The sequence below is a fragment of the Rhinolophus sinicus genome, chromosome 2 (assembly GCF_057876585.1).
Source record: "Rhinolophus sinicus isolate RSI-liver-muscle chromosome 2, RSI-T2T, whole genome shotgun sequence".
Lineage (NCBI taxonomy): Eukaryota > Metazoa > Chordata > Mammalia > Chiroptera > Rhinolophidae > Rhinolophus > Rhinolophus sinicus.
In genome coordinates, this window is record NC_142502.1 from 30,438,417 (window position 1) to 31,453,725 (window position 1,015,309).

At 35.5% G+C, this 1,015,309-nt stretch overlaps 2 protein-coding genes, 1 long non-coding RNA gene, 1 other non-coding gene and 2 pseudogenes across 14 annotated transcripts; 3 read left to right on the top strand and 3 right to left on the bottom strand.

Moving 5' to 3' along the window:
- The first annotated feature begins 626 nt into the window (after positions 1–626).
- ARHGAP18 (Rho GTPase activating protein 18) lies at positions 627–174,306 on the top strand. Of its 5 annotated transcripts, none has more exons than XM_019729432.3 (15): positions 627–780; positions 115,440–115,636; positions 118,460–118,695; positions 121,902–121,965; positions 126,130–126,311; positions 136,082–136,247; positions 138,859–138,950; positions 143,368–143,445; positions 146,334–146,493; positions 148,753–148,835; positions 153,824–154,030; positions 154,755–154,895; positions 166,782–166,906; positions 171,432–171,493; positions 172,775–173,011. In XM_019729432.3, exons 1-15 carry the CDS (start codon positions 737–739, stop codon positions 172,864–172,866), a joined length of 1,929 nt encoding a protein of 642 aa, XP_019584991.3. In that variant the 5' UTR covers positions 627–736; the 3' UTR covers positions 172,867–173,011. The 5 variants fall into 5 exon arrangements, with proteins under 5 accessions (XP_019584991.3, XP_019584990.3, XP_019584994.3 ...); XM_019729431.3 differs by lacking the exon at positions 627–780 and adding an exon at positions 49,552–49,750; XM_019729434.3 differs by lacking the exon at positions 627–780 and adding an exon at positions 53,847–53,949.
- Positions 174,307–219,402: 45,096 nt separating this feature from the next.
- Positions 219,403–740,844, bottom strand: LAMA2 (laminin subunit alpha 2). Of its 7 annotated transcripts, none has more exons than XM_088795459.1 (66): positions 740,619–740,841; positions 609,704–609,874; positions 603,849–603,961; positions 566,221–566,463; positions 523,264–523,443; positions 520,292–520,381; positions 518,768–518,885; positions 513,491–513,669; positions 508,869–508,968; positions 505,450–505,610; positions 495,324–495,464; positions 492,717–492,890; positions 445,378–445,482; positions 443,600–443,811; positions 434,122–434,233; positions 428,674–428,727; positions 428,377–428,490; positions 423,945–424,072; positions 415,366–415,452; positions 407,960–408,171; positions 404,199–404,305; positions 402,602–402,865; positions 398,071–398,251; positions 395,111–395,247; positions 390,770–391,006; positions 389,364–389,507; positions 388,480–388,659; positions 388,191–388,379; positions 387,976–388,109; positions 383,807–383,924; positions 376,402–376,536; positions 363,921–364,045; positions 357,201–357,287; positions 352,825–352,880; positions 346,231–346,373; positions 342,876–342,974; positions 330,841–330,952; positions 325,745–325,907; positions 324,269–324,479; positions 317,364–317,480; positions 316,498–316,661; positions 315,045–315,183; positions 302,142–302,244; positions 290,393–290,509; positions 288,812–288,994; positions 284,607–284,761; positions 278,560–278,703; positions 277,429–277,562; positions 274,820–274,979; positions 271,866–271,990; positions 266,615–266,777; positions 265,782–265,926; positions 258,005–258,143; positions 255,876–255,887; positions 252,946–253,066; positions 250,022–250,198; positions 246,762–246,910; positions 241,696–241,872; positions 241,273–241,438; positions 232,398–232,510; positions 231,843–232,032; positions 229,747–229,902; positions 228,185–228,338; positions 223,746–223,876; positions 221,532–221,754; positions 219,403–219,769 (listed from the first exon to the last, which is right to left on the bottom strand). In XM_088795459.1, the coding sequence occupies exons 1-66, from the start codon at positions 740,722–740,724 to the stop codon at positions 219,612–219,614; spliced, it is 9,537 nt and encodes a 3,178-aa protein (XP_088651585.1). In that variant the 5' UTR covers positions 740,725–740,841; the 3' UTR covers positions 219,403–219,611. The 7 variants fall into 7 exon arrangements, with proteins under 7 accessions (XP_088651585.1, XP_088651582.1, XP_088651584.1 ...); XM_088795456.1 differs by having other exon boundaries at positions 352,687–352,880; XM_088795458.1 differs by lacking the exon at positions 428,674–428,727 and having other exon boundaries at positions 352,687–352,880.
- LOC148758759 (uncharacterized) lies at positions 222,419–226,311 on the top strand. Its single transcript, XR_016020185.1, has 3 exons — positions 222,419–222,557; positions 225,683–225,747; positions 226,178–226,311. It is a non-coding gene; the product is annotated as an uncharacterized LOC148758759 (long non-coding RNA).
- Positions 740,845–869,091: 128,247 nt separating the features above from the next.
- LOC109446250 (ferritin heavy chain pseudogene) lies at positions 869,092–869,631 on the bottom strand (annotated as a pseudogene).
- Positions 869,632–951,329: 81,698 nt separating this feature from the next.
- On the top strand, positions 951,330–951,436 carry LOC148758760 (U6 spliceosomal RNA). The gene has a single exon (XR_016020530.1). It is a non-coding gene; the product is annotated as a U6 spliceosomal RNA (small nuclear RNA).
- A 49,708-nt stretch (positions 951,437–1,001,144) lies between these two features.
- LOC109446247 (small ribosomal subunit protein eS27-like pseudogene) lies at positions 1,001,145–1,001,415 on the bottom strand (annotated as a pseudogene).
- Positions 1,001,416–1,015,309: the final 13,894 nt, after the last annotated feature.

The following is a 1,015,309-nucleotide window of genomic DNA, read 5'->3' on the forward strand; positions in this document are numbered from 1 at the left end:
CCCCAGAGGCAACTTACTTGTGCAGGGAGAGAGCTAAAGACCAAACACTACTATGTATTAGCTTCCAAACGTCTCTATAAACCTATCAATCAAAAATATTTGCTAAGAGCAATGCAATGTGTCCTTTTCCTTTCTTTTTTCTGCAGAGGGAGATGGGGACAAAGTCATCTCCAGCTTCAATAAATTACCTCCACTAAATCTGACACTCTGCTCACACCTCTATTCTCCCTTTCTCAAGTCAGGAAGAGAAGTGACCGTTCTCGGTTGAAAGGCCCATGCAAAGCGGCGGGGAGGCAGAGCATGCTCAGTAGCTGGGGCCGCTTTCAGAGCTCACGGCAAGCTTTGGCTTGGCATCAGGGCTTCTGCCGCAGCTGATGCTCCTTGTTCCAGCAAAGCTGATCATCTTTGCCCAATAACGTGTGGCTTTAGCATCCTCAGCCGCGCAGCGAGCTCCTCAGAAGCCCGCCAGCCGAATCCACTACCTGCTCAGCGCTGGGCTCAATCTCCTCGTGCCCACGCTTCAGCCGGGTGCTTAAAGCAGCTGCTGGATGATTGAGCAGAAATGACAGGCTTGTGGTTAACCGTGACGGGCGAGTAAGAGCCGCGTCTCTTCTGAGCCAGAGAGAGGTGTGTCACAGGAGAAGGTGCCCTGGGAAGAGTCTTGCAGCAGCTCAAATCATCGCTTCTTTCTACACTTCTTGTCACCCTGGCTTTCCCTGCTCTTGACCTGGGAAAGATGGTTACAGTAGTAACAAAGCTGGTGCACTGCTTTCACCTCAGGTAAGGAGAGCACCTTTGCATGATTTTCTCTTTTCGATGCGTTTATTAGCTCTGAAATCCACAGCTGGGAAAGGTCATTTAACTGTTAGCCTTATTCTCACATTACAAGTTTGTTTTTAACAAAGACTGAGAAAACGGAGTTTTTGTGGGATTTTTAAAACCCTTTCCTGGTGAGCTTGAAAATAAGTATTAGTGTTCTTTCTTACTTCTGATAGTGTTGACCCTGTTCCTGACCTGCTTGGTAAAGCTTAAGTCTCTATTCGCAAGAGGTTAAAAGTACGTTCCCCCTGCCCCCCAAGGTTCCTGGCATATTCTTGGAAAAGGTATTTCAGGCCATATAGGCAAATGGATATCATAATTAGTAGCCCTTTCAAGATGATTATGATTTCAGTTTTTGCCAAGAGAGAATAATTAATAATATTAAAATTCAATGTCAACCTAGATCAGTATTCAACTTAAGCTGGCTAGAAAGGAAATATTCATACTACAGTTATCTGGTTACTTGTAAAAACAAAACAAATGCTCAGGATTTACTCTTGAGAAATAAATAGCCCACACATTAAAAAAAAAATCAGCGCCCCTCATAGTGTTTGGGTGTTGAGCAGGATAGCTTCTCGGCAAAGGCATCAGTTCAAAAGTAATGTATTCAAGATGTAGCTTTGTGGTTGCAAATTAACATTTTTGATGGAAACTGTGGAGTCAACATCTTCAGATGGCTCTTCAGGAAAAAGAAAAAAAAAATGAGAGGAGGGTTTCAGAACATAAACCAAGAGCATCTAAATACATGCATTTAACTCTGTGCTATCAAGGAAAAACTACCCAAAATGACATGAAATAATGGCTACAGTTTCAATTACTATTAATTTGGCTAGAGGTTTTGAAAGGATCACTTTTCCAAGCAAATCCCAAGTTAATAAGCAATAGTAAGTCTACAAGTATTGCCTAACATTTAGTAATTGTAATCAAATGGGGCAGAAAAATGTCTTTTTTTTCTACTCTGGCATGATTTATTTCCTGCTTAATCTAAAGATAAACTTATTAGTAACAATTCATTTAAAACAGTAACCATGTGTTATTTCTCTAAGACAGCAAAGAACTTTTTTCTTATCAAAACTAAAAAAAATTACAAATCATGCAGTGATAAAGGAAGAAAAAAGACAAGGAAATATTGCACGTCGAGTGGTAAATACCGGGGGGGTGCCAAAAAAATGTACACAAGTGGACACTTTGGTCAGCGTTGCTCAAACAGTAGGTCTCCACTTTGAGCACCCCTTGTCATTGCAGAAGTCAAACGTGACTTGTATTCATCTTTTGTTATAGGTATATATTGAGTATTACAATTTTAATAGTTTTCCTTTCTTAAAATGTGTATTCATTTTTTTGGCACCCTTTGTACTCGACTGAAAAAGTTGGAATTTCTGGACAGATTATTGCTTTTAAACATAATTTAGTGTTTGTGATGCATTCTTTTGTGGGCTCATTTAACTGTGATCAAGTGAACAGCTTCAAGTAAGAGTGAGTGAAAGATCAAACTTGGGTGGAGGTAAAAATTTCCGTTTTAAGTTAATTCTGTAGCGACTACAATCCAATTGCATTCAGTCTAATAGGTTTTCTTCTACAGAAGGGACAAAGTTCTTTAAAGTCTCATTACTAGCCTGGGACTTGGTGAAATCCATTCCTTCCTCCCTTTTCTGGTGTAAATATCCCAACTTTGCATTTGCAGCATCCCAGTTCTGAGCTCTCAGCGGCCCTGTGGCAAGACAAAAGCTGCCAGGGGTACTCTGATGTTAATACTAGTCTGGTCTCTGACCCTTATCTGTTCCCTCACCCCACCCCACCACGCCCCCAGCCTCCCTCAAGCAGATCTCCTAACCCAGGTGTCCATCAGTGGAATTAACATAAGAAACACCCTTTTCTCCCCCTGACTCAAACTTTTACTGAGAAAATCTGTTTTCCAAAGCCTGTCTCTGCTTGTTCTTGTTGGTCTCTTTCTGTGGAATGGTTTCTGGGAAGTGCTTTCCCCCATCTAGTCAGCCGCGATCTTTCCTGTGCTAGTTAGACATAAAATCTGTTCTAATGTTAAGAACTGCAATCAACAATCACCTAGAATAGTGCCTTAACGATCAGGTGGAAGAAGAGAACGGAAAAAAAGTTGTTTCCACATTTAGATATTGAGGAAAGGTAGACAGTTCTGTTCCTTTTCTCCCCGTTCATCCAGTTATGACACATTATGAAGAGTAAAACTATCCCAGTGGGGGCGCAGCTCAGCTCCCAGTACAGTTGCAGGGGGCGCAGCCCATCATCCCATGTGGGAATTGAACGGGCAACCTTGTGTTTGAGAGCTCGCGCTGTCTAACCAACTGAGCCATCTGGCCACCCCTAGAACTTTAGTCTTAATATGCATGTTTCATCTGTCTTTTCCTTTATTAAGGAAGAACTTATATGTGCTTCTTTATTTCTACCACTATTTTTGAAATAGATTTAACTAGTGTTTAGGATTATATCACAGTTCAGCTGTAGTTTGTTCATTTGGGAGCTGCCACATGATCAGAAATGTTTTTATTTTAATAATAATAAAATACAGAACTTTCCAGCTATCCTCCCATCAGATTTTTTTGCAGCAGTCTAAGAGCTAATCAATGATCTTTGTGTAGCACAAAAGGTGTAAGTCTTTGTCACTGATTGCTTTTGATTTAATCAATGAATTTTCCATTTCTTAGGACAACTTCTAGCTTTGGTGTTTAGCAACTTAGGGAAAGGATCATTGTACCTGTACAGAACTAGAAAGATTCAAATATTAATTGGAGTCTGGGCAAGAAGCTAGAAATACCAAACTAGTTCTAGGGTTGATACTATATGTTCATGTCCAAAATTCCAGGCATTCTGTGCTTTCCTCAAAGGCATAGCTTTTAGCCCAACCAGCAACTTTAAGATTATCTATCAGTGCTAGGAATTCAACTTGGGAATACAGATAGATCCTAAGGTTTGTGAATAATGAGGATAAGCCTGGTATTGTTTTCTGTGGAATGATGGTGGGGGTGGGGGGGTAAGGGTAGGTCATGACTGATTTCAAAGATGCAAGTCCAGTTGGAATCTAAGTATTTGCTTTTCTTGGAACAAATCAGTGTCTATTTTGCACTCCTTCCTCCTACATTTTAAAGTTTCTTGTATTATTGTATTTGAATGTTTTGGTTATAACATTTAAAAAAAGTTGTCTTTCAGAGTTAGCCTGATGAATCTGTTAGAGAGCTTAATTTCTAAGAAATTTCCCAGTAAAACCACACAAAAGAACAACCTTAACTAAATCCCCATTTTCTGCTTCTATTTCAGTCTGTCATGCAAACTGGCAATTGTGATATCATGGCACGTGCTGAGCAAGAAAATGCACAATCTTAATCACTTCCCCAAGCACATTATAAAATAAACTTGAAGGCAATGTTGAGATAAAATCTTTCCGGCTGATAATTTTTTCCTTCCCCCACCTTCCTTACCAAATGTTTAATGAGCACCTATGAGTATATGATGAGCTCTGTTGTGATGTTCAAAAATAGGTGTTTGAACAAGATGGATAATGTTCCTGCTGTCAAGGTGCTTATATTACAGTTAGGTGGGAGAGAGTGGTGTTCACATGGGGAAGGAGACAATAAATAAGAAAGTATCTGGTTATTTTAAGTGCTATGAAGAGCAGAGAAATAATATAGAGTGTGACTTTCAATGGGACACTCAGCAGAGCTCTCTCTGAAGAGATGACGTTTGATCTGGGGACAGAAGGAAGTTGCTGAGTTTGTTCTAGAGACAGGTGTAGTGTGAGCAGAATGGAGAAAGGCATTAGGGGTGGGAGAGGGTTCCGGAAAGGTGTGGTGGTGGAGAGGGGAACATTTAGGAACCACCCTGGGCAGAGGGGGATGGGTGGAGGGGGAAGTTAAGAGATAAGATCAATGGGACAGGCCAGGGCCAGGTCAGTGAGTCGCCCAGAGACTGAATTTTTTAAGTGCATTGAACCCACTGGAGAACTTTACTTTTTTTTTAAATATAACGGGGTGCCACAAAAATGTATACAAGTGGACACTTTTGTCAACTTTGCTCAAGCAGTAGTTTGCCATAATCAGAAGTGTCTGGACGCTGATGGCAAACACTTTGAGCACTTTTTATAATTTCAGAAGTCAAATGTGACTTGTATTCATCTTTTGTTATCGGTATATATTGAGTATTACAATTTTAATAGTTTTCCTTTCTTAAAATGTGTATACATTTTTTGGCACCTTCTGTATATATTTTTTATGTTTTAGTTACAATTGACATATAATATTATTAGTTTCAGGTGTACAACATAGTGATTAGACCTTTATATATCTTACGGAGGGACCACCCTGATAAATCTAGTACCCATCTGACACCATACACAGTTATTACAATATTATTGACTATATTCCTTATGCTATACCCTGCATGCCATGGCTACTGTGTAGCATCCAATTTGTACTTCTTAATCCCTTTCCCTTTTACATACATCCCCCTCAACTCTCCTCCCATTTGGCAATGCTCAAAATGTTCTCTGTACTTGTAAGTTTGTTTCTGTTTTGTTGATTCATTTATTTTGTCTTTAGATTCTACATAAAAGTAAAATCATTTGTCTTTCTCTGTCTGACTTACTCCACCTGGTACAATACCTTCTAGATCCATCCATGCTGTTGCAGAGGGCAAGATTTCATTCTTTTTTGTGGCTGAGTAACAGTCCATTGTATAGATGCAACACCTCTTCTTTATCCATTCATCCATTAATAGACATCCAGGTTGCCTTGCCTCCATATCTTGACTATTGTAAATAATTTTGCACTGAACATATAGATGCACATATGTCTTTGACGTAGTGGTTTACATTGTAAAGTAGCACTATGGTTGCTTAGTGGAGAATGCACTGTAGGGCCAAGAGGGAAAGCTGGGAGGTCAGGGAAGATGCTATAGCCGTAGACAGAGACACGATATTGGTAACTTGAACTAAGAAGGTAGCAGTGGAGATGGAAGCTGGCACATGTACTTTCTTCGGTAAATTATATTTTATTTTCAATTACAGAAGTAAGGTATTTTTGTTGTAGAAAACCTATAAAATGTACAGAATGTCCCCAAAGATACTAAATCATAATCCCACCACCCAAACTTAATCACTGCAATATTTTTGGTATCTGTCCTATAGAAAACTTCCATATCACAAATGAGTGCCACTATATTCCTTGCGATTTAAAAGGCTAAATTTGACTTTCTGACCTTGTATGTAAATTGTATTGTTGTTCACTCTTCCTGCTTTTACAAAGATTTGGGTACTAGAACTCTCATGCCGTTTTTTGGAATCTTTTCACTAGAGGTCTCCTGGTAAGAGGCTGAACTTGGTTGGGCCTGCCCTGGCCTGTGGTGGACCAAGGAAATCTTTGGTGCTGGGAGGACCAAACGTCGATTTTTTTTTTTTTTTTTGTCCCCCTAGGTTTTTGCTTATAGACCTTCACCTTCCAGAAGTACAGGAAGAAGTGGGCTTCCCCAAGGCAGGGATACCTGAAACATGGAAGGGAGAAATTTTGTAGTAGTCTCCTTTGGCTCTCCAAGAATGTGCCTGTTTCACCTCTTTTCAAAATGCATTACATTTTACAGGTGTGGCATGTCTTGGTTATTGTTAAAAATACTAGTAGTTTGTTTGCATTGTTTTCAAGCTTCCAGAGTGGTTTCAGATAAATTATTCTATTAAATAAACATTTTGAGACTACATTTTATCTTTCCCCAAACATCTGAAATTCAACGTATTTATAAGAGAACAGAGTTTATCTTTGTATCCCATGCTTGCTTCTTCTTTTGTTATATTTCCTGATTCAGGTAAGAATTTTACTTGTTCTAAAATCTCTTGAATGAGAAAGAGATCTTCTTTTGCTCTTTCTTCCCCATCTACTAGGAAAGAATATTTTTGCAAGGTCAGGAAATCCTCTCAAATTTTTACCTCCATCCATTTTACTGGACACTATTTTGGTTCAATCAATTCCTTCCATCTTTCACCGGGCCTGTTAAGCATTACTCTGCAGTACCCCCTTATTTGGTCCTGTGTACTACAGCCAGAGTAATCCATTGTGGGTTTTTTGTTTGTTTGTTTGCTGTTAAGTGTTTGATCATGACAGTTTCCAGATTATATGATATAATACTACATATCCAGATAATCTCTGAAATTCTCGGACGTATGAGGTAAAAAATGCCTTCATTTTCTGTCTCCTTCCCTTTCTCACCATTTTACGCCATGGACTGACTATGTTGATCTTTGTTTTTTTAATGTGTCAATCTGGAGCTTTATACCTGCTGTTTCCTCTACCTGGAATAACTTCTCCTTCTTCAACAAGTGGCATAATCCTAGTCATTCCTGGAGAACGAGATTTAACAACTCTTTCAGAGCTTGTCAGTCATCCCTTTTACATTTCCAGAGCAATTCGATCAGCATTAAAGCATTGCTTCTTTCTTTCTTTTTTTTTCAGTAGCCACTCAATGATAATTTATTTATTTCATATTATTACACAATATCTATTGTGTACCTACTGTGTGCCAGATACGAAATTATTTCTGGAAGATATAAGGATGAATAAAATGTGGACTTGTTCTCCACGAATGTACAGTCTAATGACAAGATGCCTACAAAGAGAGAGGCTATGATAAAGTAAAAAGCAGGATGCCATTTGGGGTCATTGTTACTATTATTGTTATAGATTTTGGGTCTCTCTTTGGACCAGGCTTCTTTCTTCAGCCCTGTGGGCTCACTTAAGCAATTAGTTCACTTAATCCTGAAACCAATAAGCTGAGATTTGTGAATTAATGGGCCAGATAGTGTGGCTTATTGGAATAGACCCATCACGATTGGAACAACAATTTAGTATCAGATATCTCCCTGGTATTACTTCTACATTCCAAGATTCCCTCAACTAATAGTACTATCAGATGTCTTTTCTCATTCCCTGCATAGAGAATATTGTTTTTGTTTTTCAAGTTGACTTTATTTTTTCAAGCACTTTTAGGTTCAGAGCAAAGTTGAGAGAATGGTGTGGCCATTTCTCATGTACCCCTGGCCCTCACACATGCCTAGCCTTCCATTATCAACAACCCCTACTAGAGTGGTACATTTGTTACAAATGATGAAGCTACATTGACACATCATAATCACCCAGAGTCAATAGTTTACCTTAGGGTTCCCTGTTGGTGCTGTATATTCTATGGGTTTGGACAAATATATAATGCATGTATCCTCCATCATATTACAGAGTGTTTTCACTGCTTTACAAATCCTCCGAGCTCTGCTGATTCGTCCTTCCCTCTCTGCTAACCCCTGGCAACCACTGATCTTTTTATTGTCTCCATAGTTTTGCCTTTCCAGAATGTCATATTGTTGGAATCATAGAGTCTTTTCAGATTGGATTCATTCATTTAGTTGTATGCATTTGTTTTCCCATTGTCTTTTTGTGATTTAATAATTCATTCTTTTTAGCACTGAATAATATTCCATTGTCTGGCTGTACCACAGTTCATTGTTTATTTCTAATTTTTTTTTTCTGTTGGAATTGGGTTTATGCGTGTAGGGCTTCGAGCTTGAGTCCAGGCAGATACCATGTTTCCCCGAAAATAAGACCTATCCCCAAAATAAGCCCCAGTTAAGATCATCAGCCAGATGGACGCATTTAGTACGTTATGACGATGTTCCAGAAAAAGATGATATGCCTGTATTTGAATAAATGTAGGTGGTTGTACATGAAAAAATAAGACATCCCCTGAAAATACTACCTAATGCATCTTTTGGAGCAAAAACTAATATAAAACCAGGTCTGATTTGCAGGGAAATATGGTATAAGACCTGGTCTTATTTTCGGAAAAACATGGTAGTATGCACCTGATTAAAGTTTACAGTGTGAATAAGTGATAAGTGAATAAATGAGATGACACTCTCTTTCCTTTTTTCATATAGTCTGTCCTTCTCTACCTAGAAGCAGCTTTCATATTGGATAAGTTTGTATTCATGGGAGAGTATGCATTCATGGGTGACGGACTTTTCATTTTGTTTTTTTCCCAACTTGTCTGCCATCATTTTTAGAACTCAGAGGTCAGCAAACTATAGCCCTTGGGCCAAATCTGGACCTATCCCTGTTTTTGTAAATAAAGTTTTATTGGAACACAGACACACCTGTTCCTTTATGTGTTTGAATGGCAGAATTGAGTGGTTATGACAGAGACCATATGAGCTGCAGGGCTGAAAACATTTACATCTGGGCCTTCACAGCAAAAGTTTGCTGACCTCTGCTCTAACCCAGGAAAGGAGTCAGAGGCTGAGATCAGGGTGGCAAAAGTGATCGCTTGCAGAAACATTTCCGCAGTAGCAGCTGTTGTGTACTTTTACAGAGAAATAACATTTCTGAGATTTATTTTGATTTGTGTGTTCAATATAGAAGCTATAAAAGAAAGTCTGGTGAAAGGTCTCATTGCTTTGTTTTAGTCATTACAAGATGATGATTTTGACCTAACTCCGTTTTGGATTAAATTCTCAAACGAGCAAGACTCAGAATCACCTGGAGGGTTTGCTAAACTGCGGAGTGCTGCCTCTCCCGCTGTGAGGGTCTAACTCAGTAGGTCTGGGTGGTGACCCAGAAGTTGCATTTCAAACAAATTCCCGAATGTTACTGATGCTGCACCTCTGGGGACCACATCTGAGAACCATTCATTGAGAACAATAGTTCCAAACCTTAGGTGTGTCTCAAAACCACCTAAGAAGTTTAAAATATTTTATTTTAAAAATAAAACATGTTTGGGCCTCACCCCTCCCCGACTTATCAAGTCAGATTCCCCAGAGTTCATCTGTATTTTTAAAAGAATGATTCTGAAGGATTACTATTTAATCATCATGCTTGTAGAACTATCATCAGTGCTTTGCTGGTTAAGGTGTGTATAAGATGTTTTGACTGATACGTTTGAAGTACCAATTAGATGTAGATTTCATTACATTGTCAGTTTTAAGAAAAACTAGAAACTGAAATGTTGTTTATTGTATGTACATTACATTTATCAGTGGATCTCAGTAAAAAGAGTCCAAAAAGTACACTGTGTTCAAGTCAGTGAAATTCTTTTTGTTTTCCTTAGCAAATTTGATAAGTATTAGTTTGTCACTTTTGTTTTTCCACTGTGTAAAATTAATTGTAATTGTATACTTGATATTTCCCTTTCCACTTTTCTTGAAAGTAAGATTATATTTTGAAGGCAGGGGGCAGGGGGTGGTTGCAGTGGTGATGTTTGTGGGATGAACAGCTCGTCCTAGTCATGCTTTTATGGTAGCGAATTTGAATGTGCGAGTGCCTCCTAGAAATAACTAGAAATGGCATGAGAGAAAGAGAGAGAGAGGTCTTCTTACTTGGCTGTTCCTCTTGTGTGTGCAGGGAGAAAACATTCCTTACCATCTGGGTAGGTGTTTTTTTTAAACAATGTAAAACCCTGTTGCTCTGGATATGCTTTTGTTGAGAGACCTGTTTCCCCTCCATCACCATTTCAGCATACTATATGGCTGTTTTTAATTTTGTTGACTGCTATTTGTAATGTTCTGAAGCTGAGTATGATGTCAGAATACAAATGAGGCGAAACAACGATGAACAGTAAATGTGGAAGAACCAAATCCTTGGCACTTGGGCAGATAATGTAGTAACCTCAACAATCTTGGGCCATACAAAAAAACTCTTACGCACTGTGTATATGAAGTCCGAGCATTTTGATCATGCTGTTGGTCTGCACACTCAAAGCAAGCAAACAAACAAAAACCCCAGCTCTTTGGCTTTAAAACGATAGGTATAAACACCAAGATTTGGGTTTATAGATTTCCAAATCCATACAACAAAATAGCCATCAACTTCTTAAACTAAGTAATTCTATTTTAATGGAATCATGATGATTACTAACATGTAATGTCAGAATGTGAGTCTGACAAATGGCTTAACCAGAATAATATTCTGAAGTATGGAAAGGCTCATTTTTAAGTGCATTTGGATTAATTCAAATTTCCAGCTGGCTGTCTTGAGTGAACATTTTCACACTGGTTTTTTTTTTTTTCCTTTCTTCTTTCTTTCTTTTTTTTTCCATTTCGTTAGGAGATTAGAAAAGATATTTGGAAGCTATTGTGAGTTAAGTAGAAATGAAAACTTGTTATTCTTTCCTTTTCATAAACTCATGGATATCACTTGCTTATGCCTCAGTCAGCTCTACAAAGAGAAGCTTTTATTCCTAAGGATTTATTTTTATAGCTGCTAGAAGGCAACAGCACCCAGGAAAACCCCAACAGAATGGATAATAGGAATTCCTTATCCCATCATTGTTATTAAGTACACTCATTGGAAATGCAATGACTAGTTATTCAACTAGAATTGGTTGAAATGGAGACTCTAAATGATAATAAATTTTTTTGATTAGCTCATCACTTTTGCCTGTTTGAATGTCATTTCTCAGGTGGGAATACTCTAGATTCCTCCTTTATACACAGGTAGGGCCAGTGACATGAGCGTAGCTGAGGGCTCTCCTTGTTTTGAGAGCAAAAGGAAGTACTTTGTGTTTCTTTTTGCATTGTTCATAGGGTCATGGTTTTAGTCAGTGAGTTCCCAAAATGAGTATGCTTTGCCCATGTTCAGATGGGCCCTGTGCTTGGTTTAATGCTCTGCTGTCAGTGTCGTGAAACATTGAATACTTTTTGAACAAGAAGCCCTGCCTTTTTATTTTGCACTGGACCCCACAGTATCGTAGTATGTCCTGACCACAGGAACTGTCTTATTCATCTTTATTTTCTGTGCAGATTCTTAGCATGGCGTCTGATGTGCATATGAGTGGATGAATGCATGCTCCCCTTGTTCTGAGAACAAAATGAATTTAATTATTGTTGCTTTTTTCATTGATCATAGAAGCATGGTTTAAAATCAGTGGATTCCCAAAATAAGTATGCTTCAGGTACGGTGAGGTGGATGGTTGAGAGTTTTGATAAAAGTGGCAGGAGTGAATAAACTTTTATTTAAAGAATACAGGTCCTCTGGTCCCACTTCAATCTTCCTGAATTAAAATTTCCTGAGAATAAAGTTCAGGAATCTGTGTATTTAAAAAGCTTCCTAGATACTTACATGCCTGGGCATGGATATGATCAGCTCTCATGAGGCTTTGTAAGTCCTGCAGGTCTGTACCCAATAGTGGATGTGGGTTTCTAATTTTGTCTAGGTTGTCAAGAAATAAGCCTGTTTCAGGTGACATCAAATGAAATTTAAGAGACAATGGGAAATAGCTAGGATAAGAATTAGAACAACACACATTAGTCCAGGATAATATTTTATGATATCAACAGGGCCACCATTTGTTTAATTGCTATGCCTCCGCTGGAAGAAAGGGATGTGAAAACTCTGAAGCTTATACTCACCAACTCCCTAAGTATGAAGTCAAAATTAGTCTTACAAACCATGCGGTAGCATAAAGCACCAGTCTGCTATAAGCTGCTGGCCTCTTCTCAGGTTTGGCAAGATGACGAGATGTACTTCCAGGTGGAGGTACTCGGAGGGGAATGTAGTGTGGAAAGATCTGATAGTTAAGCTTAGTGCCTTCCTGTGCAGTTTGGATGTGGGCCTTTCCAGAACTACCAAGAATTTTGGGCACGGGGCGAGCGGGGGGGTATGGGTGGAGCAAAAGGTGTCTAAAGGGATCTGTGGATGTAGGCTTCTCCATCCCTCCTGGTACTAAATGATTCCTAGGTTTTCATTTAGAAAGCAAGGCTTCAGTGTGGGAGTACATTTTACCCACATCAGAATAGGGTGGATTATATGCATCTCTTAATGCAAGATGAAGATGCTTATGAGACACAAGTCTCTCAACACATAAAGAACTTTGTAACTCCGGACATGATGGACATGTACAAAGTTCATGATCCTGAATGACAGTGCCTAATTTATGAGAAACACCTAAGAAAGAAGTTACAAGAGGAGAGGTGGAACCATCTGGAAAGGTTTCCTGTCCGAAGGTTTTTGTGTCCTTTTAGGGAAAGCATCCTCAGAGCTCAGGAGCAGGCCACTAATAGCTCAACACCAAACCGTCACTGACTGTGAAGAGTTTTCTGGTTCAGACATACTTGTTAACCAGTGCAGGAGGAGACTGGGTATAGTGAGTGGAGAGGTAGAAGGAATAACAACTAACAGCAAGGCGTAGTGATAAAGATTATCCAGAAAGAGAAAGTTATTTTTTAACCACTTGTTTGATTTCATTCATTACTCAGTAACTATGTTCTGAGCACCTATTACGTGTCAAGCATTGTTCTAAGCTCTCAGATACAGGAGTGAGAAGGTTAATTCCTGAGTCATGGAACCTGAATTTTGATGAGGAAAGAGAGACAATTACTACTTACATCAGAGTTATGAGTGCTGTGAAGAGAATGCAAATAGTGTTATGTGAAAGATAGGACACTACAATGGGTGGTTGAAGATGTGGGGATGTCCTGTTCCTTTCATCTACACTGCATGTAATTACTACATGAGCATGTTAATTTGTCAGGGGCTCCATTCCCTTATCTTAGGAACCACTACCAAATTCACATTGTTGGCCCGACCACTGAAGAAGGATGATTTATGGGGCTTTAGACTAAATTTAGTACTGTCTGTTATATTCCCTACTGTTCTAGGCCCTTTCCAGTTGTTGGGCGTGTGTTAATTGAGGGTTAAAGAATATAAGGTTGCACTAATATTGCTGTCTTTTTATTATAAATATGTTTGGCTGGCTTGAGGAAAATGGAAAGCAAAAGTCTGGCAGGTGATGTTTTCTTCTGCTCGTATTCAGGTTGACTTGAGGAAGATTTTCCCTTTGTTTTGTATTGACTGAAAAAGAAATCGGGACTGGCTAGTGAGTAAACAGTAAGATTTTTTACATTGAATCTTTACATATTATAGAATACAAGAATGTGGAATGAATCAACAAGTGAGTTTAATAATATTGCATATTTTTGTTATAGATTTAATACTTCGTATATTTTGATTGAGATGTTAGACCCTATGGGATAATAATAATAAAGATTACTTTTTTAAAATCTCGGCTTATAGAAATTTTGGGCATCATTAAAATGACTAAATGCAGAGCTAATAGGTTACACATAAGAATAGATAACCTTAGGACTTTTGAATTCTGAATTAGATAACATAAAATCTAACCTTGTGCTGCACTGATATAGATGATGTTATTTTAAGAACACCAGTTAGAGAATCCAACTGAAAATTCATGAGTAGATGTATTTTTAAATTTTAAATACATGAATTTGTAGATTTACAAACCAGATATATGAAGTAAAAATATTTGTTTTAAATTCTAGAGTTTTAGTATCTTGGACCATCTCATCCAGTCATTCCCATTTTATATCTAAGGAAAACAGACTTAAGGAAGTTAAGCAATTTGCTTTAGGATCTGGGGATTATTTCACTCTGATGTATTTACAGACCATTTTTTTTATAAGTGCAGAGGCTATTTTACATAGCGGTTATAGACATTCTTGGATGGGGATCCTGGTTGTTTTTGTTTCTTTGGTTTTTTTTCCCCCCATATGTACTAGCTCTGGACTTGAGTAAATTACTTAATTTCTCTAAGGCTTCATTTCCTTATCTGTAAAGTGTGGAAAATGATTATGCCCTCCTCCCTTAAAGCATTATCCTAGGAATAACCACAGGCATGCAGCGCGGAATGGTCCATAGAGAAGGACATCGGGGAAATTATTATTATCGTTTAAAGTAACACAGAAATACTTCTCTCAAAAAGATCTTTCAAGAATGTGACATTTGTAAACAGTATACATCAGAAACACCTAAATTATAGAAGTTTTCCTAGTTATTTCTGATTAAAGAAATCAATGTCTATATTGCAGCAATCTTGTTCTTGAAAACTTAGGTTTCGTTAAGTATCAGTTGTAGTTTACAACAGTGCTATTAGTATTTGTACCAAATAAATGACTTTTGTTTTGCTTTAAATTACAGGTACTATGTAAACAACAGATACATTATATAGCACTTGCTGGGTGCCAGGTACATATGTCACCACATTTAATCCTCACAAAAAAACCAATGAGGTGGATATTATCATTATCCCTCTATGACAGATGTCGAAACCTCACTACAGAGAAGTCAAGTGGAAAGTCTGGGGTCACTTGGCTGGTAAGTGGAGAAGCGGGGGTTTGAGCCCTGCCTGTCAGCACCAAAGCCACTGCTCTAACTCATGACACTGTACTGTATATGGCATGGAGGAGAGTTGCTAGTGGGAAAAAAGGATACTCCAGTTCACTGTACAAATCTGTATTTGGTGCTGATCCAACCCTCACTCCATTTTACAGTGATACTCAGACAGTATTAAAAAGAGTTGCCATTAATTGATGGCTTCCATGAATCATAAACTCTACTAGGGATTTCACACATTTTTTTTTTTCTTCATAACAACCCTCTTAGAGAGAGATGATGATGCTCATTTTAGAGATGCTGGAACTGAAGCTGAGGGAAATATATCACTTTCTCTAAATCACAGTTTTTTGTCTCACTCCAAAGCCAGTGTAATCCTTAAGTTTTTATTAAATAATTGTTGTACATATCTCAGTTCTATGCCACTGAAACTGTTCATAAATGATGATGATTATGAACAGTAAATAAAGTAAGTCATCAGGATGTTATGGGGAATACCCTCTACCATTCCAAAAGGAAATCTCATCCCATACCTGTCAAAAATGATCTGTGTTTTACCTCTAGAAAGCAGTGCGTCCGCTTCATACGAAAAAGGAGGGTGGGGCTTTAAAAAAAAGATGATCTCTTTTTTTTTCAATTAAACTTTGTTGGGGTGACAATTGTTAGTAAAGTTACATAGATTTCAGCCGTACAATTACAGACTAAGGCTCTCATTTTCCCAGCCAGGATGAGAATTGAGCTAAACATTCCCTTAAGTAACACTAGATGGCGCGTGAGAACAAAAGAGATGGGAGACATTTATAGGATGAATACACGCCACCTTTATTTCGATTGGCAATAGAATTTATTTTCTGGAGTGAGTCATTGATGATTCAGGCTACCTATAACTAACGTAGAGAACACCTGGCCTGATATTTTGCCAATATAAAGCACTGCTTTGTATCCAGTTTGGAGTAGAAGCTTTGATTAAGTAGAAAGCCAATTCTTTATTTTTGGCAGAACATTAACCAAATGGATCTCTTGGCATCATTTCTAGTCAGTAACTCTGGCCTTACTGTAGCAAAATTAAACTGAAAATCTGAAAAAGACAATATAGTCAAGGAATACTCCTATGAGCTGCATAAAATGAATTTCTATGATTTTTTTTTTTTTGATATTGCAGTATATGTTACCAACAATGAAGGCTTGTGACATTATGCAGGGTACAAAGAAAATAACCAAAAAGGTACACATTTATGCTCTAGAGGTCTTTGTTTTTAGGTCATGAAACTTCCAGACCTTTTTCTTTTGAACATCTGTGCTTTCTTTGAGGAATTGTAGAGCTTAGTGAGGCAGAGTAGAGCAACAGGGAGAAAACAAAGGAAAAACATGGCAAGGGTGGAGACAGAGAATGAGGTATTCAGATGAGGTGTTCTAATGTGACCAGGTCAATACAATTCATCTCATTTTCTGAATGTCTCTGAAGAGATAAACAATGATGGACAAAAGGATTAGTTTAAGCCCTGTATCTTAAAAAAAAAAAAAAAGAAAGAAAGAAAGAAAGAAAGAAAAAGAAAGGGACACACTAGCCTATGTAAAATCTTAAAAACAGCTTTCTAGAAGAGATGAAAAATAGCATCCTTAAGGGAAAGCCTCATGAGTGTCTGCATTTCATAACTACAGAAACCATGAAGAACTAAAAACTTGGAGTAAAGATGGGCCAATTGTAGTGAAGCAAGTTTAAGAATGAATTTATTGAATGCTTACTATATGCCTAACATTTGCTATTGTTTATTTGTATTGTCTCATTTAGTTCTCCCAAGAGTTCTTTGAGGGCATGTGTGTGTGTTTCTATTATTATACCCACTTTATAGATGAGAAAACTGAGGCTTAAGGAGGAAAAGTGCCAAACCCAGGATCTAATGGCTACTGATTGGAGGAGCCAGGTTTATTTGATTTTTAATGCCCATCTTTGAACCATGTCAGTATGGATCTTCCCTTGAGATAAGTGTGGCATTTGAGGGCCAGGCCTAGTCCATACTGTGAATTAATTGAAATAGTCTGTGGATATCCTCTCAGTAGTCTCCTATTCCTTTGTCACTCATGCTCCAGTGTTCTCACCTCCCATCCTAGTGGCCCATCCAAAAAAAAGAAGCTATTTCACCACGTAGTGTGATCCCCTACAGGTAACAAACACTGGGCTGTAACCCAGATTCTAATGTTAATAGCCAGAAAGAGAGGATTTCTTGAAGCCGAGGGGCTGCTTTCTTGGACTTGAACGCAGTCCATCTTATTCAACTCCAAAAATTGTATGAGACTCATACATGGAGAAATAATTAACCTAATTTTGATTACCCTAACTTTGAGAGGGTAACACAAGTATTGAAAATTTTCAGGAAGGAAAACTTGTTTTGTTTAGTCTCCCAGATCATCCAATATATTGAAACCGGCATTCCCACCTCCATGCAGGACTTGTCTTTAAGAAAGTTATCTATGCATTAATTGTTTTAGTAACTTAGGAGGCAGATGGGTAAAAACTATTATGAAATATGTTATTTTGGCACAAGCACAAGTGAGACCTTGGAGAACAGGATGTGGTTCACTGTACGCTAAGTATGTGCTTGCTTCATGACTAAAATCGAGCGGATCTCTCGATTTTAGTCTCAGAACCTCATCTGTAAAATGTGAGGGTGGGGCTTCATGAGCTTTAACATCTGCCCCAGCTTAGGATTGTTTTAGGCTCCACACCTGAAAAGAGTATCCAAAAGTAGGGCATGTAATTTTTCACAGCCAAAAATTCTTTCAGGACAGTGTTACAATAATTAATATTCAAAAGTTCTTAGAGATACTTAGATGAAAGCTCAAAAGGAAAGATGATCATGGCTGAGAAAATTCAATGAGTAATTAATTGCAGATGACTAATGCTCTTCCTCCTGCCCTCCTCCCCCTTCTGGAGCACAGGAATAGGATCAGCAATAAAAATGACTCCAATCTTTCCTGGAATGCCTCAAAGAACCTAAGGAAATTTCTGATGGGATTTAGCTTGCTTAGTTTTGTATCCTTGTTAATTATTGTGAAATAGAATCTCTTTAATATCTAACCTCATTTGCAATTCTGAACAGTCCATAACCTCCTTTGTCAACAGCATCAAATAACCACAAATTTCGTTTCACACAGAAGTTGTTAATCCTCCATCTCCCCTGCTTCCTCAGTTCTATATATATGTTTTTATTGCAGTGGTATCTCACTTACGTGTGGAATCTAAAGAAAAGCAGAACTTGTAAAAACAACAGATTGGTGGTTGCCAGGGGAGGAAATGGGTGGTCAAAAGGTACACATTTGTAGGTATAAGATAAATAAGTTCTGGGGATGCAACGTTTACAGCGTGGTGACCATAGTTAACTATACTGTATGGTATATTTGAAAGTTGCCAAGAGAGTAGATTTTGAATGTTCTCTTACAAGGAAAACAATTGTAACTGTATGAGGTGATGGATGTTAACTAAACTTATTGTGGTTATCATTTCACAATATATACATGTATCAAATTATTATGTTGTATACCTTAAACTAATACAATAGGAGGTGTGACAATTAAGTTCGCGAACTCATCCTAAAAAAAGTGCTACATACCTCATTGTTGAATATCACTATGCTCACCTTCAAAGTTCTCCCCTTGGGAAGCTATGCACCAACACCAGCACCTAGTCCACCCTTCAGAGCAATTTTGAAACTCTTTTTCTGGAATGGCCATCAGAGCTGTCGTCTATTACCCTTGATGTCTTGAATGTCATCAAAATGTCCTTGTTTCATTATTTCCTTTATCTTTGGGTAAAGAAAGAAGTCATTGGGGGACAGATCAGGTGAGTAGGGAGGGTATTCCAATACAGTGATTTGTTTACTGGCTAAAAACTCCCTCACAGACAGTGCCATGTGAGCTGGTGCATTGTTGTGATGCAAGAGCCATGAATTGTTGGCAAAAAGTGTAGGTCATCTAACTTTTTCACACAGACTTTTCAGCACTTCCAAATAGTAAATTTGGTTACCTGTTTGTCCAGTTGGTACAAATTTATAATGAATAATCCCTCTGATATAAAAAAAGGTTAGCAACATTGTTGCAACAAGTTCGCAAACTTAATTGTCATCGTATTATGTGTCAATTATTTCTCAATAAAACTGGGAAAATTTAGAGCAGATAGGTGGATGGTCTTGTAACAGAGTGGTCTGTTTTTCTAAGGGGGGTGCTGGACAATGGTAACAAGAGCTCAAACTTAGTCCAAGTAAAAGTTTAAAGGAGGGAAGCATTGTCATAGGCTGGGTCAGTGGGCTCCGAAGTAGAAACTAGAATGGGAGAGCATTAGACTGGATCAGGTCTTAGAAGCTGTTCATCTTTCTTCCCTTTTTCACATATAAGGAAACTAAGACCAGAGAAGTTATGGCACTTGCCCATATTTACATGATAGTTTTGTGTTAAAGTCAGGGTAAGATTCCAGGAGCCCTGATGCCTAAGTCCAGAATTCTTCCTCCATACCACATTGCCCGTCTGTTCCGCAATTGGATAGAGAGAAGAAAAATGGAAAGCAGATAATTTGCAAACTATGAAGTTTTGCTGAATTAGTTGATTTTTTGTGTTGGACTCCTATTTTGACATCATGAGCTTCAAAGCTCTGGTTTTGTGCATTACAGAGTATACAGCATCTGAATAATATAATTATTACTTTCAGGAGAAAAAGTCTGTGTAATTAACCATATTTTCTTCCCAGTGAGAAATAATTGCATTTTTGATGGGCTTAGAACACATGCTCTTGACATTAATATTAACTAGAGTAGTAACAACTTTTAGTGATAACGTTTGCATGGTGTGTGTGTTTGTGTGTAAGCGAAAGTAAAACCAAATGAATTATTAAGACAGGATGAAGACAGACATAAGGCGAGTCAGGAGGGATCAGTGTCTGTCAGGACTCGTGCATAAGCCAAAGGCAGCAGCACAGAAGTACACTCCTGTTTCTACCGCCTGGAGCCTTTTAAGGAAACAGCTTCCGTTATAGTTTGGTATGAGCTAAAGTGCCACTTTGGAAAGGTTTCTTCTCAGTCATGATCCTTTTAACTCGCCGTGGATGGATGTGTTTTTACAGTGGACCTAGAAAATTGTGGCAGTCTGTCATAGCTCAAGAATACTCTACTTTTATTTCCCAAATCATCCTGGAAAGATTTAGAGACAAACAGTTCTAGATCACCACCAAGGTGATGCATCCCTTGCACAGAAAACCTAATCTTATGGAATCTATTTCTGAGGTAGATTTTTTTTTTTTAATTGAAAGGAAGACTTTTTAAAAATTTTTTATTGGAGAATATTGGGGAACAGTGTGTTTCTCCAGGGCCCATCAGCTCCAAGTCATTGTCCTTCAATCTAGTTGTGGAGGCACAGCTCATTGGCCCATGTGGGAATCGAACTGGCAACTCTGCTGTCCAAAGCTTGCTCTCCAACCAACTGAGCCATTTGGCCGCCCCCTGAGGTACATTTTAATTCATTGAGCTGTTAGCAAAAAATGGAAAATTGGAGGATTCCTGTCCCTGACTTGAACACACTGTACCTGCTCTCACCTGGAATCTCACCAGGGGGGTTCAGATGTGTCTGAATTCCAGTTTTACTACTTATATCTGTCTAAAAACTGACAAGTTCAGTAACTTCTGTGAGCCTAAATTCCCCCTACATATGAGTTAACATAGTAGGATAATAAGTACCTGATGCACACGATATACAAGTATGTAAGTGGTAACTGCTATTTAACCTGTCTAATCATTGAATTGGTAGAGAAGAATTAATAGACTACGAGGATGATGGTCTTTTTTTTTTTTTTTTTGAAAATACGTTAGAAAAAATGTTCAAGAATACATGGACATTTACTTCTCAAGATGTCCAAAGGATTGCTGGAACAGAATCAGAAGAGCTGGATTCTTCTCTCAGGTCCCAGATCTTGTTGAGGTATTAACTTGCGCTGTAGTAGAGTTATAACTTTTCTTTTATAATTTGTCCCCCATTGCATTTTTCCTTTTAAGTAAACTTTTAAACAGTCAAGATTTCCTTAGGACTTTCCCCCCTTATATACTTTGTAATGAATATCCTTGGAACTTACAGTCCCCTAACCCTTGCAGTTCACACCTTCCAATCAGATGCTCCCTATCTCTTGGAAAGCCAATGTTACAAATAAACTGTACCATGTGACAGACATTGTTGAATGAAGCACTGTCCCAGAGTTAAAATCCACCAGAAGGAAAGCTGACCTGGAATTATAATAAGGTCTATGGGCTATAGATGTATAAAAGTCAATGTTAATTTTCTATTGAAGCCGTGCGGATAAAGGTGGACATGAAAGTGTGGAACTAAGATTAAGTGTTACCAACTGAGACTGTAAGAGGTTTGAAACTATGGGTCTCTTGGTTCCCTGAAGAATGAAATTTTAGGTGGATGGCAGAGGTGGTTCACTGCAGTCTTTCCCCTTTTGTAAGAGTAGGTCAGCAGGATCAGTAGTTATTTTCATGCAGTGTCTAATTACTGATTTCCCCCCCATAACTGCTTTCAAAACAAAATAATACAAAAGAAAGGAAACTCAAATTTACAACCTGGTGTGTACCTTTTCATATCTTTCTCCATTCCCATATAATCATACAGAATCATATAGGCATAATGTATTTGAGGTATATTGTTCTTTAAGAGGTAAGAATCTTATAATACTAGAGCTTAAAATCTCTTCTCACATGAGTGTACAATTCTAGATTTTTATACATGTCCCTCTAATTTTTTATAGTTGTCTTACTCTCACCCAATTCAACAGCTTTTACAAAGGATCCCCGAGGCATTCAACTTAGTTTTCATAGAAACAGTTCTTTTTGAACTCATATTTTATCAGTTTAAATAATAGCGGTATGTAATTACTTCATTTAAATAATAGGTCCAACCTATCCGAATAGCTTATTAATGCTTAGTAAACAAATATAACTCAAATGGTCGGAGAAGAGCTCCACCAACCTCAACAGAAGCCTGTAAGTGTCAGACATTCTGCTTCTGCCAGTGGCTTTACATAGGGTTGGGAGAATTTCTATTCTCCCAACACATTTAGTTTCTGCTAAAATGTGAGAGACTATACATACTGTTCTGTCTTCCCCCACCATCACCCCTGTAATGTTATATAAAGATCCTTTTAAGTTTGTGATTATATGAAGAAAAAAAGATTTATTGAGAATGACCAAATTTACACTCTCTTTACTGACTTCGCATACTTAAATAATATATAAAACCCTTCAGATAACGTATAATGCTCTGTTCCCAGTTTCTCCACTTAGGGTTTGATAATGCACCTTATTTGATGTAGCATATGTTATAGTTCTGTTGAATCTCTTGCATGCTTCGCATTTTGCTGACAAGATGTCGTCATCTTTCCCTTGGTATGTGTTACTTCTTGAATCAGAGTCCTTTTTTTTTTTTTTTTTTTAATCAATTCTGAGTGTTTGGCTAGGCAAATGTCTCTTAAAAAGCTTAGACAATTACTGCAAAATAACTTCAGATCCATTATTTTGTGGATTATCTAGTCTAGAAATTACAATTAAAGTGGAAGGACAGGGATGCCAGTGTCTGGAATTGGTCACCTAGGATATCAGAAGTCAAGTTTGGGGGAATTTGTGAGGAATGTGCTGGGACTCAGCAGACAAACTGTCCAAGAAATTTCCAAGAAATCAGCAGCAGGATGAGTCAGAAATTCGAGTTTGGAATCCTGAAGAGAGAGTGTCATGGAACAAGGCAGAGAAATACACAGTGAGGAGGATGAAAGATCTGTTTAATGAGTCAATGTGTCAGGATCTTAACATTAGTAATAAATCAAATAGCAGCAATATAATAGCATTTGATACTGGAAACATTTGGGGAAAGTTATGTCCCCATGAATGAAAGGGCATGGAAGGTCATATAGAATTGATACATGTATTTTACTTTATACTCCTCTCATTAGTTATTTAGGTCCCTGCAACATTTACCTATTTGGTCTAAACCTTTAAAAGGGTCACAGGCAAGAAACAGAAGTGAGAGGTGGTGGTGGTTGTCTATTTGTGTCTGTGGAGCTCAAATGTTCAGTGGGGCAAAGAGAAAGAAGCTCATGGCCACTTGGCCACTCACTCCTTCTAGGTGAACTGGCTTCTTATTTATCATCCTGGATTATCTATATACAAAAAGTAAGGAGAAAAAGTAGATCCATTAACACAGTGTACTCTACAGCAAATCATGAGGTAAAGATTAAAAGTACAGAAATTTTGGGCCTTAGTGTAAATAAAAATAAGGTGACAGAAAATACTAAGCTTATTGTCTTCTGCCAAATCATGAAAGTAAATAGATAATACATTTTTCTTTATTGTTTCCACATTTGATTAAGAAACGTAACAGCTACAAGATATGTATGAACAAAGAAAATTCTAGAATTTTTTTGGTCTTTGTTTTAGAAAGTTGTTATTAATGCTGTTTGCCTGCTAAGCTGTAGCTGTTTCTAGGAAAGTGTCATTTCTGTTTTGGGGTTGGCACATTTTATGTTATCAACTATTAATTTCTTCTTCATCGATCATTTTTTATCAGAGTTAACTTATAAGGGGAATCTGGAAAATCTTAGTTAAGCCAATTTAAAAAGTTCTTTAGTTTTAAAGATAACAAAAATAAAAGGACCAGAATGTGTGTCTGATCTGTGTGTTGATTAGTCACGCGAATGGGTCAAGTTTAAATGTAGTTGATTTTTCTGCATAGTTTAGAAATACTAGAGCTTTTGATTAAGGTTCTAGGATAAAGAAACAGCTTGCCTATAAAATTACTAGAGATTGTTCTAAAACAAACCAGAAATGTCCCCTTTGATGAAAATTTATGAGGCGTGAATGCCTTGAGGATCTGTTATTATAAGTTTTTCTCATGGATCGAAGTACTCTGGGAAACCCTCTACTGGGATATCTTTTGGAATCGGCTCATGAGCCACATAAAAATCTCTCTCATAGACAGCTCTTATGTGGTATTAGAATGTGTTTTATTGTAAAACCAGTCAACTTACTTTACAGTCACATGTGAACTGTAAGCTGTTCCTTGCAATTTAAGCTGTGCTAATGTGGATGTCATTTGTAGTAAGGGTTCTCTATTTTCTCTGATTAAGGAGCTCTTTGTGTTTTAATTTCATAATAACACATGTATTTTTGCTTTCATAACCTTTTTCACTTGTTTATTTTTTCCCTCTCAGTTTTGTTTTCAATTTCAGCTCTGTGCATTTTAAAATTGCTGGTCTATCCAAAGAAATTGGTTTAAAAAAATGGAGGTGCTGTATTATTCTACTGTGTTCCACTTCTTCCTCCCAGCAATCAGAAAAAACAAAAACAAAAAAAGCTTCTAAATATTTTGTGACTCCATTTGCTTTTTAAAATTGTGGCAAAACATACATAAATACACAATTTATCGTGTTAACCGTTTTAAGTGTGCAACTCAGTAACATGAAGTCCATTTGCTTTTCCACTGGAGAAAAATGGGGAAATCTGGAGTCATTAAAAAACTATACTTTTTGTAAGACTTCTAACACCATAAATATAGTTGATGAAACAAGAATATGGGCCCCATAATCTAATAGCTATTTCATTTTGATTCCCCTCCCTGAAAAGAGCTTGTATCATATTTACTATTCATTTATCATTCATTTAACCAATATTTATTAAGAACCTCCTATCTGTTATTCTGTCTTAGTACAAGACAAAAAGGAAAAAGTCCTACCATCGAGGCACCTCACTTAGATTTGTGCGTAGGGAGTCACACAAGAATGAAGAAAACTGGACTGTAAAATGGAAGTCTAGAGGAAGGTTTGCCCAGGCCTCCTTGGCAGGACAGAACTGAGCAAGCAGGTTTTACTCTAATGTAAGGGATGAGTAGGCATTCACCAGCTAAGGAGAGTTGAATATTCATGCTGAGAAAACAGCATGTATCAAAGCATGGCTTCTGTGAGCCACCAGGTTACCTGCAGGAAGTGGCCGTGGACTTGCTATGGTGTCAGACTGGTGTGTCTGTGGATGTAGAGGTGATGTTAGAGAACTAAGGACCTGATAAAGTGATAATGCTGGTGTTTCCAAAATGTGGTCTTAGTTTGAGATGTTCTTAGTTCTTACTAGAGTTGGGAGTGGAAGGAGGGCACCTTAGGTAGTCATAAGTTTGGTAAAAGTTCCAAACAAGGTTTTCGTTTTCCTTTGTTGGACTCCTTAGAGTTGAACTTTACTAGGTGAATTTTGATCTTCCTAGGGTAAGAAATGGCATGGCCTGTTTCTTAAAACAGACAGAATGCAGAACAATTGACTCCTCCCCAACCCCTCATTGGGAAATGCTGCTGCAGGTCTTGGGAACCCATTAGAGCACTTTCACCCCACTTTCTCTATAAGGTTATGGATTCTATATGTATTGGGAATTTCCAAAACCAGTGACTAAAATTTACAATCCTCTAGTCCAAACAAGTCACATATGACTTAATATATTTTTTAATGTGATTGAAATTTACTTTGCAAATATGGCATAGATCCTTATTCCTTTAGGTATTGTGATAAGCTGTAAACAAAACATATCTCAGTTGAGTTTCTTGTTTTGTTATTTTTATTTTTAATGAAAGATGAATTGATTAGAATGGAATATTTTCAATGTTGAAGGGATTCTTGAATTTATGGTTAGAAACTCCTTGTTAATCTGGACATAGCCCAATAGTAGAACAAATAATTTAGTTAGCCAATATAAAAAGAGCATAGTCTCTGTGGTGGGATTATGGATCATTAATTTTTTTATGTGTATTTGGAATTTCCATATTTTCTACAATGCACATTTATTGCTTGGGTATTAAGAAAACGTGCTAATAAAGATATTAAGCTGTACTAAAAATAGAAATCATCAAGTAGTTCTTCTGAAAGGTTGCCATTTAAAGGTTACTAGCTGTATATTTTACTCTGGTCAAAAGAAGTTTACAATCATAATATATTATCCATTTTTCTCTTCTTTGTCACACAAAGTTTTGATTACTGCTGTTACCTTCAGTGCATTGAATAGTGCCTAGTAGATTTTCTTCTAAATGCTGCAGATTGTTTTCCTGTAACTTTAATTTTTGAGGCATGATTTACCAATGGCAAATTGTAAGCATGTTAAGTATGCAGCTTGATGAACATATATGTATACACTTGTGTAACCATGAACCCGGATCAAGGTGAAGCATGTACCTATTATCTCATGAAGTTCCCCTGTGGTCGTTTCAGTCAAATCCTGCCCCATCTCTCCATTCCAATTTCTACCACGATAGATTATTTTTGTCTGTTATTGAACTTTGCTTAAAATGAAAATTTATGTATGCTTTTGTGTGTAGCTTTTTTTTTTTTTTTTTTTCGGTCTGTGGCTTCTTAACATGATGCTTTTGAGATTCACCTGTACTGTCTCATGTATCAAGAGCTGCTTTGCTTTTTATTGTTGATTGTATGAAAATACCACAGTTTGTGTTTTTCCTATAATTGGGCATTTAGATGGTTTCCAGGTTTTGGCTAATATAAATAAAATCAGGATCTCATCTAGATTTTGATTATTCAAGAAATAAATAGGACAATACAAAGGAAATGTCAGAGGTAATTTTTTTTTATTCACTTAGTTTATCACTAAAGGATGAGTAAAATTTTAGAAGGTAAGGTTTTTCAGATACAGTTAACTTTAAATTTCAAGAAATATTTATTGAACGCATTGTTTTCATACTGAATGAAATACAAAGATGAGTAGTCCTTTATACAAATTTATCATTTAGTAATGTAGATAAGGCTAGTATACCAATATCCATAATGCATAACACAATATGATAAATGCAATAAGAAAAATATATTGCTGTAAGATTTGAGAGACGGAAACAGTCATATTTCTTAAAAATGATTATATCATTTACTAAACTAGTGAAGTTTGGAGAAAAAGATGCTTGGGAGATGGGGGAAGATTATGAATTTGTTTTTATTATAAACTGAAGAATGAGAAACAGCAAGAGCAAGAAAGGGGGGTAAGGAGAAAACGTAAGAATGAGAATTGAGTTAACAGGAGTTACGTAGTGAGCTACAGGTGAGAACACCAATATAGCACTTTCTAAAAGGTTGATCTTCAGTTTGACAATCTGAAGCAGACAGAGGTTCTTAGCATATGGTCCAGAAACATGAACTGCTTATTGGAAAAATCCCTTACAGTTGGTAATAAATACACTTCTAAGCAATTCTTGGTTCTATTCTAAAGTTAGATAATATTTTTGCACTGAATGATAAAAATATTGCATATTACTCTTTGTGAGATGCAGTTAAACCTAAGTCCTGTGAAGAAGGAAATGTATAGCTTGATATGCTTATGTTAGAATAGACGAAAGTCTGAACGCCAATGAGCAAAGCATCTAATGCGAGAAACTAGAAAAAGACTAGCAAATTTAATCTAAAAGCATAGAAGAAAAATTAAGAGAATAGAAGTTAAGGACATGAAAAATGAAAGTACAATGAAGAACGGTTGCATATCCCAAAGTAGTTTCTTTGAAAGGACAAATAAAATGGTTAACTTCCTGTTAAGACTAAGATTAAGAAAAGAGAAGGCACAAATAACCAATATCAGGAAAGAAAATATGACAACTCTAAATCTTAAAGACATTAAAAAGATAAAAGGATATCATGGACAACTGTATACAAATACATTTGAAAATTTAGTTGACATTAATAAATACCTAGCAAAGTAACCAAACAAAACTAACACAAGAAGAAATAGACAATCATCCTATAACTATTAAATAAGTTGAATTTAGAATTCAAACCTTTACACAAAGAACACCCTTGGCCCAGATGCTTCATTGATGAATTCTACAAAACTTAAGAAAAAATAATAACATGAGTGTATTTCATAGTCTTTGAGACAGTGGAAAAGGAGGGAACACTCAATATTTTTTATGAGATCAGAATAACCTTGTCATAATAACACTTAGAAGGTCATTAGGGATTAATATGATGATTATTTTCTTTTCTTTATAGAATTGCCACTTAAGCCCATGTAATAGTTTTCTATTGCAGCTGTAACAAATTACAATACACTTAATAGCTTAAAACACTACGAATTTATTATTTTACAGTTTGTAGGTTAGAAACCCAATACAAGTCTCACTGATGTTTTAGTAGGCTGCATTCCTTTCTGGAAGCTCTAAGGAAGAATCTGTGTTTTTGTTCAGCTTCTAGAAGCTACCAGCATTCCTTGGCTCTCGCCCCCCCCACCCATTCCTCCATCTTCAAAGCCAACAACAGCAGTTGAATCATTATCACACTGCATTATTTTGACCTGCTCTTATGCTTCCTCCTTCCTCTACTTTTAAGGACCTCTGTGGTTCCATTGGTCTCACCTAGATTATGGAGGATACTTTCCCTATTTTAAAGTCAGCTGATTAGCAACTGTAACTCTGTTTGCTGCTTTAATTTCCCTTTGCCGTGTATGTAATGTAACAGATTCCGAGGATTAGGTATGGACATCTTTGGAAGAAGGGCATTATTTTGTCTACCACAGCGTATGTTCCTGTCTTATTTATGACACTAGATGCAAAAGTCCTTAACAAAATACTAACATACCAAATCTGGCACCATGTGAAAAGGATAATGTGTAACAACCAAGCTGGGTTTACTCTAGAAATGTAACATTGTTTGCACATTTAAAAATTCAGTTATTATAATTTACCACATTAATAGAAAAAATTAAAAAAAAAACACAACTTTTGTCAAATTCAACTTTTACGTAGATTTTAAGTTCTAGTTAGTCCTCCTTGTCAGTTAGCCTCCTGGATGTCCTACTGCTATTCCCTATGCATCCCTGCCTGCCTTGCCCAAGCCTCTCCTCCCTAACCCCTTTAATCTTTCTTTAGTATGTTAACTCAGTAGGATTACACACTTGACCCCCTGGCATAGTCTTGCTGTCCTGAGAGCTGATTTGTTCTTTAGGTGACTTTGAATCAGCAGACTGAGGACTGCAGTTACTGTCATTTTAAAAAGTTCTTTGGGGTCACCTTTCCATAATCTCCACAGACTGACAACGTGGGGATATAAAGTTGAGATGTTGAAAGGATGCCCAATAGAGATATCCAGTAGGTACCCAGAATGTAAGACTCGCATAGGAAAATGAAGAGATTATGCCCACTCAGGTGGTTGGAGCACTGTTCTCCGAATGCCGAGGTCGCTGGTTCGATTCCTTCGTGGGACAGTGAGCTGCGCCCTCTACAGGGGAGCGCAAGGCTCATAATACCAGCATATGCTAGGGAGTTGTGTGCTACACAGCTAGACTGAGAAACAATGGCTTGAACCCCAGGTGGGAAGGTGGGGAGGGGTGGTGGTTGGGGGTGGAATAAAATGAAGAGATTGAGAATAGAAATCAACACTGGATGTCACCTCCATAGAAGTGATAATTTAATTTAATTTTTGGAGTAGAATATCTACACACATGGATTTTCTATCAACTTAATTTTTTATTACCATAACCTTAGTTTGATAGAAAAATAATTAAATTTATCATCTAAAACTTTTATGTTTGGGAATGGATTGTTCTAATAAATACAGTCAACATAAAGTTTATGTTGATTACGGATTTTTAAAAAACATTTTTCATTAGCACTGTTAAATTATATATCTATTTTAAATCACTAAATATTTTTAGCGTTTAAATGATTCAGAATTTTAGACCCTGCCTCAAATGTAGAAAATTACAGTTAAAAGGTACACAGTATAATTTTAGAATTTTATGTTATAAAACTTGAGTTCAGGGTCTACTATTGATTCTACTTTGCCATCGTTAGGAAATATATAAAAAATGCTAAAATGTAGAGGTATTCAACACTGAATGAATGGGTTTTAAAATCTATATTTTATATTTTCATTCATGTAGTCTCTTTATTTTTGTGACTCCATTTTATTCTTGAGCAGTTCCAGAAAAATCTATATACTCTAGACAGTCAGTCTCTGAATAATCCCATTCATTCTAGTTCTGCCATCTGGAGCAACCCAAAATTCATTCTCTGTGCAATGCACTTTCAAATATTTGGAGTTACAGAATCTGAGCTATAAGAAACTTTTGTCATCAGCCCAACTCTTGTTTTGTAAACACCAGAACAGTGATGCACTGACATGATAATTTACCTTCAAGTCATATTCCCCGCTGGCCCAGCAGTGGTCATTCTCTCTTTCATTGTGGCCACTATATAGTAAATTGAACAAGATGTTAGGCTTGAATGTAAGGCAGACCTTCAGAGAGGTTTTACCTTCCCCTTTCGTCCATTTGTGATCTTCGGTGAGTGTTTCTAATCCTTGGTTTCTTAGTCTGAACATGTAATACTTCATATGGTGGTCGTATGGACTAAATGAGATCATGTATTTAGCACAATGTCTGGCATGTAATACACATTCAGTAAATGTGTATTACTTTTTGTTTCAGTTTTATTAAGATATGATTGGCATACAGCACTGTATAAATTTAAGGTGTATAGCATAATGGTTGCTATTATTTCTGATTTTTTTTTTCTTCTGAGGATAAACATTCTTACTTCCTCCTACTTTTTCTCATATGATATATTTGGGAATTTTATACCATCCCAGTCATTCTCTCTAATACACATTTTTCTTAAAATGTGAAATTAGGGTTTAAAATAAATACAGTGTATTTAGCTTAAGAACAGACTACGATATTTCTGTCTTCAGGCTATTGGCAGTGATTATGAAGTATTTTAGAACAATGAAATTTATAACTCACTTGTAAAATTCTTTATGGCATAATCTACATTTACCAGGGTACTTTTTCCCTTTCTCCACTTGCATTCTTCTTTTTCTTCTTCCCATAAGCCTCATAAAGGAAAACAAACATATTTTATGGTGGAAAAAATAAGAAAAACATAGAGCCACAAGAAACACTTGTTAAATTCCTTTAGGTTTATTCGCTGGTGGCCATTTTAACCATGACTTTATGTCTTTCTAATTCTGGACAGGTGAATTTTCTGATTGGTCTTTTTGAATATGACTGTAGGTAAATTATCATCTCAGTGCGTCACTGTTCTGTTGTCAACAAAACAAGAGTTGGGCTGAGGACTAAAGTTTTTTGTATCTGTGTATCTCATTATACACATACTAACTTCAGTGTCAATATTTTGTTTCATTGGTGGTAAATACTAGTTGTAACTATATCCTGCAATTATAGCAGTTACAGGTGAATGTGAGAAATGGTAATTATTAAATAATAATGGTTATTCCTCATAAAACTTCAAGTAAACGTTATCAAAAGATAATGATTTTGTGTAGGTGTTACTTCCAGAGGGATGTTTGGAGTGGATTGTAATTCTCGTATCTTTCCAGTTGACTCCAGAACACAAAGCTGACCTTTGAATTTGCCCCAGAAGTTGATGATCATTCTAATGTGATAAACCATGTAAATGGAGTTCACATGCATCCTTAAAGTAGAGAGGCTGAGATGTCCAGTTAACCACTTCTCACTTACAGACTTGTTCCTTTGTGCCAGGCCTCTCTGGGAAGATGGAGGAGAAGTTCACAGCCTGGGCTATATCTGGAAGCAACTCACAGCTTCCAAACAGCCTTGCTTGGAATAAGCCCACTTCATAGTCATCACTACTACAGGTTCTGTTCCCAACAACCTGTCCTTGAACTACCTTAGGTAACATGGGTGAATATTCTCCATGCTTATTGTATCATTCTCATTTTCAGAAGCAACACGATGCTAGTAGTTGAGAACTGGACTAATAGGTTGAAGTAGAAATTCCATTTCTGTCTATTTAACTGTGCAACAGCTGATAAGTCCCCTGATCTTTATGTTCCTGTTATTCTTGGAAACCATAGTGTTTAAAATTGTTTTTATTGATGGGTCTTACAGTACTTTTATTCTACCTTGCTTTTATTAAACGTAGATGGCTCTCCCTGCCAAATTTATGAAGTGATTATCTGGCTTGTCTCCTCTTAACTTGTGAACTATCATGAAGGCTCTGTGACTATGAAGACTTTGTGACAATCGTACTTCTCTTAGAGGCTGCATTGCCTCGTCTTTAAATCTGTGAACTATGGAGCAAAGTGCCTGGGTTTGCACACTATTCCGTCATTTAAGATATGTGTGTGGTTTTAGGCAAATTGTTTACCCTCGCATAGATAAAAGAGATTAAAGATGCCAGGTATTTCATACCATTGTAGCAAAGATTAAATTAGTGCTCATATGTAAAGTGCTTGGAACAGTGTTTGGCACACTCAAACAGTAGCCATCGTTATTTCAATGGTAGTGTCTCCTAGACACAGGAGGTGGTAGATGAGAAAGGGGCTCTGAGTACTGAAGCTTTCTTTTATATTGATGTCTGGCAACTACATGGTGAGCTCCTTGAGGTCAGGAGCCGGTCTGTGTATGTGCCACTTGTTACCCAGTGCAGATAGCCATAAGTAGATAGGTGCACAGGTGAGTATTTCCTAAATGGATCAAAGAAAAATACCTACCCCTTTTTCCCTAAAAAATTTTGCTAAAGGACTGAATGTTTAAAATTATAATTTAAAATTCATTGTTGTTTTCCGATCTTCTGAAATTGCTTTTATTGATGGTTCTCACATATTTTCATTCTGCCTTACTTTGACTAATCGTGGATGGCTCTCCGTGCCACACTCAGGAAGTGAGTATCTGGCTTGTCTCTTGTTAATGTAAGATATCATGAAGGCTTTCTGACTCTATGCTATGAATTGCAGCTCTGTTTCTAAGCCTCAGCTCACCAGTATTTTCTGTGCAATATAAGATTACTTGGATGTACAATGGTAGGTAAGAATCATGGAAGAATGGAAAACGTATGTGTTGATGATGAAGAAAAGCTGATGTCGGAGTGAGAGCTGTTTTTTTAATTTGTTGCTGCTTTTTAGTTGCGGAATCAGAAGCCAGTAAAAATGGTGGTATTGATACTTAGGTCAGTATATTAAGTGGTGATGTTGATATTTAGGTCAGTCATACAGTTGGGGGCTGATTAAATATACTATATCTGAAGCACCTGACACAGTACCTGGCATACAACAGACACATTAAATATTAGTTCCCTTTCCCCGTTAGAAGATAACCTGATGTCACCCAAACTGGCCTTAACTAATGATAGAGAATGCATATTTGTTGACATTTGTCCTTCTGAGTTACCAGGCAGTTTTTGCTGTAGAGGGAAGATGTTGTCTTTTAGCCAGCAGGTGGCAACCAAATTAAAGCTAAAAGTTCTCATAAAGGTAACTGGAAAAATCTTGCCTTTTCATATTAATTCTTGTTGGCAATGACAAGTGGATAAGAAACATTTGGTTCTGAAGTGGATTCACCCCTGGCTAAGGCATTTTTACCACTAGGCCCCAGATACAGATCAGTCTTCTTACCGCTGCTTTTGCTTTTCGTCCCATAGTAAAGCTCATACATTTTAGAGACTTGTCAGAGGAATCATCGAGATTTATGCAATATTGTGTTTAAAATAATGAATCTGTTCATTCGATTAGGCTGTTTTGAAAAGCAGAGTAAAAGGTAAAGTCATCAGTTGATAAAATAGAATGGTTATAAATATACTACTTATTTTAAATCTGGTTTTATGTGATTTTTTTTGGGGGGGGTTACCCATTGTAGATTTGTGTGTGATTTTTAAACGAAGCACAGCTTTTGACTAAAAAGACTTCACATGGTATAAGTAGGATAGAGCCCTTTGTAAACCCAGTTGTTGAGTCTTCGTTTTATTTTTTATTTTTTACCTGTAAAGTGGGGATAATATTATCACCACATGTTGTAAAGTAAATGATGTACGAAACACACTTAGTATGGTGCGTGGCACACAGTAAGCATACATAATAAAATGGTACTGTTTAGAAGATTTATATTATTATCATAGAATCACAAAAGTTGGGAGGGTTCTGAGGGCCCATGTGGATCTAATTATTTCATTACATGATGAGGAAACTCAGGCATAGAAAAGTTAATTTGCAGAAAGTCATAGAGCTTAACTAGCATCAACATCAATTCTGGAAACCAGATGTCCTGAAGCCACTGTTTGTTTTTAATACCCATACTCCTGGATTAATCATTAACTCTGGCTGGAGGGGGTTGGCTGTTGAGGATTAGCTACCTCTTTTTGCCAGAGACCGTGGGCAGGGCAGGGGGAGAGGCAGGTGCTGTGAGACTGCATTTAGAAGAGCTGTCCTGATCCAACCACTGCCGCAGGCTACATGCTGCTGATATGTTCTGAGATAAAGTCAACTTTAAACAGTAAGATACATCCCTAATACTAGCTTTTTCCAAAGCAAGTCCCTGCTATGCCACTTTTCTCTCAACAGGAAGACCATACCTGCTAGTCATTGTGCTTGATGTGTGTTCAGTGCCCTGTGATTGTCAGGAATGGCTAAGTCACCATCGCCACAGTGTTCCAAAAAAAGAGTTAGTGACACTTACTAAAGCTGCTATCCTTAACTAAGCTCCTCTTAATGATTTGCAGTTTCCTGTAAAAGGCTTTTCAAAGAATAGGACCCAGAGCAGCAAACATTTTCCCCCTATTTACCTTGCTGCTTGCCACTCTTAGCCATCCAGTATCTCTAGAGGGCAGGGATTTTTGGACACCGTGCCTTAAATCAGTTAGGGACTCTCACTATTACATCTACACAACCTGCCAACGTGTGAAGTGTGGTCCATCACTGGGAAATTCACACAGTGATATATTATGGACTTACATTGGGGTTTAAAGGAGCCATGTGCAGAGCATTTTACAAATCAGAAAACTCGGCAGGACATCGCTGGGCCACCACATCCTGAATGACCACAATGGTTTCTATTTCCTCTTTTATGCCAGTACTTAACACCTCACAAAGATAACACGTTGGTCATTTCAGTTATCGCGGGAAATGTTCCAAACCCAACTGAAATATCAGTGATGGTGGTTCAAAGCTGGAAGCAAGGGGCTTACATAGTCTGCCATGCACTTGTGTATGGTCTGTAGTGGACTTGTTTCTTCCTTTTCTGAGACTTCTTTTCCCATTTCAGGATTCTCCCTTACTCAGGTCTTGGTTAAACTGATGGGGATTGATTTTACCACAATTACTGGGATTAGTCCTATCATAAAATCACACCAGGACCACAGGGGAGCAATTAAAAGAGAATCTGAAACCCAAGGGGATGTTTCGGGTGTAGAAAGAGAGATTTGGGTGGGTAGCATACAGTTAGTTGCCTTCTCAGAAATGCCTAGTTCATACCAGTGGATTGCTCGCTGCCTCTGGCCCCTGTCAAACTGAGGAAAGGATCCTGGTTACAGGATTGTTTCTAGGCCAGGTAGGTACATGAGGCAAGAATGTATGAAGCATATTTCCAACCCCGGAATAATTCCAAGTAGCAAGTTAATAACATCGTTAATGTCTAGGATTTATAAAGCAAATGTCTTCTAAAATTAGATACTTATAATTTATAATTAGGCTTAATTATGGTTGTTGATTAGTGATGCCGATAGCAGTTTAATGCTGTGCTGTTTGGAATTATGGACTTGGTGTGTTCTTCTCTTGATGCATTTTTATCATGTGTTCTGATGCTCAGTAAGAAAAAGACAGGTTGAGACTATTACAAACTAGTCCATTCTAGTGTGATAGTGATTCTGGTTTCTTTAGGAAAGGGGAAGTTAAAAATAGTGAAAATGATGATTTTTTTCCATCCTGTTTCAGACTGTGTAGTTGCTTTTTCTTCCTACGTGATATAGGGTTGCTTTAACAATGACTGATTCAGTAGAATAGCTTATTCTTACCACAAGCTACCAGCAGTGATCTTATCAGTCAGGGGAAAAAAAAAATAGCAGCAACCCAAATTGACTGCATTTTTTTCTATTATGCTATTCTCAGGGTTGCACTGACCTACCTTTTTCTTTGGGGAAGCAAGACTTGAGGCTTTTATTGGTGTCCCTGTCCCGATCAGTGGGTACTTCGGTGTATCTGGTCAACGAATACTAATGAGTGAATATGGCCAGACATTCAATGAGAGTACAGAGATGGTTACAATTTTGTGTCTTCAAGGACTATATAATTCTACAGTCTGTGTGTGTGTGTGTGTGTGTGTGTGTGTGTAGGGGAGGGAATTGTCAGAAATATAAATTAGTTCAGTGTAACAGGATGAGTACCAGATATCTTCTATGAGAACATGTTACAGGTGAAATTATCATACATTGAAGAACTGTTCATACTTCAATAATTGGACCTTTCTAGAGAATGTCCAAGGGAGTCTGAAGTTGATACCTAGTTCTTTGTGAGAAATAAAGGCTTTCACTTTTTAAAATACTAGGTTATGCATGTGTCTTAGTGGTACACATTTAACTAAAATGCCTAAAAGAGCAGCCTCAAATCCCTCCTGTAGTGAGACAGGGACAGAGAGAGAAGGCAAGTAAGCAAGGAGGCAAGTGCTTTGCTACACAGCTGACTTTGATCCAAGGGAATTTAGTTACTGGGGCCAAGTATTGTCTCGGTGTAGGAGTGGGTCATCTTCGGAACAATCCTTTGTTATGAACCCAGAATTCATTATAATGAAGTTCCAAAAACTATATTATAACTTGAACACATACAAATCTTGAGAAATATTAATAGCTTAATTTTTCCCTTGAAAGGATAAAACTACCTCACTGCAGAGAACATGTGTAGCACACTTGTATGATCAAACCATATATGGCTCTACAGTGTTTCTTTTGTCAAATTAAAACAATATGAGGGTGTGTTAATTGCCTACCTATTTAATTGAAAGACCGTGTTTCGCCAAAAATAAAACCGGGTCTTATATTAATTTTTGCTCCAAAAGACACATTAGGACTTATGTTCAGGGGATGTTCTCCTGAAAAATCATGCTAGGACTTGTTTTCTGATTCAGTCCAATTTTTGGGGAAACACGGTAATAGTATTCAGAGTCCTATAGCTCTATTACTGTGCTCAGCTGCTGGGAATTTTTGTTCCATGTTTCCATTACTGACACAACAGTGCTTAAGACAACTCAACACATATCTGCTTGGGATTGGAACTTCTTACTGCTCCACTGTATTCCTTTTGAATAGGTGCCATAAGCCACCTGCTTTAGTAAAAAGATATTGTGATTGACTCAAAGTCAGTAGACCTGGGTTTAAATTGTGAGCCCTGTTGGTTCCCTCTCTTGTAAATTGCTTAATTTTTCTGATGAATCGTTCAATTTTCTCATTTGTCAAATAATGGCCAAAAGGTGAGGATTAATTAAGGTAACAGAAATGACATAGCAAAAAGTAGCATGTAATTGACATTTAATAAACAAACAAACATACATATTAGATATATTATATGTAAGATACATTATACACACACACACACACACACACACACACACACACACTGAGGGATCTAAACATTTGGGCCCATTTAGCTCTTTGCAAGTTTATTATTTTATTCTTATTCATCAGTTTATTACCATCAACTAATACAGAGCCTGGCACCAATAGGGGCATGGCACAAGTATTTGCTGAAAGAATCAACTGATGAATGGCCAAGGAACACATCCTCATAAAACAATAAACAAACAAACAGATAATATTTATGTCATGAGTGATATTTTAGGGCCAATTCACTGACCCTCACATTAACCCAGGAAAGGGTGGGTGAAGAGAGAATTCCCCAGTTTTCAAAAGGTAGTTAGGAATTTTGTTTTATTAATTGATTTAAAGTTTGCTGTCTCAATTCATGGGACAGGAAAGTGGCTTTGGTGTTCTTAAATGAATGACTTTTTCTCTCAGCCTACAATAAGACAGATGCCTGGTTGACGAGGAACAGAAATCTGAAAGGGAGTAAGCTGTGTGTTTGCCAAGTGATTCAGAGAGCACACCAGGTGGTTTCTACTGGTTCCCTGGGGATTCATGTGCACTCCCAGAAAACATGGAATCTTGTCCAAGCAGGACCCGCCCAGTGAAAATGCTGAGGTGTGGGTCATCCAAGGGACAGTCCCAGAGTCTTTCCAGGAGCCCCAAACCAACCCAGTGAATGTGATGGGTATAGGTGGTGACATGCAAAGTCTGGAAGAGTCCAGGCCTGGACAGGTTCCAATTAAACCATGCCCCATTGCAAGGACTCCTGTGCCACTCTGAAATGTGATGAGCCTTCTTAAAGATGAAGAAGGATAAACAGTTAACCCCTATTTTAGATTATTTGTTTTTCATATTAATCATGGGAGCTTTGCATTTGAAGTCAGGCAAGTAACTAACTCAACCTTTGTGTTTCCATGAAGAGATTGGCAACTGGCTCAGTTCCTGGAAGAACTGACTACTCCTGCTTTGTGTTCCCTCTTACCTTTGCAGTCTTCTCTCCCCACACCCAGAGCACTCACTCCGTAGAGCACTTACTTGACTGCTATTTTTGAGCCGCATTACTGTTTTCTGGTACCATGTTTTTGGCAACGTTTTTGGTAACTTTATTGCTATTTTTGCTAACATATTTTTTGGTAATTCCTCCTTGAGAACTGAGACATTACTAAATGCATAGTAGTCAAATAAATGTGTAAATTAGTGACTAAATAATTGACTGTGTCAGTTTCGTTTTTTAAAGACTTGAAATACCTGGCGAATCTTAAAAGAACCAAATTTGTGACTTTTCGTGAAATTGAAAAAAAATGTTTCTACTTGATCACTCTACTTCCATATTTTATCGATTCTAAGATGTATACTAGTTTCATTCACATTTAAACATCTCTGAAATTGGGATACAGCTTACAATTGGTGGTTTTCATAATTACTGGCAATATTTTTTCTTGACCAGTGATTTGCAAAATAATGAATGGTTTCTTAGCTTTGGTAGACTATAATGAAACCAAACTCACCTTAATATGCATATACTGCTTTATATACCTATCATAGAATAATGGGGAAAGCATGGCTTTTGAACTAAAGGAATTTTCTTGTGAATCTTGGCTCTGCTTTATTTTTATTTTTTTTTAAAATCTGGGCAAAGAAGTTGCCCTGACATTAATCTTTGGGTTGCAGTATTCCCATCTGTATGCTAGGAATAAAGCATTCATATTAGGCTTGTGCCTTATAGGCAGTCAATGAACAAATTCAGTGACTGCCTGTTCCTTTTTCCTCTCTACCTCCTCCATCAGCTTATTTGTGCCTTAGAACAGCCCTGTCTGGTAGGAACATGTAATTTCCATTTTACAGGTTCAGAAAGAGGTTTAGCAGTATGAATGAGTTAAGAGAGAGAGATTTCTGGAGCTTCTGATTTTCCATAAGTCTCCATGTTCTGTTGGGCTTTCTCACAGGTAACTATCGACATAGGTGAGAGCTTAGCTACTTTTTTGCGGATAAATTTCCTTAGGCAGCCTGTGTAATAATTTTACACAATACCTTAATAATAATATCACACAGTACATCCTCTTTGGAAAGGATTTTGCCTCTTGCCCTCATCCTGTAAACAAGGATGGGCCTCTATTTAAAGAAGAGGAAAAGGAAGAGGGAAAAGGATATTATATCACCTGGCCTAGCATTTTTGGGAGCAGATGTTTTCCTCATCTCATTGTTCACAGAAAATTGGTTCAAGACAGTGTATAAACCAAGTGTTCAAACATACTGTGATTCATAAATCAATTCATACTATTCTTGCGTTTGGATAGAGCAAAACTATGAGGATGGATTGAAATTAAAGATTGGTGCTGAAACCTCAGGGCTTAGTGCAAAACCCAAAGCCAATTATCAGTGTTATACTGTGACAGACCAATAGACAGTGGATATTAGACCTCCAGGCCTTAAACATCCAGGGTGGAATCACTGGTAGCTGTGGAAATTACTTTTATATTTTCTCAGTGGAACCTGAAAATTTTCAATTACAATTTTTTTTTTTTTTTAGCTTCAGCATTTCTTTTTTTGTATTTGGTAATCCTGTTTTTAATTGGGTTCCAAATGGATCAAATAACAAGGAAATAGACTTATTTTAGTAATCAAATGTCGTCAAACTTAAATGAAGAGGATATGGGTGCCAATTGTTTGCAGTGCAGTTAGGTTCCTAAGTGTGCCTACCTAGACGGCTTCCCAGACTCTGCCAAGGGCTAGTTGTATGATTCCGGGCAGGGCACTGATACGTCTTACAGCTCTAGCATCCCTGTAGGTAAGATGGGGGATTGAGAGAGAAAACATTTGAAAGCACCTAGCAAGTGCATGAGGTTCTCAATAAATTCACCTTTCTCACCTTTCTTCATTCCTTCCTTCGTTTTAATAATTTATTCTTGATTAAAAACTTTCATTTATTGTCTGAAACAGTTTTGAAGTTTAACGGCTCCAAGAGGACTCCCAGTGTGGAAATTAAACATCCCTGAGGAATAGATAAACGCTGCTCTCATCAATGAGGCGGGTACAGGGAAGAACCCTTTAGGCAACTAATTCTTTTAAGAAGAGCTGGCTAGAGCTCCAAAACTTCAAATACGAAAAGAAAGTTTTCAACACTTTCCTTACCTACTGGCTATCCTTCTTAGCCCTTTCCAGGTGCTTGTAACTGCATGTTGCCGGAGGCCTTCGCATGGTGAGATCTTATCAGAGCCTGTCCTCAGAACAACTTTGTTTTTAAGCGTTTGTTGGACATGTCCATTTATCTAGGTTAGATGTCAAGGGGTAAATTTGAACCCCACCCTCTTCCATTCCCACATCCGCAAGTCTACCAGATCTGAAAGATTCTCTTGCTACAGTGTCTCCATGCATTGCCACTGCTACATGGGGAGCTGAGATGAAGGGGTGGGGAGATGAGGTGAAGAGCAAAGTCTGTCATTGCTGGATGGAGTATTATAACACCCTCCTAACTGATAAGCTCTACTGTAATGACCTCTTAATGGATTGCTCTTCTCCATGTTTTCCTCCCATCTAAGCTATTTATAGTCGCCATAGTGTTCTTTCTTCTAGTAGAGCTGATTGTTACTATCTTGCTCAGTAACCTTTTATTATTCCCTGCTACTTATGAAATACAGACTAAATATTTACAAGGCACCAGGAGTTCCTAAACAATTTATATATTTTTCTGTGGGATCTCCCTCTCCTTCTTCCCCTTCCCCATCTTGCATTCATGACATCACTTTGGCTGTGAATACACCTTGACTTTGTGAAAGCAGTCAGTCAGAATTTGTGTCTTAGCTTCTTTTGTTCTCTCTCCTTTGGAAAACACTGTTCTACCCCTCTAATTCAAGACCTAGTGGGTTGTTATTAGTTGATATATGAGTATGTATACTAGAAGTTTCTCTAATTGTAAAATAATAAATGTGTAAAAAAAAATCACACATGCACATTACTTAAATTGTGCCCTCTTTCTTGAAACCTTAATAGGTCTTGGGATTATTTACTTCCTTTTAGTTGTTCTCTTAGCATTTGGGTATTCATTCAACCGTTCCCTGATTTATGTTTTCATTTGTTATGGATGTTTGGTGTTATAATTACAGATGGTCCCCAATTTACAATAAACTCCTGGGTGCTGGGATCGTGTCTGACTTATCTATAGCTCCCTTAGGTTATCTGTTTGAAATGAGCTAGTGGCTGCACTATTACCCCACATGTGATGTCAGTGGTGAAATTGTGGGCTTTTGGAGAAATATGGGGTTTTTTAGAGGCTGGCTTACCAGTCTCCCTCAGAGTACTTCAGCAGTTCACTAGTATCTGCTCTTGGGACATGTCAGGAGTTTCTAATGGGCTCATTTTGTGCCTCTAGTTCACATCGAGGGGGTAGAATGTTTGCTCTGGACAGAAACATTTGAAAATTTATTTTTTAATGTTTAAATGCAACTCTTATCACATTTCTTTTTCTATTTCTCTAACATGTGAATTCTCATAATAGATTGCATGGAATACTGTAAAGGCAGTTTCGAAAGAAATCAAATGCTAGAGGTCTCTGCTCATTTCACTTTGTTTTCTCTAAGTGATGTATCTTTGCAGGGTAAGACAAGTATTACTCTGAGAGGGGCAGACTGGCGGTAAGGAGAATTCTGATATATGTCTCATTTTTCTCACAAAAAATGTGGCTCTACTGCCTTGATTTGAATTCTTGATAATTTACAGTGATATAAATTTTTCAGAACATCACAGAGTATGATTTAAACTCAAAGACTTGGAAGGTTATATTCACCTTCTGGAAAAATTTTTAAAAAACAACTTCTGTTTAACCAGAAGAGGCAATGTGATGTATAATGTGTGTGTGGAAACTCTGAAAGAAGAATCTACCTTTGTCACACCAAGGTGGTTCTCTTCCTCCTTTTCTTCTCTCTCATGACAATTTGTGATGAAAGCTGCTCTTTATGAATTTATGTAGTCTACAGCGTTTGTGGGTGTTTTGTGTTTATGTAAAATGTATTGTGACATGCTTGGAAGGATGATGACTGGAAGGTACTTTATTATGTTTATCATTACATATTAATCCTTACCTGCAGGAGTATGACATATCTGATATTAAACATATAATTTCATTATTGGGAAAGGAAAAATATATGTCTTACATACTTTTAAAGAAAAATATAAAAATGAAACATAGCGGGAAGACAGGTTGAAGGAAAATAATGTACTCTCTACTCTATGTAGTGGAATTCAATTTTTTTTCACTATTTGAATTATAGAGATCCTTACGTGTTTTTTTTGGGTTTTTTTTCTGTGGGGGTGGGGATGGGGTGGGATAGAAATTTTGAAGACATTGTTTAGGAGTGATTCATAAGAGCTAGACATCAGTTCTTACAATAGACATTTGATTGAGCCAGGGACTGTGTGTTGGGGCAGTCTCTGTACTTGAGCACATTATACTGCAAAAAGTACTTTGGTGCCAGGATATGGCATTTGCTCAAATCTTAGGGTTCTGGCTCTGTAAACATCTGCCTAATCAGCTGGTGCATAACCTTTTTTTCCTTAACATCTACTTCCGTAAAAAGAGTCCATTGGACCAGATATACAAGTAGATAAACTTTGGATAACCTCAACCCTGTAATTTTGAGTCTGTTTTAAAATTTCAGAAGACCAAGATCTTCATGATTATAGCCATGCACTTTGAGCCTCTGTATGAAAAACAGCTAGCCAAATTACTATTGAATAGAATGAAGGCAAACAACTCGACTAGATATTTTCAGAGCATATTTTAGGAGCACAAACAGTATAATATAAGCAGATATTTCTCAATAGAGTGAGGTATGCAGTATTTGGGTGAAAATCCTTTATGGGAATGTCTAGAGCAATGGTGCACATTGAGAATATGGAGGCATATTGAGAATCTGTTGAAACTTACGGACTCTGGCTCAAAAAATTCAGTATAAACAATTATATTCAAAACTTTGGACATACTTTACTTATTTAATTGGAAATTTATTCTTTCCCAGATACATAAATTTCTGATATAATAAGTAAATTATATTCAATGAAGCAGCTACATTATACCCAAAGAAGTATATTATACCAAAATTTTACAAAGATGGAATATTTTATTTCCATGATTCTAGATTGCCATTCATTCTAAAACAAATAAACTTAATAGATTGTTGGGAAATAAAAGCCTTGCCACCACATAGTAATCTGATTGATTTCAAGGTATACTCTAATTTCAAAGACATTAAAATATGTTTTAGAATTGAGGGAATATGGCATAATTTTTTAACCATGAATTATGACTCACTTTTTGGAAAAAAATGTACTGGTTATTTCCAGAAAACAAAAATAAAACCCCAAATGGTCAAATAAGCAACAAAGTAAATTCTTCCCAAAATAAATTTTAATAAAAAGGCTGTTTTCCCAAAAGTAATGCACATGTTTTCTTTTATATGTAATTCATTTTGATTTCATTTGGTTAACAACAATTTCTGAAGATATTGAGTCTCAGAGGCATGTGATAGCAGCAAAGAAGATTATAGTTTATATAATTTGCTTTATTGGAGCCTTTTCAAGACAGGCCTATCTGGAGTCCTCGAAGACCCTTAGTTGAAGTCATGTTGGGAAGTCAAGAGTAGTTACTCTTGTTACTCTCCCATTTGTCTGAGTAGAAGCACTTGTAGAGAGCATTGATCCATGATGACATGTGAATTAATTTCTTCACCAGAGAAGCAACATTCTAGGTGCTACATATGTAGATAGAGTACCAGGATTTTTTTCCTCCCCCAGAGTATAATTATGCTTCACCATTTTTGAAGACATTTCTAGCCTTAGACATCTCTCAAAGGGCTCACAAAAAAGAAATTATTCTTCGATGGCATCTGTCTATGCATTTTTATCAAGTATTTTGGTCAATAAAAATAGGATAACTACTCCAGGAAATACTCTAAAAAATTAGAAGAACCACCTTCATTTTAGAGTGGATAAGAACCAATTTATTCCTTTCTCTCTCTCTCTCTCTCTCTCCCCCTTCTCCTCTCTCTCTCTCTCTCTCTCTCTCTCTCTCTCTCTCTCTCTCTCTCTCTCTCTCTCTCTCTCTGTCTTTCTTTCTTCAGTAGAATGATTGCTTCAATTTCCTTGTTTTTCTCCAAGCCACAGATCAGCTCAGCCTTTCCTTTCAGCAGGTCTTCTCCAATTATGGTGACTTGTTTTACTTGACAAGGAGATAAGCATCCTTTGTAATCTCAGGACAAGGCTTTGGTATTGGAGCAAATCTAAGTATTGATAGAATCCCAGATGTTTCAAATTGAGTCTTTATTCATAAGCAAAATGCTACCATTCCAGAATGTACCTACCTCCACTCTTCCTGACGGTACTTCCAGTTGCATGTGTTTGCAAATGGGTCCCATGATATTCAGCAAAGAAGAGAAAGCCAAACCTAAGGTTAGGGAGGGTTATTACACTTTCTTGCCTTGCCTAACTTCCAACATAGACTACTTTTCATATAGGAGGTGGAGTTACCATGGAGCTAAATGAAATTAAACCTTCAGAGTCTTGCTCTTGCAAGGCCCTTTCCCAGGCCCTGTATTGAATAAATTCTGTAAACTTCAGAGTCCTTAAACCTAGATCTGTCTGTGCCTGATGTGTTTTTTTAAATGGATGTTTATAATCATAATAACCAGAATACTTTTATTTGTATCAGCAGAAACAATTTTAGATATGATGGCATAATGATGACCTATTCAGTCATATGCATACTATGTGCTACACTCCCCTAGTAGTTTGACATAAAAGACCTTTCAAGGTGCCAGAAAAACTAATGTGTTTGTGCCTGTCTGAATGTTAATCTCCATGGTTTTGCATTTACATCAATATTCCATTTGGTTAAACACTTTAGATTTGCTGTAGATTATCTTACCTCGTTAAATATTCATGTGGACTTTTTCATAAACAAAACAGTTAGTTGCAGGACAGCTGTAGCCGGTAATATTTAAGAGCTCATGTTCAATGGTCATATTAATTCAGGTTTACATGTCCTGGTTCTGCCACCTATTAGCTAGGTGACCTCACATTCATCATCTCTAAAGTGGGCTTAATTCTAACACCTATTTCTCAGCGTTGTTGCGACAATTAAATGAGAGTCTGCGTGTGCCATGTCTAGCAAAGGGTAAACATTCAATATTAGCTATTATTATTTATTTGTAGTAAATTCTTTAACTGTAAGAAAGCTCTTTACTAGATGTTTGCCAAGAAGCCTAAATTAGCCTCTGTCAATAGCAGTTATAAATTATCACAGACATGGTTAGTGTTTTCTCTCTGGAGGAACAGTTTACAAAGAAATAATAACTTTGAGAATAATGCAGAAATTTTTAGAGCTACCTGGAGAGAGGGAAAAAGGCTTTTTCCTTGTTGCTCCAAAAGCAAAATTAATAACAATGATGCATTTTCCAAGGAAATAGGTTTAGATTCTGTATTTGGAGTAATTTTTTGTCACAGTTCCCCAGGACAGAATTGGCTTGCTTGCAAGCTTACAAGAATTATTCATACAAAGCCTTGATAAAACATCAGATAGGGGGTATTAGAATACTCCCTCTTCGTTGGTCAATGCTACTGTATAAATCTAGGTTTTTATCACCTACGTAAAACTTTAACTTCACAGTTGATGACTAATTTATTCAAGCTCTTGTTATAATATGTTATTGTGAATTGAGTTTAACTTTGCCAGTTGAAAGGTCAGCTTTCACAAGGCCTTGTGTCCTCTTACAGGCTTTCAGTCATCTTTTAGAGTTTGTTTGAGTGTATGCTTTCTCCTTAGTTCATTCCACTTAAAGAGACAAACCAATTGAGAAAAATTTTGATAAATATGTTGATTCCATTGTCATTATGGTACCCTAAAAATATAATTCTGTATTACTAAATAGGTTCCCAAATCAAAATACGAAAACCAGTTAATAAGCTCTTTGATACTACTAATTTTTTTTTCATTATTTTTGACTATGGTTGTGAAATGGAGGCTGAAGTACTATCTCCACCCTATTTTTAACAACCTATTTGGGTACATAAATTACAGCTTCCTTTTTCCTCCTTATGTCATCTAGCATACCCTGTTGAAAGGGAATGAATGAAACGAATGTTTAAACTTTTTGATGTTATTTAATTACTTTAAAATGTTTCATAACAGAAGAATGTTTGGCATGCAATCAATAGCCTGGAATATTAGCATCTTCAAGGACGTTAGATTCTTGGTGTTTGTTTAAAGTGATTGTGGAAGGGAGTAAAAAAGTACTTTTGATTTGATAAAATTTGTCTCTATGAGGAAGGGTAATGTGCTATAAGGGATGAACTCTCGCTAAATCTTGGTAGGTTTGGGGTGTGAATAAGAAGAGGCTTTCAAGAGAGCATACTGGTAGTAGGGTTGGCTTCCATGATTGTCAGAAGAAAATTCTGAAAACCATTTCTAATCTACTTGAGACATTATGTGGGGCTGTGTACACCTCGGCACACTGCTACCAGTAGTCTGCCTGTGACAGCCAGTGCCCTCAGACCAGTAACAACAGGGCTTAGTGGGAGGAAAGGAGTCCAGAGGATTTCCATGTACCTGAAAGTTAAATTAGTAGAATTCAAATTTTATGTACTAAGCTATGTAAATCAACTTATACCACATCTTATTTTCTGCCTCAAAAATTAAAAAGCATGGTTATTGTGAACCCAAATATTATTTTGAGCCTGTAAAACAGTTACATTGTAATCTGTATGTTGTGATTTATTTGTTATGAAACAAGTGGAGAGAGTATAAATAGGTAAAGGTATAACTTAATCATCATTTCAGTTAAAACTGGACAAAATCTTCCTTTATCATGCGTTGTCTCATTAGAGTTGTCAGTGCTTATGGCTGTTAATAGACATGTGTGACACTGACAGACAGGGGATATAGCAAAGGAGAAAGGAAATATAGAAGAAAAAAAGGGATGAAGACAAAGAAAAAGGTCCAGGGAAGTAATAGGAATGAAGGAGTGAGATGGAGAGAAAAAGAGAAGGAAAGAATTTCCAAGAGGTAGAGTGTATGGCCTATCACTGATAATTGTATAAGGTAGGGATTTCTGTAGTTTTGCATTTCAGAGCAGCTACATTAAAAAAAAAAAAAAAAGTGTTAAAGTGGGGAGCATTAATCATTAATCATAAAGACATTAAAAAGATAGAACTCATACACTCCAATAGACTTCCCTTTTGCCACTCTTCCTGTGTTTTTCATTTTGCCTGAACTGGTGAACATTTTATCATAGGTTCACACTGGTATGTGCATGGAACCCACTTGTCTAATATTACCACTTTTAATTAAAAAATTTAGTATACTTTCTAAGGACACATTAAGTTTATGCAATCCATCCAGTCAACATTCACTGAAGGCCCACTATGTGGAAGGATGAAGTTACATGTGGAAAGGAAGAGTAAAGAATGACAGTGCGAACACGGAATGGTATCTGACAGATGAGATGGAGACTTGTGTGAGTAAGGTAGCAAGCACATTCAGTGTTCTACTCAAAAGTTTGGAAGTGGTTCTGTCAGTGATGGGGAGCCAGTGAAAATTTTTAAGCAAGGAGAGACATCATTTGGGTCTGTGCTTGGGTGAGATAATGTGCAAAATAATTTAGAGGAGAAGGCAAATAAATTAGTTAAAAGGCTGTTGTAAAACTGAAGCAAAGACAATTATAGGGTGTGGAAGGGTTTGAGGATAGAAAGGAGACCTCAGGTAGAGCCCTAAGGAGGTAGAATTGCAAAGATTGAACAACTAATTGTGGAGGGGGAGGAAGGAAGCTATAATAAGCTTATTTTAAGGAAGACTTTTGTAAATGACAGTAAGCTGTAGTTATGAAAGAGAGGATTAAAAATAAATTGAAAATACTTTAAGTGTGTGTATATAGGAATAAAGTACTTATTCTTCATGATTATTTTAAATAATAAAAAAGTGTAAATAGTATGCTTATGGAGTGATGATGTTGAAAACTTGTTTATGAAGAATTTTAGATGACTAATAGATCATAAAGATTAACAGCAACCACAAAAAAACCCCCACTTCACTTCAGACTAGCAGGCATGTAGAAGACAGTAGAATTTTTTAGGGGAGAAAGACTAGGAACAACTCTTGTGTTTTTTCATAACTGTCAAGCTTGTTTCCTAATCTACAAAACAAAGAATAACGTGGTGGTTAAAACGAATGGAATTTAGCCTAGAATTCTGTTCAAATCCAGCTTCTGGCATGGAAAAATTGTATTATCTTAGACAAGCTACTTAACCCGTCCCTCAGCTTCACTTTCCTTGTACTTTGAAAAATGCAGATGCTAATGCTAATGATATGTATGTTGTAGTGTGTGTGTGTGTGTGTGTGTGTGTGTGTGTGTGAGAGAGAGAGAGAGAGAGAGAGAGAGAGAGAGAGAGAGAGAGAGAGAGTTGAACTGAATTGAATGAGAGAATACACATGAAACACTTGTCACACAGAGAGCCTGGCATATAGTAGGTGATTAACAGATTTTTAAGTACTTTTCCTATGCTCAGTAATAACATTTAACAGTGTTGACAGATGTAGCTCTTTTTGGTTCTGAAGAGTGTTTTGGTGAAAGCAAGAGGTAAACTTGGCATTGGTTTTTATGGGAAAGAAGACCACATTCCAGGATACACAATGATTTTTATGAGGATGTTTTTAACTGGACAGAAGGGGTGAATAAAGCCTTTCTTGTGACCTGTAATTGCAGTTTTGCAGCAGGTTCGTTGGTTTCTGCTGTGGTTACTATTATTGCTGAACCTGAAGGGGTTAAGAATTGTCCTTACTCATGTTACATGAAGTAGCAGAAATTATCAGATGGAAACAGGAATTGGGAAGGGAAAAAAAGGCTCTGCAGTAACTCGTTTTCTGGCCAAGCCGGCATGTACTGAAATTGATGAGAGGAGCCTACAACCTGGCAGTTTAATCAGATCTGAATTTCTCCTGGGTGGTGGCAACAAGTCACCTCCTATCCCTTAACTAAAGCCGCTCTGAGTGGAATGGCCCCTGGTAGAAACAATACTGAGTCACAGCTCTTTTCATTGGAGAGCCAGGCAGTCCTTCAGTGGAGAGGCCCCGCCCCTCCCGTGTGAATCGCTGGCCTCGGGAGGAGGAGCCGGCGAATGTTAATGAGTGGAGTTGCCCGGCGAGCCAGGAACTTCATTCTTCTTTTCTGTGTCGAGACTGCAGAAATTATGCCCCTTCTCTCACCATGAGCTGGCTTTCCAGTTCCCAGGGAGTTGTGCTAACTGCCTACCACCACAGCGGCAAGGACCAGGCCGTGGGGGAGAGCCAGGGCAAGGATGGGGAGCAAGCCACCTCGAGGTAAGCCCTGGTATTGGAAAGCCAGAGAACAAAACAAAAACCTCCTACCAGCTCCAGGAAAGAAGTGACAGGGAAGTTGGTGTGGGGAGAAAGAGGACTCCGCATGTGGAACCTAACCTCCAACAGCAGCAGAAATGCTTGGCAGGGGTTCTCTATGTCCTTTGCATCTCATCCAGCCCAAGTCTGAAATAGCCCATATAATTATTGGTGAAGAAGGATAAGAAGGAACCGGGGCTATGGCTGTCAGACTTGTTGCTCAGCAGGTGCATTTGCAAATGCTGAAAGATCAAATGACTATATTTGAAACACTTCCTCTGAGATGGAATTCTTGAATGGGCTGGAGGCTCAGCTGCTGGAACTGCAGGCTGGGAATGTGTGCCAGCAAGCAGGGGGGAGCTGTTCATTGTACAAGCTGCTGTTAGCATGTAGTTTTTTGTCCCCTGTCCTTGCTGAATGCAAACTTCTTAGGCAACAAGCCCAAGAAAGACACTGGCCTGTGGCAGTATGTTTCCTATTCTTTTGTGTATGTGGATTTTTGGGGGGTGGATGGTGGGGACTTTCAAAAAGGAGTTTTTGTCAGGAGCCAGTCCTCTGCTGCCAGAGTGAAACGTGGTTAATGTTAAATCACTTTATAGGTTGAGAGGGCAAATGTTCTACAGACCACTGAGTTGCGTGATACCTTTCTCTCTATCTGTGTACTTTGTTCTGTTTTCCAAGGGCTTTTTTCCTTTTTCCCCTTAACGACCTTCTCCCTAGCTGAATATTTTTAACTCAGTCTGAGATATAAATTGTAAATATTGGCCTAGACGCCTGCAAAAAGCAAATGCTATCCTAATTGTGTAGGACACTAAATTCCTTATCAGCAAGCATGGTTCCTCTTTGACGTTTGAATGTGATGATAAAACCTTTGTTCCTGTGTGACTGATGCTTATGCTCAAGCTGAAATAATGCCTTCTTTCATTTGTTTTAAAACCCCCACATGTGGGGGAGGGGAATAAAAATCAAAGGAATGGCTATAATACTTTGCCTTAGATTCCCAGGCTGACCAGTACTTTTCCTCACATAGCAACCACAGGATGTAGTCCACGGAATGAATTCATTTCCAGAGATAAAAGGGAATTGCTGCTTGGGCCTTAGATGAGTTACCAGTTTATTTTCTACTGTTTTAAGTATTTTCTGTGAGAGATCATAAAGTGTTTCTGTCTGTTTTTCTGTAGAACACTGCTATAGTAGGAACCTTTCAGCAGGAAGCAGCCTGCGATACCAACCCCCTGCCATCCATAACTTGGAGTCCACATGACAGTCAAAATGGCCAGAATTGTGCAAATTTTGCACATTCTCCTGTGACTTTATTCTGGGTTGGCCTGAGTTGCTGAGCTGAATCTTGGATCTTGATTGTGAGAGTGGAAAGAACCTTAGGGACATTGAGTCCAAGCTTCTCATTTTCACCTCAAGGACTCAAACCTCAGGAATTAGGTTGTTACAAGGTCTTTGGTTCTAGGCCATTGCCTCCGGCTGCTTATCCAGTTCTGGAGACTTTATGTTGTGTTTGCAGTTTTACAGCCTGTTGTGGGTGGCCTATACCTGAGTGGGTTGAGAGAACACAAGAGAGGAACGGATCATTCTCAACCTGTGCCAAAGCAGAATTTAGAGGTACTGAGGTGGCAGGGTGGGCAGCTGCTCACACAGTGAGTGCTCTCCTGGGGCTGCTACAGCACCAGGTCTGATGATCCCAAATGCCTCCCTTGCTGGCTGTCAAATTGCTCATTCATAACGACCCCAAATTCCCACTACTGACTAGGGTCCTTAGGTGCAGTTATGGCTGGAGAAGATGGGAGCCCTGGTTGGAGGGCTGAGAGGAAAGGCAGGAGGGAGGGAGGACAGTCCTTATTAGCTTTTGCCCTTAGCGTGGAATAATGTATCAGATAAGCTTAGTGTTATTTTGGGAGGTACCCTGTTTAGACTGGAAGGGTTGAGATACTGGAAGTGAGTGGGAGGGGAATGGATGGAGGGTGGAGTGATTTAAGGTTGGGATGGGGTCAGGATTTCACCCACTTAAAAATGGTGGTGGCGGAGGGCATGCACAGGGCTTCGACTCTGGCTGGGATGGTCAGTTAGTGGGAAGCTGCTCGGAGGTACAAGGTTGATGCGTATTTTAAAAAACTCTTCCAAAGGCAAAATCAAACCTAAACAAGCAAAACTTAAGAAAAGTTAGACTTTGTCCCTCCCCCCACTCACCTATTTAAAAGCTGCTGGAGGGAGCACAGAAATGTAACTGCTTGTTGAAAGATTTTGTCTCTTCAAAGTAATATGCACTTTGAGGAACTATTTAATCAAACATTTAGTTTAATAAGATGAACTCATGTATATGCCGTTTGAAAAATGTGAAGGACTACATAGATGATTTAGGATATTTACAAAGTGTTTGATTTTTAGCCTTGTTTTACCAAGACCTTTTTTCCCCCCACTGTTTTGGTCTTTGGGGAAGCTGAGATAGTAGGGAACTAATCATTTTGTAAGTTATCTGTTAGTCTAAAATTCCCTCCATTCCATTTATTCCTTTTTATCAGGATACATTCATTAGATGCCAGCTTAAGAAATTCCTCCTACTGATTAGAGCCTCTCAAATATTTACAAAATCCTGTTTTCAATTTATGTTGTCTTATTTCCTCCTCAAAACATTAGGATTTAAAGAAATATGCTAACATTAGTTGTTCTGACTGACTTGTAGACAGTCAAATGTTTGCAAAGGAAACCACTTTTTATGAGTAGCTATATTTATAAGACTATTTACTTGTTACCTTTCAGGCGGGTTTCTTAATGTTTACTTTTGCAAAGCTATTTTTCAAAGAATACTGCATTTTGTCTATTCTTACTGTTCACCTTTGACTTTCCTGCCATGTTAAGAAAAACTATTGTCTGCTTTGTATCTGTTTTTTTGCTAATATTTTGATAAATACCGTGTTTCCCCGAAAATAAGACCTAGCCGGACCATCAGCTCTAATGCGTATTTGGGAGCAAAAATGAATATACGACCCAGTCTTATTTTAATATAAGACCAAGTCTAATATAGTATAATATAATATAAGACCGGGTCTTATGTTAATTTGTGCTCCAAAAGACGCATTAGAGTTGATGGTCTGGCTAGGTCTTACTTTTGCAGAAACACAGTATGAATGTTGAGTGACATTTTCCTTCTTATTTGAACTTTCAGCTCTAGTTGACATATGAGATTTTTTTTTCCATGCCTGCTTTATAGATGTATGGCATTTATCATGTAGGGTCTTGTTTTGTTGCCTCCATGCACCAATGCTGTCGAAGAAGCAGACCAAGAGGTACCACGTCATGGTGATGTAACCGTGACACTCTGAGCTCTGGGGCCAGCCTGCCTGGGTTCAAGCCCGACTCTGTCACTCATTAGCAATGTGGTCTTGGAGGAATTATTTAACTCTCTATTTGTGAATTGAACTTCATACTAGCTTTTACTTCACTGGGAGGAGTAAGTGGGATGATCCATGTAAAGCCCATGGAACAGTACCTGGTTCATAGCTAGCTGCTCCTTTCCTTAACAGTAAGTAGGTAAAGGAAAGGAAGGAAATTATCGAGCCTTTCGACATGTAACCTAGTCTTCCTCGTTTGAGAAACATTTTCATAAATATTTTGTTATGTGTTAAGATACACGGACGTAATCTATGTACTTACCCAAAAATGGCATAACTGAAAATTAACCATAATATATAAAGAAGTTCAGGCCTTTGAAGTTTGGAAGACCTTGGAATGTCCTTGGATCTACGGCAACATTTACAATTTGAACTGGTGACAGCCACTTATAGCAGGTCTGCCTTGGGTCACTAGTGGACCACACTGAAGTCAGCAAACATTGACTTTTATGGTAAGATGGAGTGTGGGTGGGTCCTCGTTTAGGAACTACTACCGCCCAGTGTGCCCCATGGAAGAGGACTACCATCTTCATATGCTTAGTTTCGTTAGAGACTTTTTCAAGTCCTACCACATTTCTCGGTTCTAGGAACTTACGTAGGAAGCATAACCATTTGGTCACTGAGTCACTCCATCTATAATTGCTAAGCTCTTACTGTATGTCAGGCAGTTCTCCAAGAGCTGGGGCTATAATGTAGAACAAAACAAATACCTACGCATGAGAGAGGGGAACGTGGAGTGGAAAATGAAGACCTGAGCAGGTGAGCCTTGCAGATATCTGGGGATGAGTTAGGGGAAGAGCTTTTGAAGCAGAGAGAGGTTAGGAAGTGTAGAAGCCAGAAGTCTGGAGTGAGTCCAACAGCAAGCGCCCCGAGGAACAAAGAGCCCTGCATGGCTGCAGTGGTGGGAATAAATGGGGGTGAGGAGGAGAAAACAAGGTGGGGCGGGCAGATCTGATGGCTTTGTAGACCACCTGAAGAATTTAATTTTTGCTCAGAGTGAGATGAGAAGCCAGTGAGTGGAGAGGGTTTTGGATGTGGGAGGAATAGAGCATATTTTGGTTTTAAAAGCCCCCTCTGGCCGTTGTGTTGATTGTAGACTGTAGAGAGATAAGGATACTCAGAAGGGTAAAGTGATGGTGACTTGGGCCAAGGTTTCAGTTGTTTGGGTAGCAGAGGTGGTGAATGCTGAGATATTTTGAAGGTAGAGCCGGTAGGATTTCCTGATGTTTGTGGTATTTGAGCAAATGAGACTAAAGAGCTCTGCGAGGTTTCGCCTATGCAACCTCATTGATTTAGATGGGGAAGACTTCCAGAGTGGAAGGAGGTGGGGTGGGCAAGATCTGCAGCTGTTTTAGACATGCAACTCAGAAACACCTTGAGAGAAGCTTTATGGGAAGGACATAGTTGTCTTTCTTTCTTGATGAAGTCAGTTTGTACATGAATTCACAGCATTTAAAAAAAAAATCTATGTATTGTATCATGAATAGAGTTCTTTCTGAATTCGTGTATTTTCTGAAATTATGTATATTTTTGTGGGAAAGGGGTGGTAAAGAATTTTTGTAATGCAGTTATGTAATAAGTGAAGTAACATATCTTTTTATTTTTTCTAACCTTAGCTTTTAAGACATGTTTTTCTCATTCTAATTTTGCAGGATTTAGTGACCAAATGCATTTTTAACCTGTCAATATGGATAATTGTTTTCTAAATCAATATAGTCCTCCACTTCATGATCTAAGAGTACTTTCTAAAAACTTATTTTCTTTATCACTTCGTTTAGAAGCCTTATCTGTAATTTTCTCTTGAACTGTGAAAAGACACACCCAGTGTTCCAACGGCAGGTCTTAGTTTTATACAGAGGTATGTGATATTTGACTTTTTACTGCCGTAATCTGCGAGGCTTGTGATTTGATTTTTGTGGGCCTTTTTCAAGTTATCTTCATGGAATTTATATTAACGTTATGCCTTTCATATGTAAGGATTTATAAATCTTAAGCCCAGCCCCCATCCCACCTCCCCACCCAAAAAAAAACAACTGTTGAAAACTTTCCTTGTTTTCCATGGCACATGTAATTCTTTCACTCTCCACCTGCCCTGTGCACCCTTGTCTATCTTTTCTAAGTGGGACTTGTGTTTATTCAAAAGTTTATGTTTGTTCTTTTCATGTTTTAAGTTCTTAGTATTATGCTTTTAAGCGTATTGCAGCAAAATTAACTCCCCAAAATTGATGCATTTAACAATGCCCATGATTACTGTATGGCAGTTAAGCTTAAATCGGACCACCAAAATGAATTTTTTTTTCTCTTATTTTTAAATTCCTTGTTAGCTGTAAACATGAGTATCGTTCACACATTAGAAAAAGGACCCAGCATTCTAGACGCCAAGGCTGCACTTATCTGAAGTGAAGTTTCCTATGTTCCATGGTCATGGGTCTGTGAGGTCTCCCTCCCTTTGGCTGCCTTTTCTCTGATGCCTCTTCTTGATTCAGATCTGTCTGAGGGTCCTGACAGGCCTCTCTACTTGTCATCCTAGTGGTGTCAGTGTGAGAGAGCTCAGAACTGCAGAAACTTGAGGCGTCCAGGCTGTTGCTTGGGTGGTGATGGTGTTGGGGGGGAGTGGAAGGGTCAGGGTGGGAGGAGCGGTTAACAGCATGATGTCCATACTTGGTTTGAGAAAGAAGGTGTGCTGTCAGTTCTCTCCTGAGCTCTCTCCGCTAGGTGATTTCTGTCCTTATCCAAACCTTTCATTTCATACAAATACTTCTGAGATGGAATGTTTTGTTGTAAAAGTTTTAGGTGGTACTGATATTTAATGACTTTTTTCTTTGATAGGAGGAAATAGAGAATAAGAAGTCTTATTTGAGGAGAGTGGGAATGCATAAAGTTGTTACAAGTAGATCAGGGCAAAGGGGAGCAGAAGGGATGATGTAAGGGACAGATTCTTTTTACTTCTATGATTGTTGCTGTGAGCTGGCCAAGTTTATCCCTTTTTTTTGCAAGAAGTAAACAGAAACCATGGAGACCAGTGTGGCCAGTTACTACATCTGGAATCTTTCCCATAGTCAAGTCCAGTAAGTATCTGAATTCTGTGTTGAAAAAGAGTGTGAAATGTCATCTCTTTTACACGTGTTATTTGGTAGTTGCTTTTTGGCTGCAAAGAACCCTTACGTGTCTTTAGGGACAATGAGGTTTCTTGCAGGCGTGTCTGCCACAGGGAAAGGATACCTCACCTGTCCTTTCCCTCAGCAACTGGCCATGTGGCCTGTTTGCTCTCTCTTTAAGACTATTCTTTTCTGTCTACTGGCTTTATAATCTCATCATTCCGAGCTAGAGCATAGCTCTTAATGGATGCCTCAGCCTTGCTGCCATCTGTCATCTTATATCTCATGGCAAATAGACCCATCTCGCTGTTACCTAATTTCAAATTCTTGAGGAGGCATCTGATTTGCCAGTGAATCTTTTTGAGTGTCCCCAGACAGCCTATGATTTGACCATATGGGATGTGTTTTTGTTTTTTTTTTCCATTTGGGTTCTTTTTAGAGAAGCAGAGCCTGTGGGTAGGACAGATTCCTATAGAAGGGATGTCACATCTTTGCGAAGATGTTTAGAATGTGGCATCTTTGTTAAGCTATGTAGGACATCATACGTTTATCTGTTTCCTCATCTATGAAATGAGCATAATAATGCTCTGTCTGCTTCATAAAGTTAATTGTAAAGTTCAAATATGTAGCTTTGGAGAGTTTTAAAAAAATATGCAGGTGAGGAGGAATATTACAAATCCTTTTCAATACTAAATCTTAAATTTTCCCTTAGACATTTCACTCACTGAACCAGAATTATCATGCTGAACTTTTTCGTTTATTTGCATTTTATTTTTTTTGCTGTGTACTAAAATGTAAGTTCCTTGGGGTAGAGACCTTGCTGTTTTTTGTCCTTTACACCTAGGCCTTAGCAAAGTGCTGGACCTACCCCAGGCAGGTAATAAAAGTTTGAATAAATGAATGAGTGTGAGAGGGAGGAGGGTGTAGTGATTACAGACACAGACTTTGGAGCGAGACCGTCCAGGTCGGAGTCCTGGTTCTGTCATTAAATAGCCTTGTGACTTTGGACAAGTTGTTTAATGTCAATGGGCGTCAGTTTTTTCTTTTCCTTCTGCAAATTGGGGATACTAATCCCTTATTCAAGAGTTTATGAGGATTGAATGAGTTAATATAGGTAAGTTACTTAGAAGAGTGCTTGACATAAAGCACTATTTTCTATGATGATTCAGGGCAGTCAAAGATGGTGAATTAATTTGGAAATACTGCTAGAAAGCATTTTTGATATTGATTTGTAAATGGTTTGGGAAAACCATGTTTACTTTTATGCATATGCAGTATAGCCTCTTAATTTTAACATTTGTGGGATGAGTTATAAAATATCTCAGATTATATTTATTTTAATGACTACGAAGACTACCCAAAATATATCTTAAAAGGGGCATTAAAGGTATTGAACCCATGTTAGGACCAGGTGAGGCTTTTGAGTAGCTTTTTATAGTTTAGCTTGGGCAAATGTAAATTTTAAAATAATTTCCACTCTTAATAAGATGGAAAATCATGTCTTGTGGAAGGAGGAAAAGTTATTTGTTCATATACCTCAAAGAGCGAATTGACTCTAGGTTATTTGAATACTTGCAGGTAAAAGTACTGGTCTATAGCTAAAGTAACGTATTTGAGGAAAGGATGGTTTTACACCTTTTTCCCCTTAAAATATATGTGTGTACTTTATGAACCGCTGTTGGTCTTGACCAAGAAGTGATTTTTCCTGCAGTAGAGCTCAGTTGCTGACATCCGTGGCATAGATCTGGGGGATGTGCCCACACCCCCAACTTCCCCATCCCTGTGTCCCCTCTTCTTTCCCACTTAGTGCACATCTTTGAAAACTGCGCTGCTGATTTCCCTCTTTATCCATATCGTCAATAATAAATTTACCTTGTATGACTACTGTGCACTCTGCCCTACGCTAGGAAACGGTCTACATAGCCAGCTCTCAAATCCTTCCCTACACCTGCACTTCAAGTTGGTATATAAACTGCAGCGCCTGCTTCCAAGTGGCTCATGAGAGCAGCCTATTTGCTTCCACCTCTAAGAAACTGGGGACTTTGGGGGGGAGGGGAAGTATCTAGAGGAAGGAATGAGGTGTTGAACTGGAGGGAGGAGAGAGATGTATGCCACTTAGAAATGCGGAAGCCATTTTCTATGGGGGGAAAAGAGCATTGTTGTGCTGGAGTCCCTGCTCGCTGCGCCATGTGTCGTTTGGGGGGGCCTGCGGGATCTCAGCTCCCGCTCTCCCCACATAAGAACACAGGATGTGGCTAGGCCAAAAAGGAACACCCACGGAGTCATAGGTAGGGGAGTCATACCGCTATATTCTCTCTGGTGGCTGGGCGAGACACATGCACGTGGCATGTAGCCACAGGATCCGCAGTCCGCTGCCATTCACTTCTCTGCCTGCCAACCAACCAACTAATCATCCCAGCCCCGCAGTTACATCAGTAGCCAATTGGCTAACCGGTTGCAGCTGATGGCCAACCAATCACAGCTGATGGTCACTCACTACCCGAGCCAGCACCTCCCTGCGAGGATGGGAGCCTGGAAACTGCTCTCTGGGACTGTCCCCACAAGCATAAATGATATTTAAATTCCATGGAGCTTTATTTCTCCAGTAGTTACATTTGATGGGTTAATAGATTTCTTTCCACTAGCCACAAAACCCCAAACACTATGTATTTGTAGCATTGCTGACTATGGGAAAATGTGTTCTGAGTTCCCAGTACAGGCTTAGAAATATAACTGTTTTGAACCCAAATAAAATCTTCAACTAAATTGGGATTACAATTCAGTGTTTCTTTGTTGCCTCTCAGGATCTTTGTTTACTGAGATGTGAAAGTGTTCTTTTGCTGCCTTGTGTTTCCCAAGATACAGGGTATATCTGCACACCCCAATAAATATGTCTTCCGCGTCTCCTAAAACTGTGCATGGCTTTCATTAGGGGTTATGCATGCGCTTGTCTAAATTTGTCATTTATTTTGGAAGATTTAAGAAGAGGGAAATTTATATATGTCCTTGTGAATCTAGTTGAATGAGATTAGAACTAATAATGTCACTAATTTAATAAACTAGGAAATGGCTTAACATCTTGCTTCTGTAAAACTGGAAATGTGTAGAAAAATATTGGGATTCAATTAACAAAATGTTGAAGTTTGGCTATAGAGCTCTCTGAATGCTAATGTCTGTCAGATACTATCTATATTTTGTGGAATATAGTAGGTATTATATATTATTGACGGGCAGCACAAAATTAAAATCCTACCTAGAAAGAGATTCGGGTAAGTTAGAAAGGCATAGAGGATATGTAAATATGGAATTTCTTAAATTTTAAATTATATTAAAAAAAATCAATATGTATTTTAACTAAATAACTGTGAAGGTCTTTACTGAGTATAAATAATAAGCCTAGAATAAAATAAATGTAAGAATTCCTGGGAAGAGCTTCTTATATCATTAAAATGGATTCCAAAACAACTTTTTCAGTATCATATTTAGCAAGTTGTGGAATGGGTCTCTCTTTTGAGGTATAAAACTTTAAAAGAATTTGTTGAGTAATTGAGATTTGGTTTGGGTAAGGAAAGATATCTGGCAACTGAAAGTTGAAAGGAACTTTGGCTATTTATAGGTGGTCTAGAAACATGTAACTTGACCAACTTATTCTATAATTAATGTTTTTACTAGAGTTACTGAGTGTGTGTGTTTATTTCTCTCTGGTCCAAATAATACAGTCAAAGCTATGGTCCATCATCTGATAGAAGTAATTTGGGTCAAGGTGGAAGTAAATTTGTGTGTGTGTGTATATATATATGTATATGTATATATATATGTATATGTGCGTATATGTCTACATATATACATATGTAGATATATACATATACATATATATATTTTAAACAAATCATTGATTGTTAATTTTTTATTATTATTGAAAATGAGGATATATATGCTTTAGTATTACCAGACTAAAATTCTTTTGAATTATAGCATTTTTTGCATAATTTTATACTATAGTGTAATCACACAGTGATATCACTGGATAAATTTTGGTAATTATATATGTGTATTAATCCTTTGCTCCGTTTCTTAGAGAAAGGTTTATCTACTTATAAATAGAGGGCTAGTAGGTTATGTAATAAATGAGTGAAGTGGATGACTGAAAAGTGCAGGCCTCATGAAAATTCGGGTTTGAGTAGAAAATGTTAGCTAGAAATTTTGGGGTACTGAGTGAGCCCCCAACAATCCAGGCAGGATCTGGCCCAGGCACCATGAGTTTGTGATCCCTATCCTGAAGGTCAAGGTGGTTGTTTCAGTTATCTGTTGCTATGTAACATACCACACCAACTTAGTGGTTTAAAATGACAGTCTTCTTTCTTGATTCTGGATGATTACCATCAAGTTCTTTCTTGGGGTCCGTCAAGCAAGATGGGGGTCATCAGAGGCTTCTTTATGTCCAGATTTGATACCTGGACTGATGGTTCATCTGTTTCTCCTTGTGTAGTTTCTCCACATGATGAGCTTGGGCTTCCAGTTATAGCTTGGCAGTATCAGAGTAGTCAGCCTTTCTATACTCTTGCTGGCTTACCCCAGAGTGATTCTAAGAGGTCTAGGTAGAACCTGCCAGGCTTCTTAGGGTCTAGCCTCAGAAGTTACTCAGTGCCACTTGGCCATATCCAATTGATCATAGGCCAGCTCAGATTCAAGAGCATGGAGGAATAGGCTTTACCTCTATGGCTTGCACATAGAGAGACCATCTTTGGCAACAAGGTACTCGGTTATCATTCCAGTCTCTGTCTGTGTCTGTCCCTTTGTGCCTTTGCTGGTCTTATTATCTGTGGCTCATATATAGAAACCTCTGTTCCTTGGAGCTTAACTTTAAAATTCTCCACTAGTGTATACATATCCTATGTGCATTTATCCTTTTGCTTTGCTTTGTTAGGTAAGTTTATACAGGAGAATTTTTTCTATTCATCAAGAACATAAATGCTTCAAGCAATGGCCTAATTTTCTTTATCCTAAGCATTAGATAGATTCAGTATCCTGTATATAATAGGAGGTTGGTGCAAAAGTAATTGTGACTTAAAAGGTTAAAAATAATTGCGAAAACTGCAATTACTTTTGCACCAACTTAATAATAATTCAATTGTATTTGTGAATTGATATTTGCTATTTTGGAAGGCTTGCATTTTTATTGTTTGCTCTTTTTCTTTATAGAGCTTTTTTTCTTTTCACCATAACTTATGTTTGAATCTCAAAAAATGTTTTTTTAAAAAGAATCTAGATCTAAATTTGAATTGGGGAAGAATAGAGTCCTGAGAAGTGAGATCCTCCTTGTAAAGAACATGGCCCCTCCTATTTGATAGCAGCAAAGTTGCCAAAGGACCTTATTTGTTTGCATTCATCCAGTGGTATTTATGCTAAGGGATTGTTGGACACAGATGTAGTACTTTGGAGTGCATAATATTTTTGAGATTATATAGTGCATATGGAAGACAGCCCAGAAGCTATGTAAAAATTAATTGCCATTATTTGAATTACTTGGTTTTTCTACTCCCAGTACATCAGTTACATTTAGCAGTCATCCGATAACGGTCATCTTTGAGCCCTCACATACTGAGGCATCACAGTAGGATTTCTTTCCTTTCTTGTTCAGAAACTTTTACTTTATTATAACTATTATTAAACTGTGTTTGATTCTTGCCGCACTTCCTTCAAAGCAAAGAGGACGATAAATGGCTAGGACACCCTCTGAACTCTGGAGGGGGGGAAGTGTTTTTCCCTTAAAGAAGGGAAATATTTTTGAACAGTACTTTAAAATTAGAATATGTTTACATTTCTTTAAATTTTTTTTGTATCTCTACCTTAGGGTTTCCATTGTATTTGTGAGAACCTACTATATCCAATTATTTGTCTATAGAAATGATGGTAATGTTTTACTTGTCAGGTCACTTAATTCTTAAGATTTAAGGGTCATTTAGAGAAATACATTTTCACCAATTTTTCCAATTTTCACCAATACTATAGATTGAAAATCCTATCATCTCCATTTTGCAAGCAAAGGAACAAAACTACAATTGACTTTTGGACAACATGGATTTGAGCTGTGTGAGCCCACTTATATGCAGATTGTTTCAATAAATATAGTGGACATTTTTTTTGCAGATTTTCGACAATTTGAAAGAACTCACAGATGAACCTTATGATTTTCTTAATAACATTTTCTTTTCTCCAGCTTACTTTTCTTTGTAAGAATATAGTATATAATATATGTAACACAAAATATATGTGAGTCAACTGTTTATGTTATTGGTAAGGCTTTGGGTCAACAGTGGACTATTAATAGTTAAATTTTGGAGGAGTCAAATTTATGTGGATATTCGACAGTGCCCCTAACCCCTGCATTGTTCAAGGGTCAACTGTATTCCCTTTTGAGCTTAGTTTGAAGCCTGGAGATTAAAAACAGAGTCCAGGCTAGGTTTCCTTAAAATGAAAGGCCCATTCTAATAGCTTTTAATACATTTCAGTAGAGACTAATACTTTGTTAATCTGATTAAAGTGAAATTTCTTCAATAAACAAGCCAAAGTGTTGGATCGTTGTTTCCCAGATTGTGTGACGAACACTACTACTAGGCGTTCTATTAAAAAAAAGGATTTTGTGATCTAATATTTTGGTGTAAACACAGTTTATTGCAGAACTTCTTGTACCATATAATATCTTAGCATGTATTATGAATTCCTAAAAAATTAGTAACAACAAACATATTCCTCAGATCCTTTTTCTTTTTAGAACTCTTATTGCCAATGTTCCAGGGAACACGATTTGTGAAATCCCAAAATATCGCTGTCTGTTTATATGTGGAAAATTTGTATACTTTGGTATTAGTAACATTTTTTAGGCTTTTTTGTATTATTATTATTATTGGTAAATTGCTCTTCTTTTGGTGACCGCCATCCATTTTACTGATACTGACGTACCCTGCTGACTCTCTCTTTGGTGAACATGTTTCCACAGTAAAGATATTTCTTACTTTTAATACCCAAGCTTCCCAGAACATAAATCTTTGAATACAACAATTTTTAGCTTATGTTTTTGTAGGGAAAATTTATAGGTATGCCTGCAAATCCAATATGACATTTTAAACACAAATGTGGGGAAAATATATCGAATTACATTTTTAGTATATTGTGGGCATCTTGAAAACATCCTCAATGTCAGCTAAGAGGATATATGCCATGTCACTGCCTCAAAACAATAGTTCTTTGATCTTCTAAATAGCATTTTAGACATTTTGCATTCAACACGCTAGTTTGCTATGTGTTGGAGTGGTGCCGTGTGTTATGTTTTAGAAAACTGGTTGAGGGTCTGGAGTAGACATGCAATATGTTACCTTTTCTTAAAAGACTAAGACAGACTGAGGTGTTTTTTTCTTTTTTTAGAACATGGGTTTTCGGGTAAGCATTACTGCCACTAGTTAGAGAGACTATCTTAACTCATTTCGTCCTCATAACCACCTGAGCAGGTAGGTAATACTATTCCCAATTTCTCATGAAGAAATAGAGGCATGGGAAAGGAAAGTAACTTGCTTGAGGCCCTACAGCTAGTTAAGTTGCAAGACTGGGAACTGGACCTGGGCAGTCTGCTGCCAGGATCTTCGCTGCAATGCCATTCATAGAAATTACTTGTTTCCAGCCTTTGTAAATTGAATGTGGTTCCTAGAAGTACATACAGAGGAAGTTAAATTACAACGGAGTGTTTGATTGTCTGATAGTTTGTGTTCACGTTTGTAATAATGAAAACTCTGTTTTCTTTGGTATTGAGGAAAGGTTATGCCAATCTGGAGTCTAAGCAATTTACTGATAGTAAAATAGGCACTTGGGGAAATCACCTTAACTACGTTCAGGCTCCAAGATACCATTTACTGAATGAGGCAATAAATAGTTTTACTAAATTCTGACACTTAATAAATAATTTTGTGTGTCCCTGAAGTGTCTCCTGGCATTCTGTGGTCAGCTATTCATGTAACTGGGCAAATTGTATCATAGAGGAAAAGAAAAACAAATATTTATTGAATACTCTATATTCACATGTTTAAAATTAAATTTGTTTAATTCTCATATGGTGACAGTTATTATCCTTGTCTTAAAGAAGAGAAAGCTCATCTATATGTAATAACTGGTCTTAGATCACATGTCTTATACATAGATCGATTCAGGTTTGAACCCTAGTCATTTGCATTCTACTGACAGGCACAGAGTTAAGTGCAGTTATCTCCCTTCAGAGTTTTTCTCTATTCAAAGCACGTGTGTCTGAATGACAGTGGGGCCTGCGTTCATGGGAAGAATGTCTTTCGTGGCAGGCCGCGATCTGGGTCTTTCCAAGCAGCAGTCTGAACGTGCCATGGCTGTGGTGGGGCCTTCAGAAGCTGATGGGGAAGTGAAGGTTCCTGTAGATAGCATGGAGAAGAAAGCCCTGGACTGGGGCCTCTTTTCTCTCTCCATCAGTTGGCATTTATAAACTGGGAACTCTTGAAATGCATTGAAAGTGTCCCGGAACCAGCATGACACAGTAACGAGATATGCCTTTAAAATAACTACTGCCGCCACTACCACTACCATCATTGCCATTAGATGGTTATATTTGTCTATCAAAGCTGAATAATCAGATTTACCCTAGAAGTAGGACAGTGAGACAGGCATGAGTCTACATTGTCTTCATGTCTTCCATAACAATCTGGATGGCCTCAGTACCCTTTCTGGTGCATGAGAACTTCCTACTGAAATCCAAATGAGCAATTCTCTTTTGCTGTGAAAGTGTGGGAATGTCACAGTTGCTATTGAACTCATTTTCACTTACTAAAGTCATTCAGGTACTTCAGGGGCCGCAAGGACATTAAAGTCTTGGCTTACCACAGACCCAAATGTCTCCAAATAAAATGACCTATTTGGTGTTTTAAAAGTGCTTTTGATTACATTACGGAAAACAAGAAGGTGGTGAGTGAGGGCTGGCTGGGTGGAGAGCATACACTTGGTAACTATCTTTTTAGCCATGAGTATTTTTCATAGCAACTAGATTTTCTCCGTTTGTAACTATGAACCAAGGGATGAACTCACCACAACTCTTTCTGGAGCTTCCCCACTTTTAGGCAAAGTAATTTGAAACTTGTCAAAAAGCCAGAGTTTGGGGATTGGATTGCCTTATTCTTGGTCCTAAACCTAGACCTGTTTTATAAATGATTTCCGGGCCAAGGTGTCCCTGCATGACATGTTCCCATAAATGTCCTGCTGCCACAAATTGCTAATCTTAGCACAAATAGAATTCTGTGTCCACCCAAAGTGCTGCTTTCCTAGGATGCCATCCCTGTGCTGCTCACCAGGTAGAATTCTTTCTTTGGGTGAGATCCACACGCTTTCCTAGTTCTCTCCCAAGATTCTGTGCCTTTTTAAGCTCCTTGTCATTAAAGCCTTACAGATCCTCAACACGATATCCATATGTCTGTACCTGGGCAAATAGTTTGCATGGAGTGATCTTCCAAAACTATAGGGAAGCCAGTGCAGGGAATACAGGGAGGGGAAGGAAAATATGAACCCTGTGCTGCCAGGGAACCCAGACATGATGGATGATGGGATAGTCTTGAGAAAGGGGCCGTCTTAGGCTGCTTAACTCCCTGGACAACCTGCCTCTTTGGGGAGAAGGAAGGAAGCATGCATTTTGTAAAATGTAAAACATTTCACAATGTAAAAACTTTAAAATCTACAAGAAAGCCCAGGATAAACACCTCTCCCCCTTCTTCTCAGTCTAGGGAAGGAGGGGTCCCAGGGCTCCAGGGTGAAACACAGAAAAGTGGACAGAGGACTGCAAGAGGAGAACAGTTATGGAAATGACAGTTGCTTCTGTCCCTTTACAGAGGTACTAGCAGTGTCAGCCCTGAGGCAGCCCAGGGCCAGGTTCTACCGTGTTTCCCCAAAAATAAGACCGAGTTTTATATGAATTTTGCTCCAAAAGATGCGTTAAGGCATATTTTCAGGGGATGTCTTATTTTTTCATGTACTGCAATCTACATTTATTCAAATACCATCATGCCATCTTCTTCTGGAACATCGTCATAATGTACTAAATGCATTCGTCTGGCTGACGATCTTAACTGGGGCTTCTTTTCGGGGTAGGTCTTATTTTCAGGGAAACACGTAAGTGGTTGCAAGAGGAGGCTGCACCTGAGACACCTGTGGCAATGAAAGTGGCCTGCAGGAGCAGCCCAAGACCCTAGACGGCCACTGTGGGCCAACCAGGAGTAGGAGCATCAGTCTGCTGGGCATAGCAAGTACCAGCGCTGTTGGCTGCAGGGGGTGTGGAGGTAGCCTCTTGGCCAGCCTTTTGGGGACCTGAAAACAGACGTGGGCAGGAGAAGATTCTGGTAGTGACACGGATGGGATATCTGCGAGAGACCTTTTGTTTATTGCCATTGTGGGATAGGTAGTTCACATTCCGCAGTTACGCTTCCTGGGTAGGTGCACCTCCTGTTCAGGTGGACCTCCTTTTATTTTTCAATTGATAGTACTGAAATTAAAAAATATATGTTATAAAATTTTGTTCTGTAAAACCCTTGGTGAGTAAATTTTAAAGCTTGGAGAGAGCCAGTCTTCAGATTTCCAGCTAAAATTTCAATGATCCAAGCATCTTGAAAACATGATTTAAAAAATGAATTTCATTAGGAAAAACTAGGTTACTGAGTTTAATGTTAAAATGCACAGAATTCATTGTAGGTTGAGGTGGTCGAAACAGACGCTCTGCCTGATTCACTGTCTCCCCATCCCAGGCCCCTAGCTCAGCTATTTAAGTGGAGTTCCACCAGGCTTCTATGGGCCCCACGCTGATAAGATCTGAGGTCAAAGTCTGTGTAGCCCTTTATCAAGGACGGGCTGTGGGAAAGTGTACCTGTATTTGTGTTTCAGGTGACCATTTCTGAATCATTCACTCCCTTCTCTCCCCCTCCAGGACTTACTACTTCTTACCCCATCCCATTTTTATTAGTGGACTACATTCATGATCGAGTAACCTGTTAACGTGCAAGGATTTTGGGCCATAAGATAACATGCCTTATGTTTGTTTTATCAAAGAACAGCTTAAATTGAGTCCACTATACAAATGATCAAGATGTAAAGCAATCGTTACACTGCTTTTGCATGCCACTAGCATCTTTTTTTCAATAACTCAAAAGTAGTTTATACTGAATAAATGATGATAGCACTGAAGTGAATTCACAATTTGAGAGAATTTAAGAAAACTTCCACATATTGTGAAAGCATGGAAGATTTGTTAGGTCCCTCATGAATCTTCTAAATTGTGACATGTGTTGTTAGGCACGTGATCATAGTATGAAATGTTCTCCTTCTTTCTGAGAGGAATAGTAAATGCTCCAAATTTATATAATGCAGTATTATTGATATGTATGCTCTTCTCTGTGCATGAATGTTTTCCAAGTGAATATTTGCACTATTTAATATTTTATTTGCATTGTCTCTTGGATAAAAAGTAAATAAAGACAATATTAATTATTTGTTTGAAAATAAACCTTATCTAGAGAGTCTAAAATTGTACTTGTGAGTAATATAAACAATGCACTGTTTCTTTACTGTCTGAGTTGTCATCATGTTTTATTATATTTGGAACATGAATCATTTTACATTTGGAGAATTTATGTGTAATGAGATGACTTGAAAGTAGGGTAAAAAATCTACCACTTTTGTATAAGCCATATCAGATATTGAAGAGTTTTCCATTTTAAGTTTAGCATCTGTAGGAATATGTCTGATAAGGATATATTTAGTTCTGCTGTGGTTTTATTCATTTTAATGGCCTGTACCACTTTAGGCATTGCACACGTGTGAAGATAATATTAGTACTTTACGAATAAGTTCATTTCTACTTATAATTTCTATACAAATCATTTCACATACGTACATATGGGTTTACATGGGCATGAAATATGTATTGATTTTGTGATGAATAAAATATTCTAAATGGACTGGTAAGCCAAAGAAATTACATGTTTTCTTGTTATTAGCATTAGATTCATAATTTAAGCTTATGTAATTTAAGCTTATTTTAAAAACAGAAATTAACTAGCCCCCTTCTAAAATTACATGACAAGTTGACTTAAGTGGTCAAACTTCTTTGTAGTTTCAGAATTCAGAATGGAAGTTTGAAGGCTGGAATGCCAGCAGGGAGGGAGGTGTGGAAAAGAATAGTTTTTCCAGGGATGCTGTTGTCTCTGGTCCCCATGAAAAGGAAATGGAAAAATGTCATGATTTTTCTGAGTAATGATGGAAAGGAATAGGAAGCTGTTTATCTGTGTATATGTACTTTGCCTTTACTCTTGGAGTGATTTCTGAAACTATGCCAAAAGGACATGTTCATGCACAAACAAGCCCCACAAAACCCTTAAAAATGTGTAAATGGATTATCATTCCTGTATCTTTCATCAAAGTCCTCTGGTGAAATTTTCAAGTGCAAAAACATTATCTGCCCATTTCTCCTTCCTGGGAGAATTGTTGCCTTTCAGCTGTCAGGTTTCTCCTTGTTGTCTTTTGTACTAGAGGTTGGTAAGTTTGTTCCCAAACTGCTGACAAGTTCTCAGAAGACTGTCAGGGGACTGATCATTAGTGGTAGCGACTATTTATTCCTCTAAAAATGTAAAGTTCACCCTCTTGGTTCAGCTTGTTCAATAAAGTCCAGGCAAAGAAGAGTAACAGCACATACATTTTTGGATGGTGAAAATTTACTTAGGATCTGCTTCTTCTTGGCCTTATGACATTGAGATTCCCAAGGAGGTAGAAAGTCAATATAGGTTTTTATACTAGATAATAAATAGTTAGATGCAGTGTATTACAATTAGTCCTACTGAATCTCCAAAAGGTGGAATCATTGTCACTGATAGCAGCTATATTTGTTTTCATTACCCAGTGTAGCAGCTGTCGATGAGACATCATAAAAGCAAAGCAAAACAAAACACAAATTACTATGGTTGCTCCTTGAAGTTTGTTGAATAGGTCCTTTGTGTTCTGTCCTACGTTGGGTGTACTATGCTAGTCAGAGATCAACCCCTACAAGGGATTTTAAAATTTCTACTAAGGACCATGAGCTGTGCCACATATCTGATATGGGACAGGAACTTACAGCCACTATAATGGAGGTTTAAAAAAAAAATCAACAACCCTGTTACGCATATTTGCAGAAGGATACATAGTCAACTAAGAGGATCAGACAGTTTCAGGTTTCATCTTGGAGTGATTTGGGGATTTGGCTTTGGATTAGGAAGGTAAATGTATTCTGAGGAGAGGGAGACTCAGATGGGGGTTAATTCTATGAGGATTCTCATTTGGCTAGAGGACAGGATGATTGAGAGAAGAGGAAGGAAAGGCTGGAAGGGAGGCTGAGCCAATTTGTGGCAAGCCTTAAAGTTCAGTCTTCACTGAAGAATTGGGGCTCCTTTTAATCAGTGTCTGCCATGACCTGCCTGCTTTTCAGAATACCCCACTCCTCTTTCCTGAACCCTTGGATCTATTGAGTGATGTAACAGGTATAATGTCACGGCATTGTGGTGAAAAGAGGGAGCTCTGGATTGGAAAACAGCATGGTTTTCTACCTTGGATCCATCACTTGCTAGTTATATGCCCTTGGGCAAGTTGCTAAATCTCTCTGTGTCTTAGTGGTGGTATGAAGATTAAATGAGGTAAAAAGTAAACTATGTAAAGCACACAGGCCCATTGCAAATAACAAAAATACTTGCTTGGTCCCTAGTGAATTTATGCTGTCTGAGACAGTCTCCCAGTCTGTTCTGAGTGTAGCTCATAAATTTCTGTCTGTGACGCAATCCAGAGATAGATAATGAGTGGAAATAGTGAGAGGGTCAACACGGGTAAAGATGTAGGGTAGAAGAAAGGATGGCTTTTGGTATGAAATATAGGTAGCTGTCTGTAAGTTCACTTCCTGGAGTGAAAAGTCTGCCTCCCTAGAACAAAGATGCTCACCTGTCTCCTTCCCATGCTCAGGGAAGAGAATGAAAGAAGCATCGTCAAGCCAGGTCTACTTTGGGAGGCTTTGAGCTTGAGCTGGGGTGTCCTGACGGCTCCTATCTGGTGCCTTAGGAAAGGAAGAGTTGTGGCTTGTCAACCCAGACAGGCAGAAAACACTATCCTAACTCTGTGAGGGTGAGGTTTCAGCCACAGCTCTGTCCATAGAACCTCATACCCTTTGCATTTCCAGAGTTAACATTTGTAGTTTCTACCATTTGCAGTAACTTGAAAGGTTGGAAATTGGTGGTTTACAATTTCTCTGAGACTCGTGAACTAATGTTGCAAGTCCTAAGGGTGTGGTATATAGAAACTGGGCTGGTCTTTAACAAATAAGCCGAATACTTGTTCAGCATTTGCATTCAAATTGACATCTTCAAGTGATGAAACTGTGTGTTTATAAAGAATGGTTTTTAGGGAGATAATTCAGTGAAAGTTGACAAGATGACTCCCCTGACTTCTGAAAAAAGTATGAATCTGGAGAAAGCCACATGTCTGTATACATACTTTTGTGGTTGCAATTCTGAGGATTCTGGAAGCTGTCAGGCTGTATTTCATTGGGATCTCCAGGTGGTTGGCTTTCTTAGTATCCCAGGGAAGAGGCTAACCTTGGTTAGAAGTTAACTCCCTGTGAGGAATCAAGGGAATTCTGGGTAAGCCTCTGGCATTTGTCGGCTAACCTAACAGGGAACCATTGGCTTGGCCTCTTATTAGTAGAGTGCTAGGCTAGAAGCTACTCTCATTGGTCAGATTTGGGCGTGGAGTGGGTTGGCTTTCCAGTGCTCCTTGATTATCACATGCAGAATGCTCAGGGAGCCTCGTGTGGATGACTGGGAAAGACAGGTTCACTAGGTCATGAGCGGCCCATCGTTGCAGAAGGCAGTGTGAGGGACAGTGTGGCTGAAGAAGACAGAAGCCTACCACTGTAGTGGGTTTTGCACTCGTGGGAGCTAGCATTTCAGCTTGTGCTGGCATTTAGTACGCAAGTGGATGGTCCTGCTGGGAGAAGATTCTTCTTTTTTTTAAAGATTTTATTGGGGAAGGGGAACAGGACTTTATTGGGGAACAGTGTGTACTTCCAGGACTTTTTTCCAAGTCAAGTTGTTGTCCTTTCAATCTTAGTTGTGGAGGGCGCAGCTCAGCTCCAGGTCCAGTTGCTGTTGCTAGTTGCAGGGGGCGCAGCCCACCATCCTTGCGGGAGTCGAACCAGCAACCTTGTGGATGAGAGGACGCGCTCCAACCAACTGAGCCATCTGGGAGCTCAGTGGCAGCTCAGCTCAAGGTGCTGTGTTCAATCTTAGTTGCAGGGGGCAGAGCCCAACATTCTTTGCGGGACTTGAGGAGTTGAACTGGCAACCTTGTGGTTGAGAGCCCACTGACCCATGTGGGAATCGAACCGGCAGCCTTCGGAATTAGGAGCATGGTGCTCCAACTGCCTGAGCCACCGGGCCAGCCCCTGGGAGAAGATTCTTTATCCAGAGAGGTGACTTGAGGAAATTCTCAAAATTGGGTTCCAAGAGGCTGTGTAGCACAGAGAGAGATCTAGCTATTATAGCCTTTTGTTAAATATGTATTTACTTTTACTTTAGTACAGACTTTTTTTTCCAGAGTCAACTTGCTTTTGATTTTGAAAGTTGTTGCCAACATACTGGGTTGTTGAGTAAAGTTTCCTTGGTTCCTAGGGGAGGGCTTGAGCAAGAAAGAGCATGATGCTTTGGGGAAAGAAACTTCTAGGCCTCTCACTCTTGTGATGACATTATTTTTGAGGAACTCTAGTATCAACTGTATTAATCTTTGTCTGTAGTTCTGAGATGGGCAGAATAAGAGGAAGTGGGAAGGGAAAAAAGCAACTTTGTAGTTTTGAATATGGCAAAACAGTATCAAACAAACAATCACCAATATGAGCACAGTTTATGGTTCCTTTAAATATAATTTTTGAGAAGGCTGGGCTTTTTCAACATCTCACTTTATGATGAAAAATGTATAATAGCTAACCTTTACACAGTACCCTCTATCTGCTTAGTGCACTGGCCTATGTATAATATCCTACATAGGAATATTGATTCCTATATACTTCACAATACTATGAGGGGTAGGGATAATTATTATCTCAGTTTTACAATTGAGGAAACTGAGGCACAGAGGTTAAGAAACTTGCTCAAGATGACACCCTAGTCAAATAGTAAAACTGCACTCACAACCCTGGCAGTCTGCTTTCCAGAGTCTGCTCTCTTAGTAACTTACTTCACCATGTCTACTGTCCACAGCTTGAGTTTAAGGTAGGAATAATGACCATTTTCTGTTTAAATGACTTTGCAAATTGGATTGGATTTTATATTTTGAAAGTACCCATTCCACTTTCAATCACCATGAAGTACCTAATTTAATACTAGAACATTTTAGTGCTGATATCTTCTATAATTCTAAATGGGCTTTTTATAGATCTCGGTGAAAAGTTCCTGGTGATATACATCCATGACAGAGTCAGGCTTTAGAGTAAGTAACTTATTTATTGGGCTGAAATTTCTTGGCTTCTATGATTAACTTTGGCTGAAGTGTGGTCAACCTATGTACTTTTTTTTTTTTTTTTGTAATTATTAGTTCCAGGTGTATAAAACATAGTAATTAGACATTTACACACCTCACAAAATGACAGCCCCAACAAGTCTACTTCCCATCTGACACTGTACATAGCTATTATAATACCATTGACTATATTCCCTAAGCTGTACTTTACATTCAATGACTGTATATATATTTTAAGTTATAGTTGACATTCAATATTATTTTATATTAGTGTCAGGTGTACAAGCATAGTGATTAGGCATTTATATAATTCAGGAAGTGATCCCCCAATAAGTCTAGAACACATGTGACACTGTACATAGTTTTTACAATGTTGTTGACCACATTCTCCATACTGTATTTCACATCCCCATGACTGTTTTTCTAACGACCATTTATTTGTACCATTTGTACTAATTCCTTCACCTATCTGACCATCCCCCCAACCCCCTTCCCATCTAGCAATCAGTTCTCTGTATCCATGAGTCTATTTCTGTTTTGTTTGTTTATTTATTCTGTTCTTTAGAGTCCACATATGAGATCGTATGGTATTTGTCTTTCTCAGTCTGATTTATTTCACTTAGCATAATACCCTCTAGGTCCATCCATGTTGTTGCAAATGGTAAGATTTCATTCTTTTTTATGGCAGAATAATACTCCATTGTATAAATGTACCACAATTTCTTTATCCAATTATCTATTGATGGGCATTTCAGTTGTTTCCATATCTTGGTTGTTGTGAATAGCATTACAGTAAACATACGGGTGCATATATTTCTTTGGATAAATACCCAGGAGTGGTACTTCTGGTTTTAATTTTTTGAGGAAACTCCATACTGTTTTCCACAGTGGCTGCACCAATTTGCAATCCCACCAACAGTGCACAGGGGTTCCCTTTTCTCCACGTTCTCACCAATATTTGTTGTTTGTTAATTTATTGATAATGGATTTTCTATAGGTGTGAGGTCATATCTTGTTTTAATTTGTATGTCTTTGATAATTAGTGACACTGAGCATCGTTTCATATGTCTGTTGGCCATGTGTATGTTCTCTTTGGAGAAATTTCTATTTAGGTCCTCTGCCCATTTTTAATTGGATTTTCTTTTTCTTTTTTGGTGTTGAGTTGTATGAGTTTTTTGTTCTTTTTTGTTTTATAACTTTTGGATATTAACTCCTCATCAGATGTATCATTGGCAAATATCTTCTCCCATTCAGTAGGCTGTTCTTTTTGTTTTGTTGATAGTTTCCTTTGCTGTGCAAAAACTTTTTACTTTGACGTAGTCCCATTTGTTTATTTTTCCTTTTGCTTTTCTTGCTGGAGGAGATATATTGGTAAAAAATATTATTAAGGGTAATGTCTGAGAGTTCACTTCCTATATTTTCTTCTAGGAGTTGTATGGTTTCAGGTCTTACATTTCAGTCTTTGATCCATTTGAGTTTATTCTTGTATATGGCATAAGAAGGTGGTCCAGTTTCTTTCCTTCCCTCTCCCTCTCCCTCTCCCTCTCCCTCTCCCTCTCCCTCCCCCTCTCCCTCTCCCTCTCCCTCTCCCTCCCCCTCCCCCTCCCCCTCCCCCTCCCCTCCCCCTCCCCCTCCCCCTCCCCCTCCCCCTCCCCCTCCCCCTCCCCCTCCCCCTCCCCCTCCCCCTCCCCCCTCCCTCCCCCTCCCCCTCTCTTCTTTCTTTCTTTTTTTTCGTATGTATCTGTCTTGTTTTGCCAGCACCATTTATTGAATGCTGTCCTTACTCCAATGTATATTCTTGCTTCCTTTGTCATAGATTAAATGACCATAATAGGCATGGATTTATTTCTGGGCTCTCTAATCTATTCCATTGATCTATGTGTATGTTTTTATGCCAATACTATGCTGTTTTGATTACTATGGCCTTGTAGAATCATTTGATATCAGGTAGCATTATACCTCCAGATTTGTTTTTCTTAGGCTAATAACTGGCTATTTGGGGTCTTTTATGGTTTCATATAAATTTTAGGATTACTTGTTCTGTTTCTGTGAAAAATGCCATTGGTGTTTTGATAATCATTATATTGAATCTATATATTGTTTTGGTAGTATAGATATTTTAACTATATCCTTCCTATCCTTCAGCCTGGTATATGTGTCCATTTATTTGTATCTTCTTTAATTTCGGTCTTCAATGTGTTATAATTTTCTGAGTACAGTGTTTTTTTCTTCCTTGGTTAAATTTATTCCTAGGTATTTTATTTTTTTCTATGCAACTGTAAATGGGATTTTTTTCTTAATTTCTTTCTGATAGTTTGTTATTGATGTATAAAAATGCAAGTAATTCCTGAATATTAATTTTGCATCCTGATACTTGACTGAATTCATTTATCAGTTCTAATAGTTTTTTTGTGTGGAATGTTTGGTTCTTTCTATATAGTATCATGTCATCTGCAAATAATGACAGTTTTACTTCTTCCCTTCCCATTTGGATGCCATTTATTTATTTATTTATCTTGTCTGATTGCTGTAGCTGGCACTTCCAGTACTATGTTGAATAAAAGTGATGAAAATGGGCATCCCTGTCTTGTTCCTGATCTTAAGGAGATTGCTTTTAGCTTTTACCGATTGAGTATGATATTAGCTGTGGGTTTGTCATACATGGCCTTTATTATACTGAGGTATGTTACCTCTATTCCCACTTTGCTGAGAGTTTTTATCATAAATGGCTGCTGGATTTTGTCATGCTTCTTCTGCATCTATTGATATGACCATATGATTTTTATTTTTCATTTTGTTTTTGTGGTATATCACGTTGGTTGATTTGCAGATATTGAACCAACCTTGCATATCAGGAATGAATCCCACTTGATCATGGTGTATTATCTTTTTAATGTGTTGCTAAATTTAGTTTGTGGAAGATGTTTGCATCTATGTTCATCAGGGATATCAACCTATAGTTTTGCTTGTTTGTTTTTGTAATGACATTGCTTTTGGAATCAGAGTAATTGTGACCTCATACAATGAGTTTGGGAGCCATCTCTTCTCTTGAACTTTTTGGCATATTTTGAGAAGAAGAGGTGTTAATTCTTTGGTCAAATTCACCTATGAAGCCATCTGGGACAGGACTTTTGTTCATTGGGAGCTTGTTGATTACTGTTTCCCTTTTGTTAGTAGTAATTGATCTATTCAGATTTTGTTTCTTCTTGATTGAGCCTTGGCAGATTGCATGCTTCTAGTAATTTACCCATTTCCTCCAGATTGTCCAATTTATTAGTGTATAGTTGCTTGTGGTATTTTCTTAAATTTTTTTGTATTTCTGTGGTGTTGTCACTTCTCTTTCATTTCTGAATTTACTTATTTGGGTCCTCTCTCTTTTTTTCTTGATGAGTCTGGTTAAAGGTTTGTCAATTTTGTTTATCTTTTCAAAAAAACAGCTCTTGGTTTCATTGATGTTTTGTATAATTTTTTTTAGCCTCTTGTTTATTTCTGTTCTGATCTTTATTATTTCCTTCTTTGTACTCAACTTTGGGGTTTGCTTGCTGTACTTTTTCCAGTTCCCTTAAGTGTAAAGTTAGACTGTTTATTTGAGATTTTTCTTGTTTCTTGAGGTAGGACTGTATTGCTATGAATTTCCCTCTTAGGACTGCTTTTACTGTGTCACATAGATTTTTTTTTGTTTTGTTTTGTTATTTTGTTTTCATTTTAATTTGTCTGAAGGTGTCTTTTGATTTCTTCCATGATCTCATTTTTTTTTTTTTTTTAATTTTTAAGATATTTTTATTGGGGAAGATTGAGGAACAGCGTGTTTTTCCAGGGCCTATCAGCTCCAAGTCGTTGTCCTTCAATCTAGTTGTGAAGGGCACAGCTCAGCTCCAAGTCTAGTTGCTGTTATTCAGTCTTTAGTTGCAGGGGGCACAGCCCTCCATCCCATGCAGGACTTGAACTGGTAACCTTGTTGTTGAAAGCTCGCACTCTAACCAACTGAGCCATCCGGCCGCCCCTTTGGAAGCTCAGCGGGAGGTCATTGTCTTCAGTCTAATTGTAGAGGGTGCAACTCACTGTCCCATATGGGAATCGAACTGGCAACCCTGTTGTTCAGAGCTCACGCTGCTGCTTTGGGGTGAAATGCTATAAAAATATAAATTAAATATACTTGCTCTAATGTGTTCTTTAAGGCTGCTGTTTTCTTGTTGATTTTCTGTCTGGAAGATCTGCCCATTGGTGTCAGTGGGGTGTTAAAAAGTCTCCTACTATGATAGTGTTACTGTTGATCTCTGCCTTTATGTCTTCTATATTTAGGTGCTCCCATGTTGGGTACATAGATGTTTACTTGGGTTATGTTCTCTTGTTGGATTGATCCCTTTATCATTATGGAATGTCTTCCTTTGTCTCATATTATAGTCTTCATTTTAAAGTCTATTTTGTTTGATATAAGTATTGCTACCCCAGCTTTTTTTCTCGTTTCCATTTGTATGAAATATATTTTTCCATCCCTTTATTTTCAGTCATTGTGTGTCTTTCAATCTGAGGTGGGTCTCTTGTAGATAGCATATTCATGGGTCTTGTTTTCTTATCCATTCAGCTACCCTATGTCTTTTGATTGGATCATTTAATCCATTTACATTTAAAGTGATTATTGATAGATACATAGTTATTGCCATTTTATTTTTCATATTTTTGGTCTTCTTTTGTTGGTTTGTTTTCCCCTTCTTCTTATAGAAATCCTTATAGCATTTGTGTCAGTGGTAGGTTGGTTGCCCTCATTTTATTTAGTTCTGTTTCTGGAGGTTTCTCCTGTTCTTCTATTTGGGACATGTTTCTTTGTTTCCTCATGCTGGCTGCCTCTCTGTGTTTGTTTTTATGTAGCAGGTAGTTTGCCTATGTCTCAGCCTTTGCTGAGTGGCCTTGTGTAGTATGTGTCCTGTGTGGTCCAGTGGCATAGTCTCCCTAATCACCTGTGTGTGTGTTTCAGGAGTGTCCCTTATGTGTGTTGTGTATAGTCTCCTGTTGTGGTTGAGCCTTGATTGCTTTTGGCACATCAGTGGGTGGGATAGACTCCCAGGCTGATTGGTTGTGAAGATTGGCTACACCCACAGTGTATGAGCTGTTGTGTGGGGACCTACCCCTCAGAGTGATATTCACCCTAGCAGGCTCTTATATACCTGTTCAGACCACCCTTTGGATGTGTCGCTTGTGGGGCTAACCATGGAGTTGTCCGATGAGGTCTGAAGCTGGCCTCTGGGTGTGTTGTTTTTGGTGTCTCTTACGAGGGGCTTCCATGCAGGCTGATTTCAGCCTTGACTTTGACTGGCCTGGGACTACCTGCTAGGAGCTACAGCTTAAAAAAGCTGTATGTGGTTGGTTGCTTCCTGTCCTGGACTTGGAGGCATGTGGGAGTGGCCTCGCTATGAACCGATGGTAGCTGTCATCAGTATTGGACCTGGGGCTGCTTAGCAAACCTCCCAGGGGCCCCCTAGGCTTGTTACTACCTGCCAGCTGCTCATAAGGCCAGGTGATGCAGCACTAGCTGAGCACAATAGGTGGTGCGCATGCATGGGTTTTACTAGATCAATGTGGTCTCAGATTTGGTCCTTTGGGGGAGATTTCAACATAGACAAGATGGTGCCTTCCTGGAGGCTACACATGAGGCAGGCTCTGCACAGGGGCAATGGTGGTTGTCCTTCCAGCCCTCGCCCTGAAGTCACACAACTCAGTCTTTACTGGTATGTCTCTGGCGACTCTCAAGTTGCTGCTCCTCCACTGGAGCTCAGGTGAGTGATTCTGTGTGCAGGCCCTTGAAGAGGGCATCTGGGTTTCCAGCCACCTTCTGTCTCACTAGGAGTGACGGACAGAGTCCTCACTGATTTTCACTGCCAGATGTTGTGGAAACTCCTCTTCCCGGCACAGGACCCCTGGATTGGGACGCCTGGAATGGGGCTGGGACTCCTCCCTCTTCAGAGGGACCCTCTGCCACCAAGGTGTCCCTCCTGGTGTTCAACCACTACCTGTGAGTTTGGGGTCAGCCCGTTTCACGTCTCCATCTCTCCTACCAATCTCAGTGTGGCCTCTTCTTTGTATCCTTACTTACAGGTGTTCTGTTTAACTAGTCTTCAGATGATGCTTGAGGTTGATTGTTCTATAATTTAGTTGTAAGTTTGATGTGATCCTGGCAAGCATAGCATTTACCTAATCCACCATCTTGGACCTTCTCCTGTGTACTTCTGACACATGCTTAATATGTGAAAGTCACCAGATAGCAGACTGCGATAATCCGCATGAACTTGTGTGGGTATATTAGTGGTGTTTTGGAGTGCATCCGATGTGATAAAAGTTCTAGAATACTTAAAGTAGGGGGACACATTTTGTGTGTATGTATGTGTGTCCATGAAACTTACAAACACACAACAGTCTAATATATTCAGTTATGGAATTTCAAAAATTCTAACAAAAGAGCATTCTCATTAGAGAAAGTTTGGAAAAATAAATAAAAGTGCAAAGAGAAGGAAATAAAGGTCCTTCTTATAGTACTACTTCAGAGCTAACCACTTTTGAATTTTTTTTTTTCTGTGCATATTTTTTCCTACACGTGCTTTCCTTGACATGCTATTTCAAAGCAACAGTTTGTGTCATTAAAATGTTATTCTCCCAGTTATATTTTAACCAAGGTGAAGAATACAGAATGTCTCACAGATACATTTTTGCTGGAGAAACCACAGATATGTAACTATTTATACTGTTTCCTAGCTATCTCATGCATCATTTCCTCTCCTACTTCCTCCGTGTCACTGGCAGTCCTGCCTGATCTCCACTTGTGACATCTGAGTCATTGCTGACATCTCTCTCCTCAGGCCTGCTCAACGAGCCTGTTATTAAGCATTGTTATTTTTTCCCTCTCTAAACTTTCTCAGAGCTATTCTTTTTCAACGGCCACGACCCTGATCTTCACTCTTCAACTGTCTTGTGCTGTCAGTGTCTTTTTTTTTTTTTTGGGCTTCTAGCTTCTTTTTTCTGTCCACACTTAAAAACATAATTTTCTCACAAGTGTTTTAGTCAGCATTCCATTCTTAGCAACACTCCCCCATGGTAACACTTCTATATTACTTTCTAGTTATCCCCCTCCATCATTTTCAGATTCCTGGTGGTGTCCCCCTTCATCTGATACACTCCATGCATGACAAAGACACACCTGGATTTTTGGTTATTGCTTTGTTAAAGGTAAATTGGGCTGGCCCTCATTAAAAAGTGTGAATACAGAAAATCTTTGCCATCTCCAACCTCTGTTCTTCATTACATTTTTGACCCATCAGAGTTTGACGCATCTCTCCTCCTGCTTGTTATCTAATATTCTTTTTACTTTATAATTCACACTTCTCATAATCAAATATGAAAGGATCTGATATTGGTGATTTATACTTGAATGAATGTGATAACATGTTCTTTTATGTAATTGAGTTTCTTTAATGAAATGAAGCTAGTGCAATTAGATGTAGTTTTCATTTTAAAAAATACCCTTATTGGACAAATAAAAAAGTTTGCAACTCTGTGTTAATTACCTCCACTCCAAATTAAAAATAAATAAATACATTTTTGTTTTTGTGGAGTGTGTAAGTTGGAGAATAACTTTAAACAACAGCAGTAAAACAAGGAAAATAAAAGTGGAAGAAGAGAGAAAGAGAACAGCCAATAGGAGCGAATAATACAATCAAGCTATGTCCTTTGATAAAAATGCGTTATTATAAGTATGTTTTTCTTTGATAAAAATGCTTATGTTTGATTTTTAAAAATCTCTTTGTAGTGCGTTTTTTCTTCCCATCTTATCAGGTGTACATTTATTCTATTCATCTTAGAATATAAACTGTAAATATGTTGAACGTGTTTTCTTTATATATTCCTGAATCCCAATATCTAGTTAATGCCAGGCATGCTGGGTACAGTCAATAAATGATTGCTGATTATATGACAGCGTTTTGGGGCATAAATATCTTTCTTTGTATCTCCAGGGTTTTAGTTTTATTCTTTTTTTTTTTTTTTTTTTTTTTAACCTCAATAGAACAAAAGAACTTGACTCTCTAAAATCAGTGTTAGAAATCCATGTTTCAATAACTACCCACAGATAATGGTATCTGTCCATGAGGAAATTTCATTTGCAACTTGTGTTGGTGGCAGCTATGGTTTCATTTCTCTTGTGCTGCTACTTGGCTCCAAAACCTCAACTTTTGCTTTTGGGGATTGGTCCAGAAAGGGAAGCTAGCCTGAGGCTACACGAAATGAAGCAAACCTGCTTCAGAAGCCATATAAGTATTCTGTCTGGGGAAAGAAAAATTGCATGAGTTGTTTTGTATTCCCAAACTGGAGTTATCTCTTCTGTGAGTCTGGCATGCTTTCATACTTACAGACACCAGTCTTGGCCTTTCCTTGGTTTCGCCAAAGCTGGGGAGGTGTTGGGAGGGGTGGAAGGACTGTGGTCCAGAAAGTAGGATGGGAATCAATGCAATTCTGCTTTCATACACGGGATCTCCAGTGACCCTTTCTATTAAAAAAGTCTATGATTCTGTAATTAAAGGGTGTTCTCCTGGCACAATTGTTGAATCACACATTTGTTAAGTTAAAATGAGTTCTATAAGATGAGAGGCTTTTCACTGTAGTGGAAGGGTACTGCGTGATGAAATAGTGGAGAGAAACAATAGAGGTACTGTGTAGCTGCCTGGAACGTCTGCTACCAGAAGGCATGCCGATAAATGAGGAAGAGGAGATAAAAGGTTCCCTAGCCTGTGAGCTTGCTCAGCATGTTCTTAGAAAACAAATAGGTGAAATTCAATGTTTCATGTCTTTGCACTGTTCCACAGTGCTTGCCCTGCATCAGACACCCGTTGACTAATATCCTGTGAATTTTAGTTTGTTATTCATTTTGCATTTGCTTTCTTGTTGCTGTATTTTAAGTCAATGCAACAGTAAAATGAACTATTTTACTTATTTTGTTTACAAAATAAAAAATGTTAATAGCTCAAATACAAGGGAAGTGTATTTGTAATGGCATTATTATGTGACGTAGTATTTTTATTCTTGCTTGAGAGGCTAAGGATTGAATTGATATACTAGTGCACATCTAGCATGGAAAGGAAGTAGATGGAGTTTGTATGCAAGCAACTATTGATTCATGTTAAATTTTCTACGTCAGGATGTTTTCATGTATAGGGGACACCTTATGTATTAACAATATTAAGAAATACTTCTGAATAGCAATTTTAGCAAAGGATCACTGGCTTAATGGATTCTAGGATAGCAGCAGTTCTCCATATCCAGATGACCAGAGAATGAGACAAGTTATGAATTATGATGGTCTATCTGCATTATGGTTCTACTTAAATGGTTTGGTCAGGAGAGCAAAGATTTGGCCTAGATTCCACTATTGTGATTGCTGAAGTACAAAGGATGTAATAATGGCTCCTCGGCATTTTGACTGGTAATCTTGAAGTTTCTCTATACCACTCGTCTTGTTCATATAATTTTGGCCTTAGATTTCTTAGCATCTCTAACCAAGACTGATTTTTGTAATTATGGAAAACTGACTAGAACTAGAATGTCCCCAGGGTGAATGCCACATCACTTTTCCAGCTCTAGACACTGACGAGGTTTTAACTTGCAGAGTTCTATTAGACCAGGCTTTGGCCTTGCCCAGGTTAGCCTCTGGTCCTAAAGACACTTTAGAACTGGCCCCATGTTGGGGTGTCTTGCTGAACTCTTTTGGGCTCTTTCTCTCTGTACTTACTATAGTGAAAAATCAAGTCAGAGTCCTGAAATGGGTAAGTGAAAGTTATAGGAACTGTAGTAAGGAAATTTGAGGTTATAAGTGAGGAAGGCAAAGAGAGAAAATAAATAGTATTACTTTCAAGGTGTATGGTGCTTTCCAGTCTCATTTAATTAAATTCTCCCTGTAAACCTAAAATTGCAGAGGAGTACACAACCTTGCATTTGCGGACCTGCTCAGAAGCAGATAAACTCTTCAGTTGTGCTTGGAGCAGAACTGTAAAGGCTCTGATTTAGTCAAGTTACCTTTTCCCCCTATTGTCCCTTTTCCCTTTCAGGCTTTCTATGGTAGGTAGTCTGATAATGGCTTCCACAGATTAAGGTCCTAATCCCTGGAATCTGTGAACGTTACCTTTTTTGTCAAAAAGGTTTTTGAAAATGCAATTAAGTTAAGGACCTTGAGATGGGAGATTATCCTGGATTAGGCCCCAAATGGGATCACAGTCATCCTTATGAAAGACAGAGATTTCATACACACAGAAGGCATGTGCAAAGAGGCCGAGATTGGAGTCACGTGGTCACTAACAAAGGAATCTGGTACTAACAGATGCTGGAAGAGACAAGAAATGGATCCCCTAGAGGCTCAGGTGGGAGTACGGCTCCACTGACTCCTTGGCACCAATGGTTCTGATTTTGAAATTCTAACCTCTAGAATTATGAGAGAATAAATTGCTGTTATTTTAAGCCTCCAAGTTTGTAGTCATTTCCAGCCATATGAAATTAATACAAAAGGGAAAAGAAATAGAAAGCAGCTCGATCATGAAGACTGTATTATGAGATTTAATTTTCAGAGAATCCCCTTATATTTACTTGTGCATAATATACACTTTTAATGCAAGCCTGGTCTAGTTTGTTTAAATTCTGATCAGATTAACTTTGCAAAAACAATGCTCTGCTTGTGTCATGCTTGTTTGTCTGTATTTCCAACAGGACTATAAATTTGAGATCCTGCTTGGCTTGTTTATAATTGCACTTACATTACTTGGTGCTTAGTAGGTTCTTAGTAAATATTTGTCAAATGAGTACATCCTTAAGTATGCATAGCTTTCTAATAAAGGCTGCAATCTACTTTTCCAGCTATATTTCTCACTATTCTTTTTTAATGTTTGCCAGGGGAAAAAATCAAGTTGGTGAGATATAAATAATGAATAAAAACTATAGTTTTCATTATGAATAATTGTCCAGATGACAGATGGCACTAGAATAGACTGTATAATATTAATTGGAAGGTTTTGTTACATCTGTAGAAGAAAGAAGCAAATTAGGACATATCAAATGTATATTAAGGATTTATTTTAAAATGTAGTTTAAAGTATATTTTTAGAATCAGTATTAAATAAAGCCCAAATGCGTTCTGTGCCTACAGCATTCTACAGAAGCAATTGATATTCAAAATTATGTCAGTGAGCCACTGTTCTTTCAAAGATAGGATGATTTTAGACTAAACCTTTTATAGACATTTTAAAATAAAAAGCATAGAAACAAAGAGTTTATAGTAAAATTATTTTAGTAAGTTGAAATTAAGCTACTTGGTGAGTTCTGAAACATGTTCTGCTATCTGAAAGTGCTTTTCTGCTTGTGAATCGCTGAATTTTGTATTCAGGACAATCTTGTCTGAAATGATCAAGTGAACTAGATGATTGATCTTGTTTTTCCAACTTTTATCATGAAAAATTTTTAGCACTTAGAAGTATTTTAAAATGAGTAGTGAGTACACATAAATCTTACATCTGGATTCAAACATTTAAATTTAAAAAGCTTAAAATTTCAAAGTTCAGGGCAGACTCCAGACTAAATCTAAATCCCCAATGGGTCAAAGGTATCAGTATCTTTTTTGTAGGTCCTTGGGTGATTACAATGTGAGACAAGTTTGAAAAATACTGTACTATATCATTATCGCAACAAAGATAATTACGGTCTAATAGGCAACCCATATTAAAGTTTCCACAGTATTTCCCCAGATACACTTTAGAGCTGTTTCTGTTTCTCAACTACAATGTATTTGATTGCTATGTCTCCACAAGGGCAGGGATTTTTGTCTTTTTTTGTTCACTGCTGTATGCCCAGGGCCTAGAAGAGAGACTGGTGCACAGTAGATAATCGAAAACTATTTGTAAGTTGCACGAATGTAATCAATCAATGGCTCCAGTGTTTTTCTGGGCATCTGTTGAGTGTGTTGTATATATCTGAGTGAAGTCTTTACATATACAGTTCTTCTAGAGCACAAATGTGTCACCCAGGATCTAGAAAAAGATTAGTGAAAAACTGAAACTTTTTCATCAATGGTTCATTTAGGTTCAAATATGTGTGCAGAGTTGTAAGGTGGAATTGCATTTTGTGTTTTGTGTAAACATTGCTCAGAGGCTCAAAAGGGCTTACCCATATGGATCCTTGGGGTTCAGTGGGGCACTATTTGAAAAAACCCTGGCTTGAAAGCTGCTTCTGCCTTAGGATGCAAGTAATCACCTTTCCATTTTCTTGCAACAGAATGTGTAAATCCACTTTGTGGAAATGTAAAGCATAATTGATTTTAAAAAAAGTGAATAGCAATAATGCACAAGTTTTATTTTTTACCTTTCAGTTATGCTATCTTACATTCCCATTCCCCTTCACGCATTAAACTTTCTCATAGCTTTGATGGTAGTAGTATTTCTCTGTGGGAAGCTTAAATTCTAGTTGGTGATGGAAGTGGTGAAGTTTGGAAGCAAAGCTTTTTGCAAGGACAAGGAAAAGACGACAATAGGAAGAACACCTGGTGAATGCATTGGTAAAAGACAAGACTGGAAATGTGTGTTCAGGGATAGAGGAAGTGAACCTTCAATGCTTCTTAGTAGTGACAAAATTCCAAGAAACATACCAACCACTGTTATTTTGTGTCTGTCATTGAATATTCTCCAAACATCAATTTTAGGACCACTCCAAGAGTTTGACAAATAGCATAGACAAATCTAATCTAATCAAGAGGTAGAATCTGAATGCTTTGAAACCGTGCCTTATTTCTTTTAGAGCCAGAATTTTAAGTTATCTGTCATGTTTAATGAAAATAACAATCACCAAAATAGCTAAAACTAGCTACTCATAATCACAAACAAATATGATTTTTATGAACAACAAAAAAGGATAGTAAAGAGTGTATCAGTCAACAAATGTAATTTTTTATTTAAACTTGATCTTTGGCACTGGGACCCTGACAATCTCTCTTAATTTACAGTTTTAGATCTGGTTTTGTGATTTACTTATGTAGGTTCAATGATATAAAGATTCAGTGGTGTTATTGTCTCTGAATATTTCATTTTTCTTTTCTGTTTTGAAACTGTATAAGCCATTTTTTTCATCATTTTTCAGATAAGTGGTTATCTGTTTTCAGACAAATCACTGATTCTTAGATAATTTTCAAGGATAAGACTTTCATGTTGTTATCATAGATTATTGTGTTTAAGGAACTTCAAGTGTCCTTTGGTCTAACCTTTTCTTTTACACTTGAGAAGATGGAGGTTGGGCAAGGTAAGATGACAGCTCAAAGTGACCCACAGCCAGCTGGTGATGGAACTAAGAGCAGAACCTAGAATCACTGACAATGTTTAATGGCTGTTCAAGGTTCCTCACATCCAGCTGGTGAAGGAAGGAACAGAACTTGGAATCCCTGATGAATGTTGTTAAGTGAAGTGCCTGTTGCATGCATCTTATTTTCCAGTCATTTTAAAGAATATTTTTACAACAATCTAATATTGAAGCTCTACAAAGTGTAGTATTTACTTTGAGTTCCATGGATGAATAGAGTGTTTTCATGCCATCTTCATAAAGGATGGAAAAGCAATGTATTTAGCAGGAGCTCTGACTTTGGAGTTGCTAACGATGTGAGTAAAGGGCATGCATACTCCTTCTTAGAGAATCACGGTTGATTTTGGATGGTTTGATGATCACGGTTGATTTTGGATGGTTTGATGGTTTCATATACTTGTGAATATTCAACAACTAAATACCTTGAGCCCTATTTAATGGATTACCCAGTGATATAGGTTCTAGTGACTATAGGTTCTATTTGACTTGTTGCCCCCTCTGAAGTTCATAGGGGTCATTTAACCTTTATGGGGAGTCAGAAAGCAGAAGTAATAGCCCTTACGACTTCCATTTGTAAGAAGATATTGACTACTTTTGCCACTGATTTATTGCTTTCCCATCTACCACAGGAACACTGACCAACGCTGTCAGATGTGAGGAAGCTTGGCCTCATATACTTTCCCCATTCGCTCACGATTTTCTCACTGTTCAACAGGCTCTTCTGGAATATAACCAGGAAAGAATCAGAATCTGATACTTGATATACTAAATCAAGGGCCTGACCCCCATGATACGAATTTTTCTTTTTTGTTTTTTTTTTTGTGGATCTGTTTTATATTTCCATCAGGAAAAAGGAGCTGCCATTTAAAATGATCTCTGGCCACTTATTGGTCAGCCCTTACATGGGATTTAATTGCTGCTCCAATTGTGAGAAGGCGCTGAGTAGGGTGGGGTGGAGAAGGGAGGTGTGAGGTGGCTATTGGTTGAACTTGGAGTGTAACTTGGCCTGGAATTGAGAGCTATTTGGCAGCACAGGTAGTCATAGGGACATAGGGAGGGGACTTGATTGTCTAAGGAGCAAGGGGTGGGGAAAACAATTAAGTCTCTGTTTCTTATTCCTTTTTAAATATTAATACTTTCTCATACTCTCTTAGGGCCTGAACCAAAGCTGCTTCCTTAGTTATAGATCCATTTACACCAAGCAGGTCAAAGGGCAGGGATCTGTGCTAGAAGAAAGCTCCACAGAGAAAAATGCCAATCTTTTTAGATGTCTGTGGTAAATACTTATATGGACTTTCCAGATTGCAGCCTCAGATAGTGGATTGCTAAAGCTGCTCCAATATCCAGTTTCATTGTAGATGTGGAAAATGAGTTCCAGGGTTATGTAGCCGGTTAGTGTCAAACTGAACTAACCTTCAAATTGCCACTCAGCCTCTTAATTAGATGTTGGAAGGTGGAGAGGTTAGCCACCTGAAGGTGCATTACCCGGCGTCTCGGTACAGGTCTCCTACTATGGTGTAAACCTTGGTAAGTTATACTGTAACCGCTTTGTCTTTCTGTTTCTCAACTGAAAAATCAGTGTGGTAAGGTTGTTTTGAGGAATAAATGCAAAAATACTTGTGCAGATGTTTAAACGTGAGAGCTCAGTAAATGAAGCTACTGGTATCATTGTTATTGTCATTCTGTTCCTTCTTGGCTATTTTGCTCTCTCACTAGCGATTTTATTAACATTTTTAAAATGAAAAGTAGAAATGACACCTTAAGAAAATAATACTTGTGGATTGCTTATAGATTCAGTTAGCTACACTTACTATGTGATAATGAGCTGATGTCATAAACGAAAGGGATTCAGTTTGGCTCTTAGGCAATGCCTCTACTGAGGGGCTCTGTGTGTGTGTGTGTGTGTGTGTATATATATTTATATATATTTATATATATTTGTAGTCTTTACATAATCGTTACAGAAAAATGTGAATATAGTTTTTGTAATTTCCTAGAACCACAGACTTTTAAAATTGAAACATTATGTTTAAGATATTATGTTCATATTCGGTGCTCCCTTGATTTATAAAGAAGGAAGTACACCAGAGAGATATGTGATATATTCAAGATCACATAGTTAACAATAGAGCCAGGCAGGTAGCCTGTGGCCTCTCTCCTGTAAGTCATGTATTATAGATCTTCATGTGTGTCACCTGCCTAGCTAACATCCCGCTGCACTAATTTCCTTCAATATTGGATGGTTGTAATGAGAATTTCACTGACACTTTTCATGTAGATAAAAATAGTTAATTGAAATTTTTAGACAGTTTATAAAATACTTCAATAAGGTGTATTTCCTTAATGATGAAGGGAAGATTAAAAGCTTAAGGCAGAGTTGGGAAGAAGCTAAAAACAGATCCGTGACTAACACCTTTTTCAAAGAGTAGCGCGCGCATGTGTGTGAATTACTCTGTGGGTCTAGAGATTAAGAAATTGAAATTTGAGCCACTATCTTTGAACCTTTTCCCTATTTTGTCATTTAGCTGAGTGGCTTTGGGAGAATATCCACTTTTTTCCCCCCACATTTTGATTGTGTTTAAAATAGAGCATAAAATAGCTTGAAAGGATAGGAGTTCTTCAAAGGATAGAAATATCAGATTTTTCAAGGCTGGTGAAGTGTATTCAGTACAGTGACATGTACCTGCAGGTCTGAAATGAGTCTGGATTTTGAGTGTGGTCTTCTCTTCAGACATTATTAAAAAGAGTCAATTGATGGTACATTGATTTAAAAGAAGCAAATAGTAAAAATAAGTTTGTAAAAAGAATGGAAATAATTTAATCTGGTCATTCTAATGTTTACCACCTAAATGGATGGAGGGCTGAGAAATTTCAAGGAGACAGATATCATGAGTTTAAAAAGAATATGAATCATTGTTGACTAATTAACAACAGTTAAGACATGCAAAGCACACTTTAGAAATTTAAAAAATGATCTTCAGATTAAATATTATGGTTTTCTTTACTTCATCCTTCTTATTTAGTCATAAAATAAAGAGGAAAAACAAAAACAAAAAAAACCCCTTGTAAAATAAACCTGGTTTAAAACTGAAATGGCATAAAACTTAAAAAGCTTCATTTGAGAGATTCATTTGGCTTCTCCATTGAAGATTTTTTGGCATGGCTGTACTGTCCTGGAAAGCAAGCTGGAGACGGTTTTTGACTTGAAAAAAATTGAAACAAACGAGGGAAATAAGAAGCTGGTGTGAAACTGGTCGACTTCGGGCACATCATGGGAAGGTGGGGTTCTTTGGAAAAGACAATACTCTTGGGAAAAATAGAAGGCAGCAAGGAAAGAGGAAGACCAAATATGAGATGGAGTGACTCCATAAAAGAAGCCCTAGGCATGAGTCTACAGGAGCTGAGCAGGGTTCTTGAGGACAGGACACCGTGGACGTCACTCATTCGTTGTGTTGCCAGGAGTCAGAGCCAACTCAATGGCATGGCATATAATGCAAATTTGCATGAAATTTCCATGTAGTATGAAAATGTGTAGCAAATAAAAACATTTCCATTTTTATGTACTGAATAAATGACAAAGTGAAGAATAGAATTATCTTTCTAAAATTTATCCAAAAGTATGTTTTTAAAGAAAAAAAATTCTGATTATTCGAAAGCTTTGTCGATGTTGTCAAATTACTCACTGGTATATTTGAAAGAAACTGGGCAGGAAGGAAGAGACCTGAGGTGCCTGCAGTCTTGTTTGGAAACAACCAGTTACATGAGCAGAGACTGTTTCCTCACCTCTCTGACGTCCAGTTCCTTCACCTGTGAAATAAAATGATTTGACTAGGTCATCTAAAATTTTCTTTCATCTCTGCAAGTCTGTCATTAATAATTTGAGAACTCAGAGATCCATATGGCCAAGAGCTTGAAAGCTTTACTGAGGATACTAACAAGAGCCAGATTTTGAAGGAAATAAAATACTTGGTTTTTTTCAGAAAGAAGGCATTCCACTTGGACATATAGCATGAGCAGAGACATATTGGCAGAGACAGCCTTGTAACTTATTGTCTGATTATTATAAAAGCGAAGTCCTGTAGTCTATAGGTGGATCGAATCAGGGATTAGCTCAGCAGATTTGGGACAGCCATTGAAGGAAATTTTCAAGCAGCTAGAAGGAACTACTTTGAATAGAGTTATATTGTAGCTGATGAATATGACGTATCATAGGTCTGCTGAGACATGGACATTAACATACTTTCTACTTCTGTGCAGTAGGACTGAGGGAAAGCCAATAGTAGGGCATGAAAGCAAGACTTAAGATATGTAGGATGGGCAACGCTGAGGGAGCAGTGTTGAGTAAGTTCTGGATGCTGGGAGTGTGAGACGTAGGAAAGAAGAACGGACTGACATAATGGGCTGGTTGGGAACTAGAAGGTCCCAAAGACAGTAAGGAGGTTGGTTATGGTTCAGGAAGAGGAATAGTGAATTGGAGATCTTTGTGATTTGAGTTAATAAGGCTCAGGCTGTAACCATCTTAATAAGGCTTGATGTGCAATGGGGACAAGTCAGCATACACAATTAGAGAAGAAAGTGTGAGGTGTGGGGTCAGAGTGACAGATGTTGAAACACTAAGGGAATGATTACAGAGGTCAGGGTTGAAAAATCTGAGCTCGGCAGAGGACAAAGAGGAGAGGGAAGGAAGAGAGGGAGAAGGAGAGAGAGGTGTAATTATGAGACATATTTCTGAAATCAGCTGTATCATCGTCAGTAACCTGCTGTGAGTGTAATCACTGAACCTCTCAGGGCCTCTGTTCTCAAAGACAAAATGAAGGTGAAGAAAGTTGAATTGTGTCAATACTTCTCCGTGGGGGTGATATTGTTCTCTCAAGGGCATTTTGGAAATTTGTGGGGGTGTTTTATGATGTCTCATTGTTTGCAAGGTAGGTTCTAGTTGTGCGAGACGTCCTGCAGTTTCAGGAGAGTTCTGCCAAACAATGAATTGTCTAGTGTCCTTCATTACTTTAGAATGACACGGTTGGCAATCCTGAAGGATGTCATATTAAAATGTCTCTTCTCTGCTTATCCTTACTCAAGTTTTTGATTCCACGTACCACCAGTGTCTTTTATTTTCTTATATTCTGTATTTTTTATGAGTGTTTCTCTGATCCTGTTTTTCTCCAAATCTAAACTCACTCGTTAGTATAAGCAGTTGACCTCCTCCTTAATGGCTTTTAGTATCAAAGCATTAATTCACTTATTAAAATTTGTAATCTTTTAAATTGTGTTCCTTTATTTCTCCTAATATTATGATGAAGAGCATATGTACATGTACACGTATATCTTAATAAAATTATGTACAGAAAATTATCTGAATTTCACTTCAGTATGGTAAAGGTGGGGATGATAAAATATGTATGATGTTACGGGCACATTTGTTAAGATTAAGGACCACTTAATTATATCGCCAAGGTTTCTAACTTCTGACATCTCTAAAATACTGTGGCTTCATGAATGTTATGATTTGAAGAGGTAGGTTTACTATACGGTAAGGGGTAAAAACTGAGAGCATCAGGCTAGGAATTGGGTGGAAATCAGCCATTTCTTGTGAATTCAGGAAGACTGAAGGGGTTGAGATCTGTCTGGAGGGCAGGCACATGATGGGCTCTTGGGGACAGCCAGGTTCCTGCTTAGGTAGGCAGATGGGATGAAGGAGAGAAGGTTCTGTGGGTTTGGCAGCTCAGAGAGGAAGGGAGCCTTGAGGTGAGGGCTCAGTGGTGGGAGGGCTTTAAAAACACAGGAATTGTGACTTCACACACATTTTTCAGTTGCATCTGGATGATTCTCCTTTTGATGTGAAGTGGATAGTATGAGGTTTTTCAAATAATTTAGCTATCCACCAATGTATTCCTTCTGTAAATTTATTTATTTATGTATTTATGTATTTATTTAATTTATTTTAAAATCACTTTGTTGTTGTTGTTGTTTGTTTGTTTGTTTAATTTTTATTGGGTAACAGTGTGTTTTTTCCAGGACCCATCAGCTCCAACTCAAGTTGTTGTCCTTCAATCTAGTTGTGGAGGGCGCAGCTCAGCCCCAAGTCCAGTCGCCATTTTCAGTCTTAGTTGCATGGGGCGCAGCCCACCATCCCATGTGGGAATCGAACTGGCCATCTTGTTGTTAAGAGCTTGTGCTCTAACCAACTGAGCCATCGGGCTGCCCCTGGAATTTTATTTCGTTTTTAACTTATAACACGGTACCATTATCCATCATTAGAGTGAAAGTCCTCTATCAGAATGCAGGAAAATTGTTACCCGTGATATGTACTCTTCCCTTTTATTTTAATAGGCACACTGTTGCCACTTCAGTTTTGAACTGGAGAATTTCTCTATCTTCTACTCATAAACTTGTATAATATATTAAATAATATTGAAAATATTAAAACTGCAAGTGACTGTGGACACCTGCCACATGAGAAAGTATGAATATCAAAATAATGAGACACCCTTTAAGATATAATGTGAGATTTCTCAGATCTACTTTTTTTTTCTTTTTTTCCCTCCTAAAGTTGGTTTTAGACCAGAGAAACTGTAAGTTGGTGTTGAACATTAACACTGATGGTCACAAGTAAGATTCTGAGGGGATATTTTGGAGTTGAATTTAAGGGGACTTTTAATAAAAAGTGTCCTTGTTTCAGTCTAGAATAAGTTGTTTTACGTAAGCATAAGTGATTGTGGAGAAAAATTAGAAAACGATCTGAAAGGATAGATAGATATAAAGTCAAGAGAAAAAGGAAACAATTGTTAATGTAATTTATACTTATAATGTGTGATGGGGATTGGAGCTCCAAAATTATGGTGAGATTTTAAGTACATTTATTATAACTTTTTAAATATTTGTTCACTCTAGAAGATTTAGTTAATATTGAAAAGCACACATAAAAAAATAAATTGCCTATAAAATCAGTATCCAACTCTCCAGAAGTCCACAGCTTGTACTGCAGCCACTCACATGATTACTTATTTCTCTGGACTTGAGGCACTCGTAGTGTTGTTTCCTTTTTAAATCACAATCCTCACGTATTGAGTACCTACTGTGTAGTATTTGGCCCTTCACATAAATTATTTCCAATCCTCATAAGCCATGCAATGTAGGTATTATTTATTTATTTAGCTATCTATCTATCTATTTATTTATTTACAGATAAGCAAAGGGAAGTTCAAATAGGTTAGACAGTTTGCCTAGGGTTCTATGTGCAATGAGTGGCAGGACTATTGGACTCAAGCTGGCATTTGTTCCAAAACACTAATTTGAAAAGATATGTGCATCCCTATGTTCATTGCAGCATTATTGACAATAGCCAAGATATGGAAGCAACCTACGTGTCCATCGATAGATGATTAGACAAAGAAGATGTGATATATACAATGGACTATTACTTGCCCATAAAATGGCATGAAATCTTGCCATTTGCAACAACATGTTTGGACCCAGAGAGTATTATGCTAAGGGAACTAAGTCAGACAGAGAAAGACAAATACCATATGATTTTACAGTAAGCAAAATAGAAACAAACTCATAGATACAGTGAACAAACTGATGGTTACCAGGTGGGAGGGTGGTTGGGGGGCTGGGTGAAAAAGGTTAAGGGATTAAAAAGTACAAATTGACAGTTACAAACTAGTCATGGGGATGCAACATACAGTACAGGGAATATAGTCAGTAGTATTGTAATAATTATGGTTTCAGGGGCTACCAGACTTACTGGGGGGATCACTTCATAAGTTATATAAATGTCTAACCATTATGCTGTATACCTGAAACTAATATAATATGAATGTCAACTATAATTGAAAAGTAAGAATAAAGAAACCTGAATTTGTCCCTGCAGCACCAGAGTCTCTCAGGACAGGGATTCCATCAGAATTGGGGATTGTACCCAATAGGTGTGGTGGCATTAGGACATCTAGGGAGGGTTTGAGAAGGAGTGGGAGCTGTGCAGATGAGGCTGTTGGGGCGGAGAGGTGCCTGGGTCAGGGGGCTTGGCAAGCCAGTACTGTTGGACCACTTGGGTCCTTGAGGAGAGAAGTGGGAGATGGGCCTCGGTCCAGATGGGGAGAAAAGCTGGGATAGCAGAGGGTCCTGAATGGCAGACTGAAGGGCCTGGGGACCAAAAGAATCAGGCTGCTCCCATCCTGACTGTTCTTATGGTTTACAGAGAGATTTAAAAGAGAAGGTAGAGATGATGGGACCTGTTGGATTTACAGAATATTTAAAAATATCTTTTGGTGAATGTTTGGATAAACTGATGGTTTGGGGACTCATGGTTGAGGATGCTACATTTATTCTGCACGTGTGCTCCTCATTGCAGTGATACCCTTCTTGAACAGAAAAGGTTGTTCTGAAATAAACAAGGGTGAAAAACAGTGAATTGATGTCATGTCTGCCTTGGGAAGCACCATTCCCCTTTCTCTGGTGAAAGACTATTTGAATGAAGGAAAATGAATATAAGCAGGGCCAAATAAGCTTGTGGCATGATAATTCCAAAAGGATGGAAAGTAGTGACAAGGGAGCTTTAAATATGTATCGCATCTGTAAGTTGTAGACTTGCTCAAATTGCTAACGGGCATTTGAAATACAGAGGAGAAGAGAGATGGAAACTGGTTGTTGTTTTGCTTTTTCTCTCCGGTTTTACTTTGTTTTGGATAGATGTACATGTCCTTTGACGAAAAGGATACCACTGATGCTTCCTCCTCTTGCTTTTCAATTGTTCCATTGTTCCACCAGCCTGCTCTCCCCCTTCTTGTTTTTCAACTCCTGTACACACATATTTCTGAATGCCTGCTAATCTTCCTTCTCTTGGACAAGAGCCCAGGCAGACATTATCAGCCTCCTGTCCTTGGCCAGGAGCATGCTGGGAACCACTGAGGTTCTTGTCGGGTTCTCTTTGCCCTTCACATATGTACTGCTTTCGGCTTGGCAGATCCTGAGCTGAGTGTAATAGCCCATACCGTGCTAGACACTGAATCTCAATAAATGGTTCCTGAATGACTTCATTACTTGTTGGGAGAAGAGAACCCTTTCGTGAGAGGACTTCCTCGTTAGGTGTCTGTGGATCCAAAATACATACTTTTTTCTTTTTCTGTAGACCTGGTTGATACCTGACTCAATATTATAGGTTTTTCATGATTTTAAATGTATAAGTGCTCTGTGTAGAAAGCATTTATTAAAGACATAGGGGACTTCTGGCTTATGGACCAGATAGGGGCATTCTAGGTGAGGAAAGCCCCAAAGGATATGTATATTGCAATAGTGCAGAGGTCAGACCCCTGTCATTCTATTGGCTGCTCAGTGTCTGAGCTCCGGTTCTGCTTGGGGAATTTATTCCTTCCTGAGCTTTGCCAGGAGGCAGAGCTCTCCTATCACTGACAAACAGGGCAGTATCTACTGCTGCAGGCACTGGTGGTGTGAGCTGCATCACTTATGGTTGCAGTGTCCCTGGGCCGCTCTATGACATGATTTGGGGCATTATCCCCGGCTACTGGACATTCAGGGAGCCAGTTAGGAAGCTTTGAGTAAAATTTTCTTCTGTTTCAACAGAGTTGATGTTTGTAACTTGCAATCAAAACCCCTGATAGAAATAAATACACAACACTGGGCACTTTCCTCTGTGCCAAGAAAGTTCCATGTGCTTTACGGACATCAGTTCATTCAAGTCTCACCACCACTCTGAAAAGAGGAAACCTTGCTATGCCCCAATTCACAGGTGAAGAAATTGCAATTCAAAGAGGTTAAGTAACTTGCTCAAGGTCACACAGGCAGCCAGCTGAGCTGGGATGTTACCCAGGCTTTTCTGACATGCAGACTGTGATCTTAATCATTGTGCTCCATCCCCCACTCTCTGAGGAAAGCAGATCATACACGTTAACTACCGGTATGCATTTTGGAGTACTTGACTATGAAAGGACTTTTCTCAAAACACAGCCGAGGAAGGATTTGACGCTCTTACTTGAGTATCAAAAATAGGATGTGACAGTTGTAGACTGTCATTGGTTAGGATATGGAATTCAAGGCAAGGTTTCCTCATCCTTGGCCTGCTTTGCTTTGCTGTCTTTGGTGTTGATGTAAAGGCAGACAGTAGATCTAAAGACTATATCGGATTAGAGGAGGGAGAGAGAGGAGGGTGGAGATAAAAAGCAGCTTATCACCAGGACTCTGTCAGGAGTTCTGCTCATTATATCATTAAGTTTTTACAACTTCTGGAACAATCTAAATCCGAATATCTGCACGGCTAAAGTTCCCTTATCCCCCACTTCATTTAGGTCTCTGCTCAAGTGTTTTATCAGTGATCTTCTCTTCCCATCTCTAATAATCCAATCTCTCTTTCCTCCATGTCTTAGCCCACTTAATTTATTTTCATAGCAATTCTTACCACCTGACAGATCATACATATTGTAATTTCCAGTCTCCTTGGAATGTAAACTTCATGAGAGCAGGGACTTTTTTGTTGTTATTGTTCACTACTAAATCCCAAGCATTTAGAAGGTATCTGATACATAACAGGTGCTCAATAAATCATTTTGAGTAAATGAATGAATGTGCGGAAACTGAGGCTCCAAAACTTTTAGATAACTTTCATGTAAAATGCTGGAACCATGTAGCAAATTCTACTCTATATGACTCCTAAAATCTCTCACGTTCCCCCCTTCACTAATGTCCCTCTGTCTGGTAAAATTCCTGTATTTGTACACAATTAGAGTAAGAAACATATCAGGATATTTCAGTTGGTGGGGGGAAAAAACCCCAAAAATCTTAAGTAGCCTGTCCACCTTGCCTATTTTACAAATGAAAAAATAACCATGTTCCATCGAGGTTAGGTGACTTGATCTAAGTAATATAGCTATTTGTTGATGGAGCACCAGAATCGAGATACCTGATCTCCCCGTTCAGTCCTATGCCCCCACACTCTGCTGCATTAAATTCCTTCTAGACAAAGTGAGCCCTATTCTGATGCAGAATTTGTGTATCCATCTTTGGTGATGGGTTTGATATAGTGGGTCATGTTGTTTTAATGCCATAATATTAATGCAGAGGCTATAAGCCAGATGACCACAGGGACCGGCAGATCACGTAACATTCAGGTAGTGCCGGTGAGAACTATAGGAAAAGAGAAGTACAGTTGACCTTTAAACAATGTGGGGGTTGAGATGCAGTCAAAAATCCACTTATAACTTAAGTCGGCCATATATGTGGATTCCCCGCCACGGATCAAAAATTATATTCCCCGTTCACAGGGGCCAGCTTCACAGTACCTGCTGCCTACAGACAGAAATGTGTTAGAAGAGAAAAACGTGGTAAGCCGATCTAAAAATATTTGAAATACTCTACTGGCCAAACAAACATTTCTGCCAGCCAGATCTAGCCTGCAGGTTTCCAGCTTGTGATGGCTGAAGTCTTAGTATTAATAGCCCTGTTCTTTCCAAAGGAGTTAGTTTCAAAGGTGGGAATATATTGGCGAATGTATGTGATACCACTGTGGTTAATTGTCCTTTAAACTAGCCTAAGGATCAGTGGGTTAGGTTCTCAAAGTTTACAGAAGGAATATAATTATCAACAAAAGAGTATTTATTTCCTGTCTGTATTACCCTGGTGATAAAGTTGAAGAGTAATGTGTTTTCTGTGTCATAATACCATCTGTCCTAATGGAAGGTATTGGTCATGCTATTTACTGACTGGGAATCAGAAACCTTTTTAGAGGTTTGGCGCAGCAGTGAACTACCTGTATGTCACTGGGGAAATCACCCAATTTGTCTACTCTGCCATGTTCACATTTGAATAATTAAGGGCTGGACTTTATGAGGCATATAGAATACAGAGGGATACAGAGGGTTTTGTGCAGAACTTGAAACTGGTTCTTTGTCTCTTAAAACAATAAAAGCCTGTGTTGTCAGAGAGAGACAGGGATTAGACTGTTTGTATGTATCGCTTATGTCTTTAAGCACATTGATAATGATAGTTGATTTGCTGCATTCTTCTCAGGAGCCAGTGGTGAGGCTCAGACAGGTGAAGAATGATGTGATTTAGCGATCTTGAGGCTCATTCCGCCTCTAAACTCCATCATAACTTGAATTACCTTTTCTGAGGACAGGTGTCAAAGGCTTTTTATCATGTAGAGACTAAGAGCATGTGTTCTGGGGCCTCTTAGCCTGGGTTGTGTCCTGGCTTTCCTAGCCCATTTGATTTCTTTCTTTAAGCCTGGCTCCTCATCTTTAAAATGGGGATAATAGTTGTAACTACCTCATCGTCTTGTTGTCACTTTCCGGACAAATTATCAAATGCTCCTTGTATTCTTATAATGGAATAACTAATGTATAGATAATGAAAATTTAATTCAGTTAACATTTACACTTGACATACAGCATGAGACTTTCTCCCCCTTTCCAGCAGATTTGGGGCTTTTCAGTTTCTATGTAAGAACTGAGATGTGTTGGAAATAATGGTTGGCAGGGTTAGTGTGCCTCTGTTTGAATGGTACCAATTGATTAAGGTGCAGAGGTAAAGACAGATGAATTGTGTAAAGATGGGTGTGAGCTCTAGCTACCCTGATGCTGACTAAAGAGTTAACTTTTGAATACACGGCTGGTACGTAGATGTGTCTGACCCCTTGCACAGTGAAACAGAAAGAAGGCTTATGCCTGTGGGTCTGGGATCACTGAAAAGCAACCATCTGAGGCCGCTTTGCTGTGGAGGGAAGAGTTTGTTACATAAGATGCTTTAGTAGCTTTCACATGCTACTGTGAAGGGCGTCTGCGCTGGAAGAACAAAACACCTCTCCAGATCCATAGTGGAGCATAATTGAAGGCAAGAGGATGGCAATAGACAAATTGCACCCACTTCAAAAGGAGAGTGCGGGTTTACACTGAGCATTTGTTCCCAGGAGCCGAAGTAGGCATCGTGCCCTGATGGGCCATTCAGATTGGGCTGCCATCGCTACTGAAAGAGCAGCCTGTCCCTTCTGCACTTTCATCTTCTGCCATATTTGTATTCATGTGCACTGTTCCCCACATAAAAGCACAGCCTGCTATTCCCGGCTTTGCTTCTGTGAGCTGCAGTAAAACCAGATTAAAAATAAAACATTTTAAGGCTTTTACATGGAGTGGTAATTATGCAAAATGGTATTTAATCATTTGACAAGTAGCCAGAAGCATTCAGAAGGTCTTGCACCTTAGGGAGCAGCGGCTTGTATAGGTTGTGGGAGGGGCTCTTGGTTGCAAGGCCTCAGCCTTCTGGGTGTGTGCGTGGCAACTTGGGACAGCGACGTCAGTGTCACCTGGGAAACAGAAGACACAGAAGACCGCTGGGTGGACTTGAAATCAGCTCTGCACAGCTGTTGGATTCTGAATAAAACTTCAGGAAAGTTGTTCGCTAGGTGAGCTGGTTACATGAGGTGGTTGGGATAGGCTGAGGGTGGGGAACAGAACGTTTTTCGTGTTGTTGTCAGGGAGTCTTTGGAGGCAACAAATGAATCTCACTTTACTACCAATTTAAATCAGAGGCAGTCATAGCTGGAAATCTCCTTAGAAGAGAATGTCTTGTTTTCAAGCCCTCTCATTATACACCTAGGAAGACCGTGGTGTGCAGAGGTGAGAAGCTGTCCCTGGTGAAGCCTGGTGAAGCTGGAGGAAAAGGCCTAGCATCCGGGCCTTCTGATACTGCTGACCTCTGCCCCAGCAGGCCTTAAAGTTTCCATTTAATTCTGCCTCCACTCACAACAAATTTGTTTGTTGAGAAACAAATTTGATTTCAGCGTCCTTGAATATTCAGGAACATTAACATGAGTTTATCTGAAACCTAAATAGAAGTTCTTTTTAGCTTAAATGTGGATTCCCCATTGTGTTTCTTTCATTATTGTTAAAGGGTTTGTTGCCTTTTTCTCTTCCTCCTCTTCCTTTTTCTTTGTGGTTCAGTTTTTATTTCATGTACTTTAGAAAAGACAGCCCTTGTTTACCTTTGTGATGATTATTTTAATTCCAAACATGAAACCCTACTCCTCACCACACATATTCTTTTATTCTATTGAAAGTTATTGTTGTTATTATTATTATTTTGTGAGGAAGCTCTCCGTCACACCTGAGTATATGCTGATGGCTTGCCCGTGCATAGGAGACCCCTGAGAATCTGGGTGAAACACAGATCAGTATTCAGCAGATCTGGGGTGGGGTCTGAGATTCTGCCTCTTTGACAGGCTTGATATTGATGTTGCTGGTCCTGGTCATGGGATTCATTGTGAACCCACAGCCATTGGTTAAGACACAGAGGTAGACAAATGAATCTTGTATAAGATGGTGTGAGCTCTTGATATCACCCAAGGGTCTCTACCATGTTTCACATTCAGCGGGTCCAAATGGAACTCATCACTTCTGAGGCTTGCCTTTATTTCAGTTGGATAGCACTGTTGTAAAACAACAATTTACTGTCACATTCAAAACAACTCAGGAAGGTTTCCTGTCACTGTCTAGTTGTGCTAGGATTCTGTCAATTATTTAACGAGTTGGGTGAAGTTCTCAATTACTGTGAGTTACTGATTTAAAAATAAAGTCATGTGAAGATACCACAATTGAATTCAGTTCTTCACGTTGTAGTGCCTTTTGAAATGATTCTTTTGATTCTGACTGAACTATCAAACTAAATCTCAGGAACTTTACCATATCCTATGACATCACCTATACGTTGCTATCACCTATAACTATACAATGGAAAATGATTTTCAATTCATTTATTTTTACTGTGCCCTAGGGAGTTATAGAAATGGCAAGTGAAAAATTTTAGTGTAAAATTTGCAATCCACGTTCTCAACCCTGCTGCCCACATGGTTTCTCACTGCTGTTGCTGGTTCAAAATCACATACATTGGGTATCATCATTAAAACCATCTGCTTAATTAATTTTTCAGTGTTTAAAGCTTAAGGATTCTATAACTTTAAAAGTGCTTTTTTTTTTTATACTTGAGATGCCTAAGGCAGTTGTTTTTCTGATTTTCTAATTAGTCGTAGCATCCTTTTCCAGTGCATTCTTAAATGGATCTCCAAATAACGAATCAAAGCAATGCTGCTGTGGTTGAGGGGCAAGTGAGAGACACAGAGAGGCCGTTCTTCACATTAGTTTCCCCTTCTTTGAAAAATGCAACACTAAGGCAAAGTGGCAGGCTACGTTAAGGCTTTCCAGGTGAAAAATCAGTGTGAACCGATTAGAGTTGTATAATTTTTAGAATTGGAAGGGACTTGAGGCATTATCCTTCCTTTTGTAGGGTGAATGTATCTGTCATGCTCACACAATGAAAAATAGAGCTGGAGATAGCCCAGGTTCTTCTGTCTCCAAGTAGAATTTTCTTTCCTACACTGTCTGGTGATAATAATCTAAGAAATACTCTTTCTTGGGACGTTAGTACGGCCTAAGAATGATGACAGCGCTTCAGGCGTGATTAAGAACCTACTGGAGATAAGGTGAGAGGACATACACTATGATTCATGAAGAGGACACTGCCCAAAGTGAGTGTTAGGAGGTAGCCAATAAATGTCAGTCTCTCTTCTCTCCTCTGTGTTTCCTCCATAGCTTATTGCAATTCACTGATTAGGGTTTAAAATGGCACAATGAATTATGCAAAAGCTCTTTCTGCAGGAGGGGCTGTCTTGCAGCCTAATGCAGTGCAGATGGAGAGATCCTCTTTTAATCATTGTTCTCATAATACTTGGAAGCTTTTTGAGGAATAAGCATTCAGAAGTGGAAGTGAGTGGCCTTCAACAGTAAGTGAATTCCTTTTGCAGAGTGAAACAGAAATGTATTTATGATGCAGATGGTTACCCTGTGTTTGGATCTGAGATTCACACTTAGAAACAGAATGTCTTTTGAAATACTTGGGTTTTAGATGGTTCCTCTGCAGAAATGACTTCTGCCCAGGCTGGTCCAACGTGTATTATTATTTTTTTTTAAAAATAGTGATAAATATTTAAATGGCAATTCACTGCAATCATGAAAATATGCAAATTACTCCCCCTTCTCTGATCCTTAGTTACTACTGAAGAGACTGAATTAGTTAGCATCCCTTAGTTTTATTAGCATAATATTAATGCAGATGATGAGCAAAGGCTTTTTTAAAAAGAAAGCAGAACCACGGGAAACCATTAATAACAGCGCTCACTTCTTTAGTGCGGAAGGAAAAAAAACCATTTATGATTAGGTGTCTAACTTTGGTGTCTGTGCCAAGGACCACCCACATGGGCCTAAACAGGTCTTGTTTCTAAAACCAACATCAGCTTGCAGAGCAAAAGCCATCTGAAAAAGGCCCAAAGGGAAATTTTCAGATCAAAGATAAATATGCAGTTACCTGTAGGTACGTAGCTCTTCATGATTCAGGTGCTATTAAGAATGGATACTAATAGGGTGTATTTCTAAGATACCACTTTTTAAATGATAGGAGGAAAACATAAAGGAATGATATTCATTGGCCAATTCAAGGTATGGTAAAGGACTGACTTAAAGCTATTCCCAGCAAAGGGGTTAATATAAAAAAGACACTGATTAATTCTTTATTTGCTTAGAGGAAATGGGCTTAAATTAGAGGGAAGTAAAGTTGAATCAAATAACAGGAAGACATTCTTGGCTCTGGGGAGAGCTTTATAAAATTAGAATGAGGTATAGCAAGAACCTGGAATTTCCCTTCTTAACCTCTTCTTACTGTGCTACAAACATTTTTCACACGTCCTGGCATCTGTGTCTGCCTCTGTTTAAGTGGAAGCGAGCACTGCAGCACCTGCTGTCTGTATCGTTCATGTAGTTTGAAGCCAATGCTGCCCAGGATTGTTATTCTACATGACATGATTTATCTCCCCTATTAGAATGTGGACTCTCGGGGGTCAAAGGTGACGTCCTGTGCTTCCTTGGACTTTGAACATCAACATAGTGCCTTGCAATTAACGAGGAGTCAGTATTTGTTGAATGAATGCATGAGTCATTAGTATATGTATATGAATGTATAATCATAGGTTATCTGTTTATTAACAAGCAAGAACCCAAGCTCTATAGCATTACTTCACCCAAACATTAAAGTATTGACTTCACTCCAATTCCAGTATTCTTTCCAGTGTGTACTTTATTACTTGAAATGGAAAACAAACTTCATTGCGTGGATTAATTGCATTGTTAAACCAGAACCACAATGATTTTTTGAAAACAAAACTTAAATACAGCATTCTGACCAATATCCGTAATGAAGGAAAACTAGTAAATAAATGTAGAGATTGTTGTTCAGTGAAACTTTCTATTCACAAAGCTGTTATTAAGAAATTAACATTCCTGTATTAGATTGGTTGGCACATGCTTAGAGTTTCCCAAATATTTATTATAAAAGCTATGAATTTTACTTCATAGAACCAGCTTCAGAAAATAACTGAAATCCTTTCTTTTATGAGTTGAGAAGTCAATAGTTGGCTCTCAAACACCTGAGTTAAAATAAATAAATAAATAAATAAATAAATAAATAAATAGAAAGAAAACAAAGAACAGAAAAAAAGTTCTTCGTCTTGGGTCTTTACTGTAGAGTGAAAACCTATGTCTTTCTGAAGACTTATCCTGGCAAGAGAGTAAAGGAAGTTCATCGTTGATGCCACCATCCACCCTGATTGCCATGGCTTTGGTAACAAATGCACAGATACTACCTTCTGCTCTGGACGTGCTATATCCTCTTAATCCTTTCACTTTCTCCTTTTAGATCTTAGACTCTGTTCTGGTTTCTAGAGACTCCTTTCTTTTTTCAGTAGCTCATTGGCTAATATCTTCTGCAATGTTAGCTTCCTGAGACAACAGTTGGTTCCTCCACCTCTCCACCTGGCAAGGAGAGGGGCATGGGTACCAGACCTGGCTGGGATGCCAGGTCACAGGACCCTTGGCCAGTGCAGGAGGCAGGGCTCAGGAAGGTGATCCAGCAGGTACCATTTTGGGTGGGTGGCTGGGGGGGTAGAAATCAATCAGCCTAGATTGTTCGTTCCATTGGTAGGGAATGGGAAGAAAGGAGAATCCAGGTATGGAACAATGAGGAACACCAAGGGGAGAAAGTGGGATGGCAACGAGAGACTGGGGACTGGAGGTGGAAATGCATGAGCTGGACATCGATTAGGCATCGGCTTTTTATAGAGTGCCAACAGCCTTGGTGGTGGCTAGGGAGAGAACTCTCAAGGGCATTAACTTCTTGTGGACTTCTTAACCTGTTTCAATTCCCACATGGAATGGCATTTTGGAACCAAATCCCTGATTGCTTTTGGTTCCATGGGAATTTTGCTGTCCCATGTAAGCAACCGGTAAACAGTAGGCGAGTATAAGCCTGGTGATAAGCCTGAGACTCAGGGGTTCCTAAAATGACCAGGATAGGAATTAAACTAGGACAATTACATACACTTCCAGTTTGGAGATTAAATCCTTCCAGAATTTGATGTGGCTGTGCGTGGCATTTACCAGAGCTCTGTGTGTCCATAACTGTGCTAGAGGATGTAATGTTAAGGAATAGCGTTGGTTATGTTTTCTTGTTAATTTAGTTTTTCTTTACCCATTGCGTTTCCTACCCTCACCCCCTGCAGGTTTCCATAACACCTTTCCATCAAACCCTTGCCCGCATCCCTCATGGTCACATTAGGTGTCACTGCAATCTGAGCCCTGTTCCTACCCTCTTAAACAGAGCTCAGTGGCTTTTACTGAAAACACTTGTTTTTGTGGGATTTTCTTTTGTTTTGTGTTTTTCCTTCAAATGTTAATCTTAACATCCTCGCCACCAAACAGTGTTTTACAATTGGAAATTGTCTTTAGTTTCTCATGTTCTTTCTTATATTTCGTGTATATTTTAGGCTACTCTCATTCCCATTAGTCTTGTGTTGGGTCAACTTAGATTCTAAAACATACTAAGAAAAAAGCAACCTTAGATAATGTCATTTAAAAAGGAAAAATTATCCTGTAATATTCATATATTCCACTTTGCAACTGACTTGCTTAAGACATTTAGAAGAAAACATCATGGATGAATTGTTTCTAGGCTTGACTAAATTATTTGATTAGCTGGAAATTATTTCTCTACCCCCTCCATCTCCTCGCTAGAGCTGACTTTTAACACCTGGCTTGTAAAATATATCCTGACCTTCAGTATTTATTGGTGGAGGATTATAGTATTTGAAAGTCATTTGGAGTGATCCATAAAATTTCACTTTGAAGCCTAAGTGAAGCAGCTTTCTTTTTTCCTATCCAGGTATTTTCCACACATTGTTGTTGCTGTTTCCAATTGTTCTTCTATTACAATTCAACAGCATTACTTTGAATTAATGTATAAATATCTTCTCCCTTTTTGTATAATGTAAAGACAGATATCCTTTCACTTTTAACATTTTTTTCCTGGTGTTTGTCTATGGCCTTCCTTCTGCTGGTTGGTGGAAGACTGGTTTTATGTCTCTATAGCCCCACAGCAGTGTGAGATGATTTCTCGACCTTATTTCAAGAAATGATGACAAAAAACCAAGAAGAGTTTAATAATAGTGTCCATGTCTCTTCCATAATATGCCCATTTACTTAGCCTTAGTTATTATCAAAAGGTTTTTTTGAATCCAATTTTGCCTTTTGTCCATGTTTCTATTAGCATAAGAAAGTTGATGTTCATATATATATATATATATATATATATGTACACAGATATATCTATAAAAATCTTATGGAAGGGCAAGAGGTTTGCCCTTTGGAAATAAGTAAAACCAATATTATATTCAGTACTGTTCCAAGATTAAGTTAAAAAATATTAATGTTCATAATTTTGTGTTATGTCGGCAGATATTTTGTTAGTACCCAAATTATGTCAGGCATTATGAATCAATAGCAACCTACTTTATGAATTGAGTGGGGGCGGGGGGCGAATATCAGAAAATTATAATTTGTTAGTTTGTATTTAGTCAGCAACCAGAATGAAATTCCTGGTCAACAGTTAAACATCTCTTCTGGATCCTAGGTCTTGAAGTATATTGTTAAGTTTAGTATGTGAGAGAGTTGCACATTGGTGAAAATGTATCTGTTTCTGTTAATATATATTTAAGGCATATTGGTAAATTGTAATGATGAGAATCTGAACTAATAGAAGGAATGAAAGGGAACTTTTAAATGACAAGTTCAAAAATATCAGAGAAGTTGGGAAGACTTTTGGTCTTCGTTGGTGAAGCCCTTTCTTTATTTCACCTCAAAAAATGTGTTAAGAACTTGATGGATTCCTCAGAGAAAAAAGAAGAGCACAAATTTGAAACTGAAAAGGAAAAAATAAATTGTCAAGAGCAATAAAAATAAATGGATATAAGGTTGGTGAACATTTTGGATGCTGATAACTACCTCTGAAGCCAGAGGAGTGCTGTGAAACAAGAACCAGGTATAGACAGTTGTGTGAGGAAGCTGGGCTCCATCTCAGGAAAGAACAGCCTTAATAATGGACCAGTAACTGGACTTCAGTGAAAACCAGGAGGATTGTGAGAAACAGCAGGGGAGAGGGTGGGATCCCAGGATGGCCTATGGAGGTAAGCTCAAATATTTGGTCTGAATCTGTGGAAATGATTGTTTGAGCAGGGGGAACAAGTTGGAAGTGAGTGGGTAAGCGTGGCAGTCAGAGAGGAAGTGAAATTCTTACCGAGGAAGGAATGGTGCATCACTGCAGGGCCTGAAGCGTGTTAGGGAAGATGCTAAAGGAGAGGTCATGACCTAGAAACCCATGCTGGAGAGTTGTCTGGGCCAGTGGTTCAGTGAGGAACTGGAAAATTCCACTCATACTTGGTGTTAATGTCATTTATAATCTATCTAATGGTAAAAGTTTGAATAGCTTGGTGGAAGCACATCTCTGATAAGGTGCCTAAATATATAGTGGGCATCCAACAATATTTTAAAATTTGTTTTAGAGATTGAGTTGACAGAACTTGTTTGGACTTAATATTAGATACAATCTGATATGAAATCAGCCCTTGTGTATGTTTCTATTCCCTCATCAGGAAGCCTGCTTTCAAACTATACACCCAAGAGTTACAGAGGCATAGAACAGTTACCTATTAGTTACCTTTTAGGGCTTCTGGATGACTAATTCTTTACTGTCTACTTTTCATGTCCCTATCTTATTCCTTTATAGTTTTGTGCAATTAAATTAAAAAAAAAAACTTAGAAATTAAAAGGAGGTGGTTGTTTCAGAGGCAGCAATAATTAATAATTGAACAGTTCACAAGTATCTGCTATGGCAAGCAGTTTGCTGTACATACCCAGATTAAAAACAAATAAACAAACAAAAAACACTAGAGATTCTTGCCCCAAGGAGCACACAGTTTAGTGGCAGAGAGACAACTGTGAGGACCACAGTGTGAGGATGTGGTAAGGGTTGTGGGGAGACTGAACAGGGGAGGCAATGCTTGTCTTTATTCCAACCCCCATGGACAAAGGTACCAAGATATGAAATTGAGTAATGACAACTGCAAAACAGATCCAACTAGAATTGCCAACCTAGCTGCTGGTATGTCATCTCCAGCTAGCTCTACAACTGACCAGAACCAAAAAAGGAAATAGTTGTGGAGGTGACCTTGCAGGTACAAGGTGTCAGGTGGATACAAGTTGTGGTGACAGATAATTGAATGAAGCACGTATGCAGTTTGGTTTGGTATGCTCTGAACCAGTGTTCCAAGATCTTGAGAGTGTCTGTCAAAGCCCCACTGCAGATCTGTTCATCTTCTGTCTTGGAAAATGATTTTAACGTGAAGATCCCGTGGCTGTTGTTTGGCTACGTATCATCTCTTCCACTAAGAAAATCTGCCTCCTCAGAGAGATTTGGGGATCTCACTTCTACCCAGAACTAGAGTTCTAAAATAGGACAGACCTATGTCTGGTGGCCAGTGATAGCCCATAATTTCCCCTTTATGTATCCTGTGTCTGTATGTGAAAGGGAAGGGAGTTTTACCTTGGCTGTCTCCTGACTCTCCCACATGCCTTTCTGTCTGTGCCTTCCCTTTTTTCTTGCTACTAGACTTGGGTGGTGGTCACTGCTTATATCTCTCTTCTTTCAGTGATAATCCCGTATTATTTGGTTTTGCCACTGTTTCCTGTAAAAGTGATAATGCCACGTTTACAAAGCTGTCTCTCAACAGTGTCAGTAATGGGTTTCTCCTCTCAGCTTCACTTAGGCAACGTTGTGTTTTTAAGAGGATAATCAGTTCATTGCTCATTGTTTTGCTGAATTGCATGGACACTTTGAAAGACTACCGAGTGCTATGCAAATGTGAAGTGACTTTTAAAGAAAAAAAAGCTGAAAGGAATAATGAGTAAATTTTATTGTTCTTCCCCAAATGAAAGAGGCAATAATATATGCAAAAAATAAAAGTAAGTTTACTTGAAATGTGAAAATTAACGTATTTTTAAAACTATAGCAATGTGGTCAGATAGGAGAGAGGAGGGAGACTTTCGCTGGTTTCTGAAGGCCTCCTGGGTGTGTGGAGAGGCCAGTCTCCTAGTGCTTTGCAATCAACTTTTTACTGCCTTCAGGCATTGTCAATGTTCTTTCTGCCTGGTTGTCAGAGACACTTCTAATAATTACTGCTTTCAGCTAAACAATCGCAGGCATTCACTTCCAAGGGAAAAAAATGACTTGGGTCATTCGTAGGCTGCAGCTCTTCATAGTCATTCAAATTCAGTATATTCTGATGGACAGGGCCATTACAGAGTATTAAGAGCTGTGCCATCTCATGATGGCAGCGATTACTTCCTTAATATCCCTGCCAAAGTGAAAGGGAAAAATCTACACATCAGAAATAAATGTGTGTTTTTTTAATTTTTTTTTCAACATAGAGGGAATGTAGATGAAGTGGAGTGAATTTTTAAGACATTTTAAAGATTTTAAACATCTTCAAAACAGTTTTGTTAAAAGTACTGGTCCACTTGAAGTTATGCCCCAGTGTGAACAAACCATATTTTAAAAAATGCATTGGAAAAGGTTCCTATGCATTTTAAAGAGGTATGGTATGATTGCATTTTTTTCTCTCTATATAAGTGGTCATTTAAAAACATTAATTATAGATTGTCAACAGGATCACTTTGGTTTTTCTTATGTGCCATAGAAACCAGAAAGATTGGAGTATATGAGGCGAAGAAAGGAAATTCTACCCTTTCTAGTCTATTTAATAATGACCACTGAAGAAGAAATGAGTACAGTAACTTTATTTATACCATCACTTTGCTGGGTTACTTTGGGGAAATTTAACCCTGGGTCCTCATTACGTCATCTACAAAATGATGAGATAGGTTTAAATCTCTAGGGTGTAGGATTGTTCTGAAGCTGTACCTGTCAGTGATAGGTCAGCTGGTAAAGGAACGTGCGTTGTCAGGCAAGTTAGGAAAGTTTGTATTGTAAGAGACAGAAGTTTATGGGGCTGAGCGAAAGATGGCTACAGCCCAGGATGCATGTCTAAAAGAGACTTGCAGCCCTGAAGGAGGGGGTGAGGTGGGTTTTATAGGGGCTGTGCTGACAGGGTCGCATTGTTTGAATAGAAAATGTTGACTGCTTGTAAGCCAATAACTGTTTTGTAGCATTTTCTGTTATCGCAAGTTTGGCTCTGTCTGCAGTTGCAGGCCAACAGACATCTTGTTTTCTTGCAGACGTGGCTCTGTCTGTATGTCAAGGTCTCTGAGACCTAACATTCAGAGACCTAACATGAAGTCAAGGTCTCTAACATTCAGAGACCTAATAGTCAGTAAATATGGCTTTATCTAAAATATAGTTGGTCATTATGGTTGATAATAAGTGATAATCTGAGTAAGAACTTTCTTTTTCACATTAGAAAAAGAACAAAACAAAATAATATTGAACCTTATTTTTCAGTCTCACATCTCCCAGCCAGTCCTTTTTTTTTCTGCATTGGAAACAAATGTAGGCTAAGAGGCATGAAGGAAAGTGTAGCTCTTAAGAAAGGATCTTGTAGGAAAACAGAACAAACAAAACCAAGTCTTAGCATCAAAGGGCTTTAAGAAATCAGACTTTGGGCTGTAGAAATGCTTCTGGATGAGGAGAACCAGGAGACAGACTGGATCTGAAGTGTAGCGGCAGGACTCTTGATAGGGTAGGTACATACAAAAATTAGACATTGGATCAGATAGTTAAAAATGAGTTCAAAAAAACGTCCTAGTTCCAAATAAATCCGCCTTGAGATGGCTGTAGGAAGAGGTATGAATGACAAAGGAGCGTTAAGGAAATACACATTTTCAAATACACTGGCCAAAAGTGGTTTAGAGAAAACTTCTGCCCCTTATACTAAATGGATAAAAGCAAAGGATAAAAGACGTTGGCAAGGCAAGGGTTTTTAAATGACATTTTTATTCTTTTTCGTTGTAGTATAAATTAAATATGGAGATATCATTGGAGTAAGTCCCAGTTTTGATGAAAGGCTGTAAGACTAAACTAAAATAAACAAAGAAGTAGGTCAAGAGTCACTAGGAAAGCATGTTTGTTTCTTTCAATAACACTTTCTGGAGCATTGCCCACAGAATTGTAAAGTGCTTTTTGAGATCCATTAGGTGTTGTTTTTGGGAAATCCTAGAGCAGCAGTTTTCAAAGTGTGGTCCAGGAACACCTAGGGGTCTCAAGACCCTTTTAGGGATCTAGGAGATCAAAACTATTTTTATAACAAACACCAAGACGTTATTGGCCTTTTTCACTCTTGCTCTCTCATGAGAATACAATGGAGTTTTCCAGAGAGTATATGACATGCGATATCGCTAAAGATTGACTGCAGCAGATGTGAGAATCCAGATGTCTTCTATTAAACCAGACATTAAAGACAGTTTCAAAAATGTGAACCAATACTACTCATCTCACTATGTATACATTTTTTTGGGGGTATGAAAGATAGTTTTATTCTTCTTAAGAAAATGTAATTTAGCTTAAGATGTTTATTATTCTTATTAAATAAATTAGTATTTATTTTCTTCCATTTTATTATCAGTATACACTGATAATAACCTATATCAGCAAAAGCTGTTTAGGGGTACTTGAAAATGATTAAGTATCTAAAGTAGTCCTGAGACCAAAAGGTTTAAGAGCACTGTCCTAGAGCATAAGGAAATCTCTGAACCTTGGAAGAGGGCAAAGGTGACCTTATTAAACTATGGGAGGGGCAGTTATGTAGTAAGCAGTTTCACAGATGTTGGCAATGTTCATGGTTACCTATGAGGCACTTCAGGAGGAATTCTGATTTGATAATTCAACAAACAAAAGCAGTCAAGGCTATTGGTACTCGTCCCATTTTATAGCTAGGAGAAGTTAGGATTAGAGAAGTTAAGTGATTTTCCAAAATCATAGAGTTAAGACAGCTGGAATCATTTGGTGCTATGACTCTCAGTCCCATGTGTCCATGTCATTTCGCCGACTACATTGGTGCTGGGATGATTCATCAATGAGCCTGTTTTTTTCTAGCAGACCACAGTATAATTAATGCATGGCAACTTCCACCTCCTTATGAAGAGTAAATTGTGTCAGACGAATTTAATATTCTCTGTGACAAAATAAATAACAGGCATTACTAACACACTGAAATAATATCAGTTCATTTGTAATTCACTAATCAGGTGAAAAAAAAGGTCACAGAAAAATAGGATAAGATATACCTGGGGAAAATAATAGGAAAACAAAGCCCCACGTTTTATAAATAGCTTGAGAACATGCTACGTAGCAAGATGAAAAAGGAAGAACATTTCGTGAAGGCCCATAGGAGTCTGTAAAGTTAGTATTTGCTGGTGATGTGAGTGCCCATGAAAAAAAGTCAAGGTGGTAATATACTGAGATGTGTTGGAATGCTAGCTGCACGAAAGCATGACTTGTCCAGCTAGGTAGGAAATAACTCCTTTTAGAGGACAGTGTTTAATTCTGACGTCAAAGTGGTAAGAGGTGAGAAATGAGAGCGTGTTTGAAGCGGGGGTCATGGGATGATTGGCACGTAGGATTCTGGAGGGGGAGTGAGGAAGAACGTAGAACAATCATTCACCTATAAGTCAGGTGGGGGTGATTAGTGGTTGCCTGTGGTACAAACTGTGTTTCTTCAATTTCAGCACCGTGTGTTGGCTTGGATATTTTGGAAATATAAAATATTTCTGCTCTGCACTTCGTTATGTGTAGTATATGTTGCCTTATGTTCTTGAACCCAATTTGCAGAATGAACATGGTATCATATAACATATTCATAAACACAGAAGAGAGGAAAACTAGGTAACTGGCCTCTTACCAGGACGGTTTTAAGAAGGGCTGGCCTTTTAGCCATTTGCCTGTCTGGAGTTCAAAAATAGAGTATATTCTGAAGTGATTATGACATGTTTATTGATGTAAACTGTAATTAAAGAATGTTCAAGTTACATTTTTAGAGAAAATATAAAATACATGGCATGCTGACTATGGAGGGTAATCTAGCACTGATTGGTTGCCACCTCCCCGTTCCCCACCTCTATATGAAAGAGAAAATATATTCTTGCAACGTTTACTGATTAAAAAAAAAAAAAATCCATGTTTCCATGACTCAGTATCTTCTTCAGGTTATCACAGTAAACTTATTTGGCTTTTGAATCTTATTAAAGTCCAAATATTGAGTGGATTCATCAGCACTAAGTGATTAAATTTTTGCTTTGTGTATGTTCTGAAAGCAGGGCTTGATGTAGCAGGTGTATTTACGAAACATGGCTGTTGCTCCATGCCTTTGCATTTTCCTGCGCATGCTATCTTAATGGAAATTTACTGGACAGTTCTTGCCAGAATAAACACGTTCCTTCAGGAGTGAAAGGCTTCATGTACTTTAAGTTCAACTGCACTTCTTTCCTGTGAGCAGAGAAACCAAGTTATTTGACATTAGTCATTATACTTTACACATTCCACAGTACTTATTATGGACTCCCATGGGGCTAAGGGTTATAGGAGGTAGGAATAAGCTGGACAGTCTTACATTGTCATGAGAGAGAAAACAAAAGCAGGATAGGGCCTCTCTATATTTTACATGAAATAAACCAAAAATGAATCTGGCAGACATTCGGTAAATTACCTTTAGCTATCCTCGTAAAGCAGAATTAAGGAATGTGACCTGTAGATAAGTTGAGCTGCTGATCACAGAAATATATATACATATACATATATATATGTGTGTGTATATATATATGTGTGTTTGTGTGTGTATATATATATATATAGTTTTTCATTTTAAAGATAGAGATAGCTTTCTCATTCACATTTTAAGAAGCAGGAGTGTAAACTCTCAAATAAGAACACTGACTATATCATGGTGGCCTCTTGGATGAAAGAAGGGGACCAAGCTGGGGACACAGGGATGTGACCAGGACAGTCGGGGGGAGGGAGGGAGGAAGTGCCCCTTGAATTAAGGAATGCAAGAGACAAACAGTGGACAATGGAGACTGGAGGAAAGAGATTTGCACAAACATGTCTACGGAGGAAAGAGATTCGCACAAACATGTCTATACTTCCTCCTGTTGGCCACAAACACTCACCTATCACCACCTGATGGTTGCTACTGAGGGGAGATTACAGCGATTGTTCACTCATTAATGCAACCAGTATTTCTAAAGTGTGTCATCAAGGCAGAGAGGATTTAAAGGACTAAAACTGGCTTATTAGCATATTACAGTTAGGATGTCAGTTATATTACATTTATTTGCAGCAGTAGGCAATTAAGTTTTTGACTTTTTCTACTGAAACTAGTTGAAATGTAATTGCTGGGTAGATTTGACTAGAGTTTAGTGACCCTCTCCCTTATGTAGCATTAACTCTGACTATTTTAAATAATTATAGGAAAGGCCAGTTTAAATGTTCACACACTATTAAAGAATTTTGTTTAATTGCTTTTCTTTTTATTACTCTATATGTGCAGTAAGTAAAACCAATCTAGCAAAGCATCTCTTCCTAACATCTTCTTGGAAGATAAAAAGAGCAATTTGAAATTAGAATTACAAAACACTAGTTCACCTATTATTATCCCTATTCAAATTGTGTTTTGCTTTGTTTTTTTTAAATATTGAATATAAAGGGGAAGCACAATAATTGATCATTTTCCTCTTTTAAGTAATTAGGCTTCCCCCCCCGTCTCAATATAAATGATATAAAACAAGAATTTACTGTTTTTGTTATATATGTTTTTTAATTTATTTTTTATTTTTTAAAATTATTTATTTATTTATTTTATTGGGGAGTATTGGGAAACAGTGTATTTCTCCAGGGCCCACCAGCTCCAAGCTGTTGTCCTTCAGTCTAGTGGTGGAGGGCGCAGCTCACTGGCTCATGTGGGAATCGAGCTCACGCTCTACCCAACTGAGCCATCAGGCCGCCCCTGGTATTTTATTTTTTAATTCAACTTTAGTAGGTGAGATATGACTTATAAAGAAAATGTAGTTGACATGAACTCATAAAATATCTTCACTTATTCAATTTATTCTTCTCTGTAGATGATATTTGAGATAAATGTTTAAGAGGTTAATTCTTAGCTATTTATTCAGAATCTCCAAATAATGAGTTTTTCCAATAAATGAAGTTTTACCATTTTAAAAAAAATACACGTAAGTAATGGGTACAGTTATAAGTAGATTAAAACTTGCTTTCTGTAGTAGAGTGTAACAGTGAACTTAATATATCATTCTTCTATATATGTTTTCGTTCCAAAAATAAAATGGAAATTCAAAAAGTACCTTGTTCATTGATTGCAGATAATTTGCTATATAAGAGTTGACTGAGTTTGATTTACAGGTACAAATGATAAATATGAGATATTGTGTAAAATTCAATCCTAATTTAATTAACCTATAGCCTCTAATCAAGATTTGACTTATTGTTTTCTAAGAAGAAAGTTTTAGTTTAAAGAAGCCCATTAAGTGAAATGAAAATGGAAAAATGATTTCTCACATTGCTACTTGTTCTTCATTATCTCATTTTGGTAAAGAATAAAATTCTGTTCATTCTACAAACATAATTAGTAGCATCTCAAGGTAAATAGTTTCAAAATATATACTATTTCTTTGGTTTTATTAAGGAGAACTTAGGAGTTTCCAAATTCGCCAGCTCAGTGCTATGATATGTTAGAAATCGTACTACTTCCTCATGTACTAAAAGGAACCATGTTTTCTTTTGAATTTATAGTCGTAGGTATGGCCAGTACACGATGAACCAAGAAATCACCAAAGTTAAGGAAAAGCCTCCATTTGATCGATCAAGTTCTCAGGATTCTATGGATGAACTACAGCTGGAGGACTATTGGACGGAAGTAGATAACATCAAGAAATCCAGTGAGAACAGACAAGAAGATCAAGAGGTGGTGGTTGTCAAAGAGCCTGATGGTAATAACTAAATAAAACTTTTTTTGTTTTGGTTTGCATAAGTATTTATGGGAGATGAATGCATGGAAAGGAAGAGGAGCACAACAGCAACAATAAAACAATTAAAGAGCAACCTAAAAAGGATAATGCTAGTTGCCTTTCAACTTGAAAATTACTATTTGTGGCAGATTTATGGATGCAGCTGCCAAATACTAGTGACATGAGTCAATTCCTTTAGGCTTGTATAGCTATAATCTTGTTGGCTAAGCTTACTGTATCATAGAATTTTAGGGTGAGACTTGACCTTCGAATTGCTTCTGTGGTATTCTAGCCAAATAGTATCATGGCTTCTAGTGAGTGTGGATGCAGTGATACTGTTTTCATTGGTCATTCAACTTGAATTGTTTTGATGTTCTATATGCTACTGATTTACAATTTGCTATACTTTACCTTTGACTCAAGTGCTGTGGTCTTGATTTTTTGGAAGTGCAGAACAAGTCTATTCTATTTTTACACGATAGCCTTTCAAATGTTTGAAGAAGGAAAAAAGATTCACATAAACCAATCCTTGTGGGTAGCTTCAGACCTGTCCCAGTCCTGGTCGTCTTATCTTTCAAAGTGTAGTACTCCAGATTGGACGCAATGCTACAGGGTTAGCCAGCTAACCTAAGGGTATAGATTTGGACAGTGAAAGGTGGCAGTAGTATTTTTAGCCTCCATATTTGCTTCTTTCTCATATTTGGTTCATATTTTTTGTCAGGTTTCCTTCTAGCCATATTTACCACATTCTCACTGCTATATTTGATGTTATGGAAGAAGCATGTCAAACTTTACTTTTTCCCCTTTGAATTTCATACCGTTTCTTTCAATGTCTTAAATTCAAGCAGTCACCAAGTTTTGATTCCCAATTCTGGCATCTATTGTATTACTCTTATATCTGTGCCTTGTGCCTTCCATATGTTTATCAGTATGTCTTTGGTTTATAAGTTGATATAAATGCGAAAAAAGGTAGGAGCCACAGTCCATGCTTCATGACCCACGAATAGTGATCTCTTTTTCAACAGAAGGCTTCTTATCTAAATGACCTAGTATTGAATTGTTTAAGTGGCCAAAGCTACATGAATAAATTTTCCTTCTTTGCTATAACGTTGCTTGAAAAGTCTACCAGTAGTAACTCTAAAAAGAAAAAATTGGAGATTTTCTTAATTTAACATTTCTTAGATCTAGAAAAGAACGTTATAATCAATTCATTCTTTTGTTTGGGTTCTCTTTCATTATACTCTCATTCTTTCTCATTTTGCCAGTGAAGGCGGGCTTATTTGTGATAATAGTATCTCCATCTTTCTGTCTCAATGTTTCAAGATGGAAGCAGTGTACCAGTGGCCTGCTGAATTAAGGAGAAAACATTTTACAGAAAAGCATTCAGGCCTGAAACATAGCCATATGTCATTAGCTATTTCATAATTTCCCAAGATTAAAATGAAGTCATAGATTGTAGTTCATTGTGATTATCAAGATGAATTGTGAATGCTTTTACATGCCCATGCCTTTTCTTTGACTTTAAATTGTGTTTACCTCTACTTTCTAATGGAACAAATGATTCTTTATTATAATTTTTGTTTGTTTGTTTTTTTGCAATTTGGTTTCATACACCTGTACTGAGTTCTACCTTAATGGGATTAATAATAATGGCTGGTTTTTAAGTCAGTAGTAAACAGTTATTTTTTGCCTGGCATTCAGAACGTCTGGCACTACATTACGTTTCTTGCAGCCAAGGTTATTAATACTTGATTTCTACCCTCAAGGAGTTTATATAATGTAAAAGGATAGACAGGAAAACCAGTCAGTACTACATCATGTGATACAGGCTATAATAGAGCCCTGCACAGCTCTTCTCGTATAACATTCTCATATTTGGTTATGAGGCAGCCAGCACAGCTGTGCTATAGGTTACGGATGAGAAAACAGAGTCAGCTTGAGGCTAAGTGACTTGACCACAATGATATGGCTATCAAGATGCAGAAATAGGGTATATAGATACAGGTCTTTTCTGTCCCAAGTAGTTGGTCTTTCACTTCCCTCTATAAATTTGGTGCTTGCAATGAATCTATTTTAGCTTTCCATTTTTCTATAACTTTTATTAGATCTTACATAGTATTTGCTTTACTGTTTACATCCTGCTTCAAGTGTTTTAAATAGATTGCTATGTAATTTGTTGACTAAAATAAGCTAGTTTTGCTGAAGATAGTGTGCTTTTTTAAAATTTGTAAAATAAAAAATGAGTCTGATGTGCTGACTAGGGGGATTAAAAAAAATTAATTTGAAATTGACTAGATCCTGCTGTCAAATGCTCTTTACTTCTTTGCCACATTCCCTGTCAACCACATTGAACAGAGAAAAGAAACCTTTCCATCAATTAGTGTTTGACGCTCCGGTAATGCTGAATTTAAGCCAAGAAACAGGGCTTTAATAGATATCCCCAGCATTGACTTCCTTCTGTAACCTGATGGAAATAAGTTATATTTCCATTGCTGGCTCATCTCTGGAAAGGGAACAGTATTATCTTCCCATAGTTAATCCACAGAGAAGTTATAGAGGTTAATTACATGTGAAGTCATTTAAAATTTTTAATTGAGTATATATATATATATATATGAAATGGATCTAAAATTTGATATCTCTGTGGCTGGAGTTTTTGGCAGTTGTCCAAGTTTCAGATAATGATTCTTAGCACTGTGGTTTGGTTGTGATAGAGGAGTTTCAGTAAGAATTTTTTTAAAGCTTAAAAAATGTAGAAGTGATTATATTTCGTGATTTAAATACCATTTTTTTCTACTGTCTCAGAGGGCGAATTGGAAGAAGAATGGCTGAAGGAGGCTGGTTTCTCCATTCTCTTTGGAGAGTCTGCTGAAGATCCTCAAGAAAGCATGACGTTTCTATCAACATTGACTCGCACACAGGCAGCTGCTGTTCAGAAACGGGTAGAGATGGTCTACCAGACCTTGAGGAAAAAAAACAAACAACACCAGATTCCTGATGTCAGAAACATATTTGCTCAACGGAGAGAGTCAAAAGAAAAAGTAGGTTTTCTTTTTTTGATGTGAAAGCAAAGGGATAAAAGGATTCAACTAGACGAATCCCGTTTAATTCACATTATTAAAAACTTACTGAGCACTTATTATATTCCAGGAGATAAAGCTCTGTGCAGACAGTGAACTAGAGGGACTCGATCCTTGTCCTTGTAGAAGTTGTTTTAATGGGGTAGAAAATTAAACAACTTAAAATTCAGTGTGATAATCCTTATATTAGGTGTCCTTGGCGCCTGAGGAGTGGCCCTAACCCCGCAGACAACGTGACTACCCATTGTTACTAATAGAACAGTAAGAGGTAGGGGCTTCTTCCTTATCTCTTCACTCTTGTAGGCGTATTTGACTTTTTCCTAGACTCGCTGGGGGATGATTGGAAGTGGAATGTGAGGGAGCTAATTGCAGCTGAATTATAAAGCAGGAACCTGGAAACCTGGAATAACTTCCCTTTTGTGCTTAGCTTAGCGCTTAGCACGGTGCCTAGCACATAGAAAATGTGAGTAAATATTTGTCAAGATGATTAAGTTATTAGTGGTAGCTGTTGGAGTCTGGTAGAGACTGGGACTTATGAATAAAAAAATGTCAGGGAAGGCATGGTAAGAGACCTACCCTGAGCAATGATTGCAACGATAATAATATCACCAATAATTGCTGCCACGATTACTGAACACTTACTGGGGTAACCACTTTCCTTGCCTTATCTCATTTACTCCTTACAGCTGTCCTTTGAGTGAGGTAGTACTATTTCCATTCTACAGCTGAGGCTCATAGATTTTAAGGAACTTGTTCAGTGTCCCGTAGGTAGTAAGACCTAATTTGTTTGACTAGAGTATGTGCTTTTTAACCACTATGCATACTGCTATATTTGGGTTTCCATACGTAATTCTGATATTAAGTAATCCAAACATGAGATTCTGTTTACACTATTAAAAAAAAAAAGAAATGAGGGAATGAGAGGGTTTATATTTAAAGTATCTTTCTGTCACGTAGAGGTTTTCTGCTTCTTTGGAGATATTTCATTCTTCTAAGAAATCCTTTATAGCTAGCTGCAAATTTTAGCTCCATTCGCATGGTCAATTGTGGATCAGACGAGTTTATTTTATAGGTTTTGGGTCACTGGATGGTTCTAGACAGGCCTCTTGCTGCTGTGAGGCAGTTACGCACTTGCTTGCCTCCCAGTGATTGTCTGGGACATCCACTGGCGTTTGACTGGACTAGGTATCCAGCTGTAGAAAATTGAAATGGTAAGGGATTATAGTATTATGACATGTCCTTCGCAATGAAAAAACCCTTTCTAAGGGAGGTAAGAGGAATAAAGGGGGGAGGGGAAAAACACACGTGGAGATTCCTGCCAATTTCTAAGATGATGTTCCTACTAGGTGCTAGGAGCAGCATTTTTCAGCAGGTTCCTACTTGTAGTCAGGCTTAATATACATCATTTGAGTCCAAGGTAATTGGTGGATTGTATCATCTGATCGAGTCATGAAAAGAGAAATATTAGGTTGGTGGACAAGTAATTGTAGTTTTTGCAATTATTTTTAACCTGTTAAACCGCAGTTACTTTTGCACCAGCCTAATAGCACAGGTACATTAAAATAATGTTAACTTGCTTACACTGTTTGCCATTCATTGAAACATTGCCATCCATTAGAACTGTGTTCTCTATCCCTCAAGCAAACATGGGCCAACCATTTTCACTTGTAGTTCTTCTGTTCTCAAATAAGTATATACTCAGTTCTTTCATTTTAAATCCTTCCTCATAAAGACCTTGCTGACACTAGGAAATATAATACAGAAATGAATACCATCTGCACTGTCATCTTCAATTGCTAAGGACAACAATTCTGACCACATGCTCCAAAATATGTGTTCCTATTTAAGATTAGCAACACTCACTATATTCATTGTGCCGTGGGGGGCTCACCTTCTGCAGGCTTGTGGGCAGACAAAGGAGGGTGGTATTACTCAGTCCTGAGGGCGGTGAAAGTAGTGCCATGACCTCCCTCCTTCCCCCCATACCATTTCTGTGATTTGGTAGTCGCTATGCACGCTCCTGGCTACCGTCGGTCTCTATGTACCTGCCCCAGAGCTTTACTAGATATTTCCTAGAGTTCAGGTAGAGGGAGAAGTACTTGGCTCAGAGTTTGAGGGGAAATGTATGGTAAAGGCAACTACAAAGGCTACCTTCTTTTGTGTAGAGGTGAAAATCCAGTAGAATGATTATTTTAAAAATAATTCATTCAAATAGACGTCTGTGTATGACTGATTTAGACTCCCCTTCCTGATTACTGAATTCCTTCTGAAGCCACTGGGAAAGAAGGAAGTACTGCCTGGACACACTTACTGGTGAGGGAAGTCAGCATGTTTTACTGCGTCCATCAACCCTTGGAGGGCTATATTCCTTGGATGTCACTGCTCTAACCCCTTGAAAAAGGGAGTTCCTTTGCATGTCTGGCTTTTATTGCTTGTTTGGTTATTTAGTTTTAATTCATCTCACATTTATTACTAGCTTTTTTTTTAATTTGAAGATTTCTGTTTTATTACCTACATGTCAACTTGTAATTTTGTTTTATAATAACATAGTTGAGATATAATGTGCACAACATCCAATTCACCCATTTAAAGTCACAATTCAAGGTTTTTTTAGTATATTCACAGATTCGCAACCATCACCACAAACAATTTTAGCACATTTTCATCATTTCCAAAAGAAAGCCCATACCTATTAGCAGTCATTCTCCATATTCCCCTCCTCACTCCTAGGCAACCACTAGTCTGCTTTCTGCCTCTATGATTTGTCTATTCTGGACAGTTTATAGAAATGGCATCATATAATATGTGACCTTTGTGACTGGTTCCTTTCAGTTAGTATAATGTTTTCAGTTAGTATAAGGGTCCATCTATGTTGTAGCATGTATCAGTACTTCATTTCTTTTTATTGCCAAATAATATTCCATTGTGTGGATAGACCACATCTACTCATCTGTTGATGGATATTACTAGCTTTTTGATATGTTTGTCTTTTCCCCTCAACTAAATAGTGGCATTCTTGATGGCAGGGAAACTCTTGATATTCTCTGTGATTGTAATAATTCTGAATACAGTCCTTATATTCTAAAGATTAGTAATGGAGTTATTTGCAATACCATTTTTCTGGTTGTGAGTTGGAGATGACTAAATGGCCCATTTTCTATCTTTAGGCTCCAGATGGCACTGAATCACAGACAGTCAGAACAAATGAAAACAAATACCAAGGAAAAGATGGTATGTTGGACCTGTTCTCTTGTAATTTCCCATTTATTAGTATAACAAACAGATATAGCCTTTTAAAATATTCACTTTCAATTCTAGTAAGCAAATTCTATTAAAATATTGAGATAAAGTACCCAAGTAGATAATTACGAAAGGCAGAGAATATAGTGAGCCTTTGATTTTGTTGTTGTCATTGTTAACTTTTGTATGTCTATATTTTCTATCATTTCTATACATAGTCACTTTTCCTGAATGCTTACCGTGTGCCAGGTACTGCTCAGAGGTGTTTACCTAACATAATATACTCAAGAACTCTATGTAGTAGTAGGCATTGTTCTTAACTCATTTTACAGTTGAGAGGACTATACCTTAGATATGTGAAGTCACTTTCCCATACAGCTAGTAAGTGGAGCCAGTGAATTTGAAGCCTTGCTCTCAAATCATAAGTTCTTAATTCATAAATGGGTTGCTTTCCAGAAGTTTAGAAAAACTGAAAAAGTTAACATTTTTTTTTACAATTAATTGTAATTCTCTTTTACATACTTTTCTATATCTGTTATATTAGAAACAGATTAGAAATTCAAGGCATAGATGAAATAAATATTAAGTATTTGTTAGTACTTATCAAGAGAGAAGTTATAGTTATTTCATTAATTTACAAAAAGGAAAAATGTTCTAAATTAAAGTAATAGACTTAAACTTAAACATTTAATCCTTAATGTGTTGTTATTTAAAAACTATAACAAAGGTGGTTTGTGGTTGCGGGATTCTAGCTACGGGACTTGTCCTTTTGTTTATGTTCCTAAGACCTGGCACCTTGAGAGTCCATGCCATAAATAGTGTTGTATTTGGATTGGAAATAATTGGGGAGGAGTATCAGGTAGACTGGAGGATCAGGAAGTGTTCACAACCATCTTATAAAAATCAGGAGTTAGTCTAAGGTTATATGGGGCATTTTGGAGTCTTGGAACATCCAGTATCTCTATTTTTTTCTTCCATACTTTTCTGAGAACTTCTGTCCTACACTCCTGCCTTAAAAACAAAAACAAACAAACAAACAAACAAACAAAACCCACCACACACATACACATATCTGTGTTTATATGTAAATGTGTGCACGGTGAGGGTATAGACACATACATGTCTATATACTTATTGGGTTGGTGCAAAAGTAATTGCGGTTTAAAATGTTAAAAATAATTGCAAAAACTGCAATTACTTTTTTTTTTTTAAAGGAACTTAAAAAAAAAATTTTATTGGGGAATATTGGGGAACAGTGTGTTTCTCTAGGGCCCATCAGCTCCAAGTTGTCCTTCAATCTAGTTGTGGAGGGCACAGCTCAGCTCCAAGTCCAGTCGCCATTTTTAATCTTTACTTGCAGGGAGCGCAGTCCACCATCCTGATGTTGTTCAGAGCTTGCGCTTTAACTGACTGAGCCATCTGGCCACCCCTGCAATTACTTTTGCACCAACTTAGTATATCTATAAAGTACTTGCTTTTTACTATTCTGTGGTTTCTTAGTTGCGTGTTTTTGTTTTTTTTATCAGGATGAAATTACTAGGTGTTTTCCCAAGTCTACATACCAGCAAATACTCAAGTGGCAAGCAAGCTAGAATAGCCAGTGCTGGCCTGCTAGGGAGCTGGGTCATCCAGAAAAACAAGACAAATGAACCTTTTATGCCAATGTCAATATGCTTTCGGCTTTGGGGAAGAGTGACTGGCAATTGCTAAATGAATACTGAGGAAAACATTGTCTTTTCTTGATGTTTTCCTCTCTTGCCAGAGATGGTGATGTTCAGGCTATATAAATAGAAGTTCTGGAAGACAGTTCATTATGAGTGCTTTCCAGCCTAGCTTGCAGCAGGCGACTGAAGTGTGACACACTTGCTGCCTGATTTACATCTGCTTTTGCTGGAATGCTGCAAAGTGGGCATAGAGCCTCCAATGAGAATAGGAAGAGAACGTGTGTAACTCCATCCAGGTCACTAAGTATTTACTGCTGCACCTGCTCTGGATGATGCCATACTCTTTTGCTAGCCAGTGAATTACCAGTGTTATGTAAACACTGAAAGGTTCTGAATGAAATGCATGGAAACATTGGAGTTCAAAAGTAGAGCTCTTCTGCTTGAAATCTGAAGGCATGGGTGACATAGTCTATTGTAAATGTTTTCCCTACACTTAGGTGTTTATACGTGTTTAATCAAATGTACTTCGTCTAAATGAAAAAGTTATGAAGTTGTTGTTAAAGTTATAATGCTGCAAGGGTTAATTAATCTACTGCTAAGTATCAATTTTAACTTTTCATCAAATGATACAGCTCTATGTATTTGAAAGACCCAGTGTTTAACACATAAATTTAGATATATTAATAACACCATGCAAAATAATTTTTAAAACTCTCATACTAATGTGTATTTTCTTCTTTTTATTATTATTATTTTTGATTTCCATGGAGGAAAGAAAAATCTGTTTCTAAATAAAGGCACTTAGGGTAATTCAGATAATTGAAAAACTTTTGTAAAATATCTATAACCTGCTACTATTGACTACTTCAAAACCAAAGGAGAATGGATGAAAGAAATTATATTATTTACACGTGAGGACTTTAAAAGTCAAAAGGATTATCTCAGCATTCTCTTAACTTTTCTCTTTGAGATTAGATCATTGATTCATAGATACCTTTATTAGCGAATGAACCATTTCAGAAACCCCTCCATCGTTTCTGAAACTGTTTATCCTACCATCTGCCTTAACTTGATTTACCATTTGAACCTTGATGCTTTTATATGCCCTTTTTTTTTGCCACATTTTGGGGGAAATTTATATGTTTTAAATGTATTATAATTTAATTACAATTTCTTTCCCCAGTTTTTAATTCGGCACAGGACATTTGTTGGGGGTGAGGATGTTTATTGTAACTCTGACCTGGAAGTGCTGAGGAGAAAGGGAATAGTTTTAAGATTCTTCTTAAACTTCTGGAAAAGTAGCTTCTAATTTAAGAAAATGGTTAATATTTTTTTTTCCTACCTTAAAATGGTTTCCTAAGAAACCAGTTTACATATTCACAGTAAAAGAGAAAACAGGGTAAACCAGTGGGAAAATAAAACAAAAAATGTACTTTGGCATTTCATACTTTAAAAATTAATTGTATAAATGTCTAGTTACTATTCTAAAAAAATTGTCACAGGCTGTTGAAAAAGCATAACATGTAGCATAGATAACAGCAGATAAATACTATCCAAGAGCTCCCCAGGAATTAAAGACCTACAATGAGAAAATAAAACTAATCTAGTCATTAGTTCCAGGGTTTTTTTCAAATGTGAGTTTCGTTGAAACCAAAAACGTATCAAATAGATTTAGATGTACTTTCTCCAAAGCTTAAAGGTGGTGTTTTCAACAAATGGGTTTTCAAATATTATTTTTCCCTCTGTAGGATTAACAGCAAACAAACAAACAAAAAATTAAACTTATTATACTCTTGAAATGATGTAAATGTCTGGAAGTTATTTGACTACATTTATACTTATAGGACCTTTTATAGTCTTTGATAGAATCAGGTGCAAAACCTATCGATTCCTGTACCAGGTACCTGCAGACTTGACTCCCACAGTGATAACTTTTTGGCACTAACTCTTGTTTTTGCATTTTTACTATGATAGGTAGGTAACATTCCAGAAAGGAAAGGCAGGGAGTGAACAGGTCTATTCCAGGAATCTGTTTCACTGTGAGGAAATTAAATAATATATCACTAGTTCTAAGACAGATTACAACTAACCTCCTTCTTCTCTTTCTTTGCTTTTTAATCCCCCAGTGGAAAATAAAACAACAATTAAATCTACTAAATTTTTGTGAGATTTTTCATTTAGAGTTTGAGATCATCGAGCAATATTTTAGAATTGGATCCAGTTTAAGAATTGTGACCTCAGAGAAAGAGTCCACAATTGAACTGTGGCTTTTGAGTCACCATCCTTCCTCTACCCCCAGTGTACCATTGGTAGAATTCCTTGAGTATACTTTTCACCGTTAAAATAACCATTAATTATCGCCTATAGTAAATAGTACTTTTCCCAAAGGTTTTTATTTAGTCAATGTATTAGAAGTTAAAAAAAGAAAGAAAAAAAAAAAGATATACAGTGTGTAAACTGGATCTTTTGTTTTTGTTGTTTTTTTCCTCAGACCAGGCATGTAGCCTAGTTGCTGGTGAAAAGGAGCTGATCCCACCAGTGCCAGAGGAGGCACCTGCCTCTGAAACAGATATCATCAACCTGGAGGTATCATTTGCAGAGCAAGCCGTCAATCAGAAAGAGAGCTCCAAGGATAGGACCCAGAAGAACAAAGGCTATGATACCCTGTTACCTGTACGTAGTACTGATTCAGCTATCACTAAACAGAAGTTTATTTTTAATCAGCTTTTTATTGTGATATTTTCAAACCTATATAAAGTTGAATAGTATAGAAGACACCCATATAGCCTTCATGGAGATCCATGCAACAGTTAACATTTTACAAACTTTGCTTTCTTTCTTTCTACATCTGTCTGCATATATGTTGGGTTATCATATAATGACTCACTTTTTTTAGCCTAAGGGCATATAAAACAAAACACAGTTACAACACTTAAGACATTGAACACTAAAACAAAATTGTACTTAATATATGGTCATATTGAACATTTCCCAATTGTCACAATATTGTCCTTCATAGCCTCTCCCTTCTCCGTTCCCCATCCGGGATTCAAACAAGGGTTACAAGTTGCATTTGATGTTATCTTTTTGGTTTACTTGAATCTAGATTAGGTCTTTTGCTTTTTCTTTAATATTTTTGAAGAGTCCAAATCAGATTTCTGATTTTGTTTGTTTCTTCATGACTAGATTTGAGTTAAACATTTTTGGCTAAACCACTGCATAGATTATATGTATGCTTTCTGTTGCACCATCAGAAGAGGGGCATAATGTCATATGTTTTCTTTATTGGTGATGGAAGTTTGACCGCTTAGTTAAGCTGTTCACCACATCTGCCCATTTTAAAGATACCTTTCCTTATATGCAATTAATTCTAATTTTTGATCCTTGAGACTGGGGAGTATCCTATCCATCAATAATAACCTATCACCCCGAGGTTTCATTGTGCATTTGTAATCTTTGCCTGAAACAATAATTAAACTGGTATTTGAGAAATAGTGATTTTTCTGATTCTATCATTTCTTCTACATTGATTGGCTGGCAATCTTCTGTAATAATTGTGTTTTCTCCCTTTTCTCTTTTTGTTATTGAATATCACTCTGGACTGATGGCTTTTTTTTCCATTTAGTGTTTTATAAATCATTGTCATTTTTCTTTGGCATGCAAATTAACCCAAATTTCACCAATAGGAGCCCTTCAAGCTGGTTCCTAGGTCATGTTAACATGCCCTCATTTATTCACTTATTTGCATGCTAGTGCAAGCTGTTCCTGGCTCACCTTTTGCTTTTTCTCCCCTCAGACTTGAAAGAATCCATTTCTGCAAGGAGCCCTGGTTCCTTTTGGTAATAGACTGTATTTAAAAATCAAGCTCTGTGTATTGAGTGTGCTCATTGCTACTGAATGGTTTAAATTATTTTAAAAATGTATGTTTGTTAGTTGGTCGGTTGGTTTATATATTTATTTGGTAGAATTCCACAGATGCAAACGTTATAAAGAATAGCATAATGAACCTCTGAATATTCATCACCTAGCTACAACAGTTACTAACCCATGGCGAGTCCTCACCCATCCGCACCCCCAACCAGCTCCCTATCTGTATTATTTTGAAACACATCTCTGAATTACATTTTGTCTATAGATGTTTCAGTATGTATTTTTAAAAGCTAAAGGGCTTTTTTTTTTAGAAAACCAAAGCTATATTACCATTATTCTGTCTTAAAAAATATTAAGAATTTTTCATTTCAAATATTTAGTCAGTGTTCAAATTTCAAATTGTATCACAAATTTCATGATTTCTTTTTTTACAGTTTGTTTGAACAAGGATTCAAATAAGTTTTATGTATTACAATAGTTGATGTCTTTTAAGACTCTTTTAATTCCTCCCTCCCTTCCTTCTCACTCTCCCTTCTCTCTCCCATCCCCGCTCACTCTCTCTTACCCCCTCCCTCCCTCTCCCCCTTTCTCACTCTCCTCCTTCCTCCCTCTCTCCCCTCTTTCATTACCCCCTCTCTTTCTCCTTATCCTTTCTTCCCTCCCTCCCTTTCTCGAAATTTATTTGTTGATCAAATTTAGTTATTAAGTTGTAGAGAACGTACCTCCTCTGACTAATTGTATTCCCATGTTCTTCTGTTTCCTTTAAATTGGTTGACTCTAGATTTATCATATTTAGGTTCATTTTTTTGTAAAGACTAATCACATGTGACTCTGTATTAAGAGATACAAAATATCTGGTTGTCTTCCTCTTTTGGTAAAATTAGCAGCTGTTTCTGATCAACACTTAGATCTATTAGTTTATTAATGGTTACAAAATGATGTCGCCTTCTTTTTAAATTGATTGATTTGAATACTTCTTTTAAGCAAAACTCTCAAAATGGTTACTTTGTTTTATTTACCAATTTTCAATTTTTTTGTTTTGTTCCATAGCATCTTTCACTAGTGACCAATTAGTGTTGCTTTATTTTAATCTTCTTGTAAAAATAATACCTCAACTCATGGATTTAGACATATGACATGGCATTACACAAAATTTCCCATGTTTGTCTGGTGTATTTTATGCTGTAGACCTATAATTGTCTGTTTTAAGAAACGCTGGTTCTGTTAGCTACAAATACGCTTTTGACTATGATCAGGACACTAGGAGTATTTCTTTCTCTGCGTTGGTTGTTGCTTAAAGGCTTTTCAGAGGACAGAAGTACATCTATAGCTTCTTTCGTTCTGAGAATAGTGGTTCTTAGGATACATCAGATAATATAATTAGAATGTAACATAATTACTTGTTTGTTTTAGCATCCATTAATGCACAGCATTGTCAGATATCAATATTAACACTACTATCAACAATATGGGGGGGGTGGCTCAGTTGGTTGTTAAGCACGGTGCTCTTAACAACAAGGTTCCTGGTTCGATCCCCACATGGGCCACTGTGAGCTGCGCCCTCCACAACTAGATTGAAACAACTACTTGACTTGGAGCTGATGCGTCCTAGAAACACACATTAAAAACAACAAAACAAAGCAATATGACTACCAGAAAACAGTTTACTCTTGTTTTTCTTTTAGGTAGTTGTTTGTGTCCTTGGGGTGTATCGGAAAAGGAATGTAACAATAAAATTACTATTTTTTAGGTTACTTAGGATAGTTATTCTCCATGTGGTAAACTACCAATTGCATACCTGGTTGGGTTAATTTGTTTAATTTTAATTTCAATTTTCAGTTATAGCTTTTCTTGAAATTTATTTTTGTTTTGTAAGCCTGTAAAATGTTTACATGCTTCAAAAGGCAAACTAAAATCAAGGTATATTCAAAGTCTAACTTCTGTCCTTGAGCCTTCTTCACCTTATTCTCGCCCTTCCCTTACCGGATAATTCATTTTTCTATACCTTTAGCATTTTTTTTTTTTGACTTAGTGATATATTCTGGAGATCACTCCATAGTAGTATAGAGAAATATTTCTCGTTCCTTTTTATAGATAGATACATTGTACTCCACTGTGAGAATATCACAATTTATTCAACCAGTCTCCTAATGGTGGACATCCGGAGTGTTTCCAGGCTTTATTGTATATTTTTATGAATCTGCCTTTAAGAATTTTTATGCCTAGTGGGCAAACTAAGGAATATGTATCATTTGGCCTAAAGAGATGACCCATACTCCTCGACTGTCCTTAGCGAAAGTATCTTTAAAAAGTGACAGTCTTCATCTGAACAGATGGAAAGGATTTAAAGTGACAGTAGAGTCTAAACAAAATGAAGGCATTATGACTTTTTAGTTGTTGATTCAAACAAGGGAATAAGACAAATTAATCTCCATTTGTAGACTTAAAAATGAAACTTCCTATCTCATTTTATTCTCTGCTTAATAAACTAATTTGTGCTCACCAACCTTCTTGATTTTATTCATGTGGTGTCCAAGCTTAAAATGACCTTCCCATTTCCACCCCTCTGTTCCATGTTTACTAAGGACAACTTAGCCCATCCTATTACACATGAAAAAAATCAGAGGTAAGAAATGAATTGCCTAGCACACAATATAGCTTAGTAGCTATCTTTACTGTTAAAAGTCTTTCCTGATTGTGAACTTATTTAGATAAAATATGTAAAATCACCTTTTAAATTATTAGCTGCCATGCTTTTGATAATTATTGCCAATTGATCCATGTATTTATTTATGCATGTATGCATCTGTTCATCTCTACAACCATTCATTTATCCATATGTCTTCTAGAAGACATGGACATGTTGTAAGCTTTCCACAAGTCCTCAATATGGTTGATGAAGTGAATATTTATATTCACCACTCTGAGGCAGGTGTCTAAGCAGGTAGAAATTCTAATTCCCTTTCTACTCCATGGTCCGCTGCTTCTGTAAATAAGAAGTAGGCTTTATGTAATGCATTATTGTCTGTTGACCTCATTTTATATTCACTTCCTTTTTCTTACATCATCGAACAATCTTTGTTAATTCTTTATGATCTCTCACAGTGGATTCAAATTTCTCCTCTTAAATTTTGAGTTCATGTTCTATAACCTTTAATGTGCTTTAGTTTGAAATTTTAGCCAGCACAAATTGTGTTAATATATACCCACTATATCTCAAAAAGTTTACTCTGTAATTTTTTCATTTGCTTATCAAATTATCTCTGTGAGGTAGGTCTGCGTTTCCTATTTTTCATACAAGGAAACAAGTTAGAGAGATTACATGGCACGCTAAGGCTTTGCTTCAGTGACTTCACTTTTGAAGCCAGAGTTTTTTTTCTGGAAGACCATGCAGACTACACTTAATGTGCCCTGAAGAAACATGTGCATTTGATTTGAGTTTAAGTGTCTTTGTATTGGAGCTACTGACATCTTTTTCGGGATAGTTTGGGATGTTATGCAAGTAAGATTCTGGTTTGCTAGGTCCAGCATATAAAAAAGAAATTTTATATCACTCCTTCATCCTACCTTGGAGACTAAAAACATTAAGGCTTTATTTAGGAATTTTTAAGATCATAGCTTTGAAGTGATCTTTGAGATAACTATGGTAAAGCCTGTATTCTGTATTTTAATTCTTAGATCCTTATTAGGTGTCTTTTGGACTCTTACTGAAATATGTTTAATTCAAATAAATTCATCTTTTATAACTTGGGTTTTCTGGCGACACGATTCCATGCATACTGAAGGCCAAAAAGTAGACATAGAGGCTGAGTTCGGAATTTGTTAGAGAATGGAACACCTCTGGAGTAAGTTAAATGACAGTAGAAGAAATGATGGTTTGGGATTGAGTGAGGAGACCGAAAATCTAAGGCAGACACAAACTTGTACACAATTTAAAAATAGGTATTTAAGGTCATATTCCTGAATTGTCAAGAAAAGGTTAAATTATAGCTATTGCTCTCCATTGAAAAAATAAGGAAATACTTTAAAAATCCACAAGTTTAAAAGATTCCTAAAATTTTATTTATTTAAAAAAGTATTCATCCTCTGGGAATGAATTAAATACTGTACTGAATTAAGTACTGTAATACAATCACATATTACACATGAAAAAATCGTAGGTTAGAAATGAATTGCCTCATACACAGTATAAAAAAAGTCACGTGTGGAAAGTGACCAAGTGAGAGTAGATTCCTTTGCTTTCCAAGTTGAAGTTCACGTGACTTGATGAGTAAAAAAGTCAACTCCATCATAACTAACGAACTGCCCAAGGGGTCCCTCATATTGCAAGGCTACAAAAGAGGGGTGTAGTCTGGGAGAGCGATCTGATTAATGAGATAACAAATGAGGTAACAAATGAGAACGAATGACTATAGTTTTTGAAAACTTGTTTTTATTTTTTATTTTTAATGATTAGTTTCAGGTGTACAAAACAACGTACTAGACATTTCACTCATTACAAAGTGATAACCCCCTCCCGCAATCTGTTGTCCCTCTGACATCGTATATCTCTATTACAATTCCATTGACTCTATTCCAAATTTTTATTTCACTCTTGTCTTTAAACACATTTTTCAAAGGTGAAAGCCTTCCTTTTGCTGAAATTGCACCGCCTTGTCTTAGCCAACGAACTGAACCATCCAGTCTATTAACTAAACAAAATGACAGGAAACTTCATAAATATTTAAAACTGCTGCTATGAATTAAACATTGAGATAAAGAACTAAGTCCTTTCATTAAGCACAATGTTAATAAATAAATAAATAAATAAATAAATAAATAGATAGATAAATAAATAAAGCTCATGCTAGGTAAATCAAATGTTTGAACTAATAATATTTCAGGTTTCTTTAAACACTTACCTCAGGTAATGCTTTAAATGATTATAGTACATGACCAAAACAACTGATTTACATGAAACATTTAGGACTTTCTTTTACTAAATCACTGGTAAATAGGATTGGGTGTAGCCCTTTAGTACACACAGCGATGAACAGAACTCTGGGGCTGAGCATGAGGAAAATGTGAAGAGTTTTGTGTGATTTTAAAGGGAAAGCTCAGTACAAATCACAGGAAATGAGGGGAGTATCAAGCCAGTGACCCTGCACCCCACTGAATTTGATTCTGTGCTTTCTCCTTGTAGGGGTCACTGGGTCTGAGAAGCTACACTGTGCCAGGCCCGTGGTACTATAGGGTTAAAGAGGTGATTAAGACATGACTTCTCTCCTTGAGGGCCTCACAGTCTTAGTCAATACTGATCAACCTCCTTCCTCCCTGCCTGCTGTGGTAGGTGGAAAAGTGGAGCAGAACAGAATGATTACTGAATTTAGGATTTAGGAGCTCTGAATTGACATCCTTAGTACCTCACTGGCTGCTATTTAAATCTCTTTACTGGGCCTCAGTTTCCCCACCTAGGTAATGCTGTAGTAATTCTTACCATATGGAGACTTTTACAGGATAAGAAACAATTTATCAACTATAAGTACTGTCCTTTTCATTTTTTTGCTACCTTGAAGTAATGTTTAGGAAAAAAGGAAAAAAATATGAAATCTTGAAATGATGGGAAAAGTTCAGTGAAAAAAGTATAGCGATAATACACAACACTTTGAGTGCTTACTGTGTGCCATTACCAAAAGTTGCAGATTTTAAGAATTGCTCTAGGACAGTCACTGCAGTCATTTTGGTCTCATAACTCCTTTAGGCTCTTAAAAATTATGAGGATCTCAAGAAAAAAAATGTGTGTTTTTTTTAATCAGCCAGGAAGGATGTTGGTGTTGAGAATAATGACAATGGCTTCCAGCATTTTGAAGAAACCTTGGATGCATTGCCTTTTGGCCCAGCATCTTTAATTTCATATTTTTAGTGTGTTAGTTGTCTCCTTGGGGTTTGCAGCACTCTGTAAATTTGCTGTGACTGAACCAAGAAAGAAGGCATATGCAGATTTGTACAGAAATTATTATTCCATGAAAGATTTTGGGGAGATAAAGAAGGTTGGTCCAAAGTGATTTTGGAATGTAAAGAATTTCTTTGGATTGGGTTCCGTGGCTGTTTGTCACAGACTTGTGTTCTTGAACTATGAAACATGAATATCTAGACAAAGGAATAGTTCTCTTGATAAACGAACAGTTTAAAAAACTATATGTGTATAAGTGTGTGTGGGGGAAACTTGTTTACATTAGTTATACCTATGGATATTTACCATATTAGAAATTAAAATTGAGAAGTTTAAAAATATTCATTATTTCATTTAAAGCACAATACTACGGTCAGCATAACATTTTTTATGAAAAATAGCCATATTTTTTAAAACAAAAATTAAGAAATGTGGCATGGTTTCATATTTTAGCAACTTGTTTCTTTTTTAAGATTTTATTGGGGAAGGGGAACAGGACTTTATTGGGGAAGAGTGTGTATTTCTGGGACTTTTTCCAAGTCAAGTTGTTGTCCTTTCAATCTTAGTTGTGGAGGTTGCAGCTCAGCTCCAGGTCCAGTTGTCGTTGTTAGTTGCTGGGGACGCAGCCCACCATCCCTTGCGGGAGTCGAGGAATCAAACCGCAATCTTGTGGTTGAAAGCCTGCACTCCAACCAGCTGAGCCATTAGGGAGCTCAGTGGTGGCTCAGCTCAAGGTGCCATTCAATCTTAGCAACTTGATTGTCTTATCTACTTCTGCATTCAGTCTGTTGCAGTAGCACATGTATTGTACCTCTGGAAAACTCCACTGTACAATCATGGAAAAATGAGAGTGAAAGAGGCAACTAATGTCTTAGTAGTAATTATTAAAATAGTTCTGAAATCTTGATTGGACTCCTTGAAAGGGTGTTGGGTTCCCCAATGGTTCGTTGGATTACACTTTGAGAACAGCTACTTTAGGACATGTCTTTTGCAATAGTTTTAGACAATGAAGTGTTAATGATATGGTGCAAAAATGAGCAAAGGGAATAAAAGGGGATCAGTTGAACGTCCTTGGACATTTAATTAAATTAGGAAGTCACGGGTGAATACAAAAGATATAACCTTGATATTATTTTTAACAAACTGTTAGAGAGTGATTATTTTAGTAACTGGTAAATACAGTGGGACTGTAATTTGTATTAAATATGTGAGAAAAACTCATGTTTCTACCTTGTAGTTTGTTTTCTTATATATATATTTAATATTAAAAGAGGCAGAATAGATAGTAGGTAACATTTGAGGAAGGCAAAAAATAAGAAAAATACCTCTTATTTGCCTGTCATAGTAGTGTCTCTAAGTCTGAGTAGTATCTCTAAGTCTCAGTTTACTTTTTCAATGGTGAAAGTAATAATAATAGCAACCACATATTAATCAAAGTGCTTGGGAAGTACCAGGCAATTAAACTTCACAACAGTCCTCTGAATTAGGTGGTCTTCTCCCCCTCCCATCCCTCCTTCCTCTCTCTTTCCCCCTTCTCCCTTTTTCCTTCTTTTCCCTCCTTCTCCCCTCTCCCTCCCCCGTTCCCTCCCATTTCTCCCACCCCTTCCACTCCCCCATCTCCTCCATCTCTTCCCCCATTTTACCAAAAGAATGGTTAAGCATTGCCAGAAGTTACACACAGCTTAGTCAGTAGCCAGATGACTCGTAGGCATTCTGGCTCTAAAGGTCATGCTCGTAGTCTCCCCTCTGCTCTTCCCACCCTCCATGCTACCCTGTTTCCCTGAAAATTAGACCTAGCCGGACAATCAGCTCTAATGAGTCTTTTGGAGCAAAAATCAATATAAGACCCAGTATTATATTACATTTTATTATGTGTTGTTATGCGATGTTGTATAATATTATTATATTATATTGTTAACCCAGTCTTATATTGTAGTAAAATAAGACCGGGTTTTGTATTAATTTTTTCTCCAAAAGACGCATTAGAGCTGATTGTCCGGCTAGGTCTTATTTCTGGGAAACACGGTATACAGCCCTTCTGTTCCTACCTTATGTGGGTTTTTATGACCATATTATTACATTAATATTATTTTATTTTATATATATATATATATATATATATATATATATATATATATATATATATAGTCATATATAGTCATATATAGTCATATATATGGCAGCGACTAATGATGTAGGTAAAGGGTACCAAGCACATTAAAAGCATTTACTCATGGCTACTATTCCTTTCTCTTTCTCTTCTACTTCCCCTGCTTCCTTTTCCTCCTCATGGTTTGTGCTGGACGTCTAATTTTTCCTGGTGTTTGAAGGTCAGCTAACTAGAGCTGTTTTTCTCCTTTGGGTTTACTGTCCCTTTTGTCCTCCTAGCCACTCCCAGTTCATGGTCTGGTTCCATGGTTTGTTAGACATCGGATACTGAGTCTTGAACTTCACATGGGTTTGGGGATGATCATCACTGGGACAGTATTGCCGTTTATTTTGACTGGAGAAATTGTGCCATAGCTTTCATTGTCACTATCTGCCGAATAACTTCTTTCTATACTTATAATTTTAAATTTTTTCTTAAAAAAAAATGGTTAGATACTATACAGCTTTACTATGTTAATGGTATTTGTTTTAGAATTTCAGATTGCCAAAAGAGAAAACAGGCACCACCAAGATTGGTGACTTAGCGCCTCAAGATATGAAGAAAGTTTGCGCTTTCGCCCTTATTGAACTGACTGCCTTCTGTGATATATTGGGTGTTGAACTGAAAAAACAAAAAGCTGTGAAAATCAAAACAAAAGGTAATTTTGAAATGAAAAACGGTTGGATTTACTTCTAAAGCAGCAAGGATGAGCTTAGCTTCTTAGAACTATTTTTTTTGGGGGGGTGGAGTGGGAGGACATCTACAAAGTAAACCAACACGTGAATACATCTAAAGTTTAGATTTTAACGTTGCCTTCAGAAATTTTGTAACTTGATAAAAATGCACTGTCTCTTAGACTAGAGAAAACAAAAAGCATAATCAAAGGTTTCATTATCATAGAAGGGAATTAGAAGGAAATTCTGAATCAAACAATTTTAACTCACATGCTCTCTCCTTTGAAAACTATGTATTAAAAAAATACATCTAGCACATATGCTGATTTATTTCCAAAATGAGATCTTGAATAGATTTAAGGTTCTTGATCCTGATTGATTACTTTTGCTTATTTATTTGATTGGAAATACATAAAGTAGTTAGTAGTCTGTCCCTTTGTTCATTAACATTCTACTTCTGATTATTTTGCAAAAACATTCTTCACTCTACTAAGAAAATAATGTCATTGTGGCACATAATACCACTAAATTGTATTCATCATGGGTATGTGTAGTTTTTCTTTTGTAAGCAGCTTGCTTTACCCATTATATAAAAATACTTTATTTTTAATAATATGGTAAAGAACAGACACCTCCTTGGTTTTTGTTTTTCCAAGACTGGACTGGTCTGGAAATCCAGATCACTCTCTGTTGACAAAGCTTTACTGTTTAGGAATTTCTGACCTCTAGTTTAATGGTAAAGGAACCCTCTAAAGAAAAACCAAGAAAGAGGATTATTGAGTTGCTATGGCAACATTAGCAAAGACAAGTATTCACCTGATTTAAGTTTTAGAGGCAATTTCTCTGTAGAACTGAAGTGTACCTTACCTTCAAGCTCTCTTCCATGCTGGGCCCCAGAAGACCTCATTCTGTGCTCAGTTCCTTTGAATATTTTATTTTAAAGCTTGGGATAGTGAATTTCTGAGTTAAATTGTTCTTCTGGTTTTCCACAAGTCCATTATAGATAATTAAGACTTCAGATGCTTTTTAGAAGCCCTCTCCAAATATAAAATAGAAATATAATTTAAATAGCTGTGACTCAGTGCTCAAGATTTAAAAAATGGCTTGAAGAGGTTTCTTTAATGTTATGTTTTAGCATTGCATACTAACAATACTAAGCCAATATTAAGAGAAATATTGAGTCATTAAAGAGTATCACTATTGCTAGATTTTCTTTCCATCTTTAAAAATGTTTTTGTATCTTATCTAAGCTATCTATCTTGTAAATTAGACTTGACATTCTTGAAGATTACATCTTTTCTTAATTTTTAAACTGTAAGTTATTTACTGAATTACTGGCATTTTCTTGAATGGCGTCTCCACTGAGAATCACGGTTTCCAATGATTAGCTTCATACCACAAAATAATACTCCCTCTATGTTCACAAATGATTTACATCTCCCCTAATGGTGTGTGTTACACTTCTGTGCTAACTATTCCCTCAGTGATAGGGGTGGGGTGGGAGTAACTGGGTAGAAGCCACACTCCTACCAGACTCTAAGCACATGATTTCGATTTAGAAAAATTATAAATTATTACCCGCCATTTCTTCTAGAGTTATTCCCAAATATATAAAACTGCAAATGTACATTTAAGAATACTAAGTAGGGGGCCGGCCCAGGGGCTCATGTGGTTGGAGCTCCATGCTCCTAACTCCGAAGGCTGCCAGTTCGATTCCCACATGGGCCAGTGGGCTCTCAACCACAAGGTTGCTGGTGCAACTCCTCAAGTCCCGCAAGGGATGGTGGGCTCTGTCTCCTGCAACTAAGATTGAACATGGCACCTTGAGCTGAGCTGCTGAGCTTCCAGATGGCTCAGTTGGCTGGAGAGAGGGCTCTCAACCACAAGGTTGCCAGTTTGATTCCTCGAGTCCCACAAGGGACTGCAACTAGCAACGGCAACTGGACCTGGAGCTGAGCTGCGCCTTCCACAACTAAGACTGAAAGGACAGCGACTTGACTTGGAAAAATATTCCTGGAAGTACACACTGTTCCCCAATAAAGTCCTGTTCCTCTTCCCCAATAAAATCTTAAAAGAAAAAAAAAAAAGAATACTAAGTATCTGCTCTCTTTTCTAAAGAATAGCATTCGTAGAACAAGATCATAATTTTAGCTGATTTCTCAAAAAGCAAGTATTTATATTTTGCTGTATTGTAGAATGTTAAATGTCAGTTAAGTATGGAAGAGATGAGTGATACTTGCTTTGAGCCAAAACTTTTAATTTGACTACATCTAGTATTTTTTTTGCATATTTTATGTGCACTCTCATAGCACTCTTATTTCTCTTATGTAGCAGTTTATACTTTTCTAGTTATTCCAGTGAGATTATTTGCAATCATATGTTTAGTTGTCCCTCCTTGCTAGATTGCGCTATATGGAAGGGCCCAGATTTTCCTATTGGAATGTGTATGTCTAATGCTTAGATAGTGTCATTCACTTACTAGATGCTCAATAAATCGTTGTCTGATTGTATGACTATATTAGAAGTCTTATGCCTTAACATTTTGCACTAATATGTTATAGAAGTGAATAAATTTTATTTTACTTTTTGTTGCAGATTCTGGCGTTTTTTGTGTTCCATTGACAGTATTATTAGAACAAGATCAGAGGAAAGTACCAGGAACTCGAATACCCTTGATATTTCAAAAAGTAAGTATGCCTAAATGGGTCAGCATGGAGAGAACATACCTGAGCTAATAGTGTTTTGGGTTTTTTTGTTTGTTTGTTTTGTTTTGTTTTGTTTTGTTTTTGTATCCATAGTATTATAATATAGTTTGCCAAATTATATGCTGCTTTATTTTGTACTTTGATTTTCTATTCAGGCAACACATTTGTTTCAAGGGCTCATAATTTTTATTTCATGGTGACACTTTTGGTATTATTACTGTAACTGTGATTACCTGGCATTTTCCTGTCTTATATTAGCTGCCTTTGTATAATTGAGATTTCAATTCTGTAATACATAGAAGTGGAAACTGCTTATAAATTTCTAGGAAATTGAATCCTCATGAATATTTCATGCCTGTGTATATTTCCCAAGCTTTCCTATTTACAATGAGGATGTCCAATTTAATTTACCAGTGTCTACTTCCAAACTAGGCCAAGAAACCATAAAGTAGAATTAGAAAATGATTGCTAAACTGTCAAGTCACTTGTATAGTCAGCACTCAGTTATTCATAAGGGTATTATCTATGGCAATGTAAGAATTTCATTCTAACCTCTGAGCCATCATTGTTCAGAAACACAGATTACATATGATACGAGCCAGGGAACGCACAGTGAGGGAAGCAGGTCAAATCAGTTATGGACTACCAAAACTATAGATTCTTTGCTATAGCCCAGGCATAGCAGTTTCTGGAAGTTCTGGTGATAGCAAGAGTGGCAATTGATTGACTTAGTAAACTCATCGATACTAAAGCTCAATCTCCTTGGCCCTTAGTCTTCTGCTTTTCTAAGTCGTTTACCTGTCTTACCTATTAATCTCTGATTCCTTTATTCCTCATGTCTCCATTACATCCAAACCTGTAACTCTGTTTCTGCTAATGGTCGTTGTTCTACACAGTTTACTTATCAGCCTCTGCTAGCCACTGCCTGTAGAGCCTGTATCTGTTTAAATAGTTTTCAACAGTGCCTGTGATTAAAAGAGTGGTGCTAAGAAATTCAGGCCGTTTATTCAAATTCTTTTAATGTCAATAAAAGGTGCCAGTTACTGTATACTTATGGTTGTACAAAACAGGGATCTTAGCACCATTCCTTCTAAGTATGTTAGTGTTCTCCAGAGAAACAGAAACAATAGGGTATCTATATCTATCTGTATCTATGTCTATCTGTATCTATCTATCTATCTATCTATCTATCTATCTATCTATCTATCTATCTATCAATCATCTAGCGAGAGATTTATTTTAAAGAATTGGCTTGTGTGAGTGTAAGGGCTGTTAAGTCTGAAATACATCAGGCAGGCCAGCTGGCTGGAAACTTGGGCAAGAGTAGATGTTGCAGTTTTGAGTCCAAAATCTGCCTAATGGAAACTCAGGCAGGATTTCTATGTTGTGGTCTTGAGGCAGAAGTGCTTTTTCTTTGGGGAACCTCGGTCTTTGCTCTTATGGCCTTCACGTGACTGGATGAGGCCCACCGACATTACAGAGAATAGGTTGCTTTACTCAAAGTCTACTGACTTAAGTGTTAATCATATCTAAAAAATACCTTCATAGCAGCATCTAGACTAGTGCTTGACCAATCAACTGGGCACCATAGCCGATCAAGTGGGCACATCAAATGCAGCATCACACCAGTGAAGGGTAAGCTGCAGTCTCCACAAAGGTTCAATGATACCTCCTGACCAGATTCAGGATTGCATCCAATCCTTTGTCATTTTCTCTTGAAATTGTTTTCTTATGTATTTAGTTATTTATTTCACGTTTGTGGTCTTTTCTAGAGACTGGCTGCCCACCAATTTGAAGTCATTGGATAATGGCCCAAAAGTTTTTTGTTTTTGTTGTTGTTGTTCATATGAAAAATAAAAAGGGTTTGTAAAGAGCTCACTGTTAGATAAACACCCATCTGTTTGCATCCCCTCTGAATTATAAGCAAAAAAGAAAAAGTGATTTATCATGAAAAATATTTTTTGACTTATCACCAGAAAACTCAATTAGGTGTTCCCTCAATTTTGTAGAAAGGAAAGAATTGGAAACCACCGATTTGTAAAAAAATTCATTAGCAGTCTTTAGAGGATTATATTTTCTCAGTTATTGAGAAATATACCCCAAAAGGGCTTAAAGCTTTCTTAATATCTTTGAATTGTACCTTTTTTTTCCCTCAGAGGCACATTGTTTAAACCATATTTTCAGAAAGGTTTGGGGAAATAGAAATAATCTTAATTTTTAATCTACTGAAAAATTCCACCTAATTAGCAAATTCTGTTCTCTCTGTCCAACTAATCAGCCAGATCAAACATACTTTGTGTCAAAAAGTTTGACTTCATTTTCAGTTTGTTTTTTAATTCATATTAGTATGTGATGTATTTTGGGAAATGTGAAACTTACTGATAAATTATAGACTGTATTTTGAAAGATAAATTACTAAAAGCAGCATGATTAAAATATATGATCAGCATAGTTATTTTTCATTTCTATTTTAAGTCTTGAAAATGAAAGGGAAGCTGTAAAGTATTTTTTGTTTTAATGCAATATAATGTAGATAAAAAATGTTATTTTCAAAGTGAGAAATATGAGAAAACATGACATTGCTTCACACTATATATATATATATATATACACACACCTTTATTGAATGTTAGTTTTTCAGCTTTAGAGAATAATAAAGGGACTCAAATATAAAAATTTGAAAATTACATTCATTTAGTTATTTAGAAATCATGGTGATTTTTTCCTTTGTATTTAATGAAAGCAGAAGGCTTATGCTGCTAAAAACTAATTTGCTCCAGCAACTAGCATATAATTTTATCTTTTGTTAATAGAACATTTTAAACATTTCATAAGATTAAATAAAACGAAAATTGCTTGTACATTGAATAACGTTTGCATGGTATTATTTGATAAATTTGGTTTTAAATAGTTTATTGAATAATGCTCATCTAATATAAAATAATTCATGTAAATTATTTTGCTGTGGGTTTTTATCCAGAGTGATTTGAAAAATACGGTCTTGAAAAATATTCCAGTTGAATTTTAAAAAATCACATACTGCTCTGACTGGTTAAAGACGCTTCTCTTTTCAGCTAATAGTAAATCCTTGGGAGAATTTTGAGACTACTCTTTTCTTTATTCTTACCTGATTCCCTCAAAATCAGTTCGTTCTTTGGCCATAATCCAGAGATAGAAGAGGTGAGGTCATTGAAGAAAAATTGCCATCTCATTCATTGTCTACATACTCAGTATATCTTACTTCATTCAAATCATCTAGACAAAGGTCAAAAGACTTCATTTATGATGCCATGCTTTGCTTCTCTGACACTTTTATAACCAAGAGAAAAACAGTAAGCTTTATGTAGTTTATGGAGCCTGGGTTAATCATTAAAGGTGTCCCAGAAAAAAATAAATGGCATTTTACATTCTTCTGGCACTCTGGAAGATTGTATGCCTTAGGGTGTGCAGAGAGTATTATTGTCAGATTGGGGATGAGTGAAGTATAGGTCTGTCTTTATAAAGTAGGAGAAGGCTCTTGTAAAAGGGAGTGAGTGGTCAGAAGGAAAACCTATATGATGCTAGTGTCTTATATTTAAACTAAAGACAAGGAAATTGATTTCCTTAAAACAGCAGAATATGCTCCGTAAAGCCTTCATGTACTGCCCAGGGAATGCATATTCCAATTGGAAGATTACTCTGCCAAGAAACTAACCACACTTTTATCATCTTCCTAGCTTCCAACAGTATGTCATTGCACTTTCTCTATTTGCCTTATTCTTGTGGGTTTCTGCCTTATTTAAAAAACAAAAACAAAAACAAAAAACACACAAAACTTTGTTATTTTAATGGGGCACTGGAGGGAGAGAGATCTTCATGCATTAATTGGGCATCCAGTATGATTTAGAAGCCCTGTAGAAGAACTGATTTTTATTTAAGTTTACCACCAAAAGCTTGAAGGCTTGAAAATGAATATTTTCAAGCAGTTTTTTTTTCATATCATAAATAATTCTTTCTCTGAACAAACTGATAAAGAGATGTAAGAATTTCATAAGATTTATTTGATTGCAGAATGTATATTTTGGGAAAAGTAGAAGAAATGGATGGTTTTATTATAGTTGCTTTTAAACAATGAACATTTGCAGTTTCCATGTATTTGTAGTACTACAACTTGTGTGCCATTATCCACTTCTGTTACAAAGGCGAATAAGACCCAACTTTTTCTAAATTATAACTAAAGTTTTAGGACTTAATTGGTTTAAAAGCTAGTGGTAGTGTAACTGCATTAAAAACGTCGTGAAATCCAGTATACGTGTCATTGTAATCAGTTTTTATTTACTTATATGTGAAACAGATGTTAAATTTGGAATTGTACCTGTTACGAATACCAAAATCAGAATGTTTTTCTGTTCATACACAGTTGATTTCCCGAATTGAAGAGGGAGGTTTGGAAACTGAAGGCCTCTTAAGAATACCTGGAGCTGCCATTAGAATCAAGGTAATCTCTTGGTTCTACTAATGTAAAATTTTATTTCTTAATTGTACATTTACATTTTAAAAGCTAACTTGCCCTCTGGCACCTTCTTCCCATTGTTAGGACAGGAGATAAAATATAACAATAAAACTCTTTAACATTCAATTTATGTTTCATTTTTTCTAAAGTCTCTTCTGATTTGTGTAAGTTTTGATTTCTTTTTCAAAATCACCATATTACCTGTAATAATTCTATGAGAAAGAGACAAATAATCTCTCTACTGTGCGAACACCAAAAGGAACGAAAGTAAACAGGCAAAAGACAAGAGTAGTCTCATCCTTCTTATGAGAAGAGAACATGATGAGTGAAAATCTTCACAGGGGTCTGGTGATAGATTTAGTCAGCTGAGTAATAACAAGTCAGTTAAAAAAGGCAGGGTGATAAACTCCATCAAGTGAGTAGAGTAGGAGACCTGACATCAGTAGTCCTCGTGAGCTGGCAAAGTGAGACTGTCTCAATTATTTTCCTGAATTTCACAGTTCCCTGTCTCACTAGATCCAGGGTAGCCTGAGTCTGGTTTGTGAAAGAGATTTTTCCCAGACATCCCAGTTGGAGCCTTCTTTCTCCCTACCCCCGCTTTCTTTTCACTCAAGATGGCATTTTCTTCCCACTCTCCTAAGATGCTATGTATCCTCCTCCTTTCTCTCTGTCGCTCAAGTCCTGCCCTGGGGAATAAAACATCCCATGAATGCGTGGTAAAGATGGCAGCTACCCTATAGATGATGCATAATACATGTGCCTCTCAGGCGATTTGCATTTTACAGGGGCCTCATACTTGGAATTGTAGCTGTGTCTGGAGAATTCATCTAGGAGATGTTTTTGGGTAGCAGTCATTAACAAATTTCCTTTACCTTATCCTCCAAATTCAACTCTAGCTCTACACTGAGATAGTACAAGTTACTGTCCACATCTGATACATTGTCTTTCTGAATTTGCAAATCCAAGAGAAAGCAGGATAGAGGAAGGAGATTTTCTCTGTTCACTTCCTTAAGACCTTTTCTATATGAAATCTTTAGAGCAGGGTCAGGAAGAAATGACTCTTACTGAGTGCACCCTCTCCTGTGACTGGCTGTGGTGCTGCCAAGTGTGGAATTACTATTCATACATTCTAGTTTGCATCACCTGCTTATTTTGATAAGCTTCCTCAATTTAGGAGGCTAGTTTCAGCCTACTTGGGTCTTACTGTGTAGTGATCTGGGTTTAATGGGATTTGAGTAACCTGATATACCCTGCTCACAAATTTCATTCAGTTTGTGTCCCCTGAGTTTGGTGTCTGGTGCACGAAACTTTTTTGGTGCTTTTGTAAGTTTGATAAGTTGCCATTGTTTCACTTCATTTGGGAAAACCTACAGCAATTTCACCACCAGTCAATCATGGACATGGTGTGTGATTCTGAGATAAGTTCTGTTGAGAAGTACATTCTCTTACAGAGAAAGAATCCCTCAGAAACAGGTAACGTGACTTCATATTATCCATATTGGCAAGAACACCGCTTTTCAGTTCTCTGTTCACACAGCATACATTAGCAGAATGTAATGGACAACTCACAGGTCATAAACACATTTACTTTAGTACATAATAGCGAGTTTAATGTGTATTTTATATTTTGACTGGATAGCTGGCAGAAGGCTGAGTTCAACTAAATGTAATTTCTAAGAAGATCAATTAAGTGGATTCAGCTGGCTCTTCTCTTCAACCCAGCCTGTTTTCACATACCAAATTGTGCAGCAGCTGGTCCATTATAAATAATTTAAAGATAATATGCAAAAATTTTGGTTGTCTTTCTTCTCCCCTTCCCCACCAAATTTCTTGTACTCTTCTTTCTCCCTTCCCCTCCCTCTCATTCCTTCCCTCCTTCCCCTCCCATCTCTCATCCCCTTCCCTCTCTTCCTTTTTTCTTTCATTTTTCTCTCCTTCCACCTCTCTTTCCCCCACTCCCAATTTCTCGGTTCATGTTTGTATTTTTCAGCAATTATAGAAATAACTGGGGTAGAGAATGGAGTTGTGCTGGGAAGAGCAAGTATAATAAATTCACCTTATAAGAAGAACAAAATGTGAATTTGGGAAAACAGTTTCAAATAACAGAAGAAAGTGACAGATACTCGGAAGGATTTCTAACACAATAGGACTTAGGCCACAGTGGAAAAGCATATAGGAGATAGTAATTGTGAAACTAAATTGATTTATTACTAATACTTTGGCAAATTTGTAGAGTCCTTGAGGTAAATGAATTAGGTATTTCTAATTCTACGGAGACTCAAATTGTCATCTGCATCTGGCAGCAGGATGGCTATGTCACCTACGCCTGTGCATTTAAGACAGGTGTATTGATGTATTTTCATGCCTTATTTGCTATAGAATTTGGTTTTCCATTACCCAGAGCTGACTAATCAGGTAGCCTTCTGCGTTAGACCCAGAGATTGGTTACCTATTTTGGTATGGAATGTACTTCTAAATAATTTCAAACATAGTTATTTTTAATGCTTTTTTTAAATTTAGTGAAAAATTATAGTATCTAAGTAAAGCCCCCAAATGGAAAGACTATTTTAAACTAATCTTTTAATTAAACCCTTATTGCTTAATGTTTGTTTTATGTCCAGGAAAATAGGTAAAATTTTTGAATGTTTTGGCTTCAGGTATAATTTTGATTTGGTAAAGTATACCAGGGGTAGGGAGAATACTGTTTTTCTGAGTAACAGAGAAGTGTTGGCCTTTAGCATTTTCAGAAGTATTTTCTAAAGAGTAGAATCACTTGTAAAGTGGGAAGTGTATCATACTCTCAGCAGGCAAAAAAAATCCACTTACTGGTAGCTGTTTTTTTCTTTTTTTTTCTTTTTTCTCCTATCTTTCAGAGTCTTTGCCAAGAGCTGGAAGCAAAGTTTTATGAAGGGACTTTTAATTGGGAAAGTGTCAAGCAGCACGATGCAGCCAGCCTTCTGAAGCGGTTCATCCGGGAGCTGCCGCAGCCGCTGCTCAGTGTAGAGTATCTCACAGCCTTTCAGGCTGTCCAGAGTAAGTGCTGTCCCTCTTTGAAGACATCCTTGTACTGCTGCCATCCATATTAATTGTTTTCATGACATTTTGCATCACAGAGATTATTACTAGATATATCAGGGGTGCCAAAAAAATGCATACACATGATTGGTATTCATCTTTTGTTATTGGTATATATTGAGTATTATAATTTTAATACAGTTTTTTCCTTTCTTAAAACTTGTATACATTTTTTTGGCACCCTCCGTATTTGGTTAGGCATATTGAGTCACTGATTTCAGCGGTTCTCAAATGCCACACATTTTCCTTTTCCTTTATAAATATACATCTCTGAATAAATAGATAACAGAATGTTCTCTTTTGGTACAGATTAATTACAAGCCCTTTAATCAATACAATATACTTTCATGTTACAACCTGGAAACTTCACATTTCTTTTATAATAGAATGAGTCATGTAAAGTGTCTGATACGTTTTTCTTGCCAAGTGTTAAAAGCAACACTTACAGGAGAAGCTGTGGATTAAAAGTTATCATAAAAGCACAGCGAGATGTGGCAAAATCTGTGACTATTTTCTGAAAAATTAGCTTTTCGAAATTGTCATGCAGAAGCATAGAACAAATCATTTTTCTGCCTCATTGGTGGAGAGCAGTGGGCTTCTAATGTCGTGCCATTTTGTAGTCTTGGGCAAGCTCCCAATTAATGTCTCACATAGTTCTCAATTCCTTTCCAGTGAACAGAGAAATCTTACAAGGTTTATGTACTGTTATAATTTTCCCTTTCAATCCTAGAGGCCAACATAAAAGGAAAAATGCCATTGCCACACTCTAATGACTACATGTTTATCTTCCAAATTGGGACACTTCTGAGAGTAAAAGGGGGACACTCAATGATTACAGTGAGCTCCAGTGCTGACCAGAACTAATACAGGCTATTCTTTTTTTAAAAAAAAAAAATTTTGTTGAGATGTAATTGACATACAACATTATTAGTTTCAGATGTTCATTATAATGATTTGATATTTGTATGTATTGTGAAATGATCACCACAGTAAGTCTAGTTAATATCTGTCACCATACAGAGTTAAGGAAATTTTTTTTCTTGTCATGAGAACTTTTAAAATCTACTCAGCAACTTTCAAATATGCAATACAGTGTAACGATAGTTGCCATGCTGTACGTTACACTCCCATGACTTATTTATTTTATAATTGGAAGTTTGTACCCTCGGACCCCCTTCACCTATTTTGCCCATGCTCCTCACCCTCTGTCTCAGGCAACCACCAATCTGCTCTCTGTACCTATGAGCTTGTTTTTTGTTTTTTTGTTGTTGTTCTTTTTTTTAGATTCCACATATGCGAAAGATCATATGGTATTTGTTTTTCTCTGGCTTACTTCTTATTGTAATGCTCTCAAGATCCATCCATATTGATACAAATGGAAAGATATCATTCTTCTTAATGGCTGAATAATATTCTATTGTGTTCCAGGCTATTCTTAAACCACAATATTGAGATGATTTCCATGTGTCATCTCATAATATTTCTTCAGAATTTCTAGGGAAGACATGACTGAAATTATCTTCTGCTTAAAATATGTTTTTAATGGTTAAATTGTGCAATTTTGCACAAATTCATTGGATATGGATTAAAGGACCAAGGTTATCCCTGAAAAACGAATGCCAGAATGATTCCAAATATCCATAAGTATTACTTAAATGCAATAAGGGCTACCAAAAATGATAATAATGTACCTCTTTGACTCTTTCATTGCTGGGTGGTTTTTTTATTCATTCCACAAACGTTTATTGAACACCTATTATGTTCCAGGCTCTGTTTGACATATTCCTGTTAGAATTAATGGACTCTTACCACATAATTTGTTCACTCACCATTAGAGGAAACAAATTTCACTGTTGCAGATGCACCCTGACACCCTTTTATGGAAGGTCCAGTCTTCTGTCTTTCTATTGGGGAATAATTATCATGCAGAAGTTAAAATTATTTTAAAAGCACTGTTGTGTGTCTGCAAACATAAGGCTGCTCATCATATGATCGCATTTGGAAGTGAGCATTCTGAGAGAAAGCTCTAAGGCAGCAGCTGCTTCTCCTCATCTCCCACAAACACACTTTCAACGAGGCTTGTTGCTCAGTCGTTGTGTCTTACATTTCACAGTGATGTTTATGCCAAATAACTTTTTTCTTACAAAATGAGAAAAAAGAAATAAAGAGAAATGTTCAGTAAAGACAGGAGTTCAGATTTATTTAATTTGTCTGCAGATCTTCCAACCAGGGAGCAACAACTACAGGCTTTGAACCTTCTTATCATCCTCCTGCCTGACGCAAACCGAGACACACTGAAGGTCAGCTGGATTCATTTACTTTAAATGTCTCTCCAAACGAGGGTTTCCAGGTGGGAATTCCCGCCCGTTCGCAGGATTTTTTTTCCGCTTTACCATTCCCGAATCCCGAGATACAAACTGTTTTATGTTCTCCACGATGAATCGTTTCCACAAAGTGATGGCTGATACTACCAACCTCCTGGGTTCAAGGAGCCGATTTTCCCAATTTCCCAACCAACTTTTCTCGGGATTCCGGAACGGGAAAATGAAAAAAATTCCTGAGAACTGGTGGGAATTCCCGCCTGGAAACCCTACTCAGAACTAAGCAGACTAAGTTTTCATTATTTGTGGCAAAACAATATATCATGGAAATGTTAGTAGTCGTCTACAAAGAAAAGGCCTGTTTTTAAGGACAGATTGTGAAAATCTTTAACTCTTTATTCACTTACTTATAGGGTTGGTCATTTTAACAGTATTACCAGGTGTTTTGTGTTTTAATTTTTACTGTAACATTTCTTCTACCAAAACAGGTGGTTGAGGTTCATTTGTTAATGGAAACATGGATGCTTTTTGGTTTTTCTTTTCTTTCTATTTTTCTGCATTTGTCAAATTTTATTTAGTCAGCTTGTATTGGTATGGTGAAAAATGAATGTTTAAAAAGAAAATCCTATGAGTCATCACATATAACTGACTGCTGCCTAAAGATGTTCTTTTGTAGTTCTGTGCAGTAGAGTTTCGAATAAGTCATAATGATGATTTTAAATTGTTTGGTTAGCCAAAAGATAGACCAACTCAAATTCTGGTGATTTCTCTAAGGGCTTACCTTGAATTCCTGATGTATTTCATCATTTCAAAGTGTTTTGGTCTAATGTACGATTTAATACTATTTATTACAAGTGGTGTCAGGATTTCATAACAAATAGATTGCTCCACATTGATTTATTTTTTTAATGACAAGTTTATAGAGTAGTTGTAAAAAGTTTAATTATAAACTTTTATGAAAGAAAAAGAAAACTTAAAAATATATAATTTAGAAAGAATATGTACCTTAGGTTTTGCCATTGCATTAAAAACAACATTTTTTATACAGGTAAGGGTGCAACCCTTGCCCCTTTATCCCCTATGTTTCTTTCTATTTAAAATGAAATAGCATGTCAAGAAATTTCATGTCAAGAAAACAAAAACCACCAGTTGGTAAATCTTGGAAATTTTTTCCTATACCTCATTAAGACTCCTTGAACTGAAACTAGGTGAGTGATAGTCCTTTCATGCCCATGGAATGAAGGTTAATACTCAACTTGTCTGGATTAAGCAGTTTATGAGGATTACTGGAGTGAAAACACTGCATTGCTACAGGAGAACTTCCAAAGAATTATTCTGACATTGTGAAGTCAGAAAAAAAAAACACCTTTGACTGAAATGACTGTCAAATGAATCATTGAGAAGGCAGCATTAGGTTTTGTTTTGTTTTGGAGGCAGAGGCCAACCCCAAAAAGGGTTATATTCGTTACATTCAAATATTGTGTGACCATGGCTGCTGTGTAAGGGTGTGTACATTGTGGCTGAAACAGGCACATCTTGCCCAGGGCTAAGTGGGGACTGATTTCCAGTCTGTTCTCTGCTTGCCAGCTGTACTTCTGACACAGGGCTTCAACTACCCACAAAGAGGAATTTAATCTTGACATCTTATTCACATAACGGTGCCTATCTGTGTGTGGCCCTCTGAATGGCCAGTATAAGGTGGGAACTGAAAAACACATGATTTGCTTAAAATATGCCTGCATTTAGTTGTGGGAGGAAACATTTATTCCAGTATGGTTACTATTGGGTAAGGCTGGCCTGGAAGTCAATTTTGTACTTTGTATTTTAAAGAAAATAAATATTTTGTTTAAAAAAATATTTTTAACAATGTTTAGTGTAGTTTTAATTTTCACCTCGAAAGTTTCTGGGAGCACAGTTTTAGAGGTAAGGTGAGAAATACATGGGGGGGGGAGGATAAAATTGGAAAATGCAAACAAGTAATTTTACTAATTTCCTTAAGCTTTAGTAGTTTAGTTAGCCAGTTCTGATGAAGGTTTCAAACAGGAATTCTAACTATAGAAACATTGAGACAAGAGTACCATATGTACAAGAGAATAAACCATTTAAATTTAGTTTTATAAACGAGAAGGGAAACTCAGTCACAAGGAAATTTCAGGAAGCTTAATGTGAACTTCTCCAATTTTTCCAGTTCTCGTGCCATTCCTTCAGTTGTCATTTGAAGGGGCAGAACCATGTGTATGACTTGTGTGAACTAGTTCTCCAGCACATCTAAGGGTTAAGAAGTGCTGTGTTAGACACTATATCACAGTTTAAGTCTAAAGCTACAGGTGTCTTTGGGGCTGCTTGACCAGGTTTTTTTTTGTAACCTTGGATTATTTTGCCTTTGAACTAATGATCATATTTTCCTTTGCATTGGAGGAATAACAAAGACTGATATTAAAATATCCACGGGGGATCCATGTAAATATAATCATTGGCATTTGTTTATCATTTTTGTAGTTTTTAAGAAAAATATTAAGTTTACTGTGGTAACATGAGTTAATAACATTATATAAAATTCAGGTGTACAACTTTATAATATGCTATTTGTATACTCTGTTGTTTACTCACTGCCCACTGTCCAGTCTCCCTCCATCACCATATGTTTGATCCCCTTTACCCTCTTCATCTTCCCCCCAATCCTCATCCCCTCTGGTACCTACCATTCTGTTGTCTGTTTCTCTGAGTTTGTTTTCTTGTTTGTTTTGTTTTGTTTGTTCATGTGTTGCTTTTTGCTTTATATCCCACATGAGTGAAATCATATGGTTCTTGTCCTTTTCTGTCTGACTTATTTCACTTAGCAAGATCCATCCATGTTCTTGCAAATGGTAGCATCTCATCCTTTTTTGTGGCTGAGTAATATTCTATTGTATTTTATATATGTGTGTGTGTGTGTGTGTGTGTGTGTGTGTGTGTGTGTGTGATCTTTATCCAATCATCCATCAAAGGACACTTAGGTTATTTCCATGTTTTAGCCACTGTAAATAATGCTATGAACATAGGGCTACATAAATCTTTACGAATAAATGTTTTCAAAATTTTGGGGTAGATACCCAGAAGAGTGATTGATGAGTCATATGGTAACTCTATTCTTAATTTTTTGAGGAAGTTTATTAACATGCATTGTCTCACTTACTCCAGGCAGGTAGGAGATTTGTATTCCCACTTGACAAATGACAAGATTTTAAAGAGCAGAGACGTCTAAAGGTTATCCTAATATCACACACAACTAATAAATAACTATGCTGGGACTTACACTGGATTTTCAGAAAGTGAGTCCAGTGATACTTATAAAATGCCGCACTGGTGATAGATGCTTTTTTAAAGGGCAGTTCTTACAGTGCAGATGAAGAAAAAAATACATCTGAAGATGAAGTTCTTTCAGCAGGGGCTAGGCTAACGTTTTCTTAATTCTATATCTACTCACACATTGTAATATTCTTATAGTATTATTTTGAATAACCTTACTGCATATGCACACCACAATTAAAATGGTTCATTACCTAATCTCTCTAAATTTATGCTCATAAAGAAAGAGATACACTGGCGCCTGAATGATTATTCTGGTCTCTGAAAGAAAATTAAATATTTTTTCCAAACCTCACCAATTAATCTTTTGTCTTCATTTGAGAAGGTATTGTCTATAAAACCTTATGCTTTGATTACAATTTAACTTACCGCGCACTGTACTGGAATAGACACATAAATCTCATTATTAGATACTAAGGGTATGCCTTTATTTTTTTTTTTTCAAAGTTTTGAGATCTATACAGCATCCAAACTTGATTCAAGATAATGTTAGGAGCTCTCCCCCCACTGAAATCCTGCGAGCAATAACACAAGGGTTTTTTTATTTGTTTTGTTTCGATTTTCCATTTTGGTATCGTTTATTTGAACTTTCTTCGTGTAGGTATTTTAAGCTAAATAAGAAAATGCGATTGTTTTAGTAGGTGAGAGTTCAGAAACAAAAGCCAGATAGACCTCCAATTAAATTTCTTCTCCACTGTTTGCTAGCTATGTAACCTCTGGTAAGTTATTTACATTCTCTTAGACATTGTTTCCATCTGTAAAGTGGGAGTACTTACAGCACCTGTGTCCAGTACAGATTAAGTGAGATGAGCTTTGTGGTGTGCTTAAAACAATGCCTCGCCCATAGAAAACACTGAATGCTTGTGCAGTTATTGTTATTGTTCTGGACCAAAATTAACTTAAGAAAGAAAGCAAAAGAAGAACATAAAGCCTGAAGTGCTATCAGGAAGGGGGAGATTTTCCTGTGGCTTTTGTTCAGGGTAGGCTTAGAGGACACCTGAGTGTTGGCAATAGAGTTGGAAAGTGGGTGGCATCAAACTGAGCATAAACAAGCCGTTTCTGATGAAAAGTTCCTTCTCATTCATTCATTCATTTTTAAAAAACAAAAGACTCTTTGTCTTCAGTCCCCGTTTCGCCCCATCATGCTCTCCATTCTTTTCAGATTTCATGTCATTTAGCTATTATGTACCTTAAAGCAAGTGAAACTGAGGTTATATGAGCCTTTTTAAGGGAATTTTTTTTTTTTAATTCCTGGAGATAAAAGTATAGCACTTCTGAAGCATGTGAATACCTGTATAATATTTTAAAATCCTTTTCAGTGCTCCACAGCTCAGTTAGGCTCCTGGTCTGACACTTCTCCATTCCTCTGCCTACCACCTAGTTCATGTGTGTGTCCTCTGCCTTTTTCCCCATAGTCCTTAGTAGAAGCAAAGCACCACCTCAGCGTGTGTTAACCAAATAGAGAAGCTTTGATGACACTGCCTGTTGGATGAGGCTCACTGACTGTGGTTATGCACAACTTACTGTTTTTAACTAAATAAAAAAAATCCCATAGGCTACAGTGCTTTCATCTCCTATCTTCACGTACAACAAAAATCTCAGACTCATTTGTGTTTCAGGCCCTGCTTGAATTTCTTCAAAGAGTAATAGACAATAAAGAGAAAAATAAGATGACGGTCATGAATGTAGCAATGGTCATGGCCCCGAATCTCTTCATGTGTCACACATTGGGTTTGAAATTCAGTGAACAGCAAGAATTTGCAATGGCAGCTGGCACAGCTAATACCATGAACTTATTAATTAAGTATCAAGGACCTCTGTGGACAGTAAGTATGTATTTTTAAGCCCTGTTAATGAGTGATGAAATCTAGATTCTGGAGTCTTTTTATTGTTATCTTCTCTATAAAAGTAATTGATACAGGTGATTTCAAATGCGATTTTTTAAAAAGAAATTAATGTCCATTAAATTTCAATTTTGAAAGTGCCAACGTTATTTCATTATTTCAATTTGGTCACTTCTAAAATATTTTATTTTGCTAATATAACTTCTGAGGATCATTTTTTCCTGGATTATGGATAGCTGTCAGCTCTTATTTGTGAGTTTTTCTTTCTCTTTTGACAGGAGAAGCTAGCCGGCTATTATAAGGGGACTGTAGGTTAGCTGGAGGCTAGGTTGTAGAAAGGTGGCCGCTAAAGGGACCAACTGCTGAGGTGGTGGCCTCTAATGCCAGTCACCTTAGACAGTCTCCAATCTAAGCATACAAGGTATAGAAGAGGACCACTATGTCCTTGAACTTCAAGTCTCTTTTTGAAACGTACACAATGGGTGCTAAATTGTATCATGTGGATGCTCAGTACACATGTGAATGAATAATACAACGCATTTTGTTTCACAGATTTAATGAAGAGTACATGTAAAATGGCATAATCTTATCAAAAAGACAAAACCTTTACTTCTCTCCAAATTAAAGAAATAAATATAATTATTTCCATAGTTCAAAATGGTGCCACTTCTTTTTCCTCTCCAGACTTAATCTCATTTCTCCATAGATTCCCAAGTTTCTTGTCAATCAAGTGAGGAGACTAAATACCGCGTTTCTTAAAAAAGATAAAAAAATGAGGAAGAAATTGCTGAAGAAAATGGCTTACGACCGAGAAAAATATGAAAAGCAAGATAAGAGTACAAATGATGTAAGAAAAACTTGAAGATACATGTTTATACAGATTTCAGTATTGTTTTTAATATTACATATGCGACAAAGACAAAGAGTTTTATATGTTTTTGTAGTATGACTTTCTACACACTTACTAGACCCTGGTACTATTTATAAGTTAACGGCATCAGTAGCAATAACTGAACTCCTACGACTACTAATGCTCAGTATTGATAGTTGCTCAGGTGTTGGTGATTTAACATGTGATTTGTTAATGGGTAACAAAGGATAACAAGACCAGAATGTCTCAACACCCACCCACCCACATTTAAACAGCAAAGGTCTTCCTGGAGATTCCAGTTGCCCAGTGAATGTGTAATGTCTAGTGAGTAAAGAGTCCCTTGTGTAAACCAGTAGTCTTTTTTTTCTTTAATATTTCTAATCTGTAAAATAGAGAAAAATAACTAACCAAGATAGACAAATAGATCAATGTTTGTTTTGTGCCTAGGCTCCTTCTTGGACTTCAGTAAGTACTTAAAAAGCTTCTTGATTGGATTGTAAGAAGAAATTTGGAGAAACTTTTATTGGAACAAAGAAAATTAAATTAGAAAAGAACTATCTAAATATTAATATTTACAAACTGCTGTAAGAACGTATTAAAAACTGGGTTTAAAATAATGAAATATGCATGAAAAACATTTATGCAGTGAGTTACCACAGCTCTAATTTAAGATCATGAAATGAAAATGTTTCCATTGTTCCATTTACAGTGAAGACACCCCCACCATCAGCACCTCTATTGAGGTTAGTCAGTTACATGCTGCCATCTTGTGGAATAATGTGGAAATGGCAATTATCAGCCTTTGATTTTTCTGCTGTGGCCTACTTAGGGATCCAGAAATTGTTAAAGAAAAAAAAAAAATCTTTATTTATAGCTTTCACTGTTACAAAATAACATTTTCTTGGCATTAAACATTTTTAGTCAATTTTGAAGTATCTTTAAAACAAATTAAATGAAGAGAAGATATAAATAGTATTTACATTCTTTGAGAAAGCTTGATATTATCATAGGTTAGGAAGGATTTTTGAGATACCATTTTTGTTTAACTTAAGATGTTCTATTTCCTCTAAAATCTTTATAAGTATGTGAATATCTTCTTGTTTTGCAGCTTTGCTTATTCATATTAACTTAGGTGACTTTGGAGCCTTGTCTTTTTTGGTAAGGCCGTTAGAACGTGATTCTCTGAGGCACCGTATTTATCTAAGGAAACAAAATGTGTGCTTTACCCTTTTAATAATCAAAGTTACTTTTTTGGTGACATTTAAATAATTTTGTCATTTGCAGATAAACAGCATTTACTTGGATTTCTTTAGTTTGTACTTGGGGTTCATTAGGTGTGAGCTGATCTGAGAATTGTCTCTACTAGTTAGAAGCTGTATTGTCATTTTAAGGCTTGGGATTTAAACCTCAGTTTTCTCATATATTAGTTCTGACTCAGTTTCTCTGAGTTTTGGTTTTCTCTCCTGAGAAATGCAGCGATTCTTTTAACAAAATGCTACTAATTGCCTCTTGCGTGCTAAGCCCCTACTCACTCCCTGTGAGGTATTCAAACGGAGCTGGGGCTGGTGTTTACCCCACAGGGAACGAGGAAAGGTTGGGCTCAAAGAGACTAGAGGTGTGTGATGGAGGCCTGACCAGGGTATCCTGGCCTACAAAACAGGAAGTGGGCATCAGAGAGAAGTAGAACTGAAATGTGAAAAAAAATATGTTGGTTTTATTTAGGCATCAAATTGAAGAGAGAGGTCTCCTTAGCAGAGGAAGCTTCTTGGCAGAGTGACAGCATGGCCCACAGTGAAGGGTCATTTGGCCTGTCATTGTGGCTGAAAAATGTTAATCAGTTGCCAGAAATTTTTTTCCAAGTTACTATCATTTTATTAGGGAGAATAAATATACATAGGAAATTACAGAACAACAAATAAAGTACAAGATAATGTCAAATACTATGAATATGTGGTGAGTCACTAAATAATTAGAGTTTTCTGCATAAGTTTCCATCAGTTGCCAGAATTTTAAAACTAAAAAGATGACATAAAAATCTGGATTCCCATCTTATAATAACTTGACAAATTGGATGTAGGAGCATCCCCATGTTCCCTCTCAGTAGGGAACCTGCTCTCCTACAGGGTAGCTGTTGCCTGGGTCTGAGTAGCAGCTGTTTCCTTTGGATGGAACATGGGCCATCTACTCTGCTACAAGCCAGTGTAACACCCCCACCCCTCACCCCCGACTCTTCCCACAAATCATTTGAATACGCAGGACAAAATTATAGAACATGAAACTGCCTGGGACATACTACTATTCATTTGTTAAACCACTGCTTGCTGTGTGCCTGTTATATGCCAGCCATTGTACTTGAAATACAGTATTGAACAAATCAGCTAAAGATCACTACTGTTATCTCTACAACTTAAATTCTATAATCAAAAATAAATAGAATATGCAAACACATAGAATCTTAGTATGTGATAAATGCTCTAAAAAGAATAAAGCATAGTTGAGCAGAAAAGGGAATTGAGAGGAGCATACTCTTGCGTTATTAAGTTGGGTGGTCAGGGTATTACTCATCTGAGTGAAGATGTGAAGGAGGGCAGGCAGCTGAGCTGGGTGTACATGAGAGAAGCTCGGCCCAAGCAGAGGAAGCAGTCTACACAAAAACCTTAAGGCATGAACTTTCTTGGGCATTTAAGGACTAGCAAGGGGTGATTGTGACTGGAATGGAGCCAGCAAGGGGGATGGTAGTAAGAAATGAGGTCACAGGGACAGTGGGACCAGGTTATGGAAGGCTTTATAGGCCATCGTTAGGAATTTGGATTTACCCTGTGTGAAGTGGGGTCTTTGCAGCATTTTGAGCAAAGGCTTGAAAATCTATGTTTTAAAATGACCCTGTGGGCTGTTGTGTTGCGAATGGATTCTAGGAAAGAAAGCAAGGATAGAATCAGGAGATCATTTAAGAGGTCCATGAAATCTATATGAGAGAGTGTTTGTAGAGTGTTTGCACTGGAAGTGGAGAAGTGATCAGATTCTGGATATATTTTGAAGTTAGAGCCACTGGATTTCTTGGTGCTGAAATGATATGAGTTGTTAGAGAAAGAAGTCAAGAATGACGTGAAGGTTTTGGGGCTGAGTTGGAAGGATGGAACTGACACTTAGGAAAGATCACACAATGTCAATTTGGTACCTCTTGTGTGTGAGATGTCAGTTAGCTATCTAAGTGGGGATGTTTAAGTGTGTTTGGAGGGAAAACTAGGTCATACTGGCTGGCCAGTGAGGTGCATGGAGAGGCAAGGGCAGAAAAAAGGAAGAAATATGCTTCAAGGCGGAGCCAGGCTTCTATTCTGTGTATGACCGGGAACTACTGAAAGTTGTAATCGGGAGTTACATGCTTCTACAGTTGACTCTTGAAGAACAAGGGTTTGAATTGTTCTGCTTATACGTGAATTGTTTTTCAGTAAATGCAGTCAGCCTTCCATATTGCAGGATTCACATCTGTGGATTCAACCAACCATGGATCCAAAACAGTATTTTTGATTTCGATCCGTGGTTGAGAATTGCAGATGTGTAGGCCTGGCTGTGTGAGTTCTATGACATTTAATATAAGGGACTTGGGCATCCTAGGATTTTGGTATCTGGGGGGTGTGGGGGTGGACCAATCCCCTGTAGATATTGAGGGCCCGACAATATTTGCATGTTAATATAGTTTCTATGAAGACAGGTGAAGGAAAGATTGGAGGAGCGAAAGATAGGCAGTTAGGTAGCAGATGTTGGCTAACTTCTTTGTTGATGGGAGTATATAAATCGGTAGAATCCTTTTGGAGAGCAGTGTGGTAAAAAGGATAGAGGTGATTAGTTAAATATGTTATGGAATAAATATGTAATAAAACACCATGGAGATATACAAATGTATATATTGACATTGTAAGATATTTGTAGTATGTTGAAGAAAACTTACAAATCAGTGAATAATATATTGCTACATTTTGTAAGGGGTAATAATTAGCACTATTTTAAATGTTACCAGAGGTCAGGAATTATGCTAATCATTTTATGGACAGCATCTCATTTAAAATTCATAGTAGCTTAATGTGTTATATTATTATATTATATATTATTATATAATATATTATTATAATATAATATAATAATGTATTATTATATTATTAACTTACTCAAGGTTATCTAGACAAAAAGTGGTGGAACTTGAAACCAAATCGATGTGATTTTAAATCCAGGTCTCTACCATTATCCTCAGTTTCCCACTGATTACAGAAAAACTCTGAGAAGTGATATATACCAAAATCCTGGGCTTACGGTTGGTAATACACTGAATATGTATTCCTGCCATTATAAAAACTGATCATTATACAGCTTTTGCAAGAGTCGTGGAACGAGCCTAGGCCCAGCAAAGGGAATGGAAAGAAGTGTTGAATGTGAGCAGGTAGGACCCACAAGATGTGGAAACTGATTGGATGTGAGGAGTGTGGAAGAAAGAGGACACTAGAATGACTAGAGTGACGTTATCATCAATATAAGGCATCATGCAAAAGGGACAGACATTTGATAAGGAAGTCCGTTTTCGACATTTGGGTTGACATGCTTGTGTGGAAGTTGGCCGTGTGGGCCTCATGCTTGGGGATAGCCAGAGCTGGAAGTGTGCATTTGGGATCAACATAGAGATTCTAGTTGAAGCCACAGAGTGGTTCCTGTTAAACAAAGTGTATATGTGGTGTAAGAAAATTAAAAGGCAAAGACAGCTGTCTGGGGACAAAAAGGAGCTGGTAAAAGAGGCCAAGAAATGATAGGAAGTAAGAGAAAGTTGAAAACTGTAGTGTCTTAGAAACTCGGGAGGAAAAGTAAAGGAAAAGAGGTTGGTTGGCAGTACCTAATTCTACAGAGAAGTTGACTAAGGATAGAGGTCCACTGCATTTTGCATTTGAAAGGTCAGTTGTGACATCCTCCGAAGCATTGTCAGTGTTAATGGAATAAGCCAGATGGCCAGAGATGGAAGAATGAAAGATAAAAGATTGTAGAACATCAAAATTCATCATATTTTTTAAAGCACTCTGTGTGACATTAATGCTAACTATATGTAATCAAGCATTCATGTTATTAAGGCATGCTTAACTAGGTAGATTAATAGTATGAATCAGGTTGTAAGGGAACCCTCAACCTACCCCTCATCCTACTTAATAAGACAAATATTTTTAATGACTACAGCATATTAATTGTTTGGTATAAACATGAATTTCTTAAATGCTAATAAGGCTTATCTGTTAATTATAGCAGGAAGAAACACTTGGGGAAAAATAACAAAATTGTAGGCCATTGCAAACAACCACTTAATGGTAGCCTTCAATTTACAGTTGGGATTGATATATCTCACACACACACACACACACACACACACACACACACACACACACACACACACACATACATTTGTACCACATCACACACCAGAAGTCAGGTGGCTTGGAGACATAGTCCTAGCTTTGCCATTAATGAGACATTAATAACAAATCATTTTATCTCTCCGGACTTCAGTTTATTCTATAAAATGAGAGGCTAAGACCAGATGAATGGGGTTTAACCAGAAGTATGCCATAGAGACACATGTGGTATTATTAAAAACAAAAACAACTGGGACACACCCTGGCCCTACTGGCCAGAGTCTCCCAGAGCAGGACCTAGGCATGTTTATTGTATAGAAATTGTAAGGGAGATTTTCTCCTATTTGGTGTGTGTGTGTACATGCACATATATTTAATTTTACGGGATTTTTCTAACATAAAAATAGAATACTGGATGAACCCCCACAAACCCATCACCAATAGTCAAACACTTTTTTCTGATCTTGTCCCATCTTATCTCCTACACCTTTTTTTCTTTTAGTATTTGTAAGAAAATCACAGACCTCCCATCATTTCACCCATAATTTTCTCAGATTGCATCTCTTCCTAATAAGGAGCTGGGACAGCTTTGATGAGCGTCTGGTTATGGTTATGAATTACTAAATCATGGAAGTTTCAAGTCCATTGTGGACCTAAATTTGTATAATTTTTCTTTTCTCACTTAAGCTTACCTCTCAAAGTAAAGGGAAGCTGTGCATTTGTGAGAGAGTGTGGGCACTGAGTGGGGTTCTGTGAGAGTCTGTGAAATAAGCAAAACTGCCCAGCACATCTGCCCTCATTGATAGAGGAAACAAAAATTCTGTATCCTATGGTTAACTTCAGTGTTAACTTGGGATGATATAGTGTCATGCCCTTCATTTACAGTTGAGAAACTCAGGTTTTAGAGAGCTTACATGACTTGCTAAAAGTTAAAAAATAGTCTTGTGTTGTTTTAAGGTTTAGGGCTTTGGACATCAAAAAGAAATCTGTTGCTGCCATTTTCTGCCATTCTTCTCCAGAGCAGTCTTGGAGTTGGCAGCCGTGCAGTGTGGACTCTGGGTTTTGTGTGTGTGTGGGGATGCGTGTGTTTAGTTACATCTCCATTTAGAATTCCATCTCTGGTTTCATTGAACATTTATGACCCAAAGCATTCTTGCAGGTCTTATTTTAAGCATCTGTTCTAGGTCTGGAAATGGCATCTAGATCTACTTGGGACCCCATGTGGAAAAGCAAATTACAATATCAAGCACACAATCTTGTTTCTTTTAAAGACAATCTTTATATATACATATATAGTGCAGAAAATACCATATAAAAAGAAAATAGCAGAACTTAATTCATTAAAATTAAATGTTTATTAACTCTGGAAGTTATTTCAGGCCCTTCTTGAAAATTCTCTAGGTCTGTGAGTTGGATAAAAGTTTAGCATTTGGATAACAAAGACCCAATTATAATCAGCACTTAGTTCAAGGTAGTAGAGAATGCTTTCTATATTTTTACCTTCAATCAGAATAAGGTGATGAATATGTCATTTTAGTTTAAGATACCTTGCTAAAATGTCCTTGTTTAATCTTCTGAAATATTTGTTATATGTGGCCTTTTTTTGAGAAAGCTGTATTTCCAGTTTGCCCTTTTGAAGATAAAGGTTTTTCTGTAGTATTAAAAACATCAGCTTTACATTTAAATTAAATTCTAATAAAAAAGAATAACGTATCTTTTAAAGGTCTAACATTAAATTTCTAATCTCTAGAGTGCAAAAATAGCAATGTAGTGTTTCTCTACACCTCATGAAAGATACTAAAATCTCTGTTTATTAAGCCAAATAATAATAAAATAATTTTTATAAATATACTTTAGTTCAAAATGTAAGACGTGAGGATTGTAAAAAACCATTTTCTCATAATAGTCTTTGATTGCATAAGAAATTAACTAACATTTTGTCAGTTGTAAAATCCTTTGTGACTAAATTTTAATTGTGTTAGTAAAGACTTGTCTTGCTGTATGTACATCACATAACTTCAGCTCACAACTGCGCGTGCACTCACACACACACATACACAAAACTAAGGGACAGAAAGCTGTTAAGACAAAAAAATGAGTGAAACAGGAAGGTTACAAAGATAATACTATCCACAGACTCAGTTATTATTATGGCTTAAGTTAAGAACAGACTGTTTGGCTTAATGCTCAGGCATGTTGTATCTGTTTGAAGCTTGGCAACTCAATGTAATTAGTATACTAATAGCTTTAGTGTTTAATACAGCATGATGCTGGAGCTTAATAGTAGTTGTCATACACCATTTAAACAAGAGCTTTGGCATCATTTGTTGTTTATCTTCTTTAGTAAATATCATTTGGCCACCCTTGTGAAGATATCCAGGAAAAACTTTCCAAAAACAACTTTTAAACTCTTCATCTTTAACTGTTACATCTCCAGTTAAACACATTTCTTTTCTACCAGTAAAGGGCATGATTGATTCAAATTGAGTCACTCTTAGTCTTTATATTGTTGTCAGAATTTGGATGGGATGTAGTCCCACAGAAATAAACACTTTTGAGAATTGTTCCTACCCGCCCCTTGCCCCCCCACACACACACCCCCATGGAGACAGACAGACACACATCCATGCTGCTAGTACACGGGCTCCTTAGTTGTCAGGGAACGGGCCAGTCAATCAAGGAAGGTGCTATGTGCCACTGTAGATCTAATGAATAGCTTTTCAGAGGCATTGCTACCGTGTTTCCCCGAAAATAAGAAGGGGTTTTATATTAAAATTTGCTCTGAAAGATGTATTAGGGCTTAGGTTCAGGGGATGTCATCCTGAAAAATCACACTAGGTCTCATTTTCCAGTTAGGTCTTATTTTCAAGGAAACACGGTATTACAGCTCTATGTGAAATCGGTCAAAATTGTATAGTTCGTTGTTTGGGAAGGGTTAAAACTGTTCCAGAGCTGGCCTACCTTCACCCCCTGCACCTTGAGAAGGGTGTGAGAAATGTTTAATTTGACAGCCATAAGGAACCTGTACCTATGCCACTCCCCATCTGGCAAAAGGCAGAATGCGGCAATTACGTGCCGTTTCACATATACATGAGAACTCTTATGTGGCCTCAAAAACAGGTAGCTTCCTTCCAAACTCTCATTATTAGAGAGGCTCTGGATTCCTGTGTCAGATGTGGTGCTTTTGGATGCAACCCCTGACACTATAAGGAAGCTTGGCTGTGCTTTCCAAAGTATGATCCCTGAACTCAGAAAGTGTAGGCTGTGGTCGTATTATTAGAGGCCTTCCGCTGTTCATAAGACGTCTTGGAGCAGAAGTGGCCACATCCTGAAGCAGGTGAATGCTGATGTTGGTAACTGCGTGTAGGAGTAAGTGACTGAATGATCCCTGTAGCATCCTTAATTCCTTTCTTTCACTCTTTCCTGTCTTCTGAGTAGTAGAGGAAATAGCATGTGGTACATAAGGGCAACTTAATTGGGTTCTTTTAGACAATGTTCCTACAACTATATTTTGTTCTAAAGGAAATACATGTTGGTACACTTTATTTTATGCTAGAGAGATTTTACAATTATTAGCATACCATTTTAGTGAGAAATACTTTTCAATGATTCATTTAATCAATAAACAGAGATAGATGGCTACAGATGTGACTCAGACATGTGGCGTGTAACTAGACTATCGGTGTCATATCCTAGGATCCCCATCATAAAAGAGATTCAGTGGAAATTTCAGTGTGAGGGAGGAAATTCCTTTTGACTCTGTGGATCATGGAAGGTTCTGTGGAGTTTGAGGTATTTGAGCTGGGTCTTGAAAAAATTGATAATGAGGTATTTCAGAAGTGAAGTAGAACATACAGAAAAAAACCTAATGCAACAATGACCTGCCATTTCACATATATAGGAGAACTCTAAAGATATGAAAGCATGGGTGTTTGTAGCCAATTTTGACTGGCCTTTTTTATTCAAACAATAGAATGCGCCCCAAGGAATAGTGGTGGGAAGGCAGGGAGTGGAGTGAGGTTGCCATATCCCTGAACTCTCTTTGACAATACATTATTTTTCTGGATCATTTTGCTCTTGTAACTCATTTATTGTGGGCTTTCTATATATAAAAAATCAGGGGTGGTCAGTTAGCTTAGTTGGTTAGAGCATGGTGCTGACGACACCAACGTTGCCGGTTCAATCCCCACATGGGCCACCGTGAACTGTGCCCTCCTTAAAAACAAACAAACAAAAAATCAACTTAATCATATTATTTTCCTTCACTTCAAATGTCAGCATGGATTTGCCTGACTTTGATATTCTAGGGTTGGGTAAAGTGTGATGATGGGGACCATTTTTTGTCACCATTACTTTCACCATAGAAAACCTATATGTAAGGATATTTGGCACAAGGATTTGCATAGAATTCCCTAACCTTTAAATCAGCGTAACGTAGATGGTTATCTGCAAACCCTAGCCTGCCATTCTTGGCCATCCATAATATAATAATAATAATAATAATAATAATAATAATAATAATAGACTAACAGAATTCAAAATTCAATATTTGTTTCCCTACTGAGTGGACAAAGTGAACTGGGTTTTATGAAGATAGACTCAGTGCTTCAACTGCCGCTATTACAATTTTCACTCCAGCATTCAGTTGTCAGGGCCAGTCTATTGGTTTCTATCTCCTATGAGGAAACACACGGTTGAGGCCCGACCAGCAGACAGAATGGCCTCAGCAGAATATAAGCTGGGAGGAAAGCCATGAGAGAAGTGCGTGTAGCATAATCCCTGAGTTCTAAGATACACCATTGATTTAATAACTGCTTTGAAAATTTGAAAGAAAAAAAGGTACCGCTGCCCGTGAAATGCCCCATCCATTGTAAGAAGCCACTCATTTTCCAAAATGTTACAAGTGAAAACATGTCACGTAATTAAGGAAAAAGGTAAGGTAGTCTTATATCCTAGAAGCAAGATAGAGGTCAGAGACTAGACTAGGTGTCAAGCCAAACTACATGCCTCAGAAATTGGAAGTCAGCAAACCAAACCAGTGGTTCAGGATGGATGGGAGAGAGGAAGCAGGAGCTGAAAGGTCTGAGCATGGGCTAGGATTGGGACGTCCTTTAGGGATCAGGTTGTGCCCAGCATCCCCAGGACAAGTTAGAGAAGGACACTTGGAATGCAGTCTCTCACCCAGCCCGGCTAGTGAGTGGGAGCCCCAAATGCTTTGTCTTTGCCCAGGTTGGACCCTTCACTGCGTGGTCAGGCGAGGGCAGCAGGGTGTCTGAGGTTGGTGCCAGGCCCTCTATGGTCTCTCTGCCCTTGTAACAGGTGTTTGTAGCCCTTTGGGGAGGTCTTAACACAATCCCATGCTCCCTTGTACAGTCTTATGTGGTATCGTTTCTTTTCTTTGGTATTCTCACACTACATCTCAGATGTTACTGAGAAGCAATTTGAAATCTTTTGGATACATGTACATTTTTATGCAGCCTGATTCTAAAGCCATATTATTTTTGTTGAACTTTGAAAAAAAAACCACATTAATTCCATCTGTGGTATATACATGATATATGTAAAAAAAAAAAAAAAAATAGAAAAAGAAAGAAAAGAAAAAGCAATTCAAGACTATGTACATTTAAAAAAGTATATTGTGAGCAGAAAAATAATGTGCAATCAAGCACTTATGTCTTATTTATCTACTAGATAAGTAAACCTAGCACAATGCCTGGTACTCCGTAGATGCTTAATTAATACATTTTATTTGTATTAAACAAGGTATTAAAGCATTATCTTTAAATATCAGTGCATGCTGTTTGTTCTAGGGTCTGTTTAAGACATATGGCTATATTTTAGCAGAATGTGTAGGAATTAAGCCTATTATTTCAAATGCCCTACCTGATAATGTTGATATTACAATCCTCAAAATATTTCATCGATACCCCCCACCTCCAAATATATAAAAAGGATTTAGAATTGGTCACTTAAATTCAAAGTGTATGGTCATTAGCCAAATGGAAACAGACACAATACAAACGTATTGGAAAAGTATGTTTCATTTTTTTAATAGTCTCAGGAATAAAAAGTTCTGTAACGTGCAGGTACATTTTTAAAATGCATACATTACAACAGCACACAAAATAACTTTTCTGATTCAATTTCATAAATTGCTACATGAAGAAGCACCCTCTAGTAGATAATACTCAGAAATCAGCACTTAATATGGCAGTAATGGTTATTGCTGTCATTCTTTACATCTTTAAAAATAATTAAGCATTACTACACAGGCATTATAAAGTTCCCCTATCACCATTACGAGGATATTTGAGGTTTGATGTAATTTAGCAAATTACATTATACAGTAGTTAAGGTTTTTATGTAGTGAAGTAAAATGCATAGTAGTTAAGCACACTTACCATATAATGCATTGTACAGAGTTACATGTTCCAGCTGCTGCCAGCTTTGTTCCAGTGTCATTATTGCTTTGCAGGCTGACGTTCCTCAGGGAGTGATTCGAGTGCAAGCTCCCCATCTTTCGAAAGTTTCCATGGCAATACAGCTTACTGAAAAACTAAAAGCCAGTGATGTACTTGCCAGGTTTCTCAGCCAAGAAAGGTAGAGACCTGTTTTGTGTTAATTATTCTATGGTATAACTCATGCTAGCTCGCTCGCTCTCTCTCTCTCTCTCTCTCTCTCTCTCTCTCTCTCTCTTTCTCTCCCCCCCCCTTTTCCCTTTCCTCCCTTTTTCCACTTCTCTCTGTCCTCCCCATTCCTCCCCCCGCCCTTTAACTATGGGTGATGTGCATAAAATTTTTGTCTTTTCAGCAGAAAAGAAGAGCGGACTTAACAATTAGACTGTGGGAATGAGTTGAGTTCATTCGATGTAGTTTGTGTTCAAGTTGATCCCATTTCAAGCAGGATGTTTGAGCATTCCTGACATGCAGTGGGCTTGGCACATGAGACCACTCTTTCCAGAACATGTTGATTAGAGGTTAATTATGGTGTGTTAGGAAAATCACTAATTAGGATACAGTGGGAGTAAAACAAACAAAAGATACAACTTTTCTATAAAAAATGCATAAAAAATGCTTAAATTTAAAAACAGAAGGTATAAAGAATTAAGAGAGGACAACCGGTCCCTTGAGCTCTAAAGTCTCCAGGACAAAGCACATCATTCTCAGCAGGGACGCCCAAGCCTTCCTTCCCTCTATTTGGGGGCTGATGGGGCCGGAAGATGTCTTTGAAAGCCATTGCCATCCCTCTGATGATAACAGAGCTTACACTTTCTAAGACATTTTGCAATACATTTTCTTGAATTCTCAAGGTTCAAACAAAAGTGTATTGGGTTTTCAGTTTTTATCCTTTAAATTCTTAATTTTAGCTAAAGTTATATTTCTCATGCTCCTCCCCCCATTTCCACTCATTGAAAATAACCTAATCAAAATTTTTAAAAAGTCAGGGAAATCAGGGGCATTGGCATCTTAGGTTATGAATACTCTGTTGTAGCCTTTCATAGAAGTTTATCTCCTCATTCTAACATTCTGGGACTTCAGTGCAGTGTCCTTCCAAAACCTGTCCAATTTTAATACAGTACCACCAGTATTTAATATGTCTTTGCTCTGTTTAAGGCCCTCTGCTAGATGTTGGAAGGGTTATAAAATATATTTTAAAGTATCTTCTCTCAGGGTTTATAAATTGGGAGAAGAGATGAGCCTGTGCAGTGAACAGATGGTGATGAAATAAAAGACAGGCTTATTGGTAATGCCTGGGCTTTCAGTCAGCTAGCATAAAGTTCCCTCTCAACACTCTGAAGTAAGTACGAATGTTACTTCTGTTTTACTGGTTAAGAAAGTAGAGACTTTGCAAGGTCATAGATTTCATAGGTGGTGGAGCTAATTCTAAATCAGTGGTTTCCAAAGCCAGTCCTTAACCATTCTCCACCTGGCTAGAGGGTTTAGAGACCATCACGCATCTGGGGCCATTGGTGCAGAGTCTGGAAGTAGATGGAATTTCTCAGGATTAATTCCTGGGAGCAGTTGGAATGTTTCCAACATCCTTGCTTTCTAAAGGGTCTCTGATTTTCAACGAAGTCAATCCACTTCGGCTCTACATACTGTCTGCTATGACTTACTAGATACCATCTGTTGCCATTCTTCCCACCAGGGATGACTTGTCATCTTGTCCCAGAGTGTGTACCTGAAGATCTGGCCAGACTTCAGATATAAGCAGCTCTTCCAGGCTAGCCATGGTTAATTTACACAGCATTTACTTTCAGGACCCAAGTACTCAATTTAGCCTACACTTTTGTTCTTCTACTTGCAGATAATACAAGAGGTGACTTTGAAGTTGTACAATATATTCACCTGTGACTTTATTATTTAGGGTACCAAAGGACAGTGGTAGGCATATTATAGAAAGTACCAACTTTGTGACAATTGTCCTCTGCATATTTGGACTTTCTGCTTGTGGTGCTTTCTTTTTTTTCTTTATTCATAACACCTTTATTAAGCTGTGATTCACATACCATACAAGTCAGCCATTTAAAAGTGTACATTTTTATGACTTTTAGTATATTCATAGAAGTGTGCATCTATCACCATCATCATTTTTAGAATATTTGGATGTTCTAAATTTTTTACCCCAAAAAGGAAGATGCTAGCATACATGTCCTCATTCCTACCCAACCTCTGCTTGTGATGCTTTTACTAAGGAAGCATGTGCTACCCCCTGGAGCAGAGTCCCTTCTTCTGTCTCCTCCCTTCTCCCTAACCTGCTCCACCCAGAGGGAAGTCTGGTAAACGTCTCTGTCCATTTGCCCCCTTTTTTCCCTCCAGTCTTCACCCCCTTTCCTTAAGCGTTGGGATGCTGGAGGCAGATGACCTAGATCCGAATGCCAGCTCTTCCTATTTCATCTGGGGCTAGTTTTCATAATTTTTTTAAGTCTCAAGTTCCTCATTTGTAAAAGTAGACCATAATAGGACCTCCATTATAATCATGTGATAATGAACTAGGAAAATGACCAGGAAGCACATAACGCTGGGCCATCTAATACCTGATGGGGCGTTTGAAGACCCTTGCTCTCTCCTTCCCTATTTGATCTATTGAAGCCAAGAACACATGAATGACTTAAAATAAATGTACAATAAATTACACATTCACTCACCAGTCTGTGATAAAGGCTGTTGCCATTTCTTGAATTAGTGATTTGTTGATTAATATTATGTAAAAGCATGTATATACCAGGAAATCTTGTTCAGGTTTCTTTAAAGTGGAACACGAATATAGATAATGGAAAGCAATATCTGATGAGATTTTTAAAAAATCTAATCTTCCAAAACATTTAATTTGCTTTTCATAGGAATAATAACACTTTTTATACTCATAATTTATTGGGTTATGTACTATATGATAAGTAAAAACATAATCAATTATTTCATTTCAAAAATAAACACACCACTTTGGGAACAAAGTCTCTTAGGGGACAAGTCGGCAGGTGACCTTAAGTGTGGAGACACATACAGCCCTGAGCGTCTAGTGTGCTACAGAGAGCAGATTAGATAGAGTTGGATAACTAGGTAAGTCTTTAAATAGTTGGTTAGGAAAGCTTCTACCATACCTAGTAGTTTTGATAACAGTTTAGATAAAAGTCAGACCTGGTTTTCTCTTCTCGGTTCCAGGGAGTCTGTCTTCAGAGCCTTCTATCAATGATTCACTAACTTTTCCATGCCCCAGAATCCACTGTAGAGCATTTGAAAATCAGATTCTTGGGCTTCATCTAGACATATTAAATCAATTTTCAGAGCTCTCGATCTGAATTTTTATCAAGTTTCCCAGGTAACTAGTATACAGAGGGTTTTGAAAACCACCGAATTACACCAAGTTTTATTGTTTAAGCCTAATGTCTAGAAGAGTTTATTCTTTGAAGATTTAAACCCGTAAGTGGATCCTTCTTGTAAAGGCTTCATGGTGAGTGTTTGTTTCTACATTGAGTGTATGTACCTCTCGTATTTAGATCCCCAACACACGGAGGATTATGAACCATGTCCTATTTTTTATACTCATCTTGCATACCATTTGAGTTGTCAGCACAGCAAACCCATGATAAATGCTTATTGAATAAATGCAGTGGGAAACCTACGGCGCAAACATTTCTTTGTTTTTTTTAAAGATTTTAAATAAAATATAGCTAACGTACAATACTATATTAGTTTTAGGTGTATACAATAGTTATTCAACATTTACATACCTAAAGAAGTGATCACCATGATAAGTCCAGCAACCATCAGACACCATAGCGCGTTATCACAGTATTATTGACTATATTCCCCATGCTGTACATTACATCCCTGACTTATTTGTTTTATACCTGGAAATTGGAACCTCTTATCCCCTTTAACCTTTCCCACCTTTTTAATTTTTCAGTTATAGTTGACATTCAATGTTATTTTATATTAATTTGAGGTGTACAGCATAGTGGTTAGACATTTATATAATTTAAGTGATTCCCCTGATTAGTCTAGTACCCACCTGGCACTATACATAGTTATTACCTTATTGCTGACTATATTCCCTATGCTTTACTTTACATCTCCATGACTATTTTGTAATTACAATTTGTACTTCTTAATCCCTTTACCTTTTTTACCCTGTCCCTCAACCCTCATCCTGTCTCTCACCCTGATAAATCTAGTACCCATCAGACACCGTACATAGTTTTTACAATATTATTGGCTATATTCCTTATGCTATACCCTACATCCCCATGACTACTTTGTAACAACCAATTTCAAATATTTCTTTTTATAGTTTTATGAGGACTTTTTTGCCCCCCATGTCAAGTAATAATTTTATTGGCAACTAAAATGTTATGTTACTTTCCTTTTAATTTTACAAATTTAGATACTGATTTATTGTTTTGCCTTCCAATATATGATCCCATTTGTTTATTTTAACTTACAGGTGTGACATTTTTATTACCTATAAGGCACATTTAACAGATGGAAAATACAAATGCGTGATAATTACAGTGTGTCTAAGTTATGAATTTTCCATACAAGCTAGAATTCCCCAAGCACATTAAAGTGATTTACTTGCAAGCTGTCTGATGATACAACTAATCAGTTTGTTTTGTCCCTAATAGTGGGATTGCCCAGACTCTCAAGAAAGGGGAAGTTTTTTTATATGAAGTTGGAGGAAATATCGGTAAGCACCTTTTTTGTCTTTATATTCTATATGCTGATTTGACATCGCCAGTGGTTATTATTTATATCTTTGGGGGGAAAGGAAATTAGTAGAAGTGAAATATAGCATACTGTAGATAGTTGGTGAGTATTATCATGGATTTGTTTAGTGGTCTGCTCTTTCTCTTCAGACTCTGTTTGAGCTCCTTCTGTACAAATGCCCATCTGTGTTGAACCTCTGCAAAGGCAAGTTCCCTAAAGTAGAAGTAACTTCTAGAATGGTTAATGAAGTTTTTCAAAACTTCTTTCTCTTTTATATGCTTATGTCAAATCTTAATGAAGGAAGTAGTTGAGCTTATTTATTTAAGAGCAAGATAACACATTTATTATGGTACAGTACTAGATATTTTTAGCAAAAGCAGAAGTTATTTTTGCTATTGTTGATTGCCTGCTAAATAACACACACACACACACACACACACACACACACACACACACACACACAGAGATAGACATATTGGTAATTTAGGAAATAGAAACACAATAAATTAATTCATTTTGACCATGTCTTATACTTTATTTGCCCATTTGTAATTATCAGTGGGTTGTACTCATCTGTTTATTAAAATTTAAAATAAACTTTTTCTCTGTTTTTTGACCCTTAATTTGGTAAGGGTGAAATTGTTGACAAATAAATGAAATAGTGTTTATTTGAAAATAGTAATTGAAAATATTTTAATTCAAGTTTGGTAGAATTTCTTTCTGAGACTTAAAATGTTAATAAATATTAAAAGTTGAATACAGAAACATGAAGCCTCTTTCTTAAAATTTAGATGAACCACAATTCTATTAGGAACCGGAATCGTTAACTTCATCAGTTAGGATTAAATATTAATATACATTTATATAATAGATTATTTAAATATTAATATTATATTCATATATTAATATAATACATATATTTGGTAATACATGTGATTTCTTACTTAGGTGGATTCAAAAGTGTTGCCACTCTTACCAAAGGTGAATAAGCTTTTCAAGAGTTTATTCTTTGAAGAGTTTAAATCCCATCATACAAAGTATTTTCAACTTCCTAAATTAATTTGAAACCTGTACATTTAGAAAAATACTACAAAATTGACTTTTCCAATATCTTTAGCCAAGTTTATAATATTATGGGAGATGAGAAAGGATGAAAAATATTTGACATCTAAGACTTTAGAGTTAAACCAGTAAAGCTTAAGTTTAAAATTGTATCCAAATCGCCCCATTGTATTAAACACATGCAACCTCTGTTCAATAGGGGAACGATGCCTCGATGATGACACTTACATGAAGGACTTATATCAGCTCAACCCAAATGCTGAGTGGGTCATAAAGTCCAAGCCGTCATAGGAGACTTAAAGAAGACTTACTCTACAGATAACCAACCACAGGACTTCCTTATTAATACTTGCTGGCTCAAGAGTATACATAAAGAAACAGCAAAACTCTTTTATTATTCAAATGTACCCAACTATTGAATAGTGACCCTCAAGCCTTAAAAAGTTATAGATTTGTGCTGCTGCCAGAATTATGTTAATTATTAATATTATTATTAGAAAGCAAATATCTCTGGAGTGAGAAGAAAGGGGCTTAATTAGCTTGTAGGTTATTTTCGATACTCTGTGAAATGTGCCCAGATGTGACATAGTTTTTTTTATATGAAATATACCCTCGTCCCTCTCACTTTTTTCTCTGAAAATCATATATACTGGAATATATGCTTTCTCACCTTTCGTGCCTCCTCACATCTGCCCTCCCCCAATTAGGTTTGCTTTTTAATAAAAAAGATAACAGATAGCAGGTATGGCAAGTGGTGAAGACAGTACATCTTAAAACAGCCTGAATTCAACAGTATTCCTGTGACTATCGAATGTTGAATATTCATTTCTGAACAAATGATTCAAAAACAATAACATCCTACTTCTGCCTGCTGTATCGCATGAAGTGATTTGCATTTTTTCAGTTCATCTGACATATGTGCACAGAACTGCATCCACTATCAAGCAAAGAGAACTGTCAGAATCTGCCAATTATTACTGAACCATTAAAGACTGACTAAGAATAAATAAAATATATCCACGTGGAATAACTGGATTACGGATACTGAGAGAGTAAAAGCCAAATCACTCCATGTATGCTGTACTCTTCTAAATGAAATTTAAAAAGTAGTAGCTAGCTTTACCCATTGTCATACTAGCAATATAAATATGCATGAGAGTATAATCCAGTAATGGTTGAGAATGTATTCTACCGAAAGAGGGATTTTTCTTTTTCTTTCACTCATAAATAAGTCTGCAGGAAGAGTTATTCTTCTGGGTATGACACAGTCATATGAACAAGCCTTTGTTTGTTTACTTATTTTAAATAATCACAGTAAATTTATTAAAATGCTGCAGAAAGTACTATTCCCAGGGATTTTTAATGTACAAACCATATTGTGACAAGAGATGAGCCTCTGTACTGTAAATAAGAAGAATGAAGTGAGAGAAAAATGTTTATTATTTTATGAGTTTAGAGTGTAGTAAATAAAAGGTGATGTAAGTGAATGTTGCACAAACTGTGTTTATGATACTTTTAGTAGTACTTTAGGAAATTTTACACATTCTCAGAAGCTTTTGATGTCAGTCTAATTAGGAGGGAAAATGCTATTAATGAGAATAGTGATAAATTTTTAGCATATAATTATAAGCACACCCTGTGGATATGATCATTTAAATAACTTTTTGGTGATTTGTGCCATTGCTTTTTTATTTAAAATTTTTTTATAATTAAATGCATTTTTTTCCTAAATTATTTTCTCTTGGAATTATTATTTAATCCTATGTGTGCATGAGTGTACTAATGGATCATTTTGTTGTTGTTGTTAAAAGCCACTTCTACTCTTATTGCTGCTGTGTAATTTTTAAAGAGGGAAGACGTAGGCGATATAAACTTGTTTCCTTCTTTACTTTTTTCTTAACAAATTTCTGTTCTTTAGGATTTTTCAAACCACATTGTATTCTCTTTCTGATTTTGGCCATACACACACACACACACACACACACACACACACACACACGGTACCAAAAAATGTATATACATTTTAAGAAGGAAAAAACTGTATTAAAATTGTAATACTCAATATATACCGATAACAAAAGATGAATACAAGCCATGTATATACATTTTTTTGGCATCCTCTGTGTGTGTGTATAAATTTCTCAGGAAACTATTTTATTAATGGTTTAATTTATTGAAAACAATTAACAAATATAAAAGCACAGTCAAGTTCTTACAACATTTTTGGTACACAACTTCAAAAGACAGGAATGAATATAATGATTTAGATAAATGGTTTCCTAAAGCATATGTCAACTAATTTTCACCACGCTTACTACTTGCCTGGGGAAAGGGGCACAAGAGGCTTTTGATAAGGAAAAAATACCAGATCTTGGTAAAGAAATATGAAAATGTCATTTTATTTTGAGTTTTTCTTAGAACTCATGGGCCACGTTCATTGACATTGAACCCTATTGCATTTAAATAACCAATAAAGATGTTTATCTACACTTTTTAAAAAGTTTATTGGGGTGAGAATTGGTAGTTACGTAGATTTCAGGTGTACAATTCTGTAATACATCATCTATATATCACATTGTGTGTTCACCACCCAGAGTCAGTTCTCCTTCCATCACCGAATATTGGATCCCCCTTACCCTCATCTACCTCCTTCCCCCCCATACCCTTTGGTAACCACTAAACCATTCTCTGTATCTATGAGTTTTTGTTTCTTCATTTGTTTGTCTTGTTCCTTTGTTGTTTTTAGTTTCATATACCACATATCAGTGAAATCATATGGTTTTCTACTTTTTCTGTCTGACTTATTTTGCTTAGCATAATAATCTCAAGATCCGTCCATGTTGTCGCAAATGGCATTACTTCATCTTTTCTTATGGCAGAATAGTATTCCATTGTGTACACTGTTGGTGGGAATGCAGATTGGTGCAGCTGCTCTGGAAGGCAGTGTGGAGGTTTCTCAAAAAATTAAGAATAGAATTACCATATGACCCAGCAATCCCTCTCTTGGGGGATTCTACCCAAAAATTCTGAAAACACTTATCTGTAAAAATATATGTGCTCTGATGTTCATTGCAGCTTTATTTACGGTGGCCAAGACATGGAAATAACCAAAGTGTCCTTTGATAGATGATTGGATAAAGAAGATGTGGTGTATATCTACACTTCTAAAGAGGAGAAACTTGATAATGTAGAGCCTCCAAAGTAAATGCCCTGGAATTAACCCAAATGCTTTTTCTGTAATTTTTGTTTTCTAGTGAATTTTAAATCGCAGGGTAGATTAGTTTTAATCTGTTTGTGTGTGGGGAAGGGGGTGGAGGGAGAAATAAAAACAACAAATATATTTGCTTTGAGTCTCAAACATCCTGACTCTTAAAGGAGTTGCTGGTGAAAAGAGCTGATATTTATGGGAAACTGGTTGCCTATTAATATTTCAGGGATGCTTCATCTTTTCCAAAGGAGTTACTGTAGTTCTTTACAGTTACATAGTATTTGTTTAATGCTGCTGTAGAATTCACTGTAAACTTGCTGGCACTCTTTGGGAAAAGCAGTTTATTTTACTGACTTAATGGGATTTTTCATCATTGCCTTTTCCTACTTTTCTTTAAACTGGGTTGCACTTTGAACCTCATTGTCCTGATTTCTTATTTGCCGACCAGTAGGTGGCAGTATTGCTTAGGGATTCCTTTGCAGCTAAACTGGAAAGTTTTGAAAGTGAACTTGAGTTCATAGGTAAGTGCTTCAGATTCAGTGCAGGCTTCGGCAAGGCAGTTCGGTAAAAACACCACGGATCTCTCACTTTAATCGCTGATTCTGAAAATTGTAAATAATGATTCATTTCAGAGTTGCTATGTTCAGTCTACTAGTCTGCTTTTGTCCTTAACCTATTGAATGGAGGAGGAGAGACGTTTTTTCTGAGCCCCAATTAGACATTTTGGCAATATCTATTTCAAGCAGAAGGATCATAATGAGGAAAGACAGTGAACCAGGGAGGTAAAAAGAAGGACATCTAAGAGAGAGGACCTATGAACTCTGTCTTTATTTGATTATGTACATATACAAATTTGTTCCTTCATTCAACCACTGTTTACTGGTCACCAACATATATGGGCCAGGCATGGTCTACCTTGAGTACATCAGTGAGCAAAATAACTCTGCTCTCATAGAGTTTACTTTCTAGTGAAGGGAGACAAGTAATGAATTCAAAAGAATAAGTCAATAAAATTATTTGTGTGCTGCAAGGATGGAAGTGCAGTGGAGACAGAAAAAAAAAAAAGCAGAATAAATGGGACAAAGAGTGGAGGGATAGTATCATCGCAGTAGTTAATAGGGTCTGTTAAATATCTAATAACTGAGCAAAGACTTGAAGAAGTGAGGAACTTGCCACATGAATATGTGGGAGAAGAGCATCCCAAACAGGGAAACACTAGAACAAAGGCCCAAAGGAAGGAGTGTACCTGGTTTACCAAAGACTCGCAAGGAAACCAGCATGGCTGGTGGAGTTAGGGCCAGTGAAAGTGAGAGATAATGTTAGACGAGTAACGGGTGGGGATGGGGGGTGAGACCATGGAGGGCCCTGTATTAGGCGACTATAATTTATTCAAATCAGGACATTTTTGAGAGTGAAACGGCACTAGTGGTGAGGGTCGTAACTGTGGAGTGGTAAGAAGTGGTAGATACTGGATATGTTTTTGAAGGTAGAACCTACAGGAGTTCTGGTAGGAGCAAGAATGCATTTTTAATTGAGAACAACCACAAGATTTTTGATAATGAGCAATTGGAAGGATGGAGTTGCCAACAACAGAAATAGGGAAGGTGAAGCTCATTCTGATGGAGGAGGGGTTCAGGATGCGTTGAATGTGAGGTGCCTCTAGGACACCCAAGTGACAGTGTCGAGTACGCAGTTACCTGCAGAAGTGTGGAGGGACATCTGGGCTGGAGCCATCGGCAGGTAAACGGGCTTTTAACTTTCACCATGAGCTTGTGTGAGATCACCAAGGAAGGGAGTGTGGATATAGTAGTGAAAATCTACTTGGAGCTACCCAACATTAGAGGTTAGAAGCAACCAGCAAACAGATGAAAAGAAGGGACCATTGAGATAACCAAGAGACTGTGACATGCCAGGAGCCAAATGAAGAAAGGCTATCAAGGAGAATGGAGTGATTATAATATCAGATCCTAATTATAGCTCAAATGAGCTGAAGGCTAGGAGGCGATTCTAGATTTATCTATGTAGAGGTCATTGTTGACCTTGTTGAGTGATTTAGGTAAAGTGATAGGGATGAAAAAGAATCAAGGACTGTGAGTATGGACAAAAATTACAAGTACTGCGACACAGGGAACCAATAAGTGAGATACTAGCAATCAGAAGAGGTAGGAGGTATTGGATAGGGGTCCTCGAATGCTGGGTTAAACAGGTTTTTTTTAACAATGCAGTTAAGCATTATTTTAAGAGGATGACATGGGTACTGGAGCCAGACCACCTGGGTTAACTAATATGACCTAAGACAAATTGCTTGCTTATGTCATGTTTTCTACATTGTATAATGAGAATTAAGGGAGTATTTATTTCTTAAAACCTTACTATATAGAATAAATCTATATAAAGGGCTTAGCAGTAGTCACTCCTGATAGTAAGTAGTCAATAAACTTAAGTAATTTTATTAGTGGTATTATAATCAATATTAACAATTATAAATGTTATCTCTATCTCATTTGGGGCTATTGCTTCCAATGGCATATTACTTTTCCACCTGGAAATCAGTGACATTAACTCTTCTTCAGGGTATCTGTGGCACTGTAAAGGGCACAGAGATAATTCCAGAACATTTCTATTTCAAGTGAGGTCAACTCAACTTTAAGTATAACTTATATCATTTAAGGTAAACAAACTGGCATAAGGGACACAGATCTCTCCCTGCATCTCAGACTAAAAGAGGTCCCACTTCATTGTCATGGTTTTTCTGGGTCAGTAATTTTTAAAATCTTATATGTAATAAATATAGCAATAAAAATTTTCATTTCAGTTGGCTTCACATTTTAAAATCTGGAGTTGGCATCCAGCTTATTTTTTAACTTCTGGCCTACAGTATTGCATGGGGTAACCTGACTCTGGTAGAAAGGGTTTCATATGAAACATTATAACTTCTTTGAAGGGTTTCATGAGTTATTTTCACATGTAGCTGCATATGGTATGAGAGAAACAGATTGGTTGCAAGAAAAGTGCTACTGCTATGGTATTTCCAACTAAAACCAATACACACTGGCTTTGTCACAAGCAAGCCTTTTATCTTGAGATTTGAAGTCTTGATTTTTCAACCAAAGAAGCTCAGATAAGCTTCAGAGAAAGCAGCTCTGCTCTCCGCTGTCTTACTCTTCTTTTGATGTTCACCCTTCGTTGCAACCAGGCAGGTCAGTTCTGTCTCCTATTGCATCTCCCATAACCTTTACAAAATGATGGCTTTCATGTAATCTCTGTCTTAAGGCACGTTCCAGGACCAAAGTGAACAGGAATTTCCCCTGGAGAGAAGTTCATAAGGAGAGTTACAGAGAGGGGCCCAATTCAGAATAGTCAATCAGTTAAAATTTTCTTTCACTTGACAGTAGCCTTCTTACAAATACAAAAAGGCATTGATTTAATCATTATTTATTCCTTTTAAAACTCTTATTTCAGTGGGAGAATTCTTGGGGGCATCTTAGCTTTGGTTGCCTGTACCACCCAGTTTGTATTTGGCAAGAGAGAATTTTACAGAGAACACACAAATTAACTATTGAGAGATTATGCATTAGCTTTGTCCAGGAATCCTGAAACACATTCTAGGAAGTGCCTCATTCATCCTCATGTTAAGGAAGGGGAAGGAATTAGCATTCTTTCTTTCTTTCTTTATTTATTGGGGTGACAATTGTCAGTAAAATTACATAGATTTCAGGTGTACAATTCTGTATTACATCATCTATAAATCCCATTGTGTGTTCACCACCCAGAGTCAGTTCTCCTTCCATCACCATATATTTAATCCCCCTTACCCTCATCTCCCACCCCCTACCCCCCTTACCCTCTGGTAACCACTGAACTATTGTCTGTGTCTATGAATTTTTGTTTCTCATTTATTTGTCTTCTTCTTTTGTTGTTTTTGGTTTATGTACCACATATCAGTGAAATCATATGGTTCTCTGCTTTTTCTGTCTGACTTATTTCGCTTAGCGTTATACTCTCAAGATCCATCCATGTTGTCACAAATGTTCCTATATCATCTTTTCTTACCGCCGAATAGTATTCTATTGTGTATATACACCACAACTTCTTTATCCATTCATCTATCGAAGGACATTTTGGTTGTTTCCATGTCTTGGTCACAATAAATAAAGCTGCAATGAACACTGTAGCACACGTGTCTTTATGGATAAATGTTTTCAGATTTTTTGGGTAGATACCCAGGAGAGGGATTGCTGGGTCATATATGGTAATTCTATTCATAATTTTTTGAGGAACCACCACACTGCCTTCCATAACGGCTGCACCAGTCTGCGGAATTAGCATTCTTGATGGTTAAGAAATTATTAGGCATTATTCAATAATGCCTTAATGTCTATTGCGAGTTCATTAGAAATATTATTATTAGGCATACTTTAAAGTTTCAGAAATAAACATGGCTATCCATTTGTTCCACTTTGTTCCCCTCCTTTCTTTTTCTTTCCAAATATTTTAGGGCTTGCTGTGTGCTGCACTGGTGTGGTTTATATTGTGGTGATGGAAAAACCAATCATATGATGCTTTTCCACAGGAAATTCGATTTAAATTTGGGGATAGCATTGATGCAGGCTGGCGATAAGGAATGTATTTTCAGCAAATGAACTCTGACTTGAGGGAGGCAGAAATAGGTGCAATTAACTGTGGAGCATAGAAAAAAGACACCATTAATTGGATAATTGTGAAAGGGGGCACTGGGGTTTAAACTGGAAGCCCAATTAGGATATCAAAGATTAGACCAGGCAAGAAAGGATGACACTCAGAACTAGGTCTATGGCACTGAAAATTAGTGAAAATGGGGTATATTGATATTGCAGAGTTGGGACATGATGATGCTATTGGATGTAGAAGAGTGAGAGAGGAAGATGTTAAAGGAGACGATGGTGGTGCTTTTCACTGAGTCTCAGAACAGGGAAACTACTGGTTTGGGATGAAGGGATTAGGATGAGAGAGAGGAGTGTTATAGATGTGAAAGGGAGAAAAATTAGGATATGTTGAGCTTGACGTGTGTGAAGAGCCTGGGTAGTTAGAAATTAGACATCTTTAGGTAACATTTTCTTGAAAGGTATACATTTAGAAAATATTTGCATGGAGGTGATAGGTAAAGCCATTAGAGCAAAAGGAGTGGTCCCCTGAGAATGTAGGGACAAGAGAGAGCTAAGAACAGTTTTGTGGTATGTTTCCCTTCACTTCAGGGATGGACAAAGAAAGAGATTGTTAGAAGGAGCAATTCAAACCATAATAGTGGTGTCAGAAGAGTGAAAATCATAGATGCCAGGAAAAACGATAGGTTTAGAAAGGAGGAAATGGTCCACTATGGCAAATAAGAGAAATAAACCAGACAAAGAAAGACGTAGTAGTCATGATCGGAGCTGAGGTTTATAAGTTCAGAGCCGATCTAGAGAGCAGGTTGTTTTGGAGTGATGGGAACAGAAGCTTATTGCAGTAAGCCACGATATCAATAAGGTTTGGAAGTTATGAATTTAGTTGGGGTTGTTGGGGAGGGGGCAGAACGAATAAGGTTTACTAAGGTTTTCTTTTTTTTTTTTTTCTTTGATATTTTGCAGAGGGGAAACTTGATCATAAAATAGTTTTCACATATAATTTCTAATATCCAATATTACTTGTATTTCTATAGTTAATTCAAGAGCTTCTTGTTCTATTATTTTAACTATTACTGAAAATAATTGAATACTTTCTGAAGAAAATTGACCATGCTAAAGGTGAAAAATTCTCCAAGAATTTTTTCCAGTCCTTAAGAGAGATCATTCATTTTATTTTTATGATTTTTAAATTTAAGCCTCTTTCCAAAGTTTAAACAAATTATTTTAAAATAAGTTTGCTTGACAGCTGGTCTTAAAGGGGATCATAACTCTAATATATTAAAGATTGTTCCATGTTAACAGCTTTTTAGAAAATAGCCTTAGTTGGAAGATGACACTCTGTCCCTCATTGCTTTTCTGCATTGCCACATATAATATGAGTCATTGCTCGGCGAATTACAATCTATATAGCAAAACCTGAGCAATATATAACATAAATTGAGAAATATGATGCTATGTAAAATAAGATTTAGGATAAGTGTTAAAAGTTTTTTCTAACTCTTAACTATTGAGAGGTTGTATAATTTTGTTCTTCAAATTTTTTCACTCACATACCCTCTAAAATGATTTTTACAAACTATGTATCACCTTGCGTGTTTTTTAATTGAAGTCTAAAATTTTTCATAAGTTTAAATAATTGCAAAGGACATTCTAATACTTAAAAATGTTTCAAGTGGAATTTTAATACTATAGTGACTTGATATCCTGGTATCTGTTTAAGAAATGTATGAAAGCTTTTAAGTAATAGCCAGACATTTTGCATTGTTCCTTTCTTCCTTGAACTCCTATTTCCATTGTGCTTCCTCCTTAGAAATTTATCCTAACTTAATATATTCAGTAGCACAGATGGATTACATTTTTCTACAACAAAATAAGTAAGTTATAGTTGATCAAACAACAAAAATATATTGCAAACTTTGGTAAAGTTAATAAATACAAAATTGCAATTTAATTGAAAATGAGGTACTTAATAGGGTGTTTAGTGGTGTTTTTTCTCAATTTTATTATCAATGGATAGCTATTCCCAATAAATTTAGCATCAATTCTACTTCAATTTTTCAAATATAGGCACTGAGACACTTGGTGACATACAAATGCAAATAGAAATTTTAAAATTTAATCATAGCAGTGATCTAGTTTTTTAATTCCTTTAAAGTTTATAATATGCCCCAAATCAGAGTAATCCATCATCAAAATTATTTTGTGATGCTCTGCCAGGTAATAGGTCCTTCGTCATAAATGTTGAAAGCAAACAATTTAAAACAATGTGACTTACACAGGAATTTGTTATCCAGCTGTTACAGTAATCCATGTTGTCAGTTTCTGCGAAGTGTACCAGAAAATGATGACTGACCCATCAGAATGGACATGGTATTTCACTGCAGACCTGGTTTTGCACCAGACCAGTGTATATCAACTGAAAATCATCCCAGATGAGGGTGAAGAGGCATTTGGGTAGAGAGAAACTGATATATGTATTTGAGAGGTAAAAGTGGTTTCTTAAACTTTTACACCAAGATGTATCTAAATACAAGAGACATCTAAGTGCATGTTTTTTTTTTTTTTATGGAACTGTCAGAATAATTTGGTTAGGGAACTACCTATGGAGGCAATAATAAAGGATAAGGAAAATTAACTTCTCTAGGGAAAGAAATGCAAAGACTAAGATTCCAGAGCTATATGGTGAGTGAATAAAAATTAGTAAAAAAATATAAAAAATTTCAGCCTCAGGACACCATACGACCATTCAAGAATAAGGATCCTTTGGTGTCTGACCTCAAACTGTAAGAAGAATTTGCAAAGCTCTGAATGGGTGCAAAGGTAGCAGATGACCGCTAAGGATGGTAAGTACAAAGCCAAGGATTTAGGAGAAACGTGAATGCAAATTTAAAATAAAATGTCTTACCCTGGATCTGAACTTCAAATAGAAGCTGGATAAACATTACGTAAGTCATTCCCTGAAGACGAAGACCCAGTGAATTGTTGTGGCCAAAAAACATACTCAGCATCTAGGCTTATTAGAAGAAATGCTAAAACCCAGCAGAGACTACACTCCATAGAGTTATGGTAAACCAATTCGTATATGTAAAGTCTGGATCCAGTAAGTAAAATAAGTTACATGAAAACCCTTTGTGAATTGTGCACATTGTTTTGCGAATAGCAGTTATGATGATGGCTGTGGTGAGGATGCTGCTTTAGTAGAACCAGAGCAAGTCCAGAGTAGGGCTTGCACTAATGGCATGAAGAATTCTGTCGTTTGGAAAAGATCGTGATTCTTCAGCTTGAACATGTGAAGACTGAGAGGTAAAATCATTACAAATCATTACATTGTGTAAATTGTGGATTTGTGACTGTGAAGTGAACATTAAGTGTTAAAGTAGATAATACAGCCAGGAATGAGATTGTCAGTGTATTGAGAACAGAGTCTGGTTTTTTTCATGTGGTGTTTCCGGTATTTAATATAGTAATTGGCACTTGGTAGGTGCTCAGTGAATGTTTGTGGCTAACAAACACTTGGAGATGATGAACATTTAAGTACGATTCTAAAATGATTCAAAGAAGATAAGCAAGTTTAGTCATGATGGAGGCATAATTAGCTATAAGACACTTATTTTTGTCATGTTTAAAGTTGTCATCAGGGAAGAGGTCTGTGTCACCCCGTTAGGTATTTGGCAGGACTCTGGGCCAAGAGGTATTGTCCTAGAGTGGCCATTTTTCTATTTAATTCATTTGTTGGTCTTGTACTTAGTGTAGGCAGTAGACTCAAATATCAATAAAACACAGATTATCTCCTCAAGAAATAATAATCATGTTATTAGCTTTATTAGATTTTAAAGATGTTTTTCGATTTATTGGGTAATTACTTCGTACCAGACAATGTGCTGTGTGTTTTGTATACATCGCCATTTAATTTTAACACCACATCTAAGAGGGTGATATTTTCATTCCCTATTTTGTCAGTGAGAAACTTTCTCCACCAGGTGAGTTAAGTGGCTGCACCAGGACTTCAAAGTGACAGCAAAGCACATACCACTCCCAATGTGCCATGACGTTTATAACATAATCCAGGAGCTGAAACTAAAATGCTCTGGAGATGAGAAAGAAGGCGTTATCGCATCCCTTGACTAAGAAAGAGACGTCCTGATGAGATGGTGCTGAGTTGGTCTGTGTGGCAGGTCAAGCCTGTCATGCTCAATACCTTGTAGGCTCTGTAGTCCTGCAGGTGAGTGACCACTCGTGGCGAGTTGTCATTCTGTGACTATATGCATGAGGTTTAGTCAATTTGCCAATTGAGACTAATTCAACAATATGGCACTGGGGCTCTTTGAAACATAATAATGCTATGATTTCAAATGACTGGCTGGGATTAAAAGATACTCAAAATACCCCAGGACTAGGCTTCCATGACATGTAAGTCAGCACCCACACGTGTGCCCTGGTAAGGAGCCAGCACAAGCCGGAGAAGCTCCCTTCTCTGAACATCCCCGACTAGATGTCATCTTGTTATCTTTACTAAGACCCATGTCCTTTGCGCTTACCACAGTAAGAGGTGATTTAAGATCTGAGTCTAAACATGGATTCTGTCCAAATCCCAAGCCTAGTCCTTGAAGGCTATGTCTGATTTTTTTTTTTTTTTCCCCCAACAGGTAATTCCAGAATTACCTCCGGGTTTCCCCAGAGGAAGGAAAGTGGAAAAAACGGCTGATTGCCTAATGTGGCTGAGTACAGCAATCAGATGATAAAGAGCAGAGAAAGGTAGGCTGGACACACTTTGGGAATCCTGCCAAATTCACACTTTCCCTTCCCTGAGGCATCTTGTGGTGTGTGACTTGCCACATCTAATTGGGCTAAGGGTGGACACTTGACTTGAGCTGGAGAGTCAGTTTTTCCTGGGATTTAGAATTCAGACTGAGCATCCTCTTGTCAGCCTCCGCCTCCCAAGTTGGAATTATACTTGGGACACTCAGAGTTTCCTTATTCCATCATGGGGACATAGCCGAGAAAGGAAAAGTTTTCCAAAATTAAGGCAAGGGACTTGTAATTGGTAGGCAACGGGGAGCCATGGAACTCTTTCATACAAGAGTGACACGTAATCAATCATCTCTAATCTGCCAAAGACATTTAATATTTCTGAGTTCTAAAAATTGCTAAATTCATCTTTATGACAGCCATTCCAAGTGCTTTCTCTAATGTACTTGGCCTAGATGAAACCACAGTTCTTTTCCAGAGGATTAAATGCACTCATCTCAGCCTGAATTCACAAGACATCAAAAGGGAAGACGTCAGCCAGGTGCCTCTCTCATCTCCCTCCTTTCTGAGGAGGCTCCATCATGTAGTCATACCATCCTTTTCTTATACTTGACTTACACTTACCCTTTGGCTTTTGGAAAATTTGATTCTCTCTCTCTCTCTCTCTCTCGCTCTCTCTCGCTCTCGCTCTCGCTCTCGCTCTTGCTCTCTCTGTCTCTCTCTTCCTCCTCCAAGCACATGCAATTTATAAACCATGGCCATCCAAATCTGTTGGAAAGCTTGGAAACATTGGCTCTTTTAGTCTTGATATCTAATAAGTTGCCTTGAGAATTTTATTTGTTGACAAAGCCATCTTGTTATTTTTAAGTGGTTCTTTTTCATACTCTGACAATGCCCTCTGGAGAAGGCTGCAAACAGCTTCTGACCACTTTTCATTTAAGGAGGGTTATTGTGGCTGTGTTTTTATAGAGAGGGCAGCTGCAGGCCTGAGAGTGCAGCCACTGTTCTCATTTACCCTGCCCGTCCTTGTGTGCTGTTGAATTCCTGGTGACAGTGAGCCAGGCACTCCAGGAAATGAGCTTCTCTTGGCGCATTCACTGTCTTTCTCTCTCCAGTTGGCTCCTCCCTGTATCGTCCCTTGCCCGCTTTTTGTCTGTGGTTTGCTAACACACTAATCCTTGCTTGAGTCATAGGTGAGTATATTCTGTGTTTGGTAAAGAAGACTTGGTATTGACCCTAATATTCCTTGAGCTGCTTTCGTGCTGGCCTCTTCCTTGCCTCCTTTACCTTTTAGGATGCTTTTTGCAATTCCTTGAAAGGTATTGGACTGATAAAGAAGAAAAAAAGGCTACAGCCATTAATAACATTAGTGATAACAATAACAACTATTTGAGCACTTACTCTGTGCCATGCACTGTGTTAGCACATTGTAAGCACTTTCTAATTAAATGCTGACCCACGTAGGAGATATTTCTATGATTATGTCAATTTTCAGAAAGACGAGCTGGGACTCAGAGACTTTGCCAGTGGCAAACCTAGTAAGTGACAGAGCCAGGACTTGAACCCACTTGTCTTGCCCCACTCTATGCTTCTCTACACAATACTAGTATAACTCATTGCTTGATGACACTAAGAAGAACGTTTCTGAGAATCTGAGAATCCTCAACATTGTTTCATAATATTTAGTCTTTGGCAGCCAAAAGTCCCAGTGGTGATTTTGTTTGTTCTTGTTCCACTGTTGTTGAAATCTGGGATCTTATGTTCTCTCCGAGCTCAGGGTCATCTCTTATCTCCTTTCGCTGGAAGTGTTTACACACACATCTTCTTGACCTGATCAGACTGGGTGGAGTCCAGCTCTGTATTCCACTGTGCTATGTCAACGTTTTATTGGTTTTTGAATACTTTGTGTCAGATGTAATTGATACCTTATTTCCTTTTAAGCAGTATCTCTGTAATATTGTGTTATGAATGGATAGCTAAGTCTGATTCAGAGTAATGATGCCAGTAGCCAGCACAGTTTATATGCCCAACATGGTGCTTTATGTGTATTCTCATTGAATCATTGCATTAACCAGCTAAGGTTGATAACAATATGATTTTTATTTTACAGGGAGGAAACTGAGGTTCAATATAAAAGTAAGCTACTGTCACTTAGATTACTGCATCTTTTTTTCCAACTGGTCTTTTCACATACCCTCTTGCTCTCCCATTCTTTTTCCACTTTATTGCAAGAGTGATATGTCTTGAAATGTAAATCTGATCAGCCTACTTCCTTATGTAAGTCCCCTCAGTGGTTTCCAATTTCCCTAAGAACCAAGTCCAAAATCCTTAATGTGGCCTAGGAGAATTGCAATGTCTCCTCCCCAACTAAGTACTCAGCCTCATAGCTTATCTCTTTGCTCAAAACTTCTCTAACTCAATTCTACTGGTTTTCTTTCCATCTCCAGTATGTGCCTATTTAAATATAAATTGTATTGTCTGTCTCCCCAATTATCCAAATAAAGCTCGATCTTCTATCTTACCATTCCTTATTGTGCCTGGTATACTGGCAAATATAGTTTCATTCACATCCCTTCAACTGTTGCCTAGTTATGCCATGCTTCACATACTCAACCCATAAAACTGTTTTCCACATGTTGTAGGTTCAGTTATAGCCTCCCAAATATGTCCACATCCTAACCCCCAGGACCTGTACTGTTACTTTATATAACAGGAGGGACTTGCAGGTGTGATTACATGAAATGTCTTGAGATGAGGAAGTTATCTTGCGTTATCTGTGTTGGTCTGATCTAATCACAAGGGTCTTTATAAAATAGGTCTGGAGATTGAAGCAAGTAGTAGAAGATGTGATCACAGAAGCAAGAGTTTGGAGTGACAAAAGGAAGGGGCTATGAGCCAAGGAATATAGACAACTTCTAGAAGCTAAAATAGGTAAAGAAACTGATTCTTCCTGAAGCCTCTAGAAGGAAAAGCCCTGCTGACACCATGATTTTAGACTTCTGACATCCAGAAGAATAAGAGAATAAATTTGTGTTGTCTTGTGCCACTAGGTTTGTAGCAATTTGTTAGAGTAGCCATAGGAAACTAACATACCGCACAAACTCAACTTTCAAGATTGTAGATAACTGAGACTGAAGTCATTCATTCAACAAATATCTATTGAGTGCCAGGCACTCTACTTATTGCCCTCATGGTCTCTATATTCTAATAGAGGGAGACAGCAAATAAACAATAACTACCATGTTGGAGTTATAAGTGCTGTGTATTTAGAGAGAAAAAGAAAAAAAATCAGGAGGAGAATTGCAATTTTAAATTAGATGGTTAGTGTGGGTTCATTGAGAAAATGAACAATGTGAAGCAGTTAGATATATTGACTTGGGAAAGGCACTCACAGGCAGATAGACAAACCAGTACAAAGACCATAGGAAGGGAATTCACCTGACCTGTATAGAATAGTGAGAAGGCTGGTGTGACTGCGGCAGAGTGAGCTGGAGTAGAGTAGTACCAAGTAAGGTCAGAGAGATGATAGTGGAGCCAGTTCATATAAGGCTTTTCTTTGAATAAAATGGGTTAACCTTGGAGAGTTTTTGAACAGAACTGTAAGATGCACGTATGCAGGTTTTAACAGAATCACTCTGTTACTGTTTTGAAAATAAATTCAGAGTTGTGGGTGGGGATGGGTGTAACAAGGATATAAACAGAAAAACCAATGAGAAAATTATCAAAATAACCTAGGCAAGAGATATTGTTGGGTCAGACCAAAATGATGGCTATGGGTCTGGCGACAAGTAGTCAGATTCCAGATATGTTTTGAAAGGTTGAACCAACAGATTTCCTGACCAAATCAAATCCAAGGTTTTTGGTCTAATTAAAACAAATCAAAGATTTTTGGTCTAATTAAAGGGAGAATGGAGTATCAATTAACCAGAATGGGGAATGCTTAAGAGTACAGTGGGACTGAGCGCCGTGGTCAGAAGTTCAGTTTGGGGCACGTTCAGTTTGATTCATGTTAGACATCTAAGTGGAGGTGATGAGTGGCAGTGGGATTTTAATATCTGTCCATCAAGAGAAGTCTGGGCTGGATATACTTATTTGGGAATTGACAATATGTAGATGGCATTTTAAATGATGACGCAAAAGAGAGGCATAGGAGATAGAGGCGAGATAGAGGATATTCAGAGGTTTCCCCCAAGAAATGAGGGATGATGGGAAAGTTTGAATTACAAATGATTGCAACATGTATAGAAAAAAATATTTTTATCTTAGGAAATTGGTTGTCTATTTTTACAAAAAGGGCAATATTCATTCTCTATGAGAAAAACACACAGTTTTACATCTAATTTTTTGGTTCTTTTACTAGTTAACTCTAACAAAATGCAATACAATGAATTCACTTACGAAACAGTATTTGTGTTTCTTTTCTAATGCTTACAGCAGTAATATCATTTTCTAGAGCTCCATAAATCTCCACACATTGTCACTGAAGATATCTATTCCTTAAGATGTGAAAAATGAGTATGGTGACTTGAAACAAGGATAATTTTGTGGTTTGGAGAATAGAATTCCCAAGAGTACATTTTGTAGTCTGCCACCTCTTCTGACAGGTTGTTCTACTCTGATCTTTTGCTGGAATTGGATCATAGCTTTTACCATGTGTTTGGCACTTTATACTTTATGAAATCCTTTCAGATACACTCTCATTTAGTCCTCATGATAGAGTTAGGAAACAGATAATGTTATTCTCATTTATAGATGAATAAATGTAGGCTCAAAGAGGCAAAATAATTTACCCAAGTCATTAAGCAAATTTTGGACTTGACTCAGATTTAGAACCCAGTTCTTTTCCTACTTCTTTAAGAAACATGAGAATCTTTAAATTTATTAGTTTTTTTTTTTTTTTAATGTTGGTTCAAGGTAAGAAAGAGGGTAAAGTATATTTTCTGAGCTTGTCAGAAATGGTTTCTATTAGCCATTAACAAGCTGCATGAGGTTGTATAAAATATAATCTAAAGAAAATTTAGCTATTATAATTTTTTTCTAGGAAAATCTCTCTTAGTACTTGCTTCTTGCACAGACTAGTTAGCATGCAGGGCATAACTGTTCCTTGAGTGTTCTAAAGCTGCCGTGACATTGGTTGAAACTGGAAAGCATCCTGTAATGGCCATAGAAAAAGACTAGTTGTGTGCCCCAGCTCACTAAAATAGGGCTTGCTAATGGTCATGATTACCCCATTTTGTTTAAAAGTTCCTATCACTCTTCTCTCTTATATTTTCTAAAGTCTGTACCATATGAATACCTGAAAGAGAATTAAAAAGCAAATATCTTAATAATTCTTGGATACATTTTTCGAGTATTACTGAGAAGAGATAATAGTCCTGGAAATGAATGGTAGCAGTATTGTTATAAACAAGTTGGCATGGGGGTAGGTTTCTAAGTTTATGATTTGCTACCATGGATGAGAGGTTTGGCTTTATGAGGATGAAGTGTGGGGCTACCTTAGAGTACTGAAAAAATGGAGACGCTTTGCGAAACACAAAGGATGGGACACATAAAGCTAGCCTGATGGCTGAGAATCCAATATGTGGAATGTATCAAAGGATGACAGCAGAAGGAAGTGGGAATATGGAAATAATATTTATTAGTAAGGTACACATGCAAACAGAGATGAAACAATATGCTCCAAATGACAGCATCTAGGTATATTTTGTTAGATGCTTCCATGTTGGAAAAAAAAGAAAGATGTCAGAGAGTTTGGCGATGGTGTAAATCAGGAATAACTATTAAAGAGAACAGTGTGAGAGAAATGGGCTGGTGAAGGGGGGACATTTAGAAACTCAGAGAGCATTAACATTGAGTGCTATCTGCTTCTTATCCCAACCCCCCCCCCAAATATGTAGAGTTATATATAAAGTATACATATATGTTTTCAGAGAATACCATTGGTTTATTATAATCAATAAGCCCAACCTAAATAAAGTAGGATATTCCCTTAAATGGGCACTTCATGGCAGGTTTATCTGTGGCTAAAAGTAATGGAAAACTGATATTTACTTAAGTGGGAAGAAGATAATAGTAGGCAATCAAAATTTCTATAAAAAGTTTGTTCTATTGTGAAGAACAGGGAACCATATCTTAAGAAGCTTTAGATCTAATATTTGGGGGAACACTGTCTTGGGAGTTAGAAGACAGCTTACTCCTGATTATTAATTTGATGATATTGAGCAAGTCATTGAGTCTTCTTTTGTCATTTGTAATAGAGGATAATAAACCTATGTCAGTGAGTCAACCCATTCAACAAACGTTTCCCGGGCAACCACTGTATGCCAGGCCCTGTATTAACTCTTGGATATGCAAAATGGTCTCTGCCCACACGGACTTCAGGATTTACTGAATGATGGGATTGTTGTCAAGAGCAGACAGATTTAATGCGATACATATAACAACACTGCACATGGTGAATCACTACCTAAATATGAGATAGTGTTATTTGTGTCAATGAGCATTCATTAAGCACTGAATGTGATAGACTGTACAGAATATAATATTAAGCCATCGTATGAGATCTATAGTTGTACGTTGCTTCTAATTTTGCTTCCTGTTAAGTATTAAGTATTTGTGTTTCTATGCATAACATCCTTGAAAACAAAGACACTGTAAGAAGCAATTAGAGTTTCACACCCACACCATGCCCTTTTATTCATTAGCTTTCTCTCTTTTTCTATTATTTTGAAAATACACAAGCTGAAGGAGAGAAACTACCAGGAGTCACAGTTCCTACTTACAGAACAGCCAAAATTCACAAGCAAAACTCACTTCTGAGTATATTTTGAATGTAGAACAAATAGGATTTTCTGGTGTGTTGGATATGAAGTGTGAGGGAAAAACAAGGTTCAAGGTTCGTTCCAAAGATTTTGGCTTGAGAATCAGGAAGGATATGTTTGCCATCATTTAAGATTAGGAAATCTTGAGGAAGAGAAGGTTGTGACTAGAATGGTAGAGATCGCCATGTTTCAGTTTGGGGTATGTTGTGTTTGAGATTTTAGATGTCTATTGAAGTCCAAGTGGAGATGTTAGTTAGCCAGTTAGATATGTGAATCTGAAGTTCAGGACAGAGGTCTGGGTTGGAATGTAAATTTAAGAGTCATCAGCATCTTTATAGCCAGGAGAATGAGTGTGATCACCAAAAGAATGAGTATGGATTTAAAAGATATGAGAGCCAAAACAGATCCAGAGTACTCCAGCTTTTAAGACGTCAAGGAGAAGAGGAAAATGAAACCAAGAGGTAGAAGGGAAACCCAGAGAATGATGTTATAAAGCCAAGTGAAAAAAAGTGTATTAGAAAGGAGGGAACCACTAACAAATCACCCTATCAGATGTAACTTATCAAATATTAATAAGTAAGAGGAGGACTGACAATCAGTTATTGAATTCAGCAACATGGAGATCACAGGTAATCTTGACAAGAATGAATTCAATAGAATGGCATGGCAACAGCTGGGTTGAAGAGGGTTTAAGAGAGATGGGGAGGAGAAGAACTGGAGAAAATATGTGAAAACCCTTTCAGAGAGCTTTGCTTATAAAGAAGATCTGAGACATCGGGTAATAACTGACAGGAGAAGTGGGGTCAAAGGAAAGTTGTTTTTTTTGTGTGTTTCTTTAAACATGGGAAAAATAACAGAATGGCAGTGATCCAGTAAAGGGGAAATTGATGTTGCAGGTAAGGGGAGAATTGTTGGAGACATATTCTCCATCAACGAGGTAAAAAATGTTAAAGTAATCAAACAGGGAGGCCATTAGACTGAGGTGGATCTAATGCCTTGGTAGCCTACATAAGCACAGCAAAACCTAAACCAGAGTCAATTGCTGTAAATGCCTCAAGGTGAAGAAGAACAACCTCTCACAGTCAATTAGCCTTTCCCAAATAATGTAACCACTTAATCTATAGCCAACAAATAGTACCCTTGCTTTGCTTCCTTGTCTTCTCTATAAAAACCTTACTCCCAGTTCTTGTTGGCAGCACTCCTAACCACTTCCAGTTTGGTGTTCCCTGATTGGAATTAATCTTTGCCCAGTTAAACTCTCCAAAATATAAATATGTTATCTTTTAACAAAAGGAATGGGATACCACAAGATGAGTTCACAAGAATGAATGGGATGTTGTTCACAAAATGAGGGACTGGCTTTCAAGAAGTACATAAATACGTACATGGATAGAGGAACAAGTATTCCTCTGTATTACTAGGAGGGAAGTCAAAAAATGTGAGAGCAGATGCTGCCAAGTGGGTAGGTGGTAGTGATAGGAAGTTCTTTTCTGGATGCTTCCATTTTCTCAGTGAAGTAGGAATCACATTCATCAGTTAAGAGTGAGGATAGGGAGGAGGTGTTGGAGGTTTAAGGAGAAGGTGTGAAATAATCATTCAGAGGAGTAGAAGAGTGAATGGACTAAAGAAGTACAAGTGATCACAGGGAACTATCAAGAGCCCATTTCAAGTAGGATGATCAACGGTTCCGGTTTGCCGAGGTCTCAGTGGTTTGCTGACACCTGGATTTTAATGTGGAAATTGGGATAGCCATGCACAAACCAGGATATTTGGTGACACAAATTCTTAGTCATGAATTAAGAGAAGTTGATGTGGTTGTTTTTTTTGCAGCCATGAACAGTTGCATGAGTGCAAGTTTAAATTAGAGAGAGAGGGAGGGAGGGAGGGAAGGAGAGAGAGAGAGATTTGATGAGGGTTGCAGCTTTTTCAAAGAATACAACAAACAATATGATTCACCAATTCTACTGAAAGCAGAGTCTTGAAGAGGTAGCTGTATACCCATGTTTACTGTGGCATTATTCACACTTAGCCAAAATGTGGAAGTGACCCAAGTGCCCATGGACAGATGAATGGATTAACAAAATGTGATACATATATGTAATGGAATATTATTCATCCTGCTAAAGGAAGGAAATTCTGACACGTGCTACAACATAAATGAGCCTGAGGATACTGAGCAATGGGAAATAAGCCAGTCACAAAAAGACAAATACTGTATGATTCCATTCATATGAGGTGGAATGTAGAATAGTCAAGTAGACCTAGAATAGTCAAATTCATGGAGACACAAATTTGAATGGGGAGTTACTTAGTGGGTGCAGATGTTAGATCAGTTGGACCAGAAAACTTCAGAGTTGTGATATGTGGGACGGTTGGTTTTTGAGAAAGCAAGGAGAGGAAATAACTATGTCTCAGGAAGAAGTGCACCTTTGACCAGAGGCTATAATCTATGTGAGCTGATGGACCTGTTCGCATAATGTTCTATTCTCCATGTTGGTAGAGATATTTTCTCCAGGGAAAACAAGAGAGCGGCTGCTTTTCAATAAGTCTAGCTGGAAGGGGGAGAAGACTAGATTAGCTACCTGAAGAAGCGCGTTCAAAAGGACTTGTAGAAATGGAATCTTGGATGTAGAGAACCGGATGATTATCAGGAAGAAGAACCTATTCTCATCCATTGGGAATCTGAGTATGGATGAGATTATTGAGAGAAAAATAGGGGAGTAACCATTCCGAAGTTTGTAAAGTGAAACTACATGAGTCAGAGCAGAACCTCAATTCCCATTATCTTTCTCAGCAACAGCTGCTTCCGCCATCATGTGACCCCATCTCAAGAAAGAGCACTCTTCCCTCCCAGGTCCTTAGCCTAAAATCTGAGTAATTTCCATTTTGTCCCTCTTTGCCTTCAGTTACCATCATCTCTTCTGCGAGACTTATAGTCCCTCTGCACCTACAGGGACACTCACGTATGTCCTATATCAGTGGTGCCCTTTGGAATAGGTGGGACATTGCCGTTAGGCCGTTGGGTGGACTGGGCAACCTGAGGAGCCTGATGTGCCTGAGGTGAATTGAAGGGGGGATGAAAAAGAATGTAGTGGCCATGAAAATGAAACTTGTATTTCCAAGGATGGCCAAGGCTAAACCTCTGTACAACATCTGTGCAGACTTCAGGAACTGGATTTTATGCCATAATCTTAAATGAATAAATTTCAGGCACAAAAGCACAGCTCTGCACCTTTTGCCTCATGCTTGCAAAACAGAATTCGGCCATGCATTTCTGCTATTGGGCAAATATCCATTGTTTATTTCAGATTTTATGCTCAGATTTAAATTTTTCAGATGAATTGCTCTTTTTTCCCCCCTCTGAGATTAAAGTTACCTACAAATTGAGAAATAATTGGAGCATATTTCTATGTGGGCCAAGAGGATAAAGGCCAGTAGAGGAATCAGATCAAAGAAATAACTGTAGTATTTATTTCAGAATCTCTAACTTTAATGTCTAACTTACCTATAGGCTATTACACTAGAATAGAGTCTTACTGTGAATGTCTTTTATTTATAGTCATCATAGGAACACAATTTGTCCCCACTTTGGTCATCCACTGGAAAATTATATAATGAGCACTGATTTTCTGTGTGCTACGGTGGAGATGGATTATAGTGTCAAAATCAGGCCACTGTGGTTGTGATACTATCCAATGCAATTCAGAAATTCCTGACCGACCTTCACATCATGAACAAATTTCTGCTGTGTCTCAGCATGATTTTCCCGGACTTTCACTAACTTGGCAATTTGCAATATTGATCAAGTGAGAGTTCTGTTCAAGTATCTGCTACAAAATATCAAGTTGTGAAGTTTTTTAAAGGTCCAAGTATAGGTCTTACCTCAGTACATTTCGTGTAAAAATTAAAGTGATTCTTCTTACTCCTTCTTACCTCTTAGATGTGTCTAAGATGGGCAGAGCTTTGGGACAACTGTGGGAGTGAGGGAGGTAGGAGCCTTTAGGGGGCCAGCAGGTAGTGATCACCATGTGCAGACAGCCACTGACGGGGGGCAAAGGTATTGTTAGAAGATGGTCATGTGAGGCGGAGATGTCAGGGATGCAGCAGCTCTTCTCTCTGTGAAGCACTGAGAGCCTGTCTACCTTCCCACTGAGGGGTTGTATCAGGCAGGGTCCAGCAAGAGACAGAAAACACACAAAAAGTTGAATAGAAAGAGTTGAGCATACAGAATTAACAGGGAGTTTTCAGTAACAAGGGATTGACAAATCTGAGCCAAGAGAATGCTGACAAATACAAGACTAACAGATACAGGAGCAGCCATCACCCCTGGAGCTAAGCTGGAGCACCCAAGGAGAAGGCACATCTCCCAGGACAGAGAGGCAGACCTCCCTGGATGGGGCACAGTCCAGGCTCACCAAGTATGTGAAGCTCACTGGAAATCTCCCTCTGGTGTGCTGGGAGAAGCCACTCTCACAGATGTGCTGTGCTTCAGAACTCTGCAGGCTGTGGGGAGCTGAGGAAACTACTCAAGGGGAGAATCCATGCCCACCAGCACTCTGCTATGAAGTCGCCTCATGGGTATAAGTAGGGAAACCCTGTATGGGGACTAGGAAATTCCCTGGGGGGAGGGGGTGCTGAGAAGCCAGTCCCAGTGAGAGAATCCATCATTGACACTGTGCTGGGATGTCTTCGGAAGGAAAAGTGCTGGAGAAACAGCCACAGATAAGAATTACTTGCTGCTGACTGCTAGACACGGCTGGGGGGAAAAAAAAAAGCACACTCTGCTGAAGGCCAACGAGCTGAGCACTGCAGACCAGACAGAGGAACCTCTTCCTCCTCCAGCATCCCTCCCCTGACAGAGTCAAACTCTGGTAGTTGGCAGTGGAGAGAGATTAGCAGGATTTAGCCCCGTTATTGCAGAGCCACGTTATTGCAGGGAAAGTGGATTTGGAGATGTGAGGTAATAAATCGATAACTCACACTGTGCTCCAGATGTCTCCCCACCACCTCTCCTTCCCAGAGTGAGGGTGACCCTGTGCTCCTTGCTTCCTGGAGAAATTCTGTTTGAACTAGAACATTTGCTACAAGGTGCCCTCTTTTGTACTTAAAGCCTACTATGAGATTCAAGGTCTCTTAATGAAGAGAAAGACTTACTGCACAGGGTAACATGCCCTGCACATAAAACAATTATAGCTCTGTGCCAGGTGTCGTTACTTTGGACAAGCGCTCCCAATACAACCTAGAGATTGATCTGAGACTCTGGTAGAGAACAGCAAGAAAGCAATTTAGAAAAGCGATAATAAAATGGATGGTGGTGGCCAAAGTCTATTCATAGGGAATTACCTTAAATATATTTGCCATGTTAGTTTTCAGGAGTGTTTCCTTTGTAATTATATGGAGGCCTCTAAGGAACTCTAGTTTCTTTATCAGCTTTCTCAAATTACATCTGTAGCAGACAAGGCAAATACTTCTTTAGGTCAGCATAGTTTTTGTATTTATTTTCTGCGTATATTTCTTAACAACATAGAAGAAATGTCACTTAGTCTTAATACAGAAAAACTGAAATCTAGCCTTTGTAATAGGATTTTAGTCAATGGAAATCAAACCAGAACCTATATTTCTTCATCTTCTTGGGTGAAGAAACGACTTCTATTCTTTGGCAGATTTGGCAGATTTGCTGGTTTGTCATTTTTTTGAGCTAAAGATCCCCCTCTCTGCACCCTACCCTAACATACTCAAATGACCTCGAAGGAGTATGGCTATAGTAGTCACTGACTGTAGAAGAAACACACACATGCAGATATCTGCTATGAAGAGGGGCGGCCCACATCTCAGGCACTGTGTAGCTCCATGCCCTAGAAAAGAAAGCAAGGAGGCAGTCAGAGCTGGAGCTGATAGTTCCCTGTGAATTGGGATTCTGTGGTCTGTACACAATGATTCACTTGTCCAGCCTTGTGCTTTCACTACTGAAGATGATGAATAAGACGAGCCAGCATCAAAGCAGTTGAAGTAATTTTCTCTTTGCTTAAAAGGGGATTTGACTTAAATATTTCAAACATAAACTAGGACCCATTAGGGATCTGTTCAAAATAATTAGCACATAGCACTGGACAAATGGTCATCTTTAGCATCTAAAAGCATGGTAAATGTTCTATACATTTTATCAAACAAACAAACAAACAAACAAACAAAGGAAGCAATTAAAATGAGGGCAGCAAGAAAAAGAAAAGATCACAGTCGTCATAGCAAGGCAGTTAATAATGTTACTTTTCTGGATTTTGTGATGTTTGTTGTTTTGTCAACATTTTTGAATCTGTAATGATTTTTTTTGCTCATTCTAAATACTCACTTTATTAAGAGAAAGTATAGATTAAACATCACCCGGAAACCAAAAAATAGAGTTTTCCTTATAAGAATGCATTAATATAAAATGAAAGCAAAGTTTGGAATGAGGGAGGTTTTGGAGACATGGAAGGGACACCAACAAGAGTGAAGACAACGAAACAAGAACTGTGGTAGATTTTACAGCATTTTTTCTTTAGGGAAATTATATTCAGAGAAATATAAGTAATTCTAGAGTTTAAATACACACACAGCAGACCTTAAAGTTTTGAGAAAAAAAGTCACTGAATAAAAGAATCAAGTCTTTAGCCTTGTTAAACTTATCTCTAGGGAGATAATTCATTTAACAGAAACTAGAGTTTTTGGTATCCAATGGGATCACACTATCCCTCAAGAGTTTTGAGAGATGAGTAATCTGATACTATATCCCTTATCTCATCTTATTTTGCTGGAAATTAGAGTGTGCATTTTTTAAAAGCTCATTGTATGTACGACTTTCAAAATTATTATTGTTATTACTGTGACTATTTTTATTTATCATAGAATGACAAGGTGGCTTCAGGGACTATAATCAGCTGAATTACCTTTAAGATTGCCTGGTACGAACATTCCCAGGCTGGTAGTGACCAAAACCCATTACTACTGGACAGTTATACAAGAGCCCATTGTATTGATGTTTCCCTAGATTCAAGCCTGAAACAGGAAGAATAGTCTGCCTTAGGAGCCACCTCTGTCTGACTCTTAACATTTCCATAATTGTTTGCTTTCCCTAGCTACCTCTAATTTTTGTTGTGTGCTGACTTCCCACTGTGCTATCATTACATGTGCCATGAAACTTGATCACTTTAGCAGAGTTGCTTATAGCATACTCAGTACCAGAGGGGATGCAGAATCAGAAATGCATTGAATTAGCTTCTCCTACTGCATAAGCTCCTCCCCCAAAGGGAGTTAGCCTCACTGGGAGCCTGTAATAATCCAGGCCACCAGGGTACCACTTCATAAATTACTACTTCCTTCATGGTAAGCTTTTCTCTTCAGTTGCAATTTCCTTGGCTGCTAGTGGTGACTGCTTGTGTATTCCAAAAAAAGAAAGAAAGTGGGGCAATGATAGGCAAATAATAGAAGCAGGATCAGAGCTTGAAATAGTTTTAGGACAGCATCGCTCTCTGTAAAACATTGTCTACTGAGTGGAGTAATGTTAGATGTTTTCTCCATCCATCCATCTGTTCACCCAGATGGCAGAATAAATATTCTAAAAACAACTTGGACATTATGGAGGGAAACTTGTAAGATTAAACGTAAAAGGGATACAGATAAACCCCAAATGTAGTGGTAAAAAATTAATCATACAATTACAGTATGGAGGAATGCTACCATCAGCACATGTGTGCGTCTGTGAGAAATAACAGGTGATTAAAAACTCAACAGCCATCAAACAGCTGCTAATGAAAACTATGATTATGTCAACAGAATTAGAATGTCGATCTCTGTAGTTTAAGAGTCATGTTTTCCTTGATAATCAAGCCATTTGGTTCTAAACACCACATTTAACAGGAGAGCATTGTACACTGGAATCCTCAAGCTAGAACTACTCATGAAGATGTCAGAATGGGACACTGGGAGCTGCTGGTGGCCCTCTTTCCAGTTACATGGAGATACTTCTCTGCAATACGAAAGACTAAAGTGACCAATATAGAGACAGATATGGCTAGTACCTTCCTCAGGAATCCACACTGTTACAGGTGGGAGCTTAGCATTTCAATCATTACCATCAAAATCTTCCCCAGAGAAGTTGTTACTAGTTTAAGGAAGGGATGTCAGAAACAGTTTTTTCATTGGTGAAATGAGTCATGTTCAAGATAAATATTTGGTTAGGAACATTGTACAAGTACAAATTATGAAAATCCAGGTAGCTCAGAAGACTTCCTCAATTACTGTAGTGCTTGAGGTCTATAGCATCATTGGTCCTATGTTCCTCCAATTCATGTGGAACCCAGCCTCCTGACCTGACTATACGTCTAGGCAGTTCTTCCATGAGAATTTGGTTTTTGTACTGGAGCAAGATTTTCATGCAAGGTGCTATAAGGCAAAGACTGTGAGCATGTAACTAAAATTTTTGTACTTGTTTGCTAATAAATGTTTCTTTTATGGGGGGAGGGCTGGCGAGCAGAATTTGGCTCATGACTTGCTTTCTTTGTAATATACCATCTGTTATTGAGGTTATATGTGGATATAGGTATGTTCGTGTTTATGTGTGGTATCACTTGCTACGTATCTACCTCAATCCTCAGGAAGATAACATTTATCCCCCAAATCTACTATTTGCTAAATGATTGAATTGTCCCGTATCCATTTGCAATAAGGAGATGGGGTTTTAAACCAGTGCAGAGATGGTATTGAGGCTGCAGGCCACATATGTTGCATAGTGTTAGACCTGAGCTCTATTCATAAAAGTAAACAGGAAACTGCCCTACGCGCACGTAAGACTCTCATGATAAGTACACGGTCAAAAACTATAAAACACACGAGACACTCTACCCCCTGAGATTATTAGCTGGCATAAAAACTGGGGACATTCCCACTCGAGGAAGTATAGATAGTAGATCAACTTAGACTAAATTAAAATATAAGCATCTTTAAAATTCTTAGAGTTAAAGATGAAGAAATTGAATAGATAAGACAAAAAGAGGGTATCACCTCTTTAAAATTACAAGAAGGTGTGAAAAACAAAACAGAAATTGCAGAAGTAAAAAAAAGGATGTCATGGAAATGAAAAACTCAACAGATGGGATAAATGGTAGACTAATTTCACTGAAAACAAAAATCATGAAATGCAAAACAGAAGTGAAGAAATCAGAATACATTAGAAAGAGATAATGAAATGGGAAACATATAGAGACACATTTACCAGATTTATAATGAAATAATGCTGCGTATGCTGTAGGCCCATCACTTGCATGGGCCCCTTCCAGCAATATGCCCTCTTGAGCAATGTGTTTATATTATGATATGTTTCTATAAATTTTGCAAAACTGAGATTTTAAACTGCAGTTGGTTAAGACTGCTGTATCTTTCCATTCTACGTGGCCTCTGCCGTACTTTCTCATGTTGGGTAACACTGCAGTGCCTATGTACATTTTTGAGAATGTTGACTTGGGGATATTTTGGCTTGTGTTTGTTGGGATATATTTGTGTAGTTTGCAGTAATGTCTCTGTCAGTGTTAGTTACTGTAGGTATCCTAGTATCGGAATGGCTTCCAGGAATATCTCTGTCACCACTGTGCCAAATGATTCAGTGACCTAGCGTCATGTCGCTGAAGGGCAGGGTCAGAGGTCGTTTTATGATAGGAGCATGTCCTCTAGCCCCTGGCACTGAGGCTGTAAGGATAATGAAGAAGAAACAAGGTTTGATATATAGAGAGAGTCAGGATAATCTTACAATTTACATATAAAAGCAATTTGCTAGTGGTTTCCCCCATATTTGACAACAATCTTAAGCACAGATATTACCAGTGATGAGTTGTGGCATTTTAAAAGACAAATTACCAATAAAAGAACCAAAACTATATAACAGTATCTTTTTATTCCCTCAACTGAAAAAAGATATTACATCATTATTATCATAGAAGAATATGCGTGCAAAAATGAAGGAGAAAAAAGTATTGTGGGGGTATTCCAGTAGTTAATATACAAATCATATTTTTCTAGACATTAGTGGGTTTGTAGCATTTGTCTATTTTGTTTCAATTTATAATTTGTGTGATGGCTTTTTCTCATTCTAAAGAAATACTCACTTTGTGTATAATTTTCTATTCATACTTCGTATTATCTCTTTAAAAAGACTCCCAGATTGTATAAATTGCAGGTCCCCAAAAGCCTAGATCTGTCTGTAGCATGAAAGACAGGTAGAGCCATGGAAGATAAAATGAGACATTCCAATTTAAGTTAAGTGGGATGCAGATGGAGATAATAGGAGGATATGGAAAAGGCAATATTCAAAAAGATATGTTAGAGAACTTCCCCAAATTGCAAGAAAACTTGTCTTATATTTAAAAGTGCATTTAGTTCTGAACAGCACAAAGAAATCCAAATCTTCACCTAAATACTTGTAGTGACACTATAGTTTATCATAAATAAAGTAATAATCTTAACAACTATCAAAGAGAAAATTTACAAAGACGCTAATCAAATTGAAGTAGACGTGCGTCAGAGATAATTGATAAAGGAGGAAAATGGAATTGTATCTTCAAAGTGCTGAGGAAAAATATTAATCTAGAATTCTATACCCAAAACTATCATTCAATGTTAAGAGTGAAACAACACACTTTTAAAAAACTAAAAGAATAACTGTAAAAAGTATAACTGCAAAACAGTATGAAAAAGGGGGAAGAATTATTTCTTCAGCATAATACAGGGAAAAAAGGGGAGAAAAGGTGCAACATCAAAGGGTCAGGCACAGAAGAATTGCTTTTATTTACAAATGAGGCCTAGAGAATTTAAATGATTCATTTAAAATCAGACATCTAAATTGTGGAAACCAAATCTCTTCTTCTGCTTGCTAGGTAGATTCCTTTTCTGTCTCACTAAACTATAATGCCTCTTTTACTTCTAAGAAGAGCACTCTCTGCAAATCCGTGACACATGGTTATATTTGAACACTTCTAAAATAGCCCTCAGAGCAAATATTTCCACTCAAATATTTTTTTTCCACCCAGTCATCTAATCTCAGACTCATGGGTTATGGGTGACCGCCTTCTGAATGCTGCTCATGAAGCAGGAAATTTGACAGTTGTCCCTGTACCCTACTTCCCCAAATACACATATCCACTCTCACAGTCTGACCTTAGTACAGCACCACCTTGCCATGGAAGTAAAACAAGAAGGATTTGAAATGATCTCAAGTAAGGCCTCTGCTTATAAATTCAGTTTATTTACTCTTTCTAAGGTTACCCAAGGAGATGTTTGCTGGGAGTATTGGAGTTGTCACATCGTAGTTCCCTAAGAATGGAGCTCCCTCACTCTCGCCCCCAAAGAACTTTAACTGTCACGTGTCCTTTCCAGTAGAACCTCAGCTTGTAAAACAGTCAGGAGTCACTCCCTTTCTGCAGCCACCTCATTGTGTAGGTGGTGATGGTGGGGGGGGGGGGGGAGGAGAGGGGAAAGGTGGGAAGGAGGCAGTGGTTAGCAGTGCTGCTGCTAGTACCTCATTCAACTTTATCTTTCTCTCTGCTATATTCTATAGTATCTATATTTTGATGTTTTTATCTTGTTTTTATTCTACTCTGTTAAGTGTATAAAGTTTTATTATTCATTGACGGATGTAGAGTGATTCATTTTAACTGAATTATTTAAGCTGTAGAAATCTAGCAGCATTCTGTCTTCCTTCCATGCCCAGGGTGGCATCTGGCTCAGAGTACCAAGGTACGAAGGCGTATGTGTTCTGATTATTTAGTGATCTCACAGTTACTGCAGCTGCATCTCTATGAGAACCAGTGCCCTTTATGGAGCGGTATAAGCTTGTTCAATGGGCCAGCATCTTTTTACTCATATTAGAATCGTGTTGGCACACCTGTGTTCAAATAGTTTAATGATCTTACTTCAATTTACTCCTTTAGTGAGTGGAGCAAATTTATACGTAAGGCACTGGGACGACACAAAATAATCCCTTTACAGAACAATGGAAAACATTTAATTGTTTATAAATTCTCTCTTTAATTCCTTCTTTTCCATTCAAAGAAACAGCTCTTGTCAAAGTCATGGTGTTGTCGACTAAAGGACTGTCTTCTCTATCTTTTGAAAAACACATACAAAACTACCTGCACTTTGTTTAAAAAGTCTATTTTATTATTATTATTATTATTTTTAAGGAAGGCGCAGATCACAGTGGCCCATGTGAGGACTGAACCGGCAACCTTGGTGTCGTCAGCACCACGCTCTAACCAACTGAGCCAACCAGCCGCCCAAAACTACCTGAATCTTGAAATACTCTCCTCTCTTGTCTTTCCTGACATCGCATAGTTCTGAAACCTCATTTATTTTCTGTTCCTTCTCATTCTCCTTTGCTGACGTCCTCTTCTTTATGTTTAACCTCTCAACTTGGTGGTTCCTCATACTTAGTTCTGGAACCCTCCCTCTTATCTTTCTCTCTCCCCCTTGGAAATATCACAAATCTCCATGGATTCTTGTGTCTTTGCCTCCCAAATTCATATATCTTTCTTTTAAGTGTCAGATTCACACATCCACTGCCTACCTGATGTATTCAAGTGATACTTCACATCTCAAATGTTCAAAAAGATACACTAGTTCTTTTCCTCACCCATTGTAGACACTATTAGCCACTTATGCAACTTTGCTTAGCTTATATATTTTTTGCTGGCAGAAACTTGATTTTATTTTATTTCAGTAAGCTGTTTTTAGAGCTATTTTAGGTTTACAGGAAGATTGAGCAGAAAGTAAAGGTATACTCTCTTTCCACACTCCCACCCTCCTCACCCCGTAATTCCATTCAGTTTCCCTATTACTAACTTCTTGCATTAGTGTGCTACATTTATCACAATTGATAAAACAACTCTGATTAATTATTTTTAACTGAAGTTAAATTATTTTTAACTGAATTCCATCTTCCACCTCTCCATGCCTCCCCGCTTCCTCCCTGACCCTCTGACAATCACTGATCTTTTTACTATCTCTACAGTTTTGCCTTTTCCAGAATGTCATATCATTGGAATCATATACTATGTAATCTTTTCAGATTAGCTTCTTTCACTAAGAAATATTAAACATTTAAGTTTCCTCCATGTCTTTTCATAGCTTGAGAGCTCATTTCTTTTTATTGATGAATAGTATTTCATTTGATGGATATACCTCAGTTTGTTTATCCATTCACCCATTGAAAGACATTTTGATTGCTTCCAATTTTTCACAGTTAAGAATAAAGCTACTATAAACATTCTTTGCAGGTTTTGGGTGGATATATATTTTCAAAACATTTAGGTAAATTCCTAGGTCTTGATTTGATTTTATTATTTGCACTTCCTCACTTAATCTGGGGGGAGGATTCTTTCTTCAGTCTTAGGGAAATACCCTGATTTATACGAAACAATATGGAGATCCCTTTCTCCTTGCATGCAGTTGGCTCAGACTGATCATATGCTGTTGATAAGACCTGAGTAGGGGCTTCTGCAAGATTTCTAGAATATCTTTCTTCACTCCTAGGAAGGGACAATGGTTGAGATGGCCACTCCCACCTCTCGATGGGCTGATGCCTGAAACTGCTGCTGCTATTGTGTCTGAGGATAGCCTCTCCAGACGGAACAGGGCAGAGCTAAGAGGACAACAGAGAAGTAAAGTTAGAGCACCTGGATCTTGCCCTGCTATGTACTCCTTGGTTATGTCACATTACACATTTTTTTATAAGGTATAAAGCAAATAAGTCTGGGCTTTCTGTTAGCCAACAGCATCCTAATTGTCACCTCCCACTCACCTCCCTGGTGTTCCTTAGTGCAGTAAATGACATCATCATCATTTACATGGTTATTCATATCAGAAATACAAAAGCTGTCCTTGAATTCTCCCTCTGCCTGCTTCCTCAGGCATGTCTTCAAAATATTCTGTAGTTTATTCTCTTCTCTCTATTTTTACAAACACACCTTCGTCCATCCATCATTATCTTTCTGCCAGAATTACTGCAGAATCTCCCTGCTTCTATTCTTGTGCCCCTTCAATCCTGCCTCCAGAGAGCAGCAACAGAAATTGAATCAGACCCTACATTTAAAGTCCTTTAGTGATTTCCCTCTGTTTCTAAACCAATACCTAAATCTATACCTATGGCCTACAACACCCTGCATGATGTGGCTGTGTCACTCTGTCCAACCTCAGTTCATGCCACACTTCTACTGGCTTATCTCTGGCCACACTGATCTGTTTCCCATCCCTAGAAGATATCTGGTCAGTTCTATCTCAGGGTCTTTGCGCACATTCGAGTTCTTCTACTTGGATTGTTTTTTTAACGCAGTGCCCTGCTTTACCCACCCACAGGCATACTTTTCACATAATTAACTTCTTCTCATATTTAGGTATCAGCATAATGGTCATCTACGCAGAAGGGCCTTCCCTGAGCACTCATTTTAAAGTTGGTTCCCACCGGTTTCTCTCTGTTTTAGTTTCTTGTTTGTTTCCTTTATAGCACTTGTTCCACATTTTAATTTTATTTACTGCACTACTTACCTGTCTTTCCCACAAGAATGGAAGAGACAAAGGATTCCATTTGTCTTATTGAACAGTGTCTGTAGCACCTAGCCAATGAATTAGATATAGGATGCAGTCAGCGTGAGGCGCTGGATGAAAGGGGGGTCATACACTTCTTTTTCTTAGTTTAAGTAGCCATAGCAAGTGATCTTAATCTGACATCTATCAAGATTAGATTTATTTTTTTAATGAGTGACATAGTGGAAAAGGCAGAGAAAAGGGGAGAAGACCGAGCAAGAGAAAGGATAGAAGAGGTGTTTTATAACCAATATTTATATCTCATGTTAGGATTAATTGAAAAAAATCACTTCTGAGAATCATAATGTTTGATTTAGAAAGCGTAAATTTCATTATATGGGTTTTACAATTTTATTCCATGTGAGTGGGGAAACAGTCTTGTTTAGTTCTGTAGAGATGACTGTGATTCCAGTAACCATATTCCGCTTGTATGTATTTATAAAGGGTTTGCAGATAATGAGAAAGAGGTCACTAGGTTATTATTCATTCTCGAGAGATAGTTTTATTTACTATCTGTTTTATTGCCATGAGGAAAAGTAGTTTTATTAATCTTTCAGAAATACATTAGATTGAGTCAATTATAGCCCTTCCATTAAGAAAATTAGATTTTTTTCATATTTGCACTATGTGGACTGCAATAAACACACAAACTAAATATTTTGAGTAGACACTCGGCCTTTAAATTATGGAGACATTTAGATTGATTTATCAGGCAGAGGAGGTTGTTTAGAAGCAGGGGAAAAGAAGGATTTTAAAAACTCATTATCATTTAATCAATGAGTAAATATTTTTTAGTTGTGGTGATAAAACTTTCATTTCAAAACCGGTGCTTAGTTTAGAAATTCATTTATCATCTGTCTTTTTGAAAGGATTCTGAGAGACACCACATAATTCTTACAAACTCTTTGGGAATACCAAAAAGCTTTAGTTACAATGTGTCAGTTCATTTTTTTTTTCCAATGTCTGTTTCTGTTGTTACATATTTTATTAAAATATGATGCTTTCATTCATCAAATCACTTTCTGTAAAAGTCCAGGTTTTAGATTTCCCTGTTTGGATTACCTTTCCTTCTTCCCAAATCCTTTATGGCTAAGTTCAAGTCCGTAATATTGTGATTTATAAGAGATATATATTTGATCTTTCCTCTGATTTTTGGTGCAGAGCTCTGAAAACCATTGGGGTTTCCTAAATATTGAGAGTGATAAAGGTGTCTTCTGTTATATTATTGAGGTGGCTTTTGGAAAGCACTTAGGTAACCCAAGGAGGGGAGCGGTTTGCCTGGAGACCCAACCAGGTGCTTAGAGGGTTGGAACTTTCAGCTCCCTCCACCACCACCTCTCAACCTTCAGGAAGGGGAAAGAGGCTGGAGGTTGAATCAATCACCGGTGGCCAATTATTTAATCAATTATGCCTTTGTAATAAAGTAATATGAAGCTTTATTACTAAAGCCTCCATAAAAACCCAAAAGGATGGGGTTCAGAGAGCTTCCCAGTTGGTAAACACACACATAGAGATTTGGGGAGAGAGAGGAGCACACTTGGAGAAAGTATGAGAGCTCCGAACTCTTTCCACTCTTACCTTGCGCTATTCATCTCTTCCGTCTGGTTATTTCTGACTTATATCCTTTTATAGTAATCTAGCAAGTAAAATGTTTCTCTGAGTTCTGTGAGTCACTCTAGCAAATTAATCAAACCCAAAGAGAGGGTATTTGGAATCTCTAATCTCTAGCCAGTTGGTCAGAAGCACAGGTGACAACCTGGACTTGTGACTTGTGACTGGTGTCTGAAGTGGGCAGGGAGCAGTCTTGTAGGCTTGACCTTTTAACCTGTGGAATCTGACAGCCCAGGTAGATCGTGTCAGAATTGCATGGAATCGTAGGATACTTAGCTGGTGTGCAACAGTTGCTTGGTGGTATAGGGAAAAAAGCCACATGCTGGAACAGGATACAGAATCATAGTTGGTGGTGAGAAGTGGGATCAGAGTCAGAATCTTAAAGTCCCACTAGGGACTCAACGCTTCTCCTGATGACCCCACAGAACTGCTTCTCCCCTAACTTCTATGCACCTTAAAATTAGGACTGACATTGTCTTGTTTTGTTTTGCTGCTATGCTATAGTCAGGCAGCTTTTTGTGTAGCCCATCTCCCTCCTCTCCAGGATTGTTCCCTCTCAGCCATTGGGGAGTGCTGTATACAGGCATATCTTTATTACAGGTAATAAAGATACAGGTCCTTCCCAAGGCCACACTGATTTGATCACAAGAGGTCAACCCTCGATTTACACCCAGACAATCATGCTTTCTTTCTAGGGAATTTAAAATTTGGATTGAGAACAGCAGTCCTTCTCTGTGGGTTCCTTGAAAATAACTTTTCTAATCAGAGGTTGTCTATTTACATGAAGCCGTAGCAGGGAATCCCATCTGGGATGAAGCAACAGCACAGTGGGAAACAGAGATGGAGGAAGAAAAGTTGCTGGGGAACTTGATAGTTTTCAATCGCTGACTACATATCCGTACGCGGTCAGGCTTCTGTTCCTTCCCTGGGTTCCACAAAAAACCCTGATATCTGATGATATACTCCCTTGTGTTGCTTTGGCTGGTTTGGCTGGTTTTTAGGTTACACGCTAAAGAAACTTGGAAGATATATTTCTCGTCTCAACAGTGCCTGTATGTTATTTTAGGATTTAAACGTATTTATGGAAAGAAAGGTCAAGAATGATAGGTTTTACCTCTCTTCTCAATGAGAACAGCCCTGGGCTCACAATAACTACCTTTTCACCTAAACTTAATCCTGCAAGTTCCATTTTTTTCAAAAATAATATAAGTGTTAAGAAAATAATAATCTAAGACTTTACTTTCAGAAAGTATTGAACCTAATGTGAATGTTTTCAATGTAAAATTCATGGTTCTAGGACTTCCTGGCTGGGTGATTTCGGGTAAGTCACTTTATTTTAAGCATCTGTTTTTTTCATATGTAAAATGGGGGTGATACAGTGCTTCCATAAAGGGCTGTTGAGAGGATTAACTTGAAGATTGTGTGTATAATGCCTAGCCTATAGTTGGCACATCTATCCATTAGAACCAAGTGTTACAAATGAAAGAAAACTCCATGCTGGCGCAGGTAGTTGAATCGGCCACAGTTATGACAGCCAAGGAGGTTTTACTCACTGAAGATACGGTTTTTCCTGTCTTCTTTTTGCAACGTCACCTTCATCCTCAGGTTCCATCCTGAGGTCCCTTGGCAGAGCTAGGCTCTCCTCACTTAGTAGCAAATTGGATGCAATAATCCCAGCTGTCGCATCCTATGCTCACCGTGTCTTAGCTCAGGAGAGGGATGTATCTTTTCAAATAGGCCTATCAGAAAACTCATTAGTTCTGACTGCATTCCTTACATCCCAGTCATAGCAGGCAGGCAGACAGGATTGGATTCACTCGTTGAATTATCAACAAGCATTTCTATAGTAGGGATAGTGGGAAGGGGAGGTCTGGTCCCAAAGGAAATGTAGGGAATTCTTCCCAGAAGTAAGAGGAATAGATATCTATCTTCTACAACTCCATACATTTAGTAAATGCAGCTTTATTTTACCTTAGAAAAGATTTTAAAACCTATTCAAAATAGAGCATGTTATTCTCCCCAATATTTTATTATGTATGAGCTCTTACAACTGTTGCATCAACTTTCATCAGTTTATGTCTTAATGTGGTTTTTAGAAATTGATTCTAAGAAATACTTTATTCTTAATTAAAAGGTTGATCTAAACAACTTATTCTTTGTATTTTTATTTGCTTTTTTTTGATAGGAGTTCTGCTTTTCAATAAGGAAATAGGATTTTGGTAATGTTGCAATAAAAAAAAATAACTTTTCATTTAATGTGCTGAATCCTTCAGTTCCTGTTATATTCCTGTTCAATTGTTTTTTCAAGACATTTGTTCTCCCCTGACTCTTTTTTATTGTCCTCACATCTTTTTGGAGATGAGCCTCAGGACATAATTGAACCTCTTGGTAGAGTCAGAGGAATCACATTTGTGAAGCTGTTTATTAAGCTATATTTTAAAATATAATATTCTAGTATAGTTTAGGAATTCAGCTTACTAGTATACATTACATTGGTTTAAAACAATATTATTTCAGTTAGTACATAATTTTTATAACTTGTTATGGTAATCTTCCTGAAAAAAATTCCTTATTAACCCCTTTCTCCCCATTTTATTTTCCGATATTATTATTTTTTATCATCTCTACTTCGAATTTTTTAAATTGTAACCTACGGAAAAAAATACATGTTACATACACTTTACATTATGACTCAGCATATATACATACATACACACATATGTCAAACAAGTTTCGCAAAACAATATTTACCCTGTACAATGCACTTTGATGTTGTACGTTGTCTATTCTGTTCTATTTTATCCTACTCCATTCTATGCTACTTTATTATATAAATTGCTCTTTTACAATCCTGAAATTTGATTTCATGATCCGCTTATGTGTCTCAACAAGACAATTTGAAAATTATCGCTAAAGCAGTACTTCCTCATTAGTGGTTTTGTACCCTCAAGTATTTATGACTGTGTTCAAAAGAGTTTTTGTCTTTGTAAAGGCAAAATGGTAGATATTTCTATTTCCATTTAAAAGGGCATTATATAAAACAAGATAATTATTAAAAATTTTCTCTTAATAACTACACAGTTGAGAGCCTGATGAAGCACATGAAATGAGAGTACATGAGAAGTAAAGAAACCCAGATAAATGTTATCATAATTCAGTTACTCAATTGGTTTGCTACCCAACAGTGATGGGCACCTTGATGTTTTGTGATTGTTTTAAAGTTGATTTCTGCACATTTGCCTCGCTAGATGCATTATTTATATTCATCTGATAAAAAAATGTATATTATACATCATGATTATCTCCAATGCATTAGAAACCAATTTATAAGAGAAAATATGATGTTATACCTACTGTACTTTTTATTTACTGGGACTAAACTATTCACAGTAACAATATGTTATTTTTGAGAAGTGCCTGCATGTAGCAGTGTAAAAATTCTTCTTTTAACTGTCATTGAGAAACAAAAGATGAAAAAAATAAAAATAAATCAATTGATATTTGAACTACAAAAATATAAGAATTACAAACATCAGATCATAAAATTAGCTTTGATCCATTTTTGATGCCATAACACTTTGCTAATATTTCAATCAAAATATTAATATACATTCTGTACATTGAGATAAAACAAAAAAAAATCAATAAATTTGCTTTTATTTATGTATCTAAATTAGACTGGGCATCACCTCTAAAACGAGAAAACTCTCAATCTCTTTCTCTTTTCCCTTCCCTCTCTTCCTTTCTCACCAACTTCCTCCACTTCCATCTGTTTATATAGAAAAAGATTAGCTGGCCTATCCTATATCTCTTGGAAGACTCATGAACCATCAGTTATTTATTTAGATAAAATCCTTAATGGTTGTAACAGTGGAACATACTCTATAGAATTGCCAATGCAAAACGTAGCTCAATGACACATGGTCACCTAACATTTGTAGAATCTCTCTCATGAGTTTTGATTTGGGGCTCATAGTTGATTTTGTTTTGTTTTTTCTGTTCACTGTGTCTTAGTATGTATGGCATGTCTTTCTCCATTGGCAGTCAACAGTCTCTAATGCTGATATTTCAGTTTTAGGAATGATTGTCCATCTCCCTGAAGTACCCATTAGGGCACCTCTGATGAATTCTGTATATTCTATATAGCTTGCCTTTTAAGTCAGCCAATACAAAACATACCCTCCAAATGTGGTCCAAGTCTATACAGATATTTCTTTTGTGGTTTTTAACTCTCAATAATTTTATTTTAGTTATATGTAAGATAATGCATGGGCTTTTATAAAAATACTATATAAATCATATAAAATTACATTAAATAATATGCCAAACTAGTTTTTTTACTTAAAATCATTGTTTTCTGTTATGTAATCTAAAAGTAAGAAAATGGTTTACAAATTCTACCCATGTTCTTATGATTATGTGTTGCTACCCAGAGTTTGAAAGTCAACAGTTCATCGTAAAGTAATATAAAAGTCAGTAGTGTATTTGGCCACAAATAATCTGTTCCTGGCTCCAACATTACCAAACATGTAAGACTGGATATTTGTGTCTGTGTATGTGTGTGTATGTGTGTGTGTGTAACAGCTGAGGCTTCACTAACAGGAGAGAGTAATTATCAAAGAAAAGGGATATAAAAACCTGTAATTCTTTTCTTAAGCTTATTTTTCCTAACATTATTTTAACTTTCTAAAGTAATATTTACTTCACAAGAAATGTAGCAATGGGAACATCGGGTTCAGAAATTGAAAAAATAAATCATAAAAGAACAAATTGTGTGACCTGGATTTTAGTTTTGAATTAAGCTGGGTAAAAAGAGCTTGTTTTTCCTTCTCCCAGCGAAACACAGTTTTCAAAAGGTTAAATATTGACTCTCAGGTACATACAATGTGAACACATTTCAAACATTTTATTTAACTCATTAGTTAATGAAGGAAACAATAAGATGTTAAAACTGGTCTAAAGAGCATTTGAGAATTTACACACACACACACATGCACACACACACACACACACACACACACACACGGGAATACCAGGATAAAATTTCTCAGTTAAGTACAAAATTGTTACCTTTGGGGTTATCTCTTCCACCAGACAGAAATTATTTACATGTGTACTAGACAAAAATCTACAAGATATCTTTGACCCTACAGAGTTGTAAAATAGCCAGTCAATAGAAAGTGAGGCCCAGTACTACACTGAAGGAACACCTAGAAATTTCTTTTGCCTATTCTCAAATTCTGAGTATTTTTTTCTGACACCTGATGCTTCAAACTTTTAATATTGAAGTGTCCACAGTCCTCTATTTATACTTTCTCCCTTAGGGATCTCATTCAGTCATGTGGCTATAAATAGCATCAACATTTTTATGACTCCCGTATTTATATCTATAGTTCAGACCTCTTTCCTGAAATCCAGATTCATATATCCAGCTGCCTACAGAACGGTGCTCCCAGATCTCTAATGACCAGTTTAAATTCAACATGTCTACAACTAACCTTCTGATTTTCCTTTCCATAAAAAGCCTAATCTACCTCCATCCTCCATCCTGGAGTATTGGCTACTCTATCCTTTTAGATGAGCAGAAGTTATCAGTACCTTATTTTTTTACATGCCATAGGAAATACTTCAGGAAACAGTAATTTACCTTCAAAACATGTCAGAATCTAATTACTTCTCACCACCTCCACTGCCACCACCTTTTATATCATTAAGTATGTACCTGCAGAAGGGCAGAGTTCCAGGGAGTCAATTTTCCCAAATAAAGAAGGGCTTTGATTTGTCCAAGGGTAAATGAGTACTTCTCTAAACCTGAATATACAAACCAGATCTCCAGAAAATTCATTCTACTGAAAAGTTCAATAGGTGGTGTTATTGAGTAGAACAAGATTTTGTTAATTTATAATTGCTATGTAGCTATTCCTAATACCCCAAGCACATATGAAACCACTTCCCACTTCCTCTATTTAAGTACGTTATGAATATTATTTTCTTGTTTTAGGCTCCTTTTTAAAAATGCATTTATATAAATGATAATGGTCACTATTCAAAATAGTTTCTCTGATGTATCTGTTACTCTTCAGGGAACCTGAAATGTGCTTAGGTATGTGTGTATGTATGTATGTATGTATGTATGCATGCATGCATGCATGTATATATGATTGATTTATTGATTTGCTTATGCAGAAAGACTCTCTATTAACTTGCTAGAATGGCCATAGCAAAGTACCACTGGGTGGTGGCTTAAACAACAGAAATTAATTTTCTTACAATTCTGGAGGATAGAAGTCTGAGTTTAAGATGTCAGCAGAGCTGTTTGTTTCTAGAGGCCTCTCTCCTTGGCTAGTAGATGGCCATCTTCTTACAGAGTCTTCACAGGGCCTATTCTCTATGCCTGTCTGTGTCCTAAAGGACGTCAGTGGTGTTGGATTACGGCCACCCAATGACTTCATTTTACCTTAATTACTTCTTTAAAGGCCCTATCTCCAAATACAATCACATTCTGGATTACTTGGGGGTTAGAAGTTCAATGCATAAGTTTTGAAGGGATAAAATGCATGCCATAACACTTTCACTTTAGTAATGAGCACAAATGTTATGTTCACTTAGGTAACTGGCACAAATGCCGGAGAGTGAGTATGAACCACCACCGTGCATGTCAAGATTCCAAAATAATGGATTTCAGGGCCCAGACTGTGGTATCCCTTCCCTTCAGATGCCTCTTGGGTCTCAGGTATCTACTAATCTCAGTCAAGCAAATGAGTACAGTACATATGTTTGTAGCTCTCTCTTGATTCAACAGAGATTAAAAGATATTGGAAAATAGAGATAATAGTTGCATCGGCAATAAGTCATAACGTTAGCAAGTGGTAGTGAAAAAGATTATACTCCATGCTTGCAAAATTGACTATTGTGTTTTGTTTGCTTATTAACCATTTCATATACAAAATAATTCAGGAAATAATTCACATAAAATCAAGAGATTTTCAATATGTCAAAGTAGTCTTTTCCTCTATTGTTAAGCAGAAACTCTAGAAGTGTTCTATAGTTGGGGACAATAAGCTAAAGCAAAGAAAGAAAATAGTTTTTTTAAAACCACTAATTGATATGATCTGATTTTTTAAAACCACTAATTGGTGTAATTTAGTGTCTGGCAGTGTTCTGGTGATTTGGGGCTGAAATCTGCTCTGTTCCTTATTTTCTTTTGTCAGCGGTGTTCACCATGGTAACTTCAATAAAACTCCCCTCACAAATGTTTTTCTTTTAAAGTGCAAAGCACCTTCTTAAAGAAGAAGGCTGACAACCTGGTAGGAGTAGGTGTTTGGAAAATAAATGAAGAGTATTCTGCTTTCTTCATGAATGCTGTGGGTGGCAGGAGATGAGGTAATTGTGGAGGGGATGAGGTTGGGTGAAGGAAATATTTTATCTTGTTTTGGGATAAAAATTAATCTGATTTTTGAGGTAGAAAATTAAAATATGCTAGAGAAACTTTTCTCTTTCATAAAATTTCCTTATTTCTCATCATAGAATTTGGACAAGCTTCGTCTATACAAATTCATGAACCACTTTGGAGTATGGATTTGTATGGGACAAATTTAGCCAACACCTAATTCAGTGAATTCTGCTTGGGTCCAGATCAACTTTCTCGGGTCTACTTGGATGTGTAACTAATGTGGGACTTTAGACACCATCAAATCTCCCTGGGTTCCCTCTGGTTCCTACCCCTAAAATATGCGGGCCATAGAAGCCCAGGAATTCTCAGCCTTAGTCACAGATTAGAATCAACTGGAATTGTTTAGAAAATGCAAATGGCAGGGCCCCACACAGACATTATACTTTAAGCTCTGGGGTGATATCCAAATACAAGATATTATTCTATTTTCTTTTCTTCTTTAAGTATCCAAAGTAATTTTAATGTCTAGCTGGAGTTGAGAACAACTGTACTTATTGATCTCAAAGGGCCCTTCCAACTATACCATTCTAAGGCACTTACTTACAAACTGACTTTAGCAGGGTTTGACTCTAATAGGAGTGTCAATTAAGTACACTTGCTTTCAAATTTGTTATTTATCCTTCTGCTCAGGATTCAGGAAAGAAAGGCATTAACTATTAATTTAAGGATTTAGCATCTTTATTCCTGTTTATTCACTTATTATCCAGAATGAGCCCAATAATCATGCCAGTAGTGTTCAGTGCAGAATAAAGTCTTCACTTTCAAGACACATTGGTTGTCAAAATTACATTGCTTAAAGTTTAGCCAAACGGCATTAACTAGATTCAATATAATATAAATATATATATATATATTATATATATATATATAAAATATATATAATATATATATATATATTTTATATATATATATATTTAACGTGTGTAGAAATGGTCAAGACAAAGTTAGTAGTAGGATTCTCAAATGGCTCTACAACTCTTTGTTGGCATAGGGGATAATTTTTCTCATTAGAACAGGGTTCTCTTCCCTGATGGCAATTTAGAATTGCCTAGGAAGCTATTTAAAAATCTTCATGCCCAAGCTATGTCCTAGACCAAATCAGAATCATTGGACTGGGCACCAGTTATTTTAAAGCCTCCCAGGCAATTCCAAAATAGAGCCATGGTTGAGAATTGCTTGCTCTAGAATGTAGTTGTGTGGACAAATTGTATCAAGCACCTGGCCAATGATGAAATGCTAACAGTGTGTTAGTTCTCTTCTTGATTAGAAATACTGTATTTCCCCGAAAATAAGACCTAGCCGGACAATCAGCCCTAATGCGTCGTTTGGAGCAAAAACTAAGAGAAGACCCAGTCTTACACTATACAAGACCCAGATTTATATTATAGTAAAATAAGACCGGTCTTTATTATTATTTTTTGCTCCAAAAGACGCATTAGAACTGATTGTCCAGCTAGGTCTTATTTTCGGGGAAACAGGAATAGTACCTTCCCTCCCCCTGTGGATAACTTTGTCAAAGAGGATTATTCTTTTTTTGCTAAAGTTACTATTATGAGGGAAGTCTGTTATGATCACACAACAACCTAGCCGTTTGTCCCCCGCACCTTTCCTTAAGGAAAGAAGAGTCTGTGGGACTGTGCTTCTCTGGGACTGAGTTTGTTACACCTTGTGTCTCTCTGTTTGGTCTCCAAAAGAAGGGTTTGCAGTCAAAGACGAGTAAGATTCCCCACGGCGGGGTGGGGGGATGGGGGGGACAACTCAAGCCACACGGAACCCCATTGAGACCCTTGATGAGCTGCCTTGGAAGATCTGGGAAGGAGCCTTGCATCCCCTTCCCCTATGCTTGAGAAAAGCTGCTGCTGACTCTTGTTGCTCCCTCTCACCTAATTGTGAGAGAGGTCTTTAGAGCGATAAGATCAAGCTCTTTGTGCTCAGCTCATGGAATTGTTTCACCACGAGAGACATCCTCCCCTCCCCCAGGGAGGTGCATACCGCACCTTAGTCATCATGGGACTATATGCTTAGGCTGTTTTGGGACAAATAATTTCAGTTTGAAGTCATTTTCTGATGTAGTGGTTGAGTTTCACAGACCGTGTCTTAAACAATGTAACTTCCTTGTGTGTAATCAATAAATACCGTCAGTCGGTCCAATTTGGGGCTCCAGTCTTTCAAGACTGTGAGACCCTTGGCCCTCTGAGATATAATTGCATTGAGTCTCTGCTTCTTTCTTATAGCTTAACCCAAAGCCGCCTCTTCTCGCCTTCCCACAGCCTGTGTTGCGCTGGACGTGACAGTCTGTTTGTTTAAATGTTCTGCTTTACTAGACTACAACTATTTCTACTGAAAATGGCAAATGCAATATTTCTTCCTTAAGGTGATGAATAAAATTGAGGCCAGTTTTCTTGATATAGGATCCTCGTGTGTTTGGTGTGTACCCAGGGTACGTGATCTCGCAGTTGCCGAAGAATGGAAACATGGATCGGAGAGGTAAGATTTAAGCAGTACAGCTTTATTGTAAAGCGCAAGAGAAAGGCTCTCCAGAGAGAGGGGACATCCAAAAGCGGAATGTCCTGCGAGCAGGCTACAGTGGGAACTATTAATGCTTCTGAGTCAGAGCTGATTGGTTTTCTGTACTTGGACAGTTAATCTTGGCGGGCTCTGTAGTTTGAAATTGTCACGAGCTGATTGGGCCCCTTGCACCTTGGCTGATACTTGTGGAGGGCTCTGCAGTTTGAAATTGTTTTGTTAGCTATTTTAAAATCATTTTCCTTGGCTTTGGTTGTGGTCTTGGCCTTAATCCTCTCCACCGCGGCCTTGTCCCTGACTGCCTATGACTTTCTTATCTCATGCTCACAGACCCCTTTGAAGACGATTGAAATAGTGGGTAAAATGAGCACAAAACACAGAAATTTTTTAGGAAATACGGTTTTTAGGTCAAATTACAACTCAAAAAGAATGATGTACACCTTTTAAGTTTATGGTTTATTGTTTTCTGATAAGTAAAAAAATTCACTTCAGCATTATTCCTCTCTACCTAAGTGTAGATTGTTATACTAAAACTTTGTCATACTAAATACTGAAAACTAAAAGCCCAAAGCCTCAATACTGTAGTATCAAAAGCATGTTAATTGTCATTCCGGAGCTTGGTTCTGGTGTTTACCCAAAGCCTATAAATCATTATCAAACAAGAAAATCAAGTAATTAAGCTTTCTGGCCTCAATCTGATCTATATTCTCTACCTTCAGCATAAAAAGGTATTCACTCATATGGCTAGTTAAACTCTCTTTTAATGAACCTGGACCGGAGAAATGATTTGCTAATGCTTCCACAAACATAGGGAGTATGGGAATGGATTTCTTCCCAATCAAGCATAGCAAGTCCACCGTTGTTTTCAGTGGCTGGAACAGAAAGCCAAAGCTGAGATACAAGGAAAAGGATGATAAAAGTATTAATAGGAGTTAGTAAAAAAAAAAAAAAAAAAAAAAAATGCCTTTACAAATAATTACATCTGATCTCTCTCTCTCTTTTTTTTTTTTTTTTTTTTAAGGAGGGTGTAGCTCACAATGCCCATGTGGGGATTGAACCGGCAACCTTGGTGCTACTAGCACTATGCTCTAAGCAACTGAGCTAACCGGCCACCCCTGATTTCTTCTTGAGATGACTCTAGGACATGTTGCAAATTCAACAATTTATGGTGAGTTGCCTTATACACTTAAAATCACATAAAACAAGAAGTTAGAATGACATAGTTGGTTTAATATTCATGAGCTTGAGAAAGAATTTGAATTAAAAATCAGTCTGGGATCTGAATTAGCACCATCTGAATACACAAGAATTCAATATACATGCACAAATTAGCTTTAATAACATACACAGGTAAATATATTTGTTTTACTTGATATACTTGTTCTGAAGAACCCTTCTTGTGGTTAAACTTGTTTTTATTATTTGGCTGGGCATGATACAGGTTGAACTCCCCTTAGTTCCAGGGCTTTGGCAAAATTAACTTCCAGTGGCTTGCCGGTGCCTTTGGTGAGCCTTAGGGATCGGATGCAACCTCTGAACCTGATGTTGGTTGTCAGGCCAAATTGGTTGAGGCCACCTGAAAAACAAAGCAAAGAGGGCTCAGTTTTTGAAATGCAGCTGCTATGTGTAAGAGTATATTTCAAAGTCTGCTGTTGGTGTGAAATTAAATTGGAAGGCTGTTTTACGTCAAGTTAGTTATTTTGTTCTTAGCTTTACTAACAGTTAAAATTGTACAGAAATACCAACTTTTTTTTATTTTATAGTAATGTATTATAAAATTTGGAGACATACAGGGCAGCCGGATGGCTCAGCTGGTTAGAGCGCAGATCTCTTAACAACAGGGTTGCTGGTTCGATTCCCACATGCGCCAGTGAGCTGCATCCTCCACAACTAGATTGAAGACAATAAGCTCAGTGGAGGGGCAGCTGGATGGCTCATGTTGGTTAGAGTGTGAGCTCTTAACAAGGTTGCCGGTTCAATTCCCCCATGGAATGGTGGGCTGCACCCCCTGAAACTAAGATTGAAAATGATGACTGGACTTGGAGCTGAGCTGCATCCTCCACACTTAGATTGAAGGACAATGATTGATGGATCCTGGAAAAACACACTGTTCCCTAATATGCCCCAACTAAAAAAAAAATAAAAAATTTGGAGACATTCATTTTAAGACATCAAACAAAGAATTTGACTTGGAATGAATACTTTCACAGTTGTGACTTACAATTATTAAATTTGATTTAATGAAACAAAACAATTGATCAAATATTTTACTGAATTAGGACATGGGTCTTTAATGGTGACTTTGTTCATTTCTTACATTGTAAAAATAAATCCCAAAAGGTTAAGTTAGTTGAAAATTCACGCAACATCTTTCTCTTCCTAAGGACAGACTCCCTTTTCCCAGCAGGCCTACTAGGTGCTAATAAGGATCGCATTTCCCAGGCTGTGAATGGAAAAATACATTTTCTCCTTTATAATATCTCGGGGTTTATCTTGATTGAAGCATAAGTAGGTCTTGTTAAAGCCTACTTGTTAAAACAGAAGTGACTTTGGAAAGAGGAGCTCTGAATTGGTCCCCATTACTTCTATATCTTTTCCTCAGTCTCCACTGCTCAGTATACGTATGCTTTGCTTATATCATTAAGCCAAGGAGCTTTACAATAAAAGGGAACAAAAGTTTCTCTTGCCAGAATGTTGAAAGACCATTCCAGAAGTCTGTGTTATTTCAGTACTTATTAAGAGGCACTTGGCTTGTTTCTCATCAAGTCGAGCACTCTTGTTTATGGGCACTTTAGGTAACTCTTCTGCGGTTCACAGGCTATTTTTAATGTGCTGGAGAGGGATTTTGAATGCAGATTTATTGCTTGGGTTTCTTTGTAATATAAATATAAATTCTAAAATAACCTGAGGGGGAAATTAGCTACGTTTAACCCAATGATTTCTAGAACTTGAGGAAATAAGTTCCATAACATTTTATGATTCCTCTGGTATATTAATTTTTAAAAAATAAGAGAGAACACCAACTGTGGCCCCAATCGCTGTTAAATGCCTCATCTCTTTTATAAGCCAAATTCATTTCCTCTATCCTCCATCACCCCATGAATGCAAGTTTGGGGACTGTTGTGAAAATTCAGTCTCATGTGGTTTATATAAGTAATATGCTCATTTTCTACACTGGAAATTTCAGGCAAGGTGTTATTTATGGAAGGAGATTCTAAAGCTAGGAAGAAAGCATACTTAAGCACACATTCTTGGACATATTTATAGAAATATAAATGTTTTCAAAATCATGAATGTAATAGAGCAAAGAAATTCTTGCTGGGGTGGACAACACTCACCTGGGAAACCTCCAACAAACACAGGGTCATTTGTGTCAGCTGACGTAGATGCTGGGTTTGGGCTCTGGGCTTCCACCTGGTTCCCATCTACTGTCAGCTCAATGCGGTGTTTGATCTTGTTGGCCATGACTTTATGCCATTGTCCGTCACACAGATGCCCTGGGATCCCCGCATCATAAACAGCAGTGAATCGGCCGGCGCCATTGTCCACGTGAAACATAATCTAGAAAGTAGGAAATTGTACAGTCACAGATGGTTTCATTAGAAGGGTATCATGATGGTTCACATGGTAAAAACTGTCAGATCTCTAGAAAAGATATCAGCTGGAATAGTTTAAAGTGAACATAACTAGGGCATATTCATTTATAAAAAAAAATACTTGGCAGAAATTAAAACAAACTTAATGAGCAGAAGTCACAAATTATGTTCTTTGCATTTGGGCATTGTTGGGAGCAACAGGCAAGATGTGTGAGTTTGGTGTTAATTCTGCTTTTAGGAAATGTGAAATATAATTTTGAGACCTGCTGACAAAAAAAGGACCTGATGTAAACGGGGAAAATTCTACCATAGATCTTTTTAGAGTGTGAGAGTTCTTAGTGAACCTCATAAGATTTTCTTAAAAGATGTTGTTTAGAGTGATTCATTAATTTGGCTTACAAATTCATTTTAAAGGGTTATTTATTATTTTTTTTTTTTCAATTTAAGCTTTTGATGTTTTAATCATATGTTTTTTTGTTTTTTTTTCCTTTATGGTTTCCATTTTATATACAGGATTGCGAGTTACATAAATTACTTTTTTGGGCCGGCTTCATGTCTCAGGTGCCAAAGACTTTGAGCCAGAAGGCCGGTTAAATAACAACAATGAAGAACTTAGATTGGAAGTTCTTGTCTAAATGAGAAAAATCTGTTTTCAGTAATATGGAACAGCCCCTGAAATTTGAGATGACAGAATTCTTTTGAAGCTGATGAAGAAAAGAAACATATCGAAACATTAAAAACAGTCAATCTGGCAACACATTTGACAAGGTAAAAAAATAAGAAATAGCGGTTGTAAAAAAAAGATTGAAAGTACAAGTAAATATGTGAAAAGTTTGTAAACTATACAGTAATGTAAATATTAGTTAAGATTTTACTATACTGGGTAGAGTTTGTAATACCAGGATTTTTCATATAAAAGGAGTTTGGTAAGAAATCCACATGCATCATAAAGGAACTTGATACACTGACAAATTGATAGTAACCGTGGTTATAAGCAGGTGATGAAACGAAGCTTATTCCAACAAGATGTAGGGAAAGTGTGTTTTGAAAATCTGGCAAAACTATTAAGTGTTGCTTATTTGTTCCCCCTTTTTTCTCCGTGCTCCTGGATCTTTTTGCTTTATTGCCTTTGACATGGTTTGAAGACTGAGAGGAGGGAGGGAGGCGGCAAAGGGAAGCATATTTTAGGTCACTGTGTGGTATTTCTTCTTGGGAGGCAACAATAGCTTACAAGTGGAAATATGAACACAGTTGCCGTATGATTCCTATTTAACAGCCAGAAAGCAAACATGTGATATTTCTTGCTTTACCTTCTTCTTTTTACCTGCTCCCTACAGCACAAAAGTGTATATAGACAGGTCATTCCACTGCAAGTGGCTGCTCCTAGGCAGCCAGGGACCAAAATGGTGTTTAGAATTAGATTATCCATTGTAAGCAAATTGACCAAATATATTATACCAATATAAATTTGTTATAAATGTCCTATTTTTTGAAATGGTATCTGGATGCTTTTAAATAAAAATTGAAAAGCCAATATGTCAGCTAGCCACTTATTATTATAAGAGGCAAAGACTGATTTTCAGACAATCCAAGACCCCTCCTTTTCCCTCCACTGGAATAAAGAGTTTCATAGACTGTGTATCCGTAAAGAGGAGAATAACAGTGTACTTTTAGTAACACAGTAAGAGCTTGAGATCTAAAACTATTTGGTCCATTATTAATCAACACAATTGGCTTACATAGTATTATGTGGTATTATTAGCTTATTGAAAGTTTATACTGGTCTACAGAATAAGTGTGTTGAAAATATACATAAATTGGGATAATCCAGAAGGATGAAAAGATACAATCGAGCTTTCTCCCAAAAAGAATACAGCAAAGCTTCAAGATAGAATTTCTACACATGAACAACAATATCATGAAGAGATCAGCAATATTTAGACGGCTGATGCTCACCTTTTCATCAATCATTTCAATACCCAGTCCATCCATCTTTTGGCTGCTGATTCCCAGGAGAACTCCAGTGGTTCTAGTCGTACGGAATTCAAATTCGACAAGAAGGTCCAATCCCACTTTGAACCCACCAACTGCAAAATGAGAATTAAAATACATATTAGAGTTTAGGGATTGCTAATTCAATTTTTTATAATGCAATGGTTTTATTAGATTTCAATTCAGATGTTAGTCAATTATAATAACTATACGTTCCAGACTCTCATATGGCCTATATTGCCACTATTATATTATATAATACACTTTATATTTATTGCTTATTTTCTTGGCTGTCTTCCCTCCTAGAATGTAAGTTCTGTGAGGCCGATGACTTTTTCTATATTGCTCACCATTTTATCCCTGTGCTTACCAAAGTATCTGGCACACACCGTGTTGCCCCGAAAATAAGACCTAGCCAGACCATGAGCTCTAATGTGTCTTTTGGAGCAAAAATTCATATAAGACCCGGTCTTATATATTATATAAGACCCGGTATTATATTATATTATATTATATTATATTATATTATATTATACCCAGTATTATATTTAGTATATTATATTATATTATACCTAGTATTATATCACATCACATCACATCACATCACATCACATCACATCACATCACATCACATCACATTATATCTGGTCTTATATTAAAATAAGACCGGGTCTTATATTAATCTTTGCTTCAAAAATGCATTAGAGCTGATGGTCTGGCTAGGTCTTATTTTCAGGGAAACATGGTAGTGGAGGTTTACTATATACATGTTGAATAAATGAATGAATGAACACACACTGACACTGACTCAAAGAATCTCAGGTCTAGGTATGATTATATTAGCAGTTTTAACTGTTGGATTAAGTCAAGCATTTCAGTAATTATTCATGAAAATTTCACTGGGCCACCCTAAATGGTGCCACAAAGATCTGAAAGGGCTCAAAAGGTCCCAGACCTTTTATTTATAAGGATAGGAATTGCAAGCACAATTTTGAAGGAGGAGATTCTGGGACATAAACAGACTTTCCTTTCTCACCTAGTTAAGTCTTTTCTTTATAATTTTCTGTATTTGATTCATTGGTTTACTTAATCTTTTAGCAAGTATTTAAGACATGCCTCTTAGAAACAAAGTGATTCATTAAAACCAGACTAGACCATCTATCAACTGCACGGAGTATTAGGGAAGAACTCATGGAAAGTTTCTCCATGTCATCTATTTATTAGGAAGAAATAAATGCTATGTGTAACCACAACTGTCTTCAATGAAGAGTGGAGCCTATTTTGTGAAAGACTTTTTGTTCTTACTGAGAACATTGATGGGTTTGGATGGGCAAAGGTGGGTTTAGAATGGATATTAAGACTAAACGGTAGAAAAGGCTGAGTTGTTCTGCAAAATAAAATAGGAAGACCTTGTTTCTGGTCCTGAAAGAGAGAAATAAGGAGAAGGGAGGAACATGAGGCAGTTCAGCTGAGGACAGAGGGAGTAACCGGGTGGTGGGAAAACTTTTAAGGACAAATATATCAAGAGTTTAAACTGAAGTTGTATGTTTTCCAGGGACAACCTCCACCGACCACTCAAGTCTTTTGTAGATTGTATTACACTGTGTGTTGAGGGGATGTCAGGAGTTGTTTGAGACTGGGGAAGTGGCTAATTTTCTGGTCCAGTGTGATCCAGAACAAAAAGAGCTCAGGCAGGATGGCAAGTCAATCTAAAAGCAGAAACTAAAGCTGAAACTTGCCATCAAATTTGACCAAGAGAATGCTAGCCATCTGTGAATTTGTGGAAATCTTGGGGAAGGTTTTGGATTTTTATAGCACATGGAATTTGGGGTTCATTTTAATGCCCAATGTTTTAATATTTAGCATATCCTGTGTTTTTTCTGTTTTCTGCTTTTGTATAGGTGACGTTTCCACTTATGCTCTTTGTTAGAAGGCCCTGCTCTTCTGCCTCTGACAATTTAGGCCTGTAAGTGTTCAACGCATCTTTTAAATTCTCACACAAATGTTGATTTTGCCATAAAACTTTTCCTGATTTCCCCAACCAAAATTAATCTTTCTTCTAAATAGTCACAGAACCTTGCTTGTGTGTCTTTTATAGTTTTTATTCATTTTTTACTTGTTTTCTTGTGATTTCTAAGCATACAGAATCCTACCTATTTTTCTTTTTTTTTTTTTTTGATCAGGTTTTGAAGACTAGTTGTCCATAGTGATTTGACTTTTACGGAATAAACAAATTTCAGTTTATGCTGCAGGTTTCTTTTCTTCTATGGTGGGTTTCTTTTCTACTGGCTTCTTCTCAGCTGCTGGTTTCTTGGTAGCTGCAGCTTTTTCTGCCACTGATGGCTTCTACTGTTTCGTAGTGCCAACAACCTTCTTTCCTTTCTTCCCTACCACAGGCTTCTTGCCCAGAACCCCCTCCTCATGGGATTTGGCTTCAAGCGCTGCTGCTGATTTATCCACCTGGAGCTTGTGGTTCCTGGCCTGGTGAAGAATGGTGTTCTGGTGCATGGGTTTTGCATCTGAGTTTACTTCAACATGAATTTCAGGTTTTTCAGTGGACTCTTCTTCAGGACTCTGACAAATTCTCTTGCGTGGTGCACAGAGGGTTCTTTGGGTCGCTGGGCTTTTCAAGATTCTGCTAAGGTCTGTACTGAGCATCTTGTGCAGGAGAAACTTGTAGTTACTCTTGAGGGAGGCAGCTTTACACCAAGGCAGCTTTACATCTAACTTGCAGAAAGCACTTTCAGTCCAAATACAGAAACGGCCCACATACCCACCAGGAACAAGTTGCTTCCATTAAGCAGAGTAATTCCACGGATGTTTCCAAAGGCTTTGATGACGCCATTCTTCTCATTATAGATAATGCAAGGTCCCCCGTGCTGGATACGACCATCGTTTCTCATTTTGCCCTTGCCAGCTCTCATTCGCTGAGAGGCACAGACCTGTGGATATCATTCCAGGCCTTAAGTTTCTTAAGAAGCAAAACAGCCTTCTTGGTCTTCTTGTTAGCCTCCAACTTTATCTTCAACCACCAAAGGAAGTTCAAGAACTTCCTCAATACGATGACCTTTAGACATGACCAGTGCTGGTAAGGCTGAGGCAGCCAAGGCAGAGCAGATGGCATGTGGCGTCTGTATTTTGTTCACTCTGCGGTGCCAACAGTGCCAGGCTTTGGTTGGTGCAAACACGTGGCCTCCATGACACATACTGCCAAAATCACCCTGGCCAGAATGATGAGGCTCACCACCTTGAACTCTGGGAATCCGAGCCACTGCTCTGCCCATACCTGCCGACCCAGCACTGGTTTGAGGACCTGCTAATTCACTGACAGCACAGGACTGTCTATTATTTCTGTGCGAGTTAGTGTGAACAAAGTTCACAACATCTGGTTGAATGGGAGGCTGTAACACAGCAGATGAAGTCGCATTTTTGCCGGATGATTCCCGCTTTTCAGAGTACACCGATATCCATGGACGAGCATACGCCATGGCGGGAGAGAAGATGGCCACGCTCCTCTCAACCCAGTGCCTCCCACAGGAAAATGAAAAGTCCAGAATCTTATCCGTTGATAGTATTCTTTTTTTATAAGTAAAATTCAAAACTTTGAAGTTTATTCAAAATTCTTCTGAATCCCGAAGGTGGCTGTAAACTTGATAGGATATTCTTGAAGGAAGAAACATCTTACTTACTTCTGTTGCCCATAATGACGTCTATATATTTATTATGTGCTCATTATTGTTTTTCCTAACGAGTAAATGCATGTGTCTGTGGTAAGCATGGGACTGAGTACTCTATCTTAAAGTATGTACATGTCAGATTCTTTATTATTATATATACGTTTTATTCATATTTGTCTTCCTAAATTGTTCATTCACGCTCAGTGACTTTACACAGGAAATGTTCATTGGAAAGGAGAAGATAATACTTAAAGTCAGGGAGAGGTGCCAGTCTTCATCTCCAATGTGTGTATGTGTTGTGTGTGTGTGAGAAGAGATCAAGAAATGGAGCGCTGCAAAGAATTGAAGGGGAGAAACAAAGAAAAATGTTATCTCATTTCCAGAAAGGTAGACAGGGAAAATTGGAAAGTAGATAAATTACATAGTATAAACTTATGAACCTTCTTGCAGAATTAATTTATTTTGCTTTTATTGATCTCCAGGGAAGAAGATGAAATAAACTCTCCAAATAGATTTTTAGTTTACTTCTTCTATTAGGTCTTATCAGAATCATTAATACATTAATCGGTAAGAGGCATTTTTAAAATTACTTCTGCATGTTTTTATTTATGGCTTAAATAAAAGATACTGGTTTAGGACCCAGGGACATTCATTCTTCTACTCAAGCAGGAAGTTAATATTTGTACCTAGTTAGTATTCAACAGGAAGGAAATGGAAGCACCTCACCTGCTTTGGCAAAACCTGTTCCATCAAAATATGTTCCTTTCTGAGCATTTGCAAAACATGTTCCAACATGGAAGCTGGAGGTTGGCTGTTCAAGGTCAGCAGGGGCCTCTGCCATCTGAAGATTCCTGATACAGCCATCAATGCTATAGGTCACCTATTATTTCAGATCAGAAGAAACAGATATCAGGTGTTAGCAAAACTTTGCCTTTATATGGAGTGCAATCATTTGTGGGGTGCTCTAAGCGTGGAATCAGCAGCCATTTGTCTTCAAGTATCTCCAACTGTCTCAATCTGCACTCTCACCCAGGCTTCACAGCATGGGCACAGAGCATCGTGCTGTGCTTCTCAGCTAGGATGTATTGAGCCTAGAATCTGACCGTTCTGATATTCTAAATTCTGCGCAGAGCTGTGGGCCCACACGGGTATCCTAAGTTTTAATTAGTCTCTTACATTTCTGTTAATAGTTTTTTAACCTTACTATATACACATTTTGTCATAATCTATATTCAAATTCTATTTGAAAAGATAAGAGGTTTGGTTCAGTGTTTCTTCTTCATAAAAATCTTATGAGAGCAGTGGGACCCTTTCCTAAGAAAACACATATACACATGAAACTTGAAAGTTTATATAAAACATTCAATGTTTCGGGACTATAGAAATAAATCAGTCATACTCTGCTCCATTATATTTCATCTGTTTTTAGGATGCAAGTTAATCACTCTTGCCACTCTCATTTCAGAGACTCTCACTTTGCCAGGCCTAGGTAGCATATCCAGTATCTATGAAAGGAAAGTGATACAGGTCATCCATTAGAGGAGCCAAATCCTGAGAATTATGACTGTGATTAACAAATGTCTTTGATGAGGAACAACTCTACATTATTATGTGTTCCGATTTGGTTATAGAAATGGATCACACTTGTATGTAGTGTGTTCTTTAAAAACACAAATCCCTTATGCTTCTTACAATAATGCTTTCTAAAGCAAACCAGGACACATGGTCTGACAAAAAAATTATTTTGTGAATATTGATTTACCAAATTGTGAGGACTTTAAATTCTGAATCCAGTATTGGGTAACTGTACTATAAATACCACATCTCCAATATTTGCTAAATCTCTGGTTCTAAATACTATCAACACCATTATTATCATCATCTTCATTGTTCAGTGCTTTCTATATGCTTGGTACTCTTCTAGCACATTAAATATATTACCTCATTTAATCTTTACAGCAACCTTGTTTGTTTGATATTAATATTACCCTATTGTACAAAAGAGGGAACTCTGTCAAAGAAAGACTAGGTAACTTGCTTAAGATCACACAGCTAGTCCATAATGAAGTAGGTATTCAAACCGAGGGAGTCTAGCTCCAGGGTCCATGCTGCTCTGAGACATTGCCTCTCATAGTCAAATCTGTCTAGAAGACCCTCTGTCACTTCTCAGAAAAGATGATTTTCTATCCAGTTATAAGTGGTCACGGGCCAATGTCGCCTAATAATTCAAAATACATACATGACTGAGCCAGTTATTTAGGCCACAAAGAAACAAATGAGACACTTACTGGACCAATTCTTCGGGTAGTATAGTTGATGGGTAGCCCACCAACATACAACATTCCCACAACATCCAGGATATCAGCTTTCTTGGGACTGATGGTTTTGTTGGAGGCATCATCTACGTAAAGAGTTCCTTCTTGCTTAACTCGTGTAATTTTAATCTACAAAAAATAAGAGGAGCTATTAATGCCAATCATGGATAAATTTTAATATGCAGAGTATGAGAAATAATAACTTTTAGGATATTCCTTAGGAAAAGCCAAGTAGCTTACTGAGTGCCTAGTATGTACTAAGCTCATCATATAAGTGAGGTTAAACCTATTTTACAGGATAGCTCGAACTCTGTTTTTTCCATTAGTGCCATCTCTGGAAAAGTACAAAGTCTTCCCGGGTGAGTTTTAGATTGAAGACTCTTCTATAGATTGCCAAGTGAACATGTTGTAAGGAACTGGGCAGATTGAGAGCCCTGTCATGATTAAGTGGGCTGCAAAATTCATGTCCGTTTTTAGAAGTGCATTAGTTTGATTGAGCAAAGTCTGGTCTCCCCAACACAATTTCAGATATGGTACATCCCTCTGCCTAACAGGCACTTCTCAAGCAGGAGGAAGGGCAGCACATCCAGGCTACTTTGCTGTTTCTGCAGCAGCTGATTAGTACAAAGTCAGGGAGGAAGATGGAAAGCTGACGGGTGCTGAAATTGCAGCAGTGGAGTGAATTATCTTCTGGGATAGAGTGAAATAAGGGGTGTGAAGACTGGCTTGAGCATAAACCTTGAGTCTGAATTTAGGAAAAGGAGCGTGTAACCCTGTGAATGCTGGAGTACAATGATCCCTTAAAAATGAATCTACATCAGAATTAGAAGAATGTAAGATCTCATTTTGTACTTATGTATTCTGGCTTGGGAAATAATGTTTATAACCCTTCAAAAATAACATCCCTCTTTATTTTGACTTCTTATAGTATTTCAACTTTCTTTTTTAAGCCCAGACTCACTGTGGCCCAACTTCTTCTCAAGTGTCATATCTATCATTCTCTTAGCCAGAGACATGAATAACCTTAAGGAGAGAGCCTTTATAAAGATCAGTACTTGCTAGTCATAAGCTCCCAAGCAGACATAAAGATTCCATTTTTTTATTTCCAAGATAACAAATTGGTTGACATTGCATTTTTATTATATATTTTTAGGTTCTTTGGCTTTTTGTATGATATGCTAATCATACAAAATGTTAAGTGAGCATTTAACAAGTCCACGTAGGTCAATATATAAAATATAACATCTAATAATATAATCTAAAAATTAACCATTTTATTGGTCTACCTAGGGAGGCTTTATTTACTAGGCCATCACAGGTGCAGAAACAGACTCTGAGTATTCGTTTTAATCAGGCAGTATATTATCTACTTGTGGTCATGCCAAAGAGGACAGTAAGCTGGCAGATGAGCCTTCTGTGCCCATAATAGTATCATTTTCTGTGTGGAAGGCCAGTGTTTTAGAAGTTGTTCCAAATGACTGTCAGTGTAAATGATGCCCTGGAGCCCCTTAAACACGATATAACAGATTCCCATACTCTTGGCTTTTACAGACCAGTATGGGGTAGGATGGGAGGGTAAGTCTTAAGGAACATTTTAGTATTGACAGCTTTTAAGTTTGTCAAATATAATTTCATAAAAGAGATGCCATTTTAGCATCTTAACAGTAGAAAAATAAAACCTCAGAAAAATATTATTCTTTCAAATTGAATTCATAGAGCTGTATAATCCACACACTTTATGTTTCCCACTTAGAGTAGCGAGAATGTCTTCAACTACCTGGCCCTCATTTGTGGAAGATGTTTGGGAAGCACAGCTGTATAGCAATGATGGAATCTCATAAGTACCACGATGAGGCATGTAAGGGGCCAAATATAAACCTACCTAGGTCTGATCACATTTCCAAGGCTGGCAGTTGTATATGGCACTTGCTTTATTTTCAGCCTGGGACACATTCCAGTAGCACCAGGTCAGTGTCTGCACGGGCAAGACATACTGGCACCACGGCAATGCGGACGGCTGCCATCAAGTACCTGCCATGTAGGGTACGGCCAATATCCTGGGGACTTACCTTGTGCCACTGGCCATCATTGATTTTGGTGGGAATCATGGTGTTGGTGTCACCACTTCCCAAGTCATAACTGAAGTAGGGAAATCCGTTTCTCAGCTGAACTGTAGCAAAATCAGCATGATTGATCCGAGCCATGTAGAAAAGCAAGCCTGATTCAGCTTCGGTTCGCACTTCAAATTCAATTGTGAGGCTGTGAAATAAAAGCACTCAAAGTAAAACAGAAGAATCAGAGCATTCTTGTTCTAAGATAGAATGGCATCTCATCATGGATGAATTTTCATTCAGGACAGTTAAACATTTCCTGAGATCACCACTTTCCAGGTCTCCTAATCTTGCAAACTGGGTTCCTCAGGCTCAGATAAACATAATTCTGTTCTATACTGTACTCAGTGAATTAAAAAAAAAAGAAAGAAAGAAAGAAAGAAAGAAGAAAGAAAGAAAGGAAGAAAACTCAGCTCATTTATTAATAAATGTAGTTGATTAAACTTGAATAAATGCAAATGCTTGGTACTTCCATTTGTCAGTTCTTGTCTCATATCTCAGAATAATACACACCGGTTTTTAACTTTGGTGTCATCAAATGCAATTGCAATGTGACTGTTTTTTGAGAGCCCGAACTGCTTGCTCCCGATCAAAAGAGCTGGCTCTGATTCTACAGCACAAGGACCCTGTAAAATACCAAGGAGAGAAAGAGAGATTATGGACTCCATTCATTAAAAATGTAATGCTACTGTCTAATTGTTTCTTACAGTTTAAGGTGCTCACATAATCTTATTTAAGGTCCTTAAGAATAAAAACTGTCTCTTATTCATCACGGTATTCTACTACATAGTAGGTACTTATTATTAAATGTTCAGTGAGAGTGAGTCAATTTTCTTATGTTCCACCCTTGAATCACCAAATGAGTGTGCCAAAAAATATTCATTAATTCATGTTTTCATTATCCTCTAAGGAAAAAAAAAATTTTAAAAATATATTTCTGACAAAGCTGGTATTTCCTTTTCACACTTACTTCACTTATGAAGAATTTTATTCTTAGAAGATTGAACGGGGAAAATGACAAGCTAGCCACTGGGTTATAAGAGGAGAAAAATGTGTTCCTTCTTGCCCTCCCCATTTCCCTCACTATATTACTTTTTCTTGAAAATTATCAGTGTACTAGAAGGTTTCCATGAATTTAGACCTTCAAGATGGTGTATCTAAACTTGCAAGTCAGCCCATTCAGGTCCTTAGGCAGTTGCTAAGCAACCCAGCACATTGAAAAAAAAAATGTAACTCACCACACATCATTTCAACTGCCACTGTTCAAAGATCAACTTCCTGGGGTGCTTATAAGGGAGAGCTTGGTGTAAGGCTAGCGTGAGGGTCTTGCTACCTGTGCAGTCACTAGGTTTAAGACTCTGATGTCACCATCTTGAAATTCTTAGTAATTTTTTGAACAAGAGGCCCTGCATTTTCATTTTGCTCTGGATCCTGCAAATTATATAGCCAGTCTTGTCTGGGTGGCCCATATTGGCTACTGTTGTAACCCTCAGCTCAATAGATAATCAAGGCTCCTCCAATTACCAAGCCACAATTCCTTTCTCTGTTTTCTCTTTTCACAAAATAGCCCGATATACAAGCTGCTCAGAAAGTCTTTCACAACACGCAGTACATGAGAAAATAAATACGCTGCACACTCTCAACAACACATCTGTTTTTAAGATCTGCACTTAATAGCGCTGGGTGGGCCACTGCCCAGTGAGCACTGACTCAGCACAGGTTCAATGCAGAATGTTCTTTCCAAATAGTGTACCTCGGAGATGACTCATCAGCACACAGGAAATTTTTACTTGATTAGGAAAAGCCTTGCTCTTTTCTCTTGAGCTTAGTCAAATGGAGTACTCTGCCACAGCAGGTAAAAGGCTTTAAGTGTTTTGAAAGGCTATAAAATTGGTTTTCATGGAAATAGTATTCCCCTCCTTGCTTTCCAGGAGATGGTCAGTTACAAAGAGCAGAGTGTTGCTGCAATTCACATAGATATGCAAAAACCCAGTGGGTAGGTAGAACAGGAAAATGCTAATTATTCACATAGCTGAATGGTCTCGCTTGGAATAAACAGGCAGCACCTTTCTTATTCCACTGCCTGCAAAAAGAGCCCAGCTAGAAAGGCTTTGGTAGCTTAGTGTCTCAGTCTTCAATGATGCTATTATAGAATTGGGATCATTTTTCAACCTCTGACGGTATTTTTCTGTACAGAGAACCATCGCAACAAACATAAGTAGCTTGCAGCCCTCCTCAGAAATCTCTGACAATCCTACCTGCTGGGTGTGAGTCCATCAGGGGCAGAATAGGGCTAAAACATCTCAAAAACATTCAACTCTGAAAACAGGAGTTGAAAAGGTCAATGGACGCTGAGGAATTAAGGAACAATAATGTAGAGCCTAAAAGAAAACTATCAGCATGTTATTTCTATGTTGTTACCATTGTGGTCCTTCATCTACTTACTACATGTAAAGAAAATAATTTTGCTCATACAATTTTTAAATAATCAAAGTGGCAGTTACACAGATTAAGTATTACGTTGATAGCAGCTGTTTGTCCTGGAGAGCTTTGGTCCTTATATGTTTGGGGTATCGTGGCCTGAACACCACGATAACCTTGCTTTCTGGCAGACTGGACAGGTATTTCCAACACTGGTCCTGAGCTGAGCAGCAGTTCTCTGTCACATACTGTCAGACTTTCTATTAGATTGGTGCAAAAGTAATTGCGGTTTTTGCAATTTTTTTTTAACCTTTAAAACCGCAATTACTTTTGAATCAACCTAATAGATGAAAAAGGCCCTGCTTCCATTATTTTAGGAACCCCTTTGACTAGAAAAGGACAAAGACTTTGTACATGACACACCCACTTGCAACTCAGGAAGAAGAGCACCTTCTGGAGGGGCTTCTGCTTCACTTTAGCAGCAGGCAGCTCTTGAGAAGCAAGATGGAAACAGTAGCTAACAAAATTGTCAGCTTGACCAGCATTATAGAAAAGAGTGATATCACAAACGGACCTCTCTGCTACTAGGTAACCTCAAAGTATGAAGCCAATATGCTAAATTCACTGTTGGTTACGGACACCCAAATTGATGTTTATACTACCATCAATTAGCAACGGGATGGGTATTGTGGATATTGCTCTAATAAAGCTTCTATCACCCCCCTTTATAAAATTGGCAGTTGGAAGAGGACTGAGAAGTGCCAGTATAAGAGGGTTTATATGTATCTACTCCAGGATTTAGATGGGAAGACAATTCTCCAACCTCTGGTAATGTTTTTGGTGCAAGTCTGGATCTCTCCTCTCACTTGGTTAAAGGAGGATGGGACCAGATCCCGTCAGCTATGTAGCGCTTCCCCCCGGGTGAATCTGAAACCAGGGACAGCAGTGTTTCTAGAGATCTGCCTGCTGCGCTGCACTCTCCTCCTTCCTCAGGCTCCTCAGAGGGTGGAGCTGCTCACCCTGCCTCTCAAGAGTCTTTTTTCCTTCTAACATTTTAAAGGGGGAACATGTGCGATGGAACAGAACGTGTCTTGTAGTTTGCCCAAGAAGAAAAATGATCTTGTCATTAAGGATGTTTTCAATCCTGCTTCCCATGGAAATCTAAGCTAAGAAAGAGGGGTAGGAGGAAGTGTCTAATTTTTAGGAACCTTTTAAGAATGGTTGTTGACAGATGAATCTTCTTCCTCCAAGCTAATGTGAGCTTGAGGGGAGGCATACTCTTCATAGATGTGATATTCTACCTGGGATATTTTGGAAACACTGATCTCTGAACTGTGTTAAAACAACAACAATAATAATAAATCCTCTCACTAGAGGTTCATCAATCTCAACATGTTACAATCCTGCCACCTTGTGGGAAGTCTAAAGTACTACAAGTACATATGAGGAAAATGTGATTTGAAAGGACAATGTGCTTGCTATCTACTTGCCTCTGCTTGGCCGGTGACAAGTGGTGGGCAGACAGGGCTGGGGTGGGGATTCTAAATGCGGCGGTGCCTATGATGGGTAGAACAGTGCGTGTTTGGAGAGGATTCTGAAGGAAGCCATGCTTCCTAAAGTCATGTTTATGAAAGTGGATAGTGCAGCTGATTAGCGATGAAGTGAGAACTTTTTCATCCTCCCACTGTTACTCATTTAATTTCAGGTCAGGATAAAGCTGCGGTCATTTCCAACTGCTGGTTGTTGGCTGACATTTGGAAATGAGTTATTGGCTTCAGGATAGCATATGACTGGTGAATAAGCCTTCCTTGGATTTAGATTGGTACAGAGCAGAGATTTAAATTGCATTTATCATAACTGGCATCTTTGTTCTTGAAAGCACCCAGTGACAAATGATTATAAAAAAATGGCATCATTTTCTTCTTTCATGAGTCAGTAACCTTTGTAACAAATGTGGGCTAAAATCACATCTGAGAAGTTGGGTGTTTCTTTGTGATGCTCTTCTATATGGATGAATACTGAGTGGAAGATACTTTTTGCAGCGCTGACTTTCATGTTCTGAAATATAAAATCCCTACTCAAACTGTTTATTGAGAAACTGAATTACGTTAACTTTCTGCACATGAGCTCTTTTGGTAAGTATTGGGCATTTGCAGTAACATTTACACACTAAGGCCTGAATAGAGATTGCTTGCAGTATGGAAAAATGTGTGTTTCCCCTTTAAATACAGACCAGTATCCAATTGATTTATCCTTCAGTCCGGACTGCACTTAGCTTTTAAAATTTTAGCATTAAGGCTAGTAAATAGCTTTCTTTGGGTGTATTCTTTCCTTCTTTGATCACTGCTTTCCTCCAACTCCCGAAGAGCCCTAATAGCACAAGGACTCTTCATGGTACTTATATTGCTCTACTTAGCATTCACATTTCTAAACTTTGAGGTTCTAAGTTCAACTTTCTAATAAAATTCAAGTGAAAAAAAACCGCAGTCAACTTGCTGGTTACAAATCCATGCAGGCCATGTTTGACATAAAGGGTTGGTATAAATACTGTATATACTTGCAGAGAATTTGTCACATTTCAACCAATATCTGTAATACCGGAAGTCCAGATTCTTATTTACTCCCACCTCTCACCATCCTCCATGAGAAATAGCCACAAGTGGAATATGTGGAAATGGTTTACTCAGATGTAAATGGATTAATCAATAAGAGAGAAGTATAAAGAGAAAATGTTACCACACTGTCAAAAGAAATAATAATATGCACAAAATGCTCTCTGATCTATGATGTTCTGCCATGTATTAATAGTAGGATTGACATAATTCATTTCAAAGAGCAGGGATTTCTCAAGATATTCTTAAATTTCCCCGGAGTCCAGAAATTGTCCTTATGCTTCAAGTTGCTGGTAGGAGGGGAGTGATGGTGTAAAGAGGAAACTGAAGGAACCTGAGAACAGGAGATCATTTCTGTCAACTGTGCTAAAACAAATACGAGACTCATATACAGGCATGTTACCACTTCAGGAATTAACTCGTAAGTCTTAATTTTTAAATATATTCTTTAAAGTCTAAATTCTGATGAAAAAGTGTTTTCCACACTTACCATAATGTCATAAGTATGTCATCATTAATTTATATTGTTTCAGTTCAAATATTTTTCAGTGTAAGAGTGTGGGGACATTAAACTTTGCATTTGATGGATCTGTTTTCACAGTGCCAGGTACTGCTAACCATTTTGTTTGGATGGAGTTTAATGGTAAGCCCCACCGCGCTTCCAGTTTTCAATCTTGAAAGCTAGTGGGTTCTTTTTGCAACCCACTCAGCACTTATCCTGACTGACCTCCACACATATTTGCCCACTGTGTGATTTATGTTAATATCTGCTTTCTCTACTCTCTCTGCCTCTCAGCTTCTGTCTCTGTCCCCCCGCCCCCCCCCCCCCACCTCAGGGTAGTAATGATGCTGTTTTATTCACCTTTGGATTTAGTAGGCTCTTAACAAATATTTGTTACAAAAGAGTCAAACCTTTAAGGTTTAATCATCTTTAAAACACAGATATGTACTCCTCTCCACAAAAAAAAGATGAAAACCAAGAGAAAGAAATTAAATTAAAAGAGACGATATGTATAATTCCATAGATCTGAAACTCTGAATACAAGTAACTCTATAGAGATGGAAAGTTTTAAAATGATTCTGACCATACAGTCATAAATAATTACCATGTTCAAGACAAGGGGAGATAGCAGTTAGAATTTAGACGTCTGAGTTATAGGGCCAACTATCTATAATTTGTAAAACCTTTGACCATGCTCTAAGTTCTAGGGATTCCTTTCTTCACATGGAAATTAAGAGTCAGAATCTTTAAAGTCTCTTCTAGCTCTAATGTTCTGAAGTCTTTCTACACCAACCCGCAGGCTTGCTACTCAACTTCTCTTTTGCTTTTATCTGGTCTACTAAGTGGAATGTTCTGTTTTAGAAAAGTTAGAACATACACTGGTGGGAGAAAATGGAAACTGGAATGAGAAAAGATGTTTATAAGAAAACCTAAATAAGTGAAAATCTCTAGTCCCAGATGGGCAAGCATCTATATTTTCAGAAAAAAGGAAAAATGTGATCTTTAGAAACCACAGAGGGATATCATTGAGATTCGCTAAAAAAACCAAAGTTCTTATGGGCACTTAGAAAAGAAAGGTGATCACTGGGGACTGGCAGGGTTCCCCACCAATAAACCATACCAATTCAACACAGACTGGCTGAAAGCCCTGATCCAAGAGAAGTTCGACTGACACAAGGCCATCAAGGTTTTGGTTGACTGAATATGGTAAACTAATAGCGTGATACGTCTGTTTAAAACATTACCACATTCTCAGGTGTATTAATAGAATGTGATGACAGACCATGGAAGGAGGTGTCCTGCTGTCCCCAGAACTGGGCACTCCATTTTCAGTAGCTTGGAATGGTGCCATATTTTCAAAGGGATTTTTCATTGATCAGGGGATACGGGAATTAGAAATTTAGGTCATAAAACGAATGCTTGAGATAATGGAATATTTGGGTTCGGGAAGGAGAAGACGTAGGTATTTTCAAATCCTTCAAGGGATGTTCGACAGAGAAGATATTAATGTGTTTGGTTTCAGAAACATAATCATTCCATTGAGGTTTCAGGTATACACTTTTACGTTATTATAACCAATGGCTTTGTAACAACGAGAGCCTGGCTCATCATAACACTGGGAATTCTTGTCCGTGAGGTGTTCAAGCAAAGGCTGCAAGTCCACATCAAGTATCACATAAAAAGCTTCATGTATAAGATGGCGATTGGACCTGATGCTCTCTAGGGCTTCTGCCAACTGTAATGTATAATTCTACATTAGTTGTTCAGAACTTAGGATCTATTTTCATATAGAATCAGCTTTATAAGTGGGTATTTGGATTCAAGGTCAAAAAAATTATTTAATCCATGATGTTTCTGAATTCTTCAATTGTGAACGCATCTTGAGCCTAGGGAACAGACGAAGGGATACAAGAGAGAAGAGAAGGAGGATCGTTAACCTTTCCTTTGCTGGGGAAATATCTAGCAGGAGGTACCTTATGCAAGAGCTTAGGGAACATTCTAAAATCCATGTGGTCGATGTCAGGGATGTCTTAGGAGAACTGATGACTTTCCACTTGCTAGTTGTGTTGTGTGATCATAACTATCTTCTTCAGTGGAATGGAGCTAATAGTACATCCAACAATATAAATAAACTAAATCAAACAATTAGTAGCTTGTGGGGATCAAAGGAAATAATGGATATAAACTGCTCAGCAGAGTATTGGATGCAAACCAGTTACTCAGTAAATGCAGGAATTCCTCAGTAGCTATGCGTGTATGCTTCTTCCCATTTTCAAAGGACTTGCACATACACTATCTCATTTGATTTTTACAGGTAGGTGAGGTAGGTATAATATCCATGTTTTACAGAGGACGAAATGATACTGGGAGTAAATGACTGATTTTCCTGAAAGATGGTTATGAGGTTTCTCATTTAATAAATATTTCTAGTGACAAGGAGCCCACTGCTCTACAGAAGTACCAATTCCATCACGGAAACTAAGGAAAAGAATAAAATATTCAAGAATTCTGAAAATCTGTACTCAAGACAATTCAACCATCAATTGGCAAGCATTATAAATATGAGGACTGTGTTGTCAAGAGCGTAGTGAGATCCACCCTCTTGGATACACTGACGGTGAGAATGTAAATTGGTATAACCTTTATAAAAAGCAGTTCAGGTATCTGTGTTGAGAACCTCAGACATATTTATCATTTGGCCTCATAATTTCCCATCTAAGAATCTATTTTTTAAAAAAATAATCAGAAAAGGTGAGAGTGTATGTTGTACAGAGTGTTCAACAAAATATAGTTTCTAACAGTGAAAAACTGGAAACACTCTGAAGTGGCCCATAATGGGGAGGAAGTAAAACACATTGCAAAGGCAGAGAGTTGCAACGGTAAGAAGCCAGACTCTAGAGTCAGACCCACTAGATTAAAATTCTTATCCTGCCATTTACTGGTTGTCAGTGGGTGAGTTACTTAGATTAGCTAATTCTTATCAGCTCAGTTCAAAGCGAGATTATATATATTTGACAGAGTTGTTATGAGAATTACATATTCAATGGGAATTGTTTAGTCAGTGGATGGCATTTAGTAAGCACTTAAAAGCGGTCATTATGATCATTAATCGATAAAAACCATGCCATTTATTAAATGCTTAGTATATGCTAGACATTTAACAAATGATTTCTTTTTAAATTCTCATAACTCTTTGGCATAGCTATTGTTAATATCCTCATTGTACAGATGAGGAAACTGAAGAAGAGACTGGCTAAGTAGCTTTCCCAAATTCATAGACAGTAGGTTACAACGCTGAGATTTGAACCCAGGCAGTGTGACTCTGGAGCCCGTGCCCTAAGCAAGGATACACTCCCTCCCATACTCTGGAATATTTCTTGTGTCTCTGTACGTGTGTGTGTTTACTTACATACATATCTGCACACACACATATATAGTCATATTAGACACACATATTTACATGATGTTTAGAAACATTTTTAATTATGTATTACCCGTTTTTAAAAGCAAAATACCAAATTGTGTATGACATCTACTGTGTAAAATGCAAATACAGTTGCCTCTGTGTGGCGGTATTATAGGTGGATTTTATTCTTGATTCTGAAGACATTTCTGTGCTTTCTAACTTTTCAACTGAAAACGTGCCATTTTATAAACAGGAAAATTAAAGGACAGATAAATACAAAGGAAAGCAGTCTGAGGAAGATGTAAAGATAATAGGTTTTTACAGACAGGCTACCTATCCTCTACTTCTAGCACTTAGAGAATAGTAGATATTCTGAATAATCTTCCTTCTTAAAAGGACTAAAAATGTGAGGTAAAACTTAGAGAGCAATGGGCTATAAACACTTACATGTGCCACCGGGGTGGGTGCTGGGATGGCTGGGGTGGGAACTGGCTGTGGCTGGGTAACTATTTCAGCTGGAACAGCTCCATCTTCACGCTCATGGGGTTTCTGATAGGTACAGCGACCAATGTCTGCATTTTTGAAGGATACAGGCTGTGCAAAGTCCATGGGGCTAATGGAATAATCACATGTAAGTATTTTGTTGTTTTTCTTATTTTGTATTATCTTGCTTCTGTACAATTAAATTAAGTGCCCCCCCACCCCCTTTTTAAAGGCCAGCAGTGAAATCTTCTAAATCTAACTTGAAGTCCTTCATTGTTTCCTTCCCCCATGGTTTTAGATAGTGCAGATGCAACAGTGATCCCAAACAAACAAACAAACAAACAAACAAAAAACAACCAAAAAACCGTAGCAAGGAGATTCACTTACACAGAGTTAATAACAAGGTTCCATATACAGCCTGCAAAAGGAGGAATATTTCTGAGTGGGGAAGGTTGAAATTCAGGTGGAGCACCCCCAACGAAAAGCTTTTTAACTTCAATCGCCTGTTCTACTGTCAGGTTTTGCATATGCCTTCTGTCTTCATCGACTTGAACAGTAAAGATGCTGATAAAACATTTAAAATAAACAAGTATGAAACACGTAGCATCCAATACAATTGGAAATCAAACTCTTTCGTGCCATCCCTCACCCCGCCCTCCTTCGGCTCTGTAGTGAGCCCAGATTTGATGATTAGGTATTCTCCATTAAACAAACGATATTGTTTCTCGGCATTTTGTCCCTCTGCCTCCCTGAGCGTTTACTGAAAGGAGGCAATGGTGTAGCTGCAACATTGGCCTGTGGAGGAGTTGACAACAGTGGCGAACAGCCGAGCACATGAGTGAGGCTTTTGTACTGTGTAGTAATGTCTAATCGGATAAGGCTCAGTGGGTTTAGCACAGCATGGGGCCACTTTCCGTTTGGCTCTTTATTTCTCGGTTTGTGCTAGCTATTATCTTCTTGCTAGGGGACAAACTGTACTCCTGAGAGCTTAGACTGCAGGAATCAACAGCAAACACTTACAGGACATTTTATAAAGAATGTAGCTGCTGGCTTTTGAATAGAACACCACACTGATTGTTCTTGGCAATGATTTTCCTTAGTGGCTGTTGTGTTAATTTTCCTAATTTGCTTATGAGAGATAACTCCTGCACCACTAAATGAGAACCTCACGGGTATTTATTCACAACAATCTTTGGATCCTGGGGCAAAGAATCAGAAGGAGACAAAGAGTTCTGATGATGAAAATGACCAAGGGCATCTTCTCTTGTGTTCTAGAAGCAGGTTTTGAACTTTAGTCCCAACAGTCAGCATGAGGCTATTACTCATAACTATTAGTTACTAGCCCAAGGATCATAAATGGATGGTTGAAAAATAACTTTACATCTGGGGAGAGAACCAAAGTATCTAGGTTGAATGCTCAGTCCTAAAATGCCACCTTTATATGATTTTATAAGAAACAAAAAACACATGTAGAACTAGAAACAATAAACTAGGGCAAAGATGCTTTGAAAGGGCACTGAGCAACTGGTTCACTTTGGGACAATTCAAATGTAAGAGAATGGAACAACAAATGGATTGTGTTGTGGCTCAGAAATGTCACTGTTCAGGGGTATAGAAGAGGCAGGTTGAATTTATTTTCAAAGGAAAAACAGGGGGAAATGACTTACTGCTTTTTTTTTTTTTTTTTTTTTTTTACCAGACTCTGGAAGAGTCTGTTGACAAAATTCAGGAGATTAAACCTCATTGCTAAATGTTGGTGGTTTTATGAGACTTTTAGAAAACCACTCACTTCTGAGTATATGTGACTCACTGAGAAGTCCTTCCCCCCATTCCCCACCACAGTACCTTATTTTCTTTTGCTACAAACACCCTCTTACTAACAAAATATAGCGTTGTTATTAAGGGTTTTCATGAGAGGTTTAAACCACTGTTAAAGATTGTCCAAGGAGAGCAAACCTTTGCTCTTCATTAGAATTTTTAAAGAGCCAGAGGCCATTTTCTCTCTGACCTAGACACTCTAGTCTGGTTGTGCCCGAAGGACCATAATAGTGTTCCTTTCTTATTAGATCACAGGGTGGAGACACTGCGTTACCATAGGCTTTCAGAAGGAACAGACTGGAATTAAGTATTAGTATGTAAACTTACTAGCTGTGTGAACTTGGGCCAGTTACTTAATCTTGCTCAGTCTCATTTCACTCATTTATAAAGCAAAGTTAAAACAGTTTAAACAGTGGCAAACGTTAATTAAGGGATTGTACTGAGATTCTATTACTTAATAACAGTATTGCTAGAAGACTATTGCTAAAGCCTGCTTGTATTTTCTACTCAGGGAGCATCAAATCTAGATTCATTTATTTAATTCTTTTGTAAAGAGGGACATTACCAATATATCTGTTATGATTCTGGTATGCTTCCTTTTTTCAAGTAGCTACTCAATAACTCTTTACTGAGGACCTACTATGTGCAAAAAGCACTATCATAAACATTACATTATTATTGGTATTATGAAAAGTCAGCTGTATTTTTTTACAGTTTCAATGGTTGATTTTTAGAGTTTCTGTTTCTTGTTTGTTTGAAATATTGGTCTAAGATTTTTTTTGTTTTTTTTTTCAAATCACCAACGATTGGATTATATATACGGAAGAAAGCATTAAGAGAAAAACCCTACCCTGACATTTGTAATTTACATGAAAAACAACATTGGAAACTTTTTTCATTGAATGCATTTTGGATAGTAAGAAAGAATTATCTGTGTTGCAGTATTCAAATCATAATCCCATTCTGAAACCCCAAATTATTCCTGAAATATCTAACTGCGGATTTTAGCCTTATTTTATACCTGTAAGAAGAACGCTCTCACAGAGGAGAAAAACCCACTTGCCAAAGCATCTACTCCAGGTTCTTAGGATTAAATGTTTTGGTCCAGTTAGAACCACTGGCCACTTCCGTGGACTGCAGGAGAAGGATCAGAGAGCAAAGCAGCTATAGAAGCTGGAGTAACAGGAGGACCACATCATTAGATATTAAAGTAAATAAGGTGAGATTCTTGTAGGTGAAGGGATAGAAAAGGGGAGAGACTAAAGGAGGAGGGGTAAAGAGAGGCAGAGGGGGAGACAAAAGGCCAAGTACAATCTTGAAAAGTTTGCCTCTCAATTTGGTAAAAATCCAATGATTTTGTGAGGTGGTTTTAGGAAAAGAAATGATAATTGAGATTCATGGTCTGAAATGTGTTGGGAGAAAGCAAATATTTCCTAAGTAATAGGAGTATCATAATTGCCATGAATTAGTACAAATCTTTGAGGTCACACAAAAAAAGTAAGAACAAAGAGTTGGTGAGCACAGATGGACATGTCATATATATCTGGGTTTCAATCCTGTCTCTGTTATTTACTAGTTATGTGATTTTGGGTACATTAAGTTAATATATACTAATCCGAAAGGATATTAATACAGATCTCACATACATTTAAAATGATTACAGGACCTAATCTTTCTCTAGTATTTGACACAGAGCATGCCATAGAATAGGTATGGAACATTAAAAATGTTTCTGTGTGAAGTTCTGAGGGTCGTTAGCAATCTCTGGTCAATCAGTGAATTGTAGCACTTGTTGAAAGAATAGGTGATTTTTTTTTTTTTTTTTTACTTTTAGAGTGCTGAATGAGACATTATGGTAGCAAATGTGTTTTTGCTTTGCCAGAGTTCAGTGACTATGTACTAATATGTCTAATACATTATTCTTTAATTAACAGCGAATGGCAAAACTGTTTGTGTATATGGCCAATTAACTGAGTGATCAGCTTTCAGTGATGTATTGTCCACTGAGCTTAATCAAATAAAGGTTGGATTGATGGGCAACAGCTGTGAGGTTGACATACTAAAATACCCTTCTTGAAGAAACACCTGTTAAAAGGACACCTTTGCACAACGTCACAATGCATTTTGGGATGTCAGAATCCTTTCTCTACACAATAACATATTTTGGATGATTTTGGGGCAAGTATACTCCCCAAATCTGCATTTACTTATTAAAATTCTTTGAAGTTTAAAGACTTTAAAATGTCCTCCCCACAATAAGAAGGATTAAAGTTTGGCAAAGGACCTGAAACGTAGTCTAGACATGCAAAATCAATATTCTAGAGCATTCCCAAATGAGAAAGTTCAGTTTGCATTTCTCCTCAGAGACCACTACTATGATTTTCTGGGTATTGGTAAAAGTTCTTAGTTTGTCCAAATATCGATCCCTCATTGTCTTAATCATGGTTTCTAAACATCTCAGTTAGTAGACTTCTGCAATAATGCTTAGTATCAATTCGGCCCACCACCTAAGGCTCTATATAATAATAATAATAATAATAATAATAATAATAATAATAATAATAAAATAAGCCAAGGAAAGCTTTCTCATTTACTTAGAAGACAAGGAATTCTTAATACTTATCGAAACTGTTTTCCGCACAAGAGGATCATTAGAAAATTAGATAATCTTTAATTATAGAATAACATCTGCTTACTTAAATTATTGCTACAGAGCCCACACAGTCGTTGTATTTAAAGTATTGTCTGTGTTCTGAGGTTCCATCAGATTTGGTTTCCAGTTCTTTTCTGGGTCATCAGTCTAATAACTGGATTGCCGGTTTGGAGGTCTGAAGTCTCTGGGCTTCTGTTTTCTTTTTCTCTAATTGTCCTTTTAAACTGATTACCTCTCTGAGTTGTCATATAACATTTGGATGAAAAATACAGACGACTTTCCTAATACACTAAGTTTAAAGCATTCCAAAGGAATGAGTGTCAGTTTATAACACGATTATAGCCAACTCCCCGGCTCAGGGCTGGGATGCCAGTGCTCTCGCAGAGGCAGCCTGCGTGCAATGATGGCAGGACAGCAGCCTTTCCCTTCCCTCCCTCAACTCTGCTCCTTCATGAAGCCACTCTGCAGGGACCCTGCACACCTCGGAGGGGGACAGGGAGGAGGAATGCACACACCAGGGCTCAGGAGGTCCTGCAGCTGCTGCTACGCTCTGTATCTGTGACAGGTTTCTAAGCAGCTGCCATCACTGCTTTGGAACCTGAATGAACTAGCAGCTGCCAAAGGCTGCTGGCTCCAGCTGAGCTATTCTGTGTGTTTCATTATGTGCATACCTTATTTGAGAAGAGAATATTTGAGAGGTGCAGAGGAAAGATTTTTCTTATCTATAGCTTCAGAGGATGCATTTGCTTTTTCCCCAAGGTGCAAAGGAGAACTGCACTGAATAAAAATGTTAAGAGTAGAACTCCTAAGGGCCCAGGTAAATGAGGTTTCTGAAGGATGAAGTACAAAGGAGAAGAAATTAAGCTATTTGATAGTTTGGCGACGCATCATATGTCCATCCACACAAAGGCCCAGTCAGAGACGAATGCTGCAAAGGAGAACATGTTAGTTATGACAGTAAGTTCTCTAGCGCTATTGTTACCCTCTAGTTCTCTCTACGTGAACGGAATGTTCTCTCCCATCGTGAAACAGACTTGGCTCTGGTTTGACAACAATTTTCCTCATTGTTCGTCCGCCTGTGGAGAGATGCACTTCCAGACGGCCCTTGTTCAGGAATATCGCGTAATAGGCCTGCAATAGCAAAGGGTTATTCAAGATTAGAGAGGAGTCTCCTCTATGACTTAGCATTAGAGGTTCTCTGACAGAACTGCAGATTTATTGGCTCTGAGATCTTACCCGAGAAGTTAAGACTCAACATTTTCTTAAACAGAATACTGAAGGCAGCTGGAAATAGCTTTTCAATCATTTACCATTTTTGCTTATTAGATGATGTGAAAAGTGGGTGTAGTAATATCGCAGTCTCTGCAAAGCAGATTTGCGAGGCTGAAGGTAACAGCTGGGCTTGTGTTGAGTTTCTCACTCATAAAACCCATCAGAAAACAAAGGGTATCCACAAAATCCCTCTCCCTCAGATTCACAAGTGGACAGCCAGCTTCTGGAAATCAGGTCTGACTCCCAACCTCATGGCATTTTGAGTACTTAGAGTTTAGTTTGTTCTCTAAGCTGGTGGAATTGATTACTATCACCAACAGGTAACATGTCTCCCTCATTGAGAAAGGAAGGAAGACAATTTTTCATCCACAAACATGCCTGCTTTCTTCTTGCTACTGTTACTATAGCAACCAGTGTGGCTCTGAGATCAGATTATGAACCCCAGGGAGCTTGAATGCAGTCCTGGTCCCAAAGCTGATTCCACGTGTGCTCCCTTTCTGATGAACACAGGGGCACCGCTGCACAATAATCTTCCACGAGTCACCTGCGGTGATGGAGATGGTTTCAATCAAACATCATGTCTCCACTGATTTACTAAATTGTCTGTAGCCGTGTGTCCAACACAAAATGTCCACAAGATTGGATTAGTGCTCACCATCCATCAAAGGTGCCACTGCAAACTACTCATTCAATTAAAATTTTTCTTAGCTGATTGATTGATTGATGTCTCAAACCCTTTTAGCAGAACATAATCATAAATAACCCAATGGGTATCAAAACTGTGAGTTTGAAAAATATGTCAGTTTAATCAGCATTGATTCTATAACAGACATAAACTATTTACCATTGTTTCCTCTTTCAGACAGTATTTACTATGAGATTTTAAAAGCTCAGTGTTCATTATCATTAGAATGTTGAAACATTAACATGTTATTTCTAATTTACTTTGTGCTATCGTACTTAATATTGTCTCATTTTAATAGGATCATGTTCTATATTAAGAACTATCCTGAAAGCTGGCCATTCAAGTTTATTTAGTCCTGATGAAAAGAAATTGGGACCCAATAGTTGGTGCTTAATTATTTGATAATGACCTAGGAAATAAATATCCTTTAGTGGAAATCTATTTCAGAATGTACGATCTTGGTTCTCTTACTATAATTAGCTTATGATTTGGAAGAGCGAGAAAACAATTTTATCTTTTAGGATTAAAAGATAAAGAATTTAGGACAGCATTTATATTTTATATGTATTCAGTGCTTATATGCAGTAAAGAATGAGATAAAATAACACCTCTCCCTCTACTCTTCAAAAAAGATTTTTTTATTATGACTATTTGACACATTCCTCACAATATAAGGAACATATATGTAAATGATGCAGCTATGTCTACAACTTACAATTCAATGAATATCTGAAAATTCTTAGCCACTTAGATTAAGAAGTACCTCTTGTGAGCTTTTTCCCCATCCCATCCCCCAGTTTTCTCATTTTAGAAGTAACCACTAACACGAATTTTATTCCCTTGCTGTTTTAAAATCATCATCATCATCATGCCTAAACAATATCAATTTATTTTCTCATAGTTCTAGAGGCTGGAAGTCTGAGATCAGGGTGCCAGTAGATCAGGTAGTGGTGTAAACCCTCCTCCTAGATTGCAAACAGCCGCCTTCTCACTGTGTTCTCATATGGCCTTTCCTCGGTGCCTGTACATGGAGAAGAGCCCTCTTTCTACCTCTTCTTTTTTTTTCTTTTTGAGGAATCATTGACATACAACATTGTAGTAGTTTCAGGTATACAGCATAATGGTTTGATATTTGTATATATTGCAAAATGATCACCATAATAAATGTAGTTAACATCCATCATCACACAAAATTACAGAATTATTATTTTTTGTTTGTGTGATGAGGACTTTTAAGATCTACTCTCTTACCAACTTTCAAATAAGCAATGTAGTATTACTAACTATATTTGCCATGCTGTATACTATATCCCCATGACTTGTTTTATAACTGGAAGTTTGTACCTTTGGATCCCCTTCACCCATTTCACCTGTCCTCCACCCACTGTCTCTGGCAACCACCAATCTGTTATCGATATCTATGAGATTCAACATATAGGGCCGGCCCGGTGGCTCAGGCAGTTGGAACTCCGTGCTCTTAATGCCAAAGGCTGCCAGTTCAATTCCCACATGGGCCATTGGGCTCTCAACCACAAGATTGCTGGTTCGACTCCTCGACTCCCGCAAGGGACCCTGCAACTAAGATTGAACACGGCACCTTCAGCTGAGCTGCCGCTGAGCTCCCAGATGGCTCAGTTGGTTGGAGTGCATCCTCTCAACCATAAGGTTGCCAGTTCGACTCTGCAAGGGATGGTGGGCTGCGCCTCCTGCAACTAGCAACAGCAACTGGACCTGGAGCTGAACTGTGCCCTCCACAACTACGATTGAAAGGACAACAACTTGACTTGGAAAAAATCCTGGAAGTACACACTGTTCCCCAATAAAGTCCTGTTCCCCTTCCCCAATAAAATCTAAAAAAAAAAAAAGATTCAAAACATAATTGAGATCATACGGTTTTGTCTTTCTCTGTCTGACCTATTTCACTTAGCATAATGCCCTCGAGGTCCATCCATATTGTTGCAAATGACAAAATGTCATCCTTTTAATGGCTGAAAAATATTCCTAGGAATGAACACACACACACACACACACACACACACACACGTATGATAAACCCATATGCAATATAGGTGTGAATATAAGTGTGACTGCACCTGGAATTGAGCAACAGGAAAATCCTAGTGGAGATAATTGCCCTAAGAAGATGAGAGCAAAAACAAATAATGCGAATCTAAAAATATAAAAGCAATTTATAAACCTTAAAAAGTGCCTCACCAATCTCTTTAAATAATAATTGCGTTCCATTAGCATTAGGGAAAATGCATTATTAACTGGAGTGAGGGTACCTGTCCAGTTTGCCTTCGTTTTCTCCTGGGTGGTGCTGGTGTCCCTCCACTTCCCAAGAGAATGATCCCAGATTCATTCTTGGTGCTGAAGGACAGGTTGATTTCTGTTCCCACATCAATTGGCACAGGGGGCAGCTCCACAAAACCTGGCTTGGGGAAGCTAACTGTGTAAACATTCTGTAGGCAAAGGGAGAGAAGCCAAGGAGGAATTAGAAATGAAAATTTAAATTAATTTCTCCACCTCACTCACCCTCCTCAATGAGCTCAATGTTATGGAATACATTGTAGTTTTAGAAAGCATGGAAACCCGTAGTCACAAAGAGAGCTTAAGAGCAGCTGAAGAAACCCTGTTTCCAGCTCTAACTGAATTTTTTTTTGAGCAGTTTGGGTTAAAACAAAAATTCTGGCCTCTGTTTTTATTCTAGAACTTTTGATTTAAAATAGAGAAGATTACCATCGATAGATAAAATTTTCTTTTGGTTTAAATCTATCTTGCAAAATCTCCCTTGAAAACTGTAATTAATCCCTTGATTACGCTCAGTCGACTATTTGTTTTACAGCTGAGTCTGACCATGGTCTCTGCGTGCATTCTTCCTCAGTGATGAGCCCACGGTAAAATGCTCACTGCTATCAAATGCATAAATATACTCTAGGGAAATTTTTTTAAATTCCAAATTAAAAAAAAAAATGAACCAAACATTTCATAGTCCAGTTTTCTTCTCAAGATGAAAGTGTCCTGGCTGATCATATATTAAAACAGTAACATTTTAGACAGTGACAAAATACAAATGGGAGAAAATAAAAATCATATCCCCATCTCAAAGCTGTGTAGAAGCAACTAGTCTTTATAATTGATTCATTAACTCATTGTTGCATGTATTCACTCATTTGTCTTTCACAACCTAGCCTACTTCCTCTCTCCTGCTGTCCATATATAAATTGGACCAGGACGGGCATGTTCATTTGTAACTTCTTTGTTTCATGACATATGTGGGAGACTGCTCTCTGTCAGTCATCACAGATCACATCATCATTTTTAATGGCGGGAGGACATTCTATTGTATGAATGTGCTAGGATTTATTTAAGCAAACCCATGTAGTTGGGCATTTAGAGTGTTTAAAATGCTCATTTTAAAAGGCCTGAATTTTGGAAGTGATTCCCTGATTAGTACCATCTGGCACTATACACAGTTATTACCATATTAGTGACTATATTCCCTGTACTTTGTATCCCCATGACTATTTTGTAACTACCAATCTGTAGTTCTTAATCCCCTCACCTTTTTCACCCGGCCCCCAACACCCTCCCATCTATCTTTAGCATAGGGAAAATAATTAATAATGTGGTAATAACTCTGTATAGTGCTAGGTGGGTACTGTTGAATAACTACAATGGATACCTGAAACTAAGATAATATTGTATGTTAGCTATATTTTAATAAAAATCTTTAAAAACAATAAAATAAAAGGCCTGAATTTTGCTGGAGTCGAAGTAAGGAATCCTTTAATGCAGGATATTTTTCCTCACAATGTTTCAGGCCCACCCAGTTAAGTGACATAAGTGTTATAAAATATATAATCTACTTCCTATTCTAATATTAAAATCATAGAGTTTTAGATAGTTTAGATAAAACTACTGCATAGATATTTTCAATATTTATCCACATCAAATTTCTACCTCATATTTTAGTTGCAAAAAATAATTCCTGGTTACTGAAAAGTTCCTTTACAGAGTCATCATTTCCACTCATATACGCTATTCATTCTCTGGACAATTTTCCATCCTCATGTATATATATATTTTTGTATGTGGATGAGAGTTAAGCTTTGGTAGAGTAAAACTGTCAGTAAAACTTAAAGACGTCACTATGGATTCTTGGAGACTCTGTCCTGAATTATGCATTTCCTTTTTCCTTATTCCTAAACTGCTCAGGATGGATGTCTGTGTCTAATTCCAAATTGGAGCCTGTAACTTAGCACAATAAAGACCCTGAAAGTTCTGTTCCAGTCTTTAAACCTGATGTCTCATTGGTGGATTCACTTTTTCTTTTTGTGTTTGCTATTCATGTTCCCTTGTGATGCTTTAAAATAATTTTAATTGGAGGAAGTAGCTAAAATGAATAGTTGTGCCATATCAGGGTAATTAAAATTTATAAATATGGTATATATAACATTTTCTTTTTTGAAGAAACTCGTCAATTTCAGAATTCAGATAAAATTCTCACTAATATTTGCTGATGACTGTTGGCTCTTGCTTACAGATATTTTAAGAGAGCAGAGCTCGGACCTGTGTATTTCTCTCTGAAGTAGTTCAGCCCCTATCGAAGAATCAGAATTGTCAAGTAGAATCAGTGGGCTGCTGGGCTGCTTTGGCAGCAATGAGAAGATATTGAAGATACCTGAAAACAAGGGACTTTGAAATCATGTTAAAGACCAGTCTTTGTAGATGGTTTCCAGTCATTTTCAAAGAAAGGGAAGTTTGACTTCCAAGCCGTAGACAAGATGCTATGCACTAATGATTACGGTTTGAATTATTACTAACTATTTGTGTAAACGCCTAGGTATAATACTTAAAGCTATGATAAATCTAAAACAAATGATAAACATGAGGAAAATTACCATCACTGGAAAGGAAGAGAGAACCAGAAAAGAGAAGACTATTGAAAAGCTGTGCTATGAAGTAGTATACATATGGGAAATTGGCTCACAGTTTTGGGTCTTCATAATAATGTTTTCTAAGTTCAATTGATTATAGTAATTTATAGTAGTGCTTCAATCTTGCTTTATCATTTACACCTAGTTAAGAGTAGGGTCAGTCAGAATTTAAAACATATTAACAAGGGACTGGTCCCTGTAAGAACACCCAAATGAGTAAGTGAAATCTGATATGAATGCATTTAGGAAGTCAATAAAAACAAACCAACCTCCAGGAAACATCCTTTGGTAACACCAACATAATCAGGGCTACTGAGTATATTATATGGAGTTCTTGAAATTTCAATATCTTTGAGGCAGCCAGAATATTTCTTCAAATTTACTTCTGGCCTGTTGAAAATTTACAAAGAAAACAAAAGCAACATTATTCCGGCAAGGGCAGTACAGCGTCTGCGACCACTGGACACAATCCATACAGAGCAAACTGACACACAGACAGGCACACATTTCTCAAACTGTGCACACGTGTACCCAGCAAACTATGCTTCCATAATCTACTGACTGGATTCAGTGGACGTTAATACCAGCCTGCAGAAGGAATTTTTATGGAGTTCTTCTACCTCTCCTTAAAAAAACAATCTCACCCACAGCATGTAAATACTACAAGGTACAGGAATTAACTGACTTCTTCGGCTCATCATATGCATAATGAACTGTACCTTCTTTCCGCACCAAAGAGCAGACAATTGTGCAGGCAGCATAATCAAACCACATACCAAAAGAAGTTAAATAAAATCTTCCTCAAAATTTCGGAAAAAAGTGTGGAAATAGTTATTTTGAAAATAAAACATTTTTGAAATTGAGACAAAGTTAGGGGTGGTAGACAAGTTAGGGGTGGTAGCTGAAGAAAAAGATAATATTATATTTCTCTTTAAAGCTTTTTAACTAAAAACAAAAAAGCCTAAGAAACTTTTTTTTTTTTTTTATTTACGTAGTCTAAAAAAAGATACTTTAAAATTGGATTTACAGATTGACCCCAAAGTTCTTATTCTATATTGGAGCAATAACAAAATAAAGCAGCCAAAGGCACAAAACATATTTTAGTTTTTCCAATAAAATTGAAAATGTCTTCTATACCCTAACTACACTTGCATGCATACATTTTGCTCACTAACTCTTTAAAATGGATAAACATGCTAGCACACAATAAGTGCTCAATAAACGTAAGCTAGCAGGCTGTCAATAATGATGACACTTCTTTATTGAGTCTATAGCAGTGCTGTCCAACAGAATTTTCTGTGATGATGGAAATATTTTGTTCTGCACTGTCCAATCAATAGTTATTTAGCCACAGGTCACCATCAACACTTGAAATGTAGCTTATGTGAATGACAAACTGAATATTATTATTTAATTTTATTTAATTCAAAGTTAAATCTCCACTGTAGTTAGTGGCTACCATATTGGATAATGCAGGTGTACAAGGATAGAAAAAAAAATAATATATTGCTGCATCTGTAAAAACTGTCCAATCAACACCAAAATATTATATTTCTTGGGATAATGATTAATTCTCCCCACATTGTGCCATGATGCCAGGATTTCCTTTTTATGTTGTTTTAAAAAACACATGAGGAAAAACAGGTGGGAAAGCAAATCAGATCCTCGCTGTGTATATAGTGAGTGATTTATGTCATGCCAGGTATTTTTTCTATTTTTTCCTCTCTCTCTGGAACTGATCATTTTATCTGATCATTTCCCCTTGTTGCCAAGGTCTTATCCTTCTGTTTTAGTTGATTATGTATAACATGCCCAACTAGAAGCTGAGACTCTTGCTTATATTCTTATTGTGTAAAGGGAGGCAATAGGTGAATTTTATTTGCAGTGTTCATTTGTTTCCATATTTTTCTTTAGAGGAAGGCTGATTTACCACAATTTTTTTTTCTGAGAGCTTATCAATAAAATAAATCATTCCTACAAGTTACATATTTCACTGTTTTATGGAAATACAACCATTTCAAAAGACAATGATTTAGCCAGCTCAATGTTATAGAAATCACAGGGGATAAACAACCACATATGGTGATCAAACTCCTAATGGTAAGCACAGGCCTCTATTTGCTTTGTTTGCCTCAAAGGCAAAGTTACAAAGCTACACAGTGTCATGCCAGAGTTTATTATCATATACTTCCATTGAAAGCCAGTCTCTGCCTTTTAGCCAACTCAGCAAACAGCAAGACGGATCTCATAACTGTATCGTGATAAAAACAACTTGGATTTTTTTTTTTTTTAACTTTCATTTCTACATAGTATTCTAATTTCTGGCATGAAAAGTCTGGTTTTTCCTTTAAAATTTTGTTGGACCAATTCAGCTTATCTCCTTTCCAGAAATATGGCATGGTTAGGCTCTGAAATACCGAAATGCCAGGCCTGAGCTCTAGCCAGCGTGAGCCAGCCTGCACATCTCTGGGGTTTAATCGACCACTGACAGAGGCCTGCTGCTCAAAGCTTTCATGTAAATAGGAATCAAAATGCTCCTGTGAAGCTAGGGGACTGTCTGCAAACTTCTTTACTGTTAAATGCAAACACTTGTAGTAAACATAGAATTTCCAGAAATTCCTTTTATCTGGATCCAGAGCTAATTCTAAATAAACATGGCAAGAAATCAGCAGCTTTGCCAAGAGGTGCAAGGGCCGTGTAAATGTTTGCGTATTTGTAGGCTTGCAAAAAGCAACAAGGCAATGGTAAGCATGTGGGAGCACAGGTTGATTTTTCAGCAGATAGCAAGGTATGAGAGATCAGAGTCCGGGACTCAACCTCAGAGACCGCTTGGCTCTCTGTTCCCCAGAACTACATTGTGCCCAAAAACCTGACCAGCTGCCATTTGCGTGTGTGCTGCTCAGTGTGTGCACCAGGGGGCACTATGTGCAGGCAGTGGAACAAATAAGCAGAGCAAATCCGTCATCACAGCTGGTGGAATGAGTCCAATGGCAGTCCATTTGATGGTGGATAAGCAGCAGCATCTTTGTAAGCAATGGGCAGCGTGGAAACTATCCCAGAATGCATTACTTGCTCATGGAACATACTATGAATAAAGCTGCATAGGTGTCTCTCTGTTTCTGCACCGCTGCTTTATCTAAGAAGCCCCATTTACCCAACCCATGCACTTGAAGAAAACATGCATGAATTTAAATTTTACCTTGCTTTCATACTAGGTCAAAGGGAAGAGAAAAACAAAACAAAACATAATTTATTTATAATTATATTTTCACTTAGTAAAACAATGAACTTTAATCGTAAATATTTCTAAAAAAGTACCTCACAGGGATCTTCAAAGGAAAGGAATTTAAAAATCGACAGCACAGAAAACAGACATGTGCCCTTAATGACAGTGAAATTAGAATCTAACGATGACTATTTCCCCCATTATTTTATTGGAAATTTTTTTATTTTGGAATATTAATTTAAAGTACTCATTTCTCTCAATCTTATGAATGGAAAAATGTTGCTATGCTGTAGTATTTATAAGTAGCTTACAAATATTGCTTCTCAAACAGCTTAAACTTAACATATGTAAAATCTTTTATATTTACCACATCTTTTGTACTTTATCATATTAAGATCCTGTCTGTGGGCAAAATAACAGCTAACCATGAATGTACAGTTTCTTGATTAGTCAAAATATGTCTAAAGATTATTTTAAAATAATGTGCCATACCATAAAATTATATTTATAAAACGCTATACTGTGAAAGTAAAAACGTCTTCGCAATAAAGACTCATTAGATTAATTTGCAAAATAATATATTCATCTCAATAAAGTCAACATATACAACTTTATACATAATTCCTAAATATCACTTTATGGTAATTAAAACCAACTCATCAATAGAATAAATGAAGGTATGCTTGGATAGCCTTATTTTTATTATATTTAATTCACTCATAGAGAATTCAGTTAATGATTTTGCAAAGTAAATCTTAGACGTGAACAACTGCTGGATCCTTACTATTTATATGGTGTCCAGCACATAGCAGATGCTCAACTGACACATTTGAATGAATAACAATGTCATTATTCAAATACATTTGATCTGCACAATTTTTCTGACCAGATCCTTTAAATCTATATTCCTAATGCAAATACCTTATAATGTAGATAAATGCTGAGCCAGTTTATCTGCACCATGAAGCTTATCAACTTACAGATCAATTTAGAGGTTGGTGAAAAAGTAATTGCTATTTTTGCAATTATTTTTAACTTTTTAAACGGCAAGTACTTTTGACCAACCTAATACCATTGAAAGACTTGTAATTACACAGTTGCCTGGTCTATGAGTTTAGATAGAGGGAGAAGAGTAAATCTAAGTCTGTATGCTAGCTATCACAAAATGAGACTGAAGTTTCATTTGGGAAATATGTAAATAATTGCTTACCATATTTTTTTGGTTATTCTGAGACCCTTCCATTTGTAACATGTCTTTTTAGAGTAGAAATACTTAAACAGGACTTTTTCTTAACCAGTAAAAACTAACTAAATAAAACAAACATTAAAAGCATGGTAGCCTCTCTTTGTATTGAATTCTTAGGGTTTAACCAAACCAATTCATTCATTTCAATTAAATTCTATTAACATTTATTAAGCGTCGACTACCCTATAACTAATTTATTATAAGATGTTTTAGAACAAGCAGTAAATTAATTAAATATCACATGAAATATTTTCTAACATTTTTTAGTTACTTGTATTAATTTTTTGAACTAACTCAACTATGAGCTAAATATATCTCCCTATCCTGTAATCTGAAAAAAACATATATAAAGTCGAAAAAAAAAATGTTGGCATGGGCATGAGAATAATTAATATAGCTTTAGCACTAGGCATATGGGAAAGCTCCAATACACCATTATCATGCTAATGCTTAGCAAGAAAATAGGTTTTACTTGCAGCATCCTGGAACACTAATTTTCAGAACACTAAGCAATGTCAGAGTGCCATTATCTCCAGTGAATGTGCAAGAAGAACAGCAATTAAAAGACCCACATCCAACTGTAGTTTCCACCTTTAATTACTTTTATAATTCTTTTCATCAGGTGAATATACGGGAAACAGTGATTCTAATCCATCTCTTCGACAAAGATTTCAAATTACTCCTTTGGTTTCTAAATCCTGGTGTTGTTCTAACACGCAACATGATTTTTTTGATTAGGCCTCTGCAACTAAAGGTTATATGACATTCCTGTTGTAATTAAACTTCAGAACTTCAGTGAGGATAGTGGTCATTTAATTAAAACTTAATCCTTAGCTCTAAAAATGCACTGAATTACCTCAAGTTTCTCAGTGTTGGCAAACCACCAAAGTATATTTTGTCATCTGCTTTCAAGTCAAGACCAAAATTGTTTCCAGAAGATGAAGTTGTTATGATCTCCTCCTGGTCAGTATCTATGTCTATAATTGATATGTTGGCTGTAAAGGAGAAAGTTTAACACTTTATATGAGCAATACCAACCACATCTATATCATCACTGCTATTTAATTACTGCAGTAACAACATTAATAAGATATATTATTAAACTATTCACAAAGAGAGCATAAGAATAATACCCCGAACACCAGTGAAGGCAAACCAATCAAGATAAAAGGGAATTTTAGGTAAATGATAAAAGATAAAAGAGAATTTAGGTAATACAACCATTTGACAGATTTCTGTAATATAGATAGTTAAAAAAATAAAGTAAGATAATTAACTAATACTCAGAAAACATCTAATGAGGAGTTAGATTATTAATTAGAAATATACTGAATCTGTGGCTCCTTCTGTACATTTCAGTATCCACAGAAGTACTGGGGCTGAGGCTCATCCTCATAGTTATGTGGATGGGATGGTCGTGCATGGAAATGAAGAGATGGGACTGTTTGCTTTTGAAAGATGATGGGGCCCATGTCCTCTGTAAATTATATTTTGATGGAAGATGCTGAGTGTTGTGAGAGAGGTACAGTCTTCATGTCTAGGTCTTAAAGGTATTTCTATATGATGAGAACATGAATTCAGAAATAGAAAGGAAAAGGAAAAAAGACAGGTACTTCTCTGTTTAAACTGCTTTGCTCAGAAAGCGAATGGGGACCCCCTTCTCTCATTGATCCTCCCCTTTATTCTGAAGAATCAAGCTAGATTCTTACTAAATGATGTGCTTTCTCACTATAATATTTGCTTAGACTCTGACTTTAATGGCTTCACATACAAAGGGAGCCAAAAAAATGTATACACATTTTAAGAGAGGAAAAACTATATTAAAATTGTAGTACTCAATATATACCAATAACAAAAGATGAATACAAGTTATGTGCATATATTTTTTGGCACACTTGCTATATCTTAGTTGTATGGCTGCCCAGATCTTTCAACATGCTAATATGCAATGTGATGCTCCAACAGAGCGACATAGAGCAAGAAGTATTTCCCAAATTTATTTGACCATGGAACATTGTTATTTCCCCCCAGCTCATTATCTTTTAGAAGAGTATTGTTTGGAAAAGAAACAGAAATATCAAATCTAAAGTTCCACTGTAATCTGTAGCCGTTCCATTCCATAAGGAAGCATTGTCAATAAAACCAAACACAATTGCCTTTAAAAAAGACCAAAATAAAACATCCAAACCAATTAAGACCTCAAATCCTCAAATAGAGTTTTATAAAAATAAACAAACAACAACAAACCCTAAAAAATAATTGTCCTATTAAAAATATTGAGCAAAGGAGGATTTTAAAATTTAATTACTTTTATACACATATTAATTTCATACACACATATTGTTTTGTTGTGACTGGTGGCTAAAATTGAAAAAAAAAACTGTCACAGGGATGTGAAATGCAGTATGGGGAATGTAAACAATAATGTTGTAAAGACTACATAGTGTCAGATGGGTACTGGACTTATTGGGGGGATCACTGCATAGATAATATAAATGCCTAACCACTGTGCTGTACACCTGAAACTAATATAAAATAGTATTGAAATTATATAGTTAGGGTGCCAAAAAAATGTGTACACGTTTTAAGAGCTGTTATCTATGTATTACTTTTCAAAGTTGAATTGAATTAAGGTAGCAATGTCCGCTCAACAGATGGCATTAAACAATCGAATGCTAGACTCACCATGCGACAGGAAGGACAGTCAAAGAGCATAGTGGAAGCACAGTTTGCCCAGTTGTCGTTGCACTTCTACCGAGACGTAAGAGCTTACCTCGATGAGAATTGGCAAGGACAATGGATAGGATGAAGAGGTGCGGCTGAGTTTCCCCCACATTCTTCTGACTTAACACTCCTTGACTTCTACTTATGGGAGATCTTAAAGGGGTATGGTAGAAAACCGGCTACACTTGCTGTACTTCAGAAAGAAATTGAAATGGCATGCGCGGTGATACAAGTGGACACTTGGACTCTTTGGTCAGCATTGCTCAAGCAGTAGTTTGCCGTAATCAGAAGTGTCTGGACACTGATGATAACCACTTTGAGCACCTCTTGTAATTGTAGAATTCAAATGTGACCCGTATTCATCTTTTGTTACTGGTAGACACTGAGTATTACAATTTTAATAGTTTTTTTCCTTTCTTAAAAGTATATACAGTTTTTTGGCACCATGTGTGTGTGTATGTGTGTGTATAGTTATAATCACGGGATGTAAAGTACAGCATAGGGAATACACAATGGTATTATAATAGCTATGTACAACGTCAGAGGGGTAGTAGATTTGATGGAGTTATCACTTTGTGAGGGGTGTGATTGTCTAATCATTATGTTGTTTTGTACACTGGAAACTAATAGTAAAATTAAATTAAAAAAATAAAACCTTACAAAATGGTTTAGAAGATAAAAACAAAAACAACAGAACTGTTTTCAAGACTTTTTCATACATATTTCTTTTTTATCCAGGTCAACAATGAAGTTTTCATACTGGGCCGTTGACTGTAACATGGAAATAGCCTCTTTCGACAGACCTGGCACATATTTCAATGGTGTCTCTGAAAATGAGATTCTGCCTCTATCTGAGACAAGCTCGTGACTAGAGGTAGTTTTCCTCCTTCTCTCTGACTGAATATATGCATTTTTAGAAGTCATTCTAAGAAAAACTGATTAAAGAGCAAAAACACAATTGAGCTGAAACTCACTGGCCCAAGTGTTAACTCTGGCAGAGAGACACAGGATGGCATATTTTTACTGATTTAAAGGAAAGGCTTTATCCTTCATGAGTGATAGTGATGAAGCGGGTACCGCAATGAAATGCTAACACTTGCTTTTATTTCTTGCCCTACTTCTTTTCCCTTACAGAACAGCTATTAACATAAAATTTCAGACATTATTTATAGGTAAGCAGGGGAAAAATGGTTTTATTAAGTACTAGACCCAGGTAAGGGCTTAACCAGCATTTTATAATCAATGCTGAGTTGTTATAAACAAATTGTTTTGGGGTGTCTGGTTAGCTCAGTTGGTTAGAGCACTGTGCTCTGAACAACAACGTTGCCGGTTCGATCCCCACATGGGCCAATGTGAGCTGAGCCCTCCACAACTAGATTGAAACAACTACTTGACTTCAGCGGATGGATCTTGGAAAGCCACACTTAAAATAAATAAAAGTTTAAAAAACAAAACAAAACAAATTGTTTTTACTTTGGTAATTCTTTTCTTCTCTCTCTTAGTCCATTGAAAATCTAAAGGATCTTTCTCCATCTTATGTCCCTTTCAACGTACATGGGGGATCTGGCACTCTTTATTAGTACGCAGTAGACTATGGTTCAATTAACTGACTCTCAGAGAAGGTGGAGAATGCCTCCTGAAGGAGGCATTTGAATTTCAAGGGACAGTGCTTTTATAGACTAGTTGAGATTAATACAAAATAACTAATCTGGTCCCTGAAAAGGAGCAATGCCCCACATTGCTGAAGGCTTATTTGAATTCCTATCCCTCTCCTAGCTATGGAATCTGATCTCCCTAACATCCAAGTGACCTCTCTACATCCAATCCCAATGGTATCCTTGTGGTCCTTATCTCAGTCCACGTCTCTGCAGTATTTGATATTGTTAACATTTCCTTCCTTCTAGGAAGTTTCTTCTTTTGGCTTCCACAATGCCAACCTCTCCAGCTCCACTGAGCTTTCCAACTTCATTCTCGGTATCCTGCCCTGAGACCTACTTCTTTGAACACTTCTGAAATGCTTATGTTCCCTAACGTGTCTTCATTTGGCCACTTCTCAGGTTATTGATGATTTGAGTAAACTCCAGATTGTATCTGCTTACTATATGTTAACAATTCAGAAATATACATGCCTGAACCTGATTTTTGCCTAACAGTCCACACTCAACAGGTGAGACACCATCATCTCTATACCTCCATAGTATTTTAAACTAAGCATATTCCAAATCAAAATGATTCTTTTTACACCCAGATCTGTATTATTTGGGGGCACTATGACACACACCCATTCTTCTAAATTACAGAGTCATCCTAACGTTCTACTCACCATTCCATTTTGAATTAATCAATAATTTAATCTCCTAAATAACTCTAATATCTGTCCTATTTTTAAAAAGTTTTACCCAAGTATAATTGACATAGTACAATTCACCCAAATCAACAAGTTCTGAGATATGTAAACATCCATGAAACCATCACCACAATCAAGAAAATGAACATATCCATCACTTGAAATGTTCCTTTATGCCCCTTTGTCATCCTTCCTGCCCCTCCCTACCTAACTCCATCTACAAGTAGCCTCTATCCGCTACGACTATAGGTGAGTTTGCATTTTCCATATAATTTTATATGAATGTACTTTTTTGTCTGCTTTCTTTCACTCAGAATAATTATTTTGATATTCATTCACTTTATGTGCATATTAAAAGTTCATTGTTCAAATATACGGTGCTAGAAAGAGAACTGACTCTGGGTGGTGAACACACAATGTGATGTATAGATGATGTATTACAGAATTGTACACCTGAAACCTATGTGACTGCACTAAAATTGTCACCCCAATAAACTTTAATTTAAGAAAAAGTTCATTGTTTTTATTGCTAGATAGTATTCCATTGTGTGGTATACAACAATTTGTATACCCATTCACCTATGGATAAATGTTATGAATGTTTGAGGGTTTTTTTTGTTTTTAGCATCACAAATAAAGGTGCTATGAATATTCTGGTGCAAAACTTTGCATGGATATAGGCTTTCATGTGTCTTAGATAAATACTGTGTTTCCCCGAAAATAAGACTGGGTCTTATACTAAGTTTTGCTCCAAAAGACACATTAGGGCTTATGTTTGGGGGATGTCCTCTGGAAAAATCATGCTAGGGCTTATTTTCCGGTTAGGTCTTATTTTGGGGGAAACATGGTACCATGGTAGTTGTATATTTAACCTTTTGAGAAACTGCCAACCTATTTTCCAATGTGGCTGTATCATTTTACACCCTCATCAGCAGTGTATAAGCGTTCTAGTTGCTCCACATCTTTGCCAGACCTTGGTATATTCAGCCTTTTTAATCGTAGACATTCTAATAACTGTATAGTGGTATCACATTGTGGATTTATTTTGCATTTCCCTAGTGCCAAATTCCACTGCAACTCTTCATTTCAGCCATCATTCATCTCCTGCCTAGATTATTATTGGACCTAATTGGTCTCTCTTCCTGCAGTTTGGTCTACTGAAAATTTATCTTCCTTATTTCTCCTTTCTCTGATTATTTCTTTACAGACCCCTCTTACCCCCTTTGGGGGTCTTCATTTACTATATTGCTTCAATACTGCTGTGTGCTCCGGGGCTTTAGATCATCTTGTTCTAGATATAACTGCGTGGTTTTCCTCATCCTACAATTATTTAAAACACAATGATGATTCTCAGTTATTCACTTCTCTCCTAGAGCTCCGCTGATCCTCAGATATGTGAAACTAATTGCCTGCCAATTACACAGCTTCCCTAGGCTGCTAAAGATCTGAAGAGTACCTTTAATACAACTTGTTCAAAATAGAAAGCATATTTTCTAGAAAACCTGTTCTTGTTCCTGTAATGAATAGCTTGGCAAATGGCACTGCCATATTCTTGTTATTTAAGCAAAAACAAAAGAAACAAAACAAATAAAAAATGAATGATTTTTGATAATCTTTAAAAAAACAAAACAAAACTTAGCATCCACATTGAGTATCTTTCAACTCCATTCTTTCCTCTCTGTGGGAGTGGCTGGTTAGCTCAGTTGGTTAGAGCGTGGTGCTGGGAGCACCAAGGTTGCCAGTTCGATCCCCTCATGGGCCACTATGAGCTGCACCCACCTAAAAAAAAAAAAAAAAAAAAAAAAAAAAAGAGGGAGGGAGGGGGAGAGAGAGAGAGAGAGAGAGAGAGAGAGAGAGAGAGAGAGAGAGAGAGAGAGAGAGAGATCTCATGGTTTCATTCTCACTCTTCACCTGGTTTTACTGCATACTGTAGTATCTAAAATCATCACAAATGTACTTTTCAAGCTGCTGCTAAAGAAACTTTACTAAAGCACAGATCTGATGGTGTGACAATGTCACACCCTTGATGAAAACTCTTACTAGTTCCCTATCATTTTCAGGATAAAGCTGAAACTCATTAGCTTAGCTCATAAAGCCCTTTCTGAACTGGCTCTGTCATTTCTCTAGCCTCATCTACTAATTTTCTTGCCACCCTCATTCTGTTAGCGTGTGGATTTACTTGTAGTTCCTAAAGCATTTCCCAAAGTGTGTTCAGCAGAATGCTAGTATTGCAGAAATGGAAAAATCTGGATGATCAAAGATGTTTGGGAAATGTTGGGCCAAACAGAGTTAAATATTCTTAACTACCATGCAGAGCGTCTAACACACACGTACATTGTATCTGTCTTACATGGGAACAATGTATTCAGCAGTATTTCAATTTATATAAGTACAAAAACAGTTTTTATCTAAACTGAGGAGTTCCTCCAGGGGTTCATGTTCTAAGGAAAAGCATTTGGGAAATGACGTATTACGGAGTTATGTTCTCTGAGACCCCCAAACTTACAACTCACTACTCTGAAATGTCCAAAGGTGCTTTTTCATGCAGGGAATACCTCAACTTCTGATTGTGTTTCAGGGGTACTCGCCTGGGAGGTGACCTCTCTGACTTAAATATCTCCCTTCTGAGATTCCTAGCCTGATTCCCTGCCTGCTGTACATATCTCGACACCGCAATTAGTTTTCTATCCTCTAAGCGTGGATTTACTTGTCTGTCTTCCCCATTAGACCACATGTTCCTTGAAGTTAAGAATTTGTCACAGACTTCATTTAGTTCTTGTATAGTACTTAGTTGATGCTTGGCAGATATTTGTTAAATGCAGGAATGAAGGATGGTTCCAAGTTAAACCTAAATTTCCATGAAATGGCATGATCAAAGTTAAATAAGTCTAATTATATAAACGGATGTATCAAAGTTTCACTTGCAGATATTGGTAATGCTGTAGCACACAGAATTAGGGGAATCATACTTAAATAACAATAGCAGCACACTAAGATCTAATAGACTTGGATTTCTGGTGAGATTTTATATATATATATAAATGATTTGTAACCACATATAAGTCTGAGTCTGTTTCCCCTCCTCTCACACTTGAACAAAACACCTGCTTATATGAACAAATGAAATGTTTGTGAACATATTTTTAAAATGTCTTGGAACCACAAAAATGTTACATTATTAGCTGTGCTCTAACAAACTCCTACAAATTCTACCTGTGGGATACTCTAAAGGAACCATCTTGGCAAAAGAAGAAGAAAAGAAAAGCACACAACCTTTTTAAACCTACTATAGGATATAAATTTACAAGTTGTAAGACAGTTTTAGGCTTTGAAATTAAGCTCTCAGTTTCAAAAGAAAATGACAGAGAACCATTTGGCTCTTCAATCAGTCATGTCTAACCTAAACCACCTATAATCTAAGCCAAAGAAATGACTGTATTAATTTTTCACAGAATTTGTGAGTAACTAAAATTACAGACAAGGTCTTTGTCATGATTATGTACATGAGAGCTTTGGAGAGCCTGATTAAGGCTCATAGTGCATTATTAGTACAGAAACTCACCTTGTTTTTGAATTCTTGAGAGGGTGAATGATTTCCATTTTCCATCATTATGGTTTTGATTGCTAACAACGGAAGCCATTCCTGAACCCAGATCATAGCTGACTTTTATATGCCCATCAGTGAGCTCTACACTCATGAAATCTTTCTATTAATAGAGTAAAAAATACACCAGTGATTAGATACAGAGAGAAATACATGGGTATACACTTTCTTTGTAGGGTTTATAATAGGGCCTTATGGCTAAATTACTGAATGTATTGATCTGTAATTGAAATCCATTTTGAAAATTGAATTGGTATTACTATTTTGCAAATGTTTGCACGTGTAATATTATGGTGCAAATGGTCACAACCGAATTACTAAGACGTATCTTTTTATAACAGGAGTATAAAGTGGGTTCCTTTGAAAACATATTAAACAAACTCAAAGGTATGTTCCCTAAAAGAATTTACTAAGAAATATTTACCCAGAAAAAAACAATGAGGAGATTTAGAATCATTTTTCCACTTAGGTCTCTAAAAGAAGACTAAGGAGTAGGTCTTGCTGCTTCATGATTCCATACCCAGGGAACCTTTACTGGGTGCTTCTCTTAAAGGATTATACGGGGAGTTATATTGAAAATAAATTATAATTAAATTGTATGCAATTGAAGTTATCAATGAAAATATATAAGCACTATCTGCATCACTCACTCTTAACTATCACACAGCCATCCCAGACTCCTTTGGACAATAATTACCAATTTGATAAAAATCTGATAATTGCATTAGAAACCCACAGAAAATAAACAAAAAGATTTTCAATCATGGAAGATCAGCTGTGCATATCTTTACCAGGTCTCGCGTGGCAAGGTACATCAGGAGAGCACTTGAAGAAAATGTCCTGAACTTGAACATAACTGTGGAGATGTTGGGGTACCAGCGAATGGGGCGGCTGACCAGTGCATAGCCTTCTCCATCAAACTGAATAGTCCCCTCACTATCTTCCACCTGAGGACTGAAGAGAGATATTTCACATGAATCAGACAATGTCTACTTGGTCCATCAGCATTCACTACATCAAAGTCTTCTGAGACTTGATTGTAAGCTGTTGTGGGGCAGAGACCATATCAAATATGTATTCCATCCTTCCATCCACTTCTCTGCATCTGCACTGCCACCATCCTAGACCAAGTAACCACCATCTCTCACCTGGAGTGTTTAATAACTAGGTCATTGATGTTTTAAATGTGTTACGTTTTGCTGAAGTGCTTGGTGGATATCTATGTTGGTGTATAAGTATGTCTTAGTGGTATGAACTAGTGGTGTTTTTGGATGGGCTGAGAATGCATTATTATATTTGCAATATACATAACACAACAGGGGGTGAGTGTTGAGTGAAATGGGTGCAGGTGGTCAAAATGTACAAACGTAGAGTTGTAATGAAAAAAGACATTATGAAATAGGTCCCTACTTTCTGAATAGTTGCTATCCAATAGGTTTTTCGGAGACAGATTAGATTCAGACAATGGAGGATGCCTCTATTTATTTGTGTGTTTGTTGATCTGTCCTTTTCACTAGAATGTAATCTCTATGAGACCAGCTAGAGATTGTGGGCCAGGCTCCATGCTAGGCACAAGCTTAGCCTTCCAGTATGGTACTTGGCTCACAGTAGAATCTGATAAATGTTTGTGGAATGAAAGAAGTTTTAGTGTAGCAAATTGCCTCACAGAGACTATATTGACTAAATAAGTAGTACATTGTAAATCTTGTAAATATAACGTTTAAAAAGATTTTTTTTCAAATGCACAGTTATCTATCATTTGTCTATCTGTCTATATCTCTATATAATTGATGTTGTTACAGACTACATTTTAATTGTGGAAATACTAAATATTTGCACATTAGCATATATTTGAATCTCTGAAATTGGAGTGTATTAACTTGAGGGTAGAGAGGAGGTATCAAGAAATATGATAGTCACTGTAAAATAACAGGAGCCTAGAATCTTATTTGCATGAAATCTTTGCTAATGAAAGTGTAAAAATATTAGTGTAAAAATATTAATGTGCTTGTGGAGGAAGAACCGTTACACATTTTAGACAACTTGCCTTTCTCTCTGTTCCTGGACCAGAGAGAAATGAAACTTTGAAGACAAAAGGGAGGAAAGAGTCTTAGTGTGTTTTTCATAAGTAGGTCTTTGTAATTTTAAGTTATATCTAATTTGGAGTAAGATCAGAAGATGTCATAATTTGTTTTTCTAATATGAGCTAAAAAGATGCGTTCTCAATATGCATGAAAAATGCTAACTAAAAGTTTGAGGAACTGAATCAGCCTATTAACAGTACAGTTGGCAGTAAATAAATTGGTGATCATTGGCCTTCATTATTACAACAAATCCATTAATTTCTGGAGCTTACATTTGAGAATAGAGAACGTTGTGTAGAGTCTACTAAGGAGAAGTTCCTGGCAGTTCTCAAATACTAGGATTTTGCGTTATATAGGGCCATGCTACCAGTCACAACCAGAAAGGGGTGTAGGAGTCACTTCTGACAGTTTTCTGGATGTTCTGGCCCAATGGATTGCTATTTATAACTTAAAAAACAAAAACAAAAGTAAAACAACATAAAATCTCACTACATAATGTCAGGATAAGTATTAAAATCAAAACAAAAATATCACAGTTTATTTTTCTTGTATAAAAACTCTGGGATATTTATATCTTAATTTCCTCGTGTCCTTGATTTATTTATTCCCTCAATATGTCATAGAAAAAAATAGAGAATTAGATGGCAGGGACCCTGGAATCTGATGTGGAATCTCACTAAGGCCCTGTTATAAGTCACTTAACACTTCAGGTCTGAATTTTTCAAATGTGAGCTGAAAGGATTCAGTTACTGAATGACTTCTCAGTCCCCTTTCTGCTCCAACACTCTGGGAGATTGTCGTACGTACGTGTAGTAGTCAAACAAAAGGCAAATCTGAAGGAAAGAGTTTTCCTGCTGAAAACAGCTACAAATACAGAGGTAGATCAGCCTACTTCACTTAATTCATTGGCCAAAACCAGGTAAGTCTGCCTTTCAATTGGTGACTCAGAGAAAGGGAAAAATGAGTCATTTCAGGTGTGGTCTATAATATTTCAATATTTAACATTATACTTGAGTTTTCCTATTCATTTTGAATACATTTACCAGGAAACGTAACTATCTTTTTATTATTAATAAATGCTAAGTTTCTTAACTTGCTTTTTGTTTCTCTTTTGGACCTTAATGTCTGTTCAAGTTAGCAAGGATTGATTATGCTATTTGGAGCAGCCATGCTCTTCCGCTTATAACTTGTTAACTATAGAACTAGACGTATGTTGGGGTTAAGTATATTAACACTTCATCATCATTTCAGTGTTCAGCTAAATACATTTTATTTGCAGCAGTTTTTCTTTTCCACTTTGATGTGAATGCGATTTTCAGAAATTTAAGAAAAATAAGATAATGCTTTTTTTTAATACCCCTGAAAGATTACTCTTTCTCAGGCATCACAACTATATCCCATCTACTGACTACTGCATAAATGTGAATTTCTAAAACTGACATTTCAAGATCTTATATAGAATTTTCTCATTCTATGTCTTATAGCCTCATCTTCCCCATATAATTATTTCTGTTCTAAAACTGGAACGATTGGTCTTTATGTTAAACTGTCATCTACGTTCTCCTGAAAAACAAACAAACAAACACCAGGAGTCCTGTAAAAATTATTCCTACAAATACCAAGGATTATAGGAAAACAGGGTTAGGGCAGGTCACTCAAAATTTATGCAAGGTTGTAATCAGAGCACTCACAAACATAGTAACGATCTTGACCAAAATATTATCATCATTCAAAAAGGTATGCTAAACATTTTTAAATAAATAAATATTCCAGTAAATATAGAACTTTACCTTAAATGCAACAGGTGAAGGTAGTTTGATGGCAAGGAGTGTAAGGATGGGTTGACCCTGTTGACTGACTGTCATAGTGACAATGCACAATTATGGAGGAGAACTGGGCATCGAACACTTCTTAGAGTGCTTGGCCAACCCAAGGCCAAGTTTGCGGGTGACTGGGCACTGCGTGCAGTCTGTGTGTGGGTCTAATACTCCTGAGCTTGGTGTTTTCAGCTGTGTGGGTGTACTTTACTGCCTTTACTTGGTGATACAAACATTAATATGCTGGGAAGAGCTGTTATGAACACTCACTGAAATCATTTTCCCATTTGTCAATCCTGTATTAGAAAATTCACATTTGTGAAATAAGCAAAACATTGGTTTTCCAGCCTTCCTAACTTTGGTCTCACTCATCCCTAGCACTCGAATGCTCTCTACAGTCTAGCTGCCATCTCCTCTTTTGGACTTTTACTCTGTGTCAAGGCTCACATCAACTGTCACCTCCTCCAGAAAGCAGATCTTAATTCTCATAACCTTAGTATACTCTGAGTGTACCTTTTTAAAGGAACTTTTGTCATGCCTTGTGTTTTGACTTTTTTAGCATTTCCCTTTTCCTCCCTTCTTGGCTCTGAGTTTCTCAATGCCTAGGACTGGATCATATTCATACTAATACCAGGAAATTGAAAATGTGAATCACTCTTACCTGAAAAACACCCTACACACACACACACACACACACACACACACACAAACACTATTATAAGTATATTAATTTACATAATACTTTATGTACTGAAGGCACGGAGACCTTTGCAGAATAGATAATTAGTGATGTTATCTTAACACATGTTATGCATTGCTGAACAGACATTTAAATGTTTTCGATGTTTTGTTGATAATAGGCTTTTGAAAATCCTACTTATACATTTACCAAAGACATGTTTAGGGAAAAGTTGGTATTGACTTGTGAGCAACAGAATATTAATGTGGACCTCACTGACTTTGTTGCATTGAAAGAATTTTACAGATAATCATTCCATGTTAGACTTTATGGAATATTATTGACCAAACCATGTTAAACTGTAAATGGGTCAGGCTTTCAAACTGTCCTCAGTGCCATGTTGACAAGCCTTTAATGACAAGATAGAGTTGGAGGTTAAAACTTTTAGAGAGAGACTTTTTTTTGAGGGGGCGCTACTTCTTCTCTGAAACTCGAGATGATGAGAAAGACTTGTGAAGGACATTCTGCCATTAATGGGGAATTTGAGTCTTGGCAAGGAGTATGTGCCCTTTAAGTTGGAAGTAAAACAAATGCAAACTCCTAACCTATTGATTTTAGAGTTGCTATGTGTATATATTAACCTACCACGTATTTAATTTACTATCATTAAAATCATTATAGGCTCAGTTAATTAGTAGGCTCTAAGTTTCATAAGCCGAGAAATCCTCGACTACTAGATAATTAGTCTATATTCTCTACTCAGGTTTATATAATAATATTTATTCTCTACATATGCTTTGTATGCTTGTTAAATAGTTTTAAATGCCTACATTCTAACCTCTCTGTTATAATTGATGATGTGTATTACGGCACTTTCTTCTGGCTTACCTTGGCCCCTTCTTCTCCTTTTGTACTTAAACAGAATCTTCAAGGCCCATGGTTTCCACTTGAAACACTTACCAAACCCAAGGTGTTATTTGAAAAATCCTGCAGGAGATAAAACTTGCACTAGGGTCCTATATGTTGTTATAAATATAAGTGGCATGATTCCAGGCTTTGTGAAGGCCTGAAGCTTAATTATTATAGCTTGAAAGAAAGCTCTCATTAAAAGAAATTTTGACTACAGGATAGCCATACGCATGATAAACCTCCTGGATATGAAGGAAAGTTGGAGTGGAAAGAGATAGTAAGTAGCCTTAACTGATTGAGGTTAAAATACGTGATCTTTGCAAATTTTACAAAAACATATCACCATGTAAAACTACAACTAGAGCAGCTCCCAGGACCCTGGAAATTGCCTGCACAAATTGGAGAAGGGACTTGAACTTTCATTAGCTTCATGGTAAATTCACCTTTGAATGTAAACACTTCAAGCCTGTTCTATATCATCCACATGATAAGAGAATATTACAAAATAAAACTAGAGCTTTGATGATGCACAGGTCAGACCATCTTGACTAACCTGACAGTACATCCTTTGCAGTCACCTTCTATTTCTCGGAAATTCCACAACCCTATCGGCTTGCTGTCAAAGAATGTTTCTCCCATACAGCCGGTGAATGTTATCACACGTACAGCATCAGCCTTCTGCAGAAAAAAAATATATTTGTTAGAATTTGTAATTTCACAAACAAACCTTTGCATACCCGTGAGAGTTAGTAGCAGCAGAATCTGGAGTATTATTCACTCTTTCTGATATTCGTGGTTTGTACATATTCATTTTCTAGCCATATTGTATCCTCACAGATCCTGCTTATTTTGTGCTATATCAGTTTATCACCATTAGTCAATAAATAATTCCTAGCTTCTGATTTTAAGTGAGCTGCTTATCGTCTTTGAGATTCTATTTTTTTTTTTGGCTCTAACATGGACTTATTAGGAGAACTAAGTTAGGTAATTTACTTATGGTACCACAGTCAGCACCTAACACAGAGTAGGTGTTTATTAAACCTTAGTGCTCTTACACCACTGAGAACATTTCTTCCAGAGACCCTGAGAAAGGGTACATCCTGACCACACACAGGGAGAGAAAAAGTTTGCATGTAAATTACCCTATGATAATGCTGTCTCCAACTTTTCATTTCCTTTTACACCCAGGCAGGTTTCCAGGGCAGGAGAATGAAGGGAAAGAGTAAATTTGTAAAAGAATAGACCATGTTGGTTTTGTTTTCTGGTATACGCAGCACAGGGCCTGACATCTAATAGAGCCTCAATAAATATTTATTGAATGGCAACCCTGATACCGTTCTCACAGGGAAAGGTCTTAAGCTTGATATATAACACAGCCACGAAGAAGAAGAAGGACATGATCCACTCGAGAGAATCTTGCTGTAATTTAAACAACTGTTTCTTTTGGCACTGACATATTACAAATAAATGCTAGATTGTAGTGCCTATAGTTTTAGAAACATTTTGCCAAACCTAATTCACATTTATCTAAATAAACTAGGGGGAAAAGTGAATTAACATGTGTGGGTTTCAGAACAAATATAGGAAGATGGTCACTGAACAGTTAAAATCTGTAGATATAATTTTAGGTTAAACTCATCAATACATGTGCACCTTCCTGCCACTGTGATCAAATGGCGATCTGCCTTGTAGAAAGAATGTTCAATGAAGAAAGAAGGTAGAAAGAGCCACTGGCATTTGTAAGTCAGACAGTCCCTGGGATTCTCTGTCATCAGTCAGAGCCCCTCTTAATTTTCCAGAGATTGATTATCCCACTTGTGGATGCTACTCGCTTTTTGCTTTTCCCTCTTGCATCCTAAAAAAAAATACTGGGAATATTTTCTTGCTCCTTTGAATTTTCATCAGTATGTGGATTTAGTTACTTGTTTTCAGCTTTCGGTTCATATTCTGGTGCGCAGTTGCCTTGAAATTCTTGGCCAAAAGGATAAAGATTTTCTATAGATTTCATTTGTCTGTTTTCTTTTCCCCTGAGACTGGCCTAAGAAAGTTGCTTCGTGATAATGACATGTAGATAATAATAAAAATTATTTAAGGTGCGATTTAAGGTGCGACTACCATGTCTTACGCATTAGTCATAAATTTTATGCACATGGTCTCACTATTCATTGTGGAAGCGAAACATGATGATTAAGTGGGAAGACTCTTGTGCCTGTGAACCTGCGTTCAAATCGCAGCTCTACCTTAAATTGCTGTGTGACCTTGGTCAGGTCATTTAACTTCCATCTTATTTAGATTCCTTAACTAGAAATCAAGGAGGACAACCTCCTTCTGGGGTTGAAAATTAAATAAGTTAATTCATTTAAATTAGTTAGAACATTACAGAGTGCATAGTAATGGCTATGTCAGTGTTATGAAAGTTTATTATTGATATGCAGGCAATGTAAATATTCTCATCTCCCTTTTCTAGTTGAGACAACTGAAGCCCAAGGGGTTAAGTAACTTGCCTAAGGTCATATTTTAGTAAGTGAAACAGCAGAGAACCCAACCTGAATTTGATTTCAAAATTCATGGTTTTTGTACTGCTCTGCACTACCCCTGTATTTATCTTTCTTGAGAGGAGAAGAAGTTGGCAATACGACTATATATTTCTATGTAGCATATGCATTTATATGCGGTTCTAAGAAACGAGGATGATTTTAGTGTGGAGTTGGGGAATCAATTACAATCCTTTCAGAGTCACATCTCGTACACAGAGCCAATAAAACAACCTCACTGTATGAAGGTTGAGTTCTCATAAATTTGAGGTCACCCTGACTTTTCACATTTTCTGACTAATCTCATCCCAGGATGATTCTGACAAGCCCAGGATTATCCATTATATTTGGTTGTGCTTTTACATCTCACCCACAGGTCGTTTTCCAACACCTAAATCCCATTTAATCAGCACAAACTTCTTTAAAATGCAGGCATTTTGCAATTTGCAATGCACAAGGACCTGTCATGAAGCGATTATGAATATTAAGCGCATTACTCGATAAGAATGAGAAGAGTAACTTGAAAACTTTTAAAATCGGAACATGATTTGAAAACTTACAATTCCTGTGATATTTCCCAAGGTATTTATAAATATTTTAATTAGATGTGAATTTGAACTTTATAGCACTTCATATCAATAAATCATAAATTGATTCAGAAAATGGAGTATATTTAAAAAACACTTTGCTCTTGAGGCAACTAAAATAAGAATATATAAAAAAAAATTGCTGCCACAGATTAGGGCAGAACAACTGTTTAAGTAAATACCCATAGGCTTAAAAATATTGTGTTTCCAACACTGAATACTCAAAGAAGAAAATTCTTCCTCAAAATAAATTCCTGTGTTCATAAACACAAATTAAGTAAAAAGTGGTCAATTTTTGCAGAGCTTTATCGGGCCTTCCCCAAAGGTAATCATGTAAGGAGTTGTCCACAAAAATGAAATAAATGGGATCAGGAAGAACACATTACCTTCAATTTCCCAGTCAAGCCACCAACGAACAGCATTGCATTTGCATCCACATCTAGAATTGTATACCCTGGAGGAGATGCTGAGTGGTATGTACTGGGTACAATGCTGGCTTTGGGTCCATCCAGGGCCCTCACAGAAATACTTCCATTTCTCCCAGTTCTTCCAGGGTACATATTAAAAGGAAGTGAAAAAAAATACAGAAAATGGAATATATATCACACAGCTGTAACTTCAGACTGAAAATGCATGAGAATGTAGAGACTTGTTTTGGAATATTTAAGAGATAACTGGGTGCTTAGCTTCAAAACTTCCAGATTCATTAAACTGTAAATCAAAACCCAGAGTCTGATCTTCGCTGGATGTTTACTGTCAGATTCAGGGCCGGTGAGAAACATATCCTGATTCTGCGTGTGTCCATTGATATGAAATGACACAGCAGCAATTAGGTGATAGAATTGATATTATTAAATAAAAAGGCTTTTTCCTATTGCTTTACAAAACAATTTACTATGTACCAATACATACTATTTAAACAAGTTTATATTACTTTGTTGAGCATTTCGTTGAATTTAATTCAGCAAGTGAACCCTGAATAATCCACCCTTCTGCATTACAAACTGTATAATGTCTCCTAAAATCCCTTATTATATCTTGAATCCAGATTTGCTCAAGTAGTCTTTCTGGAATTGTGCATCTTTTATTGTTTGGCATGCCATCTTCATGTATATTGTATAATTAATCGCTAGTCTCCAGAGCTGCGTATACAAATTGTGTACAAGAATTTCACTTTTAAATTTAATTAATATGATTTTGAAAGCTAACATTATTGTATTTCATTTTCTTTTTTTAAGTGATTGATGTCCATGAATTGTTAAATATGAAAATCTGATCTCATTTCTGAGACAAGCAGTCATAAGGAACTTTAGTGTCACATTTCTTTCTCTGCTATCTCATTTTGGCAATCTTTTAATCTTTGAGGGTTCAGTATTAATTGAAATACATGGAAACAACAGAATGAATTTGTCAAATAAAATTCTTCTTTAACAGAATATATCTCTTCTGATAATATAACTGCACTTCGTAAGTATAAGTATTCTGAAGTCCTTAAAATACTTAATCCCCTGGCCCAGCCCTACAACAGGGAAGCATATTTTGTCTGTCTGCCTCTCTGTCTGTCTGTCTGTCTGTCTGTCTCTCTCTCTCTCTCATACACACACACACACACACTTTTACTGAAGATCTTACAAAGGAACCAAATATGTTGCTTCTCATTAAGTTTTCTTTTAAACCTTTTATGATGGAAAAATTTAAACAAATACAAACACAAAATGAAATGCTATGGACCTTCACCTAGATTCAATAATTACCAGATTGTTGATCAACTTCATCTTTAACCCTAGGCCCTTAACAATAAATACCTCGCAACTGTTAGATGCCGTAGGTGTAGTACAGAGTTAAGAATTAGGAAAAGAAGAGAAAATGAGGGGAAAGTACCTAGGATAGGAATGGGTTCTCTAAATAATCCATACACTGCTAGAAGTTAATTGAATTAAAGCTTCAAAGATAAAATTAATCAATTTCCTGTTATTTCCCCTTTTCAGTAGTGTGGACCTGACATACATTTGTGCCATCATTCAGACATGCCTGTAGGCAAGATTGCTTTGTAGACTATAGAGGAACTGTGCACGCCAATGGCAGGCACCTACAGCAGTTCTTAGGCTCTGGCTTGTGCTGAATGAGGTTGAGTTGCAGCACTTCTGCAGGTGTGGTGGTATGACTGAAAGCACTGAACCTCAGAATTCCTATAGGACAGCCAGAAGAGGGGCCTAAAATAAACTGGTCACTCTGGCCAATACCTTGAAAGTTTGTCAGGTCCTAACAGGGACTACAAAGATACCCATTCACACACATTTATACATATAAGGTCTGACAATTAAGTTCGCGAACTCATCCTAGAAAAAGTGCTACATGCCTCATTGCTGAATATAACTACTGTCGCCTTCAAAGTACTCCCCTTGGGAAGCTAAGCACCAATGCCAGCGCCTAGTTCATGCTTCAAAGCAGTTTTGGAACTCTTTTTCTGGAATGGCCATCAGAGCTGTCGTCATATTACCCTTGATGTCCTGAATGTCACCAAATGTCTTCCTTTCAATATTTCCTCTATGTTCGGGTAAAGAAAGAAGTCATTGGGGGCCAGATCAGTTGAGTAGGGAGGGTGTTTAGCCAGTTATTTGTTTACTGCCTAAAAACTCCCTCACACACAGTACAGTGCCATGGATTATCGTGATGTAAGAATTGTTGGTGAAAAGTTCAGGTCATCTAACTTTTTCACACAGCCTTTTCAGCACTTCCAAAGAGTAAACTTGGTTAACTGTTTGTCCAGTTGGTACAAATTCATAATGAATAACCCCTCTGATATCAAAAAAGGTTAGCAACATTGTTGCAAAGAAGTTCACAAACTTAATTGTCAGACCTTGTATACATATGATAAAATTTGTATACATACATAGCTACCTTCTTGAAACAGAAACAGGAGTTTTCTTATAAACTGGTAAACTACTTCGAAGTTCTGTCATTTAATTATCTTAATCGTCATTGAATTAGTTACCTTGATGCTTCAATGCGGTACCAATATGAGTCATCAATAGTCAAATCCGGATACTCCACACGACCGACTCCAGATCCAACATCCCAGAGGAAGCTTACTTTGCCTTTACGCATTTCTATAGCCAGAAAGTCGACCTAGTTCAGAGAGACACAAAAACAATACATATCAGACATAAAGCACCCAGAAAGAGAAGTCCAGAAGTCATTTTCAACAGGTGCTATTTACAGATAATTATTTACAGAAATAATCAGAAGTCTCATGATGAAAATTCCAAAATAATTGATCTATTATTATGTATGATTAAATAATATTTTATTATTGTGTCTTTAAGGCAACAAAAATACTGCTGAGGCATATGTGTTAATTTAACTAATTCTAATTAGGACTCATTTTGAGACAAAAGTCTTTTTTCACTCTGATACTTGTGATAGAGATAAAAAGCAAATAATTGGATTCATAATTCATTGTTTTCACCAAGGGCGATGATGTTTTGGGGGGCCCAGGTGTGATTTTTTTACTCAAGATGACCCAAAACTTCTCACCTGAATTCCAAGTAATGACTTATGCGATGAATGGTCTGTAGAAAAGTCTTATTGATTTTGGAAGGTACCCATGCATGTAAAGTCAAACGGTTCAAATGAAAGGAATTAGAACATTTTGGGTGGGCTTTTGTAAATACAACTTCTTTGAGTCATAAATTCAACATGCATTAGAAGAAGAATTTTCATCGGTAAAAAATTAGTACACAATTTGCCATTTTCATTTAATGTGAAAGTTCATTGTAATTTCTCAGAGAGAAGTGAAAAAAAAGAAAAAGCTTTATTGCTATTAGTCTTTCTTCTTAAATAGCTCGATATGGAAATCTAATTCAAAATAAATGCTAGTATCCTCACAAATGAAAGCAGATGTACCTAAGTACTGTAAAAAAGTTTTCATTTCATTTGCCTTTTAACTTACTTTGGCACTTTAGAATTTTGCGAGGTAATATTCAGAGGTTTTCAAATCTGAAAGGCTACATTACACAATTTTGGGATTGTGTTATTGGATTCTATACATTTTCCATACTACCAGGATTAACCTCTGACTATACACACACACAGTAAGCCAAGAAAAGCTGAATATTAGACTTACAAATTTGGCACTTCCAAGGTAAAAAAGGAGGTTGTCAGCAACAGGTGTCTTTACATTGACAATTATATTATTGTAGCTTCCTTTCTTGATTTCTGGCTTGTATGTTCGAATGCAGTCACCTCCCGAGGACACAGATACTTTGATCTTCGAGAAAAACAAGGTACAAAGAGCCAAGACTAAATCTCTCAGAAAGTTTAAATAGCTCCAAAACAACCACAGAGCCATCATCAGCTCTTCTTTGAAGTTATTTTTCTATCATCAAGTAGTATCATTAAATGCCCATATGCAGACACTATTATATTCATTAATGAGGTCAGAGAAGAGTAGCATTTTGACAATAAGCTGTTCCAAGTCCCATGTCTTGTTAGCACACTACTAGTTTTTGAAGCATGCAACTAACAAATTCTTACCTTCATACCTTATCCTTTATGAACATGGGAACATTAGCAAAAGGTGATTTTACATGAAGCTAAATGGTAATGATCTTTATTAAGGTCATTTAATAAAATTTTACCATTCAAATTTCAGCGATTTTGGTATCACTTCAGGTAGGAAACCATTTTTCTTTTCGTTTTCAAGAGGAAATTACCTGCCCTCCCATGTTCTTACAGTTGAAAGAGGCCAAATAGATTTTATTCTAGATGTTCTAACAATAAGAAGAATATTAATCATTCTACTCAGGACATAGATTTCAGAACAAATTATACCTTTTTATTAAGTTTCCAGGAAATGAAACAGAAATCATTTCCAATGGCTATCACTACTAATGTATTTAACAACTCCTTTTTCTTTGGACTAGTACTTAAAAATTACTATAAATTGCTAGGAAAGGAATTCCTATGTGAATAGAACTGGCACTGTTCACACCAATTTTCACTTCCATTTAGGGAGCCTTTCTTTAATCACAGATAACGCTAGCTGATTATTTGATTTAATTTCCTTCGTTTCAGGTGCAGCATCAAAGGGGCACTTTCAGGAGAGCAACGTAGTTGCTTAGCTTCAGAGAGAAACTGTTACTTCGTTAGTGAAAGTGCTCAAAGTAGCAGGCGGAGTTGGAGGGAAGATGTGAAACTTCTCATTGTCACTGATTCAAATTCCCAGCTTCAGGAAGACTTTTGGCCCTCACTAGCAGTGAATTTACATTTTCCTTCTAGCACTTAGTGCTACTCATATAGTTTTTACAATTGGAAGAAAACCAACTAGCATTATTGTTATCCCCATGAAAAGGGCTGTGCAGACTCTAAACAAGGTAGCCTAGGACATTAAACCAGTCTCTATATTATGGTGACATGTCTAATTAGCGTAGGGGTGTTGGATGCAATGGAACTCCTCTCCAAGGGTGGTGTAGACTATGTTGAGAAAGTGCTGGATTCAATATTGGTTGGGTTTCAAAGAGAAAGCTAAGGAAGGATTTTTGGTTGTGACAAATATGCAAATTAATATATGTTTGAGAACCTCTGGGGACACGGCAGATATGTTGAATCTACTATAGACTCTGCATAAGTCATGTGTTTATATACTGTTTCTTCAGCTAATTTGCTATCCAAATTACGTCTTCAAGTGGAGGAAATAGTGTGCTCGAAAGAAATAGGGGCTCACCCCAGTGGAGCTCTGTGCGGTGGCCTGTGGCTGGAATAATCTAGGAAGCCTTTTGCTTAGACTGCTTTCCCAGTGCTTGTCTTCCCTGTAAAGGTGGGGCCCAGTCTGCTAATTGAGGGGCAGAGCACTGGTGTCCACTCTGGTCCCCAGAGTGTTTGCTCTGTGTCCTGGAGAACATAATCTTCCTGGCTGTATGGTTTTTCATTTAGGTAGTTAGTTCTTTGTTCTACAAATGAGGGAATTTCCCTTCTATATAAAGTGTTAGAAATGAATTGCAAAAAATAGAAGCAGGAAATGTACAACTTTTCTTCTGGATGTTAACACTATAAAACAGATGTGCAGTGGAGGTTGTCAGAGGATGTTACATGGTAGATGAGAAGCTGTACAGAGGGTTCTCCAATGGCTTAGAGATAAAAAGGATAAAGTAAAGCAAGAGAAAGAGGCTATAGTAGAGGGCAGGTAGGGGAAGTACAGTCTTCGGGTGTTTCAATGTTTAGGAAAAGGTGTGGGATATAGTGAGTTTTTAGGAATTTACAGCAAATGAACCAAAACCATCATCAGAGAAGACCTTGGCACTGGGCAAATTTAATATCTGAGGCAGGCTATAAGCCCCACTGACATCATAAGATCAAAAAGAAGAGATCATGGTCTGACTGGAATTCATGAGTAGAATAGATCGAACAATTTCTGGGAGGAATCATATCCACATTTCTAGTGGGGCTGGATTAGTAGTCAAAAGTGAAAATGTGTGTAGTTTGTTTTATCGTTATTTCACGTATGCTTTATAGGCTTGGCCACAGAGCCATCTTATGGCTAGTTTAATCACAAATAACTTACTTTTGTTTAAAAAACACGATATTATAATCCTCCTCGGTTACTGTTAAGAGAAAAAAAGACTGAATATGGGTGGAATCAAGACCGTTTGGTCACACGATGAGTTTCTTCCCTTGCTTAAGTGTGTCTGATAGAAACGATAGGGGATTACACGATTGGTGTATTGAAAAGAGGGTGGCTGAAGTGTAGAAGACAGCACTGGTTCCAAGGCCTAACTGCACTGATGCAACTCCATTTGAGAATTAAAAGTCTAAGAAGGTAGCTGTTTTACAGCTAAGGGTATTTAACGTCACTAGGAGTTACAATCAATCTGCTTTATAGAACACTTTATGTATCTAAAAAATATGGTTCTCTGAACAAAATGATACTGTAATACCCAATATGCCAGCGATTAATCTTGTAAAGTAACCTATTGGTCAACTCTTATACATTTATATACTAAATCCTCTGTATTTTCTGTTATCTGTTTTCTAGTTTTGAACATACGCTCAATACCTGAACAATTCAGGCAGCCCAAGCTGTTGGTAACCAGTTCACAGCTACAAATTTCTCCATTTAAAAAGTTTGTGTTTTCATTTAAAATTATTGCTATTGTTACTAACTTAAAACACGGAAATATAAGCATAGCATTTATAAATTTCTCTAGAGGAAAGCTCTAGGATATATCCCTCATAAGAAGGGAGAGATTTCTGAAACACAAACATCTTCTTAAGATATTTGCTTCTATCAACTACTGTTATTTCTAATGTGAATCCTTATATGACTTCTAAACAAAAATCACTAAGCAAAAATCTTTAAGGCATTTCTCATAAACATTATTTACCAATTTATCATTGTGAACTCAGTTAAACATTACTGAGGATCCCATTATTATATCTATTGAATTTTCACTGCATTTGTTATCCACTAAAACTAGGTCATTCATTTAAAAAGAATACCAGCCAATCAATTTCAAAGTCAACAAACCAAAAAGAGCTACTTTAAAATAAATGTCTTTAATTTCTTGGTCACATTGAATGTGTGTTAGGGCCATATCCAGACACTTGTGCCAGATTACAAATATGTTTATAAATCATCCAAATGTCATGTCCGATTAGAACAAAACTCCTTTAAAAAAAAAAAAAAAAAGGCTGCTTACATATTTCCAACATCTTATAAAAAGTAAGGTGCTTTTTTGTAACTTTTATTTCCAAAAGTGACTGAAAATGTCCTTAAGAGGCATGGACAATGGTCACTTTTTCTAGCATTACTTTTATACCTGTCTTTCATTTTCTGTTTTGAGATAGGTTTTATATATTTACATGCCAGAATTTTATCTTTTTCCCCAGGGGGTGGGATGGGACAGCTCTCATAACTGATAAATGTTTTAAAATTTCTTTATAACGAAGACATAAATATATCCATATTTTACCACTTGACAACTAACTAAGTCAGAGAATGTGGCTAAGTATGTGATTCACAATAGAATATTTACTACTGTTTCTTCTTCAAATGTAATATTGCAAAGCATATGAGTGGTATATCAATCTGTTCCTTTATCTTGCCACTGCCACAGTTGGGTCTCTTATTAAATTTCCTTCCTTCTTTCTAGTTTTCTCATCTACCCCACAAACTACTTCCAGATTCATATTCAAAAAGCTCAGCTCTGATTATACTATATTTAATGGTCAAGAACTTTCAGCTTCTCCTCACCCATAAGGTTTATTTCAGGTACAATTGCAGCTAAAGGCAACTGCTTAACTTACCATTCCGGGTCTGACAAGACTTGGCCTCCATTGACTTTTCCAGTTTAATGTTCATTTTACCAATAGTCTTGGGAAACTAGATTGTTCTTTCATGAAATGACCCTGAAACTATCTTCTCTCTCTGCCTTGGCTCAAGCTATTTCCTCTTCTCATAATGCTGTCTTTTCTCCTCCTCCCTCCCCGGCACCCCCACCCCCATGTCCAACACTATCCTACTTCAAGGCGGTGTAGCTCAAATCCCTCATTTCAGGAAATCTTCTGATCCCTACTGGAGGTGATCTTTCCTTTCAGAACTTATATCACTTCCCATTGCTCATACAATGTAGCATAATATTCTGCATTACCTTTTTTTGTGTGTGTACATATCTTATTTCTTCTACTACATTATAAACTTTGCGAGTTCGTCATTCATATTTGTGCACCTCACAAGTAGCCTTGAACGTAGGAGATGCTTTTTCTACATTGGCTAAATCTTAGACAAAACTCCAAACCTTGGAGTGACGTGAGATTTATTTTTACCTTGTGCTTCACATATACAATAATCACCTGACGTCAGACTGCCTACATGGTTTTCCTATCATAGCTCAATATTGTAGCTCATATGTCTTCTCAACCCTCTCTGCTTCTTTTATTTGAGCTTATGTACATCATCCTCACTAATCTTTTTGTCATTTTCTGAGTTTCTCTTCAGTCAGTCATGAATTCCTTTTCAAAGTATACCTTGAACTTACTGTCATGACTTCTTTAGAAGATATATATTATATTATGTGTATATATATAATATATATAACATATAATACGTAATATATAGATATATTATATATTATATAGATAGCTAGATATTATATAGATAGCTCTATATACTATATATAGATATATTATATGCAATATATAGATATATAGATATATATACATATATATTATAAATTGTCACTCAGCATAATATTCTTGGCCACTACTAAATAAATATAAATTGATGGATTAAGAAACGTCCTTTCTGGTCATTCTAGCTCCATAGTTGTTGGGGAAACAGAATTTTTGGGAAGGAAGCCTTAGGTATTTAAAAAGATTTAAGTTTAAACATGACAACATGAAAACTATCACTTTTTCCTTCTATTTCTAAAGGCATCATGAGATGACTTTACTCGGCCAGATTAAGTTTCAAATTGGCACTTAACAATTCTGTCCTGGTTCGTTAGGATCCTACTTTCTAGAAAGTTCTGCATCTATCCTAATAGTCTTCTAATCAATTTAGTAAAGAGCATAATTTTGAGATAACCTAGGTGTTTCCTATGCTTACTCTAAAAAAAAGAGAAAAAACTGAGAAAATTGTTTGTAACCAAAACAATTTTTGTTATTGCTTATACTCAGACAAAATAATATATATATATATATATATATATATATATATATATATATATATACATACACATATATATATAATAATGGTTCCTCTTTGCTTTTAATTCATATAATCTTGTTCATTCTTTTCTGCTACAACCCTACTGGTTGGCTCTTTTTCGTTTCATCAAGAGCAAGGCACTCTCATTCATGCTTTTTTAGTATACGAAAATAAGGTTTCCATTCTTGCTATTTGTATTTCTCTATTCAAACAATAATAAAATATGCCAGAATTTCAATCTCTAAAACAGTAAGTGGTGATCATTTTTCTCAAGAAATGTCTTTTGAAATTTATTAAAAAGAAAAAAAAATTAACCTACCATTCTCCACTTCCCCCTAAAATAACTTCACATTAATGGCAAAGAACCAGAGATCATTCAACAGGATACATTGGGGGAAGGCATTTCTTCCGGGAATAATACCAAAAATTACAACTGGTTACTGATACTGAAAATAAAAACAGCTTACAGAATTGGCTTGTTTCCGGGCTTGATTTATCAGTTCCTTTATCTCAGAGATGTTTTTCTTCAGGTTATCCTCAAGTTCCTTGATAGGTTTGAGTTTATCTATCAGTCGATCAGCTTCTTGTTCGAGATTTTTCACAGTGGCATCTGCATCTGCAACTGCATAGAACAAGATTAGCACATACCAAACACACACACACACACACACACACACACACACACACACACACATTGAAATGAAAACAGCAGCATGCTTAACTAAATTATTGAAATAATTTCATCTTATCCACATGACAAAAGCAAGGCCATGGCTGTTGAAGCAGCTTGTGATGGAAAATGGGAATATTTTAATTGGGGCTCAAGAAGGCCATAGGAGGAGATGTTAGAGGAAAAGAGGCAACATTGGCTTTGTGATGAAGGTGAAAGTGAACATTGACGGTTGAGAATATTATAAACTTAATTTAATGGTTAATTTCTAGCTTCTGCCAATAAGCTAACCTTTACAGAATAGAACTTTAGTCATAGAATCAAGGAAATGAAAGTGTCTTTAAAATGTCACTTAGTGTGTCCAAGCCAGACCTGTATTTAAATCAGGCTTCTCACATAAAATTAGTTTTCTTTCTTTTTCTCACTGTCTTTATTTGCACATCTTAAATAGTGAACCAATCAAAATATCTTCTGAAAACCCTTCAATGTTGAACAACCCTTAGACTAAAGGCCTATTTTATACTTTAATTAAATCTTTCATGCTGCGGTTCATTTTCATTTTGAAGAATAGTTGATTATCCTGTTCTCTATATTATGTTGAACCATATTAAACTGACATTTTTGTAGGGGAAAAAACTTGAATATTAATAATTTCAAAAGGGGTTTAACGCTAAAATAATTGAAGGTTATCACTGATCCATAGAGTTTCAACCTGTGCTTTTCATAGGATGGCAAATGACACATGGAAAATCAATTATTCTATCTCTGGGATGCTGGAAGCCTTATCCAAACGATCTCATTTATTATCTGATTGAGCATGTATTGTTCTGTTTTCTGTCATTGTGAGCCTGATGAAAAAGTGAAACTGCTTAAGGTCTAAGGTTATATGTTCTGCTCAACTATGACTGATCTGCTCTCTGGCTGACATTGCACCTCTGAGAACTAATCCTCAAGAATTAATCAAATGTGCTCAAAAGCAAGGAAATTATTATTTTTAAACTAGGTTTTGAAGTATTTTGAACTCATGCTCATAACTATGAGTTATATTGTTAGTGATGTTTAAAAAGAACATAGGTCTCTTATCAACTTTAAGTAAAAGAGTTACTAAATCAAGAACTGAGTATTTTCTTCCTGCAATGAGGTTATTGGGCTCAAAGCTCTTGTTACGTAATTGTATAGATATTCAACATAACTACAGTTACCCCTTTGTTTTGTACACTTTTAGTAAACCATTTGTCCATTTTTCCCTTCCTTCAATTCTCCAATATTATTCTGATATTCTACAAATTATTCTCGAATTGAGGGGAAATGATTCAGATTAGATTCATGAGAAAGAAAAAGGAGCTAAGCAAAGACTACTGAGGCTTAGGCGAATAATAAATAGATCTTTTTCTTCTAAAGCTCCCAGATACTTCTATCAAATGTTTCAAAAAGGAATCTGGAGGCTCCTCCATTCCCTCTCTTTTTTCTCCTCTATCTCCTAGAGCAGTTTAAGTCATATGGAAATTATCTTCTTGAAGGTTTAAAAATAAATCATCTGTGATATTGAGTCTGATGCTTTCTTGTATAGTAGTTTTTGAAAACTTCTGGCTTTCTTCCATAATTATTTGACTGTATAGATTTTTAAATCACTTCTGAAGATAGGTTTTCATAACGATGTTTTTCAGGAAAATTTTCCATGTGTTTTAATTTTTAAAATTTATTAGCATAGAGTTTTTCCAAATATCCCTTTATGTGTTAAATTTCCTCTCTTATCTAGTTATATCTCCTTGAGAACTTTGCCTATTTGTACTTTATTTTTCTTGATTAAGGCTGCAAACGTCTAATTTTTTTTTTTTTTTTTAACCTTTATAGTCCTAAAGATTTACCTCTTGGATTTTTCAGGTCTATTATTTTTCTGTCTTCTAATTCATTAATGTTTTTTTCCATCTTCTTTCTTTTAGCTAATTTTATTTGTCTAACTTATAGAATTGATTGTTTAAATTATTTCAATACTTAGTTATGTAATTGCACTCATTTTCCACTGAGGAGAGCCTTCTCAGATTTTGATATATTGGATTTTATTATTATTATTATTTACTTTGCAGTTTTGTTTTTTACTTTGAATTTAAACTATGGGATGTTTAAGAGAGAATATTTTATATGCTCATTTGTTAAGGTTTCATTTTATTTATTTTATTATGTGCTTTTCCAAATACTATTTTCTAGAAGCATATCAAATACATCCACATAATAACGTTTTGTACAGAAAGATTCTTTTTATATATCTAGCACTAATACTGTAACACTGGGAAGAATAGCTATATAATGTTTAAAGCAATGCTAAAACATGGTAACATGCAAAGCTGAAGTTTTTCGCAATAGGCAATCAAGCATAAAGGTTACTAAAAGATAAGTAAGTAAACATATACATACTGATTTCTGCAGGTAATTTCATATGAAAGTAAAACAAAAGAAATTAGAAAATTCATGAGAAAATATTTTTTATAGATATAAAGTAGTGACTATCAAAAAACCGGTACTATCTATCACAGGTACTAATCACAAATGCAACTCATTTTAAGTCAAACTAGTGTTATCAAATAAAAGTACAAAAAAATGTGTCATTTAGAGGACATTGTCCATATTAAAAGAAACTTCTTTATAATAGATAGTAAATAGACCCAGTTTAATTATTATTATATACAATTAACTATCTCCATAGAGGATAGGATCAAAAACATTACAGAAAAGGCTATTATCAGATGAGAATCAATTTGAAATTAAATAAAATGATATCTTAAATTACAATGTAAGTAAAAGAGACAATGATATTTATTTTAAAACTTATTTTCAATAATTTTTCAGGGGGAAAGGTGATTTGGCATGCATTTGAACCATTTATTCAGATGAAATCTTTGAACTACATGGAGAAGCTATAGCTGGACTCTTACATAAGAAAAAAAGAATTGTGTCATCTCTTTTTCTCCCTTGAAGAAATGGCAAGGAATAAATCCTTCTCCCTAGGTCTGAAGTGCATATTATATGTGTTTATACTCTTCCTTGCTCATGAGGAGTCATGCTAGTGGCACCTATTATTTCATAGCATCATTAGCATTTGGTTTGAGGGTAGGGTGCTGAAAAATCAGGCTCCGCTCCGCCAAACAGCATCTCAATTATACAGCATATACTGTCCATAACAGGGTTTTTGCTATTATACTCTATACAAACATTTTGACACTCAATGAAAATGTTGGTATATAAAAAGGGCTAGTCTCATGAGAGTGACAAGTACAAAAAAATCAAGCATCTCCTTTGGTGAAATCACATACTAAGATAATGTTTTCTCACTTGACAGAATGGAAAAAAAATCCTAATATTTATTAACTACACTTAATCATTTAAATTATCATTATATTAAGTTCTCTCACATTTCTCAGTAAATCCTTACTAACTCAGTACAACTTAATGCAATATACAAAAGATGTGAAGAAGTATTCTTCTTGGTAAACTTGATAAATGCTTTAATTTCCTGAAAATGTTAACTAAGTGGAATCTAAACAATATAAATATTTTTGAATTTTAACATATTTCTTGTTGATACCATTTTAATATTGTGTTCTAACAGGACTGCTAATAAGTATGCGCCTTGACTGCTAAGTTCCATGAAACTTCACCAACTTTGAGAACAAAATTTCCCAAGTATAACTATATTTTCAATTATAAGAAAGGATTAAAAAGTATTTGGCATCACAATACTGCATATCATGCAAACTTTGAGACGTCCTAATTTCCTCTCGGTTGGACATAACTTGGATGGAAAGAACAGTGGGGCAAAGCTGGGATTCTTGGACTCTAGTTCTGAAGCTCCAGGACACTCAACTCCTGAGCCCAGTCCATGAAACAAGGAAGACAGAACACATTACCACGAGGGTCTCTTCTGAGTCTGACAGTAGGAGTCTAGGGTATTTTTACAGTGTGAAGAAATAAATGACATAATGAAAATGAAAAAGGGACTCTTACTGTTTTTTGAAGGATCTTTTACCACAGCATTTGTTTTGGCTACACTGTCTGCTAGTTGATTGTAATTCTTCTTCAGGCCATCAAGGTTCTGGTGGAGATCTTTAATCTGTGCCAGCACGTCTTTTGCTGTGTCGTTGGCTTGTCTTGCTTTGTCCTTAACAGCTTGCAGTTTAGCGACTGTGTCTGTCAGCAGAAGTGGGTACGAAAAAACAAAACGAAAGGTCTGGAGTTAGTGGTTTAATCCATGCTTGTCAAAGTGAGGCTGCATGTACAAAGGGAAAGGCTGAACTTTGTGTCATTCAGTTGTAGCAAACGAAGTAAATTTTTAGCTAAATTAAATTTTCTCGGGGACCTTTGTTATGAATACCCAATTAGCTCTTAAGACAGCAAAGTGATTATTCTAAATGTCTATTGTGATTGCTGCTGAACATATTAAAGACAGAAATTTATCCACATGAGTTATACAGCTTCATCAAAAGTAGGCTTCAGATTTAATCTGCATGTCCAAGGGGTTTTAATGTATTTCAATTTGAGGGTAAGATAGAACATTTTTTTCAATGTTAGACATGTGTTCGTGTATTTATATTTCTTTTCGGCTTTGGAAATTTTCTATGTTCGTTCTTAATTGCTACTGAAGAGGTGATATGAAAACCTGGAAAGTTACTTATGTTTATTTAATGACAAAAATTAAACATCATTAAGATTTGAATATTTCCTATGTTGTATAAATATAAGCATGTGTTTTCATGATCATATTTGTATAAAGATAATATACTGTACATAGAGCTGCCTACTAGTATGTGTAGATTAGTGGTTAAGACCACAGACTCTGTGGGGTTCAAATCTCACATATGCCACTTTTAACAATGCCTTCAGTATCCTATGTCTCAGATTGTCACCTGTAAACATGGGCATAAAAACTGATTCTCCTATACACTTAGCTGAAGCATACTGAGTAAGCACTCAATAATTGTCAGTAACATTTGTTATTATGTCATGATATGAAAAATACAAAAAGAGTCACTCTAAAAGAATAGCGCTTTCAGGAACTAATACCAAGCAATAACTTCAACTACTTGAAATAGGTAGGAAGATACTGAAGATGTGGTTCAACTGTTCATGTTTTTGAAAGCTGAAACATTTAAGGAACTGAACTTTGCCAAGAAGTATGTGTTGAGAAAGTTGGCTCTCGCCTGCTGTAGGTACAGTGAGAAACTGCCACTTTGTGGTAGTACATCAACAATCTAGAAAACAGTGTCTATATGATTTTATCCTTTTCTGCTAACCTAAGATTTCCAGGGCTGAAACATGGAACAACAATGCAATAACAATATGGCTATATTTTCCTTTTTTGTAACGTAGTCTTACAGATGTCAGCTAAGGTAACAAATGATAAGGAACATAACAGTGTAAAGTATGGTTTAGTTTCTCATTCTCACAAAGAAGAATTCATACGTAAGAGAACCAGTATCTAACATCCTGACAACAATATAAATGTAACGCTAGAAAAGTGGTAATAGATAGAACATTCTTTAAAAGTTCAGGTCAACTGACATAGTTTGCAGTATCCTCAGTGTTTACCATTTGGAATTGCTGATAACTTTCCCAAAGTATCATTCAGAGCTCTCAGGAGATCACCGTTTCTAACATGGGCATTTTCTGATTTGGTTTTCAAGCCATTCAGACGGTCATCATTTTCTGTGAACAGAAAACAAACAAGAAAAAGGATGAAATACTTCGATTTAAATTGTCACGGAGCTTATACTTGGATATACAATTTCAAGGTATTTTAATATACAGTTATTAAAAAGTAAGACAATTGATTTAATTCATTTAATTTACTGACATCTATCCATAAATATATTTCAGATCATAATACAAAGACCATTTGATACTTCAGCATATTGAATAATTATGTTTTCTTTTTGGTATCTGATCTCTATCTGACTTAATTTGATGATTTTCTATGAAGAAAAACTTCAAAAGAATCAGTCTTTTACTGATTTTGTAATGATGTCTCCTTGACATCACTCCCATTAATGTCACATTTAAAAAATTATTACCAAAATGGAACATTAAATTAGTTTTTAAAAATTCCAAATAGGGTTGTTAAGCAGACCCTCCCAATTTCAGTAAGCAACACTTATTAATATTTGTTTGAAACAGATATACAAATAAAAGGAACGGAAGAACAACTTCTTGAACATTTCTGCTAACCTGTCATTTTTTTAAATAGAGAAAACATAAGCTTTTCCTTGCTATTTTTGCATGCTTTCTTTAAGATTAAAACATGTCACTTTCTAGATATAACGTAATATTACAAATGTAAATTTTCCAGTTTCTTTCTACTAGTTTTTAATATTGTCAAAACTTTAGGTTAGTTTGTAGTGTAATTATACCTAAGCCGTTCAGTGTTTGAGTGTAAGAATATAAAGAGTAAAAATTATAAAATGTTTTAGGGGAAAGAAAATAAAGATCCAATCTGCTAAGAATATGTGTTTAGAAATATTATACATAAACTGCAAATGTATTGTAAGATTGAATCTGTCTTCCTTTCCCTACATCATTTGCTAGTGAATAGTAGAACTGGAAAAATGAAAGATATAAAACTCTATGTTTCCTACAATACTTTTTATTTCTTCTGACTGAATAAAGCAGATTGTTTCTTGAATATATTTGAAATAGTTCATTATGTCATACTATTTGTTCCCTTGCGAGATGCATGGTAATTGTTTAAATTCACTCCACAGAAATGCAAAACATAAATAAAAGGCAGAGTCCCCAAGTAAGGAGGCACATTGAGAAAGGACCAGGAAGAAGGGGGTGCCCTAGTTCTGCCTGGTCTGGCCTGGCCAATACTTAGTGATAGGAATGACCTGTAGTCACTGAGTGTGTGTATATGCCATGTTTAGTGTTTGTCAGCTTTGTTGGATTACTTTATTTAATCCTTACAGCAACTTTTACCATGTATGTACAATTACCATCTCAATTTACAAATGGGGAAATTGAAGCCTAGAGAATTTAAGTAAGTTTCCTAAATTTGCATGGTTAAGAAATGGTAGAGTTGGAATTCAAATCCAAGAAGTCTCATTCCAGAAATTATGCTATTAACTACTGCATTCTACTAGAAATTGGCAGCCAAAACAGGGATTAATAGAGCATATTAGGTAGTAGTACCCTTCCCCACCTCGGCTTGCTCCCTTTTTCCCTCTCTTTCTTTTCCCCTATCTTTCCTCTCATTTTATCCTTTATTACCTTAAAAAAATTGGTCACAGTTAAGGAATCTTATGAGCCTCACATAAACAACATATATAATCCAATTGTTATGATTCAGAGAGGATTAGCAATCCCTACATGCAAAAAGGTAGGCAAGTGTACAAAATGTTCCACATTTTTAAAGAACATGAGAAAAATACAGGAATAGGTAGTTCACAATAAAATACATACAAATAATCAATTACCAAATTAAAATAAAGCACCCAAGATTATCATAATTAAAGAACTGTAAAGCAAAACAATAGTGAGGTATCATTTTTCATCTATCAGATTGGGAAAAGTTAAACATCTGATAATACCAAGTGTTCACAAGAGTGTTGGTAGAAGTGAAAAGTGATGACAGTCTGTGAAAAACAATTCAATAAATTTATTAGAATTTTAAATAGAAATGTTTTTTGGCCCAGCCATTCCACTGCCAGATACTTATCCTACAGATATACTTATAAAAGTATGTCAATATATATCTTCCAGGATATTCATTAGATCTTTATTTGAAGTAGCAAAAAAAGCTCAGTATTAAGGGACTGTTTATATCAATATGGCATATCCACGCAATGGTATATATTACAGTCTTTAAAAAAGAATTAGATGAGTAGGTGTTGATATAAAAAAAAAAAAAATTTAAGACCTAGCTAAGAAAATACGCAAGGTGTACCATATACAGAGGGTGACAAAAAATGTATACACAGTTTAAGAAAGTAAAACTGTATTAAAATTGTAATACTCAATATATACCAATAAAAAAAGATGAATACAAGTCGCCTTTGACTTCTGCAATGACAAGAGGTGCTCAAAGTGGTTACCATCACCGTCCAGTCACTTCTGATTATGGTAAACTACTGCTGATCAACACTGACCAAAGTGTCTACTTGTATAAATTGTTTTGGCAACCCTGGTATATGCTGATACATAAACAAAAGTTTGGCAGGGTGAATCCAGTGGTGGATAGGTGGAGAAGAACATACCAGAGAACCTTGACTGTACTTATAACAGGTAGGAACCAGGAACAAAAATGAAGGGAGTTAATGGTGGTGTGAAGGCTGGTGTACTAAAACCTTTCATTTTATACCTAACTGTGCAGATATTTCTGCTCTTTTATTTAAAACAATTAAAAAATACTTAAGCATCCTGCACTAGGGCAGAGTTATTTGCCAACACGAAGACTGCTGTTTTCGTCACTTCCCTGGTGCCCGGAATGGGCAGACCAGGAGAGACTGCATCGCACAGAACAGAGTCAAAACAGTCTTGATTTGACTCTGTGCTCATTTCCAATTAGAGTTCACGCTTCGGGGTTCTTAGAGGAACTGAGCAGGTCACTGGCAGCTGGAGAACAATCGTAATTTATTGTCTTTCATTGAAGAATAGCAAAGGGAAAAGAAAATAGAAGATTCTTAACTATCAGAGTTCTGGATGTGAAAAAGAGAACTGAACATATTAATTAATGATCCACTCAATTTCATATAAGAGTTTTATAGGCAGACAGATTAAACCATGATTTTACTACAGTCATATAAGCACATAATGTTGTTTAATGCATCTGTTTTTAAGTTCCAAGCCAAAGACTTGACGTCACTGAAAAACAAAGCATAAAGTAGTCCAGCAAAGCATGGCTCTAAAGTATCAATATGTCCATTTCAGTCACTAAGATATCATTATTTTCAATTCTAGTTCCTTAAAATTACTTTGCAAGTAATTAGATTTTCTCCTCTGTCAATCACAACTCATCTTTTTTTCTTTTTTTCTTTTTTAATATTTCTGCTAGTTCCACTGTCATAATAAAATCAAATCTCTGGATAGGCTATTGAAAGTAAACTTTCAGAAATAAGGCCAGTCTGGTTATGACTGGGATATTTATATTAATTTATTGAGAATAGTTAAAGGGCTGCTCTTTTGTTATTAACTTGGAAGTCTTCATCAATTAAGGAAATGGAATGGTACAAATTTCTTGATTGGATTTGATTTTGAAAATAGCAAAGCATTCAAAATGTTCTGGCAAGAAAGATATTCATGAACAGTGAAAAAAATTCATTTTAAAGGGCATCACTGTTTTATACTATTTTATGCATTCTGATAGCAATCTTGGCTGTACAATCAGACCAGAAGAAAGCCTGATCAAAAGAACATTGTTACTACTGTCTCTTAAGTTCCAAAGCATTAATTTTGATCCTCCACTTTCTGTATTAGAAAATCAAAATATGAATATTCTGACCTGACCTGATTTCTACGTTTCAGCTATTTGACTCCAATTCTTTCTTAATTTATCCTTTTCTACATTCTGATCATTTCTTATTCTGAAGTAGTTTCTAGAATTTTTCAAACCAAGTCTAAACATTTTATAGCTTTGTCAACAGAATTAGGTGAGTAGAAGTTGTGTATAGAGAAGAATTGCAGAAATTAAATTGGAAAACTTACAAAACTATAGCACTGAAAACCTAGAAAAATAAGCACTCCACTGGCTTTAGATGAAAAGATATATGAGGTAGAGTGTAGCTATGGCCAAAATATAAGGAAGAATGCATGAGGTTCAGTTTGAATTGTAACATGGTCAAAGAAACAGTTAAAAGAAAATCCAACCCAATTTTTTTTTTTTTTTTAAATGTGTTTTTCCAGGACCCATCAGCTCCAAGTTAAGTAGTTGTTTCAATCTAGTTGTGGAGGGCACAGCTCACAGTGGCCCATGTGGGGATTGAACCGGCAACCTTGTTGTTAAGAGCACAGCGCTCTAACCAACTAAGCTAACCGGCTGCGCCCCCCAACTATTTTCTTTACATGTAATTTGTAGAGAACAATGAAAGGATCCAATTTATAATCCACAGCGACATTTTGTAGGATTTCTTCCCCTTATGTCTTCAGCTCTCATGCCCATTAGCTGTAGCCAAGTGATTCTCTTTGTCTTCTCTCTAGGTATCATACCCACCAAACGTCAGAGGCTACACATACACATTTCTTCAGTTTTGGTTTCCCCTTTCTGATCCTGTCCTCACACATTAGAAGACAAATGTGCAGGAGTGGGTTTGACAGAGACAGAGCTCATAAAGTGAGGAAAAGAAGCAGGGCAGCAAAGGTAGACTGTAAATATGCCTGACAATGTCATTTCCCTTGGTTGCATAACCACTGACATTGCACAAAGCAGACATATTCAGAATGCAATTCACTAGACAGAGTTGTAAGTCACTTCCACAAGTAATACGCATTTACTCATATTTACCATCTTCCTGACACTGTGCTCAACATGAGTTAGAGTTTAGTTAAATTAGAACTGGTAACATTGAACTATGCAATGTAATATTTCAGAATAAAGCTCTTACAAGTATTTTCTTTGATCATTAATAATGTCTTCTTTTACAAAATTCTAGCCTTTAGAAAAAGGAGTGTGGTGCCATGAAATCATCATAGGCTGTAGAGTTGGAAGATGTAGGTTCAAATACCATTTATATCCCTTTTTATATGTAAAAAATGAAAATAACACCTTCTTTCATATGACTGATGAGAAATACACGGTAGAATGTATGAGAAAGTATTGGATTTATCATAGGCAGTTAGTAAATGGCAACAGAATAATTCACACTGGTTTGATAATTCACATTGGTTTGATAATTGCCCTGGTGTGTGTGTCAGTTTTCAATAATATTATCTATAACTCATTTTCTTGTTTATTTAAACTGCATGGCCCAGAAACAATCTTTATTTATTTCCCTTTTACATTTTCTAAACGTATGTATATAACCTTCATTTTCAACTAAATATAAGAATGATTTTTAAAAAAGATTTTAATGGAAAATGTTTTAATTGACTATTCAAAACTCAACTAGTTTCAAATGCATTTTTCATGTTTTCTTTATATGAACAGGAAACAAAATAAATACCTGAAGAGAATCCCTATTCACAAGGGTGAAATTTGTAGGACTACTATTAATTTTGAAAGCTTCTGGTCAAATATAATTAACTGTCAAATTGCCATCTAGATAACATTTTGCAATGAACATTTTCTTTACCATGACATTTGTCTTATTATGAACTACAACTTGTACAGACTCATTATCACTTTTGATTTGCTCCTTTATCAAAAATTGAAGAAATATGCTCTCTTTAGGATTTCTTTGTAAAACAAAATTTAATTAATCCATGTAACTTCTATTTCCTACAAATGTGCTTCGCCTTTTGTTCTAGAGGCTCCTTCTGGATTAGAGAATAAGTTAATCTGCAGTATTTCGATCTGAAGTTCTGAAGCAGAAAGTTTGGAATAGGCAAAGGATCTGTATGAGGTCATGTGGAAACCATGATTTTGACCTTCCTGGTAATGAGAGATTCCTTTTACTCTGAGGTATTCATCCGGTTATTCATTTATCAAACATTTGCTAGGACGATGAATGTTAATTTGTCACCTTCTGGACTATGACAGAAGCCCAGAGTTTTTGTCTAGCAGTGTTTAAAAGCATCAGTTTTAGATCCAGACAAATTTGGGCTAAAGTATTGGCTCTACTACGTACATGCCATTTATTGAAATTGTCGTTGTTTCTTAAAGTTAAATGATTTTGTTTCACATACAAGAGGTGGCCAACTTTAGTAAATTATATAATGTATGATTATGCTTTATGATTTATTAACTTTCTATTACATTACATTATACTTTCATCTTTGGCTATGTTAAGAACATAAAGAGGTGCAATTTCCCTCGAGTCACTAGACAATAATTTTTCATTCACTTATATAGTTCTTTGACTTCTTGATATTGCAATTTCTGAAAAAACTGCTCCCTAAGTCAACCCGACAATCCAGGTCGAGGCTCCTGAGACCTGTGCAGAAGAAAGAGCAGCTGTGCAAGGAAGTAAGATTGGTAAAACCAAGACTGGCGTTCCTATTCCTGGCCTCCTGTCCATGGATTTGAGGACGTTGCTACAACTAGTCTTTCCACTTTTTTGTACTTCTAGCCCTCTTTCATGATGTTGTTCCTATGCTTCCCTTTCCCTAGTTGGTGTCACAGTTTGGAATGTGTCCTATCTCTGACTGCCTCTTTTGCCATCTAGATGTTTACTAGAGTGACAACGCATGGTGACCTTTGAGATCACTTAATTGGACTTGTGTTTACACAGAGGCATGTTACTGAGAAACACTGTCCTGATTCAAATGTGCCAAATTAGATCTTGTTCAACGTGGGCACAGGCCTGGTAGGACCTCAGTAACTATTTAGCTGCAACTGAATATGCTTTTCTTTCCACTAGAGGGTTGCAGTGAGAAGTCTGAAGAGAGGAAGGAAGAAGGGGCACTGGTCTGGTGGAAGAATCTCCAAGGACTTAAGATACCAGGAGAGAAGGGAATCGTCTCTTCAGCCAGTGGAATGAGAAACCAAAACAACTAGATGTTGAAACCGCATACGGTTCTTCTAGGACAAGCTCTAAAGCTTTACTGTGGGCCTTCAGGCTTGCTTTGCTTTGGCCAGACAGATACTCTAAAAGAAACTAAGTTTGAATATGTTTAAGTAAGACAAGTATTCTTTGGTTGCAATAATTCCTGCCCTTCCATATTTGCCATTATTTTGCCGCTTTTCATTTTGACTCCTAAACCTAGTACAACAGGGTTTTATTTTCTTGATTTTCTCTAGCCACACTCCAAAGGAGGAGCTAAAACTAGAGAAAGCTCAGGAATCCATGCTGGATTTCATCCACATAGTTCTAAATTGTTGCTGCCTTTTTTTTTTTTTAATCAGTGGAGCAGATCTTGTTTGTCTTTCACATGCCTACCTATGGAAAGGAGGATTCTGGCAAATGGTAGCATGCAAAGAGTAGTATTCAAAAGGAGTACTCTTTAGCAATAAAAGAATACTTTAACCATTTAACTTCCATATCATACTTTGGTGTAACAGCACTGCAATATTCCCGTTTATTCTCCTTTTCTAATCTAAAATAAAACACACAGAATCTTTAAAAGTTAGTAATTGCAACTGTATTACATTCATGATTGTAGAATCTTTCTGATACACTTGTCTGGACTGAATGACTGAACGTTTGGAAGATCACAGTATAGAAGGAAAGTATTGATTCATTTATAAAAATTAAAATTTGTATAATTTTGGTACTTTTCCATGTGTTGGGCAGCACCACATGTCATGAAAATCACTGATTCAGTATTCTTGAGCTTCGGAACAGATCTTTTTATTTTATATTAGTGTCATCCATTTTATAGAAATATTATCTACTCGTTCCTACGTAATTAAATAATTCCACTTATTTGGAGCAAAGATAAAAAATTAGGGACAAACTAATAAATAAATAAAATTGAAAAGCTACTCTATATAAGATAATGTCTTTTATAGACATTATCTTAGTCTTTTCAGTCTTCTAATACACCATGCTCTGCTTCACACCTTACCCTTTTTACACATTCCATGAGAATCTCAACTGGCTATTTTATTGACAAAATCTCTCGTCAATCTGCACAGTAGTATTAATTCACCTGGTGGTATTAATTCATCTTCTAACTCTTTCGATCACCAATTTGTACCAAGCTTCATATCCACCAATAAATCTATTTTTGTCTCCACAGACATTCAATCAAGGCAATGCAGACTGACTTCAAATCTGAAACATGCACAAGGGCAAATTCACTTTCAACAAATGTAGATTCAAAAATTAAAAAGCCAAACAAATTGCTGCTGGCAAGTCGAGACTCGCTCAAAGCAAAGAGAGCATAAAAATGGCAGGGCACAGCACTAAGTCATTCATGACTAAAGCTTACAAGCTTACTGGACTGTATTGAATTGAACCAAGTAACAAATTAAAAATATGGAGGGTATACTGGCCTCACGATTTTTATTCCTTCTAACTCTAGGCACCATAGAGAGAGAAATGACTAAATCTCTATTTCAATAGCTGCTGTCAAGAGTTTTGCTCTGTAGGACCTATTTCAGCAGTTCCTGGTGGTAATATATGGCATTTCCCTGATTAACGGCCATTTTATAACTTGTGTAATTGGCTACAAATCAGAGGAATGTCATAATGTAGCAAAAAAACATTCCCATCTCCGTCAGAGCTTGGCTTGGATTTCTGGAGGAATTATTACTTGAATAGTTTGTGGGTTTTCATTACTTTAAATAATGTACTACGTAAAGTACAAAAAAAGACATTTAAACTAATGAACATTTCTGTCCCCTAACCCTTTCTATCAGGCCTATCCTTAGATTTCTCTTTCTCTGGGGGAAAAAAAAGATTCCTAAAAACAGAATTCTTTCTTCATTTTTATAATACCAGTGTTTGGGAAAATAGAGGTAAAGGCAAAGCTGGGAGTAGGATAAGATGACTGAGGCAATCACCTCAGATATGAAATTTAAAGGAGCACTAAAAAACACCAAAAAAAAAAAAAGATAAAATATTTTAATGCAATATTTAAAAAAATAAAAATTAATTTAAAAATATCAATGAGGAACAAAATATTAAAAAAATTAAATAAAACAGGATCTGACTCTGCACTTGCATAATTCACCTCATTTACCTTACTCTGGTTCCAGCTCTGGGCACGGGTATTGGACAGGAAGGAGTGACCACAAAGTAATGAGATCAACTACATTTGTGCAATAGCAAAACAGGTCTTGATTCTTTATAGTTACTCTTCGTAACTATGATGGTAATAAGAATAATCACTTGTACAGAATTACGTATATTGAGAGCCATATTTCACCTGTGATACATAGTCTAAAACATTTTACTATCAACGTGTCATCTATAACGTAGACAGAATTTGTAATTCTATAGCAGCCTCTATTGGAGACCATGAAGTATTAGTATAAAGCATGACAAATATAAATTATTATAAAATCTATTCTCTTTCTAAGGTTAGTAGAGGCTGACACCATTCTTTTTTTAAAAAGTATCCTTATTTCCTGATTTGAGCAGTCATTGTGATATTATACACTAGAAAGACAAAGTTAAAAAAGAAGAACTTTGTGTATGTCCTCAGGAAGATGGAATTTAAATCATGGTTACAGTGGTTTGACAAGCCTATGAGAAAGGTATACACAAAGAATGGGCATATAATACAAAAAAATGGGGAGTTAGGTTTCCTGGAGGAAATGACATCTGACATAAATCTTGAAGATCTGAGAGGAGGTAGTTAGATGAAAAAGAAAGGATGATGAGGCATTCCAAAGAGAAGGATTAACACTGTGAAACATGGAGGCTTGGAATGGTAGCATGTTTCAGAAAGGCAAGGTTCCCTCTTCTGGGTATACAAGGTCTGACAATTAAGTTCACAAACTTGTTGCAACGATATTGCTAACCTTTTTTTTGATATCAGAGGGATCATTCATTATGAATTTGTACCAACTGGACAAACAGTTAACCAAGTTTATTATTTGGAAGTGCTGAAAAGGCTGCGTGAAAAAGTTAGACGACCTGAACTTTTTGCTAACAATTCATGGCTCATGAATCACGACAATGCATCACTGTCTGTGAGGAAGTTTTTAGCCAGTAAACAAATAACTGTATTGGAACATCCTCCCTACTCACCTGATCTGGCCCACAATGACTTCTTTCCTTACCCAAAGATAAAGGAAATATTGAATGGAAGACATTTAGGACATCAAGGGTAATATGATGACAGCTCTTATGGCCGTTCCAGAAAAAAGTTTCAAAATTGCTTTGAAGGGTGGACTAGGTGCTGGTGTCAGTGCATAGCTTCCCAAGGGGGGGTCACTTCAAAGGTGACCATAGTAATAATCAGCGGTGAGGTATATAGCACTTTTTCTAGGATGAGTTCGCAAACTTAATTGTCTGACCTCTGGGTGGTATACCCCCCAAGAATTGAAAACATTTACATATATCTGTAAAGATATATGTACTCTGATATTCACTGCGGCTTTATCTACAGTGGCCAAGACATGGAAACAACCAGTGTCCTTTGATAGATGACTGGATAAAGAAGATGTGGTATATATACACTGGAATACTACTCTGCCATAAGAAAAGATGAAATAGTGCCATTTGCGACCAAATGGATGGATCTTGAGATGATTATGCTAAGTGAAATAAGTCAGACAGAAAAAGTTGAGAACCCTATGATTTCACTGATATGTGGGATATAAAACTGAGAGCAACAAAGGAACAAGACAAACAAGTAAAGAAACAAAAATTCATAGACACAGACAATAGTTTTGTGGTTACCAGAAGGTAAGGGGAGGACAGGGGTAGTATATGAGAGTAATATGGGTCAAATATATGGTGATGGAAGGAGAACTGACTCTGGGTGGTGAACACATAATGTGATATATAGATGATGTATTACAGAATTGTACACTTGAAACCTATGTCATTTTTCTAACCATTTTCACCCCAATAAATTTTAATTAAGAAAAAAAAAAAAAAAAGAAATGGGAAAACAAAAGAAGGGTTGTGAATATTTCAGTATAGTTGGGGAGGTAGATGCAAGCCAGAAAATGAGTGTGGAGAGAGAAAGAGGAGGCAACTCAAATGAGAAACAGGAGGCATTTAAATGAAATAATAAATATAGTAACTTTTCTAGAGAGCAGCTATATTGAATAATACATTTTTAATGCAATACCCATAATATATCAAGGTAGATGTTTTATGCACTTTGATCCTTGAATTAGGAATAAAATACATGAAAAATGTATTTAAAAGGTGTGAAAACTTTTCAGAAATATGACCCACTAACAAAATTGAAAGTTTTACAAGGACATTTGTACTGCATTTGCCTGACTCATTCCTTTGTGACTATCACTTCTGAAGGAGAAGAAAGTGGGGTTTGATGTGCTTAAAAATGTATCATATTTTAATTTAAAAGTGACTGAACTTTATATATAGGTGAAAAGATGCTATAGAAATGAGTTTTAAAATTTTGAAATGTTACCCAATGCAAAATAAGAGTGAAGATAAATAATCGTAAAACTGGTAAAATAGTTTACTTGCACTAAATCCAGATAATAAAAATAATCATAAAAATCATGCTGAAACAATTTATACTTTTCCAATTGTGTGATAAAATATGCTACCAACTGCAACTACAATTAACCTGAAAATAGTAATAAAGAGAGGCCACTAACCTTTTACATCGTTTGCTAACTTCTTGGCTTCGTTAAGAATCCCAAAGCTTTTCTGAAGAGAGCCCTTGGCACCTTCCTTTAATGAACCCTGAGGACCTGTTGCCTGTGGACAGAAAAATAAGTGTCACATGTCTACAACCACGGAATTATGGAGTAGAGGTATCTAACCAGTAGTTGTTATGCAGTTTAGTTTCAGGAAAGCATTCTGGGCTACAGATTTAAAATAATAAATTATCAGCACATATTGGTGATTAGTCAGGAGACTGTTTATTGGAAGAAGGGAAGGCCTAGAAAGAGAACACTTAGAAGTCCCAAAATTTAAAGGACAGGTACAGATAGTGGGGTTGGTAGGATGACTGAGATTCCAGAGAGGACAAAGAAACCAGGAGAGTATAACATTATGGAAATGACGAGATAAAGAAATGGTTCAAAGCATGATGACTGGCAATATTGCAAGGACGTATCTGGTCAGCATTATCAAGTGCTAAAGAATAGTCAAGTAAATTAAGATCTAAATACATCTGCTGACTTTATCCCTAAGCTTACTTCACTTGAGTGGTGGGGTAAGTGGGAGAGTGTTTCCTGTCCCCTAGGTGTTAAAATGAGATAAACGTATCTCAAAGTACTATGGCAAAACAGTATCTTCTGAATGACAATCTCTGAACCACAGTCATCTCCTAGCAAAGCGTATTTGTTGAGACTTGGATTAAAAGAGGTGACACAGTTTCTTAATCCAGTCGTCTATTGATGGGCATTTCGGTTGTTTCCAAGTTTTGGTTATTGTAAACAGTGCTGCAATAAACAAAGGGGTACATCTATTTTTTTTCGAATTATCATCTTGGATTTCTCTGGATAGATACCTAAGAGTGGAAGCGCTGGGTCATAAGGTAGTTCCATTTCCAGTTTTAGAGATACCTCCATACTGATTTCCATAGTGGCTGCAGCAATCTGCAATCCCACCAGCAGTGCACAAGGAATGCCTTTTCTCCACATCCTTACCAGCACTTGTTGTTTGCTGACTTATTGATGATGACCATTCTGACAGGAGTGAGGTAGAATCTTATTGTGGTTTTTATCTGCATTTCTCTAATGATTAGTGAGGTTGAGCATTTTTTCATATGTCTGTTGGCCATCTGTATGTCCTCTTTAGAGAAATGTCTCTTCATGTCCTTTGTCCATTTTTTAATTGGGTTGTTTGTTTTTCTGGTGTTGAGCTGAATGAGTGTTTTATAAATTTTGGATATTAACCCCTTATCAGATGTATCATTGACAAATATTATCTTCTCCCATTCAGTGGGATGCCTTTTTGTTTCATTGATGGTTTCCTCTGCTGTGAAAAACTTTTAGGTTTGATGTAATCTCATATGCTTATTTTTTCTTTTTCTTTCCTTGCCCATGGGGATATATCAGGAAAAATATTACTCAGGCCAATGTCTGCAAATTTACCCCCATATTTTCTTCTAGGAATTTTATGGTTTCTGGATTAAGAAACTGTGGTACATTTATACAATGGAGTATTACTCGGCTATAAAGAAGAATGAAATCTTACCATTGCAACGATATGGATGGACCTAGAGAACATTATGCTAAGTGAAATAAGTCAGACAGAGAAAGACAAATACCATATGATCTCACTTATATGGGATCTAAAGAACTGAATAAATGAGTAAAGTAAACAGAAATAGTCTCAGAGATGTAAAGGAAAAACTGATGGTTGCTAGAAGGGAAAGGGATGGGGATGAGGGAACGGGAAAAAATTAGACAGCATAAATTGGTAACTACAGTATTGCCACATGGATATGAAAGACAGTTTGGGGGATATAATCAATAATGTAAAGATTTTGTAGGGTGTCAGATGGGCACACGTCTTATTAGGGAGACCACTTCAGGGATGATGTAGATGCCTGACCACTGCACTGTACACCTGAAGCTGAAGATGAATAACATTGTATATCAAATATATATATATATGGTCATGGGATATGGAGTACAGCATAGGGAATAGAGTCAATGGAATTGTAATAGATATATATAATGTCAGAGGGGCAATAGATTGGGGGAGGGAGGTTATCACTTTGTGAGGGGTGTAAATGTCTAACTATTGCATTGTTTTGCACACCTGAAACTAAAAAACAAAAAGAAAGAGGTGACACAAAGATAACAGAATGATTTGGGAAAAGAATCATTTAACTTGAATATCTAGTTGTCCATTTTAATAGTGTTTGCTCTTCAGCAATCATCGCATAATACATTTATACCAAGAGATAAATCAAATAGGATCTTATGAGTAAATTTTAAATTGGAAAAACATTTCAGGGTGCAAGAAGAGCTAGAGAATACTAAACACTTACTGCTGAAGCTATAAATCTGAATTCAGGTTATCCCAGACATAACATGCTTCAGAGACATTTTCAGTGCCTTAATAACATTTTTTATCAGTCACATTGAGCTTTAAACTAGGAAAGATTACAGAACTTGCTGCTGTTGCAGTGAAATTTATTTTAAGGGGTTATATTAACAGCTTTCATTTAAATAATCTACTACTCACAAAACAGATTGATTATATAATACTATGATATCGACAAATGGATATATTGGAAATGTCTACATAAATAAAAAGGGACATTGTGCATATGTACCTAACATTTGGAAAAAGAGCTGACGACCCTGGCAAACTATTCTATGGAAAATGGACAGTCTCTTCAACTGAAAACACAGAAATTCTTAGTCCTGCAACTTCCCTTGGGAATTAGATGCAATAACATCACGTAAGTGTCATTTATTTTGAAAAATAAAGGTTAGCGTTTCAGTATAAAGGGCACAAATCCAATGAACCTTACTTAAAAAAAAAAGCCTCGATTACCCACTCAGATTTTATATTTGTTCCAAATTTCTATGCCATTCTTACTCCCTTGGTTACATGTTTCCTGAATCAACACAAATTACTAAAAGGATATGACAAAGAAAGAAGGACAAAGATTCTCTAAATAGGCACTTGAAAACAGCAGAAGTGACGACAGCTGACAATCTGTGTGACGAGAAAATAGAAAACTAACAAGTAGAGAGAAGAATTTTTAAAGCTTAGGATTTAGAGTCAGTTTGGATAGAGATAAAACAGATTTCTATAGATGCCAATATTATGGCAGTAAAATAATTAATTTTCAGACAGAGAGCGCAAAGACAAGGAAGAAAAAAGGCAGAAGAACTTTCCTTACAGCCTTGAGGTGTGAATGCCTTCCTACAAGAACATAATCTGGCAAGCATTTACCGCCCAAAATTTTAAAGCTCTTCTTGGATATGCATGGGGAAAAGGAGAAAAAGACAGTTAATTTGCTGTGCATAAGAAAATTAATGACATGAGGTAAGAGAGAAGAGAGGGAGAAGGGCCAGATAGCATGGAAAGAGGTTAAAATCTGAGCTGTGGAAATTGTTGAAGGACTATGAACAGTGATGACCAATATCCATTTTTTTTTAACACTTTTCAACAGGTTTATTGAAGCCTAACCTTCATGTGTTTAAAATTTACAGTTTGATAAGTATTGACATATACACACACCCATGAAACCATCACCATGATTAAGGTAGAGAACATATCCATCATTTCTTTTTATTATTATTTATGTACTTATTTATTTAAGTGTGTTTTTCCAGAACCCATCAGCTCCAAGTCAAGTAGTTGTTTCAATCCAGTTGTGGAGGGCGCAGCTCACAGTGGCCCATGTGGGGACTGAACCGACAACCTTGGTATATTCTGAGCACCATGCTCTAACCAATGAGCTAACTGGCTGGCCCTCCATCATTTCTTTTTAATCTCTCCCTTCCACCTCTTCTTGTCTTCGTTCTCATCTCCACACAAAAACTCATCTGCATTCTATCCCTATTAGTTTGCAATTTACAGGATTTTATATCATTGGAATCATCCAGTATGCACTCTTTTTTGCCTGACTTCTTTCATTCAGCATAATTATTTTGACGTTTATCCACATTGTGTGCATACTCATATGTGATTTCTTTTGCAGATAGGAAGGAAAAATGGGGAGTTCAATGGGTCTAGTTCAGTTTTGAAAGATGAAAATATGGATATCTGTTGCACAAAACTGCATATAGCTAACATTACTGTACTGTACACTTAAAAATGGTAAGATGGCAAATTTTATGTTACGTGTCTTTTTTGTCACAATAAAAAGGGCATTTGAAACCCCTGTCTCCTGCCAAACAGAGATGATCTCTTTTATTTTATTGGATATGCCCCAGTCTATTTATGTATTCACCTCTTGATGGGCATTTGGGTTATTTCTAATTTTGGGTATTCTAAATATAGTTACTATAAACATTTGTGTACAAACCTTTGTATGAACATATGCCTTCATTTCTCTCAGACTGAAAACCTAGAAGTGGAGTGGCTAGATGATATGGAAGTTGTATGTTTAAGTTTCTGAGAAAGTACCAACCTGTTTTACAAATTATTTGTACCATTTTAAATTTCTACCAGCATTTATAGGAGTTACACTTGCCTATATCATTGCCAATACTTGATATAGTCAGTCTTTTACATTTTAGACATTCTAATAAGTATGCACATTATTTTCATTTCCCTTGTGACTAATAATGTTGAGCATATTTTCCACAGTCTTATTTGCTATCTTCTTTGGCAAAGTGTCTGTTTAAATCTCTTGTCCAATTTTTTATTGGGTTATTTGGTCTTACTGACTTTTGAAAGATATTTATGCATAATCTGGACACAAACCCTTTATCAGGTATGTGATTTGCAAATATATTCTCCTAGTTTGTGGTGTGTCTTAATAAATGGTTGGGTTTGATTTGTTATAACTTTGTCAAGACATTTTGCATGTATGATCATGAGGGATATTGGTCTATAAATTTCATTTTGTTTGTCATGTCTTTGGTTTGTGTCAGAGTAATATGGCCTCATAGAATGAAGTGGGACATATTTTCTCCCCTTCAATTATCGAAGAAATTATTATTTCTTCCTTAAATATTTGGTAGAATTCAATAGTGAAGTCATCTGGAACTCTGTGTGTGTGTGTGTGTGTGTGTGTGTGTGTGTGTGTGTGTGTGTGTTTTTAAGTATAAATTCAATTCTCTAATAAAGGGTTATTCAAGTTATTTATTTGTAAGTGAATTCTGGTAGTTTGTAATTTTCAAAATAATTTGACCATTTCATTCAAACTGTTGAATTTTTTTAGCATAAAGTTGTTTATAATATTCTGTTATTACCATTTACTATTGGTGGAAGTTGTAGTGATTTCACCATTTTTATTCTTGATATTAGACATTGGTGATCTTTCTAAATTGTTTCTGATTAATCTGACTAGATGATTATCAACTTATTTATCTTCCATTGGACCCTTGCTCCTTCATCCAGCAACATGTCTGAGCTCTGACTGAAATCCATCTGCTAATCGACTTCCATATTGCTAAATTCCTATCTTCTTGCATTTATGAATATCGCCTGTCTTTTTTCAAGGCATCTTGTCTTTCCTGCTTTTCAGGAAGCCAGTGATTTCTTCCTGGATCCTTAGTCAACCACAATCTGATAGGATACAAGGAGACAGGTGGTATGTATGGGGGGATGTAGGAGGTATGGAAGCAACAAGGTATGGAAAGGCAAGGAGGCAGGGAATTTTGATGTGTGTATGGGAGACAAGTATTTCAGGTACAAAGGATGGTAGAGTTTATGAAGGGCAGTGTGAAGAACTAAGGCTGTCAGGAAGATTGGAGTGCATTTCTGGAAAGTTTAAATATCAGACTAAGGAAACAGGACAGTAAACAATGTGGAGTCATTAGAAGTTTCTTAGTAGGAGTGCATGATCAGAGCCTTAGTCTAGGAAGATTACTCGTGCAGTGTGTGGAAGGAAAAAGAGACACCAGTTGGCTATTTTAATAGTATAGGCCAGAGAAAAGAGTTGTAACCTCATGCAAAGGCAGTGGAAATGAGAGGTTTGGGTTCATGAAATGTGGAGGAATAAGAGAGAAGCATTCCAAAATACTAAAGTAAAGAGCTGATGGCATATAACTGGAATTGACAAGTAGTATACCAACAATCCAGGTTTAAAAGATAAGCCTTTCATATGATAACAGAATAGAAAACACTAACATATTATGGATGAACAGAACTGTTTCAACTCACTGGAATTTGGAGAGTTTCTTTCCCAACACTGCTTAGTAAGGCACTGAAGCACATCAACAATATCAGAATAGGTGATGATGCAACATTTTCCAAGCTAATTATACTTCATACATATTCATAAATATCACATCTGAGTTTCTGAGGCTACAGCATATGCAAAATATAAATGAGGTTCTTAGAGTTGCAAGACATTTTGTTTCTTGCTTTTTAGAGATATTTTTATAAATAATAAATTATTTTCTCGGTGTGTATGTATATATATGTATATATGCTATATATAAATTAGATAAAGCTTTTATTATAATATATCACACAATACAGAATATTATATGTAGTCTGTTGTATGTTTTTATTATTTAATAATCATTTATAGAAAATGTGAGACACTGTAAGACATCATTAGAGAAGGAAAGATACAGGAAAACGTGATACGAAGTCTTCTGATTCAACAGAGGGCTTGGCACTTACTTGACTTTTAATACATCTTAGTTTTCTTTTGCCTATTATTTGTTAAATATTTATAGTGATTCTTGTTAAAGCATCATGCCATTGATTAATAGATGAATGAGTTGAATGATTTACAAAAGAAAAGTGTCTTTTACAAAAGAAAAATTTTTAGCTGTTTTAAGCACCAGCGTAAGTTTTGATTATCCAAAGATGGAAAAACTCTGCCTTCCCCGATGGAACTACAGGGGAATGGAGAAACAAACAAACAAACAAAAAATCCCACATAAAGAAAATTATTACTGCCATAATAGAGCATAAAAATACCGAAGTGTTTTGTTGTCAGGAGAAGAACATGTGAAGATGTGATCTGAAGTTAAGTTTATCAGGATGGTAAACCTGTATCCCAGTGATTTATTACTTAAGTAAGCATATTTAAAAGTTATTGTTTATAGTATGTCCTATATTATATTTTTATTATTTTTCTAATTGTTCCTTAAATTTTTTTCTCAGAGGTAAATTTTCTAAATTCATTGAAAAAGTTGGCTAGAAGGAGAGATGACAAACACTTGTTTTTGTTTTTGCTTCCTAAAGAAAGTAGTAACTGAAAATTCATTAGCATAGTTTATGACCTATTTCATTACTTCTTCACTATGAAATAATTTATTTTAGAAGATAACTCTTGTTCATTTCCAAAGGAGATAATATGCCAAGATAATATGTAACTTATTTTAAATTTAAAATCATTTTAAATAAAAGTGTTCAAAGTGTTCGGGGTTATATGTAAGAGCTGGTAACGAGCTGCAATGTGCCTATGTAATGTATATATTAAAGAAATTTATATTTGGTATGTTCAAATGCTGTTAAAAAAATCAGAGAGAACTTTCTTACTATAATAAAATAAATTCTCAGAAGAATGGTGCAATCTAGATTATATACATTTTAAAATAACTTTTGAGACTATCAAAAATGTGCATGTGGTATTAATTAATATATTAAGCTATAAAACAGTTATGTCAAAATTGCCCTTTATACAAAAATCTTATGCACAAGAAAAGTAGGACAGATAAACATTATCAAAGTGTTTATTTGTGGTTGGGATTATACACATTTATATTTTCTCCCTCTTGCTTGTCTGTATTTTCTATTTTTTTAATAATGGATGTAAATTGCTTTTATAATAACTGAAAAGATCATATACAATTTTAAAATAAGAAAATCACTGTGTATTGATTTTAAAGGTGTTTTACTGTAACCTACATTTAAAACAAATACTACGGGATATTAAAATAAAATAGTGAATAAAAAATGAGTCAAGAAACAAACCAAAGGGATGGCCTTAATCAGATATCTGTTGAAAGGCTATAGATCCTTGCCCTTGTGTAAGACGAGAGAAAGATTAGATGAGTCTCTGGAAGACTGAAAGCAACTTAACATACAAAGGAAACTCAAGGATGAAACAGAAAATCCTCAAAATCATGAGAATTTAGAACTGATGACTGAATTTTCAGCTTGATGAGAACACTGAGAAAGACAATCAGGGGGAGGGTTTAAACATGTATTAACTAAATGAGAACAGGTTCTCACCAATGACAGCATGACAGCCATGACTCTAGCAGGCATGGGTGCTGCTGGGTTGCTGCAATGAGGCAGGACTGGACAAATATTGGGGGTAAGGTGGGCAGAGATTACAAGGAATCTTTATTTTGAGTCAAGGCAATTGAGAAGTGTCTACTGAATTAGAGAAATATCCTCAGAGGACATAGATTTTCTTTCTAGTTAATGTCCAGAATTAAAACCCACATGGCAATTTCACATCCTTATTCCACCCCAGGTGGAAATCCTAAATAGCAGGTCTGAGAGCACGGATGCCTTGAATGGAATTATTTCACACTTATGTGGAATTAAGGTTTCTGAGTTCTGACTAATGATACAAACCCTTTGATTTTTAACATTTTAGGCCCTAAATTTTTAAATATGTCTAATGCTGGATCATAGGAGAGAAGTTTGTTTCTCTGTTTCCAATAGATTTTTTAAAGTTATTGAGTCAAATGAATGTATCCTGTATAAAGAAATCTCTAAAGTCAGGGTGGCTTAATGAACACTATTTTCACACACAGATTCAATATTATTCTAGGTAACTTGGATCCTCACTGACTGTTTCAAATTTGCTACTGTGTGAATTACTCGGTTTTTAGATAAGTTGCGGAAGTGCCGATGAAAAAGAAATGCTCATTAGTTGTCTTAGCAGATTCAATTGTTATATCAGTTATGCATTTATATCATTTTGCCATTAACACTACACTGGTATAAAAATTTAAATTCCAATGATTATAGATATCAATAAGAAGTCAAAATTACTGTTTAATGACTTTCAAGTAACAGATGAAATAATAAAATACAAGATACACGGGAGTTAAAGTTTATAACTTGATTGACACTATATTTTATCGGGCCTTTTGAATATAATATGTACATTGCTAATATTTGCCCAATCCTTTATGTAGGAAATAAAAACTCAAAAATGACCTTGACAGAATTCCTTATGTATTTTGGTTCATCCAATTACACAAAGCAAATATTAAATAAGACAGACTAAAGAGAATACATGACCACATTTCTAAACAAACACTCATTAGAAATGCCTTAATGTTTAATCACATTATTGCAAGATTCACAGTGTTTAACTATACGATTTATTGACTAATAGCAGTGGCGTCAAAAGAATATTGCTACTATAAGGTCTCAAAAACTAATAAAGAAAAATAAATTACTATGAATGATATTAAAAATATGAAAGGGAAGAATAATAAAAAGGAAAAGAACATTTACAATAAAGAAAAATAATAAATTATGTAGGTAAAAGTTGGAAAGCATTATTTTTATTAGCATGACAAGTAACAAAAATATAAATGATTATTGCTCGTTTGAGGGCAAGTTAGAATTCTATTTATCACCCTGTGTACTGTGTTTCATTATGCTATTTACACATTAAGTACATTAAATATGTGGTTAAAATTTTTAAAGAGAAAATTGCAACTGTGGGCATGCTTAGTACCTTATACTTATCAATAAGTAGTTTATAAGCACCTCTTATAAGCACCCTAACTGTGTCAACAGTAAGAGTAAAATATAATCTTATGTAATTGAAGATTGAACATTAAATTTGATTTAAAAATTAAGTTTTAAGCTCTGGGGACTATACTATAGAAATTAAGCCAAGGGACACATCAGAATAGACTACAATGTGCTTAATTTGAAGACAGACCTTTTAATTCCCAAATTCTGACCTGCTATCTTCTCCCAGTTTGATTTCAGAAACTCCAGCACACCATTAGAACCTAATTCTGGGCAATTAAAAAAAAAATCCCACATGGCATCTGCATTTAAGCAGATATTCAGACATTATCTCAAACTAAATAGGGGAAGTAATTTTATTTTTTTTATTGACATTTTCTTCTCTATTCAACTTTCCTATCTCTCATGGAAATACAAATATCTTGTCAATTCTGAAAATCTAGGCCATACTAGCCCGTCTAGATTCTACAATCAGTGTTTGGAGATGGGAGGCAGCAATCTGCATTTAGTGATCAGCTACTACACACCAGCTATTACCTATGTGAAAAACATGAAATATTGTGCTTAAAAGAGTGAGAGTGAAATACTCAGGGGGTTCTTTGTGGTTGGTTATCCATGTTTCTGTCCCCTGGAGACTACGGTCCACTTAAATTTTTATTCTGGAGACATTCGTTTCTGGGAAAAGGAAGTAGAAATAAAACAAAACGCTACAGTCACCAAGTAGTGAAACGGGAGCATCAGGCTATGGGAGCAGGATGTAGAGAGCAGAGGCCCACGAGGCTGGGGCTGTTCAGTTCATATCTCACCCAGTTTTTACGCTGAGGGGCAATGGAACTGGCCAGGGCACTGCTCACCACACTCTGCACCCTGGCATATCCCACCCAGAGGGGCACCTTTTTCTAACTTCCTCAGTGACTACGTGGGCTAGCGGAGGGCCTAAACATATTCTTCTCATGAGGAAGCAAAATATACAGGAAGAAAAGAGAAGGCTCCTCAGAAATGTGATTATTTAATTTAAAATTTGAATTTTGAGCAGAAGAATGATTGTTTTTCAGAAACCAAGAGACTAAATGAAATGGAGTAACAGTGCAGGAGAGACCAGTGGCTATGATGGAATAAAGACCAGAGACGATGATGGAATAAAGAGAAGAAGATAAAAGAAAGCCTGTGAATTCAGCAGAAGACTCTTCACTTTAGCAGGGCGGCACCCTTCCATAACCACACCAACACAGGTCTTCAGTTACTTACTTCCCTTCAGTGCTTTGCACTTATTGTACCACTCACCTTGCTCAGTGGGTATAAGCCAGGAAGGAGGGGCACAGAATCTGAAGAAGACCAGATCTCAGAAACAACAGGTAAGGGAGAGGATGAGAGGCAGTCATGAGACTACAAATGGATAATTCACTGCAAGTCGTTTGCTGGAACAGAGAGCCCCTCACTTCTTCACTCTTGCACAGAGCACCTGTCAACCAGAACGAAGTGCCCCCAGCCTTCCCCACTAAAAACATCACTTTCTGGGACAAATCCGTCTTCTTTGTGTTTGCTGTTAGCCATTTAATAAATCAGTGTTCCCCTTTAGCACTTATTTGCTATACTTTTTCAGAATTTAATTATTTGTTACATGTTGTATGGAGAGAAGGAATCATGATAACAAGGTAATACATTATCACTCATCCTAGCTCTATGTTTGAGGTTAGCTAGCCTATCATGCATGAGCATTGGTCGTGAGAAAAAGCACACATTTCATGTCAGCATAAAATCGAGTCTCCTAAGTGTAAAGTGATAGTATTAAATTTGTGTGAAATTAACAGCTCTTTAACATAAAATACTAGAAGTTTGTAAGAATAAAGCAATGATAGCAGTGAGATATTTTGTTGGTACAAAATATTGTAAATAGGCATGAAGGATGTCAACTAGAATGATATTCATTCATTCAGCATTTCATTCAATCGCTACTTGCCCGGAACTGGCTGGATGCTGAAAAATAGTCACCCAATAAAACATAGATCAGATGAAAATGGTGAACTTGGACCTTAGGGTCTTTAAAATAGAAAATTATCTATGAGAAGATGGATACAGAATTTAGTTTAGATTTTAAAAGTAGGTTTGTTTTGAAAGGATTACTTAAGCATAGAGAAATTACTGCAATAACTGTTATCACTATTTTGAATAAGAACAAAAGAGAACATGGCATTGGTAGAGTTCATTCCAGATAGACCAGAAGAGTAATAATTGCTGATGGAATATGATGTTTTTATTACGACCACAAAATAAACCCTCTAAGATTGTGGTGGATATAAAAAATATCCTGGAGATCCAAGTAAGTATTTGTGCCCAATACCAAAGGAAAAACAAAAAACAAAACTGATCTGTTTCTTCAACACCAATTATTTACCCATATTTCATTACAGTCAAATGTTGAATCAAGTTATTTTTTTCCTGAAATTCTGATGTACTGGGGAGATTCTGTGTGAAACCAAAGGAGTAAATGACGGTTCTGCACGTTTTAACTCACCATGTGATTCCTATGAAGTGTTTTTTGACCGAAAACAGTATTATCAAGGTTTATCACATAACTTACAAAATGTTGTTACATGTAAAAGATGAAGATTTGTCAATATTGAAGATACTTCAATAATGTGCTATACTTGGAATCCCAAACGTCTACAATGTTAGTTCCAAATTTACTTTGAACAATGACAGTAGCCAAAGGTTGCTTTGAAGGCAAAGGTTTCAATTGATAAAAATAGTATAAATATTAATAGCTTAGAACCATATGATCTGATGTGTTTTGTAACACTTTATAGTCAAACTTCACATATAACAAATTTATGTGCAATTATAAGAAATGGTGTTAATTTTCAAGGCACTTTCTTTCTGATGACATTTAGGATAATAGTGATAAATCTTCCTGCCCAGAAAGAATCTTTTGTTTGACTGTTTTTTCTTCTGGGAGTTGGAGCAACAGATCTTCTTGGCATCTGTGATAATTTCAAGATCCTAATCAGTAGTGGTAAGTAATGGGTGACTGAGAAGAGTTCTGCTGTGATTATAGTACACTGAGTTTATTTTGGATAACATTTAAAAGGAGCCTTTGAAAATAACTCAAAGCACATTTTCGAACTTAATAAGATTTCCCAGAGCTCATTTAAATTTGGGAAATTTAGTTCAGGTACTTATTGAAGCAGGTGGATCTCCATTCTCAGTACATAACACTGTTTGTTTCTTACCAGTTTTGTAGCTTCATGTGCAAGACCTTTGGCTTCTTTGGCAATTTTCTCAGCTTCATCAATATAGTCCTTAATATTGCTGTAAGCTTTGAAGGCTGCAGTGGCATTGAAGGAGATGTTTTTAGCCTCATCAAGGATTCTGTTTGATTTACCAAAAAAAGAACATCAGAGTAATAGATACTTGAATGAAGAACACCCTGCTTATAACAAATACGGCTTCTAAATAAGTATGACCAATATAATTATGATAATTGCATATCATAATGAGCTATCTATTTACTGTATTATGTTGTAGTTTTCAATTTAAACTTATATTCCTAAATAATTCAGCTATGAAATACTACTAACATATCATTAAATACCCATACCATCCCTCCAAAGCTTCTGCAACCACGTGCACCATGGAAGTGTGTGCAGTAAGATCCTTTATGTCATCTGTGAAGCATGTGACACATTTCAGAGCACTCGTATCACATTGCGAGAATGAATTTCACAAAGATAGCTCTAGGCTAGGTGCACTTCCTGTGAGGATAAATGAATCTCAAGGTGAAATAGCTTGTCTCAGGCCACATGTCCAACATGTCACTACTTAAGGACTCGGAGCCCGCATCTGCTGACTTCCAGCTTACTGTTCCCTCTACCGGCCTTCATGCTAAGTTGGCAAAAGTTTGTTATAAAATGAACTGTATATGCATCATGCCCAAGGTCTTCAAACATCAATATTTTCCTTTGTATCAATGAGTATTACATATTGGAACAGAACTTTATACATGTCATATATTAAATACAGATTTCTTTGGGAAATTTAGTCTTGGGGCTAATTGTACCTATATAATTACACAGAAAGCATACCAGTTATACCTTGAAGGCTGTTCATAAGTCAAACACACCTAACCACTTGCCCCTTCCTCCTCTGACCCATGTAAGAATCCCAGCTATAGTCAGTTATTATTTCACAGATGAATATATAGCATGTCCCCGGAGTTTTAAAAAAAAGAACAAAAAAACAACAGACTTAAATACTATGTATGGGGCCACATTTTCTCAGGCCACCCTATAATCAAAACAATAAATAGTTTTGATTCTATTAAAAATATAAAACTAAAATGTGAAGTGGAATGTGTCTTTATACATTATTATTTAAAATGCTAATAAGGCAACCACTGTGCTCTCTAATAATGAACAAAAACCATTTTTTTCTAAGTGTAGCCTAGGGCTATGTTCACTCCCTACCAAGACATATTTGAATCCACTTTGAACTCATACTTTTGATGCTGCTCCAGAGCCTTGCCCAAACCCTTCTAATTAGACTCTTCCACAGAGAGACCATGTAGTGCGTATGTTCACAATTTCAGCAATCAAGATTTGAAAGTGATTCTCTACCATTTGTGTTCATCAAAACTTTTGGACAATTGTCAAGATGCATAGACATTTCCAACAACAAATGACATACCCGTCAAGGACAGCCGATGAGTCATTCAACTGAGCCGCGTGGCTCTCAGCCTGGGACACCCTCTCAGCAAGGTTCCTATCTTTTATTTCTTGGGAGAGGTCATCTATTTTATCTTTCAGCTCCTCAGACATGGGTGGCAATTTAGTTTGAATGTCTTCAACATACTGTTATGGATAGAAGAGGGAATTTTCAGTAAATGAATCCCAGCCTCCTCTCATTTACTAGGCTCTCTCTGAGACATAATTACACATTCTTAGTTTTCTCTGAAACTTCAAATTTACTAACATAGCAAAAAGACAATAGAAGATAAAAGCTGTTATTTAATGAAAGAAATTAGGAAATACACGTATATGAAGCCAATTTAACCAAGAAGAACCTATCTTTAAAAAAACGCTAATTCATAGGTACAAATGCATAAATAATTGTTATTAAGCTCTTTTAGACCAATTAGGCTTCTATTGCCATATGTCACAGTGTCTGCTGCATTAGACAGTTTGTTAAGTCTGTTGTAGATTTACATTTCTATTTTAACTAATGTTATATGAATATTGAAGCAGATTGTAAATGCTGTCCTAGGAATAAGAAGTGAGCTTCATCACGGGGGGTGGGGTGGGGTGGGTACAGGTTTGTAGGCATGGATGTGTACCCTCACAGACATTCCTGTTTATTGGAAGAACAATATGAAGTTCTAACTGTTGCCCCTAGGTGGGCACGGTCACAAGAGAATAAGGCAAAACCAATTTCACACCCTCAAGAAAAAAAAAATAGTATGTGCTTACATGACTGAGGTTTCTCATTGGATCCCATGTATGAAAGCCTATGTCATTATCATCTTGTTTTGACTTTGGGTTTTATCCAATACTCACGTCTATGACTGAGTTGATTTCATTTGCGAGACGGTTGGCTTCATCAAGTATGTCATTGCCTTCTTTTAAAGTGTTCTCAGTTTGCCTTTTGCCACTTTCAATAGCCTCTTTCTTTTTCTGTAGTAAAGTATGAACAAAACATCAAAATGCCTTAGGGTAAAACCCGACCCAGCCCTGTATTCCCGACCTCCCTGAGCTGTCTGAACAAAAGCGTAGCCAACAAGGTATGTCATATTGACAGTAAGGCTAGATGAGAGTAATATAAGCTATCCAGCCAGTCCTCCAAGAGTTATTTTATTTATATGCTTGTAGAGGTACTTTCTTCATCCCACTGTGAGAGAGTCATCCAAGAGAAGAAAAGTTATGTGATGGTAGTTGAAGAATTAAAAACTATTTTTAAAGTAAGATGAACATCCATTTTTAAACTAAAATGTGAATCCTGAATATGTATGACTGAACATGTGGCAGTACACTGAATGACATCGGAACTAGATATTGAATTCCGGAATGTATGTCCAAATGAGTAAGTATTTGGTGAGTATAAACATAGGCAGGTTTATTCTACGGGAGTTATGTAAAAAATGGAAGAAATGGGATATTTAAAGGAATTTAGGGGAATCACTTTTCAAAAAAAAAGAGAAACTATCACATGGAAGAATAAACTTAATAGACTGTTACATAAGAAGAGAGCAGACTCTGAATTTTCTTTGAAACTGATAGCTTGTCTAAGAACTACATGAAACTCATTTCTAGCCTAGGAGAGTAAAATCATCAACAGAGAAATAATGCTGTTTCTGTATTCGGAATATAATTTTGCCTATTTTATTTCTTTTTACTTCTGACTCATTTGTATTCTTCCAATCACCTTTTGACCCGTGAATTTAATTGTATCAATTACATTTTTAATTCTGTTATTTATGTTTTTATATAAATAATAATGCTACTTTATATAATCATTTCAATCTCAATATATGCCAGGTAGTTTACAAACTTTTCTCATTTAATTCTACACTAACTCTATGGGACCTGTGTTTATCACCTTTTAAAAGAATGGGAAAGTGAACAAGTTCAGCGATTTACCCAAGGTCACAGTTAATACTATGTAGTTAGGATTTGAGTCCTGTCTGCTTAATGACAGAGCCTGGGTCTTAAGCTGTGAAAACACTGACTCTCCTATGGTAGAAATCACATTTCTTACTTGCACTGGGATAGCACTAATTTCATACCCTTCTTTTCCTGCCTTTTCCCCAACAACTTTAATGTGCTGCCAGGTGTTTATACCTGTATCTATATCTATATCTATGTATCTTGTTCCTGCCTCTGAGCCTTTACACTTGCAATTCTCTCAACCATGCGCTTTTCCCGAGTCCTCTAGCTTACTTCCTCCTCCATTCGCTGCTCATGGTCACTTCTCTGATCACCTATCTAAAATAACACTTATTTTCTATATTCTAGAGTACAGTGACTACAAACTAGATTCTGGCAACAGCCTGCCTGGACTGGCATCCCAGCTCTGCCTACTCACAAGCTATGAAATCTGGGGCAAGTAATTCAGCCTCCTTATGTGAAATACTTAGTCCCTTGCTACTCAAAATGTGGACCATTGACCAGTGACATCAACATAGCCTGGAAGCGTGTTAGCAATATACAATCTCAAAGCCTTTTTTGGAACTATCAACCCCGAATCTGCATTTTACAACAACCCCTGATGACATACACCGTAAAATTTGAGAAGAACTGGCTTAGAATACTGCCTTAGAACACAGTAACAGGATGCAATTGTCGACTGTTTTAAATATCTTACTTCGTTCCTCTTCTGAGCACTCATTTTTCTAAGTTATATTCTGTTGGATGGCCTTAAACCATATAAACGGAGATAATATTATTTTATTTTTTGCATAGATTGAACCATCTTGATAACTTCTTCAGGGAGTTACTAAAAGCACATGTTATTTAATAAAAATCAGTGACACCAATTCATCACAAAATTCATCACAAAATGCTAGTGGGAATGCACAGCCTATTGAAGTATGTAGCTGATGAAGGATAATACATTGGATGCATCATGCAATGTCACTGAACATGTCACTTATTATGTATGTCAGTCCATGCTTCAGAGTTTATGGCCTTATTGTATACTACTTATTTATTGCTTTAGTGAATATCTCCCTCAATATCCATAAAAACAGTTTTATGCATCATTGTATCTCCAATATTAGGAGTTTCCTGAATAAATATTTTTGCATTAATAAATGAAATGAGAGTCCATTCCTGGGACTTGCACTGGTGACACTTGGCTCACCAGCTACTCCCATCACTGGCTAATGCAGAGGAAATTTCAAATATGTCATTCCCTCTTCAGGGACAAAAAACATAGGGTTAGTCTTGATGCCCTTGATTAATAGTCATATTTTATTTTTCAAGAGTCTGTTTTACATAACTTCCAGTTTTAGCCATTAGATTTTGAATGAACTGATTTCATGTTATACCATATACAGGCATTCAAGAATTTTTTTCAACATGACTTGTTTGTATTAATGAATCAAGTAATTTAAAATGCTGTACCAATACAAGAGAGAATATTTCCACACATATATTAAGTGAAGAGCTACATACATTTTGGTTTCAATTAAGTAGTGAGTTAGAATCTTTTTATCAAAGCTCTATTCAAGTTACTTTAGGGGACCGATTGTTACGCAATATCAAAATGTATTCTTTATCATACTAAAGCAGAAATAATGATCAAGAGATTAAGGAGATTTCAGAGGTGGCTAACTTTCACATCAGACACTGATAAAATTTAGCTTTGAATCAACGAAAGATGGAGATTTGGAGCTCCCAAATATTAATAAAAGTAAACACATAACATGCATTTCTGTTTGTTTGATGGCACTTAATAATTTGTTGGAGAAAAAATGTTCTGTTCTGTCCTAGGCCCTGGGGATAGAGTGAACAGAAGATATGCTCCTCATGGCTTGTCTGGATTAGGGAGAAAAAGAATAAGTATATTAATGTACAGTTTTAAGTAATGATGAGTGATATAAAGTTAAATACAGGGAGGGAATGAATAGAGAATGATACAGGATATAAAATTCCTAAGGTAGGAAGCTTTGGGTGTTTGAGGAACAGAAAGGAGGCCCACGTATAGAAAATTATTCTCCGAAAGTATGTCGTAAGCATAATTAAGTGATTCTGTTTGGATACCAAAGTTGATTATATTTCTATTTTTGACATCTAATTAGATCTTAATTCATTCCAGAGCTCTGTAAGAATAACACATTGTGTGAGTGTGTAGGGAAATTAAAAACCTGCCAAAACGACCTTCCTGTCTATCTTTTATCTAAGCATCTCACTCTTCACTTTCTTCACAATACTTCCTTTGATAAGGTTATAATGGTAGATTTGGAGACTGACTGTCCAATACACGTTCCCTTGCTTAACTGAATTGCTCATCTTCTCTTTGCCCATTGGCCCGACGTTCCCTCTGCCTTCTCTTCGCTGCTGGAAATGCCCTTCTGGCCCTGCTGGCTTCTAGAAGGCCGCATTCAAAGCCTCCCATGGTCTGACTCCAAATACTGTTTCCAGAGGTATCTTCTGCTACAGACTTTTATGTAGCTTATGAATGAGTTTTACGGCTCTATTTGACATTTCCTAAGATCACCTTATACTTTGTGAAGTCTGTGTTTAGTCTCATGCTGCTTCATCATTTCTGAGAATCTTTTGCTGATTCTCCCAAACCATGTTAATCACAGGATTACATACAGTGAAAGGTTAATGCCTGAATTTTTAGGAGACAGTAAGTTTTATGAGGCCAGGAATTATTCCTATTCAATCTCAAACTTCCGTGATATGGTAGGTGTCTGACAGACGTTTAAATATTATCCCATCATACTTTCCTAGCCTCATGTCACACTATTTTTCCAATATGAAACCAATTCTCCAGTTTACACAAACCACTCTTAAGTCCCAAAATGTAATTTTAATCCATGATTCCAGTATTTCATTTGCATACAAAAGCTTGTAGGGTTAAAATAAAATTCCTTAGATTAGTCTCAGAATGCAATTCTCTTAAAACTCAAAGTCCGAATCCTCTCAATCTTTGCTGGCTTTCTAACCCCTCACTTGTTCACTTCTTCATTCCAGTCATATTAAATTTTCCCCCAAATGTCTTACTTTTCTTTCCCTTGTGTCTTAGCATGTGTTATCCCCTAATTTCCGGAATGTCCTTCCTCTTCTATTTTGACTAGCTAGTGCCCACACTTCAAGACATAACACATGTGTCAGGTCCTCTGTGAAGCCCATCCTGAACCCAGGGGTGATTTAGATGCCCTTCCTTTGCTTGCTTCTATAATTACTCTAGTGTATAGAATGGTTTATTTGTGTGTACCTCCCACTAAATACAAGTCACCTAAAGTCATCAGAAATGCTTTATTGTTAATATTAATGGTTCTCAAACTTAAGGCAGCATCTGAATAACTGGAGATATTTTTAGAACACTGATTGCTGGGCCCTACTCTCAGTTTCTGAGTTGATAGTTTTGTGTGGCACCTGAGAATTTTCATTTTTAATAAGTTTCTAGGTGATGCCAATGTTATTATTCCAAGGACCACACCATGAAGATCAACCCTCCCCCCACACCCTAGATTCAGGTGAAATTATCAATTTTGTGTTTAGCAGGGACTTTATAAATGTTAATAATAAAAATTATATGCTTACCTCCTTAAAAATAAACAAAAAAAAATATTTGAGTTGGGCCTTAATTATATCATCTTCTTGGTGGAAACACCAAGAAGGTATTTATTAAAGGTACAATGAAGGTATTTATTAAAAAAACCTCATTATTCAATCAAATGGATACAATGTGTCAATTGTTCTTAAACCTGTATGCACATCAGATTAACCCGGGGAGAATTTTGGAATATGGACTCTGGGTCCCACCCCAAACCAACCAACTCAGACTCTGGGGGAGAGCCCAGGGAACACGCCTGTTTAACAAACTCTCCAGGTGATTTTTTTAGCCCATCTAGTACCAACCTTGGTAATCAACTTCAACCTTGGTGAACAACCTTAACTAAGCTGTGCCTTACTCATGTTAATCAGTTTATTTACTCCAGTAAGTTTTAACAAGCCTTTACTTAAGCATGGCATCACAAATTAAAATCTGGAAAGGACTACTTAGAACTTTAATACTGACTACATAAGCTCTGGGTATCTCTGGGGGGGGGGGGGTCCCAAGAATGATGACATCTAATTTTAAACATCACTAAAAAGAAGGAATAGCTGAATGCCCTATTTCCTGTGCCACCATAACTCTTCTTGAAATACTTCCCAGATGCTTATTATACTTTCCACATAGATAATTTTAATTTCTTAAACTGTTGCCATAGAATGAAGAGGTGTACCTCCAGGTAAGTTATACCACTGGTGTGTAACCTAGTAAGATGAATCATGTTGGAACCTATGACATGACAATGGTCCAGCATCCTGCCTCACGGGATGGTGCTTTTTCTTTAATTTTGCCAGCATATCAGTAGACTCCAAATTGGTTCAGATTAGACACACTGAAGAAAAAATTAGTCTCTTCAATCTTTGATCAAAATGACAAGGCTAAGTCTCAGAAAAAAATACTTAAAAAATTAATTTTTCCTCTTCTTAATCCAAAGAAAAATGAAAAGAAACAAGTAGAAAAAAAATCTAGATTCATCTTATTCAACTGTCATTCCACAAACATATTTGAAAGCATAACATATGCCAGTTATGTTCAGTTATAGTTGAAGGTGAGATTATACGTTAAAAGAGATATAGGTCTGCTGCTGTTTTCATATCTGTTGGGGTTAAATACTTCTAAATTATTTTGAAAACAGCAAAGGTAAGTATGTTTCAGGAGGAAAGTTGTTTTCTAAATATCAGATACAGGTTTGGGCCATCATAAGTGCTGAATTTACACTTGGAAAAAGTGAGAGAGAGAGAGAGAGAGAGAGAGAGAGAGAGAGAGAGAGAGAGAGAGACAGACAGAGAGAGAGAGACAGAGAGAGAGAGAGACAGAGAGAGACAGAGAGACAGAGAGAGAGACAGAGACAGAGAGAGAGAGACAGAGAGAGAGAGAGAGAGAGAGAGAGAGAGAGAGAGAGAGAGAGAGAGAGAAATGTGGACAAATCTGTTTTAGTTCCAAACTCGTCAGCACTCTGACAAAGGCAGAGGCTGCCAATCAACTCTTGAGGAGAGAAGTACCTCTTGTCTGTGAGGAGAAGGAGGGAAAAATAACTCAGACTTGATCTATTCATGTTAGTCCCTTTTAAAATATCATTTACATAGACTGCATTGCAAAGAAAAAGAGAACCAAATTTTTCCAAGCTCTGGTCTTTCAATGAGCTGTTCCTTATGTGTCCAGATTTTATTAGAATATATTTGGCACTTCTGGGATTTATGACAGTCATTTCCAAAACATTTGGGTAGGTTGGGTAGATTATAAAATCATAATATTAGTAGATGAGGATACCCTGGATGTGCTCTAGTATCATGCCTTCCTATAGTTGGGGGACTGATGCTTAGAGAAATTAATTGACTTGCCCAAGCTTGCATTTCTGCTTAGTGGAACGGTTATTATTAAGACCAAGTTCTTTGACTCCCAGTAAAGAGCTCCTTCCACTGTGCCACAATGTTTTTAAAAATCTTCAGTAGTTTAGAAGTAAACTTTTACAATTTTTATTTGGTTTTATGGGCAATGGCCATTGATTAAAAATGAAAGATCATACCCTGTTCTGCTTTTTAGAAGTCTCCTTTCAGAGTTGTAATTCTTGATCTTGTAAATGTGCATCTACTTGACTTAGCCAGCCATGGTTACCCCCTCCCCCCCACCGCCACCCACACCCCTAGATTCAGATGAAAGAACCCCTAAGACTCACTTCCAAAGCAGTCATGTTTTTCTGGTTTGCTGTAGATAAGCGATTAGCTTCTCTGATTTTATCTGTGGCTTCTCTCAACAGGTCCCAAGCATCATCAAGCTTGTTTTTGTAGTCTGCCAATTTCTCCCGGAGATCCTTTTCCATTTCTTCATTTTTCTCTCGGGACTCTCCAAACAGCTTCTTCACTTTCTTCAGCAGGCCTTCTGCAGCTCTGCAAACACCCCAGCCCAATAATACACAATAAGCTCTTATCACTGGTTCAGGGTTTCTTGGTATTAAATGGTTATAAAGAGATGCTAACATGAAAACAATGGAAAAATAAGACAGTATTTAAAGAAAACCAAGTTGAAAACTGACACCTGAAAAGTGGCAAGACCACTTACAATTAAAATTAAAGCACAAGAAATCCACATTATTAATTGGTTAATGTAAATTTTCGGTTGGAAAGGATCTCAGGTTATTCTCATAATCTGACTGATGTACTGAGTTTTATGATTTACTTCACACACCAAAATAAAAAGCTACCTGAGTCAACATAATGAGATATTTTCTCTTATACTTTAAATATAAAGCATGAATATATTGTATCTTTGGTTAGAAACTGTGACCAGAACTCTATGGTATTGAAGTGCTAGTATAAAATCATGATTTTTATCTACTTTTCTTTTTCTTTCAACTGAGTCATCTGGGAGTTTCCTGGGTTTAACTTAATAGTTTTCCCAAAGTGATAATATCTGAGTCCTTAAGAAAATGTAAATACTTGAAAAAAAGTAGCTATTGAACTAATAGGCATAATAATCCTCTGAAGTACTTGTCAGAATGTTCCTGGACTTCATCCCTAACTTTTCTGATTCAGTAGGTCCAGGGTGGGGTGTGATAATCTGTATTTCTAACAAGTTCTCAGCTGTTGCCCATGTTGTTAGTTTAATATACATTATTTAAGTTTAATAACACCATCACTTTGAAGTTAGATGACTGTGAATGTAAAAACGTATTTTTTATTGAGTGTGTGGTCACATGAGTTAATTAGCATTGGTAAAATCCCTATTACCATTCCCAAACTCAAATTCGCAACCCTTATTTCAAAGTATTAATCATTTATCATTTGACAACTCTTAGTGTTTTGTGAGATGACAAAATATATGGGATGGCCTGCTAAATTCATTTATCGAAAGTATTTTGATTAAAAAAAAAACTTTGATAGCTTAAAAGTCTCTAATACAGTCAATTAATAAAGCATGCCCACTAGCCTAATTATAAAAGGTACTACACTAGAAAAAGATCATTTACTTGATTATTTACATATAGGCAAAAACATACTTTCAATCCATTTTAGAGCAAGATAAATTATAACTAAGTAAATAAAATAAATAGCAAACAGAGTATCAATGTGATGAAAATTTAGAAAACTCAAAACAATTTGGAAAGCTAAGTTATCAAGTTATCGAATGAAAACATAATAGAGTGTCTACTCACACCAACTCATCTTCAGCAACTTCTTTCTGTGGATCTAGATTTTTCCTCCTCAATTCTCTCATCATCTGATCAATCTCTTTCTGAAGTGCTTGCAAATTTCTCTCAAAGGCCTTGTCTTGACTTCCTAGAGTTTCATTTAGTTTTATAGCTTTTTCATTTACAGCTGTAGGGGATGAAACAAATTTTGCAAATTAGTAAACAAAATGCCACATGCAAAAATGCCACATAGCGTCTGTTCTTCTCCACTGTCTCCAAATGCAATGTAGTCTACCATGGTGTTCCTGCTGGGACACAGAGTCAGTGAATACAACCATCCTTAGCAAACAGGGAAATGTGACATATTTCTTCATATAATATTTCTTTTTGAGGGCCTGGTAATTAAAGCACGGCATTTCTTCCTCAAAAGGAAGAAATATAAAGAAAAAAAAAAGGGGCTCACATCCTTTTCAGGTAATGGGTGAAAATTGAGATATAGCCTAACACTTGGAAGCTGAAAATGTAAGGTCTACATTGTTGACACAATCATATTCAGTTAATTTTAAAATAATGAGTACAGAAATACTACCGGTGGTGTGATACTGAAAACTGAACCTGCCTTTGAACTTCTACACAGTTCTGTGTTCATGTTTTTAAAGAAGTGAGGAAAGGGGCACTAGTCTGGGGATAAACATTATGGATTAGGGCTCAGTGATACCTTCCGGCAATAACATCCATCGTAAGAGTTTGTATTTATTATGCATTATATGGAGTTTCAAACTGTGCTCTTCAGAAATTTAGGTTTCCCTAGGTGCTTCAGGTATTCTACAAACGATGTCTATTCTGCCAAGAATTTCTTTTATAAGTTGGTAATCTGGGGAAAATTTTCATTTGAAAAAAAGAACGCTATGTCAAATAAAAATTTGAAAAACTGGTGAACTGAAACATTTTCGCAGTTTTAACATTAGTTTTAGACCAAGTTTTCCTGAGGTGTGTTCTATGGACCATTAATTTAACAAGTTAAAAGGAGACTTTTTTTGAACTTTTTTGTCTCCCCAAACCTTACTTCTATAATATTACCTATGAGAATCCCTAGAATGAGGGCTGTGGGTTGGCCAAGTGGCATTTTCTACCATTTAAGGTTGTATCATGAGACCACTTAAGACAAAAAGAATCCTGACAATCCATATCTATTCTTGGAAACTTTTCTAATTGGCACTGAAAACAGTTGTTCCAAAGATAGAATGAGCAGAGCTCCTGAAACAGGTGCTCATACACGGTCCGGCCAAGTCAAGCATCCATGGGGGGTGTGTCATGATGGGTAAGTACAGTTCTTCTGAAATGGGGTCCCCACATGAGCAGCCTCAACATCGCCTAGTAACTTATTAGAAATTCAGATTCTCAGAACTCACCCAAGGCCTACTGAATCAAAAATTCTGGGAGTGTGGATCAGCAATTTGCATTTTAACAAGTCCTTCAAGAGCTTTAGATGCATGCCAGTTTGAGAATCACTGGGTTAGTAGATGGAATTGAGTTTCTATCTCTAATTCTACCCTTTCCAAAATCTATGGCCATTCTTAGCCCTCTGGTAGAAATTATTACTCAGGTGCTTGGGTGCTACATTCCTAGAAGTTAGTGAGAGTGGTTCTTTCTTGGTCAACTGGTTAACAGTCATACCTTGACATAGATCAAAGAACCTTTTCAAGATCCCACCCCTGAGTTTTAGGAGGATAGCACCTAGGCTGTACCATGTTTGTTAAGGAACCACAGTGACCATAAACTGATTGATATGAAAGCTCTTTGACCTAGCAGACTATGTGGGAACCAGGCTAGAATGCTCATGATTAAATCTAAGAAGATTTCTACTTCTTAGACTTTAAGAAAGCCACAGTTGATTTGGTTCTACCTACAATACAACCCTTTGGTCTGAGTTCATGCCTGTCTGGACAGTTGATTTTAACCAATTGTAGCATGTAAGCAACCACTGACTTCATTTGCATTCATTTTTTAAAACGAAAGGATAAACCCTACTTTGCAACCTGCCAAAGCTGTATGTTTTTCCTTTATTAAATGGATATATAAATTAGCTCTGATTAGATTTTTTTAAATAAATAATCTATTGAATTTAGATCCTGGGCTTAGGTGGTATTGAGAAAGAGAGGATTATGAGATACAGCCCCCTCTTTCTCTTGTGGTCTATTCAAAGTTAAACTGCAGAGGAAAATTTGGTGGGGAAAAAAATGATATCAGGGAGAAAAAAGGAAAAGAAGGCTGTGCTTTTTGGAATGCATTACTTCTTTTAAATTAAAGCAATATGTAAGCAACTAGAAGAAATTATTAGGGCACACAAAAACTGCTTTAGAAAAACAATACTAATAATACTAATAAAATAATACTGATAATACTAAGAAAGAAAGCATAATTTTAACAGAAGAGGTCTGATTGTTCTACTGCTTCTATCTATGGAATTTAAAAAATCTCTGAGGACTTTTAACTAAAGATGAATGTATGAATCTCTGATTCACAGATATACAATATCACTTTTGTATGTTTTCAACAGTATTGAAAATAATTGTAACATAAATATATCTTTTAAAATTGCTTATTTATTTCTACCTTATTTCTAAACAAATTTAAAGTAGTTTTAATTTTTTTAAAACAAGATAAAATTAACATAAAAGGAGATGGGAAAAATTAAAACAGAAGTGAATAAGGAGAAATATTAATAGACAAAAAGACATAATGCTCAGTGCATGGATCCTAAATCTAGCATTAAGCTTCTTAGTAGCCAAGGCATAGCGGGGAACAAAAATGGGATACTTAAGAGGTATACAATATCTGTAACATGCAAATAAATTAATTCCTCAGGAGAAGCAAAGCTGTTTCTCATACTGAAGCTGGAAGAAAAAATATCCTCTGATGGGTAAATTTATCATGAATGACAAATACTGTGATCTGAGAAACAGGAATAAAGAGTGTCTAGCATTCATTAAGCTCTGTTATACGTTAGGAGATATGTACACTAATGTGTATACACACACACACACACACATATATATATTCACTCATTAATTCTAATATTCACGATATAATCAGGAGTCATAGCACAGTAGACTTTAAAAGTTATAGTGAGTTAAGAATGCCTTAGATTAAATAGAAGTTGATTTTCTGTAAAGGGTCCATGACTTGTGATGGAAGATAGGATGAGAAAGGTATTCCATCTATCTAAAAATAAAACTGACATAGATAATACCAGGCTGAAGCATTCACTTTCCCACAGCAAACTACTGCCACTAATAAAACCTAAAAGTACTTGATGGTTATCCACATTATTGTAGTTTTAAGAGGAAAACAAGGGTGTGGATATGTTACACTACCCACTTAAAGCTTTTGGTGAGTTTTGTTTTCTTTTTTTTTTAAATCCTCCAATCTCAATCAGGATTTAGTTTAACTCTGGCATATCCAAATTTAAATTTTCATGAAATTTTGACAGTAGGCTTAATTCTGCCAAAGTTCTTTCCTAAAGGGCTGTGGTTACCATTTTTGTTATCATTTATATTAGTGCCCGCTAGAAGAAAGGAATGGCATTTACATATTCCTCAGGTACAGGATGACAGCTATCCCATATGGCATTTCCATGTGAATTAGAAAAAAGTGTCCCATCTGGACAGACACACAGACTGATGCACAATTTAGGGAATGGGAGACACCTCTGATGATACTGAACCCTTTCCTTTGCTTGATAGAATGTGGATGGTAAGTAAGCAAAGCTTGGGTTACATATTATTCCCACTCTGCTCCCTGCTGGTGGCTTTTGTGTGGTGCACAAACTCGGTGGTGGAGAAGTAAGCAGTGCTGATCCCAGAGTCTACTGAAAGATACCAATGTTTGATGGAAGTGATCAAAATGAGTTCCCAGGATAGGCTGCTGGGTGTGGAATATTTGAGATTGAGGTGGAAGGAAAAGGAAAGTTCCTGGAGTATTGAGATTTCAGGGATCCAGTCAGAGTGAAACTGCTCTACTTGCAAGGGGGTTTGTTTGATTGTTGGGAGGGAGGTGGACACGTCAAGTTGCATCAAAGGAAAATGAAACAAGGAAAAACACAGCTTCATCAGGCAGAAGATAAACCACATGAGTTAACTGAGATTTTTCTGGTACTAGTAATTTCTGTTTCAGATCCTGACATGTTTTGCCTCAGATTAAAACTCTGTTACTTCTTGCAGTAGGGAATCTTAGGGAGTTTCAGTCTCTTGTTGGCCAGTGATTCCTAAATTACCTGTCAGGTTTTGCAGTGAAGGTTTATCTCATGTCATAACTTATTTGGCTTTATTACAAAGCAAAATATCTAAAATGCATAACATTGTAGAGCAATAAAAATGTTTTACTTTTTTAAAGCATCAACAGCAACAACAACAACTCTTATTTTCTAAACATGAATGCATGTTTATTATACAATAATAGATATTTAAGAGCTAGTGGGTTTGTTTGTTTGTTTGTGTTATCTATTTTCTTCACGAGTTTCTTAATCTGGGCTTTTGCTCAAAGATGGCTTTCACTTTGATTCTCAGTCAGATTGGCAGATGCCCAGAAGTAACTCCTAGAGAATTGTGGACTGAATGCAGTACAGCTTCTGGTAAGGTAGTGCATCCAAATCCCAAGCAACAGATGTTCATTAAAAACCAGTACCGTGTGTTTGGAAAGTCATTTTGAGAAATTAAAGTGCTGCTTTAATATACTGTGTAGGATGATAAAAATTAGCTTGAAAAAAATTTAACATCTTTTAACTAGTTTTGAATACAAATAATAACAAAGCATAAGTTTCCCATTAGTTATTTAATCATAATAGACATCCCTTAAACATGGGAGCATTCCTGAAGGAATACATTCAACTTACTGCTATTCTGCACTCATAATTACTAATTTACTGACTGTTGTCACTAATTTAACATTGTAGGTTGTAGCAGATAATGCCCTTGAATATCTTGACCAAAATACTTTTTAAACCCAACCCTGAAATTTAGAAATGTCACCTCTTACTAGAGAAATTTCCGTCAGGTGTAATCCCTTTTTCTGTGTTTCCATTAGGAGAAATAATGATTACATTGTGACTTTTGTAATACCTTCTGCATCCTGGGCAAGTTCCTTAATGAATTCTCCCAAGGAGTTTGCTCTTGTGTTGGTCCGCTCTGCATCCTGTCCAGTTTGCTCGCCATCTGCTGTCACTTTGGTAGCCTAATGATCCAGATTCAGGAAAACCATAATTAATAGAGATGGTTGAAGGTACTTTCAGATAAGCTCCCACTGGCTACATTTTCTTTCAAATATTACTTTGAGCCAAAGGCAATCGATGAATTATTGATCAGATATACTGGAAATGACGCCCTGTGCTCAAGTATACAATTAAACTTTATGACTTCTACTATTAAATGGAAATCAGAAAGCTGTATTTGGTCTTTTAAAAAACCTCGTTGCATGCAAAGGCACAGAAAAAGTGATAAAGCACAATTATGGTTGAAATATCTTTCAGGTACTGTTGGCAAAAATCTTTAATGGATTATTCAGCCTCCACATGTAGTTTTGTCCATATTTTATTTACTGAATAAGTGGGGAGTGTAGCAATGATGGAGGCACAGGAAGTCTGTCTCAATAAGCTTGATCCTATAGATTTGGTTTAGATCAATATGTTAATTAAAGAAACAAAGAAGGGAAATGCTTAACTACTAAGTAGTAAATGCTTGTTTTATAACATTCTAAAGATGCCAGTAAAACATTAAAGAAGAATAAATGCTAACATTTCCCATATATTATCACCAGAAAAGATGGCTGTTAATCTCAAAACCGTACATCATTATCAACAAAATAAAACAGAACTCCGAAACAGCTTCATTTCCCAAAGAGTATCCTCATACATTTTCATCTTTATTCATATTGAAGATACCATTTGGACACAACGGAACCCATTTAATGTGTTCATAGTTAAGATATACAATACGTAGTGAAATAAAAATGGCGTGTGGAACATTAAAATTTTCGTAAAAGATACGACAAGGTTTAGAGAAACTTGAAATAGGTTTACATTTCATTTTTTATGTGTATACATATGCTAAAAAATGACTTCTTTTTAAATAAACAGATAGGAATAATCCAACTACAGATAATAAATCAAAGAATTACAAAGTGCCTCAAAATAATTTGATAAGGTCCAGGCTGGCAGAGTATTAATATTCCACAATCTTGTACCAGAGGGCTTACATTCTAGATATGCTCAAACATATCTACTTTTTCTTATATATATTGAAGAGGATTTTAAATAGAACTTAAAATAGAACAAAATCTCTGGCTAGTACAGAGCACGGTAGGAAATACTACAGGAATTGCTCTGCATTTTGTGATTTCCCAGCGGCAATAAGAGGTTTAATTTATGAAAGTTTTCAAAGTTTTGCATAGAAGATAGACTATAAAGTCCAACTATTTTCATCTAATTTCTCAACCCGAAAGTGTTACTATCACAAATAAAAGGATGAAAGGATTAAGAATCCATTTGGAAGCTTTAAAAATTCCTCTTTACAGTTTGCAGTAGAAATACACAATGATTTGGAGGGTGTTAATCTATGTATTAGAAGCTCTGGATAACACTTCTAAAATATTAATAATAAAATTGTATTCACTTTTAGATTCAAGGCTCAGATAGGTCAATTAAGTTTTTACACATTCACATCACACATACATACACACGTATAATTTTTTATCTGCTGCTTTTTAATTACTAAGGTCAACTGTTTAAGATGTTGGCTGTCTAAACTGCTTTATATGTTTGTCTAGTCTGGACTTGACTGCACTCTATGATATCATTCCTATTTTCACATATCACAGACATTGTAATAAGAGAATTGATCTACATTATGGTCATCTTTCAACATATTATCTTAAAAATTAACATATCACCAACACTAGTATCTCTTCCTATAGAGAAAATGTACCTTATAATTTGAACTTAATATTTTTGCTTTACCAATACATTCATTACCAGAAGATTATAATTTACATAAGTATTCACATTATCAAGCTTACCAATTCTTGTTAATAGTTCAAAGCGTCATGTTTTTTTAAAAAAATAAATGTATATCGATACACTGTCTCTTTTAAATTTTGGATGGTGAAGGTAGTATTCATTGCCTTGACTTCTACTTACGTAATTAACTTATACAATAACATGTAAGAGTCATCATTAACAAACTTAGTACCAATTACATGTGTACTCCAATATTAACATGTCAAGCACTCTACATGACCCATGATAAGAAACATGTTAAAAGTGTTATGACTAAGACCCAATGCAGTCAATCTCCTTGGCTTCCTTTGTATATGAAATGTATCAAACTCTTCCCTTCCTTTGGTCCTTGCTTGGAATGGGCTTCTCTATACTTTCAGTGACTGTATCCTGGTCATCCATTAGCTTTCAGTTTAATAAGTATCTCTTCCTGGTGTAGCCATTTCCAGGGCACTTACCTAGATTTTCGCACTTCCTGCAACAAAACATTTCCTATATAAGCACCATGCATTTTAGAATTCCTTATTTATGCATCTGTGTTGGCTTATCTATTTATTGGTTACCTCCCTGACTGTAAGGTAAGCTCTAAGAGGGCAAGAACTTGGTCTGTTTCGCTCGTCACTTTATATCCAGCTTTTAGTATGATGCCTACCTTACAGCAAATATTGAGTGAATATTGTTAAATATATGATTAAAAGAATTTCCTAACTAATCTTGTCAACCTTATTTCCATTCTTATTGTCTACTGTCCTATGAACATTTCCAGAAAAAGCTTTTATTCATACTATTGCTCTGTAACTCCTCCCCAATTATCCAAAAATAAATCAAGTCTTGGAGATTCAGCTCTAACATCACCTACTCTGTGAGGTCATCCCTGATTATTTTTGGCACATCCCTCCTTTCTTAGATTTTCAAAACAACCATCATTACCACCTTTCGTGACTATTTTGAGTAATTACTTTGCCATGTGTTTCATCATATCTATCTAATCTCAATCCTTGGGGATAGCACTGTGTGTTATTATCTTTTTATTCCTCAGAATGCCAGACATAATGCCTGGCAAATTGTAGAGGGTCAAAGATGTTGGGTGCTTGGTTGATATAATGATAATCAAACCAACTACCCTTTGAAGTTATAAAGCCTTTTGGAGGGAAAAGAATCTCTCTCCATATGCCTTCCCAATTCCATTCAAACTGGCCATATGCCTGGTGCTATGCTTGCCAGCAACTGTGGATGGCTTGGGCAGTTTTCTGGGCATTTTTCAGAGGCTCAAAGGAAGCTGCTGCTCAAGAGCTGTGGCTGAGTGTTTAGGAGGAGAGCCAGGCCTGAGCACCTCCAGTGCCTACCACATTGCATTCTAGTCACTGGCCTCATAATAATTCAAAACTAGCCTGTGATTGCACACCACGTACCATGCTGGTGTGGGTGGAGCTAGGGGGTGGGGGTGGGCAGAACTGCTCAAGGCCACACTGTGTTTACTGAGGAAGAAGATGGCCTTCCCTGTGCACAGACTAGAAGAGCTGCCACTCTGATGTACTCTAGGAGAGGGAGGGATATGAGGTTCCTGGCACCAAAAGACATTGACTTATGGTATTAACACTTGAAAAGACAAGTTACACAGCCAGGCTCAGCTGTACTCCAGATTGATATGTATGTTCAGAAAGGCTTACAATACTCTCTTGTGTCTCATTTACTCTTCCTGCCTTTAGAGATATACAGAGGGCATGAACCCTAGTTTTACACTGGTGAAAATTAAGATATATACATATATATATATAGAGAGAGAGAGAGAGGTTAAGTGATTTATCTAAACTCACACATATAGGGAATTCAGGACAAAACATAAATTTTCTGTCTCACAGCTTTATATTCTGTCTGTATCAAACACTAACTTCAGTTTGGCTAACACTCAACACGATTAGGAAAATACACAAAAAGTTGAACATTCTGGGTGTTAGGAGGGACACTGCTCCAGCTTATGTATTACAGATGTAAGTGCATGAGCTTTAGGTTTAAGTAAATTAAGATATTTAAAAATCCATATCAGAACTGCATATAGATATCTATTTTAAATATCATGTCTCATTACACAGTAATTAAGTTGAAGAGTCACCATTGTCAAAACCACCCAGGAGAGACTCCATAAAGGAAGCCTGTGACAAACACACTATCACCTAGTGGAGTGGTGATAGGTAGGGGTATCATTGTGAAAGCAAAATTTACAAAAATCAGTGTCACCCAGGGCAGGTTATTTATTGACAATGTTACAGATTAATGTTAAATACCACCTACATGATAGGAGCTGTCTATCTGGTTCAGTTTGGCTCTTCTTGTGTTTATTAAATTACCATTCCCACCCCTTAATCATCTTTCCTCTTATTCACTATTATCTTGTCCTTTGAGTATTTGACAAATGTCTTCTCATTTATCCTAATATGTTGTACAATCTTCCTTTCATTTTTTATCTTTGATTTTCTTATTTTCACATCTTCTTAGCTCTGTTCTACAATCTTTCCAGTGTTCCTTTGTAAATGATGCCTTATGCAGTACCTTGTATGTATCTGTCTTACCTTTGATTACCTTTTTTCTTTACATCCAAGTACGTTCACACAAGTAGGTAATTTTTCCCTTTCATGTTTCTTCTTCTTTTCCTTTTCTAGAGTATTTATATCTAGGTAGCATGCATTACCATTAGGCACACCTTAATTTACTTCTGAACAATGTAGCTGTTACTTCCTGTTTTAGCTTGAGCAGTTCTTATTGTGCTAGTTGAAATCTGCACATAATTTTCTTGGTTGTATATTTCATTTTCTGCCTTCTTTATGTTAAAACTAGAATCTAATGGAGCAAATCTAACTACTGAATAGACAATATTGCTTAGGTGTCATTCACCTTTGCATTTGCAGACTTACGTGGTTTCCTACTAAAATTAAATTTCAGATCTAATCATTTATATAATATTCTCCAGGGTCATCTTCAAACACTACCTGTTCTGTATATTTAAGTGTAAGTACACCTCAGGCGTGCTACTAGGACAGACACACAAAGAGAGAGGGAGCAACCAACTGACCCTGTGGAATGGTAAGTCAGTTCCATGTGGAATTTTACCCTAATATTTCAGGTGTCAATTTTAAAAATTCCAAACCAAACAAGTATGATTTGTCATACATTTTTCCTCTCTCTGTTAAAATATAATAGCAGAAATAAAAAAATATTGTTGGCAACTTATATTATACCTATTAAAGCTATAAACAAGGCATTTGTAAGCACACAGTATTACTGACAGTTAAATCATTTAAAAACTAATTTTATCATTTTGGAAATGCTTAATCTTCATTTCAATTTGATTTTTAATATGCAGCAAAAGACAATGTAAATAAAGCTAAATTTTGATATTTTATACAGTTGAGTCTAATACATAACATTCTCTGCTTGTAAAATATAAACATTTAAAAGGAGTTTATTAAAGAAAGCAAAATATCCAACTCAATAGAATTATAAATATATACCTGATTTTAGAGAAATTCAAAATCAATGCTTATTTTGAGTTTCTTTACCTTTCATCTGGTTGTTCAAATGCTATTATTTTTCCACAATTAGTTAATTACTTAATTAAACAAATATTGACCGAACACCTACTATGTGCATGATATTGGTGATATTGTGATGAGAGAAAAAAAAAAGACAAGCTTCCTGCCCTTTTGGAGCTTATGGTCTGGTGGGGCAGAGAGGTATTTGTCAAATGATCATGAAAATAAATTTATAATTACAAACTGAAGAAAAAATACGTGGTATAAGACAATTATAGACGGAATCTCATCATACCTAGAATGTCACAGGGGGCTCTCATAAGGCACACTTCCATGAGCTAAGGTTTAAAAGGTAAAATGGAGTTAATAAGAAGAAAACAAAATGTAGGAAGATGTGATTTACTTCAAGGATAAAGAAAACATGTGTGAAAAGACTCTGTGGTGGGTTGATGTAACTGATTGATCGTATGGCGGGAGTGCAGATGGCTCAGGGCTCAAGTGGTGGGTGATGTGGATCAGGGGAGGATTTGGGCCTTTATCCTAAGAGCAATGAAAAGTTAGAGGGAAGAGTTTAAGCACAAGAGTGACATATTCAAATTTGGAATAGCAAAAGTGCATTCTGGCTACACTGTAGAGGCTCGACTGGGAGGAACACAAGACTAAAAGCAGAGGGACTAACTGGAAAGCTAATGTGGGAATCACAAACTAAAGACTGTAAAGATTGGACAAGAGTGGGGTAGTGGAGGTGAGCTTTACACACAGAAGTGGAACCCACTGCATTTGGTAACAGTTTGGCTAAGTGGGAGGGTGATAAGAAGGAATGACACATCAAAGAGGATTTCTAGGATTCTGGCGAATATGTTCAATGAATCAGGGTTCGGGTAACGAGACAATGAGTTGGGGGAGAGATGAAGCTGGGGAGTTAAGCAAGAATCATATTACAATGGGAAAGCATCACATGCCATCCTGAACAAATGGAGAGCCTTTGAAGAATTTGAAGGCAGGTGACATGATCAGATCTGTAATTTAGGAAGTTTACTCTGCCATATGGCTAACAACTGGTTGAAGTTGAATAAGGCTTGGAGAGAGAGAGGTCATAGAAGGGAACTGAATTGGGTTGGGGTAAAAAAGTAGGTAGAGTGAAGGGTGATTCATTCATTTCCCTCTTGGGAGACTGGGTAGGTTTTGGAGGACAAATCGTTGAGGTGCTGCAGGAGAAAAGTATGAGTTTTAGGAGGAAGTTGGTGAGTTTAACTTGAGATGTCCAGTCTGTAGTTAGGGACATAGGACTGAAGCAAGAGAATGAGGTTTGTCTTAAAAACACAGATTTTTGAATCATCAGCATATACATGGCAATTGAAGCTCAAAGACAGAGTTTTAAGACTGAGGACCGGACCCCACGAAAGCAAACTTTTGAGGGATGGGCAGAGGAAAAGGCTGAGAATTAAAGGTCAGAGGATCAAGAGAAAAATAGAGAGGAGAGTATGTCAAGAAGGAAGGATGTGTCAAAAGTGGCAACTGCTACAGGGAGTTCAAGTAAAATAAAGTTTCCATTGGATTTAGCGACAAACTTGTCACTTGGTCATCTTGTAGAAATAGTTTTAGCAGCAGGCTGGGAGTGGAAATCTATACTGGGGTGGAGTAAAAAGTGAACACAGACCTGTCTCCAAATCTTTCAAAACAATTGGCTGTGAAACAAAAGAGGGTGCGAAGGGCAGTAGCTATAGAGGTACACAGAGTTGTTATCGAAAAGCTTTTCAATATTCCATACACATTGGTAGACAGCTGGAATGTGCTAAATATGATCCCCATATTCAAGGCACTTATATTCCAATAGGGAAATAAAATGACAATAAATGTAAATATATTGGAAGAGATACTGATTATGTAATATTTTGCTTATGTAATAATTACATATTAACTAAGCTACACAAAATACATTGTTAAATGTTAGCTTTGGGATGGATATCATTCTCTTTACCAGGGACTATTAGAGAACTAGATTGTTCCATGAAAAAATTATATATATATATATATATATATATATATATATATATATATCCAAAACAAGTATACACATTTTAAGAAAGGAAAAAAAGATATATTAAAATTGTAATACAATGAATGACTAGCATTCATTTGATTAACGCCATCTTCTGAGTGAACGTCATACTACACATTGTTACCGTAATTCAATTCGATTTTGAAAAGTACTACATAGATAACATCTCTTAAAATGTGTACATTTTTTGGCACCCCCTGGTATCTAGATGCACTTGAAGGAGAGAGGGCAGCTCCCACACCAGATGCAGGATGAGACTCGCCAAATGCCTTAACACATCTAAAGAATGTATTACCGTGTTTCCCTGAAAATAAGACTGGGTTTTATATTAATTTTTGCTCCAAAAGATGCATTAGGGAGTATTTTCAGGGGATATCTTATTTTTTCATATACAACCATCTACAACACTGTCATAACATACTAAATATGTCCGTCTGGTTGACGATCTTAACTGGGGCTTATTTTTGGGGTAGGTCTTATTTTTTGGGGAAACACAGTAGTCATAAAGCAACTTGTCAGCCAACAAAGCAGAGAAAAGGGAGCATCAAAAAGGTTGGCTATACCAATGAGTCTGGCACTTTCCAGAGGAAAGGGAGCTGGAGCCATCAGATAACTAGAGGCTCACAGTAGGTCTCAACCGTGGCTGACATTAGCATCATCTGGGGAGCTATTGAAAACCCCAGGGCTCATACTGCACCTCAGACTAATTATGTCACAAACTTGGGGGTTAAGACCTGGCATGAGGTAATTCTGATGTGCAGTTCTAGTTAAAGGCATTGCCTCCTAATGTAGCCATGGATAATAGGAAGTCATAGCTACTGAACTTCTCTTACTCTGGTCCAATTGCTGGATCATTTATGGTTGGGAGAGAAATGTATTGGTGGTCTTAGCCTGATGTTATTGGATATTTCAGTCTTTTACCCCTCTAGTTATGATTCCATGTGTATTAATTCACTTTTTGATGATCATACAGATTGTCCACGGAAAGAAAGAATTGATCATGTTGACTTGAGTATTTAAGGTCCCCACAATGGTAGTATTTCTAATTATAAATGTGGTAGGGTCAAGGTTAATTAAAAAGTGAAGATTTCCATTTCCTCCCCACCCTCCTTTCATCAAGGAGATCTCTACTTTCAGCAGTCTAATTTCTAGGCTTTTTGTGTTATAAAATCTGAAGGCTGGGCAGATAAAAATGGTATTGGAGCGTGGGAAACAGGGGGAGGGGGAGTAATTTTACAGTGGAGAAATCTGGCAAACACTACCTCAGTCAGGTGAGAAGATCAACATCAATCCGTGTTTTCCCAAAAATAAGACCTAACTGGAAAATAAACCCTAGCATGATTTTTCCAGGATGACATCTCCTGAACATAAGTTCTAATGCAATCTTTTGGAGCAAATATTAATATAAGATCCAGTCTTATTTTTGGGGAAACATGGTAATAATACTGTATATTGAGTTCATGGGTTCTTAATATGATATAATAAAAATTATAATTTATCTCTGTGTTTTTTTCTACAAAAATCCATAACTCTATTCCAGACATGAGAGAGACCCCAACTAAGGGACATCCTACAAAATAAATTAACTTTTCAAAACTGTCATAATCATCAAATACTAGGACAGTCTGAGAAAAAGTCATAATATAGAGGACACAGCCTATGAAGACATGATTGCTAAATGTCATGTAGAATCCTGGATGGGATACTGGGATAATAAAAGGACACTAAGTAAACACTGAAGAAATCTGAGCATAGGTGTTAGTTAATAATAATGAATCAGTATTAGTTCATTGATTGTGACAAACATGCCATACAAGATATTAACAGTAGGGGTAAGTAGGTATTGAGTATATAGGAAATCTCTGTACAATCTTTGCAACATTTTTGTAAATCTAAAACTATTCCAAAGGGGAAAAAATTTAAAAAATAGTTTGGGATTAACTCAAATTGGACCACCGAGTATAATATAAAATGCAAAACTATAAAGTGCCAAGATAACATAGGAGAAAATCTAGATGACTGAGTATTTCACTGACTTTTTAGATACAACACCAAAGGCATGATCCATGAAAGAAATAATTGATAAGCTGGACTTTATTAAAATTAATAACTTCTGTATTGTGAAAGACACTTTTAAGAGTATGAGAAAGCAAGCCAAAGACTGGGGGAAAATATTTGTAAAAGACATACCTGATAAAGGACCTACCCAAAATATACAAAGAACTCTTCAAACTCAATAACGAGAAAATAAACCCGTTTAAAAAAATGAGAAAAAAACTTGTCTTGGTGCATTTGGGCTGCTCTAATAAAAGTACCGTATACTAGGTGGCTTATAAACAACAAAAATGCATTTCTCACAGTTCTAGAGACTGGGAAATACAAGATCAAGTCCCAAGAAGATTCAGTGTCTGGTGGGGACTCACATCCTGCCTTATAGGCAGTTTATTTACACTGTGTCCTCACATGACAAGGAAGGGGCAAAGGATCTCTCTGGAGTCCCTTTTATAAGGGCACTAATTCCATTCACAATGGTTCCACCTGCATGACCTAATCACCTCCTAAAGGTGATCACCTCCTAATATCATCACCTTGGGGGTTAGGATTTCAACATAGGCATTTTGGAGGGGACACCGCCATTCAGTCTATAGCAAGACCTGAACAGACATCAAAGAAGATACACCCACATAAACACTCATATGCTTGTGTAGGGGCGGGGGTATATGGAAACTCTTGGTATTTTACAATCAACTTTGCTTTGAATCTTTAACTCCTCTAAAATATAAAGTATATTTTAAAAAATTTAGTATGGGAGAGTCTGCTGGAAAGATGCAAGGGTGACGCCTAAGACATAATAAAGATCTGATTCTCCTACTAAAATATTTGTTGTGTCTCTAGACTCAGATCATTAGGCTATAATCAGCTCAGTGAGGACAATGGATGTGTCAGTTTTGCTTATACCTCTATTCCCAACATGTGACATTCTTTCTCAGTGCCTAGAGCATTATAGATGCTCAACAACTATTAATTAAATTAATGAGTGAAAATCCACCTGTTCCATGGGATTTTCCGTAATTACCTTTAATAAGATCAAGTTATTCCATATGTAGGTATTTCTCAGGTACGTTTTATTATTTTATTTCAGGTTGTATTATATATTTACTTGCAGTTGTCCCCCATGCCTAAATGCTTATGTACGCAACACACTCAGAGACACACACACAGACACACACACACAAGATTGCAATAATCTCCTTGAAGACAGGGACTGAGACTCATTTGTATCTTTCATCTTCTACCACTTAACTTGGATTTTGTATGTGGTAAACATTATATGTATTTGTTAAATTGAGTTTACTCTGCTATGCATTTAAAATTTCTTATGCAGTTGTATTCACCGAACAAATATAAATTATTAAATATTGAATTAATATGAGATAAATGTACTCATTACTCTAATTAATGTCTAACTATATTTGGCAAGAAACTATTTTGTATCTGTACATTTCACATTGCTGGTATGAGATTATGAGAAAAGCGTGTAGTATACTATTTGTAACATCAGGGCCATTGTTTAGCATTATGTGTTCAGAAGCCCATTTGATTTCCCTATGAAAATTTTCCTAAACCAGCAGAAGGTGAGGTAGAAACAGTACCAGGACAGGGGCTTGCTTGGGTCCCTGGGTTTAGTGAATTGTATGGACATTAATAATTCACTTCATTATCATAGTTTGAGGTATCTCTCCTAAAAAAAATAAAAAGGAAAAAATGGACTACATAATCTGTAAGAACCTTCTCGCTCCAATATTCTTTGTCATTTAACGCTCTTAGTAGATAATCAAACTGGATCCCTGAATTACAGGCCAGTTTTCTGGTTCATGCATTTTTCTGCCACAAGATGGCGGACGTTATGTTGTTTTCTTCATTCTCTACCAGCAAAAAGAACCTTAACCCTCTTGCAGCTTTGAACATTTAAAACTCCCAATTCCTCAAAAAGTCTGATAAATGCAACATGGAGTTTACATTCTGATTCTAAAAAGTGTCTTGAACACTTTGATTTTTCACTATAAAGAAGATTTCCTCTTGTGTGAAAAATACTGATTTAGACTGTATTTCTATACAAATGCAAAAATTCCATGAGTTCAAAGAGACTACCAGTATTTTCATTTGTCGTTCTTTTTTCCTTACACAGTCAAAGACAGTGCTTTTGAAATTCAGAATTGATAAAAAAAAAACTTTACCAAGGAAGCTACTTGTTATAGTTTTCAAAATGTACTGTCATTCTGATATTTTTAGCCATTCTTCTTGACACTTCCCAAGTATTCCAACTTTTTTTATACTACTGGGTTCTCAGATTTTATTTGAGGTAGAAGTAGCAAATCAAAAATACATCTATTTTATGCACCAAAATGGGAATTCGGAAGAACAAGATTTGCCTTTCAGAAATTTGAAGTAATTTTCCTTAATTTACATGATCTTTCTGCTTTAAGAAAATTTATGATTTTGCCAACTTACCCTGGTCAGAAGCTCATTCATTTCTGTAACGAGTGTATTCAGGTTGCCCTCTGCCAACTGAATGAGTCTCTCTGGGGCCCTCTGAGGTGAGAGCAAGTGCTAAAAAAGATTTCATTCATTTATACATTTTAGTAAATGGTATTGCATTGGTCATAAGCTTGAACATTTAACAGAACACATTTTTCCTTTAAATACAAAAAACTTAACCTTCTCACTTTTGCAGAAAAGAGAAACAAACCATTTCTATTGGACATGTATACACAAAGCACTGTGTGGAATATGCTGGCAAATAATACAAATTGCAGTAATTTTTTGAGAAATTACTATGTGCCTGGCTTTTTTTTTTTCCTCTTCAATCTCATGACAGTTCTATGAGGTAAATGTTATTTCATTTTATGTATGAGGAAACCGTGGCTTGAAAAAAGTTAAACACTTACACAGGATCAAACAGCCAGTAAGGGGTAGAGTCAAGATGAACGTTGATTCTTTAAGGCTCCCATTTTAATTAATAGAGATAACATTTACAGGTTAAAAAGAGGACGGTGGTCCTTGACAGAACTGGCCAGGTACCAGCTAACTGGCTTGATGTCAGTGTTGGTAGGAGCTGGCCTGGCACTCACAACTAAGCCATTTTCTTCTCCTATTGAACCTAATCAATCTCACAGAACACTACCATTAGACAGGGGCACTCTGTGACAGTGATGAATGAAATAAAATAAGACCACTCCATAATAATCTTGTCTAAGCACAGACAAAACCATGGTCTCTGTGCAGAACACAAAAGTACCCAAATCCCATTTCCTGGCTGACATGAATAACCACTGCCTCTTTCCTAATTGTAGCTTTAGCTTCTCCTTGTTCTTCCCTCCTTCTAGATAAGATTCATTAGAATAGTTGATTATGGAAGTACTCCCACTTCCTAATAGCACCCAATCCAGCAAACTCCTATTTCCTTGAACTTGGCCCAAACTGCCTGGCATAAACCCAAATACTAATGAGTTTTTCCTAATGCCCTATTATTGAAACACCCAACATGCCCTGCAGTGTGCAGTGTCCCTTCTTGTTGCAATGAGTTAAAAACCCAATTTTGTTCTATCACATGTGTGTTCCTGGTGTTCTCTGGCTGGAACCCAGGGAGCACTGCCCCAGTTAAAGGAACTGAACAAAGAAGGTCAATAACTTACTTAAGGTTTTAAAATGGGATTCGAAGTATTCAGATATTAAATAAATTATGGAAGAAAACAAACACACAATCAAGAAAGACTGGAATTTAAGGCGAATCAAGGTCATCTTGACCATCCAGCCATAAGGAAGTAGGTGACTGAATTCCCTGGCTTAGATGATGACCACAGATTGGAACCTCTGCCAAAGGAAGAGTACTTCATCCATTACTTAAGTATTATTTAAAAAAATTATGTCCTACTGAAGTATTTGCTTTTCTAGTTTAATTTTTCTTTTTTTGTATTCGCTCCATGTATAAGGAAAATAACTGGTCAGCATCTTCTTTGCTAAACCTCTTCCCATTCCTGAATACTAGGCCTATAATGTCAACTTTAGATTCCTCTGCCTGGCTTTCAAGGTTGTCCCTTCATATCACCCTGTCCCACTCAAGTCTCCAGCCTTATCTTTTGCTCGCAGGCCTGACTTGTAATGTCTGCCAGATAGTCCTTGCTAATTCACACCTCTGCCTCTGCTGTGGCTCTCTTAGATTCGATGGCACGAGTACATACAGGCCAGGCGTCAGGGAGACCTCGCCACTGGAGTACAGAGTTCTTTTCTCTCTCTGCGCTTTGCAAAGGTGGTTTCATTCTTACAGGCCCTAAAGTAATACTGCCTCTATTCAAATCCCAGCTCTACACCTAGAGGCCATGTGACTTTGTGTCTCAAAGGTAACTTCTTTGTGCCTCAGTTTCCCTATCTGAAAAAAATGTAGATGATACAGTACTCGTTTCCTACTTTTTGGAGTTTTTTTGTGTTTTTCTCCTTCAAGATTTATATCTGATAATTCATGTAAGACTGGTCAATTGCCTAGCACAGAGATATTTGTCAATAAATGTTACTTGTTCTTGCTATCATCATTATTGGTTTCTTCTCTTAAATAGGGATAATAATTCTTATCTTAAAGGCTATGGTCTGGATGAAAGAATATATTCCCTATATTCTTACAGTGCCCACTCCTCACCAATCTTTCTCTGCCTATTAAAATTATGTCGATTCTTCAAGTTCCAACACAAATTATATTCTCATTAATAATGCATTCCCTGGTTACTCTGAATCTTGCCTATTTCTCCATCTTTGTAGTCTATTTTGTGTCAAATTTTTATAAAATAGGGTAATTATGTACTTTTGCTAAATGTTAAATTATATTGTTTAATTACCTTTTTTAACCATAGACTCTAAGCTTCCTGGGGGGTAATGACTACATTATAGAAATCATGAAACCCCCAGGGAATCAAGTGCAATACTGGGGCATTCCAGAATCTCTCAATTAATATTTGATAATTGACTGATAGTGTATATGCGTACGTAGTCATCTGTCATCAGATGAACCTGTTTTCTTAACATTTCTTCCCGTTCCATTAAATACTGAAAGCTTTAACAATGTTTTAGAGTAGTGTTTCTCAAATCAGTTCTTAATGAAGTACTTTCAAAGGTCTACTTGTTCTCTAGCACAAAAATTTTGTGTTTTCATTTTGCCCAGCAACTGAAATGTTAATGTAAGAATTTATGAACACAGACTGGGCACCTGAGAGATGAAAGGACCACCTGATTTCAGCACCTACATTTGCATGCATGTTTGATCATATGGGAGATCGAGCACATAAATCATTCTAACTTGTCAACTGATGCCAAATCAGTTGGGACCACATTTAAATCGTGGACGGGTAGGAGCAGTGAGTTACCACATGCTACGTGCAGATGAAAGAACCTCCATGGAAGTAGTCTGTGTCATATTCTTGTTGCAAGAAGCAACTTGCTTTAAACAAAAATCATCCATTATTTTATATTAATGTTTTTAATTTTATTTTACTGGTTTTTAGGCTTTTGTAAGAATTAATGTGTTTTGATTTTATAGAGCTGTAAGAACCTCATACCTGATTTTATGTTTGCCTATATTTAAGTAACATAATAAAAGTGATTTAGGCCAAACACTGGGGGGTACATCGGCCTCTTTTCCTTAATAGCAATCTGTGTATTATAGTTCTCAAGTTTGAAAAACACTGATTAGGACAGTCTCTGAATTTCCCTAATAGGTGCTTACTTTGATTTGGGGCAATGGGAAGAGCATTTATTAATTCTTACAGAAGCTTCTGTCATCTTTTCCTTGGCTCTTGCTCTTACTGCTCCAACCTACCTTTAGTTCCTGAGTCCTATTTTCAAGACCATACAGCATTTTATATGGAGCAGGCAGCGGGCCAGTGAGGTTGATGCTCAGGGCCATCTGCTCCAGACGAGCCAGGTCACCGAGAAGAAGGCCTGTGCATTCATCTCCGCAAACTGTGAAAAGGAAACAACAGAGAATATTTACTTCTGCGAAGCATCCCAGGACGATGTTCAAAGATTTCAGGTATGAAATATTTTATGGCCTATGCATAATTCTGTGAAAGGTGATGCTCCTCATCTCAGATAATTAACATTTTTGAACGAATGACCATTGAAAAAAAGATTAAAAGAACAACAAGAGAGCAACCGTTCCTGTCACCCAGAACCTGAAATATGAATGATATAAACTGAGGAACCAGAGAGGAGGAACAAATGGATTTTGAAGGAAATTAGTGTATTGCAGAAGTAGTAAAGGAGAGGTAAAATGTGAATATAACATTCTAATGCCCCAGAAATTCCCACATGAGCAATCTAGAGGAAATCTGTAACTAGGGAATACAACATGCTCCAGAGTCTAAAAATGCACGCAAGTGTACAATGCTACATTAGCTTGCACGGTGGAGCATCTATAGCAATTGTGTCTCCACATGCTTCATGTATTACATATGCAAAAACTGTATGTTTTTTTTGTCTTAGCTTGACATATATGGAGATTTTCTTTTTATTCAAAAAAAAGAACTTTTCCTTCTATAACTCTTTTTCTCACAGTGATATTTATTTACATAGCTGTGTTTCCCCGAAAATAAGACCTAACCAGACCATTAGCTCTAATTCGTCTTTTGGAGCAAAAATTAATAGAAGACCTGGTCATATTTTACTATAAGACCAGGTCTTATCTAATATAATTGACATAATATAATATAATATAATATAATACCGGGTCTTACATTAATTTTTGCTCCAAAAGACTCATTAGAGCTGATTGTCCAGCTAGGTCTTATTTTCAGGGAAACACGGTACTCTGATGATTAACCTAATCCAGTCTTGTAGATAAATAATTGCTAAGGGCCATAAAAAAATTTATTTAAGTAGCTAAGGGTGCTGATGTTCTACCCATGCATGGTCTTTTCAATGATTAGAAAAGAGACTATTGAAATTTGGTGGTGGTGGAGAGGGGCTGGTAGTAGAGTTAATGGAGAGAAAAAAATGGATTATTTCTTCATTACCAAAATAATCTCATAAATAGTACAATTTTAAAATTGAAATATATTAATTCTTTTGGTGGATTTTAAAACAGATACATATTTGTTTAAACTTAGCTCAAAAATTTCTTTTTACTCTTTGCCTCACAGTAATGAGGCACAGCTGTTCCATGTCAAGAGCATGGACTGCCATATTCATGATATGCATTCATGTACACAGTTATATTTTCTAGCTCATGTTCTGTACATAGAGGTGTCAAAACTATACACATGTTAGAAGAGAGGAAAGTACATCACAGAAAATACGGAGATTGGAGCAGCTTTGGATCATGATCAAAACTGGTAAAAATTCAATTAGTTCTCTAAACAGCACTCCCCTGAGCTGCCTAATGGAGAGAAAACCATTAACTGAAGCTTGTAAACAAAGAGAAACAGTACAGAGGATGATTTTTCGATAGGACAGCAGTTAAAGGTGAATTACAATATCCCTTCTCAGGGAAGAAACCGCTGCAGCAGGGCTTCTAATAAATCACATCCTTGCAGGTGACACCTGCAACAGTAGAGCATCACCTGCAGGGACTTCATGAGCTCCTGACGCCTTACAAGCTGAGTGAACAAAGGAGCTGAAGTCTGGAACTAGAGCTGCATCTCTCCCTCTTCTCCCAGCCAGAATGAAAAGAGAATTTGCTCTGCATGCAAAGTGAGTGACAAAAGAGAGCATTGTGGCATCACCCCCTCAGGTCAATGCCAGTGCTTGAGAAGCTTCAATAGGCCTGTCTACATGAAACAATTACAGGAAACACAACCTGGATCACAATTAGGTGCCAAATTGACTTTGTCTAAACACCAAGCCACAGTCTGATTTTCAAACTTCAGTGGGTATCGGAATCATGGAAGGACATCCTTAAACCACTTAAGACTAGGCCATCAGTGTTTCTGATTCCAGAGCTGATTGAATCCCCTGGTTTCCGATCTCTGATGGAGAATGTGCTTTTCCAATAAGCTCCCAGATGAATACTAATATTCTTGGTCTGTGCACCACACTTGGAGTAGCAACTGGACTGGCAGCAGTGACATCACCTCGGAACTTATTACAAATGCATAATCTTAGGTCCACCCCAGGTCTAGTGAATCAGAATCTGCATTTTAGAATGATTCCCATGTGATCCATGAATGTTCATGTTTGAAAAGCACCGCTGTAGGTCAGTGGTTCTCAATTTGGGCTGCACATTAGAATCAAATGGGTTTTTATAAAATACAGATATCCAGGTGCTTTCCCTCCTCACATCCAGAGAATCTGATTTGATGGCTCTGTGGTTAAGGCCCAGGCATCTGTATTTTTTAAATGATTCCATGACCCTATCAGGCAGCCAAGGTTTAGAACCACAGGATCAGATGATGAAATTTAGGGATGCTCGGTCCTAAAGGGAGCAAGGGTTTGGAAGACATCATTTTGCTTGCTGTCTTCTCTGCCTAGAACTCATCTCCCTCCATCTCCCCCTATGTGGCTCCTGGATATTTAGGTCAAGTGCTCAAGAGTTACTTCCTCTGAGGGGAAGTCTGTGATGACTCTGCAATTATTGTCCTCACCAATCACTACAGTATTCCTTTTGTCTTGTTACCTCGACACTCATGCATTTGTGGGCTATCTTACTACTTTATTTATACATTGTTACTCCCTCACCAGAGAAGGGACCTTAATCCCCTTTGGTTACAGTGCCTAGGAAACTGTCTTCTGCATAGCAAACAATCAATAAATAGCTGTTCTATCTGTGAAAGAAGAACAAGAAATATTCCAGAGATGATCAGGGAATTAGAAGGAAAGAACTGAGAGAGGGAAAGAAGAAGAAAGAGTGAGAGAGGGAGAGAGGGAGGGATAGAGGCAGAGAGGGGTAGAGGGAGAGATTGGCTAAATAGGAAACACCTGAACATGAGAACATGCTATGTGTTAGGAAATGGAGAACCAGGCAGATGTATGAGGAACTGGAGACTAGAATGACAACAATGGTTAGAGGGAGGAGATCATCTTGTGATTGAAGAGGCAGAAAGTGATCAATGTCAAGAAGACAGGTGACTGTTACGGTACTTTCATGAGGTAATTCAGTTTTGACCCAGGGAACAGTTATTGGAATGGAGGGATGGAGGGAAAGAAAAAAGATGAAAAATATTATCAAGAAAGAAACAACACAGATGGGTTACTGAACAGATAAAGGCAATATTCATTTCTGGGTTGCAATAAAAATGGTTACCACTTCTCTGCTGCTCCTCCCATTAGGAGGTAGAGTCTGATTGCCTCTCTTGAACCTGGGCTAGCTTTATGCACACTCTGAGGGATATTGTGTGACTCTTGAGCCTCAGCTTCAAGGGGTATGCAGCGTCTGCTCCCACTTTCTTGGACCTCTGCTGCCTTGTAAACAATCCCTGTAGAGCCTCTTTGAGGAAGAAAGACACTTGAGGAGAGAAAGGCAGGCCCAACCATTCTATAATAGTTGAGGCCCTATCATGTGGATGAGGCCATCTGGGACCCCACCAGGCATGACAACAAAATAATTTTCCACTGGAGCCCAGCCCAAATTGCCAACCTACAGAATCTTGAGGATATATACTGTTGTTTTTTTAAGCTATTGAATTTTAGAGTGGCGGCAATAGATAACTAACATACTTTCCCAAATTTTATAATGATTTTGTGTGTGATTTAGAGTGTAAATTCAGATCGGAAACTCATAAGTTGCAATCCATAGGTTAAAAAATATATCCGTCAGAACTCTTAATTTTTTTTAAAGGTTATGACGAAAACAAAGGTTCCTTTCTCACTGAGTCCAAAGTTTATCATTATTTTAAAAGTTCTATTTAACTTCTAGTGTAGATGTAGTTGGAGCAGATGTTCCCAGGATATAAGGAAGCAAATTTTTTTCTTTTTTAATTTCAAGATCTTGAGAGGTACTTGATAATATGACGTCCCACCATGCTTTCTTTGGGGGCAGTGTGTTCTTTAGGAATCCTATGCTAGCCCCTTTTTCTAATTTATTATAATTTATAACCTACCTATTTTCAAGAAGGAATTCAGTTAGCTCATTGATAATGGCATAGTTACTGATGATTCCAGAAATTTTCAGGGAAAAGTTTTCTCAGTTTTTACTTCATACAAGAATAAATCAGACACTGGAATGCAGAACTAGATCTGATTTACTGCAATATTCTACTACAGAGTAAATTGGTAAGCTAAGATGCCAAGAGGCATGATGAATACTAAGTTTTCTCTCATTTATTCTACCCCTTGCCCATCTGTTTTGGTTTCTCATCTTCAGTTGTTGAAATGAAAATGCATTTAATTGCTCTTTCAAGAACTCATGCATTCTACTTTACGTCTGTGTCCAAAGGACTATTATTATCCCAGGTCTTATGGTCTCTGTATTTGCTTTTTGAGGAATAAAGTAGAAGCACATTTCCATAAGTGAAGGGTACGTTTTATACATGCTCCAAGTAATATACTAACATCTGTCCAAATGGATCGAAAAGACTTATGAATGTAACAGTTATGGGGATTTTTTTTCAAAGCTTCTGTATAAGTCTAATTTATGCAGATATAAGATAAACACATGGGGAAATATGCCCTTTACATAATGATTTGCTATTTTATTCTGACACAAACTATTTTACTTATACCACAAGCTACTTTTATTTGCCCCCCAAAAGACTGAAATGTCTAGCAACAAACTGTAAAAATGAGATGCAAATTAAAACCACATTTAATTCACTATGATAGGGGAGATTTCAAGGGTGTATAGAGACATGGAATATTCACATTATGCAAACAATTACTTTTTTAGTAAGGGTGCAATAAATGCTCTGTGTATATTAACATCTATGTTATCATCAGGAACCCCTCGCCCCCCACAAATCCCTCTAAACCATTCTCCTATTCAATAATAGAGATACACGTAAGATTATAAAGTGATATCCTACCTAACATGCATGGGAGCAAAAGTGAATGTTTCAAGACTATGATTATATTTAACATGACTAAATGTTTCTGAGGCTTTGCCTATAAAAGTGTCAGGATAAGTTTGTGTCTAATATTAACGAATACAGTACTAAATTCAGATCATTATAGCTGGGCACATGTAAGGGGCAAATCATGCAGCTTATATTACAGATCTTTCTGTTAGCAATTAGTACAAAATACTGCACTTCTACCAGAGTCCCCCATGCATAATAACTACTGGCTTACTGTCACAAAAAATTCACACACTGCATCCAAGCCAAAGAAGCTCCAGCTGAAATGAGTGCATTGAGTATTTTTGAAAAGGCCAAACCTATTAACCAATTTTAGCTAAAGATACATAAACTGTCTGCTCTCATCAAATAGGGATAAAATGAGTAAATATACATTTCCAACAAAAGATAAAATGTGTGTGTTAATATGCATGTTTTAGTTTAACTCTTCTACATTAAGGCCATTGATAGTTTTCTCTTTTCCCTCTCCCTTTTAAAAAGAAACATTCAGATTAGTGCATATTTAGGGCTTATTATTACATATAAATAAATATCTTCAAAAATAAAAATTTGGTTTTAAACTGATTAAGACTTTTTTTCCCCTTTTGCCTGAAGGTATTCTGTAAGCTTTAGGTGATGCTGATGAAATTATTCATGTACCAAATTTATATAACTACTGATACAATGTACTTTTAATATGTCATAGCGAGAGAGAGAGAGAGAGAGAGAGAGAGAGAGAGAGAGAGAGAGAGAGAGCCAAACAACTGCTCTTCATTTATTGTACATGTGAATAAAAATACTTGAGTTCACTGTCACTGCTTCCAGGCTCTGTAGTTCAAGAGAAAGTTATGAAACAATAAGCCCATGGATTTCTGTGGCAGCTAGGAAAAGAAAACTCAGTTGTAATTCAAGGTTTAAAGTGTCTGTCCAGCCGATTACAAATTCAGGAAGTTTATAAAATATTTAATAAACCCAGATCTTTAATCTGGCACAAAGGCAATGCCAACTCTGAGATGGACAAAATAAAAATAAAATATGCCTTCAGGAGTTTTTGTTGTAGGTCTTCAATGAACTGACTAAAGCACGCTGAGGATTTTCTCAGCTGTTCTTGGCTCAGCGGGATGGAGACAAAAACAGCAGGCAAATAGCAGAAGGGGGATAGACAGTGGCAGAAAGAATGAAAAGTACCACTAGCTACTGCATTAAAAAAAAAAATGTCTCTCTCAATTGGAAATGAGAGGGAAATGGAACCAAGGCCCCAGAACTCATAGCTATGTTAGTATACGTACAAACACACTCCATGCCCTCGCGTGCATGCCAGTGCTTGCAGCCATCACACTTCTGTCCCGTGGCTCCGGGTCGGCAGGTGCAGACCCCTGTGATAGGGTCACAGGGGACAGGTATTGAGCCATACGGGTCGCACTCACATTCTTGGCAGGAACCCCCGGGGCTGCTTGGGCTGCCAGTATAGCCAGGAGCACACCTGGATTTAAATGGTGACAAAGCACAGGAGATTAATAATGTCATGTTTCTAAATTACTGTTGCTGTTGTGTGAGTTGTTTTGAATGAAACAAAACGGATACCAAGAATCAATAGATCAGGGGTCAGCAAACATTTCCTGTAAAGATCCAGATAGTAAATATTTTAGGCTTTGTGGGTCAAGAGGTAATATCAAAATCATGTAGTGAGAAGAAATACAATTTTGAACATTTTTGGGGTTGACGGAATTAAAAATATAATAATAATGACAATAATTCAGTACAAACGATTTTGTAACAATAATCTACTAAGTAAAACCAATTCACTAATACGAAGAATGAAATGGTTATTGAGGTATCAAAAGAATTTAACTGGAGTCCAAATTTAGGGCTTCCTATCATCCAATTGATTGTAAATGTTTGCTTGCAACAACCATTTTTAGCTTGAGTGTCATACAGAATCAGGAAATGGGCCACATTTTGTGGGCCTTAGCTTGCCTATAACTGCTCTAGATCATGAACTCTTTTTTGAAGTCTTTTTTTTTTTTTTAATTAGAAGTGAATAAAATTATATATTGACTCCTGGGTTTTCCTAGATTCATACATTTTAAGGGATCAAAATGACCAATTCATTCAACCCATTAATTTTTCAAATCAGTGAAAAGAAGCAAGCTGAGTGACAATAAACTAGATTTTCTATTTAATTCTACTGGTTGTTTCTTTCTAGCACATCTTTCTCAAGATGGATTTTTCATTGTGTACCCATGGAATTGGCTTAATATTATGCAAATAAAATATATAACAACAATTTGAGAAATTAGAGGGAAAATCCAACTGAATGAACCCAGAATACAACCCATTCAATAACGCTTGCACCCATCAATGCATGCATTCACCTAAGTACATACCACTATTGCTTATGTTACTGGAAGTGGTAACTTTACAAGATGCTAGCAAGACCGTATACTGTGGTTTACCCAGGATGATCCCAGGTTACCTGTTTTCCTGGCTTAAATATTAAAACACTTCCTGTCTCTCATTTGAGTATTCCAGCTTAAACACTAAATCATATATATATAGTCAGATTAAACAATAAATTATATATATAGTCAACTTAAATATAGTCAACAGTCAGAATTTTTGTTCAAAAGGCAAGTATGGGAGGAAGTTGAGAGAGTAGGAAGCTGAAGCCAAAAGTTTTAACACTGGCCAGATAATACTGGACCATCTTTAGTGACCTGGGATTGTACAAATTTGCATAGCTGGTTGTGAAAAATGAATTCATTCTGTCCTGGTTAGAAAACACAAAGCAAGAAGAAAATTATCTGTAACAATAGACTTTTATACGTGTATGGTTTTAATTGTTATTTTATTTTCAATATAATATTACAAATGCTCAATAAAAGTGTCATTTAAATAAATCCACTTAAATTGTTTAACATTTGCAGGTGAAAAAAATTCTATTTTAAGCAGGTTCAGATTGATTAAATGCTCTAAGAGTTTATTATAAGAGCAACTAAGAGAAAGCGTGGGGAGGGGTGTTCTACATTACAGGGACACTCAAGACATTTAAGCAGTTTTAGACCTGAGCTGATGAGTTTGGGCGGGTCATAAGGTGATTTAAATAATTTAAAAAGCTCTCAGAAGTGGAACAAATTTATTTGGAAGGTTACAATAAAAATTTAACCAAGACCTTTGGTTTAATTTAGCTGAATAAAAGCAATTTTTCAGGGAAATAGAACTTGATCATTCATGTTAGAGATGATAAATGTAAAGCCATAACAACATTTGAGAACTGCAAAAACAATTCAAGTGTATGACCCTGCTCATCTATATGCTATATAAACTGTCAATTCTTATTGATTAAACATTAATGGATAGTAAAAAATTTTCTGTAATCACTCTGCCTTAAGACATTAATTGACATTTCAGTGTACCCTGCTAGTCTTTTCTATATACATGCTTTCATAGATAGTATTAACTTCAATTTATAAATGTAGCTAGGCTGTCAAAGATTTTTTTTCATAAATTGCTGCAGATAATTTCCTTGGTGTTCAGGGATGCCTTTAGTCATCCTACTGGAGTTTACAAGGGCATGAAATTAATATTAGCCTAAGCATGAATACCAAAGCACACTGGTGGAGATTATATATATATAACAAAAGATTATATATATATATATATATATATATATATATATATATATATATATATGTGTGTGTGTGTGTGTGTGTGTGTTCAAATGATGTATATATGTCCAAAACAAATGGAAATATTTTTGAATTTTGTAATGCTTTGAATTATTTAATTGCTATTTTCTACTGACACGGAAATTGTGAACGCCCTGATACATATACAAGTGGACACTTTGATCAACTTTGCTCAAGCAGTAGTTCACCATAATCAGAAGTGTCTGGATGCTGATGGTAACAATTTTGAGCACCTCTTGTAATTGCAGAAGTCAAATGTGACTTGTATTCATCTTTTGTTATCAGTATATATTGAGTATTATAATTTTAACAGTTTTGTCCTTTCTTAAAATGTGTATACATTACTTTGGCACCCTCTGTATACATATATGCAAGTGTGAAATATTATGTTTAGAATTACTACACATATAATTATTTGGAAATATATTTTGTAAACTTATAGAAACTGTATTGGAATTTATAAAACTTGAGTTTACTTATTTAGTCATTTATTTATTTCCATTATTAATACAACTATCTCTGGGTACACCAAAAGAAGATTCCTAAATGGATGATGATAAAATTAATTAATATTGGTTTATATTTCAAAAGAGATTAATAATTTAAGGAAGTGACCCAAGAAGAATCCAGCAGAGGAGTGGGTGAATCAGGACATGGAAAAGAAAGGAGCCAAGCAATGGTATGATTCCAGGTAATTTCCCAGCCTGATTCCATGGAAAACTCTGGAGCATAAACAGCACCTCAAAATTTGTTCAGTTTGGAGGCAAAGGGAGCTGGACTTTTGTACTCTCATACCAGTTAGTCATTGGCTATGAGCCACTAGAGGAAAGTGGGTTCAACTCTCAGGCCTTTGTGCCCCTCTATGGGAGAGGAGGCTTCCATGTATGTGTTTAGGCAGGGCACCAACGGTATCCTCTGTACACTTGATCTTCACAATGGTAGTATAAAGTAGGTAGAACATCAGCTATACTGATGGTATAGATAAGAAAAATGGGACCAGCTAAGTTGGGGGAGCTGGGCTATGTCCACGGGTCTTCATAAAACTTTATACTAGGGGTGGCCAGTTGGTTAGAGCACAAGCTTTCAACAAGGTTGCCAGTTCAATTCCCACATGGGATGGTGGGCTGCGCCCCCTGCAACTAAGATTGAAAACATCTGGACTTGGAGCTGAGCTGCACCCTCTACAACTAGACTGAAGGAGAACAACTTGGAGCTGATGGGCGCTGGAGAAACACACTGTTCTCCAATATTCCCCCCCAAACAAAACAAAACAAAACAAAACAAAACAAAACAAAACAAAAAACTATATACTATTATCAATTATGCTAAAATTATCATGTGCATATAATGTTAATAATATTAGTTACTTTCTGTTATTTTACAGATAATACCTAAACATACTAAAAGTAGTGGTGATAACTTGAATATCAAGGACACTGATTTTGTAGAAAATATGAATCCAGAAGATATTAATTACAACCATTGTAGACAGTGTGGAATTGTGCTTCTTAATTTACCATTTGTATGAAATGATAAATGTAAAGCTATAATTAGAATTAAAAGCTACAGTTAGAATTCAATTTAATAGCTACATACATGCATTATCAGATAGGGTAAAAAGTATGGTGAGAGGAAGCATGTAAAGAGTCTTTGCCTGTTGAAAAGGAGAACCGAATGACAAACACTTGATTGTTTGGGTTGCTCAAATTAAGAAAGCTTGATACCATTTATATTGTGAATTACGGACACGCTTGTGTAGCGCCATCGTGCTCAGAACAGTGGCATGAATGCAGTAAGTTCTGGCCAATGTTTTCAACTGAACTAAAATGAAAATTAGTAACTACTTTTTTATTAGTAACTACTGATAAGCTTTTGGAAACTGATTTGATTTATTCGTTCTTATAAAACTCCTCTCTCCATAGATATGCATCTTAAAACATAAATTAGTTAATTGTGAAATGGTTAGTTTCTTTAGACAAAGTCAGATATAAAACTAGTTTTGAAAGCATATGAACAACTAGAGAATATGAACATAATAAATACTTTTCTATTGCGATCCTTTATTATACAATCTCTATGTATCATGATTCTCTATGTGTCATAACCGTTCATACCGTTCACAGTATTGGCCTTCATATCCACGTGGACAAGCTGTGCAGCGGTAATCATCGAGGCCTTCCATGACACAAGATGGGCTGAAGCTGAATCGGAAACAAAATGGAAAATCAAATTTGAACTTATTTATTTTATAAATGTAAGTAATTCTATCCATTATCCATGTGATTGGACCTTAATTTCACGTGATTATAAATGCCTATTTATAACTATTTATAAGTTCCCATTCAAGGACAGAATATCATAACTAAATACTACCAATCATACTCAAAAAATATATATGGTTGGCTTTTGATGAATTAACAATGCATCACACTGATCATGTTAAAATTTTAATAATTATACGATAACCATGAAAATGTTAAACATCCAGCCAAAGTGTCCATTTTTCATGAATCAAAAGAAAAACATGACTAGAATTAATGCACATTTGTCTGATAATAGAATAAGTATTACTAAATATCTTTTCAGGTGAAAAATAAAGGGAGAACATAAAAGGTATAAAATTCTTTTTCTGAAAACTCAGCCCAAATCGCCACTGGCACTTCAACATATGAAGTGTGAATAAATGTTTCACTTAAAATAAAAGAGTGCCTTTTCTAATTTACATATCGATTTCAAAGTACATTTTACTTTAAACACAAAGTAATGTGATTTAGTGTGAGGAAAGAAGGGAAAGATTTCCACATGAAAATAAATGAGATGTTCTGATAATTTTATGATCTTTTCTAGTAAGTAGGTCTTATATAATTTGCCCTGTTTTTAGCACAACACTGGTAGACCACAGCCAGTCAGGCTTGCTCTGGGACTGCTCATCATCTTACTCTGCAAAAGAAAGATTTGACGAGATTTAAAAACTAAGCTACAGTAACATGTAGTTTGGGGGTTGTTACAAACTTCTCTGAAATGCAAATAGTGCTGCATTCCCACTGGATAAAACTGCAAGGTGTATTGGAAACTTAGGAATAAACACACACACACACACACACACACACACACACACACACACACACACGCACACACATTTTGTCGCAAAAAGGTAATGCTGAAAACACTGTTTTTCTTTTTCTTGGTCTGCTAACCCAGTTGATGCTGAAAAAGCAATAAAGTGTTTAGACCAAGGCCACGACTCCTATTGGTCAGGTGCCATTAGGACCTTATTTTAACTGTCTTCTAATGCATTAACTCAGTAGTATATGAATGAGTAATAAACTCCAACCTTTGCAAAAATATGTGAATAAATTGATCTACTACTCACAAACTCATTATCCAACAATTTTATTTGTTGCATTCACAAAAATAGACTCCCCCCCCACCCCCACCCCACACACGTAATTCACACTTTCTGGCAAGCTTTTAGCTCTTTAATGTAAAGTGTGTTGCTGAGTGCATCTGCACATGTGCGCACACACATACACAAACACACACACAAACTCATATACGTAATAGGCACTTAGAAATAGATTTTTAGACATTTCAAGGGAAACTCTGGAGAGAAAACCTAATTAAATTATATTCCTTTACAGTAACACATTTTCCTTAATTACTATGCAGGAATGTTATAATTCCCCTTGAATGGTTGATATAAACTTTTTTGAATTATTATACTGTGGTGGATAAAACCTTTTCCTTATATCACATATAAGGACTTATGAAGGAGGAAGGAGGGGTCTGCTTGAAGTTAAGAGTTTATATTTTCTGTTCACAACTCCCTTATCTGCTCTCAATTCTCATACTGTCTGCAGGGCCTCTCAGAAATCCTTGTGTTTTTCCTCTTTGTGGTCATCTTTTACATTTCCTGTTTGCTATTTTCAAACTGGCCTCAATAGAATTTATATGATTTAGAGTATGCTCATATTTGTCGTCCCCTGTGAATACCTCAGAGATAAACTGGCTTCCTGGATAAGGCCCCTTTCTAGCTTCTATCCCAGTTCACTGGCTCTTCTTTGCGGTCTCCTTGATGGATCTACGTCATGTCCTTGATCTTTTAATACGCTTCACACGTCAGTCTTGAGATTCTTCTCTCCTGTCCTACCCTGTCCTCTGCTCTCTTTCCTAAGTGATCTCACTCAGTCTTAATGGTTTTAGATATTTCATCCATCCTAACAGATCTAAAACTGAGATCCTCCACTTCCAAAAAAAATACACTAGCCTTTCTGTAATTTCCTCTAACTCAGTCAATGGCCACTTTGTGCTGCCATTTGCTGTGTCATAAACCGGAATCAACTCTGTCTCCTTTCTCTCACATTCCACATGCGTGAGATGTACGGATGTTGCTGGTGTCACATCACTAACATCATTGCATTATTCTGTTCCAAGCTACCTCTTGCCATTATAAGATTTTTAGCCTTTATGGCACTGAGTTATCCACTGCAGCCCTCCTGACTCCATCTCCTGCCACCTTTCCTCTCATTCCCTCTGCTCCAGCCTCCCTGGTCCCTTGCTATTGGCCAATCATGGTTCTGTGTTCAGGCCAGTGCACTTGATTTTTTCTCCGGATGGACTGCCCTTTCTCCAGATAGTCACATGGCTCTCTCCATTACTTCATTTGAATCTCTGCACAAGCCTCATCTGTTTGTGAAGAACTTCACTGACCACCCTATCTAAAATGGTACCCTGGTCACTCCAAATTCACTGAGGTTGTTTTATTTTTCCCGGTAGCACTTTTGTGCGCTCTCTCTCTCTCTCTCTCTCTCTCTCTCTCTCTCTCTCTATATATATATATATATATATATATATATATATATATATATATACATACACACACACACACATGTTTGATATACACATACATACACACACACATTGTGAAAGGATTCCTTCTACCTAATTAATTAATACATCCATCACTTCAAAAATTTATTTATTTAATTTTTTTGGTGAGAACACAAGTTCTACTCTCTCAGCAAGTTTCGATTACACAGTATTGTCAACTATCAATTATAGTCACCATTTATATATTAGATCCTCAGAGTTTACTCATCTTATAATTGAAAATTTGTACCCTTTCAACAGCCTCTCCCAATTTCCCCCACTCCATAGCCCCTGGCAACCACCTTTTACACTGTTTCTATGAGTTCAATTTTCTTTTTTTAGATTTCACATATAAGTGAAACTGTATGGTATTTTCCTTTCCTCTCTGGCAATAAAAAGAAAAAATGTTAAGCATGTTCGGAAAAGTGCAAGAAACTCAAACTTGGCATTACTGTAGAAGGGAGGAGAGGGCACTGAGCCTGGAGAAGTAGTCAGATTGCAGAGAGTTTCTAATACTCTGCCAAAATACCTGACCTTTCCTTGGGTAGCCGGTGGAAAACTCCAGGGGGTATGTAAGCAATGCTGCACTGCCACAGTGGTTAAAAGTTTATCGTATTTATTTTGGTAAGAGACATTAAAGAAATATACTAATATGTGGAAGTGAGTCAGTAGTCACTCATGACGCCTTACCCCTTACCCCCTCATTGACTGCACAGGTGGAAGTCATTGAAAAGAAATAGCTCAGCCTCCTCCATCTATGCTTCAGAATCTATTTTTCTATCCCAGGAAAAAGTGCCTCTCTTCTGTATTCTGGATGGTTTCTTCGTTTTGCATTTTAATCCATCTCTTCTGATCATATATTTGCTTTGTTAATTAGCTCATTACATTCCAACTTAAATGATAATATTAGTGGGTCATGAAATCAATTTAGTGGGTTTTGACTAAAATTATATCTAACTATGCAAGAAAATAAAATTGAATAAAAGTTACAAGATAGATAGATCTATACACATAAGTTTTTGGATACTAAGTTATGATATAAAAAGAAGTATTTCTTACAGGGGTTGTGATCAATAAAATTTGAAAGCCGCTGAACTAGCTACTTTGAGTTGGTATTTTGATTCTTACAGGGTACTTTGCATAAGAAGTATAAATTATACAAATCATATACAACAAAAATGCAAGCACACTTATTAAAACCCTGCTAAGTCATCAAGATAGTACTCTTTATTTGCCTTCTTGAAATTTCTTAAAGCTGTAAACTCACACCCTTTTAACCTAATGTCTGCTTCCATTATTGGTTGTCAAAATTCAAAAACCCTCAGAGTTAATTGCCACCATATGTATTCAGTCTCCCTTGAGAGAGGAGACTCTGATGTCCCTTTACTGCTGCTCTTCTCTCTTATGGTGTCAACGGCAGTGTGGCCAAAGTTCCCTTGCCTCCCTGTAGTGCCCATCTTGGCTCTTCTTTATCCGGCTCCCCTCAAGTAGGTAGTGCTACCTTTTCTTCTTTCCATGTGCTCTGCTTGGGCAATAATACTCTGAGAAATCTTATCTAACTTTAACTCATTTATTAACATATTTCTTCCTTCATCTGCCCTTCGAATCTTCAGATTTCCATTTCCTGCAGCTATTTCCACATTTCCCTTCAGGCAGACATCTCAGATCGATTTTGACCTATTTGAAATATAAATTGTCTTTCTTCTGCAGCAGCTCTCTGTTGGCTTCCCTATTTCAGTTAATGGTACCACCATTTTGGGAGTCAACCTGGCTAAAAACCTCTGGCTTCAATTCCCGTCTGCCTGGCCCTCACCTGTCCTATCTAATTAGTTATCAATTCTTTAGAACTGCATTCGACAATTTTCACGCATCCAATCCCTTCTCTCCATGCTTGTTATTAAGCTGGTGCAAAAGTAATCGCGGTTTTTGCAATTATTTATAACCTTTTAAACCGCAATTACTTTTGCACCAACCTAATACTATTATCTACTTTCAGGTTCTCATTATCTTTTGCCTAAGTTAGTGAAGTAGTTTTTTAATCAGTCTCTTCACTTTTCTTTGCCTGTTTTAATTCCTTATATTCAACTCTATCATAATAGTCTTCCCAAAGTTTGGCTCTCATCATATTAACTTTCTTTTTTTAAATAAAAACTTGTAGTGTTTCTTCATTACATAGAAACTTAAACAGCTATTTCTTAGACTGGTATTCAAGGATGTCTACAATATAGCCTCCATTTTTCCATTCATTTTCATATGCAATTATAAAATTGTATTTGAACTCCATTATCCAAATTCTGTTACTTACTAGTTATTCAACAGGCCTTGTATTTTCTGTTCTCCAAGTTTCTGCTCATATAATTTCCTGCTATCACCACCAGTAAAAATCCTTCAATCCACTGGTTAGGACATGTTATAAATACTACTACTTATTTTAATATGTTTTTGAAGACTCCAAAATCAAGTGTCATATTTTGTACCTTTGAATTCTCTTTACATTTAAGTTGATTTCTCTTAAGACACGTTTTGTGAGCCTTGCTAAGAGATGTTATGCTTTTCATTTTTATCTTCTATAGTTTTTGTTACAGTTCACTCGATAGAAAACTATCAATTAATTATTGAAACTTTCTAATACAAATGGTTCACATTTTAACAAACAATGAAATAAATTACACTCTTTTGTTTAAATCTGGTCATCCATGGGAGATTAGGGAAGAAAATGAAAATAATATTATTTTCCATCTACCACTTGGTACTTGGATGGAATAATAGGATAATGCATATCACCCTCATCAATATCTAACTTACCTAAAATTGACATTTGACTCCCTGTAAAAGATTTGTGATTCTGTTTAAGAAGAAAAGGGGAGCTTGCAGAAGAAAGAGAGACAATTTACATGAAATGTTTTCAGAATGTATACAAAGCTAAAGATGAAAACTATATATATATGGTGATGGGAGGAGAAATGACTCTGGGTGGTGAACACACTATGCAATATATAGACAATCTATTACAGAATGGTACACTTGAACCTATATAATTTTACTAACCAATGTCACCCCAATAAATTTAATACAAATTAAGAAGAAAAACAAACAACTGGGTCAGCACCCATGGAATGATCTCTTCATCTGAGTTGCTGTGGGGGTCTTATATACTCAAGATACAGTGTCCAGGATTCTAATTCTGCACAAAGTGTCCTACCTTCTTTTCAACAGCAAAATCTTAGAGAAAAACTGCCCTTCCATATAGAGACTGAAGTCTATTAATCATTAGCAGAAAGTGTAGATAGCCTTAGCAAAAAGGTACGTGAAAACATCTAGGGGCTTTCATCAATATATACTTGTAAATCAATGCAGAATGTTCCAAAAGCACTGAAATGAACTATTTCAGCTTTTGTTTCCCCTCATGGCTGTTTCCATGGTACCAAGCCCAGACTATCTTCACAGAAAGGGGGCTGTGATTCTGGAAGATACTTATTTTAGGGCATAACAATAAGTCACCCTGCTTTACCTTAATAATTTTTCAATTATTTTCTTATTAATTCTTTACGAATTGTGAATTAAATACACAGAATGAATAGACACAGCAATACAAGTGATATACTGTGCACCCAAACAATCCTTTATAGCTGAATTTATGGCATAACTATATGCAAACACTAGACTTTTAGAAAAATAAATAAAATTCTGTACATTTGTGCATGTATCATTTATTTCGTAAACATATCTTATGTTAACATTTATATTTTAATTAACACATCTTATTTACTTGGGACAGGTTTTAAAGGAAAAATGAACCAGAGAGTATTGTGTGCTCACTTTTGTCATGTTTTTATATTGTTAAAAAATCTCTACCTTAAATTGAAATGTTTGTCTACATGGAAAATACAGCCAAATCTGAAAGCCCTTCTGCTACACAGATGGTGTTGCTGATTGGAAAACATGGTAATATTTGTCAGTCTTACTTGTTGCTGGAAGAAATCAGGGGGCAAGCACATTGCTGACAGTCATTTGGCAATCCCTTGACAATTCCATAGTACCCGAGAGCACATCGTTCACAGTAGTCACCAGCAGTGTTATGCTGACAATTCTGTAAAGAGAGAGAGGTTTGTTTTTAATGTAATTGGATTTTATTTATAATGGAATTTATCATCCAGCTCCGTACCTTTGAGTGTGCATGTTCACAAGAGCATGCATACGCACACATACACACACACACAAACACACACATCAGTGACAGAGAACTCAGTTCTTGATACACATACGTTAAAGAAGCTCTTTCATTTGAGAAACTAACACTGGGCTGTTGTAGCTATACTGACAGTAAGAGTTTCTCTTATTTTTCCTGTGTCAATCTCTGTATAAAATTGTTTCTCACTCTAATCTCCGGAATAAACTTCACAGATCTCGAAAATTTATTATATCATCTGGCCATTTATGTTTCTTCTTTACAACGTGCTAAGAAAGTACTGAAAATCCTGGGACCATGGTGCATGCCCATCAGTGGGATTTCTGAAACCAAACCAAGGTGGAAAGCACACATTTCTTAAGAGGCGATGGCAGAAAGAAAAAAAAAAAAAGAAAAAAGGTCAATCTAGTTACCACATTAAGAATGTTATCCATCTAATTCTTGCCAAATGTTAATGGTTCTTATAGATACAGAGGACCCAATCTGAAACTAGGAATCTCAGGTCAATATTTTTTCATGCTTGCATAATAAGAGGCTCTGGGTAATATGCTTTAAGACATTTACATAAGGGAATTAGAATAGTTTCAGAATAGTGTGTAAACAGTTTTGAAATTAAAATTCTCATAAAGTAGAAATGTGTTTAACATATAGCTATCATTTATACAATAAGGATTTCGGAAGAGCTACATGTCAGTCACTGAGACAGGCACAGAGAGAAATCAACGAGGGAAAAAGATAAAATAACATCCTACTCTATTCAAATTTGTTTCAAGTTTGGGAGAATTAAAAAAAATGGTGAAAATGAAACGTGGTAGCAAGGATGCAATATTGACTGTTGTTTAGTGGAAATGTGACACTTTGGAAGCTGAGAAAAAGGAGAAAATAGAAGGAATCTGGAGTTGGATTTTAGTTTGATTTTATAAGACAGGATTCAGAGCGGTCATAGGGTGACTAATAAACAATATCAAAAGAAAAGTTGGGAAGCAAAAAAAGTCAGTAACAGAATAGATGCATAGATTAGTAAACTGGTCTCCTGATTAATTCTGCTGCAGACACAGAGACAACTGTAGGCTCTACATAGCAAGTTGGACCACATCCTATATGTGGAGCTTTTTGCTTCATTCAATCAATCAAGAAGCACATATTTATTTTTCACGTGTCTTCTAATGCCCCCGCAATATTTGCTATGGTATGCATGGTCCTTCATGATAAACAGTAACTGAAGCAACTTTTTCTACAGACATTGCAATGGAATTTATTTTTTATTTATTTATTTTTTAGAACTTCTATTGAATCTTTTCGAGGGTTTATGCCATTTCCTGGGATGAAACCATGACATTACCAAAATGAATTTTGGACTTTTTTTTATTACAGTTTTTGGGTGATAAATTTGAAAATATATTGTGTCACAGATTTACTTTATAACTTAATGTAAAATGGATCCAGTTTTTCAATATGACAGGATTACATCTCAAATACTCCCAATTCTCCAACTCACTCTCGGCAGATGACAGCCCCTATTTTCAGAGGAGAGAAAGCACATTTGGGTGCTCCCTCAGCTTCCTGCCAAAAGACTCACCATCTTGCTTGCATTATTTTCCAGCCCTTTAACATTTATTTCTGTTCATAGGAAGTTTTTTTATTCTCCTTTGTCTAAAGCTACTCTCTTCCTAAATTCTGGTTTCTTTGCCCTCTTACCTCCCCATTTTCTCTAGCACCTGAATTTTCTACTTCTTTGCTGGATCGTTCCCACTGACATTTAAAGTTGGTCAAGCCTTTCCTATCTTAAAATATCTCTGGGGTCTCAAGTCCCTTGATAACTTCCATTATATCTTTGATGAAGTTTTTAAAAACATTATTTACATTCCTGCTCTCTACTTTCTCATCTCTCATTCACCCTTTAAACAGGTTTCTGATGTCACCACTGAAACGTAATTCCGGGCTCATGCGTCAAGTCTTTGTTGCTAAATCAAAATTTACTGACAATAATCAGTCCTCCTGATATATGAATTTTCAACAGCAGCCGATATTTTTGGCCACTCTTTCCTTGAAAGTTTCTCTTCCTATGGTTTCATTACTAGTACAGTCTATTGATTTTTCTCTTATTTCTATGGTCTCTCTTTCTTAGCCTCCTTGATGGACTCTTTCTTCCTTTTCCATTTAGTAAGATTGGTGTCCTTGATTTTAACATTGGCGCTCACCACGTTTTTCCCCCTATATATTCTACCTTGGTGATTTCATCCATTACTATAATTTCAGCTATCATCTTCGTGTCCAAAAATATAAATTTTATGTATTCCACCTGGATATCTCTAATGATTTCCAGACTCACATTTCCAATTGCTTCTTGGATAGCTCTTATTGCAGAACACAAAAGCACCTTGAATTTGAAATGTCAAATATTATGCTCCTCTCTTTAGAACCTGTAGGTACTGCTGTATTCCCCATTTTATTTGGGGTCACTGTCACCTGCTCAATTACTCAAGCCAGCAATCTAAAGGCCTCTTTCATCCCAGATACATATTTGATCACATAATCCATGATTCTGTTACTCGATTTCTTTACTTCCTTGTTACTATTTTTAATCTGGTCACCCATCATCTACCTAGTTTATTAGAACAGCCTCTTAGCTAAAATATCCTCTTTCCAAATTTTCACATCCAGTTATTTCCCCACACCGCAATCAGAGTGATCATCCTAAAAAACACATCAAACCACCATTCTCTTGCTTGAAAGCTTGCACTAGCTCCCCATTGCTCTCAAAATGAATAGCAAACTCTCTAGCATGGCAAGAAAGAACTTTATATTCTGTCCCCTGCTCATCCTTCCAGCCTTACCTCTAGCAACTGCAACCTTTACACACTATGCTAAAGCCATATGGTACCATCTGAAATTCTCAAACTATGCAACGCTCTCTTTTACCTGTAGGACTTTTCACATGCAAATCCTCGATCTGAAATGATTTTTCCCCCTCTTACCTGGCTAGCAATGACTAATTTCAGCTCTTATTGTAAATGTTACTTTCTCTGATAAATATTCCTTGATGCCCTATGTCTGGGCTAAATGATCCTTCTAGTTCAACACAGTGACTGAAATATGGTAGACATCCAACGACCATTTTGAATGAATGCACTTTCCAGGAGGTATAGATGAAACTGGTCAGGGTTCTTAAAATGAAAAAGGCCATGTTTCAAGTCTAATGACTTGAAGAGAAAGGTGGTTAGCAGGGCAAGATGATTTTTCATATTTTGATATTGATTTAAGTACCACAATCCTCTCTTATTCAGCCATCCAAAGGAACCACCATATTTTAGCAATAAAATAGTCATTCCATATTTAACAGTAGCATAGGGAGAAATAATGGTTCTAAGATATAATAATTATCTATGAATTCCAGCCTCAAATCATTCAACAAGGTGTCAAATAATGAGTAAGTGTTAACTGGGGAGTGTTTTAAGAACATATTTTATAGTTACAGAAATGAACATGTAACAAAAACTACAGGGGATCTTGAACAATAATTATTAGCATTTTGCTTTTGCAACAAAAATCATTGCATAATTAATTATTTTATGTAACTTAATTAACATTAATAACTGAATCAAAACACTCAAAGATAATGTTAATCATTACTAGAAATATAGAGATTTAAAAATATGGTTTCCTTCTCTCAGACCTACAACTCTGTATAATTTCTTCACAGAGCAAAGAGATATTTTAACCTTCTCTGGACAGTCAATCTTTCAAGGGGTTGTTGACATACCAAACTTGGTTAACTGAATCAAATGTTCTGTTATATCCACAAACACAACACATAAATCATGATGCTATTTTTGAAACTTTTTGACATAGACCTTTCATATGACTTTCCTATCTGCTTCAAAATAGTGGACATAATATTTCTCATATTTCTCTTGTATAGAAATTAATCTTTAGAAAAATTTCTATAGTTTAGACGCCTAATGAGAAGTTTATATTCTCAAGAGTGCTATGTGCTAGTATCTTTCCAATAATAGATTAGAATATATGATATGTGCATTTTTTTGCACATGGGAAAACTGGAAGTGTATATTGCTTCTACTGAATCAAATGAATATAACATTAATAATATTGTATCTTAGATATAATGAGAGAAGTTACTTAACTTGCTTTAGTTAAAGGGATACCTTCATACTTTCCTTGGCATATTATTAAGTGCACGAATTCTTAAAAGGCAGTCCTTTTCATCTCTTATGACAATAAGCTATGGAGTTTTTCCTATGCTGAATGAAAATCAGTTTCACTCTAATTATCCGTCAGTGATCCAAATTCTGCCTTCTGAGGCTATGCAGATTCAGTCTAATTCCCATTTCCCAGGAAAGGTCCTCAAATATCTAAAGAATACGATTACCTCCTACATCATTTTTCAAGCTAAATATTGTTTTTAAAAGCTAAACATTTAACAATACTGTTTAATCAGGATTTCTCATAAAGCTCTATTCTTAATAAATGAAGATAACTTATTAAAAAAAAAAAATCTCTTCTCCAGGAAGTTAAAGACAGGAATTACACAGGAATTACAAAAAAAAGCAACTTTGTGGCACAACATAAGCCTTCGATGGGGGTTGGACAGAATATGGATTTGGAATCTACATTCATTGAGTCTTAGGTATCCTTCATTACTCAGTGTCTTTCAAATGACTTTTAAAATAAAAACTTACTTTGGTAAATAAATAAATAAATAAATAAATAAATAAATAAATAAATAAATAAATAAATGAATAAGAGATTATAAGTCTCTACCCATGATTTGCAAATATATTTAATGTACTTCCTTCCCTGATTTGGATCTTGTACTGATAAATCTGCAGTCAGGTAAGAATTTCTAGTTCACCGGGATTGCTATTATGTGTCATTTCCTTTGTTCTTTCCCTAAAACACTACACTATAAGCTCCTGAGGATAAGGCCTGTGCATTCCTCATCTGTATGGTCCCAGCATCTATCACAGTGCGTGAATATTGGAAATACTTATTAGCAAATGCCTCAAGAATGAATACACACATGAACCTCTGTTTAAAACATTTTATATTAATTTTGTTTTGTTAATCGTAGCACATAGTTCCACCCTTCAAGCTGTTTTTGATTCTTGACAACCTTCCAACACATTAGGTACCACTTCCAGTTTTATACCATCTGAATATTTGAGAGATCTCATCCAAATCACTGATAAAGATTTTTGAACATGACAGGGTAAATCACAAATCCTACACCTCATAATTGGGGCATCTCTAGAGTTTATTTTAGGTCACATCGTTCAGTAACGTCTACATCCATTAAACCTGTTAACTGATTACCATCTGGCCATATTTTCAAACTTTTTGCGATGATATCATGAAACATTCTGTCAATGCCTATTTAAATGCATCAGTTTGAATCACAGGTCTCACCTTTACTGGCTTATCACTTGAACAAATTATTTAATTACTTTCAGCATCATTGCATCAGTTGTAAAAGAAGGAATAATCCTGCTTATCTCATAAACTTATTGCAAGAATAACTGAGAAAAATCTATAGTGGTCAGCATTGGCCCTGGAACATACGTAGATTTGGACACATGGTAGCTGTCACTATTTTTGCTGAGTTTGAGACACGATGTATCAAACTTTCTGATGAATTTGTATTAGAATGGGATTCAGGAAACTAAGGTCTCAGAGATATATATATATATATATATATATATATATATATATATATATATATATATATATATATATTAACCCTAGCAATTAGTTTGATATAGTTTATTTTGAGTGAACATATTTTGATTCCTAATGAGCACTGTTTATTTTTTCTACACCTAAAAGATGCTGATTAAGTAAGTAATCCTTAAATTTCACTGCAGACCAAATCAATCTGTTTCTCATGTTTTACTTTCTGTTATAAAACCTGGAAAAACATTTTACTTCTTTCCATCCTGTGACATATTTCACATTTTCATAGTTTTCAAATATTTTTCATACATGGCTTTTAATCACATTAGCATACTCTATTAGTACTCTAGGATATTATTCACCTGAGCCTTTAAAATCAAACTTATTTAATTAGCTAAGAATGTGTTCATTCTTTCTCACTTTCTCACTCTATAGGTAGCATTTTGTAATCGATTTGAAACCTGATTCTAAACATTTTAGCCAAGACTCTGTAGGTTACTTAAATTTTCTTAGTGTTAATTTTCAGCATTGTAATAAAATGCTAATAAAATGCTATTTTGGTAAGGTTGTTAGAAAGATTAAATAAGACAAGGTGTATAGAACACCTTAAATACAGTATATTCTAGTTATGAGTCTATTTACTGAAGATAGAGCTAATTGCTTTACCACAGATACTCATGGTTTCTCAGACAACAAGGCACATCAATAATGGAGATTTATATTTTTCTTTTCATTTTAAAATCAGAGTTGTGCTAGAGTAAAAATATGTTTTTGCAAGCTATTTGGTCTTGAGAAAATTATTTCAGCTAGTTAAGACTTCAACACGCCCATGTAAAATATAGGAGAAATAATACTGACCATGGGAATGTAGCGATGATTAAATGAGATTATATGTGTGTAGATAGATAGATATAAATATGCGTGTCATATATAAATTCTGAAAATCTATCTATCTAATCTCAGAGTGTCCACCTACTCTCGCCCTCGTGGCTTAGGGTTCAATATCATGTGGGTTTTACTCTTCTATTTTGAAAACAAACAGACTTTTCCTTAAAGGGCCACAGTCACTGAACTATTATAGCAACATGCCTACACCTAGGATTTATTAATGCCTAGTATGAAGCAACAGCCCTCTTGTAAGTGTCAAGAATTATGAAGAGAATAGTTACAAAGTGATGTGGTTTTATTTAGCAGCTGAAATACTTAGCCTGTAAAGTTTTCCTGTAGTTTTGTTTCATCTCTACCCCATATTTTTAAAGAAAGGTATAAAGAAAAAGAGATAAGTGAGAAGATCTAGCATAGTGCTAGAGATAACAATAGTTTTTACAGGTTTTGATTACTTATCATCTGATTGGTTCTTAGACCATAAATGGTGGATAACACATATGGTAATAACCATTTTTATCATCATCATCATCATCATCATCATCATCATCATCATCACTATCACTTCTACGGAGCTTACTTACCATGTGCTAAGTATGTCATTGAATCCTTATGAAAACTGTAGGAGTAGATACTATTATTTTCATTTAATAAATGAGAAAACTAAGACCCCAATGAGGTTATTATATAAACTGAGTAGGCTCTCACAACCCACAAGGGATGAAGCCAGGTTCTGAATCAAGGCATCTGACTCCAGAGTCATGTGCATCACCACTATACCAAAGTAGAGGGCACTGTACTGTGTAATGGATAGGATAGTAAACTGGGATCCATACTACACATAGAAAAGAAATCAGTATGCTTCAGTTTTCTCAGTTCAGAGGAATAATAGCTATTTTCTATTTGCCTCATGGGGCTGTTTCAAAGATGAACAAAGTTGCTTCAATTCAAAAGTTGTAAGTTGCCTAAAGGAACATATAATAATTCAGAGAACAACAATTTATACTAGCTATGCATGTTTGATGCACATATGTATTTATTTTTCACTTCATCTAGGGGTATCTCAGAAAATAGACCTGTCTTTATGATTGCTAAGGCACAAAAATAGCTATAATAGCCAATTGGTCCAAAGAGGACAGTATAAAGACAACTTTTATCCTAAAAAAGATTAAACTATATTCTTTATGAATGCTCCTAAATTAATCATCAGAAGCAAACATAATTCTCTTAAAAATACCAGTAAAGGCTGCATAAGAAAAATAAATGCATTTAATTCTCACTTCAGAATGTATAAATTAACCCCCTCCCCTGAAATTATCTATTTAATTTTATAAGCCAGCAGACTGTTGAAAGAATACTATACTGAAACTAAGTAGTAATTATTTCAGGAATCCAAGGATGGTTAAAATTAGTCAGTTATTCATCTAATCAATGTTTACATGCATCATTCCATTTCAGGGAAGAAGTACATACAATCATATCTTAAATGCATCTTCATCTCCACTCCACTCCTCACAAATAAGTACAGTGGTACCTCGGTTTTAGAATGTAATCTGTTCCGGAAGACGTTTCGAGTTCTGAAATGTTCGAAAACAGCCAACAGCTAGGCCTCAAGATCTTGTACTCAGCAGAAGCTGCGTGACAAGTTCGACTTCCGAGGCTTGTTCGAAAATTGAAGCATTTACTTCTGGGTTTATGGGCGTTCGCAACCCGAAATGTTCGTCAATTGAGATGTTCGAAAACCGAGGCACTACTGTATGTGATAAATTTAACATCCTACTTGATTGAAAAAAAGATATCCTTAAAAAGCCAGGAATAAAAAAAAGTTTTCTTAACATGATAAAAAATATTTGTCTTAAACTAACCACCAGCATCATATTTTGTGGTGATAAATTTGAGGCATTCATGTTAAAATCAGGAGTAAGACAGGAAGTGACTACCCTTCTATTTAACATTTTCCGGAAGACTTAATCAATGTAAAAATATGAAGCTATTATATTTGAGATAGTTTCTGGCAGGGAAAAACAGTCATAATTATTTGCAAATAATATTGTTATAACTATAAAAAATTAAGGAGTCAACTGAGAAACTCTAGAACTAAAAAAATAATTGGATATCAAATACATGTAAATAAACTATTCTGTTAATGTTTACCAGTAATGAGCAGTTAGTAAACATAGAAACAACAACAAAGGTAATGCTCACCATTGAAATAAAATGTAAGATACATAGAAACAAGTTTAATATAAGAAATACATAACCTATATAAATAATATTAAAATCGCTTACTGTGAAACATAAAATGTTTGAGTAGAGGAGTATCATATTCCTGGTTTGAGGGACAATAAGGGGATAATGTAAAGATAGCAATTCTTTACACATAGGTTTAATGTAATTCCAATAAAAATTCAAGTAATTTTATTTTTATTTTTATTTTTTTTTGGTGAAAAGATTGAAAGAGTGAATCAAAATGCCATCTGGAAGAATATCTAAATATATCCCCTTAAGAAAATTAGAAAAAGTAGAGTAATAAAGGGCCTTCCTTTACCAAACAGTATACCCGTATAAAGTGAAGGTAATCAGACCACTAATAAGAAGCAAAAGGTAAGCAGAATAGAATAGATGATCCTTTAAACACATATTAATATGGATAAAACAAATTTGCATATATTCAGATATCATGATGTTCAAGGAAAAAAGGAATATTAATAAATGTTTCTTTAAAGTGATATATATTTGAAGAAAGATTATCTCCCCACAACACAATCAATTCTAGAAACATTGAAGAGTCGGATCTAAAATTTAATCATAGATATAATGGTAAATACTATAGAATGTCAGTCTAAAGATTGAAAGTCATATGCTTAGATGAGATTACCATGAGAAGCACATTGTCCAAGGATTGATCTTGGGAATACTAGCATGTAGATTTTGGGTAAGAAACAGCAAAGAACAATGAGAAGGACCAGCCATCTAATTAGAAAATCCCAAAAATATTGTGTTTAGGGAAGCAAACTGAACAAAAAGTTTGAAGAAGAATGGCTGATTGAGAGTAGAAATGCTGCTGATAGATCAAGTACGATGAAGACCAATAGCTGAACACTTATCATTGGTTTCAGGACAGTGGTAGAGGTAAAAGCCTGATTTTAGTAGTTCAAGAGAGAATGGTAGGAGAGAAATCTTAGACAGAATATAAACAACTCTTTACTGTGTGGAGAAAGGAGTGGTAGAAGTCAAGAGGTAAAGTGGGAGTCAAGAGAAATTTTTTGGTTTTTTGTCTTTTTTGTTTGTTTGTTTATCATTTTAAGATAGGAAAAGAAACAAAAAGTGCTGATGCAGAAGGGAGGGAAGAATAGGTATGGGCAGTGATATGCTTGAGTGGGAGAGAGGGCTGAGATCTAGGAGCCTAAGTGGCAGATTTTATTTTTCCAAAAGTAAGAACAGTTCATCCAAAGTAATGGAAGAAACAGAGTAAAAGGGCATACATAGATGCAGAAAGGTGGGTGCATGTGGTACTGGGATCTCTTGTTAGTTCTCTTCTAATTGCTTCCTCTTTCTTAATGCAATAGAAAGCAAGGCCATTGACTGAGATTAAGAATGGAAAGGGGTTGGGGGAGGCTTTTGGGCTTGAAGAAGGAGGGGAAGGTATAAAATAATAATTTAGGAATGTGGGAGAGGAAATGGATTAGAGAAAAGTAGCATGATTGCAGACCAGCAAAAAGGATTTGAAGTCAGTGATAATGAATTTATGATGGGGCTAGACAGCATAGTTGTCTATTTTTCAACTGCCACATTCAGCTTAGGAAACACAGGTGTGGAGGAGCAGGATTTAACCAGTGTTGGAATTAACTGAGTAAAAATAAGTAATGGAGTGATAAGGGAAATACATGTTGCAAATCAGTGATATAATGAAGGGTGAGACTATTAAGCTGGTTAAGAAAGTGAGGTCATGAGAGAGGGAGAAAAAAACAATAAAAAGGTTGAGCATCAATGATGAGACTAAAAATGTTGAAGTATTGAGAAGAAATAAACTGGAGAAAAAAGGGATGGCAATCAAAGAAGAGGATAGTTGACCTTGTGACTATAGAGACACTGCAGTTACAGGTAATGAATGACACGTTTTGGACAGGATCATGAAGTGGGGACAAGAAACTAAGAGTTAAGAGTATGAGAGAGTTAATTTTTTGGACCTTAAAATCACCAAGAATTATGACAGGAGTAGTGCTGGAGAGAACGGCAATGATACAGAGGGAAACATTTTCAAAGAATGAGGTAGGTGACCTGAGGGTCGGTAGACGACGTCAGCAAGCAGGTGCAGTAGGCAGATAGATGGAGGCATGTGATTCGAAGCTGGGCTTCTTATGGAGAAGAAAAGGAGGATGATATGAAACTGGCAATGAGCAGCACGGACCCCTGCCCTGCCTTCAGGCTCTGAGGATGAAGGGTGTGAGAGAAAACATGGCTACCACTTGAGTGCACTACACGGGGAGCAGGGTATCCTGCTAAGTGAAGGGAACAAAATGAAGAGAACATTAAGGGAAAAGGGAGATTATGTGAGGGAGTTTGCTGATGTGTGAGCATGAGTCCCACCAGGCTTGATGGAAGGGTTTCCGAAGATGAGGAGAGGTGGGAGATGGGTTCAGCAAGAGATATGCAGAGCTGTGTGGGGATTTTGGGAGACTTTAAGTGATGACACAGGAAACCTGAAGTGTCATGATTGCATTATTTATATCGGAATAATTTACAGACTATAAAAGTAAGAAATTCAAAATAATAAAAGCTCTCCATGTCTTGAGAATATTAGGCCACTAATAAAATTTATCTTTCCCTGATCTATTTTTTTTTTTCATTTTGCAATAAAAATCTGAGAGAGAGCAAACAGAAAATTGCTAGGAAAGCTGACACATACAAAAACCAAGAGTTCCATTTTCATTTGGATTTATTCTGCAAATGTTCCAAGTCAGGATAGTGGTGGTAGAGTAGGTTGTTAGCAGGAACATATCAAAATACATAATAAACAAACTAACTAATAAGAGTGGCTGAAATTCTAAAGGAAATGGTTAAATTATAGGATATTTTATCAAAGCTTGTAAAGGTTTTACAAAATATCCAGCAACACAATATTCTCATAATATGTACATTTAAAACTGTGCCGAATATGAAAACTCACCTCTGGTATTATATAAATCATATCTATAAAAACATGTATAGAATTGGTAAGGAAATACTTAAAATATTAAATGTTTATCTTAAGTTGAATTTTGGACTTTCATTTTTTTCTTAATACATCTCTGTAATCTTCAAATTTCTTAAAAGAGCTTATTTTTGTTTATAATCAGAAAAACACCTTCATGGGATTGTTACATAAATAGTTGTGTCCTCAGGTGTTGTTCTAAGATGCTATTAATATTCTATTTCTTGACGTGAGTAGTGGTTTCCCCGATTATCATTTTTAATTACTTTAAAATATATATAATATGATAAATGTCTTTTTCCTGTATGTTTTATTTCACACACACACACACACACACACACACACACACACACACACACACACACACACACGCGTGCGCGCGCGCACTCCCTGAAGTTTAACTGGCCTCTGCATGTGATAAATGCACATGTGTAATGAGAAATGCACACATGGACCTTGTTCAAGACACGCTCAGGTAAATAAATACCTGGCATATGGAGGTTTCAGGGTCACAGAGGCTGCTGTGTCCATTACACTGGCATGGGACACAGGTGCCGAGGGTTGGCCCGGGGGTGCGGCCACGCAGCTCAGAACGCAGTCGATAAAATCCTGGCGTACATGTCTGAAAGAAAAAGAAGCCAGTTAGAACAGCTAACTTAGAAATCTTGCTTTAGCAGTTCTTGGGTTCTTCAGTGGTTAAGGTCTTCTTTCCCCCCACCTATGTTAAAGGCAACGTCACTTACAAACACAAGTGTCAATTTTGATCCCGAATGTGTATTTCTGCCTGCTCCCCAGATTGTATAGGCAGTATCCGTGTCATCAGATTTTAGCAAAGGAAAGCTGCTACTTGCATATAACTCTCAGTCGGAAAAAGCTTCCAATAGTCTTCGTTTTCTTGAGACAGAGGTTTGGTTTTAAATAAATTTGTCATATGGACTAAAGAGAGAATTTCGATGTCGTTTACAACCTAAAATCTGCTTCTACTGTGCTTGATGGATAACTAGCAAGTGTCCAATGGGACTCAGCAAAAATTAAATAAATAAAAGAGTGTCACAATTGCATTATTTATATCGAAATAATTTACAGACTATAAAAGTAAGAAATTCAGAATAATAAAATCTCTACATGTCTTGGGGATATTAGGCCACTAATAAAATTTATCCTTCCCTGAACTATTTTTTTTATTTTGCAATAAACATCTGAGAGCAAACAAAATTGCTAGTGAAGCTGACATATACAAAATCAAGGCTTCCATCTTCATTTGGGTTTATTATGTAAATGTACCAAAAACCATTTCTGACTTTCTGGAAGGAAGCCCACAACTCTCATTCTCTTTGGAGAGAAAATGAGAACAGTTTTGTGTTCTGGGCTCAGTCCTCCCCGTATGCAGAGCTGCTGCATTTATCAGACACTGTTTGATTTATGAGTAAGAGATAGGAGTTAGTTTTTCAATTACCACTGAAGATTATAAAGGGACTCTTTTATCCTGGTGGCTATGTAGGATTTTTTTCACAGGCTATCTTGTTCCCATTGTTGAAAGAAAAGTGATTGCTGAACAAATATGGGGAAATATTATATTAAGAACTTCTTAATGCCTCTGTATCCCTTTGGTTCTGGACTAGGCCCTCTAGAGTGGAATATTCAAAGAACTTCCTTACAAAGTGAAAAAGATCAATAGTCAGCACTGTCCTTGTTTATTTTGATTTGGATAATGCAAAAGTACCTCAAATAAGTACTTGAGTCTCTGTTTTTATCATAGCCTATATGAAATTCTAATGAGATTTAATAATGTCCCAGCTTTGAGCAAACTGATAAAGCTATAAATAGTATTCAACATATTTTGAGTCTCACATGTCTTATGGTGGACCTAATGGTATAGTTTAATAAGTTTATTCATGTTATTTAAAATCAGCATTGATTTTTCTATTGTTACCAAGCAAGGGCTGGAAATTATGGCTGGAATTCACTGAAGCATCACTGAAGAAACAATCCAAGGTGTATTTAAAAATATTACAAAGTTGCATGCCGACAATAGAATAAAATTTGATTTTCTTTACATGGATTTCATCCTTGGATACCTACATAATTATAGTTATTTTATTGGTATATTTATTTGGTGTGTGTGTGTGCACACGTGCAAATAATCACACAAATTCAGAATTCCTAGCTCTACTTTATACCAAGCAAAAGTTTAAAATAAGTATTAGAAGAAGAAGAAAGTTAAGAAACAGTATCTTCATTGAAGAATCATGTGAAATTCAACGTGATAGACTTAAATTTGAAGGTGAGTGCTACAGGTGAAGTTTACTGTAACACAACTACTATTATGGCCCTTCCCGGGAAAGATGGCAGGACAAAGTAGACAAGCACACCCCTGGTGGGAGTACAAGCTTGAACTCCAAGTGGATTTCTGTGTAGAATCTTCTAGACCTATCTCACTGGTTCTCAACACTGGCTGCATGCTTTCCTCAGAATCATCTGAGGAACTTGAAACACTGGTACCTGGATCCACCCCCCCGAGATTTGGATTTAATTGGTGGAGAGTAGGGCCAGGGTTTATTTAAAAACTCTTAGGAGGGCTTATAAGCAAACAGGATTGAGAATTGCCTGCATGCTCCTGATTCTTTGTCTTTAAAGAGGATAGACTCTGGTACTATAACACAAATGAGGATAGAAGCCTTGATTTTACAAGTTAGTTTTGTCTAAGGGATACAGGCAAGTCTCTTGGTGTCATTGAGACACTGTTTCCTCACCTCACAAATGAGCGGGTGTGTGGCTCCAGATAATTTGTGACGTTTCTTTCAGTTCTAATACAATTGTTTAATTTTGTATACTTACAGATTAAATTTCTAAGAGCAAAGTAAAAGAGATTTCCACAATGCCAGAGTTAGAAATGTAAAACACACTCTTTAAAGGAATAGGACATATTTATTCCTCTTTAATCCCCTCATTTTCTGGAACCTCTTTGTATTTATTCTTCCCTTTTTCCAAAAACTTTTTTGAGGGTGTTTTTTTTATAGCAGATGGTTTTCTTCTTAGTGAACTGGGGCAAAATTCGTAAAAATGATTATACTTAAGTTGCGAACAAAAGAGGAATGATAATAGCTACTTTTAAAAAATGTCCTGTCTAAAATCCATTGTGGAACAAAATGAAGAATTAAAGAAAAGCAAATAAATATACACTGTCCTAATGTTATACATTTTTTTCTAACTCAAAAAGTTTCCTTGCACTAAAATTATTCATAGCTCAATTTTCTTCTGTTCTCCTTCCATATTTATTTTCCTAATATGGTATCTCATCAAAATGTTAGAATTAAATTCACACAAAAATGTGGGAGCGTGGGCAGAGGAAATGGAAGACAAAGAGAGTAATAAGCCAATATGCTCCAGGTGCAGAATTATAGAACATTTTCCCTTCTTTCCTCAGATTTTAGCGTATCTAAAAATAGATACTTTTAGTGTATCTAAAAATAGATATTTGTGCTGTTGCCAATAAAAACACTATCTTGTATCTTTACATGGGTTTTGCATCAGGTGATCCCGAGTTTAATTCCTGTTCCACCACACACTACACATGATTTTGTGCAGGTTTGGAATACTGTGGGCCACAGTTTCCTCACCTGGAACATAAGGATATTGTGTAGCATAATGGTTGGAGGTAAGTATACCTAAGCATTTTGAAACAGACACGTCCAGGTTCAAACTGCAATTTTGCTGTTTTCTAGCTGTGTGATCATGGGCAGGTTTCTTAACCTGCCTGGTCTTCCATTTCCTCTTCTGTAATATGGGGATCGTAGTATACACTCAAATGATCTTGGTGTAAGTGTATTAGGAAATTAATTTGGCATTGTGCAGGATACAGTAAGCACTCAATAAATGGTACGTTTTGTTTATTATAGGGTTTTTATGAAGATTAAGTGAGGTAATGTATGTTTAGTGCTTGGCATGTAATAAATCAACATGGGTGTCTCTATTAAAATATAGTTATGGAGGATAGACTGAAAATAAAGGCAAGGATGGTTGTCCAAGGTCACACTGGCAAACAAAATTATAATGTATGCCACTTACCCCAAGTTCCTCAATATTTTTATGTACCTGAAAACAGAGTCTTTGGCACATGTGCAATAAAAGTGGTAAAGTGTATCCTGAGAGGTGTGCATGTGTAAGAAGGAAAGCCTATTTTCACTGTTTTGTCTTTTGAGTTTTAGGAGCTGATCATAGGTATACATTGTTTGGGGATTTAAAAAAAATATATATATATATTTTACTAGGCAAAAGTGTCAGCTTCTGAGTGCTGACTCAGTAGACACCAACTAGTCCACTGTAAGCCACAAGTCCTATCAAAACCTGGGGGAGAGAAGAAAGAGACTGAAATGATCAAAACGTGTCTTAGATCTTATCTTCTTATTGCAGAAAACCATGCATTCAATGCTAAATATTTTCCATTTCTGCATACAACCTAACCTGAATTTGGGTCAGTTTAGGCAGCACTGTTAACTGAGAGAATGGTGAGGAGCAGACGAGGTAAAGTACGTTAAGCTCAATGGCTCCCACACCAATAAATGTGGTGAGGAAATTGTGTCCTTTACTTGAAGGTAATATGGTCTCTACTTTAAATCATAAATTGTAACAAGTAGGCACTTCTAGAACTAACAGTTTCTTTTTTTTACTAAATGTATTGGGGTGACATTGGTTAATACAATCATATAGATTTCAAGTGTACAATTCTGTAATACATCATCTGTATATGGCATTGTGTGTTCACCACCTAAAGTCAAATCTCCTTCTGTCACCATATATATGACCCCCTTTCCCCTTTTCTACCTTCCACCCACTCCTTTCCCCTCTGGTAACCACTATATTGTTGCCTGTGTCTATGAGTTTTTGTTTGTGTGTTTGTCTTGTTTGTTGCTTTTGGTTTTATATCCCACATAAGAGGGAAATATGCATTTTTAATGAACAGGACCACAATGTCATAACTACAAGTAGCAGGCAAAGGCTAACTGTCTTCACAGCTGGCTATATTTCAGTGGTAACTAACACTTAATTTTCTTTATTTGCACCATATTTGGGGTAAAAAACATGAAATGAATAGCTTGTAACTGCAGATGTCTTTAGAATACCATAGATTTGGTGAAAATATTGTAAAGGGGTTGCTTTGTGTGTTCATGACCCAAAGCATATGTTACTGGAATGGGATGTATTATTTCAAAACTCTCCATAGCTCTTGCTTTGATGATTAGATTTTATGCCTGGGTAATTATATTTTAGAATCAAGATGAATTATAAATAAGATATATAATAAAGGCAATGGGTTGTGGAGAACACCTTAGGTACCTTATTATGAGAAACAGGCCTTTATTGTCATAATCTCTCCACTAAGATATTACTGTAATTATTATTTATAAATAGGAGCTTAAGTGAAATTCATGAGAAATAGGTGAAGCCACCAATGCAGATAATAGTTTGTATGTATTCCTAGTTTGTCTTGATTTCCTTCATTTATCATTTGCTTTATTTGTGCTAATTTGTATTTTCATATAATGATAGAAATTTACTAAGATTAATGGGAAAGCATATTTTAGAATGTACTCTTTTAAGGGCCTACCGATCACAATAAGGAGAGTTTTTAACATTTCAAATCTGGAATGGAAAGAAGACTACATTAAAATAATTTGCTACTCAACTAACGTTATCCATAAATGAACAGTAGTATTATTTTAAATAAATGCAAGAGAAATGTAAAGCAGTAGTAACTTTCTCTTCAAGATATTTAAAGGTCAATCTTACTGAATATCTTCTATAGCAAAATGATACTGCAGAATCAAACAATTTTAGAACTTCAAAAGCCAAACTGTAATTTTTTTAGATTGGATAACTATGTAATAACTAAGGCCTATAGCAATTAAGGGATTGACCCAGGCCACACAGTGAGTCAGCAGTACAGCCAAATAGCACTGGGGATTAAAAAAAAAAAAAAAAAAAATCACCTCTTCTCTAGAAAGTTCTTTCTGTCTTCTGCCTTTAAATCATTCAGGCTTATAGCAAATTTTATGTGTGTGACTGTCTCATTTTTAACATATACACTGTGTGTGCACATGTATATTTTGTGGGTTATGCACAGAATTGCAATCTACTTAACTGGTGTATATACAAACGAAAACGTGTATGTGGGAGCTCTGATTTAATAATAAGATGGATTATTTGATTAGTTATTGGATCAAATAGAAATATTCAAATGAGTATTGCCCTTGAGGGCAGTCACAAGCAAAGATGTAGAAGTATTCCAAAGGATGTTTCACAAGAATTTTGAAGTCATTCTTATGAAATTGTTCTCTGAGCAATGTGGACACCATATGATGGTTACAAAGTTGAATGGCACTTCAGTTTACTTTGGAGCTTTCACACATATGTTTTCATTTAAATTAATCCTCATGATGATTATACAGGTAAACAATCTGTGGTCCAGAAACAGACAGCAAATTCCCTGTCCAAGGTAGGAATCACCAAAACCAATTGTTTTTTTTTATTTATTTTATTATACTATATTACCACTGAAGAGATTTATACTCCTATTTTGAAGTTTTGACTTTAGTTTTGACCTGGTGCCATCACATGCCTCATTCACCATACCTAATAAAATTTCTCAAATCTTATTTATAAAAGATGTATAAAATTACTTATAAATAAACCAATATAGGGATCTGCAACTACTTATTCCATAAATGCTAATATTAACTACACCAACCAACATTGACTACCTCCAGGCACTGTGATATGCCCTTTACATTCATAGCTCATTTAGGCTTCATGGGATTCTCAGACTGTAGGTGGAGGAGATAGTAAAATATCTTACTGGTATGCTGTGGGAACCAACCTATCTGAATAATGAGAAATAATTCTTGCGGTACGCGTAGGACTGGATTGGGTCCCAGAGGCCCCTCCCATGTCAGCCTTCAGTTGTTGTACTGTGGGGGAGTGTGATGGGGTCTGCAGGAGAGGAGCAAATGTGGTGCAAGGTACTCAAGGGCTTGGGGATTTACCAGCTGAAGCTTAAAGAGGTTTAGTAAACTGAGCAAGATCTTAGCCCTAGAAAATGACAAAGTCGAGATTCAAACCCAGGACAGTGTATCATCCATTCCACCTTTCCCTGTTTCATACTCTTCCTACTCATACGTAATATTTGCAAAAATTAAATCGACTTCCAGAAGATAAAAATTTAGAAAATGTGCCGATTCTGAAGACAGTCAGAGGAATATCCCAGAAAGTAAATTAAGCAGTTTTAAAAATATAATGACTGAATAACTGATATTTTGGGAACAATCTATGGGCTTCTTGAAGCCTGTGTTGAAGGGAACAGTCTTCTATTTAGTGTCCAAATTTTGTCATGTTCTACATAAAAACACTATTTTAAAACCCAATATAATCCTATTTTATGATCACTGCAGTTAACAACTAGTAAAACTTCCCAAATCCCATTTACCAAAGATGTATAAATTATTTACAAGTAAATCAATACATGAATATATAATTGCTTATTCCATTAATAACAATATTAACCTAATGCAGGTTAAATTTCTTTATTCATAAGAGGTGTCAGGAAAATAAATCAGATATAATTAATGGGCCTTATGAAAACATTCTTATTGTGACTGCTCCATATTTTTACAAATCTTTTAATTTTTATCAAATACCTCCCTTCAGCTGTGACTCCTATCCCTAAGTAACAATAGCAGCATTCTCTTCTTGCTGTGTCTTACACTGTGAGCGAAAAATCAGATGAAATAGTTAAAGATATGCATGAAAGTAAAACTGATTGTAGCAAAGGTAGCTCTGGGCGTATTTCTATTTGGTTAGTTAAGTGAGCTGAGCTTAAGCAGGAACCAGCTTACCTCACAGGACAAACCAGAATAGCCCGAGGGACAATCACATCTTTCGATCAAGTGAGCTTCAGGAGTCACTGCTGTTACCTGTCCTTGTTCAGCTACCTCCATTGAAATTTCAGAAATCCTGGAAACGGCAAGCATATACTTAGATTACCATACCAGTCAGTTAAGATCACCTAGCAAACAGTCGATCCTACAAGAAGAGTCTTCTCAGGTTTCTGTCAGTAACCTTAAGCTTCTTTTATTGTTTTGAATCTCTCTAAATTCCAGGGGCTCATGTGCCACATCTTATTCTTGTATCTGTGCTTACCCAAAGATTGAGATAAAACATCAGGAAAATATCCACATAAATCATAAGGAGTTTAGTAAATTAGATGTCTGGTGTCCTCTTGAAAAGTTATTGTAAAGATTTTTTTCCTTCACTTTTTAAAATGTGAGAGGCTTCAGGTAGACATGGACAATTAATTAGACATTTACATTCTTTCAAAGAGACAACCTGTGGTTATTTCCCATTAGAAATCCCCCATAGTCGCTAGTGAAATTGCTTTTAATTTACAATTGTCCCTGATTCCTTCCTCTTGAGTCTCCGAATGTCCTTTCTAGAACTTTAGAAAACCATCTAGAAAACAATGACTGAGCATAATCTGATAATATTTTTCTGTTGATAAAATGCTTTCAAATTACTATTTTGTTAACTTTATTAAACAAATCCTTCAAGTAACTTAACTCACTCTTCCTATTGGTGGAAAGGTCCTTATAATTGAAAAAAAAAAGATTCACAATGAAAACATGGATACCCTTTTCATCAATCTGAAATTACACATTAAAAAAATATATGCACTCCATAAACTCAGACTATTTCATGACTAACTGATAACATGAAATGTTCTGCAAATAAACTTTTAAATGAGACAGTGAATAGTTTTGCTTCAATAAAAAGGTACTTCCAATAGCTTAAGGAGCTTGAATCATAAACTTCATAATAGGCAAAGTTAGGTTTCATTGACATTAAATTATGAATGCACACTCAGACTTCACTAGCATTATAATCTGCAGTCTGAAGATCAGACAGCCTTTATGAAACACACGTTCAATTAAAAATTCAGATTTCATTCCCCTCCTATAAGAAAGACTCTACCTTTACATTCTCCCTTGATTCACTGTGGGAGAGTAAAATATAATAGTAACTGGGTGTTTGTTGACAAGTCATCTCCACTGGAATCTCATGGTGTTTTATAACCATGTTAAATGTTACTAGTTACATTTTCTTTCTCTTGCACATGAGCGTGCATGCAGACTAGTGAGTATTTGAAAACCAAGTGCAACTTGAACAGTGTCAACAACAGATATTTCTGCAATGAACCTTTTTTCTTTTCCCCCTCAGAGGATTAGAGAACAACTGTTCTTCCTGAATCAGGGATTTGGCCAAACTCAAGCTTCATGTCCAATGAATACTAAAATATGAAGTTGTTATGGCCTTCAGATAAATATAAGAGAAGACAAAAGCAATGCAAAAAGAAAATTTCAGCATAGACGACATATACAAAGTCTGAATCTCAAATACAATCTGAAACGCTCTGCAAATTTAAGTAGTTACATTTAAATTTGCAACTGAGCAAAGCTGCAAAGTTATATCTTAACTACTTTGGGGGAAAGATTCAAACATATTTTTGACCCCAATCACAATTCTACCGTGTTACAAAATCAAGTGATGTTCCACTGCTTTATTTGTTCTTATTTTTGCTAGATGACGACTCTAGTTTTTATGAAGCCAAGAAAAAAGTGAAGTTTTATTTGTTCTAAAGTTTCAAAAAATTATCTCTTAAAACGAAGGGGATTATTTAGTGCGGTATGTGAAATAAGATGATAAAAGAAAGAGACTTATGGGAAAAAAGACAACCTCACAGTGTAGGAAGATGGAGTCTGTGTGAGAGTGGCAAAGAAAGTATAATGAAAAATGCATGACAACATTGTTTCTATCAGTTACAGTAAGAAAATGTTCCGTGTACTACCAAACTCTTTTACTACCGCACAGAGCAATTTGCAAAATAATATATTTGCACACCCACCTGCTGTCTTCTATAACATACAACCCTGCATTGGCTTCTGCCACTTGATTTCCATTTATTTGATATTCTAAAATAATTAACAGGATGGCTGACAGTACATTTTTGGTATGTTTTTTATTATTTCACATAAAAATCATCTCTTGTTAGAAATGAAAAGTATGAAAAGGAAACCAAAGGATTACAGATTTGAAAATGTATTTTGGTCCTTGATTTATCCTTTTACCAATTGTCGTTACTTTTGGTATAATCAGAAAAGCAATAAAGATTTTCTGCATGAAAGGAAAGGATTTTCTGACAATTAAGTTCGACAACTTATTGCAATGATGTTGCTAACCTTTTTTGATACCAGAGGGATTATTCATTATGAGTTTGTACCAACTGGACAAACAGTTAACCAAGTTTACTATTTGTAAGTGCTGAAAAGGCTGCATGAAAAAGTTAGATGACCTGAACTTTTCACCAACAATTCACGGCTCTTGCATCAGGACACACCAGCTCACACGGCACTGTCTGTGAGGGAGTTTTTAGCCAGTAAACAAATACCTATTGGAACACCCTCCATACTCACCTGATCTGGCCCCCAATGACTTCTTTCTTTACCCCAAAATAAAGGAAATATGAAAGGAAGACATTTTCATGACCTTCAGGACATCAAGGGTAATATGATGACAGCTCTGATGGCCATTCCAGAAAAAGAGTTCCAAAATTGCTTTGAAGGGTGGACTCGGTGCCAGTGTCGGTGCATAGCTTCCCAAGGGGAGTACTTCAAAGGTGACCTTAGTGATATTCAGTAATGAGGTATGTAGCACTTTTTCTAGGATGAGTTCATGAACTTAATTGTCTGACCTTGTGTATTTACTACAGTGTAAACATTTGAAATCTAGTATTTTTATAGTCATTGGTTGGCCAATGAGTGACTTCATAATGTTTTTGTTTTGTTTTGTTTTCCTGGACTGGTCTACAGATTTACTTTATAAGACTATTTTCAAATATCTATTGATTATATATTCTCACAGGACATAACAGAGAAACTGATCTGCCAGAGAAATTGAACTATGTGTATGAACTGAACTCAAATTTCTGTCCCCATACTATGAAAGCTAACTATCGCTGGGTGATTCCTCATCTTATCTCATTGGATAACTTGTCCCTTCCATTCAAGGAACATGACTATGTGTGCTCATAAAGTTGAAGTCTCATGGTTTCTCCATTATTTATCCTCTTAACTTCATACTTTTAAAACATATTCCTTGCTATTAATTTCTTTCCCCGTGGTCTGTTAACATGCTTACTTTTCTCTCAGATTAAACAATTATCCCTTGACCTTTGACACTATCTCATTCCTCCTTTTGCAATTATGTTCATGGCAACCATTAGTCTACACTTGTGACATTAGAGTCAGTGTTTCCCATTTATTCCTCAAAACTTTGAGACTATTTCTGTCCAAAACTCCACTAAAACTGGTATTAAGAATGTCACCAGTGTGATCCCAAGTGTTAGTTTCAGAATGTCTTATTTTATTCCACCTCTATGGGTCAAATTAAAACACTCTAGTCCCTTATAATATTCCCATCCTTTGGCTTCCATAATTCATTCTTGCTGGTCTTCTGTGTTCCTTTCTATTCGGTGTGATTCCCGATCTTTTTTACGTTATGATACACAGATAAAATTATAATATTGTATGGTACATGATTGTAAACAGATGATAATGCTCATGGTTGAAAGAGCTGGGACCAACCTGTCCCTACCTGGTGCCCCTGAGGGTTAAAGGAGGTCACTTTCTCAGAAATCTTGCAATCTATTTATAGTATAACAATTAATTACCTCTACCCTGCAGGACTTTTCTCTTGAATTTCTGACTGGCATTTAAAACTGACCATGTCAAAGGTCAATTCAACATTTATTCCCCTTAAAATTTCTTCTCATCTTTTTCGGGGGAGTGGCAATAACTTCTACCACGGAACCTGGAAGCCATCTTTGACTTGTCTTCTATCATCACGTTTCCAAAGCAAAGATTTCTAAATCTTTCTTGTTTGACGTCTTACTGATCTTCCCTATAGACTCTAGAATAAGAACTTAACTTGGGTATTTTCCATTATACTTTACCTGCTTTGCCTCATGACATTTCCATAAGTAGCCTTGATAAGAATATAATGGATATCATATAATATATCCAAGAAATCTTCACGGGTCACAGTTCTACTGACTCGTGGATCATCACCATAATATTTCCATTCTTTCTGTAACAAGAAAATAAACCACTTACACAAAACTGAATACAAAACATGGACATCCTTGCACCAAACAACCAACAAGCTTACCTCTGTCATTTCGATTTCATGCCTTGTCAGCTGGCCAATGAGAGGAGCAGCCACATGCCTGATCATAATTCTAGCATGAGCCGGAGTCCCACCTCGAATGATGACTTGAGGTTTATACGTAGAGAAACCGGTCTCTTCTCGAGCCTCAAAATAGATGGTGTACTTGAGTTTACCACCATAGGCCATCAACTGACAGCATAATAGGAGGAGTGATGAGTTAGACAAATGGAGTGATTCCAAAACCTTATTTTACTTTGTTCTCAAGTATCTTTAAAGTTCTTGTCCTTACCTTTTTTCCTTCAAATTGTTCTGGAAGTTTCCAATAAAAAGGTTCCAGATGGAGATCTTGTCTTACCATATCCATGTGTGCAACAATCTCGGGGGTTTGGAACATGATGCCTTTGGTAGTTGTGTGTTGCAGTGCCTCATCCACCAGGGGCAGAATAGTCTGTTCAGGGTTCAGAGTTACCTACATGTGATCAGAACACAGCAGGAGACTGAGTTCAGTCTTCCAGGCACTTCTTTAAAGCTAAGTTATGGACTGCGTGTCTCTCTGCAGCACCATCATCCCCATTCTGATGAAGTGTTTTCATAAGAAACAGAACTAGTGCATAGTGAGCAAGTAGGGCAAAGGGATACATCTTTCTTACTTGTTTGCATAGTGAAAACCACAACCTCTGTGGAAACTGGAGTCTTTTATACTAATAAAAAATAAAATTTAAAAGTAGGAAGACTTGAAGGAAAATTAAAGTAAAAACGAACGTGCTTCTGCCCTAAAAATCTAGGGTTCTCTAAAGCTGGTTGGAGTAAATGGGCACCAAATCCTGGTTTTCATTACAACATTAGCACAGATCGACATTCATGCTCTGGGGCCCTGACTCTTCAGAATGTAGCTTTTCTCGTCCCCAAACATGTTTCCCTTACACTGTTTGACTTTTACCCTTGGCATCGATTTCTTCATCAACAATAAATGAACTATTTTAAAGGAAGATTTAAAAAGGCATTTACTCCAACCCTCCAATGGCACATGGCCCCTCTACCATTTCTAAATGTGCGCAGGGGACAAGGTTACTGAAATGTTTTGCCATTTCCTCCTACTCCTCAGTGCCTGGCTAAAGACACCAGCAGGAGCTAATATTATATCATTACATGGCTCAGCAGGTCCTTACTCACCCACGTACGGATCAGCCCTTGTGCTTCAGAGCACTGAGTAGTAGCGCCGAAGCAGTAGCAGCTGCTGCAGCCAAGTGGGTTCTTGGCATCCAGTCCGAATTTGCCAGGTCGGCACCTGTCACAGTGAACACCTTCCACATTCACCTGAAGAAAGATAAGAGTTCCTCAGAGTCCATCATGGCGACATTATGAGAGAAATAAACTTGAGAATGAAATACATGAGCTCACTTAAAAAAACAACAATTAAACAAAAAAGAAAACAATGCAGAATGTGAGACGCCCATCTCAAATGGCGGATGTAGTTGATTTCATTGTTAGGGTTTCATGGTTCTAAAAAATGCTCTATTTATACATAAGCACCATGCTAAGGATATTATTGTACATTGTGTGTTTTTTTTTTAATCTAGGCAGCACATTTCCTGCTTTTCTGCTGTAATATGAGAGTCATGAGAATTCCAAAAGCAAAATAGAAATACTGATTCCTAAAGAGTGATATGATGTAAAGTTGTAAAAAAAAAAAGTCAGCATGTTAAAACACAGACTTGTATAATCATTATATAATGTATATATACTTATATAACATGTATTAAATATAACGCGTGGTCATAGTTATAATATTTAATAATGCAGAATCGTACATTATGTTTTGTTCAGGGCCCTTAATGGCAAAAGCTCCCATTTTCTTAAATTCTCAAGATTATTTTAACAACCACTTCCTGAATTTCATCCTCCTGTTCCTCTGTCCCTCTCTGCAGAGACTTTTTCTTGAAAAGATACCTCTGACCCAGTCTCAACTGCATTTACCCTGGGACTGATTTTTCAGAAATATCTGTGGGGGAAAAAACCCCTCTATCATTTTTAATTGGCTTTTTTCCTACATCATTTAACAATATTAATGAGGGCTGAAATTTCCACAGTCACTGTTTATAATGTCAGTGTTTATATGTGATGGAATTTTACTGAGCTTCCACAGCAGTAAATATATATTTCAGTGTACAGTGATTTCAGATTCATTTGAGGAGGAATGGTTTTCTTAGACTTATTATTTAGCTGTGATTTTCTCTGATGATGCTTAAGCGAACCGTCTTTATCACCCTCGCAGATTATTCTTGTTTGAGCAAAGCAGGTAGATAAAGAAAAATTTACCATTGAAAATATATCCTCTCTATGAACTAGACAACAAAAAATGTTAGGCGTTGGTTAAAAATATGTTCATAAAAAGCAGTGCTTATCAGTGTGCTCATGAACATACGTCAATAAAAACTCTGTGTCTGGCAATGAGTTTTTGTTTTACTGTTTGTTTAGCTTAATGAAGTAGGAATAATGAACTCTGAATGAAGTTAATACTAAGGTATGAAAATAGAAGCGAGTGAAGTTTTTCCTTAATGTATTTTGGCAGCACATACCTTACAAGTGCACTGCCCAGTCCGATCAATACAGGAGCATTTTTTAGTCTCTGAATCACAGGTCGTGTCATCAGTCCCGGGCAGGAAGCAGTCACAGAGACTGCAGTGAGGGTAGTTCCAGTGACCTCGAACGCACTCTGTACATTTTGTTCCAGAAAATTTTGGATGGCAGTTGCATTGGCCTGTGTTTATGTTACATTGGAAATCCAAGGATCCCACCGTGCTGCAGTTACAAGCCTATGGAAGAGATAAAAACAGCAACCACTAATACCATTTCCTGGGAAATAGCTTAACATTTTAATTCTAATGTTTCTATGCTCCCATTAAACACATACTAATCATGTGTCTATTATATCCTTTGTATTGTTCTAGTTTAGTCGCTTGGGAAATATCAGTGAACTAAAATTAAATTGCTGCCTGCATTTACTAAAATATATGCATGTCTAGAAACCATAACGTTATTGAATAAGGAAATGTATATTCTCTGTCTTTTTGTGGCAAGGAGGATTTAGGTATGGGTTTTCTTCAAATGCTTTTTGTTTCATAGATTAAATCTTAGACAAAGTCATTTTACCTTATCATTTCATTTTTTGGCATTTAGGTTGTATAGAGACATACTTTACAGTGCAATGAAAGGAGACAAATATAACATAATGGAATAAGCATTATATAATAGACCAAGGGCAAAATACTGTGAAAACATATAAGAACCACCAAACGAGGTGTTGGGAAGCCAGAGAGAATGTAGAGAAGTGATATCTAGAGTTTGTTTTTGTTTTTTGACATTTAGTTTTGCAGGCAAGACTGATTTAAGGTGCTTTGTTGGTAACCTTTTTTTTTTCTTCTCCCTAGATAGCCATAAGATTTTCTCTTTATTTAAGTAATTCAAAATTTTACTAGAATTTTTAAAAATTTGAGGTTTTTTTTCTTATTAATTGACTGGAACATGGTGAGTTCTTTCAGTTTGAGAACAAAGTTGTATCCTGATCCAGTATTATTCAGATTTGTTTTTTATTTTTATTTCTGTTCTAATTGACCACTTTTCTTCTCCAGGATCACCTATAATTTCTAAAGCATATCAGTTCTATCTGCCAAATCTATACATCCTTATGTCTTCTGTAGTCATTTTCATATTTGCCTCCCAAATTTGTCTTCTATTTTATAGTTCCCATTTTCCACAGTGAAAATTCTATCGTATATGTATGTCATCCATGCTTATTTTAATTACACTACTGCATTTTTAGCTTCTTTTCAACAATTTCTTTATTTCCGTTCATCTATGTGTCTTTTTGTCTTATATTCTTTTAAATCTTTCTCCTCTTGATTTACAGAGCTCATATCTCCTTGCAATGTAATAAAAATGCCAAGTGGATTTCTAAAATATCATTTAGGATCTTAGAATAAATCATTTTCAGAGACTAGCTGTGCCAATGATCAATCTACTGTCTCTGAGCTTTAAATTCACACTTCCTTGACCTGTTTTGTGATACTGTAGTTACAAACTGTAGACGTTTCTCTGTGATCAGGAAGTAGAATGTTAAACTTAGTCGACAGAGGACTCTAGACAGACCCGATGAGGTCATAGTGGTGGGCGGACACTTAGCACCTGGGTCCTGGTTCTTCATTTCTATTGTCGTTATTATTTTATTATTTAGCATGGGAGTCCTGTGGTCCAGAAAGAATTCCAGCTCTGCTCTGAGGCCACTCTCTCCTTCAGGCAGCTTTCTGAGTAGCTTCAATCTGTGTACTTGCTCTGACCATGACAGGCTGCTGCTAAATAGCTCTAGCATGCCCACAGCCTTCCACAATGGTAGGTGGTGTCCACAGACTAGCAATTGCCCCCAAACTCTGCCAAGTTTTTTTTTGTCTGTCTCTCTCTCTCTCTGTGAGTGTGATTATTTTCTGTTTTACCGTAGGCAGATTGCATGTTCCTGTGGTTGCCACACTCTTTTCAAAGATGTCTGAACCTCAGCCTTGTCAGGGCGGAAGATAGGGAAGTGACCTCTTCTAGCCTTGGTTTCTTTATGGTCCCCTCCCCCAGCCCATTAGCTTAGTAGCAGTAGCTCTTTTGTATCTGCTACTTCAGGATCCCTTATCTCTCTCTTTTATCCTTTTTTCGTAACCATCTTCTACCAGTTAACAAGTCTTTATAGTCTTCTTTCCCGGTTTAAATAACGTGTTTCTGTCTTCCAAGTGGGTCCTGAGTTGATATCCAAGTAGGTACCTTCTCACTCTGTGTCTGAATTTGTTACCCCATAGTATTTGCACGTCGTCTATCACCTAACTCTTTTTGGTGCTGTACTATTATTTTTCTCAGATCTATAGCTCTATGGCAGACTCATATGAGTAACAACTTGCCAAATTCCCAGATCTAAGTCTGGCTGGATTTCACTTTGTATTTCTCACACATTCATTGCTCAGCTTAATTCTCCTATCTACCACTACTGGAGATATTCCTGCTTCTGTTCCTGCCAACAGTAGTTTACTTATGGGACTATTCTTTCTAGGATGTGATATACAATCACCAGCTTCCCATAGATCATCTCTTTCCTGTCCTAATCTGGGTGAACTATTTTCCCTGATTCTGATATTAAAATAATCACTAGGCCTTATTTTCGTATCTTTATAATTAAGTTTTTTTTATGTCTTCATTGATATACAGTAAAAGGGGATGTATAGCGGTGGCTTCTAAAAGTTATTTTAAACCCAAAATGTGATTATTTATTATACTACAAACATGGACATATTTTTCTAAGTCATAGAATAATAACCCACTGTCATCACCCCAAGTAACATCCTTATAGAACATCAAGAGTAGAATGAGATTTCAAAATAATGATGATTAACTTAAATATATTTTCCTTCATTCAAACAAAATCGGCCATAATCAGAAATAGAAAATTATGGATGGAAACTACAATCATGTAATAAATTAAAAAGATGTCTCGTGAGACATCTTTATCATTTAACTAAAATATGAAATGTCTACTACCCAATTTATGGTATAAAACCTAACATTAATTCTTAAATATTAATTTACAATACAAATAGACCTTAGGACCTTTGCAAATTAGGAAGTTTATAAAGAAAGTTATAGTAAAGAATAAATGAGACCATCAGCCATATGTTTAAATAGCACTATAGCCAACATCAAACTTAAATCATAATTAGATATAATGTTTAGTTAGCAACAAAGGATGTGTGCACTATTTCCCTGCTAGAGAAAGATGGCAGGCTTTTAATTCTTTTTCAATAAAAGCTCAAATGGTGTATATGCTCACACCTCAGCACAGAGAAATTATCCATGACGCAAAGAAAGGAAAGTTATAACTCAAATCACTGTTGATTTAGATAATAGTCTTTCACGTATTTTAAAATAGTAGAATATATGCTCATAAATACTTTGAGGGCTCTGTGAATTTTTTAATAATTGTTCATAATGATGAAGTGTCTGTTCAGAAATTTAGATTTCTAACAGTGGTTCAAAGTAATCAAAAAATTTCAATCAACTTCAAGCAACATAATGTTTATTCAAGGATCAGTAAACATGATGGTATCAAACATATAACCACTTTTAAAAAAAGAAACTTGGTCTATATTTCATCCTGATTTATGCCCTGAGCATTATGCATCAGCTTCAATTTCAGGAGTTTCATTAGAGTTTGGCCACATCGTGCGACTTTGTAAATAGAATGGAAACCTCCTAAGTTTCCCAATGGCTTATTCATGAGTCCAGACTTCTTGATAAATTTTTGTTTTGTTTCCAAAAATGTAGCTTTGTGAATCTTCAAACTTAATAGTTACATCCACCCTGATGCTGGATAGATTTCTCTCAATGTGAGGCTGGTCATGAAATACTCTATGGCCCATCCATGGAAAAAATTGAGGATTTTTCTAAGCTTAAGGTTGTTAATATGACGCTTCAGAATTATCTCAACTGTTTACTAGAAACTGAAACCTAGTCGTAATTTGAGGGTAATTCCTATAAATTTTTGGCAAATTCCTTTAGTTAGTTCCTAATTTCTTTGTATTGTGCAGATAAATTACATTGTGTCTAAATATAAAGCTCTAGCTATTTCCATTTTATTACAGATTTTGTTGTTCTTTTTTCTCCTTTTATGGTAGGTGCCTTGGGTGAAGCTGCATAAATGTGTACCTTACTTCATCATCTTTTCCACAAGTAAAATGTAAGATACTGATCAACATCTACATTGACTCCATCGTGATAGTTCTATGTTGTTTTGTAATACAATATTGGATATGGAATGCCCAGCTATAGACCTCTACCAAAATAAAAATTGTTAAAAAACATTATCAGATGAAATAAAGTGATTCACTCACCTTACAACCAGAGATAATGCTGTGGCCCCAGGTATTAGGTACACATTTAGAACACTTCTCTCCAATGGTATTGGGAGGGCAAATGCATCGACCAGTGTTTGGGTCACAATTATTACCCAGATGCGAGCAGTCACAAGCTTCATAGATGAAAGAGCAAAACACAAAAACAAACAAACAAAAAAGTAAAAATTTGACACACAATGTTGAGTTTTATATTGTGATTTGTGCTGATTTATGTTCCATACCATGGTTAAGGACTCTTGAAAATGAAGACTTAACTTATTTATCTTTTATGTCATAGTACAGTGTATTTCACAGAGGAGTTGTTCAATACATGTATGTTGTAATTCATTTAATAATTTCATTTTTAACTTTTGAACTAATGGGAAAAAAAGTACTGGTGTATCAGATTCCATGATAACGGTGCTACCTTATAACTAGATACTATAAAGTTTAAAATTTTGATTCTATATTTATTTTAAGTTCATAACTAATACTTCTATACTACATAGATTAAGAGTTCCTTCCTGTTGACGACTTTAATTTGAAAGCTTAACAGGCTTCCTAAATTAAGTATATGCTGACATAAATCAGGATATCTCAGTTTTGAAAATATTTAAAAATAGTTGAACTATATAACTGTATATATGTACACACAGACAGACACACACACACACATATAAAGATACTTTTGAGTTTTATTTACCACCTGCCCTATTTATTTTCAATAGATTTTGCATATTCTACCCTATGATGTGACACATAAAGAGTGCAAGTTCATCCCTACCCATGCACTTTCTCAAGAATGCAAAAATAATATTTGAGGTCTTCAAAGTCATCCAAGACAAGGAATATATGCCACTTATTAGCTATAGCTGACCCAGTACTGAGTATATTTTAATGCAGCATTTCATATTAAAAAAGAGACAGCAAGAGAAGAGAAACCAAATACTTGGATTCAAATAGAAGACTAATGTTATAAAAAACCTCTTGTTATATAATGATTAAATATTTTAAACAAAATCCATTTGGGATAGTTGATTAAGTTCACATTTTAAGGGATCACAATTATCATTGCTCACAGCATTTCATACCAACTGTGAAAAATGTTAAGCACAATACGTGTCATAGGGTAAACACTAAATAAATGTTAGCCATTTTTGTTTATATTTGTTGCTGCTAATTTTAAGCCAAAGGATTTATTTTATATGTACCACTTATTAATAAGAAAAATAGTTCACATTATGTTTAAATTTATGTGCTAAAAAATGTCTTGGGCCAGTTCAAATAATTACTTGCAAACAAACCTCTCTAAGTAGTTCTTCAATGGAATCCTAACACTGAAAAGGAAAACCTGAGTATTTTCTAGTTTTCTCCTGCCAAAACAGAATGCTTGCCACATTGAATAATATAATAAAGAAATAATGATAATAACAATAATAAACACAACATAGCACTTATATGCCAGGCATTCCTCTAATTATTTTATAGCCATTAACTCAACTAATTCTTATAAAAAAAACGCAGCAAGGTAGATACTATTAATTTCTCCATTTAATAGATGAATTTTGAAGAGGGGCAGGGAAACCAGGTCACCCAGTCAAGGTCACGTATTTAGTTACTGGTGGAATCTCTGAACAAATCCAAATCATGCTCTCAAACATAATGTTATCCTGCCTATTTTGTGATTGTTCTCTGTTCTGATTTTCTGGGTTAAATGATACTAAATCTGCATTTCTAAAATGTGATCATCATTTCAAAATTTTTAATAACGTTATTGATCTCATTTATAATTTCTGGTAGTAGATGTATTTGAATGTATCTATTTAAGTACCATTTAATTAATTCCTATTAAGTAAAAATGAAAGTAAGATTTAGATTTGGAGACAGAATATATTTTTTAATGCAGCTTCAGAATTTTTTAGTGTATACAGATATTGGCTTAGAAATCACATGCAGATTCATAGAGGATCGACGATGGTGACATTCAGAATAATTTATAATGGCTTAATTTATGATTGCAACTGTGTATCAAAGATGGTTGAGAATATCTAAAAGGTATTGGTTTTTAAAGGAATTTAAAATATTATTCCTGACACTTCTTACATAAATTCACTACAGTAGTCAATAACAGAATCTTAAAATCTTACCAAGTATTTATCATGGTGCAGAGAGTGTAAGAGTATCACCAATGTTGAAACAGTGAGTTTAGTAAAGAAAGGTTAATATTCAATCTAGTTATTGCTGAAATAAGGGTCAATTCCAAATTAGTGGCACATGCATCAGTGCTAATGATAAGTCTTTACTTTCAACTGTTTTGTGCTAATTCCTGTTTTCTATATCATGATTTCAGAAAGGTTGTAGCTGGACATATGAAAACACTGCTTGAAGAAATCATGGTGAGAAATCTCTGCCTGCATTTTTCTTATGAACTAATAAATATCTACAGCCAATCTGTTTCAAGTTACCTAAAAATCAGATGTAAAGATATTTTTTGTACCAGAAAAATATATTAAATTCCCTGATCCTTGTACCAATTTTGTATAGGAAAAGGAAAAGTTGCAATGTATTAGCTTGGGAGGAGCGTTTCAACTAAGACTACATTGGCATCAGAAAAATTGAACATTTGACATTCAAGCTGCAGTAGCTTTTGAGTGACTGGCTGAATGGAGGTCTCAGACAGGGAGAGAAAGAGCCAAACTGGGATCTGCTGATGGATTTGTACTGAGTATTTGCCAGTACAGCTATTTATAGGGCAGTGTTTCAAACCACAATGTATTCCTTTTGTCAAATTATTTAAAATAAATAGACATTTTTATTAGGTTAAATATTTTGTGTCATATATTTGTTGCCAGGTGCCTTTCCTTTAATCTCTGTGGACCCCAATGAACAAACTGCTACGGATGACAAGACACCAAAACCAGAGAATGAATGTGTCATGCTTCGTCTTAATTACAGACCTGTGCATCCACCTTCCTGGAAGTTGAAATAGCCATGGGCACAGCGGTCACATTTCTTTCCTGTTACTCCAGGCTGGCACCAACATTGACCACTCTCTTCACAGTCAAATGATTTAGACCCAAAGGAATTGCAGTTGCAGGGAACACACCCTCTTGTTGACTGTAGACCAAAGGTTTCAGGCTGGCATAGGAAAGAAACATTAAATTTAAATCAATGCATTTACTATAGAGTAAGACGCACAGCACTGAAAGATCAGGTGGGAACAGAGGAGCCCCAGGGTTAGCAAGGTTTCTTCGCTGATGTTACTCGTATGACAACTGAGTTGTCATTTAATCTAATGGAACTTTTAAATAATATCGAAAGAGAAAAGTTCAATTACTTTGAAATTACATCAAGGTAAGTGGCAGAATTAGGGCATTCTCATTCAGTCTGATTTATTTTCACTAGCCTTTCGCTATACTTTCCAAAATTCTAACAGCATTGTGAAAATAAGCTATGGTTGGTATTTTTATTTTAATTAAAAATTGATTTGCTTAATTCCTAACAATCTGAATTAATTATGCCCAGATCTTAAGAACTCCTTCTATTAGGTTGGTGCAAAAGTAACTGCGGGTTTTGCAATTATTAACCTTTCAAACCACAATTACTTTTGCACCAATCTAATACTAGGTAAAAATGCTTTCAATATTATTGACCAGCAGCCTAAAGTTAAAATACTTTTTTTCTTTAGTATTTGTTCTAACTCTTTTCGTATATACATAAACACTTCTAATCATCACTACAGGGCTCACATAAAAAATAGAATCTACAGGTTATGCCTACAATGACAAAATAATTGGTTTGACAAACATCTAGTTTCTTGGGTTTCATCCTCACAATCAAAACTGATTTATGAAAACACATATCAAAGATTAAAGGGAGAAAAGCTTTTATTCTCTGATGAATTATCCACATGCATCTCTCTTATCTATTTATAACAAGTAACTTCCTATGGTCCAGTTTTAATTACTAGCTTTGGCTGACTTTCTTGGAATACATGTCATCTGACTGAGAGCGAATGTTAGAAAATGCTGATGAATTAAAAATCATTCCTACTAGAAAAACGGAAAGCACATATCCTCCTTAAAGTATGTTAGGGTTGTCTTTTTAAATATAAAGTATGTCACAGTATTATAATATCTTAATCTAGAAAATTAGTCTAAGTAATTTCTCCTTTGTAAAAATAATTCCTATTTTGGAAAACTAGACTTAATAGTTACTTCTTGGTAAAAATACATCTTGCTACTTACTGTGAGCCATCCAAAGAGAAATCAATAAGCTGCATTATATTTTTGCCATTATCATTAACAATATTTAAAAAAAGTTCTAGAAAACAAAATCATACTAAATATGAGTCTTTTAAAATGACTATAGCTAAGAGTAGTTTTGTTTTTAAAATGTAAAATGGATTGAATGAGTTTGATAATCATTTTAATCTTTATATTTGCTGCTGAATTTATTTTTACTACATGACTAAAGATTTCACTATATGACTAAAGAAGAAAGTGTCTATCAGTTCTAAAAAATGACCTAATACATGATATTGAAATTAAATTCAATTATATAAGGAAAAATACAAACAATACCATATTTTCATCCATTAAAAAACAATTCAGTGTAAGCTTCTAGATACCTGGCCTAGAGAAATAATCAGAAACTGGGAAAATGGTTAAAGTATAAGCATGCCCATTATAATATTATTTATCATAGTAAGTAATTATAGAAGCACTTGAATGTGCGATGTTAGAGCAAGTTTGAATAAATGAAGTTATGATATATTCATGCTACGAAATGATATGCAATCATTAAAATCCTGTTTTGAAGCAGTTTAAATGATATATGAATATACTTAGGATATAGTATTAAGTAAAATTTTAAAAAGCAGAATACAAAATTATATATACACTGTGATTCTAATTACATACTTATAATGACACACCTACCACTCAGATACACTCAAATAGAAACATATATATATATAGAAAAAAGACTAGAACATAATAAACTAAAATAGTTTTTTAAAATATGTGAATCATAGAAGTAATACTTTTCATTTGTTTTTATTTCCTAAATATTCTGACTTATAAATCTGAATTGTAGAGATAGTGCTTTATATCCAGCCTTATTTTGTAAATTTTCCTTATTAGCTCTCACACACACACACACACACACACACATATATATATATACATCTATATATATAGATGTATATATATATATTTAATTGGTAAATCAATAAAATGTTAAGTAAACTTCCAAATCAAAGTTATTACTAAAAAAATTCCAAAGTTGATTATGTAAAGAAATATATGAGAAGAAATGTTTCTATTACACTTTTCAAATATTTAAATTACTATGTAGTTTTAAGGTTAAGTTATACCAAAATAAATACTGCTAAATTTCAGTAATGACATTTTAACAAATTTGGTGTTTTAAAATTTATTTCAGAGACTAGGGGAAACCCCTGAAGTCAACAAACTTAAGGCGTAAACATCTCTAGTCAGTAATCAAAATTAATGGGGTAAAGCAAATATGGGAGAGGGTGCCTGTCCAGTTTCAGTGGGAAGTTTGTTGAGCGCCCATAAATTATTCGCATGTAGAATAATAATAACAAGTAGAACTTACACGTTGTGCTTATGGTGTGCCAAGCACCAAGAACACCAAGCACTGATCGAAAGCTGTTTACAAATATCAATTCATTTAATACTCAAGACAATCCCAGGAGATAAATATTATCATCTTTTTCCATAGTGGTGAAACCAAAGCACCAAAAAGTCAAGTAATTTGCCTAAGGTCATCAGCTAGCTAATTGTGGAGTCCCGATTGCAAATCAGCCAGCCTGTATTCGGAGTCTGTGCTGCTCTCAACTCATACATACTGCCTCAGGGGAAATACCATCTCAGGACAAAACTACACTTGCATACAATAGTACTTTAGGATATGTAGGAACAGGGCATGAGTGAGGGTTAAATTTCTGCTAAATTTATATTTTGGAGACATTTTGATCAGTTACGGTCTTTTTACTTTGTGTATGCATTTGTCTTTAAAAATAAAATCTTTTTTAAACATTTATTCCTTTAATAGCAATAGTATTAATATTACCTAACACTTACGAGGAACTCTCCACATCTGTGCCTTATGTACTGTTCTCATGAATACCTGAAAGAGTCATGGAAGTGCCTCAACAGATCTTCCTGCAAGAGAATCTGCAGTGGGGAGTGTCATTGAACGATAACCTCTAGCTTCTATTCTTTTGGATCCACGGGAGGAGCTCACGCCAGGTCATACTTCTAGTCAATGACTGATTACAATTCAGTGCTAGAACATTTTTGCCCAAATCAGTATTCCTCTAATGGGCAAATTTTGCTTGGGCATTTCCTATTGGCCTGGTCAAGAATTTGGAATTTTGTCAGGATGTACCAAGTGAGGCTTTTCTACTCAATCTTTCCTTCCCTCTATCCTTTCACATAGTCAGAGCTGCATTGCAGCAGAAGCCTCCCTGCATACTAGGCTCTCTCCCTTTCATCCTTCATAGGCCTTTCCCCTGGTAAATCTCTTGCCATTTGCCTCGTGGAAAATCCAAACAGATGCAAAGCCTATGAAGTGGGTCCTACTAGAGATGAAGAAGCTGAATTACAAGAAAGATGTAAGGAATTGTTTTATAGCTAGAAGTGGTGAGGCTGGGATTTGACCTGAGGCAGTTTGAAATGAGAGCTAGTTTTCTTAAAATGTCAATAAAGCCAAGAAACAAAAGCATGCTTTTTTTTTCTTTTCTTTTCTCTTCTTCTGTTTTACTTCATTCTCACTTTTATCTCCTACCCTCAACTCTCCCACAGGCTCTAAGTCTACACGGGCAAGTCCTGTCTCCTGTTACTCTGCAAATGAGCTGTGGACCTATTCTTCTCTGGGCCCTTCCTCTCTTTCTTCCTCCCAGCTTTTGTTTTGTGAGAATGGGGACCAAATTTTAGTAACAGAAAACATGCTTCCTTTACTTTGTGTATGCTATGCACGCACAGTGTGTGAAAATGTGTTTCTTGTATCTTACAGCAAAATTATGATGTGGAAATATAACAAAATCATTAATTATGATTAAATGTCAGGTCAATGGACTGAATTTTCTTGGGCAACTCACTTCCTTTGCTCGATTTCCCTTCATTTGTTCATCCATAGAAGTGAGTTTACTCTAAATGATGCCTGAGGTTCCTTCTACTTCTAAGATTATAGATTCTCATGCACATTTTTTCCTCGTTTTCTACATATCCATGATTAAGTGAAACTTTCATTAACCGATGGACTTGAAGATTCTTTTGAAAATATATGGATAGCTCTTTTTAAAAGGCAAGGCTTCAATTAGGAATTGTCCAGTTTTTGCATTTGCCATTTGCACACTTAGCAACCATTATTTGGTAAAATGGCACCAGGGATCGCCAGCTGCAGCACACGAAAACACAACATGCCAAGGCACGAGCCATGCAGCGCCTCTGGGATTACCGGAGCTGCGGGCCGATAGGCTCCCCGAGGGCACCCGCTGGAGCTGCTGAAACCCCTCCTCGGGGGAGACCCCAGCACTTGTTGTACTCTCTGCAGCTGTTCCTCCTGTCGGTGCACCTGCCTGCCGAGGTTGCACTGTTTCCCTACGAAGCCTGATTTACAGACACATCTTCCTGTAATGTCACACTGTGGTGACACAGAGCCAATGGGGTTGCAGTCACATAACACACAGAATCGTTTCTTTGGGTCCCACCACATAGTGGACTTTCAAAGCCAACAGAAAAATAAAACAAAAACGAACAAACAAAAAAGAGCATACAATATTATTTAAGAGACAAAAACAGATGGTATTTTTAAATTTCCTACAGACAGGCCAGTTTGATGACCTCTGAGAAAAGCTTGTTTCTCCTTAACAGGCTTTAGCACCAAAAATACCAAGGGTGCCAAAAAAGTGTATACATGTTTTAAGAGATGTTACCAATGTATTACTTTTTGAAGTTAAATTGAATCACAGTAGCTATGTGTAGTATGACGTTTGCTCAAAAGATGGTGTTAATCAAAGGAATGCTAGTGTCACCATGCCACGGGCAGGGCAGTCAAAGAAAATGGCAGAAACATGGTTGTCATCCAAGGATCGCAAGACCATTTTGAAGTTGTATTTGAAATTTGAGAACGTCCTCCTGACTTAACACCCCTTGACTTCTACCTGTGGGGAACATTAAAGGATGTGGTGTACCGTAGAAAACCAGCTACACTGGCAGTACTTCAGGAAGAAATTGAGATGGCATGTGCAGCGATACAAGTGGACACTTTGGTCAACTTTGCTCAAGCAATCATTCGCCATAATCAGAAGTTTCTGGACACTGACGGTAACCACTTTGAGCTACTCTTAAAATTGCAGGAGTTAAATATGATTTGTGTCCATCTTTTGTTATTGGTATATATTGAGTATTACAATTTTAATAGTTTTTTTTTTTCCTTTCTTAAAATGTGCATGCATTTTTTTTGGCACCCTCTGTACATATTTACGTGAAAGAAGTAGTGCAAATCTACCTGCTCTCAAGGAGGAATCTCAAAGGCTTGCCATACTTTTGTTAAAGAACAGAGAGCAACAGATTTTGATTATTGTTCCACTTTAGCAAAATGATGTCTCTAAAAACTACCTTGATTTGCTTCTCTACTGAAAACTTTTAGGTAGAGTGCTCACTGGAACTAACTTTCCAATGATGGAACTAGAACAAAGAGTTTGATAAAAGCAAAGGGTATGACACATTTTATTCTGCCAAAAATGTAAAGGCAAAGGGAAGAGTATTTTATTCTCCATAGACTGGGATTTAATTTGTATCTTATTTGTTTCAGAAACATCTGAAGTACAGTGAATATTACATAAACTCACTGCCAAGGAAATATAGATTGATGGTCAAATGCTAGTGTACAGAAAATTTTGTTTTATTTTGAGAAACCATTTCAATGATCACAATATTTTACATGTAGAGTTACGTGAACCCTTCTTTCAATACACTAAGGTGTATTTCCCTGAAAGCTCATGAACATTTTCAAGGAGAAAGTAATTCATTGGTCAGCTCCTGCTCCTTACCTTGCATTCATCACACCGCTGGCCCTGCACATTAGGTCTGCATTCACACTGTCCTGTCCTAGTGTGGCAAATCTCAGAGAGGGAGCCATTGGCATGACAGCGACAAGCTGCAGAGAGAAGAGAGATCTGTGGCTGGGGAAAAGTTTCTAGTAGTCTTAATGTGCTTATTAAATAATAATATCTCCAAAATGGTAAAATTGGCAACTAATGTTTAGAACAGAATGTTTTCTGATTTACTAGATGATCTGTTAGGCGTTATGTTATTTGATCTTTACAACAAATCTGCAAACTGTAAGAATAATTCATGTAAAGTGTTAGCACAGTACCTGGCACATAAAGTGCTATTAAAATATGAATGTCAGGATTATCACTCCAATATTGCGAATGAAGAGAGTGAAATTCAAAGAAGCCATAACTCACACAAGGCCACCTGATTAGGTAATATAGCTGAGTCCAGAACCTCAGTTCTCTGACTCCAAGTCACTCCTCCAGCTGTTTCACTTCTTCACAGATACATTGGGTCAACATTTAAAATATTAGAATCCCATTTTAGTAATCCATATTGACTCAAGAGCTAAAATAATTTTGATAAGTTATCAAAATTAATAGCACCCATGGCATAATATTAATGCCACTAGCAATCAAGCAACATTATTTTTTTCAATTTAATTATTATTTATGGTGTGCCTGATTTGTTTTAAGCTTAAAAAATGAGCATGAGGTAATAAATATATATATAACTTTAATATTTAAGATTAGCATTATAATTTTTAAAAATCACTTTTATTTTAACATATATACTATCTCTCCAAAGATAGAAAATGTATTCAGTTTAAGTAATCTTTTGTCATATCTGTATTACGAAGTTTGTCTGACGTTATTCTAAAACATAATAAATCAGTCTAAAAATTAAATGGCCTTTTCACAAATAGAACAGTAATTAATAGCTCAGTATTTTTAATGGTATACATACCGTGTTTCCCCAAAAATAAGACCTAGCTGGACAATCAGCTCTAATGTGTCTTTTGGAGCAAAAATTAATATAAGACCTGGTATTATATTATATTACGTTATATGATATTATAAGACCTGGTCTTATAGTAAAATAAGACAGGGTCTTATATTAATTTTTGCTCCAAAAGACGCATTAGAGTTGATTGTCTGGCTAGGTCTTATTTTCAGGGAAACACGGTAATTGTTTTGAAACCAGAATAAAAACATGATAGGGAGACAACATGGGAATTGAGAACATTCATAGATGGTTTTGGTAAATTTTGTACAATATCTCATGCTTCTGGATACTTTGATCTGAGCACAATTTATAAATACATTATAAATAGCTAATCCATCAGTTTATGCTATTTTTCTGTTCATCTGACTCCAGATTCTACTTAGTTTTATTGCTTTCCTAAAAACTGCTTGATTTTTCTTCCAGTAGTTTGGCATTCAGTGTCTGTGAACTTGATACTAGTTGGGTAGCCAGTCATTTTCCTCAGGCGATAGCCCAAGGATGGTCTATAGTTGAGGTCTGAGTAAAGGCTGAAGAAAATATTTTATTAAACTATCAATTTCATTTGAATAGTAGAATAATTGCATATAATTTTAATTTCTTTATGTAAGTTCCTTATGTATATTATACATACATCTTTAAAATCTCAAATAATTTAGAATTTAGAAGCCATTTCTTCTTAGAGTGGGGAATACAAGATTAAATTGAATTAAATCTTAAAAATAACAAAAGCAAAATAGAATTTTTAAGTGGCATTTTTAAATGAAATATATGACACTTTAATTTCATTCTTAATGATTATTATCTTAAAAATACCTAACAAAGCAATGTAAAAATTTTAAGTGGCATTTTTAAATGAAATGTGTGACAAATAAACACTATACGTAAATTTAAAAAGCAAACTATATTTCTTTGTAGTGTGTACTTTTCATGAAAAAATCTAGAGGCAGCTAAAATAATGGTTAGCCATGAATTTTCTTCTCTCGGAGAGTTGTTATATCTATGAAAAATTATCAAAATACATAATAAATGAGTTATGTGTTTAATCTTAATTACATGCTAAAGAGCATTAAAAAACATAATCATGTCTATTTCTCATGGCAAGTGGTATAAAAATTGGTGATGATTCAAAGATGTTTTCATACCATATTCTTTATGTGTTGTTAAGGCTTCATGCCACAGATCCCCAATTTACCACAACAAAATGAGTGGAAGAAATCTCCTCAAATTTATGGGGGAAATTATTGGAAAATAGAAAAAGAGGTTATTAAATGATTAACACAGCCCTAAAATCAGTGGACCACGGATACTCACGACTACCACAAGCACTACTCCTTAAGGCACTACCTACCGTAAGCATCCCAGGCCCCAGTCAACTCTCCGGATACTCTCCATGTGTCAGATCCTTTAATCCCCAAAGAAAGTTATGTTCCTTTATGTAAATGATGAAACTCAGTCTCACTGAGGTCAAATGTCTTACCTAGGTCACATAGCTAGAAAGTGAAGATCTGGGTGGCATGCTTGAACAGAATTTCTTAAGCTTTCTATGATTTTACATAGATGCCATAAACCCAGTGTTTAAAAGCCCTCCTGAGCCTGATGAAAATTTTGCTTAAAAAAAAAAAAAAAAAAAGTCACCAATTTACAGATAATACTAATGGATTCCCATTGTTCCAGATAATTATTTGTTTTTGATTCAACAAATTGTCACCTTTCAATGACAAAAACTGGCACTCACCTTTAAAATCTATGAGGAAAAAGATATTTTTAAAATTGAAATTGGTGTCCTACCAAGTCTTTGGTGTTTACAACAGAGATAATAAAAGATACTACATTTCCAGAGATTTCTATAATGTTGCAATTCCTGGGACCCGATGACAGGAAGCGTTCCTCCTTACATAATGCAGCTGGCAGAAGTAAACTGGTGGGATGATACCACACCTTGCTCTGTCTAAAGATTATGACAGCAGATGAAGCTGACGATGACAGTGTAAAGCACTCCAGGACTAATATAGACTAACATTCCATTTGACGCTTCACAGCAAGATCTCCCCTGCATATTCTATTACCACTAATATAAAGCCTTTGTAAATTCTATGCCGTAGTGTATTATACAGCTACGGAGGGGAAGTGGAGGGAAGGGATGTACTGACTGATAGGAATGAAGCCCCACAAGAGCAAATTTTGTGGAAGGATAACAGAAATAACATTCTACGAATAGTCCTAAGGTGAAGGTTAATAACTCAAACATTACAAATGCCAGTGTGTAAAAATATTGGCAGAATTTTACACCTGTGATGAAATGTAAAAAGTTCACATATGAAAGCAATACTGACTAGCACCTACTGTCAGGTACTAATGAAGTAATATGGGTTGATACATTTATTTCAAGAAAATGATTATAATTGAGATAAACAATAAAGGATAATTAGGTCCTACCGAGTTTCTAAATTCTTCTTTCTTGCTATGGATATAAGTTGTTGTTTTTTAATCTTCATTACACATGTAAACAGAAATATGTGTGTCATTTGAAAAACAACCACACTTCTGCAATGCAGCAATTTTCAAGAGACTGACTCTATTAGTTAGTAAAAAAAAGATTTTAGAATATGCAGACTCTGTGTATAGGCTGTGCATCTCATACATGTGTTACAGATAATTTCCTACTCTCCGATCCCACTCAAGAACTCATCTGCTACTTGGAGGTGTAATGCATCAATTCTGTCAGGTGCATCAATAGTTCAGGACTTACGCTGACAGTTCTTTGCATCAACTGCATCTCCAAAATATCCATCAGCACAGCGCTCACAGTACCGGCCTGTTGTACCTGGCTTACATATCAGACAGGAGCCAGACAAGCTGTCACAGCTGCCAGGGATGGAGAAGTCAAGGTTGTCATTGCATTGGCATGGCTGACATGATCCTCCAGCTACAGAAGGTTGTCCAAAATAGCCTTCTGCACACCTAAGGCGAAAAATTTCATCAGTGAGTATTTGGGAAGAATTGATGAAACCCATCGGGGCAATGCTTATATATTTTTGACACTACCCCTCTCCCAGGATACGTTTTCCTTTAAAGTGCTCCTTTTCTCAAATGCAAGGTGATTAAAACAATGTTTGTCTACAACTTCAGTGTAGATACAAGATGGAATCCTGCCAGCCCCACTAGTAATTAGATTTTAGCCAGGAAAAAAACACACAAAAAAACAAAAACCCTACAAAAACAAACAAACAAACAAACAAAAACTTGTTACTGGCATTGAAGAGGAGACCAAAGCACAATAAGAAATCTGCTACTGGCACTTTGAGGAAACCAGGTCCGTGTTGGAAAGCCTTTGTAGTACAATACATCTTATGGATCTACTGCAATTGGTTGTTTTCTGTACAAACATGTAAGGTTTACATATTTTTGTTGCTGTTGGAGCAAGACCTTGTTATGAGGAAATAGGCTCACAAGGAAATTTATTAGTGAGAATTCATAATTGATTAAATAGAAAATTATAACTCAAAAGGTTATCATTATTATTTGTGTGGGGGCTATGGGAATTTCTGCATTAAAAATAGGTTTGCGTGTATCTGCATGTCCATACAGAGGCAGATTTTCATTGAAGAGTCACTGAGAAGCAGGTATGCCTGTGTATTATAGTAACATGCCAAACAGCGATGCTTAACTGTGCCCACAACTCATATTAGCATACTCTTGGTATTTTTTAAAGGAATAAACACTATTTTACATATTATCGGGAAAAAACAAAAGTTTGTTTATTTATGAGGCATGACAGAGAAGATTTTTTAAATTACAGAATCAAATTTCCCATTTTCCATATGTTAGGTGTTACAATGCTACTTCATGCTACAGATGCACAGATACATCTTTATAGGAAGCACCTTTTAATATTCTGCTGTCTTCTCTTATAGTAAGCCACACTTGCCAAAAGAGAAACAAAACAGTGCATCTGAAATCTTATGGTCAGGCTAGCTCTGTTATCTCTGCCATTTTTGCAAAATAAAAAGTATTTCGCAGCAAGGGTCAAAATGGAAGGGGAACAAAAACAATGTGGGAGAATATAATTTCTACGGTACACTACTTTTATACTTATCTACTCACATGTATGTAAGTCATTGTATAGAGAAATGCTCTCTACCATTCGAAGGAGAAATGGTTTAAATCCAGTACATCACATGAGAATATTTTAATAACATCACAATAATGGTGCAGAGTCATTAATTTGGTAATATACATGGATTATTCTAAGTTTTCTAGGGCATTGATAGGTGCTGTAATAATCTTGCAAAATTAAATTTTTCTCACAATTTTTTTAAAATAAGATTACTTTTCTAAATTATATTCACAAAGTATTTTATAAATTGTGAAAGTCATTGTGTAAATATTGCTTGGGAAAACACTGCCACTCACAAATATAATTGCTTATTAAATTTCTATTGTAAAAAATGAAGTAACATCTTAGTGCATAAAATTCCCCCACAATCCCTTCAGGAGCCGTATTTGACAAAGATAATAATAGGAAGATCCTTTTGAATTTCAATCCAATTCTTCTTGCCTTACTTGGTATTCAGAGCTTATGATCACAACCACATATATTCACATCTCATTTTGTTTACCATTAAGAGAGTGACTTTGCTGCACTAGAATAAAGATATACAATGATCATTATCACAGCCAGCGAAAACCCATTATTTTCAGCTCACTTTCCTCAAAATGACTTACTGCTCTCAGGAGAGATGGCATTATATATAACAAGAGCTGGGGACTGTTCTTGACATAGATACCAATTAATAAGTCCCCAATTCTCCCACAATAAAAAAAAAAAAAATCTCAGCCCTTGAGAAAATAACTACAATTAAATAGAATAACTGAAGAAGCATTGGTCTTTTATTTTTTGTCACAGGACATATAAGAACATTTATTGAATGTACATGATGGATAATTCATATGCCACTTTCTTGAAAGTGTACAGTTTTTATTCCCGATGCATGTGTTTCTGTATATAGAATAATATTCTTTGATAGTTATTAAAATGTTTCAATTGAAATTAAAAAGTGATTCTAGGGTCAGTGACTACAATACTGCTAATCATACAACTTTTATTAATAATAATAGTGTTTTATAGTCTGATCAGGTTGGATTTGCCTAATTGAAATTTGTGAAAATCACAGCCCTTTAGCCCTTTTCAGCTTCTCAGACTTTTACTTTACCAAAACTAATTGTAATTTAAAATCGCAAGTCCTCTCTTTTTCATATGCAAGGCAGAATGAGGACATCTTTTTAATAGACAGTTTATTGGATTCCTTGTTAGAGAGAAACAATTTGACATAGCAAAGCAGTGTTCTTTTCCACATTTGCTAAGTTAATCAAATTGTAATATTTTAGAAAGAGAACCTTTAAATGCAGATGAAACTCTAAATAATACATGCAGTTATGTAATATGGTTGTTTCTATTGCTGATATAAGAACAATGTAAGACAGAGAGAGACAGAGAAAGTAAGGATGGCAGGAGTGGAGAGAAATAACAATGAGAAGAAAGCAGCACTGGTGAGACTTTTATCTCATTCTACTCCATCAGTTTTTCAACCAGTTTTGGCTAAAATCTGTGGCCTGTTTCCATTATCCAGAGACTGAAAACAATGCTTCAATCTCCCTAAGCAAATTAGAAAAGCTCTCCTTTCCCTACTCCTGCCCTTCCTCAAACATTTCCTGAGCACTTCTGCATAATACTAGTATAAATAAAGGCTAGTCTGTAAACTACAGTTGAAGGAGAAGAGCGACATACTTAAAAATGTAGCAGCATAATACTACAGATAAGCAAATGCTGTCATGGAAGCATAGAAAAAGGGCAACCAACTCAGACTAGGATTAACTAAGGACACACTCTAGACGATAGAGCTGAATTTTAAGAGTTGATCAGGCCGAGGAGAGGAAGGGCTGCAGTCTTCCAGGCAGAGGGAACAGAATTGGCAAAGGCACAGAGGAGGGTGGCTGGAGTATAAATATGGCTGTGCAATAACGCTGTCTTCTTACTACCTGCCATCTGGCAGTATCAGTTAAAGACTGAGGGGTTTGTCAGCTAATATGGTGTCTTTCTGAAAATTAGAAAAAAAGGGTCCTCTCTAGGTATATACAAAAAAATGAAGAGATAGGAGACACAGCTAGGCACTCAGGCATAGCACAGTAGGTGTGCTGGCAAGAAGAGGGCACACTAGATTTAAGCCCCTAAGCTGCCCCATGGTTGAGTACTTTTGTACAGTATACAAACTGCGAAACATGAACAGCCTCTTGAAACCTCACTTGGAGTGACAAGTTTGTTAATGGTACTACAAGTAAGTATAAGTGTCTCTCTTTTCTTATTTCTGCAACCCTGTGCTCTGCATCCAGGACTCAAGGGTTCAAGGAGACTCAAACATGAGTAGAAATTCTCATCAGCAGAGTGATCAGATGGCAATTTGATTGGATTCAGAGTCAGGAATTTCTGAAGCAGAAAACACCTAACTGAGATTTGGGAACTGAAATTTAAAAAAACAAAAACAAAAAAAGAACTTCCCTAACATCAAATATGAATCATGTGGGTAAAACTGTAGGTGAATTTTCCAAACATTAAGCGATTAGATTCCAATACCTTCTGCATTCACAGTAGCGATTTGTGAAATTAGCTTTGACTTTGACCTTTCTTTATTTACTTAGGGAGGAGTTGTGAAAAGCTGGCTAGCTAGGGAGGTGACAGGGTTTAAGGGGTCCGTGTACGCCATTAAGTTTCATGTGGTCCTATGGATGCCACTGGGTGAAGCAGAATGCCACCATTTTTTAATGCCTTTCTCCACGAAGTGTGATACTACTGAGGGTACACACTTATTCTGAAAGTAGCTTCAAGCCCAGTACAGCAGGTATCTAGTTATTTAGGCATTTAGTTATTTTTTTCTCGATGTTCTTTTTAATTTCTCTTAATGTTCCAACACTTATCCTTTTTCACCTTTCTAAATATTGTCTCATTTTTCTTTTCCTAATTTTATCTAAGTCATAAAAGCCTAGAATCGTAGCAAAATGCCGTGGTGAATACCTCATCCTCTGACTCTCTCTCTCTCTCCTTTTTTTACTTTTGTTTAAAACATTCCCCAGTCAGGAGAGCAATGATATCTCAAAGTATGGGTGCTTTGGTCCCGATAAAAGTTTCCCCAGACCATAACTAGTGTTCTATAGGTAAAAGAATAGCAATCAATATTTTGTCGCATCTTGTGTTGCTATCCTATTTTTTCTGGATTTTTCTTCAGTCTCTCCATTCAAGCAGCAAGACCATCTTGTGCTACATAACTTGAGTGAAGGGATCTGACAGGGAAGAAAGCAAAAACAGGAATTTTGTGGACATTGAGCTCTAAAAGTCACCATTTCAATGAATGTGGTACCTTCTCCTGCAAATCATCTTTAAAGAGAAAATAGGATGGAAGTAGAAAGGCAGATGGAGGAGCAGTGATGAGAGTAGAGATGTTGGTGGGTACCAGTGTGGAATGAAAGCAGCAGAATGAGTCCTGTGTCCCTGTGAGTGGTATGAGATGAGTGGATAGAGTTATTAGACCTGAAGAGAAAGGTAATCTGGAGGATAAGGAAGAGGTCAGCAGAAACGCACTTGGGTCAATCACTCAGTACTGGTTGGTCCTACTATATGGCCATTGCCCAAAATACACACACACACATGCACACACCCTACTCGAGCATTCAAGTCTCTTGATACTAAGTGAGCTTTTTAGAACGTTCGTTCAAGCCTGGGAAATGGGGAAGAGAGAAAAAAAGCTTATTATTTTTTAAATTGAGCTATAGCTGACATACACATATAATACTGTGTAAGTTTAAAGAATATTTGACTGAGATTATGTTTCCAAACTCTCACAGCTCCTACATATGGCTAATTTGGTATTAGAGTATAAATCAAATTGAGATAAAGAATATGAAGTTATAATTCCTGTCTACCTGAGCTATAGTCTGAGATGCATTTTTTCCATATAAGGAAAGCAATATAATAAAAGCAGGGGATGTATGGTCACGTAACATTAGAAAATGCTGAGTTAAACCAATTGAACATATTTCTTCACTCCAGGACATGTCAGAACTTTTAACATGTTAATATATATTTCCCAAACTTATGTGATCAAAGAACTCTATTTCAAGAACATTTATAGTTTGGGAAACACTGCTTTAGTTTTCCACTGTTGATTTTATGCAGATGGTGTGCATACACTGATTACACCAATCACTTACAGGATAGTTTTGATTACAAGATTTTAGTGTCTCCTCCTTACCTTGACCCTTATTCCCCTTCCCTTCCACTGAAGCCTGCACATCTCAAAATAATAATTCTTCTAATATTTTGGACCCAACTAAATGGGCTTTTTGGCATCTACACAGAGAAATGATAAACACTAAATACTCATATTCTCAGAAAACCCTCATGCAAATTCTGGCTATAAAAATATAATATCCCATCTTCTGTATAATAATAGTTCAAGATTATTTTTGACTGAAAAAACTGGAACTGGAGATAAGATATGCTATTTGATAAAATGCATATCCATGTTTCCATCCTCCTTTTAATCAGATTAATGAAGACTTTAGATAGGAAATCGTGCTTTCTGCCAGCTATTTTTTTCCTTGGTGGTTTTTATTATCCAGATTAGAATTCTCCCCCAAATACATTCAACCATTCTCACCCATATTAAAGATGTGAACTGCTCGAGGCTGAGGATGGCATAATATCTGTTTATATACTATGTCTAGTCCTGCACCTAGCACATGGTAGTTGCTAACAGATATTTGTTCAATAAAATGTAAGATTTCAAACTGTAGATGGCTCAGAATGTATTGTCTAATATATAGAGAAAATACAAAACATGAAACGAAGCAATATAAATACTCATATGTCAGAGACTATGTTCACCTAGATAAGTGGATTTAATGGCTTTGCCGTCATTTTCCAGTTGCAAAAAAAAAAAAAAAAGCCTGTAATCATTTGGAGGTTGGAGTGGGGTGGGGGGTTAGGCATTTCTTGTAAATCTGTCTTGGCGATGACATGTTCTGCTCTTTGGTACGTAATATACACATACCCTCTTTTTTAAAAAAAACAATTAAAGACCTCTAGTTGCTTGATGGCAAATAAATCCTCACTTCAGTTCTGTCCTTTCATTACTGCTTTACAGATGCTGCCATACTCACAAACAGTACTTGTTGGTGCTAGGAACTGTCATTGGCACTTTGTCCACAGACTGCTAGCTGCTGGCTAAATTCTCTCTGGGAGGTTGGCTCCTACTTCATTAACTTTATGCACTCTGGTTGAAATAGGGGTGAGGGTTGCCAAGAGAACAGGAAAAGATAGGCAGAAATAGCCGTCTGCGGTGGTAGCCTTGGTGACAGTGGGTGAAAGCAGGTCATTTCCTCTGCTCACCCCCCCCCCCCAACCCCCAGTGATGGCAGCAAAGGGGACTATTTTTCAGTGCTAAAACCAGAGAGGTGTTGTTGTGTTTGTCAATGATATTAACCAAGAATTTTGTATAATTTTCATCCTGAAATCGAAATCCAGAAAAGTCTTTAGGAGGAAAAATAATTCCCTAACGTACATAAAATAATATCTATGGTTCCCCCGCAAAGCAGCCTAGTAAAATCAACAGGAATTAAAACACTGGGTTAGAAGTGCTCAGAAGAGGATATAAATCATGATAATAAATTACACTTTATTGCTATTTTCAAATTATAGTTAAGGTAAATTATGAACCACTTGCTGAACTATGAACTACACATTTAAGCCACATTTTAAGGACAAAAAGCTAATTATGAAAAATAAATGGTGCCAATGCAGAACAGTAAGATAAATCTTAAAGTACATGACTTTCCACTTGAGTAACACTTTCTAGAAAGACTGTAGGTTAATGCTTAACCTTTAAGATTAAAACATTAATCAGACATTCTCCGAGTGAGTGGAGATTTATAGAGCAATTTCTAGAAAATAAATAAACTATAAAAATATAACGCATTTGTTTGACAAGTGTGGCGAGAAACTTTATTTCATCTTACTGGGGTACTGCACAGGATGAGAATGCCCGTGGTTTTATAACTCCCAAGGTAGAAATCATTTTGAGAGACAGTGTGGTGCGCGCTTACCTCTCACAGCGTGGTCCTGTGTACCCGACAGGGCATTCATCACAGATCAATCCAAGACTTCGGTCTAAATGGCACGTCGGGCTAAAGCTATGTTGATGTTGTTGGGGCACAACAGGGGTAAGAAAGAAGCACATACACAAAGTCATTAGCAGCATATTTTCATTTCTCTTTCTCCAACACTACTGTGACAAAAAAGTACAGGCTGGTCATTCTCGTCTCACAGACGGAGATTAGGGTCTGGCCAATGGAGGATGAAATGACATTGCTATTTCTGCAGACATGAATATAGCCCAGTGGAGAGCAATATCCATGTGACATGTTATTAACTGACTTTTGACTGTTCTGGGTCTGTGATCATTAGTAACAAGTGGGACTGTACTGCTCCTTTTTAGGGATTTCCCAGGCCTGGCAAAATACAGCTCACATTCTTTGTCTCCAGCCACATCCTTCTGAATTTGAAGCCTCCCAGAGAAATCTGTCAGAGAGTTTGGAAAATTTAGTATGTGGTAGTGGAAGTGGTGGTGGTAGTGATGGTGGTGATGGGGTTTCTACTTTGAGTACTGCTACCACGGGTGTGTGTGTGTGTGTGTGTGTGTGTGTGTGTGTGTGTCAGAGAGAGAGAGAGAGAGAGAGAGAGAGAGAGAGAGGTTGCTGCCCATGTGTATGCTGATTACACAGATGGAATCCTCCAAAAAGCATTCAGAAGAGCTCATGCATATATATTTTGCCTAAATTTATAATTAAACCAAAGAAACCAAAGCAACTTTGCCATTTTACATCTTCTGGTATGTTCTAAAGTTCACCTCTCTTCTTGCATATATTCAGTATGGGTCTGAAGTAACAGAGTTGAACACCAAATCCTGAAACAGCAGACTAATTACATGCTAGCTTTAGCTTTCAAAACATGTTCAACTCCGGCCACAGTTGTTTGCCTTGTGAGAGACACCTCTCATGTGTGAACCCTTACCCCAAGATAGACATGATGGCTCTCTGAAGGGCCATCGACCATTTTGCATTCTGCAAGTTCTGCTGCTCTGCCATTTTAAAAGGAAATGCCCCCAATTAATCTTTTTCCCATTATGTCTTCCCTAAATAGATTTATTTTCTATTATATATGACAGGACAATTCAGTAGAGGCTTGCTTGATGGCTAAATGAATTATAGAGAGAACAACAAATTAAACACTGCAAGCCCTGGTCTCATTTTGCTCCTGACATTTGCATGGCTTTGGCATACTTTCTTAACCTGTGCAGATCACATGTAATATTTTTGAATAGTATTCCCTTGAGTTAACTCATAGCTGTCCTGTAAAGATATAGTAATTCTTTTTTTTTTTTTTTTTTTTTTTTATAGTACAAAGCTATTAGAACCAAGTAGGTCTATCATTTGAAATATTTCAACTTTGTGGAAAGTCTAAATGAATCTGTCGATGTCTGGTGGGGTAGGGGAGCCTAGTCTGGGATATCTTGAGTGCACAATTATTACCCAGATGAAAGATTCCATGTTAAGGGGTTCTGATGGCTGCCATGAACAGCAAAACCCAAGATACACCCAACCTGTGCTCTGTGAGAGGAGAACCATCTTTTAGAGAACAGCCTGTGGTTTGCCACCTATGACCCAAAAGGATTTCACTGTGGGTGATTTGGGAAGGAGTGTGATTACACTGAAGAGAAGAGGCACATGTATAAGTGAAAAGAAACAATATTTTTCCCTTCTTTATCCTGTTATTTGATTTGCTATTGTTTTTAGACATAAAAGGAAGGACCGGATTCTGAAGAATCTCTACAATGTGTGAATGTCTTCTTTTAAGACTGCCATTCTATAACTATCTCATCATCTATGGAGAATGACTAACTAGAAGCCCTAGATTTCCCATCCATGTGGGACTACAGTGACTGAAAGAAAACTACACCAATTATTTATTTTTAAAAAAAACAAAACAACCCTAAATCAATTTACTATAAATCATGTTAAAGGTGCTTGACAAGCCTTCTGACACTTTAAAACTATTTATAAAATAGATTTCAAATTCTTAAATATACTCATGCATCACTTAAGCTGACAGAAGTAAAGTAAAATGCTATGACTGACAACACTCAATACATTTTCAGGAAATATTAAGCGATGACAATAATATATTAAACTATCTCTTTATGTTTTCAGAGTGATTTTTCAAATAATGTTATCACATGTTCCCAAAATTTTATGAGCTGCTTAGGGCAGACATGATTTTCTTTGTCCAAGGTCACAGCAAGGAGAATTTAGCATGGGATGCAGAACTTCTGAATTCTAATCTGATGTTCTCTTCTCTCTGTACCCAACCAGCATTCAACCTACTGATAAGAATTAAGTGATTTTAAACTTTTGGTCATATAAATACTTGACATAATGCATCTTAATAAAATATCCTCATAAAATACAATTGCATTTGTACTTTAATATTCTTTAAACGACATAAACTGATGATTCACTCGATTATAGCTATAACTGCAGTTATAGCTATGGAGAAGGTGGCATTCAACACCAAAAATAAAATGAAAATGAGAAATAAACATGGAAAACAAAAATTGTCTATAGAATTTGGATGGGCAAATGCAGCAACTTGACTGTTTTTGGCTAAAATATGAAACTAACTGCTCTGTGACAGAGAGGGAACTGTAAGATCATTGTTGACTTCAAGTGATTCCAAGATTATGTCATTTAACTCTAGCTGGCTAGCTCTGCACTGGCAGAGAGTGTTCGGCTTCCTGAATTATCTGCTACATGCCACGGAAGACACAAGTGATCCAAGAACAGCAATCATTTTCCATAAATAGAGGGAGGAAGAGAAGCGCTTCTTTGGACTACACAGCAAGAATCTGCACATGCAAATAGTCCTTCTTAATGGATGAACATAGATTTTTATATTTATAATGATTAATTTATAAGTACATATATATGCATGACTGTGTATGTGAACATATGTAAATGTATGTAAATAAATACAGGTAGATACAATTAGCCTTGCTCCAAAAAGAATTGAATTCTATCAAAATATGTACATTAAAATAAAATAACACAATAAGGTTAGAAAGAAAAAAACAAACACTAAAAATATAAAATCAAGGATATATCTAGAGGACAAATGTATTTTGTAAGATATGTTTATTTGATAGTGACAGATCAACATATGGCTTTGAACTTTCTCACAGCCAATGCGAGAGGGAAACAAATTGCCTCTTGGGACTGTGATGTGATATGGAATGAACACTCCTTTTGTCACTGGCATAACATTTCCATCATGAGGGTCAGACAATCAGGGCATGTTATGTATTTGCATACACATACAATAGGGGAGCAGGACACTTTTAACTACTTGTAACCTGAAACACTTGAGTAGAGAAAGAAAATCCAAAAGGGATGAGATGCTGCAAAGCATCAGTGAGGAAGCTGGGGGTCTGGGTAATGAGGCTGTTCAAGCCCAACAACCAGAGGAGCAGAGGACTGAGAGGAAGAGGAGAAAAATGAAGGGAGAACTCATTTACTTCACGACTTTGGTTTGGGCCTCATGAATTTTTGAATTTTCTCCATAAGTGTTTTCTTCTTCCAGTTCAGTGATTTCTGTTTTACATATTCTTAGGAGAATCATTAAGTAAACACATATTTCTTTAATTATCTGCAAATACTATGACATCGGGATTAATGTCCATCATTAGGTTTTGTAATTAGAACTGGGTTACCCTCTGTGTCTTTGGATGCGATATTTCTCTAAACCTGAGTTTCTCATTCATATTAGGTAGATAATATGATCTACCTAATAAAGACTTCACACTGAAAAAGTATGAAAGCAAACTCTTAGCCTAATGGCACAATACATCATGGCTGCAATTTAATACGTTAAATTTTTTGCCAAAGTATATTGATTTGTTTAAATTTTAAGGTATTTGGTTACACATTAAATAATTAAACTTGTACTTTCTCATCCTGCTCTATTCCCTTACATTTGAGTTAGCATAACTGTTGCCAAACTATAGTCATGTTTTACGATGAACATTTACAGCAGTTGGTCTAATATTAAGTCCTATTAATGTTTTTTCTTCTCTTCAATATCTCTGAAATTGTTTCTATTTCAATAGCCCCATTGGAAGACGCACAGAAAGGTGAATATATGGGTTCTAATATTGGTTCTGCCACAAGCAAGCTGTGTGATCATGATCAAGGCATTTAATTTCTCTGAAGTTTAGTTTTCCCTTCGGGTTTATGGGACTAGTAAGATATATCATTATTGTCCATATGTACATAAAACATTGTGCAGGAAAGTTCTCTAAAATACCTAACACACCCTTACATTTCTAAAGAATGTTGTTGAATACTTTCTCAAATTTGCCTTTTGCTTTAGAATAATTAGAGAATATTTCTCTATTATAACCACAAATTTAAGCAACAATAATTCAGTGTGGCACCTTGAGTGAGCCCAAAAGTCAGCTCTAGAAATGTTTCAGTCTTTCAAAAATTTAAATTTTAGCATTATAGACCTACACAAAGAAGTATTCATAATATTAGTAGATAGAACTTACTGGAGGCCTACCTTCTGTCCAGCCTTGTGCCAAGAATACCTCTAATTTTATTATATACCTGATAAAAACCTGATTTCAATAATATCTATTCAAACACATCCTGAGTTTCTGAGTGTTCAAGGGCAGACAGTCATGTTTCTTTTTTCATATAATATTTAATCTATAAGCAATGTGATGCCAGAAATTAACGAATATAAAACATCTGAAATATTTACAATTTCATTTGCTTCTCTAGAGATAAATTTTACTGCCTAGTTACAATCTATAGCTAGAATATATACATCACCAAAATGAGAAGGCTAAGCAAAGAGTGGACACTGCAAAAAGTTGATGAAGTTGATATATATGTATAATTTAAATAGTATATGCTTGTCTGTATTCATACATCATGATAAGTATACCAATCTATCTCTATCTCCCTACACATCTGATTTATTTAGCAATATTATGTAAGAAATTTGGAACCAAAATGCTTGTGATTTATAAGATTTATGACCAGGGATTAAATAGATAAATCACCAAGGCAAAATCATCACTACTACACTTTACACTTCTAGATGAAGGTTGAGCAACCTTTAGCTGATTTTTTTTTTCTGAATAACCTGTGAAAATCCAAATCCCATCTTCTGAATTACATGCTATATATATATGGCATATTCATATTGATATCGTACATTCATATTCACATATTATATCAAGATATTAATATTTAATGTATTCAATATATTATATTCAATTTATTCATCAGAGTTTCTAACTCAGATTATAACAGTAATGACTGTTTAAAAGCTTTTTAAAAAGGAGAGTTCCCCTAAGGCATTATGTCTCATTATTTAGTGATGTTAAACAGTCAGGTTATTAGATTAATAGGAATTTTTCTCATCACAATTGTGCAAAAAATTATGTTAATTTTCCAAGTTGTTTAAAATTTAAAAGACTTTATAACTCTGGATACAATCTTCTAGGGTGTTATAAATAAGCAGATTGTCACTGTCCCCTCTTTCTACTATGAAAATCCCACATTTAAAGTTGGAATTTAAAATAGGTTACTACTCTACTCCAAATTCTATTTGTAAGGATAAAATTATTACTTAATAATTTAATAATTATTTAATGTAAATGAAACCATCTTTAAATACTTGTATCAATATTGTTATTGAATTGTCTTTATTTTTTTTAAAATCAAGATTTGTATAAATACAAAATTGGAATAAATATATGTGTACTTTGGGAAATATAATCATTGGACTCTGGGACCTCAATTCCTTTGGCACTGATGGATGGTGTTTTAATGCCTGCTGACTCTTTTTCCTTTTAGGAACACAACTGAAACCCATTATTAAGGTAGAAACATAGTAAACAGAGAAGGATGGGCCATTAACGCCTATAACTACCCAAACAAAGTTCTCTTGTAAATGGCTCTCTGCATTTATAGTAATGTTGGTCAGCTTGAGGATTAATCCATAAGCACTACATGTTCAATCAATTACATAATTCCAAAATATTAGTCTAGGATGCCCTTGGTACTGTGAATGGCCAGCCCTGCTGTATTGACAGCTGTGGGAGTTAGACCCTATGACTTTTTGTCTGAGAAGAAGTTCAATGCAAATCAATGAAGAGATGCAAACCTTCTGCTTTCTTCAGTGAAAGATCGTATTGAACAATAGGTTTCGTGTATATTGGATGGTTCCTGAGAATTCATTCAGCCATAGTGAATGTGTAGGTCTTCCATTGCATGATCTAATCCTTCACAAATATACCAGAGAGCAAGGTTTGTGTCATATTATTGTCAAGATAGGGCTGACTAATCATTAATTGTGAAAGAACTTAATTTGTTCTCATATATTCATTAGTTTCCAGATTTTCCTTTTGTGACTACTTCTTCTCTGACACTCTTGGTTGCCAAATGATCTTTAGTTTTGTGCCCACCCAGGCTCATGCCTTAAACTCTGGAAATGATTTGATTACAATATTAACCCAATTTCCCTTTTAGTAGATTATAATGTTATCACTTAAAATTCAGTGTGCTTGTTAAAGAAATCTTCACTGTAGACTGTAGATGACTGGAAAGCACATGAACTTAAAATTCAAACTCTGATACTTTAATAGTTTATAACTCTGAGCAAGTTACTTGATAATAATCCTTATTTGGGGCTCACGATGTCCAATCACTGTTTTAAGTGCTCTGTGGATTTTAATTTATGTAATTCTCACAACAACCCTACCAGATGGTCCTGATTATCACAATAATGACAGGTCGAACACAGAGAGACTTTAAGTAGCTTTTCAAAAGTCACACAGCGAAAAAGTGTGGAACTCAGCCTGTAAATCAAGAAATTATAGCTCCAGAATTGGTACCATAGTGCTATTTTCCCATTCAGAAACTTTTTTTTTTTAAATTTATAAAATGGTGCAATAATATCCACATTTTAGCTTGTTTTTGAAGATAAACTAGTACCAAATATAGTTCTTGATCCTATGCCTAGAATATAGTAATCTGTTTTCACTAAACATTAGTTCTTTCTCTTTTCCAATGACTAAGGTGGAAAGTTCTGAAGAAGAAAGGCTGTTGGTAAGAGGACCAGTGTTTCATGTTGACTGAAAACTAAGAAGCATAATTCCAATGCAAACTTCTAAACTTAATGACAGAATTATTCTCAAAGTCTTTAGATTACAGTATTCATTGACTCTTCTATCAAGAGACCATTTTTATTAGTAGTGTCTTGGATAAGATTTCAGAGTATGACCAACTTGCTAACACCTTCACAATAAAAGGGTATAGCTGGAAGATTTCATTTAAAAAATTATTACAAATTGTTGTTATACAGCATTTTTAAATAGTTGAAAAATGCGCACTATAATATGAACTTTATTAAGCACCAAGCTTTTCTTTAAAAGGGTTCTCAAAAAAAAGGGCTATTTAAAATCATAGTTATTTACAATTTTTTTACTATTAAAAAAATGTTCATTTTGGTTTAACATAGTATACCCCACTTAAAAAAAAAAAAGGCTTTATTTTCTTGGTTATGTATTTACGTAAGGATGGCCACCCTGAGGGAATGTGAATTAGAGCAGCTGAAACAGAGTGTTCCTCTAAAAGGCAAGAGGAAGAGGCAGACAAAATATATATTTTTAAAATTTTTCTCTAAGAGGTTCTTATTCTAGGTGAACAACAGAAAAAGGAAGAAAGAAAGGAAGAACGAAAGGAGAGAAGGAAGAGAGGAAGGGAAGGAGGGAGGGAGGGAGGGGAGTAGAAAGAGAGAGAGAAAGGAAGACAGAGAGGGGAAGGAAGGAAGAAAACTGGATGACTACAAAAATTATCTAAAGTTTGCATTAACCTTTCTCAACATCTAGTTTATGCAAAATAAGATGCCAATTATCACCCATATTTTAATACTCATATAATTTATAATATAATGCTTATCATTATGACCGTTTTGAAATATATATATATATATATATATATATATATATATATATATACATATATTTAAAGATATAGATAATATGATATACCCTATAATAACTAAGGGTTGGGACTGGTGATTAAAGGCCCACTAGATTGATTTCATTTTACTTTTTTGAGGGGTTTGTGACTTGCTCAAGATTTAAAAATAAATAGTGTGAGACTGGGACATAAATGAGCAGCATTTATATCAATGGTCTTTTTTAATTTAACCACAGTATGAAAATGTATGTGTGTGTGTGTATGTGTGTGTGTGCACATGTGTATGTTTGTATAAAATATGTCTGTTCTTTGGAGTTAGTTTAGAAATTCCACTTGAGGTTTTTCTCTTAGATATTAAATCACTAAAACTATAGCTAAAATATTGAAAGTTCTGCAGAATAAACAGTCATAACTTTAAATATTTTATATTTAGAAAAACTCGTATTACCTTCCTGAGAAATTTATGCATATACTTATTATTTATTTATGTGTGACAAGAGAAAGGGTATATTCTATATCAAAAATGAACTTACAGAACTGGCTGGCCAACTCATGAGAGCAGGTTTGTTACTCACTTATTCGACGGGATATTGAGTGGACAGGCACAGGGCTGACAGTCTTCAGAGGTCCCTTTAGTCGGATCGCCATAAAAACCAGGAAGACATTTATTGCAATATGGGCCATCTGTGTTATCCTTACAGTGCTAAGAAAGAAATGCACATCGAAGTTTATTATTTTGATCTCAAGCAACAACATGTTACCAAAAATAAGTCTACAGAGTCATTAGTCTGTTCCCTGCCAGGAAGAGTAATTTTCCACATTAAATGATCGATTGTACAGCTGAGAAATAACATTGAAAGTTAATTAAATATCTAGCTTATAAACCACACACTAGTTTCAGCATATGTATACTTGCAAAAAAAAAAAAAAGACTGAAATTCATTATTTTTTTTTCATAATGCAAATCATATTTCCTTTTTCTTTAGTTTTAAATGTTTTTCTTAAGGAAATACATGTGATTGTGAGTGTATGTGTATGTGTGACTAGTCATAGAGCCCTAATAAAATATGTTCAATGGAAACTGTAGCTGATTCTAGGTAAAAATCAATTGTTCAGCTTAAAATTGCTGATTTAAGGAGAAGTGTGACTAATCATACAAATCCTCTGGGACTATGGACTGCTGACTTCAGAGATTAATTTGGACCTTAGTGGACTCTGATTGTTTGGACAATGCACTAATGCATTACATCTATGAGGGGCTTGTTTGACTCATAATTAAATAATGAGAATATTGAAAACTTTTCAACATATACCAATATATATTGAACTCACAAGGGATATAACAATTTCCCTTACACACTTTTAAAAATTAAAACTGAGTTTGTCTGACAATTAGTATTTATTGGACCCATGTCCTTTTCAAAAACAAAAAATAAAAATAATTTATATCTTTATTTCTTCATGATAATTAAAGTACATTCATCAATTCAGGCTGTGTTCACAAAACTCATCAAGACTGGTTTAAAGGTGAACAATCCAGTTAATCAAGCAATGGAATTGTCTATAAAGCTTCCAATAGCACAATTAGGTAAATTTGTATGATGGTTTGGCATCATGCAGACATAACTTCTTCAGTCTCCAATGGTACAATAAAACTTATCTAGTACCTATTAAATATCATACAGTATAGATTCATGATGACTGAAATACATTTTTAATTTTATAAGCATACAAAATTGCAATTTTTTCCCTCATGTTGAAAAAGAGTTCATCAGAGCTTAGGAATGCAAAAACTTTGTTATGATTAGAACCAAATAGAGAAAAGAGCTAAAATATAAATTCATTGTAAGTTGAATTTTTATTAATCTGGATGACCACTGGGCTAGTGTACCTAATTTAACAAAAGTTCTGAATTATTACTTATTTCAGTATATTTTATGTATATTTTCGAAAAGCTCAATTTTAATTACATTTAGTAAGTAGATTTAATAAAAATCACACACACACATACTTGTGAACATAGCTTGTTTTATTCCTTGGGAAAAGACAGATTCTTTATTTAAGTAGAAGATATTACATTAAAGTCCAATCATTTAGCTTTCTGAACCTCTAACTTATGTTGTGTAAAATAAGGGAGCTAAAGCCTATGATTTATGAAGTTTTCAAGCTCTGAAATTCCGTGACAGTTTCATCAACCACAAGTGAATAGGTAATTACTTAGTATCTGGTGGTACTTGAAAATAAGTTTTTTTTTAAGGTATTTTAAATTGTCTCAGATTTATTTAGTAACCTTTTTTCAAAGAGAGCATAGAGGTTAGCTTCACCATCAACGGTTGTCTAAATAAGAGCATAATGGGATAGAATGTGCAAAGCATGTATGAAATGGAAGAAAGATTTTCCTCTTTGATTTCATCTTCATATTAGTTACTTTCAGTTTTCAAGTTAACTAAAGTTGGCTATTACTAAAAATTGTACGTTTCTTGCAATGTTCTTGGCATATTGTCATAACGACCATCAAAATAATATTTTCAAAGACAGGAGTTTTGAAAAATAAGATCATAAAACTTATTATGTCTTAACCTAGTTGAAAATGTTGTTTCTAAACCTTAACTGAAATCCTTGTAAAACCCAGAGATCCTATTTTTCTTTAACTAAAGATTTAAAAGAAAAATAACATGTACAAACTTCTTACATTTCCTAATGTCTTATTTTGTTTAATAAAAATACCAAAATTAATCTTAAAACTCAAGTGGTATTGAAATTGAAACGATAGCACATTAGCCAATAATATAATGGAAACCACAACTGAAAAAAAAAAAAGATGAAAAGTTTACTCTGATGTGCTGGTTGTTTTTATAGATGCCGTGATACAAAACTGCTTTCCAAATGTCTGTTCACATTACATACCACAAGAACAATGAGAAGGAGTAAGTATGCAATCTTCCCATGTGGCTTTGAATATTCCCTGGGTCACTTCAAATGTACTTTGGTGAGATATAGACAATGAATTACAAACTTGTACAGCTGAAATCTATGTAACTTTGCTAACAATTGTCACCCTGATAAACTTTAATTTTTTTTTTTTTAAATTACTTTTTCATATAGATCCACACTATAACAGAGGTCTGGATTTTGTTCTGGTATGAAAAATACATTTTAGTTAATTTCTAATCAGATTTCAAAGCCAAGCTAACTAAAAAGAGGTTTATCTGTAACTTTAAATTATCTGTTTCATGCTGGAAGGAAACATAAATAATAAACAGGCTAAAGTGTTCGTCAACTGAATAACAAGAATGCCCTTGGTGTGCAACATTCATATATTTTCGTCTTTGTGCTCAAAATGGGATATCAGCACTTAGCTATCAATACCACAAAGGAGATAAAGGAGAGTTGAAAGTCTTCAGAAAATATCTTACATGATCATCTATTTACCAGCCACAATGGGAAACCCAGGAAACACCAGATTCTCTATCATCTAGAATTCTACCGTTTCCCTAAGATTCCCTGTTATTTGAAGATGGGCTCCTATCTCCATGTTCATGAAACAGTCAACAAACTCGGTTTCATTTTAAAAAGCCTCAAATAACCATTGCTCTCACCCTTCTCCCTCGCAAAATTATGCTGAATGAAACTATTTTATTCTTATAAAAAAGGGGGGCTTCCATTCTTAGAACTATCACAAAGTCCAATGGATCAACCACATGATCTGATTTAATGATAATGAATTCAACATAAAATATTACTATTGGTGACATCATACGTCTGGCATTGTGATATATTTATTTTTGTCTTTTTAAGTTTAAGTAAAGCAAGTCCGTATCAATTTTGGTCTGAATATTTCCTGTTCCCTGTAAGTAAAGTGTTTAAAGGTAACTCAATATTTTTACCAAGGTGCATTTTAAAAGACTTATGGTATAATTAAAATCAAAATTACTTAGTCTTTATAGTCATAAAAATGCCATTTGAAAATTCCACTGATCCACAAATTAAGGCTATCATGCTTTATGCTGCAATGCAATTAAACAAAATCCTATGTAGAGAAAACAGAAGAGCATCAATAAACCTAAATGCCAAATTACATTGAAACAAAAGCCATGAATCTTCATTTTGGATTTTTCTCAGAAGCTTTTAAGTAGAAGAAAAGAAGGGGAGAATGAGCAAGAGAAAGAGAGAACGTTAAGAAATACAGAGAACAAAGTCCGCCTTAAATTCTACAGAGAGATGAGAATATGATATCCTCCTAAATTGGCACTGTTTCAAATTGTATTTCTGCAAGACTAATGAAATGAGAAGTGCTCTTTCAAGCTTCATGCATGTCAGACAATATAAAACTAACATGCCCTTGAGTTAATCAGAATGGTTTATAAAGCATTATTCTCCAATCCAAGGCCTTAGCAAGATAGAAAGTGCTTTGCCCTTTGTAGAGCTTCTTTTCTGGTTAAAGTGTAAACTTAATTGTAGGAGTAAGCAGCTCTGGAGAATATGTATTGCATATATTTATTGCTTTTTAATCTACATATGATGCTTTGTATTTAGTTAAATGATGCCATTTTAAAATAAAAAATGCAGTGTGCTCTCATTCTCAATGTGAAAAAAACTGAATTATGTCTATCATAAAGGTTATAGTTTACTTTCATATTATGGTGATACAAATCATTTCCTGTTAGAATACAGTCTGTTTTTGATAGATTTATGGAGGGTATTGAAACCATATATATTAATGGTAGATTGGTATCTCCGTCATTAGTTATGTTTTGTTTTAATGTATCTGATTCAAATTCAATCCGTAGGCTAATATGAATAAACGCTTCCTAATACCTGTTATTCAGAGAGAGAGCACATATGAAAGAGCATTTTCAACTTCCAACTCAGTTCAGTACAAAGATCTCTGTCAAATCACTTCTTGACTCAAGTGTTCAAGGTCCGAAGCATAGTAATTGAATTGCAGGGCCAATTGAGTTGATTTCAGCCTTGTCAGTCAGTGTTCCCAAAGAAGAAAGCACTTACCAGGCATTCTCCGGTGATGTCATCACAGGACTCCGCGTGACCAAAACACTGACATGGTTCACAGATGCCACCAAAAATTGTGCCGTTAACTCGTCTGTGCCTAGGCCAACAAGACTAAAAGAAAGAGAAGGCTTCAAGTTAGTCTGAGGGATTTTTTAAAAAAAGGTTTGTTTTTTGTCTTTTTTGGATAAAGAAAATATATTTAGGTAGCAAACTCAGCAAATGTGCTTGTCAAAATTTTGTCAGTATTGAAACATCGCTACAGAGCTATTCCTCCTGACATGGCTTCGTACTGACCTTAGCGTTATTGGCAGGAATGAGATTAGAGGAAGCATTAGCTTGGTGTTTCTTCTGAAATGGTAAAATAAAGCAGAGATATAAAGAATTGAAATGAGAAAGTCTCAAAGTAAAAAGCACAGACAGGAATATAGAGGGAAAAGTACTGAAAAAAAGCAGCCAACATAATAGGATTCTTAAGAGAACTTTAGCACCTAATGTTATCCCAAGAAATGTTGATTCTCTGGAATGTGCTACCTTTCCCACATACAAACTGTCCTTAACACTGTCACTTCAGAAAATCTTTGCAATGATTTGGAAGAAAGGTAGCACCCCAACCTTACATTTGATCACATACACCGCAGATTTCTACACACATAAAATTCCTATCTTTCATTTTGAATTTCCTTCATCCTATCATACCTTCTCAAATTTACACACAACAGTTTGTGATTTATTTACCATATATTCCCTTGATGTTTTGTTTTATGGTATTATTCTACTAGAACTCTTAATTATTCATCATTCCTTTTGTGAAGTATGAAACACTTTATCACGTAAAAACAGAATTCTGATTTTAAAAAGGATATTTGCGTCTTAGAGTACCTGTGTCAGTGACAGCTCTAAGACAACCATCGCCCTTAATTAACTTGCCATTCTGTGGGGATTACTACAAATTGGATAGGACGCAAACTAAGGGGGGGGGGCAGGGGGCAAACATAGCTGCCTTTTAGGAGCTTATGATCTCCCTCGAGTTATAATTGTGTTTTGTGGGTATTTACTATATTTCTGGATGGGTCACTACAACACACTATATCATGAAAAGGCCTTTTTTTTTCCCAGTTGAAAATGAAAACGAGAGAAATCACTGAAGTAATAAAGTATATAGAATTGTGTTGTGTATTGTTAGAAAGGTTCCTTCTGCCTCAGGATATAAGGATTCTTAAATTTGAACATCAACAACAAACACATAAAAAAGGATGTGTGAATACTTCATGTCTGTAAGGAAAGCAAAAGCAACTTTCCTCTTAATTTGGACAGTACAAAAAAGAAGGTGTAATTTTCCATTCCTTAATTCCTCCCCATTAAAATTTTTGCCACCCTAAATTCATTATAGAAGAGATTTTCTTCTGTAATATACATTTCTAAAACTAGTGAAGCTACATATCCAGAAGGGGATAGAAATTAAGCATGTTGGTAATAGGCAGGGAACTGATTTGTTTTCTTCAGTACAAATATTAATGGAATTCTGATTAATAAGCTTTATTTTTATACTCTGCAAATGTACTACTTATACCACATCCTCCTTCTCCTTACCTCTCTCAGCCACTGATTTCATCTCATTAGTCAGAGAGACAACTGAAGCCTTTGGAAGTCATCTTTCCACTATCTAGTCCAGAAGCACAAGCATTGTATCTCCATTTGCTATATTCCCCTTTGGAACAATGCGGGTGGGGCATTCAGGGTTCCTCATCCTCTCAAAGGAATATGGCTCCACTTGTATTCAGTATTCCACTATCTATTGTCTTCCCAATATTATCCCTCTGTACTGCATCAGTAATAGCTTTGTTTTCTATTGGATTATTACTATCAGTTCAAAAATATGATCTAGTATCTCCATCAAAAATTAACTAATGGAAATTAAAAAATGACAAAATTATTTCCTTAATATCCCATAACTTTCTAGTTACCTGCCTGCTTCTCTTTTTTGTAAAACTACTTTAAAAAAATCTTTCTTCCTCACTTCCCCTTCATTCTTTGTTCCATTCTAATCTGCCACCATCACTCAATTAAAACTACTGTTGCCCATGTCACCAAATTTCAGGTAGCCAAATCCAATGGGCAATTACATTTTATCTGACCTCTCATCAACATTGGCTTAGTTGATTCCTTTTTCCCTCAATGCCCTCTACTTGTAATTTTCGTGACATCATAGTCCCCGAGTTTTTGCCTCTGCTGTCTCCTCTTCGACTCTACTTCTCATTGTCAGGAGCTTCTGGGAACTTAGTTCATTTTCTCTTTTTTATTACACTCTCTGCTAGGTAATTTTATGCAGTCCTATACTTGATGATTCCTTCCAAACACACGTTATCTAGACCAGACAGATATTCGGAGTTCAAGACCTGCATATTCTAACTGTAAATTGATATCTACACTTCACAAGTTTTTCAAACCTAATAGTTCTAAAATGGACCATTGATTCCACCCTCCTCTTCCCCTCCCCAGCTGTTCTTCTCCCATGCTTTATTTCTTTATTAACGCTTTATTTCTTTCAACTCTCCTCTGGCATGTAGTCTATCAGTAAGTCCTATTGGTTCTACTGTGAAAATATATGTAGAATAAACATATGTCTTTCTATTAGGTTGGTGCAAAAGCAATTGTGATTTAAAAGGTTAAAAATAATTGCAAAGCCCGCAATAACTTTCACACCAACTTAACACATCCCCTGCCATTAGCCTAACACAAATCACTATTACCACTATGTTCAGCCAAAATAGCATATTAACCATTCTTCTTACCATTTTTGCCCTCTACAATATGTCCTTCACACTGTAGTTATATTTTTTTCTCAAAAAAATATGACTCAGATCATGGCACTACCAGCTCAAAACCTTTAAATGATTTCCTTGCACTTAAAATAAATCCCAAATTCTTATCACATTTGCAAAGCTCTTACTGGCCTGGCTCCTCCAATAGCATCTTTTGCTACTCTCCCCGTGTTTACTAAGCTCCAGCCATATTTGCCTCCTTTCAGGTCCAAACTCTATCCCGCTTCCTCATCAGTTCCTTTTACATTGGTGACCCTAATCTCAGTTTAGATGTGACCACCTCCGAGAGCCTTTTCTGACAAGCTTCTATCATGTAGTCCCTCCCAGCTCCTCCTCCTACACCCATTCTCAGTACCTCTATTGGGGCATCCTGTTTATTTTCTTCATGGCATTTATCACATTTATTTACATTTGGCTTCTGGCTTACTATTTAGCCTTTCAATAAATGTAATGTCCTTGAGGGCAGGCATCATATCTGTGCTGTTCATTACATTATCATCCATGTCAAAGGCCTTAATTGTCTCAAAATAGATGGCCATCAATACCTGTTAGCTAAATGAAAGTATGGCCACTTCTAAGAGGTGGTTAATATTTCCATTATATAGAAGAGGAAACTGAGATTTGAATTAAAATGCTTTGTTTTCAATATCCCACTTCCTCACCTATCCCACCCTTCAAGTGAAATAAATTATGGTGATACTAGAAAACAGAAAATATTTGAAAGATGAACTGTAGAGGAATTTATATGTCAAGTAGATATGAGAAAAATGATTCTGAATAAACACTGTGGCCCCAGATGAAATAAAAGGAGCTGTTTGATCTGTTTTGGGAAATCTAGAATTAAAATATTAATGGTCTTTGGAGTCACCTGAGCTCTTAAAGGATCTGTTCATATTATTGACAAAGCTAGAGTGCCTGGCCTTGTGAACTCAGTAAAAAAGCAAATGAAATCAAGAAAGGATAGGAATGGATAATAGCAAGTCTGGGGAGAGGACGTTTTGATAAAGAAAAGAAGGAATTATTAGAGAGTAGAAGAAATGAGGAGGTCGGAGAGAAACTCGAGTTCCAGAATTGTCTCCTGATTCAACTAAATTATTTTATTTACCAAACAGTAACTTTATTTATCAAACAATTATTGTGTGAGAGGCACAGGAAGCTTTTATTATCCCTTTTCTGCTTCTTTGTTCTGACTCTTCTACACGCAAATGCTTCTCTCTTCCTACCTAAGTGTTACCATTATTTAGCATCCAATTTGAGAGTTTTCAATCCAGTGTACTTTCTGTGACATCTCTCTCCACTGGAATTTCTCACCACTTTGAAGGATTATTGCACTTATGTTCTGTACCACTTATGTTCTGTACCACTTATAGTGCCGTGGTCCAGTTTTTCGTAGGTATTTATTCTTTCTCCCTAAACAGATTGTTAGATCTTTAAAGGCAGGGATTATGATGTAATCTTCTTGATAATCTCCTCAGCATCTAGGGCATTAATGTACCAAAGATTCTCAATCTTTCTGAAGAAAGGAGAGAAGAAACAAAAAGTATAGCCAATTAAACAATTCCAATATTCATAAAATTTTATATTTAATGGGCATTTGGAACTTGTATAAAAGATGGTGAAGGGTATGAGAATTACTAATGTGGGAATAAGTATTAAAGCAAGAATAGAATCAATGTATTTATTATTCTAATTGAAATAGGAATTTAAAGATTTAAAGACAGCTTTCTGGTTTGAAATAAAAACTGCTAGTCTTTTAATAAAAGAATATGTTTCATTAAATATGGTATGCATTTTACATGTAAGTTCAAATTTGAGTTGATAGAGCTAATTCATCTCCACAACTATTTTTCTCTTTTCTATGAGAATTTTGGGAAAGTAAATACTTCAACGAACTACATTTAGTTGTATTTCTAGATAGGTAAATCTGAGCACAGTTAAAGGCAATACATTTTGTCACAAATATGACTCTAAACGCTGTGTATCCTCTTGAAGCATGCCTTATTTTCAAGTATAAGAAAACTGACAAAGCAATGCCTGGAGTTTCTCTATGAATGGCATAATGGGTAGTGTGCTGAAGTGGAACATCTTAGCACACTCAAATGATTCCTTAAAGGCACCATGTTTAAAGAATTTAAGCTCCTATTTATCTGCAAGTCATGCCTCTATCTGGAAAATGGTGTTTACGTTATTGAGCAGGTTTCAAGTAAAATCAATTTCCAAACTACCTAAAGAAAATACATAGAAGTAAATAAAAATCATTACCTTAAAATGATACTCTGTGGTATTAAGTAAGAAACATTAATATCATTGGGCATCTAGAACACTGAGACAACAATAAATATCTCAAACTGTAGGTGCTATACAAATCAAAGACCTATCGGGATTTTCCAGATCAAGGTGTTTCTTCCACATACTCTGTTCTTGACATTTTAGAGATTGTGTCCTTCAAATGACTGCAATGTGGGCTATATTCTTAGGAATAAAGTAAAAAGTGGGTGGTACACAGGATTAAAAAATAGAGAAAAAGTAAAAACAAAAATAGTGATACCTTTCTTGTAAGTACCAAAGGGGAACGAAAGGGGATATATTTTGAAATATTATGCCATTATCAACCATCCTATTATTTCAACTGATTAACTAGGGAACAGACACTTACAAAAACATCACATTTTCAGCTACTGTAAGGCAAAATATCTAAAAAAGAAACATAATTTCAAGAAGACATTATATGAGTCACACTCTATTTGAAAGCCATGACTTTCTGGCAGGCATTCAGTTTCCTTCTTTAAATAATACACTATGATTTGTGCAATTGTTGACGGGAAAAAAACAAAAAAAGAAATGACTCTTTAGAACAGTTTATTGAAAGCAATGATGAAGGAATCAGGAATGCAGTGAGGATATATTCTAGCAAACTTACTTCACAAGAAGAGCCGGTATACCCTGGTGGACACTGACAAACTTCCACAGCTGCAGCAAAGGTCCCGTCAGTAGGATAGGGGACAGCAGATTCAAGGTCAACAGGGCCCAACCTGGGGCAGAAGGGAAAAAGAGATGGTAAATAAGCAAATACGCTCTTAGGTGTTAAATAGCTTAAGGGATAGTGTAGTAATAATAACATAAATATAAGCAAATTATCTATGTTAAGAAAGAGGGCTAATGAATATGTATAACTTGAAGTTCTGGTCATTCATTATATCAGGTCAAGTCTGCCCAGTAAAAAGTGCTCACAACCACTACCACCATCAAATACTGAAAAGATATGAGAACATTCTTGCTGATTTCTTGTTTTTCGGTTGTTTTGATTTCTTGCCTTTCTTTATTTCTGTCTTTCCTTCTGAGATAGAAAATTTAAAATCACATAGTTGAAGGATTCTAAGAACATAAAACGTTCATATAAGTGATAAAGTTTAACATTTAAACTAGAAAAGCAGAAGGATATAATAGGAATAAAATAGAAAAAGAGTATGGCACAGAGGATTAAAAATGGAGAAATAGTAGAAATGAATATTCAGTCTGAGACATTAGATTGAAAACACAGAAGAAGAAAAAGAGAGAGAGAGAGAGAGAGAGAGAGAGAGAGAGAGAGAGAGAGAAAGAGACAGAGAGGAAGGGAGGCAGGGAGAAAGGGAGGGAGGGAGGGAGAAGGAAGGAAGGAAGGAAGGAAGGAAGGAAGGAAGGAAGGAAGGAAGGAAGGAAGGAAAGAAGGAAGGGGACAACATGAGAGTTATTTTGGTTTTTCTCAGAAATAAATCTCCACACTGGTAGGTAAAAGTGAAACACTCACTTTTAGCTGAAATCTCACATTTAACTTTCAAATTTTCAGTTGAATTAATTAGAACTATTTTCTTAATTTGTTCTGGGCCTAAATTAAATTTACTGGTTTCTGTATCTACGGTTTTCATTTTATTAGTACTTCTGTATAGTCTGGTTATTTTAGTAGAGTGATTTGGTATCACTCATTATTTTTAGGAAAAGCTGGTTTGGCTAAATTGAAAAATGCTACTATATAAGTGGTATACAGCATGTGTATGTTATAGTTGTGTATGGATTTATTTCCTTCCAAAAATTTTGCAAACAACGTACATTCACAATTTACATAAATGTTATTGGTGCCTTATTAGCTTTTTCCCATTTTTTTTAACAGAATAAATGTTTAGAACTTCATTGTTAAGAACACAAACGTGGGAGACAGATAGACCAGGATTCATATCCTATGTCTGCTATTTTACTAGTCCGATAGCCAAGGAGAAATTACTTAATCTCTCTAGGCCTCAATATTGTCATCTATGTAATGGAGATAATATAAAAGTTCATACATCATGAGTTTTATTAAATGATTAAATAATAAATAATAAAGTTCTTGATATAAGACAGAATACATGCGTGTGATTATCAAATAGTAGGCATTTTATTGACATTTTCATTGACTGTTGAAATGGGATAAAAATGACTACATGATTAGTACAAGAAATACTATTTGTGTCCCCAAATTAGTTTTTTGTCATTTTAATGAATCAAAATAAATTTCAATCTTAAGAGCACAAAATTAAATGACTGCTATTGATGCATAATGATAATCATTGTTTTTTAAAATGATTGATAGACTGCCATAACACATAGTATGCCATCCTTTAACCATAAGAAAGATGTAACTGACTCTTGCTAGGGTATACATTTGTACTTGATTTCTCAAGAGTGGTGGTAGATTTTTTTATTGATTGGCGAAAGAGTTTGCCAGTTTTGGAAATATAATCAAGCCAGAGGGCAAAGCTAATAGGCTCATTAAATGTCTCTTCAAAAGATACATTTTAACAAAGCTGTAAACTTTTCAGCAACAAGTTTCTAAAATCGTCATTGTTTTTACCTTCACTTTACTGATCCTAGGATTTTGATAGTACTTTGGATTACATATGAATTCATACATGTCAAGATGTAGCATAGGAAAATCAACTTGGAATCTCAGAAAATAGGCCTTTAGATGGGATCGGCAGGTGCCAAGTGCTAGCTCGCCCCTCTAAATACAAATGAATTATCTTTAGCTACAGATGAACTCATCCAACACTGTTTCTTAGATGCTTTCTTCTCTGGGGGTACAAACTTAGACAACCTGGCAGAAGGTCCTAAACTGGTAAGCATTGAAAATCACTGTTTTACAATGTTCTGGTTTATACAGAGAGTTTTAGAAAATCACTAAAATGGTCGTTGCTTTTTTTCACCAAATAAACTTGCACATGAAGTGTCACTGGGAATTCTTTCTTTGCTTCTAATAGAGGTGAAAATCACATTATATTAAAGTCACCACTTTAAAGTGGCATTTAGTACATTCACAATGTTGTGCAACCACCATCTCTACCTAGTTCCAAACATTTTCTTTAGCCCCAAAGCAAACCCTTTACCTATTAAACAGTCACCCCCTATTTCACTCTCATTTCAACACCTGGTAAGCACAAATCTGCTTTCTAGCTCCATGGATTTACCTATTCTAGATACTTCACACAAATAGAATCATACATTACCTTTTACGTTTGGCTTCTCTCTGTTAGTATAATATTTTCAAGGTTTATCCATGTTGTAGCATGTATCAGCATTTCTATTCTTTTTATAGCTGAGTAATACTCTACTTTATGAATATGTCACACTTTGATTATTTATTCATCTGTTGATGGATGTTTGTTTCCATTTTTGGCTATTGAAAATAGTACTTCTATGAACATTTGTGTAGAAGTATTCTTTGAGTACTTGTGTTTCATTCTTTGGGGGATAGACATAGGAGTGAAATTTTTGTATCTGGCAATTTTTCTCACCACAACATAAGGTTTGGAAGAGTTACTAAACTAAGGTAGTTCTTGCTTATGTTGACATGAGCTTACAAGCTACTCTTTGAGAACAGAGACCCTGCTATGTCATCTGTATACCTAGCCTGATCATCTCAATACATGCTCAATACACTTCTGTTGATGGATGGATAGATATAAGACTAAATGCATACATATTTATATACCTAAATGAATAAAGAGTGGATAGATGAATATTACAAACAACTAGTAACATACTACATGACAAATGATATACTAAAGATTAGTATCTATATTTCAGATGAATAAAATCAGATAAGTTCAAGACAGATTACTTGTTGGATCTAAAAAGAAAATAAATTGACAGATGTTAGAGTTAGGACTGGAGGCCAAAGGCCAGAACTCATTTGAAGGTATTGTGACACTTAACTGCCTGCAATTAGTAGACTGCCATATGATGAACTTATATTTCTGATCACTATAATTTCAGAATTATATGATTTCATGATTACTATACTAGTTGATTATCATAGGAAAGGATATCACAATTCACTCAACAGCAGACTAATCAATTGTATACAGATATAGTCCCAGGATTTTCAATATAAAATTGATAAGCAAAATGTAAAGAAAGTATTGGAAAGTTACAAAATAGAAAATGAGTAATTGAGTACTTCTTTAAGGAACAATTTAAAATATAACAAAACAATTTTCAATCAACTGCCAAATTTCATTTGTCTTTTGAACAACAGATGTTCCTCTCCTTCATCTATGTAACCATTTGGAGCTATGAGAAATTTTAACATACAAACAACTTTTCCGGTAATATTCCACATTAGTATTCACTGAGCAGTGCCAATGTTCATTAGGTTCTGCTATTTGTTAAATGGGATTTTAATGTGTTTAACAGTTTTAAGTGTTACTCGTGAAGAAGACTCTAGTTTTGTGTGTGTGTGTGTGTTTTTTTTCCTTCAATATGGTCATTTTCTTTTCTTGATACTAGGCTGCATTCATTTAAATACATAATGCTGTCAATAATAAAGTAGTAAAGTTTGGAGATGCATGAACTATCAAAGATTTATCAACTAAGTCAAATGTTTATCCAGCTATTTCTTCTTCTTCTGATGACTCGCATATACAGATAAGATGATGGATGAAGAGAAAACACATAATTATATAAGCTAGAATTGAAATGTTGCAATATCATAAACATTGTCTTGGTACCGCCTTCAAAATTTTTTCAATTTTTTTGTCTTATTATATTTTCCACCAGAGTTAGATATGTTATGCTTCACTAAAAAAATGAATAAAATTTAAAAATTCTTTGAAACAAGACTTTTATCTTGAAAATTTTCTAAATAATTATTTTTTTTCCATCCACCTTTTTTTATATATGTATTGAAACCATCCATTTAATTCTACTTAAATGAATATTACTTTGGGTTAGCCACCATAAAGATTTTTATTGCTCTTATGGTTCTTTGATCTATTTCATTTTGATTAAAATATAAGATGATGTCTCAGAACTTTTTAAAATCTTTGTGGAAGTCCTATAAAGTACTCAATTTGGGAATCCAGATAATTTTTACTTTATTCATAAAAATTCAACAAAATGATTTGATGGCCTAGTCAATATCTGAGTGGGCCACCTAGGAAAGAACTAGACATTTTCTTCGAACATTTTCAATCCCACATCAAATAAAAGAAATAACTGACAGAATCTGTTATTGTTACAGCCATTCATAAAAAATATATTAAATGTTAATATGAGAATTCATATATCTTCCTAATTCAGCCACACCACTATGCCCTGTTCACACTTCTATTGCCCTATTATACCATGGTAAATGTACACTTGCTCTTTATGCTGCAGTATGTTGTCTTTAAATTCAATGATAATTTATCCATATTCATATCCTTGTTGCTTAGGCTAGAACTATTACATCATAATAATTATTATGTAGGGAATGTCTACTATCTCTGTGCATTATAATGGAGGGCATGACAGACATCTCATTTAAGTATCAATGAACCCGATGTCATAATCATGTTTTTGTCCACATTTATGAATGATGGACCTGGGGCTCAGAGAAGTAAAGCGCCTTGTCCACATAATACAGTTAGCAAATGATACAGCACAAATTCAAACCGAAGTGTGACTCCAAAACTAATGATCATCTTTTACCCTGCATTGCCTCTCCACATATGCTAGGTAGCATATCAGGTGTTTTAGATACATCATTTTTCTTACTTAGCCTTCAATCTTGAAAGTTAAATATTGTTTCTGCCATTTTACAGAAGAGGGAACTGAGACTTAGAAAGGTACACAGGGAAGGTGCTCAGTAAATGTTGTCAGACTGAATTAATCCAATATTTAAAGAGTAGATTTGAGAGGCAGTCAAGGATTATGGGGAGGAAACACATGTGGGTATAAATACTGGCTGAACCTCTTACCAACAGCCTGATACCTAGGAAGTTGCATAAACCTTTTTTAAGTCCTAGAGTCCTTACCAGTATAATGTCTTCAAATTATACAGGTAATCACCAGTATCATTAATTTCAAAAGGAAAAAGTATACTATCAACACAATTTCTATAATCATCAGGAAGACTTTTTAGTAAGGAATTTTTTTCTGAATTATGTATTACATAAATTCTGTGTAATATTTTTGATACCAAAAAAACACTCAAATTTACTCTAGAAGTCATGTGAAAAGAAATTCAAAAGATTCTGTATTTATTTTCAAGCAATAAAGACACATGGGCGCATCATGATAGAGTCATGACAGGCTCAGTTACGCTGTAGTAACAAACAACTCCAAATTCTCAGCGGCTTAACAGAAAACAAAAGTTTACTCATGTAAAATTCTCTACAGGTCTGGATGACTGTTCAGGGTAGCTGACCTTCATGTGCTATTAATATTTCAGACTGTTTTGATCTTCTGGTAGCTGAATAAGCATCAGACAGTCTTTTTCTGTCAATTCAATGCTTTTCAGGGGTGTGTGTGTGTGTGTGTGTGTGTTTGTGTGTGTGTGAGAGATAAATCACTTCTGCTCACATTTCATTGGCCAAATCAAGTCATATGATCACATCTACCCTCAAAGATTAGGGAAATGAAATATTCCAAAAGGAGGAGATTGGAAATTTGATGAACTATACTAATATCTACTGTAAAGTTAAATAGAAATATATTTTCTTGGAAAGTTCTTTATTAAATAGGTGTTTAAGAAAAGCTGAATGGACTCCTTGATGAGTTAAATATTAAGGATGCTACTAAATATAAGGTTTGGAGAATTTAAAAGAGAAGGATGTACAATTAGTTGATTTCTTTTACATTCTTGAAAGAAAAATGACAATTTTTCTATTTTTATCTTTACTTTATCAATGAAGACAATGTGAAGGGAATCAATTGATTTTCTGGTATGGGCCTCAGCATTCTGAAAACAAATGACAGTAAAACTGTCACGATTTTAGAAATATCAGTATGTGCTTTATTCTAGAATTCTCCTAATCTTAATGGTACTTGGAGAAAATATTCTTCTTTGGTATGATGTAGGTCAAGTAGAAATGCTTCAGATTTGTGTGCTGATTTGCCATTAGCAAGGTGCTTTCACAGCCTTCTAATTCCATTCGCATAGTGACCTTTTTGAAGTTGGCAAGCAATTGTCCTCCTCCTTATATTACAGATGAGGTGATTAAAATCCAAAGGGGTCAAAGCTATATGTGTGGCTACAACTATTAAAAAGCTGAGTTGAGAACAAAAAGTCAAAATCCTGATCTGCAGCCCAGTTCTCCTTTCACTATTCAATTCCATCTATAGTAGTCCACCTTTACCCCCAGTTTTACTTTCCATGGTTTTGGTTACCCATGGTCAAGCACAGTCTGAAAATATTAAATGGAAAATTCCAGAAATAAATAATTCATAAATTTTAAATTGCGCACTGTTCTGAGTGGTGTAGTGAAATCTCAAAACCCTTTTGCTCTGTCCTTTCTGGGAAATGAATCATCCCTTTGTCCAGTGTGTCCATGCTGTATGCACTACCCACCCTTTAGTCACTTAGTAGCCACCTTCAGATCAACCATTGAGGTACGGCAGTGCTTGTGTTCAGGTCACCCTTATTTCACTTAATAAAGGTCCCAAGCACAAGAGTGGTGATGTTGGCTTCCAGCTGTGCCAAAGAAAAGCCATAAAGTGCTTCCTTTAAGTGAAAAGGTGAAAGTTCTTGATAGCAATGTGTTGTACCAGAAAGCACTGAGCCCTACGAAGACTTCAGGAAAGCATCTCAGGAAACAATGACATCAAGTCATTTACTGTTAAGTAAGGGATGGTTACATAAATGGATGGAATAGATTTGGACTGAAAGATCTAAAAATTACGGGAGAGACAGGGAGACCACATTCACATAACATTTAATACAGTATGTTATTACAATTGTTCTATTTTATTATTAGTAATTCTTGTTAATCTCTTACTGTGTCTAATTTATAAATTAAACTTTATCATATGTATGTATGTATGGGAAAAACATAGTATAACTATAGATAGCACTAAACATAGTTTGGTACTATCTGTGGTTTCAGGCATCTACTGAGGGTCTTGGAACATATCCACTGTAGAAAGGGGGGACTACTATAAATACATAACTTGAGGAACCTAAGTCCATTTGCTGATAGGACTACCATGGGAGCAAATCCTTCTTCAATAATTCTAAACATGCATTTTTTGTTGAGATAGCTTCAATGTATTTGTGCTTGCACACAAATTGTATACCAAGTCAGGAACCTACTGTGCAAGACAAGTTGAAATCAATTCAAGTAATGTTTTACAAATATGACTCAATCCACTAGTAGATCAGAGATAAATAAAATGTAAGAAGCTTACTAACTCAGGAGTCATGCTGCCTTTCAGCTCACCTGAAGTGGGTAGGAGTTTCACATCTGACACTGGCTTTTCCTTCTTGAACCAGAAAGCAGCCACCTACTTGGATTAGCTCCTGTGTCAGTTCACATAGCCATGCTCTGCAAACATGTTGCTCTGAGTATGGGAAAACTTCAAAAGGCTTCCAAAGAAACTGACGATTTTAAGCAGGGCAGACACTGAAATTCTCTGACATAAATCAAGGGTAAATGTCTTTGGATTAACTAGTCTGCGAAGGAACGCTGACAAAAATAAATAAGCCCCCTAGCTACTTTTTGTCAATTTGGTTGTCATTCATTTTGAAAACCAGAGGACTCATCTCTTGATACTGTTTAAACACCATGACATTCTCTATTTTCTAAATGGGGAAAAACATAATTAATTCCTAAATGTTCCTTCTCCTCTTGATGGCATTTTAGCCCAGCTTCTAGCAGAATTGCTTATGAAAAAGAGGTACATTGTTTGGCAGTGGTTCTGTTTATGAATCTGCAGTTCCCTCCTTTGGGAGATGGTAATGATGATTACACTTAGTTGAAATACTACAAGTGAAAAACAAATGAGGTAGCACAAGCAAATGATGGGGCTGGGGAAGCATCAGCAATAAGAAAAAAATAAACCTGTTGTAGACAAATCAATACTGGAGACACTGCTTTGATTATGGGTATGTCAAGTTGTCAGTTTATAGTCAAATTTTATTGTCTAACTTAATCTAATTTAAAAGGTAGTTTCCATGATAGCTTGTGTTATTTATTATTAGAATAGAAAAAGAGAAAGGAAAATGACTCATTCAGACACAGGTGAAGTTTACGTTTTGGCAGACAAATGTCTTTTTTTTTTTTGTATATATGGAAAACATAGCAGCCTACAGTAAGTCAGATATGGGCATGTTTGGTTCAAGTCAGGGAGTTCTCTCTTTAAAGAAAAAAAAAGTGGGGAATAAAAAGGAACTGACCTTTGGAAGTGTTCTAGGTAATAAGCACTTTACATAATTATCACACATCATTTTCACAATACCCTACAAGGTAGGCTCTATTATCTCTATTTTACACATGAAGAAATCATGTTTCCACAAGGACCAATCGCTTGACAAAGGTCACACATATAATAAGCAATAGAGCTTATTAAATGCCTAGGCAAGTTGGCCCCAAAGCTCATCCTCTTTCTTTTATACCATTCAGCCATTATCGTCTGACAGTGTTTTATAAAAAGACTTGTGACTATTTAAATGAAGGTGCTTATATTTCTTCTTACAAACTATATACCATTAAGTCAGAAACTAGCTCATTAATTAATGGAAGAAAATATTTTGCAAACCACTATCTGAATATGGGGACCCTGGAATTATATCTCTTTAGTTTCCCTCTATCTGAGTCATCACGAAGAAGACTTTATTTTCTTGTACAGCATTTCTCAGTTTCGGGATCCCTTTTATCATGTGTTCTGGCAGAATTATCAAGGAATCACCAATACTAATAAAGGGTCAAGATAAATTCCGTCTAGGTATTTAAAATTTTAAAGCTTGAATAGCAACGCTTTTCAGAAAACCAGTGCTCCTTTATTATCTACTACGTGAAGACCACAACCCACCACCCCCATCTTCAAAGTCGCTCTTCTAACACAGGCAAGTTTGTTTGCCCCCAAGAAAATGTGTGAACACGGGGAGATGCAGTTCTTGAGTTTACCTGAAGATGGCATCCATCCCAAGGCTGTATGTGATCTGTATGAGGACTCTCTTTAAATCCACAAGCACTGTCATAAACTCCTTTCTACTGACTGGGATATTTGTGCCATGTATGGTGAATGATTCCTCTTTAAGTGACACTACATTAATGTGCTCTTCTGATGGTTGCAGATACACCTCGTCTTGGGCTGTGCTGATTGTCAAGCCATTTCCCTAAGGGAAAGAGAAAGTATAAAAGGATGACACCATGAAAAGAGGGTACAAAAGGAGAAAAAGTGTCCACATTTGAACTCTCCACTTTGTGGATTATCCTCAGTAGGTTTTTAATTTCAGGTTGGCTTTCACTGTCATTTAGCATATTTCTGGTACATATGAAAGGCAGAGAAGGCAATTTAAATAATAGCCTTAAGTAGATGTATTACAAAGTATAAGCTTCTTTGTTATGTATGTCCTTACTTTCCCCATTAACTAAAATAATAGATATCTAGAAATTCAAACATGTATGTGATTACAAATACCTTGATTTTACACAGTGTACAAAACTTGTATATTTCAAATATGTTATTTTATAGTGCACATGGATTATATAGGGAAATAAGGAAGAAAACATAGAGTAGTTTAACTTATTGTTTTAAAGGACTTTTCTATATTAAGGACAAAAAACAAGATAAACCCATACAGTCTAATATTTACAATGGCATCATAATAGGAAGTATATTGACTGACCTATGACATTTAGGGTATCCTTCCTAACGTAGTTCATTCATATTAATGACATATAACTTCTCACCATTTTACATTTAGAGAACACCTTTTATAGCAAAGGAATTCCCCGATCTACTTCTAGTTTCATAGACACACACACATCTATACATGCATATGTAATTATACCGGGGGGTGCCAAAAAATGTATACACATGACTTATATTCATCTTTTGTTATTGGTATATATTATTACAATTTTAATAGAGGTTTTTTTTTTCCTTTCTTAAAATGTGTATGCATTTTTTTGGCACCTTCTGTATAGATCATCCGGACCACTTCATCTAACACGGGAAATATTCATTTTGGGGGAAGAATTTTGTCATTGATTCACACCTAAGAAAGGTTCAAGACAAGGAACAACAAAGCCCAGTGTTATGAACTTCAACTCATTTAGACTCACCAATGTATATGCAAGTGTGTGTCTTTGACTACGTGTGAGTGTTGGTTGAAGGGGTATGAGAAAGGATGGGAGAGGTCCTCTTAGATACTTCAGGCTTCCAGCATTTGGGAATTGCCTGTGGCCCTCCAAATCCTGAAAGTGGTTTCTCTTATATTTTTCTTACCTAAATTAGGAATTTCAAAGTCAAGATTTAAACACACCTAAATAAACAAGTTTCCTTTTTCATTTACTTCTGCCTCATGTAAACTAAGAAGTAGCCAGTACATTCTACTGGGAAGCAGGGGGAGACGGAAAAAATACAACTACGTAAATCAGCATTTGCTTAAATACTTTTATCATAACTATTTCCTTGGGAACATGGCCATTGTGTTCTTAATTTAAATTCTAAGGCTGGTCTTAAGGCCTCCTTTATCACTGGAACTCAATGAATATACTCAGTCTTCTGGATATGTCCCAGAGTGAAACATAAGACTGGCACAGAAAAAAATCCCCAAGATACGATATTTTTCTATAGTACTATGTAAATTAATGTCAAACCAACCAGGTAAGGCATAACCACAAATAACATAGGTGTGTCAACGAGTTGAACATAAATGACCCTCTCTGTACTCTACCTCTAGAATAGTCATAAGCTGGAGTACACGTTCTGTATCTTCTTCTTCTGCTTCTTCGAGGTCATATGATATGGTAAATGTCAATTGTCCTCCAGCTGCTGTGAGCTACAAGAGAGGAGATGTGTAATCATTACAGGAGATGGACTATTAAATTACAGTTTCTTTATTATTTTAAAATCGTCGTATTGTTCTAGAGGGTAGGATTTGGAAGAAGCAGAAACCACAAGTTGCAGAGTGAGAATGATAGACATTCTTTTAGGAGTAACCTTTACACGAACCTTCGCCATCAACGGCAAGCCTGACATAAATATAAATTCAGGTATTATTTTCTCCAGTATTTCAGGCTTGCTGAAATAGGTTAAATTCCATGAAACCAAACATAGCTCTTTCTGTCATTTTCCTAGTCTATAGCTTGAGCTTTACAATTTCTAAACAGAGAAGGATTTTTGTCAAAATTGGGAGATTTCTAGCCATCCCTGAGGGTCACTCGCTCTCTGTGGGTGCAAATGCTTTCAACAAAGACATCACTCCATGTGACAGGCACTTTACATAGACTATACGCTAGGCTGGGAATTGGTCAAAGAAAAATAAAAGAGTGGCATCAAATTTTATATTATAATAAAATTCAATCAAAACTCCCAAAGAAAATTCGCTTTCCCCTGTGCAATCAAATATGCTTAATTTAAATGAATGCTATTATCCCCTTTTATCAAACAAACTTCTTTCCTTCCAATATTCATGCTAAGCCCCATACAATGTATGTGTGAGGTTTACATCTTCTGACATTGACAGTAACCTTGTAGAAAGGAAAAAAAGAAAAAAAATAGGAAAGCAAGATCATTTATAAAACAGAAATCAACATTGGAGCTTGAGTGACAGATTCAATACAAATGCTGCACTCCTTTTCTAAAAAATTCCACTCCAGCATTGTAAATAAAGATATTCATAAAACAAAGCTGATGATTTGTATTCTGCTGTTTCCTCCACGCTGACAAGCAGACACTCAGCTTTGCAGCCCTTGACTCTCTGTGGCCTCTCAGGGCAGACCCTGATCACCAAGCAATTCCTGGTGATGCACTGGATGGAGGAGGAGGGACCCAATTCCTTTCAAAGTTCTTCCACAGGGAATCACACGTAGCTCACTATGGCTGATTAAACAGGGTTTTTAAATTGCAGCTCTGCAATGTCTTCTAAGAGCTCATTACATGGAGCTGTATAAGGAACAAAAACTCAGAAAAACTTTTATTCCCCTGCTCCACTGAGAAATAGCCTTACTCTAATGTCCTTTCATATAGAAAATAATAAATATCTGCTTGGACTATAGCACTTGGCATTATTGTGAGTAATGAGGGGTGAATCTGTGTGAAAAGTTTTTGGTTCTATTAAGATAAGCATCCAAAATATCACATAGTGTGCTTGTCAGAATCAGCCAGGCATTTTCTCAATGAGAGGAATGTAGAAAGGCAGTATAAAAAGGATACTTTATATATTTCAAAGAAGACTGAACTATTTAGAATTTTATAAATTAACAAATATATTTAGCAGGAGGTAGGATTGAGTTTGAGAAGGACATTGTGACATAGATATATAATGTTGCAAAACTTTTGGGTTTCCAAGTATCTTTTGATTATTTAAAATTTGGACCACGTGTTTTTATTTTTCTGAACTATGTTTCTCCCCCAGAAAGAAAAAAAAGATCAACTTAATTCTCAAAATTAATTTATGAAATTGCCACATATATCCAATATAAGAAACTTAGAATTAAAGGTAATTAAAGGTAATTCTTATTTTTGCCAATAAAAGAGCCAAAATGTATACAATTTCAGTATCAAAGCTTCTAAGACTTTAGTTGATATAGAAGAATGTTTGACTTGTTACAATATTTGATTTGTTAATGTTATTTCCATATCTACTTATCAAATTATAAAATCATATAGTATATAAAATAATATGGGAAAGGCATGAGGGTAGGAATGTGGAAAAAAAGGAACAAATAACTACAGAAAAAGAGAGAGGCCCTATGTAGACTAATAATAATATAAAACAGGAACTAAGGAGTAAGACTAATTCAACCCATTGTCCCGAGGACTTATAATAGTAACAAAAACTAAAAATTGCTCTTTTAATTACATTCTGTAAAGCTTTTTTTCCCCCAACTCTTTCATGCATCTTTAATACCCATGTTTTGGCATTATTAGAATCAGTTTATGAATCAGCTAACAATTTTCATAAGTGAATTAATTTAACTTCCACCTGTTATGTGAAAAACACACAGTTTTTGAAAGATGTGTGATACCGTTACCAAAGGTTTTTCTCTCAAACCCCAAGTACCCACTTCCATTATATTAGAATTGTTGTCTTTTTTATTCACCCTAGAGGTATATATTTATATCAGCTCTATATAACTACTTAGTCAAGTACTTACTTAAGTAATTAAAAAAATATATATTGCTTAAGATATCATCCTGCAATTTAGAGGTTGTACCCCTAGGAATATGTACTTACTCATTCTCTGTTAAATTCCTTTGCCTCTATTTTTTCCTTCAACTCCATAACCTCTTCATAAGCCGTAAAACCACACATTTCTTGGTGGTGTTTCCAGCTAATGTGTTTTCCTCAAAGAATACATACCATTGTATGAGAGTCTTTGTAATAAGACAATTATAAGACAATGTCTCTTTTCTGAGGGATATTATTTGGGGAGAGGGGAACTTTGAAAATATTTGAGAGTATAAATGTCCTTTCGTACAATTTTGGATAAAAAATTCTCTGCCTCTTCTTCATCTACCTACTGCTCCATTTTCCAAAACCTACCTTTGCTGGGCTCCCGCATGGCCTTGCTTCCCCACTCTCCTATAATCCCATTAGTATCCTAATCTTCACTCTCTCCAGCAAATCAAATGTGCACCGGGATAACAATCATCAATTGACTTTATTGTCTCCTCTGGCTATTATCTATGTTTATGTATTCGTTTCACTGTCAATCTCTCAGGCATGGGTATTACACTCATTGTCATTATTCCTACTTATTCACCCTTTCTCATGTTATCTACCGCACCTGTCTTTCACACTTAGTACTCCATTAAAATGTCTCTTGAAAGATCGTTTATCAACTCTATATAGCTACCACAAATGGAGTTTTTGTTCAGTTTTATTTTTAATCTTTATGTGATATGTAATAGTTCTTAAAATTCTTGACTCCTTTGTCTTCTATTCCACTGAACTGTCCTGATACTCTTCCCCTGCCTTGGTCATACTTCTGTCACAGTTATATAAACATTTTTCTTTCTCATTCTATATTCGTTGTACACATCTCTCTAAGACTCGTACTCTCTTTTAGTGATCCTTTCTTACTGACTTTCCTTCCCTCTCTCATGAATTGAACTATGTTTATACTGGTTCCTTAATCTTCCCTCCTTTGCTGTGTCCACGTATTCGTTTGCTTATGCTTCCAGAACAAGTAGCAGAGACTGGGTGGCTTAAACAATAGAAATCTGAGATCAAAGTATCAACAAGGTTGATTTTTTCTGAGGCCTCTCACCTTGGCTTGGAGAAAGCTATCTGTGCCCTGTTTTCTTACCTGTTCTTCCTAATCTTCTGTATTTGTGTCGTAATTTCCTCTTCTTATAAGGATACCAGTCATATTGGATTAGGGCTCACACTAATCACCTCATTTTAACTTAATTACTCCTTTAAGGATTGTTTCTACAAATACAGTCACATTCTGAGGTTTTGGGGGTTAGGACTTCAATATATGAATTTTGGGATGAATATAATTCAGCCTATAACAGTCCTGTACTGAGAGATTGTTTAATAATGTCTCAAACACTCAACATAACTAAAGTTAATCTCATCTGGATCTTCCTAGGAAACAAACTTGATTATTTTCCCATTTTCCATGATTGGGTCAAGTCTATTGCTTTATTTCTTCATTTTAAATTGGAAACTGTAGGTACAACATAATATTATTTTTACTTTATTATTTATATCACATTAGTGCCTCGCTACTATTCTCTTGAGATGCTTCTTGTCTAACATTCTATTTCCATTGCCATATCACACATACTAGGTCCCCATCAAGCATCTGAATTCAGTTCTCTGACTTCAGTCTTCTTTTAGGGAAAGTCTTATCGACTAGTACTTCTGTTGTGGCTCTTCCCTAATGAAGAACCTCCAGTAGTTTTGAATCTATAATATCATTCAGCTTTTTGTGCAGGTTAAATCGTATCCGGGACCTATCTAGGGTTTGTTCACAAACTCTCTGCAGAGTTGCCCCAGGACACTACAATGAACTAAAAAAGACAATGTGGGATACTGCAAATGTTTGTAGGAAATACAGCAGGGCTATATATCCGTTAGATGCCAAACGAACACCCAGCTCAAGCTAGTTCACAATTTTAACATTAGATAATGCTATATTACTTTTTAAGGATGTTCTCAGAAAGTGAGTTATATTTTGGTTTACTTTCACATTCAGACATGTTATACCTTTGCTAAGCAAAGTTTTCAGTAGATGCTGTGATTAAAAACCAAGTACAACACAAAAATCAGTATGAAACAGGAAAGGAAGGCAGAAGTGCCTGATCCAATTCTAGGTTTGAAAAATTGTGTATTACCCAGCAGAGGCAGAGGTCCCATTAGTAAGTAATTGTAGTTACTTATGAAAAAAAAATAACGTTATTATATTGTCTCAGTTTATATGCATTATCTTTTTACATGATTACTAAGCTGTTAAAACATAAATATTTATTAACTTGTTTGGTCCTAACTACTCTGGCATATTTCAGTTGGTCTAGGAGGCACTGTAAAAAAAATTGGAGACACAAAGAGTACTATGAACTGAGACAGTCTGGAAACTTCGGATCTAGTCTCTCTCTCTCTCTCTTTTTTTTAATTTAATTTTTTGAAGTTAAAGTTTATTGGGGTAACAATGGTTAGTAAAGTTACATAGGTTTCAAGTATGCAATTCTGTAATACATCATCTATTTATCACATTGTGTGATTACCACCCAGAGCCTAAGCGATTTAGTCTCTTTTTATATCTATCCATTCTGCTATTTAGTTTTGCTTAAAGTAATTTTCCTGCTGAAATTCTCATTCGCACAGCTTTCTGACCATTCCATTGCTGCTTTTCTTTCTTTGCCTGGCTAATGTGCCGCTGGTCTGAAACCTGAGGAAGAAAATATTTTTCTGTGATATTCTCACAGCCTACGAAGGGGCCAGTGATAACCACAACAAATAAGAGAGCTACAGGATTCTAGAACAGGTAGAGCTCTGTATAAACCAACTTATAAACCATTAACATTGAGGAATTCTTAACAATATATCATTGTTAAGAACTCCTCATGGCATTGATAATTTATGCATACCAGGTATAACTTTAATTTTCCACAATTTTGGACTTTGTGGGTTCAATTTATTAATATTATCTTTGAGACTTCAAATTAGTCCATTTTTGGGGACAACATCGATTACTGTGATTTTACAGAGCACTGCATGTACAGCCAACAGAACATTTCATTTTCTCCTGCTATTTAGAAACTAAACTGTCATCATTCTAATTGGCTAGAGAAATATGGTCTTCCCCAAGTAGAAGTAAATGCAATCCCAGTTCACTTTGAGGGAATTCTCATATTTACTGGATAGATTAGACTATATTTATCAGAGATGGAAGTTGTAGTCCTTTTCAATACAAAGAGAAAGTGAAGTTAATGAGAATAGTTCATTCTAGAAGGGTCCCCAAGCACCTAGCCTTTTACCTTCCTCCATATCTATTAATCTAAATTATTTTAGATTTAGGGAGATTTAGATATCAAATTGAGAAGACACTGTAAGGAAAGGAGCAGCATTCATTCATTCCCAGAGGTGGTTCAGTGCTAAGCCTTCCTTTACTCTCCTGATCCGCAAATTTACCCCATTAAGAAAAGAACAATACAAGTAACTATTTCCCATGAGTACCTGTTTTAATTCTACCTTCAGGGTAAAGAAGCAGCTTGTTTGCAAGTAACATTACAGTTACACTGCAATATATCATCTACTGTCACACACAATGTAGTGTGCATGCAGAACACTGCATTAAAGATTTAATGAGGCAGAAAAGTTTTCCCTCATGAGTGGAAAAGGCTAAAGGTAATTCATAAAACTAAGCTTTACAAAAGTATTTAGGCTGCTGTGTTCTAGCCTCTCCCTCCCCGTCCCCCATTTCAAGAACTATGAATTGAGGGGGGAGGACGGGTGATCTATAGAGGAAATTCTTTTCACAAAACAAGCCTGAAATATCTGGTTCTCAGATGTCAGGCCATCATCACTCTTGCTCCACTAAATGGGGTGTAAAACCTAATGTTTGCTTTTGCTTACCAGAGCAAATGTTTCAGGAGGAATAACTAAAATCAAATGAGAAAAGGTTTTGTAATATCGAGCAGGATAAATGCAACACATCTGTCAATTTCAAGTTAGCATCTCAAAGAGAGAAAGAAATTCATCTTGTTACATTCCAAAGCCCCAGAGCCTTACACTATGAAAAGGTATCTCTCCCACATAAGTGTTTATTAATACATCGAGTCATGGAGTTCTCTTTTAACATAGAAACAGTGTTCCATCTCAGGTTTTGTTTTGCTTTTCCATACGTTAATAACATTGAGATAAGAGCATGTTTCTCTTCTTTCAAAGCTTGATAACTATTAGACTAGAACAGATGCAAGGGGATGTTGAATTAGAGAACAGGCAGAAATTACACGGGAGGTCTTAAAGTTATATCACCTTTAACGCATAGCAAATGGACCAGGAACTGTAGGTGTCGAAGACAATACATTCTAGAAATGTTGGCTTGAAAGGTAAGAGACCCCATTATACAGCACAGGGATACAGAGAACATTTCGAGGAACTTGACTGCCTACCTGCCTTCTTTCCTCCCATCTTATTTTTTCCCTCTCTGCCTGCTTTACCTGCCTTCCTTCCTTCCTTTAACTCACCTTCTTTCTCCTTCTCCTCCTCCTCCTCCTCTCCCTTACTCCTTTTTCTTCCTCCTCCTCCTCTATCTCTTCCTCTTCCTTCATCCTTTTCTTTTTGGTATTCATAGCAGAATTCTGACATTATTTATTTTACAATAGTAACTATGTCCTTTACACACACGCAACTAGTTTGAGGAAAGGCCTGACTTTAGGATTTTTGTTTTCCTTTTATACTTGGCCACTTCCAACCTGATAAGATTCTATTGCATTCCTTTGTATTTTGTATCATCTAAATTGCGTAAGTATCCAAGGTAGTGATGAAAATTAGGAATGCAACAGGGCCAAGGACAGAGTTTTCCGGCAGCCCACCACAGATACTCCCTCAGCGTTACACTGATCAACCAGTGTCCTTGCAGCCCTGTCCTCAACTGCTTATGAGACCCTCAACCTTATTTATTCTTCCCAACTTTCACCACGACTTTCCAAATTTTCACAACGTACCTCTGAGTCAATATTAATATACACAATAAGTCTTATCAATCATGCCAAGAGATATTTATTACAGTGTTTCGATTGTCAGAGGGAAAACAAAAGTAATTATGAGACATGGAGGAGAACTGAGAAGTCAATACGAGTTTCCCATACAAATCTTTTTTAAAGCAACTGTTTATTTACATGAATAACACCAAGTTATCTTCAGCATACGTTTTCTGTCTCCTATGTAACATAAGGCCCAATTCTACTTTTCGTATTCTTGCTATGATTCAAAGAAAATGAAATAAGGGTTTGACCAGGTAAGAATGTTCTGGATTGCAACTGAAAACCAGACAATTAGGGATTGTCACATAATAAGTCCAGAGGTAGACAGGACAAAATGTAAAACACAGCAAATGAATTTATTTTTTTCTCCTAGTCCATGTATTTTCTACAAACTCTTAGATTCCTTCACGGGACTTAAATATATAAACATTCCACGAATAGATTTGCTAAACAGAAGATGATGAATTGCTTACAAGTACAACATCTCATACAATAAATTAGTATTAAATGTTGCTCTAAGTTTTTTGACTTAGAGAACTACGTGCTACTTTGTGGCATATGTTGATCAAGTATTGAGTTAAAATAGTACAATCTCAACAGATGTGAATAAATGGCAGCAGCCAAATTCTCTGAACTACTTTTTGTTATCAGGTCCAAACTCAAAAACAGGGTCTTTGCAACAGCTGTTTCTCTTCTGTTTACTTACTTATGTTTTGATGGAACATTCCATTAGTACTCTTGCTGTGGGTTGGATTAATTATGTGTAAATATTCAGTACAAAAAATACATGTAATACATAATTAAACATTGATCTAAGCAAATCATAAATTAGGATTTTATATATACATATGTTTCTTATTGACTAAGATTCTTTTTTTTTTTAAGTGATCTGCCAAGGAAACAGAAAACTGCACGCTCATGATATATCACACTAATGATGATTAAAATAACAGGTCACATTATAACCCAAGTTCCATTAAGTTAAAGAGAAACAGACTTCACATAAATGACAAATGAATAAAAACAAAATATATAATCCTTGGGGGAAATTTATAAGAACACTGTAAAAAAGAGATATGGGCATTGCTATTTTCTACTTGAATGAGAATATTAGCCTTTCTTTTACTGCTTAAGTATTCTGTCTTATAAAGATATTCATTACTTTGGATAGTAGACAGTTAGTGGATAGCCTTTTCCTTCCTTATTGCAAAAATAGGAAAAAAAATGTGAAAACCAGTTTTCATCTTCCCCATAGCAATCCTCAATGTTTATACCTTCCACAGCACAGAAGATGGCTGGAAGGTCTGAATATTTACACAAGCTCAATTAATTTCAGGTTACACTACTTAAATAAAGGGTATTTTGAAATAGCAGTCAAATATTTCCCACAAAAGCAGCAGCCAGAACACCGGTCTTGAAATACTATTCTGATTTGATGATAAATTGACCTACTGCTATTCCCTTTTCTCTCTTCCCTCATTCATGAACTCTGCAGGTGATTCTCTATTACAGTGGTAGAAGCTGGTTGTGAATTTTAGAAGAAAAAATTCCCAAATGTGCCATGGAGACTAAGTCACACCCAAAGGAGAATCCACGGGCCAATAAATTCTTCCAGAATGAGCAGATAGAGTTGTATTGGTTTTCTCACATGTCTGTTAATACAGGAATCAGGTATAAATCATAAAACGATCAAGCTCATACCTGGAGATTTTCTAGACCTGGATTAGAATTCTGTTTCTGCCTTTAAATGCTGTATGGCCCTTGGGAAAGTTATTTATGCTTTCAGAGTCTCAGGTAATTTTCACTAAAATGAGCTGAATTACACTTATCTCAGAAGTTTGTTCTGAGGATGGAATGAGAAAATACACATAAAATTTCTCACCTAGTACCTAGCACATGGTATATATTCAATAAATGTTGTAAATCATACTGTTTTAACAAGGATCATTTTCAAACTTAAAATACCATACACACTTCACGTGGAAAACCTAATCGTAATGATATTTATTTCATGATTCTAAATGTACTTTAAAATCTTAGAGTTTATGGAAGAGATCAAGTAATGGCAGGATTCAGATCTTACTCATGTTTTAATGTTTCCCTATGGTCCTTTGCATAAGCATCTTACAAATAGTACATGCTGCATAAATATCTGCTGAATTTTAATCAAATTCAACACTATATGTTATTTTAATGAATTGTAGATGGAGAATACATTAATAAAAACTGGGGCAATTTGTATTACCCCTTGTGAGATACTTCGCAGTTATTATTAAAATAAGCCTTTATTGGTTTCTCTATTCTTATCTTTATCAGTACTAAGAACAGATCCAAGGATATATGTTTATTTGAGCTTTTCAGTGATTTGAGCTTACCACAGGAATTTATTGTACAGCTGACTGGCAAATCAAAAACGTGTTTGTTTGAAAATAAGGAACCTTTAACATTTGGGAAGTTTTATCTGCAGTTAAAAGGAAAATCAATATTTGAATCATTTAGACAGTAACACATGTAAAGCAACTGTGTGTCATTACCTTTCACCAGCTTCTATATGCTACAATAATAGTGTAAATTCTAACATCCATGAATACATATTTTATAAGTCATCAATATATTTTCAATATGTTCTGATATATTGGTAAACAATGTACTCTTTGTATTAAGGAGACATCTAGCATACAGATTAAAGGAAGCAATGATACAACTGCAATCACAGCTTGACAGTACAGTTTAGGAGAGCAGTGGACAAATCAGAGTTCAATCAGACATGATCAGAATGCTGGTGACTGTAAAAGCTTAGCAAGACGTTTGGAAAGGTAATGAAAACCTTTAATTTTAAAAAGAGAGGACTTAGGGAAAACACAATTGTTTTCTCCAAATGTTTGAAAATCTATTACACAGAGGATGCCAAAAAAATGTATACACACTTTAAGAAAGGAAAAAACTGTATTAAAATTGTAATAATATATAACGATAACAAAAGATGAATACAAGTCATGTGTACACATTTTTTTTGGCACTCCGGGTATATAATAGGAAGAATATATGCTCTGCTTGTAGCACAAAAATAGAAACAATGTAAGAAAGTGGGAGGGAGGGGATACTTTTTGATCCTGTGTAAGAGTTAACTTTCAATATCTAGATCTGCACAAAATGGAGTGAGCTATGTCATAAGGTATCTATCTATATCCATAAAGATATATGAGTAGAGGTCCATCAGTCTGAGATGATGGAGAACGAATGCTGAAATCTGCTGAGAGATTGGACTACACCTGATATCACCTGGCAACTTCTCATTCCACCATGCTAAGTTTTGAAGCTTATTAATTAATAGTTGGTTAATTATATATTAGGATAACACTTTTTAATTTCTATTGCAGAGGACCAGAATGGTATTTAGCTTTATATACACCTGTTCCCTGCTCTGTGATTTTAGAGATAAAACATTTATAGGACAGAACAACACACTCATTAAGAGAAAACGACTTGTATAGACAGTATCAGAGAAACAGAATGGCATAGTGGGAAAGAGTACAGGTTCTAGAGCTCGACTTCTGGGAGGAAAATAGTCAGACCTGCCCCTTATTAGCTGTATGTGAATAGAGTAAATGACTCAGTTTCTCTTTGTCTCAATTCTTCATCTGGAAAATGGAGATGATACAACAGCAAATCCCTCAGAGGGTTATTGTGAGAACTCAATCGAATAATCTAGAATAGTACTTGACACTTTATAAATGTTAAATAAAGGTTAGCTACTATCATTATACTTGTTATTGTTGTCACTGTGTAAAACAATCGCCCAAAATTTGTAATCATCCAGAGCAAGATTCTCTGACTACCTACCATATCATTGCAATAAATTAGTATAATCTGGACTTTTAAAGTTTGAAAATAATATCTACCACCTTTTTTGCAAGGTATAATGTAAAAATATATTAGGTCTCAAAAATTATGGGAACCCAATGACAGAGCCATATATAATTAAGCTACCATTTGTATAAAAATTTAGAATTTCAATAGAAGTTTTCTGCATCATTTTATTTAATCTACAAAATTTTGGTAGTTTAGGTTTATTGTATTATTATTTATAGATGAAGAAATCGAGGCTTTAAAGAGGTTAAATTGTTCAAAATCACATTGCTACTTTATTGATATTGAGATACATTTTTGATTTATGTTTACTTTCTAAAATACTCTGCCTCAAGTCCCTCTCGCTCTCAAATACTCTCAATGTACATGCTATGTATAATGCAAAGGTCATGTGCTTCAGAATAAAACTGGTCCTCTCTCTAATCTTAGTCCATATATTTACTATGTGACTAGGCAAATTAACTTAATTCTGAAGTTGTGTTATATCTAAAAGAAAATGAAAATATCTACCTTAAGGGTTTTTATAAGGAATTTATGAGAAAAACTATTTAAATCAGTCTCTATGTTCTTTATCAGGCATAGAGAACTTATTTGAATATTATCTCATTTTCCTATCCTAATTAATCTAGGAATTCAGGAAGTTTAAACGGTACAGTAATTTGACTCTAAGTTCTTATGTGGGAAAAAAAATGCTATTGTTTCTTAAACATGAAAATATAGCTCATTAATAAAATGAAGCAAATAAAGTAAAACTTTGCTAAAATTACAATTTTCACTCATTGGATTGGTGAAGTTCCAAAGTTCCATAACACACTCTATTAGTGAGGGGTTTAGAGAAACAAGTATTTTCATTCATCATTGGTGGTATGTATAAAATCTATGGAATCAACTTTTTAAATTAAAGATGCATACACACATTGAAAAAGCAATTCTACCTCTGGGAATTTATCCATCAGTTATACTTGCACATACAAGATATAGCGACGTACATCGTTATTCATTGCAACAATGTTTATAGTAAAAAAAATACTGAAAATAGACTTACGTCGATCAATAGTCATTGTTAATAGACATATTAATAATGATAATGGAGATGCCAAACACTCTTCAATGTGGCTATACATGTATTAACATTTAACCCTTAAAGCAATACTCACATAGCCCTATCAGATAGGTGTGTTAATATTATTGTTACGCTCATTTTGAAGTTGAGAAAAACGAAAGTATTGAAAAATTACATAACTTGCTCAAGGTTAAAAAGTCGGTAGGTGGGGAAACCAGCAGCCTAGCACTAGAGTTGATGTTTCTTTGATGGCTGCTGAACAAAGAAAAATCTTTACCCGTTAATACAGCTTTATCTTCATTAAATAAAATTATAATGTGATTTTATAAGGTGTCTGTCATGCTACTATTTGTTTAGAATGAGGAAAATAAATTGTGTGTGTATGTATCTATGTATATATTATAAGTATATATATATATATATACATAGATATTATATAAATATATAAATATATGTGTATATATACATATATATGTATATGTGTGTGTGTGTGTGTGTGTATTATATTGAAACAGAAATGTAGGGGTAGGGAAAAGAGTTAACCCCAAAATAATACATGGTAGTTATTATTTAGATATTTTTTATTCTTAAGTTAATTTTATCAGGTAATACGTCTCTAATATAATCAGCATTACTGAAATAGCTAAGTGAAGTAGAATATTTGCGATTTAGACACCTGCAAAAATTCCACTGATACCCAATCAGAAAAATAATGCTTTGAAAACACATTTAGAGGGGTGTCTGGGAGAGTGATGCTAAGAAAACACAAAGAAAAAGGAATCGGGAGACTGAGTGTTAGGCAGCTCTGGTCAAACCAGATATGTAATTTTAAAAATACCTGTTTCTTAAGAACAAACCCAAAACTAAAGTATAGAATATGGAAGTGAAAAGAGCTGACATGATGTCTCAGTTTGATGTCACGGAACTATGACTTGGAACAAATATATTCTTCACTGACCTTTAAAATCATCATCTTTGTGGTAGAAATTTCGATGATTTAACTGCTTTATTTTACTGTGTTATTTTGAGATTTATATGAAGTAATATTTATTAACACATTTTGGAAACTACCCATATGTCCATTTTATTATTGGATACCTTTAGTTCTAAAATTCCCCGACTTAAAAGACGATAGAAATCTGATACCTATCAGACCCTAAAACTTCATTTAAGTGTTCAAGATCTCTTCCTTCACCACGGAAACTCTTGCATTCAAGTACGTAAATACATTACACAGTATTTATTTTTAGATATGCCTTTATTGCTTTTTATTTTTAGTAGGTAAATCATTAGGATAAAATAGCCTCACCAAAATATGCAAATTTCATGAAATAGATTACAAGTAGGTCAGAGTACACCCTCCCTCGCCCCAAAAAAACACAAAACCAGAAAAAAATAACAATGTCCAAAGTTTCAAAAAAGAGCTGAACATTTCTTATACTCTATATGAGAAAGTTTTTGATTTTTCTACTAAGTTCCCCAATTCCCATAAACCATAGGCACCCTTTCATAAGAGAGGGAGTACAAACAGTGTTCTTTACTATTTTCTAAGAAAACAGAGTTCCTGCCATACAAAGGCAGACAGACCCTCAGGACACTCCAAAGTTCCTGCTAAGAGTTCAAAGTGGGTCATAAAAGCAGTCCTATCAATCACAACATGAAACACACATTTCTCACACTCTCAAGGGGGTGCAAATATTTATGCAGCTTTGGACATTTATTTTCCTCATGCTTTTTTACATCAGCACAGCAACTATATACTTCTTGGGTTGGGGCAGCCTTCATGCATTCTGTGAACTTGAACATATTGCATTGAATTTTGTAGTCTGTACTTTATTTTATATATTATCTCTTAAGGTTTTAAAATTTCTGTTATTTCTCTTTCTTCTCAATCATAACTAAACATCCCTCCCACACAGCCCAGCTGTTTCTCTGTTTCAAAGAAGGCAAGTAATTTAACATCATAAATACAAAATTTTATCTCAAGGTCAGAGTCAAAAACTTTTATGTCTCATTAATTTTCAGAATCCCCAACAGTTTTTCTCATTGAGCTATATCATTTAGATGTTGGTATGTGGAAAAGCATAGGATTTGTGTTATCAGTTAAAACACAAGACTAATATAAAACATTTCCAATTAAATGTTCGTACCTCTTAAACAGCAACAGAAAACCTTCATAAGGTTTCTGGTCCATTTAATAGAAACTTTTCCTCCCATTGACGACAAGGGAACAAACTGGGAAGGAGGAATGATTAACCACATGAACTAAGGAGAAGATGATTAGATACTCTTACCTGGGTATCTGATAACATGAGACCTACCTATTATAGGTGGTTCATTAGCCATATGTACAAACAAAGGCACATGGAAGAAATAACAGCAAATTATTAAGTAACCCAGAAAGTGACGAAATCACACTTTTGACAAGTCTGTTTAATCCAGTGTGGTAGAAAAGGCACAACTCCAATAAATGTATCATTTAGATTAAATATATATATATATATGTATATATAACCTCTTTGAGTTAATCCACATCTGAACACTGAGTCATAAAACTGCTGACCTTTATTTCTCTCCTAAATCAAACCACTTAGGTCACTCATGTAATTTTTGGAAGTGATGGATTTAATTTGAAAATATTAGACAGTTCCTAGAAATTCACTAGGTGGATAATAAAGAAAAGCTACACTTGCAGCCATCTTATCTTTAATAGTCATGTATTTAATGACAAGCAGTAGCTTGCTAATATGAACAACCTTCCATCACTTTGGAGTCTACAGCAATGTTTCTCAAAGTTATCATGTATGAAGCAGTTGACTGAAAATCTTACTGATCTCATTTATTTCCTCACCTATCAAAGAACGTTACTTTTCCCCCTGAAGCACTAATTTTATCATTAAGAAAACATGGGGCCGGAAAGGATACATAATTTGCTCAAGGCCAACTGTAAATAATGGCAGAGACTCTGGGTCTTGGCTTTCAGTCGTGTGTCTCCACATGTGTTCACAAATACCATTTGTTTAGGATAACATGTTTTCTGTTTTATTTTGTTCTAGTAGTTTTAAAATATGGTTTTATAATGCTTTAACCACCTCCCCCTCACCCCCCCGCCAGTGATTATCTCTGGGTTTTTTGTCCTCTCTCTTCAATCTGGATGGGTTTATGACTGCTTGGATCAATGCAATAGTGTGTTCAAATTTTGAGGTAAAGTCACAAAAGACCACTGAGCTTTTGCATTGTTTCCTGGGTACATATCTACGGAAGCCCCAAGCTTTCATGAAGCAACCTGCAGTCACCACGATTTGAGCAAGCCCAAGCTTCATAAATTGGTCATGCGTGGGACGTCTGGTTGTCTGTCTCAGGTGAATCCAGCCTTTGAGCAACTGCATTATAAGCATTGAGACTTGTATGTGAAGAAGCCTCCAGCCTTTCAATTCAAATGTTCCTGGCTGAAACCCAAGTTATTGTGGAGCAAAGACTAGCTATCCCTGAAATGCCTTGTCCAAATTCTTTATTTGAAAAATTTGTGAGCATATTAAAATGGTTGTTTTACACTAGTCATTTTGAAGTGGTTTGTAATTCAACAACAGATAACTGGAAAATGCTTAGGTCTTAGTTTTCTATGGGTACAGTGTACTGGCTACTTTGATAAATTCAGCTACTGCCAATCAAAAGCAATTGTTGTTCTACAGGTTTATTTTTCTTAAATAATCTTTATTTGGACCTATATTTATTCCATCTTTTCATCTATTATATTTATGAGAATGGAATAGACTGGTTCTGAGCTATTGCTTTTTTTGGACAAATACATATATTTTAAATATCATTCATTCATTCATTCACTAAATATTTATTAATCCATGTTTTAAAAATGGATAGATTTAAAAACTTAAAGAGATGAACAGAATAAAAAACAAATGCTCTCCAGAAGGGTGGAAGACAGGGGAGGAGTTGGTATTAGTCATAAAGAATGTGATAAGTATTATGTGTCATATTTTTCCAGATTCTTGAGTTAACTATTTGATTAATTTCCCTTTTTTTTTCTTCCTTCTCTTATTTTATAATGAAAACGTTTACAATTTTAGGACTTAGATTTAATCCTGAATACTGCTTTTGCCTCATCTCAGAGTTTTTGCTTTATTCATAATACTTTGTTTTCTAAATTATATATGGTTGTAACTTTAATTTCTTTTTACCAAAATAGTTATTTTATACCACAGTCTTAAGATTTTAAGTGGTTTAGTTGCTTATTTACTTATTTGTTTATTATCTTCAGTTTATACTTGACCACAGCATGGTCTGAGAATGAAAACTAAACATTTTCTGGTTTTAGAATTTTTGAATGGTGTATGTGTGTGCATGAGTCTGTATGTGTGGCTAGTCATTAGACTAATTTTTAAAATATTGTGTCAGTATAGACAGTGCTTACAAATATAAAATGAAGAGTTCTTTTAAATATTATTTTTCATTATTTTAATCTTCAATAAGATTTATTTGCTAAATGTTTACATTCCCTTTCTTTACCTTTCAAAGATTGTTTCATGTATTAAAGTCTACCATTACTATAATTATTCGCTTGCATACAGATACAAAAGTATTAAGGAATATGCAGTGAGTATTCCTTAAACAAAAGAAGAAATTCATGATATATTGTCATAGTTTTTAGTTATAACAAAGAAAGGCTGGGGAAAACTAGTGGTATGAATAGTTTTGTAGCTGTAAGACAAAATTAGGAGTGTTTCTAATTAACAACTAATGCTAAGAAAATATACTAATAAGAAAGTTTGCCTCCCAGTTAAATCATGGAATTTATTTATTTAAAATAATAAATTAAAAGTCAACTAATTAAACAACATAAAACAAGCAAGGGATTTCACTATTCCTAAAAAAAAAAAAGTGATCAAATAGAACACATACTTTAAATGTATTAAAAAGTTCAAAAATGAGAGCAAAAAGAACACCCAAGACATGTTTTTTTATGCAAAGTAATTTGCATAATACATCTCTAACAATTTGATGCCATAATAGACATTTTTAGAGTTACATTATATGTAACTAATGAGAATTGAAGAAATGTTAATGTGTATCATAATCATCAGGCAAGCACATTCATCATTTTATCAACTTTTTCTAATATCTTATTTTACACACCTGACATTCAAGAAAATTTGATCATTTTTCTGGACCAAATAAAATTCTGTTATAATTTTAATTATTATTAGGTAACTCAATAAGCATATTTTTACATATGACTTGGTGTTAAGCTTGGCCTTATGCAAAGCAAGAATAAATCTAAGAATATAGCAAAGATAATTTTATATTTCTATTTTTGGTATAACATAAAAATATAAATATATTTCTCATATCAAGGTAGAAAGAAAAGCCTCATAGCTTTGTCAATGGATTGAAAACGTAGGGTGAAGAAAGGTCTCTTTTGTAGAGATGCTAACCCTGCACAGCAGTGAGGAGGCGGAAAGCAAGTGTGGCAGAGGGACTCTGAGTCATCTTGCTAAAGCTGATGGGCAACTCAGTATGGTTTGATAAAGCAAAACAAAACAATATAAACCACTGGATACTCAAATAGCATAATAACTGGGAAGGACCCATTTGTTTTGTCCACAAACTCTCTATACTGATATATGTAATGTTTACTTTGTTCTAAGATTCCCAGTCTCTGGAATTTTCTTGTTCGTTACTCTTGTCAACATGAACATTCAATAATGAAAACATACTCAGATGAGTCAATAAGTTCTTATGAAGGTTGGATTTATGAAATTGCCTTGTTAACATTTCAGAGTTATGTTTAAGATTTTACTTCCAGCTCTTTTAAATCATACATTTATATCTAAAATAAACTCCACTAAAATAAGATTAACTTAATTTACTGCATTTCACTCAAATACACAGGCTGTGAACTGTAGTAGGCTACTGAGGTGAACTCAGTTGAGTCCTCTGACATATTTTTTTCCCCTATACAAAATTTCACAAAGACACAGAGTCAATGATCAATTTTATGCTTCCTAGTATATGCCCAAGGTGGTTTAACACTTGAGTATTTAAAACACATTCCATGTAATTGAATTTTCTAAATAATATTTAAAAAATACACAATTAACAATGAGCATGTTTACATTGAAATGGCTTAATTAAAAAAAAAGCAGTTTTCATTTTGCAATTGTTCATAAATTTACCCCCTCCAATAAACATTTTGTTGCTTTAAAACCATTTAGTTATTCAATTTAAACTATATTCATGTTAATGGATTTCTTGATACAAAATAGCTCCAATATAGCACGTGTATGGACAAGAAATGCCATTATTACATTCTTTTTTCAACTTAACTCCCATTTGAATATCTTGACTCTATAATGTAAGTGCAAAACTCAAAAAAAGTCAGCAAAACCAAGTGCCCTCTGAGGGGTTTCTGTGTAATAACAAATAGATAGATTGGTAGAATTATGATGAATGATTCACTTTTTGGGTTTTCATCTATATTTGTGGTATGATGCATACTTGTACATCATTTAAAATGGATGAATGTTTGGACATTAATTAGTTCAGGCTTTTCTAATGATATAGTTTTTTTTTGTTTGTTTTTTTTTTGTTTGTTTGTTTGTTTGTTTTCCATAATATACATATACCCAGGCCTCACAAACCTATGGATAGAAATGAAGTCTCACTGACATTGGTGTCTGTAAGGATTGTTCTTAGGACCCTTTACATCTCTAAAGCAAACCTATTCTGGTCCCTCATCAAGATCTCTCTTCATTCATTGGCTGCCTGTGCCTGTAGTAGAACCATAACTTCATGCAAAGCTGCCCTTAACTGGATATCAAACCTGTTCTTGGTCAGATGTGGGGAAAATGGGCTTTTCCTCCACCCTGTGTCACAATTTGTCTCAAAATTTTTCACAAAACTATCTCTTTCACTTTTGGTCCTTCACCTTTTTCTCTGATGAAGTGAGGCTTCACAGCAGTTTCTTAAGGCCTTCCGAGATGGGGAGAGAAGAAAAAAGGACAAATACCATGACATCTTTTTCATTAATTTTTTTCATCCCATTATTTCCTCCTGGTCTTGCCCACAAAATAACTTCCACCTCCTTTTATCCAAAGATACAAGCATCCATATATATTTTATTAGTTTCTAATTGCTATTACAACAAAGTTAGCAGGTGGTAGCAACACAAATTATCTCACAGTTCAGCGGACGAGAATTCCAACACAAGTGTCACTAGGCTAAAATGGCTAAAATCATGTTGTCAGCCGGGCTATAATTGCCTCCAGGGGCTCTGGGGAAGAATCCATGTCCTTGTTCATGGAGATTATTAGCAGAATTCAGTTCATGTGGAAGAACTGAAGTCCCTGTTTCCTTACTGGCTGTTGACCAATTGCATTCCCTACTCCTAGAGGTCATCTGCACTCCTTGGCTGAGGGGCTCCTCCATCTTTAAAACAGCAATAACAGACATAGCCTCTTTCAGGCTTTGAATCTCTCTTTGCTCTTCCTCCATTATCACATCACTCTGACCCTGTTTCCTACCTTCCTCTTCCACTTTCAAGGTTCATGTAATTAGATCGGGCCCTCTTGGATAATCCAGGATAATCCCCCCATCTCAAGGTACTTAAACTTAATCACATTTGCAAAAGACCTTGTGCCATGTAAACTCACATATTTACAGGTTCTGGGGATTAGGATATAGACATTTTTGGAAGGGTCGTTATTGAGCCTACCACACATATCAATATAAAAAAAAAATTCTGAGCTGTCACTAGCCACCAGCTCTGCAAAAAGACCCAGAATTCCAATTTGAAATCGGTTATTGTGATAATAATTCTGAAATAATAAAACATGTGGGGAGTGGAGATATGGAGGAAATAAAATGAACTTGCATATGTATATAGATTTTTTCTGAAACCATGGTGGCATGGTTTTCAGGGAGCAATAGGAGTTAGCAGATTAAATCGTAAGACACAGGAAAGGAATGCTTACAGTGAAAATTTTGACGTTTCTAACAGAACTGTAGCCCTAGCAGATACAGCTATAATAAGAGTATAGACTTTCTCTATGTATCCAATGTCATTTTGCTGAGTTTCAAGCACGAAGAAGCTGAGCTCTCCTCAGAATATAAATCATGTCAAAAGTAATAGTTAAACTCCAAAATAAATTAAGTAAAACTTAAAGTGACTTTTTCTATGCCTAGCACATATAGACACAAATTAGGACCATATGCTGTATGATGATAATATTCTGCCAAACAAGAAAATGTCTCCTTTAAATAGACAGCTATATTTTCTGGGTTATTGAGCTGAAAGGAAAGAACATTACATAATATAGTTTCAATCAAAGAAACTTTAGTGACCAGTATTATTTTTATATCATTTTTTTTTTACAATGGAGTTTGGAACTCCATCTATATTGTGTTGATATAGCAATGTTAACTAGAGAGAGGCAGAGGACATCTATTTATTTATAAGCAAATGTCACTAAAATCTAATGACATGCACTTGAGAAGCTGAAAATTTTCTTTAAGTGGTTGAATCGTTTTATGTTTAAGATGCACTAAATAATATTTTGGAAGGCATATGTTCTACTAGTTTGCTTTTTGTTTTTAAATATATATATGTGTATATATATATACATATATGTGTATATATATATATATATAATTGTATATATGTGTATATGTGTATATATATATGTGTATATATATATACATATATGTGTATATATATATATATATATATATAATTGTAGTTGACATTCAATATTATTCAGCTTCAGCTTCAGGTGTACAGTGCAGTGATCAGACATCTACATCACCCCTGAAATGGTCTCCCTAATAAGAAAAGTGCCCATCTGACACCCTACAAAATGGGCACATTATTGTTTATGTTCCCCAAATTGTCTTTCCTATCCCCGCGGCAATATTGTGACTACTAATTTGTACTTTCTAATCCCTTTACCTTCTCCCCCAACCTCACTCCCCTCCTGTCTAGCAACCATCAGTTTTTCTCTATATCACTGAGACAATTTGTTTAGTTTGCTCGTTTAGTCTGTTTTTTAGATTCCACATATAAGTGAGATCACATGGTATTTGTCTTTCTCAGTCTGACTTATTCACTTAGCATCATATTCTCTAGGACCATCCATGTTATGGCAAATGGTAAGATTTCATTCTTCCTTACGGCCGAGTCAAACTATTACATTGTTTTGTACACCTGAAACTAATTTAAAAAAATGAAAATAAAGTAAAATAAATCTAAGCTCTCAATTTTAGCTTTCAATGTAAAAATAATGAAGAAGGAAGTACATGAGCAATTTGAGGAACTAAAACACAAAGGCATAAAGTGTGTTTGTGCCGGGAAAAAAGGTGCACTCTACAGTGCTTCCTTAGCAGTCTGAAACTATTCAATGTCAACACATACGGATGACATGTGAACAACCATACCATAATGATGCAAAACATTCCTCCATTCTCCAGGTAAAAAGTACATTTTTATACTGTTTGGTATACAATAGGGATAACGATAATACGTACTTCACAGCACTGTGTGAGGATCAAATCAGATAATACAGGCAAAACAATTAGCACTGTGCCAGCATACATGCAAACACTTAATACATTCCAGATACACATATGAATACTCAATATAGTTCAGTTATTGCTATTGATAATGTGTCTAAGAAACAAAACTATTTAAACGATTCATAAAAAGCCTTGTGTATCCAATAAAGTATGATTTCAAAACATTAACCTATATTTTCTTGTTGGCATATTTTGTACTGGATATAACAAATAGGTGATTGGCTTGGGCTTTGTGTTTGTGCAAGTATTTTAATGTCATATAAACTAGCTTTGTTTTGGGGGGCATGTAGAAAAAAAGTACATTTCAAGGAAGAAGAAAATTCAGTGAGGTTAAAAAACTGTCAAAGACTACATACTCTTTCTTTAATTTTGGTGAAATGCTACTGATATTTAGTGTCTGGGGGCCAAGGATACCAAATATTTTCTAATGTCCTTGTATAGTCTCATAAAACAAAGACTTACCATACCTAAAATTCCTATAGCATTTCAGAAGGAGAGAAAAATGGAAAACTGTTATGGCGTAAGGCTTTTCTATCAACATCGTGAACTCCATGACTATTGTATACAATCTCACTCCTTCCGCCCCCGCCCCCTAGCTTTATTATATTTCCTTGGCTAAACCCCATCCTAGTTGAATCTCCTCTGTATCTCCAACTGTTGAACTGGACACAGCTTAAGAAACACACACCACCTTGTTGACTGACCTTGCTTCAAATTCATGACTGCTAAACTCATATAGTTCCTTTCTATTGCCTGGCCCATTTTCTCTCTTATATTTCTGGAGGCTATTTCATACTTTATCCTTTCTTCTGGACACTCCAAAATCCTCCTCCTATATCCTCATGCCCCACTGTTTTCTATTTTTCTAATACTATAAAGGCCAACAGAAGAGAACGTGAATACTTCCCAGTACCACTTCATCTACAAGCATATATGTCCTTCTTTTCTTTCTAGAAAAAGAAGTCTATGCTTACTGTCTCCAAATCCTTCCTCCTCATTCTCTCATAAATACACTCCAGACAACTTTATGTCCCCATCACTCTACTGAAGGTGCACTTTTCAAGGTCACCAGTAGCATCCATTGCTAAATCCAATGGTCAATTCTCATTTCTTACCTTATGTGGCCCATCAAACAGTATTTGACAAAGTTGAGCACTCTTGATTAACTGAATTGGCTTTCGATATACCACTCTTGGCTTTCCTTCTACCTTTCTGGCTGTTCTTAGTCTCCTTTTTGGTTCCTCCTCACTTCCCTACCCCTAAGTGTTGGAGAGCCACAGGACTCAATCCTCAGATCTCTTATATCTCTTTACTCATATTCTTGGCTGTCACATTTAGCTTTCAGGCTTAAATGAAAACTGTATTAATGATTAAGACTTTTTTTTTAATCTTCAGTCCATATTCTCCACCACCACCACTGAACTTCAGACTTGGTAACAATCATCGTCTTAATATCTCCCATTAGGTATGGAAAAGACATTTCTAACTTAATAGAACCAGGCAGGCTGAGCTCCTGATTTTCCTCCCAAAATATGCTCTTCCACGTTTTCCCCATCTAAGTAAATAACAATTCTATTCTTTCAGTTGTTCAGGCCCATGACTGTGAAGTCATCCTCAACTCTCCTCTTTCTTTCATGTTCCACAGCCAAACTGCCAACACATTTTTTTTTTGTGTGTCTTTACCTTCAAACAATATCCAGAATCAAATAACTTCATTACCTCCCTGTTACCACTCTAGTCCAAGCCATCAGATCTACTGATATGACAACTGAAAGATTCTGGTGTCCCTCTTTCTGCCCTTGTTCCCTTTCAGTCTGTTCTCAATGTAACAATCATATTGACTCTGTTAAACTATGTCAGGTAATTGCACTTTGGTGCTCAAATCACTGCAATGGCTTATCATTTCACTGTGAAGAAATGTAAAGACATTACAATGGCCTAAAGGCCTACAATATTTTTCCCCCTCCCTATCTCGTTCTACTCTCCCCTTCACTCACCCCAACCTGAATGTTTTTAACGTACCAGACATGTTCTTATTTTAGGACATTTGAAATTTCTTTCCTGTAAGATCTTCTTGCCCAACATTTCCATATAGTCCGCTCCTTTAATATCTTCAGTTCTTTGAATAAACATTCTATCTAAAATGTAGGCACTACCCTCCTATCATCACTCTTTCTGTCCCTTCCATGCTCTATTTTTCTCCTTAGCATTCATGGCCATCTAGCATACTATATTTTATGTACTTACCTAATTATTTTTCTCTCTTGCAATCGGAATGTAAACTCTGGGAGGGCAGGGTTTTTTTTTCTGTTGTGTTCACTGCTCAGAGACTAGAAATTTCCTGACAAATAGCAGGTGTCAACGAATACATACATTGGTCGTCAAATGGTAATTTACAATGGTAATTCCCTTAAATGTCTATCTTGAGCACTTAAGATTTTGTAATGACATAATTAAACACAATAGAAGAATACTATATTACTATCAGGAGAGTGAGAGCCTCAGTGGAAAGGATGATAATTGTGCATGAAAAATAAACTTCATTTATTTCATACATTTTTCTTAGGGCTGGATTTACTGCATTACTCAGTTACCTGTAGCAGGGGTCTCCAGACTTTTGGTTTTTCATTTTATCAATAAAAATGATTTTTTAGGAAATATATATACACATATATATATGTAAATACATAAATATATATACACATACACTAATATATGAGTAAATACATCTACACACTCTCTTTATATACATATTTATATATTATATAGTGTGCTATGACACTGACATATATTTATTAAGAAAACAGACATTTAAAAGTATGAGAAATAAACCCTTTTAAAATGTTTAATTATTCATATAAAATTCCTCTTTACTCACTAATATAGTGGTTTTCTAGAAAGAGAAACATAATTAAAAATTATTTTCTAGTTCTTTTTCTTAATTACAATTTATTGGAGGTGACAATGGCTAGTAAAATTACATAGGTTTCAAGTGTACAATTCTGTAATACATCATCTGTGTATCACATTGTGTGTTCACCACCCAGAGTCAGTTCTCCTTCCATCACCATATATTGGGCACCCTTTACACTCTTCTACTATCCCCCTTACCCTCTGGTAACCACTAAACTACTGCCTGTGTCTATGAGTTTTTGTTTCTTTGTTTGTCTTCTTCCTTTGTTCCTTTCAGTTTTATATCCCACATATCATGGAAGTTATATGCTTCTCGACTTTTTCTGTCTGACTTATTTTGTGCAGCATATTTCAAGACCCATCCATGGTGTTGCAAATAACACTATACTACTTAGTGATACTACCAGGTATTAAAATTTTAAGTTATGTTTCTAGGTTCAGTTTAATACTTAACATTAATAGTGGTTTTTACAGCTTAAAAGACATACATACACAGAAGTACACAGGTCCTATTATAAAATCACATCATTGGGTGAGCATATTAAATTATGATAATCATTTTTAATCCTGCCCACCAATTATTTTATGTTCTGGTTAAAATTTAGCTAGTAAATTTCCTTATGATAATTGGCTGTACTCGAACATTATTTGGAAAATGTGGCATTTTAACGTATGTTTTAAAAAGTTTCAGAGCTCTCTGAAACTTTGTATTCAGACAACTTTAAAAATAGGTTAGATAATCTGTTTTCGTGTTCCAAAGTACAGAAAAGAGTATTTGTGTTGACAGACTAACATTAATTTGAGCCACAAAATGATAGAAACTTTCAGAACCATTGCTTTTAAAATTGTTCCTGTGTAATAAAAGCTGCTTTTGCAAGATAATTAATTTCTCACTCATTCACCAGTGTTTTGTCATGATGTTGTCATTACTTCTACTTCATTTTGTGACTGGGGGAAAGCTCTTACATAGAGAAATGGTAAGTAGTAGTATTTTCTAGTTCTTTGCTTATATGTGCATCATAAATTCTACATTCACTGTAGTTTTTCAAAGGGATATTACATCCATGTGCTCATTTGGTAAACTTTTATTTGTTAAAAAAACTAGGTGATAAGACTCAGAAATCAACTTAGCTGAACAAAATTAAAGTATAATAACACTTCAGGTAATAAACAAGTGATATTACCACTATAAAGCCCCCCACCTTGTAAATGCAAATTTCTCCCTCAGAACATCTTGTGCGTGGTACTCCTCTTGATACTTTCTAATTTTTAGATTAAATAAAATATTTTTATAGAAGTCCTAATGTTCCTCCTACATATACTTCTATAGATCACATACTTGCTGTGCTGACTTAGACTGCTTTTTTTTTTAACCTATATATTTTGACATACTTGATTTAGAGCAGTATTAGTTTTAACCCAAACTCATGAAAACTAGCAAATTACAAGAAATTCTAGAAGGAATAGCTGGCAAATCTCTATTATACCTAGGTACTTTTATCACTGGCACCGTTAAGATATATCTAAGTATTATATATATAGGCCTTATATATAAATATTTAACAATGAACAGTCACTACTTTTTAATAAAAATGATGAGAGTTTTAAACATATATCTAAAGTTAAGCATCTTCAAATGAAAATATTACCTTCCATACTACTTTATTCAACATAAAATATACAAAAACACCCTAATTTTCTCCAATTTAAATGCTTTCTACATTTTGATCACCATAATTCTCTCATTAATTTTACCTATGACAGATTACAATTTTAATATGGCCAGAGTGTCTTCATTATAATAAATTTTAGAAAGTACAAAATTGTAATAGGCATTTAATAAATGTTACTGAAAAATGAGAATATCGTTATGTCAACTTGGAGCCTATTGCTATTTGATATTATAGAGGCAGTTCACAGCTAATCACATTTTCCCCCTTCAATTTTAACAACTAAATGTGCTTTAGCCAGTTTTCAGGAAAGTCTTTATAATTTGCACCAGTATGTTGAATGTGTATCAAATATCTAAATCCCAGATTTATACAATTTAATTGGGTACACTAAATATAGTTGAATAGCTATGTTTAAGGTAGCATGGTGAGGAAGGGTTACCATGAAATGAATAAAATACTCTTCCTCCCATAAAGAAGTTTAAAGAGAAAGAAAAACTCTATGCACAAATGGACCATTTTCATGATAAAATAAGACATTTCAATTGGGATGGCATTATACATTACAGATATTATAAGAGTATACTGTGTTTTTGATACATTGAATTAATTGCCAGGCCATCTGCAGTAATAGCAAGACTGCTCTTAATGTCATCTGTAATCATGAATTTAGGGATATTATCTGTCTTAATCTAGTTTACACTTTACATTTCAGTGCTTTAATCCTTGATTCATTACTCACAGTTTCTGCACTTTCATTAAAATATGTCAGGACCCTATGGCAATGAAAATTGGGTGTTTCTGATGTTGGAGGAAAAACAAAAACTATTAAACCTGATGAATTCTGGTGATGTGAGCCAAGAGCTTTTGGCTTCAGGATGGTGCTGGTTGGCCTACAAATGACAATAATCTCCTCCTTCATACACTTCTAAGAAGAAACACACACACACACACACACACACACACACACACACACACACACATACACACACACTTCTTGACTCTACTAGGTTTACACAGAGTCTTCTGGAACACAAACTGCTGACTACTGGCCCAAGTTTATTTTTTCAATGGACTTTGAAAAACATTTTGTAAAACTTCATAAGATCCATTTGTATCTGAGTTTTGGAACTACCTGTTCAAGTTATAGAGCCTGAACTGCTTCAAGCCCATAAATAGGAAGCTGCATTGAAGCACAGTCTAGAATAGATTACACCCCAGAGTTTCTCAGAAACTCTGACATTTGTTTAAATTTGTCTTCATTTTTCTCGATGAAAAATTTTCAAAAGGGTCTCAACCAGGTCTTTTAACAATCATGTTTCAAAGGAGGAAACTGTATTTTAAAAGAGGAAAGGTTTGAATTTACTCACAACTTGGTGATAGATGATCTCTGTCAAAAGCATTCTGGGAATATTTACAGGAGAAAGATTCTGGGGGTAAGCAATGTATAGCTCTCCATATTACTACGGTCGTCTTATTGAAGGTAGTATGTTGATACTCATTGTCTAATTTACATGAAAGGCTGAATTCAACCCCAGGGATAGTAAATAATTACCAGAAAATATTCTAAGATTGACCAAATGATTTGGGATTCATGTGCATTCATATAATTACATAATTACAAACCTAATAGACATGAATTAATTATAAAACCAGATGTTGGAAATTGCATATGAAAAGGAGTAACTTATGTGTTTAAAATTCAAATATATATACATATATATATGTATATATACACACACACATATATATTATTAAAGTATAGTTGATGTACAATATGAGTTTCAGGTATACAGCATAGTTATTCAATATTTATACACCTTATGAAGTGATCATCATGATAAACGTAGTAATTGTCTATCACCATACAAAGGTATTATGATACTATTGGCTGTATTCCCTATGACAAATATGTATTTTTTGTGTTCAAAACACACTCTCTGTATTTACCTGAATTTTAAGAACATAATTATATAGCTCACTTTCTTGTTCCAAAATTGAATTTTAAAACAAAGGACTTAACACATGTTTAAGTATAATGTTTCTAATAATTACAACCTCTTTAAAGCATTCTTAATAACATTAAAGTATTTTCTAATTATGCAACAAAAATCATGCATCATAAATAGATAAGAATGCACTTTATATTAGCATTATTTTATTATTTATTAATTTAATATTTACTTCATTAATAAAATCAAATAATTTCCATTAAGAATGAAAATGAACCTCATATATCCCTCCATGATTCAACAAACTACTATTTATCATGGTAAATACCTCTAATTGTAATGTAGATTATTAAATAATCCCAAGAAAATGTTTGGTATTTCAACCATTAATTAATGCCTACTTATAACATAGCATTAGTCATTACATATTCTAGAGATGTAAAAATCTACTTATTGTAAAACTAGCTCAAGGCTGTTCAGATAACCATGTGTCTCCATTCTCGTTCCAAGGAACATCTTTTTAATTATAGGGATTACTTAATATTTATATAATGTGCCAGAATATGCTCTAGGCAGCCCTAATGGATGAAAGACATGTTTTGCTCTCATGAATATTTTTCTCACCTTAAACTACCATGCAAGCAAATAACAGTTTTTATATACTAATAATATAAATAATAAAGTTTCTATCTCTACAATGGTATTTACTCTGTAAAAGGTTGCTGAAGGTTAGTGTAATTGTATAACCAGGTCCGCTGTTTCTAGTTACTTTGTGATTATACATTTTTAAAACAGAATTTGTTTTCTGATTCATGATTTCTATCTTACACTGAGCACATTTTCACTTTGCACATTAGAGCATAGTCAACTATTACTGTCCTTGTTCATAATGAATCAGTAAGCAGCAATTTGTTTATAGTCACTGATTCTATTTCTTCTACAGGTAGTTTTTAAAAATAAAAACAAAGGGGACAAGAAGTGATAAAACTTGTCCCATGTTCAGCTAACAACTGGAATTTATCACATAATTTTGGATACTGAATCAATTTTTTTTCTCAAAATATCAGGGAAAATAAGCATGTAAATAATTACCCAGTTCCTACTACAAACCAGATGTTTTATATATTATTGAATGCAATGATCATGATAATTTTATGAAGTAGCATTTATAATGTCTATTTTATAGCTAAAGTGACTAAGGATATGAGGTGAATTTCTCTAAGATCTCATAGCTAGTAAATGCTAGGTTTCAAAAACAACATCAGGTCTATTTGACTCAATCATTTTTTATATTACAACAGACAGCCATGAGAAATCTATATGGGCTGGGCACCGTAGCATTCTCCAGAAATACATTATCATGGTATGGAGTGACAAAGCAGTATTTCCAGTTACTTCTTACCAAGGAAAAGCAGGAAGCAAGGAAGGAAGGAAGGAAGGAAAAAAGGAAGGAAGGAAGGAAGGGAGGGAGAGCAACTTCCAGGTATGAGGGAGTAGTCTAAATCAGAAGCTTGGCTGTTGGGTTAGATTTGCAGCTAATATACTATACGTAACCCTTTATGAATCTATTGGGAATTAAAAACAAAGCAAAACAAAAACTCTGATTTGAATAATCTCTTGGGGCCCTATTGAGTCAGATGATAAGCCTTACACGGATTTCATAGGTAGTGTTTTACCCATAACCTTGAGATGCATAGGTTATGGTTCTCAGAAGGAAACTGAGAATTTTCAAGATACTCATTATCGCTCAAGCACCAGAATCCACTTCTGAGTCATTTGATTCTATCTATCTAAAAAAGAAAATACTACAAAACTTAATTATTATACTGTATACCAGCAATAAAAAAAATGAATTTGAAATACAAAAAAAACAACAACCCAATATCATTTATATTAGAACCCCCAAAATGAAATACTTGGGGACTGATCTAACAAAATATGTCAAGATCTACGAGTATAGGAGGAAAACTCAAAATTCTGATGAAAAAAGAAAAACACTAAATGGAAAGATATTATATAATCATGGATAAGAATATTCAGTATTTTTAAGATGTCAATTATTCCCAACTTGAGCCTAAGGTTCAGTGCAATAGCAATCAAAATCCTAGAAAATCATTTTGTGGATTTCAACACACTGATTCTAAAGTTTATGTGGACAGTCAAAGTCCCAGAATAGCCAGCACAATGTTGAAGGAGAATAAAGTCAAAAGGATGGCATTATCCAATTTCATAACTTTTCATGAAGCAACAGTATCAAGACAGTGTGGTAGTGATGAAAAAGTAGACAGATACATCAGTGAAACAGAATAGAGAGTTCAGAAATAGATCCACACAAATATAGTTATCTGAGTTTTGACAAAGGAGAAAAGGCAATCCAACGGAGAAAAAAAAATTTTTTTGACAAATCGTCCAGGTACTGGATATCCACATGCAAAAAAATAAAAAATAAAAAAAATACTTGACATAGACCTTACACCCTTCACAAAAATTAACTCAAAATGGATGATAGGCCTCAAAATTGATCTTGAAAAACAAAAAAATATAAAACTCCATGAGGATAACATAGGAGAAAATTTAGATGACATTAGGTTTGGCAATTAATTTTTAGATATGATACCAAAGGCATAATCTATGAAAGAAAAATTCATAAATTGGACTTTATTACAATTAAAAAATATTCTGCTTTGCAAATGACACTGTCAGAAATGAGAAGATAATCCACAATTTGGATGAAAATACTTGTAAAAGATGTATCTGATAGAGAACTTGTATAGAAAATATACAGGGAACTCATAATTCTCAGCAATAAGAAAATCAAGAACACAGTTTAAAATGAGCAAATTATCTGAACAGACTCCTCACCAAAGATTGTATACAGATAGCAAATAAGCATATGAAAAGATACGCAACATCATATATCACTAGGGAATCACAAATTAAAACAATGAGATACCACTATCCACCTATTAGAATGCCTAAAGTCCCAAACACTGACAATACCAAATACGGGCAAGGATATGGAGCAATGGGAACTCTCACTCACTGTTGGTGGGAATGCAAAATGGCACAGCTATGTTGGAAGGATACTGGCGGTTCCCTACAAAATTATACATTCTCTTTGCATATGACCTAAAGAAGTTGAAAACTTAAGGTCATACAAAAATTTTTGTCCAGATAAAAACCTGTGCATGGATGTTTGTAGCAGTTTAACTAATGACTGTTAAAACTTGGAAGCACCCAAGATGCCATTTAGTAAGTGAATGAGTAAATAAACTATGGTAATCCAGAAAATGGGATGTTACTTATCGCTAAGAAGAAATGAGGTATTAAGCCATGAGAAGACATGGAGGAACCTTAAATGTACATAATTAAGTGAAAAGAAAAACAATCTGAAAAGGCTACACTGTATGATTCCATGTACATGACATTCTGGAAAAGGAAAAGCTATGGGGCAGCAAAGAAGAAAATGGCTTATCCCATCTTTGTCACTTCTAAATAATTTTAAATTGTCATGTCTGCTCAGGGGATGCAGAGTGATAGAAAGACAGCCAGACCTAGGACATAATAATAAACATTAAAAATGCTTTAAAATGCATACACTTCTCTCACAGAGAATATTTTGCAATCCAGCAGACTAAACAGCACTAAATCAAACATTTAAATTAAAAGCCACAGCTGACTAAATATTATTGTATCTGTTTATTTTATTATCTCGAAAGGCAGCTGCTTCCTAAGTAAAAGCAAATTAAACTTAGTTAACAAACTTCGATTTGATGGCATGAACTCTAGATTGATGTTTGCAAACAAGTGTCACAATTTTAACTTCCCTTGACCGTAAAGTAAATAGCCTACTCTTTTCTACGTCTTGCATAGAAAAATGGAACGAGATCTACAGTGGAAGCCAGGGTATCATAAATCTAATGGCAGCTTGGTCTCTGGGGAAGCTGCATATCTTTGTTCAAGTGACTTAATCTCTCCCATTCTGTTTCCTCATTCCATTCCACGTACTCTCAACATGCAAAACAGATAAAGACACTGGTTTAAGAGGGAAAGGGACTTCCTACCTGCTTTGTCTAGTACAGAAGAAGCACACAGAACAAACAGTGTGCAAACCATTTAATAGAATACTGCTCAAGTTCTTTCCAGTCTGAAATTTTGTGTTTTTATGTAAATATTCAAAACATCTTAAATTTCTCCCGAGCCACAAAGAATGAGACTTTTCCCCAAACAATGCTGCTCAGGCTCGTACCATTTGAGGGCTGGGAAAGAATCTGGCAGACTAATTAGGCCATCCGCCTTGCTCTGAATTGATGTGGCCTTAAGTGATCCCAGACTTTTTTTTTTTTTTTTTAAGTTAGGAAATACAAACAGGCATTTCTGAAGCAATTCCACCTAAATGCAAGTAATTTCTCTAGTTTCTAATTTTTAAGGAGAATTCTACCTATATATTTCCTCTTGTTCATCTTATATGGAAACAGAATTACTATTCACATACAGCATCCATTTCTTCACGCAACAGGAAATCATCAAACTCCTATCCTGTTCAGAGCAATCTGCTAGGTCCTAGAGGTACACAAAGGTGAAGAGAATCCAGTTGTGTCAGGAACTCACCATTCAGCTTGGACTAGTTCTACATGCTTGGTGGTGGGAGGTCTCAGGGGAAAAGCACAGGGAAGATCTAACTCAGCCTATCCTGGGAGACGCGTGGTCAGAAAAGTTTCCTGTAGAAGCCAACACATGAACTGCATTTTTTTTTTCTTTTCTTTTCTTTTTTTTCTTCATCTCGGTCTTAAACGAACTGCATTTTGAAGGATGAATAGAAGTTAGTCACTCAAGAAAATAGTAGACATGCTCTCAGAACAAAGGAAACGGTGAGATAGGAAAGTATGAGAGAGCATGGGATAGATATGGGCATTTTAATGGCTACAGGGTTCCTTCCTGAGTTACAAGTCCAGAATGGTCTCAGAGAATTCATTGCATCCTTAAGGCAGTGGAATTTTAAACAGGGGACTAAGACAGTCAAATTTGAGTTTTATAAAGATCTTCCTCTATCAGGTACATGAACAAAGTAGTATCAGGTTGGGAGTGCTGGAGGTTAAAAAAAAAAAAAAATAGATGGCTTTTTCTGAAATGTAGGTAAGAAATGATATGGGCTGAACACTAACCATTTAGCATCTTGAATCATTTTAGTTGCTTTGCTCTGACATATCCCACATATTCTATGGATGGGCTTATGTATCATCAGTGCATCGGAATATGGACAACAGCTGAAGAACAATTCTTTTTTAATTCAGTTGGTGTCAAGCCAACTGAAATATGCTTTGTAGAGTTCTTATTTCACTTTATCATGCTTTGTAGAGTTCTTATTTCATTGTTAGTAGTCAGCTGATTGTGTGATTCTATTTGGTGTTAAAATCAAAATTTTTATCTGCAGGAGACTTTCTAATTCATCTGGTTTGTTTCCATACCAGGTTTCTCTAAAACCTAGGTTTCTTTTGGGGAAACCACAGATGAGGACATGGGGATATAATACAAACAAGAGCTCTGAGCCCTGTCACCCAGTATCACCAGAACCAGGCCTGCCAGTCACGTGATCAGTGTCATTCCTGCCTCTCACTATAACCAGCATGAGCCCTGTCACCCACTTGAGCCATTTTTTTTTTTTGTTTTTGTATGTTTTAACTAAGATTTTGTTTGTAAAATAGGTTCAGTTGTTGAAATAATTACCCGGCCCCAACTTCACCAATAAAGAATAGAGGCCCAATGAAGTTAAGAGTCTTGCTTGTACTTATAGTTGGATAGTGGGCAGCAGAGAATAAATGACCAAACTGTTAACACATATTCTGGAACAGCTGGAACTTCTTCTAGAATGTGAAACTGTCCCTAATCCCCTTATAATATTCTAGTCCTGCCAAGTTTCCTCATTCCAGATATTGATGACAGTGCATTTTAGACTTCCTATTAAAAAAGAAAACATTTGCTTTCTAAGATTCATTTTCTTCTTATGTGACTGTATATACTTGTGTGTGTTGTGTGTTTTTCTGTTTCTAATGAGATTGATAAATGGATTTGGATTTATGTGTATTGTGGCCGCTAATAAAGGGTTATTTTAGGGTTTCCTTGTACACACTAAACGATTGGGTAAGAAAGTCAACCCCTGAATTCAGACTAAGGCATACTGCAGGCTTTTTCTTTCTCCTTTCTTTCCTTTTTTTGCTTTGGGAAGTTTAAGTCTCAGACATCATCCACAGATACTTAACTGATCATCAGTAATTTTAAAAAGTAATAATAAAAGAGTAGCCCTCAAAATTTGAGAAGGTTGTTAACAATGTAGATTTCCATACATTTCCCCCCAGATCTTTTGACTGAGTGAATCCCAGAGAGGAGTCCATAAGCTCCATTTTCAATAAAGATCCCAGATAACTCTAAATGAGACTGCTGTAGCTACTACTAGAATTTAAAAGAAGGGGTTAGTTTAATGGTTCTGCTCAAGCCCTTCACATGGCTTGTCTCTTTTAAGTAAAAATACTGCCCTGCATGAGTCAGGGACATGAAATCAAACCTTGGCTAAGTCTTATGGGATCAGGTTGTAATGGGGTCCATTCTCAGCATAGTTTGTATTTTCCTTAGCCTAAATATCTTTCACCAGGCACAAGATTCATGTGTTTGGCACAACAGAAAATTATTTTTTGAAACACTTATTCCACCCATCATCATCTAAATTAACTGCTAGATAATGAGATACATTAAATTGCTTAATTGTTTTTTCTGTGTAGTTTCAAAAGAATTTCTAACCAAGAGCAAAATTAAGATTAAATCAAAACATAATCAAATTTTATCACTAAACATGCTTTGAAAGAAAAAGCAAGATAAAGCATTTTGGCTTTTATACAAAATCATCACATCTTAATTTAAAACTACTTAATATAAGAAGACTGTGTCCTACTCACTTTTTATTTATTTATTTATTTTTCCTGTGATGATGAGTAAAAATAAGCTTAAGACAGTAAATGGCCTTGGGGACCATTAATGGCCTACAAAGCATTTTGCTTGTGGTTTATTTCCACTTCCATTTCATTATAAAGACATTATTCCTAGAACACAGAGGCTGATCACTTCCAACCCAGCCCCAGATGAAAACTGGAGAAAAGGCATTTACTCGGCAAACATATCACCTCTTGATAGATTTGGACTAAAAGAGAGAGGGCCCTATATTTACTTTCTAAATAAAAATACTCTAAAGAATTAATATATATGACCAAGTTTTTCCTTTTCTCTTTCCTGTTCTATTATTCATTTCTTCCTTTTTCCTTTCCTTTCTTCCTCCCATCCTCTCCCCTGGACCCCTGCTTTTTCTGTGGAGAACCTTTCTAAAATGTCAATGAAATAATGTCTGACTGCAAATCACGCCCAGTTGGGGTTAATAATAATAGCTAATACTAAATGCTGATTATTCATCAGGCACCACCTAGAGTGCTATGTATTTGTTAATTCATTTAATCCTCAAGATAACTCTGTAAAGTGGGCATTACTATTATCTCCATTTTACATGAGGAAACTGTAGCACAGACAAACTAACTATATTATGATCACAGTTATTGTCTATAAAAACTAAAGTCAACACAGTTCCCTGTTTCTGTGTTAAACAACGCTGGAAGCAAGCATAATTTCCAACCCCTATTTTTAACAATTCTACAAACATACCCTAAGAAAACCTGGTTGTTGGACTGTGATCCATCTAAACTAGCTTACATTAAACAAATTACTTGGTCTTCAATACTTGATCCAAGACTCTTGCCTCATTCTTGTGACAAATCCAAGGCATTATATGGTATTATAAATTCTTCACTATTGCCTGCCTTAAAGGCAAGATCTAATTTAATCACCCCACCTTTCTCCTAAAGCCTATGACTAGCTTCCCCTGATCATTACCTACTGAGACACTAAGACTCTATCAAGGTGGCTGATTTTCCACTTACTGAAGTAACTTCAGAAACTTAGTTTTGCTTGGTCAACATGTTTTTTCAAGAATGTATTGGGAAAGTTGTTAACTGACATCAAATATGAGGAATTAGAAGATTGTATTTTGTTATAACCAAAAATATCAAGGGGAATTGACATCAAATTTCAGTAACTACTTAGATAAAGAATTTTTGACATTTCCTTAAAAATAAAAAAACTAAAAAACTAAAGTATGTACACTTGTGTGATTTTCAAACCATCAATCTTTACAAAAGTTCTCTACAAATAAAAAGGAGTCTCTGAGTGGTTCCCCCAATTCATATCAAACATAAACTGTGGGATTTAACAGGATTACATTAATTAAAAATACACACTTGCCTGTATATTATAAATATCTTCAATGTAAGAAAATATTTTTATTCTGAAATTGCACTCAATTAAGAGACCAATAAGAATGAAGAATGCAACCACTGAAAACAGCAATCAAACACTAAACAAAACAAACCAAAAAACCAAAAAGCAAAACCTAGTGTCTGAGAATGATGCACCCAGGAAGGAGCTCTTCCTAATAAAGGAAATGTCACGTAGCGAATATTTCGGGTGTGAACACACAATGCACCAGGAGGTCTCATTGCTTTGGAAATAGCTGTAAGTATATTCATCCGAGTAAAACAATCATCTGTGTCTAGTCATGCATGCTCTCTGCTTTCGGGGCTGTTACGGCTGTCGATCTGGAGTGGAGAGGTAATGGCCTCATGATTCAAGGAAACTGCTGAAGTGTGTACTCAAGCTTCAGTTGGAGAGATGGGTTCATTTATCATCATAATAAGCTATTACCATCGAGAGAGGTCACAACTCATTGAAGAGACAGTCAGTCTAATTGGCTCAATTCCGTTAGCTTTTGACGTGCCTCAAGGAGATAAGCACTCTTTTGCAGGTAATTTTCAATCACCCAACAAACTACCTGTTTAATAATTCATCACATTTCAGATTGGGGTCTTATCACATAGCTCCTTTTTCCATGTGGCAAATGTCGGATTTTTAACTACTTGGACTCTCAGACCCAGGTAATAGAGGGAGAGCTTCAGAAAAAGTAAGGTAACATTTGCTTTGACTCAAGTACTAACTGCTTGGAGGCAATGAGAAGACCTCAGGGATAAAAATTTAAGCTTTCTGCTTCCCCAACAGGCCCTGTTGACATAACAGAATTTCTGAAACTATCAGAAAAGAGTGCTATTTGAATCTTTGTGATTAATTAAGCATGCCAACCAATTTTTATCCTGTAGGATTAGGGCACTTAATACTTATTAGATGATGGCATCAAAGCAATAACTTTTACAACAAAGTCTAGAATAGAAAATTAATAGCATATATTAAAATAAAAATGAAGGTTGTTCTAGTTAAAATATCTTATTTTACAACTTTGACAATATTCTATTCTTGAATAGAGCAGTAGACAGTATCTGAGGAAAACTCACCTCAGTTCAAATATTAGCTGTAACTCTAAATAGCTAAATAACCTTATCACTACAAATATGTATTTATTTTTCCCCACTATTTTTTTACACAAATGTTGGTCACATATATACTATTCTGTTCCTACATTTAATTAGTTAACCATATACCTTGGATCATTCCACTTTAGTACACAAAAAAACTTCTATCCATATTTATTTATAGTTTCATAGTGTTAGATTGCATGTATGTACCAAAACTCATTTAATCAGTCTCTCATGACAGATATTTTTGTAGCTATCAATGGACATTTATGAATGAATAACTTTGCATCTCACATGTTTACATATACCTGTAGGATAAGTTCCCAGAAGAGGTATATGTAAGCATATGTGCATTTGTAACTTTGGTGAAGATTTCTAAAGTAGTTTTCTTGGATTGCATCAATGTATAGCCCTACTACCAATATATAAGGATTTTTGCCTTTTTTAAAGTCTTGGTAATAGTCTGCCATCCATTTTGTTGACTTTCCTAAGATAGATGACAAATGATTCTTCATTATTGTTACCATATTATGAATCAGGTTGAACATCATTTCATATATTGAAGAGCGATTTATGTTTTCTTTTCTATGACCTATTCATTCCTATCTGTTGCCCAGTTTTCTGTTGTACTATTGGCCTTTCTCTAATCAATTTTTATAACTCCTTTAGATACTAGAGATTATCTTTTTATTCACTAGGAATTATAATGACAATGAAAATTATGGGATTTTTAAAAGAATTGATTATCTTATTATTTGTATTAGTTTGTTAGGGCTGACACAACAAAGTACTAAAAAGTGAGTGCCTTAAACAACAGAAATCCATTACCTCACAGTTCTAGAGGCGACAAGTCTGAAACCAAAATTCTTGCAGGGTTGGTTCCTTCTGAGGGCTGTGAGAAAAGGATCTGTTTTAGGTCTCTCCTTGGCTATAGATAGCTATCTTCATGTTCACATCGCATTTCTCCCATGCGTCTATCTCCAAATTTCCCCTTTTTATAAGGATACCAGTCACATTGGTATCCTTACTTCATGACCTCATTTTTAACTTGCTACATTATAGCTGCAGAGTATTGATTATATTTATTATGTTTATGATACTGATTTCTCTAATTAGTTACTGAGGGGCAGAAATCTCAAATTCCTTTTAATATAAGATCTTCAGTGAAGCAGGCATGGTAGATACTTATCATATCATTTGCTTGGAAAGACATGAAGCGATGCTTGTTAGCTTTATTTTGGTAACTTCAAGATAAAGTGCAAACCACAATGCAGGTCTCACAAAAAGCTAGCCAACTGATTTAATTTTTACCTTGCTGCAAAGCTGCTACTTACGTCAGATAATCTACTTACTTGCTATAATTAACTCTCTGTGATTGTTCAGATGCTCTGTCATACAGCAATAAATAGGCAGGGGAGGAGGTGTTCTTTGACAAATGTCTGTTACTGATATAAAACTACTTCCAATATAAATTACTGCAGCACACAACTACAGAAATTCACAAAGCAATTGATATTTATTAAACAGCTTCTGTGTGCTAAGGGCATTTTTGAGAACTTCGCACATTCTGAGGGGGTGCTGGAACTCTCATTTTGCAGATAATGAAAGTAAGACTCAACTAAATTATGGGATGTGTCCAAAATCACAAAACTAATAAGGTAGCAATCCAGCATTTGAATCAGATCTGTGAAAGGTATAAGGATCAAAATACTAAAAATAACTGACCAAAGTGAAATAATCACTTTCAATCAATTCTCATGGAATTGAGGGAAGAAAAAAAAAGTATTAGTTCGCTAGTCCATGATCCAAGTGTCAAAGGATTGGTGTCTTCTGAGGGCTGTGAGGGAAGGGTCTGTTGCAGGCTTCCCTCAAGAGTTTATAGATGGCTGTCTTCTCCCTGTGTCTTCAGGCCCTATCTGTGTCCCATTCTTTCCTACCACCTTGTTCTTTTCCCACTACTATCAATGAAAAAGCAATAAATAAATAAACAACAGCATATAAAGAATATTCTGGCCATGGTAAGTTCAGAAATGACATAATACTGCCTCATTAAACGACTACAACAATGGTTGGCAAGTCTCATCTATTCTAAGTGACAGAAGCTAGAATATGGGGTGTCCCACAAGGACTTTAGTCTTTCAGAACCAGGAATGTATTGGTTCCCTATGGTTCTCCATTGATCTGTACACGAAACACAGCTGTAAGGTGTTATTTTTTGAAAAGGATATAGAAAAAATGGAGTTTTACATTAAGATCTGATTGGAATTCTTTCAAATTGGTGCTGGTTTTGCTTTCTTTAGTTTTAAGATAAGGCATGGAGGTTGCAAAAGGAAGGCTTTTTTATACTCTTGTTAAGGCATACTCTTCTTTTTTACAATTTCAAAGAAAAATTGATACAAAAAAGTACCTCAAATTCTATATTAAATTTTGTTAGTATATAACACAAATTTAACAAATTTTTAAGATATTATCATTCAATAACCATTGTGTTAAGCCCTAGGACTAAAGAGATTACAAGCCTGAGGTTCTGTGTTAGGTGGTAGTCAGTAGAAAAAGCATTATTATTTACCTTTATTGATAGTTTTAATAATTCATTTTCCTAGGAAGAACTTTCTATCTGGTATCATATTTCTTTAACCGAAGTAACTTTCTACATTTCTTCTAGTGTACATGGGTTGATGAAAAAAAAAAATATGTCCACTTTTATTTCTCTAGAAAACACTGTTTTGCTCTCATTTTTCAAAGATATTTTGGCTTGGTAAAGAATTCTAGATTGATAGTTTTTTGTTTGTTTGTTTGTTATTTCCTTTTCCCCCAGTACTTTAAAACATCTCTGCACTGTATTCTGGCTTGTATTGTATCTGACAAGAATCTTCTATCTCTCTTATGTTTGTTTTTCTGTACATGCTGTATCTTTTTTGTCTGGCTGCATTTAGGATTTTTTTCTTTATCTCTACCACTGCTTCCTTCCTTCCTTCCTTCCTTCCTTCCTTCCTTCCTTCCTTCCTTCCTTCCTTCCTTCCTTCCTTCCTTCCTTTTCTTTCTTTCTTTAGATAATTCGATTCTGATGTATCTTGGCATGATTTTTTGCATCACTTTGGGGTCTGATTTTACAATTATTGATTGATTTTTTCTCCTGGTTATGGTTCTTATGCCCCTGCTTGTTTATATGCCTGGTAATTTTTTATTTGATGCCCAATATGAGGCATTGTTGGCTGCTGGATTTTGTTGTAATTAATTACTATTTGACTTTGCTCAGACATGTAGCTAATTTACTTAGAATAAGTTGATTTCTTTTAAGGCTTGCTTTAAAAATTTGGGTGAATCTAGAGCATCCTGCATTCAGGGGTTAATTTAGCCACTCTACCAAGACAATACTCTCTGAGTACTTCACCTGATACCCTTTTCATTAGAAAGATTTTCCACGTTAGGTGGTGGGAAAATGAACTATTAGCAGCTCTGTATTAGCTCCAGGAATTGTTTCTCTTACTACTTTTCAGTAGTTCTTCTACCAGTCTTAAGTTGTTTTCTCTAATCCAATTCAATAGTCAGCCAGGCTGGAGGTTTCCCTTCACACCTTTGCAGATATCTGCCTCTCTCTCTCTCTCTCTCTCTCTCTCTCTCTCTCTCTCTCTCTCTCTCCCCCCCCCCCCATCTCTCTCTTCTTTAGTATTATTTCACACAGATTCTAGCTTCCTTGCCTCCCGTAGCTCCAGTCTCTGCTTTCAGACCATGCTGTTTGGGTTTTCCTCCAATGTACCTTACCTTGGAAACTGCACCCAGGCAATAACCTTGGGCAATTGTAGCCTTACCTCATTTATTTCTCTTTTCTCAGGTATTACAGTCCCACACTATCTGTTGTCCAGTGTCTAAATACTGTTGTTTCACATTTTTTTCTCAAGTATTTTCTTGTTATTTAAGACAGGAGGGTAAATCTAGACCCTATTATTGAATCATAGTCAGAAGCAAAAATTCCAACTAGAATTTTTTTTTTAAATGTATAATATAAGGTAGGGATGAGGTCTTTACATCAGTTAAATGTTGATTAAAACCCCATTTCTGGCTTTCTTTTTGGAATTCTTTTGATTATTTTTAGCCCTTTGCTTTTCCATATAGATTTAATCCTTGGTACTTTTAATGTTTATTGCTATTTTTAAACCGATTTTTAACAATTGATTTTATGTATTAATTTTGTATATAGCTCTCTTCTTGATTCACTTGTTAATAAATTATCTTTTGAATTCACAAAGCAGATAACCACATCATTTACAAATTACAGTTTTATTTCTTCCTTTCCAATCTCTATATCTTTTATTTTTCATCTTATTTCATTGCCCAGATTTGCTAGTTCAATATTAAATAAAAAAAGAGTCATAGTGAAAATTGTCTCATCTTTGTGATCTTAAATAATTCTTTAAACATTTTACATTAAATCAGATATTTGCCATTTGGTTTTGTGTTGATACACTTCATCAGTTAAAGTAGTGCCTTTCAACCTTGGTTTGCAATTTTTTTAAAACATCATGAGTCATTATTTAATTTTACTTATATTTTTTATGCATTTATTGAGATAATTGTTGTTTTATTTGTTTGTTTGTTTCATCTCTCTCTCTCTTTTAACTAGTCAACATGGACAATTACTTAAACTGATATTCTGATATTAAACGAACCCTGAACTCCTGTAATAAAACTTAATTGGCCAACTAAGTTTTATCATTTTTACACATTATGGATTCAGATTGTTCATGCTCTTTTAGTATGTTTGCATCTATTTTCATGAGGGAGTTTGGGGAGTCGAATGTTTTATGACATGTTTTGTGCATAATCTGTATAACCATTATCTTCCTTTACCTGACCAGTAAACTCCTACCAATGTAGCCCTAGATTATGTTAGTGTCATTGGCAATCATATCACAAAGTCAACTCAGATTGAAAGTCCTATTAAGTAAACTCATTAATTTTTACTATCAAATTGTTCTTAAACTGAATGCTCCTATTGAGTACTTGTTCAGTTGGTCAATTGTAAAAACTGATCTTTGTCCCTATTATACTTCAGTATAAAACATTATAGACAGAATAATGCATCTGGATGTTAAAATGCTCTTTTATAAATTTTTGTAGGAAAAATATCAATATAATATTGGTACAAGGATAGGTAAGATTGGGAGATTTTTATGTGTGAACTTGAGTCCTCATAGGTGGGCTAACTCTGCATAGTAAACATTATCATAACTATGGACAATAACTACGTTCTTGGTGTTTTGTTAACAAATGTGTTTTTTAATTTACCCCTAACAACTCATTTGATTTATTTTAGCAACAGATTGTTTTCTTGGTACTACTCCATTACCAAAACATTCTCGATGAGATCTGATTTATGGAATAACGATTCAATACAGTTGATTGATCCTATTTACTTTTATGACCATGCCATTCTCTACACTTGTAAACAACACTTTCTTATTAATGTAATTAATCCAAGACTTAAATGGAGGAAGCTAAGGATGGGGGGAGAGGATTCGACCTTTACTTTTGAATAATTTTGAGGAATATGGAACGAAGAAGTCACAAATTATACTGCTAAAATGAGAGTGGATCATACTTGTTAGTGAGTTTTTCCGTTTTTTAAACCAAGATTGAAATCATCTTCTAACTTTCACATAAATCCCAATACAAGAGTCATTTCTGAGTCAACTCCTACTATTTTTTGTTGTTGCTAAGTATGTAGCATTAATCACAAAATATTTTTTAAGTTCCTTTTATGTGACAAGAACTACCCTGTCCTGTAAATCTCAAATATCAATCTCCTTCAAATCCACAGCCTTAATTTGTGGTCTGGAGGAGCAGAATGGAAAGTCAAGCAAGCACAACAAAGAAGTTCCAGAGATTGCTTTTAGAAGCCAGATGCTATTTTGTCAGCAAACTCACAATGTGCATCTTAAACTAGGCTATAGGTATACTTGGCAACTACATGAAACAATGTAAAAGCTTTTCAAAACTAGAAACAGAAAAAGATAGCATAATGTTGTAGGAAATAAGCATTGTTTTGTAAAGAACAAATCACATCAGATTAATTTAATAATGCTCAGAGACAGAATTTCAAACCTTAATGATAATGAGGGAACAGCAGACAGTCCAAGCCAGATTCTCTGGGAACTTTACAGACGCGAAGAGAATTGCTTTTGGAAGCTGAACTATTTCAGACCACTAGGGTAACCTTAAGTAAATGACTATTTCAATGTTCCAATAGAACTTAGTTTACTAAAGCAGTAAATTATTCCAACTCTGAAATACCCAAACTGTTTCTAAATAGCTGTGTCCTGTAGCAAAACAGCAGGACTCTGTTCTTTAGTGTTTTCCCTTCCTGCCTAGTTCCATGCTTAAACAAATGCTCTAAAACCAAGCATTAACATTCGCCAAACATTTTGAAAATGAAATGATGCCTCGTACAGCCTATGAGTGCCTGACTTCATTCTCTTTGACTATCCTGAATGAGGGGAGAAAATTAACACTTGATTGTGCCAATTGTCCTAAATATTCACTCACACATGAGGAAAAAAAAAAAAAAATCAAGATTGCTATTGAAGAATTAACTCATAGTTGAGGTCATGGAAAGTTTTTAAATGGGCAGTAGAAAAGTGTTTTAAATTTTCCTTCGCCTCATCTACTATCCACACACACACTTATATTCACTTGTGTATTTCCCATTACTCCAAAGAGGACTGCAGTCAATAAAAACGTTTCTTAGGATAAAAAATATGTATTCTTTTCCTAAATGGCCTATTGTTCTTGAGTTTTATTATGAGCAGGTGGACTTCTATGCTGGCAAACTGTATCCCATGTAAGAGCAGTTTTATTATTTTGGGTTAGGTTCCTGAAAAAAAAGAATAGCCTGTGACATCTTCATTATAATAAATATGCACAACACAGCATGTCTTCTTTTTGTTGTAAGCAGCCTTATAACCAAGTGACTGACCTGGAAAATGTTTGAAAATTGGTTATATAAATATTTAGAAAATGCTAATAGCATCTCATAAATATTTTCTTGACGTAGGAATTAATAAAAAAAGCAGAGGAGGAATTACATACCTGCAGCATCCTGGTCGTGGATGTAAACAAAATTCAGTATCTAACCAGATACACTAGTTTCTTGATATACTATTTCTGTCAGAGTCTGGCAAGGGCTCTGATTTGAACAGCAATTACTGGTAAGAATTTAGCCTCAACTATTTAGAAAAGTGGCTTTATTGAATTTACAAACAAGGCCCTACAATTTTCCATTTCCTTAGCAAGATATTAAATCAACCAAGCTAAGCATGTCATCATGACTATAATTTACGTGATGTGACATGACAGCTAAGATGTACTGTGGTAATTTGTGAGAGCTTGCAGCATTATTGGTAGTATCAAAAATTTATATGGTTCAGTTATTAAGGCAAATTGTTTCATTCATACTGAGATATCTGACAGTAAACCACCGAGGGCTTCCACATTACATTAAAAAATGTCTTCCATATTCAAACAATTTGCACACCCTGTTACCATTATTTTGTTCATTGAATGGAAATTGAAGCACAGGCAAGCACAGTTTTTTGATGTGAAAATGATCTGTGGGGGAATATGAAATGCTTCATTGTGGATAGTTACAAGAAACAGTTCAGCCAGGAGAAGGGAAGTTATCTTTGGGAACCAACAAAGACGAACAGGATGTCCAAATTCTTTGCTCTGATGCTATTTAATATCACATTTGCTTGCTTTCCTTCTGTTAGTTTGATTTTCAGCCAACAGAAAGCAAAAGCATATGACCAGAAAAGAAATGATAGAAAACATGGTAAAGAACATTCTATTGTAAGTGATCCTTAAATAAATTCCACTATAGTAAGAAAAATAAGACCTCTGAAATACATCCAATTTTTATCCATGGCTCTTCTCTGAACTCCTCAAAGCAGGAAAAAACAATTTAGTTTATTTGTTTTTTGGTAACTTTCAGCCATACACATTCAAATCTTAGGTGTTATTTTATTCTTATTGGTGATACAGGAGGTTCCTAAACAGAACTGGATAGAATGACCTCTTGTTGTAATGGGCCAATGAAAGTTTAATTAGATTTTTATGACAGCTCTAAAACTGTATGTAACATATACTGTCTCTTTTTAAAATACATATTCGTTGAAAACGTATTTTACTCATTTACACATTTCATAATCACATTTGAAACCTGTTAAAAATAAGAAACTGGCCATGAGTTAAAATTTCTTCAATCTGCTAAAACCACCAGTCTCCCATTCACTAAGTAACATATGAACTACTAAGTTTTTCTACCTCAATACTCATATGCCATGGTGAGAGAACCACTAACTATAAATACATTTTTACTTATTTAACCAGTGAAAATTTCTTCAAAAGTAACACTATATTCTTATAGGTGAAGACTAGGCTCAAATAGCATCAATTTGCTAAAGGATTTTTCTTCGTGTGACTAGGTAATTTAACTATCAGGGTTAAATTACCTAACCCTGATAAGGTATTAACTGAAAAGGTATTAATTTTCACAGAACAAGAAAGAATGAACATGTAAAATTACCACATTTTGTTTCCAACAAATTATTAGGCAGAATAAAATAAAATAAAAGCCAGGGCACCATAGAGTTAATCTACAACAGAAGATTAAAAAGCGCCTGCATGCTGAGGCTGCTACGTTTGTTTATCTGTGTATGTTTTTATATACGTGTGAACGGGCTTTAAAACAAACATGTGCTTTCAATCTGGCACTTCTTTTAAGGTAGTTCTCTTTCTGAGCTCCAGGAAATATGTTGTTTATATAAGCTTCACGGCAAGCATTAAATTAATTATGTAATAAATTTCATTACCAATGAACATTCATACAAGACAGAAAAAGTAGCTCTCTTGAATATCAACTTTGAAATGAATTAGAAACAGATGAGGAGAATGTCAGGAAGTATCCCACCACAGAGAGGCAACTATAGAAAAACAGCTGTTTTAAGTAAACACAACACTGTGTTTCTTCCAATACCTATCATATGTTTTGCAAAAATATTTTAGAGCCTTCATTAATTTACTTGCTCATTCAAAAAGTTTCTATTTACATAGAACATCAACAATGTAAGGTTATGAACTAAGGAGGCTATGGCCCATGGGACGTGGGAAAAATGTCCAACTCATTCTGATTTAGTTGATCCTGGCAATCCAGCACCGCATACCCATATATTTGATAGGCTTATCATTCCTTAAACAAATACTAAATACAACCACCCCATTATCTTTATTGATCTGCGAAAGCGAAGTAGCAAGAAGCAAACCCCATATGGACTTACTTTGTTTCCCAGATACGGAGCTGGGGCACTCCAGTAGTAGTCCTGAGGCAGAGCTTTGCGGGCCACCACGCCACTGATGCTGATCTGCTGAGGTGGATGGAAGCTGTCCAGCTGGGGAGCCACTCGAATGTGGCCCGAGATGTCAGTCAGATACCAGCCATTCATGTCCAGTATCTTAAAGAAAACACACAATCACTGGTACTAAGGAAAAAACAAACAAACAAACAAAAAAACCTGTTCACTTCTTTTCTCTTTCATATTCCTGTAGTGTCTTTTTTTTTTTAATTAAAAGACAAAACTATACATGTTCACAAAAATATGAGTGTTGTGAATATCACTAACATTACCATCATGTACTCATTACAGATGCCTATTTTTTTTCTTGATGTTCCTAGGAGTTTGGATGATATGTGCTATACAATCATGTTTTCATGAACCCAATGTTTTTCTAAAAAATACGATTCTAAATACCTCTTTCTCAAAAAACAGAAAAGCATTCAAAATTCTACAATGGTTATAATGTTATAGTAATTATCAAATAGTTGGACTGGGAATTTCACAGTTTTCAATCCACTAGTAATTTCCTATTGTTTATGGAATCGATTATTTCAAAGGGCGTTACTTATGCATGTGTGAATCAGAGGAAAAAAAGAAATAAAATATGAAAGTGCCAAAAAGTGACTTTTCATTCAGTATTTCCTCCCTTCTAACTTATTTAAATTTCACCTTTGACGCTTAAGGACAACTGAATCCACCAGCCTGTTGCTGTGGCCACAGCTCACAATACTGTACCTACTCTTTCCCATGGGGCCGGAGGTGCTGTGGGAACCCATAGCCTAGAAGCCTGGATCCTTGGCCCAGAAAAGGAAGGAGCCTTAACGGAGGACTTAGGGAAGCCACGATGATTTACTTTTCCATCTTTATCCTCTAGCCATGGACGGGCATACAGCTGCAATGCTAATTTAAACTGTCAGGTCCAGACAAAATACTGGACCCTGAGGTTCACAGTTACCAGGGTCCACTAGACCTGAGTGACCTGCTTGGTGCTGAGGGTGATGAGGGGCAGAACGGTAATGGTGATTACATATGGATGAAAACAATTTTTTTCAATTTCTTCATGTATAAGTCATTTGATTTTGCATCAACCAAAGTTGTGGAATTGCTTGGATTGCCCTGGTCAAAAGAAAAAGAGACCAGATAAAAATTTACTGACTTGCTGGACAATGACATATGACTTCCTTTTCTTCCCTTTCTGACATCACCCTCCAGACATTCTAAGACAGCCCAGTGAGATTTATAGGAAATTCTTTTCAGAATATTTAATGAAATGTAAGTATCAGTGGACTTAGTTTCTGAGCCAAGGATGAGGGCTACCTCAGATCCTCTGCTAACTATGAAACTTTGATGTACTAACAGGACTATCTGAAAGGCAGGGTAAAACTCCACAGACAAAAGGAGGAAGTTAGGCTAGATTTCCGTTCGCTGCTGGTTCCATGCAACCTGCTTCAAAAGCAATACATTTGATAAAGTATGTATGGATTCAAATTTAGACATGAGAGTACAACCAGAAACTATTTAGCATATTTCACACTTGACTTAAAAGGAATACAGACAGAGAAAAAAAAAAGATGACTGTGTTAAGGATTAGTTAGCTGATTAAAGCTGGAAGGAAGGGAGATAGTTTATTGAAATAGTTATCTTTGTAAAGCACAACTGTAATCAGATCACTTCCCTGCTAAAATCCTTCAGTGACTTTCCAAGTATAAGAATCCAACTTCTTAGCATACGCAACTCTGTATGGAACAGTTTTTCATTCCCCCTCTAGGCTTTTCTTCCTCCAGCCTGTTTCTGGCTGCTCTGCACTCTTAAGGGCAGCCTCACAGGCTATTTGAAATTGCCTGAAAGTCCCCTTTTCCTCTCACATCTCTTCCGTATGGAGACAAATCATTGCATAGAATTCAAAAGGTAATGGGGATTGTGGTGCAAACTGGAGGAAGTAAGGTCCACATGTTTATATTTATGTCTAAGTTAGAGGAAGAAAATTCCAGTAACTACTAATAGGTAATAATTTGAATTTTTTCAAATCAATTAAGAGTGAAGACGGCATTGTTCAAATTCAATGTCCCCTTTTAACAATGAAATGGCCCATGTAACATCAGATAGCAACTAAAGGTTGGTGGGTAATATATTCATACGATAAAGCAATTTTTCTTAGCTTGTATAGCAAAAATATTGGAGAATGGAATATGTGCTTCTTTGTATCACAATCTGATGCTTTGTCTATTGAATCATCAGCTCTTGGGGCTAGAACAACATTCAACTCATTACTGCTTCACATACTCATCATGGACACTGCACAGGCTGGAGTTTACTTATTCTAAGAGGTTCCCCTCTACATATTGTTACAAATAAAAATTCTAAGGCTTTGATCAAAGATACATAAACAGCATTTGAAAAAAATATCCCACCACTTCTTCTGGATAACTTTAAGTAGAAGCTCAATAATAATAATAATAATAATAACAATAATAATTTCTTACAAAAGAACAGTAACAGTAGCAAGAAGGCCAGTGGAACAGCGTACAGAAGTAAAAGTCTGTTGCTTACATTGCCATAGGTCCAGTAGGAACTCTGACATCTGTTGGAAACCCCGGAACAGAAGCACTCGTCACAACCGTTAGGATTATCCTCTTGCAAATTGAAGAAGCCAGATTTGCAGCGACTGCAATCTCCGCCTTCAACATTTTCCTATAAATAGAGAGGTGCGTTAGAAACAGCGGTGCCCTGGAAAATTAAGAACTGTCTGTACTTCTGTTTAAGGAAAATATAAACTCTATAGTCTTCATTTTACATCCCAAACATATTTAAAGTATAATGACAATTTAAAAAATCTGCTCAAAATCTCCTTAGTAAGCTACATCCTTTTTAACCACACTGATGGGAAGGACTATTGAACACAAATCTACTGTAGTAAAGGTTACAACTCTGATCTTCATGTATGTCAAGAGTGTGGAGTAAATGTTACAATCAACACAGCAATCAATGAAATGAACTAAAATCAGTTTGGTTCACCATTCTGCATCACCGACCTTTATAGGAGACATTAAAAGTGGTAAAATTAAAGACAAGCTAATAATAGAACACTGATATCATACAGGTGGTGAAATACTTTTCACATTATATATTAAAAATGCATACATTTGAGGCAAGCATAAGAACTGACAGGCAGAGAAACTAGGGCAAACACCAGAGGCTTTCCCTAGTGAGACTAAGTGGAAAAAGAGGTATATTTTCCCTGGTTAATTTTCACAGTGTTTCCTTTAACATAAAGGTATAGCCACTTAATCACACAGTGATATTCTGGGAAAAAAATAATTCTCATTTGGTGATTGCTCTCCACATTGGTTTCACTAATCCTATTTCAAGCGTACTGAAAACTCATGTTTATAGGTGAACTTATAGTGTGGACTCATCCAGGGAAAGCCGACCAGGTGATCAAAAACTAGGAAGGGTGTACACTTTCATTTTAAGAAGTGGTTAATCTTGACTAATAACTTCTACATGAAGGCTCCTTGCTTTCCAGGAAACAGATTCTTAATATTCTCTACACGTGCATCTGCACCACAGTTTTCCACTTCCTTGAATTTCCTTATTACCTCAATTCTGAAACTATCCTTTTACTTAGGTAACTAACTTCTCTTCAACTGTTTTTATAGCTCTTTATACACTGCTCTATCATAACCACAGAAAAAGCATAGCTATTTATTCTAAGATTGTTCTCTCCAGCTGTATACCGTAATCTATTCAAGAGGTAGAAACCCTGTTTTACGTATCTTTATAGTACCAGGAAAATGCAGCGCTCCTGGTAGAACACTGAGAACAAGCTTAATAAAATCTTATCTAGTTTAAATGAATCTCTTAGTGGTCCTGTTTCTCATGCATAGTAAAAAGTTATGCACATAGTAGATGTTTAGTAAAGGTACTTTTGAGTAAACCAAGGTTGGGTAGAGGATAGGGATAATAAAATCTGAGAACATATGAGGAAAAATAAAAGAGGAAAGAGCAGCATGAAAAAATAGATAAATTTATAAGAATAAAAAAAAAAATGAGGCTCTCCTTGTATCCAAGAGAACAATTTATTTGAAACTAACTCTTTGACTCTTAATTTCTATGACCAATTTACAGTTGCAATCACTTCTACATTGCTGCAGCCTAGACAAAGGGGTGTCTCTAGGCCCTTTCCCCATGTCAAAGTTTAGCATCCTGATATGTACACAAATTGAATTATTGCCACTGAAATTTTTGGTAGTTTTTATTTGTAAGGTAGATTTTAGATATTTTGAGATGATAGATGTCAGCAAAGCTAATCAAACTGATTTCAGACCTATGGTGACAAATAAATACCCAAAGCCCTGAAGTTGAAAGCATCTTCAGAAGAGTACACAGGCAGGAAAGATGAAACATATCTATGATTATAATTTAGCTTATCCCGTTGAGGACACAGTAAAACTGTTCTGTACACTGTGTTCTTATGTTTTGGGTCCAATCTACTTTTCATTTACTCTACTTTGAAAGCTTGTAATACCACTTTTCTGAGATTCAGACTAAGTTCAATAACCAGAAATTTTCGGAGATTCCATTTTCCCTTAGCCCCATTTTAGCCTCGCAATATGACCTTGAAAAACAATGATTAAATAATTGCAATATTCAATTTCATTTAATAACCTGAAGCAAACATTAGGATAGGAATTCTAGGGACTCTAAAGATAGGGTGGGTCAAGGTCTCTTTAAAAGCCGACATCTAGAGTTGGATGAAAGGTACATTCATAATCAACTATAATGCAAGATGGAGTATAAATGCATCTACAGATCAATTATGGGAACACAGAGGAGGGACTAATGCCTGCCATAAAGGCTTGAGAAGGCTTTATGACAGGAGTGGAATTTGACCAAAACCTTGAAGTGTGGTTAAAAATTACAACCTGTTGGAGAATTTAGAATGAGAGAGCATGTTAGCAAAGATATTGGGAACAAGAAACAATCGAAAGTGTAGAAGGTTCAGTCATTACATGTTCTTTCAAAAAAATGTACTAAATATTTGCTATATGTTAGGGATTTAACTTGGTACTTGAGTTCAAGGGTCCGTGACCTCACATAATGAACCTTTAAAGCTACCATAAGAGATATGAATCTTTCCCCTTAGGAATTGGTAAGGCAATAGAGGTTATTTAGCAGGAGATAAATCAACAGAACTATACTTGAGACACTTAAGTTGGTAGTAGCAGGTAAAATGTCTATGAAATGTGAGACACTAGACTAAAGAAATCTCTCATTACTATATGGTTCAGTAAAGGGTTAATTTAACAGAGTTGGAGTGGTCAAACGCTGCATGTTCCAAATTGAAAAACTGTTCCTTGACCAGCTCCTGGGAGATAATCTTTAGCCCTTGGAATACCCTGTTGATAAGTGTGTCTTTGTATAACTGCCAGCAGGTCACACCAGATATTTTATGCTAAAATTATGATGTATGCTAAATACCTAGTTTTCCTTATGTGGAGTTCTGGGCCATGTTGTATCAGTTTGACTTCTTGGGGTTCTGGAGGCTGAGTAGTTAAGGTCAACCATATGAATGTTCTATATACATGTGACTGACCCCCAATAAACACCTTGGGCACAAAGACTTAGGTGAGTTTCCCTGGTTGGCAACACTTCATATGTGTCATCATACATTGCTGTTGGGAGAATTAAGTACTCTCTGCACCATTCTACTGGGAGAGGATAACTGCAAATTGGCACTTGGTTTTTCCTGGACTCTTCCCTATACTCCTTTTTTCTTTGTTGATTTTAATCTGTATCCTTTCACTGTAATAAACCATGACCATGAGTATAATAGCTTTTCAGAGTTCTGGGAGTCCTTCTAGTGAATTATTGAAAATGAGTGTGGTCTTGGGAACCCACAACACACTCTAGTAAAGATAATAGAATGTCTGCACCTATAGAAACAAGTTAGCCAAGTGGTAGTTTGTTTTGCTTATTATGACAATCTTTGAGCCAAACTATTTTAGACCCTGTTACAGGTCCTCAAACTAATCCTAGTCTACCTCCCCAAACCCAATTCACTTCAACCCTCTTACCAAATAATTGTCAACTCTTACAATATTTGCATAGACCTTACATACAATTGCAAAACATATCAGCATAAAGCCACAACCTTAAGTTTCTAGACTCCTACTTCTCTAGTCCTGAGTCTATACCATACTTTTCCTTTAGTAAGTGGCGGCTACTAATCAGATTAAGATCGATTTATTCAATTGAAAAGTACTGGTTCTAATTTTTCTCAGGTTGAACTTTAGATAAATACTAAGCCTACACTCAACAGTAAATATGGTGGATATAGTACCTATTTATATATCTGTCCTTATGACCTAATTAAAGTGCCTTTTGAGGCTGGTAGGAGGATGAAAAATCAGGGAGAAATTTTTTAGCTCATGGGAATTCAGCTTTCTGGACATGTCTCAACATGTATAGATTAATTAGTTATATCAGGGTATACTTCCAATTTCCTTTTCCAACCTCCCTTGAGAGAGTATTTATCTAAGTAGTTCTTATTTAAGGAATGCACTTCCAAAGTTCTCTTTGAAAAACGTATTAGTTTTAAAACAGTGATTAATATAGAACATCACAGTTTCATATGTAATATATTTTAGAGTGACACAATTCAAACACAGAAGCATGGCATTTCAGGGGTTTTACTGAACCTTCATAGAAGCACAGGTTTTCCTCTTTCAGGTAGTTGGCTAGTATACATGATCTGGGTAGCTTGAGTGTCAACTCTTTTTATAATTATCCAGGTGGATAATTGTTTTTTCGAAACTTCTCTGTGATTTTTCAACAACTGCCATCCATGAAGCATCCCCTGATTGTATTCCTGATTCATTCTTGGAAGATTCTCTTGCTACGAATGGTCCGGAACTTAAATTTTTTATTCGCAGCTTGAGAGTGAACCATCCGCTATATTGGTTGGTTCTGTGAGCGAGTTAATTTCTTTTGCTGTCAATACCAAAGTATTAGTGAATGCTCTGTACATTATTTCTCACTGTTCCTTTACTATCTATTTTACTCATTCATCAAATCATGGCTGAGCTACTAATACAAGTATTATACGAGATGCCAGAGAATATATACAAATGCCCTCTAGAGGATTAGATAGCAAAGGAAATAAGAGTGTGGACAAAGGATAATACAAGGCAGAAGGAAGTTACTATTCTAAAAGGGATACTGAGTGCATGTTCTGGGTGGAACACCAGATTCATCACCACAGTTCTCCATCCCTCTGAAGGAAAAATAAGATGGAAAAGCCATCTGGTTGAGCGAAAAAGATGTACCCAAGGTTTGCATGACAGGATTAAAATAGGCAGCTGCAACACTGTTCTCTCCCATAGGAATGTTTCCAGATGTTAGAATGCTTACTAAAGTTCATTTATTTATTTAAATAAACAAACAATGCAAACAGTAAAATCATTTGTTTTCTCTTTTCTTGCCATTTATAAGATCTTCAAGGGCAAATATCATATCTTATAACTTGTCACCATCCAACTCAGTTTGTAAAGCACAGATGTAAAAATAATCGATCCTAAATATCTAACCATGATGGTGAGAGTTTGCAGCTTCTAGCCCAAATGGCATTTTGCTTGTTATGAGATTTCTCTTTCCTTCAGCTATTATTCTGTCACTTCTTTGTACTGATCAACTTTAAAAAGAGGTACAGTTCATCCTTGAGCAACATGGGTTTGAACTGCATGGTTCCACTTATATGTGGAATTTTTTTCAACAAATATACAGTCACCCTCCATATCCCCGGGTTTTGCATCCTTGAATTCAACCAAACGTGGTGGCAAACCAGTATTTTCCATCCATGGTTAGGAATCCATGAATGGGAGGGCCAATTGCATGCATTGTTCTACACTGTTTTGTATAAGGACTTGAGCATCTGTGGATTTTGGTATCCACCGTGGTCCTGGACCAATCCCTTGATGATACCAAGGGGCAACTGTAGTTAAGTATTTGGGGAGATAAAGTTATACATGAATTTTCAACCATGTGCGGGGCAGTACCCCTAGCTCCTGTGCTATTCAAGGGTCAACTGTATCAACATATAATTTAATAACAATTTTAAAAGTTGTTTTAACAGGTTATCTAAACAAAAGTGGTGGTCTAATTTATTCTCTTTCCCAGCATTTCAAATGGGCAACATTTGTCAATTCAGTAAATTTATTTTAATATTTTATTTATTTAGATTCTAATAGTTATTATTTCTAACTTACAAAGTAATGGTTATTTTTACACCTAAGCTTATGAAATAGTAATTTCCAGAGTGTTCCAGACTTTCACTCCAAGGTTTAATATTCCCTTATACCACCATATTTTCTTAAACCCAAATATTCTACTTTCTTGATTTCTAAACCATTATTCTAGTTGGTTATATTAACAAAAATTAATAGGTACTAATAATAGTCAATAATTTTCCCATTGTAAATAATTAGTCCATATCATAAATATTTTTATTTCTTATGTATTGTCATAATAAAAAGTGTCCCTTTATTCTAGAACAGTGGTTCTCAACCTAGCGTTCATTATCATGCCCTAAAGGAGCTCTGTAGTCATTTTTTTCATAATCATCCCCACCATGAAATTTGAATTCTGTGAATATACTGTATGTATGTACAGATACACTGTGAGATTATGTTTGCCTTACACATAAAATGAATAGGATATTCGTGCTCCTCAAAAATCAATTTGCATCCCTTTATGGAGAAATGTGTGCTTTAGACACATATTTCTGTGGAATATATTTTGCTAAGTATCTAATTAGATATTTTGTGGACTATCCGTCAAAAACATTATGACTTCCTTTTTTTTTTTTTTTTCTCCCTTTGGTACTCTTTTCCCCTAAAAACAAAGTTGTATTAGGAAAAACCTTACTATTAAGTTGGTGCAAAAGTAATTGCGGTTTTTGCAATTATTTTTAACCTTTTAAACCTACTTTTGCACCAACCTAGTAGTATTATTTATTTTTTGAAGTCAGATACTGTTGTGTTGACATCAATTTTCTTTTTGCTATGGTTTCCTCAGTACAGTTTCTCTCTAGAGAAATAGTCACAATAGTATGCCTGTATTCTTTCTCATGCAGCTGCCTTCTTATAAATTAGGTACAACTTCAGAAGTACATGTTTAACCATAATTGTTAGTCAGCTGGGAATTCTACTGACAAAGTTACCAGAAAGATCTTTAGTGACATTTAAGTTAATTTTGTGATAATTGCTTCAGGAATTTTTCAGTCATGCTTGTTTCTTTGTGAGGGTGTGTGTAGTCAGTTACATATTTTCCTCTGTTATGGCCTTCATTCTAATGCATCCTAATATTAAAAGACATTAACAAAAGAAGAATAATTAACTAATTAGAAGTATTTGCTGAGTGCTTACTCTTTAAATACTGTTCCAAATATAAATAGTTGATGGATTAGGAAGAGAGAAGAAAATAAAAAATAATTCCTACTTTTCACAGGCTTAGCTTTCAAAATTAAAAAAAAATACCACAAAACCTGATTAACATAATATTTTGCACTGTAGCTGTTGCAAGAGACAAATCCTACATGTACTTTTTATGCTAAAGATTTTACATCTGTAACTTAAATTAGGGATCAAATATATAAACTGAATGTCTTTTGTAGAAATGCCCATGGTTTGAAGCTAACAAGTTAATGGGGTGATCACTCATATGCATAAATGGAAAATAGGAGGGAAAAAAAAACTAATAAAAATGTTAGCACACATCACAAAAATCCTATTGGGGGAAGAGAATGGAAACTTATTTCTACCTGTAAAAAGCAATATTAATAAACAAAAAAGTATTCCCGTTGGAATTTATGATTATGCTCGTGTTTGATTTTATACAAAACTTTAATGTTATAATTACACCTATTAAGAATTAGGCAGGAAATATTTAATATCATCATTTTCCAGATCAGTAAATAGGAGTCAGACAATTTAAATGACTGTCAAACCTTCACAATTTTTTAGTTTCCTTTCTTCCATCATTTTTTATGTATGAGTCACTGTGTTTGTTATCTTTTTATCGTTCAATGATGAGGAAAATACATAGGATACATGTCACCAGAGTTGAAACAGACATTAACTAGGATTACAAATTGTGAAAAGATTACAAAGGAAAAGGAAAAGGTGTTACAAGTGTACATGGCAGAATGATTTATACTGGGGGATCGAGGACAGCTTTGCTGAGAAAGTAGAGCTGAGCCTTGAAAATCGCCTAGCTAAGCAAAGGAAGAAGGCCAGAGCTGAGGTTTTCCACGCAGTCTGAATAGAATTCATAAAATTCCACAGTTAGAGTTTGGTGATTCAAGGAAGTTAAGCAAAGCTGGAAAACAGCGACTGAAGCTCAAGAACATTGTGGAGAGGTAAGCCAAGGTCAGATCACAAAATCTCATATGCCAGTAAGGACTTAATAAAAAGTGCAATGAAAACCAAACCAAAACAAAAAAGTGCAATAAAAAAGCAAAGCACGATGAAAATACAGACTTTGATTTCTCTAGTTTTTTACTTCATTTTTATCTTTCTACTATAAGACTTTGGTAAAAATAAAAGCACATGCTCCTACCCAGATCAAGGTCAATTTATATTATTTATCAGAGCCTGCAATCCAACTGACTTGTAACGGATAACATGACACCAAACTTCAAAAGAGATGATTTCTAGCATGTGGTATTTAAAATAAATATCAAGAGTCAGAAGAGCATTTACGTTCAGTTGACTTGTCATATATCTGATATTCACTTGTCTCTTGTAATTTCAGGAGAAGCTATAGAAATTTCAAAAATTTTAACAATGAATAAAAAATTAGTAAATTTTTTTGTGTGACTTAAGCTAGCACTGGTTTCATATTTTAAAATATAATTACGATGATGTTCATTAATATCATTGTCTAAACAAAGATATAACAGAAAATCTTACGTGTCAAGGTGATAATAGTTGATATTGTATTAAGTTAAAAATTTCATATAACTTTTTAAATCAGAAAATCTTTCTTTTCCCTTCAATTAAAGACATTTTAAATGAAGAATTATTTTAAAGCACCACAAAAGTACAGATAATATGACAATTATCTATTACAACCTAAAGGTAAAAAAAAAAAAAATTCCATGTGTGCTTCAGATATGTTGTTTAAAGAAATAATATTTAGGCACATTTGAATCTCACTTTAATTTCATCCTATTCTCTTCCCTCATTCTCTAGAGTTAACTGCTATTCTAAAATTAGTGTATATTATATAGGTGTATTTAAAATTTTAAAATTTATAAATGTGTGTCCACACAATATAAAATTGTTTCACGTTTTACATCTTTATATAAATGATAACATAATCGCTTTTGTTTTCTTCTGAAGTTTCTGAAATTCGTCTCTATTTGTAGATGTGGACCTATTTTATTTTATTCCCTTGTATCAGATTATGAACACATTATACTTTTCTTCTTATTGATTTATGGATATTTAGATTTTTTTCTAATACTCATTATGAGAAGTAGGTCTATCTTGAACATTGTTTATATGGATTGTGGACTTTCTCCCTGTGTATGAAGACAGGAGTTTTATTGTTTCAGAAGCCTAAGATAAGTACCTAAATTACCGATATAACACATTCATTATGTAACTATTAGCATATTTAGCTTGATATTTTAGACATTCTTCTCCCAAAAAATATATACAATATTAATGCTAATATTTACTTCTTGTGTTATGATTTAATGTTTGTATATACATGCACACACATATAATTGCAAGAGCATCATTTATACTGCTTAGGTAAGACTAATGAATTAATAAAGGAAAGATCTTAATAAGGTTCCATTTGCAATTGAGAAAAAAGAAAAAAGTAACATTTATTTTTAGTACAGCATGCTAAGTTTCAATGGATTGTTCATTCTCAGCTAATGTAGCTAACACTGTCTGATCCAAACTTTGGTGCTGATGGCTATAGCTCTAGGAAATTAATTTTATCATTTAAGACTTGTATATGCTTCTATGTTCTCTTTATAAGTATAAACCATAGGTACAATTCATCCTTTGGTGTTAATATGATGAACTATTCGCCGAGCATGTACAACAACACAAAAGTGGCATTTCTGAAAGTACTCTTGGGAGGAAATATGTGCCTTTAATCAATTCCACTATGGCTTCTCACATTTTTGGTAATTAAATGGAAGAATTCAAATACGGTATTTTCAGACCTACCTGGGTTCAAACTTCAGAAGATCATTTAAAAATCCACAATGAAACTCTTGACAGAACTATTGTTAGAATTAGATGCAAAGCTGGAGTTGATCTGAGTATCCTATAGTTTTAAAGGTTGCTATTTTTAGTGTTGTATATTTTTAGATTACGGTAGCTTGATAATAGGTAAAAAAATGTTTTTGCTGTAAAATAATAGTCTTAAGGTAACTGGCCCTCTGTATAATTGTTGGTTTTTTAGACAAATGGCAAGTGTCTTGCTGCAATGAACCTGGTATGCTTCTAAAGATGCTTCTGAGTGTCACACATGCAATAGACAGTATTTACTGGAGAAGTTATAACAATTGCTTGATGCCAGCAGACACATCAGAAAGCCGAGGAAAATGACCTTCTAACTTGACAGTAGGATGTTACCAGAATAAACAATGTACCTTGCAATTACAGGGTCCAAAACAAGGGTCCACATTTGTGCTTCCTTCGCCACTACAGTTACAGGGTTTACAGTCTGGGTAGCCAGTGTAGCCCCTGGCACACCGATCACAGCTCACCCCTCCAAAGCCCGGCTTGCAATGACAGGACCCAGGTGCCAGACCTAAGAGAAGATGAGCCACATATCAACATTTTTAAGGCAACTATATAATTTAGGTCCCAAGTTTTTAATTTTTGTAGACTTTAAAAGCTTATTTTCACCCAAAAATTAGATTTATGATGTACATCAAAAAAGAAAAGTTAAAACCACAGAATATAAGGTGTAATCAGAAGCTGGCTATGATTTGTGTACATAGCATTTTCTAAGTATCTTTAAAAATATTAAGAACTAAAAAAAACCACAAAACCAAATAAAAATAAAAACAAAACAAACAAAACACCCCCAACACTCTTAGCATCTACCAAAATTAAGATTATAGAAAAACCACTGCAATGATTAAAAGGAATTTCCATAACTCTGTCATCACACTAGATTAAGAATTAGTAATCTGTGCACACCTGTTGGTTCATAAACCCTCTCAGACAAGATAGAAAAGTTCGTTGGGAGTAAAAACAGACTATTTAAAACAACAATTTAACAACAGTAAAAATACAGCATCACTTAGTACAACAAAGACTCAGAATGTTCACGGGAATGGATATTTTGGAAATAAAAAAAAATAGAGGAGGGAAATGAGAGTTTAAATTCACTTTTCTTTTTAAATAGAGAAATACAAGACAGTTTTCCTTCTTCTCTTTGATTAGAAAAACAAACAAACAAAAAATACATGCATGCATGAACGAATACAAGTTATTGGCCTTCAAAATCTGGAAAAATAGAAGAGCAGATCAGTAAAATATAATCCAGGCAAAAAAGAAAAGGAGGGAAGAAAAAGCAAGAAAACATTATGGAGAGATAGCATAAAACAGAATGACAGAAAGAGTGTCAAACATACATACTAACTATATACAAATAAGTTAAAGAGTCTCACTGTTTCTTTTAAAAACATGTTTATGTAACGTTCACAAGAGATACACAAAATAACAAGATATATTACAAATAAAAGAATGTAATTATACATTAGGAAAGCATATAAAAAAGTAGAAACTTCTGTAGTAATATTAGCAAGGGCCAAAGTAAAATTCAATTACATCTACTAGTACAAGCTCTCACTTTACATCGATAAAGACAGAATAAAAAACATGATTTAAGTTTTCACATTTATGCTCCAAATAAGCATTAATTATAAGAAAATATATAAATAGCAGAATTTATTGGAAATTAAAGAAAAATTATCCAAAATCAATGGCTGAGAATGACAATCTTAGCACTTTAAATATTTATAAAGAATTTAAAAAGATATAGAAAATTTGAATAATCTAATAATATTTAATATGTTATATGATATAAAATATAAATATTTATTGTAGCTTATCCATGACAAATCAATAAAAATGTTCAATTTCTCAAAGCACATATTATCTAAGTATTGTTTTCTTACCATAAATGACTACTTCTAGATTTGTACCAAATGCTACAATAAATTAAGTTATGAATATCAGAGATGATGACAGAATTTTATACAAAATTCAACCCCTCTAAAAATACATACATACATACATACATACATACACACATACATACATACACACATACATGCAGAAGGTGCCAAAAAACGGTGCCAAAAAATGTATACACATTTTAAGGAAGGAAAAAACTCTATTAAAACTGTAATACTTAGTGGCCAAGACATGGAAACCAAAGTCCTTCAACAGATGACTGGATAAAGAAGATGTGGTACATATACACAATGGAATACTACTCTGCCATAAAAAAAAGATGAAATAGTGCCATTTGTGATAACATGAATGGATCTTGAGATTACTATGGTAAGCGAAATACGTCAGACAGAAAAAGTCGAGAACCCTATGACTTCACTGATATGTGGTATATAAAACTGAAAGCAACAAAGGAACGAGACAAACACATAAAGAAACAAAAACTCATAGACACAGATAACAGTTTAGTGGTTACCAGAGGGTCAGGGGGGTGGGAGGTAGTAGAACAGGGTAAATGGGGTCGAATTTATGGTGACGGAAAGAGTACTGACTTTGGGTGGTGAACACACAACGTGATATATAAATGATGTATTACAGAACTGTGCACTTAAAACCTATGTAATTTTACTTCCCATTGTCACCCCCAATAAATTTTAATTGAAAAAAAATTAGATATCAGGAAAACTCATTATTAAAGTTAACACAAAAATGTTAGTAGCAGTATCTACGTTAAGATACCACTGTATTATATGCTTATTTTTCAACATTTTTATTTTGCTAATTTTTAAAATAACAACATGTTTATTTTAAAATTAGGGGAGAAAGTTAAGTGCTATTACTGACAATAAGGTTAGTTGTTAGTATAAAAAGATAAGAGACCATAAAATAAAAAAATGACCTCAAATTCACCATTTGAAGATTAAAATAAATAGATATTTAATCTTTTAGTATTAAATAATATATGGCTTAAACTGATAATCCTACATTTTTATGAAGAAAGCGGGTGAGCTAAATGTATCAAAGAAACATTACCGGTCTTTTAAACTGAGTCTTTGTGGGGGTGGGGAAACCTATAACTTGGTAGCATGCTATATTTTAGTCCTTCCAAAGAAGAGAAGAACCTACTCATAGATAAATAAAGAAACTGCTCCAGATATATTCTAGGAATTATCTACTTAACCTTGGCAAGCAACTCTCCCAGAAGCAGCTCCTAAACCTTTTACACCAAGGAGTTATTTTGGCACTTGATTCTTTAATGTTTGAAGGTAGTCATGAATTTCAATCCCCAAAGAAAGTATTGGCTTATATTAGTGTCTGTGTCTTTGTCTTCATAAACTCATGTCTACTACCTTTTTCAGTCCTTTAGTACACTTCTTGCTTTCCATATTATTGACCACAGCTTAGTATGTGATGCCCTCTAATTGTTCTTCCCATTACAGCATACGCATCTTACAATGAATACTGTCATTTCATGATAGAAACTAAAAAGCTACAAAACAATCTAATAAATAACACGACATAACAAAATTACATACACCACCAATTTTTGATTGACAGAAGATGCATATGCACAGATATGTAAATATGTATATATAATGCAAAATAAATGATTGAACTCTTTTTGCTTTGAAAGAATTATATTGAAACATAAAATTAATTACTGAGATGAAAAAAAAAAACGCTTCTTGGAGTGAAATTTGAGAGATATAAGAATACATTCATTATATGAATGCAATTTACTGTAAAATGTTCTCCTAAAAGATCATATTTGGGTTTTAGTTGTCCAAGCATCGGAACAATGACCTTCTACTGTGGCTCTCACCTCGTCGAGCATGCTTTTCATCCTTGACACAGACTTCATTTAAGGAACCGATCGAATTACAATGGCATGGCTGGCATGGTCTTGGATTATTTGGAGATACCTAACAAAAACATGAAAATGCTTTCAATCAAGTATAATAACACTAATATTTTTAAATTCAGCAAACTTTTAAGGACAAATTAATTTTAATAATACATAGTAATACATTATATAAAGTTATAATATAAGAAGTTACCTTTAATGCATGATTGCAATTTCTGAAATCCATTTCTTCTAAATGGATATACAAACGTAAAGAGGACAGTATAATAAACTCCTATGTATTTGTTATCTAAATTTAACAATTTTCAAGATGAATTATTCAACAATTATCAAGATTTTGCTCTGTAAATTTCATCAGATTTTATGCTGTGCTGAAGTTTTGGGAGAATATCCCAAATAAGAGTATTTTAATCCCTACACATTTCAATATGCATCTCTTTCATTTGTAATCACAGTATCATTACTATAACAAAAATAATATTTGCTTGATATTCTCTAATATGCATCCTATAATAAAATCTTCCTGATTGTTTTTTTATTACAACATAGTTCAAAATTAGTAATTTCCCCCAAATTTACCTTTCAAGAACTTTTTTCACATTGATAATTAGATAATTAATTAAATAGAAATTTATATTTGATGCTTAAAAAATAATATTAAATATTTAAATTAAAATTTGATTTTCTGGGGAGGCAACACAACCTGGAAAGAAGCAATGTAGGCCCCATAATTAGGAAACCATGAGCTCATATTCCGGTGTTGCCACTTACTGGCTATGTGGCCTCCTGCAAACTACTTACATTCTTGTAAAATGAGGACAATTATACCAACTATAGCGATGTTATTAAATTAAAATGAAAAAGAATAACATAAAGCATCTCATAAGATTCTTCATATATATTAAATACTCAATACAACTAATAGCTGTCAATGTTAGAATATTTTAATTAAACAAACCTAGACTATACTAATATACTGTATAGACAACATTTTTTTTCCAGATGCAATAGGATAAGAAAAAAACTGAATTATTTGCCTAGAAAATACTGAAATACTAGTGTGTTTGTGAGTGTGTGTGTGTGTGTTTCCACCTAAAATATATATACAGAGGGTGCCAAAAAATGTATATACATTTTAAGAAAGTAAAAATCTGTATTAAAATTGTAATACTCAATACATACTGATAACAAAAGATGAATACAAGTCATGTTTGACTTCTGCAATTATAAGAGGTACTCGAAGTGGTTACCATCAGCATAATTTTAATAGTTTTTTCCATTTTAAAATGTATATACATTTATTTGGCACCCTCAGTATAATATACATATACATTTCCCCCTAAAATATATCTTTTATATATGTACATGACTAGGATTAATTTACAAATGAAAATGTGTTTACTGATAAAAGTCAGTATCATAATTAGAGAGTTATTTACATGTGTGATAGAATATCAGTCAACTATGCCCAGAGATCAGTTTCAAAATCAAATCTGTTTAATACACATTCATTCAGCCCTCATTATGAAGTAAGGACTGTGCAAAACAGTAAGGTAAGGCCTACTCTCTGCCTTAAATAAAGTTACAGGAATAACAAACTTAAAATAAATTGATTAAACAGAATGTGCCAAGTGATAAAATAGACATACAAGTAGAGTTTATGGAGCGAAAGAAGGAGTAATAACACAACACAATGAAGTCAAGTAATATTTCACAGAAAAAGTGACGTTTAGACTGGAGCTTGAAGTATGAGTAGCAATTTGAGAGTAGAATTGGGAGAAGTGCTTTCTACACAGAGAAAACCACCGAGACATGAAAAAACTATTCTGTGGGCATATGGCAAAACATTTCTTTTAAATAAAATCTTGGCTTTTGTAAATATGTTTTATGATTCCAGTAATGAGCTTGAGTAAACCAAATCCTCCTAATTCATTATCTGTCTTTTTGGTAATTAGGATAAACTGCCTGAATTAGATTGTTGATCAGGAAACTTTCTATTATATTAGATTGTATAAAGATATCTACTTTACACTGACTTTTAATTTTATTAATATAATAATTCAGATTACTAATTAGTACTCAAAGTAAACACTGATATGTATGTATGTACATATGTATTCATATGCATATATTTTATTGAAACTATTAAATATAAGTATTTAGTAGATAAACCTAAAATTAGATTTTAAGACAATACATTTAAGAATATCATAGAGAAAAGTTACTTAGCTGTAAAATTGTAATGTACAAAACTTTTCTTTCTACATTTTCACAAAAATACAATGGAGTTGCACCCAAATAGTAAGCACTTTAAATTGAATTTTTAAACAAACAATATAGCATAAGTATTTTGTAAGTATAAAAATATCAAAATCTAGGCTCAGATTTACTTAAGTACTTGACTTGTAATTAAAAACTTATCAAGCTTTCAGTTTTGATAATGGTAGAGTGTCTTGTATGCATGCAGTACCACCTCAGAAAACAATTATAAATTCTGAACAAAATAGAAAAATCCAAGGAATTGGGAGAATAATCAAAGACTAGCTGAAATTGGAAGGATTTAAAATTTGAAAGAAAACAAAAATACACTAGATGAGATACATGTTTGCATAAAGATAACACCAAAATATGCATATCAATACCCCCAAATACTTAACAGATCCCTTAATCATACATTGTTTTGAGATACTCCAAGGAGTGCAGTGAAAAGCAACAGCTGAAAAGCTACATGACCTGAGTAAGATTTTCAGGTCTGTACACCATAAAGTAAACAGAAATTAGAATTGCCGAACAAGTTAGAAAGGTCAGATAAACACCTTGAGCTTTCTGCCCAAACAAAATGCAAAAGCAAGTTTTCACAATTTCATGACAATCAGTCAGTAAATTGACCTCCAATTAGAACAAAAGTAAAAAATCTTCAGAGGAAGATAACAGAATCATTTCTCTACAGTGTATCATTCACAATATTTACCCCAAAACTTTTATCTGCAAAGATATATGTATCCCTATGTTCACTGTAGCATTATTCATGGTGGCCAAGACATGGAAATAACCAAAGTGTCCTTCCATAGGTGATTGGATAAAGATGTGGTACATATATACAATAGAATACTACTTGCCCATAAGAATAGGTGAAACACTGCCATTTGCAACAACATGGCTGCAAGTAGTTCAGACAGAAAAAGTCAAAAACCATATGATTTCATTCATATGTGGGATATAAAACTGAAAGTAACAAATGAACAAGACAAACAAACAAATAAAAACCCAGACACAGAGAATAGTTTAGTGGTTACCAGAGGGTAAGAGGAGAGAAGAGGTGGTAGAAGAGGGTAAAGGGGGTCAAATACATGGTGATGGAAGGAGAACTGACTCTAGGTGGCAAACACACAGTGCAGTATACAGATGATGTATTATAAAATTGTACCCTTGAAGCATACATAATTTTACTAACCAATGTCACCCCAATAAATTTAATAAAAAATAAATTTATAAATGTAAAATAAAAAATGTCTCAAAGCAATCCAAAGGTAAAAAAGAAAGTATTTCCCCCAAATTAGTGCTAGAACTAGAGGTTAACCTTGTAGATCTCAATCATTATTTCAAAGATTTACTTCTCTACGGGCGAAGTCCTAAAACTTAAAAATAAAATGTTTCTAGAATAAATAAAGAACATTCTGACTTAAATAGACACTTTAATAGAGAAGATATTGGTGAAGCCAATAAGCATTTAAAATAAAAATTAAATTGCCATGAAATCTGCTATGAATTCATAATAGAAGGTCTGCTGTAGGACCAAACATTGATGGGAATTACTTAGTGATTGTCAAATACTCACTTGCCACACTCACTATACCCACACCCACTAGAATGGCTAATTCAAAAAAGATAATCAACACCAAATATCAGAGATGATATGGAAGAACTGGAACCTCTATATATTTTCGGTGAACATGTACAATGTTATTACTAATTTAGCAAAATGTTGGTAGTTTCTTATAAAGTCAGACATATTCTTATCCTATGAAACAACCATTCTTCTCCTACATATTTATACAAAGTAAATAAAACATGACCATAAAAGACATATAAAATTGTTTTATAGGATCCATCTAAAAAGTGGAAATGACCCAAATGTTCACCATCAGGAGAATGGACTGAAAATTATGATATGTTCATGCAAAGGAACACTATGCAGCATTTTTTAAAAAAGTAAATATTGATGCACACAACATGAACAAATCTTAAACTGTTACGTCGAATGAAAGAAGGAAGATGCCAAACTGTATGTACTTCCTGATTACATTTTTGTGACATTCACTAAAAGGCAAAACTAATTTATGTTCTTAAAATCAGAATAAATTTGGGGTTGGGATTGAGTAGAATGAGGCAAAATGGAATTTTCAGGAGAGAGGGAACTGTTTTATTACACGTCCTCAAATATTTATATCAGTTTCCATTACGAAACACTTCTGGTCACCTTTTATGATCTGAAGTCTATCAAAATTATTTTTTCACATAATACATCTTTGTATGAAGAAAACAAAATAACGCTTCATGAAAGAAAAAGCATACTTTACCCCTTTGGGTCTAAAGAAGCCGTCCATACATGTCTCACAGTTTATACCAGCAGTATTTTGGGTACAGTTGATGCATACACCTCCTCCAATGTACTTTCCATGTATATTTAAACTCAGATTTCTTATGGCAACATTTTCATCATAATAGCATTCTTCAGCTTTCCCATGACAATTGCATGCTGCATTAAGGAAAAATCAATTCATAAATGTTCATTTCAGACATATTTTAAAAAATCATTCTATAATAGATTATTTTATACTATATGAGAAAATAGATATACATTGATATACATATACACATACATATAATCAGTACAAAAGTATCTAAAAAGTATTTGAATTTATTGGCTATATTAATAAATTCATACTTTTTAACGGAACTTGAAATAATTACAATATATAAACTGAATCATATGAAATTGCCAATATTTGATGGATTTGATCCTAAAAAACTGAAATGTCATATAGTTCAACCTACAATTTCCTATTATGAAAAACAAGAAATTTTTGGTACTGAATAATTAACATCCAAGTAATCTGCAATGAATAATTTTTACATGTGAATCTCTGTTAGCGATACTATGGGCAAAAAAGAATGTTTAGGATATAGTTCCTTTCTTCCACTACTAAATAACTAAAACAGGGTTTGTTTTACATCATGTTCTAAGTGCTTTATATTTATTACCACTGATTTTAATTCTCAAAGTAGCTTTATGAATCTGGTACTATTATTAACCTCTTTTCACATATTAGGAACCTGAGGCACAGAGAAGTGATCTGTAAAAGGTAAACAAATCAGTATTGCAAACCACTCTGAAGCCAGGCGCTAGTCTCATGACTACTCACTGTCTCAGCCCCATCAAGTTTTATCTGATGAGAGAGATAAGAGGTATAAGTACTAAATAACCAGGACAAAACAAGAGCTGATTTGCTTAGTAGCTGAGAGTATGCCTTTTTGTACCAGACTTGAATTTGGGTGTCCTCTCCATTATTTTGTAGACATGTGATGTAGGGAATTTCTTAATTGCACTAAGGCTCCGTTTCCAAGTAAAACATGGAGCGATCAATAATAATTACAGATATTTAAAAGCATTAAGAAAAATGCAGGTAAAAACGTTAATATAATGCTTGAAAGATAAGTTCTCAATTGATATTTCCTCCTCCTTCCTCACCGTCTTCTCCTCTTCTTTTCCATGTCACTTTGTTAGAGTTCAGAAAAGTGAAAAATCACCACTTCCCCAGAAAGAATGGGGTAAAGCTTTGAAAGATGGGTAGAATTCATTTGGGGTAGGAAGCAGAAAAAAGATAGCATGCTGAGCGTCCTTCCTCAGATGTTGAGTTTCTTAAGTGTCCTTACATTGATTTCCACAAACATATGAGACAGAGAGAGAGAGAGAGAGAGAGAGAGAGAGAGAGAGGATGTGCGTGCACACACCATACAACTCAATTTTTCTTTCCCCCGCAAAAGGGGACATTTATATATTGTTCTGAACTGTTTAATTTTACCAACAATAAACAGCACAGTTCTTTCTCTATTAGCATATCAAATCCCCACTAGTGGGCAGCTATATTGTTTCCACATTTCTCCTTTGTAAACAACACTACTTAGGAGGAGGTAGATATAGGAGTGAGGGTTCTAATGCTAGGCCGCTTCCCATTTGACAGCTGAGAGTGACTTAGAGGAGAAAATTCAAGTCTCAGTATCATGTCAGTACTTATCTTTTATGTTGTTTTGAGACTTACTTTTATGTGCCTGAGACAACGTACTCGCTCCACAAATGTTAGTAGCAGTAGTATCAGCAATTGTGTATTAATGACAAGAATAATACGCCCTACACAGCTATACAAGTATATCTATAGACTAGACTCCTACAAGTATAATTTCTAGTCGAGGGAGGTGTAAAATTTCAATTTTAATCAGCTTGAACAATTCCCCTCCAAAAACGCTGTGTCAAATTACTCTGTCTCCAACAGAGATGATAAAACTCTTCTCGCATAGCCTCACCAACACTGTATATTATCATCCATTCTAATCCAGCTCCTTGATATCATAAGCATTCAAACACTTGTTGAGTGGTAGAATGAATATTTTGATAAGTTACAAAGAGTATTTTCATTGTTTTAATCAGTACTTCCTTAATTATGAACGTGATAATCTTTTTATATGGTTTTAAGTCATTTCTTTTCCTGAGAAATGCCTGTTTTGATCTTTGCTCATTTTAACAGGTTTATTAACTTTTCATTGCTATGTAATATCTCTTAATATAGTGAAGATATTATCTCTGTCACGTTTGTTGCAAATGCTTTCTCCAGTCTGTTGACTTTTGATTTAGAATAGAGTATTTTTTGCTATATTAATGGAGAGCTTTCAAACTTTATTATACAAAACATGTAGTAACAAACATAAATCAGTAGGCATTATAAGCGGTTTTATATTGTTAGGACGATACACAAGAATTCTTAAAGAAAACCAACAATATGTACCTAAGCCATAAAAACAAAGAATTCTTTAAAATCCTCTAACACAAATATAGTGCAAGAAACAGTCAAGATGTCTGCTGGCAAGATAAGTAGAGGGAAATAGAGAGTAACACAAATTTATTCTCACATTATCAAGAATTAGTGCTGCTGAGAGTGTTTATAAACATTAACTAATGTAGGTAAAATACTGATGCTTGAGCATCACACTCCACGCAGAGAGGGCCCTCGGCCTCCAGCACTGGTTGCTCTCCAAAGGGCTCGTTCCTGCAGAGCCTCAGAGGACATGGATAGTACCTATTCAAAAGAGCCATTCCCCCATCATCAGCAGTTTGCTATTTCACAGAATGTCCAAGACACAAAACTGAAACTGTCCCTTAGAATAGGCTTAGCATTGGAATAAATATCCTTTGCTCTTTGGAGATATATCATGCCTTAAATATACTAGATTGGTGAAAATCCACATTAAACTCAAATGAATAAGAAGGCGATCATTCATTTTATGGAAGGATCTGTCATGTCACAGATGGATTTTTCTAACTATTAAGATGATTGGAACAATGCAACTTGGAAAGGAAAATTTTCATGTAAGGTTTTAGGAATGCATACCTTGCCGAAAGCATGGCATCTAGACAAAGTTTGATGGTTAGCATCCCTATTTTAATTTGTGGTTTAAAAAAAATAAATTTATTTTCAATTTGTAAATAAAACCTCCTATCTGCCCCACAAAGAAAGATAAAATTGTTTCATAATTCCACCATTTAAAAAATGTATATAGTAGCAAGTGGAAAATTTCCTTTCAAGTTAATTTGTTCATCCTTGTTGCTAACAAGCATGATCTATACTTTTTGTTTCCTTGTTTAAACACATATACACAAGTGGAGATGGCAAAGGATTTTGCAGATCCACTTAACATTACATAATTATAACTGTGTGATGGAATGTCAGAGGCAACAGGAAGAATTGCTACCTTCAAATGCAAATGCTACTCCCACTTATTACTGATACTCCACAAGCACAAAATAAATTTAATTAAAATTTAAAGAAGTTGGGGAGCAAATATTCATGGGTAGCAATTAACATAAATCCACTCTCACTTGGGAGAAGCAATGATCTGAGAGATTGGGGTAGGACATCTGATGCCCCTCTATAACATTTGGGGGGTGGGTGGCCCATTCCTCCAGATATATTTCAGCAATCATGGGTGATTTCTAAATCGAATTATATCATAAGCAGACCGACACAGATCAAAAAGCAAAACAGGTGAGTGCAGAAAATGAAGGGACCCAAGGCATGGATAGTATATGCCGAATCTTAGACTGGAAAGAAAATATATTTTACAGTTGTGGAGCATTCTGTGATTAAAGTGGGCTATGATTCAATAGTTTGAAAGACCTACCATGTCTGACACCTGATATATAATAAATATATTCAATAAATATACAGAGTTGGTATTAATTAAAACAATATATCTACCAAGCCTGTTCTGGAAGTCATATAAACCTACTGAACTGAAAAAAAAAAGAAAAGTGTGGTTAGGACTGATTCACCAAAATATTAATATTTGAATTCAACTGAATTGGGCCTACTGGCTAGTTTGGAATTACAGTTTCACACAAGTCTTTGTTTTTAGGTCCTGTCTTAGCCCAAACAGATGTCCAGAAACACAGGTTACTCTAGCTAGCAACCCTGTCACGATGTTGGGCCAGCTGGCAACATCAGGATATAAAGTCATTTGCTACACTTCTTGGGCATTTCCCTTCAGGAAAAACTGGACATATGGCTTGTCTTCAAAAGTGATAATATTGAAGCATAAATGAATATTTGCTGGCACATGTTTACATAGCCAGTTGTTTTACTGTTTTTCATTGCTGGCTTTTTTCTGAGTTATCACTATACAATAATTGCTATAGCACAGTTTATGCTAATGATTATCATTGATGTCGTTTCTAATAATAGCATTTTTACTGTTATTAATGAGAAACTATACATTTAAAATATTAATGCTTATCATTAAAATAAATGTTATTTTTCCACAAATTTGATTTCTTGCCATCTCTGTTACCTTTTACTCTCTTACTCTTCCAAGGTACTGCCCCCAAACACCACCCTTCAGTAAGTTCAACTAATGAATCAATGTTTTTATTTTTTATTTTTGCAAACCATCTATAGCCTAGAGGGTACAATCCTTCTTCCCCTCTGGTTTTCCTCCTTTTGATAGATAATAGGTGTTCAGAAGCCATTTACTAGGGGGTGGGGGTGGAGTGAGGGGCTGCAAAGCGAGCAAGCAGAAGTATCTGGAACTATATTGGTTTCAGAACCATTTTCTAAACATACAAGTTTAGAAATCTAATCTCTTAACAATCTAGGGTTTGCTTATTTTTTTTTACATTTCTGTTAGTCTACATATACATTACACTGTACACTTTAGTTTCACCCTGATGACAACTATACACTATGCTTTTATCTATTTCTCATAATCCTCACACAGTGGTAAATTCTTCAGTGTTTGGTAAATATATTCCACATTAAAAAAAGGAAGGAAGGAAGGAAGGAAGGAAGGAAGGAAGGAAGGAAGGAAGGAAGGAAGGAAGGAAGAAAGAAAGAAAGAGAAAGAAAACAATGACAACAACCTGAAAAGCTGAGTAACAGAAAAGGCAAGGAAAAATAGCTTACCGGCGATTGCCTTGGATAAAATTTAGAACCTGGAAATATGTGCTTACCTAGAATCACTACATGTTTATTTTACCCTGTGTCCTAGAAAAGGAAGACTTATGCTTGCTGTTGGCGGGAACATACCTTCACATTCAGATTTAGTCAGGAAAGTCCCGGCTCGCCAAGGTTTCTGATGGAATCCTGGGCAGCACCGATCACAGCTATCACCGCATGTGTTATGCTCACATTCACAGCGGGATTTCTAGTCAAAACGAGGGGGAAAGTATACTTTTAGCAGTTTTTAGAACCATAAATGAAAAACTTTCCCAGAAAGGTAGAATGAAGAGAAAACTTCTAGAATAACTATCAAAATGTAAAACTCCTGTCAGCTTGGGAGGGCAGAGGTACCAACTTTGGGAGCGGATATATTTGACCAACGTGAGATTAAGGAGGTTTGGCCTTGCTCTGGAATCACTGGACTTCCACTTGGAAGAGAGTAGAGGCCCAACTGGAAGTAGTCTTGAAGACTGAGATCCCTTCTTTGATGCCTGAGAAAGTTTTCTGGTTTGGCTGTATCCATTGTAAGACATCCCTCAAAGTACCATTAACATTTGGAGATATGGGCAGAGGGGAGGCATCGAAGGGCATAAAGAGCATAATTATAATAGAAACCAAATGTCCCAGGACTGAATCTCCTGTCTGTGTGTGCTCTGAGAACAATCTTGACTCATCACATGGAACGGTCTCTCCAAGGCTGTCCTATAGGCTCTCAAAGCTTGGGAAACACTGCCCATCAAGACAACTGATAGCACCCACACCCTGCAGAAAGCAACACCACAGACTTGCCCAGGTAAATATACCAGGGCATTGGAACCTTCCCTGGGAGGTAACAATGTGATGTAGTAGTCAGAAAACTAGCTTTGAGAAAAAAAGCCATTTGTATTACAGTTTTAGTAACAGAAAAAAATCTACATGTAGGTAGTTATGTTCACCCATCTTGCTAGTCAATATATGTCTTCCATATACTATACAGCAAATGATTTTGTATTGTACCAATTTGTTTATGACTGAGAAAAACAGATGCTCATTCATCTTATTTTTAGGTTATATTCACTTAATATGTTGTCATTAATGAAAAATTTGACCCCAAATCATTCCAGCATTTTCTGGTCTGGCAGTTTCAATGCTCTCTTGAATGTTCTCTTCCACTCCACTTGTTATGGCCCCTGCCCTACCTCAATCTCCTGTTACACAGCCATTTATATTTACTTCCATACCCAGTTTTCATTTGTTTGCATTACATTTTTGGGAAACTTTAAAAATAAATAGTCAAGTCGATTGATGGCAGGCATTCTGTAAAGCTACATCATACAGCAGGTTGTCACAGATAGATTTCAAAATATATATACCAGTTTAGAGTCTTTTTAGAAAAACAAACAAACAAACAAACAAACAAACAACTAATCTGTTTTCTAATACTGTGATGGCTGACTTCAAAGTCTACCATCCTAACCATAGCTCTATTTCACCTTGGCACAGCTTTCTCTTATACTGTCTGTGTGGGGACCTGACACCCATTCATGGAGCGGCCTTGTGGCCAAAGCCTCTCATGAAGCATTTTACAGTTTAGAGATTCATTTTGCGTGAGCATCCTATAAATATACGTACATTTGTCACTGGATCAAGTGGACAAGCCCTGGCATGACCATAGCAGATGCACATCCCTCCAACCGAAATATCTTTGACGGAGTAGTAATACTGCAAAAAGCAATCCAGAGAGAAATCCCGTTAAGATGACTGCAAGGTGAAAGTAACAAAAGGGAACATGCAGTTAAAAACTTTACTTTGTGTTTTTCTCCTTAGTTTGAAGCACGTTTGTGTTTCTGCAGGACAACGGAGGGCTCACAGAAGGGATCAAGTAACTAACTCCTCACACTGTAATCCTAGCTCAAAAAAAGAGTTCCTCTAATTTATGTTAGACGGACATTTTAGAAAAAAAAAATTTTTTCCCCAGACAGTAAAAAGTCCATGCTGGAGTATCTGTTATTGAGAGTAAGTTGTTATAATTATTTATAAAAGTCGTTTTAATTTCTTGAAAAAAACCTTTTCTATTGTCATTACAGCAACCTCAGTATTCATGAATCATATGCAGACTGTTTTACTTTAGAATTGCAAAGAATCAACAAATTTAGGAGAATGTGCTCATAACAATATATTTCTTACCCATATTAAGAAGGAAATAAAAAGCAACTCTCAAGATTGAATTAACATGATGTTAGAATAAACTAGATGTACAGAACACCTTTTTTCATCATTATGTTAAAATGTCTAGGCAATTACTTTCCCATCTGAAGTTAATATACAGCTATGTTTCTGATTATTTTAATCTACTAAGCTATTTTTAAAAGGTGATTTATAATTATACAACTGGATTAGTTTTAAAAATTTAATTAACATGTATATAATATTTTATAATTGTGATGGTATTTCTCAGTATCATATGGAATCCAAATAAGCATCTCAGTGGTAGATAGTTCTATTATTCCAACTATTCACACAAAAAATTAGAGATAATAAGTGGGTGGCCACAAATCTGAGTTCCCTGATTAAAAATTCCCTTTTTCCATTTACTTCTTTCTTCTTCTTCATTTTGTTTGTTTTTATTTTTTACATATAGTGTCTTTTATAATGTTTTTGTTACATTACCTTACTTGATATACCTGGACCCCAAATTAATGGAACTTGTTAGGAAATTGAGGTAACATAAAAGTTTACTTTTCACTAACTTCATCATGTAATAATATAGATACAAACAGGGATATTTGCTTGGAAAGCTGATACAGTAGTGTTTTTGTAGATGCTTCTTTAATTGTAAAACCTATTTTAAATATACATGTGTCATGCTTCACTTTGGAGTCATGAAGAGGAGCTGAAATTCAGTATCCTATTTTTATATATTTAAATGTACATGTAGTGTTTATGAACTTAACTTTCAAAAAACACATTTAAATGTTGAATTTTACCACACTATTTTAAAGGCTCATGTACAATGAAGTCGTAAATAATGGACATTCACCCCAATCCCCACTTTGCCTTCTGCAAAAGATGATTAAAAGGAACACATTTATTTCCATTGATTTTCCACCCCACCCCCCCCGATAGATATACTGTCATGGATGATTAAATTTCACTTCAAAATTATTCAGTGTTCCTCTGTATATATTTTTAAGTCATGCCAAAATTGTAATTAAAAGTGATTTTTTTAAACAAGTGAAGAATCTAAACATTGCTATAAAATAATGATTACTTCAGCATCAGACAATTTACAACATGCGAAGTATAACCCAAGGTAAATTTTTTTTAGGTTTGGAAAATACAGGACACTAAAACAACAAACGCATGTTATATGGGAATAATAAAACTTTAGAAGGTATTTTGTAATGATGGTGAGGTTAGGTGTGGGTAATTTAAGTAATGAGAAGAGAAAATCTATGAGGGATAGTCATAAAACATGAAAAGCACTGCCCTTCAATATTCAGTCTAATGGTCCAATAATTTGGCAACTGTTGGCAACAGTCTGACCTAGTAAAACCATTTTAGAACTAAGTGCTTTGTTCCACAATTGCAGGTTCTTACTACAATCGACTTTTCACCTGCATCTCTAGTCATACAGTAGATACTCTCTCAGCATGGATTTGCTTTATGGACTTATAGCCGAGTTGATTCTCTTGGTAATAAAGTCTAGGCTGTATAGCAGCATATAAGGGAGATGACATAAACCAGTGCATGTGGCGAGGGATAAATAGCACAGCAACCTGGGCTGATCATCTATGTCATAATTCCACAAATTCCAATTTAACACTAGAAAACAGTACTTCTGTTAGTTCCTGTTTTCAAAGATCTGTTGAAAGGATGCTATCAACTTTTTCCTGACATTCTATTCACAAAGGAAAATAAAACAGTATACAGAATTAGCTTTCCCCTACAGCAGTGCTTTTCAAAACTAAGGATTGTGATTAATTAATAAAGCAGAAAAGAGAATTATTTCACTGGACAAAATGGTCCATAGACCAGTGACATGAACATCACTGGGTACTTGCTAGAATTTCAGTTTCTCAACTCTGCCCTAGACCTCCAGAGTCAGAATCTGCATTTCCACGATATTCCTAGCCGATTTTATGCACATTGAAGTTTAAGATTTATTGGTATGTATGTATGTGTTGATGTATATGTGTATGTGTATCTGTGATGATATAAAGTGCATTTGAAAATGTGGGTTGCAGCCAAAAAAGTTTCAACTTCCTGTAGTAACTCCCCAAAGCTAATTATAATTGTAGCTCAGATCACCTAAAGTTACAAAACTAACAGTCCTCTAAAATGATTATGAAGTAGGCACTACGATCTCCATTTTACAAAAGACGAAGTTCAAGTTCAGAAATGTTAAAAAATTTGATAAATGTTATATAGCTAATACGTGGCTGAGCTTGGATTTGAACAAAAGGTCTATCAAATTTCAAAGTCTTTGATAATAACCATGCCTACAAATCATGGAAAAGTATCTTTTAAAATTATTTAACAGGTAGTTCAAAAGAAGGGTGCAGCATCATTCACAGGCTGCAATATAATTCATCAAAACTTACTCTTCGGGTGACAATGGGATCAATTTCTCTTGGGTCTTTGTGAGCAAACATCATCAAATCAGCATTCAAGGTGCGGATCCTCTGAAATCTCAGGCGAATATAGCGAGCGGAGGTAAATTCTAGCAGTTCAGGAGAAGGGTCATCAGCACTTGGTCTCCCATTGATCAAAGAGATGTGAATCTAGACAATATAGGAAATAATTTGACAATTAAGTTCACCAAAAATTAAATATCTGGTTTTGATTGTTTTTTCTTGGGAAAACAAAAATAAGCTTCTCTTCTCCCGATTGGTCATACAGATGCAGGTTCATGTTTACTCACTGGAATGTAGTGAAGCAATCGAGGAATTTTATGGACCTTTTAATATGTCTACATGCAATTCATTTGTTGGTATTTTAGTTAGTCTCTATATATTGCAATTACCCATGTTGCATCTCCTTGACTTTCCTAGGGTTTCCATAAATTCTTAAAGCAATCTAATCTTTTTCTGAAAATTATTGTCTTAAAATTATTTAAGAATCAGGTATACAGTGGGATACCAGAAAACTTGTTTTAAAAAAAGTTACAAAATAGTCAAAAACAGGAACCCACAGATACTTAAAATAACTCTGACCTTGAAAGTAGGTATCTAATTATATAGTCTTAGTATACAGAGTAAAAATTGACACATTGCAAGGAAAACTAGACAAATCAGTGAGAGGTTTCAATTGGTTGCTCATGTGTTGTTTGTTTTTTAGTAATTGATCCATCAAAAAGACAAAAATGCATTGTCACTCCAATAAATTTAATACATAAGAAAAAGTATCAAGGGTATAGCATGCTATGAAAAGTAAATATATGAAAATACAACAAAACTTGGGTTGAATGGTAAGTTTGTTAGGAAAATAATTTAGAACAATTTATACCATATGAAACAAAATCTAATTATACTGTTTTCCATGTACAAAATGGAGAAATTGCCAAGGAACTACCCTGCAAAGGTACATAAAAAGCTTACATGCTCTCGCAGGGATTTCACAAGAGCAGGAATAAACCAGTTTGGTAAAATAAAAATAATTATCACAGATAAAAGAATTTCTTCCTTAATACCTAAGAACTCATATAAGTGAACAAGAAAAAAAGACCAACAATGTAACACAAAAATTAAACAAAAGATACCAGGAGACTATTCAAAGAAAATATAAATGATTGTCAAACTTTTGATAAGAATGAACGTTAGACATTAATTAACAGAGAACTGTTAATTAAAATCATCATAATAAACTTCTTTCATTTTTTTAGGTGGTCAAATCCCCAAGATACTAATAATACTCCATGATGGCAGGACTGAGGGGGTACAAGGCATTCTGATACACTTAAAGGAGTGAGTGTTAGATGGCACAAACTTTTATGAAGGTTCTACTTCTGGGAAATTGTCACACACACACACACACACACACACACGAGCACACACACACACACACACACACACACGAGTATATACATTCCTACAGCAATGTTTGTAATAGCAAAAGATTAAAAACAATCTAATACCCATCAATGTGCAACTGGTTAAATAAATTATACATCTATACAGTGAAATAGTGCACCATGAAAAACAATGAGGAAACTCTTAACATATAATAGGAAGAAGTACTTTCAATTTTTTTGCACTTTGTAAATACAGTATTACCTATGCAATAAATTAAATCAAATCAAAATTGTTTAAAAAATTGAAATTGAGTGATAGGTTTTGGACTGAAAACACACACACACACACACACACACACACACACACACACACACACGTGCATGCATGCACAGGAGGCCAAAGAGACAGAATGCAAGAAGAAAGGAATCTTGTGCTGCTGGAAGCTGTTTGGGAACACGTATGTACTGGGAAACTGTGACTTGAGATCACCCACTAGAATTTTCATCTACTTTTGCAAAATGATATATCAAGTGTGTTAATTACATTTTTGACAGGGGAGGCAATGGTATGCATTTCCATTCCTAACATCCTGCATTTAGATAATCCCTGAGAGCATTTTACAAACTGACTGCCAATAAAGTACTGAGTCACTAGAGAAATAAACATAGCAAACTCCGAGATGAGAAACTAATTCTGATGTCACAAAGTATAAACTCAAAATGCCTCATGATAAAAATATGAAATGTCCCAGCTAATTGAGTCTACCTTGAATACTTAGTAAAGAATAGATTCACTTAACACATTTGACGATGATAGAATGCAAGTTTTGCTAAAACACAGAACTTAAAAAAATACTGGATATCCTTGCTGTAACGTAAAACAATTCTAAAAACCAGCAAAGTGGATCTTGTATATTCAACAGTTCTGCTATCTATCAGGTGATCCAGAAATGTATTTAAAATAGTCTCTATTACTTAAGGAAGTATCAATTAAATGTTAAAATCATGAAGAGATACATGAAGCAATTAAAAAAAATAGTTCCCCTTATTAATTTAATAAATTCAATTAATTTTGGCATCTAAAATATTACCAGTGCCCTTGAATTCATGCTTAAATTTCTGTATTATCAAGCTCTCCCTTGAGTGCTCCTAAAAATGTTATTTGAAAGAAAAAAAAAAGAGGAAATCACTACATGTGTAGGATTAAAGTTTCTGAAAATTATTAAGGTTTATTTGGTGTTACTTCTATGGTGAACCATACTTGTGGCTGTACATGAAATCAGTAAGTTCCTCATTTATATATACAGGGATTTTAAAATAAATGATGCACTTTTTCTCATTTAGGTTAATAAGCCATGTGATAGCTACATAAAGGATTCAGCAAAGGAACCCTTCTCACAGCTTTGGTATTTTCATCAAGCTACGCTGCCAAGAGAGCTTGTGAGTATAGTTAGTCCCAAGCTGTTTCTGGGATATAATACCAGCCAGCTGTTTGGCCACGCTGTGAGCAGCTTCCATCCATCAGGTTTTCTTTTTTCTCTACTCTCTTTCAAAATAAATCATATTAGATAGGGTATTTCCATTGGCTTGATGCTGTGTAATTCCAAGTCCACTGGGTAGTTTAACATACTTCCTGATTTCCTGTGGGGGGACAACCGGAGGGTGTCTATCTTCAAAAAGATGAAAAGTGTTAGTCCTCAAGTCCACCAGTGTCTTACTGTGAGGCCATGGGAAGTCTGTGGCAGTCTAGTGCCTCCTTCTGAAATGATTTTGATTACAGACATGTTGGTGGGTGTTCATGCTGTCAAAGGGATTCATTCCAACTGAAAACGTCAGCCTGCTTAACAACTGGGTTTTTTTGTTTGTTTTTTTGCTTTTTGTTTTTAGATTTTAAAATGACACTCAGATAAAGAGAAAAAAAATAACTTATGAGTTTATGACCAAAGGACTAAATCAATATTACGCTCTACTTATCCAAATAATTCTGTTTTTATTAGTGTTAGCATACTATATGAATCATGTTTCCATTGCAGATAGATATACATTTGTGCCTCTATTGCACTTTTACTTTTATGGTTAGAATACGATTTAAAACTGTTTTCTGCAGCAAACAATCAGATTTCTAGCATGGACATTGTCTACTATGCTTTTCTATTTACATTACTACATCTGCATTAGATTTCTAGCAGAGCTATATTCTAATACCCTGACCAATAATACACGTTTTTTGAGTGACTGGATGGATGGAAAAATAAAGGCTGATTAAAAATCATTAATAAGTATTAGAAACTTTGAAATAGTACTGAAAGTACATGGAGTTGACAATGTGATACGCAGTGTGCCCGCTTAGAACATTTTAAAATGCCCTTTGAATTATCAGTCTCTAAATGTGCCAATGAAAAAGGTACAACTTGAAAATAAGGTGTCTCCAGGAGGTACAACAATAAAATCCCCATGAGTAGGATGAGATTATCTATTTGTAGGTGTGGTCAAAGAATCTGTATGTAAATGAGTGATGGAGACTCACGGGAACCTCTTAAATGCAATCATGGTCCATAGGATATTATTTCAGAAAGGGAAAGTAAGATTATAAGCATAACTAAAAAATGAGCCTAATCACTTTATTTTACCCCGTGTGGAAAAAAGGAAAAAAAAAAAAAGCATGTGTTTGGAGAACAGGGATGAGCTGTATGAAGCTTCAGAAAAGGGGACAATGCAACAATCTGTCATTGTGTTTCTATCACAGATCAAAGGCTCCAGCTCTGGCTCAAGATGGTCAATAGGAACCCTCAAATGATGATTTTTTAGTCTTCACCATACCTCATCTATTAACAGCATCTCAAACAACTGAATACTCTTTCATCTTCTAGGACATCATGCTGCCTTTGTTTTCTTCCTATCTCTCAGACTACCCCTTCTCAATCCCCTTCACTACTCACCACCTTTTCTCCTCCCCAACTCTAATATTGGATGGAGCCCTGTATTGTTCAGTCTTTGGCCTCTTCTTCTGTTCTATTCACACTTCCTCACGTATTGATTCTATCACAGCTTTAAATACCATCTATATCGATGTCTCCCACATATCTATCTCCAGGCCTGATCTCTCCTTTGAAGGTCAGGATGCAGAATCCAACTGCCTTCTTGATACATTGATTGGGCTATCTGACACGTATCTCAGACTTATAACTCAAACTGAGTTCCTGCTCTTTATCCCCACAGTCTTCCCAATCTCACGAAATAAGTTCATCATTTCAGCTACTCAGGATTAACAAATTAGAGTCATCCTTGATTGCTTTTGTTTCTTTCTTCTTATGTCCAGAGGGTTGAAAATCTTATTGGCTTTATTTTTAAAATGTATCCAGCACCCAAACACTTTTCACCACCTCCACTAAAACCATCTTCATCCAAGTTTTCATCATCTTCTACCTGGACAATAGGATCAGAACAGGTCTTCCTACTACCACATTTAATTCCCTAGGGTCTAGTTGCAACACAGCAGCTGCTTTTTTTTTTTTAAAAAAGTATTTAGTAAATGTTTCCATCAATATATTCTCTTTGTATTCCTTAAAAACAAAAATCATAAGTTTAGTAATAATTTAAAATATTGTACATCAAAGGCAACTTTCACTCAAGCTGCAAGTTGGCCTATGTTCTCTTCTGTTTGTCAGATTACCTTCAGTACTTTCTGCAAAGAGAGTCCTCTCCAACAGTTTATATGAGATCTGACATTAAGTTTGTGAACTTGCCACCATGTACTTATATTGGCAGCACTGTACAAACCACTCAGTAAGGTTTCATAACCTTGGTACATCAGTGTCTCACAGCTGTGTTCATGTCGACATGTAGCCGTGTCTTGCTGAATGGCGTTCATTATTGTTTTGCGTGTTTTTGTGTGCCATTGCGAGAATGTCTGAGGTTGAATTAGAGCAATGAACAACCATTAAATTTCTTATTAAATTTGGCAAGAGTGCAAGTGAAATCAGGGACTTGTTAGTTCCTAAGGGATAATGCCATGAAGAAAATGGCAATGTACAAATAGATTAAACAGTTTTCTGAGGAGAAAGAACGCATCACTGATGAAGAGGGGTCAGGGCAGCCAGTAATGAGCAGAACTGACCAAAACACTGCAAAAATTCATCAAATTATGTATCAAAATTGTCAGCTGACTGTGAGAAGCACAGCAGACCAAGTAAACATCGATAGAGAAACAGTTAGGAAAATCTTAACTGAAAATCTTGGCATGAGAAAGGTGTGTACAAAAATGGTCCCAAAAAAGCTCACCGATGAACAAAAGCAAAGGAAAGTCAAAGTTTGCCAAGACATTTTGGAGAGGCAAGATGATGTTTTGGGCCATAGTATCACTGGTGATGAAACATGGGTGTACCAATACGATCCTAAAACAAAGTGCACAGTGGAAGTCAGCCAATTCTCCATGGCCAAAAAATTTTGTCAGTCCAAATCAAGAGTCAAAACGATGTTGCTAACCTTTTTTGGTATCAGACGGATTATTCATTATAAATTTGTACCAACTGGACAAACCGTTTAACCAAGTTTACTATTTGGATGTGCTGAAAAGGCTGTGTGAAAAAGTTAGATGAAAATGACCTGAACTTTTTGCAAACAATTCATGGCTCTTGCATCACAACAATGCACCAGCTCACACAGCACTGTCTGTGAGGGAGATTTTAGCCAGTAAACAAATCACTGTATTGGAATACTCTCCCTACTCACCTGATCTGGCCCCCAATGACTTCTTTCTTTACCTGAAGATAAAGGAAATACTGAAAGGAAGACATTTGGATGATATTCAGGACATCAAGGGTAATATAACGATAGCTCTGATGGCCATTCCAGGAAGAGTTCCGAAATTGCTTTGACTAGATGCTGGCATCAGTGCATAGCTTCCCAAGGGGAGCACTTCAAAGGTGACTGTAGTGATATTCAGCAATGAGGTATGTAACTTTTTCAGGGATGAGTTCGTGAACTTAACTGCCAGATATCGAATGCATTAGATAAAGAAAGGGTGACCAACAGCTTTATGAAAATAGTGTGAGCCACAGCAAAAGAGATCCATTCCCAACTCAAGTGTGTATTATGGGCAGTTGAGTTGGCTCCAATTACTGGTGATTCTATAAATGAGTGAGGTACACAGTGTCCTGTCCTCACAGTGCTGTTCAGTTCTTGTAGACTCACACCTATGGCTTTTATGGAGTCAGTCTGGCTCATATTTGGTCTACTTTTCCTGCTACCTTCAATTTTTCCCAACATTATTGTCTTTTTCAAAGAACCCTGCCTTTTCCACGATGTGCCCAAAGTAGGACAGCTTCAGTTTGTCATTCTTGCCTCCAGCAAAGTTTCAGGCTTAATTTGCTCTGCTACTCACTTGCCTTCTTTTTGCCAGCCCAGAGTATCTGTAGAGCATTCCTTCAACATCCTATTTCAAAAGAATCATTTTTTTTCCTATCAGCCTTCTTCAATGTCCAAATATCATGTCCATACACAGTAATTGGGAACATGAGGGTGTGGATGATCTTAGCCTTGGTCTCTAACGAAACATCTTTGCTCTTCGTGATCTTTCCTGATTCTTCCACTGCTGCCCTTCCAAGTATCAACCTTCTCTTGATTTCTTGGCTGCAGTTTCCATTTGAATTGATGACTAAACCAAGGTAAGCAGATCTTTATCAACGTTGATGTCTTCATTGTCTATGTTAAACTTCTTTATTTCTTCTGCAGTCATGATTTTTGTCTTCTTAATATTCAAATATAGTCCCTCTTTGGCAATTCTTTCACTTCTATCAGAAACCTTTTTAAAACACTGCTACTTTCTCCCAACACAAGCCCCATGCCATAATCACACTCATCATTAGCAAACTGCCCAAGTTGTCGTTTCCTGAATGAGAGCAAAAGCTTTCAGTTTCTCCTCATCACTTGGTGCTTCAATAATTGTCTTGCAAATTCTCGGGAGGTCAGCATCTGTTTCAGGGAGCGCTTTAAACAGTCCTTGGACAATTTATCTCCAGTAGTGTCATTCTTTTCTTTAAAATTTCCCAATGCTTTTCTGTTTCACTACCACTAAAAGCCAAAACTTTTACAATGAACTATGAGATTCTATATCTTCCGCAATACTGTCCCCAAAACCTAACATTGTCAAAAGGGAAAACAACTTTTTGAGCACTCTTCCTACTCTTTCCTTTAATCACACTATCCAGCCAGACTTCCATCTTTGCTAGTGCATGCCAGACAGACTTTCACCTCTATGCTTTTGAACTTGGGGTCCTTTGCCCAGATTGTTATCCTGCAAGATACAGCAACACACACTTCATCATCTATTTCAAAATATTTAACAAATTCAGCTAACTTTCTACCTTAAAAGCTATTTAATAGAATAATTAATCCGATTTTTCTTTAATTACATGACTAAATCTTTGCGTATCCTGTTTCCACAAAATGAAACTGAAGTCAATAATCCTTCATATCATTTTCTACCCAAGATTTTTGAGTTAAGTTAATTTAAAGAAAATTAGGAAATTAACATCTTTGAGCCATGATTTCCTTATATCTAAGTCTACTATGTTTGTTAATATTAGTTAAATATTAGTTAACTTTATTCTCTATTAAACCAAATTTTAATTTTTACAGGCTGTGCAGAACACATACATGTGTTTTCTGAGACCTAAGACACTGCATTCGACATTAAGAACTATTCAACTTAATTTTGTTAATAAGAGCAAAGTGGACTTTACCAATTGGTTAGCTCCTTCCTTATGCAAATCATATTCTGGCTACTTCATTGTCCAATCTATAAATTTGATGTACTATTATTTGTAAAAGAGTCAATAAAAAAACAACAACAATAAGCTGTATTAAAATTATAAAGTAGTCCTTAAACTCTATGGACATATATCTATCAATAAGGTTAATAATCAGTTACAGAGTACATTGCTTCTGGAAAAAAAAAAAAACTTTTACTAAATGTTAGCATCTGTATGGGTCATTAGTTTTATTATATGTAACTGAATAGCTATTAAAAAATAAACTTTCTTACCAGAAAAGTTTCACTGCAATTTTTAAAACTTTTTCAAATCAATGGATATTTTTTAAATCTTAAAAAATATGAAAATACATGAATATATAAAAATTAATACAAGGGTAATAAAATATACTGGATAAATAATAAAAGTTACATAATATGTCATTTATAATACAGGTTAAAATATTTAAACAATTCAGACTAAAGATTTCCCTATCAAGAATGTTTAGGACCATAATGAAGAAATGGGGTTTTATAGAATCAATGTTTTTCCAGTCCATTATTTTCAGTTATATCAGGCACAGTTTATTAAAGTCCTCTTTCTATTTTACTTCACCCCATATTTTATTTCCTGCAACTAACGGCTGTCATTTTATGATTATTTTTATTAATTCAAATACTGCTCATTTGCACATCCAGAAAACAAAGTATTCTGAAGGCTTAAAACATATGCTTACAAAGCTTTACCTCTGATATGCCGCTTCATACTTAAGATTTCTCATTCATGCATTCATTCATTCATTCATTCATTTAGTCAATCACTCATTCATTCAAAAATATTTTTTGGATGCCTACTATATCCCAGGTCACTGAATCATTTTTAATCCCCTTTTGTGTCATAGTCTATCTAACCTCTGGATCCCTTTGTCAAACACCTTTTCTGTCTACTCACTGTTCCCATTTGAACAGCTGTACTTTATGCATCTTTCAGTTCTCAGCTGAGATAACAATTCCTTCCTTCAATAAATGTGTTCATGCCTTGTGTAGGAGCTCTCCCTATGAATTCTCTGAGCTCCCCTACTATTCATTGCCTATTGACTTGCTTGTGTCTGCTACTAGATGATAAATTCAATGAGAATAGGAACGTTGCTTTATTTAATTACAATATAGTTTCAATGTTTAATATAATGAATAGTACATAGTAGATTTTCAATAATTATTTGCTGGGTGAATAAATCAGTATCACTGCCCAAATATTATAGACTGTGATAGAACTTCCAATGAGCTAATTCTTTCCTCATTCACAATTTTTGTATTGTGTATATTATTTAAAATTTCAGTTCGCATATATTTGAACTATATTACCTATATTATTAATTCCATTTATAGGTTGTACATCAAGAATTTTAGCATGAATTTTATTTAACATAATTGAAAAAAAATCGCACTAGAGCTGTAATAATTCAAGTATCTAAAAGGACAGCCCCAACATTTGGATAAATCAACAAAAATTAAAGACACTAGTAGAAGCATTTCTGATGATAAAAATAATGCAATATACTTGTATAAATGGATACATCCCTTCAGGTGCCTCAATATTCCTACATATGAAAACTGGAAAGACTTTCTTTTCCTGCAGAGTGTAGTTCACTGAGGGTTTTTTCCTGCAGAGTTTGGAGGGTCCTTTATAAATATCCTATTTTCAGTAGAAGTCTACAAACCCAACCCAAATATCTACTCTTCCGTGGTTGATGACTACTGAGCTGCTTGGAAAGTAGTATTTTAATACGTAATATATCAAGGACTGTGCACGACCTTAACTTCCTTAACTAACTTATTCCAAGAATACGAGGAAATAGAAAATGAACAGTTTAACAAGTATGACTGTATTATTGACAACTCTACCCTGAGATTAGTCGTAACAGGTCTTTTATACTGCTGTAAGACGACTTTTTGCTTTTGACACCTACTTGCTTCCAACTGCCCCTGAACCTCAGATTGCTTTTCTCCTGTTCTTTAAAATTACAATTCTTGCATTTGTCATTCCTGGATGAAAGCTTTTCCTTCCATAAAATATTTAAACATATTCTTCACTGTCAAAGCAATAGCCATTAATAAATTGCAGCATAATAAGAAAATCAGTTCTCTTCAAAGAGGATTTGTCATCTTATGTTTTTTTTCTTCTCTTGTAGGGAAACTAGTAAAAATATTGTACTCCGAAGGTTTTTGTTGCTTTTGTCCTGGTCAAATAAGAGCATCTCTCCCTCTCCCCCATTTTTTTTAATCAAGCTATTTATGTTTTATACCAACAGCAGATTTCACGTGGCAATGCTTTCTAACTCCTATGAAATTAACACATACAAGGGCTAAGTTTTTTGGAAAGATCAAAAATAGAAGCATAGTCTTAGCTGCCTTAGGAGTTTTAATTTTCTCAACGTCTCAAAATTGGTATAGCCCTTCTTTACAAAAAGCTTCTGGTGGTTCCCTTTGTCCAAGTCAGAGCAATCAGCAAAACCTTTATTTCTAAGCCCCCCTGAGCTTAGTTAGCTTCATCTAAAACATGCCCAGATCGGTGACCTGCAATCCATCATAACTGAATGGAAGGTCTTGGTATTATCCCCACTAGTCATGATGCCTAAAAGAAACAATGACAATTAAGTCCCTGAAATTTTCAAAAAGAGAAAATTATCATTAAATGCACATATTATCCATCTCCCCTTTTATTTCTATAAAGGGACCCTGACACACAGGAGCTCATTTTACATCTATTTTAAAACTTATAATGATTTTCAAATAATAATTTTTAAAAAGTACTCAGAGTTGAGAATTTATCACTTGCATTTTTCTTTCTCCAGGTAAAATACAGTATAATGTTTGCATGGATAAGAGAAGAGTTGTCAAAATGGGTTTTCTCAGTCTCTTTTGGGAGTTTCTCATTTAAATTTTATCAAATGCAGATGTCATTATTAAATCTTTGTGCTGTCAAGCTAAGACTACATAGGAATACAGATATCATCTAAAATTCACAGAAGGACAGAGTTTAAGAAGAGGAGCTTCAGAGCAGACCACGAGGGAACATCACCAGGAGGAAAGTTCTCTCACTCACCTCAAATATTTGCATTGCTCCAAATTTTCTTTTGAGTGTGTCTCAACCAGAGACAGACTAAGAAAACAGAACTGTTAGTCGTCTATTCCAACTTCACTGCTATTCCAGAACTCTTTGTTTGCAATACATAGATTCTTGTATATAAAAACAATAGCGATAATTATTGAGTACGTAATAGGTATGAGACACTCTTACATGTGATCTGTGTACTAGTTCATCTAGTATTAACTCACTTAATGCTTCAACAGCCTCATAGGTTGGTGTTATTATTATCTCCTTTTTAAAGAAGAGAAACAGATACTGAAATTTTAACAAATATGGCTACATTTTAGCAAGGATGTACTCTAATTTTAGTCTTGGTTCACTGGCTAAGCTCTTCAGTATATCACTACACTACCTCACAGAGTGGGGGCTTAGTAAGCACTTCTGAACACATCATTGCTGGTCATCTAGGCATGATTTGAAGACTTCTAACAACATGAAGTTCACCACTGATGAGACAACTTTTTCCATGCATCCTCCTCTATTTTTTTTTACCTGCCTTATTTCCATTCCAACCCTGTGTGTAACTGACGCCAGTATTTTATCTTCATTTCTCTCTGTTGTCCTACTCTTGCTCCTCCAGAATTATCTATATTGTCTGATACCCCAGATCTTGGCTTTTCTTCATGAATCTGGGTTATACTACCCTACTAGTTTTATCCATTCTATCCATTCTTGGGTAAACTGCTTACCATGCCCCACGTCACCCCCTCAAGACCCACTACACTACCACATCAGATGGTGTCCAGACATCTTGAGAAGGGCAGCAGTGTACTATATTAAAACAGAGGATAACTAAGCCGCGAGATTGACACCTCCTGGCGTTGATCCATATCAGTAAAGATCCTCCTGGTACGTGGATGCAAATCTTTACATAGATAAAAACCAGAACCATAACATGTCCAAGCATCAAAGGCTATAGGACCACTTATTCAGAAAAGATCCAACAACTCCTAAAGTCTTACTACTATCATAATAAATAAAATGAGTTATGACAAGGTGGGTACGTAAGCATTTTAGTAAGTAAAAACTATTTACTGGTGTGCGAAACGATTAATTTACACTTTATAGCAAATTCTACTAAGTAGGAAATACTGAAACCTCAAGTTATTGGAGAGTGAAAATAATACGTCAATACCAAAAATAAATATCTGTGAAACAAACATGCTTTTCCTTAGTGTGGAGTGCTGTCAGGGAAAGTCTCTAATAGGAAAAAAAGCAACTGAGAATGTAATGACCTACATTGGTAGGACAGAACAATCAGTACACTTGAAAGACATATAATAACAGCACAAAGGAAAACTTAGGCAACATTTTCCTGTTTTGTTTTCAGTCCCCGTGTGGAAACACTTGCTTAAAATTAAAATCTTGGAGCAGGAGGTCTAAATACAGTGCCAGATCCTGTGTAATTAGACTGGAACAAAACCTAGATGTACACTTGAAAGAGAAATTCAGTCTCTCATTCTCATTCTCTGACTCATAAGTTCCCCAGAGAAAAATTGTGTGTATGTGTGTATGTGTCTGTTGCAAGTATATGAAGTCTAACAATTAAGTTCGCAAACTCGCCACTGTGTGCTTACATTGGCAGCACTGTACAAACAGCTCGGTAAGGTTTCATAACCTTGGTATATCAGTGTCTCACAGCTGCATTCCTGTCGACATGTGGTGGTGTCTTGCTGGGTGGTGTTCATTATTGTTGTGTGTTTTCGTGTGTCATCATGAGAATGTCTGAGCTTGAATTAGAGCAATGAAAAAACATTAAATTTCTTGTTAAAGTTGGCAAGAGTGGAAGTGAAAGCAGGGACATGTTAGTCCAAGTTTAGGGAGATAATGCCATGGAGAAAACAGCAGTGTACAAATGGATTAACGATTTTCTGAGGGGAGATAATGCATCACGGAGGAAGAGAGGTCAGGGTGGCCAGTAATAAGCAGAACTAACGAAAACGTTGCAAAAATCCATCAAATTGTGCGTCAAAAATTGTCAGCTGACAGTGAGAAGGATAGCAGACCAAGTAAACACTGATAGAGAAACAGTTAGTAAAATCTTAAGTGAAAATCTTGAAATGAGAAAGGTGTGTACGAAAATGGTTCTCTTGCATCAAGACAATGCACCGCTCATATGGCACTATTTGTGAGGGAATTTTTAGCTAGTGGACAAATAACTGTATTGGAACACCCTCCCTACCTCATGTGATCTGGCCCCCAATGACTTCTTTCTTTACCCAAAGATAAAGGAAATACTGAAAAGAAGACATTTTAATGACATGCAGGACATCAAGAGTAATATAACAACACCTCTGATGGCCATTCCAGAAAAAAAGAGTTCCAAAATTGCTTTGAAGTGTGGACTAGGCACCGGCGTCGATGCATAGTTTCCAAAGGGGAATGTTTCGAAGGTGACCGTAGTGATATCCAGCATGAGGTATGTAGCACTTTTTCTAGGATGAGTTTGCAAACTTAATTGACAGACCTCGTATAAATGAAAGCTGTACAAAGATATTACTTGGATTTCCCCCCATTTCTGTAGAATAGCATTTTGGGATGGCCATTGGCAAGGTTAACTAATTTAATGTTCACAAAGGTTCAACTTCAAACAAGGTGTCAGAGACTTTAAATTGTGGAGACATACTAAGAGAAGGGTTTGAACATACACTAAAGGTCCTCAACATTGAGCATGTTCCTTAGGCTACTTGTAGTTCTAACATCACTGAAATATGTGTATGCAAGCTAGAGTGTCCATACTGACTGCACATGCACCCCACGCTCCCCACCACAGGTGTCTGTGGACTCCCTATATCCAGTACAGGGACAGACTCATTCTCTGAGCATTCCTTTCTTTTGCCACCTTTCTGTCTCCTCTTGTTCCTTTTTCTCTCACATTATTATTTTGGTGTCTTCTTCCATATCTTTAGTTGTTCTCTACTCATCTCTTTTTTTTTTTAATTCTTGCCTTGCTGTGTTTTATTTCATCTTTAGAATAAAACTATACATCCATGGTTGAGCAAGTTTCTATACTTATAAGTGAAATCATGTGTTCCATTACTCTAAATATGGCCTCTAGCCTAGCTTTGTAAGAGGAAACTACAGATCTTACTTTCTCATTACAAAAAAGTAAACACACACACACACACACACACACACACACACACACGTATGTAGGAGGTCAGACAATTAAGTTCGTGAACTTGTTGCAATGATGTTGTTAACCTTTTTTGATATCAGAGGGACTATTCATTATTAATTTGGACAAACAGTTAACCAAGTTTACTATTTGGAAATGCTGAAAAGTTTGCGTGAAAAAGTTAGACGACCTGAACTTTTCGCCAACAATTCATGGCTCTTGTATCATGACAATGCACCAGCTCACACGGCACAGTCTGTGAGGGAGTTTTTAGCCAGTAAACAAATCACTGTATTGGAATGCCCTCCCTACTCACCTGATCTGGCCCCCAGTGACTTCTTTCTTTACCTAAAGATAAACGAAATACTGAAAGGAAGATATTTGGTTGACATTCTGGACATCAAGGGTAATATGATGACTGCTCCGATGGCCATTGCAGAAAGAGTTCTGAATTTTACCTTCTAATTCATATCCAATTGTATACAAACAATTAAGAGGGAAAAATCAGAGGACTTCCTGGTTCAAGCCCCTCCATCATTGTGCTGGGGCTGCTGCTCTGGGGATGGCCTATTTTCCTGTCCCCTCATACGATGGCCTTTGGGGCTCATGACAGAGTAGGTGACCAAGTTCCAATACAGGGGCTCCAGAAAGAGGAGGTTGTAGAATTACTGACATCTGGGCATTAGTTTACAAGAAGAGAAAGATGAAAAGGAAAAGAATGTGATGTGGGAAGGGACTGTCTGTAAATCTGACTTTATACTTAAAATGTTGTTGGACTCACCAGGTTTGCAGCACATCACTGTGATGTACACAGATGTCTAGATAACATTCAAAATATCAAGGCTTTAAGGAAGTGTTTCCTGGAGGAGGTTTTGTGTTAATTCTACATAAAGCAACAACAGCAAATGTGATCCATGTCAACAGTATCTTAAGTTCAGGTTTCTCCATCATGCTGTACAGAGTTGGATCCTAATAATTTATTTACTAGGTTTGTAGGATGTTGGCTGTGCGCACCCCTGACATCTGTAAAGCACCAGCAGATCTCTAGTCCCTTCAAAGAAACAGAGCGCACCAAGGGACCTCTCCTCCCACACAACTAGAAGATGAATTTTTCTGTAAATTTACTGAGTACACAGTGTTCTTGTTCCTTTGCTGGACTCAAACTAATAATTGACCACAGGAAGCTGCAGGGCCATGCCCTTAAAGAAGCTCAGATACAGCTCGTGTTGTTGGTTAGCTGGTGGGGGGTGGGGACCTGCTGAAATTCAGAGCCTCCTTTTCTACAGATAACAAATATTTAGAAACAGGAAAACTTGGGGAAAATGAATAAACTGCTGATTTGAGGTCATTGATCATTATCGTAAGTTATTTGTCTAAAGTGGATTTTGTTTCCCAACATTCCCTTTTCTCTTTCCCCTTAACAAACACAGCATGAATGAAAGGTAAAGGGAATAAAACATTTAATCAATCATCCAGTGGCCAGGGCTGAATTGCTTTCTGTTATACATTTGCTGCCAAGTTCACAGAATTAGGTTTGTTTTCAATTATTTGTAATATGTTTCCCAGAAGAATTTATAATAGGCTGTTTAGGCACTGTTCCCATTTCTATTAATGACAAAAATACAACTGTCCCTTCTTAGCAAAAAGAAAAGGAGTTAAATTAGGAAAATTGCTATGAATTTTGTTGTTGGGCTTAAGAGTTTTCTGGTTTGTTTTCGAGCTAATCTGGTTCCAATGAGAAAATGGCAACAAGACTGTTCCTTTTTCTGTCGCTTTTGCTATTTTTATTTTGAAAATATGATGCTAACATGAATCTCTTTTTTGAAATAGTTTATAATGACAGCTATAAAATATTTTAAGACACCTATGTCATGATTATCAATGCTTTTATAATTACAATAGCTGTGAATTTGGTTCCTTGAAACAAAGGTACACTGAATACTCCAGTGTATACTCTGTCCAGCGAATACTCACTGATCAGAATGCAATGCTTCCAGGTTCTCCAATTTCTAAAACCACCTTTTCTCTCTCATCTCAGGCTTTCCTGTAGCTTTTCTCTAGGACTGTCCTGTCCCACCACTATCAGCATCCCTGCCATTTTCTTGATCTCTCAGTCTGATAAGCGACTAATTAAAGACGTAGACTCCTTAATAGGAGATGTCATTGCTTTTTAAATGGCTAGGTATGGCAGTCTTTTGAGAAACACAGGAAGGAATCTCTGAAATCCTATTATATAGGCATCCCCAGTGGTCTGATCACCTACATGGGAAGATGACGACTTTTCTTAACCCAATCACCTCACTCCATAATAGCACAGGACCAGGGACTATAATGACCATGCTCCAAAGCCTACCTTTACTCACCACGAATGGGAGTGCATCCTTAGAGCGTTGGTTCTGAAAATCTCAGGCCTGTGATTGGTGTTAGTATAGATTGTGGTTTATTTGTCGGTTTTTCTAAAAAGCTTATCAAGACTCAGTCGCTTCTTTAACTTCATTCCTGATAATATACCTTATTTTCTGTTTGTAAGCTGTTCTTTTCTATCATAAGTAAGCTCTTTTCACTGGTCTATCTCATGATCTTTCCATCCTCCAGTGATGTACTTTACCTGAAATAATCCTTTCTCTTAACTGCTACATCCATACCCTTGCTTCTCAAAAACCCCTTTACGAGTCTCCAACATATGTTTTTTAAAAAAAATAAAATTTAACATATTCTCAATTTTAATTAGTCACCTTGTTTTTACTTGAAGCTCTTCCCTCACATCTACATATCCCTATTTCCTTCCAGTGGTATATTTGAGAAACACGAGGATGCTGACAAAGAGAAAGAAAAACATTCCCTGATGGCACGATCATCATCAGTTTATACAACTGTAGAGAAGTACACACATATACCACCAACAACCCTATTTCTGCTTCAAGTAAAAATACAAATATGTATGTAGGTCAACAACCAGTGAGTGTTTTAAAATAAGCATCCAGACTTTATAATCCAAATAAGTGCTGTCCTTTCAAAATAAGTATTTTGGGGTGCTCTAAGTAGAGTGCACAATATTGCCTTGTCTTCAATCATTTTAATACTCCTTATGTTTTTCATTATTCCTGACATTTTTCTTAAAGTGGTGGGAGGAAGACCATTTAAAACACAACGGTTGTTGGGGAAAAGAAAAATAGGTCATAAAAATTAAAGGTCAGAATAGAAATAGAAAATTTAAGTTGGAAACAGAAGAACATGCAGATGTCAGACCATGCCCACGTATTTCCTCCACCATCCAGAATTCCAGGGCTCCTTTACACTTCAGTATCCTTAAGCATCAACCACAGGAAAATATTTGGGAATATTAAAGATTTGAGAAGGGAACTGGTAACCAAAGATAAATTACTTGACAAATACTCACTATAAAGTCAAATCCTTGTATCCACTGAAGACAACCATTCACTACAGAAAGGATTTTACCAGGTTAATGTCACTTATTAAAAAAAAAAAAAAAAATATTAAGAATAAAGTTGTCTAAAATAATATGCTCGACCTTAAACATAATTTATAGTTCTGCCTGTTGCTGTTTTCAGTCATTCATATCATTAAAACACAGCAGATTAAATCAATTTCAACACATTATCATTTTAGTTTAAATTCTCATATTTATAAAGTAATATGCTCTATCTTTATATTTTATTGGATGAATTGCTAATAAATTTGTTTCTCTAACTTTGAGAAGCAGAAGAACAATTATGGGTCATTTACAATGTCCTCCTAGCTTGTGAAGTATATTGTGTTTGTATTTCTATGAACACCTGTCTGACAAATTGAAATGCTAATTATGATTTATCTTTTCCATGATATCAAATATCCAGATAATAAACATCAATGACTAAATATACTTTTCAGTTTTATCCAGATGTTCCACATCATGTAAGACACCACCTTAGTCTGACATAAAAATAAAATATTTCTTGAGTTCTGGCACATTATAGTGGAGAGGAAACTAATATGAATGATGTGGTGGGTACTTCACTTTTTTCTCAATATTTAAAATTGTACTGGCAGGACTTTTAAAATATCGTAAATGAAATTGTACTCAAAAGTAAATATCTTTCAAAATTGTACAAATAACAAGCAAAAGCCAGAATAAAAAAAACAATTATATAATTTATATCATAACATTTTTTTCTGAGCAAGTCTCTAAATTCAGAGTTTATCCTTCAGATTTTATTTCAAAAATGTGCCATACAATCAAGTGTGATATATACTTGAATGTATGATATGTAAGATCTGATATGACAATTGGGAATGTGGACCTTAAGGGTCATGGGACAATATATGCAGGTTTACTTGTTTTTGTTTAATGTATAGCAAAGCTTGGGTCTCTCCACACATTTCCTGGAAAACTGTGGTTAAGTTCTTTATGAGCTTGCAGCCCCATCCTCTGATACTGTTTACTTAATAAAATTTTAGGGTTTCGTTTATGATTTTGTTTTTTAAGGAGTCAAACAGAATTAGCAAACACTCAGTTGCTTATTATATAAATCATGCCAAGGTCTGAGTGCACATTTCCCAAAGGATTATTTTCATATCCTGCAACAAAGAGAATATGTAATGCTTACAATGTTCTTGCAAGAAATCTCTCTGTCCAAAACTATGTGTCTGCTCTTTGATTTTGTTACCTCATCTTTCTGAACTCTAAGGGCTGGAGTGCCTTAGGGCTCAGTTCTAGGATTGTTTCTCTTCCTGGTCTTCACCTACTTCTTGGATGATCTTGTGCGATCTCATGGCTTTAAATTCACAGATTGCTATCTTTCAGCAATATTTCTCTTCCAAACTCTAGAATACTATATACCATCTATTCAACTGCACTTAATGATAATTCAATCCTTCTACGGGCTCAGGCCAAAAACTGTTGACTCATGCTTTATTCATCTCATTCTCTCACACCTCAAGGAAAATCCATCAGCAAATCCTCCTGGCAGATCCAATTGGTCAGGAAATCCTATTGGCTCTAGTTATGTATCTTCCATTCAAACACTCTCACTCCCTTCACTGCTGCCACTATGGTCTAAGCCACTATCATTTATCCCCTGAGTGCTATAACAGCCTCCTAACTGTTCTCCTCCTTACACACTCCCTTCCTGTGCTCAGACACCAATGCAACACAGCTGGAGGTGGGGGTGGGGATTGCTTTTTTTGGACTCTTGAAAGTGTTCTAAAATTAGATTGTGATGGTGATTGCACAACTCAGTAAATATACTAACTACAACTAAACTGTACACTTTAAATTTTTGAATTTTGTGGTATGCGAAATATATCTTAATAAGGGTTGTCTTTAAGAAAGACTTGTGATGGGTCTGAGATTTTAGATTTGACTTTATTTGAAACATAGCAAGTTAGACTGACATAGTTTCATGGCAGAACATACGAAACTCCTACAACAGGGAAAAGGGACTTTGTCACGCACAGCACAGGAGGAGGGAACATGAGCATCGGCATATTTGATCAGCAGCAGCAAGTCTCGGAGCCTCACTTCCCACAGAGCTACAAAGAGGACCAGCGGACACCTGACTCCAGTGTGTTGTGTCACAGATGAGGAATCTTGAATGTAAGGATCCCAAATCTTTTACTCTAGGCAGTAAGCATGCTTGCCTCCTGACCTGGAGCGAGACACCATCTATATTTTCCAAGGCTGTCAGCAAACCTTCCCTTTGCTTCACAGGCAGGTACTATTTCTACTTGTCAATGCTGTTCACTGTATCAAGAGCCTTTAAATAATAGTCTGGAACAAAGATGATCAGTGCCTCGAGTTTCAAAATTTATAACCAATTTTCCACAGTTTGTCATTGGAATTTAGGCCTAAGCCTTTGGATCTGGTCTATTAACCTAAATATAACTATTATTTCAAGAACACACCACGTGACTTAGATGGTTTTAAGCTGTAATACTTTAAAAATTGGCACTTACGTGCTGATTTTATCATTTATCTTGTTTCACTGTGTTAGGAAGGTATTAATTCCTCATTTTTGCAGATGAGAAAACAGGCTCAGAGAGGTTGAAGAATTTGCCCAAGAGCAAACAAGTAGTGAAATGACAGAGTCTGGGATTCAAGTCCAGTGGGTAACACATGTGGGCGAGCTGGAGCATGCTGGCCCTGGGGGAATGCACTCTGCCACAAATAACTGCTTTGCACCACTGCTGTCCAGCAAACCCGGAGATCATTCAATCCCCACAACAACACAGTTATGGATATTCATATAAGCACCCTGTGGGAAAAATCAGGTGATAAACTTCATATACAATACCACTTCCCAATGTTCTGTCTAGTGCTCTAGGGCCTCCCACCGATTTCCAAAGGCGTGAAGCAATGAAAAGCATGAAGGCATTCTGGGTCAGAGTTCCCTGAGTTCTCACTTTGGACCACAAGTGTTAAAAGGATGTGTTTGTGATTATGAGCACATTTGTACACTGAAGCTCCCCAATGAAATCCAGTTGCCGAGGAGAAACACAGAAATCCATCTATATTGGTACGATCTTAGGCAGAAGCCTTTGACAAACAATATTATAAATGTTGATTGCATAAATGTGCTTAGAAAAAAAAGATTTCCTTCAATATTCTGTTAACTATTTATAAATTATCAGTTAATATGATAGAAGATGTACATAGAATTGAGCCTAAAGTTTTCATAGGGCATTTAGCTACATCCTCAAGGAGAGCCTCAATGGTTTAGGGAATTTGTTGAGTTCTGCTTATTATAAATCTTAAGAAAAGACTAAAACATTCAGTGGTCTCTTTTCACATAATTTTAAGGGTTAGCTATAATTTTGCAAAAAACATCATAATAATGGGCAATAATCACACACTTGATTCTTTTTGTGCTGGTTTAAGCAGTGAACCAGCATAGAATACTTTTTCCTTAATTCAACTGAAGTGATTACCTCAGGAAAGATTTGAGATTTTAGGCAACTCATAAATCTTTAATAGTTCAGTGTCTTAGAAAATTGACTCTGGTTAATTATAGTTATAATTTGAAAGTGTGTTACTCACAATTTGCTACTACCTTATAATTTCTTTGATCCACAGTCTTTTCCATAGTTTTCAGTATATAATCTTCTTAAAACCAATTTATAATGGCATTCAAAGGTCTAATCTAGAGCATGACCAGCAAGATGACTTTATTTTTCTAACCTATAATTTCAGGATTTGAGGTCATTTGTTAGCACCTCCTTCCAGAGCTTCCAGCTTTTACTCCAGGTAGCAAGAGGCTCTGCCAGTTCTAATGTACATAAAGTTTGAGGAGATCTTTGGAATAGCAGATACCCCATTGAAAACACATCGAGATATGATCAAATATAACTAGAATGGAAAGTTGCTAACCCACATTAAAATATTCAAATTAAGTAAAAATGTATGGTAAACAAGAGCATCAAGGAGGTTTGAAATAAAAATTGGAAGTGTATCTGAGATCTTCAAAGCAATAGTAAATATTTTTCTTATTAAATTGGTTAAATCTCCCAATTAACAACCTAGTAGAGAAACTTCCTAAAATGAAAGAAACACAGTGAAGAGAGTGATTCATTTGTTTTTGTAAGTGCTCTGTAAGTAATTATTTTTGAAAATACATCTATCCCAGGACCACCATGGGTAAGGGACAATGGGGAAGGCGTTCTTTGTTTTATACTTAGCAGGGGACTCTAGACTAATATGCATTCCCACCCACTATCACCATACCACACAGGCTGTGCAGTTTCACTTCAGATACTGTTAATCATCTCAGGATTCAAAAAGTCTCCTTGAAAAGTCCAGCTGAAGGGGCACACTGATTCATGTGGCGTAAAATACCCTTGCAATTCAGAAGTGATTTTTTTCATTAAAAGCAATAAGGAAATAGCATGAGAAGACAGTAGGTGCATTTGGATTCTTCTCCAGTGCTCACCTGTACATTTTTCTTTGTATTTTGCCTTTGTTTTAAGTCATAGCAAATGCAATAGCAGAAGATTGTATTGACTCTCAAGGATACTAATTTCCTTAAAGATTTCTCAACCCAATTGGAAGAGACATGCTGAAAAGCCTTAGAAAGATCACTTAATACACAATAAACAAGGCTTTAAACAAAATAACACTGGAGACAAAAGTGAAGTCACCTGTAAAAGAAAGTCTGACTTCTAAGGCCATAAAAATCATATCTAAGATCCAGATATTTTATGGTATACTAATCATTATCTTTAGGTACACACTGTGAAACTATTTCACTTCTCTTGATTTTTGAATCTGAAATCTCATAACATTTTTATTTAGAAAATAATTATACATTTTTAACTGGAATAATATCCTGTAAGTCCAAAGATTTATCAGTCCAATCATCATTTTTTTCACTGTGACAATGTTCCATGGAACAAAGCTTATTTGTTTTATTTCACTTGAATTTGACTTTTCCTTTTATTAATGATAAACTGTAAAACTATACAAATGGTTACATTCTGGAGTTTCACTAATTGTGTTCAGAAATTCCCAAACATTTGAAACTTAATTATCAATTTTACTCTACTTTGTCAATGGTGCATCTCTTATATAGATATTCTTGAGGACGGAGAGAAAGAGAAAGAATGAAATTTTGGATACTTAAATAAGTTATTGTGATTTTTTTTTAAGTGTACCAAAATAACTTGGTACAGCTTGTACATTAATTGGATGCATATCTTTCACCTATGGCAAGTACGTGTCAGTACTGTGTATTTGTAGATTACTTTAGAATCTACAAGTGCATGCACATACAGTATTTTATTTATTGTCGCAACAAAGCTGGAGGGTAGAGGAAACAGGAATCTTAAAACAATGATTGATAAGAAAATTGAGCTTCTATGAAGGCACATCAAATGTCACAGAAAAAGTAAAGACTAGAAGATAACAGAGATTATGAGAGGTGAAATTGGGAATTAAACTCTATTTTTGTTGTTTACTCTAAATCCACTGCACTTTTCATTAGACCACACCATGTGTGTAAAACGAGCTCTGTTTTCCAGCCTGATGCCATGCAATAGGTTAACCCATTCATTCGGCTATTTTCAGGGTACATTTCTTACTTTCTTCATCTTAGACGGCTATCACAATGCAATTCTCTTCATAATCAGATACTTGACAGGGAGTCACACTGATGTTTTTTTCACAGTTAAGGCAAGCAAATTTTAGTTATTGCTCACCTTATCACTGCTCATGTCAAGATTCCTTCTATATTATACAAGGGTTAAAAATATCCATTCTGTAAAGTCTACATGCTTATACAAATTCATAGGCAGGCTGAGGGTATAAGTTCATGACTGTGGCTAAGTACACAAGCTATAGCATCAGCCGGGTTCAAATCCTGGCTCTGTCATTTATTAGCTGTATGACCTTGGAAAAAGTAATACTGCCCAGCAGTTTCCTCATTTGTAAAATGGGAACAATGATAGTGTCCAATACAAGAAGTTATTGTGAGAGTTTGATGAGTTAAGAGATGCAAAGTACTTAGAATGGCATCTGCCATGTTGCAATGGATCAATAAATGCTTGCTATCATTACTCAAAATGCATGCTGGGAAAATATATTGGTTCTAACCATAGGTCACCTGACAATGCACTTTAGTGTGGCAGTCAGAGAGCTCTCCACTTGGTTAGTAGTCCATATTCTATGTTAATCACACAGAAAATTTCCAGCAACAAAGAATATTCATGGTTAAGTCCCTGCCAAGAAATTCTATCCTTCCGATTTGCCTGTACATTTGACATTGTAGAGTAATATCAAGATGGGCACAGTACACATCTATCCTTGGGGCTCCTTCCTGAGTTAAATAGAGTGTCACAAAATTATGGCACTAAATCAGATTATCATAGTTCCTCATAGACACAAATATCATTATTGAGTGAAAATTTTAAGTTTATATCCTTAGCTTTCTTATGTGGTGTAAATAAATAAATAATTCTGTCCTCTCTACTAGTTATGCTTGGAAGTCTTCTACTTGTTGCTATGTGATGCCTTTACATAAGGACTACATTAAAATTTTCTATGAGAATTAACTGCCAAGAAAACATTTGTCTTGAAAATTTGGAAGCTCTCCTTTGTCAGACAAGGAAACTACATAATTTAACATTTTCCTTTTTTGCTCCAATTGTCTGAAAATTCTGAATTAAATTATTATTGTAGTTCAACTACAATAACTAACTCAATCCAGATGAGCAGTAAATGTGCATGTTTGTTTTATATTTTTGTTGTCAGTTAAAAGTTATGATTCGTTATATATTCCACTTGGCACTTTTCTTGGAAATAATTGGAGCTATAAAAAAGAATATCTTTTTAATAAACAATGGTAATAAATTCATTTATTTTATCATTTCATTTATTTACTAATCTAACATTGCCTACCGTGTTTCCCTGAAAATAAGACGTAGCTGGACCATCATCTCTAATGCATCTTTTGGAGCAAAAATTAATATAAGACCTCGTTTGATATTATATTATATTACATTATACCCAGGCTTATATAATATTGAAATAAAACCAGGCCTTATATTAATTTTTGCTCCAAAAGACGCATTAGAGTTGATGGTCCAGCTACGTCTTATTTTCGTAGAAACACTGTAGGATTATTGAGCATCGACCCTATTAAGTATAAGGAAAAGAATGAAAAACTAAACAAGCTGCAAACCCTCAATTTCTGTAAGGTAATATACAAGCACAGGAAAGAATGTATTTGAGAAAATTATTAGGTTTTCAGAATCAAATGTGAAATCCCTGCTATTAAAATAATTCCTCTGAAACTCTATTAACACATGTTCCTTTGAAACATGCCTTTTAATGTATGGATATAAAATGAAGCTAATTTTTTTAACAAAAATATTTTAAAAATCATACAATAAATGAAAAACCTTTTACATCAATTGCCTTGGTTCCAGACATATCCATCCCAATAACACTCAAGAGATTTTGGAACCGTTTAGAGCTGTAATCACAACCTTCAGTACATTCCGTTGACTAACTCAACATTATAAAATTTTGTCTTTGAAGGTGAATGACTTTGGAGGGAAAATGAGTAAAAATCATTTAGAGCCAAAGCTGGTTAATAAGTCAATGATATAAAAACAACAAACTCCAAGAAATTCCAAAACATTTGGAACAGCATTTCATTCATGATAGTGAACATAGGACTCTTTTATCTGTGCCACCACAATAGCGTGGGCTTAAAGATATTTTCTTAGTATGTGGGTTCCAAAGCATTGCTTAAAATTCAAGTTACTTTGTAAGTACATGGTATAGCCTGTGCTATAGAAGCTCAGAAAGGAAGTATTCTCTGGTTTCCTCTCTAAATGTCTTTTGATTCCTTCCTGATCCTTCCATTCATAGAGCAAGTTTTTAAAAGACAAAATTCAGTTGCAGCTCTCAAAAACCTTGCAAAATCTTCAAACTGCTATTAGCATACATAAAAGCCCTAGGAGGTCAGCAAAAAAATAAAATAAAAAAAAATAAAATTGAAATTGTATTGTGAATACACAGAAATAAATGATTGCAACAGCTGCCATTTATTGAGTCCCCGCCTTTAGTCACATATTTTATATAAATCGTCTCATTTAATACGACCGATGTTCAAAGACATGTATTTATACTTCTCCATTTTGAGATAAGAAAACGACTTCAAAGAGTCATCCAAGGTTATATAGCTATTGACTGCCAGGCCAAGATTCCAAACCAAGCCTGATTTCAAAGGCTCGTACACTGAACAACACCACCTGTTACCATTCAAAAGTCTTCCTTCTGGATAGAGCTCAACCATTTCTGCCATGGGAAAAGCTGGTAGAAAACAAAATAGATTGACAGGACTTTGTATTAAACATGCTTTGTGTTTCCTCGGGAATTTTAGAGGCTGTTACACTCACTTAAGCATGTCTGTTTGAAATGAATAAACAGCAACTGGGAAAAATATATTTCTTACAGAAGTATTCTATATGCATCAGATTAAAACAACAACAACAACAACAACAGAAAACAAATCTCAATTCCAGATGTTAACATAAAATTATCCACATGCTACAAAATGATCCTCCAGAACACCAGGGGCAAAAGAAAACCAAACTGAAAATTAATTTCAAAAGAGAAATCAAAGTGGAGACATCGATTTGGTTTTGTGCTAAGTTACAGGAGACTGGTTATTTCTTAGCTTTTTAGAAAGTGCTCTCTTAAATGATGGCATATGGTTGCAAAATTAAGTTTGTTCTGACTTGAGAAATGAATGCACTGCCTGAAGGACAATATTTTGGGGACCCTTCAGCATTGTGCTTATGTGCCATTTTTGGGTTGAAACGTATGGATCTCTTAGATACATCAAAGGAAGAGAGACAAAATAAAAATTACCGTCATGCAAATATATTTTGCCTATTGATATTCTTATGCGGATGTTTAAACTTGAATCCAAAATAACTGATTAACTTTTTGTCCTTTACTTTCCTGGGAGTTTGCCCATAAATGAATGACAAATGCAAATACTACAAAATTCTAAGGTGTTAGCCTCCTGTTAGAAAAATTGAAAGCTAGCTGGTTCATTAATCAGGATGGTCAAACTAGGTAAGTTCCTCTTTCAACTCCCAGGCAAGAATAATCTGATTTGGCTGTAGGCCTGGAAGACCTTACACATATGTTTATGTGATGTAAACTGAGGAGTGGGGACATGCAAAAAGGAGTAAGTTATGGTCTCCTTTCTCATGGAACTCAATAGCTTTTAACAATGCCTAGTAAACAGTAGCATCTTTCAACTATGCAATGATCTATGAAAAGACAGTGGGAAAAAATTTTATATTAAATGACTGCGTATAAAATATGGAGATAATTTTAAAAGCAAATACAGAAAAAATCTTTACCTAATCTTCATTCTTGTTATCTGATTTAAAAACAAACAAGCAAGAGGTATTTGTATTCTTACCTCTAGAAACATCCTTTTGTAATTTTCCTTTAGGAAATTGTATGAGCTATAATCATATCACTGGGAACTAAGAAAAGTTCATTGAGTTGTGAGTCTTTGATTGTTCTTTAACCTTTCAGTCTTCTAATAAGATCACTTGTTTACTTCTCTTTCTGCAGCTGTGAGTTCTGGACAGAGTCATGGTGACATTATTTTTCAAAATAACCCCAAATCCTCATTCCAGACCAGAATATCAAAGCATTGTTTGGTTTGGCATATATTTTACTGATTGCTCTTGACCTAATTATTTTATACCTTTTGTCCTTGACTTATATTTACCTTATGCTTTACAAATCCCCTATTTATATTAATATTTATATATATATATTAGTATATATACATAAATATATATACTAATACACATATATGTGTGTGTGTGTGTTTATATATATATATATATATATATATATATATATATATATATATCTATCTATCTATCTATCTATCTATCTATCTATCTATCTATCTTCCCTCCTTGGAGTGCCTCAGAGACAACTTGTGAGCTTTGCAAATTTTAGCAGAATGACTCTGCAGGTAAGAAGATAAGTATAAACACATTATATTATACACACAGACGTATAATACACATGAATATCCTATATTTAATTATTTAATTATTTGATCTGCTCCCAATTTTGGAGTCTAACGTGCCTGGAGATACTGTTCACTAGTTTAAAACAAATTTTACTGTCATCTGAAGCACTGACATCAGTTCCTCTCCACATTCTGCCTTGTTTCCTCTTTTGATAAACATCTCATGTGCCTGCAAAACGACCTGTGCTATTTTCAGAAAGGAAAGTTAGGTACCAATTGAGCTATTTTTCCAGGCCTGGGATAAAATGCCCTGAACCATTTCTCCTCTCAGCCTTTCTGCAGGCCTTACCCAGGGCAGGGCTGATCATGACTCACATTCTAAACTCCCCTCCCTGGGCTGCCTCGGACATAACTAGTGAGCCTTGGCAAATTGTAGCAGAGTGGCTCTGTGGGTCAGGAGATGAGTAGAAACACACTACATTACCAGGACACCATTTCTCCCAAATTAGGACATTTTGCTGTTGTAATGATTTGGATTCCTAAGAACATTATTTGCAATTCTCTGTCCAAGTTTAGATACTCTTTCAGTGGTCACAGAGAGGTGTTATTTGTTTGCTTGTTTGTTTGCCTATATTTAACATCACCCATGTAAATAGTTTAGCCTTGTTAGCTAGCATCAGTTGCTTAGTGGGATTAATTAATAGAGACTATATCATAACACCCATACGAGACAATGTAAGTGCTGACAAAATGGATGACTTTGCTTTGGCTTTTCTATCTACACTGCCATCAGTTCTTTCTATCAGTTCTCTGATGCTTTCAGCTAGCCACTGTGGCAAGTAAAATGTGTGTGCTTTCCTTAGCATGGAGCCTAGCAACTAAAGTACACACATCTTCCAGCTGGACTGCTTCATCTGTGACAATAACTTAGAAATCAAACATTATCCTGTGCTTGTTGAAGGGGATTGTTAAAAAGTCACGTTTCAGTGGAAAGACTGATAAAAATACTAGGCAAAAACAAGGGGCTGAAACATTGCAAGTCTTGCTAAAGAGTGAACTCCACATTACATGAGACTTGTTAGGAAAGAACTACAGAACAAAATACATTTTATAAACTAAAGCAAAAAAAAAAATGCTTTCACTCCTTATGCTGATAAACATCCTTATTATTTTAACAAGCATTTAGCCATAATTGTTGTACAGGGAAAGAATTCTGTTCCCCTAAAATCTATTTCAGTGACATGTTTTTGCAAGGCAGGTGTTTAAGTTTTGTTTTTGGTTTTTTCCCTAAGTGTAAGCTTAAAATTGAATTTTCTCATTCTAAAGCTGTTTTATAGCTCAATACAGACAGACTCCCTACTCAATTTACTCAGATATTCAGTAGCTGAAGTAATCATAATGAGTCAAAGCAACTGCTATGAAAACAACTTATCTCCCATCACTCTTTCTCACATTTTCTCTGTGGCAACCCTGCAATTCCCAAGACAGGTCGCTGCCATTCTCTCTCTCTCTCTCTTTCTCTCTCTCTCTCTCTCTCTCTCTCTCTCTCTCTCTCTCTCTCTCTCTCTCTCTCCCAACACTTTTCTATGCTAGGCATGCCTTTACTACTTTGTCCAAGACTCCAAGGTGTTTTTTCTGTTTTATTTAATCTCTTAGCTGATCCTTCCAAAAGATAATGTCTTTTATTCCCTGCACCTAAGACAGCATTTACCACCTAAGTGGTGATCAGTATTTGTTAATGGGGAAAACAAAGGCAATGTTGAAGAGTACTCATTGGCTACATAAACCCATCAAATGTATTCATAACATAAATCACTTGATGGTTGAATTAAAACTGTATCCCAGCCATAGTTTGTATGTCCTATCTTTTTGGTAATGCATTTGCTTTGCAGCAATTAATGTGCGAGTTACTCTACTGCAGTTAATTCAACACCAAAGTTTATCTTGTTATCAGATAAATGGAAGCAAAACACAAAATTGTAAGAAAGAGCAAAATGTTTTTCATTCACTGATAAAAAGAACACATGTAGAGAAAATGAGAAAAGCAAACTTAAATCAATACCATGTTTTTTTTTCTTCAAAAAACAATAGAGGTTTTTGTTTTGTTTTGTTTTTTCCCTTAACATAATCTTTATTAATTTTTACCACTAGTCTTTCAGTAAGTAATTCACCCTGAAAAGAATAGTGGATAACGGCTCTACATAGGATGCCAGGTTTAAAAACATTTGAAATGCCTCTAAGAAGGTGGCAACTGTCATTCCATCTACACATGATGATGCAGCACATCTAAGGGTACTGGAATGTGTTTGTATAGACACAGGTATACACACACATGCTTTACACACTATAAGCCAAAACAACTGTTTCCAAACTTATTACTCGTAACCAATACTTTCAACTTCCACATAGCTCCCCATGGCACCATATGTAATACCTGATTTTTCATATGAAAATGCTATTTGCTATTCTCCCTGATACCAAAAATGAAATAAATGCCATTGTGACTCATTTTTAGCTTAATATTCACCATATTACTAACACAGTAAAGAAAGACCTTCACATAATAACTTAGATAAATTATTGTTTTGGTGAAGGAATTTGATTTTCCTTTAAAGGTTTTGCTAAAAGAATGTGTACATGTGAGGTTATGTTTGGGACAGTTTAAATTTCTACAAGTATTACTATTCATGCTTTGGCACATATTAGTCTACACCATATGAAACTACATTGACTGAAAATAGTCAAATATTGGCAGTTTCATATAGTTCAACTCAATAATAGGCTTGGTTTTAGAAGGCGCTTATCTGTTGAATAAGAAAATAATTCTTATTACTGAATGAAGTTGAAGAACAAATTTACACAAGGGGAATGTAATTTTCTAACCTGTAATCTTTCCAGGGTTGCCATTCTCCTTTGCAGAATGAGTATCATAGGATTTTTGCTACCCATGATTAGAATTTAAATTGTATGTCTTATGTGATTCCCAGGTAGCAGAATCCAGTGAAGTTATTCATTTACGTATTTCCACTGAAAATATTTGGCTGCAGTTGGTCTGCCACAGTGCAAAATCGTACACATCCTCAGGCTAGAATGCTTTGCTATAGATTTTTTCCCAGTTTTCATTCCATAGCAGGGAACCTAGTAAAGCAGCTCCTGACATCTTTTTAAGTATGCTTGTAAAATGTAATCATAACCATTCTACTCCTGGGTTACTTGTCTCAAGGACTTTTGATGATAGCTTTAGTGTTGAAATAGTTTCCCTAAGGATCAGCAGCTTATTTTAATAGCTTCAGATCCTTTGTTGTGTTTTCAAGTATACTTCTGCAATAAAGATAATGTACATAATATAATCTTTAGAGTGTGAGACTGATTAATTGACACCCTCAGGTTTTTCCCAGTAGAGAATGTGGGTGGCACTTAATTATCCACACAATGTCACACAGCCTTTGTGACCAAGAGTAAATACACATTTAGAAGATGTTGGATTGGACCTAAGGGGTTCAGTTTATGAAGTGGGATGACTATGAGATTTGCCATTAGAAGATTTCTTGAACTGGACCTGGACCAGAGATTAATTTTGAACATTTACCATTATGTAACCACAAACAAGTTATTTAACCTCCATCTGTAAAATGAGAATGATAAATGTTTCGGCTCTAAGTTGTCTCCAAGGCTTTGGTGATAATCAGGTAAAAGTGTGTGTGACAAGTGCTTTGTAACTGATGAAGTTCCATACACAAAATGGTCATTGCCGATATTATTGATAATAATTATAATAGTTAATCCATTGATCGTCTTCCTCTCCAACAGATTCTCATCTTAACTAAGAGGCTGGTAATGTGGAAAAAATGATAAGACAACATCAAATACAGTATGACCAGCAATTCTACCACGGAATACGGAATGTTTGCTCAAAGCTGCAGATTTGATTGTAGAATCACAAGATGAGTTTCAATGGTCTTAAATGCCTCACACTTTATCCAGTGTATTTAATCCTTTTTTCCCCTCTTTCTGTACACAACAAATATGATCCCTGCTTCATAATTTTATAATCTCAATATGCTTTAGAATTGAGACCCAAATAACTGACAATTTATAATTCCCAGTTCAGAGAGCTTTAATATAGGCTTTCTCGAGGATAAGTTGCAGTGAGTATAACAAGTAGAACTTGGTTTACCCGGCTTTCTTGAGATCCTTCTATAAGGTACTAGCATAAATAAATGCCTGTGTACCAAGTGTCTCTACAATACTTATGTGGAAGAAAAACATTATTGGATGTTTAAGCTAAAGACTCTATATAATATTAAATCTTATTTCATCTTCTGCAGATTTCCTTACACAATAGTGATTTTAACACTGACCAAAAGTGGAGTGTACGAAAATACAGTACTCTTCATAGAAAAAATACCCACCATAAAAAATGAAATCTGAAAATTATTCAGATCAAAACTGACAAAATATTGAAGACATGTCCAAAACACTAACAGATTAGTAAACCTAAGAGTATAGGAAGCTATCTTTTCTGACATTGGGATAGATGATGTCAAGACAGTTCAGATAGGATTTTACCTAAATAATTAATTAACAATAAAGGCAATGTGAAAAAATTACCATGAGCCAAAAAAACAAAACAAAACAAAACAAAAAACCCACAAATTTTTAAAGTTTGATGGAACAAAAAAATGTATTTACCTGGATCTTTACTTAATATTCTTAATAAAATTAATTTTGAGATGGGGAATTACTATATGTCTGCCAAACGTAATATTTTATATAATTGTCTATAGTTTGCAGAAATATTTCTTAGAAGTCATTTAAAACTTTGTGTTCTACAACCTCTCTTGTAATATGCATAAAACGGGTAACTATTTCCAAACATATGTATTTTATTATTTAAACAATAAAAGTACAAAATAAGCTAAAAATAAAAAGATCAAAAATGATGTAAAAATACCTTAAAATTAATCTATGATAAAATTGATGAAACAAGAAAAAGTTATTTGAGAAGTAAAAATCAGATTTGAAAGAAATGAAGACAAAAAAAAAATTCTGACAAGTATATAACACAATTGGAACCCATCTAATACTAAAAAAACATCATGTCTGTGTCTATATCTACCTCTCTATCTCGCTACCTACCAATGACAGTGTGGAAAATAATGTAAATCATTTCCCAGAATAAAGTTTGAAGAAGAAAAAAATATATGATAAATGTAATTATACCAAGGCAAAACTCTTAAAATCAGAAATTAAAGATCATTAAAAAGGTAAAAAATAAATAAATAAAAATAAGCAAGAAAAATAAAAGTGTTAAAGAAATAAGAAAGTAAAAATTTTAAACTACTATATTTTAAAAAGAAGTAATTTACCCATCAAAACCAAAAAAAAAAAAAGGTAAAGAAGTTTTTCTTGACCTAAAATATTAAAAAGTTAAGTCCTGATAAGCTAAAAAAAAAGGGGGGGGGGGGCAGCCATCATCCAATCCAGGTCTGTGCAAGGTCATGCAGAGAGAAAGCCTGCTAGGAGATAGGGAATCCCAGGCTTGTGGTCACCAGCAGATTTTCCAGAACACCCCAGACACAGAAGAAAAGCTAGTTGGTCTTGTGGCTTTCTGGTGCTTGGATGACACACTGGATTCAAACCATAGCTCCAAAAATTACTAGCTATGGAACTCCAGGGAAGTCATTTGATCTGTCTGTACCATCTTTCTCTCAACTATGATATGAGACAAGTGTTAGTACATATGAGCTTGTACTTGTAAACTCTTAGGTTAGTGCGTGCCTTAAAACAAGCGTGCAATGAATGTAAGCTATTAATACTATTATCTTCCTGGCCCAGGGCTAACGCATATCAGCACTTAGACCCTCATCTATTCCTTCTGGCCCTTTGAATTTCAGCAAGCTCATGTTTTTTTGCTTTGCTTATTCCTTCAGTCATGTTTAGTAACCCTGTCTCCCCTAGTGTTGTTCCCACAAAACAGTATGGCATGCCTCTGCCCGCCCCCCACCCTCGCTCAATCCTTTCTAAGTCAGCTCAGTCATATCTCAACGAGCGGCAGGCTTAAGCCAATATTAGCTATTGATCTAAAAAATTTGCTCTCATATTATATAGGTTACAAGGAGACATTGCCATAAATGCCCTAATTCAATCGTCATTATAATCATGTGAATTGGCTGTGGTATGCATTGGATAGTTTACTCATCGGTCCAAGAGCCACGGTTAACCAGCAGCAGAGCTACATCTGACAGCCTAATCTACTGAACACCATGCAAAAGCGCAAGCTGTGCCTTTGTGCCTTCTTCCACAAGCCTGCATTTCCATACACAGCTTCACAGAAGCTTACCTTTCTGTTCCATTTTACTAGATTCTGGTAGATCCTATCCCATTACACGAAGATAATCAGGCCTTAAATATTGGTGTTATCTCCTCAAGATTTCATTCTTCTTTGGTTTTTCTGGCCTGCATGATTTTTCAACAATGTTGTAGTAATGTAATGAGGATTTACTGACACTTTCTAGGCACAATATTGTTGGGGGTGGTGGGAGTTTATAAACTGATCAACAGAAAGGAGGAATACAGTCTTCTTAATTTAATCTTTATTTTATTACAACAATGTGCTTTTGAAATACAGTACCACAAACACCTTCAAGGAATTATGGATTTTATATGTGTGTAATTCCAAAATATTTCCTGTGCTCTGTGTATTCCAACTGAGTCAAAAGATTCTGTTTATTGGAGGATGGCATGTAAACCTCATTGCAATGAGGCACTTTCATGTTGTCGTTCCAGGTACTAACTGGCCCTGTGTTGGTCAGTATGAGAATTATTTTTAGAGAAAGGAAGTCTAAAACCTCAAATAATTATTTTCCTTAATCTCTATTCAAAGCCAATGCAAATTAGTGATACTTTGCTGCTGCTTCTTCCTAAAGGTAAAACTCCATTCCTTTCCATTCCTGCACGTCCACATAAACTCACACATCCAATCATGCTATATACCCTTAACAATATTACTTCAAAGAAGGATCTCGGAAACATTGTTTAATACAGTGTTGGGCTTGTTTCTTCATTCTCCAGTATTTGCAATTCTAAGGATCACCATAATGTCAGATAATAAAAAGAGGAAGAAAATATTCTATCTGTATATATAAAATTCTGTCACATAGGAAATCAAAATAATATCAAAGCTCTACAAAAAATTTACAGGAAAAAAAAGGTGTCTTCAAGAATTAATGATGTTTTCTCCAGGAAATTTTATACAAGCCTGCCATGTATCAGAAGCAGAATCAAAGCTGACTCGAAGTTCCATTTGAGTTGTAGTCAAAGAGAATGGGAAGTGTCATGGTAAGAAGGAAAGGAAATCACATGCAAATAACTTAAAGTTGCTTGAGGAAATTGAAGCAAAAATTACTATGGCAACCATGAATATTTAGTTAGCAGTCTAGTGACAATCTGAAGAAATTAAAAGGACTAACCCCAGTCACAGAAAGGGGGGAATCTCACATAACAAAAACATTTATTATGATTTTAGTTCTAAGACCCCTAAAACAGTGCCATCTATACAGTCCTATCCCTGTCAATATTGTTAATGTGATTCTCTTTTCTCAGCCACATCTTCAATCATTGATAACCTAGTCACAGTTCAAAGTTTATTTATTCAACTCAAACCCATCCAGAGATTCAGTCCTCCAAAGCCGATCATGTTTTCTGACAGAAAAATGTTAGTCCCTTTCTTCAGTTAGAAGTAGCTAGATTGACTGATTTCCTTTCCCTAAATAACTGATGATGTGTTCTCCAGAGTTTGGGAAGGCTGAAAATATCTGAATAATAAGCTGGAAGTAGAGACATCAAAATCACCAGGAGTATATTGTCTAAAATACACATAGAGTTTCCCGAGCTTTTCCCAAATCTATTGAATTAAAAGTCTTACTCCCAGAACAGCTATCTTTCAAATGCCCTCTGTGATTTCTAAGTACAGCCACGTTTACAAGGAACCATGGCTGCAAGCACAGCTCTCAGTGGTGCCCCCAAGTGGCAGTTCTTGTTAGCAGTTCTCAATAGCATCTTGGGGCAACAGCTTTGAGCAAAGGCAGGGAGCATTTGGGATGATTGCAGCTCTTGATGGAGTTGGCTCCCTGTAGCACTGCTGGAGAAGTATGTGTTTGTAGCTGTTCCTATCAAAGCTTTTCTCTTTGGCTGGCCTCAAAGTAATGGAGACCCCCATGAGGTCTGTTGCTTCAAACCCTGCAACTGCTATTTGGGAGGCCTGGATCATTCTCTCAAAGCAAGGCAAAGCAGTGTCCCTGGTGAGCTGTCTCTTGGCATTGAGGATACAAAACTGCCTTTCTAAAATGAACATCTTTGAAGGCTCCTGCTCAATGCCTCCTTCTGTTTGCAAGCTGGATAACAACATACTGGGTCATACTATTACCCCTGCAGTGTCCTCCATTTTCCTTCCTTTGTCAGGCCCTGAGATGTGATTATCTCATAGATCTGAGTGAACTTCTCTTCTCCCTTTGGGTTGCAAGCCCAGGATGCTAGACTGCAGGAGTAATCTCTTTCTTGGGAGTAGTTAAACTTAGTTATCTAGGGGGCTATGTATTGGTCTAAAACACACTTCTGGTGAATCCACATGATTAACATTTGTTGATCTCTTGAAGGCGATGTGTGGGGCAGAGAAGGAGCCAAACCAGAGAGTGGAGGGAAAAAAGTGGCGGTGCCTGGAGCAACAAATAAAGCTGAAGAAATAACCAGAGGGGACGCTGTTAAGATTCATGAGACCAAAAGAAAAAGCTAAATGGTCTTCAAAGATGATAATACGAACAGAGGGCAGTATTAAAGTTTGGATACAGAGGTTGAAATCAAGGGCTATGATATTCTCTAACAGATCAATGGTGAATTTACCTAAAGTATCTTTTAGCTCTAAAATTATGCACATTACACCTAAAATATAATATTTTAGAGTGTTCTCAAAGTTTTGGCACGTCTCCAAAAGCTTCCAGACAAATGAATATGTAATAACCTTAGACTCAATAGATTTGATGTTAAACACAGAAGATTATTTTCTTTTAATGTTCTATGCCTATAACATAAAGATTATTGCTTGATTAGTGTGTTATAACTGAGACATGGTGCTTTCATAAAAATCTTGTTTCATGGGTGGACCTTTAAAATACTCTACACATATTTCTCTTATTCTCTGACTTAAATTTACATTTAAAGAGTAATGTGAAGGGCTGGAAGCAAATAATCATTCAGCGTTTAATCAAAAATATATATTTCAAATCGTGGTGAATTTTTAGACATTGTTGTCTACAATCAAAACCTATCTGGACGCACAATAAGACATTTAAACTAATAAAAAAAGAAAAAGATAATTGATATAGATACAAAAATAAATATGAGTGATGCAGTGGGCAAGCTGTTTCATCGTTGGGGTATTCTTCTTTCAAACACAGAAGCTCAGTCTAATCACAGGAAAACATCAGGCAAATGCAAAGTAACTAATCCGCTACAAAAAACCTAGCCAGTACTCTGCAAAGTGATCAAGGTCATGAGACACAAGAGAAGATTAAGAAATTGTCACAGATTAGAGGAGACTAAGGAGACACAATAACTAAATGAAATACAGCATCCCAAATTGAATCCCAAACAGAAAAAAAGACATTAATGATAACCTGAATGAAACCGAAACATATCTGAGATTTAGACAACAGTAAAGTATCAATGTTAATATTTTAGTTTTGACAGATGCATGATGGCTATGTAAGATATTATCTTTAGTGTGAGCTGGGTAAAGGGGACATAAGGGTTCATTGTACTCTTCTTACATTTATGTAAATTTAACAAAATTCCAAAATATAAATTTTTTTAAAAAGTGCATACGAGATTTACGCATTTATATGCTTCAGTTTATACTAGATTGTATACTTAGTGCCAATACTCTCAATGATAACGACTAGACCAACTGGACGAAATACATAAAAACTTTCATTTAAAGCCATCTGACAGCAATCAAAAGGGTAAAGAATCACCTTCTCAAGGAGAAGAAAGACGTCTGAAGAGGTAATCTGTGTATTGTGACAGCTTTTGTCCTGTGGGTATTTCCCTGTCCAGAAGATATAGCTGAGAGACTGAGCAGTGCTTTGGACAGACGTGCTGTGTATTCATGTGCCACAGAGCAATATTTCAGTCCATGACAGACCACATATATGATGGGGTCCCATAAGATTATAAAAGAGCTGAAAAACTGCCATGGCCTAGTGACATCATAGCCATCATCACATCATAGTACAACACGTCACTCACATATATGGGGCGATGCTGGTGTAAACAAACCTACTGTGTGGCCAGTCGTATAAAATTAGAGCACATACAATATATACAGTACAGAATAGTTGATAATGATAATAAACAACTATGTTACTGGTTTATGTATTTACTGTACTATGCATTGTATTATTATTTTAGAGGGCATTATTTCTATGTATAAAAAAGTTTGCTGTAAAACAGTATGCCATGTTACACTGGTAGCAACCTCATACATCTCCTGTTTACCTCTCTTGATTACATCATTTAATGTTGTGCTTGATTTATTCTTGTTTTATTTGTTTGCCCTTTGCACAGTAACATGCTATACAGGCATGTAGCCTAAGATCCATAGCCTCTGTGTGTAGTAGGCTATATCATCTAGGTTTGTGTAAGTGTATTCTATGATATTTGCACCACGATGAAATTGCCTAACAAAGTCTTTCTCATAATGCATACCTGTTGTTAAGTGGCACATGACTGTACTAGGATGACAAAAGTTGGACTCCAGCACTATAAGGGGGAGGACTTTGATAAGTCCCACACACTTTGGTTTGGACTCCAAAGACAGAAATCCTAGAAATGAAGGTAAACTGGAATAAAAGCAGCTGTCACTGGATTACAGCACAGTTTTGAGTCAACTAAGTGTCCCAGAAATAAGAATCCTAGAAACTGGATTAGGATTATCCATATTGCCATTGCTTGACAGCAGCATAAAATAATAATAATAATAATAATAATAATATGACAATATCATCTCAGGCCTCAAATTACTTCTATACAGTTTTTCACATACAATTTCTGTTATGCAAAAATAATCAGGAATGATAGGCTATAAAACAGCATAAAAAGAATCAGCAAATGAAACAGAAATATATCCACAAAGACTAGACACTAGAATTGTCAAATTAAAAACTTAAATAATTATTACTTTATGCTTGAGATGAAAAATAAAATGTTAAATATTTAAATGTAAACTTATTATTAAATTAAAATTGTAATAGATATATAAAATTTCAATATAAAACTTGGTACTAAACTACTTGAAAATAAACCAAAGAAAAATTCTAGAACCAAAAAAAAGTAATAAATGAAATTAAAAATCCTATGAATAGTTTCAATAGCAAATTTCACATAGCTGAAGAGAAAATTAGTAAACTGGAAATAAACCGGAAGAAAATACCTAGAATAAATAACAGAAAGCTAAAAGAATGAGCATATACAAAAGAGAGTGTACGATACATAGTGTGTACAGTTCCAAATCATTTTCATTGTATTTATAGAGGAGGGAGAATTGGGAAGGGACAATATTTGGAGAGCTAATGGCTCAAATATTTCCTGAACTGATGAAAGATATTTCTCTAAAGATATGCTAACCAAATAATTCACAATCCTGAAAATAAAAATAAATAAATAAATAAATTATCCATAGCAGCCCTGCCCAATAAAACTTTATGCAATGATATAAATGTTCTATTCTGTGCAATCCAATGCAGTAACTGCTAGTCACATGTGGCTATTGAGCACTTTAAAATGTGGCTATGCAACTGAGGACTTCAATTTTAGTTTAATTTTAATTAATTAAAATTTTAATTAAATAACCACATATGGCTAGTGACTATTGTATTGGGCAGTGCAGACTTGGAGCATCACAATAAAACTACTGAAAAAGACAAAGATAAATATATTTAAAGAAATCAGAGAAAGACACTACAAACGACCTTTTCTATATAAACAATGGAAACCAGAAGGTAATAAAATGTGCCAGAAGTAAATAACTATAAATCTACCATTCTATACCCAATAAAAATATCCTGTAACAATGGAGGTTAATTCTGTTATATGCTTAGTTTAACCCATAGGCCATACTGGAGATAAATTTGTATATTGGTCTTGAAACTTCTGAGATACTAAGAATTGTTTCTGGTTTTCCTGTGTTCTGAGAAGTCACCTACTAAATTTGGCTCTTTTGTCTCCCCAGCATAGGATTTACTGCTTTCTGTATACACTATTGTTGTAGTGTTTATACTATCACTTTCCATTTACTAGTTTATATGTTTGTTTCTCTTGACTGTCACTTCTCTGGGAAGTTTTGAACGTAGCACATAATAATAGCATTTCAAATGGTATCCAAAAGTGTATTATTTTAAAACTAAAAGTTAATCATACTAAGATTTATTTCACAGTCACTTGTCAGTTAAATATTGGAAAGAGGCATTCAAAAATTTTAGAATAATCCCACATGTTATATTGTGGGCAATATCTAAAATTACATTACTTTAGAATGGAAAGACGCATTAGGACAATTTATATATTAAATTATTTCATGTAGTAAAAAAATTCAAACTCAGAAAGATTAAATGGCCTGCCAAATGTCCCACAAAAACTACAATCAGAACCCCATCTTCTAATATCACATACATTCTTCTGTATCATGATATTTCAAAACTAGGACTCTTTCTATTTACACTGCATTCAGCATTTCCATATCTACTCTAAACCGTTACTGAATTTATCAATCACCATATTTATTTTTAAATCAATGCCCAGTCTTTACTAAGGTAAACACTAACCTGGGAGTCAGGAAACTGGATTCTTATCTCAGTTTTGTTACCATTTGAGTTGGAAATCTTGGTGAATATCCCCTACCTTCGCTGCACCTGTTTACTCCAAAAAGTATTATGTTTCACAGTGTAAGCTATATAAAATGAAGCAGATATTCTAGGTGAGGTCTGGACTTAACTATTATTTTAAAATACTATCATTCTACTTAAAATATTTTGAATTGCTTTCTGTTTCACCCGCTTTCCTATAAGAGAGAAATAGACTTAAAAAAAAAAAAAAAAAAAAAAAAAAGCAAGTCACAGAGAAAGATAAGTTATTCTTAATGGTCATTATCAATGAGTATTTTTGGTTAATGTCTAAGAGTGAAAACAATACATAGCCAGTTAAACAAACAAAAACCTATTTGTTCCATGTTGAACAAACATCTATTTGTTCCATGTTGATAGGTTAACATGGTCTAAAAGGATGAAAAATCACCATCAATGCAGAAACAGCATGCTTTGGGATATGCACATAACTTGAGTTATATATCTATCTAGGTACATTTTTATATTATTCAACTAATTTCTGAATTGGACCTTTTTTTAAAAGTAAAGGATAGCTTTATAAATATTAGATAATTATTAGTTCTGGGTAAACACTGGATCCAGGAGAAAAATAATAAAAATCCAACTCAAATATGTTTTTGCCGTACTCCCTCCCTACTCCCATATCCTCAGGCCACTCTGGCCAGGAATTGGAAGGCAGCTATGCTCACCACTATACCACCAAAGCTCTCTCTGGCCAGGAATTGGATATCTCTGGGCACAAAGCAAGTTGAACAGCTGTTTGACTCACTGTGCTTGACTACTTGTCATTTAGTAGATTGAGACTTCTGCTGAGAGCACCATTTGGAATTGTTTTCCCCAAAACTGATATGTTTTAAACATGGAATATGAAATATAGTGAGACACTGGGATACACTCATAGAATAATAGTGCCAAAAGACAGTGTGATCGATTTATGTCAAACATCTAACTTTCTCCCAGAAGTGTTTAAGCAGATAACCCTACATTGGCTGAGGAGGGCATGATAGAATATAAATACGGGTTTTCCAGAAATGTGACTATAAAAGCGTACTATGTTCAGGTGTGTGGACTACTGAGGAGAAAATATCAGACATGAGTATAAATAGAGATGTACACAAGCAGGTAGGACAAAAGGAGCTAGGCCACATATACTAAAGAGAGACAAACTAAGGCAATATAATTAGAGAATCCAAGAGAGCCACTAAGTCAAAGTTTGGGTATTTGAGAGGAGACTAACAGTGATAATAATAATTACACAAAAGTTATTAGTTCAGCAGCAACAACAAATTAATGTTTACAGAGTACATGGATGTTAGCCCTGCTCTAATGCTTTAAATATATTAATTTATTTAATCTTCTTGACAATCATATGAAGTAAGAACTGAGATTATTGTTCACATTTTACAGGAGACAAAACTGAGGCACAGAGAATTTAAGTCATGGTTCAACACACTGCTGATAACAAACAGGTTAAGCCATGGTTTGAATCTGTTATTTAAATAAAGCCAATGAATGACTAAACTCTTAATCACAGAATAAAAGATGTTACAGAGAAATGGAGCACTTTTGAATTAAGCATATAATAAGCAAATCCTGACCAAAGAAAATGAACCCCACCGTAGCCCTGTGTGGTGAGAGCAGAAAAACATACAAAGAATTCCCTCTAATTTAGGTCCTTGTGTGAATTATTTTTCTTCCCAAATTCATCTTTTTTGGTCCCCATCTTCAGACCAGAGTAGACACAACTAAGACTTCCTTTAAGGTCTCAATCCTTCTCCAATCATTGCAAACTCTTATTGTCAGAAAAGTCTCTTTATACGTAAAATTAATCATTGACTTTCCAATTTAAACCCATTTCCTCTTCTCTGATCTTTATTGGAAATGGGAGATACATACTAGATGAAGGTAGTTAAAATTCTAATCACCTGGGTTTTTCCCTTTTAGTTAATAACTCATTTAAATGTACTTCTGCTAAATCCTATTTTAAAGTCTCCCTGACACCAATTACTGATATATTCACGTCTTTCTGACAGCCCTATTTTGCCTTCGTAAATGTACTTATGGTGAGTTTTCTCATCTTACCTCTCCATTTTCTAAGGGGTGTATCTTGGAATAAAATGAAGTGCAGATGACCTCATCGTCTTTGGCATATGATGGAGGTCCAGTGCGGGGATAAATATTGTAGAGGGTCAGGCACTCTGCATCCGTCACAGCATGATACTGCCAGGGCTTGTATTCAACATCATCAAGTGAGCGTTCCAAAATCCAGTTTCCAGGCCGAGGAGAGTTAGCTGCTTTCACTATCACATATGCAATCTGGAACACCTGTAGAAGAGTCACAACAACGTGCACCTTTGAATTCCAAAGTATTTTCACCATTTTATATCAAATGTAAGGCTTAATGCTACAATACATTTTATTTCAGATTTTATTGCAAACTCTTTATGTTCTCTGAAATGATTTTATTGTTACGTGTTAATATTTAATACCTTTTTGAGAAGATGCGATGTTTCATTTTGACAGCCATGTCTTTAAAAGAAATGGGTTAAGATTTGACTTCAGTTCTCTAACAACTCATTGACATCATCTCACCTAATTTTTAAAAGTTCCATTATAAACATGATTATCTAAAGCAGGGGTGTCCAAAGTGTGGCTCGTGGGCCAACTGCAGCCCGCAATCCATTTTTTATTGGCCTGCAGCAAATTCCAAAAATATATTTAGTTTACTTAAATAAATCAGGTGAGGCAATACATACTTCACCTCGAGTGAGTGGCCCGGCTGTTTGTGTATTTTACTGCATATGGTCCTTGGTAAAAAACGTTGAAAAAAGTTTGGACATCTCTGACCTAAAGCATTCAAGACATACCAATTTACTCATCTTACTGTGTTAGTATAAAGTATGAGTTAGAAATTCCATGTGTGCATGATAGTGCTCGAGGGTTTAGAAAATACGCTTATTTCTATTACCTAAACCTCTGAAAATTAACACTTAGATGGACTTAGTGTGGTGCAGCAAAAACAACATAGGGTTTTGGAGACACATTCCTGTGTTCTAATTGTGGCCTCAGCATTTATGTGACCTTGGGCAGATTATTTTACTTTTCTAACTCTTAGCTTCCTTTTCTGTAAATTAGGATCAATAATAAGTATTCAACTGAGAGACAATTTGGATTAAGTGAAATAATGTGCGCAAAGTGCCTGGCAAAGGACTTGGCAATGAATAATAAATGTCATTTCCTCTATACCCCCAAACAGAAAATAATGGAGGAGAACTAATATAGCAGACAACTGACTAAAACTGAAACATATTAAACGAAGGGTTTCTGTACCTTCGCTACAGGAGGTAAATGTGTTTTAAAAAGGGGGGTGGGGGCCGGCCCGGTGGCTCAGGCGGTTAGAGCTCCGTGCTCCTAACTCCGAAGGCTGCCAGTTCGATTCCCACATGGGCCAGTGGGCTCTCAACCACAAGGTTGCCAGTTCAATTCCTCAAGTCCCGCCAGGGATGGTGGGCTGTGCCCCTGCAACTAGCAACGGCAACTGGACCTGGAGCTGAGCTGCACCCTCCACAACTAAGACTGAAAGAACAACAACTTGAAGCTGAACAGAACCCTCCACAACTAAGACTGAAAGGACAACAACTTGACTTGGAGAAAAAGTCCTGGAAGTGCACACTGTTCCCCAATAAAGTCCTGTTCCCCTTGCGCAATAAAATTAAAAATAAAATAAAATAAAATAAAATAAAAAGGGGGGTGGGGGGAGTTTAATAAAGAACGGCTCCAGAGTGGCGAGAGAGGTTAATGTGGCAATCATCTATTTTCACATCTACATAAAATTTGAAAACGTAAAAGTAAATACTATGAATGTTTTGTGATAGTACATATGTGTGCCTTTACCAATGCAGTCCAAAAGTCCAAAAGAATAATGTAGAAACATTGAGTAACATTTAAATGCAATGTCCTGAGTAGAAAGACAGATACAAATTAATTTAATTTACAATCCCACCATCCATGGGTTGATAATATGTTACAATAATGAGGCTTACAAAAAACACACTACTAATAAAGTGACATTATATGTTCATGTTTAGTAAATGCTATGAGATGTGGGGAGACTAACAGCTCTAAATTCTGGGTGATCAGGGTCACTGGAAGAGTCCATTTGGGAGAACAGACTCACTACAATGTGATTCAAGTGTCTGCTGGGCCACAGAGGGAATCCTGAAAGGAGTGTACTAGAAATAAATTACTAGAAATAAATTTTATCTGCTTCATACTTTTGACATGGACTTTCATGAATACAGGTACAGTACCTATGGTAAACTCTAAGTGGCTGAATTTATAAATATGAAAAGTTGGTATGAAGGGGGAATCTGAGTGGCTCTGATGGAGGTCTTTTGAAATGATCTGAGGTCTTCTGAGATCTTTACTTGGAGGCGGACACACTTGTGTGCAGTGAGGGAAGAACCACGAGCCTTCAAATGATTGAAAGTAGGTCTGATACTTGCTTTTTAGGCACAGTTGTAGAAAAAGTGGTGGTTAAAATACTTAAATAATTTTGTACTTAATTTTGTTGGTGAATTGCTGCAGCCCAAGCCTCCCAAATGCCTCCTCTCCCCTGAGACCATCTGGTTACCTCAGCATAGCAAGGAACAGACAAGACATCTGTTCTGATCGGTCTGAACTATGACTGCTCTGTTTTATTGAATATCATTCCAGGGAAATATTATGAATCTATATTTACAATGATGTGCAGGTAAGTGCAATTGTAGATAGACACTCTTATCTATGTTTGTGCATATAAATTCTTGAATACACTTAGACCTTTTGGGGAAAGAGATACATGAATATATTAAAGCTGTTACCTCTGGGATTTGCAAACAAGGAATCAAGGAGAGAAGGAGGAGAACTTTTACTGTCTATCCAATACCCTACTATATTAATTAATTAACATAAATGCCTTAGTTTTTAATAAAATTACTTTTCAAATAAAAATTACAGCAAATGAGTATGGAAAGGATAATATTAGGAGTAAATTGGAACACATTCCATCAACTGTTATTAAAAATATTTGCTATTTCTGCATTTTTAAGGTATTATTCATAAAGACTTATTTTAGACACTCCATATCTAACAACTCATTCACATGACATTTCTTCATAAAGAAATTTATTGAAGAATATACTTATTGATTAACCTAATATAACACAGAGAGATAGTTGTCTCTATTATAAATACGAAACACCAGTCTTAATTTCTGGTAATCCTAAAGTATTTCTGACAATGTTGGTAAAATGATAAAGAATACAAATAACTAAACTGTGAGCTCCTAAAGGTCAGAGATGCTATAATCTTTATTATAATCTGTTTTAAATAATGGGCGTTCTATATTTATTAGATTTAGTTGAATAACCCAAATCATTGTAACATGCTTCCATGCTACTTTTATAAGCTTAATGCTGTTTTGTTGTTGTTGTTATTGTTGTTCTTGTTCGAGCTTGAATCCCAGTCAACACCAGCCTATTTTGTCACTTTCAGGAACTAAGACATGCATTGCTTGAGTGTTCATCCTATTTTGTTTCTGTGAGCTGAGAAGTTACTTAAATTCTTTTATCCTCTGTTTCCCAATGTTTCTTTTTCAAAGTCAAAACCAAAGAGATACTGAGATAATGAGTACAAAACACTACATGTTCTCTAGGAAGAAAAAAAAAGTCTGTATAAATATTTCAAATTGACATCTTTCCTTTTAGGGGAAAAAAATGCACAATTATTTTTTTTTAATAGAAAACAAAACAAAACAAAAAAGCAAAACATTAGAGATCACAGGTACCCAATAAGATATAAAGAATAAAAATACACTGAGATTATTGACAAAGAATTTTGTATAAAAGAGAGCTCAGCAAGCAAATGTAGGAAGGGGCCAAATTCTTTTGGAGCTACAATATAGACACATGACTTAGGAGTTTCTGTGTTGTTTCTGAAATAATAGATGAAGCCCATGGAAAGCAGTTATACTAGAAATCCCACAGACTCTTCCTATAATTCAATATAACAGCCACCATTAAGTGATACGGAAAAGCAGTCATTTCCTTAGAGGATATTAGAAGAGTCCCATTTCAAAACAATATCCCTCTTTCATTTATTTTCTATGGATTCTTTCACATTTCATACAAAGTTAATTAAATTAGTTTGCATGTGGTAGTATTTTGAATAAACTTTTTAAAATGTGGTAGACAGCATTATTGAAAATCACAATGAACAGAAGTATTATTTGAAGGCATCTGAGAATGGCTGTGAAAATTTTAACAGTGATTTTCAAAGTACTCCAATTTTAATGATCCTAATAGAATAATTCTCTACTGCACCTATACTATTTAATTAACTATGTCTTCTGTTTTCAGTATAAAGAATCTTCAAAATCAGTAGTCATAAAACCTTATTTCCACATGAATAAAACCTTAACCTATATGGGGTGCAACAAGGAAAGCAAACATCTCATCATAAGAAATACAAAAATTCCATAGCGAACAGGCTTTGATGAACCTTAGATATAAACAAACAATTGCCAAATTTTTCACTGTTGGTGGGCACTTTTTACAAACTTAGTGCATAACGAATTAATCCAAAATAACTTGAAGTTATAACAAATGTTTCACATTTTATACACAACAAAGTGAACTTTTTATTTCACATTCTAGTTATATGTTACCTAACAAAATATTACGTAATACTTCATTGTTGCAGAACTGCATTAGATGTTTCTGCTATAATAAGCAGCACATTAAAAACTTGATCTCTTTTAGGGTAGAATTGGACAATAGCGTCTTTCTAAAGACTCCTCAATCCCAAAGTGATAAGTACCATGTTTCCCCGAAAATTTTTGGACCAAAATTTATATAAGACCCAGTCTTATATTATATTATATCATATATACTATATTATATTATATTACATTATATTGCATTGTATTGTATTATATTATATTATATTATACCTGGTATTATATTATATATTATATTATATTATATATTATATTTATAGAAGACCCAGTATTATATATTATATTATATTATATTATATTATATTATATTATATTATATTATATTATATTATATTATTATATTATATTATATTATATTATATTATATTATATTATATTATATTATATTATATTATATTATATTATATGACAGGGTCTTGTATTAATTTTTGCTCCTAAAGATATATTAGAGCTGATGATCCAGCTACGTCTTATTTTGGGAGAAACACAGTCACATACAATGACCACCGTATACAATGACGTTTTCCAATTTTATCATACCATGGCTGAGATACATATTGGTACAGCACTGGGGTAAAAAGAGACCTCAAAGGTGCAAGTGAGCATCCTAGGGACTTTGGCCACTCTGTGCTACCCTAGGGCTGAATATCTTAGTCATCTATCACCCATGTAGATAAGTCTGATATCCAGACTCAATTTCTAGCTCATGAATTGTTAGGTCTGGATTTTTGTAAATACTCCCTGCTATAACTCTATCCTAGTTTATCCTTTGTCCTTAGAAGAATCACAGGACTAGAAAAATGCTACCAAAAAAATAGTGTTTTGGAGATTTTACTGAGGCTTTTTTTTTCTTTTTTAATTTTTCAATTACAGTTGACATTTAGTATTGTATTAGTCTCAGGTGTAGAGCATAGCTTTTAGACATTTTGAGTGTCACTGGCACACAGTTAAGAGAACCAGGCCAAAAATATGACTCCTTAATAATATAACAAAGCTACGGACCTCTGTTTCCTCTAAGCCAATCCCCGAGAAAGCCATGAAAATATTAATAGATTCACTCTCTATAGAAGATGACACTTTATCCTTCTCATAGGACTCGACCTTAATTACCTTATTGCATTTCTTCTTTTCTAATCTCTCAAGAGAACAACATGTGGCCATCTAAATTCTGTCCTTTGTTGAGCCCTGTCTCCTCTCACACATGACTATCTGTCTGTGAACTTCCTATAGAAAATCTACGCAACAAAACTGTTTCATTTTGAAAGAGGCTATGCAATATTCTAGGAACTTCTCTTGCCCAGGATATGCATTTTAGCATTTCCATGTGCTGTGATGCCATCTCTAATATATTTTGAAAATTCATCTGCATTCTTAGTTCTAATAATGTGCTTGTCAAATTCTCTTATTTATCCATATAGGTATATTGGATTTCAGAAAGTAATGAGAGTTACACAATATCAGAACCAGAAAGGATCCTAGAAATCATTAGGTTTCAAGCTTAGTACCCACTGGAATAATCAGGGATGGTTTATAGAAACGTATATATTTTTCTGTATTGGAGTTGATGGATGTAGTTCATACTATCGTGTTTCCCCGAAAATAAGACCTAGCCAGTCCATCAGCTCTAATGTGGATTTTGGAGCTAAAATTAATATAAGTCCCAGTCTTATGTTAATATATAAGACCCAATCCGGCTAGGTCTTATTTTTGGGGAAACATGGTATCTGGTCTTTCACCTGAGACTTCAAAAGAGAAAATAAAGAAATAAAATAGAAACAAATAACAACAAAGAGAAGAGATGAGGGAAGTTCGCATTTTTCTGGAAGGTCCATGACAGTTGGCTGATGGAGAGCAGAGGTCATGGGTTAAAGTACTCAAACAGTTGGCTGTTGCCCCGGGGGGGAAATCCAGCAGAACTTCACAGAAGCAGGTCTGACCAGAAGCAGGGGTGAAACATGGGGTTGAACATAGGGAATTCATTGGAAATCCAAGTACAACAAAAGATTCACTCAAAGATCCACCCCCACCGAATCACATGTTACTAAGTTCTTATTCCCCACTAAACATTTCTGAGCAATCACAGAAAATAATGGTTCATCATAATCTTAAAAATTCTTTGAAGAGATCATCATACAGATTTTGATAATACTATTACTAGACGTAAGTTTAAGTCAAGTTCCAACATGTGTTTACATGATAATCCAGCAGAATACATCTAAACTTTAAAAAAATTAACCTGAAAATACATCCAATTATTGGTTTCTGGATGAGTTTTATGGCCCCTTGTAAATTTACACTTATTTCAAAAACCACAGAATAATGTAATGGGGAGTCCAAAAGGACAGTCTCCTTGGCACTTGTACTTTGTTCCAGACAAATCCATTTACAATAATTTCACATGCTGAAATGCTTTGTATTTGTCACTCAGTTACAATGCGCAGCCCATTTATTCTCCCCACCCATCCCCAAGTGTATACTACAATTGCTGCATGTGAACCTAATCAGTTGCAGGTAAGCAAATGAGCCATTTCACCTCAGGATAAGTGATTCCCTTGTTGCCAGAGAGACAGAAACACTCTGCCCTCAATTAAAGCAGATTTTTTATACTCACATTAAACTCATGCGAAGTTTATACATTTGAAAATGAATTGCTCTACCACTTCAGAATTTCTAAGAAACAGTAATCTAACTGGATGACTAATGATAATCCTTTGAAGATAAAATGTTCAATTATTTGGTGAAATTGTTTTTTAAAAGGGTTTTAATCATTGCCTAACTACTCATGGGTATTTGAAGGATTTCTCTACCTCACACTGCAAGAGAAAATCTCAACTTCTAGCTCTGAAAATTAATGTTACTTTTCAGCCCTCCTTAAGTTAATATATAGATGTAAAGTAATTTCATTTTTCATTAAAAATCGTATTTTTCCCCCCAGGACAAGATGATTTGGAAGAATTAAACAGCAAGAATAGCCAAGAAAACCTGAGATGGAGGGGCAACAAATGGAGGGATACATTGTTAAACAAAAAAGCAACATGGAGAAAACTGCAGTTATACTGAATGCTACTCTTTAGAACAAAAGGGACCTCTCCAATGATGGGTCTATGGCCACTAACTTCCCCAAAACACACATCTGGACATTTCCTGAAGTGTGATGGAACCACAGAGCACCATCTATAAAGCAGTTATGCCAAAAAAAGTGAACCTGAATTAAAGCAAATCTTTTAAATTTATCAGTTTACACAAAATACTGTAAAGGAGCATTTAAACAGCACTGCAGGGATACATGTGATGTTGTGAAATTTTCATAATCAGTATAAAAAGATTAGTAATACATCTCATTTGAATAAACAAATAATTCTCGTTTACATATTGATTTTACCAGTACTGCTAATTTAGTGCTTGCCCTTAAAGAGTAAACATTGAATGCCTTTTCTTTATTATCTTGATGGACGGTTAACGCTGATTCATACTGTGACTACACTGCATTCTGAGCTCAAGAAATAGATCTTAAAACTTTCAAATTAACTACCAACTCTAAAGGGCATTGCTAACCCAGAAGTATCAAAATTTTAGTCCAGTCTTAAGAAAACTGGTAACATGAGTGAATAGAACCCAAATGGGAATGAATAAGGTCCTCCCTCAGCTTATGAATGCATTTCGTACTCCGTGCTTCATTAAGTTGCTATCATTTTTAACAATGTTAGCTACAGGTAAAACTCAGACAAGCGTTTTCTCTTTAGCACTGCCCTTGACATATATTCTCTCCTCATATATTTCTCTCTCATATGAAACAATCTATGATTTCAAAAGATTGACCTGCCTCCTGTGAATAAGCCATTGGCACAGCATGGATTTCACACCAGCTAGTGTAAAAGAGCAGGTAGGCTGACTCCCCCATAGAACATGACAGTCCTTTCAATGAAACCATCACAGAGCACAATATTGGTGTGAATCACAGACAATCAAAAAAGTGGAAGTTTAAAGCTTGCCTTCTAAAATTTATTCACCCTGGAGAAAAACCTGGCATTGCCTTTGTTTTTGTGCTTCTGTAGTTACCAGGGTAAGAACCTACATGTTCTCCAATTTATGACATTGCAGACATGAATGAATCATTCTAGTTCAAAGCATTTGGGGAATAATAGCAAAGATTTGTAGTGATGAGAAGAGTTAGGCATCTAACGTTAACAGTGTAGAATAGCAAATCAAAGACAGAATGAAACTTTCTGATCTTGGCTCATGAATTCTTTCAACAGATCAGAGTCACTTAACACATACTCATTTCCAGCTATTACAAATGAAATAGCATCAGCTATTTTCATGCTTTTATATATTGTCCCCCTTTCTTGTCCTGCTCTAGGGATGTTCTTAACAATAGCCTGTGCCCTCTGTTGTTTATTACTTTACCACCCCTATGGTCCATAACCCACCTACCAACCTACTTTAATCACTTTCAGAAGAGTTGCAAGCAACCTGGTTGGAAAACTCATATATATATATATATATATATATATATATATATATATATATATATATATATATATATCTTTTCCCCCTTTCCATCCTCATCTTCTTTGAAGTCTCTATAGACTTTGACTATGCTCTCTCCCCCTTTTGGAAACTTTATTTATTGTTGAAAAATAGTATTTATTTATAATTCAGGAATTTTTAAAAAAGAAAAAATGTATTTTTCTAATATAGCTTTTGCCGAAAAAGGAAAGTAAACAATGGCAGAGGAAGACGTGAAAGCAGAAGAGTATTCAGAAAACAGCACTATCTGAAGTTCTCTCCAAGCCCTGTGTGGGTGCTCCTGCTGTGGTTCTTCACAATTCAAGTTTCCTTAACAAAGTTGTGTCCAATGTTTTATTTCCTAATAATTCTTTCTGTAGAGAAAGTAACATTTTATTTAGTGCCTTGTTTTTTCCAGGCATTTCAGCATACAGAGGTTTCTTTCTGCTATTATAATGAGAATCTTATGAGATAGTTAGGAACTGATCGGACAATTGCAATGGGAGAGGGTAGATGTGGCAAAAAGAATAATGGTCCCTCAAAAATTAAGATCATACCATTATCCTTGGAACCTGTGAATATGTTACTTTAGATGGCAAAGGGGACTCTGCAGATATAATCTAGTCAAACACCTTGAGATGGGAAGGTAATCCTGGGTGATACATATGAGCCCAATAGAAATATAAACATCCTTAAACATAGAAAATAGAAGAAAAAGAGGTCAGAGTGATGGAACAAGAGAAGTTCTCAACCCATTTTTGGCTTTGAAGATGGAAGAAGGGGCCAGGAGACAAGGAATGCTGGTAGCCTGTAGAAACTAGAAAAAAGCAAGGTAATGGATTTGAGAGCCTCCAGAGGGAATCCAATCCTGCCCACACCTGGATTTAACCTCAGTAAGGCTCATGTCAGATTTCTAACCTATTAAACTGTAAGATAATAAACTTGTGTTGTTTTAAGCAACTAAATTTGTGGTAATCTGTTATGGCAGAAATGGAAAATTAATATAGTAGATAAATTGTTCCACTTCACATGACTAGTAAATTATGGAACAAGTTTATAGATCCAAGTTTGTCTAATGTGGTTTTTGCATAATAATACCTTTCATGTCTATGAATATTTCAACAAACTTCTTTATACAGATATTTCCCACATCTTAATTTCTGAACTAACTACCTTCTTACATCCCATTTTATATTTCAAACTAACAACTGAACATCTTATGACAACTTAATCTTGCTTTGTAAAGAAGAAATGATGTCCTTCTCTTACCAACAAACTAAATTATAAGTTGCTAGCAGGAGAAAACTATAAATATCTCTTAATGCCTTACACATAATAGATGCTTAATTATTTTTTAATATTCAATTGCACAGGTGATCAAAAATAGAATACCACCTCTGAAATGATTTAAGAAATGTCCGAGGTGATTTCTGTGCATGTGCCATTAAGTCAGCTCCGACTCCTGGCAACCCGGTGACTGAGTGATATCCAGAAGGTCCTGTCTTCAACAGCCCTGCTCAGCCTGTAGACTCATGCCTACAGCTTCTCTTATGGAGTCATCCTTTCTCCATGGGGTGATTTGTACAAGTACCAAAGGGTGAACCTACCTAACTACCATATAACATGAATAAGTACAGATGACACATCTCTCATCATAGACAGAGGGGAAATTCTATTAAGATAACCATCTTAAATATGTCTAAACCACATTTTCTCTTCTGAAATAAAAATTTGCAAAAGACAGCATTCCGCCAAGGTTTATCAAGCTACCCTTTACCTCAAATTTTAAAGAGGTGACCTCACTTGCCAGTGAAGTGAAGAGTGTAAAGGGAATGAAAAATGAGAAAGCCTTAAAGCCTGATGTCATTCTGGCTGCAATTTAAAAATAAGGATAGTTGATGACACTCATAACCATATAGACATTTTCTAAGGACCAAGTGCCAAAAAAATATTAATATTTCTGAAAAGCTACCATTTTAAGAGGACAATATGACTAAGTTCTTACAAAACCCCCCCTGCAAATTCTTCCCTCTTTGTATTCTGCCTAGATTTCTCCTGATTTCTTTTTGTTAGAAATTGACCCAATCATAATATAAGTTGGGTGATGTCAGGTCAAACATGAGTTACGAGGTGCTGAGAGCAAGATTACTGAAGCTCCAGAAGGATCCACAGCATACACAGAACACTGAGTGTGTCACTGTCTCCTCTGTATGACCTTCACAAACAAAAGCCCTGTTAGCAAGTTTGACTGCTCGTGGACTTAGCTCACCATGTAGGACTAATTGGTTGCACCACAATAAAAAATCCCTTTTTTTTTTTTTTCAACCTTCACCACTAGAGAAAATCAAGGCTAATCAAACCAGGACTGAGACTGCAGGAGGAAAAAAAGATAACCTTAAAAAGTTGCATAGAACAATCTTCTGACATTGAAATCCTTCCAATTAAAAAGGTTATGAAAAAAGCCACAAAAAGTCATGGTTATAGGAACAGAGACAAATGATGTTGAACACTTTCTATAGTACCAAGTGTCCTTCCATAAGCATTCTATCAGCCTTTACATAATTAACTTATGTAAAAGCCTTCATTAGAAAAATCGCACACACGTTTACATTTAAAGTATGATAAAAAGTGTTCTTCAATCCTGATTCTGAAATTACTATTCATTGGAACACTTAATAACAATGTCTAGACACAAATCTCAAAGAACAATATATCTTTGGGAAACAGAAGTAGTGTTTCACCAATAGGGTATTATGCTCTATTTCCTTTGTGATACAAAAGCATAAAACATAATAATCCATAGGGCTTCTTGAGCAGTTTGACTACAATTACTCAATATCAAATGGTAAAGCTTCAAGATCATCAATAGGAGAATCTGATACTATAAACTGAATCCATCTACAGAGCAGAGAACAAATGACAGCAGAACATCCATGAATTCAACCATAAGCATATGTCAAGGATGACTATAAACAGAGACACCATAAACAACACTCTAATGAAGTGCTGCACTATGAAGCCACGATTCTGTTAAAGCTAAGTCTGATGTGGACGTTGCTAAATAACTGCAGCTATTAGCAAAGCATTATAAAAGGTATGAAGGCTGGAGCTTTAACTTTTTCTTATCCTAAGCTTCGTGTCTGCAGTGAGGATAGAATGATATTATAAGTAGTGACAATTAACAACAGGTAGTAAATACAGACACTTGTTAAAAGTAGACTTTACATATATTTTGTGTGGAGGAAACTTCCATTTTCTTTGCCTGTGCAGCATAAGACACTTTTAAGTATCATCACAGTCAGAAGTGAAGAATAGCAGTATGAGTATTAAAATTCTTAAGGCAGTCCTTTTTTGTGTCTAGGTCATAAACTGTAAAATTATAATGCAAACTAAAAGAAGGTCATGATTTGAATTGTAGATATTCTTGACGTCAACATTTTAGACGTGCATCAAATACTTAAAGTACACTGCATACTGGACTAAATTCAGATTAATTTTTGCAGCCTACACAAAAATGAAATTATTAAACTATGAGCAGAATCTCCTTAGGTGTCCACACTCTCAATAACCTTTTTAGGAAGGCTTAAAATGCAATATTCTAATGGCATTTGCGGTGGCTCCTTGATTAAGAAGGGCGGGAAGGACTCATACTTGCAATCAAATCCACTTTCCAAAATTCCTAATACAGACTCTCATATTCTGCACTTCTATACATATTTTAAAGCCCCACAGAGTAATATATTGATTAGTTCTGGAATTAGTTTGCTCTAGAAACATTATTGAGCAACGCATTATTTATTGTGCTGGTCTTTCACCTAGGTGTTGAAATACAGTGGTGAAGATAACAAAGTTGCTTTCTCATGTCAAACTTGCTTTGTAGTCTAGAAAAACAGGCATTACACCAAAGGTGTGCTGGAGCCAGCTTGCACTGGCTTTCAAAAAGCCTATTATGAGTATCTCTTCCCAATTCCTTGTCGAATGACATCATGGTAACTTGAACCCAGCCCTGATGGGAATATTTACACCATAGAAACTGGCTAACACTACAAACCAGGGTTTTTCTTTTTTTATCCCCTGGTAAGTCAGTTAAACATTTTTCAGGACCCCCACTGCAACAAATAAGGTAAACGAATACGTAATATAATTTTAGGTAGAAGATTCTAAAACAGATGGTGATCAGGGAAGAATTTTCTGAGAAAGTTACATTTGAGCAGAGACCTCGCTGACATGAGGGATGAAAATATGTCAAGATGTAAGGAAAGGGCATTTAAAACATTGGATATAGCAAGTTTAAAGAAACTGACGCAAGGATGAACTTCATTCATCCCAAGAAGGGCAATGTGGCTAGAATAAAATAGGAGCAATAGATTGGGGTCAGCTGTTATGCTGGAGAAGCTCACAAGGCCAGGTCACGCAGGCTGTATAGGATGTGGCAAGGAGTATGGATTTCGTCTACCATGTTTCCCTGAAAATAAGACCGGGTCTTATATTAATTTTTGCTCCAAAAGACTCATTAGGGCTTATGTTCAGGGGATGTCATCCAGAAAATTCATGCTAGGGCTTATTTTCAGGGAAACACAGTATGTATGTTAGGAAGCCATTGGAGGATTTAGAGCAGAGGGGCGATGAGATCCAATGCATATTTTTACAAGATTACTGTGGCTGTTATTTGGTGAGTAGGCTATAAAGAGGAGATGTGAAAGCAGAGAGACTAGTCAGGGGGCTATTCTAGTAGTCCTGGTGAGAGATGACAGTGGCTTTGACTAGGGTGCTAGTGGTACAGATGACAATAAGTGTTACATGAGGTCTGACAATTACGTTCGTGAACTCATCCTAGAAAAAGTGCTACATACCTCATTGCTGAATATCACTATGGTCATACTCGAAGTACTACCCTTGGGAAGCTATGCACCAACACTAGTGCCCAGTCAACCCATCAAAGCAATTTTGGAACTCTTTTTCTGGAATGGCCATCAGAGCGGTCATCGTAGTACCCTTGACATCCTGAATGCCATCAAAATGTCCTCGTTTCATTATTTCCTTTACATTTGGGTAAAAAAGAAGTCATTGGGGGCCAGATAAGGTGAGTAGGGAGGGTGTTCCAATACAGTTATTTGTTTACTGGCTAAAAACTCCCTCACAGACAGTGCTGTGTGAGCTGGTACATTGTCGTGATGCAAGAGCCATGAATTGTTGGCAGAAAGTTCAGGTTGTTTTCATCTTTTTTATGCAGCCTTTTTAGCACTTCCAAATAGCAAACTTGGTTAACTGTTTGTCCAGTTGGTACAAATTCATAATGAACAATCCCTCTGATATGAAAAGAGGTTAGCAACATCGTTTTGACTCTTGATTTGAACTGACAGAAATTTTTGGTCATGGAGAATTGGCTGAGTTCCATTGTGCATGTTGATGCTTTGTTTCAGAGTCATATTGGTACACCTACATTTCATTACCAGTGATAACACAGGCCAAAACATTGTCTAGCCTCTCCAAAACATCTTGGAAAACTTCGACTACCCTTTGTTCATCGGTGAGCTCCTTTGGTATTATTTTTGCACCTTTCTCATGCCAAGATTTTCGGTTAAGATTTTCCTGTTTCTCTATAGATATTTACTTGGTCTGCTATGCTTCTCAGAGTCAGCAGATAATTTTGAAGTGCAATTTGATGGATTTTTGCAGTGTTTTCATCAGTTCTGCTCGTTACTGGCCATCCTGACCTCTCTTCATCAGTGATGCGTTCTCTCCCCTAAGAAAAATATTTAATCCATCTGTACAGTTGTTTTCTTCATGGCTTGATCCCCATAAACTAACATGTCCTTGATTTCACTTTCACTGTTGCCAAGAAATTGAATGTTTGTTCATTGCTCTAATTCAAGCTCAGACATTTTCGCAACTGCACACAAAAACACACAACAACAGTAATGAACGCCACTCAGCAAGACACTGCCACACGTCAACATGCACACAGCGGTGAGACACTGATATACCAAGGTTATGAAACCTTACCGAGCTGTTTGTACAGTGCTGCCGATATAAGCGCACAGTGGCAAGTTCGTGAACGTAATTGTCAGACCTTCTATTCAGGATATATTTTGTAGGTTGAATTTGCAGAACGTGGATAAGGAGCATTGAGGAAAAAGAATAATCAAGGATAATTCCCAGGCTTTTTGTTTCCTTTTATTTATTTGCCTGAATAACTGGATTAAGGGTGCTGCTATTGCTGAAAAGACATGTTTTGGGAACGTAAATCATTAAGACTTCTGTTTTGAGCTGTAAAATTTGTGATGTCTCATTAGATGTTCACATGTATTTGTTGGTTGAGGGACAAATGCAGTGTAATGTTAAGTGGACTTTGCCACGTGGGAAAGCTTCATAACTTTCTGTGCCTCATTTTTTTTCCATCTGGGCGAAAAATAATAATAATATATTTCCATCATAAAGTTGTGACAATTACCAAACACAAAGCCTGTGAAGTGCTAAGAGCAGTATCCAGCCCATATTAAGCATCTATTAAATATTAGTTATTATAATCAGTAGCTTAGCTGGTACTTAGGATCTAAGTAGTTTTTATATAATCTTGAAAGAGAAAGAACCTTGCATATGAAAAGAATACAGATCTATTTTCAAACTTTTAACTAAGAGAAAGAGAAAGGCAAACACACAGAGACAATGAGAAATTAGATTAATGGATAAATATCTCCTAATTGGGGGTACTGAATTCCCATTCCCACCTATCCTTATAATTTACCTGCCAATATTCATTTGGTTTGGGGGGTTTTGTTTGTGTGGTTTGGTTTGATTTGGTTTTATTATCGTAATGAATACAGAAAAAAGAAAAGGGATTATAAATAATTCAATGGTAGAATACATTTTGAAATTTATTTAACTATATTAATTGATTAGAAAGGTCTAGCACTTGCTCCTGTGCTACTGGCAGGTACCTTCAAAATGCATCATATTTCCTGAGATTCTGATAGGAATCTCCCTTATGGTACCCTTGCATTTCAGGAATTCTACCTCCCCAAGGAAGTATGGAAGCAGGAACATGGTATAAGACCACATGTTGGTGAATTATTTTTTAAATAACTAAATTTCACAGACTATGTAATTACATGAAGAACATTGTTCATGATATAACATAACCAAGCACAGTTAAAAAAATGACATAATTATATAACATAACCCAGCATAGTTAAAAAGGACATAGAACTTTACCATATGCTACCAATATAATGCATGTATATTTGTGTATGCATGTGTGTGTTGTCTGTGTGTGCATGTGTGTGCATTGAAGAGAACTGAAAGGAAACAAATCCAATGTTAATGCTGTTAACTAATTTTTACAAGACAATAAAGTAGAATCTATGTCAAAAGTTAATGAAAGATTTCCGGTCAAGATGGCAGAGTAGATAAATGCTGTGCTTACCTCCTCTCAAGACCACATCAATTACAACTAAACCACAGAACAACCAGTACTGAGAATCACCTAAAGTCTAACTGAACCAAAGCCCTACAATTATGGACATACAGAAGAAGCCCCTTGGAGACTGGTAGGAGGGCTGCTCCCACACCTGTGCATGACCATTAAAAATTAGGAGGAAAATCTCAGCTGTGCAGGTTCCCCCCTTCCCTGAGTAGTGAGGGGTCCCATTCCCTCCCCAGCAGAAGGTTCCAGTGCCTGGGAGAGAAGTTCCCGTAACTACTGGTTGTGAAAAACAGCACAGATTGTGGCTGAGTGAGATGGAGGGTGGCTGCACTCCCAGGTGCTTCTTTTAAAGGGATTGTGTGTGACTTACTCACTGATGAGCTCACTTGCTCTGAGCTCCAGTGCTGGAGCAGTGGCTCGAAAGGTGCCAGGAACATACAGGGAGGAACCAAATTGTCTAACTTCAGGGTGAGGGCTAAAGGAATAGCTTTCTCCTGGATGGAGGAGCTGACAGAAGCCATTGTTTCACTGTTGAACCCTCCCCCTCCCTGCATGCAGATGCAAGCAGACATCATATCTGAGTCTCCATCAAAGTGGTATCACTTTTTATCTGCCCGATCTTACTGATTCCCTGAGACCATGCCCTACCCAACTTTTGGGCACACCCAAGCTCATTCCAGTGGCTTCTGTGTATAAACCACCTGCCTTGATGCATGCTGAGGACTTTCCTAAATCTCTCAAAGGTTCACAAAACTCAAACAAAAAGAATCTAGCTTCAGCATGTCCCGTACCTCTAACTGAGCAGCCCTAAGTCCAGCACTAGCAACAGCTGGGTTTGGTTCAATGTTTGGCCTCTGAAGGCAGCTCCAAACACAGCACAGGCAGCAGCCATCTCTGGACTGCTTTGGGGCTCATGCCAGGTGGCCCTGGGCAGGGCTCAGATTGAAGATGAACTTGTCCTGCAGCAGGTCCCCTCCCAGAGGCCCCAGGGCTAGCAGGCTCAGTGGTCAGCTTCAGACTGGGCTGGAGCATCACTCAGCCACCTCCAAGGATGACATACTCAAAGGGCAGACAGGGTGGACATCAGAGCCCTGCTAAAGTGAAACCTGCTCTGTAGGGTCACCCCCTGCACAACCATAACCAGTCCTCACAATCAATCAGCCTCACAACCAATCAACCAACCAATCCTTCCCACTGACATGCAAACAGCAATCAACTCTCTACTACAAAAGGAGGGCACACACAACCCACACAAAGGAAACCCTTGAGCACCCGGATCTGTTGTCCAGGGAGACTGCACAACTTGGTCCCACACAGGACACCTGCTATATAAGGCCACTCTACTAAGACTGGGAGGCATAGCAGTCCTACATAGAAACAAACACAGGGAGACAGCCAAAATGGGGAAAGAAAAAATTCCCAAATGAAAGAATGGAACAAAGCTCCAGGAAAAAACCCCACACAAAGAAAAAACAAAAACAAACAAAAATAAAAAACAAACAAACAGAAAACTAAACAATATGTAGATAAGCAATCTATCAGATACAGAGTTCTAAACACTAGTTATAAGGATGATCAATGATATCAGGTAGAACTTCAACAAAGAAATAGGAAACATTAAAATGGAGATAGAAAACATAAAACAGAACCAGTCAGAAATAAAGAATACAATAACTGAAATAAAGAATACATTAGAGGGAATCAACAGTAGATTAGATGGAGTAGAGGACCAAGTCAGAGATTTACAAGATAAGGTAGCTGAAACCACCTAATCAGAATAAGGAGAAAAAAGAAATGAGGAGAGTTTAAGGGACCTCTGGGACAACATCAAACATACCAACATTCGCATCATAGGTTACCAGAAGGAGAGAGAACAAGGAACTGAAAACCTATTTGAAGAAATAATGAGGGAAAATTTCCCTAACCTGGCAAAGGAAATAGATATACACGTCCAGTAAGCACAACGGGTCCCCCAAGAAGATGAACCCAAAGAGACCAACATCAAAACACGTCATAATTAAAATGCCTAATTAAAGACAAAGAAAGAATCTTAAAAACAGCAAGAGAAAATCACTTAGTTAACAACAAGGGAGATCCCATAAGACTTTCAGCTGATTTCTCAATAGAAACTTTTCAGGCCAGAAAAGATTGGCAGGAAATATTTCAAGTGATGAAAACAGCAAAACTATCGTTTAGAATCAAAGGGCAAATAAAGAGCTTCCCAGACAACAAAAAGCTAAAGGAGTTCCTCACCACCAAACCAGTATTACAAGGAATGTTACAGGGACTTATTTAAGGGGGAAAAAAAATAAAAAAATATGAATAATAAAATGGCAATAACTACATATCTATCAATAATTATTTTCAATGTAAATTGATTAAATGCTCCAATCAAAAGACTTCACTCAGCACAATATCCTTCTAAATGGATAAGAAAACAAGTCCCTTATATATGTTGCCTATAAGAGACTCACTTCATATCAAAAGACACACAGACTGAAAGTAAAGGGATGGGAAAAAGATATTTCATGAAAATGGAAACAAACAAACAAGCTGTGGTAGCAAAACTTATACAGACAAAATAGACTTTAAAACAAACGCTATAACAAGTGACAAAGAAGGACCCAGTAATCCCACTTCTGGGTAATTATCTGAAGAAACCCAAACACTATTTCAGGGGACATGTGCATCCATATGTTCATTACAGCATTGTTTACAATGGCCAAGATGTGAAGGCAGCTTGGATATCCATCGATGGAAGAATGGATAAAGAGGTGGTACATATATACAATGGAATATTGCTCAACCATGGAAGGAATGGGTTCTCGCCAGCTGCAGTAGCATGGATGGACCTGAAGGATATTGTGCTGAGTGAAGTATGTCAGACAGAGAAAGACATATCCAATATGATTTCACTCATATGAGGAATCTAAAGAACTAAACAAACAAACAAAACAGAAACAAACTGACAGATACAGAGAACATTTTGATGGTTGCCAGATTGGAGGGGGTTGGGATTGGGTGAAAAAGAGGAAGAGACTAAGAAATACAAATTTGTTGTTACAAAGCAGTCATGGGAATGTAACATACAGCATAAGGAATATAGTCAATGATATTGTGATAGCATGGTACGGTGTCAGATGGTTGCTGGACTTATGGTGATTACTTCTTCAGGTATATAAATCTTGAATAACTATTATGAATACTTGAAACCAATAATATTGTATGTAAGCTATATTTTAATAAAAACTTCTAAAAGAGTTAGTTCATGAGAAAAAATACCTGTTAATACATGTATTAAAAGGTAATGATTTGTAAATCTTAAAATGTAATGATTTTAAAGCACTATATAAAACAGTACTGCTGTATATCAAAAGTACATTTCATCAAATGTACTTTATATCAGGATGTAGTTCACAAACTATTTTAGAATTAGAAGTTTTAATGTAAATCAAGAAAATTAAAGCTAGACAATACAGCCAGTATACAGACAGGGAATAAAGATTGTTTTCAGAAAACTGACAATGCAGCCAGTTTTAAAAGGACTGTAAATAAGAATCTTATTTTTTACGATTTCAAATATCATCTACTTTATGTGAATTGCCAAACCAGAATCACCACATTATGTAATCAATAGAAATAAGTGGCTTTTTTTCTAAACTAAGTCCTTTTGGAAACTTGAAAGTGGGCTCCTTTGGAGAAGTAACATATTACATCCTAATTTTACTGGATGTTTAAAAGACTTCAATTACTGAAAAGTTGACTTTAGTCTAAGAGGTAGGGTTAGCAATTTATGTCATTCCTGAGCAAGGAATGATTTATATAATCTTATTATAGAGGAGGGAGATAATATAATTAAGACAGTAATGTCATAGCAACACACACACAAAAAGCTTAGAGATAGGAAGATTCAGCAAATCTATCCATTTATTCAATAGCTATTTATTGGGCTCCTATTATATGCCTGTCACTAGCATCCATATAGATTCTGGAAAAGTTATGAAAATGTATAAAGGAATTATCAAGAACTCTTACATATTTCTACATTTAAACAGCATAGTATGCAATTATGGCTTTTAATTCAATCATCCAGTACAAATTTTATTTCAAACACAAAACACTATCTTGCAAAAGTTCTCACTATGTTTTTAGGGAAATGTGACTGAAATACATAACTTTACAAAAATGCAAATGTTGACATATAGATTAAACAAGTTTGTAATAAACCATTTTGTTCTAGCAAGTTGTTTTTTTTCTTTAGCATCTTAACCTTTATTTTCTGTATTTGACAATGATATTAAAAGCATGATGTTTCTCGTGTTTTAAAACTGTGCTTATTTTGTACGTCTTCAGAAATGTTTCTTTTGTAAAATTTAGACTATGGAATTTTATTTATTGTCTGAGTAATAAGGACTTTAAAAACTATACTGATATTTAAACATTCAGGCAGGAATTTTATTGTGATTAAAAGAGAGAAGTTAAATGCCCTTCCTTAGGAAAAAAAATCAATGAATCACACTAAAAATGAAGAAATAAGGATTTAAACACTAAAAGTAATTGTGACCAAATTGGATCAATGATAATGTTTCTCAAATCTTCTAGAGTGTTGTTTAGTCCATTGCCATTGTAATTGCCCAAAGAATTTTCTTTTCAAAGGCCCACAAATTTTGCAGGATTCATTTAAAGAAAGTTACTTAAATATGCCTACGAATAACATTTATAAAATAATAACTCTCTCCAAACGTTTTGAGAAGATCAAGAACACCAGTAGACATTTAAATAGCCAATTCAGTATTTCAAATTATTTCTATACTGTAATGTTAGAGGTTAGTAATATATTTGGTAAATCCTGATTTTAACTTAAAGGCATTTTTTAAAAAAAATTAATACTCTTTTATATTAATCTAGTCTAGTTTTTAGTGAGGTTATCACAATTATTAGCATGTACACGTGCCAATGTATAATGTATGCAACACAGGAGTGCTGATGCTTTTAATTACTCTAAGGTTAGGGTAAGGCATTAAGTTGTATAAATGCCTTTTTGAAGTACAGAGGACAGGCTCTAAAATCAGAGAGAACTGGCTTTGGACTCTGCTTTTATTCTTGCCAATTATGAATGTTAACGAAGCTGCTAAATTTATCTCATCGTTATAGCATCTTTTTTTTAAAGGGGAATTTTTTTTTTATTGGGGAATACTGGGGGACAGTGTGTTTCTCCAGGACCCATCGGCTCCAAGTAGTTGTCCTTCAATCTAGTTGTGGAGGGCACACAGCTCAGCTGCAGGTCCAGTTGCCGTTTTCAATCTTTAGTTGCAGGGGGCACATCCCACCATCCCATGCAGGAATCGAACCAGCAACCTTGTTGAGAGCTCATGCTCCAATCAACTGAGCCATCTGGCGACCCTATGGTATCTTTTTTATAGAGGTGAAAAACCTCCTTAAGATGATTCATGTAAAATATTTTGCTCAGTATCTAGGACAAAATAGGTTTTCAAAAAGTGCCAGTAGTAGTTCCCTAGAGACAAAAAAAGCCTATCTTGGATTTCTAAACATTATTATTCAACATAGTATATTTGTATTATATAATTATTTATATTATCAAAACCATACTTTACACAACTAACGAATAAAACAGTTTATTTCCTACCCGACTCTTTGAGTCATGACGGGTTTTTTTTGTTGATGACAGATTTCAGCAAGCTGAGCAATACTATCCAGGATTTAACTTCCTTTAATGTAATGTATCTTTTAATGTATCTTTCATGTTTCAAGATTCTCAAATTTTACATGAGCACTCTTCATGGCTAGTTTTTCCAACAGCATATGGTCTAAAAGTTATTATATATCTCAAAGAATGATTTATTCCAAATTATCTCAAGAAAAATTAGAGAATCACAAAAGAAATTCTATACCATTACTACTTCACACTTATTAACATGGCAATTACCAACAACAAAAAGAAATACAGAAAATAACAAGTATTAGCGAGGGTATGCCAAAATTAAAAATTCTGTGCACTGTTGGTGGGAATGTAAAATGGTGTAGCTGCTATGGAAAACTGTGGTGCTTCCTCAAAAATAAACAGAATTAGCTTTTCATCCAACAATTCATTTCTGGGTGTATATCCAAAACAAAACAAAAACAGAGACTCAAACAGATATTCATACACCTAAGTTCATAGCAGCATTATTCATAATAGCTAAAAGATATAAACAGTCCAGCTGTCTATGGAAAACAAATGGGTGGATAAACAAAATGTGTTGTATACATGCAACAAAATATTATTCAGCCTTAAAATGGAAGGATATTCTGACACATGGTACAACATGGATAGACCCTGAGGACATTATGCCAAGTGAAATAAGCCAGTCACAAAAAGACAAATATTGTATGATTCTACTTAGATGAGGTGCCTAGAACAGTCAAATTTGTAATGACAGAAAGTAGAATGGTGGTTTCCAGGGGCTGAGAGGAGGGAGAAATGGAGAGTTACTATTTAATGGGTACAGAGTTTCAGTTTTGTAAGATGGAAAGAGTTTTGGAGCTGGATGTTAGTGACGTTAACGATGTGAATGTTTTAATTCACTGAACTATATACACTCAAAAATGGTTAAGACGGCAAATGATATGTTATGTGGATTTTACCACAATTTTAAAAAAGTAACCATAGCAAACTCTGAGAGGCTGACCGCAAGTGAAAATGTAGTCCAAAGTGTTAAATACTGTTTGAATTGGGAAGAAAAGGATAATCTTAAAGTGTAACTGAGGAACACAGAGTCTTTTTTAAAAGAAAGTGAAAAATATTGTTGTTGACTGTCAGTGAGTGCAGTGAGGTGGAGGAAAACAACAGTTTTCACAAAGAGAAACTTTCTGACATACCCAAAGGCAATATAAAAAATGAGAACTATTTCAGGGATGAATTAGGAAGCCCTATGAAGTTCTCTTAAAAGAAAGACATATAGGGCACTCTTTATCACATTACCAAACGAGTGACACACTGCTAAGGACACTGTTTGTGTCCCCCCAAAATTCCCCAAGGCAATGGCATCAGGAAGTGCAGCTTTTGGGATGTGATGAGGATATGAAGTCAGAACTCTCATGCCGGAATTAGTGTCCTTATAAAAGAGGCCCCCCCACAGAGCTCCTTTATCCCTTCTTCGGTATGAGGATTCAAGGAGAAGTTTCTGAATTCCAGCCTCCAGAAACGGGAGAAATAAATTTCTGTTGTCTATATAAACTATCCAGTCAGTGGTATTTTGTTATAGCAGCCCAAAGAGACTAAGACACACATCTACTTGGTATCTTCTCTTTGTCTCTATACAAACCCGTCTTTATCTGGATACATACATAAAATGGTGACAGGACCACTTGGAATCTCATAATGGCACATGGAGTTATATTAATCATGATATCAGGATGTTATCTATTTGTAAAAAAAAAATTCTGTGAAATCTGTTACGTGTACTATAATAAAGTAGATGGTAATCTTAAGAGTAGAATCTATATTGTGACTGGTTTAATTTTCTTGAGTATTTTCTAAAACCAGTGGAAAATATCCTTTCTACCTTTTTACTCCATTTCTTAATTTTTCTATTGTATTTTATTAACGTTACTATGTTTCCAGAATTATTTATTTTCAACATTGATTATTCTCAACATTGATGGATAGACAAGGTTATCATATGAAATACATTCATTAAGGGTGGTGGTGGTGAGGACGATGATGAAGTAAAATGGAAATTTTATCTAAATATTATGACTTAGAAAATGACATATTCCAGCCTACTACTGCAAGATTTTAGTACAGAAATAATAAACACTCTGAAAGCAGACAGTTAAATTAAGTATTTACCTTGATTCTTAAGGATTACTCATCTTTGCTTCCCAACCTGACTTATTAAATTAATATAATCATAATGACCCAATGTAGAGACGCAACTGCTCATTAGAGTTTTGGACTGATTTACTTGGTTGTACTACATTATGAGGCCAGTTTTTCTTTTAGTTGTGTTTTTTTTGTTTCAGCTAATTTGAGATTAATCTACCATTACCTTCCAACAGCAAACTTGGCTAAAAAAGCACATTCAAATATTTGTAAAAATAAAACAAAACTGAGATATTTTGACAAGGACTATATTACTTCTAATATGTAGATACAACATGGCTAATAAGGATGCTATACCTTTTTTTTTCTATACAGTTTTATTAGCTTTTACCTTAATATAAAAATTATACAATAAACTTTTGAAAGTTTAAATAAACTAAACACTGATAGGTGTTGCTGTGGTGGGAGCTTCCAAATTAAATCTCAGTGATTGGAGTCATTCACCTTTTATTAAAGATTCTCTAATTAAAAAAAATGTCATTCATTGAAATTTAATATTTTTTTCTATATTCTGATATTTCCAATATCTGAGTGGTTTAATTTGTCCCCTCAGCAGCTGCATCACCACAGTAGACCACTCCCTCTTTCTTGATATTTTTTATCTTGGCTTCTCCAATTTCACCTTTCTCTCCTCTGCTTTGAGGTACTAAGGATTCAATTTTAGGACCTCTTTTTAACTATACTATCTTTCTAGATGATCTTAAATAGGGCCTTATGTTAAATACAATCTCTTCGCCAGTGATACCCAAATTCACATCCCTAGTTCTAGCCTTTCCCCTAAACTCCAGACTCTAACTGTCTCTTTTTATTTCCACTTGGATGGTTAATGAGCATTTCAAACATAAAATGTTAAAACAGAGTCATTAATTACCACCCAGCATGTCCATCCTGCTCTGCCTTCAGCCTATCACAGTAAAATAAATGTATTCAGGCCCAATTTCTGGAATTCAACATTTTTGCCTCACTGTCGACATCCATTCCACCATCAAATCTAGTCATAACTAACTCCACGGTAAATCCCAACCAGCCCCTTCTTTCCACTGCTGCTACTACCACCCTAGGCCAAGTAACCGTCATCTCTTGGTTCAAATACAGCAATGGGTTTTTAACTGCCTCCTGGTTTTCGCTGTTTCACTACAATCATTCTCCATTGAGCAGGCAGGGTGCTATTCCTAACAAAATCATATTACTCCTTGCTAAATCCCACTGCAGTTCTTTTATTTGACTGATAATTAAACCTAACTCCTTATCATGACTGATTACCCCGATAAGAAGTAAGTTCACCTGGATGCCTTCCTGACATTATCTCCTACAGCCTTTGTTCTTTATCAGTGTGTTCCAGACACATTGGCTTCTTTCCATTCCTCAGCGCACCAAGTTTGTTCCTGCCTGGATAAACTTTACTCAGCTTTTTCTATGACCGGCACTTTCTGCTATTCAATTCTCGACTCAAATATCACTTTCTCAAAAGTATACACACAGAACATAAGAAACAAAGTGGATCCTTTTATCACTTTCCATCATATTATCTTGTTTTGCTTTTTCTATGACACATTCCCTATTCTAAATCATTTACTAAACTGTCTGTGTCTCTTTCCTCTCTCCAGCAGCCCCTCCCAGTTGGAATACAAGATCCTGAAAAACAAAGACTTTTGCCTCCTTCATGGCCAGATGTTCAGGCTTAGAATAGTGCCTGCCAAGTAGTAGTTACTCAATAAGTATTTTTCAAATTTATTATTGTTAAATTTTCTTTATTTTTATTCAGGGCAGACACTATAAGGGGCATGGTGCTTCCTGTTTAGGACAGTACCAGGATGATCCCAATTTCAAATATTATTTCTTGCTTTCTACATAACTATTAAAATATTTAAATAATTAGCTTATTTTATTACTGAATCAATAATTCATACTATTTCTTAAATTCACACAAAAAAAGAATCCTATCAGGTAATATGCTAATTTTTTATTTTTAAAACTACGAATAGAACAAACATATATTTTTTCTCAAAGAGAAGAACTATAAAACCTGAATAAAATACTAGAAACAGCTGTTTAAGGCACGAGAGAGCAACCAAGGCACCCAGACCTGATTAAAGGAATACAGATCATGATGAGCTCGCCATTTTACTCTTAGGGTATTCATTGATTTGCTGAGAGAAGAACAGAGGCACATAGAGAAAGCTACGTCCTAGAGTTTTCGTCAATCTAACAGGATGAGAAGATGAACATTAGAGATAAGGGTTATGAGGAGAGAGTCCATGAGCCATAGAGAAATGAGCTCTACATTCTTCTCAGCTTTTGCCTGCAAGAGATTTGCCAAATTAAGTGGTGAATGAGCCAGAAGATAAACACCATGCAGAAATTGATTCCTAAGAAGTGACAAGATAAGCAGATCTTTTGGGAAGTCTCACAGAGATGAGGAGACAAAATATGAGTGCAAAGTCAGCCGAAAAGGAAAGGAACGGCTTTAAGTTGGGAGCCCTGAAGATCTAACCCTAGAAATAAAGGCAAAACAGAAATGGCCATCAGAATCACCAATCAAGCCACAAAACATCTAAAGAGCTAATTAAATATAGGTACATGGCCCTACTCTAACTCTCGGCAGAACAAAAATAAGTCAATTGAGAATTTTTCAGATATAATGTACACTATTTAATAAAAATACCACCAAGGTTTCCATGAATCAGTAAATCAAGAAGGGGTGGGGGGGATAAACAATAGAAACTGACAGGTGTTTCAAATGTTAGTTATCAGACATATAATTAACAAACATAACTGTGATTAATGTGTTCCAGATGACTAAATGGAGAAGTTGTCTAGAATCTATTTTTTAATAGTATCTAACGGAAATTCTAGAACTACAAAATAGAATTACTGAAATTAAGAATTCAGTAAATGTGTTTAATGAAGATTAGATCTAACAGAAGAAGGGATCAGTATACTGAAAAATAGGACACCAGAAAATGTATAGACTAAAGAAATCTTGAGAAGGAAAAGAATAGTGGAAAATAAACTAAAGCATAGAATACAAAAGGATGTGATGAAAAGTTCAAGATGCATGTAAGTGGAATCCCAGAAATAGAAGGGAGTGGACAGTAACAACGTTTGAGGAAATATTGACTAGGGAATTTTCTAAAGCTAGTGAATGACGTCAATCCATAGAATCCAGAAGCTTTTAAAATCCCAACTAGTGTTTATACAAATAAAATCACTCTTAGACATACTGTATTAAATATCCTTGTACACCAAAGACAAAGAAAAATCTTGAAAGGAAGCAAATTTAAAAAGACACTTTACTTTCAAAGGAGAAGTGATAAAAATCTTTTACTGATGTCACAACAGAAATTATGAAAGCCAGGCAATAATAGTATGCATTCTTTAAAGTGCTGAAAGAAAATAACATCCAAACAAGAATTTTATTCCTAATGAAAAATGTGAATCAAAAATAAGACTTGCAAAGAAAAAAAAAAAGAATTTGTCACTAGCAAACTCTGTCATTAAAAACAAAAAAAAAAGGTAGAAATGAAATGACCTCAGATGGAAGTGTACTGACAAAAGAATAAACAAAAAGCAAGAGAAAAAGTTAAACATTTAAACATATTTAAAGTTAAATAAATGCTTCATGTTTATGATGATAACAATTACTTTTTAAGTAGCATAATACATACATAGAATGAAACACATCAGAATTATAGGACAAAATGTGACTGCTCAGGGGGCCATGCAAGTGGAGAGTATGGATGTCTTTGCCTTGTATGGGAAGGCAAAATACCAATCAAATACCAACTTACATTTGTTTTAAAATACCAATCTGTATCAAGTTTTGACAAGTCAAGAGTGAATGCTATACTATTTATGGTAATTAGTGTAAGTAAAAAAGGCTACCCAGAAAACAAGTCAATGAGAGGAAAAAAATTAACAAAAGATAAGACAAATAGAAAACAAATGGGAATATGGCAGGTTGAACCCCAATATCAGTAGTAATATTAAATGTACATGACTTGAATATCCAGTTTAAGGACAATGGTTGTCTGACTGGCTAAATGAACCATTCAGCTACATATTGCTCACAAAAGATACTCCTTAAATATAAGGACACCAAAAGAAAGGAAAACGCTATATCATGCAAATACTAATAGAACGGAATCTAGTGAAGCTGGAGAAGTAAACCTGAAAGATAGAATTATTGACAGCAGTAGCATTAAAAAAGGGTTAATAAAGTTCCCATCTTAAAATTGCATGCCCCTAATAAAATAGCCTCAATATATATATAAACAAACATGTACATAACCCACTGACACATTATTTATAACACTGCGGCTAACAACTATAGAATGTACATTCTTCCCAATGCACAAATATCACTGACCATATTCTGGATTAAAACAAGTCACAAAAATTGAATCTCAAAAAATTGAAAGTATACCGACCACACTGAAATAAAGTAAGAAAAAAAAAAAAAAACAGCCAAAACAAAAAGATGAGAAAAAAACTCATTTGCTTCGAAATGAAGCACTGCACATCTAAACAACTTACAGGTCACTGAAGCAATTACAAAATAAATTAGGAAATGTTAGAAAATATATTTAAATAAATCTAATTAAAAATGCAACATATCAAACATATACTATGCCACTAAAGCCATGTGCAGATGCAAATATGTGCCCTTAAATAAATATATTTGGAAAAAAAAGAAAATTATTTCTTTTAATAAAAGAAATATTAACAATTTAAGTACCTGTTCAAGAAGATAGGAAAAAGGTAAACAAACAAAAAAAATAATAGAAGGAAGTAGAAAACAAGAGACATAAAAGCAGAATTCAAGACAATAAAACAATCTAATAGAAAAAAATCAACCAAGACAGAAAATGACTATTGGAAAAGACTAATAAAATTACAAAAACCTATTAAAGATGTCAAGGACAAGAAAAAGTTGCACAAGTAATACCTTGAATGATAAAAGGGTTGTCTATACATTAAAAAGGTAGTAGTAACAATACATCATCAACTTCATGCCAATATATTTGAAAATGTAGGGGAAATGGATAAATTTCTTGAAAATCCCAACTCAACTAACAAACAAAATAAGAAATAAAAATTCTGAAGAGTCTGATATTCATTATAGCTATTGATCTGTAACCAAAACCCTATGCACAGACAAAACTTCTGGGTCAAATGGCTTCACCGTCGAACAAATTTGGAAACTGGTCATCTTTAAAGGGAGTGGGGAGAATGACTTGGAGCAGGTTTGAATGTAATTTTGGGGTTGCCGGTTATCTCAGTCTGGATACTGGTTACTTAGGTAGATTTACTTTGTGAAAATTAATCAATTTTTTTCACTTAAGATTTGTCAACTTTTTGTGTCCATGCTTCACTTTAATAAAAATGTTAGATACACCAATATACACAACAATAAATGTTATTTTTAAAAAGACAGACATTGTCAGACTAGATAAAGCATCGAAACAACTACTATATGCTGTTTATAAGAGATACATCTAAATTGGAAGATGGCAGAAAAGTTGAAATTAAAAAAATATAGAAAAACATAGACCTGAAAATGATAACAAAATGAAGTTGATATCAGTAAAATAATACCATATAAATAAAGCTTTTAAGTAGAGCACACCGTTAATGAATAAGATTACTGCCAAGTGATTAACAATTCAAGTAATCGGGAGGATAAGTTACCAACAACAAAATAGTATAGAAGGTATTACTCAAGAATTCCAATGCCCAAGTGACACTTTTTAGGCTTTCTCTTTCTCTCTCTGTCCCCATGTATGTATGTATGTGTGTATGCATATATATATATAATATGTATGTATGTGTGTATGCATGTATATATGTATGCATATATATATCAATTTTATGTATGTGTATGCATATATATATATGCATATGTATGTGTGTGTATGCATATATATATGCATATGTATGTATGTGTATATGCATGTATATATGTATACATATATATAAATTTTCATACAATATTGTATATATATATTGAATATAATAGTTTTCTTAAGATATATGCCCAGTGAAATTGTATCATTTAAGTATCCTAGTAATTAAACTGTTTCTGAGCTTAAACTAACTTTTCTTTTTATATAACCACTCCCATTACAACTCTAGCCCACTTGTTTTTTGCTTAGCATGATTTCCAGTGTGCAAGGCCAGCAACTAATATTTACTGACCAGTATCAATTTAGTAATATCAACTTATGTGTAGCAGTGTGTTAGGGTATTTGCCTACATTACATTACATCACTTTACCTTTAATAATAAAGGTAAAGAAGTGCTACCATTGGCTCCATTTTACATATTACCAAATTTAGGAACATAAAAGTATGATGATTTATATAAGGTAAATGAACCGATAAGTGATAGGTTAGGGAATGGAACCTGAGCAAAATTACATTTTCCCCTAGACTCATCCTCATCCTTGTGGCCATTTTTGTATTTTAGAGACTCAGGGTCATATTGAAAATATGTATTATGTACAAATTAAAACACATATGATAGCGAATAATTTCAATATATAGTCAATTTCTAGAAAACAGCTAATATATATATGTGTATATAATATACAAATTATATAAGTATAGTTATATACTTATATATAAATAAGTAAATTAGACTCCAATAATAAAATGGGAGGATACACAATAGTCTACCTGCATAATGAAATGCAATTGTGTTTTATGTGTGAAAGGCATCAGAGTTATAAAAAGTTGCCCACTTTCTGTCTATTTTAGGCAGTGTTGTTCATACTTTCCATAACAGATTTAATGTGATATAAAAATTTTAACAAATCTTCCCCACATATTTTTAATAGACCTCTTTCTTTGTATTGTTAGTTCAATTTTTAAATAAATAATTCTCTAATTTATTTACAGTTTCAAGAATCATCTCTCAGGGCAGACATTTTGATACTATTTGAAATAGGATCTGCATCTCCAAAATGTATACATGTTCATGATGCTGCTAGAATTTAGTTTATCAACAGTGTACACCAAAATACATATATCCTATGTCTACACTCTTGTTTAATCAGCATCATAGTAGCCTTTCCCCACTTTTTTAATATTGTTATTTCCACTAGGAAATCAAATATCAATAAAAAAATTATAGTCTTGCACTTCTTTGTTTCAAAAAGTTCAATTGATTAAAATGTGCTTTTCTCAAATAAAGCTATAAATGTAGTCACACAGAGCGTGACAACTATGACCTAAAGTGTAGAACATGTTTAGAAAAAGATTAGTGAGAAAATTTACTTCATGCTATTCAACCTGAAACTAAAGGAAAACTCATAAATTAAAAAATGCACAGCATATTTGATCATAAGAAACACAATGCGATTACTTCATCCTTTGTTTAATTCTCAGATTTAATAAGATTTTCACATTATGTTTTGCATTGTTCACTCATTCAATCATTTATTCATTTAATGCAAATTTATTGAGTGTCTCTTATATGCTGGGAACTATTCTAAGTGCTTAGAATGAGGCAATTAAAAGAAAACAACAACAGGTAAGTATCTCCACTCTCATGAAAACTGCATTTAGAAAAACAAGGTAAACAACGTTCAACATAAACAGTAAAATATACAGCGCAAGTTAGCAATATGTTTTATGGAGAAACAAAGCAGGGAAGTAGGTTAGGAAGTGGGGAGGGGTTTGTAATTTTAAATAGAATTATCAGAGCTGTCCTTGCTAAGAAGGTTACACTTAATAAAAACTCAAAGGAAGTGAGGAAAAGGGTATATGGAAATTGGGGGGAAATAATTCCAGACAGGAGGAAAGGCAAGTGCAAAGGCCCTGTGGTACAAAGGCCTCAAAACTCACTGAGGTAACCAGCAGGGCAATTAAAGAGGGGAGATGAAGCCAGAGATGAAAGAGGGTGAGGTACAGATCCTGAAAATCCTTGTGTATCATTGTGCTTTTCCCACTGAGTGCACTGGAAAACCATTAGAGAGTTTTGGTAGAAGGAGTGATGTGATCCGATTTTGGATTAACAAGATCAATGTAACTACAGTATTGAAAGTAGACTAAAAAGGAGATATTTAGAACTAATGTTGTTTACAATATAAGCACTAGCTGGTTGCCACCTTTATTAATGATTAAAAGGTCAGCACAAAATCCTTTAGAGAGAGAATACTTTTTTAAAATAACCACAGATCCTACTTGTGACATTGAATCAATGATCTTAAAAACAAACAAACAAACAAAAAACTAAAGCAGGTAAAGAACTGTGTAATTTTAATTATATTCTGCTATATTAAACAAAATCTATGCACATAGGACATTCTGAATCTGCAGATTATAATCTCCTCTATAGTTTTGTATTCATCAATTTATCAGTGACCCAAATAGTACCAAGAAAAAATTCAGTGATTTAAAGAGTAGCCATGGACCATTCTTTCATCAAACCTGCTGAGCTCCTGATAAATGCTTAAATGCTGAGCACCATGACAGATATAAACAGTTAGAGATCTCTGCCTTCAAGAACTCACAATCTAGTGGGACTACAGGAAAATAAACATCTAATCACCGTGCCGTGGGCTAATGCCTTTACAGAGATCTGTCTCCAAAAGGAAACCCTTACATCAAATAGACTGTTGAATAGAAGCATATGTAACCTTGTATGATTTTTTAATACATCGCATGTGTATGTCTTCTCTCCTTATTTAGATAATTAGATATTAAATGTAGGGATATTATGTATATTCCTTTCTACCTGTTCAATAATTAATTATGAATTGTATCAATCTCAATTTTTTTCATTATTTAATATGTGAAGCTAATAATGCTGTATAAACTACAGATCCTTTAAATAGGAATGAGTAAGAAGAGAATGTGAAGAAAATATATGATATGAAAAAATAATAATCTTTCTTTAAAAGTGAAAATTTGATCACCCTTATTATGCTTAAACAAAATAAATTTTGAATATATGAAAACTAAATACATGGAAATACCTCAATGTATTTCATGCTTTACTATTACAGAATGGTTCAATTATTACATTTAAGGTTCAAGGCTTTAGGAAAAAATGCCTCTGTGCTATTTATATAGATTCTAAAAGTAACATAATATTTGCCTGGAAATGCTAATTCAACCTCCTTCCAAAACATAATTCTCATTTAAAATTATTAACCAAGCTCACAAATATGTCTCTGTGAGGTTAGTACATAAAATATTTAAGTCAAGAACATGTGGAAATTGATCTCTGAAGGTGCAAAACAATCTTTCTTGATAAATGTTTTTACTTTTAGTGGATAGGCCAGGAAGAGAAGGCAATGGTTTATTGATGTGAAGGGGATTTATACATATGAACACACCACATTCCATGCCATACGTGGATCATACAGGAAGGAGTGAATATAACCTCAACATATGTTATCAAAGTCTATTAAAAACTGCCCCTTTGTGCCATAGCCCGTTTCCTAAGCAGCTTTCTTCCTAAACAAATCAAAGGGCAGGCCTGAGAAAGTGGCCAGATTTAAATCGTCATAAAATGAGATCAAATATCAAGACACATGTTGTGATAAAAGTTCAGCTGGAAAGGGACTAAAATGGAATATCTTGGACATCGAATTACCCTTCAAGTCCCTATTATTTTAAGTTGATGCATATTTTTCTTTAAACTTCTCTTTCAGTATATGCCCGTACTAGGACATTACAATAGCTATAATTTCCAGATGCAATTTAGTTATTATATTGCTATTTTCATTATTTCAAATTTCTTGACCTATTATAGTATTTATTTTGCTAATCTAGTAGATGGGGCACAGCATGATTAAATCATTTGCTCAAGAAATGCTGTGAGTAAAAAATACAATTGGGAAAAGTTAATTATCCCTTAGTAATAAAAATCTAAAGACAATCGACTTATAAAATAAGTAACTACCTTCTTCTCAATAAATTGTTATCGTTTTCTAGTACTTATCTTGAATTTTAAAATGTAAAAGAATGTCCCAGTGTATTCTGTAATGATTTAATCAAGAAAATCCAATGGTGGGGGTTTATATTTAAAATAGTAATTTACTAAAAATATTTCAGAGGAACCAAGTACACATCAATAACAAAAGATAAACTGGCAATTGTTAAAACTCATGCATCTCAAAATACATAGAATTAATAAATGGTCACGCCTCTTGCTGAATCAGTGACAAACTTAGTGATATTTACCTACTCATTGTAAAATCGCTACCCTTGACTCCCAGTTGTTTAATAGTTCATATTATACCGAATAACCTATTAATCCTTCATGCCGTAGGTGGCAAAAACAAGTTATGCTATTTTAGAGGCATACTAAAGTGTACTAGAAAATGAAAGATCGAGTCCCTTATTTTACAACAAAACAGATGTTCGCTGTATTCTCCCATCGAAACCACGAAGATATTACTGTGGCATTTTTTGAACCCAAACAATGTTTTGACCCCTAGAAATTATATACCAAAAATTTTCATGAGTGCCTCTGGCTAGGTCTTCAGATCGCAGTTTAGGAAATACTGTTATAGTTTGGGGTCTGAAATCCTACCTAGCCCTGCCCGTGATAAACTTTGTTAAGAAGGCCAAGTTACTTAACTTTTCTATGTCTCAGTGTTAACTATTAAGTAAGTATAATCATACTAGCTGCCTTATAGGCTTATTGTAAGAAGTAAATGAAAACATAAGGATTTCCACATTTTTTTCTGTTGCCAATGCACTGAGACATGTGTCCCTGCAGCTTTGCTCTTTAGCTGGGTAATATGATCCTTTTCCACAGTTTGTTACTCCAAAGCCGACAGCCAAATGAGAGGGCTAAAGCGCCTTTCTATCTGAGGACTTTCATTATAAAATCTGATTATAAACCTGCTTTACTTTCAACATCATTAAATCATTAACTAAATTAAAATCTGAGTCAAGTAGAAAGAAGATTTCATTTTTTAGATTGTGTTCCCTTCTCTGGAGCATGGAGTAGGTTGATGCATAGGAAGTAGGAGAGGGCTGAATAAGGGCATGAGTGGGTGCCATCCTTGGATATGGGAGCACATGAGGTCATATTTCTGTACCACTCCCACTAGGTGTGTTGCAGACTTTGGCGTCAGGTAGACCTATCTTATATACAGAATCCTTCCACTTTTTATGATGACTGAACTATAAAAGAAAGGTGTCCTGAGTAGTCACTCCTCTTAAGTCAATTAAATGAAATGGGAAGAAGAGAAAACAGGGAAAGAAATCCACATAAGTCCTGAGATACCGTATGGGAATGAATGAGAGGGGATACAAAGAAACTTAGGAAATTATAAACAGCTTCATTGAAAACCGGGCTTTTAGGTGGAAGTCTGTTGAATTAATAACAATAGAGAGTTATGTAGGACAGAAATGATTTAATAAAAACTTGTGATTGTACCTTCTAGCATAACATGCGCTGTTGTGGTTGAGCTCAAAGAGTAATATACATGATTTGTGCAAATTATATTAATAATTAACTCTCATTCCTGTGCAATATGAAAGAATAGGTGGCAAGTGAACCAGAGCAATTAACCATTCCTGTTTATTGATTCCCTATCCCAGGGAATGACCTGAGGCAATAGACTTACTCCTGATTGGGATGGCTGACCTTCAATAACCACATTCAGGGGGAGAACTGCCGTGACTTTTGCAGGAGAAGAATGAAATCCATTTTGAGGCTAGAATTTGCAGGGAATTCATACACAAGACTTCACTGACCTAAAGCATGACTGATCCGTGTGGTAGTTTGACCTGCCATTCCCCCGTAGTGCTCTGCGACTTCCTGAGAAATATCTTTAACTCAAGGCTGACATCCAGCTGTTAGTATGGATGAAAATAAATGCTTGCTAATTGGTGATTTAGCAATTAGCTAAACTGAACCTCTGCTGCTACCCAGTAGCTTCGGTCCTAAAGAGTCCCAGATGGGTGGAAAGAGGGTCTTCTGTGAAACCCACCAGCCAGCTCTTTACAGTTCCTGAATATGTGCACCCTGGCTAAAATGGGCTCAACCCCTGAAGGGGGAAGGTCTTATTCCCACTATGATGACAAACATTATCCATTATGGAAATACCTGGTGCCTATCTGGCCCCCTGAGTATTGGACTAACTGCCATTGGCTGGTGCTTCCCTCCACTGTAGCTGCCTTTGGAAACATGACCTGTTAGCATATAGTTTTTGTGAATAGCTATCTTGGCCATTTCCCCTTCACTAACCCAAACCCCTTTGCTGCTCTATTTCCACTGGGCCACACAGGAGTGGCTACGAGTCTTTCCTATGTTGATGCTAGAGAGTGAGGGAGACACAGGCTAAGTTCAAGAAGTTGTCTAACTTCAATGTCTCCAGTCTCAGGCTTCAGTCAATTAAATAAACTTTTCTATTTGGAACTGCAGAAAAATAGGGGAACATTTTTTCAGAGTCTATCCTAATTTGGAAGTCTAAATAAATTGGGATTATAGTGATTCTGAATTAATAATGTCAGCCTGACCTGAATATTGTAAACAGAAAGAAAAAAGAAACTAAGTGTAGAAGGTACCTAGGCCTATGCAACACAAACGCTTAATAACTTCCAACATCAATGTTATACAACTACAAGACTTGTTACCTCATTTAGTGGCCCAAGTTTAATTCAACAATCAACTGTCACAGCTTGTTTAGTGCTCAGTAATGAGAGGCAATTTGCTCCAGATCCTTGTTATCCAAGAACCTTCTAGTACACACACAAGGAGAAGAATGGGAACACTGCATTATTTTAAAAGATAAAAATGACACTATTATATTTTCTTTATGTAAAATTTTGCTGATCTATATTTTCGTTAACTCTCATTAGTCAAAACAGCTCTTAAAAAAAAAACAAACAAACAAAAAAAACAGCTCTTAATTCAGTGTCACACCGTTTCTGTGAACTTCACTTTAATTGTGCCTTAGAAATAAATGTGAAATATTTAATACAATAACATTCAAAATGAATAGGTCCCTTTGTTCATCACATCAACAAAATAATGGAGGGTGATAAGAGTACACTTCCACCCAAGAACTACTAACTACACAAATAGCAAATTCAAGATACAATTTCAAAATAGGAAATGATAAAAAAGGAAAAAGAGGAATTTACCTGCTGTAAATCCAAAGTGATGGTCACATAATGATATTCAATTCCATTCTTAATACTGGGACTCTGCCACCAACTGTTCTTTCCATCAATAGCATTTGTAATTGGGTGTCTCTCTGTTGAATCAGCAGTAACATGTGAAAGGAGAAGATCATATAATAAATATATAAGTGTTTCTTTAAAGAAAAAAACATAAAACTAAGATAAAATCACCAACCTGTAACTATTAAAATTAAAATATAAAGAGAGAGCAATTCATACCTTCAACAGAATTTATTTAATGTCAACTTTTTTCATAACACTCTACGGGGTAGTGCAAAATGGTTAAATACTTAGGCTATAAGAGAAGAAGCTGCCCAGCACACTGGACATCAACTAAAATGAGCAACTTTAACAATAACTATAGAAATTAAGTGTGAAGAAATAATATTGAAATCTAATTGATGTGTCCATCATTCAAAGAAGCAGAACATCTACTGTTGAGGCAGCTCTAGTACGCCATCAATTTTGTTAATAGAAACATAAAATCCTGAATTGTGGTTTAAAGGTACTTGAAGATTTGTCCTTTTGACACATTCATTATTACCCACACCTGGACAATCCCATTTGTATCTGGTTTTAATAAAAACAAACAAAAGACTCAAATCCACCCTATGAGACTTTTTGCAGTCAGTTCTCGACAACTTTCTACCACTATTTAAAAGTATAATGAAAGAATCTCCAGACCTCCCATCCAGGATGTGCCTGTCCCCATAATCACTAACTCAGTGGAGGAGTCTGGACAATAATGGCAAACAGGGAAAGGATGGCACACAGAACCCCATCTTGCCCACAAAGCATGGATCTTTCCTCACCTTTACTCCAGACAGATGAAAACAGTATTTATTGTAAAAATAAAAGGGATGTTGAAGATAGACAATAGGAGGTGTGGACAATCATTGTCCCTTTCCCCCATAGTCCTCTCTTACAGTTCCTTCCTTCTCACAATTGTCACACCTCAGATTCTTCATCTCCTCCAACGGAGCTCCACGCACCTCACCACAGCAGTCATCGCCTCTGGGCTGCCAAAGCCCTTGTCCTATCTTGGTTCTCAGTCATCAGTTCTTGTGCTTCTCATTTCCCACTAATTCTGTCCTTTTCTCCCCCTCTAAACAGGCCCAGCTCATGCATGGGTGAGGATGGCGGGAGTGGAGGTAGCGGAATGTTCCTATTTCTTTTCCCAGACCTGTATTAAGGGTACTTAACTTCCTAATCTCTCACTTGGAAGTCACCATATTTTCCCACAGAAAAGTAAACAAAGCAGGGGCTAGCCTCCCTGCTACTCTTTTGTTCTATATGGATGAAGGACGCCTTGGGGTTTCAGTCTTGAGAACTTTTAAAAAGCTAATATTCTGAGAAGATGTTTCAAATGAATGGCCTAACATTAAATAACATTATAGATTAGAACATGATCTTTTTTTTTGTAAATTCAAGGAAAACTTTAAAAAAGTGAACAAACCATATCACTATGAGGAACAACCACAGACTCGATTTGCCTACATAATGCAGTAACCCAGCCATGTGTTCTAACGGTAATGGTGATGAAAGAGCACAAGATTTGGAATATAAAGAACTGGAGTATGAAAAGCTAGACAGTCCACCTGGTCCACCATTTAGTACTTAATTGGTGGACTGGCAGTGGGCAAGTCACTTAAACTCTGTTTGTCATACTTGAAATAGGAATAATAAAAGTCCACTTACAGTAGTGGTCCCAGATTTGTAACTTTCAGAAAAAAATAATTTTTAAAAATGTGTGTGAGAGTGATTTGTGGAATATAGGAGTTCTAGGTCTTTATTTCTCCAAATAATAGTTGCCTCTGGTCTATTTTTACTATTATTTAATATACCATCACTATTGTTTTGTAAAATGAAGAATATTTAAAACCAAAAAATAAATTTTTTTAAAAAACCATAAGATCAAAATGAAGGATACTTTTTTAAGGTATTCATTTTTTTCATGAAAAATTTGGAATTTTATTTTCATTTTCTCATTTTACCATGGACCAATAAAAATATCTTGAATAGGAACTCTCAACTCACAGGGTTACCAGAGGAACATTGCAACTATTGATATTATAACCATTGTTACGCATATACATACAATTAATTATACATCTGTTTGAAACGTATACTGTTCTGAATCTTAATTGAAGACAAATTACATTTAACAAAAAATTTGAAAATAAAAATCAAGCAAAATGAAGTCCTCAATGCAACAGGAGTCTGAGTGTAAAGTAAAATCATCTTCAAATGAAAAAAAAAATGATTAAAAACCGGATTTTTTTGTTTTGCCATTTTTAGATTTGGAACACTTTTATTACCTATTAATTTTATTAGTGAAGTCTGCTACAAACTGCTTAACTGAAAACACAAAGCATTATATCTTTGTGTTACTCATGGCAATATGAGTTATAGGACAGAACAAAAAAAATAGATTTTTTATTGGCAAATTATTTAATTCAACTAAACAGCTGTATGGACTTTGTTTTGTATCAAGTGTTATCATATTAGCAGTCCAATAAGATGAGGCATCCTATCTCATTAATAAAATGTAAAATTTCTGAATATATTGAATAATTAGCACTAGTTAACATGTTCTGTTGAAACCAGGGAAAATCAAGTCTTATAATGACAACAAATACAAGAAGCATACCTAAATATTAAATAAATGCCCTTGGTGATGTGAGTGGGTGCTGAAATTGGTTCAATAGGAATCAGAACCCATAAATGAAATATTACTGGCATTGCTTCTGCAGAAAAATAAACATCACAGCAAACATTCCCTAAACATCCTCTTGATTATTCTTTACAACTGTGGGTTTAATATGTGATATAAAAACATACACACAACCACATTTCCAAATCAAATTCATTGCTCTTACGTAATTGTGAGGGGAGCTGTCTAATTGGGAATGTTGATATATGCCACCTCAGGTTAAATTGATATGATAATTACTCATCAAAAGAAGACTGGGAGATGAATCAACAATTAACCATAATCTCCATTATGAAAGTTTACTCATAATTAATTTGCAAGAACTGACTGTTGCATACTACCCTTATTTAAAAGGAGCTTGAAACTTATAACATCCTTAACAGGGATAGCTACAAAAGTTGACTTAAAGCTAACTGCATCTGAAAATTGGTGAGGAAACTGTTGATGAAGTAAACTTCTCAAACTGTTACTTTTTGATTGGGAAGCACAGTCCAATAACAATCAGAAAGTTCAAGTTTCCTTTTCTTTGTATGGTAATTAAGTACAGATCTTCCAGACTTTATGCTAGCTGTTCATTGAATTTGTGGAATTTTGTCATTTGTTGCGCCACCTTTTACTAGAATATATTCATGTGGGTTATTGATAGATTTTTATTCCACTAAATTTTTTTTTCCTACTCCAATCTTTGTATCTTCCTTCTAGCCTGTCTAGTATGACTATACTCATTTCCTTCTTTTTTCCTTTTCTGGAATATTTTCCCCTATTATCTTGGGTAATTCAGCTTTTTAGTGCCCATTGAAATTCTCTTGTTACTTCAGTTACCACTGATGTTTCCCTTCTCAGAAATTCTACATCATTTATAATATGTATCACAAGTTACAGCCCTGAGTTTACTGTTTTGAATATTTGTTTAAACGCCTTCTATATCCAAGCCTTATTTACTCTAATATTTTACTTGTCGGCAGGAACTATACATGCATGTATTTATATTTATATACATATCTATATACACACATATATAATTATATGTACATGTATATATGTATGCACACACATATTAGTTTACATACTTTTTAACTCTCTAACAATAACTCTTGCTGTCTGCCTAAATCGATCCTAAACACACATGTACACACTCCCAACCAACTCCCCACCAATTCCATGTCTCCAGGCTTTCTCATATTCTTTATGATATATCATCAAGGCCACCGGTTCCTGAACCAATGGCAGTTTCTCCCCATCAGACTTGATTTTTTTTCTTAATTAATCTAAAGCTTGTAGTCCATCAAGTCATTTATTTTCTGAACTTTACTTCAACTTTACTGCTTTTAATGTTTTCCCAGAGCTTGAACCTAGATTCATTTGCTCTTATCATTGTATATAAGAATAACAAACAGACAGGATGTGTTCCATCACTCCCCACTCTTAGGATCATACCATAACAATCTACACCACAGAAAATAGCCAGTCATTAAAAGGCAAGGACGGTTCTCACGGTTGCCATCTTTGGTTCCTTAACTTTTTTTTTTTTTTTAAACATCAGTGGGAACTGAAGTAGCAAGAGAAATTGCCGAGGAGGTGGGCACTAAAAAGTTCAGTTCTGCCAAATACAAGACCAGCAGTTTTAATCACAAAAGTCCTGATTCTCTATCTCTAAATTAGATAATAGAGAGGGGACTCTGCATTACTCCGTTAAACCAGGGAAAGGATAGACAATGCCTCCCAACTTTCATTTGAGATGAAAAACAAATTGTGAGAGAAAGTTTTCTTTGTTTTACAAGTTTTGCAACTTAAAACAAAAAGAGAATGAAAACTAAGCAAATTTAAAAGTGATAGAACTGTGAAGCTCTATCCCCATTATAATTTACCTCACTGACATTATTTCCCAATGCATGCATATTTCTTTTCTATTTTTTAATTTATTGGGGTGACAATTGTTAGTGAAATTACATAGATTTCAGGTGTACAATTCTGTATTACATCATCTATAAATCCCATTGTGTGTTTACCACCCAGAGTCAGTTCTCCTTCCATCTCCATACATTTGATACCCCTTACCCTCATCTCCCACCCCCCCAATTCATATTTCTAAATCAACCTCCATTGCACACCATTCTCCCCTTCTCCATATAAATGCTTTACTTGTTAAACTAAATTACTTATAGTTCTCTGAATATATCATGCTGTTTTATACCTTCAAAAGTTTTGTGTGTTTTTAAATTTTATAATACTTTTCCCCTTTTCATCTTACTAACTCTTGTTTTTTCAGTACATGGGTCACTTTCTCCAGGAATCTTTAGCTGTCCACTTAGCACGCAACTTACTTTTCTGTATCCCTTAATTTCCCCTCTAAGTCCTTTAAGTCAACGGCTTGTATGATTTAACAACATGCTATAATACAAAGCATTGCTAGTAGCAAGTGTTCAAATGCTTGCTGAATGAGTTCTAGCCATTCCTAACTACTTGTAGTTCCCAGAGCAAGTGAGGTTTTCTGTCTTATTCTGATCTCTCTTCCTGACTTTCCTTCTCTTCCCTCTCTCTCATCTTTACCGGGTCAGCTCAAACTTGTCCTTGGATCTGAGCTTAGATTGCACTTCATCTGACAAGGCTTCATTTACACCAAGACGGAATTTGTGACCATCTTCTCTTTGTCTCTGGCTCCTGTGCTCATTCTTTCTTTTGTACTTACCACACTATATGGCAATAGTATGCTTTTGGCCCATTTCTTCATTAGTAGAACCAGGGACTTCACCTTATTCCTGTTGGATCCCTCGCACAGCACCAGGCACATAAGTGAACAATGAATGACTAAATCACAAATTAATAACCACATCCTCAGATACCATTCTTGAGAAGTAAACCTAATGACTCCCACAAGTCTTCAGCTAGAAAACCCTCCACAAGCACTATATCTGGTATGTACAAGGAACTTGAATAATGTTTGTCAAATGACAGAAAAGGGGTATAAAGAAGCTCACAGTGGAAAGAAAGTTCTAGGAAATTTGGAGATCACAAGCCCTTTGACTTCAGTGCAACTTGGCCTCAAAATCTCTTAATTATGGGTCCTGCCCAGTGCCATCCAAGTACACATTAAAATACATACGATGTGGAATGCTGCTGTTTTGATTGCAGATTCGACACTGGGGGTTCCTCACAGGCTGCCCAGGCACATGCTCCACCAATTTGCAGTACATTTCAGGTCCTTTTTCTCCACATGTTGCATTTGTGGTGATGAGAGCGTTAGAAGCAAGATTCAAGACCGCAGGAAATAAACCTGAAAAAGAGGGACAAATGAAGGTCTGTGGACCAGAAACAAGGTGGTATGATTTTTGCTGCATTTTAAAATAAAACTAGGTAAAATATTTTTCAGAGCATTCAATTCACCAAAAATGAAATAATCAGTGATGAATATGTGACTTAAATGCAATACAAAAATAGCATGTTTTATCAAATAGACATTTCCTTTTTTTTCCTTTCTGGGTCTTTAATATGGAATCTAAAGCTATCTTCTTAATTATTACCTTCCAATTCTTAATTGGAAAGAAGGTCTCTTCTCTAACACAGATTTTTTAAAAATCTTCTATTTATCTTATTGCAAAAGTCTTATCAAATCTTCCATCTTCCATTTTAGCTATTTGAAATCTAGTAGTAAACGATAATCATATGCAAAGATTTTCCAGAACTATGCATCTATGTTCTACATGGTCATTTTTACGCTCTAATTATTTAATGTAATTGGTTATTGTTAACTTCTTTATATCCAGACTGGAAAAGATAGAAAATAATGCAAGATTTTGGAAAACCACTTTGTACTGCCTTCTATGCTACATAGCCATGTTACACAACAATATCATACCAGCAACAAGTACTCATAGTAGTCCATTATCATATACCAGAAATTATTTCTTAGAGAAATAAAAGTGTTTGGTTTGCTTAAAAACAACCTCAGAGTCCCATTTCAGTGCACAGCTGGGAGGTCTTTCATTCTATAGGAGAGACCAACTCAACATTTTTACTTTCTATGACTGACCGCCAATTCTGCTTCACACGTGTCTAGCATGTGTTTGCATTTTATAGACCTCTTTTCATGACAATATAGTAGAGTCACTGAGCAGAAGTCACTCTTTAACTGAAAACCTCATCTTGGAGAAAGTGCATTAGAGATTATAGATGGTTTAACTCAACTTATGAAAAGAACATTCTAATAACCATCTAGGTGGTCTCTGTTCTATACACAGGCCAAGTAGGTCCGTATCAATTCAATCTTTGACAAAAAGTCCTTTACTGACTAAATTGTATGTCCTGATGCTTTACTGAGCTCCCTGAAGTTTTGAATTTATAAGTATTTTCTGCCTTTCCTTCAAAACTTAGCACGTGCTGGGCACAGAGTAAGCACTCAATATATTTGTGAAATGAATGATATGATCCATACTGGCTTCATAAATGTTCTGCATCTTCTGAATAATAATAATAATAATAATAATAATAATAATAATAATAACAATAGTAATAGTATTCAGCATTAGTGAATGTTTATAATGTACCAGGGACTATTCTAACATGCCATGTCTGCGTAGATTAATTTGCTACCCACAACACCCATCTGAGCAAATACTACTATTACCCCTATTCTGTTAAGATATTCAGTAACTTGCCCAGGATGACAGCTAGCAAGTTATTAAGCAGTAGAACGATGATTTGACCCCAAGCAGTCTGGCTCCAGAGTCTATCCTCTTAATCACTATACTGCTTGGTCTCTACAAATGTCATATGGAATCTACATAAACCTAGCGTTAATTTGTGGCTGGTTAACCTTAGAATTTCAGTGAAAGAAATAATAGTACAGCAACAAAAAACAATTCTAAATCATTTTAATCTCTACTGTAATCACTTTCAAAACTTTCAAAGAGGTAGCTGAATTCATCATGCCAGGAAAATACCTCAATTCTCATTGCAGTCACACTCAGGGTCTCCCGAAAAGCTGCCTTCAAACAATATTTTCTCTCTTCCCTCCCTTCCCACAACTACTAGTCACTAAAATTCCTCTGATTCTGCTGTTTCAATCGAATCCCCCATCACCGCACCAACTGCCCTCTTGCCTTGTGCTTTTCTCCAGCTCATAGTTATTTGAAGTTCCCAATTTTTCTGTTTTTCAGGAGTTCAAACTTACTCTGTTTACTTAATTGCAGTCACTAATTCATTCTTCCTAACAGATGTATCTCCCCCAAGCCCTCACATTATTGCTATGCTCTAACCCCCACTTAATGAGACATTTTGTCAAAGTGATGTGAGGTCATCTACTATGATTACTGGTCGGAAAAATATTATCCATTCAAAAGATTATTATTTATTTCATGAGGAAATGTAGTGTTTTATAAAAAGTACAGTACTTCACAACAGTTAGTTACATGTTTTTTTTTGTTTTACCTGTGTATTTAAGGCTTATTGCAAACAGCTTCAATTCTGTGAACTTTGTCACGTTACAAATTTTAAAATAATTTGTCTTCAGAACATTGTCTCTTCACCTCAGACATTTTATTTTCTAGGTTAGTAAATGAGATATGACTAAATAAGTAAGGTTTGTCTATTTACCTTTCTCTTCTGTAATTCATTAGCATTTTGCATTTAAGTATAAAATTATTATTATTTCATCATATACGTGTTGAACACATATAATGCCAGACACCATAAAATACTTGGGAATGAAAATACCAATAAGACAGGCTTATTGTAGGAAGTGATCTTGAACTGCATCTTGAAGGAGAAACAGAAGTTGATTTGGTAGAAAACAGAAAGAAAAAGCAAGCATACCAGGCAGAGGAAATAGCAGATGAGTATAGATTTTATTCTGAAAGCTTATGTGGATGTTGAGTGACTGACAGAGTACTTGAATTTGTAATTGCTCTAACCTTGTTAAATTATGTGATTGTATATATAGATATAGATATGGAGATGGAGATGGATATAGATATGGAAAAGATACAGATATAGATGCATATAGATTACACACAGAATATACTTAATGGTATATATATATATATATATATATATATATATATATATACACACATATATATGAACACAAACCACTGCCTACTGGTCACTGTTGCAATCTGTTTTCTGTGGGATTTTTTCCAGGTTTTTAAAATTTTAATTCATAGGATAAAAGCAAAAGTAGTGAACCCTGTTTTTAAGAGGCTAAACTTTATCTCTCATCTTGCTGGCCTGCAGGATGAGTTTAGGTAGGTTAGTTCCTTCTAGCCCCTTCAAACAAAGCCAGCTTACTTACACAAATGCAATCTCAGGCAGGAGCCAACATTTCTAAAATGGTGCCAGGATGTTGTCAGCTTTGCTCTGTGATCCTTATCTCCTCCCTCACCTCTGACTAGTCCTGAGCTTGACTATAACCTTGGGGTCTGTTTTGTAGTTATGGGTAAGAATCCCTGTGCCCTGCTTTGGTGCAGCCCTGTGGGACCTGCTTTGAGTTGGCCAGTCCTGCACTGTCTCAGATCTGAGTAATCATGAAAGAGGCAAAAAGGGGGAAATGGTTGGTGAAAATTATTTTACTGTATATTGTGTGTTCCAAAAGTATAGAATTGAATTACATTCCAATTTTCCCACAGAATTAAATGAATAAAATGTGAGCAAAATGAAATGGTTATAAGAGAATTACAGGCATTGAAGTAATATAGATTCAAAAACGACTTCATATTCATTAAATAGTATGATGCAATCTCTAGTAATCCCACTGCATAGACTGTATTATTCTCATTTTAGAAATGAAGAAAGTGCAGCTCAGAGAAGATAAACAATATGCACAAAGTTATAAATTAGTAAGATTGACAACTAAAATTTGAACTCAGCACTTTAATTCAGATTTACTCTTATCAAGGAATGAACAAGAGCCAAAACCTCATCCTTAGTAAAGCTTATTAATTTCCACATTAAACAAAAGTAATACCTACCCGCTCCCCACACCTTTGTTCCTTCATAGAGTTTTTTAATTAATAAACTAAAAATATTAGTGAAACATATTTATGGGGGTGGCTCTTTCCATTGATTTGTTTCTGTTATACTTATTGATCATGTATTCAAAATTAACCTTTTCACAATTTAATTGCCTTGCTTGTGGTCAGGGAACAGTTGCTTTGTGAAATTTTATGAGTTATTTCACTGTTTATTTTAAAAAATCAGTAAAGTGTATTTGTCAGGAAAGGTCCCCAATTAGTTGCTAATGACCACTTTGAAGAGTCATTCAATATCTGAGCTTTTATTGAATCTTCAACAGGTTGTGTTTTAGACTGTAGCCCATTTTCATTATATATTAAATCTATTAGGCTTTATCTATTTATTCTCATTCAACAGCAGCAGAGCAATATTTATTGCCATATACAATATGGGTTCCTTGGTTAAGATTATATAAACGTTGCAAGTGTAAATGAACTACAAATAGCTGGTAAACCTTTACAGAGTATTGACTCAAGCCTCTTAATTCAATTTGAGGTCATGTAATTTTAATGACATAAAAGCCACTCATCATTATCCACACAATTATAATTGACTTTTATTTTCTGAATAGTAGCTAAAGTATATTTAGTTGAATTTGGGGTCTATGGAACAAAGTCGGAACAAAACACAAATTATATTTATTTTTCATATGTCATATATTTTTAATAAAGATTAAAATATGTATAGTACATAGATAATATGTTTTGTTCAGACATATACACATTTAGTAAATAGACTATTTAGAAAAAGGCTAAGTTTACATCATATGAAAAATAAAAAATTTGTTATACTATGGCAAACATTTAGAAATTCACCCAATTTTCATTGTTTTTATTTGGATGCTTTTATGCTATATATGCTTGCTCAAATACTGTATTATGTGTATAAAAGTTTGCATGATTTTGATGGCTTGCATTCTCAAAATCCCATATTCTGGTTTCACATGACAGAAGCATTTTTAAAAAAGGCGTGTGGCGATTCTACTTATAGTAATTGTGGAGTAGCTCCTATTGGAACAAACCTCACAGAGATAACAGCTACGAATTAGGAACAAAAGATCCTTTTTAAAAACCCCAAATACGGGAAGACATTGGAGAACAACCCAAAACAGGTAAAGCAGGAAAGCTGTGGATGCTCAGAAGAAGGAAAATATTGGAAGTGCCCCCGACTGTACCATGGAAGGTGGCTGAACCTCAAATAGAAAATTGCAGTTTCACTTTTTCTTTTTCTTTTTTTAACTGTCTTGAAGAACCAGAAGACAGAACTAAGAGCAACCCATAAGTGTTGTAAAGTGAGGAAACAATACAGGAGGCGAGGAAGCCACAGAAAGGGAGTCTCAAAATACATGCATAAACTTCCCAAATCCCTCACTGATGGCAGACCTACATGTGTCCTAGGCAGACTCCAAGTACCCCAGTTGTGTCTTAGGCAGACTCCAAGTACCCCAGTTGGTGCTAGAACAGAGATCACAGTTGCTGTATTCCACAGGAAAGAAAAGAGTGTGGAATCTGAGCCCAGACAAGTTAAACAAATGATATAACACAAAAATGAAAGAAATACTTATTCTTCAAAAGAACGTTAACAGAATCCCAAGCTTCTACCATGCATCATTGACAACATCCAGAATGCAATAAATATATATTATATGTACGTATGTATGTATGTGTGTGTATATACACATACATACACACACATACACTAGACATACAAAGAAATAATAACGCCACCCATATTTAGGAGAGAAGCAGTAAATGGAGGCCAACAATGATATTAACCAGATGCTGGAATTAGCACACAAATATTTTTAAGTAGCTTTTATAACTGTGATCAAGGACACGTTCAAAAATGCTTATAATGAACAGACACATATGAAGTCTCAGCAGAGGAACAGAAACTACAAAAGAAATACCAAACATAAAATCTATAACTAAAAAAATGCATCATCTAGAACAAAAAAAGAAAATCACTGCATGGGATTAATGGAAAATTGGAGATAACAGAAGAAAGTATAAGTAAACATGAATATAAATCAATAGACTTATTTCCTAAGTTCTTTAAATACATATTAATGTTTAAAGAAAAAATTATAACATTGCTTTGAGGGCCAGATTCAATGTATTTTGATGTAATGCTCATGACAATTTTAACAAAGGAATGGGTGGAGGGATCATGGTAAATGGACCTATATATTTGCAAGATCCTTATGCTTTACATTAAGTGGTACAATATTAAAAAGATTGACAACACCAAATGTTTATAAGATTGTGGAGTAACTGGAACCCTATTCCATTCTTATTGGGTATGCAACTTAGTACAACCACTTCAGAAAACAGGCATTTTGAAATAAATTTTAACCTGGACTGACCCCAGGACCGCAAAATTCCACCCTTAGGTAAATACCCAATAGAAAGGACAGTATATGTCCATGAAACAGCCCAGGTATCCCTAAATGTGAGAACTGATACAGAAACTGTGGTATCTTCATACAACAGAACACATTTTGCATTAAAATGAAAACCTACGGATACATACAACATGACTCTCCAACACATGATGCCAAATAAAAGAGGTTTTATTTACCAAAAAACGTGCATGCTCCATTATTCCCTTATATAACCTTTGAGAAAAAGCAAACCTAATCTACTGGGAAAATAACACAGAAAAAAAGAATGGTTGACTTTAGAGGTAGAGACTGACTGGGAAGAAACATAGAGGATATTTCTGGGGCAATGCTAATATTCCACTAGGAGTTTGTATTATACAGGTGTATATACTTTTACAACTCAAATTCTACACTCAATGAGTGAATGTTATGCCTAGTGAAGACTTGAGCATTTCACAGTAGGTAAATTTTGCCTTAAAAAAGAAGTAAACCATTATTGAATTCTAATTAACGATATTCATGATGAAACGCTTAGGCAAGAAGTTTGCAATGGATCAAAGTTTGAGACAGATTTGTGGATAGTTATGCACAGATGGATTGATGTGTGATAAAGCAAATAGAACAAGATGCTAATTTTTAAATCTAGATGTTCAGTATTTGGGTGTTTATTGTGTGATTCTTTCAACTTTCTGCATGCAAGAAAAATTTCTTAAAATTTGGCAAAGAACCTATAGAAATATTATACATATATATGTGTAAGTATATACCTGTGTAAATAACCATATATACATATATGTGCATATACACACATATGTGTGTGTGTATACTATATACTAGGGGTGCAAAAAAATGTATACACATGACTTGTACTCATCTTTTGTTATTGGTCTATATTGAGTATTACAATTTTAATACAGTTTTTCCCTTTCTTAAAATGTGTATACTTTTTTGGCATACTATGTGTGTGTGTGATTTATTTCAGTCTTTGGCTTTTATAAGTTGTGGATATCAATAACAATAAAATATTAAATTTATATTTCTTAAATCAAATGTAAAAACAGGTTATTGGATACTAAAAAGGAAAACTATCTTTTCAATCCCATTCAGAATCAGAAGAACCAAGCAAAAAAAAACACTGGATTAGCAAAACAGCCAAATGTCTCTGTAAGACAACTGCAGGCCAGAAATCAGTAGGTGGTTCTGTTTTCCTTGTACAGCTTTCCAGTCCTTCCAGCTTTTATTTCATACAAATGAAGAACTTTGACTTAGAATCAGTTTTCATACATAAGTGTTGTCTTTTGAAGAAACTCTACAAGTGAGTCAGAGAGGAATGCATCTAACATAAGGGTAGGTGATCTGCTGTGTGGAACAATTCATACCAGTTCCTTAGGCTTTAGGCAAATGTTTTTGTAGGCAGTGAACTAGAAGGTTGTTATCTGGTAGAAAAAAGAATTCAGTTCAAATAAACCTACTTATAATTTTACAAATGAAGAAAATAATTCCAAAACCTAAATGGCACAGCCAGTTTTCAAACACAATTACTGTAAGTCCAAATGAATTAGAATTAATTTTAATATTAAAGATCTACACTGCCTCAGCTTCTCTCCCTGATCTAAACGAAAACCCTTTTCGCCTCCTAAATCATTCCTGAGTTTTGTGCCATCTAGTTCTCCTTTTCCCTTCTATATGCACTCACAGGCCAACTTTCATCACAGTTTTACAAGTCCTACAATTTATTTCAAAATTTCTCCATTTTAAGAAATCACTCCTTCAATGTTCTTAATGTAATCAAAGCCTTAATTTCCTCTGACAATGACACTTCTGTAGCTCTCCTCAGTGGATCCTGGAATTATTGGGAGAGGAAAAGAGGCCTCCTTCCGGCTTCCACATGCTGCTTTCTAGTCAGTTCCATTTGCTGAGAATCGTAACATTTTTACAAGTCCCTATCATCCACCCTTTCACATGCTCATTTCCCTTACTGACTGACTTCAAAGCACCAGCCACAAAAGTATTGGTAACTGATTCACATTTATCTTTATCTTCCAAGTTTCTGCTATTCTTACTAAATAGGTGAATATTCTTACTAAATAGGTGAAAACCAACATTAAAAAAAAAAAATGTTATTCCACAGAAACCAGAAAACATTAAAAGGTACTTTGAGGACAAATATGTCATACTTCTCATCATTGTAAGATTTTTGCTTCCAAATTCTTTTTGTCTCTAGGTTAACACTATCTGTCTGTCTGTCTGTCTGTCTATCTATCTATCTACATCTATCCATCTATCAATCTCTCATCACCATCATCTATACTTTTATATAAGGATATCCTATCCTACTGTACATCTACTACAAAGGTATCCTAACCAGTCCTACAACATGACTCCACTTCCACACTGCCACAGAAATCAAGGGCCTAAACATGAAGTCTGATTAGGTGACTTTCTGGGTCAAAGACCTCTGTGAGTCAGCTGTTGCCTTTGGCATAACAATCAAACTCCTTGGTTATCTGAACATTTATAATCAGGCCCCTATCTACCTCTCTAAACTCATCTGTCTTCATCTTCTTTCATGCCTTCCTAAACATCCAGTGTACTGACATATTACTATTTACAAATAAACCAGGGGCTTTGAAATTTCTTTGTCATGCCATTCTCTTGTCTGTTATACACAAAATGTTTTTATTTTTTTATTTTTTAACATGATCATCTATTCATCGTTCATGGCTCAACCAAGCTCAACTATCCGCTTCTCTGTAAAAGTGTTTCCAGGTTTTGCTACACAGAATTTGTTGTTTCCTTCTTGATGTCTACACAGCACTTAGTTGATATTTCATTATAACCCTCATCACACTGAAACTTTTAATATCTTTCACAGGGATCTCTAGTCTATAATAACATTATTGAGTCCAGAGATAACACTAGTTAGTGTGTAATAACACATTTAAATTTATTGAATGAGAATAAATACGTGCATTTGTATAATGTTTCTGGAGAGAAATCTGGCAAACAAAAGCTATTAAACTAATCAGAATCTTAATTTAGTGGAAATGTAGAACTCTGTTTTGGTTCTCTAGCTCAGTGAAATAATTTGGAAAAAAAAAAAGCCCAAGCTATTTGAAAAATACAATAGACCTTTATCATTTATTGGCTGTCCAGACATCTAGCCTCCATTTCTATTACTGGGTAACTGGCCTTGTATCTAGTACTGAGGGTTTGCAGTACCCTGCCAAGGAAATGGGAGGTAAGATCTGTCTTCTGCCCTCCCTTTTTCAGTTTGAGCATGTATGAGTGACTTCTTGGGCTCTGAATCTTGAGCTTCTGAAGTACAGAACTGGGGAGATAAGGAAAATAAGATCGTGATGGTAACCGAGATAATAGTATCAGTGGGAGTGGGAGATGAAGGGGTGACAGCAGTGTCTGCAAAGAGATCCTGACTAGATTATTCAGGCAGTGAAACCTAGGAATGGCCTTGATGTCTGTGCTCTCCTGAGCCTGGTTTTCAAATATTTCCAACAATTCAGCAAGTTATGTGATATATTTCAAATACATTTCTGCTAAACACTATTGGTGATTTCTGTTGCTTAGGATCAACAAGCAGATGGAAATAAAGATCATATGTTATCATTACATAGTATCCCCCCCACACTCACAGACACACACCCCCTACACACACACACACACACACACACACACACACACACACACACACAGAATGAAGATAGGAAGATCAAGAGAGAATAACTTTATTATAATTGACAAAATTGATAAAAATGTATACAGTGGCTTCACTTAAACATGTGTAGGATAAAATATGAAGGAACAATAGTAGTGACGACAATCACAATTTCTTACACAAAGACCCAATACTTAGAGAATGATGAAAACCAGAAGCAGCCAACGTTACTTTAAAAATTCTGTTTCACGGTGAAAGTTTCCCTCTAGTTATCTTTTTTATTTTCACTGTGCTCTTTATTTTGATTACCTTTCACTGTGCGCAGTTTGGTAAATCATCATTTTAAAATGACTGCAATCTAGTTCATGTCTTTAAAGAAAATCTTTCTAATGTAGTCCGGCAAAAATAATTTATACATTTTCTTGTTTTATCAGTTTAAATATTAAACCAAATAAAGATTGTGGATTATCTGTCTTCACTGCCTGTGCCTCGTATGTTATAATATTTTTGTTCATAGAAAGAATGATGTATGTTTAATATTTGTGGACACCATATACATACTTTAATTTCATAAGAAATGTTTCTTATTAACTTCTATAGTCCAGCTTGCAAAGACACTCATGAAGAGAATTGATAACAGACGGTATTGGAGACTTCCTATGGAAAAGTCATCAGTCAATAAAACAATTCTCTTCAATATATTCAATTTTTAAATAATTTTTTAAAATCATCATGTATTGTTTACATGATCTCTTTTCTTCTCTCTCTCTCTCTCGCTCTCGCTCTTGCTCTCTCTCGCTCTCTCCGTCATCCTACTCTTGGTACACAATATTTCTCCTGCTTGTTCATGCCAAATACCTATGGCCTCTCAAAAGAATAAGAGAAACCTGTCTGTTTGAATGTTTCTAACTTTCCATTTCAGTCTTGTATGTCTGTGGAGCATTTTTAAAAATACTCATGCAAGCAAACAGAGCTGTTTGCGAGTGCCTCAGTATTTGAAAGACAAGATAACCTGCCGATTTGAAATGTTCTAAGACATGTCAAGGAAGAAAAGGAAATACTTGTCTGTTGAAATTCTGAGCTATGTGGCTGTGTAGGAACACATTGGTGTAAAGAAAAAAAAGGGGACAAAACAAAATGTTGCTGAAGAGAATGATTTCCAGCTGTGCACTACACGAAGTAACTTAATGCTCTTGATCCATGACGTGGATGCAGAGTTTTACAGAAGTAGAAAATCAGTCCAATTTGAGCTAATAGCCATCCAGACACAACAATGCTTGTAAGCTGGGGAAAAAAAAATAATGCTGAATCCAGTTGTTTAGAAGCAAAAAACAAACAAACAAACAAACAAAAAAACACAGGAGAGCATGTATTCTAGTCCTAACTCGTGTTTACAGGCCTTTCAAATCTGTCTTCTATTGTTCCTTAATTCTGTCCTTTTCAGTTTCCAAAATAAAAGGGTATTTTTGGAGAATTCTCGGTTAGTTTGGTCTCTTCTTTTTAAATCAGAAAAAGTAGTTCATGTTCCTCTGTGGAATTAACTTTTAAAATTATTTACTCTGTTCCTTCCGAACAAATTCAGATGAAAATTTAGGTATTTTTATTGTCATCAGAAACAAACCGGATGTAAACATACTTGAATGGATCTTAATCAGGTTTTGCTTATAGAACATCAATACTTACTCTACATAGCAGATATTCTGACTCAAATAGACTATGAGGGCCATTATGAATTCAAATTCCATCTTAGCTGCTTGGCCCAGCCAAGCAATATAAGATTTTATTAACTTCCTGACAATAGATATCATTGATCTAATTAAGACAGGATTACATCATGAATTTGCAGTGACCTAAAATATACACATACCTAAGAAAATAACTACCATTATAACCCATATTTCTGGTAAGAACACTAACAGATACACCAGAAGAACATAACAGTGCATTATCTATAATAGTGAATGCAAGTTAAGGCATTTGTTTTCAAAATTCCTCAAACTCTTCCAAATATTCCTTTGAAACTAACTACCTTATGCTTGGTAAACAGAAGCTGACTACACTATCTTTCAATAAAGATAGAAAAATGAATAACTTCTTGAAATGGAAAAAAATTAGCAAAAAATCCTACCTATGCCTAGATTGACTAGATTATTTATCTAATTTCAAATGTATCCCCCCAAAATAAAGGTCTCTACTACTCCCAATTTCATTGTTTATTGAATACCTATTATCTGATGGGCACTGTTCTAGTCACAAAATTCCCAGTCCTTACTATTTGCATGGAACTCTAATTATTATCCATATAAAATTAGAACTGTTGTTTTTTTTTAATGTACCACTTGTAGAGCAATACTAAATGATCCTAAAATTTTCCAATTATCATATGATAAAAAATAATTGTTTTAGCTGGGGCACTTATTTAGAATGTTCTAGCATAAGAGTACCCAAAATATCCACTGAGGAGGTGGCAGTTGGGAAGAAATAGACTGCTTCCAAGCTTCTTCCAACCTCACTTCATCAATATCAGTAGAACATATGTTCAGTATCTGCTCTCTTCTGCCTGGCTTCCAAAACCAAGCCTATAAACTAAATGTCTATTTGGCAGATGTGCCTGAAAACTCAAAATGAGAAGTGAAAAAGGCAAAGGAGAAATGCAAAACACTTTTAAGTCACTGAGAATGAAATTATAGCCTTAATTTGGCAGTTACCCCACAATAGAGTTGTGTGTAATATAGAAATACACAAATTAAAAACTTTGTGTCTGCTAGCAATCCAAAATATAAAAATGAAAACATGATAAATCTCTAAGCTGATTGCTATGCAAAGAGCATGAGCTTATATTTACAAACCTCAAACAAAAATATCAGAGGGGGCTCATGTAAGCATTGATGCATACAGTGGCAGCCGGGAGGACGCTGTTCCCCATGGGCTCTGCTCTTTAAGCAGTGCTAGACAATTTCTTATCTCTAATAATGAAACAGATATAAAACAACAACGCAATGTTTTACATTGTGCTTCCCCTGGTTTAAAAGACCCAGACAAAAGGAAAAAGGAAAGTTACATTCATTTATATTGCTCATTTTTGTCTTTTATCAGTTAGATTTAGAGTTCCTTCTGGCATGATCCTCAACGCTTTTCTTATTTCATTCTCCTCCCCAGATAATCTCTTGCATGTCTAAGATATTTACATACCATCTGCATAGTCATCAACTCCCAAATTATATCTATAGGCCAGATAGCTTTCTGAAGCTGGGTTGACAACACACACACACACACACACACACACATACACACACACACACACACAACACACACATCAAATAAACCACTACTGAGTTCTCCTGAGCTCAACACATTTTATTTTATCCACCCAGGGTCCCATATAAAAAAAACCAAGTCTTTGTTGTTGCCATTCTATCACTAAATACTATTCTAACCCCAAATTAATTTCAGGTCCATCTGTTTCTTTCCAGTGCCCCTGCCAACACTTGGGGTCAAATTACAAGCATTTAACATCTGGACTTCTGCAACGGCCTCTTAAATGGACTCCTGATTACCCTTTGCCTTTCTTCAATCCATTTTTAACAAAATGGATTTTCTTAAGATGCATATCTGATGAGGTCACTTCTAAAATCTTTCAATGGATTATAACTGCATCTAGGTTAAAATTAAAAATTATTATCCTGGTTTACAGTATCCTCTCGTCACAGTCAAAGAACACTGACTTTAAATAATTTCTAGAACAAAGCTCTGGTCTTTCCTTCCTCAAGACTTTGCCTAGAAATCTCTGCTCCTTAGCTTTCTTCCACTTTTCATACCTTCCTATCTTTCACAAGTGTTTCTTCCTTATCTCTTATTTCCTCTGAGATCTTTCTTAACTTTTTCTAAATAGTCCCCCATCACAATCCCAAATTATGCCCTACTTTCTTGTGTAGCACTGATTTCAATGGCAATTTTATATAATAATCATTTATCCAAAGTCTATCTCTCTTGCTGAAACAGAAGCTCCATGATGGAAGCAATCGTGTTTGTTCTGTTCATTTTGTCTGACACTGTATTCTCAAAGCCTGGCCAGGACTGAACACATAAAGGTGTTCAAAAATGTTCTCCAATGGCGGATTGAGCTTAGAATTCAGGGCATAAGTTGTGTGCCTGTTACAAAATGGAAAACTTCCTTTTGCCAAAAAACAAAAATTTAAAAAAGCAAAACAACAAAAAACATACAAAGAATCCCACAGATACACTTCTTTTATCATTTTGGCGACTTGACAACACAGAAATAATGTTAACATCAAGGGCTAAAACCAGTATTTTCTTAAAATTTATTGTGTTAATTTTCTTCTTAAGACCAAATTCCTAAACTCTGAGTAGTTTCACATCTTGTCTTGGAAAATAAACAAAATTGTCTGCTGTGTTTTATTGTGAGTCACTTTGAATCTTTCCTGGGATTATTTGGTTTGACTGATAAATCAGAATTTAGATTGATTGATGGATATATTTCTTAATACCCCAATCTTTCCTCCTCCAGTACCTCCCTCAAAAAAAAAAAAATAATGGAAGATATAAATGTATGGTTCTAAAAAATACAATGTTCAAGTTATGTTCAATGCTGGGTTGCTACTGGAACTTTTATATTCCATTATCACTTTTCAAATTGTACCAGGTCTTAGCCTGATCCATAGGTTGAAGACTTAGAATGAGGGTTGCATAAAAAAAATACTTCACAGCTGACTCAAGCATCTAATTCTGTTTTATGCTTTAAAAGCACATTCTATGCAGCTTCAGTATGTCTATGGAAATACTTGTTTTATAGACAGATTTTTTTCGAAGTGAGATTTGACTGTGTTTATAGCAAAACACTTTGTTCTCTGGCAGCTGTTTGAACACACACATAAATATTCAGGAAAACTCACAAATATTCTGTTTGCTCTTGTAAATACTTGAAGTGAAAAATCAGCATTTTATAGTCATTTAGCATAGTGTTGCTAATAATAATTTTCATTTACCAAGCACATATAAACTCTCAGATATAATGAGTTTTTGTCATAATTTTGTTTTTGCCTTACCAACATTGCCTGACCATGAACCTCTAAGTTCCTTGAAGACAGAGGCCATAATTTATTAATCTTTTTATTCTCAGAGACTAGAGCCATTGACATCAAATAGGTGCTCAGTAAATATTCATAAAATTAGTAAAGACCTTAGAGATTCTGTGACTTAATTTGGTCAGACAGTCCTAATTTGTTTTTTAAAAATTCTGCATAAAGTAAGTACCATATTTTGCCATGTGTAATGTGCTCCTGTGTATAATGTGCACCCACATTTTTGGTTCAAACTTTCAGGGAAAAAAATCTTTCGTTTATTTCAAATTTTTATTTGTTTGCATTTAGGTAGTTGTTTTTTGAATTATAAAGGAATTTTAGCATTTATTTTTTAACATATTATGGTACAAGAGATTTTAGGTAACAAATAATTACAAAACACGAGAACAGATACATGGTACAAGAAATTTTATGTACCGGTAACAAATTTATGATATTTATACATCCTATAGAAGGCCAAGAATTCTTCATTGTTGCAAGTTCGTTGTAAGTTTAACAAAGCCAATTATCGTATTCCAGGGCATTATTTTGCATACAGATATCATTACTGATTCCTGGAGTTAGGCTTTTAACTCATAAGCATAAATAAAAGAATTAAAAATATTTATATAGATACAGAATTAGTACTATCCATGTATAATGTGCATCCCTATTTTTCCCTCACAAATTTGGGCAAAAAAGTACCCATTATATATGACACAATATGGTATAGTATTTGTTCTGGTTTAGCAGATTTAAAACAAGCAAAGAAAACCAAAAACTAGGAGCCTTTGTCACATGTACTGTTAAAGTTTGAGTATTGCAATTCATTGAGCATAACAAATGTGTAGCACGGAACTTTACAAAGTATTTTCACTGATCTCAATTCTCACAATGTAAAATAAGATAGGTGGGGTAGGTATTTATTATGTAAATTTTATATATAAAATAATGGATGATCAGAAATAACAGGTAATATCCTAAAGCTGGAACTTGTGTTTTCAAATGCAATCCCAGTTCTTTGACTATATGTAACAGATACTCATTGAATTCCTTCAAGTGTCCAGGCAATAATTATACAAGAATGAACAACACAGGCAAGGCCCCTGACTTCACAGAACTTCAAACAGTAAAATAGATCTATATGGTATAATTTCTGTATAAGCTTTATTAGAAACATTTTGATATTGCAAATAGTAAGTAAAGGACCAGAAGTCGGGGTTGACGACAGCAAGGAGAAAATTTCAAAGATTCTTAAAGTGAGTCTGGACAGAGTTCAAGCCCAGTGGGTGAGCTAAGGTAACGGTGAGTCCAAGTCCAAAGAAACCAGATTCAGCTAATCTTTACCCTATATGCCTAGGCAAAGAAAGATCTGGAACTTAGGTTTGGAGATGAACAACGTGAAGATAACGGTCTAGAGAAAGGATGTGATTCTGAGTCAACTGCTTTTCCAAGGGAAAATATCTGTATTCTACCTCAGAGCCAAAGGTAGATTTTAGTAAGCAGCTCTAAGTCAATGGGTAAAGGCAAGAAAGTTCTACAACTGACTGCCCTAGAGGTCTGAGGAAGAAGACACCATGTCATTCCTAAAAATCAACTCATGATTTCCAAAATTAGAAAATTTTGAAAAACTCTTTCCCAAATGTGACCAAAAGTAGCTTACTACTGCACACTAAAAACATTTCTAAAACTTTCCCTGATTTTGTGGGGTCTTTTTTTTTCTTTCACAACTCATGTTATTTCTCACAACTCTTGACTTGAAAGGAGTTTTCTTTTCTCTAATTATCAGTAGGTATTAAGAAAATAACTCACCATCATTAAATTTATGCTCTTTAATAACTTCAGTTTCTTTAAATGTTTAAATTTTCTTTAGAGTTCCCCCAGAATAACTACCATTATAAGTATTTCCACTACAAACGTTTCCAGATTTTCAAAAAGTATTTTATCTTCACTAGAGTCAATGAGTTTGGGACACAAATAAAGAAGGGAAGAATAACTTGGAATGATTACTAGCTGTCCACACTGAAATGTACTCGGTTCCCAATTCTGCTTGGCAGTCAACTTGATGGAGTCTAGATATGTATCATTAGGGATGAAGTAGAACATCTCTGTAAGTTTCCAAGGATCATAGGCCTTTGGAGTATCAACCTTACAATAACTGTGACATCCAAAATGAAACATACTTGCTTGAAAGATATTACAGAAGGTGTCTAACTATTCTCTAATTAAATATTCCTAATCAGTTTCCTTTTTCAAGGTATCACTGTACCAAAATTCTACCCACTTCTGAATTTTTATAAGCCACCATACATGATCCACTCTTATTTATACTCTCTAGTAGTTTAATTGCATGGTAGTTAGAGCTCTTCATTTCTGATGTATAATGAGCACTCGGATCACTATGGAATCATGAACTATTTTTTTCTCCACATTTGCATACAGAATAATTTCTTCGTCATCTTGTTTGAGTGTCATGAGAATTTTGCTTACAAAGTAAGTTGCTCTTCAATTTTACACATGAAACTTCTGATTTGTGTCTGCCCATTTCTCTAACTTGTTCTCTCTTTATATCTTTAATATTTTTTAAACTGTTTTTGTACCACTGGTTAATTTAACAATGTATTGTACCATCTAAAGTCATATCTAGATAATGTAGCCTGAATTATTTTGGGAGTGAAATATATTTTTGGTGGATTCAGTTATGTCAAGACAGTCCAAGGTTGGTCATTTTTTCATATTGATATTAAATTTCATGATTGCCACCAGATAGGTTTATAGTTAGAAATTACTGGTCAAAGTAAAATATCTCAAAGGGTAATTATTTTATTCAAAATATTAAAATATTAATAAAGAGTTGATAATACTAAAATCTTAAACTTAGACACACATAAAATATTAAATTCAAGGACCATAATGATTCACTCAGGCTCCAAAATTTATTCAAAACTCAAGGTCAACTTAGTGAATGAAATGTTTTTAGTACATATATTTATTCATTCATAAAACTGTAAGCATAAACTGGTTCCAAGCATGTTGAAACAATAGATTTAAATTGCATTTTCAGAATAATATGTATTTGCTTAACTATAACAAACAAGCGTGGTAAAGCGTGGTAAAGTGTTATTCTTTAGAGATATGTATTTTGTCTACCCTGTAAGTAATAAAGCAGGCTTATAAATCATGTTTATGAAACAGATATGGGGCCTTAAGATTTCTAGATACTCATAATTATATTTGCTTATGGTCTCTATTTCTCTAAACTGAATTGAAAGCTTATTTAATAATTTATCTGCTTAATGTAATGCAGGACTCAAAGTGTTAAAAAAATAATTGATAAATGACTCAATTAATGCATGAATACATTACCCACCTCACCTAGACTATGTTAATTTCTCTACCTGAATTATTCTCCCTGTGTGTAAATTTAATATTTCCTTCAAAATAAGCTCAAAATTCATCCTCTTGATAAAAACAATCCCCTATCCTTTCCTATTTATCAATTAATCTGTGTCATACAATTTATCATTTTAAAATGTTCTTTATTTTAGTCCTTTTAAGTAGATGCACTAATGACATTAGAAAAAATGTTACATACTTATTTTGAATCTCTAGAATGTCTAGCGTATCAGTAAGTGCATAGTTAGTGCTCAAAAATTCTTATCAAATTCTCTTTCATTCATTTATAGCATATAAACATATATATCACATACACATATCATATTACCATGGATGCACACATCTCCACATATTAAAACCAGTTGGATGAAATTTTCTATACATAAACAGGTTATTATGTAAGGATTCTAACATATTCATTCATTCATTCAGCAAAATGTATGGGGTGCTTATTGTACACAAGACCAGGCTAACCTTGGGCTTGTCATTGTGGAGTTACTCACTTCTGTAAATTCCTTAGTGTCTAGCAAGAGCCTTGTACACAATTAAAACACACTCAATCAATAAAACGATGAGGTGTCCGTTCTCCAAGAGCTTATTTATTTTACACTCTTCTTTATAAGAAGTTCTCTTTCAACACAGTGGTGAATTACTAAGTCAAGGATATGCAATGCTTTTTATTTTTAATACTGAGTACTAGTTTTCTTTTCTCTTATAATCAAAACTACCTGGATTTTTCCACTTCAAAAAATGTTCAATTTTAGCTACAGCCAAATAGAAAAAGTAAGGACTGAGCAGATGGCTGTCAAAACACCAATGACTACATACCATGGCTGAGAACTTGCACACAAAAATATGCAACTTGGTACACAGCAGACTTCTTCCATGTAAATGCCAAGGGACATCTGGCTTGAAAACTCTGCAAAATCAATTTGATGCTATTCTATATTTGCTCTGTCTTCCACGAATATTAAATTATACCAGCATCTGCTAGAATTCCTGACAGGGAAGGCTGTGTCCCCAGAACCATTTCAAACCCTAGTGTTTCACTTTCCAACATCAGAAAACAGCTGGAGGCTAAATCCTGAGTTCCAAAAAGCATATCACTTATATGAATATAGTTGTTTGGGAAACAGAATCTTTGTCTGAAAGAGTTAATGTATCCCCACTCACAATAAATTCTCCTTTCTCTAAGGAAATACATATATACTAATTGCTGGTAAACAGCTTTATTTTTGGAGTTTTTTTGCTAAATTTGTAGTAACTACATTCATCTCTGCTGTTAGACTCAATTTTCATGGCACATTTATACAATTGTCTAATGCAACACATTTTATCACTGTTACAGGCAACTTGAAAATATATTTGTTTTAATTAGAATGTTATATTACTTAACATAAAGGTCAACATTCTACAAATTTAGTTGATACAGTTTGAATGTATTTAATTAGCATTGATACTTTTTATCTCTGGTCAAAGTACCTATTTCATTCTACATGATAAAAAGATCATTGAAATCATGATTATAATTTTATAAAACCTTTCATTCTATTCCATATCATATTAAGTATGAAACTATGAACACATCTCAGGTAAAACAGTCATGTGAGAGAGAGAGAGAGAGAGTAAGTGAAAGGCATTTTTTGATAAGGTAAATTAATACTCAAACTCAAAACACAAATTCTACTTCATGGCTAAGTTTGATACACAAGCACAAAGAAATACATAGATGCTTGGTAAAATTATGCATGTGTGTGCGTGCAGGTGTGTGCACAGCAAATACATTTCTATTATGACTGAATCTGCACTGCCTGTTAAGTGGAGCACGATTGGAAAATGATTCTGAGGCTGGAAAAGAGCAAGTACTTTGTTCCACTAAAAAGAAATAACTGTAAATTTTCTTGTGGCTCCACAATGTAATCAGAATGTTTCAAATGTAATTTCCTTAACTGACCAAAAGCTGCCACAGGTATATTTTACCCTGCCTCCACCCTGGCCACAGAGCTCACATCACCGCTGTTCAGCGGCTATGAAATTTCCCATTTCCCATTTAAAATGCATGAATTTGCACATCATGCCGAAAGCAGAAAAAAAAATGGTTTCCTTGATTTAAATTTTTTCAATTTAATTTTAATTCTGATATGATTGGTCTCTTTTCTCCATGGACCCTTCTTTGGTATGATTTCTCCTTGACCTACTAGCAAAGCAAATGATGAAAAGAATAAATTGTAGTTATATTAAAGCAAAATGTGATATCTCCATGTTTATGAAAGAAAAATAACTGTTCTCAGATCACTATTTAAAAAAAATCTTTAGTAAACACAAAATTTGTGACTTAAGCTTTTAATTTTTCAAAATAGTAGTAGACTGTGTCTGAATATATACTCTTTTACATGCAAAGACACACTACATAAATATTTGCACTTTCCTCAGAAATTTACTCACTACAGCTAACAAGCAACCCAAGTGTGAATGGATGAGAAAAATTTTTTTTGTAATTGGAAGTGAAAGATCTACTTTATGTAAAAATAGCAGAGATGTACACTTCATATAAATTTTTAACATTTACACTACTTCTGTTCTCTCCTTTCCCAATAATTCAAACTAAATTAAACATAACAGATTCATTCAGCTGTGGACACTTACCATTTGTCATGGGAAATTACTGTCATTACAAAGTTCGTTTCTATACATTGTAAACCCCAAAACTATTTAGCACTAAATTATTTTTTTTAATTTTCAGAAATTAAAAGAAAATATTTTTTATGGTCCTTGACTTTTTATTTTGACTAACTTTAAGCACACTTCTGCCTAATCAAAAAATGAAAAGATAATGGATATACTATTATTATCACGATATAACACGTCATGATAATTTAGCATGTTCAGTATTCCTGGGCACACTATATTTACTCTAGAAATTAAGAAAAAATTTTATCATGCTTCCTAATTTTTTTCTCATATCATTTGATTTATTTATTTTATGTATTCTCTATATAATATAATACTTAAGTAGATCCAAAACTGAGGTTGCATTTAAGTTCTATCTTAAATTTCTAAGTTACCCTGTTTTTAATCCAGATCAACCTTCACAAATGAAATGAAAAGGTATGACTTGGAGCTGATGGGCCCTGGAGAAACACACTGTTCTCCAATATTGCCCAATGAAATTTAAATAAATAAATAAATAAATAAATAAATAAATAAATAAATAAATAAAATATTTTACTTAAAAAAAAAAAAAAGATCAGGTTGCAGGTCTAGACCTGGATGTCTCTAACATACAATTGGCATGGATGGCAGAAAATGTTTGCAGATACAGAGCTAAACTCTATGGAACCAAAAGAGAAGCAGTATGGAATTCAGAAGAAATTGGTACATACGAATTATACACAGGAACCCATAAATTTTACCCAGAAGAATAAACCCAAAAGGGCAGAAAATAATTAGAAGGAAGTGTTGTCTCAGAAGTCAATGGAAGAGAATCCTCAATGAAAGGGGAAGTGTTCAGACTTGTTAATGCCATAAAAATTCAGGAAAGATAGCAAAAAATATCCACTAGATTCAGAAATTAAGTACTTACTGGTAAACTTAGTAAGAACAGCATTATAGAGAGATGCAGATTGTGAATGGAGACTGTCACCAGTTGAGAAGTAAATGGAATATGAGACAGCAGGTATGAACATAGATGCAATGGAGGATAGCATGTATTGTTTTGCTTGTTTTATCTTTAAAAATGGAAAGAATTAAGCAAGTGAAATGCTGAAGGAAAAGAGCAAACAGTGTGGCATATTAAAAGTATAGCAAAGAGAGAAAAAAGAAAATGGATGAAGTGGGACCCAATTATGTGCAATACTAAATTCAAAGTGTCAACCGATGTTGGCATATAGATATGACTAGTGTTCTCAAATATCTAAACTGGAAGTACTACATAATTTTAAAATTCACCTTACCTTTGAATACAACAGTATTTTGAAATTACTGATTCTATTTTTTTTTTTTTGAGTTATTATTCTGTCTCCTGCAAAGAAGTCCTATTCGAATAGAAAGTTGGATAGGTGATTTCTAGATATCAAAACTATTTTCTTCCCTTCTGTGTTGATGTATAATTGAGATATATTAGTTTCAGGTGTACAATATAATGATTCGACATCTGTATACATTGCAAAATGATCACTACGCTAAGTCTAGTTAACATCTGCCCCCATACAAAGTTACAAAAAATTGTTTTTCTTCAGCTGAAAACTTTAAGATTTATTTTCTTAGCAACTTTCACATTTGCAATATATTATTATTGATTATAGCCACCAAGTTGTACATTTCCATGACTTATTTATTTTATTTTATTATTGAAAGGGAAAGAGTTCAGCTGTGAGTTATGTTAGGAAAAGCTTTGAAGTATGATGATTTTATTTGGGCCCTCATCACGTATCTATCTATCTATCGATTTTTGTCCACATTTATCAAAACCTAAGAACATGCTGACATTGTACGTCAAAGTACTATTTTTTTAAGGTGATTAAAGTACAATTTCTTAAGCACCAAGAAAATTTTGCAACTGAGAATGAATTTATAATATGCATATCATTGAAAACTTAATTTTAGAGTAAATGAGGGCTTAGAGTGGTGATGACTGCACAGTGAGAGATTGTCAATGGACAGAATTTCTTCTGAGTTTCATGAACAAGTAAAAATTCAGACTAAGTAAAAAATGTGCATTAGAACATTCATTTTAAGTCAAACAAAATAGAATCTCAGCCTTAAAACCTCAAAAATGTTTGAAATTATCTTAAAACTTCCTGAGAGATTATTTTGTTGTTTTGGCCTTACAAAGTTTTATTTACATACTAAAAATCAACAAACAAAGAAGTAAGCAAGTATTCAGAGCAAACCATCCACCAACAAGACAATAAGAACAACAGCAAAACTATTTAGACTCTACCACTCAGTAATATCTTGCAGGAGAAGTTTTTACTACTATGATTAATTTTTCTGCTGTTTCCTTTGTAATACTGTTTAAAGTACAGGGGAACTCTCTAATGAATGAAATTTCCTGGAACGTTGAAGTTCATAAAGCTGCCTGGCATGCCTTATGGCCTATTTTTGGTCCATGGCTTACTTAAAGCCACACTCTAGAGGAGCCTCCTTTTACTTTTGGAAACAGTGGTAAGTAGCATCCCAAATTAGTACTTTTGTAAAACCTGCAGTCCTTAAAGAAATAACATGTATTTAAGTGGAGGAACATAGAAAGCTTTTCTGGCTTTCTTACCCTTGGCTATTTACTATTCTCCTGTGTCCTTATCCACAAGTTCTTATCAGGGCAGGACACACTTCCAATTACAAAAAAAGTCACTTACAGTTTCCTCCTGGGATAATAACACCTGTTCTTGCCTGAGCTATTCAAAGGGATACTTGGGGCATTCTTTATCCTACCTTTTCTCTACAAAGCTGCTGAGAATTCTTGTGGCTGCAGAACTAAGTACATTACATATACTTATGGATATGTGTTTGTAGCAAATGGAAGAAAAATAACAGGGGAGAGCTTCGTAGCACCTGAACCTTATTTCGAGAATTAAGTGCATTTTCTGTATGATTTTAAGAAAGAAATAAGTTGTTTCATAAAGCATCTATTTAATTCTACTAGCTTATAATCTACTTGAAATCAATGAAAATGTAATTCAGCATCTATATAATTTGCATTTCTAAGATTACTTTAGCTTTTCTATAATGAAAAGTCAACATTGAAGAGTAGTCGATTCATAATTAAATACTTTTGAATAAATAACTGATAAATATTTTGGAAAATATAAGCTAAATTGTCAACATTTTACTTTACAATGACCAACACATATTTCTTGTATTATTTTTCTTTTTTGGTAATTTTAATTATGTTGCTTTGTATACCTGAAACTAATAAAAAAAATTTTTTTTAGAAAGTAAGTCCTTCAAAAAAAATTTCTTTTATTCTTGTTCCAAAGCAACGAGATTTCACCAAGAAACATTCTCAATTTATTTTTCTTCTGTGCAAAATAGGTAGTAAAACATCCCTTAAAAAAGTTCCCATCTCATAAAGAGATGCCATCAGAAACAAAACTGCTGATTTCAGGATATTAGGTGTTTTGTGCATATATTTAGATCTATAAGATCTAAGATAAGATAGCCACATTAGCTTTTATCCCCCACTTGATACTAACTTTAAAAAAAAAAAATCTTTAAAGATCTCAGATGACAGCCATCAAAAGATATATAGATATATATATATGTTCTCACTTGCTGAAATCTATAGTATTCTTCTGTACAAAATTTTCTAACAAGGAGGCAATGATAAAAACATCTCTTACATAAAAACCATAGTGCCTCACACAGAGTAGGAGTGAAATAAAATGTTTTCACTTAAAATCAAAGTGAATTGTTGAACTCTATGAAAACCAAGATAAGTTCAATAGACTCTGAGTTATAAAATCTTTAAAATAATTACTCATGTTAAATTTTTTTACAGTTAATACACTCTAAGATTATTCAGGAAAAAACTCAGTTTTCATTTTAATTCTTTAAGTGACTATATAAAATGCAACTAAATATAAGTCTGTCTGCGATCCATAAGAAAGTCTAAATGGAATTGTTGAATTGCTTATTTAGTATATTTTTAACATATGCATAACTTACTACATACACAAATTCTACATAATTGTTATCTCTAGTGAAGAGGAAATTGAGTATTTTTTATTTCTAGAATTTTTTCTTCTTTTAAAATCATTTTTCTTCTTTTAAAAACATTTTTAAAATTGATATATGCCATATACTAATATACTACACATTATGTATGTCATATATTGTGTACATATGCATAGAAAAATGAACACGTGTATTTGTATAATTCCAATGTATTATCACAAATAAAAATCTTAATGTGTCTTCATATTATTATCAATGTATTATCATAAATAAAAACCCATACATATAACCATTTTCTAGGTCAAAAGAGAATATTTCCTATACCTAAGAATCCACCTTTTCAATCCCTATTGCCACATTCCCCAAAGAACTACGTATTATCCTGACTTCTAACATGACAGTTAAGTTGCATCTATTTTGAATATTATGGAAATAGAATCATGTGCTATGTACTCTTTCATATCTAATTTATTTTGCTTAGCATTATGTTTGAGAATTCACTCATGCTGTCAGGTGTGGCAGTTGTTTGTTCATTTTTACTGCTGTACAGTATTCCTTATATGACTATACCACAAAATATTTACCTGTGCTAATACTGATATCATTGGTTAGTTTCAGCTTTAGATATTATTAATAGTGCTTCTTTGAGCATTCTTGTGTGTGTGTGTGTGTGTGTGTGTGTGTGTGTGTGTGTGTGTGTCTGGTATATAGGTGCACACATTTCTCTTGGGTATATGCCTACAAGTTGAATTGCAGCATCATGAAATATGCATATATTAACTTGAGTAGATAATGCCAAAGAGTTTTCCAAAGTGGTTTATACCACATACCTGTTTTTAAGGGTTTTCATGTCTGAAGTGAATCATAGAGAATTATTTGGCTCTGGTATTCAGACAATGGTTCTTTATCTAACAGGCATAATAATTTAAAATTATAGTTTGTTTTGTTACCATTGTTACAGATGAAACCTTAAACTGTTCTTTAGCTACACAGAGGATTCTGCGGCATTCAGCATTTAAGCCACAAAGGGCAAAAAACAATTTTTTTTTTGTCACATATTGTATGCCATGCAGATGACAGGGCCTGATTCTTCTAAACAAACTGAAAAAAATAAAACCTCCTGCTGATTGAAGTACAGACAAAAGTGGTGGCTTTTCTCAGTTGGATGTAAGCGTATATATTGTACATCACAGTTCCCATTGTCTCCAGTCCAAATGTCTACTACAGTCAAATGCTAGAATACTGAGTACAAATGGCGATTTTAAAATGCACACAACTGCAAAAATAAGCAAACCCAAGATGCATAAACAACCTTGCAAGTTAAAAAGTTGTATTTTTATGCATCATTTCCAATTTCTTGTGCAGATTACCTATAAAGAAATATTCTGACTAGAAACAAAGAGGAATACTATGTTTATTAAAATTAATACCTTCTTTCAATAACCATACCAACAATAAAAACTAGAACATGTTTAAAATTCTAGAATGTTAGGGTATTAAATTCTCTAATAAAATCAGAGTTTGCAAGAATACGGTCAATAAAAATAATTATAACGAGGGTGCATTTCATACTACATGTTTAAAATTGTTAATGCTTCTCATGGTGAAATACTGTGGATACTATTATATTAATTCAAGTATTTTTTTTTATTATGGTGATAATCCATAACACAGGTGAACCATAGAGAAAAGCAAAGACTGTGAGATGCTGTATTATTTCCTTTGAGTTCCTAAGTGAGGCCCCATTTTCTGAATCTCTCACCTGCTCTCATTTCACACCAGAGCTTCTGAGCTTGGACACACGATTTTAATGATCTTGAGTAAAGACCTCATGATGCTGCTGATCAGCCTAAACTTGCACTATTGCACTAGGTATGTTTTTAAGGCAGGCAGGGGGCCCTGATGATATGATATGATTAATTAAGATAACATTTCATTAACATCTGTGTTCTTGGTTTGTACTTCCAAATAAAATTACCTGCATTTTTCAATCTCTCAGTTTGTATCCTTTAATCAATATGCTTCCATTTTTACTGATAAATTATCGATATTGAATTCAATTTCAGACAATAGTGTTCTCAATTATTTTAAAAAGTGTTAATTGGTTACTTTGGGGTAAATTCCATTTCATTGCCTACTTGAATAGATTGCTGAGTTACATTTCAATGCATTAATGCTTGACAATTCTCCATGACAGAATATAATACCTGATATACTCATGTTTGGTTAGAGTCTACTGACAACATTGAACATTTATTATTTCATATTCCTTACATCCTTTTTTTTATATTATGTTATCAGCTCTATCAGTTAGATTGTATATTCCTTGTTTTAAAGATGAGAGGCTAAGTAATCCCACCATGGTCAAATACCTAGTAAGTAGGAGGGCTGGACATATGTCTACCTGACTCCAGTGAAATATGGAATAAGAATATTTAACCTGCAGATTAGAAATCCATACCTATACATTACTGGTTTTCCATTTCAATATGCTCTTCAAGAAACAAAATCACAATGAAGCATACTGTACATAGAATGAAGGGCACTCAGAAAGCATAACTTTAGAGACTCTTAGAATCACTAATGGGTCATCTAAAGCAGTCCTTATATGGATTCTTCTGATGCAGCTGAAATCTGGATCATGGAATGATGAAAAACTCAAAATTGGAATTATAAATGCAGTCCGTGGCACAATGTATTTATTGACGCATCATAAATATTTGGGCAAGAGTGAATAATATACTATAAAAGGTAGAACCTAGAACTGACCTGCCCATTGAGCTGGTATAAGTGCAGAGGGGAGACTCCCAATTCCAGGTTGTGCCAAGTTGTCCAGGCCAATGTAAAAAGTACACAGGAATCAAATATCAGATACAAAAACAGGGTATATAGATGAGGTACCCATATCATCTCCTTGCTCTTCAAATGTACACTGCCTTGCATTACTTTCCACTACTGGCTTGCCTCCTACCCCTTTGAGAAACTAGAAGCAATGAGACAGAAACTCTCTCATGTCTCCAACACCAATATATCAACCTACCAGCATCTGTCCCCTCTTCCCCTCTTGTTGCTATAGATGCAATGGTAATTTTTCTAAAACCAAGCTCTCCACATTTGGTCTGTAAAGTCTGTGTCACAACCTCTCCTCTTTCTCAAGGACTTTGCTCCTGTAATTATGCCCTATCTCTCCTGAATCATCAGTCTCCTTTTCTGTTGGATCATTTACATCAGTTTATAAGACACAAACTTAACAATAAAACAAACAAATGCATAAATACACATCTTAGTTCCTTTCTTCCCTGCCTACTGCCCCATATTTCTTCTCTTCATAGAAAACTTTATTTAAAAAGTCGCCTACTGTTCTTTCCCATTCCCTCCCTTTTTTTTAAATTAAAGTTTATTGGGGTGCCAATGGTTAGTAAAGTTACATACTTTTCAGGTATACAGTTCTGTAACACATCATCTATATATCACATTGTGTGCCCCATTCCCTTCTTAATTTCATCTAATTCTTCTTCTAATCGCACAGAAAATATTCTTCCCAGGCATTAATCACCTCAAATTTCCCAAATCTGATGGTCATTTTATAGTTCCCATTTTATTTGAACCCTCTACAAAATTAGACAACATTGACTGTATCCGGTTTGTTGATGTATTTTCTTTTCTTCACTTCCACAACCTATACTCTTCTAGTTTCTCTCCAACCTTAACAGCTATCCCTTAGTGATCTGATTTTTGTTTCCTAGTCCTTTGCTAACAAGTAAATGTGAGAGTGCCCCAGGGCTCAGTAAGGGCGCCCTCCTTTTCCCTATATGTTCAATCTTCCTTGGTGACATCATTTATTTATCTTCAGACACCATTTATACGCCAAAGGCTCTATATCTTCAAGACAAGGGTTCCTAAAACATCAGACTCACATATCCAAATACTAAGTCAACAGCTCTACTTAGATGTCTAAAAGGTGTCTCAAATTCAATATGCCTAAGCAGAACTTGTTATTCCCCGGCCTTCCCTCCCTAAAAATTTTGTTCTCCTCTAAATCTATTCCAACACATTCCATGACATTACCACCTACATAATTGCTCAAGACCAAAATCTAGGATCTAGCCTTGATTCTTCTTCCTTAACCACCTTCACTAAATTTTTCCTCTTACCCTTATTTACCTACATCCAATTCACCAGTAGGCATCGTTAATTCTACTTGCCAAAATATCCCATATATATCTCCTTTTTCTCATTTTCATGAAATCCATCCTCTCCAAGCCACCATCACACCTGGGTTTCTACACCCTCTTAGTTTATCTCCCTACTTCAGACCTTACATCCCATTAATAAATTCTCCATATGGCAGCCAAAGAAATCTTTCTAAAATATAAATCAGAAGCATGACACATCTCCACCTGAAATCTACTTAGGATAAAATGCAAATGTCTTTCCTGGCTCATAGGGCCTTACACATTATGGCTGTGCCCACCTCTCTGACATTTGTTTCTAGAATAGGGGACATTCTATTTCTCTAACCCATACCTTCTATGTTCTAGTCACACCAGCATTCTTTGAGCTCCTATAACATGCCATACTGGGTTCTTTTATTGGGTCTCTCCTGACCATCTTACCTGTAACTAGTCATTTGCTATCACATTATTCTACTTATTCATAAATTTTCAATAGAAATGTCAATCATACAGAAAAGTTAAAAGTCTAGTAACACTTGACCATACTTCCTTTATCTTCAGAAGTGGGTTTCATACCAAAGCCTGCTAGCTTTAGGTAATACTTAAAGAAGAGATGAGAATTTGCTAGTGGTTAAAGCAGGGGTGTCCAAACTTTTTTCAACGTTTTTCACCAAGGGTCATATGTGGTAAAATACACATAAGCAGCCGGGCCACTCACTCGAGGTGAAGTACATATTGCCTCACCTGGTTTAATTAAATAAACTAAATATATTTTTGGAATTTGCTGCGGGCCAATAAAAAATGGATTGCAGACCACAGTTGGCCCGTGGGCTGCAGTTTGGACACCCCTGGTTTAAAGAATGAGTGTAATATGATTATGTTGAAGGGGAAGGAGACATTATAGCACTTTCCAATTTAAAGTTAATATTTTGTATTTTAACATATATAAATGGCGTATGTATCACTGATTATAAATACAGCTTCCAAAATCTGTATCCCATGGGCAAAAACATAATTAGTGATGGCTGAACACAGCAGGTTTGAAAATGATTTTCTTCATTGTCCTTTAATTAATTTAATAAGCTAAAATATATGACTAACTTTTTCAGTGGAGCATTTGTTTATTCTTTATGAACCATCACCTTGATGAACCAAAACAACAATACAGTATATTCTTGTCCTCTAGTAAACAAGTATTATTTCCTCTAGGACAGAAACCCATTATCTCTAATGAAACAGCAGTAATTTTGAGAGGTATGTAAAAATAACTGGCTATTCCAGTGAATATAGTCAAGTAAAAGGAAGTATTCTGTAAACAAACAAAAAGTATTCTTAACAATAAAAATAAATGTGCATTTTATCCATGAAAATCCTTTTTATTTCAAAAATAATTATTATAATTTTAATAACTTTAATTCCACACTATAGCAGGTTTGAAGAAACAGATTAAAGGCTAGAGTATAGGAGTGTGGGTTATGTGCAGATAGAGGTAAACAGTTCTAAACAAATTAACAGTGCATGATGTTATCATTCTATTCAAACAACTACAAGAATAATAATGAATGGATTATAATAATCAGTAAATTTATTATCTATATTATATGTTTAATAAGGCAGGTAAGTGCAAAATATAGCTGAAGAAATTTTAAATGTTCCTGCTGAGAAGTAATGAAAATATATTCCCTAAGGGTTGTGGATCGCCAAGTTTTGAACCACAGTATTATCATTGCTTTGCAGAAAGACAGGGTACAGTATAGAATTGCATGAGATGACTAAAATTAATCCTGAGAGTTTCCAGTTGGGTCCTGGGTTTGAAGGAGCACACAGGTGAAGAAAATAAGCATTAGCAGAGGAGCCCAGCGCCGCTTTACACGCTTTTAATAAATTTTCCATATTCGGTGTTAAACCTATTCTTGTTTTTACAATTTTAGTATGTTGGCAGGTAAAATTTATGCAAAAATGGGATGATAAAAGAGCCTTAGAGCATTTAGAATTCTATCTAACCATTATCTCCATCCCTTTACCACTTAAAATGAATAACCAGACACATGTAACAAAACTACCAAAAATCATTTCAAAAAGAAACCAGATGTGTTGAAAAGCTTTCCTGCTGACCCTGAAAGTCCTGAAGTAAACAGCGCTAGGAGAAACACGTCTCTCAGAAGAGGAGACTTTAAGAATAATCTCGATAAAGACCTTTGCTTTGCTCAGTCTTGATGCCGAGCACGCTACTGTCACGTTCAATGACTGAAGACTCAGTGATGGATGAGCCACCTGGGCAGAGTAAGACCAAGTCCTCCTCAAGAGATGGAGCCTAACATATGTAATTAATATGAATGCTTGGCAAGACACGAATGACAAGTCACATTAATTTCATAAATGTGCAAAGGGGGTGGGATGGGCTCAAGGTTTACACATAGAACAACAGGCAGATCTCTCTTCTCCACATGAGGCGCTTGTGTAGCATTTCTTATGCCCATCACAAAAAGACTGGGTGTTTGTGTTATAAATGATGGGTGACTGCCAGGTTTGCCACCCAAATGATGCATGGGGTTAATTTCAGTTACTCTTCACAAAGTAGTCCTGTATGCCTTAGTAGCTGAAAACACTATTAGTGAAGGGTAAAAAGAAATAGAAGGAGGGAGGTAAGAAGTAGAATGAGTGGGTTTGCAAAATAAAATGAGTAGTAAGGTGGGCTATTCTCCACAGGGGTAACTAGGATTAAGAATAAATCTGTGTTTCTCATGAACAAAATTGGAATATGAAAAATGAACACTTGAATATACGTGGATGTTGATGCATATGTATGCACAGATAAAGGTATAGGTAAAAGAAATAAAATGGTATTAGGTTGGTGCAAAAGTAATTGCGGTATAAAAGGTTAAAAAAACTGCAAACACCGCAATTACTTTTGCACCAATCTAATAAATAAAAATGTCATATAACACTTGCTTTAGCTCTATACCATTCACCTCCCCAACAGACCCCCAAAACATCTTGTAGATTTTTTTGAGATTTTTACCTCAGGGAAAACACATATTTAGAAAACCAGGAATGCTGTATAATGTATTGCCATGAGAATAATAAAATAAAAAATTATATTTATCTCCTCCCTATTCACCCATAAATTTTTCTCCCTAACTTGCCTTAATGTGAAATGTCATAATATGCTAGGCAGGGAAAAGTCAATTCCACATTACGACCTTAGAGTCACATTTTCCCTATTCAAACTAGGAGAAAGATACATTGAATTTAAATAGATCATGGAAGTTTTGAAATCCCTTCTCTCTTGAGGAGAGAGTTTTCTAGATTAGTGAAAACTGATTGCCTCAAATCCACTATAAACGTGTTGCCATATGAATTTCTAATGATCAGAGCTGAAGCAAAGAGAAAAAAAAATAGAGAAATATAGTACCCATCCTCTTTTCAGACATGGTATGGAGGCTTTCACTGTTGCTATATTTCTGGGGGACAAAAAAATTATCCTGGATATATGTATGCAGGTTGATTCCGGTTTGCCACTTAGAATTAACATCTTTGACTATAAAAAGACTTTTAAAACTTTTAAACTAACCCCTTCAGTAACCAGTTTAAATCTGATTTATTACTGTAGCCACACTGTTCCTGACCAAAAAAAAAAAGAACAAAAACCCTGCAATAATCCCTAACAGCTGCTGGCCAACAGGTGCTGCTGAACAGCACTGAAACACTGAGCCATCAGCCAGGATCAATTTTGTCTCCTTCACTGTTATAACCAGCAAAACAGAACTACTGGAGCATTTTTAATCTTACCTTTAATATCCTTCAAAAGCAGAGGTGGGAACAGGACCCCACCATATCATCAAGAAAGCACACTCCCTGTCATGATAACTGTTCTCCAGAGTCGTGCATTTTATGAGTTACATATAAAAGATACCGGGAAGGTCATCATCTGAAGTCAGAACACAGCTGGTAGGCAATAAGAATCACCTTGTAAATATAAAGAACTCACTCTGTGCCTGAGATATCATATTCACGAATTTAAATTTTAAGACGTGCTCATTTGCGATCTATGAACATATGTCCAGACAATTTCAACCATTTTTGTTTTCTGGCCCTGAATCTACATTCATACCTTTTCTTTGTAACTACTTTTATCTGTTTGAAAATGGACATTTGGGAAGTCACAAAAGGTCAACCATTCAATTAATAACTTTATGCTTTTTAAAAAACAAATATTTCTTTATTTTTCTGAAGACTCATCCTAATGTTTACTTTTCAGCCCAGATTTGGGGATGAAGCACATTGTGATTTTTCACAATAACTATCCTAATTAGAAAAGAAATGTGGAATATTTGTAAAAAGTTTGAGGTTTTTGAAAAACTAATCACAATACTCAGTTTTTAAAGAAAATGAGCCATAATTCCAAAGTAGTTGGAGGCAAAAAGAGAAATAATTCCTAATACTTACTTGAGAGATTATGGTCCAGGTGGAAAGATAGTTAACTTATTTCTACAAGGTGGGTTAAGCATTTTATAGACTTATTTTTATACTAAATGAGTTTGTGACTAGAGTTAACATCTATACTCTCTAGTGACACCCAAGGGGGAGGATCATTTCCTATTACCATCAGCGATCCCAAGAGCATGATGTCTTTCTAAATTGTCTTTGGTAGAAATACACATATGTTTAATATAAATGAAAATGCTCTCTTGTAAGAATTTGTCTTATAGTGGAAGTGCTAACATCTGCCATTTTTATCTATGTTTTTAGATTAGGCATGCCAAAAAAAAAACCACACACACACACCACGCTGCAGTAAGCACACTACATCCTGGGTACAATGTGTAACTGTGTTTCCTAAAACGTTTTCCAGAAGATTAAGTTGATTCTGTGTGAATCATGTGGAAAATTCCTACAAATGATCCTATCCAAAAAGTAGTCTCTCATCTTGCCCAAGTTACTGGCAATGTGCAGAACCTGATTGTATCACCATTTCAGGAATAAAGCAGTAAAAAATGAGAAGATTAGATATCCTCGAACATAGATTTTTGTCAACATTCCTTTACTTGTAGAAAGGTTTTTTTGTTTTTTTTTGGTACTGAGATTTAATAAAGAGCAAAAATTTAGTAAAACAACTGCTTTGATAGGAGACACTAATAAAGTACTAATTAATAATATATGTTTGGATCATTGTAGACCTGGGATCAAATACCAGCAAACCTTTGATTCTATCATTGTTATTAACAGAATTAACAATATTTCCACTCTCCCAGGGTTATGATTAAATTAGATAACATATATTCCATGTTTCTCCAAAAATAAGACCTAGTCAGGCCATCAGCACTAATGAGTCTTTTGGAGCAAAAATTAATATAACGCCCCATCTTATATAATATAGGGCCTTATATTACATAAGACCCGGTCTTATATTATGTTATATAAGACCCGGTCTTATATTACAGTAAAATAAGACCGGGTCTTATATTAATTTTTGCTCCAAAAGACGTATTAGAGCTGATTGTCCGGCTATGTCTTATTTTCAGAGAAATATGGTAAATTACCCAACAGTGATAGGATTCTTAGCTCTTATGTGCCTTCGTACTCTTTAATTCCAGTACTGGAAGAAAATGAACATCTCTTACCTTCACAAACCTTGAAAATTTTTTGTATTTTTTTTTAAGTTCAACAGCCTGATATTACCCTATATCCCAAAGGAGTAATCTTAGGATCAAAAAGATGGACAGCAACTACTTATGTCAATAAATTCATGCAGGGTTTCTGCAAGCTTGGCACAGAGATTAATACCAGCCTCTGAGGCAGCATCAGCATCCCATTGTGCAGTTAATGACACATGTGCAAGAGCAAAATAAGCATGTTGTCATCGTCTTCCATTATTTCAGTGCTGAATTATCCTGTGTTGTGTACATTGGTTCTTTTCTTTCAAACTGTACAGCTACTAAATAGTGCAGGAAGTTTCTCCAGGATGTATTTCAGTGGGTTTAAAACTGCCCATAAAATTTGACAATTTGTGTCAATGCCGCTGCTAAGCCAATAAAGCCCGAATACCATAGCAGGTTACATGAAACGCCAGCAGCATCTCTATCATCTGATGAATCAAATGCACCCCAAAGACAAACTAATCAACACAGTCCGTTTTACTGACAATATACTTGTGGTCCAGTATTTCAGAAAGGCAATTTAGGTATGCTTGATGTGTTACAGCTCTTAGGAAAAAATGGTCGCTCCAAATGGAGACAGCTGTCTTTTAATATTTCTGACTTATTCCTCCATCAGCAAAGCACTGGCCAAAGAGGTTCCTTTCCCTAAACTCCATTAACGAATGGAATGTTAGATGAGTAACTCATAGGATACTTACATACACATGGCAATGGTTTGCTTTAATCCCCTTAAGAGCCCACACATCTTAATCAAATAACATGGATCAGATGTTTCATTTGCAAAAAAAGAGTATGTTTTAAATAGATCTCAATGCCACAGAGGAATTATACTTTGAAAGCAATTTAATATGGATACCAGAATAGTATCTAGAACCCCCTATTCATTTAATACTTATTAAGATCCTACTATGTACCAGGCATACAATCTATTTGCCAAACACTATGTGTCCAGGAGACACATGGATGACAGACATAGCCTGGATTCCAGGGGTTCCCTCCACAGTGGAAGAAACTATAATGGTGTTGCCAAAAGCTGTTTAGGATCCTTCATACTTCACCTTTTCCCAATATTCTCTATGAGCTTCCCTAAAACCACCTCAAATAAATATAATCTAAGTAAAACAGTCTCCAATGCATCTCTGTGACAAGTCTCCTTGGCCCACTTCCACCTCATTGCTTCCCCTAAGTTCCTCAGGCCCATGATGGGAAACAGACACTTAAACCTTTAGTGGCAGTATCATGTGATAAATGATATAAGTACAAAGACATCTGTAGCCCAGAGTTGTGGCTGTTCAGGTATTAGAACATCAGGGATAATTTCAGGAAATTCTTAAAAGGTGAGGATATATTACCCATGCAAATAATGGGAAGTTTATGAGAAGAGAGATAGAAGGGACAGCCTGTGAGAAGTGTTTGCAAGTTCACTGCACAGTAACTGCAGAGTTCAGCATGACAGAAGTATAGCGTGTCAGGGGGAGAAATATCAAAGATTACATTGGACTGATAAACAGGGATCAGATGACAAAGGGAATGCATGCCTTTTAAATGGTCTATGTAAAATTTATATTGGAGAACATCGGGTCCCTAGGAGGCTATGCAACAGGAGTGACAGACATGTTAATGAGAGGAACAAGGAGAGGGTGACAGATGACTACCTTACAAGAGCTTGTACAGAAATCAAGAGAATATTTCGATTCTGAATGAAGGTACTGGCTGTAGAACTGGAAAGAAGCAGATGGATTTTAGAAAGATGTCAGCATCCATTCCCACAGGACTTGGTGGCTGAGTGGACGCGGACTATAAAAGAGGGTTCCAGGGTGTGACTTGTGGTATGGATAGATTGGTGAATAGGGCTATTCACTGAGATCAGGAATAGAGAGAAAGAGATGAGAGCTCATGCTGCCTAGTAACAACCTCTAAGATCGAGACTAGTATGTTTAACTCAGGTAAAACAAAATAAATTAATATTATCACACATTTTTTCCTTTAAAAATCTATTGACACAATAATAAAAAGATATGAAACTCTATCAAATAGCACCTTAATATTTCACACTAAAATTCTGCAAAAGCATTATGCAGAGAACAATATCATTTCTTATATATGTTAAGAACCACAAATGACATGATTCTGGGTCTCAATAATTGAAAATCACATTTTAAAGACTTTACAAGTTGATATTATCCAACCACTGATATTGCTGCCATTATTGATTTAATTATAGATTGATTTAACATGTATCTAACCTTATGATTAATGACTAACAGCAAGCTCTAATTAGATAACTTTGATAGACATTTTTTAATCTTGGAGCTCTTTTTTTTTAACCAAAAACTAAGGAAAATTACATCAGCATATATATTTTCTTTAAAAATGCACTAAATCTCAAACTGATAGTTCTGAACAAGAAGTATTAAGAATAGGAAATGTTTGAAAATATTATCTCATCTAAAAAAAATAACAATATTGGAGTTAATAGGTATAGAAATAGATATAGGTATATATATAAATAGATGTCGAGATGCAAAAATTATATTATTTCCTTTAAGTTGAGATACCTTTGGGTCAATCTATAGAGCTTCAGAACAACTGCAAAACATATCCACAATGAAAATATTGTAAGTTATCCCCTCAAAAACAACTTATTAGTCTCCACCACAGACACAAAAATCCTCAACAAAATACCAGCAAACCTGATTCAGCAACACATGAAAAAGATCATACACCACGATCAAGTGGGATTCATTCCTGGTATGCAAAGTTGGTTCAATACCCACAAATCAATTAACATGATACACCACATTAACAAAATGAAAAATAAAAATCATATGATCATACCAATAGATACAGAAAAAGCACTTGACAAAATCTAGCAGCCATTTATGATAAAAAATCTTACCAAAGTGGGAACAGAAGGATCACATCTCAACATAACAAAGGCTATATATGATACACAGCAAACATCTTGCTCAACAGGGAAAGGATAAAGCCTTTCCCCTTAAGATCAGGAACAAGACAAGGTTGCTCACTTTCACCACTTTTATTCAGCATAGTTCTAGAAGTTCTAGCCACAGCAATCAAAAAGAAAAAGAAATAAAAGGCATCCAAATTGGAAAGGAGAAAGTAAAATTGTCTTTATATGCAGATAACACGATACTATATATAGAGAACCCCAAAGACTCCACCAAAAACACTATTAGAACAAATAAATGAATTTAGTAAAGTAGCAGGATACAAAATTAATATTCAGAAATCAGTTGAATTTGTATACACAATAATAAATTATCAGAAGGAAATATCAATAAAGCAATTCCATTTACAAATGCTTCAAAAACAATAAAATACCTAGGAATAAATTTAACCACATAAGTAAAACACCTGTACTCAGAAAATTAAGACACTGAAGAGGGGAATCAAAGAAGATACAAATAAATGGAAACACATACCATGTTCATGAATAGAAAGAAGTAATATCATTAAAATGTTAATACTACATATGGCAATATATAGATTCAATGCAATTCCTATCAAACTACCAATGACATTTTTCTCAGAAATAGAACATATAATCCTAAAATTTATATCGAACCATAAAAGACTCCGAGTAGCCAGGGAAATCTTGAGAAATAAGAAGAAAGTGGGAGGTATCACGCTACCTAACATCAAATAATACTACAAAGCTATAGTAATCAAAACAGTCTGGTACTAGCGTAAAAATAGGCACACAGATCAATGGAACAGAATAGAGAGCCCAGAAATTAATCCATTCATATATGGTCATTTAAACTATGATAATGGAAGCAAGAATTTACACTGGGGTAAACACAGTCTATTTAAGAAATGGTGCTGAGAAAACTGGACTGACACATGCAAAAAAATGGAACACCACCTTACGCCATATATGAGAACAAATTCAAAATGGATTAAAACTTAAATGTAAGACCCGAAACCATAAAACTCCTAGAAGAAAATATAGGGAGTAAATTTGCAGACATTACCCTGAGTAATATTTTACTGATATATCACCTTAGGCAAGGGAAGTAAAAGAAAAAATAAACATATGGGACTGAGTCAAACTTAAAAGATTTTTCACAGCAAAGAAAATGATCAATAAAACAAAAAGGCAGCCTACTGAATGGGAGAAGATATTTGTCAATGATACATCTGATAAGAGGTTAACATCCAAAATTTATAAAACACTCATTCAGCTCCACACCAAAAAAACAAGCAACCCAATTGAAAAATGGGCAGGGGACATGAAGAGACATTTCTCTAAAGAGGACATAGAGATGGTCAACAGACATACAAAAAAATGCTCAACTTCACTAATCATGAGAGAAAAACAAATAAAAACCACAATGAGATACCACCTCACTCTGGTCAGGATGTCTATCATCAATAAATCAACAAACAACAAGCACTGGTGAGGTTGTGGAGAAAAGGCAACCTTGGTGCACTGTTGGTGGAATTGCAGATTGGTGCAGCCAATCTGCAATCAGTATGGCGACAATTCAAAAAACTGGATATGGAACTACCTTATGACCCAGCAATTCCACTTTTAGGTATTTATCCAGAGAAAATCAATACGCTAATTAGAAAAAATATATGCACCCTTATGTTTATTGCAGTGCTATTTACAATAGCCAAAACTTGGACACAACCGAAATGCCCATTGGTGGATGACTGGATTAAGAAACTGTGGTACATTTATATGATGGAGTATTACTCGGCTATAAAGAGGAATGAAATCTTACCATTTGAAATGATATGGATGAACCTAGAGAACATTATGCTAAGTGAAATAAGTCAGTTGGAGAAAGACAAATACCATATGATCTCACTTATATGTGGAATCTAAAGACTGAATAAACGTGCAAAGTAAACAGAAATAGTCTCATAGATACAAAGAAAAAAACTGATGGTTGCTAGAAGAGAGGGGGGTGGGGATAAGGGAGAAGGGGAAATGATTAGACAGCAGCATAAATTGGTAACTACAATATTGCCACGGGGATGTGAAAGACAATTTGGGGAATATAATCAATAATGTTGTAAAGATTTTGTTGGGTGTCAGATGGGCACATGTCTTATTAAGGAGACCACTTCCTTCCTGGCCTGTGTAGATGCTTGACCACTGTACTGTACACCTGAAGCTGAAGATGAATAACACTGTATGTCAACTATAATTTTATATATATATATGGTCATGGGATATGGAGTACAGCATAGGAAATAGAGTTATTGGAATTGTAATAGATACACGCGATGTCAGAGGGGTAACAGATTGGGGGAGGGGTTTACCACTTTGTGAGGGGTGAAATGTCTAACTACTGTATTGTTTTGTACACCAGAAACTAATAAAAAAAAAGTGAAAACAAATTGATAGAAAAGGAAGGAAGGAAGGAAGGAAGGAAGGAAGGAAGGAAGGAAGGAAGGCAGGAAAGAAGGAAGGCGGGAAACGGGGAGAAAAAGAAAGAAAAGAGAGGAAAAAACTGTCTTACACAAATCTAACTGTCTTATACAAAAGAAAAAACTGTCTTATACAGATCTAACCTCAGTGGTCAATATAAACTCTTGAGAATAAACTCTGGAAAAGAAACTTTAGCATTTTTACATGAAAAATGACAGTAAAATAACAAATTAAAGCTTTAATTCGAAATAAAACATTAGAATAAGTAGACTGTCATTTCCAGTATATTTCTTCTTTCCAAAACTAGCTGATATTTTATAAAAGTTGACCATCAATAAAAAATCTGATAATTCCATGAGTCTTTACTTGAAAATTTGGAGTGCATAAATTGAAACCAGGATGAAATACTTCCAACAAGCACTAACAATAAATGTGTCCTGAAATGTGTTTCATGGGAAATGTGCTAAAGCCAGTTAATAGAATATTATGATGCATCATAAGATATTAATTAATAATATTTATAATTTGGCAATAATTAGGTGTCAAAATAAAGCATATACTATAATAGCAATATAACAAAAATAATGAGAAACAAGGCCAGAAAATAAGAAAAGTACATTTTTCTTAATTTTCAAATTAAAATCAAAGTAAGAAAAACAAAATTGGGTTTACAGCTTAACCAATTAATTGACCTCTTTTACTCTTCTCCATCTCAGGCACCCACTCTCATGGCTCCTCCCTAGACCTGGAATTCATCACACCTACCACGTCAACCTTTCAACTGACTTACCTTATTCTGCACTTTACCCTCACCACACTGGCCATTTCTTGAACTCACAAAACCCTTTCTTACCATGGTGCCTATCTGCTTTTTCATTACTCTGCCTGATGAGCTTATCTCCCCACTCTTGACATGCCAGCCTCTTTCTCATCATCTTTTCTCAGATGTAATGGCACCTCCACAAACAGCCTTCTCTGACCATTTCATCTAAAAATGATCTGACACAATTATTTTCTATTGCACTGGCTTGTTTCCTGCACAGCACTTACCATGTGTATATTTATATTGTTTAATTACTATTAGCTGTCTCCTGTGTTCGACTCTATGCTCTATAAGGACAAATGCCTTATATATTTTGTTCACTTTTATATTATTAGCAAAGAATGAATTCATATACAAATTAACAGAATAAATGAAAGAGAAGTGAGAGGAGAGTAAGGTTTGAGTATATACATGTCAAAAATACAAAAACAGTAAAGAAAAAAGTTCAATATTTAGCTATCCATATAAAAAAATCAGTATGTATCAAGTCTACTAATTATGTTCTTATTTTATTTGATATAAATAAGAGAAATTAAGCCACATAAGTACTTTTTTATATAAAAACTGTTCATAACTCACCTAAAAATTAACTAGTTAAAAAGAGAAAAATCAGTTAAATGAGTTGCCTGGTAACATATAATAAGAAAAAATGTCATTTGAATTTAATTTTTAAAAACTAAATTTATAAGAAGTACATATTGCTAGTTATAAAAAGTCACAGGGATGTAAGGTACAGCATAGGAAATATAGACAATGATATTGCAATAACTATGTATGGTATCAGTAGGTACTAGACTTATCAGGGTGGTCATTCTGTAAATTATATAACTATCTAATCACTGCGTTGTACCCCTGAAACTAATACAGTATTGCATGTCAACTGTAACAGAAAAATAAAAATAAATTAAATAAATAATTTTAAAAAACTGAATTCAAAGTAGCATGAAACATAGACAGAACCCAGAATGTCATCTATAAGAGAATCAGATTTAAATTATTAAATAACAAATATGCAAAACAATAATATTTACAATGAGCTATTAGAGTCACAGATAATTAAGTGACTGCATCACTAGAGTCACAAATCTCAGGAATCATGGGATTTTTCTATGAAATATCTGGTTCTTATCAACACCTCTAAACTTCATCCTACAAAAATCTTCTTTAACTACACGGGTACATAGTGTAAGTGTATTGGTTAAATATAATGGGATTATGTTAAATACATGTCATCTGACGTACACTATTTATAAGAATTTTCCCCAAAAAATAATTTCTATTGATTATATATAATTCAATCTGATAAACTTTTACATGGTTTTAATTTTTCTCTGTCTATAAAACTTATGTCCCTAAGTACACTTTTTAATTACCTCTAAATTTCTACAGAAGACTATATTTGATATATGTCCAGATTCCTACAATAAATGCTATTTTTAAAAATATTGATAAAATATGCAGTAGAACTGACATTCAATTTAATCTTCAGTTTCAAAGATGAAACTACATAGATTACAGCAAACGGGAATACTATAAACAAATAAACAAAAAGCACTCAACTAAATATTGATCCAAACTACCATAAGGAACTCAAAGTATATAAAAACTCTAAAGGTATCAGATTCAACCCCTTTAGCATTCGTTTAGCAGGGAAATTATAAGCTTCGGCCTTCTGTCAAATGGTTTCATAATCTTGGTGTGATACACTAAAATATCAATTCACAAATTTGGACTATTCAGCTAAACGGAAACAAACTAAAGTAATAAAGTGAAATAACCCAAAATCCTCAGAGCCTTCCTTGAAATAAAAGTCCCTGGTACTCCTTGCTCTTTTCACTTGACCTTCTCACAAAAGTATAGGTGTGTCATCATTCCACAGAGATTCCTAATCCATCCTTTTGATTTGGGCCATCAATTTTCAGCAGTTTCAACCATCACAGTCCATTATGCATCACTCCTTAAAGCTCTTTTGTTATACAGATCTAATTTTCTGGTTTGTGGCATTGATATAACATTAACTCTTAAAATTTGATTCACAAAACCACTCCAGTTCTCAAGTATAAAACTCCCACTTGAAATTATGCTACCTTTTTTTTTTTTAATATCATAGAGTATTATTCAAAAAGCCCAAGTTGATTAGTCTTTAATTCAAATATCCACAGTTTGGACCTTTAATATTTCACTGGATTTAAGTATCCTATTAATTTTTCTTCCATATTTATTAATTATAGTAATTAAATGAAAAGAACCAGGTGGAACTAAGAGACTACTCCTTTCTTGTTTTAGAATCTACTAAAACAAGTAGATTTCTTGTTTTAGAATCTCTCTCTCTCTCTCTCTCACACACACACACACACTCAGAGAACACACTGAAACACTGATTTAAAAAAAAAACAACTATTGTTTCTGCATAAAAAGGGTACATATTTTCTTTCATGTACCCACAATAGTCAACCATAATAATACATATATTAGGGCTATGTTAATTTTCAGAATTTAAAAGGGGAGTAGGATGTAGGCAGAGTGTCTTTCACATATACTGAGAAGCTCATACAAAGGATAGAATAAAAATGTACAGCTAGCCTGTAATGATGTGTGTAATACATTATCAATAAATATGTATAAAACCTAACATACATAAGTAAATTTGAGTATAAATTCCTCATCCCCCTTTGAGTTGCCTAGCAACACAGGTACCAGGAACCACTGTCAAGACATTGTTCCTAAAATTTGTAAGTAACTGTTCACTCATTAGGTCAGGACCTATCTACATTACATCTAAATTCCTGATGGATATGTTTCCAGTTTCTGTTGGTCAGTAATGTTTTCAAATGGAAAAGAGAGTGCTTTTTTATTTTATTTTCAGCTTTCCAGTCAGAATGTTTTGGGCATGACCAATATATGTACATATAAAGGTGGCTGTTTTCGTTCAAAATAAATAACTGATAGCACTCACTACTGGTTAAGTGATTTCATCCACAGCAAGATTTTACCATATATCTCAGGGATAGTTCGTATTGACAGGTAGAGAAATTAAACAACACCAGTGATGTATCTGGCATATAAGACACAAAGTATTTTCCCTTAAAAGATTCAGCTATCTCAAATGAAACTTCCATTTTTCATTTGGATAACTCTGTATATAACTAAGAATTGGACCTTACTTTGACATTGCCCAATTTTATTGTTTTCTCTTCATATAGTGGATACAATGAGACGAGGTACATAAAGTATCTACAACAAAACCATCAATAAGAAGTGAAGTCCAAAGGACAAAGCCGTGTGGGAAACTGAAATGTCATTGCACAAAATAAATAACACAGTTGGTGTCTTTTTACCCTGACCTAGATAATCAAGGATTCTACTCTTCATTCTCCCCACTACACAATAAATGTAATTGGATACTATACAACATATTTTATTTCAATTTAAATGTGAAAGTGTGTGCGGGGTGTGTGTGTGTGTGTGTGTGTGTGTGTGTGTGTATAATTCTCCATAAATGTTGAATTCTGGGTCCCGTACCCAGATAACCTGAATTGCAAAAAAAAAATGTAGTTTTTATCAAAAAAGATAATTATTTGAATGCCTTGACAGTTATAAACTATTTCTAATCTGCAGCATTTGTCATTTAATGGGAGGCTACACTTAACTAATGGAATAATATATGAAATGTCTTTAATTTCACTAAAACCATCAAATTCTTGAGGGATATATCTTGAGACCACAAATATCCAAATACATAAAAACCCTAAAATATTATCAGCTGAACTTCCTTTTAGGTATCAGTTCCTTCTATGAAATAAAGTTTGTATTACTTCCTAAACATTAATATAAGGCACCAATTAATAGACAACAGCATTCCAATGTTGGTACTGGGTGGTCAGCTGGGCTCCCTTACTGGCTGCTGATGACTAATTCAGAGCTCAAATTGTTGTCCTTACAAATTTCAAACTGTATTACACACCTTTGAGATTTCTCACAGAAGTCTGAAATCGAAAGAGTTGTAACTATGAATGCTAAATCTATAAATTCCAAGACACGATTGCATTAGAATTTTTAAACCACTGATCACGTCAATTGTCCTATACTATATGCTATATTATAAAAAGGGCTTAATTATTCACAAATAAATATGCTCTAGTCATAAAACACAGTGGCAAATCTATGCTCTGACTTAAAATGATGTAAACATAAAAGAAAATTACTAGACTATGAGTGTATTTCCCAAATTGATACTCAAATGAGACTATTTACAGGATGTTAATTTCATTGGAAATTAACCAAAGGTACAGAGATTTAGAGTACACAGGAAATCCCTATGTAAATCAAAACTCGAATGGTCAGTTTGCCGAAATATCTCATCATTTAATTAGATATGTAATTGCAATATTATTCTACTTTGTCCTAGAATAGACTTTATAGAGCCAACCATAAGTTTCACTTAAAGGGTTTCTTAAAGAAGTTAGCAACTATCATAGATTTGTATCCTAAGAAAACAGGAAGAGTTCTTTAAAATCATGCTTTTTTACTTCACTGCAGCAGATTGGTTTATTTTCTTCAAATTATTGTAAAGAATTCAAAACATGAGTTTTTATGTGATGTTACAAATAGGAATGCATTTTAGTATGAAAAATTTGTAAAGCAAATATGAAGATGTTTCTGCTTTCATAATAGGCTGTAGCACTTTCATCCATTTACATTTTTGGGAGCACTAGTTGCACCAAAATATAGCAATAGTGTTTCATATTTCAGTACTGCAGAACAGTTTTGAGATTAACAGTAGAAGGAAAAAGGACTGTGTCAGCTGATATAAATTTCTAGTTGTAAACCAGTCATTATTGTCAGGGAAAAAAAAAGAAGAAGGAAGCATGTCTAGGAGAATAAACTAAGCTTCCCAACAGGATGTTGTTCTCAGGGTGAAAAAATAAAAATAAACAAAAATCACAAGAAGGTGATTTTTCCCCTTGTGTGGAACAAATTGTGCAATACTCTAAATCCCAAGAATTTACTGTAAATCCAAACTAAATGATCATTTCTATATTTATACTTGTTTACACTGATTAATCACAATCTTTTATCCAACACTAAAGAAATAACAATGAAATTGTCCTTGTTATAATGATAAAAATATTTAATACCTACATTCTTAGTTCTGTAAAATAGTTCTTTGAACCTTTAAATATAGGGACACTTGCTGATATCCTCTTTATGCATATAAAGAAATATACAATATTGTGTGATGTACATACTGACAAGTTTCACTTCCAGCTCAATTAAACACATTTTTAACTCATTTGTTTTAGGTAACAAACATATGAGGTATGATCAAACAATACGGTGAACGTATAAATAAAAAATTTATTACAGTGAAAGACACGTTGCTATTGATCCCCCTCAAAATACAACCCCCTCGTGCCCCTCCCCCCCCCAGCTTCGAACACACTTATCCCACTCTACTTGCCGCTTTCTGAAGCAGTTCTTAAAGTCTTCTTTCATGAGTGTCTTTAGTTGCACTGTCGTGGCTAAATCATTTTGACTTGGGGGAAGAGCCAGAAGTAGCACAGTGCCAGGTCTGTCTGGTCAATAAGGTGGATGAGGACACACCGTAATGTTTTTGACAAAAACTGCCATATCCCAGAAGCAATGTATGACAGGGAGCGTTGTCATGATGGAGGATGATTTATGGCACACTTTAAAACACACCTTCTCTCAACCGTAGCTCACACCTGACTGCACAGAACAAGTTGAATCTTGTCATACACTGTTACTAAGGCTTGACGTGCTGCTTCCCATATTGAGCATCCCTTCCTTTCCATTGGATGGCACTGGGCAGAAGCATTTAGTGTAGTTTATCACAACGGAAAGGCACTGTGTCACATATCTCTTCTGATACAGCAATTTCGGTCACATTAAAACATTATAGTGTGTCCTAATCCAGTGTATTCACCAGATCTGGCACCGTGTGACTTCTGGCTCTTCCCCAATGTCAGAATGATTCAGGACATCGAGTCAGCCATGACAGCACAACTAAAGACACTCACGAAAGAGGACTTCCAGAACTGCTTCAGAAAGTGGTAAGAACAATGGAATAAGTGTGTTAGAAGTGAGAGGGGGATATTTTGAGATGGATTAATGGCAATGTGTCTTTTACTGTAATATTTTTTTTTATTTAAACATTCGCTGTATTTTCTGATCCCACCTCGTACATACAATGAAAGTGTTTCAGATTAAAGCTTTCAACAGACAATAAATTCTGTGATTAAGGCCAGATAAATAAGAGTCAAAGTGGCCTCCTTGAAAACAGAACTGAAATACAAACTAATCTTTTACCATATTCTTGGCTTAAGGCAAACTAATAAATATTTAATCACCTCACCACAAAGAAGTCCACTTCATCCCAGACACAAACCTCTATAGGGTGCTGTTACCGCCAGCTGTGGACCCAGAGCTTCCATTTGCAGGATCCATTATAATAGACAGTTAAAACACAGAACAACTTATTAGGAACTTTGGCAGCTAGCCAGGCTCTAAATGCATACTCACATTTGAAAATGTATGTTTTCTTTGTTAGATACACATTTATGAGATGTTTTACATGCATTCCATTTGTTGTTTTATTCCTGAGTTAGAATAAAATGGTCGCACAATAAATAATAGTCAATAATTAAAATAATTGCTTTCTTCAGAGAACAAATAGAAAATACAGAACAATTTTTTTTTCTGAAATAGCACAGGCCCAGGACCTGAAAAAACAGGAAAAGCAAACCACATACTTTATATTTTATGCTGTGGAAGGCTGATAAAGATTCCTCTGACACAAAGCTATAAAAGGTATCCTGGCTGGTGCTAGAGTTCTGTGTTCAGTTTTAACAGGAGCCATAATAAATAGAAAGCATTTTAAAAATAATATATATTTACAACTACTCTTCATTCTAGTTTGCAAACTATCTAGAAAACAGGGTTTTATAAATACCTACAAAGCCTGATGTGAAGTGACAAATAGTAAATTACAGTTTATAAACACCTACTGTGTGCCAGGCCCTTTATATGTACAATTTCCAATCCTTAGGGCAGCTCTGAAAGGCAGAGATTTAATAGATAGAGCACCAGAGGCATGAGAGAAAATTGTCTTAGCTAGAAAATGTACATCAAGAATTTCAACACAAATTCAAATGCCTATGCTTACATAGTCTAGGCAGGTTATCTGAGTGCTGTTTTGTATATTGATGTTTTATAAATTTAGCCAATATGAGCACCATACATAATTTCACTTACTCAAAAGAAATTAAAGCTCACATAGCTTTTCTCCGTATTACTCCATCTTCAGACTTTATATGTGACTATAGGGGTGGGAGATGAGGGTAAGGGGGATTGAATATATGGTGATGGAAGGAGAACTGACTCTGGGTGATGAACACACAATGGGATTTATAGATGATGTAATACAGAATTGTACACCTGAAATCTATGTAATTTTACTAACAATTGTCACCCCAATAAATTTAATAAAATGAAATTTTAAAAAAAAATTTAAGGACATTATATGTGTATTCTCTACAATTCAATTGTTAGAACTTTAAAAAATGTAGCCCTATTTTCAGTCATTTTTAATTTTTTTAAAAGTATCAATAAACCTATTCAAATAAGTGTTACAGAATTAGAGAAGTCAGGCTCAAACATAATCATAATATACAGATAATCACTATTTTTAAACAACCTATATCCACATACCATCATACCATTCTTTATAGAATATTTTCATGAGAATAAAGAATCCTGTTCTGTTCTAGAAACTCAATATACATTACTTCATAAAATAACTGTCCTCTTTTTCATTTAATTGTCTCGGAAAGGATAGTTTCATTTTTATTCAGTATCCAATTAATTTGAATTGCATCTAATAGACTTGTTTAAATGAACGATCTTACCCTGAAGAAATATCTGAGTTTTCTAAATCCATTGTTTCTGTTTTAATTTATTTGGCCCATCTCAGACGAAAAGTTAATCTCCATCAACATAGAAAATACATGTGAAGAACCATATTTCCTCAGTCCAACGATTTCAAAGACTTTTAAAATCATCCTAATTTAGTCTAAATTCTAAGAACATGCAAATCCCAATAACTGACTATTTAATTGTCCAGGTACTGCTTACACAGGATTGGGCTCCCAAGCTCCTGAGCCCTTCTCATGCTTATGGTAGCATTCGTGATGCACGTTACCGCAATGCCTTAGTCTTACTACCGTAGCTTATTTGCCCAGACAAATATATTTTTTTTTACCTCAAATGTTTTATTTTTACTGAAAAATGCATTTCAAAGAGAAATTAAAATATAATTTGCCCAGTTCACATATTCATAGCCTGTGTGTTGGTTTGGCATTAGCAAAGCAACTTTGTTCATGTCGAGTGGACATTTGTTTCCATTAATTTTGCACTGGTCATGCCTACTCTTAAAACTCAATGTGCTTCTAGGCTGTGTTCTCGAAACAGATTAAGATTTCAGGTGCTGATTATCAGATCAAATGCTCAATGGTACTTGCACACATGAAAAATAACAAAATAAACAAAACAAAGCTATGACTTAGACCAACAGTTCAAGTCAGTGACATTTTTCTCTGAAACTACAGGGTGAAGTAATATGAATGTAAATGTTTAGGTGAGTATTCGACTTGGTGATTACTCTGGTTAAACTAACTTTCTTTATATCCATCATAGTGGCAATACACCAATTGAGGGTCATTCATTCATTGAAAAAACATTAAGTGACCAGTTTGTTCCAGGAACTAACCTAAGCCCTGGAAACATGCGGATTGTGAAAATGCAGGGAATCAGAGACCAATGTTGAAAGCAGCCTGCTTTTTCTCCTCTACAACCATACTGAGCCCCACAAGGGACTGAAGCACTAATAGGTATTTACCACACTTGCAGGCTGGATCATTCCCTAGCTACTATTAAGAAGTTAGCAGGACACACACCAGGAGGGTGGTGTTTTCAATGGTCTTTCTTTAATTTAGGAAAGACCATTCCCCCAATTAATAGTGAACAAATGTAACATTAAACCACTTCATTAATTGCCTACAGGGTTACAGTCTCTTTTTACCTGTAACTACGATGACTTCCAAGAATGAAAGTTGGTGCTACTGGCAATTATATCAGGGCATCCAGTGTAAACTTGCATAGAGATTATGAGGATATATAGTCTACAGTACCTGTAAGGCACTGAACTGGTTTTGATTTGTTGGACTGAACCTTTTTTCTTTTTCCAAACCCAAACACTCAAATACACACATACAACTTGCTGAATGCCAATTTCAAATATTGACTCAACCATAGTAGCTATATGATGTTGGGCAGTTACTCAGCCTTTCTTATCCCAGTTTACTTATCTGATAAAATGAGAATAACAACAGCACCTATATTACAATTTTGTGATAATTATAATTACATAATTATTAACGAAGGCAAAGTACTTGGCATGTAGTTTTGAATGCAATACATGTCTACTATTATAATTATGGCTGACACACAGATTTGTGGCCTTTGGAGGTGGCATCAGAGTCATGGTATCTAGGGTAGTGGCAATCCTAAAATTTTGGGACAGCAAGAGATATCCCTTTATCTGTCCCCATCAAAGAAGTTTTAGAAATTTCCAAATACTTTAAAAATCTCTATTGCTTTACATTTTAAAAACTACATGCTGAGTATTACGGTAAGGTATTCTGTCACACATTTCATAGATGTCATCTCATTCAACCCTCACCAGACATATACAGAACAAATGGAGAAAATTGGCCACCTTGTCTAAGGTCAAACAAGTAGTCATTGACAGGCCAGGAATTGGACCTGGGTCTTGTCATTTCAAGCCCAGAACTCCCCTTATATTGTGCTTCCTCATTTTCCTCTTCCCCAAACAAATATTAGACATACCTTGAGAAAAGTTCTGGAACATAAAATTTGCAAATTTGGTTTGTTGGAGAATGTGTGAGGAAACACATACTCCCATACATTAATCTTGGGACTAGAAAATGTGACTACTCCCCATCGAAGGGAATCACACTTTTAGGAATCTATCCTAAAGATACAATGACAAATATATAAAAGACCCATGCACAAAAAACAATTGCTTGCAAGAGTATTTGTATCACGAAAAGACTGGAAAAGTATCCTTAGTGGGCTGTCGGAATAAATTATTTTTTATATATTCCTAAAAAATGTAAAGATAATCCCAAACTAAATAAAATGATTACATATTGGGGAGGAAAAAACAGGATGGATGAAGAGAGTTAGAGTCTAGTTTTCTCTGAATATACCTTATTTCGTAGATTTGACTTTAAAACTATGTAAAAGTTTTACATCATTATAAAACAAAATAACACAAAAACTTTAAATCTCTTAAGGCAAAAAAAAAAAAAATCATATGAAACAACGTTGTGATTAGAACTGGTGGCTTAACCATAGAAGTTTTTCAAGTGAATTATTTTTAAAAAGATAATTTGACTATACATGCCTAGTGGAATGTTTTATACATATACATTTCCTATTCCAAAATAAGGACTAGGAAATCTTTAAAAATCATTTTAGTAACTATGTTGTACATGATAACATTGGTGTTATTCTGAAACTACTTATACAGACATCGTGATAGCATAATAAAGCAAATAAGTATGAGGAATAAAAATTGCAGTGGATAAGAGATACAAATATAAAATTTTAAAGTTAAATATAAACCCCATAATCCCAAGTAGGTATATCACATTGAACTCATGAAGTATTTTCCCTATTAAAAAATACATATCTCCCACATGGTCTACTGAAAGATCTAGAAACTAACAACATAAGAACAGTGAACAGCCCTGCAGGCCTGGTTGCAGTCTCTAAATATTGTTTCCCACTATAGGAACCAGATTCCTTGGTGAAATGACTGTTTCTAAGGCTATGGTGAGAAATATGCAAGACAATCCTGCAATATCTTACTATACCAGAAAGTATAGGAAGTATGAAGAAATATTAATTTGAAAAAACTAAGAAGCCAAGTTGAAGACACTCCCACTAGACAAAGATGAGACAATTTGAGCATTGAAAAGAATAACTACAAAGAATTGAAACACATAAAATATGTTAAACATTCATGAGTTCATAGCTACAAAAAATAAACTGGTCATCACTAAAGGATAGTAATGAACCAACTCGTTATTTCCAAAACCTAAGAAACAAAGGGAAATATTAAGTATTTATTCTGCCTTCCAGTGAGAACTCTACCGGGGGAGCTAATAATGGAAATTTTTTTTATTTATATAAGTATTCCAACTAATATATAAAAAGTGAATGGTAGATCATTACTGAGTATTTAATGATATGAAATTATTGTTTAATTTTTAGCATACGAGGTCTGGCAATTAAGTTCGCAAACTCATCCTAGAAAAAGTGCTACATACTTCATTGCTGAATATCACTACAGTCATCTTCGAAGTACTCCTCTTGGGAAGCTATGCACCAACACCAGCGCCTAGTCCACCCTTCAAAGAAATTTTGGAACTCTTTTTCTGCAATTACCATCAGAGCTGTCGTCGTATTACCCTTGATGTCCTGAATGTCATCAAAACGTCTTCCTTTCAATATTTATTTTATCTTCGAGTAAAGAAAGAAGTCATTGGGGGCCGTATTAGGTGAGTAGGGAGGGTGTTCCTATACAGTTATTTGTTTACTGGCTAAAAACTCCCTCACAGACAGTGCCGTGTGAGCTGGTGCATTGTCATGATGCAAGAGCCATGAATTGTTGGTGAAAAGTTCAGGTCATCTAACTTTTTCAAGCAGTCTTTTCAGCACTTCCAAACAGTAAACTTGGTTAACTGTTTGTCCAGTTGGTACTAATTCATAATAAACAATCCCTCGGATATCAAAAAAGGTTAGCAACATTGTTGCAACAAATTCACAAACCCAATTGCAGACATTGTATAATGGTATCAGGATTATATTTTTCAAAAGAATCCTTGACTTTTAGAGATGCACACTTGCATATTTGCAGATTACAGATTATATGATATGGTATCTGGGATTTGGTTCAAAAGAATCTAGTGGGCGAAGAAAGAAGTTCAGATTTACAGATGAAAAAAGAACTAGGTGATGGGTGGTAATTATTGACGAGAGTAATGTATACTTGAGGGATTCTTTATACTATATCCTCTGTTTTTCATATGTTTGACATATTCCATAATAAAAAAATATCAAATGCAGGAGGATTAATATCACATTACATGTGGGCTCCAACCTGAATTTTTGTTTTGATTTTCTTAGCCATTTTGTTGACATTTCCAGATATAAAAGAGTAAAAAATTCTTGTTAGAGTCAACCCCTCCAGAAAAATCATCCAATGTTTTTGTATCTATTTTTGCCTCACTTTCCAATAAAATGCCTCTTCTGCCCCAACATCAAAAGACCAGAATTTTGCCATAAGCATTGAATAGTTTAAAACTGCATAGTGGTTTGAAGTGTTCAGCCTGGTAACAGCACTGTAAACTTTGACTAATCCGTATTTTAAAACAGCTCCCTTTAAAACAGCTCAGAAAGCTATCCGTTCCTCCCCAATCTATACAAGCAACCATCTGATCCACTTTTATTCACAGAGACCCATTCCACATGCAAATCATGGGCATAAACCTAAAAAAATGAGGCAGGCAGTAAGAATGAATAACAAAAATCATGTATTTCAGAACTACCAAGTAATTAACTAATTTGTAGATATACACAGAAATGTAAAAGAAAGTTTCCAGTAAACTTTGAAATATCCATGAAACTTTTACTGTACTTTCTCTTCTGATTCAATGCAGCCAAGTGATTCCCACGGTGTACATAGGCAACTTACGTTGTTTTGTAATACAAACGCAGCCACAGGTACTCCCCCAGGAAAACTAAGAAATGCAGTAAAATTTAAACCGTGTTTGTTGCCATCCGAAGTGATTATCCAGATTAAATTACAAAGAAATCCAGATGAAAACCAGTAAGATTGGTGAGAAATGTCTCCCTTCCCTGTTGCAAAAAATTCATTTAAATTGTCATCTCTACAAAAAAACTGTTTTTTCCATTTTAAAAAATGAGTTTTAGTATGAGACATCTATGATCCGATCCTACAGAATTTGTTAAGACACAAGTTTGTTTGTTTGTTTGTTTTAGAGATGTCCAGAAGATTGAACAATGGCAATGTTTTGAACAGCAAAAATGAGAAGTTTAAAGATAAGGAGAGTAGCAGAGGGAGTTTTCACATCACATCACTTATCTCTAATGATCTTCATGTTTAAATACACATGAATGGGTCCTTAATGAGAGGGGTAAGTTTTCAAACATCTTTCATGAATGAGGAGGCATTAGTCAAATCGGTTATACAGTGACTACAGCACAGCAAGAACATGAGTAGCTGATGAACAGGAAAAGATCACATCAGACTAAAGATGAAAATTTGCTAGTAGTCCTGAATTGCAACAGTATCACAACATGGAAACAGAATCAAACAAAAAGATGTGGTAGTTAAATCATATCTGGGACATGAGCAAATGAGAATGACTCAAAGTTGATTAGGGTGGAATTTGCAAGGATGAGCACACTGTATAAAAAGGCAGGTAGTCATTTATAGGTGTCTATTATATTTATTCATGGTATACTTTTTATGCGTTAGCACTGGGTATATAATGGTTAACACCGAACAATGTTGTATAGGGTCTTTGCCTTAATATTCAGTTTAATGAAGGCAAAATCACTAATATTGGTGGTAAACATAAAATAAATATCGTCATTAACATTTACATTATGTACATATAATACCTAACTTTATCTTTGATCCAATCCAAACCACTGAAATTCATTTTCCCAAATAAACGGCAGGTGCAGCCACTTCTCTTCATCTCTAGTCCCCTTTTCATTGCAGACCGTTACCAGGTCTTGTCTGGTCAACTGCAGTGTTTTCGTGGGTTGTTTTCCCTCTCCACATCTCCTCCCTACTGCCCTGACCTTCAAAACGTCTTCCACAAGCTGATTCTTTAAAACTCAGCTCTGAAGCAGTTGCTTCCCTAGTTAGAGCCCATCAATACATTTTCATCACCAAAGGATAAATCCAAGCTTCTCAACTTTGTGTTCTTCCATCTTCACTTCCATCCTATATTTTTACTATTCTTTCCCAATAAAGTGGGTACTACACACAGTGCCTGCCTATGCATATCAGAATACTTCCTCTTACTCATGCTTGTGGACAATCACTCTTTCATTTTTGGGGGGAAAATGAAAAAAGAATTACTGGAAATTCAGTGTTGGCAACATCTGGAGGGTCAATGGGGAAAAGCTCTATAGCATTATTGATTTTAAAAAAGACAAATGAAGGCAACTATGATGTACCATTTTCACTCATAAAATTGACAAAAATTAAACTTTATGTAACATTCTACCTCTTGACATACTCACTGAATGTGTTTTTGAGATTTATGCATATTGACATAATATTGAAATAAAATTGCAATTAGTAGCTTATGGAAGGTATAAAACCATTTTAAAAATTGGAAAAATATAGATATACTAGATATCTATTTTGGCTATAGATACATAATATAAATGTAAAAGTATTTTTAATGAAAAGGAAAGTAACAACAGAATGATGATGGTGTTTGCCTGTACGAGAGAACTTAGGATAGAAATAGAAGTTAGTAGTATTTTATTTCTTTAGTAAGAAAAATGAAATGTGACACATGTCAAAAGTTGTTAATTCTAAGAGAGAAACGTGGATATTTATCATTTCTTTTTTCCTGTATTTTAAATGTTTTCAGTATAAAAATATGAATAAACAAAGAAGACGCAGTTGCTGTCCTCAAGGAGAACAGTGAAGAAGACAAGCAAGTAAAACAATGTTGACGAGAGCTGCGAAGTCGTCTGTCGCATTGACCAGCGGCTGCAGAATGGCTTCCAAAAACTGTCACTAGCAATGAAGAGATGAGTAGAAGTTGATGAACTGGGTTTGGAAGTTGTGTTTCTGTGTTCAAGGTGTTAAGAATAGTATTTATAAAGAAAAGCCAGCAAGAGAGAACGTGATATTTTGGAGGAACTAGAAGTCATTTTTAATGTCTCAGTTTCAGAGAGTGTGTAGACAAGTAGTGCGAGTTAAGGCTAGAAAGACAGGCAAGGGCAAAATCCTGAAAGGAAGTATATCCAACTCTTAGGAGTCTGAACTTAATTCTGGGTGATGGGGAGTCACCCAAGACTTTTAGTTAGGAAAATATTACAGGTGGAGATTATAGAATGATCACTGCAGGTAAACCGAATAGCTTCATTTTACAATTGGCAAGTCGAAAAGAAATGATGAACTGAAATAGGGGAGAAACAATAGAACAGAGAGAAGGAAATCAGGAAGTATTTAAGGACTGAAAACTACAGGACTAATTACATGTGACTCCGAGGATCAGAAAGAATGGAAAAAATGACTCCGGGTTAGTCATCTGGATAATTAGGAGATCCTTTGCCAAATTAGGAAATATGGTAAAGAGTAGCTTGGCTCAGGGCAAGTGGCAATCACAATTGCAACTGGAAGACAAGTACTAAGACTTTCTGAACACTGTCTTAAACTGATTTAAGTTTAAATTAAATAAAAATGTTACATCTGTCCAATGGTTGGTATCCCAGACATATTTTCATTTTATTAGTATTAGTTCAAAGAAATCTTAAGATATGCATATTAAAATCAAATCTATTTTTGTTGTTTTTGAAAGTAGTTCTCAAGGAACAAGAAAAAATTTAAATATCCACCCCAAATTTCTAAAACAGACACATAACCAAGTATTCGTGGAGGAAATATTAGAATAACAATCATGATATTTCAGCTGGTAGAAATACTTTTATATAAAAGTCTCATTATCTCTCTGGCACCATGGAAAAATAAACTTATTTATTTATAGATGTGAAATTCCTTTAATAGATACATGAACAGCTCAATAAACATAAGTTTCCCAAACTTAACCTAATAGGACCCATTACTCCATGAGAAATGTCCCTCAGAAAAAATTAAATCTCAAGGAGAATGTTTTGCCTCCTGTGTTAAAATGCATATCCTACAATAATGTAACCTAGACATTCTGCTAACAGCAATCAATATGAAAGTCTAGAGCCTGATGGTTTATCATCAAGTTATTCATCTGTATGGAGTATTGTCTACTTGAGTGGTATACATACTGCAGAAAGTTGAAGTATTCACACAAAAACCAGCAAGATGTTTTTAAACGTACACCAAATGTTAATGTGTGTGATACCAATCCAGCAAAATAAAATAATCATTTTTCTATTGCACTGTTCTAATATTTGTTATAAAAAAATAACTGTTGACATTAATTCATAAAATATTTATCCTAATAGTATATAGGCACTTCACTGTTTTGTGCTGTAACAGCAGCAACAGCCTACGTTTGCTGGTCCCAGACATGACTCTAAAAATCCAATCTGTTTCTTCTTTGATACTCTCCCTATTTTAATATCATATCAGTTACACTGATAGTTTTTGCAAACCATGGCTAAGCTATTTGATCCCTGATGGTCTCAACATACCTTTGCTTTCTAATGAGATCCATATCCAAGATAAAACTTCCATAGTTTCAAAGGGGCTCTCCTACTTATATACACATAAATATTTAGGCCTTTCAGCTATCTCTGTGCAGATATCAGTGTGGTAGAAAAAGTAGTGCCCTCCCAACTTTCCATCTGCTCTCCCACGTCACTCACATACCTGGCATTAAGTGAGGCCATGTGATGGGTTCTGGACAGTGACATATAGGTACAAGTGGCATTTATCATCCTGGCTAAAGCAAGGAAGAGATACATAGAACCCTCCAGGTGTCCCTACCACAGTCTAGGTGACCAGCAATTTTCCATACAACAGAACATGCTTGTTTCAGTTCTTCTATGGCTATATGGATGGAGTCCCTTTTTCTACCTCCCTGATAATCCAAGTTAGACAAGTAAAGTGTGAGAGAAACAGATACCCCCTTGTTGTACTAAGCCACCAAGATTTGAAGGGTTGTTCATTATAGTAGAATAATATTGATTTGCATGAATCAACAGAGTGACCGCCAAGGTCAAATGTGCAGCATCTCAACAGTCTCTCCTGTCATAGTGGGAAAAAGGTGACCATTAAAAAAGTTAGCCTCAGCTCCTTCTAAACTGTATCTGTTTTAAAGAGAGATTTGGGGGCTGTAATTTTCAATAATGATTTTACACCCACTTCAAGGGTAATATTACATAGAACGCACATTCCTGCAGACCTTGATGACAAGAAGGGGCACATTATCTCACATGGCCTATGGCCAAGGGACTAGACTGGATAGATTGCTTCATGCACCTAACAAATAACTGTCTGAGATCCTCACTGTGCCAGGCAATGTTCTTTCACTGGGCGGAAGAAACCAAGTCAAAATAATCATAGCCTCTACTCTTACATTACTCCCCATCAAGTTGACAAGATAAGCATTCATAAAACAATTATACAAGCAAATATAAAACGGTCTGTGGTAGTGTTTAGTGCTGTTTGCCAAATATCCCCAGCTTCCCACTTTCTGGGAACATGGATAATAAGGCTGACTATCCTGGCCCACTATGGATGAGTGGGGTCCATTTGACTAGTTCTGTCCAATTCATTGTGAGAAAAATTAATATAGGTCACTTCCAGGCCATGCATTTCATTGCTTCAAAGCTCTTTCTTTCTATCATGGCCATCAGCACCACTGAGATGACGACCCCCCATCAGTGACTCAGAGTAGTGAAGCCCCCTGCTGACTATGATGACATATATTGTGAGTGAAAAAAATCAAAGCTGGTTGTTTACAACCCCTGAGATTTTGGGGTTGTTCATTATTATAACATCGCCTAGCCCATCCTGTGATAAATATCTTTTCCAAATTGTGTCCAGTGTTATAATTCCAAAATATTTTAAATATACCATGTGATTTTGGCAAGAGTTTTACAAACTGGTCAATTCAGCAAAAAAAAAACAAAAACAAAAAAAGAAACAAACAAAAAAAACCAAACTGAAATTACTTAAATAAGTGTGAATCATGGTTAGAAGGGGGAGACAAACCCACTTTTTAAAAACCTTTTTAGCTTTTCCAGACTTCATCTGAACCCATCATTCTCTACAGCATGAGCACGAAACTCAGTATTTCCCAAGTACAGAATCTGGTGTCTACAGAGACCACAGGTGCTGTATATCAGACGAGCTGGAGCAGAGCCTTGTTATACAGTTTGTTCTTGCAAGAGGCGAGTTAATGCATGCTTTGAACAAGTTCACCTCCCTAGTGATCCTTGCTTTTCAAAAAAACCTTTTAACATTTTCTTAGCACTTATTCCCTTTAGTAATCCAGTTTCTGGCATTTCATTTTGTCTTATATGCTCTTTCTCTTGGCAGGTGAACCAGTATGCTACTTTTCTTGTGACACAACTTCAAAGGAAAATCAAATTTTTTTTTTCCTTAACCCAATTTTCAACATATAAAGTACATTGAGGCTTGCTGACAGTGCACTGCTGAAGTCCGCAAAATATCCCTACACCAGTTCAGATGGAGAGGATTGGAAATAAGGCAGTATCTTTAGGAATTACCTAATCAGGAACTACAGGAGATACTGCCCTTGACTTGTCTTTGCAAATAAAGTTTTATTGAAACAGCCATACCCACTCACACATGAGTTATCTATGGCTGCTTCTCCCTTACAACAGCAGGGTTGAATAGCTGCAACAATATGTTTACTACCTGGCCCTTTACCAAATAAGTTTGTTGGCTCCCAAACGCAAATAGTCAACATTATTTAATTGGTATAATGTACCAAATCCTTAGTATAACTTTTAAAGCCTTGCATGATCTGGCCCCTTCCTAATTCAAACTCTCTCCCCCACATTTGTGCTCTAGCCACAATGACAGCTTTAGATCTTTCCAAACACCTTCTCCAACACTCTGCCCCATCCCACTTTGCCTGCCTAGCTCCTACTTAATCTTCCAAGAGTCACTTTCTCAGAGAGGTACTTCGTGACTACTGTCTGTATCAAACATTACATTCTTTGGTGACACACTATTGAGAACCCTGTTCCTTACCTTACCTCATGTTGAATTATACTTAAGTTAGCTTGGTTATTTGATTAAAGTCTTCTTCTCCCCACAGACTGCAAGTGTCTTTAAAGAAAGGACAGGTCTGTATTTGTTCAGTGTCTGTACTTAAGGCACAGAGCAGATGGTCAGAAAAAAATTGCTTAGATTCTTGATGTACAGAGACTTAATATTTGAAATTTCAACTAGTTACAAGACGTTCCAAAATTCATTACAAATATTCATTGATAATTCTCCTCAGGCCATGCTTTGAATCTCAAAATTGTTTGGCTAATGTGTGAGTCAGTTAGCTAGTTAGTCAATCTGATGGACACTGAGGATACTTATTTTTATTGCAGGCTTGCTACTCCATGCACATTTTCTCTTATAGAGTAACTCAGGGAATGATTTAATGTTTTGTTTTGTTTTGAAAAACAAGTTCCCTTTAAAAGAAAGTCAACTAATGTTGAGGATACTTAACTAAAATGTATACATTTTGGATTCATTTCAAAGTAAAATATTGTTTTTGCAGTATTTTCAATCTAGGGTTGAAACAAATCAACCATATTCTCTGAGGCGAACAAGAAAAAAAAATTAAAAGGTATTGAAATTGTTTCAATATGTTTTCTTCTGCTATAAAACTATTTCTCAAACCAGTGGTAAAACTAGAGAGAGGTTGAAAATGAATTAATTTTGTGAAGTGAGGACATATTCAGAAAATATTTGTCTGAACAGAAACCTAATTCAGGTAAAACGTAAAATATATAATCATTCTTTTGAAGTAGCAGAGGCTGAAAGAAGTATGGAAGCTAATGAACCAGCAGGTAACTAGTATAAGTACAATTTAGTTCATATATTAATAGTTTAAGAATCTCTGTCTATTAAGAAAGAGAGGAAGGAAGGAAGGAAGGAAGGAAGGGAAAGAACATTAAGAGCGGAGGCTGAAAGTTTGATCAGGTAGCCATGTGAAATTCTTTCTAACCAAAGGTGATCATAGAGAAAAAAGTTACAGACCAGAAAAAGAATTCATCACAGATATCAACAGAATAAAATGCATCCGTGAGTATATGTAGAGAAAAGATAGCTAAATACATTATATCTTTTATTTGGTAGCATATGGTACTCTTGCTTTATTATACTAGGAACCCCAGTTTGGAGGAAAAAATAATAATCTATTTCCACCCTCATATATCGGCATTGGGTCTCAGTGTCACTGTATGGATCAGTTTCATAAGTGCTAAATTTGAAGAATATTTTGCAACACAAAACCATAAGCCTAAGTGTCTCAGAATTTCTTGGTCAAATGTACTAAAATAATATTTACAGATTGGAAAATCCCAAGGCACATTCCTCATGAAAGTCAACAATTTTGACATTATACACTCTTCATTAGGGAGATACCACTGTGAAGATAATCTGAAATATGAGAAACATTTAATGTCCTCCATTGTCATAATGCTTCTCTTGAAGAGAAAAAATTAAAACACAGAATATATCCTCAAACAAAGGATCTCTTCTTCTCCCATGCTGATGTCTTTCAAAGTGTTCCTACTACCTTCCTTTCATGCTACAAACTTGTCCTGGGCAATACTGCCCAGTCCCTTGAGTTCCCATGATAATTTATATGCTAAAATTTCTGAAATCATTATCACCAGCTAAAGTTCTCCCCTGAGGTTTGACTCAAAATAGTCAACTGTCCTTTAGACACTTTTGGGTTATTAGGAGCCCTGGATGAAAAGAGGAAGGGAGGGGAGGGGAGGGGAGGGGAGGGGAGGGGAGGGGAGGGGAGGGGAGGGGAGGGGAGGGGAGGGGAGGGGAGGGGAGGGGAGGGGAGGGGAGGGGAACAAATCCAAGCGAAAACCCCTGTATCCTGGTTTCCTCCTGAAATCTGTCTTTCTGTGTTTCTTTAGTCAACTTAAAAATTTGAGTGTCATACCTAACCCTTTCTTCTTCCTCACATTCTACGTCTAATCAATCACCAAGTCATTTTGAGTCAAACTACTAAAAACATCTGTATTACCGTCTTTCTCCGAAAATAAGACCTAGACGGACAATCAGCTCTAATACGTCTTTTGGAGCAAAAATTAATATAAGACCCGGTCTTATTTTACTACAATATAAGACTGGGTCTTATATAATATATTATATCACTGGGTCTTATTTTACTATAAGACTGGGTCTCATATAAAACTTATAAATGCTAAATTTGAAGAATATCTTGCAACACAAAACCGTAAGCCTAAGCGTCTCAGAATTTCTTGGTCAAATGTACTAAAATAATATTTACAGATTGGAAAATCCCAAGGCACATTCCTCATGAAAGTCAACAGTTTTGACATTAATAATATAAAATTTATATTATATAAGACCTGGTCTTATATTAATTTTTGCTCCAAAAGACGCATTAGAGCTGATTGTCCAGCTTGGTCTTATTTTCGGGGAAACACGGTATAGTCATTCCCATCTATCTCCATTGCCACCATCCTAGTTCAGGTCATTATCATCAATCCCTTCAATTATCTCAATAGCCTCTTAATGAGTTTTCCTGTCTGGACACCTCTGATTCATATTCCTCATTACCCTCAGAAAGATCTTCCTGAACTCTTCAACAAGGCTTACAAAGTAGTTCATGATCAGATTCTTGCTAACCATTCAACCTTCCGTCTCCCCACTCCCTCTGACCCTTGGTTCCTCCTTCTCCTCCATCCTTGTCCCATTCTTTATATTCTAAGCATTCCAAATTTCTTTCAGCTCCTGGAATAGGGCATATACTTTCTGATCTAGGGCTCTCTTCCTAAGCTAAAGTGCTAAATTATTTGCCTAAAACATTCTGCCCCATCCACCCATTCCCAATCCTACTGCAAATTCTATTTGCCTGAACTTCTGCTCATCCTTAAAAATATGATTGGTCGCTATCCCCTTCAGGAAGTATTCCCTAACTCTTTTAAGAAGCTGTTGTTTTCTGTCATATGTTCCTACGGCATCATATTTAATGTATTACTGAACTTAGCTCTCGATATGCTATTTACTTTAAAAGTTGTTTCTCAGTAGATTATGTCAAAAGGCAGATACAATGCCTCTTTGATTTTTATATTCAAAGTTAATAACAAAATATTTAGTCCATTAGAGTTACTTGATAACCATATATTGCATGCATGCATGGATGGATGGATGGATGGATGGATGGATGGATGGATGGAGATAGATAGACAGACAGACAGACAGACAGACAGACAGACAGATAGATAGATAGATAGATAGAGATAAATCAGTAAAAAAAGCTCATTTCCATTAGCTTTCCTAATTAATTAATTCTACAAATATTTCTCTGAAAATCAATGAGAGTCTAGGACAGTGCTTCTCAAATTTTTCCAAGACATCATACTATTGACAAAAGAGTATGAATTAGTACCCCAGAAAATATAGTAAGTTTGCTGGGGGAGGGTATCTGAAAACTGTATGTGAACTTTTAGTTTCAACCCATGATAAGTTTGAATAGGTTTTAACACAAAAGTGTTTCTCTTACCCCAAACATCATCAAAGTCTTTAAGTAGAATTTATATTCCGCAAGATGGTGCCATGTTCATCTTACACTTTTGGCTATTTCCTGGCATACTGCTATACACCTCAATAGGTACGAGTTTGAGTTTGAGTCTAAGATACTATTTATCCACAGGATGTTACCAAATAACAGCAATGTTCTGCAATTTCAAACAACAATTTCAATAGAATGCAGGGATACTTTTGTGCCGTTGTGCTTCTTCGGCAGTTAAGTCTATGCTTGATAAAGCAACCAGAGGGTCACCTGATTAACTGGGCCTAAATGGAGTACTCTGACTACTAGGAAAGGCCAGCTGAGATACAGTGCACAGCACGCCGGTGTCTGCCCACTTACCCTGATTGGGCTAGCCACTGTGCGATATATTTAGGCCTGTATTTGCTGCACTAGGTCAATGTCGATGCTCAAAGCTTAAAAAGCAATTGAGGAGAGGAATGAATTTACTTGAAATGTGAGTCTGCATGTGTCCTAGAAAGCAATTCCCAGAACTCTTTATGGAAGGAAGCACTGCCTATAAGGTCCCACGGCATAGTTACCACAAAGCAAGAACTCCATCCACTCCCAACATGGTTGACCATTTGTAGTGACTCATCTTCGTTACGTATTCATGGAGACAGGCAAAGCAACTGTGTCAACTCTATACTTAAATGGTCTTGTCTCTGTGACTCTAACTTTCAGCTCTTTTGGCAACCTGAGCCCTTTCAGTAGATTGAAACATCAGTTTCTAGTCTTCCTCCACCCACCTCCTTTTCCCTCCCTCCTTCATCCTCAAATTCCCATGAAAAACTCTTATAATTAATATTGTCTAAGGATAATGAAGCCAAATATTAAGCCATTTGGCTAGAGAAATACATTATTAAAGGAAGTATTAAGTTGGTGCAGGAGTAATTGCAGTTTAAAAGGTTAAAAATAATTGCAAAAACTGCAATTATTTTTGCACCAACCTAATATTTAAAAATCATGCCATAAATACTGTTACAGTTTCAATATTTTTAATCATCAGTGAAGTTTTTAAAGGTGTTCTGAAGAAAATAATGAAAAGGAAAAGGCACAAAACCATATATTTTAAGTCAAGTTTCTATCTTTTTAAAATAACTTCTTTGTTTTTTTTTTTATTCAAGGATTATATAATGGTGCTGGCAGAGGAAAAATTACACAGAACGTTAAACTCCGTTATTATCAGTGTCCTTCTCTGTGTGTGGCCATGCCGTTGAGCCAAAGCCAGAGTTAGGAGTATTGCACAGTAAAAGAATCATGAATTTTGCTCTCAAATGAGCTCGAATGTCCTAAGCTCCTCAGCACCTGAGCCAAACTATTAAGAGATCTGGAGCATCTTACCATGGCTTTGATTTAGAATTGTCCCACATGAAAATGACTTCAGCTATTAGGGCAGCAATTGTTGAACTGACCAGTCTTAGAAACTTTTTTTTTTTTATCCATTGCAATATAGTAACTTTCTAGTAACTGCTTTTAAATTATTAAGCAAGTTGATTAATTTGTAACTTATTTTCCTATGCATTTTCAACTCTTGTGCTGAATAGAAATTTTGCACCTCAAGAATAAAAGGATGTTAAAACTAAACTGAAATACCAGTATCAGAACTAAAATGATGCCAATAGCTTTCATAAAACATTGGAAAGCTGTTACAAGAGACAGAGATGATTTGAAATTAGAGCTGTTCTCGAGGCATTACGAAAATCATTTATTTATTAAGATATTTTCATATGTAATGAATTTTATAGATGCTCCAACATACGAATATACCATTCTTTCCAATATCACTTTTTTTCTAATTTAGCATAGTTATTTTTCAATGATGACGTAAGGGGTTTCCCTAGGACACAATAAGATCTAAGAGCATCTTTAAGAAGACACTCACTCTTAGGTCGTGCAAATGCAAGTGTGACGAAGGCATCTCACTCACCTCACCCTGGTCCCAACCCTGTCAACAGTCCCCATGAAAACATTCAACAAATACTCATACTCCCAAACACTCTGTATTGAAAGAATGAAAGTTTTACTCCTGGGAACTGAAGTAATAAATAGTATTCATTTAACATATACTGTGCACCAAGCACTGTTCTGAATGTTCCCCATGGATTACTTACAACAAGTATGAGGCAGACATGATTATTCACATACTATAGATGGAATTTGAGGTTCAACACGATTCTGTAACTCATACAAAGCCATTTACACAGGAAGGGGCAAAGCCAGGATCTAAGTTCAGGTTTGTCTGACTCAAAATCTAGTGTCCTAAATAGACAGTTGCATTTGTAAGGAAAGAAAGAACCTGGATCTTTTGCAAAGTAAGTTTTGTTAAAACAGTATCATTGCTTCCAAACACATAAAGGAGCAATACCTAATGGTTAATAAGGTATCACCAATTAGAAGCCTTAACAACTCTGCATTAATGAATACTGCCCAACAAGCTGGTCTCATCTCTCACACCTAACATTCAAGGCTCCCAACATTTATTTTCCCAGTGTAGAAAATTCTGTTGATCCCATGCCCAGAACCCTTTACCAGGCCTGAGCACCCACCCATCTCTCAGCTGCAGCAAGGGTTGACAGCTAGTGGCTTGTAGCTGCACCATTCCAGAAACCTGACCCTATGTGGGTGAGAGCCACCAGGGCCTGGGATGCCCACCAGGTTACATCACTTGTGTACCCCCACATCTCTGACTTGCTCCAGTCATTGATGATATGAGTTATACACCCTGGCGTCCATTCCTTAAGAAGGAAACGCCTGTGTCGTGCAATTCTCTTTTCAGACCACACCATGTGTCAGGGTGAGGCTCCATTTCTCCTGAAATACTGTATTTGTCATTTTCTCCCCCTTCCCTTTCCTGCTTCCCTCACTCTCACAGTTTTCTCCTGAGAACACTCCTTCAGTAAATTACATACACTAAAACTTCTGCTACGGGCTCTGCTTCTGGAATCTCTGCCTGGAAAGTCTGCCTGCCTTCTCTCTAATCTCTCTTTATTTAATCCCAACACATCCTCCAAGTCCCAGCACAAGTGCCACCTCTTCTAGAATGCTCTGTCTTCTCACTTGGCAATGGCTGTCATTCTCCTCTACATTCTCACATCACCTACTTGCCTAAGATCACTATATCAGTTTTTAATTATTGATTTTTTTTCTGTGAAAACATTCATTTTTTTATTTCTACCCATAATAAAATCAAACACATTTCTGAGGGCAGGTACCTTACTTCATATCTACCTATGACAACACTAAGCACATAAAAAATAATAATAATAATACTTTCCTGCAAAAATAATGTGTTGAATTTTAAGTTATCAAGTTAGGTATCACGTTAAATTATAAATATAGGCAACAAAATGCTTCTTCTACTATGTGAGAAAATAATTATTTTTTTTCCCCTTCAGTCTTCACTGTGCCTTTTCAGCAATGGGCACAAAAGGCCAAAGGGGACTGGCTTTTCCTGATGGTGAAAGCCATGGGCAATCAAACCCTCTCAACTGAAAGACTGGTACAGAGCAAGAAAAAAAGGATACCACATGCCAAAAGCAGAAAGGAGCAGTCACACTCCTTTTATCACCTTCCCACATGGCCACCAGTAAAACCAGCCCTACCGTGAATGAATCCTGCTTCAAGAGACATGCAAAAGAAGACCAGCGCCTAACTAGAGACACATTTAGCTATCAACGTTCATGGTTAAAGACTACAGTCATTCTAAATTGGGACTTAATTCATTTTACCAAAAGACAGTTAATATAGACAAACCAATGGGGAATGATCAACTTAGTGATGATAATTCTATCACTAATCATAAAAAACACATTTTGAGAGAAAGCATCCTGACAAGTTAAGACAAATTATCAGAATAAGATAGAACACTGTTTCCAACAACTTAATTTTCTGTTGTGTAAAGCCAGTCTACTTGCTCCCACTCAGGAATAAATTTTAAAGAAATTTGTTTAAACAGTTGAAAATATGTACATTATTTATTCTTAATTAAATTTGTTTATATCTGTTGAACCTTTGAACCTTATTTAATTTCAGTTGCAAAGCCCCAGATAAGTCATATTCTTAACTGTACCCACAGGGGGTTGATAAAATCAAACGCATCTGAAAAAAACTTGCAGACTCTTAGCAGGTGATGTAATATAGAACAATTAAAAGTGATAGAATATTTGAAGGGTTTTCACACTTTAATTTCCACTTTTATGTTGTGAATTCAGATTCCCCCCATTTTAGTCAAGTAGAAATTTTTAAAAACTTATGGCAAAATAACGCTCACCATAAGTTTTCATTCTTTTAAGAACTGATTATTAAATAAAACAAAACAAAAAGACTTGCGGCTAAAGTATGACACGGAGTTCAGTAGATTATTTCAATTTTCTTAAGAATTAAACTTGGTAACTCACAATTATAATAATGTTAGTGATTTTCAGTTTAGAACATATATTTTATAGAAAATTATATATTTCCTCCTAAAAGCCAGATTCTTGATTTCACTCATTTTATTTAATCCTGAAATAAAAATTATTTCCACTTATTTCTACCCAGATTCTGTTTTCTAGTATAGATGTTTATTATCTCTTTTTAGACCTCAAAACAACTGCAACACCAGCTGTAAATGTATTTGGTGTTTGTCTTTTCCCAGCATTAGACCTGAGCTCACCTGCATGGCAATACCACAGTTATTCCTTAAGTATATGATATCTTTTAGTTGCAGAGTGCTTTTAATTTTCCTTATTAATATAAATAGTAACATTGTTATTATGGCTCTGTACACATAATATTGATTGGCTTTAAAATGAAAGGAAATATTAAACCAAATTTTTAAAACTACACAGGAAGTTATAACATAATAACACATACATATATATGTATATATTCTCACAGAACTGGGAATTCATGTGACTGGCCATTAGAAATTGGAATGTCAGTGATAATCTAAAATTTCTCATAAATTACATAAATGTAATTATTATAAAGTGCTATGGTCATCCTAGGAGACCAAAGGAGAAGTTAATTTTTTTTCCCTCTGTCATCTTCTCTAGAGATACATTTATTCACTTGAACTGGCCAACGTGTCAGCCAGAACTAATACTGTAATTGATCCCAAATTTCACCTCCTCAGGAATCTTGGCCCCTAACGAGTAAGAGCAACTGAGAAAGATGCCCTAGTGGTCTCCTTCAAAGTTTGGGATATAAAAACTGAGCTTGGCAAAGTCTCCAGCAGAGTCTTTAAAAGGATTGTCTGCTTCCAACTCTGGTCGCCCTACAATCTGTTTTCCAAATAGCAGGTCGAGTAACACAGTATTAAACAAGTATTAGTTTCAAAATCATCTAATGGTTTCTCATGAATGAAATTGAAACAAAGCCTTACAGTTTGCAAGATTCTACGCGATATGGTTCTGTATGTCTTCTCATTTTGCCTCACACCACGCATACCTTAGCTCACGGTATTATAGCCTCCATGGCTTTGTTTCAGACCTAAGAAGTTCATTCCCACACGAGACATTCATTGGCATCTCAGGACCTCTGCATTTCTCTGCCCATCTGGAACCATCTGCATCTCAGATCTCTTATAGCTAGAAAGTCCTTCAATTGATCTTCAACTAACACACTGCTTCTTTTAGCAAGGCCTTTCCTGAACACCTAGTCACATAGACTCCCGCCCCACAAACTATTGCAAGACCTGTTTTTTTGTCTTCTCATTCCTTATCACCATATAAAATTATTTGTCGATCTATTTGTGTCCTTGTTCACTGCTTTTCCCTCTGGTCCCCATCCCTTCTAAAAAGAAAACATCACAAGAATAGAGATTTGTCTATTTTTGTTTTTCTACTGCTTAGAACAGTGGATGGCACATAACAGGAACTCAAAAAACATTTCTTGAATGAATGAATGAATGAATGAATATGATTTGGGCTCCACTATGTTTACTAAGCCATATTCCCCCAAACAATCACATCCAGCCCATCAGTGTTGCTACAACTTCACTTTCTTGTAAAGATCTCCCAGAGCAGCCAGCACAGCAGCTGCTCACCAGACAGCCCTTCTTAAACAGTTGTCTCATTATCGATTTCCTTTTGTTGAATTAAACAAACCAATTTACATCTGGAGAAAGAAAAGAGAATGAATGATTTGTTTAATGTAAATCCTTAAGGAGCAAAATTGGTCTTCACGGTTTGGGCTGGAGGCAAGTAATGCAGGCACAACATCTGAGGTCTTATCCTTAAGCAACGATCGACCTGAGCATACCTGAGATGCTCTGAGATGACCTGAGTCATCTTATGCTCTTTAGAGGTAGAGTAAATTATAAATAACCTGAGATGCAAAGCTCAGACTCAAATTTTCATCATCTGCGCTTCCCTAGCAAGAGAACGGGTCCTCTTTTCGGAGTCCATGCCAACCGGCTCCTGATTGGCAGTGATTCCCCTACACTCCTGAACAGGTTTAGTTTTGAAGCCTGGCAAATATCTTCAAGTATTGGTCAGTACAGGTTCTGGGCCTCCTGACTCAGTACTATATCACACAGCAATCACAGGTAGCAGGAAGAGTGGTGAGGAGTATATCTCGGAGCCTGACATATAGCAAGTGGGTGCCAATGCAAAGCCATGAGGTCAAGCTAACAGAGCCCCCACACCGTGTTTCCCCGAAAATAAGACCTAGCTGGACAATCAGCTCTAATGTGTCTTTTGGAGCAAAAATTAATATAAGACCTGGTCTTATTTTACTATAAGACTGGGTATAATATAATATAATGCCAGGTCTTAATTTTTTGCTCCAAAAGATGCACTAGAGCTGATTGTCTGGCCAGGTCTTATTTTTGGGGAAACAGGGTGGATACATTACTCCATGAATATTCAGTGAAATAATCAATAGTGTGTTTTTTTTCTTTTTTGGTACTTTTTTTTTTTAAAACAAAGCATTTGTTTTATTTTCCTTTTCAAATTGATTTCATTGATATTTCTCTTTTTATCAGTGTTTGATTTTGTATTTGAGGAATAGTAGAGTGTGAATCTCTGTGTTCATTAGCTGTCAGTTCCATAAACCTCACCAGACATAAGTGGTAACAAAATGATGCTACTTTCTGTCTCCATGCAGGGTCCAGGCCTGAAAGCTTTGCAGCAGCAAGAATGACTTGAGGCTGTTGCCAGCTGAGCACATCCCTCTCTGTATTCACAAGGATCTTAGGTAAATTTTTCTAATAATCTCCATCAGGTTTCTGAGCACATTTTCCCATGTACACTTGAGTTAGTCATTGAAATTTGGACCTTCACTACTTGTGCAATGAGGAAGAATTTTGCCCTTGAACATGTGTTACAAAGGGACAGTTTTCCTCTATGTAGTACTTTCATTATCACAAGTACTTTATTTGCTGAACTGATCTTTGCTCTTTTTAAAGAATACAGAATTAACCACAGGATAAAGAAAAACTCATTTCTCAGCACATTGACCTACTTTTTTCTTAATTTCTCTCCTTTTAAAATGGGAATGAATACTTTTTATGAGTATTTAGCATTGAGACAATTAAAACATTAATCAAAATAATAAGGGTTTTTCAATCTATTCTGCTAAATGTTGCCTTTACATACAATGCCTTGCTCAAAAAGAGCTGGAACATTCTCTGATGCCTTGCCCAGGAAAATCCCTTGAGTTCAAATTATTTTTCTTTTGTTTCCAGACTTTGTCCTTATGTACTGTTTCAGTTTAATTATGCTTTTTTTTTTTTCAGTTGAACAGCCTGTGTGTTAACAAGAACAACAGAAGAGACTTCAAGAAGTTGTCCAAAGAAGGTAAAAATTACAGAGAAAACTTTTATTTCCTAAATTATTTAACTCAGATATTCAACTGCTCTTAAGCAAGTGTTAACCTCTGAACTTAAACTAACAGACTATAAAAGCAGTTACACTTTAAAATCTATAACCAATTCCATAGACTATTGCTTAGCAAAAAAAGCAAATCAAAGCATTTGTATTTCAGATACCCGGGTAAACCCAAAGTGAAGTCCTACTAATTGAAAAGGTCTTTTTTTTTTTCCTTAATCTAGTTCTGATCTACTATTTAAACATCAAAAATATTTCAGTGTTCCTTATTGACAAATAATATCCTAAGAAGCTTTTTAGCATAGTCAGATTGTTCTAATAATTGAAGAAAAAAATAAAAACCTGTTTTACATGCTAATCTTCAAAAGAACTAGCTATATTTCAACAGAAAAGAGGACCTATGGGACTAGAAGTATAGGCCTTTGTAAATTATTTTAATTTGTTGCCTTAAAAAAACAGAAAAGTAGAATAAAAGATAATTCCAGGTAGGTTTGAATATTGCTTTCTGAAGGAGGAATAATATTTGGAGACAATTCAAAGATTCATTTTTAAACATTATAAAATACATGTAACTCATCAGAAGATACTTTCAAACTGCTTAAATACAATTTTTAAATAATAATGGCATTGAGATGGTTTGTTTACAAACACCTGCACTCAAAAACTTGTATACTTCAAATGATTTCTCATTTTCTTTTGAGATCTTAAAGCCTCTGAGCTGAAAAAAGAATAAAATGAATATTCACATAAACAAAACACAAGATAAAAGTGACATCCCAATTTTCTTTCACAGAGTTACCTATTTGAGATAATTAAATAAATAGAGTAGTTCAGTTGATGACCATGTTATCAATTCTAATTCATATCTTCAGGCCAATTTTCTTCTAACTATAATATAAGAGAGCTTGTGTTTTCCAAAAATGCAAATTAATATTTAAAGAGTTTTATCAAACTTGCACAAGAGAAAAATAAAACGATACGGGCACAGCCATCATTGCACCCAAATGTCAAACAGTACAAAATATTTCACTCAGAACAGAGATTACTGCCCTGCTTTATTTGGTTTTCTAATATATGGTCAGCTCAGTACTTCTAGAAATTATAAACTCTCCTTTCCAATTGTTATTTACAAAGATAGATAGATAGATAGATAGATAGATAGATAGATAGATAGATAGATAGATAGATAGATAGAGATTGAGATATTTGGAGTAAGATGTAAATATATATATATATATATATTTGGAGTAAGATGAATAAATCCTTGAAAGTATATTTTTTCATGATTTAAAGGATCCTAACAACACACCATTCACTGCAGTTGCCTGTGCTATAGTTGAACTCCATTTTATGATCCTCTCCTATAAATTGTTCATGAGGGGACTCCTCTTATAGACTCTTGAAACAAGAATGTATCCTGTACATTTATGTTACAGGTTTACTATGATAGATTGGTCTTGCCACAGAACTAGCAACTACCAAGAAAGTTTTTAAAATCTGTTAATAAAAAAACAGTCCTCACACTAAAGTAGATGCATTTACTGAGCAACCCACACCTACCTGACATATTCAATTTCCCAAATAGAGTCAGAAATGTCCAGCTACATGAGAAATGTGTGCGTGTATAGTAAGAGCAAACATGTTTTATTTTTATTTTTCTTTTAAAGTTAAAAGAAGATGACTTTGATGAAGTAGCATGATTTTTTGGATTTCAGGTGATACATCTGTAAAAGATTTAAGGTTGTATTTTTAAAAATAATTGAAAGAGACATACGATTTAGTCTATAATGTGTTGTTTGAATGCCAAGTTCATCTACTTAAATTCAAACCTATTCTTTAATATTTGCTTCAGTGTACCAACATAGAGATTCAAACACTGTAAACATTCTGTCCATGATGACTGAAATTGGAGCCAAATAGGATGACAGCTGAGCACTCTGGAGTTCCCTGTCCTATAAAATTATGCTAACATTCACCATGGGAGAGGCGAATTATATTTGACAACATATTCCCAGGCATTGTGTAATGAACCTTCAAACTTCAATTAGAACATTTCAGAAAGAAAAACAAACACAATTTCACTAAAATGCTGCCTTCGAAAGAAAAACAAATCAGTTGGAAAATACAGCAAGTTCAACCTCAGTGGCCACTCATCAAGCATTCCTTTCCCATATCAGATATCACATAAAATGCAGATTCTTTTTAGTAATAATAGACATCACGCCTATTTAAAAAATACAGGACATTCAACTTACTTCACACCCTCTGAATTAACAATTCTACACTCTAGTCTTTAATAATTTTTTTTTCCAGACACTTACTTCCAAAGAAAAAGACTGTTTTTTTAAGTGCATTGAATGGTACTGTTTATGAAAGGTGATGATCAGCATATTCAAAGCTCCAAAGGAAAAAACACAACCTTCTGGAATACCACCCATGGAGTATATAAGCATCTTCAGGTTGGTTTAAATTAACCCAGACGAATGGGAATTGTATATCCCCCAAGTGGGTTACATTCTTGGTGAACTATTATAAGTCAGACTATTCAGATGATGAATTTCCCAGTGCTTCAATAGCTTGCCTGTGTTTAACCGCTCTCCTTGCTAGTGTTTATTAGGAATTTACAGAAGTTTTGGCCATGAGAAAAGCATATGTGAATGCGCCAAAATGGTGAGTCTAGTTAGCTTATAAACTGGGATAAATGCTGCCTTTGCTGATGATTTAAGCAGACAAGTGGAGTGCTTAGTAGTTCTGAAGTTTTGTTGAGGTTCTTTTGATGAAAGCTTTTGTTTGAAGTAACATTTTGATTTAACACTTAACAACAGTAAACAAAGCACTCATTGGAAAATACTGAAGTGAATTTTACATAACATAGGATCTAAAGATGGCCAAATTGAAGGATCTCAGTCATGTGAGACACTGTTTTAATAATATTCCCATGATTGGGAGTGATACCTGTCTACTAGGTAAGAAATAAGATCGTTAACAAAATAGTCCATAATACCCCAGCATTTTCTATGTAACTTTTTACAGTAGTAATAGGGTATTATTTATTTGTGTGGTTGTCAACAATGTGCACCATCATTTTTTACCCATGTGAGTCAGTATGTTAGTCAGCTGAGAGCAAGAGTCATGTCTTAAGGTAGTATCAAGAATGGAAAAAGGCAAAAACACAGGAAGAGAGGCAGAACAGGAAGAAGGGGGCTTTAAAGATTATGTACTCCTACAGTGAACTGCGATCACACATCAGATCACCACCGGTTAGTGACAGAACTGTAGCAGAATAAAGCCATCTATTTCTCAGGTCAGTATTCTTCCTCCAACACAACCATGGATTTTCTTTTTTGAGAGATAACAAATACACTAACAATAATTAGCTTAATCCCTCTTCATTCGTTTGTTTTATTCAGGAGAGAAAATGTGGGTATGTGGTTTTTTGTCCTTTCATTAACAAGACACGTAGATGACAAACCTTCTCTTTGGCATTGTAGAAGATAGTGTTTTCAAATAAAGGGAAATAAGAGCTATGGAACTTGAAATCATTTTTAATTGATTCTACCTCTGCTATCAGCTAAATAAATAAATACATAAAAACCTTTAAAGTTAATTCTGAGTATGACTTAGATTTAGAGACAGAGACCTCTTTAGGACATAACCTGCATACTGAGTAGTGTGACTGTGATCGTTCTAATCCTTAGCCCTTATTCCATTCCCGTTAGAAATGCTAAGCAGACAAAAGAATAGACAATACCTATCTGTGAAAATAGTCTACAGAGAAGGTATTTGGGAGTGTCTCAATTAAAGGACAGCTTAATCATACTCTGAGTTAACACGATTTCCTGACACCTACAGAGGTAACAATTATAGTGTATTGGATAAATGTGATTGGATAGCTAAATTTCCCTAGATATTTTACATGTACCATGAAAGATAGAAAACAAAATCGACAAGTGGAAAGAAACTCAGAAATGACAAAGATAAAAATACTTAAAATTTTTCAATACAGAGAACTAGGAAAATTGGTGGTATGCATAAAACAAGCTCAAGATAACATATTAATTTTTAAAAAATAAAAGCATGATTACAAACAAATTGTAGGATAAAAGTGAGAAAGTCCTCCACAGAGAAAAATAGAATAAAAAGAAAAAGTAATCAAAATATCAAAGAAACAATAAAAATTTAGAGGTTCAATCCAAAATCCAAGTAAGGAGAGTCCCATAGATAGATAATACATTGTTAAATAATTTTGTTTTTTAGTATTTCCTTGAAAAGAGTGGCTCTTACTCTTAGTACCTTCCTTGTTTATACCTGTGTCTTATGGGTTTATCTAGTTCATAAATCATAATCTTCTCCTGACACAATGAAGAATGCCCATTAATACTGAATTTAAATTCATGTGGAGAATACTCAGAATGATAAAATTAAGGTGGAACACGCACAGACTCGTCTCATTCAATCTTGTGTTTGATGCTAGAATATTTCTCTGCTATAAACCAAAGGATTATTTTAAAAGCTCTTAAATAGATTCTCTTTAGTGATTTTGTAATTTTTCTCATTCAAATGTGTTGTATCTGGCTATGTACTTGAGCACAACAGAGCTTTACTGTAGTGTAGCTTCATCGCATATGACAGGTCAGCACTGAGAGTAAAACTTAAATCAAGCAATCAGTAATGTAAAATGACAACCCTTGCTTCCTAAAAACAATGGCTATGTGTTTAAGAAAAATATTAAATAAAATCAAATATGATGACTGTTAGCATTCTTCTGCTGATGCAGATATTCCTTTAAAAGAGCTATAAAAACCAGAATCTTCTTTCACTAAGACACAAAGAATTTCTAGAGCTTACAATTTTTCCTGAAACAATATAGTACAAAAAGCAAATCCTAATTTAAATATTCATGTCTTCACTTTATTTAATGGTATGCTAGTATGATTATCGATAGTATAATTTAATGCTCTGTGATGTTTCTTCCGGTTTTATAACAGCTAAAGAGCCATCTTCTAGAGTAACATTATAAGGCATCATTATGACATATTTTTTCTTTGAAAAATGTGTTCTGCTACTAATAAGGAGGACAACACAGTGACACTCAAAATAAACATCTCCCATAAACATGCTACATTTTCTTAAATTAGAAAATAACCCACAGTCAAGCACTTCAACTTCAAGACTCAAGTCTACTTTCCCACATTCTCCACCTAATACCCCTGTACAACTGAAGCAAGGAGATGAAACCCAAAACTTTGCACAACAATAACAAAAAAACCTGCAGGATGTAATTTGGTCCCTGAATTTTTTGAAGATCAAAAAAAATCAAGTGGGATTCAACATGGAAAGGATATTTCCAATAAAACATGCCTAGAATAATGCAAATGTACTTTGCAGGTTTGTCATTTTGACTAGAAACACCGGAGAAATAAGCTTCTTTTAAAATTGCCCTCAGAAAAAGGGGCCAAAAAAAATCCATCTCTTTTAAACAGCACATCCAAAATTGTGCTTTTATCATTGTGGAAGAGGAAAAAGAAAAAAGAAAAAAGAAACATTCAACAAAATTATCATAGAGCCTCGATAAGGTAATATTAGACTTTTTCTTTCTTTTCCTTGACACACAACACACATGCATACACATACAGTGACACACATACACACACCCATATGCATACACATTCGTATATACAAACATACTACATACACAAGTCTCTTGTATTTTTAAAGGGTTTAGAATCCAGGAGGCATTAAATAATAAAGGGTATTCTAGCAGTATTTTGCACAAATTATGTTTTTCTTCCTTAAAGTTTAGGTCTACTAATCAAACTCATTTTGTGTAAAAGCTAGTTTCTTTGCGAAAAGAAAATGTTACAGGGCCTCTTTTTTTATTGCTTTCACTTAAAAATGTGTAAAGTAGTTTTTTCACACCAAATTAAAGAAACAAACCAGGAAGCAGTTTCAATGTAAAATATTTCTAGTAGAGGCAGCGTGATTGTTTGGAAGGAACATGGGTTCCAATCCCAGCTGTCATTTACTACCTGTGGAATACATACCAGGCAATTCCACCTATCTGATATCCAGGGAAATGTGACCTAAACTGGCCAAAGTACCTTGGCCCCTGTGAATACATGGTTAGACACATGACCCATTCAGGGCCATCAGAGACTAATGATGACCTTGGAAGAAGGAAATGTTTCTCCCCCTGAGATTTAAAGTGCTGAGAACCATCTAACCCTGTAATTACTGATGGACCTCTTAGGCACCTTGTGGAGAGAGCCTGATTGAAATTAAAAACAACAAAGAGAAATGCTCAGAGGAAAGAGGGGAGAGTAGAGTCCTGATTAAGTGATTGCAGTCCCTGGTCAACAAATGACTAGGTCAGGTCTCCTTTGCACTTTCTGGACAAATTAACAGAGAAGTCAGTGGAGGTTAAATTTGTATTTCTACCAACCGCAACTAAAGACTGACACAAGGAAAACTACTATCTTAAACAATTCTAGGAATAAAATATCTAGGACAGTACATAGATGGTATCTGAGAGGGTGAATAATTACTAGTGTTAATATAAAAGGGTGATCCTTTTTCTTTTAAAAAGGGTGTGCCCAGATTTTGCATTGTAAAACTCAACATCTATAAACATCTCCCAAACATAGATGCAATTGCTTTCTAGATTTCAAGTTTTAATTTTGTTAAATTCAACAACACTTATTTGTTAAGGTGCCTCTTTTTCTCAATAAACTGAGATCCTCAAGGGCTGAAATAATATCTCAACAATATTTAGATCCCGTGCATCTAACACAGAACCTTATATATATGGTAGATGCTCAAATATTATTAGTTGTTGACAATGTATGAAATGAATTTCTACTCTTGTCGGCTAACATTCAGCCTACCATAAATACTGGCCCACTGAAGTAAAATTTCAAGAACTATTAAATTATAATGCACTATGGGAAACACATTTTCTTTTCCAAATATTTAAAAAAATATATTCTATTCCAGTTCAGAAAACGAAATTGTTAGGATTTGAAGTGGGTTTTAAACAGTTTTGAGGTTTGAGGTTGTTTATGAAATACAGAAATGTTAAGAATTTAAAAAGGGATGAAAAGATTTTTAAATGGAAAAGCCAAAATGGATAAATAGCATTTCTAGGGCATGCTGAGTTAAATTCAATATCAACAACTTTGGAGAAATAAGTTTTTCCCTCTTCATAGAACTAACTTTGATGACACTTGATTGAGAACACCAGTAGAATTGATCCTACAATCATTGCCTTAGGGTTTGTATCACTCCCTGGAATCACAGTAGATTACTTTTTAACTCAGACTCCAAGCTATATACTTTAGAGAATTTGCTGGATATGTCAGCAACTTCATTTAAAACGACGCCTTTATTATGCATTATAAATGAATACTTTTAATTTTGGACATATCACACTGGAAGGTGATTTCTTTTAAAGGATTTTCCCCATACTATTTAGCCAGAATTTGTATTAGGAAATGGTGCCATATCTCCTTTTAATAACAGCTACAATTCACTGAGGATTTATCTGTGCCAGGCACTCTGCTCATCATTTATCCCTGTTATCACATCTAATCCTCTTGACAATCTTACAAGGAAAGAGTCCCTATTTTATAGATTTAAAAAATAGAGAGCTAAAAGGCACTTGCACAAGGTCAAACAGCTAGTAGATGGGAAAACTACAGTTCAAATTCATACCTGACTGATTTGATGCTTTTTACTGGCTCCATGGTAATGACCGTCAGTGAAACGTCCCATAGACAAAAAAATACAGTCACATTATTGTTGAAACAGTTTGCTGAATTTCAAATATTAAGCTACTAGATCCCTCCTCCCTTTCTCTATCATAGATACCAAAAATCTGATAAAATTTCAATAGTTCAGGTTTCTGTTATTTTTACATGCCCTTTGTGTTATACCATTTGAGTGTTTCAGGTGAGCTAAATTATAATATGGAATATTTAGTCAGTGCTTATTTGGTACCAGGACTCTGCTAAGCACCTTATATGCATATATCTACATATATGTATATATGGTAATATAATGGTATATGTATATATAATCCTCACAATACTCCTATGACATAGGTACTGCTATCAGCCCTAATTTACATAACAACGCACAGAGAGATTACATAACTTGCCTGAGGTCTCACAATTACTGAGAGATGGGGATTCAACCATAGACAACTGGCTGCATTTTCACATACCACTGATTGCCCATAGGGCAATACCTGGAATGCTACCACATGTCCATCAAAAGTTAAGTAAACAAAATGTCCATAAAACTTCTAGTACTTGTAGTACTACTAGAGCATAGATGGAGGAATATTAGGATAATCAGTTTCCACCCACAGCCTCCACTGAGGCACTGCTCTGTCCAGCTCCTCACCCATCTTCCACCTATGTTCTCCTTTCCTGGCTCCCTTGTGATGAGTGGTTATACAAATGATGATTCTTCCCAGAGCATCACTGGTCTTGACTGATCAATGCCTTCCCCCTGCTGTCTTGCATATGCGTCTTGGAATGCCAATCCCAAAGATTCTCCCCTGGCTGCAATCCTCCACCCCCCCTTTGTGCACTCGATTCACTAGTAAAGCAAGCTGACATAATGTTATACTTAGCTTTATTCGTTTCTGCCATCTTTCTAAACGATATGTTCCTTGAGGTCAGCAATCATTGGTACTTTTAGTGCCATACACAGTACCTCGTACATTGTAAGTACTTAAACAATGTTTTTCATAATTTTTTAATTCCCTCAATTCTCTATGTAGCATATTTTTATGTGTTTAAGATCAAAACATTTCAAAAATCATTCGAAAAAAATAATAAAGGCTCACATTTTATTTCCTCCCTTGCATTTTTGCCTCTCACTCTGCTGTTTCCTCATTCTGTTCAGATTATAATGATATTTAAGCATCTCCCTTCATAATACTGTAACTTATCAGGCCAACTTCTCCTTCTATCTCTCACAATCTCTCTCCCTCTTTCCCATCATAACCAAGTTACACACAAGAATATATAAGAATACTATCTCGTTTTCTCACTTTAAATTCACTTGCTTTTTTAAAAAAAGTTTATTTTTTATTAAAAGTATTACGTACACATACTTACTATAAAGGAAAACATGACTATTTTTAAAAATCACCCACAATCTCATTAGGGATAAAACTTGTTAATGTTGTAATTAAGTTACTTCCAACTTGTTTTTTATATATTACTTTCATATATATATGGAGTGAGAGTAAAATTATAAATTGGGACCATAATAAATATACAAGTTTAAAATAATGTTTTCGTTCACTCAACATTACATTGAAAGTACTTTTCAATGTCATTAGATTCCATTGTTTATTTAACTCTTTTTTTACAAATGGAGACATAAAGAAGGAGCAATTAATTTTAATGAAAGAGTTGACTTGAGCTTAGTTTCACAAATGGGAACCACTGAAGGCTCAGAAAATCCAAATGAAGCATAAAGAAAAAATGTGCAAACCCAGTAGCTAAAATATTTCAGCATATTTATTTATGTTTCTTTCCACCACACTATAATAAAATGTTCTGTATGGGTTAGGAGTCTCATTTATCTTTGTATCCCCACACGTAGCATACTACTTAGTACAGGATAAATACCTAATCAAAGATTGGTGAACAAAGTTGATGGGCTTGCCTTGGAAAAGCTATCTATCATATAACATTTTACTTTCCAACTAGCTGTTAAACAACTTAACCAGCCACAGAAGTTGTATCCCATTAAATGATTATTTCATGTCCATGAATAATAAGGGAAATAAATCATAATTTTACTTTTCCTTTTTCCGTGGCTAAAAAGTATGTCTCTCAACCTTCTTAAATAATGTAATTTTGGTATCCAATGAGACATACTTATTAAATGTCAAAAGAGAATTATCAATAAGAAAACCTTAATCTTCAGCAATTTACAAGCTGAGAATTAAAACTAGGCAATATATAAACCAAATGCTGATTTGTAGGTAAAGTGAATATATATATATATATATATATATATATATATATATATATACACACACATATATATAAAATCCTTTGAACTTTTCAATTCTGTTATCATGCAATCCTCTTTTAAATCAATAATTATAGACTATATCAATAGAAGTTACATGCACTAGAGAGAAAAAGTTAAATGTTTGAGAAATGGATTGTTGATTGGTGGTATTATTTTTTCAATCTTGATGTATTTGCTTTTTATTGCTATGTATCAAACTGCCACAAACTTAAGTCACTTAAAACAACATGCATTTATTATCACACAGTTTTGTAGGCTAGGAGTTGGCATAGCTTAGACTATTCTATTGTTCAGAGTCTCACGAGGCTATAATCTAGGTATAGGCCCAACTGTGCTTTCTGGCTGATTATCAACCAGGGGCTGCTCTCAGCTCTTCAAGGCGCCCAAAGTTCTTTGCCATGTGACCCTCTCATAGCATGACTATTAGGACAGCACCAGAATCTCTTTCTCCTCTAGGCATTCTTTTAAGAGCACATCTGATTAGATCAGGGCCACTCACGATAATCTCCCTTTGATAAACTCAAAGTAATCTAATTAGGGATATGAATTATTTCTAAAATCTCCCCTCTACTTTGTCATAAAATGCAACCTAATCATGGGACCAATATCCCATCATATTCACAGGTCCCACTCATACTCAAGGGGACGTGATTACACAGGATGTGTACCACAAGGGTTGGGAACTTTGGGGGCCATCTGAGAATCTGCCAACAACATTAAATAATCTGATTCTCCCAGATGTATAATTGTATACACACAAAACTCTCAGACCTCCAAATCAGTCATTTAAAAACTGACCACAATTAAAAATTACTGCTCCAAATATTTAACCTATATGCCACTATTGGAATTTATACTCAACTTTATCTTTATTTTGTGGAAAATGAATTGGGATTTAAGATCAAGCTATTATAACTGCTTTTGATAAAAATGCCTGTCCCCAGTTATTGGCACCTGGATGTTATGACAGAAAGAGAATGAGACAAGAAAGAACAGCAGCTGTCCTCCGCTCGCTGTGACATTAGCATGAGATGGATCAGATGGATTAGCAGGCAAACGTTGGTCAGTCTGATGGCAGCTATGCTGATTAAAACCTCCAGAAGTGAGAAACTTACTGTAACAAATAGATCTTACTGACATAATTTTTTTCACATACTAAGGTATTCAAAATTCTAACAGAGGGTCACTAGAGGAAAAAGGCAAAATTAAATCTACTAAAATGCATGTTTAATCAAAAATTTAGGGTAAAGGAGGCACACTTATTTTTAATTTATTTTCAATTACAGTTGATGTTCAATATTATTTTATATTTGTTTCAGGTGTGCAGCTTAGTGGTTAGACATTTATATAATTTACAAAGTCACCCCTCTATTAGTCTAGTACCCACGTGGCACCATAGTTATTACAATATTATTGACTATAGTCTTATGCTGTACTTTACATCCCCATGACTATTTCTATTTCATAACTACAAATCTGTACTTCTTAGTCCCTTCACTGGCAACCATCAGTTTGTTCTCCATATCTATGATTCTGTTTCTGTTTTGGTTGTTCATTTTTTTTTTTTTCTTTAGATTCCACATATAAGTGAGATCATATGGTATCCATCTTTCTCTGCTTAACTTATTTAACTTGACATAACACTCTCTAGGTCCATCCAAGTTGTCACAAATGGTACGATTTCATTCTTTTTATGGACAAGTAATATTCCATTGTATATATGTACCACCTCTTCTTTAACCCATCATCTACTGAAGGGTAATTAAGTTGCTTCCATACCTTGGTTATTGTAACAATGCTGCAATGGACATAAGGGGTGCATGTATCTTTTCGAATTAGTATTTTGAATTTCTTTGGATAAATACCCAGAAGTGGAATTGCTGGGTCATAAAGCAGTTCTATTTTTAACATTTTGAGGAACTTCCATACTGTTTTCCATAGTGGCTGCATCAACTCATATTCCCACCAACAGTGCACCAGGGTTCCCTTTCCTCCACATCCTCACCAACACTTGTTGTTTGCTGATTTATTGATCATGTCCATTTTGAGAGGTGTGAGGTGATTACCTCATTGTGGTTTTAATCTGCATTTCTCTGATGGTTAGGAATATTGACCATCTTTTCATATGTCTATTGGCCATTTTTCTGTACCTCCTCTTTTGAAAAATGTCTATTCAAGTCCAGTACCCACATTTTAATTGGATTGTTAGTTTTTTTGGTGTTGAGTTGCATGAGTTCTATATAAATTTTGGATATTAAGCCCTTATCAAATGTATCATTGGCAACCATCTTCTCCCAGTGAGTAGGTTGTCTTTTTGTATTTTTGATGGCTTCCTTTGTTGTGTAAAAACTTTTCAGTTTTATGTAGTCCCATGTTTTGGGTTGTTTTTTTTTTCCTTTTGCTCCTTGCCCACGGAGATATATCAGAAAAAAATATTACTAAGAGCAATGTCAGATTGTTTACTGCCTATGTTTTCATCTAGGAGTTTTATGGTTTCAAGTCTTATGTTTAAGTCCTTAATCCATTTTGAGTTTATTCTTGTATGTGGTGTAAGAAGGTGGTCCAGCTTCATTTTCTTTTTTTTTGCCTGTATTGTGTCCAGTTTTCCCAATACCATTTAGTGAATAGGCTGTCTTTACCCCATTGTATATTCTTCCCTCCTTTGTCTTGGATTAATTGACCATATGGGTATGGATTTATTTCTGGGCTCTCTATTCTGTCCCATTGCTCTATATGTAAGGAGGCACACTTTTGCATACCCTTCTTCTTACTGATACTCTCTCAGATGTTTGAAGACAACTGGTATATCTTTTCTGAGCCTGCTTTGGTATATGATAAATATTTACTATCACCCCAGGCATTTCTCAAATAAACCTTCATTGCCACATCTGCTCTTTCCTCAAAAATTAACCTGCTTTCCTATATCCTTCTAAAGTATGGCACCTGAAGTATGTTTTCCAGACTTAGCAAACAGAAGATATAACAGGGCTATTACCTTTCTTATTTTAGATCAATGGTTTGCCAACTTTGGGACGCATGTAAGGATTTTAGTAAAAATGCAAATTTCTGGACCCAAGTCCAGAGATTCTGATTAATTCATTTGGTCTTGTATAGGCATTTTTCAACATCCTTGGTGATTTAGACTTAGGTGAGCTACTGACCACTGTTCAAGAAAATATGTCTATTGAAATTGTTAAGATCACATTAGCTATTTTGTAACCCTATCAGAGGCCTGACACCTAATGAACTTCAGTTCACCAAACCCTCTAACATTATATATATGAGTTCCCAGACTACCACGTTCTGGGGAACAAATTACAAGAGCTTTGACATATTGACATATCACTATTAAATTACATCATAACAGATATATCACTCTAACCTTTGAAGATCTTTTGAAATCTTCATTTTGACATACACATATGTACATAACAAGCTTGCTACCAGATATATTTTATAAGTGGTCTCTATAAATCTTTCTTAATGTCAGGGGCTCTTTCTCATAAGGTGCCTCCTACCTGAACAGCCTGTCATTTGAACTACAGTGGTACTCTCACAAGGTAGACATGTTTCTCCTTGTCTTCTTTACCTATGCCATAGAACGGCACTCTTTATTTTCTTCTGTGTTATTCATAAATAATAATTTATTTTTAATATTATTTCTACTGTTTTCTCTGAAGAGCTAACAAGTAGAAAAATACTTACGAAACTCTCATTTCCAGGCCATTTGGAAAAATGTATTATGTACAAGCCCATATAGAGAATCACAGTTATTTCCAAAAAGTAGAAATTGCCCAAGACATATTCTCTAGTCAAACAGAAATAAAACTTACATGCCTAAAATGAACAGTTGATGTTTTTACAAATAAGGAAAAATGATATTAGAGTATGGAGAAATATATAACGAGAACCCTAGAGAGCAAATCTGAGGGAAGCTTGCAAAGATGGCACTTTTCCCCATCAGTCTACAATACACTTACCACATTGCCCACAAGACACCAGGACAGTCCCTGAGCTCCCACACTTTGCGGTTAGCCCTTGTATAGAGCATATAAAATGTATTATATATGCTGGATTGAGGTTTGCAAAACAAGTTGTTTACTAGTAGGGACAGAACTATGACCACACATGTGTGAAACTGATAAGAGTAAAGTGAAAAACATATTTTTGTGTGAAACTGAGCATAACAAAATAGAGTGATAAACACATTTACCAAGCAACTTCTGGTTATCATATAAGAGGTGAAAAAAACTCCTGGCAAACCACTTCTGGTTATCACCTAAGAAGTAAACAAGTCCAAGGAAAAGAGGATAAAACCAGAACTCCAGAGCAATGCCATGAGTGGTCCGACTGGGCACTGCGACTAAGACCCTCTAAGACTGTGGGGTGCAAGCCATGACATCGGGACTCTCCGAAGCTCTTCCCTGCAAGACCAGCTCACCTCAGACCCATTGTGGTCCCAGTCACCTCTCCCAGACCAGGGACCTTCCCCACCTCAATTGACTCTGGAACTTGGTTCATTATTAAAGTCTATTCTATTCTGTATAACCTTCCATGCTTTCCAGAGCATTGGCCTCTGGAGGGACATTGGCTCCAAAACAAAGCTGTGTTAATCACTCTATCTGAACCTGTGTGCCGGGACTTTGTTCCCTACTTGCATCACGAGTACCACGCTGGGACGTAGGGCCCTGCAGAGGGGTTAATGTCCTCTTGACTTTCAGGAATAGACTGAAATGTAGCGGGATGCCTTTACAGGCTCCCACAACTGCCCTGCCACCCCAAGTGATATCCCACTGGTAAGTACTTGGGCTTAACTGCAGACACGGCAGTTAATGGAAGTGACAATTGTTCAATATGTTCTGTGATACTCAAATATATATATTTATATATATTTTATGAGATCTGGCAATTACATTTGCAAATTCATCCTAGAAAAAGTGCTGAATACGTCATTGCTAAGTATCACTATGGTCACCTTTGAAGTACTCCCATTGGGAAGCTATGCACTGACATCAGTGCCTAGTCCACTCTTCAAAGCAATTTGGGAACTCTTTTTCTAGAAAGGCCATCAGAGCTGTTTTTGTATTACCCTTTATGTCTTGAATGTCATCAAAACGTTTCCTTTCAATATTTCCTTTATCTTCGGGTAAAGAGGAAGTCATTGAGGGCCAGATCAGGTGAGTAGGGAGGGTGTTCCATATAGTGGTTTGTTTACTGGCTAACAACTCCCTCACTGACAGTGTCGTGTGAGCTGGTGCATTGTCGTGATGCAAGAGCCATGAATTGTTGGCAAAAAGTTCAGGTTGTTTTCATCTAGCTTTTCCATGCAGCCTTTTCAGCAGTTTTAAATAACAAACTTGGTTAACTGTTTGTCCATTTGGTACAAATTCATAATAAATAATCCCTCTGATATCAAAAAAGGTTAGCAACATGGTTTTGACTCTTGATTTGGACTGACAGAACTTTTTTGGCTGTGGAGATTTGGCTGACTTCCACTGTGCTCTTTGATGCTTTGTTTCAGGGTCGTATTGGTACACCCATGTTTCATTACCAGTGATAATGTGGCTCAAACATCATCTTGCCTCTCCAAAGGTTTTAGCAAACTTCGACTCTCCTTTGCTTTTGTTCATCAGTGAGCTCCTTCGGGACCATTTTGCACACACCTTTCTCATATCAAGATTTTCAGCTAAGATTTTCCTAACTGATTCTCTATTCATGTTTACTTGGTCTGCTATGCTTCTCACAGTCAGCTGATGATTTTAATGCACAATTTGATGAAGTTTTGCAATGTTTTTGCCAGTTCTGCTCGTTACTGGCCGCCCTGACCTCTCTCCATCACGACACATTGTCTCCCCTCAGAAAAACATTTAATCCATTTGTACACTGCCATTTTTTTCATGGCATTATCCCCATTAACTTGGACTAACACGTCCCTGATTTCACTTCCACTCTTGCCAAGTTAAGAAAAGATGAAATAGGACCATTTGTGACGACATGGATGGATTTTGAGATTATAATGCTAATCGAAATAAGTAAGACAGAAAAAGCAGAGAACCATATGATTTCACTGATATGTGGTATATAAACCAAAAACAACAAAAGAACAAGACAAACGAGAAACAAAAACTCATAGACACAGACAATGGATTAGTGGTTACCGGAGGGTAAGGGGGTTGGGGGCTGGGAGATGAGGGTAAGGGGGATCAAATATATGGTGATGGCAGGAGAACTGACTCTGGGTGGTGAAAACACAATGGGATTTATAGATGATGTAATACAGAATTGTACACCTGAAATCTATGTAACTTTACTAACAATTCTCACCCCAATAAACTTTAATTAAAAAAAAAAAGAAATCTGAGATTCCCAGCATATACAATAGAAAAAAAAATGCTTTAATCTCCATGACCACATTGTTTTCACACACATACACATATGAACACACATACTTTTAGAATTCATTTAAATGAGTCAATTCACAGTTCTGAATAAGAAGGATAATAATTTATTCAATTTTTCTGGCTGCTGTCCATCTTTTCCTGTTTTCCTTTTTAAACTGAACTAGAAATAAAAGATTTGTCTAGTCTTCAATGAAGTTTCAATAAACCATATCTTAAGTGACAACAGAATAGATACTCTTAAATGGTATTGTGATAAAGACGTATTGTTATTTTAAAAGCACTTGAGTGAAAACCTTTGTTGATAAAGATTTTCTCAAGTTTCTCCTAAATGAACTCAATAAAAACAGAAAAGGAAAAATAATAGATGGGAGGGGTGAATAATCACAAGAGTTATGGCTGTGAACAAAGCTTAATGTCCAAAACAGAACTTGGATAAGTAGAGATGTGAAAGTAGAAGTCAGGAGAAGGTCGCACTATTTGTGCTTCAGTTGTTTGGTTTGCTTTTAATCATATATCTCGAACATGTTTTCTGAGCTTACTTTAATGAGATTGTTTTTTGCTGCTCTTCGTGGTGCAGCACATCAACTATATCTAAATTTAGACAGTGTTCTCTAGAGATGCTCTTTTCAAACTAAGATTAACAGAGGCCAGGATTGTCCCTCTTCATCTTCTACCTCTGAACTTCTCAGTGACAGAGGTTTACGTGGGATATGTGATGATTCTTAGCTATCTGGTGTATTTGAAAAATCCCCATAAATAGATTACAGCTTGCTGGGCACAGAGAATAAAACTACTATCCACCACATGAGAATATGTTGGCTTTTAATGGTGTAAATTGTTAATGAAACACATTATCATGTTCCTCACTTATATACCCATCATCTCCTCTATTTTTTTTAGTTCTAAACTCATCTATTTGTCCAGTATGTCATTTATTTTTTTGTATTTCTGAATCTTGAAAACTATGTTTAAAATTTTTTTTAACTTAATATAAGAGAACCAAAGAGTTAGTGAAATATAAAATCAAATTTCACAGTGAGGAGAACCAAATTCATTGAGGATGCACAAAATATTCACACAAAAATACAGCTAGTTTATTTATTTGATTGACTCATTCATTCATTCAGTATACTTCCTCCCTATCCCAGCTCCAGCTTTCAAAAGCTTCAGATTAATCTTCCTAACCAAAACTTTGATCATATACTTTACTTTTCAAGCACTCATAATAAATCTCTCCCACCTCATTCTTCTTACCTTGATTTCCCTAGCACCTAATATTATATGGCTAGTAAATAGTAGACATTAAGTCAGTATTTATTGAAAGTTTGACATAGATTTATTTTGTCTAAATGTTTTTCCTGACTCTGAAGGCTTTCTGTTCACTTGCTCTACCCCAGCAAGCCTTACTTTCCAGCACCTCCCAAAGAAAACCTTCTGGTCAGGAAATTTATCTTAAAAGCCCCATGCTTATTTCACATCATTCCTCTCGACTTCTTCCTTTATGCAATATACAGTTCTGTACCCCGGTGACTACTAAACATCTCGTATTAATATTTAAAATGACAGTCTGCATATCTGAGATACACCTTCTAATCCATGGCTTCCATGCCATATTTCATGATATGGCACTCTTAGTTTGACCCATGGAAGTACACAAAATATTTATCACAAAAATGTGATGCATTTTTTATTCATTCGTGAATGCATTATCAATTTATTCCCACACTCAATATCCATTGATTCCAACAAATATTTATTGCTTATCTATCCATGCCAAACAACATGCTGAGAGAGAGAGAGAGAGAGAATAAGAAAAACAGAAATATCCTTTCCTTTGTAAAGCTTACAGCAGAAAAAGAAGGGACACTAACGAACTTGTTCAAAAAGTCAGTAACTATGATCCATGTTTAGTACTAAAAAGGAAAAACATGGGACACAATAGTATTCCTAATAAGGTTATGCAATCTAGTTGGGGGATAGGGTGCAGTCTAAAGACAACTTCTTTAAGGAAGTGATATTTCAAAGCTTGAAAGATGAGTAGATTAGGTGAAAATGATCTCCTAAAGCATTAGTAAGGCTCAGAGATAAGGAGCCTTTAAAGCAGTGGCGAGAACAGAACACATTAAAAAAAAAAAAGTCAAAAGAATCCAGTATGTACAAAACATAACTTGAAAAATAGTGGTAAAACCTATGATGGGCAAGAATGGCAGAGGCTTTTTTGGTCTTCATTATAGAAACAATGGTAGATCATGATAAACTCTAAAATGGGAGAGTGGCAAACATCTCTGGATGCTGTGAAAAGAACAGACTGCAGTGTACAACAATGGAATGGGAGGTCTGGTTTACAAGGCAATGGTGGGGCTTGCTCAGAGCATTCAGGATGGACCACGAAGGACAAAATCTGTGTAGGAGAGACACTTATTTCTCAGAGGAGGTAATGCTTAAGCTAATCATGTTATGAAAACTAGAAGTTGATCAATGAGATAATGGAGGGACGCTAAGTCATGTATTTCTTGTTGACACTCCTGTCCTCTCTGCTTTCGATTAGCATCCTATACTTCGGACTCTGCTTACCTACCTGTAACCAGAATATCCATCTGCCTTTTCATCTCTGGGTGGACTTCCTCAATACGGAAATCTTCTTTTCCACCTTCCTCTAAAATAGTCATGCATTGAATCTTCTGTTTATTCATACGTTTAAGTTTTGTGCTGTGTATCAGATACTCTGCTCATTACAAAGGAATTACAATCCTTATAAAACTCAAAGTCAAGTGAAGAAAAGGATGTTACAGATTCATGTTTTCATTCATCGTGTATTTACTGGAAAACTCCCATGTACGAAGCATAAGGAGACAGCAGTGAAACAAGAAAATGATTGATCTTGCTGTGCTTACCTCTAGTGAAGAAGATAAATTGCAACACATTGTGATAAGGACCATTACAGAGACAGTTCCAAAACAGAAAACTGTTAATACCAAGAGAATGGTAGAGTGACCGTTTTCACACAAAAAGAGCCACATTTTTGTTGAGTCTTCAAAGATGAGAGTTTGCTAAGCAAAACTGTGGAGAAAAACCCTTTCTAGAGTGGGTGATAAGCATGTGAAGAATGTGAGTGGGAATTAAGGAGAAATTAAAAGCTTAAGGACATTTGGGTTTTGGGAAAATAACTCTGGACTTAGTGCAGGGTGGAGGAATGCACAAAATAAGAAGCCAGTACGAAGAAAGCAAGTTAAAAGTCTGTAGTGAAAGCGCAAGGGGAACACACTGAAGTCTGACCCTGAAGAGGTAACAAGCAGTGCAGATGGAGAGAAACGAGTGGCGTCATTCTGAGGTTTTTGTAGCAGGCACCAGGGGTCATTAAGTGGGAGTAAGGCCACCATTGTGGAATATGTTTGGGAGTTGAGGTGACAGAAATCTAGTCTTTTCTGCTGGCACCTGTTCTTATGCTCATCTTTAAATATTGGTACACTGAGGCCCTTCTTTCTTTCCTTGTGGTGCATAAGAAATCACAAAGTGATGTTTACAAACAAACAAAACAGAAGTAAGTAGGAGGAGGAATACTTCTCAGAAGAACATCCTCTGAGGAGTCTGAGTTATAAACTTTCATGCCCAGTGCCTTACTCCTTCCTTATTTCCACGGAATTCATGCGCTGAACTCATACTCATCTGGGGAAGCAGATGTGGTGGGGAAGTATGCAGCTTCCTGTGCTGGATGAAAACAAACTGTTTGCATATACTAGCTGAGGACAACTCAACTTCTATGACTTCTCCAAGGGTTTCTCCATCTAAAACATGGGACAAAACTTTCTTCATAAGATTATGATGAAGATCAAATGAAATAATCCATGTAAAGAGTGCTTAAAATTTTTAAGGATCTCATAACATATTAGTTTTAAATAATAGTAACGGATACTTACTATATGTCATGCCCTGTTCTAACTACTTTCTTCCTACCATTTCTTTTGATCCTCACAAAACCTCAGTGAGATACGTACTCATATTATTATTATTATGACCATCATCCCCATTTTTAAGGATAAGGAATTCGAGGCACAGAGTTTTAATGACTTACCAAAAGTCATACCACTTGCAAGTGCTAATGCTATAATTAGAACACAGGAAGCCTGGCTTTAGAGATATTAAAGTTTCCACAAAGATCCAGGAGCTCCTTATCTGATTCCACAAGCCTCACCAAGCGCTCACCTGCTGATATCTGGCCCTGACTAAGGAACACTCTCCTCTACCATTCTAGTCCCATAATGATGTCTCATTTTTCTCAGCTCTTTCCACTCATAGGCTGTCCAGTGCAATTTATAACTTAATCATTTATTCTTACATCTCTCTGTAATGTACGTAAGTCTTGTGTAGATCATAAGCCTTTGAGGCTGGATTATATCCCTTCCATACTTGGTAGTCTCTTTTGCAACAGCTTCAGTACCGAATATAAGTAAAATCTCACTAAACACATGTTGAGTGATTGATTTTAAGGATCCAAGGCACCAATACCGAAAGAAACAACAAGTAGAGAGATTTGCATAAGGTCAGGTCACTCCTACTGAAGATCTCACATTAACAAAAGTTTCGTCAATGACACAGAGACCCACATATGAGAATATCGCTAAACAACACAAAGAAGAGGAAAAACTCTTTTAATATGTGAAGAATGACCTAATATTGTTCTTTTGGCTATTACTGTGAACATCACTTATATAGCAAAATACACAGAGGAAAAGGTAAGTATGACTTTATACAACAAAAATTTTAGTTTTATTTTCCTTTTAACAATTAGAATTAGGATAATGTAGAAGAATATTTATAGAGCATAAGGCAAGAGGAGGATAGCAGAAGAGGATAAAGGGGGTCAAATATATGGTGATGAAAGGAGAACTGACTCTGTGTAGTGAACACACAATGTAATATATAGATGATGTATAACAGAATTATACACTTGAAACCTACATAATTTTACTAAACATTGTCACCCCAATATTTCTTTTTTAAAAAAGAATATTTATTAGCTTGGGTTCTTATATTACTCAGAAAAAAAATGGCTGCTGCATTAAAGTGATTTGAGAACAATATAATGAACAATTGCCATTTGAAACTAATTAAAAAAAAAAAACTCACATGGAAAAAAAAAAATAATAATAATACACCTAAAATGAAAAGAATAAGAACAGATTTTGCAATAATAATCCAAGTATACTACTTGGAAAGTAACGGCTTAAAAATAACAGTTGTCTAAAATAATTTTTATTTGTTTAAATTGTTTAAAAACTAGAGTCACGAAGAAAGGCTTAAAGTGAAAATAAGTCAAATAAAAAAGTAAAACGTCAAAGTGGATCTCAAAAAAAATAATTTTAAGATCATTTCAAAGAACATGACTACCATAACATATACATTTTTTTTTTTTAGCTTAGGAAATATCCATTGGCAGTACTTATTGTTTTTGCCAATAACACATGATTCCTAAAGAGTAAAGTGGCAGTTTTAAAATCAAATGTAATCTTAACTTCATTCGTTCAACTTTAAGACATTCACTAGACATCATGCAAGAGAATTTGCAATAAAATCAAAGTGAAAGAACATTTCCTGCCTCAAAAGAACTACTTTACCCAGAATGGTACCTAAAAGTAATGATAACCAGGATGGAGATTCAAATCCTTTGAGAGAAGGGTCTCTTGTCTATTTTATACAAGGGTCCAGAAAAACCCTCATAGAAATGGTGGTGTTTGAATTGTTACTTAAGAATAGACAGCACTTCAACAGCACTAGAAGGAAATGGCATCCTAGATCATAGGAACAAAACAGCAGAAGAGGTAGAAAGTGTTCAGTGGGTATGCATGTAGAGAAACAGCAGGGGTTTTAAAAGGAAGTTGAGATATACATTGTGATATGAAGAGCACAGTGAAGAGAATGGGAAATACTGAAAGATTTTAGTAAGGAATTTATATTAGACACGTTTTAGAAAGATGAATATGATAATGATAGGCAATAATTGGAGGGGGAAGAGACTTGGAGTAGAGAAATCAGTTAAGGGATCCTATCACTCAGGACAGACTACAATGTTGTAGAACCAGAAATTCCAAAATTTCAGTGGATTAAACTAAGGAAGAGTTATTGCGAGCTCTTATTCCACGTATTTTTAGCGTCCATTGGGGGCATTGATTCATATCCCTTGTCCTCAGGCATCCATCTGGAAGGTCATTTGTCTCTATGGCATGGTGAAATGTGCACACACTTTTAAGCACTCAATCTAAAAGTAACACATTTCCCTTCTGGTCACATTTTATTGACTATGGCTATACATTGAGGGTATGGGCAATGCAATCCTACCATGTGCCCAGAAGGACAAGAATGGGAAATATCCATGAACAGTGCCAGTGACTCCCTCAAGAAGTGACTGCAATGGTGCAGATAACAGGTAATGAGGATGCAAGCAGTAGGAATGGAAAGAAGTAGGAGAGTAAAATAAATACTCTAGAAATAAAATTGAGGCCTTGCTGGTTGATATAATATAGGAGAAAAGGAAGGGATCTAGTATGACTCTAAGGGCTTATACCTGGAAGACTATTGGTGTCCTTAGCAGAAATTAGAAAATAAGAGGAGAAAAAGTTGATTTTGTGGGTGGGGGTGGAGAGAATGAGGAACCTCAAAGAGAGAATGCTTAGTTGTCAAGTTAAGACTATGTTAACTTATAAGTCCTGGCATGGATATATTGAGTAGAAATATCTGAAAGACAGTTGAAAATTAGGAGCTGGAGTTCACAGAAGAGTTCAAATATGAAAATAAGGATTTCAAAGTCATTGACATAGAAGTAATGGTTAAATCTATAGGCGTAGATGAAACTACAAAGTGTGCATCATTAGACCGACCTTACTACATTCTTTAGCAAATGGAATGTTGATCTTATTTTATTGGCTGTATATTACTGGAAGAAAATCAACTACCAATGAAAAACATAATGCAGACGAGAATTTGCAAAGTTGTTCAGGAAAAAAGAACACTACTATTTTAAGTATTAAAATTGGTAATAGTTATGAATTTTGAATCCTTCAGGAGTCTTATTAATGTGGTTGGTGCAAAAGTAATTCAGTTAGCTTTTGTGTCTCATTCCTAGAGCTCACCATGTACGTAAATATGAAGAGTGCTAATCTCCACTGGGATAATAAATACTACCGAGCACATACAAAAGATGTGCTAAGCATGATCCTTTTACTACTATAAAGTTTTGTAGTTTTTAAAAAGTGCTTTCTGTTCCTTTTGTCGTAGTATGTACAGATATGAACTTTCAGTAAAAAAGTAATGAGGTAAAGCCTTTACGAAGAATGTCAAGCAAATTTCCTAAACAAAGATTCCAGCTCATAGAAATGTTTTACATATCTATGCAGGTAAACAGGAAGTGATCCATTACTCAGTTGACACACATTCAATTATTCTCAAAACAAAGTCAAATATGTAAAATGAAATTAAAAAATTCTTCACTCAGGGAAGGATTTTTCAAATTGTTATTATGATCTGTGAGTGCATGAAATCAATTTAGGTCAAAACTTGTACTAAAAATAAAGAATATAGAGTAGAAATATTGGCGTGCACTGAATGTACTCACAGTAAGTATAAGTAGTGTCTGAAGGCATTTTATGACATTTTCTGTGTGTGTGTGTGTGTGTGTGTGTGTGTGTGTGTGTGTGTGTGTGTTAGAGAGAAAACTGGCCACAATTTAAATGTATTTCTTACCAAGAAAAGAGTTTGAAGGCCACTGCTCTATAGGAGAGTGGAGAGGAGAGGGAGATTGGTGTGTTAACCAGGGAATGTTTTAATCATTTTAGTAGTTAAATACAAATTATCAGCTGTGAATCCCATTTCACTAGCCATAGAAGATTCTGAGCTTCTGAAAATCCACCAGGTCTTTGAGTCCTTCTGCTTTCTGCTTCACCATTTTGTGCTTGGTTGATGACTTATACCTAAAACTGTATCTTAGAGAGTGAATGTATTCAAACTGGATGTTGAACTTAATCAGACTCAGCATACACATACTTAATTCTCCATTCTGTCTTTGTCAGCAGAGCTCAAATGTACTGGGATTTGTTTCACAGTCTTATCAATAATACTACAACATTGTATCTGTTGAATGCTAAATTACTTTATCAATTCTGAACTTTACTACTACACTAAATATTTCTGACTGGCAAAGTGGTTTTTATCTACTTCAAAAGGAGAATGGGGTTCAGAAGATAGGTCAGATTTCCTGAATTTAGCTCAGAAAAGAGTTACCAATTATAAAAAGGAATATAAATATTCAAAACATGGCATATGATACATTTTATTAATTAAGACACAATGTAAGTACAATATAATGGTTAGCTATGGAGTACCACTATTATTTTGGATTTTCTTATACTGAAACAAGATTTGAGCTGTCAGTACTTTGGGAGCCTATTAAAGCATTTGAGTTTTGAAAGTTTTCTTTCCAATTCTTCGTCTTGGGTTCACTCTACATGTTGAGAACAAATCACATTATTGAAGTATAATACAAATGTCTGAGTAACCTCTGGAGATTATAAATTTAGAATATATGTTCTGATTCTTGAAACTAAATTGCTCATATCTAAAGATTAGAGACCTAACGTAAGCTAATATTTGTACTCCAATTCTTATTCCCACACCACCAAAACTACTTTTAAAGTAACTCAAAGCCAAGGCACTCTGAAGAGTCGTGAAAAGGTGAAACTTCACCTTTGAAAAACAACACTCCACTCATACCCCTAGGTAAGTAGGTAAGTAGGTAGGTAGGTAGGTAGGTAGGCAGGCAGGTAGGTAGACAGAGAGATAGAGGACAGAATGAGATAGACAGCACATAATGTTCAGCAGAATAGGGGATTTTAGGAGAAGCAATATGGAAATGGCAGAAGTGGTAGGTAGAAATCCTACACCTGGTAGACCATTAAAAAGTCCACCTGTGGACTGACCCGGTGGCTCAGGTGGTTGGAGCTTCGTGCTCCTGGCTCTGGGGGCTACCAGTTCGATTCCTACATGGCCCAGTGGGCTCTCAACCACAAGGTTGCCGGTTCAACTCCTCGAGTCCTGCAAGGGATAGTGGGCTCTGCCCCCTGCAACTAAGATTTAGGGGGACAATAACTTGACTTGGAGAAAAAAGCCCTGGAAGTACACACTGTTCCCCAATGAAGTCCTGTTCCCCTTCCCCATAAAATCTTTAAAAAAAAAAAAAAAAAAAGTTCACCAGAGTGACTTGTTAGTGAAGGACTGATGGAAATGTCTCAGTTCAGAGAAATTAAGCTTATTTCATTTGGCATGTCCTCAAGGTCCATCTATGTTGTAGCACGTGTCAGATTGTCCTTCTTTTTAAATAGTAAATAAAATTCCATTGTATGTGCATACCACATTTTGTTTATCCTTTCATCCATCTTTGCATACTTCGGTTGCTTCCACCTTTAATCTAGTATGAATAATACTACAACAAACATGGGTGTACAAATATCTCTTCAAGACTCTGCTTTCAATTCTTTGAGATATACACCCAGAAGAAGAATTGCTAGATAATACAATCATTCTATTTTTAAGTTTTTGAGAAACTCCCATATTGTTTTCCATAGCTGCTGGACCATTTTATATTCCCATCAACAGTTTATAAGAGTTCCAGTTTCTCCACATCCTCACCAAAACTTATCGTTTTTTTAAATAACCATTCTAATGCATGTGAAGTTACCTTTGAACTTTTTATAACTAAAACACATTCATATGTTACTGTTGCAAACACATATAAATATGTTGTGAGACCTAAGCATACATATTCTGTAAAAGGCATTTTGATATTATTTGATTATTGATAGTTGAATGATTTTCTTCCTTAAAAGAAGTGTAATCAGGTAAAGAGTAATTGCAACTGTGTTCATGTGAAGGCATGACTGACCTGTAGTGGAGTCAGACAAAGCATCCGCATTCTAGGAAACAACCCATCCATATGAGCTACACCTAATTCAGGGGGATGTTAGGGGGGTACCCTAACGACTTGAGCATTAAGCCCTTACAAACATCTAACAGAGAAACATATACATATATATGTTTAAATAACCATTCTAATGCATGTGAAGTTACCTTTGAACTTTTTATAACTAAAATACATACATATGTTACATATGTTATACACACACACACACGAATGAATAAGAAGAATGTTGGGTAAAGCTTTAGGTTGTTATATAAGGTGAATTCTTTTCTGGGGTATATTTTGACAAAATTGTACAATTAAAATATATGGGTGTTTCTTTTACTCTAAAAACTTCAGTGGATGCTTCTACCTCCACATCCCTTCACCCCCAACTTTCTCCTCTTTTTCTTTCTTTGTTCTTCTTGTCTTCTTAATTTGCCAATATAATTAAGCAGAAATAGTAGTTCTCACTAAATATTGTTTGTATCCCTACACTTCTCAGTCCCCTGCAGGTAGGAGGGGAATATGCCTATTACTGGATAATAAAATGTAGATCAAAGGAATGTGTATGACTTCCCAGCTGGAATAGTGAAGTGCTGGAATGCCAGCTCCACCCTCCTCTCATTGTCTGCTGTTGCAACCATGGAAGCCACCAGCTGAAATGGGGACATTACAAGATGAGGAGAATGGAAAACCTGAGTTACTAGATGGATATATACTAGACAGTGCATGATTGAGAACTAAACCTCTGTAATGTTAACCTATTGAGATTTGGGGGTTTATTGTTTCTTATAGCATGGCCTAGAATAAATTAGACTATAACAGCAGATGAGGAATTGTGTTATTAAAAGAATTAGCAGTGGAAATGAGAGCAGCAAGAATGCACAGCACATAATTTAAATCCTAAATAAGATAGGAAAGAAGAACAGGGACAAAGGACTGACCCCCAAGGAATTACTTCGTGAGCAGATATTTGTAGGAATATCTATCAATACAGCTGGGCTTTGCCTGAAGCTTTTTGAGAGGCAGGGGAAGAAAAACAAAAGGATACTAAAAAAGGACCCAAAAAGAATATTTTAGGATTCCAATCAAGATTGTGGAGCAGGTAAATGTTGTTCTTACCTTCTCTTATAACCATATCAAAATTACAACTAAACTACAGAAAAAACATCATTGAGAATCACGTGAAGTCTTGCTGAACCAAAGCCCTACAACTAAGAACATATAGAATAAACCACCTTGAGGCTAGTAGGAGAGGCAGAGACACAGAACAGGCTGGTCCCAAGTGTGATCATTAAATATCAGAAGGGATACCTCAGCTGTGGAGGTTCCCCCAGGAAGAGCAAAGGGTCCCAGTGCCACACCAGGCTCCCCAGCATAGGGATCCAGTGACAGGAAGAGAAGTTCCCATAATTTCTGGTTGTAAAAACCAGTAGAGATTGTGGCTGAGTGGGACAGAGGGTGGCTGGAGTCCCAGGTGTTCTCTTAAAGGGCCCTCACACAAACTTACTAACTGACGGGCTCACTCCCTGAGCTCCAGCACTGGGGCAGCAGCTTGAAAGGCAACAGGGACATATGGGGAGAAAATGAGTTGTGTGGGTGAGGGCTGAAGGGGCAGCTTTCTCCCAGATGGAGGAGATGGCAGAAGCCATTTTTCCTTTGTTGAGCCCTCCCCCTTTCCAACATGCAGACACAGGCAGCTGCCATATCTGAGTCTCTATCAACCTTGCTAACATCGTTGGCTCTGCCCTGGTGATTCTAACACCCTGCCCCACCCAATTTTCAGGCACACTCAAACTTCTAGTGCCTTTTTTGTACAAACCGCCTGGCTTGGTTCACACTACAGACTTTCTTTAAGTCTCTGAAAGATTAAAAAAACCCAGACAAGCAGCATCTGGCTTCATCATGCCCCCTACCTCTGGCTAAGCATCCATAAGCCCGGCACTAGTGGAACCAGCCTTGGTTCATGACTTGGCCTCTCAAGGCACATCCAAGCACAGCGTGGGTGGTAGCCATCTGCAGATTGCTTTCTGGCTCATGCCAGGTGGCCCCAAGCAGGGCACAGTCTGGGATGAACTTGGTCTGCAGTGGGTCTCCTCCCAGGTGACCTTCGGGCTGGCATGCCCAGTGGCCAGCTTTGAACCAAGCTGGAGCATCACCTGGCCACCTCTAAGGATGACACATCCAAAGGGCACACTGGGCAGGCACCAGAGCCCTGCTAAAGCAAATCCTGCTCCATATGGTCCGCCCCTCCACAACAGCTCCTTCAGTGTAGTTATAGCCAGTCCTCACAATCAATGAGAATGAGGGTCAATTCCTCCCATAGACATGCAAATAGTCATGAAGGCTCAACTATAACAGGAGGACACACACTCAACTGACACAAGTGACACACCTGGAGCACCCAGCTCTAGTGAGCAGGGAGATTATGCCACTGGTCCCACAGGATACCTGCTACATAAGGCTACTCTCCTAAGATCAGGAGACATAGCAGCCCTACTTAATACAGAGAAACAAATACAGGGAGGCAGCCAAAATGTGGAGACAAAGAAACATGTGCCAAAAAAATAAAATAGGAAAAAACAAAAAACAAAAAAGCAATCTCCAAAAATGAACTAAACAAAATGGAGACAAGCAATCTACCACATGCAGAGTTCAAAACACTGGTTATAAGGATACTCAATGATCTCAGGGAAAACTTCAACAAAGAGATAGGAAACATAAAAATGGAATGAAGAATACAATAACCAAAATGAAAAATATGTTAGAGAGAATCAACAGCAGATTAGATGAAGCAGAGGATTGAACCAGCAATTGAGAAGGTAGCAGAAAACACCCACACAGTACAGCAAAAAAAAGAAAAAAAAGAATCCAAAAACATGAGGACAGTCTAAGGGGCCTCTGGGACAACATCAAGCATACCAACATTTGTATCATAGGGGTACCGGAAGGAGAAAAGAGGGAACAAGGGAATAGAAACCTATTTGAAGACATGACAGAAAACTTTCCTAACCTGGTGAAGGGAATAGCTATACAAGCCCAGGAAGTGCAGAGAGTCACATACAAGATGAACCCAAAACACCAAAACCAAGACACATCATAATTAAAATGCCAAAGGCTAAAGAAAAAGAGAAAATATTAAAAGCAGCAAGAGAAAAGCAGTTAGTTACCTACGAGGGAGCTCCCACAAGCCTATCAGCTGATTCTCAACAGAAACTTTGCCGGCCAGAGGGATTGGCACACAATATTCAACATGTTGAAAAGCAAGGACCTATAAACAAGATTACTCTACCCAATAAAGCTATTATTTAGAATCAACCGACAGATAAAGAGCTTTCCCAACAAGAAAATCCTAAAGGAGTTCAACACCACCAAATGTGTATTACAAGGAATCTTAAAGGGACTTCTTTAAGATGGAAAAAAAATTTAAAAATATAAATAAAATGCAATCGCTACATACCTATAGACAATTACTTTCAATGTAAATGGATTAAATGCTCCAGTCAAAAGATAGGGGAGCTGAATGGATAAGAAAATAAGACCCATACATATGCTGTTTTCAAGAGACTCACTTCAGATTGAAAGACCCACCGACAGAAAGTAAAGGAGTGGAAATAGTTATTTCATGAAAATGGAAATAAACAAAAACAAAAACTAGGGTAGCAATACTTAGACCAAACAAAACAGACTTTAAAATAAAGGCTATAACAAGAGGCAAAGAAGGATTCAGTAACCCCAGTTCAGAATATTTATCCAAAGAAACCCAAATTGCTACTTCAACGGGATATGTTTGTCCATACATTCATTTCAGCATTATTTACAATAGCCAAGATATGAAGACAACTTGGGTGTCCTGAATGGATGAATTGATAAAGAGGTGGTACATATATACCATGGAATATTACTCAGCTATTAGAAATAATGAAATTTTGCCATCTGCGACAACATGGATGGACCTAGAGGGTATTGTGCTGAGTATAGTAAGTGAGACTGCGAAAGACAAATGTCATATGATTCCACTTATAAGTGGAATCTAAAGAAAAAATAAACAAACAAATGAAACAGAAACAAATAGAGAACATTTTGATGGTTGTCAGATGGGAGGAGGTAAGGGAGTGGGTAAACAGGGTAAGGGATTAAGTACATGTTGGTTATTACACAGTAGTCATGGGAATGTAGGGTATAGCATAAGAAATATAGTCAACAATATTGTAATCACTATGTATTGTGTCAGAGGGGTACACGGTCTATCAGAGTGATAGATGGGAGGGGTTTGGGGACAGGTGAAAAAGGTGAAGGGATTAAGAAATACAAATTGGAATTTACAAAATAGTCAATGGGATGTAAAATAAAGCATAGGGAATACAACCAATAATATGGTAAGAATTATGTATAGTGTCAGGTGGGTACTAGTTAAGGGTTAAATTACATAAATGTCTAACCACTATGCTGTACACTTGATGTAATGCACAGCATAGGTAACATAGTCAATAATATTGTGATAGTGTGGTGTGGTGTCAGATGGTTGCTCGACATATCATGGTGATCACTTCTTTAGGTATATAAATGTTGAGTAATTATTGTATAAATCTGAAATTAACATAATAATGTTAGCTATATTTTAATAAAAAAATTAAAATAAATAAATCCTAAATAATTATTCCTCTGATCATTCTACCATTTCCATCTTCATCCTTTCCATACCAAATATACTGGATATACTTACTTTTTCCCTTTTTAAATAGCTATATTATTTCCTATTGTTCTAACAAATTACCACAAACTGGGTTGCTTAAAACAACAGAAATTGATTCCTCATAGTTCTCGAAGGCAGAAGTCCAAAATCAATGTCTTAGAAGGACTGTTTCCTTCTAGATGCTATGAGAATCTATTCCATGTGTCTTTCCTAGCTATCGGTGGTGGCCAGCCATCCTTCACATTGCTTGGCTTATAGCTGCATCACTCCAGTCTCTACCTCCATCTTTATGCAGCCTTCTCCCTGCATCTCTGCCTCTCTCCTTCTCTTCCTATAAAGACACCAGTTATACTGGATTTGTGCCCACCCTAACCCAGTATCATCTCATCCCAATTTGATTACATTTTCAATGACCCTATTTCCAAATAAAGTCACCTTCATAGGTAATGGGGACTAGGGTTTCAACATATATTTTTAGAGGACACAATTTAACCCAAAATAGCTTACAACAATAGTTTACACCAGCTTCCCACTTTTCATTTTCTGAAGGTGAATGCTGAAAATTGGACTTAAACAACCCTTACTTTGAGTCACCATTTCAGAAATTGTTTTGTTTTTGTTCAACATAACTGTTACCAACTTTAAAATGGCTATATTATCTTAGTCCAATACTTTCTCAAATTCAAACATAATTACTTTCTGCACTTACTAAAAATTATGTTACTATATAATACGTTCTAATAAATTTGCACACTGCAGGCAAAATATAATGTGTTTCGGGCTTTCTAAGTGTCCCTGCTAAGATAAGTGGTAGCAACATTGCAAAGACAGGGTCACATGATCAGAGATGAAATGCAGGTGTCCATACAAATTGTCAGTTCATTCTCTCAGTTGTTTTTTTTTTCCTCCGTTTATCCTTTCCTTGATACTCAAGATTCGGTCCTTTTCTGGGCTCTCTTTCTCTTCTCTCCCTTGTTATAGTGCTTCATATTCTCTCAACATTTCTCATAAAAAGTCAAGAGCAGATGTCTAAGTGCAAAGTCACCCTAAAATTATTTTTGTTGCATAAAAGCATTCAACACACATATGTATAATTTTAGTAACATCTATGTAGCAATTAACACTTATTAATCCTTGGGGACAAAGTGGTGAATAAACAGAGTCCTGTCTTGCCAGAACTAATGCTCTGAAAGGAAGCACAGAAATTCTATACACACATGGTTAAGTGGGAAGAGGATTTGCCTGGGGATATACAGAGCAAATACGAGTACAGAAAATGGAAATCCAAGCTGGTCTAGAGACCAGGAAGTGCTTCTTGTAGGAAGTATATACATGCAGTCATGACAAATTGGCAAGAATTAGTCAGGTTAACAGAGGCTGTTCAGGCAGTGACACCATCATGGGCCCAAGCCCAGAACTAAGAAAGAGCGTGACATGTTCCATAAATCCAAAGGCATCCAGGAGGGCCAGAGCTCAGATTGTGATTTAAAATGTGAGAGATGAGTTAGTGAGAGATGAGGGTGGAGAGAAATGCAGAGGCCAGATCAGGAGGTACCTTATAAATAAGGTGATCATATAATTCATCACTGAAATCAGGCCACCTCTGAGAATATAAAGGGGCACCTTTCATAATTAGGCTGGGGCAGAAGGTCTCAGGGACTAACTGGGACGTATGACTACACAACTTTTAAACCACCTTAATGGAGCTTAGATTTTATACTAAGGTCAATCAGATATCATTACAGCATTTTATATAGAGAAGTGGCTCAACAGTATTGTATTTTATGAAGCTTACTCTCACTGAAGTTAAACAAATGGGAAAGGATGAAATGGAAAGCAGGAAGATCCATTAAAAAACCACTGTGATGACTTCTAGTTGTCATCACATCATTGCAATGACTGTGTGCCTGTAAGGAAACTGATGAAGGAATTATTAAATTATTAGGTTGAGCCATATGAAATTGCTGCTCCTCACCATTTTTTAAGCAGCAAAAGTGGCAGTTTCATAAGGTTCAACTAATAGATTTGCAGGAAATAGGATTGATTGGAATTCTTTGGTAAGTGTGGGCTAGACAAAGTAACAATTTGAAACATTAATGTGTTATGTTTTTCTCTTGTGTGACAAGTAGTGACTGAATCTTAGACTGCGAAGGCATCCTTTTATCATGGAGAATCAGAGATTGGGGGTGGGGAAGGAAGAATACGACAAATAAAGATCCCAAATCTGTGGTTTCTGAATCTAAAAGGTTAGAATTCAGGTGAGAGTCAGTTGGGTATCTGAAAACAGATGGAATTTGCTCTCCACTGAACAAGTTCCTCCACGATCCACCATCCCCTGGATTAGACCCAACCCTGGACCACTGAGGACCAAAAAATTGGCAGAGGTGAGAAGAGGAAAGTCAGACATGGGGGGTCCCCCTCATAGTTTGGGGATTAGGAGTGCATATTCTAATGTCAGATGACCTGGTCTGCCACCTAATAAGTATAACCTTGGGTGAGTCATTTTACCTTATGCCTCAAGTTCCTCATCCACAAAGTGAGAATGGTATCTATATCAGTGGATTGATTTGAGAATTAAGTGAGTTCATGTACTATTTCTAACACTTATAATAAGAGTACATGGCAAATATGAACTACTATATATGTAGATAATAGTGGTAGGAGTATGACTATTATTATTATTAGGATTGACTAACATTGTACATTAAATTTTAAAACACACGATATACAAAATTGCTACCGCTACACACTGGGAGAATAGTTGATTGTATACTCGTGCATAAATAGGCACAAGCAGGGAATCCAGCTGAACAACAATCCCCAGGGATGCTCCGTGGTTCTCAAAGGCGGAGGCAGAACAAACTCCGAACACTCTCGTGGGTCCATCATTGAGGAAACAGAGTGGGAGTCAGTTCATTTGCTAGACATCATTTGCTAGAGGGCAGTGCAAATTGACCAGCATAGGAGAGAACTGTGGGCCAGATGGCATGCATGGTTGAAACTAATACAGAAGTTACTGTGGGGGAACTGAATCTGTAGTCGAAAGGTTCTTCATCTATGCAAGTTGAAGCAATCACAAAATACTATCCAAAATGTACACACTTCTGTCCTGAAACCAGGATGCTATATTTTTCCCCCCTGCACCCAGATCCCATGTCAGGAGAAATATCAGGAAGCTGAAACTTGAAATGACTCATCTCATGTTTAAAATACAAAAGTGACCAAAAAAATGACTAGATTAAAATTACCTGAAAAGCCCTCAATGAAGTCGCTTATTCTACGCAAATGAAGCTCTGTGTCACCCAGATCGATACTAGAAATATAGAAGTCACACTGTTTGTACAACACTGAATATTATGCCTGTTACAAAGGAATGTTAGGTATTACGGAGAGAATAGAGGAAAGGAAGACTAGGACGACGACTAGGACTCTGGTTGGACAACAGGCTGGGTGACAGTGCTCTTTCAGACAGCGCTTACTGGAGAAGAGCCAGAAGAGAATTCCAAGATGATAAATGTACAAATTCTAACTTCCACCATTCTTTTATTTCGTTTTATTAACTCCAACTTCTCTAGATAATTCAGCATCATGTAGCTACAAATGTATCAAATTTTCAGGTAAACACACCATTACTGTAATGTAAATATATATTACATTCATTCAAGCAAGTTTACTTACCATGTTTCCCTGAAAATAAGACCTAGCCAGACAATTAGCTCTACTGCATCTTTAGGAGCAAAAATTAATATAAGACCCGGTCTTATTTTACTAAGACCGGGTATAATATAATATAATACCGGGTCTTATATTAATTTTTGCTCCAAAAGACACATTAGAGCTGATTGTCCGGCTACATCTTATTTTCAGGGAAACAGGGTAGATCCTGAGTGTACGTTTCCAATATTTCTAAAATCAAGAACAGGGTTTCTAATTAAATAAACTGAGTTATACGTTTAGAAAATGTATAGTAATAGTACCTGTCTTTTGTTAAACATCATCAAGATGGGGAAAGTAATTACTTTTGCTTACTTGCAAGCCTTTCACTCAGCAGAAAATAATACAACTAACCTTTCTCTCACACTAGGTTGACTCATACCTCTCTGTAACAATGAGGTGAAAGGAAAGGGATTAAAGACAAAAAATAAAGGATATGAAGGTAAAAAGAAAGGATGATACATATATATATATGAGAGAGAGAGAGAGAGAGAGAGAGAGAGAGAGAGAGAGAGAGAGAGAGAGAGAGAAAGAGAAATAAGGAGAAAAATAGCTGTAAAAAAATGAAATAATACTCAACATTGTCCACACTCAGTAAAGGGGTTGTGGTGGATTTAAAATTCCACTGGGAATAACGAGTGCTAATACCACGCCCTTCTTCTGCTCCTTACCTCTAGAACTAAATATTTAAATACAAAAACCCTGAAGCAGGCCAGGGGAACCTTTTTCTCCACTGAAGTTAACAGGCCACATATAATGCAAATAAAATTTAATTTATGCTTTGTGACATGGAAAAGGAGTGACGTAGAAAGTAAAATAAAAGATAAAATGACTTTTTAAATTGAGAACATAGACCAAACTTTTAAATAGCTAAGAAAAATAAGGTAAAATAAAATCCCTTATATATAATTATAGTTCTCCAAGGCACTCAATCAATTTTGGTGAGAAATAATGACATTTTTCTCTTTGTTTTTGCTTCTGTATAGTTTGTAATTGTAAAAAGTAAATAAAAAACATATACCACCTTTATTATCAGTGTGTTTGTTTTTTTTTAAAGAAGGGAGCCAGGAGCATGTGAGATCTTGCTTCCCCACAACTGTCATCAGTGTGGTTCAAATAAACACATACAAAAATCATTTTTAATAAGGGGGAGCTTCAATTTTATATATCATATTTGTGGATGAAGAGGGAAAAGAAACACCATGAAATAGAATAAATGAAAATAAATCCAACACAAAGAGAATGAGAGAAAGAACAAGAATTAGGGGGCATAAGGTAGAGAAGAGTAAATCGTAAACACAAATGTAAAGATACCTGGGATGGGGGGACAACAGTCAACTCTCCTCACCTATCTCAAACCTAATGCTTAAAAGGTTCCATTTCCACAACTCCAGCCCATCAGATCCGATCTTAACACCTGCGCCATAACTTATCTATATAATTTCTATTAAAACAGAGAAAAGATCCAGCTTGACGACCAATGGGTTTCCAATTTTATATGACCATTTAGATAGAAGTCATGGGCTGACCTCACAACCACTGTTGACAGGACACTCAAGCGTTGTACAATGTCCACACTATTAGAGAAACCCCACCCTATAAGGAACGGATCTTGGAGTTGTATGCAACCAGATTCTAACTTTAAAAGCAATCATTGGATAAAGACAAATAAATCAGAAGGGAAGAAAGCTTTGAAATGCTAGCTATTTTACAGAAGCATGATCAGAGTTGTGAGATTTTTCAGATTACAGTACTCAATTGCTATGCCCAATTATAAGAGCACTGCATACGCCCTTTCTCAAGTAATATAGTCACATAACTAGTGAGGCATTCACATATCAGAACCTCAGTGATTCAAAAACCAGTTATTTCAGTTGCTAAATTGGTATCTACACCTAGTATTCTCTCTGATTATTACATTTATTCAGTGCCTACAAACTCAGTGAATGGGAATATGGATCAACAGAATTGCAGTCTTTCAAAAATTTGCCAAGGACTTTCAAATTTTTGGCCTCCATCCCCCGTATCCCCAGTAGCCAAACACGTTCTTTAGTTTCTGACTATTATGTTGCCCAGCTGGGACCGTGAAACCATTACTGAAATTTGCCATGAGAAGTACAATTATCATCACCAAGGAAGATGGATGACGACAAACTAGCATCAAAGAAGAACGGCACAGCAGTTAGATAATAAATAACAACAACCAAAACTAAATAATCAGGCATTAGGTACATATGCAATTAAATATTTCATTTTCAATGAAAATTATACTTAGACACTTGAAAACAATAGTGACATATTATTATATTATACATCTTATTTTAGAAATAAAGAACAGTCAAGTCATCGTACACACTTGATGGACTATGGTCAAATTATTGAGCTTACATTATTCTCCCACAAGGAAGAATTATAGTTTTCACCACAAATATCCAAATAAAGACTACAGTTTTCTATTGTGGACTCAGGTCCATTTTTTAAACTATAAATAACTGGCAGGCTATCCACTCGCGTAAACATCATTCCAAATTGTGATATAATTCTTGTCAGACAATGTATTTCACACTGTTTAAGTAATACTCCCAATGAGTGGAGTTATATAAGACACTGCCAAGTTTACCTGCAGAGAAACACACTTCAGTAGTTCTCACACAGCATGAAGGCACTTATCATTATTCAAATATAGAAGAAAAGGTTCCGATGCTTTTGACATTATAACTGGCTTGTGCTAAACTGCTGTTAAGCAGTGTTCAGTGGGCTGTACTTATCCTACACAATTGGAAGAGATGTCTCATGCTGTTCCACAAAATACAAAGAGAATCAGAAATGCTCTGGGTAGAATTCCTTCCTTAGCCCTTACACTGTACACTCCCATAACTCAACCACAGACTAATCTAAAAAATAAATTAGCCATTAAAAGGGGGAAAACATGTGAGTATGTGAGTGTACATGTATGCATGTATGTATGTAGGTATGTATATTGGCATGAGTTTTTTTGTTTTTTTGTTTTTAAGAAAAGCAATGTGTTTTTCCATTATCCTTTCTGTCTTGTTCAGATAAGTGTCTATATGGAATGTTTACAAAATGTTTTAACAGAGGCAAATATATGTTGATTTTCAGCACTTGGCCAAATATTGAATACACAGCACTAGCACTCAGGCAAAGTTTCATGTGATGCAAAGTATTTCAAATTAGATCAGCCTTTCTCCCATCTCAATCTCACCTCTAGCACCTAATAGGGTCGAGTAACAAATTGCTCCAAGCAGAACTACTCATTAATGGGTTGTGGGGAAATTTGCCATGAGAAGTACAGTTATAGAAAGGTGTTGCCTCAGGTAATAAATGGCCATCAATTGTGATTGGATGGCCATCAGCTGTGGCTAGTTGGCCGTCAGCTGTAACCAGTGAGCCATTGGCCACTAATATAACTGCTGTGGCTACGCTAGCAGGAAAATGGGGGGCTAGCAAGAAGATGGTGGCTGAGCTAGCAGGAGCGGATTGCAGAGAGGCGGATGCCGCCAGCAAGAATATAATGATATGACTCCTCTACTTATGGCTCCATGGGTGTTCCTTTTTGGCCTCACCATATCCTGCGTTCTTATGTGGGGAGCGGGAGCACAGACCCAGCATGACACCACGCGTGACAAATGGCGCAGCGAGTAGGGTCTCCTGCACGACATGGGTATAGCTAATTGTTTTAAGTCTTCTAACTGTTAATCAAAATCAGTAATGTACATTAATTATTAAGTATAGAAACATTTTGGGGGAAATGTGTTTATTGTTTTTAGGAAAATATAAAAGTTGAATAATTCCATATATTATTAATAACCTTTTGAATTTAGAAATTGGTAAAATACTATACAGTATGAATATCCTGCCGAATTCAAGAACGCATTTTAGATATTATAAATTAAAACATATTTAGGTTCAATAGTAATGCACTCAAGAATAACTAACCCAAGTTCAATTATCAGTCTGTTTTAGAGAATCTGCTATCTTCACCTTAAGGCTCAAGTAAAAGAATTATCGTAAGACGTGTCTACATGGAGGTATCCATGAAAACTAACTTTATTATCTACCTAGGTGGTACATCTTTAAAACTAAAACAAATAAAATAAAGTCTTCTTTTGAAATGAGCATAGCTATTTCAAAATTATACATGCTTGAGACTGGACTGAGCCCAGGAGTTATGTTGAACTGAAGCAAGTATTACAAAGTGTAATCACAAAATATGGTGAATGTTTAAATTTAAAAAATTATTACAATAAAAGACACATTGTCATTAACCCCCCTCAAAATACTTCCCCTCACTTTGAACACACATCCCATCATTCTTGCCACTTTCTGAAGCAGTTCTTGAAGTCCTCTTTTGTGAGGGTCTTTAGTTGCACTGTTGTGGCTGCCTCAATGTCCTGAATTGATTCAAAATGTTTACCTTTCATGGTCATTTTGACTTTGGAGAAGATCCAGAAGTTGCCTGGTGTCAGATGTGCTGAATAAAGTGGATGAGGGCCCATCGCAATGTTTTTATTTGGCAGACATTGCCATATACTAGAAGTGATGTGTGACACAGAGCATTGTCATGACGGAGGATGAAACCATTTGCGCATTTCAGGTTAATGCATTGTTCGTGATCCATGATTTATGGCACACTTAAAACACACCACACTGACTGCACCAAACAAGTTGAAACTTGTCATACACTGTTACTAAGGTTCGTCATGCCACTTCCCTTATTGATGATCCCTGCCTTTCCCTTGGATGGCACTCTGCAGCGGCATTCACCGTGTTATGTGATAACAACGGAAAGACTCCATGTCACACATCGCTTCTGTTACAGCAATTTCTGTCAAATAAAAACATGATGATGTGCCCTCATCCACCTTGTTCATTAGATCTGGCACCATGCGACTTCTGGCTCCTTCCCAAAGTCAAAATAACCATGAAAGGTAAATGTTTTGAATTGACTCAGGACATCGAGGCAGCCACAACAGTGCAACTAAAGACACTCATGAAAGAGGACTTCCAGAACTGCTTCAGAAAGTGGCAAGAACAATGGGATAAGTGTGTTCAAAGTGAGAGGGAGTATTTTGAGGGGGATTAATGGCAATGTGTCTTTTATCATAATAAATCTGTTTTTATTTAAACATTCACCATATTGTTTGACCACACCTTGTACATACATTTATTATAGAAGATTGCACAGTTAAATTACTCAGGTTTAGCTCTTATCCTAAGTAGTACTTCTTTGTTGCTCACTTTACATTTTGTTCGGTAGTCTCAACATTTACTTTTCTAATGAACATGCATATGTTTTCTAAAGTGCAAAATCAAATGTGCCTAAATACTATTTGAGCAGCATTTACCTCCCTTTTTAGACCAGGAAGCCAATGAGTAAAAACCATTGGTTTAAAGTATCAAATTAATGCAACATCGCCGAAACATGTGGCTTTTGGAAGTTATGAAAGTTAAACAATTGAAGCAAATCTCAAGCTATACAGACATATTTTTTATTGTTTTAACTTAAAATACATAATTATTTTTATTAGTTTCAGGTGTACAAAACAACATAATGCTCAGACATTCACACTGCTCACAAAGTGATAACCCCACCAAGTCTACTACCCATCTGACATCGTATATAATAGAACTAACTATTTTCACAATAGAAATAAAATCTCTTCTTATGTTTCCGTAACTGTTAAGGTTGGAAGTTATTTTAGTTAACAATCTTGACAAAAGAAAGGACGAGGACGTTAATTTTCCTCTTCTAATTTTTTTTCTCTTCCATTTCCCTACAATCCTGTTTTTTATTTTTCTAATTTTAATTTAGGTTTGCAAACAGAGGGTGCGAAAAAATGTATACACATTTTGAGAACGGTAAAAACTGTATTAAAATTGTAATACTCGATATATACCAATAACAAAAGATGAATACAAGTCATGTGTATACATTTTTTTGGCATGCTGGTATTTGTACCCACAGCAGAAGAGAACAGCTGCATTTGATGGCACCCACAACTCACTGTCGGAAGGTAGATAAGAGTTTGGCTGTGATATTAAAATCATATACAGACTACATAACAGATACATTTTCTCTTTTCTTGCACAGAAACCTCAATTATAAACACATTTAATTTAGAATAACTATGTGCTAAAGTAATTCCATTACATAAAAATGTTTATGCTGGCATATTTTGACTATATCTTATTGCTAATAAGTACATGTAATCTTCTCTGAGAGCCTAACTCCGATTACCTGATTACTGTAGTTATAAACTATCCTGTAGGCAACGCCCACATCAAATTCCAGAGTAGAAGTATAGTCGCTTTAGTAACTACATTGTAACCAGCTACAAGTATATAATTCTAAAAGAAATTTTGCATTAAAATACCTCTAGTTCATAAATAAAAAGTAAAAACAAATTATTAATGTCATCTAAACAACTGAAGCAAAGATGTTGCTTAAGTTCATATGAATGTTTATCCAATATGAAAAGACGTAACAAGAAGCTTGGGTAGAATAAAATTGATCTTTTTTTCCCCCAAATAAATACATCTTAAAGAAAAAGTATACCAGTCATATAGATTGTTAAAGTTTTATATATATATATACTCTATTCTCGACTTACACAATTCTTGCAGGAAAAAAAGTCTTGCTCATCTTTGTACGTACAGTATAGAAAACCTTTTCTTACTCATAGTACCAGTTAAATACATTCTTGTCTAATTAATAAATTGAGACATTTACTTTCCCATTATTCTTATTATTGCTTTATGATGATACTATAAAACAATTAGCTAACAAGTGACTAACAACCTATTTTGAAAATTGAACAAAGTCTATTTATTCTTTATACGTATATGTAGAATTTTAATTTAAAAATTTGCCTAAAAGCCTCTTAAAAAATAAACTCTTCCCATATAGAGCAAGATTTTCAGTCCTTATTTCTTAATTCTCTAAAAGAAAGAGAAAAAGAAAGCACTAGAGAGAAAAATGACCGATTCTAGTACTATTCTTTATCCCAAAAGCTAAGTACCAAACAGTGATGTTGCTAGAAGTAAGTAAATATCACTAGATTCAGATCATGCCTTTGTTGTGGGAAAGTAAAACAAAACAACTACTTTGGAAAACAATTTTCCCATTTATTATACTATTAAATGTATATTTACCATGCAACTCAGGAATTCTACTCCTAAATATGAGAAATGAAAACACGTCCATAGAAAGACCTGTACATGACTTGTATATGGCAAATTTATTGATAATAGCTAAAATCTGGAAACTGTCTGAATGACATTAACAGGTGTTAAATTAAAAACTGAGACACATTCATATGCTGGAAACTCTTAGCAATTAAAGGGGACAAAATCAAGATGAACACAAAAAACATGTCTGGCTTTTATAGACACTAGGGTTAGCGAAAGAAGGCAGACACAAAAAAAGTACATAGTTGGTGATTCATATAAAGGAAATTCTAGAACAGATGAAACTAATCAGACAAGAGCTGGGTAATAGAAGGAGACTGCAAAGAGCAAGAGGGGTCTTTCTGGAAAAGTAGAAATGTTCTTGTTCTTGACTGGGGTATTAGTTACGTGGGTGTGTGTATACAGTTGTCAAATGTCATCTAAATGTATACTTGTGTGTAAATTTTATTGTATGTAAATTATACCTCAAAAAAGTTGTTTAAAAACAGACTGTGCTTATATGTCATACTGTAAATATCTTACAGTCCAGAGGAGTCTCATTTCCTCAGCTATACAATGGTAACCACAATTATACCAGTCCTCAGGGATGTCAGGAACAGTTGAAACAAAGGGACTAAAATGTCTGATATATAACTGGTACTACCCCTTTGACAGAACAGAAAAATAGTTAAAGCTTGTGAAAGCTAAATGGCAATGAGGTTTAAACACCATACAAACTATCTTTCCTAAAGAAATCTTATTATACACATCTACATAAACATGTGTAACCTAGATAATGATCAAAATACATATTGGAGAACAACAGTGGTTTAACGCATCAATTAGGCCAGGGCTCTAAATAATGGTTAGCATGAAGGTTGATGTTTTGGAAAAAGAGTTGCTTTATGTGGCTTAGTAGTTATACTACAGGAAACTATGACCCAGAATATAATGTGTAATAGAGATTGTTGGAAGTTTCCTGGTTTCTAGAATTTTATATCAGCATTCAGATGAGTACTTGTCAACCAATTTCTAACTAAACTATAAAAAGATTTATTATTTCATTTAGCTCATTAATTCCTTCATTAATAAAACTTTGCGTATAAGCAAAAGAAAAACATACACATCTTGGGGAAGAGACATTATTCTGTTAACTTCCACACATACACAGGAAGGCTAATCTTAAGGCGCTGTCTTTTTCTTTAACTAAATTAACAGTGCTTATTATATTCTGGCTTCCAGATGCAGAATAATGTTTCATGTTAATATGCCTAGTTTTTGACCTGACAATAATGCTAAGGACTCATCAGGAAATTCAGCCTCCAGATATTTGTATCTGGGAATATAGAAACAAACAAAATTGATTCTCCAAATTATTTTATCATTAAATAAAAAATAAAAAAATGCTTATTAAAACTGTTGCAAAGGGCATTTCTATTCCAAATCTGTTACTCTAAGTTACAGACAGAATCCCCTCAAACCAATCTGAAGAAGTAAGACTGTGGGAGGCACAGTGATTAAATATAAAGCTATCTCTTGAGGTAGTTATTAACTGTGACCCTCCTCCCAACCCCAGAGAGGAAAGAGAAGCATAGAAAGGAGAAAATGCGGTAAGGTTTAAGCACATAACCTAGTGCATGACCTTGACCTAGATTAATTTAAAATGTTCCTCCCATCAAAGTGGACTGAGTAGTTGTGGCCGAGGCATTGGTCATCCCCAGGTCTCAGACCCTTAAGGATACAGTGGTTCTAGAACTAACAGCTTTCAGACTATCCCAGGGAAATTTCCCCTTTGGGTCCGATGCTCTCTAACAGACCCGCGATCCAAAAAAGGGATTCGTAGAAATTGGGTGCCTACATCTGAGATCTTCTAGGGATAAATGAGGAGATCCCAGCCTCCACAGCAGGAGTTCTGTCAAACATCCCAGAAACATGCATCCACATAAAACATCCTAGACTAACCAAGCTTTGTCCCCTGAGGCTAAAACATTTTTATTCAGTAGTTACAAATACATTGAGAATATTTTCAAATGATTTCAGAAAGGGAAAAAAAAAAGAAATCAAGCAATGGAATTTAACAAAACTCTTCTATACAACTATGTAAATCAATAGTACTTTCTTGGAACAGAATTAAAAGCACATATAATACATTTGAATGCAGAGTATACAAAGACACTAAGATCTGTAATTCCACCATTAAATGTCAACAATACTGTAACCCACTTATTGTGCAGTCAGATATAATGAAATTCCATTTATAGTGAATGAGAATGGAAGTTTTAAAATTACGTCAATGGAATGTAATGCACAAAATACTGTTCCAGTAATGGTGAATGTCTTATTAGAAAGAAATCTTGGTGAATGATGATGATTTCATTGTAAGTCTCCCATAACACTCAAAGGGAATATTCAAAATAACATTAAATGTTAACATCAATACTTTACTAAGTGAATTATAATAAATTTAATTTATAATTCCCTAGTATATGAAACCATACACAAATCTACCATGAAAGACAGAAAACGTGTTATTAATATAAAACAACACAGTATACAAATTCTAAGTTGTGTCTGGTCATATTTATAAATAGAATGGGAAAAGTAATTAAACATTTCAATTAAGTGGAGGAAGGAGTAAGAAGTAAACATACTGACCAAATGAATGGGTGTTTCCCTCTGGAGAACATAAGAAATCATCATTCTTTGACTAAATAAAAAAAATGCTACAGATTATCTATAGATTCAAATTTCAAATATCATAACCCTACCATACCTAAATATTGTTATAATGTTATGATTTTCATATTAGCTTTCCACTATAAAAAAAATTGCTACTTTCCATATTAGAGAGAATTTACATAGAACTGAACACAGTTCAGGGATTTAGAAAATCTGGGATTGTATTGCTATCCCTTCTTATTTATATCAGGCTAGTCACTCATGTTAAACACTGAGCCCCCTTTACTCCAACTGTAGGGGTGTGCTGCTCTATATGCCACAGTACTCAAAAGCTTTGCATAAAGGCATAAAAATGGTGGTAAAAGAATAAAACATCCTAGATGCCAGATGCTACACAAATGTAAACCATATGATAGCAGCATGGTGGAAAAGGAGGCTGTAATTAAGACCATCAGACAGGATTTGATTTTCTCTCTCCATGGAAATCATGATAACTATGTTACGTAGTTACTTAAATTTAGACATTTAGTTTATATGCTCTGTTCTATCTAAAAGTTATATTAGTCATTGAATAGATATTTTAAGTGTTTAATGTTAAATCCCAGTTTTAGAATATTTAACTTGGAAGAAATTTGCTAGTATGCTAATAATTCTATAGTTGACTGCAGAGTTTCTTCATTGTTTGATTCAGATTGTCTGTTCAATCACTTTACTTCTCTTCCTCTATGAAAAATACCTACCAAGTGAATAGAAATTAAAGTGGCGTGCCACTTTTCCATTCCCTTTAAGTAAATTTGCAATTAAAAATGCTGCCATGCCCTGGTGAGTTCACAAAGAATTCAATCACTAGGTGCTTCAACTGGTATATATATTTTTTAAAAGAAAATATATACAATATCAACACAAATACCACCTCTGCCATACTGTCAGCACATACTCATAGACACATAAACCAAGCAAGAAAGTAAGAAAACAATCAAGTACATAATATGATGGAGACTTATACTATACATAACAATCTCTGGGGCTAAACTGATAGAAGTCATCAGATACAGGTGGATTTATCACTGTGTACCTAGAGGAAATAAGATTTGACTCCATTTTAAAAGAAGAGGAAGTACAATGTTCAAAAGTAGGGTGTGCTAAGGAAAGAGGAAAGTGTGTTGATAGCTTAGGCCATTTAGTAATGGCATAGAAGGGGAGAATTGTCTTTCTGCAAAAAGTAAGTGAAACAGATAAATACGGAAAAAGTAAAGAGGGAGTCCTTTCCAAGTGATGAGCTTGGAAAGTATGGAGGCATTGAAAAGGAAACTGGTGAGGAGCCTTGAATATTAGTTGCTATGACACATTTACAATTATAGCTGGTAAACTCCTAGAAAGTATCACTTGTACTTAAACATTTAATTGGAACATCATGTCCTAGCATTCCATGAACTTACACCCTACCTTCATGTCCTAGCAAATTCTACCTTTGGTTCTCGCTCTCCTTTTTTGTTTGTTTTTTTTTTTTTTTTTTTTTTCACTTGAATAGAAATTGTAACTGCCTACATTGCATAGCACCATGTTCCTAACTATCTCCATATTTTTCAGTACTTATGTGTTCTTTCTTAAAAGTTACCTCTCTTTTTTCTATTATTCCATCATTCAGTATTTAGTGTGACAACTCTATGTGCTCTGTGCTATGCAATGAAGATAAAATAGTAACAAAACAAACCTGGGCCCTGCTCTCAAAGGTCTTAACTTGTCCCACGTTTTCTCAAATTTACTCCTGTAAGAAAAAGTCCTCATTTGCTGAAGGAACAGCTCTGCCTTGCCTAACATTAGAGTTCCATTATTAAAATCAGAAGAACACACGTACCATGTTTCTTGAACTGCAAATCTCTTAGATTAATTCTAAGTATGTTACCATTTTGATTGTAAATAACTCTAAGGAAGAAATCACATCTAAGGGCACAGTACATGCATTATATTATGGAAGCCTGGTGAATAGATTTTTTTGTTTTTTGTTTTTTTTTTAAGTTTTTGTTTGTTTGTTTGTTTGTTTGTTTGTTTGTTTTAAATAAAAAGGACTTTGGTGGTGTCTAAGAAAAAAGAAATAAAAATGGAAACAGATGCCAATCAAGTCACCCTAGGAAAGTTATCTAGATTCTATTCCTAGAATTTACATCTTAAATGGTCATTTGAATTTTATGTATTGTAATTTTAATCCAAAAAGGCCTCACATATAGAAAAGTTCTAAGTGAAAAAATATACATTCCTTACCCAAAGTTTTAAAATTGCTCAGTTCTTATGGAAATATCCTCAGGAAAAAAACAACAAGTATCTCAAGACGTAAGATAATTTAAAGTAGTCTCACTTTCTAAAATATTTTATTTATCACCTAAGTGGTATTGAAACAATACATTATATCTGTGCACTTTGTGTTTCAGTATTTGTGAAAATGTACATCTTATAAAAATACTTATTCAGACTATAAAAACATTAGGAAAAAAGTACATGTAAAATTTTTTTAAAAGAAACCTTTTTGGTCTATCCAAAAAGAATGGCTTCTTTATTCATTGTACATTTTTTTTTTTTAATGTATACCTACCACATGACAGACTAGAGACTGGATGTATAGCAGTAATTAAAAATAAAGGACAAAATATCTTATCATTGTGAAACTTACTTTAGTAATTTCTAACTGTTAAATATCTGAAGATCTTAGAAGAGGAACTAGTTAATGAAATGCCCTTCTCGCTTTCTGCAATAGCAATAGCTTTTGAAGTTTGTCTAAAACATGAAGAGCCTGAATACAGTTATGCACTGATTCAAAAGAAAAAAAAAAAAGAATTATGGACCTTCTAGGATATGACAAGTGAGCTGAGAGGGAATAGTTTGGTCCAAATGAATTAATATGTAAAGATAAAATTTCAGATCCTAGATAAGAAACTTTGCTTAGCACCTTTTAAGTAGCATCATGTCAAGAACGCTTTGGATAAAATCAGTCATTGAAAGTTGAATGAAACATATTTTGTAGAAGCTTGAAGAAGATATAATAAAGAGAAATGCAAAAGGCATTTCTGAACAATTTAAAAAATATCATTGTCTATAATAAAGTATAGCTATAGCTGCAAAACCAATCTAGAAAGGATACGCATTTTTAAAATATTTCCCTTCAAAATAAAATAAAATGAAATAAAGTAAGATAAAATAAAAATAAATTAATAAACAAAATATTTCCCTTCTACACCAATAACTTTTTCTATGTTACTGGGAGGTATAGAGGTATATTGGGGGAGGAGGAGGAGAGGAGGAAGGAAGATTAAGTCATGTTACTCACCAGGACATGGATTCCACATTATCTATTGACTTTGTCTAACAGTAAATGGTTTCTTACAAGAAGAAAAAAAAAAAAATGAGAGAGAAAGAGAAAAGTCTGTTAAATATCAATTCTGACCAGTACAAAACCAATCCAATGATTAAAGATACATTCCACTGGAAAAAGAAAAGGTAGGTTGAGCTCGAAACACATGAACTTGAAAAACTGAGTCATTTAAATTATGATACTAAAAGTTCTGAGGAATTTGTCCAATTAATCTGGAAATACCTTGTAAATTCATGTTCTAACCCATCAGTGTTTGATAACCAAGCTCTACAAATCTGAATTTCTTGCCTATCAGGACAGTGGGGGACAGCTTGGCTGAACAGTGAAAATTTTGGTCAAAGGATAAATCCTTAAGTCTCTGGACAACATATAACAAACCAAGAGAAAGAAAACAGCTCTACTATTTGACATCTCCATAATGGTTTTGATGAGATGGGCAGAGAGTAAAAGATCATATTTTGGATTCTAAATATTACAAAACCTCTTGAATGCTTTTTGAAAGCACAAAACTTTCAGAGTTTAGGGGGAAAATTAAATAAACCTCATTATTCAAGAGATACATGAGAACCAGTGCTTCTAGCAAGGATTCTTCTCTTCATGAAAAGCATCTAAGTCCCTTCCTGATATGAATTCGGGAGCTCAATAAGGTCCAGATAACTCCTCTGTTAATATTCAGGATTCCAAATGTTAGCATTCTTCCTTCGTGTTAAACCTTGGTCATGAGTTCACTTTTTAAATCCACTAGGGATGAACAGAATATTCCTAACTTTGGCCAAATGAAGTATTTCTCTTTCTAGTTGGGCAAAGGAAAGGAAACAGGGAAGATGGCATGGAGATGAAGTTATAACATCACACATGAGTAAAACTGTTTCCAAATGCAAAAAAGACAAGCGGATTTTAACATAACAGAACAGAAAAAGAATATTGCTACATTTTTTTAAAAAAAGAATATTGCTATAATTTTTTAAAATATATTGCTATAATTTCAGATACCAAATTGCAGCCAATCTTTAAAAAACTATCGCTTACTGGGTTTTGATGTAGACTCAAAGATTTATAGCTATCTTAAAAAGTATTAAAATAGTCCTCCCTTTTCCAATAACATGTCTGTATATGTTGTTGTATTTTTCATACATTTTAACCAAAACAACATATCATAATAATTTGAATGCAGAGGCAGAAATAAGAATCTAGTTCTCCTGTGTTAAGTCAGACATTAAAGTGGTTTGAGAACGTAAAAACAAAACAATACCATTCTTCTATATATTTTTTGTTTTGGAAGATAAAATTATTTTTTATGAAACTATGTTAAGTTTGTCAACATGTAATTATTATTACTCTACTTTTAAATGAATTAATAAACATTTTTAGATTTCCCAATTTTCATTTCTAAAACAATAAACCAGTATAAATCAGCTTGTGATTTTTAAGAGTATAAAGGAATCTTAACACAAAAAATTGAGAACCACTGGATTGAAGATAGTAACTAATCTTTATGGAGCGCTTACTATGTGTCATACATTTTTCTAACACATTACATATTTAAGAATTGTTTAAAAAATAGTATATCAATCCCTAATGCATGTCCAAAAATGAGGGATTCCTAGAAAAAATGTTTATTATATCATATTTGAAATATAAGTAGCAACAAAGTATTGCTAAAATTTCCATCCCGTTGCCTGTTGAAATCACTTCTCACATTGAGCTACTAACGTAACTATTAGCTAATTATAGGACCTTTTGTTTCTTCCTATCTCTGTTACTGACTTGTGTGACCTTGACAGAATTCTTCAGTCTCTCTGCAGCGACATAAATAGTTTACCATCTATAATCTCTTAGGGTCTACTCAAGGAAACTTAGAATGTTTTGTTCTCTTAAGCAAAAGGGATGTCATATGCACTGCAAATACCATCTTTTAGAACTTTGTGATCAAATAATAAAGGTGAAAGAAGAGCTAATATTAACTGGTTAGCTGTCAAGTATTTTCACATATATTACTATTTTACTAATAGAAAATTTAAACTCCATTGACTCAGGTTTTTGCTCTTAGTAAATAAAGTGGTAACATGGATATGACTCTAATTCTTTCCATCTCCCAAGTTCGTACTTTTTCTACTATTCAAGGTTACCTCCAAAGCAGAGGAATGTATATGGAAATTGAAGGTATAAAGAGGTATACATTAATATGAGTATTTTTGTAGGCTAAGATATGAAGTTCAGAATAGTGAAATACTAATACACAAATTCGAATTAAAACTAAATTTACGTATTTGTGTTTTCAAGTATATGAACAAATTCCGTCATAAATGGCCTCAACTAAATTTGGTATACCACATTATTGGAGAAAAATGCTGCTTTAAGCCAGAGCATTTCTTAGCACCAAGACAGTTTTTAGACTTATTTCATTTTTCTTGAAGCATGTTGAAAATTCACATACATTGAAGACCTAATAGATGCTGCATGTTTTATATTCATTATTTTATATACTCCTCACAAGAAACCAATGAGATAAAGTAGCTACATGAAATGACAATTGCACTACTTCTTGTTCTTCTTCATACTTTCAGCTTCATCCAGTAATTTAAAAAGGTAGATCAGGCAATAAGCCAGAAAATTATGGCAGCTATACAGGCTTTTGAAAAAATATATTTGATGTGGCAAACTGTACTAACCTTAAGTCCACTTTAGAATAAGACCTTATATGTTATAAGCAACTTAAAAGGGATTTCATCTTAGAGTTTTAACAGTACAGCTACCATACTGAAATATTTAATGATCCCATTTGCAATTTATTCTGTGGTTCATGATCATTTATCAAGGCAACAAGGCTTTTCTGCAAATTCAATTTTTAGATTCCCTTATTCTAGATTTTTTGATAAAACTGAAAATCTAATGAGTTAAGAAAACAAATCAAACGGCAATATACTAAACACCTAATTAGGTACTGTGAATTCTAAACTATAAATGGTACATACATACATGCATACATACTACTACATGCGTGCATACATACATCCACAAACAAACCCTCTCAAAATCTAGTAGATATGCAAAATTTTCTGTCTTAACTGAAAATCAACTTGAAATGAAACTCTTTCAATCTTTTTTTATGAATATGTCAGTATTCTACACTTTTTCAGAAGGAATTATGATATTTGCTCTGATTCTTAGGTACATCTGTTTGATTCTTGCTCTTCTCAGTCGCTGACATATATATTGACTTTTTTTGGTAAAAGAATTCACTATAGCATTATAAATCCCATTAGGTTTCTAGCCTGCTGAAGTAATTTCTGTATGAGGACTTCAGAAAAGGCAATAATCAATTAATACTCTCTTACAGTCCAGCATCTAGTAATCCAAACACTAAAAATTTAGATACTGAAATTTGATGAATACTTTTAAATGTACGCATAGTTTTAAATAATGTGTGTATAATTTCTGCATAGTTTTAAGTAATGTGTGTGTGTGTTTAAATGAAAAAGATCCTTGAAGATTACACGTTATTGCTTTAAAATTTATTTTTCTTCCATAATACCTAGTGAATGTCGCGTTTCAAATTAGACTACTAAAATAACTCCTAAAGGGAGATACGACTTTTTTTCAAGGTATTTTATAAAAGATAAAGAAGGATCAAAAACTCCAAAAGAGATGACAATGTTGGATCCATAAAATCAGAAGAAGGAACATACTCTAATTTCTAATTCTAAAATCAGCATTGGAGTTTGTGTTTGTCTTTGAAACGTTGCTAGGCATCGATTTTCCTTCTATAAAATGAGGATAATTGTGTTAACCTACTGAACAGATCAGCTATGTCAATAAATGTGTTAATGCTCACAGTGTGCTAGCTAGTATTCAACCAATCCAAAGCATCGGGCACTCAAAACGCAGTGACTCTAAGAACCATAGGGAGACACACCACATGGTGGTCAAATGAGAGGACCACACAAGGACAGACATTAACATTGCATAAGGTGCCTTTCGTAAGTGCCAGGCACCAAACAGTTCCTCAGGTCTTCGTCATTTGTGATTTGCATAGATTAATTTGCTATTTGAACTAGATTCGGTCTGTCACAGAAAGCCAGTGTTATGAGTAATAACACGCTGATAGATTATCCTCTAAGATCTTTTTTGGAATGTCACGTGGTCAAATAAAAGGCAAACAGCATAAAGCTACCATGTTAAAATCCACATTCAAGATAACTGGAAAAAAACTTTTTTTTTTTTTTGGCCCATATTATACATCTTTGACAAACAAACATCTAGCTTTCACTCACATGTAAGTTTAGATTATGCCTCAAAATTATCTTTAGATAGTAATTAGCAATGGTCTTTAATAAGAAAGATTAAGTGAAGTGTTGTCTCACATATCTTCTTAAAAGTTATATTTGTTAGAATCATCTCTTTGAATGCCATATTCACAAAAAGGATACTAAAGGAAAAAGAAAAAAAAAAGAAGGAAGAGAAGGCTAAAGGGAAGGAGGAAAGAGCAACAAGGGTAAAGGGAGGGAGAGAAGTAAAACAGAGGAAGGAAGAAACAGAGAGAGAGGAGGAAAGCAATTTTCTTCACCTAAATTTGTCCTAAATAATAGAATTTAGTCAGGCCAAAATTGCATTACTTTACTCCTGAGGTTACTGCAAGACTTACAGTGATCCTTAAAGAAGTTATAAAAATCGAAACAGAGCATAGAATGTTTCTGATTGTAAAAATAGGTAACATTTCAAAGTTCATTTCATAAAAGAAGTCATCTGATCAATACATCATTATGTCATTTTCAGCAACAGTATCTAAACTTTAGCTCTGATAGTGAAATGAATAATAAGAAAGAGAACTCCAACATATACGTATATCCATGTGGGATTTTGAATAACTTATTTTTGCTTCAATGTGCACATTAGTTAAAATTTCTCTAAGAAACCAATGGCATATTTCTAAGAACACTGGAGCAAAATGCAAGGATATGTAGCAGTTCCCTTCTCTTGAGTTGCTTCAAGGTATTAATATTCTCTTAATCGTGGATTAGGATTGTGATACCAAATGAAATAAAAAAGTTTTACAAAGATGCATCTGATCTTTCCAATTATAAGATTGTTGAGGTAGAAAACTCTGGAATAGAGTCTCTTAAACATGCTCTGTGAATGGGAGGTTTGGTGCAGAATATGAATCTAAAATAATCCTACATTTGGACCACTGGTCTAGTGCAATGGATTAGAGCCTGCTTGAAAAAAGAAATATTAAACACAATTTCATTCACTCACTTAACTCCACTCCAAACTCTCCAATACCACCCATCTCACTCAGACTAAAAGGCAAAATTTTTACACTGATCCAGCTCGTCATCACTTCTCGGACTGTCTCACTATACTTCAGCCTCAGGTCTTTATATGGGGAGAGTTCCCTGTGGGGAGACTACTCTTCCACCTGATATCTGTGTGAATCACTCCCACATCACCTTCAAGTATTTGCTCAAGTGCGACCTCAATAAGGTCAACCTTTATCACTCTATTTAAAATAGCAACCAACTTCCCTCCACTTCCAGAACTCCTGCCTCCTCTTATTCTGCTGTATTTGACTGTCCAGGATTCTCATCACCCTCTACATTCTATACAATACAGGTATTCATTATATTACACGTTCATTATATATTAATATTTCTGCCTCAATTAGAATATAAACCACAAGAGAGCAAAGATTTTGTTTTGTTTTGTTTTACTCACAGAACACCTTCATTCATTACCCACCTTCCACTACACATTGGCCCAAACCTACCAATTGCCTGCACAAATCCTCATCTTTGAATTCAGTCTTACCAATTAGTACAGCCCAGATTTGGTCTTCTTTCTGTCTACCTGGTATACACAGAGCCTGGCATGAGTCTTGAGAACCATGTGCCAATAAAGTTTTGTCTTTCTCTAATCTCTACCTTGTTTTTAAATTCACTACAACTGGACTTTGGCCTAAATTCCCACTTAGCTACCAACTTCAAAGGTGGGATGCTACACAAATACTAAACCCCAATCTTCTGTATCACAAGCTAAATAATGTGTCTGGACATTGACAACACTTTCTTCCTGATCTTTTTCAGGCTCCAGCTGCTAAGTACGGATCTGCTGCAAACTGCACAGATGACCTGTAGTCACCATTCTTTTATTATTATTACTACTATTATTATTATTACCCAGCCCGGAAATTCTTCCAGCTATGCTCTACCCACGTGGTAGAATCCTACTGGATAGTTACGTTGACTGGAATCAAGCAAACATTTGATATATCCTTTGGATTCTATAATTTAGACAGCTAGCCACCCTACTGATTTTGCTATGTATGTATAGGTTAGGTTGAAGTTCATTTTCTCTATTCTGGACCCCACTAGGTCCCAAGTCCTCCTCCTCCATTGTGGCCCACAATTGTGGCCCCAGGATTGTAAATCAGATTATGAAAGGAGATGTGAGTCTTCATATAAAGTTCAAGTTCATTTTTTTCTTACAGTTCACTGCTAGTCCAATTGGATCAAAAGAAGGAACAATGATTCAGTCTCAGAGGTCCAAGTTGAAAAATCTAGCACATTAGTCATTACCAATGAATAATTGGTATTTATTCAATATATGAATAGAAAAAGCGACACTTATCTGCTTTGGATAAATGGGGACTGAGAAAATACTGAGATGTAAAATCTAAAAAGTAAACGCTTTTGAATCATAGCTTTTACAGTATAGTTAAAAGGTATAAAAACTAAAAACCCTACTACTTCAGAAATTATTCTTCCTATTTAAAAAAATCCCTCCTATAAAATATGACTGCTTTTCTTACAGCCGTCATACCTGGGAATAACTCTTGGGATACCTATTTGAGTTTGCAAATATAGCTAAAGAAGGGTAACACTGTAGTTATTAGTGTAGGTGATATATTTCAGGAGCTATAGTGACTGAAGTGAATAAAGGAAGAATTGGCAGAGCAAGTGCATAATCCCTAGCAACTCTTGAGTTCATTTACTTTTCATGAAAATCTATGACAGAAAATTTTAGGAGTAAGATCAGCAATTTGTATACACTGACATGTGAGATTAAAATTTATAAAATTCATGTTATTTTAAAAAATGTTACAACATCTGTAATAGTCAATGTTGAATATGTTCTTATTCTCAGCTATAAATTTTACCTGTTATGAATCATTTTTCTAAACTATTAGACCAGTGTGTAGTGAACAAGTCAATAAGTTACATATGTAGAAAAAAAAAAAAATACCCCCCAAAAGTTAATTTCAGGTATATGGCCATAATAATTCCCCTAAAAAAATTTCAGTTAATCTATAAAGTCTTCTCACATTTTATAACACAGGATATTTTAGAACTGCAATTGATGGTGATATGGAAATCCAACATTAAATCTTTAAGTATGTTTGCCAAAAATATGAGAATCATCTCAAACATGTTTTTTTATTATAAATGTGTTTAAAAACACATTTATATACATTTAATGTCTTCTTGACATTTTTAAGAATTCAGAAGTTCAAATACAAGTTTGTACTCAAAAAAAAAAAAAAAAAAAAAAAAAACAGAATGCAATACTAGAATATTGGACTTGGAAAAAGACTGGAGATTTGTTATGTCCTAACTTCCACCCTGTAGAAGTATTCCATCCCAAATCATCCCTGAAAAGCTGTACATTTGATCACTGTATGAACACTTCCAGAATTTAGGTGCTCCAAACAACCCAGTTCTTTCTGGACAGCTCAGAATGAGTAGGGGGAACAGGTTTCCTCCCATTTTATGGAACTCAAACATTCCTCTTTGTCATATTCTTCTTATGGATCTCAGTTCAGGTTTTAGGAAGGACATCTTAGTCTCTTTTCCATATAACAATCTTTCCAAAAATTTGAGGATACCTTATGATTTCTTACATCTTTCTCCAGATTAATAGTCTTCACTGGGAATAGCCCCCCTCTGAAAATATTTGCAGACTCCTAACTATTGTGCTCTCCCTCCTCTGAATTTACATCCGTTTGTCAATGAAGCACCCAAATGTGTTTTAACCAACAGACTCATCTGCTTCTATGAGTTTGTTTGTTTGTTTGTTTGTTTTTTATAAAAGTCAGTTGGTTAACATTTCTGTCACCATGTCATGTTATATGTTCAAACTGAACTTACTGCAGTTCAGACTTGTCCTTTCTTTGCATTCATTCCTATACATGCAAAGGAAACAACAAATTCCCAGAATAGAGCAAATGAAAGTATTTAACATCTAGATACAAATAATAAAACCAGCTTCATGTATGTCCCATTCACGGTCCAGGCTACAGAGACCTTTAAAGTTCCTGAACCTGTTATGACCAGCTTAGTCCCCACAAATCAATTTTGGACGACCTGCAGTTCTGATAAGCTTGGATTTTATGTTTTCCATCAAGCCATTACCAAGACCAATAAATATAAAGAAATCTCTCTCACCCTCCTAGAGACTTCTTTCCAAATTAATCTTGATCCACTATGCAATATTCTTTGGTAATTATTTTCAATCAGTTGCACTTTACCTACCACTACACTACCATTTCCACATAACAGTTACAAGAATATCAGGAAAAGATTGTATCTACTGCTGTGCTGGAACGCAGAACCACTCTGACTATCATTCTCCTATTTTGTCCATCTTAAATCTAGTTAAAGAATTTCCTTGGAAAATCATTCTTGTAGAATCAATGTTACTCAAACTACAATTCAGTATGCTACAGAAATTACACAAGATTTAAAAATATATATCTGCTTAAGTTTCTAACTGAATTCAACATTTAAAAATGATTGTTTCATGCCAACATTCTTAATAAATCAGCACCGTACTAAAAGAGAAAGCCGTTCATTCTAACAAATTAGTGGCTGGCCAGGAAGGTCAGTGCTAGTATAATAGAAAAGAGAAAAGGGAATGATAGCCAAGAAAACACTTCTTCCGTCAAACTCATATCCAACAATCTTCACTGAGAACTTGCTTAAACACAACATTGAAAAGGAAAGAGGCCTCAAAAAGTAAATGGAAAGAAATCTTGGTACCATAAAAAGGGAACTTCCGCATAAACAAAACTAAAGGTTTTCTTAGTTGTTAAAAATTAGGTTATTATCAGTTGCATGAACTTATGAGTAAGTTACAACTACTCCAAGTCTAGGCTTTTAAACTTGTCCAATAAGATTAATAATAGCTGATGGTGAAACACGCTCATGTGCATAAGGCAATTTTAAATTCTTAAGCACTATCCAAGTTTAAGGTATTATGAAATATATTTTATATAGTTTTAATATTAGCAGAGTTCAAACATTTATCTTTAAGCCAGTCTCTAAATATATTGCAAATGATCTAGAAAATACACAATAATAGATTTTAGAATGTAGAATATAGCAGTCTATAGTACACTCAGTGTTACAGCTATTTTGCATAGAATTCCTTATTGTATACAGTGTCCAAGTTTTCTATCAGCAGAATGGCAGTATATAAACTTGCCCTTCTTCATTCACCTCAACCTGTACCTGGACTATAGAAATCAGAGTTAATTTTATATGAAATAAGAGAGGGGTGGAGGAAAGGGGCAGAGAGAGAGAAGAGAGGAGAAGAGAGGAGAAGAGGAGGGAGGAAGGAAGGAAAGAAGATAGAAGGGAATGGGGGAAGGGGGAGTGGAGAGGTGGGGAGGAGAGAAGAGGGGAGACAGCATAAGAGGGAAAGGGGAGGAGGAACACGCTGGGAAAAATTCTCAGGAACCCACTGGATGCCTACAGTGCATGCTTTGAGCTTCTGCCCCATTCCCAGCAAACAGAAAGACTGGTGCACTTGGGCTCGTCACCCCCAGCTGCCTAACAGTATTCAAGTATTGTGTATTGTTAAAAACGTATCATATAACTCAGCAAGGTCAATGTATAAAAGTAGCATTTTTATAAATCAGTAGCCAGAGATATTATGAAAGTCACTGTCTCATAAATTTTATTAATTAAGCCACATTGACCTCATTTTACCTCTCAGAGAAGGAAAAGCAGGAAGAAAAAAATCATATAGTGACTTAAGATCATTTTTATTCTGGGAATTTTAATCGGGGAGTTATTATTGTAGCAAAGAGCTTAGAGTACTTTTTTTTTTTTACTCCTTTTAAAATAAAATTGTTCTGCTGGAAATGCTAGATTGTAAGAGGCGAAACCTTCAGAGCTATTAGACATAGCTTTACTCCAGTTATCTAAAAGAGGGATACGTATATTTCAAAAATTTGGCAGATTCAGCCTCATCAAAACTTTCAAAATCTGCTAACCTCCAGATTTTGTACTCTTAGGGTAAATTTTTATTATATATATTTGAGCCCAAATCTTAAATATTTAATTTTTTCTACTTTGATACATGTTTTCCAACTTGCAGAAATGTTTACTGAAATAATGTATTATAAATTGTGTCTTAAAACGCCGCACATGTGCTTCTTTTAAAATTCATGATGATAAAATAACTCTTCAAAGACTCCCCAGAGTTTCATAAATGATATGCACATAAACATTAAAGCTCTCTGAAGAGCATAATTTGAGTTACATTAAATACAACTGTTTTCCAAAGTCCCCTGAAGTGTGTATCTGGCCATTGCGGTCTTAATTAAAATACCGATGACACAGAAGTCTTGTCTGCATTTAAACAAGAGGAGAAATTTCACTATATAATAGGATACCTGACATAGGATATGGGTAAAGAAAAGATGGGGCTGCAAGAGCCATTGCCATGAAAGAAAAAAGAAAAACAATCGCATACTTAACTACTTTACAAATCCTGTTCAATTAGTTGCAAAGTTCTTTAAAACATATATGTATTAGCTGTTCTCCATAAAGTTTCAAGATGAGTCACAGCTTGGGAAACCTTTCCTTGCAAGGTAGCAATCAGATTTGGAGAAACTTTTCTTTTTTAATTGGTTAAAAGTTTGCCTCTTGGAAATATTTTGGAAATAACTTGCAGGATGTATAGTGATAGCAATCCTCCCAGAAACCAATGCACAATGAAAAGCACTTCATGTTCTTTTGGGGAAGGAAGGCAATTCCTCCTACCCCACTCAGGCAGTTGAAAGTGAACTTGGTTCAAACTTAGCCCCTCTCGCCCCACAGCGCACTCCCCAAGGGCAGAACAAGAAAGCCGCCCCTGGCCAGCAACTGTCTGTAGAAGGGACCAGTGAGGAGTCTCGCGCCCCGAAAAAGGATGTAATCTAGAGTCCGTGCCTCCACTGTACCTTTTTGCTGATGCGCCTGTGGCTGCTGCTGCAGCAGCTGCGCCCGGCCGCCCCCGAGGCTCCCGATGAGCAGCACGACCAGAAAGACCCCGGCGGCCCCTGGCATGGTGGTGGCCCCGAACGGATCCACTTCTCAGGACCCGGAGGAGTCGCTGCCGCCCTGTCCCCTGTCCTGGCTTGCGAGCTGAGTGAGCAGCAGCTGCTGGGTAAGAGGAAGAGACAGCCCCCACTGGCTTTGGCTCAGCCGCCTACGTTGGAGGGTGGGGGGAGAAAGAGGACACTCCCCCACGCTCCCCCTGCCCACGCCCTCGCCCCACGGACGTCCAGGCACAGGCCCTTAAAGGGTCCCTGGTGAAAAAGGCCTTTCCTAGAGCGGTCCTTCCCTCTGAGAAGGGATCATTCCTTGCTTGATCTGTTAGCTAAACTTCTTTTAAATTAAAGAAAGTAATTGATGTGAAAGTACTTGCTGATCTGTAAAATTCCTGTTCATGGAAAGCATGATTTGTGGGAAATCTGCACAGCTAGAACTTGACCAAATCTGGGTAGCTCCTGAAAAAGGCCTGGCAAGGCTGTGCGCTGGCACTGTGTATCCAGGTTGGTCCACCTTGGTGACAAGAGCATCCCAAAGGCCTGGAAGAGTTCAAAGTTACTAGAGGGCGGAAGGTGGTCCTGGGGACACTGCAAACCGGGCCATAGCACTTACTGCTCGGTAGAATGCTGGCAGGTAGCAAAGGGAGGACAAAATAAGTCCCCTTGCTCCACTGCAGTGTTTATGTCCAATGTAAAGGTTAAAATTAAGGTTTTCGGTTCAGTCACAAGACGTTTAAAAAGGATAAAAGGCCTTTGCAATTGTTTCCTTTCAAAAATGTCTCTCTTCCAATCCCCGTTTCTTCCCTCTAAGCAACCAAATTTCTTATTTCCCCCTAGCCTCCACCCCTAGAAACAGGCCACCAGTGATCTGATTTCATCACTATAGATTATTTTAGCTATTCACAAGTTTCGTATAAGCAGAATAATAAAGTGATAGTCCTTCACGTCTGGTTGCTTTCACTCCACACAATGTTTTGCAGGTATAGCCAGGTTGTTGCTTTACGTCAGTAGTGCGTTCTTTTTCATTGCCGAACAGTATTCCATTGTATGGCTATATCACACTTGGTTTATACATTTACCTATTGAAGTACATTTGGATTGTTGCAGTTTTGAACTATTAAGAACAAAGGTACTATGAGTATTTGAATACAGTGTTTGTATGGACATATATGTATATTTCTCAATTCCTAAGAATGATATTGTTCGGTTGTTTGGTGGGTATATTAATGATAAGAAACTGTGAAATTGTTTTTCAATATGGTTACATCATTTTAAATTCCCTCAGTAATATAAGAGCTCCAGATGCTCCACATCTTTAACAATACCTGATATTTAATTTTAGTAACTCAGTGATTGCATAGTAGTATCTCACTGGCATTGTTATTTGCATTTCTCTAAAGATGCTAAAAATATTTTCATGGGCTTACTGGGCATTCCTATTCTTTTGTGAAATATTTTGTTCATTTTTCCTAATTGTTTTGACATATTATTATTAAGTTCTAAGATAGACAGCTATAGATGTACCCTGGAGAAAAATCCTTGATCAAATATACTTAATGTAGTACATATTATTGTCAGTCTGAGACTTGACTTTTCAATTTCTTGACAGCTATTGCAGGAGATCAAGAGGACTTGACTGCAGGTTGACCAGCAAGCTGGATCCAGGCAATTAGAGACTACTCACCCTCTCCCCTGGCCTTGGATTTATGTTCTGCCTGCCTTCCTCACACTAGAAGCTGCTTCAAGGATATACAGCCTTGAGAGAGTTACGTGTTGTTGAGACCATCTCGACTGTATGTGTGACTGAACCCAATTAAGACCTCTATATAAACTTTAAGATTCTGGTAGGCAGGTGTGAAAATCTAGTCGTCTTGCAGCTACACATGAGAAGCCTCAGATAATAAAGTTCTGTTACTTATCAAATCTGCTACCTACCAATCTGAAGTAGTCTGCCTCTTTGGTCTTATCTTGCCCTCTGTGTAGGGGACCAGTTTGTGAACCAACAACTGCTTTAGAAGAACAGAAGTGTTTAATTCTTATTAAGTCCAATTTATTAAGATTTTTCACTTATGCTTAATACTTTTTGTGTCCCATTTCACAATTTGTTGCTTACCCCAAAGTTGTGAACATTATCTTCTCGATTTTTCCCTAGAGATTTTATAGTTTTCACTACTACATTGGGTTTATCGGTTATTTCAGTAAATGTTGGTGTTTTGGGGAAAGTTAAAGGCGTAAATAATGGCTTTCTTTTTTTCTATGAAAATACCCTATTTCAGAACTGTTTGTTTGGAAGGATAGAATTTCCTCACCTAATTACCTTGTCCTTTTTTTCCAGAGGTCAATTGATCGTATGTGAGTCTATTTTTGGACTCTTTTTTTATTGACATTATATATCTTTATGCAATATCACAGTCTTTATTGCTGTAGCTTTATCGTTGCCTCAAAGTTAGATAATTTTGTTTCATAAAACAAATTGCATTTCCATACAATTTTTAAAATAAGCTTGTCAATTTCTACCAAAAAATAATGTAGCAGAGAGTTTGATTGCAGTTGGGTGGAATCTGTAGATACATTGTGGGAGAATTGACACTTTAGCAATATTTAGCCTTTCAGTTCATAGCGTGTCTCCATTTATTTACATTTTCAATATTCTAAGTGCTTCGTAGTTTTCAATGTATGTGTCTTCAACATACTTCCTAAAATTTATCTCTCAATGTTTCATTGTTTTGGATGTTATAGTAAACAGTATTTTTCAATTTAATTTTCCATGCTAATAGTAATACAAATGATTGTGGTTATAAACACTGGATCCCACAAAGTTATTAAAATCACTTCAATCATTATATCTTATGTCGTCTACAAATGAAAATAGCTTTATTATTTCCTTTTAAATCTATGTATTTTACACTTTTTTTCTTGCCATATTATACTAGCTATGACCTCCAGTAAAAACGTTGACCTTCAGTGGTGAGAGTAGACCTTTTTGCCTTGTTTTTCTGATCAGAAAGGAAAGCAGTCATCCATTGACCTTTAAGGTGATGGCTATAGGTTTCAGTAGGTGCTTGTCAAGAAGTTGAGGAAGGTTCCTTCTTTTGCAGAGAGTTTTTATTATGAAAGACTATTAAATTGGGGCAATGCTTTTACTGCATCTATTTAGATAAACATAATTTTTTCTTTGTTTGGTTAATATGGTGAATTACAGTGACTGATTTTCCAAAGTTAATCAAACTCATAGTCCTGATATAAACCCTAATTTGTCATTGATATATTATCCATTTTATATGTTACTGTTTTAGATTTACTAATATTTAGTTAAGTATTTTTATGTCTATGTTTATGAGGGATATCAGTCTATAGTAATTTTTCTTATAATATACATATAGTTGGTTTGGATATCAGAGTAATGTCGGCCTTATACAATTAATTGGGATTTGGTTCGTCCTGAAAGAGTTTGTAGAATGTATACAATTTCTTCCCCAAATGTTTGCTAGAACTCACTAGTGAAACCATCTGGGCCTATAGTTTTCTTCTCTTGGAAGGTTTTGGATTACAAATTCAATGTTTTAAGTAGCCATAGAATGATTCGGATTTTCAAATTTTTTTGTATGAGTCTTGGTAATTTGTATATTTTAAGAAATTTATCTATTTTGTCCAAGTTGTCAAATTTATTAACATAAAGTAACTCATAATATTTATTTATTATCCTTTTAATGTCTTTAGGATCTGTACTGATAACCCCTTTTTCCTGAAATTGGTCATTTGTGTCGCCTCCATTTATTTTTTATTTTTTTATTTTAGGCTTTTTTATAGAGGTTCTTCAATTTTATCCATGCTTTCAAAGAATCTGCTTTTGGTTTCATTGATTTTTATCTATTGTTTGTCCATTTTGTTTCACTGATTTCCCCTTGTATCATTAAAATGTTCTTCCTTCTATTTCTTTTAGGTTTATTTCACGCTTCTTTTTAGCGTCTTGTGGTAGAAAGTTAGGTCACTGATTGTAGACATTTAGTCTTAAATATCTTATATAACAATTATATTATAACCATCATATTATAACTATTATACAAATAGTTATTACATAACTATTAAAGCTCTGAATTTTTCTCTAAGCATAACCTTAGCTGCATCCCACAAATTTGGAATTTAAACTGGTTTATTATTTTTATTCTTGTGGTTTCTTCTTAGACCCATGCGTTACTTTTAAGTGTATTGTTGCTATCGTCTCAATGTTTATGTTTCCCCAAGATTCATATGTTGACCTCCTAATGCCCAATGAGATGGTATTAAGATGTAGGGCCTTTGGGAGGTGATTAGGTCATGAGGATGGAACCTCATGAATGGGATTAGTGCCCTTATTAAAGAGACTCCAGAGAGCTCCCTTACCCTCTTCTGTGATGTAAGTACAAAGCAAAAAGACAGCAAACTATGAACCAGGAAGCAGGTTTTCACAAGACACCAAATGCGCTGGCACCTGATCTTGGACTTCTCAGTCTCTAAAAAGGTGAAAAATAAATTTCTGTTCTTTATAAGCCATCTAGCCTATATTTTGTTATAGTTGCCCAAATGGACTAATTAATACCCAATTTTTTGAGGTTTTACTAGGTATCTGATTGTTTTTAATTTCTAGTTTAATTCTCTCATTGTCAGAACATATATTCTGTTTGATTCTATACTTTAAAACTTATTGAGACTTGTTTTTATTCTAGTGTATGATCTCTTAGTCAATGTTCCATATTCAATTGAAAACATGGCATTCTGCTGTTCTTAGATGAAGTGTTCTATAAAGTTTAATTAAGTCAAGTTGGCTGATAGTGTCCTTTATATTTACTCATTTGTTGTTTACCTGTTCTATCAAGTGCTAAGATATAAATGTTGAAATACCCAGCTATAATTGTAGATATTTATATTTCACCTTGCAAGCCTCAATTTATCTATTGCTTCATAATAAATTACCCCCCAAATTTAGAAGCTTAAAATAGTAAACACTTATTATCTCAAAATTATTGTGGATTAGGAATTCAGAACATTTTATTGGGTGGTTCTCTTCATTTGGATGGATCTTTGATGAGGTTGCAGTCAAGATGTTAGTCAGGCTTATAGTCATATTCTGGCTATGGTGGGGCTGGAGGATTTACTTCTAAGATGACTCTTGGCAGGAGGTTTCAGCTCTTTGCCACATGTACTTCACCATAGGGCTGATTGAGTGTACTTACGACATGTGATCTGACAGGGAGAGAGAGAGAGAGAGAGAGAGAGGAGGAATCTACAATGCCACTTATGACTTGGTCACAGAAGTCACACACCATCTCTTCTGTCAAATTGTAGTCATTAAAGGCAGGTTAATAAATACAGAGCACACACAAGGGATGGGAAATTATCCTCCACCTTTTGAAGGGAAGAGTATCAAAAAATGTATGTGCATATTTTAAAACTACCACAATCCTCTAAGATTTTGTTTCATGTAATAACAAACTTCCATTATCAGTGTATATACATTAATATCGTTGTCGTCTTCAAAATATATTTTATCACTATGAAATGTCTCCCTTTATCTCTGTTAATATTTTGTTCTGCTAAAATCCATGCTCCTATTATTCATATATCCACTCCATATTTCTGATAAATAAATGTTTACTTGGCATATTTTTTCTACCCTTTACCCTGCAATCTGAGTCTTTATGTATAAAGGATGTCTCTTATAGCCAATATACATTTCGGTCTTGATTTTTCATCTAAACTGATAATTTTTGCCTTCTTTTTTGGAGTATCTAGACCTATACTGTCCAATGCAGTAACCACTAGTCACATATGACTATTCAAATTTAAATTTAAATATATTAGAAGCAAATAAAATTTTAAATTTGAATCTTCAGTCACCCTAGCCACAGTTCAAGTGTTCAAAAGCCACATGTGGACAGTATAGACTATATGTAGATAAGAGACATTTCTGTTGTCACTGAAAGTTCTATCATACAGTTCTTATACTTTACACTTAATATAATTATTGACATGATTGGGTCAAATTTACTTTCTTTTTATATTTTTTCTATTTGTCCCATTGTTCTTTTTTCTTTTCTGCTTTCTTTTTGAATAATGAAATACTTCTTAGTATTCTACTTTTATCTGAATTATTATACATATATAATATATACACATGTATTTTGTACATACATACATTGATATAAATAACATATAGTTTATACTATAACATATTGTACATATATATGATATACAATATGCATTTTTAACATATCTTCACATTATATTACTTCATATATAATGTAAGGATATTAAACAGTATATTTTTATTTCCTGTTGTTATTATTATATATAATTCTTCTGCATGTTATAATCCCCAAAATTTTTCTTATTTTCTATAATAATAAATTACATTTTGAGATGTATTTATTTTGAGATGAGAAATTATCTCAGCTTTCATCTGCTGAAAAAGTTTTTTCTTAGCCTTTTTTCTTCATTTAGAAATCCAGTTTGAGGTTTATTATTTTTAGCGTTTTAAAGCTCTTTTATTGTCTTCTGGATTGCATAATTTCTGATAAGTAGCATGCAAAAATTCTTTGTTTCTATTTTTATGGACTGATTTTAAGACTTGTGTAATTCGTGGTTTTCAGAAATTTTATTACTGTGTGCCTAGGTGTGGATTATTTTATGTTTATCTTGCTTTGGGATCATTGAGCTTCTTGGATCTGTGAGCTGAGTTGTCTTAAAATTCGGGAAAATTTAACTCAATTCTTCAACAATCTTTTATGTCCGCCTCCTCTTTTTCTGAGATCAGTTCTCATTCTATTCATTTTTAATTTATTTTTTCGTCCCTGTTCTTTAGTCTGTTTAGTTTCTATTGATGGATCTATATGCCGTATAGCAGCATTTGGGCTGCTATAACAAATTATCATAGACTGGGTGCTTATAAACAATAGAAATGTATTTCTTATAGTTCTGGAGGCTGGAAGTCAGAGATCCAGGTGCTGGCAGATTCAACAGTTGGTGGAAGCTCACTTCCTCTATCACAGATTGCCTTTCTCTCACTGTGTCTCCACATAATGGAAAGGCAAGAGAGCTCTTTAGGGTCTCTTTTATAAGGACACTAATCCCATTCGCAAGGGGTTTGCCCTAATCACCTCCCAAAGGTTCCACCCCCAAGTACCATCACATTAAGGATTTGGTTTCAACATATGAAAGTTGGGGGGACATAAACATTCAGTCTATAGCACTATGTGTACTTATCTTTTCTTCTATAACATCTATTCTGCTTTCAAGCCCATCCAGTATATATATATATACTTCATTTAGAAATCCATATTATTATATTATATATATATATAATCCATATTATATATATAATATATATAATCCATATTATATATATTATATATATATTATTTTGCATTTTATCAGTCTAGAAATTCTATTAATTTTATGGTTTCCTTTTCTCTTCTTCTTATATTCAACTTTAATTATTTGAAAATATTTAAAATGGATGTGTTGATGTTCTTATGTGCTTATTCAAACATCTCTGTAATTTCTGGTTCTGTTTCTATTGACACTTTATTCTGATTATGGGTTGTATTTTTCTGCTTCTGTGTGTCTAGTAATTATTGACTGAAAGTTAAGTATAACAAATTTTATGTTGTTGAGTGTCTAGGCTTTGTTTTCCTCCTTTGAAGAATTATAGTATTTTGTTTTCTGGATCAGCATGATCCTTTCAGTGTTAGTTTTTAATTTTTGTTAGCATATAACTACAGTAACCTTTACTCTAGTTGTAGTTTAGCTCTCCTATTAAGGATGACATAATGACTCCCCCAAGGTTGTAACAATAATAATAATAATAATAATATCTCCTAACTGTAGCTGGTTAGAAATGAAACATCTCCCATTTCTTTTGTTCAACATCGCCCCCCCTGTAATTTTTTGCGTGGCTTAACAGAGTTTCAACTTTTGCACGGGAAGTGGGATACTCAGTCAAAAATACAGGAGAACCCCACGTCTATTCCTAGTGCTTAAGCCCTCATAACTACCCTAGGCTCACATAATTTGTTACTCTTTTCACAGGGCACACAGTTTTGTACTGCCTATTATCCAATATCTTAAAATAGCATTTTTGTGTTTTTTCCCCAGTGTTCTCGTAGTTTTTAAAAGAAAATCTCAGTAGCAATTAGTCCCTCATGGCTGGAAGGAAAAGTCTCAGACTTACATGTTTTAAATAATAATAATAAAAAAGACTAGATACAAATATAATGATAACTCATCTTAATGAGTTAAGAAATGTAATGAGCTAGAACAATTTTGGGGATCATAGCCTGAGGCTGTTTTATTACTTTTCATTTTAACAATATGGCCTTTAAAATGAATCATAGTGTCTAAAAAATGTTTTAATTATATTTTAATAGCTTGTCACAAGCTATACTTTAAGAAAATATGAGAAGATAAAGAACAGGAAAAATAATTTTTGTTAACACAATTCATTTTTTACAAACCTATAAAAGTATGTGATTATTTAATTTGTTATTGATGTTATCAATAATGAGGAAGTCATAGCACTATTTATTAATAAACTAGGGACTGATTTACCAAAATATATTTTCTAAGTAATTAATCACAAAGTTTTGGATTGGCAATAAAAATGGAGAAATTTTATACTAAACAGTATCATTAAAGGTCAGAAAATTAAATAACTTATTTATGAGATAGGAATATCCCCTACCCCGAAAAAGAATGTCTTGTCTTTATATAAAAAGCATGTATAATTTTAAAAACTGACTTAAAAAGAAAAATGTATAAGTAAAAATAGTATATATCTGAACAGAACAAAGTATAATTCAAGATAACATTATTAATACTTATTCTAAAAAGAGTAAAAACTTAGAAATACTGTTTTATAGTTCACCATAGAAGGAAATGATTAAATCATATAATTAAACTATATGGGAAAAAATGTAGTAGTTAAAAAACCTTTCAATATGTTACAAAGCCAATATAATATAGAAATCTACTAGAAATAAATTACAAAGCCAATACAAAATTTTAATGTCAATTACGTATGCTTTTTAAGTTGTTTCTTTTTAAAGAGGAAAAGATATTAAAAGGTAATTGACACACAGAAACATATGATCTTTGGAAGAATAAATGGCATGAGAGAAATCAACCCCATAGGCTAATCACAAAATATAATATTTTATGTGGAATTTCTATAATTCTACATAGAAAATAGTAATATTTAGCTGTTAAGTTTTAAAAATATAGAGAAGATTAATAATTGAAATTAAAAATAAAAACAAAAGTAATACAGAAAAAGAGAAAAACAATTTAATCTATTGGAAAAAATTAAGTCAAAAACATCTATGAAGAAAGGATAAATATAATCTAGACAAATTTATGGGTTTTTTAAAAACAACTCTATAACTCTACAGGTCCTTAGTTTTTTGGGTTTTTTAAATGAGGAATTTAGGATCAAATGAATTTTAAGATTTTGATCCAATATTGTATATTCAAGTCTACTCAAAATCTCATTTAAAGTCCATTAAAAGTAATTCTACTTCTTGTAGGTTGAACAAATTGATGTCTAACTTAAGAAGACACTAGATACATAAGAAGATACATAAGAAGACACTGGAAGTTTTTAAGCTGAGAAATAACATGATCAGGTCTTCTCTGTTTTTTTGTGTGTTTTTTGTTGTTTTGTTTTTTTATAACAATTATATCAACGTGGAGGGTTGATTGGAAAAGATGAGTGAGGAAAGTGGAAGCAAATGAACCTACTAAGAGGGTATTGTGCCATTAATTCATTCATTCATTCTTATAACAAATCAGTATAGAGCACCTGCTATGAGCTAGAAACTAGACACCATGGCTACAAAAAGACAAAATAGACCTGGCCCTGCTGTCATAACACTTACATTCCATCAGAGAAACAAATAATACAGTAATAAAGCTTTAAATGAATCATTACAAATTGTTGTAACACTTATGAAGGAAATGAACAAGGTGATATAACAGTAATTGTAACGTGAAGGCTCTTTGAACAGGGTGTCAGGAAAACCTATCTGAGGAGGGGACACGTAAGCTGATATATGACAGAGCACAAGACTCAAATGAATGCAGGGTCAGTAGGGAAGAGAGAAAATATTTTGGAGATGTTTGAGAGAGTGAATTAACAAGACTTGCTAACCAACCGGATACGGGGATTTAAGGATTATTCTAAAGTTTCAGGTTGGAGCAAATGGTTGTCTGGCAGTATTAATAACTGAGATAGGAAATACAGGAAGACCGCCAGTTGTCAGTTAGACATGTTGAGGCAATTGCCATTGAGATGTCCAGCTGGTTATTTTTAGTTCTTCTGAAAGCATGCCGCAGTCGTTCCATGAACAGACCACACAGTCAAGGAAATAGATTTCTCTATGCAGTTGAGGAGTAGGTGTACAGGGAATAATAAGAAAACATAACTAGCCTAGAAACAAATGTAAGTATACAAAATAATTTGGTATTTGCACCATAAATTAATGAAAAAAGAAAAGAAATATTCAACTATACAGGTTTAGGCAATTGGCTGAGCATTTGGAAAAAATAAAATTGACTTAGATCTTCACTAAACACCATACATAAAATTACAAATAAATTTAATAATTAATGTAAAAAAGAAGTATAAATTATTTTAAAAAGTGACAAGTACAGTAATAAAGATATTAACAAAATTACTATAGAAATAAAAAATATATATTTGTGGTATATACCAAAACAATCAATTAGAAAATGAGAAGTTATTCATACTAATTTTTTTTAAAAATCTATCTAAAAATAAATAGAAGAAGAAATGCATAAGACTGATATGGAAAATGATATTTCTAAAAATCAAAAAAACCTAAAAGGGAGACCTAAACAAATAGAGGGTTTTACCATACTTTTGGATAGAAATATTCAATGTTATAGAGTTTCTCCAAATTATAAATATAATGCAATCCTATAGGAAAACATGTATCTTTTTTCTTTTTTTGACTTGTTCTTTTGGGAGGCTAACCATCAGTTGATTTGTGATCAGAGGGGCCTCGTCTCCCAATATGAAGACAAAAAGCTTAGTGAGAAGCTGACGAGGATAAGACTGTTAAGCATTGCCACTCATGTGTTCCCATCCCAACAGGATTTCTAACCTATAGCTGATGATATAAAGAAGCAAAGACAAGTTCAAATTTCTCATAGTGGCCATGGTGGTAAAACTTGGTAGCAATAAAGCCAGCACTCATTCTTTCAGTTCATTTAGCTGATATTTATTGAGGGCCTACTATGTGCCCGGCATTGTTCTTGGTAATGGGGATACAAATGTCAACAAAACAGATAACGACTTCTGTTTCCCTAGAGCATTGAAGTTTTTATTCTGGGAAAGGAGAAAAGATTAAAATAATAGCCATAATGATTAAGTTATATACTAGCTAACAATAAATGCAATGGCCAAGGAGATACGGGGTTGGGGTTGGGAGTGGGTGCCTGGGGTTAGCCTCAGTGAAAACATGACATTTAAAGAGAGACTTGTCTTATTCCTGTGTCTGTAGAAAACAGACTCTGAAGGAAACGTGTTTTTGCTAGCATCTTACTTGGAAGTACAGTCCCAGGGAAGCAGGAACAGAGTAAAGCAGGGGATGAAACAGAACAAAATAAGGCAGAGTGTTATTGAGCTGAACACAGCTTTATGGCAAACTGATTGCTGGGTCATGTAAGACATTTTCAGACAGATCACACAAAGCTACTCTGCCTCTGTAAGACACATAAGGAAGAAGAATCTATCCACTTACTCTCATCCCCTTTTTGTCAAAGTTCACCATGTAGGAATTAGCTCCACACACTTCCAAGTTGCACATGTGTAGGTGCTTAGTAAAAAGAAAAGCACAGTTGCCCATATCTTGAAGGTGACACTGTGGAACCTCAAAACAGGAGTCAAGAGGGAGGTTGTACCAAACGTTAAAGAGAGATCAGGAGCAGCAGACACAGCAGGGACATCAATCTAAAGCAGAAGCAGCTGCCACAGCAGTAACCTGGCTCCAGGCCTATAGGACACATCAAGCCACTACTCTAGGTAGGAAGCAGAGCATGTGCACACATCTGGGGTGGTGTATAAACTAAAGCCAACACACATTTGAAGATGGTGAAGGACAGAGGAAGCAGTAGGCAAAATGGTAAGAGACAGATTGGGGGTAATGGGGTCAAATCATTTTAGCCAGTTTACAGATATCGGTTTTACTCTGAGTGACAAGGCCAGCTATTATTATATCACATGTTTAAAAGATGTCTCCGGTTGTTGTGTTGAATATAGCCTATCAGGAGCAAGTATAGGCACAAGATGATCAGTGAGCAGGCTACTGCAGAAATCCAGAAGTTGTGATGGTGGCTTGAACCAGAGAAGTAGCAGAGGTGAAAAGAAGTGACAGATTCTGGACATATTTTAAGGTGGAATCCACAGGATTTCCTTGCTTTATACTTTTCACAAAATTAAATTTCCAGTGGATTAAGAAGCTGTTAAAACTGTTAAAAATAAAATTATAAGAGTATTAGTAAGAAATACAGTTGGAGATAGGGAAGCCTTCTTAAGATTCCAAAATTCAAAAGCCATAAGCTGTATTTAGTATCAATGCTAAATACTAAAATAAATGAAATGAACAGATAAGCGACTGGTTGAAAACATGTATGTGTAACATGCATGAGAAGAGTTTATTACCTAAAATACATAAAATACTCTTAGAAAATCAACAAGGAAAATGTGAACGATTCAACAGAAAATTGGGCAAAGAATATGTCAAGGATATACACAAAAGTGTAAATGTGAATAGCAATATACATACAACAATGCACTTAACCTTGTAAGTTAGTAGGAAAACACAATTAAAAGAACAATGAAATGCCAGTTTTCCTGCATTAGGTTGGCAAAAAAGTAAGAAGGAGAACAACCAGAGAAGACATTAACCCTTCAGCAATGGGGAAATAGATCAATTTAATAGTGTATATTGTGATTTATAAATATGCATGAATTAGTGGAGAAAGGATGGCACCATAACTATTGACTATCAATTGAGAGAAAAAATGAAATTAGGTTATGACTGCATACCTTACATAAAAATAAATACCATAGGTACTCAAATTTTAACAAGACAAAAGCATTTCAAAAGTGTAAATGCAAATATAAGAGAATATGTTAATATAAGGGTTTGTAAGTTCTTCCTAAACAAATCACAAAGCTCAGAACCACAAGAGGAAAATTAGCACAATTGAGCACATGAACATGTAAACTTTTTATGTGGAAAGAAACCACATGAGAGTTAAATTATAGGCAAAAGTCTAATAGGATTTTTTTTCAAAATTCTTATTGAGCACATGGTTTATTTACATTGTTTTTAAAATGTTTCTGTGAACCACTAACAAGAAAGCAAACAATGCAAAAGTAAGCAAAAAAAAATCAAAAATATGAAACAATACATTGCATAGAAGAAAGCACAGGTACTAAACTTATGGACCTTAGGTTCGGAGAGGATTTTATGAATTTGATCTCAAAGGCAAGGGAAGTAAAAGCAAAAATAAATGAATGGGACTGTATCAAACTAAAAAGCTTCAGCACAGCAAAAGAAACCATGAACAAAACAAAGAGGCAACCAACCAAAAGGGAGAAGATATTTGCAAGCAACACCTCCAGTAGGGGCTAATATCTAAAATACATAAAGAACACACACAACTCAACAACAACAACAACAAAATCCAATTTGAAATTGTGCAGAGGACTTGAATAGACTCTTCTCACAGAAGATATACAAATGGCCAACAAATACATGAAAATGTGCTCAACTTTACTAGCTATTAGGGAAATGAAAATCAAAACCACAATAAGATACAACCTCACACCTGTTATTATAGAACCTGTTATAATAGCCATATTATCAAAAAGACAAGTAAATAACAAGTGTTGGAGAGATTGTGGAGAAAAAGGAACCTTCATACACCACTGGTAGAAATGTAAATTTGTGCAGCCAGTATGGAAAACAGCATGGCAGTTCCTCAAAAAATTAACGCTAGAATTACCATACGACCAAGCAAACCCTCCTCTGGGCATCTACCCAAAAAATCTGTAAACATTTATCCGTAAAGATATACATACCCCTGTGTTCATTGGAGCGTTATACACGGTGGCCAAGACATGTAAACAACCAAAGTGTCCTTCGATAGATGATGATTGGGTAAAGAAGATGTGGTACATATATACAATGGAATATTATCAAGCCATAAGAAAAGACAAAACTGCCATTTGCGACATGGATGGATCTTGAGAGTATCATGCTAAGTGAAATAAGTCAGACAGAAAAAGTTGAGAACTGTATGATTTCATTCATATGTGCCATATAAACCTGAAAGCAACAAATGAACAAGACAAGCCAACAAAAAATCATAGACACAAACAGTTTAGCGGTTACCAAAGGGTAAGGGAGCAGGGGAAATGGTAGACTAGGGTAAAGGGATTCAAATACATGGTGATGGAAGGAGAACTGCCTTTGGGTGGTGAACACACAATGCAATATACAGATGATATATTACAGAATTGTACTCTTGAAACCTATATAATTTTACTAACCAACGTCACCCCAATAAATTTAATAAGTTTTAAGCAAGCAACGATTATCAACAAATAACACATAAGAACAAAGACTCAATTTTTTTTAAAAAAGGGTATAAAAATTGTTATCTAACTAGTTACCTCAGAAATCTAAATGAAAACAGTAACTAAATCTCTGTTTCCACTCTGATAGGTGAAATAAATTGATCAAAAGAATGTAAAGGTTAATTGTATCAAGTGAAAAATATAAGAAAACAGATATTCTCATACTCTGTAGCAGTCGTGAATTATTATCATACTTTTGGGGAATAATTTGACAGAATCCACGCATTTAAATGGTGCATCACCTTTGACCCAGTTATTCCACTTACAGAAACATGTTTCATAAACACAGTCTGTTTTACCTCAGCTCATGATTCTCATCTAATGTGTGTTATTCATACTTGATTCGTAAATAAGGGAGTTGCTACCAATATCACAGAAGTTGTATACATGTATACATTATTTTCTCCAGGCAAATGACGCAGGGAAAGCATGAATAGAAATACAACTTTAAGCAGAAAAGGAAAAGCCCACAGCTGGGCTGGTATAGTAGTATCAGGACTCCATTCAAACTCTATTTTAGCAAAAATTAAACTCAGCGTCTGCACCCAGGCTTCTCCCATAATGGCTCGCCCTCAGCCTTACCTCACGCTCACCTCACTGCAGGTTGCACTGCTCCTATGCCCAGCTTCAGGGCATTCACCCAGTTCACAGCCCCTCTTCATTTACTACTCTTACCAGCATTTCCGTTTAGTGCTTTTGACATTTTTAATCTCCACAGTGACAGCCGGTAGATAGGCAGAGTTCTCTCGCCTGTGAAGTCCACATGATCTCCCCAAATAACAATTTGTATTTGTTGGTACTCTAGTTTCAAAGGTGCATAGGTATTGATTAAGTGGTCTGCCACACTTTATTTTTTTATGTCCTGTTATCGTAATTGCACTGCTTCTGAAGAATGTAAGGTTTTTTAGGAGCTCATACATATAATTAGAAAGAAATCTTGTACTTGCATAAGCAAGCAAAGAGCTATGGATACAGGATGATCAAGGCAGGAGTGTTTGCAATAGTAAATAATTAGAAACCTAAAGTCTATCCACTAAGGAACATAGACAGTTTATCCATTATAATTAGGTTCTATAGAGATAAATATCCATTAGGGGATATTAGATAAATTATGATCTGTCTTTTCCATAGAATTCTATACCATTATCAAAAGGAGATGGATCCCAGGAATGGACATTTTACCAAGATATAGTAAGTTTAAAAAGGTACTTGCTTTGTCAAATGTAAATCAGATAATAAACATGAGTAACTTCTTAAATTTTCAAATAAAAAGTTACTAAGCAATATGTATTTTTACATTCAAAATAGGGATATGAAAGTATATCCACAGTACCAAATTATTCCTGATGGTTACATATAGGGATGCAAGTATTATTAATGGAGAAATTTTTGTGTTTTAATAAATATGTTTATACAATTTAAGGTTTTTGAAAAAACATTATGCATATATTCACGGATTATTTCTGTAGTGATTTTTTAAATAACTTATTTTAATACTTTAAATTCAAACACTAAAAATCTACAAGAAAAATCTCAGCTCTTAGAATAAAGGATGACAGAAACGGAAAAATATAAAAAAGGATGACTAGCCTTTACTAGTAAATTTCAAATGTTTATTATCTCAAAAATCATAAAATGAAAATATAAAAGCAAAGTTGAAGAACATGTGCAATAGATATAACAGATGCAAGTCAGTATCTTCATTAACCTGGGAGCACAGTTAAAATATAGACGCCCGGCCTCACCTCCCAAAATTCCAGTTCAATCTGATGAGGAAAAACAGGAAAGTTGGCTAGAATAAGAAGGCATTGAAGAGTGGAGAATCTGCAGCAATAAGCAAGGTGTGTGTGTGTCCGGGGGGGCTAAATTATAGGAGGAATAGATAGCTATAGATGGTCATGGTTTCAAGAAGAGCAATTTTTTTCTTGCCTGAGTTCAAAATCATTTAAAGATAGACAAAGAAGTCAGGTAGAGGAGACACTGAAAATCAGTATACAGCAGGTCCTCAAATTACATCATTTCATTATATCATTGATGAGATACCATAGGAACTTAACTCTATCAATTAGCCAATGGTAAAATTGCTTTGTTATACCTCCTTTTCAAGAACCTATCCACGACGCTCAATGAGGACTTACTGTCCATGATAGTACAGTTGGAAAATGTAGCATAATCGTGTCAATTCCCAACCCCAGAGTTAGACACTTAACCATTCACAGTCAACACAGCGGACCTACAAGCACCAGCACACCTACAGAGCCCAGCCAAATAAAACTTACAGGGTGGAGAACCCGAGCAGGCAGGCAAATACCACCAATAGAAATCATGCCCCCCCCCATTCCTTCTTCCCAATTTATCAACCAGATAATTAATTCCTCCTCCCATGGAGAAGAGAGTGAGGAGACAGATAGGCAGGAGTGTTAATCCATGTCCCTCACATGGGAACAAGAAGGCAAGCAAAAGGAGGAGGGTCCACCCCTTCTTCTAGAGAATAGAAGAGAAAGTGAATATTTAAATGTTTCATTAGGAAAAGTCTACAACAGAAGAGATTAAAAAAATGCTCAAAGAAAATTTAACTTACAGTTATTAATATAAATTATAAAGCATACTGTAAAACAGCTTCTAGTACTTTAAAGGAAATTTGTTCCTTTCAGATTTCTTAATATAACTTCTGCCGCAGATAAACTTTAAAGCCCTTATATGAAACATAAAATGCATTATTAACCTTGACTTAGAGTTTTAAGAATACAGAATGTTCCTCAAATCAGTACTCTTCTGAAGGAGAAAAACAGGCTTGATATTTATATCATTAAGTGTCACATAACGTTCTTCAGAATCCAAATATCCCACCAACCTACTTTGCCTTACATCATATCATAATTTAATAGATCAAAATGTTTCCCTGATCTGCATGAAGACAAAAATTATAAAAGGGAATATATAAAGAATAACAAAGTGCTTGTAGAGTCATTATAACTAGTGTAGTGCTACAGAAATTTTCATCTGAAAGAACACTTACATCTAAAGAGGCATTGAGAAACAAAATGATTTGACAGACTCTCTTTATTTTTAGTGAGTGAGCAAATGCTCTTACAAAATTCAAGCACCCTGTTCTTGTCAGGACACATGTTCTCAAACACTCTAACTGGAGGAATTTGGAGGACAGCTAGAGATGATACTCAGGATGAAAGGTCAATTTTAACTTTTTTACTTCTTTGATCTTTTCTCCCTGTTCTCACACTGAAGAAATGACCAACTTAACATAACTAAACATCCTGTCTGCTTGCACATTTCAGATGTAGGCCTGTAGAGATTTGACAAGCCTATTTAATTGTATTTGCGGTGAGTGCTGCAAAAGCTACTCACTGACCCTACCAGGCGGTGAATGCACCTCTCCATGGGACTCGCTTTGGCCAGTGAAACAAGAAATGTGGTAGTCGTTATTCTATGTGCTTCACCACACTTTCCCCTCAGCCCCACGCCTCCCCACTCTGTCTTGAGGACTAGTGATGTACCAAATAAACCAGTACTATGGACCTGGGTCTTAGAGTGACAATTAGTGTAAGTGAGATACCAACAGTGATGCAAGAAAACCGTGAGAGTTTGAAGTTGCTGCTGACTGCATCAGAGCATACCATTCCCTGCACGTACCAAGAATAATCCAGGAGAAAAAAGAGAAAAAAAAGGCTTCGGTCTACTTTCCTCTTCCAGATTAAAAGTAAGTATAAATCACTCTTTTTAAAAATCATTCCTAAGAGTTTCAGTTGACTGATTAAAACAGAAAATGATCATACAGTCTAGTAATCTATAGACTTAATCCCTTACCATCCTTGTTTCTGTAAAAACTGGTAATTGCTTACTAAATATAGAGGCTTCATTTTAGTCTTTCCTTTTAAATACCATTATCTGATATCTGATCTGGATCTCCGTGAATGACCATTTATTAAAAGAAAACAAAGTAATAATACTGGCTTTTTCCCATTAGGAGAAAAATGCATTATTCTCTAATTCCTAAATCAATTAAGTTTCTATTTTTTTACTATGAAAAAGCATACCTTCAATTAATATAAGAATGAATAATGATGATGCTTTTAGAAAACCATGTAATTTTCAAATGGAAAACACTAATCGTAACACTTTCTTAAGCAAAGAAGGTTATGGCCTACTAAAGAGAGCTCCATGCTTTCAATTAAAATAACACTATTGAAAACAGTCTCTACCACCTTTGTTTGAATTGTACTTCTGTTGCAAGAGAAAAGCTGCCAAACGTGTCTGGAATTGATTAACAGGAAGAATAATTGCCTCCTACTAATTTTAATCTTTTGTACAATTTTGCCTCTCACGGGATGAACATGAGGACTGTGTGGCTTTATCATCAAATCCGAATCTAACCGTCCCCTTGCCAGCAGCCAATGAAGTGCAAACACAAATTCAACTAGATTGTGGATTATATTGCTTGGCTGTTTGAAAATTTGTATTACTGAAAAGCATGCAGGCAAAGAGAAGCAGATGGGAAACACTGAGCAAAATTTTCTTTCTGGATATTGCCCATCTGTTTTCCTTTTTGTGTTTTGACTTTATTCTAGATGTCGTAGTTTTCCTTCTTTCCTTTTTGTGGTTTTATAAATTATTTCCTCAAATTTTCAGTGATAAAACAAGTCATATAGAATTGATGATTTCAACATAACCAGTAATAATAATTACACATTTATATTGTGTGCTTGCTAGGTTCCAATCACTCTCCTAAAGCTTTTAAATCTTATCAATTTTTTCATAACCAGTAAGTATATACATTCATTATCTCCATTTTACAAGTGAAGAATTGAAGAACAAGGAGTCCAAGGCAGTTATTCAGTTCATATTGCTAGGAAATTGTACAATAAGGATTCGTAGCTGTTGTAAAATATCATAGGAGAAAAAGCCATGGAAGAAAAAAAAAATATTTTTGCTCTAAAATTTAAGGTATTTACTTATTATTAACTTTCAATTGTTTCACTTATAATTAAACTTAAAATACATTTGATTTCTCTCCAACTCATCAAAAAGGTCAATGCAAACAAAATGTCTCCTGTAATTTTAAAAATTGGTAGGATTTTATAATTGGTGAGCTTTTAAGTACCAAGTCGTTGAAATTTCAGATTTAGAATGGACGTTAAACATCATCTTACCTGGTGATTCTCAAAAGTCTTTGAACAATGAAACCCTTTCTTCAAATAAAACCTGAGATGAAAATTGAATCTATAGAACCAGTGAAGTGCTCAGAGTGCAGTTCCTGAATATAACTGGGTGTGGTGGGTGTGGGGAGAGGAGTGGTGGTACTCATTCAGCAGCTCTAGCCTTCTACTGTTTTCTTAGCAGTAGTCTCCAGTACTCTTTTTCGGACCCCTAATGTGGCAAAGTCTCCTGAATACAACTAATCTAACTCCAGTGACAATATCTGTTTAATGAGAAAATGTTTATTTTCCAGGCCTCAGTTTAACAAAAACTCAATTTACAGATAATCCTAAAATGTAACCATCGACCTTTACCCACTCTCTCCATCCTCGGAAGCTGACCTGTGCCACCAAATGAATCTCCAGAAAAACCTTAAAGTTTTTCAAGGGGTCTGCGTGTTTTAAAATGGAGGAAAGAAGGAGTTCTATGAAGTAGAACAGTTTTGGTGAACAACCCTTGGGAGCATACCTCTAGGCAGTGCCAGGCTGCCAACGCGATGTTTCATCAATCCAAATTTAAAGACTTCCCACATTTACGTTCAAACACAATGGTATAAATATTAGTATAAATTAATTAGAAAGAGGTAAGTGATTTTGGAATGTGGATCCCTTTAGTTTGTGTAGTGAAGGCAGGTCTGTATTACACTTCAGTAGCTAGGTTAGCAAATTAATTTTAGACAAAGAAGTAGGAGTGCAGAAGATCAATAAGTAGGATGGGAAACTTTGTTTTGTTTTTAAATCCTAAAGAAAGAAGTCTCTTCTTTTATCTCCTACTGCATTTCATGGCTGTCTTTTCACAGGACCTAAAATCCACATTGTGCCATCATACTGTACCTCCTCTGTAGTCCAATAGGACTAAGTTGGCCTTTGTGGTCTGGCTCAGTAGCCAACCTAATTAAAAATATAATATGTTTTACTTTATGAAGAATCCAAAGCCTAGATAACCAATTTATAAATGAACTGTTAGAAATAAATCTGTTCCTATATTGAGGTTTTCTTTGCCCACACATGTGTACATACACTTACCCATAGTGTCTGATTCATCAGGCTCTCAAATCTAAAGAATAGTTAAGGACACTGCTCTAATTCTTGTCATATGCATTTACAATCATGCCCCTCGTCTGCATTAATTCTCTCACACACACTCTGTCACAATATAGCTTGAGGAGGTCTGGAACATCTGGACATTCCCCTTTGTATCCATGACATCATGCTAACGGGGCCACATAAGCAATAAGAGACAACGACATTGGAAGCTTTGATAAGACAAATGAGTTCCAGAAGGAGAAAAATAAACCATGAAAATTCAGAGGTTTATTATATCAGTTAAATGTGCAGGGTCAGTGGTGTGGGACACGCCAGTAGATCCCTTTGAAAGTACACTGTGTCTTATATCTCCCAACATTAAGAAGGAAGGACAGTGCATGGTGAGCTCATTGGGGTTCTTTCAAGTCTTTAATGATATTTTTGATTTTCCCTGGAGGAAGAGTATTGCTTTGAAGTTATTATCTTGCTAGAAAAGGACAGCTCTCCCTGCCATTTGGCTCTCCCTACCATAGAAACCTATATTCCATGACTCAGATTGGTAAATAGGAAGTGTTGCTAGTTACTAAATATATGTAAGCCAATCACACACTCAAGATCTGGTAAAATAAATATGGGATGGTGTAGCAAACCTTACTGGCTGACAACATAACATTCATTCCCCCACTTAATCCTTGCTAGCATTCTCACTTTGATTCAGGGGAGCAATGTGCCTAGATGAATGCATCATGACAAACCTTCCTTGTTTCTTCTATACTTTCTTATTATCCTGGTGGACAGAAAACCCTAGCAATGATACCTTAGTAGAATGTGTCAGATTGATGTTATTTCTTGGAAAAGTGATTGCTTTATAAAAGAGGAAATAGAAAGCAGATTTAGTCTTATTTTCTTACCTTGACCCTTCTTTAAATATGAATGTTGAGGCAGGAATTGCAGTGACCATCCTTTAACATGAGGGAATGGCAAAGAGAAACAGCCATAGCCTCTGACAGTGCAGAGATTTTTAATTAATTGACAGCTACTTACATCCATACCTCGTGGTATAGCTGCAACATGAGTGCTTGCTTATTTAAAGCACACTAGTTGGATGTTCTATTACTTGCAGGTATATATAATCATAATGAATACAGATAGATTTATTCAGGCCTAATGGGAGGTTTACGTGGGTCAGAATACATTTATTGTCTAACTTCCCTAAGTCTTAACTTTTCCCAGTGGCTCATCAGCATAACTATTCCCCTAAAACAGTGTTTGTTGAGGCTGTTGTCTAATCATTGCTGATTCATGAGGGCATTCTCTTTCCCAGTGCACAGTTGTCCTGGTTAAAAGTACCCTATGTATTTGTGCTGCTAGTGAGAAGTCTTTCTTCCTCTGCTCCTAACCTCCCTTACTCTGGGGGCTGAGGATCTGGAAAGAGACTCACATCGTATGAGTTCATGGTAGGTCTCTGTTCTCCAGACCCAGAGTTTGGGGTATATACAAATAAAGCAGGGCCTTAAAGGAGTGTACATCTTTTCCAGTGCTAGAAAGTCTATGGTCAATTAGCCACTGCAAAACAGCACCGAAACACCTCTTTGTATGACCATACAATTTCCAGGATAGTCCCAAGGCCTTTCTGTGGTAACCAGCCCTCTTTTTCTTCTGCAAATGAAATACTCTCTCATTGGCTTCTGTAGATTTATAGGAGCAGAGTATGTGACAAATTAAGGAGGGAAATCAGTGCTTCATATACACTGAATCCACTCCAAAATGTCTAATTTCTTCAATATTGGGATTTCTTTTTCTTCTACATCAACCTAAGGAATTTCTGGCAACTAACTTAATGTAGAGTTTGTCACTACTGAGTCTAACACAGAATAAAAGTAAAACATTCTGACAACTTCCACCAGCTCAAGCAGCACATGGGATCCAGAATTGCTCGGATAGTCAACCCAAATCAGTAAATTCAGGCTGATTCAAAACTTTGTCTGCAACTTGGCCTAGACTGGGGGCAGCAAGCTTCTGTAAAGCTCCAGATAGTAAACGTTTTTGGCTTTGCAGGTGAGACAGTGTCTGTCACAACAATTAAACTCTGCCATTGTAATGATAAAGCAGCCATAAACAATATGTAATCAAATGAGTAGAGTTGTGTTTCAATCAAATTTTGTTTATAAACACAGTTGAGCAGATTTTGTCTACAGGCCACCCCTGATCTAGAATTTCAAAAAACAATCCTACATATGTTCATCAGATTTTTACTCATGTAAATTTGCTAGTTCTTGTAACTCTTGTGTGTGTGTGTGTGTGTGTGTGTGTGTGTGTGTGTGTGTTTATGTGTACATATATATGCATGTAACTATGCCAGGTTTGACTTTGTAATTATGCCCCTAAAGCATGTTGAAATCTAACTTCTTATTGGGTTAGAGATGAGGAAACTACTAGAATAGGGAATGGGTAAAATTGGCTTCCTTCTGCAAGGAACTCTTATAGGTGAACCACGCGAAAGGGACAACTTCATCAAAAAGGATGAGTGGCAGTTTTCAGGAGGCAAATGAGGCTCAGAAAGTATAGGCGATTTGGGTTTCTCTGAATTTTCTGTAGATCTCAATTTCAATGATCCTGGGTGCTTTTTTCCAACAAATGCTCAGATTTTCACCTAAGAATGTCAGTGAAGCAATGAATTCACCCAACATAATTAAGCATGCACAGACTCAAACTTATGTTTTCATCAACTTAGCTCTGTGCAGCAAAAGATGATAGTCTTTTCTTTTTTAACAAGAACATAGACATTCTCTTATTTACAGTCTGTTCCTTAAGCCAAGAATTGGAATTTGAGCAAACCATTCTTTTTTTAAAAGATTTCCATGCATTTAAAGAAAGGAAAAAAAAAAATCTCTCTAAAAAAATACAAAAAGTCTCTCATACTCATTGAATTGCCCTTCATACTCCATTCTAACAGCCACTGGTCCTCCACAGCCTTGCTTTGAGTTATTTTATAGTAGATGTCCTCAGGGGATAATTTAATTAGTGGCTCAGTATTATTACATGCCATTGGCCACCAAAGTTCTATTCTTTAATATTTGCTAGAATTTTCTGCCTTTAGGCAAGTTAAATCCCAGACTTCTCCACATGTGTGTATTCATGTACTGTCTCCCCACCCCCATTTTTCCTTTCAGGACTCCTGCCATTGCTGCTCCTGGAAGGTGATTGTTGCTGCTATAGTTGTGTCTGTCTTCCACCAATCAGATTCACTCCGCTTTTTTTTTTCTTTGCATCATTATTTCATAATTCTAAGTATAGACTGCAAACATGTGGTTTTCAAGTCTAAGTTCAAGGGAAGCTAGACATGCAAGCATCCTAAATACTTGCCATTTAAGCTTCTATATAACAAATCAACTTTTCCTCTTCACAAAATTTTTATGTGGGGAATTCCCCATGTATAAGAAAATGATCTGTATAATTGACAGCTTAAACAAACAAGTGGAAAGCCAAATATTCAATATTAATTGTTAACATTTATTAAGTTTTCATCATTGCCAGGCACTGGCAAGCTTTCTATCTTTTAATTAATTTAGTACTTCCATGACTTCATTTATTTCCCAATTTTTAAACAGAAAACTAAAATACAATGAAGTTAAATAACTTCTCTGAGGTCATAGCTAATAAGTGAAAGGAAAAATAAAATTCTATTTCAAGTCTGTCAGATGCCAAATCCACCCTCTTACCTGTTATTGACATTGTTTATAATTACATAATTAATTTCTCACAAGCTCCAAAGTGTACAGCAATTTTGACATATGATATTGCTTATTTTTGGAGAAAACTGATAAAGTACTAAGGAAATGTCATATAAAAGAAGAAGAATGTAAGATTGTGATTGAATTTAAAACCTGACTCATTAGATTAAGACTTTTGCCATAGGCCCAAAATTTCTTAGGATTGTGAAACTGGGTCAGAAGACTCTACTTATAAAATTCCACTTTACTTTAGAATATATTGTAAACCTCTGAGCAGACCTCAACAGACTTTTTTTCTGTTTTGGGAAAATGACTCAATATCCTTCTTTCTGGATAACATCAGGAAAGACAATAAAAAAAATGATATTGCTAGAGGTACTTTTCTATTTACTGGACAACAAAAGAGCAAATAATAGATTCTGACATTAATAGCAGATATATTATGGAGAGATGCCTACTTTCAAGGCTTAAAGATTATAATTTATCTCACATAATTCTTTCTTTGTTTATGAGTATTTCCATATTTTAGGTTAATGGTATTGTTTATATGCTTTTTAAGGTAGTTTGGCCAAAAATTTTAGAATTAAAAGACCAATATAAGTTACTAATTTGTATTATTTATCAGATGTAATGGTCTCAATTCTGCTCAGTGTGGGATATGAAACATCATAAGTGCTCTGTAATTGTTTATTGATTGAAGAAATGTCAGTAGTTTGACTCATCACTGATTATCTATCTGCACTCTTATTATCAGGTTTCCCAAGTCTCTTTTCTACTCCACTCAAGCCTGTGTTTCCTTGCCCCTTTATCTCAGCAGTTGATTTCTTCTTGTAATTTATTGACAAGAGGAAGAGCATCTAACATGCTTCCTTTCCATTTAATCTCCTGCTTCTCCTCCTCCTCCTTCTCTCTCTCTCTCTCATTTTACTCTGTCTTTATCCCTTTCTTTCATTTTCTCTATCTCACTTTCCTCCCCTCTTCCTTCTTAATTCCTTTCTGTATGTCTTTGCCTGTAGAGAACCATCAGAAAAATAAATAAATAAATAAATAAATAAATAAATAAATAAATAAATGGTCATCAATTGGAAGCCAAAGCCATGAGTTTGGGTTTCAGGGACACGACTGCAGTCTCTCAAGGGGAAGCCTCAGGTAACAGAAGGGTCAAATACTCCCTAATTCTAGAGGAGCCAGTGGACTAAAAACGGTGATTAAGGGACTTTAAGGACACAAAAGATAATCTCTGTGCATTGCAGTAGGCAACAAGTTTTTGAAAGCCCATCATGGGCTAAGCTCAGCCCAAGATCATGGACATACAAAGATAAATGAGATATGGCGCTTTGCTGTAGCATCTCACGGTCCAGAGGAGGTTACAGAACAGATAAAAATGAATAAATGTTCTATAACAAAATATTCTAAGAAATATAGACAGAACATGTATAAAGTGTGATAAAAAAACGTATGAAGGAGAGTATTACTTTGAACTTACCAAAGAGTAGACCCTGAGCCAAAAATTCAAATGCAAGCAGTTTTTGCAGGAAGGAAAAACAGCCATTAAAGTATACATAGTTAAGCCTTAACTGTGGGGGGTGGGGGGAGAAAGAGAGAGAGAGAGAGAGAGAGAGAGAGAGAGAGAGAGAGAGAGAGAGAGGAGAGAGCGAGAGGAAGGAAGGAAGGAAGGAAGGAAGGAAGGAAGGAAGGAAGGAAGGAAGGAAGGAAGGAAGGAGCTTTAAGAACAAAGCAAAACCCATACCTCAAGATTATCCCATAAAAACTCATCCCCACATTGCCTGGCATCAATATGATACTTAGTAATTAAAAGGCATGTTCATTCTCAAGTATCTCTATACCTTACCTCTTCATCCCAACTTTTATTTTGTGAGGTAGATTCAGAAGCATCATGGCAAAGTGGGTTCAACAGCCCAAAGGATGCCATTAGACATAAATGACCATTGGAAATCAAGCCATTGAAATAGCAGAACCAAGGGGATATGGACAAAACACCAACATCCACAGCAAAAAGCAAGGGTCAGAAGAAGCTACAAGCAGAGGAATTGGACTGTAGCTGTGAAATACAAATGGGGTTTTCCAGGCAATAAGCAATGCGAGATCATTCTAGGAAGAGAAAATGAGGAAATCTGTAGTTGAAACATGAAGTTCGCATTTGTAAAACTGCATATACTTTAGAGTAGATAGGATACATTTATGGAGCATGGAGATAAACCTGCAAAGGTAGCCTGGCATCATTGTGAAAATCCTTGTATTCCATAGTACAGCTATACTCATCAGGTTAAAGGAGAATCATCATAGAGTTCAGATCAGAACCATGTTTTATGGTAGTTAGCATCATAGAATACTTTCTCCTAACTACCTCACACATATTTTCTCTACTATTCCTAATAGGTAGGCACCACTGTTTCCATTTACAGAATAGGAAACTGAGGCACACAGTGGCTAAGCAACTCACACAAGGTCACACTGCCAAGACAGAGCTAGAATTTAAACCCAGGTGGTCTGACAGCTGGGTCAAGACTCTTCACCACTGTACATATATTAACTCTAACTCTTTTGGAAGTGGTTTGAAAGATAAATTATAAATGGAAACCCAACATCAATGGAAACCTAGGAAAACAATACCAAATGACCAGACAAAAGATGATGGAATTTTTAGACTAGGAAAGCAAGAGTTGGGATGAATAGATGAGCCCAGCTTTTGAGATGAAAAGGTTAGAACTTGATGAACAACTAACTAAATGTAGGATATAAAGTAGAGGGTAGAGTTAAGGAAAATTCCAAATTTTCTTACTTGGATACCCACATTAATGTTGTTACTGAGATAGGGGACTTTAAAGAATAGGTTTGTACACATAAAAAAATAATGAATCAATTTGATTAATTCATGCTTCCTACTAACATAAGCAAGCCAGAATCCCAGAAATAAAAAGGAGTTGGATGGTGGTCATGGTGATGATGCTGAGCCTCAATCTACTGAATACGTGATCTTTATCCTTTCTTCCCCTATGTTTAAAACAGTTCTAGAACCAAGTTAATGGAGGCAATGATTGTGAGAAGAAAAACTGCAAAGCCTGGAGAACTAGTCCACCCTGACATGCAGTCCAACAATCTAAAATAATATCATTAAAGCTATATGTGTCCTTTAGCAATTCCATAGAAAATATGATTCGTTTTACTTCAAGGTCTGCTGTTCCTGATAAGGTTCTTGGTTGAATCCATCAAAGTAACATTTCTATTATAAGCAGGACAAGAAATGTATTGGAAAGTTATTGTATAACTCACATACTTGAAATTTACTTTACCAAAAAATTTCTACTTAAAATCATCAAAAATTATTAGAATTAGGGCAATAGTAGAGAAATTATTCATGCCAACCCATCAAAGACATTCCATGTTTTTCTCTTAAGTAAATACTTCTGAAATCTGTTGACATTAAACAATCTGAGGAATAACTCTCTAATGGTTTCCAAATGTAATGCTAGTCTCCCACAATGTAAAAGGGGCATCTACATCTTTCTTTATTCATTTAATTATCCATACCCCAGCTGATCAAACTAACCTCTGAACTTAAAATAAGAAACCTCCTATCATTTACATGACTGAATTTAGAAGTAACCAACATAGAAACAATATAGGAGGGAAAAAGCTCTTGAAATATAAAGCATATATGGAATATATCATTCTTTGCCTTGAAATTCATTAATCATATTTTTCTGTTGTTCATTTCTTTTTCATTTGTTTAATTTTTTAAGACCATAGAGCTAAGGAATGAACTATTATTGTCTGCATCCCTTATCAATATGAAATAATGTTATTAACAGCAATACTTCAAATATCACTGGATTGTGATTCCACCTGTCTATGAAAACTATTCAGCAACTTCACCCAGACCCCCACCCCCTGTTGTTTGTCATATATATGTATGTATGTGTATATATGTGTATATGTATATATGTATATATATACACATATATGTATGTGTATATATGTGTATATGTATATATACATACACATATGTGTGTGTGTGTATATATATGTGTATGTATGTGTATATATATATATATATATATATATATATATATATATATCTCCCCTGCAATTTTCTGGTCTTATTCCAACCTCTCCCTAAAGTTTGCTATGTACCAAGGCACTCTGAATGTGGCCCCTCAGACTGCTGCTGCTGTCTGTGCCCTGTGTGAAAATATTATTTCAAGATAAAGGTAGCTTTTCTTGTTGTTTACAAAGCACAGACTCACTAGAGAACAAAATAACACTCACTTTCCTTCAGTCTCCACTATGTCTGCTGTGTTGCTCAGAAGAAAATAAGCAAGTGGAATGTGCCTCTCTCTGTGTCACATTTTAAACCAGAACACTGAACCAACATTGCTGGAGCCTCCCTTGGTTCATGGATCTGTTTCTGTACCTCTTCATGTTCCCAATGCAGCCAAACGCAAACCAAGTCCTTTCTCTTTCATGTAAATAAACTAGTAAATGGCCCAACTAAGCAGTAACTAGTCTAACATATAATATAAAGTACTTTTACTATTGAATTGTTGGCTAAGCCAGCTCTTCTGGAGGTTTTTAAGAAATATTACAACCATAATGTTTTCAGAAACATTTAAGAGTAATTTGACCTAAAGATATGTACACCATTGAGGTGTCCTTCGTAGAACTCTTTCGTAAGTGAAATAATGTTTCCTATATTACTAATCTTTCTAATTATTTTCTCCAAGACAATCATAGACAAATTCATATTTATTTGTTCTGTGTAGTTGTTACATGTAAATAAAAAATGTATTTAAAAAATTAGAAGTTCTGGCTCTACGACATTAAAAGTTTTGGAGCTAATTCTTATATCTTATTCAATTGAACTATAAACAGAATTGCCTTTATTGTCCCTAAAGAAGAACTTAAACTATCTGTCAACTTTTAACACAAACAATCCAGAGCTTGTATTGTAATATTGGCCAATGGCTCACAAGCTCATTCTACCTGGAATTTTGTCTCAGTTCATCCAGAGTGATTTGCTAAAACCAAAAGACAGAAGAGAAATGTGAATTCTTTTTTCCCCCTTCAAACACAGTTTTTAGTTCCGGCCGTCTCTTTAAAATAAGGAATAGTGTTTATTGCTGGCACCAGAGAAATGGGACAGATGAAACCATCTACAACTTTAATATATACTATACTCCAGCATTCTTAAATCACTCAGTATTCAACCAGATCTAAAAAAGCAATAATCCATGCCTCCAGATGAAAAGGTGTCTGAACTGAGCATGATGGAACCAGATGACAAGTGTCTTCCAGATGCCATTAAGAGCTAAGTTACCAAGAGGTATGTTTTCAAACCAAGTGTTCAATTCCCATAACTGATAATGCTCTCAATGGGGACACACTACCCAGTACACACAGCCACAGTCATGTAAGACTCTAGGATCTTCAGATCCCTACATTTCAATAAAATCCACAGGAAAAAATAGATAAAACCTCTGGGAATAGGTCTATATGAGAAAACAAAAGAGTCAAGCAATTACCTAATATCTATAGGTATGGTCTTTAGATGTGCTTTTATTTCAATATGTAATTTAAGATGTATGAGTATGTTTACAAAATCCCCAAGATTAGCTTCCATGATTTTTGAGATTCTTTTTTCTGACTTTGATAACAGTGTCAATAGTGGATTTGTTAGTCACCTAGTCAGTATCTATTAGCTTCTTTCTCCTTCTTAAAGACATTATCCTCAATTTGCATATCTACAATTCCACCTTGTAGGCTATGTGTTCTGGAGAAAGTTACATTTAAGAGCGTAGCATCCAAATGACCTAAGCCAATCAGCATATTTCCATTCTCCTGCATAGTGACTGTTCAGATGGATATGACCTTAACCCATCCAACAAGAATTTGATTTTTAAAAAGTAAATTTTCAGACTCTTGCTTAGAACTCTGAGAAAGAAACACTCCTATTTCTGGATGATGTGTGATTACAATGATTGGAACTGCTGCAGCTGTTTGGACAGTATGAGGAAAGCTCTAAAATGAACTTGACAGTGGAAGGGAGAATTTTTTAAAATGTTTTTGTTTTGTTTTTTTAAAAAACAAATTTTGGGGGGGAATATTGGGGAACTGTGTGTTTCTCCAGGGCCCATCAGCTCCAAGTCATTGGCCTTCAATCTAGTTATAGAGGGCACAGCTCAGCTCCAAGTCCAGTCACTGTTTTCAATCTTTAGTTGCAAGGGGCACAGCCTACCATCCCATGTGGGAATTGAACAGGCAATCCTATTGTTCAGAGCTCACGCTCTAATGAACTGAGCCATCCGGCCACCTCCAAAAATGGGTTTTTAAAGATACCATTAAGTTGCTAAATCAAAATGAACTCAGCAGGCTTCCAGATTTATATACTGTGAAATCCAATCCTCTTTAATGTTTAAGTCACTTTCACTCAGATGTTTTTTTCTTACATGCAACATAAAGAATACAAAAATACAGTATAGTATAGTAGACAAGCCAAAGAATATTAGCAATGGAAATGGATTTCTGATCTCTAGAAATTTCTTTCCCTGGAGGTCCTACTTTTAAAATAGGCAGAAATGGCTTTAATCCCTTGCTATTTTATGTGGTAAATATATACAACATGGACTTCAAAAATGGAAAATAAATAGAGTAACTGATACATAAAATATTTCAAAAATGGAAGATAAAAATGGAAGATAAAATATTTCAAAAATGGAAGAGTTACTTATCTGGAAATAAAAATAGTAATAATTTATTTTAAACTCATATTAGAGTTGTTGAAAGCCCACATAATTTTTGCTTTACCTTGGAGATTACCTATTCTACCTGCTTCACTTATGATGGAAAGAACAGATGGAGATATTAATAGGTTAATATTAATATTCTATTTTAGAATTTTACTAGAGACAACTCATAACATTTAGGGTTATTTTTTCTCCAAAAATCTCACCCAAATTATTGTTATTATGTATTTTGATAAAGAGATGCATAACTTAATATTAAAACCTCATTTATCAAAAGTCATCAATAATAATTGGGGCCGGCCCGGTGGCTCAGGTGGTTGGAGCTCCATGCTCCTAACTCCGAAGGTTGCCGGTTCGATTCCCAAATGGGCCAGTGGGCTCTCAACCACAAGGTTGCCAGTTCAACTCCTCGATTCCTGCAAGGGATGGTGGGCAGCGCCCCCTGCAACTAAAATTGAACACGGCACCTTGAGCTGAGCTGCCAATGAGCTCCCAGATGGCTCAGTTGGTTGGAGTACGGGCTCTCAACCACAAGGTTGCCGGTTCGACTCCTGCAAGGGATGGTGGGCTGTGTCCCCTGCAACCAGCAACAGCAACTGGACCTGGAGCTGAGCTGTGCCCTCCACAAGTAAGACCGAAAGAACAATAACTTGAAGCTGAACAGCACCCTCCACAACTGAGATTGAAAGGACAACAACTTGACTTGGAAAAAAGGCCTGGAAATACACACTGTTCCCCAATAAAGTCCTGTTCCCCTTCCCCAATAAAATCTTCAAAAACAAACAAAAAAAATCATCAATAATAAATTATTTTAAAGATCAATAATTAAAAAAGAAATAGTAACTCTCTAAAATATTTAATTGAGTATTATTCTCAGGAAAATCATACACTGAATTATGTAACCATTGCCACATTCTGAAGTATTAGGATGTTGTATATTATATTGTGATTGAAATATTAAATTATATGAACATCAAGAAGTTTTATACTGACAAACAACTAAATATTTTGATTTAGATATTTAAATGTTTATGAATTACATATACTACTACTACTAATAATAATAATTTAAACATTTTTAATTACTGACCAATCAGGAACCAATTTTCGTGTATTCTTCGTAACAATTTTTGGAGGCAGATACTGTTATTATTCCTTGTTTTACAGATAAAGAAACTAAGGTTTATAGAAGTTCAATAACTTGGTCAAAATAAAAGCTAGCAAAAAACCGAGGCTCAAATCCATGGAATACAACTTCAAGCCTACAGAATTAATCACAGCATGATTCTTCCCAGCATATAAGATCTTTCCCAATTTAAAATTTAGTAATATAAAAATATTGTTAATTGCTATAAATATATGTAGGCAGATGATAAACAGTCAATTAATAAACAGAATTAAATCTAGCAATTAAGCAAGTTAATTATTTCCAGCAGTGATGTATATTTTGTGCAAATGATACGCAAAGGAAATAATGAGTTAGAGAGTTTATATGTTCAGATAGCTTGAACTTAGAAATATTTATCTGAGGAGATAAAGTTTTAGAATCTATTTAAAAGATGAATTCTCTCATTAATCATAATATGTTGCATTTTAGAAATCCAAGAAACTAGAGATGGGAATAAATTGATCAGATGGTAGATTTCTTATTTTTAATTATTCCAATTATTTTGATAAATGATATAAAATACTTCATAGTATTTATAGTTTTTGTTGTTTTGTGTACATAACTACTTGGTGATTTCCTTTCATTTTCCAGGATTCATTTACCCTATCACTTACTATGTTTCATGCTCACAGATAGTCCTAAAAATATTATCCAATTATATTGAATTCAAGTATCACCCAGCTACCTTAGCAATTTTTGAAATTGTACAACTCTTTCCAAAGATAGAAAGACTTTGTCACCCTGGGAATACTGCCAAGACCTTCCTGTCAAAGTCTTCTAAAAGAAATAAATTCTAGTAGGGCATTGCCACTGCATGGATTGGAAAAATACCTTACATCAGCCATAGAATTACCATGACACTGAGGACAAGCTCAGGAAAAAATAATTAAGCCGTCATTAAATAAATTGGTCAGTTGAGCAAAATTGATTTTTGATAAAATATAAATTTGCAACCCCAGCGATCTCTCTGCCTGTGGCTCCACTTGTGGTAAATTACTTAGCTCATGACTATTTACTATTCTTTAGGGCTCTGTGATTTTTTTGCATATGTTACTTAGTCTTCTCCATGATTTGATTTAGAAGAAAGATATAAACTTTATTTCATAACAACAGTGCTTGACATGCAAATATCCTTGCCTGTAAATAACATGTCCGAATGGATGTTCTAACTATAATCTCAGCCTCACTCACTGCAGCTTCTGTGCTAGGTATATGCTGTTATCCCTTGGACAACACTCTCCAGCTTCCACTTTCCTCCTTCTCTGCTAATCCCAGTGGACTACATCACTCAAATTCTCTCATTGTCTGGCTTCCTATAGGACTTGGACAAAGAAACACATCATCATGAGAATAGAGAACAGAAGGAAAGGAAAATTGAGGTTTTATTCTCACTATTTCCTTACTTCCTTACTTTAGGCCATGTTTGTGTCACTAACTTTCTGTCCTCCCTACTCCACCCCCAATCTTCTACAGCTCCCACTGTATGTCCCTTCCTCCATGATTTTATTTCTCACTGGGCTCCGATACCAGGATTTTCTTCCTTGGACCCTTCAGATCTAAGGATGGTGATGGCTATCCTTGTAGAATCTCAATATACCTTGTTCATTTCCTCAACCTTGCCCACACCTCCCTAAGTAGTTCTTTTATAGAGGAACATTCTTTTGAGTCATCTGTTGTTAACTGTTTCCTGAAAGGACCACTTACTTAGTCACCAAAACTGTTCTCCTCAGCATTACTGTGCATAGGTTGATTTCCTTCTGCTATTATATCCTCACTTCCCAATCATTCCTTAGACTGTAAGTTCCACTCTGGCAAAGATTTGTCCTTCTTACTCAATGCTGTATTTTAAGTTCTCAGACAGCACCCTGAACACAAAGCAAGTGGCCAATCAAATGTTTGCTGAATGAATGAATGGAAGTTGTTACTAAAGATCAAGGAGTAAAACATTTGCTGCTAGGATTAAAGTTGTCCTCAATTTACCACTTGCATCAAAAAAAAAAAAAAAAAAAAAAAACCTGAATTATACTCAGTCCAATTGAAATTGGATTAGTTTATGTTTGAGCTCCACAGTTGTTCAATCTCATTATAAATTAAAGAGCTTTTTGAGTTCTTCTAGGAAACTGACCCTCCAACAAAATATTGTTTCTATAGGACTATATGTCACAATGTAGAAATAACCTTCAAAATTAAAGGCAGAGTAAGCTTCCTTTGTTCTCTTTGTTCCTACTGTACTGCTGGAAATGTTGTAGCCTCTAAATATATGGTTATAGAGGGACTGGTTATGTGAAAAAGAAAAATAATACTTTAGATACAAACTCTGGGGGAACAATTTTAAAGTTATATCTTCAAAGATATGTTTTTAACAACTATATCTGTTATGGGATAAAATATGTTCGCCATAAATTCATATGTTGAAATCCCCAATCTCAATACCTCAGCATGTAACCATATTTAGAGAAAGGGCCTTGGAAGAGATAAATAAGATTGAATAGGTGGAATAGATGAGCCCTAATCCACTTGACTGTATTGGTGATAAGGGCTTCAAAGAGGTGAGTTAGTTAAAATGAGGCAGACAGGGTGAGGCCCTGATCCAATATGACTGGTATCCTCATAAGAAGAGCAAGACACCAGGAATGCTCAGGCACTGAGAACAGGCCATGTGAGGACACAATAGAAGATGGCCGTCTACAAGCCAATAGGGGTTCTCACCAGAAACCAACACTACCAGTCTCTCGATCTTGACTTCCAGCTTCCAGAACTATGAGAATAGATTTTTGTTGTTTAAGCTATCCAATTTGTGTCATTTTGCTATGGTATCCTTAGCAAACTAACATAACATCTCAATCTGCTCTGTATAAGGTATTCAGACCTATCTCACTTTTCAGATTTAGTGAGGGAGCTTTACATTGGCTGTGTTACGTTTTTAAAGTCTAGTTGTCTGACTTTTATAAATAAAATACTGATTCCTTTATTATGGAAAAAATCTGAGTGATGTAAAATTGATATAGAAACATCAGATTTCAGGTAGAGGCTAAACACGGTAGATTATTTTGTGATATAATGTAAACCTAGACACTCAGAATATTTCCCTTCAGTAAACACAATGTAGCTTCTCTACTTTTTTATTTCCAGATTTTGGCACATAGTAGGTACTCACATGTTTATAGAATGGTTGCACTGATGATTGAATACACTCATATATTTTATAGTAGTGGTTCTTAAAGTGTGATTCTTGGGCCACCAGCATGAACATCATCTAAGAATTTAGAAATGCACATTCCTGAATGAAATGCCAGAATTACTTAATTACAAACTCTGTAGTCCTGCAGTCTGACTTTTAAAGGTCTTGAGGTGATTCTGATGCAGGATAAAGTTAGAGAACCGCTGCTTTATATCACTTTATATCACTGCAAATCCGAGGGCCACAACATTAAATGAATGCCTTCAGAAAAGTGCATAGGGAAAAAGAGTTCATTATCTCAGAAACAAATTGAATTACTTCCTTCAAATATTATTTTAATATTTAATAGTTATTTAATATTTAGTTATATTAGTTATTTAATATTATTTAACAGTTGATGTATATTAAAATGGAAAGTATTTCATTAATTATTAATTGGGTTCTAAATCTTACAGTATTGCAAACAGGAATGCAGTAATATTATAGCACTTAAATATTGATAATATATTAATAAATTATAACTTCTTAAAAATCTAAGCTTTAAGTGACATTTAAAATATTTAGGATGGCCTTTCAAAGAATACACAAGTACAAGGTAATGTGTTGCATTTATACTATTTACCATTGTAACATTATTAAACAACAGCAGTACTGCTAGTTCATCCAATATTACTCATCTAATTATATGAAAGAAAGACTTAAATACAATGTGAATTCTTAATGTTCTCTTGTCATCTATAATTTGATGAATGATTCTCAACAACTTAAAACTTGTATAAACCTTTAAATAAAATAGTAAAAAAAGAATTATTTATAACAAAGACAATATTTTTTTCACTGTTCATTATTTTCTTCAAGTGACAGAGGTTGGAGCACTGATTTTTAACTGATTTGCCAAAAGAAATACATCAGAATCCACTTCAACACAAACCATTCTAAGAATTATTTCATATATGTAAACAGCCTCCCTCAACTCGCGTCACTACTAACTTTTCAGTATGTGAATGTGTTTTTTTCATAATATAAACAGTATTCAAAGAATAGTGGGGAAAAAAAAGAAACTCTGTTTCTTACAGAACTTAGAATTGATGAATAATCCACCACACGATCTGTTTGTAGTCATAATAAGCTATATAAAATAGCAAATATTGTATTTACCGCCACAGTAAGATGTTTTAAACTTGGTTAGTCTGCAGTCACAGCCTGGGCACCCATTTGTGTTACAAAAGGCTGCCACCTTTTTGAAACACAAACTGAGAGTTGAGAATTCTTAGGCCCAGTTTTGCCCCTTAATTGGCCAGCCAGATTTGTGGAGAACAAGACTGTGATTACTTGGAGTCTAACGGAGTATTTAATAACCATGGTAAAATTTTGAGTAATAATAAAAGAAAATAATATTTCAAGGTGTCTGTAACAACCATGATATGGTATAAACATAAAAATTTCTATGACAAACAGAAATTAAAATCTACATAACAGTGGAAATACTTCCCATAGTTTGTTGCTTATAGTCAACATGAGGGAAACACTAAATTTGTATTAGGCATTAGGGAACATAAAGATGCCATTTTTTCCCCAGGCCATGTTCATAGAGTTCCTGAATTCTATGGATCTGGGAGCCCTAGGTTAAGAATTCGGGTGTGGAGGAATATTATATAACACCATGAAGTTATTATCAGTCAAAGAAAGACTGTGGGAAATTCCATGGGACATATGCCCTAGTTACTTAAAAAAATACATGCTATATAGCAGATTGTTTTAAAAAAACTTAAGAGACATTCAACCAAATGCAATGTTAAAATCCCAATTCAAATAAATCAACTATAAAAAGCATTTGGAAACTGTCATTGAATTAAGTTTATTTTGCAATGATATTGTTAATATATAGCAATTGTTAAATATAGCAATGATATTGTTATTAAGTTTAAAAGTTCTTATCTAGTAGAGCTATATACTGAAGTTATTCTGGAGGAAAATTAATGTGTTACCTTGGATTTGCTTTAAAATACATCAGGATAAAAGCGAGGGAGAGATTGATAAAATAAGAGTGCCAGAATATTGGTAGTTGTTAAAGCTGGGTACATGGGGTTCTATTATGCCATCCTTTATAATTTATTGATTTCTGACTTTCCTTAATAAACAGATGTTTAAAGATGAAAAATTGCCAGAAGCCATTAGACAGGAGAAATTTAACTTACAATCATTAGTAATGAAGCTATTGGAGAAGGTGTATTGGGCCACACCTCATATCTACTCATCCCATTTTTTTTTAAGTAAAGTTTTTGGGGTGACAATGGTTAGTGAAGTTACATAGGTTTCAAGTGTACAATTCTGTAATATATCATCTATATATCACATTGTGTGTTCACCACCCAGAGTCAGTTCTTCTATCACCATATATTGGATCCCATTTACCCGCATCAACCACCCCACCCTTTTTATTGCAGCCATTATTGCAGCTCCCAAGCTGTACAGAGGTGTAAATAGCAGCATCTTGATTAAGCTGATCCTTGTTTCTCCCACTTTCTGGCAAGGGCATGATTCTCTGCTATCCCACCATTGGGTTGCCAGCAGAAATTCATCCAGACATTCTGATACACAGGCAAACTTGTCAACGCAAAGGAGTTAACACCCAAAGGGCAACCCTTGGCCAATGAGAGATGGGAGCTGATGAAAATTCCTCCCTTTTTTCCTTCCACAAGGAGACAATTCTGCAGAGTTTGAACGGCCTCCTCAACAAATCTTTAGTGGAACTTAGTCCCAGTAGCTCACAGTAACCATCTCAACTACCATGGATTATCTATTTCACTCTAGCCTCTGCCCCTCCCCCACCACATTGTTCCTTGGAAAGACTTAGCAAAACAAGCTGTCTGGACATAAGCCCTAATCTCAAGCTCTGCTTTTTAGGGAATCAAGAGAGTAAAGGAAAATTAGATTATAAACTATGGTATTTTTTTAAAGCATTAAATAAAAAGCAGTTAAAATACTACATCAGTTGAGTGCCCTGGCAAGCCTTCTCTGAGACAAAAAGCTTTATTGAACAATAATGCCTGTAAAAGATAAAAGTTGGAGGAAGCAGAATCTCACAGAGAAAGACTTGAGGTCACAATGAAAATCAGATACTTACTGTATGAAAGGGAAAAGGAGCTATAAATAAGGATTGGGCATGGAGATCTTTAAATGGTGATACAGATCTGACAAAATCTCAGCCAACCAACAGGGAGCTCTGGAGCAAAGACTGTCTCTTAGTGGAGCTCTGTTTTAGTCAGATATGCCAGGGCCAGTACCCATTTCATGTGTGGTCATGACTATGGACTGGCTGATAATGGCATGGACTTAGATCAAACACTGGGACAGAGACTTAGCTCATTGCACTAATTACAGTTGAACAACAAGATTGTGTTTTGTTTTGTTTTGTTTTCTTGAAGAGAAATTCAAACAGCCCACATCCATGATGTCCAAACGTACATTTTGGAAAACAATGTCTTTTAATTCTTAAATTTAATTATCCCTCTTCTTTGTAACTCAGTGAAAATGACTTTATAGCTGAAGATAAAATGCAGAGAAATGCAGAGATTGAGAAATACAGTCATACATTGTTGGTCACTCATATTAAAAATGAATGTAGAAACTCTCTGCCGACCCTGTGAATTTGTAGAACAGTCTATAGCAGTATTTGGAAATGAGGGAAAATGTGAGCATTGGGGAGAAAATAAGTTGAATTAATATTCTAAGGGTGGACATGCACTCACAGTCCTGCAGGAGTTTCTAATGGTGGTACAAGAGATGCCACAGCAAAAGATTACATGGATTCTCAGAGAGCAGTAAATGGAAATGTGAGTAGTTAAGCCAGCAGAGTGATGTGGGTTTCCTGCAACATTGCTAGGTGGGGACTTAGAGACTGATGCCTCTGTTCCTGTTGCTTGAGACTTAACTTGTTCTCAAGCCTGGTGTGGTTCAATTCCTGAGGACAGACTAAGAAAGGCAAAGGAAGTACAGTATTTTTTCTTTTATCTGCAGTTTCAGTTACCCATAGTGAACATCAGTCTAAAAACATTAAATAAAAAATTCCAGAAATAAACAGTTCATAAGTTTTACATTGTGCACTGTTCTGAGTGGTGTGGTGAAATGTCAAAACCCTTTCGCTCTGTCCTGTCCGGAATATGAATTGTCCCTTTGTCCAGTGTGTCCATGCTGTATGCACTACCCACCCGTTAGTCACTTAGGAGCCCTCCTGGTTATCAGATCGACTGTTGCAGTATCCCAGTGCTTGTGTTCAAGTCACCCTTGTTTTACTCAATAATGGCCCCAAAGTGCACGACTAGTGATGCTGCCAAGTCAGATATGCAAAGAGAATCTGTGATGTCCTTCCTTCAAGTGAAAAAGTGAAGGTTGTCCTCTTAGTAAAAAATGAAAAAGAAATTATATGCTGAGGTTGCTAAGATCCACTAAGACAAATCTATCAGTGAAATTGAGAAGGAAAAAAAACTCATGCTAGTTAACTAAAAGAGAGATGGAGAGAAACCACATTCACATAACTTATATTAGAGTTTTTTGTTATAATTGTATTTTATTACCAGTGACTGTTGTTAATCTCTTACTGTACCTGATTTGTAAAATAAACTTTATTGTAGGTATGTATATATAGGAATAAACACAGCATATATAGGTTTCAGTACTATCTGCAATTTCAGGCATCCTCTGGGGGCTTGGAAAGTATCCCTTGTGGATCAGGGCTGGGGGTGGGGGGGACTACTGTAATAGTTAATTTTAAGCATCAACATGTTTCTCACAGACTCTGGTCCTCATTTCAAAACAGCTCTTTTCTGGCTTCTTTGAATACTTTCACATCAGGAAGTAAGCCACTAGAGAGGTGATGTGATTATACTTTTCCAAAATAGGATCAGTCCATAACTACTTCAAGAGTTAACTGTTAACAGTTACAATGAACTGCACAAAAAGTCTCCACATAAACCTCATTTCATCCCATTTGCCATTGTAAAAAACCAACAAACATTCAAAACAGTATAATACGTATGTAGCATACTGAATCTATCTCTTTTCAGAGTTCTGCCTCACTTTATCTTATTTAATTATTTTATCATATTTAATCAACTTTAAGTAGCATACTGGTCACTCCCAAATTGATCTCACCAAATATTTCCAAATAGTCTTTCTACTATTAAGAATTTCTAACCCTACTTGATTTGGAAATAAGAATCAACTGAAAGGTATTGAGGGGGCGTAGACCTGAAGCTGGGGCAAAGCCCGTGGGAAAGGCTTTATTTGCTCACAACTCCCCACGGCATTTGAGAGATTGGTTTTTTGTTTTTGAAAAAGCTTACAACTGGAAAAGAGGGCCTTTCGACAAATTCTCTTGGGAATAACTACCACAGATATTCTTAGGAAAAAAATAACTGTCTTCCCTTCCCTGTCCTAACTCAGGGAGAAACTTTTGTTATGGGCAGTAGACATAAAAACACAGCTCTGTCTTAAAAACAAATGCAGAAAATATATCATCTTGCCTTTTCTAATATTCTAAGTTACTCATCAGAAAAATGATACCACATTTCAGTTACTTGTCAATTAATCATGTACATACTTCTTATTTGCTGTGTAGTATAACTTAGAAAATTATGTATTCAGAAAGCTCTATAAGAATGTTGAGAGGAATAATAATTTTATACCCCCAGTCCCTTTAGCTGTGCAGAAACTTTTTAGTTTGATGTAGTCCCATTCATTTGATTTTGCTTTTACTTCCTTTGCCTTTGAGATCACTTTCATAAAATCCTCTCTAATACCAAGGCCTATAAATTCGGTATCTATGTTTCCTTTTATGTATTTTATTGTTTCAGTTCTTATATTTAGGTCTTTGATCCATTTTGAGTTAATTTTTGTGTATGGTGACAAATAGAAGCCTAATTTTATTCTTCTTTATGTGGCTTTCCAACAAAATGAGAGAAGATATTTGCAAACGACACCTCTGGTAAAGGATCAATATCAAAAATACATAAAGAACTCATACAACTCAACAACAAAAAGAAAGCAAACAATCCAATTAAAAATGGGCAAAGGATCTGGACAATTCTTCCAAGAAGTGTCTTGGAAGTGTGTTGGTCATACAAATGGCCAACAGATATATGAAAAGATGCTCAATTTCTTTAGCTATTAGGGAAATGGAAATCAAAACCACAATGAGATACCACCTGACAACTGCTAGAACAGCTATTATCAATAAGACAAGTAATAAGTGTGGAAAGGCTTTGGAGAAAAAGGAACCCTCATACACCACTGTTAGAAATGTAAATTGGTACAGCCACTATGGAAAATAGTATGGAGGTTCCTCAAAAAATTAAGAATAGAGTTACCATATGGCCCAGCAATCCCTCTCCTGGGTATCAACCTGAATTTTTAAAAAAATTTTATTGGGGAATATTGGGGGACAGTGTGCTTCTCCAGGGCCCATCAGCTCCAAGTAGTTGTCCTTCAATCTAGTTGTGGAGGGTGCAGCTCAGCTGCAAGTCCAGTTGTCATTTTCAATGAACCAGCAGTCTTGTTGAGAGCTCACGCTCTAACCAACTGAGCCATCCGACCACCCCCCAAACCTGACATTTTTAAAAACATTTATTCACAAAGATATGTGAACCCTTATGTTCATTGCAGCATTATTCATGGTGGCCAAGATTTGAAAACAACTGAAGTGCCCTTCGATAGATGATTAGATAAATAAGATGTGGTACATATATATAATGGAATACTACTTAGCCATAAGAAAAGATGAAATACTGCATTCATGACAACATGGATAGATCTTGAGAATACTATGCTAAGGAAAATAATTCAGACAGAAAAAGTCAAGAACCATGCGATTTCACTCATATGTGGAATGTAAACTTAAAGCAACAAATGAACAAACAAACAAAAACTCTAGACACAGACAACAGTATAGTGGTTACCAGAATAGGGGTAGGGGAGAAGTAGAAAAGGGTAAAGGGGATCACATATATGGTGACAGAAGGAGACTTGACTTTGGGTAACAAACACAAGATGCAATATACAGATGATGTATTATAGAATTGTACGCCTATATAATTTTACTAGCAAACATCACCCACTAAATTTAATAAAATTTAAGTAAATAAATAAACTGTCGCATTTACTATACAGATTTTCAGTGATATCATTAATAAACGTTCTAATATTCTTGCTTATTTTTTTCTACCTTGATAGAGCATAAAAAGAAATGCTCAACGAAGCACTATTTCATTTTGTATTTATAATAGCAAAGATCCTTAGATATGTGATAACCAGTTGACTAACCCAGACACTGGAGACAAGTCTATACTTAGTTGATATATTTATATATAACAGAGCAAAATATAACAGCTATTTATGATTACTGGTTCACCAATTCTGAGAATAAATTTGTACAGTCATCTGTGCATGGTGTAATGGTTCCATTTTTGTTGTGCTCAGTAATATACCCAGAACATTCCAGTGATTAGGGACTTGCCATATTAAATTACCTCACAATGAGCAACATCTCTTATTCAGTGATATGCAGCAAATTTTTTCCATGCTTACTCCATGTCGTTTTATAACCATAAAGGTCCCATAGAGTCAAGCAAATCTTTGATGGCAGAAGGAAAATGTAAAACGACAAAAGGAACGTCATAAACATGTCTGACCGGAAAGGGAAGTGGATCAAGCACCTCCCTACACTGAATAATCAGCTAATCACTCCCCATGAGGAAAGGCTCAAGTGTTAGTACTGTCCAGATAGTCAAGAATCCATCCTCCATCCACATGTGGGCTCTCTAAGTCAACAAGCACAAGCACTTAGTGAGTATCTGTCACGGGCTTAGCTTCGGATTTAGCACGATAAAGGGATATAAATACACATAAAGATCTGATGGTCAGTAAGCTTACAATATATCCGTGACACCATACATAACACACAAAATCATTAAGACCTAATGAGTGCTACCAATCTAAAGGCAATATGTAGTAGTTTGAATCCAAACAAACTACGTAGGGCTGGGTGTTCTAGGTAGGATCTGTGGTGGGACTTAAGGGTTGGCTAAAATTTTGTGAGACTAAAGGAGGATTAACTTCAAGCATAGGAAATAAACACAGAGAATTAGGTTGATGTTAAGTATCCTGCTAGAGAGAAAAATCCTCAGATTTTTAATGGAATTGATTAACATGGCTATCAAAGAGAATGTGGGTACACATGTTAGGGAAAAGGGAGGAGAGGACTAGAAGTTGTCTACAAAGAAATAGATCAAACACTAAATGTGAAGCTCACTGATGCAAAGCAGTGTGATAAAAATGAATACTTGTGATGATGGAAGTATTCGATGACATAGGGCAGAGGTGATATGGCAATGAATATTTATGCATGACTCCTATGCCTAGGCCCTGTGCTAAGTGTCTTATTCAAACTTCAACTGCATTGGGCATCAAAAGCTTTATTGTAATGTCCTCCAGATATTGCTGATAGTATCCAAAGGTATAGCCTTAATATTCCACAGTCAACTAAGACCTGGCTATAACTTTGAACATGACTCCCACTAAAGACAGAGTGATAGTGGAAGAGAATTCTTGAACAGTAAATGACTTATACTGTGATATAGAGTAGGCTGAGTCCTACGGGCCTGCCTCTCCATATTCAAAAGGCAACTGAGACCCCACCCCCAGGAACTCTCCTGGCATCTCCAAGTCTCAGAAATTCTTTGCCATCATTGAGGTACTCGTTCAAACCCTGTCTAACGAGTTAAGAGTGTATTGAAATTCAGTTCATTCAAAAGAAAATTTCAAGCAAGTGATTTTCTTCCATTATTTCAGCAAATTCCATAACAAATCTTCAATATTCTCCATATTTCTGATCCATCTGAAATGACTCCTGCACACCTCTCCAGGTTCTTCAGCCTTTACAGATTTCATCTCCTCCTACAAGGCTGGCAGCCATCACCAGCTGTTGACTAGACAATCAAGCTGCTTTATCGTTCTGTGATATTGGCTATATTAGTATGTTGTTTCTCTGTCTCATTTAAAGAATCAGTTTATGCATCACCTCCACTGTGAAATTTAGTCTACTACTGCAAGGCAGATTTATTTATTCTTCTAAAAAAAAAAAAAAGTCTGAGCACTCTTCTATGCCAATCACTACTCTAGAAACTGAAGATATAGTGTCAAACAAAACAAGTAAAGTATCTCTCTGCTCTACAAATTGAGCATCCATTCAGAGAATTGGCAACATAAGAGTGTTTTAATCAGTATTGCATGTTTGTACCATGCACAGGTCTCCAAAAGTACATGGTTGTACACGTTTTTGGTCTCCTTATTTCTTTCTCACCATATTATAAGCAACTTAATAGCAAGTACTCTGTCACCTGAAGATCATTAGCACCTAGCAAAGTACCTGGAACATAGTTCGGCTACTCAACACCCAAGGGCAGTATTGTCATCAGTCACTACTGGTGGAATTGTGTTTAAAAAATTGACTTTTTCACATATCTAAAGGTGTTGCTGTTATTGTTATTATTATTATTTATGATAGCATCTTTTCAAAAAACAGCTCTTATTTTCCAAATTTGAATGATAAACAAGTCCTGAAACCCAACACTAAAAGTTTATTATTTTTCTTCTAAGGACACATTCCCTCTAAAAATACTTCATAAATTGTATAAATATCATAAATCATTTGCTAAATGATTTCTTAATTTATATTTATTCAATTCTACCCTTCCTCTCAAATGTTTTTCTTTATATATATATTCACATTTTTTGGGGGGGATCGGTGTTGGAGGTGCTGGTAGTTGGTCACTTGTTACTATCATTTTGCTTACTTTCTAACACGTCAGTCCTTTATCTTCAGAAACTAGGAAATGACCCAAAGAGAAAAAAGAATATCAGAGATCCTATTACACAATCATTCTTTATCTTTCCTATTTTTCACTGTAAGTCAACTGTTCCTGCTTATCTCTCCTGTAAGGTTTGGATTGTTAGGTTTTGCAAACTTTTGTTTCTTAGTTTATATACTCTAACTTCTGAAAGAAAAAAATGACTTTTATTTATCCAATTGCATCTCCACCAATTTTCTGTAACTTAATCTGTCATTTCAGCTGCTGAGTCAAAAATGTTCTGCGGGGATGATAGCAGCTTCTGCTCATCACATTTTCTGTCACATAGGTAGGGAGGCAAATGTACTGTGCAAGAAATAGAGAGATTTTAGAACATTATTTTTCTGGGACAACATGACTCATGGTACTTTGTATTCTTTCTTGTCAACTTACGATCTGTATATTGTAATATATGTTTTGCTTTTTCTTTGTATTTCAATATATAATTATGACATAAATCTTTAATTCAAAATAAGCACTTCTGTCTAACACCCTTTTTATCTTTTCAAAGTCTTAATAATGAGGTTATATCTCCTTCTCAAATATCGTTCTCTCATTGTTTAGATATCACACTGTTCCATCTAGCTTCCCGGAGTTGCTCCAACTGTGTTTAATCCAAACTACCAAACATTTAGTTCTAGAGTCATCTTGTACCCTCCTTTCCAGTCAAAATGCAGCTGTCCAGGTCAAAGTCCCTAGTTGTTAAACTAGGTAATTGGCTATTTGAACTCCTAATTTGTATTCAGGATTCCATTTGTAATATTTTACTGGTAAAACTTTGGCTAATCAATCTCATTTTGTCAATACCATATGGCTGTCTCCATCACACACTAGCTTCAAATTTCCTTTTTTCTTTAAAGGAACTTAATTTTTTTTTCATTGTATATCAATACAGTATCTTTTTACTTGAAAGAAATGTAGTTTTTCTTTTTTTTCTTTTTTTTTTGGGGGGGGCGGTTTGTCCTCTCATTTACGCAGCTGCTGTGACCTACCACTTCCACCAGCCAGGTAGATACGCTTGTTCTTCCTCCATGTAACCCGAAGGGACACTCAGGGATAATCCTAATGTTTTATTTTAAAACACTGCAGTGGTGCCAATCTTCTCAACAACCATATTAAGGAATTATGGGAAAACAATAGTCTTACCACTTTAAATAGGAAGAAGCTGGTCTGTGAATAAAAGTGTGCACTTTTTATATAAATAAGTCAGTGGTTGATCTGGGAAAGGAGCCCAGGGAATTTGCCTCCTATGTTAACATATCAGTCAATACAGTCACTTTTATTTTCATTTAAGATAAAATCATAGGACTTGAAGAGCCTAGTTTCAGCTATATCCTAGATAGAATGCTATGAATGCTATGCCAGAAAAAAAAAAGGTTAATTTCACAAATGTTTACAGAAGAATTCTTTGTAATATGACTCAATGATTTTTTGGAAATGTGAGAGTCAGTGAACTGTAACTCTGTGTCCCAGAACAGAATCTAGACTAACCAGGATAAATAGCCTGGAATTCTTTTGGAGAGAAAAATAGTCAGTGTCATTGTGATATTATAAAAGATTTCTTTGAGCATTCTATCCAGGTCCAAAGCTATCTTGGTCCTAAGTTATCATTTATTTATTCATTCTTTCAATAATTATTTACTCAGCAGATACTATGTGCCAGTCCTCAATTAGAAAAAAGAAAAAATTTAGACAAAGTTCCTTCCTCATGCAGCTTACAATCTTTTAGAGAATACAGAAGCAATTAAGTAGCGTATTAACTCTCACATTAGAAAACTTACAACGCTCAATAAAAGCACACGGTCAGGGTAACTCCAGAATATTTCAGCCCTCAGCAGGGCTTACTAAAGGAACCAACATCCGGGGCTTGAAGAATTGAAAAAGAGGTAACCCTGTCAAACAGGAGGTAGGGTGGTTAAAGAATATCGCAGATGCCACATGTACAAAGCCACAGATGAAAGACAGCATGGCACATTAGATGATCGCTAAGAAGTTCCGTGGGTGGAGTACCAGAGTGGGAAGTGACAAAGATGGGGCCAGAAAAATATCCATGGCCAGTGTGGAAAATAAAATAGAGCAGGGGTTGACAAACTTTCTGTAAAGGGCCAACTAGTAAATATTTTAGGCTTTGTGGGCCATGCAGTCACTTGTCTCAACTACACAAATCTGCTACTGTATAGTTAAAGCAAAATTAGACAACATACAAGTGAATATAATCCATTGGATATATAGATTAATTTTTGGAGAATTGACAACTTAAATATTTAGTCCTCTGACCCATGAACAATGTACCTTTTCATTTATTTAGTTCTTTAATTTTACTCGGCAATGTTTTGTAGTTTTCATTATATAGGTCTTGCCCTTTTTCTGTCAGATTCATTCCTATCAATTTCATAGTTTAGATGGCATTATAAATGGTACTATTTTGTTTAACTTTCCTATTGTTTGTATCTAGTATGTAGAAATAGATTTTTATATGTTGGTCTTGTATCCTGCAACATTGCTATACTCACTCATTAGTTACAGTAGCTTTATTATATAATAGGCCCCATAGGATATTCTACAAAGATGATCACGTTTTATGCAAATAAAATGACTTCCTTTTCAATCTGGATTCCTTTTATTTATTTTGCTTACCATATTGTACTGACTAAAACCTGCAATACAGTGTTGATTAGAAGTGGTGGGATTGAATATTTTTGCCCTTTTCCTCATCTTAGGAGGGTAGCATTTGGTCTTACATCGTCAAGTATGAAGTTAGCTGTAGGATTTTTATAGAAACATTTATAAAGTTGAGGACTTTCTGATCTGTGAGTTAATTTGATGTGTCAACTTTGCTAGCCTATGCTGCCCAGTTATTTGCTCAAACATTAGTCTAGATGTTATTGTGGAGGTATTTTTTAGGTGTGATTAACACTTAAATCAGTAAACATTGAGTAAAGCAGATTGCCCTCTACAATGTAGTTGGTTTCATCCAGTCAATTGAAGACTTGGCTTTTCTCTTGGCTTAAGAGAAAAGACTGAGGTCCCAAAAAAACAAAGAAATTATGCCTCCAAACTCTCTTCAAACTTAAAACTGCAACATAAACTCTTCCCTGGGTTTCCAGCGTGCCAGACTGCCCTGAGGATTTCAGATTTGCCAGCCCCACATCACATGAGCCAATTCCTTTTATAAAAAAGTCTTTGTCCTTTCCCAACCCCTCTTCATCACTTTTATCATTTCGTTCCTTTCTCCAGATAGACAACAGTTGATACGATTGATTGATAACAGATAGATAGATGATAGATAGATAGATAGATAGATAGATAGATAGATAGATAGATAGATACATTTTATTGATTCTGTTTCTCTGGAGAATACTAACACATCTCCTATTCCTAGTTTCCTAAGTGTTTTTAAAAAGAATTTGGATTTTAACAAATGTTTTATCAAACGTTTTTTCTGCAGGTGATCGTGTGGTTTTTCTACCTTAGTTGGTTCATGTACTAAATTATATTTTTGATTTTCAAATGTTAAATCAAACTTCTATTACTGGCATAAACCTCACTTGGACAAACACTTTATTTTTGTATATATTGTATCTGATTGGCTAAAATTTTGTCAATACTTGTTCCATCTGTGTTTACACGAAATATTAATATACAACTTCCTTTTCTTCTAGTGCATTTTTCTGATTTTGGTGTCAAAGTAATGCTGGCCTCAAAGAATAAATTGGAAAGTATTCCTTTCTTTTCAATTTTCTGGAAGAGTTTGTGTGAACATGTTAAATTTACTCATTAGTTCTACTAGGCTTTCCTTTTTATATTGTTTTCCTTTGTAAATTATTTATAATTTTTAAAGTATACAGCATGTCATCCTCCAAAAAAGTATTACTTCTTCCTTTCTAATCTTTCTTCTTTCTTTTTCTTTGCTTTTTTCCTCGCTAGGATTTTCAATTCATTGGTGAAAAAAAGTATTGCGAATGATGGCTGAGTCTCTTTTTCCCCACTTTTAGGAGACTTTTCAGTATTTTACCATTATATGTGGCATTAATTACATGGTTTTCATAGATGTCCTCAACATTGGGAATGTTTTCTTGTATTCAAAGTTTTTTGGGAGTTTTTGGTTGTTTGTTTGTTTAAATCATTAATCAGTATTGAGTTCTGTCACATAATTTTTCTGCATCTTTGAGATGATCCTATATTTTTCTTTTTTCCTGTTATTGTGTTGAAATTACATAGATTGATTTCATAGGTTAAACCAACCTTACATTCATGAAATAAACTGCACTTGGTCAAGATTTATTATCTTTTTTTTTTTTTTAATGTAGCTACATATGATTTTGCTCAATGCTTAGGCTGCCATAATGAAGTACACAAACCGAGAGGCTTAAATAAAACAAATGTATTGTCTCACAGGTCTGGAAGCTAGAATTTGCAACATTTAAATAGCAAACTTTTTTCTCTGAGCAAGAGGCAGCTATTGGAATCCCTTTTCATTTTGTTGACCTCCCAGCTTCTGATTTCCTCTTGGCTGTTTGGAGTGTTGCTTGACATAATGCATATTACAGAAATCTTCTAAGAGTTGAAGGTAATATATGTGCAGTACTATGTACGCAGAATTTGGAGTGGGCATCCTTTATGAGATTTTCCCCTCAATTTCCTTCTGCTCTTGTATTTTTAAACCCCTGTCTTGTCAGTCCAGTAGGACTGCAAATTTTTATTTGAACCCCATTACTCTGTATATCTCAGGAAACTAGAAAGTGGCCTCAGGAAGAAAATCAACAAAGCAAGAGTATCATTTTGTTCACTTCTTTTCTATAAAAGATTGTGGCCCATGCAGTGTCTCATTTTTTGTTGTTGTTGTTTTGTTTTTAATATCTTTAAACAGTTTTGTTTTGCTTTGTTTTAACCCAGAGCTATAATTATAAACAGAAGGATCAGTTTGATAAACGTTACACAATATTACTGGAATAAAAACTCTATTCAATGTTCTTTTGCATCATTATTCACAATAGCCAAGATATGGAAGCAACCTAAGTGCCCATTGATAGATGATTGGATAAAGATTGGGTACATATATACAGTAGAATATTACTCACTCATAAAAAGGAATGAAATCTTACCATTTGCAACAACATGAATGAACCTAGAGGGTATTATGCTAAGTGAAATAAGTCAGAGAAAGCAAATACCATATAATTTCACTTATATGTATAATGCAAAGAACAAAATAAACAAACAAACAAAACAGAAACAAAATCATGGATACAGAGAACAAATTGATTGTTGCCAGGTGAGAGGGGGATTGAGGGACTGGATGAAAAAGTTAAAGGGATTAAGATGTACAAATTGGTAGTTACAAATAGTCATAGGGATGTAAACTACAGCATAGAGAATATAGTCAATAATGTAAAAACTATGCATAGTGCCAGGTGTGTACTAGAGTAATTGGAGAGATCACTTCATAAACTATATAAATGTCTAACCACTGTGCTGTATACCTGAAACTAATATAAAATAATATTGAATGTCAATTGTAACTGAAAAAATAAAATGACTGCATTATTTATTTTTATTTTTTTTACTTACAGTAGGCATACAATATTATATTAGTTTCAAATGTACAACTTAGTGATTCAACATTTATGTAACTTACAATGTGATCATCCTGATAAATCTAGTATCCATTTGACACCGTACATAATTATTACAATATTATTGACTACATTTCTTATGCTATACTTTCATCCTCATGACTATTTTGGAGCTACCAACTTGTACTCCTTAATCCCTTCCCCCTTTTCACCTATTCCCCGAGTTCCCCTCTGACCTAGCCATCACCAAAATGTTCCCTGTATCTATAAGTTTGTTTCTGTTTTGTTTGTTCATTTATTTTGTCCTTTAGATTCCACATATAAGTGAAATCATATGGGGTTTGTCTTTCTCTGACCCTTTATACTTAGCATAATACCCTCTAGCTCTGTTATGTTGTTGTTAAAATATTAAGATTTCATTCTTTTTTTATGGCTGAGTAATACCCCATTGCATATACATATATGTACCACCTCTTGTTTATCTACTCATCCATTGATGGACACCCAGGTTGCCTCCATATTTTGGCTATTGTAAACAGTGCTGCAATGCACATATGTATGCATATGTCCCTTTGAAGTAGTATTTTGGTTTCTTCAGATAAATACTAAGAAGTAGGTAGGATTACTGGGTCTTTCTTTGCCTCTTGTTATAGCCTTTGTTTTAAAAGTCTATTTTATCTGGTATAAGTATTGCTAGCCCAGCTTTCTTTTTTTATTTTATTTCCATTTTCATGAAATATATTTTCCATCCCTTTACTTTCAGTCTATGTGTATATTGATCTAGTGAGTCTCTTGTAGGCAGCATATGTAAGGGTCTTGTTTTTTATCCATTCAGCGCCCTATCTTTTGACTGGAGCATTTAATCTATTTACATTTAAAGTAATTGTTGAAAGGCATTCGGTTATTGCCTTTTATTGCTCATGTTTTTTATCTTTTTTTCTTCTTCTTCTTCTTCTTCTTCTTCTTCTTCTTCTTCTTCTTCTTCTTCTTCTTCTCCTCCTCCTCCTCCTCCTCCTCCTCCTCCTCCTCCTCCTCCTCCTCCTCCTCCTCCTCCTCCTCCTCCTCCTCCTCCTCCTCCTCCTCCTCCTCCTCCTCCTCCTCCTCCTCCTCCTCCTTCTTCTTCTTTGTCTTCATCTTCATCTCTGTTTTTGTCTTTGTCTCCGTCTTTCCTCTTCTTTTCCTTCTCCTTCTCCTTCTAAGTTCCTCTAAGATTCCCTGTAATTCTGGATTAGCTTTTATGAACTCCTTTAGCTGTTTCTTGTCCGGGAAGCTCTTTATCTGTGCCCTTATTCTAAATAATACCCTTGCTAAGTAGAGTAATCTTGGTTGTAGTTTCTCACTTTTCATCATTTTGAATATCTTGTGCCTATTCCTTCTGACCTGCAAAGTTTCTATTAAAAAATCAGCTGACAGTCTTATGGAAGCTCTCTGGACTAACTACTTTTCTCTTGTTGTTTTCTAGATTCTCTCTTTGTCTTTACGCTTTGGCATTTTAATTATGATGTGTCTTGGTGTGGGTCTCTTCAGTTTCATCTTCTTTGGAATGTACTGTACTTCTTGGGCTTTTTTCTTTGCAAAGTTGTTTCTTCAAATCAGTTTTCAATTATTGCTCTCTCTCTTCTCCTTACGGTATTCCTATGATGCAAATGTTGGTATGCTTAATGTTGTCCCAGAGGCCCCTTAAACTCTCCTCATTTTTTGAATTCTGTTTTATTTTTGCTGTTCTTTTTGGGGTTTTTTCTGCTACCTTATCTTCTAAATAGCTGATCCACTCCTCTGCTTTACCTAATCTGCTGTTGATTCCCTCTAATGTATTCTTCATTTCAGTTATGGTAGTCTTTATTTCAGACTGGTTCATTTTTATATCTCCACTTTATATCTTCATTTATATCTCCGTTTTTATCTCCTATCTTTTTGTGAATATTCTTACTGAGTTCATTTGGCTTTTTTTGGAATTTTGTTCTGTTCTTTCATGTGGGATGTTTTTTTGTCTCCTCATTTTGGCTGCCTCCCAGTGTTTTTTTCTATGTATTAGGTAGATCATTTATATAAATGTCCAATCACTATGCTGTATAACTGAAACTGACATAATATTGTATGTTAACTATAATTGAAAAATAAAAGAATATATATATTTAGAAAAATAAAATGAATACCACTAACTTCTCACTGTTAAAAAAAAGCTGGGTGATGAATAACTTTTAATAATAAAAATTTTAACTGAAAAATAGCACTCAAAAGATATCCACATCACCCTGAAAAATGTAAATGTTACTTTATCTGGAAAAAAAAAATGATCTTTGCAGATGTAATTAAAGTAAGAATCTTGAGATCTTATCCTGGATTATTTGAGCATGTCTTAAATCTAATGAAAACAACCCTATAAAATACACAGAGGAGAACAGACAGAACAACAGGTGGTAATGTGACATGGAGGCAACATTGGTGTTATGCAGCAAAGGAATGCCAAATGCCACCGGAAGCTGGGGAAAGCAAGGAATGGGATCTTCTATAGAGTCTGTGGAGTGAGTGTGGGCCTGCTGACACTTTGAGTTTGGACTTTTTACCTCCAAAACTGAGAGAATAAATTTCTGTTCTTTTTTTAAGCCACCAAGATTGTGCTTATTTGTTATGGTAGCTGTAGGAAATAAATACACTAAATTTGTTAATACTCATAGAACACCCATGGACTATTTTTTGAAGACTGCACAGGGGTGAGGGAACATGTATGTTTCATTAGTACTTAGATAACCATTAGAACAGAAATGTACCTGTTTCTAAATATCAAAAGATATGCCAAAGAAGAAAAGAGAAAGTTTAAGAGAGGAAAAAACAATAAAACAGTGAGGATTATATGTCTTAGTGTATGACATACTTAAGTGTAAATATAACAAAAATAATATTATGGAATTAAGCACAATCATATGAATTGCATTGATAAAAGTAAATGGGCTTAATTTTCCTATTTAAAGAGTGGTCAAATTCGCTAACAAAGCAAAATCCAATACTATACTACATTCTGGAGTCACCTAAACAAAGAGATTCAGAAAGGTAAAAAAAAATTAAAAATAGACAAAGCTATTCCAGAGAAATGAAAATAAGAGGAAAACATGAGATATCAATCTTTATTTTTGACAAGGTGGAATTCAAATAAAAAAACTCTAAAGGAGACAAAGTGGAACAGTTTATAAAGCTGATGTTTACAATGAAGAAATAACACATTAATATTTATGAAACCAGTAACACAAAATAAACTTTCATGAAGAAGAAACTGCAGGAGATTACAGAATAAAAGAAACTAATAGTAAGAAATTTTAATGTACCTCTATCAATTCAAGACAAATAGAAAAAAATAAAGATATTGAAAAGATACAGGCCTCAAGACCTCAATGAATTCCAAGAACATATATAATAGTTCGATATAATACAATTACCATTCTTTGATCACAATACAATAAAGCTAAATACATTTTTAATTGCAGCTTTTATACTACTGGAAATTAAATGCATACTATTAAAGAGAAATATGAAACAAAAATATGTATTTTTTGAAAAATAACAAAATTAAATGCGTGACACAGAAGAATATATGGGATATAGTTAAAATAATTATCATAGGCCAATAAATGCTATTGAGTTCTATATCAATAAAATAACCGAAGAAAATTAACAAATTAAAAATCCAACTAAAAATTTTAGAAAAAGATCCACAACTTAAACCAAAAGTTAGCAGAAGAAATAATTTAATAAATATACATTAATAAAGAAAAAATAAGTGATAAAACAGAAAAATAGTGGACCTAAAGTATTCAAAGTCTGGACCTTTGAAATTGTCAACAAAATAGATACAACACTGGCTGAAATAATCAAAGAAAGAAGAGAAAGAAATGACAAATACACAAGAGGGGCTAGGGATGCTAAAAAGTAATAAGTGACACTTTGCACAATTCTGAGCCAATATAGTTCTTCTAGATAAAAAGAGTAATTCTCCTCCAAAAGTGCAACTTACCAAAATTGAACTCAATTTTGAGTTCAATTTCTGAACCCAGAAAGTTTTACCATATCATTTGTCAAAACTAAAAGAGAAACTGGTTAGAGTTCACCTGGGACCTATAAAAAAACAACAGGGAATTCTACCAATCCTTTAAAAAAATGAGATAATTCTATTGCAACTATTTCAGAAGATAGGAAAAGAAAGAAAAGTTCTAAATTTACTTTATGAAAGAAGTATACCATTGATCCTCAAATCAGGCAATGATTGAAAAAACAAAACCAAACTACAACCCAGTCTCTACAACAATTATTGAAGCAAAAACCAATCTAAGTATTATCAAAAAGAATACAAAATACATTTAAAAATAATATAGCATAAGCAAGTAAGGTTTGTTTCAAGTTCCACATCAGGAAAACCTTTACATAATCCCCATATCTTGAATTAAGGTTAAAAAATTACTAGGCCATTTGCATTTATGAAGAGAAAACCTATTACAAAACAAAAACTGGCTAAAGTCCATTTATGATAGAAAATGTGCATATTTAGATGAACAAATTATATATATAGATGCATTAATATACTTATACATATGCACATATATATAGAAATCAAGAAGCAAACTTACCAAGAAATATACAAAAACCTAGAAACTGAAATCACCAAAGACATAAAGTTAAACTGGGACAGGAAGCTTCAGTGCCATAAAGACATCAGAACTCCCTACGTTAATTTACAAATTTAATATAAAATCTATAAAATATCACTAAGGAATTTTTCCTGCGCTATATAAACGACATGATGCAACATGGGATTTTCTTAAAAATTATCATGAGTGATTAGGATACTGTAAGGAAGATTGATCATGGATTGGTAATTGTTAAAATTCTATGATGAATACAAGCGAATTTCTTATATCATTCTCTCTCAGTTTTAATACGTTTAACATTTTCCATAATAAACAAACATTTTAAAATGTAAATTACAGAGGATAAGGGGGAGGGGAGATGGTAGAATTGGGTACAAAGGATCAACTATATGGTGATGGAAGAAGAACTTACTCCGGGTGGTGAACACATAATGCAATATATAGACGATGTATTATAGAGTTGTACACTTGAAACCTATGTAGTTTTGTTGCCCATTCTCAACCCAATAAATTTTAATTTTTAAAAATGTAAATTAAAGGTGAGGATAGATATGGCAGAAATAAGAAAATCCTTGGTAAAATCCCACTATATTAAAGTCTTCAATATAAAATATAATTTCTTAGAGTGATACTCCATATTTTTACATCATGCTAATTAGCCTACCAAGAAATTTACAGTAATGAATAGCAGTGGACTGGAATGCTGTGGTAGTCAAAGGATTGTTTTGTATGTAAAGGGTTGTTTTGTGCCTATCACATTGGAAAGATGCCTACTGCTGAACTAAACTGTAAAAGTGAATAATATCTTTTTGTTCACAATCAAAAGCCACACTATATTAATTGTCCTGTTACTACAAAATGTTCAGTTTGCAATCCATTTTTTTTTCTTTTTGCATTTTAGTGGAGCAAACCTCTTAATTATACAGTCACATAAGTAGAATCATAGCATGTTAAAACTCAAAGAAAATTGAAAGATCACTTAACTTTTGTATTTAACAAATGAGGAAAAAGGATCTTTTGAAGTTTCCAAAGTATTATTGACTGAATTGAGACTAAAACCCAGAACTTCTTCCTTCCAACCCAGGGCTTCTTCTGCTACCCAACCTGAGAACGTGCAATAAGATAATGTCCCTTTCAAATAAATCCATTCTCATTGTTACTAATGAAAACTCTTTGATGAATTTGAACACAGCTTTGAAAGTCTTTCTAATAACTCCATCTGCACTGCTATCCTAATATACGGTGACTGTCTTAAAGGAGGCTTTGTATCCACTATTGTCATTAACCTTGATTCCCCAAGTCATATCACAGTGCCCGGCATACAAGAGGAAGTTAATTAATGCTCACTGGAGAAAATAGGATGTAGCAGATGTATATGTCAACAATTGCAAAGCTTTATCTAAAAGCAAAAGTGCCACTTTTTGTCAAAGAGATGACAGAGGTGACATGATGTGTTTCTGATATATAGACATAATTAGGTTTGGAGCACTTTTGTTGGTGTAAGTTTTTTGTTTGTTTTTTTGCTTGCGTGCTTGTGTTACAAAACAAAACAAAACTCAATACCAATAGTCCAGGTTGGTATGTGCAGTATGTAAAATTAATCTTACATTGATTAATATGTAAAATTACTCATAAAATTCCAATACATAACTTTACTTAATATAAGTAATGAAGAAACATTGATATAATGCTAACAATGTATTAAAGTTTTACAGTTCATAATCAGAATATATGCTAAAATACCACCATGATTTCTCCCAAATAATTAAAAATTCTTTTTAGAAAGAAAAACTACTTTTTAAGTGTCAAAGAAATTAGAAAAAAATAAAACCCCTGACTAAATTTATTTTCATGCCTGAGACAATCTATCAAACAATTTTAAAGATAATAGTTAATTATTGTAAATAAATTTTTATCTGTTATATTTTATTTGTGAGGTAAATTCATTTTTTGTTCCTATGCACACTATTTCTAACAATGCAGGAAATTTATTTGAGTATGAATACCTTCATGTGAATCCAAGAGGAACATTCTACTGCTCTGGAGAAATGAATTATAGAAAATTAAATAGGTGATTCTTGTGTTTATGAAAGCTTCTTAGTGCAACCTTGTGGTAAAGTAATAACTTACAAATGCAACTTAAAAAATATCAGAGCATAAAGCCAAGCCTAAAAGAAGTAACTGTGAGTCTTCTGTTTGGTACCTCCAGGAAGCACCAGGATTGTCCTACCTGGTTGTAGAAAAAAATTTTGTGAGTTTTGCTTTGTGTAAAAGAGATACAAGATAAGTGATTTGAATAAGAAGGTTTAGGACAAAAAGATAATCTCAAATTAAGTTTGTAAAAGAGTCCACTGAAAATGGTGTTGAATTATATCAACACTGAACAGATATCACTGAATTCATTTACTCCAAATTGCTTGTTCAAACTTCTGTGTTTTATCATATGAGAAAATAATATTTGGACAATTCTTCTTGGTTTCTCTCAATTTGTCAAATCTAGTAACAACTCTTGCCTTACTATTTTTAGCTGAAACAAGAAATCTTTGTCCTGTGCAGAAATGGATGTCGTGTTCACATAAACTGATATACCAAGTGAGCTACAACATAGTATTTAGCTTTCTTTTTAATAAGGAAAAAGAGCACTGTGTGTACATTTGAAAATAAGACAACAAAAATAAAATACCGGGGTGCCAAAAAAATGTATACAAGTGGACACTTTGGTCAACATTGTTCAAGCAGTAGTTCACCATAATCAGAAGTGTCTGGATGGATGCTGATGGTAACCACTTTGAGCACCTCTTGTAATTGCAGAAGTCAAAAATGACTTGTATCATTCGTCTTTTGTTATCAGTATATATTGAGTATTACAATTTTAGTAGTTTTTCCTTTCTTGAAATTCGTGTACATTTTTTTGGCACCCTCTGTATTTGCAGGTTGAATTTAATTTGAGATTTCTGACAAAATGAACTTCCAAAAAAAGTATAAATGTTACATTTCTACACATATGTACATTACAATAAATAGAATTTGTCTGGGCTACATTAACTCTTATTATAACAAAATCAGCCTAAAACATTCCTATTTTTCCTGATAACTTTTAGGAAACTTGTGGTTAACTCAGATAATTTTACACCAAAGAGAATCTCTTGCAAAGGTGAACCAGATATATATACAGAATGTTTATATCAGTAATGTTTGTAATAGCGCAAACTTATAAACAGTCACTGACAGAAAAAAGGGTAATGATTATTGTGTATTCACAGAATGCAACAATGACAAATAGCGTATGAATAAATGTCACATGCAACAACAGTAATGAATGTAAGCAATCTAAATTTAAGTGGGAAAATTAAGTCCAATAGTTAAAATACTGTAATTTTGTAAAATTCAAAAATTAAAACAAAAAATCTATTTGCTAAGGATACTTAGCTATGACTAAGACATATTTGTAATAGCACAATAATGTCTATATATGATTCAAGATAATTGTGACTAGAAGGAGCTGAGAGTTAGGTAGAGGTTAGTAATGGCAGAGACCAGTTCATTATATGTTCTGATTTTTAAGCTGGGTGTTCAGTTAATGGGTATCCATTATATGATAGCTTGAAAACAAAAACAAACTAATAAGGTATGCAAGAGTCACTGATGGGAGTATGTGATAAAACAAAAATAAATATTAATCCAATTCTGTGCTCCTGGGATACAAACAAAGAACCAATAGGATAAAAAGGAAGACAAATTTTAATTGCTGTATAAGTTCCTTCAAAGTACAAAAATAATAACAGGTAGATAATATAGTTAGGTATTGTAGATATTCTAAAATTTTGTAGTTCAGCTCTGTACCAATAACTTCTGGTGATCTATTCACACATAGGTACATAGGCAGAGACCACTGTTGATCCACCGTTAATCCTTATATGTCCCCAAAATTAAGCACAGTGCTTTGTACATAGCTGTACTTCATAAATATTTTATGACATGTGGATATGTGATTCAAATGTTAACCCAGACTGTATTCAAGATGGCTCCAAAAATTAAACACAGAGAAAAATAATTATTTTTCAAAAAAACATCACTGTACACACACTTTAAAATAATTTAAAATAATTGAAACAATGTTCCAAAGTACAGCTTTATGTCAATAATTAACAAAATTATATTTTTATGGGAATATTCTCTTGAGGATCTTGTTTAAAGTGTAGATAAATTTGTTTTTAATCCTTTAAGTTTTTTTAATAATTGAAATGCCATCTTTTCTTTCTAGTTAAATAATTTCTGCTCAGTGGGTTGGACTAAGACTAAGAATTCTGCCACCACCAGTCAAGACAAATAGCCTTTGCCTCATTAGAGAATCTGGTGTGTTATGAGAAAGGCCAAGGCAAGAGGAACCTGGAACATGAGATAGGACAGGAATATTGGAAAGGATTTGAAGAAGATGCCAGCTGGCCTGGGAAAGCAGTACAAGGGCCTTTCCTGAAATAAACTGAATGATTATGCCAACCTTGAATTGGGAGAAATCTGGCACTAAACAAAAAGGCCTGGAGAAAAGCCAGATGATTCAGTAGGAATGATGAGAAAGGAGCAGGTGGATAAACTCCATTGCAAACTTGAGTTGTTGAAAACAGCTATACTCATAACTGTTCAGTAGAAATAAAAATATATTAAGAATATAAGTAATAGTAACATAATTTTATTTAGAGTTAATTTAATTTTAAAAGCAAAATGTCCCATATATCCGGGATTCGTGTGTATTTTCAACTCTATCCTATCCACACCAATCCCAAATAATAACATGCTAAAGGAAATATTTATTATGTGTCTGTTACATGCTAAGTATTGAGTTAAATCTAGAAAAAGAATACTTTAAATGAAGACATAAAGAATACATAGGGGATAGCTAGGAGAAGGGGCTAGGATGTGTGAACATCTAAAGATGCAAGACTGTGTCATACCCCTGAAGAACTCCAATTTAAGGATGGCTGAAGGATAGGGTACAAACGGAAGACTTAGAAAATACTGGACAGGAGGGATTAAGGCCAGATTTAGATGGTTTAGATGGAAGGCCTCTAAACTGTATTAAGGTTTTATTATTAAACCTCTTATTTCTCATGTGAAATGCTATGAGAAGCCATGAAAGCTTCTTTTTTTTTCTTTTTTTTAGCAGAGTTCTTGATCAACTCTGTGTTTTAGAAGAATTACTCTGGTTGCAGCAAAGGGAATTTACTAGAAGAGAGTCAAAATAGAAGAAAGGAACATATATAGAAAACATTAAAGTTTTCCACGTAAAAAATAAAATGGTGGGATTTTTCCATCTGGACAAGAAAAAGTAACAGGGACCGAATTCTCCCTCCTACTTGAAACAACCTTAAAAAAGCATATAAAATATATGAAACAACATTTCAATATATTAGAAGAAGGATAGTGATCCCTGAACGATGGAGAACAAATGAAATGAGTTCTACGACTGCCTCAGCTTACTGTCTTGAAAGAATTTCCAAGCTTCTGTACAGGGAGGGATTACACAGGAGATTGGCAGACTCCCTGGGTAGAGAAAACAGCTGAAAATCCAGAAAGACCAAGATGACTAGAGTCAAAGGAAAAAGTACCCATGAGATGATAGCTTCACAGAGAGGTAACCCCAGAGAACTGTGGAGGGCTCACCTCCAGCATACAGACAAGTACTCATTGGTGCATTGAATGTGAGGAGACAGAAGGACCAGGAATAAAAACACCTGACATAATAAGAGCGACCAATATCGGGTATTCACCCAAGACCAGAAATAGTGCCTGCTCCCACCAGCCAGACTGAAAACCTCTTAGTTCAGGGTGCATTGTGAGAGTCCTCAGAAGAGACTTGACTCAGTTAGGAAGTCAAATTAGCGCTCGATTAAATGCTGCTCTTGTCTTGAAAAACAAATTTTCAAAACAAGACCAGAACAAATCAAACTCTTTCCAAGTAAGTAAACTGTTTTGAGAATAATGAGCTAGACTATTTCCAAAAATATGAAAGTATAAGGCACCCAGTCAAGTAACATTTACATTTCCTGTCATTCAATAAAAAAATAAATAAACAAGCATCCAAAGAAGCAGGAAATTATGTTGGGAGAAAAACCAATCAATTCTCCTTTTTTAAAACTTAGCTTGGGCTATTCTAGTTCTGTTGTCTTTCTGTACTATTTTAAGATATATTTGTTTATGTCTTCAAAAAAATCTTGACAATTTGATGGGAATTATATTTATTCTATAGATCAGTTTGTAGAGAATTGACATATTTATTATGCTGAGCTTTCCAATCCATAAATATGGTTTTCCTCTCCATTTATTTAGGTCTTCTTTATGTCTTTCATCATGGTTTTGTAGTTTTTAGTATGCAGATACATTAATGGATTTACAAGTGCTGAACTAGCTTTGCATATCTGGAATAAAATTCACTTGCTTACTGTATATAAATTTTTTAATATAGTGCTCGATTCAATTTGCTGATATTTTGTTGAGGATTTTTGTTTCTATGTGAGGAAGTAGTTTGCTTTTTTTGTACAATCTTCATCTGGCTTTGCTATCGAGGTAAAGCTATCCTTCAAGAAACTGTTTGGAAGTGTTCCTTTCCCTTCTGTTTTGTGAAAGAGATTGTGTAGGACTGATATTAATTCTTCTTTAAGTACTTAGTAGAATTCCTCGGTAAAACCATCTGCACACTTATTTTCCAAAAGCTTTTAAACTACATATTAATTTCTCTAATATTTACAGAAGTATTCAAATTATCTATTTCATCTTTGGTTAGTTTTGGTGGTGTGTGGTATTTGAGGAATGGAAGCCCATCATCAGGGTGGCTGAACCTTCTAAGTCACTGTGTGCAGGAATTTGAGGAATGGTCTAGTTAGTTGTAATTTGTAGGGAGACAATACAACTTACTAAACGAGGATTTAGCATAGATGTGTAATCTGTAAATTTGATCTTTGTTGCATGTAATCTTTAATTAGAATTTCTCATAGAGAATCTGTCAGAGTCTCTTGCAGTTACCTGTAAGGTATGCAGGGGAAAACCGGGGGCATAGTGCTTCTGTGTTCTCACATGTTCCAGAATGGCACTCTGGAGTCCCCCTTTCACTGAAGAAGAATCATGAGATGATATGAGGGGAAAGGAAGAAGAAAATGCTTAGGGCAAGATAAAGGTAAAGAGTCAATATGGGTAATGTGGAGTGTGACATGGTTGTCCGGGTTTGACTCCTGAGGTATACAGAAGGCGTAATTGTAGAATAGAACCTTTGTTTGACACTCTTCAGTCTCCCTTGCACGATCTTTTTTGCTACCCCAAGAACTGCTTTCTTTCAAACCCTTAACCAGGTAAAGTTTTTGTTTTCAGTAGTTTAAGTGCAGCCCAAGGGAAAGGAGCAAATTCAGAGGAACAAACTATAGTTCTGTTTTCTAACTTACTGAAACTGTGACAACTTTTTTTCTGTTGTAAGGATTGCTAGGTTGTTTGCTTGATAAAAAATATATAAATACAATAAAGCAATATTTTTAAAGTTGGAAAATATTGATATCACACTAACATAATTCATAACATTAGAATGGTTATTGATGTTATAAAATTTATAGATCACATATCTATTCATTAAGAGCATATGTGCTGTATATCTATATTATCACTTTTAAAATTGCATCAAAATTAATTTGATCTTTATGAATATTTGATTTCATTGAAGTTAGAGAAAGTCTTATGTAACTTCATACCCATAACACAGCAATGTATTATATTGCAGATGCTAAGCTCAATAAATGCTTATGGACTGAATAAATTAATGAATGATCAAAGTCAAACAAATCCTTCTAGAATTATATGAACAATTTATAGTCTTTCACGTCTCCAGCATTTATTAATACATAAGGTTTTAATAGTTAGATTTCTTTCTACAAACTTAATTTCAGCTATAACTTCCATAGGTGAATTTCTTATATCTCTATACCATTTAATTTCAAAAGTTTATACTTTTATTAGAATCTTGTTTAATTTACTTAGTTCAGTTCAATATCTCCATAAATTCTCAATCTTCAGATATATACTTTTACTGCTATGACATAGAATAAAATCAAATCAAGTTTTCAGTTCCTTATGTAGAATGTTCATCTTAAACTGTTAGATTATATTTAACATTTATAACTTTAAAGTTATTGATATAACTGTGAATTTGTACAAGTTCTGTTACTAGTAGCTCAGATATACATGTTCATCCATTCATCCACAACATAGCATAGAAAAAATAAAACTTTTAGTATGTAATAATTTCTTCAGACTAATCTTTTCTTGTTTTTAATCAAATCTAAATACTACTAAACAACTAAATTCAGAATAATATATAGTTTGTCAAAGTGGGATTAAATTATATTTTTAAATAATGAAGAAAAACTGTGAATTAATGACATATTAAAAACAAATATGTACAACATTATATGCCTATGTTTTCATCATAACATATCATCCTGTTGGTTCCACAATGAGTAAATTCATCGTTGATACATACCATTAAAAAAAAAAAAAAAAAAAACTATCTCTCTCCAAAGATTCCAGTGGGTTAAAATATTTACATTATACCTCATCCCTACTGCCCTTTGTTATAACCTATGTCTCTTGTCTAATTTAAGCACTGACACGTAGCCTCTGTGACTCTATCTCATCATCCCTGAAACAATCAGGGGACCTGTCTCATTGACAGCATCCCATGTGGTCATCACTGACCTACAGAAGACAGTCACCACAGGGCTTTTCAAGGACCTTGGTGCAAAATGTCTTAGTTAAGCAAGGACCCTCTAGGTCTCCTTAGGATATATAATGGATGGGGAGTGCACAGGTCGTGTATGATAAATAATCCAACGTTTATTTTCTTAAACTGTTGGACTCCTTCCTCTACATTGTGCAAGGAAGTTCTGGCATATCAATCTCAGTCACCAATAAAACACGTTACTAAAGCTATTTCTAGCTGCTCAAATTAACATATAAAATCAGGAATACCTAGTAAATTTATCCATTTCAAAAAATTGTTCCAATCTATTATTACATTCTGTCTTCTACAGGACAAAATTAATCTGCATTGTTATAGAAACAGAATCATCTGCATCATTATCAGTTTTCTACTCACCAAAACCTACCTTTACAAATGTGCAAAATACTATAATCCATCATACATGTCTCTAGTGGTTAGATAATCCTTGTTAGATAAACCTGCTCAATAAGCTCTAGTATGACATTGAAAAGACATGCAATCACCCATTTGCCTATTTCCAAGTTTTGGATTTTTTTTTTAACAGTCCCTCCTACTTGAACACAAATTCTGTTCATGCCTGGCCACAGGCAACCACTGATGCTTTCTGTCACTATAAATAAGATTTGTTGGCATGAATTTGTGTTCTCTTTGGAATCTTCTCCATGAATTGAGTTCTGAACTGTGCTTCCAGACAGAAATCCAAGGCAATAAAAGGGTCACTGGTTTATTTCTTGTCTTTCAGTGGTTTCCTATATTTTTGTCCAGTTGATGGTGAAAGAACTCACTGGGTTTTTGTTACTCCAACTTGGTCAGAAGCAGAACTCCTAAAAATCATTTGAGGTTATGATATGAAATGAAGATTTAAGTTCTTTAATTTCTAAGTAGCAAATGAATTCTGAAAGCACTGTTTAAAAATCTTTATTCATTGATTTGAAATATCAACTTTATCATAAAGTTAGTTCTTAATTATATTCGTATCTCTTTCTGGACTTGATATTCTCTTCTAGTCATATGTTTGCTTATACTTAAGAAAATATCTAATAGTTTAATAATAGCAAGTTGTAAATATATTTTAGAAACTTGTAGTGTAATGCCCTCTAATTATATTTCTTTTCTTGCAATTATGTATATGTTATTTTTTAAATTCTCTACATGTCTAGACATTTTTTACTTCAACATGTCGTCAGACACTTAGTGTGTTTCCATGTTTTGGCTATTGTAAATAATGCTGCAATGAACATGAGGGTGCATATGTCTTTTCAAATTAATGTATTTGTTTCCTTGTGTAAATATCCAGAAGTGGAATTGCTGGATCATATGGTAGTTCTATTTTTCAGTTTTTGAGGAACCTCCACACTGTTTTCCATAATGCCTGCACCAATTTACATTCCCATCAACAGTGCACAAGGTTTTCATTTTCTCTACATCCTCACAAATACTTATTTCTTGTCTTTTTGATAATAGCCATTCCAACAGGTGTGAGATGATATCTCATGTGGTTCCGATTTGCATTCCCCTAATGATTAGTGATGCTGAACACCTTTTCATGTGCCTGTGGGCCTTCTGTATATCTTCTCTGAAAAAATGCTTATTCAGGTCCTTTGTTAATTTTTAATTGGAGTGTGGGTGGATGAAAACGGGGTTCTATGGAAAGCAACATCTCAGAGTGATCTGATCATAAATTCCTAACTGAGCAGGTTATGAAGGGAAGTCACACCACAGGTATATAACCTTTCTAGTAAAAGTTTTGCTTTAAACAAGCCCTGTTTATTGTTTCTGTGCATCTAGGCTAACACACTTCTGAAATGCCAACTTTCAGACCAACTCTTCTAAAGTGGAAGCAACCTCAAGAGAGCACATAATCTTTATCCTGTAACCAACCAATCCTGCCTTGTTTTCTCCCACTTTCTGGTATTCTTCTTTCCATTCCTTCCTTAATTCCAAATGTGTAAAAGAAGCTGCAAATTGTCCTTTCTTTGAAGCATTTATCCACTGTGATCTTGCTTCCAGGTGTATTCTCTGTTTGACACAAATAAAATTTTTTAAAAAGTTCTTTACAGGCTTGGACATTCTTATTTCAACATTCTTTTTTTTTATTGAGTTGTATGAGTTCTTTATATATTTTGGGTATTAACCCCTTATCAGCTATATCTTGTGCAAATATCTTATCCCATTGAGTAGGTTGCCTTGTCATTTTGTTGATGGTTTCCTTTTCATTTTGTTGATGCTGTACAGAAGCCTTTTATATAATGTAGTCCCACTTGTTTATTTTTGCTTTTACCCCCTTTGCTGTTGGTGCCAGATCCAAAAAATCATTGCCAAGACCATTGTCAACAAGCTTAGCATCTATGTTTTCTTCTAGGAGTTCTATGGTGTCAGGTCTCACATTGAAGTCTTTAATCTATTTTGACTTCATTTTGTGTATGGGGTAAGTTGGTGATCCAGTTTCGTTCTTTTCTATGTGGTTGTCCAGTTTTCCCAACACCATTTATTGAAGAGATTCTCCTTTCTTCATTGCATATTCTTGGCTCCTTTGTAATAAATTAATTCACCATATATGTGTGGATTTGTTTGAGGGCTCTCTATTCTACTTCATTGATCTATAAGTCTGCTTTTATGTGAATACCGTACTGTTTTGATAACTATTGCTTTGTAATAAAGTTGGAAACAGGGAGCTTGATGCCTTCAGCTTTGTTCTTCTTTCTCACGATTGCTTTAGCTATTCAGGGTTTTTTGTGGTTCCATACAAATTTCAGAATTGTTTGGTCTATTTCTATGGAAAATGTCACTTGAATTTTGATAGTGATTGCATTGAATCTGTAGATTGTTTTGGGTAGAATGGACATTTTAACAATATTAATTCTTCCAGTCATCAGCATGGAATAGCTTTCCATTTATTTGTATCTTTATTTCAACAATGTCTTATAGTTTTCAGGAAAAAAAGACTGCTATAGGAGCCCAGTATGTAGGATATTGATATCATATCACAAGGTATCATATCATTACTGGGAATGCTTGCATTCTGGTACACTGTAGTATTTTTTAAATTACCACATTCGTTAAAAATACATATATAGTTTCCTCTAGCAATAAAATAGCCTACATTTTATGAAATGAAGACATAAAAATATAAAAGCACATATTTAGAAAAAAATCAATCCATTGTTCAAATTTGAAGAATTATATTTATATATTATTTTTAAATATTCTACTAAGTTATCTTTTTCTAATCATGCTTTCTATTTTGCTGTCAGTATGAGAAGTGTTAGTATAGTACATCATCCTACATTTCTCCTTTCTACTCTCAGGATCAAAAAAACAAAAAATCTTGTCCTTCTAATTACGTTAAAAGGAAAAATTAAATCAATTTAACTTCAAGACTTAAACATTTAGTACTGATTTAAAACACAACTAATGGGGAAGGGGGGGAACTCCCCTCTTTCTTTTTACTAGCAAAAAGTGAAGTCAGAAATTCTCTGGAAAAATTGTTATTCCTTTAAGCTAGGTTTTTTTCTCTTTTTTGGGGCCACTCCCAGTCCCCAAAGCCACTTAAGTACTAATTGTTCCTGCCTGTCAAGCAAGATATTTCTTAGCCTCCATGAATATTTCCCTAACAGCTCCACCAATCTCTGCTGCCAACCAGAGCCTTCATTAGCAAGTGTGAAAATGCTTGTGAAATATCATAAAGAGGTACTGAACTAATCCAGTCTTTTGGAGGAGTTTTTACTTATATTGAGTGAGAATTGTTTCACTACTAGGTAAGACTTTGGAAATCACTACTTACCTAATATTATTTTTCCCTCTCAATAAGATGGCAATGTCTATTATTTCAGGTTTTCAGGCCAAAACCAGGACATCATCTTCACTTTTCTTCCTCTTATATTCCATTTCCAAAATACCAGCAAAGCCTATTGGCTCTACCTCTGAAGTATATTGAGAATCTGATTCCTCTACAATCCCACATCAGTTCAAGGATCATGATCTTGCCTCTTGTTTTTCTAATAGCCTCCCAGTGAGTCAGCATACTTCTGCATGAGTTTCACTATAAACCAGATCATGCCCTTCTTAATCTCAAACCCTTCGGTGTATGCCCATTTTATAGAGAATAAATTCCAAAGCCCACAATTAATTCCATTAAGCCCACAAACTCTGTATAACCTGGTTCCTCACAGTGTCTCAGACCCGGTCTCCTCTCACTCTCCTATTACAGTGCTCCAGCCACACCACTTCTTTGTAATTTCACAAACATACAAAGCAAGCTCCTCCCTTGGCCTGAAATGTTCTTCCCTCAGATATCACCCTGGCTCAGATATCACTCAGATATCACCTTCCCTCAGGTATCACCTTCTCTTCATCTATATCTCTCCTGAAGTGTTCCTTTATCAGGGGGACATTTTCTGATTGGCTAATATAGCGCTCCTGTGAAATTTTCTGTCCCCTAGTTCACATTTTTTTTATTAGCACTTAACACCAAATACACACACACACACACACACACACACACACAGTATATATCTATGTGTGTAGACATGTGTGTGTGTGATGTGTGTATACAAATTATACATATGTGCATATATATGTGTGCATATATATATGTGCATACACACACATATACAGAGGGTGCGAAAAATGTATACACATTTTAAGAAAGGAAAAAGGTATATTAAAATTGTAATATTCAATATATATTGATAACAAAAGATGAATACAAGGCATGTGTATATATATTTTGGCACCCGAGGTATATAAAATCTTTACCAACCACAGTATAAAAATGTAAGACCCAAACAGACTATAAGTTCCATAAGAGCAAAGACTTTGTTTATTAACTCCTCTGTGCATATGACCGAGGACAATGTCTGGCACATAGTAGGCACTCAATGAATACTTTTTTAAAGAAATTAATCTCTACTAAAAGAATATAATCTTTTTAGGAGTTTGTATACATAAATATTTAATATGTAAAAAGAAAGTCCAAGATGTAACATAAAATAAGAGTACCTTTCCAAGCTCAGACATTAAATTGAGGGACATAAAATAATTTACATAGTGACTATGTGAAGGAAAGGGGATGAGCCATTTTGATCTGACTAGATTGTTCCTGAATAAAGCTCCTAAAGAGTCACTCAAGAAGCAGGTACATTGAGCAGGGACTGACAGATGCAGGCTGCATAATAATACCTCTTTTTTATCTACTTGTCCATAGTACCATAAAAGGAATGTGCACCAGCACTGTCTGCTGGCCTCTAAAATTATCCTCCTAGTTATAGTAGTGTCTGGACTTATGAAATTACTGAAACCACAGTATGGAAATACAAACCATTGGTTGGATGAGTTAATCAAAATTAGCTATTAGGGTAAAAGCTGTGACATTTTTTATCCTTGACTAAACACTCCAATAGTATGTTCCAAAACCTAAAATAATAAACAAAGACAAAATCTGTGCAAAAACTGGTAAAAATGTATTGATACCTCCAAGTTTGTCAGGAACCATCAAGTTAAGAATAACTCAGGCAATTCATATCTGAGTATTTCCCTGCTGGACACCCTGTTGTACAATAGTTAAGGGAAAGCATTTTAAAAAGAGGTCAAAGAATCCATGTGCATTTGTGAAATGAAGTGATAAATTGTTACAGACAGTAAGATAATTTTAAGAGGGCTGTAGTAAAACATGACACATTAGAAAGAGCACTGTATTTGAAGATGAGGACATGTTTCATTTCTATCGCCTCATCTGATATTCTGGACATATTACACAAAACTGACTCTCAATTGCCCCAGTTTAAAAAACACATGTATTAGATACAAGATACTTAAGGAAGGGGAAAGGATATCAGACTTATTTGGAGGACTTTATCAAATTACCCATGTCCTTCTCTAGTTCTTCACCAAGTTGCTAAACTCCCACCCTTTCGGGAACCACTCCAGTAGTTAACATTAGGAGATGGATCCTCTTGAAGGATCAACCTTAAATCTAAATTTATAAATGGAAGGGTTCCCATTAGCTCCAAATGCACAAATTAACCTCATTAGATGAATCACTTTAGTAGCAGTTTATTTCTTCTTAATGCCAATTATGTAACATTTTATTTCTTGATTTAGTGCTTACTTTAATAATGGGGAAATTGTGGTATTCAGTAAGTATATGTGATCTGGAGAGAGAAAAAAACACTATTGGTATAAACAATTTTATGGGATTAATAACTGGGTTTAATATGTAGCTACTGAATTTTCACTAAATTTTTAGAACCCAACACAGCAAGTGACCATTTTAAATTTTAAAATATTACAAGAAAATTATTAAGATATTTTTTAAATAACAACACCAAAAAGCTTTTCAATTATAGTTAACATTCGATAGCTAATAATCACAAAGTCTGTATGTTCATGATCCCAAGGAGAAGGAAGAGCTCTTCCTAATGTAGATGTCATTAGCAGCCACATTAATGGGCTCTATTGAAGACAACAAACGTTTTCCTTGCTTTTTGGAAAACTTCCTTGATTATGGCAGTAAAATGCCTATATTAATTTTTCCAGTGTTTTCCCTGGAGGCAAAATAAACACGTCAGACTTAGGTCTTCATCTACTTTGTCTATTCAAAAACTCCATTGTGAAATCCAAATAAAAATTCCATATCAAACAAAAGAAAAATCAACAAGTTGATTGCTGTCTTAATAATTATTATAAAGTTGAAATCAATGAATATGCTATGAAGTTAAAAAATGCAACTACTGTATTGAAATAATAAATCAAGGGCAAAATGAAATACAATAAAAATTTAATATGTATTTGATCAGATATAACTATCATTTAATATGATGTTTAAAACTTTTTAATTATGTCTTTATTGTGTCATATTGGAAGGTGCCTTTTGAACAGGAACTCAACTAGAATGAATGAACTCAATGCTTTATAGACACAATTTTTTAGCATTAATTTAATAAGGATATGGAAAATGGGTAACTGGTGAGAGGTTTTTACTATATCTAAATGGGTTCGGCAAACTAATACCGTGTTTCCCCGAAAATAAGACCTAACCAGAAAATAAGCCCTAGCATGATTTTTCAGGATGACATCCCTTGAACATAAGCCCTAATGCGTCTTTTGGAGCAAACATTAATATAAGACCTGGTCTTATTTTTGGGGAAACACAGTAGAAGGCATAATGGTACTATATAAGATTGAGCAGTTTCTAAACAGCAATCTCATTTGATTCTGATAAATAAATATATCTATGGATGAATGTAATTGTTTTAAATGTTGTTATTTGTAAATTAAAACCTAAAAAGTAGTGCTTCCATATAAAATGGTTAGTATGAATAATTAAAAGTAGATATTTAATTTAGATTGAATATTAAATTTAAATTTAATATTATTAAATATAATATTTAATATTATATTTCATATGTTATATTCTTATTTTGTCTCACAAAATATGTTCTATAATTCACTGAGCTTGATACTGCAGTGAGTATCTAATATATGCAAATAACCTGTGAGTTTGAATTTATATTGTCAAAATAGTCATCTCTCTTCTCTGGAGGTATGGACTTAGGTCACAAATGAGAGGACTGTAATTATAATTTGCTTTTTCCACTAGTAAACTATGAGTGATTTTGAGAGATTAATCATTTTAGTACAATCTCTTTAATTATGCACATTTTGATTTGTTTTATATACCCTCTCAATTTTAAGAGGAGTAAATTTTGAAAGGCTAGTCTAAATCTTGAAAGTTTACATAACGTTAAGACTCTACTACTATTGCTTGATATTAAAGGAGCATTTATAAAAGATCCACATATAAAACACTCTCACCGATATCTTCTCTTTATTTCTAGGGTCTTTTAATTAAATTCATTGGAGATAGGTTAAAATGCACAAAATTTCTCGCCAGTAAAATGTATGTATTTTTTCAACATTTATATCATATTATAGAGTGATTGCATGATTGTTTTCAACTTATGCTTGTCATTTTAGTGATATGCACTCCTCGATAAGTGATTTAACTAAAAGTTTCTACATAATGGAAAAAAATACATCGCACTTCTATCCCTGCACCCTAGATACCTCATTGACTCTATTTAATTTTGAATGTGGTATAACATTATTGTGATGACAAGTAAGCTTTGTTTGCAAATTTATTCAAAAAGTCTTCTATGAAGGACCTGGTTAACTGTCCAACCAAAATTCATGATCTCTCCTTTCTAATATAAGAGTTCCTATAGGAAGCCTATTGTCCATCCAAATCTACAATTCTAATTTTTTTGTCACCTGTAGGCAGTGACACCAATGTCATGCAGGTCAAAATGATGTCACCTCAGGCTGAAAAACAGCTCTGCTTAATTCAGTCTTTTTTTTTTTTTTTTCTTTTTGCCAGTTTAATATAGAGGATTTCAAGATCCTAAAATACCTAAGATGGAAACCTAAGATGGAAGGAACTCAAGGTCCTGAATCACTTCATACAAGGCTAATTATCAACCAAAAGCACTTGTATTGGATAGTACTTGAGCAAAAAATAACCCTCAGTCATACAAACCAACCAAAACTTTGTTTTGTTTGTGTTTTTATTAATTTTTGTAGCATGTGACATTATCTTAACTAATATAGGTATTAGTAATTTAAAATGGGATATTTACTTTAAGAAGTACTTTGAACATGTGGCATTGGTTTAGTAAGTAGGCAGCAAACAGTGAGAAAACTGATGTTAGAAATGGAAAAGATGGATGACTATATTATCCAATGGCAAAATGTTTGGTAAAGCAGTCAACATTAATACATTGAAAGTCACCCAGCTTTTACCTCTAGAAAAAGAGGTTGGAAAAAGTGAGAATGTTAACAGTAAAATTGGTTATTACACTCTCACATATTTGTATTGTCATGTATTTTAATTCTTCACATATTTTAACCACCATAAATCATATTATTGTGGTTTCACATGAACAATATACATTTGAAATGCACCACATATTTATCTTACCTCCTGAATTTCCATAATTCTAACTGGAATTATTTACTTCTTCCTGAGGAATTCTCTAAATATTTGTGTTCGTTCAGAACTGCTGGTAGAGACTTCTCAATTTTTGTATGAAAATGTCATTATTTTGTCTACATTTTTCGAGAATTATTTTGCTTGATATAAAATTCATGTAGGCATGTCTTTTCTCTAACCTTTTTAAGATTTCATTCTATTGATTTATGGCTTCCATCATTTCCACTGAGTAATTAGCTCTAATACTTGAAGATAAAGTGCCTATTTTACTTTTACTGCTTTTCAGATTTTCTATTGGTCTCTGATTCTCAGAGCCTTGCTATGAGATATATATATATATATGGTGCTAGAAGTATTCCAGCATAATATTTCTTCAAGTCTTTCATCAATTTTAGATAATTCTTGGCCATTCTCTAGCCAAATATTGCTTCTGCCACATTTTGTTTCTCTTTGTAGTACTCCATATCACATGCATACATTCCATATGTCTGATGTTATTTGTCTTTCAAGGATTCAAATTGGATTCTTTTTTTGAATGGTGTATTCTGCTGTTTCTAATCTTATAGAGTTCTCAGTTTTAGCCCTAGAATGTTATTTTTTTCAATTTCTAATTGTATAGTAACATTCTCTAACTTTTCATCCATGTTTTCCTCTGTTTTCTTGAACTTATTAATTATTATTTTGTTAATGTTCCTACTTACTATCTCTAATTACTAGATCACATGTGAATCTGCTTCTATTGTTCTCTTTATTTTTGATCATATGATCCTATCTCATAATACACCTAGTGTTAATGAAATAGCACAAATTGTGTGCAAAAATTGTGGCTCTAGATAATATTGACATCCTCTGACGAGGATTTTTTATCCTATCTGCCTAGCAAATAGAGTTGAAAGGGATAACTATCATATTAATACAATCAGTGACTGAGCTAAATGGAGTTTGGATTATGGTTTTGTCAAGAACTCCTCTGATATTTACTTATTCCTAAAGTGAGCCCCTCAGTGTTTTCATCTGAGATCCAGACCTGTTTATCTGGGCCTCTTTTCCTGTTACATCTTGAACATTATTTTTGTATAAAAAAAGTAACAGTAGGCCAAGGGACATACAGGCCACTGTAAGAACTCTGGCTTTTACTTTAACTGGAATGGGAAACCAATGCAGGTTTTCAGCAGAAAAGTGATATGAAAATTAATTATGTTTTAAATGGATTGCTCAGTTGCTATAATGGGAATAAACTGTAAAGAAGTAAGGCAAGTGGTAGAAGAGCATTTAGAAGTCTGTTGAAATCGTCTAGTCTGTAGTTGATGGTTCAGAAAGAGAAGTGGTCAGATGTTATATATACATAAAAATTACCGCAAACAGCATTTACTTATAGCTGGATATGAGATAAGGGAGAAAGAGAGGAGTCAAGAATAAATCCAAACTTGATGGGGGGGGGGGGCAGAGCAACTGGAAGAATTAAGTGCTATTAATTAAGAAAAAGGTCACTGCTATGGAGTTTGGAAAAAGTGACATAATGGGAAGAAGGCCAGATTGAGAGTTCAGTTTGGGATTCATTAATTGTAGGTAGATATACATACAAGTACAACCTGATATTCAGGGGAAAGATATGGCTGGAGAGAAAAATCTGTGAGGTATTGAACAACTGAAAATGATCTCAGTGAAACATGAAGAACCCCTAAGTGTATGGAATCAAATTGAGGACTGAGAATATTTATTATGAGATCTTTTTTTCTCCATCTCTGTCATCATTTAGGGCCCTATTATCCATGAAAAGATGAGATAACTGCCTAAATTCCAATAAAAAGAAGGCTGGTTTTGCCAAAAGAAATGAGTTTATCAGTACTCAAATTGAAAAAGAAAATGAAACTTTCAACACACATTTTTTAACTGTCAGTAAGACCCAGACTGCCAAACTTAAGCTAATATAAAAGATGTTCAGGACAATCAGATTTCTATCTAGGAAGATGACTGGATTTTACCACTATGGTACATTCACTCTCTCGTATTCACTTTAATCATTTTCATCTCTGTCTTTTCCATTATCACATCACTTCTTACAACCTAGAAATTTCAATGTCTTTATGTCAGTAAAAGGCAATAAACTAGTTATGACATAATTTTCAGTTGTTTAGAAAGAAAATAAGCTGCTAAAATAGAGATTAGGATAAAAGACTGAAAAAGAAAACAGTAGATACCTCCTTGTAATTGTGAGTCAAAGATCTAGAGAGCAGTTATATGTGAAGTTGAATGATTTTGACAACAATGTTAAATAGGTTGCTGATACTTGATCTGCTTTTAAATTTCTGACCAGAACTGGCACTTAGAGAAAAGAGGAAAAATGTAAGATAAATCTGCAAACATTTCAGAATGTCAGCCTCCTCATTTCAAATAATGGGTAATAAAAGAAACAGTGTTATTATTAGTTTAGGAAGACCTATTTTAAAAGGTAGAATATATGTGTGATGTATGTATGTGTATATCATCTTTCTTAATTATGGTATTTATTTTGAAAATAAATTTTAAAATTAAAATTGGGCATGGCTTACTCTATTTCTATAATTAGTAGATATGTTTATGTTCAATGCACTGAGAAATGATACACCATAGAAGAGCCAAGTTCATCTTAAAAACTAACCTATGAACAATCTATAAAATATATCTCCAAGCATCTAGCACTCTCATTAATAAAAAAAAAAAAAAAAGACATTTTTGTGGGTGAGTATAAGCCAGATAGACTTTCAACACTTTTTCATGTTAAGGAAGAATAATAAATTCTATCTAGAACTATTACAAAATAATAATAGAATCTGTCTCGTATATGATTTCTATCCTATGCAATCAAACAGAGTATTATTTTTAAATAATACCTTAATATAAGTTTTAAGGACTCTGCCTTCAAAATATATCCAGAATCCTACCATGCAAAGCCTAGGGTCTATATCACCATCATTTCGCATCTGTTTTATTTCAATAGTCTCCCAACTATTCTTTCTACTTAATTCTCTGGCCATATAAACTTTATTTTCAACACAGAATCCAGAGTGATCCTTTTAAAATGTTGCTATCACTCTGCCATAGAAAAGATGAAACAGTGCCATTTGTGACAACATGGATGGATCTTGAGATTATTGTGCTAAGTGAAATAAATCAGATAGAAAAAGTTGAGAAGCATATGATTTCACTGATATGTGGGATATAAAATTGAAAGCAACAAAGGAACAAGACAAACAAATAAAATTTAAAAAAACCTCATAGACACAGACAATAGTTTAATGGTTACCAGAGGGTAAGGGTGGAGGGGGTTATAGAGAAGGGTAAAGGGGATCAAATATATGGTGATGGAAGGAGAACTGACTCTGGGTGGTGAACACACAATGTGATATATAGCTGATGTATTAAGAATTGTACACCTGAAACCTATGTAATTTTACTAACCACTGGCACTTCAATAAATTTTAATTTAAAAAAATGTTGATATTACATGACTCTTCTGCTTTGACCTCTCTTTCTAATAGTCACTTCAATCACTCAGTTCCTGCCTGCTGGCCCCCTTGCTGTCCTCCATCACCCCAGGCACACTTCTACTTCAGAGACTCTAGTAGTTTCCTCTGCTCACCATACCTATAAAATTTCCCTCCTTCCTCTTTCAGGATTTTGCCCAAATCTTACCTTCCACATGCGACTTACCCCTTACTTCACCATTCCACTAACACTTCCAATGCTCCTACTCTCCTCTGCTTCCTTTTCCATATAGTACTTCTCATCTATCATACCATAATTCACTTACTTCTTACGTTTATTTTTTTTATCATTTATTATTTATCCTGCTAGAAACTGAGCGCTGAGAGGGCAGAAGCCTTGGCTGTTTTATTTAATATCTCAAATGCTTAGAATTGTGTCCACCACTTAGTATTTAGTAAACACTTTATTGATACATAAATAAAAAGTTCAGCTTCAAGTTCAAAACATTATCAAAAGTATTTTCTGAAAAACAGGAGAATTTAAAACTGCTCAGTATCATCCCAAAAGGAAAAAAAAAAAAAAAATCAAGAGACATCACACAACATGTTATATCTGTTTATTTTGGATTCCAAGCTCGTTCCACTACTTAATTCCCATACATACAAGTGATTCTGCTTCGCCTAAAATTTCTCCATAAGAAATCATCATAATAACAAAAGGAAAAACTACAATTAAGTTGAGTTTGTTTTGGAAAAGAAGTAGGAAGAGGAAAAATTGAAAAATAGTGTTATGTTTACTGACACAGTGGGAGTAGTTTAATGGATGCATTATCACATTGTATGCGTTTAGTGTTTGTGTTTACTTAAAAATACCTACAGACCTCTTGTTTCTTTTCTTCACAATGTAAAATAAAACAAACACTTTTTTTTCTAAATTTCTTCATGACTTACTTCTGAAGTATTATGGCATAATATGGTATGAAAGAAAAGTACTGACTAGATTTAATACACTGGTTATTGAAAAAAAAAAGAAAAAGTTTTGGAAAGCTGGTTTTGATACCACCAAAAATAGTTATAAGTAAGCATATTCCTTATTATTAAAATACTACTTTTTAAGTAAAATAATATTGACATATCTAAATAGAGTAAAAGCAGCAGCATTTATATTTTCTGGAAGAATATATGTTTGGTCAGCCAATCAGAAAAGAAATATTAGACTGGTGAAAAAATAATTGCGATTTAAAAGGTTAAAAATAATTGCAAAAACTGCAATTTGCACCAACCTAATGGGATGCTTAAGTGTAGTCCTATGCCCAAACATCATAATATAATAACAAATACATGAGGAAGATTCAGTCTACCTGACTGGCTCAGCAGAGTAAGCTACTCTCTCCATTCCTACTATAAAACCCTGACTGATGTCCATTGCATCCCAAATGCTGCCAACTATTCTTTAAGTATCCTTACACTTCTGCTCAAAGAGCTCATGCTGGAGAAAACCTTCAGCGAGAATGTATACCTTGCTCGAAGTAAGAGAAAAAAAGTCATGGTAGATGGAAAAAGTGAATGAAAAGACCAATGAGGTCCTCAGTCAGACCACATAACTTTTTTAACCTCAGAGAATTAAATATGGAGAAAAGCTCTTTGAATGCAGTGAATGTAGGTAGAGCCATAAGCTTTTAACTTATTGAGGTTCCTACACATCAGGAATCTTAGGCAGGGAAAGGACCATAGTCATGTTGTGACCATGGAAAGGTATTCAGGCAAAGAACATCTCTGATTTGTCATAAGAGAGGATATAATTATTTACTAAATTATTTATTTACTAATCTATTTCTCCATGCTGGCAGGAATTCTTATCTGTTTTATCCATTCTTGTATCATCATGAAAAAGCACAGAGCTTGGTACACCCAACTACCAAAGGGGTTGAGAACATGCCACCCCAAAATATGCCACTTTGGCATATTGATTATTTTGAGCTGCAGGCACTTGAGAAATAGAAGATGCAGGAAGGACTCTTTGACTTTCCCCTTTCAACCTTCAAGCAGGTCATAAATTTCCCATGACAATGGTATCCTTTTTGTACTAAGAAGAAAACATTCTTATCACCAGCAACTAGGAGTCAATATCAATTTGTATCTATATAAGCAAACCTACTAAAAAAACAAAACAAAAAACTTTTTTACCATTTATTTCCCCCATATACTTCCTAGTCACAGTAACACTGTTCCACTTGCCCCTAGCACAAGCCTCATTATCTTGTGACATCCCCACAATTTATTTTTCTTTATTTTAAAAGATATATAAGCTTATTGGCCTAACAGCTTGTGTGAGCCTTTATTTTCCTTTTGTAAACTCCCATGTACATGTAAAAACATTAAATAAAATATGTATGTTTTTCTTCTGTTAATCTGTCTCATGTCAGTTTAATTTTTCGGCCCTGTCACATAATCGAAGAGGGTATAATATAGTTTCTCCCTTATAGCATTCAGTATATTTTGAGTACGTATGCTCCTACCAGTAGAGTTGTATGCTTAGCAAGATTCAGTTGAATTTTTTAAGCTGTTTATGCCAGTTGTACTTGTTACTACAATTATGTAATTAAATAAATTTTATTTAAATTGATGACACGTGATTAATGATGGGTTTGCTATGTAAAGTAAGTTAAATGCTTTGCAAGATTCCATAATGTGAGTCTTTAACATATATTCTCTATTTTATGATATATAGACAAGAAAACTGTGAAAGTTGACAGAAGACTTGAAAAAAATTTAGAAATCATTTGCACTCAATTTTTGACTGGGAGGGGAATATATGAGCTCTCATTCTAAATTTAAGGAAACCAAAATTGGAAATTACAGATGTGTTTATCTTAGAAAGAGTAGAACTTCTCTCAGCAGACCACCACAGTAAAATCTTGGCTCTCCATCAACAAATGAATATAAATTCATTTGTTTTCATTTAAAGTGAAATGTTGCTATATGTATCTATATTTTTCTTATATTCCACTTCCAACAACTATTTCAGTTAACTTTCCACCTACAACTCTTGAATTGAGTAGGGGGGATATTTTTATATAATGTATAGAACACGTAATTATTTTATGCTGTTGATGAAAGTAACCCTGTTCCTCTGCTAATCTTAAGGCATCTCAACATAAAAATATTTCAGTTTTAATTCATGCTTTATGTGGGGCAAAATATTAATATTCCCTTTCCTTTGTAAACATTAGCTTTGATGAAAACATTGTTTATGTAAATAACTGTTCCAAGACAACCAAAGTTTCCAAGGAAACATGCTTCAAATTCTTCAACAGAATATGCAAATACAAACCTCTTTTTTGTTTAAATTGCCTCTGAGTGAGGGACAAAGCCTAAAACAATAAACCAATTCAAAGAGATAAAAAGAAACAACTGGCAAAATGACTCCAGTGGCTTTTTTCGAAAGCCATGAAAATCATTCTCTTTTGCTTTACAGATTTTAGTACCCAATATCAATATTTGCCTATTGTTAACTGAGGAGAGATTAAAAATAAATTGAGTTTAAATGCTCTTGAATTTGCATGGTGGTGCCTTTGTCTCTTAATGATATCCATTCAGCTAGCTGATTATTAAGATTAAATTGCCTTGTCTAACAGTTTGTGACAGTTTTTAGCCTTCTTTCTATAGCAGAAATCAATGTGACTTCTCTGCTGAAAAAAAAGCAAAACAGAGTCTAAAAAAAACCAAAGGAAACTAGAAAGCTCATGCCAGTTGTACTATTATAAAAGTTAGTCATGTATCCAGATTATATTTACAAAGATTTATTATTTTGCCCATTAAGTAATTATTTTATCACTATACAAGAAGAGATGGGGGAAGAAGTAGTATTATGAGACACCACTGCCTCTGACTCATATAAACTAAGCTTTCAACCGTATCTTCCACCACAACTCTTTTGAACTCTTAAATCCAGCAAACAAGTCTAGTTGTCTATCCCCTAAACACATCATGCAGTTACACCTTTGCTGAAGGAACCAACTCATAGCACCCATTTTGAAAGACTAAGTTAAAGGCTTGCTTATGTCTGCTTCAAACTGCAACGTGGGCTATAAAGACTATACTGTGAATCTAGTTGTTTTGTTTTTTTTCCCCAGTAACTTCAAACATTTTGAAAGAGAGTCAAAATGACCAAAAGGAGGAGTCTGATGAAGAACACCAGATCTAGACAGTAAAGTGGTAAAAAACAGATTTTATTCAGGACTATTGCAATAAAGGGAAAGACACCTCAGTACAGAAGTGGGCTCAGTTCCAAATATAACAAGGAAAAATAAGAATATATAGCCAAGGAGCTGGGGGTGAGGGTGGGGGGATGATCAGGGGATGAAAAATTACTAAGAGGAAACATGAGAGTTACATAAGGGAGGATTCTAGCTAAACTAACAGGATTCTTGACGAAGGCTGACTAGGATGATCAGTTATCACAGATATCACCTGGGGATGATGGGAGATGAAGAACCTGGTCAGATACCAAGGATGATCAGATACTGCGAGTAGGGGATTCTGGCTAAACCAGCTTAGCAGGATTCTTTCTATAAAATTGGGCAATGTAAAGAAGAACATGGAATTCCAAAAGTGAAAGCTTAGTTGGGAAAAGGATTCAGAGGAGCTTGACTAAAGTTTGGTCACAAAGAGACTCTTTGTCAGACCCTAGGAGCAGATAAGGGAGACTTTTTTTTATAAATGGTACTGCCAGAATCTTGCATCTTTTCCAAAAAATGAGGGGAATTCTCTTAAGGAATGGGGGGATAGTTTAACACGTAGATCAGCAGAATTGTGTACAAACTAAAACATTCAGAAAAGATAGTCAAATGTGGTGTCAATATCTGCTGTAAAATCAAACAGGAATGGACAAACACTGGTTAAATATAATATGTAAACAAAATGGTTGGCATCTGAGTTTGAAATCCCCCAGAAGCAAACCCAGAGAAAGGAGTTAGAATATAAGTAATGTGTTTGGGAAAAGATCCGGGTAAATACCTATAAAAGAGTGAAGAGAAAAGAAAGGAAAGGAAGCCAATAAAAAAATGCAATGCAAGTAAGATAACACCATGGGCAACTGGAACTAAATCCCACTAATGAAATGTGGGAGAAGGTATAGAACATGCTCCAGAGTCACCCAAAATGAGGGTCAGGAACCTGTCAGAGTTATGTACCGCATCTCATCCAGTATGTTTCAGGGCCACTTCTAGAAGAATTAATAATCCAGCACTTTTAGTTTGTACTGCATTTGAGCCAAACAGGGTTCTCAGTCGTAAAATGCCTGCAAGGGGAGAGTCATGTGTGTTTGCAAAAGGCAAACCTCAGCATTTAGAGTGAATACAAAATGGATACGGATGAGGCATGAGCCAAAGTTAGAATAACCAAAATGAGATCTGATCACACTTAGCAAGAACTCATTCCATAAAATCAAGGATCCTGTTGCCAGGTGGCTAGACCTCAGAGATCTGTATTTTGGTGGTTAATTGAAAACAAACAAACAAACAAACAAATAAAAAACTGCTACACTTCAGAGAAGATGCAGAACATAAAGGAAGAAGGTAAGAGAATAGAATATGGCACAGAGCACAGTACAGAGGACCAAGAAACAGTGTAATAGTGGTTCAAACAGTGACAGAATTACTCCTAGGACAGTAACAAAGGCTTATAATTTAGTAGCCAGATACTAAACAAATGTAAAAGGAGTTTGAAAGACCTGTTGAAAGACTTTCAAAAATTATCATGATACCAAGAAGATAATATATAGGTCAAGGCAAGAAGCGTGGTAAAGAGTGAACATTAAGATGAATAAAGATGCCCAAGTCAAAGTAGTACAAAGGATATGTCCTTTGATAAACTCCCCTGCTCCTTCATGAAAAACAAAGTATAAAGAAACCAAAATTACATAGCCACACTCAAATTCAAAATAAATATTTCCATTGACCAGAAACGTGTACACACACACACACACACACACGAACTGACAATTAAGTTCCTTTCAATATTTCCTTAATCTTCAGGTAAAGAAAGAAGTCATTTGGGGCCTGATCAGGTGAGTAGGGAGGGTGTTCCAATACAGTTATTTTTTTACTGGCTGAAAACTCCCTCACAGACAGTGCTATGTGAGCTGGTACATTGTCGTGATGCAAGAGCCATGAATTGTTGGTGAAAAGTTCAGGTCATTTAACTTTTTCACACGATCTTTTCAGCACTTCCAGATAGTCAACTTGGTTAACTGTCGTGTGTGTGTGTGTGTGTGTGTGTGTGTGTGTAATCAGTAATCTTCCATCATAAAATATAATAAAAAATGAGATTCAAGTTGCAATAGCAACAGAAAGTAACTAATGGTTTCAATGCAATTCCAAAAAAATCCTGAGAGAATTTTGTGAGACTTGACTTTATATTCCTAAAATTAATATTGAAAACCAATGATTCTATCAATAAAAAACAAAGTTTTAAAGAAAAAAAGCAAGGTGGAGCTACTTCCCTACTATTATTTTTATTTTAAAACCTAGAATAATTATATCAGTGTTATCTCAATGCAAGTAGAAACAAATGGAAAATAGAGAGCCTAGAGACAGATCTTCACACATAAGGAAAAGAGATATAGTAGAGGTAATGGAGATCAGTCATGAATGATAAAATGTCAAACACTGAGTTTATCCAAGTGTTTGTCTCTAAGGATACCTTGGGAACCTCATTCTCTGTTTATTAGGTCAAATGTTAATGAACTGTATCTTTTCTATTTATTTTGTTTCCTTGAACTATCAATTTCTGGAGAAATGTGTTTGTAAATCTTTTTTTAAGATAGTGGACTTATTCATTTATCATTTCAATGCTTTCATTTTTATAGCAGAGTTAGCATCTCTTTCGTATAATAATGCTTTTGCCTAAAAAATCTATATTGCCTAATAATAACATAGAATTTTTTGGTGTTTTTTTTTGGGGGGGCTATCTTTTCCTATTCCTTTAATTTTGTGTGTTTATAATATTAAGTGTGTCTTACATAAGCAGCAGGTATTTTGGTTTTTACTCTAATTTGATAATTTTTGCATTCACTAGAAATTTAGTTCAGTTATTTATATTTATTGTGACTATGGCTGTATTTGGATTTACTTGTATCACACTCTTATGTATGGTGTCCCACTTTTGTTTTTTTTAATGAATTTCTAGCCTTCTTTTGGATTAGAATCTTGTTTTCTTCATTACATGTTCCTGTTAGTTTGGAAAATCTATCCTTATTGTTTAACTCATTTGTATTTATTGTAGTTACTGCTGTTTGGATTTATTTACCAACTTTTCTATTGACCTTAATATTTTCCTATTTTTCGTTTTTTCTTTGTTTTCTTTTTGTTGCTGTTGCTGTTACTGTTTTTACTAATTTTTTATGTTCTTTGAGATTAAAGTTTGGTTTTCTTCATCACATTTTTTCCTTCTACCAGTTAGAAATTATAGTCACTATACACTTTTTGATTACCCTTACTATTTTAAGATACATATCTAACAATGTCTATAAAGTGTTGAATCTGATTGTGAATTCTATTGTTTCATCTGGTTCTCTCCTATGGTCTCTTATTTCTCTCTTTCTCTGTGTGTGTGTGTGTGTGTGTGTGTGTGTGTGTGTGAGAGAGAGAGAGAGAGAGAGAGAGAGAGAGAGAGAGAGAGAGAGAGAGAGAGAGAGATTGAGATTTTTTTATTTTGTCCTCATATTTCTGTGAACCTGATATGAGGAAATACTTGGAGGTCTTGTTTGTAGTTATACTCCTCCAGAGAGGAATTGTTTGTGTTTGGAAATTGCCTGGAGGCACTACCAAACCAAGACAATTTTATACTATATTCTCCATTTAAATGTTTTAGATCAACACAATGTAAATTTGGACCTCAAATATACTTGAGGTTTGTTTTTTAGATATGAATGTTTATATTATTGCTTTTACTCCTCCCCTGAAAATTGAGACAGGGAAATGTCCTTGCTGTCCCCTTCAGCACTGTACATACTTTTCTCTTTACCTTTATATCCTACTATTTTACTAGGGTATCAACTTTGTGCAAATGTCTCCTATAAGACGCTATACTCTGCATGTGTTCTAGGCTTTATATCCTATTACCTATGCTGCACATGCGTTGCAAGGGTAACCTTAAGATCTTTCAGAGTAAAACTTAAGTTTTGGCTCGCTTTACTTTAGAGGGTTTCTGCTTTGATTTTGTGTTTGTAGTTTTTAAATTCCTTTCCTTTGTGCCAGCAAAACAATGTATTTCAATATATTTAAGTATTTACAAAACCACTGTAATTATTCTCTTTGGGAGGGTCATTTGGGATATCGCACCCCCATATTTTTGGAAATAGTAGCAAACCTATATAATATGATTGAGAGGAATTAGTTTTTTCTTTCTTAAGTTCCCAGTAAAAGCTCACTTTAGATTTTGTAAATCAAAATCTGAAATAAATTAAACCAAGTGAAATTTCTAGAGATAATATATTAGTTCCATTTGGCAGCATAAATGTGAATTAATAAATCAGTAACCAAGTTTTAATATATGGCTTCAGAATAAGAACTAACTCTGCTTGTTTAGTCCAGTAACCTTGAAGTTCACAGCCAGGACTAAATTTTTCTGTATTTCTTCATTTTTATAGGTTGCTAGATCAGAAATAATGAGAAGTGAAAGTCCTGAATGCTTGGTATAAATTTAAATTCAGCTTGCTACTTTTTCTTGAAACTGTAGACATTGCTTATTTTTATATTCTGGCTCCACAACATGATTATAGCAAGGGGCCATTTAACAATCATTTCTTGTTAATAAATATTTATACCTTGGGGGAGATCCCATCAAGATGGCAAAGAAGGTAAATGCAGTGTTTACCTCCTCCCAAAACCGTATCAAAATTACAACTAAATACAGAACAAGCACATTAAGAATCACCTGAAGTCTAGCCCTACAAGTACAGACATACAGAAGAAGTCACTTCCAGACTGGTAGGAGGGGCAGAGACACAGAACAGGCTGGTCCCATATCCACATGTGACCATTAAAAATTTGGGAGGGGGACAGCCGGGTGGCTCCGTTAGTTAGAGTGCGAGCTCTCTACAACAGGGTTGCTGGTTCGATTCCCACATGGGCCAGTGAGATGTGGCTTCCACAACTAGATTGAAGACAACAAGCTGCTGCTGAGCTGCTAGAGGGGTGGCTGGTTCAATTCCCTCATGGGATGGTGGGCTGAGCCCCTGCAACTAAGATTGAAAATGGCAACTGGACTTGTAGCTGCGCTGCACCCTCCACAACTAGATTGAAGGACAACGACTTGGAGCTGATGGGCCCTGGAGAAACCCACTGTTCCCCAATATTCCCCAATTTCAAAAAATGGGAGGGATGACTTAGCTTCAGGGGTTTCCCCTGGAAAAGCAAGGGGTACCAGCCCCACACCAGGCTCCCCAGCCCAGGGTCTCAGTGCTGGAGGAGAAGTCCCCATAAATGGTTGTGAAAACCAGAGGAGATTGTGTGAGTGAGACAGCGGGAGGCTGCACTCTCAAATGCTCCCCTTAAATGGCCTGTGCACAGATTTACTCACTGTTGGAGTCACTCACTCTGAGCTCCAGCTCTGGGGCAGCAGCTCAAAAGGTGCCAGGGACATAAGGAGAGGAACTGAATTATCTGGTTTCTGGACGAAAGTTCGAGGGGAAGCTTTCTCCCGAATGAACAAGCTGGCAGACACCATCGGTTTTTGGTGAGCCCTCCCCATCCCAGTGTGAAGGCACAGGTGGCAGCAATAGCTGAGTCTCCATAAACCTGGTTAACACAATTCATTAACCCTGATTCATTGAGACCCTGCCCCAACCAACTTTAAGGCCCGCCCAAGCTGCTTCCAGTGGCTTTTGTGTATAAATGGCTTGTCTTGGCTCACACTGTGTACTTTCCTAAAATTTCTCAAAGGTTCACAAAACCCAAACAAGCAGCATTTGGCTTTAGCATGTCCCATACATCTGGCTGAGCTCCTGTAAGCCCAAAACTAGAGACAGCCAGCTTTGGTTCACAGACTGGCCTCTTGGGGAACCTCTAAGCACTGTGTGGGTAGCAGAAATCTGTGCATTGATTTCTGGCTCACACAAGGTGGCCAGCCCCAGGCAGGTAACAGGCTGTGGCTTAGCTTGCTATGGGACCCTCCCAGAAGGCCCCAGGTCTGGCAGCTTTAGACCCAGCCAGAACATCACCCAGAAATCTCTAGAGACGACACACTCGAAGGGCAGGAATGAGAACCCTGCTAAAGCAAACCCTGCTCTGTAAGATCAGCCCCTGCACAACAACTCCTCCACTGTAGTCACAGCAAATCCTAAAAACCGGTGGGTCCAAGGGTCAATCCCTACTAATGATGAGAAAACAGCAACCAAGCCTCAACTACAAGAAGACTCTACACACAACCTACACAAAGGACACACCTGGAGCACCTGGCTCAGGTGACCAGGAAGACTGTACCACTGAGACCCATAGCATACTTACTACATAAGGCTACTCTCTTAAGATTAGGAGACATAGCAGCCCTACCTAATACATGGAAACAAACACAGTCAAAATGGGAGACAAAGAAAAATGTCCTAAATAAAAGAATAAAACAAAGCTCCAGGGGAAAAAAAAAAAAAAAAAAAAAAAAAAAAAAAAAAAAAAAAAAAAAACTAAACAAAATGGAGACAAGCAATTTACCACATGCAGAGTTCAAACAATCATTATAAGGATGCTCAACGATCTCAGTGAAAACTTCAACAAGGAAATAGGAAACATAAAAATGGAGATAGAAAACATTTGTAAAAAGTTAAAAATAAAGAATACAATAATTGAAATGAAGAATACTTGAGAGGGAATCAACAGTAGATTTGATGAAGAAGAGGATTAAATAAGTCATTTAGAAGATAAGGTAGAATACCTAATCAGAAGAGCAATAAAACAAAAACAAAAAAACAAAAAATTGAGGGCAGTTTAAGGAGCCTCTGGGACAATATCAAGTATACCAACATTCACATCATAGGGGTAGCAGAAGGAGAAGAGACGGTGAAAGGAATTGAAAACAATTTGAAGAAATAATGATGGAAATCTTTCCTAACTTGCTGAAGGAAATAAATATACAAGCCCAGGAAATACAGGGATTCCCAAACAAGATAAATCCAATGAGCCCCATACAAAGACATATCGTAATTAAAATGCCAAAGGTTAAAAACAAAGAGAGAAGCTTAAAATCAGCAAAAGAAAAGCAGTTAGCAGCCTACAGGGGAGCTCCCATTAGACTGTCACCTTATTTTTCAACAGAAACTTTTCAGAACAGAAGGGACTGGCATGAAATATTCAAAGTGATGAAACGCAAGGACCTACAACCAAGATAATTCTACCCAGCAAAACTATCATTTAGAATCAAAGGACAGATAAAGAAAGAAGTTCCCAGACAAGAAAAAGCTGAAAGAGTCCATCAACAGCAAACCAGTATTACAAGGAATCTTAGAGGGACTTCTTTAAGATGAAAAAAGAAAGATCAAAAATATGAACAATAAAATGGCAATAACTACATATCTATCAATGATTGCTTTCAATGTAAATAGATTAAATGCTCCAATCATGATAGGGAGCATGAATGAATAAGAAAAGAAGAGGCTTACCAGAGATTCACTTCAGATTGAAAGACACAAATAGACTGAAAGTGAAGGGATGGAAAAAATATCTCATGAAAATGGAAACAAACACTAAACAAAAAGCTGGGGTGGTAATACTTTACCAGACAAAATAGACTTTAAAACAAAGCCTATAACAAAAGACAAAGAAGGACCCAGTAATCTCACTTCTGAGTATTTATCTAGAGAAACCCAAAACGCCACTTCAAGGAGATGTGTGCAACTACATGTTCATTGTAGCATTGTTTACAATGGCCAAGATGTGGAGGCAGTGTGGGTGTCCATCAATGGTTGAATGGATACAGAGTAGATGGTACATATATACAATGGAATATTGCTCTGCCATGGAAGTGAATGGGTTCTTGTCATCTACAGTGGCATGGGTGGACTTGTAGGGTATTTGTGCTGATGGAGTATGTCAAACAGAGAAAGACAGATGCAATGTGATTTTGCTCATGGGGGAATGTAAAGAAAAAAATAGACAAACAAACAAAGGAAAACCAAACTCATTGATATAGAGAACATTTTGATGGTTGCCAGATGGGCGGGGGTTTGGGAGCGGGGCCTAATAAAAGGAAGTGATTAAGAAGTACAAAATGCTTGTTATTAAGTAATCATGGGGATGTAGGGTATAGCATAAGCAATGTAGTCAATAATATTGTATAACTATGCATAGTGTCAGATAGGTACTGGATTTTTGGGTGATAGATGAGAGGGAGTTTGGGACGCTGGGTGGAAAAGATGAAGGGATTAAGAAGTACAAATTAGTAGTTACAGAATAGTCATGGGGATGTAAAGTAAAACATAGAGAATATAGTCAATGATATGGTAATAACTATGCCTAGTTCCAGGTGGGTACTAGAGTAGTCAAGCAGATGACTTCTTAAATTATACAAATGCCTAATCACTATGCTGTATACCTGAAATGAATATAAAATGATTTTGAACTGTAATTGAAAAATTTTGAAAGGGAATAAAGATGAAAGGTAATAAGAGGTTCAAATGTCCAGTATAAAACAAGTAAGTCATAGGGATGTAATGTACAGCATAGGGAATATAGTCAATAGTATTGTGATAGCGTGGTACGGTGTCAGATGGTTGCTGGACTTTTCACAGTGATCACAGTTTAGGCATATAAATGTTGAATAACTATGGTGTATCCCTGAAACTAATATATTGTACATTAGCTATATTTTAATAAAAATCTTTAAAAATATATATTTTAATATTCTCCCTTGACAGTAAGTATTCTTCAGGATGATTCTTCAGGCTACCCAATATTTAATCACATGATGTCATAAATATATTTCAGCAATCCCTTATCATTGAACTTTAGATTATTTCTACTATTTATAATAACCATTCTTGTGTATAAATCTGTGGGAATGCTAAGTATATTTCCTTAGGGTAAATTCCTAGAAGTGACATTTTTAGGTAAATATATATACTTTTTGGTCTCTGATATAGGGATCTTTTGCACTGGCCTGTTGGTAATACAAATTGTCTAATGTTGTGTGATAACACAAATTAGAAGGGAGGCTGGTGTTTTTCCCATTTTACTCTCCTAATTGTCCCTCTTATAATTTGGCTAAAGGAGTAGAGGGCGATATGGACAGTTCTATAGTCCCCTTGGTGGTTGTCCTCTAATCTTGCAGTCCTCTCATTCTTCCACAGCCCCTCAGCTGCCCACATGGAACCAGGTCCTGACTTCTTCTGAACCTCTGAACGACAACGGTGCTTTTTTTCATTTAGCCAACAAGGAAGCTCTCCCCTTCTCAAGACCTAACTCTTTCACAGCACTGGAACCCTGAAGACACAGTTCTCTCTTAATCTTACTGGCCTTTTTCTCAGATAACACAGGCAGGACTGGGGGTGGGCACATTGATGGCTTAGTGGATGGTCAGCATGCCGCTCGCATGTACTCGACGCCTAGACTTCTAGCTGAGTGTCTACTTCCTTGTCCTTCCCTCGTCCCTTGAAAGTAGGGAAGCTGGTATGATCAGAGAATGGTGACCGCTAGGGGGAAGTATTGCCTAACGTCACAGGTTAGCCCGATAATCAGCTGACTCTGCCTAAGTACCGCCCTCCAGAAAAAGTGGTATCAATAGAACATCCGTGTATTAGAATGTCTATTTCTCCACACCTTGGTTAACACTGTTATTTTTTCTTTTTTAACCAATTTGAAAGACAACAGTGGTGTCTCATGTTGTTTTAATTTGGATTCCTTTGTAATAAGGTTATACATTTTTTAAACACTTCATTTTAAAAATTCTGATTATACAAACAAAACATACCCTTCAGAAACACATTCATCCACTTAGAAATGCACTAAGAAAGGACAGTCTATCATAATTTCAGCTCCAGAGGAAACTGTTTCCATGCACATACTTCCAGATTTTCCCCTATGTAAATATGTATATATACACAAGTAAATATATTTTATGCCTAAACACATAGACCTAAACCTATCTCATTATATTTAATAACTACAGGAAAGTTTTACACAAAGAATACCATAACTTATTCAACCAGTCCTATAATGATGAAATTTTAGCTTGTTTCTAATTTTTCACATGACTAGCAGTGTTATAATGAATATCATTTTACATAAACCTCAGCAAACTTTGTGCAAGCTTTTTGAAAATAAATTTCTAGAAGTGTAATTATTGGGTCAAAGGGTTTGCAGGTTAAGTTTGATAGAATGAAATTTCATGAGGTCAGAAGTTTTAGTCTATTATGTTCACAGCTTTAATCCCAGTGACAAGAATAGTACTTGGTACATTGTAGGCACTCAATGAATACTTTTGAATGAACGTATAAAAATGTTTTGCCCAATCCTCATTTTTTCCCCCAATTTACCCTATTAAAGAGTCCTGTTTTCTTTCACAGTTGTCATACTAGAGGTCATTGAATTTTCTGATCATTACCAGTCTAAAGAGTAAAAAAATAGATCTCTCATTTTCTTTTGCATCTAATTATCATGAAGATAAGCTTTATTTATGTATCACCATTAGTATTATTCTAGTAATTGTCTATTGTCTTTTTCTCCCTTTTTATTGAGTTATTTTATTTTTCTTAAAATATTTATATTCATGTCTTTAAGCATTAAAAAATAATCCCAAATATTGTCTATTATTAATTTTGTTACATTTGCATGCAGTCAAATCTAACCATCTTTTACCTTATGGATCCTATGATTGATAGGAAAGATCTTTGCTACCCAAAGATTAAGGGGAAAAAAAATATGCCTCCATATGATCTTTTTCATCATTTTCCCACATTGACATTTTTAATCTATCTCAATCTTTTGTTTTTAGTGGTAAATATAAACTAGGGTTTTCATTTTTTCATAAATCCCTATAAAACTGTTCTAATTTCTTCATATTTTTACCCATTTCTCTCAAGTTGTTTATATTTTTATTGATTGAAAGGCATATTAATATATTGAGAGTTTTGTTTGTCAGAACCTTTCAAGTTATTAACAACAGACAACTGAAAGTTTTATAAAGGGAAAAATCTTCCAAGAGCATTAAAGAAATTTATTTCGAGGATGACTACATTCTAGCATCCAAACAATGTCACCAGCACTGAATGTATTTCTTGTCTTAAATTCTCTCACATTAAAGTCCTCATTTTCTTTTACTTTAATTTCTTTCATAGGATGAAAATATATGAAGAAATGTATTGCCACTGACCATTCCAGATTTACGTTATCCCCAATTAATAAACTCAGAGCAGAGAGCAAGATTCTGTGTCCTACACCTCCAATCAATTCACACTCAGTTCCACAGCCTCGCTTTACTAATAACAGAGACTCTCACATTTTCATGGTTTAGGACATGTGACAACCCATGCGCCTTCTTGTGACTAAGAAGAAGGAAATGCTGTGACAGGCCAGGACTGCGTCAACAGCCCTGTGACCACAGGACTCAGGGACTGAAAGCACCAAGATAAACACACTGTCACAGTGGAGGAGAAGCAGTTTTTCAGAGGAAAGGGTGTATGGCCTTTCAGAGGAAAGGCCAGATCAAAAATAAGAAATACTAGTGGGCAAACAAAAGCATTGAGTATCAAATCAGTTCTGGTATATATATCATGAAAATTTTTTTCAGTTTGTCACTTAGATTTTATCTTTGTTTATATTGCCTTTTGAAGTAAAATCTCAAATTTTATAGTAAATTTATTTTTCTTTATGGTTAATTTCTTACTTATATATTTATAAATATTGTATAAATCAATTAATGAGTGACATCCTAGGCCAAGGCAGGAAAAATGAAATCATTGCCTGAACTGTTTAATTATGAGATGGTATATAGTTAAACTTTGAGGCAGGATGGTATTTAGGGATTGGAGTTCATAATTAACAGTACTTGTGTTTACTATTAAAAATAACTCAAGTTTTGTTTAGTTGTGTTGTGTTTTATTACTTTATGAGCTGAAAAAGTCATGGGGAAATTCTCAGTAGGAATGGGAAAGGGTGGGTGGAAGAGAACAATTGGCCCTTGAGAAAAGGTAGAGTATAATAGTTTTTAAATAGTTATTTTGAGTAGAATTTAAAAGTAAGATATTTATACAAGAAAACTATTAGTCATAGAGTGGATACTTGGATTTAAGAGAAGAACTGGAGAAAGAAGAGGGTTTTGGAGAGCGTGGTGAATCTCTCATGAAGCCTAGATTGCCACAATCAGAATGAAAATTACCCTAATCACAAAATGTGTACTCAGCCTGGAAGTATAAAAACCTTGGTTTAAAAGTACATTCAATGAACAACATGAATGTATTTAATGCCACTGAATTTTACACTTAAAAATGGCCAAAATGGTAAATGTTATGTTGTCTTATGTTACGTTATATTATATTATGTATATATCACCACAATAACAAAAAACTAGACATTTACTGGACATATGACACTGGGCAAGCATTTTAACCATATGGAGTTTTAGTTCTTTTTCAGCACATTGGCACAGGTCAAATTTGATTAACAGGACATTAAAATTGAACTGTTTTAATCCCAATTTTGCACCAAAGCCCCAATACCACATAGCAAAAGCAGGTGCAAGCCCACTAATGAGATTTGCAGAAAGTGGTAAGAGGAGCTGGCCTTGTGGGTCTGTGATTCCCACCCACACTGAGTGTATTAAAGGATTGGATTAATTTAGTGAGACAATTTTTGCAGGGTTGCTGTGCTGTGCTCTTCCCATATACAAGGGAAAGGGAATTAGGGGTTCTTTTGTTGTCATGTCAAAACCAAAGAGAGGGCCTTTGAAAAATCCTCCAGAGAGAATGGTGTCTGTGTAAATATGACAGCAAGAAAGGAACTCTCCCTCACAAGGAAACTACAGTTGTGATAGTATCAGCAATGTGAGGTGAAAGGAGGGGAATCTGTGAGGAACCCACAAAAGTGCCTTATGAGAAAGGTAGTTTGAAACAACATCAAGTCCCAGAAAGCTCATTGTCAGCTAATGAGAGCATCAGTCAAGTAAGAACTTGTCTGTTCTGTTCATTTCTTCTCTACTCTCCACCAGCTAGTGCCAAGGCTTCATGAGGCAGAGAGAAGGATTTACTCAGAGAAAACAGGAGAGATGAGATGGGTTCAGAAGATAGAGTAAAGCCAATATAGAGGCGGGCATGTGACTGCTCTCGATGGAGTCATGAGTCTTAAAGAAAGGTCTAAACTCAAAAATTACTGTGTGTGAATAAAAATTTTGTGGCAAATATGGGAAATTGGCAGATTTCATAACTCGATTGATGAAGAATAAATGTTGGCAGCACATGTAGTGACAGAGATGCCTCAGTGGGCTTCTGGAAGATGCTTCCTCAGCCCCCAAATTGAGTTTGAGTCAACTCTGAAAATGAAGTGAGGAAAATTTAATTGCCTATACCAAACTCAATTTTGGGAAAAGATTATTTTAACCTTTCAAGTACAATATGAAAACTGCCATCTAGAAATTGACACAGAACAGCTTACCTTGGTCCATAAACGGTGCAGGACTCATCACTTCCCTTCCCATTCTGGAAACTCAGTTTGGGCTCGATCTCTCTCCCTTTCTCTCTCCTAATCACCCTATAACCTGCTTTATCTCGCCAGCAAATCATCCTGGCACACCCAGCCATCTTACTAGCACTGAGCAATATTTTAGTGTCATATTGCAAAATATAACCAATAGTACTTGAAAAATTGAGAGTTCCTTTCTTCACAACCATTTTTATTTTATTTTATTTTATTTTATTTATTTATTTATTTTTAGTTTCTCAAATGTCTGACATTGCGATACATGTTGAACATGCTACAAAGAATAAGACATTGTCTCAGCTTCAGTGAGTTTGTAGATTAGGTATAGAAATAGAAAACTAAAAATATAATTATGAGGTAATGAGAAAATGACAGTAAAATATATGTACGAATTACTATAGCAGCACAGAGGAAGGAGAAATGTGTTCTTCTTCTCAAAGTGGGAAAACCTACATACCGGGAAAAAATTAGCTGAAGAACCAGTTAAATGTAATGAATCCCCATCTAACCACTCCTTGTCTTCCAGTTGAGCACATTGGAACATCACTGTGAACAAGCAACAGGCATGTTTCACCTGGTCATTGCCATGCAGGCTGCTAGCCCTGCTACCCACTTGAATGAAACTCTTCCCTCCAAGATGATATGACTCCTCTGTGGGAAAACTTTACGGTGTTATGTGATCCTCACTGTACCCAAATAGCTGCCCTACTGATCTCGTTACTGTGTCCAAAAAATGCCACTTTTAGAATCACTACTTTGAAATTATGTCATTATCTTCAGAGTGCTCCAGATAGTCACACAGTTGACACCTAATGTTTAAATGTTCTCTTCGGGTGTTTCTACATGTGTAACTGATATACAGCTGCAGTCAGCTGGCAAACTGGGCATAGCCTACATCATGCTTTCTGCAGTTAGGCAGCCTCTGTCCAGATCCTATCTCTAGCACTCTATGTAAACCATTCTGCCTCAGTTTCTTCATCTGTAGAATGAAGATGACATGAAAACTTAATGCCTAGTGTATAATAAACATTTAATAACTTAAAGTATAGTCTTTATATTTGGATGTCTAAAATAAAAGATCAGCCAAAACCTTTTCAAAACCAACAAAAAGTATAAGGAAGAAGGGGACAGAGGTAAGAGTTTGTCAAGGGGAAAAAAAAGAACTCAAGACTGTTGATGAGAATTCTTATAAGAAGGAGCTCTCTTTCGGATTCTGAGTAATCTTTCTTAGAGCCACATTATATTTGAAATAAAACAGCTGAGAAGAGATAGAGACCAAGAGAAACAAGCTTCCTAATAAAACTATAAGACCTATCTTCAAAATTTTGAACTGTGAAACAAATCTATGAACTAATGATTGCTATCCTACAAATTTTTTGCATTATTTTAAATGGAAATATTCTTTCAATCAAACACACACACACACACACACACACACACACCCCAAAGGAAGGATAAATAAACAACACTGTACAGTTGAACATACACTTTTTATCTACAATTTCATTCTCAAATAAGTTTTATAAACCCATAGTTAGGGTACACATAATCATTAACTACCTGACCCCACCCATTTTATTTTATGAAGATATTTGTACTATTTTATTAAGCAAAATCATTATCATATCTTAATTACATAAAAAACTCATTTTTAAATTCAAGGGTTTCTAGTAATACCCTATATATGATAACATAAAAAGCTTATCATCTGAAGAGTCCTGCTTCAAACCAACTGAGTTTTCAAACTCAAAATATTTTGAGTTTCTCAAAATATTTGAGTTTCTCAAAATATTTTTTTGCCCAAAAAAGCTCCATGGAATTCCCTCATTCCTAAAATCTGTTACAAACTTGGGTTTCATGGCAGGGCAAGAACAAAAAGCAAAATTACTAGCATTCGTAGAGCCAAAAGTCTCTTGCGTTCCTTTACAAAATTTCTTACTTCTGAGATTAATGGACTATCCATGGGTTCTGGGCGATGTCTAAAACTTTAAAATAAGGAAGGGTGACCCCTAGTGTTAAACTTTAGAAACCAAATTCATGTAAAACCACAGAGCTCCAAAAGTGTGAGGGGAAATGTAATAGCAAGTCAAAATACTTACAAGTTTACAAAACAAGTCAAAATACTTAATTTACTTACCTTAATTGTCTGTAGACAAATTAATCACCATCATTTAAGATCTTATTAGAATGCTATAAGAAAATCTTTACAACAACACAGTTCCTCCTACGTAAACTCCGTTTTACTCATGGCAAGTGTACAAATCAAAAAAGAATGAAGAAGAAAAGGCACAAGATTTGCTTGAACGAGTAAAGAGAAAACTAGTCAAGGAAAAAATAAAGCCTAAACATTAACTCCACCTTGCACTGAAGGTGACAAATCGTACTTAAGCCAATGCATCAGACTTGCGTCAAGTATTTAGTAAGGAAATCTTGAGAGAATTATTTACTTCCTTACCAGTTTTTGCATAGAAAAATTTACTTTCAACAAGCCCAAGATCACCAGGCCTGTAAGAAAAAGGAATTGTTCAGCGGAAACACCTGCCACTTGTGACAAAATAAAATGAAATGAGAAGTCAAAAGTGACTTACTGCATCATTTGAACTCATTGTCACTCAACAAAAGGAGACTTTAGCAAAAAGAAGGCATGCTGGGACACGGAACCCTTATATGTGGAGGGGACTTCTTCCTGGAGAAAAAGAAATACACTATGTAGGAAAGCCTCAAGTTCTTTCCTATTAACTTTTATTGCCTTTATTTACTAAAGTCCTTGTCTGGAACAGGCTTGGCACCAGAACAGAGCTAAGCAAAAGCTAGAAATTTAATGCTCACCTTTGAATTTCAGGTGCCAAAGTGACATGAATTGCCTAGGCAAAGTTTGTGCTGACGACAGCTCTGGCACTTGCTTTACTCATATGGACTTGACAAAGAAAAATGCAGAATGATGGGGAAAATAAGAAATGAGAAGGAAATTGAGTAGGGTGATGAAATTGCCAGTTTAATATGAGAGTAGAACTTAAATGGACAATAGAACTTCCGCTACCAACAATGATTGCTGACACATCATCCATCACTCACTTGTACAACACATTTAGTTCTTAGGCTACGGACTCATTGTCTTCGTTTGTTCTAATGAGCCCATGAAAAGAGAAGCTTTTCTTTGGTGAGAGCTTCACAGCGGGCTCTTAAGCTTTCTAAGGGCCAGTTCCACCCACAGTTTCCATTAGTCATTTAAAATGTCCAAGCTCTACTGAAGTCCTTAAATTTTCTTCACAGTAGATTTTCTCTTACATCCTCTGACTTTATGCCGTAGGTGCCCACTCACCTTTACCGAGAAAGATACCCCTTTCTTGTTTCACATAAATAGTTCCTGGTAAACATCTGTTATCTAACTTATAACTGTATATTATTTAGATCACACATGCTAAATTATTTTAAATAGTGCTTTGAAAGAATTGTATTTATATTAACAAAAAATAAGATTTTACTCTATAAGATGATTTTGTGCTAGAAGATTCATTTTATTCCCTTATATTTCTGATTTCAAACATTTGGAAGAATGTAAACTATCTTTTTTTTAATTTGTATTTTCAATATTTTTATAAAAAAGAATTCATTCAAAAAAGTGGCCTCAACTTTCTGTTGTCATTATATCCCTGCAATCAAGGACTTTCAATTACAAGCAATATGCCTCATAAAACATTTTTATTTATTTAGCATGAAGGTCATCTTTAATAGGTGTATACATAATTTGATTTTGTGACGGATTCACCTGCCTACTAATGCTCATTCTAGCAGAGCATTAGACCTCTCTGGGAACTTCCATGTCTTTTAAAATCTGCATCTATTCCTTCCAGAGACTAATTTCATAAAACACTGAAATGGCTTCTTTGAAATTCAGCTTTCAAAAGTGCACAGAATCCTAGGAAGGAGCTTATGCATACATTCTGCCTTCCTTTATGTATAACTCCTACAAGTAAACAAAGCAGGCTCCTAAGAAATGTTAGGAAGTCAATCTCTCCTTGCCAAATATCACAAAATGACACCCTGTTCAAATACACACACACTGCCAAATTTAGATGCACATGGAAGTAGTAACTACTGTGCTTTGGGAGGTGGTGTGCAAGGAAGCATGAGAAGTGATCCTATTAAAAGAACACATCTTTCAATAGGATGGAGATGGAGAGTTGATTTCATTAAAGATTTGGTGGAATAAAAGATTCATTTTATTTTATATTTGAAGCCACAATTTCATATTAAAACAAACATATTAAGATGCGGAATTCAGCAATGCTCAATTATAGAGATAAAACAAGGGGCTTCAAAGAAATTTTGTATTTGCTGGCGTGTTTTAAGCTGTTTCTCCAAATTTCGGGGGTTTACAGATATTTTTATAGAAATTTTTATAACAATGTTTGAGATAGGTATCATGTTTTTCCCCACTTTTCAGTTGAAGAAATTGAGGCATAAATCAGTATGTTACCTGTACAAAGAGCAAGTGGCTATCAAGAGTTCAAACTCAGTTTGTGCTCTTAACCTGTACACTACAGAAATCTAGCAATTGTTAGGTTTCTTTCAATTGCAAATTTAACTTACTTTGTGAAAGGAAGAAGCTCTCCCCAGACTTCAGCAGCACAGGTTTCAGGGATGGGTCTTCTTTCTAGAATAGTTAGTCAAACATTTTGTTTATGTATCTCATAAGAATTTTTTTTTGAGATATAATTGACATATTACATTCAGGAGTTCAACATAACGATTTGATATTTGTAAAGAATTTTTAAGCTGAGAATTAAAATTTTATTTCATAAATTTAAGTAGCTACAAAAAGGTAATTTTCTGTATATTATAAATATATGACTCTAAAAATGAAAACCTCTCTATTAGTTTAAAATATACCTAATGGAATCTAAATGCTATAATGATTTCACAGTCACCACAACCCATTTTTTTAAAGCTTTCGTAAGTGAAAAATTTACATCATTTCTTTTTTTTATTTTTATGTTCCACTTGACCCCATGAAACTTTACATCAAGGTGATACATATATTTATGCTTGAGCATCTTTTATTTATTATCCTTTAATATTTTTCTACAAAAAGCTGTGCATATAAGTTAAATGTTTAATTTCTTTTGACAATAAATTTCTAAGTATTAAATTATTTTTTCTTTTGAATGGATCATAATTACTAGTTGTTCTCAGTTGATTTAAACAACAAAATAACAAATTTTGACAACTATCAATCATAAAATATAAATTAATTGAAACTGCATTTCTTAGTGAAACAGGTGGGACTGAGGTTTTCCATTTTTTCATTTATTTTTTATTATAATTCATATATTTATTGATGAATGTTATTAGTGCTTGAATGAGATAGGGTTCAACATTCATATTATCCCTATTTTCATTTTCACAGATATAAATGCTGAGAAAGCTTATTCATATAAATTAATAACTGGTCCTAGAAGGAGTTTTGATATAGCAATGTTATTCAATTCTTTAAACTCATTATTGGTTATATGACAAAAATTACTTAGTGATATTTCGTTTAAAATTATTTTTAATGATTAATCAATAAGAATTCTATTAGGTTCTCCTTAAATTTTATTTAAGTCAATGGAAAATAAGTCCCCTGATTTGCAAGAGTGTTTGTTACCCAATCAGCCATTCAGTTCTCAAAGCCAACATCAGTATTTCCAACTGTTTTTTTGTTTGTTTGTTTGTTTTTAATGTATTGGGATGACAATTCTCAACAAAGCTACATAATTCTTAAGTGTACAAGTCTATTATGTTGGTGCAAAAGTAATAGCGGCATTTGTAATTATTTTTAACCCTTTAAACCGCAATTACTTTTGCACCGACCTAATATAATACATCATCTATATATTACATTATGTGTTCACCACTCAGAGTCAGTTCTCCTTCCATCACCATATATTTGACCCCCTTTACCCTCTTCTACTCTCTTACTGTCTGGTAACCACTAAACTGTTGTCTGTGTCTATGAGTTTTTGTTTTGACTTCACTCATACGTGGGATATAAAACTGAAGGCATTTAAGGAACAAGACAAATAAATATCCAACTATTCTTTGTTTGAAACCCTGGTGGTTTTTACACACTGATTCAATTCACCATTGTAACATTCAGGACACCTGAGTGATATATAAATAGATGATAGATAGATAGATAGATAGATAGATAGATAGATAGATAGATAGATAGATAGATAGATAATAAGATAGATAGATAGATAGATAGATAGATAGATAGATAGATAGATAGATAGATAGAGCTATATATAGCTATAGATCTCTTTTGTAAAGGAGAAAAAGGTTATTGTGAAAATAAAAATGAGAAAAGCATAAATGGAATACATGTAGATGATCAAGGTGTGGAAACTAATTCCCTTATTCTATCTCCAAGTAACTTTTGGAGAGTCTACATATGTCTAGAAGTACATTGAAGACCACTGCTCTATGCTCTAACCACTTTCAATCTCTGTTTCTCACAATTTTAAGTGTCAAATGTCCAGGAAAAAATACAATTTGTCCATCTTGGGCAAATTTTCCACTCCGTGCTCAATAAATGGGTAGCTAGTAGGATAGGACCACATTTCACAGATGGGGTCACCAAGATTCAATCACTGTATACTGAAGACCAATCCTAGAAAAGATGGAATTGTGAGTTGTACCATCCTCACCAGAGTTACCTCTAACAGATGTGACTGTGTCCACTCTTTTTTCTTCTTCTTCAAACTTGCCAATTTTCTTCTATTCACTTACCTTCTCAAAGAACCAGTCTTCAGTCTTAATTTATTTGTATTTTATATACGCTTATAGCTTTCTTTTTCCTTTCCACCTAAATCACTTTACCTTACTTTTTAAATCCTACTTTTGTTTAGGTAAATGTTTAGTTTATTTACTTTCAACATTTTAAATAGATACTTTCACTATTATGAATTTACCTCCAAGGACCACTCTACCTATATCCTTTAGGTTTTAGTATATAATGTTATTACTTTCTAAATACTCTGTAATTTCAGTTGATTTGCAATGTCAAGGCCCATTTAAGAAAGTGTTTTTACAGCTTCCTTTTTGCTGGGATCTCTAAATGTCTTCCCTGCTTGTTCTGTACTTGCCTATTGTCAAATCTCAACAGAGTGTCAATAATAGTCATTTTAAAATGTTTCTAGTTCATGGCATGCTGTGCTCAAAATCCTACAATAGATTTTCATCATGCTTGGAATAAATTTCAAACTCCTTATCATGACAGACCACTGTCCTGCATTTGGTTGTAAACCATCCCATCCTTACCTGCTGTGATCTAATCCTCACTCTCACAACCAATCACATTGGGCCAGCTTGCTTTTTCTGGAGCACGGTAAGCTTGCTGCCACGTGAAGAATTTTGCAATTGCTGTTTAATTTGTCTGGAATTTCTTTCTCTAGATCCTAACCTGACTTGCTCAATTTCTTCATTCAGGGTTTTGCTCAAATATGACTTCTTCAGGGACAGCTTCCTCATTCTCTCCATTATTTTTATTAGAAGGGGAAAGGGGAAGGAATGGGAGAAGAATATATATATATATATTCTTCTATATATATTGCATTTGCTTATATATAGAACATCTTTGCGAGGAGGGAAATGGGGAGCTGCTGAAGGACAGAGACTGTATATATAACATGTATATATATGATATATATACCTGGATCTTCCGAATCTTATACCATGCAACTAAATCATCTCTTTCAGACTATTCATATGTAACAGCATTAAGAGAGGGAGAAAACTTAATTAGAACTAGAAGAAAGATTGTTAGGGGAATAGAAACATTTGTTGGGCCATGAAGTTTTGGTAGATTTATGTAAGGTGATGGGAGAGAAGACATTCCAGGAGACTTAAACAGCATATGTAAAAGCATAGAAGTTGAGAGGAAAATATGGAACATGCTACTGAATATTTTATGCAAATTTTTATCTTTGGGGCCTAGTTTACTAAAGACAAAAAATATACCTTTCTGGTAGGGCAGTGGAAATTTGTTAAAAAATAATGGAAAATAATATTGCCTAGGAAGAGTAGAAACAGATGGAGGATTTTAAAATTCAAGGGAGATGTTTAGCTTTACTGTACTAGGAAAAGCAAGTCATTGAAGGTTCTTGAAGAAGGGAGCAGTATGATTACATGAGTGTTTAAGGAAGATTACTCCATATTATTGTAATGAATGGATTAGTAGAGCTAAAATCTGGAGACAGGGCAGTTAAGTAGGTGGTTCTTACAGATATTTTCAAGGAAAATTGGGGCCTGATTAGGAGAGTGGCTTTGGGTTACAGGGAAAAGTAATAAGGTAAGAAGTATCTTTTTTTTGGTATTTTTTGTTTTTTTTAATCAACAAGATTTGAAAAGTATTTGTATGAGAAATGGAGAATTGATATCGAAGTAAAATACTCTTCAGAGTTGAAACATGTCTTATTTGCAGCAGAAAATAATTTTGGTGGGAAGAATAAAAAAAAAATAAACATGCAAAGGAGTAGGAAAGAAGAAGAGAGAAGAATTTTTTTAAATGAAAATGAGTGGAGGAAAAACCAAATATAAAAAAATTGCAGCCTAAAAACTTATAACACTTGCCAAACACACTAAGTCCAGTGTTGGTCATGACATTTCTGTCACTTCTAACTTCTTTATTTTTTTTCTCAATTTTATTTTGTTCCCGAGTGGGTCATGAATATTCTTACAAACTTCCTATAGTATACCTATTCTCCCTATGCACCAGAGGGGGGGACAATGCTTCAAGTATAACTAATTATCCTTCAGATAAAGGCTTTGGGAATTTAGTATACATACCAATGAGTTTATACAGCATAGATATTAACCATGAAACTCTTCAAACCATGCACAGTTCTAGAGTTTGAAGCTTAGTAAAACATCAGCTCTAACAAGCCATTACATTAGATTAAAAAAAGTTACAGAATGTAATGGAAGCTTTCTGTACAAAATATTAAGTGTGAGTCCAATATTTCTTTTTAATCTCAGCAAAATCAAATATTCTAATATAATAGCTTCCAGATCACTAGCTTATTAGCAAAAGATATAAAAGTGAAAAGCTTCAGGCATACTCCCAAGCATTCTCAAATGATACTTTACTTTTAGATGCTATTAACTCTGAACTAGATGTAGTTTTCAATCCAAATAAATGAATCACCTCCTACCATTTTCGGCCTTTTAAAAGATAATAAATTAAACCTGTACCCAGATATGAAAATGAAGCTTGTTTTTATTATAACAAGCCTACTCCTTGATTATGAAGTCTGATTCCCTAAAGCTGTTGATATATGTTTTTAATCATATCAGCATTAAATTTTAAATAGGAAATTTTCTTTATTGTTTTATTTTTACATCTTTTCATGCATATAACTTTTAGGAGATTGCCTGTTGGTAATTTAATAGCTTTAAACTCATGGTTAAGCCTCCATGATTTACTAAGACCACAAAATGCAGGCACTCACTTGCAAAAGCTAGTGCTAAAGGAAAGCATTTTTGTAAATACAAAATTCTTGCCCTTAAGGTTTTATTTCTCCTACTCTTACCTCTTTTCTTTCCTCTTCTATATGGACAATTTCCATCTCTCTGACCTAACACATGCTCTTTCCACATTCACATTACTAGACTGTTTCTTATTACCTTGTCATAGGGCTTGGTTGTTAAGTGGCACAAATCCAACTGCGTGTCTATGAGCTAAAATAAAGAAGGCTAGGCATAAGAATGAGAAGCTCAGAAGATGATGTTGCTGGCACCTGTTGTAAGGAGTTTTACTCAAATGAGACACGAGTGTTACCACCATGTCCACGTCTTCAATCGTGATTTAACTATCAACATCTTGTTGGTAGTAATTTGCCGATACTTTGGATTTCATCTGTTTGTGAGCAAGAATTGCATGTGCTTTAAAAAACATATATTTAAATATATTTAGAATATTATATATATATATACATATGAATATATATATATTAAGCAGTATATGATATATGTTTGAAATTAAGTGTTTGAAATTAAGCAGTGTATGAATGTATAGTATAACTTTAAGATATATATACACTGCTTAATATAAATATATACATATATATATATATATATATATATATATATATATATATATCTTAAAGTTATACTATATTCATACACTGCTTAATTTCAAAGAGCACCTAAAATGGGGGATTATATTTTAAATGCTGATTCCCTGTGTTTATCCAAATTTCAAATTTATAACTAAGTCCAGTTTATGTGCTTTTTTAGTTCATTTCATTTTTGTTTTCATGGTGAAGACTCATTGTCTGACCAAAATATATTAAGAGTCCAAAAAATAATTCACATTTTCTAGTGAGTTTGCAAATTGGGATAACTTTCAGTTATGCCTCTCCTGATTTCTCCCTTTCATAAAAGGGAGGTCATGTTTGTGTTGAGCTATACATTCTTTTTGTCCAGTTATTTAGGGAGACTTTCATGCTACTATATCCCTGACCCAAAGAAAATAACCATTAACACTTGTCACCCTTCATTCAAATGCCAGGGAACATAGGCCTCATCTGAGCACTGCTGTCTTCTCCATTTCCTTCAGTTATATATACAGTGATACTTAAGACTGACTATTTAGTTGCAGCTGGTTTCCTCTGTAAGCCTTGATTGTTCTAAAGTATTCCATGTAAACTAGGCATATATATATATATATGCTTAGACAATGGGCCAGCCCAGCAACATCAAGTAGGCAAACATCATTTTCACTCTTTTCCTCGGTTGTTGAACTGACGAGTGGGGACTGGAGGTGATCGTTTTTGTTCAATGTTCAATGTAAAACATTTATGTTCTTTTAGGTTTAATTTATAGCCTGAAAGCAAAATATGTACAAGGAAAAGTGTATAAGAAAATTTCACAATGGAATACTGTTCTGCTATAAGAAAAGATGAAATAGTGCCATTTGCGACAACATGGATGGATCTTGAGATTATTATGCTAAGTGAAATAAGTCAGGCAGCAAAAGTTGAGAACCATATGATTTCCCTGATATATGGGACGTAAAACTGAAAGCAACAAAGGAACAAGACAAACAAATAAAGAAACAACAACTCATAGACACAGACAAAGTTTACTGTTACCAGAGGGTAAGTGGAGAAGGGGGTGGTAGATGTGGGTAAATGGAGTCAAATATATGGTGATGGAAGGAGAACTAACTCTGAGTGGTGAACACACAATGTGATATATAAATGATGTATTATAGAATTCTACACTTGAAACCTATGTAATTTTACTAACCATTGTCAGCCCAATAAACTTTAATCTAAAAAAAACATGTTTTTTTAAAGAAGGAAAGATGACTTTTCAAATGCTAAAATCTTAAATACTTATTTAAAAAATAACTTAAATGCATTATAAAGAAAATATAGGTTAATGAAATTTACTTTTTCTTTTTTTTCATATTATGTGTTTCTAAAGGAGGACTCTTCCAAACACTCACAACAAATAACCTCTTTCCTGGACTTAACTTTTAATTAATACATCCTATTACTTTATAAGCTGTGCCCTGGATAACATAATAAAATCCACAAAGTTTGGTAGTTAAAAAGACTCCAGAATTATTGAAAGAAAAATTGACTCAAATTAGTTTTCCTATGTCAGGCTGACCAAAATTATATTTGATTGATTTAATAAGTTGTGTTAATAATTGAATTTATTATACACACACTCACTTAATGTTTTCATCTTAGTAAAACACACAAAGTAAAAATGATAAAATATATAAAGAACTCTTATAACAGTAATGAAAGACAAGTAACAATTGTTTAAATGGGCAAAGGATCTAAATATACATGTTTCCTAGAAGATATGCAAATGGCTAATGAACACGTGAAATGAGGATCATCGTCAGGGAAATGCAAATCAAAACCACAATGAGCTACCACTTTAACCCCACAAGGATGGCTATAATAAAAAAGACAGATAATAACAAGTGTTGATAAGGATGTGTAGAAATCAAAATGCCCCCTGATCCATGCACCACTGGTGGGAATGAAAAATATCACAACTTCTTTGGGAAACAACCTGGTAATTTCTCAAATAATGTTTATAGAGTTACCAAGATCCAGCAATTCCATTCCTAGACATATACACAGAGAAGTGAAAATATGTACCCACTTAAAAATTTATACAGAAATGTTCACAGCAGCATTATCCATAGTAGCCAAAGGAAGAAAACAATCCAAAAGTCCTTCAACTGATAAAGGGATAAATAAAATGTGGTATATCCATATAAAAGTATATTATTTGGAATTAGAAAGCAATGAAGTACTGAAGTACTGATACATGCTCCAATATGGATAAGACTTGAAAACATTATTTAATTGAAAGACATGAGTCACTAAAGACCACATATTGTATGATTCTATTCATATGAAATGTTCAGAATAGGCAAATCTATAAAGACAGGAGGTAAATTAATGGTCACCTAAGGTTCGGGTGGTAGGACTATGGTTAGGAGAAAATGAGGAGTATTGTAACTGGGTATGAGATTTTTTGGGAGGATGATGAAAATGTTCTAAAATTTATTGTGACAATGGTTTCATAACTCTATGACTATATTGAAACCACTGAATTTACCATTTTAAGTGGGTGAATTATATGGTATGCGAGTTATATCTCCATAAAACTGTACACACACACACACACACACACACACAACAATCACAGCTGAGAATAACACATCATTTTAATAGTCACAGAAAGGGACCTGACTTCTTAAGTCACACCAACTAAATGACAGTGTCATCTCAGCACTCATTATCACCAATTCAGTGAACAGTCCCTCTTCTTCCAATAATAAAAACCAAAAGATGACTTTTAGAACAGCTAAAAGTCATACTTTAAGTTGTTTTCTCTGCTAAATAAACATGTATTTTTTAAAGCCGTCACTAGGCTTCCATTTTTCCAGTAATATCCAATAGACGATATAGGCTTTAATGTAGGTACCACTTGCAATAATAGAAATCTGGAAATGATGGTAACATTGCTGCCCTCCATTTGTAAGTGTGCCTTCAAGCCATGTTGTCCAGCTCCCATGAAGCACTCTGGGGCATGGAACAAGGCCAAAAACATACGCTTATTTAATGAACATATATTTAAAGAATATAAAATTTTATAATTAATCTCTATAAAATTTCTCTAGTCTTTCTCCTGAAATTATGCCGGCCTGAGGAAACTTTCTGATTAGTTTATTATTATTAAGATTAGCCTTTTAATAAAATATATGGTGATGGAAAGAGAACTGACTCTGGGTGTGAACACACAATGGGATATATAGATGATGTAATACAGAATTGTACACCTGTAACCTATGTAACTTTCCTAACGATTGTTACCCCGATAAACTTTAACAAAATCAAATAGTCTTTTATTTTAAATATTCAAGATATGGTTCAGTTGTCTTATTATATAGAGTAATGCTGTTTGGATTTCCTTCATCTAGTAGAAATCATAGTTTTATAATTTATGATGAAGTAAACCAAACAAACAAAAACAAAAAGGAATTACATTCTTTATTCTTAAAAGATACTAAATAAAGAGATCAATGTCACAATTTATTTTACACTGTATACAATATATTATGACAGGAAGCAATTCGTAAAGGACTTTATTAAATACATATCAATGTTTTACATTAAAGCTGTAAGTTAATTTAAGTGATTAAAATAATTTGAAAGAAAAGTTAAATTTCTCAACATGAGTAGTGTCAACTCTTACTGAATTATGTTAAAATCAGCCATCAACATAAGCTTGGACTTATCTATCTTTTAGTAACATACAATTCATCTCCAGTAATATTTTATACAAACCTGACTTTGAAACAGTCTGAAAAGTATTTGACAAAAAAAAAAAAAAATCAAATTCCTTATCATTGTGATATAAGCAACTAAAACTGGTTTTAAGTCATATTTTTAAGACGTGAAGTAGCAGAAACCTGTAGTTAAGTATAATATGACAATTGAAAGAATATTAAAATTAAACTTTCATACAAAGTTATAGTTATCTATAGAAATTTTAGTACACATTAACAAGGAACTGTAGTTTTCAGATGTCTTTAAATTTATTTAAATAGCAACCTTTTTCCTTAAGAAATAATATAGCCTTTTTATTTTATGCTTTATGTACAATAAAAGAAAGAAGCGCTGTGCAGTGATGTGGTTGAAAGGTTATTATTACTCCAATGACAGAAACAAAAGTATATTATCATTTGGATGATGCCAATGAAAGGGTATCATTACTTTTTCTGAAGAGAACATTCTGGTAAGTAAACACACAGTACTGTATTTATTACATTTTATTCCATATGTATCTCCAAAAAAATCAAGAAGAAATACAATTAGTTTGTGATATTGGGGGGGGGGGGGGAACTTTAGTTTTATTTGTTCAACAAAAATCTTTGAATTAATTATATTTTCATCAAATTTCCCTTCACATTATAGCATTCTATTTTGCCATCCACTCTATATTTCTCACACATATCTCAAAGTAATCTTGCTACAGAAACAGAAAATAAAAACCCATATTCTAAAAGAAAGTGCTTAAACTTCCAATGTTAAATTTATCAACAGTTATATATAGCAAAAAGAATCATGTATATTACATCCTTATAAATCTCTGAAAATAAGCATATTATTCTAAGAAATATCATTGTGATATATAAATAATAAACCTTTCCAAAATGTTAGATTATTGTGAACTAAAATTAAGCTAATTTGTTATTTAAATTGCTTTTCATTAGCTTCTCGAAAATCAGTAGTCATTGTTCTTTGCATTTGTCCAAGTGAATTGTCAGGCTAAGAGACTTCTAAATATCCCTAATGATACTAAAGGTACAACAGATCACACCTAAAGGAATATAATTCAAAAGCAGAATTCTTTTTCCATAAGCAGATAGCAGCTGAATCTTAAGATATGTTAACACTATTTTTTTTTTTGTTAACAAATGTCTCTCCAAATCTACAAAGTACCTACCAAAAAATTAGATAGGAAACTACAAACACCAAAGCACATGCATGTGTTACCTCTATTATTAGTTGGGTATCTAGGATACAATATGTATTCTCTACAAAAACAAAGCTCAAGAAAGATCCTGCTGGGCATGTAGCTGACATTTTCCAGTTGCCTATTGTAGTTACATGTAGTTAAGTAGAGACAGCATCTACGTAAATAATGTTGGGGAGACTACATACTTCCCCTTACAATTTTATAGAGGATGTTTGATCAGCCTGTTAATGCGTGGATCAATTCATAATTGTCACCTTCATGTTTCTTTAGTCCCTCTTTTGGAGATTTCTTCTTTAGTTTTTTTCTTGCCCTGCATAAATAATAATTTGCCTATTCTTTGTTTCCCCCTTCTCCTCAGAATTCTGTCCTTGATATTTTGATTTTCTTATTTTTTGTGGAGTGTAGTTCCCACTTGATTTCAATTCTCTAGGACAAAGATCATGTCCATTGCCTCTTTCTATTTTAAGGTAAGTCTAGCCTCAGCTTTCTTCACAAACTCTGAAAATGGACCATCACTCACTGTCATCATGGCAAGAATGAATTTCCATCTTTCCCACCTACTTTTTCTCCTACATAACTAAGTGTGTATAAGAGCAAAATTTTTGAGCATTATATGGCAGGCACCATGGTAAGAACTGCACATGTCTGAACTCATTTAATCTTCCCAGCTATGCTATGAGGTACATACTATTATTGTTCCTTTTTATATATAAGGAAACTGAAGTACAGAGACATTAACTCTCACCTGTTCACACAGTTAATATAAGGCAGAGTTGGGATTTAAAACCAGCCTCTTTATGCTATGGAACTGCTTCTATAACCACCATATGCCTACCATGTGTTAGTCTTTCTCTTAAACCTTCATGAAGCTCTAAAGTCATAAAGCCTACAGAATATGGACTTTGAAGTAAATGATGGAATGTTTTATTATTTGGGATTGTAAAGCATGAAGGGAAGGAAACAGTGTCTCTTGAAAGTGATTTAAATTAGTGTTGGACCAAAGGACCCAAAATAAACAATATTGTAGTCAAATTAAAATGCAAATAAACAGTACCATCCTGGGTTCCCTTCAGCTACAACAATGCGTGCTCAAAATACATAATATCGCTACTTTACTATATGTTATAGATTGGGAGTGGGCACTAAATTAAACTTTGTCTCCCTCTTCAAGTTCTAAACAATTCAGAAATAAAAGCAGCTATTAAAGAGAGAGATATTAAAATATCAGCATTGCTGATATTTAGTTAACAGTACTAGATTGGAGGACGTAGTTTAAACCTATAACTCTATGGGCTTCCTGGTACTCCCACCAAAGTATGGACCTTCAAACTCCCTATCAGAAGATAGTTCTACTCTCTGGAAACAGACAGTCTTGCCCAGCTAGCTGGAAACAGAATCTTAGATTCATCTACTCAGTGTTGCAAAGATAGAGGTCAAATAAGTAACTTCACATCCAACAACATAAAGAAATGGTGATTGTGAGTAACCACTCACAATCAATTAATAACTATTTTTGTCAGTGGGGAGATAAAGTAAAGATGGGAGAGAAAGAGTTACTCTAGACAATATGCCCTTGAAATTTTTGCAATGCATATCAAGTACAAAATGGCAAAGAATATTTTAACAAATTTAAGAAAATCATTTTACAGAACACAATTATTTTCTAATAATGCAATATTACATATACTATATAATAGCTATTATATAAAATATACAATTTCTAAGAAAGATCACACACAGACATACATACATCTGTGTGTGTATATATGTATATATGCTGTATATATGTATATATACACGTATATATACACACACATTTAAATAAACATTTTAAAGTGAGTTATACTTGCAGACTACTGAACAATTCTTTATTTAATTGACTGCAACCTAAGGGCATCTAAGCGGTGGGAAACAACTGACCTGCATTATTTCTGCCCAGACATGTCTGTTAAAAGGGTGTATGCTACAGTGTCATATAATTAATACAATAGTATCAGGACACCCAAATTTTGCAATCCTCTTTTATATGTATACAGTTTCATTATGTAACAAATACAATATTTTCTCCTGATAGTGTCAACTCATGTTTTGAGCTCCAGATGGCAGAATGAAGACCAGTAGGTAATACTTAAAATATTTTGACTCCACACGAAGAAGAATTTTGCAACATTTAAAACCCACAGCAGTTCAGCACACATACCTTAATAAGGACATGCTTATACGTAGATACAATACCACTATAACAACTTAAAAAAATAATGTTAATTTTATAATGTAATCTAATTCAGTTGTTATTCAAATCTCCCCAATTATGCTCAAAATATATTTTATACTTTCTTAAAGCTCCAGTATCCCTATAAAGAGTCACATATTTATTGCAAGAAAAATTTTGTCTCTGAAATCATTTTCAACCTAGGGTCCTCCTACTCCTTAGAGTATTGTTTTTTTCTTTTCTCTTGATTTTGACTTTCTAAAAAGTCCTGGCTTTGAGAATGTTCCAAATTATAGACTTGTCTGATTGATTGATCAAATGATGCCATTTAACTTATTTCTTTAATTCCAATATTTCTTATAAACTACAAGTTAGGTATATGATTTATTCAGGTTAAACATTGACAAGACTACCATATTAGGAAATGATTTATATATAGTTTATAATGCATAGCAGAGAAGATGCAAGCTGTCAGGTCGCCCTATTATTAGCAAATGCTAAGATGGTCTTGGGTGAGGTAGTGACTGCCAGATCTTCCCATACTAAAGGTACATTTTCCCCTTTGCAATTAGTAAGCAATCTTTGTGTGATACTTTATCACTGTGAGACTATCTTGCTTCCCAACAATCTGTTACCCAAAGATTTTAGCCTCCATTGGCTTTCTGACCTGAACATAATATATATTGGTGCTGGAATCGTGATCTTTAAAATCTATCATTTTCTATATTTATTCTCTCTCTCTCTCTCTCTCTCTCTCTCTCTCTCTCTCTCTCTCTCTCATTTTCTTTTTTGAAGCATCTCTATTGAATCACAAAGGATTTTTTGTTGTTCATTCAAACGTTTTATGATCATTTACCATCATTGGTATTTGTTGTCTATTTTTAACGTTCAAATTTTCCCAAGTTATACAAGTGGAAAAACATTCAGTGTGATTTCTGAGTCATTTTGACATGGTCCCATTAGTCCCTGAGCACTTCCTTGCCTTCTAGCACAAAATCTCCAGATTCAATAATATTTTCCTGGCCACAACTTGTAATTAGACATTTTTCCAAGGAGCCTTGGTTCCTTTTGGAAGGGAGTGGTATTCAGAAACCAAGATCTGGGCTCTAGGTATCTACTAGTGAGATGTCACTTCTTCTATAATACTACTTTATTATTAAAGGAGAAAGACACAAATAAAATATTTAGTACCCACTTTAAAAAATTATAAGAGGGACTCCTGGTCAAGATGATGGAATAGGTAAATGCTATGCTTGCCTCCTCTAATGACCACATCAAAATTACAACTAGGCTATTAAACAGTCATCATTAAGAATTGTCTGAAGTCTGCTGAACCTAAGCCCTACAGAATGACATACATAAGAAGCCACCTGGAGACTGGGAGGAGGGTCAGAGACATGGACTGGGCTGATCCCATACTTACATTAAAAATTGGGAGGGATACCTCGGATGACTAGTGAAAGGTCCCAGTCCCTCAGTACAGGATTCAAGAGATAGGGAGAGAAGATCCTATAAACTCTGGCTGTGAAAATTAGCAGAGACTGTGGCTCAGTGAGACAGAAGGCAACTATAAAGTCCCAGGAAATACTCTTACAGGGCCTGCACGCAGACTTACTCATTGATGGATTCACTCACTCTGAGCTTCAGAGCTAGGGCAGCAGCTCAAAAAGCACCAGGACATAAGGAGAGAGCTAAGTTGTCTGCTGTCAGGGCAAGGGTGGAAGGGGCAACTTTCTCACAGACAGAAGTGTTGGTAGAATCCATTGTTTCTTTGTTAAGTCCTCTGCCCTGTATGGTGACAGGGGCAGCCACCATATCTGAATCTCCATTAACCTATCTAACACTGGTTGTTTGCCCCACACTGGTGATTCCCAGAGATCCCACCCCACACAAGTTAAGGGCCCAACTACATACAGATAGCCTGTCTTGCTCATGCTGTGAACTTTCCTAAAATCTCTCAAAGACCCAAACAAGCATCTGGCTTTGGCATGCCCTGTACCTCTAACTGAGCAGCCCTAATAACCATGACACTACTGACAGCTGGCCTCAGTTCAAAGCTTGTTTTCTTAAGGCACTTCCAACCCTGCACAGGTGGTGGTCATCTGTAGCTTGTTTTGAGGCTCTGGCAGATGGCCCTGGTCGGGACACAGGCTGTGGATGAACTTGGCATGCAGTGAGACCCCTCCCAGGGGTCCTAGGGTTGGCACATCTGTGGCCAGCTTCGAACCAAGCCAGAGCATCACCTGGCCACCTCCAAGGACAACATACCCAAAGGGCAGAATGGGCAAGCACCAGAGCCCTGCTAAAATTAATATTGCTTTAGGTGAACCCTGTACAACAGCTCCTCTACTGTAGTCATGGCAAGTTCTCACAATCAGCCTAAGTGTCAGCCCCTCCCATTGATGTGAAAACAGCAACCAAAGCTCAATGACAACAGGAGGACACACAGAACCCACACAAGGGGGACACCTGGATACAACTGGCTCAGTTGACTAGGAAGAGTGCATCACCGGGACCCTATAACATACCAACAACAGAAGGTCACTCTACTAAGACCAGGAGACACAGCAGCCCTAACTAATACATAGAAACAAACACAGGGATGCAGCCAAATTGGAAATACAAGGAAACATGTCCCAAATGAAAGAACGGAACAAAGCTCTGGAAAAAGAACTAAACAAAATGGAGATAAGCAATCTACCAGATGCAGAGTTCAAAACAATTGTTACAAGGATGCTCAATGGTCTCAGTGAGAACTTCAACAAACAAATAAGAAACATAAAAGTGGTCACAAAATAAATAAATAAATAAATAAATAAATAAATAAATAAATAAAATAAAAAAGACCAGTCAGAAATAAAGAATACAATAACTGAAATGAAGAATACATTAGAGGGAAATAACAGTAGATTAGATGAAGCACAGTATCATATCAATGATTTGGAAGATAAGGTAGCAGAAAACACCCAATCAGAATAGCAAAAAGAAAAAAGAATAAAATAAAATAAAAGAGACTAGTTTGAGGAGCTTCTGGCACAATATCAACCACTGCAACATTCACATCAGAGGAGTACCAGAAGGAGAAAAGAGAGAGCAAGAAATTGAAAAAATTTTCCAAGAAATAATGATGGAAAACCCTTAACCTGGTGAAGGAAATAGACATACAAGCTCAGGAAGTACAGAGCGTTCCATACAAGACGAATGCAAAGAGGCCCACACCAAGACACATCATAAGTAAAATGCCATAGGTTAAAAACAAAGAAAGGATCTTAAAAACATCAAGAGAAAAACAGTTACCTTCAAGGGAGCTCCCACAGGACTATCAGCTAATTTCTCAACAGAAACTTTGCAGGCCAGAAGGAATTAGCAGAGAATGTTCAAAAGCAAGGACCTACAACCAAGATTACTTTATCCAGCAAAACTATCATGTAGAATCAAACAATAGATAAAGAGTTTCCCGGACGAAAAAAAAAAAAAGCTAAGGAAGTTCATCACCACCAAACCAGAATTACAAGAGGGACTTCAAGACAAAGAAAAAAAAAAAAGAATAAAATGGCAATAACTACATGTCTATCAACAATTACTTTAAATGTAAATGGGTTAAATGCTCCAATCAAAAAACAGGAAGGCTGAATGGATAAGAAAACAAGAAGCTCACATATGCTGGCTACCAGAGACTCACTTCCGAAGTAAAGACACACACAGACTGAGAGCAAAGGGATGGAAAACGATATTTCATGAAAATAAAAGCTGGGGTAGCAATAATTATACCAGATAAAATAGACTTTAAAGAAAAGGCTATAACTAGAGGCAAAGAAGGACACAGTAACCCCACTTCTAGGTATTTATCCAAAGAAACCCAAAACACTACTCTGAGGGGACCTGTGCACCAATACACTGCCTGTCAATTAAGTTTGTGACCTTGTTGCAACAATGTTGCTAACCTTTTTTGATATCCGAGGGATTGTTTGTTGTGAATTTGTACAAATTGGACAAACAGTTAACCAAGTTTACTATTTGGAAGTGCTGAAAAGGCTGCATGAGAAACTTAGACGACCTGAACTTTTTGCCAACAATTCATGGCTCCTGCATCACAACAATGCACCAGCTCACACAGCACTGTCTGTTAGGGAGTATTTATCCAGTAAACAAATAATTGTATTAAAACGCCCTCCCTAATCACCTAATCTGACCCCCAATGACTTATTTCTTCACTTATTTCTTCAAGATAAAGGAAATATTGAAAGGAAGACATTTTGATGACATTCAGGACATCGAGTGTAATACAACAACAGCTCTGATGACCATTCCAGAAAAAGAATTCCAAAATTGCTTTGAAGGGTGGACTAGGTGCTGGCATTGGTGCATAGCTTCCCAAGGGGAGTAATTCGAAGGTGACCGTAGTGATATTCAGCAATGAGGTATGTAGCAGTTTTTGTAAAATGAGTCCATGAACTTAATTATCTGACCTTGTATGTTCATTTAAGCATTGTTTACTATGGGCAAGAAATGGAGGCAACCTGCGTGTCCATCAATAGGTGAGTGGATCAAAAGAAGGTGGTACATATATACAATGGAATATTGCTCAACCAGGAAGAAAATGGGCTCTTGTCATCTGCAGTAGCATGGATGGACCTGGAAGGTATTATGCTCAGTGGAGTATGTCAGACAGAGAAAGAAAGATGCAATGTGATTTTGCTTATATGTGGAATCTAATTAACCAAATAAATAAACAAAACAGAAACAAACATAGATACAGAGAATATTTTTATGCTTGCCAGGTGGGGGAGAGGGGTTGGTGAAAAAGGGGAAGGGATTAAAAAGTACCAGTTCATTATAAAGTATATAAAGTAACCAATTCGTTACAAAGTAGTCAGGAGAATAAAAAGTCAAGCATAGGGAAGATAGTCAATAATATGGTAATAACTATGTATAGTGCCAGGTAGGTACTAGATTAGTCAGGGAGATCATTTCTTAAATTATGTAAGTGTCTAACCATAGGCTGTACACCTGGAATTAATATAAAATAATATTGAACATCAACTATAATTGAAAAAATTAAAAAAAGGGAAGAAAAGTGTGAAGGGGAATAAGTGGCTCAAATATCCAGGTATAAAATAAGTAAGTTATGGGGATGTAACGTACAGCGTAGGGAATATAGTCAATAATACTGTGATAGCATGGTATGTTGTCAGATGGTTGCTGGACTTATCATGGTGATCACTTCTTTAGGTATATAAATGTTGAATACCTATAGTGTATACCTGAAACTAATAAAATATTGTACGTTAGCTATATTTTAATAAAAATCTTTTTTAAAAATTAAAAATAATTTTTTAATATATAAAACAATACAAATATTTCAAGAAACATATGCATCTTAAGATAAAGAAGATTTCTTTAACCAAGACTAGGAGCTATAAAATTTTAAATTCTAATAGCAAATTTGCTAGTCATCATAGAAATGTAAATGCCCAGTCATACTGTACCTTTCTCACTAGCAAATATTTTTAAATGGACATCTCTCTGATGAATATGAGAAATAATGCTTAGACATTTAGTAGCAAGTGAGTTATCACATCCATTTCAGAAAGCAATCCAGCAACATCTCTCAACATAAAAAGTATGTATCAGAGATGACGAAAAAAAATATGTATACATCATTTTAAGAGATGTTATCTTAAAATGTGTATACATTGTTTTGGCACCCTCTACACAGTCTTCCAGCCAAAACTTGTTTTCCTGGGCTCCAAGCTACAGACATAAAGGCACCAGTACTCAGGATATATACATATGGAGAAGAGTGTGGTTGTGGCTTCAGTAGCTTTTGTGGAGGAAAAAAAAAAAATTAAAGCTAGAAATAAATTGAATATTCACCAATAGATCAATGTATACCATAGACTAGTATATGGTCATTAAAAATAATGAATTACAACCAATGGAGGAATTACCATGAAGCTATGTTGAGTGGGAAATCAAGACGCTGAAGAGTATATAGAATTAGACTCCATTTTAATAAAACCAAAAAAAAACAAATCAAATCCCTACATATGTATATGTTTATGGATACATATATTTATGTCATTATGGCTTTAAAAGACACAATTAGGAAACTAAAAGACAAGCCACAGGATGGGAGAAAATATGCTACTCATCTGAGAAAGGTCTTGTGCCAGAATATAAAAAGAACACTTACAATTCAATAATAAGACAATGAATCAATTTATAAATGAGCAAAAGATGTGAATGGATAATTTATAAAAAAAAGAACATGTAAATGTCTAATAAACATACAAAAAGATGTTCAATAAAGTAGCTATTAGGAAAATGGAAATTAAGTACATGTACTACCACTAATCCACTAGATATTGGTAAAAATGTGGAGAAACTAAAATCCTCTTACATTACTGATGGCAACATACAATGGTACAGCCATTTTGGAAAAGTGGTAGTTTGGTAGTTTCTTAAAAAGTTAAACAGATACGTACTATATAACCCAGAAACTTTACTCCTATGTGTGTACCTAAGAGAAATGAAAACACAAATTTATGCAAATAGTTATATGTATAAGCATTCTTCTAATCACATATTTAGAACAATTTGTAATAGGTAAAAACTAGAAGCAATTCAAATGTAGATCAACTGTGGAATTGATTTAAAAAAATAGCATATATCCAAACATGGACTACTACTTAGCAGTTTAAACAAAACAAAACAGGATTAATACATTTAGCAACATGGATGAACCTCAAAAACATTACATTAAGTAACTAGACACGAAAGACTGTATGTTGTATGATTCCCTTTACACAAAATTTCTAGAAAAGGAACATTTATAGAGGTAAAAAGACCGGTGATTGTCTGGGGCTATCATGCGAGCAGGGGTTAACTGCAAAAGGACACAGGGACTTTTTTGGTAATTAAAATCTTATAAAACTGGATTGTGGTGATGGTTGCATAATCATATAAATTTTCTAAGCCTCATTGAACTATATACTTTAAATGGGTGAATTTTATGATATGTAAATCATACTTCAATAAAACTGTTAAAATGTGATAGGATAAATACGTTACTGGGAAAGGGTTTCAGTGATGCTGGTAAATTGAGATGGAGGATTAGAATAGCATTGAAAAAAGATGAACATGGAGATGACTAAACGCATATCTTCAAAAATAAAGTATTATGTAATACCAATTTCACAAATATTTACCAGAGTACATCAGATATAAGACACTATAAAATTTTTCTGTTGGTTTCAATTTTCAAAAAAGAGTATATAAATAGCAGACATTTTAATAATCAGAAATGTAACTGAAAATCAAACTGAAATATTAATGTTTTCTGAAATTCTATAACTAAAATAAAAACTGGTTCTATACTAACTTTGTTATGCACCCATTATTATAATCTCTTGGGAGATAATCTCAGCATTAACTAAAAGGAAATGCCACCTTCCTTAATGGAAATAGAGATCTCCTGTTGGGAAGGAATCACTGGATCATGCCATCCACCATCACTTTGTTCTGAGATTCATACTGGCCTTTGGTTTTTTTACAGATTACTGCTGCCACCACCATGTTAACCAAAGAGGATCTTTTATCAGGTTAAATAAGTGACCCCTTCTTTGATTCCCCACAGCACAATGGAGACATACTTAGAAAGTTCACAGAAGATTATTCAAAGACTTTTGAAGACAAAGACCATATCTTTTTTATTTGTACATTCCTAGAATCGATGGCAGTGATGGGTAAGTATGAATTAACTTTACTGAACACACAGGAAAATACAAAGAATACCTTTATTTAAGCTAAACTCATTTGCAACAAATACTTTTTTCTCTGGGACGATAGGCCTTTTTCATGCAAGTGGGACCCTAGGACAAAGATGAGATTTTATCTAAATCCTTGTACTCCCTGGTCCCTCTCCATGTGTTACATGCAAACCACTATAGGTCCTTCCAAATATAAAAATACTTTAAGGATCAAAAGAGGGAGATAGAGTCCCTGCTTCAGCCTGTTTAGGGTCTGACTTTGAAGTTCAAGTTTCCTATAAAAAGAACCACTTTTCTCCAGTTAATCGATACCAGGGATTACTTACCCCATTAACTAAGTCTCTATATACCTGAAGGATTATTATCATATCCATACATATTAACCTCCTCTCAATAAAACTCTAACCTCAATACCAACATAAGATAAAATGATTGGTAGCTATTAAGGAACTGGGGTAAAGAGGGCGCTTCTTCATATCACGTTTTATATCTTCATTACCATCTTTCCCTGCTTATCTCACATCAGCATTATACACTATCATATCTTATAAACTGCCAAGCATTGTGATTTTACTAGCATAATTCCTTTTTCATTCTCGCTTTCCCCATCAACTTACTCTCTTGAGTCATTACCTTGACTTTTAAAGTGTTGCCTTTATTTCTTGAGAATTAGAAAATAAAATTGAGGAATATAATATTAATTACTCAGTATTGATTATGCATCTAGCCTCTGTCTCATTGCTTCCTTCCCTCCTTTTCAACCCATCTGCCAGAATAAAACCCAGCTATTTCTGACCTACATCACTTTTCCAAATCTTTAAATGTGCTCTGAAATAAAATATACCAAAAGTGGAATTACACAGAAAATACAAAAAGAAAATGGTTCTGAGAAACAGCCAAACCTTTAAGCTGTGACACATTGAAAAATAAACAAACCAATAAATAAGTTAACAATTGAATTCTTCAATAGATTATCATGGGTCAGAATATGAAATGTAAACTTTTCTGGACTCCTTTCTATGCAGAACTTCCTTTATAAGTAGGTTGGTCTTTGGATGAGGGATACAGCAAACCTGTGGTGAACTCATTACTTGCAAGAGGGAGCCAAGGAATAAACGCCCTAACTGCTCTCTCCTTTCATTGTCATCTCCTAAGAGCACAAATGTTCCTGTTGGGCCAAACACAACCAAAACCACATACAGGGCACTTGAGCATGAAATCCATAAAGATCAGCATCCTGGGCATGGAACAGTGTGGAGAAGAGCGGAGAGTAAATCTGGAGGAGCTAACAGTAGAAACTATCAAACCCATCATAGGTTGCTAACAGTTGTTATATCAAAGAGGGAAAGGTACATTGGCAAAATAACTGCCGACTGAAATAAAACCTAATATATGAGGTATGATCAAGAAACATGGTGAATGTTTCAACTAAAAAATATATTATCACAGTAAAAGACTCATTGCCGGTAATCCCCCTAACCCCCTTGTTTCAAACACACTTATCCCATCGTTCTTGCCACTTTCTGAAGCAGTTCTGGAAGCCCCCTTTCGTGAGTGTCTTTAGTTGCACTGTTGTGCTACCTTGATGTCCTGAGTTATTTTGACTTTGGGGAAAACCCAGAAGTCAATGGTGCCAGATCCAGTGGATGAGGGCACATTGTAATATTTTTATTTGACAGAAATTGCTATACCAGAAACGATGTGTGACATGCAGCATTGTCACGATGGAGGATGAAATAAAGACACTCACAAAAGATGACTATCAAAACTGCTTCAGAAAGTGGGAAGAATGATGGGATAAGTGTGTTCGAAGTGAGGGGGAGTATTTTGAGGAAAATGAAAGACAATGTGTCTTTTACGGTAATAATTTCTTTTTTATTTAAACATTCACTGTATCTTTTGATCACCCTTGTATATAGATATGTAATTTATATTTGTTTTACATAGTCCCAAGGTGTGGGAAGAGACATAGTATGTGGTGTTTTCAAAGCTTCATTTTTAATCAACACTTTTTCAAGACACTTAGTAGCATTGGCGTTTCACAGAAATTACAGGGCAAAGGTCCACTAGACATGCAATGGCTAGTTCACCGGACTCTCTCCAGTTGTATTGTAAATTCGAGAGCAGAAACTATGTTTTTTATCTCTCTGTCCTCATTGCCTGAGACATATTTATTGAATGAGTGAGTGAGTGAGTGGGTGAGTGAGTCAAAAGAATGAATCAGCTCTCACCTAATACTCAAGGCTCTCCTAATAACATTTTCAATATTACCCACCTCTATTTCTCTATTCCTGCCAACTATTCCTGACACACATTCTATACTTCCCCTATGTGGTACCTTTGATAGTCCTGTGTTCTCTGTCAGGAACAGAATTTCTCAAGCCTGGCTCAATTGACAAGAACAGATTATGCTTTGTGGCGGAATGGGAGGGAGGCTGTTCTGTGTCACAGGATGTTTTTAGCAGCATCCCACCTAGATGCCAGTAGAACTTCTTCAGTTGTGACTATGAAAAATGTCTCCAGAGGGTGAGGGGGGTACCCCTGTAGAGAATCACTGTACTAAAATACCACTCCTCTTGTTTTTTTTAAATATAAAGGAAACTCTAAGATGCTACCTTTACATGAATGTGTTTCCTGAAACCATATATAAAGTCTCCCATTTCTCAGCCATTGCAATACTCACTTTTAAGCTCCTATATAGCACCTATCACTTTTCACCTTGACTTTAATGACTTGATTTCTTGAATTATTTCATTAAATGAGAATGAGAACATTTCTACCTTCCCCAGTGAACCTAGTGATATATCTTTGTAGGCTACAGTGTAAGCACAATAAGTGCTTGTTTAAATGAATGAATATCTTGTTCTTCCCATATGCAGAATTGCCACCATATAGTCCCAGTTTCTCTTTGTATTAAGTAAAGGTCTTGAGAGAAAGATGAATCACAGAGGCTCTAACATGGCGAATCTCTTTTTGTAATACAGTGCTAGCTAGGAGCAATGCTTGCTCACTCACTGGAATGTGAGAGGCTTGTGACTGTGAGAAAACCAAAACTCAGAAAACAAGGTACCCATGATTTCATAGCTTAAACATTGAGATTCAAAGCAGAATATTATATCCTTTTCATGAGTGTTGCTTTTAAAATTCCTAATTAATATAAGGATCCAAATGAAGCATTTAAAAATATATTGAGGAGACTAAATGCATGACTTTGGTTGGTTAATATTTACCATAAAATTTTACCTTTAATAATGTGGCCTATAAAATTGTTTTCATCTTCAAAGTGCTTACAGACATTAATTAATTATTGCAAGACTCCTGTGCAATAAATAATTAAGTATTATTAGCACTTTTTATTGATGGGGAAATGAAACAAAATTATTTAAGAACTTTAACATATTTAGGTCAGCTACAGTGTTAAAGATCTAATTGCTTTCACCACAACTTTTTTTTCACTTAAAACCTAGCTTAAAGATAATTTTTATAAAATATATTTTTTTCTAGTATCAGAGGTATAAATAATAAACTCTCCTCTTTCCACTAAATATTAATTCAAACTTCAGTCTTTGGTATTCCAATTCGTGAACTATAAAACTTTAAAAAGTGATGATTTCTAGAAATTACATTTCCATTCCTTAAACATTATTATTAGTAACTGAATGAATATTTTCTTCAAGGAAATATGTAATCTTTTCAAATTCTAGCTCCAAAAGAAATGAAGTTCAAAACAGTTTGATGATATTCCAGGATTTACAAACCTAGCACTTCCCTTGGGAAATAAAATGACAAAAAATTTATTATGCTCTGTCATATTTTATAATGTATTCAGAAGTAAACTGTTGGAAAAGTTTTGCATATTTCTGCCAATGTTCTGTTTGTGAATTTCCTGTTCCTGATGAATTATAGGGAATGTTCACAGGTTTAAGAAAACAGATTGTCCTTTTAATTCCATATAGAGTATGGGTGTATCTTTGTATTTGCACCACTTAACTCATAGCATGTATATTCAAACTGACGTCTGCAGCCCCACACTCAACATAAATGCATCTGTGTTTCCTTGGGAGTGTCAACAATTCATATGCCTCTTTTCCAAAGTGGTCATTTCAGTAGCAATTGCTCACTAAACGCACAATTTTTATAGTCATAACTTGCCTTCTGCTGAGCAGTATTCACTTCTACACAATAGGTCAACCTACAACAGTTTCATGTCTTAAGAAAATACAAACTGATTCATTAGTTTTCAAACTGTACCCATTACGTGCTTAATAGTTTAGTGTTACAATGCAGGAAGCATTTAAGAAAGGAAGGAAGCAAAGAGAATGAATGGTGAGACAGAAACCGTGACAGTGCTTACCGTTTCAAATACTGGTTGTCCACTCAGTGTGAAGGCTGGTGAGGGAAAGGAAGGGACGTGCTGAAGAAGTGCTAGGAGTGTCGAGTAGCAGAGAGACTTTTTAGGAGTGATTATCGTCAATTCTGTTATCTCTTCACTTGTCACATGACTCTTAACTACTAACTATCACAGAAATTTAGACCTCTTGCAGGAGAGTGAGCTGATTATCCACCACGAAAAGAGCCACTTCAAAATGCTGCCCTGATATAGCCTCTTTCTTACTACTTATACATTTTTACGCATCTATATGCTCCCACCACTCTGACATTAATCAGAATGTATGGGGGAATGAAATCAAGAATGGAATGAGAAAATAGTCCTGAGATGAGACAGAGTGCGACCAACGCTAACATGTCCCCTAAATTCAGACTGAATATGCCAGTAATAAAAACACTCATTCAGAAAACACTTTGTTTGCTCCTCTGTTTTCTTGGAGAGGTTATATGAGGCTCCAGTGATTGCATAAAAATTTGGCAAAAGGTGGCTTAAAAGGTATACTAAAATTAAACCTTTGATTAGGATTCTGTTGCCACTATGAACGTACAAAAATATTATTTTGGAGAGATGAAGGAGAAAAGGGAGGTCTGGAAGGATGGATAGACAAAGGGAAAAGGACAGAAAGAAAAGCTTCATTGACTACGTACCTACTCTGTAAGATGCACCTGTTAATTATTCTTATATGTGTCATATCACTTAATTCTTACAGCAGGCCTGTAACATATGTATTTATATACCAGTTCATATAAATTAAAAAAAATCATGCTCTAAGCTGTTAACTAAACTGTCCAAGATTACTCAATTAATTTGAGTAATTTTACACCAGATTTAACTCTAAGAGTAACTTTTTTTGTACTGCACAGACCTAATATTTTATTATTCATTTATACTAGAGAACATATAAAAATCTATTATCTTAGTGAGAGCATTGAAGCCACTGAAAAAAATGGCAAAGGAAATGGTTGGGGAGGGGGAAAGACTATTCAAGAAAATGGGGCAAGAAAGAAGTTCTCAAAGAAAATTGTGCCCTTTCCGAAAAAGAATTTAAGAATAAAGAAAACAATGTAGATCAGAAGTCTGTAAAAGTACCTTACAACCACCACATTTGTGAAATGCAGCTTCATGAAAAGCATAGACATTAAAATAAAACAACCAATTTATGATAATTCATCAGTTCATCATAATTGATCAAAATTCTTGGGGAGCACAACACTCCAACATGAAATATATATTTATTTACTAATTGGCTAGAATACTATATGAAATTTTTCTTTCAGAAGATTAATAAAACATACGCTGAGATTGAGAGAGGGAGAGACAAAGAGAGGGAGAGAGAAAAAGAATGAGAGAATCATCACAACACTGACTTGTTTCTGGATAGCTCTGCCATAATTCAGTGCAACGCCATTAATCTTACCACGTATTTATTACCATCAGACAGTTTTCAATTCATTCAATGCCACTCATTTCTCAGCCAAAATGACAGTGCCAATTTAAATTAATTTATCACATATTTCTTCAGGTACTTTTAATGGTTTATTAAAGTCTGGGAACTACATATTGCATCTACTGCCTTTCCTCTATTCTCAACGTTGGTAATTCTACATGAAGCTATCAATATCTATCTATATGATTTATTCTTTGTAAGACCATGTTACTTATTGCCCATTGATTCCATTGGCCTCTAAATTTTCCAAGATGTTATATTTATAGCAGCTTATAGAAAGAACAGGTTTACTAAAATCAATTAAAATTTTTTATGATCACATACTTTTTTTAATTTCACCTTCCATAGTATTTATATATTTCACATAGACGTGAAGACATAAAAATGGAGCCATTGCTGCTTTCTTGAATGGTTATTTTCCAAAGACATTTCTTCCTTAAACACCTAGAGAATCTGAAAGGTTACTTATCTTACAGAAAGGAAGATAACAGAGAGCTCCAGACTTTTATTTTTTCTTGATAAAATAGATTATAAGTTTGAGTGGTTTCAGAATGATAGAATCAATAGAATATTACATCTTCTATTGATTTGTGTGTGTGTGTGTGTGTGCATTTTTGCTATCATGAAATTCTAATGTCTATCTGGAAAGAATCAGAAATACAAAGTATTAAATCTAGGTTCTGAGGACAGAAAAGGGGCCACTTGTTAAACCTAACAAGCTCAGGTGACTGAAAATAACCACATAGGATGGCATGTACATAAAAATTCCTAACTAAGGTGGGCCATGGTAGGAAATCACATCCTTGGCCTGTGGTTTCTTTGACAAAGGTCAATCTTTACCTTAAGTGAGCCTGTTGTCTTTTTGCATCTAAGATAATATACCCTTGGAATGTAAGAATAATCCCTTTCCTGACCCCCCAGGGGTCACAACCCACCACACCACACCAGAGCAGGAAACTACAAAATCCCTCAGTGTTATCTTGTTCCCCAAATACTATCTCTATGTGCTGTAAAATGCTAGTAATTATCCTGTACCCACCAATGTAAAAGAAGTGTGTCTCTCCATTTTAGCTAATCCCAGAGAGTTCCCTGCTTTGCTTTCTCCTACCCCTTTAATCTACAACCAATAGATTTCATGTAACCTTCCTCCTTTGATTTTAATGTATAAAATTAGTTCAAAAATATCCATTTTCTGGAGCATTTTCTCGATCTGTTGAGATTTTGCATCCCAGCAATTGTCATCAGTTTGGCTCAAATAAACTCTTAGAACCTTTCTCTTAGGCTGGATTTTTTTTTTTTTTTTTTCATTGACAGTTCAGTGTGCCATGGAGTCATTTGTGTTCAACATTGGTATTCTTTGGTGTACTGTTTAGGGTTTAGACCAGCTGTACAAAATGGAAAACAAAACGCAACAGTGGCTTAAACAAAATAGTAGTATAATTTTCTCTCAGGCAAAAGAATTCTGGAGGAAGGCAGTCAGATCTTTCAGAGGCCCAGAATTCTCCTATCTTCCTATTTCATCATCCCAGTACGTGCTTCTCATTCTAAAGGTCAACATTGGTTCAAAAAAGAGGAAAGGAAAATGAGGTGACTAATTCTTTTTTTTAAAGGAGACTTCATAGAAATCCCACACACCATTTCCACCGACATATCAATGGAAAGAAATTAGTCATATAGTCATATTCAACTACAAGAAAGGATACAAAACAGTCTCTTACCTGGGCAATAAATCAGAATTTTGTTACAAAAGAAGAAAAGGAAATGGATATTTAGAGTTGATTAAAGTCTGTGCCACACCAGGGTTCCCTCTTAGTCCCTCAATTTTAAAACCATTCTTTAAATCCCTTTTTACTCATTTGCTATGTTCTTTCTTTCAGTAATGGATTTCATTATCCTTCATCTAATTAATAAACCGTATATCGTTGTCACTGTCTTCCAAGTCTATATTTGTTACTGAGTCTGCTCTCCTAAATTCCTAATTTCTAAATGCTTACTTTCATCTCTATTTGGATATTCTACAGTGTGACAGAGACAATGCTATGTACTCATGAAACCCACTCTCTTTTTGGGGGTAGGCACACCAGAAGGCCATATTTACTAGCCTCCCTTACTATTAAGTTGAAGCCATATGACTAAACCCAGGCTAATAGAACACTGGCAGAAGTGATGTATTTCTAAAAGGTCCATTTGATAGTTCACTCTCTCTCCTATATCGTATATCTGAGTTAGGAAGTTATGGGTTCCAAGATGGCAGAGATGCACCACTGAAGGAGCCTACATTCCTGAGTCATCGCTTAGAAGTGAGAAATCCAGGAAAGATCTCTGCCCAAACCCCTATCAGACTGTTAAGCCAATGAGATTCCTAAGGTCACTTGTTCCTGTTGTCGCCATTAATTACACTGATAATTACAAACAGGTACCAATAATTTAAGAAATCACTACACTTTCTAGCAAGTCAAATATAATTAATAACATTTGTTTTGAAAAGAGGACATATCATGTTTGAAGTCACAGGTTTTCTTTCTTTATTTTTCTTTAGGAACCAATACTTTTATTGAAAGAAATGGTAAAATTGGAAGGTAAAAATTTAAGGGAACATTTTGCAAGGGCGGTAATGCAATATGGATGCTCAGTATGTTGACTAGGGGAAGTTACCCATGGCTATACCGAAGGCAGTACAAGGCTCAATTCTTGTCGCTGTCATCCAGAGTGAGCTTGTCAAAGAGGTATTCTGCCAGGCTGGATTCTGAGGACCCCTCGTTGGTGATATGGACACTCAACTCTTTGATGGACATCACCGGCTCCCCCAGCTAGTGATGCTCCAGGAAATCGCACAGGTGGGCATCCTTCTTGCTGGTGGCCAGATGGTGCAGATTTAGCAGGCTCTGGTTCACACTCTTCTCCAGGTACAAGGCGCATTTCATGGCCTTCAGGCCATTCTCCCAGCGGTCACAGTCTGGTTTCCTGATGTTACTCAGGCAAATGCCATCCCCGCACTTGTTCTGTAGCCTCATCAGCCTCTCGGCTTGATCCCTCTCTACCCTCGACTGCTGCAGGAAGAAGGGGCCGAAGTGCTTCAAAGCCACATCCTGGCGGTCAAAGTAGAAATCCATGCACAGTTACACATAGGAGGCGAAGAGCTCCAGGTTGATCTGGTGGTTGACAGCTGCCCTGCAGTAGGGGTGGTAGTTCTCGCACACCTGTGAGGGGTGCCCGGTTGCCATGGTTGGCAGCCTGGACATCGCAGCTGGCAGTGCTGGCGTCACGGCTGGTGGCTCAGGCATCACGACTGGCAACACAGGCATCAAGGCAGGCAGCTCGGGTGTTGTGGTAGTCAGCGCCGGCATCATGGCTGGTGGCACGGGTGTAGTGTTTGGTGGCACAGGCATCGTGGCTGGTGGCACAGGTGTCATGACTGGTGGCGCAGATGTCGTGACCATCAGCGGGAGTGCACTGGCCATCAAGGCCAGTGAGCCATGGTGTGGAGGCGGACTGCGGGGGTGTGGAAGGGATTGTGGGGACTGGGATGGCTGTGGGGGTGAAGGGGCGATGGTGACCACAGTAGCTCTGGGGTCCTTGGAGTGTCCCCAGGGTGGTCAACGAGGGCAGCAGAAACCTGAGTCCTGAATGCGCTAGAAGGGTGGCTCAAGGAAGGCGGGCTCCAAGACCAGGACTACAGGTTTTCTTTATATGAACCAGAGAAGTTAAAATCTAATGTTAATCAAATTATGAAGGTTGGAGGAATTATACAAAAAACCGTAAGATGAAAATCCCGATCAGGACAAATTCTGGGGAATTCTTTAAGTAAGTCTAATGATGTTGATTAGCATTTTTTCATTGTTATGTATATATGTGGCTTCCATTCCTAGATTATAGCATCTGGTGATCAGAACTGTTGTCTAATCTCTGGTTACAGCACTAACACATGGCATCTTCCCTTGTATGGAATGAGTGTTCAATGATAGTGATCATAACATTGATGAAGATGACAGTGATAAAGACAGTATTGCTAGAGTTGAGGTAAAATGTACCTTAGTGTTATTTTATCAAGATTAGAAATAAATAATAAAGAGTACTTTCTAATAAGGAGTCTGGAATTAAAATAGTTAAACCTATTTCTCCTAATTTTAATTTTTCCCATTCCCAATATGAAATTTCTAATAGGGCTAAATTCAGCTTGCTTCTCTTTCTTTCTTTCTTTCTTTCTTTCTTTCTTTCTTTCTTTCTTTCTTTCTTTCTTTCTTTCTTTCATTTTTGGTTGCCTCTCCTCTTATATAGGTACCAACTTTTATAATCTGATCACTTTCAAAAAGACCACTTTTGAGTTTGTCTCTAACTTTGTATTTCTGAAAATGAATCAATAGTGTCAAATCCTAATTGACACAATCAACTTTTGATAAAATGAAGTGCATTCTTCAGAAATCCTTATGCCAATACTTACCACCTCACTTTTATTTCCCAGCTGACATGTGAATAATGTCTACCAAGTGTCTCCAAACCCTGAAAGGAGTCACAAAATGGATTCCCTCCTCAAATAAAGAAGAATTAGGAGACATCAGGTCAAATGGTAAAGTAGGTAAATGGTGTGCTTATCTCCTCTCATGACCATATCAAAATTACCACTAAACTACAGAACAACTATCATTGAAAATCCCCTGAAGTCTAACCAAAGTCGTACAAATGAGGACATATAGAGGGTGCCATGTTGAGACTGGTAGGAGGGGATAGATGCAGAATGGACTGGTCTCACACCCACATGTGACCATTAAATACTGGGAGGGATAAGTCAGCCTCAGAGGTCCCCCACACCAATCCCTCCCCTACTCTCTGAGGAGCAAAGAATTCCAGATACACACCAGGCTCACCAACCCACGGTCTCAGTGCCAGAGAGAGAAGTCCCCATACCCTTTGGCTGTGAAAACCAGCAGAGATTGTGGCTGAGTGAGACAGAGGGCAGCTGCAGTTCCAGGCATTCCTCTTAAAGGGCCCGTGCACAGACTTACCATGTTTCCCTGAAAATAAGGCCTAGCTGGACAACCAGCTCTAATGAGTTTTTTGGAGCAAAAATTAATAAAATAATATAATAAAAGACCAGATCTTATATTATAGTAAAATAAGACTGGGTATTATATTAATTTTTGCTCCAAAAGACGCATTAGAGCTGATTGTCTGGCTGGGTGTTACTTTCAGGGAAACACGGTACTTACTGACAGACTCCCACACTCTTAGCTCCAGTGCTGGGGCAGCAGCTCCAAAGTTACCAGGGACATATGGGGAGAAACTGAATCATCTGGATTCAGGGTAAGTGCTGGAGGGGTAGCTTTCTCCCAAGAGGCTCCAGAGCTGGCAAGCCTGTGGCCAGCTTCAGACCCAGCCAGAGCATCACCTGGCTATCTTGGGGGATGACACACCCAAAGGGCATACTGCTCAGGCACCAGAGCCTTGCTAAAGTCAATCCTACTTCATAGGGTCAGCCCCTGCACAGCAGCTCCTCCACTGTACTCACGGCCAATCCTCACAATCAGCTCAAGGGTCAATACCTCCCACTGATTGTCAAACAGCAGCCAAGGCTCAAATACAACAGGAGGGACACACCTGGAGTACCTGGCTCAGGTAACCAGGAAGACTGCCACTGAGCCCCAAAGCACACCTACTACATAAGCCCACTCCACTAAGACAGGGAGACATAGCAGCTTTACAAATACGTAGAAACAAACACAGGGATGCAGCCAAAATGGAAATACAAAGAAATATGTCCCCCCAAAAAAGAACAGAACAAAGCTCAGAAAAAAGAAAAATATAAACAAAATGGAGACAAGTAATCTATCAGACACAAGTTTCAAAATTATGGTAATAAAAATGCTCAATGATCTCAGTAAGAACTTCAACAAAGAGATCAGAAACATAAAAAGGAGATAGAAAGCAAAAAAGAACAAGTCAGAAATGAAGAATACAATAACTGAAACGAAGAATACTTTAGAGGAAATCAACTATAGATTAGATTCAGAAGAGGGTAAAATCAGCAATTTAGAGGGTAATAGAACACACCCAATCAGAACAGCAAAAAGAAAAAAATCTAAAAAATTAGGATAGTTTAAGGGGCCTCTAGCACAACATCAAACATCACAACATTCACATCAGAGGGTTACCAGAAGGAGAATAGAGTAAGCAAGAAATTGAAAACCTATTTGAAGAAATAATGATGGAAAACTTTTCTAAGCTGGTGAAGGAAATAAATATACAAGTGCAGGAAGTCCCAGCAAGATGAACAGAATCCCAAAGAAGATGAACCCAAACAAGCCCACACTAACACACGTCATAATTAAAATGCCAAAGGTTAAAAACAAGGAAAGAATCTCAAAAGCTGCAAGATAAAAGTCGTTAGTTATCTGCAAGGGAGCTCCCATAAAACTATCAACTGATTTCTCAACAGAAATTTTTCAGGCCAGAAGGGATTGGTACAAAATATTCAAAGTGATGAAAAGCAAGGACCGACAAACAAGATTAACCTACCCAGCAAAGCTATCATTTAGAATTGAAGGACAGATAAAGAGCATTCCAGACAAGAAAAAAGCCAAAGGAGTTCATCAACATGAAACCAGTATTACAGAGAAACTTAGAGGGACTTCTTTAAATGAAAAAATAAATAAATAAAAAAACATGAATAATAATATGGCAATAACTACATATCTGTCAACAATTACTTTCAATGTAAATGGATTAAATGCTCCAATTGAAATATAGGGTGGCAGAATAGATAAGAAAACAAGACATATGTTACCTACAAGAGACTCACTTGAGATCAAAAGACAAAAACAAACTTGAAAGTAGAGATGGGGATAAGATAACTCATGAAAATGAAAACAAAAAGTAAAAGCTTAGGTTGCAATACTTATACCAGACTATATAAAGTTTAAAACAAAGGCTATAACAAAAGACAAAGAAGGACCCAGTAATCCCATTTCTGGGTATTTATCCGAAGAAACCCAAAACATTGCTTCAAGAGGACATGTGCATCCATATATTCATTGAAGCCCTGTGTGCAATAGTGCTGGTACAGATGTGGTGGAGGCAGCCTCGTTGTCCATTGATGGATGAATAGATAAAGTGGAGGTGGTACATATATACAATGGAATATTGCTTGGCCTTGAAAGGGAATGGGTTCTTGCCATCTGTGCTGGCATGGATGGACCTGGAGGTTATTGTACTGAGTGGCGTGTCAGACAGAGAAAGACAGATGAAATGTGATTTTGCTAGTATGTGGAATTTAAAGACTAAAATGAAACAAAATAGAAACAAACTCATAGATACAGAGAACATTTTGATGGTTGCCAGATGGGAGGGATTTTGGGGTGGGGGAAAAGGGGAAAGGATTAAGAAGTCAGGTTTGTTATTACAAAGTAGTCCTAGGGATGTAAGGTATAGCATTAACAATAATGAATAATATTGTAATAACTATGTATGGTGTCAAATGGGTACTAGATTTATTGGGGTGATACATGGGAGGGTTGTTGGGGGGCAGGGTAAAAAGGTGAAGGGATTCATAGGTACAAATTGATATTTACAAAATAGTCATGGGGATATAAAGCATACCCCAATGGGGATATAAAGTAAAGCATAGGGAATATAGTCAATAATATGGCAATAACAATGCACATTGCCATGTGAGTACTAGACTATTTAGGGGGATCACTTCTTAAATTATATAAATGTCTAACTACTATGCTGTACACCTAAAATTAATATAAAATATTGAATGTCAATCGTAATTGAAAAAAATTGTTTTTAACTTTTATTTAAGTGTGTTTTTCCATCAGCTCCAAGTCAAGTAGTTGTTTCAATCTAGCTGTGGAGGGCACAGCTCACTGTGGCCCATGTGGGGATCGAACCAGCAACCTTGTTGTTAAGAGCACCACTCTCTAACCAACTGAGCTAACCGGCCTCCCCTGAAAAATTTTTAAAGGGGGCAAAAGATGTGGGGAATAAGACAAGGGGAATTTGTTTCATGTATAAAAACAAATATGTCAGGGATGTAATGTACAGCATAGGTAATATAGTCAATAATATTGTAATAGTATGATATGGTGTCAGATGGTTGCTGGACTTTTCATGGTGATCACTTCTTTAGGAGTATAAATGTTGAATAATTATGGTGTATACACCTGAAACTAATATAATATTGTATGTTAGCTATATTTTAATAAAAATCTTATAAAAAGAAGAATCAGGAAAAAAAGGAAGAAGAACTGCAGTAAATAAGCAATACTCCTGAGACAAGGCTCTATGTAAAGTTTTGGGGCACTTTAATATGAATTGCAATACATATAAATGTTTTTAGATGTGATATACAAGAACAGTCTTTTTCATGCTGTGTAATCTGTGCAGTAATAATAGAGATATTTATTCTAGTTGTTTTGGCAAAGATTACATTAAACTCATGTCGAAGATGGATGACGGGAGAAATAAAGAGAAACTTCATACAAACATAATGGGACACCTTTTTAAAATATGTTTGGAAAACTTGAACAGTCAACTAAGAAAGACAAAAGAGAGAAAAAAGGGAAAAATGTATTCAGAAGAGCTGGGAAAGCATAGATGAAGGTATGAGTGAGTGTGTGCGTGAGTGTGTGCGTGTGTGTGTGTGTGTGTATGTTTTAGTGTAAAAGAGAAAAAATTATGAGGCACAAAATAATACATTACGCTTATGCTGTTCTACTTTCTTCCAATTTTCCCTGGGGAAAAACAAAATGGAAGAGGGATATCCAAAGTAGAAAACCATTGCAAAATGAGCATGTGGGGTACAGGACAATATCACCTATAGAAGAAGATTGTTGCAAGTACAGAGGAAAAAATAACCTCCCTCATTGGGTGGCAGAACATAAACATAATTCTTTATGTTTAAATAGAAATACAGAGGATAAGAAATTTAAAAATTCTGACAATTAAGTCCGTGAACTCATCCTTTAAAAAAGTGCTACATACCTCATTGCTGAATATCACTATGGTCACCCTTCAATAGTGATATTCAATAGTGACTCCCCTTTGGAAGCTATGCACTGATGCCAGCACCTAGGACCCCTTCAAAGAAATTTTGAAACTCTTTTTCTGGAATGGCCATTAGAGCTGTCGCTGTGTTATACTTGATGTCCTGAATGTCATCAAAATGTCTTCCTTTCAATATTTTCTTTATCTTTGAGTGAAGAAATAAGTCATTGGGGGCCAGATCAGGTGAGCTGGGAGGGTGTTCCAATAAGTTATTTGTTTCCTGGCTAAAAACTCCCTCACAGACAGTGCTATGTGAGTTGCTGCATTGTCGTGATGCAAGAGCCATGAATTGTTAGCAAAAAGCTCAAGTCATATAAGTTTTTCATGTAGCCTTTTCAGCACTTCCAAATAGCAAACTTGGTTAACTGTTTGTCCAGTTGGTACAAATTCATAATGAATAATCCTTTTGATATCAAAAAAGGTTAGCAACATCATTGCAACAAGTTTATGAAGTTAATTGTCAGAACTAATACCTTCTTTGTGTATGTCTGCACTTATGTTCATTTTCATGTCCTCAGCCCTACTTCCCAGCCTATGTTCCTCCCATACAGAGAGGCATAGAGTAAACTGTCATTAAATGTCTAAGGAAATCTTTATGAATTTGAAGTGCTGTTGGGTACAAAAAGTTTTCTTTATGCCTAATGATGTTTTATATTTTGGAAACTTATATTTATGTACTTGATTTTCATACCTTTGATGAAAACCCTTCTCTCCCTTGGGAGGTATCTTTAAACTGTCCAAGATTACAACCTTGTAAAGGACATCCTGTAAAGGATACAGATGGAGCAGTAGAGGAAAAAGAGGATAACAAGAGAAAATTTTAATTCAGCCAAATCTTCCTTAATAATTAATGGATGGACAGATGTCAATGCCAAATCACCCTTATATCCACAGAATCTAAGTGTTGCTTTTCAGGAGACGTACTGCTGTTAGCACAATTATGTTAATCACTTTAGATGTTCATAGTACAGTGATTTTTGACCTGCTGAGCGTGATACATAGCCATAAAATAAATGATACAATTGGCAATTCTATCAAAAGAACCCACCAGTTCCATGTGATATGTTACTTAAAATCCTAGGATTTCAGAGCACATGCTTATCTGACATAGCAAATAACAGAGAGCTCTAGGATATTATTTTCTTCCTGAAGTAAATTATACTTTTGAATGGTTTGAGAATCAAAGAAAGAAGGAAGGAAGGAAGGAAGGAAGGAAGGAAGGAAGGAAGGAAGGAAGGAAGGAAGGAAGGAAGGAAGGAAGGAAGGAGAGGGAGGGAGGGAGGGAGGGAGGGAGGGAGGGAGGGAGGGAGGGAGGGAGAGAGAGAGAGAGAGAGAGAGAACGAAAGAGAGAAAATCATGTGCTACCTCTCTTCTATTGATTTGCTATGCCTTTGCTATTACGTACTTCTGATGACTATCTAGAAAGAATCTGAAATATGCAATATCAAATATCAAGTCTGGTTTCAGTGTGCCATAGAGTTAGGTTGAAGGAAGCCCAAGATCTACAGAGTTTAATCTTCAAAAGTCTTAGAAGAATAACGTATGGACAATATGAATCAGAAGTGTACAGCAATACATGAAGGGATAGAGCCAATATAGAGTAATCATCTTTTTAAAAAGAAGAAGGAGGAGAAAACCTAAACCTTCAAGTACCCCAGACATAGCTCCCTTAAGGGCTCTTTGACCTATTTAGCTCACAGGGAGGTCATAATTACCCACTAGAGAGATGGCATTGCTGGCTAAAGTGGCAGGGGAAAGCTAAGGAAGAGAGTTGAGGGGTGGGGTGGGAGGTATTTTTCCCTCAAGAAACTCTTTAGAACTTTAAAAGGGGGTATTTCCACTGACTTATGCCTCTGCTAAAGGAATTAAATCAGGACTTCCACTACTGGCCCTACCTTGTGTCAACTCCTCTATGATTTTTTTCCAGAAACCAATATAACCAATTTCTATACCAAACATTCTACCAACTCTGTTCTCAAAAACCAACAACTACCTAGTGTAAAATGTTTTTGTGAAATACTTGCAACAAAATATCCATTTACTGACCTTACCATTATTAATTTTCTATAATTATCTTGTTCTACAAAGGATGTTTCTTGACATAGTACTTTTAACTGTTGCCTAAAATATCACACAACTTACATCTGTATAATGCTTTTCGTTTTTCAAGGCTCCTTCATTTATATTAATTTGCTTTGTGAGATACGATAAATATAACTTTTTCTGATTTTGAAGATGAAGAAAATGAATCACCAAAGGGTCACATGGCTATATCTGAGTATAGAACACACCTCATGGTTCCTAGCTTACTAAGAAAATAAAGAAATTCAATTATCTGCCTTGTACAAACCTCAACCCTCTCCTAACTGTACATTTCAACCAAATACTTAACCTAATTTGTAATTAAATATTAGTGAAATATTTTATCATCTAATAATAAGTTCTATAAGTCTATTTTGTTCACCATCATCACTCTTACATCGAGCATGGTCCCTGGCACATTAAAGATAACAATAGATACCTTTTGCATGAATGGATGGATATTGTTTTTTCATCAAATGATATGCAATATTTGCCCCTTCATCTAATTCTAATTCAACTGTATCATTCTGCAGCTCTTTGTTACACTTAGATATCTCTGCAGGTACACATTTTCCACTGGACTTTAGATTCTTAATTATCTATGGCCACCAAGACCTAGTACAGGTGTCTGTCCTGTGATGGTACGCAATAAATGGTTGAAAAAATTAAATTTTCTCCATGCAGTTTAGAAAGCAGTTAGAACAATTTTTGAAGTGTTATGATCATTTATTCAAGACAAGCCACCCACACAGTAAACCCTTGATGAATTTCAGGATATCAGTTCCTATACTTACAACATTTTCTGAGTGAATTTCAGGATATCAGTTCCTATACTTACAACATTTTCTGAGTGAGTGAATACTTTTCCTTCATCTGGAATCATAACACATATTCTAGGAGCCATGATTCCTGCCTATCTATCAATGTGAGATCATAATCTTCTTTAAAAAAGAGATCCTTCTTAAGCCACTATCACAGAGAAAGTGAAATAGACTGGCCATTTGAACTGTGACATTTCTTGCCAATATGTTAACATTGCCAGTAATTGTTCTCAGTTGGATACTGAATACCCTACAACAGGTGGAGAGTGCTTTGCAGGTTTTTCTTCCTGTTTCACATGGGCGTCAAGCTCTTATACTTGAATGTGAGAAATGCCAATGATTAAAAATTTTGACCTAACATTCTATACAAGTATTAAGTTGCACTTTGTGAAATTAGAAAAATGAATATTTCCCAAAGATTTCCTCCACACCTCAAAGGGAAAAATGACATTTTCAGTTCTTGCTTCTCAATCAGAAATAAAGTTCTCCCAATTTAAGAAGGGAAAACAGCAGTAATTCAGAGATATTTTAAAGGTCAGTAATATATGACATAGAACTAAAGTCTGTGAAGAAAATCACTACTTTGAAAGGATAAAGCTATTCATTCAACCTTCAAATACACTAATTAAAGCAATATCTTCCTAAAGAAAAAATGCTAAGTCAGATATTTAACAAAATAGTCTAGTTTCATTGAAATCTGGATTCATATAACCAAGAGGTTTTTAAATGTCACTTAAACCCTTACACAAATGATATCGAAGGTGATATAAAGAGACATTTTATTCATCACATGATTCAAATCTCTGAATTTCCTTACTACTAGGTTTTGTTTGTTAAGGGTTAAACTTTGTTTCATATATATATATATATATATATATATATATTTTTTTTTTTTTTTTTTTTTTTTTTTTTTTTTAAGGGACAGCTGGGGATCCACTCCCTTTAACTTCCCTACAAAACTGGACCTATTTTTTCACCTGAAAAACATTTATCTGCCCAATTGATTGCTAGTTCTTGATCACTTGCTTTTGGTCTTTCTATTTTTACTCTTAGTAGTCATAAAACTAGGAAGAGTTTCTAATTATAAATTATTAAAGCCTTAGTGTAAAACCTGCTTGTGAATTTTTGTAAATCATTTCAATTTTGATTTTTTTATTTCTCCACTCACTCATCTACTCTAGCTTCACTGTAATGATGCTTAAGATTTGGTTTTACTTTATATATAAAAATTATAATTTATAAATGTGTCTAACGTGAAAACTAAACCCCATTCAACCTGCTTTAGCTCCTAGAAAGAACAAAATGTACACCAGCATGAACAAATGTACAATCAACTTCTGGGAACACAAGAGTGAGGCAGGCATCTTAGTTCAGGATGCTACAGCAAAATACCATGAGCTAGGTGGCTTGTAAACAACAGACATTTATTTCTTACAGTTCTGGAGACTGAAATTCTGAGATGAGGATGGCCAGCATGGTTGAGGTCTGGTGAGGCCTCTCTACTGGTTTGCGGACTAATGACTGTTTATTGTATCCTCAACTGGTGATGAGCAGAAAGAGGAAGAAAGCTCTCTGGTGACTCTTCTAAAGGCACTAATCCCATTTATGAGAACCCCACACTCAATGACCTCACCTAATTCTAATTATCTCCCCAAGGCCCCACCTCTTAATCATTTTGCAGGATGGGATTTCAACATGAATTTGGGGAGGGGGGACAAACATTCATTTCATAACATGGAGTAACTGCTATATCAGATAGGATGCCAAAGGGGATCAGAATATACTATCCCCAAATATGTCACTTGACATAAAGATTATTTTATGCTAAAGGCAATTGAGGAGCTGAAGATGCAGGAAGAACTTTCTGCCCTCCCCCCTTTTGCCTAAAAGCAGAGCATAAATTTCCCTTTATAGAGGTGATATAAATTTCCATTTGTAAGTGTGTTCCCCTCTCCAGGAAAAGCAAAACAACTTATCTGCATAACTGTACTCAGCAACACTTATCTAGCCATCTTTCCCACAGTTCACTGTGTCTAGCACCCAAATCCCTTTTTTCCTTCTCTACTATCTATTGTCATAGTTAAAATGGCACATATGCCCTTGGGTCTAACAGTCTCTTTGTGTTTTCACTTTTCTTCTGTGAGGCATGGGTGCACATAAAAATATTAACATCCACAAAGAAACATATGCCTTACTCCTATTAACCCGGCTTTTGTCAGTGTAATTTGCAGTCTCCCAAACACTGGTACAAAGAGGGTAGGAGAAAAGGTTTTTTATTCCACCAATACTTTTGGCTGCAAAAAACAGAAAAGCCATTAAAATGAAATTGGCTTCAGTAAAGGTATCTGTTATGTCATATAGGAATTCATTGCAGTGTCAGGGCAGGAATGGTTAGTTGGTTAATACATCAGTCCATTAGACAGTAAAGAATTCAGGTTCTTTACATCTCATCCACACTGCCATCATCTGAATGTAGGCATTTGTCCTCAAGTCTATCTTTGCATGATAGCAAGATGATTGTAATAGCTTCGAACATTATATTCTCACCACACAACAATATCCAAACATCAGAATGGATAGAAGGCATATTCTCTTCCTTATATCCTTAAATAAGCATGGTTACAATTTCCCCAGAAGCTTTCCAACTGATTTCCCTTCACATCTCACTTGCCAAAATTCTGTCACATGTCAATGCCAGAATGAATCACTTGGCAGGGGAATGGAATTACCATAATTGGCTTGGACTAATCAAGCTTCACCCCTGGAGTTGGAAAGGAAGCCAAATTCTCCTGATGCTCATCGTCCCTGGGAAGAGCAGGAACAAAATCAGTGAATGTTTGTGTGTAGGCCACCAACCGACACTGTCATGGTTGCTAAAGCAATCTCTTTGTTCTGCTCATGCATTTCTTGCTCTCCTGCTTTCATTACATACTTAAAATATTGACTTATTTGTTTCATTTTTCACAACCCAAAGTTTGTAGCACCAGCTTAAAGAGTTCCCACTAGACCACTTTGTGGCATGTCTTATAAATAGGCTAACATTCTGTTCACACAAGAAGCACTTATAAGCACATTAAGAAATGCAATTGTCCATTAACCTTCCTAGTCTTTGAAGAACAGTAGCATAATTCACTCAAGATACCTGGGGGGCAGGAAGTAGCCACAGCATCACTCAGCAGATTCTATTTAGTTCTTCAGACTCAAAGATCATGATGTTTGTGGTACCTTATAAACTCCTCAAAGAGCAAGACTCATCTCCCACAGTGATATATTATGGGCAGATAATAAAGATTCATTGGATAAATTAATAAATCAGTGTTATTCTTCTTGTGACTCTCTTCTACAGGCTGACTAGATGTAAATTGCCTGTTGGAAGTTCATTAAACCTCTATCTATTTATGGTCTGACTCTCCTTCGCCCCAGAAATTCTAGATTCATCTGGCAAAAATGACCACTTGCATTCAGCTACATTAAATTAATAAAATCCATTAAACTATACCATCCTGTTTCATAACAGTTCATAGATTTGCATTATTGTTTGATATGTTTGGGGATTATAATGAAAGCATTATTTCTTCTAACATTACAGGGTTCAAAAGCATTATTTCTTCTAACATTACAGGGTATGAAGGACTCCAGAATGTTGTAACACATGCTTTGTGTAAGGTTTCTCATTGGTTGGCCCTTGCTACTCTAGGATTATGTCATGCCTTTTGATAATTCCACCAGCGTTCTACCATTCAGTTTGCAATTTCTTAATATTCTCTACTTTACACCTTTTCGATGTATTTGCCTGTACAATTTCCTTGGCCTGAAATCCCCTTTTCTATCTGGTCTACCTTTGGGACTTATCTTGAGGTTCCCTCCTTTGGGCACAGCTTGCCAGACACCCCCACGCAGAATTAACACCCTTCTTTTTTAAGCTCATTTAATTACGTTTTATTATAACTTTGTTTTGGTTCTTTGATGTCCTTGTTTCTCTATCTGGATGATAAATTTCTTGAAGATGAATTCTAATTTTTCTTTTTTAAAAAAATGTATATTGCCTGTTATGGTACATTGAACATAGAAAGTACTGATTAAATATTTGCTGAATTAAAATTTTGAATTACACATAAATATGGTGCAAAACCAAGGAAAATTTATAATATCATTATAGAGCTGGTATCTTATGTGAATTTTAGTACCTTAATTTCACCTTCTTAGTGCTTACTAAAACTATAAGTAGTCCACCTCATTGACAGAAATACTCTTGAGGGGAAATATATTTCTGAGTTAAATCTCACTATTACAAACATAAATGAAACTTCCATATACTGAAGAATTTTTGTTTTATATGGCATTTAATACCCCGTCAATTTAATGCTGCTATTTGACTATCCAGAGCACTTTAGAGTTTTTCCATTTTGTTTTTGAACTCTTTCTCTTTCTTTTTTTTTACCTTCTTTTTTTGTTTCCTTTTCTATCAGACCATTGTAGAGCACTGAAATAAATGAAATGTAAGATTTTTCTGAAATAAATGTTTAATATAAATAATCTTTAGTTACTTTATTCTTTCATTGAAGCAGAATATTAATGACAAATGATACCAGCTCTTATAAACTCTAATGAGCAAATTTCTTGCCTACTGTTTAGGCACAAAAATGTAGAAATAGCTTCACTACTTTATAATAGTTTCTTCTCTCACAACTATCACTTTGTGCCACATAATTATCCTATTCACTAAGGATTTCTAGATCATCCGCTAAAATGTAAACACGTAAGGAACAGTAATTTTGCTTTGTTCACTTATATATTTCAGGTCCCTAGAACAGTGCTTGGCTCAGAGTGTAGGCACCCAATCATTTTTTGTTGGGGTGAATGAATATATTTATAGCTCCGGTATCTGCATATCTGCTTGAGAAGTTTCAATTTTTGTCTCATCATTTTCTCTCATCCTTGTTTCTTTTTTTCCTTCCCCTCCATTAAATCTTATATGTACTTATACATATGCTAAAAACAAACAAACAAAAAGCCTAACACAAACTTCATCTCTTTTCACCTTCCAATCGGTTTTATACACCAAAGTCAATTTCAACTTTCAAAAGCATTTAAAGTCCTCATTCAACCGATAATGTCTTCATTGGAATCCAAAGCCTTCTACAATTTGCCCCACCTTAATTTGGCTCTAATTCAACCTGGCTGCCTACTCATCGTTTTTGAACAAATTTACTTTATACTTCCCTGCCTTATATCATCCATTCATACCCTTGACCTCTCATAAAATGCTTTCCTTTTTTTTTTTTTCTGTATGTATCTCCACCCATAGGCATCTTACAACGTTTAAGTCCCAAGTTTATCTTACTTTCTCCAAGACAGCATCCTTGATTATTCTAACATTTCCCCCAATAGTGAGAGTAGTTGTAGTTTTCAAGTTTAGGAGAAACTAATGGAATGTTTGAATCCTTTCTACAGATAACTATGCATATCCGCATCTGCCCAAAATCCTCCCAAGGAGTCAAAAATACCTTTAGCCACCTGTTTCACTCACAAGCTAGCTTGTATCTTCATGGTGTCAACTTTTTTCTCTTCAACTAAATTATCAATCCCTGCCAGGTATGGACCATGTGATGTATTCATATACTTATCCATATTTGTGCCACAATGTCTCAATTAGAGCTTAAAACTTTTAAAAACTTAAAAATCTGTAGTTTATTGAAGTGCATCTTATAAACAATTTTCATTAAGATCAATGACAATTAAGCTTGTATATATTTTCTACTCATAATACCTACTGCACAATTACTTATATACATGTTCCTAACTACACTTTAAAAAAAATCTCCAAATGTTATTTAATACCAGTCCAGTTTGAGAAATTCCAAAAATTAAAATATAAATTTTGATAACACTTTGATTATATGAGAAGGAAAAAAACGAAGCAGTTCTCTGGAGAATTTTTTGCTTTAGTTGCCCCATATCTTCACTATGCTTTATTCTTTATTTTCCAAAATCAACTATCGTGTGTGTGTGTGTGTGTGTGTATATGTGTGTACAATATGAAAACAAAAAGTGATAATTGTAGTCAAATGTTTAGTGCCAAAGTATAAAAATGTGATGGGAGCCAGAAAAGGGAATCAGAAAGAGAGAAAGGATCTCTAAAGAAGAAAAATAATTTCATGTCTTTAAAAATTTCATCGTAACATGTAAAGAAAATATACTTTTTAAATCCCTAAACGGATTTATTTTACGTTATGAAATTCTCCTCTCTAGAAGAAACTAAAATCCCTTCCCTCCTATAACTTGTTTCTACAATTTTATCTCTGCTATTAAAAATATGAAATATTGTGGCTTTTTAATATATAACATTTAATTTGTAGAGAATTATTAGAATCAAAGATAGAGCCAATTTCAAAGGAGTAGGTAACAATGTTAGGATTCTTCTACAAGAAGAATCTTGTTTCCCTCAGATTCTCCAGAGGAAATAAACACATTTAGTATATAAAAAAGGAAAAAAAAAAAAACATTCATCATTTTGTTAAAAGTATAAATAATCCACTAGGGGAAATGTGGCAAGAAAAACCCAAGAGCAATATAGAATACAAGATTAGTTTGGACAAATCATTACAAAACATACTGCAAAAAATAATCCTTTGCTCTCCACAGACTGCACAAAGGAACATAGAAAAAAAATCACATTTTTGTCATCCAATAGAACTTTCCTCTTGGAATAATAGAAAAGAGAAATCAACCTTTCTATAGGACAATTAATAATTTCTTAATCAGCATTATCCTACTGCTTCTACAAAATATCTTCACATTTTTGGGACCCTCCAAATGGACACTTGATGGATTCAAAGATAGAACAAGACTTTTAAATGTCAAAAAGTCTCAGGTGCTAAAAAGAAAAAAAACCTGTACAAATCACAGGAGCTATTCATTAAATAGCCAAATGTGACAGCCTCTGAACCAACTCTAAAATCCTTTTAATTATTGAGTTTGACCTGCTTGTTCAGTTTGTGGATTCATGTGGCTGTGTGGCATGGTATTTTTTCTCAGAAGTCTCAAGGTTTCTAGGCCTGAAGTTTATAAAGTTTTCTGGAAAGAGAAGTTTGTTCCAAATTTTGCTACCTCTAGAATGGCTTTGGGGTCTGAACAGCTCTTGTTCCTTTAAGGAAGAATGTAAAATCTTAGATTCTTTTAATACTTATATGACTGATTGTACAATACATTCAAGCTAATTTGCCATGTTTGGGCAAGAACTGGATTGGCCTTATAAACCTAGAGGAAATAAATTCTAGACCCACTAATATCTTTGAATACCACAAGCCACACTTCTAGTCTAAACTTTCATTGACTCACATTTGCCTATTTTTTCTATAATAGTAGCATTTATCATTTCTGTTATGAGCTATTCATGAATACAGCCTTTATCTAATTTTTTAAATGCATTTTGCAACCCTTTACTATCGGCCAGATATTACTCTAAGCACTTTACAAGTATTATTTCAATTAATCCTCATTACAATTCTATGAGGTATATACTATAATTTTTCTTATATTAAAGATAAGAATACTGGGGCACAAAAAGTTTAAATAATTTACCCCAAGTCACATAGTTTGTTACTGAAGTTGAGATTTGAATCTAGGTAGTCTGTCTCCAAAGTACATGTTCTTAATCACAATGTTCTCTGAAATTATCCTCCTTAGATACCATTTTGACTTTATGCTTTCCATATTCTCACCTCAAGAAAAACAAGAAGAAAAAACATCTAGCTGATCAATTTTAATTAATATTTTTGACACGGGCCCACCCTATTTGGCCAACTCCACCATTGTCCAGCTAATGCTCACTGATGAAGACAAAGGGAATTGGTTTCTCTTATAATGAATTCATTTTCTTTGTTGGCCCAAGCCACTGCTTGTGCCTCTCTTCCTCCTTACTACTCACGCTCTCTTTCTGCACCTTGCACTTTTCCCTCATAAGGGTCTGCTAATAGGCCGTGTAGAACTGTGATGAGTTTGTTACATCCTTACTGAGTCATTGACTAATAGAACCTGCTTCTCTGCTAACTGTAACATGACCTCTTGCTAGTTAGACCTACAGTGCTTGCAAGACCCTTTCTACCTAAACTGGACTATTGGATTTGGCTTTAAATAGCCAGTTTTGCCCTGGTCACTGCCCCCTCATGATATCCTCCCTCCAGCAGTACGGCTCTTTCCTTCCTCAAATATTGCTCAAGACTAATCTTAACAGTACTTTTAATCTAAGAAATCTTTGCATTTGTTTACACAACAATATATTTGGCACTACATTATCACATTTTATACTCACTCAGTAAGCTTTCAATAAACACTTGTGGGAGAAAAAGAAGTAAGGAGGAAGTAATGGACGTAAGGGGAAGCAGAGAATGATAGAGAGTTACTCACTTAAGGTATTGTTTAAAAGGATAAACTTAAAGCAAATTTCTCCTGCTCTTACATTTTTAATCTAAACTTTGACACCCCCCCCAAAAGACAATGATAACAATTAAGTTTTTACTTATACCAGTGGACTAACGGACAAAAATATAAAACCTGGGATAATACATATTCTACCCCCACACTCATAAAAACTTTCATCTAATAACCTTGAATTTTAGTTTTAAAGCCGAAGCATTTAAGTAATGATTTATTTTTCACCATTTCTAGAAATGTTACTCCAGGGGGAAAATGAGACCCAAAAAGATAAATGTTAGCAATTAAACTAGAATCTTCTATCTTATGTTAGATGGTGCATTTATAAAGCCACATAGAAAAATATGAATCATCTTTATGACAATTGTTACAAGAATCATTAGTATTACTCTTGCATTAAGTAAGGAAATAAATTGCTTTGCTCAAAACTTAATCCAACTATTTCTTTACATATTGTTAAAGTGAATATTTTACATGCTAGAAGGGCAGCTAAGAACACTAAACTCCTTGCAGCAAACAATTAATATGCTTTACTATTACAAAACGTTTAAGTATTTACAGTATAATTAGACTGGATATAGTATAGAGACATGTTTCATTGTTTTGATTGGCCTGACCTGTCAAATCAAGCCAAAACCATCAAATAATAATTGACACTGACAAACAACCCCAGGCATGTGAATCCTGTTTAATAACCCAAAACAGTAGAGATTTTGAACATTATAAATAAGAGTAAAAAAATAAAGACATCGTGCACAGCAATATAATAATTATCTTCAAAACAAGAGTAAATTTCCAAGGCCCAAGACATTTTATCTTTTCAACTTTCAGTTATACAATAATTAAATTATCTTTTGGTGTGTTCCTTATTCACATACTTTCTTCACCTTTTCTCTTCTGCCAGCTGCCTATTGAATATTGTAATAATTTACAATATGTCTGCTTTTGAAGAAGAGACAAGGAGACAAAACACAAACCCATTGTGTGCTCTTGGATATTTGCAAAATATTGATAAATGAAACATATACTTATTTTTAAAACCTGTTTTTGGGAGATTACAATGGAGTTAATTTATCAACCTGATGGAGCTCTAGCAACATGGATAACACATAGTAACTTGGACATGTGAAGACATTCATAAAACTTAAAAAAAGAAAAACAACTATCAAGATGCTTAAAAATTATCATTGGATGATAAACATTTTTTTAATTGACGTATCTTTATCCATTCGATTCTAATCTAGCAGTAAAACCAATGTTAGTATGTAACATATATAAAAGAGAAACACTACCAACTTTCTTCCATTTCTTCCTAGAAAAACCTATAGTTCTATTTTCTACTGAAAAAATAAAAATAAAATAAAAAACCTGAAATCACTACAATTTCTGTAAAATTGGCTCTGCTACCAGTCTGTTTCTGTCTGGTACAGCCTTCACAATATCACCTCTAATCTATTTATAAAAACCCTGTAAGTCATGTCAGTCCTCCTCTCTAAAATGACTAGCTCATTGTAAAGCACAGGGAATATAGTCAATAATATGGTAATAACTATGTATAGTGCCAGGTGGATACTAGACTAGTCAGGGGGATCACTTCTTAAATTATATAAATGTCTAACTACTACGCTATACACCTGAAATTAATATAAAATAATACTGAATGCCAACTGTAATTTACAATTTTTTAAAAAGGACTAAAAAAGGTAAAGAAGAATAAAAGTTCAAATTTCCAGGTATAAAACAAGTAAGTCATGGGGATGTAATGTACAGCATAGAGAATATAGTCAATAATATTGTGATAGCATGGTACGGTGTCAGATGGTTGCTGGACTTACCATGATGATCACTTTTTCAGGTATATAAATGTTGAATAATTAGTGTATACCCCAGAAACTAATATAATATTGTATGTCTAGCTATATTTCAAGAAAACTGTTTAAATTTCTTAAATCAATATCTCAAATCCCTACTGAATAATTCTTTATCATGTCAATTATACCTTTAATGATTTGACCTTAGATGAGTTGTAAGCCCTTTATCCTACTTCTCCACCATCCTGTTTCCTTACTCAACTCTATGGGTTTTGACTTCACAACCTCCTCTTAATTCACTATACTCTTTCATACTATTTTTTCTGTTGAATGCTTCACTGCCTGCTAAACTCATGAATCCCTCAAAGCCCAATATAAATGTTACTTCCTTTGTGAAATCATTCCCTACTATTCAAGGAAGAGTGAGTTGCTTCCTCTTCTGTTTTCCAAACATACATTTTTCATAATTATTATATCAAGTTGGATCGTGAATGTTTGTTTACATGTAAGATACTGTGGTATATTGATAACAGCTTGCCATCTAGAGTCAGCTTCGGGTACCTCACAGGGTTTTTACATCAGATGATGTAGGTAAGTACCCAGCCCATTATATGTTTTGTTAAATGAATAAGTGATAAAAAACTGTCAGTTCTCTATATAAAGTGATAACCTAAGCATATACTTCAAATATATGAACTGTTTTACTTTTAAATGAAATTTTATAAAAGAATGCACAAGAGTGGTTATGTGAGTCTCAGTTTATTTACATGTTCAAAGTCAATCTCGATGAAGGAGGGATTCCTCATATTGACAATAATGCCACATAAATTAAAAGTATAACATACATACCTAACAGCTTTAAAATAGTTTCGTGTGTTTTTTTTTAAGTGCCAATAAAGGGTCTTTCATTGGCAATCTCAAGTGTTTTCTTAAACATATTTTTGTTCAGATTTTACATTTTTAAGTTTGTATCTAGTCTTTTTCCAGACCTATGAGTTTGAATAAAGCAGAATAAACTATAAAACTAATAAAATATGTTCTTATTTGGAGGAACAGTAGTTATTTCAAGGAAAAATTCCCATATACGAAACATTTAATTGAGTAATAAACAGAGTATAAAAAGAGGGATGAAATGGAGAGTATGAAAACGAACCCCCACATTCCCTATTACTAGTGATGAATAAATCACTAAACCTAAAATACATCTAAAATCAAAAAATGTAAAATAAGCCATGTCCCTGAAAATAAATGGATTGACAGCCTACATGAAAAAATTACTACTAATAAATATTCAATATATTTGATTTCACAAATCTAGATTTTAATATAATCTTTAGCAAATTCTTTGAATTTATCTTTCCTGAACAGTCTGGGAAGTTTCTACTATACAGATCAGGGGTGGGGAGTGGTAAATCTAACTTGCACATGCAGGATAATTTCAAAATTTTCCCCATAAATTATATTCAGATTGAGGGCACATTATTAAAGCAAACATCACTTGAAATAAACATCAGAAAGAAGATTTTGTGTTTTGCAATAATTTAACACTGACTGAAAAGCTAGAGAGATTGGATCATAATCACTGAGACCCTGGGTAGAGCAGATGGATTCATTATCTAAGCACACAGGCTAGATCAACAGATTTCAAGCATCTTTCTGCCCATGGCTGTTTACAGGCCCTGTTAAGTAGGTAAATTTTCTGTATTATTCACAATAAGACATTGCAAACAATGTTGTAAAGAGGGACAAAGTAGATGTACACTTACATATGTATATTCTCTACACACATTCAAATGTGTGCCTTGCAAATCATTTAGAGAAAAACCTGTATTAAAATTCCAGATGACTGCTTAATTGTATCATGAAATTTATTTCGAAATCTTCAAACGCTTTACCACTGAAAACTATACTGGCAAAGGTATACGTGATTGATTAAAATTGATGTTTCTAGAAAGTGGCCAAATTACACAAATCTGCTTTGCTGTGAAGCTGTATTAAAAACACTACTCATAAAACTAATCTGCCATTGTAAAGAAACAGTTCAAGCCAATCCAGTAGCTGTTGCTTTTTTAAAAAATTTGACCATGCCCTACCAATATGCTAATACCCATCTGGGATATAATAATCCAAGTTTGTATCCAGGGGTTAACCAAATTACATGGATAACAATGATCAGAAAATAACTGACTCACATTGTCTATCTTTTATTTGATAACAGTGTTGAAGGGAACAGTGTAGTGGGAACAGTGGAGAACAAGATATGCCGTTTGCATCTAGGTATTATATGCTGACATCACCTGTCCATGAGCACAACCAGTGACCCATTTTATAGGAATTCATTACTAAAACAAAATTGTACAAAACAAATCAAAACAAACAAAATAAAATGAATTGGTCATAGATCTGACTTCAAGGAAATAGTTATAAAATTTGGACTCGTTAGAAACTGCTACAAACTAATATTTCTTAAAAATTTTCAAAATTTTGTCTCATGGAATGTTTAAACCAGTTAATAAGTGTGTATATGTATATATAGCATATACGAGGTCTGACAATTAAGTTCACGAACTCATCCTAGAAAAAGTGCTACATACCTCATTGTTGAATATCACTATGGTCACCTTCGAAGTACTTCCCTTGGGAAGCTATGCACTGATGCCAGCACCTAGTCCACCCTTCAAAGCAGTTTTGGAACTCTTTCTCTGGTATGGCCATCAGAGCTGTCGTCATATTACCCTTGATGTCCTGAATGTCATCAAAATGTCTTCGTTTCAATATTTTAACTTCGGGTAAAAAAAGAAGTCATTGGGGGCCAGATCAGGTGAGTAAGGAGGGTGTTCCAATACAGTTATTTGTATACTCGCTAAAAACTCCCTCACAGACAGTGCTGTGTGAACTGGTGTGTTGTCATGATGCAAGAGCCATGAATTGTTGGCGAAAAGTTCAGGTCATCTAACTTTTTCACGCAGCCTTTTCAGCACTTCCAAATAGTAAACTTGGATAACTGTTTGTCCAGTTGGTACAAACTCATAATGAATAATATCTCTGATATCAACAAAGGTTAGCAACATCATTGCAACAAGTTTGCGACTTAATTGTCAGACCTTCGTGTGTGTGTGTGTGTGTGTGTGTGTGTGTGTGTATGCATGCATATAAAATTTTGGTATATATGTATATGTATATATATATATGTGTATATATATATATATATATATATATATATATATATATATATATATACACACACTTGTGTACGCATATATATGGCATTTTGGTTTTATCACTCAAGCAACTTGCTGGTATATTTTAAATCTTTTTAATGCCACAGAAAAAAAATGGTGTTAGGTCTGGGAAAGAGGGATTGATTATAGTTCCTAGGATACTGAACCACCAAATGTATATCCAAGACAAGATGTTTTGGAGTTTCTTTATCATTTATTTGACTAGCTACTTTCATTGCCTATGTACAACTTCACATGAATTTAAATATGTACAGTGGTACGTAGGATTTTGTCTTTAAAGCTAAAAAGTTGTTTCACTTCCCATTCATCTAAGAACTTGTAACTTTGCTCCATCAAAGGAACTCTACCCTTTGTGATCACAGAGGGAATCACTTTATATTCATGATATTTCCTTTGTACCTATAGGATGAAGACTCAAATCTTCCTTTAGATATTGAAGACTCTTTTTTCATTCATTCATTCAAAATTTATGGAGTACAACTGTGTCTGTTACTAGGTAAGACTACTTATTATATGTCCAATTGTATGACTCCTACTTTATTTTATACTTGGTTCATAAACACACACACACATATGCAGAGCATTCAATTGGACGGCCCTGTCTACTCCCACCTTGAATCCACTGTGCTCATTCCTATTATTGCTGTTTTCCACATTCAATTTCAGGCAAGGATGACACTAAGCCAAAGCACAGACTCAGAATCCTTATCTTCAAGAAGACAACAGCTTCTAAGAGTAGGGACCTTCTTTCTTAAACTCTTAAAATCACCCTCTCAACAGTTCTCATTATTTCTCAATAACTATTCATTGTAAATAGAAATACATGTAATATATTTGATTATAATAAGCTAATATATGTTGCATGTGTGTCTTTAAATGAGTTCTACATAGTCGACCGCGGCACCACCTCATAAAAATATTTTGAGGGTTTTACACAGTATAATGTCCCTTTTAAATACAATTAAAATAACTACTCTGAAAATTACTAAATTCATAGATTCTCACTGTCAATGTTACAAAGATTATTGTTCAATACAAAGAATATCATTTAAGGCACATTCTTCTAATTCTGAATTTGTTTAATGCTATGAGTAAGTATATAATCTAGATAACCCTGGTTTTAAACTAAATCACTTTTCTATGCTTCTAAAAGTCAAATCCCCAATATCCCATTATGATGTATAACACCTATTAGGTTTGGGGAGAATACACCTACATTTGTACTAGGTTCTCTTAAACATTCGGTATTCTCTGGCAAATGACCAAGAGATTAATTTCACAGGACATAGAATATCACACTCTAAAACCAAGAATAGCCAGCAGGATATTTTAATGACCACTATTTTTCCAAAGCATGTCACCTTTTCATCTCACTTAACCCAGCCTTACAGGGCACACACTGACCGGTGCTCCTGGACTATCTCTTAACCCATTTGTTTGTGTCCAATTTTGGTACCTCTGATGGAAAGCAGAACACACCCAAAGAGATTCGTGAGAGATTAAACAGGATTGAAGAATGAAGAGACTTAAATTGAAACGCTTTAAATAATACTGTTATTTCTTTCTGTTTTTCTTTTTATTTAAAGAGTGAACTGTGGTGGTTATGGAGCAGGGTAAGAGTGGCAGGAAAGGACAAAAGCTGTCTCCACCTTAGCCCTGTCTCCTAAGGGCTATTACAGGAGTTTACTGGACCCAGGCACCCCTATGGCAACCTTATTCAATGTTATATAGCTCTTTATGACAAAGCCTATTAGATCAAGATTTAAAACTTACTATAAACAAAAAATGCTCCAGAGGAAATATGGAGTTGACATGAGGAGATTCTTGTGTGGAATGGAGGAAAATGAGTTCTGTTATAAAAGATATTTAAACAGTTTTGGGTTTAAAACTATCAGTGGAACTTCCCTTGCATTTTAGTAGGATATTCTGCCTTTCCAATTCCGCCAATAATTAATGTATGGTATTAGAAGTCAGGATGGCAGTTACTCTTGGTGGAGAAGGGGGTAGACAGTGACTGAGCTGAGGGGGTGCTGGTCATGTTGTATTTCTTGATTTGGGTGTTTGTTATGCTGGCATATGCTCACTTTGTGAGAGTTCATCAAGTTTTCCACTTAAAATTTGTGCAACTTTCAAATTATATGATATATGTTTTTTAAGTTTTCTAAAAATAATAAAATAAAATCTGCTGCCAAGTTAAAAACCCAACACTTTCCCTACTGCCAAATGCCTTAGAGCCTTCTCAATTTTATCTGCCAGTATAGAAATGGGCTTTATGCTAAGTCCCGAGAACAAAGAAGTGATGCAACAACCTGAAAAACTAATAAAGAAAATAAGGTTCTTTTTCTAAGCCTAGTATTACAAATGATGTATCTCATCTAATATAATTAATATCTAGTGTTATGAATCTTTAAACCACCTGAATCACATTATAAAATTCCAGTATCTCATAATAACACTCTCCTCTAGGGAAAGAACTCGACTACAGATATTATAGGCCATTTCAGTGCCGTTTCTTTCTCTTACCCACCTCTTTGAAGGTTAGCAAGCACACGTGATTAATGTCCAAGATCATCTACAACACTAGCCTTGTTAGGTATGATGAAGAAAGTTTTAAGGCAACGATTTCAACATTAGGATTGCAGTTGGGCAGCTTAGAGAGTAGAAGTATCATTTTGATCTTTTCTGCTTGCAGCCTCCTGGGCTCTACCAAAGTGTGTTGATAGTGATCGCTCTTTAAAAATCTCAGCTTTTCGCTGCTATTCGCCACAAAAGAAATTCTAGATTAATATAAATCCATTTTGTTCCCTAACAAAGGAGGGAAGTAGTTATTATTATGTTATCAGCATAAGAGATATAACCCATGGCAGCCATTCATGTAGTGTGCTTGGCTGGTTGGCCACTCACACCTGTCTTCACTGTCCTCTATTCAGTTGGTAAAGCCAGACAGAAGGAAAGTGAATTCCGAGTAAAATTCTCAGCATTTGAAATATAGAAGTGTCCAAGGCTTTCTAGAGTGTGGATGCAAAACAAATTTTATTACTAAGACTGTCCTAGTTATGAGTTACTGAAAAATGCAAGTCATAGATTGTGATGAAGAATAGCGGGGTGGTAGGGTAATCTATCGGCTCAAGAAAATGAACACATAGAAGACACTAGGTCTTGGCTCAACTTATATCAATAAAACCTTGGTCTTTCTCTTTCTCTCAAGTCTGCTTTTCTCTGTATGGGCTTCATTCAGTGACGCTTATTGCAGAGGGTAGCTAGACAGATGCTGGCAGTCCCAGCCTGTCTTCTTCCTTCAGCAATCACAGTGTAAAGACCTTCTCCTTTGCAATAGCTCAACCCTAGGGTTGCTCTGAAAAGTGTGATATTTTTTCCCCATCAACCATGATCTGTAAGCACAAGAATTGAATAAACTCATTACCTCTGTGTGGGTCACAGCGATATCTGATTCCAGGTTGGTGGTCATCTATTTCAAAATGCAAGCCCTACAAGTGAGAGCAGGACAGTTTTCCACAGGAGGGGAGGATTATGTAGGAGAAGCTTATGTAGGCAAAAGTAGCAGATATCCAGTAGCAGATATATTCAGATGAGTATTTTAAATATAATGCTAACTTCCTAAGGACAATGGCAAAATCACAAGTATGTCAATTTAGGTAATCACTGCTATGTTCAAAGTCCTGTACCAGTCTGAACTGATGTTCCTACTTCACCTGGTCCAGAATGTTCTCTGACAAAGACAGTAGTCTGCCTCTCCAAGAAACTTCCTCTGAAGACAAAGTCCCATCTTTTCCTCTTATTTCAGCAGCTACCTATTCAAGCCCTGTTACATTTAACCCGCATCTCTCATTTTAATTCTACTTTAATTCTACTACCATTTTAAATATCCTTCCTCATTATTTTTCTAACCTTGTTTAAAGCCAAAGAAAGTGTTATGTAGAATACAAAAGAAAGACGTGATCTGCGTATGTAAGTTTACACTGTAGACAAAATTTAAGAAAGGAAATTTATATATAATTTCAAAAAAATGAACTCATTCTCCTCCTCCCAGGAGTCTCATTAGTTAAAAGACAAGAATGACATGATAATAACATGGACTGTTGGCATGTGTGCTAGGACTATATTAAGAAGAGACTTGGGAAAGCATAATCTTTGAATATGTATCTAAAATAGCCTACCAATTAGATGCTTTCCACAGAGTTATAAAGAGAAGATTATGGCCTCTCCTTCACAAAAGATGTTTAGGAACCAAAAGAGTGATGTCTTTAGGTTAGTTTGAATGCTGTTGGGTCTGGAGTCAGGAAAATAGACCCTCTATCAGTGTTCCCAGCCTATGATTCGGGGACAAACTACTCAATGATGGGATAATCTACAAACCCATTGTGGTATTAGACACTCAGGAATAGGCTAAATAATAAACTTAAAGACCAATTACAGGGTAAAGTCCTGGACTGTTAGAAAATGGAGTCTTTTGTCCAATTTTTCCTGTTGTTGCTATTTTACAAGTTGTTATATGGTAGACTCTGTTTGGGGAGAAAAAAAAATGTTCAGTGTCAACTATTGTGAAAATAAAATGCCCCATAAAATCTGTATAATGGTTATCCTTATTTCTTCAGGGATCTGAACATTCTAAGATTTTTAGGCTTTGTGTGGTTTTCTAAAGTTAACTTTTTCCCTTTAAAGATTGTTTCATAAAGAGCTAGACTTCCTCTTTTTCTCTGGAGGGTTACAATTTTCGTATTTGTCTTTCTGCCAAACTTTTGTTGATTTCTGCATTTCCACTTTTACTTATCAATGGTATAATTTTTAGCCTTATTCTTGACTGAATGTGTTTCTCAGATTGCTGTTGGATTTTGGTTTTCCTTTTCTTAGGGAACAAACCTAGGTTAAGTTTTTTCTTCCTTTCATTCAAAAAGACTTGGTGAAATTTCCAGCACAGCAAATGTCATCAGAATATTTAAACTATTTGATTCTATTATTATTATCTAATATTTTAATTTCCTACTTCATCTATTTGGGTTACTTTTAAGTTTTGTTCAAATTACATTGCCACTATATTTATAATTATTGTTCTCATAAGACCCTATACTTCCTCTATGTAATCTTTTACCCACACAATTTTGATTATTATTATTCACTTGATTTCTCAACTGTTCTGTAGACAGTTTGAGGGTAGACACAGTGTCAAACTTGTTCATTGTAGAATACTAAGCTTCTAACATAGTTCCCAATATAAAGTAGTACATGCTCAATAAACACAGTGTACCTTAAAGGAATTAATACATGACTGGATGGATTAACAAATGATTTCAGCGCTTGACTTACAATAGAATCATTTGTTTATCAAATAAATGTAGAATGGTATTTTCCATATATGGAAGCCATATTTAATTACAAGTGTATAACATAGATATTGTCTGTGACATATAGAAAAAGTAGTGAGGTACCATGTCAAGATTTTGGAAATAAGAGGAAAAAATTGCCACCTGAGAATAACTATGGGGCAACATGTAACTGATTTAAGCAAAGTGATGAAAGTTAACTAAAAAGAAATAATTCCAAATTTGGCCAGTTTTGGCAGACACCTTATTGAAGGTTTTACTACACAGAGAGAGAGAGATGGTGGGGGGGGGAGGGAAGAGAGTCTACCAGAGGTGAGGACTGTTAGAACTGTGATTCTAGAAAAAGAAGTGTTTCAGGGATAAATAGTGGGAGTGCTCATCTAGGTATTGTTTAGGAAGAAAGCAATGGCCCAAAGATGTGATCTGTCCAGTTCTAGTAACAGGTATATCCCTATCATGCAGATGGATGTTTCAAGTTCTCCTTGTCAGATGCCATTAAACGTTATATGACGTTACATAACTAACCCTCCTGTCCAGTCAAATAGGTTTCTGAGTCTCTGGTCGCATACTAGGATACGGTGTTCAGAGAACCCAAAATGGGTACAGAAATTGAGCTGCAGTTTTTTCAAAACTAAATGAATCATTTGAGAGGCAACATGTAAGGGAAAAGTTGAAAAGAATGTCCGATCAGATATCTGACTGAACCATCAATACAAAGAGTTTCGGCAAAAAGGGGGAACTAGGGAAGAGGCATAGGATGGAAAGAATAGAGCCAGAAGAGAGAAAACAGGTTCAAAGAGGAATGTAGGTGGAAAGTTGAAGACAGAGTATCTGGAGGAACATCCTGAGCTGGAGAGTGTAGCCACTTTCCAAATGATGTCTGCAGCTTCAGATGGAAGGGAAAGAGCAGTTAAGGGGTAGCCATTCCATGCTTTCCAGAATCTTCAATAATAATGAATACTCTAGACAGATGTGGCCTCCAGGAATCTAATATTACACACATTTCCTGTGTGTTTGGTCAGTGTTGAGTTCACAGGCTGAAACTAATCTGCTCTTGATATATAATTGATCAGCGTTCCTTACCTGAATGCTACAGGACAGACCTGATATGGTGATGAATGCACTAAGGAAAATGCTGCCTTCTGGGTCAGTAGCCTGCTGACTGTTCTTCTCCAAGCTCAAGTCTGAGTTACCTTCTTTTTACCGTAAAAATATGGAGTCTAATTTTTGAAGCTGGTAATAAAAGTTGTAATGTTGGTATGCCAAGTATTTAGTGAATGTTGACTCTGCGATCAACTTTCTCAGTATTTTTTTTTTGATCACCTCTACTTTCTTCCCTCCTTCACCTTAAAATTATCAACGCTCTGCCTGAAACACAAAAAATGTTGACTGAAGCAAACTTAAACCCATATTGAGAGACTGATGGCTGCATGTCTTATTGTTCTGTTCCTACTCCTGCACAAGTTTCTCCTCCCATTAAAACTTGTTCAAAGGGCTGACATTAAGAATACAATAAAAGAGCCAAGGTTTATCTCTCTGGAAATGGAAGGATACATTGGAAAAAGAGTAAATTCAATAACTATACCTATAGTCTTTCCCAGTCTGGAACTGATGCGCTGGGAATAACCCAATGTGAAGTACAACTAGGATCAAGAGTAGTTTCTGCCAGTGTAGGAGATACTTCTTAAACCTTGGTTAGGTAATACAGCCTTGAAGGTCCAGGTGATAAATGAGTTAGGAGGCGAGTGGGAATTTTCCTCTTTGATTTTCTCACCTTGCAAAATAGAGTTAAAAATACACTAAATTGTGATGTTCAAAGAGTAAATGTGTTTTGCTTCTAAATTGGGAAAATTCAAAGATAACTTTGGTGAATAGAACTGAAGAGAATATTCTGATTCCTTAATCTTGTTTCCCAAAGAAAGATACACAAATAGTAGTTAGAACAACACCACCGTACACACTCCTTTGCCTGAATTATGAGGAAATAAACCGATAAGAATTATGCACTCTTCCCACATGCACACAGACTCACCCCAATTCCTCTAAACTCCTCCTTGATGTGACAGTATTGGGGAAGGGATATCAGTCATCAGGAAAGGATGCGTTGAGCAACCATATTACAGAGTTTCTTTTAAAAGACCTGAACCTTGGTCACATAACTGGACTACCACAGATGATGGTGCATCCATCTTCTCTTCCAAGGCACTTGAAAGCCTACTTTCTTCCTCCCCAGTCAGGAAATATGGCAGCCTGCAAGACTGAACCATGGTCCAGAAGGAGCCTTTAACACTACACTAATATAAATTGATTTATCAAGAGACAACGTTTGTTCCAACCAGGAGGGTATTCCTGGGAAAGGGTGAGAATGAGAAAATAGGCATTCAATAGACACTCTTGTTCCTTTTTTAATAATTTGTGTAAGGCATGTTAAATTTGGTTGAAACTTGCAGTTGAACTATGGAAATTTTATTACCTTTTAACAAGTTAATTAATGGTCCAAGAAGTCATTCTGCAAGAAAAAAATCATTCTGTCAATTATGTTTCAGGAACCCACTCAGCCCAACTCAGCTCCAACTCAACCAGACCAAAGAAGAAAAACATCAAAGGTTATTTTCTGCACTTGGAGTATTTGTAAGAACTTCTTGGTGGAAAGAAAATAAACAAGATCAATACAAAGTATTCAGTAACTAAGCTTCTTCATTCAGAATCGTGAACTCTCCAAACAAAATATGGTAATAAATAAATAAATAAATAAATAAATAAATAAATAAATAAATAAATAAAATAGTGTTTCAAATAATTAATGAAATATAAATAGAAAATCTTTATTTGTACAAATGATAAGTAAGAAAGAAGGCATAAAGCTAAGATGTAACAGGCAGTTTATCTTTCCTCCATTGCTCTAATAAGAAGGAAGCTTCAGAGGAGACATGTTCATGTAGATGAATATTGTTTAAATATTCTTCATGAAATTCAGGTCTGTTTTATGAACATTTTTCAGAAATGTGATAAAAATGTCTTATATTTATAACTTAGCTCTGTTTCCAAAAATACTATCTGAAAGTGGAATAGAATCTTGAAATTCTAGAAAATTGCTTGTTATTGATTTGATACAGAAAAAAAAATACCTCAACTTCATTTTTTATTTCAAGGCAATCATACATTCACCAAGTCTAGATATATGAGATTATAATATAAAGGATTCACACTACAATCTTGTAATTTAAGATTGTTTTCACAATTCATCATCTTAAAAAAATTCTACCTCTGCCATCAATCTCCTTACCTTGTTTATTTCTTCTGGCCTATTAATGCCTATTAACAGATATACATTTAATCAACATATGGACTTCAGTTAAAACCCTTAAAATAAATGAAATAAATTAAAAAAACATGTGCTCTTTGTTTGATTATTTCAATCCATTTTATTTGTGGCTAGAGTTTTTCATTATATTTCAATCAGCTTCAATATAAATATGGACGTAACTGAGACTAATAAAGAAGTTAAAGATTTTGCCCAATATATACCCAAATCTGTCTGATTTCAAAGTTTTGCTATTGTGTTTGAGCTTCTAAAGAAAAACAATGAAAATGTGAATGCTTTTGAAATGTAAAAGGCATCATTAAGCATATTAAGTTAAAATAACTTAAAATTTTACGTATCTCAAAAGCTGTATCTCCTTTTAGATGTCATCTCCTACATATTTCTTCCTGCATCTTTCTTCCTTACCACTCCTCCTTACTTTTCTCATCTTTTAGTACCTTTCTTTTCATAATGATTTATACATTACTTTACCTTCTAGAATGCTAGATTTTCCAAAACTCATCTTTATCCATTCTCATCTGTCCTTTCTACTTGAGCATCCTTCATCCCCAGATGCCAAATTTCTTCCCACTATAATTTATATACATTATCACTTGGCTAGACTTGACCCTACTTGTCACAATTGCCTTTAAATGTATTTTTTAAAAGAGGTCACAGATAATATTCATGATGCAGTTCTCTGTCACCAAGATAAAACAGGTATAGTTCACAACTTCTTTAAGTCTGGTGTGTGCAGTTTATGTTCGTTCAGTGCTGTATACATAACCGAGAATCAATAGGAAGTTAATGGAAAGCAAACACCATAGGGAGAATCAGGGACTACACATAGAGCAAGAGAGAAAATATTTCAAACGAATGGATAAAAGCAAGTTTGGAAAGTTGAAGAAAAAATGGATTGGTTGTTTTATATGATGCGTACCTTTAGGGAATCTATAACTTGACCTGACGTTCAATATGCTTTTGCCATTTCAAACTATAAAAAATGTCTGTTTGGAACACCTTGAGGTAAACACCCAGATTAAGATGATTCAGCAGGGTATGCTGGGAGGCTCATATATCTTCTTATTCTCAAAATTGTAAGAAAAGAACTCTCAAAGGCTTGATTATCTCTCATATGATAGATGTAATATACAGCTAAAATAGAAATAGCCTAACTCAAAGTTACTCCAGCCACTGACACCTCTACCCAGAGAGATAGAATAACTTCAGCCTCCTGAATATTCCTACTGACCAAAATGATGCTTTTTAGAAAATTAAGAATTGGGTTCTAATAGAAAATTCAATTTATAATTATAATATGAAATATTCTTAAACATTTCCTGAGCACTTCATACGTGTTCCATGTGTACTTGGCTTATGCAACATAGTGTTACATACATCAATCATTCATTCAATGACTGACAAAGAGGAGGTTGCAAAACGCAGTGGTTAAGACCATAGGCTCAGGAGTCAGAGCTTGATTCAAAACAACTTTCTGACCTCTACTATAAAAGGCTAATTCATAAGGTTGTGTGAGAACTTAAAGAAGTATGTCAAGTATTTAACCAATTACTCTGTGCCCAGTATGTGGACAATAACATAATCTAATGTTATTATTCCTGCCTGATTGTGTGTACTAAGTTTCCTGTTATTACTGTAACAAATTACCATAAATTAAGTAGCTGAAAATCATGCAAATTTATTATCTAACAGTTCTGGAGATCAGGAGTTTGAAATGGGTCTCACTTGGCTAAACTCAGGGTGTCAGCAGGGCATTCTACCTGGAAGCTCTAAGGGAGAATACATTTTTCTTGCCTTTGCCAGCTTCTCAGGCTGCCTACATTCTTTCGTTCCTGCCCCATCCCCCCCACATTCAATAGCCTGTGATAGACGAGCGATTTTTTCACATCAAATCACTTTTGACTCGGGTCCTTCTGACTTCCTCTTCCACATTTGTGATTATATTGACCCATTCGAAAATCTAGACTTATTTCCTTATTCTAATGTCTGTTGTTTTTTATAGTTTAAGTAATTTGAAAAAAAATGTTTAAATAAAGTACTAAAAAATAAATACATGTATGAAGTCCATTAATTAGCAGCCTTAATTCTATCTGCAACTTCTTTCCTCTTTCCCATGAAATTATGTCAACATAATTTAGTCATATATTTGAGGATTAGCAGGTGACTATCATTGGGGGGGGACTATTATATACTGAGTACTTAAACAATATTATTTAATTTACTAACTGTAACATTTTCTAAAGTTAGGCATAATTGGAAAAAATTGACATTTACAAGATCCCTTTTCAAAATAATCCAATGATATTAGGAAATAAAATCAATTAACTGTATGCGTATTATTCATTACACTAACCATATCTTTTCCTGTTATTTTTACAAATAAAAAAAAACTTCCTGTGAATAATTGAACAAATTGTAAATGATATTAATGTAGAAACATGATGGTACATGAATTTTCAATACAAATTCAACTTTTTTTATAATTTTAATGAGCACTGTATTTGCTCCTTATGTATTTATTCTCAAGAATTTTTAATTACCCTTTAAGTATAAACCCCTGTGTTAGAAACTAAAGGGAGATAGATACAAAAGGCATAAAACACCTATGTCTCTGGGAACTTTCTATATGATCTATAGAAAGCACGTTTATTTCTCAAACCAGTAAGTAACATATGAACCAGCTTATGTTTAAGTACATTAAGTTTTTCAGAACTGCTTCCAGAGTGAGATCAATGTAGGCTAGAGTTTTTAAAGGATAAAGCAGGATTTTTCAGCAGAGCTACCTAATAATTTTGACTCACTGTTTTTCTTTAAAGCTGGTAAATACTATGAGCTCACCTCTTTTCCCCAAAGGCCCTCCAAATTATGCGCGCAATTATGTATACAATTTCTAAGTTTTCACGGACCCCTCCTGAAGCCTATGCACAAGCTCCAAAGATCATTCTTGGCCTTGATGAAAAAACTCTATTCCGATGGACAGTTAGATATGACTAGATTGATGAGGAAAAGAATGGATTTCTAAGAATAAAGAAGCAGCCAAAAATGGTCAAGCACTTCCTATCGATCTGGGCATATAATTCATTCTTAAAATCTGGTTAGTTCTCCTACTTTCTTTCTCTTCTCAGTGCCTCAAGGTCTGGAGAAAAGTCTGAGCAGTGTGAGTTGGTAAGATAACAGTTTGAGGAAATATATATAACCAGCATTAAGTTTATTTGATAGTTAAAGCCTGTCCAGCTAGAATAGTAGATTTCTTAGGCAGGATAATTCTTTGCATTCATTGCATCCTTCTGACAAAGCTAGACAATGTGTATTATTCTCTGCATTTTAAATCACAAGGCTAACTCTTTTTTTTTTATTATTAGTTTCAGGTGCACAAGACAAAGCAATACTTATACGTTTATCATTTATATTGCTCACACTGTGTGAAACCCCTCCCCCATCGACTATCCCTTTGACATCACACAGAGCCATTACATTTCCACTGTCTCTATTCCTAATGCTGCACTCCGCTTCCTGTAACCATATACATATATATATATATATATATAAAATTATAGTTGGCATTCATTATTGTTCATCTTCAGGTGTACAGTGCAGAGATCAGGCATCCACATCATCCCTGAGGTGGTCTCCCAAATGGGACACGTGTGCATCGGATACCCTACAAAATCTTTACATTATTGATTACGTTCCCCAAATTAATTTTCAAAACCCCATGGCCATCTTATGGTTACCGACTATTTTCTAAACCCTTCACCTTCCCCCTTATCCCCCCCCCGCCCATCTAGCAACCCTCAGTTTTTCTTCTGTTTCCAAAACTGTTTCTGATTAGTTCATTCACTTATTCTTTTCCTTAGATTCCGCATATAAGTGAGATCATATGGTATTTGTCTTTCTCTGTCTGACTTATTTCACTTAACATAATGTTCTCTAGGTACATCCATGTTGTTGCAAATGGTAAGATTTCCTTCTTCTTTATGGCTGCGTAATACTCCATTGTATAAATGTACCACAGTTTCTTAATCCAGTCATCTACCGATGGGCATTTCAGTTGTTTCTATGTCTTGGTTATTGTGTATAGTGCTGCAATAAACATAGGAGTGCATAAAGATTTTTGAATTGGAGTTTTGGATTTCTCTGGATAGATACCTAGGAGTGCGATTTCTGGGTCATAAGGTAGTTCGATTTTCAGATTTTTGAGATACCTCCATACTGTTTTTCATAGTGGCTGCACCAATCTGCATTCCCACCAACAGTGCACAAGCGTCCCCTTTTCTCCACATCCGTGCCAGAACTTGTTGTTTGTTGATTTATTGATGATAGCCATTTTGACTGGGGTGAGGTGGTATCTCATTGTGGTTTTTATTTGCATTTCTCTGATGGTTAGTGAGGTTGAGCATTTCTTCATATGTCTGTTTGCCATCTGTATGTCCTTTTTAGAAAAATGTCTCCTCATGTCCTCTGCCCATTTTTTAATTGGGTTGTTTGTGTTTTTGGAGTTGAGTTGAGTGAGTTTTTTACAAATTTGTGATATTAACCCCTTATCAGATATGTCATTGGCAAATATCTTTTCCCATTCAGTAGGATCCCTTTTTGTTTTATTGATGGTTTCCTTTGCTGTGAAAAAACTTTTTAGTTTGATATAATCCCACATGTTTATTTTTTCTCTTACTTCCCTCGCACAGGGGGATATATCAGTAAAAATCTTACTCCGGGTAATATCTGTGAAGTTTCTTCCTATATTTTCTTCTAGGAATTTTATGGTTTCAGATCTTACACTTAAGTCTTTAAGCCATTTTGAATTTATTTTTGTATATGGTGTAAGGAGGTGGTCCAGCTTCATTTTTTCGCATGTGTCTGTCCAGGTTTCCCAGCACCATTTATTGAATAGACTGTCTTTACCCCACCATACATTCTTGCTTCCATTGTCATAGATTAAATGGCCATATAGGCATGGATTTATTTCTGGACTCCCTATTCTGTTCCACTGATCTATATGTCTGTTTTTTATGCCAGTACCATGCTGTTTTGATTACTGTAGCCTTGTAGTATAATTTGATGTCAGGTATTGTTATACCTCCCACTTTGTTTTTATTTCTCAAGATTGCTGAGGCTATCCGGGGTCTTTTATGGTCCCATATAAATTTTAGGATTATATGTTCTATTTCTGTGAAGAACATCACTGGTAGTTTGATAGGAATTGCATTGAATATGTATATTGCCTTAGGCAGTATGGACATTTTAACTATATTAATTCTTCCTATCCATGAACATGGTATGTGTTTCCATCTATTTGTATCTTCTTTCATTTCTTTCTTCAGGGTCTTATAATTTTCTGAGTACAGATCTTTTACTTCTTTGGTTAAATTTATTCCCAGGTATTTTATAGTCTTTGGAGCAATTGTAAATGGGATTGATTTTTTAATTTCTCCTTCTGATGTTTTATTATTGGTATATACAAATGCAACTGATTTCTGAATATTAATTTTGTATCCTGCTACTTTACTAAATTCATGTATCAGCTCTAATAGTTTCTTGGTGGAGTCTTTAGGGTTCTCTATATATAGTATCATATCATCTGCATATAATGACAGTTTTACTTCCTCCTTACCGATTTGGATGCCTTTTATTTCTTTTTCTTGTCGGATTGCTGTGGCTAGAACTTCCAGCACTATGTTGAATAGAAGTAGAGAAAGTGGGCAACCTTGCCTTGTTCCTGATCTTAAAGGGAATGGTTTTAGCTTTTCCCCATTGAGTATGATGTTAGCTGTGGGTTTATCATATATGGCCTTTATTATGTTGAGATATGATTCCTCTATTCCCACTTTCTTAAGGGTTTTTATCATAAATGGCTGCTGGATTTTATCAAATGCTTTTTCTGCGTCTATTGATATGATCATGTGATTTTTACTTTTCATTTTATTAATGTGGTGTACCACATTAATTGATTTGCGAATGTTGAACCACCCTTGCATACCAGGGATGAATCCCACTTGATCATGGTGTATGATCTTTTTAATGTATTGCTGAATTCTGTTCGTTAATATTTTGTTGAGGATTTTTGCAACTATGTTCATTAGCGATATCAGCCTGTAGTTTTCTTTTTTGTGGTGTCTTTGTCTGATTTGGGGATCAGGGTGATAGTGGCTTCATAAAAATTGTTTGGGAGTCTTCCCTCCTTCTGGATTTTTTGGAAGAGCTTGAGGAGAATAGGTGATAATTCTTTTTTGGACGTTTTGTAAAATTCACCTGTAAAGCCATCTGGTCCAGGGCTTTTGTTTGTTGGGAGATTGTTGATTTCTGATTCAATTTCCCTGGTGGTAATCAGTCTATTCAGGTTTTCTGTTTCTTCTTGAGTTAGCTTTGGAAGGTTATACGCCTCTAGAAAATTGTCCATTTCTTCCAGATTGTCAAATTTGTTGGCATATAGTTGCTCATAGTAATTTCTTAAAATTTTTTGTATTTCTGCGGTGTCTGTTGTCACTTCTCCTCTTTCGTTTCCGATTTTATTAATTTGGGTCCTCTCTCTCTTTTTTTTAATGACTCTGGCTAAAGGTTTGTCAATTTTCTTCATCTTCTCTAAGAACCAACTCTTGGATTCATCGATCTTTTGTATTGTTTTTCTGGTTTCTATTTCATTTATTTCCGCTCTGATCTTTATTATCTCCGTCTTTGTACTCCCTTTGGGCTTATTTTGTTGTTCTTTTTCCAGATCCCTTAAGTGTGAAGATAAATTGTTGATTAGTGATGTTTCTTGTTTCTTTAGGTAGGCCTGCAGTGCTATGAACTTCCCTTTTAGGACTGCTTTCGCGGCATCCCATAGATTTTGGGTCGTCGTGTTTTCATTTTTGTTTGTCTCGAGATATCTTTTGATTTCTTCCTTGATCGCCTGCTTGACCCATTCATTATTTAGTAACATGTTATTAAGCCTCCATGAATTTGTGTGTCTTCCAGTTTTCTTCCTGTAGTTCATTTCTAATTTCATACCACTGTGGTCAGAGAAGACAATTGGTATGATTTCAATTTTCTTAAATTTATCAAGACTTGTTTTGTGGCCTAACATATGGTCTATCTTGGAAAATGTTCCATGTGCGCTTGAGAAGAACGTGTATTCTGCATCATTGGGGTGAAATGCTCTGAAAATATCGATTAAAACCAAGTGGTCCAATGTATCATTTAAGGCTGTTGTTTCCATATTGATTTTCTGTCTAGAAGACCTGTCCTTGTTGTCAGAGGTGTGTTGAAGTCCCCTACTATGATAGTGCTACTGTTGATCTCTGTCTTTATGTCAGTCAATATCTGTTTTATATATTTAGGTGCTCCTATGTTGGGTGCATAGATGTTTACTAAGGTTATGTCCTCTTGTCGGATCGATCCCTTTATTATTATATAGTGCCCACCTTTGCCTTTTAATATTTTCTTCATTTTAAAGTCTGTTTTGTCAGAAATAAGTATTGCAACCCAGCTTTTTTCTCATTTCCATTAGCATGAAATATCTTACTCCAACCCTTCACTTTCAGCCTGTATGTGTCTTTTGATCTGAGGTGAGTCTCTTGTATACAGCATATACAAGGGTCTTGCTTTCTTATCCACTCAGCCACCCTATGTCTCTTGATTGGAGCATTTAATCCGTTTAAAGTGATTATTGATAGGTACATAGTTATTGCCACTTTCAAATTTGTAGTTAGATTGTTTTCATCTTTCTTCTATTTACAGAAGTCCTTTTAGTATTTTTTGCAATGCTGGCTTGGTGGTAATAAATTCCTTTAGCTTATTCTTTTCTGGGAAACTCCTTATCTCTCCATCAACTTTAAATGATAGCCTTGCTGGATAAAGCAATCTAGGTTGTAGGCCTTTGTTTTCCATCATTTTGAGTATCTCCTGCCACTCCCTCCTGGCCTTCAATGTTTCTGCAGAAAAGTCATTTGATAGTCTTATGGGAGTTCCCTTGTATGTAACCCTCTGTCTTTCTCTTGCTGCTTTTAGGATTCTCTCTTTGTCTTTAACCTTTGCCATTTTAACTATAATGTGTCTTGGTGTGGACCTGTTTGGGTTTATCCTGGTTGGAACTCTGCACTTCCTGGGCTTGTATGTTGGTTTCCTTCATCAGGTTAGGGAAGTTCTCGGACATTATTACTTCAAATACGTTCTCAATCCCTTGCTTCCTCTCTTCACCTTCTGGTATTCCTATGATGCGCATGTTGTTGCGCTTGATGTTATCCCAGAGGTCTCTTAAACCATCTTCATTGTTTTTTATTCTTTATTCTTTCTGTTGTTCTGTTTGGGTGATCTCTGCTAACTTGTCTTCTAAGTCGCTGATTCGATCCTTTGCTTCATCTAACCTGCTGTTAATTTCTTCAAGTGAGTTCTTTATTTCGGTAATTGTGTTCTTTAGTTCTAACTGGTTGTTCATTATGATTTCTACATCCTGCTTTATGTCATCACTAAGCTCCTTAAACATTCTTATCATCAATGTTCTGAACTCTGTCTCTGATAGGTTGGTTACCTCTGTTTCATTTGGTTCCATTTCTGGAGGTTTCTTCTGTTCTTTTATTTGGGACATCTTTCTTTGTTTCCCCATTCTGGCTGACTCTCTGTGTTTGCTTCGATGTATTAGGTAGATCCCCTAGAGTTCTTAGTTCTTGCTGGGTTATCATATGTAGTATGTATCCTTTATATTTGACTTGCACTACTTTGTTCTTCTCCTCTGTGTGTGCTCCAAAGGTGACTCTTGTGTTGTATATTGTCCTGTTAAAGATCTTTAATTGCTTTTTGCTTGTGAGTAGGTGGGGTTAACTCCTAGGCTGATTAGTTGTGAGACTTGGCTCTGCCCAGTGCAGGGTGTTCTGCTGCGTGAGGGTTGACCGCTTAAATGTGGTTTGGCCTCTATGAGCTCTTGTGCCTGTAGAGAATTCCCTCTGGATGTGTCACTTGTAGGTCAAACCCAATAGTACTCTGGTTTGGTCTGGAGTTGGGCTGTGGGTGTGTTGAATCTTGTGCCTCTTAAGCTGGGCCCTGGTAGGGCAACTTCAGAACAAAGCAAATCACCAAGCACAACAACAACAACAAAGAAAAAATCAAATACATTCACATGTAAAAACAACCTACAACCCCCACTCAACACAGGCAAAGATATCAAACATATAAAGACAAAACAAAACAAAAAAACAAAAAGCAGCGCCAGTCTTGGCTTAAGCCCACCAAGTAATCTCCAGGTTGTCCTCTGCTGTACCAAAGAGTCCCCTGCGTATTGTGCAGGCAGAGCCAGTCTCCTGGTGCCCAGAGTGACATTGGGACTGCAGATTTAGATGCGTGGGGCTGAGGGGTCTGGATGATAGTTTTTACAAAGCCAGTGCAGTTTCTGCCCTTGCCTGCACATATGCACACTGAGAGTAGCCCCACCAGCCCTGTGTCCAGTTCTCCTGAGTCTTAGGGCACTTCTTCCGTGTGTGTGTGTGTGTGTGTGTGTGTGTGTGTGTGTGGCGGGTGGGAGATTTCTGAGCTGCTGAAAGCTGGGAGCTGCTTCTGCCGCTTAATGCTGATCCCTCGGAGTGCCTCTGCAGATGTAATTGCCCCGCCCTAGGCAGGCCAGAAAGGGTGGGGGCTGGGGATGGAGGGGTCTTCTCTCTCCCAGCCCAGCCGTGTCACACTCTTCCCACAGGCCAGAAAAGGTGGTGGCTGGGGGCAGAGGTGTCCCCTCTCTCCTAGCCCAGCAAAAACCACACTCCTCCCAGCGTCCTCCCTGGGCCAGAGCCGCCCACCAGTCTTCTCAGAGCCCGAGCACCAAGGCTCCTCTGCAATCTGACACCACTCCTCAGTTCACCGGCCAGTTCAAGTCTCTGGAGGGCGGGGTAGGATTGGAAGACTGGGGGGAGGGGCCCAGGTATGGAGTTTGTGTCCTTTGTCCAGCCTAGGGCTTAACTGGAGGTATCAGCTGGGGTTATTGCCTCAAATGCTGGATATGCTGCCCCCTTGGTGGGAGAGATCAGCTGTGGGATGCAGGGAAAGAGCCCACCTCCTGGCTTTTGTGTTCTCTGTTCAGTCCTGGGATCTCCTGCGTCTCTGCAGCTGCGGATGTCAGCTGGGTTTCCACCGCCACAGATGGGGACCACATCCCCACCACAGCAGATGTGGGCCGCGTCTCCACTCCGCTCCCTTCCCTCTTCCCCTGCTCGCCCAATTTTCCCACCTGCAAGTAATCCTTGCATGAGTCTCTTAGCTGTTCTGCATGGTGTGCAGAGAGTCCTTTGATGGGTTATAGATGTCCCGTTTCTGATAAGATCTGGAGGAGAACTCAAAAATTGTGCCCCACTACCGCCATTCCTATCAAGACTAACTCTTATTTCAAAAAGAAAATTAATGTCAAAGGTATAAAAAAAGAACTCAAATTTAAACCCATATACTTCTACATTTCTGCCACTTCTCATTACAAGTTACTATAAAGTGATTTTTTTTTTTTTTAATGCACAAGCCCATTGGACCAAATCTGCCACTTTAACATCTGGCTTAGAAAATATTATATGCAAAAATGCATTATTTCAGGGTGGTTGGATGGCTCAGATGGTTAGAGCGCGAGCTCTAAACAACAGAGTTGCCAGTTTGAGTCCCACATGGGCCAGTGAGCTGCACCTTCCACAACTAGACTGAAGGACAACAACTTGGAGCTGATGGGCCCTGCAGAAACACACTGTTCCCCAATATTCCCCAATAAAATAAAATAAAATAAAATAATAAAATAAAATAAATACTTTATTTCATTTCTCCAAAGACTCATTCCTTGTCACCCAAAACTGGTCAAATCCCTTCTCTTATTGGTTCTCCTGAATAGTACTCATCACAGTAATAATGAAGTAAATAAATGTGCAATTAATTGTTTACTATCTTCCTCTTCCATTCCCACAGGAATAGGAGCTCCACAAAGTAAAAGTAGTATCTGCCTTGGTTTCTACTCTATGTCCAGGTCCTTATGCATCCATATTTACTGAAAGAAAAAATAAACGATAAACTAAATTCCTTATCATTGGGATTCGTCCTAGGTTGATTCTGCATGGATCACCTTGTTTTACTAAATGTTACTTCCAGGATTCCCCCATCTCCCTTCCATTGTGCTTCTATCCCACATCCAGCTCTAGAGTACTGGTACTTGCTCTTCTCACACAGAATTTTTTTTAACCTAGCTCAAGTCTAATCCTCTTCCTAGAAATTGTGAGATCTGATAGATATTTACATAACCAGCCTCTGACCTGACCTTAGCATCCCTCTTTTGAAAACTACCTTCACATGCTGCCCAGAAGATGGCATATAGTTGCTATAGAGCTACCCAAATCTTAGGGTAGATTTGGATACCTCATCTGACAGCTTTTACCAGTTATTACCGTAAAGAAAAAAAAATAATAATTTAAGCGCTTTATTAGTTGGCACTCCTGGGTTTAAGCACTATAAGCTAAATTTAGCTAGATTAAGTGAGAGAGAAACAAAAAAGACAGAGAAAGGATGCATGTACTGTAAGGATATAGGTACATTAATGCCCAAGGACAAGAATATAGGCTGGCTTTAGAGAAACATTGGAACTAGAAAAGTGAAAGACATCAAAAACCCAGAAAATTTCCTATATTTTCCTCTCTCTTCTGCTACTTGCTGATCACTAAATTCATTCATTCACCTCTCTCTGAAGGCCTCAGAAATGCAATGAACAAAAATGCCCATCCTACAACAACCTAAAATTACATCATGTCCATTCAAGTGGCTCTCCTTTTTTTCAATTTAAATTTTAGAGCCCAGATTTAAAATCCCAGGAAAATAATGCTTATTAGACCATCTTGGTTCAGATGACCACTGTGTTACAATAAATTGTAATCAAAGGAGAAGAATCAGATTGTGCTGACATAGCTGTCATGGACCCACCCCCATGATGCTATATGTTAGCCAGGTGATTGGGGTGGGAACAATCAGGAAGGAAGGGACTAGCTTCGTATAAAAAGGGAAATATGTGAGATGAAATGTCTGCAAATATAAAATAAATATCCAAAAATCTAGTAGAAAATATAATCTAATGATTATCAGGTCTGTAGAGATTAATTCACACATGTGTGTTGAAGGGAGAAAAGGTACAACAAATATAAAAATTAATCATTTTTACTATATAAGAATTATAGCTAAAATAAAATAGGCAAGAGTAAACTACAAAATATTAACAAATAAATAATAACCCCTAAAAAATCTAGATTAAAAGTAGCTCTGACAAGTAAGATAGATGGCCCTGGTAAAGATTTTAAATCAGGAATATGTTCAAATTTAATTTACAATATTCTATTAAAAAATTTTACAATGGAACTGATCTCTGAGGATAAAACTGGTGAAAATCAACACATAATTACTGAATTATTCGTTTATGAGAATGACTCATGTGACTATCAGTCATGTGAATAAAGAGTTTTGGAAACCACAAGTCAGATGACTACTTAGGAAGACTGCAATGTGACTAGGACTAGAGAGCTACAAAATTATCACTAAAGAAAGAGGGTTTATCAAGCAGAGGAATGTCAGCATACAGCAAAGGAAAAGGAGAGAAGGAGGGCCAGATTAACAGGGATTCTCTAGCATTGTCCATAGGAGAGGATTTTTAGTCAGCTGACATGAACTTTCTAACTGCATAAGAGGTATGTCCAAAGATGAGGAAACGGTGCCCTAAAATTGTCCTGGAGAGCCACAACAGCCATTTCATCCCTAGCAGTTAACATAATTTCAGAGCCAGTGTACTCTAATCCCTGACATTGCTCATGTCTCTTAGGAGGCTACATTTTGCTAGTCAGAGTACCAGAGATGAGAGAGTTGGACACAGAGAGATTCAGAAATCTTCAGAGGAGATCTCTTTTCTTAAGACTTTGGCTGAATGTTGACCAGTGCATATCTGTGAGGAAACTCTATGAGGGCAGAAAGAAAAAAAAAAAGGATCAGAGGGGAATATTTACAAAGCTCTCACAGGACCAGGAATAATGATTTTACTCACAAGTCAGAGTAGAAAATAGGGCATTAGGTAGAATATGCACAGTGTTTTTTCCTCAGTAGTGTGGCAAAATTAGCTGCTCTGATCCCATCTATCAAAGGTTAAACTCAAGACTTGAAAGAACCAATCTGTTTCCAGGTAATTTAACTATGTCCCAGCACAAAGCTAAAAAACATTTATAGTAATACAAAAATATCCCATAAGTAAAATTCATAAAAATCGGTCCTTCAAACATAAAAAAAGAAGGAAAATAAGACTTGTAATGAGAAGAAAAATAAATCAATGATAATTGACCTAAAATTATGAAGATAATAGAATTTGTAAGTGAGGCCATAAAACAGTTATTATAATTGTATCCATGTGTTGAAGAAGCTAGAAGAAAGGTTGAGCGTTTCCTTTAGCTTCCATAGAGACACGGATGATATAGAAAAAAACCTAAATCAAACTAGAGGTGAAGACTATAATGAATAAATAAACCTCAACCCTAACCTCAAATTGTACATAAAAATAGCACACAATAGATCATAGCCCTAAGTGTAAAAGTTAAAATTATAAAATTTCTAGAATGAAGCATATGAGAAAAATCTTTGTGATTGTGATATACTATTTTTACTCTTTTGTGTACACTATTTTTAGCTAGTGCATAAAAAATATGGGCATTTTTTAAAATGATACTTATACTTCATCAAGATTAAAAATGACTTCCCTTTAAGAGACCTTTACAAAAAATAAAAAGGCAAGCCACAAACTGGAAAAAAAAAAATTCATAATACACATATCTAAAAAAGGACTTGCATCCAGGATGTATAAATACATCTTACAACTCAATAATAAGAAAAGTAACAAAATTATAAATGAGCAAGATATTTGAAATGGATATATATCTCCAATAAGCATTTTATGGATCATTAATCAACAGGAAACATGTAAGCTAAAACCAGTAAATACCCTAGGAATTTCAAAAATTAAAGTCTGACAATACAAAGTATTGCAAAGAATGTGAAGCAGTGGGAACTCTCATAAATTGTTAGTAGGAATATAAAATGCTACCATCATTTGGAAAACATTTTGGGAGTTCCTTTAAAGTGAACCATGTATGCAACATTTGAGCAATTAATTCCATTCCTAAGTATTTACCCATGAAAATTACATGTTTAGAGAAAGATTTGTACATGGATATCCATCATAGTGAAAAGTAAACAAATTGTAGTATGAGATCTGACAGTTAAGTTTGCAAATGCGTTACGATGTTGGTAAACTTTTTTTGATATTAGAGGGATTATTCATTATGAATTCTACCAACTGAACATTAACCAAGTTTACTATTTGGAATTGCTGAAGAGGCTGAGTGAAAAAGTTAGATGAAAACAACCTGAATTTTTCACCAATAATTCACGGCTCTTGCATCACGACAACGCACCAGCTCACACGGCACTGTCTGTGAGGGAGTTTTTAGCCAGTAAATAAATAACTGTATTGGAACATCCTCCCTACTCACCTGATATGGCCCCCAATGACTTCTTTCTTTACCTGAAGATAAAGGAAATATTGAAAGGAAGACATTTTGATGACATTCAGGACATCAAGTGTAATAGGATGACAGCTCTGATGGCCATTCCAGAAAAAGAGTTTGAAAATTGCTTTGAAGGGTGGACTAGGCACTGGTGTCGGTGCACAGCTTCGAAGGTGACCAGAGCGATATTCAGCAATGAGTTATGTAGCACTTTTTCTAGGATGAGTTTGTGAATGTAATTGTCAGACCTCATGTGTGTGTGCACGCATGTGTGTGCGTCTGTGTGTGAGTGTGTGTGTGTGTATCAACCAGTTTGTTTTCCAACCTTCCTCTTCTTCTAACATAAAATGTATTAGTAGAGATTAACCTTATAGATCTATAAATTAAAATATATCAGAGGAGAATTATAACTGAGTTAGAAAAATAATAGACATCACCCAGGGACAGATACAGTGATTCATGGAACTTCGTGTCTACAAAGATTTTTGGGGAAAGAGTGAGTTGTGTGTGGTCATATGTGTTATACAGCTGTATAAAACATAGCTACATCATATCATGTGGAAGTATGAAGTTGGGTGGCTGTTGTTTTTGAAGTTAAAATGGAAGGGCAGGGCGGGCCCGGTGGCTCAGGCAGTTGGAGCTCCGTGCTCCTAGCTCCGAAGGCTGCTGGTTCGATTCCCGCATGGTCCAGTGGGCTCTCAACCACAAGGTTGCTGGTTCAACTCCTCGAGTCCCGCAAGGGATGGTGGGCTCCGCCCCCTGCAACTAAGATGGAACACGGCACCTTGAGCTGAGCTGCCTCCTGGATGGCTCAGTTGGTTGGAGCATGGGCTCTCAACCACAAGGTTGACAGTTCAATTCCTTGAGTCCCACAAGGGATGGTGGGCAGCGCCACCTGCAACTAAGATTGAACACGGCACCTTGAGCTGAGCTGCTGCTGAGCTACCAGATGGCTCAGTTGGTTGGAGTGCGTCCTCTCAACCACAAGGTTGCTGAAAATGTGTATGTTGACGCCCTAATACCCAAAATGATGGCATTCAGAGGTGGGGCTTTTGGGAAATAGGGTTTGACGAGGTCATGAGGTTGCAGCCCTCACGAAGGGAATAATGCCTTTATGAAAAGAGAAAGAAGCATGAAACCTCTCTCACTGCCATGTGAGGCTATAGTGTGAAGACAGCTATCTGTAAACCAGGAAGAGCTCCCTCATCAGATACCAATCTGCCAGCACCTTCATCTCGGACTTCCCAGCCTCCAAAACTGTGAAAAACGAATGTTTGTTGTTTAAGTCACCATGTCTATGGTATTTTTGTTACAGTAGCCAACTGACGAACACAGCATTTTATATTTTAGTCTACTTCAAAGGAGAAGAACCTGAAACTCCATTTCCCAAACGCCCTTTAACTGGATGGTTCTGAGTTAGCAAATGGAAAGCAAGAATTAAGATGCAGAAATTGCAAAGAAAAAAAGCATTATTTTCTGGCAGCAATATAGAAATATGCACATGTAGACATGAGATTCTCTGGGTGAAGGCTTTAAAATCACACTTTGGGGGCCTGAGGCAAGAGGAACATTAGTAGCCACTTGTTGGAGATTCTTAAGATTCACGGCAGCTTCCAAATGAACCCTTGAGTCCTCTCGAGGTCTATTGGCCACTGAGACCAGCAAATCAGCTTCCTGATCTACATGCCATCCCTAACAATGGTTATGTCTGTAATTCTTGTGTCAGACCCTTTCCTGTTTGAATATCCAGACAGGCTTCTGTGTTGTTGTTTTGTGTTTTTTTTTTGACTGAAACGTACCAATACAGGAAAGTGCCATACGTTTAAAATGGCTAAAAACTGAATAATAGGACTTTAGAAAATGTTAAAAAAAAACAAAAACAAACAAACAAAAAAAAAACAACAACAACAACAAAAAAAACAACAACCCCAAATCACCCTTGGTATCACTTCTAGTGAAGTCACAGATCAGGGTTTCTTTTTCCTATGTAATTTTTCTACTTCAAGTCCTACTTGTATGGAAAATAGAAAAAGGCGATTGTCTTAAAGTACTATAAGAAACTATTTGAAAATATTATTTTTCTGTGGTTACACATTCTTTTATAAGAAATGGAGGAAAAATAGTTCACTACCTGAGCATGAACTCCAAGTTTTAGTCAAATAAATGAACTATCTTTGCAGTTCTTACTCTCAAATTAGGATAATCCTCCACAGGCATATCTCTTATCCAGATTTCAGTTAATCTCAGCAAATTCATTATCAGTGAGCATACATTACTATCTATATATAGTGTGTATATATATATATATATATATATATATATATATATATATATATTTAATGTTATAACAACAGAATTGAAATATTTTATAATTGTGCATCATTTTAGATTATTGAAAATACGGCCTTTAATGTAACAGATCAAACAATGCATGTGTTGATGCTAAAGGAAAATAAATTCTAGTTTCCTGTTCCAAAAAACATTATATGCAAGTAACTGAAATTTAGGTTTTTGTTTCAAAACTAATCATAGAACTAACGTTGATATAGAAGAGCTCTTTATGCGTGCAACAGTTAAGGAAAACACCTAAGTGAGCAATCTGAATAACGGCTCACTTCTAAGTATGAAAAGTTCAAAGTGAAAGCTCTCTCTGTTTGTGATTTTATGTTTAGCTTAAAAAAGATTCCTCTCACTTAATAGAAAATACTTGTGATTGTCAAAAGAAATGTTATGGTCGATTAATGCTCCTGGTAAGAGAATTTGGATATTTTATTTTTACAGAGAACCCATCATTTAAATCACTGAATATGTATTCCCTTTGCATGTGTTAAAAATGAGGCTAAATTAAAGAAGTCATTCATTAAAGATATATTTAGCCTATGAGAAGTAAATGAAGATTTTCCAACTTAAAATAATCCTGGCCTCTTGCTACATTTTTAGCATGCTAGCAAATGACATATTGATATGTGAAGAGGAAGACAGCTATAGTGAACCCAGGGTGCTTTGGCACAAAATCAAACAATGCCCTATCAAGCAACACTACTGTCTACTATATAATGTGACACCTAAATCTATCAGTAACATCATATTCAGCTACCAGATAAGTCTCACTGTTGACGTGTTCCTCTTAGCATCAGGTGACAAGAGAAAGTGTCCAGTAAAAAGTTCTGAACTCCAGGCACTCCAGAGGCATGACAACCTAATCTATGTTCAGCTAAGCATTTGGTCAACTGATAAAAATGTAACAAGTGACAACCAATTGTGGAAGAAGGTGATTCTAAGACAATTGCTCAAGAGGGCAGAATACCTGAAATGGTTCCAGAGCAAGTTGCAATTCAATCTGAAACAATGCTTGAACAAGAAGAAGAGCCAGAAAGTGATAATAGCAGAGCAGCTGTAGCTGTCAGAGGGGAAGCACAGAAGAAAATGTAAATCTGAGAAAGACTGAATAAAGCTACAATCTGCAAATGATCTCCAAAGAAGCAGTGTTTTCTAAAAGGCAGAAATTGGTACACAAAGGACAAGTACTGAATATTTTTAGGCAATACTGTTTAGTCCTTTTGAAATGTAATGTTATCTGTGAGGAAATAATAATAACCACCATCTTTTGACACCTACCAGATGCCAGGCATTGTATCTGGCCCTTTATTTCTTTATCTTATTTAATCCTGCTGACAACAATTCATGATAGTTATTATTACCTTCATTTTATAAACGAGGAAAGCAAGGTTCAGATGCTAAGCAACTTGCTCAAGATCATATCACTAGCAAGTGGAAGAGCCAATATTTGATTTCAAATTTACATGACTCAAGTCCAAGATCCTTTCCTATTCAAAAATTTCTGAACCTTATAATTATCAATGCTTATGTACATATATAAACATACATGTATACAGAATATGAATACACATATGCTTTGTGTATCATTCATACACATATCTTAGGGCACTTTGATAACTGTACTAGATTCTATATGGGACAAAACATAAGAATATGTAAAATAATTCTAGTCAGTTTTCTGGGATTTTCATAACACTGAAAGCAATCATCTTACAAAAGGTTAAATATTAAATATATTTTTATAAGATACAGAAATAAAAGGACATGCATAAAAATTATTTTAGAAAAAAAGCCATCAGCATTTAATTAAATTTTGGGTATCTCAAAGAAAATTCAAAAATTCTCTCATATTATTTACCATAAAATTAGCAGAGTTGCAGTGTGTTGCAGAGGATGTAGAAACGTGCCAAAATGATTCCAAAACTAGAAGTTGATATCCTAGAGAAAGAGCTAAAACTATACTCCTGTATTAAACAAAGGAAGTTCTGGAAACTGGTAAATACTCTATTGTTATGCTTTTTTTTTCAAGTTTCAAAATAAGGATGGAGCCCTCTTGAATTTATTGAAAATGATAATTTAATCATAAAAAACATCTTTATATGTTTACCTTAAGTAACTCTCTTTAGTTGTCTTCAGCTACTTTTAAAATTTTTCTTCCTTGCTTTGTTTGAGTCAACTTAGTAGGAGGTTCAGAATATCTAGAATGTATGTCTCTGGTAGCACAAGAGAAAAATCAGGTATAAAACTTAGGTATCGTTAGGTAATACAAGCGCAAACCAAGATAATTTTCTAATTAACTTGTGCAAACTTCAACAACTCAATAGGTTTATCTATGCCTGATTTTCACCCACAATAAAAGATGCAAATAGGACTTGATGACATCTACAAATTTATCAGCTCTAACTTCTATAATTGTGCACACCAACCTGTTAACTATTGCTGATTCCAAGGAGTGGACATACATGAGAATGTCATCCTCCGTTTTATATACTTGTATTACAGCTCTTGTGTGTGTGGGTGTGTGTGTGTGTGTGTGTGTGTGTGTGTGTGTGTGTTTAAATAATGATATATATTACTCTTATAGAAAAAATCATTATCAATTTTTAATCCATTATTTTGTGATAACTGGCATAACAGAATTCTGTTACCTCTGATACATACCATGGCAAATATCCACTAAGTGTCCTCTAAAAATAATCTTCTGTCCACACATTTTTAAATACCTAGCAAAGTATCTTCCCTTCCTCATTTTACACTTAGAGGGGATTGATTTCATTGGTCCTTTTAGGAAATAATACCCGGTTCTTTTAAATCTTTTCCTTTCTTTCCCAACTTTATTTCACATACTCTAACAAGTGACTTAACTAGGGCCCTCACACTATCTGACCAAACTCAGTATGACTTGAACCTCTGAAAAGAAAACCCTTGTATTTCCCTTTTGATCATTTTAAAGAGTGTGTCAAATCTCTGAATATCACTTTCTTGTTCTAGTAAGAATAAGTCTGGTCACCACTGCCAGGTTGTTATCAAATTTCTCTTGCTTTTGTGATAAGCGTTTGGGATTTCAATTAACTGAGGGAGGGCTCCCTGAGACTGTCGCTGCAGCTGGATTCCCTGAATTATCTTCATCTGTCCCACATCTCTGTGCATCAATGGAGCTGAGGCTTGACAGCTAGATTATAAAGTTGCCTTTGTGTAACAAGAAAAACTTTTTTATTTGTCTATCAAATGCAAATTGACTAGCTCTGGCATCCACAAGCTAGTTTTGAGGAAAGAATGCTTTGGAGTAGATCTGGTCTGAGTTTGTTTTTGTTTTGTTTTTAACCAGTAATTTAAGCCTTTTTTTTTTTTTTTTTTCTAAGAGAACTGTTCTTTGGGTCCATAAAAATGAGTCAGGCAACTTTCCTTCCATTGATATCCATGTTGATAAACCATAGCATAGATTCTATGCAATTTCGAAGAATAATCCAGGATTGGGCTAAATAACTCCACAAGGGTATCTGGCTGCAGTTCCCACCCAGTATTGTAACTAAAACAACTTCAGCTCACTTAGGTGCTTAGATGTAATGTTCTAACTAAAAGATTGGTGCACTCAGGAAGGAGACCCTTTCCCTCTTATTTTCCCTCCTTTCATTCTCCAATTTCCTTACAATAGCTAAAGTTATTGGGGCCACTGTACTCCGAGATACCCCCACTACTCCTACCTGCTCTTCAAAAGTGATTTTACTTTTTTACCATACTATGAGCACATTTAGAATCACATTTCTCCCCAGCTAATCGTAACAAGCATGTTCTCCAATATAAGAGTTCTTTTATGTATCTGTCCCTAGGACTACAATAACAGATTACCATAAATTTAGTTGTTTAAAACAACAGAAAGTTATTCTCTCCCATTTCCGAAGGCCACCAGTCTGAAATCAAGGTGTCAGCACAACAGCAGTTCCTCCAAAAGTTCTAAGGGAGTATCTTTCCTCGCCTCTTCCACCTTCTGGTGGTTCCAAGCATTTTCTTGGATTGTGGTTGCATCACTCTAATTTTCCCTTCCATGGTGACATTACTTCCTCTTCTTCAGTATGTCCTTGCTTCTGTGTGTCTGTGTGGACTCTCCCTTTCCTTCTATCTTATAAGGACACTTGTGAAAATACTTAGAACCCACTAGATAACACAGGGTAATTTCCTCGTCTCAAGATCTTTAACTTAGTCACATGTGCAAAGACCCTTTTTCCAAATAAAGTAGCATTTGCAAATTCCAGAGATAAGAATTGGTATCTTTTGGTGGCCATTATTTAGTCTACCACAGCCATCCACAGAAGGTCTAGGCCATAAGTAATTTTACCTCTTTGAATCCTTAAAAGAAACAATTTATAGTTTCTTTATTGAAGAACTGATATCAAGTATCCATATCCTGATGTCCATTTATATAGTGTCACCCTATGTAATCCTCTTAATTTTCCTTATCAACCCTGAATATTTATCCTAAGTTAGGATACTTGTTCCTAAACTTTCCCTACCTCAGAATGATTTTCCTACCTCCTTGATATGTCTTCTCTACCTTCTATGTATTCTCTGAAAAACAATGTTTATTCTTTTGATTAATAAAAAACATCTATTGTATTAAAGGCTATCTTTATGTCCCCTGGTATTTCTTCCTTTGTCATCTATTTCTTGAGGTCCCATAATGTTTCAAGGTCTGTGAGAGTCACAGACTTTTGATCCCATAGTCCCTTATCCTTAATTTATCCAGGAGTCTTAAGGACTTGAATAAAAGCAATCCTATAAGCCTGTCTTTCCAGTAAAGTCTTCAAAGTAAAAAGGAGGTATGTAGAAAGGTGTAATCAAGCCTCTGAGAACTGAGGACTGTTAGATATCCCATCTACATCCAAAAATTTGAAATGCTTTTTAAAAATTCAGTATATTCCCAGAGCTCTTACCAGAGTACCTTCAGTAAAACCGGAAGCTAACCTCGGTGTCAGTAGCTTAAGGTGGAATGAAACAGTTTACCATTTCAACCTAGGATCCTCTCACCAAAGGGGAGGTACCACAGCAGTAGCCTGCCTTGGGGGCTGGTTTCTTAAGCAGGAGGAAACTAAGTACTCAAAGTCCAGAAAAAAATCTCTCTAACCTAGACATATAAAAACTAGCCCAAGGAATTATCAGATGAGTAGGAGGTCCCACAGATAAAATAGTTTCATATAGAATCATGTGTTAAAAACAAGTAAATTGAATGACCAAATAACTTGAAAATGTTTTAAAGCCCTGAGTTCATTGACTGCTTTCAGGAGATTTTTAGGAAACATGGGATTCTATTTTAATAAGCAGCTTATGGATTTTAGCAAACCATATTTCCTACAATAATGGGGTCACACACAAGTTACGCAGCTCAAAATTCAAGTTTGATCTCTGGAACAAAAGGAGAAAGAAACTTGGCACAAAGCAGCCAGGAATTGCAATGTCAGATAATAAGCTTATTTTTCTAGTCATAAATTGAGTGTAAACTTATGGCAAATTTGGAAAGTGCAGAATGTATTTTAAAAGACTTGATAAAATTACTTATAATTCCCATCACCCAGATAAAAACATAAAGCTTTGATGTATTTTCTCTAAATATTTTTTATAAAAGTACATTTACTCTTTATTTAAATATTAAAGTTATTTTATACATATAATTTCTCATCCAACTTTATTTTTCACTTACCATTGCATAAAGATTGGTTTCCAATTTTATTATGTATTCTTTGCAAACATGATTCCAATGAGTCCATAATATCACATTATGTAACTTTACCTATGAGTCCTTTGTTGTTGGACATTTGTTTTAGGTTCTATGCTGTATAAATAATGCTACAGCAAACATCTTGGTGCGTAATTCTTTGTATGCATCATTGGTTATTACTACAGTATAAGTTCCTAGATGTAGAAATACTGGGTCAAGAAATTTAACACTTTTAAAATCGTAAGATTTATATGAAATTACAAAAGACCCCAAATAACCAATGCAATCCTAAGAAAAAACAAAACAAGGCTTGAGATATCACACTCCCAGACTTCAATTTGTACTACAAAGAGACAATAATCAAAACAGCACGGTATGGGCAGAAAAACAGACACATAGGCCAATGGAATAGAATTGAAAACCCAGAAATAAACTCACATAATTTTCGACAAAGGAGCCAAAAACATTCAATGGAGAAAAGAAAGCCTCTTCCATAAATGGTGCTGGGAAAATTAGAAAGTCAAGTACAAAAGAATGAAACTAGACTGCTATCTTTCACCATATACTAAAATTAACTCGAAATGGATCGAAGACCTAAACATAAGACCTGAAACAAAAAACGTGCATAAAAGAAAGCATAGGTATTAAACTTTGACTCTGGGTTCAAAGAGAATTTTATGATTTGACCTCAAAGGCAAGGGAAGTAAAAGGTAAAATAAATGAATGGGACTATATCAAACTAAAAAGCTTCTACACAGCAAAAGAAACCATCAACAAAACAAAGAGGCAACCAACTGAATGGGAGGAGATGTTTGCAAACAATGCCTCCAATAAGAGGCTAATATCCAACATATATGAAGAACTCATACAACTCAGCAACAAAAAAACAAACAATACAATTAAAAATATGGTCAGAGTACCTGAACAGACGCTTTTCCCAAGAAGACATACAAATGGCTAATAGACTATATGAAAAAATGCTCAGCTGCACTAGCTATTAGGGAAATGCAAATCAAAACCACAATGAGATATCACCTCATACCTGTTAGAGTTGAAAACATTTATCCATAAAGATATATGTACCCTGATGTTCACTGTAGAATTATTTACAGTGGCCAAGATATGGAAACAAAAGTGTCCTTTAATAGATGATTGAATAAAGAATATGTGATCTATGTACGCTATGGAATACTACTCGGCCATAAGAAAAGATGAAATATTACCATTTGCGACAATATGGATGGTACTTGAGATTATGCTAAGCAAAAAAAGTCAGACAGAAAAAGTCAAGAAATGTCACTTCATTCATATGTGTGATATAAAACTGAAAGCCACAAATGGACAAGACAAAAAAAAACAAAAACTCATAGACACAGACAACAGTTTAGTGGTTACTAGAGAGTAGGTGGGGAGAAGGGGCAGTAGAAGAGGAAAAAGGTGATCAAATATATGGTCATAGGAGAACTGACTCTGGTTGGTGAACACACAATGCAATATATAGATGACATATAGAAATGTACACTTGAAACCTATAGAAGTTTACTCACTAGTCACCCCAATAAATTTAATAAATAAATAAAAAAGAAAGTTAACACGTTAAGACTCCTGACACATAGTAAATAAAACAATATGTAAATAACTTAGTATATTCCCTAGCATGTCGAAAATACTAATTAATACTAACTCATTTTTAATGATAACTTGCCTTTCAAAAATATTTTATCAATTAATATTCTCAGTGCCACCCGCCTTCAAAAACAATTTTATTAGAAACACATCTCTGACTCTCCGTTGAAGTTTGGGGGTGTATCCCAAGTTCTGACCACCTGCCAACACTAACTACCTACCCCCAGGATCTGTACTAAATTCAGGTATGGCACTTGCTTCTTTTCAAGATCTCTAAACTGAACATTCAAAAATGTTGCAATGCTTGGGCAACCCCTCTCTAAATCACATCCATTAGGGACATGCTGCATATAGTTTGCATTTTTTTGGAATTTTGGGGGCAAGGCAAAAGACCTGACACTCAGAACAGAACAGATAATATATATATACATATGTGTGTGTGTGTGTGTGTGTGTGTGTGTGTGTGTATTCATCTCTCAATGAGAAGTATTATTACATGGGTTGGTATCCTTTAATGAATAACTTTTTATTTTATCCAAGCCTCATCCACTGAGAAATGACCAAGACTAATTTTCTAATTTATAAAGTACTCAGCATACTGTCACTGTGAATATTTGCTTCTCTTTCCCCTATTTTGAAAGGCACTTTTGGTTTAATACATTGAGTTGTGTTATAATTGCCTTGCACTTGAACATGGGGATTATTTATACAGGTTTCTTACAAGTGTGTGCTGTGCAATCCGAAAAGGATGACCTTTCATCACTCTTAAAATTGGGGAGGAATTAGCTCATTAAGAGGCACTATCATATCCCTTATTCAGCTGTCACAAAGTTCAAGTTCGTATACAATATATTTTAAGCCTAAATGTGTATTCGATTAAAGTATGAGTTTGATATTGTACTTCATACATTACAATGGTAGTTCAATATGTTTTGTGTAATTCTGTAGAATTACACTCTAATGTTTCTTATAATAGCAAGGATTGAACTGTACTGTGAGAAAAATCATGTCCTCTCACATAAAGATTCATCATGACTTTTTCTCATTTTAATCACTATGTCTGCATGTAATCATTATCTAAATCTCACTATTCCAAGTGAATTCTACTGTCTAACATCATGAACTATACACATTGCATCAGTTAGGACAGTCATTTCAGTTTGAAGTTCAGTGATGGAGTTTCTGCTCGTAAGCACATAACTCTCTATAACACAAGCTGTAGATTCATACTTGAGATTGTGAACTGAAACACAACAAATGATGAGTATTCAAGATATATTAGGTAAGGACATATTAATCTATGATCTCAACACACATAGTCTGAAAACTCTGCTTAGGCAAGAAATACATCTTTCATCTTCATAATAATTGCTTATCATGGTGCATATAGTAGAGATTATTTTTGTAAACGGAAGGGAAAGAGGGACAAAAGTTAAGGAAAAGGAAGGAAAGGATGGAAAGAAGAGAGAGAAGAAGGGAGGAAAGGAGGGAGGGAGGAAGGAAGGAAGGAAAGAAGGAAGGAAGGAAAGAAGGAAGAAAGGAAGGAAGGAAGAAAGGGAGGGAAGGAGGGAGGAGAGAGGAAAGAAAAGGAGAAATTAAAGTAACACACCAAATACAACAACTTACTCGAGACTCCCACTCATCTGTTTCTGGCCAACCTGTCCTTAATCTTTGGTGTTATGATTATTTGTGCTGATTCATGACCACAGTCATTCTTGACCTTGATTTAGTCCTCTGACTTTTTTTTTTTTTATTGCTGATTTTGGCATGTAATGCAACCTTTTTACAGATCCAATTACTACCCCTAGTTTGCTCTTCAAATGGATTTCTTTCTTTGTTCCAGGATCTTGTCTATACACAGTTAGGTTTGGAATTTTCTAATCTGGGTGTTGGTTAAATTTGCCATTTAAACAGAAGCAGCCAAATTTTCCTGTGTTGAATATCAACCTCACAAAAATTCCAGCTGGTCCAGTTATCCCAAGAGAATCTATACTTTGCTGTGCCTATAACTCTAAATTTTTAACTGCTTTGAAGATAACAATAAATATCTTTATGACTTTGCAGTAGTAGCCAATCAAACTCTAAAAGTATCTTTATGTGCAATTTGGAAAGACTTTTGGATCTGCACAAAGAATAATTACAGGAAGGACAACCAAATGCAAACTCAAATTTTCTGGTCTCTCTCTCTCTCTCTCTCTCTCTCTCTCTCTCTCTCTCTCTCTCTCTCTCACACACACACACACACACACACACACACCAAGTATTTAAGTGCTTTCCTTAAACTCAGGTAGTCCATCTTTGATCATGGTGAAAAGAGCATAACCTTATATTTCAAATCTGAGCTCTAATATTTACATTTGTGTGACATTAGGGTGTCATTTTTCAATGAAAAAAGATCTAGTACAAAGAAATCTGCTTTAGGGCTGGCCCTGTGGCTCAGGTGATAGGAACGCTGTGCTCCTAACACCAAGGTTGCCGGTTCGATTCCCACATGGGCCAGTGAGCTGTACCCTCTACAGCTAAGACTGTGGACAACAGCTCTCCCTGGAGCTGGGCTGTTGTGAACAGTTGGAGGTTGGCGTGAGGGGCCATGAGCTACTGTGAGCAACCGACCGACTACTGGCAACCGACTTCTTCAGTGTGGGGAGCGCAAGGCTCATAATCCCAGCATGGGCCAGGGAGCTGTGTCCTATACAACTAGACTGAGAAACAATGGCTTGAACCGGAGTGGCAGGGGGGAGGCAGAAGAAGGTGGGGGGAGAAGAAATCTATTTTACAGTATACAATTGATTCTGTAATTTGCTGTAGAAATTATAAAAGTAGAATGATTTCAAATTTAAATAAATGTATTTTGTTTATTCAAATAAAATGAATTTTTACCATGCATATTTAATAGTTTATTTAAAGATCTAATTTACTTTTTCACTAATTTATTTTAAGGCTCTCTTTCTTATTTTTTATTTCCTAAAAGCTATGATATCCATCAACTCAGAATATTCCAAGTTTTCCCATATCTTTAAGAACATATAAAATCAGAGAATTTGAGGGTCAAAATACTGCTTTTTGACATTTTAACACCTTTGATCTGAAAATTCCATGGAAATAAATTCTCATGTCTTTCAGATTTAAAGTAATCAATTACTCTTATCTTGACTGTGATTTTTTTTTTTTTTTTTACTTGTAAATATTGGAAGTTAAGTCAATTTGTAATCAGAAGATAAAAACTCAAGTTTGAATCTTCTGGGCTGCATTTGATCCATGGGTATCATTACAAAAGCAGAGGGTCCCTAAAAAGACTTCAGGACCACTTGTCACAGCAACAACCATCAGACACATTTAAGGACAAAGACAGCAGCATGAGCTATGTGATAATAATCACAAAAACTTAGGTAACACTTAAAAGCTCCAATTTATTTTCTTCTGTATCATTTCCCTACCCACCTTTCCTTGTATTTCCTTGTAATACCATTAAAAGATCCAAGAATAATCTTATAAAAAGATCATACCAGGGTTATGAGCAATTGACAGGCAAGACAGAGAGAGCCAAGAAGCATTTGGGACCCAAAACTCACAGAGCCGAAGCTTCTAAAGTGGAGTCCAAAGTGAAAAGCAAAATTACTTCAGGAGTTGGAAGTATACAAAGGCCAAAGATCAAAGACAAGCTACATAATTGATTAAAGGTTCTGGGATAATGTGACCTTGAAATTGTAACAACTTTGGCCTCCATAAGTAAACTTCTAAACATTTCCTGCTCTTCCCAGATTGGGACACGATTGTTCTAGGAACCAGCAGTAGGAGGCAAGTGAATCAAGATAGAAACATAATAATCTATTTTAACAAGAGTAAAAAGCATGTGGTGACAAACAAACAAACAACAACAAAAAAGAGCTAGTGAATGGGCATAATGATTCCAATTGTAGGCCATCAGTAAGTTGATGATTTTTTTCACCCATGTCCTTTCTGTCTTTCAAAATCTTTTATGTCTGCCTGCTTTTCCTCTTTGTAATTTTAATTAAAAATAAAATATTTGACCATCAACTATCTCCGTACTTCTCTTCTGATACTGGGCTGAGATAAAAAATACAAAGCTGAAGCAGAAACTCCGTGCCACAAAATAGCGTGGCAAATGAACAAACTGAACAAATGAATGTAACAAAGTGAAGAGGAGGGTACTTGGTGAAATCACAGGAGAGGTTACATTCAGTTTAAAGATTTAGAAAACACTTCATGAAGAGGTGGCATTTCAGGAAAAAACAGAAAAGCATTGAGATTTTTGTCAAGTGGAGCTGAGGGAAGGGTTATTTGCTAGCAAATATGCACTCAGGAAATATTTTTGAATAAAAGCAGTAGGTATTGGACATCAGAAAGATGTCATCTTCTGTGGCCAGGATTTAACAAGTAGGAACTAAGGAACTGCCTCATCATCTTTAGTGACAATTGTATTCATCCCAAAGAGAGCCTTTGATATTCTTTCTAAGACTGTTTAATTAGTTCCAGCAACCCTCATATATTTAAAACTGGTAATACATTTTATGAATAATTAGCCATTCCTATGACATTTCAAAAGATCATGAAAATACGAACAATTATGTGTTCCTAATTGATAATCTTTGGTTATCATTTGGTTGATAATCTTTCTAAAGAAGTCTGTCTCTTTTCTAAAGAGACACTGTTGTATCCTGTAAAAATTCTCTACTCAAATCTAGCAAGATGGAAATTATGCTAGAGATTTAAATATCAGGACCCCAAATTTTCCTTTCAGAATGTAATCTCCTATTTCCTTGAGTAACACTCTGAAACTGCTTTGTATGTTTATGTGTATACGACCATGTGCTTATATAAACGCATGCAGTGATTTTTCAAAGGTGTCTTAAATTGGATGTACAGTGCTAGATTATTGAAATATTTAGCTAAGAATTATAATTGGTTTCCAAATTTAAAAATTTTAAGTCAATTAGAATTACAAAGGAAACTACCACTTCCAGATATAACTCTATGGGGAATTTCTGAAAAGTCTTTGAGCCTTTACCTAAAGCCTAGAATGTCTCACTGATTCTGGAGAGACAGGAGCTCTCTGTCCCTCAGGAGCTGAATTACAGAACATCACAGTTCTGAGGATGTTCTGAAGGTCAAGGGCTCCAATTAGTTGTCCTGAATTTATTGAAAGAATAGCAATTCTCTTCATCAGTCTTGTCTCTGCCCCTTGGCTGAACAACAGATCATAGAAGTAAGCACACATCTATTTATTCACCAAGGAGACCCTGACTTAGGAAGTGTTACATGTTCTGGGACTTTCCCTTATTAATTGTAGAGATGGTCTAGTTATTGAGAAATGTTTGTGTTAAGCTGGAAATAAGTAATCAATTTAACTTTTCCAAAATTCCTATTCATACACATTGCAGGTACTATATATCTAGGGAACAATTAAAAAAAAAATAAATTAAGTCTTAACTTCATCAAAAGTTGATGTTAAAGTTCACTATATATATATATATATATATATATATATATATATATATATATACATATATATATATTACTAAATATATATATACTTACTAAATCACTATATATATATATACTTACTAAAATCAACAATTAACTGAATTAATAAGAATGTGGCTACAGCAAACATAACTGTTCCTCTCCTTTTCTTTTTTGTTTCAACCACATGACCAAAGGGTCTTGCAACATTTAGAAAAATAAGTAAAGGAAATACTTTTATAGAATCAGAGTATTTTTTGTTTGGTTTGGTTTGGTTTAACCATCCAAGAGAAATCCTTCTGCTTAACAAAAATACTTAAAAATGTCACCTGAATTTTCACAAATGAAGTAATCTGGCCACCAATGACTTTTTAACTCCTAAACTAGATGGACACTTGTGGGTCTTCATCTTACTTGACCTCTCAGTCACTTTTGACACTGTGATTATTTCTTGTACCTTGAAATTATTTCCTCCATCATCACAAGAATCTGCTATGTCTTCGTTTTATTCCTACTTTACTGGTATTCTTTCTATCTCCTTTAAGTTTTATCTTCTACCTCTTCCCTGTAAACATGGGTTTTTCCTAAACTTCCTTCATTTGTACTCTTCTGATTCCAGTTACCCTTTGCCCTGGAACACTTCGCCAAATCTGTGATTTCAACTACCATCTGCTCAGCAATGAGTTTCAGATCTATATTTGCTTCTCAGATCTCTCTCCTGAGCTACAACCCACGTATATCCATATGTCTGTTACACATCATTCATCTCTAAATCAATAGATCCCCAACTGAACTCACCACTTTTTCTGCCTCTTTTTTATACCCACCCCTTCAAAATACTGATGTGAGTCACCATCTAACTATTAGGTTAAGCCAGAAACTGAACAGTCAACTTTAACCATTCTATCTTTTCCAGCCCCCATTTCGTCTCTCATCTAGTCCTGTTGCGTTAATCTCCTTAGTATCTCTTAAATCAACCCCATTCCCTCAGTTCCTACCATCTGCTATTTCAGCTCAGGCACTCATCACTTCTTACTTGCAATACCCAATCACCTCCTAACAGAGCTCCACAGTTTATTCTAAAATTCATTTATCCATATTCCACAGGGACCCTAAAGCTATTATTCCTAATTGAGTGACTGACTAGAAGGAAATCATCTAATCCTGTCTAAGTGTTGGGAAAGGAATAGGGTGAAAGAAAACAGACTTCTTTAATTAAACAAATCATATTTATGATAGAGTAATTTGAAATACCTTACTGGAGATTCTAATTGCTTTTAGTAATCATTTTTATTTTGAACTTCAAATTCTTCTAAAGGAGGCTATATTCTTTTAATGTATATTGAAAGATAGCACGTGCTTTATGAAGAAAAACACATTATACTGTGTAAAATTTTTCAGGGGGTGCACATTATTCTTAGAATAAAGAGCCATTTGTTTAGCATGTTGTACAAGGTTCTCAATGATCTAGCTCCTGTTTATCTCCCTAGCGTTTCATCAATGATTACTAAACATAAATACTACATAGGACTGCAACTGATAAAGAGCTATTTAATGCCTTAATGTCTTTTCACATGCTATTTTCTCCACTTGAAATACTCAAATTACAGGCCCACATACATACACACACACGTACACATATGCATTTCCTCCCGGCTGGTATCTTCTTTTCCTTCAAGAAACTCAACAAGTATGACAGCCTTTAGAAAATCTTCTTTGAAAACAATAAATTATTATTTCTATAGTTAAAAAAAAAAATCCTCTCTGCTCTCATCTTTAAATATTGTGTGAATTCCTTCCTCTATTACTCATCACACTATAATGAAATGCTTGGCTTGTTTTCGTTTGTTTGTTTGTTTGTTTGTTTGACCTATATTCCCTGCTAGACAGTGAGTTTCTTGAGAACAAAGGTTACATTTTTTATCTCTATAGCCTCAATATTTAGCCTTATATTTGGATAAGCCTTTTCTGAAACCACTAAGACATTTTTAATGTTTTATTAAATCAGAAGTAGTAAACAAATTCCTTAACACAGATTTGTTTTGAACATTTCATGTTTCATTTTTCAGAGAAACTTCTAGCTTATAATGTAACACTTCTATAATATTCAGCGGATAACCATTAAATGACTAACCCCTTTCTACGGATTATGTAACAGGGGCACTAAAGCCTAAAATACTACAATGAAAGTCATTGAAGACAAAATAAGATATAAAATTCCCTATTTTTTTTTAATTCTGTAAAAGCAAAAGCTAGTCAGTTAAGTCAATTAGCCTTAGTTCATTTGGTGAGTTTCTCTTTAATTGGCTTTAAAACTCAAATTTATAAGCCTATTGAGAAAAGAAGACAAATTGCTGCTAGTAGACAGTACATAAAGGAATTTGATGAAGGCAAACTAACCCAAATAAACTATATTGCAAATCGTTTTGGAACAAATATTACCCCATTTAAGGAAGACAAACTTGCTAAGATGCCCCTTCGTGTCCTTATTATGTGTACTGTTTGTTATACAACCAACTAGTTAGACAGGTCAGCTTGGATTTGTTCCTATTTGAACATACAATTAAGAGTTACCATGAAATTTGAGGAATTACAATAATGATGTATTCATGACCACCCTGAAAATATGTTTAAAAACATTTGACTGTCTGCCAAAATTGTTTATCATTTCTTAAGCTAAATAATTGCACAGGAAGTTTAAGAATTGAAAACAGCTTTTGTTTATTGCTCACCTGGCCTGTTACTCAATTACTGTATACACAGTGTGTAATCGGAATCCAGGGTAAGATAACAGCTTTGCTGCCACCAACATAATCAGAGAAAAGAGTTACCTCCAGGTCTCACAAAGCTCCCTGGCCATGATCAACACCTGCGTACTCAGGTCACTGGTACCCAACAGACAATAGATCAGGGCACAGAGCACAGAACCTTTAGTCTATCATTTAAGGTCAACTCTGTTGATTCTGTGGTAACCCTGGACTTCGTTCATTGTCTAAATCTCTAATTATCTACTAAACTCATTTATTCTTCGAATCATTCATTTTTGTTCCTTTCACAAAAATGTATTGAGGATTCATCTTGCACAGGCTCTGTGTATTATGCACAATACATAAGAGATTCAAGATGAGAAAAACGAGCAATATTCCTAACTTTGTGGATTTTACAGTTTATTGGGGGACATAGGCATTACTCAAAGACTCACTTAAATATCGTATATGTCATTCTAAAATTGCCAAGTGTCATAAGGGAAAAATATATAGAAAATGAAAATGTCTGATGGGGAAGTGAGAGAAGGATTTCCTTCCTTATTTTATTACATTCCCTTTCTTAACTCCTCTGAGTCTTATTTACTTCCCTGCTCAGAAATTGCTTAGTAACTCTCCATTGACCAAAGATTTATTTCTCAAACATCTTCCGGGCTCCAGGAACGGAGGTAGGCTCTGACCATTCAACTGTCATTAAGACCTGTTAGAAGAATAATTGTATTTCATAATATTTTCAAGTGACAGGGGCAGTCCTCAGACATATCTAAATTTTTTAAAAATATTTTATATATATATATGCCCCTTAATTCTATGTGTATTTTCAGCTTCTGCAATTTCTTGGAGTAATGGTATCATAAATTTATCATCCATTTTATAAATGTAGAGAAGATATATTTTGGTCAGTGAATAGCCTTCAAGGAAGCTTTTGGGCCTATTCCAAATGCCGAAAAGCTGCTGAAGTTGTACAAAAGCTATGAAGAAAATGAAAATTTAGTTAAGACTCCTTTCTTTGAGAGTTTGTTACTAGAGTTTGACAGGAAATAAAAAAAATAGTTTAGAAAATCTTATGGTTATCTTGAAGAAAAATAATGAAGTTATCTTGTGGAAGACACTGAATTACTGTGTACTAAAGGTGGCCCGGCACGCAATTATAACAACTAGATTTCTGTGCCAAGGTAAGACTCAGTCATACTGGGATGGCATTTAAAGCATCAAAAACTATAAAAACCAGTGTCCACTGTTTAAATACCTGAGCCTGACTGGTTCTGCATACAGAACAAATGCTGTATAAATATTAATTTGACAACTGTCAGTTGCACATATTCAGAGTATGTGTTACATAAACTGTCAGCCCACAGTCAGGTTGAAGAGGGGGTGGATATACTCTGGGGAACCTATCTTATCAGTCTGCCCCACATTGTTTTTTTTTAAGTAAGGGAGCTGACAGAGTCAAGGGCAAAGTAAGGAGTGCTGCAGATTTTACCGATCCTCTCTGGTTAGGATTTTACAGCTTAAGCACAGATATATCCTTTCACTAGAACAAATTCCCCTTTTCCTAGCACCAGCGACTGATTTTACCACTAAGGACAAAATCAATAACAAGTTCTAATCTGGGACACAAAGACTTTTTGTGGGGGACTAAGGATATATAACTTCCAGGCCACAAGGCTTTCCCAACATTTTGAGCCTTTTAGACTTAAGTATTCCACCCCATGAGAGAGCAGGAAAAACCAAGAGCAACTGAGTAGCCCTTCACCAAAAGACCTGAAGACGTCAGTCATCCTGTCTCAAAGCCACAAGTTCATGGACCTCTTGCCATGCCTGCCTATGCCCCACCTGTCTGACCTACTTGACTTCATGCCAATTCAAGTCTTACAGATCAAACTACCTGCTTAGTTCCTCCCAGGACCTTGATCTAGGCCAACTGCCACTTCTCAGCCCCAGGCAAGAGGCTAGCCAGCTCTTTGGATGGAACTAGGGAGCTGCTGGCTACTCCTGTGCTCTCTCCTGTCTCCTGCTGCTTCCCATCCACCAGAAACTGTCAAAGCCAGGGCACTTGAGCTGGTTCCAGCTCTGAAAACCATAAACACATATCCAGTCAATGTTTTCCGCAGAGCCTGCCCTTGGGCATGCAGTTCTACTTTATGTCCAGTTGAATCAGCTCAAATTTTTTCTTGAAAAGATTTTGTATTTTGTACCTGTTCTTCTTTCTGCCAAGGTGCTACATCTTACTACACTGAATCATTTTATTTTATTTTATTTTATCTTATCTTATTTTATTTATTTTTGCCAACTCCTGGTGAAGGGTTTCTTCCTCAACCCCATAGAATAGCGATTTAGGTATCCTAAATTTACTAATTACCCATATACATCCTGCCTAACAAAGTGGTACTGCAAGAGCATTATTTCTTTGCCCAAAGAGTTTTGAGACTGTTACCTTGATCACCACTTGTCTGTTAATATTACTATCTAGTCTAAAGTGTTACTTCCTGCATGAGTGGCAAATTGCAAAGCTGATTTACAGTCCGGCAGATAAGAAAATGGGATGATATACAGCAGGGGAGATGCTGCAAGAAGGGCCATGCAGGCACAGTTCTCAAGTACTACCTACCACAAATTCTCACAAGGTACCAGAGGAAGCAATAAACCACGCTGGTTATACTTCTTCCATTCTGCCAGAACGCTAAAATTAAAACAGGAAAGAGTGAAAAAGAGGCTCTACTCTGAAATCAAGAGTGGGCAGCACCAGAGAGAGAGAGGATGGATCTGTGACTGGTTCCAACACTGTATGGACTTATGTGACCTTTGGCAAGACTGAATCTCAATATTCTCAGCTGTTTTCTGTGGTTTGTTTTATTTTTTTAAGGGACAACAAATACCTTCTCTGTTAACGTGAGGCTACTTTACGATAATATAAAATTATTGTGTGTGTGAGATAAAATTATATAATGTGACATGTTATATATAAAGACTACATATGAAATATCATAACAGAAATGCTGTGGTTGTGTATATATATGGTTACTAGGTATGCACAGGGCAAGTCTGACACTGCTCCAGTTCTGATGTAACGAGCTCTCCAATTACATGAGAATTCTAATAACCGTGGGTAGGTAAGATAATTTATTATGTTTTCCATTTACTTTCCATTCCCATAAAGAAGGGAGATGATTTTTAAATTATATTTTCAACTGGCAATATCAAGAGGGATTTAAAAGCCAATAATTTAAAAATAGGTCTGAAACCAGTAAAAACATAAAAACGATATAAATACACAGCAACCTGATATCAAGTTGGTTATCAGAAGTCCCTGATATATCCTTGAGATGATCTTGATAGAATGAACAACCAAAGGATAGTTTCCTAATCAAAACTGGTGAACTTATGGTACATAGAACCTGTTAGTACTGAAGGTGTTGAGGGACTTCGATGCTTATTTTTATTTTAAATTATTATCAGAAAGATAAAAAATAATTCCAAGTATTGGATAGAATTTTTTTTTTTAAAATTCCTAGTGAACAACAAGAAATTATCATTGTTATAACGTTTCAAACAAATCTCTCAAAAGCGGTTCAGGATTTTTGCAACCAGAAAGAAATAGAGAATAGAATAATATAGTAAAAAGCACATTCAATGAAATTAAAAATTACTTCAGGTTTCTCCAAGGTCAGTGAAGCTTGGCTTTGAAAAATTTTATTTTAAAAGTAAATTATTTGAGAAAGTCCTACATTATAATAATTCTACAAATACTAAATGCCTAATATGCACTAGGTAAAATGTTATGCGTGGGGTATATATTAGTTAAAATGACAAAGTTTATATGTTATTGAAACTTATACCAGCAGGAAATATATAAATTCAGCAAATAATTATGAGTTGAATAAATAATTACAAGGGTGCAAAGTTCTGCAAACTGAGTGGTTGAAATATATATGGGATCATTACATAGAAAATGGAGTTTTAATAGGATGAAGCAAGTTAATAGCAGGGAATATGAGTCACTTGAGATTCTTGATTCATGAGATGAGAATTACACCATTAGTGGGAAATAAAAATCAGTATCAGTGAGTAAGTGAGACTAGCCACTGGGTGCAGAGACCTTTTCAATTCAGGCAGCATTTGAGTCTCTTTTCAGCAAGACTTGTCAGAGATTCAGAAGCACAGTGAAAAAGTGTTGCCATTTATATCCCCAGATTTGGATTGCTATGAATTCCTGAAATTTAGTGATTTCAAGACAAAACAGAGAAATTTCCTGGACACTGCAACTTATATGCAGAGTCAGCTGTCTTCAGTTTAGCACAATTTTCTGAAATTGATAAACTCAATGCAATTGTATGCATTAAATCAGAAACATGATTATTTTTTCCTAATAGTAAATTAGACAAAATTTTTATATTTTAATTAACTTATAGAGAATGAAATAAAAATTGAAATGAATTTTTAAGATACAAGAAGAAACTTCAAAGAAATTACTTTCCCAGACAATCCCCAAATACCCGTTTCGACGCATAATTTCCAGTGGAGGCATAATTCTACTCCCCTCTGGCTTTAGGGAAGCTATAATTGACAGTTTGGGGGGGGGGAGCTTTATAGTTTATATCCTAGCTTTGCAACTAAGTGGTCTTAAGTGGCTTTTTGACCTTGAACAAGTTACTTAAACTTTCTGAGTCCCTGTATCTCATTTGTAAGATAGAATTAATACCTCCTTAACGGATCTCTGAGATTCCAACTGTGAAATGTTACCCTTTGCCAAACATAGAGTAGGTACTCAATACAAGTTTCCTGTTCTCTGTCCTTCCCATCTTCTATCTGTCCCACTTTGCTAAAATCAAACAAGAGAAAGGAAAAGACAAGGAAAAAAGAGAAAGGAATACGTAGAAAACTTTCCTCTTTCAAACAGAACCAGAGTCAGAATAAGAGATGCCTCCCAGGCACAAGGAGAAATTAGTTTAGAAATTTGCATTTAAGCTATCAAGTGGTGACTGGAGAATCTCTGCCCCTAATTCAGTGATAAATACAAAGTAGGTGCTTAACAAATACTGAATGAATTTAATGTATTGAAAAGAACTAACCTGAATGCAGGAAGTGAAGTAATAAAATGAATGGAGTGATATCCATCTCAAAAGTTCTTTGCACTTCTGTGGAATCTAAAGAATAGAATAAATGAATGAACTAATCAGAAACAATCTCAGAGACATAGAGGAAAAACTGAGGATTGCTAGATGGGAGGGGGTTGGGGATAAGGGGGAAGGAGAGGGGATTAGAAAGCATAATCGGTAACCACAAGATTGCCACGGGGATAGAAAATTCAATTTGGGGAATATAATCAATAATGTTATAAAGATTTTGTAGGGTATCCAATGAACACTTGTCTTATTAGGGAGACCACCTCAGGGATGATGTAGATGCCTGATCACTGCAGTGTACACCTGAATCTGAAGCTGAATAATAATGTCAACTATAATTTTATATATATGTACACATATATGTATTCATGTATGTATATATACATACATGTGTATATATGTATGCATATATATATATACATATGTATATGTGTGTCTGTATATATATGCATACACACACACATATATATTCACAAGAAGTGGAGTACAGCATAAGGAATAGAGACAGTGGAAATATAATGACTGTATGCGATGTCAGAGGGGTAGTATATTGGGGGAGGTGTTTATCACTTTGTGAGTGGTATAAATGATAAATGTCTAACTATTACAGTGTTTTGTACACATGAAACTAATAAAAAAAAAACAATTAAAAAAAAGTTCTTTGCACTTCTGCACAAAACTTTTTTTGGTGCTGTTTCACTGGTTTTCAATCCCGGGAACATAATAGAATCACCTGGGCAATTTTTAAATCCCTGTACCCAGACCAATGGCATCAGAAGTTGGGGGGAGAAACACCAGTATTTTTTTAACATTCCCTGTGTGATTCAAAGTACTGTGGAAGTTGACCACAGTTAGAGGTTTATCTCTTTTATACTAGTCCTTGCCCCATCTCATACAGAATTAACTTGATGACAAACAAACATCACCATTCTTGTTAATTCTTGTCTCAGTGCCTTTGAGGTAATAATTACTAGTTGATTCCTCTAGTTTGTCCGAGTTTACTAACAGATGAGGATTAAATGAGGCAGCACTTGTGGGATCTTGGCCCTCCTAGTAACTAAGCAGGATATGGAATGGTTTATAATAACAGAAACTTTAGATAGATTTGAAATGAATTACAAGTCTACAATTGTAGCAATTGAATGACCTGGAGAGTAAACTTTTCTATCTCTCTCTATCCATCTATCTGTCTATCTCAAAAACCCAGCCCCTCTCTGCATGCCAATTGAATCAGAAGCTCTTCAATTGGAAACCAGAACATTTTTTTTCAAACCTAGGAAAACATTCTGCAAGGAAGGAATCTATTTATATTCCTATACAATGGGGGCCTCCTGCCCTAACCTTCCACAGAATTGGCTCCAGCTGTCAATGGAGAAGGCAAAGCAGAGTAATGAGGCTCTCATATAAATATAAGTCTGCTGGTTCCTTTTGAAATGTTCAGGATTTCTCCCTTTGGCTCAAGCCATCACTACTGTTCCTGAGGCAAGGTCAGGCCAGCATCTTGCCAATGCCATCTCTGGTCTGCAGGATACAAGGGTAGCGTAGATGCAGCACGCACTTCTTAAACCCAAATTTTCCATGTAATTCCACATTCTTGGAGCCTGATATTCTGACAGAGCGAGGTTGTCCATTACTAGGGCTTTTATTGAATTTATAACTAGGCCTATTAATGGTTAAATATCAATCTACTTCTTCTTTTGAAAGCATATGTCTAGCAGAATAGTAATTTACATAGATGCATAAATGTGATCATATCCTGGACATTGTTTTTTTCTTTAATATTCTGTTATTGCTTGCTTGTATTTTTCTTTTCTTTGTTCTTGATCCCACCTCCCCTCTGCATTTATTTCCTCTCCAAGAATATCATTTTTAAAATGTAGTAGCGATTCTACCATATTTTTCAGTATAAGCATATGTGCATAAATACGAATTTTTTCAATATTTGCTACAAAAAACTAAAATCTTATTATATATAATCTTCTGCTTCTTTTTGTTTTCACCCAATAATACCTTGTGGAAATTCTGGAAACCTGGATGTAGCTCTAATTCATTTTTTTAATAGCTGCAAAATCATTCATTATATGCAACCATAATTCAACCATTATAATGGATATTTATTTTCCTCCCAGTTTTTTGGTATTAATGAACAATATTTAATTAAACACCTTACATATTTATACTTACATATGGTGTTTATAACTCTATGGCCTAAATACACAGGATGAAATTTCTGGCTCAAAGGGCATATGAGGTATATCCTCTTTTTTAGTTTTGATAGTTGTTAGTAGATTTTCTAGCCAAGGCAATAGTTCATGTATCCACTAGCAATTTCTTAAAATACTCTTTTCTTTATACCACCACAGCAGTAGGACAATATCAATCTTTTAACTTTGGCCAATCTAATCAAGTTATCATTGTATCTCATTGTTAACTTAATTTTCATTTCTCTGACTCCGGTGAGTTTGAACATAATTTCATGTATTTGTTGACCTTTTGGATTTGCTGTTCTGTGAATTTCTCATTCATCTCCTTTGTTCATTTTTTCAATTGGAAACATTTCAACGATTTTTTAGAAATTTGTAGTACTTCACCATAGGAAAGAAATAAACTTCAGCTGTGTTTTGGTAAGTGGCCTTTTCAGTTTTAATGTGTTTTTTCCTAAAGGTTTTACTAGAAATCCCTGATAAATTTTAAAAATGCTGTTTTTGTCATCTGTTGTTATGCATACATGTTTATTTTCTTTAAGTTTGTTTTATATTAAATCACGCAATAAATTCTGATCATATATTTCCTGGTAATGAATCACCATTTACTTGTAAAATAAAATCTCTATCATAGTATATTAATTCTTAGATAAATTCTAAGGTTCTTCTTTTAATACTTATTTTTTAACCAATATGTTAAAATGTAAAATTGATCTATAATATTTTCTCTACTTAAGGGATATAAAAATGTTGTATTTATGGATATATATATATATATATATATATATATATAAGTTTTATTCCAAACAACTTTTTTCCCTACATGTCTATTCAAAATTGATAGTGATATCCAAGAGTTTCATTATAAATATAAATTCTACTAGATTTCAATTTATTTTCTAATATATTTTAGTTTATACCAGGGGTACCAAAAAATGTATACAAATGACTTGTAGTCATCTTTTGTTATCAGTATATATTGAATATTACAATTTTAATAGTTTTTTTTCTTTCTTAAAATGTGTATACATGTTTTTGGCACCCTCTGTATATTTAGTTGCTATTTGGGACATAAAAGTTCATAATCAGTATATCTCTTTCATAAATAGTAATCTTACAATATAATGTCTTCTCGTTATTAGTCATGTTATCCTTAAATTTCAGTTTCTCTGATATTTATAATACCACTCCTGCTTTATTTTGTTTGAATTTATCTCATATCTCTGCTCATCTCTGTTATAATGTGTTTCCTATAAAGTCAGTACATAGCTGTGCTCTTTTTTATTTCAATTTAATGGTTTCTTTCTTCTAAATAAAGATTTCAGTCAATTAACATTTAATGTAATGACAGACAAAACATTTTGTTCCTTATCTTATGTTACTTTTTATCATATATAGTCAGTTTTGTTTGTTCCAACATGATTGACATATTAGGGAACAATTTGGATGTAAAATAAATTTCATGTTTGCTTATGAATCATTTTGTAAATATCCTTAAAAATTTTAAGTCAAGGCAGAAAACTGTACTGACGGTACTGACCACATCATAATTAATACACAAAACACACCAGGCTTACAACTTAGACATCTAATGCCACCGCAGTTCCCAGCGTGTTTATCCTACATGGTTCTGCTTTTCTAGTCTTTTGAATTTATGAACTTTTCTAAAAACAAAAGTTCTTCCTAACATCCCAAACATGTCTAAGCATCTAGATTCAAAAACCACACAATGCATGTAAAAGAAAAGCTTTAAGTATTGGGGAGAATAAAGTGTTTTGAAAGAAATGAGACAACGCGTGATATCTCCAGAGCAACAAGCATAAGGGAATCCACACTCTGGCCCATCAGAGACAACTCTGCAAAAATAAATGTCTATGTCTGGACAATTTCAAGTGCTATTGTAAGTCAATAAAATAAGAACAAGTCCTAAAAAAAAGAAAAATAGAAGATATTGGAATATTCTTGAGCACAGGAATAAAAGAGCAGAGTGCAACAATTGAGAACAATCTTTCTCACAAAGAGAAAGCATCATTTTTATACAAAGACCTCAATTACTAAACCCAGCAGAATTGCCTCCTGTTAGTGCTACCAGCAACCAGGTTTGTGGTGTCAAACATCACTACAATTCCCAAAGCTTTCAGCTGCTTGTAAAGCTGTGCGTGAAGGTGAAAAAGCCACAAAGAATTTCCAGCAGTGATACTGAAGTTGATTAAAGGGGAATGAGAGGCATTGAATTAAATTTTAGATATTGATAAAACAAGTGTCTATTATAAACATGCACCTGAAGGCCCTACACCTCAAAGGCAAAAAACAAAACAAAACAAAAAAAGCCTCAGGATCTAAGGATGCAAAAGATTGCAAATTTTGATAACCCTTTCACAAATTCAAAATAACTCACAATTTGCAACCCTTGCAGCTCCTACTTTCACTAGCAGTCCTGTTCAAGGTAATATGCTATATACTCGTATATTGTAGTAGTTATGTATTTTTTAATAATTTAACATGTATAAAATTGTCCCACCATTTTTATTAGGCTTCAGTCCTTTTATTAATGTATCACTGACAAAGTTTTTGAGTGTTGTACTCCTGGCCCCATTTTTCCCACAAGCCTTGTTGTTGTTTTTTAATTATATGATTTTGCAAAAGGCGGTCATTTTTAGAGCTGAATATGTTGAGCTATAGAACTGACAGCATTTTACATTCTCTTTCCTTCTTTTTCCTTTTACTTATTTTTGCTAGTTAGATTGTTGACTTGTGTCATGTTTTATTCATAATAATGGATATGATCTATATTTTTCTATTTTTTAATAATTATATTAATGAGACTCTTACTCAGATACATATTTGTCGTTCAGGGAGGCCTGCGGGGTCTCTGCTCCCGCTCCCCATACAAGAACACAGGATATGGTGAGGCCAAAAAGGAACACCCACGGAGCCATAGGTGGGGGAGTTATACCACTATATTCTCTCTGGCGGCACTATACTCTCACTGGAGGCTGGATCCACACTGTCTGTAAACCGCCATCCACACTTGCCAGCCCAGCCGCCATCTTCTTGCTAGCTCCCATTCTCTCTCTCTTTCCTCTAGCATAGCCACAGCAGTTATATTGTGGCCAATGGCTCACTGGTTACAGCTGATGGCCAACTAGCCACAGCTGATGGCCATGCAATCACAGTTGGCCATTTACTACCTGAGCCAGCACCTGTCTATGTGAGGCCGAGAGCCTGGTAACTACTCTCTGGGGCTCCGCCCCCACACTCCACCCCTACAGGCTCTCGCCTCACAATCTACGCGACAAGCGTCTTCCGCGAGGGGCCCTGTGCGAGGAGCCTGGAGGTGAATGCAATATCCTGGACATAGCCAGGCTCTCTGGGCACAGCTAGGGTTTCTCAGGGCACCACCAGTGCTTCTGGGCACAGCCAGACTTCCTGGACTTCTTAGGGTACCACCTGTCTTCCCAGACACAGCCAGGGTTTCTCAGGGCACCACCAGTACTTCTGGGCACGGCCAGACTTCCTGGACTTCTTAGGGTACCACTAGTTTCCCCAGGCACAGCTAGGATTTCTCAGGGCACTGCCACTCTCTCTGGGATACAGCCCGACTTCCTGGGCACAGCCAGGGCATCTTCAGGGCACAGCCAGACTTCCTGGACTCAGCCAGGGCTCTCAGGGCACTGCCATTCTCTGTGGGCACAGCCACACTTCCTGGACACAGCCAGGGCTCTCAGGGCACTGCCACTCTCTGTGGGCACAGCCACACTTCCTGGACACAGCCAGGGCTCTCAGGGCACTGCACTCTCTGTGGGCACAGCCACACTTCCTGGACACAGCCAGGGCTCTCAGGGCACTGCCACTCTCTGTGGGCACAGCCACACTTCCTGGACACAGCCAGGGCTTCTCAGGGCACTGCCACTCTCTCTGGGCCTCTCAGGGTACCCTGCTGGAACAACAGCGACTCACAATCAAGGTGCTTACATATTCTCAATGGCGGCCAGTCAAGAGACAAAAGCAAATATCCCCCAGTTCCACTAACAACAGTTCCCAAACAAACAGTCAAGCGGTCCATTAAATTAGGGACGGAAGGCAATTCCCCATAGTCCATAGTCATTCACCAGGGCTGTCCTGGGGTGAAGGACGACCTTGACCTCACCCTTATCTCCCACGGAGGACTCAGCAAACGTTACCTCCTGGGACTACAAGTCCTGCATCCGGGCTGCCTGAGCAGGAACTTCCCCGGCCCACAGGGCCGCAACGACCTTCGCTTTCTCCGGCCTGTGCTGGTTGGGGAACCGTCCACATCTTTCCACCTCTCCACGGGGCTCCATCTCTCCAGCAGCTGCATGGCTTTTCCTGTGCTGGTGGGAGAACCGTCCATGTCCTCCCACCCCTCCACGGGGGTCCAGCTCTCCGGCAGCTGCTCCTCCTGGTCTTCCTCAGACTGAGTGTTCATACACACAAACTGCTCCACCACTCTTTGGAGAGCTTTGGCTGGCACCATACCCTGCTCGCTGCGCCATTTGTCGTGCGGGAGACCCTGCTCGCTGCGCCATTTGTTGTGCAGGGAGGCCTGCGGGGTCTCTGCTCCCGCTCCCCATACAAGAACACAGGATATGGTGAGGCCAAAAAGGAACACCCACGGAGCCATAGGTGGGGGAGTTATACCACTATATTCTCTCTGGCGGCACTATACTCTCACTGGAGGCTGGATCCACACTGTCCGTAAACCGCCATCCACACTTGCCAGCCCAGCTGCCATCTTCTTGCTAGCCCCCATTCTCTCTCTCTTTCCTCTAGCGTAGCCACAGCAGTTATATTGTGGCCAATGGCTCACTGGTTACAGCTGATGGCCAACTAGCCACAGCTGATGGCCATGCAGTCACAGTTGGCCATTTACTACCTGAGCCAGCACCTGTCTATGTGAGGCCGAGAGCCTGGAAACTACTTTCTGGGGCTCTGCCCCCACAATATCTTTCTTATCTCTCTACTACCATTAAAACTCTGATGGCAGGGCAGCTGTTTGGCTCTGTGGTTAGAGCGCAGTGCTCATAACATGAAGGTCTCTGGTTCGATTCCCACCCAGGCCAGTGAACTGCATCCTCCACAACTAGATTGAAAACAACGACTTGACCTGGAGCTGAGCTGCGCCCCCCACAACTAGATTGTAAAAAAAAACAATGACTTGACATGGAGCCGATTGGTCCTGGAAAGACACACTGTTCCCCAATATTCCCCAATAAAAAAATTTAAAAACAAAAACAAAACTCTGATGGCAAGTGTTTCCTCAAGCAACATGCTCTAATTCCATCATACTTCCTGATTTTTCACCCTTACTCAGAAACACACACACACACACACATACAATACATCTTACAGATCTACTGCAGTTGGTTGTTTTCTGTACAAACATGTAAGGTTTACATACATACACCACTACCACCACCACCACCACCACCACCACCAATGAGATGTGTTTATTTTTTTCCTCTTCTACGTGCCCCAGGTAAAACTATTTAAGTGCTTTTACTTTTCTGTTCGCCCATCCACTGTTAACTCTTAGGTTTTGCTCAAATAATGTAGTACTTCTGACAGTAGGTTAATATTCAGTCCCCATGTATCACTTCAGCTTCAAGACCACAATTAACAGTTACATTAACAGTCCAAAGCAGTAGGATATTATTATCCATATAGATCTAGCTATATGGGTACATATCCTCTTCTCCTCCACCTCTATTCCAGGCTCTCTCATCTGTTTAATTGTGGTTTGAATACATTGTTTTCTCAATTATTTTCTTCTAATGCAGCATATACTATATGATTTCTTACACACTAAAATGAACATCTTTTATGAGAGGACATAATATTCCTGACTTAAAGTCATTTTCCCTTCATCATGTTATTCTACTCTCTTCTAGATTTACCTTTTACAAATGAGAATTTGATAGTCAGATTCTCTTTTCTTTGTAAGATTTTTTTTTTTTAATGAATGCTTATAAAATCTTTAACATTTTGCCATGAAATTCTTAGGTGCATATATTTTCTCAACAATTCTACTTGAACATCATTAAGTTCTGCTGGGTCTCTCTTCATCTCAGGGAAGTTTTAGCTATTGTTTTAATCATTTCTTATCTGTTTTTTTCCTCCTTCTGAAACTCCATTTGTTCACGTTACCTCCATAAGTTACCTTCCAAATGTCTTGTAATGTCCTTAAATCTATTTTTTAAATATATACATTGAAATATTTATTTCTTGGATCTTCCACGACACTAATTGTCAGCTCACTGTACTCATTAAAGTATACTTAAGTTATAACAGATAAACTCAATTGTTTAACACAACTGCAGTGTATTTTTTAATTACATAAAGTGTAAGTGGTAAAAGTTAGTAAAAGTTAGGGGAGTTGGCTCTGCTCAGTCAACCTAGTCTGATGGAGATTTGTTATCTTCAACATAGGGCTTCCCCGTCACATTGAACATTCACGTCCAGCCAGCAAATGGAAAGAGAGTGTGTGTTCACCATTGGAATTGGTGCATATTACCTCTACTCACATTCCATTAGCAAGAATTCAACTGCACGGGCATTCATAAGTGCAAAAGGGGACAGGTTTTGGGGAACACATAGAAGTCTCTGTCACCTTTCCAAAGACTGTCACTCCTTCCATTCTTCTGGTAAATTACTTGGTTAGGAATTTTTTTTTTCTTTTGGGGTGGGTGGGTAGAGTCGGGGGATAGATTTTATTTTTGTTTGTTTGTTTTAGTTCCAAAAAGACTTCTTGAGAATACTTGAATCTCCTTAAGTACTCTCTATTTCTGTTTAAATTATTGTCTATCTCATTGAGTTCCATTTTATTTGGCATGTGTTTTTGTTCTCACTGATCCTGTCTCTGGCTGCCAGGCTCTTTTAAATGTTTTTAGTTTTGTTTTACTTTTTCTACTCAGTGGAACTCAGGGCTGGTTGCAAAGTGCCAAAGTGATGAAAGTGGCACCAAAAAAAAAAGGACTTTTAGCAGTGTAGAACTCCTTGTAGAGCACTGTCATTCTCTTCCAGGCGTGGGTACATGGAATGAGCCTGAAAATGGTCCAATTCTCTTTCTTCCTTTTTTTTTTTTTTTAATGTTACTTACTGTTTGAAAACCAATGAAAACTAGGCCCACAAACATGTTGGTCTCCCACTGGGTTTCCACTAATCTCTAGGGCCAAGCTCTCTACAGATTCCAGTCATTAATAATCTAGCTCAAGGCTCTTTGGGTCTTAGGCACCCTACGAAAGCAGGAGAGGTGAAGGCTTCCTTTCCACCCAGCCATTCCATGGATTCTAACAGTTGTTTGACTCAAGAAAGACAATTTGGATGGAGTAGGTGGAAAGGAAAAACACCCAATTTAAGTCACTGTCTTCCTTGAATATCTTGTTTTGAATCTTTGCCCATTAACTCGAGGAGACATTGTTATTTTTTGTTTTTTTCTTTTTTGCCCAACAGCAAAGATTCAGTATTAATCTCTACTGCTTGTCCCTTGTTGTTTAATGAAAAACATATATGAACAAACTGCAGAAAAATAAGACTTAATAATATTTTAAAAGAAATGTAGTCACATCCACCCCCAGTATATATAGTAACATAAACGCAACTATTTAAGAATCAAAATCCTATTATATTTACTTTGGTAAATAGTTATGATTCCATTGTAATGGGTATTAACTTCACAAGCAGGACTATGCCCTTTTTTCCTCAAACACTACAAGTAAACTAACAAAATGTTCTGAAATTTCATTTTTATCATCAACATTTTAAAACAAACTTCAAACTGAAATTATTGATTTGTCATACATTTTAAATAATTGTCAATTCAAATTAATGAGATTTTACTCTGAAGATAAAATGTAAAATAAGGTTCTCTATAACAACAATATTTATATGTCCTCATATTGGATTTTAGTAACTCGTACTTTTCAGATCTATTGGTACTAATTATTTTCTAGGATAATCCTAAATAGCAAAGGCATTTTCTATTCTCTATGATTTTAACAATCACTTGTTATAATTGAAAATGGCTTGAAAATATCGTATTTGCCCTGGAATAAAGGAAAACCTTAGAAAGAACTAAAAGAGCAATTATTTTGACTTGAACAACAATTACACTTTTACTGCCTTCACAATTCACTCTCACTTCCAATCCAGTGTTCCATGACTTGGAAAAAAGATGACATAGGTAATGAAAAGAATTACATGCAACTACCTCTTTTTACCACTAATTCAAAACTCCACTTTTAGAGGTCAAGTGACTACTGTATTTATTATTCAATAAACTTGCAATTTCTAACAATAACTGCAAATTTTACAACACTGAGGCCATTTGTGTTTCCGAGGAAGCTTGCCATAATAGAATTACCTTTCAAATTGCATAGTCATTATTTAATAGTACTAAAACATTCATACTGTGAGCGTTAATTTGCACAAACTACCATTGTACTTGCCACTGACGAAAATACAAAAACAAATTACACATTTTAAAACTATATTAGAATTTGAAAATATGTCCAGTCTCACTCATTATCCTGAATAGAAGGAACTGCCTGTAGTAACGAAGTAAAAATATGACAGCTTACATCTCATGTTTTCCAAAAAGAGAATTTCATGTGTAAAAAAATATAGTATTTATAATTATTAGGACTATTGTTTGTGAACCATCCTCCCAAAAACTATTTTGAAAAAAAAACCAACGTAGTAACGTGCGGCTCTCCCATAAAATGTAGGTTTTATGTTTGTAAAACAACACCTATTTTGTGCTAGATACTGGCAATATTGATAGAGATTAGGTTTCCAGGACAAGCATGGTCTAGTAGAGTGACAGACATATCCATCTATTATTACAATCTACAATCTATTAGGAGTTATAATGGGGTTACAAGACCCAATGAGAGCTGTAGTAGTTAAGACTAATGGCTATAATGTATAAAATCCAAACTTTCAGTGACTGATTTAACATCATGAAGGTTTATTTCTCACTCTTAACTCCATGCAGGAGTTACTGGCTGGGCAGTTGTCCTCCATGCAATGACTCCAGGACCAGGATTTCCTTTTTCCATATAGTCATGTGCCGAATAACCTTTCAGTCAACGATGGCCCACATATACAACCATATAAAATGGTAGTCCCAAAAGATTACAATGGAGTGAAAGATTCTTATCCCTCAGTGACATAGTAGCTGTCTCAATGTCACAGTGCCACACATTACTTTTCTATGCCATTGCAGTCTATCGATAGCAATGCTATCGGCTAGAAATGCCTGGGGCCACTCACCTCAGCCCAGTGCACTTCCCACAGATATCTCCCCTTTTTAAATCAATGTTACTATTGGACCGACCCTTGTAATTCTTATTATGGTTGCAAGATGTCCTTGAGTGATAGCCATTAGGAAACTTTGAAGGAAAAAATCAAGTGTATTACTTACAGGCCCTGGAGAGTACAAAGAATGCTGGATAGCACATAACTTGGTCGTGCATAGAGAGCCCCGGCCACACGTGTGTGTGAGCCTGAGGTTCTGCTTTTATTGAGGTGGAGGGTAGGGTCTAGGCTTTTGCAGGCTCACTCTTTATTGGTGAATTTAAAACACATGTGTAGAAATTTAAAGCACAGAAAGAAAAATAGCCCAAATGGTCAGTTATCTAAATCAACCAGGATCTCTAAAACAAAGGAGTACTAGTAGAGGAATGCAGCCTGGCTCTTTATCTAGTCGTGTGGCTGGCAACACTTCGTGTTCACCTTCCTTAAAGCAGATGTCTTTGTGTAACGGATATCAGCTTTGAAATGGATGCCTCAGCAATCAAAGCTTAAGACAGGCACTTGCATTACAAAAAGGAAAGCCACCTGTCAGGGCTTACACTACAATTACTCAGGTGTTTGTGGTGATGCTGGTGTAAACAAACCTATTGCACTGCCAGTCTTATAAAAGTGAAGTGCACACAATTACAGTAATAGGCTCTACCATCTAGGTTGTGTAAGTGCGCTCTATGATGTTCACACAACAACTAAATTGCCTAAGAATGCATTTCTCAGAATGTATCTCCATGATTCAGCAGCACATGAACGCAGTTCCATCTTCAACACATAGCTCCTGAGACCTCCTTTAAGGGTTCTTTAAACCAGCCATCTGAAAGTGGAAAAGGGTATGGAAGATGACAACGGGGAGGGATTCATGGCCACCCCTAAGAGTACACACATTGTTTCCACTGACATTCTATAGCCATGTCAAACAACAAGTGAGGCTGAGAAATGTTTTGTTGTGTGCCAGAAAGAAAAAGAAATGTATTTGGTATTTTTCAGCAAGATCTGCACCCAAGTAGAAGAATAAAGGGAAATTTCAAAGGGGTGTTCACTCTTCTACTAACGTTTTGGAGACATGGCCCACTTTCCATTTGAAAAATGCTTTGTGAAGAGCATTCCAGGGAGAAGTAATAATTTGTGTAAATACAAGGAAACATGGAATAGACTGTGGTATTGGTGGAAGAGTAGGTTGTACAGTGTGACTGGTGTGCTGGAAGAGTAGTAAGGCAAGAAACTAGAAAACCAAGGACCAGATCATTTAGTTCATTGCCACAAACCTTACTGAACATTTTTAATGTTTTTTACACTTTTAGGAGTTGAAATGAAGGAAAACATAAAGAACACACATTATCCTTGAAGAATTTCTGGTTCAGTGGGGATCACAAAAAAAGAGAAACTTGATTAGAGAAAAAGATAGACTCCAGACTTACTTAAGAGAAGAATCAGTAGGGCTTTGTGTCTGATTGAATGGAAGCTGGCAGGAAAGATCAGAGCAATTGACTGGTGGTGAAAAGGAGAAACACAAAATGACTTCCACACTGCTCATTTAAGAGACTGGGTAAATTGGAGAGAGAATATAGGAATAGATGTATATTAGAGAACAGGTAGGATCAATTAATGAAATTAATTTTAAACTTTTTGAACTCCAGGATCTTATGGGATATTCAAGTCAAGACTAACAAATCTTAACATTTACATATATACGTGTGATTAAGATTTTGTTCTGCTTGTTTTGGCAGCATATATACTAAAATTGGAATGACACACAGAAGATTAGCAAGGGCCCTGTGCTGAGATGACATGCAAATTCATGAAATCATACATATTCGAAAATTTTTTAAATGTGTTCACTCTCAGCTGGCTAGAATCGGGCTCCATTAGTCAGTTCTGTCTCTTCGCTCTATTTGAGCATCTCTTGAACTTCTTTCCAGTTGGTCAATAAACACTTTTTCATTGTATAATAAAAAAGCAACCATCTTATAAAACCTCATTAGACAAATGACTTAAAAAATAAAAACAGAAAAGGACTTTCTTACTTCCTCTGTCTATTATAGATTTCTGTCTAATCACAAGCATGAAACTCCTTTTGTTATTGTATTCCATGAGCGATTTCCTAATTGACAAAACTAATAGAGTGTTTTTAGTCAGACTACCAGGTGTCTTTGGGAACGTAGAATCATTTGATCATCTCCCTCTAATTAACACTCTTTGCCCTGTTGGGTGTGATGACAGTGTTCTCTCCTGAACCTTCTTATTTTCCTTGAATAACTCCTCTTCCTCTTCCTCTTCCTCTTCCCTCTTCCAGAATTGGCTCCTTTTCCTTCTTCCATGTAGCAACCTCAGCTACATCTCTGTCCTTAACAATCAACTTCATTACGGTTCTCACTCAAATGCCTCCAGAGAGCAGGGAGGTGGCCCAAAGAATGTGAAATATATGCACATGGATATTCTGAGTGAAGAGTCGAATTCATGGCCAAAAGGGGCAGCTATTCCCCAGTACCCTTTGACATTTGCCATCTGAAAATGCTAAACACTAGGCCCAGATCATCTGATTTATTGAGAAAATCTCATTTAAAAAATTTTTTACGTATGATATTAATTAAATGGTAGCCCAAATATTTGTTAGAATCTGTTTAGGAGGAAAAAGAACAATCTATTTCTCCAATTTGCTATTTTTCAATCTCTGACATAAACAAATGATTTTTCAATTACTATCTACTGTCCTGGCCTCTGTCCGTAACTAGTATCAGAGTCCTAGCTATAAATTGGATGTCTTCATTTTGTTATCACACAGAAACCTCAAATTCAACATACTCAACATTGAGATGTGTGGAACTTGGCAAGCCCAGTTTCTATTCTCTTCCTGAAAGATGCTTTAGGACATGTTTTTAATATGTTATATCCATCATCTTTCTTTGTATGTCAATGATAAAGTCTCAAGATAATAGTTCAGCTAAAATTCAAAACTCTGAATGACTTATGTGCAATGAGTCCTTTGAATGTTTTGGACAATCTATACATGACAAGAATAATAGTAATGGTAGGTATAATAAGAACAATAGAAAAATCTACTATTTCTATTGTTGTTAGGCTTTGTGTTAAGAGTTTTTCATGAATTAACATAAAGAATCCTCACAACAACTGTAGGAGAAAGCACTTTCATTATCCTCATTTTATAAAGAAGGAAACATAGACTCCAATAATTTCCCAAGGTAATCTTAGTGGCAACTGGATGAATTCAGGATCCAAACCCAGATCTGACTAACCCAAGAGCTGTATAATCAATGTATTCTACTGCCTTTCCCACCTATACCAAAATTGTAATGGTTGAAGCAGAGGTGCAAAATGTTTTGAGCAATTTTGATAAGAAATCTATCATAAGTAATAAATTCTCCTTGTGAAATCATGATCTCTGGACTAAGGCAGATTGGTTACTCTCCATCTGTGGGACACCAGCAATTATGGTATGTCCAGCATCACACCCTCTTTCTTCAAGTCATGGAACTTTTTCTTTCCCCTGAAGACTGCCTGTCTCTCATTGTGGAATTTGTGGTTGGGTAGACAGTCAAAGGGTCATACCTACCCCATCACGCTATAGGCATGGGGATATGTGTTAGTTTGCTAGGGCTGTCGTGACAAAGTACCAAAGATGGGTGGATTAAACAACAGAAATTTATTTTCTCACTGTTCTGAAGACTAAAAGTTCAAGATTAAAGTGTTGGTGTGTTGGTTTCTTCTGAGGCTTCGCTCCTTGGCTTGTAGATGGCCTTCTCTGTGTCTTTACGTGACCTTCCCCTCTGTACATGTCCATGTCTATATGTCCTCTTCTTATAAGTATATCAGTCACATTGGATTTGTGCCCACTATAATAGCCTCATTTTAACTTAATTACCTACTTCAAGAACCTATCTCAAGACATACAGTCACTTTCTGAAGTACTAGGGGATAGAATTTCAATATATAATATTGGGGGGATCATATCTTGGTCCTCAATAAGGTGAAACCAAAGCTAGCCAATTACTGATTGATATACTTATTGCTTGCCCCTAAATAGAGATGTTGGTCTTGATTGGGAATATTTTTTTTAAGTGAGGTTAAAGAGTGTCTTTTTGAGGATTGATAAGAATGTGGAAAAAGGAATACTGTAACCTATTCTCTGAGATTCCTAGTTCCAAGGTTAATATAGGTTTGGAACTTCCCTATAACCAGCAAAGGTTCTCTTCACAGCCAAACCTGTCAAGGATTAAATGAAGAAAACAGACATGAGAGGTGGAGAGAAGGAAAGAGGTTTCTGACATTATTTGACCACAGATATCCAGCATGACTAAACCTAGGGAAACTCTGTAATTTTTACTTGAGGCCATACATTTTTGTTTTATTAAACTAGTTTGAATTGGAATTCTGTCACTTCTCATAGAAAGATGCCAACAAATGAACTTTGGAAAAATAGATAAGTTGACTGACTAATATTATGTTGGTATGAGTATGAATCATCATAGCTTACCAAACATTTTTAATAGTCAATGCCCCGTTAAAACAATTCTATGTGTTGCTTATAGTGTGTTGAAAATCAAGTAATTATTACTGTCCAGAATCTTTCCCTATATGGAACTTCTTGAGGAGGGAGGGGCAATGGAAAATCCTTACTGATAACTTGAAAACAACTTAAATTCTTCAACCGACTTTTTTACATACCCATTGTAATATATGACAAAAGGGGCAGAACAAATAATTCACAAAGGAGAAATTTATCAACCTTTCTTGTAATATAAATGCAAAATAAGGCAATTTGTTATTTTCAGCTATTAAGTTTATGAAAATGTATAACAATTCTAGTGCTGATCACAAAGTATTTTCTAGTCCTCTCCGTTATTGGTCTATGGTAGATTTGCAGTTCCTAGGCAACTTGTGATTGCGTGAAGCCACGTCACTAATTATGGCTAATGAGGTTGTGAACACAAATGATATTTTTCACTTCTAGGCCAGAATATTTAATTGTTGATGTAAAATCCTCCAGGGTGGGATTCCAGAGAGAGGATGACACAGAGCAGATTGCCTATCCAGCCCACAAAAGATATGTAGTTTGAGTGAGCAAGATATAAACCTAAGTTGTTCTAAGTCACTGAGAATGACATAGCTTATCCTGACTGAAATAAAATGTAAAAAGTATAAAAGCCTATTTTGACAAGGTGTATTAAAATTTCATGCTTTATATACTGTTAGTGGCAGGTGAAATTGAGGAAACTTCTTGGTGTATACTTTTGCAGGATATCCTAAGAGATTATCAAATTATTCATTTTTCTCCTGGTAACATATCCTAATATAAAAAGGGAAAAGGGAAAAAGAAGTGATAACAAAAGCTTTATTTTTCTAGGAAGTTCAGAGCTAACTTTGTTTTAATAAAGTTTCTGTATTGTAAGTGAAGAGTATCCACTCTGAGTTTAGACCATGCATTAGTCAGGGTTCTCCAGAGAGACAGAATCAGTAAAATATATAGATAGTTATTTAAGAATTTATTATGAGATTTATTATAGGAATTGGTTCATGTGGTTATGGAGGCGAAGAAGTCCCATAATCTGCTATCTGTAAACTGGAGAACCAGGAAAACTGGTGGTATAATTCTGTCCAAATTTAAAAGCCTGAGAATCTTAGGGTCTATGGTATAAATCCAGGCCTGAGTCCAAAAATCCAAGAACCAGGAGTGCTGATGTCCGAGAGCAGAAGATAGATGTCTCAGCTCAAGCAAATTTACCCTTCCTCCACCTTTTTGTTCTATGTTGGTGCTCAACAGATTAGATGAGTTTCACTGTTATTGGTGAGGCTGATCTTTACTCCGTCTACTGATTCAAAGTTAATCTCTTCTGGAGCCACCCTCACAGACGTACTCAGAAATAGTGTTTTACCAGTTATCAGGGCATCCCTTTGATCACTCAAGTCCACACATCAAATCTTCCCCTTGTGAGTTAATTTTTCAAAGAAATTAAAGTCCATACTTTCTCCTCTATAATTGCTGCTGAGTCCTGGTATAGCACCTCAGACAGTAGGATGGGTTTTGAGTTTTTTCAACAGCTATGGCCTGGGACTTTTTGTTACTAGAGTGCATGTGGTCTCTCATTCACATTGCTAAGTCCAAAGAGTTAACAGAAAATCACACAAGAAAACCAACGCATCCTTTAACAGTTTGACCTGCTTTTTGGGGTTGTTGTTTTTTGGGGTTTTTTTGGTTTTTTTAATTAATCCCTTTTCTTCTCTATCTTATGTAGGGCTGTCACCATTTACAAGTTTCAGTGACTAATTTGTTTTCCATTTTCTTGATCCTGCAATTCCAATGAATCTCTCTCTCTCTCTCTCTCTCTCTCTCTCTCTCTCTCTCTCTCTCTCTCTCTCTCTCGGAGGCCAAGCCATTTGTTTTCCAAACATGCTCTTTAGATATCTGGATAAGTATACAAAGTCAATGAGTTATTTTTGTTTAAAATTATCCATAGTTTACCATCACCATGCTAGAATGTATAATCCCACCAAAACCATAACAAACTCTGCCCTGAATGTAATCCACTGCCTGGTTACCATTAGTACCTTTATTTAATAATTTGTGTCTGGCTTCCCTTTAAGTCCCAATTTTCTAATTTTTTGAGCATATTCCCTCAGGACACAGAAGTCTTCTTGCTGACCATCTGACCATCCACCAGTAATAACTTTGTTTCCTCTAAACCCATTTAGCAATTCTTTAAAGAGTTTCTGCTGCTCTTCCCTCTCAAGTCTGTTCAGATTTCTGTAACCATTTGCTGTAGCTTCCCCATCTTCATTTGGTGGCTCACCACTTGCTCCTCCAATATGTACGATTGGAGTGCAAGGTCAGTAAATGGATTCCAAGGCCATTCCTGCCTGGAGCCTGGGAATTGAGACAAATAACATCAGTCACGCAGGCCAGTCCCAAATCTGTTTAAACTTCAGTTGCCTCCACTCCTTCATCAGAGGTCTAATTCAAATCAAGATGGAATCCTCAATCACATATCAAAGGAAGTGAATTTTGTGAATTTACCAATTTGAGCCTTGGGGAATTTCATTAGATTAACAGATGGTATGCAACATGATGGGAAATAAATTAGATAAAAATGGGGTTGGCAATGATGAGAGTTTTGTATTGTGTTCTGTTTTTATTTGATTCTATTAGAGCCACTCTTTATTTGTTGCAAAGCCCAGAGGCTTTAAACTTTAAGAGTCTCTGTGATTTACTACAGTATTTTAAATTAAAAGATTTTGTATATACAAGGTCGGACAATTAAGATTGCACACTCATCCTAGAAAAAGTGCTACATACCTCATTGCTGAATATCACTACGATCACTTTCAAAGTACTCCCCTTAGGAAGCTATGCACTGATGCCGGTGCCTAGTCCACCCTTCAAAGCAATTTGGGAACTCTTTTTTTGGAATGGCCATCAGAGCTATCGTCGTATTACTCTTGATATCCTGAATGTCATCAAAATGTCTTTGTTTCAGTATTTTCTTTATCTTCGGGTAAAGAAGGAAGTCATTGGGGGCCAGATCAGGTGAGTAGGGATGGTGTTCCAATACAGTTATTTGTTTACCGGCTAAAAACTCCCTCACAGACAGTGCCAAGTGAGCTGGTGCATTGTCGTGATGAAAAAACCATGAATTGTTGGCGAAAAGTTCAGGTCATCTAACTTTTTCATGCAGCCTTTTCAGCACTTCCAAATAGTAAACTTGGTTAACTGTTTGTCCAGTTGGTACAAATTCATAATGAATAATCCCGCTGATATCAAAAAAGGTTAGCAACATCATTGCAACAAGTTTGTGAACAATTAATGTCAGACCTCATATATATATATATATATATATATATATATATATATATATATATATATATATAAATTATCTCGATTTATTGAGATCAGATAGTAGGTTCACTATATTCACATGGATATTTTTGAATGTTTGAAATATTTCATGATAAAAATAATAAGGTATTTTTAAAAATTCCAAACTTGGGTTCAGTCAAGCATCAAGATGTTAGGATTTAAGGAGTGAACAGTACCCTTTTCCCCAGAAGCAACTGACAAATAGACACAGAAATCAGGTGAAGATTATAACGTCATATTTATCATTTGTGAAATGAGTCAAGTGCCTTGCAAACCCTGACTGCTAGAATCGACTCATTCATCCAGACTCTGGCACGGTAGGAACCTGCAGAGGTGGAGTCCTCCCACATAACAGAGGGTAAGCCTAAGTTAAACCTCTCTGTGGGCAGGCAGATCTGAAAATATGGGCACAAGCTGCTAAAGTGAGTTGGGAGGAGCATGCGAGAACGTCCTTGGGTACTTGAAATGTTCTATTTCTTGATCGGTAGTGATCTCATGAGTATATAAATATGTAAACATCTCTCAAGGTGTACACTAAAAATTTGTGCATTTCTCCATATGTCTTAATCTGTTAGGGCTGCCATAACAAAATACCACAGACTGGATGGCTTAATCAACTGAAATTTATTTTCTTGCAGTTCTGGAGGCTGGAAGTCCAAAATCAATGTGCCAACAATGTTCTCCTGAGGCGTTTCTCTTTGGCTTGCAGATACCATCTTCTCTCTGTATCCTCACCTGGCCTTTTCTCTGTTCATGCCCATCCCTGGTGTCTCTTTATCTTCTTAGAAGGACACCAGTCATATTGAAATAAGGCCCTACCCTTATGACCTCGTCTAACCATAATTAACTTTTTAAAGGCCCAATCTCCAAATATAGCCACATTGGGAGTTAAGGCTTCAGCATATAAATTTGGGGGTACATGTTTCATTCCACAGCACCATATATACAGTATACTTCAATAACAGTTTAAAAATTAGAGAAGAAGCAAATGTTCACAAAATGGGAGCACTTTAATATAAACAAACAGATTAAATTCACTGTTTAAGTTGAAGATACCCATACTTCCCCCCCCCAAAAAAAAAATGTATTTGAAGGAAAAGAATACAAAATAACTGGGAGCCATGGAAAAGAAAGGAGAGGGACTAAGCAGGGTTGGTGGCAAGGGGGAGATCTGGAAGCAAAGACTAGCTTTTCCTGCTTTACAGGTAGAAGTTAGTTTGGGAGAGACCAAACTCCATTGGACAGAGACCAGCTTGTGTACCCAGCCACGTGGGGCAACTAGCTGTCCACTTCCAGTGATACAGAGGGAGAAAGAGAGAAGCAAGTAGGAGTGGCAGTGGGCACTAAGGGACAGGTGGGAGACATTTGGGGGACAAATAGTAGGAAAGAGGTGAGAGAGAAAGAGACCAGCCAAAGGATGGTGGTGCAGAGAGAGAGAGAGAGAGACAGACAGAGAGACAGAGAGAGAGAGAGGAAGCAAGAAGAGAAAAAATAAATATGACTTCATAAGAGGCAAATATGTTGCTTAATGTTTAAGTAAATGAACAATAAACTCTGGAGGCTGACTATCCGGGTTTGTGTTCCAGCTCAGTCACTTAAAAGCTATGTGAACATGGGGAAATCACTAAATTGTTCCATGCCTCAGTTTCTTTTTTTTTAAGGTTTTTTTTTTTCCAATATTTATTATTATTATTATTATTATTATTATTATTATTGGGGCATATTGGAGAACAGGGAGTTTTTCCAGGTCATCATATTTTCAACCTAGTTGTGGGGGGTGCAGCTCACTGGCCCATGTGGGACTCTAACTGGCAACCTTGCTGTTAAGAGCTCATGCTCTAACCAACTGAGCCATCTGGCCACCCCCCCATGCCTTAGTTTCATAATCTGTCAAATAAAGTAAAGAATACTACCTACCACATATGATAATGTATAGACTAAAATTAGCTAATACCTGTACAGCTTGGCATAGGTTTCAGCGTGTACTTACTATACGATAAATACCTACTATTATTATCCTCAAGCTAAAGACTTCTATGTGGAATCCAAAGTATAAACAAGAAATGACGACCTCCCTGCCTCGGAAGACCCGGTGAACATGCCCAGCTTAGAAAATAATCTGTTCCCTTTTTCATTCCCATGCTTGCTTTTCCTGCTGGGTCTACGTTTGTATAATTACTGTCAACGCCAAACATAGCAAGCCTAGACAGATTGCTGTGTTTAGCTGTGCTGAGATGGCTGGGAGGTACACTGTAGTTCTCAGGTGATTTTATTTAAGCCTGATATCTCCCAGCATAGACCTAATGTCCAATCTAGGAAATGCTGATATTCTGTCTTCCCATGATAAGGCTAAGTGAGAAGTCTGCAGTCCTCAAATTTAATTTTTCTACATGGGTTATCTTGCTTGCTTTTTATATTGAAACAGCCACAAAATAAAACAAAACAAAATAAAACCCCAGCAAAGACCATTTTATTCCCCTCCACCTCACTGTGCTACAGGCTGATAGATCATACTAACCTCTGAGGAAGATCCTTTGTAAAATGTGAGAGAGTGCAGGTGTTTTGCTTATTTTCTACATGGGCACGTTTTTCCTTGCATACTCCAGAGACCATAAGACCATGCAGTCACAGGGAGCTGAAAAACCACAGATAATGTTTACTCTGTGTGTTTATGAAAAGGTGTTAACAACTAATCGCATAGCATCACCCACTTAACATATCTCAAATAGTATTATTACCATAAGTCTGAGGAACATTTTCTTGGCATAGATATTTAATAGCTTTTAAAAAGAATATGGTCCTGCAGGAGATGCCAAATTTGTGGCTTCATCCAGTGCCATTCAGATGGCAAACAGGATGTGCGACTGGGTGTGCGACTCTGCAGTTAAGGGGGTTGCAATGAGTCAGCTATGGAGACAAATGTTTCCATGGTGACCTTCCCCATTCATTCTACGTGAGGCCTCCATATACCCATGAGGATTAATGACATGGCATTAACGCTGATAATCATAATGAAGAGAGCTGTCTGAGAGTGGGGCAACCCTGCCCTGACATTTGTGGGGCAGTAGGATGGAGGGATTTAGCCAAAGTGTAGAGGAAGAAAATATTGAACTACAAGGAAAGGAAATTCATTTCTCTTTTCTTTTATAGAGTAGTTTTCCTGCCAGAATGGACCCTACTGCTGACAGACTTCTATAGTCTCTCCTCTGGGAATTCTCGGGATTACATACAACCAAGTGGGGAAGGAAATAAATAACCCAAAGAATTGATTCACTAAAGGTCAAAAGAACAAGGATGAGAGAATGTGGAAGAGGCACAGGCTTAAACTGTACTCATTTGTCATATTTTATTTGTTTTTAAATAGTTTAAAATGTTCCTTAGGAAGTCCTTTTAAGAAAAGTCTATTTTTATTTTTTTTTTTTTTACTGAGAGACTTACCTTTTGCCATCGCTTCATGGCACCACTTTTCTTCCTTCCAGGGAACGAAATTCTTTTCACATTGGGCTAATAGCAACACTTTATTTCGATCTACAGAGACGCGGGACATTGTACAGGCTGATAAAGTGAAACATTAGGAGCCTACACTCTAACTCAGATGCCAGCCTGGGTAAAATTATAGACACAAAGAGAGATTGTGCTTTCCCAGAGCAGGATGCAGATATTCACAGGCTCCCAGAGCACTGAGCCTTGTGATTTAGTTAGTTGTTTGCATGGTTATCTCCTTTATTACATTTCAAGATTGCATAGAGCAGAAACCTCACCTTATTCCTCTTTAGCATTGTCAGCTCCACTCCCAGCACTCACACACATACAACTGTACACAGGCACACAGACACACCAATAGACCCACATATACACATATTAATCTAGCATCCTTCTTTATACACCACACACCACATTACTACGTATCTATTAAATGAGTGGATTTGGTCAGCATTGTAAAACCTCAAACGAGGCAATTAAGCACTTTGTATATAAAGTTTAGAAACCTATCAAGCCAAACTGCTATGATTTTTAAAACTATGTAACACTGTTTTGCTTTTTTAAATGTTTAGACAAGTGGATTTGACGCAAATACAATAAAGCTTGAGACGCAGTAAATGAAAAACATGGGTGAAAAAAATCAAGGGCCTCTCACGGCAGCTGGACTGGTTAGATTGATTAAATGATGTCTGCAGAATGCTGATAGCTGGGTCTACTGTGGCATTTATTAATCCATCAAACATTTATTGAGCACCTACTTTAACAGCTATTTGCTCTGTGCCAAGCACAATTCTAAATATTTGATGCATATTAACTTATTTAATTTTCCCTAAGAGGAAAATACTCGTATTAAAATCCCTATTTTTGGGCAAATAAACTGAAGTACAAGTAATGTACATAACTTGCCTAAATCCTCACAAATAGTTTGGAGTCATAAGTTGAATGAAGCAGCCTAGCTCCAGATCACAAGCTTTTAACTACTTCGTGCTACTGCCAATCCTTGGCTAGGAATTGGGAATAAAGTGAGAATCAGGAGGTACATACATTTTGTTTTCATAAAGCTTAGAGTTTTGAAGAGGTGACATGCTGCAATTACAACCCCAAGTGGCGAGTGCTATAAGAGCCAAGGAAGAACTCTTAGGGTCAGGACGCAGAAGTCATCCTAGCCTAAGGATTATGAGGCTCGTTATGAGGAGGAAAAGCTGGAGATAATAAAAGGGTGAATGCCATTTTCCTACTGACCTTGTTTCCCAATGGTCTTTGGTGATGAAGTATAAATGACTCAGCCAGAGGTGTTGTCATATTCAGGAGGGAACCTTTCCAAGTGGTTCATAAGCCAGCTGATGAACTTTGAGAGCCATACCTCTGGCAGGTATGTCACAGGAAAGAAAGATAGCATCTGACAAGACAGGAACTATCACACCAGGTGGAACCTGTTGGCACAGATTGTGTGAAAGGACATTATTTCCATAAAGCCAGATGTGTAGATGCAGATTTCTAGGGAACAGCACAGTCAATAAAGGATACTGATAGAGTAGAGAATAGAGTTAGAGAAAAACGCTGTAGACATGAGAGACTTTGGCAAGCCAGTCATCTGCTGAAGAAAGTCCCTCTAAAACCAACCTAAATCTTGGCAATTCATTACACATTTTTACCCATCATCACCATAATGTGTTCAAAAGCACATTATGCATGACCTGAATTGCATCCTTATATTTTATTCCAATTACTTTATGGCATATCCATTAGTCTATTTTGCATCAAACCTAAGACTGCTAAATATTGGGAAAGGGAGTCTAACATCCTTTATAAAATATGGCAATGCTTAGAGAAACTGGTTTCAATATCTAGGCACATTAACTATATTATTCCGTTTATAAAAGATAGTTTCAACATAAGGTTGTTTCACTCAAATAATGTACTTACCTTATTGAAAATCTACACCTGAATAAATTTCAAGGAGAACCCTCAAAAACTAATCAGTTCACTAATATTGTGGATCAGAAAACAACTTCCTTATTTTAACAATAGGAAGTATTTTATGACCTGTAGGACCTTGAGTGGTACTTTAGGAATCATAGAAGCAAGAATTTCCTTCCCTGTTTGCAAATCTCTAACTATTGCCTTTGGTCTTGGTGCATCTTGCTGGCTTATTAAGGATTTGATGTATTGTCTTTTGTCCTTTTGGCTCCTGTCACTGTCTTCACTTTCCTGTCCTTTTTGTAGTATCTACTTGGTTCTGGAAATCTCTTTTTGGTTGCTTTTTCTCCTTTGCAAAGAATGTTGTCTTGTCTTTCGGCATTTCAAAAGGCCTCCCCAGCGACTTGAATTTGAAGAAAGCTGCAGGGTCGTAGCTCAGTGGAAAGCTTAGAACGACAGTGAAATCCCTAAACAGGGACTACTCTTTCTGAATAGGGAAACCTAAAAATAAAAGCTGTCTGCAGCTGGGTCTATGTGCCAAGAAAACTATCACTGAAATGCAGAGGAAATCGAAAATATACATTAAAAAAAAACCTTGCTAGAAAAGACTAAGGTGTAAAATTGGTGCCAATGTAGAAACTTGGAAAAGGCCAACTTCATAGTAGGTGGTTTATCACCCACAGATAATTTGATGTGATGGAAGTTTGATTCACCCAAGAAATATCACCCCAGGGATGTAATGATAGAGCAAAAAGGCTCTAAGTCAGCCTAACTGACTGAAACAACTGGAAAGCTCCATGTTCCATAGGCACTATATTTGCTTTCTTTCCTTCTACACAAGGAGCCCTGATTATTTATTGGTGGTCTTTTCCACCAGCACTTCTTCTGAATGGCATTCTGTTGAATAGTCTGTCCCAGTTCTGAGTCTCCGCTTCCCCAATACCATTCTTTTTCGGACTACAATTTCACATCATCCGAGTTTTGGGCTCCTTTAATCCCATTCTAACTACTATTTCTGTTCATTTTTTTACCTCCAGTTTTTCAACCCCTCACTCTTAATCCTGTCTGTCATCCTTATATAGTTTCACTCCCTGTTCTCTTCAGTTCAGACTATCCTCTGGTTAGCACTTGTTTGTACCCATGGGGCAAACCCCAAGTCTAAATTTAGAACCCACTCCCAGACTATGATAACAATTGAGGGAAAAGAAACACATAAATGTGCAGCTAGTACTACTAAAAATCTATGTTCACCTTTTCAGCTGGACCATCCATGATGCTTGGCAATCCTATGTGTGCCTCTTTCATCTTTCTCAAGTGTGAGCCACAAATATCATTTCAAATCTTTACCAAGTTTTGCAATCCTCTTTATTCTATAAGTCCTATTTTTTTCTTAGCATATGCTCTGTATGAAGAAAAGTGGGGCTCTCTATAACACACAAGACTATATATTATTTCTATCCATATGGGATATCATACAGTTTCCTTCCACCTTCATAGTTGTAAAAGCAATCCTTCCAGTGCTTTTTACTTGATCACCCATTTTTCTGGCTTTACCTCAAATTATAGCGCCATGCTTATTTCTCTTAATTTAGCAGGAAAAAAACATATATCTCAAGCCTATGCTCCTCTTTATCTACTTTTCCTGCTTTCTCTTTCCTTTTACTAAGAACAACCTTCTCTTACCACCTTTGCTTTCTCATTCATTTCCCTGTATTTGATTAATTTTAATATAATTATTTAATACCATCATTATACCAAAATGCACATACCTTTTTAAAAATGAAGAACAGTAACTTCCAGACATATCACTGCCCACCTCCCAATTCAGTTACTCTCGGACCCCTCTTTAACTCTTTAGGCTACTTGAACACCACCATTTTCATATTTCTCTTCACCAATGAATGTATTTCGTCTTTCTTCCCTCATTTTCATAGAGTAGGTTCTCCAGTGTCTGATAGAGAAGATAAGCTTTCTGAGTTCCTTTGTATATGATGCTTGATTACTAGGTAATCTGGGTATTAAATTATGTGTTGAACAGCAGTTTTCCTCAGAATTTTGAAGGTCTACTCTATTATCTCTAATATCTAAGGTTACTGTCAAGAACTTCGATGTTATTCCAATTATTGTTCATTTTTATGGTCAATTTTATATTTCAGCCACATATTTGCCAAGCATAGGTAAAAGGACCTTGGCTTACCATACTGCCAACATTCTATAGTTCACCCTTCTTATCACTCATCATATTACTTTTCTTGCTTAACTTTGCTGATTCTTCCCCTGACCCACATTTTGCTGTTTGGAATCCATACTCTCTGTCTTGGTATCATCCATTAATTGGGCCCTGCCTCACTCTTGGGTCTTGTTTCATATTCTGCTTAAGCCAGACTGAACTGCTTGCTGTTCCTGAAATTTATCCTGCAGTTTTCTGGGCTGTGCTTTTCCTCTGCTTCTCCTTCTGTTAGGGAGAGCACCTTCATTCATTGATTATCTAGCAAAAACACCTTTGAACACTCAAGTCAAGCATCACTTGCTCCCATATTCCTGTTCCACCATCTCCCACCCAGATGGTAACATCCATATCTTCCTTTGTTCCCTGCATACTCATATTCTACTGGCCTTTGTTCTCTTTACATTTAAATAACACTTGTTTGTTTTCCTGGCCTTTATAAGCACTTTTAGATCATAGAACACATCTCTCCCCTCTGATCCCATGTTTCTAGCACAGAGTTAGCACTGGAAGCTATTGAATGCATAAATGGCTAATTGAATACACGAAGGAAGGAATATAAAAGTCTGTATGTATTAAGTTGTAGTAGGTAATCTTAAGATGGTAAATATTTTAATAAGAAGCAATATCTTAAACTCACAAAGTTAAATTGAGATGAAAATGTACAGATATCATGACGAAACAGTTAAAAATTGAGAAAACATCCTAACCAAGATTTCTAAATATAAATTGCATCCCCATATACACTTTTTTCTATTTTTCTTGGGAAATACAGATTGGCATACAATCAATAGCTGATTGGCACAGGATGTTCACAGACATTTGACCAAGCAGAAGAGGCCAACATGAGAGAGTTCAAGAAAGGGAATGTCTTCTCTCGACGGATAAAATGCAAAGGCAAACGTGCTTGATCATCTCAGGAAATGGTAGGGGAACAGATTTAAATTCTAAAAAAATTTAAGTCCAGGGCAGAAAAAAAAAAAAAAAAGTCTTTTAAAAATCAGTGTTTTAATGATGAACAATTTTGGCCAATTAGAGTTTAGACTAATTGCTATGGTGATTTTGGAAAAGAATGAAGCTAATGAGTTTCTGAATGTCAACTTCAATTTTTTAGTACTTTTAATTTGCAATCTCTTTATTTAATGGAGAAAGCATTGAAGACTCATTTTGAATGTATCCAAACTGCATTTTCATTTCTGCAGCTGTACTTTAGCATAGGATTATATTTTACTATAATATCCAGTCAGTTTGGGGAAGTAAAATCTTAGAAAGTCTCCTTTAGGATTGTCAAATCATACACTCGGTCAGACGCCAAAAATAACTTAGCTCCACGTTATGCAGGATAAGAATCTGGCCTGATACACTAATCCTATGATCTAGAGAAAAATAGTTGACAGATTGCTTGACCTAGCAAATCATTCAGAGAACTCTGCTAGGAGCAATGGCCCTGCCATTTTTTTTTAATATAAATTTTTGATTCATATCAATTTTCACTGAAGGAAACTTTGAGGGAAATGCCTAAGTGTTTTTGAATTCACTACAGTTTAAATGTCTATTTCAAGTAGACAAACCATTCTCCCCTCTATTTCCTTCTTTTGCAGAGGCAAATGGGGAAAATAATAAGAATGACAATTTGTCTTTCTCTTCCTTCTTTAGATATTAATTATAATAAATGTAAAAATACAGCACAGCTGCCTATACATTTAAATCTACTTTAGCCTAGACACTTACCTGAAGATCAATAGTTAGAAACCCTCACAAACTATGTGCATACATAAATAATTGGTGCTTTTCCTCACACTTTAGAAGTTTGCTTTTCATTTGCTAGTATTAATGTCTACAGAGACAGGAGTGAAATGACACTACAAAGTCTAATGCACCAATAACATGAGCCCAATCATCCACAGGAGAGAAATAATGAGCTGATTTTTCTCTCTTCTTTTTTTTTTGCCTGCATTTTCCCCCTCTTGATTTTTTAGCACCGAGGTAGTATTTGATGTCCAAAAAAAAAATCTCCAAAATAAAAACATGAAAAGCCAAAAAAGGACCTCAAACCAATGTTGATTTTCTGTATCTGCATTTCAGATACCCACTGCCAATGATTCCAGGCCCAGGAAACTCAGGAGACACAAAGATTACCTACTCCTACAGATGCGTTATTTTTCCTTAGTTGTCAGGGCAGCAGACAACACAAAAACAAACACAAAAAGTATGTATTTGCAATGTTTTTTAGATTCAGTTAATCGTTTACTATCCAACATTCACTAAATCGAACTACTGTAGAAAAATACTTTCCCTGGGGTCTCGGTCTCTCTCTCTCTCTCTCTCTCTCTCTCTCTCTCTCTCTCTCTCTCTCTCTCTCTCTCTCCTCTTTATCTTGCAAATGAAAGGCTCTAATGAGAAATATCACTAATTCTGAGGCTTTTAGTTGACATACATCAGACTGATTTAAGAGCTCTGACCTTTTCCTGACTAACTCAGGGGCACTGATCTTTGAAATAAACTTTACTCAAGATAAACACACATATACAAATGAGGGGTTCAATACAATTACTTGAGCACTAGAGGGCATTAAAAATATTAACGTAATATTGTAGGTAATGGTCCATGTTACCTACACATCTAATATGATAAATTATATCTAATTGTCTGTGGTTTTACAATAGACATTCGTGCATTTTCCCCCCTCCATTAATATTTAAAGCAAATAAACAAGTGTTAAGAGAGAAATTTCACCTCTCTTCAGCAGTGGTCTCTCATCAGTACAATGGTGCATTTAAGTGATACCTCTAAGATTTTTTTTATAGATTTTCAACATAGTAGCTCAGTATACAGTGTCATTCAAAATATTTTTCTGTAAACATTTAATACTTTCTAAAAAAATTGTACCATGATATCTGAATGATAATTTAATGACATTTTAGAAATAGAAGGGCTTTAAAGATTTTACAAACAAACCTCTTTCTTTGACAAAAGAGAAAACAAGGTTTTGAGAGATGAAATGATCTGCCCAAGGTCAAACCTTGAGTTAGAGAAAAAGTCAGAATTAGAAAACAAAAACTTCAAGTGTGAGATATATTCATCAGCACTAAATTGTGTTGAGATCAGAATGTTTTCACTGTCTTTTAAAGTTCTTTTTTTTTTTCCATCAGTTTATACTCGTATGTATAAAACTAACCTTCAATGGGTTATTTCCTCATCAACTCTAAAATGTAAGCTTTTATTTTCAAACTTCAGGGTTGTTGTTTTTTTAATTTAAAAAAAAAATGTACTTTTTGTTCAAGCCTTAAGGGTTTTATACCTCATGAAAGAATAGCTTAGAATTTGGAAACTGACTTTAGAACTTTAGAAATCTTTGTCAGTTTATATGTCCCTTGAAAATCCATTTGGCATTCAAGATATTTATTCATCAAGGATTTAAAGATACTTCATTATGCAATGCCAAAAGTTTACATGTATGATTGACATTCATATCTGTTTTTTTTTGTTTGTTTTTTTTCTTCCCTTTTTAAAGCCCAGTTGGTATTTGGTGACAAGTAAAAGACTACAAATTCTGTGAGGAAAATGTCTTTCAAAAATAAAGAAGTTTATGACTGTTCATATTTCTTCATGGGTTTTTATAGACTGTTTAAAGGAGTCACAAATTTGTATTTCTGGAAATGGTATCTGGCTCATTGACCTGATTTGTGTGATTGTGTTCAATTTTTTTTTTTATGTGAACATCTTTGCAAATACTGTTAGTTTAATTTTGTAAAAGAGTGTTTTGATGGTTATGAAGTATCCTATGTCTAATAATGTATCAGACACTAAGTAAATATTAATGGAAGTTTTCTGAGACTATTTATTGCCTGAGACTTCTTTATTGTACAAAGTCAGATCATTTAAAATATATTTATACCTGTAAATGCCTTACCACTTACTATGAGTCACTAATGAAAATAATAAAGTCTGCAGATTTAAGAGATCAAACCACAGGAGATCAACAAAGCCATCAAATAGTCCCCAATGAACAAATTTATTAATTGATCTTCCTATGTAACCTAATTGAATTGGCATTCCTTTGTTATAGATTAAGAAGTGAATCTCACAGACATATACATACACACTCACACATACACACACATGCACACTGGGCTGGTGTTCCATATTGAGAAATATGACTGCTTAAACTGAGGAATCATCAGTCCCACCCTTATCCAGAGTACATACAGCCATTGCTCAGTGACAGAAGCTGTTCTCCAGAGGATACAGCTTTGTATGTAGACCTCTAGTCTAATAATTACAATGATGTTTTTTATCATCATCACAAAGAATTTAATTGCAGAGAGCAATTTAGGAAACAAAGTCTAGATCAAGACAGATAGTAATCTAAGACAGATAACACTGATGTAGAAAACATAGAGTGTATGCAAACAATAAAATAATAAGCAATAATTATTATTACAAAATTACAAAGATAAAACTTAACACTTATTACATAATGCAATTATTACATAATTACAAAGATAAAACTTAGCACATAATTACAAAGATAAAATTTAGCACTTGCACCATATTTCTGCTTAGGGTAAATGCATTTTGGACAACTCATGTTTAATTGCTAAATGCTTTAAAGGGCCATCAGGTGCTATTATTTCCTCACTGAACTTTCATTACTCCAGAAATCATGCTTCTCTAGCACTGTATCACTGGATAAGGAGGAAGGGGAGTGGGGAATATAACGAAAAATAAATAAGCCCAAAGCATCATTTCTATACACAATATAAGCCAATTGTTTTAAAAACACATAATATATACATAGCTAATAACCAAAGAACATCCATCCTTCATACTATAGGGTTTCTATAACTGACAAGTTTTCACTTTTTTTGCATTCCTTAAAGAGTTGATTTAAAATATAAGAATAAAAATATTTTGGAAAAGGGTAAATAGGACAAAAAAATACATGCATATTCAAAGAAATAACGACAATAGCAATTATGATAATAATAAACAGCTTTGCTATTAAGTCTTCCTAATGTGATTCCACACTCCTAATGTTCTATATCAATAAATCTTTATTCCAAGAAAAGAGGGATAATTAGGGCATTTTCAGGTATTTGTATATTATAATGATAAATGATTATCAAAAAGAGAGGAAACTAAGAAGAAACACAATTATTTTTCTTGGAATCTTTTCTGATAGAGACTAACATATTTTGGTATCTAAAGCCTGCAAAGTTGGATTCAAAAATATATACACAGAAGGTGCCAAAAATATATATGCACATTTTAAGAAAGGAAAAGTCTGTATTAATTGTAATACTCAATATATAACTATAACAAAAGATGAATACAATTCACATTTGACTTTTGCAATTACAAGAAATGCTCAAAGTGGTTACCATCAGCATCCAGACACTTGTGATTACGGTGAACTACTGCTTGAGCATAGATAACAGCTCTTAAAATTTATATACTATTTTTTGGCAACCCCACCCCCCACAGTATGCAGCAATATAAAAACTAGTAAATATTTATAAGGCTGTCATTCCCTGATGGTAAAAACTTTCAATTCAGTTTTTTGTGCTTACTAACAAGGAAACAAAATAATTATGATTATAAAACAAAAAGTGTGCCCTGAAATAAGAATTATAACAGTTTTAAGTTGCTAAGTTTTGCCCAAATTCATTCAATTCTGCCTTAATACAACATATAGGTTTCTAAATCTCTCCATACTATGTAAAAAAAAACAACACAATAAAAACCATAAGGAATGGGGCATGATATTAAAAAAATATGTGAGTGGAACATAACAAAGAAATAACCTAATAATAATGGTAGCACAATTTTACACTTGTTAAATGGATAAGAAATACATACATACTACAACAAATATAGCACTTTACTTGAAAACCATCTGAAGTTTATAGAAGGGTTGCAGCTTGTGAGTTATTGTGAGGTGGTGGAAAGCAGGTTTTCTGAATCAACAAGAAGTTGTAGCACCAGATGTGGATGCATATGGGCCTCTGATTGTCCTTGTGAGGTGCGAGTATATGTTTTGTACCATACGGTTTGTGTACCGGTGAGGCTCAGCTCAGCTGTGTGCAATTTCCTGTGTTCACATAATTTTTCTAGCAGGTGAAATACAGTCATGCTCTGCATAATGACGTTTGGGTCAACGATGGACAACGTATATGACAGTGACCCTATAAGATTATAATGGAGCTGAAAAATTCCTATCACCTAGTGATGTCACAACTGTTGTGAGGTTGTAGCTGTCATCATAAGGTCCCAGTGCAACACATTACTAACATGTTTGTGGTGATGCTCTTGTAAACAAACCTACTGTGCTGCAGTCGCATAAAAGTATAATGTATACAACTATGTAAAGTACATAATACTTAACACTAATAATAAATGCTATGTTACTGGTTTATGTATTTACTATACTATACTTTTATTATTAGAGTATACTCTTTCTACTTATAAAAAAAGTTTCCTGTAAAATAGTACGTAGTGTTTACTGCTGTCTTGATTGCATCATTTTCTCTTGTGTTTGATTTAATCTTGTGGTATTTTGTACGGTAACATGCTGTATAGTCTCGTAGCCTGGGAGCAAAAGGCTATACCCTATTGCCCAGGTGTGTAGTAGGCTATTCCATCAAGGTTTGTGTAAGTATACTCTATGACGTTCTCACAACAAGAAAATGGCCTAATGCTACATTTCTCAGAACATATCCCCATCACTAAGTAACACATGACTAACACATGAGCAAATGCAACATGTTTGTCTTATGCTAATCTTGTTTCTTAATATATCAGTGGCATTAGAACAAATTTACATTTTTAAAAACAATCGTTAAAGCAGAACTGACTGTACAATGTTTGTTGAATTCAAAATTATATTGGTATGTACCAGAATATAACAAGAAAATAATTTATCTGGGGCTTAGTTATCTGGTACACACCAATCTCAAACAGCAATTAAGTGAAATTAAATGAGTCTATTAAATACACAAGGAAACCACGTGATAGTTGATTATACCAGTAGTTCTCCAACATGATCAGAATCAACTGCAGTGTTTGTTAAAACTAGATTTTTCTGTTTCTGTTTCAGTATTTGCATTTCTAAACATTCCCAGGAGATGCTGATACTGCTATCCCAGGGACCATACTTTCGGAACCACTTGGTAAGACTATGCCAATTAGTGCTGAAAGCAGTTGACAACACTTTGTCTCATTACTTATATAGAGGAGAAAATCTGTTTTCATCATGGTTACCACTAAGAATGTGACTTTCTCATCCAAAAGATCCCAACAACTTTCCTCTAACTTTCTTTGCCCCAGTGTTAGTAACAAATCAGACAACAAAGAGAATAAGAACAAGTTTAATGTTTAGGTTCGTGCAGTATGTTGGGCATTTGGATTACCTCCTAACAAGTTGTCATTCTCCATTCTACAGAAACCGTGTATTTGTGGTGGACTTGACCTCCTCCAGGGATAGCCTTGATTAGAATAAATCAGTTAAGTTAAACTCACTCCCCCTGGACATCCATAATTGGTTCAGTCAGAGAAAAAAATTAATGGTTTGGGAAGCAATGCTCTCTTTCTTTTCTATAAACCTGACGGGAGAAACAGGTTACTCCAGAAGGTGCTGGCAGCCATTTTATAACCGTCGGCAAACCAGACTGAGAGCAAAGCTAAAATTGCAGATCAGAGCTATGCGGCTAGAGAAAAATAGACCTGCATTCTTCATTGAACAGAACCTGAAGCCTGCACTACCGCTGAAACGTTTAGTTACATGAGTAGACTAATCACTTTTCACTTTTGAATCAGTTTAAGTTGGGGTCCTTGTTACTTTAACCAAAAATAAAATAAGCAGATGAATCAAATGAAATAAAAAAAAACCCCGAAAACCTCCTATCTAAGTAGGTAGAGACAAAGGAAAGAAAAGAAAAGAGCTAATACATAAACAAAGTGGCATATAAAAGTTATGCAAAGACTCCATCGAAATCTACTGATAAATATTCTATTTAAAATGAACATTGGCTATTCATAAATGCAAGGACCAAGATCTTGTTAGTAAGGGTTCCAAAACAAAGTATCAGCACTTCCGGGTAGTAGAGCCGTGATCAATTCCCAAAAGCTTCAAAGGATACAGAGCATCCAGAACAATTAAATGCGCAAGCTATTTCCAAAGCCACCCTAGTTAGACCTAAGTTATCTATATAAAAAATTAATGCAGTCCTCATCCCAGAGTACAGTTAGTCATTCCTAATAATTCTTCTGGCCAACTTCATAAAGTCGCGAGTAAAAGAATCTTTCTAACCTATTGTCACATACAGATATCTGTACCAACTAGACCCTACCTATTACAGAGTTTTCGGCAAAAAGTGGGCAAAACCAGTTAGGCAGTCTTATTCCCACCCAACTTACAAAATTTCACCTTAACTATTCTTCCTTCTGCCTAGATATGGTCTATTTTTACCAACAGAAAACAAATAAAAAATAGAGCCATGAAAAGTAAAAGAAATTCAAGAAAATAAATTTAATTTGTCAGTTTGCCTATCATAACAGAAATTCTTTCACTTTCATTTAGATTAAGGGCAATTTAAGTCTAGTACACCAAATGGCAAGTAGGAAGAACATCATCTTAGGAGCGACATAAATCTCAGTTCAAAATCCCACCTCTGTGATTTAACATTAAATAACCTATTTAACTTTCTTGAGTACCAGATTTTTCATCTGTAAAATGGGGATAATATGTCATTTCTAAAGGAATTTTTTGATGTGACAATTAAATTAGACAGCACGTAGGAAGCACCTCACAGTGTCTGACTGACGTTAGGTACCTAATGTATGATGGTTTCCTACTTTTCCTTACCCTAAATACCTTAACGACCCCTTGGACAAGAATATAAAATAGCTGCGTTTTATCAGGCTGTTTAGGCTGTTCAGGGAGGAGGGCAATCTGGGTCCTACTGACCTACGAGACTCAAGGACATCGCTGTATCAGAGGGGTTATCCTTTTGAGAGTACTCCAAACAGTAATGAGCAAAGGGCCCTCCATGAAAGATCTACTTTCGAAGGAAACCATAGTACTATCCAGGGCAACCAGGGCAACGTTCAGGTATATACAAGAAGGATACCAATTAGTTCCAAAGAAACCAGATTGCTATACGAAGTGTTTCCTATTAACAAAAAGGCAGAAGCTCTTTATGTGCTTATGCGAAAGCAGCTTTCACATTTGGCAGTGTGACACAAAACCTAAGGACTGAGTGTGTCCATGGAAAGTAAGTTCCCAAACAATGAAGCTACAGGAAATTTACATTGCATTTTATGACTGCTTTATGAATATCATCTCCTGTAACAGTTCTACAAAGCTGGTGAAATTGTGGTCCAACTTACTCCTGCTTGCCAAACAGTAATCATCTCAAACTGTTGTGTTTAAGAAGAAAAAGGATAACTTAACAGCTTTTGCATATATATATATATATATATATATATATATATATATATATATATATATATATATATATATATATATATATATCAGTCCTGCTGTATTTTATGTAATAAAAACTGCACTATTGGAAATTCCATCCATCAAAATTAATGTACATTTTCAACTTTGTATTTCCAAGGTGTGTGTTAGCAGATGGGTGGCTAGAATTTTGTTTTGTTTTCCTGGTTGTTTTAACCTGATTTTGGCGCCTACAACGTAATTTTTAAAAGCCTTGTCTGAATGATAGGTTCACCTAAGAAAATAGTAGAATATACGCTGAAAAGCAGGATGTGTCATGTAATAGTTTTGTGATTTTGCTGCCTGCCACTGTTACTTCATTATTCAGTTGTATACCTGGGTGTTATTCAGAATATATAACGTTACAGGAAAATTTGATTTCATGGGATATTAATTCATAAAGCATTTAAAAATGTTCTTCAAAGTTATGATGAATTTTTAGACCTCTGTTTGCCTAAAAAAAGAAAAAAGATATTAAAAAATATATTGGTCAGTGTTTATCATACAGTGATGATATTTTCAATGAACATGGTTGGACTCCTAGTTCTATCATTACCTGCTAGATAATCTTGGACAGATTACCTAACAATTCCATAACATCAGGTAAAATTAGAGAGAAATCATTAAGTACCACATAGATCATTGTGAAGAACAAATTAAATAATGAATACAAAAATATTTTCTAAATTAAAAAGAATACTGAGGCAGTTATGAAATATTTAAGTTGTCTAGATTCAAGAAGCTCAACTACTTATATCTGTGTGAACTTGGAAATAATTTACTTTGTCTTCATCTGTACATTGCAGAAAACAGTAGTAATGTCTATCTACCTATTTTATCTGTGAAATGCTAATGAAATTTAATTCTCTGAAAGAGCATTGTCAACTACAAAATATTATAAAATCTTTAATATATAGGTGTCCCACTTACACTAACATGAATTCTTAAAACTGTGAGAAAGTTACTTTAGATACACATACTAGATTTTAAACTCCATGAAGTGAGGGATTCTGACTGTTTTGTTCCTTGATGTCTCTTGAACTCCTAGAACAAGGCCTGATATATAGCAAGTGTTCAATAAATATTAACATAAATATAGAGGGTGCCAATAAATGTACACCCATTGTAAGAAAGGAAAAAACTGTTAAAATAATACCACTTGATATATACTGATAACAAAAGATGAATACAAGTCACATTTGACTTGTACAATTACAAGAGGTGCTCAGAGTGGTTACCATCAGTGTAATTTTAATATGGTTTTATCCTTTCTTAAAATGTGTATACATTTTTTGGCACCTTCTGTATAGTAGAAAAATATATTGACGTTCATGTGTTAATAGTGACAGATTGGAAAAAGAGATAATGATCTGTATGCTACTAAGAAATAAAATGGCAATGAGAATAAATAATTTTCTAGAGGGTAAGGAAATAATTGAGAGAATACCATGTATTTTTATTCCATGATTTACATCAGGAAAGAACAGTCATATTACATTTCCCTCAGGGCCAAGCAACACATTGGTTTTCTTTCACATATGTGAGAAAGAAAACAAATCAATGAAAATAAACTAGAAGCAAGCACTGAACAATCTAGAGATCTCTTCAAGAAAGAAAATGTCATGTACCTCCTCATATTAGTACTTATTTTCTCTACATCCTATATCTTTATCTGTGTGTACATCTTAAGTTCAATTAAGTATTTATTGTTCATAATAGTGACTCTGAATTCTCAAAGAAATGATGTCATATTCAGTGTTATCCTTACGAATGCAAAGAGGTATGTAATATGTTTTATAAATATGCCCTACAAAAAAAGAATAATTTCTTTTTTAAGTTGTGGTATTTACTTCTTTCCTCCAACCATTTTAATTAAACAACTATTATGTGTCATGGAATGTAGATAATTTGAAGAAGAAATAAATATGCCCATACTATAATGGAGCTTATAATTCAATGAGAGAGAGATTGAACCACTTTAAAAATAAATTATTTTATCCAGTCCATCCGTTTTCCTACACCACCAATAATTGTATATCAGATACATTTCTTAAGACAAAAAATAATTAAGTCATATTAATATGCATCGAGGTTGATATTCTGGATTTTCCTTTCTGAGTAGCTTCACTACTTAACAATTAGTTTTTTATTGGGTTTTTTTCTGTTTTTTGGTGTTTTTTTTTTATGTATGTGTGGAACAGTTTATTTTCTGTGTGTATGAGTGTATTAACCAAGGTACTCTAATGATATCGTGCATTATTTTCTAGCAGCTGCCAATGTATATTTCTATCAAACTGTCCATCCACAGTGTGTTATAATTATTTATAATTATCTCCCCAACAACTATAGTCTGAGTTTATTAGGACATGGATTATTACTTGACTTTGTTTCTCCAAATAGCAAGGGAATCTGGAATATTATAGACACTAAATAAGTGTGGAAGGAAAGAAGGAAGAATAAAAGGAAGAAAAGGGGTAAAAATCCATGTGAATACATAACACAGTTTAACCAAAATGATCTCATGATCTGAAAACCTAAAAATCTGAAGAGAATTTTTAATCAAACTAAATATATTGATGCCAAATTATACTGAAGGTTTAAGAATGTACAAAAAGCAAAAGAAAGAAGACAATAGGGGATAGATATGTTTTGAACCAGGAATTATATCATGTTTGTCTACATGCCCTAGTTAACCTCATATATTCTTTATGCCACATATAGAGAAGTCACAGCCTGCTGAGATGATCAGAGTCTGCTCTTGCAACACAAGTCACCTCCAGACACGAGAAGCTCGGGTTTCCACAACCAGGGGAAAGCAGAATGTTCTAGTTATTACCTCAGTGACACAAGCAGAAGGTGAAAAGAGCACTTAATCATCCTCTCTTTATTTTTCCCTTTTTGCCTAGACTACCTAGATAATTGGCTTAACCCTCCATTTTTTTCCTAGAATGTGGAGAGCTGGAAGAGCTGCAAATGGAAATTTGCCTAGTCTTAAACTATGGTACCAGTATCTTCATTATCACTTCCCCCATCCCCCCACACACACACTCTAAATAAACAGTAAAACAAGAAACTTGCTGAGAAAGGTTATGCCAAAATTACACACCTGCAGTTTCCACACTTGAGATACAGAAATCCCAAAGTGATTTACAGGAAAACAAAAGCACACACACACAAAGCCTAGCCTGAGTCCTGGTACAGCCCCACACAGCAGGTTTTACTGGTATAGCTGCAATCTCACTGCTACAGTCGGTGAGTGCTCTGGGATTCCACCCCAAGGGCATGCTCCCCAGGATCTGGGATGGCTTCCCACCACCATCCTGTCCACAGAGGGCATTTTTCACTGGTGTCTGTTAGGACAGCTGGAAAGATATTATTTTACCAAAATAAATTTTTTTCATTAAAAGTTATGATTGTACCTTCAATGCCTCTCAGCATGTGGTGTGTCAGCTTTACTGTACATTATTTTCCCATTACTATTCCAGGAAAGATCTCTATCAGTGAGTGCCTGCAGAGTAGGGGAAAAAAATACAAAATGGAGCATTATATAATACATACAGTCCAGAGGATAGAAAAAGAAAAGAAAAGATGGTTACACCAACCTGGGAGTCCACATCCTCCTTACCTTTGGGAAGGGGAAAGAGTTGCCTAATTTTGAGTAGCTTAGTGTACATATTCATACGCAAGAGTGCTTTGTTTTGTTTCGTTTCGCTTTAATCTACAAGAAAAGAAAGTGCTGCTTCCAAGCAAATTTAAAATATCTTTGAAATGTGGTTGGATATTGACAAATTATACTCCCATGTATGCTTCACCTGTGTGACCTCTCCAGTCTTACCCAAACTACATGAGATACATCTTGCTCCACATGGCCTTGTGTGTGGTCCTGGGAAGCTGTTGTTGCCGCTGTTCTCTCTCCCTGCCCTACCCTTTATCTTCATAAAGACTTAGTTTAGAGACACCTTCCCTGAACCTTCTACTTGGAATACATTTCTTCCCTACTGCAGTTTTTTATATCTTTTCTTCATCAAAATTTTTACAAACTGTAACTACTTCATCTGTCTCTTTACTTGCATCTGTTTCTCTTAGAACTTATGTTTCCAAAGGGGCAAGTGCCTTGTCTTGTCTTGTTGATCATTGCATTCTCAATACCTAGTTCTCTGCTTGACATACTGAGGTACTCAGAAATTCTTTTGAATGAATGAATGAATGAATTATGCAAACTGGTGTTAACCATAGTTAATTTACCGGCCTTGCGATTTATTTACTGCATTATCTTCAGAGAGTTATTTACCTTCCCTAATGGCTTCCAATATCCTTCCTCTGTAAAATAATAATAGTTCTAATCATGTAGAGATGTCGTGAACATTAAATGAAGTGAGTAAAGAGCACAGTGTCTAACAAAAAAGAATCCACAGAGTTATATGTTACTATAATTACATAACCTAGGAAGGAAGACAGGGAGATGAGGTGAATGAGTGAACCCAAACAGGCACTCATTGGAAATTGCATATACACTCTTCGAAAGTGGAGGATATTTGGGTTGTTGATTGGCAGTTTTTCGGAAGCAGAAATCCGCTATCTACTCAGCCACAATTTGATCAGAAAGTGCACACATACCTCTAGATGGAGGAAATCCTTAAGGATACTTCTCACGACATACAAGGGTTAGGATGTCCACAAATTATCTCTATTCAAACTCCTGGATCCTGTGGTGTCTTCTTTCTGTAACATGCCACTGGAAGGAATCATCTGTGAAACAGTCATTAGATTGATAAGATTTTCAGGACCCTGTGCTCAACCATATCATACCATTACCCCCCATCACTACATAGCTAAAGAAGGAAAAAGGCTTGGAGAAAAAAAAAATCTACAACAGAATATTGAGTTGCTCTATTATCTTCATGAACGTAGCCAAACAAAATCTGTTGAAGGCTTGTATTTAACTTGGAACACCACAGATGAGATTTACTTCATGGGGGGGAAGGTGAGGGGAGGAGAAAAGAAAAGAAAACAAAGCCAAACCAAAACTTTCTAGTTTAATGTATATTTGTATGTAAACTATCCCCACCAAATTAAGGAAACTTCTGGTACAGAATCCCATTATAAATCATATAAGCAGAAATTAAAAGTGTCACAAAGAATACAATTTTTTTTAAAAAATTGAAAACATGTGGACATTATCATTTGGTAGCCAACATAAAATTAAGACACATTTTTAAATTTTATGTAGAATTTTTTTAAAAACTAGCCCATTTATGGTTTGAATTGTTTAGTTAATTGGCTTAATCTTTTGCTATTGCTTTCTGAATGCTTTAACAAAGTATACTATACAAGCTCCATTTTATATTCTAGCCACAGTTCAGCAAGCAGAGGTTCTTTATAAAAGTAAAATAAATGACATACCAAGGTCATTATTTCCACTGATAGTAGCTCTAGATCTGCCTGAATATCCAAGTATTTGAAAGTATGTGTTGGGGGTGGTTGGTGTTTGTATAGTTTTTTTGGATATAGAACTTCAATTAGCCTTTGAGAAGTTTCAGTTTATCATTAAAGGAGTCAACTTCCTACTTCTAACACAGTGGCTCTCAATCTTGTGATGTCCAACTCTCCTTTTTTTTATTAGAATTATTTTGTACAGTCTCTTTATGATCCTGAAATAAAATTCATACATAAGGTAACCTACTAGCATGATATATTTTCAAAAACGGAAGAAAGGAAGGAAAAAAGAAAGGAAGGAAGCAACTTTACTATAAAATTATGGAGTCAAAATAGTAAAATAAAATAATTCATACTTCAACATGCAAGGACTTGGGCACAAGGATATCTGAAGACATATTAAAATTGTCAGATACTTGTACACCTACATGAAATGAATAAGATAGGATTTGTGACACATAGGGTGAACTTATTCTATATAAATATAGGATAATGAAAGCAGAAATATGCATGGATGCTTGAACAAAAACTGGTAGGCAGAATAATGCACCCACACACACACACTCGAAGAAGCCCAAGTTCTAATCCACAGAGTTATGTATGTGTATATATATATATATGTATATATATATATATATATATATATATGGCATAGCAGAGAAATATTAAATGTGCTTAAATGGAATGAAGATTGCTAATTGGCTAACCTTAAAATAGGGAGGTTATCTTGGATTATTATGTGTCATGAGGGACATTAAAATATAACCACGAGGGCTATTAGAAGTGTTAGAGAGTCAATGTCAGAGAAAGACATGAAGACAAGCAAAGTCAGAGTGATGTGATGTGAGGACACAACTCACCTTTCCCAACCTTTGTGAGCTGTGAAGATGGAGGAGTTAAAGAATGCTAGCAGCCTCTAGAAACTGGAAAAGGGAAGGAAATGTTTTACCACTACAGCCTCCAGAAAGGAACAATATCCTGTCAAAACCTTGATTTTAGCCCAGTGAAATTTCTAACCTATAGAACTATAAAAAAAAGTTGTGTTGTTTTAAGCCAAGTTTCTGGTAATATGTTATAGCAGCAACAGAAAATTAACACCATAAGTAAACATACCAACCTTACTTATATGATAAGAGAAAGAGGAACATAACCTTAACTGAAATAAGGATGACAAGTCAAGACAAATTACAAATTTTCATAGGGAAGAAAAAAGGGAAATATGACACCCTCACAAATTACCTGAGATTTATAAATATGGAGTCAAAATAATTCCTTATTTTATGCCATGGAATAAGACAATGATATATCATCACAGAAAATGCATCTGATTCCTGATAGCCTACTACCTCTCAAGGCATATATTAGGCACTTTAGAACTTGAAGTATGACCTTCTATTGGTTTGGGGAAGTTAAGAATGGATTGAGAAAAAATAAACAGCAAATAAACTGTAAAAGAGTCTATAGAGAAGTTGTATAATTATCCTCCAGGGACAGTATCAAACTTTGAAACACAAGGGACAATCCAAAATTATATAAATAATGTTGTGCTTTTTCATGGGTTACAAAATAAATTAAAAATAGTAGTTTAAAAAATAATAAAAAGAATGTGTGTGGGTGTGCGTGTGTGTGTGTGTTGGAAAGTGTTGTGGACTAAATATTGTTATTCAAGTCACAATTTTTTTGATCTATGGGTTCATCAAATTTGAAAAATTTAGGGCCGCTGTTTCTTCAAATATTTCTTCTTCTGCTCGCCCCTTGGGAGACTCCAATTACATGGACTAAATTCTAGATAACAACTTCAAAATCACCAGGCCACCATCTAAACCAGTTAAATATTAAACTGTTAAGGGTGGGACCCAGGCATTAGCATTTCTTAAAGTTCCATAGATAATTCCACTGTAAGGCTAAGACTGAGTGATACTGTCCCATTAATTCCGAGAATGAGGGGTGGAGACATAACTGCCTGAGTTAAGATGGTCTCCACCTCTTTTTCTTAGCACCTCAGAAGGAAACAGTTGTTTCACTGCCCAAATTTACTCTTGAAGGTTCTGAGTGGGGATTTTGAGCACACCCTGTTTGTCTCAAGAAAATGGGAGGGAGGGAGAAAGAACAGAACGCCAACTCTTTCTTCCCTTTCTATTTTATCTTCTAACTGCCCAATGGGCTGCATCCTATCTCATGCTTAAACTGTCTGTGTGCACACACTCACAAATACACACTCACACACACGCACAACACAAACACACACACACAATTGCCAAGAGGGCAACAGAGAAGTGATATCCCAGGGTTCACTCACAGTGTTCATTTTCCTGTTCTAGTTCCTGAAGGTTGAAAATAGGAGAGGTTTCTAGAAGTTGGGCTGGTTTAGTTATCTTGGTGGAAATTAGCATCAAAATCAGTGCAAAGTAAAACCATCCCCTCAAAATTAAATACTGTAAAAGCTTTGTACATAATGAAACAGAGTTAGGCTCTGGATTCAGATGAAGTTTTGAACACCTGTGGGCATTCAAAAACCATAAAAGCCTCTTTGTTATCTAATTCCTTGTTACATAGAACTGCCCTGCACATTACAGGACATCAGTCACATCTGGCTCCTGCCATTCCCCTCAAATAATAATAATATGTTGTACCAAAAAGTGAAGGGTCTTGCCATCTCTGATAAATTTGAACCTTATCCTAAAGGTAACTGAGAAATTTTAAAGCTTTTTTAAGGAAGAAAAATAACAGAATTCAATTGAACAGTAGTGATCTAGACTGGGCTGATCAGAAGAGGGCAAATAGAAGACGATAAATGGGTGGGTAGATGGATGCGTGGGTGGGTGGAGAGAAAGAGAAAGACAGAGAGACAGGGATAGAACATAGGAGGCAGGAAAACCAGTTAGGTGGCTAATATAGTTAGTAAATTATTATAGAATGCCCAAACTGAAGTAACAATAAGAATAGTGAGAACTGTACAAATGATAACTATTTAGAAGAAATAATCAATAGGTGCTGTTAAATAGTGTATGGCAGTAGCCAGAACATAGATATCGGAGCCCAGATAATCCTTATTTATGCAATAACAGCTTTTAGGCACAAAGAAAGCACAATAATATAAGAAGCACAAAAATAAAGCTACAAGATTACTTGTTTCTATACGGTATGCATAGTTTCTCAAACACATCTATATTTTTTGTAACATATGGAAGCAAACTCAGGTATACAATTAAACTTCAGCAAATCCTCATTGGATTTGTATCAATAAGCATGGCTTTATCTCATTTACACGATCAAGCTACTCAAGTCCCCATCACTGTTGCAGTTTCAACAACAGATCTTTCTGACGTTAGCTGTGATTGAATGAGCAGGGTTTATTGTACATTTGCAACCATTTTTAAATTATTTTCTCAATTTTACACTTTACAGTTATGGATTTTTGCCAGTTGTCTTTGGATTAATCATGTTTAAACACACACACACACACACACACACACACACACACACACACACACACATTCAATCACCAAAACCAGTAATAGGTACACTGAAAAGAAAGTTTAGGATGTGGCAAAGGAGTTTGAAGGACCTTATATATAAAGGACATACCTTCCTAATGTAGCCACAAATTGAACAAATGCAGCAGTTTATGAAAGAATAAAATCATTTTGGAGACTGGGACAATCAATGGATTAGAAAAAAGAATAAGGCAAGAAAATCAAAGAGAAGAAGCTCATAGTTATCAGTGCAGCATGGAGAGAAAAGCTAGTGGATGATAGAGAGCTTGAAAAAGAAAGATGAACAAGAATGAACAAAGGCCTGGTCATAGATTGATTGGTGTGACTTTGAACATCTTATAGAAGGACATAAAGAATAGGGCTTAGTAAGGAAACGAAAAAAAATTAAACTCAAAAAACATGTATCGCAGCATTATTCACACCAGCCAAGATATGGAAACGATCTATACATCCACCAACACAGGAATGGATAAGATGTGGTACATATAAGCAATAGAATATCAGTCGGCAGTGAGAAAGAAGGAAGTTCTGCCATTTACAACAACATGTGTACCCTTGAGGGCATATGTTAAGTGAGATAAGTCAGACAGAAAAAATAACAAACATTGTATGATACCATTTATATGTGGAATCTAAAAAAGCTGAATTCTTAGAAACAGAGTAGAAAGGTGTTTTCCAGGGCCTGGGAGTTTGGGGAATTGGGAGATGTTAGTCAAAGGATGAAAAAAAAAAAAGTAGTGAGAAGAAAACAAGTAACCAAAAGAATGTTAATTAATTTAAGTCACTGCATGGAAGTTATTGAGTGAAGAAACAGAATTGAGGGTTGCGCTCTAGAGATGATAACTGAACTCAGAAAGAGAAAAAATACATTAGAAAAGTCAAACTATGATAAAACTCAAAGGAAGATACAGGGATTCATGGCAAGTTTTTCATATTATGTTTCCAAGTAGCAAATTTAGTACAACTGAGCACAGAACAAATACAGACTTTCAATGGTGTCAGAGAAAAAGTACCTGGAAGTATATTGAACAGGGAAAACTACCTGTACTCTCAAATCTAATGTATAGAAACACTAAATTATAGTAACAGGTGAGAAGTAAACTTTGAATATGCCAGAAATTATGACAAAGTTTTGGACAACGTGACAGTCATAGTACTTTTGGTTGGCAAGGCCATCACAATGATGAGGCTGTTTATCCTTATCTCCTTCTGCTTCCCTTCCTTCCCTTTGAGTCCTTCTAACCTCCCAGGTTCTCAGGGACTACCACTGGGGAATCATGGATAATCTTCATTAAAATGTGACTTAATAATAGATTAATATGTTTTGCATTTAAACAGAAAAAACTTAGACAAATCCTTCTAGACAATTTGACAAAGGCATCTAACAGTGGATGTTTAAAGAAGCTACTGAGAGGAGTGGGAGAAAACAAAAACTCTGATTTCTCCTAAGCCCTTAGAGTCATACCTTCTTTTATTTGTGTTTTGTGTGTATTTTGTAAAGAAATATACATATGTCCTGCCCTCCCAAAAGAATATTTTACATTCCCATAGTCTCGAGGAAATATAGGCTATTTGAATTAAACCTAATATTCATCACTCCTCATCCCCAATCTTACCTTTGAGGAATTGTAAGTAGTGTGGAGAATTGTGACATGATGGACAGTTTTCTGGGCAATAGAAAAGAGTCAAAAATGACTGAAGAGAGAGATGAGGTAGTGTAAATTAATGTGGATGGTGAGAATGTAGATTTTCCAGGCTAATAACACTTTGGAAACTTAATGATTTTGAAGGCTAAGGTAACAAAGTGTAGAAAATGGAAAATAATTGGAATGAAGGGGAAAAACAGCATAGATAATAGAAAGCAAACAAGATGGAATGACCTTATAATAATAATGTTTATTTTTTTAATAACTTACTGACAGCCGGTCTTGATAAATTATAAAATGTTTCTTCCACTCCATTCTTTTCATACATACTTTGTGCCTTTTATCAATTCATAGCAGCAGTTGAGTTTGTTCTCATCATATGAATAATTGCATGTTAATGTTAATTGAGCAGATAAGGTTTTCTGAAAATAATTTTGTATTGTTTACTGATGGATACCATCACATATACATACATGTACACACAGACAACACATATGCAAAACTGATAATATTTTATATCACATTTTGTGAAAATGATTAGTTTATAAACAGTAATTAAATATAATGGGAGCTCCTATGAACAATATCTAAAGGGGAAGAATACAGTGAATCTATCAGTCCTGAAAATATTAGACAAGTATGGAGAACACTAATTTAAGAAGTATGACCTCTAAATATCTATTCTCCTCTATAGTTCTGACAAATCTATAAACTTCTCCAATAACATATTTGATCAAAATTAACTACATTTACATAGTTACCTAACAATTGTTTTAAATCAAATTATCATTTCATAAAATACTTGTGAAGTTATATATAATCCTATGTATTATTGTAAAATATTGCTCCCAAATGCAATTTAGGTTATTTTTCTTTTTTCTGCCTCTAATATTGTGTCAATATTCCTTGTTTTTCCAGGGCATTGTCTGTTTCTGAATCTTCCTTTCCAATATTTATTTCCTCTCCTTAATGTAATGTGCCATCTTTTAATTATTTTGTGTCCAGTCCATCTGTGAGAGTTCTGTTTCTATTTTTTTCTGCTATTTTCTCAATCTAATACATTATCCTCTCTGGATCATCTATGTTTTGCTCTCTCTGAATTAGGGATTCCTATTATTTGTAAATAATATTGCAAGCCAGTGTTGGGTTATAAGGAGCCAGGGTCAAAGCAAGAAGAGCAAGGGTCAGCGAAAGAGGCCAGAGTAATAAGTTAGCAATATTGGTGTTAAGACTTCCATCCCTAAAATTATCAGAAACTTTCATTCATTAGTCTGTTTCACATGTGATAATTCTCCACTTTGATAATAGCTCAAATGTGTTTTAAAAGAGAACATCAGCTGTGTTAAGTAGCTGGTTAGGTGATGCTACTCACACTACATTTTTCCTTTTCAGAAATTCAATATCTGAAGAGCATCAGGATGTGTCCTATTATTGTAGTATAGCTTATTGGCTTTATCAGGTAGGTGTAGGTGATTGCCCTCTGTAATTCCATACAAAAGCAATTTTTGATATGTCTTCCTATCCTACAAACTGTTCTCTCAGCCTTGCCTACACCCCCAGCCAAATCGTGTAATATTCAGGGTTTTAAGGGCCTCAACATACAATAGCATTTCTTAGATTAGGAGTAATCTCACTTGGGCAGAGGATACTGTGTTAGTTTCCTAGGGAAACTCTGAGAAAGTACCTACCGTAAACTGTGTGGTATAAAACAACAGAAAACTATTCTCTCATGGTTCTGAAGACTAGACATCTGAAATCAAGATGTCAGCAAGAACACACTCTCTCTGAAGGTGCTAAGAGAGGATCTTCCCTTGCCTCTTTCCAGATTCTGGCGGTAGCTGGCAATACTTGGTGTTCCTCAGTTTATGGCCAAATAGCTTCAACTCTGTCTTCACATGGCCTTCTTCCTGTGCGTGTCTCTGGGTCTCTTTTTTCTCTTCTTTTAAGGACATTAGCCATTGAACTAGGGTCCACTTTAATCCAGTATGACCTCATCTTACCTTGATTACATGTGCAAAGATCCTATTTCCAAATAAGATCACATTCATAGGTACTGGGGTTAGGACTTCAGCATATTTCTTTTGTTGACATAATTCAACCCATAACAGGTACCTTCCATTTTTTCCTGTTTGAAATTACAGTGATGAATTATCTAAAATGATGCAATATATTCTGTATAAGTGTAAGTTATTTGATTTTTATTTCTACTCTTTTTATACTTTCTACTATTAATTATTTTGGTGGTAATGGTAATAATAAGAAAACTGTCAACCAGAAAGGATTTCTGCTTTCTTTTGTAAATCACAGGTTGAAAATACAAGTTTTAGCATGTTACTCAGTATCTTATGTTGCTCAAATAATATTTTTGCTTTTATTTTTCACATATATTTTAGAAACACGAAAACCATATAAAACTAACAGTGAACTATGTTAAAATATCCAGAAGTAAGTTCAGATGCCATCTTCCTATAAAATAGAACTAAGATTGCTTCAAAACAAAGTAGTAATGCCACTCAGGCTTGGTTTAAATGGAGAGCAGATGTAAGATTTGAATATTCACTAACTACTGAGCAGAAAGAGTAAACCTCTGTTTCTTTTTTGTTGTTGTTTCAGTTAATTACACTAATTAAAATCAGAACTTCCACTATTAAAATTAGATGCAGCTGTATGGTTCTTGATACTATGGTTGGTGTACATTGGAAATACTCAACAGAGGACACCAAGAATTGCTTGTGATCTACCAAATCACATAGTCTTATCATTTTAAAAAGATTGCAGACAGCACAACTAGTAAAGTGACTGTGCTCTTGTGAAAGAATAATAGCATGTTTGAAGAGAGTGTATTAACCCTGTTGTAAAGTATTGATTGCACTCTGTAGTAAAGGAAATGAAAGAACAAAGATAAAGTGTTTTCAATTCTTGCCCTGTTTGTTCCTGTTTGTTTTATTCCATTTCAATTTACACCTATATTCAAGAACACTAAAAATGTATCACTTGGCCTCAAAGGAAGTTTTAGTTTTCCTACACATTTTTGTAACAATTTGATGCTTTAAAGAACAGATGTGTAATTTAACTTAGAAAGTGATGAGTAAGAAATATTGTCCAATCTCAAATAGCTGTGAACTCAATTTGCTATGTTTACTATTAAAAAATAGGAAGAGAGAGTGAGGAGGACAGAAGGGAAGGGAAGAAAAACCAGGGTGGGTGGGGTAGATGGGGGGTTATTATTTTGTTTAACTGTTTTCTTGTTATTGTCTGAGATTTTTATTTATTGAGTTATAACAGTATCAAGTTATAATCCTGATTGTAAACTCCTAAAGAATAAAGCAATAAGCAAACAATATTTCTGAAATACTAAGTTTGAAATTAGAAATTTTAAATGTTGTACTGATCCTCATTAAAGACTGTGAATGCCAATAATATGTTCACAAATAAGAATATTCATCCTAACCCTATACAAGTTCTTTGGAAGATGGATAGTGTGAGAAGAAGAGTAATGGAAATTACTTGGATATATATTTTTTTTTCATTGAAAACAAGAAAGGAAAGGAAATTCTTGAAATTTTTGTTTCAGACTATGAAGTTTATACTTACATGGCCTTTATTACGTTATTTACATAAAAACAAGAAACACATAAAAATAAGTAATTTTTATATACTGATTGCCTCTATATTCATTGTGGTATAACAAGTCTTGAGAGTACAGCTCATGAGTATTGATGTACAAAAATATATTGGACTCCAGGTAAATAAAAGAAACACTCAGAGTTTAAACTTTGAGTATTTTTAAAATGAAAAAATCATTACAGGGTGAAGATCCACAGTTTTGAGCGGCAGTTCATGAACATTTCATACATTATTTGATATATATAAACCGATATTTAAAAATCAGATAAAAATGATCTTTTATTGTTAATGGACATCTTTTAAAATCATCCTCGTGTGGTGATCTACTAAGTATAAAATCATTCACCTTTCTAAACTACTTCTGTTAAGAACTAAGTTCCTGTAATTGTGCTCTCTCTCTCTCTCTCTCTCTCTCTCTCTCTCTCTCTCTCTCTCTCTCAGATGTATCTGTAAAGACATTTGGCATCTCATCAGCAAAAACAGCAGCTGGAAAAAGGCCTTCCTACGTGTTCTGTCAAGGGAATTGCAAGTTTAGGTGGAGTTTTAATCGACATCAAGGATTTACTGACATAACATAGATTGCATGCTTTCATTCTATCTATTATTTGTGCCTTTCTCTTTTAATGGAAATGAAAACAATTATAGAGCAGAAAAGATAAAGCTTCTCTTTGAAAGTATTGTATTATATTCCGTGAAGAGGTATAAACTGACAAATACATATACAAAGTAGGTATTTACACATCATATGATGCTAGTTAAACTTAATTTCTATTTTCAAATTTTTAGCAAACATTTGTGAAGGTCGACACAAGCCAACAAATCAATAATATTTTATATAGGACAAGGAAGGCTTTATTGTTATTATTTTATTCCAATTAACATTTCCCAGGGACTGCTAATGATTATCTGGCATTTTACGTTTCTAATGTAGTTAATAAATTGTTTCCTTCATAAATTCCCCACAATTTGGCCTTAAAAAGATACAAATTAGACAAATATTCCCTGAATTTAACCCTGAAGATTTCCTTCATAGTGTGCTGACAGTTCTTCAATGTGCAAAACCCCATTCTATATGTAGTGGTCCTACATCAAAGATAAACAATAGTTCAGCAAATAAAGCAGCACATCTCCACCTGAAAATGAAAAGGGAATGATGAAAATATGCTTGGTAGAGCTCTGTTGAATATACGGGCTGTGGACATTTTAAAACAATCAGTTTATTCTGTTTAATCCATGTTTTGTTGAAGAATCATAGAAATATAGAGATGGAGGTGTCTCCTCACCAAATTCAACATTAATTTTAAAGTAAATATTAAAATTTTTCAATGAAGTCATTTTTCTTGTGATAATTTTGGGAAACAGTTTTTATTTAAGCCCAATAGATTGGAGTCAGGTTTATTTCTGCCCCCTTTAGAAATAAAAGTAATGGAAAGTAATGCTAACAAAAGAATAAACCTGCAAGAACAAAGAGAATTAGAGAGCAGACAACAGTGGGTGAAAGATGTGAATACATTTTTAGAAAATGAAAAGCAGATGGAGAGTAATCAAAGTGGCAGAGCAAAACGAAGATGGAATCTCAGACTCGCCAATGAGACTATTAAAAAGTGGCTAGCCAATTCACCCCTCAGAATCCCAGAAAATCTTGAGACACAGAGGCTCACAATGCTAGGACAGGCAGAAGTATGCCTTGGGACCCTTTGTTGGTTTGCACACCCTGGAATTCCCCAGGGGTGAAATTCAAATTTGTCACTTCTCACCCCCACAAAGGGCAAGGAAAGACTGAAGAAAGGCATATCACTCCAGATTGGTAGGTGGAAGTTTTAATAAGCAAAGGAACTTATATATGAGGCTTTTCTTGGGTGGCTGAAAGATGAGTAGATCTCCACACCAGCTCACCAGAATCTTAAGCATTTATACAGAAACCTTAACAGGGTTCAGTCACATATTCAGTCCAGATGACCTCAACAGGACATTACTCTCTTAAGGCTGCATCCTTGAAGTGGCTCCTAGTATGGGAACAGTAGGGAGAACATACATTCCAAGGAAAGGAGAGGGGATGAGGAGTTTCTAATTGCCCAGATCCAGTTCATGGGTCAACAAGTGGTCATGTGCTCTCTATGACGTCCTCCAAAATGAGTGAATTTGTGTGTATATAAATGGAATCAAACTGTATATGACCTTTGAGCTTAGCTCTTTGAATTCAGTATAATGCTTTTGAGATCCAGTCATATTGTCTCATATATCAATAGTTCATCCCTTTTTATTGCTGAGTAGCATTCTGTGGAATAGATACACTTTTGAGAGACGTTCAACTATTGACACACATTTTAGTTGTTCCTAGTTTGAGGCAATTACAAATAAAGCTGCTATAAACAAGTTTTTGTGTGCACATAAATCTTCATTTCTCTGGGATAAATGCCAAGGAGTGCCATTGCTGGGATGTATGTTAAATGTATGTGATTTTTTAGAAGCTGTCAAACTATAATATTTTCCAGAGTGGCGATAACATTTTACATTCCGAACACCAAGTATGAACGACTGAATTTTTCCACATCCTCACTAGCAGTAGGTATTGTCGCTATTTTTTATTTTAGCTATTCTAATATATATGAAATGATATCTTATCATGATGTCAATTTGTATTTCCCTAATGGCTAGTGATGCTGAACATCATTTTCTTTCTGTTCGCTATATTTGTTATTTACCTTGAGACTTCTTTTTTGATACATGAATTATTTAGAAGTATCTAATTTAGTTTCCAGTGATTGGAGGTTTTCCTGTTACCTTTTTTGACGTTGATTTCTAGTTTGATTCCGTTATCATCAGAGAACATTCTCTGTATGATTTCAATGTTTTTTAACTTGTTGAGGTTTGTTTATGGTTCAGAATATGGTCGATCTTGGTATATGTTCTGTAGCATTTATAAGTAGAGTTCTGTTGTTGGGTAAAGTGTTCTATAAATCTTAATTAGATCTTACTGGTTGATGGCATTATTGAATTCTTCTAAATTCTGTCTCTTTTTTTTTTTTTTTATCAATTTTTGACAGAGAGGGATTGAAGTTTCCCAATATAATTATGAGTATATCTATTTCTCCTTTCAGTTTTTGCTTCACACACTTTGTGGCAACAAATTCTCTTAATTTTTCTTAATCTGAGCATTTCTTGATTTCTACTTTATTCATGAAGGATATTTTTTTCTGGATACAGAATTCTAGGTTGACAGTTCTTTTCTTTAGCTACTTGAAAAATGTTGTACCAATCTTTGTGGGCTTCATGGTTTCTGATGAGAAGTCCACTGTCATTTTTTTTTTTTCCCTATAGGAAAAGTGTCATTTCTCTCTCTGCTTTCTAGATGTTTTCTTTGTTATTAGTTTTCAGAAGTTTGACACTGACGTAGCCTTATGAGAATTTCTTTGTATTTGCCCTATTCAGATTTCACTCACCTCTTTGAATCACTCTATATTTCCCTTAAAAATTTAACCTGAAGTTAAAAAAACCTTCCCACAAAAAGAAAAAAAAAATTCTAGTCCTAGACAGCTTCACTGGGGAACTATGCCAAACATTTAAGGTATATATTATCCCAATTCTCCACAAGATGTTACAGAAAATTGAACAGGAAGGAATATATCCCAGGTCATTCTCTGATGCTAGCACTTCTATGCTAATATCAAAACATGACAAGTACTTATGACAGACATAAATAAAATAATTCTTAACAAAATCTTAGCAAAATTAAAATTAATAATGTATAAATCAATCAATGTAATTCACCATATGAATAGACTAAAAAGAAAAAAAACAACTCTGCGAACATCTTACTAAATGCAGGAAAAGCATTTGATAAAGTCCAACATTCATTTCTGATAAAAACTTTCAACTGATTAATAATATAAGGGCATATCCTCAAACTGATATGGGACACAATCTATAATTAACCTACAGTTATTTAAAGTAAAACATTGACTACTTTCTGACTAAGATATGAAATAAAGTAACATACTAAATGGGGAAAGACATAATTTTTACTCATGACTATTCTCACCACTTCTGTTCAATATTGTGTTGGAGATTCTGGGTAGTGCAATAAGACAAAATAAAATAAAATAAATCCAGAATAGAATGTAAAAAAATAAAATTATATTAAGTCTCAGATGACATGGTCATATGGAGAAATCTTTTAGAATTTACAACAAGTTACTAAAACCAATAAGTTTAACAATATAAACAAGATCAATATACAAAATCAATTATATTCCTACATGTTAGTAATAAACAGTTGAAATTTTAAAATAGCACTTACAATAGCATGAAATATATATAATAATTAGTAATAAGTCTGTAAAAGGTTGTACAAGATCTGTACACTGAAATTTTTGAAATATTGCTGAGAGTAAGACCTAAGCAAATGGAGACATATACTATGTTCATGGATCAGAAGTTCAATATTGTTAAAATGTCAATTCTCCCCAAATTTAGCTATAGATTCTATGTAATTCCAACAAAAATTCCGGCAATCTTTGTTTTGCAGAAATTGAGAAGCTGATTCTAAAATTCAAAGAATCTGAGGAGTTGCAGTCATGATGGTGGAGTACGTAAATGCTGTGCTTACCTCATCTCACAGACCACATCAAAATTATAACTAAACCACAAAACAACCATCATTGAAAATTGCCTGCAATCTTGCTAAACAAAGCCCTACAGCTGAGGATATACAAAAGAAGCCAACTCTAGACAGGTAGGAGGGGCAGAAACAGAGAATGGGAGTGTCCTACACCTGAATGTGACCATTACAAATTGGGAGGGATATCTCAGCTGCAGAGGTTTCCCCTTGAGGAGTGAGAAGTCCCAGTCCAGGGTTCCAGTGCTGGGGAGAGAAGTCCCATACTTTAGGTTGTGAAAAACAGTGAAGACTATGGCTGAGTGAGACAGAGGGCGACTAGAGTCCCAGGCGCTCCTCTTAAAGGTATCACACCAGACTTAGCAAGGGAATCACTAACTCTGAGCTCCAGCACTGGGGCAGCAGCAGAAGAGGCAACAGGGACACATGGGGGTTGTCACGTGGGGTGTCATGTGGGGTCTCTGGTCCCACTCCCCACATAAGAACGCAGGATATGGTGAGGCCAAAAAGGAACACCCACGGAGCCATAGATAGGGGAGTCATACTGCTATAGTTTTGCTGGCAGCTGAGTTGGAGACACAGGAAGCAGGAACCACAGGATCCGCAACCTGCCGTCCACTTCTCTCTGCCAACCAACCTCATTTGCTAACTGCAATCCGCTCTTGCTAGCTCAGGCACCATCTTCTTGCTAACCCCCATTTGCTGCTAGCATAGCCACGGCAGTTATATTAGTGGCCAATGGCTCACTGGTTACAGCTGACGGCCAACTAGCCACAGTTCATGGCCATCCAATAGCAGTTGATGACCATTTACAACCTGAGCCAGCACCTTTCCACGTGAGGCTGAGCCTGGAAACTGCACTGCTGGCTCTTTCTGAGAGGAAGAGTGACAAAGAATTTTGAAGCAACTTTTTTGGGTGATGGATATGTTCTTTATCTTGATTATGTTGATGTTTTCACAGGTATATATACATATGTCAAAATTTATCAAATTGTATACTTTAAGTATATGCAGTTTATTATACAATATTTTTATCCTTCTGAGTTAATTTGTAAATTTTACCAAGTTAGAGAAGTTTACTTTCAAATTCCTATTTTTCTATCCAGACCAAATGTCATCAACATATAATCTATTTTCATTAGTTGATATAATCATATCACTAATAGAATTTTCATAATAAAGAAAAAAGTTCATTATAATTATTTTAAATAGAGTACTATTTATGTGTTTAACTTCCAGATGGGGAAAAAAGCATTATATTTCAAGTAAAGGGCTCCACATGCATCATTGTTCTTTAAAGATAACATTCATTTGAAGGAAGGAAGGATGAATGAGAGGAAAGGAGAGAAGAACTAAGGGAGGGAAGGAGAGAGGAAGGAGGGAAGGAAGGAAAGAAAGAAGGGAGGGAGGGAAGGAGGAAGGAGAGAATGGTATAGGGAGGGAGAGGGTAGGGAAGAGACTTAACAAGCAAAAGAAAAAATATATACTTTTGCATTAATGATTTGACTTCTAATACCCCATATAGAGAAAGAATAAAATGTTTTCTTTTATCATCAAGAAAGGAAATATATGTACTCTGGGTTTGTATGAGATATGGTACTAAATGGGAGTTAAATGGACCCGTACAGTAAACAATTACATGATTCACAGAGCAGGGTGGCAGAGCACCAAAGGCCATCTATCAAAAACTTTGAAAACAGCTGGATTATGGTAGAAAATTACAGGACTCTTAGCATTTAGTATACAGTGCCAGGCATCTGTTTTTTGAGATGTGTTGATAAAATGAAACCCCTACATTTAAATCGGTTATCTAGAATTTAGCATTCTGTTTTCCTCCATGATGAGGAATCCTGTCATTTTATTTGTTTCAAAAGGGTACTCCTGTTTAACATTTAGCATTCTCCCCTGTTCTCTAATAGAAATAGTTTTAATTCTCCTTTTAATAGTTCACAAAAGAGATGCTATATAGTAACCTCTGATCAATTTCTAAACACAACTGACCTTTAATGTAATCCAAGTTTATTGAAATTTTAGAAATAAAAATAAAGAAGAAATTCTAGGAGTCCGTACAACAAGAGCAATCCTTAAGGAAAGTCTGGTCTACAATCTCTTTCCTGAAATCCATGGGGCAAAACGTACATCAAAGTAAAGAACCTCAGAATGTTAGAACAGTGATGTGGTACATACAGCAGTGAAGTAAGTGGGCGACGAGAGCACTGTCATCAGGGACTAGGCTATTTTTGCAGGGAAATTTGTTAGCATCCATCAGTGAGTAAAACAGAGATCAAAAATAACCTATGTTCAGCCAGTCGTGCCCATTGCAGCAGTTTCAAATCATCTTTTGGCATTCAGATTATTTTGGAGTTCAGATTTGCAGATAAGGTATTATGGACCTGTAATTTCAATGTTGAAAAGAAGAAAAATTTGGCATAAAACTGGAGACGATGGGCTTACGTATGAGAAGAAAAAAAAAAAGCACAGATTCCCATTAACTTTCCAAGTGCTGCTAATACAGATATACAGCTGGGAGGTTTTCAACTATGTATTGCATTTCAATTTTGTTTTTCCAGAGTTTTAATAGAATACGGTCATGTAGTTTCTGAAAAGTATGGCTATGGATCTCATGAAACCAAAGCTATTTTCAGAGGACAAACTCAAGAATTATGAATGGTCATATATTAGGCAGAACTGAAAATTATAATGTATCATATTTAAGACAATATAGTTAATATATGCTTTTATATGTGCTTATACTTAAGATAGTATATTATGTTCCTATTACATTGGAATCTCATTATGATACTATTATCAAGGTCTATGTATTATAGAATAAACTTATCGGTAAAACTATCATAGTGAAATCATTTAGATGTAAAATGTAATACATTGAGACTGATGAAACAGTTCACTTCTGTTTCATCTGGAAGTTTTTAAAGGAAGGGAGGGAGGGAGAGAGGGAAGGAGGGAGGGAAGGGAAGATATAGATATATATATATATATATATATATATATATATATATATATATAGAGAGAGAGAGAGAGAGAGAGAGAGAGAGAGAGAGAGAGAGAGAGAGAGAAGGGAGGGAGGGAGGAAGGGAAAGAGAGAGGGAGGAAGAAAGAAATCCAAGTGTATTTTGTTCTGGGGAATAATACATTAGACTTTCCATGTGTGATGGTAGAAATTGTTAGCTCAAGCTTCCTGCTGAAATTAAAATATGCATTATTTAGTTTCAGCATGGTTTTCATATGTAATATTGTTTTTTGAAACTTGATTTTCATTCATATTAGGTTTAATTTGTTTAATAAATTGAAAAGAAATCCTGAAATCCTGAGTATACAAAGTAGTCTGAGCACTTAAGAGCCGTAAGATACTATTTAAACTCATGACCCATTCCCACTCCTCAGCAAGTATGAGCTCTAAAGTTATTCTGTGAACCATCTAATGAGTCTTTTCATTTTGTTAAAACCTTCACTGTCAAATTTCAATATATTTACACACAAAATAAACAAAAATGGTTATGATTAATTTCAAAATACAGTAGCCAAAAAGCTGTCTCTTAAACATGATCAACTTAGTTGAGATTAAATAAAGGAAGAGAAAGATAACTATTAAAACAACAACAAAACAACTTTGTTCCAGCTCCCATGTGAAATCATTTCACATACACTATTATTATTTAATCTGCATAACAACACACTCAGATGTGTGCTATTATATATTTTACAGATAAGGTAAAAAGAGAAACCCAGATCTCAGTGGTGCGTGATTTCCCCGTAATCTAGGTCAATAGCCTTTTTTCTATATCAAACTAGTTTATTTTTTCCTGATTCTGCAAAAGATTAAGTCTATAGAGCAGAATAGATATTTTCCTTAATGCCAGGAGCTTGACAGAATTCTCAACTAAATTCTCTCACTAAAATATCAAAGTATCCAGATACTCCCCCAAATTTTCTGGGAGCAAACCTGATTAGTCTAGAGGTACACAAATAGAATACAAAAACTGAAATCAAGAGTTCAAATGCTTAATTTGTGCTCTTCTCCCAACATAGCCAGTGTCACGCGGGGTGTCATGCGGGGTTTCAGCTCCCACTCCCCACACAAGAACACAGGACATGGTGAGGCCAAAAAGGAACACCCACGGAGCCATAGGTAGGGGAGTCATACCACTATAGTCTCAGTGGAGGCTGGATTCACACGATGTGTGACCTGCTGTCCGCTTTTCTGCCAACCGACCGACTCTCTTTCTCCACCACAGCCGCGGCAGCTGTATCAGTGGCCAATTGGCTAACCGGCTACAGCTGACGGCCAACTAGCCACAGCCGACGGGCATCTACTACTCGAGCCAGCACCTTTTCACTTGAGGCCAAGAGCCTGGAAACTGCTCTCTGGGGCTCTGTCCCCCCAGCCAGCCTCTTAAGTTTTTAGCTCCAAATATTTCCTAACCTGCAATCTAGAGCTCTTGGTGCCTGCCATCTTTTTGTCTCCCTGTAAAATTGGGGCATATTAAGACTGAATGAAATTACAGATGCTTCAATAGCAGCATCCCTGAAATACTATTATGCCCCATTTCAACCTACATTTCTGTCTCTTTGACCAGAAAGTTCAGGCAACTTCAGGTAGTACACAGATGTTTTGAGACATTTGATTAGCAGGAGTTATTCCTCTGAAAGTGTGAGGGATTTATTTTGAGATGTGTGCTGTTACCCTGACTGCTGCACTAAAGCTGTGGGTTGTTCTTTCCTTTTTGCCATAGGAGTACTTTATAATTTCAGTAAGATTCTCTCTGCACGAAATAATGTCCTTTAATGTAGATTTCCTGCAGCAATCCACAAATACTTCTCTGTGGGATTTTACGTTTCAACCAATTCAATGTACTCATATCAGTTTTAAATGCATTTTTACTTACATTTTTATAATGTTCACCCTGACTAGTAATTTTAGCCTTGCCAGAGATATTTTTTTGTCACATTCTCTCTAAACCTTAAAGCCCTAGAACTCTGAACCATATAGCAAAAAGTTATTTTTCTTGGACCCTCATTCTAATATGAAATGACAAGTCTTAGATCACAAAATATTAAATAACAACGAAAATTTTCCTCAGTGTTAACATGATTAACTTCGATTAGAAAAGAAAACAAACTGGCTTTTGCTAACTTTCATTACATTCCGGCTAAAGATAGAGCAACATTCTTATTTAGGTATAATCGACATAAATATTTTTTTCTGCTCCCTGAATTCCCTCTTTGGTTGAAGCTTTTTAATTCCAATTCCTATTTCAATAAACTTTATTGGCATGGCAAGGAATGCAAGCGTGGCTAGAATCCATAAATTATGTTAGTGACTTTAGGGCAGCAGATTTCACAGAGGAAATGGGGTTTTCTCTTTTTTGCATCTTCATTTCCCATTAAATAAGGGAAATGGAAAAGAATATTTCAGTCCTAGTAAGACAGAGCAGAAGAAGGAAAAAAATGGACTTCTCAGACGGTCTGCTTTCTGAAATGAGCCATGAGCAGAAAGCAAATATTGTCTTTAAAGAGATAAAAGGTATACCAATTCAGTACATTGTATGAAAATAAAATGAGAATATTTAAAATGATTTAAAAATCACAATAAATTACATATTTTAAAAAGCCGACAAACAAAATTAAAATCACAAAAATTCAAGAAAAAATAGCATTTCTATTAACCAACTGCCTGGTATACTTTTTTCTCTTCATCATCTCTTTCCATGACAGTTCCTACCTATATTTTCTATAAGTGGAGTGGAGAGATATTACATTTTGTCTTATACTACAGAAGATCAAATGAGTTTTAAATTAATACTAATTTAGAAAGCTTCATGTCAGCCCCATAATGTATGGTTGATGATGTCGTGCCAATATGTCCCGCTATTGGGATGCGTAAAATAGGTGACTTTAAAACAGACACACGTAGAGTTTGTAGTACTGCTTCAGACATGTGCCCTACAATCTGAGGAGTTCTATAAACTCCATTATGCATAATTCTCATCAAAAATTTTGTACAGCATTTATAACAGTATATGTTGCAATACTGAGTATGTTTCTAATAGAAAAGGACTTCTATTTTGAATGGATATCATCCCCTTTAAATGTTCGATATTTGGAAAAATGATCTCAGACTAGCTTCTGGCTCCATAAATTTCAAACCTTTTTTCTTCTCCATATCTATATACTTCTAGCGTCAATTACTCTAGAGCCATTCATATAGCGATACAATCTCTGTCTTTCAGCTTCATGTCATGACCCTAGGGGAGTCAGCCCAGAACATTCATGGAAGCCATTTCTACACTAGGACAACTGGGAATAACTTAACTATACTTGAAAGTGATTGCAAACCACAAAAATGTATTCCATTGAACCAAGATTTCTCAACCTTGGCACTACTGATATTTTGGGCCCAGTACATGTTTGTTGGTAACAGGGCATTCTTTGAATTCCAGGTGTTTGGAAGCCTCTCCGGCCTGTATATGCCAGTAACACTCCTACTCCCCACCCCAGTTGTGACGTCCAAGAGTGTCTCCAGACATTGTCAAATACCTTCTGGGGTCAAAATCGCACCCAGTTGAGAATCACTACATTACACCACTTTTACTGCACTCCAGACTCATCTAGTTAACTGAATACGAGAACAGTCTGCTGCTACTCCAATATCACTCAGCAGTACACAACATGAAACAGGGCAAGCTAAAGTGGAAGGAGACAAAATCTTAACCAATAGCAGGTACATCTTGTTTTCTTTTTTGTAAATTTTGCAAAAAGCTTATGATTATATAAACCCATTGTTCAGGACCTCCCAGGGTTTTGGAATTGGTCTACACACAGGGGCTTCTTAGGTTGCACTTTATTAACTTCACGATAAATCAGTTTCTCTTTGTGCTTGAGATTATAAAGACAATAAGGACTTCTGGTATTTTATTCTCTATTATTCAAGGGTTCCGTGAACTTGGACGAAATGTACCTACCGGTCACTGGTTGTTTAAATTGTACTGAATAGGGAAAAAAACTTAGATCAGTGAATGGTTCCTAGGTTTCCTCATTTATTTTTTTCCCTTTGTCTCTAGGGTAATGTGACTGAAGGTCTGTCAGTGAAAAACATATGCGTAGTGGCCAAATAAGATGAAGAAGTTAAGTATTAAATTAACTTATAGAAGCTTCTTTCCTGAAAGTATAAATGCTGGTGGTGTGGTAAGAAGGTGACATTCAGCACGAGTCAGTTTGGGATCCAAATCTTGGCTCCGCTCTTTGCTAGCAATGCCATTATAATAAACTCTATTGACGTTTCCAAGCCTCTGAAATCTTATCTGTAAAATTGGGATCAAAATACCTGCCCTCAGGTATTACTGTGAGGTTCACAGAGAGTATAGAAAAAGTACCTTGTACAGTGCCTGACACCTGGTATATGTACCATAAATCACAACTCCTATTAATGTTTGTTAAAAAGACTTTAAGGAAGGGTTAATCTGAAGTCACAGGGAAGACATTTTATTGAGTGGTAATTCTATTAGCTCTTACTTATTATGTGTTGATTGACTTTCTAGAAAGAATGAAATCTGCCTGGATTTGTTGAGCCCATGAAATGCTCAGTTCTTTGTGTGAAAATCTCCTGGCTCTTTTTATGTTATTTTATTATTATTTTTTTTTTATCCAAAACGTGTTCATTGGGATGGTTTCTTGACTCAGGGTGCTTTAGTGCTGCTTCCTTCTGAAGGAGCATCCTTCTGTAAGCCTTGCTTTTCCTCCTGTAGGCTGACAGAGGACCGTGGAGCAGCCAACACACAAAACTACTGTTTGTGCATGGCTAAAGATGGTGGTGATCTTATAGCATCCTGGGCATTTCACATCCATGAAGTAGGAATTGGGGCTCTGCACCAGGCGCTTCTTCTAGTGTTTCCTCTTCTCCTCCTCTGGAGAGGGATGAAGGAGATCCTTAGCAAGAGGCATGTTCTTATGGGGAGGTCGTCACCACCGGAAAGGGTCTCCCAGCTCCTGAAGAAGCAAACAAGCAGCTTTTTCTAGTAGAGAATAATTCACTAGTAATTAAATATGGTCTTACCTGAAATAATAGTATTCTCAATAAGGTTATATATACTCGTATATACCAAGTATTAGCTGTGGTTGTGTCTGAGCAGGTAGGGGTTGTGATATTTCACAATTTTCTTCTAATTTTTCTGTAATGAACATGTATTATTTTTGTAATGAGGAAGCAAAGTTATTTTTAAAATTTAAAATAATAAGCCCCTGAATTCTTTGATGCCAGTGCTGTGGTAATGCTTATGCTCCAAGTAGGAGGAGATTGTATCTATTTAGATAGGGCAATACACAGCACAATTCATCCAAGACCTAAAATTAACCATAGCCCTTAGAACTAAAAGAAATCTTAAGGATCATCTTTTCCTGGGCTTTCCAGTGAAATATGAAGAAATGGATCCCTGGGAGTGCAGGGTACTTGCAAGCAGTTAACGAAAGAACCAGGACTTCTGCACTTTTCATCATTTTTATGTGTAACAAACAATGCAAATCCTCGGCAACTGGGAGAAAGGTTGATTAAAAGTAATGATGATTCATGTACTGTCAGTTCTATTATTCATACTCTAATTCCTTCCAAATTATCCCAAATCTCAACTGCCTTGTTTCTTTGCCTCTTAAAATAAGCCCTCAGTGGCAAAAATCTAAAATAGTCACAGACTGTCTTATAATCTTCCCCTATCCTTTTCTCCTTTTGGCATTTTCTCCCAAATTCTGAATCTAATTCTTCTCCTCTACCCACAATGTCTTATGCTATTCCTGGCTGCCTGAAGTCTCTATCCTGGCCTTCACCCCAAACCTCCCAATTTCAAAGTGTTCATAATTCCAAGTTTTCCCACTTCCTTTCCTAGCTCTGGTCAACACCAATTTAAACTCCAAAATGTATCTCAAATCCGTGGTCCTCTCTCTGAAGCCTGTACCCAATTCCCAAGGCAGCATTGTTGGTTTCTCCATACAATTATTCTTTATTAAAATTATGCTGTGTTTCTTTCCTCCAACTGGCATACAAGCTGGACAAGTTTTATCCATTTTTGTAGCAAGTTAACCTGGAATAGGATGCTAAATAAACAGTGGCAAAAATAATGAATTAGCGTCCCAAAGGTAGCTTATGTCTACTAGATGTTTCGAGAAAAATGAAATGAGGAAATAATTCAAACTGAGGTATAAGTGACTGATAAAACTTCTGCCCTCCCCTCACAGGAACATTTGAGTGTTTGATAAAACACATAAACTAATGGCATTTTAGGCAAAGTGCTCTGAAGAGTGCCTCCAAATTTGTAAGATGTAGGCAATCAGATTGTCCTGGTACAAAGACTGGTCTGTACTTGAAGTGTACAGCAGTGAGAATAGTCTGCTATAGGAACCAGTGAGGCAAAACACTGGGAAATCCTAGAGAGACATCAGGAAGTGGGGGCCAAGAGGGAGAAGTGAGACAACATGATTGCAGCAACTATTATTGTGGGCCCTAAAGCAGAAACTGGCATCAGGGACCTAAGATCGCTGTTCCTTATAAAGATTTAGTCACCAAACTTCTGTCTGGCTATATATATTAAATTAAATACAGCCTCTTCTGTGGTTGACATCAGAATAAATTTCATCCTCCAGTTTCACATTTCAGTAGCAGAAACTGACAACCCAGATCCTAAATTGTCCCCATTAGAAGTGAGAGAAACAGATGGGAGGGGAATAGGCAGAGTGAAGATATTTGTCACCATCCTTACTAGAAAATGACAGAAATTAATTGCTTCTTCAGCTGTGTTTTCACAGCAGGTTGTTTGCACCTCACTGGTGCCTATCATTTTTGCCTTTATTCCCAGTTCTTTTGTCACATGTCATTCTCCCTGTCCCCATACTCACCATTAGATGGTAACTTATGCTCTCAGAGGTAGAAGACACTGTGCCCTGTCTCTGTACCTTTAATGCCCAGTACAGAACATTAAACACAGAAAAGAAAGGAGAGGAAAGGAGGGCGGGAAAGCTGTGGAGAGGAATTGCCCTGTTAGGAAGGCATTGTTTAGTGTGAAGTGGGCATATGGGGTTGGCGGAGGGGAGGTAATTGGATGGACTGGAGTGGGGAAAATGGAGGTTGAGGGTTAAGCGGAAGAAAAGGGAGATGGGGATGCTAGACCAATTGCAAAACCTAGTTTCAAATTCCGTTGCATTTTCTGTGATTATTGCTGAGAGTTTTGCAGAATCTGGTGTTTCAGTTTGTATTGAAGTAGTTAGGGCCAACTTTTCAATTTATGCCACTGCTAAATAATTAATCTACCCTTGGGCTCCATAGTAAACTGATCAGCTGTTGTATTACTGCTGGACAAAATAGCTCTGTGATGGCTCTTGTCACCAACTCAGGTGTCGTTTTCTCCTTTGAGAAATCATACCTTTGCATCTGAGTCGCCTAATTTCTTCTTAACATTCTTAATGCAGGAATAGGTTGCACTAATTTAAAGGCATTTCTAATGTCTTACCTAGTCTCCTCAAACATGTCCTTTCATAAAGGTTTATAGATTCTGAACTAAGATTTATTTTTATTGACAGTTTTGTGAAGAATTTGGAGGACCTGGTGGGTCATCCTACTTTCTTTCTCTCACCACAATCCAAGGATAACTGGCAGAATGTCACAGAGGGGATAGAAATGTAAAAGTTCTGTGATTTAGAATTGAATGACGTTAGACTACATTTTAACCAATAGCCTCTCATAATGTGGAAACCACCCCCGTTCTCATTTCACCCTGACAAGGTGTAATTGGCACATGCTTAAGGATGCACTCCAAAATCTTGAATGAGACACCCTAAGTTCCTGTGACTTGGCATTTTTCATCGAAAAAGTTTTAAGAAGCAGGAATGTAGAACCCCTTCATCTACTTTATGAATCTGCAAAACTTAGGTTCCCATTCTGCTGGAGTAGTTTCGTTTGCTTGTTCGTTTTACTTATTTGTTGGTAGGTTTAATTCTTGATTTAGAAGAATAAAACCAACACATTAAAATATAAATAAGTAAAGACATCAAGGTGAAAGGAAAATAGGGTAAAATAGTAAAACAAGACCACTGGAAATTTAGTATATAACAATGTAGGCCAATAAGTCATATGCAATTACTAAATGTGAATGCAGATTTATCTCTGAGTTTCCTAGCAGCCAAAGTAAAAAAAAGAAACCCAGATAGTTACACAATTTTCCATAAAATATAAGCACACAGGGTTTTGAAGGGAAAAAAATGCATCTATTCTTTTCTTATAGAGTCAAAATTTTACTTTTGATATTATTAACATGTTGAACCTAGCCTTGGTTTTAAAAGTAAAATATAATAAAGTCTCTCTTTTTTATGACATTTTTTTCAGATATTACAGTATTAATTGTAATGATAGCTGTTATTCTTTCTAGGCCATCTATATGTTTTACTTATTTGTTTATTATCTTTCTCTCTCTGCTAGAAGATAAACACAGGGCAGAGATTGTTGCTTACTTTGCACCCTGACTTAAACAGCTGTAAACAGTTTTAGTGTGCAATCGTACTTTAACCAAGATACCTGGGATTTCTACTCTCACAACTCTCACTGCTGCAACAGGAGCTGAGTTCTGAGTATAACATAATGAGTTGTGAATATAAGCCTTCAGTATCTCTGGGTGTAAATAACTGATGTTGACAGCTGTTTGTTTGTACACGCAAAAAATATTTCATCAGCAGTAAGAACACACAGAAAAACTAATAAGTCTACATTTTTTATTAATATTGTAGCTATAAGCCAAAAAAAAATAGAAATCAAATAAAGGAAAAAAATGGGCTTTAATATCTTGCATCAAAAAGATACTTTTTAAACTTCAAAAGGCATAGGAGTAAAGGTTTTCTTATTCAGTTCTCTTATTCTTAAACTCTGTCTTGGATTTGTTCTTTCATTATCTCACAATTCTACACGCCTTTTCCTGCCAGACTATAAAGTCACTTGAACTTGAAAAGTCTTTTTATTCATTCATCCATTCATTTATTCATTCCTTGATTATCATTAATTGAACAACTCTGTGACAGTAACAATCTCATGGATGGAGATAAAATGATAAACAATATACAACCCTTGACTTCCAGGAAATTAAAGTAACAGGCTATGCACCAATGACACCAAAGTATGATTCCTAAGGAGGCAATGACCCCCAGAATTAATGACCAACTGATTTATATATAAAAGATTTAAGCAAGTAGATGGGAGGACATGGGCCATGAGCCTTGTAGAAAATAGACGAAATACAGTCTCGGCCTCTTCAATAGCTTGTAATCTACAGAAAATAATATGATAGTCACAACAAGAAATATACCAAATGTAAACGATGCATAATCTTCAACATAACTACTGATATGGGCTATCTGTTGATTTATGTGTTCATCTGACTAAATAAAATACCAGACTAGAATGTGATTGCTAGCATTTATAGCAAAGGAACTGTAACAGAATGTTAAGACCTGTATTCATTGCAAATACAGGAAATTTCAAATACATTCATTTTTTTAAAATAATTTTTCTACACAACATAATTCAATATATTATTGCCATTTAAAATTAGTGTTTGGAAACAGCATATTTCTCAGCACTACAGACTCTGAAGTCAGAGTGCTTATATTTGCACTTTGGCTCCACCATTTACTTAACCATATTACTTAAGCTATTCGAGCATCAGCTTTCTCACTTTTCACTTAAGCATGTAAAATGGGTATAATAGCTTTAAGGATCAAATGAAATAACCTACGCATATTAGCTTCCTGCTGCTGCTGTAAAAAATATATATCTGTGTGTGTGTGTGTGTGTGTGTGATAAACAGTGGTTTAAATTTATACAAATTTATTATCTTACACTTCTGCAGGTCAGAAACTGAAATAAATTTTACTGGACTACAATCAAGGTGTTAGTAGGACTATATTCCACATGGAGGCTCCAGGGGAGAATTTGCTCACTTAACTTTTCCAGCTTCTGGAAGCCACTTTCATTTCTTGGCTCATGTCCCCTCCTCTATCTTCAAACCGATCAGTGCAACATTTTTCTCTGCATTCTGATTTCTGCTTCCATCCTTTCATCTTTTATCTCTTACTCTATCGCCTCCCTCTGTTTTTTCTAAAAAGAAAAAATATATATATTTTTAATTACAATAATATATTAGTTTCAGGAGTACAACGTAGCGATTCAATATTTATTTACCTTATGAAATGATCACCATAGTAAGTCTAGTAACATTCTATAGCCATATGTAGTTATTTTGATATTATTGACTATATTCCCTGTGCTGTACATTTTATCCCCATGACTCATTTTACAACTTTAAATTTGTATTTCTTAATCCCCTTCCCATTTTCTTCCCATCCTCCCACCGCCCTCCCCTCTGGTGACCACCAGTTTGTTCTATCTATGAGTTTCTTTTTGTTTCATTTGGTTTGTTCATTTGTTCTGATTTTTTAGATTCTACTTATAAGCAACATCATACGTATTTGTCATTCTCTGTCTTATTTCGCTTAACATAATATCTCTAGTTGCATTCATGTTGTTGCAGATGACAAGATTTCATTCTTCTTTATGGCTCAGTAATATTCCCGTGTGTGTGTGTGTGTGTGTGTGTGTGTGTGTGTGTGTCATCCAGTCATCAGTGATGAACATCTAGGTTGCTTCTCTATCTTGACCATTGTAAATAATGCTGCGATGAACATAGGGGTACATATATCTTTTCCAATTATTGTTTCTGTTTTCTTCAAATAAATATCCAGAAATAGAATTGCTGTGTCCTAAGGTAGTTCTATTTTTACGTTTTTGAGGAATCTCCATACTGTTTTCCATAGTGACTGTACTAGTAGTTTTCAAAAACCACCAACAATGTATGAAGATTCCCTTTTCTCCACATTCTTGCCAACACTTATTGTTGTCCTTTTGATAATAGTCATTCTGACAGGTATGGCATGATATCTCATTGTGGTTTTGAATTGCATTTCTCTTGTAATAAGTGTGGAGCAACTTTTCATGTGTCTGTTGGCCACCTGTATGTTGTGTTTGGAGAAATGCTATTCATGTCTTGTGCCCATTTTTTAATCCGATTGTGTTTGTGATACTGAGTTGTATGAGTTCTTCATATATTTTACATATCAATCCCTTATTGGATATATCAGTTACAAATATCTTCTCCCATGCAGTAGGTTGCCTTTTTATCTTATTAATGGTTTCCTTCCCCATTCAAAAGCTTTTTAGTTTGATGTAGTCCGATTTGTTTATTTTTGCTTTTGTTGCCTTTGCCTAAGGATACACATCCCCCAAAATATTGCTAAAACCAATGTCAAAGAATTTATTCCCTGTGATTTTTTTTTTTTTAGGAGTTTTATGGTTTCAGGCCTTACATTTGAGTCTTTGTTCTGAGTTTATTTATGTATGTGGTATAAGAAAGCAGTCTAGTTCCAATTTTTACAAGTGTCTGTCCAGTTTCCCCAACACGATTTGTTAAAGACACTGTCTTTTCCACATTCTATATTCTTGCCTCCTTTGTCATAAATTAATTGATCATCTAAGGTTGGGTTTAGTTCTAGGGTCTCTATTCTGTTCCATTGATATACGTGTTTGTTTTTGTGCTAGTGCCATACTGTTTTAATTACTATAGCTTTGCAGTATAGTTTGGAACCAGGAAGTGTGATACCTCTAACTTTGTTCTTTTTTCTCAAGTTTGCTTTGGCTCTTTGGGGTCTTTTATGATTCCATATATATTTTATGATTATTTGTTCTAGTTCTGTGAAAAATGCCTTTGGTATTTTGATAGGGGTTGTATTAAATCTGCAGATTGCTTTGAGTAGTATGGATATTTAAAAGTTAATTCATCCAGTGTGAATACAGTATATCCTCCCATTTGTTTGTGTCTTCTTTAATTTTTTTCATCAATGTCTTCTAGCTTTCAAAGTATAGGTGTTTCACTTCCTTGGTTAAATTTATTTCTAGGTACTTTATTCTTTTTGATACAATTGCAAATGGGACTGTTTCCTTACTTTCTTTTTCTGATTGTTCATTATTAGTGTACAGAAATGCAACAAGTTTCTGAGTATTAATTTTGGGTCCTGCAACTTTACTGAATTCATTTATTAATTCTGATAGTTTTCTGGGAAGTTTTCAAGCTTTCTATATGTAGCATCACGTCATCTGCAAATAGTGACAATTTTACATCTTCCTTTCTAATTTGGATACCTCTATTGCCTCTCTCTTATAAGGACCTTGTGGATTACATTGAGCCCACCCAGATATTTCTGGATAATATTGCTGTCTCAATACCCATAACTTAAGCACACCTGAAAAATCTCTTTTGCCATGTCAAGGGAACATATTCACATATTCATAGTATCCAGAGACATGGATATTTGGGGAGGGCATCAGGTTGTCTTTATTCTGCCTACCACCCCATGTAATGTGGTTTTATATAATTAGCTAATAATATTATTTCTTACATACATTCACATTGTCTACCAAGCTTGTCTAAAATTTATATAAATTAGTTAAGTGACCATTTTACATCATGCAGAAACTTAAGTAAAGCTAGGTTTTGACCAATTCCGCCTTATTCTTTCCCCAAAGTGTTGGGGAAATTTATATCAGCTGTAGTTGTCAACAAGTAAAAGAGCTAATTGACAATTTCATTATGGCCCCAAAGAAAGTGTATGTTATTTTAATACTCCATTGTGCTCATATGGTGTGGGGACAGAGTCCCAGAGAGCAGTTTCCAGGCTCTCAACCTCACGTGGAAAGGTGCTGGCTTGGGTAGTAGATGGCCGTCAGATGTAACCAGTTAGCCAACTAGCCCCTGATATAACTGCCACAGCTGTGTTGGTTGGTCAGTCAGTCGGTTGGCAGGCAGCGAAGTGGACGACAGGTTGCGGGTCGTGTGGCTCCAGCCTCCAGTGAGACTATAATGGTATGACTCCCCTACCTATGGCCCTGTGGGTGTAACTTTTTGGCCTCACCCATATCCTGCGTTCTTATGTGGGGAGTGGGACCAGAGACCCTGCAGGCCGCCCTGCATGACATATAGCTATTTCTTAATGAACTCTTCTCTGAGCTTATTTAGTTCAGGCAGTTGTGAAGCTTTCAAAGCACATAAACTATGTTATGTGAAATCTGTATTTTATGCATTTTCCAACAAGGCTTCTCAGGTGATTTGAAAAGTCAACGACAAAATGAAAACTCATTTCCAGGATAGACAGGTATCACACAGTCAATAAGAGGCACATTTTGGTCAGTTAGCAAGAGCAAACTACTTCACAGAAAGCGTGTTCAAGTAAGAAGTTGAAGCTCTGAAAAGCGGTTTATACCTCAGGCCATTTTTTCTGCCAGTCAGAATCATCACTTTCTTTAAGATCTGGCTCAAAACTGGTCATCCCCCAAAACTTTTCCCTCCAATTTCACTTCACCATGACCTAATACTTTGCTTTCACATTTAGGATTTAGCGCGCACGCACACACACTCACACACACACACACACACACACACACACACAACCATGTGGCTTGTCCTCTCCTGATTTTTTTTGTCTGTTAAATGTAAACTACTAATTCTCTTGTGTCCCCCATAGAGTAACTAGCACTCTGTTGTACACTTAATAAATACTTACAAATGACAAAATGAATTATTTGCTTTGGTTAAAGAGGACTTCTGCACCGAAATGAGTCCTTATGTTTGTGTGTAGGTTTTAATGGTTCATTTTCTTGTCAGACTTCCCCTGGTTATGAATGTGATGACAACATCAACAGTGTAAAAGGAGGATTTTATTGGAGACCATTTGGAGGATTAGAAAAATCTCCAGAGCTTGGGAAGCATCACATTTTGTGTTCAGAATTCTATTTCATTCTGTCTTAAGACCAGAATAAGCAAAAAAGAAAGATGGCAAGATCCACAGGGTTCCATATGTGAAGCCGCACCCCCCAACCCCCTTCAGAAGTAAGTAGGAGGAAAGAAGCAGCATAATCATTAGATAATTTCTCATTCAGCTGTGTTAATTTTCCTCAGGCTGCAACCTTGCATATGAGCTTTTAACCCTGCAAACTATATTATTGAATACATGATATATTTAATTAGTTTTAAGAGTTATCTTCTTCCTGGTTTTAACTAAAATAATAACAACAGCAAAAAATGCTTCAGGATAATTTGTCCATTCAGACCAAAAGCATTCAAACAGGATTTAGTGGGATGCTATAGAACTGGTGCCTTTATGTCTTTTTTTCCTATAATGAGCTGGGGGGGGGGGGATTTCTTTTTGGCATGGAAATTACTCACTAGTATAAAGGATGAATACAGTACCATATAGTGTCCCAGAAAAGATAATTTATCAAACACATATTAGGATACAATGAGGACAAAACATTTTTTTCTATCACAGTTCAATCTTTTATTAACATCATTAGACTAGGCTTTTTGACAACAGGGAGATTTTGAAGTCAAAAGATACCAGCTCTGGAATCAACTTTCACTGTCCCATCCCTCCACCTCAATCCAATTTACACTTTTATGATTGGCTTCCTTTTTGACCCATGCTTGCTAATTATATCCAGCTGTAGGCAAATCGCTCTTCCAAATTGGCAATACTGTGTTCTGAAGCTGCTCACATCTTTTTTTTTTTTTTTTCTTCCCTGGATACAACCTTTGGAGCATGCATTTTCTTGATTGGTGTTTCTGAACTAATGCTCGGTTATGGCATTTTAAAGGGTTCAAGGGATTCACAAAATAACTGGTTTTAAGTACAGTGCATTTCTTTCCATTTGATACAAAATTACCTAAGAACATACAGTGAGGAGAATTTCCATAGACACCTAGGCACACAGCCATCACTATTTCATTTGTTGCTGGATACTCGGGTGTCAAAGTCTAAGTAGTAGTAACTGGCCAGGTCCCAGCACTACTCCAGGGAGCAATTGGGCTTCGCTCTGCTGTAGAAGATTCAAACACTCATCCAGAACATCAGCTTTCAAAAGCGTCAGAGGCACTATATTTTTTTTCCTTTTTTCTTTTTCTTTCTTTCTTTTTTTTTTTTTCTTTTTCTTTTCTGGAAGTCCCAGTTCTGCTCAAGGGCTATATTGTCAGAAATTCCCAGTCCCTCCCTTCCTGGAGGACTCTACTGACAACATACATACCCTTGTCAAGACCATTACTGCAAAGAAGTGCTTTTAGTTTTTCTTCTCCTTCTTTTCTTTATCATTTCAGAGAAAAAACAGAAGCTCATTTCTATCCACCAGCCCAAGAGGCTCTGTCTGATGGATTGGCATTGAGGATTTTGACACCTAATTTAAATGAAAGATTTTAGAGATGAAAATTAGTTTCATAGGTATTGGAGGGTAGGGGGGAAATGCGATTTACAATCAGAATATGCAGGTCAGAGTGACAGCTCTGTTACTGACCAGTGTTATAACCTTGGCTACATATTTTCATCCCTCTAAGCTTTTGTTTTTCTCATCAGTTAAGTGAAATTAATAATAGCACCTGACCTATCTACTTCACAAGGTTGGAGTGAAGATTGATTGAGATCATGTGGGTGAATAGGCATTGCAAACAGGAAAGTGTATTATAAGCAATTAGTTTTTATTAACAAGCAGAGCCTATTATGTAATTGCTTATAAATACATGCTGTGAGTACACTCAATGTCTGTCACTAGGTAAATAAAACACTGCCTCTTCTGGGTATAGGTTTGTACAAAATGTTTCAGTGGAACAAGAAAAGGAAAAAAACAAACATTTACTCAACAATTATTATCACCCAGGCCCTTTCATATCTGTATCAATAAGTAAATTTACATCTATTGCAAAATACATATTAAAAATATATATTTCATATAATCCTTTGAAAAATCTGATTGATTAGCCTCATTGTCATAGGAAAGAAATTCAAATACAGATATATTAAATGCTGCTTTAAGCGGTACTTCCCAAATTCTGTTTCCTGGAACCATAGTCCTGAGAGATACTTCTCTATTAAAGAGTTCTATGGTCTAAAATTGTTAGAAAGAATGCATTCTTTCCCTGCTTCCAACTTATTCACAGTGTACAATACCGTATTGGTAACCATGGAAAAGTCCTATAGTAAAGAAGCCTGCTGTAGTTAAGGAACCTGTTTAACTTTATTCAATACAGATTTCTCCAAGCTTATTTGATCTGGAGACCCCATTTTCCAATTACACTTACTAAATTTGATAAAGCAGAGATTCTATAGAAACTGTTTTGCTAGATGCAGATCTAAATTCATGAGTGGAGGGAGTTACTATGTGGTAAATCTGCAACCAGAATACAAATATGTCCTCTTTAAAAAATAAACTATAACCATATTCCAAAAACAGTAGGAAAATGTAGTTATAAAATTTTATTATTCTACATCTAATTATTCTACATTACTATTATTCTACATTACTAATTATACAAATATTATAATTTATTTTTTAGTCTTTTTTCTTAGCTGTAGTCGTACTACATATTGACTTTTGACTCATGCATAACATAAAAATTATCATTTTGACTATTTTTAAGTATACAGTTCAGTGGCATTCAGTACATTCACATTGTTATGCAGCCATCACTACCATCCATCTCCAGAACTTTTTCATCTTTCCAAACTGAAACTCTGTACTGTCTTCTGATTATTTTTACCCCATATTTTCTCATGAACATTTTTCCACATTGCAGCTTACTCTTTTCTAATAACCTTCATTTCTATTGGCTGTGATATATTCTATCCAAGTAATGCTCATGAAACTGCCTGTTGTTGGACATTTATATTATTTTCACTTTTTTCTTTTGTAAATGATAAATATCTTTGTGTATATAACACTTTCCACATTTTGGATTATTTCCTTAGAATAGTTAGTAGATTAAGAGTATGAACATTTTAATGATTTAAAAAAAAAATAAATGCATGCTGATTTTTTTTCTGTTATACTAAATTTATATTTCTATTAATTGATTGATTCAGTCATTCACTCAAATAAACAAAAACCTAGTAAGTTCCTCATATGTACCAGGTGATATGTGGAAGGTACACATACTGTCTATTCAAAAAATTTCAATCCACTCTCATCAGCATTCGTTACTATGGCCAGCATTAGTGATGACTAAGGACAACGGGACTGATTTACTTGTCCAAAAGTTTTATTGTATTTCTTTGATTTTTTATTATGACATCCTTTCTTGTTTGCTGATTGCTTTAGACAATTTTCTTGCCTCTCTTTGTTTCCCCTCCCCCACTTCTCACCCATATATGTGCTATAGGGCAAATTACTAAATCTGTAACTTTGTTTCCTCATTTGTCCTATGGGAGTAGTAATTGTAAGAATGGCATGGGATTGTTGCCTGCATTCAAGGACACATTGTATATCTTAATATCTCAATGAAACATTGTATATCTTAAATTAGTGCCTAACACATTGTAAATACAGTGGAAACATTACCTGTTACTGTTATCACTTCTAGGATAGAGAAAGTGAAATGAATCATCTATCCCTTGACCCAAGGAATAGGCAAGGTAAGAACTGTGTGAACTTTGTCCTGGCACTGTATGTCAATTTTTAAACGAGCATTTTGTGTGTTTAAACAAATAAATCTGCGGAGTCAGGAACTTCCCGTCTCCTTTCTTTCAAGAATAGAACAGATTAATTAGTATACAGATAGTGGGTTTTTTGTTTGTTTTTCTTGAGGCATATTGCTAAATTTCACGAAGTTCTAAGTACTTCAGTAGGAAAATATATGTCCTTCAGGGTTTTTTGTTGTAGTTGTTAATTTGGATTTATGAATGTTCTTCAGTCAAAGAAATAAGAAATGTATATTCCAATTCCATCATAAGCCTAGTCATTAGTAGCATATATTTAATTTGGAAAAAGGAATATTGGTAAATTGTGTATTGTATTAAATTGAGTTTCACATCGTGTTGATTTACAAAGGCTAAAGACAAGAAGTCTGAGTAACTGACATATGTCAATCAATAGATTCTATTGTTTAAGAATTGTATATGACATCAAAATTCTGAATAAAAATTATGTTTATTCAATTGTGACCACATTTATTTTATTAGGTATTTTACAACAATGAATAAAGTATGCACTTTTCAAAAGAAGCAAGTTAAATGCGGCATATGGTGAAAGCACTTCAAGCTGCTGGAGAAGTAGCAAACTGTAAACTACTTCACTGTAGTAATAGGCGTATAGCATTATTTTCCTCCGGATGAAATAATGTGTTGCTGTTTTCATTGTCGGTGTAAAGTCCTTTTTAAAATACGTATGTCTTAAATAGCTATTAACACAAAAACCCTTTCTACTCCAGCAGACTTATGTGAAAAGAAAGGATAATAAGCCCTGATGCAGTTCTCAGGTTTTTCCTAAGGGAAGAAGTGGAAAGAGGCTGGAAGGTTTCAGAACAAGCAAAGTCAGTGAAGTAGAGAGTAAATCCAAATATTCGGCAAATGATAAATAAACCATAAAGGAGACACGCCAGCTGTTCCCACTGGAAAGTTACCGGACGTTTATTTTGGTTCAAGTTTTATTTCTGCATAACTAAGGAACAATAAGTTTTTTTATGGGGGAAGGGTTCTTATTCTTTATTACATGATTAAGGAACAGTGAGTTATCAATGTAGGCGCGTGTCTCCTTAGGGCGCTTGTTTCTACAGTCCCCCTTCTTCCTACCGGCCACCGCTCCGGTGGGACCTCCACCACGGGAACATAACCCCAGGACCCCAGTTCTCGGGCAGCGGGGATTCTCTGCGCTCGTCCTCTATGATCCCGCCACACAGCTTGCCAAACTCTCGCATCTCAAATTCCGATTTCTGGAACAGGACAG

Bases quoted from the DNA above. Each gene is read 5' to 3' on its own strand.
- ARHGAP18 (XM_019729431.3), top strand. From the start codon at position 49,638: ATGAGCTGGCTTTCCAGTTCCCAGGGAGTTGTGCTAACTGCCTACCAC. The intron at 115,637-118,459 runs GTAATAACTAAA...CTACTGTCTCAG, and splicing joins GGTTGTCAAAGAGCCTGATG to AGGGCGAATTGGAAGAAGAA. The intron at 126,312-136,081 runs GTACGTAGTACT...TATTTGTTTTAG, and splicing joins GCTATGATACCCTGTTACCT to AATTTCAGATTGCCAAAAGA.
- LAMA2 (XM_088795456.1), bottom strand. From the start codon at position 740,724: ATGCCAGGGGCCGCCGGGGTCTTTCTGGTCGTGCTGCTCATCGGGAGC. The intron at 518,886-520,291 runs GTACGTATATTT...CGTTTTGACTAG, and splicing joins CACTTGATCCAGTGACAAAT to AAATCCCGCTGTGAATGTGA. The intron at 346,374-352,686 runs GTACGTATACTA...TCCTTTTCACAG, and splicing joins CGAGGGCATGGAGTGTGTTT to TTTGCGGAGATGAATGCACA.